Source organism: Ambystoma mexicanum, chromosome 8 (assembly GCF_040938575.1).
Source record: "Ambystoma mexicanum isolate Mex_15411 chromosome 8, UKY_AmexF1_1, whole genome shotgun sequence".
NCBI lineage: Eukaryota > Metazoa > Chordata > Amphibia > Caudata > Ambystomatidae > Ambystoma > Ambystoma mexicanum.
Window position 1 is genome coordinate 1,657,100,815 of NC_090929.1, and position 1,153,433 is coordinate 1,658,254,247.

Consider the following 1,153,433-nt stretch of genomic DNA (forward strand, 5'->3'; position numbering starts at 1 on the left):
TCACCCCCTTATTTACAAGTCCCATACGAGCGGTAGCGGTGGCGGGCATCGTAGTCTTCGAACGGACACTCCAAAGTTTGTTGCTGGTGACCTCCCGGTCGAGCGACTTCTTAGTCCTTCCACTACCCTAGCCAACAGAATCCCCTTTCTCAAATTTGGGCAAAAAGCAAGCCCTCAATGACTTTTTTCCTTCGACGAATGCACAGCTGAACCGTGCCGTAAGTCTATCAGATGCACAGCAAAACCGTGCCGTAAGTCTATCAGATGCACAGCAAAACCGTGCCGTAAGTCTATCTCCATGGTCGTAGATTATATCGTACTTTTCCTGGTACTGATTGATCCGGAAACAATATGTCGTCACTTCCTGCTGGAAGCAATGTGTCGGAGGCAAGTGAATGGGCTGAATTCGAAACAGTAGTTTCCGGGTGCAAAATTTGTGGAGAGTGCGGAGACAAAATAGCAGCTTCTCCAAGCCTCCCGGGCTCAGAGAGATTCTCCGACACACTCTCAAGGCTGCTTACTGCTTTGGGATCATTGGTTGCAGTGTCAGCGAAGGGTTCTGTTTCTTCTGTAACGTGTGGCACAAGGTGAGGAAGTTTCTTGATGTGGGACGCGTGGATCCAGTTCTTTCGCCCAGCGACCCGCACCGCTGTCTGGGTGACCAACAGGACTTGGAATGGGCCACGCCAGCGAGGCGCGAGGCAGGAGGTGCGCTGAAATGATTTGACGAGCACCCAACTCCCAGGCCGTATGCCGTGGTCCGGGCCCTCGTATCGCACAGGTAAAGCTTCTCGTACCTGGTGATAAATCAAATACAGGTTTTTAGTCAATTGGCTACAATAATCTGAAAGTAGTAAATTTTCAACATTTCTTAACGAGTTACATTTAGGAAGTTTCCAAATATTGACAGGTCTCCCCATTACCACCTCAAATGGAGAGAGCCCAGTCTTAGTTTGAGGGGTTGTGCGCATAGATAACAACATGATCGGTAAGGCGTCCGGCCATTTAAGTTTGGTGCCGGCACACGTCTTAGCAAGCTTGTTCTTGATGATACCGTTGTGTCTTTCCACTAGTCTGGCGCTCTGAGCATGTCTGGCCGAATGGAACCGTTTGTCAATTCGTAATGTTGTACATATCTGTAGAATTACAGCGGCAATAAAATGTGGACCATTGTCCGACCAGATAACTCTTGGCAAACCGAACCATGGAAAGTATTATTTTAACATGGTTTTTGCAGTAGTCATAGCTGTAGCATCTTTAACAGGGAAAGCCTCAACCCATTTATTAAAAGCACAGATAACCACCAGTACATATTTCTTATTATTGCATCGTTCAATTTCAATGAAATCAAAGTGGATCACTTCAAAAGGGACAGAGGGTGGCCCAAAACTACCCCTTGGAGTTACTGTCCCCTTTCCCACGTTGTGTTGCAGGCAAATCATGCACTCTCAGACGTAGCGCTGGGCAATTTTCAAATTTTTTTAATTTACCCAAACCTTCTCTAACATTTTTGTCATTTTCTGAGCACATACATGCGTAGGACCGTGGGCCATGATGACCATCATCATGACATACACGTCAGGGAGTAGCCATTTCCCTTCTACTATGTCCACCCAACACCCGTCATCATCAAGTTTCCCCAAGCCTTCAGCCCACCTTTTGGATTCTTCTAACTTGGCATCAGCTTGGATAACCTGTACAGACCCAACACCCTCATCTAGTGTATAAGCATCTACAGATTCCCTTGAAACATATATCTCCATAAGGAGATCGGTAGCATTTTGCCTAGCTATCTGATCAGCGAAAGCATTCCCTTTCCCTATATCATCTGTAATCTTTCGATGTGCTGCACATTGCATAACTGCTAACTGAGTAGGGAGCACAAGCGTAGTTGTACTATTAGGGAGCCATGTTGAATTTTGGTGCCATGCGAAGTTAGGAACACTCTCTCTGACCAAAGTCTCCCAAAGCTGTGCACCACCACAAAGGCATACTGACTATCAGTATATATATTTACTGCAAGCTCTTCGGAAAGGTCACAAGTTTGGGTCAATGCTATAATCTCTGCGGCCTGTGCAGAATTTTGCATGATTCTCTTAGTTTCCACAACCGTGCTCAATGTAGTGATAGCATAAGCAGCTGTGGATGTACCATCCGGAAGTTTGAAGCAGGAGCCGTCACAAAACAGCTCTCCTTGCGGATTATCCAAGGGAGTATCTTTCAAATCAATTCTACCCTTTGTCTCTTGTTCGGTCGTATATAAACAGTCATGTGGCACTTCATCGCCGCAAGTAGCATCTTGCGGCAAAGGTAGGAGTTCAGCCGGATTAAGGACACAACCCCTCTTAATTTGAATGTGAGGAGAAAACAAGATCAATTCATATCTTGTCAACCGTGCAGAAGTGAGGTGTTGCGTTTGAGTTCGTTTCAGTAGAACATCTACTGAGTGAGGCACCATCAGGGTTAGATCATGGCCTAGGGCCATTCCCTCACTCTGTTTTACAGATGCGGCAGCAGCAGCGACAGCGCGCAAACATCTTGGCAAAGCGCATGCTACAGGATCAAGGGCGGAAAAAAAGCAACCGCACAGCCTATTCTTCCCTCCATGTTCCTGCGTTAATACAGCCAAAGCACATCCATCACATTCATGCACAAACAACACAAAGGCCTTTTCATAGTTTGGTGTGCCCAAAACTGGTGCAGAGCATAATGCAGGCTTACGCAAGTCCAACGACTGCTGGTTTACCGCGTTCCATGGCAATGGCGAAGAAATGCCCTTCTTCGTCAAAGCCAACATCGGTTTGATCACTAGTGAAAAATTCGGGATCCACAACCTACAGTAAGAAGCCATACCTATGAAGGCTCTAACTTCCTTCTGTGTATTCGGGACAGACATGCCAGAAATGTGTTTTATTCTTTCAGGTGTCAATCTTCTTCCCTCCTTTGACAGGAGATAGCCTAAATAGGTGACCTCCTGACAACAATATTGACATTTTTTAAGCGAAGCTTTGTGACCATGCTTAGCTAGATGAATAAGCAATAACACAGTGCCCTCCTTACAGGCACTCTCAGAGTCAGCAGCTAGGAGCAAATCATCAATGTACTGAAGCAAAGGACAGGTACAGGGCAATTCAAGGGTATCAAGTTGTTCTGTCAAAGCACTACTAAATATGCTAGGACTCTCTATGTACCCTTGAGGTGCACGAGTAAATGTAAACGAGCATCCCCCTAAGGTGAACGTGAACAAATATCTACTATCCTTGCTCCAGTGTCTATCAAAAACTGATGTTTCCTATTTCCCACCACCATTTCAACGTAGGGACCTTTCTGATTGACGGGAATAGGTGCAGGTTCCAAACCCTCCTTCAGGCAATCCTAACGAAACAGAATATCATCAAAAGGAAGCTCTTCAGATAAATATGCAGCGGAAGGATGATCAAATATGTTCCTGGTGTCCACACTCGGAGTCTGATTGTCCTGCGAAAAAAGGTTGCTGAGGGTCCTGGGTAAACTGACCTCTACCAGGGCCCCCTACGCCCAGTCGACCTCTGGATCACCTACCCATATTACCAAATGTATTATTCGACCTTTGTTGAAGGCCGGGGCATTGTGCTCGCCAATGACTCTCTCAACGACAATAAGCGCACTGGTTAATTTTCACAGGGCCCAAGGGCACATTCCCCTGCGGGACATACTGACCTCTAACCTGAGAACTACCCCCTCTGGGGCACCTAACAATTTGCTGCAATAGCACTTTAGTTTTTAAGTCGCCTTTCCGTTTTTCAATCCTATCTTTTTCATTATTGACACGGTTCTCGTAGTACTGAGCCATGTGCAGTACTTCTGATTGTGATTTCGCCTGCCAAGCGCTCTCAGAAGACATCATTTGTGACTGGATGTCAGGCAGCAATCTACGTACAAATCTGTCCACAAATAATCTTTTCCCAGACTCTGTGCCTAAGTCTTGTCCACTGAAATCCGAGAATACCTGTTTGAACCGATTAAAGTACTCGGTAGCACCCTCAGACTTTCCTTGGACACAGGCCGTAAGCTTGTCCCAAATAATTCTCTTTTCAGGAATTATGGTTTTTAATTTAGCAACGATTCTATCAGGCAGAGTTAATATCACCTGAGGTGGTCTTTCACCAGCTGGCCTTTCCCCATCGAGTCTAGTTATATTCACCCATGTATCTACCAACCCGGGTACGTCGTCAATAGTTCTAACTTGTTTCCATAAATCTACGGGCAGGAATACAGGAAACAACAAATCAATGTCACCTAAGGTGAACACTAAGGACTGCAAAACAGATTCTATCTCTTTATAGAACCCTGTCGGATTTTTCCTAATATCAGGAATAGATTGCCTAATATTATTCACTTCCTGTCTTGAGAACGGGACATGAACGAACTGCGATACATAATGTGCGGGAATGTTCACAGCGACTATATTATGTGCAGGATCGGCCGCAATCTCAACCTTCGGGACAAATGTCGGAGGAACCTCTCTCATAGGCAACTGAGAAGTAGGTGACTCCGAACGCTTACTAAGCAACAGAGCCAAGTCGAGCGCTAAAGCAGTCGAAGAAGTGTCAAGTGAAAAAGCTCTCTTATAAATGCTCAATAACTCTGTGGGACAACTAATCTTCCTTTATACACACTCATCCTGCAGGTACTCTACCATTACCTGTATCACTTTCCTCTGCATTTCTCGCATATATTGACTATATATATCATATACCTCAACTGGAGTTATCGATATCTCTGAAATCCATCTAATCGCGTCTTTCTTACAAATTCGCATTTCCTCCGATATCGGTTTACAACACGGAAGGAACCGTTTCTGTACATACATATTTTCCTCTTCGTCATCCTCATTCTTTAACTTTTCTAACTCCTTTCTATACCCAAACAACCTCTCGACATGCTCATTTACCTTCTCCACAATGTCTCTAGAAAGCGCTAGAGTATTCAGATCCCTTAAACCTTGCGGAAAATCCCCATTATTTGATCTTCCCCACATTATACATAACTGAATCCCTAAACCTTCATTAAAAACATTTTTCTCAGGAAAATTATCCGTATTACAAAGTGTGGCAAAAACGCTAGCTTGATCATCCTTCTCCATACAATGCTTAGCCCATGCAATGAACTCACGTTTCTTCTCCGGTGGTACGGTATTGCGAGTGACAACCTTTGTTCCTGTACCTCGATCGATTACAAGCGGCTCAGGACCACTTGGAAGAGAGGGAGCAGGCATATTTGATGGAGGTACTATAACTGGTGCGATAAAAAGAGGTGGGGGAGCTAGAGGAAGGGGAACATTAGGCGGAGCAAGAACAACGGGAACAACAACAGGTGGAGCAGGAATAACAGGAGGAAGAGGCCAAACAGTAGGAAGAGGAACATACGGAGGTGGCGCAGAGGCACCAGGCCTTCGTTCATTCAATATTTTGTCAATGAACTCATCAGAAATATGAAGATCTTTAGAAGGATAGATTTTCTGAATACCGAGTGAAAAAGCCCTATCCATATTTTAAGTCGCCTCAGACTGTTTTTCCTGATCATATAACAACGCTTTTTCAGCGTTCGTTTTATGATGGCGTGCATGTTTCTCTCTACTTTTAAGTTGTTGCAACGCTTCTTTTTTCCAATTCTGCAAAACATCAAATGCTGCAGGTCTAGCCTTTTTCTTTAATAGAATTGACTCTAAATACTCAATACGAGGGATTTCAAAGCTACCATTGATTGGCCACTGAAGTTCAGAGGCATGTCTGGTTCGTCTGTGCCAAATGTCATTAAATACTATACTTCCAATGCCATGCTTACAGTGCATAGTACACGCCAGCGACCCCTCCTTTGGTGCGGGACGGCTACATTCCAAAGATTGTCTATCACTGCGGAATAATGCACTAAAAAACGTAGACAATTTCCCAGGCATATCTCAAATTCTTGGTGTTACCTGGTCAATAATTGTGTCTGCAGATACAATGCGCCAAAATTCAAATTGTCAGGGTTAAATTAAGAATCAGGTCAGGACTCACCTGACCAAACCTAAGGAGGTCCGATCGGATTTCTAAGAATCTTACCTAACTAATCTTACCTCGTGTATGGTGATTTTGGCAAATCTGCCCACCTCGATAAGTGGACCCTCGTCAAGATGCCGTCTCGGACCACACGCTTATCGTCCAAGGATCGGGTCATGCAGTGCTGCTGAGGTGTCGCGTATCGTCCAGGGGGCCCCTTATATCACACCGTCTGATCCCGTTCCGATAGCGTGCGTCAACCTTCAACAATCGGCATCAGTCTTGAGGGTCCCTATTCGGGTGCCAACTGTGAAAACAGAACCAAAATATTGAGGCTGAGTACCCCAAAAGAAAATACACCGAACACGGGTTACAAAGGAACATACAAAGTACTTTATTTTATACTGAATCCAGTTACAAAAACAGAGCAAAATCAGATAGCTGCCGGCCCTCAGTACAACACAACAAACTCCAGCATGGTTCAGTGTGTTCAGTGAGAGACATTGTACATTAGAATGCATTCGCTTTTTATACACTTGGTGGGCGCGATGTCCAGCCCCACTTCGGGTTAATATTCCTTTTAATACATCACCGATCTAGGGTTCGTGCCAAGTCTAAAACAACCGCATATAACTGGTTTGCCTTTAATACATGCATCAACAAACCTATGCAATAACTGTGTATTCTAAGATTTTCCATGCAGGCCTTCTTAAACATTAATACAATGTATTTTAAACAGATGTTCTTCATTTAGTATTTGAATACATTGTCTCAACATTTGCTCGTGGATTAGTTTCTTTGCACGAGTAATCCTTCTACACATAGGTCAACAAAGTACAAGTTCTCAGTTCACGACCTCAACAAGTGGCCTGCAGGCAAGTTACACATTAGCTATGTACAGAGGTCAAGACGGCCATGCTGTATTCTGGAATGACATTGTCCACCATTTTAACTCACGGGGTGACTTTTACACAACGAATCCTAAAATGGCAGTTTGTCCTAAAATGGCAGCTTACATGGATTTAAGGTCAGGACCTTGCAACACGGATTTCTTTCGCAAGCGACTTTCGAGCAGCTTGGCGTAGGCCAATATTAATATATTTATTACAATAGGAGGCACAATATACTTTCTCTTTCGACACTGCAGGCATGGTTATCACTTCCTAATTCTCCCAAAGCCCCTCCATCAGGTAAGGGACATTTTCCTGCAGAATGATTGCCATGACCCCCAGAGCTGACCTACCGTTCTCTGTGGTGCGTGGCAAGTCATGCCGAGGAGGCTTCTTCTCTGGAACAATCCGCTTTTGACACATTTGATAATTCACCTTATACTCCGCTTCTCCAGATAGCAGTAAGAACAGGTTACAAATGCCACCACCTTGCCCCTGAGCTCTCTAGACACATGGCTGGCATGGTTTGCTCCCTTCTCCTGCTGGACAAGACAATGGATGCCTCCTTGTTCCATAGTGTGGAAAAATCCCATACTGCATCTGACCCCATCAGTGGCTGTGACCCTCTGCGCCTGCCTGGCAGTGTCAACTGCGGATGTTGGCACTGCGAGGTGAGGTGTGTCACCATATGCAACACTGGGCATTGAGGCACAGGAACTGGCAGCAACACTGGGAGGTGAAGCACAAGCATCCCCTGAGTCACTGGATGGGGAAGAACGAGCATCTCCTGCGTCACTGGGAGGGGAAGAACGAGCATCTCCTGCGACATTGGGAGGGGAAGAACGAGCATCTCCTGCAACACTGGGAGGGGAAGAACGATTATCCCCTGAGTCACTGGAAGGGGAGGAATGAGTATCTCCTGCGTCACTGGGAAGGGAAGAACAAGCATCTCCTGCGACACTGGGAGGGGAAGAACGAACATCTCCTGTGACACTGGGAGGGGAAGAACGAGTATCCCCCGAGTCACTGGAAGGGGAAGAACGAGCATCTCCTGCGTCACTGGGAGGGGAAGAACGAGCATCTCCTGTGACACTGGGAGGGGAAGAACGAGTATCCCCCGAGTCACTGGAAGGGGAAGAACAAGCATCTCCTGCGTCACTGGGAGGGTAAGAACGAGCATCTCCTGCGACAGTGGGAGAGGAAGAACGAGCATCTCCTGCGACACTGGGAGGGGAAGAACGAGCTTCCCCTGAGTCACTAAAGGGGAAGAACGATCATCTCCTCCATCACTGGGAGGGGAAGAATGAGCATCCCCTGAATCACTGAAAGGGGAAGAAAGAGCATCTCCTGCGTCACTGAGAGGGGAAGAACGAGCATTTCCTGCGACACTGGGAGGGGAAGAATGAGCATCTCCTGCGGCACTGGGAGGGGAAGAACGAGTATCCAGTGAGTCACTGGAAGGGGAAGAACGAGCATCTCCTGCGTCACTGAGAGTGGAAGAACGAGCATCTCCTACGACACTGGGAGGGGAAGAACGAGCATCTCTTGCGACACTTGGAGGGGAAGACCGAGCACCTCCTGCGTCACTGGGAGGGGAAGAACAATCATCTCCTACGTCACTGGGGGAGGAAGAACAAGCACCTCCTGCGTCACTGGGAGGGGAAGAATGAGCATCTCCTGCCACACTGGGAAGGGAAGAACGTGAACCTCCTGTGTCACTGGGAGGGGAGGCACAAGCACCACCTGCGACACTGGTAAGGGAAGTGCAAGCACCGCCTGCGACAACCGGAGGGGAGGCGGGAGCACTGAATGTAACACTGGGAGGGGAGGCGGGAGCCCTGCCTTCAACACTGCTACCAATGGCCCAACACTTTCTACCTCAAATAATTCCTTGCTCACCTTGATCAGTCTCCTCAGCTCCCCCTCATGTCTTACTACAGACTCATTCCCTTTTTCTTCCCCACATATCCTATATCCCCCTTCCCCACTCTTCCATAGATTCAGAAACTGCAGCTTACCCATCCCTGCCCAACCCGCTTGTCCCCACACATAGCCACGTGTGTGACCTCTGCATCTCTCATTGCCATTCCCCTCTCGTCTGCTCCATCCTCCAAATATCCAATGCGGCTTGTCCTCATTTCCTCCCAGTCCCGCCCTCCCCCTATGTCCTGCTCTCCTCACTAGGTTGCCTCCTCTATCCTCCTCAGGTTTCTTGAACTGCAGTGGCGGTGTGGCCTCCTCCTTCCCCTCTCTGCCTCCCTGGCTGTGCCCTGCTCCCTTCCCTATTTACTTGCTTTCTCCTCCCTGATGCAGGGAGGCACAGGCATGTGTTCTCTGCTGCTGCCACCACTGAGGTGCCTGGCTCTTCTGTGCAGTCCCTTGCACCACTCCCCTACCATCCCGCTGAAGTGCCTCGCTTCTCGGTGTCCCACTCACCACACCCTCTCCAGCCTCTAATTCCCCCTCAACCATGTCCTTCCCCATCTCTGCAACTTCCTTTGCCAGCTGTGGCATCGCCTCTCTGACTTGCACAGACTCTACTTTCAATTCATATACACCTTTCAAGTACATCAGCTAAAAACCTTCTAATGCTGTACGCCCCCCCCTGCACCCTTTTTTGGGCATAGGAGGGGAGGTCAATTCTGCGGTTTTTGGTGGGAGCCATTTGCAGTAGGGGGCACAGATAATCAGTTAACACCTATTCACTACACTAACCACACTCAATATTGCAATCAATGTCAAATGACTCCTATACAGAACAATTCCTACACCGGCCATATAATGTCGGCAAAACATTATGAAAATGATAAAATAGTATAATTGCAGACAAAACCGTGAAATTGAGGGAACACAGTAAACATGCGTTCAAGATATGATATGGCATTTATAACGCACCTATACACAAGTGTTTCAAGGCGCAGCGAGGCAAGGGAGTACAGAGACAACAATCTTAGTAGGCCAAGTGACATTGAGATCACAAAAGTGTGGGGGAGAAGGGAGGGGAAAAGTGCTAGGGGAAGGGGAGGGGGGCAGTGCTGTACATGAGATCAAACAATGACCAGAAGTGCGGCCAGCAGGTGACAGGTGCAAGGGTAAGTGCAGACAGCAGGTGTCCAAAAATTGCAGGTAGGGGGGCTATAGGGTTACAGATACAGAGCCAAGTGCAAGGGTTGCTGGGAGGCAGTGTGGGTGTGCACCTGGGCAGACAGGGACCTGGGCCTGGAATCAGAGGGTAGCCATGTGACCAGTGCAATAACAGACAGGAATCAGCAAGGGAGAGGAAGAGAGAAGGCGGAAGCAAAGAGGAAGGTCTTGAGCTGCTTCCGGAAACTGAGATGGTTCTCATGTTTCAGGGAGGCTGTTCCAGAGTGAGGGCCCAGCCTAACTGTGAGCAGAACAGTAATAAATGCAGGCAAAAGAGTATACTGTCAAAGGGTGGTAAAATGCAGGCAAATCCACGTACCTGCAATCAAAATCGCCTAATTGAGGACACCCCATTCTTCAGTCTCTTTAACCCAAACAATTTCCCCCTGAATTCAACTGGTGGTCTAATGGTCAGGTCTGCCCCCCCCCCACTTTTCTAAGCTCTTAGATGGCCTACTGGGCCTCTCTTCATGTCCCTGTTGGCCTAGTGATCTTCTCCTGTCCCTAAATTCCCTGATGGTCTACGAGTGGCACCTGCTGCATCCCCTGAAACGTCTCCCATATTTAGTCTTTTAGGATGCCCTGATGGCTCACCCAAGAAGCAAAGTGGCCTGTGGTATCGAATTGTGCCTAATGTGAGCCTGATTGCGTGCCCGGTCCGGTCTCTTTTCTTCTCACTCTCAGTGCTGCTGTCCTCTTTGCCATTGTCCAGTCTTCCTCTTCTCTGCTTCCATCACACACCTGACAGAAACAAAGGAACAGAAGAAATTCAAAAGTGCCAAGTCATACAAAACAATGCAGTTCGCATAGTTAAGAATATAAAAAACAGAGAACATGTGTCAACAGGGAGAAGAGCAATCCATTGGTTAAGAGTGGAGGATAGAGTTAACTTGAAGGCCATGCCAATAATCCATAGATGCTTATATGGAGAGGCCCCCAGCTATTTCAAAAAACATTTCTCATTCTATACACCCGGAAGATGTCTAAGATCAGCCGACAGGGGTACCTTGAATATTCCCGGTGCCAAGCGTACAATCGGGCAAGGTAAATCCTTCCGGGTGAAAGCAATAGACTACTGGAACAAGTTGCCGATGGCATTACGGCTAGAAGCAAACGACCAGAGTTTCAGGAAACTGCTGAAAACCTCACTGTTTCAATGAATAATATGGTCCCCCCTCCTCAGCATCCAATCTAACTCAAGGAGGAGAACAACGTGTTTTTGATTTTCTTGGTTCCTGATGCCTGCGGGCTACCGGCGTGAAATAAGCAAGCATATAATATAATAATAATAATATCCGAACTGAAGCTGCCGATAGCACATCAAAGCGCTCTTGCTCTTATCCCTCTCAACCCCACTAACAGACCCCTAATACCCTCCCATTGCAGATCTGCCAGAGCGCCAAGAGACCACGCAAGTGGGGACAGTGCGCGGTACAAGACCGATTAACTCAACAAAGCAGGGCTGCATTCCGGGCTGGGGCAGGAGTGGAAGGAACACTCTTTTCCAGGAGAGCGCCACATGGGGGATGACATAGTCCTCTACGGAGGACGCTGGCGCAATGTCATTGTGCTGGCATCGCCCGCACAGAAAGTTGTAGAGGGATTTTCCCACCCCAACCTCCTATGGTTACCTCCCCACTGTGCCTTTCTTTCCACCACACACATCCCCCTGTGGGCTGGGTGCACTGGTCCCAGAAGGCACTTCCTGCAAAAGGCACAAAGCGCTGCAGCAGCATTATTTCTTCTTTAGAACCGTAGCAGCTCTGGTACTTCCGGCCCACACTCAAACGATGCATGCTTAGTACTCGCCTCTTCCTCATAACCACCACCTCTTTTGGCAAAACCACAAGGCCACCACCCATTTCAGAGATTTACAGAGATTAATAGCCAGAGGTTTCTAAGCGCGGACTCGTGGGTCGAACCTGTGTTGCTCCGCGTCATCTTGCTTCCAAGGCGAGCGCGTTGCCCCTGAGCTATTTTCATCCATGTAGGTAATAACAAATCGTACTGCAGCACTTAGAAGAGGGAGGTATCTGCCATGAATTCTAGATAAAAACGTGATATCGGTGCTTAATTTGTGGGGTGGGAGGGGTGCTTGCCAGGTCTCAGACCCGACACTTATTTCTAAGCCCAGCTCGATTATGTTGTGGTGTTTTGGCAACTTTATTATGTCAGTCATACTAAAATAACAAACAGTGTGCACTGGCCCGGGTCTCTGCATCCTGGCCTGGCTCATTGTTATTCACAAATCTGATGACCCAGGTTGGCAGGACCATTTATCCATTTTCATGACATACAATGAGATGCAAGGTGACAATCCTGGGCACCGAAGCTGGCCATGCCCACACACTGCTCCACTCTGCTGCAAATTCTCTAGTGTAATAACCATCAATTGGACAATCACCAGGGGTGGACTGGGAACCAAAAGAGGCCCTGGAAATAATTTTCAAAGTGACCCCATATTACACATTTTTAGCAGGCCAAAGCGTTTTTCTATGGGAACATTTAGAAATACCACGTGAGAGGGCTAGGGTGCAGAGGCCTACCAGGAAATCTCCAGAGATCGCTATAGGCCAGTCCAGCCCTGACAGTCACCAACCAATAGCCCCAACACAGGAGCAAAGTCAGTGAAAAGACCTCTATCGTACAGGAGAGCCAGTTCATGAGTGCCACACTATGCAAGACGATCTTGCTTCAGTGTTTGACAGGCCACTCATCAGTTCAGTAATCATTTTGACTACATTCGGCCATCAATTTACCATGGAAAGCATGTTTGCTATTTTTTCCCCCGTGGTTAGATGTCAAACATGCACCACTGGACCCCTATAGGATTAGAGCAAGATGATGGGCCTCATTACACGTTAGGCGGTAGGGATTTAACGTTACCGGTAATGGAATACCGGTAACGTTAAATCCCCATGCCAATTACGACCCGGCTCACCGCTATTAGCGGCACCACTAAGTACGGTGCCACTAATAGCGGCCAGCCTGCATGCGCGTGACCCTCCATCCCATAAATAACGCCATGCCGCTAATAGCACGCCATCACAAGCCAAGCGGACATGTCAGTAGCGGCATGGTAAAGCCCCCAAAATCCTTTACCGCCATGGCGCTAATACCGGCATCGCAAACCACCCGTTAAGAGAACGGAGCAGTGTTCCCACCTGCCACAGGTGGACACAATCAGCACAGGTGGAGGCAATGGAGACTCTGGCAGCACAAAAGGAGCAAACCACACCCCTTCACACACCCCTTCCCACACCAAGATGGTCCCAATACTAGCAGCATTACATGGGCTGGAGGACATGATTGCAGTGCAGCAGCAACAGGCAGCACAGAGGAGACGCAGGAGGAGCAGGAGGAGTAGGAGGAGGAGGGCAAGACAGGCACAGCAAGCACCACCACTGCACCTAGTCATACCACAGAGGCAGCCACCAATCCCCAGGACCAGAGCCAGTCCAATTAACCTAACCCCTGAGCAGATACACACCCTATACCGTCTGGACCGGGATACCATCACCAGCATCGTGGACATGATACATGATGACATTGTGAGCCTCATAGACATCAGAACTGCCATCCCCCCCTCTACTGAAGGTGGTGACCGTGCTCCACTTCCTGGCCACTGGCACCTACCAGCATACAGTGGGGCACATGCCTGGCATCTCACAACCAGTATTGTCATGCACGCTGAACCAGGTACTCGATGCCCTCCTGAGGCATGCACCTGAACACATATTCATGCCACGGACTGCCCAGGAGATTGCAAACACCAAAGTTGGCTTCTATTCACTGGCAGGCATCCCAGTTGCATTGGGGTCATCGAATGTACCCATGTGGAATTGGTGGTCGCACATCATAATGAAGTAGTCTACCGAAACAGGAAGCAATTCCACTCCATCAATGTCCAAATGTTATGTGACGCCAACAAGATAATCACACATTGTTGTGCCCGATTTCCCGGATCAACCCATGATTTCATGGTCCTGCGGAACTCAACCATCCCACGCTACATGGAGCGACAAGCCGGACAACGTTCGTGGCTACTTGGTGAGTAGCAGGGCAAGCACATGGCAGTGTGATTGGGGGGGGGAGAGATACATACTCCAACTGGGTGTGATTGGGGGGGGATACATACTCCAACTGGGTGTGATTGGGGGAGAGATACATACTCCAACTGGGTGTGATTGGGGGGGGGATACATACTCCAACTGGGTGTGATTGGGGTGGGGGGAGATACATACTCCAACTGGGTGTAGCTTGTCGTCCGCAGGACAAATGCACATACACATGTACGCCAATGTCCATCTGGGAAGGCCGCAGTCTATCTGAGATGAACCAACATGCAAGTATAAGCTACACAACATAGCGAAAAATCTAGGTCTAGAAACATTAAACATCCATCCACATCCACATTGCACAACATTGAACACCACAAAATACACAAATCTCCTACATGCCATCAAGACAGTCATACAGAATCAGCACTGCACAACCACAATAATGCAATGTGCCCTTGAGTGCATGCAAAGGGATCACCCCTACCCATAGCATTGTACCACGCACCTATAGCACCACTGAAGTGATACCTCTCAGCATAGCAACATAAATGTTTGAATGGCAGTACACTAGCAGTGTGGTACCAATTCTGCCTGGGCCCAGGGACACGTAAAACCGGGCCTCACCCAGGACATGTCAATTACTTTAGGAGGCATTAATGGGGCATGTTCACTTGCCGGCTCGAGCTCAACTTTGCACATTGCAGTCACACAGATCGTCTGCATGCATGCTGTTAATTGTGGACTTCAATCACAATGCAAAGTCAATTTGTGTGATATGAAGAGGCCGCTCTTGAGGTGAACAGTAACCAGACCCCATTCGTCCCCCCATACAGGTGATGTCGGCTATCCCCTGAAGAGGTGGTTGCTTACCCCCGTATGGAACCCACAGAACAGGCATGAAGAGGACTACAATCGTGCACATACCCGTACCGTGATCGAGCAGACTTTTGGCCTTTTGAAAACATGGTTTAGGTGCATTAGCAGGTCTGGTGGCGCTCTCCTGTATGGCCATGAGAAAGTGGCCACGATCACCATGGCATGTGTCATGCTGCACAATATGTGCATCAGACGGAATGTGCCACTGTCCCCTGACGTAGATGAGGATGATGATGGTGATGAGGACGGAGGTGAAGGGGATGCAGGTCATGCAAGAGGGGATGGCCAGGAGGGACGTGCTGTGAGACAGCATCTGATAAACCAAATATTCTGAGTTACATTTTCTCTTTTTGTAGGAATGGATATGGGTAGTAATGCACTGGTATCTGTTTGGAAGCACACAATGGACCCTGTCACCAATAAAGTACACATACACAATGAAGATGTCCAAGCCTGTGTATGGATCAAACACCAGTGTATTTAGAAATGTAAAGATGTAAAAGTGCATGTCCCCAAACATCCCACCGCCCTTCCCCCCAACCCCCACAACAGCCCAAATACACCCTTCCCCCCACCCCTACAAAAGCCCAAAAACACCCTTCCCCCCACCCCCCACAACAGCCCAAAAACACCCTTCCCCCCACCCCCCACAACAGCCCAAATACACCCTTCCCCCCAGCCACCCCACAACAGTTCCTTATGTGTCTGGCACAATGTTGTCGTCCAGCTATACACGTGGAAGCTTGACCGTGCAGTCCCTATTTGCCATTGCCAGCACCAGCATTAGGAGGCTGGCTAGACGTGCGGCTGGTTGTGCGTGAGGAGCAGCGGAGGGGGCTTGTCTGCCTCGAACTGGCGGATGAGGAAGTGGCTGACTGTCCTGGTGGTGGTGGTGGGAACTGGCGGTCCATTGCATCCGCTATCCGTGTGAGGACCTCCCTAAGTTGGACAATCTCCCCACACAGCCTGTTGGTGCAGGCCTCCATCGCCTCCCTGGAGTGCCTGGCTGTCTCTGTAATCTCCGCCTTGAGACGGGCAGCCTCCTCCACATGCTGCCCAACCAGCACAGTTATGTCCTCTTGCCGCTGGCTGATGCTGGCCAGGTCGAGGGCACTGTTGCGTTCTGGTGGTGTGGGTGCTGCGCCTTCTGATGCAACCAGGACAACAGGTGAAGCCACCGGTGGGCTACTGAAACCTCCCATGTTGTCCCCGCCAGGGACACTGGACCCAGGTGTCTGCTGTGGTGATGCCTAAGGAGTCCCAGGGGGGTTGGGGTGTGCATCTCCATGTGGAAATCTGTCGTATCCTCCACATCTGAGAGTGGTGCAGTGGCTGCTGCCTCTCCTGTGGAACTAGTTGCAGCTGAGGGTGGGCCCTCCGTGGCTGGCATCTGTGGTGGTGGGTTCACCTCAGGAGGTGGGGCAGTTGTTGGTGGTGTGAACAGTTGCATCTTGGCAGTGGCGCTCCACCGATGTTTGCCACTCTGCATGTGGACTCTTCTAGCTTTGCCCCTTGATGTCGTGGGGGTGTCCTCTGTGTCCTGTGCCCTTGATTTTTTACTCGCAGGGGGTGCCTGAGATGCAGTGCCTGTATCCTCACTGTCTGTATGTGAGCCTGTCGGGGACGGCATTGGTTATGGTTCTATGTACTTAATGGAGTATACGTCAATAATGCAGTTGTGGGCATTTGGACTTCATTGGTAAGGATGCAGGTGATGTGTCAGTTCAGTGGCTCATCCATGCATGGTTGTGTGTGGCACTTGTCTCTGGTGATGTGTGCATGTGTGTGTGTTTGGGTTTGACACTGACATGGCCAGGGTTGTATGCATATGTGAATGTTTGGGCATCCATGAGGTGATTCTGGGCTCACATTTGGGGGGACCTGAAGATTCACAGTGCATACTTTCATGTGTACACTCACCTCCATCTGAAGTGGTTGCCATGCCATGCTCCATTGTCCCGACTCCCTCTATTGATTCCACTCCAATGAGGTTGGCGCAGGTCTCTTCCCACTCCTTTAATTTAATCGGCGAATCAGATCCACCTGCTGTGGCAATGCTGTGGTTCGCAGACAGGATGCTTCTGACCCGGAGGCGGAGATCATCCCACCGCTTTCTGCACTCACGCACATTGCGGGTGGTGGTGCCCACAGCACTCACTTTCAAGGCAACCTCTGCCCAGATTGCCCTCTTTCGGATAAGGGTCTCCCGACGCATGTCGCTCGCAAAGACCACGGCGGCATTAGCAGCAAGGGTCTGTGTGAGCATTATTAGCTCCTCCGTGGTAAACTTTTCCTTGCGCTGCCGGTCAGTGGTTTTTTTAACAGCCTTAGGCATGTCGAGGGTGTCCCTGTGGATTTCCAATTGCAATCTACTCAAAACGGGTCCAGGGGGCAGAGGATGGCAATGGATTGTGTTTTTAAAGATGGCCGGCGTGCTCCTTCCCGTTCCTGTGCGATGACGCTATTTCTGGTTCCGCAATTTAACGGTCACCGCTATTAGCGGTGACCGCTATTTGCATGTAGCATGAGGGCGGAGGTGCTATCTGCACTTTCGTCGAAGCCGGTAAGGGACTTTTTGGGGACTTTCACGGCATGGCGGTAGGGTCATTACCGGCATGGCGCTATGCTCGTGTCCGCGTACTCGTAATGGTACGTTATTAGCGCTCTCTTGCAAGGGCGGACACGTTAATAGCGCCATGCCGGTAATTCACGATTTTTACCGCACAATGTGTAATGAAGCCCGATGTGTTTTAAAGAAACACTTAAACATGTATTTTATTTCAAGACACAACAAATACGTTATGTTGATTTCACCCACAATGAACCAGTGGGAATTGGAGCTTTAACCACAAATATTTTGACACCGTATGGAGCAGCCGTGTGACATCGCATGGAGCAGCCGTGTAACAACGTATAGAGCAGCCGTGTGACACTGCATGGAACAGCCATGTGACACCGCATGGAGCAGCTGTGGGACACCGCATGGAGCAGGCGTGTGCTAGCACATGGAGCAGCCATGTGACACCGCATGGAGCAGGCGTGTGCTAGCACATTGAGCATCCATGTGACACCGCATGGAGCCACCGTGTGACACCGTATGGAGCAGCTGTGTGACACCGCATGGTGCAGCCGTGGGACACCACATGGAGCCACCGTGTGCCAGCACATGGAGCAGCCATGTGACACCGCATGGAGCAACAGTGAGTGGTGTCAACAGTAGGTGAGAGCTGCCCGACCCCGTGCAACAAAATATTGGGCCCTGGCACTTATTTTCTTACAAATGAAGCACATGTGTGGGAGCGATGGGCCATCAGGCCCCTCGCGTCCTCTACTTCTCAGTACAAAACTCAGACCAAGTGCCTCCAGTAGTGGGTTCGCCCCTTGCCCTTATGCAATGTTAACCTTGGTTGACTTTCGCGTAGATGAGACCACTGAGCAGGACACGGGCATCCATTTTTGTACCCCCCTTTCGACTCCATCTTGGTGACTAGGCCTCACTGCGATAGTACAAAAACATTTCTCTTCCCTTTTCTTGCAGCAGCCGGCCAGGCGCACAGGGCACAGGGCCCTCACCCCCGTTCTCACTCTGACTGAAAAACTTTGCGGGTCCATTCTCACGCTGAAGCCGGAGATGCTTGCAACACAATAATATATGTAACACATTGCTCTTCCTCTGAGATCCCTGTCCCGCATGTGAACCAGCATGAGCTAAGCACATAGCTCGTCCACCTCCACAAACGTGTCGTTGCCCCTCCCGCACCCTCGCCAGTGGAAACTTACTGCCATTGTGACCCTGTGTCCCTGCAAGGTGTTCCTTTCATATGCCAGACCACTGACCATGCCATGATTCCCACCCAGCAGATCCCCAACTAACATGAGACCCCTGCTGCAATATATCGTTGCCTACCACTAACAAATGCCACATACCAGAGATTCTTATGTGTACGGCCCCTAACTTCAAACAGTGTATTATAGCGGTCAAGACCCTTAACCTAAGACTTGTATAATCCTATGTTATTGATAGTATAGATATATGTGTGACTTTTACAGAGACATGATAAACTACTGAAGGTCTTTGAGCAATTATTATTTAGTGCATGCATTTTTTGAGAATATATTATGTTAGCTTAGATAGTGACCACCCTGCCTCCCAGCGACCTGACCTCCACCCATGCGGAGCGCAGATGACTGACGTCAATCCTCCCGCCAACCAAACGACCAACCCGGATGAAGAGATGCCACCCCACCTGAGACATCGAGTGAACTGACCAATCCGGGACCAACGTAGTATCCTATGTTAGTTGCGTCATTTACCCTATAAAACGTAATGTAAAGATAACTTGTGCAGAGCGCGCTCAGATATCTCTTCAATACTATTCACTAGAGATAAAAACCTTTTCTTGAACTCTCGCAGCCTGCTCTCTTTCCCTTATTCCCCGTCCGGGGTGTGTTGTTTTATTCTTTTGCACGTCAAAGACGGGGAGGGCACAAACACACTGAGTGATGATACTATTGTTGAACTTGAAATAATGGAACAGGATTGTATAAAAAAAAACAACCAAAACCATGGGCATCAAGTCCTTTTGGTGTTGTTTACCAGTTTCAAGAGTTCTGACATGAAGTGCTTCTTATTACTCACAGAACATGACCCAAATAAAAGGTGCTATTGTTTGTTACATTGTGTAGCTGCTGTATTAGAGTGGGCTGCGCTCTATGAGTAATAGGAAGCACTTCATGCTTATAGCTGGTACCAAAAGGACTCCATCACGGATGTCCATTAGCGTTTCCTTGCGGCAGACTCTGCGGCTTTTACACAGCATTGATGGATAGAACATTGTTCTGGGTTATTTGCTAAGAACACCGAGTGGGCACTTTAAGACAGTGGAACAGACATGTTGGAGTTGTAATCTGCAAGTTTGGCTGGGGTGCCGTTGAGGGTGCTGTAGGTTGGACCTTGAAGGTACATCGTGAGTGGGGTGTATTTGTAGACTTCATTTCTTTTGTTGAACAAATGATGAATTGTATCCAATGAAAAACACACTAAACTACTTGCAACACTACATTCCGGTGCCCATTATTTTGAGGGCCTTATTGCAACTGTTGAGCATGAATCGTTTTAAGGGGTTTATTAACTTGAAGCAAGACGTTTATTTCCCCAAACCGGCTCTGAACCTGCATAGTGTCACTTTTTTTACTCAGCTTGATAAAGTATGTTTAATTAAACCAGCTGGGCTTGTTGACCCTTATTTGATGTGGCACCACCCCGCCCACCCCCTTCTTTTAGCTGTGCTCCCTTGCCCCCCTTCCAGAGATGCCACTGGAGAGCATGGCACAGCAGATCACACTGCCCTCACTTTGAGTGCAGGGGCAAACAGAGTTTCTTCCTGGGGCAAGATCCATCTGTTGCTGGCACTGATACCTCCCTCCCCCAAACACACTCTTCCTGGGCCATCGGCTCAGGGATTAGAGTGTACTGCTGGCCTGCTAGATGGAGCACACAGCCATCTCACTTTGCGTCCACCATGCCCAACTTTCAGGCAGTAGTCCATGTTCTTGTCCTGTCTGGATTGAATGAGGGGATTCCTGGCAGTGCTTTACCACAGTTACACCTAACCCTTTACAGGTTAGATTTCACAACAAGGACTCTTCCCCCTTAGGAATCCAGCAAATCAATAATGATTACATTCACATCATAGCTGTCCTTCGTGGAAACTACAAGAGCCATTGGCTATGTTTTCGAAGTCCTGCGCATGACGTGCTCTTACTAGTGCATCGCTAGACGCGAGAGCGCCTTGCACAATTGAGGTAGACCGTGCACTCGGGCATCTCCAGGCAGAATAGCAGTGAAGCATTTGCTGCAAACTATTCAGTGCCATCATTGCCTTGCTTGCACTTATTCTTTTCTTGGAGGAGCAGTGAAAATGGAGGTTTGGAGCAATGGTAAGACGGTGGTCCGGGTCCAATGTAGGGCGAGGCAGATTCTGGATTAGAATGAGACCAGGTAACACAAGCTAAAGTGGTCTGAACACAAACCAAAAGGCACAGATGGGGTGCTGCCTTATATATGATGGTGAGCCAGATGCCACCGAGATTTCCAGATTCCTGCGAGAACAGGCGAGAACCTGGGAATTGAAGCACCAATGGCAGCCCATCAGTGCAGCAGACATGACAATTAACCCTGGCACGTGCCTTACACAACCCCGTAGGGACCCCAGAAGCCCCAATCAGTGTGTATGGCTTGTCATCCTGGGGCTGTTTGCAAGCAAGTGTTGGCTTCCCTGAAAGGAGTAGTGGCAGCTGTCATGACAGCACTCATCACCCCCCAAAACAATACCCTCTGCTGAGGAAACATGTACATACTCCCAGGTGCATGTATTTATTTGGTTCGCTCCCAAGAACGGTCTTTAAGCACATGGCTTTTCCAGTCCAGGAAATAATACAAGACCCCCTCCCCCTTTACTCTTTTGGAATCAGGAATGGCCTTTACGTCAAATTCTGAGGCCCCTCAATTATGGGGCCAGGTGGAGATGGTTGGAGTCGCTTATGAGTATATGCAGTTTTAGCTAATGACACATGGAAAACTGGGTACACACTGATGGTGTTGGGACTCCTAGTCCTGTTGAGGATTGACGTACCATGCCATGGACCATATAAAGTCATGTGAATTGTAGAAGGCACTTGGCGTGGTCTCATCCTCTGCAGATGTCATGAGGGCAGCCACACTTGACTGGGAGGGTATACCACATCTGTGATCTAGGGTCATCTCCACATTTCTTATTCACTTTCCCTCTTCTTTTTCTGTATTTATAACGAGCAACCCTCACAGCAGCTCGCTCTGCAGCTCGCTTGGCCACCCCTTGATATTTGTCTGCTTTATCATGATACAATTTCATCTGGAGCTGCTGCATCAATGCAAGCTGTTTTTCAGCTGCCTGCTCTTTTTCCAATTTCAGGACATTCGCCTGTAATTCCACATTCTGTTTATGTATTTTTCGTAAGGTATGTAATCAAATCTGGCCCCTCCTACCTAGAGCCGAACACTCCTTCACTTTTTCCACCAGCACCTGTTGCAGACAACCCACAACTTCAGCCGGACTTGCCTCTCCTATACTGGTGTCCAATTCCTCGCTCAAGCCCGCACTGCATGCCCAAGTCTGTGTGACATTATCATACAGACTAATCCACCCCAGAATAATCGCCTCAGGACAGCCTCCACCTGCGGAGCTTCCTAAATAGGGCACTCATTTTACCCAATGGATATTTCACGTCCCTATCGTTAATACATCACCACACACTTTTCGCTTTCCAAATTATTGCCTCTTAAAGTCCAATACCTTTAACATACATCAATTTAGCAGGAGTCTTTGGCATCAATACCAGCACAAAGACCCTGGTCACAGCACCAATTATTTTGCCTTTCCTTGGCCACGTGGGGGGACCTCGTACTTGCGCCTCCTGGACCCTTGGAAAATCAATTATTGGACTCAGACAAAGAATTACACATAAACACTGGTTAGAATGATATATAAATGACACGTTATAGGCCCTTTATTCATTCATAACATCATAAACACTGAAAGAAAACATTACCGTTGGGATAGTTGCAGGGGACACCTTCATCTCAGCCACCACAGCACTGCTTAGTCCCACAGCAGGTAGACAAAGAGATCACTCATGCTAACGGGGTCTGGAACAAGACCTCCCTCTCAGCGAGACTGCATCACCCGGGGTCCCCCGCCCCTCATGGGCTACCAGACTGCCCTCGGCCAAAGAGCAGCCAATAAGCATGGAGAGCAAGGAGGGGAATATTCCAGCTAGAAGTGGAAACAACCCAACTTCTCTCCTCGCTTTTGTTCCCAGTACCCCTTATCACTGCACATGCAGAGTGCTCCGACTCCCTTTCTGGCTTGTCCTTCAGTGGACACCACAACATCTATTCTTCACAGGTACATCACTATATGACCTTGCATCCATTGCAGAAATACATGTTTACTTGCTAAGCCCACGAAAACACAGGCTTTCATTGCAGTAAATGGAAGTGAATGTCCAAGATGGCCGCGCATCGGCACCATGTTTTCTGGCTCATTTTCGTACATGCACTACAAGGCTCTGTAACCCCATTGATCAGAGGAGCCGATTGGCAAGAAATTGGAGCATTTATCAGGTGCCAGATTTGTCTTGGATCCTTGCCTTTAGCATGTTTTATGAATCATTCTGAAACATGTGTGCCCTATAGCAAAGAAGCCAATTCTTATATTTCTGTTTGAGTGCTGGACAATCTTTGGATCTACAATCCTGACGTCGACCTACCTATGGGTCACCCTTCTGCCTGGCAATGGTAGACCTCTCCAAGGTCTCTACCAAGGAGTGTTACATTACATACACCTCCTGGGACTATAAATTGACACGTAACTGTGCTGCATAGTTTAGTTTTTAAACCCTGTTTTTGTCTTCAGGTATTGATTACACTGTTTGCTTTGCAACATTATGTCAATGTGCTTTAAAGCGATGCAGATGATTTTGTTTGTACGTTACAGTTGCTGTATCTGTACTGTCAATTCTGAACCCTAAAAAGCCCCTCTTTTGTTCTTAATTCATGTGTTCTTAAACTTTTTACATTGGGCAACAATGAATTAGTTAACTGCTGCCCGTTCTAAGGAAAGTTACTTTAAATGAAAACTGAAAAATGAATGATGCAGCTTAATAAATATAAGCTGTAGCAACACTAAAAAATAAAATAAAAAAAAGGAATCTTAAGGTTGCTGGGCGTTTTTCTTGGCCTAACCTGTAACGGAGAGTAAATGGACTTGATCTTCACCCACCGTAAATACTTTACTGTGTTTTGGATCTTCTAGACTGGAGGTCGTCAGATAGTAACCAAGAAAAAACCAAAAGGGGAGATCCCTAATGATGTGTGGGGCATTGCATACAAACTCCGCTGGGCAAAGTACTTCCAACTACTGGCTATGAGTTTGGGCTAGCATGCAACGAGGAAATTGTTCCAGCCCATGGTGGACCTGCTCAGTTTGACCTCAGGGTGGAAGGGACCACCCTCTACATCTAGGTAAAAGGCTGGCCCGATAAGGACAACAATTGAGTTCCTCAATCCGAGCGAATCACATCATGGATTGCGTGCACTCATCCTGCGTGTTGGAGAACACGTGTGGCTAGCACTTTGGCAGTCAATAAGTCTTTGAGTGGAATGATGTGTGACAGCTTGTCAAGTGATCTGCAACCACCAGCATAGCTGTCTCTGGCTTCTTGAGAGAGTCTTGATGTCCCTCTGTATCCCACCCCCACTGTATATCTGTTCTGTTACCTCTGAAAAACGCTCTGTTGTGTATCCGTATAGTTATGCATCTGTACTGTTGTATACCTCTGTAAAGCACACCGTTGTGCATCTGTAATGTTGTACACCTCTGTATAGTGCTCCGTTGTGTATCTGTATTGTTGTCTACCTCTGTAAAGCGCTCTGTTGCTTCTCGAAGCTAGGCCCGTGCTCAATACATACCATAATAAAAAAGTAGAGTCTATGGGCACAGTGTGCTGTGGTATAGGCAGGAATTAAAGTGGCGGGAAAATACCCTATTGTGCCTGACGTTCTCCACATCTGTTCACATATTCGTGTATGTCCTTCGTCAAAGAAGGCCTCTATTCCTGCGGTTCAGCTTTCAAGCATAATCTGAGGTGTCTTGTCGGAGGAGAGTGTGGGGCAGGGGAGGGCAGAATGGCAGCTTGCTTTTCAATCTGGACCTCCTCTTTCAGGCACATACTCAAGTCTTGAAAGAGCATCAACCTTGCCATTGAGAGTTTCGAGCAGATCGGTGATTATGAAGTCAGAAAAGTCAAATGTAGTTGCCTGGTCAACAAGGCTTGTGCTTGTTTCAGGAACTGCGGGTGCCGGTGATCTGCGTCCATCACGACCATAGAATTATGCAACCATCAGGCGATATCTTCTTTCTTTAAACACAGCTTTTATGGAGAGCCACTGTTTGTCAATGATGGAGAAGTTGAACCAACAGACTGAACTTCTGGGACAAGCAGACCACAGAATAAGGCCAATGAGACTTCGAATACTGCAGAGATTGATTTCAAAGCTACGACAATGAGCGTCAGACATGGGCGCGGAAGAATAAAGGCAGATTGAGCAAGCTCTTAAGATACCAAAATGCCTCAAACATCAAAAACCCATTCAATTAACTTTCCTTTGCACAGGTGGTCCATGATCAGATTGACTAGGAAAATATTGGATGAGCTATAACAGTTTGGCAAACGCCTTCTCCGGAGTGAGATGGTGTCGCTCTTACAGGGCAAAAAATAGAGTCCAGGTTCTCCTACACCTGAAATGCCGAGCAATGTCAGTGGCTACCGGGCAAGAGAGAATTCTAGGCACTACCTTGTAACAGCTATTCTGAAAGCCCGATATGTTACCCTTCCCTCTTAGGCCAGTTTCCTTATGGACCTACTCACTGGAGGTTTTTTGATGGATTTCTATTGAAATGGTCTGCTGTGTAAATTACAGAAGCTAATCGATAGTCTTTCCGCGTGCGAATGACCTAGCTGGGCTGCTTATTACAGGGGTTTTGATGGATTTGAGCAATCTCTGCTGTGCATTTAGGTTTAGCACAATGCGCCTTGAATCAGGTTAGCAGTGACGCGCTAGCGGTAAAATGTTCAGTGTCACCGTTGTCTTTCCTCCTCTTGAATGTGTGTTGAAAACGGAGGTGCAGAAATAAGGAAGGGGGTCTTGGAACGGAGACGTTTTTCTTCCAGGCGAGGCATGGTTCTTCAGCAGAGAGGGAACAGGCCTGGTACGGTTTTCTGAAACCCAAGAAAAAAGCACATATGGAGCATGGCTTTATAGGCGAAGCTGAGGCAAGAAATCCACTGAGATGTCCAGATTCCCACAAGAACAGGAGGGAGCCTGGGAATTTGAGTCCCCAAAGCAGACACCTCCCTACAGTGCAGTAGGTCTGCCTATTGACCCAGCCAAACAGTTTTCTTTACCCTGTGAGGCCCAAGGTAATGTTCATGTAGGTGTGCCTGTGTTTGTGAATTGTCCCTCTCGAGTTGGTTTGGGGGGAGGGATCAACGGTATTGGTTGCGGAAATGGGACTAGTGTTGAAGAGCATGACCAGAGGGAGTAAAGAGGCCAGTGTTCGGAGGACTAATCCAATAAGTAGGAGGACCGCCTCTCAAGGACAGTGAGAAAATCAGAAGGAAGACCAAAAAGGATGGACATTGACGAAAGCTTGGCGTGAGGCACCGCATTGCAGATGTTTAAGGCAGACATGCCGTTCTCATGTTGCGTCTCTGCTGCAGAACCCATGCTAGAGGGAAGCTTGCAAAGGTGCATTGGTCCACAAGTAAGTGGCTATACAGTTACCAACGCTCTAACAATTTGGAGGAGTATGGAGAAACAGAAGGTGATGGTTAGCAGGGGGGGTTGTTGGGAATTGCAGATGTATTCCTTATCAGGATGGGTAGGACAATAACATGGTGGGTTAATGGACCCAAGGGTGGGCGCCAGCCAAATCAATGATCCACAGCCCTGAGTCACAAAGAAGAAAGCAGACGGGTCCTTGCTGTTTTAGTATTTGAAAATGTCATGTATTTGAGTGGCAGTCAGGAAGATGCACCGTTTCAATGCATAATTCCACAGGTCAATTGCTAGGTGATAGGAGACGTATGTGACCAACCAGGTTTGTTGATGTATTAGAGGTCAGTTGTGTCACCCATAAAGTTAGAACACCAAAAACCCCAAACTGGAATGAGGAAGGCATTGAGATATAAAAAGATGGCTTTCAACTCCACAAAGTTGATATGGTTGCAGATGTTAGAGGCTGCCAGTCATACTATAGACCATAGATCATAGTCTGAGTGTGTCTCGAATATTGAGACAATTTTTGGGATCACTTTAAAACGAAAATGACCAAGGCTCTGTGCACACTTTAGGGCATCAACAATGCAAAATAATTCTTTGTCACGGTTCTGTTTTAACATATATGTATTTAATGTGAACACTTAGCTTATGAGTATTTAACATAAATGGTGTATCAACATAAACATTCAGGATGAGGCGTTTCCTCGCGCATTATAACACTTAGTTCAAATATTGAACACAACCTAAACCTTTCTCCTAAAGGTTGTTGTAGCTCACATTCAATGTCCACATTTTACTTTCTATTGAGTTTGTTTCCTATTTTTCTCAAAATAGCACAAGTCCAACTACTTCAGAGTTCATTCTGTAACTTCTGGCGGTATCCCTTTCTATTGCACGACGCGTTTCGGGCAATTATTGCCCTTCATCAGGTGCGGAAATGGGGTTTTCTTAAAGACTCCGTTCTGAAAATTAAACTAACAGATATTCTAATCAATATGTTTGCTTATCTCTTTTTGAACATTCTTGATGGATTTGTTTAACTCGAAAAGAGGGGATTTGTTCTTTTTGTCTGACCTGGAGTGCTTTTAACTCTGAAGATCTTCTCTTGTTTATAAAACGTTGTTCCTGTCCAATTGACTTGTCAGGCGTGATCCGAATCACAACCATTGAATTACTTTCAACGGTGCCAGAGATTTTTCTTGCTCAATCTGTAAGTTAAAGCCAGTGGTTAGTCTTTTTAGATGTTTTAGTGATTCCTCCACATTGTGGGTTTTGTACCGAGAACAGTCACTGCAATGATAGCGCTGTGTCCCAGTATCAAAACCCTTGTCTACTGACATTCTCTCCATTTTTGAAATTGTGCACACACTTTTAATTAAGGGGCTCACCTCTGTCGGTGAGCTAAGCGTCTCTGTCTTGTTAATTGTTACGTTTCTCCATTTGCGGATGTTGTTAAGGTTGAGGGATACCTCTGGTGTTTGTTTTGGTACTGCGCTCCCTGTAATATAAATAATGCACTATAAATGTCGTGTGCTGTGCTCAGCCGTTGCTCACTACTTTTCAGATGACCTCCATAACTGTATGCACACTCGCAATACCTTATGATTTCTTTCAGTGCTCGCGCATCACTCTTTTACTCCTCCTTCTCCTCTTCTGTTAGTTTCGTGGGTCTCAGATTGAATGGTTCGCTGTGCACAAAACAGTGTTGCTCCTCGCTCTCACTTCGAATTCCACGAACTGGCGCTGCCGTTATGTTGATGCACAATTTATGTTAAATACTCATAAGCTAAGTATTCATTATTTGTTTAGTTAAAAAATTAAATACATATATGTTAAAACAGAACCGTGAAAAAGAATTATTTTGCATTGTTGATGGCCTAAAGTGTGCTATGGTCATTTTTGTTTTAAAGTGATCCCAAAAATTGTCTCGATTACACTTGATCCTGTAGCCCAGGATCTGGCTCAGTTAGCACCTAAGCAACCAGGAGATACCTTCGAATTTGAGAAAACCTGTTGAAAATATTAAGAAAAAGCGAAGTACAGGTCTGCGCCTCTACACTCTTGTTACTATTGTAATCATTGTTAGAGGCTACTCCATTTTTAGACAGAGCACCCACCAGTTATCACAAGCAAGAAATGTCATTTTCGAAAATTGAATCATTAACAACGAATAGAGCGGAAACTTTAGGTTTCACAGCAGAAGAAGCAACGAAAATCTTGGGATCAATCAAGGATATCAACATTGACCTTAGCAGTTCTGATAACCCTGAAGAGTTGATACATCAACTGGAACGGCTCATACAAAGGGAGATAAGCCAGAAATTACATGCAACAACTCTCGCGCAATACTATAAAGCTCAGCGAATTCCGCGTGGTCTAAGAATAGATCTTGAACCGACCGTTTGTAAAGAAAACCCTGACTTTGTAAAAGGTGGAGATATATCCTCAACAAATGTTCTTTGGATTTAATCTTGCTAACGATCGAGGAGTTATCCAAGTCATTACTTACCATAGAATCGGATCTAGACAAGCTGAAAACTTCACTAGTGAAAATAATCACAAAAGAAGAATTAGCAACAATACTAGAGGAAACAAACAACAAACTAGATAGCCATGAAAAGGAAATAGAAGCCAAGAAAATCAGAAAATTTTGCAGGGACACTTTGGACTACAAATTAGACATTGTATACTCGTGGAAGGAATACTATCAACAGAAGGACAATTCCAAGAACGGTAAAGCACCGTACAACAAAAGAACACCAACTACAGGCAGTGCCTCTTCTGAGGCCTCGAGTGGTGAATCCGAAACACCAGAACACCAAGAGCAACAAACATCTACAGAGAGAGACGAAGAAGTACCATCAACATCGAAAGCAACAAAATCACCATCAGAGAATATAGCGTCTTTTTTAGACTGAGCAAAACTAGAAGAGGCAAGAAGAAAAAATCCAACACGGAAAGTGAATTTCACGCAAAAGAGAAACTAGTTATAAACATCTCGGATTACAGATAAGTTTGAGGAAAAAAACTCTACAGAAAGGCATTTCATTTGTGCCAAACTACAGTAGCTCACTCTTAAAAGAAAAGATTGACTTCTTTAAACTTACTCGTAAAATGAAATTGAAATAGTTTTTGACACTTGTGAATGGGGAACCTCCAAGGATGATTGTTAATATCTAGAAATGAAACAAAAAAGCACATGTATGCCACCAATACAGAATCCTTTGTTAGATGTGCTCCAAAAACAAGTTTTGAAGGACCTGGAAAAACTGAATTACCGAGGAAGAACAAAATCAAATTTCACTAAAAGAGAACAGCAGGTGTTAAATAACCTATGGCAAAATCCAAATCTGATATTAAAACCTGCGGACAAGGGAGGAGCACTAGTGGTGATGAATTCTGAACAATACAAAAGTGAAGTAGAAAGACAACTAGCAGATGGTAACACTTATCTTGAAATCTTCGAGAATCCAACTGAAAAAGTGCAGAAATTAATTCAGACAACACTAGAGGAAGCAGAAAATGACGAATTAATAAACCACCGAACAAAAAACTTTTTGACAAATCCCAATCCATCGATCCCTATCATATATATTCTACCGAAAGTCCACCAGAACTTGGAGAACCCGCCTGGAAGACCAATTATTGCAGCAAACAACAGTCTACTTGAGCCTTTAGCACAATATATAGATCGAGCAATCCAACCATTAATTCAGAAAGGCAAGACTTACATCAAAGATACGAATGACTTCTTGAAAAAAACTGAATAATATTGAAATAAATGAAGAACAAAACATCCTCTTCATAATGGATGTCATCAGTTTGTACACAAACATCACCCACGAGGGGGGACTGGAAGCCATGGAATGGCTGCTTTTTGAAGCCAGATACAGATTGTAAAGCAGACAAGGTCTTCATACTAAAACTACTGAAAATTGTTCTACAGAATAATTTTTTCATGTTCGAGGATAAATATTATGTACAAACATCTGGAACATCCATGGGGGCCGTGATGGCCCCCAGTAATGCCATCACCTATATGGCTTATCTGGAAGAGACGAATATCTTTAATGAAGAAGGATGGACGAAACAACTGAAATGCATCTATCGATTTATAGATGACATATTCAGAAATTTGGGAAGGGCCACAGGAAGAGCTGGAAATATTTTTTCAACATCTTAACAATATGGCACCAAGGATAAAACTAACAACGAAGACAAGCAGAGAAACAATTGAATTTCTGGATGTGAAAATATACAAAAAAAAGAGGCAAACTTGACAAAAGAAACAGACAGGAACAGTATACTGCACGCAAGCAGTTTTCACCCAAGAAGAACAATAGAAAGTATACCATTCAGTCAATTCCTAAGATATAGACGGATCATTTCGCAAGAAGAGGAATACAAGAAAAAGACGGACGATCTGAAAAGTAAATTTGAGAAAAGAGGATATCAGTCGAGTAACAACAGTGCAAGCGCGGAGAAAGTGAGCAAGATAAGCAGAGACGAAGCATTAAAATACAAAAACAAGGAAGAATAAGAGAAGTTAATATATGTTACCACCTTTTCTCAACAGAGCCCTAAAATCAAGAAAATTATTAAGAGAAATTGGATTACTCTCACTCTTGATCCGATGATGAAAAGACTCTTCCCTGAACCTCCACTTTTTGCTTATAACAAGAGCAAATCTATCAGAGAACATTTGATAAAAGCAGACTTTTCAGCTGAAAAACAAGTGCAGGAAAACTACAAAGGTACAATACTGTGTCACAATTGCAATAATTGTAACAACTTAATCAAGGGAAACATTATTACCCACCCACATAAAGGGTACAAGATAAACCTTCACCATTCTTTGACATGTGATTCTAAAAACGTAGTATATGGATTAAGATGCCCTTGTGGAATATACTATGTAGGAATGATGACCAGAAAGGCAAAAACAAGATGGTCAGAACACAAGTCTAACATAAGGACAGGTGCCATAAAATCTCCGGTAACACAACATTTAAAAAAAGAGAGACATAACATCGCCCAGATAAAGTTTTAATTCTGGAACAAGTGAAAGTGTCAAGAAGGGGAGGCAACTTGAATAAAATGTTGCTGCAAAAAGAAACCCATTGGATAGAAAAACTGAACTCGATGCAGCCGAATGGCATGAATGCAGACTGGGATCGGAATTGTTGTTTACTATAAATATAATTAACGACATACAAAGGGACGCAGAAATACCTTAAAGTAATGAAATGGTAAAACATTAGGAGATCCTCCATATCCAAAATCATCGGAATGCATAGAATCCCTAGAAGCACTAAACTGTCGTATATAGATTTATTCCAAAAGATAAAAGAACGGGAAAAACATAAAATAAGTTGTTTCTGTAAACAGATGTCAACATTACATGAGAGGTAGAAGCACAAAAGATGAAATAAGATGCAGCAACGACATCACGTGTTTAAAATTAGTCATTTTTACAAACGCATAATTAAAGCAAAGGTGAAAAGCCAAAATAAGACGTTACAAGATGGCGCCCATGGAACTCCATTAGGGAATCACCTCCTCCAAACACAGAAAGAGACGGTGGAAGAAAAAGAGCATGTTACCATAACAACCTGAAAATCACTGAGACACGAGGCAACGGCGGCGCCAGTTCGTGGAATTCGAAGTGAGAGTGAGGAGCAACACTGTTCTGTGCACAGCGAACCATTCAAGCTGAGATCCACGAAACTAACAGAAGAGGAGAAGGAGGAGTAAAAGAGTGATGTGCGAGCACTGAAGGAAATCATAAGGTATTGAGAGTGTGCATACAGTTATGGAGGTAATCTGAAAAGTAGTGAGCAACGGCTGAGCAAAGCACACAACACTTCTAGTGCATTATATATATTGCAGGGAGCGCAGTACCAAAACAAACACCAGAGGTATCCCTCAACCTTAACAACATCTGCAAACGGAGAAACGTAACGATTAACAAGACAGAGACGCTCAGCTCGCAGACAGAGGTGAGCCCCTTAATTAAAAGTGTGTGCACAATTTCAAAAATGGAGAGAATGTCAGTAGACAAGGGTTTTGATACTGGGACACAGCGCTATCATTGCAGTGACTGTTCTCGGTACAAAACCCACAATGTGGAGGAATCACTAAAACATCTAAAAAGACTAACCACTGGCTTTAACTTACAGATTGAGCAAGAAAAATCTCTGGCACCGTTGAAAGTAATTCAATGGTTGTGATTCGGATCACGCCTGACAAGTCAATTGGACAGGAACAACGTTTTATAAACAAGAGAAGATCTTCAGAGTTAAAAGCACTCCAGGTCAGACAAAAAGAACAAATCCCCTCTTTTCGAGTTAAACAAATCAGTCAAGAATGTTCAAAAAGGGATAAGCAAACGTATTGATTAGAATATCTGTTAGTTTAATTTTCAGAACGGAGTCTTTAAGAAAACCCCATTTCCGCACCTGATGAAGGGCAATAATTGCCCGAAACGCGTCGTGCAATAGAAAGGGATACCGCCAGAAGTTACAGAATGAACTCTGAAGTAGTTGGACTTGTGCTATTTTGAGAAAAATAGGAAACAAACTCAATAGAAAGTAAAATTTGGACATTGAATGTGAGCTACAACAACCTTTAGGAGAAAGGTTTAGGTTGTGTTCAATATTTGAACTAAGTGTTATAATGCGCGAGGAAACGCCTCATCCTGAATGTTTATGTTGATTCACCATTTATGTTAAATACTCATAAGCTAAGTGTTCACATTAAATACATATATGTTAAAACAGAACCGTGACAAAGAATTATTTTGCATTGTTGATGCCCTAAAGTGTGCACAGAGCCTTGGTCATTTTTGTTTTAAAGTGATCCCAAAAATTGTCTCGATTACACTTGATCCTGTAGCTCAGGATCTGGCTCAGTTAGCACCTAAGCAACCAGGAGATACCTCCGACTTTGAGAAAACCTGTTGAAAATATTAAGAAAAAGCGAAGTACAGGTCTGCTCCTCTACACTCTTGTTACTACTGCGTCTCGAATATTGCCTTATCACATGTACTCTACAAAGTTGGTAGTGATGCAGATCGATGCAACTCTAGTAAGAAAAGAATCCTTTCCCAGCTATCCTTCCCAAGTGAGATTGCCTGCCTGAAACAACTAAACCAAGCCTTTCTTGATCATGACACTAACCATTGTAGCGTAAATCGATCGCTGGACTCTATTTCAGGTGAGGTTAGTTGGACAAATTTGTAATAGCAGCACTGCAAGAAAACAAATAAGAACAGACTTGCATATACCAATACAAACCCAAATGCATGGATCACATCCCCTTAACATGATTCCTTTGTGCTTTTTTCATTCTATGACTTTCAATGCAGCAAGTCGAATATGACCATTTTATCATCTGGGAGTGTTGACCTTCACCAGCAGTACAATACCTGACTCTAAAGCCAAACCCTTCCAGACACCCAAGGTCAAAAGTCTAGCTGAGCTAAATGTGCAGCTGCAAACAATGAGTACAATTAAACATTGAAATGTTCTTAGCTGTGGAAGTAGCCTCTATCCAAGTACTTACATTTCGGCAGTGAAAGCTTTCTTTGAAATTATGCTTGTGCAGCAGCTGCAAACACACGAATAAAAGCTTAATAATTTGCATCGTGTGTATCGTTTCCATTATACTTGACTACTCATTACCCAAGAAAGCTTCCATTTCGCAACACAGTGTAGGCCTAGTTTTTCAAATAAGCTTTTCACAATTGAATTATGTTGCCTTAGTTATTTCACATGAGCATTCTGAATGCACATTAAAAGCATTTCTCGACAGAAATTCTCCTTCTGAGGCTGGTGGCAACCAACATCACATTATCATCTCAGTTATTTGAAGAGTCAATTTAAAATAAGCATGGTCTTTCACAAATAGCTTTTCTGTGACTTTGCTGAACATCAGTCTCTCCAGGACCTTCAAAGTACTTGGTGTTCTTGCCCAAGCAATTGAAAAGGCATCAGATTAGTAAACCAGAAACAATACATGCCCGGGATGGGATTATAGCAAACACTAGTAGAATCACATGAATTATGGAGACCATCATGATCCAATTGACCTGGTAAGCCATGACCAAACAGCCGACCAGTATATGTGTTTTCTCTAGGCAGAATACCAACAGTTCCTCTAACTTGAGTAATTAAACCAGCTATAGTGTCAGCAAATATACAACATTCTGATTCAACAAAATTACATACCTTTTGAGGCCCAGCTGGTGTCTAGGGCAAGATGGTTCTACAATACTGTGGTGAGTAAAATCACTTGCTCATGAGTGATGAATGAATGATTAATGATCAAGAACCTGATGCATCGTTTGCTACTTTCTACAACAGTAATGACCGATTAAGAGTCTTGTCATAATGTAACTTCATGCCTACTCCTGCGATCAGTTAACACATGGCTTCAGCAAACTTCTCCCAACCTGATCTTCTTCCATACCTATGGGAAGGCCGCAGTTTAGTAAAGTGCCTAGCGGCAGGTAGTACTTAACCCATGTAACAACTCCCATCCAAATTCTTCGGAAGCTAGTTATAGGCAGAAGTTCCACAAATAAGTCATTTAAGTTGCGTAACAAGATTCAGTGAATGAGAACCCTTTAGCACAAGAATATATGGTGACTATTTTAGTGAACAGAGAATGTACAGGTGCTGCTTGACGTCAACAATGTGGTAAAGCAGAGAAGGCCTATTGCAGGAGATGGCAATCTGAAAGTGGCAAGTTTTTCATGGAACTGGTCAGGAGGGGGAATATTTGTTAGATCAATACAACCCAACGTGAAGTAATGACCATCACAGGGTTTCAGAAAGCAGGATGTAAATGTAATACCAAGTCTCTCCCGAGCTGAAAGGGCCAGGTCCATAGGGCAGCTTGATTCAATGTCATGAGGAAGGTCGGCGCACACTCCTTACTCAAGGATGCAGGTCATAACTTTGCAATGGATTACAAGAAGTGTTGAAAATAGAATCAACAAGTATCAAGGACACACAACAATCAGTTCAGTTTCTGGATGAATTCTTACACAAGATTTCAGATGCATTTCACACATTTTCAAAACCTTTCCTGGCTCTCAAGAAGCTGATGTCCAGCATACAGGATGAAAAGCAATGCCAACCTTACTTAGTGGTTGTCATCTGGATGTGCAAGCAGTGGAACAGGAAACTCAGCAATGTCTTGCATTGTTCAGATAGCACCGTACGTACAAACCAACATCAGTATGCCAGCAGTGAGCAATAACCCCCCAATGATAAGGTTATAAAAAGGCAGGCAAAATTGTGCCACTTCCACTTCTGTCTTACACTCTTGGTCACTTTCAACAGCAATCCTTATGCATTAGCAATATTTTCTCAGAGACACATGCAGAGGTTTTACCATTTAATGAGAGGATGGAAATGGTACTTTTAGTGGAAAGTAATTTCAGGACCTTAGAAAACAGAGGCCTGTTGGTGACTGGTATCTTCATCCATGTCAGCACTCAATGGCGATGAGACTGCAGTGTCGACTGAAGCTGGTAATGGAGTCTGCGTTGATGGTGCATCACTATCCAGAACAGCTGATAAAGCTGTGGCATCTGATTGAGCAGGATTGTGTACAAGAGCAGGTTCGGATGAGGATCCTAATCACACAATCGATCCAAGAATGAGCAAAGCAGAGGTCTCCAGAGATGCCGGTGTTGGTTCTTATACTTTAAATAGAGACTTGACTTTCTTGCAGAAGGTGGCATGCATCTATGCTGGGTGCCCCTCGCACTTGCATTTTCGAGCTGTATTCGGTTATTTGTACCATCAAAGCACCCATCATAGATAAAAAAGCATAATCGCAGAATAATAGCAAATAGGCAAGAGTAAAATGCATGTGAAGATATCAGACAAAAACAGATAAAGATGGAGGTTGTTTTGTCAATAGCATTAAAAACACTCTTTCTCCGGATCCATGCCCTGTGTAAATATATTACCACCAAGTGGGACACAGATAAATCGCCATTTGTGGTGAAAAGTCTAGTGATCCTACTGTCTTCGGAATTCCATTTAATCTAAACATGGGAATGGGTATCTAGCTCTTAAAGCGTCGTACCCATGGCACAAGAACATAAAATGAGGGATTGATTCAATAGGTGCACCACAAACCAGGCACACTAAGGGATTTGTCAGGGACGAGTTCTCAGTATATGCAGCAATTCTCAAGGCGCCAGCTGTACAGTCTAGATAAAGTGACCATTCATGTGGGGGTAGGATAACATTGAGATATAGTTTTAACCCAAAGCCTACTTTGATGCTGAGGTACTGGCGACCCCATGCGAGCTTTTAGGGAAGCTGCCTCCATGGATTGCCTACACTCCTGTAGGTTCGCCTACTTAGCCAGGACCAAGGAACCCATCACCATGGAGGATAGTCGTTCCCACAGATTCGGGAGATTGAAGCCGTCGCAGTCATGGGAAGAATCTGGAAAGCTCCTGGCCAATGTGGTTGATGTACTAACTTTCGCTGGTGCATTCACACAGATAGATCCTCAGTCAGCTGGGTTGAAGAGATGGCAGGGTCCAACTACAAGTACCAACAAACATTTCACATGCGGATAAAGCAGTCTAAAAGCCTTACAAGGGATTTTCAATCATTCAAAACAGTCAGATCATCCAAAGGGATATTCAAGTTGCCTGAAAGTCCCATGCTTTTATATTTTCTTCACTCAACCATTGGGTTCTCGACCCACTTTCACTTGCTTTTTTCAACAATTGATTTGGCATCCCAGCTCCCTTGCTCGGGTTCTCCCAGTTCATGTAATTTTCCTTCAATGGTGTGCAGTGTATGCCATGAAATGCCTGAGGGTCCCAACTCCCCTTTCTGGGCTCACTGATCTCTCCTGGCCGCTTCAGCGTTCTCTGCGGTCTGCATTTCTCCCAGCGGCTCGCTTCCTCCTCTTGCAGGCATCTCGTCGGCTCTCCAGTACCTGCGATTTCTCGGCCTTCATTCCACATCCTCCTCTGCTCTTGGCCTCTATGCGGCGAGCCTCCCATGAGGGCGTCCCTAGAAGCTTCCTTGCTCCCCACTGCAACATGCTTCTTCTCAGTTTCCCGATCCGTGTCAGAAATAGTGGTTCTCCATATTTCTTGACGCTTAATGTTTTTAAATGTACCAGCACCTATCGGACCCTTCCGACAGCTAGAACACGCCTCTCGCTGCCCGCCTTCAGAGCTCTGCATTGCTCTAGTGCTCTAGAGTCATTCTACTGCAGGGTATGAAAGAGCCTTGTTGTCATTTCGGACTGGATGTTCTGATTTTATATTACAGCATGCCATACAGGATTGGGACGTTAAGGGATTGGTATCATACCCAGAGTGGCAAGGGGGCTCTCATGTTCCGGCAGGTGAGTCCACCGCCTTCCCATGAGGGTTGTCTCCGCCCACATGGTCCTCCCTCCTACAGCCACCCACAGGGTCAGGTAGAAGCTGCCTTTCCCTGGCCACACAGGGAGAGAGGTTCCCCAGGGAGGCAGTGATGACGTTGCTAGATTCACAGTAGTCTTATCAGCACGTACCATCCACAGTTTCCAAGTTACATTTACAGGAATCCCATTTAGGGTTACAAAGGCCGACATATGGCAAATCAGGAATCAACACAAAAGGAACACTCCACATTTCATTGTGATCGAGGGGTAAACTTAGGGGCAGGAACAAACATGAAATCACTACTATGCAATAACTCAACACTAGTGCACCTCTCCCCACACACTATTATAATTTGTACATGCTCTTTTTTTCCCAGGATTGTGACCACATCCTTTTACCTAGTGACCATCTCTAGCTTCCCTGCTTGTGCTGTCGGGTGCCTCCCTTGGTTCTAGCACTTGGGGCACCAACGCCTTTTACAAATCAATTGTGCAATACACTCATACACTTCCGTTGGCACATTAGCTGGACCCGTATTGTGCAAGAGCACCATAATCTGACTCCAGAAGTCAGAGTTGATCACTTCCCCAAGCACTATCAGTCCTTTGGCCACCAGACTTGTTCGGGCTGCTATTCTACCATACGTTCCTTCAGGTTCCTGCTTGGATGGATGACAGCAGCGTCTCGTTTCTGTAGGCCATGTACACCCGCTGCAAAGAGATCTAGTGTTATAGTTCATTGAGTTGCCTGCAGAGGCAACGTGGCATTGCCCATCAGTATCCAGTCTATTAGGGTTGTAGATTCACTTGCCGCGTCATTCTGAGGAATGGTGCGTGTTGCCCCATAGGTCACTTGTTCACATTGAACAGAGCCTGTCACAGATACTTAACTCCGCCATTAAGTGTGTATGATGGTGTGGGTGTCCATATCTGTTCCTTTATAAGTCCATTAATCTTTTCTACCAGCCCAGAGTCATGGTTGGTGGAATGGTGACTTATGTGCAGCGTCTATTGAATTCCTTGCTCTTAAGCACATTTTTGCACAACATGGCCTGAGAAATTACTATTGCTACTGGGTTTCTTCCACTAGGGGAGGGTACACATTTACAGATATGAGTGCTTGGAATCCTCGGAAGAGGTGGACTGACAGATGTCCATCTATCGAAATTCCAATACTGACCTCCTCCCCAACATTGGTTGGAGAGGAGGGAGTTGCCATTGTGATGAATCTGATAATGTCATCACCTCTTACCCAGAGGTAGCCTCTCATGTGGCTTGATCCTGACCCTGGGGGTGGCTATGAGAGGAGGCATAACATGAGGGGAGGTGACCCTCAGAGGGATGGACAGGCGTCATCAGATGACACATGAAACCATCCTGTACTCCTCCACAAGACACAGGGATGGTAGGGGACACAAGATGACAAGGGAAACACTGGGCTCACCACCACACCCATCTTCTCTGCTCACAGCTTTCTCTCTCTGACCAACCGTCACCCAGCAGAACACTTCCACCAAAACATTCCACAAGCAGATGAGCTCACACACACTGCTACAGACAGCTACTCTGTAAGCCTGATTACTACACTTCTCTGCCCCTAGGAAACACACAAGGCAGATTACTACACCTCTCCCTTCCTAGGAAACACATAGCCAATCACGTGACCACTGGGAAAGCCTCTCCCAGCCTCAACGTCACCACATCACATTGGGATAGCATCCTGGCAACACCGATAGGAATGGAAATGTCTCACAGAGCAGGCTGCTGGGGAACAGCAGACGCATGGCCGGCAATACTTGAGGCGTGCGTGCCTCCATCAAACAGTGCGGAACAGTTTCTCCGATTTTGCTGGCACCGACCCCCTAATTCAGCAATGTGGACTCCTTGCCCATCTCCCGCCGTTCCGGGGACAGTCTCCTCACAACAATGGGCATTTCCACGCCCGACGCAGGTCGCATGGCTGCTCCGATGAATTACAGAAGCGCTGGCACCAACGCAATGGCCCCATAATGCCGCAGCACTAGGCTTCCCGATGACCAGGAACAACAGATGGTGCGGGGTTGCTAAAAAATAGTCGGAGCTCCGCACATCAACAATGACCACATGGCTCAACCCACCAAGCACAGGGGAGCACCGCACGAACTCTGAAGACAACGACCGCCACCAGGATGCTCATCCATTAGACGTGGGGAACAAGAACTTTACACGGCGGGCCAAACTGCAAGTGCCCCCCTGGGTGTGGGGGGATCTCACTGGGGCGGTGTTCCGGGAGTGCTGCACCCCCCCCAGCAGCGCCAATGAAGAGGCAGTCCACCTACCATTCCATCCTCGTCGCCAGTGTAACAATGATGACCGCTGGTACTCCAGGTAAGTTCTCAGTGTCTTTATTGTCCTTGTCCTGTACTCCTCCACAAGACACAGGGATGGTAGGGGACACAAGATGACAAGGGAAACACCGGGCTCACCCCCACACCCATCTTCTCTGCTCACAGCTTTCTCTCTCTCTGACCAACCGTCACCCAGCAGAACACTTCCACCCAAACATTCCACAGGCAGATGACCTCACACACACTGCTACAGACAGCTACTCTGTAAGCCAGATTACTACACCATCCCCCACCTTTCCTTTTAGGGATATGCCCTCCATTCCCCACACCTTGATGACACATTGTGATAACTCCCTAAAATATCCTGCAAAATCTGCTGACAGAACTTGTGAACATTTTACATCTAGTAAAACAACACGTACTGATATGAAGAAGATGACTGCCATGAGAAAGAATGTGATTGTGAAGAATATGATTGGTCCAAGACATTACCCAGTCTGGAGGCGGGAGTTTAACTCTGCTTGCTGCTGCTAAACGATGGAAAGAGATTCCTTTTCCAAGGGTCAACTTGGAACCTGAAGAGAGATGCAAGGTGCAGTGAGGAACAGAATGTGTCCCAATCCAGGAGGGAATCCTCAAGGCAGCCGAGTGGAGGCGACGAGAGAGGGAGTCGACCCAAGCACTCTTGGCCATTCGGGCAGACCAGGAAGCCGAAGGGACAGTGAGCTGTAGTGGTAGAGCACTACCGGCGAGACGAGAGTGCAGAAGCAAGCTCCAGACCGGCCCTGTAGAGAAGCAGTGCTGGTTGGCTGCAGCAGCGCCAGCGGAAGAAGAAAGTTGCAACAGGAACTGGAAGATAGGCTTTATTCCGACACCAGGAGCGAGAATGCTAAGTGCCGCTGATGTGGGAAAGGCCCTAGCGTACAGGAAATACCAAGGAGAATACCCAAATATGTACGAGTGAAATGAAAGATTGTATGTGTTACCAGTGAACCCAGAGGGAAGAATTGGATGCCAAAATCGGAGACAAAGAGACAATGGAATCACCGTCATCTTCATAGTCACAGTACTTTGCAGTGAACTAGCTTAGGGAAGACCCATACCCTTTGCACTGAATGAGAAATATTGCAACCTGAAGTCCTGTCAAGAGGGTATACGAGGGATTCGCACCCATAAGAAACTGTACAAGAGAACCTGGCAGGGGAGTGTACCAGGTGTTTTGCGCGTCTGGGACCTGCACCCAAGTTTTGAGATCTTTGAAAGGGAATCCCAAGAAAGACCCATGCCCTTAGGATCTGAATTGTATTGAATGTGGAAAAAGGCCTGGGGAAGGGAGTCCTTTCCCCTGGATTGGATTGCAACACCAAGAGCAGGGAGTTATCCTCTTGGGCTATAAAGAAATGTATTATTCTTCTTTGATCTTTTGTTTTTGCTGTAAAGGAACCTGTGGAAGGGAGTAATTCCCCCCGTAACTCTGAACATTATCTATTTGGAACTTTTGTTGCAGTTATACCTTTTGTTGAACTTGAACATGTGCACACTTTCAAAGACAATACCCATGACACCCGTTTTTAGAATGAGAGGGCTAGGATAGGATTTCGGATACAGGACAATTTTGCTTTGGACATCTTGACACACGACAGACCCTTTGCTTTGGGTGACATAGGGAAATACCTCCTAGATTAGGGATAGTGAGGCCTTTTACAACCCCTTCATTATTTAATAAATGTTTATGCCAATCTCCATCAGTCCTCTGTGTCCGGCTCTCATTCATGTTTCCTCACACCATCGATGTCAACTTTGTGAGTCGTGAGAGGAATGAGCCAAGCACTTTCAAAATTATGGTTCGGAATATTGCTGGTCTGAAAGGAAGAATTAGTAATCCCGACCGGTGGCAGTTCATTTCCAAGTATCAGATTCTGATGTTCCAAGAAACTTGGGCCATTTACCCGGTACGCATACAAGGATTTATTCTTTACTTAGTCCCTGCAGTCAGGCTCAGTGCCAAAAGGCAGGCCCTTGGGTTTATCCACCAGCCTATGAGGACAGCTCCAAAACATTCTTTTTATTTACTTAAACGTGTGAGGCAGAAAGGAGTTGGGTCTGGTGAATATAACAAAGCGGGAAATGCGCCACTCGCACTTTACTCAGTGAGACAATGGACTTTCAGATTTAGGGTCCAGCTACCCTCTAATTATTGGTGATTACTTTCATTTGAGACTAGGTACAGGGGATGATTTAGTCCAAGACTTCGAGGAGAAATTGGCATTGTGCTTACTGCGGCGAACCAGAAGGATTTGGAGACATGGTAGACATTTGTGAAGCTTTTATTCAAATAATAAGAGAAAATGCCTATCTTGCCCTACTGCTATCGGGAATAGTCCCTACCAGGACTAAGCAAGGGTGCTCGTCTGTCAGTAAGTATCCCACTTGAAATGTCCATAGGCCAAAGCCTTACTTCTAACTTGCACTATCACTAAAAGTAATAACTAAACATTGACTGTTTATATTCCCTCTGGCACATTCCTTTTCACCTGCAGGGCGTGAGGCTTTTCCTCAAGGACTTTCTCCACAAGAACTGTTTGTCATCTTCGTGTTTTCAAAATCAGTCGATAAATCATGTTGGTCCAAACACTCCAAAGGTTTCTCGTGCGCTCCTTTAGCTCGTAGTACACATTTCCTGGTATTTGCTAGACACTCCTAAGGTTATTACTGTCTATCTTATTTTCCACCTGAAAATAACCTTTTATGATTCTTCCTCTTATTTTCTGTTCTAAGTTGTGCTTGTACTGAGGTCTGCCTCTGTTAGGACTTGGTTTCTCTTGTTCCTGCTTTACATATATAGTGGTTCCACCAATCCTGGGGCCTTTTACACTGGTTTACCCACACTTGTACTCTTCCAATGCTGGGCTTTGTACTTAAAGATAATTTTGGTTGACCTTCCACATTTAACACTTGGTAACTTCCTGGGTTCCTCTCAGTACACACTCTTGTGGTTTCAGATTCATTATTTCATATTCTGTAGTGTCTGTTGCCTCCCCATTTCTCATTCTACCCCAGGTACCTTAATTCATGGGCTTTAGGTTCCTGGGGTCAACTTCCTGTGGCTCTGCTGCCGTCTTCCTGACTCTGCCGCGTAGTGTCTCTGAGCGCCTGGGCAACTCGGGCTATTCAGCGTTGCTCTTCTGGTGGGAGATTTCATTTCTCTTGCTCCTGTTGGTTTTGGCATCATTCGTCAGGCTCCGGGTCCACCACAGATTACGCGTGGTCACATCACCACAATGGACAGTCTCCTGGACTCCATGCTGCCAGCAGATTCTCCTCTGCCTGCAACACCAGTTTTACGACATTCTCAGCTGGCATCCTCTCCTTAGCTGACAACCACAGATTCTACAGTTCCTTACTGCTCTGCCCCTCTAAGGCGTAATGACGTCAGAGGGATTCCTTTATTTATGACTCTCTCTTCTCAGTTATCAATCGACCCATCTCAGAAACATATACATCAGGATGAAAATGGGCCATCCATTTGGCTTCAGATTTCATAGTTGATCCAGCATTATCTGAAGTGAATAAAAAAGAGGATGTTTGTCTTGGTATAGAAGATAATCCCATATAAACAGATATTCTGGCTGGTATAGGGATTTCTCATTGGAAGGCGAGTCCTTGGCCCCCCCTAAATGGGAGTCACTCCCAGTGAGGTCCCACTTGCTCAAACTGTTAAGGAGGGTCTTGCGAAGCGGGCTTAAAACCCTAACCTCACAGGGGGTGGCTCCCCCGTGAGGGGAAGGGACGAAAACTCTTGATTCGTCACATTACCTAAAGCCAACATGGTAGACCCGGCCACCTCAGATAATTCCTTATTGTTGTGGGAGTTACTGCTTGATAATGGATTTGAAGCAGTAAATGGGAGGACTGACCCACACCAGCAAGGAACAAGTTACTCACCTGTAATTATTTTTCTCCAGCATGGGGCTGGCATGGATTCACATGCTCATGAATATTCCCCGTCAGGACGGGAATCCTCAGTAAAAGAAAAAAAAAATGTGTTTCACTTTTACTTACAAACTGTATTTCTCCTCTTAACCAATCACTGCACTCTGGGTCATACTGCCCCCAGCCAATGACTGCCCTCTCCCTAAGCCCCTCCTCTGGCAGCCATCTTTCAATTTTCACTGCACGTTCAAGTGTTGGGAGTCCTCGAATTTTGCTCTGTGAGCTATTCTATGGTTTTCATGTTTTTTTCCAAGAAAAAAGTCCTATTTTTGGGCCCCAGAAATGGGGACGGGGACAGACACAGCGATGACGGATGGATCATTTCATGCCATGGTCACCAGGGCTTCCGAGCTCTTCCAGCTGACTGACGAAGAAACCAAAAAGGAGGGCTTCCTATACCAGAGGCGCATGGTCAAGCGGAAAACCATCATGGCAGTGTCCCTCCTGGACGACGTGTGGGAGGAATGCCTGGACCTGTTGAAGAATCCTGCCATGGCCCCGGCCAAGCGAAATAGGCAAGAGAAAAAGTAGTGGGTGCCAAAGTCTGCTACCAAGTGCCTATGGTCGCAGCGGTCACTGGACTCGGTGGTGTCGGCAGCTGCGATGAAGAGATAGTCTAATCCATCGTCCTCGGGACAACGAGGGGAAGAAGTTGGATGGCATGGGGAGAAAGGTCATCTACTATGCGGCTTTGACCATCAAGGCTGCTAACGCGCTGGCGATCCTGGCCAGGTACAATAGGGAACTGTGCTACAAGCTGGCCCTATTTCTGTAGTTCCTGCCTGACGACAAGCAGGTGGAGGCAATCGCACTCTTCCAGGAGGGGGGAGGTGGCTTCGGACCATGTCATCACAATGGCCCTGGACATAGCCGACACCGGTTTCTGACAGATGGGGAACGGTGTCTGCCTCGGTCGTCGTTGCTGGCTGAAGGCCACACATTTCTGCCAGGAGTTCCAGACGAGGGTACTGGACATGCCCTTTGGGATAATCTCTTTGGGAAGGCCGTCGACTAGTTTTTGCAGGCCATCAAGATTGATATGGAGTCGGCTGGGTACTCTCCAACAGCACCGCTCTTCCTTTCGCTCCTCCGGAGGAACGTCGGGCAGATCAACGAAGTTTTTGATGGAGGCGACTCGTCGTAATGTCAGCCCTCCCGCTCCATGACCCAAGAGGTCTACAGAGGCTGTTCCAAGGCTTTCTTTTTTTTTTTTTTTTTTTTTTTATTTTGGTTGGCTGAAAGCATTCAACCTTTCAAAAATTTCTTCATTACAAAATACATTAATTTTTTCCAGTTTTACAAATTTACCTGTATCATTTTTACAAAATTTATATCACTTTACCAATTTTTACGCTTGTTCATACTTTCCATAGCCTATATACATGTTTGATTGATTTGATAAATTTTACAGATTTGTTTCAGAAATAATAAACAGTGTTCAATTCACAAGGATAATTGGCAAATAATGTTAAAAGTTGAGACTCAAATAAATACATAAAAATCACATATATCCTAAAATTTAAAATACATTTGTCAATTGGCTATGGGCGACAAATTGCGTGGTAATATCGTTTTTATAAATTGCGTTAGAGCGATGTTAATAGCAATGCGATTGCTTGTCATTAATATAATCCATATCTCATATGTTGAGCGATCACAGTATAGTTGTAATACATTACAGAAGTAATGTTTTCGTATGTCACTCAAAGCAGGGCAATCCACTACTAGGTGAGCTAAGCACTCTAATTGCATGGCGTTTTTGCAAAAACGGCAAAATGCCTCAGTTTTTGGAATTGCACCTCTTCTCGCTAGAATTTGGTTTGTGGCCTGTAAGTTCAAACGCAATCTTAACATTTCAGAACGAACATGATGTGATGGAGATTTTAAAAGATAATAGGCCATTTGTTTAAACTTCTTGTGAGGAAATAAATTTTGATCGAAATCTACATATTTTTTACATAGCTCTTGGCTTACATTCCAATCATGCCAATACAATCTTTTTTTTGCTAGCACAGGATTTTTAAGTAACAAGTCAATTGATACATTTGCACTGGCTAAAGCATTAATGATTTCACTTGTCCACTTTTTGGGGAATACATCATTGGATTCACAAATATACATTGCAATTGCACCCAACATATTGTTAGTTTGTATACCCAGAAGACATTTTCGATAAAGATTGCAAAATTTCCAAAGAATTAGACCAAACAAGGAAATACTACCAAGTTCATACCTTAACATACACAAGGGAGTACACACTGGCAAGCACAGAACTGTTTTCCAAAATTTCCCTTCAAGTCGGTCCCAGTAAGTTCTAGATTGAGGTAACAGAGTTTCTGCTCCGTAAGATAAAATCGGAACAGCTTTTTGATTGAAAAAGGTTGCCACATGCATTATAGTGAATTTGCCGTACTTGTATAGGATTATTTTGGCTTGTGAAATCAAGGTCATGACTTTGGCTTTTACATAGTCATCATAAATTTGATTTGACATAAGGCCAGAGAAAGGTAATCCTAGGTATTTATAGCTTGGTACCTTCTGTAAGGGAACTTCACGCAAAAACCACTGACTTCTCACCATTTGTGTGTGCCTTTTTCTTTGGCAAATCACTATCTGAGTTTTATCCACGTTGATAGTTAGATTATTGGTATGAGTGTAAGTATCCAATTTATTCAAAAGGTTCTGTAATCCGCTTGGCGTTTGCGAAATTAGGACAAGATCGTCAGCATACAAGAGCCATGTGATTTTTTGTGCACCTAATTTGGGACAATCTGACAGAACTTTCTCAAAGGATGTCCCAATGTCTAGGATGAAAAGGTTGAAAAGGGTGGACGCCAGAATGCACCCCTGTTTCAATCCTCTCATGGTATTGATGTTTGCAGACAACAACCCATCAAGCGATAGTCTAACTTGCATTGTCGTATTCGAGTGCAATTTCTTGATTATGGTTAACAATGACGATGGGCAGCCATAGTTCTGTAATTTCTGGAATAACAATGATCTATCGACTGAATCAAAAGCTACCCGAAAATCGATAAATGCCATATAGAGGGGTTGATTAAGTTCTGCATATTTAGATTTAAGCATATTTAATGTGATTAGATTCACTGAGGTGCCTAGCCCTGCAACAAAACCAGTCTGAAAAGGGTCTCTTTTAAGCTCATTTAGGGTCCAGTTATTCAATTCTTGCAGAATAATGCGGCTGTAAAGTTTGCCTGGTGCATCTAATAAGGCGATGGGTCTATAGTTCTGTGGGAGAGACCGATCACCTTTTTTATGAATTGGTACTATCAAAGAGTGAGTCCATGATGCCGGGAGCTCTTGGGATACATTAATATGCTCATATATATGATATAGAATATTTGACCATATTACTGGGTGTTCTTTGAAGATTTTGTTTGATAGTCCGTCTGGGCCGGGCGCCCTAGACTGACTTATTTTATTGATAAAATGTAAGATGTCAGTTTTATCAATCTTAATATGAAACCGTTTAAGAGGAGTAGAACTTACAGGAGGTTTACCGTCAGACGGATTGGCATAGATTTTAGAGAAATAACTAATCCATCTTGCTTCTGGAACACTCTGTGTTTGGCACTTTGTTTGCGTCGGAGAGACAGCGCTGGTCAGGGCTTTCCAGATTTGGGCTGTATTGCTATCACGAATATTTCGTAACATCATTTCACCATCTTGTTGAAATAATTTACTTCGATGATTCCTCCGCCAATTCCTATATGATGTTTTAATTTGAGTCAGTATTGTAAACCTAATACACAATGGAAGTTTCATGGCTTCTCTTTTTTTAAGGCGAAATTCAGTTTTCTTGCTTTGGATCTCCAGGTCAAATACATGTGATCTTTTAAAGTTGTAGTTTTTCCGTACCCTGTTTTCTGCAAAATGATGTATTATATCATAATAGGGAACTGGGGTAAACGGTATATTATTCCGTGAGTAACGGAAGGCAGCTTGCAGCGTAGTGTTAAGGTCATTTAGTTTGTTTTCAGTCCAAATAATACGATTCAGCTGATTAGAGACTGTTAATTGACCCGAATTCACCATTGTACTACGTTTGGTTCTTGTCACTTTTGAAGCCCATTGTAACATGAGCAATCGATGATCACTATTTGGATTTGTTTCAATATTAAAAGAATGAATTTGTGAGAAAAGTCTGTCATCCACATAAATGTAATCAATTGTGGCTTTTGTGTTGCCCTGTTGCCACGTATGAGTCAACTCACTATTGTCAAATTTACTCTCATTCACCATACAAAATCCTCTCGTCAGCATAAGTTGTTCCCACAGCTTACAATTTGAGTCTCCTGATATGCCCATCGAGGGGAGGCAATGAATATTTAAATCACCAGCAACGACTATATGCTGAATTTCTGGGACAAGCATGGTGAAATCCAACAAGGAAGCAACATCACCCAAGAACTTCCAACTATCAATGCTTTTGTGGTTCCAGTAGAGATTAACTATAGCGTACAAGGTTGAGTCGATTGACATAATAGTCAACTGCGTGAAGGAGTTAGGAATATAGGAGAATATTATACTGATGTTAGCGCTTAATTTAGTTGCTGTGATAAGACCAGCCATCGGACGGCCTCTATTTCCTTGGAGAGCTGGCAAAAAATGAATTTCGTGGTTGTTCCATAAGGGAACCGTGGTTAGCCATGTCTCTTGTAAGAGGATCACATCGTGATTATTTAAGATGTTTTGTGTATTATTAACCAAATGATTAAAACCACGCGTGTTCCATGAGACCAACGAGACAAATCTTTCCTTCTCCACCTTGTGCGCGAGTTAACTCCTGGGATCGCAATTACAGCAGCATTTGGAGGGAGCCTCCGAAGTTACATCGCTATCAATATAAACAGTACCTTTATTAAGTTCCCTTATGGCAGAATCAGTCCACGCTTCAGCACTAAGAGAACCATTAGATGAATTCGTGGGACCCAGAAGTAGTATGAATCCCAGTGACAAAAGTTGGTTTTTAGCTTCCCAGATGAGATTTCTGACGACTCTTGACGTCAACCATAGGCATGCCGTGCTTACTGAGTTGTCATTAAAAAACTCCACCTGTGCTATATCTGCAGAGACAATATCCTGCAGTAGCGGAATATCGGAGAACACCTGTAATATACTTTGTCGATTGAGCACATATTGCGGGTATGGGGCTGGCCGGCATCCCAATACTAATGCAATATTATTATCCTTTGCTATTTTGGATTTCAAAATTGATTTACTTGGTAGTTTATTAGGAGTGTTTTGCGCAACTGTAGGTCTTGGTTTAACTACAGACGAGCGTAAAGTTTTTAGCATAGTAACAATTTCATCATTGTGGGTAGCTAAAGGAGGAGGCGACTCTATTACTTCTGTGTTTTTATCAAGTTTAAATGAGACTGAGGGTTTCAATGATGAGTAATGCGTTTGAAAATTGTCAGCTTTCTGTGGTTCAAGTGAGGGGGCTTTGAGTATCGGTGCTGCAGTAATTCTGCTCATGTAAGCATCAACTTCCTTTCTGATTTCAGCACGACAGCTGATAAGCATGTCTTGTCCATAATCATCTTCATTTACTGAAGATGATTGAGAGGCGCGAGCTACAGTTGTTTTAGATTTATTATTGCATGGAAGTTTAGTTCTATTGGCAGAAGATAGATTCGCATTGGGTTCTGACATTGTCAGTGAGTGATGTATTTTCAGGTCAGCTTGTTCTTGTTCATGGTTGTTAACTGCTTTAATCAAATTGTCTAAGGGCTCATAGGGCGTTGCAGATGTTTGCTCTTTAATTGCAGAGCCCAATTTATTTTTGCGAATTAGGTTCAATTGGGAGTACTTTTTCGTGATAGCACAGGCCGTTTGTTGACTATGTTTGTTTGGAATGGTCAGCCTATTAAAGAATTGTTTTGAACTTGTTGGCGCCTGTACTTCATTTTTTTTAACATTTTTTGTTTTTTTGCCAGTCTCAAGAGTTTTCCTTTTTTGCTGTATTGTTTTCCCAGATGAGTTGGACTTCAAAGTAGGTAGAGTCACTTTTTTGCAAAATATTGTATAGGGCTCTGGCGTTGGTGTGCTGGTAGAGTCACGCTCTATCTCCTTTTCATTAACAACAACAACCTCTCTAATCACCTGTCCTATATACGGCAAAGAACACAATATGCCGGAGTTGTCTATGGTAATTGGGGACAGTTGATTCTCCAATTGAGCAAATGAATTTGATACTGCTGGAGTATTTTCCGATTCATTAGCAGAAATGATAATTGGAGTTATAGCTGATGTCATAGTGGCAACAGTAACCAATTTAGTTGGCATTAAGGGCAATTCAATCGGACTGTTCGACGGGTGATAGGGCACTTTACTTGTCGAGTGTGCAGGTGCTCGCCCTGTTTCTTGCTTAGCCTGCCAAGCTAAAAGAGCTAATAACTGGGCACCTTGTACGTCCAATTTCGTGTTCAATGTGTTGAACAGAGTAGTAATAGTTTGTAACGTTAAATTCATTGCACCTAAGGTTAGTTCAATTATGTTTGGTGCATTTGATGTCGATTGAACCTTTTGCGTAGGTGAGCGCAGCCGCGGTGTGGGAAAAAGAAAGGAGGAGGTAAGATTTGATTTCGTATAGCCCCCGTTTGAGAACAACTTGGGGGAGAAGGAAAGATTCGCAAGTGACTCTTGTATTGTGAAATCCGAACCGGGAGAAGGTAAGTCAATCACTGCTGCATCCCCCAGTGTTTTGGCTGGGGCCGGACTAGACTTTGTATCAGAAAGTTGCGCCAATGATTCTCCTCTTAAAACTGTACTGTCCGATAAGGAAACATGCAGAGTGGTGCCACAGCCCTGATTGTGGTTTACTGTCTTTGGATCATTAGCGTTTTTTAAGGATGCACTCTGCGTAATACAGTCAGGGTAGAATGAGCGTATATCTGTAGTACATGGATTTTGTTTTCGAGCATTAGTGACCGAAGTCACCGCACGCTTTTTTACTTTGGAGTTCTTTGGCATGTCTGTTTTACCTGTACAAGGAGTTGATACGCATGGCACTGCCCCAGTGGATTTATCAATACCGTTTAGGGACAGCCCTTGGATTGGAGGCATGCCTGTGCGTAGTGTGTACAAATTTCGTTTCATAATGGTGATAATAGTAATAATAATAGGTGATTGCCCGTGCCTATCGAGGTCGTTGAAGAGAAGATTCCGACAGTTTGTACTTCCAGCAATTTGGAGATACGCGGACTTTCTCTCTCTAGGTTACCAGCAATCACAGTTACTGGCGATAGACCCCCGGTCCTCGCTTTGCTCGCGACGCCGCGGCGAAGCGGCAAAGCGGGACTTTCTCGGGACTTCGCCGGTGCGCGCGCGCGGTGCGCGCGCGTTTCCCCTTAAATAGGCACGCCCACACAAGAGGTAGCAAAGCCTAAATATAAAAAACACAGTGTGAAATTAAATATATATATCAAGTTATATTAAGTTAACAACTTAACAACTTAGTCACAAAACTCTGCTAATCCTGAAGTCTTCACCTTATGGGAACTGTAGTTGTTTTCTATAACAATTGTTCACGGAGGTAGCAGGAAAGTAGCAGAGAGCAGCGGCAAAGCGGGACTTTCTCGGGACTTCGCCGGTGCGCGCGCGCGGTGCGCGCGCGTTTCCCCTTAAATAGGCACGCCCACACAAGAGGTAGCAAAGCCTTATGGGAACTGTAGTTGTTTTCTATAACAATTGTTCACGGAGGTAGCAGGAAAGTAGCAGAGAGCAGCGGCAAAGCGGGACTTTCTCGGGACTTCGCCGGTTCCAAGGCTTTCAGTGGAGGTGGTCAGCACTGTCGATGCCCCAAGGAGTAACGCAGGTGCTGAAGCAAGACTGAACTGGGCAGGACATCAGGCCCCACCCATTTCCCCCCCCACCTTGGTGGGAGGCCGGCTGACAAGATTCATCAGTGAGTGGGAAATATCATCATGAATATCACCCCAGTGCACTGAGCTGGTGCACTGGGATCATAATCTCAGTATTTTAAAATTGAGATTTAGCGGACCCAGGTGCCTACCACGCTGTTACTCTTCTGTACGGATCCTCTAAACTATTTTCAGCCATTCTGTTAAAGAGACTGGAGGCATGGGAACAGGAGAATAATGTCCTGTCGGATATGCAGTTGACATTTAGGCCAGGAACTGGTACCATCTTTCAGGGTTTGAACCTTTACCCGATTCTAGCCAAGTATGTTAAGGTCCTGGGCGTTCTTGTCTATGTGACCTTTATGGATTTAAGTGCCAATTTAAGTGCCGTTTTTGACCACATGGACAGGAACTGCCTGAGGCAAACGTTAGGTGAAATGGGTGTGTCGGGGCTACTTTTGCAAACAATTATGGCCCTTCATGTAAACTCTAGGGTGCGGGTCAGTTTTGAAACCGGAGATGAACTCAGTGATGAGATAGATTTGGTTACAGGGGTCTGGGAACGGTGTGTGCTGGACCCCTGCTGTTTAATCTGTACATAGATTCACTTGAAGAACATTGACTTGCTCTTAAGGCCGATGTCCCACAGTGTGGTGATAGGAAACTCCCCATACGAAGCTATGCAGATGATGCGGTCTTACTGGCAGCCACACCTAAATCAGCCCAGCTATTGGTTTATGGATATACTGTATATAGGTCAGCTATGGGGCTCAGAGTAAACCAAAAGAAGTACCTCACAATGTATGTTTTGGTTCTATGTAATATTTTAGCTTTTAGCAGGTCCCTTAACAAAAAGACTGTCTTTCTAAATTGATCTTCTTTGAATTTGGCCTCAAGGTGTAGAAACTTATGCCACAGGAATATATGAAGATATCAAATCATTTTACTGGTATGCAGAAGAAACGCAAGAAGCAAAGTAATCGTGAAGCTAGCTCTGAGCTTATAGTAAAGTAGATTGCGGCAAGCGCCAACGTATAAAAACATAGGAATAAGAAGATTATGGATGTTTCCACTAAACGTATTAGAGCAGGTTGGACATTAGTAAACAGGCTTCAGTTCAGTGTGTCACAGTTTTAAAAGTAGACATTGAATTACAGAAGCAGAACTCAGAAAGGCAAAGTTGGATGAGCCCCAGGAAGCCACGGTCTTAACAAACTGGAGTAAACTAACTTTGGATACAAATCGTGTGAAAGAACAAACCCCCTGTTCAGAAAGAGTGAACATAACAAGGAAGACATCAGAGGACTATTGGAATAAAATATTAAATACACGAAAAGGCTTGATTTTATGGTCTCTAGTCACATGAAAGCCTGAAGTAGACGAACAAGATGATCACACCTACGCACCTAGGCAGACTGTGCTGCTCACTCCCTAATTTTCTCAGAGCTAAGAATACTCTCAAGGACGCAGTTCAAAAGCCTAATTGACAGTAGACCACTGAGGAGATGATGGATTGATGTGCTAATTGGTAGGAAGCTTAGGTTAAGGTAACCTCACCTATCTGGACGGCCAGCCTGCAAGCTGCTAACGTAGGTGGAAAAATACTGAAGATGGACAGAGTGCCAATCAATTGTAGAGGACCTGCGTATTTAGGGGTCCTATAGTATGAAAACCAATGGAACATCGTGTATTTAGTGACGTTCATAGTGGTCAGTGTTAGAGGAGGGCTTAGTTGTCCACATGATGTTAAACAACCAATCACATAGTTAGACTTTTTTAGACTAGTATGGATCATATACTTAGATGTTCACGCAGACGCAAGCACTCTCTCCGTTAGGTTTCTGTAGTTTGCCACGCAGGATGACTTTGGTAACACATAGGTTAGATGTCAGCAATGACACATTTTGCTTATAAAAAATACAGTTTTTTCTTAAATATGTTGAGAGTGAATATCAAGCGTTCGCAATGATGTTCATTATGCTCCCTGTTTTAGATACTTGATATTAAAACAGTATACCTTTTGTCAACTTCCTGAGTTGGCTCTAATATTTTGTGTATGAGTAAGATCTGCATCCCCATCAATCTCAAAAGGCAAGAGCGGCAAGTGGGTATGACAAATTATGAAAGGATATTTCTGCATACCTTGGGATTAAATGGTGACACAGCCAGTGAACAAACAATCCGTATCCTGCATTTAAAATAGCTTCTGGATGCCAGACACATGATATATTAAACATGTCAAGACATGAATTGTTGTTAAATGAGACATATGACATGATACAGATTTTCGATTACCTTAGTGACCTTTTTTGAACAAGACCCCGGCGGTAAGTAATGGACATTACTGGCATGGCACAACTAACATGTCCGTACTGGTCTTGAACCATTAAAAGCGGTAAATTACGACCGCTCTGGCACGAGCTTTGCGTCATGCCGGTAATGTAATCTGCGCCATGCCGGTAACGTCTCAAAAACATCAGCTACCGGCATCGTATGCCGTGCAAACTGCACCACCGCCACTCTACCCACCAATAGTAGCGAGCACCGCAAATAGTAGTGACCGCTATTAGCGGTGATCGCTATTAGCGGTGATCGCTATTAGCGGTGACCGTAAAAAGCAGATCCGGAACTTACGCCATCGCACCGGAACGGGAAAGAGCACGGCAGCCATCTTTAAAAACACAATCCATTGCAATCCTCCACAAACAGTGCACATCTGACCCCGAGACCTGGCACAAAACTTCACCCACATCCACGCATCCCCACAATGCCGAAAGTTGTAAAATAAATCTTGCGATCGGCAGCAGCAGGAGCGCTTCAGTAGGGAAGAGCTTACAATGTTGGCGGAAACGCTCCAGGAAAACGCGGACATCGTATTCTCCACCGAAATGACCAGACCGGCAATAGGACAGAAAAAAGCCATATGGGAACTAGTCGCACAATGGGTCAGTGTCGTAGGAACAACACCCCGCACCACCAAACAGTGCCGTAAAAGGTGGGACGACCTCCGGTTCTGTGTAAGGAGCATACTTTCGGCCAACCGAAACATGGGCATGGCAACTATCGGAGGAGCAGACTCTCCAATTAAAATGGAGCCGTGGGAGGAGAAATGTGCCACAACGATTGGCATTGAGAGCATCGAGGGGGTCGGTGGAATGGATAGAGGAGCCCCGACATCAGGTGACACAGGTAGGTGCCTCAAATTAAGCCATGCTAAACTCCCTGAAGTCCACTTACATGTGAATCACAATGTTGCCCAATAGGGTTAACACAACACATCAGCAGAAGACTGCCAACAGGCATCATCGACCTACACCCTGTACACATGCAGTATGCACACTCCACAGTAGGCACCCACATTCCTGCATGCTCAACCCACCCAAAAGGGAGACAACCTGTATGTCACTGCCTCCAAAGTGCACCATCTATTCAACAAATTCATGGCAGTCATCACAATGCCTGCTCAATGTCCGCAGACCCATCAATAACACTTTCCCTCCTTTGCTCCACCACAGGCTCCCATTCGGACCCCGGTGAGGACGAGACTGGCACCACACCTGCAAGAAGGCCAGGCCAGAGGCAACACCACACCAACCCTCCACCTCTGCTTGACCCAAAAAAAACCCACAGCAGCCAAAATTGACTGCCACGACACAGCCCAGGGCAGTGATGATCCCCAAGGCAAGCAGCATGGTACCACCAGCAACAGACATGCAACAACTGGTGGCCACTGAAGGGAATGTGTCTGCAGGAAGCAGTACAATTGGGGAGACTGCTGCCATTGCAGTCTGCTCTGATAGTGATGTGGGTAATGATGAGGATGACAAAGATTGTCCCCCCACTGCCCACCCTCATTCCCCCCACCTGTCCCCATGTAGCCTGCACGCTGATAACACACAGGGGCTATCCCCTGATAACTCCTGGCCAGCCACTCCATGCCCAGTGGGAGGTGTGGAGGAGGGGAGTAGCCCAATGACCCCGCCAATTGCATCATTCAATGCCCCAAAATACCAACAGTCGCTGGACCAAATATTGACAAGGCAACACCAACTGTCCTCACTCCTCACGCAGCATGTGGCCGATTGTGGAGTTGCCAGTGCTGAAATGCAAAGATGTGCCGAGACTGTGAAGGCAGCCATCCAATCCTCCAGCAAGGACATCTGTGCTGAACTTGCCGCAGTGCGGCACATGCTCTCTGAGCTCGTACAGAGAATGAGGGACATGCGTCCTAGCGAGCAGCCGAGTACCTCCTCCGCTGTCAGTTCTGCCCCAAGCAGCCCCGTCCGCAGGTCGGCCAGGAACCTGCGGAGTACAGGCAGGGGTGCCCCGGGGGCCGGCAGAGGGGACTGCCAGTAGAGGCCACCCAGTGGATCAATTCCACATTAGGCACTTCAACACAGAGATCCACACACTTTTGCGGGGAGTTGAGGGGAATGGGGGGAGTGGGTGTGTTGGGGAGTTGAGGGGAGGGGGGAGTGGGTGTGTTGGGGAGTTGAGGGGGGAGGGGGTGCGTTGGGGAGTTGAGGGGGGAGGGGAGAGTGAGTGTGTTGGGGAGTTGAGGGGGGAGTGGGTGTGTTAATTGAATTCACATTTACAATACAATTTTTTCTTGATCACAAGTCACATGTGTGGACATTGCTCATTGCGTATGTGTGATGTATTGGTGAACAGTCCACAGTGTCCATATCCCAGACACACAAAGTGCCCCAATTTCCATCTCCATGTGACACCCCCCATCCGTGTGTGCTAGAAACATTGGTTGATCAGAGTCTGACGCATTTCACGCCCCTCCTGCGCATCGCTGCCTCCCTGAGGTGCTGCCCCATCCCTACCATCTTCATTGTCAGGTGGTTGCAGTTCTGCGGCAGGGGCACATTTCATCTGATGCACATATTGTGTAGCATGACACATGCCATGATGATCTTTGCCACCTTCTCATGGCGGTACAGGAGTGCCCCACCAGACCTGCTGAGGCAGCGAAACCGTGTCTTCAGTAGGCCGAATGCCTGCTCAATCACCACACGGGTATGTGTATGTGCACGGTTGAAGTCCTCCTCGTGCTGGTTCTGTGGGTTCCGGACTGGTGTTAGGAGCCACCTCTTCAGGGGATAGCCTGCATCACCTGTATGTGGGCAACAATGTATATGTCAGTCATGACATCAAATTCCAAACATGACGTGCCACCATGGCATGCATTCAACTGTTACTTTGTACCACTTTTACATGCACAAATGGAGTCACACTATGTGACCGGTATGTGTGTATTCCTCTCATGGACTATTTTGCATGCCATCAACCAATGTATGCAGGGGGTCAAGTGCCTTGTGACTGCCCATCCAATCCACAAGACCAAGAAGAGCACAATACACAAACCAACTAGCAATACCTCGCATCAACAGAACCAAAGCAGGAGGCATAGGTTTCCCCTTCCTTGCACCTAAACTCTGGGATTCCCTACCTACTGACCTCAGAGCTGATACATCTCTTTTCTCCTTCCGAAAAAAGCTCAAAACTGCCCTATTCAACTAAACCCGTTTCATGTGCTCCTGCTGCTCTTGCATATCTGTAAAAAAAAAAAAAAAAAAAAAAAAAAGTATATCTCGTCCAATGTAACCTTACGGACATGAACTGTATGTAACTAAGTATAAGCAACACTGTAACTAGCGCCACGATGCCTTCGGTCGGATGTGCGCTCAACAAATGCGAATAAATAAATAAATAAATCCACTGTGTTCGTTCATGGCATTTGTTTTGGTGACCTGGCAGGTGTCCTGTGATATCAACACTCTCATCATGGCAACATTGCTGTCAGCCTCATGATGACCCCACTGAGCACTACTAATGTTGATAGGGACATTTTTGGGGACTCGGTGTCTGTGTAGTGGTGTATTGATGTTTTTGTCCGTCATGTGCCTCCTTTGTGCGCAGTTATGGGGGACTGGCCTTTCAGTTGATGGTGTTTGGTGCCGTGTATTGCCTAAAGTCATTGCATGTAGGTGCATTTCGTTGAAGTCAATGTGGTCCGAACCGGTACAATGCACTTGCAGATGGTTGCGTCATGGTTGGGACACACCTTCATTCACATGGTAGGGCTGCTTACATCGGGCATGATGTGTACAGGTGTCAGTTGACGTTTGTGCTGCTTTAGGGTATGAGCTGGCTCCATTGCCTCTGCTACTCGCAGCCAGGTAAAGTATGCATCATTCCCGCCCCTTTCAGCAAGGTAAAGTATGTATCATTCCCCCCCCCTTTCAGCCAGGTAAGGTATGCATCATCCCCCCCCCCCACTTTCAGCCAGGTAAAGTATGCATCACCCCCCCCCCCTCCTTTCAGCCAGGTAAAGTATGCATTGGTACGTCAATCACCTACCCACTTCACATTTCCATGGCCATGACATGAGACTCACTGAGTAGCCAGGATCTTGGCCCTGCATGTCGCTCCATGTAGCGTGGTATTGTGGAGTTCCTCAGGACCATTGAATCATGGGTTGATCCGGGGAATCGGTCACAACAATGTGTGATGATCCTGTTGGAGTCACAGACCATTTGCACGTTGATTGAGTGAAATAGTTTACGGTTGCGGTACGGTACCTCCATGGCATGTGGGACCACCAATTCCACATGGATGCAGTCGATGGCACCAATGCAACCAGGTATGCCGGCTAGTGCATGGAAACCCACTTTGGTGTTTGCAATCTCCTGAGCAGACCGTGGTAAGGAAATGTGGTCGTCTGTGTGCTTGAGGAGGGCGTCAAGCACTTGGATCAGTGTACATGAGAATAATGGTTGTGAAATGCCATGCAAGTGCCCCACTGTGTGCTGGTAGGTGCCTGTGGCCAGGAAGTGGAGCACGGACACTACCTTCAGTAGGGGGGGGGGGGGGAGTGGCGATGTAGTTGTGTATCATGTAAAAGATGGTGGTGATGGTGTCCCGGTCGAAACGGTACAAGGTATGGATCTGCTCAGCAGTGAGGTTGAATGGACTGGCTTGGATGCGTGGGATTGGGGGCTGCCTGCGTGGTGGCACTGGCTGTGCTGGGGGGGCTTGCTGGCCCTGCCTTGCCCTCCTTCTCCTCCTGCATCTCCTCTGTGCTGCCTGTTGTTGTTGTTGTAGTTGTAGCACTTGCATTGCAATCAGGTCCTCCAGCCCCAACATTGCTAGTCGTATTGGAATCATTGTGGAGTGTGACTGGGTGTGGGAAGGGGTGGGGTGTGCTATTTTTGTACTTGGTGAGTCTGTATTGCCTCCACCTGTGCTGATTCTGTGCACCTGTGGCAGCTGGGAACACTGCACAAGGCCATTTACGGTTGGTTCGCAATGGCGGAATTAGCACCATGGCGGTAAGGTACTTAACGGCCTTTGCAATGGCGTTAAGAGCATGTCCGCTTGGTTCGTGATTTCCCTACCTTTGCGCGATGCCGGTACTTACGGCGTGGAAGGTCGCGTGCGCGCAAACTTGGTGCTGTTAGCGGCACCGTTAACTACGATGCCGCTAATAGCACTTTCACGGGTCATGATTGGACCTAGCGGAAAACGATGCCGGTATTCATTTACCGGCATCGTTTTTCGCTTACCGCCGGGGTCGTAATGAGGGCCTAAAAGTTGCAAAACCAAAAAGGAAACGCAAATTGATCTAATCAATGTATACTGGCACCATGACCTTGCAGGCACAACTAAATTCATAACGACAGTCTGTGAAATAATTGATGACATAAATAGTGAGCAAGATATACCAAAGATCATACTTTGTGGGGACCTGAACCTGGAATGCGTAAAAATAAACTCTGACTGGAACATCGCAAAGCCAGATTCGTGAAAACTGGTATCTAGATGGGAGACTGCAATGGACGATTGAAACCTGACAATCCTAAATGGTAACATCAAAGGGGACTTTCCAGCTCATCCGACCTGGAGTGACAGGATGGTCAAATCAACTATAGATTTCTTTTATGTTTCGAACCAACTTACACAACAGGTGAAATCGCTTGAAATTACAAAAACACAAACAAGCGATCATAGCCTATTGAAACTTGCCTTAGTATATGATATGTGTGCAAAGGATGACCGCTGGAAACAGATGGTTCTGGTAGAACCAAACAGAATTCGACTGAAGATGCTCCCCAATGAGGTAAAAGCACTGGTGAATGCATATAATACTCACACAAATAGTCACCGATCAGCAGAAGTAAATACTCTCACCTTTTGCAGCAATATACATACCGGAAAAAACGGCTTAAAAAAATGGAGCCTTCAAAGCGAGACATCAATACGACAGTGAACTCGTAAAGAGAAGGTCAGAAATGCGTCAGGAATTGAGATTACTCAAAGCCCCTTTCAGCGAAAAGCAACAAGTTGCTGTGAAAAAATGAAAACAAAAATAAAAGAACTGGTTAATTTCTCACAGGGCACTGCTTCAACAACAAGATGCAGAAGCAATGATGTGGAGCATGACAAATAACAACTCGCAGGACTTTTGGAAATGAATAAACCAAAGCAGTGGTGACCAACATGCCACTCAAACTAACATGGTAACTGAAGCGCAGTGGGTAGTGCACTTTACAAAAGTGTACGAGAAAAAAGAAACCACAAAAGACCCTGTTCTTCCAAAACTCCAACATTGGAATATTCAGTTCGAAGAAGAAGATATTCTCGAAAGTATAATGCGCTTTAGTTCATCTCGAGCGCCAGGTCCGGATGGCTTAACAAATTACATCTTGAAACAGAATCCAAAGGCGTGGGCATCTTTGTGCCTCAACCTCTTCTCAACCATAGCCAGTAATAAAATTATACCGGCCTCCTGGAAGAGTGCGATCGTTGTCCCGATATTCAAAAAAGGAAATCGGGCTGATCCGAAGAACTATAGACCGATCGCTCTCTTGGATGTCCTGGGCAAAATCTTTGCTGTGCAACTACAGAAACTCTTATCAAACTGGATAAAAACCAGTGAACATCTAGATTCTCACCAAACTGGATTTGTGAAAGGAGTTGGATGCGGCTCACCCTTAACATTTTAAAAATGGAAGCCATTAGAACTGATCAGAATATTTATCTTGCATTTATGGATCTATCGCAAGCTTTTGATAGTATCGACAGAGAACTGTTATGGCAAAAGCTAGTTGCATGGAAATGTCCAGATTGCCTTATCATGGGAATAAAAGAGCTGCACACCGACACGCATATAAGGGTGAGACTGAGGCAAGCTGGTCTATTATCTATACCTATTTATACCAGCCGAGGAGTGAAACAAGGCTGCCCGTTGGCGTTTGTAATCTTCAACCTATTGATCTCGGACATCGGTGAAGCATATATAGGAGCCACAGTTTTTCCCCCAAAGATTAATGGTAAGGAAATAAATTGGCTACTCTATGCAGATGATCTTGTACTGTTAGATTTAACACTGATTGGTCTAAAGCGAAAACTAAACATTCTGCACCAGTACATTCAACAAAATGGTCTTTCCATAAACACAGCTAAATCAGAAATATTAATATTACAAAATTTGCAGAAGACAAACCATTTATCAGCCTCAAAAGGAATTTGCTGGAAAATTGGAACAGAACCCATTAAAGTAGTAAAACAAACTACATACGTAGGAATGTGCATTAGTTCCAGCATTAATGATACCCCCTGGGCACAGAAAACAAAAGACAAATGCAAGCAGCTTACAGTCCAAGCTTGTCTCAAACAAAAAGTTTGGGAAATTCTCACTAATTCCTGTGCTGAATTTCTATAAACAGATGGCCGTACCTGCCTTAATTCATGGTGCGGAAGCTGCTTTTGGGTGCAAACCCGAATTTTGGAATTCATTAGAACATGAATTCTGGACAAGAGTCCTGTGGCTGCCTAAAGATGTACTGACGGCATGTTTGCGATATGAGTTAGGTTTAATATCCATCAATGCAAGAATAGCATGGAATACCCTAAACGAATATCGCAAAATGAAGATCCAACAGTCTACGCCTCAATATGCAATACTGCAAGATCCAGATAATGGAAATCGATTGAATGTGCTTACCACATGGACAAAACGCTGTGATAAAATCCTGACCGATATAAGTACAGATTTCTTGACATTAGAAAGTAAGCCAAATAAAGTGAAAACCATGTTATGGGTTCAGGACTGGATCAACACTATCGACATCCACAGCCAACACAGAGCCATGAATGCAGTTCCTATGGAAGCGAAAAAATACAACATGGCCGAAATCTATCTTGAAAAATTTCCTGAGAAAGCGCGCAGATTGTTATTTCTAAAATTTTGGCTAAACCAGCTTCCGACTAGAGAGAAGTTACATTTCTGGTCTAATGATGAAACGCTAGCAGCCTCATGCCGCTTGTGTGAAAGAACTAACGAAACTTTAAAACATCTGACGCTAAAATGTTCGGCAATAACTCAAGATAGAATCCATCATTTTGCCAAATCTGTAGCTATGAGACCATCATTAGGCTTAGAAGATTGGTGGAGAGAACTACACAGTGACTCTGATCGAAAACTAACAATTGAATTGACATTTTTCCTGGAAAAGATAGTAGAAAAACTAAAAAACACACCATGAATGTATAATACGAACACAGTATTTAATGACTTCTGGGATAATTTTGTCAATGATGGTCATTGGCTTAACTGTACATTTTGATGATGTGTTAAATATATGTTGCTCTTTTCTCTTTTAAAGGTTTGTAACAAACCAATAAAAAGAAATTTTTAAAAAAGTTGCAAATGTAAACTTAGAATGTTAATGCTGAAAGGTAATTTCATCATTTAAAAACAAGATGACCCTTCTGGGTCAATTTTAATTTGGAACAAATGACCATTTAATTTTCAACAATTTGTCCCACTACCATTAAATGTTGAAATCCCCCTGAATATCTGCCGCACAAGTTGGTGAAACACATGCAGAGGTTTAAGAGAGGAGTCTCAATGAGGATATTGAGAAGCCAATCTATTGAGGTATAAAAGGGAGACAATGAGGAAATTGAGAAACCAATTTATTTTTGGAGCTATAATGTGAACAAAGGCTGAACACAAGAGCAATTGAGGTGGATTACAGTGTTGTCTACATAAGCAATAAGGAAACCAAGAAAATAATTATTATTTTTGAAGATGCTTACTAAAAAACCTGATATTAAAAGTTAAAGTTAACAAATATATTACTGATTTTGTTTAAAGACTTTCGTCGTCTGGTGCATTCAAACAAACCACCATGGTTGAGGGCAGAACTATTTTTCAAAGGAAAGGAGAGCTGCTGTTGAAGACAACAGCAGTAAACAAGGCTGTGGAGGAAGACAGCAAGGATATGGTGAAGTTCCTCCCATCCACGTCTCAACCTATGATGCGCGTTTGTGTTTTTAGAAAATGGCATTAACAGAACTGCTTATTCAAAAGCCATATATTGGCGGTTAACAGCCAAATGGTGACTGGAGTGTATTTTGTTTTTGACACACAGGTCCACCCGTCTGTTCCAGCCCCAAGAAATATACAGGAGGTGGTAAAGTACAAATCCTGCCTTCCGTTTAGATTCCGACACTTGGTAGGTACTGATTAGACCTACTCTGCTGTAGAATACCAAAAGACTGTCCTGAAGAAAGTGGCCACAACACAAAAGATGCCACTGAAACCGGTAGACAGTAATTGCTACACTACATGGACACCAACCTAACTTTCTGTATATGAGCAATTTTTTACTTCACCCCACTTGATGCTTTAATACCAATACCTTGAAAAACACCAAGTGGAGTGTGTATTTTCTTTATGTTGGTTAGTAACACGAACTTGGAGTATTTGTATGTTGTGTCTTCTTTTTAAAAAAGAACGTCGGTGCACGTGGTTTCCACACAATCCCTTGGTCATTAAAGTCATATATAACACAGTGGATGTTTTTACTTTAAATCATTAATGCACCGATCTATTGTCTGGCTATTTGTCTCTTCCAATAAATACACATAGTGGAAGAGAGTGGTTGATGGGCATTACTGGTACAAGGCTGGATGTTTTACAATGAATAGAAGTAAGTAGTTTATCTTCTTATCCTGTCCCCTTTTTGTAGGCGGCACATCAGTGCATCATAGGTTGAGACGTGGATGGGAGGAAGGAACAGTCAGAATTTCACCATATCCTTGCTGTCTTCCTCCCCAGCCTTGTTTACTGCTGTCTTCAACAGCAGCTCTCCTTTCCTTTGAAAAATAGTTCTGCCCTAAACCACAGTGGTTTTATCAAAAAAAAACAGATTGTTGTTTTCTCCTGTGTTTTTGGCAATCAGACATTTTAGGCTGTAACCAAATCACACCGCAGTTGTGTTTTGCCCTAATCTCTCGTGTTACAAAGTATATAGAGTAAGGGCATCTCCCTGTCAACTTGCATTTTGCCCCCCAATTTTTGTGAACAGCATTCAAACAAACACCTGCAATACTATTTCTATTACTAAACTTTTGGGCAGACACAAAAGTTGTGGTTGTAAGGAAAGCAACAGCATTAGAAATCGAAGATTATCGGCAAGAAAGAATAGCCAATGTCCGCTTATAACCTGATTTGCATATGGTCTTTCTCCTTTTGTAATGGCTTGGCAGGTGAAGAAAGATGGTCTGGAGGGTTTAATTCCAAACCTTCCAGCCATCACCTCTTTTGTTTGCTGTAGTCACCCTTAGTGGGACGGATGTGTGTAGACGTGGGTCCCGGGCCTGCTGGGCCTAGAGACCCAAGCTTCTCCTTAGTAATGAGGCTCAATGAGGCTGAAACATGCTTGGGGATGTGTGTAGTCTCGTGCAGAAGTGATGTGACCAAACAGTTTGGGCTGTACTGCCCCTTTTGAGGTGGCACCAAGCCTGATTTGCATATGGTCTTTCCCCTTTTGTAATGGCTTGGCAGGTGAAGAACGATGGTCTGGAGAATTGCTCAGAGTAATGCCAGAGGTTCAGATGAATTCGAAACCTTCCGGCCATCACATCTTTTGTTTTGCCTGTTCCTCCTCTCTGTACCATCATCCCTTAAAACGGGATTCTGTTCAGTCATGCATCGAGATGTAACGATGTACGGCATGTTCCTCCAGAACTTTACTATTTCCTTTCATCTGTACAGAGGCTTGTCAAAAGTCTTTCCTGAAATTCGATGAATAAAATGCAATATTAAAAACACATATTCCTACATCTTAACCCTGAAATCTCTAGCAGAAAAGCTCTAGTACAGGAAAGCACCTATGAGCATATAATACAGACCATAACCGTTTTCGAAGTCATATGCTCCACAATACCGTTCCCCACTCCACTTTTAAAGACCGAAGGGACGTGTGCGCTTCCACCTAAGACTTGAAGACCTTTTGCTCTTGTGTACAGTTTTCAACAGCCTGCGGGAAATGCAGAGGTTAGGAATTTGCCTAGATATCATTGTGTGATGACCAAGGTCAACCCTGGTTGCCAACTGTGTTTGTCAAACTACTTAACAGATATAACTTAAGACAAAAGTTGTGGCCCACAAAGAAATATGAAATAAGCACAGATTTGTGTAGGACTCATTTGCAAAATGTCACCTGTAAAAACCTGTACAACCAACAGCATCTTCGGATCTGCACCCGCGTGGTCTTTTGTTTTTTCAGCACTGCCGACTAGAGATCAAGTGCGGGGAAACAAATATTCTGAAGAGGCATTGTGAGTTTCCAGTCAAGCAATTAATGTGTTCTTAGAACATTCGCACTCACAATGCTTGAATATCACAACACAATTTAGGAACATGCAAACCGTGGGAATCTATTGCAGACTCGCTTAGCAAAAGAAAAAATTACTTTAGGATCAGTGGACACCACAACTCACATTGAAATCAAAGTGTCAGATAAGTGCAGTTGTGTGAAGCAGTTGGTGTAGACGAAGCACTCCCTTTGCGATCGACACACTTGAACTGCCTATCTTACTATTGCGGCTATTGGATTGGCTGAGGCAAGGAGGAGCTCAAGGAATTAAAAACCTTGGCTGTCTTCGCACCAGCAAAGCGCCAGATAAGCGCAGTTGTGTGAAGCAGTTGTGAAGCGGGAGGTGAAGGACGACCATGCCTTTATTGCAGAAGCCTTGTGTGTGTCATTTCCTATATTGTCGGTGTGTCAGAACTGATGTATTTATATTATTGGGAAACCCAGTGCTTCTGTCATGATCTCTGCTTCCAAAAGATCAGGACTTGCCCGACTCCCTTGGAAGCAGACCCATAACCCCGGTTCCGAGTGCCAGCCAGTCCCAATTGGGACCTTTTGGACCCTGTCCTGGCGCCAGTGGCACCAGGCTCATAAAGATGCCCAGTCCCAGCGCTGGAAGCGCCGGGCTCATAATGCTTGGGTGGACTTACCTGCAGCAGACCATGCTGCTTACTTACCTACCAGTTGAACCCCTGATCCTCTTCTGTTTGGGACTACTTTTCCTGTTGGGTGGGGCAGGAGCCACTCCCTAGGTTCAGAACACTGGAACTCTTCTGGAAAGCAGGAACTCTTTTCTTACCTAGGCGTGGCTGTGGAAGGAGACATCTAAGCACTACAGGAGGCTATTTAAACCACACCCGATGGATGAATCTTGCTTTGCGTTATTCTGCATTCTCTGCAGCAGAACGCTCATCGTGTCTTCTGCTTCTGATCCTGGGCCTAAGGGAACAAAGGCTTACCATCCTGGAATCCAGTCTTCAGCAGCACCTGTAAAGACAAAGAAAGAACAGGTTAGCACTACGGTCTTCAGTGGCAGCGCATCTCTTACCTGGTCCATCGGCTGTCACCAACGCCTAGCGCTGCATTCCGGCATCTGAAAGACAAAGGCTTACCTACTCTTCGCATGCTCCAGAGGTCTTCGCACTGCATTCCGGCATCTGAAAGACAAAAGCTTACCAGCTCTTTGCACGCTCCGGAGGCCTTCGGCGCTGCATCCCGCATCTGAAAGACAAAAGAAGGTGCGTTTAAAGACATTGGGCAACTTTATTACTCACGTGCCATTACTCCTTCCCACGCCGAATCCAGTGGGTATTCCAGCACCCTTCAGCTTCTCTAAAGCTCTGAACTTGTACCTGCAAGATAAAAGGGACAGTTAGTGCGCATCGTGAAGCAGGCTACAAGCGCTTACTTACATGCTTCCAGGCGCTTCTATTCCTCACGCGGGTTCGATCCTCAACTCTCATCAGCCCGCCATCCGCCATCGCCGGAACCCTGCAAAACAAGAGATATCATTACAAAAGACTTTTAAGACATTTGAAGTGCCCAGAACTTACCGGTCGTGCAGTTAACGACAGACAGCAGTCCTCTGAGGTCAAGAGGCCTGCACCCTTATCCAGTGAAGAAACTGGTTACGGCACCCTGCCCCGAGGCAGATGGAGAGCTCGGCGTTCATTTACCTAAGGTGAGGGCGTTAACCTTTGGGGTTCTACAGGAGAAGAGAAAGGGAAGAGGAGAGAGGCACCCAATAACCCCAGTTCATTAATCCCATATTTTCTATCTGCAGACATCTTACTCTTCGAGTCAGACATACAGTGCACAGAGGTCCAGCCCAAAGAGCCAACCGTGTGTTACACATCACCTTTGAAGATACGGCATTCACCCAGTCAAGACTGGCGCCTCTGCGGGAATCAGGTGAGCGTTACAGCTTCAGAGCAAAAATGTACAATCTGCACAGTCCTGGCAAAACTGGTCAGTTTGAGGTTTCATTGCCTCCTTCTGAAATTGAGTGTCTGCAATCCTTTTGATCTTCCAACCAAATCCATCTCTTCCTTAGCTGCTTCTCATGAAAGAAATGAACCGTTCCAGTGAGCCCGCAGTCCACCGCCTATGGATCTGTTAGGACTGGATTCCACTCTAACCACTCCCGACAAAGAGGAACATGTATTTTCTTCCAGGTGAGGAAAGTGCTGTGGAACGACAAAGAACGGACGCACTTATCCCGTGATGTTTAATTGAAGAACATGTCCAGCGTGGAAATGTAGCGCCCCAGCCCCTGAGCTCAATAAAGCACTTATAAGCTATAAGTGGTGGTTTAGTTGAAGTAGGGAGTTAGTTGTAGACGGCTCTCGTAAGTAATTCTCTATCAAATGCTCACAATTTGTTGAACTCTCCTGCCCCAGAAGCTGAGCATCATTCCATGGATTCCTCTATACTTTCTAGTTCCACTGAATATTCAGGACAGCCTTGAGTAGATGTGGGAGTGCATACCTTGGCGGATCTGAATTTTGCACTGAATTCCTTGGCCAAGGTATTTGAAATAATTAACGAGAAAGTGCGAGAAAATACAGCTACATGTTACTCATATTCAGGGGAAACTTTGCTTACTCCCCAGAGCAGGTGAGGCACTTCTTTAATAATCAAGTAGGTCGCATTGCAGAAAAGTTGAACGATATTCATGACTAATTTCGCAAGCTGCCTTTCCATGATAAAGTGCAAGGGGCTACAGTTCCAACGGCTGAGATTCTAGACACCGCCGCCGTTATTATTGGGCAAAATAAGTGTGATGAAACGATTAGGACCACGGACTGACTTAACTCACCTGCTAAGTCTCCTGCGGTAGCGATATTTGTTGATACGCCTCCTCTGGTGGAATTTATGGAGGAATGTATATGACTAGGACCAATTAACCCTACAGAGGAGGCCTCAATAGTAACTGTTACTCTTGCGGTCCAGTGCACGCACCCCTGAAATCAAAGAAAGGCATAATAAGGTGAAAATTATGACTGCGCAAGTCTCAAAAAAGAAAACAAATAAAAAGACTAAAAAAATAAAACTAAACTAGTCACTGAAATGTTTGAGGCCCCTGAATTTGCAAGAAGAATCGGTAAAGGCTTCATTAAAAAGCCCAGTTGCCCCTCACCTTCTCTAGGGCAGGAGCCCCCTCGTCGACCTCCAGCTGCTGGAGCAGCTGAATCCGCAGAGCCATGATAGTTGCTGCAGGAGCAGCTGTACCCGCGAGCACTACTCTGACGTGGGAGCAGAGGTCGCTGCCGCTGCAGGAGCAGCATTCCCAGTAAGCATCTGTGCTTTCTGCCACCACTTTAAGCTTTGCCCCACGCTCATTGCCATTGCTGCCCCAAGTGGAGTGGCCATCTCGCAGCACGAATGACGCACCGAAATAAAGATGGTCGCCACTCTTTGATCCGTTATTCTGGATCTTTGTTCGTTATTGTGGTTGCCTAGCAACCTGACCAGGCGGGCCATTTAGCCAATCCTGGTTAACCGGAGGCGGAAGCTGGCCTCCATGAACAAAGGCCTACCAACTAAGGCCACTCACCTGTCTGTACCTGTCTTGGCGTGTTGCAGTGTCGCGTCGCCCTTCCCTGCTGCCTGACTCTGGAAATTGCCCCTAACCTTACCTGGTAAGCGAGACTTGGATACCTTAACCGTTAAAGACTATCACTCCATGATTCCTACACACTTGGTCCGAACGCCCAATACTGTTCAACACACTGACTAGTTCAAGCGGCGTTCGACGAGGATCAAGCGTCACTTGAACTCAGTCTCCCCTTTTGCCCGACACCACTTGCACAATCTGCATATCATGCCTTCTCCATCAATGGCATGCAGGGCTCTTTTAATGACAACGCAACTTGTTTGAGGCTATTTAAGTTGTTCTTTGCCGCTTGTAATCCCGTACCTTACACCCCATTGCTATCACCTCTGTCACTCTGCTAAATTAATGTGACTAACAAACCTAGCAGTACACTAACTGATGGTGAACATGTGTCAAATAACACTGCTGGTCAATTACCTGCACCGAACACTTAGCCGACGTGGCAATACTGTGCTCCGTCACCCGCCGAGACATTGTATCCTACTTGACCTTATTTGCTTAGTGATTGCATTGTGAACCTATCCTACTGCATTTACCCTCACCCATGAACTACTAGCCTACTCTAACTGCATCTGCCCACACCTATGCTCTACTAGTCTACCTTGCTGCATTTGCTCACGCTTTGGTTGGGCTAGCCTATTCTGATTGTATTGCCCACACCTATGTTGGTCTAGCCTCTTCTGATTGTACTGCCCATGTTGGACTAGCCTATTCTGATTGTATTGCCCACACCTATGTTGGACTAGCCTATTCTGATTGTATTGCCCACACCTATGTTGGACTAGTCTACTCTAATTGCATTGCCATGTTGGACTAGCCTATTCTAATTGCATTGCCATGTTGGACTAGCCTATTCTAATTGCACTGTCCATATTGGACTAGACCATTCTAACTGCACGTGCACAGAACTATGTACCTCAGGAAGACTCTGCTGACCTCTGTACTGTTCATCTTACCTGGAATATACATAACTATGCCCCATTTCAGGTACTCACCTTGTCCCCTCACTGAGAGAAATAACAGACTCTGAGCCAGACTACCCAGTCTTTACAGGCCTTTACGAGCCTAGAACTTAACAGGAATGTAAATTCCTGTCCTAGTTACAACTCCACAGCCCTATGAGTCGGCACCCAGATCAGTCTAGGTCTGTTTCTTGAGCAGAGGTGAAACCCATGACTCTTAAGTTGCTTGGGTCGTGAAGGAGGCATTAATTAGCTTAGAGATGAAAGGCGCTAGGTCTCTTGCAGAATCTTTGATTAGTTGGGTGGGGCAGTTGTCACCCTGGCAGTTAGATGGCTTCAGGGATGCGATAATTTGATCATGATGAGAAGAGAACATCACTGGCTACAGATAAGCGACAGGATCCTACTCAAAAAGTCTGACATTCAAGTGTCTCAACAAAGCAGCTCCCCCCTACTTAACAGAGAGAATGGTTAGGAGAACCTCGATCCGCCCTGCCAGAGCAGCCAATTCCCACTGCCTAGAGATACCCAGATTTAAGCTTAAAATATCTGGTGGAAGCAGCTTCCCGGTGAAAGCCGCTCAGTCCTGGAACGCACTTCCACTAAACCTCAGAACTGACCAGTCCTACCTCAGCTTTAGGCGCAACACCCTTAACTGGCCACGCTCCAATGATGTATAATCCTCCCGGACTAAACCCTGCTACATCATCCCTTGCAATCTACTGTTCTACCTCTCTGTACCTACTATGTATCTGCCTATGTAACCACCCGTTCTAACTCTCTGTACCTACTATGTATCTGCCTATGTAACCTACTGCTCTGCCTCTCTGTACCTACTATGTATCTTCCTATGTAACCTACTGCTCTGCCTCTCTGTACCTACTATGTATCTGCCTATGTAACCTACTGTTCTAACTCTCTGTACCTACTATGTATCTACCTATCTAACCTACTGCTCTACCTCTCTGTACCTGCTTGCATTTTTAGTACTGTGTAACTAAGCTTTTATGTATCCTTGTTGCGCCCAGTTACCCAAGGGTTCGGTGCGCCCTACAAATCAATAAACAAAGAGAAGGTCCCCTTGAATTAGGCACCAATTTTTAAGAAAGCAGGCCCTTCAAAAAAAAAAAAAAAAAAAAAAAAAAAAAAAAAAAAAAAAAGGCTCCTCCAATATGCCAGAACAGTGCTTTTTGCATGTTAGCCCTAACTGCAGAGACGAAAACTGCTCTCCCGCTGCTATAGCCTGTCAAATGTAACAGTGAAGCCTGTGTGTTTGACTACATTTAGTAATAATTCTGCATCAGGATTGGGGCTTGGAGCTTCCTCTGGCATTTTGCCCTGTAAGCCAAAACCACAACGGACATGAGTAAGGGGTCCGAGGGTGCTACAAAGATTCAATGGGGGCCATACCCTCCAGGAAGGTCGGTGAGAAATTGGGTATATTAGGGAAATCCACGTCTAATAATGGTAGTAGTTTTCTCCCAAGTGGACTTCATCATTCTCAATTCTTCATGAAGTCCCTTCTATAAAAGCCATTTTATACAGAGACATTGATTTGGTTGACTTCTGTGATGAAACAAGGCCTGATCTAGTGGCCCTAACAATCAGCTCACAAATATTCAGAGACCTTACTTTAGCTTCAGTGGATGAGCCACGGCAAAGAGGTTCTGACATTTTCCAGGAATGCGGCATGCACTTCTTTGCCAATTGAGAAAGTTATGTCTTCCTTGTCCACAGTGAAGATCTCGTGCTCTATTGGTCAGGCTTCCTCATGTATCGTTACAATGGCTAAATCCATGGAAAAGCCTAAAGGACTTTCAGGTGATTGGTCTTGGCAGAAGACTTGAATACTGACTGTCTTGGTCCCCAAGAGTACATTATTATTAAGGGTAGGGAACTAGTGAAGCAAGGTTCTATTAAACAGGACGTTAAGGGGAAAAGATAGAAGTTCCTCAAAAACCGGAACTGACACTTTATTATGGGTAGTTTGAAAGATGGAGCTTACAATAAGGGCACCTGGCAGAGTGGGAGCACAGTATTGTGCATTGATTTCATCACAGTTTCAGGGAACATGTGGCTGGATTATTGCGACTTTTCCATTGGAGATCGTAACCCCACTGATCATCATAGACCGAGTGTGGGCTTCCCTTCTTTGAGTAAAATCAGGCAAAAAAAATGAGATGGAAGAAGCGGAAAAACAGACTCATGATATAGGCAAGTAGAACACTTGTATTAAGGAGAAGCTGTCTGATGATGTCGGCGGCAGTATTATTGTGGATAGCTGCAAACGATTTTGCCTAACGACTTTGAGTACCTTAACTCCTCGGGAATTAGTTACCTATTCTAGAGCTGGGTATTTTAACAGATAGCCAAACTAACAAAAGAATTTACAGTCTAAGGATGCAAAAGTACGGGTCTGACACAATGGTGTTATGGTGATTGGCAAAGGATTAATAGGTGAAAATAAAGGGGGAAAGCCCCTAACTAGCCCTAATACGAAGAGGGGTTTCCCTACCTCAACTAAAAGTACTATGGAATCCATCAGGATGTCCAAGGTAAAGCGTCCACCGTCCTGTGTCAAAATTCTATTTCCTTCCCTTGGACTTTAAACGTGATAACCAAGGGGTCTTCAACAGTTCCAAATTGAGACTGGGTTCGGATGGAGAGATGTCTCTTCGTCAGGTTATAGTACGGTTTGGCAATAACAAAAAGGTCCAGGTTCACCAGGTTTCTTAAAATATAGTTCACAAAAAAGTTTCCTTCGTTATCATAGTTGTCTTCACTATGATATCCTGCGGATACAGGTTATTCAGCTCTCTTGGCCAGGGGGATGACTCCCTCCCCTCTGGCCCCAATGTGCAATGTTAGGGGGGTGGCTCCCTCCCCTCTGGCCCCAATGTGCAATGTTAGGGGGATGAATCCCTCCCCCTAATCTTTCTCAGAGTTTTGGTTGTTCTCTGTAGGGGGAATGTCTGCCTTTCTCAGGCTCCTCTGATAGTCCAGTGTTAGTGGACGGGGAATGTCTCCCTTCCCCTGTCCTTTCCCAAGCTCCATAGTTCAGTGTTGGTGAGGGGAGGGGTGTGTCTTGCTTCCCCTTCTACGATGTCTTAAATAACAATGCTTGATGGGGGAACATCTCCCACTGGCCTTTCTCAGGCTCCTCTGATAGTTCAGTTTCAGTGGACGGGGAATGTCTCCGTTCCCCTGTCCTTTCTCAGGCTCCATAGTTCAGTGTTGGTGGAGGGTGGGGAGGTGTCTTGCTTCCCCTTCTCAGACTTCTTAAATAACAGTGCTTGATGGGGGAACATCTCACACTGGCCTTTCTCAGGCTCCCCAGACAGTTCAGTGTCGGTGCGGGAAATCTCTCTTCCCCATGCCTTTCTCAGTGCGTATTGAACAGTCCAATATTGCTGGGGTGGGGGAATGGGGAGATTGGGGGTGGGGGGGGGAAATAGCTGTCTCCCTTTCCCTGGTCTTTCTTAGGCTCTCTAGCAGTTTGTGTTGTCGGCGGGGGGAATGGCCTTCCTCCCCTGGTCTTCCTTAGCTTTCGTTAGGTACTCTGTATGTGATGTTCCAAGGGAAACCACTTGGGTCCCTGGCTTTTACCATTGGTCAAGTTGTAAGCCTTACTAGGAAAAGTAGTAATTCAAGGGCCCCTGGAGCAAATGGTCTATGCAATAGAGTTTTAAAAAACGATCCTGAGTTGTGGGCTGAAATGTTATGCAATGTATTTGAATCAATCAGACTGACGAGAACGCCGATAACTTTGCAAATAGCTTATGTAGTTCCTGTCTTCAAGAAGGGAGATGGAGGGTCACCAGCTGATTATAGGCCCTTAGCTCTGCTGGATGCTGAATCGAAGATTATAGCATCCTTAATGTTAGCTGAGCTGCAACTTTGGTCCACTAATAATAAAATGCTCAAAATAAATCGGGTTGGGTTCAGAGCTGGCGTGGGCACAACCCTGGCGGGTTGGGGACTTTGCGCAGCATTTGGCATGGGCGAGGTCAGCGAAGGAGGTTTTTGTTGCTACCATTGACCTCTCCCTTGCCTTCAATCAGGTGATTGATTTGCAGTAAACGCTGGTTTAAGCTGGAGAGCTGGGGCTGCTGCCTGGTCTCTTAGCAATCCTTATTTATTTACATCACAATTCTGCATTAAAATGTCAATTAAACGCAGAGGGGGATCGATCATCTGCTGCAGTTCTCACCTTTCGAGGCCTTCATCAAGGCTGTATTTCAGCCCCCTTGCTGTTGAACACCTGGAAAGACAAAGGTTATGCTGGTAGGCATGGCCTCCAAGCTGTGCAAAATGGATCCTGCATATGCCACCTTTCAAATTGCTGATTGCCATCTAACAAAACTCCCAAAAGTTAAAACACTGGGTATGATACCGGAATCCGAGCTCACAATGAAAGCACATGTCAGCAGCCTCGTGCCTCCGATTAAGTCAAGTTACTGGTACAGGCAAGACCATTCCTTGATATGGCGGACAGTGCCGCACTAGCTCGAGCAATCATCAGATCTCACTTGGACTACTGTGCCAGTCTCCTTCAGGGCATTTGAAAGACAGAGCTCAATCAACTACATGTAGTCCACAATCATGCATTCAGGGCAGTGACTGGTCTTTGCAGAATTGAACACGTGTCAGCAGGAAGAATGTCACTCCACTGGCTGCCAGTACAGACGCGGATTCCATTTAGGACACTGTGTATTACACATTCATGTCTTCACAAGAAAAGCCTGGCATATTTGACCAAAAGGGTAAGGTGGCTGCCAGTGAAGCGAGCACTACGAACCAACAACACAGGCTTGTTGGAAATACCTGCTGCTAAGCTATCCCATGTACAAAATGGCTGCTTCTCAGTGGCAGCACCTCGGTTATGGAACACCCTTCCCCCTGACCTAAGACTATACGGGCAGTTTCAATCTAAGTGTAGACTCAAGACACTTCTGTTTGAATAATCTAAGTATACTTACTCATTTCTATTTCCCTGATTCTCTGGTGTGACTGATACTCTTTTTTTTTTGTTTTGTGGCACTTGTCTTGTCCCAGCGCTTCTAGTCCCATGGGCGCCGTTCCAGCGCGTTACAAATACATTAAATAAATGTTGCTGACTTGGGGCCCTCCCTGGCAAAGGCCTCTTTTCTTGCGCCAATTGTTTTGGGGGTTTAGATTCATGGGAGAACATCTTTCTTTTAGATTGTTGAAAGGTTGGTTTGCAGCGTTTACTGGATGTTTTAGCGAGTATTGTACAAATAATTACCTGTTAATTAATGTGAGCAAAACTAAGTACATTAGCAGCAGGACGGGTGAATACTAAGGGTGGTTGGATAGGAGGAAGGTAGAGCGGGTGGATAATTTTAAACATTTGGGTCTTAGCAAGCTTTTATGACGGAGCCAAACCTCTTATTGCCCAAATGAGAAATGTTTATTTTAGAAATGGAAAGTTTTCAATCCTTCCCATGTTAAAATTGTAAAAAGCAAAAGTTGTTCCTGCAATTACGTATGGGCTAGAGGTACACTGCTGTCATGGATTAAGATTTTACATACATAGAGAGTCGGATTTAGAAAAGCGTCTTAATATTACCCAAATCCATCCCCATTAGTGTGATTAGATATGAATTTGGTTTTTGGTCTCATGATGTTATGGTTTTATGGAAAAGAATTCTGCTCTGCCAAAGGTTTGTCAAGCCACCAAGAAAATGTTAAAGAAAATAACTAAGTTGATGAATATTCATCTGATCAAGAGTGCTGCTAAACTCAAACTTTTGGGCGTCAAGAGTAATTTAGTCTGAAACCCCTGTTTCTTTTACACGTCAGTGGTTGACAGACTGTTGTTTTACCTGTGAGTCTTGACAATTGGTCATAATAGTTTAGGGATTTGTGCCTCTTATTTAATTTGTTTCCCTTCTTGGAAGTTTGGCAATAGTATACTAAGGTTTAGACTTGATATTTTGCCAACCAGGGCAATTGTAATTGCTGGAAGAGAGTCGACTGATAACGAAAATTGTAGACACTGTGCTAAAGAAGTAGAAACCCTGGAATATCTGCTATTAAAATGTGATGCTCTGGAAGGCTGCGCGAGTCCCGTTTTGTGAAATTTACAAGTGATTGTAGGTTGTGTCCCTGTGAAACTATATGGAGTCAAGTAAATTGAGAAATGTGCCAGTATCATTTGCGCTCGTCTAGTCTAATGGATGTAGATTGGTTGTCAGATAAGAGGCAAGTAAACAATCCTGAGTTAATTATGTCAATCAGAGTTATTGGGCATGCTCAAAGTCTGCCCTTGAGTTTTGCCAACACATGTTTCGATCTTTGGCAAGGCAATAAGTCTTATACAGGCCAACAATATTAAACAAAGTGATATATACATTGTTATTAAGAATTGATGTAGTAACACTGTTACCTGCTTGGTATTAGGTTACCCACCTTTTGGTATAAATCTATACTGCACAAGTTGGAAGTGTGAATGAGCAGCCAGGCCTATCTCAAGAGGGGTAAATGTGAGCTGTACAGCTGTAGCAATGACATTCTCAAATACAGGTAACCAAGTAACACTTCTTTAGAAAGGGCAAGACATGTAAAAATCAAATATACTTTAAAATACATTCCAGAATCAGCACACTTCCTACACCCGGAGGGAAAAGTCAATTTCACTTTACTATTCTTGGGAACAGTAGTTCACACAAGAAAAGGTATTTAAACCTTATGAGAAATCTAAAGGATTTCTCAGTGACACCGCACTGAAGGTGAATTGTGACACTATACAAAAAGTAGATGCCCATCGAGTTTGTCAGACTCCAAAAACAGAGGAAGCATTAAATCCATATCAGGTCAAAACACATGAGTGTGGGAAAAGGGGCTCACCTACTCCAGGGTTAAAATTAAAAAGTCCTAAAGTCCAGCAAAAAAGCTGGGGGTCCCTAAGGTTGAAGGGAATTAGCACAGAAATGAGAACTCTTATTTTTAAACTAGTTTATTCAATTTACCATCATACAATTATATATCAGAATACATTTCAGTTAATATATCCTATCTTTAAGAATTAAAATACACAGAACACCAAATATAATTCTTCCCCCGCCCCCTTTAATACAATCATAAACCTAGAAGTTAAATGAAGGAGTGAGGACAAGAAGATAGAAATAAATAAAAGAGAAAAAAATAAAACAAACAATCCCATACACCACCACTGAAGGGGAAACATCCAATTACATTGTCAAATACACATCTCAAGCTATGAATATTAGTGCAAATTAATTTACCACAAATTAAAAAATTACTTATCTTAATATCTGTCATATCTTTATATTTTACCAGATTAATCCAGTTCCATACTCAGAAAACCACCCCATATTTTATCAAACAGTCTCTCCTTCTTCTGCAGGGACATTACAACTCTTTCAATGTTACATATTGAGTACATTTCCTCCATCCAGAATTCCGTTGTTGGGAATACAGCCGATTTCCAATTACGTACAATGATCATTTTCGCAGCCAAAGAACCTTTCAAGATCCATGTCACTTGGTGGTACAATAGGTCATCCAGATCCATGTCCTCTCCCAGAATCAAGGTTTTAAAATTAATTTCCCTCTCTTCTTTCAAAACTGTATTCATCACTTTGGCAATCCCTTCCCAAAAAGCTCTTACTTTGTAGCAGTCCCAAAGCATATGTTCAAGAGAGCTTTGTGAAAGACCACATCCCCAGCATGCATCTTTTAAACTCAAGCCTTGCTTGTGCATACGCTCTGGAGTCCAAAATACTCTATTTAATCATTTCACTTGTCGTGCTCTTTCACCAATATTCAAGGACATTCTCTGAATGTTTCTACACAGTGCCTCCCATCGCTGGTGTGTCATTTCGTCTTGTAGGCAACGTGACCAGGACGTCAAGATCTCGTCCTTCCCTCCTAATTTGCTGCTTAGCAGATTATACATCTTAGGTGCCATATGGCTTTGGCCTCCTATAATCTTAATTGTATCCATTAAATCTTAAGATTCAAGTGCTGCCAAGTTCACCTCACTTCTTCATTACCGGTACTCCCAATAAGTGCATTCATTTAGCTCAAACTTTCTTTTCAGATTAAACGAGCACCACTTTCCTCCTCCAAATAGGCCATCAGTCCTCCTTACTCCTGCCAGAAACCAATCCGGACCAAAAAACTTTTCTTCTTAATTCTGATTGCAGGATTCAACCATTTTGAGGAAGAATTCATTAGGCCCGGGACTATATCTAAGGTTGTGGCCATGCTTCTACAGGTCAATCTCAGAAACATAGTCAATGCAGAACTCTCACCACAATCTTTGTGGTTGACAAGACTGCCAAAGCGTTTAGTGGGCCCACCATGCTTGCTTCAGCAATGGCCCAGTGATCCAAATTTGCACAAATGAATGGTAGATAGTGTCTTCTCGTGAAAGCCTGATATCTTTCAGAATTTGGGATATTTAATCCTTCTCTTTCATGTTTGAGTTGTAATTTCCATAACTTCAATCTAGGCTTTTTCTTCTCCCATAGAAATGATTGGATCAGAGTATCTAGTTGTTTCCGTAGAGCTTTCTTGATAGGAAGCGGAATCATGCTCAAATTATTTTTGGAGTTGCTGTCATCTTGATGGCATTTACTTTGCCTCCCAATGATGGCTTAAGAGATTCCAATCACTCAAATTCTGCTGATATCGTATCTATTGTTAATTTCAAGTTTAATTCCATCATTTCACTGATGTTTCTTCTAAGCCATATTCCTAGATACTTCATCTTTTCAGGGCACCACTTGAAGCCTCGATTTTGTAACATCAAAACAATACTCAAATGTGTGCAAGGCAAAGCCTCAGACTTCGACCAGTTGATTTTATAATTTGAAATTGAGCCGAATGTTTCAATCAGGCTCCTTCCACATTGACCCTTAACTGACCAGGTCTGGATTGTTGCCCTCTGGAATTCTCCACTATCTGTTCTTTGTTTTGTATTGTCTATCAAGTGCTCCGAGGCCTGCAGGACAGTTGGCGCCTTACAAAAATATATCAGAATAGAATAGAATCAGATCCATCAATGCAGGGATAGATGATGTTAAATCCTGTACAACGAGAAGATGATCTGGATAAAGCCATAGTTTTGTGTAATTCCATACAAGTTAATTCCGAAGATTCTGTAATCAGATCTGATTCAATAGAGCCATGGGCAGTGGCAGAGTACAAAAAGCATAGTTGACAGCGGACAACCCTGGCGAGTCCCACGATGCAATTCAAATTTACATGAAATGTTCCCATTAGTACTAACCTCTGCCATAGGGTTTTTATGAAGTAATTTTACCCAGTTCAAGAATTCAGGACCAAAAGTCATGTTCTTCATTGTTCTGAATAAAAACTCCCATCGAACACAGTCAAAGGCCTTCTCTAAATCTAGTGATAACGCAACCAATTCCACTTTCAATTTGCTTGTCTCTGTCAAAGTTAGCAAATGTTTTTGGCATATTTGATGCCGAAACTCTCCCTTTTATAAATCCTGCATGATTTGGGTGAATCAGCTTTGGCCCGACCTTCTCCATTCTGCCCGCCAGTATTTTAGATAATATTTTACAATCAGAATTGATTAGACTGATCAGTCTATAATTGCCAGGATCCAAAGGAGGCCTCCCTGGTTTCAGGAGTAATGATATTGTGGCATGCCTGAGTTTGGGTGGTAGACTTTCTTTGACCTTACAATGGGAGAAAGTAACCATGAGTAATCCAAGAACCTCTTCTGGCATAGCTCTGTAAAATTCTGCAGGCAAGCCATCTGGTCCTGGACACTTTCCTATATTTAAATCCCATATCGCTTTCCTAATCTCAACCATTGAGATTACATTTTCCAAGCAGATTGATTCGATAAGAAATTGTCCATCTGATCTGAGCCAACTGTCTCGGACTCGCTGTATAGACTCTCATAAAAGCTTCTAAATTATTCATTAATTTCTTGAGGGTCATAAGTCACTCCACCTTTTTATTGCACAGGTCGCTCTGCTCTCACTCCTCGCAGACTATGAGGCAACAGATGACTACATTTCTCTCCATCATAATAGGTACAGCCTTATCACTTATTTTATTCAAGTCATATTTCATTTTCAAGGGGTTCCATTATTTGCCCTCATCAGATGAACCCATCACCACTTTCTCCAATTCTTTTACAGATGCACTCAGTCATCAATTCTGCGTCCTTTTTCCCCCCTCTTAATGCCAGAAAGTCTCATGAGCAGCCCTCTAATGAAGCATTTGAAACTCTCCCACACTGTCAATTTACACTTCTCCATTCAAATTATCTTCGGTATGTACACTTCTGCCTCCCTCACCAAAACCTCCCTCATTTCATCATCTTTCAATACTGTTGTATTCATTCTCAAATGTGAGTTTTATTTGATGAATAACCAAGAGCAAGTCACATCTTAATGGGAGCATGATCTTAGATAACAAAACTTTCTATTTCGCAGCTCTTAAAGTTTTGTGTTACTAATCCTGATATCAAGATGCTGTCTATTCTTGAGTATATGCTATGCGCCCCCGAGTGGACAGTGTATTCCCTCCCAGTCGGGTGTTCCAATCTCCATACATCCAATAGACCAAAGTCCTGCATCAGCAGGTCTAAAGCTTCCCTGTTCTTTTTCCTACCATCTCCGAGACTACAGTTAATCCGGTCAAGAGCAGGGTCCACGACCGAATTGAAATCGCCCCCATTAGGAGATCTTTACCACCAGTATCCAATAGATGATGTCCAATTTTTCCTAGAAAAGGTCCACTATTTACATTGGGTGCATTTATGTTACATATTGTCATTACCATTTCTTGGACACGTACAGAGATTAATATCATCCACCCTTCTTTATTTTGGAGTTTAACATTGGACCTGGAAAATGTGTCTTACACATGATTAAGACACCTCTTGAGTTTGTTGAATAAGGAGTTGAACTCCTGACCTACCCAACCTCTAGCCAACTTATCTGCCTCTTTATCCATTAAATGCGTCTCCTGTAACATAGCAATCCCGGCCTTCAAGTTTCTTAAATTTGAAGTATCTTTTTACTCTTTATTGGATTATGTATCCCATTAACATTCCATGATACACCATTTAGAGTCTGTACAATTTGTTGTTGTAACCACCATGTCCTTCAAGTTTTCCTCAATATCCCCTAAACAGTATGGTATTAAGGTAAAAAAAAACATCAAATATAAAAAACCCAAATATTAACTAAATAGTAAAAATAACAACTTTAGAAACATGCTCCACCTCAGAGCTGAGACTGAGTGTGTGTGCAACCTCCCAAATGTATGCTAGTTAGCCCAATGAGCATTACCCTCCCTGTATCATTTGTCATTGTTTAAAATCAGATTGTAGTCTCATTTGCTTTATTTATCATAACTTCTTATATATTTAATTCACTGGGCCCCATTTCCACTAATATTCCCAATCCTTCCCATATTTGGTAGCGTGATACCTATAAGTACCATTTCCCGCACCAGAACCAAAAATCTGCTCAACTTTATTCCACTTTCCCATTTTGGAAGATTGAAATGGTACCAGATCTTTGACCTAGTTGCATATCTTAGGGGCATCTTCCTTTCTCATGTAATGACCTCTTGGTTCCTCTTGCATTACCTCTGCAACCTTAACCCACAAGGCCTGACAAACACCAGAGCGGCAAGTAGCATCTGTGCACGAACCACTTTTTCTTCTATCTGCCTGTACCTTCCGATAGTGTCCTTAACGTTGCCTCCAATTCTTTTATTTTCCAGGTATGGAATCTCTACCTCTTATCTCATGTCTATCTTAAGAACTATTTGCATGAGGAGAAAGGAGAGCTGCTTGCACATTTCTTTTTGGTAGAACTTTTCTTGGGATGAAGGCCCCTTAGCAACTGAGAAATATATGTTCTTGCCAATAAACAGGAATGGCTGGTGCTGTCCCTGTGCTCAAAGCCATGAAACGGTCATAAAAAATGTATAAGGAGGTGCCAATTGCTTTCTCACCTCGAGCAGGGGAAATGCACTCCCCAATTCTACGAGTCAGATCCCGCGTTAGAGTACAGGCCCTTAGAAAACATAATGTGCGCCTTCCTAATCTATTAATCTTCGTCATAGAGGGTGTGTATAACGGAGAACGTCAAGGTTAGTTTAAATATAAAGTGAGGGTTGATTCTGAACTGTACAGTTGTTAAGCATCATTTTGCCCCAATATAATGAATGCCATCTAACTATGAACGTAAATAAAAAACATTATTTGTAATAGTAACCACCAATTAACCTGCGATGTGCATGTTCTATTATTATAATTGCCTCCACACAGTCATATCAAACAGAGTAACAGTCATGCTGTTTTGCATTAGGCTACCTGCCTAAAACCTTTGGGTCTCATTTGCATGAGCCTGTAATTATTGATCAATTTTTTCACCTCCTCTGGATCCTCTGTGTCCTTAACCCCATCTGGGGGAAAAAAAGCTTTAAAATTGCCAGTTTAGCTAGTGAAGTCTTCAAGTCTTTTTTCCTTCGCTAGTTTCTTTGCCTCTGTGAATAGGTTCCTTTTTGCTACTTGTTTCTCAGGGAAATATTGCAATTTGTGCATTATTGTAAAGAATCCAACTATTTTCCCAGGCAGCCTTCAATACCATTTGCTTCGCACTTATTTTTGTGAAAACCATAAAAATTTGTCTTGGTCTAGAGCAGTCAGGATCTCCAATTCTAAAAGCATAATCCAGATCTCCTGTGCGTATAACTGGTCCATAATTGTCAGACAGAACTAGTTTTAAAATATCCACCAGTTGACCATCTCTAGCTGTACTTTCAGGTAGACCATGAGTGAGATTTTTCAACCTTGACTTCAAATCAAGTCAACATAAGAGGATTTCACCTCACCTACATCTTGGGCCACCTTCAGAAGCAAAGAATAAATCTCTTGGGCGCTGGGTGTTTCTGCCATGTCAGCTTTGGTTTTCTTGGGAGCAGGATTCTCCAGGATATACATTTGTTGGGGGTATTCATTGCATCTTTTGAATATCAGATCAGGGAGACAGGAGCTATGAGTCCAAGCTGCTACCTGCTCAGCCAGCATTCCGGAATCCTCAGAAATGAGAATTCTCCCCTACACTTAAACCCCCTCCCTCCAGACTAAGGGACAGGAGGATTAATTTCACTTCAGGAGCTCTCAAGACTGGAGCTTCACAAAGGGCTTTCTTCAGTCCGTCAAAAGCCTTAGTGCACTCGTCATTCCACCTGGCCTTCTTGGGGAATTTGGGGGAGGAGATGGAATTCAAAGGAGAAGCTATGGTCCCATAGTTTTCTAGGAAGTTCCTGTAATACCCAGTTAGTCCTAGGAAGGCTCTCACTTGGGTCTGAGTAGTAGGGGTGGCTCAGTTTTCTACAGCTTGTACTTTGCTAGGCAATGGCCTTATTTCACCTCTGCCTACCTCATGTCCAAGACAGACCACTTTACTCTGGCCAATTTGACATTTACTAGCCTTTATGGCCAGATGGGCCTGTTGGAAATCCTGCAAAACATATCCTAGGTGGTCAAAATGCTCTTCCCAAGTGAGGCTGAACACTACAATGTCATCCAAGTATGTCATGCAGATGTCCTCTAACCCATTCAGAACTAGATTCACGATCCTTTGAAATGTAACAGGTGCAATTTAGGAGTCCAAAAGGCATCACCTTAAACTGGTTGAGGCCTCCTTGGGTGGAAAATGCAGTTCTCTCCTTGGCATGGTCTGTTAGGCTATTTGCCAACAGCCGGAGGTCAGGTCAAATGTACTGAGGAACTAGGCTGAACCAGGTTTGTCCACCAGCTCATCTGTCCTGGGTAAAGGATGGGCATCAGTCGTGGTGGCTGGATTAAGAGCTTTATAGTCCACACAGAATCTAAACTCTGTGGTTCCTGCTTTTTGGCACTAGTACAACTGGACTAGCCCATGGACTCGTAGATGGCTCAATAAACCCAAGATCAAGAATATTCTTGACCTCTTCCTTTATGTGGGTTCTGACATGATCTGAGATTCTGTAACCCCTGCTTTTGACAGGGAGACTTACCAGTGAGAAGATCATGCTGGCCCCAAGGGGTGAAGCCTGGTGTCAGTGAAAACAGGGAGGCAAACTGATTCAACAGAGCCTTGCACTCCTCCTGTTGTTGCAGTGTCAAATATGAAGAGAGGTTCACTCCTTCAATTGTCGCATCTGAGGGTTGTCCCCAGGGGAGATCAAGTAGAGGCTTACTCTCCTCCTCCTCTTGATCAGACGCTAGAAGCAAAGCTCCTAGTTCTGGAAACAAAAGCCTTCAGACGGTTAGTGTGATAGAACCTAGGGGCCTGCTTGGGATTGCCCAAGTCCACTAAATAATTGACATCTACAGATCGACCCACAACCTTGAAGGATCTAATCCATTTGTCCAGAAAGGCCCTCTGCCTTGTAGGTACCATCACCAAGACAAGCTGGGCTGGAATGAACTCCACCATGTTGGCATTCTGGTCAAGCCAATGTATGACCAGAGCCTGACCTGCTATCAGGTTTTCTGACACTTCTGTCATCATCAGTGCCAGCACATAGTCAGTGACTCTCCGGCTGCGGGAAGGAGCACTCTCCAACCCTTACTTGATCAGGGCGAAAGGGCCTCTGACTGGCTGACCATAGAGACGTTCAAAGGGGATGAACCCAACCCCTGATTGAGGGACTTCTCTAGAAGCAAAGAGACGGCATGGCAGTAGAAGGTCCCACTTTCTTCTAAGGGATTCCTCTAAAGCACCCGTCATGCTCTTCATAGTACGGTTAAACCTCTCCACCAACCCATTGGTTTGGGGATGGTAGGCTGTTGAGAACTTGTAAGTCACTCCACAGTTCTTCCATGTGGTGAGCATTTAGTGGGACATAAAGTTTGATCCCCTGTCAGAAATGACTTCCTTAGGAAAACCTCCCCATGTAAAGATACCAAAGAGGACCTTAGCCACTGCCTGAGCAGTAACAGTTCTCATAGGTATGGCCTCAGGATACCTGGTATCATGTCTACCAAAACCAATATAAATCGGTTGCCCGAGGAAGTCGCAGGTTCTAGGGGACCAACAATGTCAATCCCCACCCTCTCAAAAGGGACTCCCACCACAGGGAGGGGCACTAAAGGTGCCACGTTCCTTGACCCACTCTTGCCAGAAGTCTGTGTGGGGTACATTTAAAGGCTCCAAACACAAGTCCCTTTCACATGAATAGCAAGATTTTAAACACTGAAACAAAAACGGCCTGCCATTTGTTTTTCAAGTAAAATTAAAGAGACATGTGGAAAGGGGCCTACTTGTCATTACCAATGGGTAAGCAGCATTTTAATTTACAAAAGGAGGAATCAAAGATCCCCGTCACATGGAAAACAGGATTTATAAACATTGAGCACGTGTGCAAATATTTTTTTTTTGGGAAAAAGTAAAAGTGAACAAAAATATCACTGCTCACAGAAAACGTCACAAAAAGAAAGCATGCATGGGTTGACAAATAGCAATGGATATTATGTTACAACCACAAAACTCCAGTGACATTTGAAGAGCCACTTTATCTTCTCGAAAAAATGTCAGCCCAAGGCAGTCCCTTTTGCTGGCTGTGGGCAAAACTTCACAAGCACATCTCTCACTTTCAGCCTGGATGTCACATCTTCCATCTAATGACCAATCGCAATACAAATGTCTTGCTGAAGGCATCTAAATTCATTGTTCTCCAGACCTGCTGGCTCTGAACGCAGGGACTTCAAGAAAAGTCTTCCTTGGCTGGAGCACGACTAATATGTGTGAAAATGTGGGCACTCACTTCAAAGAGCAAGCTTCCGACACAAAAGAGACTGATAAAGGTACAGGCTGACCCAGTGAAAACAAATGACCGGAAGCAGGACCATCTGTTCCACATAAAGATTCACAATTTATTTTAAAAGGACTATTATCATTTAGGCCTTTTTCTCAGCCATTATAAAGCGGATGGATTTCATCTATGTATCATTTTTTATGTATTTTCCAGGCGATTTTGGGGATATATAATACATCTTCCTGTGACTCTGGGACTGTAATGGACAGTTAAAATAGGTTTCGGACTGATCTGAACATCGTCCAAATGGGAATATGAAATTAGGCACATGCTTAATAACTTACATATTCACAACTGTTGTGCTTTTTATGGAAACGGCAGAAAGGTGCCACATGGCTGTGTTACACGATACAGATTTAGTAGTCAGCTTATCTAACTCTCCATGATTAGCGGAATCAGAAAAATATGTTTAGTATGGCAGTTGCTAGTAAAATTATGAAGTTGTGATACATAACTATTTTTTGGCAAAAAGTTGAAAGGAGAAAAAAAAGGGGCAATTACAAACGGGAATTGCCATGTTGCTCCAGTCCCCTAAACCAATCCTGACGTGGAGGCTGGGTTTGGAGGAGAGAGAGAAGGGTAACTGTCCAATCCTAGTAGCAGGGAATATTGCAGGGTACTTCACCACGATTATAAAATTGGTGGTGTCATCACTGCTATATAATGGGCACTGCAATGGGACAGGGGACAGACAGTGACAAAAGGAGACAGACAAGAGACAGACCATAATGAAAGCTGCTGAAACTTACCATCTGAAAGCTGCAAGGAGATACCAGAGGAGATTGCTGAGAGTGCATCTGGGTGAAGCAGTCTATTTCTGGGAAGGCCGCAAAGCTGACTGGGTCCTATGCTAGAGAGCGGGAGGCCATCGTTGAGAGTGGAGTGACCAGACCCCTGCCCTATCTTTCCACAGTGTCCTGAGATGCATCTGGCTTTCCAGAACCTTAAACAGAGGCATGCTATGTAAGTAGAACTGAGCCCTGGGAAACCAAAAAGTGGGGGATTCTGCTTGCCTTGAATCCTTTCCCTTTATAGTGGGCGGGGGGGAAAAACTGTGCAGATCCTTAGCGTATTTAACCAAACATATTAATTAATTTTCCATTTGGCAGCCCACTATGGGGTGAATTTTGTTAAAATTCAATATTAACAAAGCTCACTTCCCAGTGTGTGTTGCTATAGCCTATAAATTAATTGGGTAATCCTTGCTGTCCAGCTGACCCAGACTTCTTTAAGGGAGAGGGGTGTCTTTGTTCTTAAATCAGTCCAACCATTTATCCAGTTTCCCCAACACAGGCCTTTCAGTAAGGAGGGGGGGGGCTAGATCAGAAATCCAAAATTCCTCCAACGCATTCCAGTTTTTCTGTCCGACATCCCAACATAGACCAAAGCAAAGGGGGCGGGGGGTGAAATCATAATTACCAATCTTTAAATCCTACTGTTAGCCTTTTAAGTCTGCAGAATAATTCTAATTCGTACACCATTAGATAAGTACCTACCTTATTCATCAGTGTAATTACTTTGCGATGTGAAATTTGCAGAAAGTGAAGAATTGTGTCTGTTGCTTTTAACTCACTTTTGTGATTTATTTATGCTGAGAGAAGTTTATTGTGATGTGCCACGGATAAGGTGGTGTTTTTGATATTTTCGTGCTAATTCCAATTACTGTTAATTTAAATAAATATCAATATATTCCCCGTACACCGGACGGGTTCTTGGCTCATTGTTCGCTCAGGGGTGAGGGATCCAAGGGGCATTAAATGTCTGAGATAGGGCTTAAAAAATGATTGTTTGTTGCATAACCACTTAAGTGGGGAGAGAAGGAACTCCCTATGTGTAGGGTGGCTTCTCAATAAACCGTTACATTTGACAAGTGTGGCAGCACCTACAGAATCTATTTACATCAGCCCCCATCTTGCGCCAGTAAATGTACAGAGATAGCCTCACTTTGGTCCTCTTGAAACTCAAGTGACCTGCCAAAGGCATCTCATGTGCTAACTGTAGGAAGTGTTGTCTCACCTCCTGGAGCACTACCAGTCTCCTGGGATAGATTCAGTAGGTTCACTGTAGAGAAGGCCATCCTCCCAGTAGAGAATATGCTTCCCTGGCTCTTGCTGTTCCAGCGGTGAAGCGGTCTACTGGCGCAGACCCTCTACAGAGGGACCATCTTTGTCCTCTGCTGAAGTCTGCTCTAGAGGGTCCACATTCTGAAAGCAAAGACTTCAGCTCAGTGTTGTCTCTAGGCTCCAAATCTCCAACGCAAGGGAGACTTTATTCCAGCTCTGTCTCACCAGTAGCTGACACTACAGTTTGGTTGGTCCCCTCTCTCAACCTCTGCTGGGGAAGGGGTCACTGGGGGTGACCTGGGACAGTCCTCATGGGGATGTCCTTGTCCTATGAACAGGTTTAGGTTTGAGACCCTTCTTTCTGCCAGAGAGCTTGGATTTCTCCTTGGTCTCTTTCTCAGAAATAGAAGGGTGGCCTTCCCGTGAACTGGAGTTATTGGAAATCTCCTCAAACAAAGTCTCTCAAGGTTGCCTCTCTGGCCTATCGTGTTTGCTCCTGCTTCTTTTTGCTGGGAGGCCTGGGGGTACTAAATACAACGCCAAGAGGTTTCAAACAATTTCCCAACATGAGACTCCCTGGCACTTAATTCTGTCCACTAACAGGAATTCTAACAGTCATGTATTTCACTGGATGAGAGCTGCCAGAAAAGGATACATTTGGATAGGGCATCCTGCACATTTAGTGGGACCTGTGGGTGCCTTAGCAATATCCCCAGGCTTGAAAATGTTTTCATCTACCACTGTAATGCTTGCCCCAGTGTCTCTGATGGCAGGGGTTTCCTGACCATTTACAAGAACACTGTCCCTCTAATATTCTTTTGTGTTATCTAGAATGGAGTTATACACATCCACATTCTGTTGTTCGCACAGACCGAGGGACACTAAAGAAACACTGGCTTGAACTCCAATGGGGTCTTCAGCCAGTAGTTTAAAGTGTGCACTTGCCATGTTTGCTTCACCCTCAGGGATGAATGCTAAGGAGGCAGTGTTGACTCCTGAAGGTTTACCCTTACATCTGGGATCCCCTTTCACATGGGATACAGACCCACATAAAAACATTTCCCAAACGTTCTCTGGAATGGGGATTTCTGTTGACCTCCCTCTGGTTTAGCACCAGAGGGGTCACTAGACCTACCAGGTTACCGATGGGAATGTATCCTTGCTGTTTGTGGCCCTCTTTTGGAGGATTGGAATTAGTATGCTCTTTACCCTCATGTGTAGCATACCCTTCATTTTTTTTAGCAGCCCCATAGTCCTTACGAGTGGCCCTGTTGGCTACCCACAAGTCAGCAGCCTGTGCTAGCTTTTTGGGATCAATTTCTTTTGAGCAGCCAAGCACTGTCTCAGCTCAGGAGAGCAGGCATCAAAACTAGAGTCTAGCAAAAAAAGATGTCTCTTTCCTTCAATGGTGTGTACTCTGTACCCCTTAACTCAACCATCTACATTTTTCAAACATTCACATACCCAGGGAGCCCAAGGTGTACCATCAGTCTTTTTGAAGGTCCTAAACCCCTTACGGTACTGGGAAGGAGTTTACCCAAATCTGGCTTTTAATGCCAGCTTCATCGATTCATAATCCTCTCTCTCACGGGCACCCAATTCCATTACAGCCATTTAGGAGGAGTCTAGACATTAGCCATGGAATTAAATAATTCCCACTTATTCCTTGAAGACCATTGGTGTATTAGAAAATACCCAGCCAATCCAACACATCAGGTTTAGGTTCATACATACTCACTGCTTCTTTGGGCAGGCGAGGCCTTTTGGGGCTAGACCTAGAAAACCCTAAAAGGGCAGCAAAATCAAGAGACATCTTTCTCATATCCATTTCATGTTGCATCTCTCTCTCTTAGTTTCACCTCTTGAGGTTTGGTTTCAGCCTGGACATTTAGTTTCTTGCACTCTAACTCTAATCTTAGTCTTTCAAGAGAAATATATTCTGGTCTTAGATGTTAACCTTGTGGGGTCCCAATGGGAATTGACTGAGGGGCAGGTTGTGGCAGAGGGGATATCGCTTCTTGAGACTCCAACCTCTTCTGGCTCCTCTTACAGATTGGAGTGTGACTCTAAACTAGCATCTTCATAATTATCTTCCACATTACTTGGGAGAGTAGGCCTACTACCCAAACTTTAGTGATTTAACAACCCTGAAATCAATTCACATTTTTTTCCTTTCAGAATTAGCCCCCTGGTTTTACACATCTTTCAGTTGTTCTACTGTTAGGACAATCAGGGCTGCCTCATTAAAGTTATCCATATTTGGCAAGTTACAATTGCTTAACCTTTTGGTTGAGCTTAGCCTTGTGGTTGGTTTAGTTGGGCACAAGTACAGCAAATAGTCAATGTAACCACTATGCCAATCTGACCGCCTGCCACCAGTGTCACGTAAGAACTGATGTAACACTGTGTGAGACTACACAACACTTATCTGCTTGGTATTCGGTAAACCACTTTTGGTATAGGTCTGTACTACACAAGTTGGTAGTGTGACTGAGCAGCCAGGCCTATCTCAAGAGGGGTAACTGAACTGTAGCAATGAAATTCACAAACACAAGTAAACTCAAGGTTTCATTTATAGTTATTTGACATAATTTTTAAATGAGCATTCCATAATCAGCACAAGTTAGTAGCTACTCTTTAGAGATACTTTTAACACACTTCCCACACCCTCAGGTGACGTCATTCACAAGGACAGTAATGGCATTTATAGATCACTAGTTCAACTTTGAAGCTTCTGAGTTTGCAGAAAGGTAAGGTTAAAGGAAGGAAAAAGGTTAAACAGGTTCTCAGGACATGCGAGTATACTTAAATCTTCCAATGAAGTCTAGACAAGCCTTTCCCAGCAATAACAGTCTAAAAACAAGTTACCACCTATGAGGTACAGAAATATCCAAGTCAATTAATTAGAAGAGTCTGCAGGGGGCCAGGACAGCCAAAGTCAATTGGAGCACAGTCTATGCAGCTGAGGCACTTCGTAATAATAAATGTCTTGCACAAAGTTAGAGAGTTTTGTTGAAGTCACTTGTAGGGTCACAAGCTTGTGAAAAGCCAATGCAAGTCTCAACGAGAAAAGCACAGCTCAAACAGACACTGAGCTAAGTTCCCCAAGTCTAAACAGTAACGCTGGTTTGAAGAAGAGTGGTCCAGCTGGATTCTGTCCTGTTGCAGCGATGCAGATCCTGGGTTCCTGAGCCTCAGTCGTGGGGACAAGAGGGAGGACGTCTGGAGGACTCCTGCGGCAGCAATTTGGAGGTCATCAGCAGCTACAAGCTCTTTTCAGATCAGCAGCATTTTCAGCGCATGACAGCACCACTGCAGATTTCGGATACTGGCTGGGCTTCCTTCACTCCCCGAGTCCTGCACTCTGGTGAGGGGACTATAGCTCTGGTCGTCCTGCTTCTGGGGGGTCCTTAGGAGACTCCTGAAGCTGACAGCTGTATTTCAGACGTTTCACTCGACTACGGATTTCTCAACCCCTGGCACTCGGTTCCTGCAGCAGCGAAGTACAGCCAGTCGGGGAAGGTGGTCAAGTGGAGTTTGTCTCGGGGTTAGTTGGTCCCACTAACCCAATGGAAGAATTCCCTTTTGGAAATTCACTTGTCGATCAAAAAAAAAAAAGTTTCAGCACAGCAGCAGGGCTTCACCGTGCAAGTCCAGGTGGAAAAAGCAAACTTTGTTCACAGTTTTTTCGTCAGGTGTTTCGCCCAGTGGTCGACTCTGCGTCTAGTACCAAAACCCTCACCTTTTAATCAAGTTTCTCCCATTCATGCATAGCCTAGGCTGTCACTCAAAAAGCTGGGTGGCTGTCCTTTTAGGACAGCCAGCCCATCAGGACTGGTTGCATTCATGCACTCCTAGAGACAAAGGACAGGGGAGTTTTGGTACCTCCCTCACATCCTGCCTTTCCAGGCACACTGGAGACAGAGGCAGGTTTCAGGACTGAAGCCCGCCAAAAGCAAAACGAACAAAGGGGTCAAACCAGGCTCAGCGCGCAGAGTAAAACCCAAGAAAGACCTCACAAACACAAAAGGCAAAAAAAGAAGACCCGGGCCATTTTGACAAAAATTGCCACTTATGGGTGCTATACTGTAGCAGAGTACTCAACCTGTGGTAGAAAAGCACAATCGTAGGAAAATTAAACCACAGCCACCAGCCATTTAAAGTAGTATGGGTACAATAAATGTTACATGAGCATGTAGGATAAGGGGCTACTAGCTAACCCCCCAGCAATCCACATTAGATTTTGTATGCTGGACCCACGAAGAGAAAAAGTAAAGTCAATTTCACTTTACTATTCTTGGGAACAGTAGTTCATACAATAAAATGTATTTAAACCTTATGAGAAATCTAAAGGATTTCTCTCTGACACTGAACTGAAGGTGCTGTGTGTCACTATACAAAACTTAGATGCCTATGGAGTTTGTCAGAATCCATAAAATGGAGGAAACAAAATCCAAATCAGGGCAAAACATATGAGAGAGTTAGTAAAAAGCCTCACTCATTACAGGGTTAAAATTAAAAGGACCAGCAAAAGAGCTGGGGGTCTCTAAAGTTGAAGGGAATTGGTACAGAAATGAGAATTCTCCCTAACATACTGTCAAGCCCTGGGGATCCCTCCCATAAGTCCTCCGCACCTGGGTCCTCGATGGAGCTTTCCTAGGTGTCGGAAACTTTCTTTCGTCAAGGTTTCCTCTGCTCCTTGGGTTTCTTTTTCCTCCTTCTGATGCAGATAGGGGCGAGCTCCCTCGGAGGCCACCCAGATAGGGGCGAGCTCCCTCGGAGGCCACCTGGACCCGAAAAAGTGCCCAAGTCCAGGGGACCTCCAAGGAGCAAGCTCCCAAAGTCAGGGAAAAAGCTTCCTTGCCGAAAACAACCCTGAATGAGAAGATCACTGGGAACAGTCTGTCTCCCTTGGTCACGCACGTGTGGTCCAAGTTGAAGAAACAAGTTTAGCACACAGTCCAACAACCAAGAGTCTAGCATTCACAGGAAGTGTATATATAGTCACTGAGTGTGTACAAGGGAACTGCAAATAGGAACAATGACCTCAAATCCAGATTCTGGTTGCCTCTAAGCTGTGTGGAATGCGCCACAAAGATAAGGTGCACCAGAAAAGAGGATGGATGTTGCCCTTGGCTCCCACATGTGCATACAATGTGCTCTGTCATTCCACACGTCCAACACACAGGAGGGTTGCGTCTAACTAGCCCTTCCTGGTTGAATCCTCCTTGCATATTCCGATTCTCATTCTGCCCATAATGGGAGACCTAGAACAGGTAGAAGGAGGATCGAGTTAAGCAAGAGAAGCACAGTAAAAATAAGCGGAACAGTACGCAGACGGCGTACGGAAGAAAGTGACTTCTAAATTAGAAAGGCTTAAACAAGGGAGTAACAGACACGAGAGCCAGCTACTGGGCAACGAAACGTGACAGACAGAAAGAAAAGAAACAGGGTATACCCGCTGAGATTAACCACAAAGAAATATAGGAAAATTCAATTAGATAGACAAATGGAAATAAGGCAAAACATGCCCTAGTCCAGGCGATAGAGAAAAATGATACTGTAAGCAGCAGCGAGAATGAGATGCAAGATCGCACGAAGAACAGTAATCAAGAAGAGGAAGGCTGACAGATAATGCGTGGTAAGAACCGACACTCGAGAAAGGTACAGGAAGTGCCGAAAGGGAAACAAAAGACCACAGAATATTACCTGAAAGTAGAGGACGAAACCGAGAGTGCAAAACCGCAAGAGGGACAGAGACAGAGCTAAGAACGACAGGAGGCAAAAGGAAAGCTGGAACTCTGTAAACAGGAAACGGCAGCGTCAAACCATAGAGACGGATACAACGCAAGGAGGAAAGGCAATCCTCCTAGCCTTATAGTGCAGGCGGCCATGTTGTTAAAACACTAGATCGTCAAGATGGAATCACGGGGCACCCTCTTATGTGTACTTCCATCGCTGCCAGCCTTCCAAGGGCGATGCATAACACATACATATGCGACCAAACATACAGAATTCAAAGTGTGTACAAGATTGGGTTCGTATCCATTGAACACATTTCAAATCATGAAAGGCAAACATTGTGGATACAGATAGAAAACAAATGATATGCATGTTAAACAAATGGCAAGGGAGAAACAAAATATTTGGGGAGAAAAAATATAGAAAGAAGAATAAAAGGAAAAATAGATAAAAAGCAATAGATTAGTTTGGCATTCTTAGACTGACTGTAGATACACATCAGCATAATGCTCCTTGGCATTGCCATTCAGTAACTTAGTATGTCCAAAAAACATTGAGCTGAAGTCGTTCACATTGTGTACAGATTGCCAAAACATTTTATACAGCCAATTTCGGTAAAATGTATCCACCCACAATAAATTTGAGATTTTAAACTTTAACCATCCCATACATAAATAGTGGTAATACATTGCAGCATTATTTTGAAACATGGTTCATTATCTTTGGATATTGAAAGACCTGTGTGCCAGAGAACAGGGTGTGATACCATGTGCGCAATTTAGTCAAAAGTGGATATAGTACTGTCCACTTTCCCTATACTTGGCTCGTGTGCTTCATTTCTAAATTCTGGATCAGTACTTCACTTTATAATGGACTTGTCCTAATGATTCTGGAGATAAATAAGAGCAATAATTTGTCATCATGATTGCCAATGTATCGCCTGTTAAGGTACTAGCATGTGTCCTAATGGCCAACTATACTTCCCTTATTGGTACTCATCCTCTAATGGATTGTAGAGCCCTTTGGATTAATATCACCGCTATGTGCCTCCTCTAATGTGGACTCGATTGCCTGATTCAGGATGAATAAGGTGGGTATTCCTGCAGGAATTGAATAAAGTGTTGTACTGATCGCTGTATCCTAACTGAATAATTATATGTTCTATTATTCATTTGCACTATCTGATTTGCAGAAACGTCTTACCTTAGAGATTTGGCATGTGACAAGTCTGTGTTAAGAACCTCTTAAATCGAGGTTGCCGCCTCCGTCTGGCATCCGCGTTTGTGTGAACGCGGGGGCCATTTTGATTGTGTCTTATATACAGCAAGTGTCATTGCTGGGGAAGCTGCATCCCCTGTTGAGCAACATTCTCCACAGTGACCGGTTGATACCTGGAGTCTATGCTGTCCCTTACGGTTGTAGAGAAATCAATTAATTAGCTTAATTCCCAAGTCTTACAAATATCTTGACTCAAGTGGTATGTAAGGCAACCTGTTACGATTTCATGATTGTGACTTCTGTGCGGCAAGTGTTACTGCCAAGGCTGCCTTCCGTGCTGAGCAACAGTTTCCGTGGTGACCGTTCAGTGCCTGAAATCTTTATTGTTCCTTGTGATTGCCGTGAAGGCAATAGGTGATCCTAGTGTTCAAATTCAACAAGTGCATTAAGTCGAGAGATATATATGACTTGCGTGTTGTGTTAGCCCAAATTGTGGAATGGAGCCTAGTGCAGAGGTTTGCATAACTCATAAATAGCAGGATAGGATGAAGTTCTGAAACCTGTTTCAGCCCTTAACATAATGCACGTATTTCTAAACTATTTTTTTCATTTTAACTTGCGATCGATTGGCCCTACATACTAAGTGTCTACATTTTGGGTTTGATCTCGATTGGTAAGGAACAAATTCTTGCTTACGTGGGGTCAGGTGCCATTGCGCCTGCACAACTCTTCTTTCAGGCATTGCGGGTACTCCAGTCCTGTTTAAATGGTCATATTAGTTTCACGAGAGATTGCAGTTTAAACATTAGTGATGTCTTAAAGTCCCCGGAGAAAAACTGAACTGTATGTCAATATGTGGTATTTGTTAAGTCTCTCCTAATGCATTGGGGTTGAGAGATGTCTTAACGTCCCCAGAGAAATATTAAGCTACACGTAAATGCATAATATAAGCCCATTCTCTCTTAATATAGTGCTAACCTACTTATTTTTCCCAGATTTGCAAAGGCAGTTGCAGTGATGGGCCAAACACCTGATAATTATCTATGACAGATTCCAAACATTCATTTTCTAGTAATTCTGTATGTGTTAGGTCAGATTAACTAAATCCATTAACATATATGAATCACAACTGAGTACCTGTCAACATTATGTCCACCTGTACTAGAGATGGACAAAGGTAGAAGGAAAGAGACAGCAAAACGTTTTTTTTAAACCACCATCAAAAAGGAAAACATGCATCTCATGATCCTTGTTGAGACTTGTGTGTTACATAGTAGTTTGCATATCATTTCCGTTTCCAGTTGCCCGAGATGTTTCTTCACATCACCACATCATTTACTACTTGAGGGTTTTTGAAGACCAATGAATTGGATATCCGCTTTACTGTCGATTTGGTGGTTCTCCTGCCAGTTGGGTCTTGGCTGTTGAGACTTGACAAATGCGGTCTAATCCGTATTCTAAGTTCTCATATAGTGCTGCCAATAAACATTTTATTACAGATACAAACGATTGCAAACACTATGTGCTTAGATCTACAATTGATGAATTCTCGAATTTGTTTGAATCCCCCCATGATATATGAATATGGCAGTGCTGCTGTGCGCAAATGCTGCACGTCCCACACTTGTGAAAGCCCTTCGTCATGGATTTCACCAGTTACTGCCACTGCCCTTGTGAGTGTCGGTTTCATGTATGAGGGACACATTAGATGACTCTCACATGAGTTTGTTGATAAACTTCACCTCAGTTTGATGCGCTTTCATCTTTCTCTTGTGGGTTTTTAGAATTTCGCCTTGCAAGACCGAATGTGCCTTATCTCAAGCCAGATGCACGTCGCCACCTGAATAACCTCGTTGTTGAAACCTTTGCATTAAGAGATAGCATTCCTCTTCAAAAGTCATATTTGTGCTGTAGTTTGTTCGAGCTCTGTAAAATTCGCCAACTGGGATATTAGAAATGGTAGATAAGTACTATTTATGGAGTTCATAGATTTTTGTATAATCTTTATAATATTTTGTACTACTATCCATTTTAGAGTGATTGTTTTTTTGTGTAAGATTTCTGTATTGTAAACCAAATGCACAAGAAAAAAATAAAAGAAAGAAACCAAAGAGTACTTGATATTTCCAGACTGTGGACATTCAGACAAAGTGTTCAGAAATGTTGCCAAATTAAAATGTTGAGCATGCTAGAATCATACTTGTATTCAGGGAAAAATCTCTGGTCTCAGGGAGAAGGCCAAGCTGTATAGAATGGAGACATATTAGCAGCAAAGTAACACATTTGGGAGGCCACACCCATTTCACACTTTTAATAAGAAAAACAATGCACACATGTTTAGGTTGTTTAAATTATTTTTGTAGCAAAAGCATAAGAGGAAAGGAATGCCTGAATTACCATTTTAAAACTAAAATCCACAGATAGAGGATAGACGCTCAAATGAGAAAGAACAAGAGCAAAAAAACCAAAAAAGTTTGTTCCCTACACAGAGTTTGTTTTGGAGTATGTAGGGCAGATAGCTGATCAATTTTTCAAAGAATGAGAAAGGGGAACAGAGCTGCTGGTTGTAACTTGGCAATGTTAATCTCTCCTTTAAGTCTTTTAGAGGGAGGCCAGTCCTGAGCGTGAAGGAAAGAAAAAGCACAAAAGGCTGAAGAAACTGATCCACGACGCGGCCACTATGTTCTCCATATTCTTCCGCATCTAGCAGCAATAGGATTTTTTTCCTTCTTGAAAAGATCGACAGGATTCACCATTATTTTGGGGCACAGGCTGTAGGTTTCCTGCATGAAAGCTTTCAAGTATTTGCTGGTCCCACAATAGAGTTCCGTTATTCATTTGGACTCTTGAAAGGTTGCTGCTCTTCAGCATTAAAAATATGATGTCCTTGGCTGTCCATTCACTATCTGTAGCCTCTGGAGCTGGCACATGTCGTGGAGCCACCTGAAACACAGAAAAGTGTTAATCATGGACAAGCAACATGATGAAAAGTGTCTGTTTGCTAAAAAAATATAAACAGAAAACTATAAAATTAAAGTTAAAGGGATGGTCTAGTAAAAATTTTTATTTAAAAAATAGATAGGCCACATAAAAAAAAATACTAGCATCCTCCGTTTTAAAACTTCCTATGTAAAATTTTGAGCTATTCAAGCTCAAAATTCGAAAAAGCAAGCACAGGAGCGCAGCCATTTTGTGAAATGGAGGCCCTCCTGTGCTGGCTTTTGCGGCACTAATGAAGGAAAAGCCAGCCAGCTGTAGTAAACAAAGTCTACCGCTGGGTGGCTTTCCCTTCATTAGTGCCGGGACTCGGAGGACGCGGACCGGAGACCAGAGCAGGAAAGCTGCAGCTGAATCTCGGTAAGTGCTATTTATTTTTTTTACAAAAAATAAGCACTAGCTGCTTTTTTTTTTGTAAGTTTTCCGGGCTGGAGGAGCCCGGAAAACTTAGAAATAAAACCGCAGCTTTAAAAACGTTTTATTTATGTTTGCGGTCGCTTTTGAAGCGACCGCAAACATAAATACAACGTTATTGTGTCGGACAACGCTGCGGTTTTTCTTTCCAAGTTTCTCAGGCTCCTCCGGCTCAGAGGAGCCTGAGAAACTTGGAAAGAAAAACCACAGCGTTTTCCAACACAACCGCGTGTGTTTCTGCCTGCTGTGGCTATCACTTTTGCTCCCCTGAGCACCGGAGACCCAAAGTGATAGCCACAGCAGGCAGAAACACACGCGGTTGTGTTGGAAAACGCTGCAGTTTTTCTTTCCAAGTTTCTCAGGCTCCTCCGAGCCGGAGGAGCCTGAGAAACTTGGAAAGAAAAACCGGAGCGTTTTCCGACACAATAACGTTGTATTTATGTTTGCGGTCGCTTCAAAAGCGACTGCAAACATAAATACGTTTTTAAAGCTGCGGTTTTATTTCTACGTTTTCCGGGCTCCACCAGCCCGGAAAACTTAGAAAAAAAAACGCAGCTAGTGCTTATTTTTTGTAAAAAAAATAAATAGCACTTACCGAGATTCAGCTGCAGCTTTCCTGCTCTGGTCTCCGGTCCGCGTCCTCCGAATCCCGGCACTAATAAGGGAAAGCCACCCAGCGGTAGACTTTGTTTACTACAGCTGGCTGGCTTTTCCTTCATTAGTGCCGCAAAAGCAAAAGTCAGCACAGGAGGGCCTCCATTTCACAAAATGGCTGCGCCCCTGTGCTTGCTTTTTCGAATTTTGAGCTTGAATAGCTCAACATTTTACATAGGAAGTTTTAAAACGGAGGATGCTAGTATTTTTTTTTATGTGGCCTATCTATTTTTTAAATAAAATTTTTTACTAGACCATCCCTTTAAGTCTTGTTCTTCCAAACAGTTATAAAGCGCCTCTTACAACTTCAAAAATACTAAAGCAATTCAGCAGATTTACCGGTATTATGGTGAAAGGTTTGTTATAAATCCACTAGCAGGCAAGTACGGGTTGGATGGGTTTGTGCATACATGGAGTGGAGTGTTGTATTTTGATGTCCAGTGGTTACATCAATGACAGAATTTCTTAGTTGCCATAACAACTCCAAAATGTAAACTGAGGGCAATTCTAAAAGTCTGCCACTTTTCTTTATGAAAGGATACTATATCCTTTAGTAAATAAGAGAAGTGCTGCTGCAGACTGAGAAATGCCTTCATTATAAAAGCAAATGTGTGCAGTAGATGTTAACACCTCAGAGGTGCTGTATTTCGACTTTATTTTACATGCAAACACAGGGCTTTGGAAGGCCCCTTGCAGTGCCTGCTCTGCGGTTGTCAAACCTTCCATCTTAAATCAGGCTCCTGCTCAGGCTCCTGCTTAGGTCGAGGCTTTCATGACCGGCCATCTCATTCTCACTGACAGAATATGGTGCTTTTAAGAAAACATGTTTTGAGGAGTGCTTGACGGGTGCTGTTCAGCTGTGGAAGCCCTGTGGCGTTCGTTCCAGGTACAGAGAAAAGACTGGTTTACACACACTCCTTTCTCATCACTATGGACTCCCAACTGGATAACTACGTTTCTTTCCTCTTCCTAGAGTCAATATTTATCTGAAGTGTTACCTGGACCCACTTGTTGGACAACGGTGGCATTCTTTCTTTACCCGCCATCAGCACGCCCACTTCCGCCTTTAAAAACTGGCAGGTGCACGCTTCGAGGAGTGCTTGACAAGTGCTGTTCAGCGGTAAGGCAGGTAGGGCCAATGTGCTTTATCGCAATATCTTTATTTTTTGTTTTTCAGATCTACAACCTGCTACTTTTTTACATTCATTGCTAAAAAATGTCCCTCTGCAGCAAGCGTTTTACCCAATCACTTGCATGTCCTCTTAATCCCCCCTCCATCATGTAAAACATCAAGACAGCCAAACACGCAGGCAAACTTTGTAAAACCTCAATGGCCGGAAATGTCACAGAATCTTTTCCTTCGCCAACAAGGATTTCTCTGACTAAGGGCCTAACCCGCTCCAAATCTCTCTGCTGATATCCAGCACTACTGGTGAAAAGGACTCCAAGACTGTTTTCCTCCCCCGCAACAACCACCTCTACCTCCTCCATCTCTGCCTGAGCTAGAGGTTTTGTCCAACCAGTCTCTCACATCAAAGACCTGTGTTTAATTCATTTTGCTGACACTAAGCCGCATCCATGTGAATCCTCCAATCCCTGGGGACCACAAACAATTCAGCCCATCATCTGGTGGACCATCTAAAGCAGAACCACAAAAGTGATCTATACTGTGCGACTCTTGCCCCACAACAATTCATGTTACCCTACTCACGGAAGCAATCATTCATCCTCCTGGCGATCTAGTCCAATCGCAGCTGTATTCACAAATATTACAGACCTCGCACCTGCTCAAGAACCACAATACCCAATCACTTCACAGGCACTTAAATTACTACAATCACCCTTTTTGCCTACCCAAAGCACCTCCAATATGCACATTTCACTCCAACATAAAGGCATAGTTGTCCTAGAATCAACTAGGAGAAACCCCTCAGGACTCTCCACTTAATCTCTCTGCATCTCTGATTCTATGCCCCAACTCAACAAATGAATCTCTGGACTACTTTGAGTTCTGCACCATCGTATGCCAGACCTACCCAGAGACCTCCAATTTAGCCTGAATTCAGCCTCAACCTCCATCATCGAAATTACTTTGACAGCGCTTAACAATGGACTCGTAGCGCTAGCAAAATTATTTGAGAGACACTGGACAGCAAAGCGACCAATCAAACCAGCACAATTGAAATATTAGGACAATAAATTGCCACTTTAGAACATTCCCTTATAGTGCCCAGGATTGAGCAACCCATTGCACCTTGTGAAGAAAGATCTGCCGTTGCCCGGCACTGGTAGTAAGAGAACGGTCTCTCAACACCACATCACAGCAGACAACTAATAGGAAGTCTCTTTATCCTCCCATAGAACATCACAAAGTTTCTGGCACTCTGGATCTGGAAGTTCTCTCATCCATTGCTCGTCAAAAATCTCATCTGGATTGCCTCAAGACAGTGATGGTCAAGCCGAATCCCTATTTGAATATTCCAAAATCAAAAGCGGCCTAGGAAAACTAAATTATCAAACACTAACCCAATAAAAAAAAAAAATCTAAAAACCAAGCTGCACCTTGCAAATCTTCTATAAACTCTTCCAAGAAATTCATCAATACCTTAACCACTTCTCAAGCAGACCGCACTGAAAAAATAAAGACCATTGAACACGAAAACACTGAATTATTCACCAAGCCAAAAACAAAGAAAAAAACTAAAATGTTACCAGAGGCAGCAGATGGGGATCACTCCCCCACCCATCTCTCAATCTGCTCCTTCCCCACAAGAACAAACACCATGTCTCAAGACATAGACCTGATGGACTTCTCCACATATTCTGTCTCTTCACATTCTTTATGCATATTGCCTACGAAGCCATCAACCTCAGCCATCTCTCTAATTGATTCCAGGACACTAGAGATACACTAGTATCACCTCTTATAGAACCCCACATCTCCCAACAAGAATTCAACACGCTAGAGCAACAGAGATGGTGTACCCTACAAGAAGTAAAAGAGCAAATCCCTATCCCTATTCCTACCCTAATGAATGAGTGGAAGTTGAAATTATCGTCGCAAAGTTCCCTCTTCTCAGACAGGAATGACAGATCTAAAACCCCTCACACCAAAACCTTTCTAAATCCTGACTCACCTAAAAAAAAGTTAATCTCTCAAACTCAGAGCAACAAAATTGTCACTCTGCATCAAGGTTTAGAGAACCTGAGCTAACTGGATTGCATACATTTAAAGATGAAAGACAGACAACATGATCCTTACCCGAATAGAACCACCATTTTTACTATCCTCAAACCCACCCCCATCTTGAAAACTATTCAATCAAGAGGCATAGAATACATCCGATTATATTAATTTTCAAAACTTTGATGAAGTAAATCTCATCATCCCTTCTCAACTTGTAAGACATTTTATGTGATGCCAAAGACCAGCTTAGACATCGTGGTTTCGGAATAGAGAGTCATAAACACTTACATACTCCGGAGTATAGGTCCAGTTCAAGGCACAATACAATACATCATGAAGAAAAAGGAATGCCAGCCTTTGAGTTTTTAAACATCTTGTGCCATGGTAGTCAAGGGAAACTTACAAGAGAAGTGGTATTTAAAGACCATAGCAACACACAAAGAACAGACTGGTCGTGGCTCCAAGATAGCCTACGAAACGCACCTATCTCTACTGCTCAGAGAAGGTAACTGACACTTACCATTCCTGTGATGGAACACAATGGGCTTCAAACACTTATTTTCTCAACATGACGCGAGTATCATCTTTGACATTGTTCTTCTGCAAGAAACATGGTGACTTGATCAACCTCTCTGGTCAGGGTATACCATCTGCTGTATCCCCGCTTTAAAAAGGTCACAAGGGTAGCCCACCTGCTGGCCTTCTCACCGCCTGCAGAATAGGCATAAGGTGTTCCCTTCTCTCATGGGCCTCCACACCCTTTCATTCAGCTGACCAGACTAGGCTGCACAGAAGCCCGCCTTCCTGGCATCATAGACACTGCTATCCTGAATCACTATTGGAACCAGTCAGGCATAACACACGATGACTATAACAGCAGTTGAATCCACGTTAGACTTATTCATGGCCAACAAACTTCTTGACATGATCCGGATAGCGGGTGACCTGAATATTAAATGCTTGAATGTCCCTGATCATCTTCTCTCTTTGCCGGCAATGAGATGGTTAGGCTTAATGGAGAACAGAGGCTTCATCAAGCTCAATGGAGCCCTTAAAAGGAGCTATTCCTCCTCACTCCACTTGGAAGAGAGACGCTCAATCAGCCATAATTGAGTACATATTTATCAACAGGCATTCTCTTCACGAAATGGAATATTTTCAAGTTCTTCCGTCCCAGAACAGTGACCACAATATCCGGACTCTTGTTTGGACTCAACATATCAAGTCACGAAATTAATATTATCTGCCCAAAGTTTATCCAACAGGAGGCAGGAACAGGTTAACCTGTAGAGAATCCAAATTACAATCTTACTGCCTGTTTAACCAATACTTGTTGTCCAACTGCGAACCAAGTCTTTGAGCCATAAACCTCATTCCTGAACATTTTCATAGAACATTCCAATAGAGGGCTGCGGCCCTCCTTCGCTCATGAACAAGAAAACTATTTGTAGAAAGGAGCGGAGAAGAGTATTACAAGGGGCCTCCTTAGACAAAGCCCTAATGCTAAGAAAGATCAATACAAAATATAGAAACTGGTCCAGAATGCATTTAGCAAAAAAAGACAACTGGATGGAGAAGCCATGCTCTCTGCATTAGCATCTAAATCTAGTGCTCAGATCTGGCTATCGCTAAGAACCGGCATAAACACCATGGCACTCCCGACAATTATTAATTCAGTTAGCGAACAAACCTGGATCACACATTGCACTGCCCTATTTGCTGAGGAAACCACTTCAACAGCCATTCCCCTTTCCTCCTTGTAGGGTCTTCAACTATTAACCTTCAATCATGATGACATTATGTTGGAAATAAAAATAACTGAGCACCTGTAGGGCTCCCGGCCTAGATGGTCTATCCAAACCATGTTAAAATCCCATTCAGACCACTGGGCGTCCATATTGCAGCTAATTTTTCAGCTGATTTAGTGCGAAGGTTCTAACCCCTCATCTTGGAAACCGTCAATTATAATACCCATTTTCAAGAAGGGAGATAAGAACATGTCTGCAAATTACAGGCCAATAGCTCTCCTGGACATCCCAGACAAGATTTTTGCCAGGATAATCCCTAAACATATCTGCAAATGGCTTTCGAACCACTTCCCAACTAGAATCCATCAATCCGGATTGGTCCCAGGTTTGGGCCCTTCAGTCAACCTATTCATTTTATCTGCCATAAAGAATCATGCATCTCTGTCTGGCCAATCGGTTTATCTAGCCTTTATAGATTTCAAACCGGCTTTTGATTCAGTAACTAGAGCTCTTCTATGGGAATAAATTAACCAAGGCTGAGTGTCCCTCTTACATTCTGAATTTGATAATTCAACTCTATTCAAATAGCTCAATTTGAGTCAAAGTGAATCAAGAATGCCTCCTTTCTAAACCTATTACCACCTTTTGCGGTCTTAAACAAGGCTGCACTCTAGCTTCTGTTCTCTTCAACTTCATCAATGACTTGGGGCCCCACATGAATACAACTTGTTTCCCCCTAAAATTGGTAAGCTCCCCATATCATGGCTGTTGTATGCCGATGACTTAGTAATTCTAGATAAAACACCAATAGGGCTACAAAGGAAATTGACTGCCCTTGGATAGTCCTATGCGGCAGGTAACTCTCAATCAACATCAGCAAATCCAATATTCTCAAAGTCCAAGACTAAGCTATTCCAAACACAATTCTTTCAACTGGTCCATGAATGCTCGTCCTCTGGTCATTTTGCAGCAATATAAGTATTTGGGGTCGAATGTGAACTCCAATGTCTACGACATCCCGTATAAACTAGAAACCAGACAGAAGATGGAGGTCATGACTTCCCAAGCTATTATTCTTCATTGCAAATATGGCAAATGTTCCTGCAAGCACATCATTAACTTCTACAAGCAGAAAGCAGTCCCTATTGTCCCTTATAGTGCCAACACCAAACTTTTAGAATATCTTGCCAAGTGGTATCTAATAGAAGGTCTCTACTGGAAAAAGGCACTTTCTTAACCTTCATGCTTCCTAATCCAAATGGTATGCTATGAATTGGGCTGGATATTTTTAAAACCACTATATTCTGGCATACCTTAACTCTTTACACAAAATTGCTTCTTTATTCATCTGCCCCGCCCCCCCCAGAGATTAATACCTGACATAGCTCAGACTCTCGCATATCAATCTGATCAGTCATAAGCACATGGTAGAACCATTACATTACGATAATGGCTCAGACAGACACTAATGAGCCTCTCTTAATAGTCATCTAAACCGAGCCAAGTTCAAACTCTGGCTCTATGATTGGCAAATTGACTGGGCAGAGTGCAACTCCTTCAAATTGTTCAAAAAAAGGAGATTTTGAAATTAACCCTTTCATCAGATTCCCACATACCTGCAAAGATTCCCAGATCTAAAGTACCCTAATAAATGTATGAGATTACAAATGTATGGTTCCCCAACAAAGTCATCTGTGACCGCCGGCTACTCCCCAAAGCTCAGAATGTATGTAGATGTTGTCATAATACTAAGGAACCATTAAAACACTTAATCGTCCTGTGTCCAAGCCTTGCAAAAAGAAGACAGACATGTTTCTACAAATACTTTGTAAACTTTAGAATTCTCGTGCCAGATGTTATGTGGAATATCATTTTTAATGGGCGATATATTTAATTAAATTTAGCAACAGTAAATGATCTATTACATCTTGGAATTGTATCCTCTATCCCCATTAAGGCTGTCACATCTTAGATCTAGATATACACACTTCAAGGCAGTCTGGACTTTAACTAACTGATGAACTAATGTGGTGCGTAATGCCATCTTGTTATGCGTTTTACATTTGAATATTGAATCTTTGTTTGAAAATGTGTTGTTCCAATCAGTTTTATTATGTTTTCATATTGAAAGGTTGAATTTTCAAGCACATCAATAAAAAAAATTAAAAAAGTTTCTCTTTCTATGCATGAAACAACTTTGGGAAAATGCATCTGCTTTTTTATGCGCATTAAGAAAGTTGTCCACCACAACCAATGAAATCCAAGCAAGCCTCTCTGTGAAGACCGGGACCTTTTGATTCACGTATCACATTCACTATCCTTGTAACTTCATGTCTCGCTGCATTGCTCATTTTCGCTCCTCACCGTCACTTGAGTCGCTTCAAGCAATAATATATCAAGGTGAGATTTATTACAGCTTCTTACACAAAAGTGACTAAGGTTCATTATGTTGACCCGAAATTCAAAAACATTTGTTATTGTGTAATAGCTCTGCACAGAAACTGGAAAAGGCTGACGAGCAGCTTAGTGTGTTCTTAAAAGAAGACTGCTGCACCGAAACCCTCGAGGTCATAGAAGAACCTCTCGGTCCCTGGCCCAGCCACTTGCCCCCGGCACTGCCTCCCTGGCAACCCCTGCACCGCAGGACTATCTCTGTATCCCTACAGCCCCCCTCCCAGCACTTTGTTCTGCACTTACCTTGCACTTGCCACCAGCTGGCCCTTTATTTATCTTATTTTTCCACTATCCCATGTACTGCACTTTCCCCTCTCCCTCGCACTCCCCCCCCCCCACTTCCCATGCACTTGCGCGATATGAATGACACCTGGCCTATTAAGATCGTTGTCTGTCTTCCCTATGCCCCCCCCTCCCTGCCTCGTCACGCCTTGAAACACTTGTGTATAGGCACGTTATAAATGCCATATCATTTCACGCTTTTCATTTGGCTTTAGAGTGTAGCAGTGTGAGCATGCTGTGCTTTCTCACAGCAGCCACCACTTGCAAGAAGCTGGATCTCGAGCCCACCTCTCCCAAGACCTCTGGACAACCTGTTTGCCTGGCAGTGTGGAGGGTCACATAAGGTGCAGAGCTACCCCGCATCACATGCAGAGATTCTGAAGACCAGAATCCTAAGTGGTTGTGCCGCAGTAGAGGAAGCTCCAATTTGAGCAGTTTTCATTATAACCCATACCAACAAGGAGTGCAGGATCATGTCTGTTGTGTTCCAGGCCACTGACATACATATTTTATAAATCTGACTAAAGTAACAAGAAAAGAAAATGATGCAATCGAACATGGCCTCCGTACCTCACATCCCCTTTCAACAAGGCTTGGTACTTTGACACAACAAAGTTTGCACTCATAAACCAAATTTATTAAGGAAATAATTACTTGCACTATAGATTGGTCAGAGCTCTGCAATGTAAGCCTTTATATCAAGATATTAATTCACATGTACAAGATGAGAAGTGAAATCTTCTGAGATTATTGCATCACTAGCGAACATACATAGTTAAGCAGTTACCAGCTTCAAAAAAGAAAATCATTCATTAACCAAAGTGCAACGGGGCATAAGGAGACACAAAATGGAACAAGACAAAAAACAACTGACACCACCCCGATTCATTAACACTAGTCTTCACTACAATCCCCTGAAGGTGACAAAATAATATGAACTGAAACAGGTCTGGTCTTTTTTGGTTGTCCAGAGATACCCAGTGGGACACCATCTAAATGTTTTAGTAATTTGCAAGATTTCTTTCTATATTCGATTAGGTTTTCTGCATATTTGATTATTAATGCATTTGATTTTGAAGAAAGGTATATTATGTCAGTGCCTGTTGTGATTAATAGGAAAGATTTGATGGATTACAGTATTCATTTTGTTGATCAAATGTACATAAAATGACAGGCAAAAGGGACGTTATTGAATAACTTGGGTGTGTGTACATATTCATTGTAAAGAATGTTTATACATTGACAATTAAACTGACAATTTATTAACAAAAGACTGTTGCGTCACTCAGAGGCAATATACGAAGGTGTTAGGTAGTTTGTCTTGCGATCGAATGTGACCCCGTTTTAAACAAAGTCTGTGTTCGTATTTGCCAGTTACATATTGATATTAATGCAGGAACTCAAGACAGCCAACAAAACCTGCTGCCCAGAGCCAGAAGCTAACAAAGCTAGATTGGACTAAGGTTAGGGCCAGGGAAGTCAGAGGAGATCCTCCCATATATTAATTCATGCATTGTGAATAAACAGTTTTGTAGCAATGGATCTGATGACTTCTCTTTATAACCGAGTGTCAAATCTCTCCCTCTGGATGGCACTGTCTGCAGAACCACTGGGCATTGTCAACCATCCCCATAAAACCCATATTCACGGTTTAATATTTCCTTTCATAAATCTGCATTTCCAAAAACATGGACTGCCATTCCCATAATACATCTGCAAGATCCCTGGAAAACCAGCAGCCCAATCCATAAACGTTTGTAATTGGTGTTGCATGCACACTGGTTTCACCACGATTGGATTTCCATAGACTGCAACATGCAGAATGCAACAATTATTGTACTTTTGTTTTTAATACGAAATATCCTGTAGTTAACACTGGATCCCCTCACAAAATGCATGCCAGGGATTTCCATTAACCACACCCGTTACTGCTTGTGTGCAGCCTAATCATACAGCTCTGCTCTGGCTTTCCTTCTTGCTAGCTCTGCTTATAAGCTGCCATGCCCCCACTATCCTGCCTTGTCCTTTGCCTGATCCCTGCTCCTGTGTTGCTTTGCTCTAATTTTCAAAGCCATGTCCTTCTCCCTCTGTCCTACCCTCTCTGCCTGCTGGCAATGTGTTTTCCCATTGAATTTGTGCTGTCACTGCAGGCATTCATCCTTATATCTTGTGCTGATTTTCCCCAGCTCCAAGCCCCTGCTGATTATGCTGTATCCTTGCAACTTCCAGGATCTGTTACTTGCACCATTTCCATTCAGTCTCCTCTGCCTCTCCCTGGCTCTTTCAGGACCATTTTGTCTCAAGCTTTACCCAGTTTAATCAGTCTGTTTATTTGTACCCTTTTCCCTTAGTTCTATCATGTGTTCGATAGCCTTGCATAGTTTGTGTGTCTAGAACAATTTCCAGCCAGCTTCTGTTACCTTGTAGCAGTACCCGGTCTCAGTTACCCTGTACCTTGCCTCCATTACCTTGTACCTGCACATTGCCTCTACTACCTTTTCCCTGTTCCTTGCCTTGCTTACCTTGTAGCAGTACCGTGCTAGATTTCTGCATTCCTAGTTACTGTTTTCCTGTTCTGAATTCTTTTTTCCCTTTTGGGGCACCAAGTATTTGGTAAGTGTTTTATGGTGTCCGCACCCATGGCTCTGTGTATTCTTTGTACAGAGATTGGCTTCTATATCCTAGGAGGCAATCTCTGGCCTTTCCTTTGTCTCATCCTACCTGTAGTCTATAGCATATTTCATGTAACACTGCGCTGCTTGCTGTCTATAAGATACAGAAGCCAGTATTGCTGCTCACTTCCATGAAATTGCAAGGCATGGCATCTGTAAAAGTAACTTGCACAGAGGCATTGAACTTCCCTTATTTCTGTGGGTAGTCTCAAGTCTGACATGTGTACACCGCTAGTGAGAGTTCTCATTGTTTCTCCAGTATATGGTTCCCATCCTTTCCTGTTCATCATGGTCCGCCTTTTCTTCTCGTTCCAAGGTTCTTATTTAACGTGTCTGTTCTTCATTATTGTTTGACCTCCTGCTGTACTCGCTTGCCTGTCCCTTCATATCAGCCACCCCAAAATCCTCCTATGGTGACCTGTGCACCTCCTGACACATAATCAATTCCAAATGTAGGCACCCTCCACTCAAACAAATGTACAGCAGACTATGTCAAGATCAGAGGTGATCCTTCTGCTTCTCTTCCTTTATTCCAACATCATTGAGATGCTCAAGCAGCAACCATTCGATACTTTAATAAAACTTAAACTGTAACAGATGCCAGAAGCTACATGACCCAGCATGCTCGAGGACTAGTTGCAGCCTCCTGAAACCAATCCACACGAGAGTCCACGCATCAATGCACTGTCGACCTTCCCTATATGCTTGGTCCACGAGGACACCTCCTCCTGTGCTGCTCAGGGAACACTTAAGTATTTCTTTCACTGGTCCGGTGCTTGGGCGTTTCAGAGACAAGAGCATGTAGTAGCCTTCTACAAGCAATCGGATTAGTAAACTGAGGCGAGAGCCACGCCAATCTCGGCCATGCAGGGCGTTCAGAGTTGTGTGCAGACAGAGGTCGGTGGGTCCGGCAGGGCTAGCACCGCAATGAGTAGCAATCTCCCACTGACATCCTGGCGCGTTTCCCCTCTTCCAATACGCATTTTCTTCTTGCAGCTGAGAAAAGCATTACAGTATTGGAACAGCAATCGAGCCGCTGGCAGCGAGGAGCGCACAACTGCACAGGACATAAATCCATCAACCGTGGATAGTAACCAATACGGCCGACTGGACCATTTGAATAAAACTGTTCCTCAGCATACTACTAGTTATATCTGTATAAGAACTGCTCATCATTGGCAAGCATATCATTAGGTCGCAGACATGTTAGACAATTTTAAGAGTTACAAGACCATCAGGAAGGTGGTGGCTTATCTCAATCGGGCACATTCAATTGAGACTAGATGAGTGTCATCCTAGGAAAATTGAATTGCAAAAAGTGACTAGTAAAAGGGTGAACACGTCAGGGATGTTCCACCACTCGCAAGAGGCTTAAAACCTTGCTTTGCCCCTGAGAGTACCTGAAGAAAATGTTTCTTGCACCACAGGAGTGGAGAATGCATTTATAAGACTTAAAAAGGACTTGGTGTTTGCATTACCTTGGAGCTTCGTTTTGCAGTTTGAACTCTACCCTGCTATTCACAGCATTGCGAGCTGCAGATAGCTCTTGCTGTGGCCCCTTCTGCTTCCTGGAGGAGGCGGAGCCACACTGCATCACGTGACGGATCACGTGACTTATCCGGACCTTTTATTCAGGCGTGAGTCAGCTGAGCGGTGTGTTTGCATTACCTTGGAGCTTCGTTTTGCAGTTTGAACTCTACCCTGCTATTCACAGCATTGCGAGCTGCAGATAGCTCTTGCTGTGGCCCCTTCTGCTTCCTGGAGGAGGCGGAGCCACGCTGCATCACGTGACGGATCACGTGCCTTATCCGGACCTTTTATTCAGCCGTGAGTCACCCTGCGGCGTTAAGCCCGGCGGGGAAAAGCCCATCAGCTGTTGTGCGGCTGTGAGGCGCTAGTGGTGCCAGATTCACTCGGGAAGTGCGCCTATGTGCAGACTGTGGCAGGGAGACAAGAAGGCAGCAAGGTAACTGCAAGATCAATTTATTCTGAAAAGACCTGTATATCAACCTGGTACTTCTGAAATCTTAGTAATTCGGCCTGGTCTTACTGACTAACTGTTCACAATGGCGGACTCACCGGTCACAAAGCTCTCGCCATATAGGACAGGGGTGGGCTGCTACCCCGAGGTAGCCATTACATGCAGCACTGCCTCATTCGAAAATATTTTACAAACAAATGTGGAACCGGCTGAGGAGGTGGTGAACGGATCAAGTATAGGAGAAGGGGAAGGCTCCCACACACAGCTTCACCTACAGCCCCATCAGTCTTCCAAGACCCCGGATACATCAGTGCCCCCATAGAAATTGAAAATCGGGGACTTTTTAATAGCACGGTGGTCATTGACGATAGGGGCCAGAACGCGAAACCACAAATAGGACTGTCCCCCAAGGCCACAGTGTGGGAGGTTTCGCCCAATTCGATTCCCTTAAATTCTACTCTCTCCTCCCCAAAGGACTTGGGCGCAACTTATGATGATGAGACGGGTTCTCTAAGGCCAACCGCACCTCCTGTTGTGAACCCCTTTGTCTTTGGTTCCTTAAATGGTAACAAAAGAGATCAGACTCCAGCAAAAAAATCAGACAACGGTTGGAAACCCTTTGGGATTTCCTTACTGAACACCGATTTCCACACAAACTATTCAAGTACGAACCAGCAAAACAGGGTGACTATTCGAGTGTCTTCTGGACCCCTCTACGCCACGGTCTAGATCCCAACAAATGACCACCCCAGGGTCGTACACATTTATCCCTGAGCGTAAGGGGTCATCACCAAATAAATGGGGGGGGGGGTCTCTTGCCTCAGTCAACAAAACCTTACCTCAGGGACCCCCACAAAGATTCCATAAAGGAGTATTCCCCCAGCAAGCGCCGTTTCCAAGTAAACGGCAAAGAAGACAACCCTCTCCCACAGACGAGGATCTCTTGTCCGTCTTGGAATCAACTCAAGGAGATGCTCGTTCTAAAAAGGATCCCCAAATCGATCCTGGAATGATCACAGCTTTTGCTCTTGTAATGGCCCCCTTTATGAAACTTATTGAGTCGCAAAATGATCAGCTTCGGGACCATACGACAACAATCGCAATGATGTTTTCTAAAATGATCTTTATAGAAGGCTTTGTTTCGGCAATTCAGTCGAAACTCGAAAAAAATGACGAACATACGACAAACATTTTGAAAAGTATCATCGAGCCAATCGTAAAAGAAAAAGAAATAAGAAGATCGGAAAGGACAAGTCTCAGGTTAGGGAGTGCAGGTGGCCCGGAGAGTGGTCCGACTTCCCTGGAACAGACTCATAACCAGCAGGTGGTTCTGTCTACAAAGAGTACTTTTGAGGAACTTTCCACTACTAAATACAAGGACAGTTCTATCAACACGGACCCTGCTGTGCGGGCAATTAGCCCAGTAATGAAGGAGGGTAGGCTAGCACCGAAGGAAGGATGTTCAGCATCTTCCATTGCAACTAATACTCTGCCCCTGGTTACACGGGATCAGCTCGAGGCTCCAGTGCCAACTAGCAACATCAAATTATTTGACTTATTTAAGAAACCAAAATCAGGTTTATCCCCAATGAAGGAAGGTCTACTTAAAGTAAACAAGAAAGGCGACAAAAACTATGGGAAAATAGTCATACCAACAGACAAACCTATAGGACAGAGACCTTTGCCTACAAGAAAACCCACATTGAGATCTAAAATTGCAACTGGTCTATCCCTTCCAAGGAACTTGGCACTTCCCTGCAAACTGCCAACTCATGAGAGACCAGTAATAAAAAAAACAGAAATTGCTCCTGTTGCCCGCCTAAAAGTAACTCCTGATGAGTCCCCTCGCCCACTGGACATCACGTCGACAAATGACAACATGGATATCTCTCTCATGGACTTATCTGTTTATTCAGACATAAACACCACATGGGAGGGGGAGTCAGGATCGAATACCTCCGGAACAGAAAGTGGTATCGAGGAAGAAGATCCAGAAATATACAGCAAGATAAAAGAAGTCGACCTTAAAGGGGAGACGAAGGCTCAGGCGATTAAAGACAGGGCGGTGCGGCTAGTGTCCTTCAAAAAGCCCTCAATGCCCACGTTATCGAATCTGAACTCGGTCTTCGATAAAAAACTCAAGTGGAAAACTAGAGTGCACTCCGGTAGAGAAATATCGACCAGCCCCACAGAAAAAGAGAGGGCAGACATACACCCATCTAACGCCTTGGTTTACACAACACTGGAAGACGGACAGACATTTCTTGTCCAGAGATCCCTGGAAACTACCAGTAATAAAGGCGTCAGCCCTGACGCGTCAAAGGAAACAAAAAGAACAGTGTCATGGGCAGAAACGATTGAGAGAAAACCGACATGTGGGCCCAACAATCACAATGCCCACAATGGACTGGGGGCAAAAAATGCCAAGGAACACTACAGAATACTATTGGAAAGAACTCTAGGCTACGAAGACAACTTAATTATGAATCGGGCTAACGTTATGAGGCTCTTACAATCCCTGGAGCTTCTGGAGAAATTAAAATCGAGGGATTTAGACTGGATCGAATTTCATAATGAACAGCGACACGACAGTGTGATTCTTCACACAACTGATCAAAACACTAAAAATGTACTCTTAGAGTTGGGCCCAAAACTTAACTTATGTGGATTCGTGCTTAGGGAGTTGAAGGAGGAAAACAGATCCGACCGTGTAGCTACTCGGAAACATCTACTACACAACCACCGAAGTACCACTACCAAACCTATAAGGATCATCCGATGAAAGCAGGAAATAGTGGTAGAGGGACCTGAGAGGTTGATAGTGGAGGAGACCAAGTGCATATTCAATCAGAAAAAGCAGGACTAAACTTGGTGAATAGTCAAGACGACTGGAGTTGGCTGACTGGGGTCCTATCTGCTAAGTCATAACGCCAACACCCATCTACGAGTGCCCACTCCAACTCCAAACCAAAAGGGATAAGGATCATGAGTTGGAACACAAGGGGTTATGCGCATTTACTTGGCAATTCAGCAACACACCTGTCCTCTTACGACCTATTTTGCTTGCAAGAAACCTGGTTGTGTGATCTACCTCTTCTGGACAGGTTTGAGCTATATCTAAACTCTGCAACAAAGGGCTCAAAAGGCAGACCAGGCTCGGGTTCACTGTTCTGGGTAAAGCGCACCAGTGGCATAAAAGTGCTCTCTTCTCTAAACATAAACCCTTGGATCCAACTTACTAGGATTTCATCCACATCAGAACCAGCTTCACTTACTTCAGACTGGCAGTTGCTTATATGCAACGTATACTGGGGCCCGACAGCCCGAGATGAGGACAAACTTATGGAAGTCCTACTGGAAGCCATAGACGACGCCAGGATTGAATGCCCACTACTTGAAATTCTGCTATGTGGTGACTTGAACATGGAATGTTACGACAAGAAGCAGAGGAAAATAGAGTTCCTGCCTTTGAACGCCTCAAAAAAAATAACGAGAGGCGTGGTCATGGAGAAGGAACTACTAGCCAGAAATATATACATGGTAAACAGTAACTTGGCGGCCGACAAACCAGCCGCCCGCACATGGAAACGGGGTGCCCAAACAAGTACACTGGACTAAATGTTTGCATCAGAAAATCTCTTTGGCAAATTAATACCGTTGGAAGTGATCCCCACGATCCAGAGTGATCACAACATCCTGGAACTCAAATCTGAGGCCTGGAACAAGCTCTCGTCTGTACCAGGCAAACATCTACCAAACCAGTTTCTTGAGTCAACTCCTGGTGGGAATAGACTACGCATGGGAAGAAAAGAGATGGCCCTGGTGCTGGATTCCTTAATCAAGGACCAAGGTCCAAACCTGATAGAATATGCTGAAACACTGAAGATCTTTCGCCCAAAAGTAGTCGCCAAGGAAATTCACCAATGCAAGCGGCACCACTATGATCACCAGGTAGTGACAAAAAAAAACTGGTTAAAAAAGCCAGGAGATTATATGTTAAAACTAGAGCACCAGCTGACTTAGTCCTGTATACCAAAGCTAGAAACACCTACAGGAACTGACTTAAGCAACACAAACATCAAATAATGCAACAAGACAGTGAGAAGATGCTTCACCTACTATCTACTAAAAACATCACTGGTATTTGGAAGTTGATCAATGAAATAAACATCCCTTCCGACTCAAAAATGGTAAATCCAATAGCCTCAGAAGTTTGGGAAACTCACTTTCGGAACCTTTACTCTATGGGGAAAATCTGTGGTCCTGCCCCATTCTTACCATCAAATGAGCCATGGGACTTTAAATTTGGAAAACAAGATATTCTAGACCTTATTAAACAGTCCAATTCTTCAAGGGCTGTAGGACCTGATGGTCTCACCAACGACATCCTCAAAAGGGACCCGGAAAAATGGGCTTCGTTCATGCTCGATTTGTATAACAACATAACAAGACTAAAAAAGTTACCTAAATCTTGGACGACGTCCATAATTGTGCCGATCTTTAAGAAGGGAGATAGGTCCGTGCCCACTAACTACAGACCGATTGCCCTTTTGGATGTCGTCGGCAAAATATTTGCAGCACTAATCTTGAAACATCTAAATGATTGGCGTTGGCTGGCAGACCATCTGGACCCTTGGCAATCAGGCTTTCGAAAGGGCATTGTAACATCCTTAAATGTGCTACTCATCAACATAATCAAATGCATGGTTAAGGCCAAGAAATATAAGAACATCTATATCGCGTCAATAGACTTGGAACAGGCATTCAATTCTGTTGATCGCGGAATGCTATGGCACAAATTAAGGAAATGGGGATGTCCGACCAACCTGAGAGGACCTCTCGAAGCACTACACATGGGGACAACCCTCAGAGTAAGGTTGGACAGACAGGGCAACCTCTCAAACAATGTGGTGGCCATGCACGGTCTGAAACAGGGCTGTCGGTTGGCTCCCGCTGTTTTTTGCCTTTTTATATCCGACATGCAGGAAGCTTTTGAAAGAAAGTGAGGTGTTTCCCCCCAAAAATCGCGGAGACCGTCGTGGGAAGGCTGTTATTTGCGGACGATCTTCTGTTGCTAGACCAAACGGCCATCGGACTTCAGCGGCAACTAAAGGCACTCGAGTCATACACACAAGGAAACGGCCTCCGTATAAATCCAAATAAATCAAAGATCTTGAGGCTAGGACCTATCATCGGCATGAAAAATCTAAGGTGGTACCTCTCCGGGGAAGAAGTACCAGTGGTTTCGTCCATGATATACCTTGGAGTAACTTTAAACAACAGCATCCAAGATGGTCCAGGTTTCTGCAGGCTTAGAAGTAAAGTTACGAACTTAGCTTCGCAAGCCTTGTTAATCAAGCGACGATACTGTTCTTTTTCCCTTCGTCCTCTGATAGATTTCTACAAACTGAAAGTTGTGCCAATCCTCACTTACGCAGCAGAGGCGAATTTCTTCATCAATTCAGATGTTTGGAAACTGTTGGAGGGCCTATTCTGGAAAAGAGTATTGGGCTTACCGACATCAACTCCAATGGAAAGTGTGCGTAAGGAACTAGGCCTATCGTCCCTTTACATATCTACGGTCTGGAAATCCCTGACACTCCTCTGCAAATGTCTGCACCCCCAGGAAAGAAGTGGATTTGTGGCAATTAACAAAGCAATCAAAAGACAATTGATTCCAGTCCTAACCAAGTGGCAATTAATTTGTTTAGAAATCCTGAATACCATAGCAGTAAAACCAGACAATCTCATGTTAAATCCGCTCATGGTAAAGAGAAAACTCTTGGACTGGGACTGGATAGCCACCCTGGACAGGCTCAGTGCTTTGCCATCAATCACCCAAGGCATGGACGAGCACTATTGCAGAGGCACCGTCCACCCTTACTTGGATACATTTCCCTCAAATACGGAAAGACAGCGGTTCTTAAAATTCAGACTAAACCTCTTCCACACAAGAGAAGTCTTAGGGAGAAGAACCAAAAAAGAGGAAAAACCCAGTCTGCTGTGTCGAGGCTGTGGGCAAGAGGCTGAAACCTTACAGCATCTAGTGATGAATTGTGTTACCTTAACTAAGTTCAGAGAGAAATGGTTGGGGACGCACCTTTCAAATTTAAGCACTTTAACCTTGCAGGACAGGTGGCTAATTCTGAGAAGGGGGGAAAAAGTATCTACGACCCTGGCTCTGTTGAACTTTATGAGAGAAACCTTTACAATTTTGGACATTTAGTTATGTTTCTCGAGTTATACTGTTTCCCCCTATATATATATATATGGGATACATTACTCACCGTAATCGTATTTCTGATGCTTGTATCTGCTTAGATTCACATGCTGTGCATAGGCCGACATCTAGTGGAAGCTGCGGAGTATTACAGTTTGTTTTTCGAAACTCGAAAATGGGCGTCGACACAGGCGTGCCAGTAATACTATCCCTAGTGTGACGTCCACTGTACCCAAGATCCCTCACGCGTCTAGGATCCTCAGATTGCATTTTTTCTGACATGAGGAAGCATGAGGAGTAGCGTGAGTACAGATAATCCAAGCAGATAGACAGAAAGGTAAGACTACCAGCAATCATGCGCCTTCTCTCGGAGGGGAGGAAGGGTGGGTCGCATGTGAATCTAAGCAGATACAAGCATCAGAAATACGATTACGGTGAGTAATGTATCCCTTCTGAGGCTTGTGGAATCTGCTTAGATCACATGCTGTGCATAGATTAGCGAGCAGTACCAGAAGAAGGAGGTGGGATGTGAGAAGGGTCATGAGCAAACAGGTGTCTTAGAACCGCTTGTCCCACTTGTGTATCTGTCTTGGAATGAGTGTCAATGCAGTAATGCTGAGTAAAAGTGTGAATAGAGCTCCAAGTAGCTGCTTTGCAAATGGTGTCGAGGGGAACATTTGCAATGAAAGCCAGAGTGGCCCCAATGCCTCTAGTAGAATGGGCCCTTGGCGTAAAAGGCAGAGTCTTTTCAGAAAGAGAGTAACACAGCTGTATACAGTTGATAATCCACTTCGAGATAGCGCCTTTAGAGACGCGATCCCCCTCTCTGCCTGTAGCTACGGAGACAAACAGTTGATCTGTTTTCCTTAGCGGTCTGGTTTTATTTACATAGTAGAGGACCGCCCTACGCACATCAAGGGTGTGTAGTTTCACCTCAGCTGAGCTTTGCGGGTTCTGGAAGAAAGCCGGAAGCTCGATGGACTGGTTTACATGGAACTTAGATATAAATTTAGGTGAGAACCTAGGGTGTGTGCGTAAAACCAGTTTGTCTTTGTGGATAGTAAAGAAAGGATCCTGCACTGACAGAGCCTGAATTTCACTGACCCTTCTTATAGAGGTAATGGCTACTAAGAAGGCCGCTTTATAAGTCAGGTGTTTGAGACTACTTTTATGCATGGGTTCGAAAGGGGGGCCCATGAGTTTAGCTAGCACCACGTTGAGGTCCCAACCTGGCGGTGGGTTCGAAATAGGAGGGTGAAGTCTCTTTACTCCTTCCATGAAGGCTTTAACTACTGGTACTTTCCACCACGATACTTTGTTATGGGATGTGGTGTAAGCCGAGAGGGCTGCCAGGTGTACTTTCAGAGAGTTAAAAACCAAACCTGCGTCCAGCAGGTGGAGCATGTACGTTACAACGTTGGAAGGAGTGCAATGAACTGGGTTGATTTGTTTATTCTGGCACCAAATAACGAATCTCTTCCACTTGTCAAAGTAACACTGCCTTGTGTTTGGTTTCCTGGATTCTTTTAGGATGTCCATACACCTCTGTGGTAAATTGAGATGGCCAAACTCTATGACTTCAGGAGCCATGCTGCCAGGTTCATAGAGTTGGGTTCCTGGTGCACTGTTTGACCTTGTTGCTGGGACAGTAGGTTGTACCAGGCTGGGAGTTTGATGGGCTCGCACACTGCCATCCTGCGTAGGTGTGGAAACTATGGTTGTCTCGCCCACATGGGAGCAACTAGGATGAGCGTCATCGATTCCTTGTTCATCTTGTACACCACCTTCCTGATGAGAGGAGTTGGTGGAAAAGCGTACGCAAACATCCCTGACCAGTTCATCCACAGGGCGTTCCCTTGGGAGTCTGGCTGGGGGAACCTGGATGCAAATCCTGGGCATTGTTTGTTTTCGCTTGTGGCGAATAGGTCTATAGTGGGGAAACCCCACTGAGAGAAGAGATCTTCTACGATATCTCTGTGAAGGACCCATTCGTGTTCTTCTGGGAGGGAGTCTCTGCTTAGGGCATCCGCTAGGGAATTGAGCTCCCCTGGAACATGTTGCGATGACAGGAAGATGTTCCGTCTGAGTGCCCATATCCAGATTTTCTGGGCAAGCTTGGACAGATTTGGCGAACGAGTCCCTCCTTGCTTGTTCAGATAGAACATGGCTGTCGTGCTGTCCGTCCGGATCTGCACCGACAAGTTTATTAGATGGGGCTCGAACGCCCGAAGCGCTCTGAATACTGCCAGAAGCTCTAGCAGGTTGATGTGGTTCTTGGCTACTGAGTGAGACCAGAGACCCTGAGCTGTGTGGTGGAGATGGTGAGCTCCACACCCAGTCAGGCATGCATCTGTAGTCACCACTGCCTGTACTTCGGGATCGTAAAAGGGTTTTCCCCTTGCGAGATTCTCTCTCGTCCACCAGTGTAGGCTCTGTACAAGCGTTGGCGAAACGACCACTAGATCGTCCCACTGACCACTTGCCCGAGACCACTGTTTCGCCAACCATTCCTGCATAGGACGCATGCGCAGTCGCGCGTGGGGGACCAGGTAAATGCATGACGCCATCATGCCCAGTAACCGCATTGCTTTGCGTACCGTTATTTGTTGGCCGGACTGATGATGTGGAATTTGCAGTAGTATATTCCGAATTCTCTCTTCCGAAGGGAAGGTCAACCCTTTCTGAGTATCTAGGATTGCTCCTAGGAACTGTTTTGAGGTGCTTGGCACTAGGCTTGACTTCTTCTCGTTGATTGAGAAGCCTAATTCGTGGAGGAGGTTGATAGTCCTTTGAATGTTTGTCCTGCAAATTCCTGGGGTTTCCCCCGTTATGAGCCAGTCGTCCAGATAAGGGTACACTGGGATTGCCTCCCTGCGTAGGTGTGCAGCTGCCACCGCCAGTACCTTGGTGAATACCCTGGGTGCTGAAGCTATCCCGAAGGGCAGTACCTTGAATTGGTAGTGGCGACTGTCCACCTTGAAGCGCAAGTACTTTCTGTGCGCCGGGAGCATGGAAATATGAAAATAAGCATCTTTCATATCCAAGGTTGCCATGTAATCCCCCTTTTTTAGGAGGGGGATTACCTCTTGTAGCGTGGTCATACGGAATTTTTGGGGCTTGACATACTTGTTGGCAGGCCGTAAGTCCAGTACTGGGCGCATTGTCAAATCTTTCTTTGGCACAAGGAAGTAAGTTGAATAGATACCCTTGTTTACCTGGTGTCCTGGGACGAGTTCTATCGCGTCCTTTTCTAGCAGAATGGCAATCTCCTCGAGAAGGATCTTCTGATGTTCTAAGGAGTGTACTCTTTGTCGTGGAGGATGGTTCCGGGGACGCTGCAGTAATTCTATACAATATCCTGTGGACACTGTTGACAGCACCCATCTGTCTGAGGTGATCCCTTCCCAAGCCTGGGTGAAGTTGGAAATGCGTCCCCCTACTGGGGTTGCGTGAGAAGGGACCCTGAACTGAGCGTCACTGCTTTGGTGGAGGCGTGCCACCTCCCTTGTTGGGGCTGCCTCTGCCTCTTCCACGCCCTCTCTTGTTACCCCTGCCGTAACTTTGGGTAGACTGCTGGCTGTTGTTCCACTGTGTACCCTGTACCTGGGCATAGTTGCCTCTTTGTGAATTTTGGCCATGTGGGCGACGAAAATTACTATTCCCCCTCTGGTTAGGGGGTTTGTTGGTTAGTTGGCCTAGGGATTTCAGTGTCTCGTATTCGTCCTTGGCGTTTTTAAGTGCGTCTTCAACCGCTTTCCCAAACAATAGATCGGGTTCCACCGGCTTGTCTATTAATGAAGCCTGAGTTTCTGTCTTGAACCCCGACTGCCGTAACCACGCATGTCTTTTGATAACAGTACCTTCTGCTATCAATCTTCCTGCGTTGTCCGCGGCGTCGAAAGTTGCTTTTAATATGCAACCAGACACGGCTCTCCCTTCTGCCGAGATCCGAGCCAATTGGCCCTTTAACGGATCAGGAGCAGAGGCTATGAGCGCCGCGACCTCTTCCCATTGATGGCAGTTGTAGCTGGCCAACAGGGTGGTGGAGTTAGCAATCCTTGCTTGGTAGGCAGACGTTGAGGCTACCTTCCTGCCAAACCCGTAAAGTTTCTTGCTCTCCTTGTCGGGAGGAGCTTCTGATGAAGATAAGGGTGTTCCAGCCCTCTTCCGAGTGTTGGTAACAACTAGGGAGTCTGGTTTAAGATGTCCTCTTATATAGAGAGGGTCAGACTGGGCTGCCCGGAAAAGCTTTTCGACCCTGGGGTTGACTGCTCTGGTGAGGTTTGGGTTCACCAGGGACGGATCTATTCTTCGTTGGATGGATTTAAGGATAGGGATGGTCTGAGCGACCGGCCTCCTCTCTCCCACCAACCCTTCTGCGAAGTCCCTTTCCTCCTGTACACCGTGGGTGTCGATGTGAAAATGTTCTGCCGCGCGAGCGAGAACCTCATTAAGGAGGGGCTGGTTATCGACTGGCGAGTCGGTAACTGGGGCTTCGTTATCTACCGGGGAATCTACTCTGTAAATTTCCTGCTCATCTTCTCCCTCCTCCTGATCCTCCTCATCCGCATAGTATTCCGTCCCGGCTTGTTCCTCCATAATTTCAAACTCCTGGTCCCCCTCAGGGAATGGAGTAGAGTAAGGCTGCACCTCGAAGGGTTCAGGTCTTTCGAACCGGGCCTTTTTACTTAGGGGGATAGGATCAGTGGAACCTGAGGGTGTGGCCCTGTGAGGGTCATACGAGAGGAAATGCTCTGGATTCTTGTCGTAGAAATCAGCCAAGGAAGACATCCTTGACATGACCCTGTCTATGTCTTCACTGGACCATTCTTTGGAACAGGGTATGACTTTAGTAGGCAATTTAGGGGACTTATCAAGGGTACCCTTGCTGGATGTTGATCTCTCAGTAGACTTGTATTTATCTGCTTGCTTAGGGGGGGAAGGATGGTCGTACAGGAGTGGAAGAATGTGCTTTCCGCTGTTTCCCCCCTCCCCGTGCGTGGAAAAATGTTTTCCCTGTCCCTTGGAGGCCCCGGAGACTTTCGACGCCTGGCGTCGAGGATCGGGAGAGGTATCTGTGTTTTTTGAGCGTGGGGCCTTGCTGGTGTTAACTACGGGCTCCGTCTCTTGGAGCGCGGCCTGGGGGTGGAAGTCGTCTTCGTCCTCCGACGATCGAACTTCCGTTAGTCTAGGGAGCGAGGCACTCTTAGCAAGAGTGGATGATTGCCTTGCGTCATGAGGCGATCTCGATCGAGAGCGCCCAGAGGACACCGAGTCGGACCGTTCTATCTGTGCCTCTTTCCGAGAAGTCGACGTCGTCGAGGTTCGGTTGGACTTAGTGTGCTTAGTGTGTGTAGGGTGTGTAGCGCTTGCGTCGCCGGGGGTCTTCCCCATAGCCGCCCTGCCGAACGACCTTCCGAGGTCGGGGACCTGAGCTCGGCTGTCTTTCGACGCCGTAATGCCCTCGCCGTCCGAAAGTACGGCGTCGCTGCCATCGCTGAAGGCGCCCTCCGCTGCCATGGCCGCCTGCCTGGCGTGGTGGGCCCAACGCTTAGTCGAACGGTCCTTAAGTGTCTTAGGTTTAAACCTACTACACGCTCTGCAGTTCGCTTCGGGGTGGTCCCTCGGCAAGCAGAGATTGCACGTGGCGTGCCTGTCGACCCAAGGGTATTTGCGGTTGCACTTGGGGCAGAATTGGAAAGGGGTACCCTCCATACGCACCTAAAGGCAGCGGGCTGGTAAGTGTATGAAATATATAAGATAAGGTGTACTTATATACCAAGAGTGAAGAGTATGTACCACCCCCCACTCTCCCTACTTGCAGGGCCGAGGCCAGCGGCCTACCAGGCCCGGGCCGAGGCCAGCGGCCTACCAGGCCCGGGCCGAGGCCAGCGGCCTACCAGGCCCGGGCCGAGGCCAGCGGCCTACCAGGCCCGGGCCGAGGCCAGCGGCCTTCCGAGGCCCAGATCCGTCGTGCGGCAGCCGACGGTCGATGTCTTCTCCAGCCGTCGTCGAGTGTCGACGTTGGGGTGGGGAAGGATGTCAATAAAGAATTATATTTTTCAATTATTAGCAAAAGTATGGCTAAGGCCAGGGGACTCCGCAAGATGCTTCCGACCAGTATGGCGGAAAAAAACAATCTGAGGATCCTAGACGCGTGAGGGATCTTGGGTACAGTGGACGTCACACTAGGGATAGTATTACTGGCACGCCTGTGTCGACGCCCATTTTCGAGTTTCGAAAAACAAACTGTAATACTCCGCAGCTTCCACTAGATGTCGGCCTATGCACAGCATGTGATCTAAGCAGATTCCACAAGCCTCAGAAATATATATATAACTGATGTAACTTTTTTTTATTTTATTTTTTTTCTTCTTCCTTTTCTTCCTTTTTTTCAATTCTTTTCTTTTTATCTCCACAATGCATTTAAAGTTTCCTTTGGTAACTAATTGATGCAATAAAATTTAAAAAAAAAGGACTTCCTCGAGGGCAAGACCAAAATTACCCCCCAAGGAAGAAGGCAGGGTTCAATTTTAGGAAAGGAGGACGCTTGAATCTTATATGGAGCCATCATCATAGAAGTCCCTTGACCCACCGGAGCAGGGATCCGACATGCCATTAGGGGGGCCAGGAGAGGAAGAAGAGAAGTCACTGCTGTGGTGAAGCAAGAGGATGTTTTTGACCCAGGCAGTCTCATCAATCCTAAATCATCTGATTAGATGCCTTTGCTGCGAGTATCCGAATACATGAAAAGGCACCTTCATAAGCCCTTAGATAAGGATGCTGTAGAAATGTCAAGGGCAGAATGGTCAAAGTCCTACACTGCAGGCAGGGTAGCAGCTTTGCCAAGAGACGGACCATAAAATGCTCACAATTCATGGACAAAGCTAATAAAGAGCTGAAGATGGGAACAGATTAGACCCGGCGGTTCAATGAAGATAAGCTGCTCAATTTACCTGTCTCGAGCAAAAACACTTTATTTGGCACAAAAGACAAAGACACTCCTACCAACCCTGGCACCTCACAAGCTAGGCCCAGTGGGTAGTGTTTTATGGGTAATGCAAAATACGTTGTAGTGACGTAACATTGAAAGGGAGTACACTGCTGAAGGTTGACAGTTGCCATGGACATTATGTGGTGAGGCTCTGCTGGGGCAGGGCTTTGCCCCTTTTTCACAGCTTCCCCGTGCACATAAACATCCTGGGAGAGAGGTGCAGATTTGGCTAGGTAGAAGCAGTCAATCCCATAATCAGGGGTACTTGAGGGAGGAACAGGAAGTGTGGGTTTTTCGGGGGGAGGTCAGAGATGGTGGTGGCAGACGACCAAGAGACAGGCAGGAGGAAAGAAGAAGTGACAGCTAGTGGAAGAGTGTTGGAGCAGGTCCGGTATTATTTTAGGAGCGAAAGTGGTTCTGCAGTGCGAGTGTCCATATTTATGGGCTGGAAGGATAGCTCAGAGTCAACGAGTTTGTCTTGGTAAGCAAGAACAGCGCAGAGCAACACAGGTTTGAATCCCAGTCCCGCACTTAGCAACTGATCACTGGTATTAAGCTTGTTATAAAAGATGAATTTAATGTTATGTTTGTGTGGCGGGGGAGTAGAAGAAAGTAGTGCAGGGAGTGAATGTGATGTGAATGATACTGGGTGAGAGATGGGTGTGTTTGAATAGTAGTGAGAGGAGGAGTGTAGTAGTGTGAAAATGGGAGGAGTAGAGTAGTCTTGGAAAGCAGTGTGTAGTAGCAGGACTAGTAGAAGGAGGGTTAGTAGAAGAGCGGGGATTAGTCACATCAACGTGTTGAGGCGAGGATCAGGAGGAGTAAAACATCTGAGGGACAGTGAAGTGGTGGGAGGAGTAAGGTGGAGAGGGTGGTAGTAAGAACAAAACAGGCGAGTGGCGTGAATTAATTAGCCTGACTATCAGAGCAAGTGAACGACAGGTCCAAAACTCCCCTTCGAATACTAATATTTGTTTAGCGCAGGAAGAGTTAGTAAGTCCCCGAAGGAGGTTTAGATACCACCATTAGTCAAAGGCAGAGAGTTAGTCAGTAGGGGTTACCATTCTGTAGCACTAAGCAGGGATTAAGGACGCCCGGTTTAGGAAGTGGTGTTTTGGGCATACTAGAGCGAGAAGGGAAGGCCAACGCCCAACAAAATAATCAAGAACCCTTGCAGTGTCTCCAAGACTGATTTTTGTGCCATCTGTGGCGCCTGGCGCATAGCAACCTGTATCATAAGTGGTTTCTGAGATTTTGAGCTCCATGTCTTAATGGCCTGTAGAGCACAGATTCCTTAGGATCTTGTCATACACGAACCCTTATGTTTGGGGCTTAAAATTGAGAACTCTGAATTGCTTTAGCTTTTCACCATTTAAGAAAAAGGTCTGCCTTTTGTGATCTACATTACCTGTTTGACCCACCCCAAAACAAAGCATCTGAAGGATAACGCCACACACCACCGTATCACATGTCACAGCAACAAGCATCATAGTTAAAGAGCAGAGGTGCCGTCAAGGCGGGAATCCAGGTCAGCAGGAACTGGGGTAGCTCTTATGCAGCTGCTTACCCTCCGACAATAAGGACCTGCTGCAGCATGGACAACTCTTTGTACCTCGTAACTGCAGAAAGCCCTTCATGAATATCCCCTTTAACCTCGACATATTCAAGACCTGGGCGCTTGCTCTGCTAAGCTGTTGAAGTGCGTGACGTGGTTGGTCTATGGGCCGCTTTACGCAAGTGCTGATAAATAAGTGGCAGTAATTAACACATCACCAAATCATAATTTTTGGCAGATTTACTGCAGAATGAATTACTTGGAGGTAAATCTGCCCATTTTTCGGGGGAAACGCGTCAGATTCACCTCCAGCTTGATGCAGTAGGTAAATCTGCCCTTTTACCTCCAAAAAACAGTGGTAAATCTGCACCATGGGACCAATTGACGGCAACGGTAATCCAGTATGGCAGGAAGTCGGTAGATTTACCATTAAATTATCACCACAACCCTAACACAAATGCTTCCTCTTCCCAAAGTACTCCATTTTACTTGCTTAAGTCGTCACACACTTCTCTCCAAGTCTTTTTAGGCTGACAATGCAGATTCGTGCCCTCTTAACAGTATAACTCCCCCCCATTCAATCAGCAGTGGCTGAGCTACAGGGCACCACTGGCAGTGGGCTCTATAGTGCATTCTGGGTTGATTCCAAGTGTATGTATTTGCCCTGCTCTGTGTATAGCAGCCGCCTGCACTCTTTGACTCACTAGATGTTTTGGACTGCAACTTCCATCGGCCCGATCGTGGGCATTGCACTCTAACCCATAAGAGCTGAAGGTTGCAGGCCTCTGAAATGTAGTGAATCACAAAAATGGTGAGAAAAAGCAACTAATGACAATGCTGATCGCTGATGCAACCCAACGGCAGACTGGTGTAGGTAGGTTCGTTGCCAACTTCTACTTACTATATGCCAGCTCCTCTCCGGCTCTTTTCCGAGACTGGTCGCCTCTGGGGGAAAAAAGACAAAAAAAAACAATCAAAACCAGGATGCCAACAGATCAGTTTATTTCATTGCAGAATTCAAGTAGATGAGCAGAGTTGCGTGTGGCCTGGGAGCAATGCAGGTAGGCACAGCTTGAATGGTATGCTGTTGGGCTAGGTATAGAAGAAAAACTGTATGGAGTCCAGCAGAGGGACCTGCAGAGCATTAGGACACAAATAAGGTGCACGAGCAAAGCAGTGTGTCGGTTCACAAAGGTGTGGCAGAGGATGTGCCAGGCAAGGTGCGAGGTGCATTTGCAAACCTGTGCCGTATTGCAGCTGTGCAGGTAGGAGTGAGGTAGAATAAGGGCCTATGTAACTGCAGAGCTGCTGGATGGGCGCAAGCGGGGGCTTTAGGTTAGTACAAAGCTGCATGTATGGGCTATGAATAGACTAGCTAAAGGACTAGTGACAGAGTAAAAATTCCAAGCTGTACGTGAATTAAGCGGCGGACTAGCTGGGGGGCTTCAGCAACTAATGAGGAGGAACGGATTATAGATCCCTTCCGCAAGAACAAAGCAATAACTGTTGCAGCCAAGAAAACAGGCAATCCAGGAAACACCTGCCGACTACCATTTTCAGAAGACAAGGTTAAACGTTTGGCAGGTAATACTCCTCTCAAACAAGACAACCTGCTTCATTCAATGCTTTAGAGTCGTTTGAACTGAAATACCGGGATCCTAACTGAATAGTTCTCCATATAATGCACGTTACAGTACTTGGGGGCACATCAAGTAATATCAGTTAGGATGTCAGATTGCCAATTTTAGTGCAGCACAGTTGGCGCTGGGTCTTCCAAATCTGGATCAAAGTTTCACAGCTGGGCAAGGCCTGGCAGTTGGAACGTCTCTGGAGCATTAGAAGACCCGCTAGTGGAATATTAAATGGTATCCATCTGAAGCCGAGTGGCAACATTGTGCAGTGCCCTGCTGGTGGAATATTGAAGGATGCCTGGGGCAGATTATTTGCTTTGTCTGATGCGTCGCTGCTAGATTGCATAAGGGTGTGTTCGATAAACCGGGCGCTCATAGAACACACCTTAGTTACTTACCTCTAGCTCTCAAGCAATGCTACATATTATAAATGCAATTGCAGTATGGAAGGCATTTTAATGCAAACCCTAACCACGGGAAATGTTCCTTTCTCCGTGGCTTGCTGTAGAAGAACACAGAGGGCTTGCAGGAAAGGGTTTTGAAGGGAGCAAGGCCTCCTCAAAATCTCTTCAAAGAACATCCTCATAGCCAGAAAGGTGATGAAGGGGTGAAACGTGGACATCCGCGAGACCTCCTGCTAACTTCTCTGCGTGCCTTTAGTGCCACTTCAGTGCCCGTGGAGGAATCTGGCCACGCGGGAAAGCCAGGGGAAAGACTGAATTTGACCATCTGGAGCAGGTGCGAGTCCTGCCAGTGAAATGGGAATGACTGGGATGGTGCAGTTATCGGAGTCCTGGAAAGGGGGAATCGGACCAAGCTTCCCAGTGGAGCATGGACGCTCCCTCGTACTGACAACTACGCCCACTCCTCCCTTGCAGGGATCATGGCCCTCCGCCTAAAAAATACTCCACTGATTAGAAATAGTGGGAGCCTAAGAACCTAACCTAGAGGAGAGGTATACCACTGGCGCGGTGTAGGCCAAGGGGACTGGGTGCTCTCTCAAGCCTGCCAAAGGTTCCAAACCACCTCCTCCTCTTCAAGTATGCCTTTTTCAGGTTTCCCCCATTTCACAACACACCCGGATGTGGAGAGGACAGAGCGCGGTGCAAGGTTCGAGGTGACAGAAGCATCTGCAACAGTGACAGGAGTGAAATTGAGATGGGACTTGAACGTTGGTCTCTGGGACCATGTACAGTCCCACTAGAGCCCTCCAGAACCCTGGGTGTGGTCCCCGCCCCCTCCCCACACCGGACGGAGGAGGCGTGGCCTCAGCCTTACAGACAGTAAGCAAATGCTGAAACAGCGCTATGCGGCAGGCACTAGTCTGCTCAAACGTGGCAGTTGTGGGCCCGGGTGGCATATGCAGCACTGCAGGTAATTGCCAGAGCGCGTATGGAAGGGCCTGAAGAACCCCTTCGGCCAAGCCACTGGCGTGCAATGTCTCACCAAGATGGGGGTCCTGGGAGAAAGGAAGCTTCCTGACCTTACTCTGTGCAAACTCACTGTTGGAAGCTGGAAGAACCAGCTGGAAGATGTCCTCCCGCCAGTAGAATTTACACTGAAGGGAACAATTAGAATTTCCAACAGTTATCCAAAATTAGAGACTCCAGACAAGGGCTGTCGGTCAGGAGGAGGGAAAACAAGACCACCATGAACTGAATGCATATGCAAACGGATATCAAAAGGGGGGGGGGGGAAGAATACAGGCACATCCATGCAGTAAAGAAACACTTACCATTAAAGCAGGGACTACATTCAAACAAGGTCTGGCTACTTCAGATCTGTACAAAAGGTATCGAGAGAAATCGGGAACGCGCACCTCTTATGAAGATATTTAACAATTCGAAATATTTTCGACTAATTCAAAGGTGCAGGGGAGAAAATGCAACTTGGCACAATGAAGTCGCTGATATGTACGAAAAAATAAGTGTCCTAAACTGATGAATAATCACATGGATGTTATATAGAATTTATGTTGGAAATGATTCCATATGTAACATATGGAGTGATTTTCACCTTCTTACCTTTATCAAACTGCATACTGCAGCACTGCATCTGTATGTGCTTTCAAGACATTACTATCAGGCATTGATTGAAACTCCTCGGGACCTCTTGGTTCCGTTTACAAATTACGTCAATTATGGACATAAATATGAATAGCCGGTGCAGCCAGCGATAGACACGTGCCCTGGACTTCACATCATTCCCCTGATGACTGACACCTATCGATATTGAAAAGCTTGCGTTGAACTTGGTATATCTTAGTTTCACATCGCGAGATCGTCCTACAGGCACTACCCTGGTCTGCCCTTTGATGAGGACTTCACTTCCTGTACTCTAAACGAGCAGAATAACCTTCAAAAGGCAGCTCACAACACTAGTGCACTCTTCCAGTGCACTACCTTAAGGCTTAGAGCAACACAGACGGACTAGGCATACATCTGTACTCTAAACGAGCAGAATAACCTTCAAAAGGCAGCTCACAACACTAGTGCACTCTTCCAGTGCACTACCTTAAGGCTTAGAGCAACACAGACGGACTAGGCATACATCTGTACTCTAAACGAGCAGAATAACCTTCAAAAGGCAGCTCACAACACTAGTGCACTCTTCCAGTGCACTACCTTAAGGCTTAGAGCAACACAGACGGACTAGGCATACATCTGTACTCTAAACGAGCAGAATAACCTTCAAAAGGCAGCTCACAACACTAGTGCACTCTTCCAGTGCACTACCTTAAGGCTTAGAGCAACACAGACGGACTAGGCATACATCTGTACTCTAAACGAGCAGAATAACCTTCAAAAGGCAGCTCACAACACTAGTGCACTCTTCCAGTGCACTACCTTAAGGCTTAGAGCAACACAGACGGACTAGGCATACATCAGTAAGATAATGTGCCCCTCGAACTAGTGGATACCAGACTCCATTGGCTAACTACAACTCCCCATTGTTAAACCTTGTAACGCAGGGGTGTTGCTAGGTCTGGAAAAGACCCGGGGCTACGCTGATGTTGGAACTGTCGGGATTGGGGGCTAGCTAGCCTTTTGGTTGGAGCTCCTGAGATTCTGTCCGGGGCTACAACCAAAAGACCAGTGGCTATAGCCCCCTTAGCCCCCCCCCTAGCAACGCCTCTGTTGTAACGGTTTACTTTTACAGTTACGTGTACTCATTTTTCTCTTAAGACTACTTACCCCTAGACCATTCGAGCAGTATTCTGAATTTACCAATGACTAGAATTTCACGAATACCCCCCGATACTCCCGTTGGAGGTAGGTTTTTTTTTTTATTTAGCTTTCAGACTGCAGTGTTCCACCGCCCCGCTTGTATTAAGATCATACCGGTCTCTATTGCATTTCACAGTACAAAGAGACTTTAGCCATTACCCACAGCGATAAGTCTTCCAAATCAGTGAACGCTGTGATTATATGACACGAAAGGTATGCGCATTTTTATATCACTTCTCCCTTAGCACAGATTGCAATAGCCCACGGTTACTCAAGTGTTAGATTTCTCATTCAGCTGCCCTTGAAGAAGTGAAGAACCTATAGAGACGTTCACTGGGCGCGGACCCCTTACTAGCAAGTTCTTCTATTGAGGCACCTGCTGTATCCTACTTGGAGGTGACATTTAAGTATAAGCAATTCCTGATCTCCTTTTAGACACATACTCCCATGAGTTTCAATGTTACTTGCTAGAACACTATTGATCAACTTCATGAACGCAATTAAAGTGTTGCTCCTGATGAAGGGAGCGGTCTCCCGAAACGTGTCGCGCTCATTTTTAATTTATTAATTGCTCAAATGTACATTTTGAGAATATGAATTTTTCTGATGTATAAAATAAATGTTTGATAAAAAATTGAACAAATTGATTCATTGACTATACATGCATAAACTTGTTTTGATCTTAAAAACTGAATGATAATTCCAAAATTAATGTAAGTCTTGACTGACAACTCAATCAGTATATAAGGTGTGCAGGCAGTGCTTTAAGTGGGCCGGGGCCATGCCCCGGCAGTCTCCAAAAAGTGGGGCTGAGCCAGGGCCCTGCCGGGGCCCCACCACAACATTGGCGGGACACATCCTGCCGCAGCGGCGACGGAGGATGCGCCCGCCATTTAGGCAAGCTGACAGAAGGGCCAGCCAGCCACAGCGACGCTGTGGCTGACTGGCACTTCTGTCAGTCACTGTAAATTCCTGTGGCGACCCCCCCCCCCAAAGCCCCCAGGTCACTGAGGCGTCTTTAACCCTCAGCGAACCTGTGGATTCCTCGACATATTTCAAGGTTTATAAAATATGACTTGAAAAGTACACAATTATAGGCATCTTTTATAAAGCTTTTGGACAAAGACGCCTCAGTCTTTGTCGTGGTCAAAGCTTTACAAAAGATGGATTGAATTGTGTACTTTTCAAGCCATCTTTTATAAACAGAAAAATGTTTCAAAAAGATGGCTTGAAAAATATGCAAACTATAAGGTATACAAACATACATGTTAGATATGTGTGTGCTTACCTTACTATGGTTTGTGTACTTTTCTAGTCATCTTGAAGTACACAAACCATAGTAAGGCACGCAAACAAATATATACATGTAAAGCATTTATATATTTGTGTGTGTACCTTACTATGGCTTGTGTACTTTTCAAGCCATCTTTAATAAACCTAGAACTATGTTACATATTTCGAGGTTTATAAAAGATGGCTTGCATACGACACAAACCATAGTAAGGTACACATACAAATATATACCTGCATTTATATATTTGTTTGCGTACCTTACTATGGTTTGTGTATTTTTTTAGGCCACGGCCATCCCACAAGCCACGCTCCCAAATGAGCGACCCCCCCTCGAGTTCTTACCCCACTAAAAGCCTTGTGTGCAGGGGACGTGAGTGTCCATCAGTGTACTTAAGATCTGTACACACCAACATCACAGAAAAGCTAACTTGCATTTACCCCTCTTGCCAAGCCAGCATAGCTCCTGGGGACCATGCATTATATGCATTCCAGTAACATACCAGTCTAGTACCTGCTAGGTCGCGCCATCTTGGATACTGAATGCAGTGGAATGCCGCCAGCAGGGTTTGGAATCTGCGTATGCTAAGCTACCCCAATGCCGTTGCTGGAAATCCCAGAATGCAGTATGGTACGAAAATGCCAATCTACCGAATGTCTCAAAACACTGGGTTACCGAGCGCCCCAAGAATTCCATGCAGGGGTGTTTTGAATTCAGACCAAATGCATTGTTATTAGGAACTCAAAGGCCATCAAAATATCCACACTATGTTTTAGTCAAATAAGAGCTCTCTAAACCGAACCTCCAATGGGTGTTCAAATGACAAAGACAGGAGCTGAGGCCCCCACTCCCACCTGGGCCGGAGAGAAGAGACGCAGTATGGATGGCCCTTTGGTTCCATCCATACTGTTTCTCTCTCTGACGGCCCGGGTGCAAGCCAGATAAAAAACAATGTTTAAAAATGGAGAGACTGATGCACAGCAACAGGCTCTTGTTTTGCATCTGTCCCTCAATTTCTAAAAATCGTTTTGGTTTGGGTATACTTCTACATCTGTGCACCCGGGTGCACGGATGTAGAGGTACACCCAACCCAAAACGATTTTTAGAAATGGAGGCACAGATGCAAAGCAAGTCTGTCCCTCAATTTCTAAAAATCTTTTTGGGTTGGATGTATTTGTACACCCCTCTTGGCAACAGGGCTTCTATAATTGTAATACTATGCTTTTGTTGAGGCAATGCTAGATCATCTTAGTGGGGCTGCTATACTTTTGATGGTACTTTTGACAACATCAGCACTTCTCAGTTGAGCTGCTACACTCTTATTGATAAGGCCCCAGCACTTCTCAGCAGATTTATTTATTTTAATTGGTCATTTATAATGCATGTTATACCCAGAGGTTTCTAAGCGCGGACCGAGGGATCGAACCTGTGTTGCTCCATGTCGTCTTGCTTCCAAGGCGAGCATGTTGCCCCTGAGCTATCCTCCCGAGACTCTGAAGATCTGAAGTACATTTAATGATAGAGAACCAGAACTATTGAGCAAGTCTGATATCATCATCAGAATAACTCAACACTGTCTGGGTTATACAACAGCTAATATATTTAAAGGGATGGAATTACTCAGAATGTAGCAGCACTATTCAATAACCCAAAGTGCTAAGCATAGTGAATGTGAAAAAAACTACACTTCTCACCGTTGGGACAGTACTGCCACTTCCCACAGAGGCCTCTACACCTGTTATGGGGCAGCACCGCTCCAGCCTACTGGACAGCTTCACTTTAATGGCACTTCTCAATAGGACTGCTATACTTCAGTAGGAATTGACCAACACTACCCTGCAGGGAATTGCATACTCTGGATGCCACCGAAGCAGCACTTCCACCCACCACAGCTGCTTTATTTTTAATGGCACAGTGCGTGTACTTCTCAGCCACTCTGCTTTATATTTAAACAGACCAAAATGTCATTTCTCAGCAGGACTGAAACACTATACCATTGTGTTCTGTATGTGGAGTGCTTCTTCACCACCAATGTGGGTTCATGGCCAGTGTCTAAATAGTAGATCTGCCTACATTTAATTGGCAACAGGCATGTCCCGAGCTGCCTGCTGTACATAAGCTGCCGCTCAGGATGTTGGAAGCCGTGATGGGGCAAGGGATAGAAGGCTCGAGCCTGTAGGATAGCAGAATCAGCAGGGTCTTAAAACCTGCTCACTCATTCTGGAGTGAGGGGCCATGGGGCAATATGAGCCTGATCCCACATACAGGGGGTTGTTACCCATTTATCTCTCCTGAATGAAAGAATGAGCTCTCAGACACAAGTTCTCACCCCTGCACACACAATGAATGAATATGGTATGGATCTATAGATCGAGAAAACTGGAGTGAGAATTCAGAGTGTTTTAACAGAAATATAATTGTCTTCCCAGATGGGAGACTGTCTCCATTAATATACATGGGGGTCACTGAGATGACCAAGAGTGAAACTGTACGTTCAGTTGTGAGATTACCAGCAAAGGGTATACTATGCTCCAAGGAGTGAGGTGCCCACTCAATATATCACACTGTTTAAAGGTATGAGACCCATCCTGAATGCTTGCCCAAAGACCCTTGGCCAGAGTTTAACATTGAAGACGTGAGCATGTGATCCGGGGTCTGCAGCCCACACACACGCATGGGATTCCCATGCACCCACTTGCGAGATTTGCACCAAATTAGTGAGATTGTGCTCCAAGGTAGGAGGCACACGCACAGTCTTCGCTCTGTAGTTTGACACGCTCACAGGATGGAACGGCATTTTGTTCTCCCAGCCTAGTTGTGTTGCTCTGCTTTTCGAGGGCTACTACAACCTGGATGATTATAGAGGGGTGGAGTAGGGGCAGTGATGGCCTACTGGAATGCAACTGAAAGGTTTAAACCTCCTTCTTACTTGACTTTAGTATATGTAGTACATGTTAGTCAATGTTCCCCCTGTTCAGCGCCCCCCCCCCCCCTCGCACCAAGTTGGCGACTACATGCAAATGCAGTCATATAACTGCTGGTGACGTCACTTCCTATATTTGGGCACCCGCCGGAAATTCATAAGTCGGCTCCCCTGGGTAGAGGCTCAAGACGTCAAGTCCCAAAGACTCCAAAGGCCCTTAATCTTAGCCTGCGAGTAGAAACCAAACCTGCATGCCTCAGGATTCCTTGTGCAGTTACATACATACTTGTATGTTGGGTACAGCCTCACATTCACAAAGACTACCGTAACATGTTCATTTTTGCTATTATATATACTAGGCACCCAAACACGTTAGAATGCATGCTCTTTCACAAAGTAAAAAGGCGTCACATGACTACATTTCCTAAAATGTGTGCATTCAGTGGGAAAGTGCAAACATGTCCGAGCCTGCAGGACAGCACCCCGACTAACCGGATGTAGGTGCACCAAAGGACTACATGTCCCAGAAGGCACTACGACCCATTTATTACAGATGTCAAAATAGGCATTCGCCGTCTCTTACAGGATCATGTTTTATACCACCTGTGTCGTAGCATAGGCACATTGCATCACCAGGCCACATACTCCTAGAATTCATTCCATAGCCCAGTATAGAAGCCCAAACAGTGCCCCAGAATGTGCTCAGCCTTAATGCACCCAAAAGACTATATTTCACTCAAAACAGATGTCGCCACAGAACCCTCTCCAAAAAGAACTACATGTCCCAGAATACACTCTACCTCTGCAAGTATAGCGACTGCTGGCAGACTACACAGTGGCATGCACATTGCCTCACTGGGGTGGATGCCCTAACATAACTACATTTCACAGTATTAAGCTGCTATCCCTACAACAGGACTAGATGTCCAAGAATGCACGCTGCCTCTGCAATTATGCCTGCTAGCAGAATATACAGTGGCATGCTCATTGCCTCACCCCAGGTGGATGCCCTAACATAACTACATATCACAATATTAAGCAGCTATCCCTCGAACAGGACTACATTGGATTATTTATACAGCGCCTAGGTCAAGTGTTTCAAAGCGCTCAAGGACGGTGGGAACAAGGGGGGGAAAAAAAACAGAGCCCTTGAAAATCTGAGACGAAAATAGTCTGCACAGGCAGAAGTGCGTAAAATACATTTAACAGTTGAGACACAGCAAATATGCCCGACGGCGATTCTGGAGTTTCACCAGTGCAATTTAGGGGATAAGACCAGGGAGAAGAGACAATCTTCAGGCACGTTGCTTTTGGGTCGTGCAAGTGCATAGTAGGTCACAGGGAGGGGGACGTCCAAGTGCACCCAGTAGGCGCAGACTGAGGTAAGTGCGGAGAGAGCCACTCTCTTGCGTTATTCTAAGTGCAGTGGAAGTGGGTGGGAGTAGGGCCCCGAGGCAAGTGCGAGGGAAGACTGGCAGGGGTGCACGGGACTGGTGAGATACTGAGGTACACCAGGCAGCCAGTCAACAAGCTGTAAGGAAGATGAGGGAGAGACAGAGAGCAGAAGGATAAGTTAGCAATGTAGAGGGAGAGCCAAGGAAGAGGAAAAGGGGAAGGTCTTGAGGAGTTTCCAGAATTTAATAAGGTCAGGCTCAAGACAGAGGGCGGCAGGGAGGCTATTCCAGAGGGAGGCACCTACTGAGGATAAGGATCTCCCTCTACATTCCTCTCTGCTTGAAGAACCAGCTCACTCGCAGAAGGTTGGAGGTAGATGAGCGGAGGGCTCGTGAGGAACAGTATTTAGGTAGGCAGCGTTGCAGGTAGGTAGGTCAATCCCAGGCCCCAGAAAGCCGTGGACAATGCAGAGGTTCTTAAACTTGATCCTTGCAGCCAAGGGGAGTCAGTGAAGAGATTTCAGTGACAGAGAGAGGTGGTCACTGGGCTTGAGGCCAAGGATAAGTCTCACAGATCTGTTCTGGATGATTTGCAAAGGGCGCAGGGCAGAAGAAGGGAGGTTGAGGAAGAGGTTGTTGCAGGCTCTGGAGACAGTGAGCACCTGGGGGGAAAGTGAGAAAAGCAAGAGTACTCTGAGGAGGTGTAGCTGATAGTTGGACTTTTCAGAAATGTCCAATATGTGTGAGGAGAGGGAGAGAGTGGAGTCAAAGAGGTTTTTAGCCCTGCAGGTGGGTGCGGGAGCAGGACCAAGGGAGGCCAGCAAGAGCAAAAGTGGGCAAGCGGGAGCAGGGGTCCCAATGCGAAAGATCTCAGTCTTACTGCCGTTGAGGCAGAGGTTGTTTGCAGCACACCATTACTGAATAGTGGACAGTCCGATATGAGCGAGGAGGATGAGGCGGCTGAGGGTGGCCTGAATACTAGCTGCATGTCATCCGCGTAACACTGCAAGTTAAGAGGTGAAAGTGGCAATCGCACGTGCCAAGGCAGCCATATAGACGAAGAACCAAGGGGAGAGGTTAGATCCCTGGGGAACGCCACAGGTTGAGAGAACAACAGTTGATAGAAAGGCTACAAGTTCCACCTGGGATGGGTGGTCGGCGAGAAAGGAGATTAACCATGCCAGAGACTGACCTGTGATTCCCAGGGTGTCACAGACGTGTGATCATGACATTGTGGTTAATCGTGGCAGAGGAGAGGTCAAGGAGAATGAGATCAGAGGGAGTGTTAAAGTTGTGAGAGCAGGTCTTCACGGGTGTTCAGAAGAGCAGTTTCCGTGCCTCTGGATGCTCTAAAGCAGCCAATAAAATCAGCGTGGAGGGTCAGTTGAGTGATAGCCAACTTCTCCAGGAGTTTGCACGAGAAAGGAGTAATGGATATAGGGCAGTAGTTTGCCAGAATGAAGGGGTCGGCAGAGGGTTTCTTGAGCAGAGGGTGAACAAGGGAGTGCTTCAGGGCAGTTGGGAGAAAGTTCAGAGATAAGCCTAGGCTGAGGCAAGGGAGTCAATAGTGTCCTTAATGGTTTTAGAGGGGCAGGGGTCTAGCTGTTTGGATGAGGCCTTCATAGACGGGACTTGTCTGGTGACCTCATCAGGTGTGACGGGTGTGGGAGAGTAGAGGGTAAAAGGAGGGGGGCCAAGGGAGGCTCTGGTGTTGGTGTATGCTGTGTAGTGGAAGAGGGAGGAAAGGATGTCTTGGGTTTTTGTGATTAAGTATGCAGCCAAGGCTGAGCAAAGGTCCTGGGTGGGTGTGACAGAAGAAGAGGCTTCTGCAGAATTGGCCAGTTCCTTCCAGACTTTGAAAAGCTCTGCCGTGTTGTTTGATGCCGGAGATGCGGGCTTGAACATAGACACTTTTCCTGGACCGGATGCAGAATCGATATTGCCTTTGAAGGAGGCGGCAGGCCAGTTTGTCAGATGGTCCCCCCTGTTGAGTTCCATTTCCGCTCAGCTGCCCTACATTTGCGTTTAAAGGCAGCCAGATCAGAGTTGTACCAAGAGTTGCACTTTTTGGAAGACTTCAGTCGGATCCTCATGGCAGTGTCAAGTGTGTTGGAGATAGAGATGTTGAGGTTAGCGAGGGCTGTGTCAGGGTTGGAGTCAGTCCTAGGAACGGGAGGAGAGTAGCTGGATGCAAAGGCAGCCACTGTCACTTTTTTCATGGGTCTGGTGACGTTGAGGCAGAGTGGCAGTGCCAGGTGTGTTGCTGCAAGAGGAGTGTGTCAGGTGTGTTGAGAGAACAGTGGTGGGTAGAGAGAGGGATGTCGGTAGAGATGAGAACCACCAAGGTGTGGCCTGCATTGTGCGTGGGGCCAGAGGCTAGGGTAGAAAGGGCACGAGAGTTGCAGAAAGGTCCTGAGGAGTCAGGAGAATCCAGATGGATGTTGAGATCACCCATCAGGAGGAGGAGAGTTACATGTCCCAGAATGCACGCTACCTCTGCAATTATGCCTGCTAGCAGACTACACAGTGGCATGCACATAGCCTCACCTGGGGTGGATGCCCTAACAGAACTACATATCACAATAGTAAGGAGCTATCTCTCCAACAGGACAGCATGTCCCGGGATGTACTGAGCTTAACAGTACAGAGAACACCCACACTGAACTACAAAATCAAGATCACTTGAAACATTAAATGTTCTAAACCTTCTGAAAACTCCTGGCAAATTTTGGAAAGGTTTTCTCACAGATGTTTTCCCTAAATCTTCGTTCACAAGGATCTTTCCAAACTTCCGCTTGCAAATTTGTTGTGTGCCTACTTGCATAAGCATTCTGCTGCGCCACACACATTCCTGTTGGAGGGCTGCATGGCAAGCATGCGAGAGGGGGTGGTTGATGGCACCTTTTGCAGGTGTCTGATCATGGTACCCAAGTTCTGCCTCCTACCTTGTCACAGGACCTCCGATGGAAGGAGAGACAATGAACCACCAACGAAACAGCCATCTTCTGGACACCACGTGAAGGATTTTGGAATGCCAGAGCCCTGCCCTTACTGTGTTTTCTCTACTGATGCAATAGGTCTGGATGATTTCAGCCAGACATACAAAAAAAAAAGAGGCAAAGCCTCACTCGTTTCATATTCAAGCCGTGTTCCACAGAACACAGGGGTGTCACACTAGGGTAACATGCCTTTTATACCATTTTAGTTCAGAAATACAAAATACAGTTAAAGTGCGTTTTTTCTCACATGTAAGAAGTCTTAGTTATGAGGATTAGCTGTTTCCACTAAAATGCTCAATTATGTCCATATCATTGCTCTTTAATGAGAAAAATACTTTAATGTGTCCTTTTTGTGGAAATCCGCTACCAGCAACTTATAAAATGTACCAGTCAAACTATTCCAGTCAACAACAGTGAAGTGTGGGTGGGGAAGAGCCTAATGGCAGCTCGCATGCATAGCTCCGAAGGTACATTGCTGATCCCTGCAGAAAGCCGCCCGTTGCAGTCATTCTGGGCTGCGAGTACAGACATGGCCCTTGTCCGTTGACATTTTCTGAAATCAAGGCACAGTGTGTTCTGTGTGTATACAGAGCTCAAAGAACCCTGCTGCACGCTCCATGCATCTTGAGCTATCGATTCAGAGGCAATCTATACTCAAATGGCCCATTACCCAACTTCCAGCTCCGTACACTGCAGTCCCGACGGAAGACCTTCAAACCCAAGGAGCAGCAGCAGACATTCGGTTCCCAATCCTAGCCTCATAGCAGGCTTACTGGGCAGGCTTCAGCCCGTGCTCGGACTCTTCACAACCTCAGGCCCGCACTCATCGGGGAGGGAAAATGTACAAAGCGTGGCTCTAAACCTGAACTCGCATGACCTGATCTTTTCATTTATATAATGCTTAAAACATTACTTTCAAAACTATGCTACTTTTATTTCTTCGGCCATAAACAAGGGACAACTGAGAACAATAGATGGGATCAGAGAATGTAAAGCAGATCTCAAGGAAAGACCAGAGCGTGGGGGTGAACCAAACCACACCCTGGACCCCGGACCCATTCCAGAACACTGCTGTCAGAAAAAACAAAACAAAACAAAACAAAACAAAACAAAAAATCAGACCAGCAACAGATTCCCAGCGCAAATAGCATACACATTTTTGTTTCATTGTATTAATGTTACAAGGACATACATACCAACATGCTCCATTCCAGTCGGGAGATGATGGTCCAGGCATGGTTTTAACTTTCGCAATTTGGGACTTGTAGTCTGGGGTTTCTAATGGAGGGAAATTCAGGAGTTCAAGTACCAGAATACAAAGTTGAAACGAGGACTGATGAATCAACGTCCGGGGCACCAGTGGTGCAGGGATAAATATCGGTTTCTAAAGCATCAATCTGCCCCACACCTCTAGTACACCAGAAGGAATCCGAACAGATTGGAAACACAAGTCAATTATAAACCTCCTTGCCCAATTTTGGTAACGTGGATGGAATGGCAGGCTTGTCTCAGCAAGGTCGTTACCCAATGATAAAAGGGACTGTCCAATCAAGGATGTATAGCAATATCTACATTATTATAAAGACAGTTCTAGCTCACTACAAAATACAACCCACCCTGTAAAGGAACACAGAGGACCAACAGTTTCATGAAGGAAAGGGGTGCACTCTGGATACTGACAGGAGGGTTGTGGTAAAGCAATTTAGTCTCAACTGTTCAAGGTTATTTGGTTTCAGCACCAAGGGGTCTTAAATATCAATAGGGGCCTTCGGAGAAGGAACAGGGGGACAGAACCACAATGTACCTGGTGCTTGAGGTGATCTTGATGCTCAACAGCATCAAGTCTGTTCCAGGACGCCTTGCAGATCCTGCGACAGAGTTCAAGACGAGAGACAGCTGTGGGTATCAGGAGGCAAGCAGTTTGTCAGGCGAGGCTGGACTGACGCTGCAGGCTGGTCTACACAGCGGCTCAGGGTCAAGCATTATCTCTGTGCTGGTTCGAAGATCTGGAATGCTGGTCGAGGCGTCTCGGACGGCTTTAGTAACTGCAGCGTGACAACAGTCAGAGGTGGGGTCAGTCGCAGTTCGAGGGTTCGACTGCCTTGAAAATGTCCTTAAAAGATGGACGCTGGTTGATGCTTGTTGTGGCACTCCTCCTAGCCTTTTTGCTGGGCACATGTCCTCTTTTAAAGGTGGACGGGCCAAAGATGAGGAGAGTGATTGCAGGCAACGACCTTGTCCTTTATCCAGAGACTCTCCGGCACTTCCCACCTAAGAAGCTTGCGGGCATAACCTAGCAGGGCATGCTGGGTGCTGGCTCGGTACCGGTTCCGGAGCTGCTGGGCGGGTCCTTTGAGTCTGGTATGTCCCTCTGTTCCCTGGGAGGCATTTAGGGGAGGGATCTTGCTTCCCTCTTCGAACTCCTGGCCTTCCTTCACTGGTGGAAGATGCAAGGTAGACTGTACCTTTAGCTCGGGTCAAAATGAGTCCTTACTCCTTTCAAAGTATTCAGATTGTCAAAAGGGAAATTATATCGTGCCTCCTATTGCAATAAATATATTAATATTGGCCTACGCCAAGCTGCTCGAAAGTCGCTTGCAAAAGAATCCGTGTTGCAAGGTCCTGACCTTAAATCAATGTAAGCTGCCATTTTAGGTCAATCCGCCATTTTAAGATTCGCTTTGTAAAAGTCACCCTGTGAGTTAAAATGGTGAACTATGTCATTCCAGAATACAACATGGCCGCCTTGACCTCTGTACATAGCTAATATGTAACTTGCCTGCAGGCCACTTTGAGGTCGTGAACTGAGACCTTGTCCTTTGTTGACCTGTGTGTAAAAGGATTACTCGTGCAATGAAACTAATCCACAAGCATATGTTGAAACAATGTATTCAAATACTGAACGTAGAACATCTGTTTAACTACATTGTATTATTGTTTGAGAAGGTCTGCATGGAAAATCTTAGAATACACAGTTATTGCATAGGCTTGTTGATACATGTATTAAAGGCAAACCAGTTATATGCGGTTGTTTGATACTTGGCACAAACCCTAGATCGGTGATGTATTAAGTGGAATATTAACCCGAAGCGGGGATGGACATCGTACCCACCAAGTGTATAAAAAGCGAATGCATTCTAATGTACAACGTCTCTCACTGAACACACTGAACCACAGAGTTTGTTGTGTTGTACTGAGGGCCGATAGCCATCTGATTTTGCTCTGTTTTTTTAACTGGATTCAGTATAAAATAAAGTACTTTGTATGTTCCTTTGTAACCCGTGTTCGGTGTATTTCCTTTTGGGGTACTCGGCCTCGATATTTTGATTTTGTTTTCACGGTTGGCGCTCAAATAGGGACCCTCAAGATTGATGCCGTATTGTTGAAGGTATCAGACCGGGATCGGACGGTGTGACGTAAGGGGCCACACAGAACGAGACGTGACACCTCAGCAGCGCTGCACGACCCGATCCTTGGACGATAAGCGTGTGGTCCGAGACGGCATCTTGACGAGGGTCCACTTATCAAGGCGGGCAGATTTGACGAAATCACCATACACGAGGTACGATTAGTTAGGTAAGTTCTTTGAAATCCGATTTGACCTCATCAGGTTTGGTCAGGTGAGTCGAGACCCGATTCTTAATTTAATCCTGACAATTTGAATTTTGATGCATTGTATCTGCAGACAATTATTGACCAGGTAACACCAAGAATTTGAGATATGCCTGGGAAATTGTCTACCTGCTTTAGGGCATTATTCCGCAGTGATAGGCAATCTTTGGAAATTAGCCGTCTGGCACCACAGGAGGGGTCGCTGGCGTGTACTATGTAATGTAAGCCTGGCATTGGAAGTATAGTATTTAATGACATTTGGCACAGACAAACCAGACATGCATCCGAACTTCAGTGGCCAATCAATGGTAGTTTTGAAATCCCTCGTATTGAGTATTTAGAGTCAATTCTATTACAGGAAAAGGCTAGACCTGCAGCATTTGATATTTTGCAGAATTGGAAAAAAGATGCGTTGCAACAACTTAAAAGTAGAGAAGCATGCGCGCCGTCACAAGACGAACGCCGAAAAAGCACTACTGTATGACCAAGATAAACATTCTGAATCGACTAGAAATATGGATAGGGCTTTCTCACTCGGTATTCAGAAAATCTATCCTTCTAAAGACCTTCATGTTTCCGACAAATTCATAGACAAATTATAAAATGAACAAAGGCCTGGTGCTTCTGCGCCACCTCCGTATGTTCCTCTTCCTGCTGTTTTGCCTCTTCCTCCTGTTATTCCTGTTGTTCCTGTTATTCTTGCTCCACCTAATGTTCCCCTTACTCCAGCTCCCCCACCCCTCTTTATCGCACAAGTTATAGTACCTCCATCAAATTTGCCTGCTCCCTCTCTTCCAAGTGGTCCTGAGCCGCTTGTAATCGATCGAGGTGCAGGGTCAAAGGTTGTCACTCGCAATACTGTACTACCGGAAAAGAAGCGTGAGTTAATTGCATGGGCTAAGCATTGTATGGAAAAGGATGATCAAGCTAGCATTTTTGCCACACTTTGTAATATGGATAATTTTCCTGAGAAAAATATTTTTATTGGAGGTTTAGGGATTCAGTTATGTATAATGTGGGGAAGATTAAATTATGCGGATCTCAAGGGTTAAGTGATCTAAATACTCGTGGAGAAGGTAAATGAGCATGTTGAGAGGTTATTTGGGTATACGAGGAAAATATGTATGTACAGAAACGGTTCCTTCCTTGTCGTAAATCGATATCTGAGGAAGCACAAATTTGTACGAAAGATGCACTTAGATGGATTTCAGATATGTCGATAACTCCTGTTGAAGTATGACACGTATAGTCAATATACGCTAAAAATGCAGAGGAAAGTGATACAGGTAATGGTAGAGTACCTGCAGGATGAGTGTGTAAAAAGGAAGATTAGTTTTCCCACAGAGTTATTGAGTATTTACAAGAGAGCTTTTTCACTTGACACTTCGACTGCTTTAGCGCTCGACTTAGCTCTGTTGCTAGTTGCCTATATCTCAGTTGCCTATGAGAGAGGTACCTCTGACATTTGTCCCAAAGGTTGAGATTCCTGCTAATGTTGCAGCAGGTACACCTGCTGTGGACATTACCGCACATTATGTATTGCAGTTTGTTCACGTCCCGTTTTCACGACAGGAAGTGAACACTATTAGACAATCCATTCCCGACATTAGGAAAAAACCGACAGGGTTCTATAAAGAGATGGAGTCCGTTTTGCAGTCCTCAGTGTTCACCCTAGCCGACATTGATTTGTTGTTTCCTGTATTCCTGCCCGTAGATTTATGGAAACAAGTTAGAACTATTGACAACGTACCAGGGTTGGGAGATACATGTGTGAATATAACTAGACTCGATGGAGAAAGGCAAGCTTGTGAAAGACCGCTCCAGGTGATACTAACTTTGCCTGATAGAATTATTGCAAAATTAAAAACTATAATTCCAGAAAAAAATAATTATATGGGACAAACTGTGTCCATGGAAAGTCTGAGGGTGCTACCGAGTTCTTTAATCGGTTCGAACAGGTATTCTCGGATTTCAGTGGACAAGACTTAGGCACAGAATCTGGGAAAAGATTATTTGTGGACAAATTTGTGTGTGGATTGCTGCCTGACATCCAGTCGCAAATTATGTCTTCTGAGAGCGCTTGGCAGACGAAATCACAATCAGAAGTACATCACATGGCTCAGTACTACAAGAACCGTGTCAATGAAAAAGATGAGGTGGAAAAACGAAAAGGCGATTTGAAAACGAAAGTGCTATTGCAGCAAATTGTTAGAGGCCCCAGAGGGGGTAGTTCTCAGGTTAGAGGTCAGTATGTCCCACAGGAGAATGTGCCCTTGGGTCCTGTGACCATTAACCAGTGCGCTTATTGTCGTCGAGAGTTTTATTGGCAAGCACAATGCCCAGTCCTTCAACTAAGGTCAAATAATACATTTGGAAATATGGGTAGGCGATCCAGAGGTCGCCCGGGTGTAGGGGGCCCTGGTAGAGGTCAGTTTACACAGGACCCTCAGCAACCTTTCTCGCAGGACAATCAGACCCCGAGTGTGGACACCAGGAACATATTTGATCATCCTTCCGCTGCATATTTATCTGAAGAGCTTCCTTTCGATGATATTCTGTTTCGTTAGGATTGCCTGAAGCAGGGTTTGGAACCTACACCTATTCCCATCAATCAGAAAGGTCTCTACGTTGAAATGGTGGTGGGAAATAGGAAACATCAGTTTTTGATAGACACGGGAGCACAGAAGTGTTCCATTAATCATTCACGGGTTCCAAACATTTCACTGTCAGGGCAAACCAATGTTTCTGTAGGGTTTTCTGGTACACCAGTTGTTTGTCCGGTTTCTTTGCCGGTACCCATTTCTTTGGGTCCCTTTACGGACCATTGTCCATTTCTGTTGACTTCGGATTGAGGAGAGAACTTGCTGGGGTTGAATCTGTTAAAAGAATTAAATTAAGTGATTTATTGTTCTTCTGATGGAGCACGCTTGACGATTTCACCACAGCAATTTTCTGTCTCGCAATTCTTGACTAGACCTTTGCCTCCAGAATTCATTAAGGTACCAGAGAGCTTGTGGGCTGTCGACGACAATGATGTCAGTGTTTTACAGATTGAACCTGTCAAGATAGTTTTGAAACATGGAATTGAGCTGCCACGCATTCCTCAGTATAAAATATCAGTTGAGGGCAAGCGAGCTTTGAAATGCATTGTTTCCGATTTTGTGCATCGCAGGGTGATTGAAGAAATTTCTGGGAGTTTGTGTAACAGTCCGATTTTACCCGTGTACAAGAAAGGCGATAATGCAATTCCATTCCGTTTCATAATTGATTTACGTGCCATTAATAAAGTCGTGGCTCCACAATTTCCAATTGTGCCTGACGTAACGACAATCCTAACCATGATTCCAGATACAGCTACTTACTTTAGTGTTGTGGACCTGAAAAATGCTTTCTTTAGTATTCCTATACACAAGGATAGTAGATATTTGTTCGCGTTCACCTTAGGGGGGACGCTCGTTCACATTCACTCGTTCACCTCAAGGGTGCACAGTCATAGCATTTATAGTAGGGCTTTGAAGGAACAACTTGATACCCTTGAATTGCCCTCTACCAGTACTTTGCTTCAGTATGTTGATGATTTGCTTCTAGCTGCTGACTCAGAGTGCCTGTAAGGAGGGCACTCTGTTATTGCTTATCCATTTAGCTAAGCATGGTCACAAAGCTTCGCTTAAAATATTTCAATATTGTTGTCAGGAGGTCGCCTATTTAGGCTATCTCCTGTCAAAGGAGGGAAGAAGATTGACACCTGAAAGAATAAAGCACATTTCTGGCATGTCTGTCCCAAATACACAGAAGCAAGTTAGAGCCTTGATCGGTATGGCTTCTTACTGTAGGTTGTCGATCCCGAATTTTTCACTAGTGATGAAACCGATGTTGGCTTTGACAAAGAAGGGCATTTCTTTGCCATGGCCATGGAACGCGGTACACCAGCAATCGTTTGACTTGCTTAAGACTGCATTATGCTCTGCACCAGTTTTGGGCACACCAAACTATGAAAAGGCCTTTGTGTTGTTTGTGCATGAATGTGATGGATGATGTGCTTTGGCTGTATTAACGCAGGAACATGTAGGGAAGAATAGGCCGTGCGGTTACTTTTCTTCCACCCTTGATCCTGTAGCATGCGCTTTGCCAAGATGTTTACGAGCTGTCGCTGCTGCGTCTGTAAAACAGAGAGAGGGAATGGTCCTAGGCCCTGATCTAACCCTGATGGTGCCTCACTCTGTAGATGTTCTACTGAACCAAACTCAAATGCAACACCTCACTCCTGCACGGTTGACAAGATATGAATTGATCTTGTTTGCTCCTCACATTAAAATTAAGGGGTGTTGTGATCTTAATCCTGCAGAACTCCTACCTTTCCCTCAAGATACTACTTGCGGCAATGAAGTGCCACATGATTGTTTGTGTACGACCGAACAAGAGACAAAGGTTACAATTGATTTGAAAGATACTCCCTTGGATAATCCGCAAGGAGAGCTGTTTTGTGATGGCTCCTGCTTCAAACTTCCGGATGGTACATCCACAGCTGCTTATGCAATCACTACATTGAGCAGGGTTGTGGAAGCTAAGAGAATCACGCATAATTCTGCTCAGGCCGCAGAGATTATAGCATTGACCCGTGCTTGTGAACTTTCCGAAGGGCTTGCAGTAAATATATATACTGATAGTCAGTATGCCTTTGGGGTGGTTCACAACTTTTGGAGACTTTGGTCAGAGAGAGGGTTCCTAACTTCGCATGGCACCAAAATTCAACATGGCTCCCTAATAGTACAACTACTCTCAGCATTTGCGCTCCCTACTCAGTTAGCAGTTATGAAATGTGCAGCACATCGAAAGGTTACAGATGATATAGGGGAAGGGAATGCTTTCGCTGATCGGATAGCTAGGCAAACTGCTACTGATCTCCTTACGGAGATGTATGTTTCAAGGGAGTCTGTAGATGCTTATGCAATGGATGAGGGTGCTGGGTCTGTACGGGATATCCAAGCTGATGCCACGTTAGAAGAATCCAAAAGGTGGGCTGAAGGCTTGGGGAAACTTGACGATGACGGGTGGACATAGTAGAAGGGAAATGGCTACTCCCTGACAGTTATGTCATGATGATGGTCATCATGGCCCATGGTCCTACGCATGTATGTGCCCAGAAGATGACAAAAATGTTAGAGAAAGTTTGGGTAAATGACAAAATTTCGAAAATTGCCCAGCGCTACGTCTGGGAGTGCATGATTTCCCTGCAACACAACGTGCGAAAGGGGACAGCAACTCTAAGGGGTAGTTCTGGGCCACCCTCTGTCCCCTTTGAAGTGATCCACTTTGATTTTATTGAAATGGAACGATGCGATAATAAGAAATATGTACTAGTGGTTATCTGTGCTTTTAGTAAATGGGGTGAGGCTTTCCCTGTTAAAGATGCTACAGCTATGACTACTGCAAAAATCATGTTAAAGGAATACTTTCCGCGGTTCGGTTTGCCAAGAGTTATCTGGTCGGACAATGGTCCATATTTTGTCGCTGTGTACGGCATTACGAATTGACAAACGGTTCCATTCGGCCAGACATGCTCAGAGCGCCGAACTAGTAGAAAGACAACAGTATCATCAAGAACAAGCTTGCTAAAACGTGTGCGGCACCAAACTAAAATGGCCGGACGCCTTACCGATCGTGTTGTTATCGATGCGCACAACCCCTCAAACTAAGACTGGGCTCTCTCCATTTGAGGTGGTAATGGGGAGACCTGCCAATATTTGGAACCTTCCTAAATGTAACGCATTAAGAAATGTTGAAAATGTATTACTTTCAGATTATTATAGCCAGTTGACTAAAAACCTGTATTTGATTTATCACCAGGTACGAGAAGCTTTACCTGTGCGATACGAGGGCCCGGGCCACAGCATACGGCCTGGAAGTTGGGTGCTCGTCAATTCTTTCGAGCGCTCTTCTTGCCTCGCGCCTCGCTGGCGTGGGCCATTCCAAGTCCTGTTGGTCACCCAGACAGCGGTGCGGGTTGCTGGGAGAAAGAACTGGATCCACGCGTCCCACGTCAAGAAAATTCATCAACCTGTGCCACACGTTACAGAAGAAACAGAACCCCTCGCTGACACTGCAACCAATGATCCCAAAGCAGTAAGTAGCACTGAGAGTGTGTCGGAGAATCTCTCTGAGCCCGTGAGGCTTGGGGAAGTTGCCATTTTGTCTCCAAACTCTCCACAAATTTTGCATCCGGAAACTGCTATTTCGAATTCAGCACCTTCACTTGCTTCCGACACGTTGCTTCCAGCAGGAAGTGACAACATACCGTTTCCGGATCAATCAGTACTGGGAAAAGTAAGGTACAATCTACGCCCGAGGAAATAGACTTACGGCACGGTTTTGCTGTGCATCTGATATACTTGCGGCACGGTTCGGCTGTGCGTCTGAAGAAGAAAAGGATCATCGAGGGCTTGTCTATTCTGCCCAAATTTGAGAAAGGGGATTCTGTTGGCTACAGTTGTGGAAGGACTAAGTCGTCGCTCGAACGGGAGGTCGCCAGCAACGAACTTTGGGGTATCCATTTGAAGACTACAATGCCTGCTACCGCTACCATGGGACTTGTAAATAAGGGGGTGACCAACCGGGACAATGGACAAAATGCCTGGGCCCCGAAAATGTATTGCTGTATTTTTAAAATGATATTTGGGTTTTTAATAGTCGCTGCCTTAGGATTATGGTACCTCGAGGAAACTCATTCTTTAGAGATTTTGTTGCCCACTGAAAGTGCACCTATTGTTCCTACTCCCTTTGTACATTTACATACTCTATCCCCTAGGGATTCCCAGCACAGACAAAGGTACCACAATAATACTCTACTGCTTATCATGAATGCTACGCAATTTTTAATAAATCTAACTGTTGGGTCTGCTCACATTTACCACAACACGGGGATAAGGGGCTAGGTCGGTATATTCATCCTTTACCTTTGAAAACTGCTTGCTATGCCTCTCTTAGAGCACTGTTCTTTGGCCGATGGAATGATAGCATCTCAGGGAACTTTGATGGCACCAATTTGAATAGTTTTGAGAAACATGTTTTGACTCCCCTCGGATGCTTGCTTTTCGCAAACAGGAGTAAACCGAATGTTGCTTCTATTAGGCCTTCTGATAAACTGTCTCGTCCTTTCCAATCTTTGATTTCCTTTAAGATGGCTCCAATAGGCAATAAGGATGCTATGCCTCCTCTTCTTACACTGTTAACCATAGCACCTAACCAGTTTCTTTTTGCATACAGAGGAATGGAACTCAGTCAATGGGAAATTTTCTAGGTTGTGCCAACGTTGCAAATTTGACTGGGGAAAACAGACCTTTGTATGTAGGCGAACCGGTCTACTTTGTCTGCAGTAATGTAGCATTCCCATGGTTGCCCAGGGATTGGCAGGGAACCGTTTTTTTCAGGATTTTGTTACCTGGGGTGTTTATAGCTAGTACAAGAGAAGTTTTGAAGGCTCGCCCACGGCGGGGCAAGAATGGTGACACCCCAGCACAAATATTGGGAGATATAGCCAAATCAGTTGTGCCATTTTGGGGGCAGATAGCAAAGAAATCAGAAAACTAGCGAGAGTACTGGAGAGAACCATCAACCAGACCACAGATCTACTCTATAATATGACGTTAGAACAGAAGACGATAAGATTAGTAGCACTTCAAAACCAAATGGCATTAGATGTCATTCTAGCTGAGCGTGGTGGAGTGTGTAAATTAGTGGGGTCCGCTTGCTGTGTTTTCGTACCAGATTCCTCCCCAACTATCTTCAAGGCAATACAGAATCTGCACGTCCTTAGTTCCAAAGTGCATGTTCCCAAGAGAAACTGGGATCTAAGCGCTTGGTTCTGGGACTTCTTGCGATCTTGGGGTTGGAAGGTATTTTCGGTCTTGCTAATTATTTTGGGAATCCTGTTTCTTTGTTGCTGTATTCAGGGTCTACCTGGTATGTGTTCGATGCTAGGGGGTGTCATGATGCCTACCTCTAAGGAGCCAGGCCGGGCCCAGCAACCCCAGAGGCAGACATCATTTTCCCCAGGTGAGTCTCAGCGGGCCCAAGTCGGGGCCCTTTGGACTCAGTCCTGGCGCCTTAGGCACCAGGCTCATAGCGGACCCCAGTCCTGGCGCCTTAGGCGCCAGGCTCATAGAAGAGGATATGTGTTTAAGTGCTTGGGTGCACACTTACCTGATGCAGACCTTGCTGCTTCATCCAGGCCCTCTTGAGGCCTGAATGGGACTACTTAACCTGTAGGACTACTTCACCACCCGGGTGTGGTCAGGGAAGGATACATACCTGATTGGTGGAAGGATACATACCAGGAACTTCTTCCAAGGCTATTTAAACCCCACCCGAACAGCCACACATGCTTCGCGTTGTTCTGCACCTAGCAGCTGGACGTTCACCGTGTCAGCTCCTGCATCCTGACTTCAGCCACGCCTGCCAGTACCCTGGAACACCTGCAAGGGGAGAAAGGAAGAGAATAGGAGAAGAAAAGCCCTTACCTGCTAAATCTGCATCCCGGAGTCATTTCTCCAACGGCCCTGAAAAGGAAGACATCATTTTAAAGGCATTTCGTTTCGATCGCTGCAGCGCTGCATTTTACTCACCTTTGCAAGGCGCTTCCATCTTCAGCAGCGATCTTCCGGATTCAGCTACGCCCCGGCGCCTAGAGGAAAAAAGACAAGAACAAAGGTGAGAGGGAGAAAAGGAATGAGGAAAGCTCAGTTTCCTTTTAAGTCTTACCTGTTGGATTATTCCCACTGCATTTCGGGTCCTGCCGCTTCCTGGCATCTCCGGACCCCGGCCCCTATGGGGAAAAAAGACAGACATTGAATGAGCGAATGCAAAGACATTACCTGAGCACTCATCCAGAACTGTTTCACTTCGGGTCGGCGTCATATCTCCGGCACTCCGAACCCCGGCCCCTAAGGGGGAAAAGACATAAGCATTAGCGCTTGCTGCAATTAGACAACAAACATTATTATTAAGCTTGAACTTTTGAACAGAACTTTTACAGCGCCTTACCTGAACAGTCAAGCTTACCTGAACTCCCATCAATCCTCAATCCAGTGAAGTAACTGGGTTTCAACGCGCCCCTGCATCAGAAGCAGGATGGAAAGCTCATCCTTCCAAACCCTAAGGAGGGTATCCAACGAGCCAGGGAAGCCAGAATAGAGGGGCCCTTCCTGTCCATCTACAGAGTTCTGCGCCTTCGACGCCGCGCCTCCGTGGGAACCAGGTGAGCGTTACAGAACGCGAAGCCTTACCACAATTTCCCACCTGGGCGCTATGGAGACTTCCGAGACAGATCAGCTGGCCCATCTTTTAGGGTGATTACGGGCAGAAGTGCACTCAGCCCGCCAGGAGACTAATGCTCTCAGAAGGGAACTAATCCTATCCAAGGAAAGAACTGATGATCTGGCCAAAAGGTTATTGCAGGGCCAGGCAGAGCACACTCCTTTACCTGTTTCCGGAGATATTTCTACAACAATGGGTTCGAATAACCCGGTACAAATCAATCTACCTGGACACATGCCTTTGGCCCCGCCGGAACGTTTTGCGGGGGATCCCAAGAAATATGCCGTTTTTATGAACCAATGCCGTTTACACTTTTTATGCAGGCCCGGGGCCTTCCCCAACGACCAGACCAAAGTAGCCTTTGTACTATCTTACCTCAGTGGCTGTGCTGCTGATTGGTCTATTCCATTGGTAAATCAGGATGATCCCATTCTCCGGTATTTCCAGGGCTTCCAGGCCAGCATGGAAAGATTGTCCGCTCGACACTCGCAGGGACAGGCCCTTGACAACGAACTGCTATCCTTACGACAAGGTAATCAGGATCTTTTGTCCTATATCGCCACCTTTAATAGACTAATTGTGGAAACCGGATGGCCTGAAAATAAAAGGATCACATTGTTTCATCGAGGCCTGCGCGGAGAGCTTAAAGATGTTATAACTCAGATAGTAGATCCACCCCAGGCCTGCGCAGACTACATAGACTTAGTGGTTCAACTTGATCACAGACTTCAAAATAGAAAAGCAGATCGGCTCAAGTATGAAACCAGAGTACCTATCAAGACCCACGTTAACTCCAAGAGTACTGACGTTTCCGAACCTATGCAAATTGCCAGTGTTAAAGGACCATTAACGCAGAAGGAACGAGAGAGAAGGCGACAAATGCAACTTTGTCTGTATTGCGGAACTTCCGGTCACTTTCTTCAAAGTTGTCCAGTTAAACCACCCAAGAAGGTGGTTGGAGCCACTGATAATGAGTTATTGACACCTGGTTCGGGAAATGACCTAGCCCGACAAGCGTAGGGGTCCGCTTGCCGAGCTTGAAAAGAAACTCTTTGACCTCGCATTTTGTCATGCCAATGGTGCTTGTGAACCCAAAACAGCCTCAGCAGTTGCATGCTATAAAAGCATACATAGACAGTGGAGCTATTGGAAATTACATAGACCGTGAATTGGCTTCCAGGATTAAGCTTCCTCTCCGCCCGAAAGTACCCAAGATGTAATTACTACAGTTGATGGAACCGAAATAGCCTCAGGGCCTGTAACGCATTCCACAGTTGAAATCACTCTGGTGGGTCAGGACGGACATCGGGAAGCAATCGTGTTTGATGTGATCAAGGCCCCACAATTTCAAGTACTTCTTGGAATCCCTTGGTTAGAAACACATAATCCGAGAATAGACTGGCGAGCAAAGAAGATAACTTTTCCTGATTGTGAACCAACCTGTTAACCAAGGAATCCAGCTATAGGTCTAGCCTCTGTAACTTCCACCCCTGTACAGCTACCATCTGAATACCAAGAATTCCAAGACGTTTTTCAGAAAGAGCAGGCTAACACCTTACCTCCCCATCGATCTTACGATTGCCAAATCGACTTGGTACCCAATGCTCAACTACCTTGTAGTAGGATTTATGCTCTTACTGAACCTGAGAACCTGCATTTGCGCCAGTATTTGGATCAATACCTGGCCAATGGTTTCATTCGCCCATCAAAGTCACCAGTCTCTTCCGCTTTGTTCTTCGTACCTAAAAAGGAAGGAGACCTTAGGGCCTGTATTGACTACCGCGCCCTAAATCAGATAACGATTAAGAATCGTTACCCTTTGCCCCTGATACCTGAGCTTATCGACCAAGTAAAAGATGCTCGTGTGTACACCAAGCTAGATCTCCGAGGAGCTTACCAACTGGGACGTATAAAAGAGGGCGACGAGTGGAAGACTGCATTCCGCACCAAATTTGGGCTCTTTGAATATCAAGTAATGCCCTTCGGTTTGTGCAACGCACCTGCCGCCTTTCAGTACTTCATGAATGATGTTCTTCAGGAACTTATCGATGTTTGTGTCATCGTTTATATTGACGACATCCTGGTGTATTCCTCCTCAGAATCTGATCACAGAAACCATGTTAGGGCAGTTCTTGAGAAATTGCGCCAGCACAAATTATTTGCCAAGCTCGAAAAATGCGTTTTTCATACCACAGAAGTGGAGTTTCTCGGATTCATCCTGACACCTCAAGGAATCCGAATGGACTCGCGGAAAGTGGACGCCATTCTCAAATGGCCATCTCCTAGCTCTGTGAAGGGAGTGCAAAGCATGCTTGGCTTTGCCAATTTCTATCGAAGGTTCATCCCGGAATTTTCTCGAACTGTTCAACCCATCACAGCTCTCCTAAAGAAAAATAAACGCTTTGAATTGAGGCTGAACAAGCCTTTCAGGACCTGAAAACCAAATTCACCTCTGCACCTGTATTGAAGCACCCGCGCCCAGATCTCCCTTACATCGTGGAAACCGATGCATCCAGTTCGGCCATGGGAGCTGTCCTGTCGCAAAGAGACCCAGAAACTAACCAACTACACCCTGTAGCCTTTTGGTCCAGAAAATTCTCTCCACCTGAACTCAATTACGCAATTACCGACAAAGAACTACTGGCTATTAAATCAGCTTTCAAGGCTTGGCGTCACTATCTTCTCGGTGCAAGACACACCATCACCGTAATTACGGACCACAGAAATTTGCAGTATTTAAAGACGGCCAAAGCTCAATCTTCGCGACAACTCCGATGGGCTTTATTCTTTGCGGAATTTGATTTTGTAATTACCTATCGCCCTGGCTGCAAGAATGGTAAGGCAGATGCCTTATCCCGGATAGGCATGGAAGAACCCAATTCGAGTTTAGAACCTGTGCCAATCATACCGGAACAAAGAATTCTGGGCTTGACTTCATTGCAAACCATTGAGGACATCCAAGCTCAAGTAAAACAGCTTTTTGACTCTTCTGCCTTACTGGAATGGAGTCAAAAGGGTCCTCACTACCGTTAAGGATGATTTACCCTACTTCCAAGAGCGGTTATTTCTGCCAAGTAAAGAATTGCAGGACTTGTCATTACCCGTCATCATGAATCATTAATGGAAGGACACCCTGGTATCGCGAAAACAGAAGAAAAGATCAAACGCCACTTCTGGTGGCCTTCTTGGAGAAAAGACAAAGTCATTTGTGTTGTCTTGCGGAATCTGTGCCCAAAATAAGAGTCAAAAGAAAAGGCCAGCCGGCCTACTTCAACCTTTGGACATTCCACCAGCACCTTGGCACACCTTGTCAATGGACTTTATAACTGACCTGCCTCCTTGTGGTGGTTACAACAAGATTCTCGTAATAGTGGATGTATTCTCCAAAATGGCCCATTTTATCCCTTTAAAAGGATTGCTGTCAACTTCCACCTTGGCCAAGGAATTTATGGAAAATATAGTGCGGTTACATGGTTTCCCTTCCATATTAGTCTCAGACCGTGGAAGTCAATTTATCTCCCACTTTTGGAAGAAATGTTGCCAACTAGCACAAATAGACGTGCGGTTATCCACCAGCCACCACCCCCAGACCAACGGACAAACCGAGAGAACCAATCAGACTCTCGAGCAATATCTGCGGTGCATGTTACACCAATCCGAGTTGAATTGGAAGGACATCCTTTGGATTGCAGAATATGCATACAACAATTCAGTGCATTCTGGAACCGGACAGACTCCTTTTTATACCCTGTATGGTCACCATCCTCGGACCTCTGACCTAGATCCACCTCTGACCCTGGGGATGCCTGCAGTAAATCACCTACATTCCACAATAACCCAAGCCTTCAAAGAAGCTACAACCCACTTACAGCAAGCCAAGAAAAAGTATAAAGAAAACGCTGATTTGCACCGAAGTAAAACTCCTCCTTACCAAGTAGGAGATCAGGTATGGCTAGCAACTAAACCTCTACCCCTCAAGGGTCAGCGAACTTTTAATCCCAGATTCATTGGGCCTTACCCCATCAAAGCTATTATCAACCCAGTGGCCTTTAAACTCGATTTACCATCCAACATGCGGATTCATCCTGTTTTTCACGCACCTCTTCTAAAACCAGTACAACCTGGAACCAGACTGTCTGAGCCCCCAGGCCCTGTCCAAATTGATGGAGAATTAGAATTCGAAGTGAAAGACATTTTAGATTCCAAGATAGTTAAGTCAAAACTCTTCCATCTTGTTGATTGGAAAGGATATGGACCTCAGGAAAGATCTTGGGAACCCAGTAACTATGTTCACGCACCACGATTAATTCAAAGATTCCATCGAAGATTCCCGCACAAACCAAAACCCCCGGAGGAAAAGACCTTGGGAGGGGCCTTGAGGGGGGATATTGTCATGATGCTTACCTCTAAGGAGCCAGGCCGGGCCCAGCAACCCCAGAGGCAGACATCATTTTCCCCAGGTGAGTCTCAGCGGGCCCAAGTCGGGGCCCTTTGGACTCAGTCCTGGCGCCTTAGGCACCAGGCTCATAGCGGACCCCAGTCCTGGCGCCTTAGGCGCCAGGCTCATAGAAGAGGATATGTGTTTAAGTGCTTGGGTGCACACTTACCTGATGCAGACCTTGCTGCTTCATCCAGGCCCTCTTGAGGCCTGAATGGGACTACTTAACCTGTAGGACTACTTCACCACCCGGGTGTGGTCGGGGAAGGATACATACCAGGAACTTCTTCCAAGGCTATTTAAACCCCACCCGAACAGCCACACATGCTTCGCGTTGTTCTGCACCTAGCAGCTGGACGCTCACCGTGTCAGCTCCTGCATCCTGACTTCAGCCACGCCTGCCAGTACCCTGGAACACCTGCAAGGGGAGAAAGGAAGAGAATAGGAGAAGAAAAGCCCTTACCTGCTAAATCGCATCCCGGAGTCATTTCTCCAACGGCCCTGAAAAGGAAAACATCATTTTAAAGGCATTTCGTTTCGATCGCTGCAGCGCTGCATTTTACTCACCTTTGCAAGGCGCTTCCATCTTCAGCAGCGATCTTCCGGATTCAGCTACGCCCCGGCGCCTAGAGGAAAAAAGACAAGAACAAAGGTGAGAGGGAGAAAAGGAATGAGGAAAGCTCAGTTTCCTTTTAAGTCTTACCTGTTGGATTATTCCCACTGCATTTCGGGTCCTGCCGCTTCCTGGCATCTCCGGACCCCGGCCCCTATGGGGAAAAAAGACAAAGACATTGAATGAGCGAATGCAAAGACATTACCTGAGCGCTCATCCAGAACGGTTTCACTTCGGGTCGGCGCCATATCGCCGGCACTCCGAACCCCAGCCCCTAAGGGGAAAAAGACATAAGCATTAGCGCTTGCTGCAATTTGACAACGAACATTATTATTAAGCTTGAACTTTTGAACAGAACTTTTACAGCGCCTTACCTGAACAGTCAAGCTTACCTGAACTCCCATCAATCCTCAATCCAGTGAAGTAACTGGGTTTCAACGCGCCCCTGCATCAGAAGCAGGATGGAGAGCTCATCCTTCCAAACCCTAAGGAGGGTATCCAACGAGCCAGGGAAGCCAGAATAGAGGGGCCCTTCCTGTCCATCTACAGAGTTCTGCGCCTTCGACGCCGCGCCTCCGTGGGAACCAGGTGAGCGTTACAGGGGGATGTTGCACACAAGCGATAGGTTCAATAGCACATAAAATGTATGCCCCGGATAAAACTTCCAAAGAATATATGTTGAAAGATATTTTAGCAAATGACCTAATGGCAATAGATATTTCCGATAGTGATTCAGGGTGCATGGACGATGATGCATGGAGTTATTTGCAAGGAGATCCAAAGTAGTTTTAGCACTTTGCATAGGCCAAAAGGAGGGTTTGTCAAAAGTGAAATTATATTGTGCGTCCAATTGCAATAAATATATTAATATTGACCTACGCCAAGCTGGTCGAAAGTTGTGTGCAAAAGAATCTGTGTTGCAAGGTCCTGACCTTAAATCAATGTAAGCCGCCATTTTAGGTCAATCCGCCATTTTAGGATTCGCTCTGTAAATGTCACCCTGTGAGTTAAAATGGTGGACGAGGTCATTCCAGAATACAACATGGCCGTCTTGACCTCTGTACATAGCTAATATGTAACTTGCCTGCAGGCCACTTGTTGAGGTCGTGAACTGAGACCTTGTCCTTCGTTGACCTGTGTAAACGGATTACTCGTGCAATGAAACTAATCCACAAGCATATGTTGAAACAATGTATTCAAATACTGAACGTAGAACATCTGTTTAACTACATTGTATTAATGTTTGAGAAGGCCTGCATGGAAAATCTTAGAATACACAGTTATTGCATAGGCTTGTTGATACATGTATTAAAGGCAAACCAGTTCTATGCGATTGTTCGAGACTTGGCACAAATCCTAGATCGGTGAAGTATTAAGTGGAATATTAACCCAAAGTGGGGCTGGATATCGCGCCCACCAACTGTATAAAAAGCGAATGCATTCTAATGTACAACGTCTCTCACTGAACCACGTTGGAGTTCGTTGTGTTGTACTGAGGGCCGATAGCTATCTGATTTTGCTCTGTTTTTGTAACTGGATTCGGTATAAAATAAAGTACTTTGTATGTTCCTTTGTAACCCGTGTTCGGTGTATTTCCTTTTGGGGTACTCAGCCTGGATATTTTGATTTTGTTTTCACAAGATGATCTGCCAAGTGAGGGGTTCAGCCCTCTTAAAGCCAAATGGGCCTCAGTGATTGGTGCAGGCTAAGCCAACCTAAATGAACCAATCCTGTCTCCCCACCAACAATCTTCTGTTCTGCATGAGGTCAGGGCCAGAGTGCTCTGCAATAGGACAGACACAGGGGTGACAGCATATACCCAAGTCCCACCCATCTTCCGGTTTGTTGTAGATCAACCTGTCAGTCTGGTTAACTGATCCCTCTGACACTTGATTAAAGCACAGTCTTCCCTTTAAGTATGTGCTGTGAGTAGACGTCCCGTCTCTCCCAAATCACATCCTTCGTCCCTCTGAAACGGGTCTGCTCTGCAGGGACACCTGCTATAACGGCTGGACCCATACATGCCATTCACTGCTTTTCAGATGGGAACTAGCTTCAAGTTGACGCACTGCATACCAAAGAGGTGTTAGTCCTGCCTCCCTGTTGTCTCTTCTGGCAACCAAGCCCTTTCAGGCTTGCGTCAATTATCTTTCATTAGTATGCACTGCCACTGGGCCGAGTACAAAAGGAAGGCAGATCCACTGAGCCTTTGATATTTCAATTGGGCTGCCCATGCTGGAGGAAGGTGTGCCTTCCCCCTCCTTGAGGTGCTTTGATGTACCCGCAGCTGTCACATTGCAGCTGAATATGACAGGGGAAGACCATGCCCGTAAGCTGTCTTTTCCCGAAGTATATGTGACTGCGTTTTGAGCAGGAAGCAGATGGACTGCGTGCAGAATGGCCACACACATTCCTTGGAGGTTTATCTCCCATCATTCATTTTCATTTATCAAAAATTCCAAAAGCCCAGACTCTCCCCGTGCGGATGGTCGAATTCCTCACAGAAACCTCCCGTCATTTGCATATGAGGGGCAACAGGTGATGTCAACAAATTTAGTCCCACGACGGGGAGGTATAGTGTGGGCACCCGCATGCTGGGATCAAGAGAAGTGCTCCAATAATCTAGAGGGCCAATTCGACCTCAGAGGTATACACTGAGCTCATGTTAACGACCAGGGGCACACCATGTGACTAGGCCCATGGGGACGGAACGTTTTCAGAGGCCCGCCAATCAGGTAGCAGGAACCTAATGTGACTGAACAGGAGACCAAGTGTTAGAGGGCAGGAGTAGATTAGAGTGTGGCCAATTGGCCGAGGAACTATAGGGGATTGGTAGTATGTATATAGGTGGTAGCCATCGAGGGTGGGGGATGTACACTGTGTGTCATGAGTGACAATATTTTGCTTTATTATGGCAGGTATGCTTTGAACTAACCAAGAGCTCTGTGGCAGTTGGCTTCTAGGGCACCCTCTGTCAGCGTTTTCTTTTTTGTATACAAAATACACCAAGCTTTATGCCTTAGAAGATTGGGTTTTCTCCATCTGGTTATCAAGAGGTCTGCCTTCAGAGGAGGTGGTTAAAGAGGGAGCAATTCTGGATGGAGTGCCGCCCCACATAAAGGTGTACAGATGTATGACCAAACAGATCAACAGTTAAGCATGGTAAGGAAAACCAACAGATTAAGATAGGATAATTAGCCCGCATTAAGACGAGAAGGAAAGAGAGAAAGAGTTCAGGAATTTCAATGTTTAGGAACCAACATTTGGGGAAGTAAAAAAAAAGGAGCAAAAACGTGATTAAGCACGGAGCCAAAGGAAATGGAAGAGGAGACCGGATTCAAAAGGAAGCCAAGAAATATAATCTAGAAAAGAGGAAATCGATGTATGAAGAGAGAGCTGGAAAGGATATGAATCGCCGAATTTAAAACAGACCCTAGTGGCATGAGCTGGTAGGCAGGGCGCCTTGAAACACCATTTGCTGCATAGGCGCATTATAAATAACCAATACAAATAAATAAACAGGAGAGCAGAGCAGTCATCCAGGTGGAAGAGGATAAGGAAAGTAATAAGAAAAAGTATGCTAGCTTTGAATGTGAAAAAAGAGCAAGCGTTAACAGTATTATACAGATGTAATCAGAAGCGGGACGATGTTAGAAATGCAGGAGAAAAATGAGAGGTCAGGGTCAGAGATAACCCCAAGATTGCGGGTAGAAGGAGACAGGCATTAAAGAGGGAGGGAGTGGGGAAAAGTGTGCAACATTGTAGTATTAGCCTTGCATGACACGAAGTCATGAGAGCCATGGAATACCGCAGTCATCTGGAATGGTGTATCCCCTGAGTTCCATGGATGTCCATAGTTACTTCAGGATGGGAGATGCAAAGTGAAGGATGCCCGTTTCGTGGCTACCCCCTTACCTATAGCAGTTAACCTGTTGCCTTAATAAAGAATCCAATTATACTACTCGATGACTCTCGCATCCTTCATGTTTCATAGCATCTATTAAAGACCCAAACACTACAGACATTAAATAAGAGCCTCGGTTTTAGAGTCATTAAGGTGTGGGGAAACGGGAGTGCATCAAAGACTAGGCAGCAAGAAGGCAGGCAGTAAGAATCTCTGTAGGAATGAAAGGAGGGGAAGATTTGGGAGTCAGCATACACATGTCAGGGAAGTCTGTAGGAAGTGAGGATAGAAGCAAGTGGAGGAGTAGAAGAGGCAAACGAAGAAGACCATGTGCAGGGCTCTGAGCAACGACAGCTCTTGCCGGCCCAAGAAATCGAGAAAGTGAGATCAGATACACAATTGAAACCATAGTTAAGACCGAACCACAGCAGTATAAGGTGGAGAGGGTAGTAAGAAGAGTGGGATGATCACAGTGTTAAAAGCAGAAGAAAGCTCAAGAGTATGAGAACCGAAGAAAGCTTTGCACGACGGGAGGAAGAATCAGTGACATTAAGAAGCGCAGTTTCAGTAGAAATAGAGGAGCCACAGCCAGACTAGAAAAGAGTAGTGGTCAAGAGAGACCGCCATCTGCGAGTAGATGGCAGACTCCAGGAAGCAAGGAAATATGGTTCTAGTGTGGGGAAGACATGGCCTTTAACAACCCACCAGCCCGAGCCCATGTAAGCTTGAGCAAAGCAAGGGCCTCAGCGAGGGCTGTTAAAGGTCATGTACACCCCCCACAGCAGGGGTGCAAGACCTTTGCACTCAAGGGTGCAGCCAATCTCCCGAAGGAAAAAATAAATTTAAAAAAGTTGGGAGCAGGGAAAGGGGACTAAGCCCCTTCTACATTTCTTTGGCAACGACCGGCAGACGGGAGGATCGCTGGGACCGGAGCACAAAGGTCCCATCCAGCAGGTTTAGTGGTGAGAGGTAGGGGAAGGATTGTTTTGGCGGGGACAAGGGTTGATGAGGCAAACGGGAGAAGCGCCACGTTGCCTCCCCACATGGAGAAAAGGAAAAAAAAAAAACACTGGGGAAAGGGTCTCGGGTGGCTGGAGGCAGCGGGCAGAGAACAACAAGTTACTCTCTTACCTGGTAACGTTCTTTTGATGGGATGGTCCAACGACGTATTCCATATCTATGACAGTAATCACCACAGCTGTGCTGCTTCGGAAAATCTTTCGGCGTCTGCGTCCTTCGTCGATGACGTCGATACGCTGTCCTCGAGGGCCTCCATCGAGCAGACGTCACGGGGTGTTATAAGTGGGACGCAAGACGCCCGTAGCCTCAGTTGTGGTTTTTTCCCCCAGAGCGTGTGGCACCAATCTTCTGCCAGTATGACCACAGAAATCCTTGCGGAAACATAAGCTGCAATCGCATAAGAACTTCTGTAGCGGGGTAGGTAGGTTGGGAGCGATATGGAATACATCGTCGGACCATCCCATCGAAAGAACGTTACCAGGTAAGAGAGTAACTTGTTCTTTGAGGGGATTGGGTCCTCCAACGTATATCTATGACAGACTACAAAATGTACCAACATAAGGAGGTGGGAAAAGAATTTAGAATATACAAATTTAGAATGCCCAATCAAATTGCAGAGTAAAGGACCGCCTTGCCAAAGGCCAAATCCTGCCCATGGATAGAATCTAGGGAGTAGTGACATACAAAAGTATGGACCAAAGCCAAGGTGGCTGCTTCACAGATGTTACGAATAGGAACACCCCTCTGCAGGGCAGTAGAGGCAGCCATACCCCTAGTAGAATGGGCCCGTAAGCCTTCCGGAGGGTCCTTATCCGCCAAGCGGTAACATTCAGAAATTGCCAGGATAATCCATCTAGACAAAGTCCGTTTAGTAACAGCTTGTCCCAAACGCCTTCCAGCGTAACCAATAAAGAGCTGATCGTCCACTCTGACCCGGGACATGCGTGAAATGTAGAAACTTAAAGCTCTCCTAGGCTCTAACCTATGGAGTCTCTCCTCGTCCTTACCAGGATGCGGAGGAGAATAAAATGCTGGAAGAATGACCTTCTGGCTCAAATGAAATTCTGACAACTTTCGGAAGAAAGGAAGGATGAACTCTAAGGGCAACCCTGTCCTTATGAAACAAAGTGAAGGGTGGCTTAACTGACAGTGCCTGTAACTCACTCACTCTGCGAGCGGAAGTGACCGCAACTAAAAACACAGTTTTCAGGGTTAACACTCTCAAAGGACAAGAATGTAAAGGCTCAAATGGAGCACCCATTAGAAACTTGAGAACAAGATTCAAATTCCTCTGGGCACCTGGAAAGGTGATGAAGGGAACACATTAGTGAGCCCTTTCAGAAAATGAGAAATCAAAGGAATTTTAAAATAAGAACACTCCTCAGACGAGCGCTTAAATATGGACAGCGCCGCCAGGTAACCTTTAATGGTACCCACTTGCAAGCCCCTGTGGGCTAAAGAAAGTAAAAAAGACAGACCCACAGGAATGTCGCATGAAAAAGGATCCAAATTCTTAACCCTGCACCAGTCGAAGAACTTTCTCCAACGGAAACGGTACAGGGACTTTGTTGCCGGCCGTCTGGCCGAAAGCAACCCCTCCATCTCGTCTTCAGGGAGGTCCCAATACTTATACCTCAACCTTTCAAAAGCCAAGCATGAAGGTTGAGGGATATGACCTCTGGATGGATAACCTGACCCCCCCCCCCCCGCGAGAGCAGATCGTCTCGGTAGGGAAGACAACGTGGAGGGCAGATGGACAAGTCGAGAAGGTCCGGGTACCACGTCCTCCGGGCCCATGCCGGAGCAATGAGGATCATCTGGGAACCGAACCTCCGGAACCCCTGCAGCACTTGCCGGATGACGGGAACTGGAGGAAACGCGTACAGCAGCGGGAAGGACCACTCCACCACGAACGCGTCTCCCAAGGCTCCTCTTGGAGGAAATTCTTGCGAGCAGAAGCTTTCGCGCTTCCGGTTGACACCGGAGGCTAAGATATCCACTTGAGGGGTCCCCCAAAGGGCAAAGATCTCCAGGAGAATCTCCCGAGCCAACTCCCACTCGTGAGAGATTGCGCTCGGCCTGCTCAGAGCGTCCGCCGTCTCGTTTGTCTCCAGCCAGATGAACTGCCGAGATCGAAATTTCCTGCTGGATGGCCCAGAACTAAAGCTGCATCGCCTCCCTGCACAGAGGAAGTGACCCTGCCCCCCCCTTTTTGTTGAGGTAGTGCATGTCCACTGTGTTGTCCGTCAGAATCAGAACATTCTTTCCTTGCACAGTCGGCAGAAAAGCCTTCAGGGCAAGCCTGACGGCCCTCAGTTCCAACAGATTGATATGGAGTCTGGACTCCGACAGAGACCAACGACCGCTGACTGTCAGCTCGTTGGCAAGAGCTTCCTATCCCGTGAGGGACGCGTCCGTCACGATTGTCACCTCCGGCCAGGGTAGCCAAAATTGAGCCCCCCCCTCATCAAATTGCCTTCGACGCCCCACCACAGAAGGTCCTGGGCGACCGAGGGTGGCACCTGAACGGGGTCCGACATCCTGCCGGAGGACTGTGACCACTGGAGCTTGAGAGCCCATTGCAGAGATCTCATCCGCAACCTGGCCACGGGTACCAGAAGAATGCAGGAAGCCATGAGGCCGAGCAACCTCAAGAACTCGAACGCTGGGAGACTCTGGGCATGTTGAAAGTTGTGCACCATCTGCTGAATGTGGTGAGCCCTCACCTGTGGAGGAAAACACTGCCCCAGGGACATGTCGAGCACTGCCCCGATGTATTGGAGCCGCTGAGTTGGCATCAAGTGGGACTTAAGTTGAGGGATAAGCCCAGTTTGTGAAGGGAGTGGCAGGTGATGGACAGATTATCCAGGACTTGCTCGGGAGAGTGCGCCCTGATCATCCAATCGTCCAGGTAGGGGTAGACATGAATTCCCCTTTCCTGAGATACGCTGCCACCACCACCATGAGCTTGGTGAAGACCCTCGGGCGGAGGTCAATGCGAACGGCAGTAACCAAAACTGAAAGTGCGAGTCACTAACCGCGAACCTCAGGTACTTCTTGTGCTTGGGATGGATCGGCACATGAAAATAAGCGTCCTTGAGTTCTAGAGACACCAACCAGTCCTGGAGTTGAAGGGCCTGGAGGACTTGAGAAAGAGTAACCATCTTGAACTTGTCCTTCCTGAGGAGCTTGTTCAAACCGCACAAGTCCATGATGGGTCTCAATCCCCCATCTTTCTTCGAAATCAAAAAATACGGGGAATACCATCCCTTGTTCCTCTCCGCTACAGGCACCAGTTCTATGGCACCTTTCTCCAGCAGGGATTGTATTTCCTGCGCAGGGAGCGGATCCGGACACTTCAAAGAGAGCTTCCCTGGTGGATTGTCATGAGGCCTCTGCCGGAAAGGACAGTAGCCTTGGGCTATGATCTCCAGAACCCACACATCTGAAGTAATGCCATGTAATTCTACAAGATGCTGCGCCAGCCTTCCCCCAACCGGTGAAGCATAGGCCTCATGACTGAGCTGAAGCGGCTGAGGCAGTGCCTGAGGGCAAAGAGGCAACTGCTCGAGCGGCCTTGGCACCTTGAGTACCTTGTTTTCCACCTCTGGCACTCCTACGGTGGCCCCTTTGACTTGCAGCTCCTCTCGATTTACTAAAGAATGAGTAATAACGAAAGGAACCTCCCTCCATTGCTGTCCCCTAGGAGGAAAAAGCAGAGGTTGGCGAACTGCAGCGCCCAATGTCTTAGCTGCAGCTTTGGAGGTCTGCATCCTCTCAAGGCTCTCGTCAGCCTTGCTGCCAAAAAGATGTTCACCATCAAAGGGCATGTTGAGGAGCTGGGCTTGCACATCAGGATCAATCCCCCCGACTTCCTCAACCACGTAAACCTGCGTATTACGGTGCTCACCGCCATGGACCGGCTGATGCAATCGACCATGTCCAGACCCGACTGAACAGATTCACATATGGCATCTTTGCCATCCTGCACGATAGCAAGAAAACCATCCCGTTCCTCCGCTTCGGGAACATGATCAGCCGCTAAGGAAATACAGTTCCACAGAGTGTGCGTGAAATGAGACAAGGCACAAACTGAGTTGGCAGCCTGAAGTGCCATACCCCCAGAAGAAAAAACCTTCGCCCAGCCGTCAAAACGTTTGTTGTCCCTATCAGGAGGGATGGTAGGGTACAACGCCTGCTTTGCGGGGGTCGTAGGCGCCTGCACCACCAAACTCTCCGGAGTGGTGTGCGTGGTCAAGTAGCAGTGGTCGCACTGGCTGGACAATATTTCTTCGGCAAGGACTTGCTCACTGCCGGGAGACTCTCTGGAGAAGTCCAAGCCACAGCCACTCTGCAAGGCCATATGGAATGGCAGCACTGGGTCAGTTGGAGGACCTTGGTCGAGGATATCAGTCAGGTCATCCTGCTGAAAATCCCCAGGGGGGCTGACCACCCCGGTAATCCGTGACCCTCGACATCAGGTGCCGGTATGAGGACGTGGCATGCGTGCCAGGCTCAGCCCTACCAAACTCCAGCTCCGGAGAGGTGTCTAGACCACTGACGTCATGCAACGACTGACGCAGGTCCTCAAGTTGGCTATGACCAGAAAGGAGGTCATCAGGAACCTCTGCAGGAACCTCACCTTCCTCAGACCCCTCATCTACCTCAGAAATATAATCCAGAGGCTGGAAGGAGGGTACAGAAAAAGGAACAAATACATGTTTAGCCTTGGCCTGCCTTCCTGGGGGGTTCCACCGTGCCAAGGGGTACCCCTGACAACGCCGCCTCAAAAGGAATCGAGGGCGTCGACGGAATCTGCGTAGAGCGCGGCGCCGACAGCTTCGACGGTGTCAACACAGGCCTCGAGGGCAGAGCCCCGAGTGTGTCTCGACAGCTTGGGCGCCGATGGCGTCAACGACTTCCTCGGAGACAGAGCCTCGAGAGAGTCCGTCGACGACCTCGGCGCCGCAGGCGTCGATGTCTTCTTTGAAGACTTTACAGGTTCACGGTCTCGAGGGTGTCGAGGACCTGGAACGGGCATGTCTCGAGCGACCATCCTTGTCCGACTGGGACCTCGAAGGTGCCCGGTGGTCGCGACGACCGCTCGAGCCCGAAGGCATACGAGCAGCGTCTCTAGAACGGTCACGGCCGGCGTCTTTCGACGGCGCGGACAGACCAGAGCCCTGCGATTGGAAAATCGCCCACATCTCCTTTCGCTCCTTTCGGAAGGAATACCATTCCTCAGGAGTGGAATGCTTGTTGGGACAAGCAACCTGCCGACGGGCGGAGTCCTCGGTCGACGACGGGGAAGGCGACCTGTGACAGTGCTTCCTGGAGGAGTGCCTCGACGAGGCAGATGAATGGCAGGACAGACTCCCAGACCGAGAACCCCCGGACTCACGATGACGATGTAGAGAGTCGCCCCTCGAATCATCCGTCGAAAGACCAGTGGAACGCGACTTCCAGGGCTTGGCAACCTTACCGCCCAACAGCTTCTTCTTACAAGGCGTTTGATGTGAGCGATTAGCAGTCGACAGTCATCTGTATCGTGGTCCACCCCGAGGCACCAGAGGCAAGCGTTGTGCGTGTCCGTCAGTGAAATCTTGGACCCGCCACCCGACACTTCTTAAAGCCGGGCCGCGGAGAGGAAGAAGCCGAAGACATCATACAATATCAAGGAAGAAAACAGGTTCGAAGAACTGAAAGAACAGGATTCAGTAGAATCGCGGCACGCCAAGATCTCCGAAGCGAACACGTTCACGGAAAAAACTGAACTGAGGCCACGGGCGTCCTACTTATAACATCCGGTGACGTCGGCTCGACGGAGGCTCTCGAGGACAGCGTATCGACGTCATCGACGCAGGAAGATTTTCCAAAGCAGCACAGCTGTGGTGATTACGGTCATAGATATGGAATACGTCGGAAAACCCAATCCCCTCGAATGTGTATTCTCGCTGGCTGTTTCAGCAGCCCGATTGGCTAAACACCCTTCCCCGGGTGTGAATAAGGAGGATAGGACTCCTTTCCATGCTATTGCATGCTGTTTCTTCTTAAGGAGAATAGTAGTGTGCTTAAAGTCAGAGGGAGAAGAACAAGTTACTTCTTACCTTGTAACGTTCTTTCGACGGGATGTTCCTCCGACGTATTCCTCATCTTAGATATCTCCTTCCAGCTCTGCTGGCCTTGGAAAATTTTTTCTCTAGAGGGCGCTGCGCGTCGACGTCCTCCGAGTCGATGTCCCTCGACAGCCGCCGTATCGACGTCGACGTCATCCTGCCTATAAAGGCCGCGCGCAGCGTCCGTTGCTCAGTTCCGTTTTGTAGCCCACAATAATACTTTCTGGACTAACTAATCACCCTGAAGGAGCGTAAGCTGCAACAACAAGGGAAGTAGAACTGCGGGGATGGATGGGAGGGTCGATGAGGAATACGTCGGAGGAACATCACGTCGAAAGAACGTTACAAGGTAAGAAGTAACTTGTTCTTCGAAGGGATTGTGTCCTCCGACGTATTCCTCATCTTAGATAGGCTCCTATAGCAGTATTCTATTATTGGAGGAGGGAGTACTGACTTCACGCTGTCTTCTATTGATGAATAGAATGCAGTACAGCCCTTCCAAACCTAGTCTCTTGACTGGAGGAGGAATCCAAATTGCAAAAACGTGTAAAGGTATGGACAGACGACCATGTAGCGGCCGCACATATGTCTTTTACCGGCACGCCCCTTTTGAGGGCCGATGAAGCTGCAATACCTCTGGTCGAATGAGCCCTAAGGATTTGAGGGGGCTCTTTCCCTGCCAGTTTATAACACTCCAGAATGGCTAGAATGATCCATCTGGAAATGGTCTGCTTAGTTATTGGTAGCCCCAGCTTGTGACCTGCGTAACCTACAAATAGCTGGTCTGCCTGTCTTATCCTGGCTAGTCTACTGATGTAAAAACTTAAAGCTCTCCTAGGGTCTAGCCTGTGTAACCTCTCTTCCTCTTTCCCCGGGTGAGGAGGAGGATAGAAAGATGGTAGGTTAATCTTCTGAGTGATATGGAATTCAGAAACCACCTTTGGGAGGAAATTAGGCTTCACTTGCAGGACAACTTTGTCTTTGTGAAATATTGTGTGAGGGGGTTTACAAGAAATAGCTTGTAATTCGCTCACCCTTCTAGCAGATGTAAGTGCTATTAATAAAACAGTTTTAAGGGTAAGGAATCTTAACGAACAAGAATGGAGAGGTTCGAAAGGTGTACCCATCAGAAAAGTTAGTACTAAGTTTAAATCCCATAGGGGAATTTGGAATGGTCTTGGGAAATAAACATTGGTTAACCCCTTTAGAAACTGTATTACCAAGGGTAATTTGAAATAGGATGGTTCTTCCGCAGTACGCTTAAAGATGGATAGCGCTGCGAGATAGCCCTTAATGGTGCCAACTTGAAGGCCTGAATTTGCCAAATGTAGTAGGAAGGACAAAACCATTGGTGTACCACATGAAAAAGGGTCGATATTCTGTTCTCTACACCAGCTGCAAAATCTGTTCCAACGGCATCGGTATAAAGACTTTGTTGCTGGCCTCCTTGCCGAAAGCAACACCTCCATAACATCATCAGGGAGGTCCCAATCCTTGTACCTCAGCCTTTCAGAAGCCAAGCGTAAAGGTTGAGGGTTTTGATGTCTGGATGGAGAACCTGACCTCCCTTCTGTGAGAGTAGGTTCTCTCTGAGTGGAAGTCTAGAAGGTCCGGGTACCACGTTCTCCTGGCCCAATCCGGGGCAATTAGGATCATGGTTCTCCGGAATCTTCTCAACCTCCTGATTATTTGAGGAATGACAGGGACCGGTGGGAACGCGTACAGAAGCGGAAACTCCCAGTCCACTATGAACGCGTCTCCCAGAGCTCCTCTCGGGGGAAATTCCCTTGAGCAGAACAGGTCGCATTTCCTGTTTAGGCTGGTGGCAAACAGATCTACCTGGGGGTTCCCCAAAGGGCGAAGATCTCATGAAGGACTTCCTGAGCTAGCTCCCACTCGTGGGAGACTGTGTTCTGCCTGCTCAGAGCGTCCGCTGTCAAGTTCTTCTCTCCGGCTAGGTGAACTGCTGATAGAGAGATTCCTTCTTTGATTGCCCAAAACCAGAGCTGCATCGCCTCTCTGCACAGGGGTAGTGATCCTACGCCTCCTCTTTTGTTGAGGTGATGCATGGCCACCGTGTTGTCCGTCATTATCAGGACATTCTTCCCTTGTACAGCTAGCAGGAACGCCTTCAGCGCAAGTCTGATGGCTCTCAGCTCTAACAGGTTGATATGTAGTCTGGACTCCGATGGAGACCAACGACCGCTGATGGTCAAGTCGTTGGCGTGGGCTCCCCACCCAGTGAGTGAGGCATCCGTGACTACTGTTATCTCCGGCCAGGGTTGCCAAAAATGTTCTCCTTTCAGAATGTTCTCCAGACAGGCCCACCACTGAAGGTCTCGAGCCACCCTGCCGGAAACCTGAAGAAGATCTGTCATTCTCCCTGAGAATTGTGACCACTGAGTCCTCAGTGCCCACTGGAGGAATCTCATTCTCAGGCGAGCCTCTGGCACTAGGAAAATGCAGGATGCCATGAGGCCTAGCAACCTCAAAAAGTCGAAGGCTGGGAGACGTTGGGCATGTTGGAACTTGGTAACCATCTGTAGAATATCTTGAGCCTTCACCTCTGGTGGCAAGGCTTTTCCCAGGGAAGTGTCCAGGATCGCTCCTATGAACTGGAGTCTCTGCGATGGTATCATTTGTGACTTCTTTAAATTGAGGGAGAAGCCCAGTGTGTGAAGGAAGTGGCACACGTGATTTAGCTGGATCTGAGCTTGTTCCGGAGAAACAGCCCTGATCAACCAATCGTCCAGGTAGGGGTACACGTGAATCCCTTCCCTCCTTAGACTTGCAGCCACTACCAACATTAACTTGGTGAAGACCCTCGGGGCGGAGGTCCGCCCAAATGGCAGCACTCGAAATTGATAGTGAGAGTTGCCAATTGCGAACCTCAGGTATTTCCTGTGTTTGAGATGGATAGGCACATGGAAATAAGCGTCCTGAAGGTCCAGAGATACCAACCAGTCCTGGAACTGAAGGGCCTGGAGGATCTGAGAAAGAGTGACCATCTTGAATTTGTCTTTTCTGAGGAATTTGTTCAATTCTCGCAAGTCCAAGATGGGTCTCAGTCCTCCGTCTTTCTTTGGAATGAGAAAGTAAGGGGAGTACCAGCCCTTGTTCCTCTCCGCTACAGGTACCGGTTCTATGGCACCTTTCTCTAGCAGGTCCCAAATTTCCTGCAAGAGGAGCGGATCTGGAGCTTTCCGAGAGCTGATCCCCGGTGGATGACTCTGAGGTATACGTAGGAAAGGCAGGCAGTAACCTTGGGCAACTGTTTCCAATGCCCAAGCATCTGACGGGATAGCCTGCCATACCGCCAGATGTTGAGTCAACCTGCCTCCTACAGGTGTCCTGTGAGGGGAGTCCTCAGAGTGGTTTTGGGGCGGCTGATGCAGATGGTAAAGAGGTACCTGCTGTTGCTGCGGCTTTTGAATATCTACCCCGTCCACCTCGGGCAGCTCTTCTTTGTCCCCTTTGAGCCGGTCGTCCTCTACCTCTTCCGAATGCGGAGTAGAAGCGAAAGGACTTGCCCCTCGCAGAGGTTCCTGTGGGACGAAAAGGAGTCTGACGGATTGCAGCTCCTAGGGATTTTGCTGCTGCTTTTGAAGTTTGCAGTTTTTTCAAACTGTCATCCGCCTTTTTCCCGAACAAAGAAGAGCCATCGAATGGCATGTTCAAGAGCCTGGCTTGCACATCTGGGGCAAAACCAGACTTTCTCAACCAAGCAAATCTCCTGGTTGATGTACTTGCCGCCATTGCTTTGCTGATACTGTCAGCCGAATCAATGCACGTCTGGAGGGATTCACACATAGCGTCTTTACCGTCCTGTATAATATTCAGGAACGCATCCCTTTCTTCTCCCTCCGGGATGCAGTCAGCCGCTGTAGAAGCACACTCCCAAAGTGTATGGCTGAACCTAGCAAGGGTGCAAGTAGCATTAACAGATTTTAACGCCATGCTACATGCTGAAAAGACTTTCTTTGCCATAGCGTCATATTTTTTATCGTCCCTGTCCTGTGGGACGGTAGGATAAGCCGTCTTGACATCGGTAGAGGATGCTGCCTGTACCACCAGACTTTCTGGGGATGGGTGTTTAGACAAAAACTCTGGGTCTGTAGAAGATACCCTGTACTTTGTAGACAGTTTTTTATTTACTGCTGGTACTACATCTGGGGTTTCCCAGTTTGTCATGATCTTTCTCTGAAGAGCTTTATGAAAAGGCACCACAGGATCCTCCTGTGGGCCTTTGTCAAGAATATCCGTGAGGTCATCTTGTTGGAAAGATTGTGAAGGTGCAGACCACCCCATGAACTCTGTGATCCTGGCCATTAAGGCTCTATAGGGGGTTTCAGCATGCTCCCCCGGGTCTGGCTTAGCAAACTCCACCTCAGGGGAAGTGTCTAACCCACTTGCCTCATGTAAGGAATCATGAAGATCCTTTAACCTGCGCTCTTCAGAGGAAAATTCCTCTCTAATTGGGGTTACAGGTCCCTGCAACTCAAATGTGTCTTCCTGTTCAGACAATTCACCCTCTTCCAAAATTGAGGACATAGTTCTCAATTGTTCTGAACTCATAAAGGGAGTAAATCCCATTTCCAAGGCAGAGAGTGCCGAACTTGTCATTATCGGCCTCGAAAACGTCGATGTCGTCGACGTCTAAGGCTTCGAGCGTGGCGTCGAAAACAAAGGCAGAGGCCTCGAAGACCTCGACAGAATTGGAATTCTACTCGACAATCTCGAAGCCATCGACGTCGAGGACCTGGGGATAGTCACTGGGTGTGTCGTAACCGTGACTTTTCTTGGCGTCGACGCCGGTGTCGAAGCCGGCGTCGAGTCGACAGACCCGTGTGTCGAAGGTCCCTTCGACAAAGGCGTCGAAGACATCGACCTCGACGGAACCCTCGTCGACGGCACCTTCGAGGAAGGTTTGGAGGTCATAGCCCTACTCGAGGGTTCGAGACGCGCTCGAGAGGTTTCCTTCGCCGGGTACTGCGACTCGCAGCGTTTTTGACCTTCGGTTCTATCGACCAGAGCATCGCTCTCGGCAGTCTTCGAGGGGGTCGAGGCCGCTTTCTCGAAGACGCTCATCATATTTTTTCGGAATTCCTCCCATTCAGCCCGGGAACTATGTTTCGTGGGGCAAGGGATTCTTTTTGGCGAAACAGAGGAAGACGGAGAAGGGGATCTTCGACGTCTCCTCTTCGAGTGCTTCGATCTCGAGGAGTGATGAGACCCACTCCGAGACCTGGAGCGCGAATGGTGACGAGGAGACTAATGTCTCGACTTCGTCGACGAAGAAGAAGCTTTAAAAGTCTTACCTTTCTCCAGCTTCCCCCTACGCTCCTTCAGAGCCTTAGCTGTCATGGACATACAGTCCTCGCATTCCGAACAATGGTGTTCAGCTCCCAAACACCACAGACAAACTCTGTGAGGGTCAGTCAACGACATCTTTTTCCCACAATCTCGACATTTCTTGAAGCCGGATCGAGGAGTTGTCGGTTCCGACGAGGAAGCCATCGAGTACGGGTCGAATGACTCGAGGTAAATAGGATTAATCTGACTAAGAACTGAGCAACGGTATTCCGAGGCACTGAGTAAGCGCGGAAAAACGGAACTGAGCAACGGACGCTGCGCGCGGCCTTTATAGGCAGGATGACGTCAACGTCGATACGGCGGCTGTCGAGGGACATCGACTCGGAGGATGTCGACGCGCAGCGCCCTCTAGAGAAAAAATTTTACGAGGCCAGCAGAGCTGGAAGGAGATATCTAAGATGAGGAATACGTCGGAGGACACAATCCCTTCGAAATTAAGGTAGAGAACTGCTAAAGAGCCCAGCTAACAGGGGAAGTAGGCGAGGGGAAACATTTGGGATATGCAAACAAGGCAATGTGTCAGAGGAGAAGCATCCGGGTGAGCCAGAGGAAACAAAAGAGCAGTGTCAGACTTAGTGAGGGGTGTGAATGCAGAAAATGGTGGAGAGGCTGAAAGATTAAAGGGAAAAACAGAATTCTGAAAACCTGGTTGAGAAATAATTCGCGAAATCCACAGAGTGAGTGGATACGGAAGAAGGATCAGATGAAGGATGGAATGCATTTTGAGAAGGAAGAACAGTAGACAACGATGTGAGGAAAAGGAAATGGGGCCAGAAAAAGAAAAGGCGAACTCGTAAGTGCTGCACTTCTAGTCCAGGGTTCCTTTTCCCCCCATACTTCTGGGACATTCCGTGCTATGGGAGGGGGATCAGTCACACAAAACATGAGGTATTCCCACAATCTTATTTTAGGTCAGGTCTCAGTGGGAGTCAAACAGTAGCACACAACAAGGAAGTTGTTTTTTTTCAAAAGTGCTTAATTACCATTTTACAATTGAACACAAACTGTAATAAGAAAACCGCCAAACTTGCTCAAAATGTGATTCTTTTCACATATATAAATATTCATTCATCCAAATCTACTCCACAGAGAACTGTTTCTCTGTAGTTCAACCCTATCTAGCCCAACACAAAACTGAATTACCACAGCCTACATACAGTCTCAACACACAAATCACATCTCCAACCCCACACACATAAAACTGAACATGAAATCCACAACCAGTGGAATGATGAACTAAGAGGTGATACTATGGGTTAGCACCCAGCACCGATACAGCTGAACTTGTGTGCCAATATTTTCTCTCACGTGCACACTACTGTTGGTGATCTCTACGTGATTTTCATTATATTATAATACAGCATATTTCTTTACACAATTTGTTTACTACAACAGATTGTATTGATAAACATGTTCAATTCAACAACTGGCAACTATAGTTTCTGCCAAATGGGTCTATAATGATTCTCATGACCCAGTCTTCCTCAGGGCACGACACCTTGCAGTCTCAGGGTGTACCATATTCATACGACCCACAGTATTCGCTCACCACCTCACCTGGGCTTGTTGGTTAGGCTGCAACGCAAACAAATGCAGTCAGCCAAGTAACTCATGGCAGGTCTCTTACGGTACTAATGGTGTTCATAGTCTATAGTTTTACCATTTTGCTCCATGCTCCTGCACGGGACACAGTCCGCAGAAGATGCGATCACCCCCGCTCCCACCACCACCTATGCACCCACTAGTGGACCATACCAACGCTCTAAGGATATGTCCACCATGTGATTGGTGCTCCTACCAATCTCCATGCAACACATGCATTCCGCCAACCCACCAGGTGATGACTTGTGTTAAAGAACCCCAATGTAGACACACCCTATCACCCACATTGTGCTATTTCCCTACCGATAACCGGGCGACAGTCTCTCCTTACCTGTATGCCCTCACTGGGCCATAGTCACTTAGTAGGCTAAACAAAACCACATCTTGACCACACAACTTAGTCAGGTGTTGTTCTCTTCAAACAGAACCATCTATTGCGGTTAACGCCAGTAGTCTATTTTAAGCAACCACCTTCACAAATGTAATCTCAACGTCCGTACCTCAGGAACTGGCGTTGCATCAAACTCACCCTCTCACTTCAAGGCTCTGAATACAGCCGGGAGAAGTAATTACACTTTGTTGATCTAATCTGCCTCGTGGCAACCGTTGTTATGATTCGGACAGCCGTAAAGGAAAGTACCATCAGCGGTAACCTGTACATGACATAAGCCACAATCCTTTTAAATCCATCTTTCATGCCCATACTCTTCCTACACTGACCCTGTAGCACCTCAGGAGAGAAACTTACTGTGTCAGCACACTGCGTCACACGACTGGCGCTCAGCGTCACGTCGACACTACACTATCTTGTTCCCGGGCGCCACATGAGCATCCCACATATTGCTCTCAGCTGCCCAAACCTGACATCAAAGAGGCACTAACCGCACGTTATCAGAGCGCCCATCTTGATCAGGAGTTGAAAATAACCTCTATGTGCACACTGTATGAAAAAAAAACTACCACTGGACTAGGGGTCAACCTCTACATCCTGTATTCTAAAATCACATTTACTGTATTGCCACAAAAATCCCAACTATACCATAACCAGGCATATGTTATCAAAAAGTGCTTATCTGCTGGACACAGCAACCTGATCAGAGTACTCTAGGGGTCTGTTGCAGTCAGGTTTCAAGGGATGTGCCTTTGGAGGTGGAAGTAACTTCAGCAATGCATAGCATTAGAAGATAAAAGATACTACCCATCTGGCAATTGTCGCTTTGGAGACTGAGAGCTTTTATTAGCTCCTCTGAAGGTTACAAAAAGTTAAGGCATAGTCCTAAATTCTTTAGTTCCATCTAATTAGAGTTTAGGGCTCTTTGGATGTCTAGACAGTGAAGAATCTTTTCCAGCTCAGCTGAGGGATTGGGGAAGAAAACTGGCAGAGCGTGATCGTGGGCAGGGGTATTGGATTGGTCCTCTCTCCTGGCTCAGCAAATTCTGGAGAGCGGGGAGAAAGAGTGGTGGTCTCCTGGGCTGGTGAACCAATCTGGCTGACCTCCAGGGAGCTATTAAAATTACTGAGCACATTGCCCCTTTCTGAAACTTGTGAAGAGCTCAATGGATCAAAGGAAAGAGAGGAAAAGTGTAAGCCATCATTCCTTTGAACGCAATCTCAAGAGCATATCGCAGGGAGTTCAAACCCTGGACCTCCCTGGAAGCAAACTAGAGACATTCCTTAATTCCACTTGAACTCCAAGAAAAGAAGAAAGACTGGGGCACTGGCGGATGCATTTCTAGGTTGGCTTACGACGAATGACCTACCTCTGTATTGTATACACCTGGCACAAACTGCTAGAAGCCAAATGTGCAGAATCGCTGCCCCTCCCAAATTTGAACCACTAGGGCAGTGAGCTCTCTTGATTAGATGCCCCCCGAGTATATGTAAAACTGTGACACAGTTGTCGGATCATATGGACACTCCTGTTCTGAATATTGGGCAAGAAGGCACTCCATTCTAGAAAATTGGTTGGCTGTTTCTGATCTTCAAGGAAAAAATGTCAGAAACCTGTAGGAGACTCAACCACCACAGAAGGGAGAAGTTTGTGGAAGGTAAGGCAGCAATGAGGGGCAGGATCTGTAAATGGCATGCCAGTTAGTAGGTTCTTAGGGTCCGACCACCTATCAAATCCTGAATAATTTCCAAAAGGATCGGAAATTGCTCAGGGGATCGAATGACTAGTCCAAGAATCTCTGTGGGCCATCTGAGACCTGCACATCTTCAGACTGGGCCAGTGGCACTGCCTGGACACAAGAGGACATGAGTCTGAGTAGCCTCTGAAAGCACCACACACTGATGCTGGAAGAGTTCAGAACGGGCCTGTGTTCTGGACATCTATGATCCGTTCTGACGTTGGAACTATCTTCGTTAGGCGAGTATCACAGCAGAAGCCTATGTAAGTCAGGTCCCGTGCAATGGTTAATGAAAACCTTTGCCAGTTCATCGATGAGCCAAGATCGAACAGCAGGTCCAGTATATATTGGCGTTGCAACTCTAACACTAAGTGCACCCTCACTAACCAGTCGTCCAGGTAGGGGAATACATGGATGCCCTAGAGGCAAAAGGAGGTCTTAAGTACCGACATCTTTGTAAACAGTCTAGGTGTCTCGAATTCAGGCCTAAGGGAAGGACTCGATAGTGGAAGAGAAACCCTCTATGTAGAGGCCAGATTGAAATGTGGAGGATGCACATCTTTCAGTGCAGTTTCACTGCTGAAGAGCAGACAGACGCTGGGCTGGAGTGATCTGGAATTTTTCAAGGGGTAATGCCGGTTGAAAGCTGCCAAATCCAAAATTGTGCCCCGGCCCACGTGGTTTGATTTTGGCACCGTAAAACAGCCTGGAGCAAAACTCACACTTCTTTTTGGATAGGACACTTCCTCTATGGCATTCATCACAAGAGGTTTCGAGATTTCTTGCCCTAGGGAAGGAAATCCCATCTGCATTATGGAAGGGTAGAAAGGAAGAACGGGGTGGGGGGGGGGGAGCATATAGGGCCAGGGTCTGACTGGGGCATAACATTGTCTCTGGCATCAATGAAAAAGTGCCCCACAGTTGCAAATGGCAGTTCATTCTGTTTGAGTAGTACCCAAGGGGAAGGTTTTTGATAAAAATGATGCAAATTGTGCATTTTAAAGAATATTCAGAAACACTGGTCAAAACTACTACCTGCATGGTAAAGTAACTTATCAAACTGGCCCACACGGGGCAAAAAGTGGCCCACTTCGGCCCCAAAAAACAGGCCCCAGCTAGGATTGTGTGTTTTTTGGCAAGCCTGAGTCTGGGAAGGGGTAGGCTGAAATCCCTGGTGCACCGTGGGACCAACTCACACCATCACTTACTGGGCTTCTTGGTTGCAGTAGAGGAAGCTCTGAAAAAGATTAACCTAATCAATGACAACTCAAAATCCAGGCCTGGATGGCGGCCCACAGCCTCTGTCTAAATGACAAAAAAACAGAGCTCTTGATTGTCGGCACGAAGCCCGCTTATCCAAACTAGACCTACAATACACATCTAATATAGACGGTAACCTAATCAAGGTCGCAAAAGAAATAAAAACACTGGAGTCAACCTGGACTCTACTTTATCACTAAAAAGACAAGTCAGCTCTATTGCATCATCTACAGCCTACACCAATAAGCTGATTAAGGCGTGTAAATCTTACCTCTCCCCGACCAGTTGTATGACGTTAGCTAGAGCTCTAGTGCTCTCTAAAATAGACTACTGTAACACGCTTTTCCTAGGTTCCTCAGAACTCAATCTCAATAGACTCGAGGTCTTCCAGAATAACTCACTAAGGTCTGCATTAAGTATTCCTAGATCCAGCCACATCTCGAGCCTAAAACAGAACTTGAACTGGTTGTCTGTGCGCGACAGAATACCTCTCTGCGCTCTAGCAATCATCCACAAATGGCTGTCTAACTCTACTCCCATTTAGTTGGCTGACAAGTTCTCCAAATACCAACCGGCCCGTCCTACTAGATCCACCCATTCCCAACTCCTCATAGTCCTGAGGTTTAACTTAAAAAACGCAGGTGGCGCTAGCTTCCCAGTTCAAGCTGCCAAACTCTGGCACTCTCTATCCACCCACCATTAGAATGCAACCTTCCTTTGGAATGTTCAGAACAAAAGTAAAAAGCTGACTCTCAGAGAAATCCAACATCTGAGGCCCATCAGGCACTCATACCTAGACGTATATATTTTGCTCTCATATTCGTGCAGTCTTTAGCAATGATCATATGTTATTTTTTGTCATGCCATCACCTAATTTATTTATTGACCCAGACCTACCTGTAACCTTGGCTGCCCCAACTGTGATTACCTATGTATGTACTTTTTGTAACATGTTAAGCCTTTCCAGCACTCAGTTACCTCAGGGTGAAGTGCGCGTTATAAATATTAACAAATACAAATACTCTGGGTCCCACCCTAAATAACCAGGGTAATCCAGACGTAGACCACTTGGTCACTGTGCTTAGAGAGGTGCACCTTCAACTCACTGATGAGGCCCGACTAGGCGGAAAACATGTGTCTGGGGTTGCTCTTGGTACTCTTGTTCAGAGGAGATTTGCCTGGCATTTTGGTGCTGGACTACCTTTGGGTGGGACAAACGCTGATGCATATGGACATTCCACCTCTGTGAAAAGCGCAGTGAGCTAAAGCGTGGTTCAAACTCTCCCAGGGGCCATCCACCCTAGAACAAGTCGATGGGTTGTGTTTGTGACGGTAGAGGGAGTCCCAGGCCTTGTCTTGAAGATTAAATTGAGGCCCGTTGACAGATCAGCCTAGCCAACCATGAGACCACATAAAATAGTGGAGAAAGTGTGGGGGCCAAAGACAGTTGGCCCAACGGACATCCTAATTGGAGCAGACCACTACACTCTGGGAGCAAGAGGGTCCCTCCATAGGGAGGCACTAGGAGTGGATCTCGGGCTGGAGACTGTAGTCCTAGCCATTCATGTGGAGGACTTCATACTTGTGGTTTCCGTCATTTTAAATGAAATGCTCACTGGCCTCAGTACTTCAAACGGCATCACAACAGGCTCCTATTCCGGGTGTGGCCCTTCGAATTTGGATGCTTTCAGAAAGCTTGGCTTCTCTATAGGACTAACTTCTGGAACATGAGCCTTTACTAAGGGGTCCTTGGCTGAACCAGCAATAGCATCAGCCCTCACTGAGAGACTCTCGGGAGCCCCCCCCGGGAGGCGTCGTGGGGGAGGGACTCTGACCCACCAATAGATTTTTAAGCCCTCTGAGGGAGCCACAGAGCGCACTCCAATATGGATAGCCCACATCATGGGATCCTCAGAATTGCTAATAGAAAAGTTAGCCAATAAACTGGGATCTTTGAGGCATGCTCAGTATCTAGATCAGCCCCCGACCATGGAGCCTCAATGAGTAACAGCAATGCAACAGCTGGACCAGCCCCTCCCGTGACTAGAGATCCCTGGAAAGGGATCCTCAGACTGGACAGATCTTAAAAGAAGTTCAATTACCGGTTGTCCACGCTTTTCAGAGATGAAATCGCAAAGGTGTTTCAGAGCTGGACTAAACTCCTCCCAGCAATGCATTCAACGGCCTAAAGAACATTACAATAAAAACACGCGTCCAACCAGTGTTCTGGCAACAAATACTCCAGACTGAGTATTTGCTGCAGTGTAATGTTGCCTGCACGAGAAACAGGCAACAAAGCCTTTTATCTCCAGGCAAAAGCGAATGGAAAAGAAAACGCGTCACACTGGGGGGGAAAGGGTGGTTAAAAAAAAAAAAAAAACCTGGTGCCACATGTCCCATCCAAACCGTGCTGAGTAAAAGGACTGAAGGCAGGTACCCAGATGTGAGGCTTGTGCAGCACATACAAAGGAACCGCATAAAATTTTAAATAAAGGACACTTGGTGAGGCGAAAAAAATGCTTTGGCCCCGTCCCAGCAGTATGGAGGAAAGGGTACAGGGCGCAGGAGTAATTTTGTTTTTAGCAGCTAAGACAAAGGAGCCCATAGGTGGAATGAAGAGAGAAAAGGGCATTAAAAAAAAAAGTCCAGGAGCAGGATTTGTTCCAGCAACAGTCAGCACGTTTAAGGGAGGATCTCAGAGTAAAGTTCAGAAGTGAGCCAGAGTTGAGGAGGTTCACGTGAGAGGCGGAAAGATTGAGTGATATAAAGTATAAAGATGGCTGGAATTAAGAGAAACAAGCAGAATCAGGTGAAAGAGTAAATTCGGAAGGAGAGGGTAGAAAAGTAGGTGGGGAAGAAACAAACTGACAAGCAAAGAAGGATCTTTGGTGGTGTGCCATGGTGGAAGGGGACAGTGGAAGGCTGGTTAAAACAAATGTTCAGTACTTTGTTGAGAAGCAAATTAGCCGAAGGAGAATTCAACGTGGAGAATGGAGGAGTAATCCAGTATGCTGTGGAAAGTGGAGGTGAGTCTTGGTTGAGCAATAGAAGTAGGAGTGGAATGTGCAAGGGCGGGCCCCTTAATTATGTGTGGGAGCGAGGGGCCAACAGGCCCCTCTCTGCCGTCACTTCTCAGTACAAAACTCAGACCAAGTTCCTCCAGTAGTGGGTATGCCCCTCCCCCTTATGCGATGTTAACTTTGGGTTACATTTGCGTAGATGGGACCACTGAGCAGGACACAAGGCATCCATTTTGTACCCCCTTTCGACTCCATCTTGGTCACCAGGCCTCACTGTGATAGTACAAAATGCTTCTCCCCTTTTCCCCGCTGCAGCAGCTCTGAGCACATGGCCCCCACCCTTGTTCCCACTCTGACTGGAAAACTCTGCAGCTCCATTCTCACGCTGAAGCCCGAGATGCTTGCAACAAATAATAAATGTAACATCTCTTTTCCTCTGAGATCACTGTCTTGCATTTGAACCAACATGAGCTAAGCACATAGCTCGTCCATCTCCACAAAAGTGTCCTTGCCCCCTTACCCTCGCCAGTTGAAACTTATTGCCATTCTAACCCTGTGTCCCTGCAAGATATTCCTTTCATGTGCCAGACCGCTGACCATGCTATGAGGCCCACCCAACAGACCCCCAACTAACATTAGACCCCTGCTGCAGTATATCGTGCCTAATACTAACAAATGCCACATACCTGAGATTCTTGTGAGACTAACCCCACAGTTCAATGAGAGTATTATGGTGGTCAAGACCCTTAAACCTGTGACCTGTATAACCCAAATGTTACAGATGATATAGATACCTGTGTGATTTGTATAGTGACATGATAAACTACTGAGGGTCTTTTTGATCAACCATTATTTAGTGCATGCATTATTTAGAATGTATTCATTAGCTTAGATAGTGACCACCGTGTTTCACAACGACCGGACCTTCACCCCTCCGGAGCACAGATGTCTGACGTCAACCCTCCCGCCAACCAAGCAACCAACCCGGAGGAAGAGATGATGCCCACACCTAAGACACGACCCTGGCTGACCAATCCGGGTCCAACGTAGCATCATATGTTAGATATGTCAATGTGCTTATATAATGTGTTGTAACCTTGATGTGGTCAGAGCGTTCTCAGAGATCTAGATAAACTTCTTGAACTCTCGCAGCCTGCTTTTTTGTGCCTTATTTTCTGTCCAGGGAGTGTCTTTTATTCATTTTACACATGTAAGTCAGGGAGGGCACAAACATTTACCTTGACCCAAATGGGCCCACCACTTGAACAATTATCCGGGAGGCAGTAAGATGGTGCTGTAGGACCAAATTAACCCAAGTCTCAACAAACCACATCAATCTGTCAGTGACAGATTGACTATATAAAGGGGTGGGACCACTCCCTTATTTTAATCATCTTTGGACTTGAGAAGGATTTTGACTGGGTCTTTATCAAAGTACAGTCTGGCCAAAATCCTCTGCCAGTGTTGAAGAAAGAGCCTTCCCTCATCAATACCAAAGGACCATTTGGTATGCACTACCTGTGTGGACTAAGCAGTCCTACCTGCGGCTTGGACACTAACCAGGATCCTGCTTCACTGTAAGTGTCAGCCCAGCCATCACGCACAAATGCCTTTTCAGTACAGCCCCTGCCTACCTGTCACAAATTTTTAAAAAAATGCAGTCCGCAAGACCCTCCCAAGCTGCCAACATTTTGAAGCTGACCACCCCATGATATAACCGGAAATGATCGGGTCGATCTAGCTTCCCTGTCAGAGCCTCCAAATACTGGAGCTCTTTGCCACCCACAAGCAGAGAGGATCAATCCTATTTATCATTAAGGAAACACCTCAAGACTACTCTTTGCAGATGGTCCACTTCTACCTTAAAGTCTGACCTCCTACCAGCCGTAACCATGAATTCTGTAATAGGGCCCGATGCTCAAAGGTTTGGTGCGCTTTATTAGTGCAAAAATAAATAAACATCCTGTGCGTGTTCGCATGGAACTTTGCTGGCTGGGAAAGGCAGGACAAGGTCCTCCCTTAGACATGGAGAACTTGGGCGAGATCCCCCAGCGACCACAAAGTCTATCAACAGATCTGTGCTTTGTTTTCCACCTCAAAGAGCTTTCAAGCAGATGTGGCCACTTCCAAGTTGCCACAACATCCCCCAGAGCTGCCATTGACATGCAATGCTTTTCGAATCCCATTTGAGACACTCCAACATTGTCTACCTGCACTCCAGCCGCTTGAGCCGATCACCAATTAAGAACTGCATTGTTGGACCTCGCAAGCATACTCGACAGCTCCAAGGCTCTGACTCCCATTGCCTGTCTTTTCTTTTCCCAATTTGAGACCATCACCACATCGCATTGCTGGACCACATCGAGCAGACCAATTGTAAAGCGCCTTGAAGCCGGTCAACACGGTTTAAACTCAAAAACAAGTCTAAAAAGGTGAAAAGAGTAGGTCAAGACTTTTGTCAAGTCTAAAAAAGGTATTTGCTGTGGGTCTGCCGCTGTAGGCTGTTTTAAAAGGCTTTAATGACATTTAAGAACCCACACCATAGATTTTTAAAAGGCATCCTTCTTGAACGTGTACATTGCTACCGAAAATAGTCTGGTTTCAGACTCAAAGTGCCTTTTTCCAAACAAATTTATGACATCTTTTGTATTTCTAATACAATCAAAGCCTCCTATTTTTACAGAACCTTGATTGGAAATGTCCTTTATTTTGGTACCACTGTACTATTTGTTGTTTGCACTGCTTCAGCAAGACCTCACACACCACCTGACAAATATAGCTGATCTCCAACCCAGTTACCACAAGGGGACAACAATGTACACCAGCCGGGTTGTGCCCGTTTCACTTTTATGATTGGGATCAGTAATGGTTTAGCAGTAATATGGGGGTAAGCAGGAGTTTTAGACACCAGTCCCTGTATTGCCACAGAACAGTAGTAATATTCTCACAGTTCCAGTCACTGATGGTATTGTGTCGGCAGCAGTGGAGTGATGAGCACACTATTGGCTGAACTCCTGACTACCTGTAATTTGTTAGGCAGTGCAGGACCCACAAGTGCCCAATTAAATAGCATGTGTGAGTATGTTTTCAGACAGTTGTATTAGTGTAGATCAAAATTCAGGTTGACCTAAGTTACCCAACAACGCCGGTGTGCAATAAAACAAAGTAATAAAAAATGTATGTTAGGCGAAGAGTCTAATTTCCAAAGGATATAGCCAGAAAACCTGTTCCATTCCATCCCACTTGCAAGTGTGATGAACCCCATACAAAAAGCACTTCCTATGAGGCTAAAAACCAGTTGACATACTCATAGCTCCAGTGTAAACACACGCGGCTGCCGTAGGACATCCCTATTCCGTGAGATGGTTGTCAACTATTTTGGCATGCAGCACATGAGTAAAAAAAAAAAAACTAAAAAAAACACTTTTTTTAAAGTCAATTAAGTAACCCCCCCCCCCCCCCCCAAAAAAAAACACACTTGTCATGTGTTCTTTTCTAGTGTCCCGCCCGAGGCCTTATACAAACGGTGTCAAGGATCCATTCCATTTGACCCATTGGAGACAGGAGAAACTGAACCAATGGGAATCTAGTTCTGGGAGTTTGAAGGAAAACTAGCAAGGCCAAAACCAGGGCTCAAGAGAAACCAGCAGAAGAGTTTGAGGAGGGGCTGATAAAAGGAACAAAATGTGAGACGACCTGTGGAGTCCTCCAATCCCAGGAGACTAATAGAACAGTCATTGGTACCGCCTCAAAGCGCTGTGGGGTTGAATGCCCTTTGCTAGAACATAGTACGATGTAAGAGGTGAACAAAGGATTTCTAAAATACGTGTGTGGATTTTTAGCCAGCACAAAGGTGGGCCGGGTGATTAGGTCTCTTGCGGCTACACGTAGGTAATTCTATAAGAGACTGGGTGCCGTGGCAGGTTGTCAGAGGAGTGGGATAGTCGGAATGGTCAGATTATGTGAACAGCTGGTCCAAATGTTTGCATGGGTCTCAGCTGTTCTATAGGATGAGAATGTGCGTTATGGATGTGTGTAATCGAGAATAGCTTATTGATAGGCATGCAGGTGAGTGGGCCAAGGCGATGGGGATGGGGATGGGGATGTGGATTTATTTTGTTGTGGATGCTTGCTTGCCATTCCATAGAAGTGAGATGTATACCTGTTTGGAGAGTATTTTGCCAAGCGTGTCGTAAAGGCTTGGCTGGGGTTCCTTCAGAGGGGCGGAGGGGTGATGTGTCCCCCCCACCCCTTGTCGACGCCTCAGGGTGATTGGTTTATTTATTATGCGCCTCTACACAAGTGATCCAAGGGTGCCCCAGCATTCCCTTTAAGGCATGAGAAATATTCTTCGAGGATTTGGGCTGAGTTTGTCAGGCTGTTGAAGGGAAGAGCCAGGTTTTGAGAGCCTTTGTAAAGGATAGGTGGTCTTCTATGCTACGGATGGTTACAGCGATAGAGTTCCAGATGATGGGTGCCTGGACTAAGAAAGGTGAGCAGCCTATTTTAGTTGATTTTGTCACAGGTATGATGAGGGGCCGGGAGGAGTGCTGCGCCTGATCAGAGGTTTCTGTTAGGCCTGCATTTTGTGAGTTTGTGCTGCAGGTATTCCATCCCTGTCTTGTGGAGTGCCCGGTGGGTGATGCACATTGCCTTGAATGTGGAGCGTCGCCCCTTAGGAAGCCAATGAAGGATGCAGAGGGCGTGAGAGATGTGTTCTCCAAGGCCTAGGGCTAGGAGGAGCCCAGCGGCAGTGTTTTGTACCCGTTGGAGTTTTCTTAGTTGCGATGCAGTGTCTCCCAGGTATAGGGCATTGGCATAGTCTAAGGGTGAAAGGATGACTGGCATCATTGAAGAGACACTATGCTGGAAGATCACATAGGGAAATAAGAATCGGACAATGCAAATGTGTAAGAACCAGCATTTTGTCACAGAGTTGATATGATAAGCTCAGGCCTGTGGTTTTTTATTGTGCTGGAGTGGCCACAGAGTGGGTTCGGGAAAGAGGCAAGTCTTCCCGCAGAGCATGATCTGAGTTTTGCCTGGGTCGAGTATGCAGTGATTGACAGTCATCCACCGCTCGATTTCTGAGAGCATGTTGAGAAATCAAGGTATGAGGCAGAGGGGTCCTTTGGGATTTTGAAGACGATTCGGGTGTTGTCTGTAGTTTTAGCAGATAAGGGCATGGGATGAGTGCGGGAGGGGAGTTTAGGTTAAGGTTAAAGAGCAGTAGGGGGAGAAAGGCCCACTGCCACACACCGTGGGTGACTGGGCAGAGGGTTTGGGGGGATAGTGGAGGAGAAAGGAGGCAGATGTACTAATTGGGATCTGTTGCAGAGGAAGGAGGATATCCACTTTAGAGCAGAGACCCCGATGCCTAGAGAACGATGTTTGTCTGCGAGGGTGGGGTGGTCAATGGTGTCAAAGGCTGATGAGAGGTCGAGTAGGATTAGGGCAGCACAAGTGTCTTGAGCTCTTTCCAGATGAAAACTAAGCAAGATTCAGTTCCTCATTGGGGTCTGAAGCCAGATTGGACAGGGACCAGGATCCGGTTTGATTCTGTGAACTGGCATAGTTATGATTATGCCACTCGGTCGACTAGTTTAGCTATGAATCGGTTTGTTTGAGATGGGTCTAAGTGGTCAGGATGAGGGGGGGTCGGGGGGGGTCGAGTGTGGGCTTTTTGAGGAAGGACAATGTAGGAGGTTTTGAATTCTGCAGGGACAATGGCAGAGATGAAAGAAGTGTTCACAATGGCTCTTGAAGTCTCTGGGGCAGGTGGATGTCAGTATTTCCTTAAGTAGAGAAGGGGGGCAGGGCTCTCCAGGAGGTCCTGAGGCACAGCTGTTAGTAGCTTCATAAATTCAGGGCGTGAGGAGTGAAGGATGAGAAGAGTGGTGGGGGGATACAAGGCGGTACTGATGTCCCAAATGAGCAAAGCTATTTTCGAGGTGATGGTGTTTCTTTCTAGGGCTATGTTGTGGAAGTGGTCGAAGAGGGTTTGTGTGTGGATAGGGGTGGAGGAGGTGCATGCTGGTGAATAGAATTCTGAGATTAGCTTGTTTTGTACCCTGTAGGAGTTAGGAGAGTTGTTGGTTCTATTCCAATAAGATTTAATTTGGCCTTGCATATTTCTGCTCGGTAAGCCCCTAAACTGGGTGGTATATGCTAGTCTGTCTGAGAATGAACGGTCTGTGTGTTGCTTCGATTTGAGTGTTTTAAGGGCAGTGGTGAACCATTTGGGGGAGATGCCTCATTTATTAGAGAAGGATCTGAGAGGGGCAAGGGGGCTGAAAGATTCATAGAGCCAGTCGTCGAAGTGGGTGATGGAGATCTGATCTGAGTGGAGGGGTGAGGAGGTCAGGGAGGTTAGAAGGGATTCTGCAAGATCAGGTAATATTTTGACTTTCTTCCACTGCCAAGATTGGGTGTCATCAGAGTTGCTGGAGGGAAGGGGGTGCACCGTGGAAACATTGAAGAAAGTGGCTGCCTGGTCAGTCCAGATGAGTGGGCGGAAGAGCAGTGCAGTGATGGTCTGGTGAGTTAAATATTAAGTCAAGGGTGTGACCTGCAGGTGTTTAGGGACTGACACTAGCTGTACTGGATGTAGGAATCCCAGGTAGTCCTTTAGAGATCGCGGCAATAGCGCTGTGTGGGATGTCCAACCAGATAAAGTCACCTAGTATTTTGAGGAGGTAGTGGGAGACCATTACGGCTGCCAAGGAGTCACTAAGGGTTTTTTCAAAGCGCCTATTGTAACCCAGCGATCTGTATAAGAGCATGAAGCTGTGGGTGAGCTAAGCGATGACTTGAAATTTTAATAAGAGCGTTGCAGGCATGCTCCTCAAAGTGCGAGATGGAGAGGAGGGGTTTGTGAAGGATGGCAATGCTGCCTGCCATTCTTGTCCTGTTATGTACAATGAGATTATAGCCTGGACGGAAAGTTTCAGTGATCAAGAGATCATAAGCTTGTAAATGCTGTGGCTGATTAAAAAATTAAGAAATGGCACCTTGCCAGGAACAAAGCCAAGAAGCTGACTAAACCCTGTGAGAAATGGCACCTGAAACTGGACAAAGTGAACCAAAGATCTTTGGGAAACTGCGCTATTCCCGACCAAAGAGGCCAACTAAACCCTATGAGGAATGATGACTGAAATAACTCTAAAACAGTGGGCCTCATTACGACCATACCAGACCAGCAGAGTACAAGTTTGTGGGCCGGATGCCCTCCCGCCCGCCAGGTCTGACCTAGCAGGTGGAATGGAACCCACTCGCATACTTTGGACGGTAGCACCGGCACCATTATTAATGGTACCGGTGCTACCGTCGTCCTCATTCCCATTGAGTCCTATGGGACTGAAATGGGGAGTTACATTTTCCGACGCCTGGCTTCAAAGACCGCCCGGGCTGTAATGCCCCGGTGATTCCATAAAGCCAGGCGCCGGGAAAAAAAAAAAAAACTCCAGCGGCAGCCTGCCGTTTTTACCGGCATGACTGCCGCCGGAGTTGTAATAAGGCCCAATGACTGAGAAAGGCAAGTTGAAAATATTAGGTTGAATTTGAGAAAACCAAGGGGCTGACAAAGTCCTTTGAAGCCTTTGTTGAATCTGACAAAGGGCACCTAAAAGAATTGTGCCTTATCCCAGAAAACATCAAGAGACCAGAGGGTGTCTCTAAAAGCAAGCTCATGGTACAAGAGGAGCTCACCTCAGACAGGTTAAGCGGAGCTCAAGAAAACCAAAAGGGTCTGAAAATTGTGCAGCAACTTAAGGAGAACCTACACAGGTTGGATGCAGTAGGGGGTGGGGGGAACCAGCCAGTAAAAACTAAAAGAAAAAAAAGGGCGGGGTCAGGGAGGTAAGCCTCTTAAATACTGTAAAGTAGAGGTTGATTCCATGCTTCTGATATAATGTGAATCTTAAGACAATGAGAGGTGATTGTTGAGCCCCTTTAGAGCAATATATGCATGCCTACATTGTTACAAATGGAGAATGAAAAACACTTTCCTTGGTGTAATGGTTTCTTTCAAGCGGATCAGACCACCACTAACCCACCAAGGATATTTAAATCAATAAATAAAGGTCTTGGAGGCCTTATCCGCTATGCCACCAGGGATTACAATAATGCTGTTTTAAAGGGTGTTCGGCCCTTAAGGAATCTTTAAGGAATCCTTAAGGAATCCGGGACCAGGGATCTCAACAGGGTTCATGTTGGAAGGGGGTGGGGCTCATCAGCCCTTTTAAGCTCTATGTTCTTACCATGTCACACCCTGGAGCCAGGTAAACTATAGGTTAATGTAAGTGGCCAATCCTGGGAGGGGGGTGAGGAATTTAAGGAGGTGTCAGTGTGTACATCTGGGTTAGTTGGGTGAGGACAGGAGGGGGTGGAGGACGTCCGAGAAACCAGTGAAGGCAAGTGTGCAGGCTATTGTTAGGAGGGGGTCTGTAGAGTGTTTGTGAGAGAGAAAGGAGTGTGAGCATTAGGGGTGGAGTAGTATAGTAGTAGTGACAGAGGTAATAGTGGTTGGGAGTAGAGGTGGTGCGAGTAGCCAGCGTAGGACATTAGTGGTAGAGTGGGAGTTAGTTGTAGAAGGGCTAGCAGGGCACCATATCCCTGGGAGTCCCTGAAGGTTGAACAGGGGCTAGTACAGAAGGTGAGCAGGACACTGTATGACTGGGGTCTAACAGTGAGAGTGGTGCTCAGTGCACCTTATCTTAGAATAGTAGAGACAGAGAGAGGTAGTGGTAGTAGAAGCGTGAGAATAGTGGTCGTGGTAGTAGCAAGAAGAGCTACATTGAGTGGGATGATAGGAGTAGATATTGGTATAGAGTTGAAGGAGGAGTTAGAATTAGAGGAATAGTAGGAAGAGAAGGAGTGGGGTGAGAGGAAGGAGGGAGAAGGAGGAACAGAGGAAGAGGAGTAGTGGGAGACATCAGTCATAGTAAGAAGGGGAGTGGGAAAGGAAGTAAGATCGAAGGGTGGCGGTGGAAATGCGGAGTGGGAGATTGGAGGGCTAGTGACTTGGTGGGGGGAGAATAGTAAATAAAAAGTTCAGTATAGAAAAGGCTCAGGAGTGAGAGGCTGTGAAAGGTGTGAGCGTGACGCTGGATTAAAAAAGGCACCATTCCCAATTTTCCCACCAACTAACCAATAAAGGGAGAGTTATGAGATCCCTAAGCAGTCAGATGGCCAAAGACTTGCGGATAACGCCATTAGTTGTAGTAAAAAGAGAGACAGGTAGGGGTTACCGATCCATAGCCACCAACAGCCTGGTAGGGACGTCTGCGAGGTGGGTCCCAAGCCCAGGGAAGTCGAGAGAGAAAAGGGACAGCCCGAGAGCCAACTATTCAGCAGTCCCTTGGACCTCAAAAAGGAATCAAGAAACAGCTATTCTGACAATGTATTTTAATATTCTTCCTTCGATTTCCTTCAATAAAAGGAGAGGGAGAGTTATGAGATCCCTAAGCAGTCAGATGGCCAAAGACTTGCGGATAACGCCATTAGTTGTAGTAAAAAGAGAGACAGGTAGGGGTTACCGATCCATAGCCACCAACAGCCTGGTAGGGACGTCTGCGAGGTGGGTCCCAAGCCCAGGGAAGTCGAGAGAGAAAAGGGACAGCCCGAGAGCCAACTATTCAGCAGTCCCTTGGACCTCAAAAAGGAATCAAGAAACAGCTATTCTGACAATGTATTTTAATATTCTTCCTTCGATTTTATTCAAAGAGTCAGCGTGGTTATTTGTGGCGTGACGCCCCGTCACAGTACACTAGCCCATTGGGGCTCACTGGATCTCTTTAGAGAGAAAATGCATTATGCTCAGCCCATTACAAACAAGTGACGATCCATTGAGAATTCAAGGTATCACTAAACCTTTCTCCGACATGATTGCACTAATTGCTACTGTTATTAGTCCAATGACCCCAGAAAGCTGGTTGTAAAGATAAAGTGCATGCTGCGTTAGGTTATCACATCTGCGCTCCCGATTGGGCACAACGGCACTTACACCACCCAGCATCCCACATCTCCTGAGAACCATTTCTCTTCAAACTGAATTAATTTGCTGTCCCCTTCTCTTTCACACTTTCCTTCTCACTTTGTGTCCTGAAGACAGTCTACAGCTAAAACACACTATATAAACAGCATTAGTTCTGACACCTTAGTCACCATTATTGTTCGCTACTCCCACTTTTCTGCCGCTGGTCCCCCCCACTCCCTCTTCAGACAGTCCATCTTAAGGATCAAGCTGCATGTCTCTACAGCTAGTTAACTATGTCATTTCCTATAAGCTCTGACTTAAATGTAAAACAAACCATCAATACAGGATTTTAAGCCCAATGAAGAGCATCAACCTCAAAAGAATAAATGTTTGCACTATACTGAAGCTGTGACTTCACTCCTCTCAACATGTCAAAGTCTAAAAGAGGCCTGCAGGTGATGTGCAAAAGCATTTCTTTCCAGAAGGGTACTGTGATCTCGGTGAGGCCATTAAACAATTACTACACTGAAATGTAAGCAAAGATTCGCCAATAACCACAGGGCTCTGTCCACACAATGGCTCCACACACACACTTACCTGGTGAATCCTGTCTGTATCAACTCCCGCTGAAACATCTGATCTTGAGCAGCGTATTCTAGCAGGTCTGATTCCACTGAAGGAGGGAGAATGTTCGGAATGAATTTAGAGAATAACGTTGGCGCTAGCTGGACCCACTCTACAAGGAAAAGGAAGAGAACACAGAATATAGAGTAGAACTGCGAGCATGTGCCACACACCAAAGGACACTCCCATACCACTTCAACAGAAGTAAGAAATATTTCTCACAGCACTTTTGCAGTTTGACGTGAGTTATAGCTTCACAAGTTGTGCATTAAATTTACTAACCACATTTAGGCAGGATAAAGAATTGCTCAATGTTCTTTACTTCCAATGTTTGGGGCAGTGGCTGGTGTGCGGCCTGTACTCCACCGGATCCAGCTTGCAGAGCTATAAACACCCCAGCATGAGGCTCGGGGTAGTTACTAGTGTGTGGCTGGCTATTAAGATGGATTCCTGAAACCTACCCTGGTGGACAGATCTTAGGAGGCCACCCTAGTTATAGTGAACAGGGGATCTCAGGTTAGACAAAATCCAATCAAGATAGCAATGGATAGCAGTCAAGGCTATTCTCAGGAGAGTGCGAGTTGGGTTAGGGGTCCACACAGTGAAGCACGCACTAATTCAATTTAGACAGGAATGTATAAAATACAGTATTTATTCTAGGCCTTAAACACACAATGAAACCAGCAGATCGTAATATTGCAAAACACTCAAACATATATACAGTCCATCGTAGTTTCTTAAAATGGATTCAGTGAATTAAATCAATCAATAAAGGAGGCAGGTAAAGTGGTGCATAAGATGGAACCAAGTCACAAGTGAATTTCCTTCCCTTCAGCAGTCCAATCCCCAAGAAGAGTGGGGCCTTGTGCCCAAAGGTCACAATGATTCTCCGCAGAATGTATCTGTAGCAGGTTATTTATGTTGGAGATTGTTCGAAACAAGAGATGCAACTAAGTTACTAGGTAGGTAAAATGTGTTATCTTTTAGGTTTTACTACTCGGGTTAGACAACCAAAAACCAGTGGAATGGAAGGATACAAAGAGACTTGTTCTCAATGTTATCCGATGGAGGATAGGGAACAACAAATGCTTTGAGTTTACTTACCACAAATACCCCCTCAAATCCCTGCTGATTCGGATTGTCCCAGATGACTGGCTGGGTTCCAGGAGCTGCAGGTGCAAAGATTCTTACGGTCAGGTCCAGGAGCCAAGTGCAAACCTTGGCGACTGAGAAATGTATAATGCACACCTTTTCAGGCACTTCACGGGATGTAGGAAGGAGAGTTCCAGTGACTGCCACTGCACACAGACGATGGCTAGCACCCTTCAAGCAGTTGTAGAAGTCCTTCCCGGATACCTTGAAGCTGGGAAAATGAAATTTGGCAGGTAAGTGATTTGTACCACAAGCTAGCAACCGCCAAGGTTCCGGCTGCAAATGCATAACAGCAACGGTTCTAGTGAGGTAGCCAACTGGAGAGCAGGACAGTCCATCAGGTGATCCAGGGACACTTCCGAAGGCTCAGGATGGCTGGATCACTGGTTGGTTCCACCAGTCCAGGGGCTGAAACACTGCACAGTGCCTTCACAGATCAGGAAGCCCAACAGGGCTTCACCGGGCGAGGCGCAAGAAGGGAAGCTGGGCCTCTTCATGAGTCTTCTTCCAATCTCCTGTCAGCTGCTGTTCTACGGGGGATTCTTCCTTCCACTGCTGAGCAGAAGAAATGGCTGTAGGAGTCCTCTTCTTATCCAGCCTGGAAGCAAGTCCAAGCCCACCAACGAAGGATCTGCACCATTCAAACTACCAGTAGTTGTCCAATAAGGTACAACTATTGGTTTCACTCATGCTACACACCTAGACTCCCTGGCTCCAGGAATGTGGAATGGGACCAGACAGTCCCATCCCCTTCCTGAGCGCCACACACAAAAGCATCACTAGCCCGTGAAAGCAGCCGCTTTCCCGGGCAAGTGCATGACCTTACATGAGATTTCCTGACCAGGCAAGGCAGAAAAAAAGGACAAACAATAAGGCCAAAGAGAAAGTGACAATCTCGTGGCATGGCCATTATAGGGCACTAGCCATAAGCGGAAAACACAAATGTCCACACACTAGAAATAACAAATTGTAAATATATAATTGCTGCTACCAATTTGTCCTTAGGCACATATAAAAGTAACAAAAATCCCAAGTGTAAAAGGCTAGCACTGTACAAAATGTATCCCCTGAGCACGGATATCTTTTTTTAATAAGGCATACAATACTACTAAGGTTGTGAGCTGGGAAAGTATATGCTATCAGATGTGTAGCAACAAGGAGTGATTGTCAAAAAGGTTGCTGTGTAACCTCAAAGGAAAATGCGGCTGCATTAGTAGGGTGCCTTAGTTATTTAGTAGATTTTGCACCGATGGTCCTCTGTTAAAACATTTACTTGCAGGCTCTGATGGGCCTATGACAGCCTAAGATCTTTCACAGTTAGGGTGCTCTCCATCCCCTGCCCATGTCCATCCTCCTAGAAAAGGCTAGACAACCCCTTAAGGTGGGCCTTAACCAAATGGTTGGCTGAAGAAAACACATGCTCAGGGGAATTATTGTAAGCCCCAATGGCTGCCAAAAAAGGGCAGCAAGTATACACCTGAACTCCGGAACAAGCCAGATTAGCTGGAAAAGCCTTATGTCATCCAGAGGACAATTGATTGGGTCCAGGCTTTTGTCACAAGCCGAAGGGCAGAACCTAGTCCATTTACTCTTATACCGGGCCTGAGTCAAGTGCCTCCTGGCCTGCTCAAAGATGTCCCAGTGGTCATCCAAAAAGTGAGCACGATGACGCCTCAGCTTGTCAGGAACCAGGCCGGATGTTCCACTGCCACGCCCTGCTGCGTCAGGAATCCCTTGCTGGATATCGTAAGGTGGACAGGACCCTGGGAGCACAACTGCAGCAGAGCCAAAAACCAGGGCCTCGAAGGCCAGTGGGGGGTGGGGGGGGGCAATCAGGATGAGGCTGCAAACCACCCAAGCCTGAAACTTGCGAGGGTCTGTTGGAGCAGAGGGGTGGGCGGGAACGGATAACACCTGCGGCCGTGAAAACAGAGCATCTCCGAGACCCCCGTCCTGCCCACGAAGCAAACTGGGGGCACTTGGAATTCGATGGGGATGCAAACAAATCCAGGTTTGCGAATCCCCAAAGCTCGAAGAGGGGCAACAAGGAGCCGTCGTGCAACTCCCACTCATAGTTGTTGAACCCCAAGCAGCTCTGCATTGCTGTCCCCCGGGAAATGGACAGCTGAAATCCAAACCCCCTCCGTCAGGGCCCATTCCCAGATCGATACTGCCTCCATGCTGGGGGAGAGGGGGGCGGGGGGTGTGGCTTGCCACCCTGCTTGTTCAGGTAAAATATCATAGAATTGTCCATCCGGTCCAGAATAGACCTGTTCCTGATGAGGGTCAGGCCCACTGCCCTGAGCTCGAGCAGGTTGATAAATAAGAGGGCTTCCAACCTGGGCCATGCTGCATGAATCGCATAGCTTCCAGAGTAACCCCCCCCCGCCCCCCAGACCGAACGAGGAGTCCATCGTCACCACCACGGTAGGATCCAGACGGGTGAAGGGGCTGCCACTGAAACATTGCCATCCGTCATCCACCAGCGAAGATCCGGTAGTAGGAGCAGTGATATTGGGATCCTGTCTGACTGAGACCCTGTCTCCTGATCCCAATTGGTCGCCAGAGCTGGAGGCGCCTCATTTTGAGACAAGCGTGGTGTACAGTGAGCAGGCAGGAGGCCATCAGGCCCAGAATATGCTTGAACCACCATGCCGAGGAGGTCGAGTTGGCCAGAAAGTGCCCCCTGCCTAGCAGAGGGACAGAAGCCTCTTGAACGGTAGTGTCCCAACGGACCCCTAGGAAGACCAGCTCCTGAGATGGGCACAACTGGTTTAGAGAGAACCCCAGCTGATGAAGGATATCCTCCAATCTCTGGCAGGAGTGCAACACGGCCTCGGTTAACCCCGCCTCACCAGCCAGTCGTCCAGGTAAGGGTACAGATGATGGCCCTTCAGGAGGAGAAGGCACGCCACCTCATTCCTCAACTTTGTGTAGCCAAAGGGGCCAAGTTCAGGCCTAAAGTGGTATGACAATCGTGAACCACAGAAACATCTGATGCGGTTGGTAGATGGCTCCATGCAGGTATGCATCCTTGAGGTCCAGGGAACACATCCAGCCCCCTGCACAGACTCGCCTATGTGTGCCGAAGTAATCATCTTGAAGCATTCCAGCAGTAACGACAGATTTAGAAATGACATGTCCAGGACAACCCTCAAGCCTGCCTGGTTGTTCTTAGGTACCGCAAAAATCCTGGAATAGTACCTGGAGCCCCTGTCTGAAAGAGGAAGCGGTTCTAACGCCTGCATCTCCAAGAGAAAAAGGCCTCCCGTAAAAGATGACCTAATCTGACGACGAGGAGTAGAGGATGGTAGAGGCCAACGAAGAGGAAGTCTGAAGCATGTGGCGACTATGAACAGGATCCACGGGTTGCTGAAAACATGCTTCCAAATGTCCTGGAAAAGAGCCAAACCGCCCCCCACAGGCAAACTGTGTTCCCTGACAGCAGAGGAGGGGGAGCGGAAAGCCCTGTGCAAAGTCCTCTGCTGCTTTCTCCTGTTGTCGCTAGGTGACATGTCAGGCCTCTGTGTACCACGGTCCTGAAACCCCTTGCAGCTTGAGAACGCATGGGGTTTGAACTAGGTCCTTCCCTGGGACTAAGGGAAGGATTTCTTACCAGGTTTCATCAGCAAGGCCAAACACTTGGCGGTTTGAGTTGAGGTTTTTTTCCTTGTCAAGTCGTCCTCGGTCGACGAATGAAAAAGGTCCATGTGCTCGAAGGGCAGACCAAAGATACGTTCTTGCACGTCAGATGAAAATGTAGTGGCACGCATCCATGCTTCCCTTCTCATCTCTACACCAAGGTACAGCCCTCTGCTGGCTGTGTTGTTGTGGGAGACCCAAGACTCCATGAGATCATGCGCAATGGCCCGGGTGTCTGCCAGAACGGCCTTGAAGGAGACCTGCTTGCCCGAAGGGAGGTCGGGCAGAAATTCCCGAGCTCCCACCACAGCTTCTGGATAACTGCAGCCAAGTCTGCGTTGGCTTGTCACAGATGCAGTCCTGAGATGGAATGACAGCACTTTCCTAAAGACTCCTTGGAAAGATAACTGGAGGTGGCTTCTGGGGAGGAAGACAACGAAGACTATGGTTTAGAATATAAGGAGCCACAGCCACCACTGAAGAATGAAGAATGCGGGTGGGAGGCCAGGAGGATTGGCTCCCCGTTGTCAGCCTGAACCTGCTGTCCAACCTGTTCATCTGGGCATTGGCCCTGGGCTTCTCCAAGACCTTTCATACCACCTGAAGGACATCATTCTGGAGAGGGATGCCCAACCGGATAGTGGTACGCTTTTCCAACACCTCTGCTAGCACTTCCAACTGCTGAGGGGCTTCCCCAGGCAGAGGGCACCCCCTACCCCCTCCTCCAAGAACTCCGCCAGGCCCTGAAGGCGGTCATGAAAGGCCTTAACGAATGCTGAGGGTTCATCGTCTGGGTGTCCTCTTACTCCTTGGCCCCCTGTCCCTCTTTTTTTTTTTACAGACCGAGAAGCGAGAAGTGTCTGGGCCCTGGGACAGAGGTCCCGACGGGGTTCTCTCTAAGTCCAGAGCCGAAGACAGGGCCAATAGCTGTTGAAGGGGAGGCGTTGGTGGTAGAGGAGGAGGTGGAGGAGTGGTCTGGACAACTGATAGGGCCTGGACCGAGGTTGGGACCGGCACTGGAAAAGGTAGCGCTGGTGCCACAGGAGGAGTACCCAGAGGAAGGGTTCAGGGAGGCGCCACCTGCGGGATGACCTCCACAATATCCTTCAGGAGCCCTTTCATCTGAGGGGAACGCATGAGGTCTCGGGAGGATAGCTCAGGGGCAACGTGCTTGTCTTGGAAGCAAGACGACACGAAGCAACACAGGTTTGATCCCCGGGTCCGCGCTTAAAAACCTCTGGGTATTAAGCGCGTTATCAATCATATCATGAGGAAGAGGAAGCGGTCCTCGCTGTTAGGGAGAATTCTCATTCTATGGCTAATTTCCCCCAGCAGCTTTGCTGGATTTGAAGGGTTAGTTTCTTTTTACCTGCTAAGAGTGAGACTCTTTTTCCCACGCTTAGGCATTTTTGCTATGTGTGTTCTAGGCTATTTTTGTGTTTAATGCCTATGGGATTTTCTATCACCCATAGGAATCATCTTTATTCACATGTGTTACACAGCACCCTCAGTGCAGTGACACAGGGGTGTCATAGCGACCCCCAAACAGACTCCATACCCTGGGACTGACTACTGTCTCCCAGGGCATGTAAAGTCCCCATTGGCTTTATCCATTGGTCAAATCTTACGAACCTAACCAGTCCAACCCATCTTACTATGGAGGTACTGGAAAGGGTTAATAGTTTTTCCCCTTGGGTTCATTTTCGAGGGACTACCTTAAAGTCTCGCTCTGTAAAGTTTCTGGCTGGTGGCAGTGGTTACTACCAAGAATATTCAACTGCAAATATTTTCCTATGGGATTTTCCCATTGCGCGAGGCTAACACTTTCACTGACAGCCTCTACATACCGCTGGTTTATTTTATTATTAACTTTTATTTGCCAGAACTTTAATATAACTTCTTTCTCGTGTCTTACTCTAAACTCTTAACTAAGGTCGGGGATCCTTTCTTTGCTCTTTTGGCTGGCTTCTGCCAAGAAGCCCTCCTTTTGGTGCCTCCGAGTCTGGGGTGGGTCTGTTTGGGAGGGAGGGGGATTGGGGGGGGGAGTAGAACCCCTGGACAGAGTTGCTGCAGCAACTCCGGTCGCACTCTAACCCGATAGGCTGGAGGGTCTCCCGCCAAGAAGACCACTCCACTGTGTGAGTTACAACTAGGCTGTATGAATGGGTCTCTTTCTGCATAAAAGCAGGGTCCCGAGGACTGGAAGAGCAAGACATCGCCACTGGAACTACGGAACCGAAGGGGAGAGAAGCCACAGACCTCTTCAGCATCTACACCACCGGTAAAGCACTGCCGGATCGTCTCACCACTTTTCTTCCACACGACGAGAGGAGATCTCCATCGAAAGAGCCTTCTCCCCTTGAGCTGGTGGGAACAACCAGTTCACCCATCGCTCCTCCGGACCTGCCTTGGTCGAATCGACAGTGCCCAGCACTTGGAGACCGGATAGCCAGGCAGCTATCGACCCAGACCGCGATTAAAAGGAGCGTACCTTTTAAACTTCGTTTGGCAGCACCGTGGCTGGTTTCATCCCTGGGTAGTGCAGTGACTCGAACCTTCCTCCACGACGAGAGCCTCTCATCCTCTGCTGGACCCCTCGAACTGCAGAAACTACCAGAAACAACCGCCACCGCAGGAGCCACTTCGTCACGTTTAAGGTACATTGTTCCGCCAGGCCTCCCTTTCCGCGTGGTAGCCCTAAAGGTGTTTTAAATCCTTTATCTACTTGGTGGGTTGGCCGCCCTCTCTCTTAATATTGTCTTTCACCTCGCATCTACCTTTTCAATATTCGTTTACCAAAGACTTGACTGCAACTACAAGAACATTTTTGCTCTTAAGCTCTCGGTCCTGTACCACTGACTCTGGCTCAGGCCTATTGACTCTGGCTGATTTGTTAGATCTGCTCTCACTATATTGATTTTCAATAAGAAATGTGTTGATACACCTGAATCTTCTAAACCCCTCTTACTTCCTAATTTTTTAACTTGTGGAGTGCCATTTTGCTCAGTTTTCATTCACTTATCTTTCTGCTAAAGTGTCACTGTGCATTTCTTGTTCACAAAACATCAGGGAAGTGTTGCTAGGGGGTTTTTGAAGATATTTCAGTTTAACTTATGCTTTCCATCCCTTTCTTTAAATTGATAGAGTGCCATTTGTAGTTGGTTTTCACTGTGCCGTTTTGCTCAGTTTTCACCCTACCGCAAACTTGTCTACAATTGATTAGGGAGTTGTATATACTTTTCCTTGACTGAACTTAACTTACTTCATCAACTGCGATTTATGTGTTGAACTAGATGTGCATAGAATATATTCTCCTTTTGATACAAAGCTTTGGTTAGTGTTTCCTTGTTCCATAGTACTGTGATACCTATTGTGTAAACCCTGAATACTGCTCATCTCCCTCTTGAGATGAGTCTGGCTGCTCAGCCACAGATACCAAGTAAATCTTTGTGTTACAGACTGATACAAAAGGGGATTTATTGCTCTCACCTGTGGTCCTAATCTGGTGTAGTGCTCCCTAAGGGAACTGCACTGGATTCTGCCGAACACTCGCAAGCCGCCAGGTCCTTAGGGACTGGACCTCCGCTCCTGGTCACGGCGCCGGAGGCGTGTAGCTGTAAGACTGCGATGGGCAGATGCATCCCTGAGGAGACCAGATGCCTGTACTGTATAATCCGATGCCGCTTCCAGAGGGAAGGAGATGGAACCATCACGCAAAGCCCATTCAATGGGCGAAAGCACGGGTGGGCCCCTGAGTTGGATCCAAGATGGCCATCGGCCTGGCAGGCTCTGCCACAGGCCTCTCCAATGTTTTGAAGCCTTGCGCCACACCCTGGGCGGGAGGGCGCAAAGGCACTGATCCGAGAGAGGCCTCAGTGTCCTCCCCCGCCATGGCTGGCAGCTACTTCCGCATTGGAGTCTGCGGTGCGGCGCATGACCCTGAGTGCTCCATTACGCATCCCGTGGTTCCCAGGAATAGCGGTCTAGTGGTTGCCGCGCGGCATCCGTCGGAAGGAACTCCCCCCACCCCCTCCCTCCCTCCCTCTCCTTCCGGCGGCTCCCACGTTGCAACCCTTTGGATTTCGTATCCGCTCCTTGGGTCCGACGCTTGTGTGCCTTTCTTTACTCGCGTATCTTGTTTTCTGCTGCCTTGCTGCTACCTGTCTTTCCCTTGCCGTGCTCCCTCCTCGCTAGCGGAGTCCAGTTGGTGTTCTCTTTGGGCTATCCACATCCTCGCAGACGTGGTGCCGCCAGCTTTGCAGTTGCGTCCTCTTTCTCCTTTCTTCCCTCCTCTCTTCTTACCTTCCTGCTTCCCGTTGTTTCGCTTCCCTGACTCTCCCTTCTTTTCCTGTTTGGCTACGAGTCCTTTCAGAGTGCCCTCGGTCGCAGGACTGCAGCCACACTGTCCACCCGGAAATACGGAAGTACTCGCTCAACAACTGGCTTGGGAAGTTGTCTACGCTGCTGGCATTCCATCATAATAGGAGGAACCTGTGAGACCTTGGAAAAGGGTTTTTTATGCCTTCTGGCTTTTTCCCTATTTAGCCCGATCACGGGAACAGAGCCACAGGTCTGCTGTCTAACAAGCATTCACTGTGGCTTCCTTCCGTGGCAGGCAGACTCCACCACGAAAGGAAAGACTACTTGACCCAGCGGCATGTTCACTCTAAGGACCTGGAATCCGACGGTTCAGGTGAGGAAGTTGTGGAAGAAAGAAGTGGAGATGGCCACAGGATCTGAGGTAAGACACTCAGACACAGGAGGATACAGCTCTGGTCATGAACCCGAAGCTTAAGCGTCGACCTTCGATCGCTCTGGTAGGCGCTAAGCCCTCGGCCGGCTGTCGAAACGCCCTGACTCACAACCTCAGGAAGAGCTCCGGTATGCGGACTCCCTCAGCACCTGTGCCAGTAACCGTGCTGGATCGTGCCAAGGACGGACTCTTGGAGGTGGCAATCGGCAATCCCATACCCCTAGGGCTTGAAAGACGATCTTGATCGCCCTTCCGAGGACAGCCTGGTAGGGGCACGGAGATCCCTCCGCTTGGGAGGCGGTAGCATGGATGGTCTCAAGTCTGCCCCCGGAGTGCCTGGAAGAGCCCCTGAACCCCTTGACTTGGTAGCCGGTAGCTTTAAAGGCCATGGGCCTGCTAGAACCTGAATCCAAGGACCCCTATCCCCTACCTTGTCTTGGCGAGAGGTCCTGGAGAAGTAGTCCTTAAGATGGGGCAGAGGAGATGTGTAGAAGATCTCCCTCCACTGCAACATCCGATTCTTTAATGCCCTATGACCGAGAGTGCTGGAAGCCGAACATGTATCCCAGCGGTGGCGTGGCCCCAAACACTCAAGACAGAGTGCGTGGGGGTCCGAGGCCAGGAATGAGCGGTCGCATGAGGCACAGCTCGTGAAGTCTCCTGCAGCAGACATGTATTGGGGGGAGGCGAGGCACCGAAGGGAAGTTTAATAAGATTGAAAAAAGAAAAACGGGGGGGGAAGTGGAAAGCTAAAAAAGTCCCTTTGCTGGCTGCCAGATCTGACACCGTTGTGCGAAAAAGGGACTGAGGCGAGGAGCTGGAGGGCAGGACCTTGGTGGCCCGTTGCCACACCAGAGGCAACGCCCCAGAGTGCTATACTCAAAGCAGAAGCTCAATTTTTCGCTGGCAAAGGTTCCCATACTGCCCCCATGGTGTCGGGAGCCCACAAGGGTGGAGGAAAGAGGAAGGGACATACGAGTACATTGTGTCTGCTCATTTCAACATGGCAAACCGTGTAGGCTTCCAGCATAGCGGATGTCCCTTTCACAATAACAGAAGTCGCACTTCTGTGTCTCTGCACGAGATAGCTGCAGACTGTTCTGGCTACAACTCAGTGCTGCTCAAAGCTCATCCAAGATGCTGTGTTTTCTTTGCTCTACGCAAGTATTGTCTTCTGCCTTTTTCTCCCGTTTCCCACCAGGACTACTTACCCCCCCCCACGCACCCCCTCCTCTACATCTCCTCTTGATCCGATCATTTTCCCATCCTTTCTGCCCTTTGGGCTCCTCACTGTGCTCGCCTTCCTTGCTGACGTGGTCTCTGATGCCAGACTATTTCCTTTCAGCGCCTACGACCTATGCCCCAGGCTCACTCCAATCTGCTCCCAAAGACCTTAACCTCATAAGAAGCGACAACCTGTTGACGTCCCACTACTCTATTCTGCAAGTGTTTATTTTTTTTAGCTTCAGCTTTCTTCACTCATTTCCGTTCGTCCTCCAGTTTGTGTAGTCTTGTAACACTTCCAGTGCGGTGTGGCTGCCGAGAAGGATATCGCTCATCTTTAAGAACCACCTAGTCAAGATAAGGAACCACAATCCCTCTGTCAAGCCATTGACTACTCAGATTCCATGTTGCTAAACACAGCGACAGGAGTGGAGACAAAAAAGCAGCCCATCATTGGAAGTTTTCAAAAATACAAGAACTATGTCCTGTTCTGCCATTGGGGAGCAATGACATCATAAGTTTAGGCTTCTGCGCAATTTCTGCTGGAGTGATGGAATGCTTACCGAAAACTGAGCAGTTGCTATTGCAGAAACGTCTCTCAATGTGTCCTGACCCTTCCCTTCAGAGACCACAAATATCTAGGAGAGAACGTCATCTGTCAGGATCCACTCGTGTGGAGCAAACTCTCCTGCTCAACACTTCAAACTCTTCCCACAAAACGAGTCGCCATCTGAAAAATGGTGCGACTAAGAGCAGCTCCAGATCTGAGTCACCAGGCAATAGCACCGAAGAGCTTGTGCCCCCTTGCTTGATTAGGTAAAACACAGCAGTGTTCCCTGTGAAAATGAACAGCCTGCAGCTGCAGTCGTGAATGATGGGAAGGAAGGCTTTGAGCCACTGGAAGGTAGTAGTGTGCAGTATAAGTCAACATAATATGTGCAGCCATAGAGCACCACTGGGATGCATAAGGCAATTAATCCAAGCGCTCCTTGGAAAAATAAATATTGTTTGGGCCTGGCAAGGATGGGCCATTGTTGGGGAGAGTTCTTGAAGCGATTCAATTATTTTGCTAGTTTGAAAAGTGTTCCCCAACTGCATGTCCCAAATAAAACCTATGTACGGAGTCCTCAGTGTCGGCATAAACCGAGACATTCTGACATTCACAGGTGGGCCCAGTGAAGACATTAGTTGAACTGTAAACTGCAGCTAGCAGAATTGACCTTGGATAAGAGGCTCTGGTCATCCAACAGCCCAAGCCGGGGTAAATTTAGACCCCTTTCGGTCTGAGCACTGCCATGATCACATGGAACCCTTTTGAAAACACCAGAGGAGCCAAAATGGGAGTACCCTGAACTGGTTGTCCACAGAACATCGCAGGAATCTGTGATGATCAGCCCAATTGTAATGTGCCTATATTAGCATCCTGAAGGTTTTAAGGCACACACCCACTCCCCCCCTCTTGATGTGCTGATAGAACTTGAGATATGGCATTATCTTTCAATTGGAACGAAAACATTTAAAAGTGAAAGATTCAGTCCTCAGATACCGCCCCCTCCCCTCTGTCCACTTGCAGATTAGCAAAGAATCAATAAGTCCCTGAGGGAACATACACTAAGGCTCCGATCCAAACAAACCTGTGGTGGATTCATTCCTGCAGATTCCATGAAATGTGTTGTGTGGGCAATGGAGGGCATGGGAGCAATTGGATGGAAGTGAAGTTGGAGCCTGAAACCTGAAGGGATCACTGAAAGCACTCTGAACTTTCGTGATGGCCACTTAAGCATGGAAATAAAGTGATAATCTGCCTCTCACACGAGTATCGAAACACTGGGCTGTGAGAAAGTCAATTATAAGATTTATCAGGAGCTAATGCAACCTGCACTCTTTCTGCCTTTTCCTTGGCGGACCTCTTCCTGAATCTCATTTCCTAGAAAACCATAAAGGCTTGAGCCTCTCCGATCCTATTACCCTTTAGAGATGAGGACCTACCAGAAAGATTTAGAGGGATTTAACTGTCCGTGTTGGTTTTTATTTTGTCACTTCCACATCAATCACTGGGTGAAACAGAGTAAGGCTGTGAGAAGGCAGGCTACCACCTCTATCCTACACTTCAAGAATATGAAGAGTTCCTTTCAGTAGTATCACCAATACATGAAGTTACCTGTAAGTTGTCATGGACTAAGACCTTTGATTCAGCAAGCCCTATAGGTAACCAACATCTTATTCAGGATACAAGTTTTCTGTGTTTGCCAGTCTTAAATGAAGAGCACTGCTATGGTATGACATCTTACCCCAATTCTCTAGGGGCTTTTACTTCCTTCCGCAATGGTGGAAGGGAAGCAGGTCTTGACCAAGATGAGGGTGGTCTACCCTTTGCCTGGGCTGCTGGCACTACTGCTAATAGGGCATGATGAGGAGTCTCCTTAACCTTACACTCCTCCAAGTACACGTGGCTGTAGTGGGATGAAGTCTTTTCCTGCAAGCAAGAACTGAAGCCAGAACCCTGACTCAAATGGAGGGTACGGTACGCTGGAAAATCTAACTCCAGGTATTCCACTAAGAGTATCCTTGCTTGTACAGATCCTATATCAATGAAGTTCCTCAAGCGCCTCTTCGTCATGGTCTGCATCAGCATCTCAGAGTTTAGGACCATACGAAGATAAAGAAACCATAGACCCTTCTGAGGATGGCACTAGAGTAATGGAAACAGCAGAGGAGCAAGTCTGGTCACTGTGGCAGGAAAAGGTGTTAGGAAACGTGGGCCTACACAGTCAGCAGGATGACCTCCTTAACTACACCCCTAAAGTACCTCGTCTGAGAGAAGGACACAAAGATATGAAATCTGGCTACCAGTTCCAAAATCAATCTGGGAGAGGCTAGGTGCGCACCTGTTGCCCCTATAGGTTGAAGAATTCTGAATAAAGAAGCTTGAGGGAAAGCTCAGTAGTATGGATCCCTTCTCAGGGGAGAACTCCAATCAACCCTAGGAGAAGGGGAGATTTTGTCTGGTATGGCAGAAGCAAATTCCTGCCTAGTCACCAGACACTGGCTGGAGAAAGATGGACATGCCTGAGTGGCAAGAGCTCTCCTGAGTCTTTTTGCCAATTTATGAGCAGAAAAAAGCCCTCAGCCTTTCGGAGAGTTATAGAAAGCCATAGGCTCCCCTTAGGCCAGGACCCAGTGAAAGTCATATTGGCCTTGGTCTGAAGACCGGTAACAAAGTCCCAAGTGCACCTCAGTGGGAGTGCCAGTGACTTGCACTTTGTGGTGGATTAAGCTACGTGAAGAACCTCTCACACCTGTCAGCATGCATGAAACATGTTACCCGGACCGGTTAACTAAAAATAAATGTTTACGCTCCTTATACTTTAAAATATTTTACAAAAGGGGGAACCCAATGCTATTTGGAGAAATGTAAAAAATGTCCCCCAACCTCTTGAAATGAAGAGCCCACATTGGAAGGGCGCGACAGTAAAAACACAGCCCCCAATTATGATCGGTGCCTAGACACTGCAAATAAGTTCATGCCTGCCGTTGACCCACACTGCCTGAAACCTTTAACCCCATGCATAGATCACAAGGTCCCAAACAAAAAGCAATACAGGCGTGTCGCAAAAAGTTCATAACACACCCACATACAGAAAATGACAGGCGGTTGGGGCAGAGGGCATGTGTTGGGAAGATACTACACATGCTGCATGTACCTATATGTGACTTGCTAGCTTTATTGATTTTCTTGCTGCTCCGCCTCTAGGCTCTGGTCCCATCCCAGGCAGTAAGCCATAAGTAGGGAGGAAACGGGACGTATCAGTATGAACAGGTGTGGTTTTGTGTTGGGACATAAGGAAATAGCTACTGGTACCACTGGATAACCTCATCTGATCTACCACCAGAAAGGATGCACCAGTTCAATCAACTATTGACAACAAAAAAAAAATACTTTCTTTGCCCAATTACATTACGTTCTCAACAAAGGGAATGTTTCTGCTTTTCCGTAAGCACCTAGATAATGTGTATCAATAGAAGACTTGCTTGTGTGCGAGTGAGCAAATTTAGCAAACGGGGCAATGACCCACAGTCCGATAAGGCGGATGAAAACTAAGATCAATCGCTGTACTGACTAAGAATTTTGGAACTCATGGCGTTCTATTTTATTTCTAAGGAATATTTATTTATTAGCATTTATAAAGCACGCAGCAGCCCATATGCATTGTGGCGCTGTTACAACCGTTATTAAATGCAGAAAACATTAATTTACAATACAATACATACTTAGTTACATGAGGAGTGCAAATGAGGGGCTAGGAGAGGGTATGTGGGGAGAGATGGCTGAGTTAGTTGAAGAGTGTGGTTTTTAGCCCTTTGCAGAATGCTGTAAGGGAAGTCTCAGTCTATAACAATTAGAAAATAACAAAAAACCCTGCTAACAAATGAGAATAGAACTCCCCAACCCCAAAAACAATGCACCAATTTTTAGGTTTTTATATGTACAAAAAATAGGCATGGAGAACTCTGTGGCTTTGTATTCTTGGGTCGCTACTTGGCTCCAAACTTCTATGCGGAGTGCTCTACATGAACCCGACACTAAACCCAACCAGCTAGCTTTCTACCAGCTGACTGCTCCGAATATGAATATCATTTAATAAACAAGAGGTTGCTCACTGCTCCGAATATGATCATCATTTAATATACAAGAGGTTTCTATATTCACATAAGTACCAAGCAAGATGTGAAGAGATACATTACCTGGTCTAAGGGTATAGAGGCCTTTCACGATATTCGCCATGGTTGAAGGGGTTATCTGAAAGGGAGTTGACTGAGCATCTAAGAGTAAAGCTGAAACAAGAAGAGAAAGCAAATTATGTGCAGAAGAAAAAGGAGTACCTTCTGAAAATCCACATTCTACATACTATAAGGAATCAAACTTGCTGTAAAAGCCATACACATCATGATCTTGCAGATTAAGATCATGCGCTATTATCCAATAGAGGAGGGAGTGAGGTAGTCAAGAGAAGAGCTGCACCGTACTTTAGAAATATGCTAGGGAAGGAATTGTCAGCCTCCTTCTGGACTCACTAGTGACATTGGGCCTCATGAGTATGCCAGTCCGGTAAAAACGGTGCCGGTAAACTACCGGAACTGTTGTTACTGGAGCTGCATACTCGAGTTCTGGGAGCGGGTGCCTTTCAGCCAGCCAGGTGTGACCTGGCGGGCGGAACGGCACCCGCTCGCAGACCTTGACTGATGCCACGGCACTGCTGCACTCAGCGCCGCTGCATCCGTTCTCCCCATTGAGTCCAATGGGACTCGAATGGGAGTAATTTTTCCCGGCGCCCGGCAATGGGGAATTACTGGGATCGCTAGGGCTGTAATGCCCCAGTAAGTACCCATTGGCTACCGCCGGGGTCATAATGAGGCCCAAGTTTATGCCAGCAGATTCAAATCAACCTTTACAGCTTTGGATGGATTGCTATGCATGAATGTCATCAAATCATATGTGTGTATGTAAAGATTCTGCAGAAGTGAATTTCCTGCACATATTTTTTGACCCTTCATACATGCAGACTCAAAGTGTCTTTAGGCACCATTAAAGAATTACATAAGCGCAGTTACAACTACCAAAGGAAGTCGGCCCTTAAGTATGATTTCAGAATATTGTCCTTCATTTTAACAATATGAAATGAGGAGCAGTTCAGTGTGACCATTCTCAAAGGTGCGTAGACCTTTAGCAGCATGTGTCTGGGCTGAACACACGGTTTGCTGGTAGTGCACAGCTCCCAAATGCTTACTGACAGATTAACATTTTATTAAATGTTAATTATTTGTTCAGCTATAAGATGCTCACTGTGTGCAAAGTTATTATGCAGCATTAAAGTGGAAGGGGTGTAGTGGAGAGGAGTTCTTAGTCTTGAAACATTCAGATCAGTTAAGGGGAAGTACAAACAAGGTAGGGGACAGTAAAAGTAGGGACAATTTTTATTTTGTCATATAAAGAAACTTTTCACACAAAAAACATTAAGACAGCATCACATGTAGAGAAAAAATGCCTATCCTTATGAAACCAATATGACAAAATACAAAACAACAATATAAAAGATTAAGAAACAACCTTAAACCTATTCACGAAAAATCTACAGAGCATAGAGGAAATCACAAGCAAACCTTCCTCATTTACGTTACAGGTAAAATGTTCTAATACATTTAACCTCTGAAATTAAGGACATTTGTGTACCTTCTAAGATATGAATTCAGAAATCAGAACTTGTTAAAAATGATGAGTCATGAACATATTGGGGGGAAAAAATTCTCTGATGTTCTTCATACATTGTATAAATCAATGTTATAGCTGAATCTGCAAGACAATCTAGATAGTGGGAGATTCCTCCAAACGACCATTTCATTGGTGGAGAATACATTAAATACAAGTTGTAAAAAATCATTATGCAGATAAGTGACTTGATTAAATAACCTTGAAAAATTGAACACCTTCTCTGTATAAGGATTTTGCAGAATCTTTTTTCCAATTGATCTGCAAGCAAGGTCAAATCAAGCTTGCAGTGGATTATTGGAGCTGGAACTTCTTTGGGGAGTGCCAGGACATTCTTCAACATAATATTCCAGAGATTCTATCCTGCTTAAAATCAGGAGAATGAAGGAATTCTGCACCTTAACACAGGCAGAGGATATCTTTAGACTTCTAAAAGTTCAAAAGTGGTAAAGATAATTTGCCAAATTTAAAATGTATTAGTTTCATCTGGACTACTTAAGCGGTAGCTTTCAATGGAAGATTGTTTCAACATTTCGTGCTACTGATTTTATTTAGGACATTCCCACTCGAATAGGTGAAGTTTTCAATAACTTCAAGTTTGAAAGATTTTAGTTTCCATGAACAGGAACAACCTTTAATTTTAGAGAAAATAACCAAAGTTATGGTTTTCTGAGTAGTAATATGTAGGCCGGTTATTTCCATATAGTCATTCAGGGCTTCAAAAGACCTTGAAGGCCTATAGCGGTCTGGTCAAGCTATTCTACATCATCTGCATATGCCAACCAGGGGCATGCCACAGATCCCAATTTCAACAGAAAACCATGAACTGTGCATAAAAGATCCTTTAGCTTTGAGATCTACACGCTAAATAATTCAGGAGCCAGGATGGATACTTGACGCAACCCTTCAAGGTCTTGATTGGGCTAGACATCTGGCCTGAAGCATCCAGTCTTATCTGGACAGAGGTAATAGCATGGTTTTAAGGATGTCAACTAGGAAGGCAGAAAAGTCCCATTTGAAAAGTTTGAACCATACACGCTCTCTACTTACAATATCAAAAGCCATAGTTAAGTCAACAAAAGCGATGTATAAGGGACACTTTTCTCCCAAGCTTACAAAAGCAAGAAATTTAAGATTAGCCCATTCTGGCCAGTCCTTGTAACCTTCCTAAACCACAACTGCAAGGTTTCATTGATACTTAATTGAACTCCAATGAGTAATCTGCTTTTCTACAGGCAACCAATAAAGTTATTGGACAATAAATGGATGGCTGGAGGCGGTCACCCTTTTTAAAAATCGACACTATAAATGTCAGTGTTTCATGATAATGGCATTTGCTTCAGCATCAACATTTTAGAGAAGAGGATTTCTGATACTTTGGACCTTTCTTTAATATGAAGTTAGAGAGTCTATCCAGCCCTTAAGTTCTTAATTTTAAGGCAGATATCTTCCACCAAATGACATATCCAAGTTTAAAAAGTAATAGAATATGTATAGAAATCTTTTCAAACTGCTTCAGCAATGGGATTTAGCTCTAAGTGAGGTTGTAGTTTATTATTCCCATTAACTAAGTGCCAAAAACGCTGAGACTGCTTTTTGAGCATGATGGAAAGCATTGCCTCTCTGTCTATGCTAAAACCTTAATTGCTAGACTTTATCCCAATTTCTGTTTATCTGTTGAAGTCTTTTTCCCTCTAAGCAATGGGCATTTAAAGACGGCTTCTCATCTACACATCAAACCCATTAGGGCATGTGTCTTGCTTTTCGTATACAGATCAAATGTATTTTTTGTGTGTACCTCTGTAACTTGTGCCTAGACAGTATAATTAAATGTTGAAAAGCTAGCTTTTTTTAAAGCTGTACGAAAAAAGCAATGTGTGTTGATAAGTTCTAGTACTTGTTACACACTTTCCCAGTAAATCTTTCAATTTAAATTGGAGACCAACGTAATTTATTGCCTGCACAACTCTTAACTGAATGATTCAGATGTATTAAAAGCCTAAACGCAAATGTTAATATACTATAAACACTTACATATGAGGGTAGAATTGTAAACAAACCCAAAAAGCAAAAGTGTGGGAAAAAAAATTAATAAAAAAAAAATAAAAAAATAACAGAATGTGTATTTCCCCTCCTCAATGTCCGATTCCCTTGAGAAGCACCTTCAACTTGCAAGTTATACTTAAACAATCCCTAATCATGCACTACATTTATCCAACCATGCACTACATTCATATTTGTTCCAATAAGTTCAACAAGTTCCTTAGTGAGTCCGGACGACAGAGCCGGCAAAGGAATCTGCTACTCGATAAAGGACACCACCTCCTCTGGCACCATAGTCCCCTTTCCTCCATAGTGCATGGGCGTCCCCCGCTAGGGATGAGGGACGGAACCTTTTTCACCAGAACCAAATCTTCTTCCCCCTTTAAATAAATGTAGAGGCGCGCGATGGCACGGCCCTGGGAGCATGCGCTCTTCTGACTCTGCCCACCAGCACCAATCCTCAGTCCCCATTGACAATATTACCATTGCCTAATGACACCAGTTTTATTAGGGGGGAGGATGGTGGGACATATGGAGGAAAGGGGACTATGAGTACGTTAGTCACTACGGAGAGCAACATTACTTGTACGTCCCGTCCCCTTTCCTTCATACTGCATGGGCGATTACAACTGAATGTAGCCCCAGGGTGGAGAAGTGACCCTCCTTAAGAAAACAAGTTCCTTAATACTGCCTGTCTGAAAGCTGTGTCTGACTTACAGCCGGCATCCAAACAGTGCTTGCAGAAGGTCGAGGGAATGGCCCACGTGGCCGCCATGCTGATGACCTGCCACGGAACTTGCCTCTGGAAAGCGACTGCTGTGGCCCTGGCTCCGATAGCATGGGCATGCATGTTCGCCCGAAGTGGTTTGTGCTGCCCCTATTAGTCCTCCTTGATGGCTGAAACCATTCACCTTGCTATGGAGGCCTTAGAAGCCCGATATCCCGGCATTGACCCACCGATGGTGACAAAGAGAGCCTCCAACTTGCGGAAGCTCTTAATCCGGTCCAGCTAGAATTTCAGGGCACGCCTGCCATCCATCCATCCATCCATCCATCCATCCATCCATCCATCCATCCATCCATCCATCCATCCATCCATCCATCCAGTCCACTAAGAAAAGAGGCAACACCATTTCCTCATTTAGGTGGAACGCACAGACTACTTTAGGTAAGAACGCAGGATGCGTTCTCAGGACCACCTTGTCTCTATGAAAGATAGTGTAAGGTTCTGAAGCCACCAGTGCCTGGATCTCGCTAATCTGTGCAGACGTAAGACCCACCAAGAAAGCCTTCTTATGTCATTGGCTCAAAAGGTTTGTGCGCCAGGGCACCCAACACTACATTGAGGTCCCATACCTGGTGTGGCCTCTTGATTGGCGGGTAGAGCCTAATGAGGCCCAGCAGATGTCCTTTAACCACCGGGTTGGAGGAGGATAAAACATCTTCATCTGAGTTCCTGTAAGCTCCGACGGCTGCCGCATGTGTCTATTTGCATCCCTGAGTGAGCGAGTTGTGCAGAGAGTAGCACATCGTCCAATGTGCAAGTAAGCAGATCCACTTCCTTTGCCTGCGCCCAGTGGAAAAACCTAGTCCATTTGCTTTTGTACTGGCTCCTAGTAGCATCGTTCCTAGCACCCTGTCTGAGGTCTAGGTTAGCCTGTGACAAAGATGCTTTAGTGTGACCTGCTCAGGAACTAAGCTGCGAGGGCTAACATCTGCGGGCGTGGTTGTATGACCCTGCCTCCATGTTGCGATTGAAGTTGAGCTGGGCCCAGTGGAAGGTGAATCAGAAGCTGGTCCGAGAGGCTGAGGAGCTCCGAGAACCATGGTCTCGCAGGCACCCACAGAGCCATCAGGATGATGCTGAAGTGACGCGACTCCCTTATTTTGCAGATCACCCTGTGGACCAGGGCAGTGGGAGTAAATGCGTATGCATTGATGCCGTTCCATAGTAATTGTAAGGCGTCGTCCACGGAGTGAGGCCCTGTCCTTGCCAGGACGCGAACTGAGGGCACTTCTTGTTGTACCAGGTGGCCAAAAGATCCACCTGGTGATGCCACTGTCTGTGAAGATCCCCTGGAGGACCTGCTAGTTCAATTTCCATTCGTAATTGTCTGCACCCAATCTGCTGAATCTGTCTGCAATCCAGGTTGGACTCTCCCGGGAGGTGGATTGAGCTCAAGCGAATGTTGTTCTCCAGTCCCAAATGCTGACTGCCAAGCTGCATAGGGGAGGATACATGGTACCACCCTGCTTGTTGATGTAGTACATGCTGGTGGAATTGTCGGTTTGAAGGAGGATCGCCTTGCCACTGATGTGGCAGGAAGGCTTTGAGAGCGAGCCAGATCGCCTTCAGCTCTAGCCAATTGATATGAGCCTCCTGCTCCTTAAGGGACGAAACTTCATGGATGCTGTGGTTGTCCAGGGTAGCCCCCCGCCCTCCAAGGAGGAATCCGTGGTGATGGGAAGTTGAGGTGCCGACTGTCGGATGGGCCTGCCAATCTGCAAGTTGCTGTCCGTGCTCCACCAGATGGTCTTGGTGGAAAAAAGGAAGAATGCTGACAAGCTCCGCTTGGGAACCCCGCTCCTGACTCCATGAGGCTGTGAAGTGCAGCTGTAATCTTCTCATTTTCAGCCTTGTGTAAGGCACTGCCAGTAAGAATGCCGCCATGATACCCAAGAGGTGCTGGTACCACCAAGCTGAGGTCACCACACACTGCTGAGAAAGTGCCCTGTGGCCGTCTTGATGGCTGTGATCGTGTCCTGTGAAGGGAAAACTCTCTCGGAGCTTGTGTCCCAGATGAGGCCCAGGAAAGTAAGGCTCCGATTAGGCAGCAGCTGAGACTTCCTGAGATAGATGGAAAATCCCAATTCGTGGAGCGTATTTATGAGGCGGAGGTGATGATCTGGACCGCCTCTGGGGATCTCGCCCTGATGAGCCAGTCGTCCAGGTACGGGTAGACCTGGTGATCCTGGGCTCTGAGAAGGCCAGCCACTGCATTCACCAGCCTGGTGAAGACCCTGGGGGCTAAATTGAGTGCAAAAGGTAGAACCTTGCATTGGAAATGGAAGCCCATGATCCTGAACATCAGGAAGGGTCGGGGGAGGGGGGGGCAAGCGTCCTTCAGGTCCAGGGAGCACAGTCTCCACTGCAGTGTCTCCGCAACAAGCGCTGGCGTAACCACCTTGAACTTTTGAAGCGAGAGGGTCAAGGTGGAAATATCTAACAACTCTCTGGGCAGCTTGGTTCTTGTTGTGAATGGCGAAAGTTCTGGAGTAGAAGCCCATACCCCACTGGGAGGCTGGGACTTCCTCCACTGCCTGGCTATCTACGAGCGATCGAATTTCCGCCAACAGAGTTGTTGTCCCAAACTGTGGGAGGGGAGGAGAAAGGATCTGGTAGGCAGAAACCCGTGGACACTATGGATAGAATACAGAGGTCCGCAAACCTTGAGCGCCAATACTGTGCGTGAAGGCCCCCCAACCACCTCACCGGAGACACGTCGACCCAGAGGCGTGTCATGCCTTCTTTCCCTCTGAGGTTGAGGAGGGGGACTGAAAAAAGCCCTTATTCCCCCCCCCACCTTGTGTTTGTGGCAGTGCTGACTGAGAACAGTTGGGCTGCCTGGAACTTCGTTCCTGGAAGCCGGGAAAACCCGCACACAACGCCTGTGCGTCTGGTTGTATGTTTTGGGTGTTGCCTTCGTGAGGATAGATAAGGATTTCGCAGTTTGGGAACTGTTCTCATCAAGTTCCTCATCAGTGGTGGAATGGAAAAGGTTGCCATCCTCGAATAGAAGGTCCAATATGCGTTGCTGGACGTCTGGGTTAAACTTGGTCGCCCGTAGCCAGGCTGTCCTTCTCATGTCCGTGGCAATGCAGATGGCACGGCCTGAGATGTCTATATGCGCAACAGCGGACTCCATGATGTCCTGTGCCACCATTTTAGTTTCTGCCAGCCCCGCCTTTAAAAGTGCCGGACTGTGCACCGGAAGTTCTGGAAGGAAGTCGGACATTTCCCGCCAAAGCATCTGGTGAACAGCTGCAAGCATAGCATCTGCATTAGACTGATGAAGGTGCAGTGAAGCGTTGGAATAAATCTTTTTTCCATACGCCTCCAAGATCTTCTACTTCTTGCCTAGAAGTGCCGAAGACAAGGTAGTCTAGGTTACCTGCGGTTTGGAATAGAGTGAGGCCGTGGCAATCACAGAAGAGTGTGGCTTAGGGTGTGCAAACGGCAAGAGTGGATCACACTCCAGTTGCCTGTATTTGGCATTGAGGCACTGATTGGTAGGCTGTGCCGAATGGGGTTTAAGCCATCCCTTTTTGGCCAAGGCGACTATGTCCTTTTGCATCGGGATCCCCTTTCTGGCCGCAGGGCTTAGGAGGACCTCAGCCAGGACCCCTGCCTCAGGTTGTTCCACCTCGGGTTGTGGAAGGCCGAAGTATTCGGCCAAACCTGCAAGTCGTTCATGGAAGGCCTTGGCTGAAGATGTGGGTCAGGGTCCTCCTCCTTGTCAGTGTCAACCAGGGCGTCAGGCTGGTCTGGCGCCAGAGGAGTGCTGGGCGCTGAAGGCTGAGGTGTGGAGACCAGAGCCAGAGGCTGCTGTGGAACTGCCTGAACTGTAGGAGGCAGGAAAGCTGGAATCAAAAAGGACCCGGTGTGGGCAGCTGGGGCTGCACAGGGGCCAAAGACGCTGGAGGAATGACTATAGGCGCTGGAAGCAGGACTGGAGGTAGCATGTCCCTGATCACATCCCAAAGGATGGCACCCATCTGTGGGAAACTCATAAGCGCAAGTGATTTCTCAAAAAAAAGTCCTCGCAGGCCGGTGGGGTGGCAGGTGGTATTGACGGAGTAGCGGGAGGCTGCTGGAGCCTGTGCATACTCTACCTTGCTGGTTGCGGGGTACATCTGCCCTGCGACGCAGAAGGATAAGCTGTAGGCCACGTACATGGCAAAGACCATTCCCATCTGGACACTCTCCCACCTGCTCCCTGAACGGGGGTGGTATCGGACAAGCAGCCTTTTTGTCTGGCGCGGCAGCCATCTTTCGGGGCTGCATGCTACCTGCCTGGGTGCTTGCCTTGCTGGGCCTGGCCTCCTCCTGGACTCTTGGCAGTGGAGCTTGAGGCCTACCCTGCACCTCAGGATGAGGCCTGGAAGGCATAGTGCCCATAGCTATGTTGCAGGAAGTGCTGCATACAAGCACCCCCTCTGACATTTGTCCGGTAGTAGGGCACAGCACCTTGGGTGGACAACCGGTAACAGAACCATGCAGTCCCCCAGTACTGTCTCTGGAAGGATCTAGTGACCCCTCGGCCTGGCAGCCGGTAGCTGAATGAGCCTCGGTACCTGTGCTTGTGCGAGAATCTGAACGGTCCCTCCCACTCGGACGAGTCCTAGGAAAGGAGTCGCCCTTGCAGGGTGTGATGCAAAAAAGCAGCCCTACCTTGGACCCTGACTTGTGTTTCAGGAAGTTCTTCAAGTGGAGGAGACTTCTCGAAGAGCTCCCTCCACCGAGCTAACCTGTTCGACAGAGCACGCAGTGTAATTGCGTTGCACGCGGTACAACCCTCCCAGCCATGTTCAGAGCCAAGTCAGCTGAGGCAAAGAGCGTGGGGGGGGTCGAACGTAGGGAAGAACCCCACACAGGTCTGACACATGCTGAAGTCCGCTGACGTGGATAGGCGCCGGGGAGGAGCGTAGCGTCAAGTGGACCGAGTACCTGATTAAGACCAGAAAACAGACAAAAGAGTATACGGGGAAGAGCGCGTGGAATTAGAAGGCAGAAGCCAAACCCAGGAGTGCTGGTCGATGTGGAAAAGAGGACTGGGGAGTGGCGCCAGTGGGCGGAGTCAGGGAGGCGAAGCGCATGCTCCCAGGGCCGCGCTCCAGCACACCTCTAAATTTTCAGGGGAAGAAGATTTTTTCTGGTGAAAAAGGTTCCGTCTCCCGTCCCTAGCGAGGGACGCCCATGCAGTATGGAGGAAAGAACCTGATGGTCTTGACTATCACCACGGCGCAGTGGATCCACCTCAAAATCAAAATGGAAAATGAAGAAAAGAAATTTCTGGAAAACACTGCATTATATAATGCGCGTGACAAACTTGGATATAAACAATATAATGGATCATGGCAGACACCCTTGAAAAAAAGCATAAACTATCCAAGGATATGCAATCATTCAAAATAGAGAAAGTCTACCCATATATGGCACTTGACTACAAAGAAAACAGACAAGAAGAGAGCCCAAAATACAGCAGGTACAGCTTGCTAGAGAAAACACTGGGTCACATTTTCAGGTACATCAAGTTCAGGGTCAGGTCCAGAGGATCCCAACTCCCAGTACGGTCTGAATGCACAGCCAAGGCCCTTCTTCCCACAACCTCTGCCTTTTTTAGGGCAAGGGGGCCCCAGAAACACCTTCTGGGGACCCCCACAAATGCAAATGCCAATGTTCGGATACCCGCCGTGGCAGCGACCGAGAGGGCAGTGCCACAACCAATGCCAGTAGCAAAGACTCACTACCAGTTTTTAACCTCTTGGGAGAGCACCTCACCAAAGAAGAACTGACAGTGCTCACTAAAGGCCTCTCATACGCTCCCACCAACCAGATGGACTGGTTTGGGCGGGAGAATGAATTACAGCACTTCTTCAGGTCCATCAGACTCCAAGCCCACTTTAAAGACGCTGACCAGAGGCAGGAACCAGAGGATACGGGACTCAGACCCAAATCCAACTACTGTCCCAGTGACAAGGAGACAGAACCAGCTCCGATTACTTCCAAAAGATGTCTCAGGCAAGAAATTGCCAAACTCCAAAAAACACAGACATCCATCAGACAACCTCACTAATGCTGAACGCAAGGCCCTCAAGCAATTATCCACAAATAATAACATTGTGATTAAAGCCGCAGACAAGGGAGGTAGGATTGTGATACAGAACATTACACAATACAAAGAAATGGTCATGGCTCTACTGGATGACAGAACAAAGTACTAAACAAGGACCCTACAACTTCCATTAAACAGGAAATCATGCTCTGTACCAGATACGCCCTGGAACATGAATGGATCACAGATAAAGAGGAGTCCTTTCTCAACACCTCGGAGGAGAGAATACCAGCCTTTTACGCACTCCCCCAAACTTCACAAAAATGCCACACAGCCTCCAGGAAGACCCATTGTGTCAGGCTGTAGTTCCATTCTTGAACCTCTTTGCAAATTCATTGACTTTTACTTGAAATCTCTATGTCAGCTCCCTCCCACATACCTCAAAGACACCATGTCAACCATCAACATCTTCGAAAACATAGCTTTTGACAACACGACAGAAATCTTGGGGACGTTTGATATAAAAGCACTATATACCAGCATCCCACAACTTGCAGCTCTCAACTGTAGCCAACACCATCTCACTCATCACATGGAACAGGAGAGAGTGCCAGTCAACTTTATTCTGGAACTACTAGAAATAGCGCTGACCAAGAATTTCTTCATGTTCGATGATACATTCTATCTCCAAACATCAGGTACGGCCATGGGGGCCGCCTTTGCCCCCAGCGTGGCAATCATTTTTATGGCTGAATTTGAATCCCCTCCACGTACAAAACCATCACAACCCTTTTTGGAACAACATCACCCAGTGGTTTCGATACATCGACGACAATCTTCATCTGTAAGGGTCCTGCCTCTGCACTCATTGACTTTCATGATTGGCTCAACACTCGCTCCACCGTCCTAGAGTTCACCATCAACAGCAGCAGCAGCAGGACAGCAATCAACTTCCTGTATTTAACAATCAAGGCTGAGGAGAGAGACTTGTCTGCACTCTACAGAAAGGAAACCGATAGAAACTCCTTACTTCATTACCGCAGCAATCACCCGCAAAGCTTGAAAACCAACCTTCCATTTGGCCAGTTTTTGTGACTAAGGCATAACTGCTCCGACACTAAACTACCGGCACCATGCAGAAATCCTGGAATCCAAACTACTAGCTCGGGGGTACCCCAAAAAACTGCTTAAAAAACACCAAAAAGAGTCCTGTGTATCCCCCGTGAGACCTTGCTCCAGCCTAAGAACAGCGACACAGACAAACAGAATCACCTTTGGACCTATCACCAACAGGATAAAGAGCATCATCCAACAATTCTGGCCACTGATTCACCAGACACATCCCGATGAGCCGCCACCAAGAATGGCCCTCAGACGGTCCAAAAACATAAGCGAATGGCTCACACATGCAAGACTACCGAAAAAAAAAACCTCAGAACAGGGCTGTGGAATCTAAGAGATCACAGGACACCATCCATGCAGCTCCTGCAGTGTGTCGGTTCACCAACAAAATCAAAACTTTCCAAATTGAAGGCAAGGACTGGACCCTACGTCAATTCACCAACTGTAAAACACCCAATGTGGTTTGTGCAATAGAATGCCCATGGACCCTGCGATACATGGGTCAAGCCACTAGACCAATACACAAACGCATTGTGAAACACGCTCCAGAATTATATGCCAGACTTTAACAGCCCCATTAGTACCCCACTTCATAGAATTACAACATAACCAAGATCAACTGAAGTGGTGGGTACTCGAGAAAATACAAACACAGTGAATGTAAGAAATGCTTTAAACTACAAAGACGCGTGGTGGGTGTTCAAACTGCGGCCCATTGAGAAAGGGCTGAATGAAGCTACGCCCCACTACTGAAAGTCCCTCTAGCCATTTCCTTTAAGTCTGCGCACTTTGTCTTGCACCTCTTTTTGAGCAGAAGAGGAGTTCCGCTCCATATTGCCCCCTACTCAATTCAGGTCCACCATTTAGGTCAGTCCCGGGCTACACTCTACCTTCCAGCCCTGCCAGTTCATTCGTTTGACACCCTCCTGTCCCTCTGTCAGGGGGACGTTTTCACTTGACATTACAATATCATACACTAATCCTTTACTTTCCCCTGTTTATCCTTGAGAACCCAGTCTTTCATCTGCCTGCATACACTGATGTCTGCCAGCACAACATCGACTGTTTAACAGTATATTTCTTCGATGGTATGCAGGTTCGGGCTCAGCCCGTTCAGATCACCTCTCTACTTGTCTTCACACACTCAGGATTGCAGGGCTGGCCACCACATAACCTCGACAACGGACCGTTGCTTCGTCAACACCCGACATGAATTTGGGGAGCAGCATTCGGCTCTCCGAGCATGCGCAGTACAACTCGACTGAGCATATACAGCTCTGTCGAGTCTTGTGCGTGTTTGCATTGCTGCGCTCTTTGGAGCTAAGCAGCAGAGCAGCACTGGGCTCTCTGCCTCCATTCCGGCCGAGTCACCTAGGCTGCCTCTGGCCCCTTTAGATTTCATTTTTCATGCTACGCCTGCTAGGCTGCATTCTGTGTGGATCCTGCTAACATCCAGGCGGTTTTCATTCTGTCCACTGCACTGTGTCTTTCACTACAAGGCCAGGGTTCCTGTTGCCAGCTGCTTCTCTCCCAAAAGCAGCGTGTTAGCTTCTACACCATTCTTCCTTCTCTCATCACCATTGGAGACGGCGAGTGCCAAGTTTCTGGCCGCCACACGACACAGCTTTACCCCGTGAAGGCTCCCTGTACCTACACAGGACTCCTAGGTAAGCTATTCAGCTTCCCTTATCTTCGCTACCCTGTACATCTTAGTAGTTCTGTTTTTACTCAGTACTGACACGGGGGTCCCCTCCTTCATTTCATTTTCCTATTTTGGTTACAATTGGTCCAAGGAGGATATGCTTGCAACCTGGCACCCATAATCTACGGTGCATCTACCCTCTCCTTGATGTACGAATATGGATTCAGCAATATAAAACACTACTGATCTCCCTGCCCATTCCCCCTGGACTCAAGCTCAAGGTTGGCTTGCTTTTGGGTATTTTTTAAAAATGAGAATGTTTACCCTTTTAACCACACAGGTCTGTGCACGTACAACCATCACTGGCATTACCTGTGACACTCTTCACTTTGTGCTTAGTCTAACACTCCCTTACTTTGTGTTTACCACCCATAGGGAGACACAATCCTTTGGCCCGGAAGAAGGCACCAAATCCTGGGAGCTGAAAAATCCTTGGGTCCAGCCTCACGCTTGCTGGCCCCAGCTACACCTTTGGGTATCTCTTGCTCCCGACGTAGACCAAAGGTTGGTCAACTATAGTTAACAGACTAATGTCGAAATATACAGGACTTGTCTCGACCTCGCAAGGACAAGCACCTCTCCTATACATTTGTGCTTGTACAATAAATTAGTGCCTACTAGACCTACTTATGTCTCACTGCAGTCTACTTTTATGTTGCACTTCACTAAACTGTTGTAAATGAATATCTATGTTATCTTGCTTTTTCTTTGCTTCCATACTCTTCAGTCTACAACTAGTGTGTTTTTTAATGAAGTATAATTACATGTGAACAACCTTCACTTTTGTAAACTCACTGTTGCAGATTACTTTTAGGGTACATACTTTAAAATGCTATCTGTTTTTATTCTTAAAGGTATCAAGATGCCCTACCTTGATTGTTGTTGGCCTGATGCCAGTAGCTTGATGTAATAAATTTGCAGCACGTAAAGCTTTTTTCCTGTCAGTACTGGGCTTACATGTACGAATGAATGTGCCTGTAGCCTCTACCCGATGGGGTCCTTTAGACTTTGTCACAAGTATGGACCAGTGGTGATCTCTGCAAACACAGCAACCACCTCTTTTCTAACTCTCTCTTCCTAAATATCTTCCTTCCCGAGCCCTTCGCTCATCCGTCTCCAACTCCCTCAGGGTCAGCCGCTTCTCGAAGCAACGAGCTGGGGGTAGATCTCTCTCCGCGGCAGGGGCCTCCCTCTGAAACAGCCTTCCTGCATCTTGAGGAGAACCATCACGGTTCTGGAAGCACCTCAAAACCTTCCTCTTTGCTTCTGCTTTCTCTCTCCCTCTCCCCTGCTAATTCTTCGCTGAATCTGCACCGAATCTGTAACTGGGCCACTCTCGCCGACCTCGGTCCTGGGCCCAGCCACTCTCCACTTGCACTGCCTCCCTGGCAACCCCTGCACTGCGGGACTGTCTCTGTATCCCTAGAGCCCCCGTTCCCAGCACTTGTCTGCACTTACCTTGCACTTGCCACCAGCTGGTCCTATTTATTTTATTTATACATACTTACCTTGTACTGAACTTCCTCCTTCCCCTCCCCTTGCACTTTCTCCCTTCCCCCTACCCCTGCACTTGCGCGATCTGAATGACACCTGGCCTAGTAGGATCGTTGTCTGTCTTCCCCCGTTCCCCCCTCCCTGCCTTGTCGCGCCTTGAAACACTTGAAACCCTTGTGTATAGGCGCGTTACAAATGCCATATCATAATTATCATAATGGCATACAGAACGAAGAGTATGTTTCAACTATTGTTAGGCGGCTACCCCCTTTTGTGATATATTGTATGGAGGAAAGAGGATGGGACGTAGGAGTAATAAGATCTGTTATTATGTTGGATCTTGAGACAGGCCGGATAGAGTTAGAGATATATCCCACCAAGTTCTTTTTTTTATCTCTGGTCGCCCGTAATATCAAGTCTCTATCCCGATAATTCATTATGCGTACAATGATCCGGCAGGGATAATCTCCAGGCTTGGGGTCGCTGTCAGTGCTCTGTGTGCATGCTCAAACGTGAAGTGGGGAGAACCCCTCAGGTCAACCTAGCAGTTCTTGAAGCAGGTCCTCCACTGCCGATTCCATACAGCCACAAAGCACGTCCTTCGGCACTCCAATAACACGAAAATTGTTCCGGCGGGACCTGGATACGAGGTATTCACATTTGGCCTTAACCTGCTTCATATCCCAGCTCTGCATATTGACCATTGTCTGCAATTCCATAACATTGTCTTCAGTGGTACTTATGCAGCCCTTGGCATCAGTGATACGCTGCGTCTCTCTCCCTCTCTCCAGCTGGGCTCGCATGGATGACACATTGTTGGTAATGTCATCCAACTTTACATTCACTGATGTGAAGTTCTGCTGTATTGTGTCAAGCATACATTGCAGGTCTGTAGGGTCACAGGCCGTACGAACCGCTGTTAGGCAGAGTTTGTATGCAGTACCCTTTGGGACCACTACACACAACTATGACTACAGGTGTAAGCAAAACCAACTTTTGGTATAAGTGTGTACTATACAGTTTTTGGTAGCGGTGCTGAGCTGCCAGGCTGATCTCAAGAGGGAATGTGAGCTGTAAGGGTGTTAACCAGAAGTCTACAATCACAAGTATTCAAATAAACTCTTACACTGAAGGTTTCTTGGTTAAACACTTATTAATTTATTCTACAGTCAGTTATAAAACATTCACTATAGGAGGCAATCTATATTGCACAAAAATATACTTCAGTACTTTACACTGTACGGTTCTGAGGCATTTAAACTACTTTGAAGGAGGAGCAAAATGGCATTCAGAGTACTTCAAAATAGGAGCAAAAAGGTAAAGGTTAATAAAAAGAATATACAGTTACTCTTTAGACAGTGCAAATAGTTTCAGTTCACCAGAGGCGCTGATTCAATGCAATAGGTTAGGCCAAAGTCAATGGGCTAAAGCAGTTCTGGTAGTTAAATGGAAAAGTCTTTGCCAAAGTTCTCAGAAGTAGTTCGTAAAAGAAAGATTCATATGTTGGGACACAAGTTGACTAGGCCTGCAAGTTGCCAAAGTTCCAAGCACTTTCGCAGTGAGAGGCAAGTTCTCTTGGTCATGTTTTCACAGTACCTTACAATGAAGAAAAAGATGCAGCTCAAGACTTCTATTCCTGGCAGTTCCTGCAGATCTCGCAGTTCCTGAGCCTCAGTCCTGGGGACAAGAGGGAGGACGTCGGGCGACTCCTACACTGCACAAAGCTGGCACTTGGCAAATTTAATTCCAGTAGCTGTAGACAGGCACACAAACTGGTGTCCCTCTCTCTCTGGTTATTCGGTTTCCTGCAGCACTCTGAGGAAAATACAACCAGCTCTGAGAATGGTATCCAGGTGGCTTACGAGTTGATTGCTCCCACCAACTGAAAGGGAGAAATCGTCCTTGCAGGGCTTCTCTGTCGAGGTGAACTTGGCGATTTGGACCTGCAACAGGGCTTCACCGGGCAAACCAATGGTCCAGGAGTTGCAGAAGCCGTCCTCTTCAAGCTCATCTTCGGTTCTTTCATTCCAGTGGTCGACTCTGCCTTCCAAGCCAAGAGACTTGCCTTTTATCCAGTTTCCTCCCATTCATTCCAGCCTAGATGCCACTCACACAGCAAGGTGGCTGTCCTTGCCGGACAGTCAGCCAGCCAATCACGCCAGAGTGCATTTGCGTCTAAGAGACTAAGCACAGGGAGTTTCAGGCACCTCCCTTACTTCCTGCCCACCCCAGACACTCGGACGCCAGAGGCGGTCTTCAGACCTGAAGCCTGCCGAAGGCGATGAAACAAAGGGACCTAACCTGGTTTGGCACGCAGAGAAAACTCTAGAGGGGCCTTTCCACAAAGAAATGGCAAAAAAAGAAGACCGGGACCTGTTTAAACAAAAGGGGGCTCAGACGGCATCTTGAAAAACATGGCTCCCGTGATTTATCGCTACCGGTGTTCGTGGTCGAGAAAAACATGGTAGTTCGTTGTAAAACCACTGCCACCAGCCATTTCGAAAGGAAAGGGTTGCATTTGACTGCTACATGAGTTTCTAGACACAGGGGATACTAGGTAACCCATCCAGCACTCTATTGCAAGAAAGGGTGTGCTGGGTCTAGGAATTTGAAGACTAGTAAAGTCAATTTCACTTTACTTTCTCTGGGAAACAGTTTATCCCAGAGAAGGTATTTAAACCTTGGGAAAGCCCGAAAGGCTCCCCTGTGTCACTGCACTGAAGGTGCTGTGTGACCCACATGAAAAGATGATGCCTATAGAGTTGTCTAAAACTCCATAAAGAACACAAGAGTAAAACACGCATCAAAATACATGTCAGTGAGAAGAAAAAAGGTCAAGGTAAAAAAAATCAAGTCCTCAAAATCCAGTAATGTTGCTGGGGGTCTCTAAGGTGAAGGGAATTAGCAAATGTTTGAGAATTCTCCGTAAAACCCACAGTGGGCACCTGAAGCAGGAGGGTGGTCTCAAGACAGACCTTGTGAAGCAGTCTATGCCAGAACCCTTTTTGGAGCAGGACCCCTTAGTCATCCCGGCCACTGAATATCACCGGAAAAACCAAATACAAGTCGTATAGGGGGCTCTTAGGGGCACCACGCAGATCCAAATAACCCTTGCTCCTCTGACTGAGCCCCTGGGGCAGAGACAGCGGCCCAAGCAGTGGCAGCACAGGGTGGGACCTGGGCAACACCAACTTCAGTTACCAGCCCCCTTCAGCTTCCACTATTTCTATTGATCCACAGTGACCTGGCCAAGGCCACTTAATTATAACAAGTAACTCCTAGATAGAGGTCCAATCCCAAATATCCCACACTTTCAGCAGTCTGCTCCGGGCCACCCCCAAACCCCCCTGCGCTCACCATGCCCCCAGGAGCGATTTTCTCTGACCAAACCAGGAAAAAACTAGGATGCACCTTGCTCCCCAACCGGCAAGAGGCTTTAAGCCAGCAGGAGTCTCTGGGGCTTAGCAGCTGGGCGGGAAGGGGCACGCCATGTTCCACTCCAGCCCTGCTGTGGCCGCCTCTCTGCTTCTGCACTGCAGCCTGGACACTCACCAGCGCAGCCGGTGACGCAAGCTGCTCACCAGGTGCTCTAGCATCAGGAGCTTCTCTTCCGAGCCCAGGACAGCATGCCCCCAGGCGACTCCCAGTCCGTGCTCCACCAAGCCATTGGCAGGGCCCAGACGGATGAGACCCTCTTATCCTGGGGTCACAGACTCGTTGGGAGTCCGGCACTGGAACAAGCTATGCCGGCACCTTCCAATGCCCATTTATTGCGAAGCTGTGCAGCGTACCATCAGCAGGTCTGAGTGACAAATTAAAATGCCCAAAACGCACAGAGTTTACGAGTGGCACACCATCTTGGCTCGCCGCTCTACAGCACCTCCCGCCATGGCCACATGTTTACAATGCAACATCGTTCCACCAAGATGCAACTCAAAAAATTACATTTCCCATTACTTTTTCGTGCAAATAATATCTGCCTATGTACAGAGTCCATCATAAGTACTTGACTCGTAACAAAGTGCTTGCAAGTATGCCCCAAGATAACCAGAAAAGATGCCAGTGACTAGTGCCATTTCGGCGCCTAATCTAGGAGCCAACCACTTTTGCACCATTAGCTAATCTCGATTGAGTGCAAACTTGAACCAGAACAGCCGAGGAACAACAGTTTTACTTGTTGAAGAAGGAGATGGAGATTGAAATTCGTGTCACCAGACACATTTTTCAAGTAGTGACACTGGGTCATCCTGTCGCACCTTTTGCACTTGCCGAGGGACCAGTATTACCACTGAGAATGGGACGGAGCATTTCAAAACAATTCACACCCAGGAAACGGTTATTGGGCAATCAGGTGGCTGGAACAACAGGCGAGAATAACCCTTCCCCGGGTAGCGCCATTTTTTTTTTTTAATGTGCTCCCTGTTGCCTCCCCAACCCACCCACTCCCAAACCAAACAAACCTCTCCCCCACACCAATCCCTCCACACTTAGCAGAAGGACAGGAGATTTGAGCTCCAGTCCGCAGCACCTCCAGCTCCCGCCGCCACTACAGAAATGGAAATGGGACTTTGTCTCTTTTCCCCATGGCAGTGGCCATCTTTTTTTTCCCATTTTGATTTTTCCCACCTCAGGAGATTGGCTACGCAAGCAGCACGAATCTCCTGGGCAGAAAAAAGGAAAGCATTTGCACCCCGGTGCAAATGACTCATGCCCCGGTTTGGGGGTCAGGGGCATGGCCGATAAGAGCCTGGAGCCCTTGCACGGGCAGGCCGTTACCGCCCATGGCCGCCCCCCCCTCCTGAGGAGTGGGAGCCATAATCAATATAGGATCAGAAGCATTTATTAAGCATAATAGAACAAGTTAATCCCCATAGTTACAACTGTACTACTAGAACATAGTTAACTTTCCTCCAGAGTCATGGGATAGACTCCCCTAGGCAAGGGTTTAGAACATCTTGTAGTACACCACACTAGTCAAAAGAAACAAAAGAGGGTCCTGGTGAATACAACCACACCTAGCAGAGATCCATGCTCACTCATCCTCTCGGCACTGCCCACGTCTTTTTATCATAACGTGTACCAAAGTAACTTTTTAAAAGAGGATGGAGGGAGGGCCATATGGAGGAATGGGGACTACACTCGGAGAACAGTGAGTAAAATGAGCAACTTGTCATTACTGGTACTTGTTCCCTTTCCTCCATACTCATGGGAGATTTCCAAGCACCCAAGTAGAGGAAAAGAAAATTGAACGTTAAAACATCCAGGGATTCATCTGATTGTGTCACATAGCATTGCTTTCCAGAACTGGGCATCTGACCCAAGGCATGAAAAGGCATCTCCAGAACATATGAGGTCGCCCACACATCAATCCTACTAAGGTCCTCCAGGGGAAGCAATCTCTGGAAAAACACAGAGGCTGATTTTGCACCTTCCTGCAACAGTGGCAGTGCAGAATGCAATTGACTATACACCGAGTGATGGTGCTTTTAGCCGCTTTGAGCCAAGGGAGGAACCCCATAAGTTAAGAAGATATGGGAAGAACACCGATTGTCCTTGATCCTCTGCGGGTAAAACTTCAAGGTTGTGCCGACATCAACAAAATGTAAAATCCTATCAGTCTTAGAATTCTGGTCCAGGAAAGTTAACTTTGTTATTTGAATTAAAGTCCGACTGCCTGCTAAAAAAATAAAATCCTAACAATACACTTTCTCTTTATGGAACCCCTAAAATGGTAGTCCAGCACAGTTTGTGGAGCCACATACCCTGTAGAAGGAAGTGACAGCTGTGACCAGGCCACATACTTGGATTCGGAGGTGCATATTGTGGTGATCCTCCTCATGCAGGGAGGGGGGGGCGGACATCACAGGTCTCACATCGTAGCAACCGTTAGACGAGAGAAAGAACCCCCTTGCCAATTTCGCAGGTCAGTAGGGGAAAAAGATAAGGCAACGAGGGATACATGAAAGACCACTGGAGGGAGTGCCCAGCCAAGGCACATAAGGCTAGAAGAGCACCAGGGAATACCTTTCCAACCCAGGTCACCCATGGTTTTCCCAGAATGGGAGGACTACATTGCCCATAATGCCCCCGTTTTCCTTGAACAAACCCTTGACTGGACCAGAAGACAACACATATTACAGGGAAACTTCAGGGGGAGGGATTAAGGGAGGGCAGGACTGTGTGGTTGCAGATACAGTATTTAAGTGGTTCGGGGGCCCGGAGGCAGTTCAAGGGCAACTGGTCATGCAGGAGCCTGGTCCCGTAAGTTCAGTGGGTGGCCAGGTAACCAGTTAGCGCAGCAGACAGGAGCATCAGCAAGGGAGAGAGAAAGCGGAAGCGAAAAGGAGGATCTTGAGTTACTTCCGGAACCTAAGTTGGTCCTGCTCAGTTTACGAGAGGCAGGGAGAGTGTTCCAGAGGGAGGACCCAGATAAGGACAGAGATCTACCCCCCCACTCTCTGCCTGGAGAAGCATCCGACCCTCAGAGTTGGTGATGGATGAGCAGAGGGCTCGAGAAGGAAGATGCGTAGGAAGAGAAAGTTGAATGTAGTGTGGTCCCAGGCCCCAGAAAGAATTGTGGACGATGCAGAGGGTCTAGGGGAGAGCTGGCCAACTGACAGAAGGGCATTTAAAACCATGGGGAAAATAGCCCATTGGCTCCCACAGTTTTACCCCTAAAAGAGGAGAAAGTCAACTTCCCTCTGAGGAAAACAGGAAAAAAACAAAAGCTGCTCCAGGGGAATGAGAACTTCCAAAAGCAGACAGACAGGGAGAGCTGGAGGAAGACTGAAAGAGACAGGGCAGAGAAGTGGAAACTGAGATGGTTGTCCTCTCTAGCTCAATCACAAGCCTGCCCCAAGAGACCTGCAGAAAGTAAGGTGTTGCAGCAAATCACAGACTTCCCTACAATCACACCTGAAAAATGTTGCTTTGAAGACCAGCCCAGGTGATGACCAGGCCTCCATAAAAGCAGCTGCAAATTCAGTCAGTTTGAGGGTTGCTGGAGTGGGGTGCAACCAGCTTTTGAGGATAATTATAGAAGGAGCAGTGTGGGGGCTGCTGGAGGAGCAGAGTGCAGCAGAGAACTGTTAAAATTTTAGAGGAGGCAGAAAGAGCTGGTGTACAGTAGCAGGAAGAGGATTAGGCAGAGCGCATTGGAAGGGGAAGGATTAACACCAAGCAGGTTATTGAGTAGAGTAAGGCTTAACATCAAGAGATTGGTTGAGGTGGGCTGAAAAGGAGGATTGTAGGAGGGATTGCCAACTGGAGACAAGAAGGGCAAAAGAGAATTGACGGGCAGGTTGGAAAAGTTGAGTTGGGAAAGTTATTGGAAGTATTGGAAGAGGTTGGAGGATTTAAGAAATCAGTGTTCGTATTGTCGCAGGTAGTTGGCAAAGTCAAAGAGGGTCAGCAGGTGGGAAGATTGACATAGGAGGCTAGAGAACAGTAGAAAGAAGGTGCGTGACATGGAGGTGGAAGGAGTTGGAGGTTGGAGGGGGATGTTTTGTGAAGGAATCACTGGAGGAGGCAGAGCGCATCAGCGGGTGAAAACCCAGGAGAGGGACTTATTAGGGATGAGTTCCCATATCTGATGAGGAGGAGCCAAAGTGGGAGGAGGAGGAAGTAGCTTGTGGTGTGCCAGCGAGAAGCGCAGGGCCAGCTGAAGCTCAAGGGCACTCGGAAGGTTTGGGCCAGCACCCACAATCCGCTACCCCATGGACCTCACTCCATTCAGATAAGGTGTACTGACACCAAGACTCAGACAGTCACCACCCTGATGCATAGAAACTAATCCAGAATCAGGTGACACCCCACTATTTGTGTACACTTTAGGGAAGGATTTTATAAGGTATGTGGAACCACCCCAAGCAAATCCTCAATGAAAACTTACTAGTGTGGACAGTGACTGCAGGAAGGGGTCTGACAAAATGTATCTGCCCCATTTTTTATTTTGGTTCCAACTTCTATACAATCCCCAATAAATCCTTTGCACACTTTATATACGAGTCAGTCTTGTCTGTTGGTCCATGTAGCTGTCCTACAGGGCCAACAGGAAAGCAGTCTTTGCACACTTCATGTCACTGGAAGAGATGGGCTCAAACTGTATGCATTAAGGTAGAGAGAACAAGATTCAGGTCCCAAAAAGGGTGAAGTTACCTAACCTGATGAAAGACTCGCCTGAGACCATTGAAGTGTTTTTATGATGGAGTTGATGGAGAGAAGGAAGTCAACTCTGTAGAATCACAAGCACTAAATGCGAAAAAGTACTGAAGGAGTCCAGTTTGATATCCGATCTTCCTCGGCACGAGATGAACAAGAGTTACTGGTCTAGGGTCACTGTAGGAGATTAATCTTGCTGGCCAAACACCCTTGACAAAACCTAGCCCATTTGTTTTAGTACATAGCCCTGATGGTGATGTGCCCGGTAGCCTTAATTATATCCAGATTCTCATGATAGAGGCAAAGATTAACAATAATCACGCCTATTCAGAGAATGGCTCCATGTCAGTCGATGTTTGGAGAAATGGTGCCTGCCCAGCCCCCTTCTATTAAGACTAGTTGCCTATGCGGTGGGTGCAACCAGTGTGTGACCAAAGACTATTCCAGAAGGTCTGTGAGCCGGTGGTTGGTCAAAATCTCGAAAACAAAATCTCGGCTAACAATAAGGTCGAAAAAAAAAGACCGAAAAAAAAGTTGAATTTCTCTTTTTTTAATTATATATTTGTTTTGGGGTCCGGGATTAAAAAAAAAATGGTAAAAAAAAACAAATTAAAGAAGGGGGTGAGGGGAACCCCCCCCATTTCGAATAAAAAACGTCATAAAAAAAATTCGACTTTTTTTTCGAGATTTCTTTTTTCGAGATTTCTTTTTTCGGTCTTATGACCATAAACCCTGCGAGCCAGTACCTGGCCAGTATGGTGCTAGCAAAAATCTGCCTCATCTGTGGATCAATTGCAGAAATCATGGATGGTAAGGAAACAAATGGTCGGCCAGTCTCCCTCTTCCAGGATGCATAGTGTGTGCTATTTTTTTCTTGTGTGCGGAAAAAAGTCCAGAAGAGGGACACCTCTGGGAGACGGTCTTCAGTCTGTCCAAAACAAAGCAGTCACTTGAGGAGTGCCTCAGAAAATCTGGTTGAGAGTCCCCACTAAATGGGTTGCTATTGAGTTAAGTACCATTCGGAAATAACAAGTGCCAGCTCTGGAGAGCCATGTAGCAAAGCTCTGAGTCCCTGGTGCCCAGTATTTTTTATGTAAAACAAAGCAGTAGTGTGGCCGGAGTAGAACAAGCTTCCCCCCCCCCCCCCCCCCCGAGTGGATGGAAAGAAGGATTTCAATACCAAGATTATGGTTTTCCGCTTTATGAAATTGATGCAACGGTCCGCTTATGTGCAGTCCACAAATCGTGGATGTCACTCCCCATCTGTTACGGATATCGAGGGGTGTACAATAATAATAATAATTTAGCATTTATATAGCGCTACGAACCCTCGGGTATCTGAGCGCTGCTTATTACCCACGATGTGTGGTGCTCATTTATCGACCTCGGAAGGATGAAAGGCTGAGTTTGGCCCTGCCTGGATTCGAACCTGCGTCAGCAGGCTCTGCACAGATGTCAAAGCGAGCGCTCTACTCTCACTGCTATCGGACAGATCGTGAAAGACCATAACCTCCTGAAGATGGTCACTGTAGACCCATCAGTGCATGTCTATCTTGTGGAGGAGTTAAGCTCAAGGTCAATTGGGGTTGGGACTCTTGATCCCAGTTGTACAGATGAAGCTGTGTAGGCCCAAGATGTGACCTTGCATGTCTGCAAGAAGGATGTAAGAAACCATAAGGCCCAGCACCCTCCGTTAGTAATGCAGAAACCACGGAGGCCCGAAACACCCAAAGACCTTCCATAGTGTGAAAAACATACACTGGGGAAAAGCTTACACCTACAGTGTGTCCCAAAGGGCACCAATTTAGTTAACAGCGGGAGCGATGCCAGAGTTTACTTTGATGAATAGGCCAAGGAGTACTCAAAATCTTAAATCTGAAAGTGTGAGGGTACACAGGTTGGGGGGCAGAAGGAGGGGAGGTTGGGGGAGGAGGGGAAGTGGCGTTTGAACCAGCCTCCTAGAGAAGAGTAAATAACAAATTGCTTTGCTCATTTTCATTAGTAGTTCTGACCATAGATTCACAATCTACGAATATTCTGTAGGTGCACTTCTGGCTTTGGAAATATTTTTCAATCATCAGGTGGCTGTAAAGTAGCTCCGCTCAGTCTTGGAACACAGGATTCCAGATGTGACATGTGTGGCATACATGACGCCGGCAGCACCCCATTGCCTCAGTTCTGCTCATTTATCCCCATATTCAGATGCTGAGAAACTGAAGAACTGCTTTCGGGAGGGTTAGTCTGGGTAACAATTGAGTAAAGATAGGCAGTAGTCCTAAGAAACTTAATTGTATGGCCCGGATATTCAGCAGTGCTCTTCCTCCACTCTCAGCGTAACAGGGACAGTTCCCTGCATGGAAATCATGGAGTCGAACTTAAAAGGGTTTCATACCAAGAGGCTCTGGGGGCAGAAGCGGTGTCCCTGGAAGCACCTCCGCCTTTATCTTGATGGGGCTGAAGACTTGCCGTTTGCTTGAAAGCATCTGGCCGCTATAACTGTGGCAAAGGAAATGCAGGAAGGAAAAAGATGAGGGACGAACCCTGCCAACGGATATGAATGGCTGCTGGAATGGCAGCCCAAGGGACTCTGCAGTAGATTTGAATGCCTTCAATTTCTCAAGTGACATTTGCTTTCAAGCGAATAGGTTTGCCTCATTGAAGGTCATGCCCAGAGTGCATTGCAAGTACAGCTGCTGAGCCCATTGTGCAAGCCACACAAGCAGCAGTGTCCAAACCTGCCTGTAGGTTCTGCTTGGCGGAATGACGCTCACCAGTACTGTCAATCAGCCCCTCATTTCAGCAGGATGATCGCTACAGGGTCCTTTGTTCCATTTCCCAGCGTGTAGGAATACCTTGCAAGGGTGCAAGAGGCCATATCTATCTGCAATATAAGGATGCGCAAGGCACACATTTTTCTACACTCCATGTCTGAGGGAAAAGAGAAATGTTGCAGCCTTTGTTCCCACAGATGGGAAGTTAAATAATATTGAAAAAACAAAGGGGGAGCAAGCAGAAAGCTAAAAAAGGGTCTGCGCTGGCTGCGAGGTCAGAAACCGGGTGTGCAGAAAAAGGGGCTGGGGTGAGGCGCCAGAGGGCAGGGCCCCGGGGGAGAGTGGGGCATTCCCACGTCCGAGGCCGCACCACCGCACGCTCTACTAAATATAAAGGGGAAGCTGAAATGTTTTGCTGCCAAAGGTTCCGGTACGGTCCCCATGTTGGGGCCCAGGGGGATGCCCACAAGGATGGAGAAATGGGGGACGGTACTTACAAGTACAACCAGAGTAGCACCTCAACTCATGCAAGTGACATCAATAAAAGTTACCCTCAATATTCCCCCAACCATGCCTCAGATATCCAGTCCTCTGCCTGGAACCCACAGTCGGTACTTACGCATAAGGCTGTAAATGTGCTTCTCTGCCACCTGCTCCGTGAACAGCCGTATGAGGTCATCTTTCAAGTCTCTGTTTAGCTTCGTTTCTATGTAAAATTTATTCTGTAAGATGACATCAAATTCAACGGTTAGTCATTCTAGCAGGCAGACGGACCTTGCATTTCACCAAAACTCATTAACTAGAATCTTTAACACATATCAAGCCAAGACTCGACAACATTCTGCTGGACCGCCATAAGTACACTCCTGACTATGTTTTTTTAATATGATTGCGTTTTTTTATTTGTTCTGATTCTTCATACTTGTGTATTTGTAAAGGTTTAATTAAACCAATTGCAATAAAAAATAGGTACACTCAGTACATTTAAATTGCATAATGCAAAAAGGTTTATTTTGGAAAATGACAATAAATAATATACAAATGTTACTCGGCACTCCTTTACACATGAAGGACATGGTAAACCAAGTGTATACCCCTAGATCTATCTGAGTTCCATCAGCTACCTGATCACCTCCCACCCTGGCCAAAAAAGTGAACAATCTAATCCACGTCCAAGGCACAGACCAAACAGATACTGGAAGTCGTGGAGGGCTGGGTTGGGGTGGTGGGGGAGGCGTTGGGGGCTTAGGGGGTTTTGGGTTTAAGGGAGAGCCAACAAGTCCAAGCAGCCGATAGGTCTCCAGTGCAGGAGTCTAGAACCGCACTTCAGGAGACTGCACTCATCACAACTGCAGGGGAGCAATTGACTTATAAAAGGTATGGAAGGTAATTAGAGGTTTTCCACCCCTCAAGCAGGGCAACCTAAATGGAGGCTGTCCAACTGAGTACGTATGGCTTGTACTTTGTAAACACTGTACAGTACCAGTGAGTCGTGTGGCAAATTTAATGAGTACCAAAACCAGTGCGCATTATGTGCTCAGGAGGTTTAACAATGTAATCACCATCAGACATTTCTCAAATATACAAATCTGTGGTAATTCTCAGGTTCCCAAAATGCTCTGATTTTATGCAAAGCAGGCAGGACTCCCTTTGTTGCAATTTGCCCCTTCTCTTTCTCATATTTATTTACACAATGAGGACGATTTACTCACTGATCAATTTGCTTGATATTCTCAACAATTTAAGGATCTGATTGACTGGACCATACCGTATTTAAAAACGGCTCTGAATTCTGTATACAATCTTTCCTGCGCATGCTCCTACAACCTAATTAAAAGAAAATTCCCTAGAAGTTTTGGCTGAAATACTGATTGACGAAAACTGCATATCGCCAGTAGAAATCAGGTCATCCTTTCTGAAAAATTGAGCTGATCAAAGCAGTACACAAAGAGGTGGTACTCATGTACAAGAGCTGTGCACATATTTTATTTTGAACGAAGGGACTAGAACACTGGGTTCACCCTGCAGAGGTCTGTGGGAATTGAGTTGAGCCAGTGGCTTTCCCTGTATACTGGGCACAATGCAGCACTCATCTCACAGGCCAGGAATTGCATAGCTGACCCAACATTCTGGACTAAAAGTCAGCAATGCACTCTAGTCAGACTGGATGACTTTTAGAACGTGAAATATCAAAACAGTTCTGCCCCTGACAAAAACTCAGTATTCAACACTGTCCAACAAATAGAGACGAAATCAGCTGATGGGCCCAGATACAGGAACTGTATCTTGACTGTCCATACCAGCAAATGTAAATTTCCTATTTTGGACTGTTGACTTTTAGTCCAGAATGTTAGGTCCACCTTCAGGGTGACAGTAATGGTCACTACCCTCCCTACTTACCACCTCTAAGCCTATGATTCTCCAGCCAAGCCATGCTTGAATACGAAATTCATCTGTGAACACCTTGGAACCTTAATAAATTAGGTGACTGGTTGTACGAGAGTGGGTCATGTCATTTATCATGCTAAACCCATGGGTGAACTATTTCCTTAGATCTTCCACTACCACTGCTTTAGCCCTACAACCCATTTGGGACCAATGGGATTAAGGGGCTACCCAATGTCCCAGCATCCTCATTGCCCTCTTCATTGCAAGGCAACTCGACCTCAAGAGCAACATGAAAAGGAGATATACCAGAATCTCATGACAAATGGAAATCTCTGCCTCTTTCAATTGGACACATTTCCTCCAACTGTCTATACACTAATGGCCACACCTTAACAATAATATTAACCAGTGTCGGCGTTCCCCCAGTTGGGCAGCCCATTGTTCCCTTCCTAGACAGGCTCTCAACAGCAATAAAACCCTTAACTGCAGTGGGGCACGTCGCCCACGTTTCCTGGAGTGGACATGCATCAAATTTAGAAACACTCAACCAAGTCACCATCATGCAACTCGGATCCAAATCCTGCCATAGTTCATGCTCAACAGGATCAATCATTTATAACCCTTGGTGTCTATGTCTGCATACTAGGCGAGTTGAGGATTTCATTGCCAGAGATGAGAAGATCCTGACATTAGGAGACTGAGTCAGCCAATTTAAGCCAATGGGCTATCAGAAAAGGCAGGAGACCGCAAAAGATAAGACGGACAACACAGATGTCCAAATATACAAACATAAATGCATAAAAGTGAGCCCAGGGATTCCCATGTAGTGAATGGTGATTTGATCAAACAAAATCGTTGATCAAGAGAAGGGGGTGGGGTGGTGGAGGACACTGCCATGAAGGCAAGCCAACTTTCAAGAAAGCATTTCCTAATACAATGCAGGAGTGGTCCTAGCTTCAATCGGATTATGGGTGCACAATGGCCTTGAAATGTGCTCAAGAGTTATATAATATAGAAGAGTGTAGGCCACCAGATGCCCATTATGTTTTCCCTCTTGATGAAGCACAGTAGGGGATCTGGCAGAGCCAATCCAATTCATAGAGGGTTTAGTGCCAAGAGTTGGCAATGTACAAGTTGTAGAAAAGCTGTCTTCTTGACACTCTGCTTAAGTTGTTCAAGTAAGATTTATTCAGTTTATTACAAGATGGTATAGAGCGAACTACTGGGTCCCATCACCCAACTGACTAGTCCTGTAACCTTCACATGAACACCCAAACATTCCACAGAGCACAGCAACATTCTCTCAGCTCATCATACACATGCATACATTGAAAGCACTTCACAACACATCTCCCTCACTACACACAAAACCACAAAAGGATACACATGGGCAACACACTAATGCAGCATCTTTTTAAGGAGAGGTGCAACTCGTAGAAGTCTGGAGAGCGCTCTCCCCCCTCCAAGATGCTCCACATCCATACACGGAGGGCGTCCCCCCCGCTACATTTGCTGGCTTCCATGCAGCACTCTTCAAACATCTCGGGATATGCCTACATCCCTAGCTTGGTACAGACTACCTTCTGCTTACTCTCACTTCTCTGGTGGAAGGCACGACCCTCCAATCCCTGTGGGACAACACACCCACATACACTGTGAAGACGCAACCCCTGCCCGTACCTTGTAGACCATCACACCCACATTCACACCATGGGAAGGCGCTACCCTCCATCCTTGTGGGGCACCACACCTACTCGTACACTGGGAAGGCGCTACCCTCCAATCCTAGTGAGGCACCTCACCTGCTCATACACTAGGAAGGCGCAACCCCCCCCCAATCCTTGAGTAACATCATAATCACACTCACACAAAGGGAAGGCGCTACCATCCACTCTTAGTGGGACACCAGCGCTACCCTCCAACCGTAAGGACATCATATCCGCTTCTCCCTCACTTACACCATGTATCCATCCACTTCACTGCACTTCCCTTGCTCTATACAATAAGGATACTAACCAATTTAAAGTCCATAAAGGCACAGTCCAGACATGCATTTTATCACAAACCTACAAATCCTCAAAAGGTTAGATTTTAGCCAATTTACTTTGGAACACCACTCATCTCTTGTCATATTTCTACAATAATTCACATCACAAAACAACTTAACTTCAAGTCACTCTCTCATAGCACCCGTTGTGGTGCCCATCAATTTTACACAAAGGATTCTCGTCCTGTGTCCGTAAGTCAGTAACAGAATCTCCCATCCTCACGTTTCTTCAGCTTCCTCTGCACTTCGCCTTATCAGACTCCACAGCAATTCCCTGCTCTCAGCGCATCCCTTTCACCTTATGATGAAGTCGCTGAGGCAGAACAACGGTACCTCAGAGTGTCAGGGGCACACAGCTTCTCGGACACTGCACTACTGCCAGTCCACAAACGACAGCCTCCGTAGACATGTGTAGTCTGCTTCCGCTAAACCAAGCGCACATCACCTAAAATGTCTTATGTCCCATAGGACTCATCTTCCGATGCGTCTTTCCACTCGACAGCAAGTGGACCGCTTTGTTTCTTTGGCATCAGATGGGCGTGTCCCAGCCTTCCTCTCTGGAACCTGGAAGCGTATAGCACGACGCATCCCATGCTGCAGGGTCCCATCCTCGTTGCCAATGTAGAAAAGCTATCTTTTTGACACTCTGCTTAGGTTCTTCAAGTAAGCTTTATTTTTTTATTTACATGTTTTAGTTTATATAAACTTTTATATTCCAAAATAGCATACTTGTTTAAAAAAACAAACGTAAAACAAAATAAACCAAAATTCTGTCTGTTCTTCAATTTTTACAGCAAGTTATTGGTGAGTTAAACTGACATTAAATCAGGCTAATTAATTTCTCATCTATTATTCGGATGGGTCACAGTCTTGTTTTTTTCAATATTGCTATCCAATATTGGACTGCTCTGAATGTGAATCTTTTATGAGACCCCACGAGCAGAGTTGCCCATTTTTGTTCTCGGTTTTGTACGTTCTCTTCCATGGGGAGCATGGCTGCAAATTTTCTTCTTTCATTGTCTAGTGCCATGCATTCCATAAAGATATGGTATATTGTTTCAACTAGATTTTCGCCTCTACAGGACAGACAGAATTTCAGATCTGCGATTTGTCGCCGTTTTGATAACACTTCATGCGTAGGTTGTATATTGATTTTGCGTTTTTTGGCAAGGGAAGAGTCAGACATTCCAGGATTTGGTTCACAGTTCATTACAAGATGTGATAGAGCAAACCACTGGTTCCCATCACCCAGGCTAGCTTCTCCCAACTGACTAGTCCTAGAACCTTTACATAACATTGACACCCAAACATTCCACAGAGTACAGCAACATTCTCTCAGCTGATCATACACATGCATACATGGCAAGCACTTCACAACAACAAGTTGAATGCTGGAAGCACATAATAGGAAGAGAAAAGAGGAAAGGAGAAACCAAACCAACTTGGCCATTAAGACAGAGGAGAGGGAATCCAGCCTTCTCGTAGAGTAGATGAGATATTAAACTATGTGGTAAGACATGCATTATTCAGCCTAATAGCATTTCTGATGTGTATCCACTTAGATTCACTTGCTTTGCATATTCGAAGATCGAAAGGGCACGTCGACATGGGCATGACTAACACTAGCCCTAAAGTGGCATGTAGTGTACCCAGCATCCCTCATGCATCGAGGTCCCTTAGGTTGTTTTTGCTGCCGTGAGGGAGCCTTATAGTCAGCGTGTGCAAGTGAAGAGGAGAGGTATAAGAGGTCCATGTTCCTTCTAATCCACGAGGGGAGGAAGGGTGGGTACATGTGAATCTAAGCAGATACAATCATCAGAAATGCTATTAAGGTGAGTAATGCATGTCTGATGCTTGTGAATCTGCTTAGAATTACAAGCTGTGCATAGACTAGCAAGCAGTACCCAGAGATTGTGGTGGGATGTGAGAAGGAACAGTAGCAAAGAGATGACTTAGCACCGCTTGTCCCACCTGAGAATCAGACCTAGTGTGTGTATCCAGGCAGTAGTGTTGTGTAAAGGTGTACAGAACTCAAGGTTGCTGCTTTGCAAATGGAATCTAGAGGAACATTTGCAAAGAATGCTATGGTAGCCCCTGTGCCCAGAGTAGTGTGCTCTAGGCATCAAGGGTAGATCGGTCTTGGCATGAGAGAAACACAGTGTGATACAGTTTACAATCCGCTCAAATAGCCGATTTATAGACAGGTTCCCCTTCTCTACCAGCTGCCACTGAGAGGAAGAACTGGCTTGTTTGTCTTAGTGGCTTTGTCTTTTCCAGATAGTAGATAACCGCTCTCCTTACATCCAGTGTGTGGAGGCTTCTTTCCGCAGCGTTAGTGGGGATCTGGAAAAAGGTGGGTAGTTCTATGGACTGGTTTACATGGAACTTTGATATAAATGTGGGCGTAAGCGTGTGTGTGTGTGTGTGTGCATGCAAAACCACCTTGTCTATGTGAATCGTGACTAATGGGTCCTGAACTGAAAGGGCCTGCAGTTCACCAACTCTCCTTATAGAGGTGATAGCCACCAGAAAGGCAGTCTTGTAGGAGAGTGCTTTAAAGCTAGCCTTGTGCATGGGTTCAAAGGGAGGTCCCATTAGTCTGATAAGAACAACAGTCAGGTCCCACTCGGGAGCTGGGTTGGAAATAGGGGGATGCAGTCTTTTTACCCCTTCCATAAAGGCTTTGATTACAGGCATCTTCCACCATGAAACCTTGCTCTGGGACGTGGTGGACGCTGAAAGCATGGCTAATTGGTCTTGAAGAGAATTGAAAACCAGTCCTGAATCTAACAGGTGGGCTAGGTAAAGGACGATATCTTTAGGTGATCATTCAATAGGCTTGATGCCCTTGCCATTACACCGGATGACAAATCTCTTGCAATGCCTGGTGGTAGGTTGCTGCGCCTCAGTATGTCCATGCATCTTTAAGGGAGCTGGAGGTGCCCAAACTCTATGACCTCAGGAGTCAGGCTGCTAAGTTGAGGGCTTGGAATCAGTGGTTCCCCCTGGTCTTGACACAGTATGTTGTACGGGCACGTCAGCTTCCTGGGAGGGGAGACTGACATTGCCATCAGATGTGAGAACCAAGGTTGACGGGCCCACATAGTGTCATGATTCGTGCCCCTCATGTCCCCAGCCCTCCAAGATGTCAGGCTGGAGCCAGGCCACGATCACCTACATGGCCTTCGAGGGCCTCTCCATCCCTCCAAAGACCCACTGGAGTCAGACTTGGCGCTTGTGGCACCAGACTCACTCACTCCCATAGGATAACACTGGGGATTGGACTTGTAATGCAGTGATGCGGACAAGATGGATGCCCCCACATATTTCGGTTCCCAGAACTGCATGTGCAGTCTAGTCTTTTTGGTGTGGTTCAGCCCAGCGACACCTGGGATACCCAGAGACTATTTAAGCCACGCCCAGGCTGAGAAACATGCTTTGTGTTTTCTGCACCTGCCGCGTGTCACTCACCGTCTTTGGATCGGTCTCCAGTAGGCCTTCATCTTTCTTCTGCGCTCAGCTCCTGCAAGAACAAGAACACCGTTAGGAAAAGCCTTACCCTGCGGCGCTTCTGCCCATCATTCATCGCTCATTCTGTTCTGCGGGCATCTTCGGCGGTGTCATTACCATCCCGGCACGCCGCTTCCTAAGGAAAAGGGAAAAGAACAGAAAAAAGGCATTAGTAAGCATTCTGCAAATCTTCGCTCATTTTTAAATACTGTACGAGCTACAAACGCTTACCTGAATCCCAGCCGCTCTGGGGGAACTCTGTCTCCGGAACTTCTCATCCATCTGCAAAAGGTATTAGACACTCCAGGTTAGTGTGGAAACATCTAGAGGCGCCGCATACCGCGCTTACTCACCGCATTTGTTCTTCATAACCGGCATCCACGCTGAAAACGTTGCGGCACCTAAAAGACAGGAAAAGAACTCTGTTCAATACAAATGCATCGCACATCGCCTTATCACTCACCGTCAGCGCTACTCATCTCAGCAGCACGCCGCCATCCCCGGATGCCAGCCATCATTTAAGGAAGGAAAGGAACGAAGTTAGAGAACTGTTCAAAAGACTTATTATACTTACCTGTCGGACTCTTGCCAGTGAAGTAACTAGGCATCAACGAGCCCGCATCAATCAACGTGCCCTTTCGCTGAAAGCAGGACAGAGAGCACACTATCCAAGAAAACAAGGTGAGCTGTGGATCAAAGGGAAGAGTTGGACCCCGGGCAAGAAGGGGTTCAAGCACACAGAGACAATAGGGAGTTAAACTACCAATCCTGTGTTTCAGGCCCAGACTCCAGTCGAATAGCCTCCAGGGTAGGGTTCGAGGTCGTAAGAGGTCAGAACAGGCTGAGTGACGTCCCCGTGGATACCAGGTGAGCGTTACACATAGGGGCCATCAGGATAATTGTGACTGGTTCTTGGTGCATCTTGTGCACTATTCTGTTGAGCAGGGGAATCAGGGATCCGGGGGCGAGGAGCAGAAAAATTTCACGGACCATGTTATCCAAATACCGTTCCCCTTGGAGCTGTTCTAGGGTACCTGGAACGTAATCTAAACATTGGGGGGGGGGGTTCTTCAGAGTGGCAATTAAGTCGATCTCTGGGAAGCCCCATATTGCGAAGACGTGGAGTACAATGTCCTCCTGTAGCCACCACTCGTGCTCTACAGAAGTCTCTGCTAAGCACGTCTGCCAGAAGATTGAGTTCTCCTGGAACATGTTGTGAAAGGAGGAACATGCGTGTTGAGAGCCAACTTCCATATGTTCTGGAAACGTTTGGACAGCCCTAGAGAGTGAGTGCCCCCTTGTTTGTTTAAGTAGTACATGGCCGTAGTGCTGTCTGCGAGGACTAGAACTGTTTTCCCCTGGAGGCATATTTGGAAGGCCTTGAACACTGCTAACAGTTCCAACAGGTTGATGTGATTGGATGCTACTGCTGGAGACCACACACTGTGCGCAGTTTGTTGAAGGAGGCGAGCCCCCCACCCCGTCAGAGATGTCTGTTGTGAGAGTGGCTTCTACTGCGGGGGTGGGGAAGGTTTACCCCTGCAAAAGGTTTTATGATATGATAAATTATATGATATGTTATTTATAACACGCTTAATACCCAGAGGTTTGTAAGCGCTGACCCGGGGATCAAACCTGTATTGCTCCTTGTCTTGCTTCCAAGGCGAGCATGTTGCCCTTCAGCTATCCTCCCAAGGGTTTTTCCCTTGACCACCACTGCAGAGACTGAACGAGGACTGCTGAGACAACTACTAGATCATCCTGCTGGCCTGACACCATTGGCTCGAGAGCCACTCTTGCATGGGGGGCGCATGCGCAGACGAGCGTGAGGAACTAGGTAGACGCTGGAAGCCATCATCCCCAAAAGTCACATGGCTTTGCGTACAGTCACCTAGTGACTGGATACATAGTGAGGGATCTGGAACAGCATGTTTTAAACCCTCTCGTTGGAGGGAAAGACAATGACGTCTTTGGTCCGGATTAAAGCCCCCAGAAACGGTTTGACTTGATTGGGGTCTAGACTGGATTTTTTCTCGTTGATCGAGAATCCTAGGTTGAAGAGGCGATCTACCGTCTTCTGGGTATTTGTCTGGCATGTTCTGTATGAATCCCCTGTTATGAGCCAGTCGTCTAGGATAGACTGGACTGCCTGCGCAGGTCAGCAGCTACTACCGCCAGTACCTTTGTGAATACCCGTGGTGCTGAGGCAATGCCAAAGGGGAGAACCTTAAACTGATCGTTGGTGTCCTCTATCATGAACCTGAGGTACTTTCTGTGGACTGGCAACATTGAAATATGAAAGTATGCATCTTTCATGTCCAATGTGGCCATGTAATCCCCCTGCTGCAGCAGGGGGATTACCTCCTGCACTGTTGCCATCCTGAACTTCTGAAAAATGTGTTTTCCAGGCGCAGGTCTAGAACATGGCGCATGGTGAGATTCTTTTTGGATGCAAGGAAGTACACTGAATAAATACCCTTGTTTACCTGGAGCAGGGGGAAGACTTCTATTGCGCCCTTTTCCAGCAGGACCTGTACTTCTTCCAGCAAGATACACGGGTGTTCTGGCGACAGGCATCTGCTTCTCGGTGGGTGGTACATAGGTGGTCGGAGAAACTTTAGTACCCACTTGTCTGAGGTGATTCCCCCCCCACCCCCCCTGCCATGCGTGGATGAATGACGACAGGCGAGCACCGACTGGGGCAGCATGGGAGGGTACATGAACCGGTGAGTCACTGAGATGGAGGCCGGGGAGTTCCTGCCATGCAAGAGATCTTCCTGGTGTCCCTGTGCAGAGATGGTAGTTTGTGCAATTTGTAAGGAATGGGGCAGGAATCCTCCTCCTTGGGTCGTTTGGGTGTTCTATAACTGTCTGAAAAGTCAATGAACTGGGCCATTTTGTCCATGTATTGCTCACACCTCTCCCTAGTACATAGAGAAGAGGCAGAAGGGTCGGGAGGCGGAAAAGGCTGTCCAGAAGGGGGAGATTTTCCGAATAAGGCCTTAGGGAGGCTGAGGGGCCTCAGAATAATCCTCAAAGGGAGGGGGTGCTCTTGTGCTCTGTGGCTTCAAAATGATAGCCGCAAGGCTTTCACAAATTATCAGTGGTTTTATAGAGGGTCTCGACGCACCTGAAGGCGCAATCAGTGACTCCACCAAGACCTTTTAGGTGCCCTTGGACGGTGTGTCGACTGTTTTTTAGGGTGCACACCCGTTTCAGGAGGTATGTCCAGTCGCATTCCCCGAAACTGGTTTCGTGGAGGGTGCCCAACCGCGAGGTTCCGAAGGCGCCGTCGACATTTCCAGCGCCCCTGTGGCCTTAGGGGTTGTGTGCTTGTGTACACGTGGTGCGTGGTTGCCCTTGGGGTGTGATTTCCCCTAACAGTGTCGGTGGCCTGTCTGTTGGGACAGGGCATTTGGGAGCCCGAGGACTCCACTGAGAGGTCGATGGCTTCCAAAAAGGATCCATGGCTTCTGACCGATTCCTCGTCTTCCGAAGCGACAGCGCCACCCACAGAAATGTTTACACCCTACATAGCGTAGGCCGCCCACTGTTTAGTCCACCTGTCTTTGAAGGTCTTCGGTCAAAAGAGCTTACAGGCCTTGCATGAGCGCTCGTCGTGGTCGCGAGGAAAACTGATTGCATCAGCGATGGGTGTCCTTCCAAGGAAACTTGCTGTTACACAACGGGCAGAATTTAAAGGGAGTCCTATCCATAGCAGAGGGTAGCAGCAGCAAGACCGAACAGAGAAAGAGCGGGGTAAAGGAAATACATTCTCAGAGGAATAAACCCAGGGGCCCACTCTCCCTACTGTAGGGGCTGGCCGGAGGGCCGAGGCCACGTGGTCGACAGTCGCCGAGCAGTTGTAGATGTGTCGGCGGCAGGAAACCCACGAAACAGTCGCCGAGAAGGTTTGTTGGGAGACTAGACAACCGTAGGTTGTGGGGGCAATTTAGCAATATACAACGCTTGCGAGCGCCGCATAGGCGACCAACTAGGTTGGCAGAAAAAAACAATCTGAGTGACCTCGACACGTGAGGGATTTTGGGTACACTACACGTCACATTAGGGATAGTGTTAGTCATGCCCATGTCAACCTCTGCCTTTCGATCTTCGAAAGAAAAATGCAATATTCTGCGGCTTCCACTAAATGTCAGATGCACAGCATGTGATTCTAGCAGATTCACAAGCATCAGAAGAACTAGTTACTCTTACCTTGTAACGTTCTTTCGATGGGATGTTCCTCCGACGTATTCCTTATCTTAGATATAAATCCTTCAGCTTTGCTGGCCTCGGAAAAATTTTTTTTTTCGCCAGAGGGCGCTGCGCGTCGATGATCGCCGAGTCGATGACCCTCGACGGCCTCCGTGCCGACGTCGACGTCATCCTGCCTATAAAGGCCGCGCGCAGCGTCCGTTGCTCAGTTCCGTTTTGTAGTCCCCAGTAATGTTTTTGGATTAGACTAATCACCTTGAAGGAGCATAGGCTGCAAACCCACAGGAAGTCATACTGCGGGGATGGATGGGAGGGTCGATAAGGAATACGTCGGAGGAACATCCCATCGAAAGAACGTTACAAGGTAAGAGTAACTAGTTCTTCGAAGGGATTGTGTCCTCCGACGTATTCCTTATCTTAGATAGACTCCCATAGCAGTGGTATTGTGACTGGAGGCGGGAGTAATAAAAGTTATGTTACCCTTCCAGAATGGACAGAGTGTAACACAGCCTTGCCGAATCTAGTTTCTTGACTAGAGGAGGAATCCAGGCTATAGAATTTGGTAAATGTATGTGCGGACGACCATGTGGCAGCCGCACATATATCTCGAATTGGCACCCCTCTTTGAAGGGCTGAGGATGTTGCGATACCCCTGGTAGAATGAGCCCTTAGATTTTGAGGAGGCTCCTTTCCTGCCAATTTGTAGCACTCCAGAATGGCTAAAATAATCCATCTGGAGATGGTTTGTTTTGTTATTGGAAGGCCCAACTTATGTCCTGCATAACCTACAAAGAGTTGGTCTGCTTGTCTGATCTTAGCCAATCTGCTGATATAGAAGCTCAAGGCTCGCTTAGGGTCCAGCCTGTGCAGTCTCTCTTCCTCCTTCCCCGGATGAGGAGGAGGGTAGAAAGAAGGTAATATAATCTTCTGAGTGATGTGAAACTCCGAGACTACCTTCGGGAGGAAGTTAGGCTTCACCTGAAGAACAACTTTGTCCTTGTAAAAGATTGTATGTGGAGGTTTACACGATAAGGCTTGCAACTCGCTAACCCTTCTAGCAGATGTCAATGCTATTAGCAAAACAGTTTTGAGGGTGAGAAGCTTCAATGAACAAGAGTGTAGTGGTTCAAAAGGGGCACCCTTTAGGAAGTTTAAAATTAGGTTTAAATCCCATAAGGGAACTTGAAAAGGTTTCGGGGGATAAACATTAGTTAATCCTTTTAGGTATTGTATTACCAATGGAATTTTGAAGTATGAAGGCTCCTCTGCAGTGCGCTTAAAGATTGATAGCGCTGCGAGATAGCCCTTAATTGTGCCAACCTGTAGGCCTGAATTAGCCAGGTAAAGTAAGAATGACAACACCATAGGTGTACCACAAGAAAAGGGTTCAATATTCTTTTCTCTGCACCAGCTGCAAAATTTGTTCCAACGGCAGCGGTATAGAGTTTTAGTTGCCGGCCTTCTGGCCGAAAGCAACACCTCCATAACATCATCCGGAAGGTCCCAATCCTTGTACCTCAACCTTTCAGACACCAAGCGTGAAGGTTGAGGGTCTTGATGGCTGGATGGAGAACCTGACCTTCCTTCTGCGAGAGAAGATCCTCTCTGTATGGCAGTCGAATTGGAGGGCAGATGGACATGTCTAGAAGGTCCGGGTACCACGTTCTCCTGGCCCAATCCGGGGCAATTAGGATCATGGTCTTCCGAAACCTTCTCAACCTCCTGATCATTTGAGGAATGACAGGGACCGGAGGGAACGCGTACAGAAGTGGGAACTCCCAGTCCACTACGAACGCATCTCCTAGAGCTCCTCTCGGGGGAAATTCCCTTGAGCAAAATCTGTCGCACTTCCTGTTGATACTGGTGGCGAACAGATCCACTTGAGGGGTTCCCCAAAGGGCGAAGATCTCTTGAAGGACTTCCTGAGCTATCTCCCACTCGTGAGAGACTGTGCTCTGCCTGCTCAGAGCGTCCGCTGTCAAGTTCTTCTCTCCGGCTAGGTGAATTGCCGATAGAGAGATTCCTTCCTGAATTGCCCAAAACCAGAGCTGCATCGCCTCTCTGCACAGTGGTAGTGAGCCTACGCCTCCTCTTTTGATGAGGTAGTGCATGGCCACTGTATTGTCCGTCATTATTAGGACGTTTCTTCCCCGTACAGACGGCAGAAAAGCCTTCAGCGCTAGTCTGATGGCTCTCAGCTCCAACAGGTTGATATGTAGTCTGGACTCCGATGGAGACCAACGACCGCTGATGGTCAAGTCGTTGGCGTGAGCTCCCCACCCCGTGAGTGAGGCATCCGTGACTACTGTTATCTCCGGCCATGGTTGCCAAAACATTTCTCCTTTCAGGATGTTCTCCCGACAGGCCCACCACTGAAGGTCTCGGGCTACTTTGACCGGGATCCGAAGGAGATCTGTCATCCTTCCTGAGAACTGTGACCACTGAGTTCTCAGTGCCCACTGGAGGGATCTCATTCTCAGGCGAGCCTCCGGCACGAGGAATATGCAGGATGCCATGAGGCCTAGCAACCTCAGAAAGTCGTAGGCTGGGAGATATTGGGCATTCTGAAATCTGATGACCATCTGCAGAATATCTCGAGCCCTCACCTCTGGTGGCAAGGCTTTTCCCAGGGAAGTGTCCAGGACTGCTCCAATGAATTGGAGTCTCTGTGATGGTATCATCTGTGACTTCTTTAAATTGAGGGAGAAGCCCAGCTTGTGAAGGAAGTGGCAAACATAATCCAGTTGTCTCTGAGCCTGTTCCGAAGATACAGCTCTGATCAACCAATCGTCTAGGTAAGGGTAGACATGAATCCCTTCCCTCCTTAGACTTGCAGCCACAACCGACATTAGCTTGGTAAAGACCCTCGGGGCGGAGGTTAGCCCAAATGGCAGAACTCGAAATTGATAATGAGAGCTGCCAATTGCGAACCTCAGGTATCTCCTGTGCCTGGGATGGATCGGCACATGGAAATAAGCGTCCTGGAGGTCTAGAGATACCAACCAGTCCTGAAGCTGGAGGGCCTGAAGGATCTGAGAGAGAGTCACCATCTTGAACTTGTCCTTTCGGAGGAATTTGTTCAATTCCCGTAAGTCTAAGATGGGTCTCAGTCCTCCGTCCTTCTTCGGTATTATGAAGTAGGGGGAGTACCAACCCTTGTTCCTTTCCGCTACAGGTACCAGTTCTATGGCACCTTTCTCTAGCAGGTCTAAAACCTCCTGCAAGAGGAGCGGATCTGGAAGCTTCAAAGGGTTGTTCCCCGGTGGATGACTCTGAGGGATATGTAGGAAGGGCAGGCAGTAACCTTGGGCCACTGTCTCCAGAGCCCAAGCATCTGACGTAATAGCCTGCCATTCCGTCAGATGGTGAGTTAACCTGCCCCCTACTGGTGTTCTGTGAGGGGAGACCTCAGAGTGGTTTTGAAGCGGCTGATGCAGTTGCCGAAGGTAAAGTGGCTCCTGCTCCTGCGGGTGCGGCTTTCTTTCCCCTACCCCGTCCACCACGGGTAAATCTTCCTTGGCCTCTTTGAGCCGGTCGTCCCCTGCCCCTTCCATATGAGGAATAGTAACGAAAGGACCGTCCTCTCCACGATGATCCCGAAGGACGAAAGGTATTCTGACGGATAGCAGCTCCCAATGACTTGGCTGCTGCCTTGGACGTTTGCAGTTTCTCCAAACTGTCATCCGCCTTCTTTCCAAAGAGGGTAGAACCGTCAAAGGGCATATTCAAAAGCCTGGTCTGCACGTCAGAGGCAAAACCAGACTTCCTCAACCACGCATGCCTGCGGATTGTGGTACTTGCCGCCATGGCCCTGCTGATACTGTCAGCAGAATCTAGGCCAGTTTGTAGGGTCTCGCACATCGCATCTTTACCATCCCTGATGATGTTTAAAAATGCGTCCCTTTCCTCTCCTTCTTGGAGGCAGTCAGCCGCTGATGAAGCGCACTCCCAAAGGGTGTGGCTGAACCTAGCGAGCGTACAGGTCGCGTTAATAGACTTTAACGCCATGCTACAGGCAGAAAAAACCTTCTTAGCCATGGCATCATACTTTTTGTCATCCCTATCCTGCGGAGCAGTGGGGTATGCAGATGTGCTGCCTGATGAGGTTGCAGCCTGTACAACCAAGCTCTCAGGAGTAGGGTGTTTTGACAAATATTCAGGGTCAGAACTAGCCACCCTGTATTTTGTTGACAGTTTTTTATTTACTGCCGGGATAATTTCTGGCGTTTCCCAGTTTGTCAAAATCCTTCTCTGTAGAGCAGAGTGAAATGGAACCACAGGATCCTCCTGTGGGCCCTTGTCCAGTATGTCAGTGAGGTCATCCTGCTGAAAGGCAGGAGAAGGTGCAGACCAACCCATAAATTCTATGATTCTAGACATCAGAGCTCTATATGGAGTCTCCGCATGTTCTCCTGGGTCTGGTTTGATAAATTCTGCTTCAGGAGAAGTGTCCAAGCCACTAGCTTCCTGAAGTGCATCCTGAAGATTTTTTAATCTTCCTTCCTCAGAGGCGAAAGTCTCTGGCTCTGGTGATGTGGTCCTCTGTAAATCAATATCTTGGTCTGAATCCTCCCTTTCCTCAAAAATCGAGGTTAAAGGGGGATACATTGGTTTTTGGAATGGTATAAACCCCATTTCCAATGCAGAAGGAGCCATCATCACAGGCCTTGAAAACGTCGATGTCGTCGACACCGACGTGAAAGTACTCGAAGGCGCCGTGAAAAGCGTCGAGAAATGTGTACTAGGCCTCGAAGAACTCGAAAGGATCGGAGTCCTGCTCGAGAACGACGTCGACGTTCTCGGCGTCGAGTCGGAGGTCTTTTGTCTAACCGTTGGCTGTGGAGTAGCCGTGGTTCTTTCCTTCACCGGCGTCGATATCGGCGTCGACGTCGGCGTCGACTCGATCGACTGATGCGCCGATGGATCCTTCGACAACGGCGTCGATGGCGCCGACCTCTGTTTCGAAGGAGTTTTCGACGATGGCGTCGATGATGCTTTATCTCCCGATGGCTCGAGGCGCTTTCGGGTTGACTTTTCCGCCGGGTACTGCGACTCGCGGCGTTTAGATTTTTTGGGTTTTTTACCCGGGGTATCACCCTCAGCTGTCTTCGAGGGGGACGAGGCCGCTTTCTCGAAGACGCTTAGCATCTTTTTCCTGAATTCCTCCCACTCAGCTTGCGAGCTGCGTTTTGTGGGGCAATGAACTCTCTCAGGAGAACTCGACGAAGATGACGAAGGGGATCTCCTACGTCTCTTCTTCGAGTGTCTCGATGTCGACGAGTGGTGGGAGCCACTTCGTGATCTAGATCGAGAGTGTTTTTTATGGTGAGGAGACGAACGTCTCGACTCTACCGAAGAAGCTTTCGAGGAAGTTAAAGTTGACCTACCTCTCTCGAGCTTCCCCCTACGCTCCTTCAAGGCTTTCGCCGTCATGGAAAGGCATTCCTCACACTCCGAACTCTGGTGCGTGATTCCCAGACACCACAAACAGACTCTGTGAGGGTCCGTCAACGACATTTTCTTCCCGCAGTCTCGGCACTTTTTGAAACCGGACCGAGGGGTCGTCGGGTCGGAGGAGGATGCCATCGATATCGAGGTAAATAGTAGTTATTATATACGTTTATCTTGACGAGAACTGAGCAACGGTGTTCCGAGGCACAACGAAGCGCGGAAAAACGGAACTGAGCAACGGACGCTGCGCGCGGCCTTTATAGGCAGGATGACGTCGACGTCGGCACGGAGGCCGTCGAGGGTCATCGACTCGGCGATCATCGACGCGCAGCGCCCTCTGGCGAAAAAAAAAATTTTTCCGAGGCCAGCAAAGCTGAAGGATTTATATCTAAGATAAGGAATACGTCGGAGGACACAATCCCTTCGAAGTGTAAATTATGAAATTCTCATGTGTTGTAGCAGTAGTGCAGAGGTCAGTGTAGTTAATCAAAACTGAAGCATTTGTAATAGTCTGGGCCCAGCGCTCAATCTAAGCGATGAGCTTATTGTGGCCTCAGTGTTTAATTACATAGAACCCCTTCCTGCACCTGTGACTAAAAATGTGAGAGCATTTTCAATCCAGTAAAGATGCAAAATTGGAGGGACAAAAATGTTCCAGATCCGAGCAAGTACATGTGTAGCATGGGAAGAGTAATAACAAACATAACAAAACTAGCTGCTTAGTAATAGTTAATTTGATTTTGAACATTTATACCGCACTTCGGCCAGACTTCACTGTATAAAGGCGCAGATGACAACAGACCACAACAACATAGGGGTGGCCGACGGATGTGAATGAACCCCCCAGTAAGCCGACGTAGTCCTTTTTAAACAGGAAGGTTTTAAGCACCTTCTGGAACTGAAACACTGTCTAGCAGCCCCTAATCTGCAAAGGTAGCTCATTCCAGAGTCTAGGGCTGAAAACCCCAAATCTACTACCACCTATAATAATAATAATAATAATAATAATAATAATAATAATAATTTCGCATTTATATAGCGCTACCAACCCTCAGGTATCTGAGCGCTGCTTTTTATTACCTACGGTGTGTGGTGCTCATTTATCGACCTCGGAAGGATGAAAGGCTGAGTTTGGCTCTGCCGGGATTCAAACCTGTGTTAGCAAGCTCTGCACGGATGTCAAAGCGAGCGCTCTACTCGCTGTGCCACTTGACCCGCTGAGACGGTCAAGTGGCCTTTGGAGACAAGTACTGTGCGAGGACCATTCAGCAACAGCACCTCCCCTGAGCGAAGCAACCTTAAAGGGTTACAACAACAAATTTTAGAGTGGAGGTACTCCGGGGCCAATCCGTTAAGACACTTGAAGATCAGGCACGCCACTTTAAATTTGATCCGTGTTCCACCGCCAGCCAGTGCAGAGTTCTGCGCATGGGGAGACATGGTCGCTTCTCTCATGCCGGCTTACCAGTCTGACCACAAAATGTTGGGCTGTCTGCGGCCTGTGCAGTTTGGCCACAATGCCCATCAACAGACTTTTGCAGTAATCCAAATAGGCGTTTCCTCATAGCCCACACTACAGCTGCATGATCCTCCGCAGGGATGAATGGTAACACTCAGGAGCATACGCAGGGAGTAGTAAACTGCCTGGACCTTAGCCCCCACATGTCCTTCGCTCCCCAAATCCTCCAGCCACACATAGCCCAAGTTCTTAATTTTTGTGGCATATTTTAACTCCTTGCTGAGGATACAAGGCATGAGGGATTCCTTGGTGGTCCGGACCTGCTGCCTAGATCCAGACAAAATTAGTTCAGTTTTAGCTACGTTGAACTGTAGCTGATTGTTGGCCATCCATTTGTAATATCTTATAGACATTGGTTAACTTTAGTAAAAGCATCCTCCATGTTATCGATCGTGATATAAATGTTTGTGTCATCAACGTACGAGTGGTAACTTAGCCCATGACTCTTCACAATATTTAAGACCGGTCGTATATACAAGTTAAATAACAATGGGTTAATGTAAGTGCATGACAAATCATAATTTCAGTGAGTATTAGTTGTTAGGAAGAACATACATAGAACAGAACAAAACAGTGCACAGTTAGCCAGGACAGAAAGTTGAGAAAGGTAACGTAAGTACAAACTCAAGCAAACAGCAAGTGATGTTGGCCTAAAAACATCCCACTAAACAAAAAGATGTGTCATAAAAATTTAGCAGTAGTACAAGAGATACCAAGGTGGTCATCCCAGAAAATGAACACCACGTCCAGGCGGTGAATAATACTTAACTGCGAGGTGAGAAGTATGAACAGTTCTAGAAAGGGTAATACCCCAGGCCTGTTCTCCGTGAAAGGTGGCGATGCTACAACAGCAAACCAGGAACTAAACCCAAAAAACTACCTATGATAGTTCAAATCCAGGGTTAGGTCTGATGAGCAATTAGATCAGGTCTGGGCGCATCCCATTTCTGCAGGGAAACGGCCATGTATTGATCACATTTTTAAACGTTTGATAAACTAGTATCACTATGGCGTGCTTGGAGATGGAATCTCCTAGCTGCAGAGCTAGAAAGGGCGATATTGAGCCTCCCGGTTTCTTTTTCTTTTTAAGAAAGCTGGCAACACCAGTCAGGTGAGTGGATGATTTAAGATTGACATTAGGAAGTGCCTTAAATTACAGTTGCAAGAGGCTAGGACCCTTTCCATGTATTACTTTGAAGGTGATGCAAAGTGTTTTAAAAGCAACCCTGCCTACAAGAAGCAAGAAGAGAGACTTGGGGGCAGAAAGCGGTATTCCCTGCGTCTAAGGCAAAGTAAGGTCCGGGCCATAGCAATTAGAAAATCTGGAGCACATTTTAAAGGCTAGCAGGCCTCAAAATTGGCACTAGCCACTGACTAGTGATATTTAACTCTTGAGGAGTAAGAAATGGTGTGCTCTGTGAATTTGTTTAATTGAGGGAGTTAGTACCATTTGTTTGCTGGCTAGTTACTTGAAATGTTTACCCTGTGTTAGACAGCGCAGTGTAAAGCACAAAGGGTTGATGGTATTGTTCTGGGACGGCCGAGAAAGAAAAGATTCTTCTATGGACTTCCCAAATGCATGCTGCGGCAAAGCTGGAATCTGATGACCCAGTGAAAGGTCAGCATGCATTGTGGCGCCACCAATTTCTTTTTGTCCAAACGGTGATGTCTGAAGGACAAGAGAGGATATATCAGTCTGTGTTAAGAGGAGGTGTTTAAATGCCAGTTATTCTCAGATAAAACCCTTTTTTTCTTGGTTATGGAGTTGGAGGCGTGGGCAATCTAGATGCCCATTTTCTGAATACATTTCTTAATGTTGAAAAGCAGGCTGAGTTGCTTCAAGATTGGTTGGGTGTCAGCCTCATAATTATAGCAGAAAATAGGAGTGATCATAAAGGCAGGGATGGGCGAGAGGTACACATTATAAAGAATGGGGAAGAGAAGAGCATTAGGGTACCCCAAAAAACACTTTGTGAAGTCGGATTGAAAATGTTCCATGAAGATACATTGGAAACATTCAGTCAAGACATTATCCATTCCAAAGCCTGGTCTCCAATTCTTAAATCAAATAGACTTACTCTTGCAGTATGTGGAGATCCACCAACCGGAATGCGGTCGTCCGATTAAGGGGGACCAGAGCTGATGTGCTTGCTTGGTGGCAGTTTACTTTAAGATTGTCCCAAATAGACAAAAGGAAAGATCATGTTATAACCAGGTCTGAAACCGACTTGGATCAGGTTCAGGAAATTGTGATCTTCCAAGAACCTCAAGAGCTGGGAGTAAGCTGCCTTATCTGCTAATTTGGCCAAGAATATGTAGTTCAGAATGGCTAGGAAGTGATCAAGCTGCCAATATGCTTTCATACATTCTGGGACCAATTTTGGGGCTATATGTAAAGGGGGCAGAAGGCAAAGATTCAAAAGGCTACAAATGGCTTCAATAGGCACTCAACCCCAAAAAGATTGTGAAATGGGCAGTTTGCCAAAATAGTAGGTCATGGCAAAAATCTAGTTTGCAGTCAGTTGTGAAGAATCCTGTGGATCCCTCATTGAAGCTCTGCCTAAAGTCTCCACTCAGGTGGCCATGGGAAGGCAGATGCTTCCTGATCCCAAACCTGGGGGTGGTGTACTGCGGGAGGATCACCTGGGTAGAGACATGTGTTGGGAAGAAACCAGGGTCCCCCCGCACACCCAAGCGCTTTAGAGTCAGACAAGACCTCTTTTAGGCACTATAATGGACTAGGGGGAGGAGGGGCACTGGGAAGACTCTCATGCAAATTTAATCACATAGACATGGGCAAGCACTGTAGAAAGTAGTTAGTGTTGAAGTATAAGGCGCAATTGACTATTAGCTGGATAGATTTGTAATGTCAGATCCTAGGCATTGTACAATCTTAGTGCAGTAAAGGAGGCAATCCCTCCCCTCCTTCCCAGAACAAATGTGGTCTGTGAGCTAAAAATGGACCACAGGCTCTTCCACTGTGTTTCGTCACTATGGCCAAGCACTGGCAGCAAACAGACTCACCAGCAGTCTGTCTGTCAAGGGTCCAGGCAGGCTAAGAATAGGAATTACATGTTCTGTGCGACAAAATGCAGAATGGGACATATTATAAAAATTAAGGGTGGAGGAGATTACAGGACCAAACAAAAACATGAGTAGAATGAGGGGAATATGGAGAGAATGACTGGATAATGTTTATATACATAAAAATGTTCATAGGTAGCAAAATTAAGGAAATTATGAGCTACAGTATTCGTGCATAAGCTAGGAAAATGTAAAACAGCATGCCCTGACAGAAACCATTGACAATGAAGAAAAGAAGGCTTTGGAGCATCCGTATTATGGAAGGACGGTTTGGATTAAGCTATGGTCCATATCTAGTGACACCACCACAGCAAGGCAGGACTCTATAATCCCCTACCTGGTAACACTTTGGCAGGAAGGAACAGAAGAGGGACAGGAGAAGACTATTCAGGCAGCAGAGTCCTTGGCTACAATCCTCATTTTGTAAGATTAAACTTGTTATCCTTACATCGCTTTTTGGCCTTCGTCCCCTAGAGGGGTGTATTTATTCTGGTGCGAGTGTAATTAGGGACACCTTTACACAGAGTGGTGGAGTTTCTGTGGGATGAGACAGTATGTTTTCTCAGACAGGAATATTATTACCATCGAACCTAAAGAGGTTATGGCATATTGTCATTTTAATGTCTCTCGACCTCATGAGATCTAAGGTTCTGAACCCTAAGGTTAGAAAATCAGAACAAACTAAACCGAAAGAAAGATCCTTTTTGGTATCCCAAACTAAACACCTTCCTCAAAACCAGGGGTACAATTAACAGGATTATGGAAATGTCTTCCCTAAACCATCTTCCTCTATGACAGCTAATCTAGCACCTCTTAAAAATCCTGATGGGGAATAAAATCTACCCTAACAAATAATGTAGAAGTTGAAAAACCCAGCTTCTGTGGAAGAAACTACAAGTCCCAGAATCCTGGCGGTACTGAGAAGAGGGCTGAAGAGGCATGTAGATTTAGTAGTCCTGTAATTAACCCCAGTAGCTATTGCAATAGTGAGGCAATTAAGGCTAATAGCCTACACCTGAATCCCATCATTGAGCCTGTGAGGCACAAAAGGTTGCAGCAAGAAAGGAGGAGTAGGAGGAGCTGGAACGAGGCCTGGAAGGCTTGCTGTCGCAGCCGTAGAGGAGACGCACAAGGCTGGCAATTCAAAAGAAAGTTGAAGAATAGAAGGGACACCGGAGCGTGAAGACAGCAGATTTCACCTGCAAGCACTGAGAGAGTCCTGTTCTCCCAAACCATACATGCCTAGGAAGACGTGCTGGAGGCCGCATTGCAGTGATTGCAGAGCCATTACTGTGCAGGAGACCAAGGCCAGAAGCAGAAGGTAAGCCAAGGTTCTCGGGAGAAGATATCCAAACTTAAGTGGTTGGATCGGAGACACCCTTGCTGGAGAAGGGTATGGGGTCCCCAGCGAACCAGATGTAGTAGCAGAGGAAGTCGGGAAAGCAGTGCAACCTGCAAAACCAGTGTCACTGAAACCAGTGAGTGAAGTACAGTGTTCAGATCCACTGCGCAAGCCTTGCCGCTAACTGTAGCCAGCTCATAAGTAACTCACATATGGCTGAAAGCGAGTAAAAGCTGTTCGGTATAACTGAGCTCTTGTTAAACAATGGGCTTTAAATCCATTGAGGAACACTCTAGAATTTGTTTCTGACTAACAGAGTGGTTGCATGTCCTTAATTGAGGAAAAAGAATACTCCCGATTCCCAACATGGACGTTATACAAGTTACAAGTACAAAGAGTGAAAACTCCATCTAAAGAAGGTCGCGTGTACCCAATTATGTTCCCCAATGGAAGTCAGAGTTGCAGCCATTACCATCACACGGGAATACAATTCATTTAACTTTAAATTCTATCTAAAGGAGAAGTCATGTGTGCCTAATTGTGTTTTCACTTGAAAGACTGAACTCTACACAGTATCCATAAGTGACATTCTATTTTAAATAAGTAAAGAGTCTAAAACATTGAGGAGAAGAAGCATTACCCAAGCCAAGAGGCAAGCCCTTTTCATAGTGAAACATGTCTTGCCAAGAGTTAAATAGCCATCTAAATACACTGCAATGTTAACAAATCAAGTGCTATAAGAAACAAGAACACAATTTATACCGGAAGCTGAAAGAGTGGCACATAAGCCTCTGGGTAACTACTTGGGCTGCTTGTGAAGAATATTATTACGTAGAATACAACCTGTGGACCAGAATACTGTTGAAGCTAGAAAAGAGACTTGTAAGCAGAAGCAGGTTGTTCTTGTGGCAGTCAGACAGACGGAAGCGGCAAACAAGCTGCCCCCTTTTAGAAGGTCATAAAAAGGAAGTGTGCCTTGCCTACCTGAAGATGTTGAAGTGTCTTGTCTATGCCTAACTATTCCAAAGTACTGAGCAGTAGTAGTAATACTTCAACTGTTGTGGTATATTAAACGGTCAGCGGATGTCGCAATTAAGTGGTTGAAGCAGTAATGTACTGTGGGACAAAGGTACTCTGTTCTAAGGCGGCGCTGTGCGTCGATGCCCGTCAAGTCGATGTCCCTCGTAGGCCTCCATCTTGATGTCGACGTCATTGCAGGTATATGTAGCCACGCAGTGCCCGCTGGCCTCAGTTCTGTTTTTACAAGTAGAGCATTACCTTTTGTTCGATGGTTACTCCCCTTGAGAGAGCGCAGACTGCAACTGCAAGGGAAATTCTACTGCGTGGTAAATTGGGAGGGGCGATAAGGAATACATGGGAGGAACATCCATTCTAAAGAACGTTACCAGCGGTAAGTAAATAGTTCTTCGAATGGATTGTGTCCTCCCACATATTCCTTATCGTTGATACACTCCCAAAGCAGTTTACGTAATTGGGAGGTGGGAGTAGAAATTAGTGTGGCATCAATATTTTATGGTTGTGTATGCACTGAATGCAATACTGCTTTTCCAAAAGCAGAATATTGGCCGGAGGAGGAGTCTAAACTGTAATGTTTAGTAAAGGTATGCACAGACTACCATGTGGCAGCTGCAGATATATCTTATTGCAACTCCCCTCTGTAAGGCAGACAAAGTTGCAATGCCCCTGGTCGAATGAGCCCTTAGATGTTCTGGAGTGTCTTTACCTGCCAGTTTGTGACATTCTAATATTGTTCATATAATCCATCTGGACATAGTTTGCTTGGATAGTCCCAATTTTTGACCCTAATAGCCTACAAATAACTGGTCATCCTGCTGCAATTTTGCCAATCTGGAGATGGAAAAACTCACTGCAAGTCAAGGATCAAGCCTGTGAAGTCTCTCTTCCTCTCTCTCCAGATGTGGAGGAGGATAAAAAGATGGTAGCGTTGTCTTCCAAGTAATATGAAACTCAAACAATTTTGGGGAGAAAAGTAGGCTTCAATTTTAATACCACTCTGTCTTTATGATAAACAGTATGAGGAGGCTTACAGGATAAAGCCTGTAGCTCACTCACCCTTCGGGCTGATGTAATAACCACTAAGACGACAGTTTGCAGAGTTAGAAGTCTTAATACACAAGAGTGTAGAGGCTCGAAAGGAGCTCCCATCAAGTAGTTTAACACCAAGTTGAGATCCCGCAGTGGGACTTGAAACAGGATTGGAGGGAAAACATTAGTCAGTCCCTTTAAAAATTGTACTATTAAAAAGGAATCTTAAAGTAGGAGACTTCCTCTGAAGTGCACTTAAAAATATAAAAGCGGGATAAAAGGGGGGTATGGGGGGTTCCAAGATGGCGGAGTGACGGGGAGGACGCGCTGCCCGGAGCTCCCGTCCCGAATGTGCAGCCCAGCACCATAAAGCTCTTGATTCTTGGTAATTGCCCTCCCCGGTGCGGAGCGCAGGAGTTGCGGGGCCCCTAAAGTTCGCTCTGGAGGAGCTGCCGTTTGGCTGTGCGCGGGAGCCCGGAGAATCTCAGCGATGGACTCGGGACTCCTGCGGTGGTGCGGCGGCCGAGACTGAGCGCGGAAGCCCGCTGCTCGAGGAGGACTCGGGTGGCCCCAGGACTCGCCCCGTCGCCGGGGGCTGGAGCTGGGTCGGCTGCTCTTGGGTGGTGGGTGGAGGAGAGGTGCGGTACCTCCCTGAGCCGCTGACCCGCTCGGTTGACTCGAGGTTTTCAGCGCCGCAGCTGAAAGGAGGCTGCGTAGACACTGGGCCCTGGACGTGGTGCAGAGCGCCGAGGCAAGTTCTCCTGTGAGGCGAAGGGAAGCCTGCTGGGACGCAGTGCGGGCCCGCCCCCGTGAAGGTACAACTGTACAGACAAGTCCCCAGGCGCTGGAAGTCCCACAGTAGGGTGGAGGTGCTTTGGGTTTGGTGTGCTGGTGCGGGTGCTCCTGCCGGGAGAGGTGCTGCGCCTGCCCAGTGCGGGTAGTACAAGTAAGTGGGGGAGTGCGCGGGACTGACTCACTGCCAGGTGTGTGTCCCCGGTGCCCGCTGAGGGGCCATCTTGGATGTTTACTGGTAGGCGGGAGGAAGATCCCCCAGGAGGACCCGTTTTGTATCCCAGCACCCTATACTAAAGTTAATCCCCACGGACTGGGCACGGGGATTCTGGAAGGGGAGCTGGAGGGGCCTTTTGGGGGGGGGGGGCAGCAACGACTAGTGCTGGTGTTCTGGAGGGCCCACTGCTAACTCATCGATGCCCCGATAATACATTTTTTGGAGGGGCTGACCCCCCTAGGCCACCCAATACAGTGAAGTAGTCTCTGTCCCACACGCCAGCTGTCTGCTACTGAGGCGTCTTTGCTGCCCTGGTGGCGGCCCCGTGAAACAGCGGACTACACGGAACATTGCGCTGTAATAAGCACTTTGGCAACCGGCAGAGGCAGACTCCACTTCAGTGGCATGTCTAGAAACAAGAATAAGGACCCTCTGAGCCCCTCCAGGATGGCTAAAAAAGCTCAAGAAGGGCCTCTTGCCCAGCTCTGGGCCAGGGATTCAGACGAGCGGACATCCGGGGCCTCTAGGAAGGGTCCTCTGAAGGGGAGATGGCTGTTAGTCAGGAACCACAGGACCCATCACCAGCTCGACACTTAAGACCCTCCTTGGAAAGATAGAGAAAATCACAGAAGCTGGCCAGAAACAAATGGATGCGTTGAGGGAAGATCTGGCTGAAGGGTGGCAGGAGATCAAAAGAGACCTCAATAAAATAGAAGAGGGTGGATATGAATGAGGGGGCCATTCAAGAGCTGTCAGAGGATGCGAGGAAGGCGGACGAGCTTCTGGAAACCCTGGCCACGGCCACGCATAATCTAGAACTGAGGCCCGAGGATCTGGAGAACAGATCCAGACAATCTAATATACGTGTTAAATCCTTACCAGAGTCGGTCCAGGATCAAGAGTTAGCTGATACGATAAGGGCAATTTTTGAAGAGCTGCTACAGAGAAAACAGAATACCGAGCTCCGCTTCGACAGGATTCACAGAGTCGGGCCGAAACGCCAGGAACCGGGAGCGAGAGCGCGTGACGTCCTAGTGGCTTTCCATGATTACGCGCAGAACGAGAGGTTCCTGCAAGCGGCCAGAAAGGCGGGCTGCATCTCCCACAATGGAGTAGAAATTCAATTGTTCCAAGATCTCTCCCGAGCCACTCTGATCAGGAGAAGGCGAATGGCCCCAGTTCTGGTCCACCTGAGGGAAAATCAAGTCAGATATAGATGGCTCCATCCATTTGCTCTCTACTTCATACGGCAAGGGAATCTCACAAAATCACGACACCCGAGCAGGGTCTAGCCTTATTAGGCCTGGAGGACAATACAGCCCCGCCTCAAGCGTCCCCGAGTGGACTAGGGGCACCCCGCAAGCCTTGGGAATGGTCAGAAGTGGGGTCGAGAAATCTAGGAAGGAACGAAAGCAGAAGGCCGACAGCTTGCAAACTCGCACCCCGGCATCAAGACGAGGCGATCATCCTGAAAGGAAAGAATTAGCTTGGTTATTGTGCACGAACAAATTCTTAGTTCATGACCCTGGGGAGGGCTTAAATTTACAGGATATGCTGTGCATGTTGAAATGTTGAAATGGAAGTGGCGGGAGACGCTAAAAAGGGGCCGGAGGCTAAGGGGAGGAGATGACGTATTGGCTTCTTGGAATGGGAGTTCCTGCGTGGAGACGAACCGGGTTATATTTGGGATCTGGCTCTCGGGTTTTGTTACCGAGGGGGGCTGGGTGCCAGCTAGATCCACCCGGTGAGGGGGGAGCGGGAATGGGGGAGGGAATGAGGTGGGGAGGGTCGGGTGGACTGATCCATAGGTTGGGATATAAGGTAGGTGCGCTGACCCTAGGTCATCTCCAATAATTAGAAGTTCGGGGTCCTCTCCCTGTCAGATCTCTCGGTTCACCTATAGAGATTCTATCAATGGGTGAGCATGTATCAACTTAAAATACTGTCCTTAAATGTCAATCGCTTGAATTCTCCTCTTAAAAGGGTAAAAGTGGAGAGATACCTCTGCGGGGAGCACCCACATATAGCCACACTCCAGGAGACCCATATTCACTCTAGGGATGCATTCAGAATAAAAATCTGGGGCTATAAAAGGTTATTTCAGGCTACCCAACTGAGTAAGAAAGGGGGAGTCATAATAGCGCCGAGGGACGGGCTAGATCTGGAATTTAAAGCCACACAAAGATGAACAAGGCAGGTATCTGGCGATCCAGTTGGAGGGCAGAGGCGAACTTCTCACAATTGCAAAAATATATGCACGCAATAATGGCCAGGACTCCTTTATCCAAAAGTCCCTAACTCGTCTTGGCAATTTTGCCAGAGGTAACATCATATTAACGGGAAACTTTAACATAGCATGGAATCCCGAGACAGACAGGAGCAGGGTCACATGGGGACAGCAGGCGGGGCCATCGGGAGATCGCAGGAGGAAAATGGGAGAGTTAGCCCTAATTGATGCATGGAGGGAAAACAAGGGGATACGCCAGGGTTTACTTTTTACTCATATGCACACAAAACCCATTCCCAAATAGATTATATATGGCTGTCCTCCCCCTTACTGGGCTCCTTAACGGATATCAATCTAGGGGCTATGTCATTCTCAGATCATGCTCCAATTACCCTGTCTGTTGCTAGGTCGCGGGGATCAAAGGCTCTGTGGAGATGGCGTTATCCCACCCCACTGTTCCGAGATGTGGTATTGGTTAAGGAAATAGAGCAAGCCCTGGAGGAGTTTGCCGCCTATAACAGGTGGGAAGACACGTTGCACCAGGTTTGGTGGGATGCCCTCAAGGCCACGGTTTGGGGGAGGATCATAGCGATCAAGGCTAGGAGGGAACGAGAGCTGCGGCTTGAGGAGGATAATCTGGGGGGTAAGCTTACAGAGACTATGTCCCAGATGGCGGTGAAACATACGAGGTCGGCTGAACGAGAGGTCCGGGCTCTCAGGGGACAAATCAATCTCATTCAAACGCGAGCAGCGGAACGTAGTCTCCTACGCTTGCGTCAAAAATATTATGTTAAGGCCAATAGGTCTGACCGCCTCTTGGCGAAGATGCTAAGGAAGGAACAGAAAGACAAAACCATCTTAAGAATTAGGGGAGAGGGAGACCTGGTACATACACAAACCCACGAAATACAAAGGGAATTCTGTAGATATTACACTAATATGTACGCATCGGGTAACCCGGACCCAGCGACGCAAAAGGCCCATTTAGATCGGGTTACACTAGTGGGGATAACCGCCGAGGACAGGGAAAGGCTAGAAGATGATATAACATCAGACGAGGTCAGGAAAGCTATTGCCTCGTTAGCAGTGAACAAGGCTCCGGGGCCGAATTCTTTAAATTGCATAAGGAGGCTCCAATTCCGCACCTGAAAAGGTTGTTTAATCACATGGGCCCAGCTAAAACTTTACCTAGATATATAGAGGAAGCGAAGGTTATCCTTATTCACAAGAAGGGGAAAGACCCTGAGACATGTGGTTCTTATCGGCCGATCGCATTGATCAAAGTCGACGCTAAAATACATGCTAAGGTCCTCGCTGCCAGGTTGGACTCGATCTTGCCCAGAATTGTTGGGTCCGATCAGGCGGGTTTCATTAAGGGCAGACAAATGGCTGATAATGTAAGGAGGATACCCCATCTGATTGAAAAAGCACATCGGAAGCGGGTTCCTGCCCTCCACCTGGCAATTGACGCCGAAAAGGCCTTTGATCGGGTGGAGTGGAGTTTCCTCTTCGCCACGATGGAAAAGATGGGATTTGGACCCAGATTCTTGGACAGGATTAGGGCCCATTATCAAGCTCCGACTCTCCGTTTGTCGGTTAACGGTCTGGTTTCCGAGCCGGTGACAGTGGAACGGGGCACTAAACAGGGGTGCCCTCTCTCCCCGTTATACGCCTTGCATCTAGAACCGTTCCTGTCCGCCGTGAGGGGAACTGCCTCGATATCGGGCATTCCATTTGGGGGGCAGGAGCATAAAGTGGCTGCTTTCGCAGACAGACAATCTCGTTTTCTCGCTGACTTCTCCTGAACGGTCCCTGCGGGGGCTTAGTGAGGAACTCGCCCAGTTTGGACAGGCTGCCGGGTTGAGGGTAAATGCCAATAAGTCTGAAATTCTCAGCCTTAAGCTCCCTAGGTCTACTGAACAGCTGATTAGAGATAGATACGAATTTAGATGGGCTGGCCATAACATTAAGTATTTGGGAGTGCGATTGACTAAAACCCTGGAAGGGTTGTACCAGGCCAATCCCCCACCTTTGCTGGAAAAGGTTAAATCGAAGCTAATAGATTGGGGCCCACTCTCACTCTCGTGGCTGGGGCGGTTGAATGTTTTAAAAATGGCGGTTTTACCGCAGTTACTCTACCTGTTTGCAGCTCTGCCGATGGACAGCCTGCGATACTTTTTCAAGTCCCTACAAAGGGCGACCAGTCACTTCATTTGGAATCATAAACGGCCGCGACTCTCTGTAGCTCTCATGAAAACACTTACCCCTCCGGGAGGTATGGGTGTACCAGACTTTAGGAACTACTATATAGCTGCGAAAATTATTGGCAGAGGGACGACAGGGACAAACCTTGGAGGCCGATGGATAGGGCAGTGGTGGCGGGCCACTTGGAAGGGATCTTATGGAAAGAGGGAGGATAGAACCCCCTCAGATGTACGCCAGTAAAATCACTACGACATTAGGGCATGCCTGGGGCACCGCAGTGAAAGAGGCTCAGATTACCACTTTCCCGTCCCCTTAGACCCCGCTCTGGGGAAACCCTCAATTTACCCTGGGCACAGATATGATCACGTTTGGGAAGTGGTATCAAGGCGGGTGCAGGATGGTGCGGGATATGTTTGTAGATGGGAAGGTTAAAGATTTTGAGCGCTGCAAGGTAGACTGACTTGGACGAGAGACAAAGATATGGGTATATGCAACTGCGTCACCGGTTGTCACACCCGTCCATGAAAACTGCTAGATCTCGTCCCCTGACCCCTTTTGAAAAATACTTGGATACACATTCTGGTGACTCAGGCCTGATGGCTAATATATACAAGTATATTAAGGAAGGGGAAGTTGTCCCCACCCGACCCTACATGAAGCAGTGGGAACTGGCAGTGGGTAAAAGCATAGGGGACAAAGAGTGGCAGAGATTGTGGACCCAGATTCCAAAGCTTACTAGGTCTATACAGGTCCGGGAGACCTGGCTAAATTTCATGTTTCAATGGCACTTGACCCTGGTTAAATTACATAGGCTGTTTCCGAATCACTCTCAAATGTGCTGGAGAGAATGTGGGGGGGGGGGGTGGGATCCTGGGCGCACATTTGGTGGGAGTGCCCGAAACAGGGAATATATTGGGGCTATATACACCAAGCCATATTGGGGGGTTGGGGGAAGTGGGACTGAGTAGTAGGGGACTGGACATCCTTTGTATGTATGAAACCCTGGAGGCTATTCCTACTGCTTCTCTTCGCAAAATATATGTCTTAATGATGATGTCGGCAATAATGGTTATCGCCCGCAGGTGGAAAGTGAAAGTACCCCCTCAGGAACATGAGTGGATTGCTAAAATTTGGTCAGTACTGTCTATGGAATGGCTCACCCACTCCCGGCAGGGAGCCCAGATGAAGTTCGCCACAGATTGGTCTACTTGCTTGCATTTCTGGGTGGTGGCGAAACCAGGAGATGGTGTCCCAGAGCAATGACTGCTGGGCATTATATGTCCGCAAGAGGTCTCGGACCCATGAAAGAGACCGTTTGGTTAGAGCCGGATCCCCGCAGAGATATGCCATGACTGTTTATAGGACATATGTGCTCACCTGTACGGCCTTGTTTTGGGGGGATATACGTATTACCAACCGATGGATGGGGGGGGGGGGGGGAGGGTGATATATATATATATATATGTATAGCGCTGCCAGATATCCTTTCATGGTACCATTCTGGAGCCCCAGATTTGCCAGATGTAATAGAAAGGATAACACTACACTATCAGTACATTACATGAGAAAGGGTCACCATTCTTATCTCTACAGCAGTTGCAGAACTTATTCCAGCAGCAGCGGTATAAAGATTTGGTTGCTGGCCTTCTGGCCAAAAGCAAAATCTCCATTACGTCGTCCGGGAGGTCCCAATCCTTGTACCTCAGCCTCTCAGAAATCATGCGTGAAGGATGAGTGTCCTGATATCCAGATGGAGAACCCGACTCTCCTCTCGTGAGAGGGGTTCCTCTCTTTGTGGAAGACTTACCGGAGGGCAGATGGACATGTGCAGAGGGTCCAGGTACCACGTTGTCCTGGCCCAATCTGGGGCAACTAGGGTCATGGATTTCCTGAACTTTTTCAACCTCCCGATTACGTGAGAAATGATGGGGAATCAGAGGAAACGCGTATAAGAGTGGAAACTACCAGTCCACCATGAACGCATCTCCTAGGACTCCTCTCGGGGGAAATTCCCTTGAGCAGTACAGTTCGCACTTCTGGTTGACACTGGGCACAAACATCCACTTGAGGGGTTACCCAAAGAGTGAAGATCTCTTGAAGGACTTCCTGAGCTAGTTCACACTTGTGGGAAACTGTGTCCTGCCTGCTCAGAGAGTCGTAGTGTTCTTCTCTTCGGCTAGGTGAACTTCCGATACAGATGTTCCTTCTTGTATTGCCCAAAACCAGAGCTGCATTGCCTCTCTGCACAGTGGTAGTGACCCTACACCACCTCTTTTGTGGAGATAGTACATGGCCACTGTGTTGTCCATCATTATCAGGATATTCTTTCCCCTTACAGATGGCAGGAAGACCTTCAGAGCTAGTCTGATTGCCCTCAGCCCTAAAAGGTTGATATGTAGTTTGGATTCCGATAGAGACCAACGACTGCTGATTGTCAAATCGTTGGTATGGGCTCCCCACTACTGTTCTCTCCGGCCACGGTTGCCAGAACGGTTCTCCTTTCAAGATGTTCTCCTGACAGGCCCACCACTGAAGATCTAGTGAGACCCTGTTTGGGATTTGTAGGAGATCTGACATTCTTTCTGAAAATTGTGACCACTGGGTCCTGAGAGCCCACTGGAGAGATCTTATTCTCAGGCGAGCCTCTGGCACCAGAAAAATGCAGGATGCCATGAGGCAGAGCAACATTAGAAAATCTAAGGCCTGCAGATGTTGGGCATTCTGGAATTTTGTCACCATCTGCGGCATGTCTTGAGCCCTCACCTCCCGGGGATGCATCCAGGACTGCTGTGATGAATTGGGAGTCTTGGTGATGCTATCATGTAAGACTTCATGAAGTAAGCCCAGCCTGTGAAGGGAGTGACAGGTGGAGCTGAGATGTTCAAGAGCCTGTTCTGGGGAACAGGCCCAGATCAGCCAATCGTCTAGGTAGGGGTAGATAATCTCCCCCTCTCCTGAGAGTCGCTGCCACAACCGCCATTAGCTTGGTGAAAACCCTTGGGTGGAGGTCAGCCCAAATGGCAGAACCCGAAAAGGATAATGAGAACCGCCAACAGTGAACCTCAGGTATTGTCTGTGCTTGTGATGGATCGGCACATGAAAGGAAGCATCCTCAAGGTCCAATGATACATCCAATCCTGAAGCTGGAGGGCCAGAAGGATCTGAGAAAGGGTTACCATCTTAAACTTGTCCTTCCTGAGGAACTTGTTCAAGTCTCTTAAATCCAAGATGAGTCTCAATCCGCCGTCCTTCTTGGAAATGAGAAAATATGGGTCGTACCAAGCCTTGTTCCGCTCCGCTACAGGTACTGGTGTTAGGCAGAATCCTGTGCAGTTCCCTTGGGGAACACTGCAAAAAGATTAAGACTACAGGAGCAGCAGTAAACCCAACTGGTAGCAGTCTGCACCACCCAGATTTACCTGGTAGCTCTGGCTGAGCAGTCGGACTTCTCTCAAGAAGAGTAGGGCAGTATGCAGAGTATATACCATAGGGCCAAAACACAGTAGAGCAAACAATCACTGACCAGAGCCTTGTATAAAAAGTATATAGTTGTTTATTTAAAACACACTTTAGGTAATACACTAGCTCGCTCAATGAAAAGTAATCTAAAACACAGTCAGGTAAGTATACACACCTCCCTTGATAACTATCAGACAAGTCAAGGTTAAAGCACAACTATTTGTTAAGACCAAAGTGAGCGCTTAACCTAGATGGCACTTCAATAGTGTAGTTAAAGGGAGAGAAAAAGGCAGAGCATAAGAATAAAACAGTTCCCAACACTTCAGTTCAGAGCAAGGGGAGAAAGGCAGGTTTATACTGTAGAGCCAAAGTTCATAGGTCAGGCCCACTTTAAATGGAGCAAAGAGAAATGTGCCCAGGATCACACGGTTAAAAGTGCACTGAAAGTCTTTGCAGAGGGTTCAAAAGAGGTTGGGGTGAGTCAAACGATAGTTAGAAGGCCTGGAGCCAACCCAGTTTAGAAGCCAAGGATTTAAGGGTCACCTTTAGCAATCTGTAGAAAGGGAGGTCAGGCAGGACACAGTACCGTAAAGAGAAAGGAAGCTCCAGCGGGGGCAGTTGTTCCTGGAAGTGGTTGAGGTTCGTGGTTCCGACCAGGGGAAGAGAAGATCTCGTTGAGGAGGAAGCGTGGAGTCGTTGCACTGCACAGGGATGAAACCAGCCGCGGAGTTCCCGATTAAAAGGTGCAGTCCTTTTATTTGCAGTCAAAGTGACGTCTTTGGAAGCGAAAAAGGGCGAACTGGTTGGTCCTACCAGCTCAAAGGGAGAAGACTCTCCAGCAGATGATCTTCTCATGTCGTTGGAAAAGGGGCGAGTTTGTTGCAGCAGGGCTTCACCGGTGGTGTCGTCGGTTGCAGGTGGCTCAGCTTCTTCCCTCTTCGGATTCTTACGTCCTGTGGCGACTTCTGAAGTTCCAATCCCAAAGGCCCTGCTTTTATGCAGAAAAACTCCCATTCATTAGCCTAGCTGTCAATCACACATGCTAAGTGGTGAGCCGGGCAGCTCACCACTGGGCCAATCAGAGTAGAGTGCGACTTGGGTTGCAAAGGCAACGCAGTCCAGGGTGCCAATTCCCCCCTCGACCCTTCCTGTGGAACCCAGACAGAGTGGCACCATTTGGAGGGCTTCTGTGGAGAAGCCCGCCAAAATAGTGGAACAAAGGGCTCGACCTTGGTCAGAGTTACAGAGACTGACACAAACGCCATTTTAGAATCGAGTTCTGGCAAAAAGACCCAACCGGGGATTTAATATTAAATAAATAAACCGGCGGTATCTTTAACATTGCACCAAAAAGTGGTGTGTTTAAAATCAATGGGAAAATCCCATAGAGAATATTCTGGAGGAATATTTTGCGTGGTAACCACCGCCACCAGCCAGAAACTCGACGAGGGAGGACGGGACAGTGCCCCCTCGAAAACAGACCCAGGGGCAATCGAATTACCCCTTACCAGTACTTCCACAGTACGATGGTTTGTACTGGTTCTGTTCACAATTTTGGACTAGTAAAGCCAATGGTGACTTTACATGCCCTGGGAGACAGTCGTCAGTCCCAAGGTATGGAGTCTATGTTTGGGGGTCTCTGTGACACCCCTGTGGTACTGCACTGAGGGTGCGGTGTACCACACATACAGAAAAACAGATGATACCCTATGGAGTAAAAAAGAAACTTCATAGCCCATAAGCACATAAGTCAAGGACATACCTCAAATCATGTCTAAGAGTGGGAGTAAAAGAGTCTCACTCTTAGCAGGAGAAAAAACAAACCCCAAAAATCCAGCAAAGCTGCTGGGGGACTCACTAGGTTTGGGAAATTAGCCTTATAAGAGAATTCTCCCTAACAACTGGTTCTATAGCACCTTTCTCTTGCAGGGTTAAAATCTCCTGCATAAGGAGCACATCTGGAGCCTTCCAAGAGTTGTTCCCCGGTGGTTGACTGAGGTTTTCGCACGAAAGGTAGGCAGTAACCTTGGGCAACTGTTTCCAATGCCCAAGCATCTGAATTAATAGCCAGCCATTCTGTCAGATGCCTTGACAACCTGCCTCCTACTGCAGTCTTGTGAACGAAGATCTCAGAAGTTTTGGAGCAGACGCCGCGGTGGCTGAAGTTAAGGCAGCCGCTGCGGTTGCATACTTAGTACTTCTTCCCCGACCACCACGGGGGAATCGTCTTTGTCCTCTTTGAGCTGGCTGTCCTCTCTGCCTCTTCCAAATGTGGAGTTATGGCAAAAAAATCTACCCCTCCAGGGCATACCTGTGGGGCAGTTTGGAGTTTGTCTTATTGCAGCTCTAAGGGATTTTGCCGCCGCCTTGGAAGTTTGCAGCTTCACCAAACTCTAATCAGCTTTGTTGCCAAATAAATGCATACCGTCAAAGGACATGTTGAGAAGCCTGGATTGTACATCTAGGGCAAATCCTGACTTTTGCAACCAAGCAAATCTACATACCACTGTACTACCCGCCATAGCTCTGCTGGTACTGTCAATAGAGTCAAGACTAGTCTGGAGGGATTCGCACATTGCGTCTTTCCCATCCTTGACGATGTTAAGGACAATGTCTTGCTCCTCCCACTCGGGGATATGGTCAGCTGCCATAGGAATGCACTCCCAAAGGGTGTGCGCGAACCTTGCTAGCGTGTATGTAGCGTTTGTCTCTATCCTGGGGTATAGTAGGATAGGCATTTTGTCTACCTGTGTTAGTGGCTGCCGGCACTACAAGGCTTTCTGGTGTTGGGTGCTTGGAGAGGTAAAAGGGGTCAGAGCTAACAACTCGGTACTTAGCCGTCAGCTTTTTATTCACAGCTGGAATAACCTCTGGTGCCTCCCAATTAGAAGCCACCCTTTTTTGCAAGGCTTGATCAAAAGGGACAATTGGGTCCTCCTGTGGCCCTCTTTCCAATATGTCGGTGAGATCCTCATGCTCAAAAACAGGTGTGGGTCTCGACCATCCGATATATTCCATGACCCTTGACATTAGCTGCCTGTGAGTTATCCCAGGGTGGTCACCATGGTCTGCCCTTCCAAATTCAACCTCAGAAGGTGCCAATCCCACTAGCCTCAAAGGCATTCTTGCAAGTTCTTCATGCATGAGTCTTCTGATATGAGTAACTCAGACACTGATGTCCATATTGTAACCCAAAGGGTCTTTCTTCATCAGAGGACTCCTCTGCATCTTCATAAATTGAAGAGAGGGATTTTAAAAAGTCTGAACATGGTAGAGGAGTATACGTTTTTTCAACTAAGTGAACATTATGTTAGTTAGGAGCCAAAAATGTCTAAATTGTTGACGTCGATGGCCTTGATAACTGTCGTTGGCTTCGACGGTTGCATCGATGGCCTTGAAACGTGTGGCGTTCAGGAGGTCGACACTCCAGGTGTTGATGGCTTCCCCACATGTATCGGCGCCGATTCAGTCGATGATGCACTTTTTGGTTCTGTCATAGCCAAATCCTTCGGCGTCAATGATGTTGGTATTTTAGTCTTTGAGGAGACTTTCTCGACTCAAGGGATGGGATCGCTCTCAAGGAGACTTGGCCATGGGGTCCGAGGACGCACAGCTTTTGTGCTTTCGAGGTCTTTCGACCCGAGCATCGCCTTTAGGTATTTTCAAGGGGGGCAAGACGCGTTCAACATTGGATTAACATTCAGAGTCTAAACTCCTCCCACTGGGCCGTTGAACTAGATTTGGTGGGGCAAACTGAAGACGTGGAAGATGGCGACCTATGGTGCCATTTCTATCCATGTCTTGAAGTCGATGAACGGTGTGAACCACTTCATGAACGGGAACGTTTGGACCTTTTTCGACTAGGAAAAACTGTCCTCGACTCGTCTGAGGTTTTTTGTTTTGATGGAGTAGAAGGGGATTTTTACTTACCTGCTGCAAGCTTCCCTATAACATTCTCTCAGGGCTTTGGCCATCACACAGGCAGTCCTTGCACTCCAAAGTCGGATGATTCGACTCCAGGCAGATCCTGTGAGGGTCCGTCACATATCTTTGCACTGCAGTCACTGCACTTCTTGAAGCCGGATCGAGGAGTGGACGATGCTGAAGACTAAGCCATTTTGCATCGAAACTCAAGATGGGGATGAGATTTCGAAGAAGATTCGAAGAAGATTTCGAAAACAAACTCGTCAGGAACGAGGCATACCGCATCCGAAGCTGTAAGCACGGAAAAACAGAACTGAGGCCTACGGGCGCTGTCGTCGAGATGGAGGCCTCCCAAGGACATCGACTCGACAGGCATCGACACACAGCAACCCCTGCTGAAAATATTTTTCTGAGGCAGCAAAGCTGGGATATTGGAAATATCAAAGATAAGGAATACATGAGAGGACACAATCCATTAGGAGGGTTTTTATTGCTTCAAGTTCACAGAATTTCATCTTCTGTCCAATGAAATCCCATTAGAATTAGCTGGACGCGTACAGAATACGCTGGGAATGAAAATACTATCAGAGGTCCTTGAGCAATTTATTTATGCTCTTCCATCCGTCTCTGCAACGAGGCATTTTAAGGCAACATAAACCCTTGCTTGAGATGGCCATTCAGGTAGCCCAAGCCCAATCAGAAGCAGCTAAATACCTGAAACACATAAGGAAACCGCTAGAATTTAAGAGAGATGAACTTTGGGCCAAGTTCGTGTCACCCAAAAAATGGATACGAGTCGAGAACATACTGCCTCGAGAAAATCCAAGTAAGGAAGAGGCCCATAAAAGAAGTGCGCCAGTCACACGAATGAAACCTCACCTACCAGCGAGTGAAGAAATATGTAGATTGAAAACTCTCTTCCCAGCGACCCCTCTGTTTCCTCTAGGTTGCTCATGTGGAGAAAAGGGACACATCGCTAGGTTTTGCCCCAAAACTAACATAGCAGAGCCTATGGAAATAGGAAGGCTAACAGCACAGCCATGGTAAGAATGGGGAAAGAAGAATTAGTATGGAGCCTGATTTTCCGACACATACTACTGTGGCCCCAACCTTTTCAGACCCATGAGAAAGTGCAAATAAATGGAGTTTGGGATTATGACATGTGAAGTACGCCCCTGCATGTGCACACCTGAACAAAATACAGCCTTCTAGGGAAAGGCCCAAGACACTCTTGCAAGTATAACCAGTATTTATTTCTTACAAAACAGGAATGCATCAGCAAATAACTCTGCTGCCGCCGAAAGTTCAGAGGACGGTAGGGACGTGTAGCACATTATAAGCACAAATAACATCACTGATGACGTAATCATATAGCGTACAATCCTAACTGAACAAGCTCTATACATGTAGGGCCTGCTCCATTTGGGATGATGGGCCATGGGTCTATCTTTTCTTCTCGGTCCACGTGGGTGCTGCTAGGCTCGTCATCCGAGGTGAAGTTGGCCTAACAAATAATTGGCTACTAAAAATAACATTGTTTTATTTTATCGTTGTAACAGGCACCTGGCAGATAGAGATGTGCTCTGGGCGGAGAGCTGAGGTGACACCAACTCACACGCTTCACTCGCTCCTAAACAGATCAGAAACTCCCAAGGACTCCACCTTCGTTTTAGGCTAGAATTGTTATGCTACCCTGAACCTCGTTGCACAAATCATGTGACCTTTTTCTGAAGGAGAGATAGCCTTGACTACTAATCTCGGTGATCGATCGAGGGGTGTAAACGTTTTATGGTTGGTGGTTTGGGCTTGGATGGTACTGTGGCATGCGGGGTCGGGATAAAAGCATGGTAAAACTGTATTTCTTGCGTGGGGATCGTTGGGGGCAAGAGGGCTTTGCTATATGTTCCGTGGTATGGTACTGTCAAGAGGCACTCTGCTCCCTTCTCGTGACCTTGCAGGGCGCATTCTTTCCTGGGTTTCAGGGCCTGTATCTTTCTTAGAACAATGGAGGGTTTGATGGACTCTGAGACCTGGACGGGGTGGGGGTGATGTTTGCGCTCATGCAAGGGAACTAGTACTAACACACAAAACTTTGTTTGCTGAGATTGGGCCTAACGTCTAAGAGGGCTGCTGTTCGCCAAGATGGCGTTCACTCCTACATCTACCATGTAACTTGCATTGCTGGCACTGAGGTGATTGCGCACCCTCCTGTATGTGTACCGCCTGCTCTCAGAATGTGCTCTCTTGGTGGTTATTTCTCCTTCAGTATCACCTAGAGGGGTGGGAAGATGCTCTCTCCTTCCCAGCACATGCAAGGTAGTAAACCAGTCACTTCAGGGCTCTGGAATGTCCAATCCTTGTATAAAATGACTTTCTACCTAACCAACCTCTTCGACTCACCTTCTACCTTGTAGTCAAAGTCAGCACAGAAATCTAGCTCCTCTCCAGAGCAACATCAATGCTAATAGTCCTCTACTGTGACCCCACTAACTTGTTCTGCTCCCCCATCTAATGAAGGGTAGAGGGTTGAGTCTCCTGATCAGAAAATACCTCTTCCCACAGAGTTCATAACATCTTGTTTGTAACACCTTGGTGCTCCTCTCCTTGCCCAAATTACTCATCACTAATCTCCTGGCATAAGCAAACTTCTTACACGAGTCAGATCCATTAGTTGAATATATACCCATCAAAATTCCATCCATACTCATGGGCTACTTTAGCCTGCCAACATGGATCAGACCCACCATTTTCAGCTTGACATCTACCTCTCCGGCCATCCTCTGGTCCCTCCCAACAACCCACATTTATGGCAACTCACTGGATTTCATCTTTCCCAAATCTGTTCTCCAGACACTACCCCCCCCCACCCCCTCCATTGGCCCTTTGTCCTCAGACCACTCCATCCTGCACTTCACTATCGGTCCGCCCTCCACTCTGCTCCTTCCCCAATGAACAAGCGCAAATTCATACTTGGTCCTGTGGTTCCTTTAGTTAATCAAGTCTTGTGCTCTTGCAGGTGCTTGCTCCCAACCTTGCTGAATCCATTGAGAAGGCCCTCGAAGAACACAACCTAGCACTTGCCGCTTCCTGCGAGTACAATAATCCTGCTTGCTCTTTCACCACAACCTGTCCACATCCTCAACCATAGCTCTTTCCAGCCATCCCACAACTAACAAACAATATTCAACCCAGTTCCCAGCTCTCCTCATTTAACAAGGCATCTCTCCACTCACTCTCCTCTGCCTCAATTCTACCCGTCAAGTCTTCCTACTGCACCAAACGCCCCTCTGTTCTCACCATAGTTGGCTACCACAGTCCCATTTCTTGACAACTCACCATTCCTTCCGCTGATAGATGCCTATTTCTCTACAAAAAATGTCTACAATCATTGGCAGCCTCACAACCAGCATTCCAGCACCCTAGAATCCACCCTAACCACAAGTCTCTGAGTCCCCCCCGTAAGGCAACCCAACAACACGGCTAACTACCAACCTGTCCTCATACTTCACTGTTCTAAAAATCACCACTTACCTAGACATACAAACACTGTAGACCTATCAGGTCTGGGTTCTGCAGTGGTCGCACCAACACCACACTCCTTTTTCTAACATCCTCCCTACTGCCACCTATCCTGTCTCCTTGTAGCTGCCACCTGTACGTTGACTGACAGCAGAGCGGCGAAAAGGAACTTTGAGGCTGCAAGCACAGCCAGGAAGCATTTAAAAGGCACGAGTAGCCCACAAGCCAAGACAGGCACATGCGGTCAAATGGGCAGGCACCCACATATTTCTATAATAAAACGATTGTCCACATAACTATTTTCATATACTCAAGCACCAATTTATGCCGTCTGTATGCAGCACAGCCAACTCCAATGGATGAACAGGAATCTTTGCCAACTCTACTGGGAGGAAGTCCAAGCACCCGGCTTTCACCAGGGGTGGACCAGGTCGGGGCAGAAGTTACATGAACCCGCCATAGGATAGTTATAATTACACATCGTAGGTGAGAAGTGGGTCCAGCGATTAGGATTGGGTGAGCCCAGGGTCAATTTGTCAAGAGCTTTAGCAAGAAAATGGAACAAGTTACTTACCTGTAACTGTTGTTCTCCAGCATGGGTCTGGCATGGATTCACATGCTCATGAATATTCCCCGTCGTCAGGCTGGGAATCCTCAGTAAAGAAAAAATCAGTATCAGTTTCGTTTCTGATCTGTGTTTCGTAGTACTAACCAATCACTGATCTCTGCGTCATACAGACCACAGCCAATGACTGCCCTCTACCTAGGCCCCGCCTCTGGCAGCCATCTTCAGATTTGGTAGCACGTGAAGTGGCAGTATGACCAAGTGAAGAGCCGCAGAGGGGAAGGCGGGAGGGTTCGCATGTGAATCCATGCCAGACCCATGCTGGAGAACAACAATTACAGGTAAGTAACTTGTTCCTTCTCCAGCATGGGGTCTGGCATGGATTCACATGCTCATGAATAAATAATACATAGCAGTACATATGCACAACCACGGGAGGTGGCAAAGGCTCAACATTAAGCATTACATCAAACTCAACATTAAGCAATTCTTACCTCCTCACCAGGCTCACCTTAGGCGAACAGGTTGCGCAGCACTGCTTGGCCGACCCTGGACTCCTCCCTGGAATCCCGATCAACGCAGTAGAATTTCATGAAGGTGTGCGTCGACCTCCACGTAGCAGCCCTGCAGATGTCCAGCAAGGGCACACCAGATAGGTACGCCGTGGTAGCTGCGATCGCTCTGGTGGAATGGGCTCTCGGACGGCCAGGCAGCGGTCGGTTTGCCAACCGATGACAGTACATGATACAGCCGGAGAGCCATCTGGAAATGGAAGCCTTCGAGAGAGCCTTCCCCCGATTGACAGGTCCAAAGTTCACAAAGTGTTGTGACGTCTTCCGAAAACACTTTGTGCGGTCCACGTAGAACTTAAGCGCTCTAGCCACATCCAGCGAGTGCAAAGTCCTTTCAGCCGGCGACGAAGGCGACGGGAAGAAAACAGGCAACACCAAGGGTTCGTTGAGGTGGAAGTCCGACGGCACCTTGGGCATGAAGGAGGGGTGCGTCCTGAGCACTACCCTCGTGTCGTGAAAAGTCAAGTACGGGGCCTTGCAGGAAAGGGCCTGGATCTCTCCCACCCGTCGTGCGGAGGTGATGGCCACAAGAAACGCCGTTTTCCACGACAAGAACTTCAACGGAGCCGAGTGCAGAGGCTCGAACGGAGGTCCCATGAGCTTGGTCAGTACCACATTGAGCTCCCACGCCGGGGCCGGAGCCTTCACCGGCGGGAACGATCTGAACAGTCCCTTCATGAACTCTTTCACCAGACGATGAGACCACAAAGGCGTCCGCCCCGTGGTTCTGGTGTATCGGGAGATCGCAGCAAGATGAATCTTGATGGACGCGTGCGCCAGTCCAGCCTTGGCCAGCGTCAGTAGGTACGGCAGTACTTGGGGAGCCGTAATCCGTAGAGGGTTAATCTTCTGTGCGTGGCACCAGACAGAGAACCTCTTCCATTTGTGTCTGTAGCATTTAAGAGTTGAGGACGCCCTGGCCTTTGCAAGAACCTCTCTGCAGTCGGCCGGTATGTCGTATCCTCCAATCTCTAACGCTGCAGGAGCCAGGACTGCAAGCTCAGCGACTTGGGGTCGTGATGGAGGATGGCGCCTCCTTCCCTGGAGAAAAGATCCGCGTCCACTGGCAGCTTGATTGACGGGGACGCTGACAAGTCCAGAAGGTCCGGGAACCATATCTGCCTCGGCCACGCAGGTGCGACGAGGATCATCCTGCACCGTGACCTCTTGAGCTGGTTGATGAGCCGGATCAGCAATGGCAATGGAGGGAACGAGTATAGAAACAGGCCCTCACAGGGGAACGAGAAAGCATCGGCCATGCTCCTCGGCTGGGGAAACCTGCTGGCGAACCTCCGGCACTTAGAGTTCGTCGCCGTCACGAACAGATCGATCTGGGGTGTGCCCCACCGTCGGAAGAGGCGGTCCACTAGATCCTGTCATAGTTCCCACTCGTGGCAAGAGCGTAGCTCTCTGCTGAGCGAGTCAGCGATGGTGTTTTTTATCCCTGCCAGATGAAACGGCACCAGAAACATCCCTTGGGCGACGGCCCAATGCCACAGATCTTGCACCTCCTTGGACAGGGCTGGGGACCTGGTTCCACCCTGTTTCCTGATGTAGAACATGGTGGTGGTGTTGTCGGTGAAGAGCCTCAATCCTCACCACCTTGCCCTTGAGGGACAGAAGAAAGGACCCGAGGGCCCAAAACACTCCACGGAGCTCCAGGACGTTCATATGGAGGGACTTCTCCGTCAGAAGCCAAAGGCCTCTCGCGTGCAGATTTTCGGTGTGCGCTCCCCACCCTTCCAGGGAGGCATCCGTGGTCACTGTCTCCTGGTGGCCGGGGGTCTGGAAGTCCATGCCCGCCGTCAGATGCGCGCGGGTGCCCCACCACCAGATCGCTCGTCGGAAACTCTCGTCGAGTGTGATCCTCTCCTCGAAGCTGCCCGTCGACTGGATCCAGCGCGCGTCCAGGAACTCCTGCAACGGGCGCATCCGGTGCCCGCACAGGCGGATGAGGTAAATGCAAGAAGACATCATTCCGAGGAGGGACTTGATGGACCTCACTCTGGCCGCGTCGGCAACCAGCATCCGCTGCACCTTGCCCAAGATGGCCCTCGTCCTTTCCTCTGACGGAGAGGCCAGAAGCGACACTGTGTCGAGCTTCGCTCCCAGAAACAGTGCGTCTTGCGCGGGCACCAGGTGGGACTTGGCGTAGTTTATGGAGAATCCCAGGTCTGTGAGTAGTTGGACGGTCCTTGCCGTGTGCTCCACGGAGAGCTCCTTCGTCTTCGCTCGGATGAGCCAGTTGTCCAGGTAGGGGTAGATGTGTATCCCCTCTCGGCGCAGCTGCGCCGCCACCGGTGCGAGGCACTTGAACACCCTGGGTGCCGACCTCAATCCGAAGGGAAGGGGCTCTGAACTGGTAGTGACGCCCTTGGACCATGAACCTGAGAAACCTTTGGTGTCCCTTTAGGATGGGAATATGGAAGTAGGCATCCTCCAAATCCAACGACGACAGGAAATCTCCCTCCTCCAGCTGACCCAGGACGTGTTGGAGGGTGACCATCCGGAACTTCTGTGCCTTGATGAATTTGTTCAGTCATCGTAGGTCCAGGATGGGACGCCATCCTCCCGTCTTCTTCTTCACGAGGAAGTATCTTGAGTAAACTCCAGAGCCCCAAAGCCTCTTTGGGACGAGCTCGATGGCGCCCTTCTTGAGCATCGCCTTTACCTCCAAGAGAAGTTGAGGGACGTGATGTTCTTTCCTGGCCACAGGGGGGACGCACGGGCACCTCTTTAGAAACTCGAGCGCGTGACCCTGAGCTAGGGCGTCCTGCACCAAACGGTCGGTGGAGATGGACTCCCACACGCTGACGAAGCTCGCCAGCCGGCCTCCCACTGGGGTGCTTCGGTGGGGGCCCGACCCCACGGCCGGTTCAGTCCCGTTTAGACGAGGCTTTGCCGCCTTGTCCTCCTTGGCGACGACGGCGGGGTCCGCCTGACTTGCCTCGTCCCCTGTAAGCTTCCTGTGACGACGAACGGGTCGCTTGACGGTAGGTGGAAAATCCGCCGCCGGAACCTTTGGAGGCACCCCGTTTGCCTCCGCTGCTCCGAAAGGGCAGCCGCCGTTGCTGGAGAACCCCAAGAGCCCGGGCCGTCTCCGTGTCCGCCTTGATAGCTTGAAGGGAATCGTCCACTGTTTTCCCAAACAGGTTGTTTCCGTCGAACGGCATGTCCAAGACTCTGGTCTGCACGTCCTGACGGAAGTCAGTAGCCTTGAGCCATCCACGCCGCCCAAGGCACACGCCGTTGCCCAACTGGAGAAATCCAGTGTCAGCGATGTCCGTCGCAATCGTAATGGCGTGGTCCGACGCCACCTCTCCTTCATGCAATATCTCTAGGGCTTCCGCCCTCTTGTTGTCTGGTAGGAAGTCCAGCAGGGGGGCTAGTTTGTACCACAACTCCCTGTCAGAGTGCTACGATAGCCAAGGCGTTGGCCGCCTTAATCGTCGTCACTGCAGACGAGATGACTCTGCGTCCCATCGTATCTAATTTCTTTCCCTCGCCGTCCGGCGGGGAGGTCGATGTAGAGGCCGCGCCCCCCCGCTTTCTTCCTGGTCGCCGCGGAGACGACCGAGTCCGGGGTCGGCTGTGCCCGAAGGCACAAGGGGGCCGCGTCCGGGACCCGGTACTACTTCTCGTACCAATCCCTTCTAGCCAGCGTCGTGGATGGGTTCTTGAGGAGGGCGAGGCCCTCATGCCAAATATCGTCCAGTAGCGGTACAGAGAGGACCGCCTTCCTCTTGGCCTCGCGCCGTTGATAAAGGAAACCTTCCTTCTCTTCCGGGCAGAGCTGGAAAAGCTTGGATGCCCTGGCGATCATGGAGTGAAACGATCCAATCTCGTCGGGCGGAGAAGCCCAGGTGGGAGGTGATGACGGCAGATCCTCGTCGTAAACCTTGTCGTCTGTACCCGTTGCGGCCGTGTCAGAACCCGTATCATCCCCACGTGTCGTGGACGGGGAGGAGGGCTGAACAGGGCGCGATGGCTGAAAAGGAGGTGGAGGATGAATCCTTCTTCTCTTAGGGGGAGGGCTCCCAGAAGGGCCTGGCTCCGGGTCCCCCGTCGGGAGCGGTTCCTCCGCTGGTGGTAACGGTAGTCTCGTCCTTATCTCGGAGCATGTATAGCCAACAAAATGGCCACCGAGTTGTCTTGCGGTACTGGTTGAGGGGAGTCCGATGGGCGGTCAGGAGCCATGTCGGCACCCTCGACGTTATCGTCGTCTCCTACGTCGGGGTCCCTCCCGACGGGCTGGTCTTCTTCCACGCCACCGCCGTGGCTTAAGACTTCGATCAGCTCTTCCTCAGAGGTGGCGGCCGAATCCACGATGACGTCCTGCCCCCCCTTTTTCCTCTCCACCGGAGGTTTCACGGGGGTCCTGTCGATGGGCATAAAAGAGGACTCCCTCTGCGGTGGCAGGGAGACTGAGCCCCGAGGTCACCACCACTGGTGTAGCCTCCACAGGCTGAGCCAGCGCCGCCACGACTGTCTCGATAGAGGCCTTGGCCGGATGGATTAAGGATTTCACCACCTTCGGTGCGCTCACCGCCTTCTCCTTGGGGGGAGGGTCACTGCCTCGCTCCCCCTCCGATGGGGCCTTCGAGCTCGACCGGGGTCTCTCCAGGAGCTTCGCCGGGTGCTCGGCCTTCCTCTTACCCGAGCCAGAGCGTTGGCTCGTGGTTGATGGCGCCAGGGAGGATGCGCCCTGTCTGGCGCCCGTAGAGCCCGACCGTTCGGCACTCCCGGTGCCAGCAGACCCGCGGTGCTTGGCCTTCAGTTGGACCCCCGTCGCCGGGGCGCCCTCAAAGGTCTTAGAAGACCGGTCGGACTACTTCTTCTTCTTCTCGCCTGACGGGCTCTTCCCTTCCAGCCAGTTGGCGAGACGTTGATGGCGGTCCTTCATGGTCCGCTCCGACATATTGCCGCAAAACGCACAGTCCTTCTCCACGTGCGTCTTGTCCTCATGTAGGCAGTAAAGACAAAGGGAGTGTTCGTCCTCCTTAAAGACATTCTGAAGCTGGCATCCAGGGCAGACCCTGAACAGCTTTCCGGGCGTCGAGCTTCCCTTCTCCTGGGCCATGTCCGAGATGGGCCTGAGAAACTTCTGGAGTCCTCCAAAAGCGTGGCTCGACGAAATCTTCACCCTTGAGGGGCGTAGACGAATCAGACACGGGTCCCCGTTGATCGGATGAAGAAACGGAGCTTGAGGCTCTTTTGACCGAAAAAAAGAGAACTTTTTTGAGAAAAAATGTGAAAAAAAGCACTAACGCTCGAGAGCAAAAGCACGAGGATCCCAACACTTGAACGTGCGGTAAAAATCTGAAGATGGCTGCCAGAGGCGGGGCTTAGGTAGAGGCCAGTCATTGGCTGTGGTCAGTATGACGCAGAGATCAGTGATTGGTTACTACTCCGAAAGACAGATCAGAAACGAAACTGATACTGATTTTTTTCTTTACCGAGGATTCCCAGCCTGACGACGGGGAATATTCATGAGCATGTGAATCCATGCCAGACCCCATGCTGGAGAAAAGACACTTATCTTTCACGGCACTGAACATCTTGTTTAAGAGTAAAAAAAGATACTAGTAAAGGACATTCATTTCTTCACTGTCCCTGACCTTTTCGATAAGCAATTAAACTGTTATGGTGATTTTAAAAGGCTTATTCTTAAAGAGCAAAAATGCATGAAAAACAGACATCTATTCACGGTACAGATTAGGACTCAATTGATTTCAATTTTACAGAATTTGAATTGGATTATTCAAATGTGGTTTTTCAGAGTGACTCAAACACAGTAGATCCACTATTGAGGGCCACATGTTACACATGACCAGTACAAAACAGAGGGCTGCAAAAACACAGACCACACAAGCAAAGATAGTAGGTGAGCTTTCCAACAGCTGAAGTGTACATACCAACTCAGAAGTGACCAAATCCTTATCCCTTAAACGGAATGGAGGGGAAGAACAAGTTACTCTCTTACCTGGTAACGTTCTTTCGATGGGATGGTCCGACGACGTATTCCATATCTAGGACAGTAATCACTTCAGCGGTGCTGCAGTGATTACTGTCCTAGATATGGAATATGTCAGAGGACCCAATCCCCTCAAAAGGAAGGTGTGTAGATTCCCCCCCCAAAACTCCTTGTCATGAACGATCAAATAAATCAGTCAAAAAAGTAACAATGGGGCATTTTTCTGCAGCAAATGTGCGCATCAGAAAACTACATTGTGTGCTTGACAAGACCGCTGGACGCAGAAATTGGAACAGTATTTATGCCTCTGAAGCACTGCCCGATACAGTGTGCCACTCTCACACTGGGGACCAGGTTTATCCTAAAACGTATGCCAATAGAAACTACACACGTTTATAGTATTAAGTATTATCAAGATTCAATGTTAATTCTATGTGGAGATTTAAACTGACTGCTTGGCATATGAGAGAGAACCAAAAAAATCTGTTACACCATGAAATTCTAAAAATAAGGTTTGGCTCAAACAATGAATAAGGGCAACGGATAATAGACATTTGCACATGCTAAATGGAAATATAAAAAGGAGATGTTAGCGCTGAAACATGGAAAAACGGCACCCTTAAGGCACATTAGATTATTCCTTTGTTTCAGCCAACCTGCTAGAACAAGTAACATCTTTAAGAGTTGTGCCAACTTTGGCAAGCGATCATGAGCCAATCTTATTTACTGGTGCAATACAAATAGAGTGGCAAAAATCTGTCCATATCAAATTGAAGCGGATTGTACTCTTACCCGAGTGTGAATAAACATAAAACACCCCAGAAAACTCCGAGAAATTGCACATCTCGTTAGAAAACCAGCACTAATTACACACAAGTGCTGGCGGCCATTAATACTTCAAGCAAAAAACGTGCCAACCATCTGAACATTTCGATGCAGTCCCAACGACTTGCTGATGGAACAAAAAGAGGTGAGAGAACTGACACGCCCCATTAATAGTGAGAAGTGATCCGATTAGGAAAAGGAGACAAAAATATCGGAATTGAGCACGAGCCCACAGCTCTACAATGCTCCAGAATGATGCACAAAAGATTATGGCAATGGGAGAAAAAAAAACTAATGTTTGGCGATTACGGAATGGGAGAAATGCATCCACCTGCAAGTCTTTGTCGAGCTCCGTTCCAGAACAGATTTGGATACTCCATTTTACCACTTTATACAACAATAACCCTGAGAAAATGCCAATGCAAATCCCATAGATCATCCCTCTTAATTTCAATGCAGATGAAATGCTTGCAATTATAAAAAAGGTGAGCAAATCCAGAGCTCCTGGCCCCGATGGGCTGACAAACGCAATCCTAAAATCAGCCACGGAAGATTTGGCCCAATTCAGCCATGCATTATTCCAAAGGATCGCCTTACAAGGTCGTGTGCTGGGTTCCTGGAAAAAAACATTATTATCCCTATATTAAAAAAGGGGGATTGCATAAACCCTGCTAATTACAGGCAAAGAACAAGTTACTCTCTTACCTGCTAACGTTCTTTCGATGGGATGGTCCGACAACGTATTGAAACGACGTTACTGTCATATCTATGACAGTAATCACCACAGCTGTGCTGCTTCGGAAAATCTTTCGGCATCTGCGTCCTGCGTCGATGACGTCGATACACCGCCCTCGAGGACCTCCTCCGACGGCCGATGTTATAAGTAGGACGCACGACGCCCGTAGCCTCAGTTGTAGTTTTTTCCCCAGAATGTGTGGCACCAGTCTTCTGCCAGTCTGACCACAAAGAGCCTACCGGAAACATAAGCTGTAATCGCATAAGAAATTCTGTAGCGGGGAAGGCAGCGAGGGAGCGATATGGAATACGTCATCAGACCATCCCATCGAAAGAACGTTACCATGCAAGAGAGTAACTTGTTCTTCGAGGGGATTGGGTGCTCCGACGTATTCCATATCTATGACAGACTCCCAAAGCAGTACCAATGCAAGGAGGTGGGAAAAGAATTTAGTAAACAGAAATTTAGAATGCCCAATCAAATTGCGGAGTAAAGGACTGCCTTGCCAAATCCTGCCCCGGAAGGAATCGAGGGAGTAGTGACGTACAAAAGTATGTACCGAAGCCCAGGTGGCTGCATCACAGATGTTACGAATAGGAACACCCCTCTGTAGGGCAGTAGAGGCAGCCATACCCCTGGTAGAATGGGCCCGTAAGCCGACCGGTGGGTCCTTGCCCACCAAGCAGTAACACTTATAGATAGCCAAAATAATCCAGCGGGACAAAGTCGGTTTCGTCACAGCTTGTCCCAAACGCTTTCCAGCGTAACCAATGAAGAGTTGATCGTCCACTCTGACCCAGGACATGCGTGAAATATAAAAGCTTAACGCTCTCCTATGATCAATCCTATGGAGCCTCTCCTCTTCCTTACCAGAATGTGGAGAAGGATAAAACGCCAGAACAACCACCTTCTGGCCTAAATGAAATTCCGACACCACCTTCGGAAGAAAGGAAGGACGAACTCTAAGGACAACCCTGTCCTTATGAAACACAGTGAAAGGTGGCTTAACTGAAAGTGCCTGTAACTCACTTACTCTGCGAGTGGAAGGGACCGCAACCAAAAATAGTTTTAAGAGTTAACAGGTTCAAAGGGCATGAATGCAAAGGCTCAAACGAAAGCACCCATCAGAAACTTGAGAACAAGGTTCAAATCTCAACCGGGCACCTGGAAAGGTGACGGAGGGAATACATTAGTGAGCCCTTTCAGCAACTGAGAAATTATAGGAATTTTAAAATAGGAAGACTCTTCAGACGAGTGCTTAAATATGGACAGCGCCGCAAGGTAACCTTTAACGGTACCCACTTGCAGGCCCCTGTGGGCCAAAGAAAGCAAAAAAGACAGAACTACAAGAATGTCACATGAAAAAGGATCCACATTCTTAACCCTGCACCAGTCGCAGAACTTACGCCAACGGTACAGGGACTTTGTTGCTGGCCGTGAGCAACACCTCCATCAGGTCTTCAGGGAGGTCCCAATCCTTATACCTCAAACATTCATAAACCAAGCCTGAAGGTTGAGGGATCTGACCTCTGGATGGAGAACCTGACCCCCCTCCCGTCAGAGCAGATCGTCTCGGTAGGGAAGATGACGTGGAGGGCAGATGGACAAGTCGAGAAGGTCCGGGTACCACGTCCTCCGGGCCCACGCCGGAGCAATGAGGATCATCCGGGAACCAAACCTCCGGAACCTCCGCAGTACTTGCGGGATGACGGGGACTGGAGGAAACGCATACAGCAGTGGGAATGACCACTCCACCACGAACGCGTCTCCTAATGCTCCTTTCGGAGGAAATTCCCTCGAGCAGAACCTCTCGCACTTCCGGTTGACACTGGAGGCGAAGAGATCCACTTGAGGGGTCCCCCAAAGGGTGAAGATCTCCAGGAGAATCTCCTGAGCCAACTCCCACTCGAGAGATTGCGCTCTGCCTGCTCAGAGTGTCCGCCGTCTCATTTTCGTCTCTGGCCAGATGAACTGCCGAGATCGAAACTTCCAGAGCTGCATCGCCTCCCTGCACACAGGAAGTGACCCTGCCCCCCTTTTTTGTTGAGGTAGTGCATGGCCACCGTGTTGTCCGTCAGGATCACGTCATTCTTCCCTCGCACAGTCAGTAGAAAAGCCTTCAGAGCTAGCCTGACGGCCCTCAGCTCCACAGATTGATATGGAGTCTGGACTCCGACGGAGACCAACGACCGGTGAGTGTCAACTCTTTGGCATGAGCTTGTTAGGCAGAAACCTGTGCAGTTCCCTTTGGGAACACTGCAAAAGATTTAGGACTACAGGTGTTGGCAGTAAACCCACTTGGTAGCAGTCTGCACCACAAAGATTCACTGTTGGTAGCTGTGGCTGAGCAGTCAGACTTCCCTCAAGAAGAGTTAGGCAGTATGTAAAGTATGCACAATAGGCACTCAGACAAAATAGCACAAGCAAACACGGACCAGAGCTTTTGCTATCAAAAAGGTATACAATTATTTATTTAAAAAGACCCACTTAGAGAAACACTCCAGCACTAAGATTAGAAAACACTTCAAAAACACTGTTACTATTACTAGGTACTCCACAAATTCCCTATCAGACAAGTCTGAGTTAACACCACTTATTTCCAGACAGAGGTGAGCGCTTAACTAAAGATGGCACTCTGATAGGTTAACGAAATTGGGAGGGAAAAAGGCAGAGATTTGGGAAAGCACACAACACACAGGCTTTAGAACGAAAAGGCAAGGCAAGAAAAGGTCAAGTCTATCGGTGGGCCATAGTCCATAGGCCGGACCCGCTCTTAGAGAGAGTTAGGCACAAATGTGTCTAGGATCACACGGTTAGACAAAGTCAAAAGTCTTGCATAGAGTTCTTAAAGACAGAAGTGAACTTTGGAAAAGATTAGTTAGGGTGTCCCCGGGTAACCAGGGTTGAAAGCCGAGGGCTAAAACTACCTCGTACAATCGGTTGCAAGGGAAGCCGGGCGGACCACGGTACCTTAAGTGGAAAGGATCCTCCAGCGGGGGCAGATGTTCCTGGCAGTGAGTGCAAGTTGCAGCGTCGACTCGAGGAAGAGAAGGTCTCAACGAAGAGGGAAGATGAAGGTCGTTGCACTGCCAGGGATGAGGCCAGCCTTGGAGTTACCCAGCCACAGGGTACAACCCTTTCTTCGCGGTCGTGGTAAAATGTGGTATTCCGACTACCAAAAGTGCTTGGCACAGGTAGGTCGGACACGAAAGGTTCCAGGAGCGAAAAAGGAAGACAGAAACTGGTAATCCCCACCAGTCAAAGGAAGACGACTCTCCGGACTGGAGATCTTCTCTGTCGTTGGGAGTGAAGAGTCGGTTCAGCAGGGCTCCACCGGTGGTGTCGTCTTGGCAGGTCGGCTCAGCAGCTCCCTCGTCGGATTCTTAGGTCCTGTGGCGACCTCAAGAACCAGTCCCAAAGACCCTGCTTTTATGGAGCAAACCCCCATTCATTTAGCCTAGCTGTCACTCAAACATGCTAAGTGGTGAGCGGGGCCGCTCACCACTTGGGCCAATCACACCAGAGTGCGACTTGAGTTGGCAAGGCAACTCAGTCCAGGGTGCCTAAACCCCCTCCCACCCCCCCTGTGGTACCCAGACAGAATGGCACCACTTTGGAGGGCTTCTGTGGAGAAGCCCGCCAAAAGTGGAACAAAGGGCTCAACGTTGGTTTAGAGTCACAGAAGAAAACACCTACGCCATTTTAGAATCAAGCTTTGGCAAAAAATACCAACCGGAGAATTAATAATAATTAAATAAACCGGCGGTATGTTCGAGGCTACCGTATTAGCCTAAAACAAATGGGAAATCCCATAGGGAAATATTTGCGGTTGAATATTTCAAGTAGTATCCACTGCCACCAGCCAAAACTCGATCAGGGGGGCCCCGACCAGTACGTCCACAATAAGATGGTTTGTACTAGTTCTGTTGAGAATTCAAGACTAGTAAAGTCAATGGTGACTTTACATGCCCTGGGAGACAGTAGTCAGTCCCAGGGTATGGAGTCTATGTTGGGGGGTCTCAAAGACACCCCCTGTGTTACTGCACTGAGGGTGCTGTGTAACACACATCACAAAAACACGAGCCCTATGGAGTAAAAAACCCCATAGCCCATAAAACACATGTAGAGTCAAAGGAACACTCAAATCATGTCCAAGAGTGAGGGAAAAAGAGGCTCACTCTTGGCAGGAGAAAAAAATGAACCCAAGAAATCCAGCAAAGCTGCTGGGGGACTCACTAGGTTAGGAAATTCAGCCTAAACAGAGAATTCTCCCTAACAGAGCATCCCATCCCGTGAGAGATGCGTCCGTCCCGATAGTCACCGCCGGCCAGGGTAGCCAAAATGGAGCCCCCTTCATCAGATTGTCTTTGACGGCCCACCACAGAAGGTCCTGGGCGACCGAGGACGGCACCTGAACAGGGTCCGACATCCTGCCGGAGGACTGAGACCACTGGAGCTTGAGTTCCCATTGCAAAGATCTCATCCGCAACCTGGCCTCTGGCACCAGAAGAATGCAGGATGCCATGAGGCCGAGCAATCCCAAGAACTCGAACGCTGGGAGACTCTGGGCAAGCTGAAACTTGTGCACCATCTGCTGAGTGTGATGAGCCCTCAACTGGGGAGGAAAACACTGCCCCAGGGACGTGTTGAGCACTGCTCCGATGTACTGGAGCCTCTGAGTTGGTGTCAAATGGGACTTCTTTAAGTTGAGGGAGAAGCCCAGCTTGTGGAGGGAGTGGCAGGTGACGGACAGATGATCCAGGACTTGCTCGGGCGAGCGCGCCCTGATCAACCAATCGACCAGGTAGGGGTAGACGTGAATCCCCCCTTTCCTGAGGTGCGCTGCCACCACTACCATGAGCTTGGTGAAGACCCTTGGGGCAGAGGTCAATCCGAACGGCAGGACCCGAAACTGAAAGTCCGAGTCGCCAACCACGAACCTCAGGTACTACTTGTGCTTTGGATGTATCAGCACATGAAAATAAGCGTCCTTGAAGTCGAGAGACACCAACCAGTCCTGAAGTTGAAGGGCCTGGAGGACTTGAGAGAGAGCAACCATCTTGAACTTGTCCTTCCTGAGGAGTTTGTTCAAACCGCGTAAGTTCATGATGGGTCTCAATCCCCTGTCTTTCTTGGAAATAAAAAAAATAAGGGGAATACCATCCCTTGTTCCCCTCCGCTACAGGCACCAGTTCTATGGCGCCTTTCTCCAGCAGGGATAGAATTTCCTGTGAAAGGAGCGGATCCGGACTCTTCAAAGAGATTCCCCGGTGGATTGTCTTGAGGCCTCTGCCGGAAAGGAAAACAGTAGCCATGGGTTATGATCTCCTGAAGTAATGGCGCGCCACTCTGCAAGATGCTGCGCCAGCCTTCCCCCAACCGGCGAACCATGGGACATGGCCTCATGACTGAGCTGAAGCGGCTGCGGCGTTGCCTGAGGCCAAAGAGGCAACTGCCCAAGCGGCCTTGGCACCTCGAGTACCTTGTTTTCCACCTCTGGCACTCCTACGGTGGCCCCTTTGACTGGCAGCTCCTCTCGCTTTACCAAAGGATGAGTAATAACAAAAGGAACCTCCCCTCCATTGCTGTCCCCTAGGACGAAAAGGCAGAGGTTGTCGAACTGCAGCGCCCAACGACTTCGCTGCAGCTTTTGAGGTCTGCAACCTCTCAAGGCTCTCGTCAGCCTTGCTGCCAAAAAGATGCTCCCTGTCAAAGGGCATGTTGGGGAGCCGGGCCTGCACATCAGGCGCAAACCCTGACTTCCGTGACCATGCAAACCTGCTATCACGGTGCTCGCCGCCATGGACCAGCTGACGCAATCTGCCATGTCGAAACCCGACTGAACGGCCTCACACATGACATCCTTGACATCCTGAACCATGGCAAGGAAACCATCCCGTTCGTCCCCTTCGGGAATATGTTCAGCCGCTAAGGAAACAGTTCCACAGAGTGTGCGTGAAACGTGACAAGGCACATATGGAGTTGGCCGCCTGAAGCGCCATACCCCCCTGCAGAAAACACTTTCTTCGCCCAGCCGTCAAAACGCTTGTCGTCCCCATCAGGAGGGATGGTAGGATACGATGCCTGCTTTGCCGGGGGCATAGCCGCCTGCACCACCAAACTCTCCGGAGTGGGGTGCTTGGACAAGTAGCCGGGGTCGCTACTGGCTTGACAGTATTTTCGCGGCAAAGACTTGCCCACTGCCAGGAGACTCTCCGGAGCAGTCCAAGCCGCCGCCACCCTCCTCTGTAGAGCCATATGGAACGGCAGTACCGGGTCAGTTGGTGGACCTAGGTCGAGGATATCCGTAAGGTCATCCTGATGAAACTCCCCTGGGGAAGCAGACCATCCCAAGTACTCGGTGACCCTAGACATAAGGCGCCGGTACGAGGAGTCGGCATGAGTGCCAGGCTCAGGCCTACAAAACTCCACCTCCGGAGAGGTGTCCAGCCCACTGGCATCGTGCAGGGACTGCCGCAGGTGTTCAAATTGGCTATGGCCCGAGAGAATCTCGTCTGGTACCGTATCAGGCACCATGCCATCATCAGAGCCCTCATCCACTTCTGAAATAAACTCAAGATGGCGGTAAGAAGGCACAGAATGTGAACAAAAGCCATGCTTGACCTTGGCCAGAGCCTTTCTAGGGGGTTCCACCGAGCCCCGGGGTACCCCCGTCGACATAGCCTGGCATCGACACAGGCTTCGAGGCCAGAGCCCGAGCGTGTCCCTCGACAGCCTGGGCGCGGATGGCGCCGACGACTTCTTCTGAGGCGGGGCCTCGAAAGAGTCTGTCGACGACCTCGGAGCCACCAGCATCACAGTCTTCCTCGAAGACACCACAGGTTCACATGGTCTCGAGCGCGTTGAGGACCGGGACCTGGCATGACTAATGATTCCCCTTGTCTGAGCGGGGCCTCTCCCGCGAATCGTGCCGACCACCCAAGCCCAAAGGCGTGCGAGCGGTGTCTCTCGAGCGACCCCACTCGGAGGCGCGGACAGACCGGTGCCCTGCGATTCGAGAATCGCTAACATTTTCTTCCCGAAGGAAGCCCATTCCTCCGCCGTCGCCTGCTTGGTAGGGTAAGCGACCCACCGACGGAGTCATCGGAAGGGGAGGGGGAAGACGACCGATGACGGCACTTCCGGGAGTGCATAGAAGAGGCAGAGGAGTGGCAGACCGACTCCGGGACCGAGACCCCACTGGACTTCCGACGACGACGCAGAGTCTCGCCTCTCGAATCGTCCGTTGAAAGCCCCGCAAACCTCGACTTCTGTGGCTTAGACACCTTACCTACCGATAACATCTTCTTGCGCTCCCACAAGGCTTTAGACATGAGCGACTGGCAGTCGATAGTCATCCGTGTCATGGGCCTCACCGGGGCACCAGAGGCAGGCGTCGTGCGAGTCCGTAACCAACATCTTGGACCCTCAGTCCCTGCACTTCTTAAATCCCGGACGCGGAGTGGAAGACGAGGTAGACATCCTTCACGAAGAAGACACTTCACAAAGCGAACAGGTTCGAAGAACCGAGAAACAACAAACTCCAAAGGGTTGAGGCGCGCCGAGATTCCCGAAGCGAACACGTTTGCAGAAAAAACAGAACTGAGGCTACGGGCGTCGTGCGTCCCATTTATAACATCCAGTGACGTTGGCCGTCGGAGGAGGTCCTCGAGGGCAGCGTATTGACATTGACACAGGATGCAGACGCCAAAAGATTTTCCGAAGCAGCACAGCTGAGGCGATTACTGTCATAGATATGGATTATGTCGGAGGACCCAATCCCCTCGAATCGCCCTATTGGACGTCTTAGGAAAGATCTTCACGTCAGTTCTCCTAAGACTTGACTGAATGGACTCTTAAAATTGGAGAAATAGACAAACTGGTTTTGTCAAAGGTGTAGGGTGTAATTTGAATTGGTTTCTGTTGAGCCAGTTGAAAATTAAGGACCTTCAAAAAAAGACTAACATCTATATGGCATGCATCAACCTCAACTGCGCATTTGACAGGTTCGAGAGGGAGCGCCTCTGGTGAAAGATGACAATGGCTGCATGGCCACATGACTTTCTAAATGCAAAAAAGCCCTATACACCGGCACATCATTGCATATTATACATAACCATGAAGGCCTATTGACTAAATCTATCACAACCATAGAAGGCCTAAAGCAAGGATGCCCCCTCTCAGCTTTAGTCAACTTTTATATTGCAGACATACGGTATATCATGGACACTATACCTTCATGCTCACCAAAATTAAACAACCAAACGATAGGGTGGATGTTTTATGCAGACGATTTCATGATTTTGGATCAAACTCCTCGTGGGCTATAACAAAAGCTAGAAATCGTTCAGAAATACGATCTAAATGGCCTACATATTAATTAAAAAAAACACAAATATTAATTATGAAATAAAGCTCACAGAAATCCAAAAACCTTGTTTGATTCTTAAATAATCACCTGCACCCAGTCTCTACCATTAAGTATCTTGGTACTATGATTAGCGCAAGTGAATTTCCGTGGAAAGAAAACACAGGAAAGTAACCCAGCTATCTGCATAGGCAAACCTTATAGGGCATAAATATTGAAAGTTCTCATTGCTTCCTATTCGTTTCTACAACCAAGATTTTGTTCCCACTCGAACATACGCAGCAGAAGCTTGTCTTAACCGCCCTTGGGCCACATGGGATCGACTATCGGGCAAATTCTGGCGGGGGGTTCTGCACTTGCTGAATGCAGTTCCCGTTGCTGTTATTCATCACAAAGTTGCATTACTCTCTTTATATGCAAGAGAGAGATGGAAGACCGTACAACTCTGACAAAATCAAACTTCCATGTCCTCCACAATTTGATTCGCACTTGGTGTCTGAACCTGGAAGCTATCCTGATTGGACCCTAGATCTATGGTCGAAAAAATGCCTTGACATCTTAAAAGACCTGGGAACTTCAAAAGAGACCCTGACCAAGAACCCTTCGCATATAAAGAAAATTGTTTGGACGCATGATTGGCAGGAGACCGAAACAACAAGATCACAGTCAAGTACCCATACCTTTACAAAGAACCTGACGGCCCCCTACAATTAAACCCTGGGCTATCTGACAAGGTTTCCAAGTGTTAAACACAAACTTGTTTGGGATTTCAGTTAAATATCCTTCATAACACTACACTCCATAGATATGGTGTGACCGTGCATCCCAAAGAACAAGTTTACCAACTGGTAACGTTCTTTCGACTGGATGTTCCTCCAACGTATTCCACATCTTTGACAAGTAATGTCCACAGCTGTGCTGCTTTGGAAGTTTTTTCGGCAGAGGGCGTCCTGCATCGTCGTCTGGTCGATGTCCCTCGAAGGCCTCCAGAGAGGGTGACGTCTGTGGACGTTATAAATAGGGTGCACAACACCCGTAGCCCCAGTTTATGTTTTTTCCTCCATAATGTGTAAAATGCTCGTACACAACTGCTGCTTGACTGCACATCGCCTTGAGGGAACGTAAGCTACAATAGCATAGGAAATGCTTCAGAGGAGCAGGCTGGGTGGGCAATGTGGAATACGTTGGAGGAACATCCAGTCGAAAGAAAGTTACCAGATTGTAAGTAACTTGTTCTTCGAATGGATTGTGTCCTCCAACGTATTCCACATCTTTGACAGACTCCCAAAGCAGTATCAGTGCATGGAGGAGGGCGAATAATTTAGAACACCCAATCAGATGGCAGAATAAAGCACTGCTTTACCAAAGGCCATATCCGGACCATGGAGCATATCCAGGGAGTAATGCTTGACAAAGTTGTGGATGGAGACCACATTGCTGCGTCAGAAATATTTTTAATAGGAACTCCCCGCTGCAGGGCTGTGGATGCAGCCACGCCCCTAGTGGAGTGAGCGTAAAATCCCTCGGGAGGGTCCTTGCCCGCCAATCTGTAGCATTCAGTAATGGTGAGGATAATCCACCTGGACATGGTCTGTTTGCTAACAGCCTGGCCCAATCGGTGTCCAGTGTACACCACAAAAAGCTGGTCATCCACTCTGACCCTGGACATCCTAGAGATATAAAAGCTCAAAGCTCTCCTAGGGTCCAACCGATGGAGCATCTCCTCTTCCTTACCAGAATGAGGGGGAAGGATAGAAAGCACCACTTTCTGACTTAGATGAAACTCAAGACACTAACTTAGGTAGGAAGGACGGCTGTAACCGCAGTACAACCCTATCCTTGTGGAACACAGTAAAGGGTGGCTTAGACTAAAATGCCTGCAATTCACTCACTCTATGAGCAGATTTAACTGCAACCAAGAAAACCATCTGGAAAGACAACAGCCTCAAAGGACAAGAGTGCAGTGGTTCAAAGGGAGCACCCATCAGGAATTTCAAGACCAAATTCAGATCCCAAACCGGCACCTGCAACAGGGGCGGCAGGAACACATTTGTGAGCCCTTTTAGAAATTGGGAAATCAAAGGAATCTTAAAATAAGAACATTCTTAAGATGAGCGCTTGAAAATAGACTGCACCGCCAGGTAACCTTTAATGGTGGCCACCTGGAGGCCCCTGTGGGCCAAAGAAAGCAAGGAAGAAAGAACCATCGGAAATAAACACTGAAAAGGATCGACATTGTGTCCTCTGCACCAGTCGCAAAACTTACGCCAACGGTATAGGGATTTGGTTGCCGGCGCCTGGCCGAAAGCAACACCTCCATCACGTCATCTGGGAGGTCCCAATCCTTATACCTCAAACTTTCAGAAACCAAGCGTGAAGGTTGAGCGTCTTGACCTCTGGATGGAGAAAACAACCACCCCCCGTCACGCACGAGAGAAGGTCCTCTGTGGGGAAGACGGCGTGGAGGGCAGATTTCTAGAAGGTCCGGGTACCACGCTCTCCTGGCCCAATCCGGCACAATGAGGATCATGTGGGATCGAACTGCCGCAACCTCTTTAGCAGCCGACGAATGACGGGGACCGGAGGGAACGCATACGGAAGTGGGAATGACCAATCCACAACGAATGCGTCCCCTAAGGCTCCTCTCAGAGGAAATTCCCTGGAGCAAAATATCTCGCACTTCGGGTTGGCACCGGTCGCAAACAGATCCACTTGAGGGGTTCCCCAAAGGGCGAGGATCTCCAGAAGGATTTCCTGAGCCAACTCCCACTCGTGGGAGACCGTGCTCAGAGCATCCGCCGCCGCATTCTCCTCTCCGGCTAGATGGAATGCCGAGAGTGATATTCCTTGCCGTATTACCCAGAACCAGAGCTGCATCCCCTCGCTGCATAGCGGGAGTGACCCTACCCCCCCTTTTTTTGTTGAGGTAATGCATGGCCACCGTGTTGTCCGTCATGATCAGGACACTCTTCCCCCGCACTGACGGCAGAAAAGCCTTCAGGGCCAGCCTGATGGCCCTCAGCTCTAACAGGTTGATGTGGAGTTTGGACTCCAACAGAGACCAACGACCGCTAGCAGTCAGATCGTCGGCAAGAGCTCCCCATCCTGTGAGGAAAGTGTCCGTCACCACCGTCACCTGCGGCCACAGTTGCCAAAACGGCTCCCCCTTCATCAGATTCCCTTCGCTGGCCCACCACAGAAGATCTTGCGAGGCCGAGAGTGGAATCTGAACAGGATCCACCATCTTGCCTGAGAATTCCGACCACTGCATCTTGAGAACACATTGAAGGCATCTCATCCTCCATCTGGCCTCTGGCACCAGAAAAATGCAGGATGCCATGAGGCCGAGCAACATTAAGAATTCGAAAGCTGAAAGACTCTGGGCACGTTGAAATTTGTTGACCATCTGTACAATGTAATGAACCCTCACATTGGGAGGTGAGCACTTCCCCAAGGACGTGTCCAACACAGCCCTGATGTACTGGGGCTGTTGGGAAGGTGTCATATGTGACTTCTTGAAATTGAGGGAGAAGCCCAGCTAGTGAAGTGAGTGGCAGGTGAGGCTGAGATGATCCAAAGCTTGTTCGGGAGAACGCGTTCGGATCAACCAGTCGTCCAGTTAGGGGTAGACATGAACCCCCCTTTGCCTGAGATACGCTGCCACCACCACCACCATTAGCTTGAAGACTCTCGGGCGGAGGTCAATCCGAATAGCAGAACCCAAAGCTGAAAGTGCGAGTTGCCAGCTGCAAACCTCAGGTATTTCCGGTGCTTTGGATGAATCGGCACATGAAAATAAGCATCCTCTAGATCCAGAGACACCAACCAATCCTGAAGTCGAAGGGCCTGAAGGACCTGAGAAAGAGTGACCACCTTGAACTTGTCCTTCCTGAAGAACTTGTTCAACCAAAGTCCAGTCCAAGATGGGTCTCGGTCACCCAGTCTTTCTTTGGAATAAAAACAATAAGGGGAATACCATCCCTTGTTCCTCTCTGTCACAGGCACTAGTTATATAGTGCCTTTCTCCACCAGGGTCAAGATTTCCTGCACAAGGAGTGGATCTGGAAGCTTAAAAGAGAGATTCCCCAGTGGATTGTCGTGAGGCCGCTTTAGGAAGGGAAGGCCGCTAATGTATCCAGAACCCACACATCCAAAGTAATAGCTTGCCATTCTTCAGGATGCTGAGACAGTCTGCCCCCAACCGGCGAACAATGGAACATGGCCTCATAGCTGTTATGGAGTGGCAGCTGCCTGAGCGACTTTGGCACCTCTATTTCCCCAACCACCACAGGTACCTTTACGGTTGCCCCTTTGATTAGCAGCTCCTCTCGTTCTACCAAAAGAGGAGTAGTAATGAAAGGCACCCCCCCCTCCACTGTTGTCCCCTAGGACGAAAAGGCAGAGGTTGACACACAGCTGCACCCAAAGATTTAGCAGTAGCAGCTTTTGAGGTCTGCAACCTCTCAAGGCTCTCGTCAGCCTTGCTGGCAAACAAATGAGAGCCATCAAAGGGCATGTTCAGAAGACGGGCCTGCACATTTGGAGCAAAACCCGACTTCCGCAACCACGCAAACCTGCGTATCACAGTGCTCGCAGCCATGGACCGGCTAACACCACCAGCCGTGTCCAACCCAGACTGAAGGAATTCACAAATGGCATCTGTGCCATCCTGCACAAGAGCAAGGAACCCATCACTTTCTTCCCCCTCTAGGATATGCTCAGCCGCTAGAGAGAGAATTCCACAGTGTGTGAAAACCTTGCCAAGGAACAAGTGAAGTTGGCCGACTTCAGCGCCATACTCCCAGCAGAAAATACGTTGCGTACCCAACCATCGAAGCGCTTGTCATCCCCATCAGGAGGGATGGTAGTGTACGCCGCCTGCCTCGAGGTGGCCGTAGCCACCTGAACCACCAAACTCTCGGGAGTGGGGTGAGCGGATAGGTAGATGGGGTCGCTACTGGATGGGTGCCATTTCTTAACGACTTGTTGACCGCCGGAAGAGCCTCCGGGGTCTGCCAAGTAGCTGCCACACTTTTTTGCAATGCCAAATGAAAAGGGAACACTGGGTCAGTGGATGGACCCTGATCCAAAATATCAGTTGGGTCATCCTGATCGAATACAAACGGAGGACCGGACTACCCGAAATATTCTGTAACTCTAGACATCAACCTCCTATAGGAGGATTCAGCATGAGCCCCAGGCTCTGGCCTACTAAACTCCACCTCTGGAGACTTGTCAAGGCCACTGGCATCATGCAACGACTGACGCAACTCCTCCAACTGACTGTCTTCAGAAAAGACAATGTCAAGAGCCTCAGGAGTTTCAACAGGTTCAAACTCCATATCTGACCTCTCCTCGTAAATATCATGCAGAGAATGAAAGTACTCCTTCCTAGGGACAGGAGCGGCCCTGGAATACAATACAGGCCTCACCCTCTTGGATAAAGCCTTTCTCGGAGGATCCACAGTACCAGGGGCACCACCGGCAAATTCGGTCCAAATAGCCCTGAAGGCATCGAGGGCGCCAAAGGCTCCTAGGGCTGGATCGGAGGCAAAGCCCTGACAATCGTACTCGACGGACACACAGCCGACGCCGACCTCAAGCCCTTACCAGATTTCTGCAGTTTCACTGGGGACGAAGTCCGAGACCTGGATTTGGCACGTCTCTGGCGATCCACCGTAGCCTTGTCTGAACGGGACCTCGACGGTTCCCAATGTTTATCGCGCTGACTGCCCGGTCCGAAGGCGCACGATCATCGGACCAAAACCGTTTGCTGCCGGCTTCTTCCGAAGGCGCGGACTGAACTGTGCCCTGGGATTGAAAAATCACTAGCATTTGCTCGCTGAATTCCTCACATTCCTCAGGGGTCGAAGATTTAGTGGGACAAGCCACTTTCCTCGCTGAGCCAGCATCCGACGAGGAAGACGACCGGTGACGATGCTTCCGGGAGTGCCGAGACGAGGACAAGTGGCGGGACCCACTCCAGGATAGAGATCCCTGGAGTCACCCCTCGAATCATTGGTGGAAATACCTGCAGTTTTCTGGGATTTTCGAGGTTTAGAAAACCAATCTACATGTAATTTCCCCTTACGCTCCCGCCAGGCCTTGGCAGTCAACGACTGGCACTTCGAGTAGTCGTCGATATCATGACTTTCGCCCAGACACCACAAGCAGATGTGGTGCAGGTCTGTAATCGACCTTTTGGACACAGTCCCGTCATGTCTTAAAAGCAGACCGCACAGATGGGTAGACGAAGAAATTTTCCTCGAAGACTATCACAGGAGCCGCGCCAAGTTCCCGAAGCAAACACGTTTGCGGAAAAAATTGAACTGAAGCTACAGGCGCTGTGCGTCCTATTTATAACATCCGGTGACCTCACCCTCTACGGAGGCCTTCGAAGGGCATCGAAACAACGCCATCACTGCAGGACACCCTCTGCCGAAAAAAATTCCCAAGCAGCACAGCTGTGGACATTACATGTCAAAGATGTGGAATACGTTGGAGGACACAATCCATTTGAATGTAGACTTTGAAATGCAGAGGAGGAGTCTCTAAAACCTTTGATTTTGTTCTGCCAAAAACTACAAAGCCTAATAACTGTTTACCTAAATAGTCACCTATCGGCACAATTTGGCCTAAATGCTGATGCCTATTGGGAGGCCCTTTATGCAGGCGTGATGCCCAGATGGTTTTATGCTTGAATATTCTTAGAAATTGTTTTGGAGAGATTGCTGATTGTTTAAATGAGGATGAAATGCATTCTATACATTTTGATATAGGGTAAATGTTTGTAATAAACTGTAAACCTAAATAAATAAAAAAATAATATTGGGGAAGGAGATCTCATTAAACCAGGTCTGCTTTTTCCTGTGCTAGCTAATAAACAGAGTTATTGTTCGGTGCATAGGTACCGTCACTAAATGTCAGGTTACTGAAAGAACCAGGGTGTTCTGAGAAACCTAGGAGTATTCTCCAATTTGAAGCCCGAGAATCCTCTATCTGGTTGGCCATCGCCTTTGGATCCAGACCCTGGGGTGGACCAGTGCGGGAGGATAACCCGGGTAGGGGAGTCCAGAGTAATTCTCATGGGAATACTCTATGCGAGACATGGTATTCCCCCCTCTCACCCGTTATCCACAAAACCCCTCTGTCTTTTGGGGGTATTTTCAAACAACATGTCCCCCCCCCCCCCTAAGAGGCAACCTGGAGGGGTGAAGATTACCAGTGAAAAACCCACCAAGACAGAAGACTACAACACTCTGGACAACAGGCTGTCTTCTTAATGAAGTCAGGCAGACCCAACCCTAATCACACACCTGCTGCCCATTAACAACACACAGGTGTATAAAGGGAGGCTGCTGAGAGTAAAAGGTCAGATGCAGTTGGGAGAGCAAGAGGGAGGCTGCAAGGCTGAGACCGGCAGAGCATCCCTCTTAAAATCCCAAACACCAAAAGCAAGCTGGGAATATTGTCTGGAGCTGAGAAACCAAGAGGCTCGGAGCAGTCAGGTGAATCCAGAGGACTGCGTGGAGCCACTCTGGCCCAGTGAGAAGGAAGGGCTGGAGCGTGTTGGATTCAGGCAGCAAGGACCTTGCTGTCGAGGTCCGGACAATATCTCGTCCCTTGGGACCATTGATGACCAAGGATGTAGAGGGGCAGGTGGTGAGACCCTGACCTCATCCCTACGTCAAAGGACGGAGCCGCTGACCTCGCAACGCTGTCCGGTGTGTCTGATCAAACGAGAGTAAGAGACTCGGGCGAGCAGGTGGGAAGCGGAGCGCATGAGGGAAGGGACCAAGTAAAGCAGGCAAGTGGCCTGAACCAAAAAAGGAAGGTGAAATTTAATTGAAATTGGTCCCAGCCCGGCAGAGGGAGACTAATTGAACATTGTGTTAAGAGGATCTGAGCCCAGCTGAGGGGGATCCGGGGTGAACCGTGAATCACCATAGAAAGTGATACCTGAAGGACAAGAGCCAAAGTAACAGAGTGACCCCGCGTGAGTGAACACAATATCGGAAGTCTATGTAAAATGAAAACAAAGTCCCTGAAGTGAAAGGAAGTGATGTGAACACTGAAAAGCAAACAAAACTAAAAGCTAAAACAGGGAAATCACCAAGTAGAGGAAACGTGAATAGAATCCCCAAGAAAGCTTGTTTGTAACAGTTCATTATAAAGTAAAAGGAATTGTTCTTAAGTAATACAAGTACCAGAATGCAGCAATATCGGAGTGGTCATGTATGGGATTAAAGCAAAGCCATATAGTTTCGAAAGTCTGACAGTAAAGCAAAGTGAATCTGGAAGTAAGAAGGTTGGGGAAGGATATCCCATTACAATTGTGCAAGCCTGAAAGAGAAGCAAACTTTAAATCTTACTTTGCACTCCATGGTATTCTATCAATAAGAAACTTTCAAGGGGAAAGGGACTTTGTCGCAGAAGGCCCTGGTGTTTGTTCTGAACTGCATCCTTGTGCTGGATAAGCCAACGTGTGTGCTAAGCTTGAGTGTGCCGCCTTGCCCCGTGCTGAAAACGTGGGGAAGAGAGGCCAACGGCCTGAACATCTGGATATCATTTTGTGAACACTTTTTTCCTAACACTGTCTCCCACACTATTTGTATTTAGAGGCAAGGATTGGTAATGTGTTTATTAGTATAGGCCCATTTATGTTGCCAAGACACCACTAGGACTACGTTATTTGATGGTCGTAGCTTTCTCCCATCTGTAGGTTTAGGATTAGACAGGCGTTCATCAAACCCTTTTTGAAGTTCAATAAACACCCTTGAACTGCGGTCCCTTGTCTCCGCCTTACTGTTGGTACCATGGTGTTCTTCCAGTGTTCACAGCAATAGCATGGCGTTCATTATAAGATGATGAATGTGAAAACCGTACAGTATGCTGTACACCATAGTACCATTCGATATGCAATAGGTCCGTGCCAGCCTATCAGGTTAAACACAGATGCCAATTTCAATAGCGCCATGCCAATTTCAAATTCCACATCAGTTCTAGGACAGTATTCTACATTGCCACCAAAGATTAACCGATGTTTTTCACACTGCCCCCTGAAACATGCCCAGGCCCTTTTCATACTGGCACAAGAGATTGATCCTACACTACTGCTCCAAAACCCCACGCCACATTGCCTCCAAGAAGTTAATACTTTCACATGTCCCTCAGAAAATTCCCAATTCCCCAGTCAAGATAGCTGCTTGTCGAGCTCGCTCATCAAGCTCTGAAATCCATGAGAAACATCATACAACAAAGGGAAAAAAGGCAACGGAATAAACCCACGGAGAACCCCCAAACGCACTGGAGAAGCAGAGGTGATCGAGGTACGGGCTTCAGAGGCACGTGGCCTTCTCTGGGGCGGGGGGTGGGGGGAAGGGGGGGGGGGGGTTTGGAAAGAAAAAAAAAAAATCAAGCGCAGACTTCAAATGCAGGGACTAACTTGAATAGCACGAGAAATCAAGAGGTGCCCCATAGAGAGGAGGGGGCACACAGAAGCCCGTGTCGAGGTGTGAAGACGAGGTAAACCACAAGCTGGCCCACATTGGAGCCTTGAAACAGTGAGGCAGCAGTCATGCTTAGGCGGATTGCACAGGGCGAAGAGATTCCCGTCGGAAGGGCCCGTGAGAGTTTACAGCAAGTGTTTTGATACAGAACAGCAAGTCGAGCGGGTGCCTGTCTAAGGAGGCAACACGACTGAGCGCTGCAGGTTTTCAACAGCCTGAAAGGATGACGGGCTGCTGGTGCACAGTGACTGGATTGGCTCGGGATGCTTATTGTGCACAGCGAGGTGAGACCATCTTCCTGAGGTGCGCATGTCAACAGACTGCTGCAAGAAGCTGCTATCTCCAAAGAGTCGGTGGATAGAGTGCCAGGCATACAGAATAGGCAGAACAGTCTGACCTTGGGTGCTGCCGCTTCCTGAGACAGTCAGGAGTGTAAATCCCTGGTCTCCCCTGTGATAGGGGAATGGAGCAAGGCATCTGAGCGGTACTAGGGGAGGTAGCCAGGGCAAGGGACCAGCGTGTAATACAGACTGCGGAAGGATTAATGGTGGAAAGAGACTCACCTGATTATGTCTCAGCCCACTCTATCGATGTCCTTACAAAGATTGAGGCACAATTCACTGTCGGATAGCAGCATAGAGTTACTACCTATGGCGCAGACAAAAACAACCAGCAGAGGCAGCGACAGTCACTGAGGCAGACATCAATGCATTAGCAAAGGAAATAAAATCTATGAGGAACGACATCAACCAGTCCATCAAAGATAAAAGGGCAGGATGATTCAAAAGAAGGCAAAGTCGAGACCCTAGAAAACAACCAACTGTTGGCGGATGTTATGGAGATGTGACTGGATGCAAGGATTGAAGAACTGGAAGCAAGAGACTATGATATGACCATTAAGATCGATGACTTGGAGAACCGGGCAAAGGAGGGTGAATATTAGGCACATACGAGTTTGTGAGAGGAAGGAGAGAGCCCTACAAGCCTGGAACAGAAAGTCAAGGCGGGGCCGCCAGGAGGTCCTCGTCGATCCTAGCAAAATGTCACCACTGTAAAGACAAAATAGAAATCCTGAGCAGAGCGAGATTGTGCACAAATTAGGTCTTTGAAGGATCCAGGGTCAATCTCTACCAGGACTTGTCCTTCTTTACCCTAGGAAAATGGAGAGAATGCAGGGCCGTCATGAACAGGCTATGGGAACATGAGTGAAATACAGGTGGGGATTTCCGTTCTCACTTACGATCAAGGTGGGCAACAAAGATGTCAGGTGTCACGTCGAGGCATAAGGCCGAGGGCACCTTGGCTCACCTTACAGATGGCGAGCAACAGACAGACTCTGGCCATTGACCGACGCCAGGCGTACACAGACCGTGGAACTCAAAAGGTATGGTTGGATGAGGCAAAGGTGCTGGATTGGATCCCCCAGCTTCCTGCATGTGTCCAATAAAAGGACCGAAGCCCAGCCGGCAGGCGAAGCCATGCTGCGAAGGCCTGATGCTAAGCCCTACAAGGCTCTGTACAGCTCTCCGCTGCTGCCCATAACCATGTCTACCGCCATTATGCAAAAGCCGATCGCAGGTAAGCCACTTGGCTCACAAGAAGAGCCTGTCCCACACAGTTCGCCCAGTATCCCGCAGCCCCCTCTGTGTCCCGTGACCTGCCCGAGGCTGCCCCTCCTCAGCACTACTCTCCTCCGGGGGTCTGCGCACCTCTGTGCATGCACTTGCCCACTAATTTATATTGCACTGCCCAGAAGTGTGACTAGCAGTAAACCACAGGCTGGGCATTAGAGTCCAGCACCTCAAAGAGGAACCCAGACCCACATACTGTTGAGTTCCCACACAGCCATTGTGGGCACAGCTATCACAATGCCTCCAAAGCATTCCACGTCTGCCACACCGCTATTACCCATAGGCTCCTTAGCCCTTCCAGGCAGCTGTGCTACTCCTTATCTAAGCTGACCGAGGTCACCAGCAGTAATACATCTACCAGATCTGCAACTTCAACTTCTACACAAGTTCACCATGGGGGCCTACTCCCTTTGCCTCATAGTATGCCACATTAATTTGTGCTTCTGAAGTCTCAAATTTGCTGACAACCAAATACACAACCATGGCTTCAGAACTTTGTAACTTTAAACAGGCATTGGTTATGACAAGATTCCCATTCAGGTACTTCAACACCAAGTAGACAAGGAACTCTTCCTCTGAACGTTCCTTTCAGAGGAGCAGCCTCTTTGCCTTTGTCCGTCTGCAGCCAGCAACAACCTAGAATTGCCTTCAGGCCACACTTCTCTCTTTCTCCTACAGTCTTTGGTAATGCAGGTTGTATGAACTGCAATTAATGTTTATAAGTAGCCAGTTTCCCTTCCCCAACCTTGTCTTTATCCCTCTGCCCACTATTAGCCAGAATAATTACCCAGAAGCGTTGTTGCCACTCTTGGCCTCGGGTAATGCTTGCACACTTGCATTTTAGGCAATGCTGAGATTATATTTGACTCACAGTACTGTTTAGACTATTGTTTGGCTTTGGGAAAGGCTAGTTTCAGTCTCAATTGGCAAATACCTTGTTCACTTTTGGCTTGGGCAATGGTTGCTCTCTCCAACTCCAAATTTTAAACACTTAACATTCTTTGTTCGCAATTGTTGACTGCGTTAATAAAGATTCAGAGGTCACTCTTCCTCCTAGAATCGCAATTAGGCACACTTAATGTGCATTACAGAGTTTTAAGTTTAACAATTGCTTTTCATAGCGTATGCTTCTCATGCGAGTGAAAAGAGAATCCCCAATCACACGCGAGTGCTACAAATCAAGTTTTCCTTTGTTAAAGGCTCCACAATCAACTTCACATCACTTCTACTCAAACGAGAGTGATGATTTAGCTTGATACTGTTGCCGGCAGTGTTCATGCAAGGAAACAAATGCCTGGTTTAACTCACTGGCTTCTGTGTTCCTTTCTTCATGTGCTGCACAAATTCTACAAAAGCGGGCTTCACTCAGGACCCATAACTTTCCTCATAGGGAGCCCTTCTTGCTCCTGTGACCCACAGCAGCTTCTCGCCACGGTTTCAGACACTTCCTGCTGCACAATGTCTACACTTAGGCTCACATGGGGAAGGGCACTTTTCCTGTACGCCTTCTGCTGAGCAGTCTCTGCTCGCCAGAGTGTGAGGAAACAGGACCCTCACAGGGAAAGCAGGTGAACTCTGCAGCATCAGAGTCCCGGCGTCCCTTCGGTTGTCCCACTTCTGCCTGGATTGCCAACACTGTACCTTCTTCCTTCTGCTACTACTGCATACAATGCAGCCACATTTCCAGCTCCTTCACATTGCCTGCACCTGAGAGGGCTGTTTAAGCCTCTCCGCTTCCCTCAGCTGTGGGCTATCCTGACTACTACTACAGCATGACTTCAGCTATCTTCTATGTCCCAGTACTTATGGGACTTTATCCCCAACAACAAAACAGTTCTTTCTAGTAACCCCTTGGTGTTAAGGGTAGATTTATTTCCCTTAGAGTTAATTAAGGATGAACTATTAAAATGTGTTCTTCCAGAGGAAGACAGTTTATTTAAGGCAATATTTTTAAATTCCTATCCATTATACCTTTGCGAGTAATGAGGATTTTTATTCTGAAGTACCTCAAATGGTCTGTTAAGGCTTGTTCAGGTTTTATGGCAATTGTGTCCAGAGCTACAGATCTTATAAGTGGTTCTGATACATCATAATGACAATAAGCCTTTACCTGTTTATGCAACTCTAAAAGGTCCTCCCTTTTAAAGGACAAATAATGTGTCTCATCCCACAGGATCTCCTCACCACCCTGGGGCCCATCTCCTCCCAGGTGATCCTCCCTCGGTACACCACCACCAAGGTCAGGAAGCATCTGCCTTCCCTGGCCACCTGGGAGGAGACTTTAGGCAGGGATTTAGTGAGGGATCTGTAGGATAAGCCAGGAACAAGGAAACCATAAGGACAGTGTGCAGAGACTGACTTGAGAAAGCAGTGGCAGACCATAGACTGGGATCAATCACATTGGTTAGCGGAGCAAAAGGAGACGCTGTTTATTGGTAAGCTTGTTAACCTGGTTTTGTTCCTGTGACAAGTCACATGGTTGGAGTCAGGTTCCAGGATACTAGAAAACCCTGACCTGTCCCACAGTGAAATGTCTCCATTGGGTATCAAAAAGGGGGCCTAAGGCTATATTTTTGAATGTGTACTAAGCACAAGGAGAATCCCATCTACGCATCCTATGGTAGCGCATGGGGAGAGAATCTGGATCATGCTGACACCAATTCCTTTGGAATTTTCCTTGCAACCATGTACTCAAACCTATGATTGGGAACCGTTTCAAAACTTTTGTGCTCAAACCATCACCCACCAAGACAATATCACATTCAATTACTTGTATAATATTTTGAATTATGTGATTGACATTCTAAACTCAAAAACATGCTTTTATTTTATACTATGGTTAAATAATATCCACATTAACCTTGATAAGTTAACGGCATGAAATGAGTCCATTTTGCCTCTGAAGTAGCATGTCGCACATTATGTTGGCATGTGGCAATTAAAGGTTTAAGGACCATGCTTTGAATTTATAGGGCAATTTATAATGAGGAAAAGTAAGCAAAGAAAGAAAAGCTTGATTTTAAAAACAAACGTGAGCTGCAGCCCGTGTGCAGCATCTCCATAATTACTTGTGCAAGGGAAAATGTGTGTTTTTTTACAGCCCATCTACAATCCAAATTAACTGATAAAGCCAAGAAAATTCATCCTACCACTTATCAGAAAGTATCCAGCAAACGTTTATTAAAATGGTGAACTGCCCAATCTCAGATGAAAAGTACAGATTGTCAAAGGAAAAAGAAAAGCAAATTGGGCCTAGTATATCATTTAACGGACTTAAAATCAGCTCTGAATTAAAAAAAAGAAACATCGAGAGGTCAAAAAAATAAGATGTGAAAAGGGTGTAGTTGCAAAAAGAAAGTTATAATATTGCAGCAGTGTTTTGTGGAAATGTAAAAAGCATAGGGGTAAAAGAAAATGTAAATTTAAACGCTGCAATTGTGATTGAAACCAACATGAATGAAGCGAGGACTGAACTGCCAATTGGTATTCCAACCCACAACCCCCCACACCCCAGCAACAAAATGCAGGATATCGGGGTTGCCTTCAAAGAAGAAAAAGTGTAAGCACTGGTCTTAAAGCTTGCCATAATAAAAAGCTTACGGCTGCTTGGATCCTGGTTCAGAGTCATACCTGCAATAAAAATAAATGGCACCCATTTATAACTTGCATCTGTCACAGGGTCTATGCTAAAGACCTTAATATGTACCCCCTGTAGCGGTTCCCCTGAAGAAATCAAATACCCCATCTTTCAGGGGGAAAAAGTTTTAAATCGACACCATTTAGCTGTACCAGCCAAGAACTGGAATGCCATTTCAGATTGTGATTTATCTCATTGCATAAAATAATGCCTTTTGAATTTTACATCGGGAATTAAGGCCGTAAAGACTTAATTTATTAAAGTTATGTTCAGCTCCCCAACTACAATGTTATCCAAACCAGACTTCAGATTACAATCTTGCAGAACATCATTCCCAACGTAAAATAGGCCCTCTGCAGTCATAACTTCAGGCTTCCAATAAATATTGAAGACATAATACAGTCATCTCCTTCCCTTTCCCTAGTTGGAGAAACTGTCAAAACACCAAAGAAGGAATGAATCGGCTCCATTTTTGCAGACAATGAATTGAACTAACAAATACATTTTTATAGCAATGAGTAAGTCTCCTGAGGGGCGATCTAATAGACCTTTAAGAAAACAGAAAAAACATCTAAAGTGTGCAGGTCCACCAACCAAACCTATTGCAATATTATATTGAACTGGTTAAAACACAGAATATCTGTTGAAGAAGTAAATAAATGGGTATGGCCTTTTGTGTTCCAAGAGAACATTGAAAAACTATTGTTAAATACACATTTTAAGGGGCCATCCTCCTTTCTACTGTTAATTAAAAGACCAGGAAGCCAAGACCAATCAGTTTAATTCTCCCCCAGCTCCTGCTAGGAATTTAAAAAGTATACTCATCTTTAGATATTACCCCCATCCAAGCTATTTATGTTCAGATTCAATTGTGCCTGCTTATCATAAAATGTCAAAAACTAAGAACAGAGTTCAACAGTTTTAAGCTGCATTTGTTACCAAAATTGAATAACCGAATCAAAAGCTAGTACATGTTTAATTACTGATTTATTTTAATGAGCAAACCAAGTTACACTTAATTTTATGTTAATAAAAAAGTTAAGTATATTTTACTTAAGATATGTAAAAGGTGCGAAGAAAATAAGTAGTACACATACTAACCTTTTTCCCCAAAAAAATCTTTCCCAGAATCTTTTTTTAAAAAACTTTTCTGCAGCTTCAAAATGTTCATGAAACTTCATCATCACTAAATGCCGACAGGAGCCACTACTGACTAGAGGTATCGCACTCTACATTACATTTTGCTGAATACAGCAAAGGTCTCTGGCAGGCGAGGATAAATGTGTCCATGAATGGGGCAAGCTGGCCTGCTAGAAGTGTTGTGTACTCTGCCCACTCTACACCAAGCGGCTCCCAGCTGTGTGTGGTCTATGGAAAGCTCGAAAAATAAACCGGCTTTCAAGGAGTGATGCACCTTAGCCAGCAGTTGCATATATTAGCACTCCGTCAGAGGGACACATGGTATGGATAGACTTGGCCTTTTTCATAAATTCTTCACTTTTTTGTGCCAAACACCTGCACCCAAAACAAATTACATTTAGGTATAGACCGTACATGATTCATGCAATTCCCCAGAAAAGGAACACATCCACATCAGATGCTTAACAAAATGTCGTAGATCGAGCATGGGATTTTCCATTCAGAAAACTAATTTTAACACTCACCCGCATGGTGCAAAATTTCCCAAGTCACTAGCCCGCCATAAAAAAGTCAATCGCCACCTCAGTTCTATACATACAGAGAGCATAACATTTTTCGTACTCCTCAACAGTCAAATATCTCTAGCTAGTTGCGCGTGCACATTTTGAACCCTGCTCTCCTCAATTATCGTGTACTCAGGATATGAACACGTTTCATGGGATAGTAAGTGGCAAAGGCCAAAAATCGTTCTCATGAAGTCTAGACAATGTAAAATGTGGTGATGTACAGCAAATATTGAAGACCATATCGAAGCCTACAACAATTATCCCAGTACTAATGCAAAATATTGATCGCACTGTAGGACAAATTGAGAAGAAGATTATACACCTGAATTGCTAGCAGCAACTTCCCTTTTTATCCATGGCAGTGAATAAAATCACCTTTACCTGTGGAAAAGTAACTAACGTGGAGGGAACTTTCAAAAGCAGTTTGTGTGATTAACCTACCTAATCCTGGACTCATTCTGCTTTGCTGTCAGCATCTGGCTATGGGTAGCAGGAGAAGAAATGTTAAGTTGCAAGCTACTTCCCAGGCATAAAAGGTCCCTCGCCTCTTCAGTTCCATACAGGTACAAAACACACCATTTCTTACGCGGCAAGTGCACATTCTAGTTCATAGAGTGCACCAAAACGAGAAAAGGGCCTAGAAAATCTGTGCGCCAACCCGTGTGTTATAGAGACACCTACATTAAATCAGAGCCCTGATGAAGAACCCTTATGCTCGAAACACTTGTTGGCTCTATGTCCGACAGGTTCACTATATTGTAACACCTGCACATCCTTCAGTTCTATAGTTTCATGACAGGCCCATTTGTTCTGAGAAATGTGTCTATTCGCTGCCAATTACTTTTGCTTGAACTAATTATGAATGCATTACAATCCAAGTAAACGTGAAGTGCATGTGCTATTTGTATGCGTTTAACCAAGGGTTAGCACATGGATATCCTAGGCCCTTTTCTCCTTTTTTTGCACTTTCGTTTGGATTAAGGGAAGGTCCCTTCTCACTAGGATTCACAGCGACACCCACATCACAATCAGTTAGTCTAAGTGCATCTATTGGGGTTCCCACTTCTTGCCCTTCTAGTCTATGTAGGACCACTTTTGGCATATATTGGCATATGTGTAGCTTTCTGAATATGGTGCTTTGGGACCTTTGGGCATTAACAAAAATAGCCTAAATATTTGACTTTGATGCAAAGCAAAGTAAATTAAGCAAGTTTCTTATGAGGTTTTTGACAAATTATTTTAACTGTTGACTTTGCCATCCAATATTACAAGGGTTGCACAGCTGCTCTACAATCCTGTCCGAGAACTAAATATCAAGCCCCAGAAAAATATGTCCTCCCTAACCGTGAGAAAGTAGCATTGGAATGAGTGAACATCACTCGTACAACCCTATATTATGCTTAAAACAACAAAAATGAAAGGATGTGTTAAAGAAGTTTCAACGGCCAGAATCTTTATGCTCCATTAGCACCCAGCGCACTGAACTTTCATTGTATTCTAAGCACAGATTGGTGCTTTCCCGAGCCTTACCTTATGGTAAGCCGTGTCACGTTGCACCACATCTTCGTCTTGCTGATGCGGCCGCCATTGGAAAGGGAGAAGGTCTGCAGGTAGTCCCTTCTCCCTGTTCCATGGCACCACATAAGGTAATACCTCCGGGGCATTCGTAAAGGCCCTCGTGCAACTATGGGCCCCAGGGCCATTACCTTATGCAATAATGGGCCGCAGGCTCGGGGGCTTACTGCCCGAGTCAGCTGATCATTAAAGACTCTTCCACAGCCTAAAACAAGCCTTGGAAACTCTACAAATAGTAACTTCATTAGACAAAAGAACTCCAACTGACTCTGCATTTTTGGCAGTTAATGGATTTGTTTTATTTCAAAACAACGATTCACTTATTTATCAATGATCTTGCATACCTGCATGTCAGCTTCTAATGCAGCAGGCATGGGGGGCTGAGGCAAATCAGTCACATGTTAGGGGTCCTAATTTGTTACTGCTTGTAAACCAACACTACCAGCCTTTCGGACAAACCTTTCATGCAACTAACCTTCTGCTGGCCTTTCAGACATATTATTTTTGCAAATCCCCTATGGTGAAATGGGGAGGACAGGGATGCAAGGGCTAAAGAGTCACGAAAAGGAGGGAAAGGTGTTTTGTGCCTGGGGAAGTGGTCTAAACATTCCTAATATATGTCTAAGGCCAGAAGTGGATGAGGCTGTAACCTTAGGGAATATATGCTGCGCTACCTCCACTCTGGGCAACACAGGTGATCTAGATTTTCACTTTGTGGTCCACAAGCTGTTGCGCCTCCAAACAATGGGGTGATTCTGTAGCAAATCAACTAAGACCTCTGGTGCAGGACTCCAGCTAAAACAGCAATCAAATGTATGTCAGGCCTGCCCTTAGCACTGCCAGACTCGACTGAATATCAAAGTTAGTTGGGTAAGAAATCCTGCTCCCTGCCCACCTCTTTCAACCAGCAAGCCAAGCAAAAGAGGGGACTGCCCTCAGTTTTAGCGCCCACTATCTCAAGCTCCTTCAAAATGACAAGCTTCAACTTCCATAAAAGTGCAGCGCACCAGTAGCATCCCTTTGTTCTGCCCGTCTTTTGCAGTGACATTGCCTGCCCCGCCAAATTCCAGCGAACGGAGAGCAGGGGAGAAGCCTGCAGAGAATCTGGAAGGGTCAAGGTTGGGCCGCATCAGCCTTCAGCAAAAATGGTGTTCCAACTGCATTCTTCCTAAATTATCCCCCACCCCTGGATTATTCTTCAATTAGTGAACTCCATCTGAAAGCCGTACCCGTCCATTCAGGTAAAGCTCAACCAAAACAAGTAACCAGAAGAACAATCCTTTAGCTGGATTATGCGCCCATAAGTATTCACTTTAGCATTCTACCCAAGTTAAGGATTGCATGCAAAGACCAAGACAAGATCCAAAACCAGTCTTTCTACTCAATTTGTAGGGACATGTTCCTATGAACTACTGGAGCATGCTGCATTATCATTGTTATGCTAGCCCAGATATTTTCCATACAAAACGCCTCCTTTTCTAGTGTAAAAAAAAAGTCTCCCCTGCTATGCCCCCATCATGTGGCGAGTCTCGGGATAACATGTACTGGCCACAGAGTTACTGATGAATTTCAATACATTCAGAAAGAATTGTACACTTTGTTCGCTAAATCATTTTTGCACTTGCATTCTTCCCTCGGCCTCATTCTGAAGCAGAGTCATAGTAATCAAACGTATTCTATTCATTGTGCCCCTGAATGCACTGAATCCCATTGTATATCAATCCTACTTTCCATTTCCCAGGCGCTCTTCACATATGTAATAAAGCAGATGACATTTTGACTGAAGGCAGAAACGTGGACCAGGCTTACCTCCACTACTTACCATATATATGAAAAGAGGCACGATGCTCTGCAACGCTCCCATGTATTGTGCCAGAGCAACATTAAATCTTTCAATATAAAGATCTGGAGGGCTGACCTGTAATAGAAGAGAGGTACAAGATCAAGGTTTTAATCGCTAGGTAACTTCAGTGCTGTGTTAATCCACACTAGACAAAGTAGGGCTCGGAACGCAGGCATGGGGCGACTAGGTGCCCCTGGGGTCTGTAGCACTAACACCGGGAGTGCATCTGCTAAAGGGGGCTTCCTCACAAATCAGGAGCAAGCGATGGACAGAGAATACCATGAGGCAACACAAGCTATGCAAGCACTTTCAACACATTGATACAGCATGACACAAGCAAAGAGAGCTCACCCAAAGAAAGACTCGACCCCTGGTTCCAAGGGGCTATGCTATAAACGCTTGAGTGAGCACTCGCAACTCACACTAGGGCACTCTAAAATATAAGCAAGGTAACATCGATCTCTCCAAGCGGATATTAGATATTAGATAACACATTTCAAACAGAGGATGTACTGAGAGTAACTGATCAGCCCCAAAATATTTACATGATTCACCAAAGAAACGATGAGCAAGCAGAGCTAGTGTAAATATCTGTTATGCTAAATCATGTTGCTGGTTCTTCTAATAACAATTTGTCATTCACATGGTATTTTACAGCATTCTGCCCTGCACGAAAAAGCAATGGGGTTGTGGGTAGTGGGGCGGGACGTCCGCCACAAATAACCACTCCAACAACCGTACTAGGTGCAGGGGCGTTTGTTATAGAGATTACAAATAATCTGATCAAGGGGTTCTCGGGAAGATTAAGGCCAATCAGTATCTTGGGGAAGTTTGGTGTTGGGGACTTCCCTTTCCATCTCGACGCGCATGAGCTTATCCCGCCTCCCTAATCCAGGCGTCCCTAATGGGTTAGTTCTACTGATTAGAGCCACCTAACTGTCTTTCTCTTACTGTCCTCTTACTAGTCTGCAGCTGCTTTCCCTAAATCGATGGCTGGCTAACTCCCCAGCAGACTTCAAACTGTCCCTCTCGTGGCCCCTAGGGGAGTTGTAGGGATCTTACCTTCTACCAATGACTCGCCACACGCACGCAATCTCACCTGACCCTCCTCTATGTTGGGTCCCAAGATGTTCTCCTCCGGCACGACTTTAATATCCCTCCGATGTTCCACTGCCTTCCAGCCTCCACCCTTTCATGTTACTTCTCTTATTCCTCATCTCACTACTACCACCACTCTACTACCTCCTCACTGTTACCTTCTCCTTCCTCCTCCCTACTACTCCTGTCCCCTAGTCACTACTACCTCCCAATTGGTACACCAGCCCTCTGCTCTTACCACTTCCCATTGCTACCACCTCTTACTACTTATCACCCCACTAATGCTACTATTGCAGCTCTAACACTACTGCTTCCATTTTCACTCTAGTCTCACTATCCCCCTCTGCTACTACTATTACCGCCGCCAACTACCTTCATCGCACTACCTCCACTACCATTACTGCTTCTTCACACTACAACTACATTACCTCCTCTTACTCTTACTACACTCACTCCTTACTGTTAGGAAAGATTTCCATTTCATATGTAATTTTCCCTCCAGTTGTGCACCCCCAACTTTTTGCTGGTGTTAAACAACATCGTCTGACTTTACCAGAGGAGCGCAGCCTTCTGCTGCACTCCTCTGGCTTTTTGCTCACTTTTTTATGGGGAAACTGACATGCCCTTAAAACAGTCAGTGCTGGAGACTTTGTTTCCCATAGTCCTTTCCAATGTTGCAACTTTTCTGCAACAAGTGTACAATGTACCTTCCAGTATAGTATACTTGAGTCTCTTAGTCATTTCCAAAGGTCATAGATACTCTCGAAGGATTTTTATTTTATTTATTTTTTTTTTTTTTTAGGAGAAGTGCAGATGTGCCTTTGACAGGGCTGGTGGCAGCTTATCATTCACATATTTTTAACCCTTTCTTGCCAGGTAAACCGCAATTACCGCGTCTGGCACAGTTAGGTGGCCTGGCTCCAAAATGTCCACGCCACAAGGTTCTTTGTCCTGTCCTTTGGCCATCTGTTAGGCAGAAACCTGTGCAGTTCCCTCTGGGACCACTGCAATAGATTTAGGACTACAGGTGTTTGGCAGTAAACCCACTTGGTAGCAGTCTGTACCACACAGATTCACTTGGTAGCTGTGGTTGAGCAGTCAGACTTCCCTCAAGAAGAGTTAGGCAGTATACGTAGTATTCACAATAGGTCAAGAGCACACAATAGAACAAGTAAGCACTGACCAGGGAGGGCTTGGTGTAAAAGAGATCTAATTATTTATTTAAAACCACATCTAGAAAAACACACAGGCACTAATAGTAAGCAATTCAAAAACACGGTCACTAAAAGATATACACTCCCTTAAAAGAATATTAGACAAGTCTTAAGTAAAGCCCCACTTATTTTCAGACAGCGGTGAGCGCTTAACATAGATGGCACTCTAATAGTTCGTTTTAAAAAGGTAGAGAAAAGCAGAGAACAAATTGAAACATATCCCAACACTTTTACAATAAGATAGCAAGAGAGGAAGGCAAAGTAAAACCGTGAATTCAGAGTCAGTAGGCCGGATCCGCTTTAAGAGGATCAAAACCAAATGTGTCCAAGGTCACACGGTTGCAGTGCACAAAAGTCATGTAAAGGTTCAAAAAAAGATTGGACCACAGAAAGGGACCAGTTAGAGGGTCAAGGCGGCTAGCCCATGCCTGAAGTTTAAGGAGTTATTACCTTGTAGCAATCTTTAGAAAGGGAGGCCTGGCGGACACAGTACCTTAAAGTGGTGAGAACGCTCCAGAGGGGGCAGTTGTTCCTGGCAGCGGGTGCAAGTCGGTGCTTCGTCCAGGGGAAGAGGATCTCGTCGTGGAGGAAGACAGGAGTCCGTTGCACTGCCAGGGAAGAAACCAGCCGCAGAGTTTCTCAGGTACAAGGAGCGGTCCGGTGATTCGCGGTTCAGTGGTGAGTGGCTATCCGGCCGCCGGGGTGCTTGGCACGGGCAGTTCGAGCACAACCCGGGCTGGGGTGCGAAGAAAGAAAGGAAAACTGGTTGTGCCCACCAGTCAGGGGAAGAAGTCTCTCCAGCCAGGAGATCTTCTCTATCGTCGGGAAGTGGTGAGTCGGTTCAGCAGGGCTCCACCGGTGGTGTAGTAGTGGTAGGTCGGCTCAGCTTCTCCATCGTCGGATTCTAAGGTCCTGTGGCGACTTCTGAAGTTCCAGTCCCCAGAGCCCTGCTTTTATGCAGAAAACCCCCATTCACTCAGCCTAGCTGTCACTCAAACATGCTAAGTGGTGAGCCCGCCGGCTCACCACTTGGGCCAATCACACAAGTGTGCGACCTGAGTTACCAAGGTAACTCGGTCCAGGGTGCCTAAACCCCCTCCCACACCCGCTGACCCAGACAGAGAGGCACCACTTTTGGAGGCTTCTGTGGAGAAGCCCACCAAAAAGTGGAATAAAGGGCTCGACTTGGGTTGGGTTGGAGTCACAGAAGAGAGCACAAACGCCATTTTAGAATAGAGTCTTGGCAAAAAATACCAACCGGAGAATTAATATTAATTAAATAAACCGGCGATATGTTCGAGGCTATGAGAATTAAATAATTAAAGTTGGTAGCCTCGAACAATGGGAAAATCCTATAGGAAAATATTCGCGGTCGAATATAAAAAGTAGTTTCCACTGACACCAGCCAAAACTCGATCAGGGGGGACGGAGACGTGCCCCCTCGACTAACAGACCCCAGGGCAATCGAATTGCCCCGACCAGTATGTCCACAATATGATGGTTTGTACTGGTTTCTGTTAATAATTTGGGACTAGTAAAGCCAATGGTGACTTTACATGCCCTGGGAGACAGTAGTCAGTCCCAGGGTATGGAGTCTATGGTGGGGGTCACTATGACACCCCTGTGTTACTGTACGGAGGGTGCTGTGTAACACACATAGGAAAAACACATGAGACCCTATGGAGTAAAGGACCCCATAGCCCAAAAAACACATTACCAGTCAAAGGAATACCATAAATCATGTCCAAGAGTGGGAGGAAAAGAGTCTCACTCTTGGCAGGAGGAAAAAAACAAACTCCAGAAATCCAGCAAAACTGCTGGGGGACTCACTAGGTTAGGAGATTCAGCCTAAAGAGAGAATTCTCCCTAACACCATCTTACCCCTTCACCTGCCCCAGGTCGAGCAGACCCGGGTTAGGCCTTATTTGGGCATGCATTTTCCCACAAAGCGCCAAGCTTTTGCAGGCTTCTGCATGCCTTGTGTGTGCGCCGCCAGGATGTGGGTTGGGATGTCTGTTCCCAATACATATCCTGGGTGCCAGAGAGTCTGGAGTGCTGTGAATGCCTGGGACCACTGTGGTCCGTGATTTGGTCCACGTATGGTAGGCCTGTATGCAGATCTCCCATTGGGTCCTCTTTGTTTTGGCACAAAGGAGATTTTGGATAAGAGAAGGCCCCAAACTCCCATACCATGTTCTCAGTGAACGAAGGATAGGATCCAAGTATCCTAGTATCCTGAAACTAAGAAGCAGAGTCGAGGAACCGCTGGTGACCAGCTGGAAGGTTTGGCACCACCAGCACGCTGCCGTCCCGTGGGACCCCTCTGCATCTGGTCATCCTAGAAGGTCTGCAAAGACTCTTCAACCCATTGGAATAGTGGGACCAACTATTCTCGGGACCTTCATCAAACCCTGCAAGTAAGCTCTCTCGGCAGTGTCCCTGGGCCACCCAGTGGGCTGACCAGCTTACGCAGACTCTTTGCCCTGACACCGCTGCCGTTTCGAGGCGGCCCTCAAAACTTGGTACGTTGCTAGCTCTGTGTTCACGGCACTCTCACACCGAATTTCCAACACTTGGCGTTCCCAGGTTTGGAGTAAAGGGAGTGCACCCGAACCGGAGTATACGCAGTTACCGTGTCGGCCAGCTGTGTTGACGAACTTTGCAGGTGCGCTGCATTTGTGCCCCTCTTGCCCCTGAAGACTGCTGCAGTGAAACTGGCCTGAACCAGTCGCTTGTTTTGTTCCTCCCCTCCCCTCCCTTTCTGCATCCCTCTCCCTCACCTTTTGTTTTTCTCTGGCTCTACCAGAAATGTTGTCAGGCCTAGTACGGTAGTCGACTGTTTCCATTTCCCTCCCACTCTCCCCCTCCCTTCCTTATCTATGTCTTAGCTCTTGCACTATCTGAAATGTCGTCTGGCCGAGTACTATAGTTAATTTCACATCCTTACTGTTCATGGCCTGTAAGAATGTCATTGTATTTTCCCCTTGTTCCCTCCCTTGCCTTGAAGCGCTTTGAAACACATTGTGTATAGGCACGATATAAATAAACTATATCAAGCAGAAGGTACTAAAGACTACTTGCACTGCTCATTTCCTTTCCCTTTCATGCATTAACCCTTTAGACCCCAATGGTCTTGTATATATGTATTTATATATGATTGTGTTGGCTTAAAAGTATTACTGTGATTTCAGTGTTGAAACTGAAAGGCCTTGAAATAAATGTATTTTTAATGTATAAATACATCTGACTGGGAGGGATTTGAAATTGTCCTTTACTCTGTGTGCTCATTGAGATCTTTCATTCACCCTAGCCCCTCCTGAGACCTAGTCTTGACCGCGCCAAGCTACATTGGTCTGGCTCGTCCAGAAGGTTACCCTGTTCCAAGAAACTAGACTGGCCTTCTGAACCTCTGCCCAACAGGTCAGAGTTCAGAAATAAATATGTACGCACACGTGTGTACACACACACACACACACACACACACATCTCTCCAGTAACCTCCACGCTCTCCTCCTCTGCTCTCAGACGACCTCCTCCACCTCCTGTCTTCACCCAACTTCAACCCGAACTAGACTGTTCCCAGGAGAACTTCTACATTTCTCACCCCTCCCAGGATTGTCCATCTCTCCTTGCCAAGGACTTACATGATCTCAGGGGGTGTGGCAGGAGCAGGCTGAGGGGAAGCTTCAACAAGTGGTTGTAAGCAACATGCTTTTTCCATTCTGTCTACTACTGGCACAACATGGGTTGCACAGGTCTGTTACCCCTACCCCCATTATTGTAGCCTTCTTGTAGGCCTTTCTTTAATAATACCATCTCTGGTGGGCTAGTGGACTTCCTTCTTGTAAACTCGCGTTCCGGCTGGTCTGCTAGTTGTAGCCGGGCTCTAGTCAGTTTGTCGCTTGTGCAACGGGTTTTTCCAGCAGAGCCTGCAGCTTTGGCAGCCCTGCTGCTGCCATGCTTTCCTGACAGTTAAGGAGGGCTGGGAGTAGGCCTGAGCACACGCACGCTGGCAACCGTTTGGGCTTCTCGTGTCGGGCTCTCTGCTTCCCCTGACAGGGCCAGTTCCTCGGCTCCACCACACTAACTAAATTAACAAAACTGAACACAAATTTTAAAAGCAAACTCTTGACAGCTCCATACTGCAGGTCAATTAGCGCTCTTCTGTTGGCCGCTTCAACAGTGCGTGTCCCTAGCTAAAAACACTCCAAATTGCTGGAAGACCAATTTAATTACTATTAATGTTCCCAGGGATTTAAGACCAGGAAACCATGCCTGAAATCCTTGCCTTGTATGAATGCTGCATCAAGGTATTCCCCTTGTACTACTCAAAGGTCATGCTGTAGTGTTGGTCAATGAAGACCTGCATCTAAATGAAACGAACATCCTTTCGGAAGCAGTGGAGGTATGTTTGGCATTCAGCATAGAGAGCCTGCAGACAGATGCTCACTTACATCTCTGGGATGAAGATACTACAGATACCCTACGATGATCCTAGTATTTGCAAAGTGTGCTTCCAATTAAACAAATAAAACGCTAGTTTAACTTTGGCCGTTCTTGTTGTGATGGGTTTCGTTCAAGAGTCCAAATAAGAGTAAAAAATTAAAAAAAAACATCTGTCGACAGCTAATTTAAGGCAAGTAAACCTAAATTGTATTGACATAGGTATTTTTATTATGGGTTTTACACTGTGCTCCTGTGCAGTTTGAATTGTCTCTTGGCACTTGTGTGGCCTGAAAAAGGTGGGCCGGGTTTAGATAGTAGGGACAGCAGAAAGAGTTACTGGGCCGAACGTATCTGGTTCTGCATGTGGGTGGGTCTCCAGGTGGTTTGTATCAAGAGGACCCAAAGCATCTACACTCAAAGAGGAGCCTTGTGTGCCACTAGTGCAAAGATGTAGGCTGCGTAGGCTGGGAGCAATGTACGTAACAAAATTTGAATTATTTTAGCCGGTGAGAGGAGAAGGCAGTGGAGACTCCATATGTTATTCAATGCAGATGCCAATGTAGTGTTGCACATTGAAGCAGAGTCACGGGGGTGCGGGGTGTAGAAGAGTTTCAGAGCTCCTCACAGTGGGGCAAAAACCCCTGCAGCAGGGTAGCCCACCAGGGGACAAAATCACAGTGGAGCAAAACTAGGACAGAAAACTTGGAAAAGCAAGCAAAAAAGGAGACCTCCAGGAGCAAATCAGAGTTGGGCGACATAGCAGTGGGTGCACCAGGACCACACAGTGAGGGCATCCAGGAGTGTCCTCCTGGGTCTTCATTGGACATCTAGGCGTGTGTGCGGCAAGACTACCATGAGCAAATTAGTGCAAATTTCATTGGGACATATGGAAGCAAATTACAGCAACCCATCAGCTGGGAGCAAACTGAGATGCAAAATAACCAACATACTGTGTGTCCAGTCGTTACCATAAACAAAAACAATGCTCTGATGTTAAAGGTCCTCCTTAAATCAGATAGAGTACAGCTTCTCTGGATCACATGCGCTACTGATCCCTCTGGGCTACACAATGCAGTGATGGCAACAAAAAGAAAAAGGAGACAACTGCTCACTTCCCAATCTGATTAGAGTAGGAGCATTTGCTTAATTGTGCACCATAAGGCTGTTTTGATGCTTCCAGCATCAGGCATTACATATTACAGGTCTAATAACTGGAGTAGCTAGCGGATACCTGCACACTGGTGTTTGAAAGCATTCATTGACAGTGGATGAAGCACAGCTATGGAACTCTGAGAATTCTCTATACATTCAGACTGCTGCTCGAATCCTCTCAAGGAAGGCACAGGAGAGAAAATGCTCACCAAGCATTAATCTTGAAAGCAAATGGCATTTGTCTGACGGACTAACTGTTTTTCGACACATGCCCTGCTATGGAGAAAGTACAAAACAGAAGAGGCCTCAGAGGTCAACGCAGAGCCTTGAGACGCAAAAAGCGCCAAAGAAGAGCACACCCTAACTAAAGTAGGCAACCCTCATGTCTGCCTTACAATCTTTCATTCCAATGCCCCCAGCAGCCGTTCCTTCCATGAACACATGGTTCAGAATGGGAACTCTGCCTGCTGCTCTACATACAAACTTAAATAAACTAGTGTCAAAATTGAAACTATCAAGAAAGACAGTGGCCAAAAAGGAGATAAATCCGACAATATCAATTATAGACTTGTGTGGATATCAGGCTACTTTATATGGATTTTAAACACAGGGGCAATATCTGAAATGTGAAGGCGTTTTCAGTGGGAGAAATGCCAAGCAACAGATTTGAACCATGTTCATTCTCAGTAGAGGTGCTCCCACTTGAATTCACCCTAAGTAATCCGAGGTAATCCAGACATGGACCCCTTGCTCATTGTGCGTTTAGTGAGGCTCAGCTTCGCCACACTAAGGAAGCCCTACAAAGCTGAGACGTGTCTGGAGTTGCTGATGGTACTCTTGTTCAGAGGAGAATTGCCTAGCATTTCGGTGCTGGACTGCCCTTGTGGGTGGGACCAGACTGATATGCAGATGGATATTTCTCCTCTGTGATGGTGCAGTGAGCTAACACGTGCTTTAAGACCCTCCTGAGTAGAAGAACTCAAACTCTTTTTGAATAGCTAGATCACCTCGTCTGGACTTGTGTGGATAGCAGACTACTTGATATGGATTTTAAACAGCAGCAATATCTGAAATGGGAAGACGTTCACCATAGCAACAGGTTTACTTTGCTAAATACGTCTCGGGTTCTGTAACATTCCGTCTTGTAAACATTTCTTTCTATGTGTCGTCCTCCGCCTAAGGTCGTCACACAATGACAAGGCAGCCTTCAGAACAAGCTGCTTCTCCGGGGAGGCTGGAGAGCTAGCTGCAGACAAGGGGTGACCTTGTTGCTGCCGCTGCTGCAGCGGTCACTGATGCATCCCATATGCAACCTTGGATGAAGGGCCAGGCACCTTGACCCACAAGGATAGTTGTGAACAAATCCTCTGAAATAAAGTACTCTTGACAATCTAAAAGCAAGTGCTTCGATGTCTCAGTTTGTACATATAAAACACAACCTATATGTTCATTGCATGAGGTCATATTTACCACGTATCCCAAGTACCCTTGAGTAGGGAGTAGAGTCAATCAAATTCTCAAAAATAGAGTTTGCCAAGAAGCATTAGGGAATTTACACGAGTACGGAGAACTCGTGCAGTCTTTTCTCCTCTTGGGCAAAGTTATTGTAGAGTTTGTATCTCAGGAAAGAATCCCTTGTAGAACACCACTCCACTTACCTGAGTTTTCGCCGAAAAGCTAGAGGGTTTGTCACAAAGAGTTCAGGAGTCATCCACAAGTACGCCTACTATGTTGTTACATTTAACTGTAAAATCGTTAATCGCCTCAACCGTTCCAGCGTATGAGAAATTGAAAAACGACGTATAAATAGTTTGGTGGGTTGAGCAGCTTACAGTAGGAGAAAAGTACATTTGACCAAGGCTTGCAAGATTGTAACCCCAATACATAATCGCACAACTCACTGGTACACAATTGGGGGGAAAAAGAAAACTTCATGGTAATCCTTTGAGCCTAGCCAGTTTATCCCGTTTCTTTAACTGCAGAATCTCAACCCCATATACTATGCTGGTAACAACTTTCTTTTTATAAAATGTGACAACCGGTATCAAATCGACCATATTTACTATGGATTCTTGTCATCTGTACAGGGAAAAGATATTTCTGCTTTCAGCTTAACAAACACATCCTCGATATTCAGTTTCCTAAACACAGAAATCTAAGCCAGGCAACTGAGTAACCACCTCTACGTTTTTATTTTCGGTTTTCCAAGAATGCTGCAATGGTTTTTTTTTGTAGAGGAAAAGCAAATTATTTCTAATTTAGTAGTGTTTATGACCATATCAGTCAAAAAAACAATCTGAAGGAGAAAACATTCCACATGTTTCTTCAGAAGACAGTGACTGGTAAATAGTAGACATCTTCATATATTAAGCCACATTTTTAGGATGGCAAAATATCAGAATTGCCATTGCATTAACAGATCGCAAGGTTACCCTCACCTCCACACCCCCAAAATTGTTAACCCACACACAAAGGTGACTAGAACAGCGGCATGATCACTTCATTTGCCTCTGCTACCTTGAATAAAGAGCAACAATAAACAAGAGGGAGCAGGCCAAGAATTCACAATGCAAGAATGACTAGCGCCTTCATACCAAGTAGGTCTACGAAGAGCGGGGGTTCGGGGTGGGGGGTGGAGGACATCTCCCTACAAATTACTATTGAGCTTAAACAAACCCCCAAGTTGCAATCACATTTGCCCATCTATAACCCTGTGTAGCAAGCACTCTAGTTACTCTAGAAGTTGCAGTCGAAAGAGGGCAGTCCCTACCTTCTAAATTAGAACAAAACCTTCAAGTCTCCTGCTACGAGTGTTTCCTCATGCCAGGCAGAAAGAATTTCCACTAAGGCATCCGTTAGTAATCTACCAGTCTGCTCTCCATCAGCACTTTATGCAACCATTCATAGACTTTGTTCATAGCATAACGGCCATGTTTAAAACCCACAAACGGCCATGCCATTCCTTTACCTGTGTCCCGATACAGTTTTGGACCAAACTACTTTAATGTTCCATTTCGGGTTTAACCAGTTGACACATTCTGATAGATTTATGCTGTCCAAGAGGCGAAGGGCTGGGGGAGGCATACTAAAACATCCACTTGCAACAAGCTGCCATACTGCAATTGCATTCACCTGTAACAAGCTTCTGTAGGCTAGGATACAAAGAGGGAAATCCTTAATTGCAATCCACTGCTGCAAGCTAATGAAGCCTGTATTTGTATTTTATTCATTTGTATAGCGCTCCAAGGGCATCTGGGTGCCTTTCGTACATAGACATGTTACAGAAGGTACAGTGACAAAAATAATGATACGCAATATACAATAATATACATCCAGTAATAAGCATTTGGGTATGCTATAGTTTACAAAAATAGGAATATTTATTACAGTGACATTTCTTAAATATCTACATGTCTAAGACTACCTGGGGTAGAGGTCTTGTGGCTATGGTATCTAGGATTCTTATGCGAGGAGCAACATTTTGGCAAGTCTCCTGAAAGGGTGGTAGGTGTTAGGCAGAATCCTGTGCAGTTCCCTAGGGGAACACTGCAAAAAGATTAAGACTACAGGAGTAAGCAGTAAACCAATTGGTAGCAGTCTGTACCACCCAGATTTACCTGGTAGCTGTGGCTGAGCAGTCAGACTACTCTCAAGAAGAGTAGGGCAGTATATAGAGTATACACAATAGGGACAAAAACACAGTTGGACAAACAAACACTGACCAGAGCTTTATATCAAAAGCATATAATTATTTATTTAAAAAAAACTTTAGGCAATACACTCGCACTCTAAATCAAAAGCAAGTTAAAACATTAAACACCTCACTTGATAACTATTAGACAAGTCAGATTTAAAACACCACTATTTGTTAAAACAGATGTGAGCGCTTAACCTAGATAGCACTCCAATAGTTAAGTTAAAGCGAGAAAAAGGCAGGGCATAAAAATAAAAAACCGTTCCCAACACTTTTAGAGGTTCAAAGCAAGGGAGTAAAGGCAGTATACACTGTAGAGCCAAAGTTCATAGGCCAGGCCCACTTTAAATGGAGCAAAGCCAAATATGCCCAAGATCACACAGTTAAAAATGCACTAAAAGTCTTTGCAGAATGTTCAAAAGAGGTTGGGGTGATTCGAGAAGTAAAGTTAGAAGGTCTGGGGCCAAACCAGTTGGAAAGCCAAGGATTTAAGGGTCACCTTTAGCAATCCGTGGAAAGGGAGGCCAGGCAGAACACAGTACCTTAAAGAGAGGAAGCTCCAGCGGTGGCAGTTGTTCCTGGCAGTGATTTGCAGTTTGTTGTTTCGACCAGGAGAAGAGAGCATCTTGTCAAGGAGGAAACTTGGAGACAAGGCACTGCACAGGGATGAAACCAGCCGCGGAGTTAGTCGGTTAAAAGGTGCATTCCTTTTGTTCACGGTCAAAGTGGTGAAGCTTGGCTATCCGGCCGCCGGGGTGCTTGGCACGGGCGATTCGACCAAGAGACGTCTTTGGAAGGCGAAAGGGGCGAACTGCTTGGTCCCACCAGCTCAAAGGAAGAAGACTCGTCCAGCAGAAGATCTTCTCTTGTCGTTGGGAAAGTAGTGAGTTTGTTGCAGCAGGGCTCCACCGGTGGTGTCGTCGTTGCAGATGGCTCAGCTTCTTCCCTCTTTGGATTCTTAGGTCCTGTGGCGACTTCTGAAGTTCCAGTCCCAAAAGCCCTGCTTTTATGCAGAAAAGCCCTGCTTTCATGCAGAAAAACCACCATTCAACAGCCTAGCTGTCACTCAAACATGCTAAGTGGTGAGCCGGGCGGCTCACCACTGGGCCAATCAGAACAGAGTGCGACTTGGGTTGCTAAGGCAACGCAGTCCAGGGTGCCAATTCCCCCACCCACACATCCTGTGGAACCCAGAGTGGCACCAGTTGGAGGGGTTCTGTAGAGAAGTCTGCCAAAGAGTGGAACAAAGGGCCCGACTTTGGTTGGAGTTACAGAGACGGACACGAACGCCATTTTAGAAAAGAGTTCTGGCAAAAAGACCCAACCGGTGATTTAATATTAAATAAATAAACTGGTGGTATCTTTAACATTGCACCAAAAAATAGTGCGTTTAAATTCAATGGGAAAATCCCATTGGAAATATTCTGGTGGAATAGTTTGGGTGGTAATCACTGCCACCAGCCAGAAACTCGACAAGGGGGGACTGGACAGTGCCCCCTTGGAAACAGACCCAGGGGCAATCGAATTAACCCCTTCCAGTATGATGATTTGTACTGGTTCTGTTCACAATTTTGGACTAGTAAAGTCAATAGCGACTTTACATGCACTGGGAGACAGTAGTCAGTCCCAGGGTATGGAGTCTATGTTTGGGGGTCACTATGACACCACTGAGGGTGCTGTGTAACACATACACAAAGAAACAGATGATGTCCTATGGAGTAAAGGACCCCATAGTCCATAAGCACACAAAAAGTCAGAGACATACCTCAAATCATGCCTAAGAGTGGGAAGAAAAGAGTCTTACTCTTTCACTCTTAGCAGGAGAAAAAAAACAAACCCTAAAAATCCAGCAAAGCTGCTGGGGAACCCACTAGGTTTGGGAAATTAGCCTTATAAGAGAATTCTCCCTAACAGTATGCGAGTTCAGATCTTCGAGGTAGAGGTAAAGTGTTCCATAAATTTGGCTGCGAGGACGGGGAAGCTACTACCTCCCACCTTTTGAAGCTTGAAGCTCGGGATTTTGAGGCAATTTGCCTGCACTGATCTCGACGGGCGATCAGAGGTATTTCGTGAGAATTTCTTAGTGATGTGCTAAGTTAGCAAGGCATTTGTGGGTAAGTGAAAGTGTGACAATCCTTTGCTCAAATTGAGAGCCAGTTCAGATTACGTCTTACATCAGATATATGCTGTGATCGAGGGATATTCAGAGCTGCCCTGATGGCATTGTTTTGAAGAACTTGCATCTTTTTCACGTTCTGTTGTCTGGTTCCGAGATAGAGTGCGTTACAGAAGTCTAACTTGGGAGAGCACTAGCGCTCTTGCAATAGAGATGCAGTTGGATGTGGAGAGGAATGGGCTGCAGGCTGTAATTAGCTTGTATGCTGTTGCGGAGGCGGACGCATTAACCTGCCTTGATAGGTTTAGAGATGAGTCGATGTAGATGCCAAAGGTTTTAACATCCTTGGAAACCTTGATAGAGTTGCCATCTATATTAAAGGAATCAAATTGTTTGTCTAGCTTATTTAGTTTGAACCTGGAGCCAAGGAGGAGAAGCTCGGTTTTCTCGTCATTGAGGCAAAGTCAGTGTTTAGCCATCCAAGCCTGGATGAAGCTGTAAATGTCATGCAATGCTTTGGTATCAGTGTTAGTCTTCGGTGACAGGTATGAGTATCTGGGTGTCATCCGCATAATTAGTGTAGGTGACACCCAGATAGTCAAGGTTGTCGAACAAAGGATTAGTGAAAACATTGTATAAAGTCAGGGCACACAGAAGCCTTGTGGTACACCGCAGGTGACTGGTGCAGATTCGGCTGAAGCTATGGATGAGAACACTCATTGATCTATTATCCAAGAAGGAATGGATCCAGGTATTGGCTTTGTCAGAGAAGAGTGCTGCTGATGTTATGTGTGAGCAAATGACTTTGTGGTCTACTAAGTCAAATGCAGCCGACAGATCAAGTAGTAGGAGGGCAAGTTTGCCTTGGTCTTTTAACTCCTCAATTGGAGTTTTTAGGTCTATTAACGCCTGTACGGCGCTTAATTGGAGACAGCTGCCTCAGGGTGCAATCAGCTCCACCGTGTTGGGCTGCGGGGGCTTCGTAAACTCACTCTGGGGACTTGAAAGTCTTCTATCAACTGCCTTTACCTGGAGTTCCTGCTTTATGCGTTTTTTGTTTTACTTCCTTATGCTATTGTGCTTTTGGCTACTGAATCCTACCTGCGGTTGCTGCTTTCCAGCGTATGTCCCGTTTGCTGTTAAAGCTAATCCTTTTTTCTGTAGTCATTGGTGCTGCCTTTCTGACTTTCTTCAAGACCTTGTTTTGCTTTGAGCAACCCCCCTTCCCCACCCTCACGGCTCACAGACCTGTCTTGTTTCTGACAAAGCTGCCCTTCCAGCGCATGTCCCTCTGCAATCCATGTTTCATCAATTTAAAGCACATGCTCTTTAGTATAATTAATATTCTGAACCACGTAGTGGCTGAGTTTGTAGCGACTTCTTGTCTGTGACTAGTGCACTGAGTTTCCTGAACCACATATTCACTGAGTTGAAAGTGCCTTTCCGAAGAAAGTGAAATACAAGAATAGGACGGGAGTTCTGACTAGAAATCTTAAACACATCGAGAGATAGAGTTGAACCTATGCTAGCTTCACAAAACTTATCCCTGGATATGGCCTCCCCTGAGGGCATGGCAGACTCCATGCTCTTTAGCATTAAGGTGGTTGCGGGCACTCTAGCACCTTTAAAGAGAAAGATGCACAAGCAGGATATAAAATGTAACCCATGGTTTACTATGTAACTTAAGTCACTCAAGAGTAATCTGGTTGGCATCAGTTCCTCTTTAACCGTGGTATCATCACCGGAACAGCTTAAAGGTGTACAAATAGTCCATAAATGTTTTTTTTATACAAAATACCAAATAAGTACAACAGCAGACAAGAATATTTTAGAAAGCAACCACATTTTAATATGGGTGCTGTCTTCATATGTCATGGATGGGAGTCATGCCATGATAGGGTTAGACCCAATAGACTCAAAGGCACTGCCATAGGTATGCCACTTCAGCATTGTATGGCCAGTTCCTTCCATATTATACCAGTTATAGCTGCCCATCAGGTATTGTCATTACATAAGTGGAGACCCTATAATTGCCAGCTGCTGGGATATTACAGTATCCAAAAATCCAATAGATGGAAGTCACCAACAATGCACAGAAGCATTAATACTTTGATTCATGATAACCATTTGTTATTCATATAGCGCTTTCGCCAGAGCGCAATTAATTCCAATCGAAGTTGATACTCATTTTTCAAGCTCGGAAGAATGAAAGGCTGAATTGGCCTTGCCAGGATTCGAACCTGTAGATCACACAGATTGCAGCAGCGAGTGCTTAACCCCTCTGAGCCATCATACTGTTTTGCTATTAAAAATACAATGCCACAATACGAAAACATGTTAAAACTGGCAGAGCAATGTAGGCTAGACACGCAATAACAGTCATCATGCTTGCTGTAAGCTTGATGGTGCACAGTACAAAATGTCATGTCACAGTAAGAAATACCTTGATGAGTTGCACAAAAATGACAATCTAACCACGTATTAACACTTGCTTACTTTATCATAGATGCTCAGAAAAATATACCAGTCTACAGTAAGGAAAGGCTAGACTGGAGGCACCCAAATGCCTGTCTAGCCAGGTAATTATACTTACGATTCCTTTATCAGATGTTCAGTACAAAATGTCAAGCCACAGCAAGAAATTGCAGGATTAGCTTCACCGAAATGTTAGTCTAGCTACGTTAACACTTATGATGCTTACTTCATTATATATTCCCAGAAAATATGCCATGACGCAGTAAGAAAAGCCAATAATGGTTGCAACCAAGTGCCAGGCTAGGCAAGTAATAACACTTATGATTACTTTATTATAGATGCAGATTACAAATGTCATGCCACAGAAATAAATTACTAGACTGGCTGTACCAAAATGCCAGTCTAGCCACTATATCATGCCTGGTTTATCATTGCTGACCGTTATGTATTGTGTTAGTGCACGTCTCTCTTGACCCACCCTCTCCCACACTTCTCTCCCTCCCACTCTCCTGCAACCCGCAAAATCAACTCCTCTGTCCAGCATTACCTCAATGTCCCTCTTCTTCATCCCAGTACCTATTTACGAAATGGAACTGGGGGTAGTGAGCTTACAGGAAATGTGGGCCCCTGTGCTGGTCTGTTTTCAAAAAGTCTGTTTTCTTCCTGCTGCAGATTCCCATATGTGGAGGTAAGGGAGGTGGTTGAAATCCTGTTAGTATTGGCGCTGGATGTGTGAGAAATTCGCTGACATCTAGATGATCATTGTAAATCAGAGGTGATGGTGTGTGTTTTCTTGATTTAATCAGCACTTACTAAGTGCCTCTTAAAACAAGAACGCACACAATCAAGTGTCTGGCAGTACTAAAGAAAGAAAGCATAATGCTCGCCTCCTGTCCCGCCATAGAATCAAGTGTCATGACCTCGGATTTACACAGATGAACTAGATGTGAGCGGACTTCTCACAGATCCAACGCCAATACTAACAGGGTTTCAACCACCTCTCTTACCAATGTATGTAGCAAGGTGCTTCATAGGCAAGTACTGGGACGAGGAAGAGTGGCACTAGGAGTTATAGATTAGCAGTAAGTAATCCAGGTATTTAACAACAGCACACACATTCACACACCACTTGTTCCTTTATACATGCACCCATTCACCACTCACACAAGCACACCCAGCCACCCAGACATCATGCGCGCACACTCACTACATGCTATATACACACACATACATGATGCGCGCACACACACTTTTACATTTAAACAATGTATGTCCTTACCTTTTAGAATCAGTTGCTGCAGATTCTTCTCTGCGGGCATGACTGGCTCCCATGCTCCTGCATGAACGCAAGGAACCAGCTCTGGCCATGCCCAGGAGCCAGAGCATCCATGTCCTGGCGACTGGCTCAGATTTCAAAACGTGATCATTTCTTTTTCAACTCACTCGCACTGACTTGAAAAATAAATGCTTTCTCTTTTTAATCCGAGCCCACCCTCCCAGGGGGTGGCAATGGCAGTGCCAGTGGTCTCATGGGGATTGCCAGGGGTTGCAGTTGCGACCACGTCCCTGTAATGCTTTATATTTAATAATATTCCTAGAGCGCTATGTTTCCAAGTTTGTGTGTGGAAACTTTCCAAGTCCCGGATACTTGTTCTGATTCTTGGTTCACAATTGCCTATATGCCAACATTCACGTCTGCCTTTTAAGTAGTGCTTGTATAACTTCGGTCTAAAGAGTCTGTGTACAGTTTCTGGGCTTTGCTTCTTTTTCCTCCCCATCCTGTACTTTATTTCTAACCACTCTGCTTTTAAATCTTGATAACAAATTGGTCCGCTGTTGTGTCTCAGCTCTGTATCAGTATATAGTGTGACCCCCTGGGTTAGTCTTCATTAGGATCAGATAAGGGAAAGACTTTGGTGGCCTTAGTCTAGTTTATTGCAGTCTTACCTGTCTCAGTATATGGTCCCCAGCTTTACCCTTACACCGAGTACAACCATCTCATCAGTATGTCCTAATCATGACGCTGCTGTATGACAAAGCATAAAATAAGCAGTGTTGCATAGCAGTTTGCTATGCAATTCTGCAGATTTGCTAATTAAAGTGACACTTGTGTAGCACAGATCGCTATTTAAAATGCCCTATTCCATGAAAACACAGCTTATCCTGCATTACTCATTTGCCCTGTAGCCTCTCCCCACTGCCCTTTCTCCGTTCACTGCAGTTTCGAAGGTGCTAATGGAGAGAGAGAGAAAGAGTGCAGCTGTAATCATCTCCTCCACTCTTAAGAGCGGGTCAAAGCACTGCGTGGGAGTGCTGGGAAAAAATTGTTCTTTCTTTTTCAAATATATGAAAGCCAGAATTAATTGGGAAGATGCATGTACTAAGCCAACTATATCCTGTTTGGGACATTCCTGTAATTCCATTCCTAAAAATTGTTACATGCATCATTACAGTATTGCTACTAATGTCTCCATGCTCTTCCGTAAAGTTTAGTTCAGTGAGCCTAAAACTCGGTGTCAACTATATTTCCTTTTGTAGGGAAAGACGCATCATATTGACGAGTGAATACTTTTGAAAATGTACATGATCACACGGCCAAATGCTCTTGATACCAAACCTAGTCCCAGTACCGGCTGGTTGAATACACCTGTGCAACTGATGATTAACCCATGAGCTGATTGCAAACTCCTTGACATTTTATCTCATCACCCTGTTGCTTCATACCAGCTACGCTGAAAGGAAGACGTTCGAAATCCACTGAGTTTGGCCAGTTTTCGGCCCGCTATGCCATCCATTCTGTTTAATCTTACTTTTTTTCCTTTTACATAATGAATACAGAAAGCTAACTAGATGTTTACTAAAAGTAGTGATCAATACTTCCATCCAGTCTGTAGATCTACAGGTCTACCTGCAATACCATACACTGGAGTTAGCCACCATATTACTTTTCTCTATGATTATCATTGCATTATATATTCACGCCTGCAAGAGAAAGCTGGCCAATCCGGAAGCCAGGAATTCAAGTGCAATTTGCAAGTAGCTGCCCACATTTCAAGGCAGCCCGCTGCGCCTCTGATCAGTCTGCACCCTATCGTTGGCGGCGGTACACCAGGCCAAATCTCCATTGGACTGCCACACCTTGAACCTTCCCACCCCCCTGTGCACTTCCTTGCTGACCTTCATGTCCTGGAAATAGTTATTTCCAATTGCATACATAAGTGTAATTTCCTTTTAAGGTAAGCACAAATTTAACACAGCCTGGTTCCCTAAAAAAACAAACAACAAAAAAAAAGTACTAGCAAACCTGATGGGAGCTCGGAGTACTAATCATGATAAATACCACTTTCATGGGTACACAGGGATAGAATGCTGTGCTTGGGCCTAGCTGGCTCTGGCTTGAGAGCAGTTGCCAGCAGTTGCCAGCCCTGCCCTCCTCCGAAAGTGGTATTTAAATCTATATTGAAAATAGATGTTATTAGGCTATGACTTACCTTTAAAAATGTTGTTTTTGATACATGAAACTTCTGAACTTCTCTTTACACAGCAAATGAAGGGTCATACATACAATATACAGGATACTGCCCCGTGCAACACCGACCACACTCGGCTGCACAGAGCCTTGCACTGCAAACCTTTTTTAGATCCTCATTATAATGACACGCATTACTTACCGTAAAAGCATTTCTGATGGTTGTATCTGCTTAGATTCACATGCTGTGCATAGTCCGACATCCAGTGGTCAAAGCGGAGTATTGCATCTTGTTTTTCGAAAGTCGAAAAGGAGACGTCAACATAGGAGTCTCTGTAACAGAAATGCTTTTACGGTAAGTAATGCATGTCTTCTGATGTTTGTTAATCTGCTTAGAATCACATGCTGTGCATAGACTAGTGAGCAGTACCCGGAGTTGGAGGTGGGTTGTGTGAAGGTGTCTTAGTACTGCTTGTCCCACCTGGGAATCGGATCTAGAGTGAGCATCTAGACAATAGTGTTTTGTAAAGGTATGTACAGAACTCCAGGTTGCCACTTTGCAAATGGCCTCTAGGGGAACATTTGCAATGAACGCTATGGATGCCCCAGTGCCTCGAGTAGACTTTGCTCTAGGCTTGAAGGCAGTTCTCTCTTAGCTAGAGAGAAACAGAGTGATGCACTGGACAATCCATCTAGAGATAGTGGATTTGGAGACTGCATCCCCTTCTCCTCCTGCCGCCACTGAGACAAAGAACTGATTAGTCTTTCTTAGTGGACGAGTTCTTTCCATATAAAACATGACTGCCCTGCGCACTTCGAATGTGTGTAGGCTCTTCTCCCCCAAGTTTGAAGGATTTTGAAAGAACGTTGGTAGTTCTATAGACTGGTTGACATGAAACTTTTAAATGAATTTCGTTGCAAACCTAGGGTGTGTGCGTAGAACCACCTTATCCTTGTGAACTGTTACAAAGGGATCCAAGATAGAGAGCACTTGTAGTTCACTCACTCTCCTAATAGAGGCGATAGCTATCAAGAAAGCAGTCTTAAGAGTTAGATCCTTAAGGGTTGCTTTATGCATGGGCTTGAAGGGGGAGCCAACAGAGTGGTAGTGTTGGCAATACGCGTGGCGAAAGCTGCAGAGGATGTAATCCTTTACTCTAGAGCATAGAGCTTTTACCCCTCTTTATCGTGAGGGGCCTCACTGGTGGACAGCAGAACCCCTACCCTTTTTCTCGTGGTGGTCACCACCAGAGAATCTGGTATGGAATGACTCCTGAATAGAGAGAGATCGATAGATAGATAGAGATAGAGATTAAGAGAGATCGAGAGAGAGAGAGAGAGAGAGATATTAAGAGAGAGATAGAGAGAGGGAGAGAGAGATAGAGATATATATAGATATATAGGATCTGAGGGTGAGGGGCTAAAAATCTTCTCGATCCGTGCGTTTACACCTCTAACTAAGGCAGGTGTAAAGAGGGAACAAGGCGTCTCTTGATGGAGGCGAGGAGAGGTATGGCTTGGCTAGCAGGTGGCTTTTCTTTGATTATTCTTTCAACAAAATCGACTTCTGGGGTAGCCTCCCCCGCATCAATTTGAAAGTATGCTGCCGCCTTGCGTAGCATGGCATTAAATGTGGGTTGATCGTCCACAGGTGAAGGGTCTCCGACAGGCGTAGTCTGTGGACATGCCAGATCCAGAGCATCAGGGTCCATTGAGGTGCCTGGGGACTGCCAAGGCTGTGGCTCACACATGTCGGGGTCTTCTTCAAAGTCCCCTACAGGGTCTTGTATATCCTCAGTATTTATGAATTCATCCTCTTCCTGAAAGTGGGGATCCTCTTCAGTGAGGTCATAAGTGTCTAACTCTTCCTCATGTGGGTCGAAAAGTCTTGGGAATTTGGCTCTAGGGTCTTCAGGTAATACCTCCCTTGGCCTTTTAGGTGTAGTGTGTTCAGAAGTGGACACAAACCTATCCAGCCTGTTCATGCAGGATTCAAATCTCTCCCTAGTCCATTGGGATGACACAGAACGGTCTAGTGGCGGAAAGGCTTGCTCCTCCGCCTCTAGGCGTCGAGATCTCTCCCATAAAGTGGAGGAGATACCCCCGTCGCCCTCTGAGAACCCTTCCTGTGGGTCCGACAGTGGGGAAGTACGTCTGGGTGTCTCTTTCGACCTAGGGGGACATTCCAGCGTACCTTGACTAGGTTTCGGCATGTCCCCGACCTTTAGAGCGGGCTTTGGTGTCTCCTTCAGCAGCCGTTTCGGAGAGTCCTGGGAGACTATCCTTGCAATGCTTTCCCCGACCATCCTCTTTGTTGGGGGCTGGTCGTGAGTAGTTTTCGGCGGAGCCGGAACCTTGCCGTCGACGGATGCCTTCTTCCGAGGCGTCTCGACTGATGATGTTTTAGTGGTAGCGCCCTTAGTACTAGGCGGCCCATTCGCTAGGCGCGCATGCGGCTGCGGGGAGGGCTGCCGACCCTTATGGTCGGTGGAGGCAGCCGGCTGTGTCAGCGTCTCCGTTGGCGCTGAGGACTTCTTCAATTTACTCGACGAATTGCCATGGGTTGTGTGCTTAGTGACTTTTTTGTGTCCGTCAGCGTCGCTGGGGTGTACATCGCCATAAGCAGGGCCGGAGCCGTGCCTTTCGGGGCCGGACACAGACGCGACGGAGCGAGAGCGCTCCAATGAGGTCAATAACCTCCGTTACGTAGGTGGAGTTATCACTATCCCCCTCGTTACACTCGGCGGCGGCAGCGGGCGAGGAATCAGCCTTCGACATCCCGTAGGCTGTCCACCTTTTGACCCTGCGTTCCTTCAGAGTTTTTGTCCACGGGAATTTGCCCTTACAACGTGGGAAAAATCTAAAAGGAGTCCTTTCCATAGTTGAGGACGTAACCAGTGATTACGAACCAGAAATAAAGGGGGGAGAAAAGGAAAGGCATTCTAGAAGAAACAGAAATGTCCACCCCGACCCCCACTCTCCCTACTGTGTAGGCCGGCCCACGTGTTCGGCAGCGCCAATAGGATCACCGTCCATCGAAAACCACCGCCGAAGATCTTGTCTCGGCGGGGAAGTGGAATGGCCGTCGAAAGAGGGCTTGAGGGGATATGAGTTGTTAATAATTAACAAAATTGACCAAGGATCGAGTCAATTGCAATGTCTCTTGCGAGCTCTGCTTAAAGCGACCAGTATTCTGGGCAGAAAAAAAACAATCTGAGGGACCTCGACACGTGAGGGATTTTGGGTACACTACATGTCACTATAGGGATAGTGATACAGACACACCTATGTCAACGTCCCCTTTTCGACTTTCGAAAAACAAGATGCAATACTCCGCAGTGACCACTCGATGTCGGACTATGCACAGCATGTGATTCTAAGCAGATTAACAAACATCAGAAATTTCTGTTTCCATTCATACATTTTACACACACTATGCACACTGATGTCTTACTTCACTGGTACACAAAAATGCTGTACTGTTCGTTGTATGTCTTGTGTACAAATAACTTCTGGTGGCATTACATGTATTAGTACAACATTGCTAATCAAACATGTTTGATTGCTAATCATGTAAATATTAATCAGCAAACTCTGCTAATCCATTTTTGAAAAATAATGTATGCCTTGATGACAGATGGTAAGGAACAAGTTACTTACCTGTAACTGTTGTTCTCCAGCATGGGTCTGGCATGGATTCACATGCTCATGAATATTCCCCGTCGTCAGGCCGGGAATCCTCGGTATAGAAAAAATCAGTATCAGTTTCATTTCTGATCTGTCTTTCTCAGTAGTAACCAATCACTGGTCTCTGGGTCATACTGCCCCCAGCCAATGACTGCCCTCTCCCTAAGCCCCGCCCCTGGCAGCCATCCTCAGATTTGGTAGCACGTGAAGTGGCAGTATGACCAAGTGAAGAGCCGCAGAGAGGTAGGCGGGAGGGTTCGCATGTGAATCCATGCCAGACCCATGCTGGAGAACAACGGTTACAGGGAAGTAACTTGTTCCTTCTCCAGCATGGGGTCTGGCATGGATTCACATGCTCATGTATATAACAATACATAGCAGTATACACATGCACAACCACGGGAGGTGGCACAAGGCTCAATATCAAGCAATACAACAACTCAACATTAAGCAACTCTTACCTCCTCACCAGGCTCACCTTAGGCGAACAGGTAGCGCAGCACTGCCTGGCCGACTCTGGACTCCTCCCTGGAATCCCGGTCGACGCAGTAGAATCTCGTGAAGGTGTGCGTCGACCTCCATGTAGCAGCCCTGCAGATGTCGAGGAGGGGCACACCAGACAGGAACGCCGTAGTAGCAGCGATCGCTCTGGTCGAATGGGCCCTCGGACGTCCTGGCAACGGTCAGTTTGCCAACCGGTGACCGTGCATGATGCAGCTGGAGAGCCATCTGGAAATGGAAGTCTTCGAGAGAGCCTTCCCTTGATTCACAGGTCCAAAGTTCACAAACAGCTGTGATGTCTTCCGAAAACTCTTCGTGCGGTCCACGTAGAACTTCAGCGCTCTAGCCACATCCAGCGAGTGCAGAGTCCTCTCAGCCGGCGACGAAGGCGACAGGAAGAAAACTGGCAACACCAAGGGCTCGTTGAGGTGGAAGTCCAACCGCACCTTGGGCATGAAAGACGGGTGCGTCCTCAGCACCACCCTCATGTCGTGAAAGTCAAATATGGAGGCTTGCAAGACAGGGCCTGGATCTCTCCCACTCGTCGTGCAGCGGTGATGGCCACGAGGAATGCTGTCTTCCACGACAGAAACTTCAACGGCACTGAATGCATAGGCTCGAATGGGGCCCCCCCCATCAGCCTAGTTAGCACCACGTTGAGCTCCCACGCCGGGGCAGGGGCCTTCACCGGTGGGAATGATCTGATCAGTCCTTTCATAAATTCCTTCACCAGACGATGAGACCACAAAGACGCCCGTCCTGTAGTTCTGGTGTAACGTGAGACGGCAGCCAGATGTACCTTGATGGAAGCGTGAGATAGGCCAGCCTTGGCCAAAGACAGTAGGTACGGCAATACTTGAGGGGCCGTAATCCGCGGAGGGTTAATCTTCTGTGCACGGCACCAGACAGAGAACCTCTTCCATTTGTGTCCGTAGCACTTGAGAGTTGAGGATGCCCTGGCCTTTGCAAGAACCTTTCTGCAGTCAGCCGGGATGTCGTATCCTGCAAACTCTAGAGCTGCAGGAGCCAGGCCTGCAAGTTCAGCAACTGGTTCGTGATGAAGAATGGCGCCTCCTTCGCTGGAGAGAAGATCCGCGTCCGTCGGCAGCTTGACTGCTGTGGACGCTGACAAGTCCAGAAGGTCCGGGAACCAGATCTGCCTCGGCCACGCTGGTGCGACGAGGATCATCCTGCACCAGGACCTCTTGAGCTGGTTGACGAGCCGGAGTAGCAACGGCAACGGCGGGAATGCATAAAGGAACAGGCCGTCCCAGGGGAACGAGAAAGCATCGCCCATGCTCCTCGGTTGGGGAAACCTGCTGGCGAACCTCCGGCACTTGGAGTTCGCCGCCGTCGCGAAGAGATCGATCTGGGGTTCGCCCCATCGTCGGAAGAGTGTCGGTCCACTTGATCCTGGCGCAGTTCCCACTCGTGGCACGAGCGCAGCTCCCTGCTGAGTGAGTCGGCGATGGTGTTTTTTATCCCTGCCAGATGTAAGGGTACCAGAAACATCCCTTGGGCGACGGCACAATGTCACAGATCCTGGGCTTCCTTGGACAGGGCAGGGCAGGGGATCTGGTTCCGCCCTGCTTCCGAATGTAAAACATAGTGGTGGTGTTGTCGGTGAAGATCCTCACCACCTTGCCCTTGAGGGACGGAAGGAAGGACCTGAGGGCCCAGAACACTGCGCAGAGCTCCAAGATGTTGATGTGGAGAGTCTTCTCCTCCGAGCACCAAAGGCCTCTCGCGTGGAGACCCCAGTTGTGCGCTCCCCAACCTTCCAGGGAGGCATCCGTCGTCACCGTCACCTGGTGGGTCGGGGCTAGGAAGCCTGTTCCCACTGTCAGATGAGCGTGGACACCCCACCATCATATCGCCTGACGGAACGCTTCGTCGAGCGGGATCCTGTCCTCGAAGCTGCCCGTTGGATCCAGTGGGCGTTGAGGAATTCTTGCAAGGGCCGCATCCGAAGTCTGCAGTGGGGCACCAGATAAATGCAGGAGGACATCATTCCGAGGAGGGACTTGATAGACCTCACTCTAGCCACGTCCGTGGCCAGTAGACGTTGCACCTTTCCTAGGATGGTCCTTATCCTTTCCTCCGATGGTGAGGCCTGCCGCGCCACTGTGTCGAGCTGTGCTCCAAGAAACAGGGCGACTTGCGACGGGACCAGGTGGGATTTCGGAAAGTTGATGGAGAACCCCAGGTCCATGAGCAGCTGGACGGACTTCGCAGAGGGTTCCACGGCGAGCTCCCTTGTCCTTGCCCGTATGGGCCAGTCGTCCAGGTAGGGGTAGACGTGGATCCCCTGCAGGCGCAGCCGCGCCGCCACCTGTGCTAGGCACTTGGTGAACACCCTGGGCGCCGATTTTAATCCAAACGGGAAGGCCTTGAACTGGTAGTGCCGCCCTTTGACCACGAACCTGAGGAACATTCGGTGCCTCTTTAGAATAGTGATGTGGAAGTAAGCATCTTCCAAGTCCAACAACGACAGGAAATCGCCCTCCTCCAGATGTCCCAGAACGTGCTGGAGGGTGACCATCCAGAACTTCTGTGCCTTGATGCATTTGTTTAGTCGTCGCAGGTCCAGGATGGGACGCCATCCTCCTGTCTTCTTCCTCACGAGGAAGTATCTTGAGTAAACTGCGGAGCCCCGAAGCCTCTTCGGGAAGAGCTCGATGGCACCTTTCCTGAGCATCGCCCGTACTTCCAACAGCAGTTGAGGGACGTGATTTTCCTTCCTGGCCACGGGAGGAATGCGGGGGCACCTCTTCTGGAACTCGAGGGCGTGCCCCACACTCCGACGAACTTCGTCAGCCGGCCTCCCACCGGGGTGCTTCGGCGGGGGCCCGACCCGACGGATGGTTCAATCTTGCTTGGAGGCCGCTTTGCCTCCTTGACCACCTTGGCGACGACAGCGGGATCCACCTGACTTGCTGCGTCCCCTGTAGGCCTCCTGCAACGAAGACCTTGTCGCTTGACGGTAAGTAGAGGAGCTGCTGCCGGCTCCCTTCGAGGTACCCTGTCTGCCTCCGGAGCTCCGAAAGGACGGACGTCGCTGTTGGAGCACACCCAGTGCACGGGCCATCTCCGTGTCCGTCTTGATCGCCTGAAGGGATTCATCAACCGCCTTGCCAAAAAGGTTGTTCCCATCGAAGGGCATGTCCAAAACCTTGGTCTGAACGTCCTGGCGGAAATCTGTCGCCTTGAGCCATCCTCGTCGTTTCAGGCAAATGCCGTTGCTCAACTGAGGGAAACCGGTGTCTGCGATGCCCGTAGCCACCATAATGGCGTGGTCTGAGGCAATCTCACCTTCCTGCAAGATTTCCAGGGCCTCAGCCCTCTTGGCATCCGGAAGGAAGTCCAACAGAGGGGCGATCTTGAACCACAACTCCCTGTCGTAGCGGGCTACGATGGCCAGGACGTTGGCCAACCTTGATGGTAGTCGCTGCAGATGAGATGACCCGTCGTCCCATCGCATCCAGCTTCCTACCCTCGCCGTCCATAGGGGAGGTTGAAGTCGAGGCCGATGCCCCCCCCGCTTTCTTCTTGGCCGCCGCCGAAACGACCAAGTCCAGGGTAGGTTGCGCCCTAAGGCACAAGGGGGCAGCGTCAGGGACCCGGTACTTCTTCTCGTACCGGTCCCTCTTCGCAGGAGCCGTGGCAGGGTAGGAGGGCGAGCCCCTCATCCCAGATGTCATCAAGAAGCGGTACGGCGAGGACTGTCTTCCTTTTAGCCTCGCGCCGCTGGTAAAGGAACCCCTCCTTTTCCTCAGGGCAGAGCTGGAAGAGCTCGGATGCCCTGGAGATCATTGCATGGAAGGATCCAATCTCGTCGGGCGGGGATGCCCGGGCAGGGGGCGATGGGGGACACGTCCCGTCGTCGCCTCTGTCGTCATCCGTACCCGTCGTAGTCGTGTCCATGCCTGTATCATCCCTGTGGGTAGTGGACCGGGGGGAAGGCAGAGAAGGCCGGGGGGAAGGCAGAGAAGGCCGCAGAGACGGGAGAGGAGGCCTAGGATGCGTCCTCCTCTTAAGCGGTGGGCTCCCCGAAGGTCCTGGCTCCGGTTCCTCCGTTGGGTCTGGCTTAGGCTCCTCCGTCGGGGGAAGGGGCAACCTAGTCCTTATCTCCGAGCATAAGGACTGGATGGCTGACAAAATGGCCGCCGAGGTGTCCTGCGGCGCCGGAAACGGGAGCGAGGGCTCTTGAGGAGCCTCGTCTGCGTCCCCGTCGCCCTCGTCGTCGCCCTCGTCGGGATCCCTCCCGATGGGCTGGGTCTCCTCCACGACTTGGATGAGCTCCTCTTCAGAGGTCGTGTCCGTAACCACGACGGCCACCACCCCCTCTGACCCCCTTTTCCTACGAGGACTTCGTGGGGGTCTTCTCGATGGGCCTGAAAGACGACTCCCTCCGCGGTGGCAGGGAGACTCTGGTACCTGAGGGCGCCTCCACTGGCGTAGCCTCCACAGGCTGAACCAGGGCTGCGGCGACATCCTCAATGGAGGTCTTAGCAGGGTGAATTAAGGCCAATGTCACCTTCTGTATGCCTGGGGCCTTCACCTTGGGGGGAGGGTCCAAGCCTCGCTCCCCCTCTGCTGGAATCTTCGAGATCGACCGGGGCCTCTCCAGAAGCTTCGCCGGGTTCTCGGACTTCCTCTTAACCGAGCCAGAGTGTTGGCTCGTGGTCGATGGCGCCGGGGAGGGTGCGCCCTGCCTGGCAGCCAAGGAGCCCGACCGTTCGGCGCTCCCGGTGCCCGCGGACTCGCGGTGCTTAGCCTTTTGTTGGGCCCCCGTCGCCGGAGCACCCTCACAGGACTTAGAAGACCGCTCAGACTTCTTCTTCTTCTCGCCTGGCGGGCTCTTACCTTCCAGCCAGTTGGCGAGACGGAGGTGGCGATCCTTCATGGTCCGCTCCGACATGTTTCCACAAAACGTGCAGTCCTTTTCCTTGTGCGTCTTGTCCTCATGGAGACAATAGAGGCATAACGAATGCTCGTCCTCCTTGAAAACGTTCTGAAGCTGGCATCCAGGGCAGGTCCTGAATAGCTTCCCGGGCGTCGAGCTCCCTTTCTCCTGGGCCATGTCTGGGGTAGGCCTCGGAACTTATGGAATCCTCCAAAAGCGTAACTCGAGGAAATCTTCCCCCTTGAGGGGCGTAGAAACTCCGAAACGGATCCCCGTTGATCGGAAGTAGAAACGGTGGAGCTTGAGGCTCTATTTAATCGAAAAAATGAGAAAATCTCCTGAAAAAGCGCGAAAACGCTGCAAAAGCACAAGAGCTAAGCACGAGGACTCCCAACACTTGAACGTGCGGTAAAAATCTGAGGATGGCTGCCAGGGGCGGGGCTTAGGGAGAGGGAAGTCATTGGCTGGGGGCAGTATGACCCAGAGACCAGTGATTGGTTACTACTGAGAAAGACAGATCAGAAACTAAACTGATACTGATTTTTTCTATACCGAGGATTCCCGGCCTGACGACGGGGATATTCATGAGCATGTGAATCCATGCCAGACCCCATGCCGGAGAAGGATAATTTGCTTGTACCAATCCCAAGGGTTTTCCCTAATCTCATGGAGACACCTTCTCATACTCCAGTACACCGTTTATTCTGATCGATCCGTGTTACCCAGTATACTTGCCTGCCTTCTCTTTCTCACTTTGCCTTCAGCCATCTGCCGCCTATACATTCGCCACAAAGATCAGCCAGGTATGTACCATGTTTCAGTTATATGCCAAGTGTTACCTCCAGAATCACCATAACACTACAGTGTACTTTGACATATCTATTGCTGGTGCACTCCTGACAGCATCTAAAAAAGGCTCCTGCTCAATATGAGCAGGATTCTGAATAAATATTACTTAAAAATGAGTCTTATATGAAAAACAAATCATTGTTTCAGGCTAGTTTCACTGCAAGTACACAAGGACATGGATCATACCATCACAATGCATTAGCACACAACTCTATTAACAGCAATGAGCAGGCCCCCACAGGACCTACCACTCAAACCTTGAGAATTGGCTGCAAAAAGACAATGAAGCCAAACATCAGTTAAAAAAACTCACTCTAAACCTAGGGGGAAAGGGAGAGTTTCTGAACAAATTGTGATAGCTATGGGAGTTCCAAGAATAGTCAATTTCTTGCTAGGTAAAGACATTGCTCAGAAGACGTACCACTTACACCAACTGATTGTAAAACTGATGGCAACCAGAGCCAGTCAGTGGATGTAGGTTTATTTACTGGTCTACAAACTCCACTGTTCTTTGTCTCCAATTCCTCCTGGACTACAGATTTGTATCCTATCTAGCTGGTATAACATCTCTCTGAGCCTCAAAGGCAACGTTCTGATCAATAGGCTGAGATGTTAAGAGCCATTCATCTAGATAAGTGAACAAATTACAATCATATCCCATTAAAAGAAAGGTTTTGGTTTCCAGGATCAGCATGTCTTACACTATTTCTAATGGAACATATAAAGTTACGATATCAATTCTAGAGTCAGACAAATTCAATCAAATCAATGTCGCGAGGTGAAAACATAAGTCATACACGAGGAATACATTCGACAGATTTAGGATTTTTGATATTTCAGGCCCAGATGCTGGTCCCGCACAGTGATATTAGAGCCTTGCTTCACAACCGTGAACTTCATTACAAGTTAATTGGATTTGAGGAAGTACCTCAGTCGTGACAGATGTTCGCTCATTTTCCAACCAGTGTTAATCTGCTGCACTTCTGTGCTTTAGAATGCACTATTAGCAGGCTCACAAACCTTGTCTACATGGGGGCAGAGATCAGCAATAGAAAGCATTGAAGCATTTAATGAAACCTGGGAAATCCTAGTGGGCAGAACAAAACAGGGCATCAGTTCCAAAGATTTGGGTTTGATTAGAAGCAAAGTAATGTCTCCTTCAGATTCGTTTTAAGATTATTTTGATGTTTTAACATTCTTGTTCTTTCCCTTTTTCTTTCTTCCACTTTCGAAATCTGACTAAGCCATGTTGGTGCAAATTTTCTGTGAAATCACTTGTGAAGGTTGCTTGTCTGCAGCTACAATCTTCGCAGCATGTACACATTTCCTAGATCATTATTTTGTGAGGAAGTATGTATTTTGTTTTTTTACCTCAACTCCAGGTGTTTCGCTGGTTTACTCAGTGATGGACAAATGCATGTTCTCAATTTCCTTAACAGGTGAGCGGTCATTTAGGAGGTGATCACTCAATTATCTGAACGCTTGAATCAACAGAAGAGATCAACATTCGAGGTAATTGATAACACAGGGGTCTTCCTCCATAGGAGCCACAGAGTCATCAGGCTGCATAATTTCCTTATTGCATTTATGATCTATAAACAGTGGACTTTCCCACTCTCCTAGTTGGGCTTAAATAACCATTAGAATTGTATGCATTTTTACCTCTGCATTAATGTCCAAACCTAACTAAAAAGTAAAGAACTTAAGTTAAAAGCGACATGGAATTTGGGGCCAACTTAATGGGATCCTGCATTTCTTCCAGGATTCCACGATGCAATGATGTCACAGATACTTGAGGAAAGAGAGGCCTTTGAGTGAAGAGTGGCAAAGAACCCAATGTACAATTTGGATCAACAGACTCCAGGAAAGCCAATGCTTCAGTCAAGTTTAAAGCAGCAATTTGCTTAGGGTAGGTAAGATGGATGATGTTTGCGAAGGTAAGTGGAGGGGGACCCAGAAGCAATTGAGTGAATCAGGTCCAATTAGTGAAAAAACTTACTCTAGAAGAGCTGAAATAGACCCAAGTCAGAAAGTCGTCCAATTCTAGTGCAGCGAATTAAAAAGAAAAAAAGGGGGGTTGGGTCGAGCCACTGTTGTTAAACGACCCTCCATCACACAAGCAGTGTCCTCTTTAACAGCAATGGGAGGAAGTACTACTAGGGCCTGGATGCAAGTAAACAAAGTGTGGATAGAGGAACCAACAAGGTTAGCCCACTAAACCCATCCACAGGTAATACTCAATTTGCAAAGATACCTTCTAACAAAGTAACACGGCTTACCTGTTCCCCCGTTTCCAAATGTACTTTGCAAGTGCACTACGAGCAGCCCCTTAACTAATTTCACAAATCACAAAGTCCGTAGAGCAGCCAATATAAACACCTTTGAAGAGAGGTAAATGTAGTGTCCACAAGAAGTGAGAGTGCGTACCAGCTATGAAAATGGCGCAGTGACAGAGTAGTGTAGGATGATATGACGCACGTACAATATACCTAGTGAGTCACACGTCAGGGAGCTGCGCAGGAGAATACATGCGCAACAAAATGTAGATGTGGCCCCGATGTATAGGGAGGTGAGTGTTATTGTGAAGAATAATCACACGTGTAGAAATAATAGTATAAGTATTTGTGTCTTGTTTATATTTTTTGGAGCATGTGTGCAGGTTTTTTGTAACATATCTATATAGGGTTCTGCCTTTTGTTTATTTTTATAAGTGTAGGTGGAACATAATTGTTGCGTTGAGGTTTTATAATGTTCTTTAAAAACACCTGATGATGAGCACATTTACATTACTGTATAGAGATAGGTGGTGGTAGCAATAAAATATGAGTCGACAGTTCAGCAACATTTTTTTTGTAGAGAAAACAGTCTCCTGGCCAGCCCATATTAAAAGGCTGCAGAATTAATTTCTCCTCCGTTTTATTTTTGCAAACTGACCAGTGAAGGTCAGTATTACACATGATGCCAAATTAATGTTGTAGGGGGGAGATTTCCTTAGGAAAAATAGAATTCATCAAGAGGCGCTTCATGCGATATTTCGAAGGCCACTGTGCTAGGCACCTGGAAGCTAAAGCAAGACTAGGAGGCCAAAAATGAATTAAATATAGTAAACTCCAAACAGTGCCATTGGGTTTTTTCAGAGCACAGTTGGAACACTGCAAGGGAAAAAGATGACTGGTTGGCCGGGTGAAGGACAGGGAGCCAATAAGGAGAACAGGACTGAAACGCGCATGGCCTTGCTCGGCTCGCATGATCTTCAAACACAGGACTAAGCCAACCTATCGGAGCAAAACGTTTTTCTGCTGGTCACTTTAGTAGCGATTTAGGGGCGGTATAGGTTAATGTTATGACGTCATGAAATGGGTGTTAAAGGGTTTGATTCCAGGAAATGTGTTATCTAATCAAAGACAACCAATGTATGTAGTACTATAGGGCCTCAGGATGTTTCACCAATCATTTCTTTTGACCTGCCACAAGATTAACTAATGTGGACATTTTATGTTTTTTCCTTATAAAAGTTGTAACTGAAGTGGGCGTAGTTTGAGAACTTTTTAACCATTTCAGCTTTCAGGATTGCTTGAATTGCTTTTCTCCCAGCTGTAGGAAGTTCATAAATGTGTATTTTTTTCTGCAATGTGTCACTCTTCTGTTGAGTACTTTTTTTCAGAATACCTAAGTGTCCCGCTTAACACCTTTGGGCAACAACTACACTTTGCATGCCTTTTTAGACACTTGCAAAATCAGGCAAGGTCAGAACACAAAGTCTGAAGTGGTGACTAGATGGGGGATCGCTAAGCCCAGCGAGGAAGACTCTTCACCCTTTGTTTGTTTTTTTCCTTGTTTCAAGAGGGTTCAAATTTGTGTTATTGTCCAGACTGGAACTGAAGCAGCAGGATGGGACGTGTTTATTTGTAGGTGGCAATAGGTTTCACAACAAAACCATTGAACCCAATTCAACTTTGAGCCAAATTAACATTGTGAGCAGGAAAGTGAGGCTCATCTGAAAGAAGGGTAGAGATCCAAGGACAGAATCCTTTCACAGTCGGAAAATAAACAGTGAATGGGTACCATTACCTTTTCATCTTTATTTCGGCTCAAAGCCATAAAAGCAGTACGAGATACACATCAATAAAATAATTAAAATGCAGTACAGATCAAAAACATTAAATCATCAGAAATGCATATAATATTTGTTTGGTACCAGAGGGTATCAGGGCGCAAAAGCATAAAGAGGGTTGTTCAGCTTCGGTTACATTGCTGCAAAATATCATACATTATATACACATTGCTGTAGAATAACATACTTAATATACACAGTATGGCAAGTGACATCAGGAAACCGTTATATACAATATATACATGCAGGGCAAGTGATGTAATCGGCGTGTGGTAGTGTGTCAGATGTCATGTTCCTTAATCCAATGGATGAGGTTAGATATAAAGCGTAAATAGGGTAGGTCTTCCCTTAAGGTAGGTGGGAGCGAGTTCCAGTATTGGGCAGCTTTGACCGGGAAGCTGCTTCCACCAGTCTTCATACGTTTAAATCTGGGCACTAGTAGGAGGCTGGTGTTAGTTGTTCTCGCGGGGCGGTCGGAAGATTGTCTCGAGAATCTGGAAGTGAGGTATTGTGGGGCGGCATGGTGTAGGCATTTATGTGTCAGGGAAGCTGTTTTGAGGAGAATTTTGTGGAGAGCCAGTTATTGGATCTTCTGAGGTCAGATATATGGGCTTTCTTGGGAATACTAAGGGCTGCTCTCAGGGCATTATTTTGTAGAATCGGTATCTTATTGGTAATGTATTTGTTACTCCCTACATACAAGGCATTACAGTAATCCAGTTTGGATAAGACAAGGGTGTAGGTGATACCCAAGCCATCTAGATCATCAAAAAGGAGCTTTGTAAAGATGTTGTACAGAGTAGGCGAGACACAGGAGCCCTGGAGTGATAGGTATGGGGTCAGCAGCTGCTAAAGGTGAGAAAACCTGCATTGTTCTATTGTCAAGGAAGGATTGAATCCAGCCTATGGCTTCTTGTGAGAATTGAACAGCCAAGTGGTTACAAAGAATCTTATGGTCAAACAGGTTGAACGCCGCTGAGAGATCAAGTAGCAGTAATAGTACTGTTTTACCATTGTCTCTCAGGGTGTCCATTTGTGCTTTAAGGTCGATAAGTGTGGTTTCCGTTCCATAGTGTGGTCTGAAACCTGACTGACTTACTCCTAGAAGGTGGTTGCATTCCAGATAGTTGGATTCAGAGGTATGCCATCTTATCTAGGATTTTAAGCAGGAAGGGAACTGTGGTGATCGGGCGATAATTGGCGGGTATGGATGGTTCAAGTGTTTGTTTTTTAAGAAAAGGGAGGACCCATGACTGTTTCAGGTTGTTGGGAATGATGCCAGTGGAGAAGGAGGCATTTATGAGCTTGGCAATGAAAGGGTAGAGGTCACGTGCGGCATCTTTTATAATTTGTGCTGAGCAAGGGTTGCGTGGCAGTTGGACGGTTTGAGGGTTAGGATGACTTTCAACTTCTGGGATGTATACTTTCTTGAAGTTGAAGAGGGGCGTGGGTGGAGTGGGAGGCAAGGTGGTCAGGGGCAAGGGTGCCAAGTTTTTGCTTGGAGTAGGGGCAAGAAGGAGAGTTTATTTTTTATTGTTAATCTTAGTCTGGAGATTTGTTATCTTGTTAGATAGGGCACTCTGAATACTGCTGCACCAGTTTTTGACCTTGATGCAAGTGTTGGGGGACGGGGGAGTCTGGGGGGGTTTGGATGGGCGTTTCTTTTTCTTTGAGGATAGTGAACAATTCTTTGGTATTAGAGTTGGCTTGGGTAATACGCAGGTTATAGGACTCTTGTTTGGCAAGGATGATTTCTTTTTTGTAGAGGGAGGCTAGTTTGCGGAGATTGTTTTTATTAGTGTCAGATGGCTCTGGTCTGATCACTTTTACGTTTCTCTAGTCCGATTGCTTTCAGGTGAAGAGAGAACCAGTCGTCCAGACCTCGCCCGAGGAGCAGGAGCTCCATTGAGGAGGATCAGTCCCTGCCGGAGCAGAGGACTTGCTGCAGGGTGCCCATGCACCACCTAGGATCCCAGAGGCTTACTGGTGAGCACCTTGTCCCTGCAAGCGCACTCACGCACATGGTGCTTTTTTGCGTTTAGCGGCCCGCGCACCCACCAAGTGCCCAAGCCATTTGCTAAATATATCAGCCACGCTCATCCAAGCCCTAACTAGCATTTTAGCTCTGCACCCCCATCACGGCACACGAGACCCCGACACTTAAAGATGGCCGCCCATTGCCTGGCTTGACTCCACACTGCCTAGCCAGCAGTCTCTATCCACACCGGATTGGCTCAGCAACACCTTTGAAGCCCATTGGCTGCCGGCAGGCGGAGCCGGCCCACCTCCAGCAAGGCCAACAACAACAAGGCCGTTGCCTGTTCCCTGCCTTTTCATGCCGAACATGCCACTTGCCAGACCCCCTGGTCCATACACCTGCCCACAAAGGTAACTTTCACAGCCCCCACTGTTATTGTGCACCCCCGAACCCTCAGTGACCGCCATGTGCCGGAAATGCTACTCAGCTCGCCTCTACCTGCTCTCAAGGTAAACTCACCCACGTTTGACTTTTAAAGACTTGCATAACTGCCAAACACATTAGCCCACACGAGATACGTTCTAGCTTGCACACTGGCAAAATTTGAATGTTCTAACCCATGCCAACATTATTTCTGCATATATGATCCGTCTGTTCATCCCTTTGCCTAAATGACATTGCCATACTAAACTGCGCATACAGAGTCATGGCGTAATCCTAATGAACCTTGCATATTCATGATTGTACACAAACCCGCCCATGATCCTGTAATTCTACCGCTTATCTGCGCATTCATCTTGCTCAGTAAATACCTGTACCAACACTATTACCTATGCACACTGCCACGTTACTGTTGATACAATGTCTCACCCAGCTGTACACTAGCCCTCTGCATTCCTAATCACACTGAAACTAGGCTTACCCAGTTTGCACCTGTATTTTAGCCATATTTTTGAATTTCAAAACTAGGTATACCTGCTTGCATTCGCTCTTAGGGTCTTAACAACCACTCTGATTGTGTTGTGCCTTATGGTCGCTAACGGACCACTCTGTGTTGTACCTTATGGTCGCTAACGGACCACTATGATTGTGTTGTGCCTTTTGGTCGCTAACGGACCACTCTGATTGTGTTGTGCCCTATGGTTACTAACAGACTATGCATTTTAGGTCACACTGATTCTTGAATATCTTGCCCTATATTACTTGGTAAACCCCGGGCCGACAACCAGCCACCCGCTATCTACATTGCGTTACTCTAGCCAGACATCCTAGCGAAGTAAGTGAAGTTAATGGTACCAGCTAACAGCACTAACTGCCATGTGTAGAAACCTGACCTCCCTGACCCTCATAACTATAATCATGGCCTTTGCTACCTACAGCACTAGCCCCCCAACAGACAGAAACTTAAGACTTAGGGCAAGACTACCTTGCATATACAAACCCAAAAAGAAACCGTACTAACCATATTGTTAGATCCCCAACTATACAGACGCACTTGGACAAGCAAACTCAAGCTACGACACCCTTAACTCCGACCCCAAACTCCACTTGTTATCACAAAAAGAAATACCCGAGTCAAAACAAGCACACAGATAAATCTGCAAGCTATCCCGTCCCTAAGAACACCCTATCTCTTACTGGATCCCTGATCAATGCCAGATCCATGGTAGCCCATGCAACCGAAATTGCTGACATACTAAACAGTAGCATTGACCTCCTAGCCGTAACAGAAACATGGCTTCATGAAGCAGCAGGACCCTCCCTGATGTTAGCCGTACCTGACAATTACCAGATCCATAGAGTAGACAGACCCAATGCTAAAGGTGGTGGCCTAGCCATCATCGCTAAAACTACCTTGCCTAACAGACTCACCACCTCACCCCCATGTGCTTCCTGCGAACTACTATCAGCAAAAGTGCAACTCTCTAATAACCGCACGTTAACTATTCACCTGATCTATAGGCCCCCAGGCCCCCTGGGAACCTTTGAAGACGACCTTACCACCCTCATAACGAACAATACCCAAAACCATTCGCAAACGTTGTTGCTGGGTGACTTCAACATCGGCTTTAATGAGCTAGACAACAAAAATGCCCTTGCTATAACAGCTATTCTAAATGACCACGGCCTTACTCAAAAAGTCCTCTCCCCTACACATGTTAAAGGCAGAACCCTTGACTGGGTATCTGAACTTAACTGCAACATAATCATTACTGACATCACCCCTCAACCATGGACCAGCCACTATCTAATAAACTTCACTGCCACACTTGACCTCCTCAGCCCTAAAATTATCAAAATGATACCACCACTTCCCACCAGGAGTAAAAAAGACATTACTACAGAAAACTCATCCCCCTTCTCCTGCCCACTATCAATGGCCTGAAGGACAATACTGACCCAGATACCTTAGTAGACACCTTTAATAAAGCTATATCTTATGCTCTAGATACGATTGCACCTCCAAAACTATGCAAAGCTAAACAAGAAGCCCACCTTAATGCTTGGTTCACCCCCCAGATTAAAGACCTGAGAAAGCAGAAACGAAAACTCTAAACCATCTGGCGTAACTCGCCTACTGACGACAACAAAGGTAACTTAACCCAATTCACTAAACATTACAAGTCAGAAATTATCAATACAAAAAAAATGTATTCAATAACAGAATTACCAATGCCAATACCAAGGAACTCTTTGCCATCCTCCGGGAAATGGAATCTCCCATCCAACCAACGGACACGGTCCCCAAGGACAAGATATGGTGCACTAATATCCAGAATGCCCTATCAAATAAAATCTCCACCCTCCAACTTAAAATAACTAACAAAAAGGACGCCCTCTCTCCTACTGATCAACAAGCACCTCCAGTGACTGAACCTAATACTATCCCCCCCTTTTAGTTTCAAACCCATCTCCATCATCGACACTGAAAAGGTTATCCTCTCACTGAAGCCTTCCAACTGCAAGGGCGACAGTTGCCCAGCTCAAATAATAAAGGACTCAGCTAGAGATTTAGCCCCTTTTACCCTCCTTCAAATCCAATACAGTCCCAGCCAACTTAAAAGAATCTTGGGTCCTCCCCCTTCTTAAAAAACAAACCCTCGATCCATCCATCCCGACTAACTATAGGCCTATCACCACTGTACCCTTTCTACTAAATATTATCGATAGAGTAGCCAAATTCAAGATTACATAGAAATTAACCATCTACTTGGCTCGCGCCAATCGGGCTTCCGCCCCCTCCATGTCACTGAAACAGCCTTGTTAGATCTTAAAACTAAAATGGAGGAATTTAAGGATAGTGGTAAAACAGCACTGCTGCTCCTACTGGATTTGTCAGCAGCTTTTGATCTGGTGGATCATGCAGTCTTATGCAACCACCTCAAGCTCGCTGCCAATTTCACTGGAGAAGCTATAGCACGGGTCCAATCCTTTCTAGCCAACCGGACCATGAGAGTGTTTTCCACATCCACTTGTGCCGATCCCATCCAAATAACACGTGGAGTCCCACAGGGCTCGTGTCTCACCCACCATGTACAACATTTTCACCAAGCCATTGTTCGACAAGTTGGACAGACTGGGCGTCACCTACACAAATTACGTAGATGACACCCAGATCCTCATACCCCTTTCGGGCAACTATGGAGCGGACCTGGCTTTGGTGAATAAAATTTACATCCTCATTCAGGCATGGATGGCCACGCATGGCCTCTGCCTGAACGACGATAAAACTGAAATCTTGCCCCTCGGATCAGACCATAACCTATCTAAACTCACCACGGACTATGGCTCATTCAACATCGACAATAATACTATTAAGGTTATGCGCGAGGTTAAAACCCTAGGTTTCTACATCGACTCAGCTCTCACCCTCAAAAAGCAAGTGAACTCCCTCGCCTCCACAACCACTTACACGTGTAAACTTATCCGTGCCGCCAAACCCTTCCTGTCCAGCGCCAGCTGCCTCACCTTGGCCAATGCCCTCGTCATGTCCACACTGGACTATTGCAATGCCTTATATTCAGGTGCAAATAAAGCAGTCACAGACAAACTCCAAAGATTACAAAATAATGCTCTTAGAGCAGCTCTGAACATCCCACGTAGAGAGCATATCTCCAAACACCGGACCGAGGCTCACTGGCTCAAAATAAATGACAGAATCCTCCGTAAAACCATCTCTCTCTCAGCCAAATGCCTCATCAAGCACCCCCCTACCTAGCTGAAAGAATCAACTGGAGACCATCTAACCAATTGACAAGATCAGCCAACACCTTCTTACTTGAAGTCCCTAGATTTAAACTCACCACGGCGGGCGGATCTAGCTTCCCAGTTAGAGCTGCACAATCATGGAACACGCTCCCACTTGACCTCAGACGCCCTCTACCTTACACTAGATTTAGATCTAATGCTATCAAATGGCTGCACAACGATTTATAACACTTGTTAAGACAATATTCTTCTGCGTTTACCCATTTTGATCCTATATACACTGCTTCACCTGTATCATTTGTTGTAAGTTACCACTGTTTTGTAATAGCCTGTGTCAGGCTTTGTAACTAAGTTTCGAGTGTACTTGTTTTGTTGCGCCCAGCTGCCCACGGGCTTGGAGCGCATTACCAAATAAATAAACAAACCAACCAAGTATTTACATGTTTTTTTCCGTTTGCTCCTTCTGATTTTCAGTGGTGCTATGGCGTTTAAAGCAGATATATTTTGTTGTATTCTTCAACCAGGATAAATGGGTCTGTGTGAGCAGGTAGAGAATTCAAAGTGGGAAGAATCAAAAGGAGTGAGTTTATCAGCTGTAATGTTTTTTTTTTTTATTTCTAGTGAGAATGGCAGGAGCTATGCTATCAGCGAGTATGGGAGCTGCAACCTCTAGGGAGAAAGATCAAGTGGTGGTTGGAACAGGGCAGAAGAGTTATGGAGGTGATGGATGTCTGGCAATTGTGTTCTGCTATCCAGTCGAGGGTCCTACCTTTGGTATGGGTCGCACCCGTTACCTTTTGGGTGAACCCTAATTCCTCAAGGGAATAGTTGATCTGTGTAGCGTTAGGATCTGAAGGGTCTTTGAATCCAAGGTTAAGGTCTCCTAAGAGAAGGCATAGTGAGAAGTTTTTAAGGTTATCAGAAAGGATATTAGCAAAATCTTCTTCGAAGGAGCCTAGTGGGCCCAGGGGTCTGTAAATGAGGTGAATGGATAAGGTCTGGGTGTCTGAAATGGTCAACTTGGCAGTAAGGGATTCGCATGAGTGGTTTTTGCAATTATGGCAAGGCCTCTGCCTCTGGAGGTGGTGCAATCTATTCTTAGAAGGGTGTAGTCCTCGGGGATGGCCAACATGATCGCTGGGCCAGCTGCTGAGTGAAGCCTGGATTCAATCATAGCATTAGCTTCTGTTAAGAGTAGATCGGCTATATGAACTCCATGGGTGGTGACTGGGTGTTGTGGTGATGTCTTGGGTGGGTATTGTGGTAAAGGGTGAGTCGGCTATTGCGCTGGAGTGGATGCTGAATGTTAGTGGCTTTGTGAGAGGGGGTTTTAGTGGTAGGTTGAGGACCTCTTAGGTATCTGGTGGTATTGTTCGATAGAGGATATAAGGTTTTGGGTAGTTGTTCATAGGTTTTAGGAAGTCTAGCGCAAAGTTTAAGGTTTCTTTGGAGGAGACTGCAGGGTTTTGTGGTGGGGTCATTTTGACTGAGGAGTTTATTGGGGAGAGTCACTTGCACTGATAAAGGCAGCAGAGTGAGTGGCATGGTAGCGTCTAAGGTACTGAATAGATATAGGATAGTCCTCAGTAGGACAGTGTAGATTGCAGGCATAAACATGGTTTGTGCATGGAGTGGCTAGCTAATGGTTCAAAAACAGGGCAGCATAGGCTGGTTCAAAATTAGGCACAGTGGGCTACAGCAATGCAGCATAGGCTAGTTCAAAATTAGGCATAGTGGGCTACAACAGGCAGCATAGGCAGGTTCAAAATTAGGCACAGTGGGCTACAACAAGGCAACATAGGCAGGTTCAAAATTAGGCACAGTGGGCTACAACAAGGCAACATAGGAAGGTTCACAATTAGGCACAGTGGGCTACAACAAGGCAGCATAGGCGAGTTCAAAGATTAGGCACGGTGGGCTACAACAAGGCAGCATAGGCAGGTTCAAAATTAGGCACAGTGGGCTACAAAAGGGCAGCATAGGCAGGTTCAAAATTAGGCACAGTGGACTACCTCAGAGCAGCATAGGTTATTTCACAATTAAGCACAGTGGGCTACAACAGGGCAGCATAGGCTAGTTCAGAATTAGGCACAGTGGGCTACAACAGGGCAGCATAGGCAGGTTCAAGATTAAGCGCAGTGGGCTACAACAAGGCAGAATAGGCTAGTTCAAATATTAGGCACAGTGGGCTACAACAAGGCAGCATAGGCTAGTTCAAAAATTAGGCACAGTGGGCTACACCAAGGCAGCATAGGCTAGTTCAAAATTAGGCACAGTGGGCAAAGATTAATGGAGGATACAATGGGCTAATACAGTAGGCATATTCAGTGGGCTAGTCCAAAATAGCATAGCTACCAGTGTAGGGGTAGGCTAGTCACAAAAAAACAAGGCCAGAAGGGTGCAGTAGGTTGATTCAGCAGGGCATGAAGACATCAGTGCGTGGTACGCTGGTCACATGGAGGCAATCAGGAGTAGGAATGCAAGTCCATGCATTAGAGTGCAATTTAGGATGGCAAATGCTGTGTGCTAGCGCTGGTTAACGTTTGTAAGTTTGTATGGATCATGCAGACAGAGCAGTGGAATTGAAAGAGGATGTGATTACATGCATAACATGCCAGTTCGAGGCAATCAGGAAGCAAGCAATTATGTTTTTCTTTTATTTATTTTTTATTTTTCTTGTTGAACACGTAGAACAGTGCGTCGGGGGCAAACAGGGCAAACAGGGCTGCCGGCGGATGTTAGGGTAATTTAAACAAAAGTGAGCACGCGTTGCCTAGCAACGCCTATGAAGCCCAGCCTCGTTCTCATGCCGCGTCACGCACAACATTTTGAATAGTGTGTAAAGCTCACCTGATTCCCACGGAGGCGCAGGTATGGCTACGAGTGCTGATGCTTCTTCAATGGTGAAGCGCCGGACTCTGAAGATGGACAGGAAGGGCCCTCTACTCTGGCTTCTCCGGCTCGCAGGAATATTCCCCTGTGCGTGAAAAGGGAGTATTACCTACTGACCGAGTTATGCTCAAGCCTTCCACTCTCTTCCAACCCTCCACGATACCCTTCCACGATTCCCCGTGAAGTCTCACCTTAGGGTCAGGAAGGATGAGCTCTCCATCCTGCTTCTGATGCAGGGGCGTGCTGAAACCCAGTTACTTCACTGGATTGAGGATTGATGGGAGTTCGGGTAAGCTTGTTCTGTTGCAAGTTCAAAAGTCCAAGCTTAATAATAATGTTCATTGACTTTTTGCAGCAAGCGCTAATGCTTATGTCTTTTTTCCCCTTAGGGGCCGGGGTTCGGAATGCCGGAGATATGGCACCGACCCGAAGTGAAACGTGCAGTTCCAGTTCCAGTAAATGGCAGGTTAGTTCTGGATGAGCGCTCGGGAAGGGAGTAGTTTCTTACCTGTAACTCCATTTCTCCAGCATTGGTATCTTTCATGGATTCACATGCTTAGAATATTCCCCGTCGTCAGACTGGGAACCCTCGGTACACATATATATAGTCATTTCCAATAGGAAAAACTTCTGCCCTATCCCCGTCTGCGTCCTCTACGAGGCCGCCCACGTACGCCCCGTTGGACGTGATGGTATATAAGCCCCGCCCCCGCGGGTCCCTTCAGATTTCGACCCCTCCAAGATAACGGGGGGAAAACTTGCTTACATACCAATCTTCCACATTGCAGTCCGGGGAGGCCGGAGGGCGCATGTGAATCCATGAAAGATACCAATGCTGGAGAAATGGAGTTACAAGTAAGAAACTACTCCCTTCTCCAGCATTGGATCTTTCATGGATTCACATGCTTAGAATAGATTGTAAAGCAGTAACATCAAGAAGGAGGTGAGAGTGCAATGTAACTTACATTCGTAGAGACACCCCCAAACACTACCGTTTACACCATGTATGTAAGCAACAACTTATTATACTGATACGAAACGGATTTCCGCCATACAATGCTATGTCATATGACTCAGTATGCACCCCTTGCGCACATATCTACCCAACCACTTATGTTTAGGTCAATAAACTATGCACATTCATGTATACACTCTGAAAAACCAGCTGAGGCCAAATAATAATAGGCAGCATTCTTCTTGAAACTTTGGCTTACCTCATTGAAAAAGGTGGCGAAGCACTGCCCTTCCCATTTGTACCTCATCCGCGTGCTGCTTTTCCAGGCAGTAGTGGCGCGTAAACGTGTGCGGAACAGACCATGCCGCCGCCTGGCAGATGTCCGTCAGCGGAATTCCTGCCCATAGAGCCACGGAGGAAGATGTCGATCTCGTGGAATGGGCTCTGGGACGATGTAGTAGAGGTCTCCCGGCCTTGGAATGACACAGGGTAATCGCCGAGGAGACCCAGCGAGCCAGACCTTGTTTGGAGATAGCCTTACCCCTAGCCGAGGGGCCGTAGGCGACGAATAGCTGTCTGGTGGCTCTGATATCTTGCGTTTTTTGCAGGTAAAATTTTAGCGCCCTTTTGACGTCCAGAGTGTGAAGAGCCTTCTCCGCCGTCGACGAAGGAGATGCAAAGAAAGTAGGGAGTACCAGGGTCGAGTGCTTATGATAGACCGACGGTACTTTTGGGATGAATGAAGGGTTAGTTGATAAAATAACTTTGTCCTTAAAGAACCTCAGATATGGAGGGTCTATGACCAGTGCCTGTAGTTCCGACATTCTTCTAGCCGAAGTGATGGCAACTAGGAACGCGAGTTTCCAAGATAGAAATTGTAGAGATGAAGAGGACATTGGCTCAAAGGGAGGCTTCATTAAGGCAGCTAGAACCGTGTTCAGACTCCACGACGGTGGGAACCGTTTTTCCGGAGGGAAGGTTCTAAACAGACCCTTCATGAAATGCTTCACTAGCCTGTCACTGAATAGTGGAGGGGACTGTCTTCTTCTGGTAAATCTCGAAACAGCCGCCAGGTGTACTTTGATTGACGATGATGACAGTCCGCTCTCCGCAAGATGAAGAAGATACGGGAGGATTTGCTCCGGAGTTACTTCCAAAGGTTGTATATTTTGTTGTGTTTGACACCATATACAGAACCTTTTCCATTTGCTTACATATGATTTGTTAGTGGACGGGGCTCTGGCCGCCTGCAGAATCCTTCGGCAATCAGTCGAGACTTTTAGGTTCCCGAACTCCGAGAAGTCAGGAGCCATGCAGTTAAGTTCAGGCTGTCCGGATTGTGGTGCCACACGGTCCCCTCGTCCCTGGACAGGAGGTTCGGTACTTTCCTGAATGGTATCGGCTGATCCAGCGACAGATGAAGGAGGTCTGAGAACCATGGTTGCCTCGGCCAGCGCGGGGCCACTAGGATGACCCGGCAATTGTACCTGTGGATCCCCTGGATCGTCCTCCGTATGAGGGGAAATGGAGGGAAGGCGTAGAGGAACTTGCCTGTCCACGGAAACGAGAACGCTTCCCCCAGGGAGCCTGTTTGGGGCCATCTGCTCGCGAACTGAGCACATTTTCGGTTTCTTTCCGTGGCGAAGAGATCGATCGACGGGGTCCCCCATCTTTCGAAGATTTCCCCGAGTTGAGTGGAGTCCAGCTCCCACTCGTGTATTTGTGACATAGTCCTGCTCAGGGAATCCGCCTGTAAGTTCTTCGCTCCCGGTAGGTGGTATGCCACTAGGGAGATGTGGTGTTCTAAAGCCCAATGCCAGATCTTTTGAGCTTCCTTCGAGAGGGTCCTGGATCTGGTGCCACCCTGTTTTATCAGGTAGAACATAGCTGTCGTATTGTCCGTGAGCACTCTTACTTTTGACCCCTTGATGTGTGGGAGGAAAGATTTCAGGGCCCATCTCACCGCCCTTAGCTCCAGGACGTTGATATGTAGGCGAGATTCGGTCGACGACCACCTGCCTTGGGTTTGGTGACGTGACATGTGTGCTCCCCAGCCCGACAGAGAGGCGTCTGTAATGATGGTGTTCTGAAATTCCGGCTCCTGCAGGGGGACCCCTCTGTCCAGGTTGCGCGCCACTTTCCACCATCGGATGGCTTTGATAACTCGTTCGTCGTCGACTATTATCTTGTCCGACCAGCGGCCTGTGGCCTGCTTCCATCTGTCTGATAGGAACTCCTGTAGAGGTCTCATGAACAACCGGCAGTTCGCGACTAGGTGGATGCACGATGCCATGGAGCCGAGGAGAGCCGCATATTTTCTTACTGACAACCTTCTCTGTAAACGAAGTTGGCTTGTCAGGTGTTTGATCTTCAACAACCTTTCCAGGGATGGTTTCACTAGTCCCGTGTGGGTGTCGAATTGAGCACCTAGGAACTTCAAGCTCTTCGAGGGCTTTAGTGAAGACTTTTCGTAGTTCACTGCAAATCCCAGACGCTGTAGCAGTCGCAAGGTGGTCAATAGGCTGTCGTTGGTCGACGCTGGGGAGGATCCCCTCACGAGCCAGTCGTCGAGGTACGGGTAAACGTGATGCCCTTCCTTCCGCAGCCAGGCTGCTACGGGTGCTAGGCACTTTGTAAAGGTTCTTGGGGAGGACTTCAGGCCGAAAGGGAGCACAGTAAATTGGTAGTGTGTTTGGCCGACTAGGAACCTCAGGAACCTCCTGTGGTGAGTGCGCACCGGAATGTGAAAATACGCATCTTGGAGGTCCAGAGACGCCAGGAAATCGTTCTTTTGGACCGATCTGATTACCTCCTGTAGAGTAAGCATCTTGAACTTTTGACTCAGCAGGGTTTTGTTGAGGTCCCGTAGGTCGAGGATGGGGCGCCACTTCCCGTTTGGTTTCTTTACTACGAAGCAGCGTGAGTAAACCCCTAAGCCTCTCTGTGAAGCAGGGACTAACTCGATGGCGCCTTTTTTTAGCATGAGCGCAACCTCTCGACGCAAGACGCTTAGGTGTGGTTGAGACAGGCGTATCGGTGGACGTCTTGGAGGTCTGGATTTGAATCTTAGGGAATGTCCCAGTCTCACCGTGTCCAGAACCCACCGATCTGTCGTAATTGACTCCCATTCCTCGACGCAACTTGACACTCTCCCTCCTAGAACGTCATTGTTGATCTTTTTGTTTTCCCGTCGACGACGAGTAAGTGGGACGTCTCTTAGAGGCCTGGAAATTTCTGCGTCGGGTCGAGGACTGTGAGGCGCGTCTATAGCCTTGGGACGGATATGAAGACCTCGCGAATGCTCTATCCCTGGATCCCGCAAATCGTGCGTTTCCCGTAGCTCCTCTAAAGGGGCGAAAGGAACGAAAGGGCTTACCGCTTTGGAGAGAGCCCAGCGAGCGCGCCGTCTCAGAGTCCTCCTTCATTCCTTTCAAGGCCTCATCCACCTTTTCGCCAAACAGGTGGTCACCTTCGAAAGGCATGTCGACGACCTTATATTGCACCTCGGGTCTAAAGTTGGTGCACTTGAGCCAGGCCTGGCGTCGTAGAACAACTCCGTTGTTAATTTGTTTGAACCCCGAGTCTGCCAGGTCCACCGCTATATTGATAGCATGGTTCGAGGCTTCTTCTCCTTCACGAACCAGGGACATAGCTGATTTTCTGTGTTCTTCTGGGAGGTGGTCCAAAATGGGTGCCAGTCTGTGCCACATCTCCCTGTCATACCTGGCCATGATTGCCAGGGAGTTCGCTGCTTTCACTGTTGACGCTCCCACTGACAGGATCTTCTTACCGAAAGCGTCTTGGCGTCTAGCTTCGGAGTCCGGCGGGGTAGAGCACTTATGCTGGGCCTTTGCCTTTCTCGTCGCCGCCGCCGATACCACCGAGTCAGGCGTGGGTTGCGCAGAGAGGCATTTTGGCGTCGAATCTGGAACTTTAAATTTTTTCTCTACGCGGCCTTTGACCGCAGGTTCCGAGAATGGATGCTGCATGGTTTGGACGCCCTCTTTCCATACGTGGTCCAGTATCGGTATCGAAAAAACGGAACGCCTATTCTTGCCCATGTGGTCAAAGAGGAAGCAGTCCTTCTTTTCTTCTTGTTGGGTCAAACCGAACTCCTTGCAGGCCTTTTCCATCATGGAATGGAAGGCCCCTATGTCATCGGGTGGAGATGGGTGAATGGGACTTTTCGGAGGATCCACCTCCACATCCGAAACCCATGACGGGTCTCTCGACGGCGAGAGGGAGATATCAGAAGCTGACCCCTGTTCAGAGAGGGAGTCCGAGAGCTCACCTTCTTCCTGGACTGTTGGAGCAGTTGGGCCCACGACCGATCTAGTCGGGCGGTGTGAAGGTCCGGGCTCGTCGACGAGGGGAGTCGTCGGAACAGGTGGGAGCCTTTCGTCCAGGGACTTCAAGAGCGAGTGTAAGGAGGAAAGTACCTCCATGGAGAGAGTAGCCTGGGCGTTTGGAGGCTGGGTGAAAACTTGAGAGCAGGTTGCACCAGAAGGAAATCTGGGCCGTAGCCCCAGGTCTTCCGGGCTCACTATTCTGAAGCCGTCGTCTTCTTTGGAGGCGATCGAAACTGCCTGTTCTTGTAGCAGTGTGTCGGGTAGCCCCATGTCGAACGCTTCTGGCCTCCAGGCCTGGAACTCCGTCGACGAGGGAATCGTCGTCGACGATGAGCCCGTTTGAAAGGCGGGGGACTGTGACGGAGTGGGCACTTGGATCGTCGCCGTCGTCGACGGAGGGCCTGCAGGTGGCTTAGGCGGTCCCGCCTTCGCGGAGCTCTCCCTGCGTTTATCCGCCTCTCTACTCGTAGCTGATCTTTTCTGATCGCTCGAGGAGGATTTTGGCCTGTCCTTATCTTTCTTCGACGAAGAAGAAGAGGAAGATGATTTCTTCGTCGATTCTTTCGATGAGGCCTTAGAGGAATGACTTCGAGGCACGTCCTTCTCCGTAGGTCGTGATTTTTTGGCCGGAGGTTCCGACGGATGTGAGCGTCGGGAGGCTTCTGATGTTTTCGCTGAGGCGATACTGCGCACCGATCCTACCTCCGACTGAGGGTACGCTCCAGCGCCGTCGTTCAGCCACGAGACCAGTCGCCGATTCCGGTCCTTCAGGGTTTTTTGGGAAAACCCCTTGCAGATATCACATTGGTCCGCCGAGTGGTGGGGGTGAAGGCAGTAGATGCAGTCAAGATGGCCATCCCCTTCATAAACCTTCTTTAGACCGCACGTGGCACACGGGCGGAAAAGAGGCTTACCCGACATTATTGCCAGACCAACTAACAAAACTCGTAGGAGTTAGAAGCGGACCAAACAGACAAACTCGCAGGAGTTAGAAACAATCGATAAGTATTTGAAGAAAATACACGAGGAGATCCCACTATCTTTGGAGACGGTTGAAATCTGAAGGGACCCGCGGGGCGGGGCTTATATACCATCACGTCCAACGGGGCGTACGTGGGCGGCCTCGTAGAGGACGCAGACGGGGATAGGGCAGAAGTTTTTCCTATTGGAAATGACTATATATATGTGTACCGAGGGTTCCCAGTCTGACGACGGGGAATATTCTAAGCATGTGAATCCATGAAAGATCCAATGCTGGAGAACTGTCTTTGCATTCGCTCATTCAATGTCTGTCTTTTTTCCCCATAGGGGCCGGGGTCCGGAAAATGCCTGGAAGCGGCAAGACCTGAAATGAAATGGGAATGACCCAACAGGTAAGTCTTATTCCCTTCCTTCTCTCACCTCTTATTCTTGTCTTTTTCTCTAGGCTCTGGGAAGTGGCTGTGTATCCGGATGATCGCTGCTGAAGATGGAGGAACCCAGGAAAGGTGAGTGAAATGAAGCGCTGCAGCGATCGTAACGAAATGCTTTTAAAAAATAATGTCTTCCCTTTCAGGATCGTCGGTGATGTCTCCGTGGTGCAGATTTAGCTGGTAAGGTCTCTTGTCTCCCATTGCAGGTGACCCAGGATGCTGACAGGCGTGGCTGAAGTCCAGATGCAGGAGCTGACACGGTGAGCGTCCAGCTGCGAGGAGCAGAACAACGCGAAGCGTGAGTTGCTGATCGGGTGTGGTTTAAATAGCTTTGGAAGAAGTCCCAAGTGTGTATCCTTCCTCCGATCAGGTATGTATCCTTCCCCGACCACACCCGGGTGGAAAGTAGTCCCACAGGTAAAGTAGTTCCATTCAGGCCTCAAGAGGGCCTGGATGTGGCAGCATGGTCTGCATCAGGTAAGTGCACATTAAAACACTTGAACACATGTCTAGCTTTATGAGCCTGGCGCCTAAGGTGCCAGGACAGAGGTCCAACATGAGCCTGGCGCCTAAGGCGCCAGGACTGCGTCCAAAGGGCCCCAGCTTTGGCCCCGCTGGCACTCCCCTGGGGAAAATGATGCCTGCCTCTGGGGTCGCTGGGTCGGACCTGGCTCCTTGGAGGTAGGCATCATGACATAGTGATTGTGTTGGCGCGTGCGGTCCGGAGAGGGGCATGTGGGTGAAAGGGTTCAGATCTGCGCTGGAGGTTGCAGCCAGCAGCCCAGGGGCAATACCTCTGTGCAATCCTCACTTCACAGGGGGACTCTGTCGACGATGGGCTGCAGAGGGCCGTGGATCCTCTGGGTCCTGGTCTGCTGTGGGGGCTCCTGCCCTCTCCTCATTGGGGCAGCTATGACTGGGGCAAACAGGGCTGCTGGCCCTATAGAGGCCTTGGAAGTGGCTGCCGGCGGATGTTAGGGTAAATTAAACAAAGGTAAGCATGCGTTGCCTATATTGATATGAATTATAAAATACTGCCAACATAATCAAAACCATATACATAACAGAAAAGTGAACATCTATATTAAGAGGAGAGCAAGCTAGCAGCCTCTACTAATAGTCTATAATTGTTCGACATCCAAATTTAAGGACCCATTTTAAAAAAATTGCTTTTAAAGTGGAATTTCTCAGTTCTCTCCAGTGATTTGGTTCTCAGCAGCCAAGCCCTATGGATGCAGCGAACTATGCTGAAAACATATGGCTCAGAGGAGTTTCGACAAAGTGTTAAAGCGTCTGACATGAACCGTGTATGGCCAGCTTTAAAAAATGGTCTTAAGTAGTAACGCCGTAGGGCCCTAATTTTGGACAAATAAGCATAATATGGGTGGTCGTTTCCATCCCCTTTCCACAGAGGCAAGTCCCTGAGCTTCCTTGATGCCATGATTTGCAAAAAATGCCAGTTTGAGTATTCCCAGCCTAAATCTAATGTACAAATATCTCTTCTATGGTGGATGAATGTAATCCAAATAATGTTCGAAACCAAGAGTTATTTTCCCCCACAGGTAATCCATACCCAAGGAGAGCTTACTTGCAAGCTTGTGCCACTGATTAATTTCTCCATGATAATACAGCTTGCTTGGTCTTAAGTTTTTGTTCCGATCTTTTGTGGGAATTCCCGAAACTCAGCCAGATTCAATTCAATGAACCTTTTATTTACATGTGCAACCCAAGGAATGGACGTCCACCCCATCCAGACCCATGAAGTGTCTCGATGTGTCCCAGTAGTTGCCGAAATCCTCAGTACACCACAATCTCAGCCAATAAAATACAGACTTTAAAGCCAGTAACTCTTCAGCTCTAAACATACAAAGGTGTGGAGTGCTAGTAGACAACAAAAGCAGACTCTTTAAGAAGCTAATCTGAGTTCCTTTAAGTGCTTTCAGAGAGGAATGGCCCCAAAAGGATGGAAGGTGGAACAGCCTGCCTGCTATAAAGTTGTAGTCTGAGTGGAATTGCACCACTAGCATATTTTGTAAAGAAAAACAAGTTAATTACCCCCAATATGGTTCTTTAAATTGGATGTTCCTCCCACATATGCCTCATCTTTTGATATATGCATATTCAGCTTTAGCTAACTCAGGAAAATAAATTCAGCAGGGGACGCTGCGTGTCGATGCCAATCCACTCTATATCCATCGAGGACCTCCTTCCCAATATCGATGTCACCAATGGTACATATAGTGCACGCAGCAACAGTTTGCATCAATTCCATTTTGATGCGTTACCTCAATACTTTATGGTGTTACCTTGCGTAAATCAATATAACAAAGGTGTCCCAACAGGGAAAGCGTGAGATTCTTGGCACTGAGCTGAATCGATGTGTGCGTCGATGAGTATGAATTTGTTCATGTTACTTTACACGTCTTACAAGTCCTTATGCTTGTTCTGTCTCTAATTAGAACAAAACAAACTGCACTGTATCTCCAAAATGTCCATCAAATTCACATTTATTACATAAAATTCTAATTAATCTGGTAAAGAGAAACAAATTGTTGTACACGTGAAATTATGCTGTTATAAATTGCTCCCAGTAATCCCAGCCTCTCACTCTGGGCTTGATCGCATAAGGGGGAGGTGAGGAGGGGTCAATATAAGTTTTAGTTCTTTGGTCCTGAGGAAGGCGGTTACACCCATCTTCGCCGAAACGTAAAGCCCTTGCACTCCAACTCATGCAAGTGGACCGGGCCACATCAGACTTGCATCGGCGCATTGCGTAGACCCCTGAAGTATAGAATTACCAATATATAATACACATACTAGAACTATCTGACCAAGATGTATTGGTAACTGTATGTATGTCATACCCAACAATGGTACCAGTCTTAACGGTTCTTACAGGATGACATTTTGTGTCTATGTGCAGTGCTAAAGCTCTGTTGCTTTTTCTGTCACGTGCATTCAGCATAATTTCATGTGTACAACAATTTGTTTCTCTTGTCAAATTAATTTGTATTTTATGTAATAAATGAATTTGATACACATTTTGGAGATACAGTGCCGATTGTCTTGTTCTAAGCATACGGACTTGTAAGACATGTAAAGTAAAATTAACTAATTCTTACACTCATCCACACAGCGATTCAGCTTAATGCCAAGAATCTCACGCTTTCCCTGTCGGGACACCTTTGTTATATTTTGCTACTCTTGCCCTGGTCCCAGACAGAGTAGGGGCAGACCCTCAATGTGCTCCAGTGAACTTGCGTAAAACAGCATTCTGCCCCGAAAGAACGTAAAGTGTAACATAGAAATTCTACTTCGGGGTAGGTTGTCAGGGACGGGGAGGAATACGTGGGAGGAACATCCAATCGAAAGAACGTTACCAAGGGTAGTAGCTTGTTCTTCGAATGGATTGTGTCCTCCCACGTATTACTCATCTTTTGATGGACTCCCAAAGCAGTATTTATTTTGGAGGAGGGAGTAAGAATTTAGGAGTTCCTTATGGGTTTGAATAAACAGAATATAACTGCCTTCCCAAATCCTCCTTCCTGGGCTGAGGAAGAGTCCAGGCAATAATGCTCTGTAAAAGTATGTACAGAGGACCATGTGGCCACAGCACAAATAACTTGAATTGGGACTCTTCTCTGTAAAGCAGAGGATGTAGCCATGCCCCAGGTGGAATTAGCCCATAGATCCTCAGGAGGATATCTTCCAGCTAGTCCAGAACACTGAGAAATGCCCAAGATAATCCACCTAGAAAGGGTTTGTTGCTGCCATCCAAAATGTATGTCCTGTATAACCAACAAACAGTTAGATAAACTGATGTTAGGTAGATTCCCTCTTGAATTTTGAATTACCCAGAACCAGAGTTACATCGCCTCTCTCCATAGTGGAAGCGATCCAACGTCTCCTCTCTTCTTGAGGTAGTACATGGCCACTGTTTTATCTGTCATTATCAGGACATTCTTTCCCCATACAGAGGGCAGAAAGGCCTTCAGCGCTAGTCCGATCTCTCAGCTCCAAAAGATTGATGTGTAGTTTGGGCTCAATGGAGCCCAACGACCGCCGACTGTCAGATCGTAGGCATGGGCGTCCGTAACTACAGTGACTTCCGGCCATGGTTGCCAAAAAGGTTCTCCCTTCAGAATATTGCCCTTGCAGGCCCAACACAGGAGATCATGTGCAACCCTTTTTGGAGCCTCAAAGAGGTCTGTCATCCTGCCTGAGAATTGAGACCACCATGTCCTGAGAGCCTATTGGCGGGATCTCATTCTCAGGCGAGCTTGTGGCACCAGGTAAATGCAGCATGCCACAAGGCTGAGCAACCTCAAAAAGTCAAAGACCGTAAAATGCTGGGCACTCCAAAATTTGGCAACCATCTGCAGAATGTGTTGAGCCCTTCCCTGGGGTGGTGAGGCTCCCTCCCCCTCCACCAGGCACCCCCATACCCGCCAAGGATGAATCCAGTACTGCGCCAATGAACTGGAGTCTTGAAGATGGTAAGATGTGGGACATCATGTAATTGCGAGAGAAGCCCAGCCTGTGGAGAGAGTGGAAGGTTATGCTGAAATGTTCCACAGCCTGTTCGGGAAAACGGGCCCTGATCACCCAATCACCCAGGTAGGGATAGATGTGAATCCCTCCTCTCCTGAGACTCGCTGCCACCACCCCATTAACTTGGTGAAGACCCTCAGAGCAGAGGTGAGCCCAAAAGGGTGGCGTGATCCGCCAACTGTGAACCTTATGTACCCTCTGCGCTTGTGAAGAATAGGCACATGGAAGTAAACATCCTGAAGGTCCAATGATACCATCCAGTCCTGAAGCTGGAGGGTCTGAAGGATCTGAGAAACCGTAACCATCATGAATGTGTCCTTTCTCAGGAACTTGTTTAAGTTTAAGTCCAACATGGGTCTCAATCCTGCGTCCTTCTTAGGGATTAGGAGGTAAGGGGAGTGCCAACCCTTGTTACTCTCCGCTACAGGTACTGATTCTATAGCAGCTTTCTCTAGCAGGGTCAACATTTCCTGCACAAGGAGTGGATCTGGAATTTTGAAAGTTGCTCCCCGGTGGATGATCAAGGCTTTTTTTTAGAAAGGGAAGACAGTAGTCCTGGGCTACTGTTTCCAATGCCCATGCATCTGAAGTAATAGTCCGCCATTCATGCAGATGCTGTGAGGGCCTGCCTCCCGCCAGGGGTGTTGTGGACTAAGGCGTCAAAGAGGTTTTAAGGCGCCTGATGCAGCAACTGGGGGTAAATCAGCTGTTGCCTGGGTGGTCTTCGCACCACTCCCCATTCACCACAAGGGAATCTTCTTAGACCCCTCTGACACGCCAGTCCTCTCTCTCTTCCAACTGAGGAATAAAAAATGAAAGGACCCGCCCCTCCAAGCCGTTACACTGGGGCTAGATTGTGTGTCCGATTGCAGCAACAAGGGATTTTGAGTGCCGCTTTGGAGCTCTGAAGCTTCTCCAGCCTTGCTGCCAAATAACTGTGTGCCGTCAAAGGGCAAGTAAAGAAGCCTTAATTGCACATCAGAAGCAAACCAAGACTTTAACCACACAAATCTGTGCATCACAGTGATAGCTCCCATTGCCCTGAAGATACTGTCCGCAGTCTCGAGACCAGTTTGAAGGGACTCACACATAGCCTCCTTCCCATCTTTAATAATGTTCAAAAATCTGTCTTTCTTCCCCTTTCGGGAATATTATCAGCCACCATTGCTACACAGTCCCATAGGGTAAATGTGAACTTAGCAAGTGCGCATGTGGGGTTCACAGGGTTTCAGGCCTCTACACGGCACCGAAACCGCACTCAGATCTTAAGGCACAGATAGATGAGCTGAGAGATCAGGGTAAGGTGGCACTACTGCTACTTCTTGATCTCTCGGCTGCCTTCGACCTGGTCGACCACGAGATCCTATGCGACCACCTTCAAAAAGCCGCCCACTTCTCTCAAGAGGCAACTGACTGGATCCAATCCTTTCTAAATAACCAAATGATGACAGTCTTTTCCCTACTAGCAGCAGCCGACCCAACACCCATCACCTGTGGCGTGCCTCAGGGATCTTGCATCTCCCCGACCCTGTACAACATCTTCACGAAGCCCCTTTTTGACGATCTAGATGGTCTGGGTATCACCTACAATAACTATGCCGATAATACCCAGATTCTCATCTCGTTGATGGGGGATTATGACAAGGATTTGGCCTTCGTCAACAAAGTATACCTCATCATCCAGGCATGGATGGCCTCACACGGTCTATGCCTGAATGACGACAAAACAGAACTCCTCATTCTAGGGTCCTCACATAACCTTAACAAACTAGACCAAAACTACCCCTCCTTCGTAATTGACAATAAGATCACGGTAGCCAAGGAGGTCAAAACCCTTGGCTTCTACCTAGACTCCACTCTCACATTTAAAAAACAAGTTAATGCTATGGCATCCGCCACATCTTATACATGCAAACTCATCAGAGCAGCCAAACCTTTTCTCTCCCCATCTAACTGTATGACCCTAGCCAGGGCTATGATCCTGTCCAAGCTGGACTATTGCAGCGCACTTTATGTAGGATACAACTAATATATTACGAACAAAATTCAAAACCTCCAAAATAACGCCCTAAGAGCGGCCTTCAGTATCCCAAAGAAAGTCCACATCGCTGATCCTAGAAGGTCTGTCAACTGGCTTTCTACCAAAGACAAAATATTCCTCAAATCGGTTTCCCTGACCCACAAATTCCTCCACCAAGCAGCCCCTCAATACCTTATCACTAGATTCACCAGACCTACCTCCTCTCGCCCCTCTAGAATGGCCAACTCCAATCTCCTCCTGGTGCCCAGGTTTAAACGTTCTATGTCGGGTGGGAACAGCTTTCCTGTTAAAGCAGCACAATACTGGAACTCCCTTCCACCACCTTGCAGGGAGGACCTCCCCTACCGCCTATTCAGAACTAGGACCATCCATTGGCTTAAGACTCACGACACAACAACCTCTTGCTCTTTTGCTACCCTAATGCTCCACCACTATGATTGTAAATACGTACATTTAGGTTGTCAACTGCTCAGTGTAGATACCCTTTCATTAGACAACACATTTATTGTATATAGTAATACTTATATTGTATATTTCTGTAACCCATGCCTCATCGGCGTGTATTGTCTCTTTTTACGCGTCCAGCACTGTAACCAAGGCTGGACTTCATTCCTTGTATGTAACCAAGCCTTGCAATCCTCTTGTTGCCTCTGCACCTTGCTACCCCTGTAGGGGTAAGGTGCGCAATATAAATAAATAAATACAAATACAATACACTGACTTAAGGACCATACTCCCAGCCGAAAAGACTTTTTGCCAAGGCATCAAAGCGTGTGTCATCCTTGTCTGTGGGAATCATTGGGTCGGCAGTCTGTTTCGAAGTAGATGTAGCATCCTGTACCACAAGGCTGCTTTCTGGAGTGGAATGTTTGGATAGATAATAAGGAACACTACTGGGGGGGGTCCTGTATTTACTTGACAATTTTGTTTCACCACCAGAAATAACTCTGGTGTATCCTAGTTTGCACTGATCCGCCTTTGCAAGGCTATATGAAAAGAAAGAACAGGGACCTCTTGCGGTCCTTGTCTAAAATGTCTGTCAAGTAATCCTGCTCAAAAGGTTTGACAGACCTGCCCCCACCCTAAAAACGCAATGACTGTAGCTGTGAATTGCCTATATGACCCATCTGCGTGATCCGAGGGGTCTGGTCTGTCAAATTCAATCTTGGGAGAAATGTCTAGCCCACTTACTGTCTCTAGTGTCTCATACAGATCCTTCGTCCTTCTGATATTAGAGCCTCTGGAATGCCTAGTGTCCCATTCTCCAGGCCAAAAGGCTTTGCTTCATCCTCTGATGGCTCATGCTCCTCATATTGCAGAAAAAGTCCTTTCTTCGAAGTGGAGTGAAGGATTCGTTAGATTTCTCAACATCCTTTGACAATTTCATAATTTTTTCGATGATGGCGAAGTTTGAGGTTCTGTCGAGGGCTTCAACAACAATGGTGTTGAAGATTTAACTGGTAGGGGCGCCAAACCCTTCGACGTTGAAGGTGTCAAAGATTTTGGCTTCGAATGAGTAGGTTCTTGACTTGAAAGTACCTTTTGCACTAAACACTTTATTTTGCTTGGAGTACCATTTTGTGACAGCATCTCCATTATTGAATGAAATTTAAGAATAGGAGATGGACATGCATGACCTCCATTAATATTTGGTCAAAAAATGTGTGAACTAAATTGTCGTTTGTATAAATGTGTTTGACCCAAGTATTTTTTGTACCAATATCGATCTACAATTTTTAATGTTGATATTTTGCTAATGTATTCTGTAATTTTTCTGTCCATCTCTATTCTACTATTTGAGTATTTAAACTAACCTAGTACTCATCCATGCGACTCCCTTCCTTGGTTGTCTTGACTCGAAAGGACCTTCAAAGGTTCAGGAGTTTTCCCCATGGACAACCGGGCTCGAGGGTGCACAGGGTTTGTCCTTTGCCTTTTGTCTCGGTAGGGGCATTGCTCCTACTCCCTCTTCTGCTTCGAGGGGTCAGACTGCATTCTCAAAGACTTGGAGCATTTTTTGACGGAATCTCTCCCATTCAGCCGGTATAGCTGAATTCATCATCAGGCAGGTTACCCATTCAGGGGGTTGGGGGTGGGGGGTGGAGGGTCGCCCCTCAACTCGTCAGAGGATCACTTTTTTGACTGAGCCGCAGAAGGGTATTTAGGTGACCTACCTGCACCTAACTTTCCTTTACGTTCTTTCAGGGCTTTCACTGTCATCGAAAGGCAGGATCCACACTCTTATGATCGGATCCCAAACACCACAGACACACCCGGTGGGTGTCCGTAAGGGACATCTTTGTCCCGTAGTCGTGGCATTTTTTAAACCCTGATCTTGGAGTCGATGATGCCAACAAAGATGCCATTATTCACTTGATAGGTTTCTCGAAGGAACCGAAGTGCACCGATCTTCCGAAGGTATAGCTCTCACAGAAAAACGAAACTGAAGCCAACAGGTGCTGTGCATGCTATATGTACCAGTGGTGACTTCGACAGACTGAGGCCTTCGAGAGGCATCAAGTCGAACAGCATCGACGTGCAGCGCCCCTGCTGAAAATGTTATCCGAGGCAGCTAGAGCCGAATATGGATATATCAAAAGATGAGGAATACGTGGGAGGACAATTCATTCGAAGGATTTCATGGCCCCTGAAAATGTTACAAGATTAGAGCAGGTTTTGTCCAGCTGCAGACTCCACCCAGCATTTTCATGGAAACTGATGCCCAAATAATCATAAAATAATGTCTGTTCCAACTTGCAGTTTTCAATGGTAGTGCTCAATACACTGTTTTGGAAACTGAGGTTTAAAGAACATTATCTTTGTTTTGTCTGTATTTAACTTTAACTCCTTGCATTTGTTGAGAAATAATTCAAAATGTGTGTTTAAACACAATGCTGGATAAATGTCATGGCCCATCTTGGGGCAATCGCAGGAGCCTTGCACCAATTCGACAATGATTTCTTCAATGTACATGCTGAACAGAGGGTGGGCAAGAACACATCCTTGTCTTAACCCCCTTCAAACTTCAAATTGGGCTGTCTGCTCTGCTGCCAGTCCATGTTGCATTGTTTTCAGAGTACAATAATTGGATAACAGTAATCAATTTAGAGGGGAGGCGGGCTCTCTTTTTCTTCATAATCTGCCAAAGGAAGGTCCTGGAAACACTATTGAATGCAGTCCGCAAATCCACAAACGCTGCATAAAGCTTCATCTTAATGCAGTGTATTTCTGGATTAGCAGATGCAGATGAAAACGTTGATCACTGTGCTCCTATGTATGCAAAATCCCGCCTCAAGGTAACTAATAATTTCCTTTTCATCGGCCCAAAACCGGAGGCAGAACTAAACAGCTTTTGCAAAATGTTACCCGCGCTATCCGGGAGGGAGCTCAGGTGTTAATTGGCCGGTAAATCCCTACTCCCTTTTTTATAAATTGGACCAATAACTGCGTCTCGCTAGGAAGGAAGTAGGTAGGTAGGTACAATGCCCATAGCCATAAAGGCGTTAACATTTTTACACAATACCATACTCCAGATCCCCATTTCGTCTTTGTAAAGATGACCAGAGATTTGATCCAGACCATTTTATTAGCTGGCAATTACCTGTCAGATCTCAACATTAAAGCTAAGTTATCCACTCTAGGTTCTTGAATTATGGGTAGAGCTTGTGTCACAAAGCAATTAGCATCCTCTACATCCCCATCATACAGATTTTGGAAATGCGGTCTCCAACAGTAGTACTCTGTATCCCCATTTACCTTATTACCAGCTTCCAATAAGAGACATGGTCACTGTTTTCATGTGATAGCAAAAGGGCCTCCTGTCTCAGGAGTACAAACTTCTTTTTTACCTGCAGGGGTTTGGGTCTTCTAGGATGAAGACGTTTCTATTGATGCATGCAGCAGTGTCCAGTGGGAATCGCAAGAGAAAAGGTGGGGGAGCTCCATAAACTCACTGACACCAGGAGCAAAATAACCAATAATGTAACAAATGGTGTTACATGAGAGCGAATGAAAACAATGATTTCATACATATTTATATTACATGCCATCGTAGTGAAAAGAAGTGGCTGTGACACGAGAACAGTCATAATAACTCTAGCCGCAATTCAAGAATGGTGTGCCGCCAATGATCTCTGCCTTAATGCCAGTAAAAGACAGATCCTCCTCAATGGGACATCCGCTCCATCCTTTCCTCCCGCTCTCTCTGGCCGCCCACTCTGGACCCTCTTCCGGCTCCTTACTGTGAGGCTAAGAAGCTTGGTGTCATCTTCGACTCCACCCTCTCCTCCTCTCCTCACATCTCCGACGTCTCTAAGAAGTCAAACTATCAGCTGCACCGCCTCAGAGGTATTCCTCCTTTTCTCACTTTCCTCTAGAAGATCACTGTGTCCAGAGCTCTGGTCCTCTCGAGGCTGGACTATTGCAACAGCATCTTCCTTAATCTCCCTGCCTCTACTCTTCGACCTTTGCAACTTATTCAGAACAGGACTGCAAGACTTGTCCTTGGCCTCAAGCCCAGGAATTGCATCTCTCCAGCTCTGAAATCTCTTCACCAGCTCCCCATGGCTGGAAACATCAAGATCAAGACCCTCTGCATCGTCCACAACGCTTTCTGGGGCCACTCTACCTCCACCTTTCTTTTTCAAAACAACTTCCTTCTCGAGCTCTCTGCTCATCCACCTCCATCTGTGAGGGTCAGACGCTTCTCCAAGCAGAGAGTTGGGGGCACATCTATCTCATATGCCGGGGCTGGTTTACAGTGAATGTTTCGAATGACAAAGTTTCGACAACAAATGCATCGAAAAAATGCATTTTCTTTTTTAAAATGGGTGGTCCTCCTAACCCCCGTTTTTTTTTTACCCCTTAACCCCCATTTTAGCCAAAAAGAAAACTTTACCTAACAAAAAAATGCATTTTTTCCGATGCATTTTTGTCAAAACGTTTGGCATTAAAAACAATTTTTTTGAAACAATGCCTGGATACCGCAGGGCCTCCCTTTGGAACAGCCTCCCTGCCTCTCTCAAACTTGAGCAGAACCACCTCCGGTTCTGGAAGCAACTCCTTTTGCTTCTGCTTTCTCTCTTCCTCTCCCCTGCTGATGCACCCGACTGCTCTGCGCACTGGTCACCCTCTGGACTCGGGCCAGGCTGCTGCATGTCTAGTTGCCCTCACACTGCCTCCAGCACTTAAGGGTTGCAGTGATTTACAGACGACATCGATTCTTCGGGCTAAGCTGAGCTGCTTCCTTATTTTTCAACACACGCAGCCTTGGCCTCCCCTAAAGTCCATAGGGTGCCCTACAGGTGAGCCACCACCTCTTCTTTAGTCACAGGCACTTTAGTTACAGCCTAAGCCTTGTCTCATCTCATTTAGTGTATGCCGGTTCTGTTTCAGGTCAGGATTTGATCTTGATTTCTCCAGCGTGATTGGCCGCACTACATCGCCATGGCCATAACAGCAATTTGGCAGTCAACAGGTCAGTCTAGTACTAGTCCTTTTTAGGCATGGTTCCAGGTTTTGGCATGGCTAACACCCACATGCACATATATTCTGTTGTATATGCTTACACACTTGTTGCAGATTAACTATAGTCCTGATGGTTCTATTCCACTCTGCACAGTCTTCTTTTGGGAGTCACTAATCCTTTCGCTCTGGTAAATATAGCTGTTACAGTGGGATTCCTATATGCTTACTTGTCATATATGATCCCAAAGAGTTTTCCCCAAAAATGTTGGGCTGCGTTCAGCAGTCATTTTCTTTTAAATTGTATTTAGCAGGCAGTCAGCATAGACTTGGTTTTTCTATGTAGTAGTTTATAGCCATGTATTTGTGTTTTTTTTTATAGAATGGTAACATCTACCTCCTGAGGAAGACGTGTTTACTACCACTACACGTCAAAACCGGTCGAGAGATCAACCCTACAGGGATGTGATCTTTTGCACTTTTTTCTTCCAATCCACCCTGACAATAGATTATCTGTGAAAAAGTTTCTATTGATTGTGAACATAACAATAATGTCTGTTATTATGGGGAATAGTCATGAATTCCTTTTCCTCATAGGTTTTTAGCATGATTCTTTTGTCTTTTAGCTTCTTGGATGTATGTCACGGTATGATGAGTTGTGTTTGAATGAGTGCACTATGAATGGCAAGTATGTGTGATGTTTTAGCCAATTTTAGGCATATGATTGCTGCTGTTGTGTTGTATTAAAGTGATCAGTGTTTAATTATTCGTGATTGATTCACCATTGTTCAAATTGTTGGTATAACTTTAAATACATTTTGATACATTTTTTCAAATATATATTCTCTGGACATATCCTTTCTGCTTTTCTATGTCATTATAATACTCTGGTCCAGAGGCTAGAGTCTCCCTGCTTTCTTCAGTTTTTTGCTGCATCTTCAACCCTACAGTCCCTTCTCTCTGCACTTATGAGCCACCTGCTGGCTGCACTTGTGAGTTAACTACACTCCCCCCCCCCCCTTGCCTTCGCCCCTGGCACTTCTCCCATTCCCTCCTCCCCGCACATGCACTATCTGAATGACAAGGCCTAGAAAGATCGTTATTTGTCCTCCCTTTGTTACCCCTCCTGGTCTTGTCACGCCTAGAACCACTTGTGTACAGGAACATTATAAATGCCACATCATATAATGTAAAACAATTTTATTTTAAACAAATTTCGATTTTTATAAAATGTATTTATTCCAAATTGTACAAAAGAATTCATAGAACATTAGGCGTGATTAAAACCCTCATGGAGACGATCCAACATTCGGCACTCATTCTCTTTCATGCATACAATATTTCACACAAAAACTACAACTTACGTCATATTGCCATTAATCATATGACCAACATAATATTCAATCAATTCTGCTCAGCCTCAGCAAGAAGACCACAAATGAAGGTCAACGTTCGGAAAAAACACCAACATTATGTGAATTAAAAAATGAAGGGTGAAAAAGCCTAGGATGCCAAATTCAGCACATTACAAAAGACGGTCTATTAGCTATGGTCAAATGGATTGTCCGAGGCACCCAACGACTCATCTCATCATGGCCTTCCCAACCCATCATGCTAGCTTCAACTGAATGACTTATTTTCAATGACCAGTCTTCAACAGGACCAAACTGAAAGACAAAAAAACAACTCACAGCCAGTAGCATGATACACAAGCTACCTGAACTTTTCATTCCATTTGCCATGGCTCAACAAACAGCTTAACAGCCAGATATTGTCATGTAAGAGCCACGTCCTGTTCAACGTAAAAATATCAATGAATGCGTTATGCTTACTCCCCCGATTAAGGCCCCGGCGCACATTGAGACATTTCCCAAAGGGCATCCGACATTGCACCCTTTTCCTCAAACTTGCATAAGCTTCAACCTGCCAAAAAACGATGGCAATTCATGCTCTAAGAAAGACCGTCCCTTACTCCTCGGCCACGCCAAGTATGTATCTGCAAAAGCCAGGGCAAATACAATGCATGTATCCTTCATATCAAAGCTACCTTAAGAATTAGCACAAGGACGCTCTTAAAGGACATTGACCTGCAGCCTTGAAACTTGCCTCTACTTCAAAACCGTAAGAAAGCTGTTAAATCCCATTCACCGTTTTCAATGGTGAAAAGACTTCTTTTTCACTGTGTCAAGCAAAAATCTGCAACAGCAAAAATACAATGTATGTAACCTGGCATTAATTAGGCCAGAGAAACTACATAATTCACACAGTGCATTGGCAAAACTAGCCGATGCGTTAATGAGCACAGCAGTTTCACTTTTTCCTTTTGAACCACTCCAAACAGAAGTGTGTGATGGCAAATATAAAAAGCAATGTATATTCCTTCTTTTTCTGAAACTAAGTTTCATTAACGTTCATCCAGTACATATTGCTGAATAGCCCCACTGCTTGTAAAACGTGTTCATCTACCGCCAGGAGGCGCGGTGCCTTGCCATGTGCGCCCACTACGCGACTAATACACATCGCGGGATGCATTGGGTGAACGTAAAATACGTCTTCATGAGGTCACAACTTGGTAAATGCCCAGGCCCTATTGTGCCATTTCAGTGTCAGGACAACTCAACCAGTAAAACAGAAAACGGTGTAGTCTTGGTTCAAACAAAAAGGTAAAACGTCGATTAATACGACCTGCACTTCGAAACAAATGTCATCATGGAGGAAAACAGATGCCCATAATTCGAAAAAAGAAACAAAGTTAAGCAAACTAAAGGCAAGGATGCCCTATCAATTTTAGGGACAGTCGGATGAGTTCCATACCCAACTCATGCCATTCCTCCCGCAAATTCAGCCTATCTATATAGCTGCTAGATTGGTAGAGCCAAAATTGCTTGTGTATGGTTAGCTTGGCTTCCAACAGCTCAGGATCAACTGAGTGAACGTTCTCTATGGCCCACCACCTTAAATCATCCGGGCCATGTCCGGATGCTAAATAATGTTCAACTAGAGGCGCCTTAAGCTGCCTAGTTCTTATTCATGAACGATGTTCAGTTACTAGTGTCTTGACAGGCCCAGAAGTCTTACCTATTTAGATATTTTAGAAGGCACATTCAATGCAATAAATTACATTGCAACTTCTGCAAGTGGTATATGTTTTAAGTGTCCACTTTCAGGTATGAACAGAAAAATCCTTCAGCCAAGTTGTAGAAGTCCTGCAGGGGTAATGACCCACCCACTGGGCCAAGGCCCCATAATTGCGTAATGGTATCAGGTTGATTCCTTTTTCTCCTGTCGTCCTTGGTTAGCCACTGTTGAAGGTTACATCCTCTTAAAAGCAAATAATGGAGGTGATAGAGCAGGGTATTCAAGTTGCAGCAAATGCCAAAGCTTCTCCATAGGCTACCTGATCGCATTACTATGCGCGTTAAAAGTGGTCGCTGTTAAAATGGACTTCTAAACTCTGACCTAGTGGGCAGAAGTTTAGAAGCCCCCCCCCTAGTTTAGTGAAACAGGGGGACCTTCTGGACAACCCAGACCAATCTACGGTAGCTTGGCAGGCGGTTAAGACCAAGTCTCAGGAGGGGTGAGAGTGATCGGAAGTCCACAATGAGCACACAGTAAAACTCCACAGATTACTCAAACAGATACATATTAAAAATACAATGATAGGCCTTCATAATCACAACACAATTAAACCACAGTTATGAAGAAACAATACCACACATGATCATTCACTAACAGATACAATTCTGCGAATAGCCTAGTACTGATGATGGGGGGAGAAAACCACGACCTGTAACAGAAATTGATTCAATCAACACATCAGTTCAATAATCCCTAATTTAGGCAGTCCAGCACTATGCAGAGAGGAGCCTAGCGCTCAAAGTAAAGCTGTGCGCTAACGCGCTGTTGTGTGTAAACTAAAAAGTGGGTTATCTTCAAGGGGCTGTAGCTGCTCGGGAAGGGGTTTGAGGCGATGAAGAATCAGTTCCTATTCCTAGAAGAGGGTATACCCTTGCAGATAGAACGACTTTCAGAGTTGGGGAATAGCTAGGGAGCGCAGGCTATCCCAGCCAAAGTGAGTATCTTATGAGGGACACTTGTGCGTAAAAATGAATGGATGTGCCAGGGGCCCACCGGTAAGTTAGGAAAGTACTCACCGACCCTCGACAAAGTCCGGACCAAACTTTGGCAGTCTAGCCCACTTCGCCTCTAGAGGTTAACCCTGCAGTTTCAGAACGCTCTGGCTCTCAGCAGCTGCAGTACGGGACGGTCGTCCAAGACGGGACATTTAGTTTTCTCAGTCCTTGAAGGAAGGATCGTTCCGGTGCAGCACAACAGGGCAAAGTAGGTAACATCTGCAGGCACATTCAGCGATGGTCACCACAGCGTAGCAACACAGGGACCACAAATCCTTGCAGCGTGGCGTTCTCATATAAATCGCGAACCAGGGGAGCTAGGACGAGTTTTGGTGGGAGAGGGCCAAGGACCACAAGCTAGCGACTCTTCAAGCCTCGAGTCTCAACTCGGGATGGCAGCGTTCCTGTGAGATACCCTGGGTTCGAGCTGGATAGTTCCCTGGATGACCCAGGAACACTTCCAAAGTGGATCTTTGCAAGGGTAATTATGAGAAGCCGATAGTAGTTGTTCCCACTACTCCAAAGGGATGAAGCACCCTTGCAGGCCTTCTTGATTCGATGCAGAAACAGGGGTCCGATGAGACAACTGCGGCATCAGGGTGCCAAACCTTCCTAGCACATCCCTAGCGGTTCCTGGAGTCTGCTTTCTGGTTAAGGACACTTGGCTCCTTATGAGGTTCAGTGTGAAACTCAGTAGATCGACCTGTAATGGATGAAGAGCCCCATCTGTTATCGAAGGTTTGGTTTGCGCTCAAATCTTAGATAGCCAATTGAAGATCTGCTCTCTTGCATGCACGTCAGGCTTGGACCAATCATGGCCCACAGTGGTTCCAGTTATTCATGGCTACCAGACATACTGGCACAAGTAGTGTTGATTGGGACCAGACAGTCACAACCCTCTTCCAGGGCACTAGCACAAGTGGCATGCAGGAGCCCGCCAAAGACACTGTTTTGCAGGTCGCTGCATGCCCAAATAAGGAATACCCGGGTCTCTCTACCTGGGTGGAAGGCAAAGGGACAACATGGCCAAAAAGAACAAAAGACTTTGTGGCACAGCCATTTCTCGCCACTGGCCACAATCTTCAGCCAAATGCGGTCTGGTCCATAAAAACAAAGTAAACATACTTTAAATGTAAACTGCCACCACCAGTTCGTCCTAGGCACACTTGTACAAACACCAAAAAATCCTTACAGGGTGGCTAAGGCCATAAAAGAAAAGGACCCCTATATATGCGGTACAATAAAGTACTTGGCACATAGATAAAAAGTTACCAAGAAATGGCAACATAGTCAAAGGTTAAAGGAAACAGTTTCCCAGTACTGACAGCTTGAAGGACGTGTCAGTTTCCCCACAACAAATGAGTGAAAGCCCAGAGTAGTGTAGCTGAAGGCTGTGCTCTTCTGGTAAATGTCAGGTTAGGTAACTCAAACAAAAGCAATATGTCTGGGGGGTGGAGGGGTGTTCACACATGGAGGGAAAATTGCACATGAAGGGAAATCTTTCCTAACACTTGCCCTCCCAGGCCCAAGGACAGGGGGACTTAATAAACCCCTGGATGAGTCTCATCTTCAGATCAACTAAACATTCTGGCCAACACATCAGCATTGCTATGTTTGACACCTAGCCTGTGCTCAATGGTGAAGTCAAAACCTTGTAGGCGTATAGACCACCTAAGCAATTTTGGATTCTCTTCCTTCATTTTCATTGGCCACTTTAAGGCCTTATGGTCAGTTTGCACAATGAAGTAGGTCCCACAGAGGTAGGGCCTCAGCTTTCTTAGGGCCCACACAGAGAAACATTCTCTCTCTACAGTGGACCACCTGAGCTCTCTGTCCCTAAACTGGCAACTAAGAAATACAATCAGGTGTTCTTTGCCTTTCTCGTCTACCTGAGATAGTAAAACACCTATCCCAGTGTCGGAGGCATTTGTCTGCAAAATAAAAGCCCGTTTGTAGTCGGGGGCCCCGAGGACAGGGGCTTGGCACAGGGAGCCTTTTAAGCCATTGAAGGCCTTCTCACACGCCTCAGACCAAGAGACCTTGGGTTTCTTTGGAGTGGTGGGAGCATTCAGAGGGGCAGCTATGGTGCCATAGTTTGCCATAACATTTTGATAGTACCCAGTGAGACACAAGAAGGTCCTAGCCTGAGTTTGTGCAGTGGGGGTAAGCCAGTCTTGTACTGCTTGTACTTTACTGGGTAGAGGCTGAACCCTCCCTCCAACTACTTCATGTTCAAGGTAGTCCACATATCCTTGTCCAATCTGGCACTTGCTGGCCTTTATGGTCAAGTGGGCCTTCTGAAAAGCCTGCAATACTATTCCCAGGTGTTTTGCATGTTCTTCCCAGGCGGCACTGAAGACTGCTGTGCCACACAGATATGCTAGGAAAAATTCATCCAACTCACTTAGGACACGATTCACAAGCTTTTGAAAAGTAGCAGGCGCATTCTTTAATCCAAAGGGCATTACCCTGAACTGGTAAAGACCCTCTGGGTTTGAGAATGCGGTCTTGTCCATGGCACGTTCTGCTAGGGCTATTTACCAATACCCTGCAGCGAGGTCAAATGTGCTGAGATACATGGAGGCACCAGCTCAACAGTTCTAGGGAAGGGGTGAGCATCTGTCCTGGTGAGAATTCAGAGCCCTGTCATCCACACACATCCTCAGCTCAGAGGTACCTGCCCTTGGCACTAGAACCACAGGACTGGACCATGGACTACTAAAGGGTTCAATCACCCTACGATCTAACATCTTATTGACCTCCATCTTGATGTAAATTCTCACCTTATCAGACATCCTGTACCCCCTACTTGTGGTAGGTACACTGCCTCCTGTGTCGATTTCGTGTTTGCACCAAGGTGTCAAACCAGGAGTTAGAGGGAACAAGGAGAAGAACTGCCTAAGAAAAGTACTTACTTCCTTTAGCTGGGTAGGAGTCAGGTGAGGGGCCACATGGACACCCTCAGTGGAGCCATATGAAGGGCTACCTTGGAACAAGTCAGGCAGAGGTTCAGATTCGTCTTCCTTTCTGTCTGATACCAACAGTAGTGTTTCCATTTCAACCCTAGAGATGAAAGCCTTCAGCCTATTTATGTGGAAAACTTTGGGGATCTGGCCAGGTCTCTTAAGGTCCACTAGTTTACCTCACCGAGTTGCTCCACAACTGTGTATGGACCTGACCACTTGTCCTGTAGGGCTCTGGGCCTTATAGGATTCATAATCGGGACTTCTTGGCCTGGGGTAAAGTGAATAAGTCAAGCCTTCCGGTCATACCAAGGTTACACCAGAGCCTGACCGCCTTCAACTTATCACTGGTCTGAGCCATCAGGACCAATATTATTTAATCCCACCATATCCAACTACAGGCCGACCTCAAACATCCCCTACCCGGCAAAACTCCTGGAAACCTACATATACAAACTAACCCAAGAACATGTAGAAAAACACCACCTGCTAGACCAAGCTCAAGTCGGTTTCACACCCGCAAGAGGAACAGAAACAGCACTACTATCCATCTGGGACGACCTAAAAACGAATGCAGACTCAAAAACAACCTGAGACATTTTTCTGCTCGACCTCTCCGCAGCCGTAGGCACAGTTGGCCACGACACCCTAACCAAAAGACTAGAAGACATAGGCATAACAGACAGCACTATGCTGGACTAAATCATTCCTTGCAGACAGAACAGAAACCGTATGGATTAAACCCTTCAAATCCACCCCACGAGTTAACGACTAGAGTGCCACAAGGAACCTCACTATCACCACTGTACTTCAACATCTACCAGACCCCAGTTATCAGAATCTTCAAAAAATACAACATTATATGCTACAACTACGCAGATGATACTCAAATCATCTACAAAATCAAAGACACCCAAGCCGATCATTCAACCGTAATCGACTGTCTAAAAGAAGTCTTCAACTGGATAAATGCCAACAAACTGAAAATCAACCCAGGAAAAACAGAAATCATGATCATATCCAAAGACCAAGAGAACGAAACCGCCATCCCGTGGCCAACGGAAATGGGAACCGCACCATCACCATCTAAGGTAGTAAAAAATCTGGGAGTCCTGATGGACAACACCCTATCCTTAGAACCACAAATAAATGCTACAGTCAAGAAAGGTTTCTTCCTCCTCCACACGGCAAGAAGAATCCTACCTTTCCTCTCCTTCATGCACAAAACACTCACTATTGTCGCCCTCATCATGTCAAGAATCGACTATGCAAACAGCCTCTACCTCGGAATACCAGAATACCTCCTGAAGAAACTACAACGGATCCAAAATACAGCAGCCAGACTACTCCTCAAACTATCCCGTAGAGACCAAATTTTTTCCTGCCCTAAAAACACTACACTAGCTCCCAGTAAAACATTGCATCACCTTCAAAACAATGTGCATAACGCATAGGGCAATCTGAACAAGGAGCAGAATTCCTACAAAAGAAAATCTACAAGCCAACGAGACACCTCAGGTCAAGCAACAAAATCTGCCTGGAACTAAAACCATACCTTAAGAAAAAACTTAGAGGCACCCCCCTTCTACCACTTAGCCGCAAAAATCTGGAACAACATCCCAAAAGAAACACCAAAGATCACTTAACATTCAGAAAATTACTAAAAACCTGGCTCAACACCACAGACTCAAACTGAAAACCGAAACAGAAAGGAAAAGAATGACTGAACCGGAAAGGACACCGACAAGCTCCCAGAACCGACTGAGAAGCACCCACAGCACCTGGACGGGTGACGCCGGGAAGAGTGGAACGCAGGCGACACCCATGGAGACGGAGTCAAAAACCCCAGCCAATCCCATCCAACATCTTCACTCGCCTCTTAGTTGCTACCAGGTACCACAGTCTTGTGGAATTGTCGGGATATTGACAATCACCACACTAACAGAGTTGTGGACACCAGCAGGTGCACTAGCCATATAACTGGGAAGGGAGGACAGGTGTGGTTGTGAGGGAGGGTGGTGGAGGTGGGAGAGAGATGTGAAAGGGACCTTGAATGCCGGGCGGGCCCCAGTCAGGACAGAGGCGCAGGGTGCCCAGCACCCCGTCTGGAGAGATTACGCAAGCCCAACACGTCAATTGCTATTTCAACAGTGTACAACACTGGGTAGCTGCGATCTTATCCCACCGCTGTACACCAATTTGTTAAGATTGATTGCTAAACTCGGACGTAGTGGGCAGAAGTTTAGGAGGCCACCCTAGTTTAGTGAAACAGGGAACCTTCTGGACAAACGAGACCAATCTACGGTAGCTTGGCAGGTGGTCAAGACTAAGTCTCAGGAGGGGTGAGTGATCGGATGTCTACAATGAGCGCACACACACACACACACACACTAAAACTCCACAGATTACTCTTAGACAGTCATATATTAAAATACATTTATTCTAAGCCTTCATAATCAAAAGAATTACAGTTATGAAGAAACAATAACACACAATCATTCACTATCCAACATATATACAATTCTGCAAATAGCCTAGTACTGATGATGGGGAAAAAATAGCCATGACCTCTAACAGAAAGTGGTTAAATCAACACATCGGTTTAGGAAGTCCATCAATAATCCCTAACTTATGTAGTCCAGCCCTACGAAGAGAGGAGCCTAGCGCTCAAAGTACAGTTGCACGGTCGTGCATAAACGAAAAAGTGGGTTCTCTTCAAAGGGCTGTAGCTGCTCAGGAAGGGGCTCGAGGCGATGATGAACAAGTTCCTATTGCTAGAAGAGTCTTACCCTTGCAGATAGAGCGTGTTTCGGAGCTTGGGAACAGCTGGGGCGCGCAGGCAATCCCAGCCAAAGTGAGTATCTTTTGAGGGACACTTGTGTGTAAAAATGAATGGATGTGCCAAGGGGGCCACGTTAAGTTAGGAAAGTACTCACCGACCCTCGACACTGTCCGGACCAAACTTTGGCAGTCTAGCCCACTTCGCCTGTAGCAGTTAACCCTGCAGTTTCAGGACGCTTCGGCTCTCAGCGGCTGTGGTATGGGACGATCGTCAGTGACATTTGCTTTTTCTCAGGCCTCGAAGGAAGGATAGTTCTGGTGCGGGACAGAGGACCAGGTAGTTAAGAACTGCAGGCATTTTCAGTGATGGTCACCACAGCGGGGCAACACAGGAACCGCAAATGCTTGCGGTGTGGCACACTCTCGTAAATCGCAACCAAGACAAGCTAGGACGAATTTTAGTGGGAAAGGGCCCAGGACCACAAGCTAGCAATTCCCCAAGTCTCTAGTCTCAACTCGGGACAGCAGCGTTCCTGTGCGATACCCTGGGTTCGAGCTAGACAGTTCACTGGATCACTTCCGAAGAAGCTCTTTGCGAGGGTAAGTAGGTGAAGCCGAGAGTAGTTCCCACTACAAAAGGGCAACGCGCCCTTGTAGGCCTTCTTGGTTCGATGAAGAAACGGGTGTGACGAACCAACAGCAGTGGCAGGGTGCCAAACCTTCCTAGCACGTCACTGGTGGTTCCTTGAGTCTGCTTTCTGGTTAAGAATACTTGGCTCCTTATGAGGTTCGGTGTGAACCTCAGTAGATCGACTGGAATGGATGGAGAGCCCCTTCTCTTATACAAGTGAAAGCAGATCTGCTCTCTTGCATGCATGATATGATAGTTTATTTATATAGCGCCTATGCACTATGTGTTTCAAAGCACTTCAAGGCAAGGGAGGGAACAATGGATAATACAACATTCTTACAGGCCATGAACAGTAAGGATGTGAAATTAACTATCATACTCGGCCTGACGACATTTCAGATAGTGCAAGAGCTAAGACATATATAAGGAAGGAAGGGGGAGAGTGAGAAGGAAATGGAAACAGACAGGCTACTACCGTACTAGGCCTGACGACATTTCTGGTAGAGCTGGAGAAAAACAAAAGGTGAGGGAGAGGGGTGCAGAAAAGGAGGGGAGGAACAAAAAAAGCGGATATCGTACTAGGCCTGACAACGTTTTAGATAGCGCTGGAGGGGGGCGGGGGGAGAGACAATAAGGGGTTGGGGGAGCGACAGACAAGGTTGCTATCATACTAGGTCCAGGGACAATTCTGATAGAGTAAGTGCATAGAAGAAAGTAAGGGGAGGAGGGGAGGAGATAGGGAGAGGGGAGGGGAGGAGAGGAGAGAACAGGGAGAAAGCAGTCAAAAAGAGTGGAGAAGCAAGTGGGGAGAGCAAATACAATTGCAGAAGTCAGTAGTAACACAATGTTGCAAGCCAGGATACAAGATGAAGATGGGAACAGCATGATTCAGGGCCACCGGGAGTACAGGATGCAAAGGAAGTCCAGCATGAGAGTTGAGAAAGGGTGACGCACCGTGAATCAATGAAATCCATTAAAGTCAAATCCAGCATTGGCCACAAGACGGTGATGGTGAAACCAGAATGTACCCAGGCATGGGTCAATCACGGCCCACGGTGGTTCCAGTCATTCATGGCACCAGACATACTGGCACCAGCAGTGTGGATTGGGACCAGACAGTCCCAAACCTCTTCCTGGGCACTAGCACACGTGACATGCAGGAGCCTGCGAAAGATACGGTTTTCGCAGGAGGCTGCATGCCCAAATAAGCAATACTCGCGACCTGGGGTAAGGCAAAGGGACAAAATGACCAAAAAGACAGAACAAAAGACTGTGTGGCACAGCATTTTTGGCACTTGCCAGTCTTATGCCAAACGTGGTAAGTTCCATAAAAACGAAGTAAAACACTTTAAAAGTTAACTGCTGCCACCAGTTCATCCTAGGCACACTTGTACAAACACCAAAAAATCATTAGAGCGTGGCTAGGGCCATCCGCGGTACAGCAAAGTGCTTAGCACATAAAATGTTAGCACAAAATGGCAACATAGTTGAAGACTAAGGGAAACATGGTTTCCCAGTACTGACAGCCTGAAATCAGTTTCCCCATAACAAATGAGCAAAAGGCCAGAGGAGTGCAGCTGAAAGCTGTGCTCCACTGGTAAAGGTTAGGTTAGGTAAGCCAAACAAAAGCAAAAGGTTTGGGGGGGTTCACACTTGGAGGCAAATTGCACAAAGGCAAATCTCTCCTAAAAGTTACAGACCAATAAGTCTGAATTAAGCGCCATTTAGTACATAGCAATGTTACCCTATCGTGGTCACGAGCTCGTTTGGAAGACTGCCGCAGCAGTCTCTTGGGGTACCCCCTCCGACTCAATCTGTGCAAGATCATTTTAGCCTGTTCATGATATCCTCCCACACTAGAGCAATTTCTCCTAGCCCTCAAAAATTGTCTATATGGGATATTATTCCTAAGAGCCTGGGCATGAAAGGTCCCATAGTGCAATATGGTGTTTCTGCCTTTGTGGACCTTGGGCCCCTCTGATATCCAGATCTAAAAATTAGATCTCTTGGGAGTGGTTATGCGGAGTAAGGTGCAAATGCTAATTAAGCCCATTGTTCCAAGATAAAATCTCTTATGGATCCCCGTTTAGAATCACACACAATGAGAATGCCTTCAATATAGCGTTAAAACACTGACAGCAGATTGAAATGGATTGTTAGGAGTAAAGATGTACAACTCTTCACATGTTGCCATATAAAGGTTAGCAAAGTTTGGCGCAGTGTCCAGTGGGAACAAAACTTAATCCGGAAAAACAGAACTACCTTGTACAAAGAAAGAAAAATGAAATGAAAGCGCTAGACAGACATTTCCCTTTCTCCTTTGTTTTAGTAGTAAATTACAACTTTTCAAATGCATCATAGATTATCATGTTAAACTCATAAGAATCACATCTCTAGGTACAGTTTGTCATTTCTGTGTGGCAGAAGATGGTCGCTCTTAAAAAGAGCAGTGCTTTCTCTTTTAAAAATTGTCTAGCTGGGCAAGTTATGAAATCTGCATAGCAAATATATAGAATGCAAAAACGAGAGAGATTTTTTCCATGTATACAAAATTATCTAAGCATGTGCCGTAGAGTATTTTTCTCTTTTTGGTTGGGGCCTCAGTGGCAATTTTGGGTGTATTTACTTATAGTCTCAATGTGTGAGATTCACAGGTTTAGTCTTTGTAGAAAGTTAATAGTAGCTAAGTTTAAATAGATATGTTGTACATTAACAATCATGATCCACATTTGGTGGGGTACTAAAGTGGGGAAACTTTTAGGTAGGGATAATATGGGTTTCCAGAATAAACCTTCCAAATACTCCCAGTCTTGATGGTTTTCAGGGAATTTTGATTGGGCACCATATGTTAATGCAGGTGTAACTCTTTGTAGTATGTTATTGGAGGGAGATCAGAGACTGTTTTCGATAGATTAACTTGGCTTGTGAGCATAATGATTGCATTGTAGGTTTCATCGAGTTTGTAGGGTATATCGGATCTGTTGTCATTGATATTCAGCCACAGGTATTTAGACTCATGAATGATGGCAAGGGAGTTTGTTCCTATGCACCACACAAGCTTGGAGGTTTTGTTTTTCCCTATGATGCTCTGCATTTTCAGAATGTTAGATTTGTCGGTGTTGATTGATAGCTTATTCTCCAATGCCTAGTTCTGTACTACGTAAAGTTGTCTCTGGAGGCCATTGGGTGTTTGGCCAGCCTGGATAAGATTGTTCGCATAGAGAAGCCATGCTATTGGGTGAGGTCCTAGTTTCGGGGGGGGAAAGCTCTGACACTTCCTAGTTGTTTATGGATGTTACTAATGTAAATATTGAAAAGACTGGATGCAAGAATGCATCCTTGTTTGAGCCCTCGATATGTGATGGAGCAGGATAGTGGCCCTTCTTGGCTCAATTTAACTCAGATGGACGCATCAGTGTAGAATTGTTGTAGTAAATTCAAGATATATTGTGGGCAACTTGCGGTTAATTTTTGCCATAACGGTGTGGGAGATCAAATCGCAAACTTGCTTAAAGTCTATAAAGGCAAATTATATTGGTTGTTTAGAAGTGATAGCTTGCTTTTTTAATGTGGATATTATCGATAGGTTGGCAGTTGTGCCTAGTCTACTGACAAATCTTGATTGATGAGGGCCCAACATATTTGCTGACTTCACCCATTTACATAGATCTCCGAGTACTAGTCAAGCATAGATTCTCCCTGGGGAATCAAAGAGGGCAAGGGGTCTGTAATTTGTGGGTATGTTTCCATCACCTTTTTGGAATATAGGAAGGAGTATTAATTGTTGCCATGAGGATGGAATAGTGCCCGTTTATGTGATTGATATATGGCATATAAGATGGCACACCATTACTTTGGATGAGATTTCATAGTTGCATTTGAGAGCACGTCAGGCCCAGGCGCTCTTGAGAAGCTCTGTTTTTTAATTTGCATAAGGATGTCTGTGATCTCCATTTTCAAAGAATCTATGTTATTAGTATGCGGTCTCGCAAGCTTGGTGGTGAAAGAAGGATCCGCAAATAGGGTGATGAAATGATCTACCCACACTCGTTTGCCTATCACGTTTAATAAGAGCGATGGGGTTCCAGTATTGGCTCCAGCTTTTAGAAGGTTCCAGATTTGTGCACCGGATTTCGATGTTAAAGCCAGGAGCATTTTTTATATCTAGTGCAAATCTTGGCAGCCTTTCTTTTGTGATCTAAAAGGAAGCAGGCTTGAATATTTTTAGTACTCTACTCATTTTCACTTTTCTGTTCCCGATCTCAGGATCATATATGTGCTTTTGCAAATAATCAGGACGAGGTCAGAGTCGAGGTTTCTCATGGAATAGAGAAAGGAAGCGATTATACAGAGGATGTGATGTTGATAAATAATTTCTCTCAGAAGCTGGACAGTCATCAAGCAATTTGTCAAGTAAATAATTTAATTTTGTCATGGTCCATTTGATTCCATTTCTCCCTTCAGATAATTGCAACATAATTTTGTAATATTGTCACGAGGGGCAGGTTATTTGCGTCCAAACTGTTTGTAGTATGTTGTGGTCGCTATCTACGGTGGAGATGATTGTGAAGCGCTCCACACAATTTATTGCTGGAGTAGACATGAAGACATAGTCCTCATTATGGGTCCAGCGGTAACCATGCCGGTGATAACGGCAGGTTGCTTCCGGATCGGTAATGATTTACTGGCACCTGACTTCTCAGTAACATCGGGGGATTACAACCCCGGCAGGCCGAAAAGTCAGGCGCAGGTAAAATGTACGTCCCCATTCTCAGAGTCCTATTGGACTCTATGGGAGTGGGGACCACGGAAGCATCAGTGCTTCTGTGAAACTCTGTGGGCGGGGGCCGTTTCCGTCCGGAAGGTCCGAATTGCTGGACAGGATGGCACTTGCCCACAGAGTTGTGTGCCGGTCTGGAAACAGTGCCGGTAAGCTTACCGGCACTGTTGTTTCCGGACCAGCACACTTATGAGACCCTTAGTCTATTATTGCAGTAGATTGGTTTCTCTTCCAAGTGGGGCCAAGAGGTGTATTGCCTTCAATAGTTCCATTGAGGAGTGTAACATTTCTTTCAACCATCAGGTTCCACCAGGAGGCTTTCGGGGTTAACCGCAAGTCATTCGGGGCGGTGCATCTTATATTGAAGTCTCCTACAATTAGAGTGGTGTGAAAGTTTGGTTCACTTGCGATTATATCCAGCATCTGTATTACATGTCCGGAAAACACCTCAGACAAAATACCAAAATTCCAATATAGATTAAGAACAGCGGTGTAGAGGATTTGCAAATTCTAGTTTCAAAAATTGGACACAGGAATGGGTGGAAGCCACAATGTTAATTTTCCGCAAGAGTCTAGTCTAAGTGCCGCCAGGAAGCCAGCTATAGGTCTGCCTTTGGTTTGTTTGATGGCAGGTACCCAGTCATTAGAAGTTTAAATCCTCTGGTGTTCCACACCACCATCTTCAGTGAATGGACAGAGGCAGTAGCCTGGCATCATTCAATTCTTCTATGGTTAGTATCCTTGATAGCTTTTTAGAGCCAGGACCATTTTGTTTCTTGTGGGGAGTGACGATTCCTTTCGAAGACTTCTTAACATTTGAGATGCCCTCTGGAGCCTTCTCAATTTAGAACTTATTGTTTGGACTTTGCATGTTTAAACAAGGGCTCTCTGTCAGTGGGTGATATAGGTGGATATCTTTCTCTTGTAATGGTATGCGATTTTTTGACAGCTAGTGTAAAGCCCTGTTTGTATAGGGTATCTTTTGCATTCCATATTGTTTCTTTTACGTAGATGGGACCGTATGAGTTACAGTATCCATCTTTGGAATATTGCTAATGTGGAGGGATTCAATATCTTGGGTCTCAATAATATTTAGTGTAGGGATTTTTTTTAAAGAGAGTGAATAGCGTAGTTCGATTGGGTTAAGGACCTCTGCTATGCCCATCTCTCATGGTCAGGGTTAGCTTGTCTGCTTGTTTCAGACTGGTTTCCCTGGTTCTGGTCTTCTCTAGCTCCGGTGTTAAGGCTGTGGTTTGTTGTTCAGCCTAGATGGAGTGCAGACACCCTTTAGTTTGTAACAGTGGCAATTTCCTTGTATGCGATGGAATGGTACTGGATGTTACTTTAGTGGTTTCAAAGGTGCGCAGTTTTTTTGTTCTAATGTTGGAAATAAGTCATTTTTTTCCGAGCTTGGTTCACACGTAAGGGCTTTTGTTATGTCATGGTAAATCTGAGAATGCAAAGGATCTTCGCTTTCTCCATCTTGGGGTAGTGAGGTGATTGAATAGGTTGAGAAATTGATCATTTCAGTATCAATTTTTTCATCTAGTGCTATGGTTTTCTCAGCAGGAGGACTGTTATTTGGATTTCGTACATCTGATTTTAGATTTCTTGGGTCAGGTTTTGTTTTTGCAAGGGTGAGATACATTTGGTCTTCTGAATTAGGGGGAGATCGTCACGACGGGGTAGTCAAGGCACAGACACATTTTTTGTATCTCATGTTGGTGTTTTTATTTTTCCCCAATCGACTGATTTTTTTTTCCCCCTATTGCAATGTTTGCTCGCTTAGATTTTTTCTTACACTTTTGGTGTTCAATACTTCAAATACAGGCTCTTGTGTATGTTCAACTTCTACAATGCTAGTTTCGCCTGCAGGATTACATAATAGTTTGTCAGTCTCTTCAACAGATATCGCAGTTGGTGCCAAACCTACCCTGTGGGTCGTTGAGGGCTGCAAGAACACTAAGGGCGGAGCCTCAGGAGTTATTGAGACATATGCAATGTTGCGATAGGCCCATTTTGCTGATTTAATTCTACGGTTATGCAATCGATTTTAGAAGATAAGGTGTTCAATAGGGGAATATGTAGGTCTGATCATTTTTCCAACGTTTCATAGATTTTGGTTAGGCTATAGTGAGTCATTCATAGCTGCTAATGTTCATTCATATGCGGGAATGTGTCGTTTTTTCAGGCCAAACAGTCTCAAGGTAGGTTTGACGAAAGACACAGCTGAAGACGCCGACGAGTTGAGAATTCGGATACAGAATAGGTGACTGAGAAAGGTTTGACATATGCATGTAGGGCGATCCAAGTTGTGTTTCTAATATTGTGTGCATCATAGCTTGTTCTTGCAGTGCATGTTTATTTAGTGCAACATGTGATATTTGTTGGATTAGCACCTGTGCTTCATAGTTTTAGTATAGTCGCATTTTGCCGATTTAGATCCACGGCTATGCAATCAATGTCTGTTCCGCTCTTTCTTCGGTTGGCAATGGTTTCTTGAGGAGTTTCCGCTCCAGATTTGTTAATGGCACTTTGAGTATTTGTGAATACAAGGCAGGTATTCCTGAGTTGTCAGTTATATGGACTGTAACTTCGGTCATTGTCGGAGGTAACAAAAGTTCTGTTTCGGGTTTCCTGCATGTGGCCTCAAGAGTTCAACTATTTGAGGAGCAAACTTGCGTTGGACAAGCTAATAGATCTGCATGAGATATGTAGTCAAGTGTTCATAATGTGGCGACAATCATCGGTAGCATATGCTTGGTGTTCAAAGGTCGCAGGTTGGCTATTGCTCCCTTCAGGTTGTTTGGTTGTGGATAGGATGGAAGTGTCTGGATTGTAAGGGTGGGTCTTCCATGATTGGTTCTTTGGGCGGTCAAAAATGCCTCATGCCAGCTCTTACTGATTCGGATCACTGTCCTTTTGACGTTTTATTTTTACGTCTTATTTAATTCTTCGGATTCCACAACTGATGGTGTTACAGAGTGTGAGATTCCAGCCAGTTTGTCGGCATGAAGCAGCATAGCCGGTTTCAAGGTATAACGCGCAGGATGGTTTGGATAAGGGAGGGCAAAAAGAGCAGAGATTTGTAGTTGGATGAGGAAATGCAAGCGCGAGCGCTGTCAGCTGATCAACAGAACAGCTCTCACAAAGAACTCCCACGGAGTTTGGGCAGGCTCTAAATAAAGTGACTTTAGTTAGAGTTTAATAGCTATTTTGAAAATATGTTTTCAATGTCTGTGGAAGCAAGGCTGAGCGTACCTAAGTCAGATGATTGTTGTCACAGAAAGTGCAGCTCAGCCGATGGCGGCAATCCAGTAAATCGGCAGAGGGAAGCAAGTCATTCAAGCAGAACCGCACTTGCAAAGCACTCCCACAATGCATGTGCGTGCTCAGAGGTATTTAGTGCTTCTGGGAGATGAGGACGGAGCTTCGACAGGCTCGAAGTCAGATTATTTTTGTCACGGAAAGTGCAGCTCCGCTGATGGCAGCAATCCAGTAAATCGGCAGAGGGAAGCGAGGCAGTCAGTCCAGCAGAACAGCACTCCCACAATGCGAAACAGACGTCTCCCAATGCAAAGGATTGCCAAGAGCTTTAAAAAGCGTTTGCAGAAATCTATGGATGGCTCCTCAGGTTATTCATAGAAGAATCCCAATGGGGCATCCATATTAGCTCAACTTGTTGGTCTTACCAGAGTGTGCCCAAAAGAGCATGAGATCTCATTTCAGTTGCCATGGATCATCGATTAGGGGTGTAGGTGAACAACCCTGGGAAAGACTGTCCGTCAGACTCAAAGGAGTGGGTGGAGCACAGGAGCAAGACAGGGAGAGATTAAGGATGTAAGAAAAATGAGATGAAAATAAGAAGTGGTTAGCAAGTGAAAATGGGAGAAAGAAAATACTATGAGTGGGATGACTTGCAAGAAAGTAAAACAAGAGGATGAAGTAAACAGATAAAGAGCTAAGTAACAGAAAAGGGGAAGAGATTAAAAACAGGAAGAGAAGGGAAAGAGGGATAGACCAGGGCGTAGAAAGAAGGAACGAATGTAAGAAATCTAAGTCATGAAAGAGAATAGAAAACAGATGAAAGGTGAAAAAGAAGACCGGAAAGAAAGACCAGTACAGGTAAACAAAAGAGCATGTATAAAAAAAAAGAACCAAAAGAAAGGGAGAGGGAACGAAAGTGAATAGAATTCAAGAAAGCAGGGGGGAAAAAGGGCCAAGAAAGCAAGTAAAGAAGGCTGTAGATCTGCAGAGAAGACCTCCACCGATATGAGGCCAAATAAGGTGAAAGTGGGGCTAGGAGAAGCAGAAAAAGACGACTGAGGAGTCCAAGGTGGTGGACCTCTAGATGTAAGAAGCATCCGTGTGTGGTGTCCAATGGTCCTCTATCAGCTTTTCCTTTGAGCCCCTTTTCTTCACAGTACCGCCGGTAGCAACAACAAAAAAAATCTGGGGCTGAAACACAGATCACCATATCCCAGACCCGACACTTATCCTACTTGGCCACAAAAGCACTTGAAATGTTTCGCTTTGCCACGCAACTCTGTTTGGTCTCAGGGCTACAGGAGGGGGTTGGCGGCTCTTATTGAGAAACAAAAAGGAGCGGGGGAGCAGTTCGATCATAGCTTTTGATGCACCTGCCGGTCCTTTTAAAATAAAGGAAAGGAGAGGGGGCGCAGCAAAAGGCATGATAGAAATGCACCAGCCACTAGTGCTAATCCCCCAGTACCTGTCCAAGCTGAGAGAACAGCAATGTCCAGGTCCACCTGGCCATACTTCGCTAAAGTTCTCTTGCTTAAAGCCCCGGGCTTTGCCAGTTTGCCCAGGCTTGGAGAGTGGCGGGAGGCGTCCCTTCTTCCACAGGGACTAAGAGCTCTGTTCAGGAACATTTCCAAGAAACAAACGCCCACGCTTATAGGGGGTGGGGGGCGAGCGGGAGCTGAGCAATCGCCAGCTAAGGCAGGCATGAGAAACAGCCAATTAGGCAAGAAAAGAGACAAGCAAGTGCCATATCACACCATGCACAAATGGGAGGAGATTGCGACACAGAAAAACAAGGCGTCCAAGGGTGGAGGGGCTACATGTAACTCGGTACATTCTTGCTGAGGAGGGCACCCTGCATCTAGAAAAGGTGGGTAGGGGTTCAGGCAGACTAGCTTTGCAACTGATGCCTGAAATAACAGCCCCCAAACCAAACAACCCCATAACCCAGCCAGCCCATGGTCAACGCAGAGCCATCAGTCAATGTGCTAACACTTCAGGCGGGCACTGGAGTGCATCGGAGCTTTACCACAGAACAGAGGTGGAGAGACACTCCCTTCTTGAACTGTGGGGCCAAGTGCAGGTTTAAGGCTACCAGGCAAATTGCCTCAGTCAGACCTGAAACTTCCTGCAGGGTGTCATTTGGCACCGAGGTTTTGAACTACAACTCCCATCCACCCCAGCCCCCATTCAATGGTGAAGACTCATGGGTGTCTCTGACCCACACACAGCTTTGCAATGCATGTCAAACCTGGTCCACAGCACCCCACCATTGGTGCATTTCTTGAAGTGATACAACCATTGTTCCTCCATGTCTGCACTAAGGCAATATGTTGCACACTCCCAGAACCATGCCAAGTTTGAGATGGTTTGGCTCGCAAGTGCATTGTCAATTACAGATATTAGCATTACCCAACTAAATTGTGCACATTTAATCAACCGCACTGTAGCAGTAGTAGATTTACTATGCGCACAATTATTACCAGTAAACAACCACTTCCAAGGCGCCACACAAACATAATATAATAATGAAACATTACGGGACATTCAACAGAGTTCCTGGAGCACCAAATATCCCCATTATTTATGGTGCACGTAAAGACCAAATATGTTGCTTAAACCCACGCTGTGTAGTATTGTTTCTGATTGCAATTGGTAAATTATCACAGTCGGCAAACCTTTGCCTGCAAACGATACTCACCTCTAACAGATACAGGGATGTCATTGAGGGGTCGCCAAAAGTCGCAACTGCGACCTCTGATGACTCGCTTGCGACCTCTTAAAAGAAATGTAACGTTTTTTTTTTGTAATGCAAGCTTCTGGCCCATGGTCAGCACCATGTGGCTCTTTACTTTTGGAGTGGCTGGCTTTCTTGTTCAGGCCCCTTAAAAAAAGAAAAATAAGAACAGGAGTGCCACAAGTCTAACACTTTCAGCACTGACCCTAAATAACAAAGAATAGGAATACCAAATAATGCGTCTTTCTGGAATTCTATACAATAATTGCTAGACTCATTAAAGGTTTATTTCAGGCACACTTCAGGGGGTGAGTCACTGATTTAATCTGTTCTTAAAGACCTCAAATCATCCTTTCATCCTTCTGAGGTCGATAAATGAGTACCAACAGGTTGGGTGATATTGGGTGTATATTTTTTCTATGTAAAGCGCTTAAGCTTAAGTGCCATCTAATAACACATCATTATCGTTTGGTCATGGACGTCTGCTTGCATTCACAGTAATTTGGTAATATGGGCCTATACACACTGATCTTTACAATACTTATGACGATCCATTCTTGTATGAAATGTACATCACAGTGATATCGTAACCATATTTTTTGTAGTGTACAATGCTATGTGATGCCACTTCCTGTTTTGTTAACGGGTGAAAAGTCGTGTTCCATCACTTCCTGCGATATCACTTTGGGGTGGGGTCAAATGACATCACTTCCTGTGATGTCATCAGGGGGTCAAGGGTCGTGTGATGTCACTTCTGCTACTCCTGGCATTTTGGTGAAATGACGTCCCTGAACAGATACTTAATGCTTGATCTAAGCAAACGTGTTTAGCAGATAGGGCTGTGCGCCAAGTACGATCAATACACAAGCACAAAAACACCCTAACTCATGCAGTGCACGATTTGGAACTGTTTGAAATTTGGCAATCAGCTTCTTTGAAATGCCAAGGTAGAAAGACCAGTACTACTGCACTCTGGAAAGAGCCACTGCGGGGCTAGGATTTTACAGTGGCCTACGTCTAGTAGCTGACTGCACCGAATGATATGGCACAGGTGTAAGTGGGAACATTTGACTACTGCATCCATGTGCGAGCAAGGGATTATAATCCAAGCAGGACACTACGGTTCCTTGAGGCATGGCATTCCAAAGTTGGAAGGCCAAAGGGAAGGATGGAGGACACAGCTGAGATACCCAGAGGAAGGACTTCTGTCTTCTCCATCTAACCGCATCCACTGCTGAACTGCACCCATACAGTCCACTACCGCCCCTCTCCTATTTCCACCTCCATGTGGTTCGGTCATGATCTGGGTGTCATCTGCATACAGTTGACAATATGCTTCTCTAGGACCTGGGCTAGAGGAAACACACTGACTTTAAAGAGGAGCAGGGACAAAGCACAGCCCTGTGGCACACTGCAGGGCAGGAAACTACTAGAAGAGAGGGCGTTTCCCCAACTGCACCCTCTACCCCCTGTCAATCAAATAGTCCAGCCAGATCGAAGCAGCTCCCACAACGTGCATAACGCTCTTAAAACGATGAATTAAGATCTTCTGATATACAGTGTCGAACACTCCCATATGCATAGAACCTTTGTCTCCATGCAATACCATGGGCGGAAGCCAGATTGAGCCAGGAAAAATCCCCTTTCATGAAAGCTGCACTTTGGCACCTCCCCCCAACCATGATTTTACTCAGGAAGAGAAGATTAGATATATGCCTAAAACCTGCCGTATCAGCAGAGTCCAAGTGGCCTTTTTCATCAAAGGTGAGACGTGTCTCTTTTTCAGTTCAGATGAAACAATACCTCTCAGGAATGAGGCATTGATTAGATTTGCCACATCTGCCCGCAAACCAAAATGCTTTTTTATACATTTGAGTGGCACAGGGTGCAAGGAAGAGCAAGTGGCTTTCAGTCTTTCCATCATTCCTGCATCTGAACTAGAACCGAGTAGTTCGAGAAGTTGCGTCCTTGACGCTAGCATAAACCCTTTGTTCATCTGCTTTTGCTTTAGGTCAGTTCGCACAGCGAGCTGACCGTATGTTCTGACATATGTGCACAGCCTGCTGACACAGGTTCAGATCCCAGCAGGGTCAACTCAGCCTTTCATCCTTCCGAGGTCGATAAATGGAGTACCACACACGGAGATAATCAACTGTTATTTTCAGCATTAGATACCGCTGGTTTCTAGAAACTACAAGGTTATCTAGAAAAAAGAAAGCAAGTTCTTTACACAGCGTGTGTGTGAATAATATTAAACACTTCTTCTACTAAAGTGGTCATTTCTTGGCAAATCTGAAAACACCTCTGAGCTGCTGTTGTAGGCCCCCTCAATTCTCAGAGTAATACGTTTAGTTGGTTTACTGTATAGCCTTCCTACCTTAAAAGATGTATTTTTTTGCATTTGTTGCAGCACGCTCAACCCTTGTAGGCGCTAGCTACATTGTAGCTTGCATTAGCTTATATTTTGTCTCACAAACTAGAAAACACGACGGGGAGGGAGGGGTTCATGATGTCTTAAGAGTCTTAGCTCGAGGAGCAGCGAGGTGGGGGAGACAGGTATCTGAATGCCTTAGTTAGCTCAGGGGATCTTTAGGCGAAAAGCAACGTTTTTAGTTTTTTTTCTGAAGGTCCAGTAGGTGAGTTTCTTTCTCAGGGTGATGGGGAGACTGTTCCAGAGCTTGGCGGCCATGACAGGAAAGCTCTGTCCTCCTGCGGGCTTTTTGAAGAAGGTGGGCACTCTGAGGAGATGCTTGTTTGCGGATATTAGAAAGGGGGGGGGCTGGGGCGGTGTTTCTCCAACCGTTGATAGGTAGGCCGGGGAAATGTTTGTGGTGCACCTGTGTATGGTGGAGGGTTTTTAATGTAATCCTTTCAGGGATCGGGAGCCAGTGGGCGTCTTTCCTGACCTTTGGACAAACCTAGTGCTGCTCAGGGGGCATTATTTTGGATGGTTTGCAGCTTGCACAAGTTGCATTCGGAAGTTCCTACAAAGATAGCGTTACAGTAATCCAATTTGGCTCTGGTGATGGCTCTGGTGAGTCGGTTAGTTGTGGTTAGGAATTGCTTGCTGGCGTTCAATAGTTCTGCAGTGTAGACTGCAAAGGGAGCAATGGCGTTGACCTGGCGAGAGAGGTCAAGGGTGGTGTCTATGTAGATGCCTAGGGTTTTGGCTGCAGAAGACGTTTGGATCCGGTTGCAGTCAATGCCAAAAGCTTTGTAAGCTGGGTCAGTGCTGCAGAGGATGGAGTTCAAGCCTACAATGCGGATCTCCATTTTGTCGTCGTTGAGGCATAACTGATTGGTTGCCATCTAGTTTTGGAAAATGTCAAACTGAGTTGATGGTTGTGGCGTCAAAGTGATATGAACCAGAGAGGGGGAGGAGGATTTGGGTGTCGTCTGAATAACTTGTGTATGATATGCCGAGGGCATCTAGATTATCAAAGAGGGGTTTGGTATAAATGTTGTATAGGGTTGGGGAGATGCAGGACTCTTGTGGGACTCCACACGTTACTGAGTCGGTGGGGCAGCATGGTCGTCCAGGAGCGGTCTACTAGAAAAGATCTGATCCAGTCTGCTGGGGAGAAGTTAGCTGTTGTGGTGAGGTGGTTGCAAAGTGTCTGGTGGTCAACAAGGTCGAATGCTGCTGATATGTCCAGCATGAGGAGCAGGGTGAGTTTGCCTGAGTCTTTTATATCGTCTAGCTGTTCTTTTAGGTCCCATAAGGCGGTTTAGGTTCTGTGCCTTAGACGGAAGCCTGATTGGCGGATGCTCAGGATGTGTTTGTCCTGAAGGTGTTGTTGGACCTGGATATAAGCTGCAGGGTCGAGGATTTGAAGGATGAATGGTACGGTGGTGATGGGGGGAGGAGGAGGTGTCAGGGGGTAGTAGTAGGGATGGAGGGGTCAAAGGAGTGTTTTTTTTTTTTTTTAAGAAGCAGGAGGATTCAGGCTTCTTTCAGGACAGTTGGCATAGTATTTGTTGCGAAGGAGGAATTGATAGATGTGATGATGGGTGTAAGTGTCTCGGAACCGTCTTTAATGATAGGGGCCTGACAGGCATCTCCTTTTTATCAGGAGGGTTTGAGGCCTTTGATTAGGTTAGTGACTTTGGGTTCCAATACTGGGCGAAAGTCAAAATGGGGGATGGGTCGTATGGTAGGAGTGGGGGCAAGGAGGTAAGCTGGCGATTTGGCGAGGATGGCCAGTTGCTTGGCGCAGATTTGCGCGTGGAGAGGCGCAATTTTCCCCGTGAGGGCTTCTTGTAACTTGGTGCACCATGTGTAGTCTATGATGAGGTCTGAGGGAGGGGAGAATGGCAACTCGAGTTCGCGTAGGATCGTGAAGAGTACGCAGGTGTTTGATTGTGCGTTGTTTATTCTGACATTGTAGGTGTGGGCTTTGGCGGTGTGAATTGCTTTTTTGTACTCTTTGGCTAGAGAGGAATACAGGGCTTTAGAAATGGAGGCATGGTCGTTTTTCCACGCCGATTCTTTGGCACGTTTCTGGGCGCGGAAGGCATGGAGCTCGGGGGTGAACCAGGCACTCTTTTTTAAAGCTTGTTTGGCTTTACGCTTTGGGGCTAGAGTGTCGACAGCGAGAGCAATGGTGTTGTACAATTTCACCAGGGACTCTGGGTTCTTGTCCGTGTTGGAGGGGATTATGACGGCCGATGGGAATGAGGTGGTCCTTCTTAAGGTTTGTGGTGCAACGGGCTAAGGCTTCAGGTTTCATAAGGTGATGGGGGACTGGGCCTCTTGTTGACGGGGAGGTTGAATCTGATGGTGTGGTGGTCAGACCCTGGGAAGGTAGTGGTGGTGAGGCTGGACACGTTGCAGTTAATGTCGGCAATCTAGTTGAGCCATGGATGTGGGTAGGTTCAATGGTTCGCTGGGCACAACCGATGTGATTGAGGGTAATGGCTAAGCTTTTAGCATGTGGATCTGTGGGGTCATTGAGACCACGGTTGCAGTCTCCAAGGATTAGGATTTGTGAGCTGGGCTTGATGGTGGGGTTGATTATAAACATGAGGACTTCCTCAAAGGAGACGATGGGGCCTGGTGGGCAGTAGATAAAATGGAGGTTGATCGTGTTGGTGGGTGAGAAACTGAGTTTGGTGGACAGCATTTCGCAATTTGGGATTGGGCTCGAGTTGGTGGCCCTAATGGAGATGGTGTTTCTGTAGATGAGAGCGATTCCTCCGCCTCGGATGTAGGTTCTGTCATTTGCACATGATGGCGTATCCTGGGGAGATAGCGATGGAAAGAGCAGGGCCTGCTGCAGGGTGGAGCCAAGTCTTGCATATGGCAAGCAGGACGAGATCATTGGAGGTGAGGCGGTTGTGGATCTCGGGGGCGTACACAGGTACTGATCAGGGCGCATTTCAGTGGCTTGTTAGGAGAGGCCGCTGGGGGTGAGCAAATGCAATGTTTTGGGGATGCGGGGGTAGAGGGTGAGGTGCTTAAACGGAGGAGCTTGTTTCTGGATTGGATGGAGAGCGGGGCTGAAGGAGGGGGCATGGGCTGATTGTGGGTACAGGGTCATCTGGTGCAGAGCTGGCCAGGTGGAGGGCCAGATAGAGGGCCAAGTGCGTAAACGAAGGAGCTTGTTTCTCGATCGGATGGAGAGTGGCGCTGAGGGGGGTGATGTGGGCGGATTGTGGGTAGGTGGTCTTCTGGTGCAGAGCTGGAGGCGCCGATTTCTGGTTGATATCAGGGGAGGTTTTTTTTTCTTAAAATTCATAGGCGCTTCTCGATCCCCCCCCCTCCCCCACCCCTCCGGAAATACTTAGAACGATTGCCGAGGGCTTGGACTCCATTGTGGAATCACCCTGATGGAAATGCTGCGTATTGTGCTGGGGTCCAGCGAGGTGTTTTAATGCAGCGAGACGCTTATAGAGTAAGGGGCCCTAACTATTGAACTATCACTCTTCATACCCCTCCAGCAGCACCAAGGAGTGATACCTGCCACGGGACAGGGGTCCGCACAGACACCAAGGAGAGGCAGGGAGAGGCAGGACAACAATGGTGGTGCAACAAAGTACAGCGGTACAAGATGGCAGTTCAGGGCGAACCGGGGCACCTGTGGGCAAGTTCTGCCAAACACTGCAGCAGTCACAGGGCAGCAGTTAGGCAATCAGTGGTATACAGCACCCAGCGCAGGCAAGTTGAGTGAGGGCGGGGGGGGGGCCCACTTTCCAATGCAGATACACTCCTGCAGCAGAGAGAGAGTAACGATGCGTGCTGAGGAGTCGGTAGGCAAGAGGGCTCCAACTATCCTTTCTGCAGCAAAATGTCCAGAAATGTATCACAACACTTAGATGCTGCAGACCATTACACTAATACAGAAAGACTTGACATGGTTACTCTTCTAGTGAGAAAATGAGCTAGTAAATCCTGGGCGAAACATGCTGTGCACACTTGAGATGGAATGGGACTCTGCACCAAAGAACCGTTAAAATCCCAAGAAACGCTTTTAGGTGTCAGGAGCGAGGGGGGGCTGCATCAAAGGATGAGCGACCGCAGCCCCCCCACCTTATAAGCACTCCCCAGGCCCGAGACCTGATGTGTCGGACCCAGGCGACGCCTACTTCCTCCTCCCGTGGAAGGAGGCGGCGGGGTGTGTTGTGGCCCCTGGCCCCGTGCTTTAAGTGGGCCGGGCAAGCATTGTTGTCCTGCCTCTCCCTGCCTCTCCTTGGTGTCTGTGCGGACCCCTGTCCCGTGGCAGGTATCACTCCTTGGTGCTGCTGGAGGGGTATGAAGAGTGATAGTCTCCAAAAAGTGAGGTCCCACTATTCACAGCAGGTCATGGTCCCGCCGCAACGGGAGATGAGCCTGCCATCATCAAGTCAGGCAGCTGTGACTGACAGAAGTGCAGGGAAGTCATAGCTTCACTCAAACTAGTTTGCGAGAAGCTGCGGGTGGCTGGCCCTTGTGTTAGTCACAGCTCAGGAAACGCACAGCGTCCCCATCATTAATACCCTTTTGTCTCCACTCCCTGTTGTGCCATTTACAGCTTAAGGCTGAGAGTAAGAATTCCATTTCAGCCATGCACTGTAACAGACACAACAGGAGTGGAGACAAAAAAGGGTGTTAATGTTTGACCCATTAAACCCATTGCAGAGACATTAGCTTCTGAAAGCCTTCACACTTCAGGGGGAAAGACCATAACCTCCCAGCCATCACCTCTTTCCTTTTACAAATGACCTGGTGTAGCCAGGTTGGTGATGACATACTCGATGCCTTTGTAAGTTCCAAGTCGTCTGGAAACAGCTGTGGGGCTACACTCCTGTATACTGTAGCATTACATAGCACTGTCACCATTTACTACACCAGGACTTTTCTGCAAATAAGAGTGCAATTAAATGATTTGCCCAGGACCACACGTTTTGGTTGTACCAGCAGTGTTGCAGTATCCGCTTAGTTATGTAGACAAGGCCACCTCTGTTCATTTTTACATGCTCTTCTTTAGGCCATGCCTTCAAGTGTTAGGCCACGCCACCAAATGAGGGCCGCCCCCCCCTCAATTTCTTACCCCACTTATAGCACTGGTTGGCCCCCTAGCACCCTCTGCAGGAGCCGGGCCAGCCTCTCATCCATTTAAAAAAGGCTCCAATAATGTCATGCCCCCCCCTTACCCCAGAAGCTGCAGGTAGAGACCACTTCACTTCCAGAATGCTAAGGCTAACGTTTAAGTCCACTGAGCTTCATATACAGGTGGTCGGCCTCCGTGAAATTTCGGTCACATGTCTGTTAATGCTGCAAAGGGGTCCTCAACCAGGTTTGCCGCTCCGACGCAGGCTCTCCCTCCAGCAACAGAGTGATCGAGAGATATCCCACTCCGCAGCTGCTCTAACCCAGACCGCTCCAACAGCGAACCTCCGCTTTTCTGCCTTGCACGAAGACCCCAGGCCTTAAACAGCAAGGCAGATCCATGGTCTCAGGCCACCTAGAGAGCTTTGGGGGGAGGGGGGGAGGAGCTTAAAATATTCCCCGGCACATCACACTCCTTTACCCACGGTGTAAAGGCCACACAAAAAGATAATGTATGCATGCTTGTTTATGCGAGCTGGAACAAGGATGTTGCCAGCGTCCAAACTGGCAGCCATGTCTTAAACTACAAAATGCAAAGTCAACCAGCACTTATTGGCATGCACTTTATGAGGTCAGACTTTAGCCGGGCATAGGAGACTGATTTCCAATGTCTCCTCCATCTGAACTTTTATCCTGTGTTTTCTACACTCATTGGCATGAAACATTTTTGCTCACAAACAAACTGCCAGTTAAAATGTACAAATGAATGCTTTACTTGTCATGCCTTTTACTTTCACATTGATGTCATAGTGAATGTTTAACTATGCGTCTGTGTTCCACAACACACATTATAGATTGTCATATATAAAAAATGTACTAAAATGCTTTGCACAAAGAAAATAAGCATCAGCTAATCAATAAAAAGCTGCAATTGTGTATAAAAAAAATTGGAATTTTGTACATGAATACATTAGAGATACCTGTTTGACAGCAGCAAGTATGCTGTTTCCTTCAACAGTTGCCCAAACTGCACGGGCACCCATAAGGGTCTAAAACCAGTGTGCACTGAACTCACCCTGAGCATCCCTAAGATCCATAGAGGGTAGGACAACCCCCCCTTTTTATAGATGCACTTTATGCTCAACACCATCCTAAAACCTATGCAGTCCTGGATGAGAGCAATAGAGCTGATCAGCTCTTTGGACTGTATGAGATGCCATTTACAAACAGCACACTTAGGCCGATTAGTTTTGTTTGGTGACAACTTTCCGCCCTATAGTACAGGGGAAAAAGAGATAAGGGAATGATCTGACCACCCGTCAACTGCAAGCATAACATTAAAATCGAAACTAGATCTAATGAGCGACTACATATGCAGAGCCTGCAGTATGCGGTCACAAAACCTAGTAACTAATACATTTACAAACACCCCAGGCCCATATCCGTATGGTGTGCCCGCCTGAAATAAATTGTGAAATTCAGCTGTCGGAAAAGACTTGGGGTTAGGGATGTTTTAGGCTTTCCCCTTGGCGCCCAGGTAGGTGTACCCACACATGTGAGGTACCGTTATCATTGGGACACGTGTGGGAACGCGGGAAGGTATGACATTTGTTGTGTTTGTGTGGTTTTCATAACCTTTCGACCCATTTGCTGATGCCCTTTGTCACACAACCCTTTCATTTCCCAAATGTGCTCGATCTTTAGTCGCTGCTTTAGGCACCATACACCATTGTAACCTGCACAAGTCACCTACCCTTGAAAAGGTCTGCCTGTGCTTTCAAAAAATGGATGCTTGCCGTTCCTCACCACATTGGTTTTTCTGATTTACACATGCTAAATATGTCTGATGAGGCCGTAAGCATAAATCTCCTGTGTACCATGGATCAGTGTTTGGCTTGTGGTATTGCTTGTTTTGTGAAACACTCCAAAAAATGTATTATCCAAAAAATGTGCTATTTCCTAACTGCAATAGTCGGGGGAATGTAGCGGCGCATTGTTTTTCTCAAACTTTATAGAAGCCATTGCCGTACCAAGCCAACCATGTCCACCACACACCTTTTTTCGGTCATTTTCCTGCTTCTTCCCCAAACTATGGCATTTTGCCCTACCTAGTTGTTGGCCGAACTACGCAAATCACCCCTTCCTCAACTTGGAATTTGGTCTACTTTTCAGAAATATATGCCTTTCTGTCCTCCAATTCGGCTTTCCTACCCTTTTCTTCCGTTCCGTCCACGCATGTCCAATTGTCAAAAATGGCCAAAATCGCCTACCCCTCACAAAACGGTGGGTAACCACATCTAAATAATTTTTTTTCCTTTCCACTCAACCTGTTCTTGAAAGCCATTCAATTGGGAAATTCAGCACAGCAAACCATTTGGTTCCTAGCTCTTACAAGAAAAAAAACCTTTGTATATCATTTTATTGGCATTTTTTGAAAAAACACAAAACGTTGGCCCTTTTTGGTTCTTTTCTCTCACCCCCCTACAACAACCTAGGATTCCTGGGTGGTGTTACGAGACCGCCTACATGTGGGAAAAAAGGGGCCAAATTCGGCCGAAATATCTCATGTAACAAAAAAAGTTACAAGGCATTGAATGGTGACATACCGAAATCACCAAAAAAGGCCTTGGCAATGGGGGGGAAAACCCATGGCACTTAAAGGGTTAAAAAACACCAAACACTAGGTTGTGATATCAAATATGGGCTGGCTTTGCGGTCAATATCACATCTGCGCAAGTGGCCAATCAGGTGGGAGGAGTTGCTGGGAGTGCCAGAAAACACAGTCTTCGGGATAAACCTTGAGACTAAGGTCTGCCCCCATCATTAATTTTATAGACTGATGGTCAAAAGAATTAAAACAACTGTTCGAACTACTGTATCTTTAAAATGTTTAGAGAAAGGAATTAGCCACTCCGCCCTCCCAGTTTCTCTGAAGGATTTTTGCAATGAACAGAAACACCTCAGGTAGCATTCATTCAGAATAATAGGGCAGCTTGGATCAGCCATGTTTCTGTAAATGCCAACACTGACAAGGCTTGACCAATAATCCGAGTCTGGACGTCTGCTGTGATGAAAGACGGAAAGAGCACGCATGCAAGGCCCACGCAAGGAGCTTATTGGAGATCTGCATATATCTGAACCCGGCACCACTGAAGGCGCTCTTAATTGGTCTGCACTTCCCAGAGTCTCCCTGCCTCCTCTCTGCAGTCTTACTTTCTTTAGTACAGTGCTCAGTTGCTAGTTGGGCTCCCACAGTATAAATCCCATAGCGAAAGGTTTTCTTTTCAGGTGCACAACAGTAATCTGCACTGCCAACAGTCTATTAGTGACGTAGAAACACCACTACACACAAATCAATTTACAATATTGTTTCATTAAAAAATGGTTCCATTAAAAAGGACTCTCAAATCTTGTTTTGTAAATGTTGGCACTGTTAGCACGACTTTTTACTTGCATTCCTTTAAAATGTACAGGTATAGACGTACAGGTACCAGGCTGCAATATGATACTAGAAGTGCAGAAAGTTATTTCAGACCATGCAAAGGACAGTACTTGTCCAAAGAGATGTACTAATTTCAAGACTTAACCACCCTCCCTCCCCGAAGTGGCTGTGGGATGAAGTCACCTACGTGTAGTCAATTTGACACAGGCATGCATGCACCCTGGTCTTTGTAACGTGCAAATGATTAAAATTATTTTCATTACTGCCCCTCTCATCTGCCACCATATGGTGAATACGATGGTGTCATCACTTCTTTCCTGACGTGGACCTTTCGCCATGTGGTCAGGGAACGGCCGCCACCAGATCCTGGCTCTAAGGGGTGGCTATATGAGGGAGGATCACATGAGGGAGACAACCTCTGGAAGAATATCATGGTGCCATTGGATGGGACAAGGTATCTTCCATTTTCTTTTGAAGATACCCCATCCCTGCCTAATACCTTGAAGGCTTACTGTGACACCGCCCCTCATCCACCAGGAAGGATGCTTAAGATCTTCTAATGGGATCTGTACGTAAGTCACCACGATCCGACATACCCTCTAGGATTAAGGAAAAGAAAGATACTCACCATAGTGATTACTTTACTAGTCCATAGTTCCCTTTCCGCCATACTTTTGGGACATTAAGTCCATCTGGACGGGGCCGAAGCACATTGAAGCATCAAAAACTACTTTTCGTCGTCCTTTTATTTTTACGTGGGGCCAACGCATGTGGCTGTAACCCCGCCTTCCTGAGCTCCACACCGTGCCTCGCCCTCCAGTCCTTTTCTATCCTCAAAGACGAAGGACCAAGAGAGGAAACTTTTTAAAGGGGAAGGCGGGCAGGAACATGGAGGAAAAGGGACTATGGACTAGGAGTAAGGTAGTCACTATGGGGAATAACTTTGTTATACTCCTACATCCGGTCCCCTTTCCGCCATACTTTTGGGAAATTCCCAAGCACTAACCAAAGGAAAGGGAGGATCCAAACCCATCCCAACCCGACCCAAATCCAAACCAGTAAAAAGAAGGATATTACAAAGGAGAAACTACTACTGCTAATTCTCCCCCTTCTCAACAATGCCGCTGCATCCTACTCTGATCCGACAGCATTAATTGATGTCTACAACCAAACAATCCAAAAAGCATTAAATTCTATAGCCCCTCTAAAACTGAAAACCGAAACCACGTGCCCACCTTAACTCTTGGTTCACGCCAGAGCTGTGAGACTTGCGTAAAGCAAAAATAAATGCAGAATCTCACTGGAAAAGTCACCAAACAGACGCCAACAAAAGTACACTGATCGCCGCCTCTAGCAATTACAAGGAAGCGATACTCGCAGCAAAAAAGGACGACTACAATAAACGCATCCTGCAGGCACAATCTAATACTAAAGAGCTCTTCAAGATTCTCAAAGAACTTGAATCTCCCATAACCCCCATCGACAAGTGCACCACAGACACTTTATGGTGCACTAATATCCAAAAGGCACTTCTTGACAAAATAACCACACTGAAGACTAAAATCAACAACAAAAAAATGTAGTCTGCTCACAGACCCACCACACCCAATCTCAACCACCCCGCTCCCACCCATCCTGGCAAACCATTCAGCTTCTCCCCTTTGTCTCCCTGGGAAGTGGAGAAAATCATTAGAAAACTCAAACCTACCATTTGTCAAGGCGACTCCTGTCCTGCAACGGTCATCAAGGAAGCTGCCCATGAGCTAACCCCATTCAGCGCCACTGTCATTAACGCCTCATTCAAATCAGGTATTGTCCCAGATAATCTCAAAGATGCCTGGGTCAACCCTCTCATCAAAAAACCTACCCTTGATCCAAGCAACCCCTCAAACTACAGGCCCATTTCCACAGAGCCATTTCTCCTAAAATTTGTAGACCAAGCAGCTTACTTACAAATCCAGGACTATCTCGAATCTAACAAACTCCTCGGCCTCCGACAATCAGGCTTCCGTCCCAGACGCAGAACAGAGACCGCCCTCATCAGCCTCAAAACACAAATTGAGGACTTAAGAGACAAGGGTAAGCTAGCCTTCCTACTCTTACTGGACCTCTCTGCAACATTCGACCTGGTGAACCATCGAATTCTCTGCCATCACCTAAAAACTGCTTCCCACTTCTCAGACGAAGCCACCTCATGGATCAGCTCCTTTTTGGCAAACAGAACTATGCGGGTATTCTCCCCGTCTGCATCCGCCGATCCATCACCAGTCACATGTGGTGTCCCACAAGGATCTTGCGTTTCACCCACATTGTATAATGTATTCACAAAACCACTATTCGATATTCGACTATCTGGGTGTCACCTATACTGACTACACGGATGACACCCAGATACTCATCCCCATCCCCATCAATGGAGATCATGAAACTGATTCTAAAGCTCTTAAGATCTACTCAGTCATCCAGGCCTGGATAGCACATCGCGGACTATCTTTAAATGATGATAAAACTGAGCTACTTATCCTAGGCTCCCACCTTAAACTCAACAAACTGGACCCTGCATTTAAAGCGTTTTGCATTGCCGGGAAAATCATTAAGGTCTCTAATACTAAAACCCTTGGCTTTTATCTGGACTCGACCCTCTCTCTGATGAGACAAGTAAATGCTGTGGTCTCAGCATCTGCATAAACATGTAAACTCCAAACAGCCTGCAGACCATTCCTCATCGCATCGAACTGCATCATCCTTGTAAGAACACTCATCATGGCTAAAGTTCACTACTGTAATGCCCTCTACATGGGAAATAGCCTTAAAAACATCAACAAGTTACAAGTAACCCAGAATAACGCCATCAGAGCAGCCCTCAATATTCCCAAAAAATCCCACATTTCTGATACAAGACGGAGTCTTCACTGGCTCCCAGTTTTATCCAGAATCTCACTCAAAACTCTTGCACTCACCCACAAGTGTTTAGCCAACCAAACACCCGACCACCTGGCCAACCGCCTTACAGCACACACTGCCACTCGACCACTCAGATCTGCTCAAGCCCATTCACTCGCAATTCCTCGATTTAAACTACAGAAAGCTGGCGGGTCCTGCTTCACAGTCCTTGCTTCCAAACTAACGTACTCAGATCTGAACTCCCTTGCCTTGCCTTTAAGAACAAAGCCAAACTATGGCTCACCCAGCAGGATTTAGCTTCCGCCACTTAAAGTTACGTTATATCCCTGTAAATACTTCTGCAAATGGGACCCAATGTTACAAACTCTTCTCTACGTTGGCAATTTATGTATTGGAAATACTGTACCTTCTAACTTTCGCTGTACCAGTACAGACAAATTGCCTGTATAATATATGTATGTATGAAATCTATGTTTCACTATGCACTCCAACTCCGTATTGTTATCTGCAACTGTGTAAGAAATGCGCCGATGCCTCTGGGCGCAATATAAAAAAAATACAAAATGTCCCTTACTTGAACAGGTTCTTAAGAACTGCCTGGCCAAACTGGGCATCAGCCCGGAAGCTCAGGTCAAGATAATAGTGTCTACAAAAAGCTGAGTGAGAAACCCACGTGGCAGCCTTGGCTATGGATTCCCAAGGGACATATTTCTTCACGTAGACAAGCTTCTTCATGCACCTCGCGCAGTCCCTGAAAAGGGAGGCTTTTTGGCAGTTGGTAATTCAGCCATGTTTTGAGGAGAATTTCACTCGACGAATTTTGAGTGAGAAAAAATGTTTTCTGAGCCCAGAAAAACAGAGCTGAGAGAGCTTGATTGGGAGATCACAAAAATACAAATTTTGAGATATAAATATATTTTAACAAGAGTAAGATTTCGAAAATCTCAGAGAGCTGGAGGATTCCCTCTGTCAGACTGAATTGAAAAATCTGAAGATGGCTGACTGGGGCGGAGCTTAAGCCCTGCCACCTCATTGGTTGGGGCCGACTGGGAATATTCAAGGATCTGAATCCATGAAAGATCCAATGCTGGAGAAGTCAAACTTTCAGCTGCACCTCCTCAGAGGTATTCTTCCTTTTCTCACTTTCCCCCAGAAGCTCACTGTCTCCAAAGCTCAGGTCCTCTCTAGGACAGCCTCTTTCTAAATCTTCCTGCCTCTACTCTGTGACCGTTACAACTTTTGCAGAACAGGACTGCAAGACTTGTCCTTGGCCTCCAGCACAGGGATCGTATCTCTCCAGCGCTGCAAGGATCAAGTTAAAGGCCCTCTGCATCGCCCAGAAGGCTTTCTGGGGCCTAGGACCACTACCTCGAATGTTCCCTTCCAAAAAGTCTTCACTCATCTGTCTGAGGGTCACACTGCTTCTCCAAGCAGAGAGTTCGGGTCAGATCTATCCCCACGGAACATCCCTGCCTCTCACAAACTTGAGCAGAACCACCTCTGCTTCCGGAAGCAACTTAAGACCTTCGTTTTCACTTCTGCTTTCTCTCTTCCTTTCCCCTGCCGATGCCCCCAACTGCTCTGCACACTGGTCACGCCCTGAACTCTGGCCCAGGCTCCTGCATGTCCAGTTGCCCTCACTGCTTGGTCCCCAGCACTTAAGGGTCTGTATCTGCAACCTTACAGTCCCTTCTCTCTGCACTTATGAGCCACCCACTGGCTGCACTTGTGAGTTAACTGCACTTCACTCTTCCCCCCCTCCCTCCTGGTACTTCCCCCCCCCCCTTACCTCTTCCCTACACTTGCGCAATCTGAATGACAAGGCCTAGTAAGATTGCTATTTTGTCTTCCCTTTGTTTCCCTCTTGTCTTGTCGCGTCTAGAAACACTAGAACATTATAAATACCACATCAAATCTTATCATAATCACTGGAAGTGAGGGGAGAAGGCAGAGATCAAGTGGGCAAGAGGAACAAGGTAGATGTTGAAAGCCAAGGCGAGAGGATAGAGTCCTGGGGAACACCACAGGTAGATAAAGTGGTGGCGGAGGGGCGGTCAGTTACTAAGGTGGTCAGCCAATCCAGTGCACGGTCTGCGATACCCAGGGTATCTTAGATCCGCTTTATGAGGATAGAGCGGTTAACCGTGTCAAAGGAGGAAGCGAGGTCAAGGATAATGAGAACAGCAGGAGAAAAAGAATCATGATTTGCAAGCAATTCTTCACGGGTGTTCAGGAGAGTAGTTTCCGTGCCTCTCGATGCTCAGAATCCAGATTGATGATCATGTAGACAACCAACGAGCTCAGTGTGTTGGGTCAGTTGGGGGAAGGCCAACTTCTCCAGGAGCTTCCCAAGGAAGGTAGTAGTAGAGGTAGGGTAGCAGTTGGCCATACACAAGGGGAAAGCATAAGGCTTTTTTATAAGGGGGTGCACAAGGGAGAGCTGGGGAGAAGAGCCAAGGGCCAAGGAGTGGTTGCAGAAGTCGTCAAGACCCAGAGCGAGGGCACAGAGGTTGTCCGTAAAAGTTCTGAAAGAGCACAAAGGAAGCGGTTGGATGAGACCTTCAGAGAGCGGACAACTATAGTGACCTAATCTTTTGGGACAGGCGAGACGGAAGAAAGGTGGGTGGGGGTGCAGTCAAGGGAGGGAAGACTAATATTCATTTCGAGGGTGTTTAAAAAAAAAAAAAGGGGTGAGGTTTTCTTGTAATCCAAACTTTCTTTGTAGCAGCATTACTGTTAGGCAGAATTGCATGCAGTACCCTCTGGGACCACCACATACAATTATGACTACAGGTGTAAGCAAAACCAACCTTTGGTATAAGTCTGTTCTACACAGTTTTGTGGTAGCGAGCCGAGCAGCCAGGCTTATCTCAAGAGGGAATGTGAGCAGTTGAAGGAGGTTTACACAGAGGTCTTACAATCACTTTGGTTCAAGTAGACACTCGCACTCAAGGTTTCTTGGTAAAAACAGATTAATTTATTACACAATCATATCGAAAACATTCACTAGAAGGAGGCAACTTAATATTATACACAAATACCAAACCAGCAAATTAGGCTCCCCTGAAATGGAAGCAAATTGGCTTTTCAGTTGCTTTCAATAACAGTTCTTGACGTAAACGGTAAAGTATTTGCCAAAGTTCTCAGAAGTAGTTTGTACGAAAAAGAATCATATGTTGGGTCACAAGCTGATTAGGCCTGCAAGTTGTGAAAGTTCCACAAACTTTCACTGTGAGAGGTAAGTTCTCTCAAGAGGTAAATTCTCTCAATAGGGTTGGCACAGTACCTTAATATGAAGAGCAAGATGCAGCAGAAGACATTGGTTCCTGACAGTTCCTGCAGATCTCACTGTTCCTAAGCCTCAGTCGTGGGGACAAGAGGGAGGACGTCAGGGGACTCGGGCACTGCACGGGATCGTCGGAAAACGCTGACAAAATGGAGTCACTTCAGTTCCAGTAGCTGTAATTCAAGCACACAAGCTGGCGTCACCCTCCCTGGTTAATCCTAACCAGCTTCGAGAATGGAATCCAGGTGGCTTACGAGTTGATTGGTCCCACCAACTCAAAGGAAGAAGTCCTTGAAAGGGCTTCTCCGTCGAGATGAACTTGGCAATTCGGACCTGCAGCAGGGCTTCACCGGGCAAACCAACGGTCCAGGAGTTGCAGCGGCCGTCCTCTTCAAGCTCGTCTTCGGTTCTTTCGTTCCAGTGGTCGACTCCGCTTTCCAGTCCAAGAGACTCACCTTTTAAACAGTTTTCTCCCATTCATTCCAGACTAGCTGCCACTCACCCAGCAGGGTGGCTGTCCTTGCCGGAGCACCAAAGTGCATTTGGGACTCCTAGGAGACTAAGCACAGGGAGTTTCGGGAACCTCCCTCTCTTCCTGCGGACCACAGAGGCGGTCTTCAGACCTGAAGACCGCCAAAGGCATAGTAACAAAGGGACCAAACCTGGTTTGGCGCGCAGAGAAACACTAGAAGGACCTTTCCAAAAAGAAATGGCGAAAAAAGCCTGGGACCTGTTTAAACAAAGGGGCTTAAGGCGCCATCTTGAAAAACATCACTCCCGCGATTTTTAGCTACCGGTGTTCGTGGTCGGGAAAATCATGGTAGTTTGTTGTAAAACCACTGCAACCAGCCATTTCAATAGGAAAGGCTAGCATTTGACTGCTACATGAGTTTCTAGACACAGGGGATACTAAGTAACCCCCCCGGCACTTTATAGGAAGATAGTGTGTGCTGGGTCTAGGAATTTAAAAAGACTAGTAAAGTCAATTTAACCTTACATTCTCTGGGAAACAGTAGTTTATCCCAGAGAGGGTATTTAAACCTTTTGGAAGTCTAAAAAGACATTCCTGTGTCACTGCACTGAGGGTGCTGTGTAACACACATGAAAAGATGCCTATGGAGTCATCTAAAACTCCATAATCAAAGAACACAAGAGTAAAAAACACATCAAAATACACGAGTGGGAAAGAAGGCTCACACCTCTTTCCAGGAGAAAAAAATCAAGTCCTCAAAATCCAGCAAATGTGCTGGGGGTCTCTAAGGTGAAAGGAATTAGCACATTTATGAGAATTCTCCCCAACACTTACCTGCAACTGAAATATGGCCTTTACGTTATGCAAATCTATATAATATGTCCTGTTTGTAGAATGCCACTACTCATCACTTCAGAGTGCAGGTGGCGCAAAGTATAGGGCCAGACAGATGAGTTACTGTTACTCCTTTTATTTTGGGTATTAGGTGGCGCTTTAGCGCTACCCATAAACCAAATTAGAGTGCTGCTAGGGAGATATGGCATATGAAGAGGGTACCTAAGCTACCCATGGCCATGCGAACCCCTATGGCCATTTCCACCCAGTTCCTGCCCCTCCCCCCGTAAAACACTTCCTCGGGTGAACTCTAAGCCCGCTTCAACAAGCCTTACCATCAAATTTTTCACTCGAAGTGCCCGACAGTGTTTTCTCAAAGCAGTCTTCTGAGGGTTAATGACTTAGTTGGAGCTGCAAACCCGCTACTGATAAAATAAAATGTCTTAACAGGTCTTCCTTCACCCACTCGATTTAGAAGCACGATGCGTGTCCTTCAATGAAGTCCTGCTAAAAACAAGCATTGGCAAAGCCAACCCTTTTCTTGTTTTGTATTAAGCATTTGCCAGGAACTGCCATTAGATGCCCAGGTACTCGCACTATATTGTACCTGCTACCACCAATGGGCAGTTACTAGCACTATGACAGTGCCTTTCCCATGCATATGCAAAAGCCCAAACTGTTCGGCATTGCCAATGGTGGTTTCATTTGTTGGGAGCATCAGACAGGGCATGATGCGACTTAGCGTTTGTGCACCACTCTGGATATATTTTTCATTTAAAGCGGAATGTGACTGAATGGAATCCTGCCAGAAATAGCCTAACAGCCAACTTCTAAGATGTCAGCATCCAGGATACCCCCATATTTTGAGAGTAAACATCCTTGCCCTGATGAGTTGGACCAGGGGATCCTTTAAAAGAATGGCAAGCCTTGGCAAAGGCCACAGTTGTGGCTTATGTGCAGGCATGCAATAAGAGTGCCATAATCATATCTGTCCATAGGGCGGCAACAGGAAGAAGGGGGGGGGGGGGGGGCAACCACCTGAGCGTATGAGGTCAGTGTATGGCAAAGGCCTATTTAATACCTATACAGGAGCCAAAACTGTTGGCTTTACCAATGCTTCTTTTTAACAGGTTATCTTTAAAAGCAACACATGCGAGGACATGTGGCTAAAAGCACACAAAGATTTTGAGACTCAGAAGATTCCTAAGAAATGACACCGGCACGACATATACAGCACAAAGTCTGATGTTACTGCATGATGGGGGTAACAGCTGCCTCAAAAAGCGCCCTCAGACGTTATGAGATGTTGCAACACGCCGCCATGGGACACACTCGGTGTAGTTTTGTTGACGAGGAATGCATGGTTACATTTGTGTGTGTACTGGGTGTCGTCACATCGTTTCCAGAGTCCGTTTTGTTCGACGGGATGGGAGATTTGGGAATTCTGTGGAGCCACGCAATGTTATCGTGAGGAACCCGCACTGGAAGGGGGTGTCGGCCATTGATCGCAGACTGCCTGTCGAGGCCCACCTAACTGTGGAATATAGATGCGCGTTTTGGGCGGAAGAGCGGCGTGGAGCGCAGTCGGCGTTGCAGAAGAATATGGCAGGCTTTACCCACTCGTCAGGGGCAGCGCCTGAACGCTTGCAGGCAGGCTGGGGCAGACCTGCTCACCACAGGCGCCAAGCAGCCGCCTCTGTGTGGTGATCGGCCCCCACCTTTGGTGTTGGGGGATAAAGCAGCAGCATGCGGTCACTAGGACTAGGGGCATCAAATGAACAAGTCGTGGGCACGTGCAGCCCCAAAGGTCGATTCCGTGATCACGCCGGCACAGCCGTTGCCGACAAAGCAATGGGACCATAGAGGGGTGAAGGAAACTGGTACTGACTGCAGCAGCCCTGCGTTTGCTACTTCGAATCATCCATGGTGAAAAGAACATTGGATGCGGCCGCTTTGATGATTGAAGGTTCCATTTGTTTAACCCCATGACCTCTGTTCCAGTTATGAGTGTATTACCGATCATCAACCTGATGGATGAATGAATTGTTAAAGTCTTTATTGACCTGCCCCGACTAGATGCTTAAGACAACCCTAATGTAACAAGCGTAATTAGACCGTGCTTATGTGGTTGCAGTATTGTGTAGTCCAATTGGTTTTAGGAGGAGGTGGCAAACCATAGTTGAGATAATAAGTCATGGTACTAGGTTTGTCTGATCTTGGCCTAGAACTCCGGATCGAAGCCCACTGGGTTAGCAATACTTTTTGCAGGGTGCCTTAGTAAATCTATAGACATTACTCTAGGTGGTCTTGGTGGAGGGGCAACTGTAGTGTCCCACCCCCATCCCGGACCGTCCCAGTCCCCCGGCCCCCCCCCCGGACCGTTCCACCCCCTCCATCTGGTCTGGTGGCAATGGCCAGCCATTGGACCAGAAGGAAAAAAAACTGTACTACAAAATTATCTCGAAGAGATCTCACGAGGGTGTGCTTTGGGCAGAGAGCCATCGGCTCCGTGCACCACCTCACACCCCCCCACGGCCCAATTTACGCCCATCTGTACGAAAATGAAATGGTTTCTTTCAGCTCATCGGTGATGGAAAAAACGAAAATGGGTCAATAAGAGTGGATGCAAATACGCATGGCCCTGGACAATGACCCTGTGAAAATGAGGGCCCCAGCCATCGGTCCCCTAGCATAGTGGAGCAAGCACCTCTTGATGGATTGCACCCCTGCATCTAGGATGTCCAGGCCTGTATTCCATGCGTGGGCATACTGAGCGCCATTCTTACAGGAGGCGTGCTCCTGCAGATTGCTAACATCTGGAAAGAAAAAGGCAATAATCTCATTCGGTTTCAGGCAGCCCACCCTTACACAACTAGGATTGTGAGGAGTGTAAAGCACTGAACATATGTTCAGCAAACGTCTCTAGTTGGTTCATATGTGCACTTACACACAGTGTCTTTACTGAACAAAGACCCTGGACTGAACGAGGATTCGCCCAGTCAAAAAGGCATCATGGTGTGATGTGCTCAATACCATGGCGGGATCTTCAGCCTGGCACTAGAAACTTATCCGACTGTTCAAACGCCATCCTCCAAACGCAGCAAAAGGGCTACCACAGAGCCATGGTACCCAGAAGGAACATTCACTTTAACTGTAGTTCTGAGCATCGAGGATACTTGCCATGGACCAGAATGCATTTTAAACTGTGAAGGGCTCTAGCGAACAGCAGAACATCTAGAGTGGCTTCTGTAGGAGGAGATCCTTAGCAACCCTACTGGAACTATCCCACTAAGTGGAAGTTTCACCATAGTATCTCCAGTACTCCAGTACTCCAGTACTCCAGTACTCCAACCCACAGTCCCCCTTGCCCTACCCTCTAGTCACGGGATAGCTGGACTATAGGGCGCAGAACTGGTGCATGCTCAGCATTGCAAGCAGGGAATAGGTCAGGATTGTGTGCTCACCGGCTCCAGTCACTAGTCTGTTCCTCTGCTCCATGGGGACAACACGTAGAGGTATTTTTACCTCTAAAACGCCAGCACCACCTACAGTTCATGACCCTATTCAAATGTCGAAAGACAGCCGCCTGCAACCTGGGGCTCTCCAGATGTTTTCCTTTAGAACTCCCATAAACTGCTCATTAACTAAGCAAGCTAATGGTCATGGGAGTTGTAGTCCAAAACATCGGAAGAGCCAAAGGGGAACACATGAATGTATTGTAGTCCTTAAGAAAAACAAAACTCCTTGTGTTTTCAAGACACGAGAAAGGGAACATGTCTGCCAATCAACTTCGACAGCAGATAAAATCAGCACATTTATAAGAGGCCAATTGTCTCTGCTGTGTCACCAACCACGCTGTTCACTTTGACATTTTGCTCTAAAATAAGGAGATCTCCATTAGAAAGGAACTCAATAGGCACCACCTTTGTTTTTAGCGATAGAAGCAATTGCCCTAGAATTCCTGTGCCAAACAAACGTCATTTGGGTGCAGACCACACTGAAGGATCCTTTCTAAATGCAGCAAACCTTGTGCTGAGGTTGTGCGTTCTCAGGTAGGAGGCAAGGCTCCTGTACTTCACATGGTCAAAAAGCCCCTCTTCATGACAGCATTAAGTTGGCTTGAACAACAATTCAAAGGACAAGGGCTTTCTCTGCCTTGTTTAAATTCTAAAGAATTAAGAAATGCACCCCACCCAAAGACTTACCTGAATTCTAATGGAGTCACAGATCTTAAAGATTAAAAACGTCCACCAAAACGTGAACCATCATTTTAACAAGAACCAGAGCCCTAACCCAGAGAAACTAAGTCAGGCAGCTTTTCATTCCAACCTGCCTGGACATGGGACCTGCACTCAGTTCACCTCCTGGAGTCGGTCCCCAGGTTTTCATAGGATTGGGTTCAAAATTCGAACTCTAGGGGGCTTTGCAATGTCAGAGGACCTCAGCATCTGGTCAGCCCTCTGACTCTTGCTGCCCGGTTTGGAGAACTCCTGCTTGGTCCAAATCCGAGTCTGAGGGGGTACAACCACAGAACCTCAGGGTCAGAAGTCCAGGTACCTTATATTTTCAGTCTACTGCACATTGTGCAAGGGCAGAAGCCCCCTTTCAACGTCGCTGTCCAGTAAAGCATCTAACAGCCATTTCGTATTTCTGGCCTGGAGATTAAGTTGTACACTTAAAGCTTTCTTTCCTAAGAGACTTTAAACTCGTTGGACGTTTTCTGTGTGGGGTTTCAAGACTCTGCCAGGTCAGCAGGAAAGAGACCCGGCTCTGAAACCCCTTTCTCCTCATCAAAGGTAGATGCAGCCCTGTAAATCTCGAAATCGTCTACCTCGCAGCATTCCAGAAAGGCACAATTGCCCCACCAAACCCGATGCCAACCCACCAACACATACCCCCCTCACGTGGTCGAAACTCGGCGCCAGAGGTGGTGTTCAAGGTAGAAAGCTGCTCGTCACATGAGTGAGTCGAGGGGGTGGCACAGACTACTTCAGCTGGTAAGAACCCAAACCAAGCTGAACAGGTACAGCACCTGCCAGAGACCCTCCTGGCGTTACCAGTGCATACGTCTACGTTCTGGGCTGGAAACTGCTAGGGGCTGCCAGCTTATGAACTCCTATTGTAACCTAGAAGAGCCTTGTTAGCTTGGCACCAAGAAATACCAGGAGTTACCCATGGTTCTACGATCAAACTGGTGCCATATAAACAAACCTAATGGACATTGGCACCCAGGGTGGGGGCGAGCAGCCAATTGGGTTCCTTGATCGCAGGCAGAATCTACAGATCCAAGCCCTCGTTCCATGGAACCCGACTGCTGCTTCCCGAGCCCACACCGCCATCTTCCCCCACCCTCCCTTTCAAGTGTCCCATCCCTCCCATCCCTCCCACCCCTCATTTCTTCAGCGCAGCCACCACCCCGCTGCAGCTGCTCTGTGGCCGACATGGAAATGTAAGAGTGGCTCGGTATGGAGCCCTTCCTTCCTGATCCATGGCAGCCATCCAAGAATGTATTTCGATTCAGTGAACAGGGTGCACCCGGGGTTTTTGGATTGGAAACCCAGGTTGATAATGGCAATAACCACCCATTCCACAGGCTGGAACGGGTGGTAACGGCACTGGGGACACTCATTAAAGGCCTGCGCATGATTATTGCTTAATTAACCTTGGGTGGTGGGCAATGTGTCCCGTGGAGAATTAGAAAAGATCTAGGGGCCATCTAAGCCTTAATGGGTCATATATACTTGACAAAAAGTTAGTTTCCTTCTCATGAGAAAGCTGGAGTTGCAACAAGCTAAGTACTCGCTCCTCAGTTTCCAGAGCGTGAGAGCGTGCTTACTGATGTCAGATACACACGAGCTGCTTCTCAACCTATCCGTACTTCAATCCCCGTCAGTTACTTGTAAGGCAGGGTAAGTAAATCCAAGGGGCAGGGACTGCAGGTAGGTGCGAAAATCACCTTCAAAGCAGGATTCAAAACTGTGTGGAGCCATTTAGCTCCTGCTGGTCACCTAGAAGAGCTTGGATGGCTTAGCGCCAAGAGTTACCAGGAGCCATTTGTGACTCCCAAACAAAATGGTTCCATACGAACACACAGTAAAAGCAGCACAAAGGCTTACCTAAAAAACATTTAAAGCAGAATGGTCGGCATAAAACGGACAGAAAGTCCCAGTATGCATCCCATTCAGAAGTTCGCCATGTGGCGGTACAGTCTAGCTCCTCATTGCCTAAAGTGAACCCCTGCATAGTGGGTGAAGTCAGACAGCGTGACCCCGTTTTCCAGCCCCTACATATCATGTATTGCTACTCTTCCTCCTGCGTATCGCCCGCCAATATTAGTAACTCGAGCAAGAAAAAAAACATCCTCAAACTCCCAATAACCCTAATGCCACGACTAAAGGGCAGCGATGCAGTTCACACCATTAAAAGCGATACTCCAACACAAAACAAGTACACACTCTCAACAAAACAATCCGTCGATCCGAGCATCTTCCCATTTCATTGACAGGGCAGAAGAGAACACACCACTGAGGTGGGCGTTTATTTTTACACAGTGATCTACGTTCGTGGCGTCATCTTCGGAGGTTAAAACTTAGAGGGGGAACAAAGAATCAAACCTGCAGGTGCCCAAGCATTTCTGAGTCTAGTTCTGCAGAAAAGGTAGGCCTTTTAGTAAGAAACATGCTGCCACCTGCTGGACACATTGAATACTTCACTTGACCATCAAAGCTGAGCTTCTCCCGATTTGTCTGGATAGTCCACCCTAAGACCCTTGAATTATTTCACAAACAAGTTAAGGTGACCCTTATTTTAACACATACTTGTTTAAAAGTAATCAAACTTAAACCAATCACTGCTAGAGTAACATTGCCAGGACACCAGTGTTTCAAACTCTGCCGCCCCAGGAGAGAGTAGTTTCTTACCTGTAACTCCATTTCTCCAGCGTTGGTATCTTTCATGGATTCCCCGTCTTCAGGCTGGGAACCCTCAGTATATTTATAAAGACGTTTCCTATAGGAACATTTTTGACACTTCTGTGTCCTAGCTACGTCGTTTTCGGGCTGCGCATGCTTGACCCAATAGGACGCAGGGGAATAAATAGCCCCGCCCCAGCGGCTCCCTTCAGATTTTAACCCCCAAAGTAGAGGGAACATATAGAGTTTGCATTCAGGGGAGGCCGGGGGGCGCATGTGAATCCATGAAAGATACCAAGGCTGGAGAAATGGAGTTACAGGTAAGAAACTACTCACTTCTCCAGCATTGGATCTTTCATGGATTCACATGCTATGAATAGATTACAAAGCAGTACCCCTAACATGGAGGTGTGCAATGCAAACTAAGACTATCCAAGCCACATATGCAGTTGGGTATACGAATAAAAAAAATAAAAATCAAGGTACATTGACAATAACTAAACATATGGCATATTGACAAGAGTAAGTATACCCCTATGTGGGGCTTACCTTACTGAAACAGATGCCAAAGGACCGCTTGCCCCATCTGCATATCTGCCGCAGGTTGTTGCTCTAGGCAATAATGCCGAGTAAATGTGTGCGGCAGCGACCATGATGCCGCTTGACAGATGTCCACCAATGGAATTCCAGACTGTAACGCCGCCGATGACGAGGTGGATCTTGTTCAATGAGCTTTTGGGCGTCTTTCCAATGGTTTTCCTGCTTTAGAGTGACAAAAAGCAATATTCGACAACACCCAGCGGGCCGTCCTTGCTTAGAGATCTGTTTCCCCCTTCACCAAAGGTCCATAAACTACAAACAGTTGCCTTGAACGTCTCAAAAACCTTGAGTACGACTGAGATAGAACTTAAAAGCTCTTTTTACATCCAACGTATGGAGAGTTTTCTCTGCCGCAGAAGAAGCCGTTGCAAAGAATGTTGGAAGAACAATAGAAGAATGTCTGTGGAATGTTGTCAGCACTTTAGGAATGAAGTGAGGATTGGTTGCTAATACTACCTTGTCTTTGAAAAAAACGCAGGTATAGAGGATCAATGACCAATGCCTGTAATTCCGAAAGCCTTCTTGCCGATGTAATGGCTACTAAAAAGGCCATTTTCCATGACAAAAACTTCAACAACGACGATGACATTGGCTCGAACTGAGACTTCATTAGTGCTGACAGTACTAGATTGAGAAACCAGTTCGGTGGAAATTTCTTAGCTGGCGGAAAAGGCCTTTCATGAAATGCTTTACCAGTCGATCGCCTGGATGATCCCTAGACCATACACAGAATCTCTTCAATTTACCTGCATATGAAGCGTTCGTAGATGGAGCTTGTGCTGCCTGTAAAATTTGTTGACACTCTGAGGGAATGTTCAAGTCCCCTAACTCGGAGAAGTCAAGAGCCAGGCCGTCAGGTTGAAGGAGTCTGGGTCGTGGTGCCAAACCGCTCCTTTGTCTTGAGATAGAAAGTTCGGAATCTTCTGGAACCTCACTGGCTCCGCTATCGACAGTTGTATTAGATCTGAGAACCAAGACTGTCTCGCCCAGTAAGGAGCCACCACAATTACCCGACATGAGTACTTGTGAATCCACTGGAGTGTCCGCCGGATGAGTGGAAACAGGAAACGCGTAAGCAAACTTGTTCGTCCATGGGAAGGAGAACGCCTCCCCCATCGATCCGGGCTGTGGCCACCTGCTTGCGAACTGTGCGCACTTCTTGTTCTCTCGGGTTGCAAACAGATCCAGGGATGGATGACCCCATTTTCTGAAGACTTGCTAGCTGACAATCGTCCAGTTCCCATTCGTGCAGTTGGTTCATTTCCCTGCTGAGTGAATCTGTTTGTATATTCTTTACCCCTGGAAGATGGGAAGCCATTATTGTGATATTCTGTTCGAGGGCCCAATGCCATATTTTTTTAGCTTCGATCGAGAGCATCCTGGACCGTGTGCCCACTTGCTTCCTGAGATAGAACATCGTTGTTGTATTGTCCGTTAGTAGTCTGACAACCAATGCTCGTATGCGCGGCAGAAAGGACTTCAGAGCCCAAGGTAACGCCCTTAACTCCAGCACGTTGATCTGAAGAGCAGACTCCGCTGGGGACCATTGACCTTAAACCTGCAGGGGCCGTAGATGAGCTCCCCATCCTTTCAGCGATGCATCCGTCACTACCGTTGCTAGAAAATCCGGTTCCCTTGTCAGGTTGTTCGAGAGATGCCACCACTGAAGTACCCGCGTGCCCGCAAAAGTTCAGAGTTGATGGTCAACTTGTCTGACAATAGGCCTCGACTCTGGGACCACCGTTCTGCCAGAAACTCTTGTATCGGCCTCATGAAGAGACAGCAATTGTTCACCAATGGAATACAAGATGCTAAGGACCCTAGCAGTGACATGTATTTTCTGACGGACACCCTGGTGCCCACTTTCCATTCCTTTGCCTTTTGCGTCAGTTTCTGAATTCTTTCCACGGAGGGCCTCACTATCCCTGCTTGAGTTTGAAACTCCACGCCCAGAAATACTCGTTAGCAAGGATTTCTGAACGTTGATCGCAAACCCCAAGTGTTTCAGAAGTTGCATAGTGGCCTTTAGGCTTGCCCGAGTTATGCTCGGCGACGAGCCTCTTATCAGCCAATCGTCCAGATACGGGTAAACATGATGACCTTTTCTTCGCAGCCACGCTGCCACTGGCGCCAAACACTTTGTGAACGTCCTGGGAGACGACTTTAGTCTGAAAGGAAGTACTTTGAACTGGTAATGGGTCAGACCGACTACGAACCTTGGAAACTTTGTGCCGTTGACGCACCGGTATATGAAAATATGCGTCTTGTAGATCTGACGACACCAGAAAATCTCCCTGCTGTACTGATCGGATGACCTCCTCAAGCATAAGCCTCTTGAGCTTTAAACTTTTTAGGGTCTTGTTGAGGGCCCCAAGGTCCAGAATGGGTCGCCACTTGCTGTTGGGTTTTTTGACCACAAAGTAACAAGAGTAAACTTCCTGCCCCTCTCGGCCACTGGAACAAATTCTATAGCCCCTTTTTGCAGCATAAGCTCCACTTCTTGTTGCAATATGCGAAGATGCGGTTGCGTCGAATACACAGGTGGAATTTGTGACGGCGTTTCCTTGAACTGCAGAGAGTGGCCTAGTTTTATCGTGTCCAATACCCAGCGGTCTGTTACACTTTCGCATTTGTTGGCGCGACGGGCCACCCTTCCTCCCAGGACGTCCTGTAACATGTCATTGTTGGGACTTTGACTGCCTGTCTTTTGTGGACGATAAATACGCCCTTCTCGGAGCATGGTAGTTTCGGCCTCTTTGCGTTGCCTGGACCGCACGTCTATAGCCTTGGGAGGCGTATGAAGGCCTGCTGAAGTTTCGGTCTCTAGATGCAGTAAAATGGAAATTTCCTGATGCTCCGCGGAAGGGACAAAAAGATTGAAAAGCTCTTCCACTTTGCAGGGCTCCCAACGACCTGGCCGTATCCGTATCCTCTTTCATACCTTTCAACAGTTGGTCACCCTCACACGGCATATCAAGTACCTTGTACTGGACTTCCGGTCTGAAGTTAGTACATTTCAGCCAGGCTTGCCTTCTCAAAACCACTCCGTTGTTTATTTGCTTAAACCTGGACTCTGCCAAATCCACGGCAATGTTAATCGAGTGGTTCAACGCTTCTCTCTCCCGGACCAATAACATGACTGACTTTCTATGTTCCTAAGGAAGGTGTTCTAGGATAGGGGCCAAACGATGCCACAGCTCCCTGTCATACCTTGCCACAATTGCCAGAGAGTTAGCTGCTTTAACCGTCGTCGCTCCTACGGATAGAACCTTTTTGCCAAACGCATCCTGTCTTCTAGCCTCTGTATCTGGAGGGGTAGAACATTTGTGCTGCGATCTGGCCTTCCTAGCTGCAGCAGCTGACACTACTGACTCTGGAGATGGTCGAGCGGTCAAGCATTTAGACGTAGAGTCTGGAGCCTTGAATTTCTTCTCCAACATGCCCTTTATTGCTGGTTCTGAAAATGGATGGCGCATGGTCCTCAAACCTTCTTGCCAGACGTGGTCTAGAATGGGAACTGACTTCCTTCTTTTCCCCCATATGGTCGAACAAGAAGCACTCCTTTTCTTCTTCAGGGCTCAGACCAAACTCAATACAGGCTTTGCTCATCATCGCGTGAAAAACGCTGATGTCGTCCGGCGGTGATGGTTGAGCTGGGCTTCTAGGTGCCTCCATCTCTGCTTCTGAATCCCATGTAGGATCCCTCGAAGGGGATGAGGATACCTCTGAAAAAGTCTCTAGGTTCCGACTGAATTTTGTAACTCCTCCTTCCGGGTATGAGCGTGGTGGTTCCTCGCTCACTGGTCGGAAGGTTGGATTCTCCGTAACCTGCGTAGAACGACCCGTTTCGTCGTCGGCAGGTCTCGTCGGAATCCCCGAAGGTGCGTCTACGAGGGGTAACGTCTCATCCAACCACTTCAGAAGAGACTGTAGCGTGGACAACACTTGCAAGGATAATATAGATTGAGGGTTCAATAAAGACGACGAAACAGGGACATTCTACCCCCCTGAAATCGTCGACGATGCAATTCCTTGCAATCCAAGATCTGCTGGACCAACGATCTGTTCTCGATCCTCCTCCATGGATGATATTGAGAAGGCCACCTCCGGCTGTAGTAAGATCTCTGGCAGAACTGCATCGTACACCTCCAGCTGCCACACCCTTGGAGGCTCCACAGTCGACGATGTCAACGTGGATACGTCTATCATCGCTATCACATTTGCTGGGGCCACTGCAGGCATTACCTGTGTCGACGGTAACACTCTCGTCAACGACAGTCTCTGTAGACGATGGTGTAGGCTGTGACGCAGACTCCTTTGGCGATCCCGCCTTTTTTTAGCTAGATTTATGCCTCGTCGAGTCTCTACTCGAGGACGACCTGTGATGGTCTCCTGAGGAGGAGGTCTTCAAAGGATCTTTCCCTTTTTTCGACGAAGATGAAGAACTTCCTTGATGGCGATCTTGCCCATGTTTCGACGAGGATTCCTTCGCCTGATGTTTTTCTGAAGGGCGTTTCTCCATAGAACGCAGTTTCTTCGGAGGAGGCTACGCCGACACCGACCGGCGATGGGATTCCGCCTTGGATGACTTGAGCCTGAATGCAACGCTGCACGCCAATCCTACCTCCTATGAAGGATAGGTTCCTTCATTTAGCCACGTCACAAGGCGTCTATTCCGATCCTTTAGCTTCTTCTGTGAGAAACCATTGCAGATCTCACAACTGTCCACCGAGTGATAAGGGTGCACAAACAATCCATGTGCCCATCTCCTTCATAGACTTTTTTCAGTCCTCACGTGGCACACAGGCGGAATAACGCCTTTCCGGACATTTTCACGAAAAACTCTCAAGAGTAGAATTCAACCTTGTACAGAAGTAGAAACAAACACGAGGTGCTCCCGCTACTTTGGAGGCGGTTGAAATCTGAAGGGAGCCGCGGGGGCGGGGCTATTTATACTCCTACATCCTATTGGGTGAAGCTTACGCAGCCCAAAAACAACGCAGATAGGACACAAAAGTGTCAAAAATGTTCCTATAGGAAATGTCTTTATAACTATACCGAGGGTTCCCAGCCTGACAGGGAATTTTCTAAGCATGTGAATCCATGAAAGATCCAACGCTGGAGAATTAATGTTATGTCATTAGAATTTATTTTATATTTATAAAGCACACAGTCAGCACGGGGGCATTGCGGCGCTGTTACAGAAGAGCACAGCTTAGTTACACAGTTACATACACTGTAAAGATTGCATATTTACCCTAGAGTTCTTGGTTTAAACAAAACCATATTTGAGGGCTTCGCGAAATGCAAGGTGTGAAGGTTCAGCTTGAAGGGTCAAAGGTAGGGAGTTCCATTCCATGGCAGAGATTAATGGGAACCTTGCCCCCCCCCCTGCTCTTGGATGTTTGACTCTAGGCACAGCGAGTTGGGAGGGAGTAGGGAGTTACGGTAGGTCTGGAGGTGCATGATCTGTTCACTCTCTGGGAGAGGTAGGGCGAGGCTGCATGGTGGATGCACTGGTGGGTGATGGAGTGTTTTGAATAGGACAAGTTCTTTGAACGGTAGCCAGTGTGCCTGCTTTCTTGCGGTGGAGATGTGTTCTCTGGTGGGGATGACTGTGGCTGCTCGGAGAGTGTTGTTCTGAATGGTTTGTAATTTTAGGTTTTTTACTGATGTGACTGAAAAATGGACATTGCAGTAGTCCAGTCTGGAGTCAGCTGTGGTCCTGGCAACGGCTAGGCAGTTTCTCAGTGGCCAGGAAGGATCTGGCTGCATTCAGCAGCTTTGTGGAGTAAGCCGGCAAGTCCGGGCTATCACATCCTTTGTGGAGTAAGCCGCAAAGGATGTGATAGCCCGGACTTGCCTGGACATGGAGAGGGTGGCATCAAGGTAAACACCTAGGGTTTTCACTGATTGCGAGACTGGGATTTGGACATCGTCTAGCGTGAAGGTTGCATATTGGTGGTTGAGTTTATTTAGGGTTTCCCTGGGTCCTACCAGGGAGAGTTCCGTTTTGTCCCTATTGAGGCAGAGCCAGTTAGCTGCCATCCAGGCCTGAATGATGGAATAGGCATAGTTTATGGACTTGGCGTCCGTTTCGTAGTTACCGGAGAGGGGGAGGAAGACTGGTCGTCGGCATTGTTGGTGTAGGCTATACAGAGGGAGTCCAGAACGGCAAAGAGTGGTCTAGTGAAGAAGCTATAGAGTTTGAGGAGATGCAGGAACCCTGTGGGATTCCGCAGTGTATGGTGGCTGGGGTGGTGCATGCTAGGTCAGAGAACAATCGCATAGCTCTGCCTTAGAGGAAGGACGTGATCCAAGCAGTCGCTTTAGGGGAGAATTGGGCTGAGGAGGGGAGATGCTGATATAGTATTTTATGGTCGACAGCCGCCGACAGGTCAAGGAGTAGAAGAGCCGGTTTACCCACGTCCTTAATGTCATCCAATTGGTGTTTTAGATCAAGCCGGGCTGTTTCAGTGCCATGCCCATGGCGGAAGGCAGACTGTTTTAGACCTCTTGCAGAGAATGTAGATTGTGGAGTGGAGCGAGGGGAGGCTAGATTGGCAATCCTACAACACTGCAGACTGGTTATCTGGAGTATCTGTGGGCCCCTTATTAGGTACGGATATCTGGCAGATCTCATTGGAAAGCTCTGCACAGGAGCTAACAAATGGACCATGGCAAGGGGCACTAGGTCCGAGGGTCCCATCGCTGAGGGTGTTGACCCAAGAGGTTCTTGGAACTGCAGGTGAGGGAATACAGCTACGGCCACATGTGCAACAGAAACTCCCCGATGAACCTGAAAATCTCAAACCAGCCAGCCTGGCACACCAGACGCATCCATAAAGGAGACATGAACTGTCTCCAGCAAAACTGCAGAAAGATGTATTGGTAATATGTACTTCAATTGTCATGATGCAATGTGTCTCCACAAATTATTCCAGTGAGATCAGTCTCTTAAAATTCCATATGTCTTCTGCTTCTCAGGAAGGGGCAGCTCTTCATACATGCCCTTTGCTACAGGTAGCATCTCTGCACTTTCCTTACCACTTCTCTTTCTTGGTCGACCCCTCTCCCAGGCACAGCCAAACAGGTGGAAGACTGGTCTCCGGCTCACGGTTCTGCGTCTCAGCTGGAGGTCTTGGCTTCTCTGCCTCTTCACTACTGTGTACAGCTTCAGCTGCTGAAATGGTCAAGCGTTCACCTTCTCAATCGGTTTTGTGAACATTATGCTCAAACTTACCACTAGGTCTAAAAGCAGCTGTCTCATGGCTCCACCACCTACTGCCAACAAGTACTTCCTCACAGGGCTTCTCTTGAGGTGTTGAGGGTGTAGTCACATAATGACAACGATATAAGGAAACCATCTCACAGATGTTCCACAAGTTCTGAGGGCACTTTGCCACAAGATCTTGCCCTCTCTCCCCAGCATTCTCTAAACAAACTGGGTGACTCCAAGTCATTTATAACAGTATAAGACTACCCCTCAGTTCTTGGATGTAAAGGCCACCACCTTCTCAGTTTTCTTAGTGAGGACCTCACCACAATCAATAATTAATCTGAAGAAGCAAGTCTACATTCAGAAGCATAACAAAAGCGCAAGCTGCAGGTTCCAAGCCTGTGTTTCCTCAAACGAGGATGCGGACAACATCCAAAGTCTGAACACCCACATCTACAGAAGAGTGTTCTCCATGGAAAGACTTCAATGTAACCATGGAGCCTCTACTGAGACCCTACATGCCAGAGACCCTCCACTTTCCCCATAACAGTCTCACTTAGATCTTCTACCCGATTCCTATGGCTGCTAGTACTCTGGTACAAGTAGGAGTTTCCTCAATTATGGAATGAACTGCAAATTGTATGGCACAACTTCTTGGGCAGCCTCTTTGCAACAAGTCAGTTAAGAGAGGGGTGGTTTGGAGTTAGTGGGGAAAGAAAGACACAGGCAAGATGAAAAACTAGGTGCGTTGATGCATGCAGATTGTATACACCCATTCTGCGTTAGCTAGTAAGATTCTAAGTGACCCTGGGCTACGGCACTAGTGCTGTGTTTCAGAGAGGTTCTCAGGCATAGTCTCTCTCAGCTACTTGATAGGAAAGTTAAAAGCTACATTCACGGTTGGGCTGAGGTTGTAAGGTGAAAGATGTACAGGTTGATAGGATTTAGCTAAGGGTTGGGAGGGCTGGGCCACTGCAGTATGCATAACGCAAATTCCTGTGGGGAATGTAATGTGAAAAGATGGAGGGGGCGTGGGTTTGTGAAGGAGGTTGGCTAATTAAGTCCCAGGCAGTGGCTACTTGCCAGCATTTTGTTTCCATAACTGCTGTATGTCCTGTTCTCCAAGAGTCCCTTTTGAGTTCTCCTGGACCTTCTATGACGTCCATACTGTTACTGGTTCAAATGTCTGACAGTTGTTCCCAGCTTCATCTACTAGCAATGCTTCCCTTCTTGCAGTTAGTGAGCATCCAAATATGGGTGTTCCCGGAAGATCAAGTGATTCCCCCAGTGAACATTGTACTGCAAGTCATTGAGGAGTTCCATGACCGAGTAAAGGTCACAAGGACTCCAAGGCAACTTGAAGTAACCTTTTCACATAGGGTAGGGGGCATTTTATTCCTTATAGTACATGGTTTAGACATGATCAGCCATCCCCTTTAGCACTTGGCCTCCCATTTACTCCAATGCAAGAGATCTTCCAGCTGTTGATGCATATAAATCCATACAGAATCTGTTTGCATTGAAAAAGCAATAATATTCAGCTAGTGAGGTGTTGCCAAATAAGCATTCTAAACGTTTTAACACAGTGCATGGGCTCGAAATTAAGGTTGGATAAGCAGGAGCTAGAAGCAGCTCCTGGGGATCCAGCATTAACCAGTGACCAGGAGCTAATACATAGCGTTCCGCAAATGTGACTTCCACATAAGATGCAAACGTATATGACCCCTTATGCTTTAAATGGTGTATAGATGTGTCCTGATGTTTATTTCTGGATTGCCCACATTTAAAATGACATCTGTGTTTGTTAGGCATCTGTTGGCCTGAGAAGCCAACAGTAGCACCTGGTAGCTGTTGCCGTCAAGCTAACCAGTCTCTTTTAGGCTAAAAGAAGAGATAAGTAGCTCCCAGATAGCCACAATGTTGGATCCTGATATTGCAAACTGAGTTTAAAACCAATGTGCTCAGAGTTTTGTAATTTGGCATGAAATTCAATACAGTGATTGGGCATCTTTGCCAACAGTAAACATGCTTAAGTAAATGGCCATGGTCATTAAGATGTGCTGTTGGCATGCCCAACACAGTGGACAATTCAAACACAGATTATCCTGTTTTGTGTATCGGACAACTCAAGAACTCACTAAGGAAAGGAGTTTCACATCAAATTTTAGGATTGAAAAAAGGGCCAATTCAAAAGACAATTCACTGTTTTAGTGGCCATTGGACAAACACTATGCCCCAAAAAAGGGCATACGCCCTCGTATGGGATTTTCTTAAGCCCTGGCTCTCTGGGCTTCAGAGTGAGGAAACTCAGAGCGATGATCTACACGGTCTACGAATTAAGTTACAAATTCAATAAACAGTCTATATATAATCATACTCTTTTCCGATGTAAATAAAAAAACTCAAATATGCAAGCACCCACATCTACAAACAAGGGTTGGGGTGGGGAATCTCAACGCTTAGGACCTCTCTGCTCTGGAACCCTTCACCACAAATCAAAGGCCACAAAAAGTCCAAGAAAGCTGCTCAGCCTTCCTGTGCTAGCCTTCCTTAGGTAAGAGTGAATGTTTTGCAAACTTCAGGTACACAAAGTGGATATTTTTGGACTTACATTTGTACAGACAATTCATGAAAAAAAGCTATCCTCCTGTTCTAGGTCACCACCAGATCAACCCTTAACTGCCCCAGAAAAATAAAGTCTTACCTGCAGCTCCTCAGAAATTCTCTCTAAGTGGTTGGTTATCTTTTTGATAAGGTCGCTGTACATCTGTTCCGAGTGCTGCTGGCAAACACATTTATATACACAACTGTGGAAACAAAGTACATGGTTGAAGAACAGCCCCAATAAAAGGTCTACTTTTCTTCCCAATATAATACACTAAATATAGGATCACTCAATGAAGATAGAGAAAAGGCCTCCAAGCAATTGTCCAAACATAAATATAAACGCAGAAGAAGCAAACCGTCAGACTACTGCAGAATATAGACATTAACCTTGAAAGTGACAGAAGCCGTTAGACAAGTAACCAGTAATACATTATCAATTTTGGACATATGTTCAAAGTACATGAAATGTAGTGATGGAGGGAGGCAGGGGTTTGCGTGCATCAGAAGGCTGGGGATCATGGCTGCAGTATGTCTTCGAAGAGGGTTTAAGGAATATGAGCAAAAGATTACAGATTTCATTTCAGGCATACGAAATCTCATTTGAAGGTGTCCAAAAATAAATATGCCCAAAAATAAAGATGCGGCATTGGCCAAAGGGATAATGAAAGGACGTCGGGCTGGGGAGAAGGGGTGTAATTGGAGGATCTGCGTGATTTTTCCGTCACAGAAAAGTCTGACGGAAAAGTTTGCATGGGAAATGTACGCACCACCAAAGGTTCGTACATTTCCCATGAGAACAAACACTGCAAATCACTACATACCCACACCCCCACCCACGACACACCACCACCACCACCACCCACACCCCCCCCCCCCAACATAAACAAACCCTACTTACCTTTTCTTCAAGCCGTGTCCCTGCGGCGCCAGTTCTCTTTCACTTCCGTGACCGGGAACCGGCGCTGCAGGGTCTTTTTTTTTTTTAACTCGCCTACAATGCATGCCACCAAAAGGTTTGAACTTTTGGTGTTCGGACCTCTGGTGCTATGCATTTTCGGAATTTTTGTACAGTCAGAACTTTTTTTCGGTCTGATCGTACAATTCTGTAATTGGAGTATGAGGGGGGGTCTGATAGGGGGTGGGGGAGAAAGGCAAGATCGTAAAAAAAAAAATACACTTGACAAACCATTCATATAAGATACCAGTAAGTATGTCCAGTGCTCATTTCTGAAACTTTAAGCATTCATAAGCAGATACCAGGAATCTGCTCAGGTTCTGGCACAGACCATTGACTCCACAGGCCTTGGTGCACGTGGGGTGAAAGGGGGAAGGAGAGGGAAAATGTCTTGTCTGAAGTTTCTTCGCTCATGCTTCGCTCATTAGAAGGTGCAGCCCACCTGTGTAAACTGCTATAGACACAAATTGGTTGCACGCCCACACCCTCCACCTCGCAACATCATTCGTCACTAATGTCTTGTCTGCTGCTGAGATCAGGGCGAAGGCCATCAACTGCCCACATTGGTCACCGAGTTATTCCTGCTGATATTTACGATAAAGTCCTCCTAAATCCAGCCTGGCTGTCAGCTAGTGCTGGCCTGGTGCAGGACCGTCCACCTTGGTTGAGTTTCAGGGTGTGCGAAGAAGCCTAAGCAACTGTGCAGTGTGGATGTCACTGGGCAAGTGTGCATACCGGTTAAACGCCCCTTATCTTCCAGCCATTCCACTGTACAGCTATCAGTGAACGTCTGTCCTGCCTCTACACTCCATACTTGAGGAAACCCCCTGAACCTGTCCTACTGAGGGAGGCGGTTCTGGCCCACTGGCTTTCCTGATTCACCATGTCATCTGTGGAGGGGGGGGTGTGTCTGTCTGTCTCAGAAGTGTGGCAGCCTCAGTTTCCGTCAAGAAGACAGTGGACTATGTTCACTAACACTCGAAGAATGCAATGCGGAATGGTGTTGGTCTCCCTCCCGAGAAAGCCTCGTGGGCAGCTGCACTAGGTAAAGCAGGAGTTTCCTTGGCACACCTGGAAGTAGCAAGCGGATGTAGGCGGCAGTCTCGATGGGTGCATTTCCTGACATTGTAGCTGCAGGAATCCGTAAAAAATACATTTGATTGGTTTTCCCATATGGGATCAGACGTAATGTTACCACCGAAGGCGTTAGGGGTACCAAAAAGTGGGCTCATTGTGCAGCGAAGAGGTGATGGAAGGGCCAAAGCTCAAAATGCATAGATCTCACCCTGTGTGCTTGGAAAAAGTATAGTGATTACAGTGCTCCACTGGTGAAACTAAGGAATGCAGTGTGAGAGGCTGCCAAACTGAGCATGTAAAGCGCAGCTAAATAAAAAAAAAAAGAAAAAAACTCCAGCTGTGTGAAAAAAACCTATCGCACATCCAGGTAAGAGTAAGAAACTAAAGTTGCATCATCACTTCTCCGCACCCAAAAAACACATCAAAAAGAAGAAGAAAACCACCAGTAGAAGTGAGGCCAAAAAACCAACTGGTGCCAAATCATCTTCCATCAAGAGAGGTTTCAGGTGTGGCAGCTTCTCACATTTAGCTAATAATGCAGCTTGACCAGCGCTCAATGCAGGAAATGTAGAGGGAAGGACCATTTCACCAAATGTTGGCACAGTCTTGGTAAGAAGGTTGTCAAAGGAATTCATGGAAATACTGCAAATGAAGCTTCAGAAGGACAACCTTCTGAAGAGGAGTCATTTGGTATCCCATGGTCAGTATGTAATGTTGGGTGTAACAGATGAGAAACCACACGCAATAGTGATCATTGATGGAACTATCAAAATGCTCATCGACTCCGGCTCCGACTATACCATAATTAATAAGTAGACATGGCAATCTAATTTTCTCAGGCCCATCATGTGTCAGAGCCAGTGCTTATGGTGGGTCAAATATTAGTGTTAGGATGGTTTCATGCAACTTTAAATTGCAAAAATAAAATCACAAAAAACAAACAAAGTATGTGTCTCCGACAAAGGAGGTTGCCTTGTGGGGTGGTATCCACAAGGAGACATGGGACCGACAATCAACCCAAATGTTCTGAGTTGTGTCTCTACCATATCCACCACTGCAGAAGAACGGATAAAAGATGTATTTAGATAAGAACTTGGTTGCCTTAAAGGCAAATGCCATAAACCTGTGATTGCAAAGGCAAGATGAGTTCCCATTGAACTAAGAGATGAAGCCAATAAAGACCAACAAATTAAATGAGAATGACATAATTAAACCCATAGAAGCATCTGAATGGTGCTCTCCTGTAGTAACGGCGAAAAAACCAAATGGCAGTGCTCGCCTATGTATGGACCTTGGGGCACTCAAGTGTGGAGTAGTAGACCGTTTTCCCTGCCAAATATTGGAGAAATGGTCACCCTCACAGAAGGGGCTAACGTTTTCTCCACCCTTGAACTGGTGTTATCCCCAGATATTGTTGCACACCAAATCCAGAAGTCTCACTACTTTCATTATACAAGATGGTACATTTCGATTCAAGAGAATGCCATTTGGGTTAATATCAGCTGCTGCATTCTTTCAGAGAATGATGAAAGCAATACCGGGGGGACATTCCAGGGGTGGTGTTCTACTAAGATGACATTTTAGTAATGGGATAACCCACCAGAGACAACGATAATAAACACAAGTTAGTAGTAAGAAGATTAAGTGATTATGAACTCAAAAATCCAAATATTCTTTCAGAGTGTCACATATTGATTATTTGACTCACCAGCCATCAGAAAAAGTCCTCCACAGAGGCTTTAGTATCAATGCTACAAGCCTCTCCACCAAAAAACAGACAAGTAGGTCTAATAGAATATTATGCAAAGTTCATAAGGAACCTTTTAGACAAATGTTTCAATATAAGAAAGGTCAGTGTTTTAAGTCGAAAACCATGTGAAGATGAATTTTCTCATATAAAAGTCTATTGTCAATGCTCCCATCCTTTCATTTTTTGACCCCAGCAAGGACACCTACATTATGACAGATGCCATCAGTACAGGTTTAGGAGCAGTACTCATGAGTGTCTAAATAGGGTGACAGAATTATAGTGTTTGCCTCTAGCATTCTTAAAGAGGTTGAACAGAGGTGCTCAGTGATTGATATAGGCTCTAGCCGTAGGAAGGGCCGTTACGAAATTCAAAACATTCTTATGGGCCAGAAAGGTTTCCATAATTACTGACCATAAACCACTTGTCTCATTATTCACGTCAAAAGGGTTGTCCCAAGAACAATAATGAATTGGGTAACATCCATACGAGGACATGATTTTGTCATTAATCATATACCCAATAAAGAAAATGTTACAGCAGACTGTCCTTAAAGATGTTCAGTTAACATATGTGATGAAGACACAGAAGAACTGGTGCAAGTGTTATTTTGGGTACGTGGAGAGTCAATAACACAGGATGAGTGGGAACATAGTTTCAATAATTACCTTGAACTTCAAAAATGTAAAAGAGTTTCTACTTAATGAATGGGCTGGCTGGACACCCCACAAGGGTCTAGGAGCATTCCATAAAATAGATGAGCTAAGCATAGAAAGCATACATGTGATAAGAGCAGGGAGGAACATTCTCCGCCAAGTAGTATAAGAAATTGATTTGGCTCATGAATGTCACATGGGCATATCCAGAACCACAGAGATTCTCTGTGCAGACTATTTGTGGCCAGGCCTTGATCCAGAATTAAACTAATTGATACATTACATGTTCCTGATCAGACAAAGTGCTCAAAACGATGTACAACCTTTAAAACCCATAGAACTACCCAACACTCCATGGGAGTACATTGCCTTAGATATTTTGGGTCCCTTGCCATCTAGGGAATGCAAGAAATAGTATGCGATAGGAATGGTTGATCTATTTTTCTAAATGAGTAGAAGTACCCTTAGTATTTGAGGCAGATTCAAGAGCAGCAATTACATTTATGGATGATGCATTTCAAAGAGTACTTTTAAGGATGTGCTGAACAAGTTGTTGTTTCATTACATTTTTTGGTTTATTTATTTCATAGCCCTTCTAGGTTGACATGCGTTTCCGTTTCTGCGCCTTTTTCAAAACTGGGCTATTATATTCAAGTGATTAGTATACAGCAAATGAAAACATGACAAACAAACATTATTGTACAGTGTATTGTTGGCACAAGATAGAAAAAGGGATTGGTAATTGGGAGGAATGGTCAGGGTGGGGAAAAAGAAAAAGGTAATGTTTTAGTACCTTACTTTAACAATAATTCACCACATCTTCCATATTTTCCTTATGTCATAGTAATTATGTTTATTCCATCGCCACATCATATTTCATTTTGCCTCCCTTGTGTCTTTACGCGCATACTTGTTACCTATTACTTTGATGGCTCCAGTTAATAGTTTAACCTCTGCTCTGCAATTCAATAATATGTTCCTTCACTATCATCTCCCGTCCAAATATGCCAGCTCCTTTTTCTTGGATCAAGAACAAAAGCATTGTACTCACCCTCTATTCGTTAATATGGCGAGTGGCCTTTTTCTTGCGTTTCTGTATCCCATACCAGTCCCGGGATAATCCCTTCCTGCAATAATATGTCCATACATTGTATTCATCCTTGTTATAATTATGCTGTGCTCATGCTTGTTTAATTCTTTCCCGGCACCCATGTTACTATTTCAGTTGCCCTTCTCATATACCCTCATTGACATTGCAATCATGCTTAGTATCAGCTCCACATTTAGTATCGGCTCAAGTTAAGCTCCAAAATATCCTAGAATCATTACGTTATTAGCCCTGCCTCCTTAGTTATGCAATACACTCCCATCATTTTCCTTGCGTTGGCACCTGTGCAAGTATAACAAACAGCTGGCGCCATTTTATGATGTTTATAGCCATTACCATGGCAATCACGTCACTGTGTTTGACAATGGGTGTCATTGGCTGCAAAGCATATCAAAGTCACTCTGTTAATGTCCTTACCTCTTTAGTTATTCAGTGCACTCCAGTCATTCTCCTAGATACCTACTACCTATATACCTACATAAGGAAAATATGGAATATGTGGTGAAATATTATTAAAGTAAGGTACTAAAACATTACCATTCTCCTTCTCCCCAGCCTAACCATTCCTCCCTATTATCAATCCCCTTTTTTTGTCTTGTACCAACAATATTTTGTACAATGCACAACAAAGTTTGTCATAATGTTTCCTTTGCTGTATACTAATCACTTGAATATAATAGCCCAGTTTTGAAAAAGGCGCAGAAGCCAAAACATGTACTTGGAACGGCTAGGGGGTGGGGGGGCACTGTTGGGCACGTCGCTGAAAGCTGCTTTGTGCGTAAGCTCCGGTGGTATCCCGGGGTCCAGTGCGTAATGCTAGCTAATTACGATCCGGTTTCTGACCAGACTTCATGGAGAAGTGTACGAAAGGTCCTGAGCAACCAATTCTGAAAAATCATATAGATTGGACCTGCGAAAGTAGAGCAGTAACCGTGTTTCCACGACCTGCGCACAGATAGAACATTGCGCTCTTGCAGGCCCCGCCTGACCGGAAGCCGCGTTGATTACACGAGGACAGGGCGAGCAAGGCCAGAGCCAGCACTCTTCGTCTGGACGATACTCCTGCTCCATGTGAGCTAGACCACAAAAGGGGCAGCATTTGGCAGACAATGGAGATACTTGAGGTCCGTACGGACCGAAAACAGCAGAGGGTAGTAACTGCAGATCGAAGCGACTACTTATGAGCAGACTACAAACCCGCTGAGCGGTACCGGAGTGCATCAGGGGCGGCCTCCCCCGAACAGGCAAACTACAGCAAAAGTGGCGGACCCGCCAGGATAACTTAATCTGTTCCCCCCCTTTGGAAGGCGAGCAACACAGGACACCAGACGCGGAGACACGGTCAGCCAAGAAGCTAGGGAGCGGAGAGCAGGCCACAGGGATAAACTAACTACGCATCATCACAGATCCCTCCCGCACATATGGCGGACCTGGCACGGACCGGTGCACCAACGAAGTGACACCCAGATCACCATACTTGAGAAGAGTACGTCCGCAACCCCCTCCCCCCCTTTAGGGACACCAACCTGGGCATGCAAACCTGCATCCCCATGGGGAACCATGGGCCCGGCTGCATCTCTGCATAACTTGGGAGTACGCTTTTGAACACTTGAGGACTGGAAGTGCTGGCAGCAAAAGAGAATAACCCTGGACACTTCCATAATGCACTGAGCACCACCCACAAGCGTGTGGCGACGTTGGGTGCTGTAATATATAGCTCCTATCCAAGGTCGAGGCCGCTGGCAAATGGCCCCGATTCCTGTGGCCGGCCTGGGCAGTCAATACCTCACCCGAGTCGGGGATAACTTTGCTGTCTTCTCGGGAGTGGGGGTGCTGGTGGCGTGGCGCATATTCGACGTGCAGCACACAGAGACCTGCAAGCACAAGCCTGCTTGGGCTTATCTGGGGCCACATGTAATAGATAGGACCACGCACGTGGGCTGAAAAATAGTGCACTGTCTCCTGGGCCCCATGCACAGCATCTCGCACTGCACACCTGGATGTAACTTGCTAGGCTGGATAACGAGATGGTGAGCAGGAGAGGAGCTGGGACCTAGGGATTGAGACGCCTGCAGAGGGGATGGGCGATGTGCCCTTAAACAGGGAAAGGAGCGGGCACGTGGCGCAGAGTACTATACCTTAACAAACCCTCAACATAAGCAGCACGCAGAAAATCGCGTCATGAACAGGCCACAGGCCACAGGAGGAGGCACACATGCAAGTAATAGAACCACACATCTGCCGCTGTGCGGGCTGGAGCACACCCCGAGCATTGCTAGGAGACCTGATTGAAAGGGACCCTAAATTGTAGCAAGCTCCCTCGGCAAACAAAGGGCATAGCTGCACATCAACAACTCCACGCTGCTCGTGAAGTCATTTCAGGTATGCCTTGTTGGCGGGCCGCGGGGCAGCTTGCTGCGGCGGACCGGCTCCACATAACAAGACCTGCACAATATGATCAACAGACCAGGCAAGGGGGCGGCGGGAAAAATAAACTGGTCACCCGACTGTTGAGAATCCAAGAAGACATCTGGATCTCATAATCCAGGACTACACCCAGCACACTAAAGGCCATACAGACTACCCTACCCAACCTAGGGATCCCGCAAGCAAACTTCCCAATACAGAAGACGCTGTGCTGGAACTACAAGGAAATCATCTGGAACCACGAATTGGATAAACTCATAACTTGGAAGGGGCCCCATAACTTCGCACGACCACATAAACGCCAAGGCCCGTTAGTTACATCTCTAAGACAGGGCACATGACCCCCCAGTTGCATGAACTGCCTAACACAAAGGCGATGAGGCCGAACCGAGAGTCAAATAGACATTTACTTGGCGTCTCCCACAAGAACAAGGGTGACTGTGACTACCTAGCCCACTGAACACTGGTGCGACTGCGCCACACACACATCATAACCGCACAAGCCCCCCGAATAGAAGACTCCTCCTCGACTAAGGCAACTCACAAGAACTCAACAATGCTGCTACACAGCGCCAAAGAAACAGCGCTCACGGTGCGGAGTACAATGCCCAAAGGGGCTGCGGCTAAGTAGCGTGGAACCATTGACAGGTTCACAAAAACTACCGCCAACATGAGCACCACAAATAGCAGCGGCCCAGGCCATGCCGTTCCACCCCAGCTGCCGACATCAGCACCTATGGATCCACAAGGGGTTTACACGTCCATGCAACAAGGATTTGCAGCACTTAATGACAAGCTTGACGGCATTAACACTACTGTCACGTCAATCCGGAATCAGCCACAAACCGTTTTACCGAGGCAGAAACAAGGATCAGCACCGCTGAAGACACACTCGAAACACTACAAAATACAGTGACCAATATGGCCAAAGACTTGGGCACAGTTAAGCTGAAGTGCGAAGACGTGGGGGCGAGGTCACACCACAACAATATACCTATAGTAGGAATCCCAGAAGATGTACTTAAAGGTCTGATGAAACTAGCAGTCGAAGAACTACTAAAGGAACTGCTGAACGAGCACACAAATCACTCGCCGCACAGCCCAAACCAGGAGCCTACCCGAGGCAGATAATAGCGAAGCTTATGAACTACAGGGGTAGAGACCTGGCGCTGCGGAACGCCAGCGACAAGCAGGAGCTGAAACTGGGATCCAGTGTTATTTGCATCTTCCCAGATTACACCCAAGCAGTTCAGCAAGAAAGGCAAACATTCAGTGGAGCAAAGAAGATGCTTCGAGAAAGCAAGACACCCTATGACATGTTGTATTCGGCCAGACTGTGCATGCAACACAACAATAAGACCTACTTCTTTACATTCCCGGAAGAAGCAGTCATCTTCATTGAAACTAACATTCCTATGCCCGATAAGCAACCCTCTGCAGACGACAAAGGAAATGGAGGAAACTCCCCAACAAGAGACTAACAAACGCTGAAGCTGGTCATCATAATGATTCGAACCTGAGAATGCTAGATGTATGGCGGACACTGCTTTCGAGAGTATACTTTGAGGTCTCGGCCCAGTCAACCAGCATCTTCAACATGTGAACTAGTGACATTATTATTCAGAAGCCGTAAGAAATAAGATGCTTGCGTTGGCTAGTGGACCCCGGCCACCACTGAAGCGGTCCCCCACATGCGAGTGCATACGTTTGTAAGTTTGGTAAAGGGGGGGGGGGCAGAGTGGACGTCATAGTTGAAGTTTGGGTAACTATGAGGGTGGGGGACAAGAGGGAAGATTGGGAGTTAAAAATAAAAAAATGCAGTCGGATAGCAATCTGGGGAAACAGTTGGGGTGTTAAAGACAAAAGAATGCACTATCAGACAGTATAGAGCACATTATATATTGGAGTACACAACTTGAAACAGAAAACCGATTAAATGTCAACAAGGAACCCTGAAGAGATAAAATGATTGAGTTAGAGGCCTGGGTATGCCGGTGAAAGCACACAAAATAATGGCATATGTCCACAGAGCGGAGGCATGGATACTATTTCTACAAGAAACGCACCTGCTTGGGCAACAGTCGGGTAGAATTGCACCAGGGTGGGGAGATCACACATATTTCACGTCATATTTGACTAGAGCCCGGGGAGTCATGATACTGGTACATAAAACACTTCCGTTTACACATTCTGCAATTGAAAGCGACCCCCAAAGGCAGGTATGTGGTGGTACATGGCAGACTCGACCTATGGCTGGTTCTGCACAACACACTGAGCTGGGTGACTGAAACCACAATTCTCCTGAGCACATTATCAGACCACTCCCCGATAACGCCAACAATGGTAATTCTTGAAGCCAACCCGCATAGCGCATCATGGAGGTTCAAAGCAATGACACTAGCGGACCCATTGTATAAAACAAGTCTGATGCTAAATATAATTGACTATTTTGAAAACAATAATGGGTCAGTTACCAGCCATGCCCGATGCCTTTAAGGTGTACATTAGAGGTGCTGCCATATCCACAGAATTCAGGGTTTTTAGAGATATACGTAGGGAACTGGGGAGAAAATAAGCGTTAGCCAGACTCCAGGATCAGTACGCCACTGCCCCCACAGCACAAATGGCGATGGATATCATAACACAGGTAGACTAGTTCCGGGCAGCAGTGGACCGAGAACTACGCTATTTCGATAGGCCTGCAGCGGCACGTAGGAATGGTGAACATGAAAGACCAGGTAAATTATTAGCCCAGTTGGTCCGGGGTGAGAGGGGAAGTGTGAACATTCCATGTAGAACTAGAGAAGATGGAATAGTTGTTACAGGACAGGAAGAAGTTAGCAAAGTCTTCTACGCCAAACTATACTCCCCCCACCTCCAAAAGCACAGCCACTGATGCAGACATAGATAGCTAGCTGGCCGGAATACCCACCACTCTATTATCAGGTGAAGCTAGAGAAGCCCGGAATGATCCCCTTACGGTGGACGAGATAAAGGAGGCCATGAAAGCCTTACCGAATGGGAAGGCTCCGGGATCAGATTTCTACAAACAGTTTGTAGAGATATTGGCGCCTCGACATGCCATTTCGGATGAAGCACTGGAAACAGGCAAGCTACTGGACAAGACCCGAGAAGCGATTATAACCCTACTGCTAAAACCCGGGAAGCAGCCTAAGGAGTGCGGATCCTACCGCCCGCTATCCCTAATAAATACTGGTGCGAAAGTATTCGCGAAAATACTATCTATACGTCTCAACCCCCTTATGCCTCATGTGGTCCATGAAGACCAGGCAGGTTTTGTACTGGGAAGGTCCACGCCTCAAATATCCACTGATGTTACAATATTCTGGCGAAAATCCCTAGAGACACGGAAGGTGTTGCGATAGCAAAAGCAAAAAAGCCTGCAAAAACAGGCTTCAACACCGTATATTGGCCTTTCCTGTTCAGAGTGCTGAAGAACTACGGGTTCGGTACAAACTCTATACAATGTGTTTGTATATTATACGCACAACCATATGCAAGGGTTTGTGTTAATGGGACATTATCCTCAACACTGGAACTAGCAGGGGGAACAAGGCAAGGCTGCCCTCCATCACCTGTTATTCGCACTAATAATCGAACCACTGGCGGATTTGCTCAGGGAGAGGTTCACCAGAATGGGGAATATCATTAGGTGGCAGAACGGAGCTCATAACTCATGCCAATGACATAACGTTATATGCAAAGGACCTGGAAAGACACCTACGACAAGAACTTAAAGCGGTTAAAGTGTTCGGGGAGCCCTCTGGACTAAGGTTGAATGCTGCTAAGTCGGAGAAATTCCTATTAACAGACACAAAGGTGAAATACTTGGGAGCCGTTATTGCATGCACAACACAACTATCAAGCTCTCTTAACTACAGCGAGCTCACAGACGCAATCAGCGCCAAACTAACACTATGGAAACACCTGCTGATTTCACTGATGGGCCGCCTAACGCTGAGGATTATACTTCCCAAATTGTTCTATCTGTTTAGCATGGTACCAGTGTGGCCAGGTAGATCTCTTTCCACCAGAATACAAGGTGCATGCTCAGCCTTCATTTGGAAAGGACAGCCAAGGGCGAGCTGGAAACAGCTTACTAAACCTTACGAGCAAGGAGGTCTAGCTGCTCCCGACTTTGAACTGTATGTTTTATCTGCACAGGCCCTGGACTGAAGATGGTCCGGAGGCACCACACAAAATGGGCCCAATAAGCATACTACATACACTAAGAGGGCAGATGGATGGGCAACGACTATATGGACCCTACGCGCACCACATGCAAAGCATTGTCCTGGCTAACGGGTAATCCAAGAAACACAGCCCGGGTATGCCTCTATGTAATGCCCCATACATCCCTCCAACCCAAGATACGTCACTAGCAGCACACTGGAGAAACAAAGGCATGGTCCACTTAGGTTATCTGTTTGACAATGGGTTATTCATTAGCTTGGATGAAATCAAGAATAATATAGACTACACACCAATGCAGAAATTGCAATACCTCAAGCTGTGATCAGCTATAGCCAACAGATGGGAGAGCTTTCCTGAAGAACCCCAGTCACACCAGAGTCTGGGCTATGTACTTTTCCTGAGTGCGGTCAGGAAGTCAGCCGCCACACTATACAAAATCATGCTAATAAACACGGAAGGCTAAACCCAAAAACGTCAAAGAGGAATGGGAGCAGGACTTAGATACTACCATCACTGAAGCACAATGGACGCAACTTTGTGCTCTGACAAAGAACATATCTTGTAATTCTAGATGCCACCTGATGCACTTTCAAATACTGAACAGAGTACACTTAACCCTGGCCCGACTTAAGCACATGTACACCACGGCCACAGGGAAATGCCCGAAGATGCGGGTGTGAGGAGGCCGACATTCTTCACATATTGTGGTCCTGTGCAAAGCTAACTGAATACTGGGCAGACCTATGTAAAGAACTAGATGAGATGTCTGAAATCCCCATAAATTGGGATCCGGGGAAATGTATATTAGGGGTGGTCTCTAAAATGAACTCAACGTTGCACAAATATGTGAACCTAGGCCTTTTGTTAGCCACGCTAGCAATATTGATGCGATGGAAGAACAGGGGACTACCGGTATTGGGAGATTGGATGAGAGATATGATGTGGGCAAATGATAACGAAGATATATATACCAGTCTATTGCCGATGACATGCCCCACAAAAGATGTATGGGGTAGGTTCAGACAATATCTCATGAACAAAAGTGCAGATGATGAGGATCAGGTGATCTTGAAAAAGTTATGCTCCAACGATGTCTTACAATGCTAAGAATTGATGTTTACGATGCAATTCAAGTACTGTAATGTTATGACTTGTGCAAGTTAAATTAAAGTTTTTAAAAAAACTGAAGCAACGGAGTGGGTTTATCCATTTTACTTAGGGAAAGCGACAAGCAGCTTTGTAAGAACAAGGACCAAGTCGCATAGGCATAGCCTGATATTATAATTTTTAAAACAGGAGTGTTACTATACATTTCAAAGAGGGCATACTGAAGACAGTTCTTACTGATAATGGTGTCCAGTTCACATACACACTTATGAAAGCATTATTGTACAAAGTGGGGATTGAACACCATAAATCACCATTATTTCAGCCCTCTACCAATGGTATAGTGGAGAGGTTCAACAGAACCTTAATGCAAAATCGCTGCATGTCAATCCAAGGAGGACGAAAGGGGAAGAATGACAGAAATTTTCTTTAATTTATAGGTTGACACCCCATGCCAAAACGGGATTGATCCCATTTGAAATATTAAGGAGAAGAAAAGCTGCCACTCATGTTTGTCCCCCTTGGTTGGGGAGAATGAGTTCAAAAGAAAAGTGAGGCAGCTGTTAAGTAAGATTTGCACAGAACTGGTCAATATTCCTGACTTGGGTCAACCTCACAACTTTTTACTTTACTAGTGGGATATTTTTCCTTAATGCCTTCGTGAGTGGGATCCTTTCTCCACACTCGCATAATCTTTAACTCTTTTTATGGGTGTCATTTTTAAGGCTCTCTATAGTGTATTTGTAAAGTTATCCTCTTTAACAACTTATTGGCAATAAGTGCCTGTTGTAGCTGGGTTGCCCTAGGGGCTCCCCTCAACTAACTTTTGCTAATCTTGAGAACTACAGTTCCCAAGGGTAGAAAAGATCTTTGGATCCCTTTTACATTTTATTCTGCGAAACCAGCACAGCCCACCTTATGTGGAGTGCTGGGGAGTTGCAGTGTATCCCCTTTCACATTATAAACTAACGAATCTGTTACAGTGACAAGCTTACCTTCAATGGCTGGTGGCAGTGATACCTTTTATTAATTTGGTGCACCTTTACCGCGGGCTGTATTCGCAACTGCAGTAAAGGGACCCAAGGGTGTCCATTTTTACCAAAATGGCCCCAGTCTTTTTTCGCCATTTTAGAGTTTGGCGTTTCTTGTTCCTTCCCCCCACATCCAGGGTGGGAAATTCCTTTGTGTGATTTTTATCTTCGGCAGGAGTCCCCTGGACTCCCCATCCAAGCTCCAATCTGTCTGTGAGAGCAGGAAGTGAGGGAAGAGAACAAAATTCCCCAGCCCTTTGTCTTACACCTTGCTTGAATGGGGACAAACCCCAGTGGTGGGCTGGCTGTCCTGATTGGACTACTAGACCGCCACCGTCTTGTAATATGCGGGGAGAGAATGCAGAGGTTGTGTTGTAATTCCTGATAAATACTGCGAACCTGGAAGCTGAAGAAAAGGCGACTGGAACCGAAGAGGAAGATGAAGGAAACGCAGGTAAAACAATTTCCAGCGACCGGAGAGCATACTGTGTAACCCCAGCCTGTTGTAGCCCTTCCTTCCAATCGACCTGGGGACTCTGAAAATGACGGCCCGACCCAGAGCCTGGTGAGACCCACTAGGCTCAAGACCACCTGCATTTTGAGCCATCCCACGCGTTACTGCGACCTTGCGTTGCTGCAATACCTCAATACCTTGGGACCTCGAGCCACTGTTTGGTGCACGGTCTTCCGAATTCCAAATCTTGCGGAAACTTCGTAGGCATTCTGGTGGATCTCCAGAGTAACGAATAGAGTCTGAAAACTCCCCTCACCGGAGTGTTGGACCTTTGTAACAACGAGAATTCAACTGCAATTTTCTGTCTTCTTCTATCCCTGCTGCAAAGTCCCTTCCGAGGTCTTTTTTTAGTCTCCACAACAAGGAATCCACTGACCGGGTATTTGGCTGCAGATCCTGAAGTTCTCCTGCTGCAAAATCTTCTTCACTGCTGAGGTACTGTCTAGGCTTTGGTATGTACTTACCTTAAGCCTGTTAGGATTGCTGTGTAGCTGTCGGTTGTTTTCTGTGATGCGGAGGCCCTCTCATCCAGTGCACCCAGTCCCACTGCTAGAACCCTGCTAGGGTGTCTTCTGCGAAGCCCCTGGACCCTCTTCTAACTCTAAAGCAAAGTACTCACCCGTTTGCCCAGTTCTCCTAAGGAACTCTAACTTTTGCTACTAAAGAACCTATCCGGACACGGTCTGTTGGTGACTAGTCCTAGTGACCCCCCGTTCTGCCACTGAGAACACTCATGCTCCAAGAATAAAGGAAAGACTTTCAAGGGATTGTGGTTGGTAACTGTAATTCCAAGAGTGAACAGTTAAAAAAGTTCTTAATGATCTTGAATGTGTGATGCACTATTCTTAAAAATGTGGTTAACATCTTTTCTTCCTTAGCAACTGTTTGGCCAGTCTAATAGAAAGTAGATGTAAAGGTATATTTTACTCTCCTGTGATTTAGTTGTGCCTCTTCCCAAAAGTAAAGTGTTGGTTTCACCAATTAGTCCTTTGAGGGTAATTGTATGAGTGCCCCCCCTCAACTGATTGTTGCTTCCCCTGACTTGCTGCTAGCCTGTCCAGAATATGTCTACACATTAGGTTGTTGCCTACCTAGAATAATTGAGTCATTCAGTAAAGTGTAACATTGGGTTTTACTTTCCCCTTCATTTTGAGGTTAAACAAAGTATGTGGGTTTTTACTTACCTGGTGTTAGCTGTGTGCCATCCAAAAATAAGTTACAATAGTTCCTGCTTAGCTCAATCTGAGGTCCCCCGATTTCAAAAGCACCGGTAAAAATAGATCACATCCTTGGGTTTTACTCACCTAGTTATAGGTTTTTTACTGCACCTAGAATAAGTGTTCCACTATTCACCAAAAGTATATTGTCCCGTTGACTGATTAAGTCATTGTACTGAGAATCAATATACAATTGGTAGGGTCTACTGCACTTGCACCATTGAATGTAGATGTGAAAGTAACCATCGGTTTTTACCCCAAGAATAGGCTTGACCTATACTGAATGTGTAGGAACAGGTTTTTGACTTCCCTGGAACTACTGTTTGGTACTTCAAATAAGGTCTATACTTGGGTCTGTGTACTTTCAAGTATAGTGTTGTGTTTTTATATTGTGATTTCATATGTGTTAGTACTTACCTACCCCCTACTTTATCTGGGCCTACATGTATTTAAATAAATCCTTTATGTTTACAATACAAAGTGTTTCAGTGTTTCTTTGGATCATTTGTCTGATGCGACAGCCCTCTCTCCCTCCTAAGTGAAGCCTGGCTGCTCTGTCTACGCTACCATGAACTCAGGTGGTCCAGCCATATACTAAGAGTGGAGTCTTGTACTCCCCCAGTTGAATGGTTTTACTAAGCCCTTAATTGGAGTACAGAAGAACAAGTTACTTTCTTACCTGGTAACTTTCTTTCGATGGGATGGTCCGACGACGTATTCCATATCTATGACATGTAATCACCACAGCTGTGCTGCTTCGGAAACTTTTTTCGGCGTTTGCGTCCATGACGTCGATGCGCCGTCGTCGAGGACCTCCTCCGACGTCCAACGTCATCCGATGTGATAAGTAGGACGCACGACACCCGTAACCTCAGCTGTAGTTTTTTCCCCCAGAACGTGTGACATTAGTCAACTGCCAGTCAGACACAAAGCCTTGCGGAACGTAAGCTGCAATCGCAAAAGAAATTCTGCAGCGGGGAAGGCAGGGAGGGAGCGATATGGAATACGTCGTCGGACCATCCCATCGAAAGAACGTTACTAGGTAAGAAAGTAACTTGTTCTTCGAGGGGATTGGGTCCTCCAACGTATTCCATATCTATGACAGACTCCCAAAGCAGTACCAGAGCAAGGAGGAGGGAAAGAATTTAGAATCAAAATTTAGAATTGCCAATCAAATTGCAGAGCAAAGGACCGCCTTGCCAAAGGCCAGATCCTGTCCTCGGATTGAATCGAGGGAATAGTGACGAACAAATATATGTACTGAAGCCCAGGTGGCTGCATCACAGATTTTGCGAATAGGAACACCCCTCTGCAGGGCAGTAGATGCAGCCATACCCCTGGTGGAATGGGCCCGCAAGCCAGCCGGTGGGTCCTTACCTGTCAAGCGGTAACACTCCGAGATGGCCAAAATAATCCAGCGAGACAAAGTCTGTTTCGTCACAGCTTGCCCCAAACGCTTTCCAGCGTAACCAATAAAGAGTTGATCGTCCACTCTGACCCGGGACATGCGTGAAACATAAAAGCTTAAAGCTCTCCTAGGATCAAGTCTGTGGAGCCTCTCCTCTTCCTTACCAAGATGCAGAGGAGGATAGAATGCCGGAAGAACAACCTTCTGGGCCAAATGAAATTCCGTCACTACATTCGGGAGAAAAGACGGACGAACTCTAAGGACAACCCTGTCCTTGTGAAATACAGTGAAGGGTGGCTTAACTGAAAGTGCCTGTAACTCACTCACTCTACGAGCGTAAGTAACCTCAACTAAAAACACAGTTTTCAGAGTTAACAGCCTCAAAGGGCAAGAATGCAAAGGCTCAAACGGAGCACCCATAAGAAACTTAAGAACAAGGTTTAAATCCCAACCGGGCACCAGGAAAGGTGACGGAGGGAACACATTAGTGAGCCCTTTCAGAAACTGTGAAATTAAAGGGATTTTAAAGTAAGAACACTCCTCAGACGAGCGCTTAAAGATGGACAGCGCCGCCAGGTAACCTTTAATGGTACCCACTTGCAAGCCCCTGTGGGCCAAAGAAAGTAAAAAGGACAGAACCATGGGGATGTCACATGCAAAAGGATCCACATTCTGAACTCTGCACCAGTCGCAGAACTTACGCCAACGGCAACGGTACAGAGACTTTGTTGCTGGCCTTTGGGCCGAAAGCAACACCTCCATCACATCTTCAGGGAGGTCCCAATCCTTATACCTCAACCTTTCAGAAGCCAAGCGTGAAGGTTGAGGGATCTGACCTCTGGATGGAGAACCTGACCCCCCCCCTCCCATGAGAGCAGATCGTCTCGGTAGGGAAGACGACGAGGAGGGCAGATGGACAAGTCGAGAAGGTCCGGGTACAACGTCCTCCGAGCCCACGCCGGAGCAATGAGGATCATCCGGGAATCGAACCTCCGTAACCTCCGCAGCACTTGCGGGATGACCGGGACTGGAGGAAACACGTACAGCAGCGGGAATGACCACTCCACCACGAACGCGTCTCCTAAGGCTCCTTTTGGAGGAAATTCCCACGAGCAAAACCTTTCGCACTGCCGGTTGACACTGGAGGCGAAGAGATCCACTTGAGGGGTCCCCCAAAGGGCGAAGATCTCCAGGAGAATCTCCTGAGCCAACTCCCACTCGTGAGAGATCGTGCTCTGCCTGCTCAGAGCGTCTGCCGTCACGTTTTCGTCTCCGGCCAGATGAACTGCTGAGATCGAAACTTCCTGCTGGATGGCCCAGAACTCGAGCTGCATCGCCTCCCTGCACAGAGGAAGTGACCCTGCCCCCCCTTTTTGTTGAGGTAGTGCATGGCCACTGTGTTGTCCGTCACGATCAGGACACTCTTTCCTCGCACAGTCGGCAGAAAAGCCTTCTGGGCTAGCCTGACGGCCCTCAGCTCCAACAGATTGACATGGAGTCTGGACTCCGGAGACCAACGACCGCTGACTGTCAGCCCGTTGGCATGAGCTCCCCATCCCGTGAGGGATGCATCCGTCACGATCGTCACCTCCGGCCAGGGAAGCCAAAATGGAGCCCCCTTCATCAAGTTGCCTTCGACGGCCCACCACAGAAGGTCCCGGGCGACCGAGGGCGGCACTTTAACCGGGTCCGACATCCTGCCAGAGGACTGCGACCATTGCATCTTGAGTGCCCACTGCAAAGATCTCATCCGCAGGCGAGCCTCGGGCACCAGAAGAATGCAGGATGCCATGAGGCCGAGCAACCTCAAGAACTCGAACGCTGGGAGCGTCTGGGCATGCTGAAACTTGTGCACCATCTGCTTAATGTGAAGAGCCCTCACCTGGGGAGGAAAACACTGCTCCAGGGAAGTGTCGAGCACTGCTCCGATGTACTGGAGCCGCTGTGTTGGCGTCAAATGGGACTTCTTTAAATTGAGGGAGAAGCCCAGCCTGTGAAGGGAGTGGCAGGTGACGGACAGATGATTTAGGACTTGCTCGGGAGAGCTCCCCCTGATCAACCAATCGTCCAGGTAGGGGTAAACGTGAATCCCCCCTTGCCTGAGATGCGCTGCCACCACCACCATGAGCTTGGTGAAAACCCTCGGGGCGGAGGTCAATCCGAACGGCAGGACCCGAAACTGAAAGTGCGAGTCGCCAACCGCGAACCTCAGGTACTTCTTGTGCTTGGGATGGATCGGCACATGGAAGTAAGCATCCTTGAGGTCGAGAGACACCAACCAGTCCTGAAGCTGAAGGGCCTGGAGGACTTGAGAGAGTAACCATCTTGAACTTGTCCTTCCTTAGGAGTTTGTTCAAACCGCGCAAGTCCATGATGGGTCTCAATCCCCAGTCTTTCTTCGAAATCAAAAAATAAGGGGAATACCATCCCTTGTTCCTCTCTGCTACAGGCACCAGTTCTATGGCGCCTTTCTCCAGCAGGGCTTGAATTTCCTGCGCAAGGAAGGGATCTGGACTCTGCAAAGAGGTTCCCCGGTGAATTGTCGCGAGGCCTGTGCCGAAAGGGAAGACAGTAGCTGTGGGTTATGATCTCCAGAACCCACACATCTGAAGTAATGGCACGCCACTCTACAAGATGCTGCGCCAGCCTTCCCCCAACCGGCGAACCATGGGGCATGGCCTCAGGACTGAGTAGTAGCGGCTGCGGCGTTACCTGAGGGCAAAGAGGCAACTGCCCGAGCGGCCTTGGCACCACGGGTACCCTGTCGTCCACCTCTGGTACCCCTGCGTTGGCCTCTTTGACTGCCTGCTCCTCTCGCTTTACTGAAGGACGAGTAATAGCGAAAGGAACCACCCCTCCATTGCCACCCTTCTCTGTAAAGCCATATGGAACGGCAGTACCGGGTCAGTTGGGGGACCAACATCAAGTATGTCCGTGAGATCATCCTGCACAAACTCCCCTGGGGGAGCAGACCATCCCAAGTACTCAGAAACCCTAGCCATAAGGCGCCGGTACGAGGAATCGGCATGAGAGCCAGGCTCAGGCCTACAAAACTCCACCTCCGGAGAGGTGTCCAGTCCACTGGCATCATGCAGTGACTGCCTCAAATCGTCAAACTGACTATGGCCCGAGACAATTTCATCTGGAAACTGACTAGGAACCAGGCTATCAGAATCCTCATCCGCCTCTGAAATATATTCCAGGTGCGAAAAGAAGGCACCCGAGAGTGCTTGCTTTGAACCAGAGCCCTCCTAGGGGGTTCCCCCATGCCACGGGGTACCTCCGACACCCCAGCCTCGAAAGGCGTCGAGTGAATCGGCACCGGCGTCGGGAGAACAGGCATCGGCATCAGACGTCAGATGCAGCACAGCCAGCATCGGCGGCGTCGACACAGTCCTCGAAACCGGAGCTCCGAGCGGGTCCCTCGACGACCTGAGTGTCGACGGCTTTGACGACTTCCTCGGAGCATCGAGAAAGCCAGTCGAGGCCCTCGACGCCTCAGACGTCGATGTCTTCTTTGAAGACATCACAGGTGCACACGGTCTCGAACGCGTCGAGGACCGGGACCTGGGACGGGTACATCGAGAACGAGTTCCCTTGTCTGAACGGGACCTCTCCCGTGACTCGTGCCTACCACTCTTGCGAGCGGTGTCTCTCGACCTCTCACGACCGACCCCACTCGGGGGCGCGGACGGCTTAGTACCCTGCGACTCAAGAATCGCCAGCATTTTCTTCCCGAAGGAAGCCCATTCCTCCGGCGTCGCACGGCTGGTGGGGTAAGCGACGTGCCGGGCAAAGTCCTCCGAAGAGGACCTGGAAGACGACCGGTGTCGGCGCTTCCGAGAATGCCTCGAAGAGGCGGAGGAGTGGCGAGACCGACTCCTAGAAGGAGACCCACGAGACTTCCGACGATGACGCGGAGAGTCTCCTCTCGAATCATCCGAAAGCCCCGCAGACTTAGACTTCCGGGGCTTGGACACCCGACCTACGTTCACGTAAGGCTTTGGACGTGAGCGACTGGCAGTCGATACAGTCATCCGTGTCGTGGGCCTCCCCGAGGCACCAGAGGCAGGCGTCATGCGAGTCCGTCACCGACATCTTGGACCCACACTCCCCGCACTTCTTGAAGCCCGGACGCGGGGTCGAAGACGAAGTAGAAGACATCTTCACACGAAGGATTTCACAAAAACGAACAGGTTCGAAGAACAGAACTCCAAAGAGTCGAGGCGTTAACCGAGATTCACGAAGCAACACGTTCGCGGAAAAAACGGAACTGAGGCTACGGGCGTCGTGCATCCCACTCATCACATCGGATGACGTCGGACGTCCGAGGAGGTCCTCGACGACGGCGCATCAACGTCATCGACGCAGAAAAAAGTTTCCGAAGCAGCACAGCTGTGGTGATACATCGGAGGACCCAATCCCCTCGAAAAACTGTTTCAACAGAAGCAAAAGAGTTGTACAACAGAAAATTCAACACTAGACTATCAAGAGTAGTACATGGTGATCCAAGTATGGGTTCGTTGACCATAGGGGTACTTAAAGGAGAGAGTACATTCAGTGGTCCATTCAAGGTAGACCAGATTTTGGATTTTGCCATTATATTAAGTGATGGTCGGACCTGGAATAAAATCAGAATAGGCACTCAACCAAAATGACATTTAAATAGAGGAAGGGAGGTGTGTTATATATCCCTCACATTTTAAGTCAGTTGGTAGTAAGGTTGTCATGATATTCAAGTAAAGGTAACCTTACAAGGTCATTAGCATCTGTTATTTAGAATGCATCTTAAGATTTGCAACTGCATTCATTAAACTCGTCATGTGCCATTACCACAGCCCTACCCCCCAATTGGAAAGGTGTTAGGATGGGCATGTCATTCACCCTATTCACTACACTTATTATCTATCTTGCATTCCTAGAGTATCTTAGGTTATCTATGTTACCTAGTTACCGTATAACTTGCACTACCACACTGAGGGTTCTGGAGTGCGAGAGGAGGCGTTGAGAGAAGGGAGGACGACGGTTGCACTTTCCCTGGCCGGGGCCGTTCTCCATGAATACGAACCTACTCAATAAAAGATGTTGAACTGTTACGACGTCTCAAGTTGTGTTTCATACTTAAGAATTGGCAACGAGGATTGCAGCCAAGGAGAAACAGCCCCTGCAGAACGTGAGGCGATTCCTTGTCTGTGCTCCGATTTGGAGGCTTGCCCATGTCCGATTACAGAAGGAGACTGAGGAACCCTGCAGCTGCGAGTTGCAAGAGCCCGCCTGGCAATCTGGAGGACAGACTCACGAGAATCTAGTTGGCGAGCTTCCAGAACAAAGGGAGCCAGCGGGGATCGTGGAAGCTGCGTTCCCTTGCATCTGATCGATTTCAGAAAGGTGGCGATCTGGTAAGCCTAAACTATTCCTGGCCCAAGCATGACGGTACATAAGTTATTTGGGACAGTCGGCCTCCGTGTCATTTGGAAGAGCGCATGCACCCTGCATGACCGGATTACATGTGAGATTGCCCCAGCACAATTTGTTTACATTTGAGAGCAGTGACGCCACGTCACGAAGAACGGTCCATCACCCGGACACAACAATACGTTGTTACGGTCCAGAGGAAAGGACCCAAATGCGTGCAGCCATCAGGGTTTTGCCGGCATATTGCTCGAGTGCGGCTGCACGTCATTACGCCCTCTAGAGGAAGGGACCGGAAGACGTGGCGGACATCTTAAACCTGCATTGAATTTTGTATTCAATTCACCCTAGCCGTGGATGTTTGTATTTACAAGCCTTGTGCAACTGCAATTCATTTGTCGGGACGATTCGTAGCAGTGACTCTTAGTGAGGAGGAGTCCCACGGGTGAGTGGATGCAGACTTGTGAGAGTACCTGGATTATTAATATCCTTAATTTTGAGAGAGTGTGCTGAACTTAAATATTCTGAAGAGTTGGCCTTCAAGTAAGTGGAAGTTAAAGTCATGGCTAATGTACCTGTCCCAATCTTTTTCCTGCCTACACCAGGTGAGCCAAAGGTGCGATGGGCAGATTGGAAAGAGGGTTACCATAAATATGCGCTTGCAGTGTTTGGTGCTAATTTCTCCAATGAGCGCAAAGAAGCGTTGTTGTTTCATTGTCTGGGAACTGCAGGACAAGAGGTTTTTAAAAAATTGCCAGAACCTCCAGATGTTCCTGATGGAGGCCCTTATGAGCGAACTTTGGCGAAATTGGATAAGCATTATTGTATTGAGGAAAACATATTGGAGAGGTACAAATTTGTTACAAGAAGCCAGAAGTGTGGAGAGATTATTGAAGACTTTGTTACAGCCTTGAGGGGTTTGGCAGTCAAGTGTAGGTTTGATCATTGTCAGGATGAACATTTAAGAGATCAGTTGATGATCAAGTGTTCCAATGACAATATCAGGAAGGAATTGTGGAAGGAGAGAAACCCGACATTAGACAGGGCCATTGAAATTGCAAAAACTGTAGAGCACACAGACAAATGCATACAATTACTTCAGACGGACAACTCTGTTGAAAAATCCAAGCCAGAGGACTGTGAGGGAGCAATCCAGAAGGTATCCAAAGTAGCTCAGAGACAAAATACAGGGCCTCCAAGGCATTTTGCACAGATGGGGAAGAGACATGAAGGGCTTCAAGAAAATAAGTTTACCTCTGGCAGGGGTTGGGGTCAGCAATGGCCATCGGCAAGAGACACCAAGGGTTTGCCCAAGGAGAAATGCCTTCAGGAATCCCAGAGTATGGTTATTCCAGGGGTCCTTCAGGGAGGAGGAGTTACAGATGCGGGAGTTCACCACACTTGGCATCCGACAAAGAGTGTTTTGCAATACACATTATATGCAATGAGAGGGCACATTGCCTGGTGTTGTAAAAGTTTTAATACCAATCCAGGTCAAGTTCATGAGGTCAGTGTGGATTATGAGGATGATCCACACAGTGAAAATGGTAGAGAAGTGGCGTTTTCCGTGAATGCCATAGATGGCAAGATAAAAAAGAAAAAAACCCTATGCCACTGTGATGATTGGAGGTGTGTCAGTATCAATGCTTATGGATAGTGGAGCTGATTACACCCTGATAAGTGTACAGGTGTGGAAGGAGAAGTTTGATTGCTGCACGTTATGGGAAAACACTGTCGGAGCGAATGCTTATGGGGAAGTTATTATATAAATTATAGGGAGCATTGAGGCTGAACTCCAATTTAAGGACAGAAAATCTACAGGGACCATTTATGTTGCAAAAAGAGGGGGAGAGCTGCTTGCGTGGAGTGACCAAGCTGAATAAGAATAAGGCTTGAAGCTAGTCATCCAGAGCAGGTGTTGTTGATGAAGAGTGAAGGCACCTCTGATGTACAATTGAATACTGCATCCAACAAGTTAGGATGCTTGAAGGGGTTTGTGCATAAAATTCAGTTGAAAAGGGGTGCTGGTCCCAATATGGCAAAACTCTGCACCATTCCCCTGGCTCTGAGAGAAGGGGTAGAGAAGGAATTGAAAAGGATAGAGAGTGATGGAGTGATTGAAAAAATTCAGAATGGGTTAGTCCCATAGTGGTGGCTAAGAAGACCAATGGGTCTTTGAGATTATGCATTGATCTCAGACACTTGAATAGTATGGTAGTAGCGGACACATTTCCCTTACCTAGAATAGATGATCTGTTGGTGGGAGTATCTGGCTCTAAGGTATTTTCCATTCTTGACTTAAAAATCAGCCTACCATCAAGTAGAGTTACATGTTGACTCTAGGGATCTTATGGCTTTTATTACACCAATTGGGCTATTCAGATGTGTTTGCATGCCGTTTGGGTTAGTTTCAGCAGCGAGTGTCTTTCAGAGTATAATGTATAGATTGCTTGGGGAGAACGTGGCGTTGTGTTACCAAGACGACGTGCTTGTGTGTGGGAGTGATGAAGTTGAACATGATAAGCGGCTGAAGAGTGTCTTGGACATTTTGAAAGAAGCAGGTCTCACAGTAGCGTTGGAAAAATGTATATTCAAAGACAATAAAGTGGTGTATCTAGGCCATGAGATTACAGGGGAGGGTTTAAACCCAAAGAGGAAGCCATAGAAGCTATTAGAAGGATGGAGGCACCTAAATCAAAAGGGAGATGTCTTGTCCTTTCTTGGTTTAGTGGAATTCTATGGTAAATTTATCAGAGGTTTATCAGACAAGGAATTTGAGAATGCTTACATATAAGGGAGTTCTATTTAAATGGAATGACCTCTGCAAGGAAGAATTTGAAAGAATAAAACACTCCATTGATAATGCCCCTAATTTGAGGATTTTTAAAGAAGGGAAACTTACTTTGTTGTTTGTGGATGCCAGTGACTATGGCATTGGTGCGGTACTAATGCAAGAGGATCAAGATGGTTTAGACACTGTGGCATTTGCATCTAGATCACTTAAGGGACCTGAAGGTAGATATTCTGTCGTAAAAAAGGAAGCCCTAGCTTGCGTCTGGGGAGTTGAAAAATTTAAAAGGTTTCTGTGGGGCAGAGAGTTCACGATTTGCACAGACCATAAACCCTTGATTGGGATTTTCACCAAAGGTGGTTTCGAAGGAGTGTCCAGGCATATTATGAAGTGGATGACTTCTCTGAAGGGTCTACAGTTTATCATGCTTCATGTCAGTGGAGAGACCAATGTCGTTGCAGATGCTTTATCTAGATCAGTGCAGAGGGAAGTTCAAAATGGTGACCATTATTCAGGTTCTGAGGAGTGTGTTCGAGATATTTCAGGTACATGAGACATTAAAAAAGATGATTGGGAGACTGCCTGTGGCGAGGATGCCACTTACCAAAAACTGTTGACTTTGGTGATGGAGAGGAAATTAAATTACAGTGGTGACCTGTGTGATTTTGCTAAAGTGAAGGAAGAATTATGGGTGCAGAAGAACAAGTTACTTACCAACTGGTAATGTTCTTTCGATTGGATGTTCCTCCAACGTATTCCTCATCTTAGATATATTCCATCCAGCTTTGCTGCTCTTCAGAAATTTTTTTGGCAGAGGGCGCCGTGCGTCGATGTCGATGGGTCCCTTGAAGGCCTCCGTCGAGGGTGACGTCGTCGGGTGTATAAGTAGCACGTGTGGCGCCCGTTGGCCTCAGTTCTGTTTTTCCCCTTTTTATCTTTGATCTTGTACTGTGTAGATTGTGCCGGCAGACAGGTATGAGCCTTGCGAGATTTGAGATGGCAATAACCCGGAAAAGGAAAAATCTACAGAGGGGTAGGCTGGGAGGGCGATGAAGAATACGTTGGAGGAACATCCAATCGAAAGAACGTTACCAGTTGGTAAGTAACTTGTTCTTCGAGTGGATTGTGTCCTCCAACGTATTCGTCATCTTAGATAGACTCCCAAAGCAGTATGGACAATTCCTCTGGAGGAGGGGGTAGATTTTGATGGCCGAGTATAGTACTGCTTTTCCAAAAGTTAGCTCCCTAGACTGGGAAGCATCCAGGTTTTAGAATTTTGAGAAGTTGTGTAGTGAAGACCAAGTTGCTGCTTCGCAAATGGATCTTATTGGAACACCTCTTTGAAGGGCCGTGGAGGAGGCGATACTTCTGGTGGAAAGAGCCTTTAACCCTTCCGGAGGGTCTTTTTGAGCTAGTCTGTAGCATTCTGAAATGCAAAGCACAATCCAGCGTGAAATTGTCAGTTTTGTCACCGATTGACCCAGTTTCCTTCCTATGTAACCTAAAAACAGCTGGTTGACCACTCTAAGTCTGGAAAGTCTAGAGATGTAAAAAGCTCTTTTCGGATCCAACCTGTGTAATCTTTCCTTCTCCTTCGAAGGATGGGGTGGAGGATAGAATGCGGGTAAGAATTTTCTGACTTAAATGAAAATCAGATATCACTTTCGGTAAAAATTATGGTTTTACCCTCAACACAACTCTGTCCTTATGGAACACAGTATAGGGTGGGCCAGAAGACAGTGCCTGCAATTCGCTCACTCTTCTTGCTGATGTTAGAGCAACCAAGAAGGCCGTTTTCCACGTTAGTAATCTTAATGGATACGTGTGCATAGGCTCAAAAGGAGCACACTAAGAATTTTAGGACTAAATTTAGATCCCAGATGGGTACTTGAAATGGGTGAGGAGGAAACACATTAGTGAGTCCTTTTAAGAATTGTATTAAAGGAATTTTGAAGTAGGAGCATTCTTCCGATGAGCGCTTGAAAATGGAAAGCGCAGCAAGGTAACCTTTTATTGTTCCGATATTCAGGCCTCTATGTGCTAGGGTCAGAAGGAAAGATAATACTTCCTTGAATAGAACATAGGAAAGGATCGACATTCTTTTCTCTGCACCAGTTGCAAAACCTTTTCCAACGGCAACGGTATAGAGACTTTGTTGATGGCCTTCTTGCCGAAAGCAACACCTCCATAACGTCATCTGGAAGGTTCTAATCCCTGTATCTCAGCCTTTCAGATACCAAGCATGAAGGGTGAGCGTTTTGACCTCTGGATGGAAAACCTGACCCTCCATTTGAGAGAGAAGGTTCTCTCTGAGGAAGACGTACTGGAGGACAGATGGACATGTCTAGAAGGTCTGGGTACCACGTTCTCCTGGCCCAATCCGGGGCAATTAGGATCATGCGGCTCCAAAACCTTCTCAGCCTCCTGATGACCTGAGGAATGACGGGAATTGGAGGGAATGCGTACAATAGTGGGAAATTCCACTCCACCACGAACGCGTCCCCCAGGGCTCTGGGGGAAATTCCCTTGAGCAATACCTTTCGCATTTTCGGTTGATTCCGGTTGCAAACAGGTCTACTTGAGGGGTTCCCCAAAGGGCGAATATCTCTCGAATGACTTCCTGAGCCAATTCCCATTCGTGGGATACCGTGCTCTGCCTGCTCAGAGCATCTGCCGTCATATTCTCTTCCCCGGCTAGATGAATTGCTGTTAAAGAGATTCCTTCCTGAATCGCCCAATACCAGAGCTGCATTGCCTCTCTGCACAGAGGTAGTGACCCCACACCACCTCTTTTGTTTAGGTAGTGCATGGCCACTGTGTTGCCCATCATTATCAGGACATTCTTTCCCCTGACAGATGGCAGGAAGGCCTTCAGCGCTAGTCTGATTGCTCTCAGCTCTAAAAGGTTGGACTCCAATGGAGACCAATGACCGTTGATTGTCAAATCGTTCGCATGAGCTCCCCACCCCAGGAGTGAGGCGTCCCTCACTACTGTGATCTCCGGCCATGGTTGCCAAAAAGGTTCTCCTTTTAGGATGTTCTCTCTGTACAGGTCCACCATAGAAGGTCTTGTCTGACCTTGTTCGGAATCTGAAGAAGATCCGTCATTTGACCCGAGAACTGGGACCACTGAGTCTTTAGGGCCCATTGAAGGGATCTCATCCTCAAGAGTGCCTCTGGCACCAGAAAGATGCAGGATGCCATGAGGCCAAGCTACCTTGTTGTAAGCCTGGAGATTTTGGGCATTTTGGAATTTGTAAACCATCTGAAGAATGTCTTGAGGCCTCGACTTGGGAGGCGAGCTCTTTCCCAAGGACGTGTCTAATACAGCTCCTAGGTACTGAAGCTGTTGGGAAGGGGTCATCTGTGACTTCTTGAAATTGAGGGAGAAGCCCAGTTTGTGGAGGAAGTGGCAGGTGACTTTCAGATGATCCAGTGCTTGCTCGGCAGAACACGCTCTGATCAACCAATCGTCCAGGTAGGGGTATACATGAATCCCCCCTCTCCTGAGGTGTGCTGCCACCACTACCATTAACTTGGTGAAGACCCTTGGGGCGGAGGTCAACCCGAAAGGCAGGCCTCAAAACTGATAGAGTCGCCAACTACGGACCTCGGGTATTTTCTGTGTTTGAGATGAATCGGCACATGAAAATAAGCATCCTGGAGGTCCAATGACACCAACCAGTCCTGAAGTTGAAGGGCCTGAAGGATCTTAGAAAGGGTAACCATCTTGAACTTGTCCTTTCTGAGGAACTTGTTCAAGTTTCTTAAGTCCCCTCCGTCCTTTTTGGGGAATCAAAAAATACAGGGAGTACCATCCCTTGTTCCTCTCCACTGCAGGTACTGGTTCTATAGCACCTTTCTCCAGCAGGGTTAAAACTTCCTGCTGTAGGAGCGGGTTTGAAGACTTCAACGGGTGTCTCCCTGGTGGATTGCTTTGAGGTTGCGTTAGAAAAGGAAGGCAGTAACCTTGGGCTATTATTTCTAGAGCCCAAACATCTGAAGTAATGGCTCGCCATTCTTGCAGATGCTGTGACAGCCTGCCCCTACAGGTGTTTTGTGGCGGATGTTGGTTTAGCACGTTTTCCTCGTCCACCACGAGTGGCCTTTTTCTGGCCCCTTTGACTGGCCATTCCTCTCGCCTTTACATATGAGGTGTAGTAACAATAGGATAGTCCCCTCCATGACTGTCCTTGCGCACGAAAAGGCTGAGGTTGCCTAATAGCAGCTTCTAAAGATTTGGCAGCTGCTTTTGAGGTCTGCAACCTCTCAAGACTCTCGTCAACCTTGTTGCCAAAAAGGTAAGACCGTCAAAAGGCATGTTCAGAAGGCCGTTCTGTACGTCTGGTGCGAAACCCGACTTCTGTAACGACGCAAATCTGCGCATTACCGTGCTAGTGCCCATGGACCTGCTTACACCATCTGCAGTGTCCAATCCAGACTGAAGGGATTCCTGCATGACTTCCTTTCCATCTCTAACGAATGCTAGGAACCCTTCCCTTTCTTCCCCTTCTGGTATGTGCTCCGCCGCCATTGCAATGCACTCTCAAAGAGTGTCCGAAAATTTTGCCAAGGCACATGTGGAGTTGGCATATTTTAATGCCATGCTCCCGGCTGAAAATACCTTCCCTGCCCAACCATCCACACGCTTATCGTCCCTGTCTGGAGGGATAGACGAGTATGCAAGTTTGTTAGAAGCTGTGGCTGCCTGTATGACCAGACTCTCGGGAGTTGGGTGTTTGGACAGATAGCCGGGGTCGCTACAGGCCGGGCGGTATTTTGAGGTGAGGGATTTATTTACCGGAGGAATAGAATCCGGAGTTTTGCAAATTCTTGGCCACCCTATTTTGCAGGGCTACATGAAAGGGTAGTACTGGGTCTTCGGTGGGACCATGGTCCAATATATCTGTTAAATCATCCTGGATGAATTGGGCTGATGGTTTAGCCCATCCTAAGTAATCTACTACCTTTGTCATTAATTGAAGGTATGATGGACTGGCATGCTCTCCGGGTTCTGGTCTGCCAAAGTAGTTTTCAGGAGATGTGTCAATGCCACTTGCATTGTGTAATGATTCCACCAAGTCCCTCATTCTGCATTCTTCTGAAATCAAGCATTCTGGAACATTTGGGGTGCCATATTCCAGCCCAAAAGGTACATTCTCATCAGATCTCTCCTGTTCCTCAAAAATTGAGGTCAGGGATTTGAAAAACTCCTTTCTGGGGAGAGGCTTGAAAACCTTCTCTGGGAGAGGAGGTGGAAGAGGTCCAGTACCTGGCTCTGAGGACAATACAGGTTTTACCAAGCGAAAACTGATCAATATGCACTCCTAATTTTTAAACAAGAATCTGTTTACAGATGTTGTCTTTAAGAATTATTGTTTTTAAGGTGCGGAGGAGATAAATAGCAACCCTGGCATATGGGTTGCAACAATGTACAAAATAGAAAAAGTTCCCTAATGTGGGAACTCCCGTCCTCTGCACTCCATGGCTCTGTGAGGAGTCCTTGTATGTTAGATTTTTAATTAAATCCTTTATGTGATAGTTTAATTTGTACTGGACTGTAGGTAATTTACTTATTGACATATATAAGTACATATATCAAACACACAGTAACAAAGTTAGGTTTTTTTAGAAAAAAATCCATTGGTTTATTCCAAGCCCAACGTGTTTCGTGATGAAATCACTTCTTCAGGGGCAATTAGCATAATTTTTCTGAAAGACATAATATTAAAGTACATGCATTTTAGTTCCAATTGTTACAAAGGTTTATGAAATTTCCAATAATAATAATAATAATGCTTTAATGTGATATAGATTGAAAAATTCAAACTTTACACATATTGCTTATGCATAATCAGAAAAAGAAAATTTTTTAAAATATGCAATTTATACAATTATGTAAGTATAAAAGGAAAAGAAAAAAATCAAGTATATCTAAATACATATAACTTTACAATATCCAAAAGCTTCCTAAATAAAAACTTCATAATAAAACATCATTTCACCCATTTATTTAAATCCGGATGCCCATCGCTTTTTCAATCTGGAGCCATACATTATATAATGCAATATAAAGATGCATGTTTATTGTATTAGTGCAGTATAACCAAAATTGATTTTCCGGTATAGATTCCAGATTATGGGCAAATTCTCCTAGATATTTAACAATTGTGGGTCTCATTGTGAAGCATTCAGTTAATAGATGCTTGGCTGTCTCCAAACTGTCAGGTAGGTTACATATACGACATATTCGTTCTACAGTTGCAATCTTTTCCCTAGGTCCCACATTACACAAGGTCGGCAGTTGCTCCAGACGGAAAAGAATAATAAAGCGTCTTAGCCTTGTGGAAGGGCATAGGTAAAGATATGCCTGAGGTTTCATAAAGTTGTAGAGTCGATACTTTACAAAGGCACATGACTTTAAACACCCTAGATGGGAAAAGTTCTCTAACCAATCCCAGCGATCAACCTTTTTCCCCAGTGCTGTCATAACCTCCTGGGAAATGGTTGTCCCTCTGTCAGTCCAGCCAATGTCTCTCAAAAATTGGGTCATACTTTTCTGGAGAGGAGAGGTAGTACCTTTTTTACTTACTTCTATATGCATGGTAACCAGCATAGAGTTAGAAGAACTATTCTTCATCTTAAGATACAAGCCCACCCTCTTTTTCAGTACCATTGCTTTAAGTGAGGGAAGACCGAGCTCCAGCCTTATGAGGGCCATAGGAACACTAGGGGGTAACCCCAGTATGCGTCGCCAGAATTTTCCCTCAACCACTTGCAGCCAGGCTAGATCAGAAGAAGTTAGTGCTTCCAGGCCATACGTAATCATTGGCGCAAACACCTGTATGTAAAGGTGTCTCGTCCGGCCTGCCTCCTGGTAAATGACGCAATTAAAGCTGTAACTTGCTGCGCCCTAATTCTCCTATTTTGTCTACATAGAGAGTAATCACCCCAAGGTTCAATTTCAACTCCTAAGTACCGATAGGAAGGGGAATAAAGTATATTATCATTCTGCACCCATAGCTCAACACGAGAGACTTTTTTCTTCGTGAATCTAATCACTTTGGTCTTATCAAGGTTAATAGCTAACCCATTGATCTTTGCGTATTCCCATAGTGCTACCGCTGAGCGCCTAATACCAGCAATAGTGTTGTCAAAAATGACCAAATCGTCCGCATATGCCAGTACTGCACAAGTTGTATCCCCTACTTTAGGTGGGCAGTTATTTACTTCGGCCAATACTCTTGGGATATCGTATACGTACAGATTGTACACCAGTGGAGCAGTTACACATCCCTGTTTTACCCCCCTGTCTTGTCTCACTTGTCTAGTCAAGGATCCCTCTTGATTTAATCTGAGGCACACCATGGTGTTATAGTGCAGCTGTCTTAAGTAATACATTATACTAGGCGGGCAACCCATAACTTCTAGCTTTGTCCACAGCCTGGCTCTAGGTATAGAATCGAATGCGGCCTTAAAGTCAATATAAAGGGCATATAGTGGGGGCTGTCCCTTGCTAAGTGCTCGAGTTCGTAGTGTGTCCATCACCCACAAATTGTGCGTGGTGGAGAAACCACGCCGGAATCCACATTGGAACTTACTAAGGATGTTAGTCTGTTCCGCCCAATTCTGTAATTCCGTGAGCAATAAAGCCGCAAAGAGTTTTCCCGTGGTATCCAGCATAGAAAGAAGCCTATAATTATTTGGGTCCATACGGGATCCCTTCTTAAACACCGGCACCAATATCGCCGTTTGCCATGAACGGGGAATCGTCCCCTGAGCTAATACCTTTTTAAAGAGTATAGACAGAAGAGAAGCCCAAAAAGTCCGGTTGTTCTTAATAACTATATTCGCTAGCCCATTCGGGCCAGGAGCTCTAGAGGCTTTCAAGGTTGCTATTTTATTCAGTATGGCCTCTTCCGTGGCCTCAAAGGGCGGGGGTAAGGGATTCTTCACTCTAGATATTATGGGAACATCTAGCTCTCCAGAGTTACGGTCCAGCAGGAATCTTACCCAAGTTTCCTCTCCTATAGGATTATCTAGCTGAGCCTTGGCCTTCTCTTTGTTCTCTTTCAGTAGCTGCCATATATTACGCGAATTTCTAGCGCAGATAGCGTTTACTAGTCTCTGATTTCCAATATTCCTCTCTGTATTTCGAATGGTTCTGATATTAGCTCTATATTTATTTTTAGCTTTTTTGACTTTGTCATAGTAGTTAGAACCCGCTATATTCAGTCTCCTAAGCCCCCGCAATTCTGCTCTTAGCCTTCTCTTAGCATCACGAATATCCTTATTATAAGGCTGAGTGGTACCTACGGGATTTATCATAACATTTTTCCTTGAGGTCGCATGTAATCCTGAGAATTCCAGGATCCATTCTTCTATTTCATTTACGGTCAGCTGTTCAAAATGGGGAAGGGGAGCCAGGGCTTGAGATAAGAGTGCTTCCGTAGCCTTTTTAATATTTCTCTCCGACCAGATAATTCTAGTGCCTGTACAGTTGGTTTGTATATTGCCTATACTACACTTAATAGCGGGTGAGAGAGAAAGTTGAAGGGAGCACTCGAAAGCCGCATGGTCATTTACTATTGGCAATATTTCAGGACACATAAATATATAGTCTAGGGTGCTGTAAGAAATCCCATTAGACCATGTCCGTTTCCCCGGCCTATCACCCATTGTTCTACCGTTAATCATGGATAAATCCCATGTCTCAAAGAATTGTAGCCACCCCAACCCTTCACTCTCTCTTTTGTCATGAGTCATTAGACATTTTTCGTTCAAGGCAGGGTATTTGGCGACCAGCTGATCGTCCTTCATATGACAATTAAAATCACCCATCACCACTACCGCTAAATTGCCGGGTCTTTGAGTCCAATAAGTCAGTAACTCATGAATGGCTTCTTGTAGAGATTCCCTTATCAATGCTCCCGGGGGATTATAAAGGTTAATCAGTAAGAATCTACCGTGCCCATAATCCTTGGGATAGTCAACCTCAACCGCCAGATGGTAATCAGTGGTATTGACCAGGATCTTCTGCGAGTTGATCGTATTAACCACCCCTATAATGAGTCTCCCATAAGGGCGACCCTTATCCCCCCTTTTGGCAAATGTCTGATGCACTACAAAACCGTCCAATAATAGAGAGTTCAATGCCCATGTTTCCTGGAGACATATACAGCTATGCTTCAGCAATAAATCCATAGACCCTTCTGATCTCAGAAGATGGGCAAAACCCCGACAGTTCCAAGAAACGAAAGAAAAGCTTCAGAGGTTCTGTGTCATTCGCGGAAGAGCTTCCAACAATGTTTTGAGGGCTTGTTGTATTTCCGTCATCGCCGTGTTTTCTGGTGCCTCTTGATTGACCACATTATCTTGCACCGCTAGCTTGTCCAATGGAGTTTGTAACTCCTTGGTCATGTAATCCTTAGTTTCTTCAGTAAGGTCTCTCTCCTGTGGATCTACATCAATAGCAATATCTACGGTTATCAGTTCTTTTTTAAATTTTCTAATCAGCTGAGCTGTGGCTAAGAAAGTACAGTGGATGGCGGAAACATGTGGATTAGGGACCTGCAAGGGTTCGATGAAAAAGAAATCGTCGGATTTCAAGACTCTCAACTGTGGGATATAATGTAGTCGGGTTAGGAATTCTGATCTTGCCAACCAGGGATTTTTACCACTAGGGTAGAGGTTCTTAATATAGCAAATACGATTCACATTACATTCCTCATCCGTGCTAATTTGCATGGGCCGTACCGGCTCTAGTGTTTCATCTGTACCAGCTGAGCCGATCTGATCCTCCGGCTCGACTGTGACATTATCATCTTGATCAATGTCTTCATCAGAGAGGCCATCTATATCTGCCTCCTTGAATTTTTCTCCTGGTACTAACCAATCGGCCAATGGCCCTTAGCTTCCGCAGCTCGAGCTACTGCTCTCGCCTTTCTTTTTCTGGCTTTTTTGGAGCGTGTTTCCGTGGCTGTTTTAGGTCTTACACTGGAGGGTATTGGATTTGTTGCTACTTTCTTGCTTTTCAAAGCCCTTTTGGCCAATCTTCGTTGTTTCCTCGTAAGAAGGATCCCGGGGCTGTGCACGATTTCTAGATCCTCTACAGTTATTACTGAAAGGTTTTCTATAGGAGGATTGCCCTCCAGGTCCTTGTCCAGGATCGCATCTTCCACCACTTCTCCCATTCTCTCCTCTGTTTCTTTCATCTCCTCAATGGTATGAATAGCATCCGAGAGGTTCGCTTCTATCTCATCCTGCGGGAAATCCTTCCGCTCTAGTGCCCTCGTAATATTATTCGTATTTGTCAGTATGCTCCCAGTCATCTGCAGCAGTATTTTGAGTGCAAATTGTAATGACGCTACAGATGATTGGAGCTCCATAATGGCCGTGTTGCTAATATACGGATTTAAGTCTTCGTTATCCTCCTTCTCCGGATCATCTTCTATAGAGGCCATCGCTAGATTAGGAGATACCGAGAGACGTCCACAGCTAGACATAGGATTGGCTTCGTCAGATGTTATATTATTACTTTCTTTATGGTGAGTAGAATTATTAGATGCCTTTGCTGAGTTCTGCGTTACCATCCCTCTCTGAATACTCAAGCAGAGGTCAAGTAATGAGTTATTATCAATATCCTCATAATTTGATGAATTTAGTAAGATACTCTCCTTATTCCCTGGCTCAGCCATTACCTCATTGATTGTTGAGTTAATCTCCGGTGGTGGATTTACTCCAAAAAAGTCTGTGATGGCTCCTTGTACCACAGGTGTTGTGTTGAGATTCTTTTTGCTTTTATTACCTTTCTTTCTATTTTCCTTGCCATTGTTCACTGGCATAGTCATGCCTTTCCGCAGGTTATAATTTGACTGTGGTACTTTTTTCCCTCGCTACATTTCCTCAGCGTGATAATTCGATCCGTGGGAAAATATTGAATTATGCTCCTACTATTTAGCTTACCCTAGAACAGTCACCACGATTCTGAGCCTGAAAAGACCAGCCACCTCTATGTGTCACGTGCCCCCGGCAACGTTATGATTAATGGATAGCTCACAGAGGGATACGAATGATGTGGGCATGGGGAAGGGGCGGGGGTGTGTGTGTGTGTGCCAAAAGGAACCCCAGAGTACCCTGGTGGGCCCGTTGTCTAGGGCCAGTAGAAAACACACCACACCTTATCAGTCGTCCAGGCCCAACCGTTGCCCCCTGCCCTAGCCCCGGTCACCCCAGCCAAGGCACACCACTACCACTCCCGTGATGGACAGTTGCATATGACAGCACCCTGGGGTACTCGGGTCCGTGATCTGGAAATTCCAGCACCCACTCTGTTCCTGTCGCCCAGTGCTCTGCCACCTACTTGTGATACTCCGAGGAGTCGCCTCGTCTCGGCACACAGTAGTGTTGGGTGTCCTGACCCACGTTTAAGCTATCATGCCACAACATTTGGTGCTGTGGGCTTAGAAAGTTCAAGATGGCGGAAAACCCACATGTGCGCCGAAATCCAGGAAAGCTGCGCAGTTTGTGCGCACACCAAAATGGTTGCCTCACTTGCCACCCACCAGTGCGAGAATGAAAGGCCGGGTTGCCATGAGGGAAATGGGTTGCCAAAGGAAAAACAGTAGCGCCGGTTAGCTTCAAAGCACTTTAAAACCACCATTGGACTACCCGCACAGTAGTCTGAAACCATTGGGAATGGCAATGCTGATTGCCAAATGCAACCTAGAATTGTGGGGAATTCATTTCTTAAATCCCAAAAATGGGTGCAGTACCAGTACTCACCACTATCCAAAAGCCGGCGTTTTAAAACCACCCTGTGTTTCTCTGAAGGCAGGCTCAAAATGCCTATTTTCAAACATTGCAACATGTGCAAAATATTCACTGAACACCAGCAGACATTTGGCAGAATGGAGTTTTGTGTGCTTACAAAATCTGGGAAATGAAGAGCCCAAAACAATGCTTATAACAAAACTGCTATGGAGTCAGCAGTTTAAGTTGCACTGGATTTAAAGACACTAAAATCGAAAATGTTTAGATTAAATGAGTGACCTATGTTTGGTGTCACATGCCTTTGTAACTGTTGAAATGTCATAGTTTGCACTTAGAATCAGCCTTCTAGCTGCATGTGTAAAATTGCAAGTTAATTTAAAAAGCAACAAAAAAAACATGACAGTTAGCTGAAAGTCTGGCTTAAGGAACTTGATTTTGCTTGACGGCTACCCCCATCAGGAGTGAAACTTGAGTCACAACTGTGTTCCCAGGCCTATCTGCCTTTTCCTGGCCACACTAAGGATATGCCATCTATCTGATAATTGAATTACCTGTGCTCTACAGGAGCTCTGAACAAAGCCTGTCTTGACTCAGGCAAAGGTTTTATTACAGCGGTCGTAAAATGTAGCTTCCTCTTGGCAGAAGCTGGGAGGGGCACTGCCTGTGAGAGCAAGCTGGCTTGGCAGAACTGGATAAACCAGTATTTCCACCATGTGACCTGGGAAACCACACCCCTTTGTAGCCAGAATATTGTTTAGAAAAAGATGAATAACTCATGGTGCGGACATGTGAAAATTTTATAAATGATACCATAATTCTTGTGATTTTTCTGCCCACAGTTTAAGAGGTTTTTAGAACCGGTGGTATGTTCAGGGGGGTGTTAGCGGAAAAGTGGATATTACTCTAAATGTATGCATGTTAAAAATCTGAAACTTCATCAGTTAATGTCCATACTCCCTGCGCACATGTATGTAAAGTTGGGTCAATGTCAGAAATTGAAAAATCAGTTAAAAAGTCAATTATGTGCCATTTCTGAATGCAAGCTCTTAGAAACAGCAGATTTGGACAGAGACATGGCTAAATTCAGCCACACCATGTATATGTAATTTCAAGCAACTGTGTAACTGTGAAATATGTCTTTTGTTATCAAATATAGAATATGTGCAATCTGACAGGGGAGTGTCCTATCTGCAAGCCATAAAATGACATCACTCTGACTCACAGTTCCTTCCCCAATCAAGTGAGGAATGGAAATTTGACCAATGACAAGGGAGAGGGGCAAGTTTAGTTATGACCAACACACACACCCACTTGCAGAACATATAAATGGACCACTGAAACTTAGGTGGAGACCTTCAATTCCATCTGCCGCTGGAAGCTCTGCCGGAAAAATCCATACTTACCTCCATCAAACTTCAAAGAGCCAACACTTAGACTCCAAGATAAACAGAGACTTCAGAACCTTAACCAAAAAGGTCACTGCCAGCAAGAGTATTTGTCAGCAGGCCTAAAAATCTTTTTGCAACTGAACTCTTCAGACAGCCGGCTGACGCCGTCTGAATTTTGCCAAGAACTTTTGCAAGAACCCGGAGTCAGAAATATCCAAAGAGAAGGCAGGACCCGACCCAGAGAACCGGTGCCTAGAAGAGACCAGGCCATTGTATCCAGAGTGCTGACCCCGATGCTGTGAGCAGTTCCAGAGACCAGACGCTGTGCCCAGAGACCGTCCGAAGTCCAGACCTGTTGACCAGATCGTGACAAAGCCGCCTTCCTGTTTAAAATCTCTTGTGAGTACCGCCAAACTGTACCAAACCAAAGCTCTTAGTTTAAATTCATCTAATTCAATCTATTTAACCTAAGTAGAACTGCCTGATAGCTCCAAATCTGTCACCTGTCATTTCTAGTAAAATCTGTCACTTGTCATTTTGAGCTTTTAAAATTTCAAATCTGAAAAACGACCTTCACAAAATCGCTCATATCTCCGCGACCGTTTGTCTTAGAGACTTGCAATAACTTTCATCTGAAAGCGTAGAATCGTGGCTTTCCTACGAACCTAGAACCGCATTCCTACCCCCTATAGTTTTACCGCAATCGCGGAACACGCATCCGCAAATGTTACCGCGATTTGCAAATTTCTCCACATGTAAAATCAGCTGCTGCTTGCCTTCCATTTGCCAGAAAATCGTTTGCCTCATAAAAACTATCCCTGAATCATTGCAAGAGTGAGCCTGAGCTAATATTAACTAGATACCACTCACCCTGAACCTCTAGAGGGAATCAAAAGCATTTTAGCATACTTTTCACTGAATTGCCAGCACATATCAAAGCATTTTGCCTGTGTTTTAAACTTCTGTTGTCTAAGCTTGCTGGGGATTGAACTGAATTACGTTGATTGCATTTCTGAGAACTGTGTGCTTTCCTCCCATTTCCTTGCATTGCATAAAGAGGGGGGGAGTGAATAGCCAGAGAAAAGTGATTACATTGTTTGGTTGAAATCATATTGAGTATTTTCTGTACTGCATTCATTGAATATTGCATCCACGTGAGCTTACATAAAGCATTCTGTACCACCTTCTTCTTTTGTTCCTATTCACCTGTGTGCTACCTTATCCATTTTATGTCAACTCCTTATTGATTATAGAGAAGCGTGTTAGTGCCAGATTCTCTGTTGTTAATATTTATCATATCAGATTAAGTGTGATATTCAATTATTAATTTATTATAAGGTGTGACATATATATATCTATTGTTTAAATTATCAAATAAACCTTTTAACTTGCAAAACAGAACTACTTCTTGGCTCAGTGGGGTCAGGGGGATTCCAAGAGAGGGGTGTTATATAGGGGTAGTCATCCAGAACGCATGAACTGGACATAAAGATATATCAATAAGGGTTTTCATTCAGTATTATAGACTAGGCGTTGACTTAGCCGTAGTGTTGAATTGAATCCTCTTACAAATTGGGGGCTCGGGCCGGACGTTTGGGTTAGAATACCACTTGTGCAGCTTAATACAGCGTGCCAGCTGACCAGATACACATATCCAGTCGGATCACCACGCTGTGTTACGCTGTAAAGCACTCCTTAAAAGGGACACTCCAAGAAAAGTTCTGTTCTGCAAAAATAAAATACTAACTTCTATAAGTCAGGACAGAGACCAATCTCTAGAATGACGACCTTAGTAGACATGAAAATAGCCAGAGAGCACTTCTTACATAAGTTATTTGTGAGAGGTGAGTGGACTCACCAGGACCAAACAGTCTGGTTGCAGGCCATCACGCAACAGGTCACTGAAACAGGGTCAGATATATATAGAGATCAGGGTCCATTACATGTGGCCCTGAGTGAACTATACATGGCCCCTAAGGCCAAAGATGAACACGACAAGATTGTTAGGATAGCGGCATACCTGTACCTACATATGGGAGACATGCAGGACAGATGTGCTGAAAGCCAAAATCTGGCAAATAGGCAACAGATGGTGTTAGAGAAGGTCCAATCTGATCTGGCCTCTTCTGAGCAGAGGCTGCAGAGGAGCCAGGAGTCAGAAAATGATAGTAGGCAATATATCATTAAAATAAAAGAGGATATGGGCATCCTACAACAGGAAAAGACAGACCAGGATACCAGATTTCTGGCCTTGCAGAAGGAGCACCAAGACAGTTTGAACTCCCTACTGCAGAGCCAGAAAAAGCTGGAGCACAGATCAATTTCAACAGGGCATGCACAGAGCAGGTAGCCACCCTGCAAATCCAACTAGACAGAGAGAAAGAGGAGAGCAATAAACTGATCCTGAAAGACCTGGATACCCAGGCAGAGTTTGATCAGGAGTGCCAGAAAGCCGGCGCCTTCCAAAGGCAAAGGGACGACCTGGCGGCGCAGATGCAGGCTCTTAGTCAGGAAAGAGACACTTTAGGCCAGGAAGTCTGCCACTTAAAAAGGAAAATGGAAGAAAATCACCTGGCCCACCAGGGATTGGGTGACCTCCAAAAAGAACACCAGAACTTGTTAGTGCACACCAGGAGGGTGGAGGATGCTCTAGCAAGAAAGGAGCAGGCCAATAGGGACACAGCTCAGGAGGTAACCCTCCTGCAGCAAAGACTGGCCCAGTTCTCCAGGACCAACCAGGAAGCACAGAGGGAAAATGAGGCTCTCTGCCAGCACAATGAGAGGCTCCAGCAACAGGTAGCGATGCAGGAGAGACTGATAGAGTCCAGTAAGGCCTTAACTGAGGAACTGAAGGCACAAATGCAGGCTCTTGCATTGCAACAGGGAGCAGGGGCGGATAGAGATGAGGTTCGCTGGGAAATGGAAACTCCGGAGCATAACCTCAGGAGCCCTAGTACCAGAGGCCCTCATACCTCTCAGTCCCTGGACTCTGCCACCCCCATGTCCCCTGGCGCACGTGAGCACAGGACCACAGGGATGGCAGATTACTATCCAGCCAGAAGCATGGGGCTCATAGGCCAGTACCACCCAGGAATGGAGGGGTGGGCATCCGGGTATGGGCACCCAAGTACAGTACAGTTCAGTGGGGAACCCCAGGAAAGTAGGCCCATTAAGGGCATCCTGAAAACCTCTGCCCAGTTAGGTCAGTGGAGGGGGTACCCATCAAATCCTGGCAGCAAGGAGGAATCTGAAGACTCCTCTGAACTGCGCAGGACACAGGAGACCAGGTCCCCACATTCTGCCAGCCATTCCCAGGCTCGCAGAATCCGGGAAAACCTGGAAGAACAGACGGGAACCTCTGGGAGCAGTGCCTCTGAGTCAGAGGACGAATGGACAAGGGTTACCCGAACCAAAAGGCCAATAAGGCAAAAAGGGCCTTGCTTAAGGACCCCTTAAAGCAGATTAAGGCGATCAGGAGCGTCATCACGCCTTACCATAAGAACGCTAAGTATTCTGTTTGGGAGCACTTAGAGTTGTTTGAACAAATGATGGAGACTTTCCATTTGAAGGACAGCCAAAGCTGTATTCAATATGTAAAGTGGACCTTCTCCCCGGAATACTCCAATTTCTTTGCGGGGCTGGAGGACCAAAATCATTTAAGATGGTCCACCTATAAGGCGGCCATCTTGAAACATTTTTCTGTTCACAGAAATCCTCAAGAGGCTCGCAAGGCAGCCTACAATTTGCAATGTGGGGAGGATCAGGCCCCACAAGAATTTGTGCAGGAGTTAAAGCGTGCTTTTGCGCAGACCACCAGAAGGGTGCGCACAGATAGCAGAGAATTTATAAATACGTTTTTCCATGCCTTGCCCAAATATATCATGACCAAGCTCGTGAGGGATTTTCACGAGAAAAGATCTTTAGACTGGGTCATTGAACAGGCTACCCGGATCTATGAGGTGCAGAAACCGATAGATAGCAAAAGTAATGCCCAGAAAAACCCCAAAGCCAACAGCACCCCTGCTGCTGCCAAGGTGGCAGAGGTAAAGGTCACCCCCGTTTTGGATTTGGAGATGGGGGGGCCTAAAAACCTACCTGCACCTAATAATGCTAGGCCCAGAAGGTCCTCGGGCCAGTCACAGACAGGGAGCCAGGGAGGCAGCCCCAATGGGGTCCCTCGCTCTCCTGACTATGTAAGTCCTCGCTACAAAGGTAACAGTCCAATCCTGGGTTATGTGTGGACTCCCCCAGCCCAAGGGGGGGGATCCAACCGAGCACCAAACCCAGGGAACTTCCCTCCAAACTTCCCACAGGAGGGCAGAAATTTACCAAACCCTGGGCAGAACTTTTTCCCCAGGTATCCACCCGACTTTCAGCCCCAAAACCATCCATCCTTCTTTCCCCAATTCCCTGAGCCCAGACCACTGAATCCGGGAGAGGGGAGGCCAAGGGTGGAGGGGTACCCAAATCTTCCCAACCCGGGGTATTACCAAAGGAGGGACAGCTACCCTTCCCGGGATCAGCCCAGGGGAGAAAACAGGGCCCCGTATCAGCCTGAGCGGGTTTCCCAGTTAGAGCGCCAGGTTCAAAACATGGCGCGGATCTGGGTCACATACTGAGGGCTCAGCAGAACCCTCAGATGGGCGTGCCGGCGCAGAACGCACCCAACTCTGGACCTGGTGCTCCAGAACAATGACGGGGGCAGCACCCTGATAACTCACCGGTTCCCAGGGAGGAGGCACAAAGGGAAGGGGGGTGTGAAGCCTTGGAGGAAGCTTCCTTCCTCACTTGTAAACAGCCCCTGGAAACCCAGGAACCGGAAACAAAATCTCTTGCCCCTGAAAGTCTGCCTCCTAAGGAGCAGAGGGGGGGTAGGAGAAACAAAAGACCCAAACAGACTCAGTTTGAGGAGGAGGTACAGATCTTCCAAATTGAGGGAGAGGGATCCTCAGAGGATCCTGGGAAAAGGATCTTCTCCTTCAGAGAGGGGGGAACTCCTCCCAAAGAAAAATGGGTTCCTAGGGATGCAAATCCAGACTGGGGAGATGTGGAGACTGAGCTACCGCCGCCCACCATCTCATCCCAGAACCAACAGCAAGAAAACCCCCTGGTTCAAACCCATCCTGGTGACTGCCTCCAAAAAGGGGGGGGCGGCCCAGAACCGGAACCAGGGGAACCCACAATGGCTCTGATCTCCAGTTGCCAACTTTTTCTTTCAGATTCCCAAGGCTCTCCACAGAATTCTGCCCAAAATTCTTCTCTCGCGATGTCCAAAACCAGAAAATTAGCCCACCAGTTGTCCAAAAATGTACATTATCTGTGCCCCCTTGAGGAGAAGGAGGGAAGATATTATGCACCGGTACAAGTACAGGGGCAGGGTACAATCTCGGCACTGGTGGACACTGGATCTCAAGCTACCCTTCTGTCCAGAAGGGCCTTTGACGAACTGAATGCAGGAAGGGGAGAGAATTACCAAATTCCTCTCACCTCTCTTCCTGGACAACTGCAGAACTTTGACGGGAAGGAAATTCCCGTTGAGGGGACTGCAGACTTGGACATTAAGATCGGGCGACACAAGTTGAAACACCCGGTCATAGTTGTGACCCCAGAGGGCACCCCTTGTTTACTAGGGAATGACCTCCTGAGAAGGTTGTCACCCCTAATAGATTGCGTAAACAAGGTCCTCTGGACCCAGACTAGCCGACCAATAAAATTAAAACAGAGTGTCAACCATGTTAGTTTAAACGGCACCTGCCACATGGTTGAACAAAAATCTGACCAAGTAGAATTTCACTTCCAGAACAACCAGATTCCAGACGTGACGGAAATAGCAGTAGGACAACAGACTGGTGATGGGGGGTCCTCTCTATTTCTGAAAATCAACCTTCCTTCCAGTCTAAAGTGGTATTCCACGCTGGAAGGAAACACTCTGAAATTCTATACTAATCCACAATCAGAACCTCCCACTCCTATAGTCCAGAAAGATGTGAAATCAGCTCAGAGCCTGGCTGATATTCAGCAAATTGGAGAGCAGTTGTTCATCCCTGTGCAGTTAAATGATGGGAAGGACTCTGTTCTCGCTCGAGTGTGTGTGAACAACGTTAAGAGCTTCATCAGCGAAGCCATGTTTCGCCAACTCCCAAAAGATCCAGCCATTCCAACCTTCAAACTGATAGACAAATGGGAAATGGACCTGGAAGCACCTAATTCCAAACATCTCCTGCCAAGCAGGTGTATGCTCAAAATCTCCATTGGCAACAAGAGCATAGTCCATAATTGTTGGGTCGTGCGAGACGTCACTGCTGCCTTTTACTTAGGCAGTGACATTCTCAATCGCTTTGCCATTAGTTTGGACCTAATAAACTTCAAAGCTTGGTCCCGATTAGCGGATAATCCCATGGGCTTTGATGATACAGAAAAAGCATTTAGGTCAGCTCAATTGCTACCTTATGCAGTTGAAATTCAGACTAAAGAGGAAGTCACCATCCCAGAAAGGACCCGACAATTCTCCCTGGAAGTGAAAGTTAAAAGAGGACAATATTTGCAAAACCCTGATGCTTACATACATCTAAATGCTTCTCTCCAACAGCAAGGGTTGGGGGTAAACCCAACACCATTAGTCAACATAGAACATGACACCATTCCAATAGAGGTGGATAACAGCGACTTAAAGAGTATTACTCTAGCCGCAGGCACCATTATTGGAATGGCGGTTGATGACCGACATTTCTCCATTGATCTTGGAAATGAACTGTTAGGACCAATCCCCAAGGACTGTTTTGACAGTGACAGTGATGACAATGCAACACCAGACAGGATTTTTACCCGGCATGGGGGGAACTTCCTGGTGTACACTTCCTGCCCGTATGGTAAGGAAGATGTGACGTGTGACTTCAGGAGGGATGAGGTGATTTTCCAGGTTCATGAAGGCTGCCTTTCCCACCTGAAGCCTCCGGTCCAAATCAGCACTCTGACCAGGGACTTCTCCACCCAGCTGGAGGAGGCCGCGGAGATAGACAAACCAGAAGTCTTGCCTGTGTGACTCTGGAACAAAAGCAAAAGTTGAAACAAGTTTTCTTGGATTTCCAAGATCTCTTTGCGGTAGACTCATATGACTGTGGTCGCACTGACATCCACACAACAACAATCCCCACGGACCCTGGCATGACTCCAGTGTTTGTGAAGCAATATCGCTTGCCTCTCGCATCAATGGAGTCCCTCACTGAAATAATTAAGAACCTTGAGTCCCGGGGAATAATCCGTCCAGTCCACAGCACCTTCAATAATCCGGTGCTGGGGATATTGAAGCCAAACGGCCAGTGGAGACTCTGCGCCGACCTCAGGGAGCTCAACAAACGGGTCCATACTTCCCGATGGCCTCTTCCCTACATTGACCAAGGGCTGGCCCAGATCCAGGGGTCACAGGTATTCACTGCAATAGACCTGACCAATGGATACTGGACCGTGCCTGTCAGTAGGGAGGACCAATACAAACTGGCTTTTACCTTTGGGGGGCCAGCAGTATACATGGACCCGGACTCCCTTCGGATACCTCAACTCTGGCAATGAATTCAACATTTTCCTACATAAGGCCATGCCCGACCTGGGTGCGAGGGGTAACCTGGCTTATGTAGATGATGTCCTCATCAAAAGTTCATCTGTGGAGGAACACATAGCGGAGATCCGTTATGTTCTGACACAGTTGAGGGCCGCCGGAGCAAAACTTTCCTTTCAGAAAGCACAGTGGTGTAGAACCCGTGTTATTTTCTTGGGGCATGAGTATACTCCTCAGGGTCTCTGTCCCCAGGAAAAGAAAGTGGAAGCCCTCCAAAAATTGAAAGACCCCACAACTCTGCGGGAACTAAGGAGCCTCCTTGGACTGACTAATTACAGCAGAAAGTTCATTGAGGGCTACGCAGAGATCACTAGACCCCTGATTCATCTCCTGAAGGGGGGGGGGTCAAGTGGGAATGGGGTCCAGAACAAGCCGAGGCAGTAAGACAACTCAAGAGAAGCCTCTCACAAGCGCCTTGCCTAGCTTACCCTGTCAGAAACAAGGAGTTCTTCCTGGAGACAGGGTTCTCTAATACGTGCTTGACGGCAGTATTATACCAAAAGCATGACAAGGTCAATAAAGTAATCTCCTATGCGAGCAAAACTTTATCCTCTGTGGAGGAAAAATTCAACGATTGTGAGAAGGCACTCCTGGCAACGGTGTGGGCATTGAAGAATTACCGCCCGTTTATCTAGGGGGAACACATCATAGTGGAGACTCCACACCAGCCTCTACAATATCTCCAAAGTGATAGAATCCGGGCCGGAAATGTGAGTAATTCCCGAATTACTTCCTGGATTCTGTCAATGCAAGGCTTTCCTGTGGAGGTCAGATATGGCCAAAACAAGAAGAGTCCCCTCGCGCAAGGTCTGGCTGACTTGCATGATTGTGCCAGAGAAAACTGTCTCGAGGACGAAAGTCTAAAAATAAAGGACAACATGGAGGCATACCTTAATTCCCCCCACCAAGTCTTTGAAGAGGACAAGTGTGAGGGAATGCCCACTGTCTATGTGGATGGATGCTCTTACCATGTTGACAACAACGGGGAGAAAGAACTGGTGGCTGGCGTAGGGAAGGCATGGGTGAATGAGTCCCCAGAACCCTCCGCTGGATACAAAATTGGTCCCCGAAGTAGTCAGGTGGCAGAATTGATGGCTGTGCATCAGGCCATCCTCACTGCTGTCCAGCATCAACTCCACGAACTGGTCATAATCACAGATTCGGATTATGTACGGAACGGGTTCGTGGAGCACCTGGTTAATTGGAAAACCAGAGGCATGTTATGTGCTAACAACAAACCCTTGAAACATGGGAAGTTGATCCAAAACATTGATGATCTGGTCACATCGAATGGGATGACCATCTACTGGAAAAAGATCAAGGCCCATTCCAAAGTAGAGGGACCAGACAAAACTGGAAATGACTTAGCTGATCAGCTGGCCAAAACCGGGGCCATCCAAGGGGATCTAATTGAGATTGAGTCCCTGTTGGGGGAAATCCAGGTCACTGCCATCACTAGGTCCCAGACAAATGCTCACAACGACCTTTCAATTGTACAATGGAGTAAGGAGACCCCTGATGCTGATTTGATTACCGCTCAGAAGGGGGATCCAATTATTGGTAAATTTTACCAGCACCTTGAGGACCCTGAGAACTTTCCCCTGACGGATACCGATTACAATGGGAAAGAGGACCTAAGAGTGTTGATGAAATGTCCAAAAATGTTCCGAATCCAAGACGGTTTGCTGGTAAGGAAATCCAAAGCTGGCCACGATCAGTGGGTGGTTCCTAACTCATTCCGAAGCCTGATGTTAAGTCACGCCCATGATGCGGCCACCGCCGGTCATAGGGGGTTTCACACAACATTGGAAATCTTAAGAGAGGTTGCATACTGGCCACACATGGGGCAGGACCTCGACCAATACTTGAAGGGGTGTCTTGTGTGTGCACAATTTCAGCCATCATCCCTCACGCACCGGGCGCCTTTACAAAAGAGGGGAATGACACTCCCATGGTCAGATTTACAAATCGACTTTGTAGGCCCTGTGATTCGCTCAGCTAGGGGGAATAAGTACATGTTGACTGTGACATGCTTGTTTACCAAGTGGGTGGAATGTCTCCCAGCCCCAAACTGCAAGGCAGAAACAGCAGCTGCCTTGATGATTAACCACATCTTTTCCCATTTTGGTCTACCTCAAAGGATTGAGTCAGACAGAGGTAGCCACTTCACCAGTGAAGTAATGACAAAGATGTGGGAGATATTGGGGGTCAAGAGAAAGCTGCATATTGCTTATAGACCAGCTTCTTCTGGGGCAGTAGAGAGATATAACCGGACAATTGTGAGCATATTAAAGAAGTTTGTGGCAGATTCTGGGCCAAGTTGGGATATCCGATTACCTCTGGTCCTAATGGCCATCAGATCTACCCCTTCATCTGCAACCAAAATGTCACCATTTGAGTTGATGACTGGGCGCAAGATGGTGCTTCCTCAGCATTTGCTCTACAGGACCCAAGAGCAGACACTGATAAATGCCTCCACTACTCATGAGTATGTGGAGAATTTAAGGAAACACCTCCAACATGCTTTTGCTTATGCTCAGCGGAATCTAGAAAGATCGGCTGATAGCATGAAGACCCATTATGACCTGAAAACTTCCAGGAAGGAATATCAGGTGGGAGACCGAGTCTATCTATACAACTTCCAAAGGAACCAGGCCACGCAGCGCAAATTCTTGCCTATATGGAAGGGACCCTTTGAGATCATTGACAAGATCTCCCCTGTGGCCTACAAAATCCACATCCCCAAAGGTCCTTTGGCAGCGGGGGAAGACAAGTGGGTCCACATAAACCAGTTGAAATGTTGCCATCCCAGGCACGCTCTGCAACAACTGGAGGAATCCTCTGGAATCCTAGCGGGTACTGTCTCAGACTAATTCAGTTCCAATCATAAAACATACCACATCTAGTCTCTAAAATATTGTGATTTGCATGAAACTGTCTCTTAGTTATACTGTTTTTTTTTTCAAAATAAGAATGTAATGTTTCGTGATGATGAAATGCATATGCTGCCCCACTATCTCAACAGTGGTGGAAAAACGTCTATGAGTAGGTATTGCCGCTCTTCCTTTGTCGTCCTAGGAGAAAGAAGACCTTGAGACTGGCCAAGGAGGACGATCCGGAGACCGGGAACGAATATCCAATGGGCCCAGTGGACCGCCCAATACTCCCATCAGGACTGGCGAGGAGAGCCGATCGATCAGTACCGGATGGAGAAGAAGATGCTGAACTGTGCCATCCACAGAAGAGGAAGAAGATTATGCGGACAGACCGGTGCATGGGTCAAAACCCTTGGGCACGCGACTCCCCATCGACTCAAATTCAAAGTGCAGTCGCGTGGGGGGGCTTGTTGGGTGTCCTGACCCACGTTTAAGCTATCATGCCACAACATTTGGTGCTGTGGGCTTAGAAAGTTCAAGATGGCGGAAAACCCACATGTGCGCCGAAATCCAGGAAAGCTGCGCAGTTTGTGCGCACACCAAAATGGTTGCCTCACTTGCCACCCACCAGTGCGAGAATGAAAGGCCGGGTTGCCATGAGGGAAATGGGTTGCCAAAGGAAAAACAGTAGCGCCGGTTAGCTTCAAAGCGCTTTAAAACCACCATTGGACTACCCGCACAGTAGTCTGAAACCATTGGGAATGGCAATGCTGATTGCCAAATGCAACCTAGAATTGTGGGGAATTCATTTCTTAAATCCCAAAAATGGGTGCAGTACCAGTACTCACCACTATCCAAAAGCCGGCGTTTTAAAACCACCCTGTGTTTCTCTGAAGGCAGGCTCAAAATGCCTATTTTCAAACATTGCAACATGTGCAAAATATTCACTGAACACCAGCAGACATTTGGCAGAATGGAGTTTTGTGTGCTTACAAAATCTGGGAAATGAAGAGCCCAAAACAATGCTTATAACAAAACTGCTATGGAGTCAGCAGTTTAAGTTGCACTGGATTTAAAGACACTAAAATCGAAAACGTTTAGATTAAATGAGTGACCTATGTTTGGTGTCACATGCCTTTGTAACTGTTGAAATGTCATAGTTTGCACTTAGAATCAGCATTCTAGCTGCATGTGTAAAATTGCAAGTTAATTTAAAAAGCAACAAAAAAAACATGACAGTTAGCTGAAAGTCTGGCTTAAGGAACTTGATTCTGCTTGACAGCTACCCCCATCAGGAGTGAAACTTGAGTCACAACTGTGTTCCCAGGCCTATCTGCCTTTTCCTGGCCACACTAAGGATATGCCATCTATCTGATAATTGAATTACCTGTGCTCTACAGGAGCTCTGTACAAAGCCTGTCTTGACTCAGGCAAAGGTTTTATTACAGCGGTCGTAAAATGTAGCTTCCTCTTGGCAGAAGCTGGGAGGGGCACTGCCTGTGAGAGCAAGCTGGCTTGGCAGAACTGGATAAACCAGTATTTCCACCATGTGACCTGGGAAACCACACCCCTTTGTAGCCAGAATATTGTTTAGAAAAAGATGAATAACTCATGGTGCGGACATGTGAAAATTTTATAAATGATACCATAATTCTTGTGATTTTTCTGCCCACAGTTTAAGAGGTTTTTAGAACCGGTGGTATGTTCAGGGGGGTGTTAGCGGAAAAGTGGATATTACTCTAAATGTATGCATGTTAAAAATCTGAAACTTCATCAGTTAATGTCCATACTCCCTGCGCACATGTATGTAAAGTTGGGTCAATGTCAGAAATTGAAAAATCAGTTAAAAAGTCAATTATGTGCCATTTCTGAATGCAAGCTCTTAGAAACAGCAGATTTGGACAGAGACATGGCTAAATTCAGCCACACCATGTATATGTAATTTCAAGCAACTGTGTAACTGTGAAATATGTCTTTTGTTATCAAATATAGAATATGTGCAATCTGACAGGGGAGTGTCCTATCTGCAAGCCATAAAATGACATCACTCTGACTCACAGTTCCTTCCCCAATCAAGTGAGGAATGGAAATTTGACCAATGACAAGGGAGAGGGGCAAGTTTAGTTATGACCAACACACACACCCACTTGCAGAACATATAAATGGACCACTGAAACTTAGGTGGAGACCTTCAATTCCATCTGCCGCTGGAAGCTCTGCCGGAAAAATCCATACTTACCTCCATCAAACTTCAAAGAGCCAACACTTAGACTACAAGATAAACAGAGACTTCAGAACCTTAACCAAAAAGGTCACTGCCAGCAAGAGTATTTGTCAGCAGGCCTAAAAATCTTTTTGCAACTGAACTCTTCAGACAGCCGGCTGACGCCGTCTGAATTTTTGCCAAGAACTTTTGCAAGAACCCGGTGACAGAAATATCCAAAGAGAAGGCAGGGCCCGACCCAGAGAACCGGTGCCTAGAAGAGACCAGGCCATTGTATCCAGAGTGCTGACCCCGATGCTGTGAGCAGTTCCAGAGACCAGACGCTGTGCCCAGAGACCGTCCGAAGTCCAGACCTGTTGACCAGATCGTGACAAAGCCGCCTTCCTGTTTAAAATCTCTTGTGAGTACCGCCAAACTGTACCAAACCAAAGCTCTTAGTTTAAATTCATCTAATTCAATCTATTTAACCTAAGTAGAACTGCCTGATAGCTCCAAATCTGTCACCTGTCATTTCTAGTAAAATCTGTCACTTGTCATTTTGAGCTTTTAAAATTTCAAATCTGAAAAACGACCTTCACAAAATCGCTCATATCTCCGCGACCGTTTGTCTTAGAGACTTGCAATAACTTTCATCTGAAAGCTTAGAATCGTGGCTTTCCTACGAACCTAGAACTGCATTCCTACCCCCTATAGTTTTACCGCAATCGCGGAACACGCATCCGCGAATTTTACCGCGATTTGCAAATTTCTCCACATGTAAAATCAGCTGCTGCTTGCCTTCCATTTGCCAGAAAATCGTTTGCCTCATAAAAACTATCCCTGAATCATTGCAAGAGTGAGCCTGAGCTAATATTAACTAGATACCACTCACCCTGAACCTCTAGAGGGAATCAAAAGCATTTTAGCATACTTTTCACTGAATTGCCAGCACATATCAAAGCATTTTGCCTGTGTTTTAAACTTCTGTTGTCTAAGCTTGCTGGGGATTGAACTGAATTACGTTGATTGCATTTCTGAGAACTGTGTGCTTTCCTCCCATTTCCTTGCATTGCATAAAGAGGGGGGGAGTGAATAGCCAGAGAAAAGTGATTACATTGTTTGGTTGAAATCATATTGAGTATTTTCTGTACTGCATTCATTGAATATTGCATCCACCTGAGCTTACATAAAGCATTCTGTACCACCTTCTTCTTTTGTTCCTATTCACCTGTGTGCTACCTTATCCATTTTATGTCAACTCCTTATTGATTATAGAGAAGCGTGTTAGTGCCAGATTCTCTGTTGTTAATATTTATCATATCAGATTAAGTGTGATATTCAATTATTAATTTATTATAAGGTGTGACATATATATATCTATTGTTTAAATTATCAAATAAACCTTTTAACTTGCAAAACAGAACTACTTCTTGGCTCAGTGGGGTCAGGGGGATTCCAAGAGAGGGGTGTTATATAGGGGTAGTCATCCAGAACGCATGAACTGGACATAAAGATATATCAATAAGGGTTTTCATTCAGTATTATAGACTAGGCGTTGACTTAGCTGTAGTGTTGAATTGAATCCTCTTACAGTAGGCTCTTGTGGCTGCTGCCTTAGTCCTGTTCTCCGCACCAGGACTCGGTCCTCGCAGCCCCAGCCTTGGCGTTAAAGCGTCTCCGATCTCGGGGCCCGACCGAGCACCACGTACCTCCTGTGCTTTCCCGCACTTCCAGCACGGTCGGCAACCGCAACTAGCAGCAGCCCGCAGCCGCCCACCACCGCGGCCGCCGTACTGGCGGATTCGAGTAAAGGACCTTCCAACCACAAAGTCCACAGAGTCAAGTAGCACTGTCGTCCGGCCACAGACCGAGACACAGCCGCTGCCGACTCCGACTCACTCGGTTTTAGGAAAGGAAAGAACAGATCATTCGTTAATAATCGATAATCACATTTTCATCAATGATAGATATATTGACATGTTGTGTAAGCAAATTACCTAAAGAGAAAGGTTCCCTTGTTTGCGGTCCTTCATACGGGGAAAGCTATCAGTTTCCTTTGCTGGTAGTGTAACCTCAGTCTCTAGGTTATTAACAAGAGAAAGGTGGAGATAGTGTAGGATAAATCAAGAGTAAGAAAATTAAGTCAAATTACAAAACGGTGAAGAAAAGGTTAACTTACCACCTAATTTCAGTAGATGGTAAGGAAGGTTGAGTAATGATTCACTCCAACTTGTCATGTAGAAACAATCAACAAAGCCCATGGAGGGGCCTTTTACCTACAGCTGCCCAGGGGAGGTGATTTGGCTAAACTTCTGGCTCAGAGGGAGCTATACTGGATCCATAAACTTGACTCACTGGCCCCATTCGGGCTTAATGAGGATTTTTATATGGGTCCCTTCTTATAAAATTATGGTCAGGCAAATACACAGTAACAGGATGTGTGATGTCTATTTTATTTTGTATATTCCATAAACTGTGTTCGATTTTTATAAAATATGCCACGAGCTGTGTTCGATTTATACAAAATGTGACCTACCAGAATGTGAGTTCAATATGAGACAGAAATATAAGCTCAACTTATTGATAGTATCTTTAGAAATGACCACTCACTTGTCTTCACATCTCCTGATTTTTATACTCTAAGATTTCATGACCAAATCATGTTCCTTCATCAGTTCATCCTTCACCTACATGTAACTACCTTGTACTTCCTTCTCTGGAATTTTTTCATTTAAGAACCTTTTTATCCCATTTGGCTGGTCTAGAATTATGTATGTCCCATCACATTTTCCCCATTTTCTTGTCATTACACATACCCTTCCTAAATTATATCTATCTTTATTACTTGGGTATCCACTCGCTTACCTTCACTCCAGCGCTTCTACATCTAAGTCTCTTTTTTCTAAATTTACCTCGCTCTCATGAATGCCCTTGATTATTATAAGACCCCCTGCCTTAGGGGCGCATGACATTTGAATTCCTTATTTCAATTGATCGTACAATCAGCACCATGCGCATGCGTGCGATGACGTCACAATGTTTACATTGGGACGTCACACGTCTAATGACGCACGTACGCCTGACGTCGGGCAGCCATTTCTGACAGTATTTAAGGACCGCTAGCACCGGTAAACGGTAGCGAGTCCGGGATGAAGATCACGCTCCTTACTATCCTTCAGACAAACTCGAATGTAAGTACTCGAAGGGATTCTCTCGCTCGTTGTAGTCTTTCAATATCTATCAGCTTACTTAGAACACTCTGCAACTCTTTTCTAGATTTTTCTGTAAAAGGCCCCTCCATGGGCTTTGTTGATTGTTTCTACATGACAAGTTGGAGTGAATCATTACTCAACCTTCCTTACCATCTACTGAAATTAGGTGGTAAGTTAACCTTTTCTTGACCGTTTTGTAATTTGACTTAGATTTTCTTACTCTTGACTTATCCTACACTATCTCCACCTTTCTCTTGTTAATAACCTAGAGACTGAGGTTACACTACCAGCAAAGGAAATTGATAGCTTTCCCCGTATGAAGGACAGCAAACAAGGGAACCTTTCTCCTTAGGTAATTTGGTTACACAACATGTCAATATATCAATCACTGATAAAAATATGATTATTAACGAATGATCTGTTTTATATTCAGACCTTAAAACATTGAAATTAAATGATATATGTAATATCTGAAGAAGTTTCTTTCCTTTCCTATTGGAAATTTTATAAACCTTTGTAACAATTGGAACTAAAATGCATGTACTTTGATATTATGTCTTTCAGAAAAATTATGCTAATTGCCCCTGAAGAAGTGATTTCATCACGAAACGCGTTGGGCTTGGAATAAACCAATGGATTTTTTCTAAAAAAAACCTACCTTCGTTACTGTGTTTTTGATATATGTACTTATATAGGTCATTAAGTAAATTACCTACAGTCCAGCACAAATTAAACTATCACAAAGGATTTAATTAAAAATCTAACATACAAGGACTCCTCACAGAGCCACCCATAGAGTGCAGAGGACGTGAGTTCCCACATTAGAGAACTTATTCTATTGTGGACAATACAGGTTGTGTAACCTTATCCTTCCCTTTCTGGCTTCACTGGCTTGGCTGGAGCCTCTGGCGCCGAGGGTTTCGGCTTCGACGACACCGTGGTCATCGAGGGCGTCTCGGTATGATGGGTCTCAGACGGCGGCGATGACCTCGAGCGGTCGACTTGAGTGTTTTTCACTCTGCGTCCTGGAAGGTTTCCTATCCTTCCTTTTTCGATCACCCGGGCTCGAGGGCGCGCGAGTGTCGGAGCGATGGCGCTCCCGGCCGGCTTCTGAAGAAGGCGTGGGCCGAGGCTTTGCTTTTTCAAACATCTCCATCATTTTGACCCTGAATGCTTCCCACTCTTCGGTAGACAAATGTTTCGTGGGGCATTTCATCTTTTTTGGCGACTCGTCTGACGACAAGGTGGAGGGAGACCTATGGCGTCATTTCTTCGGTCTTTTTGACGAAGACGACAAGCGATGGGAATCGCTACGGGACCTCAATCGATACCTTTCGCGTCGAGGAGAATTCTCCTCACGGGATCTCGACTCGACGCTAGAGGTTTTTCGATTGGTTTTTCGACCTACCTGTAAGCTTTCCTCTCCTCTCTCGCAAGGCCTTCCCCATCATCGCCTGACACTTCGTACAGGCCTCCATGTCGTGGCCTTCTCCGAGGCACCACAAACACTCTCGATGCAGGTCCGTGATCGACATTTTTGACCCGCACGATTTGCACTTTTTGAATCCCGATTTCGGGGTCGTGGTCGGCGTCGATGACGAGGACATATTTCGTTATTATATATCTTCTCACAGAACTCGGGGTGCGCCAAATGTCCGAAGCAACGTATACTGCAGAAAAACGGAACCGAGGCCAGCGGGTGCCGCGCGTGCTAATTATACACCCGATGACATCACCCTCGACGGAGCCCTTCGAGGGACCATCGACTCGACGACATCGACGCACAGCGCCCTCTGCCGAAAAAATTTCCGAAGAGCAGCAAAGCTGGATGGAATACATCTAAGATGAGGAATACGTTGGAGGACACAATCCACTCGAATGGTTATTTACATAGGGGACATCAAATGGTAGCACCATTCAGGATGAGGAAACTAATAATAGATTTGGCCCATGTAGGACACTCAGGACTGGCCAGAACTAAAGGTTTGGTGAGGTCAGAGTTTTGGTGGCCTGGTGTTGACAAAGATACTGGGGAAAAGGTCAATGATTGTATCGAGTGTACCGAAGGCAATAAAGGACTCAGGGTACAGAAAGTGGCCATGATAGTGAAGAAGTGTCCCAGGGTAGCATGGGATGAAATTGCTTTAGATCTGTTGGGTCCATTTAATATTGGGGGTGGAAGAGACAGCTATGTGTTGGTTGTTATGGATCTATTGTCAAAATGGCCTGAAGTTTGTGTATGAAAAGACATTTCAAGCAACAGCATTATAAAATGTATGTAACAATTGTTCTGGAACAAAGGATTTCTCAGTAAATGTTTATCAGACAATAGTTCCCGATTGGTGTACAGGGAATTTAGGGAATTCCTGGGTAATCATGGAATAGAACAGTCAATATCTCCTTATACCACCCCCAGAGTAATGGATGTGTTGAACGCTTCAACGGGATGCTCATGGAAGCTATTAGGATTGCTGTTGCTACAGGTGGTGATTGGATAAGAACTGTGATGGAAAGGACATTTCAGTACAGGCTTGCTCCCCACAGTGTCACAGGTGTGTCCCCGTTTGAGGTGCTGCGAGGGAGGAAATCCAATTCCCACACATGTCCTGGCTGAATGGGTGGGTCCAAGTTAGCGGGGGTGGATTTAGAGAATTTAAGAGGGAAAATACTTGAATCTGGAGCCAAATCCAAGGACAATATGATCAAAATAATTCCTTTAGAGATTTCAAGGTTGGGGAGGGTGACTGGATTAAGGTCAAACTTCCCACCAATGTACGCAAAGGTGCTTCATTGTTCTCCCAGCCCAAACAAGTTATTAAGGACTTAGGTCCTTCGGTCTTAGTCAAAGGAGGTGGCTGGAACAAAGAGGGTGGCCGTCTGCAAGCCAGTCAGGGAGATGAATGGAAGTTGAAGGTGGTGAGGATGAGTGGAAGTAGTCTCATGACTTGAACTGAGTTCAAAAGACTCAAGACAAGAGCCACTTTAATCTTAGTATTGTTCAGTGTTCGTTGTTTTTTATTAATTCAATTTTTTAAGTATGAAAGGAAGTCGATTTATTTTTCAAGTGGATATTTTTATGGATAAGGAGAGGAGGCGTTGGGATGGGCAACGTGTCATTCATGGTACATGTCATTCACCCTATTCACTCTACACTTACTATCTATCTTGCATTCCTAGAGCATCTTAGTTTATCTATGTTACCTAGTTACTGTAGAACTTTCATTACTATACTGTGAGGGTTCTGGAGTGCGAGAGGAGGAGTTGAGAAAAGGGAGGAGGACAGTTGCACTGTCCCTGGCCAGGGGCCGTTCTCCTTGAATACGAACCTACTCAATAAAAGATGTTGAACTGTTACGACGTCTCAAGTTATGTTTCATACTTAACAAGAGGGTACCCTAGAGTCCATTTTTTCCTTTTTCACCAACGATCATAAAAACAGCCGCCGGGAAATTTGTAGCTTTCTTCTCTCCCCACTGTGCAGCACGTCCACACACAAATCACCTTTTCCCATGCACAATTTGACCAGCTCACAAGACTGAGTTAACATTTTTGATTCAATGCCGGATGGCTCCTGTTACTAGTCTGTGGGGCGTAGTAACTCTCCCAGTACAGATCCCCATACCAGACACCTGTCTGGCGTGCTCTCTCCTACCGACCACTCCTCTGCATCCTCTATGGTGCAATTGAACTCTGCAGGCTTCATGGATACTCTTTCTGGACTGGTTCCTCTTATGCTGCGCCTCCAGGAGGCTGGTCCTTTAGCCGCTCTGCCATTTTCCATATGGAAGAATAAATAAGTCAAAAACGGAGCCAGACATCATTAAAAGGGTTTTCATACGCATATCCCATAAAGGTGTTAAGTGTCTGGGGGCAGGATAGTGACTTAAGTCCCGCCATGGAGTTTTCCGGTCCCGGAAGGGGAGAGTCCCCTTCAGAGGTATCCCAATTACCCTGTGCTCGAGGCAGTGTTCAGCGCAGCAAGCTCACCTCCCTAGTCCCAAAGAGGGTGGCTCGCCCTTGGGGACAGGCGACTATCTTCTAGGAGTCGTCACAACAGATACCCATCTGACCCTCACATGAGTGCAAACCACATCTTTACAGCCTGCCTCCAACCTATGTACAAGTGGATGCTCAAGTACTGCCTCTGTCTCAATGCAACAAGACAAATACCGTTTGCGATTAAACTGTCCCCTGTATCCCTACATTTCCAAACCCTGGGCTCTGCAACGAATCACAGGTATCCGTCCCTTCTCCCCAGGAGGGGAGCCACCCCCTATGAGGCTAGGGAGGTGAGCCTGCTCCTCAAGACCCTCCCCTAGTGGCCTGGGCAAGTCGTACCTCAATAGGAGTGACTACGCCTTGGGTGGGTGGGGGTTAGAGGACTCCCGTTCTGATGAGGAATACCCTAGATCAACTACCAGATCTGCATATATGTGACTACCAGCATTGATGACCAATCGGTCATCCTTATATTTGGTTTCAGGCAAGGTGGGATAAAACCAGCCATACAAAGGAAAAGGAAAGGTCTCTTTAAAAAGAGACGTGTATATAACTGGGAAGAGTAACTCTTGAGGAGAGAGAGCATGGTAAGCCCCCCCCCCAACATGATTATGCCTTTGAGAGGCAGAGCAGAACGAAGCGGCAGAGCTCATGGACAGGTAAGGAATGCCAGACAGACGCTGGTGAGCCAACGAGTCCTGCAATGGGAGAAACGGTGCATAAACAGGAACCCAAGACCTGTGCAAGTTGGTACTGTGGCCATAGGTGCATCGTGGTGGGCAAGGGGTCCAGCTAAGGATGCCAAGACTGTCCAGAGAAGGGAGTACTACGCGCTCCCTGCTGCCCATGTCCATAGACAGCATCCCACTGCAGAGGAGCCGAGAACATGACGCCGGGGGAAGCCAGACACAGAAGAGCAACTGAGAAGCCGAATACCTGAGTGTGCGCCGAGCCCCAGCATCAGAAAAGGTTCCCACAGAGAACAAGAAAAGCGGGAGGTCACTGGAGCAATGTACTGAGAGAAAAAGAAACTTCTCAAACTAAGAAGGAACAAGTTACTTACCTGTAACTGTTGTTCTCCAGCATGGGTCTGGCATGGATTCACATGCTCATGAATATTCCCCGTCGTCAGGCTGGGAATCCTCGGTAAAGAAAAAACCAGTATCAGTTTCGTTTCTGATCTGTCTTTCGTAGTAATAACCAATCACTGGTCTCTGCGTCATACTGACCACAGCCAATGACTGCCCTCTACCTAAGCACCGCCTCTGGCAGCCATCTTCAGATTTGGAAGCACGTGAAGTGGCAGTATGACCAAGTGAAGAGCCGCAGAGGGGTAGGCGGGAGGGTTCGCATGTGAATCCATGCCAGACCCATGCTGGAGAACAACAGTTACAGGTAAGTAACTTGTTCCTTCTCCAGCATGGGGTCTGGCATGGATTCACATGCTCATGAATAAAGAATACATAGCAGTACACACATGCACAACCACGGGAGGTGGCAAAGGCTCAACATTAAGCATCACATCAACTCAACATTAAGCATCTTACCTCCTCACCAGGCTCACCTCAGGCGAACAGGTTGCGCAGCACTGCTTGACCGACCCTGGACTCCTCCCTGGAATCCCGGTCGACGCAGTAGAATTTCGTGAAGGTGTGCGTCGACCTCCACATAGCAGCCCTGCATATGTCCAGCAGGGGCACACCAGATAGGAACGCCGTGGTAGCTGCGATCGCTCTGGTGGAATGGGCTCTCGGACGGCCAGGCAGCGGTCGGTTTGCCAACCGGTGACAGCACATGATACAGCCGGAGAGCCATCTGGAGATGGAAGCCTTCGAGAGAGCCTTCCCCTGATTGACAGGTCCAAAGTTCACAAAGAGTTGTGACGTCTTCCGAAAACCCTTCGTGCGGTCCACGTAGAACTTCAGCGCTCTAGCTACATCCAGCGAGTGCAAAGTCCTCTCAGCCAGCGACGAAGGCGACGGGAAGAACACAGGTAACACCAAGGGTTCGTTGAGATGGAAGTCCGACGGTACCTTGGGCATGAAGGAGGGGTGCGTCCTGAGCACTACCCTCGTGTCGTGGAAAGTCAAGTACGGGGCCTTGCAGGAAAGGGCCTGGATCTCTCCCACTCGTCGTGCGGAGGTGATGGCCACCAGAAAGGCTGTTTTCCACGATAGAAACTTCAACGGGGCCGAGTGCAGAGGCTCGAACGGAGGTCCCATGAGCTTGGTCAGCACCACGTTGAGCTCCCACGCCGGAGCCGGAGCCTTCACCGGTGGGAACGATCTGAACAGTCCCTTCATGAACTCTTTCACCAGACGATGAGACCACAAGGACGTCCGGCCCGTGGTTCTGGTGTATCGGGAGATCGCAGCAAGATGAATCTTGATGGACGCATGTGCCAGACCAGCTTTGGCCAGCGTCAGCAGGTACGGCAGTACTTGGGGAGCCGTAATCCGTAGAGGGTTAATCTTCTGTGCGTGGCACCAGACAGAGAACCTCTTCCATTTGTGTCCGTAGCATTTAAGAGTGGAGGACGCCCTGGCCTTTGCAAGAACCTCTCTGCAATCGGCCGGTATGTCGTATCCTCCAAACTCTAGCGCTGCAGGAGCCAGGCCTGCAAGTTCAGCGACTTCGGGTCGTGGTGGAGGATGGCGCCTCCTTCCCTGGAGAGTAGATCCGCGTCCGCCGGCAGCTTGATCGGCGGGGACGCTGACAAGTCCAGAAGGTCCGGGAACCATATCTGCCTCGGCCACGCAGGTGCGACGAGGATCATCCTGCACCGTGACCTCTTGAGCTGGTTGACGAGCCGGATTAGCAGAGGCAAGGGAGGGAACGCGTAGAGGAACAGGCCCTCCCAGGGGAACGAGAAAGCATCGCCCATGCTCCTCGTCTGGGGAAACCTGCTGGCGAACCTCCGGCACTTGGTGTTCGTCGCCGTCGCGAACAGGTCGATCTGGGGTGTGCCCCACCGTCGGAAGAGGCGATCCGCCAGATCCTGCCGTAGTTCCCACTCGTGGCACGAGCGCAGCTCCCTGCTGAGTGAGTCGGCGATGGTGTTTTTTATCCCTGCCAGATGAAACGGCACCAGAAAAATCCCTTGGGCGACGGCCCAATGCCACAGGTCCTGCGCCTCCTTGGACAGCGCTGGGGACCTGGTTCCGCCCTGTTTCCTGATGTAAAACATGGTGGTGGTGTTGTCGGTGAAGATCCTCACCACCTTGCCCTTGAGGGACGGAAGGAAGGACCTGAGGGCCCAAAACACTGCACGGAGCTCCAGGACGTTGATATGTAGGGACTTCTCCGTCGGGAGCCAGAGTCCCCTTGCGTGCAGATTTTCGGTGTGCGCTCCCCACCCTTCCAGGGAGGCATCCGTGGTCACAGTCTCCTGGTGGGCTGGGGTCTGGAAGTCCATGCCCGCCGTCAGATGCGCGCGGGTGCCCCACCACCGTATCGCTCGTCGGAAACTCTCGTCGAGCTTGATCCTTTCCTCGAAGCTGCCCGTCGTCTGGATCCAGCGCGCATCCAGGAATTCTTGCAACGGGCGCATCCGGAGCCTGCACATGGGAATGAGGTAGATGCAGGAAGACATCATCCCGAGGAGGGACTTGATGGACCTCACTTTGGCCGCGTCGGCCACCAGCATCCGTTGCACCTTGCCCAAGATGGTCCTGGTCCTCTCCTCCGACGGGGAGGCCAGAAGGGACACTGTGTCGAGCCTCGCTCCCAGAAACAGTGCGACTTGCGCGGGCACCAGGTGGGATTTGGCATAGTTCACGGAGAATCCCAGGTCCGTGAGGAGTTGGACGGTCCTTGCCGTGTGGACCACGGCAAGCTCCCTCGTCTTGGCGCGGATGAGCCAGTCGTCCAGGTAGGGGTAGACGTGGATCCCCTCGCGGCGCAGCTGCGCCGCCACCGGTGCAAGGCACTTGGTGAATACCCTGGGTGCCGACCGTAGTCCGAAGGGAAGGGCTTTGAACTGGTAATGACGCCCTTGGACCACGAATCTGAGGAATTTGCGGTGCCCCTTTAGGATGGGAATGTGGAAGTAGGCATCCTCCAAATCCAACGACGATAGGAAGTCTCCTTCCTCCAGCTGACCCAGGACGTGCTGGAGGGTGACCATCCGGAACTTCTGCGCCTTGATGAACTTGTTCAGACGTCGCAGGTCCAGGATGGGGCGCCATCCTCCCGTCTTCTTCTTCACGAGGAAGTATCTCGAGTAGACTCCGGAGCCCCGAAGCCTCTTTGGGACGAGTTCGATGGCGCCCTTTCTTAGCATCGCCTTTACCTCCAGGAGAAGTTGAGGGACGTGAAGTTCTTTCCTGGCCACGGGGGGGGACGCGCGGGCACCTTCTTTGAAACTCGAGCGCGTGGCCCCGGGCCAGGGCGTCCAGCACCCAAAGGTCGGTGGAGATGGACTCCCACACGCTGACGAAGCCCGCCAGCCGGCCTCCCACCGGGGTGCTTCGGTGGGGGCCCGACCCCACGGCCGGTTCAATCCTGCTTGGACGCGGCCTTGCCGCCTTGACCTCCTTGGCGACGATGGCGGGGTCCGCTAGACTTGCCTCGTCCTCTGTAGGCCTCTTGCGACGACGAGCGGGCCGCTTGACGGTAGGAAGCGAAACCGCCGCCGGAACCTTTGGAGGCGCCCTTGCCTCCGCCGCTCCGAAAGGGCGTCCGTCGTTGCAGGACCCCAAGGGCCCGGGCCGTCTCAGTATCCGCCTTGATGGCCTGAAGGGAATCGTCCACTGTCTTCCCAAACAGGTTGTTCCCGTCGAAGGGCATGTCCAGGACTCTGGTCTGGACGTCCTGCCGGAAGTCCGTAGCTTTGAGCCATCCACGACGTCGAAGGCAAACACCGTTGCCCAGCTGGCGGAACCCAGTGTCGGCGATGTCCGTCGCCACGGTGATGGCGTGGTCCGAGGCCACCTCACCTTCCTGCAGGATCTCAAGGGCCTCCGCCCTCTTGTCGTCCGGCAGAAAATCCAGCAGGGGAGCCATCTTGTACCAGAGCTCCCTGTCGTAGCGGGCCACGATAGCCAAGGCGTTGGCCGCTTTAATCGTGGTCGCTGCCGACGAGATGACTCTACGCTCCATAGTATCCAATTTCTTTCCCTCGCCGTCCGGCGGGGAAGTCGATGTGGAGGCCGCACCCCCCCCCCCGCTTTCTTCCTGGCTGCCGCGGAGACGACGGAGTCCGGGGTAGGCTGCGCCCGGAGGCATAGGGGGGCCGTGTCCGGGACCCGGTACTTTTTCTCGTACCGGTCTCTTCTAGCTGGCGTCGTGGAAGGGTTCTTGAGGAGGGAAAGGCCCTCATCCCAAATGTCGTCCAACAGAGGCACTGCGAGGACCGTCTTCCTCTTGGCCTCGCGCCGCTGATAAAGGAAGCCTTCCTTTTTCTTCTCCTCAGGGCAGAGTTGGAAAAGCTCGGAAGCCCTGGAGATCATGGAGTGGAAAGATCCGATCTCGTCGGGCGGAGAGGCCCTGGTGGGAGGCGACGACGGAAAATCCTCGTCGTATGCCTCGTCGTCCGTACCCGTCGCTGCCGTGTCAGTCCCCGTATCATCCCCTCGGGTGGACGGGGAGGAGGGCTGGAAGGGGCGCGACGGTTGAAAAGGAGGTGGTGGATGGATCCTTCTTTTCTTGGTAGGGGGAACACCAGAAGGTCCCGGTTCTGGATCCCCCGACAGGAGAGGTTCCTCCGTCGGTAACGGTAGCCTCGTCCTTATCTCGGAGCATAAGGACCGTATGGCCAACAAAATGGCCGCCGAGTTGTCTTGCGGCGCTGGTAGAGGGGAATCCGACGGGCGAGCAGGGGCCCCGTCGGTATCCTCGACGATGTCGTCGTCGTCACCTGCGTCGGGGTCCATTCCGACGGGCTGGCCTTCTTCCACGCCTAGGCCGTGGCTTAAGACCTCGATCAGCTCCTCTTCTGAGGTTGAGGCCGACTCTACGACGACGCCCTGCCCCCCCTTCTTCCCCACGGAGGGTTTCACGGGGGTCCTATCGATGGGCACAAAGGAAGACTCCCTCCGAGGAGGCAGGGAGATTCTGGGCCCTGAGGTCGCCACCACTGGTGCAGCCACCACAGGCTGAGCCAGGGCCGCCGCGACCGTTTCGATAGAGGGCTTGGTCGGATGGATCAAGGCCTTCACCACCTTAGGTGCGCTCACCGCCTTATCCTTGAGGGAGGGGGCACTGCCACGCTCCTCCTCTGCCTTAGAGCTCGACCGGGGCCTCTCCAGGAGCTTCGCCGGGTGCTCGGCCTTCCTCTTACCCGACCCAGAGCGTTGGCTCGTGGTTGATGGTGCCGGGGAGGGTGCGCCCTGCCTGGCGCCCGTAGAGCCCGACCGTTCGGCGCTCCCGGTGCCAGCGGACTCGCGGTGCTTGGCCTTATGTTGGGCCCCCGTCGCCGGGGCGCCCTCAAAGGTCTTAGAAGACCGCTCGGATTTCTTCTTCTTCTCGCCAGACGGGCTCTTACCCTCCAGCCAGTTGGCGAGACGTTGATGGCGGTCCTTCATGGTCCGTTCCGACATGTTGCCGCAAAACGCACAGTCCTTCTCCACGTGCGTCTTGTCCTCATGAAGGCAGTAAAGGCAGAAAGAGTGTTCGTCCTCCTTGAAGACGTTCTGCAGCTGGCATCCAGGGCAGACCCTGAACAGCTTTCCGGGAGTCGAGCTTCCCTTCTCCTGGGCCATCTCCGAGACAGGGCCTGAGAAGCTTCTGGAGTCCTCCGAAGTGTAGCTCGACGAAATCTTCACCCTTGAGGGGCACAGATGAATCCGACACGGGTCCCCGTTGATCGGATGTAGGATCGGTGGAGCTTGAGGCTCTTTTGACCGAAAGAATCGAAGTTTTTTGTAAAAAGCGCGAAAAAATAGCACTAACGCTCGAGAGCAATAGCACGAGGATCCCAACACATGAACGTGCGGTAAAAATCTGAAGATGGCTGCCAGAGGCGGTGCTTAGGTAGAGGGCAGTCATTGGCTGTGGTCAGTATGACGCAGAGACCAGTGATTGGTTATTACTACGAAAGACAGATCAGAAACGAAACTGATACTGGTTTTTTCTTTACCGAGGATTCCCAGCCTGACGACGGGGAATATTCATGAGCATGTGAATCCATGCCAGACCCCATGCTGGAGAAGTATGAAAATCGAAAATTAAATAAGCAGAATTGAAGATCTATGCAATCAATACAGCGTGTGGTGAATAATACAGTTTGGGAGATTAAGTGTGGAGGCTAATACCATGGTAGTAGGGAGAAACCCCCAGGTACAGAGGCTTAAAGAGAGGAGAGGGCCCTCTGCAAATACGTATAACAATTGGTGTAAAAAGACACTTAAGAGAACAATCAGCAAAGAGAAAATTGGCATAAAGTCATACAAAACTTAGGGAAGACTAACCCTCAAGAATATAAGTGATATACAAGACACGAGGGTGAGAAAGGATACAAAGGAAAACAGTTGTAAAGCTGACACTAAAGAGAATACAAAGCCCACAAGTGCATGGGAAGAGCTACAGGAGCTCATGAAGGAAGTCTCAAGGTCTATCAGGGAACAGTATTAAAAGAAGCATATATTCTAAACAGACATTCGAGTATCAAAAACCACAGGATATAATATACAGACTTAAAGAAAAAGCTGCTGGAAGGAAGGCAAGAGCAGACGACCAAGAGAAGAGACATTCTTTTGCCCATTTTTGAGTTATTCAGGTTAGTAGTTGGTTCAGAAAGAGCTCGGTTTAGGACTGAGGACAGCTACTTTTGGACTTCCTAACAACAGATGAGCACATTTAGTTAATTTAGATAGGCAGGGTGCTCCCTTTTACATGTCCTTCGTGTCCGAATCCTCCTTCCGAACAGCCACAGCTCCCAGCCGACAACTTCACCCCAGGAGAAAAGCTTGGACCTCCTCCTACATGCTAGCTGCACTAAGGGGGGGTGGGGAAAGGGATGAGGCAAAGGTTTAAAACAAAAACGTTCTTAAAAAGGTCTTGAAACATTCGAAACGTGTAAGTGCTATAGAATGAGAACAGGGGTGGGGGAGTGCAGTTAGCGGCTAGAGGGGAGGAAGGCAAACAAAATGCTCTGGTTAGGTAGTTAAGACGAATTGCAGCGTGAAGAGCCACACATAAAAAAAAAGGGGAGAGGGGAGACAAGAAAGTGCAAGGGGGAGAAGGAGAAGAAAGCAAACGGTTGAGGTGCAGGAGAGTAGGTAAAAGGAATATATGGGAGACCAGACAAGAATATAAAAAGGAAAGAGTGAATGCAGGAGGAAAACCGTGCATCAAGGAGTTAGGGGGCAAATGCAAGCAGACAAACTGAATTCTGAGCAGGAAGAGTGACAGGGGAGGCCATGAAGCACAATCTAGCAACAGTAAGCAGCAGTGGACAGAAGGTGAAGGATAATTACAGAAAGAATTAACACAATGCCAAGCAAGAGAGTTCAAAGGACACCTCCACCATGGAAGGCATGATCACCGCCCACAATGCCTTCAGGAAAGCATCTTTTGAATCTCCCGCCGAATCTATGCCGCTTCCCACCCGCAGCCCGCAGCCTGATACGGCTTCCCGCCCTGCCGGCTCCACCCCCCCCCACCATAAAAGGAGACGGGGCTCACCGCCAGGCGAAGCCGCGAGGAGAAGGCCAGAGGACAAGGCCTGCACTCCTCTTTGCAGCTCTTCGCTGCTCGGCTGCCATTTGCCACGATACCATGCAACATCACAGAGGTAAGGAGCTCCCCCACTGCCTCTTCCTACACCAAGACTTGTCCACCAGGAGCTCCAGACTACGCGCTCGCACCATAGAACCCACCATCAGCTCCAATTCCCTTCCCACTAACATCCGCAATGCGCGGCTATGTTCCCGTATCCCACAACCCACCCCACCCACCTACATGGCCATACTCAGGCGGTTAACCACAAAGCCTAAAGCCTTCTCAATTACCCCCTATACAGTAGCATATGATACACTCCACCCCACACCTAATTGTACCTCCTCTACCCGCAATTTCTCCCCATCCATGCCTACCACCACTGAAACTGCGCCCCCCAGTGCAAAATGCGTGATATGCAATTCTTCTACCCCATTGTGAATGCTATTGTGCCAAATGTGATCTCACCTGTGCCCACCACCACTGAAACTGTGCCCCCCAGTGCAAAATGCGTGATATGCAATTCTTCTACCCCCATTGTAAATGCTATTGTGCCAAATGTGATCTCACCTGTGCCCACCACCACTGAAACTGCGCCCCCCAGTGCAAAATGCGTGATATGCAATTCTTCTACCCCATTGTGAATGCTATTGTGCCAAATGTGATCTCACCTGTGCCCACCACCACTGAAACTGCGCCCCCCTGTGCAAAATATATGATATGCCATGCCTCTACTGCCCCCCACCACAACACCACTGGAGCCCCCAGCCCCACACCGACCATACCCATCACCTCACCCTCTCCTCCCACAGACCCCTCCCTAGTCGTCACAGAACCCCACCTCAAATGTGCCATGATCAATGCCAGATCCATCAGCGCCCACGCTCTAGACATTCACGACCTCATAACCACCCATGACCTTGACCTGCTCATGATATCTGAAACCTGGCTACACGAGGCCTCTGGCCCTGCGCTCTCCTTGGCACTCCCTTCTGGCTACTCCATCACCAGACAAGATCGCCCCTCTAAAGGTGGAGGTGTCGCAATCATCGCTAAGGACTGCTATAGTATTAGAAAGATAGATAAATCCCTACACAGCAACGACTACCTCCAAGTCAAAATTGACCTCTCCCCCAACTGCACCATTACCGCTCATATTGTCCATCGCCCTCCTGGCCCAATAGAAGACTTCCAAGCCTCCCTCATCCATCTCCTATCTGACAACCTCAAAAAACATTCGAAAGCCATTCTCCTTGGGGTCTCAACCTAGGCCTACCGGATAAAAAGGACCCAGCAGCTAAATCCTTTGACTCAGCCCTAACAACACTAGGCTATAAGAACACCATCTTTAGCCCAACGCACACTCAGGGCAGAACACTCGACTGGATTGCTCAGCACAACTGCCCACTCATCATCACTGGAAACACTCCCACCCCATGGTCTGACCACCATATCATCACATTTAGCATCCTCACCACTAGCTCTTCCACCCCGCCACCCCAACCCCTACCCCTACCATCTTGCCTCACAAGAAGCTCCCGCCAGCTCACTAAGGAAAGACTGCTGCCCTTCCTCCAAGGCCCAGCCTTCAGACCACCTTTTTCCACAGACCCAGAAACTCTTGCATCAACCTACGATGCTGCCATTAAAGCAGCTATCAACTCCATTGCCCCACTTAAACCCCATAAATACAAACCCACCACCCACTCTAACTCTTGGTTCACCTCAGACTTGCTCGCACTCCGAAACGAGAAAAAGGCAGCACTTACTCAGTGGCAAACGTCCCACACTGACAAAGACAAGCTGCTCTTTAAAGCCTGCTCTACGGAGTACAAAAAAGCTATCACCCAGGCAAAATCCAAATCATTTGAATCCAGAATCTCGGAAGCCCAATCCAGCACTAAAGAAATCTTTGCAATATTTAGGGAGCTAGAGACTCCTACTCCCACCCCCCAGAACTTCACCAAAGACAAAGCCTGGTGCGACGAAATTCAAACGGCAATGCTAACTAAACTGAGCCGCCTCCAAAGCAAAATACTAGCTACCAAACAAGCCCTGCCCAATACTCATATCCCTGTCCCACCACCAGCCCAAGACCCTCCCCAACCCTTCTCCTTCAAATCCATACAGGAAAAGGACATCATTAACATAATGAAGAACATCAAAGCATCCAACTGTAAAGGTGATGCCTGCCCAGCCACTCATCAAGGACTGCACTGAAGCACTTGCTCCCTTCCTGACAGCATTTGTTAATGCCTCCTTCGCAACAGGGAAGGTCCCCACGTCCCTCAAGGAAGAATGGGTCCGCCCCCTCTTAAAAAAACCAACTCTCGATCACACCTCCCCCAACAACTATAGACCCATCACCACTGTCCCTTTCCTCCTCAAAATACTCGACAAAGCAGCCTATCTGCAGGTTCAGCACTTCATCGAAGAAAACAAACTCCTGGGACTCCGCCAATCTGGCTTCCGCCCTAGACATGGGACTGAAACCGCCCTACTGGACCTGAAAAACCAAATGGACGATGCCAGAGACATGGGCAAACCAGCTCTTCTCCTACTCCTTGACTTATCTGCAGCGTTCGATCTCGTAGATCATGACGTCCTTTGCCATCATCTCTCCTCCACTGCCAAGTTCTCCCCTGACGCCACAGCATGGATCACATCCTTCCTACAAGACAGAACCATGCAAGTATTCTCCGACCTAGTCTCTGCCTCACCCACTACCATACTCTTTGGCGTGCCCCAAGGCTCATGCCTCTCCCCCACACTCTACAACATTTTCACACGACCCCTCTTCCTCATCCTTGACGCTATGGCTATATCCTACACTAACTATGCGGACGATACCCAGATCCTCCTTGCCCTCACAGGCAGCTACGACACTGACGCCATGACCCTTAACAACCTCTACAACACCATCCAAGCCTGGATGGCAGACAATGGACTATGCCTCAACTCTGACAAGACAGAACTCCTACTGATAGGTTCCCCCGAAACGCTAAAAAAACTTGACTCCCAATTCAGTCACTTCACCATCGACACCATCAAAATACCTGTATCAGACTCAGTCAAAACTCTTGGAGTCTATCTAGACTAACCTTTCCATGGACAGACAAGTCAACGCCATTGCCTCCTCAGCCGCATATCATGCTAAACTGATCAACGCAGTCAGGCCTTTCCTCTCCAAAGAGAACTGCTCAAACATAGCCAGAGCCATCAGCGGCTCCAGGCTAGACTACTGTAACATACTCTTCCTAGGAACCTCTAAAAGAAACTTGGAGAGGCTACAAGTCATCCAGAATAGTGCTCTCCGAGCAGCCCAAGGTATTGCCAAAAGGGACCACATCTCAGAAGCCAGAAAACTAGCCCACTGGCTCCCAATAAAGGAGAGAATAATTTTCAAAGCTCTCACACTGACACACAAATGCATCCATCTCACTGCCCCCGACTACCTCTCACAAAGAATCCACCCCGTCGCCTCTACAAGGCCAACAAGATCACCCTACACCAACATGCTCTCTGTGCCATTAGTAAAAAGATCCAGAGCAGGTGGATCTAGCTTCCCCTATCTCGCACCCACTCATTGGAATGCCCTACCTCCCACCATCCGCAGTGAGCCCTCCCTCCTAGCCTTCCGCAAAGCATTGAAAACCACCCTCTTATCATAAGGTCCCTCGCAGCAGCATGAATACCAACCATAGGACCCACTGCTTAAGTTGTATTGACCAACCGCATAATCTGCAATGATAACCGTGCTTGTTCCTTTCTGTAATATGCCTCTTGTTGATACCATGCCTGTAACTAAGCTCATGCAAGTAACAGCGCCTCAATGCCCCTGGGCTGCTTGCGCGCTATACAAATTTAAATAAATAAATAAAATAAAATAGCAGGGAATAAAGAAGGCAGAATATGGAGGCGAGAGCCGTGATGGAACATGAAAAAGGACATGTCGGAACAGGGTACAGTGGGATATAGGACGGCCACAGCTGCCGGGAGGGCAGCATGAGGTATGCGGAGTAGTATGTCAAACATGTAAAGGTACAGGAGACATTGTGTGGAAAGGCTAGGTTACATAAGAGGAAACTAGAGCTGCCAGTAACTGTCAGGAAGTGAAAGGTGGTCATCTTCAGACCACAGTCGCATCAACAGGAGAGGCAGCGAGTCAAAGAATGAAATGATGGATGTGAAGCAGCGGCTCAAGGGTTGGACGACTCCACCATGTGAGCGACAGAAAGAACGTCAGCAGGGACCAACTGAGTATAGCACAGATACGGAAGATAGACACATCAGAAGCTTCAAATGGGAAGATAAACATCCACGCGAATCAGTTGGGGGCAGGAGAGGACAATGAACGGTGTGTAGGGCGGAGAGCGAAAAAAGGTCAAGATGAGGCAAGCAATCTTACCCACATCGAGGGCTTTAGGTAAGATTTGTGCTTCTCAGGAGGAGCTCAGTGATCAAAATGGAAAAGTGGAGCCGGCATTGCTTTGAGTGAAGATGGGCTGCGTCGGCAAGAGTCCAACCGGCAACCAGCACACCAGCAACAGCCAGACAGGATCAGAAAAGGGTCTTAAGAAGTGGGCCGTGAGGCTGTGGGCCAGCTACACTTGCCAGCTCAGCTGATGGGCCAATTTAGATGCTGGTGAGGAAATGGAGTGGGGCGTGACCCATGTGGAAACACAGAGCCTGCAATGCAGCGGCCATTTCAGATGGATGTGGCCGCATGGTGTAACAATGAAGCCCGGGTGGCCTTAACCTGGGGCTTCCTGGACATCAAAACGTAACCATCCAGTACTGAGCAGTTAGCCATGCTTCCTACAATGTAAGTATATCGATCACAGAGAGGGTTTTTCCATTAATCCTGGTTAGTGAGGTGTGTATTCCACAAGAAAACGTTTAAGAGTAGCATCTCATAGCCAAAGCCTTCAATTGAAGCTTGCTTGGAAGGCAACTGGAAGCTATAAACAGTTTCCCTTTTCCGTTGCTTTTTGTTCCTTTTGTCCTCTCTGCGCCTCAATGTAAACCAGCCCGTGTTGTAATTATCAGGGAAGTATACACAGGCATACTTCTCAACGTTCCTCACTTTGGACAAATCTGTATATTTTAAGTCAATTCCCATTTTTAAATAACAGGGTGCATATAACGTGATTAATTTCACGCTATGACTTGTGAGACAATGTACCAGGGTAGCACAGTTGTATTGTTCATAAACTCCATAGACTCCATATAATCCATATCTGTGGCATCAATAACCCCTTAATGAAGCTATAAGAATTTGTAGTTAAAAAATCATGGAGCGATTTAACAGCTGACTTTCAGTAGATGGGAACATCATAGTTTTGTTACTAAAAATCAAGTTCTTTTCATCCGTTTCAATCTCCGCCTTATGTTGCTCGGGTGCTTCAGTGGTCATTATAGTTCATTATGGCTTATGCCATGTTGGCATCTGTACTTGAGAAGACACTTTCATTTACCGCTTGATTTTCACAAACCCCCAGCTACAAGTGGCTCACTAGAAACAAGTGACTTGTTTACAACAATATCCCCTGGTTGCGTGATGCTCTAGTCTTGTGTTTTTGCATTTCCCCTTATATGATGTCCATCTTTCGGTCATCCATCAGTGGGATGCACGCTTGAAGGGGCTTTGTTTTTTACCTTTTGCTTTCGTCTTTCCTCAACTTCTTTTTGAGTCCCCATTTTTTTGTGTTGTTTTCCCTAGTTTTCATTCGGGTATCGCCATCATATATACATTGTCCACTATGGTTTTTGAATAAAGGACATTATTTGCAGCCTCCACCAGAGTAGGTTTTGATGTTTGGGAAATACTGCCTTTGTGCCGCTGTACTCTAACTGCTTTGCAGTCTTGTGATGGATGGATGGATGTCCATCACAATCCAATTTGTCCAAATCAATTTCCCAGGACTTGTGTTGGTGACAATTGTGGCATCAAGAATTACTATTCCACCCCCTTGTTAACTCCAGTTCCCCTAAACTATCTATTGCCACTGATTCTTTTTTTTTTTTTTTTTTTTTTTTTTTTTAAGAACCTGCATTTTCTACACCGATTGCTTTTTACAGTTACCATGTCATTACTAAATTAGGAAAACCTTAGCCTTTTAGAATTCTGGGGGAGGTGATAAAGTAGAGGAAACGAAATTCTGTACTAACGCTTCATGGATTCGAACTATAATGAGCAAAACAATATTTTAATCCGAAAGAAAAAAAAATGTCCATTCCAAACTAAGTTGAAAAAAGTCCGTTGACCTTGTTGATACATACCTGAACCTTTTTGTCAAAACAGAGGTTTCTTCTTCCAAAGAAAAAAAAAACATATATATATATATATATATATATATATATCTCAATTGTCTGCTTCCTTCGTACTACATAATTGCCATGCTCAAGAGTTCTACAACCTGCCTGAAATACCTCCAATTCCAGCGCCTACTATGCATGTTCCAAAGTTGACCTGGCCAGAAATTCTCTGTCCCCTCTGGCCCCCTTAGAGAAAAATGTGATTCTCCGAGTCCCCATCCTGAAATTGCTCAGAGTACGATGTAGAAAGAACTACTGGACCCCGAGATATCTGAAAAAATAAACAAATCTGAGTTTCCTATTCCATGAAATAAACTGCCAATGAAACGCCACAACTTAAATAAGGCATACATAATTAGTAGCAGAATCGTACAGTAAAGGTTCCACTGTTTTAGTTACATTTAATTCAATTGCCCGCAATGCTCAATTTCAACTGCAATTGAGGAAGAGGCCACAGAACCGAGGCAGCTTAAGCTCGGGTACTATGACGTCTGGAGTATTGTTAAGGACAATGCGAAGCCCCTTCCCCTTCCAAAATGGTATCCTACAACTGTACTAGTTCAGAACAAGACCCCTCACATGATACTGTTCTTCAACCGAATACACCCGTCACAATCACTCATCGGTCTAACTGTCGACCCACCAAGAACCATTCTATGACCCAATGGGCCAACTGGTCCCCAGGCAGACTAAACATCAAAACCACCCTACTGACCTCAAGCCCAAGTCCTCGCACACCTCTCTAAGGAGTAACGCGCTACAACTCCAGCACACAAAGAAAGCAACATGTAACAAGATGATATTCGCTGCCCAAACTACTCTGTGCAGCCTGGCCAACCACCGAGGCTTCACAGCAGCATGTTCTCTAGGTAGGCCCTACTAGAGCTGGATGCGCGACCCTGGCACACATCCACTCTCGCACCAACCCATTAGCTCCCTCGAGGCCCCTGCCACAGGCAAAGGGCCGAATTTACATTGCGCAAGCACTGACGTTCCCATGATATAGTTAACTCCCATTGTTCCTGTTCACATGGACTTCTGCCTCAGAAAAAGAGTCCTAGGTCTGCGATTGGAAATACGCGAACCCCACTTCTTTTCTCTCCCTCTCCGTCCCAATTAGCCCCTCTCGCAGACCATCTATCCTCTTGCACTCTAAAGCCATCAGATCGCATGGGTCGGATTGTAAAATAGCACTGCATAATGCAGACTGCACGAGCAGTGAATAGTAGTGCTAACACATCAACGTAAGCACCACCGCCTGTGAATTCTCCCGCCGCCAGTACCAGAGCGCCACTGCTGTAGCAGTTTGGTCTCTTTCGCCGTTTGAGACTGCCGCAAACTCGCAGCCTTTCTGTGCACATTCACGTGAAGAAGTCACCAAATGGTCTGCAGGAAATGCCAGGACCCATGAAACATACTTCATTATAAAAAGACACATTTATAATACAAGGGAGTTTTCCAAAAATAGGTGCCAATATAATAGACTAGAGCCGCACCAATTGGGGAATTTTTCAGTTCCATTTTATTAAGAGACTGGCACCGATTACTAGCAAGCCAACATTTCCCAATTTCACCATTAGATGGCAGCTCGCTATCACCAATGCTGCTCTTCAATGCACTAAACAATTTATTTTTTCATTTGTTGAGCGCACTAAATAAAAGGGCATCAAGGCGCTGTAAACGGCAAAAGACAGTTACACTTGAACATATTTACACTTATTTCAAAAAAAGGAGCAGGCGCTCCTCTCCAGAAAGAACATGTCATGATAACCTGTTCTGAGATGAGAGTTTGCAGCACACGCGTTTTGCTCACTGTACCTTTCACAGATGGGGAAATATCAATTTGCATATCAGTCTTTGTCCCGCCCACATGGGCAGTCCAGCACCGAAATGTTATGGCAATTCCACTCTGAAAAGAGTAACAGCAACCCCATACACGTGTTTCAGTCGTTCAGATATACCCAAGTATAGGCTATTGGCGTAGTCTACTCTGGACATAAGAGCGATGATGGTGGTTGTTTTGTTGGCAAATGATTGGAACAGTAGGATTCTTTTTGCCACTCGCAGGAGGAAGTGAGTAGTGTTTACTTGTGGCTCTAGGGTAAGGTTGTTGTCCATCAGGACTCCCAGGTTTTTATACGGTTGGCGATGGTGCTGGGGTTGCACAGAGTTCCCTTAGCCAAGGGATGACGCGGTTGTCTCCTCCGTTTTTTGCGACGATCATTATTTCTCTTTGCCTGGGTTGATTTTGAAGTAGTTAAAGTTCGTTAAAGTTCATCCAGTTGAATATATCACAGAGGCAGTTCTCTAGGGTTGAGTTCTTTTCTTGAGTGTCTAGTATTTTGAAGATTATTTGTGTGTCGTCGGTGAAGTTGTAGCAAGTGAGGCCGTGACTTTTGAGGATTTTGATTAATAGGGATAAGTAGATGTTGAATAATAATGGAGAGAAGGGTGATCCTTGTGTACTCCACATGTGGAGTCTCTCGGGTTGGATTTTAAAGGTTTCATCCATATGGTTTCCGATCCGTTTGTTAGGAAGGATTTGATCCACAGTAGAGCGGTGTCTGTTATTCCCAGTCCTTCTATTGTTATGAGGATGTTGTGATTAACTGTTGAATGTTGCGGATAGGTCTAGAAATATCAAGGCAGTACTGTTGTCCGAATCTGTGTTTGTTTTAAGGTCATCCCATATTGAGAGGAGAGCCGATTCCGTTCCTCTCATTGGTCTGAAACCAACTTGTGCCTGGTCTAGTAGGCAGTGCACTTCTACAAATTCTTGGGTTGGTTGGTATATGTACGTTTCGAAAAGCTTGGCTGTGTACGGGATGTTTGAGATGGGTCTGTAGTTGGAGAGGTCCTCTACAGTTCCTGATGTATCCGAGTAGTGGCCTGATGTACGCGGATTTGAAGGATTGTGGCACTTTTAAAGGTTGAGGTTGTTCCTGTGATATTACATTGAAGTTCCTTCTTTAAGAATTGATATGTAAATGTCCGGGGGGGAGGGGGGGTCTTCAGTGGAAGAGTTGTTGCTTTGATTTAACAATTTGATGAAGAAGGTCTCCACTGATAGTTCGGGAAAGCTTCGTAGTTTGTTAAGATGTTCCTCGTGAGGATAGGTGGGGTTCGTAGTATGATCGGGTGGTCTGCTATGTATGGTATGTTGGATATGGATGATTTCGTTTTTGAAGTGGTCGGCTTGGTCATTGCATAGTTTTGTCGATGGGATTGGCATATTGTTGCAGCCCGGTGGATTTTTTTTTCATTTATGGTTTTGAAAAGTTCTTTTTGGGCATTTGGTGCTTTGAAGATTCGATTTTCGTAGTGTTTCCTCTGCGCGTTTTGCATTTCCTTTTTGTATGACCGGTTAAGTTGCAGGAATTCAGCTTCTTTGCAGTGTTTTTTGACTCTCCAATCTAGTTCTAATCTTCGGTTTTTCCTTTTCATGGTGCCGAGAAATGGGGTGAACCATTTTGCCATTGCCCTTTTATGACAAGGAGTGAAAGGTTTTTCTTTGGCGATGTGGTCGATAGTTGTTACAATCAGGTGTAAAGCAGGGCTACTTTTTATCCAGGTCAGCTTCTTCCAGAAATGTTGGGTGCAGTTTGCTGAGCTCCAGGAGTTCAGTTAGGTTGGAGTTTTTGATGGTTCTCCAGTTTCTTTTCATGGTGGTCAGTGGTTTGTCTTGTTTCTTGTTTACTTGGGTGGTCATTGTGATTACAAAGGGAATGATGAGGTGGTCGTTCTACAGGATTTGAATTCGGGGTGCCGTGGTGATGAGTTTTGTTCGCGAAGATTTCTTCCAATCCTTTGGCTAGTTGTTGTAGATTCATTGCTGCTAGTTGGCTGGTTAGAGATTTTTGGGTGGTTGGGGTTTCTTCGTCGAACCAAATGTTGAAATCTCACAGGGCGATCAGGTAATTGTGATTGATTGCTAGGCTGGCGATTGCTTCCGTTAAGGCGTCTACGAAGGTTGCATCGTAGGTTGGTGGTCTGTATATCAGTATGAATTTCAGGTTTGTTTTGGGGTTTACTGATAGGCATATGATTAGGGATTCACATTTATCAACGTTTAGTGGGTCTTCATATTTGATAGCCAGATGTTCCTTATGGATGATTGCCAGTCCACCTCTTCTTTTGATTTTTCCGTTCGCTTTGACGCATTTGAATTTTTCAGGCAGACAGTTGAGGGTGATCTTGTAGTTGCCATCTAGCCAAGTTTCAGTTACAAATAGGATGTCGATACCTCCTTCGCAAAGGAGGTTGTATATTTCGGTAGCATGTTTGGACATTGACCTTGCATTGATTAAACTGCAGTGGATCTTTTTGGTGTGGCTTTGCTTATTAGTTGTTCCCTGTTTTGTTATGCAGTTGTTCAATGGCGATGCATCTTTAGATTACCTAAATATTATCCTGACGTGCTAGTTTAATTCGCTTTCAAAGTCCCTGAGACTTTATCATCAGATGGTGGTCATAGGTTAAATGAGCAACAAAGAAAAAAAAACAAGCATTGGCAATGCCAACAGTTTGGGCTTTTGATTAGGCATGGGGAAGGCACTTGCCAGGCACAGCCGTAGCGGTATGACTGCCCATTAATGGTAGCAGGTGCAAAATGGTGAGAGTACCTCAGCATCTAATAGCAGTAATTAGCAAAAGCCAAAAACGAATGAGCAAGCCAAAAATCTTGGCTTTGGCAAAGTTTGTTTATAACAGGACTTCAGTAAAGGACACGTGCTTATAAATGGAGAGGCTGAAGGCAGACCTGGTTAAGACATTTGTATTACATCAGTAGCGGGTTTACAACTCAAATTAAATCAAACACTCAGAAGACTGCTTTGAAAAAAGGCTGACAGGCACTTTGAATGCAAAGCTTAATGACGAGGCTTGATTAAAAGGGAGCTCAAAGAATTCCCATGAGGAGGTGTTTTGGGAAGGGAGAGGTACGAACTGGGCGACAATGGCCATAGGGATTAGCAAGGCCATGGGCAGTCAATGGGCGGGTAAATAACCAAACACTTACAAGTTGTGCCTCCCTCCTGATATGCCATTTCTTCCTAGCCGTACACAAATGCAATAGTTTAGGCTTATAGATGTTACAAGTGACACCTAATAGACAAAACTAATAACACACACAGGTGGTCATCACTTGTTCATAGAGAGACGAAAGGACAAGGGATTCTACCACTTGAAACTCCATTGGCTGCAGGAAGAAATACGCAATTCAATCCTGCATGGCCATACACCCACTTCACCTGAGAAGCAGTTCTCATTGCTCAGAAATTAATGAACCAGAGTTACTAAGACCTACGTGGATGCCTCAGTGGAACCAATACAGAAATATTCCCCATGTGTCCAAGGGTGATGACCTCTTAATTAAATAAGAACTTTAGCACCAAAACAAAGTTTATAAATACGCAGTGTATTAGAAAAAAAGTACATTTCAAAGACAGCCCACCACTATATTATGTTGTAGGTCCACTACCAGGAAGTAGGCACATTGACTATAAAAACACGGGGTGGGAAGAGAAAGGAACCAGTCACTAAAACAGTTAAAATAGTCCAGGGATCGAAATTAAGATTGAATAAACAGGAGCTAAAAGTAGCTTCTGGGTGTCCAGCATTAACCAGGCACTACCACTGTGGAAGAAGGAGCTAGTACGTTCGTTAAGCAAATCCAACTTCCACATAAGAAGCAAACATTCATTTTGCCCATTATTTATGAGTTAATTTCATATATTTGTTTGTTTGGGATCGATTGACCTGGGGAGCCAACTGTAGCAACTGGTATCGGTTGACAAGCAGGAGCTAAATTGCTCCCCGCTACCCTCACTTTCGAGCCCTGTAGTCATATGGGAACCCTTTGCCAACACTAACAAAGTCACATGATTTCTAACCTCCCAGCATATATTATTTAAGGAAATACAAAAGCAAACATCCCAGTCAATAGTGGCACTAGATGTCTGGAAACAAATAAAACAACCAGACACCAACAAAGGACAGCACACATTTTAGCAAGCAATACCAGGACAATACACTATACGGTATGGCCACCAACAAATAGGTGCAGTGTAAATATGCATTCCCACGACTTAAATTTTTAAAAGAAAAAAATAAAAAAACAGGTAAGAGTTGAAATTATAGCCTTTGCCTGAAACTCAATAGACCCCACCGAAACTGGATAGAGGAAAAAATGTCCAGAGGCAGGTAAGTACCCCCACTCCCCTCTAAAAAAAGTCACGTTTAGAAGAGTTGCAGGCGAGTAGGAAGTTCCCATAGAATTCAAAAGAGCATCATCGATTTGATCATATGGAGAAAAGGCAGGTACATCACAGTTCTCCCCCTCACCCAATTCTTTCAAAGCAGGTTCTGATTCTGCATCTAACAAGCCCACGGAGGACCAGAGAAGACTAAAATGAAGCGCTCCAGAGGTTGGATCGAGAACCAGGAGCCCAGAAGAAGTTGCAGTAAAGCAGGAGAAGAACAGATGGGATGATGTGGTTAAAACCCATCCAAGAACAGTCTCAACTCTAAGCCCAGAAGGTGCGTTTCTCATATAATCCATACCCCCGTACCCCAGGACCGAGAGGAAAGTACTCACAGTGTTTGCTTCACAAAAGTCATTTTCAGGCAGGCTTAATGCGGTAGGTACAAAAGGTATGTTCTAGGTGCTGTTTACATGATGCGACTTGCCTGGCTCTTGAAGTCTGTGCCAACTCCAACAACTGAAAAGAAGATCGAACAGCGTTCCTAAAAGAGAGCCCATCAAGCCAGAAGCAAAGGCAGTGGGGTCAGGATGAATCCAGAACGACGGGAGAACCAGATATAGCACATCCAGATAGAAGGACAAAAGGGAACCCACCAGCATGAGACTGTCTTGCCAAGACTACAACGTTGTGGGTGACCAAGGACAGCTCTGAAGAGCAGATGAGGCGGCTGCTGGCGTCTCACACCCGCAACCAAGCAAAAACCCTCAGCAGATAACAGTAGGAAATGGCACTACAACATCTGGAACAGCCAGACTCAGCACACAAGTGGATCCGGTAGGTGAACAGGGAGAGGCCAGAATGAAAGTTAAAAAGCCAAAAAGCCAAATCCCTGAACCAGAGTTCAGTCAAGGAGAGCATCCAGCCCCAAAGGCTAGGTTTGGACGTTAAAAAAGCAGCAACGGCTGAAAAGACTACAGCAGGTGAGCAACCTGCTCCTTCTAAACAGGTACAGGACTTGGGAATATGGTTTTGTTAGGGAGAATTCTCATTTCTGTGCTAATTCCCTTCAACCTTAGAGACGCCCAGCTCTTTTGCTGGACTTTTCAATTGTAACCCTGGAGTGAGTGAGCCCCTTTTCTCACTTGCTCATGTGTTTTGACCTGATTTGGATTATGGGTTTCCTTTGTTTTTGAGTCTGACAAACTCCATAGGCATCTATTTTTATTTTATTTATTGCATTTATAATACGCCCAAACCAGTGGGTGTTAGACATATTATCATGAATGAACATAATTCCAGACAGTGCTTATACATTAGATACAGTATATGTAAGTACAGTTCAATCAACAGGTAGTGCAATAGTAACATTTGCAAAGAAGGTTTGCGATACATAAGATAAGAGACTGTGGCTGGTCAGGAGGGTAAGCCCTGAGAGTGGCGGTTGGTTGGCTAATATTTATTAAATAACCACGTTTTTAGAGATTTCTTGGAGCAAAGGTGAGAAGGCTCCAGTCTGTTTTGTAGCGGGAATGCATTCCATATTTTGGGTGCCATTACTGGAAAGCTACTCCTCCCAGCTCTAGAGCATTTGAAGCGTGGGGTGGAGAGGTGCGCTTGTTTGCTAGATCTGAGTGCTCTGCATGTTTTATTCAATGTTACAGTGTTGTTGAGGTATCTAGGTGCTTTTTCAGCTAGGCATTTGTGGGTGACAGTGTTTTGTATAAGATTCTAGCTTTTATGGGTAGCCAGTGGGCTTCTCTCCTCATGGTGGAGATGGTCTGATTTTTTTGAGTCCAAAGGCTGCTCGCAGCGTTTATTTTTCAACAATTTCAATTTAGCGAAGTTAGCATTAGAGGTACCTAGCATAAGTATATTACAATAATCTAACTTAGTTAGAATGAGAGCCCTGACTAGGGCGGTGCAGTTATTTGATGTGAGAAATTTCGACTTAAAGCAATTCATTTGGAAGTGCTGGGTGTGGCCGAAGATGGGGCATTCACATGTTTTGGTCATTGTCAAGTTAGCATCTAGATACACTCCTAGAGTTTTGACTTGTTTTAGCACTGGGATGGGGGTACCGCCAATGTTAATTGCTGAATAGTCACGGTGTAAGGCAATAATTTGGGCTGGGGAGCCCACAATAAGTATCTCAGTTTTCTCATAGTTGAGGCAAAGACTGGCGATTGCCATCCAATTTTGAATTATGGCATAGATTCTATTGATCATGATTGTATCATGGTCGCAGTTGCCCGTGAGGGGGTTGAGAATCTAGGGGTCATCCGCGAAGTTCGTATAGATGACACCCATGGCATCCAAGGCAGCGAATACAAACTTCGTATATGCATTGTATAACGTTGGTGAGAGGCAAGATCGTTCTGGTACTCCTAGTGGCACTGGGATAGGGTCTGCTGCTTCCTTGCCAATAGAAACTCGGAGGTTCAATACACAAGGAAAGATTTAACCCAGGAAGTAGCTTCTTGCGAGAATTGAAAGTCCTGTGCTAAAGTGTCATATAGCTTTTCATGGTCGACTAGGTCGAATGCTGCGAACAAGTCTAATAGCAGCATAATGCATAGTTTGCCAGTGTCTCTTATGGAGTTCATCTGGATTTTTAGGTCCAAGGGTGCCATTTCGGTACTGTGGTTGGGCCTGAAGCCAGATTGCCTGGCTCGGAGTAGATGATTTTGTTCAAGGTGGGATTGAATTTGGGAGTAGGCTATTTTGTCGATTATTTTCACTAAAAAGGGGACCGTGGTTATGGGGCGATAATTAGTAGCGATTGTTGCGTCCAGCGATGATTTTTTAAGGAGTGGTGTAACCCAAGCTTCCTTGATGCTGGCAGGGATGGTGTTAGTACTAAAAGAGGCATTAACACATTTGGTGATTAGGGAGTTAGCGTAGGGGCACATAGTTTGACTAGGTGAGCTGGAAAGCTATCACCTTTACAGTTAGCTGGTTTAAGTTTGGATATAGTGTCTAGTACTTGGATTTGGCTTACTGGGGAGAATTTGAATTCTTACATTTATTTGTTTGGAATATCTGATAAGTGCAGAAGAAGTGGGAGGGGGTGTATGGGTACAGATACAGAACCCTAGTGCAGCGGGTGGCCTTGAGGCAGTGCAGGAGGGTGGCAGGGTGAGCAGGTACCTGGGCCCGAAGACAGAGGGTGGCCAGGTGCACGATGTCAAGAGAAGAAACAGATCAACAGGGGAGAAGGGGGGGCAAAGGTAGAGGCAAAGAGGAAGGACTTGAGATGCTTCCGGAACCGTAGATGGTTTTCCTCAAGTTTCAAGTTGGCCGAGAGGCTGTACCAAAGGGAGGCACCACCCGAAAACAGATCTACCCCCAGTTCGTTTCTTTGCAAAACGACTAACCCTGAGGGAATTAGAAGTAGAGGAGCGAAGGGCTCAAGAGGGGAGGTATTTACGGAGTGATAGTTCAAGGTATTTTGGACCCAGGCCCCAGAAGGCCCTGTGGACAATGCAGATGGTTTTAAATTTAATCCTTGCAACCACTGGGAGCCAATGAAGGGATTTCAGGGCTGGAGAGATACGATCCCAGGCCTTGAGGCCAAGGACAAGTCTTGCAGTCCTGTTCTGGATTAGTTGTAAAGGGCAGTGTGTGGAGGCAGGTAGATTTAGAAAGAGGCTGTTACAGTAATCCAGTCTGGAGAGAACCAGAGCTTGGGAGACAGTGAGCTTTTGAGGGAAGGAGAGGAAAGGCAGAGTACCAGGAGCTGGGGGGTACGAGGAGGGCCAAAGGAGGCCGGCCAGAGAGTGAGAGGAAAGGATGGAGATGGTGTACCAATAAGGAGGATCTTGGTCTTGTTGGCATTTAGACAGATCGTTGGTGGTACACCAATTTTGAATGGCAATTAGACAATCAGAAATGAGGGAAGGAGAGGAGGAGGCTGAAGGAAGCCTGAAAATGAGTTGGTGTCGTCAGCAAAGCACTGGAAAGTTGTACAGAAAATGGAGATGAAGTGGGCGAGAGTTGCCAGGTATTGGTTGAAAAGCCTTGGCGAGAGGTTAGACCCCTGGGGGACACCACAGGTGGAGAGGGAAATAGAAGATAGAAAGGACCCAAGTTGTACTTGAGAGGGTCGATCAGAGAAACGAGGTCAGCCGGGCCAGAGCCCGATCACCGATTCCCAGGTTGTCACAGACGTTTGAGCAGGGTGGTTTGGTTGACCGTGTCGAACGCAGAGGAGAGATAAAGTAGGATGAGGACAGAGGGAACGTTGGAATCGAGGTTGGAGAGCAGGTCTTCACAGATGTTCAAGGAGAGCAGTTTCCATGCTTCTGGCAGCTCTGAAGCCAGATTGGTGATCATGAAGGAAGCCAACAAAGTCGGAATGAAGATTAAGCTGAGAGATGGCCAGCTTTTCCAGGAGCTTACCCAAAAAGGGAGTGAGGGAAATTGGGCGGTAGTTTGCCAGACATGATGGATCAGCAGTGGATTTCTTGAGGAGAGGATGTACAAGGGAGTCCTTAAGAGGGGAGGGGAAAGAGCCAGAGGCAAAGGAGAGGTTGCAGAAATCAGCATGAGCCGGAGCAAGGGTTTCAATGTGGTCCTTAATGGTTTTAGAGGAACAGGGATGGACCTGTTTTGAAGAGGTTTTCATAGATCGGACTAGTCTAGCTACCTTGTCAGGGGAGAAAAGAGGAAAGGAGGAGAAAGGGGGATGGGGTTAGCTGAGGGAGAGTCAGCAAACTGCAAAAGAGAGGGAGGAGGGGGGAGAGGAGGAGAGGGTGGACAGGATGTCCTGGGTTTTAGAGATAAAGTGAGAGGCAAGGGCATTGCAAAGGGCCTGCGAGGCGAGAGGAGGGGCGGAGACTGCAGCAGGGTTGTACTAGTCGCCATGGACCTGCTTATGCTGTCAGCAGTGTCGAGGCCTGTCAGAGGGATTTGCACATTGCATCTTTCCCATCCTTGACTAGATTTCAAAATCTGTCCCTTTCCTCCCCTTCGGGGATATGTTCAGTCGCCATTGCTACACATTCCCAAATAGCGTGAATCCCGCCAACGTGCACTTAGCATTTGCAGACTTTAGGGCCATACTTCCCGCAGAGAAAACCTTGCCCCAAGCATCGTAACGCTTATAGAACTGGAACCTATCTGAATTCTTTCATTGTGCCACTAACCCAGAGGCCTCAGGGCGCGCACAAAAGAGGGGAAAAAGAAGCACATATACAAACAGGGAAACGGGGGGGGGAACGATAGGCATAGTGGATCAGGATAAAAATGACCTACAGAGCCTACACAAGATATTGGTGGATGTTACCAGAGGCAGAGCATGGAAGAGAGTGAAGGCAGTCTAAAAAGATTAGCTATGGCCTGCATCAAAGAGGTACGTTTTTAACAGTTTTTTTAAAAAACAGTTAGTGAGTTGCTTTCAGCCAGATATCCAGGAATAGAATTCCACAGGGCAGGTGCCCACAGATTGAAACTGGCACCCCCAATTTTCTTCAATGAAGACAGAGGTTGAATCAAAGAGATGTCACACTTGGATCGTAATTTATGTCCAATGGGCTTCTTTTTTTATCCTGGCTGTAAGATAGGATGGGGCGTCGCCCCGCAGACATTTAAATACAATAGACAGGCCCTTATGCTGCAGCCGCTGTTTAACAGGTAGCCAGTGCAGGCAACGCCTGGCCTCAGAAATATGCAGATTACGCTTGAGGACAAACACTACATGCACAGCACTGTTCTGAACCACCTGCAAAGATTTAAGATTTGCCTGAGATGTGCCGATAAAGAGATTACAATAGTCTAACTTGCAATCAAGGCAAGATTTTCCTTGAACAAATAAGGCCGTATTTGCCAAAGTAACTGAATATAGAAATGACAGGAAGATTTCAAATAACTAATCTGCTGATTGAAAGACAATTGGGGATCAGAAAAGACTCCAAGTGTTTTAACAGTTTCTGAGACTTGGATGGTATTTTGGCCAATCAGAAAATTATCATATTTTACACCCAGTCTCTTTAACCGTTGCAGGGTGCCTAAAATAAGCAGTTCAGTTTTGGCATTATTAAGAGCCAACGAATTTGTGGCCATCCAGTTCTGGATTTCCGTGAAAATATGGTTGATATGCTCCTGATCTTGAAGGTGGTCACCAGAAAGCTTAATAACTATCTGTGTATCGTCAGCATAGTTGGCGAAATATATGCCTATAACTGACAAAAGTACGCAGAGAAGATGGGAGTAGATATTAAAGAGTAGTGGTGACAAGCAGGATCCCCGAGGGACACCACATAAGAGGGTAGAGGCGATGGAAAAGTCATTATCTTTAGTAACTCATGCTACGTGGTCCCAGGAAAGATTTGAACCAAGCAGTCGCTTCTTTAGAACATTTGCCCACTGAAATTAGTCTGTCCGCCAAAAGTTGATGATCAACAAGATCGAACGCAGCGGACAGATCCAGGAGTAACAGTAACGCAGTACATCGCCTCTTACGCAGCATTACCTTCATCCACGATTCCAGCAGTGTATGATTTTAAGTCCAGCAACGCGGTCTCGGTCCCATAATTTGGTCGAAAACCGGATTGCTGGGCAGCCAGTATATCATGTTCTTCAACGAATGACTGATATTGACAGTACACAATCTTATCTAAAAAATGTAGGATGAAGGGGACATTTGTAATAGGCCGATAATTGGTGTCAGACCACTACTGCATTGCTCAAATTACACAAAAAAGCAATTTGGGAGATTATTCATCCTGCGGGAGGCCATTTACTGAAAAGGTTTAAAAATGTGAAGATCTTGGACACTGGGTTCACCCATTCTTCGACAGAACCTTTTGGGGCAACAACCCAAATTATGGACAACATGAAGGCTGCTCTGGAGTCTTAGCAGCTGGAAAAACAGTCAACCAAGTCCTTGCATCGGAATAGATTCATGGGATATTAGATGTAGAAATGTTCCTCCTGCTGAATCATACTTGAAATGTTTGTGCTCCCATAGGGAAAAATGACACTTTATATTAAGCTTCGCCTGATGTCTTAACTTTAGCTGAACTTGCCCCAGGGTTGGTCAATGGACACTTCGAATATTTGCCAATTTTTCCCTGCACAGATTAAATATATATCAAATTGTTTCTGATTTTATGCCCCATGTTCTGATGTAAAGGAAGGGTTGGTTTGTAATTTTTTGTATTCGAACTCTGGAAGATGCTTCTAGTTTGGGTAAGGAAACTTAATGTATGCCTGTTATCTTTGCCGTTTCTGACTTTATGCAGGGCCTGGGCCCGGAGAGCAAAATATTTAGATACAATTGTTTGAGAAGTAGTTTAACTGATGATTTACCACCATTGTGGCATAATGGCTTGTTTATTATAACTTTTTTATACCTTTACCTACGATATTTATCTGTGAAAGCATGCTTTGTGAATTCAGCATTGATCATTTCATTGTGGGATTTGCTATTTGCTTATAAGTGGCTATGCAATAAAGCTTTAACTTAAAAAGAGCTAGTTAAGAGTGGCTCAAGGAGCTCCAGTGATGTAAAGCTTGCCCCACTTTTAGCACAGCTGTGGCATACCCAGAGCGGGTCACGTGTATCTGTAGAACATTTCCAGATCCAGTCATTATCTGAAGGTCTATCTAAAGATGAGGCATCTATCCATTAGAAGCTCTTCAAATATATGGCATGCTGTTTAACACTAGAAAGAACTGTGAGAAACCGGAAGGTGTCTAAACCGCTAATCTCCGGGGATCGGTCATCAACGTGGCCAGGACACGGCCATCGCTTTTGGATCCATTTCCTGGGGGTGGACCAATAGTGGAGGATCACCTGGATGAGAGGGATCTCGGGGAGTGGAAGTGGGACACTGGAGGGCGAGACACAGCATCCCCTTCCCAAGAACACCTTTTCCCCATCCTACCAGGTAGGAAACCTAGGAATTCAGCGCCTCCCTTTCCTGACACAAACTCTTTGTTAAAGTTAGTTCATCAAGAGCGACAACGGACTAACACCAGAGCTATATACTTGACATGTCCCAACACCATGGACAGGCAAGGTCAGGCAATTACGGATTATTACACACACCTGACTTCATCACACTTACCCACATGGATAAAAGGCGGAGTACGAAAGCACACTCTGAGGGAGGCAAACCACACGAGGAAACAGCAGTTCCAAGAAAACAGTTTAATACAAGAGGAAGTACAGCGAGATCAGAGAGTCGCAAGGAAGCACCCCTGACCTCTAAAGACCATTACTTTTGTGAACCTTGCAAAGTAAGAAACTGAAGACCATGAATTAAGGTTGATCAAACCTGCACAGTGTAGCGGAGGTACCAGGGGCTCTCCTGCGTTGATAACCAAGGCGGGGAGGAGCGGTTGCCGTTGTGGTACTGTCCTTGGCTCCTACAACAAAGCAGCATCAGAAAATACAGCAAATCCACTGAGTCAGAGAGACCGATACCAGCCCAGCTTGTGTTTTGAACCAAGGTTGCAAGAGGCAACATTGTATAAAGAGAACAGTGTGAGGCATTTGCAAAGAGCGACACGGATATGAGTGAAAACCAAAAGGAGTAATTAACCGTTAGAATTGAACTTTGTGTAAAGATACCATACACAGAGTGGTCCGGCGCCATATGGGTGCTCATTCGAATGTCGTTAGGTATCCAACTGACGCACAGTCTGGGAAAAGACTATTGAGATCTAAGTGGTCAGGCAACGGGTCAAGCTAAACCCTGTGCATGTTCGAAAGTCTTTGATAGTTTAAAGTACATCCCAATTGGTCTGATGCTGGCTAAGGGAGACTTATCGAGTGAAAGAGGGATCTGAGTCCGGCTCAGGGGGATCCTGGGTGAACCGTGAGTCACCAGAGAAATAATTATCTGTTATCTCTTAAGTTTATCCCCTAAGAAATACTTAGATATATATATATATATATCTAGTAGCAAGGGTAGTGATGCATTGGTTACAGGCTAAAACAGGAATCAACAGTACAATCCCTACCTTGTCTTCGGAAATCCTACGAGGAAAGTGAGGACTCACCTAACCCCTCCCTTCCCCGCCCGGTGGAGAGTGAAGGTGCCAGGGAAACCCTCGTGGGGGAAAAAACCCTGCGTGGCTGGAGAGCGAGGTGTTCCCGGCCTGCTGATGTCCCTCGAATGGATAGAAGCTGCATAGGCTGTTTTCAGGTATTCGAAGGCGGGCTGCTGATGGAAAGGAATTGTGTTGAGAGATTGCAGGAAATGGTAGTGATGAAAGAAGAGAGCAATGGGATTGCCACAAGTAACTGGGATTCCGATTAGTAGAGTTCTAATCGGACAAAGGCTGTATGCAGACGAGGGAGATTCCAACTTGATTGGAGGTGAGCAGAGTTTTATGTGTAGCCAGAGGTTTGTGCTAAAGAAGGAAAATAAGAATTAGGAGAAAAGGAGTCTAATGGCCCGAATCACGTTTGTGGGGAATTAACACCTACCGAGCAACAAACGTGGCCGATGTGTAGCTCCGTTAGTATCTGCTTACTGTGGATCGCAAGGGTTGTTCGGAGTTGTAGGCACGTTTTCTCATAAGATAGTACAGGTAGAAGTGAAAGGAAGCCGGCGGTAGCGAAAGAATGTTACAGAAGGGAGATTCAGGACTTACTGTGCAGAAGAGCTGAGTGGGCTTTGCACAAACTATGCTCCGAAATTCTCTGAGGTTCGGGAGCGGGAGAAATGGAGTTGCTGCTTACAAAGGGATAGAACAGAGATTAGTTACGAGGGAAATTAGAATGAAAAGAAGAATACTCGTAACGAACGATCAAGAAACTCACGAAGCGTAGCTGGAGAAATTCGTACAACGCACTTTGGTGCTGATTCAGGGTCCGGAGGTACCGCTACCCGAGAAAGGGGAGGAGTCGAGTTACTTCTTGACAACCGCAAGACTGAACCGTTCCTCGAAGTCCAAGCCGCCATCTTGGTAGGGTGTATACTGCTCAAGTGCATACTGCGCCAACGGTGCTTAATTGACCAGTGCCATCTAAATCCCATGACATTATCTGAATATACTTGGAAAGGGATCAGAGTCCGGCTGAGGGGGATCCACGGTGAACACCCAAATTGAATAAAAGGAAAAGAACATTTCATTGTTTTAGTGTACTAGACCCTCCGAGTTAAGAGACTTGCAATAAGTAAAGAGACTTGCACACAGAAGGTCTTGAACTGTAAAAGTGGTACTGTATCCTCGTGTCGCACAAGCCAGAGTGTGTGCTTTTGCTCGAGTGAACCGCCTTGTCCCGTGCTGAAAATGTGGGTAAGGGAGGCCAACGGCCCGAACATCCTGACTTATTTTGTGAACACTTTTCTTTTTCATGAACATCCACCCCACATTATTTGTACATTAGTAGTAAGGTTTGGCAATACGTTTTTAGTATAGGCCCTTTTAATTTGACAAGACTCCACTAGGACTGCATTATTATTATTTGATGGTCGTAGCTTGCTCCCATCTGTAGATTTAGTTTTAGATAGGTGTTTATCTCACCCTTGTGAAAGTTCAATTAACACCCTTGAACTGTGGTCACTTTTGTCTATCTTCCTGTTGATACCATACCTTCCTTACAGAACCGTCGCAACCTAGCCTGACTGCACACTTCATAATCCATGAACTTGGATGATCACGTTCCCTATTCAGCTTAACAATGGCTGTGCTGCGTAGCACAAGGTATTTCACAAATCATCCTCCACCCCTGAATCATTTCTGTAGCCATGCAATCCGGATACCCTGATCAGTGTGCTTAAGGCAACGCCTTTGATGAAATTGTATTTAGGTGGACTGATCCTGGGCCCATCACTAATTTGTGGACCATAATTTAAGTTTTCAACAGTACTATTTGGTTCACCAAAAATGTGCGAAGTAATGTACAACTAGGGTTGGTATGGTCCCCGTCCTAACACTTTGATTGCATCCCCATTTTGAGTGACCAGCAGCTTGCTCATTGTATGAAGAAGTTAGACTTAGCTTGAGAAATGAATGTACATTCTTCACTGAAAAAGATTGCTCTGGAGGGGGCCATGACTAAAATGATCTACAATGCCAGAGCCGTACGGCGAGGGCTAGCACCTCTTTCTGACCTTCGGAGTAAAGACCAAAGGAAGAAAGGAATGCACTTCGATGCATGAACCGTTAAGTGCACCTGAATCACTCATCCTGCCAAGAGGCTAGTGGGGCTAATTTTACCAAAAACAGAAAGACACTACCAGTGGTTTTTCCTCAGAGTTGTAATTTTGCAAATCTGTAAACACAGGGCTCGCACTTAGAAGCCATTGCTACTCTAAAAGTAACATTGGGAGACTGAATTATTTAGTCCAGGAGCCATTGGAAAGTGCATTCTGAAACCACTCGCGTGTATGCATCTCTGTGCCCAATTGCCCCATTTGTTAATGTTGAGAAGGCAGTGGTACCTCAATTGGCTCCTTGCACCTGCATTTATTTAAAAGAGCCACATCAACACGAAGCACCTTGAAACAGTACAAGGAAAAAAAAGAAAAATAGAGCCAGTCACAAACTTCAGTTTCATGGCATGAAGAGGTTTATTTGAATAAATGCACCCCCCCCCCCTCTCCTCTACCCCCTTCCTTATTCAAGGAAGATGGAGTTTTTGCATCCTTTCATAAAACTATATCAATTTCAGGGGATTAGGAGTCAAACTCTCTTACCAAAAGACAGTTGCTCAGGACTACACTCTCGAATTCAGAGATTTGGACTGACCCAGGTCATATCATTAGAGTTGCTTTTTGTGTTGTGCTCAACTTACCCTTTAACTATGTTTTGATCATTAATCACAATGAGATGTACAGATTAAGCATTGTTCTCATTTCCCTCAGCCCACGTGAAAAATATTCCGCAAAGAGAATGTGTGCATCAGCTGCAGCCAGAGGTCCTGAGCACATGGCAGGAGAATGCAGGTTAATATCGGCACCTCTACTCTGGGCTTTCTATTATGGGCCAGCAGGAGCCCCTAGCTGAAAACGGATGCAAAAAGATATTAAAAAGCTGAACACTCCGATTACGAAATCACAATCCTAATGCAACATGCACCATCTAAACTTGTTTCAATTACTTTCAGGTAATATTTTTCAAATGACTATGCGAATTAGCTAACACAAATATTTAACTATGTAACATCCTACTAATGTATCTGTTCTTTGCAATTTGTGCTGCCATGGTTATTAAACATTTGGAAACCAGTAGCTTCCTAAACAGTTTATCATCCAATCAAAGAAAAGAAACATTCAATTAAGTGAGCAGACATGCAAATAGTGTTTTCCATTCCTGGCCAATCAGGTTGAACAACCTTTTCGTTTCTTGTTTCAAACCAGAAGTACCACCTCACTTACGTTGGTCAATGTTCACATGGATTCTCAAGCAACCCTGTAGGAGAGTTCGGAGAAGCTAGCCTAGTCTGTACAGTCTAGCCAAACTATCAAGGTAATGTAAGCTGATCAGTAGGGCAGACCTCACACGCTATGTGGATGGGATGTAAGAACACTCAAGGACACAGACGGTCAAGTACTAGAATTCCACACAGAGGTTTGAAAATATGCAGACTTATTACATTCAGGTCATTTGTTCCAAAATAATTGACCTTTTCCGATTTGACCACATTTTTTTGTTAGTCCCCCACCACCTTCACCTATTCCATTACCCCACAACATATCTATATTTAATTAAAATGGACCGGAATTCCTAAAGAATTCAAACAAACGAATTTCGTCAATTCGGAAAAGTATGCCAATATCATTTATTAGGCCTGAACACAATCGGCAGAAAAAAGCAAATATCCCAACACATTCAAGGTATTGACGCGCTGTTTTCTCTTGGATCAAACCTTTATTTTTCCCCTTCTCTAACAGAGTACTAGCAAAGTGAGCTATACTTACACAGTTGGTAACCTCGAAATTAGATTATCCACACTTTACATCAAAGCAAAGTAAAACAGTTAAATCAAGTAAAGCAATGAAACTGTAGCAAGTAAAATGAAAAGAACAATGAATTAAAACAAACCATATACCCTGCCTTAATATAAAAGGTGGTTCCCAAACTTTATCAGACCTTTCCCCATTGGATACGCTCACCTAGTGCCTCAAAGTGCCAAGTTAAGTACCTGAGACGGGGTAGGAAGTCTCAAATATTCCCCTGCCCAAGCCAACGGCTTTGTAAAAGATATAGTTTAAAAGCAACTTTGACAATAACAGGAAACAATTGCAGGGGCACACGCTCAACCCCCCATGCCAGTGGTTACCCTAGGATGAGGGTGAATCCTTAGCTAGAACCCCACTGATCACAGCCAAGCAAGTGTTGGAGTGGATCTTGCACCCATACAACCACTATGGCAGGAATGGGGCACCAAAAGAGACAAGTACACTCAGATGTTCCAAGGACCAACCCTCGGGGTAATCAAAATCACTGAGGACACTTCTGACGTTGATCCAGTTGGTGGAGGTGCAGGGGTCGCAGCTGCAGTGGCTGAACACCGTCACTATTGGGTGCAGCTACACAGTGGTTCCATTGTTCGGTTCTGAAATGTTTCTGACAAACCTGCAGCTGGACAGGTCAAACACCTCAAGAGAGCAACCAAGACTGGTCCCATAAAGTGGGACAAAGCAAAAGAATGAACACCGCGAAAATCACCCCAATCAAGGGGTCAGCCGGTGTGAGCAGCAATAGCTGCAGAGACGATCTTTCGCACCAAAGTCGACAGTCGACATTTTCCCAAGCACTAGCTTAGATGGCGACTGGTGCAGCAGAGGCATTGATCTTAGCAGAAATGTTGGTTGTCCCAGAAATAGTCATCCAGGTCTTCAGGACAGGCTCCTGGTGCTTGGCATCTTGGCTCCAGTGGTCGACCTGTGAAACAACTGCAGGGACCTCTTCTCCAAGATTCGTAGTGGCTGCCCCAGCTCACCAATGGCATGGATTGGAACCCTTCAGACAGTTAATGGCTGCCCAATCATGTTTAGCCACAAACCCAAACATTTGCCCAGCAACATTCTTCCTGGCAGAAATGTGCATTGGGTCTACACTGCTCCAAGCCCAGTCATGACCAGTTCACCCACACCAAGGAACTAGCCCTGGAAACCAGATTCAGGTACGCGCATTACCTTACACAGCGTTTCCTGACCAGAGTGGGCAGGAAGACTGCCAGAAAGCAAAATGCCCAAAAACAGGATTTACACCACATGGCACAGGCATTTTTGGTAGATGAATACTTGAAATGACATGCAGAAGAAACAGGGGGAGAGAAAAAGAAAAAAAAAAACTTAAAGTCAGTGTAGTTAAGACAAGTAGAACTCAGTTCACTGCCACCTGACGGCTCTAATAATATCAAAAAGGTCAAACTGTGGATACAAGGTACCCCTGCAACACACCACCATGAATGCATACATAAAAAGAACACAGGAAATCGTGAAAGGGGACATAATGTCCTGCACTGGTAACCTTAACAGTGCCCCTCAAATAAATTGGATGAACAAGGTAAATTAAGCAAAAAACGCTTTGTTAGATTCAACCTCAGTTTAGGATTCACAGCATAATAAAATAGCTGGGGGGCTCTATTGTGGTCAATTGAAGTAGCAAAAAATTTTTTCCCAAAAATGTACTTAAGTAGGAAGAGTAGAAACATTTCCCCCTCCAGGAAGCACAACACTGCAATTCCCTGCAAACCTCCCTTCAAAGGCCTGCACTTTGGCCTTCCACAGCAACAGAAGATCTTGTTGTTCACCAAGTTTTTTAAACTACAATTGATTCTCACCTCCAGTTGGTGCCAAGAAGACAATTTGCTAATACGTGAGCGCTTAAAAAATGTCTGAAAAAGATGCACGTACCCCAAACGAGAACACTTTTTTACTCTTTGGTGGTGTGATCTCATTCTGACAGCACAGGAAGCAACAGATACAAATGGCTATATGGGCTCCTTGAACAAACAATTAGGAGTTTATGCTGGACCCTTGGAGATCTAAAGGTTTAACCCTGATTTTCATATAGTAGCCCTTCTAGTAGTGACCCTGTGAGGATAGATTCCTGAAAAGACTAACATTTTAACGACACAAAAAGGAACCACTTCTACTATTGCCATGGTGCAACACATTTAAAGGAGACCAGGCTATGAAAAGTATCCTTTCGCACATTTGAAGTTCAAATGTGAATGTATTCCCTTTCAATACTTCACAATGTGAACACGCATTTTCTGTACAAACTAAATAAGTACTAAGGGCCCATCCCTTTAATCTTCTCACCAGAAGTCTTTAATTAAGCAACAGTGTTCCTACCTCCTCCTACAAAAGGAAGTGAAGACCAAACACTTGAGTGACAAGTGATTTTAACATTTAGACAATTAGTGGCATCTTATACTCTGATCACACACTCACTAGGAGAGCAAAGAGAACTTGATTCAATGTTTTAAAGACACTAACTGCAATCTAAATTAAACTGTATTAGAATGCTGAGCCTGGGCAGAAAAGGAGGGCACTTTTTGTAGAGATTGTGATGCAGTGACACTAAAATTAAGAAGTGGGTGAGTGAGCAGCTAGGTTACCATAACATGAGTTATATGGATTTCCAGAACTTTCTCAGTAATTTACATTTTAACACACAAAATGCACTAGGTCGTCATACCAAGTATACGAAATTACAATGTGTAAATTTTTACTTTCATGGTCACTTTAATTTTATTAGAAAAAGTACATGTGACGTTTTATAGTTACATGGCGATCATTGCAATTTTGATCCTAAGACTATTCTCACCCTACGCCATAATTGCTAGATCACAATGGAATACATAAGCAAGGGTTTAGAACAGCTGGGGGCTATTGAGTTCCTGATTCTAGCATAGGAACGCCTGGTTAGCTTGACACCAACAGCTACCAGGAGCCACGTTTTACTACACAGGCCAATAGGTGCTTTACAAACAGATATGTGAAGTTAACTTTGAATATTTCGGTATATTAAGAAGGAAGAATTAGGACACATCTATTACATATTTAAACATAATGGCCAAAAAGTTTAAGTATGTCTTTCCTGCAGACGTTTGATTTCCTGTGCCCTGTGCACTTAACCCAGCAGTAGCTCCTGTCTACTGGGTGATGCAGGACACACAGAAGCTGGTTTTAGCTCCTGCTCTTTGAATCCTAATTTCAAACCCTATAAATAAATATAGCCAGGTGTCACACTTTTTGTGGGTAATAGAGTACACATAGGCCAAATAACTCTTACAACACAACATTATTTAAAACTATATCTCTGTTGTAAAGGATACATAAGCAGTAAGTCTTCCCCCTCCGAAATGCAGGACTACTTCTCAGTTTCAAACACCAGGGGAAACCCCAGACCAGGGGAACAGTTCCATTGTGAATTATCTGTATGCGTAATGCTGAAAGGCACAACTTTTGTGAGTTCTCTTAATCAGTTACGATCTATGTCTCAAACAGACTTATTCCACCTCTTAGGTGTCCTCTGCAGAGCTGCACACCTATTCTTAGAGCATAAATGTTCTGTGTGATGAGTTTTCTCCTCAAATTATTCTGCCTTGCTGACACAATGCGTTGAAAGGAGGGCACAGAGTATAGTCTCAGATTACTGTGCAACATAGGAATTATCTCCCGTAAACTTATGACTAAAAGGATTCTCAACCAGTCTGTGAAACTACAGTGAAGTGAGAGGGCCCATGAAATACGAGTCTATTCAGCAATGTTAATTACCTTTCACTTCTGCTACATATCCGCGTCAATTTCACCTTTGTTGTAGCGAAGGCAGCGACTCTCTTGCAATGTCGTCCTTCTCTGGCTTCTTTCACCTGGTAGCTAGATGTCAATTTCTCTGTTGTGCTGATGAGTCAGCGCGAAGCCCCTTTAGTTTTCACAAGCCCCACCTCTTCAGACCCTCAATACGCAGCTCTGGCCTCACAGCTGATGTGGGCGGTCAGGGTTATACGTCAACTTCCACCGCTGTGCTGATCGAGTCAGTGCGATGCCTCTTCAGCTTTGACAGGGCCCGCCTCTTTAGACCTTCGTTACGCAGCTCTGGCCTCACAGCTGACAACTCGGCTGGGAAACAGCCGCTTCCTTTCTTTTATACTTTCCAACAAACAACAAGCTTTTGGCACAACATTATCTCCGTCTGTTATAGTGGAGCTCTGTCAATACGCCCACTCATAACGGACTTCTTTTCCTCTCCAAAAGGAGCGGTCTCCTAGCAACAACAAAAACAAATCCATTAAAGAAAAGTACCTGGCTACAGCTTGACTGTAGATCTCCATGACTCTGTAAAGTTCCTCCCACTTAACCTTTTATCTTCTCCCTGAGCTGCAACCTGTTTTTGTTGAAGACCTTAGGGGTAAATCCTTCACACCAGGTCATAAAAAATACTAAATTAAAAGGTTTTCCAAAAAGGTTTTTGCTTGGTCAACCCATTTTCCCAACATGTTTCAGTTCCATGTCGCTTTGAAACTTCTTCATGGGGACTTAAAGTGTGCATTATAGCAATGATATATATATATATATATATATACACACTTCAAGTAATGGTTGAACATGAAGTAATCTAGATGCATTAGTGGAAGTTTGGGGTATATTTAGTTGTGTGCTGCAGTGCCCCCGGGTTCCCCTTCCACTATAAAACCAGATCTCTCAAAATGGTTTTGACACAAAGGTGCTATGCCATTTTTCCAGAAAGTTTTTCCTGAAAACCACAGTACCGAGACTGCCACATACCTGCACAACTAAGTGAAACAGTTGATAAAAGTAATTAGTTTAGAAATTCAAACAGCAAAAAAGATAAGACAAACAAAAGGTGATGCTATAGACACACACACACACAGGTTAGTGCGCTGCGCCAAACTGCATGAAATCATGAGTCAATCACAGTGAGGAATGTAGAGAGCAGAATGGATAATTGAGCCAGCAAATCTGTGAGAATAACCCAGGTTTGCATTCATTTATGTTGTTTGCCAAAGGTTTTGCATGTTCCGAAACAATTTTAGGAGACTTAACTTGGTCTTTAAACTGGCTCCCAACATTGTAGAAGTGGTGCTCAAACCTTTTGCTGAGGGTTTGGTCAAAATGTTGAATTGGAGCCCTGTAAACAGTGCAATTGGCTACTCTGCCACATCCACCAAGACCATTGTCTGACAGACACGAAGGCTGATGCCAGTTATGGCAGACATGTTCTTTGATGCATCACCAATCCACATTCAGGAAGTAACCCCCAATCCTTCCCTAGACCCTGGATTGCTGTATGCTGAAGTAACTTAATGACTAGCTTGAGTAGCAATACACAACTTTATAATCTTAAACTGGTAGGCTGTCAGATTGTGCCTGCAGAGATCATAAAAGGAATATGAATTCAATATCACAGCATGTAATAATTGTCTGTTTTGGGAATTTCAGTTCTGCATCCCAGTCTGGAAACTTGGATTCACTATCCCAGTATAGAGTCTTCACTCAGAAAGTAGTCTTGAAAGTCGCATGGGAACTGGAATCACCATCCCAGTATAAGGGTGTGGGGGGAGATTCTCACAGCAAATCTTCACAAACTCTTCTGCAAGATTTGGTCTATTATTCCGACTGCATGTTTGCAGCTGATCTCCTTGGAACTATCAGTTGCTGGTTCTTGACATTGCTTGCTTCCCCTTCCTTAGTTTTCAGGAATTAGTTTGCATGCTCCTCCTTTTGCACCTTTTTGAACTGCAGTGGCCTTCTCCTTTCTGTCCCGGGGTCCTCAGATCCAAGAGCATCAACTGGCAAAGCTGGTTCCTGTGGTAGCAGTTCATCACCTCACCACTGGGCTGTTGTCATTCAGCAGACGTTACAGGTCTTTTTCGATCTCCACAAGGTCAGTGTCGGACATCGGATGGGCCCGACGGTCTCAACCTGGTTCCTATGGTCTTTCACAGGACTGAAGAGTGGGGTGCGTACAGGAGTGTTTACCCAAGGATTACACTCTCCTCTAATACTGCTTGTAGCACATCCGTAGCACCACACACAGCCCCAGTACATCAGGATGATGGTGACAACCTCTTCCTCTCACAAGACTGTAAGCGACCGCAATGCAGAAAGCCACATCACATTAACGGCACCATGGAAAACAGACTGCAGAGAGTACCCCTCAGCTGCATTGCCGATTGATTTCGGTGAAGACATTATGCCTGGCTAGAAGCCAACACAGAGACTTCGATGTAACTTCTAGAGCACAAGGCACCCATTTACACACCAATACATTTCCCAACTTAGCACCCATTGATTCTGTGGTTCCTCAGTGTCAACCATTTTCCATTTCTAGAACATATTTCACTTATCTGATTATTTCCACATCCACATATATGAACAAGGAATTCTCAAATGTGCTTCCCCAAAGCCACCATTGCGAGGTCAGTAATGCGAGGCGGACAACTGCTTGATGATTTATCAAAACTTGTCATTTTATGGGGGGGGGGGGTTGGGGGTACAGTGGGACGCCAACTAAGATGGCGGCCTAGGTGAAGAGCTGCGCTAATACATAAATCCTTAATTGAAAATCCTGCGGATTGGGGTAGAATACCAAAGCAGATTCGGGAAGCCGAAGATCTAGAGCATCAGAGGAACTATTCACAGGCAGTCCTGAGAGATTTACACTTGGTTACGGCTGCTGGAAACAAAACACATCCCTTGCGCCGGTGAAACAGGGAGCGGGAAACATCAGCGTCCACAGCCCCCAATCGCGACCGGTAGGAACCCACAGTCAAGATCCTGTACGCAGAGTACGAGCTCCGTCACTGCAAATCCATAAAGCGTGCTGACCCCCGAGTGACATAGAGTGTGCGGCGGTGGGAGATCCTTGACATCCTGCATCGCAGTGGGAGGTGTAGCGAGAGAGGTGCGAGACCCGTCCACCCTCAGACAGAACTGCAGCCTGGGAACCCCCAATATATCTGGGCAGAGAGTTGTGGGTCCCCCTCCGCAGCCAAGCACTGTGTGTGCGAGCGGTAGACCCCAGCTGGGTAGAGGGACACAATGTGCCGAAACTGAGGCGGACGATTGCTGGGCAAAGGTACGTGTGGACACTGTTATACTGATACGTGGTCCATAGAGGATCTGAGGCCAAGGAAGCATGAAACCACGACCCCAGACCCACACTAAAGTGTCTTTGGGAGTCCAGGTAGGGCTGCAGTAATACATAGCATACGGGGGACGGGGAGAGGAGAAGGCAAACCCCTGAATATCGGAGCAGGCCCCCAACGAGGGGACCCGCACTGCAAAACCGCAGAGGAGTCAGAGGGCCGGGCTGCAGAGTGCCGACATTATTCAAATAATCCTACTCAACCGAACCCAACGCGGATTGCTAAGGGCACATACTTGAACTATAACCTGATAGCACGTTATCACACCATACCAGTAAAAGCCTGCAGACACGTCCAAGCCGATGGATGTTGCCCTAGTCCAAGAGGCCAATTCAAGTCTTCTAGGGCACGACAGTGTACATCCAAGGAAGCACAATAGCTGAACCCTCCCTCCAGAACTGCCGAAATAACAGGAGAGATCCATATTTAGGATACTGGAGGTGGTGGGCAGCTCTGCTCAACTACCATGTGTATCAAAAGAGGCATAATTCTCGCCAAACCGGCAATCCATAACCCACAGTAGCTTACCCCGTACGTAATACCCAGTTTAAACTGTGGAGGCGCGTGTGAGCCCCCAGTAACCCCCCCCTCCCCAGCCGCTCTACTTCCTCCTCCTCCTCCTCCTCCTCCTCCTCCTCCTCCTCCTCCTCCTCCTCCTCCTCCTTCTCCTTCTCCCGTCCCTCCCCAGTGCCCGATTGGGCACTTTCACTAAGCAGCTGGGCTACCGGGCCGGACTGCACACACCGCCTGCATTCACCATCAGCAGAGCCAGGTGAGTGTTGCGCCCCCCCCCCCCAGAGCCTCCATTTTGGTATTACTGACATGCTTTGAGGTCGTCACAGGCATGTGAGAGCCCCCAGTAACACCCCCCATCCCCAGTCTCCCCCATCCGGCTCCACTTTCTCGTTCTCTTCCTCCTCTCGCCTCCCATCTCTCCCCCCCCATCCCCGATTGGCCAGCAAAACGGTCATAACTAACCTTCCCAGGGCAGCCCTCTCCACGGTGGCTCCTGCGGCTAATGGCTCCAAGGCAAAGGACAGCTCCTACAGAGGCGGCTCCAGAGCGTGTCTGCAGGCGTCCGCAGGGGAAGACAGTGGCCAGCCATCAACCAGCAACAACCAAGGACCAGTAAGGAAAGAGTGGCCTAGGAGTGGAATAGAGTAATAGCCCTAACCTGGAAGCCTAGCCCGCTTATCAAATCGATCCTAAAACACCTTAGTAATAACCAACACCTTCCTCAGCCGTCCTTGACTTCACACTATTGAGCATAGTCTAGTATAGCACCCATTTGAACAACCAGGCATAGGCCTCTCAAGTTAGAATTGTACTCTCTCACCTGTGCTTAGAAGTATACTCTCTCTCTCACCTGTGCTTAGAATTGTACTCTTTCACCTGTTAAGCACAGGCCCCTCTCCCACTATACAGGACTCTCAAATCTAGCCGTGTTTAGAATTGTACTCCTTCGCCTTGTAGGTATAGGCCTCTCTCCCACTATACAGGACTCCCAAATCTAGATCTGTTTAGATTTGTACCCTTTCAATTGTGCTCAGACTTATAATTTGTCACCTTGTTCAGGATTGTAATATGTCCCTGATTGGGCATAGCCCTTTCTCCCACCTTGCGGGGCTCTCAAATCTAGCTGTTAAAATTGTAATCATTAGTTCCCTTGTGTAGTTACTAGGAACCCCCAACCCCACATAGTCGGCTCACCGTAGTGAACCTCGTCCAGGGAGACTCCTTAAGGGCAGCCAACGTTAACCCAAAGATACAATACTAACTTCCCCCACCTTAACAAGCCGGCAATACCAGCTGCTGACCACCAACAGACAATACCAAACTTATAGCGGACATTTCCCCTCACCCAGTACTACACCACAAGACAGCCAGACCAAAGCAAAACAAACAAAGACCAAAACAGCTCTCAACCCAAAATGCCACACAAATGACCTGTACCAAGTGGAAGAAAGAACAAAGACACCGGAACAGCAACAAAGACGTGCAAATGCAGAAAACATTCCGACTGACAGAAACGACACTCGAACCAACGCTGAGAGAAGAGAAAAATCCCTTTACTTAACTCCATACCTTGCAAACAACCAGTGACCAGAACGAACCAACCCAACGTGAGAATTGGCAACAGCAGACAGCCAAAGACAACCACGCAGAATATCAGACAATGCTAGAAATAAACACATAATCGACGCAAGAACACCCTACATCACCAAATCAAGGGTAACTTCCACCCGATACCCACCATTTTTGGAAGAAGAACCCGACTGAACCTAGAAGAACTCTTCGACGACACATACACACCTGAACGAACACCTCAACTAGAGATCGACCCTAAAGGAAACCCAAACACTGATCAGAAGACGACCCCAACAACAAAGCCCAAACCAAACCACACCTCCAAATTCCACTGCAATCTATTAAATGCAAGATCCATGTCAAAACATTCAACAGAGCTCGTTAACCTTCTCAATGACAACAGCATTGACCACCTATTCATCACAGAAACATGGCTGGATGACAACTACAAAATCACACTCCAAAAGCTGCCTCCCAGCCAACTTTAAATGCCTTCAAATAAACAGGAAACAAAAAAAAGAGGAGGTCTCGCGATAGCATTCAAAGAACACCTAAAAATAAAAACAAACGACCCTCTCAACGTCATCAACTGCGAAACCATGGTCACACACCTATCAGCGAACCCAAAAACTAATGTCACATTCATCCTTGGGTACAGACCACCGTCATATGATGCAACCTTTGTCGATAACTTCATAGAAGCCATCACCAACATAGCCATCAAGCATGAACCTCTAAATATCCTGGGGAACTTCAACATCTGGTTTGAAGCAAGTCACGCTTACTCCCAAGCTCACTGACCGGACAATTTACAACCATGAAATTACGACAGCTGGTCAAAGGAGCAACACACTCAGCAGGACACACCCTCAACGTAATCTTCGCCCAGGAAAAACTTGGAACCACCGATACAAATACTCTGGAGCGACCATCTCATCAGACTACCAACTCACTCTGCATCCAGACCCCCAAACTCACAACCACCACAAAAAGAAACTGGAAAACCATCAAAACAAGCAACCTGTTCGAACAACTGGAAACAACCTAACCCTCAATTACAGAACTAGAGCTGGCTGACCTAAACAGGAAAGCAGAGCTACTACACAAATGGATCGCTGACGCAATCGAAAAGATCGCCCCGGAAAAACCATTCACACCATCAAAAAAAACAGCAATGGCAAAATGGTTCAACCCACTACTAAACACCATGAAAAAGGAGGAAAGAATACAACCCAGAGAGGAAAAAAAAACTGTTCCAGAAACAAATCAGAGGCTACAAAAATGAAATACAAAAGGCGAGAGAAGGCATTACGACGACAGAATTACCAATGCAACAAACTCACAAAAAGAATTGTTCAACATCATTAAAGAAATGAAAAACCCACCAGGCTGCGACAACACCCCAACCCACTCTGAGAAACTTTGCAACGACCTGGCAGACCACTTCAAGAACAAAATCAACGACATCCGACAAATCAGACAAATCAGACAAATCAGACAAATCAGACAAATCAGACAAATCAGACAAATCAGACAAATCAGACAAATCAGACAAATCAGACAAATCAGACAAATCAGACAAATCAGACAAATCAGACAAATCAGACAAACCAACCATAACATCCAACCAACCGAACCTAACCTAACAGAACCACAACACAAACTCCAACTTTCCCGAATTTTCATCAAAGGCTTTCGTCTTACTGGTGAAACACAGCAAGAAATCGGGTGGGCACGGATCCATGGTGTACCCGACATCTACAAATCAATCCTCGCATAAGGAACAACATCAAAATACTACAGAAACCTCCTAAACCTCTCACTAGCAACAGAAACTGCACCAAAAACATTAAAATCAGTATATATCAAACCACTCTTAAAAACACAAGTTGCGATGTAGAAGACCTCTCCAACTACAGGCCGATCTCAAACAATCCCTACCCAGCAAAACTCCTGGAAACCTCAGTATACAAATGAACCCAAGAACATGTAGAAAAACACCACTGTTGGACCAAGCACAAGTCGACTTCAGACCCGCAAGAGGTACTGAAACAGCACTACTATCCATATGGGACGACCTAAAAACAAACGCAGACTCCAACACAACCTCAGCCCTGATTCTGCTCGACCACTCCGCAGCCTTTGACACAGTCAGCCATGACACCCTAACCAAAAGACTAGAAGACATAGGAATAACAGATACGGCACTACTCTGGACTAAATCTTTCCTAGCAGACAGGAACAGAAACAGTCTGGTTAAAGCCCTTCAAATCCACACCATGAGTCAACGACTGGAGTACCACAAGGGTCCTCACTATCACCACTGTACTTCAACCTCTACCAAAGTGTGCTAATCAGAAACACTCAAACCGATCACTGACCCTAATCGAATGTCTAAAAGAAATCTTTAACTGGATGAATGCCAACAACTTGAAAAATCAACCCAGGAAAGAGAAATCATGATAATATCTAAAAATCAAGAGACCACCACCTATATTCCATGGCCAACGGAAATGGGATCCGCACCAATTCCATCTAAGGTATTAAACAATCTGGGAGTCCTGATGGACAACACCCTAACCTTAGAACCACAAATAAATGCAATAATCAAGAAATGATTCTTCCTCCTCCTTCACACAGCAAGAAGAATCTTACCTTTCCTCTCCTTGACCCACAAAACACTCACAATCATTGCCCTCATGTCAAGAATCGGCTATGCAAACAGCCTCCATCTCGGGATACCAGAATACCTCAAACTACAACAGATCCAAAATGCAGCAGACAGCCTCCTCCTCAAACTAGCCAGAAGAGACCACATCACTCCATCCCTAAAAACACTGCATTGGCTCCCAGTCAAACATTGCATCACCTTTAAAACAATGTGCATAACACACAGGGCAATCAGTGGACAAGGAGCTGAATTCCTGAAGAAGAAATTAACAATTTACAAGCCAACGAGACTCCTCAGAACAATCAATGAAATCCGCCTTGAAGATGAACCATATCTTAAGAAAAAACTTGGCGGACTCCTCCTTCCAGGTTTTTGCGGCTACGTCGGAACAACATCCCGAAAGAAATAAACACCAGAGACCACCTACAATTCAGAAAATCACTAAAAACCTGGCTCTTCAACATCACAGATTCAAACTGAAAAACCAAACCATCAAACGGGAAACACAATGAAAAGGATGACAAATCTAGGACGACAATGACAACATTTAGAACCAAAATAAAGAATCTCTCACTACAACAAGAGAGACGACACTATCTAATGGGACACAAGCGACACCCATTAGGACAGAATTCAGCATCCCTAGCCAACTCCCAGCGAACAACCTTCACCCACTCGATACATGCTACTATAGATCATACCTCTAACGTTGGGTGAAAGTTAGCACTTGCCACACTAATCTGTAGATACTGGCAGGGGCATGGACTGAAGAGAGCTGTGAATGAAGGGCGACACTGCCCCTGGACCTAATTGCAAGCGTTAGCATTGCCACGTTCCAAAGGGGGTGGGAGACATGACGACATGAATAAGCAACCAAATAAGATGATTAATGCCAAGCAGTCCCAACACATACTAATGCCGCCCTCCTACCAGATTGGGAATGCTTTCCCGGCTAGACTGCAAGGGACGCACAAATGCCTGTCCAATGCACATACAAACAGGGGTCACGTAGGCAGCCAGTGCCCAACTTGGGCAAGGTTATGCATGTGAATGGATGCCATATGGGAAAGGTGCAGTGAGCACCGTACAGCCCTGATCTGGACGGAGACACCAACACACCCCACCTGATTAGAAACACGGAAATTCAGCGTCTCACTTCAAGACAGCAATGCCACTTAGCCAACTCACTAACAACTTCACCCTCTGCATACACCTCATATATTCCAACCAAGCAACCACAAACCTACAACACAACAATCCGCACAAACTTCACTACACTGCAACAACAAAAAGCGCACAGACCCGTACAACAGCACACAACATCTTCCGACAACATAATACCCCAAGCCCAGCCCAGCCCAGCCAACGGAATTCAGTGCTGAGGCTGCCAACAGCACATCACTGCTCTCTTGCACTTCTCCAGCTGATCCCCACAAACTCCACCCCCCCCCCCCCCCCCAACCCTTCCTTTTTTTTTTTCAGAGCTGCTAGAACACGAGGGGACCACTCCGGTGGTGATAGTGCGCAGTACAAATATCCTTTAACATTAACTATGCTTCCGGAAGCTCAGTTCTCCCAACAATTCCTCATCAAGAGGTCCCACAGATCCCTCACCCCTTCAACCCCCCGGCCCAAACCGGGGGCGCCGCCGCAAACAATCATAGCACGCTTACTCAATTATCAGGATAGGGACCTGATCCTACGCCTCTCCCGAGAAAAAGGAACACTATCATAAGACTCTACACGGGTGCACTCGCACTAAGCAACAAAAACAAAGAAAATATAACAATACAGCCTAACATACAACATCCACAAGTTGTCAATAACCTTCTGATGTTCTGAGTGCATTCCCTTCCCCAGGATTCAAGGTTCCCTCTAGTAATGTTCAACCAAAGAAAGAAGTGTCATCAGTTCTTGAGGCTTCAAATTGACAGTAAGGTTTGTTAACCAAACTTCAATAATGGCAAGTCTCTTCTCTTTGGGGAAATATCCATTTTCAACTTCCATCAATCAGCACCAATGGTAATCCCAACCACAATGATTGTCACTTCTTCAAGGAGATATGCCAAAGCTCAAAGGAAATGCAATATCCCCAACTATCAGTGATATACAGTTCTTGGTTAACAGTTAGTATTTAATTAGTTAGAGTTTTAGAATTAGTCAATATGACCCAATAAGGGGAGCCCATTACTGGTAGTTTAATGCCCCTGGGATCATAGTTAAAGGGCTTTAATGACCGGTAATGGACCCCCCTCCTCAGATCATATTGCCATTAGTACCCCAGCATATCGTACCAGAGTACTAATTGCAATTTTTCTCAAGTCGAGAAACAGCACTGCAACCGTTTGACTCATCAGGGATCGGGGAGAAGGGACTACATTTAGTCCCTTGTCCCTTTGTATGATGGCCATTAAAACCAAGCTTTTAAAAAAGAACTCCAAAAGAAATTACCGCCATGGAGTGAGCGAAGGGACTACAAGTAGTCCCATCTCACTTATCATGGCAGCCATTCACGGAAAGAACCCCGGGGCGTGGTGGTGCACCAAGCCTTGGCGGGCGGGTAAGGCCTGGCCGAGGGCCAATGAGCTTGCTCTTTACAAGCCGATTGACCCTCGCCGGTTACTAATTCACAGTGGTATATTTGTCAGGATGACTTCTCAGTGCTGCTGCTTCCACTTCAACAACTTCACTTCGACATAATTCACCAAGAGGGCAGTCACCTTTGTCTCATAGTACATCACTTGCCTGCTACAACATTGCATCCAGCGACAACCAGATATACCACCACAGCTTCAGTGATGTGGAGTACAACATCTTCAGTTATTTGTACTTCTAGGTAGGCTTAGACAAGTTCCACTTGAAGTACTTCAACTTTAAGTAGGCAAGACACTCTCGTCAAAAGGGGGAGCCTCTTTGCCTCTCTTGTCGGTCTCGCACAACAACAAACTGGGTGTGCCTTTAAGACTCACTTCTCTATGACTTCCACAGTCTTGGCACTACAGGTTGTATCAACTTCAGTAGTCTTTATAATCAGCTAGTTCCCCTTCACCAACTTGCTCAACCCGTAATCATCCAGATGCCTTGGTGCCACTTTTAGCTTCAGGTAATGCTTGCACATGAGTATCTCAGGCCAGCTGACCCGTCATTAACTTCACACTAGCCGTTATATTGCTTCTTAACTCGGAGAAAGGCCAACTTCTCTTTTAATATAGGGAGGCTCTTAGCTTGGACAATACTTATTCTCTTCAATAGGAGATGCACTTTAATTTCTTATATATGAAAAAGTATGCCGTGTTTGAGTAAAGAACAGAGTTCAGTCTTTCGTTGGATATGACAATTAGGCACACACAGATGTAGTTTTCAAATGTTAAAGACTTGTGTTGAATTGTATTCCCTTGAAAAAGTAAAGGATAGAGTTGCATCTTCCTTTGGGAATCATAATTAGGTACACGTGACCACTCTGATGTATTTTTCACAAGATAAAGACTTTGACAATTGTTTTATCAGGATTAGGTTTTCGGTAATGGTCTTCGCAGCATTTACTCCTCTTAAGTGACACGCGACCACATTCGGTAGATAGTCTTAAAGGATTTAACAGTGGGTTTAAGCAGCATTAGCTTTCCATGCAAGTAAAAGGACTCTCCTTATATACATACATTAGAACTTCAACAAATAAATTCAGCCCGCTTTAAAATCACACACGATTGAATAAGTAACTGGATATTGGCAATGCTCATGCAAGGTAACAACGCCAGGCTTCACTCACCAACTTCTTTAACACTTGCTCTCTCTGCTTCCCAGACTTCTGCCGCAGCTTCTACTGCTTCTGGCTTCTTGGGGACTCAAACCCTTCTTCCCTCAAGGTGTCGGTGGTCTAGCCACACGCTTATGGAGCCACTCTCACTCCTGAGACGTGCGCCTTGGCAACTGCTTATCGCCTCAGTCTCCAACACGTTCGATGCACGGCAACCACAGAAATCAGGCTCACATGGAGAAAGACATCACTTGTGCATGCCTTCCGCTGCATAGCCTCTGCACTACACAGTTTGAGAGAACACGGCCCGCTCAGAACAAGCAGGTGAAATCTGCTGTCTCCACATTCCAGCATCCCTCTTGTTCTCCCGCTTGGTTTGCCAGTTTTGGGTTTTTCTCTGTCTGCTACAGCTTGCATTACAGCGCAGATCCAGCTCCTTCCTCTGCGACCTCTCCTTCCTTCTCTTCCTCTGCTTGTCTGCACCCGAGAGGGCCTTTTATGCCCCCCAGGTTCCTTCAGGTGTGGGCTGTTGGGTTTAATTGCCCGACTATTGCAGTCACATGCCTCTTCAGCCCTCTTCCTCGTCCCAGCACTCATGAAATTATGGGCCATATAGTCCCCTCGATTTTGCAAATAGAGAGGTGGGGTCACAGGGAAGTTTAACAGAGGGGTTTCCCAGTCTTCCTGGTCCATTCCCCCTCCCCCATGTGATCCTCCCGCAGTACACCACCCCGATGGTCTGTATCAGGATGTGTCTGCCATTACCTGGCCACATGAAAGGGTCCCAGACCAGGTTTCTGGGAAGTATCATCACACATCCCATGATCACCACAGCCTGTGATGCACATGAGAAAAATATCAATGCATGTGGGACAGGGGAAGAAAATGCGTGCACTGGCAAAGAGGTTACAATGGGTAATGGGGGAACCCAAGCTTTTGGATGTGGCAACATCTTTTAGCATAAGCTGGATGGCAGAACATTTGTGAACAATAAAGGTGGAAGGACTTGTACACGCGTCTGCTTCAGGGGCATGTGAACGATTATTTCATGGTTATCTTCTATACAGGCATAAGGTTTTCACTTGAGTCAATCGGCAATGCAGCAGAGATGAACTATACATTTCTTCAAGCCAGGAGAGGCCCAAAGAAGGAGAGAAACCAGACAAAACACGGGTCATGCTGGGAACAGTGGGCGAGAGGTGTAACATGTTGGGAAAACAGCGGCAGGAGGTCTCAAACAGAAATTATCTCCATCTACTGTACTGCTACTCCCATCTACTGTACTGCTACTCACCGGTGTCTTGTGGGAGATTTTAGGCTGCTTGACACTGTTTGCATCAACAAATGACTGAGCACTACATTGACTGCTCTGCAATGCTCCAAACTGACCATAAAGTTACTCTACAGGGTCTTCAAATTTTATCAGCAATTCAAAAAAAAAAAAATAATAAATAAATGAAAAAAAGAAGAATAGCCTGCTGGGCTAACCACAGGAGCATGGAAACAGTCCACCCTGTAAATTGCGAGACTCTTGAACAAGGACTATTGCCAATTTCTAACTTTTGCCATACAGCATAAAGGCATCTTTCTTCTCTCTCCCTACAAGTCCATCTCCTCTTCTCTCTCCTCCTTAGGTTGGCTCCCCTTTCAATCCCAGCTCAAATTTAATTTCCTCGGTCTCGTCTTCAAATCCCTCCATGGTCTTGCTCCACCCTACCTTTCCTCCCTCCTTTCTGTCCATACCCCCTCTCGCCCTCTCCGCCGAACATTTCCTACTCACTTCTCCTCCTTCACCCTTTCCAACTACTTGCCCCTTTCCACTGGAATCGTCTCCCTCTCCCTATCCATCTTTCTCCTCCTATCCTTCTTTCCGCACCCCTCTAATATCCTATCTCCTCCATTCCCCACCCTGACATCATCTGCTACCGCTCTCATCTCGGCCCTACCACCTGTCCTTACTCCTTAATCCTTCTCTTACTATAGCCTTACAACACTCATGTTACACCGCAGTGTTCAAGTAATCTGTTGTAAATTGTTGCACGTATTGCTTTCTGTTAATTCACAGGTTTTCAATGCTTTTTGTATTTACTATTGTCCTCTTGTAAAGCACTATATAAAAATGTAATAAATACAAATACACCTCACACGCCTAGTGTTCAGATTGATTTTCAGAGTCTCACTGGTGTGAGAGTCAGAGAGAAAATAAATCTATAAGGAAGTGCTTCACGGGCTTAGGCTAACTACACTCCTTCTGGGTAGTGATGCTGAGTGATACAGATCGGGCTCTGATCAGCGGTTTAGTACACAAGTACAATTAACACAGAGGCTGCCAAATATTAGAAGTCCACACCATTGCATAGAAATATACTATTTCGTAGGCCAAAAAGCATGTGGGTAAAAATAAAAGGATATAAAAAAATATTTTCAGGGGTCGCCAATTTCCTAGATGCCCCACATAGCAGGTCCAGGCAAACTATTGTTCCATCGCTTTATGGTTAAAGCCAGAGCAACAATGGCTTGCAACTTGAATTATGTCCCCTGGGGGAGGGGGGGGCTAAACCTTATATAGATGCCCCAGAACCTAAGGGACCTTTATGTAGAAGCCTCCAAGCCCAAGTATGTGCAGGCCCATGCATATAGGTCAAACGGTTTCCTTTCTTTCTGCCAGCCCTTTAAAAAGATGCTATTTGGTCAGAAGCAGAGGGGACAAGAGAACAGACAGTGTAGTATCGGTCTATACTCTGGACACCCGGCCCGACAGAGACCCCTTTGCTAGTGGTAAAGGCCCATCCATGATGCTCTGCAACAAGGCACACTAATTCCATAAACCCAATAGCTTTGTCAATTGCCAGTTATTGCTACAGAAGACTCAAGGCATTCCCTGTCAACAGCTTGAAATCATATGGTAGAGCCCCCTTATAGGGAGTACTTGCTCCATTGATCACAAATGGAGCAAGTCGGTCATTACTGCTAAAACTGGACATCAGGAGGCACTCATGGGAAAATTGCCCAGTTGTGAGACCCAGGAATTCGGTCTGAAGTTCAAGCTGGCCTCAGTGTTCTTTTTTTGCCGTCATTTTCTCGCTAGCCTTTCAAGAAAGTTCAAGTAGTAATCATTTCCTTCCATGCATGCAATCTACATTGATAAAACACACAGAGAGACAGAATTGGGTGCCTTCTGTTTGAGAGATGCCGACTTTAGCTCGAATGCCTTTGCAGGTGAACTTGTAAACCTGTGCTGCCCGACCCCTGTAATGTATTATTTTAGGCTTTTTGTGCATTTGGCCCCCTGCAAGGCGAGTATCCTCATTCTCGCTCTCTGTGCCCTGTGCCTTCAATGTGATACTTGCTGCCATTTGTCTGCCCTTCACTCTCCTTTCATCCTCCTTTTGTCATCTTTCCATGCCTCTGTCTCGGTATTCGACACTTTCTGCCTCCTTTTTTCACCTTCCAGGCCTTTACCATACCTGGCCCTCTTAGGCGACCTCTGCCCTGCCCTCTTTCCTGCCCCCTGCCCTGCTTCCTGCCCTTTCCCCGATTGGGTCCTCCTCAGAGGGAGGTGCTTCTTAAGTGTCCCCCAGGGCAGCCCCTGGCCGGGAAGCCCTTGGCTAAGGGCCCCAAAGCAAAGGGCAGCTCCCGAAGAAGCAGCTCCAGTACGTGTTTTCCCATGTTCGCCTGGTAAGCCAGTAGTCAGCCGTCAACCAGCAGCAACTGATAAGATAAGTGTGGTCGGGTGGGGAGTACAGCAATCACTGTATCCCAAAAAGCCCTGCCAATCTTCTTACCTACATAACATAGCATACCAAAATTAGCTAGTTAGTAAATATTATTTCTATCACTGCTGTGTACCAACCTTTAGGTGGTTTTATTTACGGTTGTGTCCCAGACGTCGGCGTTCTCCCTCGATCCAGATATCGCAAATCTCGCCGTTTTGGATTTACTGCTGTGACTCCAATTTAGGAGTTAACCCTCTGGCCAGATGAAGTTTAACCATGCGCCACACCCAGATAGAATTCTGAATTTTATAATGTGTCACATGTGAATTGTGAAGTTTAGCCATGCATCACAACTTCCTCAAACACACCATCCAAACACTAAACACGCCCACTGGGCTAGCCAACCTATACCCGAACACATGCCCAACACAAGCAACACACAACAAACCCAGACACTGCACCTTACCCATACAGACACAACAAGCGAGTGCGCCCAACCTTTAAGACCTGCCAATCAAGACACAAAACACAAATACACCCTAACAAACAGTCACATAGAAACATCCCAGGCATTGAACTTTACCCATACGGATAGAACAAGCCAGTGCATGCAACCTACTGTCTAAAAGCCAACACAGACACCAGTTTCTCCTGGATCTATCAGATCATTCTTCACTCACTAACCAACCCCGTCCTCTTTCTTGCAGAGCCACGTGAGCACCTGGACAGTGGCCTTGGGTGGTATGGGTCCGCAGTATAAATCAACACAACATTACAAACAAGACCAATAAGAATTTAAATGAATAAACTGAGATTGCAAACTTTTACTTTGCCATTAAACTAAAATGGCTTCTCGTCTTAGCTTAGATTACCTTCCCATTTCCTCTGTAGCTACTTTTGGTTCACTAGACTCAAAAGATGAACGTGCATCAGCAAAGGTTCATGATGTGCCCTTCCTTCTCGACCCTGTGAATATGAGGTTGGCTTTCAACAGAAGGAACACAATGTGCCAAGCAGAATCACTACTTATCCCACACCATCAGCAATGTTGCAACTGTATGAGCACCTTTGCTATGATATAGCAGTGTGCAGCCAGGCTATCGTCTCACCTGTAGATCTGCTCGTAGGAGATGGGAATGTAGTCGCCGGGACTCTGGGTCAGGAGCTGCTCAATCGCACTGTCCAATTTTGGCCAATAGGTGCTTTTATAATCCTCAAGTGTTATGACGTTCATCACTAAAAGAGAAACAGGGTGAAAATTAATTCTAGGACCGTTACCCATCCCCAGAGAAATTGTTGTCTACAGGTGAAGTCGACATATTTCTAATAAAGGCAGACATTCTTAATGACAATGGTAAGGTAAGTGGTTTTGTCTAGTACCCTTCTACCAATATTATGGCCTCGCTGAGTGAAATGCACCAATCACCACCCAGACCATGTAATCCCCGTTTTCAAAGAACCACAAAACGTGCACGGTGGGTTTGTCCATTTCAGGGTGTAAAAACAAAGATAATGTAACTCATTTCAAAGTCAGATGAACAGACATTTTCGAGCCCTTAGCATTCTCTGTTAGACAATGAGTAGATGAAACAATAGAACAGGCTGGAAGTTTGAAGAACTTATTTCATAAAGCGAAAGCTCAAAAACAAACTCAAGACATTAGACTAAGTGTGAGATAATTTAGTGACTTCTTTCAGATGCATTTTGCTCGTTTTTCTTCTAAAAGAATACTTTTACTGGAACAATTCAAATAAGTGTAGGGGCTCGGCTGAGGTTCCCTAAAGACGACAACCGGTTCATTCTTAAAGCTAGTTTGGCCAAGAAAACAAGGGAACACCTAGTCACTATACTACTCAAAGTGAGCCCTCCAAAAATGTATCAAAACATTAAACCTCCACAATCACCTCTCCTTGTGGGCCTCGAGTGAAGGTCCTTTTAGTGTCAACCAAGCAAAGCATGATCTACTTCCAGATACCAACAAAACTACCCCTAGAATCCCAACACGGTCTCCATCACAAGCTCCTACAATCCTGCCCCAACAAGTGCCATAATACTGCTTCCCAAGCACAAGCCCACGAAATACTGCTTCAAGAAAAAACAGCCTAATACTGAGTGCAAACCTACAAGAGTGCCCACTCACAATAACCGGACAAAATCAAGCTTTTGATCATTGTGGCACCCTACTTTAATTAAGTGTGGAAACGGCCACCCCTAGCCAACGGATCATGACAGCAGCAAACAAAAACATTCAATAAATCCAGATATTCCCCCAAGGGGTACATATGAGCATACCATCCACCAAATCAGCAAGCAACACTCCCTCTCAAAAGGTACGCCGTAGATGGAGCAACAGAAGGCAGTAGCACAACAGAAGCACAGTTCTGGGCCTCACCCATTACATCTTAAATGGCCACAAAACTAAAACACTCTTACAATCACGCACCCAACTTCTGCAAGCAACCAGTCACAAGCATGCACTACACAAATGCGAGTGAACAGAGCACTACCAAACGAAACGTGATGTGCACAGTGTGACAAATGCAGGAAATGTGTTCCTTCTCCCTAAGGAGCCACCCCTTTGAGACCAGGGTGGTGAGGCCGCTACACTGAACATCCCGCTGGGGGACATGGCAAGAGGGATCTCGCTGGGGGTGGCCCCTCATATGAAGGCCAGAAGTCCCTAAAGAGGGTTTCTATTCATCCTCTTATCCGAGAATGTCCATTTATAGGTTGGGTATATGGGAATTAAGACAGTACTATGCAAGTTCCTTTAGACATGCCTGCTTCGATTTCTGAGTGCTTTATAGGAACAACTATGTCTGACTCTCAGAAGCAAGGAGGCTGTCCAATCTCGCTACACACAGGCATTGAAAGGACTAGTGAGAAAACGAGAGGAGGAAGGAAGAAGTCCCGCTGGGGGTGCAGAGCCGAGGAGTTCCGGGACCCACACAACGCTGCTTTCCCCTATGCAGATTGTTTAGTCTGGGAGAAAAAGTGCCCCCAAACCAGCAGGGGAGGGGGGAGAAAAAGTGCCCCCAAACCAGCAGGGGAGGGGGGGGGGGAGAAAAAGTGCCCCCAAACCAGCAGGGGAGGGGGGGGGGGGAGAAAAAGTGCCCCCAAACCAGCAGGGGAGGGGGGAGAAAAAGTGCCCAAAGGCGGGGGGAAAGCGCAGAAGAGGGCGGGGGAAAGCGAGGACAAAAGGCCCAAGCCGGGGGGAAAGCGAGGACAAAAGGCCCAAGCCGGGGGGAAAGCGAGGACAAAAGGCCCAAGCCGGGGGGAAAGCGAGGACAAAAGGCCCAAGTCGGGGGGAAAGCGAGGACAAAAGGCCCAAGTCGGGGGGAAAGCGAGGACAAAAGGCCCAAGTCGGGGGGGAAAGCGAGGACAAAAGGCCCAAGTCGGGGGGGAAAGCGAGGACAAAAGGCCCAAGTCGGGGGGAAAGCGAGGACAAAAGGCCCAAGTCGGGGGGGAAAGCGAGGACAAAAGGCCCAAGTCGGGGGGGAAAGCGAGGACAAAAGGCCCAAGTCGGGGGGAAAGCGAGGACAAAAGGCCCAAGTCGGGGGGAAAGCGAGGACAAAAGGCCCAAGTCGGGGGGAAAGTGAGGACAAAAGGCCCAAGCCGGGGGGAAAGCGAGGATAAAAGGCCCAAGCCGGGGGGAAAGCCAGAAAGAGGCCCAAGTAGGGCAGGGGGTGGGGGGGGGGTCGAAGCCCCTACGCCCCAAGAGCAGGTGAGAACTACAACCCAGGAAGGGAGGGGATAACAATACCCCATGTGGGGGTGAGATGTCCAACAGCCTATGGTGGAGCGCAAGGAAGCAAAGCCCAAGACAAAGAAAAGAGTTGAAACTTGGGAATGTAAACCCAAGCACATGGTTTGGAAGAAAGCAAAGTAGAAAGACATTGTTGTTCGAAGGAACTTTTGGACGGTGTAGATGGAAAAACACTACAGGGACAAGTAGGCGGGAGTCAGACACCATCCAAGATCAAGGGGATCGGAAACCTATTCACAGACCTGTTCTGATAGAATTTGTTTTATTCCTTTCCTTTTAGTAATACGGGCAGACTTAGGTTGCAGTAGGGTTACGCCAGAGGACTGATTTTCACTGTAAGGCACCCTGACAAGCACCTTTTATTATTTTCTGAAAATGGCTAGGGCAAAGATCTCCTTAGTCATAGGGAAAGGTTAGGCCATTTTCTTGTGGGAATAAAGAAACCTTGACAATCACAGACTTATTATACACTTCCTGAGTCCGACTTAACACAATAGATAGTCTGCTTCTGTCCCAGGCCCATAAAGATCATCCCACTATTGCTGGGAAGTGGGCAAGCCCATCCTACGCCCTAGGCCCTTTTTACAGTGAGATGAGCCCCGTTGAATGAACAATAGAAAAGGGGGTCCTAAAATTCCCTTCACAATCATAGTGTTCAAGGTGATTTAGACATTTAGACATAGTGCGTGCAACCAAGCTAACGCCGTTTTTCAAAGATCCAGGGCGGGAGGAACCAGCTTCCAACACCTCGCACCAAAAAACTGGAACTCCCTACCTACCTCACTAAGGAACGAAAAATCATACCATACCTTCCGTAAAAACCTCAAAACCCTCCTATTCCGCTAAAGTCTGCCACATTCACTCTCATGCTTGCATTGTATCCACAGCATAGCATAACCTTTAAGCTCAATGTTTATTACCAATGTGAAATGTACTATGTAACTCGGTTACATCTGTAAACACATTCCTATGCTTGTGTTCATGACTAAGTCTGCTGTAACAGCGCCACGATGCCCCAGGGCAGTTCTGTGCGCTTTATAAATGCAAATAAATAAATAAATAAATAAATAAATTTTTGTACAGATTAGTAATCATAGCTAAAGCACAGGGCCTTCACAGTCATTCATCATTCAGTGTGTTAGACACAGGCTGCGGGCCTGAAGGGTAAATCTGGTTATGCCCAAGAATTGAGGAGAGGCCCATGCCACCGACTTCCACAGAAACCCTTCTTTGTTCGAGGATTGTTGCCAATATGTTTGCGTTGAAAGGAATATGCCCTGCAAGGCCACGAGACAGTGCTAGGCGCCTTGGTGTACGGGTTATCACAAAACAGGCCGAAGCAGGCCTCCGACCCAGCCAACTGCGAGTTATAGCCCTACAACTGCCCAAGTCCCGAGACCCTGAATTCCAAGATACTAGTTACTCCCCAGACCACACACTAATCGACTATAAAAGATCTGAGAGTATGGTTGTCCCACCTTCATTTCATAATGACATGGTTTGTAATGTGAGGTACAGGGAGGGATACATTTTAGTTCAGAAGCGAGGGTGGAAGCCATGGGAGCGGATGACAATCGGGAATGAGTGAAGTGTGCATGGGTTAAAGTGACCTCGAGACTCCCCCTTTGCCAGTCTTCGAGCCTACCAGGTACACCGTATAATGATAGAGTAGCATTATTTATAAATGTAGATTGTTTCTTTGGCCTTGGTTCCCTTGAGACGATGAGCCCAGCCGAACCCACCTGATGGAAGATGGACGGATTGGGCTGGGACTAATGGCCTGGCATCCCCCATGGAGCAGGCCGACCATGTACGCAGACAATGATGTAATCTACAACAATGTGTCTCCTGCTTGTACAATTTCTGACAGAACGTTCTGTTGCATCATTTTTGTTTTTGGCACTTTTCCTTTTTGTGTGGAAATAAACACTTGTTATCCATGCGCGGCTCCGAGGTGATTGCAGGCTGGTGTTATTGGCAACCCCGTGTCAGGAGTTTGGGTGAACATGCACACGTGAGTAGTGGCAAGAAGTAGTGCATGGGTATTATGGGAAAGTGAAGTTGCGAGTGTGTAGAAAGTGAGATTTGCTGGTGGGGAGTGGATATGGTTTGTTGTATTTTTTAGTAGTATTAACTTTTTAAGGAGAATATTAATATTAGGGAGAGTGTTAAGGAGCCTTCCAGAGTGAGGAGAGAAGGTGGTACCACTTATATTGTGTAACGGAGGAAAAAGGAAAGTAGGATCTATGCATAATTAGCGGGCTCAGGAAGATTAGCAGTTTTTATTTTAGATGGTTATTTTAGCTTGTTTTGTTGGGGGGAGGACCGAGGAGGGGCAGTGTGTAAGGTGTAGGGGGTTTTCAGTGTGGAGAAAGGGGGGGGGGGAGGTAGTTTTGATTTTTTTGACTGTAGGGAGGGTATGAAGGACTAACATTTTTGACGTGCAGCGGCAGCATGTACGGGGCACTAGCAAAGGCTCAAGGGCAGTAGAGCCCAAGGACCCTTATAATGGGAGGAGAAACATCCGTAGAGTAAATATAGAAGGCCCTGAGACTATATTGTGACAGAGTCTAGAAGTATCACAAGCAATGGGCAGTGGAGACCAGAGGAGGGGGGGGGGGGGATGCCTTGCTCATGGCCAGGGCAGGGCTCCCATAATAAGGGTATTTTGGAACACGTCCATAATTTTGACAGCCAATACAAGGGGAAACAGTTGCAAAAGAGGAAAGAAATATTATACCTTTGGAAAATGTTCGATGATACCGAAGATACTGGAGGAAGGGTGAAACACAAAATTATAGCAGGGGCGACTGTTCAGGAAAGGAGGGCAGGGCACTAGCGTAATGCAGGGGAATATACCCATTGACAGCCCGCCCCACAGTAGGTTATACTACCAGACATGTGTCCACCACTCCACCACCGCGACAGCCCCACCACCCCCATATGCGTCCCCTCTGGCTGTCCCAGCACAAGCTGATGTCAATAAAAGAGACCTAGAAGTGGCGCTGGCATCAGCACAAACAGAATTAACCAGATTACGGGCAGCATAGGGTGAAGTGAAAATCGACAAACCAGCAGAGCAAGGATTAGAGAGTCGAAGACAGGAGACTGTTTAGAATAGATAGCGCAGCAATAAAGAACATGCATATAGAGAAGGAAGGAGAGGGGAGCGAGCTCACAGCTTAGGCTACGAGAATTTAGGATCTCGCAGAGGAAAGACGGGAGGAGTACATTTGATGAGCTGGAGGATGGGGAGGAAGAGGAGGCAGAGCAAGTGCCAGAATAAACTCCCCATGTGGAAATTTTGTGGGTTGGTAGGTTAAGGAGCAGGTTTGGCCGGATGGCAACAGCAAGGAAAAAGGAAGTGGAAAAAGGGCTGATGGGGGTAGGGCAAAGATGCAGATGCCCCTTATACATAAGGGGCCCGGCAGTCCGCAGTATGTGCCATGGGCACAAATGGATACAAATAATTTGATTAACTCCCGCCCCTCAATGCAGGTGCAGGCAAGTGGATTTACGCATTAGAGAAAGAGGCAGCCGGGGTTCCCCTGAAAGTCGGCGACATGAAAAGCTTATTGGTAGCGACTATTGGAGACCAGACTGGAGATGTGTCGGTAAAGGCAGGTTACCCGGGAGTGAATTTGGGGAACTAAGCACATGCTGGAGCATCGTTTAACAAGATTCGGGCACAGATATGGGACGTGCTGCAGCGAATGTTCCCCGACACACCTGACCTGCAATCAATAATGCAATGCACTATGGGCGATGACGAAGACCACACAGTTTATTCTTAAAGTTGAGAGCAGAGACTGGTAACTCGTGGGACCGATCAATACCCTTTTTCTACTTTATCATTAAAAAGGGCCTTCCAAAAGAGGTGCAAAAAGCAATAGAAAAAAATGTGGGCATCGAGGTGCAGGGGTGGGCCGAAATACAGAGCATTAAACTACACCATTGTAAATGATAAAAGAGCGCAACAAGGAAACAGCCCAGAGGGGGCAAGCAGAGGAAGCTAAACCAGTACAAAACAAATAAGCTAACATTGCTGGGGAAGTGTCAGTGACTATGCCAGTGCAGTCAGAAGTGGCAGGAAGTGACCAAGAGTTCGCAAACACAAGAATAGCTGTGGTTTGGTCAGAAGGAGGGCAAGGACAGTGGGGCAGGGGTCCACAGTACCCTGGCCCACTGTGGCAACAAGACAGCAGCGAGGAAGAGGTGGGTTTTGAGGAGCATGGGGAGGGCGTTTAGGAGGAATGGGGCCTTCACATTTTTCAAGAGACTGCAGGAGCAGGCCAGGGATATGGCCCATCATCCCAGTGACACCCCAACAAGGGCCGACACCCAGAATGACTTCCATACCCTATGTGATACACCAGGCCTACACCCAGTCATCCCTGCAGATACCTGGTCCCCCAGCACAACAGCATCAGACAGTACAACAACACACACCTGAGCACACCTTTCAAAAGGGAGGTGGAACAACCCGTTCAAAGGAGCACCAAATGGTAGTCTCCCCCTTTTGAGGCGCAGAAATAGTGGGGGTGAAGCACTTTGTTTGCTGGGATAAACACATACCCTGATCAGGACAGCCCAAAGAGCCCTTTCCTGTCCGGTCCGGTCAATTATCTTCAACCCTGAAGAGGAAGCTTTGGTGGGGGCAGAGAGGAAACAAGCAATTCACTTTTATGGTTGACTCAGTTGCAGCGAAATCATGCATCAGTGAGAGGGACTTCCCTCTATTGGGCAAAACTCTTGACATGCAGGGCTTCAGAGGGACTATTTCTACAGTTCCATATACTGAAGATCTGGATGTAAAAGGTGGGAAGGAAGTTGGTGGGTGCTCACTTATTGTATTCTGAAAGCTCTCCCGTCAACCTGTTGAACAGGACGATCGCATTCACAAATGACAGTATTGTTTGTGCCACGCCAGGGATGTTCGCAGTAAGAGCTATGGAAGTAAAACATGCAATGGCAGGGAAGGCAGTGGTCAGTGGGATGCCCGTGGACCCAGATATGTTTATATACTGAAATACAGTACTTGTGGAGGCAGTGCCACAAATTGCCAGGAGCTGTTGGAAGGCTTACTGTTAAACTCACCTGGTATCCACAGGGATGCCACCCAGCCGCGTTTCTCGCTGGTATGCTTCTCAGCTTTGCCCTGATGTGGTCTGCCGGGAAGGTTCTGCCTGAAAATACCGGAGGACTGTTCACGACTGACCGACTAGGGTAGGTATCCTCCCTCCAACCCTGTATGATATCAGTCCCTCTGGCGCCCTCTCCTCACCTTGTGGTAGAATTAGGTGTGCTCCCTGTCCTGCCTTCTTTGCAGGGGCGCATTGTCTTTCATGGGCGAGTGCAGTCCAGTTACTTCACCGACGCCGGCCCGTTTGGTATTGTTCAGGTAGGTCTTATTGCTGTTCTTTAGTTTTGCTTCTATCCTGCATGCCTTTCTTTGTTTAAAATGTCTCTTTTCTCCCTTAGGTATGCAGAGCTTCAGCGCAGCGAACTGGCTTGGTTGAGCCCTGCTGGTAAATGATGGCGCATTAAGAGCGCTATGATGCGGTAAGTAAGCGCTATGCGCAGCGCTGCAAAGTCTTGCCTTTGCTAACCTGTGTTTTCCTTCCTTGTAGGTCGCGGTGTTCTTCAGCGTGAGTGGAATGTCCGGAGTGGTGCCAGCCGAGAGGCGATCAGCCAGGTAAGCCTTTTGAGCAGTTCGTAATTTGCAAATGTCTACTGCTTTCTTTAATGTTGCCTCTATCTTCCTTTTGCAGGTCGTTCTGTCAGGAAGGCATGCAGATTTGAGGAAGCTTTTCTCAGCAGCTGCGAGAGTTTAAAGATGAAGACTGCAGGAAAGATGCTGCTGCTAATGATGTTCCTTTCGTCTCCTTGCAGGTTCTACTTCTCTGAGGCTCGAGGGAATAGCTGGACACAGTGAGCGTCACGTTGCAAGCTGCAAAGTAACACGAAGCGTGTTGTCTTGCTCGGGTGTGGTTTAAATAGCCCCAACAAAATAGTCCAGGTAAAGTAGTCCCTAGGCTACCACACCCAAAACACTAGACCGCATAGCTTGGTTTTCAGGAACCAAGCTATGTGGATGCCTCCATGTTGGCGACAATACAATAAAGTAGTTCCCAAGCACATTGTTTTTCATGGTGTATGAGCCTGGCGCCACAGGCGCCAGGCCTGGCCCCATGAGGGCTTTTGAAGAGGATGCCAGGCTCTAGAGGCCAGAGTCCTGACTCCACCTGGCCAATGGGTTTGCCAGAGGGGGTTTTGACCGAGGGTCGGGACACCGCCAGATTGTAACTTTCGCCCTGTGGTATCCCAGAGTTGGCAGCAAGCACAATATTGCCTCTAGACCTGCAAGGGTTGTCTTCAGCAAAGAGTGGTCGAACTAGAGACATACCGCGATGGGTGTGAGTGGCGCACAGTACTTTGTATTTACCCTACTGTACCTCTGAAGGAGGTGACAGATGTAGAATTGTTTGAAAATAATGAAGGTGATGGGGAGGTAATACTAGAGATTTGCATCCCCTGCGAAATCATTGTGAAGTATCGAAAAATGCAATGTTCCCTGATGGCCGCTGTGGCCCCTGCCCCCAAAGTATGTACCTGAGTGGTTATGGACCACCAATCCACACCATGTCAGGCTCTTGTAGGAAGTGACCCCAGTACACAACATTGAAAGTAGGAACAATGCTATCCTGGGTGAAACAGTACCCACTATCAAGAGAAGCAGAGGAAGGAATTAGGCATATGATACAGGCCCTGCTTGATCAAGGCATAATAGTGCCATCCACATCACAGTGTAACACGGCCGGGCCTCCAGATAAGGTGCGTACCAGGCCTTTTTACCCATGAAAATCATGTAAATTCAACAGCTTTATTATTTTCCTGTGTACATTTACACACAGGTTTAGAGCAGCGGGCAGTGCAAAGGTCAGGCTACTTGACAGAAACCAGTAGGCTTTTTTTGATTTTTTATCTACATGGATTTAATTGAAAGCTTTGGATTGCAAGCCTGTGAAACTGCACGCCTGTGAAACACAATTGCATTTCTCTGAAGTGTTTCATAAAAAAAAAAAAAAAAAAAAAAAAAAAAAAACGGCTCACTGTGACAAAAGGAATGGAGCAAACAGAAGCACTGCATCTATTTTCCTATCATTTTAGGATTGTAAAATTAAGATGGAAAACTAAGTTGCAATTGAAAATTCCTATTTTGTAACAAATTATGTTGTTTTCCCCACCGAAATCAAACCAGTATTGCACAATTGTATTTTTCAGAGTCCCTGTTCTGTGTGCATAATCATGCAGAGGCAGATTGTTTTTCTACTTAGTTTAATTTACATCAACACTAAAAACCTGTAGTCACCGTTAGTTCCTTCCGTACCTTAGACTAACTGTATATATCTCTGTATCCTGTATATTAATTGCTATTAACCTTTTGACCATAACGTATCATTGTAATTATGTAAAGTTGATATCTATGTACTATTGTAAATTTGTAACATTGTAATGCGCAGATTTTTGTAACATTTTAAGTTTCGCATATTTTTGTTCTGCTGCGCCCGGTTACCTTAGGGTCTGGCGCGCATTATAAATCAATAAACAAACTCACTCTAATAACAGTGTGTAAAATGATGACTATGCACAGTCTAGTTTACATCCATTCAACCTTGCAGTAATGGGGTACATTACTGCAAATGGTCATTGGCAGCAGAGTCGTTCAAGGGTGAGTGATTGTCATTACACCAATCACAGATGGTGTAGCCTCTCGAATCTTCAGGACTACAATTAAAACATCCAAAACCCGACGCTACAGTAAGTAAGCGCCGTTCAAAAACAAATGAAAGTAACATTTGTAATTGAAATATAAACTCAGCGAAACCTGTCCCTGTGATAATCCAGACAGGTATTTAACTTTATGTAGCGATTCATGCATGGTTCGCCCAACATCTAGTAACTGATTATTATACCTCAGTCGATACTCATTTAACCGACCTCTGAAGGATGTTAGCCAATAAGATAGCTCAGCCGGTTGAGCACTAGTTGCAGCGATCCGTTTGTGATCTGTAGGTTGCAGGTTCGAATCCCAGCAAGGCCAACTCAGCCTTTCATCCCTTCAAGGTCGATAAAGGAGTACGGACTTCTGTTTGGGGACATTTGTGATAAATATGTTACATGTACAGTGCTGTGCCAAAAGCGCTATATAAATAACCATTTTCCCATGAGATTAGATATTGAATTTAGCATGAGTCCTTGCCACTCTGCATGGTTCTGTTCTTGCCTCTGAACTGTTCTATCGTAACATTGGCATTCCATTAGGTAGTAATAGCTCCATGAAACAAGGACTTTCATTAAACATCAAAAGACAATTCTGCTTTCAAACCTCAAAACACAATACAATTCATACTCGCTTTACTATGTAATTAACTAGGTTTTTGTGTTTTCAACATTTAAATATATTCAGGAGTGATCAAATGGCCAGACCTTAGAATACACCTTTCATTATTTTTCTGTCACAATGTAGAAAGCTGCTGCATGGTAATGATTGCCGTACAGTTTTTGCACACGTCGGCTGGATGTCACTTACATTTTACTCTCTTGCGAGAAAAGTAATTTTTACCCTAAAAAATAAACACATTTAATCTCCAAGTTTAAAAACAGGGAGTAAAATACTCCCACCTAAAAATCTCTGGAGCACTGAACATGGCTATCTACCCCATCAAAAAGTTAACAAGGGAAATTGGAGGATTTACACCCCCTAAACGATGTGCTACAGAAGGAATTTCCCGTGGTCCCTAACCCTGGAACCATTTTGTATAGTATCCCCACGGAGGTGACCCACTTCACAGTGGTGGATCTAAAAACACCTTTTCGATACCCTTGCAGCCAGATTCACAGTATCTCACAGCATTAACTCATGGCGGGATGAGGAACATACTGGTTCTCCTCAGCCTCAGGGGTACTATGAGAGCCCAAACATTTTTAAAAGAATATTGCACGCTGACTTACGAACCATTCAAGTATCAAGTACGATCATCCAGTACATTGACGATTTGCTTGTCTGAAGTGACAGTGAGCAGTACTGTCGGAGGGAATCTATCACACTCCTGCAACTACAGGCCATAAGGGGTACAAGGTTGACAAGACGAAACTCCAGTACTGCCAGCAGGAAGTGATGCATCTAGGCCAATTAATATCAGCAAATGGCAAAAGAACCATACCAGACAGGGCAGCGTCTCTGCGTGCCACCCTGACCCACTACAGTGTAAGACATGCAGAAATGTTTAGGGTTGTGCAATTCTAGACTATGCAGCATATACCAGGCCGCTCCTGCTGGCCCCCAAGGAAGCACAAAAAGGCAATAACAAAGTTGAGGGGACATGCTGCAGACATGATTAAAAAGAATTCATGATCTAAAGGAAGTGATATCTACAGCTCGCCACCCCATACTACACATAGAAATCATACATATTCTCAAATTTCAACGGTCAATTTATGACTGCAGTCTTGAACCAAAAAGACTATGATAAGCCAGAAGCCATTAGCCTACTACAGTGGCACGCTAGACTCATTGATGCGAGGATAGTTCGCGAGCAGGCACTCCCTGCAGCTGCGTTCATGAACAAGAAAAGTTCCACTTTCGTGATGGGGTGTTCTGTCAATTTATCCTCGCAAGTCCAAACATCCATATTGTGCGGTGGAAGGACTTTGCAATGCACGACTGTCACATATGAAGGGGAGGAAGAGGACATCCCCAAGGCAAGAGATGGCATATTGGAGGAAGGGGGAGGTTATTTTTGTTGACGCATCAGCAACAATGGACCATGGCATAGGCCAGAGGCATACGGGCACTGCAGTGGTGCGCCTATAGTCAAGAGAGTATGAAACACTGCTTATGAAAAGATTTCCGTTGCATTATAGGCCCAGGCAGCGGAGCTCATGGCGCTCATTGAAGCGCTGCGGACGTCACAGGGGTGCCACGTGACCATTTATTCCAACTCAGCGTACAACAGTGCATGCTGGTCTGTCGCATTGGAAAGAGGGGCATCCCCAGTACAACATGCGGCACTACTAAACAGATTGATCTCCGCATTGTCCCATACCTCTATAGTGGCGGTCATTGAGTGTGCCACCCACACCAATAACGCATACGAAATTTCCTTGGCAAACGCCACCACAGATGCAGCAGCCAAAATAGTGGCTTATCTCCCAGTGACCACACCTATAATCAGCAGAACACCCCATACACAGCAGTGCCTATTGCACAGCTTATTGAATTACAAGGCAGGGCACCAAATGAAAAAAAGGAACTATGGGTAAAAAGAGGGTGCAAGCAATCTGACTTGTTATGGAGGCAAGAGTGCACTGGTAAAACAGTAATGCCTTACGTGCTGTTCACGATAGTCTTTGACCAACTGCACCACCTGTCCCACAGCTCACAGAAACACAATGCAGCTGATATAGAAGGGGACTGGTTTGTGCCCAATATTCAAGAGCACATCACTAACAGATCATGCCAGAGTTTCTGCACAGACATGACCCTACAGGGCTGTTCCACAAACAGCAGAGACATGGGGGGGGGGGGGGGACAAGACAGCAACAGACTCCCCGCCTCCCAACCACTACTGCCTGGAGAACTTATTTACGTGAGGAGCTTTGTTCGAAAATGGAATAACCCCAGATTTCATCATCCCGATGAAGTAATATTTTCAACTCCCCTCGCTGTGAAAGTAATAGTACTCTGTACTGGATTCACCTCAGACATCTGCAGGGCACCCCACACATTACACAACCACCTTAAGGGCCTGAGACACTGGCCATCTACCTCAGCCCCAAATATAAAGCCAGATAGTACAGTTTCTTCTGGACCTTATTTTAAGTGGTGAACAAGCACAGCTATTCGAACATAAATTCCTTATACTACTTAACCTTCTCTGCATCTCTGTTTTCTTCCTCATTCGCCCTCTCCCTTTTTCTTTCCTTTCGATTCCATCCTCTCCCCCTCTCTGTCTTGTGTGCATTCTTTTTCCCCCTTTAGTTGAGAAGACGATGGAACCAGCAGCTTCAGATACTTCAGTATATGTTAGAAAACATGTTATCTATGAGATTGTTCCTAGATGTTCACATTAATTTATGTGTGGCATGCATTTCAGAGGAGGACTATTTACCATTGTAACGTTTATATTGGAAATCAATTGGGGAGCATCTTTTATATGGGGAGATCATGTAAAAGAGGGGGTGGGAGGAGTGCTTACACAAACATCACCAACATTACTGTAATTATGTACTGTAAATGTGAAGAGCCTAATAACAGCTATAGCAGACCAATAAGTACACAAGTAGGATATCAGAAAACATTTTCCCAATTTCCTTAAAAGAATCTTTTTCGCAATATAAGCATAAAGGATGATAGAATTAAAAGTGTTAGCAAAAACAAAACCACATAAAACGTTTAAAGTGCAAACACAGAGGGCAAAGTATGACGCCTACCATGGGCTAGGCCTTGGTGCTATTGAAACTGTGCGACACTTTGAGATGACCAACAGTTGGTATATGGATAGGAGTGCGGTAGGGAGAGAAACCGTGAATGGTAGCTGTTGCGTATGATCACTAGTTGCGCACACGTCAGGAACACCCAAGGTATTAGTACTGCAAGAAGTACCATTCATAGAGGCACAGTGCTTGGTTCATCTTGCACTATGTAGGGTCAAAGGCACCTTCCAGGCACATAGCGTACGACTAGAGCTTATGGATCCATATCCCCTGCAATGGAACGATAAACCAAAAAACATTAAATGCTTGCAACAACCATATCTCGTGATTCAAGGACTTAAATATATAAACAGATGACAAGAAACCACTCAGCTGCATGGCATAAGGCCTCCTAGGAAATGCAGGAGCTCCTGGCTCGAGTGGAAGCAACCTGTGAACAAATTTTGACAGAGCATATTACAAAGTTGACATGGATTGCTGCAATGGAAAACCCAGTGAAGGTGCACCAGGATGAAACATATGAACTTTGCATCCACAGTAAATTAGTGATTTGTAATTGGCTCTAAAGAACGAACGTTGCAACAAGACTCTCCCGATTCCAGATCTTAACTCGTTTATATCTGCTTATGAACCCCGAGTACACTGATGCTATGGGCATGTCAGCGTTTGTGAATGGTTTACATGGAGGTGGCGGTGTAAAAGCTCTCAAGTCCCCCCTCCCCCAGTTGCCAATCCTGTTGACACTCTCTACCACTGGAGGCATATAGACTGGATTTGTATACCCTATTGCAAGTTCAGGCGTTACAGGGTATATATCCCCTTACATTGGATCTCTTTTTTATCTTCCTGATGTTGCATATCCTCGAATAATTGCCAGAGATCTTGAATCTTTTCTTTTTTGTAATTGTTTTCCCTTCTATTTTGCTGCTAAAAAGATGGACATTTTTTCTAGCATGTTTCTGTTTTGGGAGCCTTGCTCTGGCCAGAAGCAGGACATCCCATCCACCCCCTTTCTTGGTCTCCAATACCCATTATTTAGGAAATGCATCTATCCTGTAACCATACAGTGACAGGGTCCTATGCATGTGTTTTATCGGGGTTTTTTCCCCCCATAATGCTGCGCGCATCCCCAATGCTTCACTTAGACCTTACTGCTATGCTGAGCACGCTGCTCATTACACAAAAATACAGATCAACCCACTTTCCCCCACCCACCTTGTTTTCGCGCGCGCGCACACAGACACACACACACACACACACACACACACACACACACACACACTTCCTTCCTTCCTTCCTACAAAAGACTGCAAGTGAAAAAATCCAAATTGACTAAAATCCAGGCACATTCCTTATACTGAGCCACTACTTGTTTTCCCCTCATGTCCTTGTAGTACCACCTTTCCAGCTTTTTTTTTTTATATACTGAGGATACCATTGCTTCTATCGTCATAAGAGAATAACGTGTGGAACAACCTTCTCAACCTATTATGGCTGAGGATCACTTACTTCTCAGTCTTTATTCGCTGAGGATCCCTTTCCTCAGAGTCTTTATACGCTGATGTTTCCTTTTTCCATTATAAAAAGTAGAAAAACAGAAATATGCAACAATTTCAATACATAACCCCCCTCCTATCAATCTATACCTTAACACATCACCTGAAATCCTATCTAATCTAGACCCCAACACATCACCAAAGGTCCTATTCAATCTATTGACCTCGTACTTCACCTACTCATATCAACATACTGTCATACATAGATGTCCCCTTGTTATCTCTTACAAGAGTACACTCACATGTGCATGTTCACTCGAGTTTCCTCAGTTACGAAGTACCACTACTGGCCTGTCTTTCTTTCTGGAGCCACGCCCCACTTCAGGGAGCAAAGAGGATTTTTTAAAAAATGGCTCCTACTAAAACCGCACAGAAAAAACATGAGTTTTTTTTATTTGGGGGACCGGTCGATGTAGATGGGCGTGACTCCATCCTGGTGACTAGGACTGGGTCTTCGCAAAGGTCGGGGGAAAACTGAGATCACATTGGGAACATCCACCACTTGTAAGGGTAACCCTAATTATGTTCACACCAGAATAAAGAACACCCCTCTATGGAAATAAGGCCAAAAGTCTATCTTGTAAGGAGAACAAGTTGAATCTTACAAAAGTGAGGATGGTAGCAAAGGACTCTGCTGCCTGAAGTGTCTTGTCTTGTCCTGTCCCTGTTCCGTTCCTTTCCTTTCCTGCCAGAGTGGTCCCAGGCAGGAGGTTATATAGGCCTATCTTGCTGTAGTGGCGTCACTGGATACGGGCTATGGCTTCATCCCAATCCATCCTGCTTCTATACAAGGGATGCTCCAAAGCTTTCCTTTCTTCATTGTCAGCGGTTTCTGTCAGAGCATGCTGCTCTACATTTTGCTAGCTTATTTTTTTTTATTGAAAGTAGTTTATTACAAACTTTTTTCCATTTCCCTTTTAAAAATTAAATTAATCAAACTTATAAAACAACAAAACACCACAGCATTAATAAATTAATTCTTCTTAATTTCAATCTATTTAGTTATCGGATTTAAGAGGGAGATTTCCAGCCAAAACTGAAAGTACTGCAAAAATCCCAGTTTTCTCCTGATCCAATAGTATGCCGTTCCATCGTTCCTCAGGGTTTACATGGGCGAGGCGTTCTGTGTATTTAAATCGTATTTGAGTTAAAGCCTCACATTGCATTATTATATGTTGGAGCATTTCCACCAGTCTATCATTACATAAACGACAGCAATTTGGTAACATTCCCAGCTGATTCATTTGGCCTAGCCGTTCACGAGTGGGCAGTAAATTCAGCCTAAACTGTTAAAAAAATATATATATATCACGAAATTCGATGGAAAAAGTTGAAGATACAGTGGTTATTAATTTCATTTGCAAGCTTACACTGGGTAGTTTCTAGACATCCAAAAGGCAGCTTTCTCATACTTCGTCTGAATCCAGTCTGCATTCTGAATTTTCTTTTTAAGTGCCATGGGATTTTGAATTAAAGTGTCAGCTGAAGTTACCAATGCGTCAAACCAGCCTACACATCTCATCCTCCATTTGTTTAGCCTTGAGTTGTTTGCAATACTAGAGTTTGATCTTAATATTTTCATTGCCAGGATGTCATCAGCTAAGGTTTTACGATAATGGTCAAAGTTTTCCATAAGATTAAAGAATTAATGGACTGAAGACCTAGTTCAAAATCGTATTCTAGGTATCGGGAATGAGTTTGGTAATGCCAACACTTTTCACCAGAAAAGACCTTCCAGCTTGTCCCAGATGTAATAGGGTAAATTTAAGATGGTCTCAGCTCCATAGCTGAGAATAGGGATGACCGGTCTGTAGAATGTTTGTACAGGACGTATCGAACATTTTCCAAATGGTGTGCAATATTAATGCTTGACAAGCTAATGAAAGAGTCTTAGCTCGTGAAGTGTTAGACCAGTCTAGTACGCAAATGCTGGAATTGATGTGGATTCCCAAGTATTTATAGGACTTGGATAAGTCAGTTAGAGTGTAGAGCTACTGACAACTGCCATCACCTGCAATGTTTTGATGTTAGTCGTCATGTTATTAGTTTTGATATAGGATGCAAAGTTATCTAACCTTCTCTGAGGGCCTATTGGGTTTTTATCCAATAGTACGATGTAATCTGCGTAAATCATCCACGCAAAAGGGGTGGCATTCAATAAAGGTAGGAAACGCACCGACTTCTTTTGCTCTGCCATATCGTAGATATAAAGGGTAAACAATGTGGCGGTGAGAGGACAACCCTGTTTCAATCCTCTTGATGCCTTAATTCTCCCTGTTGCCAATCCACATGCTGAAAGCCAGACTCTCACTGAAGTATTGGAATAAAGAGCTACCACTAGATCTTCTAAACAATTGCATAGGTGCAGTTTATTCCATAGAGTCTCTCAGTCCAGAGTGTCAAAGGCCCGTTTTAGGTCTATGAATGTCACATAGAGTTTGGTCTTCATATTAATGGCTTCTAACTTTAGTAGATTAAGGATTAGCAGATTGACATTCGTCCCCACCCCCTTAACAAATCCCGTTTATCAGGGGTTTCCGCTCTTCGAAAATTTCATCCAGTTGATTCATCTCTTTTGCAACAGTGCGGCAAATAGCTTCCCCAAAGGATCTAATAGAGCAATGGGTGTAATTTTCAGGCAATGCTCTCAGACCTGGTTTGTAAAAAGGAATTAAGATCCCCATCTTAGTTTTCGGTACTTGATTGCATTCAAAGATCACCTGGAAAAATGGCATAGCAAAAATCTGCCCTACCTTATGCAAGAATACACTGTAGCTCATGCTTTCCTTCATTTTGTTACCTATGAATATTATGTATAAAAACATATTCCAGCCATTCTCTCCATATTTCACTCCGTCTACTCATGTTTATCTGGGCCCATATGTCCTGTTTCTGCATTTTGTGCAATGAGTATGTAAATCCCCTATTCCTACCCTGCATCGACCCTTGCCGGACAGTAGACAGCTGGTGAGTCACTGTGTGTGCTGCCAGCTCTTGGCTCCAGTGACGAGCACAAGCTGCATTCTTTCCGGCAAGGGGAGTTTGCATCTATTGTACTAAGACTTTTACAAATGCATAGGATCCAACAATACAAATCTATTCAGCTAATAGTCAATTGCGCCTTACATTTAAGCAATAACTGCCTTCTTCAGTGTCTGCCCATGTCCTTCTTCAGTGCCTGCCCATGTCTGTGAATGTGATTATATCTACACGAGAGCCTTCCCAGTGCCCTCCTACCCCCCCCAGTCCCTTATAGCGCCTATCAGTCTTGCCAAATTCTAAAGTGCTTGGGGGTGCTGGAGAACCCTGGTTCCTTCCCAACAGCTCTTTAACATCTACCTTACCCAGCTGGCACTCCTCAACTTCCAGTGTTATGCTGACAACACAACTCAAACTTCCTACAGACACTCTTGCAACTTCCATCATCCCGGACTGCCTTTCTGCCATCCAGGCCTGGTGCACTTCCAATGATCTCTGCCTCAATGCCAGCAAAAGAGAGATTCTTCCGATTGGGACCCCTGCACCAGACTTCTTCCCTTCACTTTGGCCTTCTTCCATGGCCTTCTCCCCTTGCTCCCTCTTCTGAAGGCAAAAACCTCAGTCATCTTCGACTCCTCTCCTTCCTCCCTCACACTCCGAACATTGCCAAGAAGTCCCACTTTCAGCTCTTCCTTCTCAAAGGAATTCTAACTTTTCTCACCTTCGCCCAGAAGCTCAATATTACCCGAGCCCTCGTTCTCTCTCTAGGCTTCACTATTGCAATAGCCTCCTCCTGAATCTACGTTCTTCCACTCTGCGACCCCTCCAGCTAATCCAGAATAGGGCAGCCAGACTTATGCTTGGCCTCAAGCCCAGGGACTGCATCTCTCCTGCCCTAAAAAGTCTTCCCTGGCTCCCGGTTGCTTCACGGACTAAATTCAAATCTATCATCCACAAGGCCGTCTCGGGCCGGGACCACACTATCTGCAGATTTTTTACTAAATATTACCCCTCTAGACCTCTGCGCACCTCTGACACCAACTCCTTGTGTGTAACGCATTGCTAAACAGAGGGCAGGGGGGGAAATCGCTTTCCTCGGCTGGCTCACTTCTTTGGAACAGCCTACCCCTCCCTTTTCATCTTGAGCAGGACTTTCTTAAATTCCAAAAGATCCTCAAGTCCTTTCTCTATCCCTCCCGCTCTCCTCTGTTAACCTCGCAGTTGCTTGTTTGGTGTTCAGGGCCCTCATGAATCTTGGCCCAGACCTCCCACACCAAATCGCCCCAGCTTCTGTCTATCCTCAGCACAAAATGACACAGCCAGGTCCTCAAAGAATACCTTAAATCAAGCATCATACCTCAGGGGCTACATGTTAAAATCATTCCTTGCCTCTTCCTAGAGGACTCAGAATATAAAACTGCATTTAGTCAAGGGGCCACTAAATGTAATCAGAACTTATTAGCGCTGATGATAACAATGGCCCAGAGATGTAGTACAAAAATTGCAGATACACTGGCCGAACAAGAAAGGGCATTTTTGAGTAACATTAATTACAGAAGCAAAACAAAAACTTGAACAGGTAAACAAGTAGTTTGTGAAATTTAAGACAGCAACCATTACAAAAAAAAAAACAAATAAACTCGAGAAAGATATCCATTTTTAAAAAGGAAACAGTATACCCTTACTTAGTAGATTATTTCAATTACCAGTCTGTTTGGAAGTCAAGAAAAAGATGGGTGACTTTTTCCAGACACTTCAAGCAACTTAAGGAACAAGGGGGCGAGCAACCAATCTGGTCCAAGTTTTGAATCAGGAGGGCAACCTTTGAGGAAGGGGTGGTCGTCGTGGCTGCAGGAATTTTAAACAAGGTTGGGCAATGCACAACATGCAGCCACTGAAAGCCGACCATCGGGACTTCCAAACCCGCAATCAGGCGTACCAGTGGTAGGCGGACCTCTACCAATTTTCAACTTGTGGAATTATCCAAATTGGCTCGTCCTTTGTTCTGACACAAACCCCTAGTGCTTTGCAACTCACCAGAGATTTTAAACTTTTTGCCAAAAGTGAGACTGAAGTTCTTTGTGAATAGAGACTCTGATTTTGAAGAGAATAAATCAGGTTTAGCTGTACAATCTGCCTTCACTGCCAATGCTTCATCTGTACCAGTTGAAATACTAACTTTAGAGAAAAACTTTTTTTAAAAAAATTGTCCTGGCTGAGCTTGACAAGATCATCAATGATCGCCATCATGCCTTCCACCCTAATCTTGCCCTTGTCGAATTCCAAGGCATTGAAACATTGGCGCGGGATCATTCGATTGTGATCAAGGTGGCTGATGAGGTTGGTGGCATCATGGTGTCTGATGTAAATCTCTACGATCAAGAAGATAAATAGATTGTTGACCATCCAGGACACTATCAGAAGATAATTCGGGACCCAGCGGCAGAGATCAAGAAATAAAATGTGGTATTAAGCAAGAGAGTTCTAGGGGAAGGGCATCTCTCCAAAAAAAAATATGAATTTATCAATCAGAGTGCACTGCTCTCTTCTATACCCTCCCAAAAATTCATAAGGATATTCATAAACCCCCAGGACGGCCCATGGTGTCGGGGTGTGGTTCCATTCTTGAACCTCTGTCCAAATATATTGATTTTTTTCATCAAACCCAAAGCAACAGATAACGTCCCTAGAATCCAACAAGAAAGTCATCACTTGAATTGAAGGCCTCAAATTTGATCTGGCCAAGAAACAATTGGTCAGCCTGGACATGGAGGCACCGTATACCAATATTCCACAAGACAAAGCAATTCAGAGCCTGGAGATTATGCTAAAGAGGTTACCAACACCCCATAATGTGCCTACAGATGCGAGTGCCTGTGCATCACTGGTGATTACCAATAGCTTCTTTACGTTTAAAGAGGCATATTTTCTGTAATGCAAAGGCACGGCAATGGACTGTACCTTTGCTCCTAATTTAGTCATTTGTATGGCTTTAATTGAAGAGTACTTGATCTTGAATCATTCCAACCCCTTCCTTCAATCCATTACACTATACCGTTGGTATATTGATGGCATCCGCATAATCTGGAAAGAGAACGTAGAAACCTTCAAGAATTCTGTTGTTTGGCTGAAAAAGGTGATGCCAACTTACACTATACATATGAACACTCAGCACAAAGACCATCGTTCGTGGACTTGTCTATTTTCTATAAGGAAGGCATCCTCCGAGTAGAATTGTTTAGGAAGGTGACCGAGAGGAACACCCCCCTAAATTTTGAAAGTCAGCACCCCAAATGTTTACGACAGAATCTACCATATGGGATGTTTCTGCGCTTGAGCCGGAATTGTACAGACATTAGATTTAACAAGGAAGAGAGTTAGGTTCACCAATCACGACAATTTACTTATTCATAAAACTAAATCTGAACTGGTGGACCGTGTAGTGTGCTCATCCACTTTCTGCCAACACAGTGAAGCAATCCAAGAGACAATTTAGAAAAACTGGAGAATTCTAAATACAGCAGGAGTCAAATTGGAAAAAACGCCATTTGCTTTTTATTTTTTTTTAAAAAGCAAACTTTTGAAACAGAAGCTCACAAGAGCAAGCAATTTTCCGCCCAACCAGAAGATGACCCAGAATATCCATCATGTACCAGTGGTTGGACATTATCCCTGTACTTCCTGTGTGGCATGCACATACTAAAATAATAAACAGGCCTTTGAGCACGAGGGGAGAGTATAGAAACTGCGGGCATTCACCACTTGCAAGAGCAAGAATGTTATATATGAGATATCGTGTCCATGCAAAAAGATCTATATTGGCAAGACATCAAGGGAGGTGCATTTAAGGATCAATGAACATTGACCTAAAATTCATACCCGGACTCTGAATGCCCCATTGGTGCTGCACTTAGTTTTGTGTTGATAAGATCCAGGAAGTCAATAAATCGGCCTACACGGAACAACTGTGGGTCTTTAATCTGAAGACATTTGAAAGAGGCTTGAACTCAATGGAACCGTGGGATTTTAAAATGTGATCGCCTTATGGATATGGAGTATTTTTCAAGCATCCTTTGGGCGATCTTACAGGGTATACCAAGCCAGCCCCTATGGCAATGAGTAAGCACACTCTACTACAAACCAGAGGGGCTGTGGTCTATGGGTATGACAAATGGCGCTGGCGAAACCACAAGTTAGTGCACACTAATATGTTACATGTTCCCATAAATTCACAGCTCCCTAAAGGGTCGGTCCCATTGTGAGAGAGATAAGAGCACCCAGGGGTTGAAGTAAATAAATGACTTAGGCCATTCAATGTATTTTGGATGGGATTCCACCATGCGGTATAAAATGCATGGCATGATATGTTTCAAATCCTCCGTCTCATGACTCACATGACCCAATGGGATAACCAAACAAGGAGTGACCGCCCCACAAGCGCACATTGTCACAAGCGCAGTACCATTCCAGTCATCATCAGAGTCGTGGATCATGTTATGACGTGGAACATCATAAGTCACATGACCACTGCGAACGTGGCAATACGCCTGATCGTGCAAAGTGCTCTAACCCGCGATTCACACTGAAGAGACGCTGGCTATTTTTCAAGCCGATCGAGATCCCTGAAACGCAAGTAGTTTAATTTGACCCTATTTTGGGAATCTTGAAAGGCACTGTAAAACACAGAGGCCGCCAGTCATGATGTGGCCCCCTTTCTGTCTGAGTGGCCTTCCATTACACACAAGCAGAACTTGTTTTGCCAAACCAACATTGCGGTCTTTTAAATAAACTAGAGATATGGCTATATTCTCCCAACTAATCCTAGATGTAAAAGTTTGATCTCCGTTTTCTTGTAAAGAGATATACGGATATTGTGACACATACCATTGTGTTTGTGTTAGCAGGATTCGTACTACACGATTGTTACTCACTGAGAACATGAATCGCCACTGCAAAGGCTGTAGTTGTAATGTACAACACATCATGTTCTAGAGTAAGACTTGTGACGAGTAAAGGGAGTCTTGGGACCGTGTTTGGGCATTGTGTCCGACTCCGAAACACCCCAGGAAGGGGCTGTAAATAATAGGGCCCTATGACACGTGCAACAATTGTTCTTTAGGCCGCTATCACATGCTCCTTGGACCGTGAGATTCCACGATTCACAGTAGGTCCCTCCTGGACCAATGACCCTCACAGGCTTCACAACAGGTCCCTCCGGGGTCGCTGACGTCTACTCCACCCCACGTTCCCTGCTCCCCATCCCAAGATTAAGGGTCCCTTTTAAGGCGGTTATTTAAACATCCTCCTGACCGGAGTTAGGTTTCCATTGTATTGCTGAGGGTCACCACTACTAAGCCTCCAGGCTCAGTTTACCAATTTCTCCAGTTACAAGAGTTGCCCTGGTGCATACGAGACGGGACTGCTGCACGTTTCCCTCCCCCCGTCCACACCTTCTCGCTTACTCCCTGTCCGGATCCATGCTTCAGGTTGGCTACCCCCTTTTTCCTTGTTTTTAATGAGAGCTTCCCTCTCTTTAAGCCATACAGGTTACTCTTCTGTATGTAGCAGACTGTTACCAATTTAAGGTACAGTTTTTCTTTGTGAGTCTCTAATACCTCCCCTGCTTTTGTTCTTGTTTATCACTTATAGGGAGATACAATCCTCTTTTGGCCCAGATGAAGGCACCCACACTAGAAGCCGAAACGTCCAAGGGTCCAGAAACATCACTGTAGACCCCAACCTAACATCTTTGGGAGTTTTTTCATTTCCTGACGTAGACCGACTGAGGATTGGTCACTTATAGATCTGCACAATAGTGTACAAATATAGAGGTTTCACCATTTATACTGTGAGGCAAACAGTTGCCCTCCTATATGTAAATGTACACAACCTTACTAACACTCACCTCTCTGTCCTGCTCAATTTGGTGCTACAGAGTTTCCCAATTGGGAAAATATTTTGCTGAATAATTTGTCAAACTGTATTTGTAACCAAAACAAGTGTAATTTTTCTTTCTTGTTTGAGACTGATGCTCTAATATTTTTTATATCAGAACACTGCATTTCTGTTTTTGTTGTTTTGTTAACATACTGAGTGCATCAAAAATAAATTGCACCGTATATAACTGGTTGTTTGTAACAGAACTTGCCTATACAATACAAAGTACATTGTCTTGTTTTCAACCACCAGGGGATGTTAGATTACATCACTAGGATGAATCATAGGTTTACTTCTGCATAGACCACCATTTTTCTCCATAATGTTCACCACATACATAAATTAGAGTATGGTGCAACTCCCCTTCCCCCCCCCCTTCTTTCCTATTCACCCAAACCCCCCTTTTCCCTTCCCCCTCTTTCCCCCCCCATACCCTCCCCCGCCCCTTTCTCCCACCCGCTCCCTTGGCGGACAATCCTTGCCTTCCATAGGCTCTTTGACCACTGTAAGGAGCTCCATTGAGGGTCCGACAGACTCTGGTTAGCTGGGCCCCTCCCTTTTCCCCTTCGTTGCGCCCGGGGAAGGCAAGGCAGCTTTCCCTTGATTTTTTCACATCCAGCTGCCACCCACGCATGCGCTTGGGAGCGGCGTTCCTTGCGGCTCCTTCTCCCTCACACTGCGCAAGTGCATGGGAGTAGTGGCATCTCCCGTAGCTATGCCAATACGCATGCGCGGGGGAGCAGTGTCCTTCCTCTTGCTCTCCACCGCGCATGCGCACTCGAGAAGTGGCTCAGTACACGGCTGCTACGTGCATCCGCAGCCCTTATAGGCAGTTTTCTGCCGCCCGTTAACCCCACAGCCTTACTTCGGATTGCTGTCCGGAAAGCATAAGGTAAGCAGCAGAGGGCACCTGCTATTCCTACCTGTATGCTGTTTTTTTAGGGTTTGGTTCCCTCATTTTTCACCAGTCTAGTATTCAGGCTTGTCCAATTCTAATGGCATTTTTCTTTGTTTTTGCCTCCCCTGTGTTGCCCTCCATTTTAGAAATTCTGACTGCCCACTGCTACAAGGGCTCCCCTCTGAAACTGCGGCCCCCCAACTTTTCTGTGTTGGGCCCCAGCTTTACAGCCCCCTGCCTGCCCAGGGTTCCATTTGGGCCTCCATTTGTCCTGGCCCAGACTGGAAGGTCTCCAGTCCACACAGTTTCAGGTAGGAAATTCTTTTTTCTTCTACCATTTCCCCTTGCCTTTTCCCGCTCCTTTTTCATAGTTTTGGTGGGATTTGCTCCCTCCCATGGGTCTCACCACTCTTTATTTACACACTGGTACTTTTTTGTTACTAGGTGGGGACCCTCCTTAGGATCTCCGGACCCTACCGCCTTGCAGCCGCTTAATCACCACGGCCTTCGAGACGGGACTGCTGCACGTTTCCCTCCCCCCGTCCACACCTCACTTACTCCCTGTCCGGATCCATGCTTCAGGTTGGCTACCCCCTTTTTCCTTGTTTTTAATGAGAGCTTCCCTCTCTTTTAGCCATACAGGTTACTCTTCTGTATGTAGCAGACTGTTACCAATTTAAGGTACAGTTTTTCTTTGTGAGTCTCTAATACCTCCCCTGCTTTTGTTCTTGTTTATCACCTATAGGGAGATACAATCCTCTTTTGGCCCAGATGAAGGCACCCACACTGGAAGCCGAAACGTCCAAGGGTCCAGAAACATCACTGTAGACCCAACCTACATCTTTGGGAATTTTTTCATTTCCTGACGTAGACCGACTGAGGATTGGTCACTTATAGATCTGCACAATAGTGTACAACTATAGAGGTTTCACCATTTATACTGTGAGGCAAACTGTTGCCCTCCTATATGTAAATGTACACAACCTTACTAACACTCACCTCTCTGTCCTGCTCAATTTGGTGCTACAGAGTTTCCCAATCGGGAAAATATTTTGCTGAATAATTTGTCAAACTGTATTTGTAACCAAAACAAGTGTTACCCTGTTGTTGCTGGTAAAAGAACCTTACCATGCAAACAATGATGCTATAAGTAATTTTTCTTTCTTGTTTGAGACTGATGCTCTAATATTACCTTGAAAAATTCTTTGGTTTTTATATCAGAACACTGCATTTCTTTTTTTGTTGTTTTGTTAACATACTGAGTGCATCAAAAATAAACCGCACCGTATATAACTGGTTGTTTGTAATAGAACTTGCCTATACAATACAAAGTACATTGTCTTGTTTTCAACCCCCAGGGGATGTTAGATTACATCACTAGGATGAATCATAGGTTTACTTCTGCATAGACCACCATTTTTCTCCATAATGTTCACCACATACATAAGTTAGAGTATGGTGCAATTTAGTTAGGCGGCTACCCCCTCATGTGACACACTGGTGCATACCTAAGCACAATCTCCTCCTCTGTGTCTCAGGAACCAGGCACTCCTAGAGAGCATCTCCAAACTGAGGGTCCTTGCCACCCTCCTCTAGGTAGCGGTTGCTTTCAACCTTTTCCAAAGCAGACTTCTCCCAGGCGGGCACTGCCTCTTTGGTCTCCCTTTGTATCAAGGGACTTGTGTGCTGCAAGTCCAATTGCACCAGGATGCCTCCATCTGACATTTCCCCACTCGTTTCATTCAGTACGCCGTTCATACATCGCCAGAGTTTGTGGCCGCCGATTTTGGCTGCAAAAAAAAAAAAGGGAGGGTGGGTGAAATGATATAAGGGATAAAATGTAAAATGTAAGACTAAAAATCAATTCTATTAGTTTTTCGGCCAACAATTGGCAGCAAAAAACTCAGCGGAAAAAAACCTGCCGATGGAGTGACATAGAACCTTTAATTCACCTGGTTTTGGGAAGGTTCTTCCCAGGCGCTTGCTGATTGAACACATTCAGGTCTTTTGGAATTCCGCCTCAGGATTGGTTAGTCCGATTTTAAATAACGAATTGCCTTCATCGTTTGTTTAGCCCCGATTTCTCATGGGCTAATCTTTTGCTGTAGTAACGGTTGTGTAATTGGGATTGCAAGACGTTAAAAGACGTCAATTTTCGGCGCCACCTTGGCTTTGATCTGCTTACTCGGGCCAGGTTCGTAAGCCCCCTTTTGATTCCTAGTCCATGGCATGCCTTCTAGCAGCCTGCATGAGGATGTGCCATTCTTTGGCTTATTCTGGGAATTCATCTCCCAACGTTGAGGGGTTCTGCGCGTCTTCTGCAGTTGTAGCACGTTCCACAAAGAGTTATGCATTTCCCTATGTGGTGCTTGGGCATTCTGGCATTGAGAGTCCATATCACACGTGTACAGAGCAGCCTCTACGATACTGCTTGCATGGTAGTTTCCTTTGCTAGGGGCCATGGTTTCCATTTCAGGAGTTGGGAGCACTCCATGCCACATAACCGGATGATTTGCCCTTTGATAGTCTCTAACCCGAGAGCCTTCTTAGGGATAGGATCGAGTGCATTTCGTGGGGAAAAGCGAACCAGCAGGCTCCCACCATGAACCCACTCTGATAGGCACATCGGGAGGCAGCCGGAGCAAGCTAGTCCCTGGTGGCTCGCTTCCCCCAGATAAAAGGATGGAGAGTTTGCACTCCCCCCATATGAACCAGATGAAACATACTGGCAGTAACCACAGTCTCACAGAAATGCAGGGGGGCCGGGAAGTGAATGCATGTGTGGATGGGAGCGGGGGTGTTGGGAGACTTGGATTCATTTTGTATTGTTTTGCCCACTAAAGATGTCCCAACAGTCGTACAGGGTACACAGGAGATGTACAGGTACTCAGGTAGTGCCAGGCCCCAAGTCACGAATCCACTTCGGGAGCAAGACAGCAACAAGCACATGTCAGGCGCACACGCGCTAAAGTATTGTAGGATGAAGCCAAACAGGAAATACACAGCAGCAAAGACATGGACGCCAGCACAGCATTAGCACTCTGGGTGTGTGCACAGATGACATACAAATAAATGTTCTTGCAGCATGAATAATGGATTGCATGCCAGTGCCCGATACCAAGATGGTGAACAGCCTGCTCGAGCCCTTGGGGCACCTGAGCTGGGACACACCAAGTCTTTATAGTATCGTAAACACTTGAATAGAAGCAGTGAACCGTGATATGCACATAGGGAGCAGGTAGGCTCATTAGGCACGCACCAATCGCCCAACTCTCCGGTAATGGGAAACCTACCAACCAACACACTAATAGAAAAAATGCTTAAGTATAAAAAGATGCAGAACCCTCGAAACTTTGACCGAATTAGGGCAACATTTCAGTAGCAGGAGGAAGAGGCTGAGGAACAGACATTTTGGAAGAGCTGAAAGATGGGAGGTAGCTGAGCCTGGTGGGCACCCACCACAGTCAGAAAGCTCAAGAATGCAAAATAGAATTGAGCCTCTGGGACACCTTAACCCAGTAGCCGTCATGGGTCTCCGGACACAGAAGAGTGGGGGAGTCCTACTGAGAGCACAATCTTAGAACCTGGGGGTTGTAGAAAAGCCACCAGGGAGAAAGAAGCTATGAACCTGTAACATCAGACCAGAGCCAGTGGCAGGTTCAAGGCTACGAGGGCAACCCTTGCCAGGGGACTATAATTACGACAGCCTGACAAAAACCAAATTAGGGAGGAAGACAATCCTAAGAAACCCTAAGGCAAGACAGGGAAAAATTGCAAGTCCTTCCCTCTACAGAAGCTACACAGATCCAATAAGGCCAGAAAGGGGAAACTAGAAGAGCTTGCTCCAGTAAAGATAGTAACAAGCCCTAAGGGCCACATAGGCAATGCTACAAGGTCTTACCTCAACAGGTGTACGTCACAAGGATAAACAAGCCAAGAGGATTGTGCATTTCTGGGAACAAGAACTAAGAACAAATAAAGATGTATGATGGGGCACTTAATACCAAACAGACGAGCGAATTGATGTGGATCCCAAAAACTAAAGTAGAGACTGGACTGTAAGACTAAGGGGACTTGTTCCTTTTTGTGTAGGAAATCTTCAATTTCCACGGTTTGTTTTACTGCTCTACCCTGAGAGTCCCCCAAGATGTTCCCCTTTTGTGCTTTTGTTGGTATACATCCAAGCCATGTATGCCCGTTTGCATAATTGTTGCAAAGACTAGATCATTAATCCTTTAAAACAAAGTAATGAAGTATGCTGTAGGAGACAAGATGACCACTTATTTGAAGGGAAAATGTTTAGGTGGCAAATAAAATGTCAATGAGGCAACCAACTATGTAGAAAACAATATTTTTGGGATAGGAAGCAAATTCTGAAGAAAATTATGCTAGTCCTGCTTGCGGGATATGTTTGTACTGGAAGAATGTGTCATGCATATTCAGGTAAGATATTTAAAGAGATAACACATTGTGACTTTAAAGGGTTGGCACACCAATGCTTTTTCAATGAAATTGCCTAATCTATGGTCTCAAAAGGTAGAAGGGATTTTTGTTGCAGTTTTATTTAGGCGCGTTTTGAAATTGTTGGCGTTTGGTAAATATATTACCCATGACACCTGTGGCAAAGGTTGAGAATGACTGGAGAGGAACAGCTGCCAGATGGCTGTGCATACTTCGAATTTGCCCTCTTCTCTCTCATGTCACCCCTGAGCCCCAACTGCACACATAGGCTAGGTGACTGCCACAAGTGGTCCCGCCCACTACCCAAAGTACACCCCACCACGGTCTATCAATGGGATGACTCCGCTTACTCGACTAGGTTAATTTTTATTTGATTTTTAATGCGCTCCTGGCGAACCCAATCGAATTTAGGCGCAGATGGACCAACTAAATAGTCTTGGGGAGAGGCAGGAGTATACAATACAAGAAAGCAAGCAGGAAAGAGTCCTGGTTCCATATTTTAGGTCCGTAAACTGCTAATCTACATCCCCCCCTTAACACCGAGGAGGAAGGCGAGTTCCTCAGAAGCAGTTTGTCCCCAGACGTGAGCCAGCAGGAAGGGATGCACTTATGAGTTTTATCAGCCAAATAAGCCACGACAGCTTGTTTTGGACATTTAAATAAAGAGGCAAAAAATTTTAAAATCAATTCGGTCAGTCACCAGTAACCAATGAAGGGAGCAACGGAATCCCGAAATATGAGCAGACTGCCTTACCCCCACCACCAGTCTGACTGCCGCATTTTTTGCCCTTTGTAACCGACGACATTGTTTGGCCAGAACACCTGCAAGCCGCCTAGTAGTCCAGTTGCTGCCTGCATATGTGATGGTACATAGGGCAAGGCCTGCTGCAGAAGACGGAGGCTATAGAAAAGGGACTGTACCATTGCGCTCACCTGCGCCTCTCTATTCATATTCTCCTGCCAAATGGAGCCCAGATTTTTAATCTCGGCAGCAAAAGGCAAGTGTGTTCCCAGGAAGTGAGGTACCCGAGGACACTGCTATAAGTGGTTTAGGGCCGAAAAACGACCCCTCGGTTTTATTAGCGTTAAGATACAACCAACTTGCCGACATCCAGCTGCTAACCTCATCCAAACACTCCTTGACCCTATGGAAGACTCTAGGTTGCTAATTTTAACGTACATCTGGGCATCGTCAGCATAAAACTGGAAGTTAACCCTGTGTCGCTTCAGAATATTCGGATACATAACAGTGGAGCTAATGAAGACCCCTGTTGTACCTCACAAGTCCGGGCTTAACTAAATCCCTCGCGATCACTACTGGTTTACTAGTCTCGTAGGTTCGGTTATGTTACTTGAACAATATTAAACTTTGTGTATTTACGACTGATGTGAATTTGGATCAATGTATGCATAATTATTTTGTGCACTAGAGTCTTCCATCCAGTTTGCAAACGAGAAAGTGAGAGAAGTGAAAGATAGCCGGTATACAATTAATCCAGTTTATAGCTCCCAGTCTCTGTAGGACTGGCCGCCGTTAACAAAAAAGTGGCGAGGATCCACTGTATATTGTAGGCCCTTTTCCATACGACTAAACTCTGCCTAGAAGCAATGAAGTTTCCACAGCTGCGCAAAATAAATACCAAAATTAAAAAAAAAAAAGAACAAAAAATAAATTAAAAAATGAAATACCGTAATCCAGTATGGTTACTTTGTAATTTGGCCACATCAAATATTAAAACCTTTCCAAATTTAGAACCTGAGACAACATTAACAGCCCTAGTACAAGGACCTAGAAAAGACCCAAGCCTCCACTCCAAAGTTATTTTTCAACAAGTCTTTTCTACATCTGAGTAATGATATTGATGTGTTATTTATATAGCGCCTTAAGCCAAAGCGCTTTACAGAGCACACATTTACATTCAATATCACCCAACCGAAATTGGTACACATTTATCAACCTCGGAAGGACGAAAGGCTGAGGTGGCCTTGCCAGGATTCTAACCTGCGACCTGCAGATCATGTGCCGATCGCAGCAGCGAGCGCTCAACCCGCTGAGCTATCTTATCAGCCAAATTATGTTATAGGTACTTATATAGCGCACCGTCACCAACGGACTTGGTCCCGAGGCGCTCTGACGGATCCGTAAACAGGAGGAGGGCGGGTACGGTTAGGCGAGGAGGAGGGGAGTAGGAGAGTGGGAAAATTGGTGTGCTGTTGGCAGCTTCCGCTCGGTATAGACAGAGTGCTGGGCTTTGGTGCAAGTATCAGATCGGGTGAGGCCTTGTGTGCCGTCTATGTGTTGTTGATGCGGTGTGGTAAAGTGTGTGCGGATTGCTGGGAGAGAAATGGTTGTGTGAGTTTTGTGTAGGTTGAGTATGCAGAAAATTGAGGGTTGGGTTAGTGGGGTCTATATCCTGGTCCAGTTACTTCTGGTTCGATTTGAGTTGTATCCCTGTGGGTGGGGTTGTTGCTGGTTCCTTATGGGTCGTCTCACTGTGGTGGTGCTGCGCATATCCAGCTGTGTCATAGCGAGTCTTGTATGGGGTGGTAGGTGTGTCTGAACCATTTCTTCGGGTGCGGAACTGGGTTGGTACCATCTATTCTCTTGTTATCCAATGTGGCATAGGTCAGTTGAAGCTTTGAATGGTTCAGGGTCAGAATGCTGTTGATGAGGCCTCCTAGTGTGCCTGCCTTGGTCAGCCTGTGTACTCTGTCGTTAGTTTCCTCCTATTGTGACTATCTTTCAGTTGATGCTTTGGTTTCCGTGGGGTGACTTCCTTAGGGCTATTGTTTAGTTGTAGCTTGTGTCTGATGGCGCATTGTGCTTCCCGCTGTATCTTGATGAGCATTGTGTGGAGTGGGTGCTTATTCTGTTTATCACCCTCTGGAATGGAGCTAACGGTACAGGGTTGATTATTCCCTAGATGTCTGCGGTAATTAGGTCTGTTGGGAATGGCTTTAGTTTAGGGTTGTGATTCTTTTGATGAGTTGTCCTGGTGTTTCTGTCTTCGTCTTGCTATGTATTCTGTCTTTTGGTTCTATTACCGCTGTCTCTCAGTTAGACATTTGGTATGTCTTGGGGGTGTCCTTAGGGTTTTTCTGTAGGTTGCTTGGCGTGGATCAGGGTCTGTCTCTTCATGAATCAATGTTTTTAGTTGTGAGTGTGCCCCTGTGGCCGGTCTTTCTAGTCATGACGTGAAGAGCCATGTTTTGAGTAATTTCCTGAATAGTAAGTGGTTTCTTGTGTTACGTATGTGCTTTGGAAGGTAGTTCCAGGTTTTCGGCGCTTGGTGAGAGAAGTAAGATCCTCCGAGTTTTCTTTTGTTGTAGGGTTTCGGTTCCAGGCGGAAGTCAAGACTTGATCTGAGCGTTCTTGTTGGTTGGTGTAGACGTAGTTGGTCTCTCAGGAACTTGGTGCCTTGGTTGTGTACTGCTCTATGTGTGATGTACATTGTTATGAATTTTATTAGTGATTTTATTGGTAGCCAATGTAGTGTTTTCAATGCTGGCGTGGTGTGTTCTCTGCGGTGTAGTTTCAGAAGCAGTCTGACTGCCGCATTTTGTATGCGTTGTTTTTTTTTTTTTTTAAAGAGTCGTTCAGGCATACCCAAGTATAGGCTGTTGGCATAGTCTACTCTGGACATGACATGGGCGATGATGGTGGTTGTTTCATTGGCCAATTATAGGAACGGTTGGATCCTTTTTGCCGCTCGCAGGAGGAAGAAGCATTTCTTGAGGAAAGCGTCTACTTGTGGCTCTAGCGTCAGATTGTTGTCCATCAGGATTTTCTTTTTTTTTTTTTTTTTAAACACACTTTCGGCGAAGGTGCTGGGGTTTTCCAGAGTTCCCTTGGCCAAGGGATGAAGTGGTTTTCTCCTCAATTTTTGGTGACGATCATCATTTCTGTTTTGCCTGGGTTGATTGGAGTTCATCCAGACGAATACATCGCAGAGGCAGTTTTCAAGCGTTGAGTTTATTTCCAGGTTGTCTTGTATTTTGAAGATTATTTGTGTATCGTCAGCGTAGTTGTAGCAGGTGAGACCGTGACTTTTGATGAGTAGAAGTACGTAGATGTTGAATGGTAGCGGGGAGAAGGATGAGCCTCGTGGTACTCCACAGGTGGAATCTCTCGGGCTGGATTTGAAGTGCTTCATCCATACGGTTTCCGTTCCGTTTGTTAGGAAAGATTTGATCCTAAGTAGGGCAGTGTCTGTCATTCCAAGTCCTTCTAATCTCGTTATGAGGGTGTTGTGATTAACTGTGTTGAATGCTGCCGATAGGTCTAGGAGTATCAAGGCAGTGCAGTTGTCCGAATCTGCGTTCATTTTTAGGTTGCCCCATATTGAGAGGAGGGCTGATTCCGTTCCCCTCAATGGTCTGAAGCCAACTTGTGCCTTGTTTAGTAGGCCATGCTTTTCTATGAATTCTTGGGTCGTTTTGTATATGTAGGTTTCGAGCAGCTTGGCTGTTTATGGGATATTGGAGATGGGTCTGTAGTTGGAGAGGTCCTCTACGGTTCCCACAATATATTGGAGTAGTGGCCTGATGTATGAAGATTTGAAGACTTGTAGCACTTTCCCCGTTGTGATTGAATTATTGAGTACGTTCCTGTGATATTCCATGGGCGTTCCTTGTTTAATAATGGATTTGTATATGTCTGGCGGGCAGTGGTCTTCGGGAGACCCAGAGTTATTGCTTTCATTCACCAGTTTGACGAATGTCTCCACTGATATTTCTGGAAAGCTTTGTAGTTTGTTCGGGTGTTCCTCCTGAGTGTAGGTGGGGGGTCGTAGTCAGATCGGGTGGTCTGCTTTGTATGGTTTGTTGGATGGTGGTGATTTTGTTTTTGAAGTGGTCTGCAAGTTCATTGCATAGTTTCGTAGATGGAGTTGGTGTGTTGTTGCATCCCGTAGGGTTTTTATTTAATTTATGATTTTGAAGTAAACAAATAGTTACACCAACACTTGTAAGGTGGCCTTTGCCACATATTACCAGCTGTTCCTTCAACTTCTGCATGGCACAGACACCAGAAAAAGCCTCCAATTGGGCACTTGACTCAATTCTGAGCTTAGAAACAAGTTACATGAAGAGCTGAATGCAAGTGGTAGAACCATTAATGGCCAAATAAAGTAACCCATGGAATCAGAATAAAAAATAAAATAAGAGCCACTCACAATAATGGCCCACACACACTCAGCAGCCAATAACTGTCAAAGTCTCTTCAGAATGGTGTCTTGTTTGACCAATGTAAAACAATGCCTCCTCTCTTCCAACTCTTTGTGCAAATTATCAACATATGACAGAATCTGTATGTGACTGGTAAATTGCCAACTGTGAGGAGTCGGACATGGAAGATGGACACACAGATGAAGTTTCCTCACAATTTGCCATTCATCGAAATAAGGGGCGAGACAAACGCCTATCTTTCCCTAACCTAAAGAAATTCAAACTAAAGGAAAATGTTTTTATTTGTAATGCGTACTATACAGCAAAAATTGTGCTTCAAGATGCAACAAGAATGGGGGTGGGAGGAAGGGAAAGTATAAAAAAACAAAAGCAAATGTTCTTAAAAAGGTCTTGAAACATTCAGAACAAGCAAGAGCTATAACATGAGAGCAGGGGCAGGAGGGGGGAAGTGCAGGCAGGGGAGGATGGCATGAAAAACAATATAAAGCATTCCTACGAGGCCACGAGGCGATTTGGATTGTGCAAGTGCTTGACAAGAAAAAGGGGACTGGGATGTGCAGGAGGGTGAAGAGGAGAGCGGTAAAATGCAAACAAGTTACTAAGTGAAGGTACAAGGTAGGTACATGTAACATGGAAAGGCCTCACCCTATGGTAAGGGGGGCTACATCACACTGGAGGAACATGGTAGGTAAATGCAACATGGAAAAGCCTCATAAAATGACCTAGCGTCCAAAATATCTGTTCTTCACACTAACATACAGCAAAATCATTTGTCAGTTTCAACTCTAAGGAAATTGGAACTCTTTTGATCGAGGTGGGTCCCCTTCCCCAGGATCAATTCAGAATGATTTAAACCAAAGCTCGTTTCAGGAAATTCCTTTTCCTTCACCCAGTTACACTCCAGGTGGAAAGCACAGTTCTTTGCCTCCAAGGTATCCTTCACTGGGCAAAGTAACTTCTCAGGTCAAAAGGTTTCTTTTTCTTAAGCAATTGTTAAAGCATCTACTTGACAATTCAAAGTCTTTTCTTCATACACTCATTTGAAAAAGTTAATGGAGGAATTCTACTTCAGTCAGAATGGATATACAACAGTTCCATCAGAAAGTGGAATTACCCATTCTTTTCCACCATAATCACGTTCTACCTTCTACCACATTAAAAGTACTTCAACTTAACTTCTTCCTGGTCCACTCGCCTGCCAGGACTAACCACGATTTGTCCCTTTCCTGGTATTCTCACCTGCCAGGACAAAAACTCTACTACTACTACCACTACTACTACTACCACTACCACTACCACCACTATTCGTACTGAGTGGTAAGGTTTGTTCCAAACTTTCCACACTCGACTCCTCAATGGGGAAAGTTATTTCAAATACAACTTCTTGGCGACAACACGCTGTGCAGAAGGACAACAATTCCTATATGCAGTTATTTGCCACTGGCAATGCAAGTTACAATAGTCTCCCTCCTTGGTACCGTTGACAAGGAGGGAATTTCTCCTGCTGTCTCTTATCGCATTCCCCACAAGTTATTGGCAATGTGATTCACAACTCTGACTGCTACCCTCAAATATGCCTTGACATCTCTGGACTTTGGCAAATCAGGTAACAATGTCTCTCGTTGGAATAGCTTTCTCTGGGAAAAGTATCCTCTTTGTTTCAGTTTTGCCCTTTTTGGCAATGATGGTTCCAACATTCTCTTTTTGGAGCTCTCTTTTCAGGCAAGTCTCATTCACCTCGTTTACCAATTGCCCCATTTTGATGTGGGAGATGTGGATTACCATCGCCTTCTGTTTGCCGCCTCTCCCTTTGGGGAAATTGCATTCAATCTGCTTTCTTGCAAATGTTCGCTATTCAAAAACTTTCATTTGAAGCGGTTTGGATGATTGCCTCAGATCCATCACACAACACAGTCGGACCCTCACTCGATACAGTTCACACTTTTTTGTCTCAGTGATTTGTTGACGCTTATTTTGTTCATAAACATATCACCAGACTGAAACCCAATTGTTCTTTAGCCAATCTAGTGTGATGTTTGATTAATCATTAACAATTATTGGTCTTCATTAGGCACTCGATTAACAAAATCTTTTTCAGTGGATTGTAAAGGCACCTTCAGTCAGACACAGACAACAGGCTCAAGTTTTCTCAACAAGGTTTTATTTAAACTTAAAAAGGCAGGGTGGATTAATGCCTAGCTTGCCCTATGCCAAGGTGGGATTGCCCTACCTAAAGAAAAGGATAGTGTATATCAGGAAGTCCAAAGTAAACATCTTGTCTGTGTCCAAAACCTATATTTGCCCTCACAACTAACTGCATACAACGTGTAGGGATGTCAGCATCAAAAGGGAATAGTGTTCAAAGTAAAGTTCAGAGTTTCTTCTAAGTCTTTGGCTTGTAATCAGCTCCCCTTCCCCAAGTTCAAAGTAGTTAATCATATACAGGGGTTCCCCTTCCCCAAGAGTTCAAATCTTCCAGCTTTCAAAACAACACTGGACTTAAATATCACAACTAGGTCTTTGAACAACTCAAGCTTCTTTGTAGGCGTTTTCAGTGGTTTTTCCATTCAGGGGGGGCCTGGCAAGGCGCAGTTTCAGTTAATTAGTTCAAGGCAGTTCAAAACTTGGTTCACAGTCTCTCTTTCACTCCTCTCAATATGCCACAGTGTTCCCAACTTGCTTTCATTTCGTTCAGTATTCAAAATGCCTTGTTTTCCTCTATTTATATTACCGCCTGCCAGCTGGGCCCCCCCCCTTCCTGGTTGCACGCACTGGGCGGTCTTACGGCTCTTTGCAAGGTCTTCCACTGTCATGGGTTCCTGTTTCTCTGTGTGGGCGCTTGAGCCTTCTCCCAGTGGTCTTCGTGTGGCTTGTGCACACCCAGCAGAGTTTCCTTGGCAAGCAGGATACACAGGTCTGCTTCCCTTGGTCCTGCCGGCCTCCAGCTCTGTATGCCTTAGCTTCCTGCTGCATACACTCTGCACTGCTTCACGGGTCCCAAATGCTCCTCCTGCCATGCCGTCACACCTGAGAGGTCTGCTAGCAAACAGCTGCCTGCCTCCACAGTCGACTGTGCTCCCACAGCCGACTCCATTTGTTTTGGGCTTCCACCTCCATGCACTCCAGAGAGCAGCTGTGGGGTACAAGTGTCCTTTCAGCAGAAAGAGGAAAAAACACCCCTTTGCATCCAGGCAGCACAAAATGTCTTTATTAGTAAATGTGCGGCAGGAAAAAAGGAACCATCCTAAACAAAAACTACTTGTTTCGCAGTAATACCAACCGCTTGATCACGTAGGATATATATGCGCCATCTTAAAAGGTTAATCTCAAAATAGGCCAAAGCCAATTTGTCACTTATTTTTTCCCAGCACAATTCCTGATAAAATCCAGGTGAAAGCCAGAAATAGGGAAAAACAATGCTGACAATTTTGAGATATTTGGGGCGAAAAAATTAGTTTTTTCCCATGGGAAGCCCACATGTTAAAAGCAAAACACATTTCAACTATGAAGGCGTTCATGTACAATTCTGAAATGTTGCATGCACAGAGTTATCTCCAAATATTACTGTGGATATTTGCAGATGTTTTCATGTAAGTGTTCATGTAAGATTACTGAGAAGTTTTTATCTAACTATGAAGCAAGTAAATATATACTTGTGAAAAGGCAATGGAACAGCAGTCCCTCAGGAGCACACTCAAAGGAACGCCACCACTTCACTTTCTCCTTTTCAATTCTTTATACATTATATGCAGTGTTGAGAACGAGAAAAAGAAATGGGAAACATTTTAAACGAAACCTGAATAACGACAAAAAGTCGAGTTTTTCAGTAAAAGTATATATGGAAGGGGGCTGTAGAAATGGGATGCCCCCAAATAAAAATAGAATCCACTTTTTTCGTTATTCTGGAGACGTTTAGAATGTATGTCGTTATAAACACATCAAACCCTTTATTCATGGCAACATGATTTCAACAACAACGCATTTTACCCTCTTCAACTTTGTCACAATAAATATATATATATATGCACACACACACACACACAATTAAATGAATACCTCTGTATGTGTGCAACAGTCTGTTTTGTGCAAAGATACAGTGTTGCAAATGGCCAGTGTGTGGTGGGGGCAGCTGATAACAGCAAGGCCTCAGGCAATGGAAGATAAACCAGCAAAAGCATAACCAATGACTTCAGAATTTCATTGTTAGTCCCTGACCAAAGTTCAACCGAAATCACATGCAAGTTATAACAGTCAGTTATGGGAGTTTCTGCCATAGGCTAGAAAAAACAAAATCAATAAAAAAAGCATAGTTTTGGTATCACATGCTGCAAGCTGGTACTTAACATGTTCTTTGAGGAAGACCAGGGAAGTCATCTATCTCAGCAGTCTGGGAGATCCCCCACACAAGATTCTTGTACCCAGATCCCAACAACAAAAGTAAGGCTAGAGTCGCTGAAGAGGCGGTTTTATGCCCTATCGTAGTGTATGTGGCTGAGGTAAGGTCAACTAAATTGCCATAAGCAGGCCCCTATAACCTGTACATGGTGGGAAAAGAACTTCAGGTTAATGAAAGGACTTAGTTATGACTGCTCACACCAACAACAGTGAAGGAGGACAAAAGGCTTCAGTTCCAGCAAAGACCATCTTCCTGGTGGAGAGTCGCAGAGCCACAAGGTCTGTTACTGGGAATATCAAAAAGGGCAGCTAAAAGAGAAAGTTCCGGAATGTCTGGGCAACCCATACCGACATAAAATCATGTCATGACATGACATTATGACATGGAAGGGTAATCTATGCTAGCTCTCAGGACATTCGCATTCCAATAATCACCAATGGAATAGGACAGGAATAAGGTGGGACACCACAACTATTACAAATAAGGGGTTTGGGCGGGGAGGGGTTAAGAATAACTTGCTATACATTTTTCACTGTAGCCGCTCAATCAAACACCAAACCTTACGCCAAAGCCTGCTTTTATCTGATAAAAGCAAGAGATATCTGTACTGCTGAGAAAACCCAAGAAACCGCTTGAAGAAAAACATGAGGTGTGTGGTGAAAAGAAACCTCTGCTGTGTCACCTACATGCTTATTTACAAGGTATAATAGTCAGACTAAACAGATCCAAAAAGAAAAAAGGAATTAAAAGTGCTAACGAGCACGAAAAAAATGTTCAGTCAAACAAATATGCAAGTGGGCGACTATGTGATACACGGCCACAAGCTGGGCAGTGACAGAATTATATATTTTTATTGTTTTTTGTTTTTTATCAAAATGTATTGATTTTACAAAATGTGTGTTCTCTTAAGTTGTTGTTCTTGCTTATTGCTGTAAGTTTCTTTACGATGTGGAGTTTTCTTCCTTCAAGCAGTCTGCTAGGGCCGCTTCCAAGATTTTTGCGACTGCCATCGTCCAGCGGGCTTTTCTTCCACTTAGCAGACGAGACCACCAGACTTCGTCCTCTCTCAGTACGAATGATTCGAGGAGAGGTGTTAGGTATGCTTTTCTTAGGGTGGCTGTTTCTGGGCACGTCATCAAAAGGTGTCTTACTGATTCGATTTCAGAGACATTCTTGCATAGTCGGCAGGTGTTGGATGTAGATAGGCCTCTTAAAGCTCCGATTTCGTTGGTATGCAGAACATCGAGTCTGGCCCTTAGGAAAGTTTGCCTTCTGCGTTTGTCAGCAAAGCATGTAAATACTTGGTCGTTATCGTTGAATTTTTTTAGTTGGATTGGGAGAAGGGAGTTTGAGGCGGCCATATGTTGTATTTCTATCCAGTCGAGTTAGTTTAGTTTTTTCTTGACTCGTGTTGGATTTTGGATAAGGTCCTCTTCGTTGCAGCAAGTTTGCTCCAGTTGGGTTTTCTTCTTGAGCGCCCAGGTTGAGAGCATTTTGCTTTTTCCGACGGCTGTTGCTTGTTTTATCAATTTGTATTGCGGGGCTGTGTCTTGCATGATCACTTTTCTGAATAGAGCCATTTCGTTCCAGTCGACTGATGCTTTTAGCGAGAGTAGGCTCAGTTCCCTCCTAATTGCTGAAAGTGATGTTGACTTTGGCAGTCGGAGCACTTTTCGCCAGAAGTGAGCTTCGAGTTTGGGCCAAAGAGATGAGGGGGATTGGCGGCATACCTTCTGCTCCGTAGTTCAAGGAACGGAATTACTTTCCCTTTGTAATATTTTATCACCGGCATGAGAGAGAAACGGCCAAATTTCCTGTCCAAAGCCTTCGCCTGGGAAGTAAGTTTCAGAGTTTTGTCCCAGAGATTCGTCTGCATACTTGACCCGTTGCCAGAACTGTCGATCATGACCCCTAGGTACTTAAATTCTTTTACTTGTTCGATTTTGATGGATTCTATTGTCCATTGATTCGGTTTTCTGGTTGTTTTTGTTGATTTTTCGAGCACCAAGATTTTGTTTTTTTCCTTTGTTGATCTCTAAATTGTTTTTCGTTATGTAGGTGTCCAGGTTGTCGAGTTGGCGTTGGAGACCTATCGGCATCTGGTCAATCAATATGATGTAATCTGCGTATAGAAGCCTGGGGATTCCAGTCCCCTCTATTTTTGGTGGGAATGTTCTTAAGGCTTTGCAGGAATCTTTGTAGTCACCAAGAAAAGCTGTAAATGAGCGCCGGCGCCAGGGGGCAGCCCTGCTTCACTCCTCTGTCGGGATTTCTTCGGAGAGTGTTCCTTTTTGATTGAGCTTTACTCTTATCGTTTTTGAGTGTAGAGTGGTGATGCGTTCCAGGAACTCGTCAGGGCAGTTCCATGCACTCAGCTTGGACCAAAGAAGGTCTCGATCAATTTTGTCGAATGCGTGGGTCAAGTCGACAAAGGCCAGATATACCTTTTTCCCCTTGTTCTCTTGTGATGCTTTTTATTATGCTCAGAAGCATGATGTTCGCTGTGGTCCCAACGTTCTTAGTGAAGCCCGCTTGCAGGGGGTCGTTGCACGGAGAATGTTTGGCCCAGCGTTGGAAGCGTTCAAGAAGACAGGAGCCGTAGATTTTTCCTATTGTATCTAGCAGGGCTATTTTGACGGGTCGGATCTGTCGCCTTTCTTGAAGATTGCCACAACTGTTGCTGAGGACCAAGAACTAGGAATTGTCTTTGAGAGACTGATCTCTTTGAACACGATGCTGATAAATGAAGCCCATGGACCTTGATGGTTTTTCAGGTCGATGTTCGTTATCCCATCCGGGCCTGGGGCTCTCGAAGGTTTTAGTTTCTGAATTGCTCTTTCTATGTCCTCTTTGTTGGAGTAGTCTTCCCATGGTGTAGATGGTTTGAGTTAGGCTTGTTAGATGGCTTCTGGAACAAACTGTTTTCCTCACTCACGGCGTTAGTTGTTGAAGGATTTGTGGATCTTCCTGTCCCTTTTACGAGATCCCAGAATTCACGGGAGTTTTTGCCGTTCACCTTTCTTAGCATCATTCCCGAGACTTGTTGGTAGAGCCTTGCTCGGTAGAATTTTAGCCAACCGGTATATCTCTCTGCCTCCTCGTGATAGTGTTTCTCGATTATTGGCGAGTTTGATTTGTTTGCTTGCCGTTTGAGTTTCCTGAGACCGCTGCGTTTCTCGAAAAAAAGTTTATGATGCGTGCCTTGTGGAGCTGTTCCAACTTTTTTAGAAGCATCCGCTTGGTATGCAATCAGAAGTGGTTGATAGTCGATTGAGGGGGGCTTTGGGTGTGGTTGGCGGAATTGTTTGTAGTGCCCGGATAATTCCAGATTTTTTTAATTTGTTAGCCGCAGACGGTTGCCTTGGTTGGTGGCTTCCACGGTTTCATTCATTTTTATCTTTGGGGGGCTGTGTGACCACCATGAGAATTCCATGACATTGTGATTGTTTGCTTTGGCAAGTATAACGTCGGAGGATGTTAGAAGGTTTAGCATTGCTTCAGAGGTGAAGATGTAGTCTATGGTGGCGATTTGATTGCCTCTTTCCCATGTTGGTATTTGGGATGCCTTGGAGATTTGGTCTGCGTTACGGATGAGTCTAGAATCCATCAGTTTCACCCATTTTTTTCTTCTTGAGTCAACCCGCCGTTTTCTGGAGTGTGGTAAGCGGTTCTTTTGAGTTTGGGCAGGATGCGTTTAGGTCTCCGCATATGAAGATCATCGTGATTTCTGTGTTGGCTTGGATGTCGTCTAGTTCGGATTCCAGTGTCCATAAGAATCTCTCGTCTGTTGTTGCTTTGGGATTCCAGTAAACGGTAATTATGGCCATTGAAGATTTCTGAGTCTTCTTGCTCGTTGGGTCGGTCCTGGTCCACTCCACTTGTACCGAGACATGACTTTCGGAAAACAAGCGCTTTTTTTTAAATAATTTCCAGACCGCAGCTAGTTCGGACTAAAATTAGGAGACCGGCTGATGGGCGGCCTATCAGGGCTCTTTTAGATGGCGCGATTTCCATTGTGTATCCGTCCATTGCTGGTGCTTCCGTCATCCAGGTCTCTTGGAGTGCTAGGATGTCATACACTCCCAGATTGGTGTCTCCCGCTGTTATTTGTTTGAAACCCTTTGTGTTCCAGGATCCTAGTTTTAGTGAGGCTGGTGTGTGATCCTTTCCTTTTTCGGACCTTGGGGTTTCTAGTCTTATTGGCCTCACAGCTGGTTGCCATTTGCTGGCCCTGGAGTTTGAAGGTTTTGGTAACCATGCCCAGAGCTGTTTTATCAGATCGAAAGAGCTTGTGGATTTTGTTGTTTTCAGGCTGGGATTCAGTTGATAGTTTGTTCCCGATTTCTCTGTCGGAGTGGTTGCCTTATCTTGCGTGTGGTCCTCAGTGTCCATTGGATTGATGTTTCTTCTGCTCTTGATTGGTCACGGGTCTTCATTATGGGGCGTCGGTTTGATGAGTACCATTGTTTGTTTCTTGGCGATGATAGTGTGTTTTCGTCCTGAGGTACGTCCTTCGACTGCCCGGCGTTTTATATTCTGTGTCTTTGGTCAGAGAAGGTTTGTTGTCTTGGTATTCAGTTAAGAGGAGCCCCTTTTTAAATAGAATTTCTGAGTCTTCTCTGGACAAGGTTGGTCTTGATGACTCCTTTATGTGAATATCAGCCTTTGCTTTCCTGGCTTTGTGGTACGGTTCAACGAGAATGAGGTTGTCAGGGCTTAGCCGTTTGAGGTCTTTTGTGCTTCTCAGGGTCTTCATGATGGTTCCTCTGTTCAAGGTTATCGGTTCAGTGTTTTTTTCTGTCCTAGTTTTAAGATGATCCTTTTTAGTGTTGTTTTAGGGGGACCTTTGGAGGCTCAGGCTTTGTTATGAATGCTACCTTCCTTCTGTGCGATCTGAGCTTGTAAGTTCCCTGTGTTTCTACATTGCAGTGGGCCCTAGCGGTCAAGGTCTTTCGTTTGTTCTTCTGTGTTTGAGAGTATTGAAATCTGGTTGTTTTGGTTGATGAGGTTCGTTCTGAAGTCGGGCTTCGGTAGATGGTTTTGCGGGAAGACTTGCCTAGCTGTTTCGTCTGCGCTTTTTTGGCTGGGTTTTCTTTCCAAAAGTGCACAGAGATCTTTGTTCGCATGTTCTTGTTGGCTTCTTGGCCACTGCTCAGGGGAGGCGTGAAGGGTGATGTCCATTGCACTTTTGTCAGCAATGAAATCCTCGATGGTCCTCAGTGCTTTTTGTGTTGGTATCACAGGTGTTTTGCGAGGGTTTGGAGTTGTGGTTTTCTGCTGATTGAATACCAGGTAGTTTTGTTTATGTAGGTTTTCATTTTCGGAAGCGCTGTTAGAAATGTTGGGATGGTCAATAATGATGCTGGTCTCGTTGCTCGGCATTACGTTGCTTGTGGAGCCTTTTTTTCTTATGTGTTCAGTTTTTTTTTTTCTTCGGGTGAGGGGGTTTCTCGTTGGATGCCTGAGAATACAAATGACACTGCCCCTTGCTGCAAGTCGGTTTGGGTTTCAGCACAAGTACCTTTCAACTTGGGTGTTTCCGTTTTGTTGTTTTCAGTAGTTTGTCTGCAGTTTTGAGAAATTGGACAGTCGTGGCAGGCTTTCGAGCTATTTTCTTTTGCAGTGATGAAACCCTCGATGTAGATAATTTTGGTGTGCATCAGGGCAATGAGCGTAGTATGGTATTTTAGCATCTCATTGAGAGACTTGTATAGTTTCCCAAATGGCGCCAGTGCAATCGTGATTGCTGACATTGTCATCATGTCTGTTTTTTTGTTGGAGTTTCTTTGGGTGTCGTGGAGAGCTGAGTTTTATTTCTGGTTGGCGTCCCGAATGGTAAATCGTGTGGTGTCCTATCATCCAGAGGGTGATGGGCGGGCCGGGGGTCCCTTGGGAAGTGCGGTAGAAGGATCTTCTTGCCGGTCTTTGGGTTCCTGAGATCAACCAGTCTGCGTTGGCGGCTATTTGGGGTGTTGATTCAATAGAGCTTTAAGCTTTTGGGGTTCTTCCGGCTTGCCTGGCGTGGATGAGAGTAGGTCTCTGGGAAGGGGATCTTCCGGGGCCTCGTCCTTTAGGTTGCCTGCGGCAGGGAGAGGGGCCACGTTGGAGGACACCGGCCTCTCACCTATAGAGGCTAGGGGTGTAGGGTTTGTGGGTGGTGATTTTTGAGAAATGTCCAGAGTGGCCATCACCTCCGGGGCTTTCCGGATTACTTGGAGTGCTCTCTAGAGGGGAGTTCGCAAGTGGATTTTCCTGTGATGCAGAGTCTGATCCAATTTTGCTGATTGAAGGCGCACAGCTGTCACTGGAGGTACACACTGTTTTTTGTGTTTTTATGGCTGGCTGTAGTTCAGTTAGAGCCTCAAGGATTTCATTGTCCGTGAGTTCTGAGAGCACCTTGTGCTTTCTTTTCCCTTGTCTCGCAAATAGTTCTTTTAGTGAGTTGCAGAGGACAGTTTTTGGGGTTGTTCCGTTTGTTGGCATTTGGGGCCCCTTTTTGGATTGCCCGCGTCTTTTGCCTTTCTTGTTGCAGGTTTTTTTGTTAGTCCTTTGGAGGCGTTTGTTTCTCTATTGGAGGCCTGGCTTTTCACTCTGCGATGATCAGATTTGGGGTTTTCCCCTTTTTTCTTTGCCCGAGGCAAAGGTTGGTCGTTGTATACGTTTTCCCCACTCCTCTGCTGTGGTGTCCGGAATGGGGAAGTCGTTCAGGACTATTCCTTTTTTCAAAGGCGTCTGGTGGTTTATGGAGCTGGCCACAGGGAGAGCTCTCGAGTCCTGTGAGTGGCTATGTTCCGCTGCCTGGCCAGAGCTGCTCGGCTCCGGGTCCCGCGGGCGGGGCTCCTGGAGGACTCCTTCGCCATCACTCCAACCCGCGTGGATCTGTGCCAGAATCGCCAGAGGTACCGGCAGATCCGCTGGAGCCCCCGGGACACCCAGGCACGTAGAAGGCTCCCGCGGCGAGGCTTGGGCTGGCGTCCTGGCAGTCAGGGGCTCACCCTCAACGCAGGGGCCCACCGGATCGCGAAGATTCTGTTGGATGGCCCCGTCGTCCGAGGTAAGTCCGGGTTCCAGATTGGCCTGGGAGTTTGTTTTTTCTCCCGTAGATGCTGGCTGGGCATCATCCGCAACACATTTACGGCCTGGCTCCGGTTGTGGCAAATCCCTCACGGCCGGTCCTCCGACTGGCAGCACTGGGATGCCTTCAACGCGGAGGTCAATTTTCCTTGGCTCCTGAGGGTTTTGGTCTTGAAGGCTCGCGGGCTGGGAGCTGGGCTATGGCGGCCTTCATGCGTTTGTGGTTTCTTTTTGAAAGGCAGGATTTTCTGCCGACAGTTGTGCCCCCCCCTTTTGTGGGTCTGTTGGTGGTTCAGCTCCAGTTTCGAGGGGCGAAAGTGCGCGCTTGGCATGTTGCTTGGACTGATTCCAGGCAAGGTGGAGGTAGTAGCTAGGAGAGCCTGCGGTCTTAGTTTGATGGAGTAGGCTGGATGGCAGTTGTTTGTTTGTTTATTAATTTGTATAGCGCTCCGGACCCAGGGGTATATGGGCGCTCAAGGAAATGGTTACAGGCAATATATTAGGGCAGTTGTGCAGCATATATACAATTACAGGAATAATGTGCAGGAGTTTATACATTTTGGAAAAAATACAGTTGGTGTAGATAGTAAGCAGACAGTATTATAAAAGGTGTTGAGCTGTTAAAGTGACACGTATACAAGATACAGGGTCTGTATTAGCTAGTAGCGGAAGAGGCAGGGTAGTGGTGAGTGAGGTAAGTGACGGATCCCCGAGTTATTTGTTTAGAAGCCAGGTGATGACCTGGGTTCTGAAGGGTTGAAAGGTGGGAATGGATTTAATGTTCAGTGGAATAGTGTTCCAAAGTTGGGCGGCTAGAACCGGGAAGCTAGTTCCGCCGGCTCTTTTGAGGGTGTATTTGGGCACTGTCAGGTGTAGTGTGTGGAAGATCTGGTGATTCTGGTAGCAGGTTTTAAGGTGAATTTGTTAGTAAGGTAAGGCGGGGCAAGGTGATTAAGTGATTTGTAGGTGAGGCAGATAGTTTTTAGATCAATTTTTTGTTGGATGTATAGCCATTTGCATGCTAGTCTGGTGGCCGATATGTGTTCTCTCCTAGGAATATTAAGAGCAGCTCGGAGTGAATTATTTTGGAGGACCTGCAGTTTGTTGATAACAGATTTATTAGCGCCTACATATAAGCCGTTGCAGTAGTCCAATTTAGACTGTATAAGTGCTCTGGCTAAAGTGAGGCAGCTACTGGGGGATAGCAGGGGTCTACAGGCCCTGATCAACTTACCTGAGTAGGCAGTGGCTGAGGCGGTCATGTTGACTTGTTTGGAGAGGTTGGTGTTGGTGTCTAGATAGAAGCCTAGGGTCTTTACACTTTTTGCGATAGGAATAGTGTTCCCGTCAATAGTGAAGCTGGTGTAGCTGGAGCTGAGCTTCAGGATAGTGTTAGGGGAGCCGACAAGGAGCAATTCCGTCTTGTCATCATTCAGGCAGAGGCCATGTGTGGCCATCCATGCCTGAATGATGGAGAAGACTTCATTGATCCGGGTGATGTCCGAGTTGTAATTACCGGATAGAGTTAGGAGTATCTGGGTGTCATCTGCGTAGTTGGTGTAGGTGACACCCAGATGGTCCAGCTTGTCGAATAAAGGCTTTGTAAATATATTATACAAAGTGGGCGAAACACAGGAGCCTTGTGGGACACCGCAGGTGATGGAAATCGGGTCGGCCGCTGCTAACGGTGAGAAGACTTGCATGGTCCTGTTATCAAGGAAGGATTGGATCCATGTGACCGCGGAGTGGGAGAAATGTGCTGCCGATGATAGGTGGTTGCATAGGATTTTATGGTCCACGAAGTCAAAGGCAGCGGAGAGGTCTAGGAGAAGAAGGATGGCAGCCTTTCCTTTATCTTTGAGTTCGTCGATCTGGCTTTTGAGATCAACAAGGGCTGTTTCTGTTCCATGTTGAGGACGAAAGCCAGACTGACAAATTCCCAGGAGTTGGTTTGTCTCGAGGTAATCTTGTATTTGTATGTAGGCCACTCTGTCAAGAATTTTTAGTAAGAATGGTACGGTGGTGATAGGTCAATAGTTGGTAGATATAGACGGGTCAAGTGTTTGTTTTTTTAACAATGGTAGAACCCAGGATTGTTTCAAGTTGCTTGGGAGTGCATTGCTAGTGAAAGATAGGTTTATTAGTTTGGTAATGATAGGGGAGAGATCCCTGGCTGCGTCTTTTATGACCTGCGCAGGGCAGCTGTCCCCCTTACAGTTTGATGGTTTCAAGCAGGCTATCATTTTTTGTACTTCTGGTATAGTTACCCTTTTGAAGGTGAAGCCTGAGTTATTGGCAATGGGCGAGGGTAAAGTTGGACCGGAAGTAGTCGCATGGGTGAGTTGTTGTCGTTTATTTTCAATTTTAGTTTGGAGTCCCGTGATTTTGTTGGCGAGGGCATTCTGGATACCTGTGCACCAGTGTTTATCCTTGGTAAAGTTATCAGTGGGAGGATTAGTGTTTTCTAATTCCTTTAAGATGTTAAATAACTCTTTCGTGCTAGAGCCTGCCTGAGTTATCCTGGAGTTGAAAGATTCTTTTTTAGCACGTATAATCTCATTTTTGTAGAGAGTGGTGATATTAGTAAGGTTAGTTTTATTTTCTAATGAGGGAGTGGTCTTCCACAATGTTTCAAGTTTGCTTTTTTGTTGTCTAAGTAGTTTGAGCTCAGGGGTGTACCATGAGTTCAGGTGAGCTTTCTGTTTCTCTTTGCATATTTTTAATGGGGCAATGCTGTCAATAGCTTTAGTCATGGATTTGTTGTAGGTATTGACCAACAAGTTCAAGTCAGCTGTGGCTGGTAGTGCATTTAGGGTGGGGACTACCAAGGGTATTAATGCTTCAGCTGTGATATTACTATTGTTCCTGGTTGGGCAAGCTGGAGCAATAAAAGGTTTTTTTTTTTTAGGGACTGGGTTACTGATATTAATATCTAAAGGGAGGAAGTGGTGATCCATCCAGACAAGAGGTATAGGGTCCTTGAGAGTAATGTTGTAGTTGAGAGCAGCTACCCAGTCAAGAGTCCTACCTTTCGAATGGGTAGGTTGGGAACAGAGTTGTGGGAGGCCATGCTCAGCTAGTGCAGTAGCCAGGGAGGTGGCTGAGGTGTCATGAGGGTCGTTAAACCCAAGATTGAAATCCCCAAGTATGATAATTTGAGCTGAAGGTTTCGAGTTTTCAGCTACTAAGGATGTAATATCTTCCTCAAATTAACCAGGCGGACCAGTGGGCCTATATATTAGATGCATCGTAATTGTACTCTTAGGGGAAGTTTTCAGTTTGACTGTGAGATGTTCACATGACTTTAGTGTAGGAGAGGTGGCTAGTCCGATTTCAAGTGATGATTTAAAGATGATGGCTACACCACCTCCGCGAGCGTTAGGTCTAACTGCTCTGAGGATGGCATAATTGTTAGGGATGGCTAAGGTAAGAGAAGGTCCCGCAGCGTCATGAAGCCATGTTTCAGTCACAGCAAGGAAGTCCAAGTTGTTGGTTAGAATGATGTCAGAAGTCTCTACGGAGTGGGCGACTAAGGATCTAACGTTTAACAGCGCTCCTTTTAGCTGGATTGGGTTGGAATTGTTAGAAACTTTATTCTGGATACTGGTCTTATTGGGTAGTTTATCTAGATGGATGCTGTTCTTGTGGAGGATTCTGGTACCTAGTCTATTGTTACGCTTGGTTGAGTCGAGAGTGGTAGTTTGTGTGTCAGTTTGGGTAATAGTTCTAATAGGGCTGTGACCAATAGATGGGCATGGTGATCTTGTGCTAAGGTGGTCCTGCTTGGGTGAAATGGTGTTGCTATGGGTTAGGTACTCAGTTAAGTGGGCGCTATCATGGGAAGGACGGGCGAAATGGGAGACTAGTGGGAAGGCTGGTGTAGTGGGCAAGAAGGGTGTGGGGCAGGCGATAGGCTGATGTCTTGGGCGGGCAGGTCTAGCTAGGCCATTTTTATGGGCTATGTAGCTATTACCGCTGCAAAGTACATTGTTATGCATGATACAGAAAGGGAACATGACAAATGTGAGCCAGAATTGCATGGTAGTGGCAGAGACAAGGGCACAATATCTAGACTGGGCACATTTCAGGCAGAGGCACAACAACTAGATCAGGCACATGGTTAGATGTGGAGACCAACTATGGATCAGTGTAGACTTTGCGAGTATCGCACAAGGTGTATCAGCCGTCTAGGGCTAATGGCATTTAAAGGTAGTTCAAATTAGGTATCTAACACAGTTAAGACTAGTTGGCATTGGGTGTACTTCAATAAGTATGTAAGCATGTATTGCAGCAGGTAGGTTATACGTGGAATATTCTAACATACTGGTTCATTGCTAAGGATTGCAGTAGGTATAAAAAGGCTGCCAAGTCTAGGCAGGAGTACTATGTCTGAGCTTAGTTGGGTTTGGCACGAGCTTCGTAGGCACCTTTTTTCGTCCTCGGCTCCCTCGTTTGGTGCTTCTGCCTGGAATTGTTGGAGGTCTTGTTCTGTAGCCATGTCCCTGCCAGTCCTGACAGGGACCGCAGAAACTGCCCTTGATTCTGCTGTGACTCTGCGGTTCTGGTGATATGATATATGATATTTGTAACGCGCCTATACACAAGTGTTTCAAGGCGCGATGAGACAGACAACGATTCTACTAGGCCAGGTGTCATTCAGATTGCGCAAGTGCAAGGGTAGAGGGGAAGGGAAAAGTGCATGGGGGAAAGGAAGAGGGGAAAGTGCAGTACAGGGTTATTAGCGTACAGGATAAATAACAAGGGCCAGCTGGAGGTAAGTGCAGACAAGTGCTGGGAAGGGGGGCTGTAGGGATACAGACACAGTCCCGCAGTGCAGGGGAGAGTGGCTGGGCCAAGAACGGTGAGTGCCCCAGTTGCAGATTCAGTGCAGTTTCAGTAGTATTAGCAGGGGAGAGGGGGAGAGAAGGCGAGGGCAAAGAGGAAGGTTTTGAGGTGCTTCCGGAACCGGAGATGGTTCTCCTCAAGTTTCAGGGAGGCAGGAAGACTGTTCCAGAGGGAGGCCCCTGCAGCGGAGAGAGATCTGCCCCCAACTCGTTGTTTGGAGAAGCGGCTGACCCTGAGGGAGTTGGAGGCGGATGAGCGAAGAGCTCGAGAAGGAAGATATTTAGGAAGAGAGAGTTGAAGGTATTTTGGCCCAAGGCCCCAGACGGCCTTGTGGACAATGCAGAGGGTTTTGGACTTGATCCTTGCAGTCACTGGGAGCCAGTGTAGTGATTTCAGTCCTGGAGAGATACGGTCCCTGGGCTTGAGGCCAAGGACAAGTCTCGCAGTCCTTTTCTGGATGAGTTGCAAAGGGCGGAGAGTAGAGGCGGGCAGATTTAGATAGATAGAGGCTGTTAAAGTAGTCCAACTTCGAGAGAACCAGGGCTCTAGAGACAGTGAGCTTCTGGGGGAAGGAGAGGAAAGGAAGGATACCTCTGAGGAGGTGTAGCTGGTAGTGTGACTTCTTAGAGACGTCGGATATGTGAGGAGAGAAGGAGAGTGTGGAGTCGAAGATGACCCCGAGGTTTTTTGCCTTGCAGGTAGGAGCAGGAAGAGGGCCCAGAGAGGCCGGCCAGAGAGCAGCAGGGAAGGAGGGAGTGGGAGTGCCGATGAGTAGAATCTCAGTCTTACTGGCATTAAGGCAGAGGTCGTTGGGTGGGTATTAGTATCCGCCTACTAATGAGCAGTGAAAGAAGACTCTGGAACGCTGAAAGGAGTCTTTCCTGCAGAGACTACTCTTGACTCTGCGAGTGACAGAAATTGAAACTAAGTACCACACATTGCTGACATGGGTAAGCCCAATGGTGGGCAAGAGTACATTTACCCTGTGAGGGTGCAAAAAGGTTTGAACTTTCCTACAGACAAACTACATGCTGAGAACAGTTCCCACAGAGATGGTGCAAGAAACTGGGGCAAATGATGCCACTGCACCATGGCTAACCCCAGCAATATCTGGTCAATGTGCTAATGCAGGTTCAATGAAGAAATTACTGCCATCTTAGCACTAATGCAAAGTCGGAAACTGCAGTGGTTCTTACAACTGTAAAAATACAGACAATTCCCCAGTATGAAACCCAGCAATGTTGTATTATTTAGTGGCACAACTACTGCACGTGCAGGTGTCACAAAATCCACTCGACCACTAACATAGTCGAGTACTTTTTAGGCAGGTCAAGTCATTTTTTCCTGGTACTCGACCCTGTGGTTGAGTGTCCATTTTGAAATGTTTGTATACAGTAATTGCAATGTACATGACAGCCCTCCAAATGGTAGCATTGCACCAGTTTCATCCCAAATAAGTGGAAGTCAATCTGTGGCAGCCTAGAATTTAAGCCTGTTGGTGAAGGTGGTCTGTAGGGGTGGGTGCTGGAGTAGCTCCAGGTGGATGTATATTGCGGGCCAAGTAGTCTGCCTGCTTGGGGGTTGGTCCATTTCTGTTTTCGCTTAACAAGAAATCACAGGAGGGGTCACAGACCTGTAAGTACTTCTTACATAAAAAGTTATCAAGGTGGCATATAATTGGTGTGGTACAAAACAGATTTGAAATTACACCAATCTGTATGCCAATATATGCCACATGAGCACTTGTATAGGGATTGCGAGTAGACTGAGTAGTGAGGGAAAGAGGCCGAAATACATTATCAGTGGTTGGGCAGTCATGGCTGGGACCGATTTGTTAGAGTTGCATATGTGTTAATGGGAGCTGAATAAGTAACTGTTCTAATTCAGAAAACAGCTGAGCTAGTGTAGTTTTGTTGCGCAAAGTATTGTTACAGCTTAAGAAACAGCTCACTTCTAGAAAGGATTGTTAAATTATGTACATGGACAGACTCTAGACCTTTCTCTTCAAGGAATCTCTCAGTCTCAACACCTAGGCCATCACATCACCCCTCGCGCCACCCGACTTGCTAGACGCTGCCCACCCCTCTGCCCCGCCACCTGCTGTATATCAGTTCCGTTACCTCTGAAAAGCTCTGCGCTGCTTCTTGAAGCTAGGTCCGCGCTCAATGAATACCATTAATAATTCTAGGAGTAGTTGTATCTAGTGATTCGCCTTATAACATCTTGACAAATATATCTACTGCTTAAGCTGAAAGTCTGTTTGTTGACAACCTTTTCTAAAGCAAGAAAGAGCACACAAGCCAAGAGCCAACGACGTGTCCCTCAAATCCTTACCCCAACAAATGCTGCCATCACCAGCTCACCACAAAGAAGGACAACTCGATCACCACAGCGATCTACCGACCAAAAACATCGTCCCACCAAACTGATCATATCCCCCCGGAGAGGACAGCCCCCTTGTCACACTAATACAGCAACTGGGAACTTACCCCAAATAGTGACAGCACACAACCACATCACCTAGAAACCTAGAGAACGCCTCTACCCCAACCCTACAACCAACAACAGCAGTCCTGATTCTACCCCAATCTGGGCAAGACTGTCACAGACCCAAAATACTAGGCAACAGTAACCGTCCTACCACTCTGATTTTACACAAATAAACACCCCTCCTTATACTGGAATCGCAACCAAAGTAAAGACAGGCGCCCACGAGACAATGAAACATGCTCCTGGCACTCTCAACAAGTGTCAACCTACCATCATCACAACACATCAACTACTGTCATCATCACAAACGCACTCCAAAGAGTGATAGCTCTCCAGCTGCTCCGATAATAGTGCCAAGAAGCAAATGCCTCCCTCTAACCACAGCTTTAGAGAGACAGCCCCTTGTATCGCCATCCTACACCGATGGCCCAAACCCCTCCCGCCACTACATTAGGCTCCCAGGACTGAAAGTTCATTGGCTACATGGGTAAAGCACCAGGAAGCGAAGCCTCCCTTCCACCCCCATAGGAATGGCAGTCCCCAGCCACACTCATCCTATCCCAAGGACCCACATAGTCTACCCCCAGAACCCCCCCAAACGTATCCTCTCTCAAAGGCCCCCATACCACAAGCCACAGGTCCCTTCAGTCTCTCCCAGCACTGCACTAGTGGCGGTCCTCTTGTAGGTGGAGGTGACAGCAGCGGGCACCCGGCTGCCAATGCCGCTGGGTGCATCCTCCAAGCCCCCCCCTCACTCACACCCCCCCCCCCCTGAGCTCAACAGGTCAAGCGGCCACTGCCCCTCCCCTAGGCAGCCTTCTGCCCGCGCATCCCTCCCCCACTCACGGAACTTGCTGGCCGAGATGCTGATGCTGAGGGCTGCACTGTTCTTGGCCGCTCCGGCCCCAGGAGGTTCCTCGCCGGGCGCTTCGGCACCGCCAACCTCGGGCTCCGCGCCTTCGGCCCCGCAGGTCTGCCCTCGCTGCGCCCAGCTGTTATGGTTCGGGTCTTCCATAACGTCGTCCTCCATGCTGCTCTCCATGGTCCGGCTCAGCCCCCAGGCCGCCTCCCGAGTGCCCCGGCGTTCATAGTTGCCACTACGCCGCACCAACCCCCGAGATCCGCAGGTAACAGACAGGCCTGACTAGGAAGGCTGTGTGGTAACCGGCAGCCGGAAAGCGAGCCTCGCGCGACACTGCACGACACCCGTCTCCATGGACACGGCCAGCCGGCGCAAGACCTGTCGGTAAATGTAGTGCGGAAGACCTTTGCTACAGACGGGCGGAGAGCAAAGAGTTCCAATAATAGAATAGAAATAGACTTGACAACATACCACGATAGTTCTTCCCTAGACACAGAAGAGAGGCTACAGCTTAAAACTATGCCCCCCTAGAGAACTCTGTGACGTCAGAGAAAGATAGACTTGACAACATACCACGATAGTTCTTCCCTAGACACAGAAGAGAGACTACAGCTTAAAACTATGCCCCCCCAGAGAAGGACAGCTCTCAAAACACGAATGCTGAAAGCTCCCAAAGCGCCAATGAAGACCTGCTAGTCAGTAGTTTATAAATAGTGATAAATGTATTATTTATATAGGCACATATTTACATATAATATCACTCACCCGAAATTGGTACCCATTGACCTCAGAAAGATGACCTTGCCGGGATTCGAACCTGCGACCTGCGGATCACGCTCAGATTGCAGCAGCGAGCGCTCAACCCGCTGATCTAATAATGATCACTACATAGAATTTGAGTGGAATGAAAAGATTATCGACTAAAACAATCAGATTTAGAACGTTGGAGACTCACGATTCTGTAAACAAAAATGTTCATAGTTTCATAGATGTTTGTTTTCCCCCCTCCTAAAATGTCCCTTACCAATTCTAAGTAAAAGGGCAAAATTCTGAAGCAGTTGGGAGGTTTTGCCACAGAAAGTGGGAGAAATTAATGTTCCCATAGACTTACATTGGGGTTAGAATTATTTTAGGCGGGAGAAAGGGAAAAGTAGCAATCTTTTTAATTGAAAAATCAGGAGTCTCCCGCCTAAATCGAGGGGGTTGGGATGTATGCATTCAGTCTCAAAATCTACACATCGATAGTATAAAATGCTGTATGATTGCACAGAACATCTGAAGAAGACACATGTATTGCAGGATCAATAAAGATGATGCAAACCTTCAAACATGGAGGATATAGTCACGTGTTCACAAAAAAGCACAGACTAGAATATAGACCATAGCTCACGCACTGCTAACTCCTAGCTGCTAAATTGCCCACTTCCATATGTGACTCCTGGAACCAGTCCTGGTTTTTCCCCACTGTATGCTGGGACTCGTAGGCCCATCCTTACAATGGGAATAACCAAACTACATGTTCCAGCATGCAATTGGAAACGATCAGGACTGGCTCGAGGTGTCCATGCAACAGGGAAACTTGGCAGGGGAGCAGCTTTAGCAAATACAAAGACAGCATAATTGTCAAGAAGATCATTACATTGATGTCCAAACTCATGATACATTGAGCAGCAAAGGCTAGAACATCATAGCTTCAATGCAGAGGTGCAACTAGACTAACATTTTAGGGGGCTAACCCTTCATATGTTGAGGGAGGGGCTAACTTCCGAGACTGTGGGGGAGAGGCAAACTTACTTGTGTGGGGCACCTAACTTCTTTACACATTCTAATGAGACTATTCTGGTGAAGTGTCAATGTTAAAAGCAGTTAAATCTCCCCTTCAAGTCTGAAACTACATGTTATCCAAAACAATGCTCTACGGGCTGCCCTGAACATCTCTAAGAGAGACCAAATTTCAGACACTAGGAAAAAAGTTCACCGATTACCCATTCGTGAAAGGATCATATTTAAAACAATATCCATCACTCACAAATGCCTCTCTAACACTGCTCCCCAATACCTAAGCCGGAAGATTGTAAGATCCATGTCTACCAGGCCAGTAAGAACAACTCATGCAAACCGCCCAACTGTACTAAAGGTGAAAAAGGCAGGAGGCGGAGGGACCAGCTTCCCGTCAGTCGCAGCCAAACTCTGCAACTGCCTTCCCCCGAACTAAGCGCAGAAACCTCCTATTGGCCCTTCCGAAAGGCCCTAAAAACATGGCTCTTTGCCTAATGTGACCTCACCAGTCTTATGGCTCAAACCACAACCAAGCAAGAACCTTTTCTGTGAATTCCAGTGTAACCGGATATAAACAGTGCCCTGATGCCTACGAGTATGGGCGCTTTACAAATGTAATAAATAAATAAATAAATAAATAAATAAATAAATAAAGGTGAAGGGAACATTCTCTAGCATGGGAAAACTGGCCCTCACACTAAACAAATATACAAAGGAAATTATAAAGCAACACAATATAATAAACAATATCAACACAATGGGCCTCATTACGAGGTGGGCGCAAAGGGATACTGGACACCATTAAGGACATCGGTGCCAGTAATCCCTTTGCGCCCTATTCCGAGGTCCCTTAGCGGGTCCCTTCCTTAATGCCTGGTTTTACCAGGCGTTATGGACGGGGCCCGTTAAGGGACTTCAGAGCTAATAACGGTACAGCAATTTGTGGTACCGTTATTAGCGCCTTCCCCCTTCCCGGTGAGCCCTATGGGGGCTGAAATGGGAATGGGGAATGGCTTTTTCAATGGGGACTTACCGGTCCCACAAAGGTCGGAATAGACCGGTAAGTCCCCATTGAACAAGGGCGGACTCGGTACCGGTATTGGAGGTAGTCATGCCGCTAATAGCGCAGTGACTACCTCCAACCTCGTAATGAGGCCCAATGTCTGAATTGCCTTCTCCTATCCTGGGTAAGATCCCTTTCCCAGGATTCAAAGTTAACTTCAAAATGTTCAATAAAAGAAAAGAAATGTTTTGAACCAGTTCTTGAAAGTTCAAAGTCAAAGAAAAAGTTAATCAAACAAAAATCCACAGGTAACAACTCTTTGTTCCTGGATGAAAATATCCCATTCCAACTTCCAGAAAAAGAAATAGCACCAATGGTAATCCTTGTTATAATAATAGATTGTCTCTTCCTTCAGACAAATGGTCACAGTTCAAAAGAACACATAATATTCCCCAATGTCAATAATGGACAATTCTTTAGGACTGCTTCAGTTACAACTTTACATTTGGTATATTTATCAGTATGCTTTCTCTGGGCTGCTGTTTCTATTTTCAACAACCACACTTCTACTGTTGGTACTATGAGAACAGCTACCCTTGTCCCACACTACGTTACTGCCTCAAAAACCACTTCAATGTCACATTTTCTGACAAGTAATGTACCACCACAGTTCAAGTATTACTACTACTGCTCAGTACTTTGGAATTGTTAGTCGGGCCTCGACAAAACATTTCAAACTCTGGTGATAGGCAAGGCACTCTTCTTTTTAGTTACTTTTTCAAAGGGGCCGGCCTATTTGCCCTTCCGTCTGTCTGACTGCCACAAGAACAACCTGCTTCCGCCCATAAGACTCACTTCTTTCTAGCATCAGCAGTCTTTAGCACCACAGGTTGCATTTTAATTCTGAATATCCTTCACAAGCATTTAGCTCCCTTTCCTCAACTTTACTCACACCTTTCTGCCGGTCAACTGCCCAAGTAATTACCCAGAAGTCTTGGTGCCACTCTCAGCTTCAGGTAACAATGGTATACTTGTTTCTTAGGCCACTTGACTGTTAACAACTTCACAGTGTAGTTGGATGTCTCTTTAAATCTTGGCAATACTGGTTTCACTATGAAAAGGGGGTGCCTCTTGGCTTGGGTAGTGCTTGTTCTTCTCTTCAACACTTTAAACTCTTTACTTCTTTGAAATGAAAAGAATGTCACTTTGGGGTACTGTATCAAGTTCAGTCTTTCAGGTGAAAACACAATTCGGCACATGCTCTCTTTCAAGTGTATTTCAAGGTTTAAAGTTGAACAAAGTATTCTATTCCTGTGTAACTGCAAAGGATGAAGTTCTGTCTTCCTTTGGGAATTACAATTAGGTGCATGCAACCTCTTTTTGATATAGTTTTCACTCTTTGTAACTTGCGATCGACAATGTTTGGTATTCGGTAATGGTTTAGGGAGCGTTTCCCTCTTGTTAATTAGGGACACGTGACCACTCGGTTAGACAAGATCAGTCTCTAAATAGTTTAACAATGGTCTTCAATGATTTTAGCTTCTCACGCAAGTGTTAATCTTTAGCGTTATACACGAGTGCTACAATTCCATTGTTCATAAAATTTCAGATATAACAAACAGCGTTCACTCGCATTAAACAATTCGCTAATCACTTAGGAGCTGGCTACAATTACTGACAAGGCTCACGCTGTGTATTTGAACCCTTTGCTTCTCTCACCGGCTTTGTTAACACTGGCTTTGTGGGGCGCACTGCTTTCCCCGACTTCCTCTACCACCTCTACTGCTTCTGGCTCGCTAGGGGCCCACACCCTTATACAGGCCGGGTACCTTCGGTCCGGACACTTGATTTGGAAGTTCCTTTTCCTCCCGAGACCCTCAGCTTGCCTTCTGCTTCTGGCCTTAGCCTCCTGCACTTTCCATGCTCTGCAATCACGGGAATCAGGCTCACGTGGAAAGCGTAGTCTCCTGCACGTCTTCCGTTGCGCAGCCTATGCACTTAAGAGTTTTGGTGAACAGGACTCTCTCAGAACCTGCATGTGACATCTGCGGACTCCACGTACCGGTATCCCTTCTGTTCTTCCACTTTCTTGTGAATTACCAGCCTTGTGCTTCTCCTCTGCTGTTACTGATGCTACAGTCAGCCTTCCAGCTCTCGTTCCAGCTCCTCCTACTTTCCGGCTGGGGCCTTTTATTTTATGCCTCACAGGTTCAATGATTGTCTTCAGGTGTGAGCTATTAGTCTTAATTGCCCGACTACTACATCTACATGCCTTTTCAGTCCCCTTCCTCGTCTCAGTACCTCTAGAATTCTGGGACCTGTAGTTTCTTCCACTAAAGTTGGGTTTTCAACTTCAACATTATGTGCAAGGGTAGATTTAATCACCTTAAGGCTTTTAACAAAGGGACTATGAGAATAAACTCTCACAGAGGAAGATGGTTTAGTGAAGACAGCATTTCCACAATCCTTCACATCATACCCTTGGGATTGAGGAAGGTATTTAGTTTGGGATACCAAAAAGGATCTTTCTTTCGGTATAGTTTGTTCTGATTTCATACCCTTGGGGTTCACAACCTTATATATAATATAAGGTTGAGAGACATTAAAATGACAATAGGCAATAACCTCTTTAGGCACAGTGGTAAAAATCCTCTTGTCTGAGGAAAAATACTGTGTCTCATCCGACGAAATCTCCTCACCACCCTAGGCCCTGTCTCCACCCAGGTGATACTCACGCAATACACCACCCCTATGGTTGGGACCAGGAAGTGTCTGCCTTCCCCTGGCCACCTGGGAGTAGACCTTAGTCAGGGTTCCAGTGTGGGATCAGCAGGATTCTTCACCCCCCCTCAATCCTTCCTCTCACCTTCCCTAACAGGGTCAGCAACCGTCTCATACTTTGTGGGACTTACCCGCATTGATGGGCTTTGTCCCTTGCTATGCAGACACCCTCTGTGGGACACTGTGAAGGCATCATGCAATAAAACACAGACAACAGATTAAAAGTTCAAACAAAATAACTGGATTAACTTAAATGTCAGGATGGCTGAAGGCCTAACTTGCCCTATGCTAAGGTGTGATTTCCCTACCTTAACGAAACTAAGGAAAGTCTGAGTCAAAAAGTTAAACTTAAATGTCTGCCTGTGTCTATAACCTATCCTGGCCCTTCCAACTAAAGCTAAACAATGTGTAGGGATGTCAATAATGAAGGAAATGGTTATCAAAACAAAGTTCTGAGCTTCTTCCCGCTCCTAGCTGCCCTTTCAGCTCGCCTTCCCCAAGTTCAAGAAAATTCCACACAAGTCTCAAGATTATCTTTCCCCAGTTCAAGGCAATACAGTTCCACACAATTCGCGGATTTCCCTTCCTCATTTCAGTGTAAGACAGTTCACAAAAAAGAAGGGATCTTGCAATTTCTCAAATCTCACGATTTCCTTCCCCAAGATTTCAATTTAGCACTTGCACTGGTTTCAACCTTTCAATGTTCAACACAAAATATGTCCACTTGACCTTCCTTCTAGTTCACTCCACCAGTTCACTCACAGTGCTCCTTGGTTTATTTCACAATGTCTTTTAACTTTAATCACTTAGGGCTCACTGGTCTAGGTACAGTTGTCACACCACACGGTCTACCCATCACAGGTCACGCAACCAGGAACCCCTTTTTCTCTATATGCCGTTTTACAATTTTCCGATTTCTTCTGCTTGCACTCTTGGCTCGGTCACCACATGTTGTACACTTCTTGCCAGCTTTTGGCTGTGCCGTATTGTATCCATTTATAAAAGTCACTTTACGGTGGTCTTTTCCCTGCCCCACCTTGCTGTGATATTCTTTCTCACCTGTGCTCTTTTCAGCAAGTTACTTGCAAATGGGCACTTTCCCTTTTGGTTGTCATCCATTGTTAACTTTGCCCATAAAGTGTTATTCAGCTCCATATGCAAAGAGGTTACTTTATCTCAGTTTCAAGGTTTTCATTCATTTCCGTTTTCGATATGTGTGAATTAGCTGTGTTTCAAAAATTCATTCAATACGGAGTTCAATAAACGTATTTCAGCTTTTTTTTTCAAAGTTTCAATCAGTTCGGTATTCAATACATGTAATTTAACCTTGTTTCAAAGTTGCATACAGTTTGGTTTTCAATAATCATATGCGGCCCTTAATTGCTTAAGCATAGCCCGCTAGGAGCGCCCTGGTGCTGGGAGACTTCCCTGACACTCACCAGTCCTGGTGTTTCTCTACGATGGCTCTTCTTCTCCTCCTCAGTTTTGTAGGCAGCTGGGCCGGCTTCTGCACTCACATTTCAGATGCCCTCCTCCACACGCCGGCAGCCCTGCTGCTTCGACTTGGACGCGGATGGCATCCTTTCTTCAGACTGTCTAGTTCGCAGCTCCAGCTGCTTTCTGACCCATACAGAGGCTCCCAAGTCTGTGGTAGCTTCCCAGCCCAGCTAGTCTTGGACTCCAGAGGTCCTCTAGGATCACGGCCAGCGTCCTGGCTGTCCCTTAGGTCCCACCAATGCTGCATCCTCAGAACACAGGTCCCCTGCTGCCCTTTCTGCTGCAATTTTGGTCTCCCTTTATACACCTGTAATCCTTTGACCGGTTGCAGGTGTGGATTTGCAATTGGGCTTACCTGACCATAATTTACAGTACATACCTGACCTATCAAACAGTCCACAGGCATCTTCGTCATCCCAGTACTAGAGTGGTTAAATGAGGTGTTAGTGCTCATCACTCCAAGTCGCCTCTTCTTCGTCCCAGTACTAGAGTGGTGACATTTATTATTAATAAGGCATCGTCTTCTAGAGTGGCGGGCCCAAACAGGCTCACAAATGCAATGCTGAAATCCAGCAGAGAAATGTGGTCTACATGGTTGACTTTTTTGTTCACGAGCATCCTCAGGTCTCATACTCTTAGGGAAATATGCAGAGAATCAGTAGTCATGGCGATTTTTAAGAAGGGTAACCGTGAGGACCCCTATAATTACAGACCTATTTCTCTGCTGGATGCAGATAGCAAAATGTTTGCGGCCCTGATTTCGGAAAAGTTAGAAGCATGGAAGCATGGCCAGTAGAGAATGGTATCTTGTCGAATCTTCAGACTGGCTTCAGAAAAGGGATGGCTACCAACATTAATGGCCTTTCCCTCTCGATATTAAAAGATAAGATAGTCTCTTCTAAGAAATTCCGCTCGGCAACTCTTCACGTGGCCATGATAGATTTCTCTAAAGTATTCAACATAGTGAATCGACAGGTGTTATGGCGTTAATTGAAGAATTGGAACATACCCCCATCTTGATTAGCCATCTTGAAACACATACACACCAATACAGTGGTTACGGTTAGGTTAGATGCTGCGGGTAATCTAACAGATAATATTAACTAGAGAATAAAGGCAGGGTTGCAGTCTTGCTCCCTGCCTTTCTAATCTATACCTATTTGACATGATTAGCCCTAAAATAGGTGGTCTCAGAACCAAATGACTAGAATATGCTGATGATGTAGCTCTTTTGGATTTAACTCCTGTTGGCCTCCAAAGGCTACTAATAACATTAAGTGCATATGCCATAGAGAATGACTTGGTAATTAACCATAAAAAATGTAATGTTATAACATTTCGAAAAAATAAAAAAGGTGGGTGGAAGCTTTAAATGGTTTTTAAAAACGGTACCAGAATTGCTGAGACAAGAGAAGACCACCTATTTGGGCTTTCATCTGTATGGTAATGTTAATAGATTGGCTGTGCTGGAAAGAATCGAGAACAAGATAGATCTACTAGTCCATCAAATGAATTTTAAATTCTGTAAATTCTCACTTAAGCCTCTGCTGAAATTCTATGTGCAAAAAGTTATCCCCAAGGTGCTATGTGGCCTAGAAATCAAGGCAGCTGCTCCTTATCTGCCTTGGGAGTGGTTAGAAGGTTGGGTATGTAAATGTTTCTTGGGTCTGCCAAACTATTTGCCTATGGCATCACTAAGGTATGAGTTAGGGCTAACCTCGCGAAAGGCCTGGTATACGCTTAGATTGGCCTCACCTATTGGAAACATTTATTCCCCCAAAAAAACACTCTATATGAAGTTCTCAATGTGGAATTATACCAGGAAACAATGAATTACAATGAAAGATACTATATTGTATATGCTGCAACACTGGGCAGGGATAAAAATTTGGTGGACAATCCATTTGTCGTAAAAAAGAAAGTGAAGGAAATGGATTGGATCACCATGATTGCGTTAACCAGGTCCTACAGAGTCCATTCCTAATTTTCAAAAATAGATATACCACTGGAAGCATTACGAAAATATCTTATTTAATTTCTCTAAGCCCCTACAAGAGATCATTTCCTGCGCTTCCGCTTAAACCTATTGTGTCATGAACCGCCGATTACGCCCATTCTGGACTTCGTGGTCCATGATGCATCGAGGTCTGAACTCCGTGATCCTTCCAACATGGCCGTCAATTTCGAAACGCTGCTTACTAGCCCTTGCGCATTACGTTCAACTTCCTACTAAACAGCCATGCCTCCGCGACTCTGCGTCTCTCAATGCTACTGCTTGGAGTAGTCAGACGTGTGTTGCCGGAGTCCGCTCAGGGCTCCCTTCCGAGTCCTTGTTCCCATCTTCCTGATTATATTTCCCGTTCGTTCCCTTTGCTTTCCCTACCTATTTTCTGTGCTTCATTCCTGAATCCTTTCTGTACTCGGTCCTACGACGTTTCCGTACCTTCTTTATTACGTTTTTTATTCGAAATGGGGGGTTCCCCCCCAACCCTTTTTTTTGTGAATTTTTTAACCTTTTTTTTTTTTTTACATGCGAGAGGCAAAAAATAAATATAAATAAAAAAAAGAATAAATCGGCTTTTTTTTTTTCGACATTATGTTTTCGATTTTTTTGACTTTCGACATTTTTTTTCTCGATTTTATGACTGCACACCGTTTGAACGCTACCCAGCGTAGGACATTTGTAAACCTCACACTGAAATCCAAAGACCTGCACACGGGCCTGTATAAATCCCGGACAGAACGAAAGAAGGAAGTCACTTCCAAGAAGGTTGCACGTAAAGAGAAACAGATGAGAAGGGGAGAGACTTGTGACAGATTGAGACGCCTCAAACCTGATACAAAGGCAGATATGGAAGCCGCAGTTCAAGACCTCATGCGAGGTATGCAGGAATTAATCACTGAAGTCCAGAACCTCAAGGCCGAGAACGCGGCATTAAAGCAGTTAGTCTGATCTCGTGACTCTGCAGCCAAAGAAAGTGTCTTGTTGGGAGGAGTAGTGGACAAATACGATGGCTCATCAAAAACCCTCAGTGCCTTCCTTGATTCTTGCTTAGTACATTTTACCTTCAAACCGTACTATTTTTCCACCCCAAGAGCAAAGGTGGGATTTATGATATCACATCTCATGGGAAATGCCTTAACCTGGGCAACTCCCTTAGTCAATGCGGGTGATGCACTCCTGGATGATTACGATGGGTTTGTGGAAGTTCTTAAGGCCAAGTTTGATCGTCCAGAACTCGTTTACAGTGCGCAAGAAAGACTGCTTGAATTTCAACAAGGGTCCCAGGACATGCTCACATGTGTGACTCACTTTAAACAACTAGTAAAAGAAGCCGATTGGTCCCAAGAAGCCAGCTTCACCCTCTTTCAAAGAGGTCTGAATGACGAGATAAAGGATGAATTAGCTAGGGTAGCTCGCCCAAGCTCCTTCCAAGCTCTCATGGACCTCTCCCTACAGATAGATTTCCGGATCCAGGAAAGAAAGGAAGAGAAAAGGAAGTCTAAGTCAACATCCCCAAAGGCAGCCACAGACCACCCCACAAAAGAGAAACCGCTGCATCATAAGCCTCAGATCCAGAACCCATGCAACTAGGCGCCTTCCAAGGACCAATTTCCCCCCGAGAAAGGATCTGTCAGATTAATACAGGACTGTGCATGTATTGTGCCTCTGATAAACACCTTGTAAGAGAGTGTCCTATAGTGCCGCCTCAGCGTTTGGGAAACGCCAGCTCCCGATCCTAAGTGGAGCACAGTTTCGGGAGAAAGATGTCTGCTCCTCATCAATTCCTTCCTTGAACTCCCCAGGACAGAACAATCTCGTGATTCTACAGACATTTCTGTCACCTTTCAAAAAAAGAATCCTGCCCCATCCTGGCCTTAGTGGATTGCGGCGCCATGGGCATTTTCGTAGATCATGATTGGGCCGTCAGCCATCACATTCCCTGGGAAACCAAAGAGATAATGCAACCTGTTGAAGCCATTGATGGCAGACCCTTGTCTTCTGGACCCATAACTCATCAAACCAAGGAGATTCTACTTTCAATAAACAACCATCAAGAGATGATTAGAATTGACATCATAAAATCTGCCCACTATCTCATGGTTTTAGGCATGCCTTGGCTACAGAAACACAATCCATGTATCAATTGGGCAACAGGCTCCTTTCTTGGTTCAGAACATTGTATATCCCATTGTCTATCTCTTACCACCTTGTCAAGCCCTTCAGAAAACCTCCTGGAACCTCAGCAATCCTCAGTAACTGTCTCCAACATTATCCAGATTCCCCAAGCTTACCAAGCATACTCAGATCTGTTTTCAACAGCCATTGTTCAATCTCTCCCACCTCACAGACCTGAGGATTGTGCCATTTATACTGAGCCTTCAGCTGTGATTCCCTTTGGAAGAATGTCAATTTTGTCTGAGCCAGAAAAGAGGGCCCTCCGAGAATATTTGGACACCATCTTCACAAATGGAACTATTCGACCTTCCAAGTCCCCAGCGGGTGCTTCTCTCTTCTTCATTCCATAAGAAAGACTCTAAGGAACTTAGACCATGTTTGGATTACCGTGGCGTCAATCAATGCACCCTCAAGGACCGTTAGCCATTACCTCTTATTTCGGACATCCTGGAGGCAGTGAGGGGTGCAGTCATCTTCACTAAACTCGATCTCAGGGGTGTCTACCATCTCATTCGTATAAAAGAAGGCAATGAGTGGAAAACAGCCTTCAGAACTCCCTTTGGCCACTTTGAGTATCTGGTAATGCCCTTTGGACTTGCTAATGCCCCCGCTGTATTCCAACGTTTCATGGATCAGGTTCTTTCTGACATGTTGTTCCTTTTCGTCATTGTATACCTAGACGACATACTGATTTACTCCAAGGAACCTCGGAAACATCAAGAAAACGTTAAGGCAGTTTTACAGCATTTACGTGAACATAAGCTCCTGGCCAAACCTGAAAAATGTCTTTTCCATGTATCAATCGTTCACTACCTTGGATTTGTTCTTAGCCCCAAAGGTATCGGAATGGATTCTTCCAAGGTTGATTCCATCCTATCTTGGCCTGTTCCTACCACGGTGAAACACATTCAATCCTTCCTGGGGCTTGCTAACTTTTACAGGAAATTCATACCCACATTTTCTGATATTGTACACCCTATTGTCACACTTCTAAAGAAAAACACTCTGTTTCAGTGGTCCTCAGCCCAGGAGTCGGCATTTCAACAATTGAAATCGGAGTTCACTCAAGCCCCCATCCTAGCTCAACCTGATACAGACCGACCCTTCCTAGTTGAGACTGATGCATCTGACTACGCCATCGGAGCAGTCTTGAAACAAGAACTTGATGACAAGATGGAACATCCCATTGCCTATCTCTGCCGTACTTTGACTTCCAGTGAAACTCATTATTCCGTCCTGGAGAAGGAGTTGCTAGCCATCCGACAAGCCTTCACTGACTGGCGTCATCTCCTTCTGGGAGCCAAACACCCAATACAAGTCTGTACGGACCATCGGAACTTACAAGTCTTACAATCCCTGGAGTGCAGAAACAGCCGTCAGGCCCGCTGGGCCTTCTTTTTTGCCCAATATCAATTTCAAATCCACCACTTTCCTGGAGCACAGAACCTCATAGCTGATGCCTTGTCCAGACGTCCTGATTATGAACCCCTTGAGACCCGGACCTTTCCCAAGATGTTTCCTAACACAGTGTTGTTGCTCAAGCCATTACTCTCCTGGAGGATATTTGAGCCAAGACACAGTCTTCCGAACTTTGGAAGGAATATAAAGGAGGCAATCTAAGGAATCTCAAGATGAAGGACGGATATCTATTCAAGGAAACACGGCTGGCTATTCCCACACAAGAGCTGAGACATAAGATCACAAATCTATGCCATGATACCCCCCATTCTGGACACCGTGGCATCACCAACACCCTCCATCTTATACAGAGGCAGTTCTGGTGGCCAAGGATGAAAGACGACGTAAGAACCTATGTCCAATTCTGTGCAGTGTGCAATCAGAATAAATATAACAGAAGACCAGTGGGTCTCTTACACCAACCAGCAATACCAACAAGACCTTGGGAAATCATTGCCACATATATTATCGTGGAATTACCCTCATCCAGAGGATACACGACCATAATGGTTACCATCGATTTGTTTACACATATGGCTCATTTTACACCTTTTTACAGGCTACCATCCTCATCTGAATTGGCTGGAATTTTTCTGAAACATATATTCAGGCTACATGGACTACCTTCCAAGATCATTTCTGACGGAGGGCCCCAGTACATATCCCAGTTTTGGAAACAACTATGTCGGATATTGGGGATCCAGCACGCATTGTCCTCGGGGTATCATCCACAGACCAATGGAGCAACTGAACGAGTCAACCAGACCTTGGAACAGTATCTTTGCTGCTTCGTCACCAACGTCCAGGATGATTGGTCACTCTCGATTCCTGTAGCCGAATTCGCTTACAACAATTCGGATCATTCAGCTATCAAGACCAGTCCATTCTTTTGCAGTCAAGGATTTCACCCTTCAGTTCTACCATCTGTTCTTCCACATCCTACCCCAGTTCCTGCAGTCGATTCCTGGATTGAAACACTGATCAATGTACACAAGGAAGCCAAGGAACACCTGGAAAAGGCCTGAAAAGATGTCAAACAATATGCAGACACTAAAAGAAGGTCTAGTCCTTCTTATGCAGTGTCGACATCTACAACCAAATAAATTGGCTCCCAGGTATTACGGACCTTTCTCCATAAAGGAAATTATTAATCCAGTGGCCTTTCGACTGCAACTTCCAGAGTCGTGGAAAAGGATTCATCCAGTCTTCCACACTTCTCTGTTAAAACCATTTGTACAATCCACTCGAACTGCTCCAAGATCTACTCCAGTAATTGTCAATAACCAACTTGAATTTCGAGGTCTCCAGGATATGTGACTCCAGGTACAGACAAGGCCAACCCCAGTATTTGGTCGAATGGAAAGGATATCCTCCCAGTGAGCGCACCTGGGAAACCATCTTAAACATGAACGCCCCCCCGATTGATACAAAGATATCATCATATCCACCCAGGCAAACCCAGAGGTGCGGGGCTTCGGAGGAGGCATACTGTCATGAACCACGGATTACGTCCATTCTGGACTTCGTGGTCCATGATGCATCGAGGTCTGAACTCCGTGATCCTTCCAACATGGCCGTCAATTTCGAAACGCTGCTTACCAGCCCTTGCGCGTTACGTTCAACTTCCTACTAAACAGCCACGCCCCTGCAGCTCTGCGCGTCTCAACGCTACTGCTTGGAGTAGTCAGACGTGTGTTGCCGGAGTCTGCTCAGTGCTCCCGTCCTTGTTCCCATCTTCCTGATTATATTTCCTGTTCGTTCCCTTTCCCTACGTATTTTCTGTGCTTCATTCCTGGATCCTTTCTGTGCTCAGTCCTATGACGTTTCCGTACCTCCGAGTCAGGACACTGTTCCCTTCCTGGTTCCCAGTCCTGGATGTTTGAACGCTACCCAGCATAGGACATTTGTAAACCTCACGCTAGAATCCGAAGACCTGCACACGGGCCTGTATAAATCCCGGACAGAACGAAAGAAGGAAGTCACTTCCAAGAAGGTCGCAACTAAAGAGAAACAGGTGAGAAGGGGAGAGACTTGTGACATATTGTCAACTGGGGAAATATTATTTATCCGCTCCAAAGATAGAAATGGGTGCAGTAATATTTGTTCTTTCTGTTAGGGTGCTGATGCTGTTCAAACCTTTTTTGGATACAATGTCCAATGCTAATTGAGATCAGAATGAAATAATCGCTTTTTTAGAATGTGCTCAGATGCTAATGAAGAAGAAATTTGGGATCGTATGAATGCAAGACATGAACTTTTCTTAACTACTGAAATAATTAGGATGTCACGTGTATTGGGTATCATGGAATTTCTAAAGAGTAATTGTTGATATTAATATTCATTTTTTATGAATTTGGAAAATGTATACTGTATTTTAGTATTTATCTTTGTTAGTATATTTATATTAGCGTTTGTTTAGGATTTTTATAAGGGTTTTAAGAATTTGTCATGTGTATTCTGTCTATTGGTATACCTTTTGTACATATCCATGTGATTGAAAAATTGTATTGTTAATTAAGTCAGCTTTTCTATTTTTGTGAAAGATCATAGTTTTGATCAATACACAATAAAATAAAAAATATGTTTTGGGGCAGTTAACTGTATGCATAAACATGTTTTGGTCATTACTACATTTAAAGATGTATTTGTTTATCTGGTTGCCATTCTGTTGATCAATGTAAAGACATGTTATTGGGTTGCTTGGGTAACCTAGAACCTCTAAAAGGTTCCAGCATTAAGTGTATATAAGGTTGCATGATTGTCCAAGCCCATACTCATCTTGGACAGGATGGCCACATTTTTATATACATAAATACTTCAGAAAATGTACCTGAATCCTGGGCATCCTTTACTTCAGAATGGCGACAAGTTGAACTGAGCCCTCTGGAGGCACTCCTTATCTTTCCTGCATTGTTCTTCCCGGACTACTCTCTCTGTCTGTTCCGTGGAGTCAGTTTTTACACATCCGCTGCTGTTGGATTTCATCCTAGGTCTTTGGAACGTGTCTAATTCTCTTTAGCCTCTCCTTCCTTCCTGTCAGTCTGGTCAGATGCCCGACTGCATATTGATCCGTCCTGGACCCTTTCTTCCTGCTCTCACCTGCCGGAGCTGTCTTTTGTGAGTAAGCAACCCTTTGACGTCTCACACAGCATTGGAGCATCCCAAAAAATCCCTAGTTTACGTGCACCAGGGAATTGCGCAATGTTCTCTTCCCCACGTTGTGGGTAGCAACATATGACATCTGCGTATCCACCTACTCTCCAGACTCTGCACCCTGGACTTACACTATATGCACAGCATTTGGCTCACAGAAGACTCCATCTATGTTCCGATCCTGCTTGGAAAGCCTTGTTCCACAGATCTGCTACTTTCCACTACTTTCTCTGCCCACTACTTTATCTGCCCCTCGCCGGGAACCAGAGACATTGCTTGCTTCTGCTGTCCCATGGTGTGTGAGTCGGACTTGGATTGTGCCACCGGTGACTCGCCGGTAAGCAAAATAAGCTAAATCTGGCCCTACTGATCACCCTGTGACTCTGCTGTCTATATTCTCTTGCGAGGCAGTTTCTCCTCTAAACCTCTGCATTCTGTTCAGATCAGACTTCTTTTGTGCAACATTGTCCCTGGTGCTCTACAGGTTGGGTAAGGTAGTAGGCAATCATGTTTAACTTACCCCCACATTTTCTTCAGTCACCTGGTGAACCTGTGGTTCCATGGGACACCTGGAAAGATGATTTTATTGGTTGTTACTGCTATCAATGGCCCTAATTTTAACATGGAGGGACGCAGAGTTCTGTCGATGCACTGTCTGGTTATGAAAGCAGGTGCATTCAGAAGAGTCTCCCAGATCTAGCCAAAGCCCCTCAGGCTACTGCTGAAGGTGTGGACATACCCTCAGCCTATGATGTCTTCTTAAAGAAGTTCGACCAGCACTATGAGAGAAAGGGTAGCATTATCTTACAGTGCTATCATTTCAGTACCAGGGAACACGCTATGCATGATTGAATTGAATGCTTCATTACAGTTCTAAGGGAGCTTGCTAACAAGTGTTATTTTTGCTCATCCTACGACGAGTGCCTTTGTGACCATTTTATGTTGAAGGTAAGAGAAACACAAATAAGGGAAGAAATTTGAGCAAGGGGTGACCCAAGTTTGGATGATGTTCTTGAGATTGCCAAAAGACTGGAACATATGTTGGCATGTGTGAAAGAGTTGGACTCAAAGGAGTCTAAAGAAAATATTAATGTAGTAGGGCAGTGATCCCCAACGTGTAGCTCTCCTGACCCTAAAATGTTGCTCGCCAGTTGCTCTGGGCCATTGTGTGGTGGCTAAGAAGAACATCATTCAGGGATGAGACATCAATGGCAGTGTAACCTGAGCCAGAACTGCGCAGGAAGGCTAGCCAATCAGTCTGCTCTATTTGACTTACATGACATACTGTTAATTGTTGAAGCATTAGTTGTGGAGGCATCAGTAGAACTGTCTGAGTGGGGGCAGGCTATATCGGTGCAGGGAGCAAGAGGTTGGCTACATAAATTAATCTCTTGGGGCTTCAGATGAGACAGACCCCAGTGATTGAAGAGAACCGATGCACAGAAATTAGGCTGTATTGATCTGTAATTAGGACTAAAAAAAACCTGCCTTATTGAGACAATCCCTGTTTTAGCATTCTAAAATTACTATGTCACTTGGAGCTCTGGTACACTATGAGGTGCATCACTGTCTGGATCAAGTACACAATCTACGAAGATAATGTTGCCGCCAACTGAGCCTTCCCCCGTTGCACTTAGGTGGACAGTTAAAGGGTTAGTTGCCGAACAGTATGAAAATAAGTAAGAAAAGTAGTGACTTGAATGCCCAATTGTCAAGGAAGTTCCAATAAGCTTATTTTGTACATGTATGATTTGCATTTGTTGCCAAAATGCAATTTCTTGGTCCAAAATGTTTCACATTAATTGCATAAACTTTGTTAAGACATGTTCATCTTCTGATTCTTCTTTCCAGTACGCAAGTGATTTAATGGAAAAGATAATCGTACCAGATGCCCATGTTTCTGTTCTGGCGACAATTTCCAACTTCTGTGTCTTTATACAACAGGAACTGCATATTGGACAAAGTGGCATGCATGATCAAACATTCCTTCTTAAACAATTGGCTCATGCCAATTTCTTTACATGTGAAGTTTGTGTTTGCGTGGCCCATGCATCTTAATTTGCAAACCTGTTAGATATTACTTGCCTTGCAAAGCACGGTGGGAAACTTCATACTGTATGATTCTTTGCTTATCTGGCATGTAACTAATGGGTTGGTAAGGGGAATGAATTTAGTGTAGCTACCAATTACATTTCACTTAATTTACTGAAAATAATTTCTTAGTGATATAGTAATTATTTTTACTTTAGCATAGTGTTTCTTGCTAGATTCTTCCCGCTTCTAAATTCTTTAAGAAAGGATATTACCCAATGTAATGTACTGAATTCATCAACCTCGAGCAATTAATTGCTAAGTCAACCCTTCCACACATTGGAACTTGCGAAGTGCAGGCTGACCCCATGTCAAGTAAGTGCACTTAACAAGTGAGGTATACAACCATAAATGTATAGGAAATGAAAAAAGTAGGTCAGGCGTGCACCCTAGTTCCCAGTCAAAAATTCTTAATGCAAACAGTAACTGGGTTAAATCCAAACAACATGCAGTAGTAACAGGGTTGAATCCCATGATGCAGAATAACAGGTTTGAATTTCATGTGTTGCAGTTCCAATTCTTCTGTTGATTTTCTCCTCCTAGTACTTTCCTGTATCAAACATTCTTCAGGGAGGCTGTAACCTTTTCAGGTGCTGCTAATTAGTTTATGATTTCAGTCTCAAAGGATTTTGGTACATGTAGTGATAACAAAGTTCAGTCATTTCAGGTGGCCAGGAACCAACACCCCTCCAAAACCCAGTTCTTACCCAAAATTGGGGGAGGGGAGAGTACCAGCATTGTCGTCCTCCATAGTGGGGCATGGTAACCCTGGTGTTGCTGCCTCGGAACTCATGTAGAAAAAATGAAAAAAGTAGGTCAGGCGCGCACCCTAGTTCCCAGTCTGGTACACTCCCCTCCCCCAATTTTGGGGGAGGCACCATTTAAGAGGAAGAAAGGTCTGAAGTTGAGGAACCTGGTGACCTTGATGATTCTCCACATTTTTCTGGAGACAGTCAGTTGGAGGAGTTGCGGCAGACCCTCCATGATGCCAGTGGGTTGGACACTTCTCCGGAAGTGGAATTCTGTAGGCCTGAGCCTGGGGCTCATGCATAGTCTTCATACAGGAGGCTCATGGCTAGGGTCTCGGAGTATCTGGGCTGGTCCAGTCCTCCCGAAGACTTTGTGCAGGATGATCTGATGGACATTTTAGATCAAGGTCTGTCCTCTTACCCTGTTTTGCCATTTCATTTTACCTTGCAGAAAAGGGTGGCAACTGCTCGGCAGTCCCCAGAATCTCTTCCGGCTGTTAAGTCTTTGACCAAGAAATACCGCCCTTCCGTTAGTGACCCCAACTATTTATCTACTCACCCCACTCCTGTAAGTTTGGTGGTTCAGGCGGCTACGGCCACCTCGAGGCAGGCGGTGTACCCTACCATCCCTCCGGATAGGGACGACAAGCGATTTGACGGTTGGTCCCGGAAGGTATTTTCTGCTGGGAGCATGGCCCTGAAAACGGCCAACGCCACGTGTGCCTTGGCAAGGTTTTCACACACTCTTTGTAATTGTTTCTTTGGCGGCTGAGCATATTCCCGAGGGGGAAGAAAGGGATGGGTTCCTTGCTCTTGTGCAGGTCAGCAAGGATGCCAGGTGCGAATCCCTTCAGTCGGGTTTGGATACGGCCGACAGTGTTAGCCTGTCCATGGCTGCAAGCACCGTTGTACGCAGATTTGAGTGGTTGCGGAAGTCGGGGGTTTGCTGCAGATGTGCAGGCCTGTCTTCTGAACATGCCCTTTGATAGCGCACATTTGTTTGGCAGCAAGGAGAGCCTTGAGAGGTTGCAGACCTCAAAAGCTGCGGCTAAATCTTAGAGCGGTGCAGTGCATCAACCTCTGCCTTTTTGTCCTAGGGGACAGCAGTGGAGGGGAGGTGTTTTCGTTACTACTCCTCCTTTGGTAGAACGAGAGGTGCCGCCAGTCAAAGGGGCCAGCAAAAAGTACCTGTGGTGGTTGGGGAAATCATGGTGCCAAAGCCGCTCAGGCAGCTGCCTCTTTGCCTTCAGGCACTGCAGCAGCCGCTTCCAAACAGTCATGAGGCCATGTCCCATGGTTCGCCGGTTGGGGCAGACTGTCTCAGCATCTCAAAGAATGGCGGGCCATTACTTCAGATGCGTGGGTTCTGGATACCATAGCCCACGGCTACTGCCTTCCCTTCCTTCAACAGCCTCACGCCAATCCACCGGGGAAACTCTCTTTGAAGCTTCCGGCTCCGCTCCTTGCGCAGGAGATCTTGTCCCTGCTGGCAAAAGGCGATATAGAACTGGTGCCTGTAGCAGAGAGGAACAAGGGATGGTATTCCCCTTATTTTTTTATCCCTAAGAAAGACAGGGGTTTTGGTCCCATAAGGGACTTGTGTTGGTTAAACAAACTTCTCCGAAAGGACAAGTTCAAGATGGTCACTCTTTCTCAAGTCCTCCAGGCCCTTCAACTTCAGGATTGGTTGGTGTCTCTGGACCTCAAAGATGCTTACTTTCATGTGCCGATTAATCCAGCACACAGGAAGTACCTGAGGTTTATGGCTGGCGACTCGTATTTTCAGTTTCGGGTGCTGCTGTTCGGATTGATCTCCGCCCTCGAGGGTCTTCACCAAGCTAATGGTGGTGGTGGTGGTGGCAGCGTACCTCAGGCGAGGGGGGATTTACGTCTACCGCTACCTGGACGACTGGCTGATCTGGGCGAGCTCTCTCGAGCTAGCGTCGGATCATCTTGGTGTCACCTGCCGCACCCTCCACAAGCTGGGCTTCTCCCTGAATATCAAGGAGTCTCTTCTGACACCTCCCCAACTGCTCCAGTACATCGGGGCTGTGTTAGACACATCCTTGGGGAAGTGTTCGCCTCCCAAGGTAAGGGCTCATCACATTGTGCAGATGGTGGACAAGTTTCAACACGCCCAGAGTCTCCCGGCTTTTGAATTCTTAAGGTTGCTCGGCCTCATGGCATCCTGCATTTTTCTGGTGCCAGAGGCCCGGCTGCGGATGAGATCCCTGCAGTGGGCTCTCAAGATGCAGTGGTCACAGTTCTCTGGCAAGATGTCGGATCGCGTTCAGATTCCACACTCGGTCTCCCAGGATCTTCTGTGGTGGGCCAACGAAGGGAACCTGATGAAGGGGTAACAGTTTTGGAAACCGTGGCCGGAGGTGACGGTAGTGACGGATGCTTTCCTCACAGGATGGGGTGCTCATGCCAACGACTTGACCGCCAGTGGTCATTGGTCTCTGTCGGAGTCCAGACTCCACATCAACCTGTTAGAGCTGAGGGTCATCAGGCTAGCCCGGATAGCTTTTCTGCCCTCTGTACAGGGGAAGGGTGTCCTGATCATGACGGACAACACAGTGGCCATGCATTACCTCAACAAAAAGGGGTGGGGTAGGGTCACTTCTGTTGTGCAGAGAGGCAATGCACCTCTGATTCTGGGCCATCCAGCAGGAGATTTCGATCTCGGCAGTTTATCTGGCTGGAGACGAAAATGCGGCGGAGGACGCTCTGAGCAGGCAGAGCTCGGTCTCCCACGAGTGGGAGTTGGCTCAGGTAGTCCTTTAGGAGATCTTTGCGTTTTTGGGAACCCCGCAAGTGGATCTCTTCGCCACCAGTGTCAACAGGAAGTGCGAGAGATTCTGCTCAAGGGAATTTCCTCCAATAGGAGCCTTAGGAGACGTGTTAGTGGTGGTTTGGTCATTCCCGCTGCTGTACGCATTTCCTCCAGGCCTAGTCATTCCTCAAGTGTTGCAGAGGTTCGGTTCCCACATGATTTTCATGCTCCGGATTGGGCCAGGAAAGCGTCGTACCCGGACCTTCTAGAAATGTCCATCTGCCCTCCACGCCGTCTTCCCTACCGAGAGGATCTGCTCTCGCATGGGGGAGGATAAGGGGGGGTTCAGGTTCTCCATCCAGAGGTCAAGACTCTCAACCTTCACGTTTGGTATCTGAAAGGTTGAGGTATAAGGATTGGGACCTCCCAGATGATGTGATGGAGGTGTTGCTTTCGGCCAGCCGGCCTGCAACAAAATCCCTGTACCGTTGCCGTTTGCGTAAGTTCTGCGACTGGTGCAAAGATCACAATGTTGATCCTTTTCAGTGCTCCATTCCTATGGTTTTGTCTTTCTTACTTTCTTTGGCCCACAGGGGCCTTCACGTGGGTACCATTAAAGGATACCTGGCGGCGCTGTCTATCTTTAAGCGCTCGTCAGAAGAATGTTCTTACTTTAACATTCCTTTGATTTCTCAGTTTCTTAAAGGACCGACTAATGTATTGCCGCCGGTTTGGGATTTGAATTTGGTTTTGAAATTTCTCATGGGTGCTCCGTTTGACCTTTGTACTCTTGTCCTTTGAGATTACAGTCCTTCAAGCGGGTGTTCTGGGTTGCGGTTACTTCCGCTCGCAGAGTGAGTGAATTGCAGGCACTTTCATCTAAGCCACCCTTTACTGTGTTTCACAAGGACAGGGTTGTACTGCAAGTACGTCCCGCTTTTGTACCTAAGGTAGTTTCTGAATATCATTTGAGTCAAAAGGTGGTTCTTCCATCTTTCTACCCTCCTCCTCATTCTGGCAAGGAAGAGGAGCGACTCCATCGGTTGGATCCTAGGAGAGCTCTGAGCTTTTACTTTTCTAGGATGTCCAGAGTCAGAGTGGATGATCAACTCTTTGTAGGATATGCTGGACACCGATTGGGCCAGGCTGTTACCAAACAGACCTTTTCCAGGTGGATTATCCTTACCATTACGGGGTGTTACCGATTGGCGGGTAAGGACCCTCATGAAGGGTTGAGAGCTCATCCCACTAGGGGCGTGGCTACTTCCACCACCCTCCAGCGGGATGTTCCTATTAGGAATATTTGTGATGCCGCTACATGGGCTTCCATCCACACCTTTGTTAAACATTATTCCCTGGATACGATCCATGGTCAGGATATGGCCTTTGGGAAGGCGGTTCTTTATTCCACAATCTATTTGGGTACTCAATTCTTTTCCCAGCTCCATTTACTGGTACGGCTTTGGGGGTCTGTCAAAGATGTGGAATAAGTTGGAGGACATAATCCAACAAGTTACTTACCAAACTGGTAACGTTCTTCCGACTGGATGTTCCTCCAACGTATTTCACATCGCCCTGCCAGGCTGCCCCTCTGGAGAATTTCCTATGCGATTGCAGCTTCCGTTTCCACAAGGCTAAGTTCAGTCAAGCAGGCATGAGACTGGTGCCACATGTTCGGAGGAAAAAAATTTAAACTGAGGCTACGGGCGCTGTGCGTCTTATTAATAACATCTAGTGACGTCGCCCTCGACGGAGGCCTTTATCATCGACGCAGGACGCCCTCTGACGAAAAAGTTTCCGAAGTGCACAGCTGTGGACATTACATGTAAAAAATGTGGAATACGTTGGAGGAACATCCAGTCGAAAGAACATTACCAGTTTAGTAAGTAGCTTGTTCTTCCCAGGGTATTGCTTGGGAAAACGAGTACCCAAAATCCATCAGAAAAATGTTTTTTATTCCTAATCACTTGTCTTCAATGTAACAGACCTTGAGTGCTTTAAAAAGCACTATTTTCCACTAGATTTCTTGGGTGGACAACCCCTCACACAAGGCATGGCTGAAATGATCTTTACATTCTACCATATTCTGTCCAATGTTACTCATCCTGTTCTAATAATGTACAATTTGCCCCTAAAGATCCTGACAATCCCTTTTGATTTAGGTGGGGTAGCACCAAAATAAGCCTTTATTTTTTGGAGTAAATGCTACTGTGAAAACATGCTTAAAACACATTTGCCATTAAATCGCTTGAAAATTTCCTGGGAGAGAACTCCAAGCACTCAAATATTTTGTTGCATCCTGTAATGTTTTTGAATAGTTTTGCTGGCATAGCACCTAGAAATGTACTGTTTTTCACTTCATTTACTAAACATTGTATTTCTATACCAATTTAATGTCAAATGATGTGTAAGGCCATTATGAATTGCTTGGAATAGGTTTACACCTGGATGAGATTACTGTTAATTACTGACAATTAACAGTGCTATCAGCAGTATTGAGTTTAGTACAGTTATGATTAGTTCCAATCATTTTACCACCGACTGAATGCGATAAATTACATCAAAGTACTGAAGTTGCTCACCATTTCATCTGATGCTCAAATGTTGCTCATTGCTAACAAAAGGTTGGGGACCCCTGTAGTAGGGTCACACAAAACTAGGAAATTCACAAAAAAGAAATCTCACCCCAAAAGGGATGAGTGCGAGGAGAAAATAATTCACAAGAAGGTCAACAGATCCACACCCTCTTCAGGCTCCAAAAAATGTTTCAGATGTAGAAGTCACTCCCACCTAGCCAATAACCTCCCAGTCACCGGGCACAGTGTAGCAAGTTTGGGAAAAGAGGGCACTTCACCAAATGCTGCCAGAACATGACCCAAAATGTGGTAAAAGAGATTAATGAAAATCCTGAGAATTAAAGTTTGGAGGAAGTCCTTTTTGATGATGAGGCATGCAGTGTGAGTTGGTCGGTGAGCGAAGCGGGCCCCTCCAGAAAAGTAGATTAAAAAAAACACACTCCATAGTACTTATTGATGGCATAGCTGTAAAAACGAATTGATACAGGATCTGACTACACTATAATTAACAGGGCCACATGACAAACTAAATTCCCTAATGTCAGCCTATCACCATGTTAGGGTGTTTTATGTCAACTTTGGAGTGCAAGAATAAAATCAACAAAGACAGAGTGTATGTGTCTGACAAATGTGGATGTCTGTTGGGATTATACCAACAGTGTGACATGGGGTTGACCATCAATTCCAGAGTTCCTGGCTGTGTTGTCACCATCACCTCATCCCCTGAAAACAATATATCTGTTGTCTTCTGAGAAAAGCTTGGGGCTTAAAAGGGAGGCGTCACAAAATTAGATTAAAAAGGAATCCATTCCAGTAGCTGCCAAGTTAAGGTGTCCAACTCCTGCCCTTAGGGAAGAAATATCCAAAGAAATCAAGAGGCTGATTGAGGAAGACATCATTGAAATGGTTGAGGCATCCAAATGGTGTTCCCCGGTGGTAGTAGTTAGAAAACCAAATGGAAGCACTCGTCTCCGTGTGGACTTAAGGACTTTAAATAAATGTTTAGTTGTAGATCGGTTTCCTCTTACAAACATTGATAAACTGGTCAATATCACTTCTGGTGCATAAATGCTCTCTACTCTTGATTTAGCAATTGCATATCACCAGATAAAACTCCATCCAGAATCTTGGGACCTCACTACCTTCACTCAACTGTGTACACTTTTCGTAATCACAAGCGAATACAATAAATCAACAACAACTTCCCCCCTCAACACCCAACTCCCGTTCCCACCCCAGGGCCTACTATACACTTCTAATCACGGTTGTTTTTCTGTCTATGCCACTGCTACTGTGGCATCGAGTTATCCTACTGGGATCTCACTCACTTCCTGAGTATCGTGCACTGAGCCAGCCTACTCCACATATCAACCCCTCTCACTCCCAGTTACTCCTCTCTGCTGGACGTTTCCAACCACGCTACCGTTTCCGCATTGGCCCATTTTAACAGATCTCCCCACCATACTCGAGCTACTGGTCTTACCGATGCCTTCCATCCCATTGCTATTCTCTATTTCGCCAAGATATGCGCTAAATCCTTCAGTCTGCTTACGTGGTTTGCCCGCTTGGGTCTTGGAAAGCACCCCAGCAGGCAGGCTTTCGGAGAGTCTACATCCAACGTGATCCCATCCCTCGCAAATAGCTGTGCCACCTCCATCCAGAATCTATTAATTTCCACGCATGCCCAAAACATAGCACCAGGTTAGCATTACTCTCCCCACATTTTGGGCACGCCTGGTCACTTGCCTGATGAAACCTGGCTATTTTGTGTGGGGTTAGGTATGCACCATGTGCATATACAGCTGGATCTGTTGGAGTTTAGCATTACACGACACTTTATTATGATACATTTCACTCTATCCCATTGTCCATCTGATAGTGGTGCTCCCAGTTCCGTCTCCCACCTCCCCCGGGCTTGATCTATTTCTTCACCTACTGCAGTCATCAATAACTCATATATACGTGATACCTTGTGTCCCCCTTCTGATACAGCGTAAAAGGATTCAATCACCCTATTTAGCAGCATTTGCGTGTTGGGATCTGGCCATTTCGGTTTCAAGCCTATTAACAATCTAGCGTGTGTAATGTGCTGGCCCCTGTGTATCCCAGCATCCGCTACCAACTCTTCAAATCTCTGAGGTTTACCTTCTACAAGCACGTCTCCTACTGTAGCTTCTCTCATGGGTTCCCACCTCTTCTTTACATTCACCCTGGTCTGTTCATCTGCTCCTGCAAGCACTGCCAGCGGCACCTGCGGGGAGTACGGAGCTGCAGAGTCCAGAAATCCCAGCGCCCTCTGCCATATATCACATCCCAGGCGCAGCAGGAGGTGCCGCTGGTTCCATGCGCATCTGGTAACCATATCACTTCCTTCAAAAAGAACGGTCTACTCGCTGTTTTTAGCAGCCTCAATTCAGTAGTCGGTTCGGCTGACAACCATCTGGCCACATATTGCAGCTGCCTAGCAACAAAGTACACCTCAAAGTTAGGCAATTTAATGCCCCCTCATTCATGTGAGTTCTGGAGCTTCCATAGCGCCACCCTATTTCTTGTCTTGTGCCAGATAAAACTTTGGCATACGCTGTGTAATTTAACAAAAAACTTTTTTGGGGATCGCAAAGGGAATATTAGCGAAATAATGCAGCTGTCTCGGTAACACTAGCATTTTCAATAGTGCTGTGTGCCCCATCATGGTTAATGGCAACCTCCCCCAGAATGTTATACTCTTCTCTATCCTCTCCACCGCTTTCTCTGTGTTATGCTTATGTTCCTCCCTGGGGTCATGATATATGTCTACTCCCAGGTACCTGAACGTAGCTAGCTCCCATTTGATAGGCAGCACCGGCAGGCTGCATATGGGCTTCCCTTTGTAACCCCCCAGGAGGTACAAACAAGATTTCTGGGGATTAAGCGATATACCAGACACCAAGGCATACCGTTCCAGCACCTCTACGACATATTGTAAATTCACTTCTGGATAGCTCAGGTACATCAGCATGTCATCTGCATAAAGCGAGACCAGATGTCTCCCGACCTGCGTGCTTACTCCCACCTCCCCGAATTCCACCCTTAAATAAGCCCACAATGGCTCCAGCACGAGTATGAAGAGCATCGGGGACCATGGACGCCCCTGTCTCGTTCCCTTACTTTACTTAATTGCCAACACTCCGAGATTACAGAGCCCGCTTTGACTCTGGCCAACAGGGCATTATACAGCAGTTCCACCCATCTTATATACCCGGGTCCCATGCCAAAGGCCTTCAACACTGCCAGAAACCAGGGCCATTTAACTGAGTTGAATGCTTTCACGGCAGCAAGTGAATCCACCACCACCTCATCTGTACTCCCATTAGTGTAGTCCATTATGTGGTGCAGCCTCCTAAGGTTGTTGGTTATGTTCCTATGCGGGACATACCCAGTCTGATCCAGGTGGATAATCTTACCTATCATCGGTCTCATCCTCATTGCCATGACCGCCATAAGGATCTTCCCATCCTGGTTCAATAGTGACAGAGGCCTGTATGACCCGCAATCAGTGTCTAGTTTAATAGGGTTGAGGAGGGGGACAATTATGGACTCTCTTAGTGATTCGGGCAGCTTTCCTTGTTTTAATGCCTCATTTAGCATGGTCTGCAATGGAGGGAGGATTTCCACTCTGTACTCTTTGTAAAACTCACTGGGGAGCCCATCCACCCCTGGGGCCTGGTTTGTGGGAAGCCCTTTAATCACATTCTCTAGTTCCTCAATCGTAATGGCGGCTTCTAATCTGTCCATATCGTCTTCGTAGAGTCGGGGGAGACTTCTCTCCGCCAGTGCTTCTTGTATGTCCACTACTGCCTTCTCCACAGGCACCCTATACAGGTCCCTGTAAAAGTCATAGAAGCCCTCGTTCACCTCCTCCTGAGTCTCTCGCAAGCTCCCATCTGCCCCTTGCACTGCCCGTATCGGTTGCGGTGCAGCCTCACTCCTATATAGCCACGCCAGTAGGCAGCCAAGCTTATCCCCTCTGCGTGTTGGCGCTCAATATATTTCCTATAGTTCAGGTTACCCAGCCTCTCCCACTGCGTCATGCATTCCTACTGGAGGCGTACGAATTCCCTTGCTTCCTCTTGTGTCCCCTTACCCGTTCTCATCACATCTTCCAGTTTTTGCTCTGTCTTTTGGAATTCCCGCACTATTTCCTCCTGTAACCCTCTGGACTTGGCTATCGCCGCACCCCGCTCCACCACCTTGAATGCTTTCCACAGCACCCCGGCCGAGCTTACGCTCCCGCTGTGTAAAATATTCCTGCACCACCGTTCGCATGTGGTCTCGGAAACCTGTATCTTTAAGAGCTTCCACTAAGTTTCCAGGTAGGGATCCTCGTACAGGGTGGCCAATCTGCCACGTGATGATTAGGGGCGCATGATCAGACAGGCCTTATATTCAGCATGTGTGAACTCATGCATCACCTCCTCCCCTGCAAACACATAGTCCAGCCTCATGTGCAGATTTTGTGGGGCTGAATAATGTGAGCATACACTGTCTAGCGGGTGCAATTCCCTCCATTTTTCTGCCAATTTCAGGTCCCGTAACAACACCTTCAATGCTTTAGCCGCAGGGGATGAGTGAGAAACCTTGTCAGCCGACCTATCTTTCGTCGGGTCTATAGTGCAGTTAAGGCACCCCCCCATATGAACCCACAATAGCTGTGCAGGCTGATCTTGGGGTATAGTGCCTTAAAATAAGCCATAGTGTTCTGGTTCGGGGTATACGTATTTATGACGCATAACTCTTTGTTCTCAACCATGCCCCTGACGATTGCCATCCTGCCATCATTATCTACTACTGTCTGGAGTACCTTAAATGGGACCCTTGGTGCCACGCAAATCAGGACCCCTCTTGCATATGTCGAGTAGGTCGTACCAACCATAATACCCCTCCATTTCTTTGTCAGTGTGTCTAGTTTGTCTCTGGCGAGGTGAGTCTCCTGTAGTAGTGCTATATCAACTTTCTGCCGCTTGAGATTTGTCATGACTCGGTTTCTCTTTATATAGCTGTTTAACCCTCTGACATTCCATGCCACATTTCTCAGATCACCCATTATCATATACCATTTTGAGCTCCTCCTCCCTCTTATCTCTCACAACCCTTGTGTATGTACATAGGCCCCCTCCCTTCCGTTACCTCAACTCCCCCCCCGCCCGGTTACCCCAACCAACCCCAACTGTTGCCCAGCTCCATCCCTGGATCTCAGGCTACCCCATATCTCACCTCTTTCCCGGAAAACCGGTACTCGAGGTGCTGCAGGAGGATACTGCACTACCAGTATCCTAACTACACTAAATGTCGGGGGAGCTGGTGTGTCTCCTAATGCTGCGTAAAGCAGCCCCTCCGACTCCTGCCCTTAGCAATCAATATTCTGCACAATGGTTCTATGTCTACAATCCCTACCTCAACATTGTTCATTCATTGTAAGTCTCTCAGGATTGTGTTCCTATCCAATGTACGCTTAGGTCTTATGGCTGCTAACTATCATCTGCTATTCTAGTCAATCACACAGTACAGGTGGAATTCGGTTCACTTATCCTGTCTGCTCTGCGACTGTCCTGCCGCTTTTGCTGGGCATCCCACCATATCCAGCCAGGCCATCGCATCCTCAGGAGTATCAAATAGGGCCGCCTTGTTCTTGTGTATGACCTTCAATTTCGCTGGATACAGCAGCATGTATCTGAAGCCGTCTTCGCGCAGCCGTCTTTTGACCGCCACATAGTTCAGCGATTATTTCTGTACCAGAAGTGTAATCTGGGTACGCTATGATGGTTGCTGACGCTCTGGTTACCGTCCCGCCTTTGCAAAGTGTTCCAAAATCCTTTCCCTATCTCTATAGTTTAATATCTTGCAGATGATCGGCCGGGGAAGGGCGCCCGGTGTGGGCCTCCTAGCCAAGGCTCTGTGCGCTCTCTCCACTGTGAACCCCTGGGTGAGTGCTCCCGCGCCAATTTCTTGGATCAGCATATCTTCTATGTAGTTTATCGGTTTCTCCTCCCTCCTTCTCCTCCCTCCGGAAGCCCCACCACATGTATGTTATTTCGCCGGGCCCATCCTGCCTCCTCTGCCCTGTTTTCCAGGTTGCGCACTTGTTGTTGCAATGTAGTAATCTCCTTGCTGTTGGCCATGCTGAGGTTTGTGTTGGCTTTCACTTTGCTTTCGAGTCCGCTTGTGCACTCTGCCAACACCCTTACGTCTTGTCTTCGCAGGTTAACGTCCACACTGACTGCGTCAATCTTGGGTTTCAGTGAGGTTTTCAATTCCGCCATGGCGGCATCGATCTTGCTCTCCCATGAGGTTTTCAGTTCTGCAATGGCTTCCCAAATCTGTTGGTCACTGCGTACTGGATCCGCTGCGCCTCACACTTCTCCTCCCTTCTGTATGGAAGCTTCTGGCGTTTCGGCTGGTTTGGCAAACCCGTCTATCGAAGGCTGTTTCGCCTTGGCCTTGCCAATTTTGGACACCATCCCCCTGCCTTATATGTCTTAAGCATGGTACGTCTCACCAATGTCTTGGCTCTTAGGTTTCAGTCACCACCGTGCAACCCCTCGGTCGGCTGTCGTTGTGGCTCGCTGCTGGGCCTTGCGGTATGTTATTTGTTCAGCTATGTGGAGGTGTCCTTTATGTGCATCTGATGGCGAGGGCTGGCGGGCTCAAGCTGGTGGGCTATGCAGTTCTGGCTGTTATGCTGCTTAGTTGGGCGGTGTCACTCAACACTACCCTGGTTGTCTCCTGCTGTTTCCGGTCACATGGGTCAATTCCGTGTGACCTCTTCCCTATGCGGACCTCTGGTGTCCCCAGGAGGCCACGTTGTGCTCGCCGTTGCATGGCACCAGCCCTGTGTCACTGCTCTACCAGTTATAATGTCGCCGCCGGAGTCTTTGCTTCACCTACTCTCACCGTAGTGTCTTGTGCTGCTCAGGTCTGGCTCTCCTCTACCATTGTGTTCTCTGGCTTCTGCCGCGGTGCTTCTCCTTGCCTATCTGCAATAGGTCTTCTCTCCCATCCACTCTGCTTCAGTGACAGCACTGTTTGCTACGTGCCGCAATATTACGGCTCTGTCTTACACTCCCCAGTGTCTGACTTAATTGGTGCAGCCATGTCCACCTCGTGATAGCCTTGTGTATTGATCTGGGCCTGTCCGTGCATCCTCTTGTTAAACGATGAGCTAGTTCCATATATGTGACACTGGTCGTCCTGCTGCAATCAGCCCTTCCTTCGACCACCTAGCTCTCCTTCCATGTGGTCCTCACACTACGTTAGCCTCCTCTTGCAATTTGTAATGCACCAGCCTTTATGTGAGCTGGCGTCAGATCTTTGTCTCCTCTTACCTGCACCACTATATCCTTCCACTGTGTGCTGCACTGGCCTCTGGGTTATTATGAATCTTGTCAGCTACCCTTTACAGACACCAATCCTTGCCTGCTTCTGCATGCTGTACCGCAGCCATCCGCCGCCTGCCGCCGCCTGCATCAGCTCAATTTGGAAGGTGTTCATTCGCTTGTATTCTAGTCCGGTCACCGCACCTTCGTGCGTTCTGTGCTGTAGTCCACCACAGCCTGCGCTACCATGTACCAAGCTCCCCCTGCAAGCTTCCCCGGGGTATCAGCTGTGCCAGTCTGCACTTCGGCGGTGTTCCAAATATTATGGATTGGTTCCGCTCACTCCAGCCATGCGTTTGGAGCCGACTTCATTAGACGCTTATGCGGCTTTCCCGGAGCACCGCCACTGCCGCTGTGATTCTGCTTCGGTGCTGCGCCTTGCCCACGAGTGCACTGTCTCCGTCTCCGCTCCCATGCGTGGCGCTGTCCGGACCATACAGCACATTCACTGTTCCGAGTCCCAGAACTGTTGCCACACTGCCCATCACAATCCGCGATGTGCTCTCATCCTTACGTTGATGTGCGGAATTCAGGGATCCACCCAGCAGCGCAGCACTCTCTCTCCCTCTCTCTCTCCCGGTCCCGTGGCTTAGTTACTTTGCGGCTGGTCCCTTTGTCCTGTTTCTGCCACCGTCTTATCAAGCCGCATAATGTTGGTCTGACAACCTTCACAAGCTCGCAGTTAGTGTGCAACTCCTGATGTGCACCGCGATGTCATTCCTCTATTCATGTGTTTCTGCACCACACGGTGCCTCTGTATATGTCGGATCAGCAGGAGCTTGGTGGAGACACGTCTTACTCCGTGGCCATGTAGCCACGCCCCCCGGGACTTCACTACCTTCATCACTCAGGAAGGCACATTCAGATTTAAAAGGATGCCCTTTGGACTTATATCTGCTGCTGCATTCTTCCAAAGTGTGATGAAGGATCAGGTTGGCGACATTGATGGTGTTCTTACCATCAAGATGGTATTCTTGTGATGGGTTCCTCGATCAGGGACCTCAAGTTAAAACTAAAGTCTTGGATAGGCTCAACATGGCAGGATTGACCCTACAGAAATCGAAATGATGTTTTAAGACTTCTCAAATTGATTATCTGGGGCACCAAATATCTGGTGAAGGGATTTGCCCCAGGGAGGGTTTAGTTAAAGCCATCATGCATATTCCACCAGCAAACGATAAGCAGGGTGTTATGTCCATCTAAGGGGTGGTCGAATACTATTCAAAATGTGTTTAAAACTTTCCAGGTAAATGCATAAATATTAGGACCCTATGCAAGAACGGCTGTGCTTTTGAATGGTCCAGTGAGTGCGATAGGGAGCTTTGTGACATCAAGCAAGCAATTTCAAATGCCCCAATTCTTGTTCCTTTCGATACTTCTATGCAAACGTTTGTAAGTGTAATTATCAATGGATCCATAGTCATCCTGAGTAGGTGTCAGCTTTATTACATATTGCAAAGTCTCTTTAAGATGGTAAAAATGAACCACTGGGTCCCATCACCCAGGCTGGGGCTCTCCAACTGACATACGCCAGAACCTTCATGACGGCATTCCTACACTCACAGCCAAACATTCTCTCAGGCATTCCCACGCACCTGCACACACACACATCCACGAAAGGGAACCTACAGGAGACACTTGCACAGCAGCCACGAAGAACCGAGCAGAGCCGAGAAGGGCACCCAAAGACAACGTTCCTGGTGAGTCGAGTGAGGCTGAGTGACTCCAGGATGCTGTGGTGCGAGCCGCGTGCTGAAGGAAGGTAGGAACACTTGTGAGCGAACGGAAGCGAAGGCAACGTAATTGCCACTTCAGAAAGGTAAAACACAGATGCTGGATGCATACGATGTTGTGAAGGCTGATGAACCTTGTGAAAAGAGCAGTTTAAGAATACCGAACTGTAAACCAATTGAGAAGGCAGCGGAAGGGCCAGACAAGCAGTGAAGCTGAAAGTGAATGAGAAACCTGTGAGCAGGGTGCACATTCCCAGCAGGAGAGTGAACTGGGAATTTGCCATTACATTGGGCCTCATTACGAGGTTGGCGGTAACCCGCCGGTGCGACGGCGGGTTGCTGCCAAAACTGTAATACCGAATCCAGCGCCTGACTTCCCGGTGCCACTGGGAAATTACAAGTCCCGGCGATGCGGGAAGTCAGGCGCCGGATTATGTAACTCCCCACTCCCATCATAGAGTCCTACAGGACACTATGGGGGTGGGGAGACAGAACCGCTGGCACTGTTGCTAACGGTGCCGGTGCTTCCATGAAGAATCTGCCTACCAAGGCCGCTGTACCCGGCAGGGTCAGACGCAGCAGCCCCAGCTGGCAGACTCTTAGTGTGGCGGTCTGGAAACAAGGGTGCCAGTAAGCTTACCGGCACCCTTGTTTCCGGACCGCCACACTTGTAATGAGGCCCATTGTTTTGAATATGAGTGAAAAGCATTTTTAATACTGATCCAAAGGAAAGCGATAATGAGTGAATGCCACATGCATGGAAAGCTTAGGAAAACGTTCCGTGATACAAAGGAACAGTGAATTAGATAAACTGAAGAAAGCAAACATTTGTAATGAATATGATGAAATGTGAAGTGTTGAAGTTGAAAAAAAAGGAAGCATTGGCTAAAGGCATAAGGAAAAAGAGGAATTGTACAGGTTGTGGCAAAAATATAACAGGGTTGTGATACTTCAACAAGTCGATAGTGGCAAGACAAGTATTGTAAAATACTGCCAAGATTTAAGCCTGATATCACTGTTGAGCTGAAGCAGTGGTGGTGCAACTGTGGAAAAGAAGCCAATGAGTTGTGTCAGTTGCGTGACCTTTAATGGCTGGACTGTGTGGTCTGACAACTGCGCCTAGACCGAATACACCCCACTCGTGAGAAGCCACTTGAAGTATTTATACGTTTAAGGTTGAATATATAGAAAAGCTTGTGCATTGTGAACTTAAAGAGTTGAATTTTATGATTTTGATGAAAGAGCCTAAAGCATGAAATCTGAGAAGAATCCCAAGGAATTGTGGATTATCCGTGGTGTTCTGTTAATAAAGTTGGTGATGGGAGGCAGCATCGCTCAGTGTCGCCGAGTGTCTCATTAGGTCCCTGGGATGAGGAAGAAGGGCCTGCAGTTAATGCCCCAGTTAATGCCCCAGTTAATGCCCCAGTAACCGTCATTACTCCTAGTCTTACTCTTCCTCATCGCAGTATTGACGATCCTCCTCACCCTCCTCTGGGTGTAGAAGATCCCATGATCCGACTTGGGAAATCATAACTAAGGGATTGTAGGTAAGTAGGAGGTATTATACCTCACACAAAAAAGCTTGCAATGAAGGAGGCAGAGCCTCAAAAGGTAAGTACTGTGATGAGGAAGAGTAGGACTAGAACTAATGAAAATTACCTGTAAGTGATAGAGGTATTTTAAAATAGGGGCATATCCTTCAAATGGATGATGTAATTGGTTATATTACAGCCCAAAAAACTACATTTGCATTGTGGCGAGTCAGAATGAGGACGCAGACACTCTGGAGGGCATTTCCAACATGGGTTTCTTAAAGAATAAGAATAATGCCTAACTTTCCCTATCAATATGGGGTATTCCCCACCTATTTTGCTAACTAAGGCGCTCGTCAGTCATCAGTAAATGTCCAAACAATAAGTCTGCTGTCCAAAACTAGTGCTATCTGACCCTACCACTATTCTAACAAATTAAGGTCAGGAGAATGAGTCCCTTATCCTGATGGGTGCTTCACCGCTCTCTTCTTTAATATTTCTGGTTTCTTGTTAATGTGCAATTTTCAAATATTCTCTTGTTACTTTGTATACCAGTTCCTGTAGTTCTCTGTAGAATATTCTCTTGTTACTTTGTATACCAGTTCCTGTAGTTCTCTGTAGAATATTCTCTTGTTACTTGCTGTACCAGTTCCCTTTAGTTCTCTGTAGAATATTCTCTTGTTACTTTCTGTACCAGTTCCTGTAGTTCTCTGTAGAATATTCTCTTGTTACTTTCTGTACCAGTTGCCATAGGTCTCTGTAGAATATTCTCTTGTTACTTTGTATACCAGTTCCTGTAGTTCTCTGTAGAATATTCTCTTGTTACTTTCTGTACCAGTTCCTGTAGTTCTCTGTAGAATATTCTCTTGTTACTTTGTATACCAGTTCCTGCAGTTCTCTGTAGAATATTCTCTTGTTACTTTCTGTACCAGTTCCTGTAGTTCTCTGTAGAATATTCTCTTGTTACTTTCTGTACCAGTTGCCATAGGTCTCTGTAGAATATTCTCTTGTTACTTTGTATACCAGTTCCTGTAGTTCTCTGTAGAATATTCTCTTGTTACTTTCTGTACCAGTTCCTGTTGTTCTCTGTAGAATATTCTCTTGTTACTTTCTGTACCAGTTGCTGTAGTTCTCTGTAGAATATTCTCTTGTTACTTTCTGTACCAGTTCCTGTAGTTCTCTGTAGAATATTCTCTTGTTACTTTCTGTACCAGTTCCTGTAGTTCTCCGTAGAATATTCTCTTGTTACTTTCTGTACCAGTTGCTATAGTTCTCTGTAGAATATTCTCTTGTTACTTTGTATACCAGTTCCTGTAGTTCTCTGTAGAATATTCTCTTGTTACTTTCTGTACCAGTTCCTGTAGTTCTCTGTAGAATATTCTCTTGTTACTTTCTGTACCAGTTCCTGTAGTTCTCTGTAGAATATTCTCGTTACTTTCTGTACCAGTTCCTGTAGTTCTCTGTAGAATATTCTCTTGTTACTTTCTGTACCAGTTGCTATAGTTCTCTGTAGAATATTCTCTTGTTACTTTGTATACCAGTTCCTGTAGTTCTCTGTAGAATATTCTCTTGTTACTTTCTGTACTAGTTCCTGTAGTTCTCTGTAGAATATTCTCTTGTTACTTTCTGTACCAGTTGCTGTAGTTCTCTGTAGAATATTCTCTTGTTACTTTGTATACCAGTTCATGTAGTTCTCTGTAGAATATTCTCTTGTTACTTTCTGTACCAGTTGCTGTAGTTCTCTGTAGAATATTCTCTTGTTACTTTGTATACCAGTTCCTGTAGTTCTCTGTAGAATATTCTCTTGTTACTTTCTGTACCAGTTGCTGTAGTTCTCTGTAGAATATTCTCTTGTTACTTTGTATACCAGTTCCTGTAGTTCTCTGTAGAATATTCTCTTGTTACTTTCTGTACCAGTTCCTGTAGTTCTCTGTAGAATATTCTCTTGTTACTTTCTGTACCAGTTGCTGTAGTTCTCTGTAGAATATTCTCTTGTTACTTTGTATACCAGTTCCTGTAGTTCTCTGTAGAATATTCTCTTGTTACTTTGTATACCAGTTCCTGTTGCTCTCTGTAGAATATTCTCTTGTTACTTTCTGTACCAGTTCCTGTAGTTCTCTGTAGAATATTCTCTTGTTACTTTCTGTACCAGTTCCTGTAGTTCTCTGTAGAATATTCTCTTGTTACTTTGTATACCAGTTCCTGTAGTTCTCTGTAGAATATTCTCTTGTTACTTTGTATACCAGTTCCTGTTGCTCTCTGTAGAATATTCTCTTGTTACTTTCTGTACCAGTTCCTGTAGTTCTCTGTAGAATATTCTCTTGTTACTTTCTGTACCAGTTCCTGTAGTTCTCTGTAGAATATTCTCTTGTTACTTTGTATACCAGTTCCTGTAGTTCTCTGTAGAATATTCTCTTGTTACTTCCTGTAGTTCTCTGTAGAATATTCTCTTGTTACTTCCTGTAGTTCTCTGTAGAATATTCTCTTGTTACTTTCTGTACCAGTTGCTGTAGTTCTCTGTAGAATATTCTCTTGTTACTTTGTATACCAGTTCCTGTAGTTCTCTGTAGAATATTCTCTTGTTACTTTCTGTACCAGTTCCTGTAGTTCTCTGTAGAATATTCTCTTGTTACTTTCTGTACCAGTTGCTGTAGTTCTCTGTAGAATATTCTCTTGTTACTTTGTATACCAGTTCCTGTAGTTCTCTGTAGAATATTCTCTTGTTACTTTGTATACCAGTTCCTGTTGCTCTCTGTAGAATATTCTCTTGTTACTTTCTGTACCAGTTCCTGTAGTTCTCTGTAGAATATTCTCTTGTTACTTTCTGTACCAGTTCCTGTAGTTCTCTGTAGAATATTCTCTTGTTACTTTGTATACCAGTTCCTGTAGTTCTCTGTAGAATATTCTCTTGTTACTTTGTATACCAGTTCCTGTTGCTCTCTGTAGAATATTCTCTTGTTACTTTCTGTACCAGTTCCTGTAGTTCTCTGTAGAATATTCTCTTGTTACTTTCTGTACCAGTTCCTGTAGTTCTCTGTAGAATATTCTCTTGTTACTTTGTATACCAGTTCCTGTAGTTCTCTGTAGAATATTCTCTTGTTACTTCCTGTAGTTCTCTGTAGAATATTCTCTTGTTACTTTCTGTACCAGTTGCTGTAGTTCTCTGTAGAATATTCTCTTGTTACTTTCTGTACCAGTTGCTGTAGTTCTCTTTGCAGACTTTTGGCGTTAGAATGCAATAGTGATACATCCTTTACCTGTGTGCATGTTTATTAAACAGTAGAATTAATAGAGAACATAAATGTACAATAATGTAACTCGATTGTGAATGAGTAGATTAGTTATCCTAACAGATCAATAGAAAATAGCAATAGTTATTAAAAAAACTGTTTTAATTATACAAAAGGTAAGTATTCAAATGTCCAAGGTTAGAAAAATTCAATAGCCAAAAGTGAGAAATTCCTTGCACTAAAGCCAACACGTGTTTCCACCATATTACATTCCTTATCAAGGCTGAGCTTCTTGTCTGGATGTTTAAGTTCAGAATTGTGAGATTATTATCTCAGAAGGTCCATGCGCTCCCACTACTGGGAGATTGGTATCCCAAAAGATCCTCGTGCTCACTGTCTGCAAAAGAGCATCCTTTGTTAAAGGAGACCAAGCCTATCGGTTAGGCTTAAAACATTCTGTCTTATATATCATTTATTCCTGAGGCTTCTGTGACATGGCCATTGATCCAGCCCTGTCAGGAGTGGGAGAGAGACCAACCCAAACATTCCTGGGTGGCAGAGAATATGTAGACAGGACTCCTCCCACCATCTCTTTAGCTGCCAGGATGGTATCATGGCAGGACCTGGCGTCGCGCTGCATAACATCCTTGCAAGAAAAACCATAGACCAGAAAAGAGCCAGCTCACCAAGAGAAACTCGTGAATAAAGTAAAGCCGCATAGAAAAGGGGGCGGGCGTAAAGCCCTTATGTAATCTCCCTAACCCTCCCCTGTCACACCTCTTGGAAGCAAGGTAAGCCATTGGTAGATAAATGGCAAATCCGAGAGCTTGGGAGTTTTTGGTGTGTGCTGCAGTTTGGGGAGGATAGGCAGCGGAGGAGGACGTCCAAGAGACCAGAGGAGATGACAGCAACTGGAGCGTGGAGGCTATTGTTAAGGAGGAGGTCTGTAGAGTGTCTGTGTGAGAGAGAGAGGAGTGTAAGCAGTAGAGGTAGAGTAGGAGTGGTGAGTGGGGTAGTGGCAGAGGTAGTAGTGGTTGGGAGTAGAGGCAGTAGGTGATGGGAGTAGCCAGTGGAGCACATTAGTTGTAGAGGGAGAAGATGGTAGTAGAGGGTGAGCAGGGCATCATATCCCTGAGTAACTGGGAAGGTAGTAGAGAGAGAGAGGTAGTGGTAGTAGCAGAGTGGGAACAGTAGTCATGTTAGTAGTGAGAGGAACAACAGTGAATGGGAGAATGAGTAAATATTGGTATAGAGTAAAATAGGAGTTAGAATAGGAAGAACAGTAGGAGGAGAGGTAGAGTGAGATGAAGGAGGGAGAAGAAGGAACAGAGGTATAATAGTAGTTGGAGATAACTGGTAGTAAGAACCGGAGTGGGAAAAGGAATTCAGATTGCAGGGTGGAGGTGGAAAGGCATAGTGTGAGATTGGAAGGACAGTGATGTGGTGGGAGGAGACCAGTTAGAAGGGATCAGTATAGTGAAGGGTAGGAGTGAGAGACTGTGAAAGGAGTGAGCGTGACACTGGGTGAAAGAAGGCACCATTCCCTATTCCCAGAGAGACTAACCAATGTTAGGAGAGGGAAGGTTAGAAGGTCCCTACGGATACAGAAAGCCAGTGTCTTAGGGAAATCACCTATACTCATAGAAGAACAGATAGGTGTTACAGATTGGTAGTTACCAACAACTGGGTAGATATCTCTGGGGCTGGTTGGTGGTTGCCAGGCCTGGGGAAGTTGAGAGAAGAAAGGGACGGCCCTAGCGCCAATCATTCCCAGTCCCTTAGAATCAAAACCAGAAGGAGCCATTATAACCATTACGTTTTTAAATAAACACCCTTGGACTTTCCATAAGAGTCAGAGTGGTTATTTGTGACAGGCTGCCCCATCACACTTCCCTGTCCTTCACTGGTAATATTATTTCTCTGTTGCGTTCCCCTCAATGTTCAGGATTCCTGAGGCTTCTCTGTCCTTCAATCTATAATATTCTCTGTTGCGTTCCCATCAATGTTCAGGATTCCTGAGACTTCTCTGTCCTTCACTTTATAACATTCTTTCTATGTTGCATTCCCCTCAATGTTCAGGATTCCGGAGGCTTCTCTGTCCTTCACTTTATAATATTCTTTCTATGTTGCATTCCCCTCAATGTTCAGGATTCCGGAGACTTCTCTGTCCTTCACTTTATAATATTCTTTCTATGTTGCATTCCCCTCAATGTTCAGGATTCCGGAGGCTTCTCTGTCCTTCACTTTATAATATTCTTTCTATGTTGCATTCCCCTCAATGTTCAGGATTCCGGAGGCTTCTCTGTCCTTCACTTTATAATATTCTTTCTATGTTGCATTCCCCTCAATGTTCAGGATTCCGGAGGCTTCTCTGTCCTTTACTTTATAATATTTTTTCTCTTTTGCGTTCCCTTCAATGCTCAGTATTACTTTCTTTGGCCCTTGTCAAATCCTTTGGGTTGGACTGATATGTTCTGGGTAATCATGGAAAATGCCCTTTCTTATGTGTTGTTTGTTTTGATTGCAATTATGCTTCAACCTTTCTTGACATAGTCTGTCTTGTATATCATTATTTCCTTGGGCTTCTCTGCCCTTCTCTTTAGAATATTCTTTCTCCGTTATGTTCCGCTTACCATTCCTTTAGTAACTAGGTGTTTTCCCCTCTTTGTAGGATAGATTCCCTTGATCGATCTCTCAGGATTATTTATGATCTTTCTTCTTATATCACTGGTCAAGTTCCTCAGATTTCGTTTCATGATCAATTGTACTGAGATGAGACTCTGTGCTTGCATGAGTCCCACTCAATACCTTAGGGCCTGTTCTGGCGTGCAACCTTCTCCTTTGCTCGGTTTCTCGGTCAGCTCTCTTCTGCCAGCATCTTCTCCTTGCGGTTCTCTCGCTCTCTCTTGGCGTCTCGTTATCCCAATGGGAGACTGGAGCGTTTGCCAACTCCTGCTTGGTACGGTGTCAGTGTTGTTAGATGGGCAGCCGGCACACCATAAAGTCCCTGTCGTCACGGCACCATCCCGCTTTGGGCTCCACTCACCTCCGTTTCATGCGTTCTGCACACACTGGGCTTCTGGCGTTTGTTTCTCGTGTTCAGAGCACTTCTGAACACAGGGGTGCTCCGCAGCTTTCTCCAGCTCCCCCTACTCCAACTCTTACGCTTCCAGGGGGTCTCCTCTGACTATGTATGTGTTCCTCTCTCTCTCAGCTTCTTACGACCTGCACTCCTCCGATCTCCTTATCAGGTTGATTTGAGATTTTTATTTAAAGAGACATTTTCGGTTTCTTCCTGGCATAAAATAGCTTTCTCTTTAGACAAATATCGGGACTTGACACTACTTTGGATATTAGATAATCCCATGTATGCCATCATGCGACATAGTTTAGGGAGTTCCTCACAGGAACAGAAGTCTTTGTCCCCTAAGGGGGAGTCTCTCCCGGTGAGGTCCAGCTTGCCTCTACCCCTACGGAGGGTATTGCGGAGTGGGCTCACCTCCCTTGCCACACAGAGGGGACGGGGGGGAGCTCCTCCTTGGGGAGAAGGGACATACATCACAGCATATAGGTGCCAATGAAATTTGTCAAACATCTTGGTAATAGCGGATATAATGACAAAAAGTAATTGAACAATTTTTGACTGCACTCATCAACTGCACCTTTCTCTACCTAGCCTGCTCAGTGTGCAACCATGTAATAAAAGGCATAGGTTTGCTCAATCACAATCTGGGAAACATATCACGTTAAAATAGGTTATCGCCTGTGTGAAACAGTTTACCATCAATGCCATGATTTGCCCATGTGGACCATGGTATAGAGGAGAAACAATTTTTTGTTACCAATGGGTATTATGCTTTTGCGCCAACTGGCAATAAATCAAGGTCCTGCTAAAATAACAGTTACTTCAAAGAGCAGTCAAGTATTTCTCAGTTTCTTTATTTCATCAAATTTCCCAATTGATGATGGATTCCAAATTCCACATTCATTTATTTCTCATTTTGATCCCATCTCCCACATTAGTTTGTCTCATTTTATCTCTCTACACGTGTTTCACCATCTTCATACAGTGGCTCATCAGGAGAGATTCTAGAACAATAAAGGCAAAACAATTCAACATCATATTCATGTCAATAAATCCTATCTATACTCACAGGGTTTAATCTTTTCAATTTATATGTGACTTATGTTTATGATTTTTGTTGTTTAAATTAAGGTTAACCACACCCCCTAAATCAGTTCCAAATTGTATATAGAAAAAAACCCTTTCTTCCTTTTTTTCTTACAGTATATTCAAATGGTAACTTCTTTGACACATTTCTCTCTTTTTGGCTTGCGACTAATTGTTTAAAGGACCCAAAAAGGAAGAAAAAAAGGTCAACTGTTTAAGCCTTACATTTTTTCTATTTCTCAGATTTCCTCAATTTAAAGCAAGAAAGTAAACCAGGATTCAGCAAAGACCATCTGCATTTTATCCTGCAAATTATCCTGACCAGTTTTGAAGGTTAGGGTACGCCTTCCCTCAGCCCGATGCCACCGATCCGAGACACGGATCTATACTGGTTATGGTGCCCTTTTTAATACTAGTTTTGCCTTGTTGTGCGGTGACATCACACGTTTTTGTGTGTCAGCATCATCACGTTGCAACGTGAGACAGCCATTTTTTTCTTCTTCCTTTTCCAATTATAATATTCGAATCGCAGTTTTTATCTTAATGTGTTTCTTCTATGCCCAAATTTGTATTTAAGAGGTTATTTAGTAGGTAATAAAGCCAATTTACCATATATAAATTCAGTGACCTAATCACACAACCTTATGGTAACGTGGTTATGGACCAACAGTTTGGCATCATGATGTCATTATGCTTCTACAGACGGCAGCCATCTGTATTTATCTTATTTGGCTGATTCACCATTCATTTTCAATAGCAATTGAGTAACTAGTCTACATCACAATGTGATGTTGTCACGAACCATTATGTTGGCTCGACGCCGTTATCATTTATCAACAGAAGACAACCATCATGGTTTATCTTACTTAGTTTAATATGATAGTGATTATTGTTTAAGATTGTTGTCTCATTTGTAATCTATTTTCTATTTACCAAACTCTATTTTTGATTTTTCGTGTCACTCTATCTCACTTTACATTCAAGATTTGCTAAAGTGCTAGTTTATCTTTTGGAAATTTGCTGATTAAAGACACCATGCATGATTCCTTCATCCCAGCTCTATATTTACTTCTCTATGAACATTCCTTTTTATCAACAACCTTATTGGTTAGTTAATCTTGAAAGGTACAATTTTCCAAATTTATTGTATAGTGATTAGTTTCATAACATTTTACTACTAACCTCCAATATGTGTTAATTTAGGCTTTTATCCCTCTATTTGAAGTCTTCAAAATGTAATAAATGCATAACAAAGAATTTCCGTTACGTTCCTAAATCATAGTGACCAACCCCAGGATTTACAACCAGTTGTACATTTCATTGCCACAATTTAAGTCAGTCTCAAAAGTATCCATGAGACAAATCCATTTGGCTTCTTTTCATAAGTAAGAGGAATTCTCCGTTTCCGCCCCCGGGTGGTTCCTTGATGCTTTCAAGACCCAGAACTTTCAATAACTCCACTTTGTCCATATTGCTTCCCACACTGTCCATCAACTCCTCCTGGCGAAAGTATGATATGATATGATAGTTTATTCATATAGCGCCTATACACAATGTGTTTCAAAGCGCTTCAAGGCAAGGGAGGGAACAAGGGAAAATACAACCACATTCTTACAGGCCATGAACAGTAAGGATGTGAAATTAACTATCGTACTCGGCCTGATGACATTTCAGGTAGTGCAAGAGCTAAGACATAGATAAGGAAAGTAGGTGGAGAGTGGGAAGGAAATGGAAACAGACAGGCGACTACCATACTAGGCCTGACGACATTTCTGGTAGAGCCGGAGAAAAACAAAAGGTGAGGGAGAGGGGTGCAGAAAGGGAGGGGAGGAACAAAACAAGCGACTATGATACTAGGCCTGACCACATTTCAGATAGTGCTGGAGGGGGTAGGGGTGCAGGGGGTGGGGGGAACATGTAAGGGGAGGGGGGAGGAGGGGCGGAGACAGACGAGGTTGCTATCATACTAGGCCCAGGGATAATTCTGATACAGTAAGTGCATAGAAGAAAGTAAGGAGAGGAGGGGAGGAGATAGGAAAAGGGAGAAAGGGAGGAGAGGAGAGAACAGAGAGTAAGCAGTCAAAAAGAGTGGAGAGGCAAGAGTGGAGAGCGAATACAATTGCAGAAGTCAGAAGTAACACATAATGTTGCAAGCCAAGATACAAGATGAAGATGGGAACAGCATGATTCAGGGCCACCATGAGTACAAGATGCAAAGGAAGTCCAGCATGAGAGTTGAGAAAGAGTGACGCACCGTGAATGAATGAAGTCCATGAAAGTCAAATCCAGCATTGGCCACAAGACAGTGATGGTGAAGGAAGGCACCAGGTGGGCGGGGCTTGCTAAGTGGTGAAAAAGAGCAGCAGGCAGGAAGGTACCAGGTGGGCGGGGCTTAGGCCAGGTGACCTAGATCCACTTGCACCTGCTCCCCATCTGCAAAGGAAAAGAAGCTGGAGGGCTCCTTAAGTAGGGAAACAGAGCAGCAAGCAGGAAGGCACCCGGTGGGCGTGGCGTGCTAAGTGGTGAAAAGGAGCGGGAAGCAGGAAGGCACCAGGTGGGCTTGGCTTGCTAAGTGGTGAAAAAGAGCGGCAGGCAGGAAGGCACCAGTTGGGCGGGGCTTGCTAAGTGGTGAAAAAGAGCTTTCCACCCTGCGTGCTATGGGCTTTGACCTAAGCGAAAAAATGCAATAATTAATCATGGAATCTGAGAAAACTCAATTCCAAGAGGTCTATGACACTCACAAGAAATATGTGTTCCAGAACCACCAAAAGGTGGTAGATGGAGATCAAGCAAAATGGAAATGGCTGGCCAATTTAGCAGCTGAAAGAATGCAAGAGCAATAACACCTAAAAGATGTCCACAAAAAATACTGGTCCCTGATAACATGGAACACAAGAGGGTTCAGTCACCTGCTAACAGAAAATGAATTTGGAAATGAGAGGCCCAAAGTCATATGCCTGCAAGAAACATGGTTATGACAAACTCTGTTGATAGAAGGTTATCATGTTTTTATCAACCCTGCAGTGAAAGGCCCCAAAGGAAGACCTATGGCAGGGCTAATTATAGCAATCAAAAACGACCTTGACTAGACATTGTTGAAGTGTGAGAAACCTTCCCCTTATATCTTGATGGTGGTGGTCCAAATGGCAAAAGCGCTAGAAGCAAGACGATTTTAGACATACATTTTAATTAACATCTATTGGACTCCGGGGAAAGAAAAGAACAACACCCTCCCAGCGGAAATTCTCCAGCTAATTAATGAGCAGAGAGAAACATGGTCATGCATAGACAAAAAAAACAACATACTAAGGGGCGAAACATCTAACATGACACCCAAACAGAAACGGGGAGTTGCATGGAGAACGGCAATGGCATTACAAGATTGTATAATTCTAAATGGAATTATAGCTGGAGACATACCAGCAAAGCCTACTTGGCAAGGAACAAAATCGACAGAAATCTTAGACTATGTCGCGGTCTCATCTAACATGTCAGACTTCATTAAAAAACTAGAAGTAAAACCAACGAAGGCCAGTGGCCATAACCTGGTCACGTTGACTTGCTGAAATTTTGCACCCAACAGTGTACTCTATCATGAATATTATCCCCATGAACTAGCAATCAATCCGGGCAGAAACAGGCTAAAAAATTCAAATCTCTAAAATTCCAGACTTAAATGACAACCTATTGAACACAATCTCAGAATTACATCACCAAATGTCTTTGCAAACAACTGACTATGTGTCACTACTTAACATTTTTGAAATTTCCCTGAAAGCAGGACGTAACAAGCCGATAATGTCACATCGGCATGTATATGACCGAGCAATTGTGATTAAAAAAAAAAAAGAGAGCTAAGGAAAAACCTTAGATAACTCTTTAAAAAAAATCCATCATCCACGGCACTGGAGTGCGGCAAAATTAAACAAATACCACAATTGGTTGTCAATGCATAAAAAACAATCCTAAATCAAGACTCCCGACGAATGCCAACGACTATGGGAAACAGAAACACTGCTGGCACATGGAGGTTGATCAATGAAATGGACGCACCACAAGATGCTCTAAAAACAAATCCTAGATCAGGATCCCAGTGGCAAAGCTATTATAGTCAGCTGCAAGACAAAGCACCCAACATCACAAACTGTTCTTCCAAGAGACTTGGAAGTCAAGGCCCTTTGGACATTGAGATTTCTGATGAGGTGCTCGATTGTGTCAAAAACTTGAGTCCTGAGTCCGAACAAAGCCCTAAAAAGTGACCCAGAACAATGGGCGAAATTATTACACAAATTGTACAAATACATTCTACTCTCTGGATGTTACGCTCACCTGATATCCACGGGGACGCCACTCAGCCCTGGCTGGAAGATTAGCACTCTCGAACCCTCTCCCTTGATAGTGTGTTGGACATGGATAGCGCCTGCAATACAGGAGAAGTGGATATAAGGCTTAAATGTGTCTCTTGGATTGATTCCCACCTCCCTCAGCCTCGAATTCCTCCCTTAAGTCTAATCTCTCTCCTCACCTTAATATTAGGTATAGTGTACTCTCCGTCCTGTGTCTCTGTGCAGGGGCACGCTGGAGGTGTGGGCGTTCTGCGACCTAGTTGCTTCACTGGTACGTTGCCCTGTGTTCCGGTCCAGGCCTGCTGTGACTCCAATTTGCTTGATGAGGTAGGTGCTACTGTTTTACAGTCTTTTATCTTGCCCTTTTCCTCTTTTACCTTTTTGTTGTTATTAATGTCTCTAGTTTCTTTCCCTCAGATGAGTTGAAGAGTTTTGGTGTTGCCGTGCTGTATAGGATGAGAATCCCAGCAAAGTAAGTGAATGCGCGGTGCTTTCATGCCTTTTCTTTTTGCTGAGCTGTGCCTGCGCCGCTTCCTTTGCAGGTCATTATGATGTTCCGGCCCGCTGTGATGTTCCGAGATCAAGGAGAGACTACACCTGGTAAGAGGTTTTCGTTGTCCTTGCGTGGCCATGAGTGAGCGCTCACTAATAATGTCTCTTTTTGTCTTTTTCAGGTTGCTACAACGTTCCGAAGATGGATGCGGCGTTGTGATGGAGAATCCCCGGATCGCGTCTATTCAGGTGAGCAGCTGGTGGTAGTTTGAAGATGGAAGATTCAAGACCAAAGCCAAGCTGCTACTTACAGGTAAGCCCTGAATAATGGTGTTCTTCCAGATACAGGCTTCAGCATGTGGGAGGATGCAAGAAACACTGGAGATCAGAACTGGACACGGTGAGCGTTACGCTGCTAACTGCAGAATAACGCAAAGCATGTGCTGCTGTTTGGGTTTGGCTTATATAGCCCAAGTAAAGTAGTTCCAGGTAGAGTAGTCCCAGGCCCAGCCTCACCCGAAACACTAGACCGCATAGCTCAGTTCTTTGGAACTGAGCTATATGAATGCCTCCATGTTAACTGAAGTCCCAATCCAAATGTTGTCCTTCACATAACAGTATGAGCCTGGTGCCAGGACTGGCTCCAAGAGAGTCCCTGATAGTGTTTTGTGGCCCTTGAGGCCACAATGGAAGCCTGTAACCTGGCCCCAACCGAAAGGCTGGTTTGGCCATGATGACCAGGGGCATGAATCGTGACACTGGAAGTTTCCCAAAGTCTTGAAAGAGAGTGTAGTGGTCCCTATCTTCAAGAAAGGTCCGAGAACGAACCCAGGAAATTATAGGCCAAAGCCTTATTAAACGTGGCAGGCAAGATCTTCGCCTCCATACTACTAAAAGCCTTAACAACATGGAGTGAATCGACTGGCCATAGAGACCAATGGCAATCAGGCTTTGTAAAAGGTAGAGAAACACTGTTGAACATCTTTATATTAAATCTACTCAAAGAACAAACAAGGCCTACTCTCAGAGAATATAGCTACAAATTTTGGATTAAAACAAGGATGCCCATTAGCGCCTAAACTATATAATCTTTTTATATCTGACATTGACGATACTTTCTCAGAAGTAAGAACCTTTCCACCCAAGATAGCGGGAACAACAGTCGGAAGGCTAATTTACACCAGCCGACAGCCCTTCAGACCTATGTGGATGTCAATAACATGACAATTAATCCGGACAAATCAAGAATCCTGAGATTTGGCAAACTCAGCAGAGCAAAGGAAACGAGGAAATTTGGGTGGACGTTAAGAAATAAGAAATAAGAAAATCCTAGAAGTAACATCTGTTACCTACCTGGGAGTCTGTATTAATAACGACAGAAATGAGGCTCCGAGAATCATAGATCTGAGAAACAAGATGAAAAACCTGGCAAATGAAGCTTAAATCCTCCTAAAACGCTTCTGCAGATTCCCCATGGCCCTGTTTGTGGCATTTTACAGAACAAAGGTTGTATCAATCTTGATGTATGGAGCAGAAACGTCCTTCCTGCTACCGGTTAAAATGGCCACTTTTGGAAGGAATATTCTGGAGAATGGTACTTCAACTGCCTAAAACTTATCCCATCCAAATAATTCAAAAAGAACTGGCACTAACATCTTTGAAAGCAATTGCAGATTGGAAAGCCATTTCCTTTTACCGCAAATGTCTGGAAAAATCGTCATCGGGAGGATTAAAGGCTCTGAAAAAAGCCATTGAAGATCATACAGAGCCGACACTCTCGAAATGGGAAACAATCTGCAAGGCTATCTTAGCAAACTTGAATGAAACAGAAGATTCGCTATCGGAAGACCCGGACCGGGTAAACAAAAAGATGTTTACACATGAAGCAATTGAGACACATGAGGAAATATCCAAATATCATGGATATAAAGATTTCTGGGCTAACCCTCATAAACTAAATAGATTGCCAAAATACCCGACTCTCTTGCCAAACTGGTTTTTGAGGACTACCCATTTATGATTTCGTCTGAATCTCCTGCCGTGTAGAGACAACCGCTATAGGAGAAGAGACAAAAATGAACCCAAGCATTCCAGACAGTGCAAAGATCTAAACGTAATAGAATCTCTGAAACATCTAACATTGGAATGTTCGGCTCTCACAAATGAAAGACATATCTGGGCAAAATCTGGAAAGACTACCGATTGAGAGCGATAGAAACTTGGTGTAAAATTCTTCTTGAAGGGGTGAAAATGCGCATCAATTTAGCAGTGACAAAATTCATATTGTTGCTATTTCAGAAAATTGAAAATCTGCCTACGGAAGACATATGGGTACAACGAACTGCAGAGCCCTAAAAAGGAAGGACGGGCGCAAAAAGATCGATGCCAAAGAATAACACGGAATTGACCCAGACTATTTAAGTGCTCTCTTAGAAGATTTATCACAAAGGAGATCGGTTGACAATGTATCAAACCTGACATTGTGAATGGTTTTATTAATTTATTAATGTTTCTTTTTTAAAGTTTTTTCTCCTCTTTTTTTCTCTCTTCTTCCTTTTTCTTTTTTTCCCCTTCTTCCTTCCTCTGCTTTTCCTTACCAAAACTTTATGAAATGAGGGATGTATAACAACACAATAGCCAAAGGTTTTCATTTTTGTAAACCAAAGTGCTAAATAAAAATAAAAAATAACTCCACTTTAGTTTCTGGATGTTCTGTACAAAAGTGGGTATCTCGGGTATTTATTCTTAATAGCTCTCATATGTTCAAAGACTCATTTTTAATGCCCTGATTGTGCTTCCAATGTTCACAGGTACATTTTATTCCATAAACTACGAATTTAGTATTACAGTTAATGAATTGCTGAATTTGCTTTTCTTTACCATTTGGTAGTTTTAGACTTTTGGTGCCGTTCATCATCTGTGGACAGAGTTTACAATTCCCACATCTATGATTACCCACAATAGGTCTTTGGTTTAGCGTACTACTTAGATTCTTTGATGTTGTTGGTTTAAGAAAGCTAGAAATGGTCATGTTTTTGATGGTTGGTGTCAGGAACGGTGGCTGGAAGTTTTGGAACCATTGGAGATATTGATTTCCTCGGTGAGACGTTCTAGTCCTCACCCAATATGGCGGTAGTTCCTTTAAATTCCGACTCCGCCCACAAGCCGGCGCGTTGTATCTGTTACTCTACAGCGCTCCGCTGCCCTTTGTAACGTTGTTTTCCACTCTTCCAGCAATTACCCTTCAGTGCCCTTTCGTGCCAGTTTTTTCCTTCGTTCCTTCCTCCGCCTCTGTCTATGTGTCTTCCCTTTTTCTATTTTCCTCTGCGCTCCTCTGGCGGTTCTCTCGATCATACAGCTATACTCACTCTATCCTTTCGGCGTCTGCCATTCTGCTCTTTTGCTATCGGCGTCACTTCCGCCCGCTGTTTACTACCTGCTCATCTTTTGTTTACTTACCTGCGGTTCCCTGCCTTACTGGGAACTCAGCGCCTCCTGCGCTATTCTTTCTTGCTTACTGAACCCGCCTTGGGTTGCGAACGGGCTACCGCGTTGTTTCCCCGGTCGTTCGCAGCTCCCTCCTCGGCGGCTGCCTTTCGCCTTTTCCTTCATTCAGCAGAACTTTCCCTTCTCTTGGCTTTCCTTCCTTTCTACATGGTCTGTTTCAGCCCATGCACGTTATTCTCCCCTTTCTTTCTTTGCTTACTTTTAACACTAGGCATCCCCTTTTACTTTCTTCCTAATTCTAGTACTCTTTTTATTTCCTTCTAGGATTCCTTTCCTTTCAGTTTATCTTCTTTTCCTAATCTTGGTCCAGTCCTACCTTCTTGAATTTGAGCTCAGGCGGAATTGTTATTTCATTCATCTGGAACCTTTTGGACTCTTGCATCTTCTACTTCAATTTGGATTTTGTGCAGTGAATTCGGAACCATCCCATCAAACCCATCTAAAGACTAGGGTTTTTTCTGCCTTCAGGCTTTTTCCCTGGTATTGAGGCTGGCCCCCTGGATCCCCCGAGGGCAGGTCTCCATTTCCGCCAAGGTGGCCTCCGGAGGGGCCAGACCTTATCTCCACGAATGGAAGGTCCGAGCATCTCAAGGTAATACTGCGAAGAAGAAGGACCACAGGAAGTCTGAGGCGGCTCTTCAGGTATTGACTTCCGAGGAATCAGGTGAGGAGAAGGGGGAGGTAGACCTGGAACCTGACAGTTGGTGTCTTTCAATAACAGATCACAGGATAATTGTCCAAGTGTTTTCTTACATTTTCATCAATCTTTAAGATATTCCAATGTTTCTTGAGAATTTGAACTGTTTGAGCCTCTTAGCTATATGTTGTCACAAATTAAATTTTTGTCATCCGGGTGGCCGTCTTTGGTTTATCCTTTAAAAGAAAATCCCTTGAGATCTTGTCTGCTTTTTCCACAGATTCTCTTAGTTTTTTGGGGTTATATCCTCATTGGCAACATTTAGTTATGGTTTTCTCTATGCTCTCTTGATAGGCTGCTTCAGTGCTACAGTTTCTCCTTAGTCTTAATATTTCCCAATAGGGGATTTTGTTGATCACATGTCTGGGGTGGATGCTCAATGCATGCACATTGCTGTTTCCTGCAGCAGGTTTTGTAAACAAGTTTATTATCTGTGTACAGCTCTAAATCCAGAAAATTGTATTCTAGTTGAGCTTTCATTCAACGTGAAAGTAAGGTTGTTGTCATTTTTATTCAGGTACTAAATGTAACTCATAAGCTTTGATGTATCCCCTTCACAGATTTTGAGGATATTATCAATACATCATCCCCAAAATATGAGGTTATCTGGTTGGTTGAAAGCTTTATGTCTCCATGCGTAGTTGATCTCAAAATAACCCATGAACAAGTTAGCATATGGTGTTGCAAATTTAGACCCCATTGCAGTTCTGTTACACTTCGGGCTTCCCCGCGGGCCTCCTTGCAGAATACGATTTCTTTACAAGCTCCTCTGTGGACCAGATACAGGCTGCCATGGCGCCTGTACAAACTACGACGGACTCCGGGTCAGCTGGCACGTCCTGCACGTGGAAGACGTACGGCAAGACATGCCCCCTTATGACTATAAAACCTCCGTCTTTCAAGGGGCTCGTTGCTGCTAATTAGCGTTACAAGCTACACGCGGTTACGTCCGTTACTTCTTTGTGTCTTCTCCACACGATTCCCCATCTGAATTCCTGGTTTTGACCCTTGCCCGACTACTGGATTGGCTTGTCTCCTCCTTTACTCCTGTCGTGCTCGTCTGGTTTTTTGACTCGGAACGTTACTGGATCCGGCTCCTTTCTGTCTCTTGCGGTACTTCATTCCAGGTTGCCGCTTCTGCACACGGAACCAAAGCAGAGGACTTGCTGTCAACTATCCAAAACTTTTCTACATCTACTCTGGATGCATGTGTGCTCAGGTACATACTTAATTGACAAATCCTGTCTCTGCTACTATTTTCTCTCCACGACTTGTTTGGATATTTGTCTCCTGTTGGATTCTGGGACATTGAGTGACTATCTTGTGCACCAACCCGGCACTAGTGCGACCCTCGTGCCGTCCGGGGCTACTTCCCTATACTAACATTCCTGTTTGTTATTTTCTCCTTTCGTTGTCTTCTGTTTCCTGAATTCCTTTCCTCAAAATATCCTTATTCAGGTTAGTTGTTACCAATTCGATATTTAAGTTGGGACTGATACTTTAAAAGGCTCTTTAGAATATTCCCACTCATTTTGTGTTATATTTCTTGTAGATCCACCCCGCGGAAGCTCCACTCCAATACTTATCTAGGTAGTTTCCCATTAAATTCAACTGTTCTGATTACTTGCCTTGACTTCAACACTGTCTAATATCTTTGTATTCCTTTGCAGCATTGGTATTGGCAGTGTGTGTTCTCCCCGCTCTTTTATTCAATTGACACCTCTGTCTGTCCCAACTGAAACAGCAGAGAGGTACATTGTAGAAAAGAGCCCCTCTTTGAGGAAGCCCGAGTCTTGTACTCGGGGGAGCTGGGATGGAAGGCTGAATATCGATTCCTGTATCACCATCATCTCCAAGGTCACTCCTCTGCATCTTCGGCCTATTTCGGAGTGGTGAGTAACAAGTTCCTTGTAATTTATGATAAATCTGTTTATCAAAGCAAAAGATATTGTTGTTGAGTGCAAATTTGAGCATTGAGATTATCATATCATTTTGTTGCTTAAATGAAATTGATCCAGTCTTCAAGAAGAATTCTATGTTCTTAATGCCTTTGTCATGCTGAATGCTCTTATACAGTCAAGCAACATCCAGGGTGACAAACCAATAATTGGTTTCCCAAGGTATTGAGTCCAATTGTTGGATGACATGTTTTGTGTCCCAGATAAAGGATGCCAGTCCTGATGCTAGTGGTTGTAGATAATATGTACTGTGATATCCTTTCGGTAAGGGAACCAATTCCATTTAGGATGGGATGACAAGATGGGCATTTTTTTATATTCTTTATGAATTTTAGGTAAAAGACAAATTGTCACCATTGTTGGATCGTTATTGGTCAGGTATTGAAACTTTCTTGCGATAATAGTCCTTCTTCATACCATCTTTTGCTGTTATCATACCATTCCTTTTCTAGATTAAGCAGTGGATTCTCTTTTAGTTTTTGATAACACTCCTCATTATTTAAATGGGCTTTTCCTTCTCGAGCATAGTCTGTTCCATTCATCAAAACAATCTTGCCTCCTTGGTCTGCCATTTTTGTTATAGTTGCTTCATTCTTAGCTAATTCTTGAAGTGCTATTTTTTCTTTAATGGATAAGTTGTAATGAATTTTTGCTTTTTTGTCCATTAAGTAATTTGACCGCAATTCATTACTCACTGCTTTTTTAAATAAGTCAATTACATTATCGGATGCTTGTACTGGTATGAACTTGGATTTTGGTTAGAGCGTTGTGCCTTCAAATAGATATGTATCAATATCTTGTTCATCAAAATACCTTGTTGCCGTACATTATTCTTCTTCTCTTAAGTTTAACAAGTCAATGGTATTCTCAACTATTTCCACTGAAACGTTAGATGGAGTCGCTTTTACAGTTGCATCCATCTTTCTCTTTGGCGCCTCTTCAAAGTTTTTCTTTCAATTTTAAGCATCTACAGAACCTGTAGACATCCAGGTGGGTCTGGAGATCCATGCCGCCTGGCATGAAGTGCTAAATCCGAAAGGTTCAATATTAGGTCTACCTCCTGTCCCCCCCAGCTGCACCATTGGAACAAGGTAATGTGTTCTGTTGAGGAAACTTGCCCTGGTCTTCCCTCCTTCTTATAACTTTTGCTTCCGAACATTGACAATACCGAAATACTTTTGGCTGCGTTGAATCGTGAACTGTCTGACCGTGTGATCTTCGGCAACTGGCCCCTGTGTCTTTCGACCCTGGCTCCGGCCCTTTGACTTTTGAACTCCTGTCTCTGAGTATTTCTTGATTCTGCCTACCTAACCAGAATATTGCGTGTGATTTTTGCCTCCAACTCCCTCTGGGTATCTCAGGTGCTAAGTGTGTTTTTGCCCCGGTAGCATTTCATGTCACGGATACGCGTTTGTTTAGTAGACCGAACTGTCAAAAAGTGATCGCAATCGTATTTGCGGTAACGTCTTTTGTGCCTAACACCAGTTCATTCCAACACAGGGTACTTACCTTGAGACTTACTGTACAAAGTGAATTGGTTAGTTGTAGTATATTTAACGTTTGGTTTTTATTGAAGTTTCATAGAAGTGTTGTGTTTATAAAGAATGGTTTAAAAATAAATGTACTTATATTTTTCTACCTGAAACCTTGAGTCAGTGTTTGCTTGAGTCACAGTAATTGTAGTCCTTTGTGTAATCTCTGCTACTGCTCATATACTCTTGAGATGAACCTGGCTGCTCCGCCACTGCTACCACTATGACATAGTAGTACAGGCTTGTACCAAAGTTAAAACTTGTATCACCACCTGTAGTCTTAATTGTGTGTAGTGGTCCCTAAGGGCACTGCACAGGATTCTGCCTAACACTCGCCGATTTGAGAAACCTGAGGGTGTCCTCACACTGATTCCCCTTGGATCCTCTGCTCAGGTAGCCAGGAAAGGCCATTGCTTTTGGATACTGACCCTGGGGGTGGAGATACGAGGGAGGATCACCTGGGTTGAGAGTCCTTGGGGATTGGGGAAAAGATGCCCGCAGACGAGACATGGTACCCCCCCTCGTTTCCCTAAGAGAATTAATCATATGCTCCCCCTTCCTTCATAGGGTATTGCCAGCCCATATCTCTTTCAAGCACACAGTATGACCTTAAAGGGTATCCCTTTAAAGCTGGGATATGGAAGAGGCGACTAGGAGTAATGCACACTCCTAGTCAGTTTCACCACTATGGTACTGGAACAAGGAAGGTGCCTACAAAAGGACTAGGCATGTCATGTCAAATACTACAATGCAGTTCAGGTAAGCTACTCATACCTGCAGCCTGTTGAGAGGCTACAGGTGCTTAAAGGCAGACCCACACTGCAAAGCAGGAAGAACCTGCCTCGAGAGAAGGTGGCAGACGTGCAGCGAGGAGTAGGCCAGCGCAGCACTGGCAGAGAGGATGCCTTGTGGTCTCAGGAGAGGAAGGAGGTGCCACGACTGGAGGGCACCTCTAGAGGACCAAAACCACAACACTTGCCAGTGTTACGTGCTCCCAGCTGGGGCTGGGGCTGGGGAATACGGAAAACTCCTGACTGCCGCGGGACGCTACCTGAGGGTTTTTCGAAAGCGAGCGCTGCTCGCTGTACTTCCGACGTCTATTCGGGAGGGGAGAGCCGAATGAAGAGAAGTATGTGCCGCCTAATGAAGCAGAGCAGCTCTGGTGAGTATGAGAGAGGATACTCGTACTGGGGTGGGTGCTCTGGGCGAATGTGAGACCGTTAATGTTTTCATACAAGCTAATGAGAGTTTGGAACCCGCCGCCAATATTGAATACCGAACTACAGAAATTACATGAAAATCATGTGAAATTGTGGCACAAATGGAAAACAAATACGTACCATGTTAAAAGGAGTGAAACCTGTTACGGACAATAAGAAACAAAAAGTGAAAGATGTTATGAACATTTATAAACTGAAAGAAAGGCATGTGGAAAAGGCTAGTTGTTCAACTCAGAGGGGCAAAATGAATGCAAGGTGGTGGAAGAGATACACCATCAAACAAGTTGAATGTAAATTGTGGTAAAGCTAAAAGACTGACAATACACAAATGCTGATGAAATCTAAGGTGCCAAAGAGAGAAAGGGAACCAGTTGAGTGCTAACACTGGTGCTGGGTGTAAAACCAGTGTTAATCAAAGAGGCCTAAAGAACAGCAAGGGTTAACTATTGTGTGACCTGTAATGGGTGGACCATGTGGTCCGACAACTGCGCCTACGAGTAGCCCCACCCTCAGAAAGATCCAAGAAGAGCATAAAGACAAAGGCTGTGTGATGAAAATGCTGAAGTGAAAGAGCATGTGGTTTTGACACAAGGCAAAAGGTGCATCAGTGGAAGTTGATGACATTGGTGAAAACTAAGAGATTTGAACCATTTGGAACTGTGTTACTCTTGCGGAAGGCAACCACAAGATACCTTGGAACTGTGGCAAACTTGGGGAAGAGACCCCTGAGAGTTTTTGGAGTTGTGTTACACTTGGGGAAGGGAACCCCGAGTCTTGTTTCTTTGTGGAGCTATTTGAATTTGGGGATGTGGAAGCTGACCCAAGCGTGAGCTAGAAGAAGCTCAGAACTTTATTTTCAACACTGTCTCTTTTGGTACTCCAATCCCTACACATTGTATGTCTTTAGCGTGAGGGCAAGCATAGGTTTTGTACACAGACAGACTTTTAAGTTGAACTTCCTGACACAGACAATCCTTAGTTTCTTTAGCTAGGGAAATCCCACCTTAGCATAGGACAAGTTAGGCCTTACACCATCCTGACATTTAAAATAAAATCCTTTTGTTTAAAAGGTGAATCTGTTTTCTGTGTTTTGCTTCATGATGCCTTCACACCAGCCACCGGGACACTGCACGCAATAAGGAGAGCCTCTCTCTCCAAGGCGAAAGTCTGCTACAACGCCGCTTCCCACTGGTCAACCTCTGCATGCAAGGCCATCAATCTTGGAGACCCTCTCAGGACCGACATCCGCTTCAAAGATAGCAGCCGCTCTGTGTCCTTTCTTCCTCCACTGCAATTGGCAACCACTGCAACTACTCCATCTCCTTGCTTGTTCTAATGGCCTGCACCTGAGGGGGCCTTAAATATTGAAAAGTCCCGCTGAGGTGTGGGTCATATGAAACACTAGACTGCATAATGCAGCTTATTGCCTCCGGGTTCCTCTTCCTCGTCCCAGTACTTAGGGCATTTTGGGACTTGAAGTCCCCAATATCCAGATTACCTTTTTCTTCAAAGGTCTCAGTTCTACAATAGGCCATTAAGACTGTAGGGTCTCTAGGGAAGTTAGTAAGGTGGTTCTCCCAGTTCTCCTGACCCGATTCACCTCTCATGTGATCCTCCCGCAGAACACCACCCCCAGGGTCAGAATCAGGAAGGTTTTTAGGATATTCACCTCAAATTCATCACACTTCCAAAAAGGTGAACACCATTTCACAATTCGATAACTATCCCATGCCGTGGATTGATTATTTTATCATCGATTGGGTTCTGCCGTTTACCTTTCCAAAATCGACTTAATGAAGGCTATTGGCAGGTGCCAGTAAACCCAGAGGACAAAGAAAAAACTGCTTTCTCTAGTCCTGAAGGATTGTACCAATTCAAAGTACTCCATTTTGGTCTCCATGGGACACCTGCTACATTCCAAAGACTTATGGACCGGATACTCTGTCCATTTCCAGATTTTTGTGGGGCCTATTTCGACGGCCTAGTCATCCATAGTAAAACTTGGAATGAGCTTATGTATCATCTCTACCAAGTAACAAAAGCCCTGAGAAAAGCAGGCCTCACTGCTAAACCTAAAAAGCGTCACCTCACCTGGTCGGCAGAGAAATATCTGGGATTTTCTGTGGGGAAGGGGTTTGTGCATCGACAAACAGAAAAAGTCAAATTGGTACAATATACATCAACCCCAAAATCAAAAAGGGATCTTCGTGCATTCCTTGGATTATTAGAATATTATAGAAGATTTATACCCAACTATTCTATAACAGCTTGCCTTACCAAAAACCTTTTAAACGGAGAGCCCCAAAAGTTAAAATGGACTCAAGAAGATTATGCTTATTTTTCCACTCTCAAGCAAATTCTGTGTAATTAACCAATTTTGAAAGCAGCGAATTTTAGCAAAGACTTCATCCTACAAACAGAGGCATCCCAATTCAGGTTGGGGGCAGTCCGTTCCCAGGAAAATAATGGTATTGAACACCCAATTCTGTACATCAGTTGCAAACTCTTTCCTAGGGAAAAGAACTACACCACATCGAACTTGAAGCATTAGCTATTTAACGGGTCATAACTTACTTATGGTATTACCTGACAGGGATGATATTCCGGTTGGTCACTAATCATTCCCCTTAACCTGGATCAGTCTCCAGAAGGATACTAACGCCCTAGTAATGCACTTGTTTCTAGACTTGCAGCCTTATTGTTTTACTATTGAACACAGGAAAGGAATAGATCAAGGAAAGGTAGATTACCTTTCCTGTTTTCAAATAGATAAAGAAACCAGCGGCATTAGGGCAAGGGTATGTGATGAATCTAGCAAAGTCATCACTAATTCTCCAGGGGGAAATCTTCCCTCATGTGGCCAGGGAAAGGCAGAAGCGACCTGACTGACCCTGGGGTTGGCTATCTGGGGGAGAACAACCCTCAGGGAAGCAAAGTGAACACACTAGGTCAAGCCAGACCCCTACCTGTATTCCTTGACACCTACTTGCCTTTCCCCCTCCAAGCATGTATTGCTTATTGCAGTGTGAATACATTTCCATCTTTCTTACATCCCCCCTTTCATAATACTGAGACGAGGAAGAGGGATGGAGCAAAGAGGATCACTAGAAGCAGTAAACCAATGATGTATTCTAGTCGTTGGAGGTTGTTAACAAGTTCCGGGACATTTTAAAATGGCACACCTGAGCAGGGGGAGAGAAACGTGCATCTCCTAATGCTAGTTGGGATACCGGAGGAGAGCAGGCTGAAGACCGGAGCAAGGAGGCTGGCAGAAGCGGCATGCAGGAAAGTCACGCAGAGAGGAATTCGCTGCACCGTTGCCACAGACCGCAGGAGCTGCCGAATGAAGGAGAAGGTAAAGCGGGAACCACGGAGCCGACGAGTCATGATCCCAGTCCACAGGCAAGCAGCAAAGGAAGCAGTGAGATGTGAGGGACACCGAAGCTGCCAACAAACACTGGTAAGCCCAGAGAAGGAGACTTGGACACCGGGGCGCTTTAGAGCAAATGCTGAGTACCGTTAACAAGGCGAGTGAGCCCAAATAAGGGAGCTGGGACATGTGCTGAGATTAAGACTGTTGCAAGAGGGTCGAAGACCCAATTCATTAAGAATATAATTTCCTGGATACCGAAATGAGTGAATTTTGAATGGCTAAAGTCCTAGCAAGGGAGTACAACCAGGAAAGCCGTGTGAGGAAACCAAAAGCCCTGGCAGGAGAGTAAACAAGGCATACTGTCAGTCCGAGACCCGCACGAAAGTGTGACAGAAATAAAAACCCTGGCAGGAGAGTATACCAGGGGAAACAAGGGGGTGAATTTCCCAATTGTAAAATTTGGAACAGTAAAAGTCTGATAGGAAAGAACCATACCCCTTTTGAGAAATGAATATTTGAGGTCCAAAAAACAAGAAACTGTAGGTCTAAAATACTAAAATACTATATGATTGTAGGAAACCCAAGGGAAGAGCTGTTCACCTTGAGAGCTTGGAAAAAGTTATAAGTGAGATTTTAAAAGGCCAGAAGAAATGTAGGGGAAGGGAGAACCCCGTTCCTGGTGGAACATTATTGGTTTTCTTTTCTTCAGCTTTTAGAACTATGTTTTGGAACTTTGGAAGAAAGTGCAGGCTGCAGATGTACAGCTAACAGAGATCCCTACTTTCACGTTAAATTGAGTTTAGTGTGCAAGGGTCATTTTAGGGTTTTATTTATTTATTGTGCATTTGTTAGGCGCTTATACAACAGGTAAATTGTATTTCAAAGGGCCCACAGGGCAACAGGGAGGGAACATGGGAATTGAAATGTAATACACTGGAGGATAAAGGGAGACCTACTGGGCCTTGCGAGCATTCAGAGCATGCAAGTGCAGAGAAAGTAGAGGGGAAGAGCGAGTAGGGGGTAAGTGCTGGAGTGCCCATGCTCGTGGGTGTACAGTGGCATATGCCAATGGGTGCCAAGGCAAGTGCTGTGGGCGGGCGGAGGCTGAAGGCTATTGGGTGTGGGAGGCCAGTGCCCCGAAGGACACATAAGGGCCCTACCACCAATCTCAGGAACTGTGGGATTAGCAGAGGAGGAAAGAAGGGAAGGAGGAGGTGAAAAGGAAAGTCTTGAGGAGCTTACGGAATTTGAGGAGATCTGGCTCAGACAAAGAGGAAGGGGGAGGCTGATCCATAAGAGAGAGCCAGATGAGGAAAGATCGGCCATTAGCCCTATGTTTAGCGAAATGCATGACACACAGAGTTGGGGCCAGAGGAACGTAGAGGTCTAGAGGGAGAGTATTTAATAAGTGCAAGTTGCAGCTAGCGAGGTCCCTGGTCCCAGACAGCCTGATGGATGATGCAGAGGGATTTGAATTTGATCCTTGCAGCGACCGGGAGCCAGTGAAGACATTTTAGGGCAGGAGAGATGTGGTCCCTGGGTTTGGGGCCAAGGATAAGTCTTGTTGCCCTATTCTGGATTAGCTGGAGGGGTCATCAGGTAGATTCAAGAGCAGGCTATTGCAGTAGTCTACCCTAGAGAGAACCAGGGCTCTGGTAACATTGATCTTCTGGGGGAAAGTGAGAAAAGGGAGAATTCCTTTGAGAAGGAAGAGTTGAACGTGGTACTTCTTGGTAATGTCCTGAATGTGAGGGAGGAAAGAGAGAGGAGTCAAAGATGACTCCAAGGTTTCTGGCTTCAGAGTAAGGAGAAGGGGGAGAGCCCATAGGGCATGGCCAGAGTGAGAGGAAAAAAGAGGGAGCAGGAGTCCCAATAGGAAGGATCTCTGTCTTGCTGGCTGAAGGAGCCAAACATCCTGTCCAGCTGCAAGACGTGTAAGGAGACTGTGGAGCCATTGGCCTGGCAACCAACTTCTACTGCTGTCATGGAAGAGCCCTGCTTTGTGGGTGATCTTCAGAAGTCCTGCGAAGGAGCTTCAACCCTTGGAGTGGAGGGAACATCCATTCTCGATGTCAGCTCGGAGTCCTGAAAAAAAGAGCCCTTGACAGTGTTCCATGATCACCTAGTGGCTGCCGAGCTCGGAGTTTGGGTTACCATGCTGCAGACATCACCGTTCCGCATTGAGGCCCAGAACGTTGGGGAGAGACAGCTTGTACTACAGGACTCATCTGTGCCAAATTTGGATCCAGCATGAAGGGGGCCCGAATTATGAGGCGAAGTCTGACCGTGACAAGTGTGTCCCTGTGCACAACTGTGCATTGGTGGCCATTGCCCAAAACAGCTTTCCTGCATCCAGTCCTGTGCTGACAGGGGCCATGCATTGAGAAGTGCTCAAACCTGCAACCCCTGGGCATCAAAGACCAGAGCTGACAGTGGTATAAGCAGCCTTTGATCCTCTTCAGAAAACCGGTAAGTCCTAAGTACAACGGAGTATGGGGGTGAGTTGTAACAGTACTTACCTGAACCCCTAACTCCCTTTAAGAAATCTTTATAATAGTTTGGCTTTGCCATTGCTTGTTCGTGCAAGCATTCCAAAAGTGGGGGACCCTTTATTAGCTAGGATAACTGGTCCTCTACTCTTTGGAACTTTTCATTGGACCCCAGAAGCCTCCACTAACCTTTTCCTGTCTCACAAAACTGTATGGAACTCTGGTGAACATTTGGGCACAATGCCATATACACATTGGGGGTGGACTTTTAAAGTTAGTGTTGTATCTCTGTGGATCTGTAGTGCTGTATACTAATACTTGCCTTACTTTGCAGGGGTTTGTTATGCATTTTGCCCTACTCCGGTGATTGCATATATGTATCTTTTATTTAGTCTTGTGTGATAATATTACATGCTAGTAGTCTTTTTTTCATAGCGTTATGTGGCCATAAATAAATAAGTATTTTTAAAACTGTTGTCCAAGTGTGTTCCTTGACTTTTCACTGTGTGTACTCATTGAGGACCCCTTACAGGTTCACCACCTCCTCCTGAGACTTAGCCTTGACCACTCGCCTTGCTACCTTGAACTGGTTTGGCTACAGCTCCCAGAGTTGTCCCTGTCACAATACTAGGATGGCCTTCTCTAGATCTGTCCAGCAGGCCACCGTATAGAAAATCAGTCCTAACAGTTAGCGAAGAATACCGGCAAGACTAGAGGTTTGTTCAAGTGAAAGTCTGATGGAACCTTCAGCATAAAGGATGGATGAGTCCGCAAAACCACCTTTGAAGGATGGAATGACAGATAAGGAGGTTTACATAAGGGAGCTTGAATTTCCTCAACACACCTGGCTGAGGGGATAGCCACTAGGAAGACTGTCTTCTAAGCCATAAACTTCAAAGATCTTTGATGCATTGGCTCAAAAGGTAGAGCCATTAGCAGGAGCAGATAAGGCAGAAGCTGCTGGGGGTATAGAGAATTTATATTGAATGCTTTTGTATCGAAGCCTGTTTCATTGAATTTTTTTAATGAATAACACATATATCGAATTATTTTTATGTTGAATTTTTTTATATTGAAAACATGCAACACGTATACATTTAATAAACATTGTAACTAATTGATTTTTTTTTATTTAAATGCATACATTTAATATGTTCATTTAGTGCAATATCTTGTTTGTCCATTAGGTGTCGCTCTTTCGTCCAATTTTTACAATAGGATGCATAGGATCCATTGCAGCCATTTTGGATTTCTCCTGTCGGAGTGGATGGAGTGTTTCTTTGGAGTTCCCTCTTTTTCGCTTTTTGCCTGTTTTTTTTGGTATTATTTCAACATTTTCCGAAGAGTACTTGTACATTTTTGGGATTTTTTTTATTTATTTATTAATTTTTTCGGGTTTTGGTGTGGATTCCATGGAACTTGCCTCAGATCTGTTTTGGTGTTTTTTTCCCCTTTTCTGGTTTATTGGGTTGTTTTCTGACTCTGGATTCATAGTATTTTCATTCTTTTTGGATGGATTACACTTTTTTGGTGTGGAATTTTCTTCATGTGAATTTTGAGTTTTTGGCAAGTTGCCTTTTGCAGTGGTAAGAGAAAATTGTGATTTCTAACAGTTTATGTTAAAAGCAAGAATGTTCAGTTAGGCAATTTTTTCCTGTTTTTCGAATGCCAGCAGACAGTCCTTCAGTTGTTGTCTATTGTCACGATATTTTTTTCTCTGTACTTGGTTTTTTGCCCCCTCGATATAATTTGTGCAACTTGCAATTCTTGATGTGATGGTTCCTTCTTTAGATGTTTTAAAAAAACACCATTAATTAAGATTCCAAGTTTTGAACGATTGTTCTATTGCATTGTGCCATCCTTCGAGTTTATTATTAGTTTTGGCATTTTCTTGTACTACAGCGGAGAAACAATTCCATATTTCTTGGCAAATTGTGTCCTTCGACGTGTTCCACTTTGAGTTAGTGGTCCAATCCAGGTTGAGTCAAAATAATCTAAAAGTGGTTCTAAATACTGTTCATTTTCTTTAAAAAAGTCTGTATCAAAAGTTCATAGTTTTCCTCTACATTATTCACTGGTACAAATGCTAATTCGAAAAGTAATTTAATGATGTGTTGAAGGGTCCCTTTCTCCGTGATATTTGCTTACTATCGATATTGGTGTATGAACGTCTTTCATGTTGTTAGCAGCATTTTGAGAAATATGTTTTCATTATTTTTTTTGTTATACAATACTTTTGATATATGGGTTTCAATATAAAGACATGTAACCGCTGCTGGGCAGTGCAGAAATCCTTTGTGAATGGCACCACACTGTAATGCATTTCCACTTGTGCTTATAGCAGGAAAGCGTTGATGAAGCTCTGGCTAGAATGTTCTTGCATTCCAGAGGTTTCGAGTAGTGTCCGAATTCTAGGGCTGCAAGAGCCAGGCTGCTAGGTTAAGCGACTCGGGTCGTGGTGTAGTATTGACCCTCCTTCCCTGAAGAGGAGGTCTGGAAGAGGAGGTAATTTGACAGAAATAGCCACTGACAGACAGAGAAGGTCTTGATACCAAATCTGCCTGGGCAATGCTGGTGCAATGAGGATCAACCTGCAGCGGAATGTTCAGAGAGTATTGATCATAAGTAGCAGCAGGGGGTTGGTGGAAATGTGTATAGGAACAGGCCCTCCCAAGGGAATGAGAAGGTGTCTCATATACTCTTGCTCTGAGGATACCTTCTGGCAAACTTCTGACATTTGGAGTTGGCTGCCGTGGCAAAATGCTCGACCTGAGAGTGACCCCATTGCTGAAGAGAAGAGGTACCGGTGTCTGCTGGATTTCCCACTCGTGGCAGCACCGTAGTTCCCTGCTGAGCGAGTCTACGATGGTGTTGTGAACACCTCCCAGGTGAAACGGAACAAGGAACATCTGCTGCGCGTTGGCCCAGTGCCAGAGGTTCTGCACCTCCCTAGAGACAATGAGAGAAAGAGTCCCGCCCTGTTTCCTGATGTAAAATATAGTGGTTATGTTGTCCGTGAAGACAGAGACCACCCTCCTCTGGGGCTGAGGCTTGAAGGACTTCAGGGCCCAAAAAACTGCCTGCAGTTCTAAAATACTTATATGCAACTCCTCTTCAGGAAGCCAGATACCCCTGGTCTATAGATGGCCCAGTTAGGCGCCCCAATATTCTATCAAAGCGTCTGTAGGTACTGTTGCCTGATTAGCAGGGGTCTGAAAGGGAGCGCCTTGCGAGAGAGGAGGTTGAATGGACCACCAATGTAGAGCTTGACGAAAGTATGGATTTAATTAATCTTGTCGCTCCATTAGCCCGTGACTTGTTTCCATCTGGCATCCAGAACATCTTGAAGGGGTCTCATCTGTAATCTGCAAAAGAGCAACAGATGGATGCATTAGGACATCATCCCCAGCAGGGACTTGATGGATCGGACTTTTGCCACGTGAGCTGCCGATAGCCGTTGGACCTTTCCCAGGACAGCCTTTACCCTGTCTTCCAAAGGAGTCGCTATACACAATAGTGTGTTGAGGCGGGACCCCAGGAATAGTGCTTTCTGAGATGGTACTACACAGGATTTCTGATAGTTTATCACGAATCCCAGAGAAGTTAGGGCCTGTATGGTCTCTGGGGTGTGCTGGATTGCCAGCATGTGAGAGCGGGATCGGATCAGCCAATCGTCTAGGTAGGGATAGATATAGATTCCCTTGCGACACAGGTGGCTGCACGGCAGCCAAGCACTTGGTGAACACCCTTGGGCTGATTTTAGGCCGAAAGGTAGGGCTTTGAACTGGTAATGTCTTCCCTGAACGACAAAATGCAGGAACATCCCGTTTTTGGGAAGAATGGGGATCTGGAAGTAAACATCCTCCAATTCGAGGCTCGCCAGGAAATTTTCTTGTTCCAGTTGGGCGAGCACATGCTGCAACATGACCATACTGATTTTTTGGGACTTGGGAAATTTGTTTAGGCGCCGTAAGTCTACAATGGGTCTCCACCCTACTAACTTCTTTTACACCAGAAAGTATCTGGAGTACACTCCAAAGCTCCGGATGCACAGAGGAACTGGTTCTATTGCCACTTTGTTTAACATGGCTTGAACTGCCTTTAGTAGCTGTGCTACATTCTGCTCTTGTCTGGGGGTGCGTAGAACGAGACGGCATTTGTCCTAGAATTGCAGGGTGGGACCCTGTTGGATGATATTGAGCACCCATTTGTCTGTGGAGATGTTGCGCCACTGGTTGACGAACTGTGATAACCAGCCTCCAACTGGGGTGCTAAACTGAGGATGGGGGCCCTGGGCCGGGTCAGGCTTGCTTTGGCGATTGCATCCTGAATGCTCGAGCGAGACAATGCTTGGTTCCGCCTCTGTAGGCTTTGGAATGTCCCCTGTATGCCTCATGGGTGGTTGAACGGGAGGGCAGATGATAGGGTGAGGTGAGGACCTTGAGACCTTCCCTTTAGAGGAGTGAAAGAACAGCCTCCTCTGCTGGAGAGTGCCCAATGAACAGTGTCCGTCTTAATGGACTGTAGGGTATAGTCAACTGCCTTCCCGAGAAGGTGGTCACCATCGAATGGCATATCCACCACTTTCGTCTTTACATCCAGGCGGATATCGGTGGCCTTAAGCCACCCTTGGCGGCAGAGGGCCACTCCATTGCCCATTTGCCAAAAGCCTGAATTTGCGATGTCCAGGGTGATGGTAATCTCATGGTCGGAGGCTACCTCTCCCTCGTGTAACAAAGTTAGGGCTTCAGCATTGTCGTCCGAGAGGAAGTCAACGATGGGGCCTAACTTTTACCAAAGCGCTCTGTCATATCTCGAGAGAATGGGTAATGCGTTGGCGGCATTGATAGTAGACACCGCCGTCATGATGATGCACTTCCCAGTCGCGTCCAGGTTCTTGCTCTCCTGATCGAGAGGAACCAGAGAAGAGGAGGATGGGTAAGAGGACCTTTTTCTAGCTGCAACAGAGACCACACAGTCTGGCGATGGTTGGGATCATGAGTCCCTTCGGGGTGTGTCAGGGACCCAGTACTTTTTCTCCAAGCAGTCCCTTTTTGCAGGGGCTGTGCTAGGGGGCCTTCAGGACCAACAGGCCACCTTCCTAAAAGTCATCCAGAAGTGGAATCAAAACAATAGTATTCCTAGAGAACTCCTGCCTTTCAACAAGGAAGCCTTCCTTCAGGAATGAGGTTGAACAGCTACGCCGCCCGCAAATCATTGAATGAAATGTACAGATTTCATCTGGCGGAGAATCCCTGGAGAGCACCTCGACATCAGGAGGTTCTCCATCCGTGGGAACGTACTCTAACTCATCAGTCCCCTGTGCATCCTGGGTGGTGACAGTATCGGTATGAGCGGCCTCTTCCACCACAGGAGGAGGCACAACCGGCAATTATAGAGGGACAGTCGGGGCTGGATGAGACGTGCCAGCCGGGCCCGTGAAGGCATTGGAGAACTTCTCCCTGTTGAATGTTGTATGGGTGCTGCCAGGAGACGCTGCTGGATTTCGGACACCAACATGTAGAGAGTGGTCAAAATGTCCATTGACATATCTCTAGGTGTTGTAGGAGCCTGTGCCAGGTCATGAGGCCAAGGGCTAGTAGGCTGAGGTGGCTGAGCCCCTTGCCAAGGCACTGCTAGAATGGGATCAGGTTCTTCCTTATTGCCTTCTTGGTCAGAGTAGAATCCCTCTGGTAGGTCCTCTTCTGAAGGACTGAAAGACTGAATCATTGGGTGTTGGGTGACACTCTGGGAGACCCCAACAGAGACAGCATGACGTGTGGTGAGGCCTTAGTGAGTCTTGGGAGGAATGTGAGAGCCAAGCCATCTCCCTCTCCAAACTAGGAAAGGAGGCAATCAACAGGGCCTGTGGTGCATGTAATGGTGCCGTGTCTGACGGGGCCGGTGCCAGTACAGCCGACGGAAGCCTAGGTGGCAAGGCCACTCTGGGAGTGGCAGTAGTAGTGTGTAAATGGTGACTGTGGTGGACGAGCCATTCGATGAGGTAGCAATCTTCGTGCACAAAGTCGTCAATGGGATCAAAGTCGTTGACGGAAGAACAGTCTTCCTGGATTAAGTCGTTGATGGGGTAACATGGTGGTCAAGGTCATCGATGATGCAGCTGTTGACGGGTCCCTCAACAAGGTCTGTGATGATGAAGAGGTTGTTGCTGTGAAGCCGGGGCCCAGGGTCCGTGATGATGAAACTTTATCCTTCGCAGCTGGTGTCAACGATTTTCTCACAGACGGGACCTGGAGGCCGACGGCAGACGGGGGCTCCACATCCACTGTACCCATCAGTGAAAAAGTCAGCGTGTGAGACGAATTAGCCTTTTTTGGTATCTTCCCCCGGGAAGTGTCCTCAAAAGATCTCGGCCTCTTTCCAGAGGTAGCACACTCTTTAGGCCGACTCACCCTGGAAGGGGCATGACTGGACACAGAGGCAGAGTCAGAGGCCCTCCCTTCTGCAATCCATGCCACTAACCTTCTATGACAGTCTTTCAGTGTCTTAGAGTAGAAGACCTGACAGATGGAACATCAGTCTGCATCATGGTCTGGATGCAAACAGTAGATGCATTTGAGATGCCAATTTTAAAAGAGGTTTGGTCACATTTCGAGCAGGCCTTGAAGCTTTTTCTCGTGGTATCCACCATGGCGGTCTGGCGATCCGAGGTGCAGAGCAAGGAAATACATTGGTGAGAACTTGAATGAACGTCTAGTCTTCTGTGCCCACTTACGATAAAAACGAAAGGAGGACTTACCATGTTGTCAAGCCGTTCCTGGAGGAACCACATGCAGAGGAGTCGTCCAGTGTGGAAAATAGAAGAGGCTGCTAACCGGGACGCTAGCGAGCAGGCAAAAGCATACAAACCAGTCAGCCCTGAATGGGCCAACCGGAAAGCTGGAGAAGCAGAGGTCCAGGCATGCTATGCAGCTGGACTGCACGGTCGAATGAAGATGCACATTCTGTGAGGAACTAAATGCTGCAGAGCCGCTCCAGCACAAGGAAAAGCGAGAGAAGCCATGAGAAACTTGAAACAGAAATCAGAAGAGGCCAAGACCGACCGGAGCACACCGGCAGCGACCCTTAAAAAGGTACAGGGGTTGCCGGGACGGTTGGTGGGTGCACAGCTGAGTCTGGAAGACTCTTAACCCACAGAGCAGGGGTGAGGAGGAAGCCCCCCTGGGGGAGAAGAAAATATCAAGAGTGCCAAAAGCAGAATGGGAAAAGGTTGGGTCTGGGACCCGCACCCACAAAAGAAGATCCCTATAAATCATCTTCTTCGTGGCAGTACCTGGCAGGAAAGTGAACCAGGTGTGATGATTCCAGTGGAGTCGTCGCGGATTCCCCGGCAATGACCTCCTCCCATGTGGCCAGGGGACGGCAGCCACTACCTGACCCTGACCCTCGGGTGGCTTTATGAGGGAAGATCACATGGGGAGATGTTGCGACTTCACTGGACGAGACGCAGTATTTTCCCCATTCCCATGAGGAAGATCCCCTTATACCCAAAATCGTTTTCATGAGGAAGACCCTTTGATGCCCCAGATCTTCATTGCATACTGTCAGATATGTGTTCCCACTTGTAGAAGAAGTGAACCCTCTTCTTCATATTGATATGTCCATACACACAACCGAACACCCTTTTCTTCTAAAGTTCCTTTTTGTTAAACTAGTGAAGAGAACTATTCAAATGCCATGTGTTTAACATTCTCTATGTACTTCAACTATCAGAATTCACTAAGTATGGAAACAAGGAGGATATAGGAGTTTGAACCATGTATTAAGAACTTGAACCACGATGTGCAGTCTAGTTGTTTTCTCCAAAGCACCTGTGCATGGGACATTTAAACCTGGCAAGCGCACTATTTGGGGAGGCAGTGCAGGAGAAGACATCGGCTCCTATTCAAGAGTTCACGAACGTGAAGACTATGTACCGGTGTAGCAGAGCAGAAGCGGCTGTCACAGGAGAAACACAGAGTAGAGACTGAAATGCTGTGGAGAAGCTGCAGCCACAAGGAAGTTCATTGGCGCTGTCTGATTTGAGAAATTGGCGATCTCCAATCCGGATCCTGAAGGGAAGCAGACGTACAAATGCAGAGCCACGAGGGAGACCGAAAGAACATCCACATCCTCCTGTTTTGAAAGCTGGTGGAATCAGCAGAGTGAGTCTACCCGAAGCGTTCCAGCCAAAGTTCCACTTGTGAAGCACATAAGAAGTCCTGTGAAACCAAAGACGCCAGGCGAGCAAACTATATGAGAAATCCCAACAAAATAGCACACAATTGAAACGAAACTCATAAGTGAAGACCTGGCAGGCGAGTACACCAGGCAACGGGCGCTGCATAAAGGAACCTGGCAGGAGAGTAAACCAGGCAATTTGCACGCACCAAGAAATGTTACAGGAAAGATTGGCGTTTATTTGTTGAACATTTAAAAGTTTAATGTAAAAGAAAGACAAGTCTGGCGGTAACCTTGCTGGTGCAACCGGTGGGTTGCTGCTGGACTCATAACATTTTACCAGCGTCTGTCTTCCCGGTGCCACGAGGAGATTACAAGTCCAACGGCCTGGGAAGTCAGGCGCCAGTAAAATGTAAGTCCCCATTCCCATAGAGTCCGATATGACTCTATTGGAGTGGGGACTTGGAAGCACCGGCACCATTGTTAACGGTGCTGGTGCTTCTGTGAACAGTCTGCCTACCGTGGCCGTCTTGAAGAAAATTTGTATTGAAACTATACTTGTTTCAATTGTTGGGCCACATGAGAAACCTGAGGCGTTTCTCCCATGCTATTCTCGGGATCCCCGACTCAGGTGGCCAAGGGAGGGCCATCGCTCTTGGATCCTAACCCTGGGGGCGGAGGAAAGGTTCGACTAAACCCCCCCATTCGGTGGCAAGAGCTGCTGGGGAGTCCCCCGCACCCTGTTCACTATACTGTCAGTGGAAGTTGCAGGGTCGTTCCTGTAAAGTTTTAAAAAGAAATTAAAAGGTTAAGGACCCTGTGGCACCAGTTCCCCGATTACGTAAGTGAAAGGGAGCAGGCGTTGCAGGGACACAGCGAGTCGGCGGCACACAGCGAAGTGTGCCGCTGCAAGGTAAGTAAGTGGGGGTGGAGGGGTCATGTTTTTATTTTGGGTTGTTTTACCTTGATGGAAAAAACACATTTTCGGACAGAACCGCTACAGTCTTTTTGGCTGTGAGTTGTTCCATCACGGTAAAACAGCCCAAATCAGGGCAGTAAGTGAGGGAGGATCACCTGGCTGAGGGACCCATGGAAACTGTCGGAGGAAAACCCTCGGGCGAGACATGGTATCACCCCCGTTCCAATAGATCCCTACCCAACATCCCTTCAGTCATTATGGGATATTATCGCCCAAAACAATACATCTGCCCCCTTAAACCTGACAAAAACTACAACTCGCCCCCACACCATTTTCGGACAAGAAAACGAAGAAGAAGAGGCAAAAGGGAGCTATAAAGATTACCTATCGGAACCAATGAACCATGGCTTCCTATGTGTTGTGGCCATTGTGTCCCAATAATGAGGCCAGGCAAGGTCAGGCCTCCCTCTGCAATCATTCCCACCTGAAACCTATTTTATACTCAGAGTCAGTATAAAAGGCAGAGCGCACAGGCACACTCTGAGTGAGCTGGGGATGTTGGATGGTGCACAGAGGCCAGGAGTTGAGAACTTGAGCTGGAGAGACCCTGGAAGGCCTGCAGGAGGGGGGACTGCCTGATTGCTGTCCCTGTGGGTACAGGGGAGGCTGCTGTGTGGCAAAGGAGCTCCGACTCCAGGGAGCCAAACCACAGGCAGCTGGGATTACCTGGCAGTGCCCACACCAGAGCTCCTCCCCTGGGTGAAACAGGAAAGTCTTTGAGGGGCAGATGGTAGGACCCTTACCTCAAGAAACATCCCATTTTATGCAGGCAGCTCCCAAAACTGCCAGAATGCTGTTTATGCTGTTTATGGGAGCTGACAAAGTGGAAGCAAAATAAGAACACAGCATTATGGGACTGGAAGTCCAGAGACATTTTGTTTGATAAACCTTGAGCAAGGTGGAACACGAGAAGGAGCAGATCGTCCAGGTAAAAGGCAAACCCATTGGAGCAGGACGACCGATCGAAGAACTAGGGCAATGGGTAGAGAAACCCTGAAGTTCCCTGCAGGAGGTTGTTGCCTTTGGGAAGCCGTGAAAGAGACGTGGAGAAAGCCAAATCGCAAACAAGAAGAAACGTGCATTGTGTTTCGAGGATGCCAGCGACAGAGATGAGGAGGCGAGGCCGAGCCTGTGGTATTAACCTTGATTTGTGAATCAAAGTTGCAAAGACAAGAAAGGAATGCGCACAACCGATGAGTTAGTGAAAGACATGAAAGGCCGGTTTGTGTCAAAGAAAGATTGAAGCCGCAACAGTCTATCTCACAATTGAAGGTTGTGCAACTGCTGATGAGATGCAAAAAAAAGCTAACCAGTGATTTACTTTTTTAAATTGCCCATAACTGTGAAGCCAGTAATACAGAGTAGCGGAGTGGCCCGGTGAAAGGAAGTAGCCCAATCAAATGTCTGCGCGAAATGTTTGATGTCTTGCTATAAAGCGGCAAAGCGAACAAACTCTGAAATGCGCAATAGTGAAGATTAACCCCAGCAAAAGGGGAAGTAAAAGTTTAACTGAATGTTTGTGCTATGTTATGGAACTACCAAGACCAAGAGACATTGGGGTAGATAACAAAGGGAAAGCTTGAAGTGGTCCTGCAGCGGTCTATAGTAAAAAGTCTTCGACATCAGTGAAAGGTTCGAGCCTGACTGAGGGAGACCTGGAATACAAAATAGGTTAGGGGATGGGAACCCCTAAAGAATGTGAATAAAGCTTGGGGAAGGGAACCCCTGCAAGTGTAGTGATTGCGAGATCCAAGCACGGCTGAGGGAGACCTACGTAAACTATTGATGCACTGAGCAGTCTGAGCCCGACTGAGGGAAACCTACATGAACTTTTGTTGATCTGTGAAAGAACTTTTGAAAAGCTGAAATAAGTGACTTTAATGTGGAAGGCTAAGCAAACCTCGACTCATGTTTTGAACTGCCTTTTTTTGATAACCTGAGCCAGAGTGTGTCATCCTGTCTACATGGACTGCTTTACTCTGTGCTGTCCAATTTGGAGAGGAGAACTGACTCAGCCATCTTGATCCTTTATGTTGTAACACTGACTTTCCTTTGCATACACATTCCTCTTTTCACACTTTTTGTATAGGAGATAGGACAGGCATCTTTCTCAGACTTCAGAGGTGGCTGTAACATCCATGTTACAGTGCGGCTTGACGGTTCCTGCTCGTTAGTGGGCACTTCCCTCTAATCCGTTAGGCTGTTTTGACCCGTCATCTCTGGATGGAAAACCAGCTCCTCTGACGGCTGAAGTTGCATCGTCTGTCACCGAGTGGGCAAGCGACTATCCAGGCAATGGCCTGCCTTTATTTCTCACCACTGTGCAATAAGGCTCTCCAGCGCTTGCCTGTTCCTATATGGCTTATGGTAGAAGGGTGGAAAAGCTGGTTGAAAGGTATCTTTTGCTGTGCATAACTGAGCGATACATCCCGTTATCTGTTCTTCCTGTGGAGAAATCTGTTAAGAGGCACCATTCATTTAAAACGAAAATGCTGCCAAACAGATCCCCAAGCACTACCAGTGGCACATGTGTACACTGATAAAGTGGACAGTTTTTGTCAAACTGACTTATCATATGAGAATCTTGATAATTATGCACAAGCCACATTGGGTAGGTCCGCTTGTTTGAATTGCATAGTAACACCACCAGTGAAGGTTGCTTTTACCCCTACAGTCATAAGAAATGAGTCTCCACAATCTGCCAATATTGTATCTCCTGCTATCACTATAAAAGTAGAGACGTGTCTGGCTCGTATGACGGGGTCAGTGGATATCGGCCCCAAACCAGCTCATTTACGCAGTCTGCGTCTAAGAAAGTCTTTTATGACAATGCCTAAGGATGGTCCAATCAGATGGTCCAATCAGAGACCTGGTCACGGACCATAGGAACTTCATAATCACTAATGTTGAAGAGCCATGCGAGATATAACCTAGGGAAGCATTACGAAATAAAGTACTGGCATAGCTTCGTCTAAGAACAGGTCTGGAGCTAGTTTGAAGTTCCGATTTCAAGTTTCTATGTAGAGTAGAAATTGATGACAGGTTGTACCCCGAAGAACAGGGAATGTGTTTTGTGGAACCAGTAATCTCTCTGGGTTTTTTAATATTTTTAAATATCTGCCCATGGGCGCTTCGGATCTAAGACTTGTAGTTTGATACTTAACCACTATCAAATGCCTTTCTGTTTATGGGAACCTTCCTGGTGTTACTTGGTTGCCTCTGTATTCTTTGTTTATGTATTTGATTTGTCTGTAAGTTTCGTTTTGTGTAGGCCTCCGAGGTCTATGTGCGTGCAGCGTTTTACAAGAATTAAATAAATAAAACATTACAAAGAAATTTTAATTTGTTAGACTAGGCCATTTTGATTTGACAAAGACTGACTTGGACTGTATTATTTGATGGGAGAGACTACTCCCTTCATAGTTATAGTGAAGGGTAGGAGTTTTTCCAAACCCGAAAAATATAGTAAACGTTTAGAAACGTATAACTCTTGCGTCAATTATCATACCAAAAAAACCACACAGGTTAATAATTTCTATAATTTAAGGTGCACCAACATGCGTTGCCCTAGTCTGTTCTTGCCCTTCAAACAAGCTCCGCTAGGCCCTCGTCAGGGGTGAGGGGATAAGCGGAGAGAGAACTTGCCCTATCCCTAGCCTACATGCAGACTACCTTGTCTGATGATAGAAATATTATGCTTAAAGGCACATGCCAAACCAGGGATCAGGCATGTGTCGTCTGCTATTCAAATGAATTATTGAGAAATCTTTATTTGGATTCTTTGTCTAGCAAAAGCAGTTTAAAACAAAAAACAAAAGAATTGGGGAAAAAACATTTTTTAAATTAAAAGTCGTCCTCTTGTCAGGTGCTCTATGTGTGTTCTGAGCACACCGTTGGAGAGGACTCACTGCTGCGTAACTTGCTTGCAGGTTTTTAATTTTACTTTAGAGAGTAGAGTGAAACCCCACATATCTAACAGATTCCTTCAGGTGGTTGGGTCTCTCTGTGTTGTGTTTTATACAAGTTTGTGGTATCTCTTGCCTTGTTTGTAAGAGAGAAATTGTTGCAACCTATTCTGTGAAATTATTTGCATCTCACTAGACTGGGTCGTAAAAAAGCCGACCCGTTTCAGTGGACTGGTGTAGATGTATCACTTTCTTCAGGGCTAGGAAAAGGCGCCAGTCTGTGTGCCTTGTCTAATTCGATCACAGCTCTGTCTGCAGTTAATTGTTGTGGTCCCACCTATAAGGATGAAAGGAGGGGTGGGGGCCGGGGGGAGAGAGATACATGTCCCAATTAAAGTATCTCTGTATCTCTGCCTAACAATACAACCTGGATGATGCTTCATCTTTGGCCTGTAGGGATCAAGGAATGCCAAGAACTAAGGCATCCTGCGAATATGCCCACTATTAGCTCCACACAAACACAAGGAGTCTAGCAAATCCAAGGATAGGGTACGCTTTTATCCATTGTATTCTGTAAACCACAGCAGGTTGACAGTCTACAGAGATACTTTAATTGGGACATGTATCTCTCTTCCCCCACCACTCCTTTCATTCTTATAAGTGGGACCACAACAATTAACTGCAGACAGAGCTGTGATCGAATTAGACAAGGCACACAGACGGCACCTTTTCCTAGCCCTGAAGAAAGTGGTACATCTACACCAGTCCACTGAAACCAGTCGGCTTTTATACGACCCGGTCTAGTGAGATGTAAATAATTACACGGAAAAGGTTGCAACAATTTCTCTATTACAAACAAGGAAAGAGAGATACCATGAAATTGTGTAAAACACAACACAGAGAGACCCAACAACCTAAAGGAATCTCTGTTAGATATGTGGGGTTTCACTCTACTCTCTAAAGTAAAATTACAAACCTGCAAGCAAGTTACGCAGCAGTGAGTCCTCTCCAACTTTGTGTCAAGAACACACAAGAGGACGACTTTACATTTTTTAAAACATTTTTCACAATTCTTTTGTTTTTTGTTTTAAACTGCTTTTGCTAGACAAAGAATCCAAATAAAAATGCCTAAATAATTGATTTGAATAGCAGACGACACATGCCTGATCCCTGGTTTGGCATGTGCCTTTTAGCATAATTTGTCCATCATCAGACATGGTAGTCTGTATGTAGACTAGTGATAGGGCAAGTTCCCTCTCTGCTCATCCCCTCACCCCTAACGAGGGCCTAGCGGAGCTTGTCTGAAGAGTAAGAACAAACTAGGGCAACGCATTCTGGTGCACCTTAAATTATAGAAATTATTAACCTGTGTGGTTTTTTTGGTGTGAGAATAGATTAGGGTAACCCACAGGAGATAACCCCGAACAGTCCTGTAGCGTTTTATAGTCACTCGTGTCATTGTCATATCATGATACCATGCCTCCCTTACAGCCAGTTGATAATTTTCTTGCACATTTTTCATTTGTTTATAGTGCGAGGACCAGGAAATGATGTTTTTGACATAAAGGACTGTGTTAAGCTGGATTTCTAAACTCTGACCTGGTGGCCAGAAGTTTAGGAGGCTACCCTAGTTTAGTAGAACAGGGAAACCTTCTGGACAAACCAGAGCAATCTACGGTAGCTTGACAGGCAGTCAAGATTAAGTCTCAGGAGCCGTGAGAGTGATCGAAAGCCCACAATGAGCACACACAGTACAATTCCACAGATTACGCTTAGACAGATGTATATCAAAAATACATTTATTATAGGCCTTTATAACAAAACATGATTAAACCACAGTATCAAGAAAACAGTTACCACACTCAATTATTCACTATGTAACATATATGCAAAATGCGTTTAGCTAACGCTAACGAAAGAGGAGAAAATAACCACAAACTGCGATAGAAAAGGTTAAGTTCAACACAGATATCGCATTAGGCAGTTCTTTGTAGTCGATTCCTAGCTTATGTAGTCCAGCCCTAAGCAGTGAGGAGCCTTGTGCTCAAAGTACAGCAGTGCGTTAACAACATGCGGTCGTGCGTAAAGTGAAAAGCGGGTTCTCTTCAGGGAGCTGCTCATGAAGGGGGTTGCAGCGATGAAGAATGAAGTCCTACTCCTTGAGGAGGGTCTACCCTTGCAGATAGAGTGACTTTCAGAATTTGGAAATAGCTGGGGAGCGCAGGCTAGCACAGCCAAGGAGAGTATCTTTTAAGGGATTCTCGTGCGTAAACAGATGGATGTGCCAGGGGGCCACCAGCAAGTGATGAAAGTACTCACCGACCCTCGACACAGTCTGGAGCAAACTTTGCAAGTCTAGTCCACTTCGCTCGAAGGTTTCACCCCTGCAGTTAGAGGATGCTCCAGCTCTCAGCGGCTGTGAGATGAACGTCTGTGGCAGGACAGTAGCCTTTTCTCATCTCTCGAAGAACGAGGAAGGCTACTTAAGGTGCAGCATGTCTCAGGACATGGTGGGGCAGGTCTGGAGGCACTTACAGTGACGGTCACCACAGCGTGGCGACGAAAGGACCACAAATGCTTGCGGCACGGCGCGCTCTCAAATCACAACCCAGAGGAGCTAGGACACAGCGGGAGAGGGCCCAGGACCACAAGTAAGCAATTCCCAAAGTCCCAAGTCTCAATTCAGGACAGCAGAGTTCCTGTGCGGTACCCGGGGTTCGAGCGGGTCAGTTCACTGGATGGCCCAGGAACACTTCCAAAGAGGCTCTTTGCAAGAGTAAGCAGGAGGTGCTGAGAGTAGTTGTACCCACTACTCCAAAGGGTTGAAGCACCCTGCAGGCCTTCTTGGGGCAATGCAAAAGCAGGGGTTCGATCGGACAACAGTGGGGTCAGGGTGCCAAACCTTCCTAGCACGTTTCCGGTGGTTCCTCAAGTCTGCTCTTTCATTAAGGATACCTTCTGTAGTTGGATGTGAACTTCGGGTGATGAACCTGGAAAGGAAGCAGAGCCCCTTCTCTTATCCAAGATTCATTTTGCGCCGAAATCTCAGATAGCCAATAGAAGAACTGCTCTCTTGCATGCACGCCAGGCGTGGGCCAATCGTGGCCCACAGTGGTTGCAGTCAGTCAGGCAGTCTACCAGACATACTGGCATCAGTAGTGTGGAATCGGAGCAGACAGTCCCAACCCTCTTCCTGGGCACTAGCACACGTGACATGCAGGAGATCGCACAAGAGGCGGTTTTCGTGGATGGCTGCCTGCCCAAATAAGTAATACCCGGGTCTCTCGACCTGGGGGAAGGCAAAGGGAAAAAATGGCCAAAAGACAGAACAAAAGACTTCGCGGCACGGCCATTTTCGGTACTGGCCACACTCTTGGCGCCAAATGCGGTAAAAGTAAACTGCTGCCGCCAGTTTGTCGTAGGCACACTAGTACAAACATCAAAAAATCCTGGCTAGGGCCACAAAACAAAAGTATCCCTATGCGCGGTAGTGTAAGGTACTTGCCACATAGATAAAAAGTTACCAAGAAATGGCAACATAATCGAAGACTAAGGGAAACAGTTTCCCAGTACAGACAGTCTGAAGGACGTGTCAGTTTCCCCATAACAAATGAGCGAAAACCCAGAGGAGCGCAGCTGAAGGCTGTGCTCAACTGTAAAAAAAATCAGATTAGGTAAACCAAACAAAAGCAAAGAGTTTGGGAGCTCACAAATGGAGGGAAAATTGCACCTAAGGGAAATCTTTCCTAACAGACAGTTATTTCAGTTATTGACATCCTGACACAGACAGATCCTTAGTTTTTGGTTTATGGGCAGGTGAACTCCTCTTTAGCATCAGGGCAGAGAAGCATTTTTCCAGCCCTTTTTCTTTCAATAAACATCTTTTGTAGAAACATGACAACCTTGTGTCTGGCTCTCATTTCCTACCCCTCACGCAAGTCTGCAGTAGAAAGCAGTAGAGAAACTCAGAAGCCGCACCCATAAGAGAGAAGAAATACGAGTTATCTTCTTTGTGGCAGTATCTGGCAGGAGAGTGAACCAGGTCTGCCCAATCAAAGCAATAGAGAAATATGAGTCTCGGACCCGCACCCACAAGAGAGAAGAAGTACAAACCATCTTATTCGCACTGGTGTAAGAGGGGCCCCCGCAACCCACAGTGCGGGGGGCCTGTGACCACATGTTCTGGAAGGGGGGCCACTTGGAGTAAAACAAATAAAAAATAAAATAAAAAGAGGTTTTCAACATTTTTTTTTTTACATTTTCTATTTGAATTCACTCTGCATGTCTAAAGAAATGATTTCTGTAACAGAAATAATTTCTTTATGAAGGCAGAGTGAATACAAAAAGTCCGGGGGCTACCCCCACCCCATGACATGAAGACCCTAGGCTGGAGGCCTCCATGTCATGGGTTGGGGGAAGCACTATGACTTCAAAAATAAATAGTTTCTTTTTGAAATCACTCTGCCTTCATAAAGAAATTATTTCTGTTATGGTTCAGTCCTTAGTGGAAATAGTTCTTTATGAAGTCAGAGTGACTTTAAAAAGAAACAGAAAACAGAAAATTACTATCAATGTAACCCTGTGCCCTCCTAAGGTATTCTCTTGATGTACCAGAAGTGTGACCATGCTGTGTAGCCCACCCCAGAGTGCCCCCACTAAATCCAGACCTCTGTCGCAGTATATTGTGTCCTAAAACTAACATATGTCATTATACTCCCCACTTGCCTTGATGTGCTAAGACCCACCCAGTCACCCAAGTTGTGACGGAGGACAAGACCCCTAAACCCTGTATCTCATAAAGGTCCCAATGAAAAACAATGTAATCATGTGAATGCAATTTATAGGTTTGCAAAGATTTAAAGGTGTATGAATGACTGTCATTTATTATTGTAACGCTCACTTGGTATCCACAGGGACGTCACTCAGCCTGTTCTGACCTCTTACGACCTCGAACAATTCCCTGGAGTCTATTCGACTGGAGACTGGGCCTGAAACACAGGATTGGTAGAGTTTAACTCTCTATTGTCTCTGTGTGCTTGAACCCCTTCTTCCCCGGGGTCCAACCCTTCCCTTTGATCCACAGCTCACCTTGTTTTCTTGGAAAGTGTGCTCTCCATCCTGCTTTCATTGCAGGGGTGCGTTGATTGATGCAGGCTCGTTGCTGCCTAGTTACTTCACTGGCAAGAGTCCAACAGGTAAGTATAATGAGTCTTTTGAACAGTTCTCTAACTTCGTTCCTTTCCTTCCTTAGTTGATGGCCGGCATCCCGGGATGGCGACGTGCTGCTGAGATGAGTAGCGCTGAAGGTGAGTGAGAGCGCGATGCGACACTTTCGTATTTGTATTGAACGGAGTTCTTTTTCTGTGTCTTTTAGGTGCCGCAACGTTTTCAGCGTGGATGCCGGTTATGACGAAGAAATGCGGCGAGTAAGCGCGGTATGCGGCGCCTCTAGATGTTTCCACGCTAACCTGGAGTGTCTTTTCCCTCTTGCAGATGGATGAGAAGTTCCAGAGACAGTTTCCCCAGAGCAGCTGGGATTCAGGTAAGCGTTTGAAGCTCGTACAGTCTTTAAAAATAAGCAAAGATTTGCTGAATGCTTACTAATGCCTTTTTTCTGTTCTTTTCCCCTTTTCCCCTTTTCCTTAGGAAGCGGCGTGCCGTGATGGGAATGACAACCTTCGAAGATGCCCGCAGAACAGAAGAAGTGATGAATGATGGGCAGAAGCGCCACAAGGTAAGGCTGTTCCTAACGGTATTCTTGTTCTTGCAGGAGCTGAGCGCAGAAGAAAGATGCAGGCCTATGGGAGACCGATCCGAACACGGTGAGTGTCACGCTGCAGGTGCAGAAAACACAAAGCATGTTTCTCAGCCTGGGCGTGGCTTAAATAGTCTCTGGGTATATCCCAGGTGTCTCTGGGGTGAACCACACCCAAAAGACTTGACTGCACATGCAGTTCTGGGAACCGAAATATGTGGGGGCATCCATCTTGTCCCCATCAATGCACTACAAGTCCAGTCACCAATGTTATACTATTGGAGTGAGCGAGTATGGTGCCACAAGCGCCAAGTGTGTATTTAGAGGGATGGAGAGGCCCTTGAGGGCCATGTAGGTGATCGTGGCCTGGCTCCAGCCTGACATCTTGGAGGGCTGGGGACATGAGGGGCAGGAATCATGACAATTATATGTCTATTGGTAGTTTCTCATGCCAGCTTAGTTAGCGTCAACTCTATCTTGCCGTGACCTAACCCTCACACCTCCTGGACACAGGCAGCTGGACCTCGTGACACTCACCCTCCCGCCAACTGGGCAGCCTATCCGGAAGAAGCAGCGCCTACAGGACTATATGTAACATCGCTCTCCAACCGATCCTGTACTAATGTTATACCCTATGTTAATGACCTCATCGATGACGCTGTTTTACTTCATAATCCTGTGTATGTGTATTGTTTGCCAGAGCGCTCTCGAGGCAGCAGAATTCTCTGGATGCCAATTTATATAAAGACTTGCTAACCTTGCAACCTGTTCTCTTAGTCTCATTCCCTAAGGGGATTTGTCATTTTTTATAAGTTTGTATTGGTGCAACGGGGAGTGAGCCTTTACACAGGTACAAGAATCGAGCGTGCTACTACAATCCGATATCTTGGCTACCCATTAGCAGAAGTAAATACAAAGAAATTCTGGGAGTTTTACTTAAAAACTAAAGTGCGTCCCTTGGCATCTATGATGGAGGTGATATTTAGCAAATACTGTAAATTGTCAAAGCTGTCGCTTATTGATTTTTATTTACTTAAGGTTGAACCCATTTTATTATGTGGCTTGGGTTTATAGTCAAAAAGTCGAATCCAATAATGTCGAAAGTCAAAAAGTCGAAAACAAAAAGTCGAAAACAAAAATGTCGAATTTTTTTTTTTGGTTGCTTTTTTTTCGAAATGGGGGGGTCCCCCCCCACACCCCCCTTTTTTTAATTTTTTTTTTGTTTTACCCCTTTTTTTTTACCCCCGGAGCCCAAAAAAAATATATAAATAAAAAAAATTAAAATTCGACATTTTTGTTTTCGACTTTTTGGATTCGACATTTTTGTAATTCGACATTATTGATTCGACATTATGACTGGACACCGGCTTGGACATATGTTTATTGGATGTGGATGATTTGTTCAATAGTATACAGGGTAGCTTGTGGAGGAGCACTTTGGGTTTGGCTACTTCAGTGCCGAATTCGATTATGCGACATGAAATGGGGATTTCATCTTTGGCAGCCAAATGGTCATGGCGAAAACTTATCAAGTTACGCAAGAATTCTCTTGCCACCTCGAAATTCACTCTTCTTAGATCTAAATGTGTTACTGAGTAATGGTTCTCTCTTGGAAAGGTTTAAAAATAACATCAACAAAACTTTAGATAACATCGATTCCTCTATTGAAGACCTTATTCAAGGTTTACCAAAAGTTAAGCGTAATCTATATGATCGGGATTGGTCCTTAACTCTAGAACTCAATACATTGTCGAGTACACATTACGATCAAGGAAGAGAGAGTTGCGATTGAATTACTTAAATGCCCCTGTAGCAAAGTTAGAAACTTATATTTGCAATTCAAATTGAATCAGTTCCACACATTAGAACGCATTTAAAGCTGGCAACAGGTCTTAATTGACAGAGATAATCTAAGCTTTTGATTTTGTTTTTGTGGAACACAGCCTGAAACATCTGTTAGTTTACTGTGTGTACTTTGAAGAGGAAAGAAGGAAACTATTGGGAATATATGTACCGCAGGAAACTGAAATATCAAGATTTATATTTTGGGAAAGATGTATGTATGGCAATAGTATGCGATTGATCTTGGCACTGGCACGAGCATGTATCCTCTTGAAAATTGAGGAAGAAATTCTAAAGAAAAATGAACAAATGGGTTTTGTAAATAGGACTGAATACGTTAAAAACACAATGCTGTCGTGAATTTAGGGATGATGTAATATTGGAAATTGTATATTGTATTTGCAGTGTTTTTTTTATAGGTAGAGCGGTAAAACATTGTTGGACAAATTGAAGAAAGGAAATGTCTAGACCATGTTAAGAGGAAGACACTAGAACAAAGGACGTAAATGAAATCAATATTAATTAAATGTTTCTTTTCTCTTTTAGAAGCTATTATGAAATATATGTTTTAAAAGTAACTGTATGTATAAACTATGAACAACTTTTTAAATAAACAAAAAAAATAAAAATAAATGTAACAATTTCAAAATGAATGTACCTTTCAAGAACTGCAGACCATTTCACTTTGTACCTGCTTTCCCGGGTGAAGAATGATGGGACAGCCCTACGATGTTGTGAATAAGTGTGTGTGGATAAGTGTGAATGTTACAAGGAAGTAGCCCAGGGCCTCCCCGTGACCGTAAAGCACAGGTTGGGGTAGCGAGGTCTACCTTCCTGTACCACAGGCAGGTACCCTAGATAAACGTGGCACAGGAACAGTGAGGGGCACTGGACTGGGGTACCATGGTTGCAAACCAAACACGAGTAGCATGAGGACCACAATAAGCATAGGGAAGAACAAGAGAAATGTAAAGGAGGCATGGTATCACAAGTATGACACTGACACAAGAGTTACAAGTTTCAAAACATTTATTCAATTCTTGGGGTTTGGAAAAACTCCTACTTTGCCCTATAGCTATGATTGGAATAGTCTCTACCATCAAATATAATGAAAACACAGTCCTAGTTAGTCTTTGTCACATCAAAATGGCCTATACTAAACAAAACCTAATATCTGCCCTATCTCTTATTCAAAAAGTGTGTAAAGGGGAATGTGGATGCGAAGGAAAGTGAGTGTTATAACATAAAAGACCAAAGTGGCTGAGTCAGCTCTCCTCTCTGCGTTGGGCAGCACAGAGGAAGGCGGCCCCCATAAACAGGATGACACACTCTGGCTCAGTTTATCAAAAAAGGCAGTTGAAAACGTGGGTACAGGCCCATTTGGCCTTCCACGTTAAAGTCACTTATCCCAGTTTTCCAAAAGTTCTTCCACAGTTCAACAAAGGTTCACGTAGGTCTCCCTCTGTCAGCTTGGACCTTTCAACACAAAAGGTGCCCGATTCAAAGTCACGTAGGTCTCCCTCTGTCGGGCTCAGACCTCGCAATCACAGAACTTGCAGGGCTTCCCTTCCCTAATCTTTATTCACATTTGTTAGGGGTTCCCTTCCCCTATCATATTTCATATTCCAGGTCTCCCTCGGTCGGGCTCAGACCTTCCACTGATGTCGAAGACTTTCGAATGCGCAAGGCTTTTTCCAAAGACATCCGCAGGACCACGTTGACTTTCACTTTAGCTCTCCCTTATATATTTGCCCCAGTGTCTCTTGGTAGTTCCATAACACAATCAACAAAGTTAAAAGAGATCTTTCTCTTAAAGCAATTATCTTTTAACTTCCCCTTTCGACAGGATTAATCTTGACCCTTGCGCATTTCAGCGTTCACTCACTTGCCACTTTATAACAAGACATCAAACATTTCGCAGAGACTTTCGAGTGGGCTACTTCTTTTGCTGGACAACTCTGCTACTCTTTATCACTGGCTTCACAGTTATCAGTAACTTTAGAGTTTTTTTGGCATCTCATCAGCATGTGCACAACCTTCAATTGTGAGATGAACTGTTGCGGCTTCAATCTTTCCTTGACACAAACCAGCCTTTCGTGTCTTTAGCTAACTCACCGGATGTGTACATTCCTTTCTTGTCTCTGTGCTTTGATTCACGAGTCAAGGTTGAAACCACAGGCTTGGCCTCGACTCCCCAACTCTGTTGTTCACCCGGGAGGGTCGCTGGCGTCCTTCACACACAATGCAGGCTTCTTCTTGTCTGGGATTCGTCTTTCTCCACATATCCTTCACGGTTTCCCTGAGGCAACAACCTCCTGCAGGGACCTTCAGGGTTTCGCCACCCTTCGCTCTGGTCCCTCGTTCGTTCGATCGTCCTGCTCCAGTGGTTTCGCCTTCACCCCGGAAGAACTTCTCCTTGTTTCTCACCTTGCTGAGTGTGTCTCTATGTTCCGCCTTTGATCCGCGTGGAGGGAGCTAATGGGAATCAGATGTATGTGATTAAGGTCAAGTGCCTGACTTTACCTGACCTGATTAACGGGACATGTCCAATGAGATATGTAAGGGTTAGCCTCTTTACTCTCAGTTGCCGTCTTCCTCGGTCCAGTGTAGAAGGGGGGGGCGGGGAGTTGAGACGTTGGAGAATCCTAGAAAATAGGAGGAGGTATGGGTATTGGAAAGGGGGGATACCCCATCTCACCATCGGTTGTCTCACACCCACTCCCTAAAGATCCTTCACCCAGGCCATCCTCCCACACTGGTCCACCCCCAGGGTCTGGATCCAAAGGCTATAGCCGTGTCCTGGCCACCTGAGAGAGAGATCCCGGGGACTAGCAAGTGAGACAACCTTTGGTTTCTCACAGAAAGTAGAATCAACTTATGCCAATAGAAACAATAGCAGGAACCAGGAGGAGAGAGACTAGGCAAAGAACAAGAAAGAACTAACAGATAAAGTAAGGGAGTCAGGTAGGTAGGTAATGTCTTTATTTCGGATTAGCAAAAAATCCATAAAAGATAAAACATACACAACCATTAGACACAATCCATTAAAATTCAGACATAAGATCACAATTCATTCATTACAATATTAATTACATAACTCAATCTCATACTATTAAAAGGAATAAAAAGAATGATAAAACTTGCTGCAATTATTACATAGGCATTTTCCCAACTCTGAACGATTAAAACTTCAATTCATTTGTAAGATTAAATAGATGATTCAATTTTAACATAATTTACGATCATGAAATTGTTACAATGTTTGCCTTTACAGTCATAGAAGTGTTTAGAGTCGGCTCAACTGGTTCCATTGTTACTTTCTGCACTTGTACCTGATCTTAGGCCCCTTTCTCATATTCGCCAGATTATTCTTAAACATAAAGATAAATTCCAGGCTATGCAGGGAGGCATCCAGTAGGTAATATAGTGCAGGCCTATACTGAGAAAATCCTTTTCCTATGAACAACAGTAACAAATACTTTCTCCTTGGAACGCTATAGGCTGGACAAAAAAAATAGGAAGTGTGCTATGTCTTCAATCCCAGCAGCACACATAGGACATTTAGCTTCAAAGGCCCAGCCCGATCTCCAGCTTCGAACCTCACCCAACTCGAGAGATCCAAAGCGCACCCTTGTAATGGGTGCTCTTTGGTACTTCCAGTTTGTCCAAACAAGATATTCCTTTATGTCTTTTGACGATATTCTCATCAATTCTCTGTTTTGTTAGTTTCATTAGCTCTTCTGTCTCTCTGGTGTCGTTTACCCACTCTGTTAGTCTCTTTGCGAGGAGGCGACACCTGCTTTTTTTCTAATATTACTAACGGTTCCTTAAGTATACTAATGGCATTCACTTTCCCCAGCATTTTCTTTATATTTTCTAGCCAACCTATTTTGTTAGCACCCCTTTTCCCCCCCAATAGATCCTTTAGTAATGTCTGTGTGAGCCCTGACTTTTTTATTAGACCATGCACGCAACCATAACCTACAGGGAGGCAAAATGTGCTGCTGATTTAGGTAAGCCCAGCAGTGATTTCACAAACTGGTTTTCCTCTTTGCAACATACCCAGGTCTCCATACCCCAAAATTGTGGAACCATAGTTAATTTCCCATGTAATGCAGGAAATATAGACTGTTTCCGCTATACGCAGAGCTTGCTGCTTCATAAATATATAGATACCACCAAATGATTGTTTCATCACAGGGACCTGTTTCTGTACATGAGCTTGCCCATTAAACTTCTCATTAAAGCGTACCCCAAGATAGTCAAATTGGGTCACTCTTGGACAAACCAATCCATCACACCATATTTTTGGGAACTTGCAGGCTTTTTTCTTCCCTAGGCACACTATCATTGCTGATTTGGTGGCGTTTTGACATGCAGGTCCTGATTTTTCATATAGATGGAGAATTTATTAACCAAGATCTACAGTGCTCTAGGAGTGCGTGCAATGAGGACCGTATCATCAGCATAAATTAGCGCTGGGATTAACATGTTGCCTATTCTTGGTACATCAGTTTTACACTCCAATAGAATCTCTAGCAGTTTATTAATATACAGGGAGAATAGCAGGGGTGCCAAAACGCACCCCTGTCTTACCCAGATTCTATGGAGAACCAAGCTGTATCATGGCCCTCACTACCAGAATGGATACATGCCTCATTATCCTGGTGTAGGGTTTCCAGGGTGTCTAATAAGACAGCTGGGCAATCATGGGACCCGAGCACCTCCCACAGTTTTTTCCGGTTTACTTTGTCAAAGGCAGTGCTCAGGTGCATAAACGCCAGCTATTTTGGTTCTTGTTTACTATGCAGAGAATGGCCAATTATCATATACAATTTTAAGCACTGTTCTATTGTTCCTAGTTTGGGCAAAACGTCCAGTTGGATTGGGGATATAATTTGGTTAGTTGTGACCCACTCTTCTAATTTATAGAGTAGGCACTTCCCAAACATTTTAAAACTAGTATTCAGGAGAGATATAGGCTATGATTGTGGCATTTTTCTACAACCTTTTTTGTAGATTGGAACAATCATAGCTCTTTGCCATTCCCTTGGTATCAATTTCATACTCATTGTTGCATTGAACAGTATTGTTAAAACAGGTCCTCATAATTAGTCATTATCTTGGTAAAACTCAGCCGGTATGCCATCACTACCAGGGGCGCGCCTTCTTTCGGCAAATTGAATTGTTTTTATCACCTCTGTAAGTGATATAAAAACTTCACAAGAGAGTCAGGGTATGGCAAAACTCCACAGCCTGGGAGACAAAGAGGAGGGAAACAAAGGAGTGGGTCCAACAGAGATGTTGAGACACACCGAGACACACTGAGGGAAATCCAGATGCCCTCTAAATACATGTGGCACCAGAACCAGGTTCGATTGATCGTTGCCCCAGCAACACCAGGACGCTAGGACCAGGCAAGATAGCAGCCCCCATGCACCAAAGTGACCGGGCCTTGTTAAGGCGTCCACAGAGTGGTTGCCACGTCGCCCAACTCCTGGTCCCGTGAGAAGTCATTGGAAGTAATGGCACCAGGATCCAAGTAAGGCACGCACCTGAGTCTTACTATGGGGTGTGTGGGTACGGTGTACAATACCACACTTCTATTTCATGAAAAAGTTAATCTGTACAGTCTGCAAATTGGGCTATGCACACTTATAATGCAACATAAGAATAAACATATTCCTTTCGCGGACAGTGCTCTGTATTATGTCTTTCTAGATTGTTATTATAGCTAACAAAGTAAACAGCACAGTTCTTTGTCATGATTGATTTCCTTGCTGGAAGCACTGTGTATTTCATGCTCTTTTCAAATGTTTATAACTATGTTGATTTTATAGTAATTGGGTGTGTGAGAAACCAGAAGGTGTCTCACCCACTAGTCCCGGGGATCTGTCATCCAGGTGGACAGGACACAGCCATCGCTTTTGGATCAAGTATATGGGGGTGGACCAGTGCGGGAGGATCGTCTGGATGAGTGGTCATCGGGGAGTGGGACACCGGATGGTGAGACACAGTATCCCCTTCTTCATAACACCTTTACCCCATCCTACCAAGTAGGATATTTCGGAACTCCAACCGCTCCCCCTCTGCACCCCACTTTTCAACAAGAACACATTCTCACGGACAGCCCGCTATGAGAGAAAACAGATTAACACCTGAGCCGTTTACCTGACCTGTCCCAATACAATAGTCAGGCATGGTCAGGCAATTACTGACCATCACACACACACCCGACTTCCATTAAGCTTCCCCACACACATAAAAGGCAGAGCACGAGAGCACACTGAGAGCGAGGCAAAATGCACGAGGTAACAGCAGTTCCAAGATGGCAGTTTAACAAGAGGAGAAAGATGGTGAAACAGAAGGGGATAGCAAGGAGGGAAGTTCCCTAGACCTTTTCGACAAGGAACAGTTGCTTTCATGAGCCCTCGAGATTGGAAAGTGCAAGAACAGGAAAACAGGCTGAAGAATCCTGCATTGTGTGTCGGAGATACCCGGGGCCTTCCCGCGTCAAGAATCAAGTCGGGGAGAATTACCCGCCATGGTACTGTCCTTGGTTCCAAGAACAGTATTGTCAGTGAAATCAACACAGCCGGTGAGTTGGGGACGATACAAGACCAGTCTGTGTTGAAGCCAAGGTTGCAAGCAGCAACACTGTATGGCGAGCGATGGAACGAACATTGTTTGAAATACGTGTGATAAAGAAACAAGTAAAGTTGAACTACTGAAGAGTGGTGTCCAGTCAACTCGTCGAAAAAAAACTGGTCGACTGCAATTTGGTCGAAAACCAAATGGTCGAATTTTTTTTTTTATTTTTTTTTCGGGTTTTCGTTTAGTTAAAAAAGGGGTTTTTAGAGAAAAAAAGGGGGTTGGGGGGGGGGACCCCCCAAAAAAAAAAAAAAGGAATAAAATAAAAAATAAAAAATTTCGACCATTTGGTTTTCGACCATTTGTCTGGTCGACCAATTTTTTTCGACGAAATGTCTGGCAACCCTGAAGAGTGATTGAACTTTAAAAGATACGATACCTTTGAGAGAGTGGTCCGGCACCACGTGGGTGCTCAATCGAAGGTCTCTTTAAGGTATCCAGTTGAAAAGTGAAAGTTGTTGAGAGTTGTGAATGAAAGTGGTCCTGCGATGGGTCAAGCAAAACCCTGCGCACAATCAAAGGTCTTCGATGTTGATACAGTAAAGAACTTTTGTGGCAAAGCTTATAAAGTTGGTCCAAGTCCAGCAGAGCTGAGATCAATTGAAAGCTTTGTGTTAAAGTGGGTCTGAACCCGACGGAGGTGGAACCGGGGTGAAGCGAAAAAAATCCCCTGAGAAGGTTTTGTGTTGAAGTGTGTCTGAGCCCGGCAAAGGGTGACCCAGGGTGAACAGAAAATCACCCAAGAATTTGTACGTGTAAAACCCTAAGGAGAAAGGAACTTTGTTGTTGGTCGTATTGCATCAGACCCTCTGGTAAAGAGACTTTGAATGGCAAAGAGACTTTGACACAGAAGGCCAAGTTTTGAACTGCACCCTGGTGCTAGAGAAGCCAGAGACTGTGCTAAACTCGAGTGTGCCGCCTTGTCCCGTGCTGAAAACATGGTGAAGGGAAGCCAACGGTTTGTATATCCCGACATATAATTTCTTGAACACTTTTCTTTTGCATAACATTGTTTCCCACGCTATTTGTATTTAGAAGTAAGGATTGGCAATAGGTTTATTAGTATAGGCCCTTTTATTTTGACAAGGCACCAGTAGGACTGCGTTATTACTATTTGATGGTCGTAGCTTGCTCCCATCTGTAGATGTAGGATTAGACAGGTGTTTATCACACCCTTGTTGAAGTTTAATAAAAACCCTTGAACTATGATCACTTGTGTCTGTCTTACTGTTTGATACCATGCCTTCCTTACAGGTGCCACCATGAGAGAGATTGCAGGTCATTATTAATGAGTATCTCGTTCATGTTGCCCATTACCAAATATTCTGAAATCTCACGAAGTACATACATTTCATATAACGTATAAACCATCACGAGTAATATATATCTCATATTAGATATTACTATATCATATCTTGATCTGCAATGTTATATAAAACATTTTAAATTTCGCTCTTCATTCATCCCTATTGGTACAATCAACTGCAACAAATGTATCCAAAAGGCTCTTTGAGTAACATGTTTTGGGATCTACTAAGTTTTTTAGACTTTAACTGCTCAAATCACATTTTCCTGCTTTTTTACATTATTTTTTAATCCCAAAATGCCTGCAGAGACCGCCGCACTCTTTTTCACCTACTCCCCTATCCACCAGTCTATATACTGTCATGTGCCAGAAATAAAGAAATAGGTCGGACCGCTGGACATGATTCAACAAAAAGATGTTTATTACCTTAAATGAAAGCCTGCCTAACCTGGTCCTACTGCAAATGTGACAATCCAGATCTATGACTGAAAAACCTAAAGGTGCTCGTCAGGACATCTTGTCAACATAAATAGGTCTGCCCTTGGTACGAAACATAATTTAACTAACTGGTCCTACCTCCAAACACAAACTATTACAAGTGAGAGAGCTGGTCCCCAGCACCAATGCCCACGCCTACGCCACTGTCTAGCCTCTCAGCCATTCCTCCTGCTTTCCTGAAATGTGGTGGTTGCTTGCCTCCCCTCTCCTCCCACCTCGCCCAGGAGCGTGCCCTGAGCACTGGATGTCTACAGAGCGCCATTCCCTGAAGGTAAGCCCATTTGGGTGACAGCACGGATTACGACATGCTGCTTCCCAGTAAATTTCATAAAACAGCAGCAGACTTCCAAAATTCACAGTGCTGCAAATGTACTATATTGCCTACTTTATCTCTTTGCCAACACGTGTGGGCAGTGCCAATGCTGTTTTTACTCCTTTCATTATGGCCGCCCTCTTCCTCGGCACTGGAGTGCCTCAGAGGGTTGCCGTGGAGCTCAAGTCGCATTGTTCCTGATTGGCTCGCCCTTTGTGTTATTTGGCCTACCGGGAGCCGGCAGGCGAGAGAGTCGGCCCCTGGCACCAAGGCCCACATGAAGACCCCTATCGGGACCGGTCCGGAGCTGGAGGGAACCCCCTCCACGCAGCCACTCCTGCAACTATCTGCAGGCCTACACTGCACAATGAACATGACTGTACCCCTGCATTTCGGGTCCATGAAAAACGTGCTACTACCTTTTACCGGTAAGCACCCCAGATCACCTGCACCACAACCCACTACATGGTTTCCTGCTGTTTCCTGCCCCCCATGCCCTACAGCCTGACTGCAACCTGTATCTTCTTCCCACTTGATATGTGTATCTGCTGTACATTTCACATATAGCTTGCTTTCTGCTGCCTGCTAGTGCCAAACCCATAATTCCTCTCCCAGAGCGCCTTTATTATCTTTATCCTCCATTTTGTGCTGTAACTAGTGCTTTTTGGTAATTTTAAATCTAGGTGTGCTTTTATTCTGTGCTCTGCTTGCCTTCCTTTGCACACCTCCTCCTCTGTGCCTGCCTGACTGCTGGCCACTTAGTGAATTCCTGTGCACTGTGCAGCTTCGCTGCTTATCTCTCTCTCCCGATCAACCCCCAATCTCTCCTATCTATTCTAACTGCCGTTCTATCACTTACCCTACCTCTCTCACAAAGTCTGGAAGAAAAGAGCTGAAAAAAGCTCTACTGGACTTTAATCCAGGCCTACCTATCGTTGACACTTACATCAATGCCACTTCCAGAGAGACCATTACGGACATCCTCTTCACTGTCCCCTCTCCTGACTTATGGGCCCCCCATATGGTGTCCACTCTTTCTCCTCCTTGACCTATAATGGTGGCACCATATTGGAAGTACTCCCTGCATACTTCTCATCCTCTAGGTGTATCATTAATGTCTATCACAATGGCACTATCATGGCCCCAGATTCTCAACCTACTATTCTCCTTCCCGACCAGTGCCTGCCGTCTCTCATAAACGTCCTCCCTTCTCTTGCCGCCCTTGCTTCCTCTCCCCTCACTTCTCCACCACCGCCGATGGGAGTACCATGCCCCTGTACACCTCATCGGAAAAACTTCAAAAGGTGGTAACCAGCGACTCTGAATGCTCGCTCTGCTGTCAAACACTCCTCTGACATGTGTCTCCTTCTCAAAGACTTGGACCTGGACGACCTTGCTCTTACCGAGCCGCTGTTCAATATCAGCTCTGTCACTGCTCTTGACACTCTCCTTCCTGAGGGCTACAAAATCCTCTCCAAACCCAGAGCCAACAGGCCTGGAGGTGGAGTGGCCCTGATCTTCCCCGAGTGGGTCGGTGCTTCCATCATTACTACTCAATCCTACTCCTTTTTTGAATGCCTGGCTTGGGGTCTCGCCTACTCTCTCACCCTCGCCACTATCTACAAACCCCCTGGCCCCATCTCCCTCTTCCTCTCTGAATGGGCCAACCTTGCTTCATCTCTTCTTCTAAGCTCCTCCTCCATGGTGACTTTGACATCCACCTCGACTCTCTTGAATCATCCACCTCTCAGTTCCGTGTCCTCTGTGACTCCCTCTCTCTCACTATTCTTCCTTCCATCCTGACTCACTCCTTCACCACACTCTTGATGCCCTCTTCTCTGCTGACATCCCCATCTCTAATCCAGTCACCCCACCCTCTCCTGGTCTGACCACTCTCTCCTTTCCTCTCAGGTGCGTCCCCTTGGCCCCCTATCGGAGCCACCCTTGGCCCTGCTAGCCTCCTTCACCGTCATTCGAAAGGATGAAGCGAGTGTCCGTTGCTGCTTTTGCCTCTACCGTCCTCCCTCCTCCCACCCCCTCTCCTGACTGTCCCTCTGACTCTGTCCTTGTTAACCTGCACCTTACCATCTCGAAGACCCTTGACATCTTCGCCCCTGCCATGAGGATCCGCCTAACACCTGCCACGAAGAACAACAGCTGGTATGACTCCAATCTAGCATCACTGAAACACAAGTGCAGAGTTGCTGAACTGCAGTGGCAGACCTTGGGCTTATCCTCTGACAAACTGGCCTGCCGCCTGCTCCAAAGGCAATATATTGCTGCTCTATCTTCTCTAAGAAGTGGGCCCACATCCAAGCCTTCATCTTTGGAACCACTAACAACACGGCCAAACTTTTTCAAATCTGCAAGGAACGCGCCGATTCACTTGCAGTCTCCGCCTCTCTCTTCCCTTCACAAGCTCTCTGCGCTGCCTTGGCCTCCCACTTCACATCCAAAATTCAGTACATCCTGTCCTCACTCTCGTCCAGCCCCATCTCCTCTCCCACACCTGCTCCCCTGCCTCCCTTGGGCCCCCTCCTCCAACTCCCTCTCTCTCCTCCCTCCTGCCCACAGCATCGGATGAGGTCGCTAAAGTGGTCTGCTCTATGGAGGAATCATCCAAACACCCACTTCCTGCTCCTCCAGAGCCATCAAGGACAACATTGCCTCCCTCGCACCAGCTCTTTCTGACTTCTGTAACCACTCCTTTACCACTGGCTCTTTCCCTCTATCCCTCAACCACTCCCTTGTGCACCCTCTCCTAAAAAAGTTGTCTGGTGACCCCTCCTGCCCGGCTAACTATTACCCTATCTCTACTACCCCCTTCCTGGGTAAACTCTTAGAAAAGCTGGTCCTCCCCCAACTGACCCTCCACACTGATCTCGTTGGTTGCCTTCACAACAATCAATCAAGATTCCAGGCATCCAGAGGCACGGAAACTGCTCTCCTGAACACCCGTGAAACTATGCTCGCAAATCTCGACTCCAACTCTCGACTTCTCCCTTCTCCTGATGCCGGATGGGCTCTTTCCTCCATCCCGTGGCGTGGAGGCCTAGGACACACCCCCTGACACCAACCTGAAGGTAAGCCCTCAGGGATAATTATGTGCTTGCCCACGATGCGCTCTTAGCACTGCACGTAATTTGCTTTTTGGGGTCTACATAAATTGAATTGGCAATAATTAGCTACACCTGAACAGACTGCCTCCCTAAAGATTGCAAGAGGCATGAAAGTGCTTGGAGGAGAAGAGCAACTGAACTGCAGAAGGTATACAGAGCTGGGAACTAGAGTGTACGCCTCACCCCCCTCTTTTCTAATTATGGTTTCGGGAGTCCCGGGCTCCAGAGGCAGCAGCACCGAGGTCAACATGCCCTACTTAGGAGAGCCACATTGCTGGTTTTTACCCCCTCCCCCCACCGTGGGATTCATATTGTGCTATTGGAAGGGAGTTGGTTCCTGGCTAACAGCATTGACTACAGCTACCAAAATTCCTTGAGGCCAAAATTGGCAATAATCAGCTAAACCTGAACAGACTGCCTCCCTGAAGATTACAAGAGGCATGAAAGCACTTGGAGGAGAAGAGCAACTGAACTGCAGAAGGTATACAGAGCTGGGAACTAGAGTGCGCGCCTCACCCCCGCTTTTTTATAAATTGAATTGAGGAACTGTTTCTTTTGACTACATCTAAGTGCTACTGCGAGGCTCATTTCCTGTGTATGGCACCATAATCCTCTAGCTTAAGCAGGCCTTCCAACATGGCTGATGCCTTTGTCCCTGCAGTGCCGGTTTGCTTACCCTTCTCCTGCTGGCCAGGGATTGGTTATTTCATTCCTCATCTAGACCAATCGGGCGAGCCGGCAGGCGAATGCCGGCCTGCCTCCAAGGCCTGCGATGTAGGCCCTCAGTGCCTGCCTTCCCCCCCCCTCACTTCTCCTGGTGCCGGGTGCGCTCTGTCCTCTAGCCCGTGGCCTGCAGGCCTAAGAGACCCCCCTCTGCCACCAACCTGAAGGTAAGCCCTCAGGGCTAATTTTGTGCTTGCCCACGATGCACTCTTTGCGCTGCAGGTAATTTGCTTTTTGGGGTCTACATCAATTGAATTGAGGAATTGATTCTTTTGACTACTATTAATCTAATCAGTATGGGTTTCCTCTCTTCCCGATATTTTAATACTCCATTCACAACTTTTGCTGGGGCCCTTTCTTTGTGATGCCAATAAGTGCCTTCCTTTCCTACTTTCATGCCATCTATTTTGCCACTCCTCCCCGACTTCTCCTCTCCTGATCACCTGAACTTCGACCACACTTAAGGGGATCTCAATAGCTATGGATTCTCTTTGTGTTGCCTCATACGCTGGTCTAGTCCACAAGCTTGTTTCCTAAGAGGCAAGGGAAAAATAAATTTTTGTTAGGGGATTATGGGTAAGGGAGGTATTACACCTCCAGGCAAGGAGAAGCGGGTTCATAAGGGAGAGTTTGAAAGAATGCTACCTGCGACAGTGGCTGGGTTTAAAACCTACATACATGTCAATATCCATGCTGGATTTACCTTTGCATTCGGGGACTTGTAGTCTAGCACTTCACCCACCATGGTGACATCTCAAGCACAGCTGGCCGTACCCCCTCCCTGCACTTAAAAATGTCCAATGTTGGTTGTCCTTAATTTATGTATGTCCACTTATGTATTGTCCCTGGTGACTGTTCCATTTACTCCCCTCTACAAACTGATCAGAATGTCACTCAAACTCACCCCATTGTAAGAAGTTCGCTGCTTCCCGTCCAATCCAATTTCTCATCTATTGTACGTTATGTTGTGATCTAAAGAGCATTGCTCCTCCTGTATATAAATAAATCATTTTTAAAAATGTGTAAATCCAGACCTACAGGTTCCAGAATACCAATGTAAAAGCAGGGCTGAACTAGTATCTCCCAAATGTGCACTTTATAAATATAAAAAATTAAATACAAATAAAATTGAGTGGATAATGTTGGCGTGCATGGGAGGAGGAAAAGGCACGTGAAGGTAATGTGTGGTTGCTGCCCCCTTCAAAACGAGGATGCGTTGAAGTGTCTTGCTCAGTGAACCTTTCATTTGAAATGATCCAGATATGTTTATCTGATAAAAATGTGCAAGTTAGTAACCTCGGCAGAGCCCTCAGGTTTTTCGTTGTCATGCGTGAGAACTCCGCCATGACGTTTTAATTCCTTTGTATTCTGGAGACCTGCATTTGTTTCCCCGTTTGAAGAAAAAAAAAAGGACGACAACTACAGATCCCAGAATTCCAAGCAAAGCCAGGACTGCGTGGTCTAAAACATAGCAAAGGGAGACTTCAGTGCATAAGCCTAAAGCCTGTGTAATAGGTGAAAAAAGGGCCGGGCCGGCCCAGCCATCGTTACCGCGATGATGCCATGGCGTCTGCGCTTTCCTCCATTACTCCTTTCTCTACTGTCAGCCCTGGGTCACTTATCAGCAGAGTGGGCTCACCTGGGCGGGTGGAGCGCGCAGCCCAGCCCTCCTGGGAAGCAGCAGGGGCGGGCCTAGAGCAAAGGCAGCCAATGAGGCGCGCGACGAGCACCAGGTGGCTGCCTTGCGATTGGCTGACGGTGCTGGCCGGCGCAGCTGCCGGGGCGGGGCTGCGCTGCGCTGATTCCGGGCAGGTGCGCGCGCTGCTCTAGGCGCAGAAGAGGGCTGCAAAGCTGCGCGCGCTTTTATTGAGAAGAAGCAGGTCGCGCCTGGAAGCTTTCCCGAGGAGTTCGCGCCGCGGCAGTGGGCGCAGGCTGACGAGTACAGAGCTAACCCCCCCCCCCCGCCTGGAAAGCGTTACAGCAGAAAACCCCCGCGATACCGCACGAGAAAACTCTGCGCTAGGGGCGCAGCGCTCGGCCACAGAAAAGCACCGTCCCCGCGGGCACGGCCTCCAGCACCGGAGACCGGCGCACTGCCCAGAAGAGGCGCAGGCAGCCCCAGGAGGGCACAGCCCGGGGCCAATTACTGCACACGGCACCAGACCCCCGGGTGATAAGGCACAGCAGGTTAATAGTGCTGCACGCCACCCTCCAAAGAGCAGGACCTGAGCTATCCCGCGCATAATACGGCGCAGGGGAACCAAACCAGTACTGCACGCTTCTCCCCACCGAGCACCACTAACCTGGTCCTGGGCTCCTTAAGCACAGGAGCAACAAGCACGCCAAGGCACGGCATTGCCACACACCAAGGAATACAACCTGGTCTCATTCTGCACAGAAAAGCACACCCCACCCGGGTCATACTGCACAGTGGAAAAGGTACGGCACCAGAAGTCACTGCATAGCCCCCCACCAAGAAGCACAACCAACCTAGACTAATTCTGCACGGGATCAAAAAGTACTACACCAAGAAGGCACTGCACGCCACCCACTAAAGAACAGGACCTGAGCTATCCTGCGCAGCAGAACACCCCGAATAATACGGCACAGGGCAACAAAGAGTACTGCACGCTTCCCCCCACGCAGCACCAAAAACCTGGTCCTGGGCTCCTTAAGCACAGGAGTAACAAGCACGCCAAGGCACGGCATTGCCACACACCAATGAATACAACCTGGCCTAATTCTGCACAGAAAAGCACACCCCAGCCCACCCCGCGTAATACTGCACAGTTGAAAAAGGTACAGCACCAGAAGACACCACGCACCTACTCACCAAGAAGCACAACCAACCTAGACTAATTCTGCACGGGAGAGAAAAGTACTACATCAAGAAGGCACTGCATAGCCGCCCACCAAGGAGCACAACCCAATTCTGCACAGGAGATCCCCGGCTGAATAGCCGCCCGGACCAGAGCACTATACAGCCACTAAGTGGAGGACGAGATAGTCCTGGTGAAGGGCTGGATGCCCACGCACTGCCCAGGAGGGCATTCTTGGCAGCAAATACAAGCATTGCAGAGCTAGTAAACGCATCCCAACAGGACACTTTAAAGGACACGCTGCGCAATTCATCATCTCCACTGAGGCAGGAGAACTGGCCAGGAGTGAAATTGTGGCAGTTGGGTAGCACTACATACCTCAAGAGGGTGGGCACCCAATCCAAGTGTTCACTGCGACGACACAAAATTAACTGATTTGGGGGTAACTGGTGGATAACCAGCACTGTGGAGTTCTGCATTTGGAGTAGCTGCTTGTCCAGAAGAGGATGTACCGAGCCGTACCAAGCAATCACCATAGACAGTAGCTCTTCGGCGTAGCAGAGGACAGTACTGATGGACACTCTGCCTCCTCAGGCTTCCATTGACTGAACGATCCAAGCTGAGCAGACTGAGAATTCAGAAAAATCTCACCAAGAGATACCGGGCTGGTCCTTGAGAGGCGTGTTGGGAAAGTAGTCAACCGAGCGGAAGGCACCCTTGGACGAGCCTGCTCTACTTAAAAGATTGTGAAGGACAAACCGACCAAATATTCTTCCAGGAGAACCAAGGACAAGCCAGCCACATCCCGGAGAAAGAGTGAACCAACAAGCTTCAAGGAGAACTAAAGGCCATCTTGTCTGGGACTAGTCCAGGAGTCCAGAGGCTGGGCTACTGGGGACACATATGGTTGATCCTTGCCCCCATCACCAGAAGACATCTGCTTAGACTAGAACCTCTGCTCTGCCATTGTTGCCGAAGATGGACACCTTAACTAGTAGCGCCACTTTCAGCTCCTGGAATGACTACCTGGGTCTCGCCACTCTCATTACCAAGGCTGAAAAGGGCTTTGATGTTTCAGATCATTGCAGTGGGCCCAGGGGTTATGGCCTGATGCTCCAGGGGTGTTCTTCCACAGACTGGCAGCCGATGATGGAGCCTCTCGTGTACCCCAAGAGCATCTCGGAGCAGCGAGTGTGCGTCTTCTGTCGCAATAACAAGGAGACAGCGATGCTGTACAGCACCCACACCCTAAAGGGTGCAGATGGCCGGGTGCAGTGCCCAGTGTTGCGGCGATACACATGCCCACTGTGTGGGGCCAGCGGTGACCAGGCCCACACCATAAAGTACTGCCCTCTGTCCAGAGCTCGGGACAAGGCCCAAAGCTTCCAGGATAACCTGGGCCCCCAGGCCAGAGCCGATGACAGCTTGAAGAGCAACCTAGCGTGTTGCTCTCTACCCCAGCCCCAGATGGATCCCCAGATCACCAAACCAATCATTTTATTTGGTCACCTAATGGGTCCAGAGGCCTCTGGTAACCAGCACCCTAAATACTGCCCGCCTTCTCATTCTGGGGCTCGGGGCAGGATGGCCAGGTTTGCGATGGGCAGGATAATACGCTGAAAAGGGGCAATTGTGGTCTCAGAAATGGAATATCAAAAAAACAGGGAACCGGAGTAAAAACAATTGAGTACCAAACTAGAACACAGACTGCGGCTGATGCTGAAGTTATTTGATTTTTTTTTAATTCATTTTTTTTCCAGCCAAACTTTAAAATGACTTACTGGTTTGTTGGCAATTTTGATTTCCCACGTTGACGTTTTCTTTACCTGCGATGCTGCGACCACTCGCCTGTGGCCAGAGTCCTCTTAGTTGCAACAAATGTTTGCCCCACCTTTTTATTTTTGTGCTTTTTGGTTTTGTTCTAGGACTTCCCCAAACCTCTTTGTTTTAACCCAGCCCAAATTATTAACCAAGAGACTTTTCTTTTGGGGCAATGTAGAACGAGTGCCATTTTCCCCTCGGGCTCCATTAATTTAAAGGCCCGAAAAAATGAATTTAGTTTAGAATTTATTTTAAATAATATAACATATTTTTAAAGTTGCCTCTCTGGGCTCCGATCTTAGTTTGGAAGTGGTTTCTCTAATCTTAAAACAACATGAAGTTGTACCTACTTAATCTGAAGAAATGAAATGACTAATTCATTGTAATGAATTCCTTTTTTATAGAGCCGACCTCTGATAGGCTTACTTAAGATGAAGTTTTTTTTCTAGCGAAGTTCCTGTATAACATGATAGAACTTTTCATACATAGTGACAGTCGTGTACAGTATTTACTTTTAAAGGAGGGGTATAATATGAAATTAAAGATTTTATTTTTTTATTAACAGCACTGCACAAAATTGTAATTCCCTTCCTAGGGGATGCAGTGTGTTTTTCATAGCTTTAGTGTTTTTTTTCTATTTTTGTTTATTTTAGTGAAACATGTAGAATGAATCATGTTGTGTTTTCACATATGCATACTTCAAATAAACCACTTCTATGCTCACCTGCCCATTACAAACATGCACACATACTGTGTGTTTAAAACCATGGTACTCTCAACCGCAAGAGCATGCCAGACTTTCAATAAAGGCAAATTAATCTGATTTCAGTTTCTCAATAAAGCCCAGTTAACAGTTATGTCACAGGGCCACCCCAAGCAGTTCTCCAGAACAACCAACTTTGTTTGTATTTTTTTCTCAGCCAAAAGCCTGGAAGGACTAAGGGTGAATTAAGATGTGTACATGTCTAACCTCAGTTTGAAGCCAGTCCTTATGTAAGAAACATGTGATTCGCAGAGATATTTTCTACTGTTGGTGGTTATGCATTATTTGGTTTTGTTTGTGCCTTTCAGTTGGCCACATTTGCTTAAAAATCCACATTGAAGTGTTCCCTGGCGGTAATGTTACTATGCTCTGATTTTTCCGAAGGCGCTGACTGCTGGTTAAGTAAAATGTTTGGTTTGTGGGTTCATATTTTCGTACCTCTGATCAAAGACAGACTCCCATACTTTTTATCATGATATGTCATGTGGGTAGCGGTATGTTTCACTTTTCTTTCATAGTTTTTCTACAATAAATTGAAGCTCGCATGGTCGCTTGTGCTCATTGTTACTTTGCTTGGCGTTAGAAGAAGGAAAACGAACGTAATTCCTTGTTCCAAATGTTGAACGACCTCCCTTTCCAGGTAAACTTGAACTAAACTGTGCTTATTTTTCCCTTCAATGCTTCTCCCTATGTTTAGGTTGGGTCCTGGGTGGTGCTGAAGCGCCACCTATAAACCAAAACTATTGCATTGCAGTACAGATAGGAGGGACATGTTGTGGGTGTTTGGGTATTTAACCACCTATTGACGGTCAATGGCCTTGCTAATCCCTATGGCCATTGTCCCCCACTACTTGCCCCTCCCTGCACAAAACCCATCCTCGTGGGATCTCTTTGAGCTCGTTCTGTGAAGATATCGCACCAAATTGCCCTGTCACTGGTATTTCTACAAAGTCTGCCGGGAATTAAAGGTTTAGTTACAGCTGCAAATGGCTACTGCAGTAATATAAAAAAAAGTCAACCAAGCGTGCCTTCAGCTAATTGTTTTGCATCTCTTCCATGCACTGAAGTTCTGTTAAAAACTAGCAACGACAAAGTTAACAGTATTGGCTTTAGGTATTAGATGGGCATTCGTCAGCCCTTATGTGCCCAGGTAATCACACTATTCGTCGGCTGTTGTGATCATATGGCCTGCGCCTATAACATTACTAGCCGATACTTTCTCAAAAGCCCAAACTGTTGCTTTGCCAATGCTGGTCTTTAACTAGTTCTGTTCTCCCAAACCGTTGCAGTTCCCTTTTTGTCATTGCTCGCCTTTGTAAGGTTTTCCCCTGGTTCTGTGGTTAAGTTCGTGCACAGGTTTACTTTCATATTACAAGAGTTACTTGTCTTTTCCTGCGTGGATTACTGCGCCTCTCGTCATTCAGTCACTGAAGGCTCCACGTGACCCTTTCTTCCCCACTGGAGTTCCCCTGCACCCTACTTGTAACTTCTGGATGCTTCCCCTTTGTGCAGCGCTTCATACATTCTGTGCAGAAATGCCTGGTTGTGCAACCTTTCATCGGCCAGTCATTCGTTCCGTTTTACATCCCACTCCTCGACTTAACTTCTCTGTAAAGTCTATCCACATTTATTCATCTGAGTGGGTTCTCCATGGTCGATCATAACAAGTTCTTATACAGATTACAGTACAATCATCTTTACATGATCATGCCATTGTTGGCAAAAGTAGACCTTCTCCACAAGCCATCGTGTAAGTTGATGGAGTGGATGGGGTAGTTGGAAAGATATTGCTAATGGTACTTCAGGGTGGGATTGAATGACTGGAGGGTTTACTGAGCATATTTGTGGACATACCCAACAGTGGTCTGTTCATTGACCTGTCGGATCTCCTCTTTGAGGTTATAGAAAGGGTTGGGGGGCGTTAATGCATTGCATTGAGCAAACTTCACTTTCACGCAGGTGAAGTGTGGTGAGTTGAGTGGCCACAAAATGAGCCAACACTTGGGCTGCAGGCAAGCTGATACGGTAAAGTGTTAGGATTGTAAGTTGGTTAGGATGGGACTAAAGAGGGGTTTGGGAAGTGTATCTAGAATGTTGGTGCTCCCATTAGGGTCAATGGAAGTAGTGCAGGTTCAATGTAGTGGGCATTTAGAAAGGGAAGAGTTTAAAAATAATAAAAGATCTGGGCAAAAAGGACGGGGACTATCTGGGGTGAGGCGAGAAGAGCATAGAGAACACGAAGAAATGGGTTGGCATGATGGATGCGAGAGAGAATGTTTTTTTTAAAATTATTTTTTAAATGTCCTGTGAAGTTCTAGGCTTCAAAACAGTTCTGAATTCGTTATTCTTCTTTGTGTAGGGACTGAACTGATTGTCTCTGGAATCCAAACAATTGGGGTGTGGAGCGCCTGCCTCTCCAGCACAACCCATGGATGCCCTTGCAGCCAAGTACTTGCAATCCTGGCGTCTGTTCTTGGAGGTTAAGCCGGTCCAATGGTCCTAGCCAGCTCAAAAGGGGGTGGGGGAGACTATTGGCCAGGCAAGAACTAGCGGAGCCCCAATCTGCAATACCCTTGTCTCTCTGTTTGCCCCAAGTTCTCCCATGCCCTTCCCAGCTGTGTATTGCTTTGCCTCCTTTTTTCTAAAGCTTGCCCTCTCTTGGCTAATTGATGGCCTGGCCATGTTTCTTGTGCTTTCTTCCCGTGTAGCCATGCAGCACTTTGGTGGACGTGCTGTAAAAATAGAGACGTTTAGCAGGTCTACACATCTGAGCGTCTGGTAGAGCTGCTGGGGGGGGAAATGGGCTCGCCTGCTGTTGAATCTTCCCCGGGAGAGCAATTGAGATGGTCGGTAATGTATTGAGGAATTTCGCGAAATGCTGAGAACTTTCCAAGCTAGTCACTTGTACAACGGCAAGCCCTTCATCGTTCTGAGGAAGATGGCAAGGAGTTCTGCTGTGGTGAGTGGTGTCTAACAAGTAGTCTCATGACGGGACATTACTTCCAAAAGGCCATTTGTGGCTGGAGCAGTCACTTGCGTTCAGGTTGTCTGCATATCAATTTTGGAAGGGTGAGGAGGGTTACGGGCTCGCGATCCTTCAATGGTTGCCTGGTGCTGCTAGCAATCTGTTATGTTCTGGTCTCTGCAATATATCTGGTCGTTTTCCATCCTCCTGAATGAATTAGTCTGGTTTCGCTCATTTGCCTTCTTGAAGAATCCAAGAGTCAAATTCCAGTGCACAATCTGTTGTGATGTTTGCAGTCTTCTCTCCGCCCCCCCCCCCCCCAACTCTTTTGCAAGTCCCCTTTGACCTGACAATTTCAAATTTGGACCGTTTTGCAGTGCTTCGTAGAGCTCCTGATTTAATCAAAGTGGTGTTACTTTCAAGCATTAGCAGCATAGGAATTGGGCCGGAACCAGATGGGTCAGAGCTCTGGCAAAGTTGGTCTTGCCAGAACGCTGGCTGTGGCCCAGACGCTAGCCAAGGAACTCCTAGGTCTGCTCGAGCCGAGTCTTCCCTGCGCAGCAGCGTGCAACCGAATGCGGGACAGCGGCATGCAACCGAATGCAGAAGCCGGACATCCTGATCGGTAGCTGAACACCTTGGTATATTTATTTCTCACAATTTATAGACTTTTTGTTAGCAACATACTTTACTCACTGAAGTTTCTTGCTTAAACACTATTACATACATGTTTCCTCTTTAAATGTGTGGGGTCTCCTTATGTTCCCCAAAAAGCTCTTTGCTTTTGTGCAAATCGCCAGGTTAGGAGATCAGGTTGTTCCATGAAGAGCTACTGTGTTGTGTGACCTGGCCTGGGGATTCCCAGAGAATGTCTTTCCCATTTCCAGCACTGTTCAGTTTGATCCCTGTATCTTTTGTGCTTTTTTTTGTTGATCCCTTGTCATTTCTCCTGTAGTTCCATTCTCAGTTTCCCTTTTCCCCGCTATTCTTGCTCACAGTCCAGCTGTCCCCGGGCCGCCTCCCAAAGACTGCCTGGAAGAACCTCTGCTTTGCAATGCCACACTTCGTGCCACTGGAATGTGCTCTCCTGCAATGCTTATTTTTTATTAAAGGGAGCCCTCAAGTATGTGCTTTAGTTTCTTGGACACTGAGAAGCCATCACCCCCATCCGAATGAAGAGGCAGAGCCGCTCTGCAAGAGCAAACTGCAGCAGTGTGGTTGCGCGCTCTCTGCAAACATCAGGATGAGGCGATGCTCGCGCAGCGACAGTGCCATTACGTCCATGGCTTTTGGGAGGTTCATTGTCCTCTTTGCAACTGCCTACTCGCTGCTACTCCTGCTTGGAGTTTAGGATTCTGAGCGTTCATTTTGCACCACATTGTGTTAGCAAAACAAGAAGTGATGGCTGGAAAGTTTATAATTAATCTTAAACCTCTGGCAAGTGTACTGGGCAACCATCCAGACCATTGTTCTTTGCCTGCTACCACGCCCCCAAAGGAGCAGTCCAGCCCAAACTGCTAGGTTACATCCCTTCGGCACAAGACCACAATCAATCCCAGACATGTTTCGGCCTTGTTGGGCATCCTTAGTGAGCAGTAGCTTGGGTCTCTAGCCCAGCGGGCATGGGACCCATGTCTGGGCATACCCGTCCCACTCGGGGTGACTAAAACAAAACCAGAATTAATTCAGATAATTGTGTAAAAACTGTTAGTGTGATTCATGCACATGGAAAGTCCACTACTTCCTCTCGTTTAACGGAAATCCTGCAGGATGTTGAACCTCTGAAATGAGGCTGGTATGTGCGTTGGGTTGGCATCATGTATTGCCAGAACACCTCTGAGGACACTTGCATGTAATGTAGACTCGCTGGTTAACTTTCTGATTAAGTGCCAGAAATCTATGGGTGCATTAACCTGCCTCATACTGCCCTCTATAGAAGGGGTCTGCAACCTTTGTATCCCCATATGGTTTGGACTGCAACTCCCGTCAGCCCTGGCCAGCATAGTCAATGGCAAGGGATTGTGGGAAACCTCTGGAGAGCCAAAGGTGGCAGACCCATGCTCCATCGATAGCATAGAGACGATGGGGGTAGCTGAGGGGGTGTAGCTCCATAATAGTTAGTATTTGCGTTCATGATTTAGTTTGGTGCACCGCACATGGTCTGTACCTGCCAGGGATGCCAGTGTGCCCTATGCAAGTGCTCTATGGACAGAGGGGTCCGAGGGCCACATGGGTGCAGACAGTGTCGCCGCAAACACAGAACCCAGCTAGGTCATAAAATGCCATCAGTGTTCCTGCCTTGCTTGGTACATTTAAAACAAGGCATGTCTACATATGGCAGATTCAAGGATGCCATTGAAGGCCCTGCACGGGGCTGTGACACTGATGATTGACATCAGCAAATGTGGCAAAGAAACGCAAGGCCGGTGGTACCTTGACTTCCCAGGGGCTCTCCAGGCCACACCTGCAACATGTGCTGCACCTTTTATATGGGTGGGCGTAGCTTTTGTTTGGCCTGACATTTTCTGGGCTACTTTGTTTTTTTTTTTTTTTTCTTTTTTCTGAGCCTGGCTGGTCCAGCTTGTTTCCTGTCCTGCTACCCAGGGCTTGTAGTCCGGATCTGATCAGCCTTAAAAAGACTTATCAGAAAGGGTTTTGCCCTTTTCCACAAGTCTTTAGTTTTTAATGCTATGATCCTGAGCATAGGAGGCAGAGCAGCTTGAGACAACCGTCCCGTGCCAGTCGAGATGAGCCCCTGTTATCTTCGGCTGCTTGGGGTGGGCTCAGCCCCCTTGAGAAGAGCCTCAACTTCCTCCAGGTCTCCTCACAACTGGGCAGCTTGTCCCTTCCCCTCTGACCGCCTAGAACTGTAAAAATGTAATCTAAAGCTACAAATAGGATGTATAGATCTCATTGAAATGCCCTCGATTCCTCATCTTCCGTGAGTCAATGGCATTTTGGGAGGAGATGTACTCCAGGTTATTTCCATATGCGGTGTACAGACTGCACGACACTTATCAATGTATAGTAAACCATTGTTAGGGAGACAGCACATTGCCTATAAAATAATCATTGCTGGTGGCATCCAAGCTTGAATTTGTGTCATGAGTACTGGAGTAAGAAGCTAAAAGGATAGCTCAGCTGGCTGCGTGGCTGCTGCAGGAAACTGTGTGCAACATGCAGATTTACAGATGTCATGCACATCCATCGATCATGTACTGGCTTTAAAAGCAATAGAGTACACATATGCTAACTTTTCTGCATCAAACAGGCAACACATAGAAATGCGCAATAAATTTCTAAGATTCACCCTCAACAACACCTACTTTTTATTTAAACAAAAATATTATTTGCAACAAAAGGGGTAGCAATGGGAGCAAAAAATGCCCCATCCCTAGCAAACCCTTTTATGGGGGAGTTTGCAGAAACACATGTTTTGTCGAATATTCAATATAAACAAAACATTGAAATCTGGAAAAGATTTATTGATGACATTTTGGTGATTTGGAGAGGTACTGTAGATTCCTTCACAGGGTTCATTGATTATTTGAGTTAAGTGTTGGATTGGAATTCACGGGACATAGCAATGCAGAGAGTATCGAGTTTCTAGATCTACATCTATATATTAAGAATAATTTAATTGCCAGCACCACATATAGGAAACCAACAGAGGTGAACTCTACTTTATTCGTCTCCAGCTGTCACAAAAGATCTATCATATGCAATATCCCCATTGGAGAATTTCATTGAGCCTGTGAAAACTGTAGCGATGATGCAGATTTTGAGCGCAGTGTGATTTTGTTGAGCAGCAGGTTTAGGGAAAGAGGTTACAGCAATAAATGTATATTACAGGCACAGGATAAAATACAGAAAGTGGCACGTAATGAAACGCTGAAACCAAAAACGCATGACAAAGACAAGACGCAATTACCAGTTGAGATAATAATAGATCATTCCGTTGCATAAGTGAAACTTTCAATGCTATATTACCAGTTGAGCTAATATATCTCATAAATTGGCATTAATACATCCACTATATATAATAGAATAATGTTGTCGGATATTAACCAAGCTCGAACTTTCCTTGATATGGACCTAAAATTGAAGTGGACAGGCAGTTTATTACCAGTTGGGGATAATAATGGATCCGATCAAGTAACTTGTTTTCTGTGTGTAGTGTGACAAATGTAATAAGAAGCAGGACTTAAGCGGGCAAGTCTCGCCAAATGGGTGAACAACCTTCTTGGCCCAAACTAGACGTCAATCTATTTATTTAAAGTAGTAAGGGAAGTAACTCATTAAGCTAGATTGTTAATCGATAGTGAAGAAAGACTATAGTGGTGATGCACAAGTGTCTGAACATATAGACAATTTAGTATACGACATGGAGGTGTATCTTATTACCTATATTCAGTTAGACAACCCTATTGTTTTAGGGAACCTAATTAAACTAATATTAACTTTACTTCCTGGGCTAAATATGAATAAACAAAAGTGAGGAAAGACTGGAGCACGCTAACAAGGACACGTAATGCCCAAACCAGCCTGTAAATACAGCCCCAAGATGGCGATCGCGGGGCCTAATGAAACGGAGTACACTCGGCCGAGTGCCTTAAAAACCGAGCAGGGAATTGAACATGACTAAGGTGAGGCAATGATTGATAATATATTGCTAATGCTCACAGAGCAGGATTATGTATAGCATAACAGTACCAAGCCACACAACTCTACACCTAAAGCAACTAAACAAAAATAACTCTGCACTGCACCTCAGATGCGCCCTGCTCAATGCCCGCTCTCTTACCGCCCATGCTCTTGAAATGAATTACCTCATCTCAAGCCAGGACTTAGATATATTAGCCATCACTGAAACATGGTTACACAAGGCTTCTGGCCCAACCATAACCTTAGCCCTAACCACAAGATTACTCTATCCTCAGACAGGATAGACCCTCAAAAGTAGGAGGGGGTTAGCTCTAATCTTCAAAAATGCTCTACATCTTAGGTCTATACCCAACCCCTGGGAGGATAATGCAGACATCCTTTCAGCCAAACTGTCACTCTCACCTAAACACCATTCATATTCATGTTATTTACCGGCCCCGGGACTCCCGGCAGACTTCCAAGGACACATCCCCCACTTCTTACTCAATGAAAATATAAAAACCCACAAAAACCCTACTCCTAGGAGACCTCGACCTAGGATTCAATGACCCCAATGATAAAGCTGCTATCTCATTCATCAAGGACCTCACAGACGTGGGTTTCTCCCAGAAAATTTTGACTGCGACCCACTCCAAAGGCTGAACCCTTGACTGGGTGGTCGACCACAATTGTGACTCCACCATCACTTTCTACCCTTGGACAGACCATAGCTGTATACAATATACCATTTAGTACTTTCCCCAAGTACTAAAACCACTACACATGCACCTGCCACTCTAGCAAGGAGCTCAAAAAAGTTAACGGCGGATAACTTCGACCCTATCTGGACATCCCATGCCTAGCACCTCCTTTCTCGCTAGACCCAAACATCTTAGCGGACATATTTAAGGACACCCTTACTCACGCAGTCAACACCATTGCCCCACTAAAAAATAAGAAAAAAGTCATTCCACTCAAACTCTTGGTTCACAGAAGACCCCCAAACCTTACGTAATCACAAACGCCTTGTGCTAAAAAATTGACAGGCAAACCCCTGTGACTGCACTAAAGAAAACCTCAAAACAACCGCTAAAAAATACAAAGATGCCCTCTTCAAGGCTAAATCTGAAGCGTATAATTGCTGAATATCTGACACTAACTCTCAGTCCAAAGAACTCTACCATCTTTAATGAACTCACAGATCCTCCTACCTCCACTGACGAGATTGTTTAAGATGAAGCATGGTGCACTAGCATTCAAGTTGCCATGCTCCAAAAAAATAGACCTTCTACAAAACAAAATCTTAGACCATTACAATGCCCTACTGAAACAGAACCAGCCAACACAGAACCGGCCCATCAACAAAACTATCAACTTCCCTAAATTCACTTTCAAAGACGTCTCTGAAACAGAAGTCAAAGACATCCTCAACCACTTAAAGCCATAGCAGTGTAAAGGCGATGTGTGCCCCCCCCCAAGATAATCAAGGAGTGTGCCGACCCACTTGCTCCACTCCTGACCGCCTTCATCAACGCTTCCTTTAAAACAGGCATTGTACCAGTTAACCTCAAAGAGGCCTGGGTGTGTCCCCTTTTAAAAAAGCCAACACTAGACCCTTCACAGCCCAATAATTACCGCCTATAACAACCGTTGCGTTTCTTCTCAAAATAATAAAGACAAGGCTGTTCACAGCCAGATCCAACTCTACCTAGAAACCAACACCATTTTAGGAAAAAGACAGTTGGGATTCCTCAAAGGGCACAGAACCGAAACTGCACTGCTGGATCTAAAAAATCAAATCACTCAAATCCTGGACAATGGTAAGCCTACCCTCCTACTCCTAGACCTCTCAGCGACGTTCGATCTTGTGGATCATAAAACCCTCCCCCCACACCTCACGCATGCCGCACACTTCTCCAACCAAGCAGCTTCATGGATCACCTCCTTCTTAGAAGGAAGAGCTATGAAAGTCTTCTCAAGCACAGCAAATGCAGCTCCCACCATCCTCCACTGCGGCATTCCACAGGGATACTGTACTGCTCCTATGCTTTACAATATCTTCACAAAGCCCCTTTTTGATAAATTGATGCACTTGGGATCGCATGCACTAACTATGCTGACAATACCCAGGTGCTCCTTCCCTTAACCGGCTCATATAACCAAGACGCTGCAGCCCTAAGGCATATCTACTTCACTAGCCAAGCTTGGATGGCCACCACCGGCCTGTGTCTCAACGGCGATGAGACAGAGATTCTTATTCTGGGCCAAAAGGCCACTCTAGCCAAGCTAGACTCTTTATTCCAACTTCAACATCGACAACTGCATCATCCCAGTCCTTTCCTCTGTCAAGACCTTAGGGGTCCAGATAGATGCTACATTGTCTATGAACAAGCAAGTCAACGCTATTGTCTCTTCCTCTGCCCTAAGTACCAAACTCATTAACGCCATAAAATCATTCCTAACTAAGGAAAACTGTCTCTCAATAGGCAGAGCCACCATAGTGGGCAAGCTTAATTACTGTAATGCGCTCCTAGCCGGCACTTCCACAAAAAACGTAAACCGACTCCAAATCACCCAAAATAACTCACTAAGAGCAGCCATAAGCATTCCAAAAAGAGACCACATCTCACAAGTAAGAAAGTCTGTTCACTGGCTCCCAGTCAAAGACCGCCTCACATTAAAAATTCTCACAACCACACACAAATGTATTGACCTCACAGCACCGCCCTATCTTTCAGACACACTATCCAGATCCATCTCAACCAGGCCTACCAGAACATGTTACTCCAACCAACTCACCGTACCGCGCATCAACAGGGCCATAACAGGAGGGATAGGCTTCCCATATCTAGCCCCGAAGCTCTGGAATGCGCTCCCCACAGCACTCGGAGCAGAAACTTCTCTCCCTGCCTTCCGAAAAAACCTTAAAACTGCTCATTTTAGCTAACCACTCGCTGCCTTCACTCCTCCCCCTAGACACAATCTACTTGCTTTACAAACTGTCCTATGCATATTATACAAGAATTATGCCTGTATATTTTGTATATGTAACGAAGTTCTGATCACTCTCTGTAACAAGTGCCACAATGCCCCTGGGCTGCTGCGCACTCTACAAATATGAATGAATAAATAAATAAGTGACTTAAACTAGTTTAATCACAATTCCCAATACAGAAGCTGAATTGATTTTTGACGTAGAAGAATCTCATACAAGAGTGCTTACACTGCAACTGTACTAATTTTGTATGCAACCTTGCAAGTTCTAAGTTGAGTTCAAATGTGTTGACGCAGACTTCCAAGCTAGTAACAATGGAGGTTATGGCTAAAAGAGCCTCTCTTAACTGGCTAATTCAACAATATATATTGTTCCTAGGTTTCTTTAATGCCACGGGGATATACACTAAGGACAATTATGAAGGTGAGACCTATTGGATGGGATAAAGTTTTAGTCATCACACATAGACACACGGTGCATGGGGAAATCCTACTACTCCCTGTTTCTCTCCCTCTTCCAGACACCCCTTCCTCTCCTTTCCCCTTTTCTCATGCAAATTGTTCTACATGCCAATTTTCTGGTTTGATTCATTTTTACTGTTATTGCTTCTACTGTTCCATGTTTATGTATTCTTGTTAACTGTAGAGCGCCTTGGATTAAATGCAAATTGACAAATGGCCAACTGAATTAGTTACATTACATGGTGATTTTTATACAATTTAACGGGCACCGGTGTAGGGTTTACATTTTATCTCAAAAGACTCCCTCAACCAAATACTACTGTTGCACTGTTAAAGCATTGGACACGGGCACTTCATTCAAATAGCTTGTTATTTGATAAAAGACAACAGTAGATATAACTAAAACAGTATTATGGACCTAAAATATGTACTGTGTTTTATTCTCCTTCTGTTTTTTCAACCATAGTATTTTTATGTCCTTCTCTCACCTCATCAACCTCAATGGTAATATAATTTGATTTCTTTAGTTGATATTTTTTTTATTTCTTAAAGCTATGAATTGATTATGTGATGTCAAAACATAATTAATAACGATGCACAAAATAGTCTATGTAATTGGAACCCTTGATAATGACGTAGGGTCGAAACCCGTGTCTGCAGAATTGAAGGACTTTTTGGAAGAATAGAAGGTTGTCATGCAATCAGAATGTTAAATGACGGCAGAATTGAAGGACTTTGCGTTGTTGTAGGGTAAGTGCAACTCCAGCAAAGTGATTATACGTGTTTAACACTTAGGGATCCAGGGACTGGTTCCCTACTTTGCTTAGGTGTGCAGCTATCATTCAACACAATCATTTGGATCCACTGAAGCAGATCTTTTGTCCAATTTAGCTCACGTAATACTTCATGTGCAATCTCTGATATGTTGGTGATGAACATATACTTTTTTCACGAAGTCTTAAATTCCCAATGTGTGTTCATTCCAAGTACTGTATGTGTTCAATGTGCAGTTCATGTTGCGTTATCACCCGTATTTTCCGGCGTGTATTGTAGGCTTTTTTTAAGAATGGGTACGTAGATCTTTTTTGGGGGAGTATTGGGGGGGAGGGGGAGGGATTGCGATTTTTAGATGATGGCGATCATTTCAGGGAGACAAGCCAGCAGCAACCTGGTATATTCTGGGAATATTTGTATACTGAATGCCTTTGTCTAGCGCTCATTGTATTTTTAATGGCCTCAAGGTGCATAAGAACAATAAGTCTTTGTGGGCTATTAAACGGTGTGAGAGTCCTGGTCACAAGGATCAATGAGGCGCAGCAATGCAGCATGATGGGGGAGTTTGGGCACCATGCCTATTCAGTTATATTAATCGAGACTCCACTGGCATGAAGACTTTCCGTACTCCTTCAAAGTACTTGAAACTGCATTTGTGGGTTATCACTTGGTCTTTGGAGCAGTATGTGTTTGCTCCATTCAGATCTGTGGTCTGCCTTGATTGCTCTTTACTGATGCCCTAACCACAAGATTACTCTATCCTCAGACAGGATAGACCCTCAAAAGTAGGAGGGGGTTAGCTCTAATCTTCAAAAATGCTCTACATCGTAGGTCTATACCCAACCCCTGGGATGCAGCAAGGAGACATTCCATTCTCTCTTCCTCCATTCCATCCCCTCTCGAACCTATCATTCGTGTTCCCTTTACTCCGCCCCCACTTCATCAAACCTCTTCTCTGGTGCCCTTTTGCATTGCACTTCAGGCTGGCAATTGTCAGGGGCACAGCATACCCTTTCCAGATAGGCCTTGGTGCTGTTACGGTGGCAACTTGAGCAGTATTAACTAGCAACATAATCTAGACTGTGTGCTTCGATCAGGAGCACCTGACCGGGAGGATGAAAGTGTAGTAATCCCTCCAGGGGCCTTTACAAAATGAAAGTGATAAATGAGGAGGAGATGATCCAGGTGGTGGAGGGGGAGACTGTAGCGGGAACATAGTTAGGGGACCGCCTAGATTGACAACACTGGTTATATAGTTGCGGTCTGTTGCCATCTTTGCTGAGCCTGCATACAGAAGTGTCACTTTAGTGTTAAATAATTTGCAGTCAAATTGAGAGGACACATGTCTATGCAAATCCGACCATGACCATGACGGCTTGAGCCTTTAATGGACTACAGATAGGGTGAGGGAGGGTGGGAGCAAGAGAGCGGGAGAGAGAGAAGGCGAGAGAGAGAGACAATGTGAGCTACTGAAATGGAACCTGTCTGCAAGAGGCCAGAGGTAGGAGTCAGGATTACAGCTTGTTTTGCCTTGTAGGGCCTACTCGTACTCCTCATCCCCTCTTTCGACTAACCTACTCCACTAAGATCTCCTGCCACCTTAAACTACGCATGCAAACCTCTTCACAGACTGCAGCCGCTTGCCCAGACATTAGCACATCAATACTAACCGAACCATGGCTAAGCTCTCGCCAATCACACTCTCCCACATCAGCGGCAAAATAGACCCCAAAGCGCTGTCGTTTTTAATTCTAAGGCTCTTCCCAATGGATTACATATTCCCAAGTTTCTCCGCCAGACCCATAGAAAGCAGACTGGCACACAGGGACCCGACATTTCTGTAATTAAACATGTGCCCAGAGCCACACACTTTGGTTAAGCGGTGAAATCGGGATTTGGGTCTAGTCTACAGTGGAAGCACTTGATGAGGTATCTTTCTTGCCTTGGTGGCATGGCATGTATTGATGAGACCTGCCTCATGATGGTCTCACTTGATGAGGTATCTTTCCTGCCGTGGTGGCATGGCATGTATTGATGAGACCTGCCTCATGATGGTCTCACTTGATGAGGTATCTTTCCTGCCGTGGTGGCATGGCATGTATTGATGAGACCTGCCTCATGATGGTCTCACTTGATGAGGTATCTTTCCTGCCGTGGTGGCATGGCATGTATTGATGAGACCTGCCTCATGATGGTCTCACTTGATGAGGTATCTTTCCTGCCGTGGTGGCATGGCATGTATTGATGAGACCCGCCTCATGATGGTCTTACTTGATGAGGTATCTTTCAACCTTGGTGGCATGGCATGTATGGATGAGACCCACCTCATGATGGTCTTACTTGATGAGGTATCTTTCAACCTTGGTGGCATGGCATGTATGGATGAGACCCGCCTCATGATGGTCTTACTTGATGAGGTATCTTTCAACCTTGGTGGCATGGCATGTATGGATGAGACCCACCTCATGATGGACTCACTTGATGAGGTATCTTTCCAGCCTTGGTGGCATTGGCATGCATTGATGAGACCCGCCTCATGATGGTCTCACTTGATGAGGTATCTTTCCTGCCGTGGTGGCATGGCATGTATTGATGAGACCTGCCTCATGATGGTCTCACTTGATGAGGTATCTTTCCTGCCGTGGTGGCATGGCATGTATTGATGAGACCTGCCTCATGATGGTCTCACTTGATGAGGTATCTTTCCTGCCATGGTGGCATGACATGTATGGATGAGACCCGCCTCATGATGGTCTCACTTGATGAGGTATCTTTCAACCTTGGTGGCATGGCATGTATGGATGAGACCCGCCTCATGATGGACTCACTTGATGAGGTATCTTTCCAGCCTTGGTGGCATTGGCATGCGTTGATGAGACCCGCCTCATGATGGTCTCACTTGATGAGGTATCTTTCCTGCCGTGGTGGCATGGCATGCATTGATGAGACCCGCCTCATGATGGTCTCACTTGATGAGGTATCTTTCCAGCCGTGGTAGCATGGCATGCATTGATGAGACCCGCCTCATGATGGTCTCACTTGATGAGGTATCTTTCCTGCCGTGGTGGCATGGCATGCATTGATGAGACCCGCCTCATGATGGTCTCACTTGATGAGGTATCTTTCCAGCCGTGGTAGCATGGCATGCATTGATGAGACCCGCCTCATGATGGTCTCACTTGATGAGGTATCTTTCCTGCCGTGGTAGCATGGCATGCATTGATGAGACCCGCCTCATGATGGTCTCACTTGATGAGGTATCTTTCCTGCCGTGGTGGCATGGCATGCATTGATGAGACCCGCCTCATGATGGTCTCATTTGATGAGGTATCTTTCCTGCCGTGGTGGCATGGCATGCATTGATGAGACACGCCTCATGATGGTCTCATTTGATGAGGTATCTTTCCTGCCGTGGTGGCATGGCATATATTGATGAGACCCGCCTCATGATGGTCTTTGGGCACATATAGCGTGATCATCTTTTCCAGTGGCAATGGTAGTGTATTATGTGGCCTGGGACGTAAGTTGAAATGGGTGCAACATTAGGGTGTATTGAAGAGGCAAGCCTCATGACGTGGAACGCCACCAAAATGGAATGAAGGACACCACGATGGAAGCACTACATTTGAGGAAACCATTCCTAATATGAGTAATCTAACCAAAAAGTATTGAATATTGGGACCGAACGTAACCTGTCCTCGAAAATAACTAAACCTTCAGACAAAATGATTATCTAGTGAACTTAATTGGGAACTTGAGTAACGAGCAAGAATTTAAAGGAACTGATAATTGGGCAGTGAAAATTGCATTGATCAATTTAGGCTCCAGTGCTTAAAAATAATGTTTTGATATCATTTCTTTTAACACCTTTATCATTTTTTCAGAATATTTAGGACTCATTTTGTATGCTATGTGATTGAGTCAAATAAAGTAATATCTTTTCCTCGAAGAAACCTCTCTATGGGCGAAACATAAGCACATGCTCCAATTGGTTTATGTTGGCAATTGGAGGAATACGAAATGTTGAATGTATGTTTGTTGATAGTGCATAGACGGTATATATGATTCTAATAAAGGTCATATGCTTAATATTAACTTCTCAATCATTAATAATCCAGCGCAAAATGCTTAGTTGATGGTGTAATATGAATTTTTTATCTGACTGCTTACTGAATAGTCTCACAAAGGCAACTGTAGCAGGACTCGCATTTTTTAATAATTTACGGTTGATTTCGATCATGAAATCTGAGGGTAGGCGCACTGCATAACTTTCACTGTCCACATTGTTCTAAACAAGTCTCAGGATGGTCTTTGGGGACAAGTAGCGTGCACATCTTTTCCAGTGCCAATGCTAGCCTACTATGTGGTCAGTAGCATGAGTTGGCGATGGGCGCAACACTGTTGTATATTGCTCAGTCTTTGGGGACCCCTGATGGTCTTTGGGGACACAAAGCATAGATATGCTCAGTGGTGGTTAATATTAAACAAGAACAGCAGAGAAATGTTTGGTACTGCTCTGGCAGTCTGATTTGTGCTCATGAGAGAAGCTTGCACTTAATTCTGTGTCTCTTGTGCTTTGCCAGAAGGAAGCTTGCAGTGAGGCTGGCACCCCAATCCCACGTTTTCACTCACTTGTGTAAGAGACGCACCACCTTTTTAATCTTCAGTGCATATTAAGCTCCAGGAGAATCCCCTCCGCGCCTCCATTAGAGGGCCATGCATGTTACTATGCACCTGGCTTTACTGCAACCCGGCGAAGCCTGAATCCTCACAGTTCAGAAGTGGTTTTTTAAAGCTACATTGCAGGGAAGGCATTTGAGGGGTGCAATGAGGAATCGCTGCACTTTAGTTGGGAAGTCTCCGCTAGCAGTCGGTTTTGCTTTGAGTATTGGGCCATTTGAATTGGTGACTTGTGTAATGCCAGGGGTGTCCAGGCTCTTGTAAAGGACTGGTGTCCGGGTGAGGTACTGTGCATGCATTGTTATGCCCGCTCTTTGAACCTTGTGCTTGTGGGTGACTTGAAGAGCACGAGGGCTGCGTTCTCTTTCTTTGGGCACTTGGAAGCATTGCAAGCTTTCATGGAAGGTAAGCAAACCTGCCATAGTTATCAGATAAGTGCTGCTGAGGCTGTCAATGCTGTTTACATGCAGCAAAACACCTGTTCTAGCCCCGAGCTTATCACAAACCCAGTAGTCTTTACACTTTGTTTTTCTGGTTGACCATGCGAATATAGAGTGAGAAAGGAACTACAGATGAATGGATGGAAAGACAGAACTTCACTTCTTCCAGTCATTACTTTAGCAGTCTAAAAGCTGTCGCCCAAGGTATGCGGCATGGCTATGATGACTCGTTTACACACCTGGAGGCGGAGTGTCCTGCAGCTGACACCCGAGTGCCAGAGATCAGAAACCAAAAAGTCGGTGTCCGAATTGATGGCGACCCAGGGAGCGAACACTCCTTTTCTAATGGAAAGGAGTACTTGAAGAAGGCCTGCAATGCGGTCCTGGACAACTCGAATTTGAAAATGTTATGCTAAAGCGGCGTCCTTGAAAAGAGGACCTCAGGAGAATTGCAAACTTTGTTTTCCCAATTTGAACTAGCTAGTGAGATGACCATGAAATGGGACACATTTCAGGAGACTTATCTGTTCTATTGAAGAAATTATGACATGCCTGAGGGTAAGATCTGTCGCCCAGGTAATAATAACTGTGGATCTGAATGTATGTGGCAGGTCCTTCCTCCATCATGGCGCGACAGCATCATCGTCCCCATATGGAAAAAGGGCAGCCGAGAGGATGCGAGTAACTATCGTCTGCTTGCAACGTTGGACGCCCCATCTAAAATGTTCTCGCGTCTACTGCTGAGCGAGGTACGGGAATGGGCAGAACAGGCTAACCTCATCCCCGCAAACCAAACTGGTTTCCTAAAGGGGATTGGGTACTACCACCAACTGCCTTGCTTTAATAACTGCAATACAGCAAGCATGGGGTACACGTGGAAGAACGGTGTATGTGGCCTACATCTACTATAGTGCGGTCTTCGACTCCATGAACAGGAGCCGACTTTGGAAGAAATTGTCAGACTGGAACATCCCGCCTGGGTTGCTTTCTACGATTATCGCCCTGCACGAGAACACGTGTAAAGGTCGGGTTGGATCAAACGCGGAGAACGTCCACCTGGGTTTCAGCCTACTAGGGCTTAAAGCAGGATTACAGTCTTGCCCCTCTCCTCTTTCACTTGTACCTCACAGACATGAGTGCAGCATTGGCCAATCCGATTTCTATTCCTCCAAAACTAGGCATTATTCCCTTGAAGTGGCTCGGCTACGCCGATGACCCAGTACTGATGGATCTTATCGCGGTAGGCCTTCAGGTGTCCTCGGATTGCCTGAGGGTGTACTCTGATTGGAATTCTCTAACCATCAATATTAGCAAGACAAAGTTGATGGCCTTTAGCCCCCTCCCCCCCAAAATCAGGCAGATGAGCTGGCATCTTGGAGGCAGAGAATTAGAGGTGGTTGAAAAATACAAATACCTTGGTATCTTGCTTGACCACCAATTATCTGACAAACGCCATATGGAGTCTTTGAAATTAAAGAGTGCCCAGGTTATAGGATGCCCAAAAAAACTGGCACATAAGGGTGGAGGATATTCACTGGGCATTCTGGCACAATTATACTCTGCTAAGGTCCGTCCTAGGCTTGTGTATGGGGCTGAGTGCTGGACAAAGAAAAATATGAATGATTTGGCTAAGTTAGAGGGTACTCTCCTTAAGAAATTGTTTCGCCCTCTGGTCTGTACACCTATTGAAGTAGTTCACTTGGAGCTACGGCTGGTTACGTGTAGGGCGTGAGTACAACTATCCAAGACTTCCATGCATTGGAAGCTGGCCACTGCTCCAATCAGAAGCCTCCCCATTCGATCTTTGAGGCGGTTCGAACTAAAGGCGCTTTTATTAAGAGTAGCAGTGCAGCTAACATCTTCCTTGAATCACTTAGTTGGCACGCTGGATCCCCGGTGAATCCCCTTAACATCTAGCTGCACATGCTATAAACAGGAAATGAAAACTACGGTTGTTGCATGCTATCAGGAGTTTCATAAAAGTTACTTCCAAATGAAGAGTAATCATCGTCTTTTCGTAGAATATATCGCGAATAGACCAGGTGCCCAGTTTACATTCAACAATTTGTAGGAAACCAGCTTGTATGGGATTACCTCAAATTAAAAATAAATGCAGTCAATAATCTTGAAATTACTGGTGCGTGGAGTAACCTCCTGCGTAGCGAAAGAACTTGTCGAATTTGTGGAAATCGGGAATTGGAAACGGTGAAGCACCTATTGATGCAGTGTAAAGCATTGTTAGCCATGTGAACGTGTGCTGTGAGATCGGTTGGTAACTGTGATGGTCTGGGAGAGGGGGAGTTATGGGAACTGGGAGCCCTGCATCATATTCTTCAGTTATGTAGAGGAAGACAGCACTGCTCCCTAAAACGTGAGGTGATTAGGAATTCAAGTGATTGAGTGCGATGATGCAAGTTGGTGGGAGGTTATGATGATGCACATGGCTTGATGCAACAGTTAGGTTGAAGGTTTTTTTTCTTCAAATTTTGATGTGATGTGTTAGAAAGCAGGCATTGTTCAGCTGCATGACACGTTAAACAAATGAAAAAAAAATAACTGCTTCTGAATTAATGTATTGATGTGTTGAAGGGCACATGTGACTGCTTCATGGACCTTTAGCCATCGTGAAAGCGTTTTTTTCTTGTGAAGCATACATTCTCCAGTTAACATGGCGAAGAGGGAATTCAGCAAACGCACTTGAGCACTTTCTATTTTTTTTATTGCATCGTGGCACTGTTAGGAATACTTGCTTGGTTAGAAAAGTGCATGTGTTCATATCGGTAGCAAAACATGAAATCCAACCCCAACTGGAAGGGTGGCAACAACAGGTGATGCATAGGTCAAAATTGGTGGGGTAGTACATGAACATCAACCCCCATCTTAAAGGGTGGCAACAACAAGGTAATGCATGTGGTCAGAAATTGGTGGCATAAAACATGAGCGCCAACCCCATCCTAAAGGGTGGCAACAACAAGGTAATGCATGTCAAAATGGTGGCATAAAACATGAGCGCCAACCCATATAAATGGGTGGTGACAACAGGTAATGCATGGGACAGGGTAGGTGCGACCAGCGGGGTGGGGGTTCGTGCACACACAGGTGACCAGCAGGGGGGGGGGTCATGCACACACCCTTTTGACCAGTGGGGTAGGCGTTCATGGACACACAGGCGACCAGAATGGTGGGGGTTCATGCACACACTTGCAACAAGCAGGGTTGAGGGGGTTTTGTGCACACACAGGCAACCAGTGGGTGGAGGGGGGTTCGTGCACACACAGGCGACCAGTGGGTGGAGGGGGGTTCGTGCACACAAAGGCGACCAGCGGAGGCGGTTGGCGTACTGTGATGGACAGGGGTACACAGGGCCTTAGGATCGGGCCTTGTGGGGAGGGCTGGCTGGGCCGGCCAAGCCTGCCGGCCTTCCCATTGGCCCAGATGAGCAGGGCTACAGTCAATTCCAGACTCCCAGCTGCACCATGCCCAGCACTCCAGTGCAGGAAATAAACAAGGCCATCTTGGAATGGCAGAATTCAACACAAACGTAGTAGGCACACAGCATTGCAATTAGAACAGGGCAATAAAAATGCTCACAAATGTGAGGGACTTCAGCATGGTAAGTGTGCCTATGCAGGCAAAGTCATAGCAAAATTAGTTCCATTCAAAAGCGTGTTGGCTCGCCGCTTCGTGGCAGCCCAGAAATGTGGGGCTTACTTTCTGGTGTCCGTGTTATGTATGCACTAGAAATCCGAGGCAGAGGGGAGAAAAGAGCAGCAACCGCTCGGGCAGCTGCATCCAAGAAAAGAAAATCATGAAGGAAAGTTCTAGTTGCTGATTGGTTGTGGCCGGCTGATCGGCCAATGGATTCCTTTGGTGGAATTTTCTTTTGGAATGTTGTTACACCATACTCTGAATTACACGGCCTGCGGTAGCGGCCTTGTAGTTATGCTTAAGTTGCTCAACTCATAGGAAGAGCATTTTTTGGGTGGTTTATAACTTCGCTCCCCCTGCACAAATCCTCACCACACGCCTACAGCCCAAACTCCTGGACCGATTTTCACCAAATTTCCGGCAGCAGCGGCGGCTTGGTCCCAAAAGAGTGCTTTTGAGAATTTAGTGGAAATCCGTCGAGTACTTTTTTAAAAACAGGTAAAATGTAGGTCCCCAAAAATCTGTGATTATCTGGCTCTGCTCCATGGACCCATTTCTCTGTTCAACTGGCCTAGAGGATGATGTGATGTCATCGGACATGCCCACTGATTGGATGGTGAAAAGCGTGAAGTGTTTCAGATTTTTGGAAACGCCCACCATGTTGGATTCACAGACATACGCTAGTGTCTGCGGGCAGCGTGGTAAAAACATATAAAAAAACACAGCATCGACCTTAGCAAACAAATGAAACAATCTCTGGGAAGGTAAGGGGTGATGAGGATGGGATGTTATATGGCCATAAGAAGCCAAAAGAATTGTGTTTTTGCCCCCAAAAAGTCTGCGAACACCATGAACATCACAGGACTGCCCCTGAAAATCTGCAAACACTTCAGATGTTCGGGGACATCTGTGCCTATTTTCTGCATTACAGGGTTGGTGAAAAACAGTTCTTGGATGGCTTATAACTTTGCCACCACTCAATCAAACAGCATGACATTTTGGAATTCTATTCTAGACCTGATTCTGAAAGGTATTGCAAAGTTTGGTGGGATTCTGTCAAGGTGGGGCAAAACTAGAGGGGGGTCCCAAAATATTGTAAAGGCTCATAAATATAGTGCCGTTTGACGCATCTCCACAAAAGTTTGCAAAATGATTTTAAATCTAGATATGAATGTTTTTGTAAAGTTTGGTGGGATTTTCTCAAGAGGGGGCTAAATTAGAAGGGGGTCGCAACATTTTTAGATGGCTTATAACTTTGTTGCCATTTGACGAATGTGGACAAAAGGTTTCAGAAAGATAATAGACCCAACTTTGAATGTTTGCGTAAAGTCTGAATAGATTGTCAAGTTGTGGGCTAAGTTGTATGACTATTGTGTATACATACATTTTGACACTTACAAAAAAGAAAACATGGGCGGATTTCAAGCAAACTCGTGTAAGGAGCATTGGCAAGGACCTGAAAGCATGGTTTTGCAAATGTGCCTGTGTGTTATTTTTTGACAAGAGTCATAATGTAGGTACAAAAAATAGTGATATACATTTGGTGACTGAGGCATATCTTGTGGTTATGGGCAGTGGCCAGATTGTCCCGGTCATGACCCGGACAATCTGGCTACTGGCCATGACTGCGAGGGATGAAAAATAGGGTTAAGTTGCCATGTCCACCTGGAACCGGCTATGTGGTAGTTATTTGAAAGTTTGAAAGGGAAAAAAATGTGCCCGTGGTAATATGGTCATAGGGTTCTGTCTTTGCCTTCTGCAGGCTGCACGGAAAGGGAAGAGGGGCTCTGTACAGAACCTGTCATGACCTACAGAACGCGCCCCTTTTGGACTTCCTGGTCCTTGTCTCAATGGGGCTACACTCCCTGGTACTCCCAACATGGCCGTCCAGTGTGAAACACCTTCCTCGCTCTACACGTTTGACGTAGCATGTTCTATTAATAGACCACACCTCCCACGGCTCTGCGCGTCTCAATGCTATTGTGAAGTAGCGACCAGACATGTCCTCCGTAGCTTGCGGTATTGTTATCCTTGGTTCTATCCCAACCAACCCCATTCCTAGTCCCTTTCCCTCCTTTCTTGATTCCTGGACTCGTGTGCTGAGTAGTGCACTCTGTTAATTTCCCGGATTCCTGGATCATTGCATCCCGGAACTTTGAACGCACGCTGGAGTCGGAAGAGACTCGTACAGCCTTATTCAAGACCCGATCCATCCGCAAGAAGGCATCGACCAAGAAATCCAGCAAAGATCGGACAGGTGAGAAGGGGGGAACTCCTTGACAGAACCCTGCCTTCCCTTTCCATGGTGGCCATCTTGGAAAAGGATTTTCCTTCCTACAGTGGGACGTAGGTCCTCATGCCACTCTCAGGCGACTATGATTCTGATACCAAAACCCTCAACTCAATCTACACCACCATCCAAACAGAAAACTGGCTTTATCTAAATGGGGACAAAATTGAACTTCTTCTAATTGGTTCCCCTGAAACCCTAAGGAAACTCAACAACCATTACAACGTTTTCACCATTGACAATGTTCAAATCTCTGTCTCCCAAGTCGTTGAAACGCTTGGAGTCTACCTGGACTCCAACCATCCATGTCTAGACAGGTCAACGCCATATGATCCGCAGCAGCCTACCAAAACTGCTGCCAGACCCTTCCTCTCTGAGCAAAATTGCCTATCCACAGCCAGAGCCATAAACAGATCACCTCTTGATTATTGTAATGCCCTCTTTGCCGGCACATCTGCCAAAGAAAATTTTAAACTCCAGTTTGCCCATAATAATGCACTCGGGCGGCCATTGGCATCCCCAAAAGAGAGCATATAACAGCCGCTAGGAAACAAGCCTACTGGCTCGCTATCAAAGAAAGGGTCATCTTCAAAACCTTGGCCCTCACACACAAATGCCTTCACAACACAGCCCCCCTGTATCTATCTCAAAGGATCGCAAGACCCCACACTGCCAAACCCACTAGAACCCTGTACACTAACCGAATCACAGTACCTAACGTCCTGAGAACATGCGCAGGAGGCTCCAGCTTCCTCTTTGTTGCTGCCTCCCACTGGAATTCGGTACCACCTCACCTCAGAGGAATAACCTCCCACCTAGCCTTCTGCAAAGCGATCAATACCTTGCTTTATGTATGAACCTGTCACCACCCCCCATGAATGGATTCTCAGTGTCCTTTCTACTGTATCCACAATTAGCTCATGTAACTAAAGAAAGTACTGTACCGTCTGCTCTTAACCTCTACGCCTATTGCAACCAGTAGCAATCTTGTACTATGTAACTACGACATTTCTTTGGACCAGCACCCCGATGCCGCTGAGCTGCTAGTGCGCTTTACAAATGTAAAAAATAAATAAATAGTGCATTTCCATTTATCACAGTGTCTGGTAATTGGCTTTCGGTCCTCCTTAATGATAGCCATGCCTCTTTGAGGCAATTGTAACCTCTCAAACTCTATAACCTCAGAAGCCATGCTGCCAAGGTCAACTTGAGTGGATCCGGGTAAGACACTGGACACTTCTGCTAAGCTAGCAGGTTGAAAATCGATTTGCATTGTATTGATGGTGGAACCGTCACCGTGAGAAGATGGGGGTATCATGTTTGCCTTGCCCACAGTGGTACAATAAGTATCATTAACTTTCTGTGCACCGGTTTGTGTGCAATCTTGTGGAGTAGGGGAGCGTAAGCAATTATCCTGGACCAACTCATACAAAGTGCATTCCCTAGTGACCCCTTCTGTGTTTACCTGGATGTGAAGGTTTGGCATTTGCCTTTCTGGCCTGGTGCAAACAGATCCACTGATGGAATCCCCATACTGCTAAGATCTGTTTGAGTGTGGCTGTGTTTAACTCTCACTCGTGGTCGTAAACAAGTCCCCTGCTTAGGGTATCTGCTAGACTGTTTTGATCCCAGGTACATGCTGTGCCTGAAGGAAGATGTCCTTGGCGGTGCACCAGTGCCAAACTAGTGGCAACAGGAGGCTTACGTGTGTGTCCCACTGCTTGTTTATGTAAAACTGGTTGTATTGTCTCGTTTGACGAGAGTGCTCTGGTTTTGAATGAGGCTCTTGAAGAAACACAAGTTATTTTTCTATGGCCAAAAGCTCTAACACATTTATGCGTTTTCGCTTGTAGTTGTGGCCATACACCCTTGGCGGTGTGTATAAGACAATGGGCTCCCCAACCGACCTGGGAGAAGTCTGTAGTGATGGTTATTTGAACTGGCAGAATGTCGGGAGGTCTGCCCTTTAACATGTGTGCCTCTGTCCACTCTTGCAGACCGTTTACCAACTTTTTCGACCCTACCACTAGATCGTCCTATTTGCCAGACACTTAAGACCATTGGTCTGTCTGCTAGCCATTGTTTGTTTGTTTGTTTATGTGTATTGCGCACCAGACCCAAGGGTATCAGGGCACGGCAGTTACAAGTAGGTGCAAGGCTTAGGTTACAGATATTCATAATACAGAAAACAACATAAGTTACAAGTTTACAGCAGGTAGCGTGCAGGTAGATACATGAAGACCGCATAAAGGAACAGTACATAATTACAACAAGTTATAATAGATTACAATTCTTTGTTAGGGGTATGGTCAGGACTAAATTACTATAATACTAACACATTGAATAAGGGTAATGATTAGTAAAGGTGGAGGTGATGACAGTCAATGCTGGTCGGAGGATTTAAGCCAGACGATAGTGTTGGACCTAAAGTTCCGGTATGGTTGGTCTTCTCATAGTGTGTGGGGCAAAGTGTTGCAAAGCTGGACCTCTTTGACAGTAAGGCTGCATCCACCAATTTTGGAGAGCTTGAATCTGGGTATAGTGAGCCAATTAGATTTGGCTAGTCTGAGGGTCTGGATGAGGTCCGTCTATGGAATCTCTCAGCTAGGTAGCTAGGAGCTGCGTTGTTCAAGGATTTGTGGATGAGCAACACTAATTTTAACTGGATTTTGTCGTGGGTGGACAGCCAGTTATTTTGTTGTCTAATCTCAGAGATGTGTTCTCTTCTAGCTACTCTGAGCGCCGCTCTAAGAGCATTTTTTGGGAGAATTTGAATTCTCCTAATGATGGATTTATTGGAGCCTATGTAAAGTGTGTTGCAGTAATCTAACCTGGACAGAATGAGGGCTCTAGCCAGGATGATGCAACTATTGTTGGATAGGAAGGGTTTGCCAGTTCTGATAAGTTTGCACGTATACGCCGTTGTGGAGGCCAGAGTGCTGACTTGTTTAGTGAAGGACAGTGTAGGGTCAATATAAAATCCCAGAGTTTTTACATCCTTGGCCACTTTCATGAGGTTGCCATCGATTATGAATGTGGAGTATTCAGGGCCTAGTTTTCTAAGGTTGGAAGGTGTGCCCAAAATGATGAGTTCTGTTTTATCATCATTCATCATAGACCCTGCCTGGATGATGATTTACACTCTATTTACCAAGGCCAAATCCTTGTTGTAATCCCCTGAAAGTGGGAGGAGAATCTGGGTATCATCTGCATAGTTCATATCGGTGATACCAAGATGGTCCAGATCATCAAAAAGGGGCTTGTTAAAAATGTTGTACAGAGTAGACGAGACACAAGACCCCTGCGGCACTCCGCAAGTGATAGGCATAGGGTCAGCAGCTGCTGACAGAGAGAAGACCTTCATTGTTCTGTTGCTGAGGAAAGACTCAGTCCAAGTTATGGCTTCTTTGGAGAAGCGGGCTGCTGTATTGCTCGCCCAGAGTGCACGGACAGTCATTAATCACCAGCGCAATTGCAGAGCCAATACTTTAAACGCAGGTAGACGACGCAATGACTTACAACCACACGCACGCTTAGGAAGTAATGAGCACTTATACGGCTATTTATTCAAAGCTTGGAAGCAACAAGTGATAACACAGAGATAAATCACAGAAAAGACAGAGAATAGACAGAGAATTCAAAAGAAAATACATCACCGTGGGTGTAACTGAATCCCTCATCTCGCCAGAAGCGGCTGGAAGACCCCCATAACAGCCAGGCCGAGAGAACAACAGCCCACAGGTATGCCAGACAAAGGCGTCCCCCTTCCGACTGAGGTCTTTGTACTTGTCTTGTCTGACCGTTGAGGGGTTCTGCATATATGCACTCCTCAAAAAGGGGTGGTAATTTCTCGAACCTTCTGGCAATGCACTTGCGCATTGATTGGTAACCGTTGGTTGCCAGCTGGGTCAACCGACAGTGACCTCAAGGAGCAAAGCGCTTCCCGCTCCTAAGAACAAACGCCATGGAAAACAGTCCCATAACTCATAACAAGACATAACAAAACCAGCTTTCCCAGCAGAATGTCCTTGACTGCATACCAGGTTTGGAAAGCATGTTTTCTTCAGCAAAGTAAATTCAGCTCTCAGCAAAGTAAGTACAGCTTTTCACTGAGACATGGAGTAAATATCCATTGCCCCCAGAATACACTGCGCACCAGCGCCATGTTTTAGCTCAAGCATAACAGCTGCCGAGTCGAGGTGACTGCATAAAACCTTGTGGTCCACAAGATCGAAGGCAGTCAAAAGGTCAAGGAGCAAGAGTAGGACTGATTTCCCTTTGTCCCTTAGTTCGTCAACTTGGGCCTTCAAGTCAATAAGGGCGGTTTCAGTTCGTTCCATGAGGACGGAAACCTAATTGTCGTGCTCTAGGAGGTTGTGTGAGTCCAAGTATTTCTGAATTTGGGTGTAGGCCAATTTGTCTAATATTTTTAAGAGGAATGGGACGGTCGTGATAGGTCTGTAGTTGGTTGGTGTTTGGGGGTCTAAGGTAGGTTTTTATTTGCAATGGGAGCACCCATGATTCTTTTATGTTAGTGGGGATAGTCCCGGTTGCAAATAACACATTAATAAGCTTAGATATGAAGGCAGCTAGATCTCTAGCTGCGTCCTTGATAAGCTGGGCTGGGCAGAGGTCACCTTGGCAGTTGGAAGGTTGGAGGAATAATATGTTTATTTCGACTTCGATAATGGTGGTTTTTGTGAAGTTGAAGGAGGCGAGTTGGTTGTTAGGGCTGTGAGCGGGATTATTGAGGGAGGGTAAGGCTTTTAGAGAGGCTTTCTTTTGGGCTATTTTATTTTGGAGGGTGGTTACTTTATTAGTGAGTGTGAGTTGGATGTCTGAACACCAATTTTTGTGTTTGATACAGGTGTCCGGCACCTGGATGGGGGGGGTCTCTAATTCTTTCAGTATTGTAAATAATTCCTTCATATTGGAATTAGACTGGGAAATGCGATTGTCATAGGATTCGTTTTAGCTAGGCAAATTTATTTTTTGTAAATGGATGAGATCTTAGTGAGTTTCGACCTATTGGCTTCAGAGGGGTTTAATTTCCAAGTAGCCTCACAATTTCGCTTCTTTAGCCGTAAGATTTTTAGGTGCGGTGTGTACCACTTATTTAGATGGGTTTTTGGTTTGCTTGGTCTCAGTTTGAGTGGGGCAATCAAGTCTAAGGCGGATGAAATTATTTTGTTATACTCTTCGACTAGAATTTCAGGGGCAGTACTGTCCGGGAGGGAGTTGAGGGCGGGGAGGATGGCCGGGATAATTATTTCCACTGTAATGTGCTTTTTATTCCTAGTTAGCGTGGGTGGGGCAATGGGTGCAGGAATGGGCATAGGTCGGCTGGTAGAGAGCATGAATGATATGAGGGAGTGGTCTGTCCAGATTAGAGGGGAGATAGAGGAGATGGTCACGTGACAGTTGTGTTCCGCTACCCAATCTAATATTCTCCCTTCATTGTGCGTAGGCTTATTGGTTCTTTGGGTCAGGCCAAGTTCTTGTAAGATGTTGGTAGTCGTGGCGGCATGTTTATCTGAAGGGTCGTTAAAGCCCAAATTAAGATTGCCTTAAAAAAGAACTTGTGATGTGTTTTTGAGGTTATTAGATAATATGGTGTAGATATCATCTTCAAAAGTTCCAATGGGACCAGGGGGTCTCTAGATCAGGTGGATGGCGAAGGACTGGGAGTTGCTCAGAGATAGTTTAACTGTGATAGCCTCGCAAGTTTGGATATCTTGGGGTGGGGCCGGTCTCGTAGAGAGGATGGATTTAGAGATGATAGCGATGCCACCGCCTCTTGTCTCCTTTCTGTGCTGTCTTGAGATGGTGTAGCCATCTGGTACCACTAACATGAGTATCGGACCTGCTGCAGCATGCAGCCAGGTCTCTGTGATGGCGAGAAAGTCTAAATCTTCACTCACTATTATGTCAGCAACTCTGTGGCATGCACCACTAGGGACCTGGCAATGATTTGGGCCCCTTTAAGAAGAGGGCTGGAGGGACCAGAGGATGATGTATTAGTGGTAGCAGGTTCTGTCCTATTGTATTTATGAGCAGTGAGGTAATTGGTAGTGTTTTGTATGGCTGGGCGTTTATTAGTCAAGGTGGTGCCAGTGTAGGTTTGGCATGACAGTGTATGCGGGGTGGACTTTCGGTGGTGGGTCGGGCAAGGATCTGGTGGGGGGTTCAAATATTTTGGCAGGTCTAGCACGAAGTCTAGTATTCCTTATAGCTGTAATGCAGGGATTGCTTTTGCTTACTTAGGGGTTTTGGGAAGTCATTGTAGGGTTGGTAATGCTCATGGAGTCACAAGGGTCCAAGTTAAGGGACCAGGCAGTCAGTGCGATGTTCTGAGTCACTAGAAGGGCACTGTAGTTGGTGAATGAAGTCAACATACTGGATTATACCTATGCTTGATTTGGTTGTATTGGCAGAAAACCCTAGTTGGTGAAATCATATTTCTTAAGCACTGCACAGACAAAGTGCCTCTGTCTCCCCCGTTATGATCCAGTTTTTCAGACAAGGATATACCGGCATATTGTGGTGATGGCGATGCGCCACCATGACCTCAAGCGCCTCGGTGAATTCATAAGGTGCCGATGCTATTCCAAAAGGAAGCGCCTTGAACTGGACATGGCGTGAACCCACTCTGAACCATAGACATTTCCTGTGACTTGGGAACACTGAAATCTGAAAGAATGCATTTTTCATGGTCAAGGGTGCCATGAAATCTCCCCTTTTTAAAAGTTTTTTTTAAAGATTTACTGCCTGAAGGATAGTTAACCTGAATTATTGTGATTTTACATACTTGCCAGATGTAAAACTAGTACCAGCTTTTTCTTTTTTGGGTACCAGAAATTAAAGCAAGTAAATGCCCATGTTTCCTTGTTGCAGAGGCAATGGTCCTATGATATTCATTTCCAGGAGCACCTCAATATCTTCTTGTAGAAGCTTTAGATAATGACACAGTATTTTCCTTTCACGCGTTGGCAGATGTTGGGGGTTGTCCAGTAGCTCGATGCAATAACTTTGTGCCACAGTGAAACACCCACTTGTCTGACGTTATTCCCTCCCATGCATGGGTGAAGATGTTGATCTCCCACCTACTGGCAAGGACTGGGAGGGGACTAGTATCTTGTAGTAACTGAGAGCATAGGCGTTGCTAGAGGATGGGCTGAGGTGTCTATAAATAGAAGCTCAGGGGCTACATCCAAAAGGCTAGCTAGCTCAGAGTCCTGACAGCAGTAGTCAAAGTGTACAGAAAGAAGTAGTGGAACTATGTTCCTTACTGGCCTGCACTACTCCCCACAAACCCCATTGCTGCGCACCCTCCCTCACACAGTACAAACCCCTAAACACATGTGCCTGCTGTTTAGGGGAACTTTCAGTGCTTCTTATACAATTTTACTTTAAAACAAAACAGTTCCGGAATGGTTTCTTTTTAAAATAAAAGTATAGGAACAGTAAAACTTAATTAAAAGAAGTAGAGGAGCAGCGCTCCTGACCGCTCCCGCCCACTTCGATCATTGCCCGACAGTCCCGACATTAGCGCAGCCCCGGATCTTTTCTAGACCTAGCAACACCCCTAACTTAGAGGCTGAGGTCTTCTCGTGGAGTTTGGCACAGAAAAGACCAAAGGTGTAGGTTTGTGGTTGGGTTGAAGCTGAGCATACACTACCAGTGGACTGGCATGTTCCAGATGTAAAGTGAGCGAAAAGGGTGCTACAAAAGGAGCTCTCTTTGATGATGCACTGTACTTGCAATCTAGCCAAGAGACGTGTGTTGTGCTTATTTGATTTATTTTGCTCTCTCAAGTGTCTCATCAACCTCCTTCCCAAACAGGCAACCCCCCCAGACAAACCCCTGGAGGATTCAGTCCTGGGTTTAGAGCTGAAACCCAGTACCCCTTAACCAGGCGTGCCATTGGATTACTGCTACTCCTGCAATCTGGCACCCTGATGTTTTGCCTTTGTAAAGTGCCTTTTTGAGTACTGCATTAGCCGTTTCTTTACCTTCCTGTAGAATTTTATGGCATGCTGGTTGAAGCAGAGGTGGAATATTTTTAACTAGGGTTTGCATGTCGCCCCAATATCCTATTGCAACAGTCCATGAGAGCTATTGCATTAGCTAGCCACACCCTTAAAGCTTGCAAAGTTGCAACCTTTGGCCCAAAGGCGTAGATGTCCTGCTCTCATTATCAGGAGGGCATTCAGTCACTAATAGAGGAGCATTGTCCCCTTTTCTAGTGGTAGTAACCACTAGTGAGTCTGTCCTCTTATGTATCAAGTGTATCAAGGATCTGCGGGTGAAGGGCAACACGCGGAGCAATGAAGATAGCCGAGCGGCAACGCGCTGGAAGCAAGACCACGCCGAACAACAGAGGTTCGGAACCCAGATCCGCGCTTAGAAACCATCTCTGGTACGGTATTAGGCACGTCATAAAAAAAAAAAAATTAAATTTAAATTAATAACTGACGTCACAAGCGAGGGCGCAATATATTTTTTAACAGATTGAAATAAAGGGATAAAGTGAGCAATCTGTTTTTTTCTCTTCAAGGATGTCCTCTATAAAGGTTATGCCCTCATTGGACTCCTTTGTTTTAATTCCCAGTTTCTCTGCTGCCCTTTTCCTGAGGAAGGTTTATTGGAAGTTATCCTCAGTAGGGGGATTGTATGGTTCTAGGCCCCCCGCCCCTCTTCTAAATCTCTTGTTTCTTGATATTGGTTGTGTGAGTCAGAGTAGGTGTCAGTAAAGTGCTCTTTACTTTGAACCTCTACATGCAATCTTTTGGGTTGCTAAGAGTCTCCAGTTTCTAAATGGTGCTTGTGGGCCTTGCGTTCCTGTTCCTCCATAAAGGAAACCATTTTACTCATGGTAAATTCTGGCAAAGACTAATGCTTTGGTATAGTGTCTGACGCTTTGGAAGCCGAACACGGAGTTTTGACTTTGTAGCGTCACCCTTCCCCCAACTCAACATGAGTCTACTTCTGTTCGACGTGGGGCGTTCACCTAAATCGGGAGGGGGGGGTCTCCTTATCCTCCACCTCACCCTAGTCTTCCTCCAACTCTGAATCTGAAGAATCTACTAACCCTTTTCTCTGCATTGTTGAGGATAGGGACAGTGTAGGACCATTGTATGTGCTCTGTTGGCTGGATGTGGAATTTTCAGCAGACCCTTTGCATACTTGCCAACATTCTGTGACCAAAAAGATATAGGATTTTCAAGTTTCAAAAATAATAATTCGCATAACAATGACAACACAGGAAAATAGAAAACATACATTGTTGGCACCATTGAAGCATTCTAAAATACACAACCCATCAAACAGTACAACATGGAAAGATTTTCAAATGCTAAAAATGTATAATTCTGAAAGGTACGTTTAATTTAATTACACCAAAGGTAATCACAGAGAGCTGGTAGGCAACGTTTGCCACGGCTCTGTAGCAGAAACCTGGCCATTCCTGCAGTGCACGTTCAACACTGAATTACATGGAGACTGATACCCCCTCAGTCTGATAGGCAGATGCTGTGTCATGATGTTACGCTCTGCCACTTGCCTTCACTGGTGGTTCACCTAAGGGTAGTGGATTGGTCTGAGCCCAATTCAAATAATCACCTAATAGCCCACTACACAGACAAATTAATGTGTTGCATGCTTTGTCCTGCAGCCTGCCTTAGAGTCACATAAATCAACTGCCATTGTAAAAATCAGTAGGATCTGTCACCCAAATCTGTAGGCGGTAGGACTGCTTAAAAAGCAGTAGCCTATTGCCTAAATCTGTAGGGTTGGCAAGTATGCCTTTGTGTGCCTGAGAGGGCTTGTGTGTAGACTGCACTGTTTTTCAGAAGAGACCATTGAAGGCTTAGATGTCTCATTGCACTCTGAGGTGTGTTTGCCGCCCTTTCTGCGTGCACTGTGGGATGGTGTTTGTGTTTTGGGCGATGGGAATGGGCAGCCTCATGGTAGTCAGGCGTCTTCTCCCTGACTTGTTGGTATGATTGATATGATGGGTTATTTATAACCCACTTAATACCCATTGGTTTCTAAGTGCGGACCCGGGGATCAAACCTGTGTTGCTCTGTGTTGTCTTGCTTCCAAGGCGAGCACGTTGCCCCTGAGCTATCCTCCTGAGACTCCTGGCAAGACAAGTCCTTGAAGCTGGGGGCCGGCTAAAATACCTTCCCTAGGTACCTCAACACGTGGATGCCCAGGGTCGATTTCTTCCCCAGTGTTTGATTCTTCAACTTAGAGAGTCTGCACTGTGGTGCCGGCCCCGCCATGGGTAAATTCCACGTGCATGGCGTAATAAGCTGAGTGTTTCTTCTACTGATGCCTTAGGGTCTTCTGGCTTAAATTATTGACACACTTGGCAGCCGTCCTCGGCGTGGTCCCACTGAGACATAGGTTGCACAACTTGTGCATATCTTTTCCGGGAAATTTGGAGTTGCACCCATTGCAGGTGCTGGAATCGTTAGGAATCAGAAAAAGGGGAAAAGAAAAGGAAGAAGAAAAGTGTAGACCCCCCACTCTCCCTAGTTTACACCAAAGAGAAAAGACCAGCTTCACAGCACCAAAAAGTACAATGTCTTTCGCTGCTTCTCGAAGTCATAGCCAACTGATAGCAAAAGAAAGTAATCCAAGGGTGTCGATGCATTAAGGATCATGGGCCCTGTGATGAATTTAGGGTGCTTGTCCCTTCTGCCCAGGGGGAGCTACCCCCTTTGAGGCTGGGGAGGTGAGCCCGCTTAGCAAGACCCTCCCTAGGGGCTGGGCAAGTGGGACCTCACTGGGAGTGTCTCCCCTCTAGGGGACAAGGACTCCCATTCCCAAGTGGATCTCCCTATACCAGCCCGATTATCTGCTTGCATGGGACTGCCCCCAAACATCAATAAATGGGATTCATATCGATTGGCTTCAGGTAATACTGAAGACAAACCATGAATGGAAACGACACGCCCCTATTCCCACGAGACAATCTGTAAAAGGAAGCAACCGGATGTGGAAGAGTAAAAAAGAGTAATATACTGGTGAAACCCTTTGACGTATCTACGGGGTGGAGGGGCGGAGCAGAGTGCAGAGTGCAGCCGTGGAGCCGGTGGGAACCCGCAGAATAAAAAAAGCTGAGCAAAAACACCGGGAGCCTGGCAGTGAGAGCAGTGGGGAAGCTGCTGTACACCTGAAGGCAAGCTGACGCTACAAAGTGGTGGCGTCGCTACTGGACAGCAGTGGGAGACCCAATGAAGAACGCTGAAACCTTAGTGGAAGCAAGTAACAAAGCCTACATTCGATATAATTCTGTGCCAAGCATCCAGAAAGTACAGGAGGCATAGAGCGAGCCCACAATGAAAGTGAGGAAACTGACGTGACGAGAAGCATAGCGGATACATCCCAAAGCCGAGCCCAGTGAATCAGCTCATGCTGAATGAAGGTACCAGGGTGATTCTGATAAGGGGGAGGCTACAGGGATCAGATGAACGCTATCAAATTGACTGTCACTTTCAATACGAAAAGTTGAGAAAGCAAGAACCCATATGTTGGGAGAACCCAGGGGAGTTGGAAAAGATAGTTATTGCTAAATATTGGCAGCTTAGCAGAAAAGACTATGAGAAATCAAGTGAGATAATTCAGAGAGGAACTTGCCAAGTCTTCCAGGAAAGATGCTTGATGGATGCCCCGTGCAGGGGTTCAAAGGGAGGTTTCATGAGCCCTGAAAGCAGCACTTACAATTTCCATGCGTCAGACAGGTGGGAAAGACCTGAGCAGTCCCCGCAATAACTCACCAGCCGGTGGGACCAGAGGGATGGCACGCCTGCCGAACAGTTGTAACTGGAACTGGAAACTAGGTGTACCTTAATTGAAGAGTGCCCCAACCCCGCCCGAGCCAAGGATAACAGATAATGCAAAATATCCTTGGATGGCATGAGGCTGCAACTGGTGACTTCTGGACCACACCCGGAAGCGTCTCCATTTGCTCTTGTAACACGCCAAATTGGATGGTGCTCTAGCCCAGGCCAGAACCTCTTGGTAGTCTTATAGAAGAGACAATGACCTGAACTTAATCGTGCACCAACTGTTGCCGTAGGTGGAGAAAAGGTCGATCTCTGGCATGCCCCAAGTCTAGAACAAAAGGTGAAGTTGGTCCTCATGCAGTTCCCACTCATGGCAAGAGTGCAAGTCCCTGCTGAGGGAGTCCGCTAGGGTATTCTGAATCCCTGGTAGATGGAGGGGAATCGGGAACATGGTGTTGCAATGCCCAGTGCCAGAGAGCCTGGGCCTCCTTGGACAGCTGTGGGGACCCGGTCCCCCCTTGTTTGTGGACATAGAACATCGATGTTGTATTGTCGGTGTAGACTCGCACCACCTTTCCTGCTGCTGGCAGGGGGAGGAAAGACTTTAGGGCCCAGAAAAACGCCTGCATCTCCAGCAGATTGATGTGCAGGCCCTTCTCTTCTGTGGACCAGAGGCCTCTCAAGTGTTGGTCCCGACAGTGGGCTCCCCATCCCTCCATTGATGCATCAGTCATAATGGTGGCCTGAAGTCCTGTGTCAGAATAATGCAATCGTCCCAGGACCCTGACTTCTGAATCCATTGACCGTCCAGGAATGCCTGCCCCGGCCGCATGCGCAGCCAGCAGTGAGTGATCAGAGGAATACATGATGACATCCCCAGCAGCGACTTGTAATCGCGAACCAGAGTCGCCTGGGCACTGCTGAGGTGGTGCACTTTTGCAAGGAGCACGGCCACCCTCTCATCAGAGGGAGTTGCAGTGCAGGGCTGAGTGTTGAGCTTCGCTCCCAGGTAGAGCAACTGTCTTGATGGCACTAGACGCGACTTTGGGAAATTGATAGAGAATCTGAGTTTTTGCAGACACTGAATGGTGGAAGCTGAGCTGTCTTCTGCCAGTGGGTAGGAGGGGGCTCTTACCAACCAGTCATCCAAGTACAGGTGTACATGGATACCACTCCACCTTGGGTGAGCCACCACCGGTGTGAGGCACTTGTTAAACTCCTGTGGAGCTGAATGAAGGCTGAAAGGCAGCGACTTGAATTGTTAGTGTACTCCTGCCACCACGAAACACCGGTAACACCGGTGTGAGCTGTAAATAGGGATGTGAAAATAAGCGTCCTCGAGATCAAGGGATGCCAGGAAGTCTCCTTGTTGCAGCTGGGACAGGACCATCTGCAGTTACCATGCAGAACGTTTCTACTTTTAGGACTATCTTAAGCACACTTAGATCTAATATGCGTCTCCAACCCCCGACTTGTGCAGTGCCTTTTTTCTTACCAGAAGTAACGGGAGTAGACTCCTGTGGCCAGTTCTTGCTTCGGCACCTTCTCCAGCACCCGTTTTACTAGCAATGCATGCACTTCTTGTAGCAGGAGGTGGCATAATTTCTCTGGTTTGTGTGTGGGTGGAATGTCCAGCAGTATGTTTAAGAACTCCAGCGGGTGGCCTGCTGGAGAAGGGAGAGCACCCATTTGTCGGATGTGATGGTTATCCATTCCCTGAAAAATCACAACAGCCTTACTCCCACTGGGGTGATGAAGCAGGAGGCAGCGGCCCTGGATTGGTCATGGTTGCTTGCTGGACTGGCTCCTGGATTGGGAGGAGCCATAGCAGCGATGTGTGCCTCTGTAGGACTGACTTCTTCCTGTATTGCTCCCCTGCGGAGTATGATGTCTTGTACGAGGAATAGTACGAGGAACAGTTGTGCCATTAAGTTCTACTGAAGACTCCTTATCCAGAGTGAAAGGACTGGCACCTTTGCTGCAGTTTGTTTACTTGTTTGTTTGTTTATTTTATTTATTTATTTATAATGCGTGCCAGACCTAAGGGTATCAGGGCGCAGAAATAAAAGAAGACTTTCAGCTTATTTACAGAGCGGCACGAGGTGCAAAACAGGGTTTACAGACATGAAATACAATAAAAGCAGGATAAAGTATATACAGATAAAAGCATATAGTAGAATATAACATATTGTAGGTGGGGAAGTAATTTACAAGGCAGTTAGAGGCTGTTAACAGGACGAAGTAGCTGGGCTAATATGTTACTTGTCATTATGTTTGAACCAGTTGATGAGATTCTGTCTGAATTTGGTAAATGTTTGATCAGCTCTCAGTGGTGGTGGCAGGGAGTTCCAAAATTGTGCTGCTTTGACAGGGAAACTAGTGCCACCAATTGTAGATGATTTGAACCATGGCACAAGGAGACAATTAGTATTGACTATTCTTGTGGGTCTGCTTGAAGACTTCCTGTTAAATCTTTCTGTTAAGTAACGTGGTGCGCTATTATGTAGGCATTTGTAGGTGAGTAAAGCCATTTTCAGTCACTTGTGTTGCCTCCTGGTCTCAGAAATATGTTCTTTCCTTGCTATGCTTAGTGCAGCTCTAAGGGCGTTGTTTTGAAGTGTCTGTATTCTCTTGATGATGTATTTGTTGGCACCAATGTAGAGGGCGTTACAGTAGTCCAATCTGGACAGGATAAGGGCTCTGGCCAGAATAATACAGCTGTTAGAAGATCTGAAATGTTTGCCAGCTCTGATTAATTTATAAGCATATGCCATGGAGGAGGCCAGAGTATTTACTTGTTTGGTAAATGTAAGAGTAGAGTCGAGGTAAAAACCTAAGGTTTTTACTTCTTTGGCAACTTTAATGGGGTTCCCGTCGATGGTGAAGGATGAATATTCAGGGGCTAAGCTTTGGCAACTTTAATGGGGTTCCCGTCGATGGTGAAGGATGAATATTCAGGGCCTAAGCTTTGGCAACTTTAATGGGGTTCCGGTCGATGGTGAAGGATGAATATTCATGGCCTAAGCTTTGGCAACTTTAATGGGGTTCTCGTCGATGGTGAAGGATGAATATTCAGGGCCTAAGCTTTGGCAACTTTAATGGGGTTCCCGTCGATGGTGAAGGATGAATATTCAGGGCCTAAGCTTGTGAGGTGGGAAGTAGTGCCGAGGATGATGAGCTCCGGTTTATCATCATTCAGACAGAGACCATGAGAGGCCATCCATGCCTGAATGATGCTGTCAATTCTATTCACCAAGGCCAAATCCTTATCATAATCCCCACTAATGGTAGCAGGATCTGAGTATCATCTGCATAGTTAGTGTAGGTGATACCAAGATGGTCCAGATCATCAAAAATGGGCTTGGTATATACATTGTACAAGGTCGGAGAGACACATGATCCCTGGGGTACCCCACAGGTGATGGGGATAGGGTCTGCGGCTGCTAAGGGAGAGAAGACTCTCATAGTCCTGTTACTGAGGAACAATTGTATCCACACTATGGCCTCCTTGGAGAAATGGGCTGCTGAGTCCAAGTGGCTGCATAAAACCTTGTGGTCAACCAAGTCAAATGCAACCGAAAGGTCAAGGAGGAGGGGCAGAAACTACCATTATCTCTAAGTTCGTCAAGTTGGGCCTTTAGATCTATTAATGCTGTTTCCGTGCTGTGTTGTGGCCGGAAACCAGATTGGTGGGCTCCTAGAAGTTGGTTTGGTTCAAGGAACATCTGAATTTGAAGGTAGCCTACCTTATCTAAAATTTTTAGGAGGAATGGCACTGTTGTGATGGGCCTGTAATGAGTAGGTACAGTGGGGTCTAATGTTTGTGTCTTGAGGAGAGGGAGTACCCAAGAGTCTTTAAGTTTGCATGGGATGGTTCCTAATGAGAAGGAGGCGTTGATAAGTTTCAAAATGAAAGGTGCTAGATCTCTAGCCACGTCCTTGATTAGTTGTGTTGGGCATTGGTGGCCCTGGCAATTTGAGGGTTTGAATGAGAGTATGACCATCTCAACTTCAATAATAGAGACTTTAGAAAAGCTGAATCGGGTTAGTTGTTTGTGCGGTGGCAGGGGAGTTTTGTTGAGTAAGGTCGAGGATGTAAGGGATGCTTTTTTTGTGCTATCTTATTCTTAAGATTAGAGACTTTATTGACTAGGTCATGCTGAATATTGGAGCACCATGCTTTGTCTTTGACACAGTTGTCTTGAACAGGAATTGGAGTTTCTAGTTCTTTTAATATTGAGAATAGTTATTTCATACTAGAATTAGCTTGCAGGATTCTGTTGTCATGGGTTTCCTGTTTCTCCAATAGAATGTCTTTCTTGTATTGTGCTGATATGTTAATAAGGTTTGTTTGTTTTCAGCAGAGGGGAGTAATCTCCATGCTGTTTCACATTTTCTCTTATCTATCCTTAAGCTTTTCAAGTGTGGGGTGAACCACGTGTTGACGTGGCTTTTAGGCTTGCTATTTCTCAATTTTAATGGGGCAATATCGTCAAGTGCGGTGGATAAGGCTAAGTGATGTGTGGGGTGGTGAGATATTAGGAGTGGTCTTTTTGTATTCGTTGTTAGTCTATTAGCTAAGATCCTTCTCTGGTAGTCTAGTGTGGACACAACGCTGGCTGGAGTTTCAAATAGTTTCGGCAATCGTGCACAAAGACTGGAGTTTCTGTGAGCAATATTACAGGAGTTGTCTTGGTAGGGTGGTCTCTGGGAGGGTTAAACTTACTTGATGGTCGTTCATGAATAAGCGTAATGGGAGTGAGTGCAATGGGCACAGTGGTCAAGGATGTTGCCATAGTAGTAGAAACTATCGCCCAATTTCCATTACTCCCTTTTTGGGTAAACTCCTGGAAAAGCTGGCCATCTTTCAGCTTGACCTTCATTCCAACTCCGTTGGTTCTCTTCACGATCACCAATCTGGCTTCAGAGTGGCAAGAAGCAAGGAAACTCCTCTCCTGAACATCTGTGAAGATCTGCTCTCCAACCTTCACTCTAACACTCCCTCTGTCCTTATCCTACTTGATCTCTCCTCTGCTTTCGACATGGTCAACCACACCACCCTGCTGTCTCTGTGACAACCTGGGCATCACCGATCAGGCTCCAGCCTGGCTGACCTCTTTCCTCTCTGATCGACCCTCCCAGGTTCAACTTGGGTCTTTCCTATCTTCTATCTCCCTTTCTACCTGTGGTGTTCCCCAGGGGTCTAACCTCGCGCCCTGGCTTTTCAACCAATACCTGGCAACTCTCGCCTACTGCATTTCCTTGTTCGGCTTTAACTTCCAGTGCTATGCTGATGACACCCAACTCATTTTCAGGCTTCCTTCAGCCACCTCCTCTCCTACCCTCATCTCTGACTACCTAATCGCCATTCAAAATTGGTGTGCCACCAACAAGACCGAGATCTTCCTCATTGGTACACCTGCACCATCCTTTCCCCTCACTCTCTGGCCAGCCGTCCTTCGCCCTCCTCCTACCCCTACTTGCGAGGCCAAGAACCTTGGTGTCATCTTTGATTCCACACTCTCCTTCTCTGCACACATCTCTGACATCTCTAAAACATCTAACTTCTTACTACACCTCCTCAGAGGTACTCTGCCTTTCCTCTCCTTCCCTCAGAAGCTTATTGTCTCCCAAGCTCTGGTTCTCTCTAGGTTGGACTACTGTAACATGCTCTTTCTAAATCTTCCTGCCTCCACTCTCCGCCCTCATCAACTAATCCAGAACAGGACTGCAAGACTTGTCCTTGGCCTCAAGCCCTGGGATCGTATCTCTCCAGCTCTGAATTCCCTTCATTGGCTCCCAGTGGACGCAAAGATTAAATTAAAAACCCTCTGCATTGTCCACAAGGTTTTCTAGGGCCTGGGTCAAAAATACCTTCAATTATCCCTCCGTAAATACCACCCCTCTCGAGCCCTTCGCTCCGCTACCTCTAACTCTCTCAGGGTCAGTTGTTTCTCTAAGAAACGCGCTGGGGGTAGAACTCTCTCTTCGGCTGGGGCCTCCCTTTGGAACAGCCTCCCCGCCACCTTGAAACTTGAGGAGAACCACCTCCAGTTCCAGAAGCACCTCAAGACCTTCCTCTTCGCTTCTGCCTTTTCCCCTCCTCTCCCCCGCTGATCTGTTTTCTCTCTCGGCACCATTCACCTGGCCACCCTTTGCACCGTTCATGTACCTGTCCTCCGGGCACAGGTACCTGCTCACCCTGCCACCCCCCTGCACTGCCTCCTGGCCACCCCCTGCACTGCGGTCTGTATCTGTACCCATACAGTCCCCCACCCCTTTCTCTTCTGCGCTATCAGATATACCCTATCTGCCTACTTGCCACTTGCTGGATGCACTACCACCTTTAATTATTTATCTATTTTTATTTATTTTCTTCTGTTTTCTCCTCTGTTCCGCACTTTCCACTTTCCCTTCCATGCACTTACCCCTTTTCCCTTTCCCATGCACTTGCGCGTTCTCAATGTGACTGCACCTAGTAAGAACGTTGTTTTTGTTCTCCCGTGTTGCCCTCCCTTTTGCCTGGTCGCGCTCTGAAACACTTGTGTACGAGCGCGATATAAATAAAATATCAATATAAAATATGACAAGTAGGTGGTATACTGGTGGGTGGACTTGAACGACTAGTTAATATCCCTGGAGTGAGGAGTATGCCTAAGGAGACTATGTTTAACAGGGTAGTGTACATAATGCTTCAGGTCAAGTGGGGCACAGTGTTCTTCAACTTTAGCCAGTAGGCGGGTTGGGTATGGGCTAGTCAATTTGAACACAGTATACTAGTCAAGTATGTGCTAATACCTTTGAGCATAGTAGGCTAGTCATGTATGAGCTAATACATTTGCGCAGTGTGCCCAGGGAGCGAGCGGTCTCAGCGTCAGTTTCAATGGAGAGTAAGGCTTAATCCACCTTCTTCCGGAACAGGTCTATGCCATTGAAAGGCACGCCGACGACTCTAAATTGCACATCTGGCCGAAATTCTGTAGCCTTGAGACAACCTTGTCGGCAAAGGACTGCTTCATTACAAAACTGGCAAAAACCTGTGTCTGCAATATCCATCGATACTGTAATGGCATGGTCTGATGCCCATTGCCTCCTGTTTTTTGTCGTCAGGCAGAAACTCTAGGTTGGGGCTTGATTTGTACCATAAATCACGATCATATCAGGTGAGAATGGTCATTGCGTTAGCAGCCTTGATGGTAGGGGCGGCGGTGGTTACCATTTTCTTGCCATAGGCATGCAGGTGTTTTCCCTCCTTGTCCGGGGGATTGAGCAGGAAGATGGATTGGCTGATCTTTTTCTGGCCGTAGCGGAGACAGCAGAGTCTGGCGTAGGTTGTGTGCTCAAAACAGTCCTTTTTTGCAAGAGCCATTGAAGGTTGTGCCATGGTGACAAGGCCATCCTTCCAGACATCTTCTAAAAGTGGAATGGACATAATGGATTTCTTCTGCTGCTCCCTCTGTTGGTACAAGAGACTTTCCTTGCGTTGCTCTTCTGGGGTGAGGCCGAATAACATTTCTGCTCTGCCCATGAGCACATGGAAGGCCCCCATTTAATTTGGGAGAGAGTCTCTAAGTGGGGCTTCATCTGGTTCCCCATCGGCTGGGACAAAATCCTCAAACTCATCAGTGTGCGACGTGTGCGTTGATGCCACATCATCCAGGTGGTCTGTGTGTGTCCATCCCTGTCTCAGACAGTTGTTGGGGTTTTGCCTGGTGTTCAACCCCCTTTGGGGAGGGGTCATGGAACATCTTCCTCCCTGGATGGACCAGGGGCATCTGCAGGCAGCTGTTGTGGTGGTACCGGGGTTGGCGCCGGTCCCGGAAGCCTTTGCTGCAATGTAGCCACCAGCGTACTAAGAGTGGATAATATTTCCAGCAATATGTCTTTTGGTTGAGCCGGCTGCGGAGCTTGCCGCACTGGAGGTAATTCGCCCCTTGCAGGGGCTGGATGGTAGCCTTGCTTTCCCACGAAGTGAGATAGGCTGCCCCTTAGAAGGTGGTGTCCTGCATTGCAGGGCAGAGGGAGGTGACATGACAGCCTCCACATCCCTCTCTTCCGAGTCATCAGAGGAAGAGAGACTTGGCTCCATGACAATGGTTTTCTCCGTGAGTAACCCCACTCCGTGATCGGGGTATGATGATCGCAGGAGCACTGCCAGCGCCAACACTGTGTTGGTGGGGGTGGCTGAAGTCGTCATGACAGTTGATGGCGCAATGGTCCTGACCATGCAAGAAGACGTTTTTGTCATTGACAGAGGTACCAATGTCGTCGATGTAGTTGTCGTTTAGGTTTTCGTTGATGGGGTAGCTTGCTTGCTCATGGTCGGTGATGCACTCGTGGATAGGGTAGATCGTCTCGGTGTGGACGAGCAAGAAGAAGACTTAGTCGGCATTGACTTAAACAGGGTAGATTTGATCTTCAACAATGAAGAGTGGCCACCAGACTTAGAAGTGGACTTGCTGGACGGGGTTGCCTCTGCCGGGCAGGGAAAAAGGCCTTGGCTGCTCTTGCCCTTCGAAACCCCTTGGGCACTGACTTTCAGTGGTGAGGATCAGCACTTGTGAGATGACCTTGGTTCATCATCGGACGCCTCTCAGTGTCTCTTCCTGCTGCTGTGTGGTCTTTATGCTACCCTGACCTCTTACTGGAGGTGGTTTGCTGGGCCGTCCAGCCCTGCTGCAGAGAGTCATGGATCCATGCAGAAGTGGAGTCAGAGGCCCCACCGGCATCCTCAAGCCACGCAATGAGGCGCCAGTTTCGATCACGGAGTGTTTTGTTGGAAAAGGACTGGCAGATCTCGCAGTCCCATATAACATGATTTGGACGCAGACAGACAGTCATTGTGGTGGTCTTTGATATATACACATTCTTCAACCCACAGCGGGCACATACCTTAAAATACCTTAAACAGGTTCTTTTTTGTGGATTCAGCCATGAAGTAGGCCCAAATGCACAGATGATGAAAATTCAAAGTTACCAGCATCAGGAAACGGCATACGGGCTCCGCACCCTCGCCGTCTTCAATGGTTGTCGATTGGTCGTCGAATTTTTTTTTTATTTTCATCTAAATATAAAGTATATTTTTTTAGTAGATAATATGTAGAGAGAAAATGTTGGGGACACCCAACACGAACGTGCTGTAAAAAATTTGAAGATGGCAGACCGGGGAGGAGCTAAAGGGGATGTTCCTATTGGGTCTGGGCAGTATGATCCAAAAATGACTGTACTAGAGCACAAAATTGACTGAAACTTTCAGTTTATTTTAATAATTTTTTAAAATTTATTTATAGCTATTTAGTTTAAAAGGTAAACTTTTATAGCCGAACCATGCATTCTCCGCCAGTCTAGCGTAGCCAGCTTTTATATGGTGTACATTTTGTTATCCTTTAACGGGTAGTTTCATCAATAATTCTTTTTCCAAAAATGGACCTATAGAAAGCCACTGTGGCTATGTTCAAAGAGATGTTGCCCCCTTTTAAGATGCATTTCCACCATAGGTCTGGAGGGATTGTCCTGAATTCTGTCAGGAAATGACTGAAAAACCTTGTCCTTTGTGATGTGAAGTATGGACACAGTGTAAAGAGGTGCTTAAGAGATTATCTAACACCTTCCTCCAAGCAAAATCGGCAGTTAGGGTTGGCTAGGCCGGATGCAGCTCGAGCTGCCATGATTTCTTCCATTTGGCACAGGTTAAAGCGGGTGCTCATGAAGATTCTCCTGATTTCTGGATCGAGGCACTTGGCTATGTATGGATGAGGAGATCCTCTTTTCCGCGGTTCTGCTGCTAAATCCTCGTGGAGATGTAGTTGGGCAATCTCGTCCATAGTTGTTATCCAGTCTTTGGCTCTTAGTTTCTTTTTCACCGATATCTCTGCGACCAACAGGTCGTCGAGTTGTGATTCCAGGGATTCTAATAGGCTAGTGCAGTCGTTTTCCCAACTGATGGTTAGGGGGGTGCGATGTGCTTGTTAATCCCTGTCTCAGTGCTTCCAGCATTGGTGATGAGGCTGCCTGAAATTTAGCGTAAAGACTAGGTTTCTTCCATTGTACGACCATCCCCAGCAAATGTAAGCCTTGTTCCTTTCTTATCAGCTGGATCGGAGTTGTCTGTGGGAGCCCTAAGGCTATTTTCCAAAGCGACCCTCCAACCTGGGCCACCACTTAGATTATAAGTTAATGAGCACCTCAGAGCCATAGGTTAAGGCTAGCACAACCTTTCCTCGATAAAATTAAAGTAGGGGGATCAGAGAGAATTTTACAATATTTTATTTTTAGGACCAGTGCCTGGCTCATCAGAGATCTAACCTTTATGGCCAACGACTCCAGAGCTTGCATGAGATTGTTATTCATAGGTAGGTGAACGACTCAGTCCTCCTAATCTTTTCTTTATTTAGGTACCATTTAAAGGTCTTCCTGGCTCTTCTTCCCGGTTTCTTCAGTGTCATTTCTTTTTTTTGTTGTGTTGATCTGTAGATGGTTCTGTGTGGCGAACTTTTTAAGTCCATCAAGTTGCCTTTAAAGACCTATTTCCATAAGATCTAAAAGGACAAGGTCATCAGCGTAAAGAATGTGTGTTATGAATGTCTTGCCCAGTTTAAGTGGGAAGCATCGGATGTCTGCCATCTTGTGGTCAAAGTCTGAGATGTAGAAATTATATAGTGCCGATGTTTGCACTCAGATGACCTGCTGTAGTAAGCCGAACTCTAATGGTGATGTTCGAGTGTAGACCTATTAATTGATCCATAAGGTATTTAGGGCAGTTCTTTGGCCTCAATTTATACCATAGCAGTGGTCTATCAAGACTGTCAAAGGCCTGGGAAAGATCTACGAAAGCTAGATGAATTTTAGTGTTAGATGTCAAAAGTTTTCCTTTCAGTAGAGAGATGATAAATGCCAGGGGTATTATTCCCCGGCCTTTTATGAATCGGCTTGGAATTTGTCCTGTAAGGCATTGACTTCTAACCATTGGGTCAGTCGTTTTAACAGGAGGAAAGCGTATAATTTCCCCATGACATCTAGGAGGGCGATGGGCCTATAATTAATTGGGTCAGATCTTACCCCCTTTTTAAAAATTGGAATGATATTGGCGGTCTTCCATGACTTCGGGGTCTTTTGTTTTGTCAGGACTTCTTGCAGTATTCTGTCCAAGAATCGGGCCCATTGGGCCGGGTGTAACTTTAGCATTTGGTTCGAGATACTGTCCGGTGCAGGAGCTCTTGAGGAATTCAGCTTTTTTATCATCAGCGTTAAGGACTCTTGGTCATATGATAATGTCCATTTGTCAGGAGCTTTAAGTTCCTCTGTGATTGGAGCCTCTGATAGAATTTGGACCAAGCAACTTCCGTAACTCCCGTAGCCTGAAGGCAGTGCTGGTTTTTAAAAGGAGCTTTTAGAAGTGACCAGATCTCGGCAGATGATTTCTCCTTAATTGCTGTCAATATTCTTTCTGCGTCCTTTTGTATGAGGGTAGCTTTGTGATTTTTACACCAAGATCTGTATGTAGATTTGATCTGTTTCTGTTAAAATTTCTGCACCATGGGCAGGAGGGTTTTGTTAGTCGAACGGCTCTCCTCATTTCTTTGCGTTTCTGAGTGTTAAGTCATAGGTATGCTGATGTTGTCTTGTCTGAATCCGATTTTTGTTTGTTTTTGGCTCTGTGCATGTCAACTGTCGTGTATTGACCTCCATTTCTTCCGGCTGATCAATCTGAGATAGGCTGATTGCCTTGCCCAAGTTCTCTGCCATTTGCTCAGTTTGCGTTGCTGTCATTCTCAGGCGATTTCCTTGGGAATTCACTATCACTCCAAGTGGCAATTCCGCCTTGCAGATGGGGGAGAAGGTGGACCAGGTTGACATCACCTCCAGGGTCAGTATTAATTGAGTCATCTCTCGAGAGACAAAAAGATAGTCAATTACTGATGACATGCCACCCCTCTTCCAAGTTGCGTGACACAGGTTGTCTTGCTCGAAGTGGCCATTGGCCATGCGCAGATCCTGGCTGCCATTTTTTCCAAGAAAAAAGTTTAAGTTTAAACTGCTCTGTTACCGAGGATTCCCAGCCTGATGACAGGGAATATTTACAACACGTGAATCTATAAAAGTTCCAATGCTGGAGAAGGAGCACGCCCCAGCAATTCTTCCAATTATGAGTACATATGAACTCCTGAATGATGGAAGTGGGCCACCACAGGTGCTAGGCATTTTGTGAACAATCTTGGCGCAGACCTTATTCAGTAGGGCAGGTCCTTGAATTGGTAGTGTTTTCCTTGGACTCCAAATCGGAGGAAGCGCCTGTGCCACCGACGAATGGGGATATAGCAATAGGCATCGTCTAGATCCAGCTGGTCCAGGGTGTGTTGCAATGTCACCATAAAGATCTTTTGAGACTTGAGGAATTTGTTGAATCTCCCGAGGTCTAGCGTGGGTCTTCATCATATTGACTTTTTCCTGACCAGAAAGTATCTGGAGTACACTCCGTAGCCCCAGAGTTGTGGTGTTATGACTTAGATAGACCCTTTCTTAAGGAGGGACCGTACCTCAGAGGAGCAAGGATTGGTGTTTGTCAGTCTTTGGGATGGGAGGAATGGATGGACATTTCCCCATTAACTCTAGTGAATGGCCTTGCGAGATGTTGGACAGCACCCATTTTTCCAGTACTTTGTGAAAGTGTGAACTGAACTCCATGTTGCCGCTTTGCAGAGTTCCATCAGTGGTACATTGGCTAGAAACACTTGTGTACAGGCGCGTTATAAATTACATATCATATCATACAAAAGCCATAGTAGCCACTGTGCTGTGTACGGAGTGTGCCCTTGGTTTAAAGGGTAGTGTTGTATCTGCCAGTGAATAGCAGAGTTGTATACACTTGACAAACTATTTGCAGATGGTGGCCTTGGTAACCAGGTCACCCTCCCTACCAGTAGCAAAAGACACAAAGAATGTTTTTGTTTTGTGTAACGCTTGTCTTCTGCAGATAGAATATGACAGTCCTTCTCATGTTTAGTCTGTGAAGTGCTGTTTCCCCTATATTAGGAGGATTCCGGGGCGGAGGGACAATGGCAGACATGTTACCATGACATTTGGAAATTCACTTTGGTGAAAAACATATGTGTGCAAAGCACAATTTTCTTTTTCTGTATGTCACAAAAGGCTTGGTAGTGTTGCAGTTCACTCACTCTTCTATTGGATGTCACCGCTATGACGAAAGCCACCATGTAAGAAAGATCCCTTATTGTGACTTTATGCATAGGCTCAAAAGGTGCTCCACTGACTCTCTGGAGCCAGAAGTTTAAATCCCCACCTGGGAGTGGATGAACCACAGAAGGATGTAGGAGAAATTTTCTTTGGTTATGTGAAGATTACTACTTTGAATCTTACTATTACAAGAGGAAGAGAAAGAACCTTTTTGTTCTTACCAGTAATGTTCTTTCTATGGATTCTTGTCCCACAGATTCCTAATCTTGATAGATACCTATCCAGCGTCAGCTGTCGGAATTTGTTTTGACGGGGGTGTAGTATCGCTCGACATGGTCGACTACTCCCCCCATTGGATACGGCTGCACCATTCCTCGATCAGATGAAACATTGGGCGTCGTATAAAAGGATGCACTACACCCCGTGCCTTAGTTCCCTGCTTTTTTCACTCAAGAGGGAAGCTACAGCACGGGAAAAGGCATTGAAACAACAACAATTGCAAACCACAAATGTTTGCTTACTGTGAGGGGTCAGAAATGTGAGGTGGACAACTTTGTGAAGGTTTTTGAAAAAAATGACATTTTATTAACTTAAACGGTTGGATAAACACCTCACTATCCCTACCCTGACGACGATGTCCATGCCTAAAATCAACTAAAGGAAATACTCTAACAAAGGATATCTGTCCCTCACACTTATACATACAATAACTTAACAAGGTAATGCATGGCAGTTCAAAGGCAACAAAATAATGTAATAATATGGTTCGCAATACAACATCATCTCCTTACAATCTGGGTAAATTCCCCTTCCCCAGATTCAAGCAGTATTCTGCTCCACAGTTCCAAAAAGAAGCAAGAGAATCCTGGTTTGCAACAAAGTTCCAACACAGTTCTTTGTAACTCCAACTTGACAACAGAAAATTCCAACAGTCCAGTGATCCAACAAAAAGGTTCTTTCTCTTCCTCTTGTAATAGTAAGATTCAAAGTAGTAATCTTCACATAACCAAAGAAAATGTCCTCAGTTCATCAGTAGCATCATAAATTGCCTTTGTCGAGATGCTTTGCGACAAGTTATTTCGGAAGGTAGATAACAGTTCTGCACCAGTTTTATACAGTTCTTGCTTCAGCAATTAACGTTTGTCAGAATAATTTGGTAACAGCACTTTACAGCACTTCATCAACTTCTACCTGGTTTACTTCCATGCCAGGCCTACTGATCCAATCACACCTGGTTTACTCCCATGCCAGGCCTACTACTTCAAGTTCACTATCCGGGTATACTCGTCTGCCCGAGATAGTAATTTGCAAACAAGAAGTGCCTCTGTGGTTAAGATCAGCTTACAACAGCTGTGCAGGGTTCATCACTTTGCAACATTACATTTTAAGCAATTCTTCAGGGAAGGCAAGATTCACATTGGTGCTTTTTAGCACAATTTTGTACTTTGCAAAACCTATGCAAGTTATGCTCCTCTCCTTCTGAACAACCTTTTACAGAAGGGCAGCCTTCTTGCCACTCTTGTTTCCCCACTGCGTTATCAACCAATCCCTGACAAGGATATGGTTTTATTCTGCTTCTTCCTTTGCTTTGGCAATGTGGGTTTATAACAGATTTTGTTCTATATAGTTCTTAAAATATGGGCAATACGCTTTACAACCTTTGGAACTTTTTGTGAGTCCCCCTCCTGTCTTTGGCAATATCTGTTGGCTTTAAATGGCCTTGCTTTTACTTTCTTTAGGCTTGGGTAATGGTTGTCTGCATAAGGTTTTAAAAGCATTGCCCCATCTTTTTGCTGGGTTCTCAATAAACTCACATGCTTAAAGACATAGGGCCCCATTCCGAGATCGGCGGTAACCTGCCAGTGCCACCGGCGGGTTGCAGCAGACCCAGTAACCCTGAATCCGCCACCTGACTTTGGAAGTCCCGGCCGAGTGGGAAGTCAGGCGGCAGATTCGGTAAGTCCCCATTCCCGTGGAGTCCCATAGGGAGACGGAAGCACCAGCAGCGTTGCTAATGGTGCCAGTGCTTCTGTGATGACTGCCTACCGGGGGCTGATGCGCCCAGTAGGGTCAGACCTGCCAGGCTCTACAGCCCCTGCAGGCAGACGCGTAGTGTGGTGGTCTGGAAACAAGGGTGCTGGTAAGCTTACCGGACCGCCACACACTGAATGAGGCCCATAGTCACTTGGTCTTGAAAAATGATGTTGTCTCTGGTTTCTGATAGTTTGGTATTCAAAATTCCCTTCAGTATTACTTTCATTCACATGCAAGTGTTTTCTAATTTGAAAACCCCTGAATCGAGCACGCGAGCGGTCTCGGAGCACTCAGGTGTCACTAACAGCTGGTGAACTCACCAGGTAAGGCGTGTGCATCTCATTCCCTCGCTGCTCACAGGTAATCTACTTCAGTGGCTCCTCGCGACACAGCAGTCTTCTGCTTTTGGTCCGCTGCCGCCAGAGGAGCTCTGGTGCTCGTCGGCTACCGGACACAGCCTTGTGGGGGAAGAAAGCTCTCCACACTATCACTTTCCGCTGCGCAGCCTCTAGAAAACAGGTCTTCAAAGGGCAAGCTTTCCTCTCATGCTTCCCGCTCCACAAACTCTGCAATTAAGGCTTCTGGAGGCAAAGACCCTCTCAGGACCGGCTACTGTTCTCTGCACAACAGTGGTCCCAGCGTCTTTTATCTCCTTCAGTTTCTGCTTCTGTGCTCTCCCTGCTCACTGATGGCCTGCACCTTGGGGGGGGGGGTGCTTTTAAGCATCCCAGTCGCCCTCTGGTGTGGGTCATTCCCATTATTAAGCTGACCACTACTGCAGTTTTGTACCTCTTTAGCCCACTTCTTCATCCCAGTACTTAGGGAATTATGGGACTTGAAATACTGAATGATAAAATTAGTTTCTCACTTTTGTTTTGCAATACCGATTTGAAGGTTGGGATCTCTGGGGAAGTTGAGCAAGGGGGTTTCCCAATTCTACTGACCTGCTTCCCCCATCATGTGACCCTCCCACAGACCCCCTCCCCCCCGGGTCAGGATCAGAAAGTGTGTGCCCTTCCCTGACCACATGAGAAGGGTCCCAGGCCAGGTTTTCTGTGTAATCGACACAGATTGGAAGTTAACCAAGACGCTTTGGGGACCTGCCCTACCAAAGTGTGCATCTATCCCACGGCCCAAGTCCAAGCTGTAATGCTTGACAAGCATGTGTAGAGAGGACTATGTTGCTGTGCGACAGATGGCGCTGATTGGCACTCCCCTCTGAAGAGAAGAGGAACCCGACACTGCTCTGGTAGAGTAGGCTTTAAGCCCCATTGGGACCTCCTTGCCTGTAGACTGATTGCATTTAGAATTACATAGCACTATCCAGCACAGTCTGCTTCGTGCCGGCTTGAAAAGTCTAAAAACTGGTTGACCTTCCTGAAGGAGCCCATCCTGGCCAGGTAAGAACTCAGCACCCTTTTGGGGTCCAACCAGTGGAGCCGCTCCTCATCCTTAGATGGATGTGGTAGAGGGTAGAACGCTGGAAGGTTTATGCTTTTCACCGGGACAGTAAAAAGGGAGCCCAGTTCTGTCATCCTCTTAAGAATTGACAGACCTGCCAGATACCCTTTCAGTGTGCCCACTTGTAGCCCCGATTTGGCTAGGGTCGGGGGCAAACGCTGTCGATGCCAACCTGACCACTTGCAGCTCGAGCAGATTGATGTGGCAGAATCTTTCCTCCTGACACCAATAGCTCTGACCTGGAGAGTGGCGCAATGTGCACCACAGCCCTTCAGCAAGGCATCCGTGACCACCTGCTCCTCCGGCCGCAATGCCCATAAAGGTTCTCCTGCCAACATATTCTTCCTGTCACCCCACCAAGCCAGGTCATTCACCACTGGCATCGAAACTAGGAGGATATCTGCCATCTGGCCATAGTACTGCGACCACTGGCTCCTGAGAAGCCACTGAAGGGACCTCATCCGGAGTCTCACCTGCAGCACCAGTAAAATACAGGATGCCCTAAGGCCCAGTAGGCACAGGAACTCCCAGGCTGGTAGACTGCGGGAGGTCTGGAAATTACTGACCATCTGTGCCACGTTAGTGACTTTCTCCTAGGGAGGAAAGCCTTCTCCTCCCGGGTATCCAAGAATGCTCCGCTGAACTGGAGGTTTTGTGCTGGTGAGGTCTGGGATTTCTTTAAGCTCAAGGATAAACCAAAGGCATGCAGGAGTGACCAGGTATCCTTGAGGTGCCTCAGAACCTGCTCTGGCGACTGTGCTCGGATCAGCCAGTCGTCCAAATATGGGATTACGAAATCACCCGCTCTCCTGAGGAGAGCTACTACTACTGCCATTAGCTTGGTAAAAAACCTACAGGCAGAGGTTGAGCCAAAGGGGAGCATCTTGAATTGATAATGTGCATCCCCTGGGCTTCCTGTGGATGGGCACGTGAAAATAGGAATCGTGAAGGTTCAGAGACACCAGCCAGTCTTGAAGCGGTAGAGCCTGGAGAATCTCCCACAATGTCACCATCCTGAACTTGTCATTCCTCAAGAATTTGTTCAATTCCCTGAGATCCAGGATGGCGACGGAGGCCACCTCCTTACGTGGGAACCATGAAGTACGGTAGTACCAGCCTGAGTCCACCCCCTCGGCTTGAACTTGCTCCACAGCGCCTTTCAACAGAAGGGCCTGCAGCTCTTCCAGTAATTCTCATTCCTGCTGATGAGTCAGGGTGGGGCTTTGTCTGGAGGTCTTCTCACAAACTGGGGAGCAATATCCCCACTCAATCAGTTGGAGGGCCTAGGCATCAGAGGTAATTTCCTTCCACTTGGCCAAGAATTCAGAGATTCTCCCTACAACTGGCGAAGTATGCTGAGAGACCACAAAGGGGTTTTTGAGGCACTGTCGAAGCTGGTGCAGCCGCCGGCTGTCTCAACCCTCTCCTACCTCTTCCAATCCACGGGAACCTGTGGCCTGAGGCACTGGCAGGTAGAATACTTCCTATATCCTCTTCCTCTGGAACCAAAGGCTAACACTTTTCGTGGGGTCTGCTACTGTAACGCCAGTCCTAATGACCTAGCCGTAAATCTTCGAGTCCAAAAACCTTTCCAGGAACTCATTCGCCTTGGAGTTGAAAAGATGCTCAACATCGAAAGCCAGGTTGAGCAATTTTGCCTGAACATTAGGGGAGACACCTGAGCTCCTCAAAATATGCGAATCTGCACAAGACAGTTGATGTGCCAATAGCACGACCCATGCAGCCAGCAGCATTCAAGCCTGCCTTAAGAGCCTGGCAAGCCATCGCTTTACCATCCACCACAATATCTAGGAATCTAGCTTTTACCTCTTCCTCAGGAAGGTGGTCAGCTGCCTCTGATTTTGTACTCTACAGGATGTGCGAGAACTTTGAGAATGCACAAGAGGCCTTGATTTGTGGCCTTGATGAATGACTTTCTTTGCTAAAGTGTCAACCTTTTTCGACTGTCGGTAGGAAGGTTCAACTAAGGCCTAGAAGTAACAGTTGTGGCCTGTACCACAAATCCCTCCAGATTCAGGTGGGACGTCAGGAATGGGAGATTGCCTCTTGCCAGCACTTATTTTTTAAGTAGCTCCATGTTGACTGCCATCTTTGAACACAGCCGCTGCCACAAGGTGATGACCAGGTCTGCAATAACCACGTTGAATGGCAAAGCATGTTCCATTTGCAGGCCACGGTTGAGAATGTCGATGCATTCATATTGCAATACCGGCTTTGCTGAGCCCCAAGGTACTGCAAGTTTGGGTGTGTGCAAATGGGTTCAACTGCTGGAATTCCTCACCCAGGGAGGTGTCCAGCCCACTGGCGGCATGGAGCCAGTCGGCCAGTTGCAGCGACCCAGCTTGGTCCTCCATTAAATCTGGTATCGGATCCGAGCATGCTCCCGCCATCGGCTTGAGACCAAAGGGTATCATGTATCCCTACTCATCGAAGATCAGCCACATTTAGTCGAAATATATGGAATGGGTGTCCGGTACACAACTTTGCTCTTGCGGGATCGGTCGAGGTGCTTCCTGGCACAAGGGAGCTGCTGATGGTTTCAGCGGCGCAGGGGGAGGAATTTCTTTAGGGGCTTTGCTCAAGGGCGTTCAACCACTTTTGGTGTCCTTTGTACCGGATGAACCAGCCGTGGTTGGAGCTGTATCGACATTCGGCATTGAGGCATAAGCCTTACCAGCCGCAACCTTTTTGAAGACCTTAAGCATGTCATGTTATGATGATTTATACCATACACTGCTGCCATTTGCATGATTTCCATTAGCTCACTAGACTATGCATGTTTTCATGTTTATGTCAGGGAGTTTAATTACCAGGTTTTCAGTAGTTTTCTGAAAGTTACGGTATCTTCGGTCGTGAGTTCCACAGTTTGGCTATCAAATAGGAGAATGCAGTTCCTCCATATTTCCTTTTCTCGTAGGTTCATTTCAATTTGGATGTCGCTGCTCGATCTTATGTTTTCCTGGTTGGTAGTGGTTGATTTTAGTTTAGAGGAATTCTGCTCCTTGTCCGAGTAATGGTTTGTGGGCAGCGCAGATGGTTTAAAGTTCATGCATATTTTTACTGGAAGCCAGTGTAGACTTCTCAGGGCTGGTGTGATGTGGTCTCTTTGTCGGAGTGGTCAAAGAGGGTCCCCTTTATTACAAGGGATTCATGTTGCGCACACCATACTGATGATGGGGGGATGGCACCAAACTGGGGCCGTATTGCAAATCTATATGAATCAAATACAGTTAATTATGGATGGGATATGTTACTTTTAGTGTTACAATCATAGAATTTATATATATTAGATACTCACGCACATAGAAAGATACAATATTAAAACTGAAAATGCAGCACAAACACAATCCACACAATGGGGTGTTATGTCCACGGTTAGATGTTGCGCATTCATTCTAAGTAGCATTCTTGACGGAAAGAAGAATGAGTTAGGCCAGTGTACGAACAGGACACGGTCTGCAGTCCCGCAAGGGAACAGATGTTATCTCACCCTTTTTATTAAAATCTTTAGAGGGGGTTAGTCATTTGTTTGGTGGTAATAAACATGAGGCCCAAGGCCAGGGTATCCTGCGGTTAAATGTTTTTCCAGGTCATCAGAGACTCTATGTCGCTGTATAAATTGGAATGTCTTTTAGAGGTGCCAGGAGTCTGGGGAATTGAGATCACAATCAGTAGTTTAAAGAACTGATCCTGTTTATGCAAACCTTCCTCTTTTTGCTAAAATACATAAGCGGACTAGTGCAATCACACTTAAAGTTAAAGGCCTGAGGCCAGTTACTGCTAACAATGAATTATGTTTTCAATACCAATGTTTAACCATGTACTGACATCATGACCTACTAAGGACGAAACCCAAGAAGGTGTGTTTTTTCCCAAGTGCCTTTATTGGCATTTTTAACAATATATCACAAAACTGTAAATTCCCCCCTCCCCCAAATCCCCTCTTCCCCCAACTCCCTCTTCTTCCCGGGTCCAGTGTGGTCCACTCTGCCATTCCCTGTGAGTCCAACATGCTCTTCCTTTTGCTTTCGATCCTCATAGTTCACCTTGGAGGCCCCTCCCAGTCTCTTGTGTGGGGTGTTCCTGAGACCAGCCCCACGTGCTGCATCTTCCTTGGGCACCACACTCTCCTGTAGTCTTTCATTAGGAATTGTAACACTAAGTCCCAGTCCATAAGGAATTGTTGGTGCTCCCCCCTGATTTCATGTTACTTTTTCCATTTCTACCGGGTTCCAGATGTTGCCCACCCATTCATGTTCTGAGGGTGCTTCTTTTGCTTTCTATTTACAAGCTACCAGCAGGGCCCCGGCCATCACCAGGATCACATAGATTTTCCGCTGGGACTTTGTGGCCAGCTTTTCTAGTTCTCCATCCACGCTCAGTATCAACAACCCCTTGTTTGGTGTCTTCTCCGTTCCCAGTATGCCCCTTATTGCTTCTTGAACCATGTCCCAAGACTGCTCTACTGCTGGGCAATGCCACCAAATGTGTCCCCAGGTTCCCTCTACCCCGCACCCCCTCCAACACTGCCTGGAGGCCTTTTGGTATATTTTCAACAGTCTACTGGGGGTGAGATGCCACTAGTACATCATTTTTATCCAGATATCTTGGATTTATAGCAAATGTGCCTGTCTGGGAATATTTGTCCAAAGGTTATTCCACTGCTCTATGTCAATCCCTTGCTCTGCTTCCCTCTTTCAGTTGTGTATGAACCGTCTCACCCCAGCTTCCTCCTCTTCTTTGATCAGCCTGTACAGGTCCCCTATCAAATGTTTATCCCCAGAGTTAGTGGTCACACATTTTTCAAATGGGGTTAGCTCTCGCGTAGCCGCCTCCCTTATCCTAGGATTTAGGGACCAGTGTCTCAACTGGGCGTAATGGAATCTTTCCCCTTCATCCAACCCAAAGTCACTTTTGCATTGGATGAATGTTTTTATCTTGTCACCTTCATATAGGTCGTGTATCTTCCTACAGCCCCCGTCCTGCCATTTGTCATATCTCTTCCTATCCCACCCTGGCGTGAATTGAGGGTTCCTAAAAATCGGAGTGAGCGGTGAGGGAAACGTGGTTATTTTGGAGCGCTTTACTACTTCGTCCCATGTGTGCCCCACCAGAGCTTCGATGGAACTACAGGACATATTTCGTAGTCTATCTTCCTGGGGTAGCCATAGAACCTTCTCTAGGTCTGGTCCCACCACCGCTCTATCCATTTCTCTCCACTTTTACCCCCCTGTCTCCTACTCTGGAGAGTCTCTATGTGTATTGCATACAATAACTGGGATAGTGGGCATCCCTGTTTTGTGCCCCCAGAGACCTCCACTGGGTCGGAGAGTTCCCCGTTTATAAGTAAACACAGAGAGGGGTTTTTGTAATTGGCTGCAATCTTTGATATAAAAGCCTCTCTGAACCCGATTTTGCGCAGTGTAAGAAAGAGGAACTGCCATTCCACTCTATTGAAGGCTTTTTCTGCATCCAGCGGGACCACAAGGGCCGCAGTGCCCTTCTTATTGACCTTCTCTATAATATGGGCAATTCTCCTGGTGTTGTCGTGAGTTTGCCTTCTGCGTATAAAGCCTGATTGATCAGGATCCATGAGCCCGGGGAGGAGAGAATCCAGTCGTGCTGCCAGTACTTTAGTATATATTTTGCCATCTAGGTAAATGAGTGCAATTGGCCCGTATGAGCAGCATACTGTATGATCCTAGCCGGGTTTAAGCAAAAGTATCACTTTCGCTTCTTCCATTGACAGTGTTATTCCCCTCCTCCTCCCCAAATCTGTAGTACAGTGAAACCAATCGTGGGGCTAGGGCCTCCTTGTATGTTTTTTAAAATTCCGACGTGAAGCCGACGGGTCCCGGGGCTTTATTGGGGGTGAAGCTATTATTGCTTTGAGCACCTCTTCTCTGGTTATCTCCTTCTCTAATTCCTCCCCATCTTGGGCCGTGATCCTCAGTAATCTACAGTTTTCCAGATAGTCCTCCTGGCTTCCTTCATTAGGGCCTTCTGATGTGTAAACTTTCCCATAAAGTCTTAATTTTTAGGATGGTTCTCTCCTTTTCTTCCTTTCTTAGCATTCTCACAAGTAGTCTATCTGCTTTATTTACTTCAATATAATATTTCTGTTTAAGATGCACAAGATGCATAAGGGCAATCTCCGCCCTGCTTGTTATTAATGTTTTGAGCTGGCCTCTCACTGCCCTATACTCCTTTCGTACTTCCCCAGAGGGCCTAACCGCCATTTGGAGCGTGAGTGCCTTCAATTTATCCTCCAGGTCCATTTCTAGTCGCCTAATTTCCCTTTCCTCTATTATCTTCCCCCGTATAGTAGCCTTAAATGCATCCCATAATATTCACGGGTCTACTTCCTGGCTCTAGTTCATTTGGAAGTATTGTTCTATCCTCTCCCTCAGTTCTTTCCTCAGTATTTCATCCTTGAAGATGTGTGCCAGATACCGCCACTTCAAAGGCCTGCTAGTTGTTTTGATAGTGTGAATGACATTGTGATGGGGGCATGATCTGATAGGGTGATGGCTCCCACATCCACCTCCTTCACTCTCCCCAACAGGGGGCGTGACACCCATATATAATCTATCCTCAATGCTGATCTGTGCGCGTGGGAGTAAAAGGTGTATCCCCTCGTTTCCCCTCTCATTTCCCTCCATGTGTCCACTAGCGCTAGGTTTTCCATCTTCCCCTTCAATTCCTTCGAGGGCTTATTTTGCGTGTGAGATATTCTAGCACTTCTGTCCCTCCCCGGGTCCCATGCGAGATTAAAGTCTGCAACTAATATCATATTTTTATTTTTTATTTTTATTTTTTATTTTTATTTTTAAAAAAGTTTATTGTTGTTTTTCGATACAAAATTATCTTTACAACAATTATAATCTTACTTTATAACGTTACTATCTTTTTAAAACAACATGATAACATAAAAACCAATTACTCGATACAAAATGAGCTCACACAATGGTTCTTTACGCAAAACCATATTCGCAGTTTAGATACTATGATAGAAATAACTTATACATACCCACACGTTATCTCCTCCTCCAATAGAGTACGAGATCTGTAGATAAATTAAAATCAATGATTTCTCATCAGTATATATATATACTTGTTACATTTTCAAACTTATGATGAATGCACTGCCACCTCGTCAGCTGACATGTCTGAAAGCTCATCGGCCGATCTATCTAAGCGGAATTCCCTACACTTTAGGTTCTTTTCAATGACATATAACAATTGCGCTAAATCTATAATCAAAGGCATTCTGTAGCCCCACATACATTGTATCCAAAGCATTTCGCATTGATAAGCTGATATTTCATTGTAATATTTCAACAGGTTAGTTTGCCGTACTTTTGTAAAAAAACACAATATATAACAAGATGTTTCAAAGTTTCTTTTTGGCGATTTTTGCAAAATCTGCAGCCTTCATCTTCTAAAGATACACAGTTAGACCATTTCTCAGTACGCTCTAATGTTGGAAAGCGATTGAATTTGAACCTCATATAGAGAGAGCGAATCTTGTGACCAGGGCACTGTCTCAAATATGGCAATATGGGTGACTGTTTGTGTTGAAATTTTGTGTACTCTTTAAATAAGGCATATGACCCAATTTTGTCCGAGTTCGCTGCCCAATCATATTGTATTAACTTAACCTTTACAACTTGAGGACGTTTTATTAGATCTTCCCTTTCCATGGCTAATAATACAAGCTTTTTGTCACACCCTTTTCCTGCCTCAGCTACAGACGTTGGAACACCCTTATTTAACATGTTTCCAAGGTCTTCATAGAGGGAATTCGTCAATGGGTCTAACATTTTTGCATGGGAGGCAAGCTTACGCCATAGATATTTGGTAGCCAGGGATGTCAGTCCTAGTTCATGTATAATAAGCGAATTTGGGAGTGACATAGGCAAGTGTAAAACTTTCTTCCATATTTTCCCTTGGGTTTTATTTAGCATGGAACCAATTTCCAAGTAACACAAGTTTAACCCATATATAATAATTGCCTCTACTTTGAGCTTGTAAAAGTCGATCAAGGGAATCATAGAAAAGTTGCAGATTCTTGAGTAAATCAGTTTCATTTGTGCAATCAGAGGCATAACTTTGATTGAAATTTCTACTTGCCATTTATTAATCGAATCAGAGTTATTCAGATTATACCCCAAATAAATCATACCCAACGCCCGAGGGATCGGCAGTCCCTTTATTTTCCATTGATATCTTACGATCTTTCGCATGTTTGTAAACACCAAGATGAAGTGGGAGAATGGGACAAAAGACTCCTCCCAAACCCCTCGCGCCCCTGGCCTAGAGGATCGCGGCCCAGACACCCGCCACGAGAGGAATTTGCCTATCTACCAGACAACCAAATACCCTGGTACAAGAACATACGGATGTGCCCAGCAGCCTGCCCAGCAGCCTGCCCTGCTCAAGCCGACACCTGCGGCATGGATGAACTCGACTGAACCATTCAACAGTAAATAAACACATCGTTAGAGATGCCATGATGACCTAGCCAACGGTCAGAACACCCGTGCAACTATGCACACTGGACACTCCCACACCAATCCACACGAAGAACATATTCAGTGCTATGACGTAGGTGACGGACACACCCACTGACGCGCCTCTTTATTATTTTTCACATAGGTTTTTCAAAATGCAGAAACGCAAGACGCACAAATAACTCATCTAAAATGCTTGCTGACGCTTCTCCTAACCCATGCATTGTGATGAGAAATGCAACGAAGACATGATACTGGAGATGAAGCAATATGATACCGTAACTTAAAGTGCTGTACATTGAACATCCCCACCTATGTACCAGGCCCAAGTAGGCCGCAAGCAAGAGCCTCCACGAACATTGAACGAGCAAGAGTACAATTGCTGACCCTGCAGAATGAGCCCAGCGAGAACTGACAGCCAAGGGGGCAATGTTGCAACTCGCATGCCACAAGCCGAAGCCAAGGCCACACCTGCAAACTAAGCCAGACACACAGTAGAAAATACAACATTAAATGTGCAGAATTCTGCCTCAACCACGGTCTCTCCTCACGTGACCAAGCCGAACCTGACAGGGTGCCAGCCCCAGGAGGGAGAAGTCGCCTAGGTCCCACGTTTGAGACACAGGCTGTAACAATGAAATGACCCAATGGACACCTACAGCGGTGGGAATAGTCTGCTCTCAAGCATATGAGCAAATCCACGCATTGTCTGCATAAACACATAGTTACATATTGTTGCAAATGACAGGTACACCGCGAGCTGGGAACAACGATGGTCCCAGGCTGGGGGGCTCATGAGTGGACCAATCAGAACATGGGGCACTCATCACTGACGCCACTAACATTAGCCAATCATCAGGGGTCTTCGTGTAACAATTTTCATGTATCTAATAGAAGGGACGACCCAAGTATACCACCTGACTGACCCTTAGCCACTAACACTCTCTTCTATACGTATGCTATACTAACCCTACCACTCGAGGAACCAATCCAGAGTGGCAATAGGTTTTTTGCTAACTTTCCCAGGTGACGCAAGTAGCGCGTCATACTGAAGCAAAAAGGGGCCTGCGAGCCCCACGAATTTCGAGAGTCAGGACGGACGCGTACGATCCTAGACCCATCCCTGCCGTTGTTCAATAAACAGCAGAACCACCTTGCTTCTTGTGTGTGCCTCATACTCATTTTTGGGATACGCGGGAGGAGTTGGGGCCTCCCTGCCCGGAGGTCCGCGGGCGGCCCAGCCGACCCCCGGGAGAATTTTTCCCCCCGACAAAGTTATGTGATTTTTATGGGTTCAGCTGGAGATTGCGATTTTCACAGAATTCTACAAGACATTCTAATTTGTTTTGTAGCCCAAAAGGCGTTAGGTCAAACATAATCAAGTCATCCGCAAATGCCAACCAATCCAAATTGAGGTCCCCCAGTTTGATCGAAAAGGCGTTACACGTGGACCAAATTGTAGCTATCTCGGATAAATACAGATTAAACAGTGTGGCTGCAAGGTTACAGCCTTGCTTTACACCTACATAGGTTGGAATAGGAGGTGTTAAAGAGCCTTCCTTGTCGATCTTGATCCTGTAGTTTGTGTCAGAATGTAACATTATGATCATTGCTATCAGGTGAGGTGGAATTCGAAGATCTTGCATCCTTTGCCATAATAATTGTCTGATTACAGAATCAAATGCCCTGGATATATCAACTAGGGCCATATAGATAGGACCATGTCCTTTCTTCCTAGTGGATTTCAGTAAATGGGCCAACAGTGTTGCATTCAACTGTGTGCCCATGCCTTTACGAAACCCGGTTTGAAACCGTGAAAGAATTTTATGTTTTATAATGAAAGCGTTTAGATCTTTTAATATTAATGCAGCAAAGATCTTTGCAGAAATATCAATTAACACTATGGGTCTAAAATTAATGGGATCATTCAGTGGACCCTTTTTATGTAGTGGGATTATAATCGCGGTTAGCCACTTCTCGGGCACCTTCTCTGATTTGAATACACATTCCAGCCTCCTTAATATGATTTTTGCCCATAAGTTCGGATCATCCTTTATAACACATGGTGGAATGCCATCCGGCCCAGCAACTTTAGAGGGTTTTAGCTTCACTATTATTGAGATAATATCATTCAATTCCCAAGGACATTTAGAGGGAAGAAACGTAGCCAAGTCTAGAGTCAGTAACTCACTAAATTTCTGTGATAAGGCATACTTGGTCTTATAGATTATGCTCCAGACTTCCCCACTTACTGCCGAGCATAAGTCTGGCTTACCTTTTAAAAGAGGATCTTTCAATGTTGCCCAAATTTCCCTGGAGTTTTTCCCGATTAAGTTCAAAATCATTTTTGATTGGTTTCTATAAATATGCCAATCTTCAACTGTTTGACATCATTTCTATAGCTTGTGATGATTTTTTTTTCTGATTTGCATAACCCACTGTATCATTAGATAATTCAATCAATTTACGGTTTTCATTGTTTTTTTGTTTCTTCCTCAATGCAATTTCTGCATTATAACTGCTCTTACAAGCAAACTGTTTGACCATTAAGCGTTCCTTTACCAAAGTATCAAGATGACCACGTATCATGGCCTCGTTCTTTCTTTCCCATGCGATGACATCGCAACTGGTCATCGTTTCGATATTTATTTTTACAGTGTCTCTGTTAACCAGGTAATTTAGCTGCCTGTATAGGCGAGCATCCCACCTGATGGAGATGGCTTTCCGATCTGTCTCCAACAAGGACAATGCAGACTTAGCTTCATACATCGGTAAGTTGTAATCTAAAAGACACTCCAATATGCAGTGATCACCTAGATGTGATTGTATGATGTTACAATTTGTTGTAAATTCTATTAAAGCATCCAAAATTACCAAATAGTCTATTGTTGATCTTTTCGTTCCACAAGACCACGTATATACATGCTCACTTTGTACAAAGGGTACAACATACAATTCCCATTCATTCAAGAAATTCCTCCATATTTGGCCCCTTTCAAAAGCCAATATTTCATAGATATTTGTCACTGTATCAGCTTTTACCGTTTTTGAATTAAGATTTGAATTAAAGTCACCACCTATGATGATTTGTGCATTTGGAGCGTCGATTGCAACTTGTAAAAATACAGAGTTCACTTTTTCAATAAACGCGTCTATAGTTGTGCTCGCTGGGTTCCAATACAGTGCAATAATGATCGACTGAAAGAGCACTTGAGCATTCGATGACACTTCCACAACCAATATGTCTGAAGAAGAATAAAATTGCAACAACTTAATATAATATAAATGTCTCACAAGGATAGCAAGACCACCAGATGGACGGCCTTGTATACCTCTTACCGCACACGAACAAAAGGCTACATATCCTTCTAAATAAATGTCTTGAGTTGCCATAGTTTCCTGCAATATAATTATAGCTGGTAGCTGTGCATGTGAAATATTCTGAAACCATTGCTCCAGATTGTTGAAACCACAGCAATTCCAAGAATTTATAACCACTATGTTGTTTTATTGTTTTTCTTTGGCTGGCATATCACCTATTAGTGTTTTCATAAGAGGTTCAAGCCATGCCAGGCTTGTAGCAATTTGTGCGACAGATTCAGATTGTATTCTGATTTTCTCATGCAAGGTTGCAAACTGGTTATCATGATCTTCAATGAGATTATTGTTGTGTGATGCTGAGGGCTGATACTCTACAAAGAGTGTAGCATTTTCCAATGAATTGTACATGGATAACTCATACCCGAGCAATTGAAAATCTTTTGAATGTTTCCATATTAGGGTAGCAATGATAGTGTTTTGATATTTGCATAACATTCGACCATTCGATACATACGGTAAGCGAATCCAATCAATGTCATTAGATACTAAATTGCGCAAAGCTGGTATTTGATGGAATACTTTCATCAAAGAAGCTCGATTTAAGTTAGGTTTATCTACTTTCGTTGGATCCAACGTCCAACCCATTACCAGTTTCATTTCGGGCCCCAATGTATTATAGTAAGACCATTTATCCGCACACTCCACCAACGAATGCAGAGGGAGGTGTAGACTGCAATTTCTGATGTGCATCTGGGCCTCCCTGCATAACTTGTAAGTGAATAGAATCTTGTTCCTGAGAACCTGCAACTTCGTTCACATCTTGACTTATTTGGTTATGGACGCCACTATTTACTAAAGTGTTCGCAGCAGCGCAATTGGCACTGATGTCTGCTACATTTTGTGGTTTTTGGACTAAGGAAGTTATTTTTTGTCAATTTTTTCAAAAAAACGCTGTAGCTGCGTTTGTATGAGAATAGGTGATGAAAGCACATTTTCATCGATTATATTTACAGCATAGCTGTTTGATGGCTCATCTGAGCCCTTTTGTTTTGTATTCACGCCTGCGCTTAAGGGAACAATGTTTGGAGGCACAGTGTCATTTATACCCAATACAGCTTGACTTTCGATATTAAGTTGCGTTATATCGATGTTGTTGTCATCCTTAGAAGCGCACTTATTATTATTTTTTTTTGTTGTTGCTTTTTTACTTGCTGTTTTTCCATTGTCATGGACTTTTTGTTTTTTACTTTATTATTGCCAGCCCTGTCGGACCCTGCTAACCTCAAAGGATTTTGCAAGGAAGCGTTTTTTTGTCTTTTCAATGCTTTCGCATGCAATTTTTTAGCTTTGCGAGACATCAAAAATGTGCTCTGATTTCCGTTTTCTACCTCAGCCAAGTCGTCAATGCATTCCTGTTCTCTCTCGTTAGGATCCGAATTCAGATCGATCAGATCTATAAGCACAGAGGGACTATCAGGAGCGTACCTTGAAGGAGTTAACTTTGGGGCTTCGTTTGTGTTGAGTACTTCGGCCATCCTTTCCTCTGAGATTAGATTTGCAGCGAGGACTATCTTTTCTAGGATCAATATTCTTTCATGTTGTAATTTGGCTATCTCCACATACGGTGGAGTCTGATTCAATATCTCGGTTTTAGCCCCACTTGTTAAATTTGTTTCAATAGGGTCGATTTTTTCTACATTCTCAGTTTGAGAAGCTACAGATTTTACATTATGCAACTTTTCCACTTTTATTCCAGTTACTATTGCTTCTAGCTTTTCAGTATGGTGAGATTTCTCACACAAATGTTGTTCAGCCCAGAGCATGACATTTTTCCTGAGCCATCAAAAAGCCTTCGATCTGACATATTCTCGAATTGATCTCTGACGTTGCTAGACTCAGAGCACCGATCGCCCCATGAGTAAATTCGTGCCCCTTATCCAGCAAGTTCAGGATTGTAGTCAAGACTGGAAGATTCTGTAATTCCTGGGGGTTTAAATCCACTAGAGTATCTTCACGTGGATATAACGGTAATGCTGAGGTAGGATGACGAAGTTTTTCAGAACTTTGCTTCGATGGTATAGGGTCAACGCCCAGTACTGGTGAGTGAGGATCGATTGTATCAGATGGGTTAAATTGGATTTCATGTGTAGGTGAGCTAGCGGAGTGTTTTAAATCCCTAGCCCCCGACCCTTTTGCATTTTTTCTCGTTTCTTTTAGTTGGTTCAGATTTTCCACTATAGCTGAGTGAAAATGAACTTGCTCCCTGAAGCCCCTTGACTCTGCAGCAGGCGTTGAGGGCACATTTGATAAACGTGTTCTACTGTGGAGTTCTGCTAGGACTACTGGGGCAACTAGAGAGATATCTATAGTTGGCATATTACAATTGTCACATACCACTCCCAATATTGAGCTATCAGTAATGGGTACATTGTGTATCGGGTTTGAAGGATAGATTATGCTTTCTTTCCCTTTCCTATGAATTTGGGCGACAATGTCAACCTAGTTTACAGTTTCTAGTGTTTTGACTTTGGCTAACCCAGGTGGTATTAGAGTAATCCCATTTGTGTCCGCTAAAGGCTTCAATTGCGAGCTAACACTCAGGTTCTCAGTTATACCTTTGTCTTTTTTCCTAATTTGGTTAACCGTTTCATGAGTGGACTCTTCATCTGACATATTCCCCTCAGACAGCATTGAGGGCGATCCATTTAGGCATCTCTTCCCATTTCGCAGTTTTTTTACCATGATGCACGTAAGGGCACAACCAAACCCACCCAGTCAACACAATACTTACAACCTAGAATACTTCTCAGTATACGATGGTAGACCCCCTAAAGACACTCTAGCGCACCCCACGCCACGCACCGCAAACAGCAAACAGTACTTGTCCAGTACTTGGTGTGCGGCGCGGGTGCGCCAGAACTGATACAATTTGAATGCAGAGGCAGCGTGACTCGTCACAGGGGGCGTGGCCACCACAGTAGGAAGTGCCTTCAACACAAAAAAAAAGGCGGAGTTAGATGCCTGTGATTGTAAATTGACGATGTCGTGTGCGCAACTATAAGCACACAAGTTGTAAAGCGTGTGATTTAAACGCATGCCAGTTGTAAGGCACACAAGTTGTAAGGCACACAAGTTCTATTGGGGAAACACAATACTAGCACAAGGCGGCCCTAGGTAAGAACAGTCACCTTTCAGGTCAGGCACGCTGGTGTAACCAGCCAAGACTTCCTCCTTGCAAAGCCTGCTCACTGCAGCAAGGTCCGCTGCGACACGGCAGCAAGGAAGTGAGACGGCCACAATAATCCAAAAGATGTAAGACGGAGGGGGCAGCGGCAGCAAACAGTACTTGTCCGGTACTTGGTGCGCTGCGCGGGTGCGCCAGACTGATACAATTTGAATGCAGAGGCAGCGTGACTCGTCACAGGGGGCGTGGCCACCACAGTAGGAAGTGCCTTCAACACAAAAAAAAAAGGCGGAGTTAGATGCCTGTGATTGTAAATTGACGATGTCGTGTGCGCAACTATAAGCACACAAGTTGTAAAGCGTGTGGTTTAAACGCACGCCAGTTGTAAGGCACACAAGTTGTAAGGCACACAAGTTCTATTGGGGCAACACAATACTAGCACAAGGCGGCGCTAGGTAAGAACAGTCACCTTTCAGGTCAGACACGCTGGTGTAACCAGCCAAGACTTCCTCCTTGCAAAGCCTGCTCACTGCAGCAAGGTCCGCTGCGACACGGCAGCAAGGAAGTGAGACGGCCACAATAATCCAAAAGATGTAAGACGGAGGGGGCAGCGGCAGCAAACAGTACTTGTCCGGTACTTGGTGCGCGGTGCGGGTGCGCCAGACTGATACAATTTGAATGCAGAGGCAGCGCGACTCATCACAGGGAGCGTGGCCACCACAGTAGGAAGTGCCTTTCAGGTCAGGCCCGCTGGTGTAACCAGCCAAGACTTCCTCCTTGCAAAGCCTGCTCACTGCAGCAAGGTCCGCTGCGACACGGCAGCAAGGAAGTAAGACGGCCACAATAATCCAAAAGATGTAAGACGGAGGGGGCAGCGGCAGCAAACAGTACTTGTCCGGTTCCTTTGGCAAACCCTTCTAGTTTATGTAACATTGATTGACTATAGCAGTCTTGACCCGTGTTCGGGGCATACAGTGAGGCTACAGTTATTGTCTCCCCTCCTACCTGGAGAGTCATTGCAATGTACCTACCATTAATGTCTCTACTTACACCCATTACTTTAAGCTCCAGATTATTTTTGTTGCTGTAAGAGGGCCCTGTCTCTTCCCCGAGCTGTTTGACTGCTGTATTCGGCCGTATCCTCTTATTCTAACTCTATGCTTGTCCTTCTCTTGTATATGAGTCTCCGGCATGGCGATTAAGTCTGGGTTCTCCCTTGCTAGGCAGTGGTCCAGTTTTATCCTCTTAACTTGTGAGTTAAGCCCCTTTATATCCAGCGAAATCATTTTTATCACTCTTTCCTTAGCCATTGTTTGATGGGTCTCTGAATGCTTTCCCTCCTTGGCTGGGTTCTTTCCCCCCTTCCGGACCTGGATCCAGACCTGGTTACCCCCCTGACCCTCTCCCCCTTCCTTCCCTGGGGTGGCTCAACTAGCCTCTAGCCCCTTCCGACTCTCCTACTTGGGTGTTGATCCCATTTTCTCCCCCAATGGTCCGTTTGGTGGGTCTGCCCTGACCCATGCATCACCACCAAGATTTCCCCCTGCTCCCCTCCTCCCACCACTTATATTATGTATACCCCTCAGAGGAGCTCTTACTTTCTGTCCCTTGGCACTGTGGTTATCTTTGCTTATGGGGGCTTCTTTCCGGAGGCTCCGTTTCCTGTAGTGCATCTCTCTCCGGGAGTCTGTGCCTTGCACTTTGCGCTTTTTCCTTGCTTTCTTCTTCAATTCCTGGGTTGACCACTCCCATGCCTTCCTTTTCAGGTGCTCCTTCTCCGAGCCCTGAATCTCACTATATGACGGATCCACCTCAATGTCCAATATGTCTGCGCCTTCTTTGACCGTGGTGATTCTTCTTTGTCTTTTATCCACTTCACACAGGAGCCCGAATGTGAAGGTCCATTTGTATCTTATGTTTCGTTTCACCAGCTCTTGGAATATCGGGCGCATATGCCTTCTGTGTAATTTGGGAAAGATCCTGGTACAGTTGCACCGACGTACCGTTTTGTTTAAGCTCGTCGGACCACCTGGCTGACAAAAGGATTTTCTCTTTCTGCTTGTACTCGTGCATTGCTACTAGGACGTCCCTAGACCTGGCTCCCGGCTTGTTTTTCTTTGGCCCCACTGTATGCACTCTGTCCACCAAAATTTCTTCGGGGTCCGGTAAGTCTATTAGGGATGCAAATATTTGTTTTATTGTTTGTTGCAAATCTGCATCCCCAACTGTCTCCGGGATTGCTTTTACCCTGATGTTTGCCCTCCTGTTTGGATTTCCAGATTATGCGTAACCCTAGCAAGGTGCTCTATCATGTCTTCCACTTTATGATTGTCCTCCGTCAGATCCTGCAGGGCTTTTTCATTGGTGTCTTCTCTTGCTTCCAAAACATGTAACTTGCTCTTGACCTCTTTTATTGCTCCTGTCAAGTCCTCCATTTTTTCCAGTTGCAATTGCATCATGTTTGCCATCCTGTCTCCAAAGTTCTGGAAGCATTGTTCCATGAATTTTTGTGTGACCCCTTTTTCGTCCTGGGCCTCTTCTTGGGAAGTTTCCTCCTCGCTCCTGTCTGTGTCAATGTCGCTATCCTGCAGGGTTCCTCCCTCTTTCCTCCACATTTTCTGTATCACTCCCTCGTAGTTCTTTTTGTTTCCTTTCACTGGGATCTGGGGGTCTTTTCCCCTGCTTTTCGACATCCTGTTTTGTCTCTGGTGCAAACAGGCCGTAGATTTGCCTTTCCTCATCCTCTGCTGCAGTCCTGTTCCAGTCCTCTTCCCTTTTGCCTCTGGTCTGCCCTCACCCTGTGTGTTGGGTGAGGTGGATGGCTCTGTATCCCTCTTCCTGTTTTGTGGTTCAGGCTGTATTCCTCTGTCTGCTTCTCCTTCTGGCTGCCCTTAGTGTTTTGGGCTGCTTATGGGATGTCCCCTTGCGACACCTTGCCTATGCGGGGTCTGCTGCTACCTTCAGGGTTGTTGCTTTGAGTTCCTGGGTTCTCCGCCGGGCCAGGGGAAGGCCTGCTCCTCTCTGCTGCCTTCTTTCTGGCGCTGTGTTATTACCCCCCTCTGCTGCTGTTCTTCTATACTTTTATGCTTCGGCTGTATGGTCTGGGACCAGGCATGCTGTTTCCTGCCCCCTTAGGTTTCTGCTTATGGTCTGTCTTGCGTGGAGCTGTCTCCACCGTATGGGGCTGGCAAATTGTTCATGAGGGAGTGGCCCATTCACTCTGTGGGGCTGGCTGTTGCCCATGCGTTGACACCCAAAACACCCTCCGGGTCTGGGGAGGCTTGAGCCTCCCTGCTGTTTTCTTCTTAGGATGTTCCTTGATAATGCCCCCCACCCCCAGTTGCTGTCCGTCTGTTACTTTTTTCCTAGAGTGGGGGGACCGGGGTTTAGAGTGTTGCTTGCCATTGCCCCTCTTTATTCCTGCTTGGTGTTTTGCTTTTGGCTAATGCTTTATGGCTGCCTCCCTTTCCCTGCTGGCCCGTCATTTCGGGCGCCGCGTCCTGGAATTCCCTTCGTGCTCGGCTCCCCCTTGGATACACAGGTTCTTCCCTGGTTCTTTTACACGCTATACTATGCCTGGGAGGGGGGTTTAGCTCGAATTTTCTTCAGGTGGAGTGGTGGGGGTACGGAGGACCACGGCGGCCATCTTGGAAGTCTCTAGAAGAGGTGTTTTGAATATGATCTGGCCAATGAAGAGGTTTTATCCGATCATATTTGGGAGGTGGATTGTAATAAAGTATCTGGGAGTGTTGTAAATTGTTGCAAAAAGTGTATAAAATGCCAACTGATGTTAGATTGTTGAGACTTCGGTTAGTTTGTTCCTGCAACACCATCTAAACGCTCCCCGGAGCTTTGTACAATAAACTTTCTTTATGTACAACCGTGTACTAGCTTCTTAACTGGTGGGCCTGTTTTGGGTTAAGGTGATTAAAGACCCATACCCACATTTGGCAAGCCAGGGTAGGAGCCTAGGCGTTCCGAGATGTTGGGGTCTTCTGTCCACACTTCTCAGCTACGGCACCTCATGACAGTGACCAGTCTCCCGTGCACAGTAAAAAAGGTTTCTGCAGACACCATAATTGTTAAAGGTCCATCTGCTCCCCGGATACGAGGTGCCGCAGCTTAGCTCTGCGGAATGATTTGATGAAGCACCACATCAGAGCACCTTGGGTTCATGTGAGTACACGATCGGGGGTATAAAGCAAGGCGGAAATAGAGGGGAAAAAAGGGATTGTTTCTTTGATTTACGTTTTTTTTTGTTTTTTTTGGGTAAGGGTAAACTTGGAGTGTGGGTGTGAAATTAATTGAAGTTGCAGGGTTTGGAAAAGTGGATGTTTTTGATAGAGTGGTTGAGCTGTTCTGTAAAGCTTGTCCTGATACCCTTTAGTTGGCTGTTTGGTTGGCTGAAGCCCTCACCTGAAGGTGGAGTGGTATCTTAGGGTAAGTCCTACTGTAGGTACCTTTCTCAAGTTCTTGACATTCTTTTGTATTTGCCATGTGGGCAGAGCCCCTCACCTTGATTTTCTTTATTAACCAAAGTAGTGAAGGGAAACTCCCTGTAGTCAGGAAAAGACTTTTATAGTAGAGAAAGTCCTACTAGTGATGAAGAGCGGAGCTGTGCTGTAGTGGAAAGCATTGTGGCCCTCTTATGCTCGAGTGGTGGGAATATTTCAGAAATATAGGCCAGCAAGTGTTTTTCATAGGATGCTGTCTTCGGTGTATGAGTGAGAAGTACAATTGCAGTAAATAGTGAAGTGAGGTAATTGTGGTATAGACGAGTACGGTGAATGAGTGTGAAGTGCAACTAAGGAATTAGGTAAGGGTAAAAAGGGAGCTCTAGGGTGAAAATGTTTTCATGCCGCAGGTTCGGCATCGGATTTTTGTGAAACTAATTTTTGATAACTTGGGTTGGAGTATGGAGACTCTGTTGAATCATTTGTGTTGCCCGGCTATAAGGCAATATTTTTTTTTAAACATCATAGGGAATGGTTGTGGTAGAACAAGGGGAAAAGGATAAATTCTTGGTCTATTGAGGGATCCTTTAATACCGGGATATTGGAGAACCTGCATACCTTTTTAAGTTACAAAGCACAAGACCTAAAAGGTAGGAAAGCAGTTAAACATCTTGGAATCATGGAGGATGTATGAAAAAAGCAGGAATGGCCATAATGTTGTAATTGAGGTGAGAGGGCCGAAAAAGGAGGGTGCAGGAATTTCTTCTGCAGCCCCCCCCTAATATGGGTGCTATCCTTTATCACCCGCAGAGGGGTACACATACTCTGCGTTCTTAACACCATTTTCGCCAGCAGCTACTCTAGTGGTTGCAAAACGGACACAGGTAACACCTCCATCAGTTATGATTTCTAAGAACTGGGATTGGGATATTGAGGAAAGTGGAAGGGTAACTCCTTCAATGGTTAGTTCTGCAAAGAGGTTGAAAACAGAGCGCAAAGGGGATAACTCCCCCAACTGCTAGGTTAGCAGATAGAATAAGGGTGGAAGAGCGAGAAAGAGTGAGACCAATAGTTAGAAGAGCGGAGGAAGGATTGAAAATGAGAGAGAAAGAAGAGGTTAGGCCTCTTCCTGCGAGGATAGAGGATAGGCTACAAAGAGGGGTAGATGCTGAAAAACGAAAAAGATGAAGGCAGCGCTACAGCTAGCGGAAGAAGCGGTAGTGCTGCTTTGGTGGCAGAGAGATGAAGAGCAGGAGGAAGTGAGAAGAGAGGGAAAGGATGTAGAAGGAGGAAGGTGGAGACATGGGCAGGTTCTTGCTAAATTGGCGTGGACATAGAGAACAGGGATGCTGCCTTGGGTACAGGGGCTGAAATATTCAAAAACAGAGTATACCCTATGGTAGTTTTACATTGACATGAATCATTTCGACACTAATTGAAGGTAAAAAATGTTTATTAAATCATTTCATACAAAGTTCATCATCAAACTGTGTCTGTCTCAAGGACAAACATTACCAAAGTAAAAATTGAATTGAAAACAATCTGTCATTCCTCTCCCGCATATACTCCACATCCATCGCGTTCACACACGTCCACAACAGCAATAAGAAAAAAGTGGACATTAATGTGGTTGATTGCCAATTCTATTGTACAGTCAGTCTCAAAACCAAGACCCTGTGTCTATTATAGATCATTAAACATAACGTATATATATCTACTCGGTGTACGCTGTCTTGTGCACCAAATCAATGTTGTTTAAAGTGCAACTAATGTCAACAATCGTCTCCTTCACAGAACAAATACAGGTGGAAAATTGTCTGTGTTTGGTGTTGTCGACTCGATGGTGGGTCAGGGAGAACATCCTGGCACTACAATAAATCAACAATGGAAAACTGACAGGCCGATTCATGGAATTCCTCACAAAAGTGTCGCACGCAGCTGGCGCACAGCGTGCCCGTGCGAATGTCTGGCCAGCCGCGTGCGATAAAATCAATTTCCGCGCACAGCGTTTTCATGGATTCTCTCCTCCAAAAGCAGACGTGGCGCAGAGTGGCGCAGCGACCCTGCAGCAACGCCAGTTACGCCCCCAAGAACGCCCTCGCGCAAGGAAAAGCCATCAAGATCGCAAAACCATCGCAAAGGGCTGCGCCAACTCTGGACCAGTTTACCGGACTGGCAAACAGCAAACGCAAAGCGGGGAACGTGTATTACGGGTTTTGGGAACACGCGTGCGCGAGAAGTCTCACACGAGATCTGGCCTGGGGGAGCGTGTGCGTGTATTTCAGAGGTGCGCGAGAAGTTTCACACGCGAACGGGATGGGTGCGTGTATTTCAGGGGTGCGCGAGAAGTTCCACACGCGATTGGCCTCGGCGCATGTATTCCAGAGGTGCGCGAGAAGTTCCACACGCGATCGGGCCTGGGGGAGCGTGTGCGTGTATTTCAGGGGTGCGCGAGAAGTTCCACACGCGATTGGCCTGGGCGCGTGTATTCCAGAGGTGCGCGAGAAGTTCCACACGCGATCGGGCCTGGGGGAGCGTGTGCGTGTATTTCAGGGGTGCGCGAGAAGTTCCACACGCGATTGGCCTGGGCGCGTGTATTTCAGAGGTGCGCGAGAAGTTCCACACGCGATTGGCCTGGGCGCGTGTATTCCAGAGGTGCGCGAGAAGTTTCACACGCGATTGGCCTGTGCGCGTGTATTTCAGGGGTGCGCGAGAAGTTCCACACACGATTGGCCTGGGCGCGTGTATTCCAGAGGTGCGCGAGAAGTTCCACACGCGATCGGGCCTGGGGGAGCGTGTGCGTGTATTTCAGAGGTGCGCGAGAAGTTCCACACACGATTGGCCTGGGCGCGTGTATTTCAGAGGTGCGCGAGAAGTTCCACACGCGATTGGCCTGGGCGCGTGTATTCCAGAGGTGCGCGAGAAGTTTCACACGCGATTGGCCTGTGCGCGTGTATTTCAGGGGTGCGTGAGAAGTTCCACACGCGAGCGGGTCTGGGGGAGCGTGTGCGTGTATTTCAGAGGTGCGCGAGAAGTTCCACACGCGATTGGCCTGGGTGCGTGTATTTCAGAGGTGTGCGAGAAGTTCCACACACGATTGGCCTGGGCGCTTGTATTCCAGAGGTGCGCGAGAAGTTTCACACGCGATTGGCCTGGGCGCGTGTATTTCAGGGGTGCGCGAGAAGTTCCACACGCGATCGAGCCTGGGGGAGCGTGTGCGTGTATTTCAGAGGTGCGCGAGAAGTTCCACACGCGATTGGCCTGGGCGCGTGTATTTCAGAGGTGCGCGAGAAGTTCCACACGCGATTGGCCTGGGTGCGTGTATTTCAGAGGTACGCGAGAAGTTCCACACGCGATTGGCCTGAGCGCATGTATTCCAGAGGTGCGCGAGAAGTTTCACACGTGATTGGCAGGTGCGCGTGTATTTCAGGGGTGCGCGAGAAGTTCCAACGCGATTTCAGCAGGGTACGTGTATTTCAGGAGTGCGCGAGAATTTTCACACGCGATTCCAGCAGGGTACGTGTATTTCAGGGGTGCCGGGGAGTCCTACATGTGATTTGGCAGTGTGGGTCCTCCCAGGTGTCCCCTGTACACCCTCCACGGCCCCTGCAGGCAGCCCACACCACAGGGGACTACCCTGCATCCCTGGTCATGTCCCGCAGGTAGCCCACCCAACATGGGCATGCCCCCCCAGCAAAGGCACATGTCTCCTTGCACTACTGATCACCAACTCATGTCCCCTTGCACCCCCACCCCCAGCATTGCGGGGGCACCTGCCAGCAGGCCCCCACTCATGTCCCACTCATGTCCCCCTGCACCCCCACCCCCCAGCATTGCGGGGCACCTGCCAGCAGGCCCCCACTCATGTCCCACTCATGTCCCCCTGCACCCCACCCCCCAGCATTGCGGGACACCTGCCAGCAGGCCTCCACTCATGTCCCACTCATGTCCCCCTGTACCCCCTCCCCCCAGCATTGCGGGACACCTGCCAGCAGGCCCTCACACATATCCCCCAGCCGATATGTCATCAAAATCTAGATCCCTGGCCCTTATGGTCAGCCTCCAAATGCAAAACACCCACTCGAGTATTGCATCCACCCACTTAGAAATGACAATGACATGATAGAACCCCAATAGCAAGTTTGGAAATGAACACATGGCCCTCACATACACCCAATGGGTGTCAGTGAATCTCAAAACCCATATCATGATATGCATGATACCAATGAGATGATACTACACATTGAAGTTTGATGAAAAAAATGTATTAAAAACAGCAGAAATGGAATAAAAAATAAACAAATGACAATGGGAATCAAAAACCAAAAGCAGCATGTCCGTAAAATAATGAAAAACGACAAATCATAATCCAAAGGAAAGGTGTCCAAAGTCACAGTTCAAGAAAGTAAATCCAAGGTAAAAACAAAACCGAAAACCATTGCTCCATGGGCAAATCCCAAAAAAAATAAAAAAATCCAACAGTCAACTATATACAGATAAACAAACCAGGGTCCATGATCCCAACTGAAGAAATGAAACCTACATAAAAATACTACCTAATAAAATAAAACTATATACAAAAATGTGGCCCATTGTCCAAAAGGTCCAAAATAAATAAAAAAGCAAAGGAAACCTAACACTAACTACATAACTACTACATAACTATTTACAAGGGCAGTGGGCTAGTCCGACGGCTCACTGGTTGTTGTCATGGGCCAGGGCATCATCGAACTCCTGTTCAATGGCTTGGAGGCGGGCATGTTCCCTGGCCCCGAGGTCCCACAGGGATAATGCAGTGTCCAGCTCCAACTCCCTGCGAACACCCTCGAGGCACTCAGCCCGCCTCAGCGCCCTCCGCATGGAGTTCTCCGCCCTGACCATTGTGAGCCGTTTCTCCTCTGCCCGCTGCCGCTCCGCACCTATCTGCTGGCCCAACCGCTCCCACACGGAAGCCACTCCCATTCCAGGGTTCTCCTGCCCTCCGGCCGATGCCTGAACCCCTGATGTTGATGGCCCCGAGCCGTGATGCCTCCCACGTCGAGCCTGCCGCTGCCTCCGACGCAACTGCCTGTGCCAGCAAGACGGCATCCAGGCTGATGGAAACCACCGACGCCGTCGTGCACGTGCCCTGCCCGATGATGCCGTCACATCCACCATCTGCTGGGGTCCAGTTGCTGGTGTGCCCACCCCTGCTGGACCTCCGACTCCCGACTGTGGCAGGGATGGGATCCCCACTGAGGTGGCTGCATTGGTCGGGGCAAGTCCACAGGGGGCCCTGGTGGCATCTGGGCCAGAAGACGACATGGAGTATGACTGGCGCATAGCCTCCACAGAGGAGGAGAGGGTCGCCAGAGTGCCCAACACATGCACATGTATGAGACCCCCGACCATGACCGCTCCCAACTGGGCCACGTTGGCACGGTGCTCTTCGTGATGACGTGCGTGCTCCCCCTGGGAAGCACGCACCTCATCATGAATAACAGCCGTGCGCAACGCGACACCAATCAGGACCTTCTCCATACGGCCAGGGGTCCCCTCGTCCGCAGGTGGAGGGGAGTCAGATGACATGGACATCCCCCCTACCTGCGGACTGGCCTGGGATGGGGCATCCCTGCTGGTGCGTGGTGGTGCAGTCACAGTGTCAGGGACAGTGACATGCACAGGCACCTCCACGGCGACCTGTGCTGCCTCCTGCCCCTGCCCCTGGACTGCACCACTTGCACCAGCAGGGATGCCCCCACCAGGCCCCATGTGCGGCTCAGTAGCGGCCTCCTCCTCCTCAGTGGAAACCACCAACCTGGATGGCTCCACACCGTCTTCCGCCGTTGCAAGGCCCTGTGGGGGGCTCACCCACCCCTTCCGCTGCAGCCGTGGGGGCATCCCCGCCGCTTAGCTCCACAGCGCCGTCTCCGCCCTCTTCTTCACTTTGCGCTGTATAGAGGGAGACATAGAACACAAGCATCAGGGTACTGTACAATGGTCCCCTAGACAGGAAGCAATAGCAGATGAGTGGCGCCGTCAAAGATCACTTCCATCATGTCCCTCCACAACACATGGGTCAGTGCAGGCAAAACACATGCAGTAGCAGGCATGGCGCATGCTATGGACATAAGCAAACATCTCCAAGGGACTCTTGAAGCATACAATGTTGTTTTTGGACTCACATGCATCATGGGTCATGCCTATCACATGCACACACTTCAACGTACTTTCATCCATCTGGACTCGTACACCCCAGACACAGTGGATGCAAGGATAACTAGGCTGCATCAGTGAATCTGAACATTGTCACAGACATGTGTCATGCATCCATGGCATCCACAAGTCACAGACACGCAGGTCAGAAACACAGACATGGACACCATACATGTACATGGCATCAGCACCCATCCCTCACCCACACCCATGTCCAGGAACAGAGACTGGCATGCTCTCATGTGTCCATTCCGCATAGGGCTCCCCATGTTACATTTAAACACATACACCAACCGTGTGCTTCACACATTACTGGTCTCGCATGCATGACCATGATGTCCCTGCACACACACACGCGTACATGGCCTATGTCACACATACAGGCAAGTATCAGACAACCAGCACACTGCAACATGCCCTGTCTCACACAGCAATGCTTGGCCACTTACCGCTCGACTCCAGACGGGTCTGCCTCTCAAGGATCTGGGCATGGAGCGCTGGACGTACGCATTCCAGGACCCTCAGCTGGATGGTACTCATGCTGCCCCGGCCCCCCTCCACGAGGCGCCAGGCCTTTATGAGGGTCCTGGACCTGAAGTCCTCCCAGCGCTTCTTGACTTGCTTGATGTTGCGGGTTGCCACCCCCTCCGCGTTGATGGCAACCACAAAGTCGTCCCAGATCCTGTCCCGTCCTTCCTTGTCGGCGCGTGGTGATCCGAAGAGGGCATCATAATGCCCCAGGACAAGCTCCACCAGGACACCAACTTCCTTCTGACTGAAGCTGGTGGCCCCCTGCCCCTCTGGCTGGGGGTCGCCAGTGGTCTCGGATGGTGTTTGCCCCGACATGGCGACCCCCGAGGCAGGCGTGGGTGGGCAACTGGGTCCTGGGGCTGGGCTGTGGAGCGATTGTATCCCAGTCGGGAGTGTTCTGTTCCAGCAGGGGTGGACACAGCAACTGGACCCCTGCAGATGGCTGATGTGCAGGCACCAAATGGCAGGGCACGGTAGCAGCAGGCAGGCAGGCAGCAGCAGATGGCTCGTGGGAGGCTGCTCGGGGCTCTGGGGGGCAGTAATTCGGCCTTTTGGGCAGGAGCGTGGTCTTCCATGTGCTTACGCGTGGCCAGCTTGATACGGAGTGATTTGGCACGTGAAAATTCTGCACGTCAGCGTGTGAATCGAGGAAAGGCCCTTAGCGCGTATGCATGTCTGTGACGTATCGCGCACGGGCGTTGCTTTTCGTGGGGTGCGGTGCGTATGTTTTGCAGGCGCTGGGGTTCACACGCTATTACTTCACAGCGGGTAGGTGTTGGCTACGCGTTCTTCTACACGCAAGGCAGACGGTGAGTGGTACCCTGCTCCCCCAGGCCCGATCGCGTGTAAAACCACCCGCAAGCCCCTGGAATACACGTACCCCGCTCCCCCAGGCCCGATCGTGTGTAAAAACACCCGCGAGCACCTGAAATACACGTACCCCACTCCCCCAGGCCCGATCGCGTGTGAAACTTCTCACGCACCTCTGAAATACACGCGCTCAGGTCAATCGCGTGTGAAACTTCTCGCGCACCCCTGAAATACACGCGCCCAGGCCAATCGCGTGTGAAACTTCTCGCGCACCTCTGAAATACACGCACCCAGGCCAATCGCGTGTGAAACTTCTCGTGCACCCCTGAAATACACGCGCCCAGGCCAATCGCATGTGGAACTTCTCGCGCACCTCTGAAATACACGCGCCCAGGCCAATCGCGTGTGGAACTTCTTGCGCACCCCTGAAATACACGCGCCCAGGCCAATCGCATGTGAGAAACTTCTCGCGCACCTCTGGAATACACGCACACGCTCCCCCAGGCCCGATCGCGTGTGAAACTTCTCGCGCACCTCTGAAATACACGCATACGCTCCCCCAGGCCCGATCGCGTGTGAAACTTCTCGCGCACCTCTGAAATACACGCACACGCTCCCCCAGGCCTGATCGCGTGTGAAACTTCTCGCGCACCTCTGAAATACACGCACGAGCTCCCCCAGGCCTGATCGCGTGTGAAACTTCTCGCGCACCTCTGGAATACACGCACACGCTCCCCCAGGCCCGATCGCGTGTGAAACTTCTCGCGCACCTCTGAAATACACGCACACGCTCCCCCAGGCCCGATCGCGTGTGAAACTTCTCGCGCACCTCTGAAATACACGCACGAGCTCCCCCAGGCCCGATCGTGTGTGAAACTTCTCGGGCACCTCTGGAATACACGCACACGCTCCCCCAGGCCCGATCGCGTGTGAAACTTCTCGCGCACCTCTGAGATACACGCACACGCTCCCCCAGGCCCGATCGCGTGTGGGCCTTCTCGCGCGTGTAGTACTTTGGCCCACATTTTTTTCCTGCGCAGGGACGCTACCGCCTGCTTTCGTGTGGCGGACATGTATGGGCCTGTGCGCGTCTTTGGCCGTGCGCTTTTTTTCCCTATTCAATTCCATGAATACGTGTTGTAGGCGAGCGTGTGGGCGTTCTGCGCACTTGCCTCCTGTACTTCCCTCGTGACGCCCACATTTTCACAAGTTGTTCCCCATTCTGCGTGTGACGCCCCGTGTTATGCCTACTTTTGTTATGTGCGCTGCGCTATATGCGAATTCGCTGTGGCCTTATCGCACGGCGTTCGATGACCTGTGCGCCAGCGTGTGCCAGCGTGCGCCGCGCACTTTTTCAGCGCACATCCCACATTTTGCACGTGCACGGACTTCCATGAATTGATGTGCGATGTTTTCTGTGCGATAATCGCACTTGCACTGCGATTTTCGCTATTTCACTGCGAATCGCACGTTTTCGCACGCGTGCGCCGTTTTTTCGGCGCACATCAATTCCATGAATCGGCCTGTAAGTTTCCAGACACAGCTATCAATATGTACAGAGTCCATCAATAAACGCAATGGGGTTGGTGCACTTAATGAAAAAATTACACTGTGGCCAGTGCGGCCCACCCACCATCAGTGGTCGTGGTGTCGAAAACTGGAACAGGAAAACCAAGCAAAAGTGGGGGCTCTCTGCAAGGTCAAGGCATGCTGCCCTCGTGTAATGCATAGTGCTGTGTTTAAGGTAGTCAGGGGTGAAGTTGATGTCACTGTCTCGTGTACGCTTTGGGCAGCAGCTGTGGAAGGCTGCACAGAAGCGGCTCCATGGACACAGTGACAGTGAGGCTGGTCGGGAAATGCAACACGATGCACAGAGATGTGTAACCAACTCTAAACGTGTCTGCATACCTGTATACTGGATCCTCTGTGTGCAGGTGCAGGTCCACGGTAAGGACTGAATCGTGTGCTCGGCATAGAATGGGCACAAGATCACGTTGCTTTCAGTAGTGGTTGCGGTGCGTCTCGCTGAATAGAATAGAAAAAGAAACGGCAAGGGGGAGGTTGCTAAGATTTTGCATATAACAGCATCTCACTAATCATAGTTGACAGTGGAAAAACAACCAACTGCTCATCGTGCACATATTCACCTGAAGTGGGGGCAGATGGCATTGGAAACCCTGTATGGAGCATCCCAGCTAAGCAGAAGAATGGGAGCGGATCAGTGCTCTGTCAGACCCGTCCGATGTGAAACAGGAGCACCCAATCATGAACACTTAATAAAGATGTGAAACAGAAAGGGGAATAGATCCACTACTCTGGGGCTAGACTGAAAATGAACTGCTAGTTGGAAGCTGGTGGCTTGAACCGTCATCCATATTGGGAAGGCTAAACCTCTGTGTTGACTGCTATTGTCATTCCAGCAATGTTGACCACTCCAATTAATCATTCAGACCATTGCTCTGACTCCGTAAATGATGACTCCAGATTTGTTCTAATTTGCGCAGTCTACAGGCACTTGAAAAATTAAAACGATCCCCCTTCACTTGGTTAATGATGGTCCATTTTAAGTCCTGAGCACTATATCCGGCCTCCATAAAATACTGGACAAGGGGTGTTGTCTGATAGTGGGTGCGAATGCGTGATCTGTGTTCATTAATGCATGTTACGGCTTTCCTTGTAGTCATTCCAATATATAGTAAATCGCAGGGCCATCTAATGCCAAAAATGACGGTGCTACTTTGACAATTGGTAAACTTATGTAATTCCCACGATAAATCGTGGTGTACAAACCTAGTTGACTTGGAGGTGAATTGGCAGACACTGCAGTTACCACAAGGGTAATGTCCCACTTCTGGGCTCTTATTGTGTCCCCAGGCTGCTTAAAGCATATTCTGTCTCACGTCAGGGGTCTGTGGCTAGAATCTAGAATGTACCAAACTGTCCCGTATATTGCGCCCACGTTTAAGGATGAACAAAGGGGATTCTGTAGTACAACCAGTGCTCGTCACCAAATTCGTGTTTTTTGATCAGCGGTTTTATCTTTGCTGTGTGTTTTGAGAAGGTGGTGACGCATACAATCCGCTGCGGCTCTGTGTCTCTGGCTCGGGGGGTCAATAATGTGTTTCTGTCTGTAAACTGTGCTCTTTTGGCTGCTTGTTTAACGCACTTGCGTGAGTACCCTCATGATGTAAGTCTCTCTATGAGGGTTTGAGAGTGATAGGTATAGTCATTAACAGAGGTACAATTCCACCGGATCCGTAGGGATTGCCCATATGAGAGATTGTGTTTAAGAGATTGGGGGTGTTGGCTGGTACGTAATAACAGTGTGTTTCTATCAATCTTCTTTCAAAAGAGGGTTGTGCAGATTTGGGAACAGGGGCTGAGCAGGGAGGATGGGAGATGGCACCCTACGATAGTGCAGATTATGCTTCTGTGCCTGTAGAAGTGTTAGGGGATGTAATAGTGAGAGTAGACGATGAAGGAGAGGAATGGGATGTCAAGTAAAGAGAGCAGGGTGTAGGCACACCATGGAGCCATAGGACATGCCAGGGTATTTGAATGGCTCTATTAAGTGGTAGGGGAGAGATGGGGAAGTCCCAGCAAAGACAGATATAACTCATTTTCAGTTGCTCCAGAAAGTCTGGGAAGGGCGTATTTGTCCCATGGTCACACATGGACCGGAATAACTTGATGAAGACACTGCCTGCCTTCACTCTCTGCAGGGGCGGGGAAGAGGATTTATGCATTAGAGAAGCATACTGCTGGTGTCATGCTGGCCATTGGGGACATGAAGCGCTTATTCACTGCCTTAATGGAGGATGAGACAGATGAGCTTTGGAAGAGATTGCGGTATCCAGGAGGTCAGTTGGATACAAATACCCATGATGGAGCAGCTTTTAATAATCTTTGGGGACAGGTAGTGGGGGCCTTGCAGATTATGTATCCAGATATTCCTGATATCAATTAGACTTTAGCCAAGACAATGAAATTGGATGATGATTCTGCCACACACATCTAGTTAATTCAGGAGCAACAGGGACACAGTGAACTGGGTATAATGCAGAGTTGGGTAGACGGGTATGTTCCCGGTCCAAGGCCAATGAGAAGGTTTCTGAGGGGCAGAGGAGGATTTCCACAGGGAAGTGAGTCATTTGATGGGGTCAGTGGAATGGGTCCCCGGTTTTATGGGCCAACAGGAAATAATTATGGGGGATTTTACGGGATTCAGTATTGGTCATGTGGACGGTTGGGGCACGTGTCACAGGATTGTTGTGAACAACCACAGTCATTTAACTTAGGAGCACAACAGATGCAGGCCCTGACACTGCCATAGGCCCCAGGCTCTGTGCAATTGCAGCAGGCAGGGGTTGAACAGAACTCAGCAACTGGGGCATCAGTGCAGACATGAGACAAGAATCCTTTACCCCAAGGAACAGTTGCGTAAAACACTGGAGCAAGTGCTTTCAGGGAAAATCCTTTTTCTCTCTCTGGTGCTAATATGTACCAGGAGTAGGGCAACTCTCAGGGCTCTCTGATGTGTCCAGTGCTGTCCATTAGCACTGACCTGGAAGAGGAACCCCAGATAGGTGTGCATGTAGGTGGCCAAACGTTTTCATTAATTGACACAGGAGTTATCAAGTCTTTTAATAAGGAAGGTGACTTCCTCTTGTCAGGCAACACTATGGACACACAGGGATTCTCTGGGGCTGTCCCATCAGTTTCTTATACTGAAGATCTTCGTATCAAGGTGGGTAATCAAAATGTATCAGCCCTTTGTTGTATTATACAGATACCCCAGCAAATCTTTTAGGAAGGGACATCCTGAGCAAGTTGAGGAAGTCGATTGTCTTCACGGAGGAAGATATTATATGCTCGATCCCAGGGTTTCATACCTATTGTACCAACAGTGCGATTAGGCTAGTTCTTGTGCATACCGCATTATCTCTCTATGGGGTGATGGATTTGTTGAGTTGGGTCCCAGGGATCAGAAATCAGGCCTGGCAGGGCGCCAGGTACTATTTGATTTTTTATTATGGCCCAATGTGCCACAAGAAGTAACGCCAGGCACTACTGTTATAATTCTCTTAGAGGCTGGAGTGGTTAAGAAGAACAGGATGGTTCTCTGAGGGATAGATGATGAAGACGGAGAGTGGCACACAGTTCTGTATATCATTCCAATCTGATCGCTAAGGGACGTGACTGACAAGCAGTTTTTCGAAGATGCTGAAGACACAGGAGAGATGGTCTTTGAAATTGGGGTGCCTTGCCATTTAGCGACAGAAAAAAGGGATGTATCACAGACCATGCTCATCGTTCAGAATACATCATCATTTTGGAAGGAGGATTTGGGAAAAGTGCCAGATCGTTTGTGGACCAACAATCCTCATGATGTGGGTCTGCTAAAAAGTGTTAGAGCAGTTCGGATAAAATTTAAACCTGGTGCAATATTACCACGGGTTAAGCAGTACCCCGGGTCCAAAGGAAGCATATGAAGGGATTTGTGCGACTATTATGGCGTTGTTAAAGCCAGGCATAATACAACCCTCTGTGTCCCCATGCAATACGGCTATCTATTCTGTGAAGAAGGCAAAGGGGTCCAGTTGGAGGATTGTCCAGGACTTGCACCCCCTCAATAATATAATACTATTGAGGGGAAATTTCTGGTGGGACCTAATCTTGCCACTATTCTCTGTAACATCCCTACTGGGTTGACCCACTTCACAGTAAATGATTTTTAAAAAATGCATTTTTCTCTGTTCCCTTACACCCCGATTCTCAGTACCTCACAGCGTGGATATATCATGGTCAAAGATTAGAACACACCTATGGGTTCTGCGAATTTCTGAGTATTTTAACAGGGTGGTTCAGATGGATTTGGTGTATTTGCATGTGTCCAGTACCGTAATTCCATACATGGATGATTTATTAGTTTGTAGCACTTCAGAGGAGCAGTGTCAAGGAGACTCAATAGCACTCCTCACCCTGCTTGCAGAGAAGGGGTACAAAGTGGACAAAGAGAAATTGCAATGATGTCAGAAAGAGGTAATTTACTTGGGGCAAGTAATAACGCCTGCAGGAAGGAAGCTAATTCCAGAGAGCCACCACAGTTCAAAATACACCTCAGCCAGCCACAGTGAAACAGTGCAGCAGTTTTTGGGGCTCTGTAACACTTGTAGATCATGGATTTTGGATTACTCTAGTTATGTGAGCCTCTTATTGCAGGCTCTAAGGGAAGCACAGACGGCAAAATATCTGATCGAGTGGTCTGAGAAAATGGGGACTTGCTTTCGGTAACTCAAGGCTGTGATCAGCAATGCTCCAGTACTGGTGACCCCAAATTACAAGAAGCTATTCTTTCTGTTTTCCCATTAAAACAGACAGGTGATGACAGGGGTCCTTACCCAGCAAACATTGCTAAACCACAAACCTTTAGCATATTACTGTGGACTCCTAGACCGAGTGATGCAGGGACAGTTCCATTGCGAACAAGCTCTAGCGGCTGCAGCTTTTGCAATTCAAAAGTCTTCAAACCTCACTATGGGTTGCCCGGTGACATTGTACGTAGAGCATGCAGTCTTTGCGATTCTAGAAAAATATAAATCCACATTGACTCAGAGAGTGTTAGGGTATGAGGTCATCATATCAAATTCATCAATTCATCCCGTGCAACTTTACCTAGTAAATCCTGTGAAATTTCTAGCAGAGGCGGTACAACCTAAGGATATTGTTCACAATTGTACCATGTATGAGGGAGAAGAGGAAGAGAGGGTAAATGTGAAAGAGGATGCCCTGGAGGTGGGTGAGGAGATTTTTGTTGATGGGTCTTCAACCATCAACCAAGAGACAAGTGAGAGGCATGTGGGTGCAGCTGTAGTGGGTCTTGTGGATAGGGAGTACCAGGTCAGACTGAAGATACGCTTGTCTTCTCATTACTCTACACAAGTGGTGAAACTGGTGGCACTTATAGAGGCACCAGAAATATGTAAGGGGAAGGCAGTCACTGTTTATTCAGACTACACATACGTAACCTCCACCATCCATTCTGGGTTATCAAGATGGCAGAGAAGAGGATTTAGGAGGTGTGACGGGTCCCCTGTCCCGCATGCTGTGCTGCTATCCCAGCTGATTGAAGCATTAACCTTGTCAGCAGAGAGGTCTAGTGAAGTGTGCTGCCCATTCTAAAAGCACTAATTCAATAGCTCTCAGAAATGATGCCGCAGACAAGGTGGCGAAGGAAACAGGATATTTTCCTTTCACATATTCCCAGAAAAAGGATACCTTGTCCCAACAGGTACAGTTACCAGCTCTGTATACCTATTGCCAATCCTTACCTCTAGATACAAATAGTGTGGGAAACAAATTTTTCTAAAAGAAAGAGTGTTCAAGAAATGATATGTCAGAATATTCAGACCGTTGGCCTCTCCTTCCACACGTTTTCAGCACGGGACAAGGTGACACACTCGAGCTCAGCACAGTCTCTGGCTTCTCTAGCACAAGGGTGCAGTTCAAACATTAGCATCGGGGCCTTCCCTTTCCAAGTCTCACTGGCTTTCAAAGTCTCTTCTCTCAGAGGGCCTGATGCAACAAACAATCCATGAGTTCCTTTCCTCTTTAGAATTCCACACGTACTCAATTTCCCAGGGGATTCACTATTCACCTCAGATTTCCCTCAGCCGGGCTCAGATCCCCTTTAATACAATGTTCGTAGGATTTCCACATATCCAATTTCTCGGATGATTTACCACGGATGCCCCTCAGCCGTGCTCAGATGAGTTTCAACACAATGTTCAATCAGTCTCCCTCTACCTGGCTCGGACCAATGTTAATTAACTTTAACACAAACTTGCTTTAACTTAAAGCTTTCAATTGATCTCCCTTCTTTGGGCTCGGCCCAACTTTTATCTATTTTGTCATCAACTTTCTTGGCAGTACCAACATCGAAGACTTTCGATTGCGCACAGGATTTGGCTTGACCCGTTGCAGGACCACTTCAATTCACAATCCTTTGCCACTCTTTCACTTTTGCCACCTCTCAGTGGGATACCCTACAGAGTCCTTCAAAGGAGCACACATGCGTTGCCGGACCACTCTGTCAAAGGTATTGTAGCTTGGTTTTAAAGTTCAATCCCTCATCTGTTTAAATAATTTTTGTATAAGAAAAGGAATGTTTAAGATTGTAAATTGTGTAACAACGAATATTTTGTGGTCCTTAAATCATCAGGTCTGAAGATGACAAATAGTACAAATGGAGAGAGCTCAAAATGTTCTAATCTTATGAAGTCTGAGGAGCATAATTTTAAGAGGAAGAAGAATGTTGATAACAATTTTTTCAATAATGATTACGATAAGTTAAATCCCATAATCAAAGCACATGGTTTTGCAGCTGACAACGTATGGTATGGCCATATGAGGAAGGTGGGGGGAAAGAGATCCGTAGGATATTGCTACATCTGCTCTCTCATCCCCCATGCTTCTGGCGTTCCCCTGTGGTGTTTATCCTGAGTGAAGTAGAGGTAGCAGATGTGCTATGTCTAGTCCACCTAGCCCTGCACAGGGTTCCAGGGCAGTCAATTACAGCATCAATCATACCAAGTGACGATAATTGTTCAATGGCTCAGCAAAAAAATATAAGGTTTACTAGAGTCCAATTGATCTTGGAAGGAGCTATTGTTTGTAATAATTGATGGGAGCAAGCAGGGTGAAGAGTTGCAGATCTGGAGGAATCAGGGGAATCTCAGAGGAATAGGTGGCACAAATAAATAAAGAGTGTAGGACAGTATGAAGAAACAATTTGGAGTATCTGACATGGCACAAAGAGCCAGAAAAACATTTTAAGATACAGACACTTACACATTTTTCTCTATATTTTAAGGGTAATGGCACGGTGCCCGTTGGCACAAATGGGAAATGCAGTAGCTCTATGCACTGCAGTTTTGTCTGGAGGTACGGCTGCCCTTCGAAAACCTTTGGATCTGTGGACAGAGTGCATACAGGTTTTTGCCTCCAGCCTGGCGAGGTGTGTGCAGTCTCTCTACCCGTCATGTGCCCGCCCTTGTGATCCCTGAAGAGCACCTGATTTTGGCCCATCCAATGCCTGAAATCACATCTGTGCCCCTTCATCTCCTGTGCCCCTTGCGTCCCCCTTCACCACTTTATATACACAAATCGGAGACTACGTTTGATGGCAAAATTCCCGGACAATTACAACAAAGGACAAGGTCCAACTACCTCTCAGCAGCATCATCACAGGCCTTAGCAGACATTCCTGATTGATATCGGCTGTTTAGTCACACCAAGACTTTTTTCACCTCCCTCCTGCTACTTGGCGGCCAAGCAGTTGCAAATGGCTCCAGATGACCAGGTATGAACTTTTGCTCTTAGTGTATACTTCCGAGTTATCATTTAGTGCCATTAGGGAAGAATTACAGGCACTGAGGCTCATAACTTTGCAAAATCGGTACATAATGGACCTCTTAACAGCAGTCGAGGGCAGAGTATGCCAGAAAATTGGCAGTACCTGCTGCATATTTGTGTCTCCCAATGGCACCAAAAACAGCACACTCACCAGAGCTATTGCTGCCCTGAATAAACTGAAAGTGATCATGGAAACGTAGGCTGGGATCACCAATGACTCATGGAATGCTTCTTTATTCTCGTGGGTACCTCCCGAGTTGAGCTTTGGTGTGAAGGTTCTGATGCCTATTTATGTCGTACATAACAGCTTAATTTCATCCCATATAAGAAGCCAAGATTGACCGGATCATATAGGTTGCTTAATGGGTTACCACATCACATTTCTTCATGCCGTCAAGTGAACAGCTACCGTTCTCCAGATTCGAAACAGCACTATGTGCTCTCGCTCCAATTTGGAATTTAAACAAAAACTCCAAAAAATCTGTTTTTATGGCCTCATGGCTTCCTGCAAATTGTCCCAATATTGTCATATATGTGGGTCCCACCTCTGGGCACAATGTCAGAATGTGCGTAGGGGATTCAATGTACACCTGGGACCTACATATTCGGCATATTCTCTGTTCCTGGGGTATCTTGGAAAAAGCACCTTGCAATGCTGACACAGGCAATTGGTTAGTCCGGAGTCGGAACACAAAATTCCTCACTGGGGAGCTTGGGCACTTCAAAAGGTAATACTGTGTTTTGAAATACCGGTGATTAATGTTAGTTACATATTTCTAATCATGTAATGATTGGAGATGGGTGTAGTTTTTCATCCAATCCCATTGCTTGATCTTGTTTACAAATGTAACCTTCTGTATTTGAAATTTTGCACATCGTTTGAAAATCAGGAAACCAATCAATGGTGGGAAAGACACTCCTCAAACTTTAAAAATGTGCACCAGCTTGCCCGGCCATTCGCTTCTGTGTTGTAAATCGAGCCCATGAAGTTCAGCAACTGGCAATTGGGCAAAGATGTAGATTTAATATAGAGCGTACCTCAACTTATCAGAGCTTGACTTTTTAGGGACACTAGCCCTAATTCAAGGCGAAGATAAGACATGGGTGTAGATGGGGGAAGATTAAGGAATTTTCTCCAAAACAACCCTTCTATTACATTTAACCATATCAAATCTCTCATAGCCAGGGATTCAGGCCCATACAATATAGCTGGTATAAAGCTCTGTTTGTAAATCTTAATAATCCCTTCCACTGAGTAACCAGCAGTATGCTTGGAGAATCTGTTTATTGCAATAGTTAGCTGTCGAGCCATTCTTTTGTTATCATCTATAATTGCTCTATAGTCTCCATCAGCCTTCAATTCCAGTCCCAAATATGGATAACTGTTCACATAGTCTATCCTATGGAAATCTACTTGTAGGTTAAACCATCTTTCCTCCTGACACAACCATCATCTTTGTCTTGTTTGTGTTAATTACTGGATTGTTTAAATAGACCCGCGCCCCCTGTTTATCTCCACTGAGCCCATCAGGGATCCAGGATCCAGAGTTATGTACTATTATTACAATAGACAATAGCCACCCTGGACAACCCAACGCACATAACTTCTGCCATAGAGTAGCGCGATTGACGTAGCGAATGCTGTGCTAAAACCCACACAAATCAGGCATTATACCGGATTCCCTTTCTTGGCAGCCTCTGTCATGCCTGCGCCATGGGCGCATCCATTTGCGCTCAATATGGACTTTTTGTTTATCATTTATTTACAACAGACTCTTGGATCAATCTATATTTACTTTGGGGACTTTATTTCCCATTTGCGAGACTTTGGTGCTTTATTATTTTTTCCAACAAACTACGCATACCACAATGCACTTCGCTATAAGCATCGATTCCTGGCTGTTCCTATTGGTCATCAAAGGAACTACACCCCCCAGAAGCCCTAGGGATTGGCTCTGCTTCCACCAGCTCAGGAACAGAGAGGGAGGTGGCCGATTGTCTGCAGGTGTGCTTAGCCAGGTGCAACCAATTAGCCTGCCTCTGTGCTGGGCTAGGCAGTATAAAAGGCTGCTGCCTGCAGTGGCTCAGCCTCTTGCATTGAGAGACCTTCCTCCACCTTTCGTGTCTTTCTACGGATCTTTGTATGCTGTTTACCATCACTCCTGCTTGGACCCTGCCTTGCAGCTTGCTACACCCTGCTGCCTACAGCCCTAGCCTTCTGGGCTCCCTGCCTCAGTCCAGCTCCTCTGGGCTTCCTGCCTTGCAGCCTGTTACTCTTCGCTGCCTACAGCCATAGCCTTCCAGGCTCTCTTCCTCACAGCCCTGCTCCTCCGGGCTCTCCACATTGCAGCCGATCACGCTCTGCTGCCTTCCAGCCTCCGCCCTTGCCCTACCGGGCTTTCTACATTGCAGCTGATCACGCTCTGCTGCCTTCCAGCCTCCGCCCTTGCCCTGCCGGGTTCTCCACATTGCAGCCGATCACGCTCTGCTGCCTTCCAGCCTCCGCCCTTGCCCTACCGGGCTTTCTACATTGCAGCTGATCACGCTCTGCTGCCTTCCAGCCTCCGCCCTTGCCCTGCCGGGCTCTCCACATTGCAGCCGATCACGCTCTGCTGCCTTCCAGCCTCCGCCCTTGCCCTACCGGGCTTTCTACATTGCAGCTGATCACGCTCTGCTGCTTTCCAGTCTCAGCCCTTGTCCTCTGGGCTCCCTGCTCTGCAGCCTGCCTCACTCAGGCTGCCTACAGCCCTTGTCCTCTGGGCTTCCTACTTTGCAGCTGATCACGCTCCGATGCTTACTACCTACCTTTTTCCGCTGGGTTCTCGGCCTAGCAGCCCTCTACAGTCCTCTGCAACCTTCTACGGTCAGCGGCCCTGCCCCTCAGGGCTCACTCCTTGCTGCCCGGTCCTTCTGGGTTCCTTGCCGTGGAGCCTGCTTTACTCTGCTTCCCTAAGCCCTTTCCCTCTGGGCTCTCTACCTTACAGCCCTGCTCCTGTGGGCTTGCTCATTGCTTTCCTGCTCCTCTGAGCTCTCACCCTTGTTCCTTACTGTCCTCTGCTATCCCATCCTGTTACACGACTTTCCCTTCATTTCCTTCTGCTAGTTTGCTATCAACCTCCTTTTCCTGGATTTGTCTGTAAGTATCTTCTCTTGTCCTGTTTGTAGACCCTTTTGTACAGAGCTTGTCTGTTGGTTCCCATCAGTCAACCTCTGCCCCTTCCCTTGTCTCGTTTCTACATTACAGACACCCATAGCTGCTGTTCCAAGTCATGTGCAAACAGCGTGGGCCTCTGTTATAGCAAACTGTGCAGAAGGCTTGAGTATTTCCTAAGGTTCGTGGAATACTCTTTTCCTATATCTGCATACACCCCAAGAGGGAATTCATTCTGTACCTTTCCTTGCTACTCTTGCCTACTCTTCGTTCTCTTTCCTTTCTGCTGTGTGTGTGCTTCTCTGTCCACTTTATTTAGGCACAACCACCCAAACCCTTTTTTGGGTGTCCTGTGCCACTCTTAATAGAGTGCCATCCCTGACAGAATGCAAGAGCCAAAAATTTCTTGTTCCATAGGCCGGAAAGGCACACACAGACCAAAGATGCTTTCCTTTCGGGTTAAGAAACCTTTGCATAAACCTATGGTTTCCCTAAAGACAGCAAACAAGAACCTTAGTCTAAAGGACAGTCTCGCCTTAGTAAACAAAGATTTACAAGCACGGTACTATACTCACTGGCTAGCTGACCCTTCTTCCATGTACAATTATTATGACATTTGCGGCTATGATCCGCAGTCCTTATCTGTTGCAGAGCTACAGCAAGATAATGAATTCTTACAGATCTTGTTAAACCAAACAGTGAAAAACACTCCTGCGTCTTCTGACAAGCCTTCTAACACCGCAACAGCCAAGGATATAGCACTCATTGTGGGAGACTCTAAACCAGAATACGCTGTTGCCAGAGTGATATGCGCAAGATCAGCTTGGCAAGCTCCCCAGAATGCTGGAAACCCTTATTTGACAGGACAAGGCAGTCATTATCCTGAGGTTTGTGCATCTGGTCCTGGGTACAAAAGACCTATACTAACCATCGGTTGTCTTGATGCTTCCACAGTATCTACTAACCACAATAACCCTAAGGTCAGTCTTCCCATTGCTACAACCGAATTTTCTGCCACACCAGCTTCTGAAGCTTTAGATCAAACTAATGATACTTACCTGCTACACGAACAACTCCTACGCCTTAAAAGAAAGACCGAAGACCTCTATGATGACTTTGTTTATTTACATTATAAGAATCTTATGAAGGGACACAAGTCACCAGACCGTCTGACACTATGTCCAACACCTGACATCTTATCTTTAGAGATCGACATGATAAGGCCTGGAATTGCCACGCAGAAAAGTATACAGACTTATACCAAGCAGATGGAAGACCTAAATATAGCATATGTATCCCTTCTAAAGACTGACACAGCTCTTTCACCTTCCAGCCACAGAAACTCAGGTTGTTGTACTGACAGAAAAGAATTAACTCCTCCGGTGGGTCAAATCAGTCACACAGCCATTACACCACAAAACAAGGGTGGTCTTCTGATTGGAAATCCCTCTGAGTCAAAGGATGGTTCCGCACTCACCCTTGCCTATTGTCCAGTACTCACACTTACAACCTCTTCTGGAATGACAACATCAGCTGAGGAGACTGGCGCAGTTCACACCGAGCATGCTGAGTTGGCAAGCGGGGCTTGCCAAAGTGTGGCTGTGCTATCAGACAACACTCCTGAGCAATCAACATCTCCAGTTTCTTCGATACCCCCTGAATCGCCAGTGGTTGTGGTACCCGATCTACCAGTGGTTGCAACACCTGAACTGTCTGTAGCTGCTACAGCACCCGTACTTCCAACTGCAATTCATGATCTTCCTGATGCTGTGGCTCCTAGACTCCCTGCCACATTTGAGTCTCCTGAAGTCCCTGCTGCAAATCTTGAGGTTGCTATAGCTACTGTGATTCCTGAAGCTACTGCTAATTCTGATGCTCCCGATGCCCAGATTTCTACTTCCTTCGCAGCTGTGCTAGCTGCAGCAGAATCCTCTGCTACACAACCTGATCCCGCAGCACCTTCTCTTCCTGATCCTACATCCACCATGCTAACTGTTGCAAAGTCAGCGAAGGGTTTCCCTGTTAGGACTACTGCTCCAGTTGTTCCTGCTGGTGTATCTATAGCACTAAGACTGCCAGACTCTACTCTACCAGTCTCAGGTGCATTCCAGCCCGCTGGTTCTCTCATGGCACCCACACACCCAGTTGCTACAGCCTCGATACTCTCTACAGCCATTCAAGATCTCACTGCTGCTGTAACCTCTGAACTGTCTACTAATCATGGGGAAACCGCCGCTGTGACTCCTGAACTCTCTGCGGCTAACCCTAACGTTGTCATGGCTGCTCCGGATGTCTTGGAAAACCTTCCTAAAGCTACCAACTCTGCTGTACCTATGTCTCCACCTTCCAGCATCATACTGTTGCCCGTCAAAGCAAAATCTATCATGGAGCCTGCAGCAGTTTTTCGCAGTTCCTCTCTTCATGCACACACAGTTGGGGTTTGTGTTCCAAAGACTTCAACTTTTCTGATTTCTACATCTAAAGTTCAGAACATTTGTACTGTCTCCGTCATTCAAGACTCTCACCTTGCAACCTTAAACCGTTTCTGGTGCTTCATGATGTGCCTTTTTGGATTAAGACTCTTGTACGGTATGACAGACATTCTTCTTGTAGGTCGGTCTTCAGGGAGCCTGGAGAGGGGCCTGGAGAGGGGCATACTGTCATGCCTGCGCCATGGGCGCATCCATTTGCGCTCAATATGGACTATTTGTTTATCATTTATTTACAACAGACTCTTGGATCAATCTATATTTACTTTGGGGACTTTATTTCCCATTTGCGAGACTTTGCTGCTTAATTATTTTTTCCAACAAACTACGCATACCACAATCCACTTGGCTATAAGCATCGATTCCTGGCTGTTCCTATTGGTCATCGAAGGAACTACACCCCCCAGAAGCCCTAGGGATTGGCTCTGCTTCCACCAGCTCAGGAACAGAGAGGGAGGTGGCCGATTGTCTGCAGGTGTGCTTAGCCAGGTGCAACCAATTAGCCTGCCTCTGTGCTGTGCTAGGCAGTATAAAAGGCTGCTGCCTGCAGTGGCTCAGCCTCTTGCATTGAGAGACCTTCCTCCACCTTTCGTGTCTTTCTACGGATCTTTGTATGCTGTTTACCATCACTCCTGCTTGGACCCTGCCTTGCAGCTTGCTACACCCTGCTGCCTACAGCCCTAGCCTTCTGGGCTCCCTGCCTCAGTCCAGCTCCTCTGGGCTTCCTGCCTTGCAGCCTGTTACTCTTTGCTGCCTACAGCCATAGCCTTCCAGGCTCTCTTCCTCACAGCCCTGCTCCTCCGGGCTCTCCACATTGCAGCCGATCACGCTCTGCTGCCTTCCAGCCTCCGCCCTTGCCCTACCGGGCTTTCTACATTGCAGCTGATCACGCTCTGCTGCCTTCCAGCCTCCGCCCTTGCCCTGCCGGGCTCTCCACATTGCAGCCGATCACGCTCTGCTGCCTTCCAGCCTCTGCCCTTGCCCTACCGGGCTTTCTACATTGCAGCTGATCACGCTCTGCTGCCTTCCAGCCTCCGCCCTTGCCCTGCCGGGCTCTCCACATTGCAGCCGATCACGCTCTGCTGCCTTCCAGCCTCCGCCCTTGCCCTACCGGGCTTTCTACATTGCAGCTGATCACGCTCTGCTGCTTTCCAGTCTCAGCCCTTGTCCTCTGGGCTCCCTGCTCTGCAGCCTGCCTCACTCCGGCTGCCTACAGCCCTTGTCATCTGGGCTTCCTACTTTGCAGCTGATCACGCTCCGCTGCTTACTACCTACCTTTTTCCGCTGGGTTCTCGGCCTAGCAGCCCTCTACAGTCCTCTGCAACCTTCTACGGTCAGCGGCCCTGCCCCTTCAGGGCTCACTCCTTGCTGCCCGGTCCTTCTGGGTTCCTTGCCGTGCAGCCTGCTTTACTCTGCTGCCCTAAGCCCTTTCCCTCTGGGCTCTCTACCTTACAGCCCTGCTCCTGTGGGCTTGCTCATTGCTTTCCTGCTCCTCTGAGCTCTCAACCTTGTTCCTTACTGTCCTCTGCTATCCCATCCTGTTACACGACTTTCCCTTCATTTCCTTCTGCTAGTTTGCTATCAACCTCCTTTTCCTGGATTTGTCTGTAAGTATCTTCTCTTGTCCTGTTTGTAGACCCTTTTGTACAGAGCTTGTCTGTTGGTTCCCATCAGTCAACCTCTGCCCCTTCCCTTGTCTCGTTTCTACATTACAGACACTCATAGCTGCTGTTCCAAGTCATGAGCAAACAGCGTGGGCCTCTGTTATAGCAAACTGTGCAGAAGGCTTGAGTATTTCCTAAGGTTCGTGGAATACTCTTTTCCTATATCTGCATACACCCCAAGAGGGAATTCATTCTGTACCTTTCCTTGCTACTGTTGCCTACTCTTCGTTCTCTTTCCTTTCTGCTGTGTGTGTGCTTCTCTGTCCACTTTATTTAGGCACAACCACCCAAACCCTTTTTTGGGTGTCCTGTGCCACTCTTAATAGAGTGCCATCCCTGACAGCCTCACCTATCAATGTACCAATAAGCCTGATATTGTGTGTAGTTGCCGAACCGGGGCGGAAACCAGTCTGCGTGCAATGTAGTATGTTATTTTTCGTCTCCCAAACTCTGGAGGACATGCAAGCCAAAGGTAGAGAACTATTTGCCAGGAACGTCAAGTAAAGATAAAAGTCTATAGTTTTCTGGACTTTCTGCATCACCCTTTTTTATACCGGCAGCAGGATAGCCTGCTGCCATGTTATTGGGAACGTTCTTTCTTTGCAAACTTTGCCAAATAAAATGTTAAGCACACAGGCCCATGACAGCAGAATAGATATCTTCCATGCTTGGAGAAAAAAGCCATTGCAAATCTTGCTTTACACCCATAGGGTCCGTTACAGTGGTCACATATTTAAACTTTATGAATTCAATCCACTTACACTTGGGTATCAGATTTAACATACAGCGTCTCGGGTCTCCTTTTGCCTTAGTCAAAATTTGACAGATTGACTGTAACTGGCCACTACAAAGTGCAGTGAACATCTGCTGCCAATGCACACTAAGGGCAGAAAACCTCCTTCCCCTCAGCAACTCTTATACTCTTGCATGATTCTTCTGATTTTATCCTCGGTTATTCAAAACGGGCAATCCTCGCCTCTGGCTTTTCTCGTCTGACTACGCATATACGCATATGCTGCTTGGCATCGCGTATTTCAATGTCAGTCATTTGGATGTTTTACTTCATGGATGGTCCGATGACGCTAATAAACCAAGCCTGTTTTATGTGCAAACCTTTTGAGTCCATCACCAAAATCGCTCACACTGTACTCATCAACCAATTCAACCTTATACATAATCAGTTGATTAATAGCTCATGGAAACTTGGTTACATTTTTGGGGGGGGGTCCAACAGGTCCTATTGCCACCATGATTAATATCGAGGTCCCACCCACCAAGAGGGTCTCCAGAGGCGACCTGTACATTTAGTGTGAGTATCAACATATGATTATCGCTAAAAGCAGTGCTTCGGGACTTCAGGGACATGACTCTCTTGGAACAGGAGTTACTTCTGAAAAAATAATCACGTGTAGAAGATTTCTTCTCCATGGATCAGGTACTTTGTCCTGGACTGTCCCCAGGGGTTGGGCCTTTATACATCAATAGACCCCACTCCCTTTTTTAAATTTATTTATATATTTACAATTATATACATAAGCAAGAGTAAAACAAACTGAGCATATTAATTACAAATAACAAATCGAAAAACCATACAAATACAGTGAAACACCAAAGTAGATGATAAAAAAATAAACATCTCAAAAGAAGTCATTAAACTTATTCCAGATCCTATCATACGAGGTCAATTTGCATTTCAATTTATAAATAATGTTTTCAATCCTTGAAAGACTGAAAAAATAAGAATTTTTCTTTGCCGAGACCTTTCACCAAAGTTCAGTGAACACAAGGAAACATTTCTACATATATTTTGCCAACAATCAGGACCAATCTCAAAGACAATCCTCTCGCTCCAAACCTCCCGAAGTTTGTCATTACCCTGATAATTTGACACAATCAATTTGTAAATTCTACTTGCCAGACCACCCTCCTTTCCATTAGAATTAGCAAGAAAGATGTTCAGGTCCAGAGTATTTGACGAATCAACATCACCTACAGACTTCTTCAGACGCCTATAAGCAGAATCTGATAAGTTACCAAAGACCCATCTCTCTCTCATCTCATTCGCAGTCATCCATCGGCCATCCTTACCGAGATCGGAAATCTATTTAATGCCAGCAAGATACCAATCGGGCCAAAAAATGGTTTTAGTATTGTCTCTAATCTTAGGATTCAGCCAAATTGAGGCCCGCTGGCATTTAAAAGTATCTACACCCAAAAACACCAACAACTCACTCCAAGCTGTGCGCAAAAATGTCGTCACTAATGATCTACTACCAGAATCTTTTGTATTAGTACATAACAAAGCTTCTGGGCCAAGCGGACCAAAGGCATTCGATTCCGCCACCGCCCAGTGGTCCAACCCCCCACTCAAAAAAGGAATGAATGAATGAGATGAAAAGGCCAAGTGATAAGCTTTAAGATTCGGAACCCCCAATCCACCCTGATGAACTGGAAGTTGCAATTTCCAAATACTAAGTCTCGGCGGTTTCGTATCCCATAAAAAATCTTGAATGAGACAGTCTAAGTCTTTCCAGTAACTATTATTAATTCTCAAAGGAAGCATACTAGCTATGAAATTAATTTTGGGAGCTATATTCAATTTAAGGGTGTTTACCTTACCCCACAGTGAGAGATTAAGAAGAGACCATCCTTCTAAATCCATTTTAGAATCCTTAATGATCTTACACATGTCCTCATCGACCATATTTGAAACAGGAGACATCAGCCAAATGCCCAGATAGCTCAAGCGCGTATCTCACCATTTGAATCCCAATCCTGTGACTAGAGTTTTATCACATCGAGGCGAAAGAGGCAATACCTCAGACTTTAACCAATTCATCTTGTAGCCCGAAGAATCATGGTAACCAGATAATATCCGCATCAGGCAGATTCATCCAAATTCTGAAGCACCAACAAACGATTGTCTGCATATAAGCAGGCCTTCTGCATAACTCCCCAGCAGTTTACACCAGGCAATCCTGGTTCATTTTTTAGACAAATAGCTAACGGTTCAATCGCTAAAATAAATACAAGCGGAAAAAACAGACACCCCTGATGAGTGCCCCGTTCCAAACCGAAGGGTTCCCATTTGACCCCATTTGTCTTAACATCCGCCGTCGGATTGGTATACAAAAGCGCAATCCAAGAAATGAACTCATCACCAAGATTCATCTCCCTTAGAGTTCAATATAAATAGTCCCAGCTAACCCTGTCAAACGCTTTTTCAGCGTCAAGGGAAAGGACAGCGGCATCACAATTAACATCATCAGACTTTTCCATGGTAACAATTTCCGAATATTAATAGACGTGCGCCTATTTTACATAAAGCCAGATTGTTACTCATCAATTAATTTATAAAGAAACCTCTCTAGTCTTAAGGCCAAAACCTTAGCCAAGATTATATTATGAGTGTTGATAAGACTGATGGGACGGTAATTTGCCGGTTGATTGCTGTCCTTTCCTTTTTTCAGAAAAACTGAGATAGAAGCATGACATGTCCTTTTAGGCAATTCCCCACCCAATTTACTAGCAATAAACATATCTTTCAAAAGTTCCAGGGCCGAATTCGGAAGAATTCTATAAAATTCACAAGGAAGCCCACCCGGACCAGGGGATTTACCAACATTCAGTTTTGAAATTGCATTTTTAACCTCATCAATTGTCAGATCAGCATTCAGAAGCTCACATTCAACATCCTGGATCTTAGGAAGTGTAACTTTTCAAAAGAAATCCTTCCCCCTTCCTGTGATGCCAGCCTCAGTGCTGTATAGTTTCATGTAAACGTTCCGAAAAACTGAGTTATTTTTTTAGGGTCAAATGTAATCCTACCTTCCAAGTCAATAATAGAAGCAATAGCAGATTCAGACACTCTCTTTTTCAGCCTGTATGCCAGCCATCTATCGCATTTTTCTCCTTTTTCAAAATATGCACAACGAGAGTAGAACAAACTACGTTCTGCCCTTAGTGACAAAATATCATCCATTTCTTTTTTAAGTCTGCTCAAGAATGTCAATTTAGCAGAATTAGATGGATCGAGCATTAAATCCTTAGATACCTCACTAATTTTTAGGTCAAGTTCCAGCCTGCTTTTTTCCTCTCTTTTCTTTTTACTACTTGACAGTCCCAGGCAAGTCCCACGCATACAACATTTAAAGGCCTCCCCGTGCTCAGTAAGTTGACCTCACATGAGCAATTCTCATCAACAAAAAAGTTAGCCTTCGGCACAATTCGGTCTCATATATCATCATCCATTCAAATAGAAGTATTCAGTTTCCATGAAAAGGACCTGCAACATTGAAATTTAAACCTCAAATGCATTGTCACCGGGGCGTGATTGCTCACAAGTATATCACCGATATCACAAGAAACAAAGCTTTCCGTCACCGCCCGCCAGTCTAGAATACACACCATGAGCTCCTGAGAAAAAACTATATTGGCATTTATCTGGGTTCATAAGACGCCATGTAACGCTCACCTGGTAACCACAGGGACGTCACTCAGCCTGTTCTGACCTCTTAAGACTTTGAACCCTTCCCTGGAGTCTGCTCGACTGGAGACTGGGCCTGAAACTCAGGATTGGTAGAGTTTAACTCACTATTGTCTCTGTGTGCTTGAACCCCTTCTTCCCCGGGGTCCAACCCTTCCCTTTGATCCACAGCTCACCTTGTTTTCTTGGAAAGTGTGCTCTCCGTCCTGCTTTCAGTGCAGGGGCGCGTTGATTGATGCGGGCTCGTTGCTGCCTAGTTACTTCACTGGCAAGAGTCAGACAGGTAAGTATAATGAGTCTTTTGAACAGTTTTCTAACTTCGTTCCTTTCCTTCCTTAGATGGTGTACGGCGTCCAGGGATGGCGACGTGCTGCTGAGATGAGTAGCGCTGAAGGTGAGTGAGAGCGCGATGCGACCCTTTCGTATTTGTATTGAACTGAGTTCTTTTTCTGTGTCTTTTAGGTGCCGCAACGTTTTCAGCGTGGATGCGGGTTATGAAGAAGAAATGCGTTGAGTAAGCGCGGTATGCGGCGCCTCTAGATGTTTCCACGCTAACCTGGAGTGTCTTTTCCCTCTTGCAGATGGATGAGAAGTTCCGGAGACAGAGTTCCCGCAGAGCGGCTGGGATTCAGGAAAGCGTTTGAAGCTCGTACAGTCTTTAAAAATAAGCAAAGATTTGCTGAATGCTTACTAATGCCTTTTTTCTGTTCTTTTCCCTTTTCCTTAGGAAGCAGCATGCCGGAATGGAATGTCACTGCCGAAAGATGCCCGCAGAACAGAAGGAGCGATGCATGATGGGCAGAAGCGCCGCAAGTTAAGGCTGTTCCTACCGGTGCTCTTGTTCTTGCAAGAGCTGAGCGCAGAAGAAAGATGCAGGCCTACTGGAGACCGATCCGAACACAGTGAGCGTCACGCTGCAGGTGCAGAAAACACAAAGCATGTTTCTCAGCCTGGGCTGGCTTAAATAGTCTCTGGGTATCCGAGGTGTCTCTGGGCTGAACCACACTCAAAAGACTAGACTGCACATGCAGTTCTGGGAACCAAAATATGTGGGGGCATCCATCTTGTCCCCATCAATGCACTACAAGTCCAATCCCCAATGTTATCCTATGGGAGGAGTGAGTGAGTCTGGTGCCACAAGCGCCAAGTCTGACTCCAAGTCGGTCTTTGAAGGGATGGAGAGGCCTTTGAGGGCCATGTAGGTGATCGTGGCCTGGCTCCAGCCTGACATCTTGGAGCGCTGGAGACATGAGGGGCAGGAATCATGACACGCCAATTGTCTTTCATGCAGTGGTCCATTAAAAGCGACATACGTGTTCTATGAGGAAGATCACTCCGAGACACCCGTCTGTCCTGGCTTCTATCAAGTAGAGGATTAAACGATGGTATTAAAATCTCCTCCAAGAAGGATATTAGACGAATTCAAATCCAAAAGACCCTGTGCAACCATTCTAAAAAATGAACCATCCTCTACTGTGGGTGCATACACATTGCAAAGAGTCAATAGTTTCCCCTGAATTTCAACCAACAAAGCAATTAGTCTCCCTTCTTTATCAGCACATTCTCTCAAAATTTTAATAGGTATTTTTTTGCGAATCAATATGGCTACACCTCTGGATCTCGTCGTAAAAGAAGACCCAAAATCAGCGCCAACCCATTCTTTCTCTAACTTTGAGATCTCATCAGCTAAAATATGTGTTTCTTGTAAAAAGCATATATCTGCCTTCATATCATCCAACATTGTAAACACTTTCTTTTTCTTCAGAATGTTGTTAACTCCATTTACATTCCAAGACAGTACACAGAGATCGTTAACTTCACCTTTTGGCTTCGAAGCCATCATTTCACTATTATCAGAAAAATAAAAAAATAAAAATAAAAACAGAAAGTAAAAAACAAACAAATAACTAACCAAGAAAAAGAACAGTCTATACTGTGAAGTCTATTCAGCCTAGAAAATATTAGAAAAAACATTAAAAAACAATCTCTAGGACCTCTCCCAAGTCCCATATATTACCCCCATAACCATACATTTTCCATTATAAATCACTAACGATAAAACCTGCTTCAAATAACAGAAAAACAAACTAAAAATCAAACCTAATCACAAAGAGAGTTATTAATGGACCCTAATCCAGGAAGTGCACCGGAAGTGCACTGTTTGACTGTCTGTGCCAGACGCTGGTAGTTGGATTGTCAGAATATTGGAGTTTTGGAGTTTATGAGCGGCCGGGAGAACGAGTCGGCAAGGATTGTTGCTATTGGTTGCCTGCCTGCCTGCCCCCATCCAAGGTCCGCCCCTCGAGCAGCGTCACAAAGCTTTATAGTCTGGGTGCACGCGCATCCAGCACGCGCATCCAGGAAGTGCACCGGAAGTTCACTGTTTGACTGTTGGATGGGTCACGGAGTTACGGATTGGGGAGGCTATACTGCCTGGCTGCACTTAGCATTGAAAACAAGGCTCCATACAAAATTGGTAAATAGTAAAGTGTAAGCGGATATACAGGTGTGCGTGGTACCTTTTAAAGCAAGCTGCTGTTTGCTTATTAGAACTACCAGGAATTTAGGAAAATCTGTGTTCTGCTTGCGCATGTTCTGTGCTGTAGCTGTGCTGTAGCTATTGTTATTGGGCTTTACCCTTTGTGGGAAAAGTATGCTACTACTGACCACGATATTTCATGTTCCTTTTGTTTCCTTTGGTCATCTGTATAGTAGATTGTGTGCTTGGATCTCAGTAGAGATAAGCACATAAGGTGTACAGCAGTATGGTAAATGGTTTAAGAAGTGGTAGGAAACTAACTAAAGTGCATAGTCCTACCCCGTTAAGTGAAGAAAGTTTAAATACAATGTCCTCCACAGAGGAGATGGGATCGCAAACAATTTCACAGGGTGAGGCTGTGAACTTTGAGAGTAATGAAGTAAGCCCGCTATCAGTATCTCACACTAGTGATGTTATTATTGATCAAGTAAACATAGTAGACATGGAGGCGGGTGATATGCACATAAAGCTAAAACAATCACCCCCATTAAGTTTAATGTAAAAGGAGTTAATGAAATCACACTTATGGATTTGTCCAATAAAACCATGATTGAAGAGGTGGGGCGGGGGATTGCCAAAGAATCTAAAAGTGTAAACATACAATCTGCTAATGTTGGGCTAAATGATTGTTCTATGCTCGGTCGCGCTATTGAAGCAGAAGTAAGTAAGAGAATGAGATTCTCCCTAGGTCCCTCCACACCTGTGTCAAAACACTAATATGGAAAAGAGGATGTACACATGTTCAGTCTTCCACCACTACACAAACAGGGCCCATACACTTTTGTATGTGATTTGAATGATGCTGAGCTCTGCAAAAAAGAATGGCAGAGGGAGCAAGCTCCAGCGGCCCATCAGCTCTCAAATGGAAATATGCCTTTGGGTCAATGCAAATCGCTAACTAATTCTAGGGAACAAATAGATATGTTTGATCTGACCACGGGGTTGCTACCCGGGGGGAGGCTCCTTGAGCATGGAGACAATACCGTAGAGGCTGACTTTCGCCCTAGCGATATGGACAAGTTTGGTATGAACTTCCCGGTGTTATCGAGTGTTATCATATGATGACAGAGATACTATGCAGAGTTAACAGTTGAGAGGATGCTATTTACATGTCAAGCAGTATCTACTTTGGTGAGTGAGCTTAAAGAACATGCCAAGTTGGTTAACAAGAGCACGCAAACTCCAGCAGACTTTAGAATGATTGATGCTGAAATGAAATCATTCGCAGAAACGGCAGCACTACCAGTACCTGGCAAAAAGATATCCTCTTTTCCACCACGTTACTGGGGTGGAGAAGAGGGTATCGTATCCACAATTGAGGAAATCAAAGCTGATATTGTGGATATAAAAATCGCCATTACTAATGGGCAGTGTGAAACCTTGAGAACAATAGCATCGAAGCAAACTCATACCCCCATCAAGGGAATTTCCGGAATGGTTTCGTTTTAAAATAAAAGTGTAGGAAGAAGTTTAAGTTTGCACTTTCAGTGCACTGCACAGGACATTTCCTTAAAGAGCAGGCACATGTGTTTTGGGGTTTGTATTTTACATGGTAGGGGGCTTGGCGATAGGGTTTGTGGGGAGCTGTGCAGACAAGAAGGGAACATAGTTCCACTACTTCTTTTCGTACACTTCGACCACTGAAAAGGAGGGTGTGAATAATGTGCTATCACAGGCTGGCCCTCTATCTAATCTCAATGAAGAAACTATAAAACAAATCTAGGCTTTAGCAGCCTCTCTTAACAGTATTACATCAGCTGCACAAAGTAATGATTTTCAGTCTCTCAAGGGTAAAGCAGAATTTTAGCATACGGATAAACCTCTAAGCATAATGTCATGGAATAGCTGTGGCTTGGCCAATTTCTTCAGGTGGTTTAATAAGAAGGAGGTAACTGACCCGCCTGAAATTATTTTACTCCAGGAAACTATGTGTACTGAATCATTTGATGTAGCAGGTTACGTATGTAATTCATATCCAGCATCCAAAGGTTTAAAGGGACGGCCTTCTGTGGGTCTAGCGGTACTGGTGAAGAATACGTGTAGTTTGAAGTTGAACCTATTCATCAGGATACTACTGTGTTGGCACTGCAATTATATCCCTACCGCTCTACTGATATCAAAATTGCAATTGTATGTATTTACTGGAATAGAGCAATAACTGATTAGGAAGTTATTGAAAACACTCTTGATATAATTCTTGAAGAAATCTTTGTCAGAAACAACAATGTGGGGGTGATATTAGGTGGTGACCTTAATTCTTCCTGTTTTTACACTAATTTGGAAACTGCTGCTTTGAGTAAAGAAAAGTCATCGCCTTCTATGAAATATGGACAGAAATGGGTAAAGTTTCTATTAGGTTGGGACATGCAATTGGTGCCCCGATTGGTGGAGAGTAATCCGATTACTTGGGGGCGCGGAGAGTTAAAGTCTGATATTGATCACTTTTTTTATTTCTTCGTCCTTGTTGCAGTGGTGTCAAAAAGTACAAATCTCTGACATAGGGTTCAGCGATCATGCTGTAATCTCTATGGGAATAGGCATTTCAAACTGGCTTTACCCCTTTGATATCACTTTGCAGCTTATTGAGATGGATTGACCTGATAGATCTTTAAGATGGAATCCTCTGACCTGAAAAAAACTACTTAAATTGATCAGAGACAATCAAGTCTTCATTAAATATACCTTCTGCCACATTGGGGTGGATACAGAGATGGAAAGAGAATTGCACAATTGTATCTCTACCATATTAAAACCATTGCTTTATGTGCCAACTCGGTTCGCACTCCGATACAGCATAGACATGCATTTAACCTACATATTCATCAACTTAAAATAAGGAAAAATGCAAATCTATGACAGTTGGCAAAACTTGAATTAGTTCCAGATATCTATAAAATTGAAAAAAATCGCATTATTCTAAAACACAAAAACCAAATCAAAGACCTAAAATATGCTATTACACTAAAAGATAACCATCATATGATGCATAATATTCTTAGAAATGATACACACAAAATCTGGACTCTCCTAAGAACTATTACTAGTCCTAACCAATATATGCAAGAACCACCTATATTAGCCACTAGATTTTCTTACAATTAAATTTAAACTACCTCCTTCTTTTACTACAGTAGGTTTGAAGGATTACTCTGAATATATCCTTGAGTACTGTCCTTGGTCGATCGAGAACATAGTTGTGGATATATCGAGACTAAAAGATTCTAAAGCTTCTCGGCCGGATGGGATCCCACCATGCTTGATCAAGTTGGATCCTCATCTTTGGTCGATAATTCAGAAAAATTAATTTGATAACATTTTTGCAACCAAACAAATCCCCATTTCTTGGGGATCAGCAATTATTGTTCCCATCTAAAAGAAAAGGAAGTACTAAGGAACCTGAAAATTATAGGCCAATTGCGCTTACAGATGCTACCTATAAAGGTATTTACACAACTGGTCCTCAACAACCTACAGGACTTTTTATCAAAAAACAACATACTTTCAAAATTCCAAATTGGTTTTAGAAAGTCTATGGGGTGTTCCCTCAATGCTACGCTTGTGTCTCTTTTACAATGTCAAACCAAGGATAAACACACAGGGGCAATTTATATGCCGGCATTGGACCTGTGTGCAGCGTTTTAATACTGTTATTAGAGAAATACTGTGGGGAAAAATGACCCTTTTGGGAATTCCAATACATATAACTGCCCTTATTGCACTCCTCCATACTCGTATGACCTATAGGGTACAGGTTAATAATACTGGTACTCTTTTGGACCCTATTGATACTGCTGTTGGGCTTAAACAAGACTGCTCTTTAGCAGCAATCTTGTTTAACTTATATCTTGTAGATCTCAAGTGGAATTGGAGTGACATAATTAGGTATCCAGCTAAAATGAATCATCTTAAAATAAATGCCATTAGTTTTGCGGATGATATATTATTGATAGACAGAACTCCTTTTGGACTTCAGAATAAGCTTACCAGTACTTTTGAGTATGCCCAATTGAACAATTTGAAGATATCAGATTATTATTTTTGCTGATGGGAAGCTGAAGACATATAGATTTAATTGGTCGATTGGCTCGGTTAGTTTACAGGAGGTGAAGAAAGTAAGGTATTTGGGCTACTCCTTAACTGACCAGAACTTGATTAAATGGTGGAAAGAACTGCTAATGAAAAGTTGAAACCCTTAACGTCACAGATGTGTATTATTCGGAAAAAATGTTGACATTTTTCCTTACTCCCGCTGGTTCAATTCTATTTATTAAAAATTGAACCCATTATTCTTTATTGCCTTGATATTTGTACAGTTGAGATCGATGACTTACTCACCACAATTCAAGGCAAAGTATGGAAAAGACGTTGGGGTTAGCTACCTCTATTCCTAACGATAATATTCGGCATGAATTTGGTCTATTACCTCTTTCAGTAAAAAGGAATTGGAGAATGCTCAATAATTATAAAAAAATGCTATCCCCTCCCAAAAACTCATTGTACGAGGATTTATTAATTATGATCGTTGCAGGGTCCTCCATTGCACTCCACAAATTTGTGAAGAAAATGGAGATGATCCTAGAATTAACCAACGTCACCAAAGAAGAGCTCATAGCATGTCTTCCAGCTAACAAGAGGACATTTCAACGATTCTATTGGTGTATGCAGTCTGATAGGATTGGGAACTATAAAGCCTACTACGAATATGCTTTGTTTAGAAGAAAATTGGGTGACCTACCGAGTTACATTTTAAATTTCCCAGGTCTAACAGAAAGAAACTTGTATTTACGTTTCAGGCTAAATCAATTCCCTACATTGGAACTTGTCCAACATTGGCCAGTATACAAATCAAAATTCTTAGACAAAGAGTTACATTGTCGTTTCTGTGGTATGGAAAACACTGTAGAGTCCCTAAAACATCTAGTAATTTTTTGTCCAAAATTTGAAGCACTTAGAATTTATGAATTTGGGAAACCTTGGTATTGAGAAGCATATAATTCTAGAATTTCACTGTGGAACAGATGCATGTGGGGAAAGAGCATTAATCTGATTATTAGGCTGACCAACGTTCTAGAGGTACTTAATGGGCAATTATTGCAAGCTGGTATATAAAGGTAAAATGGCATGTAAGTAATTCTTGATTTGAATAACAAAAGGTATTTGTAGCCTTTATATGTTCCCTAGCATCACCTATAAAAAGAAACTGCAATATTCTGAGTTCAAGATATGTATCAGCTAAAAGATGATTATATGATTGTTGTTTTATGTATGTACATGTGTTTGGAATTTCAAGTGGAATTAGGAGTTGGAATTTGAATTTTAGATGTAATTTTTCAGAGATCTTAAATGTGTATGTATTAGTTTGTATTGTGATGTAACATGTGTATTAATTAAGTTGTAAATGTTATTTGATTAACCAAAAACAATTTAAAAAAAATAATGGACCCTAAATTCCACATACCCCAGTCAGTAACACTATATCCTCAAACTTCCCAAATACCCAAAATATAAACCTAAGGAACCAATTTAAAAACATTAAATTTAAGATCAAATTCAAGTATGGGAACGCTACCTATTCAAAGGGAGATTACTATAACATCCACTGGAATTAGTGAGCCCGGGTACCAAGCTGAACAATATCCCATCGACATACCACAACATTCCGCAACTTAAAATTAAAACACATTTCAAAAAAAAGAAAAAAAAAACATACCAGTAAATCTGTAGATGATTAAAGATAAACATGAGATAAACTGTAATACGACTGAATTTGTAACATGCTTGATTTAGCAGTAAAACAGATGAACAGTAGCATAAAACACCAAGCAAAAGTAGAAAGGAGAATAGATTGTCCACCGTAACGTAAAAAATTCAGGACAGATATTTCTCGTAGTGGCATGTAACCATTTACAAATGTCATGTTCATCGCGCCTGTATGCTAAGAATCCTGGAAGCAGCCGTGAGCTCCACAGTTACAATATGTTGCTTTCGATCCAAGTCAAAGATGCATTGTTGATGTAAAACATTTTTGCTTTTCATTAAAAGCACGTTCAGGCAAAATGAAGTAGCAGTTTGAATTACCTCCACAAGCACAGGTTGAGAGGAGATGGAGGCAGGATAGATTCAGTAACCACAATGCACTGAAGTACGGAGCCACGTAACTGAAGATGAAAAAACTCACAGGCAGATCTCATCCAATCTTGACATTTTATGGAGCTGTGAGACCCAGAAGAATGGTGACCACGACACCTGCAGCCGAAATCTGAAGAAGCCCTGCCGAATCGTATAGATGGAACGGCATCCGGGAAATCAGCCAAGCCGGTTCCGGGTCAGCTGATCAACGTGTCATGCGTCTAAGGTCCTTTACTCAAAAGTGGCATCCGATGCAGCTGGAGAACGCACAGAAATTAACACGTAGCCACTCCGTGTTCTTTTAATTAACGTGTTTTAAACAAAAGTCCACTGCCCCAGGATTAAACAAATAGAATACGGAATGAATGAATCCATCGTCAGAAGACTGAGTCGGATGGAATGCTCAGAGGTTCGCTGGAGCCCAGCACAGCCTAAAGAGGTTCCATTGTAATGTGTTTGAATATTGCAAGCGTTAACTGACCATTTCACCGGCGCCATTTATAATACCTATAAGTTTATGAGTGAATGGCAAAATATAATATATATAAATGGCAAATAAGAATATATAAACCAAACTGAGCAGGGGGGCAAATGAAAAACACAGAGACATCCTAACTGAGGGGAGCAATTTATAGGAAGGTCTCTCTTATGTATTTCCAACCAGTTCATGGCTTGTGCAGGGTCTGAAGTGCTCTTTTCACCATCCGGCAATACAATTGTAAAAACATTACTTTTGTTAAGGAAGGCCTTCAAGTTAAGTTGTTTGGCCAAGTCTTTTGCATTCTTAAACGATTTCCTCAGAAGTAGAATTTTTTTGGGAAAGTCAGGATAAATAAAAATAGGTTTACCTTTGAAAGAAGATTTCCCCTTCAGTCTGGCTGCATTTATCAAGCACTCTGTTGATCTTTGATTAAAAAGGATGAAAGAATGTGTCTCGCCTTTACCTCATGTGCTTTCCAATTCTGAAGGCATTATCAATGTCACCCGTTGTAATTGAGCCACAGTGAAAACTCTCCTTAAACACTTGAATAATCAAGGAAGACAAATCTTCATTTCCAACAGAGTCTTCTACTCCAACTAATCTGATGTTTTTAGCCCTCATCCTCATTTCCATCTCCAAACGCATTTCCTTTTCTTTCTGCAAATCAGATTTAAAATTGTTGTAAGCCTGAAAGCTGCCAGCTATTTCAGTGCTAATAGTTAAAGATGATTTTTCCAAATCAGTCACTCTGCCATGAAGTTGACCTGTTTTTAAATTGAGCTCAGCCAAAGTAAGCTTGACATCACAAACATATTGGGCCACCTGGAGAAGGATTTTGTAGACATCTTGAATGCTTGGCGTATCATCCATCTCTACAATCTGTTTGGGTTTCTTTGAAGCAGAGTTTTCAGCCTCTTCTATCTTTTTCTTTGAATTCATAATAATTTCTTATAAATGTCTGCAGGGAGAGGTCCAGGAGCTGTTGAGCTACGCTGCTACTCCATTGCTTGCCATTCTAGAATCCAATAGATCCCACTCCTTAAGGAAGTCTACCCATTGCTTTCCTTGCTGTTCCATTGTCCTAACCGGCTTCACACATTTATAATGGGCACACATATAGTCTAGGGAGCCTGCATTTAGATCCCCACCTAACAAGATAAATTCATGTTCAGCTACTGTAGCCCAAGTGGAACAAATAAGGTCAATGGTCTCATGTATCTCATCCAAAGACTCAACATCAGGTGGCACATAGATATTAATAGCACAGCCGTTTCAGCCACTGCCCCATTCACTGCTGCTTTAATAGACAAAACATTTGTAGTACACAATCAATTTCAAACTTGTCACAGGGACATTCTGCTTAATCCCCACTATATTAAGCCATCCTAGGGTCGCCCACGAGGGTCCTTGGTAGCCAATTGCTTGAACAGGATTAAAGCCCTCCATGTGGATCTTTGCAGTGAGCCAGGTATCTTGCAGAAAAACCACATCAAACTGATCAAAAAGGGAAAGCGAGCCATTTGGATCCAATAATTGTGTGAACCCTCTGGTATTCCAGCATGCTATTTTTAAGGTTCATTTAGCTTCCACCAACTGTTTCACTAAAAATGTCTTAAACCCTTCCCAGCCCATAGCATCTTCTATCACTGCCTCTTTCGACATCACGTTTGCCATTGGGCTGGGATTCAAAGCCGGACTCGGCATTGCCACAGGTATTGGACAAACATGTGATGGACAGTCCGCTACATTGCCTGCATTTAGGATGGACCTCTTGTGACTACGAATAAGTGATGGAACCTCCACAGTAGAACAATGCACTCGTACAAAGTTAGCTCCATTAAGATTAACCAGCTCAACAAAGCTAAAATCAGAGGATGATGGCACCCTCAGAGCTGTGATATTCTTACAGACATTGAGCAAATCTGACCTATTAGTGTGTTTCTCAGTGAATGTTAAAGGCCCCCGGGCCAATCGTAAAGGTTTTTGGTTCATTCTCTGTGCGGGATGGAATATCAGGTTGATCCTGAGGGGGCTGTGATACCGTCTGCTGTATCGGTATAGGGATACTCCCCCCCCTAACTCATGTTCAACTAGCAAAGAGGTTATATCCCACATTGCAGGTGCTATGATAGGCAATTGTTTCCCCCTGTATGTTGTGTTGTTTGTGGGCCGTACCGTAGGAGCCAGCTAGCCAGAGTGTCAATAATCTTCTGATGAGCTATGCGCCTTGTAGCAAAACTATTAGTGTTTTTTGACAGATGTACTTGCTCAGGGGCGATTGATGTAGAGTTTAGAGTGTCAGCAGGTTGCATTTTAAATCTCAAGGACTGTTTCATGTTTACAGCTTGCTTACGTAATCTTACGTCTTTCCCTTCTTGACTTGCACATTGTTAGGTCCGTGGTTTCTTCATCCTGAGAATTCAGGACTGTTGGCGCAGCCATTTCCTCTTGTGGAGAACTTGCATGAACCAAGTCAGTTGTTGCCACTGGGTCGTGGCTATTCAGGCCTTTATTAATTATCCCCACATCTTGTAATCGGTTGCCCAATGCCTGTCACAACTGTGCCCATTCATAATGGTGTTCGTGCAGCACCAGCATTTACCCGTCAACAAACCATACGCATGCACATAGAATGGCTAAACCGTTCTTCACCCGCTGGCTTCTCTTCGACACACTTCCTGGTAGGCGGCAGCATCAGCGGTAGATATTTTCTTGGACATTTTCCACAAACAGTATTGAGGTTGTTCCTCATAAACTTTGATAGTGGGACTACGGATTACATTCCTCAAGGGCTTTGGAACTATAAACTATTATCCAAGGGAGAATTGAACTCTTTACACTCTGGACTTTGGCGTATACCTATAGTGCACATGACATTTGGGGACGCTATCCTGGAGTGCACCAACCCGACACTAGTGCAACCCTCGTGCCGTTTAGGGTAGATCCCTCACTAACCTTCCCTTCCTTGTAGTTGATTTCCCATACGAATTACTTGGAGTGCTACGTGGAGGTTATCTGGACTATACCAACAGGTTAGTGTGGGCTCAGAGGGGGGGTTAAGGGAATTATTACCCACACATCATTCTTACAGTGTTTTTGTTTTCTCGCAGCCTGGTGATTACTCCTGTTCCTTGCCCTTTCCATTGGTCACTCGGTCTGCCTGTAACTGTGGTCAGACAGACGGTTTTATCAGTTGGAAGGTCTGATATTGATCAAGTCACTCTGTAGTAGAACCTCAGCATCTGGGCTCAGACTTCTACGACTTGAATTCTTCATCTCGTATGCTTTTGCGGTCTGTCCTTCGACTTGTATCCTTTTAAGTACAGGTGGGGGGTATCTATCCTGGGATTGGTAAATGACAATGCCACAATAACTGCACCCTGCCTTTTGACCTCATATAATATTACTCCACAAAGTTTGAGCAAAATCATGACCGCAAAATGTACTATTCCCTCTAAGGTTTTGTTATTGTTACTGGAATCCATCAAGCTGCTATTAAAGGTTCTATTAGAACGATCTTCTACTTCACCAACTAACCCCAGTGTAGTACTTGGTGAAGTTGACAACCGCTGCAGGGTTTCCTGCTGTGCAGCCTTTGGGCTTGTGTGCATACCAGCAGCAATTGCCATGGAAATTCCAGTCGGAGACTCAGAGCATTGCAGGTTGACTATGGAGACCTTTGGATTCAGGTGCACCACAGCATTTGTAACTCCCTTAATTAGGGCCAGTACTTTGATATCTTCAGCAGGTGGTGTGATCGACATACAGGCCGCAGTAGCCCCTTGCAATGAATAGCTTAATGATAGGAGAGAATTGTTATCAATGCCTCCATAATCTGTATTGGAGCCATTCTGTTTCGCAAGTTTGTCCATTGAACACACATGCTGATAGTAATCAGTAATTTTATACGCTGCCGACAAGTTGGTTTGTTCATTTGTATTCCCGGCAGACGCAGATCAAGTCAGAACTCTGTCCGTATCCATGGGGATCAGGTCTGTTTCAGCATGCCTTGGAGGCGGCTTCCCGTACGGCTTGCTTTTCCTAAAGTTCAGCGTAGGGGACTTTGTAGTAGCTTTACCTGGCGTTCTACAAGTATCACAATGGCGTCAATAGCCAACTAGATGCAAATGGTAATGGGGGCACGTGGGTATCAGCAATTGTATAACAGACAGAAAACAGTCCCACGTTTTTAAACACAAAGCCCTGGCAAATTTACAATCCAGTTGCTTCCTCAATTGACTCCTCCACCGTACACCCAAACACTCCGCGCACCATGCTTCGCGCTGGATGCAGGTTATTTGTCCTCTAGGAAATTAAAGGGCCAGAGTGCCTGCAAAGATCTTGTCAAGATCCAAATGGAGCAGGCTAGAACGTGTCTCTCCGCACCAACACCGGAACACACTCTGCCCCCACACTCTGAGCACCAGTGTATAAGATGCCAACTGATTTTGTATTGTTGAGACTTGGGTTACTTTGGTCCTGCAACATCATATAATCACTCAGCTGAGTTTTGTACAATATATTTGCTTTATGTACAACTGTGTGCTCACTTCTTAAGTGGTGGTTCTGTTTTGGGTTAAGGTGATTAAAGGCCCATCCCCACATCTTCTATTTAGTCTCAGTAGTCTTTGCTGCAGTATTTTTGATATTCTCATGGGTGAAACGCTGTGGCATTCCGAGGTAGAGGCTGTTTGCGTAGTACAGTCTTCTTAGTACCAGGGAGATGATTGAGCGGGTTCTGTGTGGGAAGTTGAGGTACGGTAGTATCCTTCTTATTCTCTTATTAGGTCGCATTAGATAGAAGCTTTATTTTTTAGCGATTGCCTTGGCTTGTGGTTCTAGTGAATGTCTGTTGGCCATGAGGATTCCTAGGTTTTTTATCACCAATGTCTCTGGTTGGGTTCCCATGCACGGTGGCCAGCTCAGGCGTGTCTGCACTGCATGGTCTACTGGGGGTTTGGGGAGTCATTATTTCTATTTTGGTTTGATCTAGCTTGAGATTGTTGGTCATCCAGGTGTATATGACTGTGAGACATTTGCTGTGTGTTGTTTGGGTCTTGTGCAGAGATTATCTTGAAAATGAGTGGAGGGTCGTCTGCATAGTTGTAGGTGGTCAGTCCATGAGTTTGAGTGAGTTTCATTAGGGGGGACATGCAGATGTTGAGGAGCGGGGAGAGGCTTGATCCTTGTGGTATGCCGCAGGTGATGTTTTTGGTGTTAGATGTAAATGGCAGTAGGTGCGTTCTGTCTGTCTGTGTGGAATGATTTAGGCCATTGTTGTGCAGTTTTCTATGCTGCATTTCTCCAGTCTCTGTATTCATTTTGCATGTCTGATTGTGTCGAAGGCAGCTGATGTAGTATGACGGCCGATTGGGTGCTGTTGTCTGCACTTATTTTTAGGTCATCCCATGTCGAGAGACGTGCTGATACAGTTTCTATCATGGGTCTGAAGCCGACTTGGGAGCGGTCGAGTATTCTGTTGCTTTCCACATGGTTGAGAAGCACACTTTAGATGTAGTTCTCAAGGATTTTCACTTGGTAAGGTACATTTGATATAGGTCTGTAGTTGTTACGGTCTTCCACATTTCCCTCTTTGTTTTTTAGGAGGGGCTTGATGTATGCAGATTGCAAAATTGTGGGTACTATTCCCAAGTTTTAAGGATAGATTCATTAGTAATCGGCAGTATGAGGTTGGCATTCTGTAGTTGAATTTTCTTAAACTGCCCAGTGGGCATGGGTCGTTGAGGAATCCAGCGAGGTTTGTGCTTTAATTAGTTTGTTGAAAAAGTTTCTTTGCTTATAGGTTTGAAGCAGTTGAGTGCAGTGGCAGTCGGTGGTGCGCTGGTTTCTGGCGGTTAAGGGTGCGCATTTGTGGAAGGGCGGCTTGCATTAATGGTCTGTTGTATTGCTTCTATTTTTTTTCTTGGGTGTTTTATAATGTTGTCACATAGGGATTGCGATGGTATGACGCATTTGTTGCACAAGGTTGGGGTTTTTAATTTCCTTGATGATTTTGAATAATTCTTTTTGTTTTTGCCGATTTGATTCTTGTAGTGTTGCATACTTTCTCTGCTTTCAGGACCGATTTGTAAATTCGGATTTGCCACCATTATTTGTTTTTGTCCGATTGGTTGTAGTGATTTCTCCATTGGGGGGAGGTTTGGTTTGGTTGATTCCAGTAGTTCAGTTAGCGTTTTCAGGTCAAAACTCTTCCGGTTTCTTTTGTTTGTCGCAGGCAGTTTTACATTTGTGGGCATCATGCGGTTTGGGGTTGTGACGGTGAATGGGGTGATATGGTGATCGCTCCAATTAATTGGTACCTGGTACCAGTGGGGCGGTGGCCAAAAGCCTGTCTCTGCAGAATATTGCATCTATGGTGTGTCAAGCACTGTGGGCTGGGCTGTTTACTATTTGTTTACAGTGTAGGGTATCCAGTAGGGCACTGAGGGAGTTTGCTGTGGTTTCGTTTTCTCTTTCAAACCAGATGTTGAAGTCTCACAGAACAATTATGTTGTGATAAGTGGGCAAATTGGCAATGGCACCAGTGAGATTTGTGGCAAAGTTGAGGTTGTAGGATGGAGGTCTGTAGATCAGAAGGAACAATAGGTTTGATTGGTTGTTGAGCCTAATGTTTACTAGGAGTGATTCACAATCTATGTCTGTTGAGGGGAGAGGTGTGGAGCAGATGTGGTCTTTGTGCACTATTGCGATTCCCCCTCCTCCTCGGTTTTCTCTGTTGGAATGTATTAGTTTGGAGTGGTTGGGTATGGCTTCATGGGCGATTGTTTTATAGTTGTCTGATAGCCATGTTTGTGGTGAAGAACGCGTTTGTGCCGCCTTTGCTTAAGAGGTCGTAGATTTCTGTTTTGTGCTTAGCCATGGATCTTACGTTGAGTAAACTGCAGTGTAGAGTGTGTGTTTTTCCTTGTTGCGTATCCCTTCTCGCGTCTTGGTTGGGGTGGTGTCTGTGGGGTTATCAGCTCCCTCTTGGGTGAGGCATTTTGCTGGTTGTGTAGTTGGGGCCTCTATCGCTTTGTTGAGGAGTTTAACTTGAGTGATGGGTTTCTTTGTTCTGGTTTGTAGTAGTCTGGTGCTTGGTTGTTTGTGTAGTCATTTTTAGAGTCTCTGGTTATGTAACGGGTGCTGAAGGTTAGAGATTCTAGCTTAGTTCTGATTCTTGTTGGGGGTTTTCAGAAAATGTCTTTGAAGTTGCTGGGTTCTGTGTTGTGACATGTAGTTTGGTGGTACGGTGGGGTCTGCTGTGGGGTTCCTTAGGTCCTTGGTTGTTTGTTATCTGTTGTGGTGGGGTGTAGGTGGAGAGTTAGAGCAAGATGTATGCTGTTTTTGTTCTCGTCTTGCTCTGCTTGTTGGTGGTTGGTGGGGGTTTTAAGGTGTAGTGAATTCTGGTTGGTGGTTCCAGTTCAGTCCTCTTTCTTATTTTGTTTTCCATTCTTGTTGGTTTGTCCTTCTTGTATCGAGGAACGTTTGTGATCTTGATGTGTCTGGGTTTTGGTTTGGTGTTGTACAGCAGGTTTGGTTTGGTATATTTCCGGGGTGGGAGCCCTACTGGGTTGCTTTCTTTCCTGGGATCAGTGGTAGATTGATATGCTGCACTACGCAGTGGTGTCTGCCTCGTTGTGGTTGTGGTGTCCTATCTATTTCCTAGTTCTTGGATTTAGGTTTGTGATGTATATATTCCAGTGGTGGGTGCCCTACTGGGGTTGGTGGTGGGTCGACAGGCTGCAATCTGCATTGGCGTCTGTCCTGCTGTTGTTGCAGGGTTGTGGCATCTTGTTTTCCACCTCGATCTTGGATTTGGGTTTGTGATAAATATTCCAGGGGTGAGAGCCCTCCTGGGTGGGTTTCTTTCCTGGTGTCGGCGGTAATTCGATGTGCTGCAATACACAATGGTGTATGTCTTGCTGTGGTTGTAGCTTCTCGCTTTTCATCTGGGATTTAAAATCCTCCCACTATTCTCCAGAGGCCCCATTCACAGGGCTTTACTTGGCACTTTCGTCCGACAAGTAGAACCGTGTCTGCGTTTATTTTTGTGTAACAACGACAAAGAGGATTGATGGGATTCACTGACCGAGTGCAAGCGTTTCTTTGATGTTTTATGGCAATAGCCCTCACGATTTTGTTCAGGAGTCGGTCCCTCAGTTTTGTGCTCCGAAGATCTTGGGAGCAATTTTGCAGGGGACTTAGATGGCGTTCTGTCAAGCACCAATCAAGCTGAATGTTCCTTCACAGCCTTTGGGTTCATCTAGAAGAAAGCACATTGCTCCGTATTGTGTCTGACGCCCAGATACACCATACAGACAGTGTGAGGGTCCAAGAGGGGTCCCTGCATCTTTCAAACCTGTACGGCTTATGCACCGACATTAACTGACGCAGTTTGAATGAAATTCAAGTGTGTGCCGAAACAGCATGATGAGTGCGTGAGAAAAAGAAACTGAGGCACAAGAGCATGGTGCATCCTTTTACATGACACCCAACGTCCCATCTGATCATGGAATAGCACAACTATATACGAGGGAGTCGATGATGATGTCAAGCAGCACTACACCCCCTGTCAAAAGAATTCCCGAGCTGCTGATGCTGGATAGGTATCTATCAAGATGAGGAATCTGTGGGAGAATTCAATCTATTCTACCAGGATACCTACTGTTGTGAAGTTATTTAACCTGCTTGTGCTGCTAACTGTACTTTTAGTGACTTATGAAGACCAGAGTCTAGGATGTTATAATGTGTGTAGGTATGCATTCAATGGGGTCAACATTGGCCCCCTTGCACTACATTACAACACTATTCTAATTTTTATAACAGTTTCTTGTGTTTGGCTTTCATGCCTCCTTAAGTATTTCCATACACCTTGGTGGTAATTGTAAATGACCGAATATCGGAGCTATGCTGCCAAGTTCAAAGCTTGAGGGCAAGGGTTAGTTAACTTGCCTTGTTGTGCCAGTAGGTTGTGTACTGGGTTTAGCTTGAATGGTGGCTGCCTTGCCTTCATTTGAAGGTGAGCATACCAGGCGTCAGGTGTGTCTGGCCCAAATTGGCACAATTAGTATTAGTGTTGCGCTTTCGTATAATAATTTGTGAATCACCCTGCGTAGTGGTGGGGTCGGGGAAAAGCTTAAGCAAATATCCCCAACCAATTCATCCATTGGGCATTCCCCAGTGATCGCTCCTGCGGGTACCTTGATGCAAAGCATTGGCAATTTTGGTTTTGTGCTTTTGCCAACAGATCCACTGTTGGTAAGCCCCACATTTTGAATATCTGTTTGAGTCTGTCTACTTCCCACTCCTAGTTTTGTTGAACATCCCTGCTTAGACTGTCTACCAGGTGACTGTCCTCCCCTGGGACATGTTGTGCTTGTATGTGAACTCCATTCTTGATGCACCACTGCCATATCTCCTGTGCTAGAGTTGACAGTTTTTGAGAATGTGTTCGTCCTTGTTTATGTATGCCATAGCTGTGGCGTTGTTGGTGTTGCTATCTTGTGCAGGCTTGTGAAACTTTATTTGATATCCAATGGTTTCTCTTGTTGTCAGGGATTCACCCTGTAGATAAGGGGATACCTCTCTATTAATACTCGATTTTGAGTGGTCAGGATGGGCATAATATTTAAGAAAGCTGATTGGCATATCTTTCCAATATTACTCACTGGTGTGTCTTGATTGAGACGGGATACGATTGCCCAGAAAAACAGCTTTATTTTAGGTCCGCCATTGTTAGACGCATATCCAAAATACCTGCCCTTATATGCGTGCACTGGACAACATCATCACGTGAATTTACGTGTCTGCGTCATCACATTTGGACGCTATAGCGGCCATCTTAAGTTGGGCTCTTGGGTTACATTGCTGTATGATACCGACTATTGTATGTGCTTAGTTTTAATTGTAAATCAGAACCATAAAGTTTTCAAGTGCTGTCTACTAAATTTGCCATAAATTTTAAGCTAAATAATTAAACACCATCTTTTTTTGTGTATGCTTACATGTGATTGTTTGATAAACAAAATTGTTCATCTAAATATCGTTTGGTCTAGATGGTAATTATAATCAATACTTTTTTCTCTATTGTCTAAAGTTTTTTGAAGAGAGTTACCCAATGTGACAGATATTGTATTTCAATTTGCATTTCATAATTAGAAAGTCTCAGTAGACAGGAGCTCAAAATTGTATCGTGTGTACATTGCGGATAGTTCTGGTGCTTATGAGTCGGTCAGTGTTATAGATAATGACTTATTTCTGTATCACGGTTCAGGCCAGAGGTGCAGGTATCCATAATATTTATCCATACTGCTGCCTTTTGTCTCAGGATAATTTTCTTGTTGCCTCCTCTGGGTGGCAAGTTGATATTTTTTATGCCAAAGAATTTGATTCGATCAATGTTTTCTTCATAGTGATCCATTTGAAAATGGTATGCTAGGGGATATTTGATATCTTTGTTCTTAATAGCCCTCAAATGTTCCATAATTCTGGTTTTGAGGGGGATGGACTCTCCTCCACTTGGATGGTGGTTCCTCCGATGATGCGGGCGCTGCGGGTGGTGTCACCGGCGTAAGAGGCACCCTTGTCCAGATCTCCAAGCACAGGGTATGTGGAGCCGTAAGAATGTCCACTGAGATATCCCCAGGTGGTTGTTGAGGTGGTGGTGGTGGTGGAGGCGACAGAGACAAGGGCATTTGCAGCTTAGGTTGTTCCTCCGCGTCGTCACCGCCCTGCTGCTCCTCGTCATCCCCTTCATCAGGATCCCTCCTGTAGGGCCTGCTCTCAATGCATCGTTCCTCCTGGAGGATCAGAAGGTTGGTGAACTCCTCCTCTGAGGAGATGTCAGTGCCCTGGAGGGCAACTGTGCCCCCCACTTTTCTGTGACTAAGTGAGACTGTTTTGGGGAAATGATGGGCATCACCTTTCCGGTGTCTTTTCGATGGACTGGAAAGAGGATTCCCTCCTGGCAGGCAGGGATACTCTCACCTTTAGGGCCGTGCCCTGCGGATCCGCCTCTGCGTCCTTCACGAGGGACGCCACCACTCCTTTGATGGACGGGTGGGCCTTCGTCTGATGCACCTGGACCTTCACTATCTTGGCCGAGTCCACGGCCTTCACCTTAGGGGGAGGGTTGGAGCCCTGCTTCCCCTTGGCCTTCTCTGCAGGGCCGGGCTGGGTCTTCTCCAAGAGCTTGCCCGGATGGTCCGACTTCCTCTTCTTTGAAGATCCTGAGCATTGGCTTGTGGTTGAAGGCGCTGGTGACGCTGTAGCCGCCGAGAAGCCTGTTGCAATGGGGCTCCCGTGAGGCAGTGGACTCGTGGTGAATAGCCTTATGTTGGGCCCCCATGGGAGGGGCGCCCTCAAAGGTCTTAGAAGACCACTCACCTTTCTTCTTCTGGGCAGGGGAGGCATGCTGCCGGGACTCATCCAGAGAAGGGGCCTTGGCCTGCAGCCACTCGTTGAGGCGCTTGGCCGATCGGTCCGTGTGCGGGGCACCATCTCCCGACAAGCCGCAGAGTCATCCTCCACGTGCTTCGGGTCCGAGTGCAGGCAGTAAAGGCACAGGGAATGTTCATCGTCCGAAAAGACATTCGTAGGCTGCAGCTGGGGCAAACCTTCAAGAGAGGTGCTGAGTCCGTCTTCTCATCCGCCATGTCCACACGGGGTAGGCTCGAAGAAGCTTCTGGAATCCTCCAAGAAGAAACTCGATGAAAAATCACCCTTGAGGGGTGCTGAAGAATCCAAAAACGGGTCCCCGTTAATCGGAAGATGGATCTGTGGAGCTTGAGGCTCGATTGACCGAAAATAATTGAGCAAAACTCTTAAAAATATCGCTAAACGCAGTGAAAGCCTGAGAGCTAAAGCACGAGGACTCCCAACACTTGAACGTGCGGTAAAAATCTGAAGATGGCTGCCAGAGGAGGGGCTTAGGTAGAGGGCTGTCATTTGCTGGGGGCAGTATAACCCAGAGATTGGTTGTTTGGAGAAAGACAGTTCAGAAGTGAAACTGAAACAAATTTTTTCTTTACCAAGGATTTCGAGCCTAACGACGGGGAATATTCGTGAGCATGTGAATCCATGCCAGACCCCATGCTGGAGAAGGCAAAATATCTTGTGGCCGGATGGCTTGAGGCCGCAACTGCTGGCTCCTGTACCACAAATGGAAGCGCTCCCACTTGCTCTTGTAGCACCTCAAAGTGGACAGAGCGCTGGCCCTGGCCAGGACTTCTTGGCACTGTTGTGGGAGGGACAAGGATACAAACTCTAGGAACACAGGAGCTAGTGAGGCCGGGTTGTGGTGTAGTACAGCCCCTTAGCTCCTGGACAGGAGAGCATGGTGTGGTGAAAACTTGAGGAAAGCAGCTGATGAGAGGGTGAGGAAATCGGAGTTACAAAACCAGCGGGATCGGAGGAAATGCATACAGGAACTTGCCCTCCTATGGAAATGCAAAGGCGTCTCTGGGTGGGAGAATCAGCTGGCGAAACTCTTTCACCGACTGCTGTCGTAGGTGGCAAAAAGGTTGATCTACGGTGTGCCCCAAGTCTGGAACAACAGGTGAAGTTGATCCTCATGCAGATCCCACTTGTGACAAGAGCGCAACTCCCTACTGAGGGAGTCTGCGAGGGTATTATAAATCCCCGGCCAATAGAAGGGAATGAGGCATTTGGTACTGCAGTTCTCATGTTAGAGGGCCTGAGCTTCCTTGGATAGCTGTGGGGACCTGGTTCCCCCTTGTTTGCGGACATAAAACATTGATGTTGTATTGTCGGTGTAGACTCGTACCACCTTCCCCGCTAGCAGGGGGAGGAAGGACATCACGGCCCAGAAAAATCACCTGCAACTCCAGCAGGTTGATGTGCAGCCTCTTTTCCTCTTCGAACCAGAGGCCTCTCGTATGTTGGTCCTGGCAGTGTGCACCCCAGCCCTCCAACGGGGCATCCATCAGGACGGTGGCCCGATGATCTGGCAGCCTTTACCAGATGTTCCTCAATGACCACCAGTGAAAGCTCAGTTTGAAGGTTTGTGTCAGAATGATGCAATCGTCCCAGGACCCTGTAAAGACTGGAGGTCAGTATCTGTACTCCTGCCCTCTATATACCAGAGTAGAAGCACAGAGCACCCCAGCCAAGATTCTCTATTTGGTCAATCAAGGCTTAAGCTCTCAGGAGGTGATGCATGCTGGTACTTAAGTACAGTGTAGTCCCCAAGCACCCACAAAGGAATGTCCACACACCATGTTAGTGAAAACACAGTTCTTTATATAAATAAGGCTTTGATTATGGACACATACAATAACACATTTTGTGCTCAGGCAATTCTATAATGATAAATATATGCAATCTCAATGTGGTACCACAATTACTCCTTTGATTCCATTAAAATGCATCAACTGTAGACCGTTTCAAATGGCATACAAATCAAATAGTAAAGTGAACCACCAGTAGACATAGGAGAACAACAAGGGGTTAAAACAATTGGCAGAATACTTTGTCTCGTTACCTAGACAGTTCTGTGTGAGGATCCCCCCACCTGGGCAACCTGTAAATAATATAATAAACAAGCCCAGTCCATATATTGTTCAGCAGAGTTTTATTTCCCTCTACAAATGTTCTACTACCCTAATGTACCTGGTTTAGCAGAATTCAATGTCGGATCCTTCTTGAGTAAACTCATTTAAGGCAGGAGCCACAGATCACTGAGGTCCCTCAAAGAAAAGGGTGAACAATGGCGTTGAGGCAGCAGCTTTGCTCGTCGATGATCAGTCGTGGACGTCCTGCGAAGGTGAGGCATTCGGTGCACCTCGATGACGATAGTTTGTTTCCGCAAAGAGTCAATGAAGAGCATAGGCCCAGCAAGGGCGTCGGGTCATCAGCGTTTGGCGTTGGTCATCGGGACTCGACCACAGCTGGCTCTTGGATCTTTGCCGGCGTCTTTGAGGACTTTGGTTGGCAGGAAACCCACCGGCGGATTCTGTTGGTTCATCAGAGACCTTGACTTTCTCCGGCGGTATAAAGCAGTCAATGGTGATGAGCAAGGGAGTCTTTGATTCAAAGTGTTCTTAGCCAATGGAGCGATATGGCTCCGGTTGACGAGATTACGGCGGTCCTCCGAAGCTCGGTCGACGGTGGTGGTCATAGATGGCCTCGACGTCCTGGCACTTCGCTTCAGATTCCTCGGTGGTCCCCGTCTCTAGTCAGCAGCCTTTCGATGACTGACTTCCAGGGAGCCTTGGTAAAGGTTAGCTGGTGCACAATGGTCCCCCGTAGCTCAGGAAGAGGTCTCCTAACCAGGTCCTCTCTTGGATCAGTCCACGACGGCACAGCAGCTTTCAGATTGCGTCAAAGGAAAACAGCAGTTCACCTTCTTCCAGCTCGGCTTTGAGATCAAGCATCAAGTTTCGACTTCAGCTTCTGAACAATTTCCATCAGTGAGATGTCTCCAGGTATACTGTTCGGTCTCTATTTCACTCTGCTGGGTCACACTCAGGAAACCAATCATTCAGAAAGGCATTCATGCAGGCAGGCAGCCAATCAGGGACACAGTGGCCCTCATTACGACCCTGGCGGAGAACCATGGTGCAATTTGCACCATGGTCCATGGCGCTAAGCTGCCAACTCCGCCATGGTGGTTGGCGGACTTACCGCCCCATTCCGACCTTGGCGGGGCGGTAAGTCCCCAATCCCCATTTACCCTTCCCCATTCCCATTTTTGCCCCATAGGGTATAATGGGAGTGGGGAAGGCGTTAATTACGCCACCGTAAATTACGGTGGCGTAACTAACAACAAGTCCCGTAGCGCCATGGATTGTTCCGCCTGCAAAAAGCAGGCGTAAAAATCACCATGGCGCTACGGGAACTCGTACTCAGGCGGAAAGGTGCGCCATGGTTTACGCCGGCGTAAACCCCTTTCCGCCAGGGTCGTAATGAGGGCCAGTGCATTCAGGCCATTCTTCTCCATCCAGACACTCACAACAAGGAATGTGAATTGGGACAAGCACCCAGCCATTCAGCACTCCACATTGCATTAATGCCAGTTTCGGGTAGGGCTGTCTTAGTCTTTGTGTCACATACCAGAAACCAGACACCCATAACAGAAAATGTATACTTGTCACACACTCCATTCACCCAGGTCCCACCCCAAGGGTGTACCCACAACATACAGTCATTGGGAAGGCTCCAGCAAGTCTGGCCTGGACTTCCCCAAAATAGCATATATGGAGAAGGGACAGAGTCAGGGCTAACAAGGTAACAGGCAATAGAAAGCAAGAGGCCACAGGTGCCATCTTGTCTCCTATCAGGAATCAACTGATTCCAATGGTAGGGCCTGGGTATCCCAAAATGGAGGATACTCCAAGCACCTGTCAAATTCAGCATAGAGCTGCCACCAGCCCATACCCTGTTCTGTGCGCCACACACAGGAGTACAGGGATGTACCCCCTCCCTTGGGTACCATAAGGGTATCCAAGCACTGTACACCAAACCAAAAAGAGGAGGAGCTGCACTGCCAGGAGTCCAACATGGACGTCTGTGCAGAAAATAACGCAGAACACACATGATAAGAGGACTACAGGGCAGGAACATGAAGGCCCTGTCCCTTCAATGCATTTTCAGAATCACAGACCCTGACACCTGTATCTATCAGGCGTCCATGAATTTCTGCACCAGCCGCATGCGCAGCCTGGAGTGAGTGATCAAAGGGATGCACAATGACATTGTCCCTTGTCATGACTTGTAATTGCGGACTGGAGTCATGTGGGCACTGCTTAGGCAATGAAGCTTTACCAAAACCGCTTCTACCTCCTCGTCCGAGGTCCTGCATTGATAGCACTAGGAGCGACTTTGGGAAGCTTATGTAGAATCCAAGCTGTTGTAGACACTGGATGGAGGACTTCATGCTGACTTCGACCAGTGGGCAGGAGGGGGCTCTCATGAACCAGTCTAAGTACGGCTTTACGTGGATGCCCTTCTACCTTAGGTATGCCACTACTGGTGTGAGGCACTTGGTAAACACGCATGGAGTTGAATGCAGTCCGAAGAGTAGGGCCTTGAATTTATAGTGCACTCCTGACGCTACAAAGTGAGCGAGGAATAGCGATGTGAAAATAAGCACACCTGATGTCGAGGGACGCCAAGAAATCTCCTTGTTGCAGTGTCACCATACAGAACATTTGCACCTTTAGGAATTTGTTGTACACCTTTGGATCCAATATGGGCCTCCAACCCCCCGATTTGTTGTGCAGTGCCTTTTTCTTACCAGGAAGTAGAGGGAGTAGACTCCTGTAGCCAATTCATCCTTTGGCACCTTCTCTACCACCGATAATAGTGCGCACACTTCTTATAGATGGCAGTGCCAAAACCTTTCCGGCTTGTGAACGGGTGGAATTTCTGGTGGAAAGTGGATGAACACCAGTGAGTGGCCCTGTTGGAGAAGGGATAGCACTAATTCGTTGGATGTGATGTTCCTCCATTCCTTGACGAATCCTGACAGATGTCCTCCCGCTGGGGTGCTGAAGCGGGAGGACCGGGCCCTGGGCTGGTCAAGGTTGCTTGCCGTACTGGCCCCTTGATTGGGAGGAGCCACAGCAGCTCTGAGAACATCTGTAGTACTGGAACTTCTTCCTGTACTGGTCCCCCCGAGTATGGTGACTTGTACGCGGAAGATGACTGGTACGTGGAGAGGTTGACCCACAAAGTTCAACTATAACATCCTTTTCTGGTGCAAAAAGACTGGCGCCTTTGCTTCAGTGTGCCCAGGAAGCAAGCAGTCTCCGTGTCTGTCTTAATAGATTACAAAGCCTCGTCCTCCTCCTTTCTGACTAGGTCTCTGCTGTCGAAAGGCATCTCTACGACTCAGCATTGGGTACCGGGCTGAAAATCTTTGGCCTTGAGGTAACTTGTCTGTGAAGGACCGGCCCATTACTAAGATGGTGGAATCCAGTATCCGCAATATCCACAGATACCATGATCGCATGGTTCGATGCCAATTCACCCTTGTGGAAAATGTCCATTGCCTCCTGTTTCTTGTCCTCCCGCAGAAACTCTAGGATGGGGCCCAGTTTATCCCATAACTTGATCATATTTTGCAAGGATGGCCAATGCGTTTGCAGGCCTCATTTTCGTGCCTGCGGTGGTAATTGTCTCGAGGAACAGAGCAGGAAGACGACGGGTTGCCGGACCACTTCCTGGTGGCAGCAGAGACAACTGAGTCCGGTGGAGGTTGAGAGTGGAGGCAAGCGGGAGCGCTGTACGGGGCCCTGCATTTTTTGTTAAAACAGTCTTTTTGCTGGGGCCATTGTGGGATGGGCCAAGGTGACTAGACCATCCTCCCAGACATCCTCCAAGAGCGGAATGGACAGGACTGATTTCCTTTGCTGCTCTGTATACTGGTACAAGACATTGTCCTTGTGCTGCTCCTCCGGGGTCGGGGTAAGGCCCAACATTTTGACGTCTCTGGCCAGGAGTGTGTGGAATGCCCCCACTTCATCAGAGGGGTGGGAGGGCAAGAGTCTCTAATCGGGATCTCATCAAGTTCCCCATCAGCCATTATGAAATCTTCAAACTCTTCAGTGTGAGACGTATGTGTTGACGCCACATCGTCCAGATGGTCTGGATCTGTGTCGGCCCCCGTTTCTGACAGTTGCTGGAGCCATGACTGACATTCAACCCTCCTCAGAGGTCAGTGCGTCATCCTCCCTGGATGGACGGGGGACATCTGCGGGAGGCCATTGAGGCGGAACCGGGGTTGGTGCCGGTAGGCTTTGTTGCAATGCAGCCACCAGCGTAGTCAGGGTGGTTAAAATGTCCAGGGACACATCCCTCTGGGGAGGCAGTGGTGGAGCTGGCTGCACCAGAGACAATTCGTCCCCCACAGGGGATGGATGCAAGGGTGGCAAAACTGGTAGCCTTATGAGGCTTGCCTTACCACACAGAGAACTAGGCTGCTTCCTAGGAGGTGGTGTCCTGCATTGCGGGGAAGCGGCAGGTGAAATGACGGCCTCCACATCCCGTTCTTCCACATCTTCAGAGGAAGAGAGGCTTGGCTCAACTATGATGGTCCCCTCTGGGAGTAGCCCCACCTTGTGGTTTGTGTATGATGGTTGCAGTAGCGCAGCTAGCGCTGATACAGTGTTTGTGGGGGTGGCAGAAATGGTTGTCACAATCGATGGTGCGTGGTCTTAATCATGCAAAAAGATAGTTTTTTGCTGTTGACTGATTCGTCGACGGGGGTACCACAGTCGTCGGTGTAGCAGTCATCGACAAAGTCTTTGGCAACCGGGTAGCCTGTGCTTGCTAGTCGATGGTTTTGTTGGTGGAGCACTGGTGGACAGTGTCGATGGCTTTGGTATGGATGGTCTGGAGGAAGACTTGGGCATCAAGGAGTTACTGGTGCAGATTTTGAAGACTACATCGACAGGGTAGATTTGGCAGTCGACGAGGAAGAGTGGCCACTAGACTTCGAAGTGGACTTGCTTGATAGGGTCATCTGTCGGGCAGGTGAAAAGGCCATGGCTGCTCTTTTCCTTAGACCCCCCCCCCACCCTGGGCACAGACCGTGGGCAATGACCGGTACTTGTGCGATCTTGGTTGGTTGTCGGAAGCTGTGTTTCTTCCTGCAGATGGCGGGTACTTCATGCGACCGAGACCGCATATGGAGGTGGCTCGCTGGACTGTCCAGCCCTGCGCTAGAGAGGCATGGCTCCATTCAGATGCAGAGTCAGAGGCCCCACTGGCACCCTCGAGCCACGCGACGACACGCTGGTGACGATCACACAAGGGGCCTCATTACGAATCAGGCGTTAAGGGGTTAACGGCGCCGTAAACGGCGCCAACCCTTAACGCCTGATTACAAGGTCCCTTAGCGCCATGGTGATTTTAACGCCTGCTTTTTGCAGGCGTTAAAATCCATGGCGCTAAGGGACCATGGTGCTAATTACGCCACCGTAATTTACGGTGGCGTAATTAGCGCCTTCCCCACTCCCATTATGCCCTATGGGGCAAAAATGGGAATGGGGAAGGGTAAAATGGGAAATGGGGATTTACCGCCCCACTCACCTTGGAATGGGGCGGTAAATCCGCCATCCACCATGGTGTAAACGTAGTTTACACCATGGTGGTAAGGGTACAACCCAGGCGGTAACTTACCGCCTGGGTCGTAATGAGGCCCAATGTCTTGTTGGAGAACTGGCAGATCTCGCAGTCCTGTAATACGTTTTGGGTGAAGACACTAGAGACAGTCATCGTGATGTCTTTGATGCAAAAAATGTTCAGCCCACAGCGGGTACAAACCTTGAACAGGCTCTTCCTCTCGGACTCGGCCATGAGGTAGGCCGAAACTGTGCAGACGATGTACGTTGAAGATTACCAGCGGTGGGAACGGTCTACGGACCCTGCAGCGTCGCCATCAACGCCGGTTGTTGATGAGTCGTCAAAAAAGTTGAAATTGTCTAAATTGTAATACAAGTTAATGTTAAAGGGCACTTGTACTGTGCACTATCATCACTGGAGTGGTCCCCTGGTGCACTGGCGGCTCTGAAAGAGGAAGGGAGGGTGAGTTAGTGGGAGGAAGCGGGAAAAGTGCAAGAGAGCAGTGATGTGCTGTTGACGGCCACAGCCCGGTGGGTCTGTTGACTGGGCCTGGGGTGTTTGCGGCCGGTAGTCGTCGTGTACTGTTGTGGAAGTCTATGTGTGTTTTTGTTTTGTTGTTGCAATGTAGTGAAGTTTGTGCGGTTTGTTGTGCAGTAGGTTTGTGGTTGTGTTTGGTTTGGAGTTTGAGAGGTGTGTGCAGAGGTGAAAATTGTTAGTGAAATTGGTTAGTTGGCATCTATGTCCCGGGAGGATAGCACAGCGGCAGCGTGCGCGTCTTGGAAGCAAGACGACACAAAGCAACAACAGGTTCGATCCCCGGGTCCGCGCTTAGAAACCTCTGAGTGTTTAAGCGCGTTATAAATACGTAACTAAGACAAAGAAAAAACACAATTACACAACTAAGAAAAACTAACAATTCCTGTAACAGCGCCTCGATGCCTGCGGGCTGTGTGAGCGCTTTATAAATGTAAAATAAATAAAATAAAAATAAATATGTCCTGAATGGAGTTGTTGGGCTTTCAAAGTCTCTCCTGATGCTCCTCTGTCCTGATCTGGGCCCATCTTGCATTGAGGTCCCTTTCACATCTGCCCCCCACCTCAACCAGCCGCCCTCACACATTTTTAATGAACATTACTTGGGAGAGAAAATATGAGGACTTGCAACACAAATGTGTGGTAAACAATCTGAAGATGGCTGATGGGGGAGGCGTTAAGGCAGATGTACCAATTGGCTTTGGGCAGTATGACCCAAAATGACTATACTAAGGCACAAAAGTGACTGAAAGTTTCAGTTCAAACTGCTCTATGTTACTGAGGATTCCCAGCTTGATGATGGGGTATATTCATAGCATGTGAATCTAAAGGATCCAATGCTGGAGAAAGTAAGGGATCGCTAGGAGGATCTGTAGTCCTGCGAGGTCCAGTGAAAGCAAGATTTGTTGGGGTAAAAGGACTGGCGCTGCTGTGTTATAGTCCCTAGAGAATGAGCAGTGTCCATGTCAGCCTGGAGAGTATCACCCACCTTCTTGTCAAACGTGTCAACACCGAACAGCACGTCAACAACGTTGGACTGCACCTCTGGGCAGAAGCTGGTGGCTTTTAGCCAACCCTGACAGCGCAATACAGCTCCACTGCCCATCTACCTGAATCCTGTGTCAGCAATATCCACGGTGATGGAAATGACATGGACCAACCAATGTCGCCACGCCTTCATGCAAAAGTGTTAGCGCCTCCTCTTGCTTATCAAGCAGACAGTCCAGGATAGGGCCCAACCTATACTAGAGCTCCCGGCCATAACGGGAGAGAATAGCTAATGGGTTGGTCGCCTTGATAGTGTTAGCAGCAGTGGAAGTGACACTTCTCAAATGCATCCAGCTGCTTCCCTTCCTTCCTACCATGCAAGGGGAATAAGGGTAGGTGGAGCATTTCTGTGCAGCTGCCAAGACAACAGAATCCGGGCTAGGTTGTGTACAGAGACATTTTGGAGTAGATTCGGGAGCTTTGTATGTCTCAAAACTGTCTTTTTTGGATGGTGCAGTGAAAGGATCTCATCACCAGGAGACCATCCTCCTCAAAGTCTTCCAGGACTGGGCTTGCCACCACATACTTTCTCATGGATTCTCCATCTTCCTTTTTGTGCTACTCAGGAAGCAGACCAAATAACTTCACTGCACGAGACAGACAATTTTATCAGGTGGAACCTTTGGGAGGCAAATCCAGTGGCATGCCATCCCCTGGCTCCAGGTCATTAGCCGTATTGGTGTGAGCAGAGTCTGGTGAAGGAGGAACTGTAAAACGGGAGCAATGTCCGAACGCTGGCAGTAGAACAAGCCCTTGTTCCACAGGAAAAGTATGAGGACCTTGAGGAAGAGGCAAACATGAAGTAGGAAGCTGTTGCTGCAGCTCTAAAAGTCTCTAAGTGTCTGTAACATGGACAAGATATCCATGGAGACATCACGAGACCCCAAATGAGTAGGGGGCTTGTAAAGGCCTTGGAAGGGGGCTCAGATTGAAGAGGACTTGGTTGCAAAGGTGCACAACTTTCACTGGTTCTGGGTGACTAGGAACATGTTTAGATGTTAGCCCTGTGGGTGCCAAGGGAGCATGTGGCGGCGGTATGACAGTAGGCAGGAGTACCCAGTCATCCGATAAAACTCCTTCCTGAACTTCTGAGTCCAACCCATGTTGCAAAAGGGCCTCACGGGGGCCATAGCTGGGAATAAAACAGCAGGTAAAACATAAGGTATTAGTGAGAGGAGTAGCTGCATACAAGTCATCCTAGGAAGATACAACAGTATATACAATGGATTTTGGGCCCAGTGCAACCCCTCTCTGTGCCATCGACGGAGAGCTGTAAGTCTTGGTGGTAGACAAGGTGGTCGTAGCAGTAGTAGATGCAGATTTCTGCAACATTGCAGTGTCATCAACAAGGCAGTCTGCTTGGTTGTCAACAAAGTAGTGCCAGGCAACAGAAGGGACTTGGTTGTGGACAAGGTGGTGGTCGACTATGCAGACTTGGGTCGCCAAAGAGGAGGGTGTGAGCAGAGCAGCCGTTGACATCGTAGACCAGCATCGTTTTGAACAGAAATAGTTACGTCAACAAGGACGGCTTTGATGAAGAAGCAGTCACAGATGTGCCAGTAGCTGATGGAGTCGCAGACAAGGACAGCAACAGAGTACTCTACAATGGAGCAGCCTGAGCATGTGAACTATGTCCCTTTTTGCCTCTCTTCCCCAGGGAAGAATTCTCATGGGACCTTGACGAGAGAGTACGATCAAGGGTCTGTTGTGCCTTACAGAAGCATAACCACGGACAGAGGGCGAGTCAGAGGCACAGTCATCCAAACATGTGAATAACCTCCTGCGGCGATCTTTACGAGACTTGGAGGAAAATTACTGACCAATGGAACTACCATTCTCGGGTCATGGTCTGGATACAGGCAATATAGGCACTAATCGTGAAGATCGTCGACATACATTCTTTTAGGTGACAAGTCAAGCAGGTATTGAACTATTTTTTTTTTTTTTTTAGCATCTGCCATGGTGCCTTAGACAACAGACTGATAAAGGCCTTGATGGTAGGGAGCAGGATAGGAACCACGGAGGCGACGGAATAGAATAGAATGGAATTCCACACCAGCAGGTGAAGGAACAATCTAGTACCAAACGATAAAGACCATGATGATAAAGAATATAGACAACATCTTTGAAAGATTGTAAGACATTGAGGACTCCAGACACCAAAAATGCAGTAAAAATCTGAAGATGGCCTCCAGGTGTGGGGCAAGAGAGGCATGTCTATTAGCTGTGGGGCAACATGACCCAAAAGGACTAAGAGCACTAAAGTGACAATGTAAAGGTAAACTGCTTTAATGATACTGAGGATTTCCAGCCTGTTGACAGGGAATATTCAAACAGCATGAGAATCTATGAAAGACCCAATGCTGGAGAAAAGCTTTAAGAGAAAGGTTCTACCATGAGTCTGTTAGGAAGTAGTATATGCTGGCAGAACTGCAAGGTGGATTTTTAAGGGAATCCAATCCAGAGTCAAGTAGGCACTGCAGATATTTAACTATATTTGCGGGAGTACAGTCAATCGAGTTGATGTTTGAACACCAGGTGACAATACACTTCTGTTAAATGAAGTAGCAGTGACTGGTTTTAGGATTTCTGTCCTCCTTTAAGGTATCCATAGGAGTTAGAATATATGTAAAGGAGGATAGAAGGGGTAACCCTCCACAAAAAGAAATGTGGATGAGATTTAGGCGTTATAAATTACTTCAACCAAAATAAAACCATATGTAAAGGGACATTGAGCCGTCCATACGCCCTGCACGGTGCGATTGCAGCAATGAGCTTCAATGAGCATCTGACCTGAGCAGCGTCTGTAGTGATGGTTACCTGTACCGGCAGGATGTTGAATGGTTTGCACTTTGGCATGTGTCTCTGCTCACCATTGTACACAATTTACCACCTTTTGCAACACCACCAGTACATCTCCCCATCCGCCAGACACTTAAGACCATTGGTCTGTGAGCCACTGCTGTAAGCGTGAATGTTAAACATGATAGAGGCATGATGTAAATACATGAAACCATCACCCCCAGCAGCTTTATGACCTTCCAATCCAATTATCTGAGCTCCAACTTGATAACCATATCTGGGCTATCAAGGCCTGCACTCAAGAGGGAAAGGATATTGGATGTTCAGTGCCCAGAATTGCCTTTAGGAATGTTAAGGTTCGAGAAGGTGCAAGACTTGATTTGGTGTTAATTGAAAAACCTGGTTGGAGGAGTGAATCCATCTTTTGAGCAAAGTGCTTCCATTCTTCCTGTTATAAGCCAATCTTGTAGATCAGGGTATACTATAATGTTTTGAGGGTGAAGATGTGCCACCACAATTTGGTGACTACACAAGGCATTGATACAATTCCAAAAGGAGTAATTTAATTTTAAAATGGTGTGCACCCATTTTGAATCATTTCTGTGACCCGGGAACATTGACATATTAAAGTGTGTACCTTTTATGTCCAGTGTCACCATAAAATTACCCTTTTTTCAGAACTGGAATTACCCTTTCAAGGGTGGTCATTCAGAAATGCTGTGGTTTTGCATACTAGTTTGAAGGCTGTAAATCTAGTAATAGTCTCGTCTTTGCTGGAAAGAGAGAAAAAGCCCAAGTTGATCTAATATTGGGAACTAGTACTATGCATTCTTCGTTAGGTGTCTCAATGTCTTGCAGGAGCTGTGGATATTTGCACTGTGTTCTCATTTCATGTGGTGAGTCTGTAGGGCTTGCTTAAAAGTTTGCTGCTATATCCTTATTTTATTGTTTAAAGTGTGGACTTCGCTTGAGAGCAGCGGAGCACTGTACAGCATGTGGGTAGCTGGCATCTTTTAACAGTAGCACAGTACTGTGAGGTCTGTGCGTCAGTATTTCCTTGAGCCAGAGAGCACCTGCTTGTCAGACAACCCCTCCCATGCCTGGGTCTATTAAGTTAATCACCCACTTACTGGGGGCACCATGGGAGCGGACTTGACCATGTTGTCACAGAAGAAGGAATCCCTCTTGCTCTGCTTTCCTTTGCAGTGTTGACTGTACATATCCAAAAGTATAGGTTTGTGGTTTGGGTGAAGGAAACAATCCACTATCTGATTTCCTGTCTGCACACACCTTCCTTATATTGATGCAGACACTATCTTGTAGCCCCATTTAACATTATCGTTGCAGCTGTTCCTCTAAGCCGTGCCTCCAGCCCACCACATCCCGAAGCTGCTCAACGCTCTTCCTATACTGAGCACTTCTGGTAAGTGCAGCTGTCACAATTGTGCATAATAAACTCCATTCGTATAATCGTGCACCACTGAAAGGGGCCCCTAGGGGTCCCTAACGTCTATGGAAACAAGGCGAGTCACCACACACGATAGATACGCCAGACACGAGGTTGTATTCCCAAAGCTAGGGTTTATTGCAAAGCAAAAGTCTCAGTTGGCCAACTCGGTCTCACGCCCCGCAACGTGTATCTCTAGACCTCAAGGGACGCAAGAGAGTGAATTACGTACATCAGTTACATATATACAAAATGCATATCAAACAATCAGCTATGACATGTTTGACACCACCCTTTATTGGGTTTCTTTGAACTTGGTGTGATGATGGACATCTTCGACAACTATGACACCTTCAAACATCTATTCTAGTAACAATTTGCAATTTGTGAGTGCGGAGGCATCTTTCAGTTGTTGAACAGAACACAGCGCTTCTGTTCTTGGAAGTGAGCTACATACGGGGGGAGTGTTGCATTCCAGACCTTGCTCTCTATGAGGTGCTATTCGTGTCCTGGGAGCCGACACGTTCTAACGGGGCTCAGCAAAGGGGGGCCGTAAGAATAGCATAATTCAAGCCTTTAGCTGCTTTATTCTAACATATTCTACCATATAACGAGACTGGCTGGCAGCTGCGAAATGATTAAATGCCCTGCAGCTCTGCTTCAAGGCTACATTCGGGAGGGAGCCGGGCATTCTGACCACAACCACCAGATAATCAATCTCACTATCTTTATCGAACAAATCTTCACAACCGTTTTTCCCATACTCCTCTACTAGACAACCCAATTTGACTCACCATTAGTTCCGCAATCTACCCATTGTTCTACACATTCACTTCAACCTGGGGAAGGATGGATACCGCCCTTCCCCCTTCAATCATTCCAGAATCAGTTTGAGTGCCCATGTGAAGAGAATTGGTCATATACCTAGCCTTAAATGGGGTTACAAGAAACATGGCAGTACTCCTAGGCATCTGAGTCGGACAGCATCGAAGACATAACTGACAAGAACAAAAAAGTATTAGAGAAAAAAATCAAAACAGGTGAAAGTACTTTTAAGATTATGTTCATTCACAACGGCATCCAAGAGAAAAGAGTCCAAAAAAGTATCATCAGCAATTCCTGCCTCCCTCTCCATGGCTCCCTTCATATTCTGCAATTCAGTAATTGTTTGAGCCAAAGTTCTGTTATCCAAGTCATTAGGAGGCTCATATGTGCAGCAGGTTTTTCCCAAGTTATGGCACACCCCACCCTCTATAACTGTTAGGAGGTCCAAAATGTAGCAATTCTGCAGGGTTACAAAACACAAAGCCTTAAGTTCTTCTTTGATGGCACTGAATGCGAACACCAAGGAATTGACAAATAATAGCAACTCGTAACTGGTTATTTGAAGCCATTTTGCATTGACAGAGGATTTCACAGCTGGGGCCAATAGAGGAGAAAAATGTTTCAGTACGGCTACACAGTCGAAAACGATCAGGAATGTTCCTTAGAGCCTCAGAAGATGCTGCTGACAAATAGTTGGATTTCTACGATCTCTTCAGAAAGTCAGTTTCTCCAGAGTCCTGCAAAGTTTGTTGATTGTCCATGGGGCACATGAGGGGACAAAGGGGGAACAAAGGTGGACTCAGACAGTGTGAGATGGCTCTGCGGGAACCACGAGGACAAGCACATGCAAAGTGGTGATGCTGCATACAGCTCTCCAGGCCAGAGGTAATTGTATGAAAAGGGCCCACATGACCAGAATAAATCGAGAATCACTGACGTACGTCCAGCTAAATCAGGAATACACAGAGTGGTGCTACCGTTTTGATTTGTACCCACAGGAACCATGCCATCGCACCTAAAACACAGAAAAAAATGTGTAAGTAACTGCAGCATAACAGGTTTCTCAGGCTCCTTGAGCTATGTCAAGAAATTCACATATTTGTTTCGCAACTTTTCCACATGCCAAATTAGTTTGTGTCAACCCTTCTTCAAAGAGTCCCACCATCCCCCCGCCTTGCAACTCATTACCCCTTGCTCCCATTTGTTGTTCACGATAATCAGACACGCAAGGTTAAGCTGCACTCTTTGTGTACAACGTACATCTTTGCGATCTTCCCCATTTGAAATTGAACATTCTTCATCGATCGGAAGGACAGAAGCTGCTACAGATTACAGCTGAAACTGCCCTCGAACCCTGCATAGGGCTAGCTGCACCAGACAACGTGCATCTGCCACTTCTACCTCATTAGGAATAAATAATAATAATCTAGGGACATCAGTGGCATGGGAAAAGAGGGAGCAAATGTAACATGACTCAGTTACTCTCTCCCTTCACACTCTTCATGTGCTGGTACCACACATTATCAGCTGGAAAACTGTGTGCATCATTTACAATTTCTAAAGTCCCATCAGAAACAAAATACATCTTTAAACTTTGTTGCATTTCTGATAGTGCGTCTATTGTACCCAAATAACACAATGTTTCCTCCCCCTATACACATCTTTTGTCCAACACAAGACCCAAAAAGATAAATAAATTGTTGAACACATTGTGAACTTCATTCCTTATGTTTGTCATGAAAAATGAACAATTCCTAAATAATCCTTCGACAACCAATTCCTACTAAAACAATTCTAAGACACTTTTAAAACAATTCTCAGGTTTCGTACTCTCTCCTACCCAGTCAGCTGCAACAAGCTGTGATTGCTTAGATTTCACATAACTTAATTTTAATAGACTGCTGTTCATCAGGAGTCAGTGGGGGCATACTGGTGTCCCTTTGAACTTCGTGGATGATGCAACCATACTTTAATGCCTTCCACTTTCACAGCTGTAGGAGTAGAGAGAATGACCCTATGGGGTCAGTGGAATCGACGGTCGTTCCAACGACAGACAAAAGAGTGGCCGAAGACCCTCTCTCCGGGAGTAACAATGGATGCTGATACTCGTTTGGTCACACGCCGCCTTTAATCTCGTCTTGCTGCTGAGATGCAGTAAACTGTGAGGACAATTCTGACACTCTTGGTTAAATCCTTAAGATAGTCCCCAAATTAATTTCCCAGAATTTCTACTGACTTATGTGCATCAGTAATTATGCGTGCAGGTGAGAGTTGTAATCATTCAACAATCCATCACCACCTCATGGAGACCAATGTGGTGATCATTTCCAGGCTTATTCTGCAAAAAAAACACCACCAATGGAAGGCAATATAGCCATGACTTATGCAAATCAGAACACATTTTTGACAATTGAGTTTTCAACAAGCCATTGAGATGCTCCACAATACCGTTAAAATACCCGAAAAATAATTATCGTGTGTTTGCTCCCCTAGAATTTATTTCAACTTAGATTGTGTAAAGTAAGGGTGGGATATATCTTTTGTTTATGTATTCCACTATACCGTTGATCTGAGGGTGATACACAGACTACAACCTGTGCCGTATCCCCAAAAGTGAAGTTATTTAAGTGAACAAAGCATTAAAGAAGTGTTCTACAGGTCGGAACAAACGGATTCGGGCGTACCCTCCCGAGACCCCTCCTCACCTTTTTCTTCTGAAGAGCTGTTCAGGTCGGACCTTCCGTCGGATCTTCTTACTGTCCTTGGGCTTCCTTGTCTTTGTCTTTTTCTCCTTTCGATCATGCAGGTAGGGTCTGACTACCCCAGAGGCCACTTTGACCAGAAGGGGTACCTAGCCAAAGGGAACTCCAGGGAGCCAGCCCTCGTTGCAGGGAAAAAGCCTTTGGGCACCAGAAAACCCTGCGTGGAACTCTTTGTAAGGAGATGACGCTCTTTACAGAACATGTCTTGGATGGTTGGCGGTAAAAGTAGGTAATCTCTTCTAGACTGCTCCATGCCTTGTGGATAAGAAGGAATTCCCCTTGGAAATGGATCCAGCACAAGGTGTCATGATGCCTACCCCCGGGGACCCAGACCAAGTCCAGCAACCCCGGAAGCAGGCATCAAGTTATACTAAGCAAACCCAACAACCCCTGCTAGGGGCTATTTGGGTGCAGTCCTGGCGCCTATGGCGCCAGGCTCATATGGAGAGATAGTCCTGGCGCCATAGGCGCCAGGCTCATAGATTAAAACTTACCTGATGCAGACCATGCTGAAAACTCACCTGATGCAGACCATGCTGCAAGAGCTCCAAGCCAAAGGAGGCTTGGAAGGGACTACTTTACCTAAGGGACTATTTTTTTACTCTGGTGGGGCTGGGTTGGAATACTTACCTGGAACTACTTTGGAGGCTATTTGAACCACGCCCAAAGAGCAGTACACGCTTCGCGTTATTCTGCATCCAGCAGCGTAACGCTCACCGTGCCTGCAAGTCTGCATCCAGTCTTCTGCCACACCCGCCTCGAGTCCGGAGCTCCTAGAAAAAGGGGAGAGAAGGAGATAAGGTTAGAAAAAGAGCAATACCTTTGATCCTTACCTGAATTCCCGATCCACCGCGCCTTCGAGCTGGACTCACCGGCCTTCGCAGCATCTTCACATTCCACTGCATCCTTCTGCATGCTCCCGCCGCACTCCGGCACCTAAGGGGAAGACAAGAACAGCAAGGTGAGCCAAGGGAATACACAGAGGCAATATTAGTTACCCCCATAGACTGACCTGATTTTAGCACCGGGGGTACTATTCCTCTTCACGGTTCGGCGCAGCTTGCACTGCATCCTCGCCGAACCCCGGCCCCTAAGGGGAAACAAAGGAACAGCAAGGTGAAACAAAGGGACAAACAAGGGGAAACCTCCTCACCACAATAGACTTAACTGATTTTACCGCCAGAGGCATTATTCCCCGAGACTTCATATTTTCTCTCAGCGCCTGAATAAGGGAGAAAGCAACCGGTTACATATTGACATTATTTTATCGAACTGTGTTGGATAATACAAATCCTTACCTGAATATTACCGGTTTCCACGAGGAACTCTTCTCTAGTGTCAAGCTGCAACCTGCAAGGAATCGGACAAGAGTGAAAGTCAGACATTTGAACTCTTACGAACTACATCCTTGCTACGTCTTGCCGGGAATCTCAGAGTCAATATTGTTCTGGAACTCACCAATTCCTTCGAGCCAGTGAAGCAACTGGTTATCAACGCGCCCCTGCGCTCAATGCAGGATGGAAAGCTCATCTTTCCAAACCATCAGAAGAATATTCCTACGGCCCAAGCAAACGAAGCTAGGTGGGCCAGTCCAGTCCATCATCTCGGCACTACGCGTCACATTGGTGGAGACCGCAGCTGTCCAGTTCAGATCGACGCCGCTGTGGGAGCCATGTGAGCATAACAGAACGCAAAGCCTACCCACAAATTCCCACCCGGGCGTTATGGGTATCCTCAGAAATTGACCAATTGGCCCAATTACTAGGGGAACTGAGGGCTGAAGTGCATTCCGCCCATCAAGAAACCAATGCTCTTAGGAGAGAACTGATTTTGTCAAAGGAGCAAACTGATGACCTTACTAGGCAACTACTGCAAAGCCAGGCTGGACAAGCACCCCTACCAGGTCCCGGGGGGAATCCAGCTCCTGTGTCTTCGAGTAACCCTGTGCAAATAAACCTACCAGGAAGTATTCCATTAGCTCCGCCCGAACGCTTTGCCGGAGATCCCAAAAGGTTTGCTGTGTTTATGAACCAATGCCGCTTGCACTTTTTATGCAGACCCGGAGCCTTCCCAAATGATCAAGCCAAGGTAGCCTTCGTATTGTCATATCTCAGTGGCAGTGCAGCTGATTGGTCAATTCCACTAGTTACTCAGGATGACCCAATTCTTCGGGATTTTCAGGGCTTTCAAATGAGCATGGAAAGACTATTTGCCCGGCACTCCCAAGGACAGGCCCTGGATAATGAACTTTTGTCCCTACGACAAGGTAACCAGGACCTTCTATCCTACATTGCGACCTTTAATAGGTTGATAGTGGAAACTGGATGGCCTGAGGTAAAACGAATCACGTTATTTCATCGAGGGCTTCGAGGAGAACTCAAGGATGTCTTGGCTCAAGTCGTGAACCCACCTTAAGACTGCGCTGAATATATAGACTTAGTGGTCCAGTTAGATCACAGACTTCAGAACAGAAAGGCTGATCGAGCCAAGTTTGAGAATCGGGTGTTGGTCAAGACCCCGCTAATTCCAAAGGAGCAGATGCTTCAGAACCCATGCAAATCAGAGGGGTTAAAGGACCCTTAACCCAGAAGGAAAGAGAAAGGAGACGGAAAATGCAATTGTGTCTATATTGTGGAACTTCTGGGCATTTTCTACGGGATTGTCCTGTAAAACCACCCAAGAAGGTGGTAGGAGCTGCTGATAAAAGCGATATGGAGTCAGACTCGGGAAACGACCACGCCCAACAAGCGTAGAGGTCCTCTTGCCGAGCTTCAAGAAGGATACTCAGACCTCGCATTTCATCATACCAATGGTCCTCGTAGATCCAAGGCAGCCATCGCATATGCACGCAGTAAGGGCATACATTGATAGCGGGGCCATAGGAAACTATGTGGACTACGAATTGGTTTCCAGGATGAATCTACCTCTCTGCCGGAAAACCACCTCAGATGTCATCACCACAGTCGATGGAACTGAAATTGCCTCTGGGCCTGTAACTCATTCCACCGCAGAGATGACACTATTGGGTCAGGATGGGCATCGAGAGACTATTGTGTTTGATCTAATCGAAGCCCCACAGTTCCAAATAATACTGGGGATACCTTGGTTGGAAACACATAATCCTTGTATTGATTGGCGAGAGAAGAGAATAACTTTCCCGGATTGTGCACAAACCTGTTACCCAAAGAAAAATCTGAACGCAGGCTTGGCCCCAGTAACCACAGCAGTCGTGCAACTACCTCCAGAATACCAAGAATTCCAGGATGTCTTCCAAAGGAACAGGCAAACACCTTACCACCTCACAGATCGTACGATTGTCAAATCGATCTCATACCCGGTGCACAACCCCCTTGTAGCAGGATCTACGCCCTTACGGAACCTGAGAACCTTCACCTACGACAATACTTAGACCAGTACCTTGCTAATGGCTTGATTTGCCCATCCAAGTCCCCTGCATCTCCAGCTTTGTTCTTCGTGCCCAAAAAGGAAGGTGACCTCAGAACGTGCATAGATTACCACGCATTGAACCAGATAACTGTTAAGAACCGATATCCATTGCCTCTGATCCCTGAACTACTAGACCAAGTGAAGGGCGCTTGCATATACACTAAGCTAGATCTCTGGGGGGCATACCATCTGGTACGTGTAAAAGAGGGCGATTAATGGAAGACTGCTTTTCGCACTAAGTATGGGTTATTCGAATACCAGGTGATGCCTTTCGGGTTGTGCAATGCACCAGCAGCCTTCCAATACTTCATGAACGATGTCCTTCGTTTACTCATTGACGTTTGTGTTGTTGTGTATATCGATGATATTCTAGTATACTCCTCTTCAGAATCTGACCATGTGAAAGCATGTCCGAGCAGTCCTTGAGAAATTGCGCCAGCACAAACTATATGCAAAACTGGAAAAATGCGTTTTTCATGCCACGGAAGTTGAATTCCTTGGGTTTATCCTGACCCCAAGAGGAGTCCGAATGGACTCACGAAAGGTGGACGCAATTCTTAAGTGGCCATCACCAAGTTCAGTTAAAGGAGTACAAAGCATGCGTGGCTTTGCCAATTTCTACCGCAGATTTATCCCGGATTTTTCACATGTTGTACATCCCATCACAGCACTCTTGCGAAAAAATAAACGCTTTATGTGGACTGAAGAAGCTGAAAATGCCTTCCAAGAGCTGAAAGCAAAATTCCCGTCTGCACCTGTATTAAAGCACCCGCGCCCTGAACTTCCATACATAGTGGAAACTGATGCATCCAGCCTAGCCATGGGAGCTGTCCTGTCTCAAAAGGACCCTGAAACTGGCCAGCTTCACTCAGTAGCATTTTGGTCCAGAAAGTTCTCAGCACCCGAGTTAAACTATGCAGTTACCAACAAGGAGTTATTAGCCATTAAATCCGCCTTCAAGGCTTGGCGGCACTATCTTCTCGGTGCCAGGCATACCATTACTGTGATCACCGATCACGGGAACTTAGAGTATTTAAAGACAGCCAAGGCCCAATCGTCACGCCAACTCCGATGGGCATTGTTCTTTGCCGAGTTCGATTTCGTGATAACCTATCGACCAGGTTGTAAGAATGGTAAAGCAGACGCCTTATCCCGAATAGGGATGGGAGAGGCAGAAGTGAACCCAGAACCAGTACCTATAATTTCCGAACAAAGGATTCTTGGCATGACAACTCTACAGACACTAGAGGACATTCAGGTAAAGATCCAACAACTCTTTGATCCTACAGCCCTGCAGGACTGGGTAAAGAAAGGCCCGGAATACTCTGTCACCAATTACCTGCCTTATTATCAAGGGCGGCTATTTCTGCCACATAAGGAACTACAAGAGCTAGTCATTTCCCGTTATCATGATACCCTAATGGAGGGGCACCCAGGTATTGCAAAAACTGAAGCTAAGATTAAGAGACAATTCTGGTGGCCCGCCTGGCGAAAGGATATTAAATCATTTGTGATGTATTGTGGCATTTGCGCCCAAAACAAAAGTCAAAAGAAAAAACCAGCTGGACTCTTACAACCTTTAGACATTCTGCCTACACCATGGCACACCTTATCGTTAGACTTTATTACTGATCTACCCCCATGCAATGGATTTAACACCATTCTAGTTATTGTTGATCTTTTTTCCAAGATGGCCCACTTTATTCCTTTAAAGGGATCACCTTCAGCTTCATTCCTGGCCAAAGAGTTCCTCGAAAACATTGTTCGCATACACGGATTTCCGTCCGTATTGGTCTCTGACCGGGGCAGTCAATTAATTTCACATTTTTGGAAAAAATGTTGTCAATTGGCGCAAATCAATGTGAGGTTATCGACCAGTCACCACCCCCAAACCGATGGTCAAACGGAGAGGACCAACTAGACTCTCAAACAATATCTGCGTTGTATGTTATATACGACTGAGAGTAAATGGAAAGACATTCTTTGGATCGCAGAATATGCATACAATAATTCAGTACATTCTGGAATTGGACAAAGCCCCTTTTATACCTTATATGGGCACCATCCTCGAACCTCAGACCTTGACTCACCCCAACACTTAGAAATGCCCGCAGTGGACCATCTGCACGCTACGATTACACAAGCCTTTAAGGAAGCAACTGAACATTTAAAAAAGGCGAAAGAAAAATACAAGAAAGATGCTGATCGGCATAGAAGTGAGACTCCACAATACCAGATAGGGGACCAAGTATGGGTAGCCACAAAACATATACCTCTAAAGGGAACACAGACCTTTAACCCCAGATATTTGGGGCCTTACTCTATTAAGGCCATTATCAACCCAGTGGCTGTCAAGTTGGACTTACCTGCTAATATGCAAATTCACCCCGTCTTTCATGTGTCACTTTTGAAGCCAGTGCAACCAGGGACAAGACTAACCAAGCCACCAGACCCCATCCTTGTAGACGGGGAACCTGAATTTGAAGTTAAGAACATCCTGGACTCCAAGCTGATAAAGTCAAAACTTTTTTATTTAATCGACTGGAAAGGTTACGGACCACAGGAAAGATCATGGGAACCTAGTGACCACGTTCATGCACCCCGATTGATGAAAAAGTTCCACTGAAATTTCCCAGACAAACCGAAACCACAGGGAAGAACGACTTTAGGAGCGGCCTTGGGGGGCGGGGGGTGCTGTCATGATGCCTACCCCCGGGGACCCAGACCAAGTCCAGTAACCCCGGAAGCAGGCATCAAGTTATACTAAGCAAACCCAACAACCCCTGGTAGGGGCTATTTGGGTGCAGTCCTGGCACCTATGGCGCCAGGCTCATATGGAGAGTCAGTCCTAGCGCCATAGGCGCCAGGCTCATAGATTAAAACTTACCTGATGCAGACCATGCTGCAAACTCACCTGATGCAGACCATGCTGCAAGAGCTCCAAGCCAAAGGAGGCTTGGAAGGGACTACTTTACCTAAGGGGCTATTTTTTTACTCGGGTGGGGCTGGGGAGGAATACTTACCTGGGACTACTTTGGAGGCTATTTAAACCACGCCCGAAGAGCAGCACACTCTTCGCATTATTCTGCTTCCAGCAGCGTAACGCTCACCGTGCCTGCAAGTCTGCATCCAGTCTTCTGCCACGCCCGCCTCGAGTCCGGAGCTCCTAGAAAAAGGGGAGAGAAGGAGAAAAGGTTAGAACAAGAGCAATACCTTTGATCCTTACCTGAATTCCCGATCCATCGCACCTTCGAGCTGGAAGAAAGAAGATATTTTATGTATGTCGCCTCGCCTACAGCAGCAGCGCTGCGCTGAACTCACCGGCCTTTGCAGCATCTTCACATTCCACCGCATCCTTCTGCATGCTCCCGCCGCACTCCGGCACCTAAGGGGAAGACAAGAACAGCAAGGTGAGCCAAGAGAATACACAGAGGCAATATTAGTTACCCCCCATAGACTTACCTGATTTTACCACCGGGGGTACTATTCCTCTTCACGGGTCGGCGCAGCTTCCACTGCATCCTCGCCGAACCCCGGCCCCTAACGGGAAATAAAGGAACGGCAAGGTGAAACAAAGAGAAAAACAAGGGGAAACCTCCTCACCACAATAGACTTACCTGATTTTACCACCGGAGGCATTATTCCCCGAGACTTCATATTTTCTCTCAGCGCCTGAATAAGGGAGAAAGCAACAGGTTACATATTGACATTATTTTATCAAACTGTGTTGGATAATACAAATCCTTATCTGAATATTACCGGTTGCCACGAGGAACTCTTCGCTAGGGTCAAGCTGCAACCTGCAAGGAATCGGACAAGAGTGAAAGTCAGACATTTGAACTCTTACGAACTACATCCTTGCTACGTCTTGCCGGGAATCTCAGAGTCAATATTGTTCTGGAACTCACCAATTCCTTCGAGCCAGTGAAGCAACTGGTTATCAACGCGCCCCTGTGCTCAATGCAGGATGGAGAGCTCATCTTTCAAAACCATCAGAAGAATATTCCTTCGGGCCAAGCAAACAAAGCTAGGTGGGCCAATCCAGTCTGTCATCTCGGCACTACGCATCATATTGGTGGAGGCCGCAGCTGTCCAGTTCAGATCGACGCCCCTGTCGGAGCCAGGTGAGCGTAACACAAGGGAAGTGGAGGTAAATGCTGTATTACACAGAAGGAGTAGTTTCCACAGCGGTAGGAATTGGATGTGCAAGGAAATGCTGCCAATGAAGAAAAACAGAACGGCAGAGGGGACACAATCAGCAACAGCCAGTGGCAGAATAGGAGCAGAAAAATGTAAGAATACGAGAAGGAAATAGAGTGAAAACCAGAGGATCGGGATTACGTGAAGGAGCACACAGGAAAGAATAGTCAGAAATGCTGTACGCAAAGGATACGCTGCAGCTAGAAGGAAGGACAACAAAGCATGGCCGGAGCCGGAGCAAGCGTAAAGAGCTTACCGAAAAGAGAGCTAGTGGTAGGCGACAGCGGAGAACCGTGTGGAAAAAAAAGGAAGGGATAGAAGAGTGTAGAGTGCGCGTACAAGGTACATGCAGAGAGGCTGGGGGAAGAAGCTACGAGGCTGTGAAAAGCTCTGTGGAAGCAGCCAACAGGCTAGGAGTGCTGAGAGACAACACAGCGGGCACCGAAAAGACGGATACAATGCACAGAGCGTCTATCCTGTGCCGGTGTTATAGTTACATTACTTGACGGCAGCCATCTTGGGTGAGGACTAGACCGGTGTCACTGGAACTGGTGCACTTCCTGGGAATCGTGGAACTTGCTGTTCGGTGTAGAATCTTCCATCTTTTCCAGAGACTCCATGGCCTGGACATGACAAGAATTGAGTCCCATTATCGGACCATAATACTTCACAAATACCCCACTGTGGAAATGCCTCCCTCACCAAGAATCTAGCCGCTGATTTGGCATCAGGGTACACGCAGGGTCCAGCCTCAAGCCATCAGGAAAATTGACACACCACCACAATTAAATAAGGATAGGTGCTACACCTTTGTAGCATATCAACGAAATCAACATGCAATTCCTTAAAAGGACCTGAAGGTCAGGGTATAACACCTCTTACCGCCCTCATAGTATTTCCTGGATTGAACTCCTTACAGAGTATGCAATTACCAAGAAACCTACTCACCTGCTCAGAGAGGTTGGGCACATACCAATCATCCTGTAGTTCCGATGCAATTTGTCGCTGAGGAGTATGTGCCAGGAAATGCAATTGCTCCAAAGTCACAAGAAGCAACTCTACGGGCATCACTATTTCCCCATCAGGTACTGCCTCCACAACAGATCTGTGGGTGAGAGCCTACACCCCCTCTTCGCCCAGAGCTCCTTTTCCTCCTATGGTGCTTTTCCCTGCAGTTCAACAATTAGTAACAAGGGGACTGCAGTATACGGGACCGGCAACTGTGCCTGTTGGAACATCATTTCAACTTTTGAGATATCTGGGAGTGGCAAATAAGCTACAGCCTTTGCCCATCGGTCCGCAGCATCATTACTAAGTGCTAAAAAGTCAATTTTATTTGCATGCGCAGCGCATTTAATAACCCCTACCTCCAAAGGCAATGTTAATACATCGATTAATCATGAAAGCAGCGCAGCATGCTGGATAGGGGTCCCATCAGATATTCTAAACCCTCTTCTCTGCCACATAGATAGCCCAGAATGTATTGTTGTGGTAACATATGCAGAGTTGGAGTAGATAGTGACTGCCTTCCCCTTATTCATTTCCAGCACCTCAATAAGGGTAATGTGGCAGCAATTGCTTCTCCACCTCTACCCATTACTTACCACCTACAAGACTTACAACTGCTGATCCTGTATGTCTCTCAACAGTGTCCTGATCAATTATTGATGATCCATCAACAAAAAGTGTTCCTCCTGTCTCCAAATCATCTTCTTTGACACTTGTATTTTTTCCCTCATCACACAATCATGAACATCACCACCAGGCTGCACTGGGTCAGCCAAAAAGTCACTGGGTTTACTACTTTACACCTCACTGGTCGTACGGAAGCATTTGACAAAATAACCTCATACCCTGAAACTCTGAGAAGTCAAAGTTGATATTTCCAAAATTGCAAAAACTGCATGCTCCACGTACAGTGGGCCTAATTACACGGTAGGCGGTAAGGGTTTACCGGTAAGGGCACCGGTACTGGTAAACCCTTACCGCCTTACTACGAGATCCCTTTGCGGCACCCGATCTTAACGGCTGGTTTTACCAGCCGTTAAGGAACGGGCCCGCTAAGGGACCTTGGTGCTAATTAGCTCCTTCCCCATTCCCATTGAGCCCTATGGGGGCAAAAATGGGAATGGGGAAGTGCCTTGGTGAATGGGGAATTACCGCCCCCGCTCACCTTGGAGTAGGGCGGTAATTCCGCCATCCACCAAGGCGGACACAGTAAAATACCGGCAGCAACCATGGCGCTAATAGAGCCATGGTTACCGCCTACCGTGTAATGAGGCCCAGTGTCACCGGGCAGCCCATAGTAATGGCTGAGGCCACTGCCGCAAGAGATTGCTCACATGAAAACTGACCCTGTATAACAGTCTAACAGCCCACCATAATAGGCCATGGGTTTGTGAACTAACAATGTTTTCTGTGTTAGGACCGCTGTCATTACTTTCGCATCTGTATGCAAAAAAAGAAAAACTGGGTTTTGGTAATCCGGAGTCGACAAAACTGGAGCATTACTGATCGCAGTCTTGAGCCTCCGGAAAGCAAGTTCTCATTTCATCTGACTACTCGATCGGACTCTTCTCTTTCTGTGCTTCCTTGAGAGCTTGCAGCAGGGGCCTCGTGTAACTAGAGTATTCGAAAATCCAGGACTTGCAATAGTTCCGGAGCCCCAAAAACGGTTGCATCTGTTTTACTGTAGTTGGTTGAAGAGTGTTCTAACTGTGGTGAGGAGCCTGACTGAGACTCCTCAACATTGTTCCTCTGAAGCACTACAAACAAGTAAATCATTCACGTTCTGAATTACAGTGCTGGACATTTGTAAGTTACCCAAATCCATCTGAATGACTCTGTTAAAAACACTTGGAGATTCACAGTACCCCTGGGGTAACCTCATGTGTTCAAATCTCTGTCCACAATACGTAAATGTTGTGAGGTACTGGAAATCAGGGTGCAAAGGAACCACAAAAAAGGAATTTTTCAAATCAATAACTGAAGTGAGACGACCCAGTAGGGAGGTTACAGAGAATGGTAGCAGGATTTGGTACCACTGGAAATTCTGCTTCAACAATGTTCAGAGGCTGCAAATCCTGAACCATCCTCCAACTAGACCCCTTTGCCTTCTTCACATGGTAAATGGCGTTGTTGCATGGGGACACAGAAGGTTGTAAAATGCCTTGTTTCAACAAGGCCATAATGGTCTCAAAAATCCCTTCATCTGCCTCCTTAGACATGGGATATTGCCTAACCCTTGGAAAAATTGCTCCTGGTTTTAATTTTATTTGCACTGCCCCCACACTTTTCAATAACCCCACATCATGGGGATTGCTGGGCCATAAGCGGTCTGGTACTTTCTCCAAATCCTCCTAGTATGGCAATGTTTTTCTCACGATGAGCATGGTCTGTGGTACCTCCCTTTGCTCCACCATTACCTGACAAGGCACCCCAATCTCAAAAACCATTTCTCATGTGCCTTCAGCATCCTCAAACAATTGCTCAATGGACACGTCTCTTAACGATGAGGTAGGATCAATACACACCATACACCATTCACCTCCTTCCCCATCGGTGCCTGAAACAACTACCCTGTCCTTCACAACCACGGCTTCTAGAAGAATGGTAACAATGGTCCCTGGCGTTATCTACTGTGACTCGGCAGACCAGAATAAAAATTCGAGGGGTATCCGACATGTTCGATCTCTTATTCCAGGTACCCAACTTAACACTATCATTACCCCATGCAAGAAAAATGCCGAATGTACTGGCAACCCCCTAATCGTGCTGTTGCTGCAATACGTGAAGAAAAGCTGTGCTTATATTAATGCGTACAATCCTGAGCATGCTATGCCGTCCTTTGAAAAAGTGATCAACATATTAAGCTTGCTCAGGAGGTCCCTACCCAAAAGGTTTGCTGGAGTAGCTTTGCAGTATAAGAAGGGAGCAGATCAAATTTGATTACCTATCTTGATACGCAAATCTTCAGTGTATGGAACCGATAGGACAGTCCCAGTGCCTGAAAGGGGAAATCCACCTTCTTTAATACAGATTTTCATGGCCCCTGTGTCAACCATGAAAGAGAATGTTTGTTTATCTAGCTTTACACCAATCCGGGGTTCCTCTTCTGGATCTGTCGCAACCGATAGAATTGGACACGTCAGAGATACCTGTGGGCTGGCCTATTCCTGATACATTTAAGCAGCAGAATGCAAAAAAGGGTTTCCTCCGAGTACACTTGCTCCAGTATAATGGGTAACTGTCCCATTCGGTAGAGGATTCTTCTCCCAAGCCTGTGCCTGGGCTGACGTGATCGTGGCATGATTCTGTGTCATTCCAGTTCCCAGGTTCTGATCAACCTGGACTTGCTGCAATGGCACAGAGTTTTGGCCATAGGGTGCTATTTGGGTATTCATCTGCAGGGGACCTGCATTCAAATACTGTGGTGAACTTCGACAATCCCCCATTCTTCCACACACCCAACACTGCACTCCATACATTCCTCCTTACATCCCCCCCATAGGCTCATTGAACCGGGGCCTCATTGTCCTGACGCCTCGTGAAAATCCCCCCACCCCCTACCCCGTGGAAATCATCTCATCAGTCTTTGTCCAGGTACATACCTGTCCGTCCATGCTTGTCCCATTCCAGAGTCTATTTGTCCTTGTTGTCCCAACTGTCCCTGCTGTCCCTCTATGGGGCTGGTTATCATTGCCCCCTTTGCTAGTTTTTTCTGGAACAGCTTGGCCTCAGCCTTTTGTGCCTGGTCCGTACTCTCCTTTTCCTGTCGCCTCTTTCAAAAATGCACAATGTGCACCTGTATCCTGTGCTAACTCTTCGCCTCTATCCCTACGACCTGGTCTAGGTCATGCTCTACTTCTTTAGTAAGTCCCTTTTTCAACATATGACATAACATAGCCACATTTCTTTCCCATGCTTCTCCCATCCCTGCCGTCCACATCTCCTGAATCAACTGAATGTGGGCAGTGGAATCCTCGTCTAACTTTATTGTTTTTGCGAAAATGGAATTATGTCTGGCGTATAAAGATACATTATCTTCAGTGCTCCCCAAACTTGTGCCCTATAATTATTGAAAGCCCTCCATCGTGGGTGTTCGTGTCTAACTGAATTCCTGGATACCCCCCATCAAGGCTGTGAAAAGGTTTTTCATGTGTCCAATTGTCAACATGACACTAACAGTTTGTTTTTCGAGAGCATAAATCCACTTCCCTGACCCTGCAGTGAGAGAAGGAAGCATCTTCATTAAGTTAGTCCAGTCCATGTGTGACCACGGGACATAATACGCCTTCCCCTGACCCTTCTGGAGTAGTGGGTATGGAGTCACTTTTGCCTTTACTAGGGCGTCCCCTGTCTGTCCTCGCCCTCTCCTACAGGCATGCAGGCTTCACGGCGCATTCTGAAGACCCTATGGCATACTTTGCAGAGTCCTTGCTAGAGTGGGAGGCGTAGCCTCTGATTCCTGTCCTACTTGCTGGCTGTCTGTGTTAAGTACGAATTGGTGCAGTCACACTTTGTGAGAGTACACAAAACTTATCTGCTTGGTATTAGGTAACCCACCTTTTGGTATAGGTCGGTATTACCCAAATTAGGCTCACCTCTAGAATTAGTAAGTGCGCCTTTTGTCCATAAAGCAGGTTTATTGTACAAACGGACGGGAGGGAGGGAGCTTACATGACATCTAACAGTCACACTAACCCTGGTCTCCCTGAACCACAGAAAAACATATATTATAAAAAGTTTGCAACAGTTAATACACTCCCCCTGATACCGTAACAAAGGCATCCCCCAAACAGGATTGGTTGCCCTGTACAGAGAAATTAAAACCCACACAGTTCATTGGACACAGGCATAACTCAATCCACTAAATACAACACACCCCTTCCCAAAAACCTCTCCATGTTTGGTGGCAGCCTTACCTCTTAGTTACACAATAACAGAATTCCTATTAATGATGTACATGGACCTGCCCTAAAAATACCTAAGCACATGAAGATGAAAGACACACGTAGATTCCCTTTTGACCTATTCGTATTTGCTAACCACATTGTCCAAACCTGTATGGTATCCCATTTTTATGACTTCTGACCTTTCCTATTCACAGGAGTTCTGCCCACTCTCTGACAACGCAATTGATCTCCTGAAATGTATTACTATTGATCTCTGTAAGTGCCCTAGGAGAAGCCACCTGTTCCAAATACCCCAGCAAGTTCACAAGATGCCTATCCCTTACAACAATGAGCTCTCCGGTTTACCAGAGATCCTATCTTTCCTTCGCCCTGCAGCACTTGAGCATCTGCAAACTGACCACAACCACCCCATTGACCAACTTACGAAACCTGTTCCCCCGACTGCTGACGGGCCTTTGCCATGATTGCGAAAACACCCTTCTAATTAATCAACAATATGAGGACCCATGATGCAACAAGCACACACACCTCATCTTTCATATCTCACTAAATTAAAAAAAAAAGACTTCCCTACATGTATACCATTATGTGTGCATTTTAAACCTATTATGATCCCCTCTCATGACCGCCATTCATACAGCTAAACTCCATGTGCACATATTGATCGCCTACTTCACTTGAATGGGGAGGGGCCTTCCGTGTGACAATGTTTCATTGTTATGTTCCTGTGTGCATGCAAATCTACAAATATATCGCCTCCACACAAAATAACAAAGTAACCTAAATGTAACACTTATCCTATTTACCATAAACATTGCACTATTTGTAGCAATTTGCAAAAGTGACAAATGACGATGACGCGTCCACCCTGCAGTCAGTGGTATGGCATGCAGAGTTCAAACTTTTCCAATTTCCCAACGCGTAGCCCCCTCATCTCCCGTACCATGAGGTGTGGCTTTACCAGACTGTGCACCCTCACCAATGTTTCATGCTTACCTGTACACATGCCATACCCCTCCCCCACCATGAGGTGAGGCTTTACCGGAGTGTGCTTTTCAGGACTCTACACCTATGTTGTAACCTTTTTGCTTGGTCCTGCATTTTGTGGACTGTGCCATCACACTTTTACTGTAACTAGCACCTAGATGCCTGAGGGTTTTGTGCACTGCTATAAATAAATTAAAAATAGTCTGGACAGAGGATTGAGAGTAGGGTGTGCTACGGAAGGACCAATTAGCCAAAGACTCTTTGTTGGTAGCCTCTGCCTGCAATTTGGCTTGGGGTATTAAGGGTGCTGTGATCTTTTGTCGTTCTCATCAACCACCTTCTTCCAAAAGAGGATGGATTCCTCCATGGTTTGTCCGGGAAAGTGGCACGAGTCCCAATTTTGATCTAGTTCCACGTAGCCCAGTGTGGCGTTTTACAACTGCCGCCCTTGCTATCTTGCGACCCGAGGTTTCAACAATATCTAGATCAATAAACTTGTGAATACCTTTGAGATTGGCCAAGCCACTGGTAGAAAGCACCTGTCCACAATCTTAAAGATAGGGTGGTCCATGCAAGGCAGGTAACCTCAAAGCATATTTCATAACAAATGGGTTTTCCCCCGTTGGTGGGGCACCACCCATGTGGTCACTGATTGGTGTGCAAATTTACAAACAAAACGTGAGGTGGGAATGAGACAGTTTTCTACTTGCCAATCATACATAATTTATACAATCAGTTCCATGTGGAGTATGGTACATCAGAATGACTACACCTACAGCAGCCATCAGAATAATGGAACATTGTTCAATTAGGACACAGACTATGCAAGAACCATTGGTCAAACACTATGCGGGCGGATCACCATCATAATGCCGACAAACGCCAATAGTTAGTGATTGACCAGCTCTCTCACATGACCAACAATTTCTCCATGATGAACAGACTCTTAAAATTGGAGCAACAATAGATCCTACACTAGCGCATACAAGTACACGAAGTGACTGACCAAATACAATGGTCAATATTAATGCGATTTGGGCTTTTCCCCTACATGGGGACACACGATAGGACGAAGCCTAGCACATGGAGGGCAGGTGTTACTCTTTCAAAATTCTCAATGACAATACTCTGACTTTAATTACAAACAATTCCACATCTGAATAGGATTCCCCAAACCACAATGGTGCTCAAGAGATTTAAATTTGTGGCTGCGGACTCTCGAATGGGTACCTTCCCAAAGAACAGGTCAATGGGCCGTGTTCGTTCTTGCAGAGGGGCGTCTATGGACTACTTTTTCATTGTTTAAGGGACTTAGGTTTAGTCACCCTAAGTTTCCTAGGGTCATCCAGACGTGGACGCCTTGCTCACTGTGATATGATATGATATGGCATTTGTAACGCGCCTATACACAAGTGTTTCAAGGCGCGACGAGGCAGGGAGGGGGGAAACAAGGGGAAGACAGATAACGATCCTACTAGGCCAGGTGTCATTCAGATCGCGCAAGTGCAGGGGTAGGGGGAAGGGAAAAGTGCAAGGGGAAGGGGAGGGGGGAAGTGCAGTACAAGTAAGTAGAATTAAATAAATAAATAAATAGGGCCAGCTGGTGGCAAGTGCAAAGTAAGTGCAGACGAGTGCTGGGAAGGGGGGGCTGTAGGGATACAGAGACAGTCCCGCAGTGCAGAGGTTGCCAGGGAGGCAGTGCAAGTGGAGAGTGGCTGGGCCCAGGACTGAGGTCGGTGAGAGTGGCCCAGTTGCAGATTCTGTGCAGTTTCAGTGAAGGATTTAGCAGGGGAGAGGGAGAGAGAAAGCAGAGGCAAAGAGGAAGGTTTTGAGGTGCTTCCGGAACCGGAGATGGTTCTCCTCAAGTTTCAGGGAGGCAGGAAGGCTGTTCCAGAGGGAGGCCCCTGCCGCGGAGAGAGATCTACCCCCAGCTCGTTGCTTCGAGAAGCGGCTAACCCTGAGGGAGTTGGAGACGGATGAGCGAAGGGCTCGGGAAGGAAGATATTTAGGAAGAGAGAGTTGAAGGTATTTAGGCCCCAGGCCCCAGAAGGCCTTGGGGACAATGCAGAGGGTTTTGAACTTAATCCTCGCAGCCACTGGGAGCCAGTGTAGAGATTTCAGTACTGGAGAGATACGGTCCCTGGGCTTGAGGCCAAGGACAAGTCTCGCAGTTCTGTTCTGGATGAGTTGCAGAGGGCGGAGAGTGGAAGCAGGCAGATTAAGATAGAGGCTGTTACAGTAGTCCAGCTTCGAGAGAGTGAGTTTCTGGGGGAAGGAGAGGAAGGGAAGAATACCTCTGAGGAGGTGCAGCTGGTAGTGCGACTTCTTAGAGACGTCAGATATATGAGGAGGGAAGGAGAGTGTGGAGTCTAAGATGACCCTGAGGTTTTTTGCCTTGCAGGTAGGAGCAGGAAGAGGGCCAAGAGAGGCCGGCCAGAGAGCTGCAGGGAAGGAGGGAGTGAGTGTGCCGATGAGTAGAATCTCAGTCTTACTGGCATTAAGGCAGAGGTCATTGGCGGCACACCATTCCTGGATAGCAGACAGACAGTCAGAGATGAGGGAAGGAGAGGAGGAGGCCGAGGGTAGCCTGAAAATGAGCTGGGTATTGTCCGCATAGCCCTGAAAGTTGGGGCAGAGAGCAGCGATGCGGTGGGCAAGGAGTGCAAGATACTGGTTGAACAGCCAGGGAGAGAGATTAGATCCCTGGGGGACACCACAGATGGAGAAAAAGATGTCAGAGAGGAAGGAACCCAGTTGGACCTGGGAGGGTCGATTGGAAAGGAAAGAGGTCAGCCACACCAGAGCCTGACCAGTGATACCCAGGTTATCACGGAGACGGTTGAGCAGGATGGCATGGTTGACAGTGTCAAAGGCAGAAGAGAGATCGAGCAGAATGAGAACACACGGAGTGTTGGAGTCGAGGTTCAAGAGCAGGTCCTCACGGATGTTCAGGAGAGCAGTTTCCGTGCTTCTGGCAGCTCTGAAGCCAGATTGATGGTCATGAAGACTACCAACAGATTCAGCATAGAGGTTAAGCTGGGAGATGGCCAGTTTCTCCAGGAGCTTGCCCAGGAAGGGAGTGATAGAGATTGGGCGATAGTTAGCCGGGCAGGAGGGGTCGGAAGAGGGTTTCTTAAGAAGAGGGTGCACAAGGGAGTGCTTGAGGGGGGATGGGAAGACTCCAGAGGCGAAGGAGTGTTGCAAAAGTCAGCCAGGGCAGGAGCCAGGGAGTCGATGTGGTCCTTGATAGTTTTAGAGGAACAGGGGTGAACATGTTTAGACGAGACTTTCATAGATCGGACTTGTCTGGAAACCTCGTCAGCAGAAAAAAGGGGAAAGGCAGAGAAGGAGGGAGGAGGGGTGGCTGCAGAAGGGCCAGAGGAAGAGCCGGGAAGAGAGGGAGGGAGGTGATAGGAGGAGAGTGAGGACAGGATGTCCTGAGTTTTAGAGATGAAGTGAGAGGCCAGTGCAGTGCAGAGGGCCTGGGAGGGGACAGGAGAGGTAGAGACTGCAGCAGGGTTGGCAAGCTCCTTGCAGATTTTAAAGAGTTCGGCCGAGTTGTTAGATGCCGCAGAGATGCGGGCTTGGATAAGGGCTCTCTTCTTGGTGAGAACGGAGAGACGGTATTGCCTTTGGAGCAGGCGGCAGGCCAGTTTGTCAGAGGATGAACACGAAGCACTTGCATTTTAGGGTGACGAGATCCGAGTCATACCAGGAGTTACATTTGGCTTTGGGCTTCAGGCGGATTCTCATGACGGGGGTAAGGACATGAAGAGTGTCAGATATAGCAGAGTGGAGCATGGAGAGGGCTGTGTCAGGGTGGGAGTCAGCCGAAGGGGGAGGGGGGGGGCGAGAAGGTGGCAGCGAAAGCCTCAACTGACACGCGCTTCATGGGTCGGATGACCGAGAAGGTGGGTGGCAGTGATGAGGGTGGCTTTGCATGTGGGGTTGGGAGGGTGAGGTGGGAAGATAGAAGAAAGTGATCACTCCAGGAGAGAGGAGTGGAGAGGGGGACGGAGAGGGGAAGGTCAGAAGAGATCAGAGCATCAAGAGTGTGCCCTGCGGAATGAGTAGGCCCAGAAGGGAGAATAGAGAGTGAGAGAGAGTCGCATAGGTCACGAAAGAGTCCAGTGGGGGGACAGGAGGCATCCAGGTGGATGTTGAAGTCACCAAGAAAGAGGAGTTGAGTGGTTGAGGACAGGAGTGAGGAGGAGAGGTCAGCCCACTCAGAGTGGAAGGAGGAAATTTGACCAGGTGGCCGATAGATAGTAGCCACGGTAAGGGAATGGCTAGGAGAGAGAGAGAGTCGGCAGACAAGACATTCAAAAGACGAGTAGGTCTGCGTAAGAGTGACAGTGGCAGGAATCCACTCAGGGAAGATAAGGGCAACGCCCCCCCCTGCACGGTTGGTCCTGGGCTCAGAGAGGCACAGCTCCACCTCACTGAGGCCCAAAAAGGCTGTAACACGTGTCTGGGGTTGCTGTTGGTACTCTTGTTCAGAACAGAATTGCCATAGCATTTTGTTGATGGACTGCCCATGTGGGCGGGACAAAGACTGATATGCAAATTGATATTTCCCTTCTGTGAAAGGTACAGTGATCTAAGGTGTGGCTGCGGATTCTCGAGTGGGTACCTTCCCAAAGAACAGGTAATTTAGCCATGTTCGTTCTCGCAGAGGGGTGCCTATGGAGTATTTTGTGATAGCTTTGAATTACTAAAGCATAACCGTCTCGAATTCATATAGACAACGTAAACTCCTGTACACAGCTGCGGCTACAGAAACGACTGAGAGCCTGCAGAACAGACGCTTGCTTTGTGTAATCTCACAAGTAAAGAATTTAGGAGAACAAACTTTTAGGAGTAAATATAGCTATTAACAGCTAAGCCATACTTCTTAAGAGGAGGCTGCTAACTAGCACACATCTTGCATTACCTACAGGTGCTCAACACTGCTTCATACACAGTAGATGCACAAAGCTGAAGAAATGAAATGCTCTTTAATACACCGCCAAATTGCATTATCTGACTGAAAGACGAGGATAAGACTGCAAACCTTGGCTTCCCTTTCTATCTGCTCCTGCGTGACGCAATCAGAATTCAATTGACATAGGACTGAGTACTGTGACGTCCCAGTTAGTTTGTTTGCGCATGCGCGAGCCTCATTTCGGGCCCGCGCATGTGCAGGGAGAATAAACTGCGTACGACGGCAGTTGCCGCCAGGACGCGCAAGCAGCAACAGCGCGTCCCGTGTCTCTGTTCCTGCGTGTGTGCGTGTGTGCATGTTGGGCGCGTGTGTGGGCCACAGGAGGCCAGTGTGCCCCCCCACAACACAACAACTGGCGACGAGGCGGGAGACCGCCGTAGTACTTGCCTCACATTCACAGCTGTGAAAATTGGCGACGCTACGTCGGATGGAAGCACGGACCCGGCGTGGACATTCCGGCAATTTCAAAGGGTAAGCACACAGCAGTAGCGGCCTGAAAGGGTGCTTGTGCGCTGCTGTTTAAGTGCTACCAAACAATTTTTGGAACTTTTGGTCGCCCCAGAGCCCTGAGGACGATCTTCTCAACACAGACACCCCGTCAAGGAGTGCTGCAAGACACGACAAGGTGGTGGATTTGGCCAGCAGCAATCTGAGGTACGTGCGAAATCAACCCCAGTCAGGTTTGCGGCCTCTGTGCAATTAAGAGATGCCTGTGCGACCTGTGACCATGGCAGAAAGCGAGGACGAAGGAGGAACTGCGGCAGTAGCGACGAGAGCACAACAAGGGTCGTTGCTACCAATGCAAGAATTTGATGGATCAGGTCCCCCGTCACAATTAGGTCCAAAGTGGTTGCTATGGATCAAGAAACTTGACATGTATTTCACGGCAACGGGGATAACTGATGATGACGCAAGAAGGGCGACTCTGTTGTATTCCGCAGGTCTGGACGTAATTCGCATATATGAATCTCTCAACCTGCAAGTTACCACATATGATGCCGTCAAAGCTGCATTGGAGAATCACTTCATACCACTTTCCAATGTTGATTTTGAAAGATTCCTGTTCTGCGGGGAAAAACAGAAGGAAGATGAATCCCTGGATCGATTTTGTGCTAGATTGCGGCTGATGGCCACCATGTGCCGATGGGACAATGAGGATTTGATGATACGCAATCAGGTCATCCAAGGGTGTCGATCCGGGAAATTATGGAGACAAATTCTGAGAGAGCCAGGGTGGACCCTACATCAAATACTTGACAGCGGCAGAACGTATGAGCTGGCGGAAGCGAGAGGTGCCAGGATTGACGCTGCAGTGCGACCGGGCGCATCAGAGGATGCGTTTGCCATCAGCAAGTGGGCTGGATCGAAAGACAAATGGGGTCCGAGAAGGGAAGGGACCCAAACATCATATGGGTCTAACGTGATTTGCCAAGACTGTGGGTATGATTTGCCTCATTCGGAGGAGTGTCCAGCAAAATCAAGATCGTGTGGCAGGTGCAATGGACCAGGACACTATGCGATAATGTGTCGGGCCCCTGCTCCCGTCCCTGTGCAGAGAGGCCCGGCTAGAGCTCGGGGGAGTGGGTCAAGACGACAGCTGAGCATCGCGGCCCTGGAGCAGGAGATGCAGAGTCTACAGTTGGCCGAGGAGGAAGAGGAAGAGGAGGACGAAGTGTTCTTCATTTCAAACATTGCCTCTGGAACCAAGAGAAAGAGACAGTCCAAGTGTGTAGTGGACATTCAAGGAGTGCCGACACAAGTGCTAATTGATACCGGAGCATCGGTCTGCGTACTGGCGGAAGAGCACTATCAGAAAATTCCAGGCCCTCCCGCACTTGACAGGTCGACGGCGAAAATATTCACGTTCGGCGGGGAAACTCTGCTGCCAATCAAGGGCGTGTTCGTAACTCCGGTATCCAAGGGGGAAAAAACAATCAGGGCAAGATTTTTTGTCACGGACGTGAGTCCCCATTCTTTACTCAGCTGTGCAGCATCCGAAGCACTGAACCTGGTGCATTTCGCATACGAGGTGTATTTGACGGACATTGACTCACTGCTTGTCAAGTTTGGGGGCATTTTCGAAGGGGTCGGAAAGTTGAAGGCACCCCCTGTGCGTCTGCACATTGACGAGTCAATTCGGCCAACAGCCCTGAAGCATAGGCGGATCCCTTTCCATCTAAGGGAGAAGGTGGAGGAAGAGCTGCGGTCGCTCGTCAATATGGACATCATCGAGAGGGTGGAGGGGCCTACGCCCTGGGTGTCACCAATAATGGTTGCACCCAAGCCGAAACAGCCTGGCGCGGTGAGGATATGTGTAGATATGCGCCTCCCTAACGCTGCAATCAAAAGGGAGAGACACTTGACGCCCACCCTGGATGACATCGTAGGAGAGTTACAGGGGGCGAAAGAGTTCTCTAAATTGGATCTGCGGGCTGGCTACCACCAGCTTGAGCTCCATCCAGACTCGAGGTTCATCACCACATTTACGACGCACGAGGGTCTCTACCAATTCAAACGCCTGAGTTTTGGCATTTCGTCGGCCGCCGAGGTGTTCCAAAACACCATCCGGGGAGCTTTGGCAGGCCTAAAAGGTGTGTTGAACATGAGTGACGATATTTCGGTGTTCGCCAGCTCTGAAGCTGAACACATGAAAAGGCTAGAGGACACACTAAAAAGACTGCATGATCTGGGTCTCACTCTACACCGTCAAAAGTGCGAATTCTTTAAAGACCGAATTGGATTTTTCGGATTCATCTTTCACGCCGCCGGCGTGTCGCCTGACCCGGCAAAGATCAGAGACATTCGAGAAGCGGCCGCGCCACAGTCTCCTACGGAGGTAAGGAGTTGCCTGGGTATGGTGACGTACTGTGGGCGTTTTATCAAGAGCTTGGCCTCGCTGGCGGAACCGCTCAGGGCTCTGACGCGGAATGATGCAGCATGGAAGTGGGAAGCTCGTGAACAGGAGGCATTTCAAGCACTCAAAAATGCCCTGTCCGATGAAGACTCGATGGCGTACTTCAATCCATCGGTGGAATCCGAGATCGTGGTGGATGCCAGCCCTGTAGGTGTGGGGGCGGTGTTGCTACAGCCAGATGAGAGAGGGGACATACGACTGATTGCATACGCAAGTACAGCCCTTTCCAGTGCCGAGATGAGGTACTCGCAGATTGAGAGGGAGGCCCTGGCCATCCTGTGGGGCTGTCGGCATTTCCGCCTCTACATCTTGGGCAAACCCGTCGTGGTAGTGACAGACCACAAACCGCTATTGCCTATATTGGCGGGAGTTTCGTCAAAACCACCGCCGAGAATAGAGAGGTGGATGTTGGCCCTCATGGAGTACGGGGTGCGGCTAATATACAGACCGGGAACCAACAACCCGGCGGACTATCTGTCGCGACATCCCAACAAGGAGAATACGGAAGCAGAGAGCGGTGAAGAGGACTGCCAAGGTTTGCTCTGTCAGGTGGTGGAAGGGGCACTGCCAATGGCTCTCTCGAGACTGGCCATAGCGACGGAATCCTCCAAGGATGAGGTCTTCGCCATCATCAAAGCCGCGGTGAGGAGCGGAGATTGGAGGGAAGTGCTGCGCAATAACTCACGGCGCCATGAGGAGGCACGGAGGGACCTGCAAGCGCTCTAGCGAGTGAGAGACGAGCTATCTATCTCTGATGATGGACTCCTCCTCAGAGGGCAACAAATTGTCATACCACAGGCGCTAAGGAAAAGGGTGTTGGAACTGGCGCACATTGGTCAAGGGGTCGTCATAACCAAGGAGAGGTTGAGGCCCAAGGTCTGGTTTCCAGAGTTGGACGGTGAGGTTGAAAATTTTGTGAGAAGGTGCCTGTCCTGCGAAGCGGCAGCCCCGGGAGACAAGGCCCCGCCAATATGCTCCATGGAGCGCAGCACGAAGCCTTGGGGGATGGTGCATGTGGACTTTGGCTCGACGGGTCGAGGCATGTACTTTCTGGTGGCCGTAGACCAGTGGTCGAGGTACCCGGAGGTCGAGGTGGTGGAGTCGACGGCCACGGAGTTCACCACCAGAGCGTTGGACAAAATGTTTGCGACGCATGGCTTCCCAGACATACTGTGTTCTGACAATGGACCCCCATTTACTGGCAGCCAGTTTGCTCATTTTCTCAGAGAAAGGGGGATACATCACCGCCGCGTGTCTCCACTATGGCCACGAGCCAATGGAGAGGCCGAAAGAATGATGCGGACACTCAACAAGGTACTGAGGATTTCAGCCAGTGGGGGTGAAAATCTGCAGACAAAGCTCGTGGAATTTCTGAGGGAGTATCGAGCAACGCCCCACCAGTCCACGGGGGTTGCTCCCGCAGAGGCACTGTTTGGGCGGTGCCCGAGGGGAATGTTACCAGAAATGGAGGGCAGAGGACCCGGGGTCATCAACGACGTGAAAGTGCAGTAGGAACGAGAGTCGCGCAACCAGAAGGAAAGCGAGAGGAGGGGTTTGCGAGAAATGGAAATGCAAGTTGGAGATTCGGTGCTGGTTCGCAATCGGCACCCGGAAGGCAAATTGTCTCTACCTTTTGAACCTCGCCCCTGGAAAGTAACGCATGTAAAAGGGACCATGGTGACGGCAGCGTGTGAGCGGGGCACCGTCACCCGCAACCAGTCTTTCTTCAAGAAAGTGGACATGCCGGAGGGAGCCCAGACCCTGGGTGAGACTAGAGGTCCCGAAAGGAACCCCCGAGCGCACGAGGACGTGCCATCGAGCAAGAGCACTCCCGCTGGACAGGGGGACCGACCCCTGCCGACGGTCCCGCCCCGGTATCCTGTCCGACGGGATCGCAAGCCACCCGTTCGTCTCAAGGACTACGTCCTGGACTCAGGGGACTAAGCCTGCAGCAAGAGAGGCCGCTCCCGATTGGTGAGAAAAGTGTTCATGTTGACCTGTTCAGGGGAGCCCGTGCACCCCTAGTGTTATACTGTTTCTAGTTAAAGAAAAAAAGGGATGTGACGTCCCAGTTAGTTTGTTCGCGCATGCGCGAGCCTCGTTTCGGGCCCGCGCATGCGCAGGGAAAATAAACTGCGTACGACGGCAGTTGCCGCCGGGACGCGCAAGCAGCAACAGCGCGTCCCGTGTCTCTGTTCCTGCGTGTGTGCGTGTGTGCATGTTGGGCGCGTGTGTGGGCCAATGGAGGCCCGTGTGCCCCCCCCCGCAACACAACAAGTACTGGATATCTAAGGTCATTATTACGAGGGCATACTGACATTTCTTAAGACAGACGCAGTACATCCGATGGCGGCACAGTTTGGGCAAAACATTTTTCCCAAGACATAAATCGATTGGAAAATAAAAATGACAACTATTGAAACTTCTCTGTACTTTCACTTTTTCAGAAGAACCTATTCATTTTTATTTATTTTTCTTTATTGCATTTGTAGTACGCCCAAACCCTGAGGTATCACGGCACCACATCTCTTGACTTTAGCTCATGAACAGCCATTAGCATCCTGAGGAAGGCGTGGCTTTAAATAAATGGCATCCAAGCCGCAACGTAAGCAGACACCATAAACAGTGTTTTACAATCTCTTTTATATAATGTGTTCTGGTTTGGTAACGAGTCAAGGTTCATGGCCATTATAGATGTTCTGGAAATGGTCGATGTCTCCAGCACTTGACAATTTGGACAGTCGCACACTTGTCATTAACTGGTTTTAAAAATGATTGTATTTACCTGACAGACTTTTTAAACACTGATTGCACTATATTTGTGCGCATTCTTTCTTGTGCTCTTGTCTCAAAGTCTAGTTAAAAGCCATGCACTTTACTGAGAATGTTAAGATTTGAAATAATGCTGGGCACAGAAAAATCTCCTTTTGGTTTTGTAATGAGTATCATGATATCAATCTATCAAATGAAATATTTGAATTGTGAAATACTTTTTTGATCAACACACCAATAGTTATTTAGAAATTAGACGTTCAACGCGAATGGACGGCTTTTCCTTTACTCCTATACAGTTTCCAGCTCTCAAGCCCATCTTGCATTACCCAAGGAACACCCTTTGTGGGAGCACAGGCCATAAGGTGGGGCTTCAGCTATACACAGAGCATTATTGATGGCTGTAGCCCAGGTGGTATGTCCTTGCCAGGGCTTCCATGTTGTCCCATTGGAACTGGCATCAGGCTATACAAGCAGTAGCATTGGCTATATACGCTATAGACTTCTAAAATTCTACATTCTCCTACTTTCCAGGTCAGGAGGATACTCTAACCAACAGAGGAGAATTAGCCCTCTTCCTAGCATTAGTAAAACCAGTGAGTCTGGTGCCCGATATCCCCCAATATACATTGGATCTGTTGGGAAAGAATAATCTTTCATCAATATGCGGTTTGACTGATTTAGTTGTGACCGGTGTCAATAGAGGGTGCAGGCAGTTGTTTCTCTTGTAGCAGAGGAATGCAGTGAGAAATGTGTTTTTTCTCTAAAGGGTCTTCTATGAAGTTGGTATCCTCATAAGACCCCTACGCCATTATGCAAAGCCGCTCTTAAGGAAGAGGTTACCTGTAACTCCTGTTCTCCTGCACTGGTATCTTTAATGGTTTTACATGGCCATTGATTATTCCCAGTCGTCAGGCTGGGATTCCTCTGTAATATTAAAGCAGTTTACCTTTACATTTAAAAATAGCGATTGTCACTTTAGTACTCTGTGTCCATTTGGATCATACTGTCCACAGCCAATTAGACCAGTGCCCCTTACCTTCACCCCTGGAGTCCCACTTCAGATTTGGCAGCGCACAAAATGTGGCAGATCGAGCCAAAGAGGCAGAGGGGTCAGAGGGAGGGTTGCCTGTGAATGCATGAAAGATAGCAATGCTGGAGAAATTAATAGTTACTCACCCTAGTGACTAACATACTCTTAGTCCATAGTCCCCTTTCCTCCATATTGTATGGGTGCCCCTCGCGAGGGATGGGAGACGGAATCTTTTTCACCAGAAAAAATCTTCTTCCCCTTTAAATTTATAAGCGCGCGGGGTGCGGCCCCGGGAGCATGCGCTCGCCTGACTCCGCCCACTGGCGCCACTCCTCAGCCCCCATTGACGCCTCAACAATGTTCAGCATTGCCTAATGACACCAGTATTATAAGGGGCGGGGGATGGTGCGACGTATGGAGGAAAGAGGACTATGGACTAACAGTATGTTAGTCACTACGGTGAGTAACTTAATCCCGTCCCCTTTCCTCCATACTGGAAGGGCGATTACAACTAAATGTAGCCCCAGGGTGGAGAGGAGCCCCTCCTTAAGAAAACAGGTTTCTTAGAACCGCCTGCCTGAACGCCGCATCTGACCTAGAGGCGGCATCCAAACAGTAGTGTTTCCAGAAAGCCAAAGGGGTGGCCCAGGTAGCCGCCCTGCTGGTGACCTGCCATAGCACCTGCCATTGGAACGCGGCATGTTCTTTTCAACACAACATTTATATCTTTTTGTTGGTGCGCCTCATCCGCTCCTTCTCATCAGGTGCTATTCGCACGCCGACGATACCCATCGTCTGATCCGTCTAGTACTTCATCAGTCTGAGGTGTCGGCGTGCCTGCATAAGTGCCTGACGGCCGTGGAGGAGTGGATGGGCTACAACTGGTGGAAATTGAATGGGGATAAAACAGAGGTGTTGTTGGTGGGTTCTCCTCCTGACCCTTCACTTTGGATTTCCTCGTTCTGGCCCCCCTCCTTGGGCCCGCCTCCTGTGCCTTCAACTAAGGTAAAAAATATTGGGGTTACCATGTCTGACAATCTATCCATGGCCACTCAGGTATCAGTGGTATGTCAGACTGGGCACTTTCAGTTAAACATTTTCAGAAAGATACTACATCCCATTCCTGTAACATTACGTCCCCCTGTGGTAGCGGCCATGATTTTGAGCAAGCTGGATTATCATAACTCCCTTTACCTCGCCCAGCCAAAGGGGCTGGTTGGCCGTTTACAATGCCTTCAAGATCTGGCAGCCCGGGTGGCAACCGGCACCCCCCCCCATGGGGCCCATATCTCCCCTGTACTACGCTCTCTTCATTGGCTTCCAGTAGCCGGGCGCATTCTATTTAAGGCACTATGTATTGTTCACTGTGTTTTTCACAATGTATTTGTGTGACAAGTTTGTGCGTTATATCCCTAACCACCCCCTGAGGTCTGCGGCCACTGGCATGCTTTGTGTGCCTTCTTTTCATCCCTCCCGGGTCGGGGGCCGGGCTTTTTCAATTGCTGCAGCGCAGCTGTGGAATACACTCCCCCTAGCGGGGAAATCATTGACTAGTCATCTCCTCTTTCGGAAAGCTTTAAAGACCCATTTGTTCTGATCTTACGCTTTCTCTGGCCTGCTCCGTGCTTTGGTTTTGGTTCTTGCCCCTTTAGCGCCATGCTGCCTTCAGGCGACCATGCACTCTATAAATTACCTTAACAACATAACATGTAAATTGGCTGGCACTGGTTTGTGCTGCCCCTCATAGCCCTCCTTGATGGCTGCGACCATCCACCTTGCTATAGAGGCCTTGGAGGCCTGATAACCGGTCCTTAACCCACCGAAAGTGACAAACAAGGCATCCGACTTGCAGAAGTCCTTGGTCCTGTCCAGGTAGTATTTCAGCACGTGTCTGACCTCCAGCAGTGCAAGACCCTCTGAGGCTCATCCTTGGGGTCGGCGAAGAAAGAGGTTAAAACTATTTGGTGTTACGCTCACCTGATATCCACGGGGACGCCACACGATACTGGATTGGAGGCTGTGCGCTGTCCTGGACCCCTTTCTGCTTGTTTGTTTGTATGTTGGCTGGCGGACACGTCATATGACAGGAGAATGGGGGTTTAGATACAGAGCTTGTGATGGGGGTTCCCACCTCCAACTGACCAAGTCCCTTCCCTTAGGGTTATACCTCACCTTATTTTCTTGTGCGTTAAGCTCTCCGTCCTGCGTCTCAGTGCAGGGGCGCGTGTTAGTTGTGGGCGTTCTGAGGGCCTAGTTGCTTCACTGGTCCTATGCCCTTGTGTCGGGACCAGTCCGGCTGTGACACCAACTTGTTTAATGTGCTCCGGTGAGTCTTTCAGTCTTTGTTCCCTCTCCTGTCTTCTTTTCGTTCCCTGTGCTTTTCGGTGTTCTTTTTCTCTTTTGTGCTCTTAATGTCTTTTTCTGTCTTCCACAGGGATTGTTGCTGTTGCGGAGCTGCCGTGCCGGATGGTTAAGGCTGAGGTAAGGAGTTTAGCGCGAATCGCGGCGCTGCTCAATGTGAGCCAGTTGCTAACCTGTATTCCTTTCTCTCCTTCACGCAGGAGGCAGCGCGCTGATGATCCGAAATGCAGTTCGTTCAGTGACCGGGTATGCAGGTAAGTGGTTAATGGTGTTTTGCTTGTTTCTCCGTCACCATTGCAGATTAGCGTAGCACAATGTTAGAACCCGCTGTTAATGCTGTTCTTTACTTTGCAGGTTCCGGAGCACCCCGGAGATGGCGAGGCCACCGAGCGCGGACGGATGCAGGAGCTGTTACTCACAGGTAATTGTCCCTCGTTAATGCTGTTCTTGTTCTTGCAGGTTGCGTAGCGCTCCGGAGATGGGCGAGCCACCGAGCGCGGACAGATGTGCGGATGGATGTTGGAGCTGCTACTCACATGTAAGTGTTTCTTGGTAATGCTGTTCTTGTTCTTGCAGGTTGCCGGTGGAATCCAGGTTGATGCTGCAGATTCAAGCAGCCAGGAGAAGCAGATGAGCTGGAGCTGGACACACAGTGAGCGTTACGCTGCAGGAGTGCAGAATAATGCGAAGCGTGAATCCCACTTCAGGCGTGGCTTATATAGTCGACCACACCCAAAACACTAGTCTGCATGCCTCAGTTCATGGAACTGAGCTGTAGAAAGGACCTCCATGTTGGATTAAGGGCCAAAGTGAGCTTGCCTTATTCTTGATGATGAGCCTGGCGCCAAAGGCGCCAGGACTGTCTCCATGTCTGCTGTTGATGGGTTTTTAAGACCCTTGGTGTCACTGTGGGAGGCTGTAACCTCACTGCTGTCAGGTGGCTGTTGCAACTGAGGGGATCAGGGATAGGGGTCATGACAGATGGAAGGAGGTCACCATGGGTAGGAAAGCAGGGTGCGTCCACAGGACGACCTTATTCTTGTGAAAAGTGATGTAGGGTTCTGATGCCACCAGAGCCTGGATCTCACTGATCCTGCGATTTGATATGAGGCCCATGAGCAGAGCTGTCTTTATGGTGATGTCCGCGGACACCATAGGCTCAAAAGGTTTGTGTGCCAAGGCGCCCAACACAACATTAAGGTTCCACACAGGGTGTGGCTTCTTTATAGGCGGGTAAAGCCTGAGGAGGCCCATCCGATGTCGCTTGACCACCGGGTTGGAGGAGGAGGAGAGGCCCTCCTCCGAATTCCTCCTAATGTCCCTATGGCTGCCAGATAGGTGTGGCATGTATCCACCTGCACACCGGGGTAGGCGAGGCAGGGGAGTTGCTAGGTCTGGAAAAGACCCGGGGCTAAGCTGATGTCGGAACTGTTGGGGCTCGGGGCTTGCTAGTCTTTTGGCTGTAGCTCCTGAGATTCTATCTGGGGCTACAACAAAAAGATCAGGGGCTATAGCCCCCTTAGCCCCCCCTAGCAACGCCCCTGAGGCGAGGTGTGCTGAAAAGGCGAGCAGGTCGTCCAGGATGCACTTAAGAGGTCGATCTCCCTAGAGTCGGCCCAATGACAGAAGCTAGACCATTTACTCTTATATAGGCTCCTAGTAGCCTTGCTTCTAGCGTCCTGGAAGATCTCTAGGTTAGCCTGAGATAGGCTGAAGTGTTTCAGCGAGACCTGCTCAGGAACCATGCTGCAAGGGCTAGTTTGTGAGGAGCAGGGTGCAGTACCCTGGCCCCCTGCTGGGCCAGGAGAGGAGCTGGGCCCAGCGGGAGGTGAATGGGTGGTCTGTCCAATAGGCTGAGAAGCTTGGAGAACCACAGGCTCGCTGGCCACCAGGGAGCTATCAGAATGATGCTGAGATGCCGGGATTTCTTTTTTTTTGGTGCAGATCACCCTATGGACCTTGGGTTTGGGCAGGAAGGCATATGCCGTCATGTCGTTCCATTGTATCTGGAATGCGTCGTCCAGGGAGCCAGAGCCCTGGCCCTGCCAGGAGGCAAACTGTTGGCATTTCCTGTTGTCCCAGGAGGCAAAAAGATCCACCCGGGGATGCCCCCACCGAGGAAGATCTCCTTCAGTACCAGGCCGTCCAATTGCCACTCGTAATAGTAAGCTCCCAGTTTGCTGAACCTGTCCACTTCCAGGTTGGTTTCCCCCAGGAGGTGGACATCGATGAGGTAAATGCCGTTCACCAGAGCCCATTCCCACATGCTGACAGCTAGGTTGCACAGCTGAGGGGATCTGGTGCGCCCCTGCTTATTGGCATAGTACATACTGGAGGAGTTGTCTGTCTGGATAAGAACTGTCTTGCCCATAATAAGAGGGAGAAAGGCCCTGTGAGCCAACCATACAGCCTTCAATTCTAGCCAATTGATGTGGGACTCCTGCCCCTGCTTGCTCCAGACTCCATGGACGCTGTGGTTGTCCAGGGTGGCTCCCCAGCCCTCTAGGGAAGAGTCTGTAGTAACTGTGACCTGAGGGGTCGGCTGTTGGAAGGGCTTGCCCTGCCGCAGGTTGAAGTTCGCGGACCTTCGCGGACCACCATTGGAGGTTCGAGAGGAGAAAGGGAGGAATGCTGACTGGCTCCTCTTGGGAGCCCTTCTCCTGATTCCAATAGGCTGTAAAGTGCAGCTGTAATATCTGCATCCTGAGTCTTGTGTGGGGCACAGCCAAAAGGACAACTGCCATAAGACCCAGTAGGTGTTGGTACCACCAGGCCGAGGTCACAGGCCTGGAGAGGAAGTGAGCTGGAGCTCCCTTGATGGCCGCAATCTTGTCCCCCGAGGGAAAGACTCTCACAGAGCTCGTATCCCAGATGAGGCCCAAGGAGGTCAGGCTCTGGGTGGGCTGCAGCTGAGACTTCTTGAGATTGATAGTGAACCTCATGTTGTGGAGTGTGTTCATCAGTACGGAGGCATTATGATGAACCACTTCCGGAGAGGTGGCCCGGACGAGCCAGTCGTTCAGGTATGGGTAGATGTGGTGGCACTGAGGAGGGGTGCCACTGCATTCGCTAACCTGGTAAATAAACTGGGCGCCAAGTTGAGGATGAAGGGTAGGACCTTGTATTGGAAATGGAAGCCCATGATCCTGAATCGCAGTAAGGAAGAATGAGGCTGCCAAATTGGGACATGTAGATAAGGGTCCTTCAGATCCAGGGAGCACATTCAGTGTCCCCTGTCCAGTGTTTCTGCAATAAGAGCTGGCGTAACCATCTTGAGTTTTTGCAGCGGGAGGGAGAGATTGAGAGTGGAAAGGTCCAACACAACTCTCAGGCCAGCCTTGTTCTTCTTCTGTATGGCGAAAATCCTGGAATAGAATCCCAATCCTCACTCGAAGGCTGGGACTTCTTCCACTGCCTGGCTCTCGACGAGCGACCGGATCTACGGCAGTAGAGTTGTTGTCCCAATCTGTGGGAGGGGAGAGGAAGGAACTGGTACGCAGTACCCTGTGGAGACTACAGAGAGTCCAGGGGTCTGAAAAATTCTGGCCCCAAAATTGCATGTGAAAGGCAAGCCTGCTTCCCACCGGAGACACGTTGGACTGAAGGGGCGTGTCATGCCTTCTTTCCCTCTGAGGCTGTTGCGGAGGAGGGGGATTGGAAAAACACTTGCTCCCCCACCTCCCTTTTGTTGTTTCCTCCGATGCTGACTCAGAGAACGGTCAGGTTGTCTGGACCTCCGTTCTCGGAAGTCGCCAAATGGCCACCCCTTGTCGGAGCGTTGCTGCGACTGGGTGTAAGCTTTGGGTGTGGCCTTCGTAAGAATAGATAAAGACTTTGCAAGCTGTTGTTCTTTTCATCTAGTTCCTCATGCGTGGAAGAGGTCACTACCCTCGAAGGGAAGGTCCAATATGCTTTCCTGGACATCGGGATTAAACTTAGTTACCTGGAGCCAGGCTGTTCTTCTCATGTCCGTGGAAATGCAGATGGCCCGGGCAGAGGTATCGATGTGGGCCACGGTGGACTCCATTATGTCCTGCGCTACCAGCATGGCATCTGCGTTGGCCTGACGCAGGTGCAAGGAGGCATTTGAGTACAGCTTTTTCCCGTACGCCTCCAAGATCTTCTACTCCTTGCCTAGCAGCAGCGAGGACGAGGACGACTGAGGCTTGGAATAGAGTGACGCTGCAGCGATCATGGAAGAGTTCGGTTGAGGATGTGCCGAAAGCATGAGTATGTCTCCCTCGTTCTGCCTGTAGTTGGCGTCTTTGCGCCGATTGACTGGCTGGGCCGAGTGGGGCTTGAACCACCCCTTCTTGGCCAGGGCAACTATGTCTTTCTGCATCAGGATCCCCGTTTTGGTAGTCAGTCTTAGGGTGATGACTTCTGCCAAGACCCCCTCATCTGGCTGCTCTACCTCGGGCTGAGGAAGGCCCAAAAACTCTGCCAAACCTGCAAGGCGTTCGTGGAAGGCCCTGGCTGAAGATGGCGTGCCAGGATCCTCCTCCTTGTCAGTGTCCACCAGGGTACTTGGGGGCAGGGGGCGGAGCTTGTGGAGGAGTGCTGGGCGCCATGGGCTGCGGTGTGGAGACTGGAGCGGTGGCTGCTGCGGAGCCTGGTGTCAAACCGCCTGTACTGTGGGAGGCATGGAAGCTGGAATTGGTGGAGCCGGCTGGGGCAGCGGAGGCTGCGCTGGGGCCTGTGGCATCGGAGACATAGGAGGAATGACCATGGGTGCCGGTGCGGTGGCCTGGGGGAGCATGTACATAATGGCGTCCTGCAGGATGGCCCCCATCTGGGGAGTTTGCATCAGCCCTAGGAACCTTTCGAAGAACCTGTCTTTGGAGGCTGTAGAGGTGGCAGGCGATATTGACGAAGTGGACAAGGGCAACTGGGGCCAGGGCACACTCATACTCAGGTGCAGGGAAACCTGCCCTGTGCTGCTGATGGATAAACAGTAGGCCACACACCTGGTTGACACCAGTCCCACCATGTGACTCTTTCCTCCACCCGCTCTGCAAGAGGGGGTATCGGATGATCAGTCATTTTGTCTGGTGTGGCGCCCATTTTGTCAAACTGAGTGCCACGTGCCGAAGGCGTGGTGCCTGGCTTGCTGGAACCAGCCACGTCCAAGATGCATCGTGTTGGAACAAAAGGCCTATCCCGCTATCTCAGGCTGTGACCTGGAAGGCGTATTGCTCTCGGCAGACCTGCCGGTAGTGCTGCATGAAGTCGCCCCCTCGGACATGATGCCGGTATTAGGGCTTTGCCCCTCGGGAGTAACCCTGGTAAAAGAACATTGCAGTCCCCCAGCACTGAACCCGGAAGGATCCAGAGACCCCTTGGCCGTGAGGCCGGTAGCTGGATTAGCTGGATTAGCCCTGGTACGTGTGCTGGTGCTAGAAGCCAAAAGGTTCCTCCCGGTCGGGCGCTTCTTTGGGAAGGAGTCACCTTTACATGGTGCGATGGTGAATAGAGGCCTTCCCTTTGGCCTCAAGCGATGTTTGACGTCCTTTAGGTCCTCCAGCAGTGACTTCTGTAAGAGCTCCCTCCACCTAACTAGCCCCTGTTCTTCAGCACCCATGTAGTCAGTACGTTGCACACGGAACGACCTTCCCAGCCGTGATCAGGGCCAAGGCAGTGGAGGCAAAGGGTTCTGATGCAGGCTGGGCACCTGCTGAAGCCCGCCGAACTCTACTTGTGCCGGGGAGGAGCATGGCGTCTGTGGACCAAGTACCTAATTGAAAAGAAAAAGAGAGATAGAAGAATATCCGGGGAAGAGCATGTGGTATTACATGGCCAAAGCCAAACCCAGGAGCGCTGGTGAATTCAGCCCGTTCCCATCGAGGCGGAATAGCGGACTGAGGAGTGCTGCCGGTGGGCAGAGTCAGGCGAGCACATGCTCCCAAGGCCGCGCCTCTAAATTTAAAGGGGAAGAAGATTTTTTCTGGTGAAAAAGGTTCTGTCTCCCGTCCCTCGCAAGGGACACCCATACAGTATGGAGGAAAGGGGACGAGACGTAAGAGTACAGGAGTTACAGTTAAGTAACTTATTCCTTCTCCAGCATTGGATCTTTCATGGTTTCACATGCTCATTGAATACGATTATACAGCAGTACGTATACACAACCAATGGGCAGAGGCATAGCTCTACAGAAGCAATTCACTCACCACTGGAACACTCTCCTCATGCGAACAGGTTGCAAAGCACTACTTGGCAAACTCTGGACTCCTCCCTGAAATTCCTATTGACGCAATAGAAGCCTGTGAAGGTATGAACAGAGCTCCACATGGCTGCCCTGCAGATGTCAAGCAGGGGAACACAGGACAGGAAGGCCACAGTAGAAGCCACGGCTCTCATTGAATGTACTCTTGGTCTTCCTGGCAGAGGCCTGTTGGCCAGGCAATGGCAGTTGGAAATGCATGCTGACATACACCTTGAAATGGAAGACTTTACAAGGGCTTTCCCCTTACCAACTGGACCGAAATCAACCAACAACTGTAATGACTTGCGGAATTCTTTACTCTGAGTTACATAAAACTTGAGGGTTTGTGCGTCATTGAGATAATGCAAGGCTTGCTCCACTGGAGACAAAAGCGAGCCAAAGAACACGGGCAGTATTAGCGGTTCATTCAGATGCAAGGCTGAGGGCAACTTTCACATGCAGTAAGGATGGGTTTGTACAGAGAAACCACCTTGAACTAGTAAAAACTCAAGTAGGGAGGTTTGCAGGATAAAGCAGGCTCCCCTACCCATCTGGCTGAATTGATGGCCACAAGAGACGCAGCCTTCTAGGAAAGGAACTTCAACAGAGCTCTATGGAGAGGTTCAAACCAAGGGCCCATTAGTTTAGAGAGGACTACACTGAGTTCCCAAGCTGGAGCAGGGGCTCGAACAGGGGGGCATGGGGTATGTAATGAACAGTCTGTTGAGGAACTTCTTTACTGACGTTTGCAACCACAGGGCAGGTTAGCTTGAGGTATGTGTTGTAAGGACGGCATGGTATCAAACAGTGAAGACAGACACAAGTGATCACAGTTCAAGTGTGTGGATTGGACTTCAAATGGGTTGGTTGAATGCCTATATAAACCTAAATCTAAGGATGGGAGCAAGCTACGACCATCAAATAATAACGCAGTCCTAGTGTAGTCTGTCAACATAAAAGGGCCTATACTAATAAACCTATTGCCAATCCTTACTTCCAAATACAAAATGGTGTGGGACAACAATGTAGGCAAAAGAAAGGTGTTAAAGAAATGATATGTCAGGATAGTTGAGCAGTTGGGTTCCCTTCCCCACGTTTTCAGCACGGGGCAACGCGGCACGTGCAAGCTTCGCACACACTCTGGACTTTTGGCCATGAGATAACAGTTCAAACCATAGGCATCAGGGCCTTCTGCCAAAGCCTCTCTTCCCAGTCACAGTCTCTTATTGCAGAGGGCCTGATGTAACAAACAAAACACAAAAGATACTTTCCTTTGTTAGGGTTTTCACATTCACAAGATCACAACTGGTCTCCCTCGTTTGGGCTCTGACCACAGGTCCCCCTCATTCGGGCTCAGACCCCTTTTCCATAATGTTCACAATTGGTCTCCTTCATTCAGGCTCAGACCAATGATCTCCCTAATTCGGGCTAGGATCCTCTTGATACGGATCTCCCTCGTTCGGGCTCGGATTCTACACTCTTGATATCAAAATCAAAGACTTTGGAATGTGCAATGGATTTGCTTAAACCATCGCAGAACCACTTTGATTCACTTCACGCAATTGTATCTCACTTCAATCTTCTACTTTCGTTTCTCTTGGCAGGATAGCCTACATACACCTTCGATTGAGCACATCCACAGTGCCGGACCACTTTGTCAACAGTATCCTATCTTTCCTTCTCAAGTTCAAACATTCGTCAGCAGTTTAGCTTTACTCACGTCTTTCATCACGTGTTTAACAGTGTTCGTTCCAGCGCTCATTATACAATGTTTCCGCTTGCAATCTTGACATCAACACAGACTGTCTTACATCACACTACCCAACTCACCGGCTGTGTTGATCGCCGTCACTTCTTTGTTCTTGGAGCCAAGGATGATATCACAGCATCTGCTGCTCCTCCCCGTCTTGTTCAGTTAAGCGGGAGGGCCCTCAGTATCTTCGACACACAATGCAGGATTCTTCAGTCTGGTTTCCCGGCCTTACGCTTTCTGCCTTGAAGGATTCTTGAAAGTAACAGCGTCTTCCCAAAAAGGTCAAGGCTGCTTCCCTTCTTACGAACGCTTTGGGGTTTTCCACATTTCTTCCCTCGTTCAGCTGCCGACTCGAAACTGCTGAACCTTCATGTGCTTTGCCTCGGTCAGAGTGTGCTCTTGTGCTCCGCCTTTTATCTGTGTAGGGGAAGTTTAATGGAAGGCGGGTGTGATTGTCAGTAATTGCCTGACCATAGTAGTGGGACATGTCAAATACATGGCTCCGTGAGAGTCAGTTTTTTCCCAGTGCAAGTGTTTGTGCAGGAAAAGCGGGGGCATGGTTGAGTTTCTAAATATCTCATCGTGTAGGATGGGGTAAAGGTGTTACAGGGAGGGGATACTGCGTCTCCCTGTCCGGTGTCCCACTCCCCGAAGACTCCTCACCCAGGTGATCCACCCACAGTGGTCCACCCCCAGGGTCTTGATCCCAAGACGATGGGCATGCCCTGGCCACCTGAGAGAGATTCGCGGGGACTAGCGTGTGAGACGCCACCTGTTTTCTCACAGCATGTAGCAGGAGTGTGCCAAGCCTGCTTTTTGCAAAGGACAGGAAGTATGGCAAGATTTGAGCAGCTTGAATGTTAACGGGTTAAGCTTCTAAGTTTCATAACATATGTTAAAACATTTCCACTTATTTCTATAACAGGGCAGCGTGGATGTTCATGATTAGTTTGAATACAAAATGTCTGAGGGAGAAAAAACAAAGTTATTTTATCGAAAAGAACTTTCGGTTTTGTCTTCCATGGACATTTCTTGCAACCCGCTTCCCCAACCCTCTTGCTTACCTTCCAGCAGCACACATCGCAGGTTGCCACCGACTCTGCCATCCATCTACAATGCCAGTTCCCTTCACTTACGTGCATGGGAACCGACGCCGCAGGGTCCCTTTAATTTTTCTTCAACTATCATTTCGGTCACGGTGGACACCCACACCACCCCTGATGCGATTGCAGTGAACAAGAGTGCGAGGGACCCTCCCACCCCCACAACCCCTGCTCACCTTGTTCACTATAATCGTATCGAATGGTAGATTTGAAAGGAATTTTCAGCTGTTCGAAATTTTCGTTCAGCAGCAATTAGGTCAAATCTACCATTTGTTTTTTTTATGCTAGATTTTTTATATGGATTACGAGCAGCGTAGATGACGCTCTCACCCTGGCAAGGATCTGTTTGCAGTCTGAAGGTAGCAGGTTGCTACAAAATTCTAGGGCTACAGGAACCAAGCTGAGGGAGGCCGGAGTGTTGTGCAGGACTGACCCGCCGTCTTTGAAGGTCAGGGAGAGGAGGCAATTTGACGCATGGAGCCACTGACAGGCAGAGAAGGTTATCTTGCAGCACTTTTGTTTGAGTGTTCTGTGAACTCGAGGTATCAGAGTAACTAGGGAGAAAATCATAGAGGAAAAGACCATTACATGGGAATAAGAACGTGTCCCCTCGGCTCCCCCTTGCTTGGGGAAATCGACTCGCAAACTGGTACAGTTTTGTTGGTCACTGTGGTGAATAGGTCGATCTCTGGATGCCGCCACAAGGAGAAAAGGCAGAGAACATGTCTCTGGTGAAGTTCCCATTCGTGGAAGTACCAGAATTCCCTGTGGAACAAGTCCACAATGGCATTGTGGACCCCAGTAAATGGAAGGGAATGGTATGGTAATAATATTTATTTGTAAAGCGCCTATACAGAAGGCGAATGTTTCAAAGCGCTCAAGGAGGGAGGAAACAAGGGGAAAAAACAACAGTCATTCAGAGTCCTTGAATTTTTGCACGATACAAGTCTACACAGGCAGAGTAAGTGCATATAATACAATTAACAGTGTAGATATCAGCAAATAGGTCTGACAACGATTCTGCAGTTTTTCCAAGTGCATTGAGGCGCAACCATGCAAGGAGGGGAGAGACAGAATGCTAGAGTATATTCAGGCATGGTATGTTCAGATCGTGCAAGTGCACAGGCGATACAGGAGAGTGGGAGGAAGGACAAGTGCAGGGGTGTGGGGGAAATCCAAGTGTGTACAGTCAGTCTGAAACTGGGTAAGTGTTCAGATACCGTTCTCATGGGTCATTGACGAAGTGCAGTAGCGATGAGGAAGTGCAGGCCCACAGGCAATGAGGTGCATGTTGTGGGCCAACACCCATTTCCATACTGCTTGCACTTCTGCTGACAAAACTCCAGGAGAGCTGCTACCCCTGCTTGCGGATATAAAAACGGGGTGTTGTCCGTAAAGATGCAAACTACCTTGTTCTGCTGTTGCGGACTTCAAGGCCCAGAACATCCCCCCTCAACTCGTTAATATGTAGGGCTTTTTCTTCAGGCAACCATAGTCCCCTGGTGTGGAATTCCCCTGTGTGGGATTCCCCCACCCTTCCAGGAAGGCATATGTGGTAACCGTTTTGTGGTGTATATGAAGGCAAAGGGGGCGCCCTGAATACGATTTCAGCAACAATTCGACCACCGGTGAGCTTAGTTAAAAGATGGTGTGATACAAAGCTAATCCTCCCATGATCCTGATATTTGCTGCCAACAGGCATATACACACTCTTGTAAAGGCCTCATCTGGAGCCTGCATTGCAGAATCAAGGTGATGCATGAAGACGCCATTCCCAGTAGGGACTTGAGGAAGCAAACTGATGAGAATGGCAAACTTGACAGCTGCTGGACCTTGTGCAGTATTGTCTCGACCCTTTCCTCCGAGGGAGTGGCAAGACATGAGATGGGTGTTGAGGCGTGAGGCCAAGAATAGCGAAGTTGGAGCTGGCCTAAGCCGGATTTCACAAAGTTCAGTGGAACCCCAGAGGTGTTAGGCACTGGATGGTATCTGTGGTGTACTGTGTTGCTAGTGGCAGAGATGGTGTTCACACCAGCCAATCGTCCAGGTAAGGTTAAACGTGAATGCCTGCGTGACGGAGGTACACTGGCAGTGAAGGTAGGCATTTTGTGAACACTCTTGCTGCCGACTTCAGTCCAAAGGTCAGGCCTTGAACTGATAGTGCTTTCCCTGGACTACAAATCGGAGGAAGCGCCTGTGCTGCCAATGGTTGGGGATATGGAAATACGCATTCTCTAGGTATAGAGAGGGGGTGGAGAGTCCCCTGAGGTCTAGTATGGGGGCCTCCATCCTACTGACTTTCCTCACAGAAACTATCTGGAGGTGTGATGGGACAATTTCAATCGTCCCTTTCCTCAGGAGTTTACCATCCTTGGGATTGGGGCAGGGGGGGGGGCAATAGAGGGACATGTACCTACAAATGATGTTTAGCACCCATTCGTCAGTGAGGCTGTTTTCCCACTGTGCTACAAAGCTGGTTAATCACCCCCCCCCCCCCTTACTGGGATGTAGAAGTGGGGTTGGGTGGGGGTTTGGGGGAAAAGGATGTGTGGCCTGGTCGGCCTGCTTCGGCTCTGTATGAAACTCTGCATCGATGCTGGTTTCATCTGTAGGATTGGGACCTTCCTGGGTGCCAGTGCGGTATGTCTGTAGTCTCTAGAAGTCCTTGAAAATCTTGCTTTCCCTGAGCAAAAGGACTGGCAACGTTGTTGCAAAGTGTCTATCGAGCGGGCCGTGTTAGCTTGGATCCACTGTAGGGTTACATCAAACCCCCATCCACCCAAAAGAGGCAAACACTGTCAAAGGGCACATAGACTACCTTCGATTGGCCTCCAGCCAGAAGTTTGTGGATTTCGACCACCTTTGGCACCATAACACTACCCTGTTCCCCATATGGCAGAAACCTGTATGCATGATGTCTACTGCCACGGAGATGACATGATCGGATGCCTCACCTTCATGCAGCAGCACCAGTGATTCGTCCCGCTTCACATCCAGGAGAAATTCTAGGAATGGTCCTTTTTTTCAAATGAAACATTTTTTTTTAAAACAATTTTTATTAGTTTTTACAACAAACAATCAACAACAAACAAAAACCCCAGCAGTACTTTGTCATAGCATTTTAGTATTATGGGAAAAGAATCTTCAGTGTCTACTGCTTACCCTTATCGCGCCCTCCAACTTCAGCCTACTCCACTTCGCCCTCCTGCCCTTTATCCTCTGGAGGTTTAGTTTAGTTTAGTTCATTCATTTGTATTGCGCACCAGACCCGAGGGTATGAGGGCGCATGAGCAGCATGGTTATTCAAAGCTTGGTTACAGGTTGCTTATACATTGCATTACATAATTACAGTGTGACAATGGAGGACATGTGTACAGTTTGGCAGGAAGGAGATAATGCAGTACATATATTTAAAGATTTACATATATTTTACACATTTACATATAGGCGTACAATGCGGAAAGCAGCTGTGTGGTGTTAGAGGTGTTAATGGTTTATGTTCTTTATCCAGTGGATGTAGTTGCGTCTGAAGCGTGAGTAGGATTGGGGTGTTCTTAGAGATGGTGGTAAGGAGTTCCAGTGTTCAGGTGCTTTCACCTGGAAGCTGTTGCCGCCCATTTTGGTGCGTTTAAACATGGGGACAGAGAGCAGGTTAGCGTTGGAGGTTCTGGTGGGTCTGTTGGTGGAGTGTTTGAATATTCTGTCTGCCAGGTAGCGTGGGGCAGCGTTGTTCAGGCATTTGTGGGTGAGCAATGCTACTTTGAGCAGGATTTTGTCTGTTGTGCTGAGCCAGTTGTGGGATTTCCTGATATTGGAAATGTGTTCCCTCCTGGGAATGTTGAGCGCTGCCCTAAGAGCGTTGTTTTGTAGCGTCTGAATTTTGTTGGTGATTTGCTTGCTGGCTCCTATGTAGAGGGCATTACAATAGTCCAATTTGGATAATATCAGGGCTCTGGCTAGTGTAATGCAACTCTGGGTGGAAAGGAAAGGTTTGGCTGCTCTTATAAGCTTACATGTGTAGGCCGTGGCGGAAGCCATCGAGCTAACTTGTTTGTGGAACGATAGGGAGGAGTCGAGGTATATTCCTAGAGTTTTCACTTCTTTGGAAACCTTGATTAGGTTCCCGTCTATGATGAAGTTGGCGTAGTTGTGGTCGAGTTTGGTTAGGTTAGGGGTGGAACCGAGGATGATGAGTTCAGTTTTGTCATCATTCAGGCATAGACTGTGTGAAGCCATCCATGCCTGGATGATGAGATACACCTTGTTCACCAAGGCCAAATCCTGGTTGTAATCTCCCGTCAACGGGATGAGGATCTGTGTATCATCGGCATAATTGGTGTAGGTGATACCCAGGCCATCTAGATCGTCAAACAGGGGCTTCGTGAACACGTTGTACAGAGTGGGGGAGACGCAAGAGCCCTGTGGGACTCCACCCGTGATGGGGATGGGCTCGGCGGCGGCAGAGGAGGAGGAGAAGACGCGCATTGATCTGTTGTTGAGGAATGACTCAATCCAGCTGATGGCTTCTTGAGAGAAGTGGGCAGCTGAGTCTAAGTGATTGCAAAGGATTTTATGGTCAACTAGGTCAAACGCCGCAGAGAGATCTAGCAAGAGTAGTAATGCAGTTTTCCCATTGTCTCTAAGGGCGTCTATTTGGGCTTTCAGATCTATCAGGGCGGTTTCAGTCCCATGTTGGGGTCTGAAGCCTGATTGTCTTATGCCTAGGAGGTGGTTTGTTTCAAGATATTTTTGGATTTGTTGGTATGCTGTCTTGTCCAGTATTTTGAGCAGGAATGGGACGGTGGTAATCGGTCTGTAGTTGGTTGGGATGGACGGGTCGAGGGAGGGTTTTTTGAGAAGAGGGAGGACCCAAGACTCTGAGGTTACTGGGGACTGTTCCTGAGGAAAATGAGGCATTGATGAGTTTGGTGATGAATGGCGAGAGGTCTCTTGCCGCATCTTTAATGATTTGTGGGGGGCAGAGGTCGCCTTTGCAGTTGGAGGGTTTAAGGCCAAAAATGATTTTTTCTACTTCGAGAGTAGAGACTTTTGAAAAGCTGAAGCGGGCAGTGTTGGGTGTGTGGAGTGAGGGTGGAGGGCTCGAGTGGGCGTTGATGGGGTTGGTGAGTTTGGTGAGGGAGTCTTTCTTGTTTTTAATTTTAGTTTGAAGGCCGGTGACTTTATTGTTTAGTGCATTTTGGACGCTGGTGCACCATTGTTTGTCCTTAACGCAGGTATCAGGAATTAACACTGGTGTTTCCAATTCTTTCAGGATAGTAAATAGTTCTTTGGTGCTGGAGTTGGATTGTGAGATTCTCTGGTTATAGGATTCTTGTTTGGCCTCTATGATTTCTTTTTTATAGTTGGCCGTTAATTTGTTGAGCAGTAGCTTGTTATGGTCTGTTGGAGACTGTCTCCAGACTTGTTCCAGTTTACACTTTTCCAATCTAAGGGTTTTTAGATGGCTGGAGAACCATTGGTTAAGGTGCTTTTTTGGTTTGCATTTTCTGAGTTTTAGTGGTGCGATGCCGTCTAAGGCTGTGCGTATGGTGTTGTTATAGCCTTCTACGAGGTCATAGGGATTAGAGTCTTGGAGTTGGCTAAGCGTAGGAAGAATGAGCGGGATCAATTTTTCCACTGTAATGTTTTTTTTGCTTCTCGTGGGGATGGCTGCAGCTAGCGCCATGTTGGTTATGGGGCTTGAGGCCTCCAGTGAGAAGGAAAGGAGATGGTGGTCATTCCAGGATTGGGGAGTGTTATTAGGGATCGATACGGCACAGTTGTAGTCTGCTATCCAGTCAAGGGTTCTCCCTTTGTTGTAGGTGGGGCTGGATACTTTTTGTGTGAAGCCTAGTTCAGACAAGGTGTTACTGATGAGGGTGGCTTGACTGTCTTTGGGGTCTTTGTAACCTAAGTTGACGTCTCCTAAGAGGAGGCATTGTGACGAGTTTTTTAGGTTGTCGGTGAGGATGGCATTGAGGTCTTCCTCGAAGGATCCCAGGGGTCCAGGCGGTCTGTATAGTAGGTGAATGGATATTGTTTGGGAGTTGGCAGTTGGTAGCTTGGCTGTAAGTGATTCGCATGATGGGAGGTGTGTAGCAGAGTTAAGTCTGATGTTAAGGTGAGTCTTGGCAATAATGGCCAAACCTCCGCCTCTAGCCTCAGTTCTGTCTGCTCGGATGATGGTGTAATCAATGGGGATGGCTAGCGAAAAGGCTGGGCCTGCGGCTGCATGGAGCCAGGACTCTGTTATGGCTAAGAAGTCTAGGTCTTCAGCTAAGATGAGATCGGCGATGTCTGTGGCATGTGCAGTTATGGAGCGAGCGTTGATGAGGGCACCTTTTATAGGTGGGGTAATGGATTTGGCAGGGGTGGGGCTGGTTGCTGTGATGAGCGCTTTGTTGTTGGTTGTAGTGGTGTTGAGGGGTTTCGATTTGGGTTTTGTTAGCGTAAGGTTAGCGCAGGTGCTAATGGAAGTTCGGTTTGTGAGTTTGGATTGAGTGGAGTCCCTGGCTCTGGGCTTGTGTATTTTGGGAAGTCTGGATCGTAGTCTGGCCAGTCTGTCCGAGAGGCATGGGGAAGAGAGTAGGGTGAGCATGAGTATGGTGCTAGGCTCTGTGAGGGTGGGTGATGTGGTGCCTAAGCTGATCAAGTTGAGGGGTGAACTGGGCAGGCATGCGGAGTTGATGAGGTGGAGAATGATTCTCAGTAGTATAGAGTAAAGGCCCAGGAGGAACATTGTGTATGGTGGGCAAGATGCAATGTGTGCATCTGGTGTGTGAGTAAATAGTATTAGCCACTTAGAGATGAGTTCTGGAGATAGGGCAGATGTCGTGTGTCGGTATGGAGCAAGTAGTGACAGAAGGTGTACCCTGTCTAGGGTCAAAATCTAGCAGTGGGCACGTAGATGTGGTTAGTGCGGCCTTCCTGTAATAGCACTTAGTTCAAGTAGCGCATGGTTGAGGATTGGCATCTGATTCCGGGTACAGGCATGCAAAGTGGCCCTTAGATGCAGGATGGCGCAGATGTGCAAATTAGCATTTATACTCAAAATAGCAGGCGTTTGCAAATTAGCACAGCATTAGGTTTAGAGTGACATCGGTGTATGAATTAGCATCTGGGATCAGGGTAGCACATAGATTCGGAGTAGCACCGGTTTGTATTAGTGTCTAGGTTCAGAATAGCACCTAGATTCAGAGTAGCGCAGGTTTGCAGAGGAGGAGCTTAACAAGGCACTGGGCTGGTGTGCAGGCAAGAGCATAGGTAGGACACTGAAAGGGCCGGATAGAGTATGGCTGGCTGCTATAGAGTGGGAGCATACATTAGGTTACAATACAGAGTTATTACAGATAATGTGGTACTTACATCAGATGTACAGGTACCTATAAGTAGAAGTTAGTCCGTGCAGTGTAGTCCGCAATGGGGTGTCACCTTGCGCCGAACCGTGGCGAGCAGGGGCAATATTGCTGTAGGGCCATATCTACATTCAAGAAGGAGGGGCTGTGCCTACAGGTAGTAAAGTGGAGGCAGTTAGACTAAAGATGTGATGGGACATCAGCATGCGATGACGCTGACACTTCAGGTTTGAGGCATAATACAATTCGGGTTTGTAGGCAGCAAGTGGTTCACTGGGCATATGGAGACCCCCTCATGGGTATCCGTGGTTAACTGGGCGGGTGACACTCGAGCCTTCCTCTTGAAATCCCGTTATAACAGTGCTCGGGCCGGATGGCCATATTTGGGATGGCGCGGTCAACGTTGGGCAGAGTGGCTGGCAGGAGGCAGGGACAGGCATGGACAGGGTAGGACAGGAGGCAGTCCTTTGTGTGTGGTCCTTCGTGGGTGGAACGGCGATCGCCTGACGGCGATGGATTGGCCAGAAAAGACGCTCCGTGGGCCAATCAGAGGCAGAGGGCGGCTGGGCCAGGCAGAGCAGGTCAGGCAGGGACACCGGGGAAGCCGTCGGCCATCTTGGATTTGGCTTCCTCGTGTGTAGCATCTACTGGCAGTAAGTTATCGCCTCATCTGTATTCCCAGAGGAAACATCGATTGGGCCGCCCTGGGTGGGCCCCAACAATGTGGCCATTAGATGTTTGCAGGCCGTCAGGGTTTCCGCTGCTCCCCCCCACCCCGCATTGGCCGCCTCACTCCATACTATTGTTTCAGCTTCAGTCCATTTATGGAGATCGTTCCACCAGACCTCTATCTTAGGTCTATTACATGCTCTCCACCCCATGGCAATGCTGCGCTTAGCGAGTATATAAGCCAGGTCTTTGAGTTTACTGACATGTTTCAATTGGCGCGGTCCAGAAAACCCCCCCACCATGCATGCCCACATTGATTCTACATTTAAATTGATCCCTTTCTCATTCAATCGGTGGGCTATTTCACCCCAGAGCCTTCCAATTTCCGGGCAGGCCCAGAACATGTGTATCAGCCCTGCGTTTTCTTCTCTGCACTGGGGGCGTGTTTGTCGTTCTGCACTTTTGAATCGGGAAATTCTCTGGGGGCTCATGTATGCTCTGTGGGTTATATATAGCTGTATTTGTTGTAGCCTCACGTTTCTAGACACTTTTTTATGATACCCTTGTACCCGCCCCTACAATCCATCCATCATCAGTTCCCCTGCATCATCCTCCCAGTCCTACCTCAGCTGGGTCACTTCCCTTCCCACCTTGGACATCAGTAATTCGTAAATTCAGGAAACTTTGTGCCCTCCCTCTGCAATGTCATACAGTATTTCGATGGCTGTGTCTGATTGTACGTCTAGCATTATTTCCGACCATGTCTCCTTTACTCTCCGTACCAGTCTAGTGTAAGTAATATACTGCCCCAAGTGTAAACCGGTTTCTTCCACCAGCACATTGAATTCCTTTATTCCTCCCTCTTGCCATGTGTCTCCCAATGTTGCAATCCCCACCGGTTCCCAATGCCTGCGAATCGTCTTCCTCAGTTGCACGTCTACTCCGGTTAATGCCACTAGCGGCACTTGCGGGGAACACAGGGTCGGATTCTCTATAGTCCGGCAAGCCTTATGCCATATTTCCCATCCCAGTTCCAGCATCCCCAGACACCCTTTTATCTCTCGTTTAGGCAGCCATACCCATTCTTTTAAGAAGAACGGGGCACATTCAGATCTCAACAGTCTGGATTCTGATGTTGTGTCTTCCGCTAGCCACTCGGTCACGTATCGTAGTTGACTGGCCAAATAATAAATCTCAAAGTTAGACAGCCTAATACCCCCTTTGTTATATGTGTTCTGTAGTTTCCATAGGGCTACCCTATTCCTAGTTTTAGCCCATGGGAAGCCTATGCACATGCCATGAAGTTTAACGAAGAATCACCTAGGTATCATGTATGGTATGTTCCCAAAGACGTCTAGTAGCCTGGGTAATACCACCATCTTCAGCAGCACCCCTCCCTCCCCATCATGGCCAGGGGGAGCCTAGCCCAAAACTTCATACTATACTCAACGTTTGTCAATGCTTTCTCGGTGTTATATGTGTATTCCGCTTCCACCGTGTGGTAGATGCCACTCCCCAGGTATCTAAAGGTACTGGTCTCCCAGGGTATTGGTAGTACTGGTAATTGTTCTCGCCGGACCCCTATGTACCTTCCCAGGGGGAATATGCACAATTTTTTAAGATTGACTGCAATGTTTGAGAGCAATGCAAATCGCTCCATCACTGCTAGGATATTTTTCAGGTTTTCTTCCGGGTACCTCAAGTATAACAACATGTCATCTGTATATAATGACATTAGGTGCGGCCCCCCTTTTGTGTAGATCCCCACGTCCTCATATTGTTGTCTTAGGTATATCGCTAGAGGTTCCAATACGAGACTATACAGCATCGGGGACCAAGGGCATCCTTGTCTAGGCCCCCTGTTGAGTTGCCATCTCTCCGATATGGTCGCTGCTGTTCTGACTCTGGCTAATGGTGAGCTGTACAGTAATTTCACCCACTTCAGATACCCGGGTCCAATCCCATGTTCCCCCAGGGCCGCCAGCAGCCAAGGCCATTTGACGGAGTCAAAGGCCTTCACTGCATCCAATGATCCAATAGCCAACTCACCCGAGGCCCCCTCTTTTTGCTCTATGACATGGTGAAGCCGTCTGAGGTTGTCGGATATGCTTCTATGTGGAACATATCCGGTCTGATCAGGACGTATTAGTCTGCCAATGACATGCTTCATTCTATTTGCCAACACAGCCGTGAGGATTTTGCTGTCCTGATTCAGCATTGATAGCGGTCTGTACGACCCGCAGTCCATGCTTGGCTTATTGGATTTGAGGAGTGGAATGATAATCGCTTCTCTAAGAGATTCTGGCAACATCCCTATTTCAAATGCTTCGTTTAACATTGCCAGCAGTGGGGAGAGCAATTCCTTCTTATACATTTTGTAGAATTCACTAGGGAGACATCTGCTCCCGGGCTCTTACTGGTAGGTAGTTGCTAAACCACTGCTTCTAGCTCTTTCAGTGTGATTGGGGCTTCTAGGTTTTCTCGCTCTTCAGCGCTTATTTTTGGTAAGCAGGTATCCTCCAGTGTTTCCACTATCTCCCACCCATCCTCCCCTCCTGCATCGCCATACAATCGTTTAAAGAACGCAAGGAACCCTTAATTCACACCCTCTTGGGTATCTAATATGTGTCCACTCTCTCCCAGTACCGCTCTGATCGTTTGTCTGGGGTTCTCACTTTTATATAGCCATGCTAGCAATCTGCCCGGCTTATCTCCCCTAGCGTGCTGCCTTTCTGTGTATTTCTTATAGTTTAAGTTACATAATATCTCCCAGTATCCCATACATTCCTGCTGCAGCTGGTTGATGTTTTCAGCATCCTCCCAGGAGTTACCCGCTCTGCTTAGGATTGTCTCTTGTTTCGCCTCTGTGTTCTGTAGTTGCATTAGTATGCCTCCCTGCAGCCCTTTAGATTTGGCTATAGCTGCTCCTCTCACCACCACCTTAAATGCTTCCCATAGGGTTCCAGCCGACTCTACACTCCCTGTGTTATTATCAAAGTATTCAATGATCTCTCCTCTGAGGTCTTCTCTGAACACCATATCTTTCAATGCTGCTGCTCTAAGTCGCCAAGTGGGGATTTTAGCTCTCGGAGCCACATATTGCCATGTTGAGACCAACAGTGAATGGTTAGAAAGGACTCTCGCTTTATATTCGGATCTCACCATTTCCCTCATTATCTCTTGTGAGGCGAACATGTAGTCTAGCTGTGTGTACAAGTTTTGTGGGGCCGAGTAATGTGAGGAATGCCTATCATGTGGGTGGTGTAATCTCCATGTATCCTCTAATTGAAGGTCTCCCAGTAGGGTCCTCACAGCTCTGGCAGCGGGGGGAGGTTTGTTGAATTTCCTTTCTGACCTGTCCATCCTTGGATCTAGCGTGCAGTTGAAATTGCTGCCCCAGATAACCGCGCACAGTAGGTACGGGCTCATTTTACTAGATAAGGTCTTAAAATAGGCCACTGTGTCTTGGTTCGGAGCATATGTATTAATGATGCACATTTCCCTATTTTCTATCAATCCCTGTAATACTACCATCCTCCCGTCTGTCTCGCCCAATGGACTGTAGCAACTGAAAGGGGACATGTGGTGCCACCCAAGTGACCACCCCCCTGGCATAAGCCGTGTACGTGGCACCTATGAGGGTTCCTTTCCATTTCCTCTTTATTACCTCTAGTTTTCCTTTCATGAGGTGTGTTTCTTGTATTAAGACGATGTCTATTTTCTGTCTCTTTAAGTACATCATGATCTTGTTCCTCTTTAAGTACCTGTGGAGTCCCCCGACATTCCAGGTCACTATCCTAAAATCTCCCATCTTTCAGCCATACCCCATCCCCCCTCTGACCTTCCTCGTTTTCCGCTTCAGGCATAGCAGCGTGCGTGTGTAGGCTCGTACTCTAACTAATAACTCCCCAACTCCCACAACTCCCCTCCATCTCTCCTCCCTTCTCAACCCCAACTGTTGCCCAGCTCCATCCCTGGATCTCAGGCGATCCCGCATTTAGTCCTTTCTCGGCTAGCCGTTATTAGGAATTCAGCAGGAGGTTACCACACTATCAGTAACCTGTCTAAACTATCTATAGGGGTATGAGATTAGGTCAGCTATATCTCCGTTATGTCATAATTCACTATGCGCGCTCTTGTATTCTATCCGGCACCTAGCCTATCTTCAGCTTATGTTGTCCTATCTTATATTCAAGTCCCAGTGTCTTAGTTTATACAGCACCTCAGTTCTCGGGTCCGCTGCTCGGCTTCTATGATCCATCCTCAACTTGTTTATCGGTCTCTTCTTCACGGTTCCATAGTTTAGTCGCCGCCATTGTACCAGGAGTGTATAGTCTGGGTACGCCGTAATGGATGCCCTTTGTATTGTGCCCCCTTTCCGGGAGAATTCCAGGATCTTCTCCCTATCTCGGTAGTTCAAGATTTTGGCAATTATCAGCCTCAGGGAGGCTCCTGGCAGGGGTTTTCTCGTCAGGGCTCTATGCGCTCTCTCCACCGCGAACCCTTGGGTGAGCGCCTCTCCCCCGATTTCTTGTAGTAGCATGGTCTCAACATAACCCGTGAGGTTTGGTCCTTCTCCTTCCGGGAGCCCCACAATGCATATGTTGTTTCTACGGGCCCGTCCTGCCGCTTCCTCAGCTCTGTTCTCTAGGTTGCTCACTTGTTGCTTTAATATGTGGATCTCCGTGGCATGTGATGTGCAGGCCACTGCATTAGAGTATACTTCTTTCTCCAGTTTGCCAGTGCGCTCCGATATTTTCTTAACATCATGTCTCAGTAGGTTAACATCTTCCTGCACTTCCCAATTTTAAGATCCAGTGATGTTTTTAGTTCTGCCATGGCTGCCTCCAGTTTGGTTTCCCATGCAATTTTCAGGTCCGCGATCACGTCTAAGATCTGCTGGTCATTGTGCGCTGGTGTAGAGTCTATTGGCGGGTTCTTTTCTTTGTTCCTGGGATTGTCCGCTGACGGTGTTTTTTTTTCGTGAACTCTTCCATTGTCGGCTGCTTTAGTTTTGTTTTGGTTAGCTTTGATGCCATTTAGGTATCAACCGGAGTTTCAGCTCACCTTGGTTGGGGCCCGTCTTGCAGGTCCTTCAGCTTGCCCGGTTCATCTGGTGTTTAGTTCATTAGGGGGCTGTCTGTCGCACCTGCGGAATCCGAGGGGGTCCACAGGTACCAGTGCACGGTCGTTGGTTAAATGTGAGAGCTCGGTATTAGGCTTGCTTTCGCCCGGTACTATCCTTGTCTGTTGTTATGTCTATTTTGTGTCGCACAGGTGTCCATCTTGTGGCCTGGGACCTTGTGTTAACGCCGGGCCATGCCGCTGATCGCTGTGCCCTCTACTCCTGATGCCTCTGTCCGTGGCTTCTTGCCAGTAGCATCTCCTTCTTGTGTTGTTCTAGCCCTTTGCCTTGGTGCACTGCTGCGCAGCCTGTCTCAGAGTAGCCTTATGTTGTCCGCATCTCCTTCAGCCATCCAGCCGTGTCTATATGGACCTTTGCTCTGTGCGTACACACGTCTCCCAGTTCTTGTGCCTGCCTTCCGTATATTGTGTTCCTTGGGCAGTCCAGTTATCACGGAGGCTCTCCTTGTGAGTTATTCCTAGGCGCAGCACGTTCTATGCATCTGTGGGTAGTGGCGCCCTTGAGTCCCGCCCTCGGTCTCGTTATACATGCGCCTTTTTCTGGTCTGTCAGGGTATTGTAACCAATAGCTTCATATGCATGGGAGTGTTTCCAGGGCTTTCTATTCCGGTTTTGCGCCGAGGTGGGCGTGTTTTCAATTGTTTCATAGCTCAATCCTAACTGTGCTTCTAACTACACCGTCGTGTTTACTTTATATGGCGCTGCCTTACATGTCCGTGATGCAGTGCGGGTCTCAGCCGCAACTGATACTGCAGTTTTTGGGGCAAGATTCTTCGAGGTGGAGCAATTGTCCTCTTCAAATTCAAAGCCTTCTTGGTGACCACCCTACGGGCTAAGTTACTTGGATGTACGCAAGGTTCAATTTGCATGCCAGGTTGTCCTTCGACAAAGGCATTTATCAAATCCAAGGCTGTTTGTTTTTCTACATATGTTTTCAACAATGAGTTGATTCCCAATATGTAGCGCTCATCCTGGGAGCTGCCCATGGAGCATCTGGGCCCAGGTTCTTCATTGTGTTTGGTGTGTTGTTGGGAGAAATGCGTACCCGGACGGCTGCACTCTGTGTGCAACTCCGATGCCGCTTTGTTTATTTTGCAGCTCCTTTCCCGGACCGGGAGCACCGATGCGCCACAGGCGCCTCCGTGCTCCTGTCCGCGTTGGTGTTCAGTGTATCTCCCCACGGGCCCACTGTGGATTCCCTCAGCAGGCGACCGCCGGTCTGCAGCTGTTGCACCACTGGGAGGGCTGCGTGCAGCGGAGCAGGCTGGGGCTAGTGTTCGGGCGCTGCTTGCTCTGCTCGCCAAGTTCCGCCCGCTCGCCTCTAGTGTAGCAGGACCGTGAGCGTTTCAGGCTCCAAGCCGCTCCTGCTCATATATTCTAACAGTGGGGCTGCACAGCCATCATTCTTGCTGCGCTACAGTGTTGGGTTGTGATACACTGTAGCTGCAGCTGATCCTTTGTTCCATGCGCGCTGCCATTTTCTTTTTTGTAGCCTTCGGGTTACTCGATTGTTTCGTCAATTTCGTTGCTTCCCAGCTTCGTTGGGCCTCCGAAAGCACGGTCCTGATGTGCTCCGTGTGTTCCCATAGGGGAATGTTTGTTTCTGGTGCATTTCCATCAGCATCTGAAATACGTGTGCCGTAGGATATTGTCGGATCGACAGGAGCCTCACGGAGAAGCGACCTATCCCATGGTTGTGTAGCCACGCCCCCAAATTAAACTTTATTAGCATTTCAAATATGACAGTACACGCCTTTGAATGTGCCTCATTTCATTTTACAACTTGGTCGCCTTTAAACCTCTCCTCATAAGCATGGATAGTCGTTTTAAACTCGAGCAATTCTCAGAAATGGAAAATTAAGGCGCATTCCCTGGTATCTCTCCAAACGGTTACCGCTACCCCCTTCTCTCCTTCCCCCTCCATTACCCCAGCTCCCCGACCCCCCCCCCCCCCCAACCCATATGCAGCAAGTTCACACAACTTCCAATAGGCTCCCACAGAAGGTAATAACCTTCTTCTGGGTGGACCACCTCAGGGCCCCTAGGTCGGCTGTACAATTGTCCCAGATTAAGCGATATCCAGATGTGAAAATGTACATTGATGCAAAAACTTATGGGTTAGGAGCTAGGGTGCCCCTTGCGACCAAACCGTATGGCATGCCCCTGATGTGCCCATTCACCCTCCCCGCCCCTCAGTTTTTCAGCGACCAAATTTCTCAAAGAAGGGTACCCATAGGCCCTCCATGTTCGTTCTGGACTCATCTAGACCGGCATCCTTGGATTCTTCCACAACTGGGCAAGTTAGTAAAGAGACACAAGTGATCACGATTCAAGGGTGTTTATTTAAACAGTAAATGCAGGCTGGAAAACACCTAATCTAAACCTAAATCTAAGATGGGAGCAAGCTTCGACCATTAAATTAAAAATAAGACAGTCTTTGTGGCGCGTTGTCAAAATAAAGGGGCTATACTAAGAAAAACCTATTGCCAATCCTTACAACTAAATATAGAAAGTGTGTGGGATTAGAGTTTCAATAAAGAAAGAAGTGTTTACAAATAATAAGTCAGGATGTGATTGCCAGGGGTCTACCTTCCCCACATTTGGAGCGCAAGAAAAGACGGGTCTCCTGAGCACAGCAGAGACTCGAGCTTCCTCAGCGCGAGCCGACAGTTTCATACCAGCTATCAGATTCTTCGATGGCTGTCTCTTTTCAATAATTGTCTCTTGCCTTTGAAGACCCGATGATTTCCCATTAACAAAATAAACGTTTGCTTTCTTACAGCACTTAGGGTGATGATTTCTTACCCCTAGGTCGCCCTCTTCCGAGCACCAATCCCTCTCGAATCTCAGTCTCCCTCCGCCAGGTTCACTATGGCTTTACTCTTCTTCACAAATCTTAATGTCTTTTTAAACAGTTCCCGTGCACATGACTCTGCCGGGTTCACTTGTCAACACACTGTTTCTTCCGGACTTCAGGCAACACCTTTTTTTGTCAGCATCCCTAAGCCGGGTTCACTGCTGCCAACTTTATCAATCTTGCCTTTCTCAATCACCTTTCGGTCAAAGTCTTTCGATTGTACAGAGGATTTTGTAAGGTTTCCTGTATGACCACTTTAATCGTTCCTTTGCAGCCTTCCCGAGGCCTTCTGGTATTAGCAGGGGATTGACCAGAGTCTCTCAAGTAAGCACCCACGTGGTGCCGGATCCCCCTGCAGCTGGTCTCTGCTTTATTCTTACAGTTCTTTGAACTTCCCTTATATTGCTATTTTGCAGCTTTCGTTCAACACAATTGGTTTTTTTTCGGTTCACCCCTCGACTCACAAGCTGTGATGAACCAGTTGGCTTTTCACAATATCTGGAGTCAAGGCCGGTACCATGGTAGCAGACGCCAACCGTGGTCCTGCTTATCAGCATAGGCACCCTCCGTGCACCATTCACATGTGCTGCAACACACGCTGGCTATTGTTCGCTGTATTAAGATTCCTTCTGCAGAGGGTTCACGGGCCTTGACGGAAAGGGCAAGGTTGCTTCTCTTCTTGTTAACCCCTCAGTATCCACAGTCTTTCTCCTTCTCTTGAACTGCCGTGCTGAGTTAGCTCTCACAACGTACGGTCTGCCTTGCTCATCCTGTGCTCTCGTGCTCCACCTTTTATCCCTGTGGGGAAGGGGAAGGGCCGTCAGAGGTGTGTGGTTCTGGTCAATTGCCTGGCCCTTGTATTGGGATATGTCAGGTAAATGGCCCTGGTCTTAGTCCATGGTCTTTTGTGTTGTATACAAAAGTGTTTGTGTAGGAAAAGGGGGGGGGCGTGATTTTGAATGTCCTACGTGGTAGGATGGGGAAAAGGTTCTGAAAGAGGGGGGATACTGCGCCTCACCTGTTGGTGTCCCACTCCCCGAGGACCCCCATCCAGGTGATCCTCCCTCACTGGTCCACCCCCAGGTACTGGATCCAATAGTGATGGCCGTGTCCTGGCTATCTGTATGACAGATCCCCGGGGACTAGCTAGCGAGCCACCTTCAGGTTTCTCACAATTTGTACTCTTGCACAGCCCCACATGTGGCCTGAGGGCATGCCCCCCCTCGCCCCACATGTGGCCCGAGGGTGCGCCCCCCCCCACATTTCCAGCAGAGTGGGTTGTACCCCTTGGACATCCTCGCTAACACAGCTGGAGGGTATTGCCAACTATGTAGAACCTTCAGGGCCTGAAGTCTATATTGCAGTGAGGCTGTCAAGCTTGCAACCTTTCTACAAATCTATGTTCATAGAGCATCATCAATCTCCTTCCCCAAGTCACAGCCCCATCTAGACCTGGCTGGAGGTTATCCCTGGGTTCCACCAGTAATATTCCCTTGTAAAGTCGAGCTTATAAGGGCCCTGGAGACAACCTTGTGAGCAGGAGTTTCTCCAAGTCCACCAACCCTCTCCACAGGTTTCCCCACCATCGACCCACCCCCAGAAGAACTCCCTTTAGCTGCAGGTAGCGGAATATCGACAACTTGCCTACCATCAAGCACTAGTCTAACCTCTCTATAGTACTGAACTGAAGACCCAATCTTCCCACATCTGGCATTCCTTACTCAAACCCCCGCCTAATACCACAGCTGGAACGCCAATGTTTCTTCAATCACGTCTCGCCGTGGCAGTGCCCAAATACAGCTCAGGGGGATGGCCATGTGGACAGCCGTCTGTTCTGCACCCCTCCCCCTCCACTCCAAAAAGCCCACAGGACTTCCAGGATTGGATGGCACAACATCCTCCTTGTGATACAGGACCTGGGGACCCACAGCCATTCTCCCAGGGAGACGGGGGCCAGGACCGTGTCTTCTAATAGCACCCATTGCTTCTCTGAGGCTGGGTCCAGATGGTCCACTAGCACCCAAAGCTGAGCCGCTTTATAGTAGGTTGGGCGATCTGAGAATCCCACCCGTCTCTCATCCTTCGGTAGGAGCAGTGTTTTATATGCAATCCTATGCTTGGCTACCGCCCAAAGGAATTTTAGTAGGGTCACTTTTACCTCCTTCAAAAAGGACCTCCAGACCACCAGAAATAGGAACAGGAATTTAGGTACCACCACCATTATGACACAGTTTAAAGGCACCATCCATGAGAGCCCGAGCCTGGCCCACCTTTCCACTTCTTTACACATTGTCGACCATAGTAGCAGGTAGTTTCCTGTGAAAATATCTCCATATTGTTTATACACCCTTACTCCCAAATAACGAAAGTGTTCCTACTGGAACGGGAGCCCCCCTATGTATCCTTTAACTAGCCCCGACAATTCCCCCACAACAAAGGCCACCAACTTCTCAAGGTTAACTTTGAAGCTGGACAGTTTCCTGTGTTGCTCTAAACTCTCCATAAGGTGCGGCACTGACTGCATCGGATCCGCAATGTATATCAGGGCATCGTCCGCGAAGAGGCTGATCTTGTACATTAGTCCTCCAACCGCAACTCCCTTAATCCCTTTATATGTCTGCACCCCTATAGCCCACGGCTCCATCACCAATGCACAAAGCAGCAGGGAGAGCGGACATCCCTGCCTTGTGCCTCGCTGTAGCTAAAATGTCTGCAACATGCTCCCATTCACCACCACCCTAGCTGTTGGTTTAGAGTACAGAGCCGCAGTTCACCGCCTCCATCTCACGCCCAACCCTATTGTTGAGAGAACTTCCCCCATGAACACCCATTTTACCCTGTCAAATGGCTTCTCAGTGTCTAAGGCCAGCAGCAGGGCACCCTTTCTTGCCACCATCGGGGAGTTGAGAATGTAGAGAGTTTTCTGCATATTGTCAGCACCCTGCCTATGCAATATGAAGCCTGTTTGGCCTGTGTGGATCAGCCTAGGGAGGTACGACTCCAGGCGAGACATCAGCATCCTAGTGAAGATCTTTGCATCTACATTTGGTAAGGAGTTGTTCAATACGAGGCACAGCTGGTTGGGTCTTTCCCTGGCTTTGGGATCACAGTTGTCAGGGCTTAGAGAAATGTTGACTGGATGGATCCCTCCCCCACTATGGAATTGACCAACTTGGCTAGAGGTGTCGCTAGCATTTATTGATACTGTTCATAGAAATCTATGGTAAATCCCCCATTGGCTCTTTGAACCTCATCGACCCTCCTCTCCACCCAGTCACCCTATTTGGCAGGAAGGCCCCAACCACGTCACCCCATTCATAGTATTTTTGCTGCATGAACCTCATCCGCTTCACCACCTCCCCTATAGAGATCGAGTGAAGTTCCTGCCTCTTGTCCCTCATTTCTCCCATGAGTTTTCCATTGTCCGCATCCTTCAGAATCATCTGAGCTCTTAGTGCTCTCAATTCCTCACAGAGCCTGGTTTCAGCCAACCCCCCCATCTCTTTTCTTTCGTGCCTCCCCTGTAATAAGCAGTCCCCTAAACATGCTCTTGTCTACTTTTCAGTTATCGTTAGTTTCAAAGTACGTGCCTATCTTCTTCCCTAAGAAATCACGGAATACTTGGTCCCTTACCAGCGTATTGTTGCACCTTCAACATGTTTGCCGCCTCAGTGATTTCACTACCCTCGATTCCGTAGTCAGCAACTTGTGGTCCAACCAGGTAATTGCCTCCACTTTAGGCCCTTGTGCTCCCTCCATTTGCTCCTGTGGGACCAACATGTCTATCCTGGTGTAGGATTGTTGCGGGGGGGAAAATAATTTGCAGCCCCTGGCCCTCAGCGGTGTCGCTGCCATACAGTTGCCCAGTGGTAATCCTGCAGGAGATTCCTGAAGTCGATATTTTACTTAGTCTCCACCCTCTGCCTTTCCCCCTTCAGTGACCAACAGTCTACCACTAGATCGCCTACTAGGTTAAAGTCGTCCCCCAAAATAGTGACCCCTTCCGACCAACTCTGCAGCATCCCGAATATCTTACACAAGAACTTCACCTGGCCTCCATTAGGTACATACAACGTGGCTAGTGTGACCTGTACTTCCTCAGAGACCCTTTATCCCCAAGAACCGACCCCCATACCCATTTTCTATCTGAGTCTCCGTCATCCGAAGTGTCTTCGCCACTATAATAACCACCCCCTCCTTGCAGTCTCTATAGGAAGCCCAGTAAGCTTTGACGATGTCTCTACCTTGTATTTGGGACTCCACCCCTTGCTTGTAGTGGGTTTCCTGCAAAAAGAGAACCGCCAAATGCTGATTGTGGAACATGTTGCTAGTAAGCAACCTTTTGTTTTGAGAATTCAGCCCCATTACATTTAATGTGGCTACCCGTAACTCAGCCATACCCCTTTTTCACCTTAACCTCTTTGTCCACTCAGCTGTCCCAGGAGCCACCCCCCACCCTCTTCTGTACCCTTAGCTGCATATGGGCCCCCCCCATCCCCTCCCTCCTGAACCCTTCCCCCACACCCACCAAGGCATTCAGCCCCATATTTCCCATATAGTGGTCCCGCCGACCGAACCACTAGGGTTGAGACCCCTGCCCTGGGCCTCTTGGCTTTTCCTGCCATCCCCCACAAGTAATATTGCCCCTTCACCCCCGACTTGCTGCTCACCCTTAACCTCTCCCCTGTCTGATTTACACCAGGATTCTCCTTCAGTCTCCCTCTTGCCTCCCAACCATAACACCCCATCAGACCCTACCCCTCTCCCATCTCTGTAATTAATATTGAGCTGAGAAAAGGAACTTCTATATAGCGGTCTCCTCTTGAGACCACTATCCCCCACGAACGTTCAACAACTTTCGAAATCAGAGGGTCCCCCACACGTAGTGTTGTGACCACCAGATCATGCAAATAACCTCATTAAACTGATTATGTTCTCCTCAGATGGTGCCTTCACGTATGGGTGGAGTGTTGAGCTTCTGGAATTTTTATAGGTGCCCTGGATCCTATGTCGCCCTAGGGGCACCTTCGATCACGCTGCTCCACTGACCTGGCGAGGCCCTTCCCAGTCATCTCCCTTAAGGCTGTCGGGGCCGGGCCCTAAAATGTCTTCCATGGCCCCTTTTGATGTCTTTGTCCATTACCACTTGGAACCTCTCCCCCCTCCCATTCAAAAATAAGTGCACAAGGGTATCCCCCATCTGTACTTCACCCCTTTCTCACAGAGCTATCTGGTCAGGGGACCACACTTCTTGTGTCTCAAAAGGGTATGGGCGGAAAGGTCGTGTAATATGGACACTTTGGAGCCCTCATATTCAATGTCCCCCATGCACCAGGCCTTCTCCACGATTTCCACCTTGTTGCAGTAGTAGTGCATCCAGGCGAGGACAGAACAAAGCCCCATGCTTCCACTGCCTGCCAGATGCACTCTGTCTAGGGGCACTGTCTCCCCTTCCTTGAAACCCAGGACCATCCACATAATCTCCTGGATCTTGCGCTTGACCCCTGCCGTGGATTCCCCCTCTTTATCCCACAGGCCGAAGAAGCAGAGGTTATTGCGCCATTCCCTATCCTCAATGTCCTCCACCTTGACACGTAGTTCCTCCTCCCACCTTTCCACAGGCAGGTCCCAACCTGTGTCTCAAGGACCACGGACGAGGTATGATTTGCCTCCAACCCCTCCACCCGGTCCTCTAGGGTGATGACTCTCGACGAGAGGTCCGCCACTTTCACACATATTTCTGTTTACATACCGCGTATCTCTTGGATATCATTTTTAAATGGTACCAATCTCCACTGAACAGGGATGGGGCCCTCCATCTCCCTTTACTTTTGCCATCTCTCCTTTCTCGGGATATTGGTATTGTACGAGCGCCGCTTTCCAGCTGATCTAAGTGGGCTATCATACACCAGCCGCTTACTATCTACCTTCCTCCGAGTCGTACCTCCTTAGCTTGTCTTTGCAGCACAAACAGAACCTTTGGATCCAAGGAATTCCTCGTGCCTCCACCTTCCGTTCCAGGTCTGGTCTCCAGGTACCAGGTCATCAGATTCAGCCTCCAACTCCCAGGATGTCAAGCTATATCACCCCCACACAGCCCTGGTCCTTCCAAAAAAAGTCACCTCACCTATGCCGGCAGCATGAGCCCATGGAACCACAAACCTCCAAAGTCTGTCTGTTACTCTGATGTCTTCTGTTTCCACTCCCACCAGAGTAGAACGATGGTGCTCTGGTCTCCAGGGACAGTCTCCTGGCGCCCCGCTTTAGCACTGTGTCCATATCCTATGTGCACCCACTCTTAGGGAATCTGTATCTCCAGGGGTCGAGTCATGCAGATCCAACCCTGTTTGCAGGGGTCTCAGGCTCTGTCCCAGAATGCCTGTTTGGGCCTCCCACACATTTACCTCTGTTCAGGGAGGCTGCTGCAATTTCCCGGTGGGGGATGGGTTCCCCTCCTAGTGTCACCTCCGTTCAGGTCTGTCCTTCCCGGGTCAGCTGCGTGTGGGTGCTGCTCCTTCGCCTTACTGTACTCCCTCTAGGAACCTCATCCACCTCAGCCCTCTGCAGTGGCATAGCGGCTCCCTGTTACCTCGTCTTGTCACTGCACCCTCCTCACTCGGTGCGCCAGCCGGATGGGAGAGTGGAGGCACCGTCCCCAAACCTGCTTCTCACTGTTGGGCTCTGGGGCATTTGCTCTCATCTACTGTGGGGTTTTCCTTCGGACCTCTGGCTCCACTACTTGTCAGCCAATTATGTCCCTCCCCTGTCACCCGGTGTCACAGGCCCCACGGCACACTGTCTGCAGCATTTTCACCCAGCCTCTCAGCCCGGGGCTGATTTCCCAGCGATACAGGGGTCAGGGTCAGCTGGTTTCACCACCCCCGGTGCTGCTCGTCCTCTGCTGTCCCGGGAGCCGTTGTGGCGGTTCCCAGGTACTTCGCTCCGCAGCTACTCCACAATGAACCAGGGCAGGGATCGGAGGTTACCGATCAGGCATCCATCCTACCTGCACCCTCTGGTGGTCTCTCGGATTGGTTCCTTTTTTTAATCGTATCGGCAGAGAATCACCAGTGAATTAGCCACCTTGATGAAAATGTTCCTTTTTCTGCTCCTCAGGTATAACATCAAACAGCTTAGCCACCCGTGTCAAGAGTGCATGAAAGGAGCCAATCTCATCTGTAGGAGTGTGTCTTAGCAGTAGGTCAGGTAGCACACCGTCTCCTGGCACTAGGTCTTCAAACTAATCTGTAGTGTGTGTGCCGGGAAAACCATCTGACGGATAATAGTCAGTGTCAGTGAGGCTGACAGGTGTGAAAGCGAACCCCAAATTACAGGGGTGCCCCTTAAATACAGGGAACCCATAATCACCATAAACCAGAGTAAATGCACCCCTCTAGGGAATTAAAAGCCATGAGTCTATCTTGCAGGTGATAACAGGACTTTAATCTTACAGATCATGAAGAGTAGGGAAATGCAGAGAACTCTGCCATTTCCAAGCCAGCATTCTGTCGTCATTGCTGACTCCAAGATCCTTTGAAGACTGCTGCTGTGTCTGGGGTTTAAATACTCTTGACTTGGTCACTGGCTACCAGCAGAGCACCTCCAAACTTGTCTTGCTTGCCATACAAGGGATGCTTGCAGTGTCTCCAGTGTTGCATGGCCAGGTTCCCTACTTAACATAATACTGTATTAGCAGGAATACTTTGTCGCTCTTGTTTAGCGTAATTTACTATGTTATAAACATTCATACATAAACACATCTTCCTGCCATTCTCTCAACATTAACTCGCTTAAAATTATATTTGATGTGGTCCAATAATTCCTACAAAAAACCACTTGTTTTTTTTATAAAACTGTCGTGCTGAATCCTTTTTTTAGTCTGCATTGACTTGTGATTGACAGGACCAGTTGCTCAACCACTTCGTGCTCTCCAGCCTGCTTAGTCTATATTTAGCACAGCTTGACTTTACCGTATGCTTTGACATTTGATTTTTAAAACTACACAGAATAACATTTACATGTGTTTTTCAACTATTTTTTGTACATTATATTTTAAACACTACCTATCTATAGTTAGTGACTGGTCATGCTTGTGTGTGATTATTTTTGCATGAAAAAAGCTTTCTCGGTGCTATAGTGCTTAGAGAAGTCTTGCCTCATTTGTAAAGCGCTTGAAAAGTTTGGAAATGTAGGAAAGAACTAGGCTCCTTCCCAACAGGTGGCAGAGACAGAGCCTCTGGAAGAGGTATGTATGACGGGAGGGATGGGGCTAAAACCCTCCATGGCCGGGACCTCACAGGGCTGACTTGGAAGAGGCAACAATGGAATAGGCAAGTGTTGCTGAAGTTCAGAAACCAGTGTTCGAAAAGTGGAAAGTATATCGATAGACACATCCCTGGGGCCAGAAGGAGTGGCCATTGGGACAGGAGTGCTTGGAGAAGGCTGTGCCACTGGAGCAGGTCTAGTAGGGCCTTGAGTCACAGGAACGCCTTTTTTTTGGAGTGGCTGGTGAATGCAAGCTGGGAAGAGAAGGGACAGCCTCTTCCTCTTGGTCGGAGCTCATAGCCTCCGGGGTATCAATATCAGATTCCTCACCCTGCTGTAGCAGTTGCTCAGGGAGGGGCCATGGACAGACAGGGGACTGCAGGCAGTGCATAGGGAGCCAGGGAAAACAGCAGGTGAGCATGCAATGGCCTGAGAAGGAATGTTAAAGTGGATAGGACATCCCTGTTCACGTTAATTCCTTTCGGGTATGTGGAAACCAAAGGCCTCTGAAATGATGTCCTTGGCGATAGTTTATATGGCAAATATGTAGACATTTATTTCGTTGTCAAGGTGGTCGAAGTAGAAATGGTTTTGTTTGTAGTTTCCTTTGTCGTCCACAATGTGGTGGTGGTTGACAAGAAGGTGCAATACGTGGACATTGATTTGGGCTGACTGAGTCAATGAATGGAGGAGAGGTTCGTCGTGGACAAGCACTGCTTCTCCAAAGAGTGCTTGGACGATGGAACCGTCAACAAAGGTGTCCTAGGAGCAGAAGTAGTCAACGAGGTGACCATAGGCGTAGACTGAATAGACAACATGGTTGAAGGGGGTGCAACCAGAGTGTGCAACTCATGTCCCTTCTTAGCTCTCTTCCCCCAGAAAGATTCCTTGTGGGATCTCGACCTCTCAAGAGGTCGTGCACTCTATGAGTCTGCTGTGCCTGGCAGAGGCATAACTACGGACAGAGGCTGAGTCGGAGGCCCGGCCTCCTTCACCCAACCAGGTCACTAACCTACAGTGGCGGTCTTTACAGGTCGGCGGTGGTGTTATGCTAGACTTTCATTTTTAATGCAAAATCCCCTTCACATGTGAGACCCCAGCATTTGTTACTGGACTTGTGGATTATTTGTCTATGTTCCTGCATGAGAGGGAATATTTTTCCCTGTTCACCCTTTCTTTTATTCTTTTTATAGTTGTCCTTTTTATGACTCCACACTCTTTGCTGTTATAATTTCCTATAACCTTTTGGGCATCTGCATTTTCCTATTGAAGCACACGGCACTTTCTGTGCCGTGTTGCGGGGGTACCCCTTTGGCTTCCCTTGTATTTTCTCTTGGATTCCTAGTGTTCCCAAGGGTAGAAGGATACTTTTTATCCTTTCTACTATCTCCATAGTGCGATCAGCACACCCCACTTTATGTGGAGTGCCAAGGAGATACATAATATCCCTTTTCTCACTGTCACTTTTCTGTTACAGTCATTTACCTTCTCAAGGGTAGCGAGATAGATTTATTCTCTCTACATATTATATTGCGAGTCTAGCACATCCCATCATACGTGGAGTCCTTACTCTGTATTCCCTTTCTCACTGCTCCTGTGACATTCCAGTTACAGCGACAAGCTTACTATTATGGCTGGTGGAAGTGGACATGTTCTACTCACATCCACCTCTAATCTCCCTCTCCTGGGTGACTTGAACATCCACCTGACTCCTCGATCACAGCATCCATGACCTCTTCACATCGCTCTCACCCACCATTCTCCCCTCTGATCCTACCTAGTTGGTTGGACACACACATCCACATTGATGTTCTGCTCTCCTCCCTACTCACCACCCCACTCTCCTGGTCAGACCATTCTCTCCTCTCCTCCCAGCTGGGTGCTCTCTGCCGTCTGACTGCACCTCCCCAGCCCTGCCAACCTCATTAACAAACATCTGTCCGATGAAACGAGTAAGTTGCTGCCGTTGCATCTACCTTCATCCCCCACTGCAGACTCACCTCAGACTCTGCTCTCAGCAACCTCCATCTTACCATCACTAATACTCTTGACATTCTTGCCCCAGTCATGAGAATCCTCCTGAAACATGCCTCCAAGCATAACAACTGGTACGACTGAACTTGCAGCCCTGACACGCAAGTGCAGAGCTGCGCAACGGAAGTGGCAGACCTCATTCTCACCCTCTGACAAACTGGCCTGTCGCTTTCTCCAAAGGCAATACTGAATCTCCATTCGCTCCAATAAAAAGGGCCCACATCCAGGCTCGTGACTCTGGTGCATCCAACACCAAGGCAGAACATTTTAAAATCTGCAAGGAACGTGACAACCCTTCCGCAGTCTTCACCTCCTCTCTTCCCTCCCAGGCCCTCTGCAATGCACTGGCTACACACTTCACTCCAGAACCTCAGGCCATCCTGAGTACCATCACTTCTCTTTTCCCCACTGCCCTGCCACCTGTGGCGTCCCATCCAGCCTCTGCCTTTTTCTCCCATCACATCTGACAAGGTCACTAGGGTTGTCCGCTCTATGAAGGTCTCCTCCAAACAGGACTCCCCCTGTTCTTCCAGAGCTATTAAGGACAGTATTGTCTCTTGCCCCTGCACTTGCTAATGTTTGCAATCACTCTTTTGATGCTGTGTCTTTCCCCTCAAGCACTTCTGCAGACTCATCTTGTTCAGCTAACTACTGCCCCATCTCCATCAGCCCCTTCCTTGGGAAACTCTTGGAGAAGCTGGTCTTCCCCCAACTGACCCAGCATACGGAGCGTGTTTGTTGCCTACACAACCATCACTCTGTATTCCGAGCATCCAGAGGCACGGAAACTGCTCTTCTGAAAACCTGTGAAGAACTGCTTGCATCTCTTGATTTTAATTCTCCTGCTGTTCTCACTCTACTTGATCTCTCCTCCGCATTTGACACAGTCAACCACTCCATCATAAAACAGCTCCACAACACCCTAGGTATCTCAGAGCGGGCACTGGACTGGCTGACCTCCTTCCTCAATGACTGTCCCTCCCAGGTTATCCCAGGTTCTTTCTCCTCTCCCACCTCTATTTCCACCTGTGGCGTTCCCCTAGGGCTCCAACCTTTCTCGCTGGCTCTTTAACATCTATCCTGCTCCGCTTGCGCACCCAATTTCCACCTACTGCCCTTACTTCCAGTGTAATGCAGATGACACACAACTCTTCTTAAAACTTCCCTCCAATCCTCTCCTTACTGACTCCATAATTTCCGACAGCCTATCTGCCATCCAGTCCTGCTGCACCTCCAATGATCTCTGCCTCAATGCCAGCAAGAATGAGCTGCTTCCCATTGGGACTCCCCTCATTCTGATCTCCTCTATGGGTTCTCACCCTTCTCCATCTGCAACCAAAAACCTCAGTCATCTTCGACTCCTGTTTCCTCCCTCACATCCAGGACCTTGACAAGAAGGCCCTCTTTCAACTCCACCGCCTCAAAGGAATCCTCCCTTTTCCCCAGAAGCTCAGTCTATAGTGCTCCAATACTGTCTAGGCTAGACTACTGCAATAGCCTCTTCCTTAATCCACCCTCTTCCTCTCTACGCCCCCTCCAGTTAATCCAGCATAGGGCTGCAAGACTTATCCTTGGACTCAAGTCCAGGGAACGCATCTCCTCAGCCCTAAAATCTCTCCACTGGTTCCCAATTACTGCAAGGCTCAAATTCAAATCCCTCCGCATCATCCATAAGGTTGTCTGGGGCCAGGGACCACGCTATCTACAACTGGCTCTCACTAAATACTCTCTCTAGATTTTTATGTTCCTCCGGAACCTACTTGCTGCATGTCAAGTGCTTCGCTAAACAGCGAGCTGGTGGCCAATCTCTTTCCTCAGCTGGCTCTCTCCTATGGAACAGCCTCCCCCCTTACTCTTTGTCTTGAGACGGATCTCCTCAAATTCCTGAAGCTCCTCAAGACACTTCTTTTCGCCCCCTCCTTCGCCTTGCCCCTCTCCCTCCCTTGCTAAAGCCCACAGTCACTGAGATTGGTGATCAGGGCCCATGAGTCCACCTGGGTCCTGGCCTCTAACCTCCAATCGCCCTCAGCCCCCGCCCACTGCCAGCACTTGCCTTGGTACCCAATGACCTGTGCTATCACAGGCCTGCACTTATTTATTTGCAGCTGACCACTCTCACCAAGTGATCTCTGCCAGTCACTTAGCTGCCTGGCAACTTACACACTAGCACTTCCCTCTATGGTACTCCTAGCACTTAACCCCACCCCTATCCCTCATCCCTTCTCTTTCTTTGCACTTGTACGTTCTGAATGCTCAAGGCCTAGTAGGACCTGCTCTCTCTTTCATTGGTATATTTGCCTTTCATTTCCCTGTGGGCACTTTGAAAGACAATTTACTTGATGTATAAGCTCCTTACAAATGCACGTATAGTATGATTTTCTTTTTTTTACTCGCAGGCTGTCAAACCAGCCGCAGTAACGCACAGAAGGGTTACAATTTGTCTTTAATGGTGGCTTCTTTCTTTTTCAACATTTCTGGTGTGCTTCTTTCTTAGTTTGATTTTTCTCTTTGGCAGGAACCCTTTGTGTAGCCCACTGAGGCTCTAGAGTGTCTGTGAAGATAGTAAATGAGGGAGGAGTCAAACTCAGCAGCCCTTTTCCCGACATACCTGCCTGGAACCAGTCCTAACTGCAGGGCTGGTTGTCCTCATAGGACAGCGACCCCCTTCCCCCAAAGTTTGAATGTAGCATGTTTGCTCATTGGCTGTGTTCCTGGATAAATGTCCTGGATCTGGAAGTTGAAAATAAGTCGCCCACTGGACCTGAACACGATGCAAAGACTACGAGAAGAAGGCCATATCGGATTCCAGCGACCAGAGATTCCTGCTGTGTAACCACTTCCATGTTCTGACCCCTTCTTACATGCAACCTGGGAGTCTCAAAGACTATTCCGACCCTTGGATTGGTGGGACCAATCCGTTTTTAAGACTTGCATTCGAGCCATGCCACGTCGAGCTGCGACCTGCCTGGGCTGCAAACCGCCAAGACCCTGGGACCTCGAGGCCGGGTACTGTGCAAAGTCATCCCATGAACGAATCTCACTGAAACTTCAGTGGACTCCTGTTGGACCTCCAGAAGCAAGATTACACTCCTTGAAGTCCCCTCACCAGAGAGCTGGACCTAGATAGCGAGGCAAAACCATCGGACGACCATTCCACATCTGGTACCTTGAAAAGGGTGCCAAATGCACATAGCTGAAAGAGGCACCAAAGAATGCTTTGTTGGGAGCCTTTTCTGTTGACTGCTGCTACACGTTCCCATCCAGTGTCCTTTCTTCTGTCACCACAACCAAGAATCCAGAGACCAGTTTGTACTGCTGCATTGTGAAGGAGTCTGTCTGCAAGCCATTCTTCACTGCTGAGGAACTGTGTGGCTGAGGGTAATACTTACCTACATTCTTGTGTCGCTCCTGTGTGCCGATTCATGCAGTTGAGAGTTCGTCCATACTGATCGCCGAGAACCAACGTTGGAATGCATCTACGGAGCCTTCTACAAAATCCCTGAACACTTTCTGCAAAGTGTGTACTTACATTTTGGACAAGAAATCCTCTGGAACTCTGAATTTCCGGCATCTGTGCCTTACCCTGACCTGCCTACTGTTGGTCCAGTGTTACCCTTCTGACTCCGAGATCACTCATGCCTTAGAATATGGAAGGACTTCTAAAGTATAAGGCCTCTGACTAGAAAACAGAACACTTCTTTTTAAACTTTTGTTTTATTGGCAGACACATAAATTAAGCATATTGAGAACTGTTACATGAATACATTACATAGCACGTTAATGAGCAGTCTTTACAAGTACATTTGTCAAGTATCGGACAGGTACATAACATAGTAGTACAATTTAGGTTTAAAAGGCCGGTGACATGAGTGGGTCGAGATCCTCTTTGGTCTCTTTGTTGAGATAGCTGCAGAAGGCAGACCAAATATTCCTGGGGCGAGATTGCGCGGGGAGAGAAACAATGTATTCCTCTTCACATGTTTCTGTCCAGGTGAGCGCCGACAGCCACATCTTAAAGGTAGGGGGAGAAGGGCGCTTCCAGCACTGTAGTATACACTTCTTGGCCACCATACAACGCACATTTAAGAATTTAGCCATTCTCTTGATCGCGTCCCTGCTCCATACACCGAACAACAGGGAAATCGGGTCTGGGTTGATTGCAGTTCCCACAATCTCAGAATGAGCACAAAGGATATCCCCGCAAAATGTGTTAAGTGCCGTACATGAGCAAAACATATGCATGTGGCCCGTGCTTTCATCGTGGCATCTGGGGCAAGTGTGTATGTAGTTCCAACTGAACCTAGTCAGTTTATGTGGGGGATAATACTCTATTCAATAACTTGTACTGCATGCAACGAAATCTGAAGTTTAGGGAGACTTCACGCGTGTGGGAGCACATTTTCCTCCACAAGCCATATGTGATCTCGAGGCCAAGTTCATCGGCCCACACATTGCAAGCTTTAGGCGGTTGGTCCAGAGACTTCCCCAGTAGTATTTTATATAGAGAGGAGACTATTCTCCGACTGTACTTACATTTTGGACAAGAAATCCTCTGGAACTCTGACTTTCCGGCATCTGTGCCTTACCCTGACCTGCCTACTGTTGGTCCAGTGTTACCCTTCTGACTCCGAGATCACTCATGCCTTAGAATATGGAAGGACTTCTAAAGTATAAGGCCTCTGACTAGAAAACAGAACACTTCTTTTTAAACTTTTGTTTTATTGGCAGACACATAAATTAAGCATATTGAGAACTGTTACATGAATACATTACATAGCACGTTAATGAGCAGTCTTTACAAGTACATTTGTCAAGTATCGGACAGGTACATAACATAGTAGTACAATTTAGGTTTAAAAGGCCGGTGACATGAGTGGGTCGAGATCCTCTTTGGTCTCTTTGTTGAGATAGCTGCAGAAGGCAGACCAAATATTCCTGGGGCGAGATTGCGCGGGGAGAGAAACAATGTATTCCTCTTCACATGTTTCTGTCCAGGTGAGCGCCGACAGCCACATCTTAAAGGTAGGGGGAGAAGGGTGCTTCCAGCACTGTAGTATACACTTCTTGGCCACCATACAACGCACATTTAAGAATTTAGCCATTCTCTTGATCGCGTCCCTGCTCCATACACCGAACAACAGGGAAATCGGGTCTGGGTTGATTGCAGTTCCCACAATCTCAGAATGAGCACAAAGGATATCCCCGCAAAATGTGTTAAGTGCCGTACATGAGCAAAACATATGCATGTGGCCCGTGCTTTCATCGTGGCATCTGGGGCAAGTGTGTATGTAGTTCCAACTGAACCTAGTCAGTTTATGTGGGGGATAATACTCTATTCAATAACTTGTACTGCATGCAACGAAATCTGAAGTTTAGGGAGACTTCACGCGTGTGGGAGCACATTTTCCTCCACAAGCCATATGTGATCTCGAGGCCAAGTTCATCGGCCCACACATTGCAAGCTTTAGGCGGTTGGTCCAGAGACTTCCCCAGTAGTATTTTATATAGAGAGGAGACTATTCTCCGACTGTTACTAGAGTTGGCTATATAATGTCACTCAGGTGTGTCATGGGGTTCATCCGGATAGGTTGACCACCTAGCTCAGACTGCAGCTCGGAGTCTATAATACTGTAGCATTTCCAGTGCCGAACCAGAGTGACCAGGGCGCCATGTCTGTGGGGTGATAAACTTCCCTTCAGGAAATAGGTTAGTCAGTGCGTGATACCCCAGTTCTAGCAGGTGTTTCAGAGAGGAGTTTGTCATGTGTGGGTTCAAGCCCAGGGAATTCCCAAATGGGGAGCCATTTATAATAGGGGCGGGGAGCAGTTGTCAGTTCAAGGAGACGGCGCCACGCCATGAAAGTGGACACAATGGGGTCAGCCGGAGCGCCGGTTTCATACTTGTGTTGGAGGACCAGAGTCATGGTGTTGACCTCAGCCATTGCAAGTTTTTCCAGTTTGACATGGGGTGGGGCGGTGGGATGCTTGTACCAGTATGTGGCAAACTGGACTTGTGCCACTACCCAATACAGGGTCAAATCGGGAGCAGTGCATCCTCCCTACTCATAGGGTAAAGTCATGTGCTCCCATTTTTTACGAACCGCGCCAGCATGCCATAGGAATTGAGCACCCATTACATGTAGATCATCAAAATATGTTTCCCCCGCCAGATTGGTACATTTACAAAGAAATACAGGAGTTTAGCTACCAAGATCATCTTGATCAGTGATAGCTTCCCAGCTGACGAGAGCAGTAGGGAATGCCATCTCGTCACTTTTGATTCAAAGTACTTCGTCGCCGCAGTATAATTATCAGTTATCAGGACTTATTTGGACAGTGCTATTTGAACCCCAGGACATCTGATACCATCGGGGGACCAGCGGAGAGGGTCCTATTAGTTAGGGGGAATAGCTCATATGTTGCGTAGTTAATGGTGAAGCCAGAGAAGGTGCCTATCTTAGTTATGTCTCGTAGGATGGGGTCCAGGTGGGTAGATGGATTCCTGACATAGCAGAACATCATCTGCGTATAGTGATATTATTTCAGGGGTTTTCGCGAGGCATATACCCCTGTGAGGTTTCTCACGCCCTGACAGTTTGCCATCGGCTCAATGACAAGTGCAAAAAGGATGGGGGAGAATGGGCAGCTTTGTCGGGTGCACCTACACAGCGTGAAGGACGGTGAGGTTAAGGAGATGACCAGGACTCTAGCGGTGGGACACGTGTAGAATAGCTTGATGTATTGGATAATGCACAGACCCAGCTCCTTTGTCTCCAGAACTGCCCACATATATTGCCATGAGACCATAACGAAGGCTTTTTGGGTGTCCAGCGTGACCGCAACCGCCTCCTCCCCCTGGTCTATTCTGGACATGACATTGAAGAGCCTTCTGATATTAAGTGCTGTCGACAGTCCCGGCACAAAGCCAATCTGGTCTTCACAGACGAGGTGTGGCATGATCGGGAGAAATCTGTTCGCTAGCGCCTTGGCTAATATCTTAGTGTCAATGTTCATGAGCAAGAGGGGGTCTATAGGATACGCACTCATCGCTGGGCTTGCCGGGCTTAAGAAGGACAGTTATGATTGCCTCACGCATTGAGGGTGTGGGGGGAAGGGTTGATTCACGGAGTGATTCAGACCAAACCTCCAGTAGTCTAGGCACTAGAAGCGCTACATGCTCCTGATAAAATTCTGTTGCAAGTCCGTCAGGCCCTGGGGCCTTACCTCTTGGGAGATCACATTATGAACAAACACTCCTGGAAAAACCCTGCCGACTGACTCTGTGCCCTCGTTTTTAGGAAACGCTTTACTCTGGATCCAGTCCAGCAACACATTAGATGTGACTGAAACTCCACTGCTACCTACGTTTAGGTAAGCCTGTGTAATTTTGGTTGTTCCTTAAATTATGTCTTGCACAACTAAGAAGTGCTTTCTTTCGGAATGGAAGAGGAGAAAATACTGAGCTCTCATATCCAATTTTCCCTTTTTCAATAGGTGTCCACTGTGACCTCGATCAATGGGACATTGCCGGTCATTGAATCCATTCCCCATTGTTACGCCTATGGTCTAAATCGTGCCCAACAGGTAAGCCGCGTCCACCAGCTACACGCGAGACACTAAGTGATTTAAATCACATTTGAAACCATGTTCCTAGCACTCCCCTTACTGTAGCTCATTCATTTTTTCAGCAGTATCTGAACATCCTGACAACACAGTCTCCCCCGTGCGGACGAGGGCCGTAAGAAGCATTTGGCTCATATAGCCCCTTTATACGGCCGAAACAACCTGGTGTAGACTAACTCTTTTCCAACCACAGTGTCACAAATGTTTTTCACTGTATTGTACGGATATGCATCCTGTAGACTTGTTCCATTTGTTCATGTGATATGACCCCTGTCGTTATGCATCGACAGTAGTAATCTGTATTTTGTTAACTGTATAGACGTATGTACAAGAAGTTCCTCTTGTTTGTTTTATTGTACAAATCTATATTTCTTTACCTTGTAACCAATGATTTTCAGCACTATACCTAAACCAATAAGCAAGTAGATGCTTTAAAATACAAAAATTTGTATTCTGAACTTTTAGGTGTGGTACTCTATTTTTTGTGTCTTAATTGTGAATGAAGAGTGAGGGGCGGCATGCCTGTCACATTGACCCGTTCACTTGTATTCTTGTTTACTCTTGGGAGATCAGTAATGGCTTTAACTATTTCATCCAGTGTGATTGGGGCGTCAAGTTTCTCCCTGGTAGATTGGGATATGTAGTTCATGGGAATTAGGTCGAGTAAATCCCAAATGTCTTGTATACTGTGTTCATGCAGTGGTGTGTATAGTTCGGTATAAAATTGTGAGAAAATCAAAAGCATTTGTTGATCCGACCATTGTTGGACTCCCTGTGTATCCCTAATACACTCAATCTGGGCTCTTCCCACCCTTCAGCCCGAACTAGCCTGGCAAGTGTCCTCCCCGGCATATCACCCTCCCCATATTTTCTCACTGCAAGTGGGCGGGCAAATTATTTTATCTCCCGCAGAGCATGGGATTCAAACGCCTCCAGTTCCTCCCTAATTTGGGCCAACTTGAAGGGTGCTGCTGCTGTCGCACATTCACATTCCAAGTCCTTATGTTTAGTCTTGGAGCGGCGTAAATCCTTCCTGATGGTTTTTAGTAACCACGCTTCCTGTGAAATAGACATGCCTGTGATGTACACCTTGAAGGCCTCCCACCGAACCCCGAAGGTCGTGTCCCGTTGCATATTACATTCAAAGAAGGTTTTTATGTCTCAGAGGATCTCTGCTTTGAACACTATGTCAAGTAGCGCCTCAGACTTGAAGCGCCAGGCAGTGTGGGGGGGTTGGAGCGGTCCCTAGTTCCACCAGCATCGTCACAAGGGCATGGTCTGATAGAGTGCGGGTAAGTATCTGGGTATCTACAACCTTACCAATCAGCCCGCATTTGCAAGAAACAGGTGTATCCTAGATGAGCTATCGTGCACTGAAGAGTAAAAGGTGTATTCACGCACTTGGGGATGGAGCATCCTCCAGACATCTCATAGTCCAAGCGATGTAACGTGTGCATGTAATCTCCTAGTTGCACGGGATTTGACCCTAGGCGATTTACCTGTTCTGTCTAGATCGTTAAGTATCAAGTTCATGTCCCCACCCCAAATTATTGGGACCCCAATGAATCCCATTGGTAGGGAGACTACAGTGTCGAAAAATTCAGGAGTGTCAACATTTGGACCATATGCGTTTACCACCAGGTACTCCCCATTTGCTATCATACAATGTAGGACAACTTCTTATTTATGATGTGGCGATCTGTCATCCCCCATCTGGAGAGCAGAGAGATAGCCCTAAAGAATGCAAATGTTAAATGAAGATCTCGTTCCATTAAAGCATGACGAATTACTCGAAGAAGAGGAAATGACATCAATGAGCGCCTGGCTGGCACGGGCTGGTGAGTAACTAGGTTATGAGAATCTGCATTGAGGTGCTGTTGTGAGGGCAGCAGGCCAGTACAGGTCTGCTCTGCGCCATGGACCAGGTAGGGTACAATTGCCTATGGTGCCAACAACTCATGGAACAAAGGATTAGTGACTCCACATAGAAGGGCCAGCAGTATAGAGGAGGCAGTCTCTACATTCATTCATTCTCCATTAGTTCATCCGGAAGGTTCGAGCAAGGGGATGTGTGCTTCTATACATTTCACCGCTTCATCTGGGACTGTGAGAAACTAAAGCTTATTTCTGAAGGTGAACTTAAGACGTGCTGGGAATAGTATTGCATAAGCGATAGTTCTTTCTCTGAGCAGTTTTTTGAATCCAGTGAATTGAAGCCGTTCCTACTGCACTCCCATAGAGAAGTCCGGAAAGAGCCTGATGACCTGCAAGTCCCGTCTGAGTTCCCCTTTCTCTCGAGCCAAACGGAGGATTTGGTCTCGGTCCCTATAGCTTAAGATCTTTGCGATGATTGGTCTCGGAAAATCACCAGGTTTAGGGCGTGGGGCCAGCGCGCGCTCGACGGCAAAGAAGGGAGACAGTACAGGGGTCACCTAGTAAGTCCTTAAGCAGATTTTGATTTGCCAGTTCCAATCGACTCTTGAGCGCAGTCCCCGGGACCCCAATAATACGTATATTGTTCCTGCGCGATCGAGACTCCAAATCATCGCATTTGGCTTTGACTGTTTTCATATCTCGGACTAGACTGGACACTGTGTCCTGCAACACATGGATTCCATCCTCGTTAACACCAATCCTGGATTCTGCCTCAGTGATTCTGGTGCCCTGCTGATCCAATTTGTACTTGAGTGATGCCATGTTTGCATTAATGTCATCAAGTTTTTCATGGAAGGATGCAAAGTTTTTGGCCATGGATTCCATCCTACTGGTGAGGTCAGGGACCAGTGCGTCCACTGGCATGTCTGCTTCTTCCTGGCTAGATGTGAATTGTCCCTGTTTGGGCCAGGGTGTCAACTTGGTGAATTTGTCCATGGCTCCGACCTGATTTGCACCCCGGGATTATTAGACATTTTTGCGAGCAGGTAAGAGTTCTCCGTAGGACAGCCGGGAGTGTCTGGTCAATGTTGTTCACCCTGCGTGTACTGTTTGTGTGTTCTCCTGGGCCCAGAGGTGGTAGCTGGTTTAGCAGTAGTTACAGGGTGCCCAGACGTAGTGCCAGGGGCGTAGCCCTGCCCCGGGGGTCCTCAGCCGGCCACAATTTTCTTAGAGTAGGAGAAAGATATGTAAAAGCGTCTCAAGGCAAAATCGTGTGGGCCAGAGGTTGGTTAGGTAGCAAATCAGGAGGCGGGACGTAGTATATAGCATCAGGCTAGTATATAGCATCAGGCTGTGTGTCATTTTCTATACAGCCGCACTTCCAATGTGTTCGCACTTGCAGGGCTGGGGCAGCAGCTCACAAGCCGGTGGGGCAACCCGATAGTGCCCCAGTTGCCGGACAGACCAGTCATCTTAAACGGACCCACGTGTCAGCCGTACGTGGGTCTCTGGTGTGTATCGTATTGCAGCAGGCATTACAAGTGAATGAGCAGGAACTGGGTTTAGTGGATGCCTCCCAACCGCGAATGTCACAAGAGTTTGTTTAGATGGCGCCTGAGGCATAGGCAGCCGGGGCAGAGTAAGGCGAGCGGTGTCTAGCAGGTAGGGTGGAATCGATATCGTGATGGAGCAGCTCTGTGCGGTCTCCCCTTCGCACATGAAGCGGACACAGCCCCACAGCGCCTGGTGTGGTCTAGCAAATTGGAGTATAGAGGCATGGCAAGGGAGAGACAGCGCTGGTAAGTGTGTCTTGGGTGGGGCCTTGCCCACCTTGCGTGTTATATCAGCTCTGCTGTGGAAGCAGGGGCAATGGGGCAGAGCTTGTTGGGTCAGTGGTGCCGCTAGGGAGCGGGGCATAGTGGCAGCAACTTCAGGGGATTATAGTGTCCCCAAGCTGGATTTCATGGTCTAGTCCTGGCCAGAAGCCAGTAAAGGGTTGCGCAGGTGCCTTCCCCACTCGATGCACTTACTTGCTGTGTTGTAGGAGCCTGCAGCATCTTCCTGCATCACGCTTTCTGCAGGCTAATATGGGCAGCAGTAAAGAGCCAGCCACCTTCAGGATCTCTCCCACGCTCCTCTCACCCGTAGCTGCGGAGTGTATTGGGGCGAAGGAGATGGCGCTGTAATATATTGCAGGCGCGTAGATGGCCGAGGGTGCCCCACACCAGGGCCAGTGGAGAGCCTCCCCAGTTTGGCGCAAGGCCCACTCACCTTCAGAGCGCCCCAGGGCACGGCCAGGGGTCCCGCCAGTGATTACAGGATGCCGGGGAGTTGCCATCCGCCCCTGGTCTCCTTTGTAGACAGTTGGGGTCAGATAAGCCGCAGCGTGTGCCCGTGAGGTCTGCCCCCAGGGCCGGGGCCAGGTGGCATGTCACGGTCGCCATGCGGGTGCGGTCCACACAGGTCTCGTAGGTGCTCACAGGTCTCGTAGGTGCTCACAGGTCTCCGGTTACGTTGTCGCAGCCACTGCCACACGGCAGAGGGCTGGTCTGCTCCGTTCAGGCTGGCACAATCTCAGGCTCAGAGCCCAATGTAGCAGGCTTCAAGGTCGATGACGGCGGGGCGTCTGTACGGGTGGGCAAGCTCAGCAGTCAGCGGCACAGTGAACGATTCGCACAGAATTCGGGTCGCAGCTGCTCCACGCTGTTATCACCATGCAGGTTAATTTTCAGGGCAGGGGGGGGGGTCAGGAAAACCGCCACACAAAGGATATTGCCAAGCTGCAAAGCTAGGCAGCCATCTTTGGGCTGGTCAACACCCACCCACCCACAAATAGAACAAGTTTTGCAAAGTACTTACCTGCTATGTGTTAGTGCTGTAACTGGTTATCTCTGAAATAGAATACGTTAAAGTGCTACAAAGTTTTTACTTGCCTATGAATTGTGTTCCATTATTGTAGAAAGTAACAGAGTTGACATTGCTATATTATTCCTGAAACTGTGACAGTATTACCAATAGCGTTTTACGCCACTTAAATAGAATACTGCCATTCTAAATGTTTTTAGATTTTGCTAGCCTTTTTGAAAAGTCTGTTGCTTCCCTTAGAATTGTGTTCCACTATTCTGAAAAGTAACATTGGTATACCTACATAATCCTGAAAGAGAATAAGTGTAGGAGTTTATTACCAATAGGGTTTTACTCACCTTGCATAGCCTACTGCCATACTAAATGTATAACAACAAGTACTTACTTGCCTTTGAAGTGCATACTGCCATTCTGAAAAGTAACAAATAAGTTATTGCTTACCTTTGAATTGTGTTTGTGAGGAATTGGCGTGGTTGGTTGACAGACCTTTTGGCCACACGGTTTCTGTGTACACAATTAGTTTCCTAGTAATTACGTTTGTGGAGGCTCTTGAGGCGGCAGATTGCTGGGATGGGTAACACTTAACCATGTGTTACTGTAATAATAGTTGAGTTTTGGGTGGGTACATCAATATGCAAGTGTTCCAAGAAAAAGGTATATAAAGTAAGTGTACAAATAAGGGTCCAGTTTATTGAGACAGCATAAGGAATACGTTAAATACCTACAGATTCACATGCTGTGAATGTTCCCAGTCGAGGGGAAGCCTCAGTACCAGAGCAGTTTACACTTAAACTGAAAACTTAGTGACTGTTATGCCCTATTACAGTCATTTGTGGATCATACTGTCCACAGCCAATTGCAACACCTCCCTTTGCTCCTCCCCTGTCAGCCATCTTCAGATTTGGCAGCACACATGAGTGGCAGTAGGAGCTGTTAAGCAGAATCATCTGCAGTACAGACAATTAAGACTACAAGTGATAGTACAATTTCACCTTTGGTACAAGCCTGTACTACACAGTAAAGTGGTAGCGATGGCTGAGCAGCCAGATTTATCTCAAGAGCAAATGAGCAGTTACAGGGATTAGACAAAGGACTACAATTACTGTGGCTCAAGCAAACACTGAATCAAGGTTTCTGGTTAAAAAAATATAAATACATTTATTTTTAAACCATCTGTTCACAAAACACTTCACTTCTATTAGATAAAACCACACTCTAAATATACTACACACAACCAATTCCTCTTGTTTAGGTCAATTCAAGGTAAGTACATTAAGATTTGACAGACCAGTGTTTCGAAACAAAGCTGTTACCGTGGGTTAATACGCGATCACTTTTTGACTGTAACGACAGTTCGGTCTTACGAAAGAAAGGCATACCCGCGGGATGAAATGTAACCGTAGTCAAACACACTTAACACATAGAATAAAACAAGGGAATAGTGGATAAAAATCATAGGCAATACTTTTGTCAAGGCAATAGAATCAGGGGACGTGTTCTAAGAAGCAGATAAAAGCCAATAGGCCTGCGCCAGTGTCAAATGGAGCAGGGGCTCTGTTGTCGAGGATCACACAGTGAGGACAGTTCAAGATTAACGTTGCCAGGAGTACTGGACATTGTCAAAGGGAAGCAAAAGTTATAAGAGGAAAGGAAGAAAGGACAAGCCTTCGGCAAGGAAAAGGGTTCACCCCGATTCCTCAAGTTCGGACGAAGAGAACAACCAAATGGACACAGTACCTTATTCGGATGAAGAAAGCTGGTGCTACGGCAGTTGTTCCTGGTAGTTCCTGCAGACTCACGGTTCCTGAAGCTTCAGTCGTGGGGACAAGGACGACGTCTGGAACGATCTGCACTACCCAGGGATGAGGCCAGCAGCAGCAAAGCAACGATGAATAAAAGGTGCGCTCCTCAAAAAAACAGGAGGGGGCTCTTCTGATGGCTATCCGGACCACTACAGCTCAGTGGAGTGATTTCGACCCAGAAGAGGATTCTCTGGCTGTAGAAAGTGAGATGGTTTATCCCACCAGGCTCAAGGGAAGACGACTCTGGACTGGATCTTCTCTGTCGTTGAAGGGTAGATAGCTCAGGACTGCAGCAAGGCTTCACCGGGATCCAGGAGTTGCAGCAGCCGTCGTCGTCTTCTCCACTTCTCTTCGGTTCTTGTAGTTCCAGTGGTGACTGACTTCCAGCCCAAGAGTCCTGCCTTTTATGCCAAAATCCCCCATTCACACAGCCTGGCTGTCAATCACACAGCAGGGGGGTTTGTCCAGCCCGGACAACCACCTCAGCCAATTGACACAACGTGCGACTGGGGTCTCCAAGGAGACCCTGTGCAGGGGGTGACTAAACCCCTCCATCACATTCAGCCCACCTAGACACCCAGACGCCAAAGGAGGGCTTCTTCGCAAAAGCCCGCCAAAGGACGGAGAACAAGGAAACCAAACCTGGTTTGGCGCGAAAAGCAAACAACAACAAAGACCTTTCCAACACGAAATGGCGACAAACCACGCTAGGACCCAAAATAAAAATGATATGGGGTAGCAGGTTTTATGTTCACGTCTGTCACCACAGCCAGAACACTAACACGGGAATCCGTGTAAAAATGATAGTTACCACTGCCACCAGCCATGTCGCGTCAGGAAGGGGGACACAAAGGGCCCCTTGAGGTACAGAAGGACAGGGGAAAGATATTCCCCTCCAGTACTCCATTGTAAAATGGTTGGTACTGGATCTGTATTTAAAAGGGCTAGTAAAGCCAATGGTGACTTTACATGTTTGTGGGGGACAGTAGTCAACCCCAGAAACCCCAGAAATGGAGTTCACAAGGGAAGTCTAAAAGACATCTCTGTGTCACTGCACTAAAGGTGCTGGGTGACACACAAGTAAAAAGATGATGCCTAGGGAGTTGGTGACGCTCCATAGCCCATGAGCACAAAAAGTACAACACACACAAAAATACACTGTAAGAGTGAGAAAAAGGCACTATTACCAGGTGGAAAAAGTAAACCTCAGAAATCTAGCAAAGCTGCTGAGGGACTCAATAGGTAAGGAAAATTAGCCATAAATGAGAATTCTCCCTAACAAGAGCCAAAGATAAGCCATGTGGGGTGGGTGGGAGGGTCACATGTGAATCTATGAAAGATGCTGGAGAACAGGATTACATTCACGTAACTTATTCCTTCTCCAGCATTGGATCTTTCATAGATTCACATGCTGTGAATAGATTACAAAACAGTATTACAACAATATCCATGGCCGGAGGCAAGCTCCCAGCATAACTTACAACTGTTAGAATGAGCCCGGGACCAGCCGGGAAGAGGTCTGCTGGCAGAACGAGATATAGGTAGCAATCCATCTCGGAACAGAGTACTTTGAGAGAGCCTTCCCAGGACCAGACGGTCCAAATGAAACAAACAACTGATCCGTTGTACGGAAAGATTTAGTATGTGCCACGTAGTACATGAGGGGGGCGCACCACATCCAGAATGTGCAGAGTACATTACACTGGAGACATGGATGTGCCAAAGAATACAGGCAAAACCACCTGCTGGTGGTTTAGGTGGAAAGCAGATGGCAACTTCGGCACAAATGTTGGGTTGGTATGTAGAACCGCCTTGTCCTTCTAAAACGTTCTAGGGCGGTTTCACAGAAAACACCTGGATTTTCCACTCGTTTGGCCGAATTTATTGCCACCAAGAATGCAGTTTTCCATGAAATGTGTTTAATAGATGCTTGGTGCATGGGCTTGAAGGGTGGCTTCATGAGTCTTGAGAGCAGCACATTGAGCTCCCACACTGGTGCAGGGTGGCGGACCGGTGGAAAAGAGCAGAAGAGCCCCCATAAAAACTCCTTCACCAGCCGGTGAGGCCACAGGGAAGGCATCGCTGGTAGGTGCAGCTTTATGGAGGAATGCTTTAACCCAGATTGAGCCAGGGACAGTAGATATGGCAACAGCTTGTCCTCTCAGATGGTTTGAGGTTGCAGTCGCTGGCTTCTGCACCACACTTGAAAGTTTGCACTTGCTCTTGTAACATTTCAAGGTGGACGCCTTGGGCCAGGACAGCTTGGCAGTCTTGCGGAAAGTACAGTGCCCCGGGAAGGCAGGAGCCAGGCCGTCCGATTGAGAGAGGCTGGGTTGTGGTGCAGCACTGCTCCTTGATTCATGGACAGGAGCGCTTGGTGAGGAAGCATCTTGATCGGTAGGACTGACGAGAGGCTACTAATATCAGTTTGCGCCAATACAGTCTGAAGGTGTGTAGGACTCGAGGCACCAGAGGAATGAGTGAGGGCAATGCATAAAGAAACGTCCCCTCCCGTGGAATTGTAAAGGCCCCCCCATCCCACTTCCCGCAAGTTCTGTGGATTGGGAAAGTGGCTGGCAAAGAGGTTGATCTCCGGAGTGCCCCACATCTGAAAGAACTGGTGTAGCTTGACTTTCTGCAGTTCCCACTTGTGGCAGGAGTGTAACTCCCTGATGAGGGAGTCCACCAGAGTGTTCTGAATAGCCAGTAGATAGAGGGGGAAATGAGAAACATTCCCTGCTGTAGGGCCCAGTGCCATAGGGCTTGGGCCTCCTTAGAAAGCCGTGGGGACCTTGTTCCTCATTGCTTGTGGACATAAAACATTGAAGTTGTGTTGTCTGTGTAAATGCGCACCACCTTCCCCTTCAGGAGGGGGAGAAAAGACTTCAGGGCTCAGAAAATTGCTTGTAGTTCCAGCAGATTGATATGCTGGCTCTTTTCCTCTTCGGACCAAAGGCCTCTAGTGTGTTGGTCTTGACAGTGGGCGCCTCAGCCCTCCAGTGAAGCATTGGTCGTGACGGTCGCCTTGTGGTCTGGCAGTCTGAAGGGGAGCCCTGCACCAGGTGTTCCCTTACTGACCACCAGCGAAGGCATTGTCCGATAGCTGGTGTTAGGGTAATGTGGTCGTCCCAGGACCCAGAAGAATGAACCCAGCATGCATCAAGAAATTCCTGAACCAGTCTCATGCGTAATCAGCAGTTGGAGACTAAAAGAATGCATGACGACAACATCTCCAACAGGGATTTGTAGCTGCGGACTGGCACCACTCGGGCGCTGTTGAGGTAGCGCACCTTGTGCAAAAGAGCCACCACCAATTCATCTGAGGGACTGGTGATGCAGGCCTGGGTGTCGAGTGTTTTCTCCAAGAGCGCCTGCTGCGATGGAATCCGGCATGACTTTGGGAAGTTGATTGAAAACCCTAGTTGTTTTAGGCACTGGATGGTGATGGTGGTGTTGGTTTCTGCCAGCGGAAAGGAGGGGACCCTTACTAACCAGTCGTCCAGGTATGGGTAGATGGGAAACGTGGATGCCCCTCCGCTGCAGGTGTGCCATCATTTGAGCAAGGCACTTGGTAAACACTCCCGGGTTAGACCGCAGGACGAATGGAAGAGCTTTGAACTGATCATGTACTCCTGACCCCACGAAGCGTAGGCATAGCCGGTGTGAGAGGCGAAATGGGATGTGGAAGTAGGGCCTCCTCAAGGTTGAGGGATGCCAAAAAATATCCTTGTTGTAGCTGCAACACCAATTGCTGTAGTAGGACCATGCGGAATGTTGGCGATTTTAGGAACTTGTTGAGCACCCTTAGGTCTAAGATGGGTCTCCGTTTCTCCCCCACCCCCCAACCCCTCAACTTGTTGTGCAGTGCTTTTTTCCTTACCAGGAAGAAGCGGGATAAACAAGCAAAAGGTGTCGTAGTCATTCTGGTTTGTGCTTGAGAGGAATGTCTGCGGGATAGTATACGAATTCCAAAGAGTGGCCCTGCTGAAGGAGGGATAGCACCCATTCGTCATTTGTGATTAGTGTCCATTTTTCGACGGGTTTGAGAGGCGTCTTCAAACTGGGGTGGCTGAAGTGGGAGGGACTGACACAGGGGTGGTCATGCTTGCTTGCCAGACTGGCCCCTCGATTAGCCTGAGCCACGGCGTCGCTGTGAACCCTATAAGACTGGGATCTTTTCCTGTACTGGTCCCTGAGGAATACGGGGTCTTGTAAGAGGAGGAAGACTGGTACGTGGTGCAGTTAGTCCTGTCATAGCGAACCTTTCCTGAATGAAACGACTGGCGCCTTTGATGAAGCGCGCATCCAAGGAGCGAGCAGTTTCCGTGTCTGCTTTTATGGACTGGAGGGCCTCATTCACCCTTTTTCCCCAAAGAGGCCAGATCCATTGAAGGGCATATGGATATTTCCCATCTGTGAAGGTACAGTGAGCAAAAAGCAATGGCTGCGAACTCTCAATGTGGTTAATAACCACTGAACAGGTTATCATGCCTTGTTCTTTCGAGAGAGGGGCGCCTGCTACCCTTTTTTGTATTTTTGAAAGGAACTTGGGGTTGGTCACCCTAGGTTACCTGGGGGCAACCAGACGTGGACTCCCTGCTCACTGTGCTTAGAGAGGCTCAGCTTCACCTCACTGATGATGCCCAACAGGGCTGAAACACATGTATGGGGTTGCTGATGGTACTCTTGTGCAGAGAGGAATTGCCATAGTGTCATGATCTCTGCTTCCAAAAGATCAGGACTTGCCCGACTCCCTTGGAAGCAGACCCATAACCCCGGTTCCGAGTGCCAGCCAGTCCCAATTGGGACCTTTTGGACCCTGTCCTGGCGCCAGTGGCACCAGGCTCATAAAGATGCCCAGTCCCAGCGCTGGAAGCGCCGGGCTCATAATGCTTGGGTGGACTTAACTGCAGCAGACCATGCTGCTTACTTACCTGCCAGTTGAACCCCGGATCCTCTTCTGTTTGGGACTACTTTTCCTGTTGGGTGGGGCAGGAGCCACTCCCTAGGTTCAGAACACTGGAACTCTTCTGGAAAGCAGGAACTCTTTTCTTACCTAGGCGTGGCTGTGGAAGGAGACACCTAAGCACTACAGGAGGCTATTTAAACCACACCCGATGGATGAATCTCTGCAGCAGAACGCTCATCGTGTCTTCTGCTTCTGATCCTGGGCCTAAGGAAACAAAGGCTTACCATCCTGGAATCCAGTCTTCAGCAGCACCTGTAAAGACAAAGAAAGAACAGGTTAGCACTACGGTCTTCAGTGGCAGCGCATCTCTTACCTGGTCCATCGGCTGTCACCAACGCCTCGCGCTGCATTCCGGCATCTGAAAGACAAAGGCTTACCTACTCTTCGCATGTTCCGGAGGTCTTCGCACTGCATTCCGGCATCTGAAAGACAAAAGCTTACAAGCTCTTTGCACGCTCCGGAGGCCTTCGGCGCTGCATCCCGCATCTGAAAGACAAAAGAAGGTGCGTTTAAAGACATTGGGCAACTTTATTAGTCACGTGCCATTACTCCTTCCCACGCCGAATCCAGTGGGTATTCCAGCACCCTTCAGCTTCTCTAAAGCTCCGAACTTGTACCTGCAAGATAAAAGATACAGTTAGTGCGCATCGTGAAGCAGGATACAAGCGCTTACCTACGTGCTTCCAGGCGCTTCTATTCCTCACGCGGGTTCGATCCTCAACTCTCATCAGCCCGCCATCGCCGGAACTCTGCAAAACAAGAGATATCATTACAAAAGACTTTTAAGACATTTGAAGCGCCCAGAACTTGCCGTTCGTGCAGTTAACGACGGACAGCAGCCCTCTGAGGTCAAGAGGCCTGCACCCTTATCCAGTGAAGGAACTGGTTACGGCACCCTGCCCCGAGGCAGATGGAGAGCTCGGCGTTCACTTACCTAAGGTGAGGGCGTTAACCTTTGGGGTTCTACAGGAGAAGAGAAAGGGAAGAGGAGAGCGGCACCCAATAACCCCAGTTCATTAATCCCATATTTTCTATCTGCAGACATCTTACTCATCGAGTCAGACATACAGTGCACAGAGGTCCAGCCCAAAGAGCCAACCGTGTGTTACACACATCACCTTTGAAGATACGGCATTCACCCAGTCAAGACCGGCGCCTCTGCGGGAATCAGGTGAGCGTTACACATAGCATTTCGGTGCTGGACTGCACTTGTGGGCGGGACAAAGACTGATCTGCAAATGGATATTTCCCATCTGTGAGGGTACAGTGAGCAAAAAGCAATGGCTGCGAACTCTCAATGTGGTTAATAACCACTGAACAGGTTATCATGCCTTGTTCTTTCGAGAGAGGGGCGCCTGCTACCCTTTTTTGTACCATTGAAGGGCATATCTACGACCCTGGACTGGACATTAAAAATCTGTTGACTTGACCCAACTCTGCCGACGCAGGACCACTCAGTTCCACAGCTGGCAAAAAACAGTCTCTGCAATGTCTTCAGAGACTGTAATGGCATGGTCGGAAGCCAACTTGCCTTCATTGAAGATGTCTAAGGCTTCCTGTCGTCTGGTAGGAATTCCAGCAAAGGAATCAATTTGTACCACAGCTCGTGATCATAGCGTGCGAGTATGGCCATTGCATTTGCCGGCCTGATAGTGGTGGCTGCGGTGGTGATAATTTTCTTACCAAAGGTGTCAAGGCGTTTTCCTTCCATGTCTGGGGGGACACAGCAGGAAGGGGATGGATTAGCCTTTTTCTGGCTGCAGCTGAGACAACGCATTATTGTGTGGGTTGAGTACGGAGGCTGATACTATTTCCAGCGACCAGAGAGCCTGCTGTGTAACCAGAGCCCGTTAACCTTCCTTCCAAGCGACCGGGGGACTTCAAAAACGAAAATCCAGAGCCTTGTGAGATCCACTAGACTCAAGAACACCTGCATTTTGAGACATCCCACGTCGTGCTGAGACCTTGCAGGGCTGCAATACCCTGGGACCTCAAGCTATTGTGCGGTGCATGGTCTTCCGAATCGAGATGCAACTTTGTTGGCATCCTGCTCGAACTCCAGAGATACAATGAGTCCTAAAGGTCCCCTCTTCAGAGTGCTGGACCTTGCAAACCATGAGAATCCGACCTCTAGAAACACTATCTGGGATCCCATAACACTAAAGGCATTAGCTCACTATAAAATACTCTGTGAAACCTAGGCTTTCCGGTAAAAGTCGCCCGACTGCCTGACCAAGTGCCACAGACCGGGTAAGTACACACATCTAGCGCTGTATCCCAGTTGGAGGTGCACCCCTACTCAGACACAATCTGGGGTTCCTGTCCCAATAGAGAGACACCATCTCACACACGAGTCAGAGCAGCACACTGGCACACTGGTAGGCCTGATGTGAGCCACGACAGCCAAATTCAACCACCAACACACAGCCCATCAGTCTCCAAAAATAAATTCCACATCTCTGACCTCATCACAGAAGAAGAAAACTCAGACATCCTTTTCATTACTGAGACCTGGTTTGCGGACGACTACGAGTCCATCGTGCATGAGGCATTCCCACCAGGCTACAACCTTTCTGTCCAGAACAGATAGCGAAGGGGCAGAGGACTTGCGATACTACACAAACACCAATTCCCAATAATAATCAAGGATGCCGCAACCAACACCGCGGACTACGAATCCCTCTTGGTAAAACTGCAACTCTCATCCCACCTCGCACAGCTTCCTACTCATCTTCATACCCCCGGGTACAACAAAAACTTTGCACACACTTCGTGAAGCGCTGGCCACCAACTTTTTCCTACATCCAACACTTACCATTTTAGGGGATTTCAAGATATGGTTTCACTTACCCTCAAGCCAGGTCACTCACAGATAATCTAGAATCACTCAACCTGACACAATCCATCTTCACACCTACCCACATAGGTGGTCACACCCTTGATGCAATCTTCAGCACTACAAACATATCTACCCAGTCCCCCCCCCCCGGCCCCTATCATGGACTGATCACTCAGCAATTTATTTCTCCATACCACTGAGCACAGCAACTGGTGGTCAAGGACATGCACGACCACCACCAACTACCTCTCCTCTCCTCTCATTCCACTATGGAATAATGTCATAATCACCCCAGATCTAGCACACCCCAACTCAACTCTCTCCCTACACTTTCCCTCCAGGAAGGACCTCCAGCGATCGAAACCTTCGCCCACTGGCTTACAAACACCCTTACACCCCTCACTCCAACAAAACTCACCTCCCATAGATCAGGACCAACACCCAGGTGGTTCACCGCCAAACTCAAATCGCTAAAAACCCTCGAGCACCGTCTGGAACGGACCTGGAGCAGCCTTACAACCCAGAACAAAACCACCCTAGCAAGAACAACCAGAGCATACAGACTGGAAATCTGAAAAACGAAGAAAACATTCTATGGGAACAGAATCCTAAATGCTCGAAACCCGAGCAAGGAACTGCATAGAATCATATCCGAATTCAATTTCCCTGGCCTGCTCGAGCCCTAAACATCCCCTACATCAAACCCATCCTCAAAAAACCAACACTCAACCCCATCCTCCTCCAGAACTACCAGCCAATCTCCAACAAACGCTTCATGGCCAAACTCATGGACTGCTAGCATACAAGCAGCTTGGCCTATTCACCGAAGCCAACAACCTCCTAGACCCTGCGCAATCGGGCTTCAGGCTGCTCAGGGGAACAGAATCCTCCCTAGTCTTCATCTGGGATGACCTAAAAAGAACAGCCGACACAGAAGGCTGCGCTGTACTCATCCTACTTGACCTCTCTGCAGCCTTCGATACCAATGAACACACTATCCTACTAGACAGGCTACAAACACTAGAAATCAGAAATACAGCCTCCTAATGGATCTCATTTCATCTCAAATTGCTCACAAATCATGCACCTCCACCCATTCACATCCACCTCACTACCAGTAAGAAAATGTGTCCCACAAGGAGCATCCCTAGCTCTCTGAATCTTCAACTTCTACCTAAAACCCCTGCCCGCAATCATCTGCTCACACAATCTTACTTGTTACAACTACGAAGACGACACCCAGATCATCCTTACAATCCCCAAATCTCCAGGCTCCGGCAGTCTGAACCCGTCATCATGCCTCTCGGATATTGACTACTGGATGAGGACCAACCCCCTCATCCTCAACCCTGGGAAAACTGAAATCCCAGTTTGCGGGAAAACAGCCCTCCTTCCCCAACCGATTCCGTGGCCTCAATCCCTAGGACCAGCAACTTCAAACTTGGTAAAAAAAAACATTGGATGCACATTGGACACAGACTTATACCTCACCCAACACACCACCTCCGTATCTAAAACCGGTTTCTTCCATCTACAGATCCTCAGGCGTATTTTCCCTTAACTCGCCTATCCTCACTGCTACTCGGCAATCAACTACATCATCCTGTCCCGCGTAGACTACACAAACTGCCTCTACCTAGGCGCTCCAGCGTTTCAACTAAGGGAACTCCAAGGAATCCAAAACGCTGCTGCACGCCTGCTCATTAACCTACCTCCCAGAGAACACATCAGCCCTACACAAAATGCAAATTTTTGTGCATTTATCATCAGAAGGTTCTGGTCAGCATACACTTGGATAGCAGTTTGTTTTCTTTGCAAACCTATCGGGGTCAGATCTACCAGCACAAGATTGTCGGCGTAAAGGGGCCATGAGATCGGTGCACTACCACTTTGGGCGAGAATGATTTAGTAGGTTCAAACGCCTTGTTGGTATTCTTTATATAGAAATTGGAAAGTGTGGCAGCCAGGATACAGCTTTGAGTCCCCTGTAGATTGGAATATTTTTGGAGAGCAGACCTGCACGATTCAGTTTTATTTGTATTTGTATAAAATTGTTGAGTTAGATTAAGCAAGTAACTGTGGCATCCACCTTCTGATTATTTGTACCATAGTGGTTCTCTTGAGATGGTATCGAAGCCTGCTTTAAATCAAACGCAAAATAAGCCTGTGGATTTTTTGCAATGGCCTGGGTTTTTATAGCCATCAAGGTTCGCAGATTGATTGTTGTGCCAAGACATGCGACAAAACCCAATTGATATTCATCAGTTTGAGATTATGCTTTCATATCTGCAGATCCTGAATAAGGAGTCGTGCAAATCATTTGCCAGAAACATCAAGTAGGGCTATAGATCTATAGTTCACTGGATCTTCTCAGTCTCCCTTCTAAAAAATGGGGAGGAGTATTGACTTCTTCCAAGTAGGAGGGATTTGTTTTTCTATCATTGTTTGAAATATTGTTAGGCGAACACTGCCCCAAATATACGGGTTGGCCTTCAAGTCGGTATTAGCGAGGCCATCAGGGCCCATGAAGCATTTTGTTTTTTTGATTGATATAAGTATATCTAAGTGGTCGACTTAAGTTAATATCACCCGCATCAGGGATGCAAATTGATGGGACACTTGCAACTTTGGCGAATAAAGTAGTGAAGGGAGTGCACCATGTTGGTTCGCTAATCAAGCTTGTTGCTGATGTATTGGTTTTACCATTTTGTAAGCATTTCCATATTTCTGCACTGTATTTATTTCGAATTGCATTTAGCATATGTTCTGCGTCCCTTTTTTTTATGCTTTGTTTTATCCGGTTCTTATATCGGGTTTGCACAGTGTTAATTTAATGTGGTCTTGATTATTGGGCATGCAGACTTTTTACATTTCTTTATGCATTCATGTTTTCATAGTTTGAATAAGTGCATCATCTGGACATTTTTCAGATCTAGCTGGTCGACCAACACCCGGTTTATGCTCATTAAAAAAGTTCAAAATCTCAAATCTAAATTGCTATGCATGGTACTGGTTTCATCATGATAATACTTAAATACCTTTTGTACATATGTTCTTGATGCTGTTCTGCGACTACAACCCGCAGGAAGCTGAATATGATGTTTATAATACTCAGCCTCAGAGTGAGTCCACTAGCCAAATCACTTCTAGGGTGTTATGGTCACTCGAAGAGGTAGGTATTACTTTGAAATCTATTAGATAAAAGGGGTAATTCATAGAATTTAGCGCACAAGTGGCGCACGCGGCTGGCGCACATTGTGCGCGTGCGAATATTTGCGCCAGCCGCGTGCGCTAAAATCCATTTCCGCGCACAGCGTATTCATGGATTGTCGCCTCCAAAACCAGCCGTGGCGCAGATTGGCGCGGCGACCCTGCAGCAGCGCCAGTTACGCCCCCAAGAACGCCCCTAGCGCAAGGAAAAGCCATCAAAATCCCCAATCCAGCGCAAAGGGCTGCGCTAACCCTGGACCAGTTTACAGGGCTGCCAAACAGCAAACGCCAAGCGGGGAAACGTGTATTACTGGGGTTCGCGTGAAGTTTCACACTCGAAAGGGCCTGTGCGAGTGGGGTACGTGTATAACTGGGGTTCGCGGGAAGTTTCACACGTGAAAGGGCCTGTGTGAGTGGGGTGCGTGTATAACTGGGATTTGCGGGAAGTTTCACCCGCGATTTCAGCAGGGTACGTGTATTACGGGGGTTCGCGGGAAGTTTCACACGCGAAAGGGCCTGTGCGAGTGGGGTACGTGTATAACTGGGGTTTGCGGGAAGTTTCACACACAATTTCAGCAGGGTACGTGTATTACGGGGGTTCGCGTGAAGTTTCACATGCGAAAGGGCCTGTGCGAGTGGGGTACGTGTATAACTGGGGTTTGTGGGAAGTTTCACACACAATTTCAGCAGGGTACGTGTATTACGGGGGTTCACGGGAAGTTTCACATGCGATTTTGCTGTCAGAGCAGGGTACGTGAATTTCAGGGGTGCGCGGTGAGTCCTAGACGTGAATTGGCAGTGTGGGTCCTCCCAGGTGTTCCCTCTACACCCCCCACGGCACCTGCAGGCAGCCCACACCACAGGGGACTACCCCCCACCCCTGGTCATGTCCCGCAGGCAGCCCATCCACCATGGGCATGCCTCCCAGCCAAGCCACATGTCACCTTGCACCCCCCACCCCCCAGCAGTCAGGGGCACCTGCCAGCAGGCCCCCACACATGTCCCCCTGCACCCCGACCCCCCAGCAGTCAGGGGCACCTGCCAGCAGGCCCCCACATGTCCCCCTGCACTCCCACCCCCCCCCAGCAGTCAGGGGCACCTGCCAGCAGGCCCCCACACATGTCCCCCTGCACCCCCACCCCACAGCAGTCAGGGGCACCTCCCAGCAGGCCCCACTCATGTCCCACACATGTCCCCCTGCACCCCACCCCACAGCAGTCAGGGGCACCTGCCAGCAGGCCCCCACACATGTCCCCCTGCACCCCCACCCCACAGCAGTCAGGGGCACCTGCCAGCAGGCCCCCACACATGTCCCCCTGCACCCCCACCCCACAGCAGTCAGGGGCACCTGCCAGCAGGCCCCCACACATGTTCCCTTGCACCCCCACCCCCCAGCAGTCCGGGGCACCTGCCAGCAGGTCCCCACATGTCCCCATGCACCCCCACCGCACAGCAGTCAGGGGCACCTGCCAGCAGGCCCCCACACATGTCCCACACATGTCCCCCTGCACCCCCACCCCCCAGCAGTCAGGGGCACCTGCCAGCAGGCCCCCACTCATGTCCCCCTGCACCCCCAGCAGTCAGGGGCACCTGCCAGCAGGCCCCCACACATGTCCCCCTGCACCCCCACCCCACAGCAGTCAGGGGCACCTGCCAGCAGGCCCCCACACATGTTCCCTTGCACCCCCATCCCCCAGCAGTCCGGGGCACCTGCCAGCAGGTCCCCACATGTCCCCATGCACCCCCACCGCACAGCAGTCAGGGGCACCTGCCAGCAGGCCCCCACACATGTCCCCCTGCACCCCCACCCCCCAGCAGTCAGGGGCACCTGCCAGCAGGCCCCCACTCATGTCCCCCTGCACCCCCAGCAGTCAGGGGCACCTGCCAGCAGGCCCCCACTCATGTCCCACACATGTCCCCCTGCACCCCCACCCCCCAGCAGTGAGGGGCACCTGCCAGCAGGCCCCCACACATGTCCCCCTGCACACCCACCCCACAGCAGTCAGGGGCACCTGCCAGCAGGCCCCCACACATGTCCCCCCCGACAGGTCATCACACTCCAGACCCATGCCCCTCATGGCCATCCAAATCCCACCCCAGTCCAAACACCCCACATTGAATTCCCAAAGTCATGATAGAAAATACATAACCAGCATGGCCATGAATCAATGTCCCTCAGACCCACGCAATGGTGACACATGACTGTGAAAAGATCAACATTGTGACATGCACAAAACAAATGATATAAGACCACATCAGTAAAGTATATAATAAATGTGTATTCAATAATTAACCAAATGAATAAAACAAAATCACACAATAATGGAAATAATGAAGAAAAAGCTGCATGTCCAAAATATTCAAAAAAAATGTGTGAAAGCAGAATCCAAATCAATCCAAAAGCAAATGGGTCCAAAGAGTCTGTCCGTCCAACCAAATCCAAAGTGTAAAAATAAGACACATCCATTGATCCATGGTAAAAAAGAAACTTAAATGAAGTGAAATCCAGTTTTGAACTATATACAAAGTACAAATCCAGGGTCCATGAGCCCAACCATTGAAAGGAAACCTACAAAAACCCTACCTAATGAACAACTATATACAAAAAGGTGGGGCTTTGTCCAAGCGCCCCAAATGAAATGAAAACCAAAAGGAAACCTAACACTAATTAACTATATACAATGGCAGCGGGCTAGTCCGACGGCTCACTTCCTGATTTCCCGGGCCAGGGCATCATCGAACTCCTGCTCGATGTCCGGGAGGCGGTCCTCTTCCATGGCCCCGAGGGTTCGCAGGGACGATGACATCCGGACCTCCAGTTCCCTGCAAATTGCCTCGAGGCACTCGGCCCGCCTCAGAGACCTTTGCAGGGAGTTCTCTGCCCTGACCATCATGAGCTGTGCCTCTTCCGCCCGCTGCCGCTCCGCATCTATAGCATGGCCTAACCGCTGCCACACGGAAGACACTTCCCGTCCTGGGTCCTCCTGCCCTCCGGCCGATGCCTGCCCCTCCGATGTCGAAGGCCCCGAGCCATCATGGCTCCCACCCTGTTGCTGCTGCTGCTGTGCCTGTGCCCATGCCCTAGCTCCTGCTGCCTGCACATCCTCCTCCGGCTGGGGTGCAGTTGTTGAGGTGGCCACCCCTGCTGGACGTCCGACTCCCGACTGTGGCAGGGATGTGTCCTCCACCAGCCTGGCCGCACGGTCAGAGGCAGCTCCACAGGGTAGCCAGGTGATACATGGGTGGGAAGATGGCACGGAGGACGACTGGCGCATAGGGGGTTCAGGTGAGGAGGGGGTCGAAGCAAGGTTCAGCAAACTGAGGAATCCGGCCTGGGTGACCTGTCCCAGTAGGCTGACGTGGTCAACGAGCCATTCGAGAAGACGTGCAGTCTCCCCACGAAAAGACTGCAGGTCACCTCGCATGTCCCGTTGACGCAACGCCACCCCACCCAGGACAGGCTCAACCCGGTCCAGGATAGCCACGTCTGCAGGGAGAGGAAGGCCAGTTGTTGTAAGCGGATCCTCTCCCTGAAAACGGGTCTGGACGTAGGCATCCCTGCTGGTGCGGGATGATGCAGTCACAGGATCGGGGACAGGATTACAGACAGGCACCTCCGCTGCGGCCTGTGCTGCCTCCTGTCCCTGCCCCTGCACTGCACCACTGGCACCAGTGGAATCCCCACCTCCAGCCCCCCTCTCTGTCCCTTGCGCGGCCTCCTCCTCCACCAAACCCCCCCACCAACCTGGATGACTCCGTGCCATCTTCCTTCGTCGGACCCTGTGGGGTCTCAGCTGGCCCTTCTGCTGCCGAGGAGTCCAACTCAGACCTCCGCCTCTTGGACCTACCCTCAGCAGCTGCAGCCTGGGACGCGGCACCGGACTCCTCACTCCCTGATGAGATCACAACCTGGGAGGGGAGCCGGGCCTTTCGTCTCTGGCTGGTGGTGTGATCCCCGCCGCAGTGCTACACAGCACCCTCTCCACCCTCATCATCAGTTGACGCTGCAGACAGGGAGAGATAGGAGACAGGCATCAGGACACTGTACAATGGACTGATACACATGCCAGTTGCACATGAGTGGCAGTGTCAAACTTCAGACATGGCATGACAATCCCCAACACACATGGCATGCCAACTCACACACATGAGCAATTCCACAGCCATATGGCAACAGCCAGCACCATCCATACACATACAACAGCATGAGCAGCCAAAGGTGAGCCACACATCACATGAAACACAGGGAGTGCACTAGACATGCACACACGCCACCACACTTACATGCATGTGTACACCTCCACCAACTGTCGCAGTGATGAGATCGGCATCCATGTCACATCTGGCAATCACTCTTCTACATATCAGTGTCCCAAGCATCCATGTTGCATCACTGTTGCACCCTTGTGAAATACACACATGCACATGTACACGGTGCAGATACATGCAGCTGGAACCGACATCCATGTGTGACACCACAACCATGCCAACTTACATACACAGTCATTTAAACATGTGTGCTCACATCTGCATTTGGCATGCAAGCTTACACACACATGCACCATCCATGTGTCTCACACATGAGGACTCGCATGTGTTAGCCTCACGGCCCTGTACATACACATCCATACATGGCCCTACAAAACCACATGTGCAACCTGCACACTACTGGCACACCACCACACGCACAGCTTACAATCAGTATGCATGTACACTTACCGCTCGACTCCAGACGGGTCTGCCTCTCAAGGACCTGGACGTGGAGCGCTGGGGATATGCGTTCCAGGACCCTCATTTGATGTTCCGACAGGTGGCCCCGGCGCCCTTTAGCATCCACTGCCTTCAAGAGGCGCCGGGCCTTGTTGAGGGTCCTGGACCTGAAGTCCTCCCAGCGCTTCTTGACAGGTTTGAATTTGCGGACTGCCACCCCCTCCGCGTTGATGGCAGTCACGATGTCCGTCCAGATCCTGGTCCGTCCTTCCTTGTCGGCGCGCAAACTTCCGAAGAGGGCATCATACTGCCCCAGGACTTGCTCCACCAGGACACCAACTTCGGTGGCAGTGAAGCTGGTGGCCCTCTGCCTCTCTGGCTGGGGGTTGCCAGTGGTCTCAGATGGTGGTGTGCCCGACATGGCAACCCCAGAGGCAGGTGTGGGTGGGCAACTGGGTCCTGGGGCTGGGCTGTGGAGCGATGGTATCCCAGTCGGGAGTCTTCAGTCTCAGCAGGGGTGGTCACAGCAACTGCACCCCTGGCTGATGTGCAGGCAGCAAATAGCAGGGCATGTGGGCAGCAGGCAGGCAGCAGCAGATGGTAGGTGGGAGCGTGCTCGGGGCTCTTGGGGCAGGAAAATGGCCTTCAGGGCAGGAGCGTGGTCTTCCGTGTGTTTTCGCGTGGCCAGCTTGATACAGTGATTTGGCACGTGAAAAAAATTGCACGTCAGCATGTAATTCGAGGAAAGGCCCTTAGCACGTGAGCGCGTCAGCGATTTCATTGGACCAAAGGCCCTTCGCGCAAGCGCTTCTGTGACGTGACGCGCGGGCGTGACGTGGGCATAGTGGATTAGCGCGCACGCGAATAAAATGCACGTCCCCGTGTGAATGTGTGTAATCCGAGGAAAGGGCCTACGCGTGTAAGTGACGTGACACGCGCGGGCGTTTCCCTCAGCATGGGTTAAAGGTGAGCGGAGCCAGCAGTTCGCTGTACATGCCTTTCGTGGAGACCGACGTGAGTTGCTGCTTCTTGTTGTTTCGCGCGCCACCACAACTTCACAGCTATCAAGGACGTATCTATTCTTTTGGCGGGGGTATTGGCTATGCGTGTTTTTCTGCATCGCGCTAGTCAGGCGGTGAGTCGCGCACGCTATTTTTCCCCACTGCGGGTGCCCCTGTGTATCGCACCGTTTTTTATGTCATAGTAGCCTGCGTGTCCCACGCGTACGCGTTTTTCGTGTTACTGGGTGCCACTGCATACTGCAGGAGGTTGATTCCACGCACATAGGCTGCAGGGTTGCGTGCACGGTTTTCCAGCAGTTTTCGGGTGCCTGAGCGTTGCGTGATCCGTCACTACATCACCGGGGTCACATACAGCCTTGCAGGTGCAGGGGGGGCTGTTAACATCTTGCTTCCCACCCCCTTCACCCCAATTGCCCAGGTCAATTGTGGTGTACACCTCCCATTGGCACTACTCCATCTGTGCCGGCACTACTACATCTGTGCCATGGTTGGGAGGACACCAAAGGTGAGGGGTGCCTCAGCTGGGCGTCCTCATGGCGGGCGTGGTCAGGGACGTGGCGACCAGGGGGACTCCAGGGTGTCCGGGGCAGCCGCAGAGGGGGAAGAGGCAGGGGTGCGCCACTTGAGCACGATGTCATGCCATGTGTCGGTGCAGTCATGCCACCACCCCCTGTGGTTCCGGGAGATGCAGCTTCTGCATCTGGCACTGGCGCCCGTGTGACCCAGCAGTCCGTTCCATCGACTGCCACGGGCCCAAGGGTAGTGCTAACTGCAGGTGCAGCTGTGGGCACCGCCACCCAGGCTCAGGGTCTGCCAGCGCAGCCTGCGTTGGCACTTGAGGAGCCCTTGGAAGATTTCCAACAGGCCAGGAGGGAAACCGTAGGGACACGCAGGGCTGCCCTGACCAAGACATGTGTCCCTGGGGCAGTTATGTCATCTGCTGCCCCCAAACAGCCGGGTGTTGGCAAGTGCAGGGGCAGATGCACCCAACAACACCCCGGTTGTGAGTCTGCCAACCAGGACAGTTGCGGTCAATGACCCTGCCACAGCGGATGTTGCTGCGCAGGCTCCATTAGAGGGCACCCAGCTGCCACTGACAGAAGTTAGGCCTTTGGTCGTCCCTCCACCTGCCACTCCCTTGGCTCAATCCACCGAACCCACTGGCCATACTGGTCAGGGCGGCATTAGCCTGCCAGGGTCTGAGCCACAATCCAAGAGGAGGACGGTTGCACCTGCAGCACAGGCTGGGACCTCACACACAGCCACGACCTCCTGCACATCGAGGAAGAAGCCTTTCTGCAACCAGGAACTGGACTTCCTCGTTGGCTATGTGCGGGGCCACAGCCGTGACATGCTAGTGGGTGCCAATAGTCAGACTACGCTGCCCAACGTGATACCCACTGGAAGCATGTTGTGGAACACGTCAGTGCATTCGGCCATGAGGTGCGCATGGCGCAAGAGTGCAAAAAGCGTTGGAATGACATCAAACGCAGCGCTAAGGCTAAGCGTGCCTCAAATTACAACTTGACTCTGGTGACTGGCGGTGGGCCTGCACCAGAGGAGGAAGTGCTCACTCCGCATGAGTCACTCGTTGCAGAGTTCATACCATCTGAATCGGTCGAATGAGTGGGAGAGATGCCGGACTTAGATGCCCAGTCCAGTGAGTGTTGATGCGTGTTTGTTGAGGACGTGTGTGTTTTACTTGTGGGATGTGTTGTGCATGATTGCCACTACATGTGACGTGTACATGTGGAGCAGATGGGGACTGTCCGCATCAACACTATTGCACCCTACTCACATGCTGGTTACCAGTATGCCCCTCCGGTCCATGTTCCAGCTCACTGGCCCTTCTGCATGTAGCGTGGGGTGACCTTCCCCTCAGCCCAGGCACAATGTCATAGCATGACTGACGTGCATGTGTCCTCTGCCTGCATGCGGGTACTCCATGTAGGCATGCTCCCTTGCCCCTCAACCCCCCGCTCTGTACCCCAATTCCACCTTTGCACTTGTCTGCTTCAATATTGCGTCCTGTGTACATGCTAACTTCCCGCAACCAATCTGCCAGACATATGCTGTGTGGTACAGCCTTAGTACTTGATGCAGGGTATCTCACTTGTACTGTGCAGAGGTCAGATGCCCCGCAGGGACATGAGTGCCCATTCATGCTCCATGTGCATTGCACGCATGCCCCCAAGTGTCCTTGACTGGATGATCACTGTAATACAAGTCCTGGGTGACATACATTGCATGACATTTCATCAGCCTTCCCATGTCTACTGTGGCTCAGTACTGCGTTGCACACATGTTTAGGGTCTGACAATCTGGGTGGGTCACAGGCCTCAGCCTGTTTAATGGCCAATGACTCTGTCCAACTGGTTTAGTGTCTTCTTCACACGTGGGTGGCCTCCAGACGTTTCATCATGTGTCCTGCTTACTGTCCCATCATCATTTGCAGTGTTGTCACTTGACTCACATGAAGCTGTTGATGCTAGTCAAGACTGCTTGTCAATGCACAGGTCTATGGTCAGCCTTTTGATAACATGCTAGGCATCCATGCTTTTGCACTTGGGTGGAGGGGTGCTTTGCTTGTAGATATGCTACCCATTGAATGCACATTGCACGTGATGCCTGAAGTTGACCTTGCACTGCCTTCACATTTTCTGACACACACCATGAAGTACTTGTACATGTAGGTAGTGAGTAACATACACATTGGCTGCACTGCATAGACCCACTTCAATGCAAACTGCCACCTTTCAACAGGTCTGATCACAGAAGCAATTCCAAGTTGACCCAGCATGCATGCCAGGTTCTATTTTGTGCGTCACATGTCTGCCTGATGTTGTTGGTGTGTGTGTGTGTGTGTGTGTGTGTGTGTTGTGTGCTTCTGACATGTGTAGTGACCTTTTTTCTCTCCATTTTTCAGATGACGACGCAATGGAGCCAGAGGATGGTGTTGTCATGCCAGGCACATGGTTGGTATCACTACATCAACCCGGCACAAGTGGGGGGTCATGGGGTGGCAGGCCGCGAAAACCCCCAAGTGCTACAGGCCATCTTGTCTCTGGCTGCCTATGAGTCCAGCCCTGATGACGACTCTGACGTCCATGTCGAGTTGGATGAGCATCAGGTCAATGTGTCAGGGGTGAGTGATTCTGATGTGGACACTCCTCTGTCCGCGACACCTGCACTGAGGGGTCAGACAGTCTTGGAACCTCCGCCCGTGGTGGATCGGGATGCAGGGTCACCCTCCACACCAGTCACTGATGTGCCTGGGACATCACGTCGACGGGGGCATGTAGTCGTGCAGCCGCGGGCGGTGCCAACACGAGGACACCCGGTCCTTGGGTCCCGCAGGGGTCAAGCCCAGCAACGCGGTCGCCGCGCGCAACCGCTGTATACTGAGTGGGAGTAAGACATGACTGCCAATTCAGAACGGCAGGGGGCAGCAATGGAGAACATCGCTGAGAGCATGGAGCGTGTGGCCCGATCCGTGCTCCCCCCTGCTAGGCAGGTGCTTCTCCAGCAGCAGGCGGCGCAGTCCACGGCCCACTCGCTCAGGCTGGGCATGGTGGCCTCAGACAGGGCACGCCAGGCTGAAATGTCTCTGCGTCAAGCAATTGCTGCTCACGCAGAGGCACACATGGAGGCCCTGAGGGAGGAGTATGCTTTCCTCAAATCCACTCTGGGTTCCTTCTGATGTCCCAGAGGGAGCGGTCAGAGGAGAGGTTTGCACAGCTTGAGCGTACCATCTCGGCTGAGCTACAGGCTTGCCGGGAGGTGCAGCAGTTGTCCAGCCAGGCCTTGCAGGAGGAACTCCATGTTACACGTGCTACCTTGCAAGAGGAAGCACGTGTATCACGGGCAGTTCTGCATGCAGACCTACAAGTCATCGCCACACAGAACCAGGCTCACCCGTCTGGCAGACTTGCTGCGGCTAGGCGTGGCCAGGCTACTGTGCCACGTCCTCCTTTCCAGGATGAGCCAGACTCGGACGACCATCTATCTCCCACATAGGTCGGGCTGTGCAGGCGTTGAGCCCATGGAGGTTTTTTTTTTGGCTCAGCATCATCGCATGTGGGTGTTGAGCAGCACCCTGTACCTCCCCCCTCCTGGGTGCCCCCCCCCCTGGGTTGTATGTGGCCATTTTTGATTTTCCTTTTAGTTTAGTTAGTTAAGTTTCTGTTTGATAGTTAGTTTAATTAGGTAATGTAGGTTTTTCATAGTTAGTGTAATTAGTTAATATAGTTTAAAATTGCTTGTCTATTGTGCTTTCATGTGACAGTGGCTTTGTGGCTTTTGAAAGCATCCACTGTCTGTCCCAGCTGGGCTCTTCAGGTTTGTCTTGTGTATGTGTTTGCTGCTTGGGGTCCTTGGCTCACATATGCCACTCCTGCTTCCCTTATCCATGGGCTCGCAAGGATGGTTTGGTGTAACAGCCTATTACACAAGGGCTTTGGACTGTCATATCTGTGGCATGTCTGCTGCTGCGGAACTTGTGTTAACACCCCTAGTGGGGATGATTGGGGTGTTATTGACCACTGTTCTGCTTTTGCTAGATGGGGTGTTTCATGATTCATGTGTACATTCATTGCTATGTATTGTGTAGTATGTTTCTTATCTTTACTGTACATGTGCTTGTTGCAATTCATGCCGTAGATAGTGTGTTACACACTTTGGCTGTGAAAGACGGACTGATGGTGTGATTTCTGATGTACGTCTCTGACATGGTCCAGTGATGTGATGCCTGAAGAGACACACACAGATTAATCTAATGCATTAATCATGTGTTTCATGCCCTTTCTGCAGGGGGATGAGCCTCCAGACCACCTTTGCCAGCAGACATGGGCCATTGGACGTCTGGAATCTGGACACGTTTGGTGGTGCCCACATGCACATGTGTGCGCAAGCAGATGCACAGGGATTGCAATCATACATCCTAAAACTGCTGACGTGTTTCAAGGGACTCCAGGCAAGGTGAGCAGCACAGGGGGGCCACAACACAGCAAACCTTCCACCAGGCCAGTTGCACATGCATGCTTAGTAGCAGTACTGAGGGTGAGCTTGGACGAATATTGGTGTTGAAGCGCACAATACAGCTCAAATGTGTTGGTGGACTCATGGCTAGTTGATTGTAAGGTTGGCTGGAGCAGGGGCAGTGGCGCATACCCTCCGGTCCACCATGGTCCATTGAAGCACTTGTATCACCCATGTAGCGTACCGAGACATGGAAAGAAGCAGCTCACAGGGACAGACAGCAAGGGACAGACTCGGGTGCAGTGCATTTCCATGTAGAATTTGAAACATGCACTGCCTACTTTATTTCGGTCATGGTGGAAAACGACTTGTTCGGAAGTCATACCTTGCTATATGCGTCTGTCTGCTTACCCAGGGAACATTGCATGTTGTGTGAATCGTGACACACTGGTGTTCCATTTGCAACGCACCCACCGGCGCCTGACTTACTGCATTGACTGTGTATGAACCATCACAGGGGTAATGTTACGTATGGGTACGAAGCATCCACACCAGATTGTCTGTAGAGTAGTTTGTTACTTTGGGGCATATTTGGTGGTGTGTTTGTGTGTTATGGGCACGCACAGATTTTTAACTGTGGCTCTCTTTGCAGCATTGAAGTGCTCCTGTTACCGGACCTGAGAGTGCGCAGGCAGGAGGCCAGCACTCACCCCAGAGATAAGTTTCTATTTGACTTCCATTTCAGTGAATTGCTGCTACGTGCATGATGAACAAGTTTGGTATGATGGTGTATGTGTTAATGTGATTACTACATTTTTGGGCATTCCCTACTTTCCCCTGTCAATCCTACTCCCCTCTCCTGCCCCTCATTCCGGTTATCCAGTATGCCAACACCTGTCCCGACTGCATATACCTGACCCTCCTTCCCCACCAGGGTCTCAGAGGCCTGTGTGTGTTTGACCTTGCAGCCACCCAGACCACGGTGGGGGGTGGTTGGTTCGTGCCACTCCTGCGCCTGTACACGGGAGCAGTGACAGTACACATCCGTTTGTCGTGCATCATTCTATGTTATGTACCACACATGGTACACATCCTGTTGTGACATTGTTTTACTGTGCTACCTTGGTTGTTACGTCATTGTGGTAGTACTTGGCCTTTGTGAGGTACTGCTACTTCAAGTCATCTACTGGAGGCTGTTCTGGTTAGTTTTTCTGCCTGCAGGCTTTTTGCTTGGCTTCTGTGTTGGTCTGCTTTGAGTTCTCTTGGATGTAGGGTTTTTGCAAATCAAGGTGGACTCTGAGGATGCAGGCAACCTTTTACACACAAGGTGGGAGATGGTGACAAAGGGGAAGGGTGATCCTGTGGCCAGGTGAAATTCAAGGATGAAGGCTCCATAACACAGGTGCAGTTGTTCAGTGGGTCATGGTGATTTGTGAGGGAGGGGGGTGCTTTGTTGGTGATAGTCGCCTTGCCCTGCAGTGTGATGGGCACCCTGACATTGTAATTGTGGTATCCTATGTACATGATGTGTTCTGCTGATCAATGCCTGTTCATGTGTTGTGTTTACCTTTCAGGTGTGAGGGGATAGTTGTGGTTTGACATGCTGGGGTGAACACATGGTGAATGTTCACATGTGATGTGTAGAGGACACTGATGGTCACTTGATTGCACATGCATATGCATATGTTGAGTGCATGTCTCTACTGACCCACACACTCGCACTATAATGCACTACATGTACAACCCCCCTTCAATGTCCACGTGTACACTGTTTTCCTTCTGGTGCCCACTGTGCCCCTGCAGCACATGTCTTATGACCAATTGTGGATCCTGTACATGCCTAATTTGCTTTTTGATGTGGTTTGTCGCTTAGATGTGATGCTCAGGGTGTGCATCACATGCAATGGCTGTTAACTGTGCTGTGCACTGAGCAGTGTGTTGCAGGAGGTGGACACGGCACACAGAAGCTGCAGTGTTGATTTTGCAATGCACAATGTGCATGTAGACAGGCATTCATTGTTATGTTACAACTACGACTTTTGGAATGTATTTGGGTATGACTTATTTTGGGTGGGAGGTTGTTGGTCAGTCATTTCATCCGATTCCATGTCAGGCATCATTGTCTGATGCCAATTTACATTTTTCACATAGCAATGTGTACCTTATTGTTACTGTGTTGGTGTATGGCTATTGCTTGCCATGTCATGTTGTGGTTTGGGAGGGTTTGAGTGACATACCAGTGATAGTCATGGCCTGTTTTGCAGGTGTGTGTGATTCACACCCTGCATGTGTGCCTTTTGGTCACACAGGATTGCTTGTGTTTAAGTAGCTAGGGATGCACACAATGTGGCACTTCCATGGCAACAATCTCAGGGTGGTAAGGTTGTGACAGTTGACTGTCTCTTTGTCATCGATTGTCACCTGGTATGTGCCAGGCCTTTGTGCACTCCGCAGGGGTGGGAGTTTAGGTGAAAAATGTGTCCACAAGCTGTGCCCGGGCTTCCTCGCCACGTGCCCTATCCCCACCCATGGGCAGCGCCTGTGGTTGGGGATGTGGGGGCACCACCATGTCCACCGGTACGCTCTGCCGTGTTGCAACATTGTGCAGGACACATGCTGCCACAATGATCCTGCACACTACTGGGGGTGCATAGAGTAGCTGCCCGCCAGAGCGGTCAAGGGAGCGGAAGCATGACTTGAGCACTCCGAATGTGCGCTCCACTATTGCCCTGGTTGCAATATGGGCCGCGTTGTATCTTACCTGGGGTGGTGTGGTGGGGTTCCGGATTGGCGTCATCATGTGGTTGCTCAGAGGGTAGGCACTGTCCCCTGGAGAGGTGATAATGGTTGTGATTATTGGGGTTTGTGCATTTGTGTGTGTGTGTCATGCATGCATGTGCAAGGGCATTTGTACTCACCTAGGAGCCATGTGTCGCCATGCTGCCCAGCTTCCAGGGCCCGGCTCAGGGCAGACATTATGTATATGAAACTGTCATGGGTGGAGCCAGGGTAGTTTGCATAGACGGAGCTGATTCCCTTTGCATCGCATACTACCTGTACATTGATGGAATGCCAGTGCTTGCGGTTTCGAAAGATGTGCTCAGTGGCCCTAGGTGGACGTAGGGCCACATGGGTGCAATCTGTGGCACCGAGCACTTTGGGTAAGTGTGCCACCCTGTAAAAGTCCAGGACAACGGCCTGCCTTTCTGCGGGTGTTCTGGGCATGTATATGTGCCTGCGGACTGGGGGGCGCGCTTTCATGATTGCCAAGACCTGGTGTAGGCAGCGTGACTGCGTGGCCTGTGAGACCCCCCCCCCCCACTATGGCAGTAGTCCGCTGAAATGACCCAGTGGCCAAAAAATGCAGGACATTGAGCACCTTCTCCAAGGGGCTCAATGCTTGGGAGCAAAGGGTGGGGGATGTAAGGTCATATTCCCACTCCCTGACCAGGTCTAGGATGATACGGGGTGGAAACCTATACCTGCCGTAGACCTGGTCGTCAGGCATCCCAAAAAGGCTTGTCCGTGGTGAAAAAATGCATGCCCTGGCTATTCTTCTCCACCTGTGGTGTCCCACGATCAGTGCTGCGACAAATGGAGCATTCATCGTAGCTGTATATACGTGTTTGCGTGCACTTTTATACTGTGCACGGGACGCTTCCGCCTGTCTTCGTGTGGCGGACGCGTTCACGCCTGTGTGCGTCTTTTGCCGTGCGCAGGTTTCCCGTATTCGAATCCATGAATACGGGTTGTTCGCGTGCGTGTGGGTGTTCCGTGTAGTTCCCTGCAGTACTTCCCCAGTTACGCCTTCTTTTTCACGCGTTATTCCCCATTCCGCGTGTTACGCCCACTGTTCCGCCTACTTTTGTTGTGTGCGCTGCGCTATGTGCGCTTTTGCTGTGTGCGTAGCGCACGCCGTTTGATGACATGTGTGCCCGCGTGCGACATGCACCGATTTGGCGCACAACCAGTGGGAAACAAGCGCAGCGCCTTCCTTGAATCGCACGCGTGCGCTTGCTTTCACACGCTTGCGCCTGCTTGCTCTGGGATTTTCGGCACACGTTTGTTCCATGAATCGGCCCCATAGATTATCATGTGGTAAGAATGCATAGTCTAGGGTTGATGCCAGAACTTGACAATGTATCAAACCAAACTCGTGGAATATTCCAAGGGTAGCCATGTTGCCTCCACTTAAACCCAATGACTGGGCCGATAAATATTACATTTTCTCAGCTGCGGCCCTCAATGAAACATGATATACCTGCGTTTGTCTCATGAGTTTTTAATCCCCCTTCAGTCCGCCGGTCTGGGCCTGTTTTGTGCTGGTCTGCCCCCCTTAGGAGGAAGAGGTATAGAGGTTTCAATGTAGTGCGTAGCCTCAGCCGGAGATTCAAAAAAAATGTGCTCTGCCTGCGTGCTGGATCCACATTTTGGCTGGGAAAATGAGGGCGTACGGGATTTGATGCTCCCGTAGGAGCTTCTTAACCGGCTCGTAGGATCTTCTGCTCGCCTGCACCCCCGCAGAGAAGTCAGGATATATGTGGATGCGATTTTCTTCAAATTGGAGTGTTCCCGCCTCCCTTGCCTTGCGCAGGATTGTGCCTCTGTCCCTGTAATTCAGGAGTCTTGCAATTATAATGCGTGGCGGGGCGCCCAGCTAAGGAATCGGGGCCAAAGTACGATGTGCTCTTTCGATCAGAAAATGCTCAGAGAATGCCTCCTGTCCAAACAAGGTTTTGAGTAGTTCCTCCAGTTGTCGTTCCATCTGGCCTTTCCCAAAGGATTCTGACACCCCCACCACGTGGATGTTGTTCCTCCTTGATCTCGATTCGAGATCCTCGCACTTGTTTTGTAATTTAGCCACGTTTTCTTTGATCTCGGCAATATCTCGGGTATGGTGTGTAATATGTCTTCATTGGTGCTTATTCTATTTTCAGTCTCTGTGACACGTGCACTCTCCTTTTCCACTCTAGCCTTAAGGGAGCCTATGGTGGAAACAATGTCATCCAGCTTTGTATTAATGGAAAGGAAGCCACTCTGCACTATTGCTGTTAGCTTATCTGCTTGATTGCCTGGTTCTGGGTTCGAGGCCTCATCAGTGGCAGTATGAAGATCTGCAACCGTGGTTGGGTTTTGGCTTCCGTGTAGGCATCCATCGGGCCTTTCTTCTTGCTTGCCGGGGTCTTGGAGCACCTGCCCGTTTTAGATGGCTCCCCCATTATAGTATCCGCTATGGTAGCCGTGTTAATGGAGTATTCCATTGTCCCACCTTTGTGCAGCGTGTATCAGGAGCGGGACGCAGGAATGTACCCCTGTCGTCTGGGGGAACCACCCACTATGTCCGAGTGGACTGCGCCCTCCCACGTATTCTGATACCGGAATGGCAACTCGTGGTAGATTATATAGAAGTCACCAGGTTGTACTCAGCTTATGCGTGTATCACCACCGCTGGCCCCCGGATGGGATATGATGCAGGGTGCCACAGCCCTGCCAGTTTATTTCACAGGAAATTGCCCGGAGCACACTTAAGGATTTACAGGAGTGACAGTTGGGCTCGCCTCACCTTTATCGGATGTTGTTGTACAGGGCCCAGGGAACCTCCACCAGGCGGGACCCCCCCCCCCCCGCCGCCGCCAACATGCGTTGTGTGTCTCTTCCTCTGCTGGCCACAGTATCGGCCCCTCCTCTCATGGTGATACGGCGCTTCCAATGCCCAATTGTAGCCGCGTAGCACTGCGATGCGGGCCGGACACCCGCCGAGTGTCCCAACAGGGCGATGGTTCGGGAGGCCTCTCCGGAGCCCAGAGTGCAGGATCGCCTCGGGCTATGCACCTCCTCGGTCATAGGTCCGATCTCTCGGTTCGCCCCACCAGGGCCGCCAGGGAGCCCAGTGGCGCAGTCCCAGCACTGAGAGCGGGTGCAGGTCGAGGCTTTAGGCTCCTCCCACCCGTGGCCTCTCGGCATGCCAAAGCCGCAGCACTCGAGTGGGCCGCCCCGGTGCCCAATTCCGGGTCCTGTCCGCTGCGCGGGTCGCCAGCACACAGGAGTTCCAGGGGATGCACACGGGTAGTCGGGCTATCTATGCCTGTGTCCAGGGTTTGTCAGGCAGGTCTGAGACAGATTTTATTTCCACAGGATCTTTCAGTGGAGCAGGAGCTCAACAATCAGGCGGCCATTTGTATCGTGCCCAATAGCGCCCCCCCCAAGACAGCATTCTTGAGCAAACCCACACAGTCCGGCATTGCTGTTTTAAGTGTCTACCCGGCCATGACACAGAACACCAGGTTACCACAGAGAATGGGAGGGTGAAAAGCAAACGGCTCTCTGCGTTAAACACGCGTGATGTGTGCATCCTTCACTGCAACCTTCACTTTAAGAAGGTTCCAGTTAAGAGGGGCGTGGCCTCCCAGGGTCTAGACAAAAAGAAATGCCTTAGCACAAATATTGAGGCTTATAGCTTGCGTATAAAGTTGAAATCGTCCATCCAAGCAGACATTGTACCGCTGATGGAGGAGAGAAGCACTTTCTCCACAAGCAGAATTAAAGCAATCGTAGTAGAAATTGTAGAAAAATGAGCAGCGTCGCAGATTATCAGTCAGAGGGTGCTTTCAGCAAGCCGCTCTATACGTGCACTGCGTGTTGCGTGCCATACAGATGCTAAAACAGTCTACTGTTTATACCTACCTTTAAGTTGCAGATTGCTCCTTTTAAAAGCATATATGTTTTACTGACCTTGAGTTAGCTGTGTTCCATCCTAAATTAAGTTGAGTTACTGCTTATCTCAATCTGTGTTCCACTGATCCTAAAAATAACTAATAGTATATTACATCCTACACCATCTAAGGTAGTAAAAAATCTGGGAGTCCTGATGGACAACACCCTAACCTTAGAACCGCAAATAAACGCAACAGTCAAGAAATGCTTCTTCCTCCTCCACACGGCAAGAAAAATACTACCTTTCCTCTCCTTCACACACAAAACACTCACCATCGTCGGCCTCATCATGTCAAGTATCGACTATGCAAACAGCCTCTACCTCGGTATACCGGAATACCTACTGAAGAAGCTACAACGGATCCAAAACACTGCAGCCAGACTACTCCTCAAACTATCCAGAAGAGACCACATCACCCCGGCCCTAAAAACACTACACTGGCTCCCAGTAAAACAGCGTATAATCTTCAAAACAATGTACATAACGCACAGGGTAATCAGCGGACAAGGAGCAGAATTCCTACAAAAAAAAATAACAATCTACAAGCCAACGAGACCGCTCAGGTCAACCAACGAAATCCGACTGGAACAAAAACCTTACATCAAGAAGAAACTCGGAGGCACCGCTTTCTACCACTTAGCCGCGAAAACCTGGAACAGCATCCCAAAAGTAATAAGGAACACCAAAGACCACCTTAAATTCAGAAAATTACTAAAAACCTGCCTCTTCAACACCGGAGACTAAAACCGAAACAACAATAAGACAAACGACTCATCAAAAAAGGACATTGACAAACCCCTAGAACTGACAGAAGTACCCTGGGCACCAGTAGGGCTGACGCTGGACACAGGGGTCCACCCGCGAGACCCAGAGAAACAGATACAACTACTCCAGCCAACCCTTACCATCCCCCACCGCCCGTACAGCCACAACTAGGTTCCACGAGGCTGTGGAACGGACAAGATAACACCAATCACCACACAACCGGGTGTATGGACACTAGCAGCGGTGCTAGTCATGTGGAGGGGGTGAGGAGCATGCAAGGTTATTAAGGGAGCGGGCGGAGGGGACAGCTAGATCCTCAAACAGCCTCGAATGGAAAAACGGGCACGTACCTCCTGAGGCTCAGGGTGTACAAGCATCCCGTCGGGTAAGATTACACGAGCCCAACCGGTTCAGTCCAGGATAGAGATGACTAACGAATACCATTAACAATTTCCTTCTCTGCATACACCTCTTAAACTCCAAACCAAACACAACCACAAACCTCTAGCGCAGCAAACCGCACGAACTTCACTACACTGCAACAACAAAACAAAAAAACACATAGACTCGCACATCAGCACACAACGACTACCGGCCGCATACACCTCAGGCCCAGCCGACGGAACCACCGGGCTGAGGCTGCCAACAGCACATCACTGCAATGTTACACTTTTCCAGCCTCCACCCACTAACCCACTAACCCACCCTCCCCCCCTCTTTCAGAGCCGCCAGAGCGCCAGGGGACCACTCCGGTGGTGATAGTGCACGGTACAAATGACCTTTAACATTAACATTCTTAGGTTTTACCTGCCAAGAATAGCAGTGTGCCATTCTTGAAGTGTTATTTAGGTGTAGCTGACCTTGGGTGGCCTGTTGCATCCTAAATTAGTGTAAAGAGTTCTTGCTCGTCTTAGACTGTGTTCCTCTGAGCTGAAAAGCAACTGTAATTCTATAATACACAAACAATTCTTATCACCTAGTAGAACTGTGTTATCATAAATGTAGTTAAGTATATACGGTTCCTTGAATCTGTGTTCCACTATTCAGAAAAGTATACTGGTAACAGTTGATCATGTGATTTCTTTGTGGATTGTCACTGCATCACTAACAGGTCTACTACCCTTGTATTACAAAAAGTAATCTGAAAGTAATGGTTTTACTCCCCATGAATCGGTGTGCCCTAGACTAAATGCGTTTGATAAGGTCTGAATTACCTAGAAATATGAAGATTAGCTTGCGTCACATCTAGATAGAACTGTAAAGATTAGCATTGCGCCACATCTCACGCCTCTGCTTACACATTTCAAACTCACTAAACACAACCATACCGCTAATGCACAAGAAACCGCACACTTCAACAAAATATCATGCACATGACCTCACGCAACAGCACACAACGGCTCCCAACTGAAAAGCACACCTAAACTTGGCGAACAGTGCAAACCGAACTGAGGCTGCAAACAGCACATCACAGCTCTCTTGCCATTCTCCCGCTCAATCCTACTAACCTTCCTACCCTCTTGCCTTTTCAGATCCGACAGAGTGCCTGGGGATCACTCTGACAGTGACGGTGTGCGGTACAAATACCTTTGACATTAAATAAGGTCTATGCATTGGTCTTTGTACTTTAAAGCAGAGTGTTGTGTTTTTATATCGTGTTTCTATGATCTGTGATGGTACTTATTTCCCCCAAGATTTATTTGGGCCTCCATTTTATTTTTAAATAAACCCTTTATTTTTAGATAATATAGTGCTTCTTTGTACCGATTCTACAGCCCTCTCTCCTTCCTAAAATAAGCCTGGCTGCTCTGTCTTACGCTAGCATATACTCTGGTGGTACAGCCTTATACTAAGAGTGGAGTCTTGTCCTGTCTCAGTTGAATGGTTTAACTAAGCCCTTAGTTGGACTTCAGGAAAACTGTCCTAACAAGGAATTAATCGGCCAGGTTTTTGGCTGCAGATCCTGAAGACGTCCTGCTGCAAACTCTTCTTCTGTGATGAGGTACTGTGTTGGTTGGGGTATTACCCTAATCCTTGTGTGATTCCATGTAGCTTTTGCGGGGTTTCATGTGATTGGGAGTTCTCTCATACAGTTCACCCAGGCCCACTGATGGAATCCTAGGGTGTCATCTCTGAAGTCCCTGGACCCTAACTAACTCTTAAGTGAACTAGTTGTTTTGAAGAGACTTCCTTAGGAACTCTGACTTTCCCTTCAACTGAATCCTATCGCACCCTGCCTACAACTGGCACCTAGACCACTAGGATCCCTCTTCTACCTCAGAGAACTCATGCAATAGGACTAGGGAAGGACTGGATAAGAAAGGGATTCCGTCTTGAAAAGTAGAAGTGTCTAAAAGTTACTTACTTGTGAAAGTTGGTTGGTAACTGTCCCTCCGAAAAAGGAGCGGCTACAAGAGTTCTTACTTTCCTTTTAATGTGTTCTGCCATTTTTTAAAGTATAAGTAGGTTTGGTTTACCTGCCTGTGAATAGGATCCTCCTCTTCCCAAAAGGAATACTGCTGGCTTCGCCTATTTCTCTAGAATAAGTCTGCTTTGGGTCTTACCTACCTTGAAATAGCTGTGTGACATTCTTAAGTGTAATGTGGGTTTAGCGGACATGGTCTGCTGTGTGCAATCCTAAAATAGTGTACGGTTTAAGTTACTTACCTGTAACTGTTGTTCTCCAGCATGGGTCTGGCATGCATTCACACACTCATGTATATTGCCCGTCAGGGCGGGAATCCTCTGTAAAAGAAATAACAGTTTCACTTTAAAACTGTATTTCTCCTCTAAACCAATCGCTGTCCCCTGGGTCATAATGCCCCCAACCAATGACAGTCCTCTCGCTAAACCCCGCCTCTGGCAGCTATCTTCAGATTTGTTAAGCACATAAAGTGGCAGTATGACCAAGAAGAGCCGCAGAGGGTTCGCATGTGAATCCATGGCAGACCCATGCTGGAGAACAATACTAAAACGTAAGTAACTTAAACTTTCTACAGCATGGGGTCTGGCATGGATTCACATGCTCATGAATAACTAATACACAGCAGTACAACATTACACAACCACAGGAGGTGGCGGAAAGGCTTAACAGAAGCAACACTTACCATTGGAACAGACTCACCTCAAGCGAACAGGTTGCGTAGCACTGCCTGACCGACTCTGGATTCCTTGCTGGAATCCCTGTCGATGCAGTAGAACTTTGTGAAGGTATGCGTGGACCTCGACGTTGCAGCCCTGCAGATGTCAAGCAGGGGCACACCATAAAGGAATACGGTCGTTGCAGTGATCGCTCTGGTGGAATGGCTTCTCGGACGGCCCGGCAGAGGCCGGTTCGTCAGCCGATGACTGTGCATGAAGCAGCCGGATAACCACCTTGAAATGTAAGCCTTGGACAAGACCTTACGGTTCACAGGACCAAAGTTCAAACAATTGAGAAGTCTCCCGAAAACTCTTTGTGCATGTTACTTAGAACTTCAAGGCACGAGCAACGTCCAGCGAATGAAAGGCCCTCTCCGCCGGGAAGAAAACAAGCAAGATCTTCCGAATTCCGAATCTTGCTGAAACTGTGGCCATCCTGCTGAAATGCAAGAGCCATGTATAGAGTCCAAAAAGTCCCCTCAGCAGAGCACTGGATCTTGCAAACGATGAGAATCCAACAGCGATATTCTGTCTTCTTCTGGCTCCTGAAAAAGCAGACAAATCCAGAGCAGCATCCAGCCGCGAGGAAAACCTGGCCTTGAGCCTTCTCTGTGATCCTTGCTGCAAATGTTCTTCCAGAGCCCCGTCTTCTTGATGAGGTAAGCCAACTGGGTGTTTTGTTGCTGATCATGAAGTCCTGCTGCAAAATCTTCTGCTGTACTGAGGTACAGTGCTGGCTTGAGTATTTACATACCTTAAATCTCTTGCGATGCCTGTGTTGTTTTGGGTTGTTGTCTGTGATTGGGATGTCTGTCGTCCACTTCACCCAGGCTCACTGCTGGAATCCTCCTAGGCTGTCTTCTCTGTAGTCCCTGGAACCTCAACTAACTCTAAAGTAAAATACTTACTGGTTTTCACAGTCTTCGTCTGGAACTCTGAACTTTGCCTACAGCGGAGACCTAGTTCCCCCCAATCTACAGCTGGCTCCTAGAAAGCTAGGGTCCCTCTTCTGCCTCAGAGAACTCATGTACTAGAATTGGGAAGGGCTGGATACTTTAAGGAGTCTGCTCTGAAAAGTAATACAAGTGTTGAAACGTTTACTTACTTGTAAACAAGTCAGTTAAATTTAAACTTTGAGTGAATAGTTACAAAAAGTTATTACTTACCTAAGATGTGTTTTGCCATTCTGAAAATTACATATAGGATTTACTTACCTTGAATAAGCCGAGTACCTTCTCAAATAAGTATTCTCAGAGTCTTACGTTCCTTAGAAACTGTTAACATTCTAACAGAAAGTAGCTAAAGGGTTAACTTACTCACCTGTGAATTGGGTTCCCTGCTTCCCAAAAGTAATGGCGTTGGTTTCACTTTGTTATTCCAATTGGGACTTGCTTCCCCCGACTTGCTGTCAGCCTGTCCAGAATAAGTCTGCCTAGGATACCTATCTTTTAGGTTGCTGTTTGCTCCTTACAAAAGTATATAGGTTTTACTTACCTTGAGTAAAACGTTTTTTTCCTAAAATAAGTTAAGACATCTTGCTTCCCTTAGTCTGAACTGAAAAGCAACTGTAATTGAATATTACACCCTAAGGTCCAATTCCCCTAAAATAACTTATCCTGAATCAGAGATAGGCGTTTTGCTGTTCCTAGAATAAGTGTTCCACTATTCTGAAAGGTATATTGTCCAATTGACTTAGTATGTGATTTCTTGCTGAGCGTCACGGTACAACTGATAGGTTTTACTGAAAGAAATTTGAAAGTAACTATTAGTTTTGACTCCCCTAGAATTATTGTTAGATTTCTAAATAAGGTCTGTGCACTTTAAAGCATATTGTTGTGTTTTTGTAGAATTGTGGTTATATATAATGTGATAGTACTTATTTCCCCCAAGATTTATCTGGGCCTACTTTTATTTAAATAAACCATTTATTTTTACAATGCATAGTGTTTGTTTCTTTGGACCATTTGTATTACAATTTCTTTGTACTGATTCTACAGCCCTCTCTCCCTCCTAAAATGAGCCTGGCTGATATGTCAACGCTACCATGAACTCAGGTGGTACAGCCTTATACTAAGAGTGGAGTCTTGTACTGTCTCCGTTGAACGGTTTTACTAAGCACTGCTTAGCTGGACTTCAGAAAAACTGGTTTAAAGTTTGAAAGGTGCCCCCATGAGCTTGGTCAGGACCACACTGAGTCCCATGCCGTGGCCGGGGCCGGAGCCTTAACCTGCAGGAAAGATCGAAAGAAGCCCGTTGAGGAACTCCTTGACAAGTCTGTGGGACCATAGCAAGGATCTTCCTGGGGATCTGGTGTAGTGCGAGATGGTCGCCAGGTGTACCTTGATGGATGAGTAAACAAGTCCAGCTCTTGCCAAAGACAGCAAGTATGGGAGAAACTGTGGAGCTGTGACCCTCAGAGGAGTACTCTTCTGCGACTGGCACCACGTAGCAAAATGCTATCACTTCTGGCCATAGCACGAGTCAACGCCACCCTGGCTTTGACAAGGACCTTCCTACAGTCTGCTAGCAACTCCTAACATTCAAAATCTAAGGCTGCAGAAGCCATGCCCTCAGGTTCAGCGATCCTGGGTTGTGATGAAGGATTGCGCCTCCCCCTCTGGTGAGCAGATCCAAAGTACCAGCAACATGACTGGAGGCGACGCAGACAGGCTGAGTAGGTCGGATACCAAATCTGCCCCAGCCATGCCGGGGCGATGAGTATCATCTTGCACTGACACTGCCAGAGTGTTGATGGCACGTAGCAGGAGAGGAAACAGGGGGGGTTGAAGGGAAGCTTACAGAAACAGACCTTCCCACAGGAAGGATAAAGAATCCCCCAAGATCCTTGGTTGGTGGAATCTGCTTGCAAACTTCTGGCATTTTGAGTTTGCTGCTCTGGCAAAAAGATCGATCAGGGGTCTGCCCCATTTGATGAACAGGCAGTCTACCTCATCCAGACGAAGTTCACTCATGGTAGGAGCGCAGCTCCATGCTGAGAGAGTCTAATGGTGTTCTTGATGCATGCAAGGTGGAGAGGGATGATGAACATCCACTGTCCGATGGCCCAGTGCCACAAGTCCTGAGCTTGCTTGGAGAGCGCTAGGGATCGAGTACCCCCTTGCTTCCTGTTGTAGATCATAGTGGTGGTGTTTTCCGTGAGGATCCTCAATACCCTGCCCTTCAGAGATGGTAGGAAAGACTTGAGGGCCCAGAACACTGCCCATAACTCCAGGATGTTGATGTGCAGATATTTCTCCTCTGGAAGTCACAGACATCTCCTGTGTAGATGTCCAGTGTGAACCCCCAACCTTCCAGAGATGTGTCTGTGGTGACTGTCTCCTGGTATGACGGGGTTTGAAATCCCATCCCTTGGGCGATGTGGGAGCGCACCCCCCACCACTCTATGGCTTGCCGGAACTCCTCGTTGAGGGATCTTGTCTGCAAAACTCCCAGAAACCTTTATCCAATGGGAATCCAAGAATCCCTGTAGGGGTCGCACCTGCAAGCTGCAGAGACGGACAAGTAAGATGCAGGAAGACATGCCCAGCAACGATTTGATGGCCTGCACCGTGACGGTCTTCGCCGAAAGTCGCTGCACCTTCCCTTGAATGGCTGCTAGCCTCTGCTCCGAGGGTGATGCCAGGCAAGCCATCGTGTTGAGACTGGTGCGGAGGAACAGCACATTCTGCGATTGCCTTAGGATAGTTTACGGAGAATGCCAGCTCCGTCAGTCAGGCAGTTCCTGAAAACAGGCGCATATCAGCCAATCATCCAGGTACGGGTATACGTGTATGCTCTGCACCACTGGGGCCAGGCCTTTTGTAAACACTCTTGGGGCATATTTCAAGCCGAATGTTAGGTCCTTGAACTGGTAGTGTTGGCCTTGTACCGCGAACCGTAGGAACTGTCGATGTTTCCTGTGGATGGGGATATGGAAGTACGTGTCCTCAAGGTCAGGCGACGTCAAGAAATACCCCTTCTCCAGTTGGCTGAGCATGTGCTGCAACGTGACCATCCTGAATTTGAGACTTCGGTTACTTGTTCAGACGGTGCAGGTCCAGGTTGGGTCTCCAACCCAGTCTTCTTTCTTACCAGCTACTTCGCAGGACTGCTTAAGATCTTGAGCAAGACAGGGATCCTCCAGGACAGCAGCAGAAGTTGGTAGCCAGGCCTCCTTTCAATGGGTCTCTGTTTCTTTGCAGGTCTCACAGCTGGAAATGAGTCTTGGCTCGTTCAGGTTCTCCGGGATTTCTGTAGAGTAGGTGCAGGGGTTCCCTTCTTATTCTAACAGCCAGGTAAGAGCAGCTGCCCTCACTAGCCAATGACAGAAGTAGCGTGCACACACACACACACACACACACACACACACACACACTTGCAGGGGTCCAATCAGGACCACTGGCGGGAACACTCATGCATATGACAGACATACCAACACCAGTTTGTGTATTGAACCAGACAGTCCCAACGCAAATCCTGCCATCAAAAACACACAGCCCTCCAATAGCCCGCCAAAGGCTACTTTCCCAGGCACTGGAAGTCCTTATACGAGAAGGTTAAAGAAGATGGGCAAAGGACAAGCGAAAACCCATGCGGCACGGCCATGTTTGGATACTAGCCACAGTTAGTAGCCAAATGCAGTAAACGTAGTGAGGCTAAAATTAAAAGTCCCAAAAAAATGGGAAAAAGTCAATGCTGCCACCAGCTTATCCTTTTAGCACACAGAGAAACCAAGAATCCTCTGAGTGTTAGTCTAGGGCAAAACAAAAAGTGTAACCCATTGTACTGCAGCGTAAGCTGCTTTGTACAATGAGAAAAGGTACAAGTGATAACAAGTTACTAAAAGTAGTACCAAAGTCTCAAAGGCGAAAAGAAACAATGTTTGCCACTACTGACAGCCTGAAGGACATGTCAGGTTCCTCATAACATACGAGCAAAAACCAGTGCAGTGAAGCTTAATGCTTCACTGTACTGCAAAAAGAGCCTGTCAGCATCAAAAATAAAGGCAACAAATGTGGGGGTCCATAAAGCTGGAAGGAAAGGTGCAGTAAAGAAATCTTTCCACTGAGTAGCATAAGGCCCCTCAAGAAAGTATAGGAGTTGATTTATTGACTCTGAACGTGGTTGTAAACAGTAATGTTACAAGGAATACTTGTAACAGAGTTGGTTTGTTATGTGATTTCATAATTGTCGCTTCATGACTGACAGGGTGTATTACCCTTGAAATACTGACTATTAAAAAAACATATATATAACCTGGTTTTACTCCCCAAGAATAGCAGATTGCATTCGTGATACTACCATTTCCCGCAAGATTTATCTGGGCCTGCTTGTATTAAAATAAACCACTTATTTTTACAATACATCGTGTTTCTTTGGACCACATGCATGCTACAATTTCTTTCTACCAAGCTACAGCCCTCTCTCCCTCCTAAAATAAGCCTGCCTGCTCGGTCTACGCTACCAAATACTCAGGTGGTACAGCCTTATACTAAGAGTGGACTTTTGTACTGTCTCAGGTGTGACATGCATTACTCACCCTAATAGCGTTTCTGATGATTGTTATCTGCTTAGATTCACATGCTGTGCATATAGTCCGACATCCAGTGGTAACCGTGGAGTATTGCACCTCGTCTTTCGAGAATCGAAAGGGGACGTCGACATGGGCGTGCCTCCAACACTATCCCCAACGTGACGTGTAGTGTACCCAAAATCCCTTGTGCGTCTAGGTCCCTCCAATCGTATTTTATTATGCCATGAGGGAGCCCAATGACTATCATGAGTACATAAAAGAGAGAAAGTAGGAAGACGTCTATGTTCCTTCCACCTGAGCGGGGTGGGCGCATGTGAATCTAAGCAGATACAATCATCAGAAATGCTATTACAGTGAGTAATGCATGTCTTCCTATGCTTGTTAATCTGCTTAGAATCGCATGCTGTGCATAGACTAGCAAGCAGTACCAGGAGTTGGCGGGGGGTTGTGAGAAGGAACAGTAGTGAAAAGATGTCTTACTACTGCTTGTCCCACCTAAGAAGCAGACCTAGAAGGAGTGTCTAGGTAATAGTGTTTTGTAAAGGTGTGTACAGAACTCCAGGTTGCCGCTTTGCAAATTGACTCTAGGGGAACATTTGCAATGAAAGCTATGGAAGCCGCAGTGCCTCGAGTAGAATGTGCTTTAGGCTTGAAGGGCAGTTCTTGCTTAGCAAGAGTAACAGATTGTGATGCAGTTGACAATCCACCTTAAGATGGCTGATTGAGACCGATTCCCCTTCTCTACCAGCTGCCACTGAAACAAAAAATTGGTTTGTTTTCCTCAGTGGTCTAGTTCTTTCCAGGTAAAACATGACTGCATTGCGCACATCTAATGTGTGTAGCCTTCTTTCGGCCATGTTAGTGGGGTTATGGAAGAAAGTAGGCAGTTCTATTGATTGGTTCACATGGAACATGGAAATAAATGTAGGCGCAAATTGAGGGTGAGTGCGCAGAACCACCTTATCTCTGAACTGTAACAAAAGGGTCTAGAACTGAAAGGGCCTATAGTTCACTAACTCTCCTTATAGAAGTGATAGCCACTAGGAAGGCTGTCTTATAGGTAAGATCTTTGAGATTTGCCTTATGCATAGGCTCAAAAGGAGACCCCACATTTAGGTCACATCCGGGAGCCAGGTTAGAAATGGGGGGTAGGGGTGGCTGAATCCTTTTAACCCCTTCCATGAAAGCCTTAATAACTGGTATTTTCCACCACAACACCTTCTGTTGTGATGTAGTGTGGGCTGAGAGAGCAGCTAAGTGAAACATCAGGGAATTAAAAACCAGGCCCGAGTCTAGTACGTGAGTCAGTTACAATACAATCTGAGTAGGAGAGCAGTCAATAGGATTGACGCCCTTGGAACTGCACCAGATAAAGCGCTTCCATTTACTGGAGTAGCAATATCGGGTGTTAGGTTTTCTCGCCTCCCTAAGTATGTCCATGCATCTCTGGACCTCAGGAGCCAAGCTGCTAAGTTCAGGGTTTGCGGGCATGGGTGAAGAGTCTCCCCCTTGTCCTGAGATAACATGCTGTATGGGCAAGGCAGTTTCATTGGAGAAGATAGGGATATCTCCATCAGATGGGAGAACCAGGGTTGGCGGGCCCCCCTGGGGGCCACCAATATCATGGTGACTGGTTCCTGGTGCATCTTGTGCACAATCTTGTTGAGTAGGCGAGTCGGGGGGGGGGGGGCGTAAACAAATTTCCCTAACCATCATGTTATCCAGAGACCGTTCCCCTTAAATCAGTACTGGGGTTACCTGGAGGCGTAATCTAGGCATTGAAAGTTCTCCAGAGTTGCAAACAAGTTGATCTTTGGGAAACCTCATTGTGCAAAAACGTTGGAGACGATATCTTCGTGTAGTCGCCATTAATACTCTACGGGCAGTGGGAAGTCTCTGTGGAGCACGTCCGCTAGAAGATGGAGTTCCCCTGGAACGTCTTGAGACACCAGGAACATCCTGTGGTTGAGAGCCCATTTCCAAATGTTCTGGGACAGCTTGGAGAGTGGAGTGTTTGCCCCCTTGCTTGTTCAAGTAGTACATGGCCGTGGTGCTGTCTGTGAGAATCAGGACTGTCTACCCCTGTAACTGTCTAAAAGGCTTTCAGTGTTTTGAATATGGCTAACAGCTCGAACAGATTTATGTGGTTGAATGCTACTTCTGGGGACCACATGCCGTATGCTGCCTGCTGAAGCAGGTGAGCCCTAGCACCCTGTGAGAAATGCGTCTGTTGTGAGAGTGCCTTCTACTGCGGGTGTGGTGAGGGTCTTTCCCCTCAAGGGGTTTTCCCTCAACCACCATTGCAGAGAGAGAACGAGGGCTGGCGAGACAACTACCAGATCTTCCCATTGTCTGCTGGCCTGACACCACCGGCTGTTTAGCCACTCTTGCATAGGACGCATGCGCAGACACACGTGAGGCACTAAGGAAATGCAGGACGCCATCATTCCTAACAGTTGCATGGCTTTGCGTACCGTCACCTCTGGATCAGCTACTTATTGAGGGATCTGAAACAGCATGTTTTGAACCCTCTCATTGGAGGGGAAGACAAGGTAGTTTTCTGTTCCAATTAGAGCCACTAGGAACTGTTTGGCTGGATTTCTCCGCGTTGAAGGAGAATGCCAGGCTGAATAAGAGGTATATCGTTTGAGTGTTCAACAGGCATGTTCCGTAGGAATCCCCTGTTATGAGCCAGTCGAGGTAAGGGTAAACCAGAATGGATTCTCTGCACAGGTGAGCTGCTGCCACTGCCTGTACCTTCGTAAACACCCTTAGCGCCGAAGGCAATGCCCAAGGGGAGTACTTTGAACTGAGGGTGCTTGTCCTCTATCATGAACCTTAGGTATTTTCGGTGTGCCGGCAACATTGAAATATGAAAGTATGCATATTTTATATCCAGTGTTGCCATGTAATCCCCCTGTTTCAGCAGAGGGTCTACCTCCTGCAACCTGACCATACGAAACTTGTGAGGTTTGACAAATTTGTTCCCTGGGCGCAAGTCTAGCACAGGGCGCATGGTGAGATCCTTTTTGGGTACAAGGAAGTACACTGAATAAATACCCTTGTTTACCTGTAGAAGAGGGACAATTTCTATGGTGCCCTTTTCCTGCAGCAGGATGTGTAGGTGTTCCGGCATCAGGCGTCTTGATTTTGGCAGACTGAATTGAGGTGGTCGGCAACATTCTATGCAGTGGCCATGGGCGACGGTCTTGAGCACCCGCTGGTCTGTTACCCCCTCCCATGCATTACGGAATGTTCGACGTCCCTGACCGGGGAGGCACGGGAGGGGAACCGGTTCTGACGGCCATTTCGTACCTGAGGCCGGGGAGCCTCTGAGGGTGGAATTCATCCTCTACCCTTTCCACAGCGCTGTCCTCTGGGTGGATACATGGTGGTGTTAGATTCTTGTCCCAACGACCAGTTGTTTCCTGAACCATATTAGTTTTGAGGGGAGCGTGATTGCCCATGAAAGGAACAATGAGAGCCGCTCCCTCTCTGTTGTGAAGGTCTTTGGGTAATCTGGTTAAAGTTCTTGAGATTCTCATGTTCCTTTTTGGCTGTCAAGTCCTTTGTCCACAGCCTTGCCGAACAAGTTGGTCTCCTCAACTGGCTTGTTTATTAAGGCTGCTTGGGTTTCTGGCTTAAACCTGGAGTTCCTCAACCAGGCCGTGTGTTTTAGTAGGGTACCCTGGGCCAAGGACCTTCCCGCTGTTTCAGCATCGTCGAAAGTGTAAGAATATTGTAGTTCACTTGCTTGCCTTCGGATACAATCGCGAGCAGCCTAGCTCGCATTGCAGCAGGTTCCACTGTACATCTTAGTAGCTAGCCAACAGAGTGGTGTTGTTGGCTATTCGGATGGAGAATGCAGCAGCAGTCGTAACCCTTTTCCCCAGTGCTTACAACTTTCTGCCTTCTTTATCAGGCGGTGCTTCACCTGTAGACAGGTAGACACCGTCCCCCTTTCTCGTGGTAGTAACTACCAGGGAATCCGGAGTGGCATGCCCTTTAATTTAAAGGGGGTCGGTAGAAGAAGGGCGATACAACTTCTCTACCCTGCGATTAACCGCCCTGGTCTGAGCTGGTGTTAACAATGAAGGCACCAGACGTCTCTTGATAGAGTTCAGTAATGGAATGGCCTGACTGGCAAGAGGCTTTTCCTTCAGTATCTCCTCTACAGAATCTGAATCCGGCACAGCTTCCTGTGTGACGATTTGTAAATGTTCAGCCGTCTTGTTTAAGATGGCGTTAAATTCCAGCTGATCATCCACGGGTGAGGCCTGACAGACTGGAGTGGTAGGAGTGGAATCCATACACAGCGTCAGGGAGCGGGGTAGGAGTAGGGGACGCCCAAGGTTGATTATCAACCGGATGGCTGTCTTCCCAATTATCCATGGGATCAGTAGGATTATCATCCTGTATGTAGGGATTTATAGGAACCTCATCATCAGTGAGGTCAAACATTTTCTTCATGAGGCTCTTCAAAGGTCCTTTGAAACTTGGCCATAGGCGAATAAGGAAGCTCCTCACGAGGCCTCTTGGGAGCAAACCTCTGAGAATTCAACAAACGTTTCTAGTCTGTTCATGCACCCCTCAAACTTCTCCCTGGCCCATGATGATGAACCAGAGGGGTCCAGGGGAGGAAAGGGGTCTTGACTATTTTCCCCTGCAGAATGTCAAGATTCTTCTCCTAAAGCCTTGGATAAAGACAAAGGGCTCTCAGAGTACTCTTTTCGGGGCTCTGGGCGTTTGGCGGTCCCAAATTCCAAATTCAAGTGCTGACTAAGTATCACCCCATCCCATAGTAAAACGTAGAATACCCCATTTTGATACCTTGCTTTTGTTCCACCCTATAAGTAATCCCATCCCAACGGCCTTTATGCCGGGAGTCGGAACCTCCTTGAACCCGTTCTTGATAAATTTACTAAAATCAAGAGTAATGGACACAAAAGGGACCCTTTATCTAGGGTTTATAGACCTGGAACAGGCATTTGACACTGTCTGCAGAGACCTCTTATGGACATTGCAAGCAACAGTTCGGGCTTTCCCGCTAAAACTAGAAAACGAAGATTTGGCATGGGTCCTATACGCGGATGACGTGATTTTTATTGACCAAACGGCAATAGGATTGCAAAGGCGGCTGGTGGTGTTTAAGAACTACCTGGACAAAAACGAAATGAAAATAAATATAGAGAAATCCTGAATTCTAATTATGAACACAGCCCGAGGTGCCAAAAAGAAAATCCCCTATACGTGGTCACCTGAAAATCAAGCCCTAAAAGTACTGAACACAATAATCTACTTAGGGGTAATGATAAATAAAAACAATGAACAAGCCCAACTGGAACTCGTAAAAGAAAGACTAATAAAACTAACCGTCCAAAGAAAAGTCCTGCACCGAAGATACAGAAGATATTCCAAGAGTCCAATTATTAACTTTTTCAAGCAAAAGGTGATGCCGGTATTGACTTACGGGGCAGAGTCACTGCTAAATTTAACATGGGAAACTTTGGGAAAATTGGAAGCATACTTTTGGCGGAAGATACTCCGACTTCCAAATTTCCTGCAGAATGCCACAATTAGACATGAACTGAGGCTCCAATCCATGGCATCTATAGTCCTCTGGAAATCATTGTCATTATATCGCAAATGTATCATGGATAAACCGGCGGCTCCCTTTGAAATTTTAAAAAATACACCAAATACCAAAGAGGAAAAAATCTTGGGAGCATGGAAACAAAAATGTATAGATATACTACTATACAATGACATTGATAAAGAAACCCTAAAAGGCAACTCAGATAAAGCTAAAAGACGCCTAAAGGAAAGAGACTGGCTCGGAACTGATACATTAAAAGCAGAGAACAGATATTGCTTGAACATTATCTGGGGGAAAAAAGCAATAAACCATCTTTCAGTATATATAAAGAGATTTCCATCGCCCATCTATCGTGATCTCCTGATGCGATGTAGACTGAACATATTACCATTGCGGGAAGTGCAATATCTGAGAAAGCAGATAACTGAGCAGGCTGCCCAATGTCGATTCTGTAAGAACCTGGAACAAATCGAAACTATGAGGCATTTAGCCCTCTCCTGCCCAGAACTCCAAACAGTAAGAAATAGATTTATGAGAAAATCACATATTGTCGATGAGGAATGGTAGGAAAGACTAATGACAGTTCATAAAATTAGTGAAACACTGGACGTCCTCAAATTAGTCGAATGGATTTTCAAGGAAATAAGGACAGATGATCAACACCTAGAAAAGTGAATGCTAACAATCTGGGAGACTAATCTACACATAAGGAGTCAAAACTCTACTTGACTATTTGTTAAAGGTTAACAAGGGATAAATGTTTAACCAATAAAAAAACAAAATAAGTAACCCCATCAATACCCTGAGAATCTGTTAAAATAGTCAGAATCCTCTGTGCATCCTGTTTTTGATCTCCATGTGTTAGCAACATTCTTTCCCATCCTTTTAGTCCATTGCAATCTAGTCACTAAAATATAGTTAAGTGAAACTTGTCATTTCCTTGCCAACCCGATTTTCCTTGTCCATCGCTTTCATTTTTAAACCGAATTTCCTTTCCTATTAAAAATCTCATCCAGTCATTCATTTAGAGTCACCCTTTCACTTTCATATTATCCCTGTGATGTGCATTTGTCCCACAGCATAAAAACTGCATTTCCGATTTTGTCTGTTTCACCCGTTTTTTAAGCTGTTTTGACATTTAAACCCGTGAAAATTAGCAAAAGTAATTTCTCGATGTCTGATTTGATGCACTCTGTTTCTTTCAAAGTTGATTTTCGTAACCGTATGCCCATTGCTAGTATATTGCCTTTTAGTTTGAGTTCTGACTTCTGTGAGACAGCCATACTCATTTCAACCTTATTCATTCAACCGCACATGTAAAACAAATATTCACTAATTCCGAGTGCTATTTTGTGCAATTGCAATGGTTTTAAAACCCAATTTTGGGGGAAGATCGGAATTTAATTCGGTTTGCTGCCTAGTATACCTGACTCCTTGCTACTCCTTTCTATCCACCCAAAATTCAGTTAATCAGGGTTTGAGGAAGCGTTGCAGGGGGAAATCTTAACTGGGGTGCCATCTACCCAAAAAGTAATATTGCACCCATTCATTGGTGCTTTGGGTATGTTATATTAGAAGGTCAAACTAAGTGTATTATATCGATTTACAGTGTAATTATCACCCCACTGGTGATTGCTGCCCAATATTAAATGTGTGATTTTGATGGAAATTTCAAAATAAATATTGTATTATTACCCACCGGCCTGGTTCATGGTCCATTGTGGCCAGGGGTATTTGTAAAAGGGGGTGTGAGACGGGTTGGGTGCCATCTCAATCTGAATTCTTAGAAAATAAAGTAAAAGTGTTTAAATTGTGCACTCCAGCCTAGGCCTAGTCTGGTGTGTGATGCCCCATTGGAATCCTTAACAGATTGGGGGCTTGTGCCGGGAATTGAGAAAGTGTTGCCACCCGTGACAGCTTAACACAGCAGGCTAACCATAAGCGTAGTAATACTTTGTGTGGTGAGAAAAGCTGTGTTACACTGTAGAAAGCGCCTCCCCAAAACATAGACCCCAAGTATCAGGCCTGTGTGTAAAGAAAGTAAAATCAACCCCAAACTAGACAAAAAGCAACAGAATACAGGTTACCCTTATAAATAAATTAATAAAGAAAGAACACTTTCCATAATGACCACAGTAGAGATAAACATGGCTAGGCAACACCTTCTGCACAAGTTATTTGTCAGAGGGGAATGGGCACAGCAAGATTAGGTCTGGCTAGGAGAAATGATGCAACCGGTCTGTAAAGAAACCGCTGGAGGGGGGTGCTTTGTACTTCCGCTCTCTATATGGTAGAGGAGAGGCACAGACGACGCCTGCCAAGATTCTCTATTGGTGCGTGGTCGAGCAATCAAGGCCTAGCTTCTCAGGAGGTGATGCGGGCTGGTTCGTAAGTACAGTGTATGTCCGCACACTGTATTGGTTAAAACATAGACTTTATATAATTAATATTCGAGGTGATGTACACTATCACAATACCTCACTTTGTACTCACAAAACAACAATGGTAAATATATACAGTTCTAAAGTGGTACCACAAACGTCATCAGATCTCATTAAAGTGCATACGGACAGAATGACACGGATCAAAATAAAGCGAAAACCAGCAGTGGAGGAAGGAAAGCAAGATGGTCGAACAATTGGCAGAACACTGGCCCTGATACCTAGACACAGTTCTGTGTGGAGATCCCCCCCCATCTGGGCAACCTGTAAAGCAAAGATGTATCACAAGCCCAGTCCATATATTGTTCTCACTAGCCTTCCCAATTGTTCTGCAACCCGAAAGTACCATGGCGTTGCAGTGTTCCTCGTCGGGGAATCGACGGCACTTCTTGAGTGCCCTCCCTTTAAGGCAGGAGTCACAGGTCGAATGTCCGATGGAGAACAGGTCGAATGTATGAAGGAGAACAGGTCGAGCTACGACTGAAGTGGCCGCGTTGTTCCTAGCAGTGCTCGTTGACGGGGAAGCGTAAACGTCCTGCAAGGAAGAGGCATGCGTGGCACCTCGGTGCCGATAGTTCTGGACCGTAAAGAGTTTGAAGAACTATGGCCCAGCAAGGGTGTTGAGTCGTCGGCGTCTGTGGTCTTTGGGTGGCGGGAAACCCACCAGTGGATGCTCCTCAGCGCATTGACGGTCAGGCCTTCTCCAGCAGGATACAGCGGCAATGATGTGGACAAGAGCGTCCTTGGATTTGAAAGTTCTTAGGCAAAATGGGAGCACAGCAGCTCCGGTCAGTGACTGCGGTCGTTGACAATGGCGGACAACAGTCCGGGCGTTTCGCCTTGGAGTTCCGCAGCAGTCCCCGTATCAGGTTGGCAGCCTTTCGAAGGTCTACCAGGGAGCTTTGGCAAAGATCAGCTGGTGCAAGATGGTCCCTCGTAGCTCGGGAAGAGGATGCCTTACGTCCTTGGAGGCGCAGCAGCTTTCAGATTGCCAAGGAGAGCCAAAGCAATTCTTCTCGTCCAGCAGGGCTTCAAGGTCAAGCTTCAGTTACTCCAGTTATTCGTCGTAGTGGACTTCAGCTTCTGAACACCATTCCTAGCAGTGAGAGGTCCCCAGATATACGATTCATTACGCTGGGTCACACTCAAGCATCCAATCACGACTAAGGGCATTCATGCAGGCAGCCAGCCAATCAGGCACACAGTGCATTCAGGCCATTAACTTCTCTCCAGATACTCACAACAAGTTATGTGTATTGGGACAAGTACCGAGCCATTCAACACTCCATGCTCCATTCATACCGGTTTCGGGCAGGGCCTTCTCAGTCATTGTGTCAAACACCAGATACTAGACACCCATAACATAGAATGTGTATTCGTCACACACTCCATTCACCCAAGTCCCACCCACAGGTGTACCCACAACATACGGTCGTTGAGAAGGCTCCAGCCAGTCTGGTCGGCACTTCCCCACCCACACTACCATATATGGAACTTCCACCCAACAGCCAATCAGGGGGAAGGGACATAGTCAGGGCTTCCCGGGACTTCGGGAAGATCAAGGTAACAGGTGATTGAAGGCAAGAGACCATCGGGGCCATTTTGTCTCCATCAGGAATCTAGCGATTCCAATGACAGGGCCTGGGCATCCCAAAATGGAGGACACTCAGGACACCAGTCATTTCAGCACAGAGCTGCCACCAGCCCGTACCCTGCTCTGTGGGTGTCACACACAGGGGCCCAAAAACATACACTAGGGGCACAGGGGGCACCCCTACCCATGGGTGCCATAAGGGTATCCCATGGGTCTGTTCACCAAACCAAGAGAACTGCACCGCCAGGAGTCCCACATGAACTGCGCGGAAAACACGACAGAACACACGTTAAAAAGCAGTAAAGGACAAGGATACGGAGGCCCTGTCCCTCCGATGCATTTCCAGCATCACAGTCACCCCCCCCCCCCCAGACTGAGGTTAGGGTGCCTAATCTCCCACAAGATAGACCCCCTCATCCAGACGGTCAACATACCTTCTGGAAAGGCCATCTGCATTATCGCGACTCTTCCCTGGTCTGTGCTCTATGGTGAAGTCTATCCCTTGCAGGTTAATGAACCATCTGAGCAGTTTCTGGTTCTCACCCTTCTTCTGCATAAGCCACTTAAAGGGCTTCTGATTGGTTTGGACCTTGAAGGTAGACCCGGTAAGGTAGGGCCTAAAACGCCTAAGGCTCCAAACTATGCTAAAACATTGCTTTTCAACAGTAGCCCACCTAAGTTCCCTACCCTTAAGTTGTCTACTGATGAATATGATCGGATGTTCTCTTCCTTTGTCATTAACTGGGACAAAACCGCTCCAATTCCGGTGTCGCAGGCATCAGTTTGAACGATAAAGGGCTTGCTGTAATCGTGCACACACAACACAGGTGCCCTACACAGACTTCCTTTCAAGCCATCAAAGGCCCTCTGACAGTCATCAGTCCAATGAACCTTCCTAGGCTGTTTGGGCAAAGTCAGAGCTGTCAGGGGTGCAGCTATGGTTCCGTAGTCTGCCATGAAATTGCAATAATACCCAGTGAGGCCTGTTAGGCAGAATCCTGTGCAGTGTCCTTGGGGACCACTACACAATTAAGATTACAGGTGGCAATACAAGTTTTACCTTTGGTACAAGCCTGTACTACTATGTTAAAGTGGTAGGAGTAGCGGAGCAGCCAGGCTTATCTCAAGAGTATATGAGCAGTAGCAGAGATTACACAAAGGGACCACAATTACTGTGACTCAAGCAAACACTGCCTCAAGGTTTCAGGTAGAAAAATATAAGTACATTTATTTTTAAACCATTTGTTAAACACAACACTTCTATTAGATTCAAAACCACACGTAAAATACACTATAACTAACCAATTCACTTTGTACGGTATAGATCAAGGTAAGTACCCTGTGTTTAAACGGACCGGTGTTATGAAACAAGACGCGTTACCGTGAATACAATTGCGATCAATTTTTGACAGTTCAGTCTACTAAATAAGCGCGTATCCGCAACAAGAAATGCTAGTTGGGCAGACAGAATCGAAGAACACTCAGACTGGAATTCAAGAGTCAAAGGGCCGGAGCCAGGGTCAAGTGACACCGGGTGCCTGTTGTCGAGGATCACAGTCTGACAGGTCACGATTCAACGTAGCCAAGAGTACTTTGATATAGTCAATGTTCGGAAGCAAAAGTTATAAGGAGGCAAAAGTAAGGACAAGCCTTAAGGAAGAGAAATAGGGATTCACCCAAATTCCTCAAGCAGGACACAGAACCTTTCTTAAAGGATGAAGCTGGGGCCACAGCAGTTGTGCCTGGTAGTTTCCTGCAGACCCACGATTCCTGGAGCTTCGGCAAGAAGGACGATGAGGGGGTCTGCACCACACATGGATGAGGCCGGCAGCAGCGACGATGAATAAAAGGTGCGCTCCTTGAAAACAGGAGAGGCTCTTCGGGTGGCTTTCCGGACCACTACAGCAGTGTGCAGCGATTTAGACCACAAAGGGATTCCTCTGGCTGAAGACGGTGAGCTGGTTAACCCCACCAGGCTCAAGGGAAGAAGACTCCGGACTGGATCTTCTCTTAGTCGTTGAAGGGTAGATAGCTCAGGACTGCAGCAGGGCTTCACCGGTACGGGATAGTTGCAGCAGTCGGCCTCTCCTCCGCTTCTCTTCGGTTCCTTGTAGTTCCAGTGGCGACTCTCTGACTTCCAGCCCAAGAGACCTGCCTTTTATGCGAAAATCCCCCATTCACACAGCCTGGCTATCAATCACACAGCAGGGGGGTTGTCCAGCCCAGACAACCGCCTCAGCCAATCATGAAAAAGTGTGACTTGGGTTTCCTAGTATACCCTGTGCAAGGGGTGACTACACCCCTTGGCAGAAGCCAGCCAAAAGACAGCGAACACAGAAGGCAAACCTGGTTTGCAGCGCAAATTAAAACACAAGAAGGAGTTGAACAATTGAACAAAAAAATGGCGAATAAACCGCACCGGAGCCAAAAGAAAAAGTATTTGGTCAAGCGGGTTTAAGTTCGAGGCTAATACAATAGCCTACAATGTTACCACGTTTATATAAGATAACCGCGGTAGGAAAGTTTAGGGTAGATACCACTGCCACCAGCCAATTCTAAATGTTAAAAGAGCGAAACAATGCTCTAGGAGGTACAGATAAAAAGTGCTAAGAATTAACCCTTCCAGTACTCCATGTAAGATGGGGTGTACTGGATCTGTGGTTAAATTGACCAAGTAAAGTTAATGACAACTTTACCCTTTTCTGGGGGACAGCAGTCAGCTTCAGAAATGGAGTCGGGGGTGGGGGGAGAGTCTGCATGACAACCTTGTGTCACTGCACTGAAGGTGCTGTGTAACACACAAAAGAAGGGGGGCACTGAAGTGTTGTACTCCAGAGCCCACATTCAGAAAAACAGGTAAAAGACACATAGCAAAACATTGGTAAGAGTGGGGGAAAAGCTCACAATCTTACCAAGTGGAAATAAATAACTCCAGAGATCCAGCAAAGCTGCTGAGGGACTCACCAGGTAAGGGAAATTAGCCATGAAATGAGAATTCTCCCCAACAAGGCCAAAAAAGGCTCTCACCTGGGTTTGAGTAGTGGGAGTCTCCCAGTCATGTACTTTACTGGGGAGAGGTTAGATTTGACCCTCTCCTACCTCATGACCAAGGTACGTGACTTTCCCCTGAGCTATCTGGCACTTGGTGGCCTTGATGGTGAGGTTAGCCCTTTTCAAGGCCTGCAACACTTTATCCAGATGAGTCAAATGCTCGTCCCAGGTGGAACTGTAGATGGCAATGTCGTCTAAGTAAGCCACACAAAAGGCTTCCAGGCCACTGAGCGCATGGTTCACGAATCTCTGGTAAGTGGCAGGGGCATTCTTCAACCCAAAAGGCATGACCCTAAACTGGTAGAGTCCCTCTGGTGTTGAGAATGCGGTCTTTTCCTTGGCATGGTCCGTCGGAGCTATTTGCCAATAGCCTGAGGTAAGGTTAAAGGTGCTCACAAATTTGGTAGCACCTATGGTGTCCACAAGCTCATCAGCCCTGGGCAATGGGTGCGCATCAGTTTTGGTGACGGCATTGACTCCTCAGTAGTCCACACAGAACCTCCAATCCTTGGTACCTGCCTGGGAACTTACCTTGGGGACAAGGACCACAGGACTGGTTGAGGGTTCAATAACACCCTGATCCAACATCTTGGCGACCTCAGCCCGGATGTGGTTCTTAACAGTATCTGACAGACGGTAGCACCTGCTTTTGACAGGCACACCATCACCAGTGTCAATCTCGTGCCTACACCACGGTGTCAGGCCTGGCGTCAGTGAAAACAGAGAGGCATACTGCCAGAGCAAAGCCCTGCAGGCCCTCTGCTGCTCTGCTGTCAGATCTGGAGAGAGATGCACTCCCTCCACTGAGCCATCCTGAGGGTTGCTATGCAGAAAATCAAGAAGGGGCTCACGCTCATCCTCTTCTTGCTCTGAAGCTAGCAAGAGACATGAGACTTCGGCTCGCCTGTGGAAAGGCTTGAGCCTGTTAACGTGGAATACCCGAGGGGCTACCCCGGGGATCCTCATGTTAACCAGATAATTGACTTCGCCCAACTTGGAGATTATCCTGAAGGGTCCTGTCCATTTATCTGCCAAAGCCTGAGGCTTGGTAGGCTCCATCACGAGGACCTCCTGTCCCGGAGTCAAATCCACTTGCAATGCTTTAGGTCATGCCAGTACTTATTCAATTCCTGGCTGGCCTTGGGATTCGCTGTTGCTTGACCCATCTGTGTCATCCTCCGTCTGAGGCCTAACACATAGTCCCCCACTTGCTTGGCGGGAACCTGGGGGGGGGGTGGCCTCCCAAACTTCTCTGATTAAGGCAAGGGGCCCCCTCTTGGGATGTCCAAAGAGTAACCCAAAGGGGCTGAAACCAACACCCTCTTGAGGTACCTCCCTGTAAGCAAACAGCAGGCATGGCAGGAGAAGATCCCACTTCTTCCTTAGGGGCTCTTCCAATGCGCCTTGCATGCCCTTGAGAGTTTTGTTAAATCTCTCAATCAGACCATTTGTCTGGGGATGGTAAGAGGTGGAGAACTTAATAGGTTACCCCGCACTCTTTCCACATGGTTTTTATGTAACTCGACATGAAGTTGGATCCTCTGTCAGAGACAACCTCCCTAGGGAATCCAACACGGGTGAAAATGCCCAGGAGAGCCCTGGCGGCCACCTTGGCAGTTACAGTCCGAAAGGGTATAGCCTCAGGGTACCTGGTGGCATGATCTACCAAGACCAGGATGAACCGATGTCCACCTGTCGTGGGAGGGTTAAAGGGGACCGACGATGTCAATGCCCACCCTCTCAAATGGTGTGCCAACCACTGGCAATGGTTGCAGTGGGGTAATGACACTGCCCCCAGTCTTGCTAAACAACTGACAAGTTGGGCAGGTCCTGCAGTGGGACTCCACTCCTACTTCCATCCGGGGCCAGTAGAAATGGGCAGAGAGCCTCTGCTTAGTCTTCTTGTTACCAATATGACCAGCTAAGGGCACCTCATGTGCCAACTGCAGCAGGAAGGGCCTGTAAACCTGGGGTACCACCAACCTCTTGGGGGCACCATGTTCAGGCTTAGTGGGCTCACTAACAAGGAGCTCACCCCTCCCAATAAACCCGAAATGTCCTAGGCACTTCTCCTTGTGCCTGAGACAGGGCCTGTTTCCTCAGACCCTCGAGAGAGTGGCACACTCTGTCCCTTACAGAAGTCCGCCCGGGAGGGTCCCCCTTCAGCTAACAAGCATTGAAGGTCGGGGTGATCCTCCGGGTCGAGAAACTCTCCCACATGAAAGTTTTCTGGCTCTTATCCCACATGAGTTGAGACGAGATTCTCCACTGGACCCAGCCCGCCCTGAGCATGGATGCCAATGGGTGCTGTCGGAACAGCAGGAAGTGCAGGGGCTCCCTCCACAGAGGTGGCCTTCTTACTCTTCCGTTTCCTTCGTGCCTTGGGTTTCCCCATCGGCGAGGGTGCCGGGCTCGCAGCCGGACCCTGTGTGACCTGCAATCGGGTGACTGCCACAGCAGTCATGGGTAGACCATCCGTGAGCATCCCCAACTCGACCAAATCGTTACCCAACAAAATGTTCGCAAGCAAGTTGTCCTGAACCAGGACCGGAAGCTTTGCTGTCTTGTCTCCAATAGTAATGTTGAATAAGGCTACAGGCGATAATTTGGGAGGCCCACCAGCTAACCTGGTGGTTCTCAGAGAAGCACCTACATAGTCCTCTGGCTTGAGCAGGGTCCTGTCCACCACTGTCATGCTTGCCCCAGTGTCTCTCAAACAAGTAGAAGGCTGGCCATTCAAGAGGACACTTCTCAAAAACCTATGATTGTTCTGTGGGATAGTCGCCAGTACTTCTGCGTACTGGTCCCAGGCCCCAAGGGACACTAAGGAAATCTCTACGGGAGCACCGAAGGCGATTCCAGTAGAGGAGGGGAGGACAGTGGCCTCCACCTCAGGTACGGAGTAGGGATAGGTCAGGCTGACAACCTCGACTCCAAGTGCCTTACCCTTACACTTGGGGTCACCGCTTCGGTGATCCAGAGCCTCACAATCCCAACATGTGCCAGGAGTGCGGGGTACGGTACTGGAACCACTGGGACCATGCTTTGCAGCAGGCGGACCACTACTCTTACTCCCACCCACAACAGACTTATCCCCACTAGGTTTTTGGGTCTTCGGACAGCAAGGTTTTGGTTTACCCTACTGACTGCTTTTGGGACTTCTCAGCTTTCTGAGAGGCACCCTTTTCTTTGTCCTTGACCTTCCCACTGGAGTCCTTAGGGGAAACCCGGTGGGAGACCCACTTGTCAGCCAACCTAGCCAGCTTAAAGGGATCCAAAAAGTTCTGGTCAGCAACATACTGACGCAGCTCTGGTTAACATGCTTCAGAAAAATGCTCAAAAAACAAAAAGGTGAGACAATTCAACAAACGTTTTCACTTTGTATCCATCAATCCACCCCATCATGTTCATGTGCGCAGCACTCACCCAGTCAATCCAAGACACATTCTCTTGTTTCTTAAAATCCCTGAACCGTTTAAGGTATTGGGTAGGCATCTTGCCAAACTTGGCAATTAAAGCAGACTTCATGCACTTATACTGCCCCCTTTCTTCCACACTCAGTTTCAGAATACAGTCATATCCAGTTTGAGGCACTCAGCTTAACAAACACTTAGCCCTATCTCTTGTCAACATCGTGAATTGCACAAGCCATTTCAAACGCTTCAATCCATTGGAAGATATCAGAACCCTCCGCATACACACCACCCAAATCTTTCATAAACTTGGTTGCTGGGGGCCTGCCACTCTCAACTGGTTTAGCTGAAGTCTCCACTCGAGCTTTCTCTAGCTGGATTCTTTGGTGCTCAGTCTCCCTATCTTTGATTATCACTTGCTGTGCCAACTCCTCCTTCTTAAGCTCAGCATCAGTTGTCAACTTTTTGTATTGAAAGGCTAACTGTTTCCGTTGTAGCTCCAATTTTAAAAGTTCAATCTTCAGGGCTTCCCCCTGAAGAGCAGTGCTGGGGTTTGGAACAGAGGCAGCAGGAATGGTGGCATTCCCAGAATCGGATTTGGCGACAACCCCCCGGGGTAGAGTCCTCATTGGTTGCATCCCCCCCTTCAAGAGCTTCACAATCGATCTGGTATTCCACCAGGGCAGCTATCAGCTCCGCCCTAGACTTATCCACAAAGTCTAATTCCCTGGCTTCACAAGCACTCTGGAAAACCTATAAACTCATACAAATCAGTTTAGCATTCACAATAGATTCCATTGCTTGTAATGCAGTTATCTTGTACACAACTAAACCTTAATTTAATAAAGTGCAGATATCCTTTGTAAGTGGCACGGTTATACACTGATTCTTAAAACCATAAGCATCCCACCGCTGCCACCAGTGTAGAGAAACCACAGGAGGGGGGTGCTTTGTACTTCCGCTCTATATGGTAGAGGAAAGGCACAGAGGACCCCTGCCAAGATTCTCTATTATTGGTGCGTGGTCGAACAATCAAGGCCTAGCTTCTCAGAAGGTGATGCGGGCTGGTTCTTAAGTACAGTGTAGTCCCCAAGCACCCACAAAGGAATGTCCGCACACTGGATTGGTTAAAACACAGACTTTATATAATTAATATTCGAGGTGATGTACACTATCACGATACCTCACTTTGTACTCACAAATCAACAACAGTAAATATATACAGTGGTACCACAAACGTTATCAGATCTCATTAAAGTGCATACGGTCAGAATGACACACGGATCGAAATAAAACAGAAACCAGCAGTAGCGGGAGGAAGGAAAGCAAGATGGTTAAACAATTGGCAGAACATTGGCCCCGATACCTAGACAGTTCTGTGTGGAGATCCCTCCCCACCTGGGCAACCTGTAAAGTAAAGATGTATCACAAGCCTAGTCCATATATTGTTCTCACTAGCCTTCCCAATAGTTCTGCAACCCCAAAGTACCTGGCGTTGCAGCGTTCCTAGTCGAGGAATCGACGGCCCTTCTTGAGTGCCCTCCCTTTAAGGGAGGAGTCACAGGTCGAACGTCCGATGGAGAACAGGTCGAGCTACGACAGTCAAGTGGCCGCGTCGTTCCTGGCGGTGCTCGTTGACGGGGAAGCGTAAACGTCCTGCAAGGAAGAGGCGTGCGGGGCACCTCGGTGTCGATATTTCTGGACCGCAAAGTGTTTGAAGAACTATGGCCCAGCAAGGGCGTCGAGTCGTCGGCGTCTGGTCTTTGGGTGGCGGGAAACCCACCGGTGGATGCTTGTCAAAGGTCAGGCCTTCCCCAGCAGGATACAGCGGCGACGATGCGGATGAGAGAGTCCTTGGATTCGAAAGTTCTTAGGCAAAACGGGAGCACGTCAGCTCCGGTCGGCGACGGCGGTAGTTGACAGTGGCGGACAACAGTCCGGGCGCTTCTCCTTGGAGTTCCGCAGCAGTCCCCGTATCGGGTCGGCAGCCTGTCGAAGGTCTGTCTACCAGGGAGCTTTGGCAAAGATCAGCTGGTGCACGATGGTCCCTCGTAGCTCGGGAAGAGGGCACCTTACCAGGTCCTCTCTGGGTCAGTCCCTGGAGGCACAGCAGTTTTCAGATTGCGAAGGAGCACAACAGCAATTCTCGTCCAGCAGGGCTTCAAGGTCAAGCTTCAGTTACTCCAGTCACTCGTCGTAGTGGACTTCAGCTTCTGAACACCATGCCTAGCAGTGAGAGGTCCCCAGATATACTGTTGATCTCCCATTCATTCCGCGGGGTCACACTCAAGCATCAAATCACGACTAAGGGCATTCATACAGGCAGGCAGCCAATCAGGCACACAGTGCATTCAGGCCATTCACTTCTCTCCAGACACTCACAACAAGTTATGTATTGGGACAAGTACCGAGCCATTCAACACTACATACTGCATTCATACCGGTTTCGGGCAGGGCTGTCTCAGTCATTGTGTCAAACACCAGATACTAGACACCCACAACATAGAATGCGTATTTGCCACACTCCATTCACCCAGGTCCCACCGACAGGCGTACCCACAACATATGGTCATTGAGAAGGCTCCAGCTAGTCTGGTCGGCACTTCCCCACACTACCATACATGGAACTTCCACTCAACAGCCAATCAGGGGGAAGGGACAGAGTCAGGGCTTCCCGGGACTTCGGGAAGATCAAGGTAACAGGTGATGGAAGGCAAGAGGCCATGGGGGCCATTTTGTCTCCATCAGGAATCTACCGATTCCAATGACAGGGCCTGGGCATCCCAAAATGGAGGACGTTCAGGGCACCAGTCATTTCAGCATGGAGCTGCCACCAGCCCGTACCCGGCTCTGTGGGTCAAACACAGGTGCCCAAAAACATACACTAGGTGCACAGGGTTGCACGCCTACCCATAGGTGCCATAAGGGTATCCCATGGGTCTGTTCACCAAACCAAGAGAGCTGCACCGGCAGGAGTCCCACATGAACTCCTATGCGGAAAACATGACAGAAAACAGGATAAAAAGCAGTAAAGGACAAGGATACGGAGGCCCTGTCCCTCTGATGCATTTCCAGCATCACAAGGTCACCACCATGAACATGGATGTGTGGCAAGACAGTGGCCTATTACATCAAGCCTTGATCGAGTTGTATATGACTCCAAAAATTAAAGAGGAACAGATTAAAATGGTCAGAATCACAGCCAGAAGGCAAACAAAAGTCCCCAATGGGCTACCTATTGATTTCGCATTAAGGTGGGAAATTCAGACTAGCATTAGGTGACTACAAGGATTGACCAAAGGTTTGGTTTACAAAAATATATTCCAATTTATTTTTTCATACACAATAAAAAGGACACAGTGGGTCCGTCTTCTAAAAAGACATGTGATAACATAAAACAAGATGGTAATGAACAAAGATTTAGTTCTACAACATAGAATAGCTGATTGGCATGTTTATATCTCAATCAAGCACATCAATAACCCAAGTGATGTTAGTAATACAAATGGGTGACTTCAACGAATATTGAATACAATTGAATCTCAAAGAAACCCCCACATTTGTGCTGACATAAATCAGTATGTTTCCAGCCTTAGGTTTATAGACCCGATGTTGAAGATGTCATCTGATGTTTCTGGGCGCCTATCCGCCCGACTAAGGCTTTCGTCAGGACACATGTACCCCTGATATATGTGTCAAGGAGTTCCCCCCTTGTCACCTGAGTTCGATCTTTGCTGGATTTCTTGATCGATGCCTTGTTTCGGATGGATCGAGTCTTGAATAAGGCTGCACAAGTCTCTTCCGACTCCAACGTACGTTCAAAGTTCCGGGATGCAAAGATCCCGGAATCCGGGAAATTTACAGAGTGCGCTACAAGCGCACAAGTCCAGGAATCAAGAAAGGAAGGAAAGGGACTAGGAATGGGGTTGGATGGAAAGAAGCAAGGAAAAGAATATCGCGAGCTACGGAGCACACGTCTGGTCGCTACTTCGCAATAACATTGAGACACGCGGAGCCGCGGGAGGCGTGGTCTATAAATGGAACATGCTACGTCCAAGGTGTAGAGCGAGGAAGGTGTTTCACAGTGGACGGCCATGTTGGGAGTACAAGGGAGTGTAAGCCCCGTTGAGCCAAGGACCAGGAAGTCCAAAAGGGGTGTGTTCTGTAGTTCATGTCAATTTGGGTTTATTGGATGTCGTATTTTTAGAACAAACTTGTCTTTCTTTACCAGCGTATCTACAAAAAGTGAGACATTTTACCAACCTATATAAAACATCTTATATACATGTTCTATATCACCCAATACTTAATGATATTGCTAACCTATGGACAGTTATCAAATGCGTATCATATCATTTGCTGAATAATGAATCAATCATCATGTTTTCATTTCGGTGTTATTTTTGCTATGTCTGGTCCAGATCATGCATTTTAGTTTTTATCAAACTGTTTCTATCCTTTACAATTGCGGACCTAATGTATGCACATGTCAACAAGTTAGTACAAAAAAGGGAAGGGAAGGAAGGGAAGAGAAATGGAAGGGAATAAGTGACATATAATTTAATCACATTATGTAACCACCAAATACCTCAAGTTCTTGAAAAGAATCTGAGGCTATGGATGACTTCAATTAATTGTGGCGATCATTCCACTTGACTTCTTTTCATAATGGTATGCTTGCATATTCAGCCAAAAACACACGTCTACTGTGTGCGAGTATTGCTGTGAAACATGAGAAAAAAACGGATGTTCAGTCTCTAAGATTCAAAATAGGAGTGTCTTATATATGCAAGACTGTTTAGGTCGGAATGGTGACAAGTAATGCATTGTTTTTTCTCTTCATTGCATACTTTACTTGTCAGATTATTTCAAACATAATTTGGAATTATTTTGAACTTGCTGTCATTTCCATTGACACTGTAGAGTGCTTTGGTGCACTATATTTCTAAATTGCATCTGCACTATGCACTTTACGTCGCCCTGTATTACAGGAGACTCATTAGATAACTATGCACCTTAATTGTAGATATTTGACATTCATTGTTTTTATGCTGTTTTTCCATGGATTCAACACTATGTTTAATGCAATTTGATATGTGAACAATAAAGATTGATTGATTTTATTTTATCCTTATCTGGCTTATCCCCTCATTGAGCTCCTTTACTGAGAGCAATTTGCCCAGCTTGATTTGTTTAGCGGCGCGGTTTGCGTGACCCCCTCTTTTTCCTTGTATTGCTTATCTAGTTACTCCCTGGTTCTACGTAGGTGGAGACGCTTATGCTTGATCATATAATTATATATGCAAGAGTCACGTGGGGTTACCTGGAAATTTAGGTGGGCTCGTACTCGGAGCCTTTGGATGACTGGTGTTGCCGAAAGAAGCTGGTTCCCCTTCGTTATAAGGTTCAAAATGCTGAGTGCAACCCTCGTCACTGGTTCCCAGTTTTCACAAATGCTGTAACAAATGGCACAGCGGGAGATATTACTCGCCTAATTCTAAGCGAGAAAATCGCTTGGCTACTGGCACTATATTCTCCTCGAATATCGCTGTGGACTTACTTTTGCTGTTAGCTGTATTCGGCGTACCGGTCTCCACATACGGATGCAAGGCGGCCGCTGTTGGGTCACGTGATCCTATATATGTGACCGTTCTTACGTGTTGGCGTCTAAACGAGTCTATCGATTGCCGGATAATTAGAGCTCTGCACGTCGTGATTCTATGGCGGCCATATTGCAATCGTTCTTACCGCAACAGAGATATATGTCAGAAATACATCTATCAGGCCACTCCATGCAAATGTCACTTGTCCATGGTTATACAGATATATAAACCATGTATTGCTGCCACCTGTTTGTGGCCCAAAGTTAAGGAATTGCTGAATTCCCACCACATGGAATATGCCATAGGCAAGAGGTGGACCCACACTAGGGAAATTGGGTGGATTATTTGCGAATGAATAGATTCCACTCAATATAAAGATTGAGTCCCTGTTTTACCGAATCTAATTTATAAATTTATTTTTGTTCCAGCCTAGGCAATTTCAGATCCCCCGTCACCCCTCCACCCCCGAGGGTGCGGGTCTAGGGTTTGTAGGACACACCAAAATAAATTATCATGGGAGTGTTTCATTTTGCGATAGTGTTCCACCAAAGGTTGATCTATTGTCCCATTTTAAATGCAGGAGCAGTGTTCTATCCTAGTCCGGACAGTTCTTAGTTTTACCAATATATAAGAGCCCACATGGGCACCTAATGCAATAGATGGCCCACTTTGTGGCACAGTTAGTGAACGATCTTTATTGCCAGGGATTTCCCTTTAGGTCAATAGATTTTAGATTTTTTGTGAAATTACACATTAGACATTGTCCGCATTTGAAGAGTACTGTGACCAGAGGCAGATTCCACAGGGTGGATTGTTTGGACTCCTTTGGATCTTGTTTAGGGTATGTGTGGACCAGTCTATCTCCAAGATTTTGTAGCGTTTGAAAGCAAAATGGGGAGGGAGAATATTAAATGACTCCATATTAATCATCTTCCAATTCTTAAGTATAGTCTTCCTGAGATCATTGCTTATAGGAGTGAAAGATGACACGCATGTTATTTTATCCAATTCTGTTCTTGTATGTTTTACAAGGCAGTCTTTCCTTTGAACATTTGCTGCCCTTTTAATGGACCTTCTAATGATCTGTGGGGGTTATCCCCTCGCCTTTAGGTTATTTTTAAGTGCCTCACTCTGGGATATAAAGTCTTGTTTATCAGTGCAATTGCGTCTGATGCGCAAGAACTGCCCAAAAGGTAAATTCTGTTAGTGCTTGTGGGTGGAAACTTTTAAATTGTAAGAGAGTGTTCTTTTGGGTTGTTTTTTTTTATACAAGCTTGTCCCAATGGAGTTATTAGGCATTCGATAAATGAGTAAATCAAGCAAGGCAATCTTAGTATTATTAGCCTCACAGGTAAAATTTTAAGATAACTCGCTATTATTAAGCCGGATATTGAACGAGTTTAATTCCTCCCTATTTCCCCACCAGATCATAAAGATATCGTCAATGTAGAGATACCAGGCTTGGATGTTGTTCAAATAGGGATTTGTGTCAGCATATACATTGTTCTTTTCGAAATGGTCCATGTATAGGTTGGCCATATAAGGTTCAAATGCAGCCCCCATACTTGTTCCATTGAGTGGTTGGAAAAAAGAATTCTAATATAGAAAGAAGTTTTTTGTGAGGGCAATATGTATACATTTGGCGATGAACGCTGAGGGGTAGACGTTTGTCCTTGTGTTTCTAGAAGATCTAGCATGACATTGATGCATTTTATTTGTGGTATATTAGTGTAAAGAGATACCACATCCAGCGTGACAAAGATATCATTGATATCCATGGTGAGACCATCTAGGATATTAATCATTGCTGTGGAGTCCTGCACAAAGGACTTCATCCAACTCACAAAAGGTCTTAGAAACAAATCAGCATCACTGATAGGGGCTCTAGTAATGAACCTATGGCTGACACAATAGGTCGTCCTGGAGGTGTAATTTGGTTCTTATGCATCTTAGGGAGGCAGTAAAATGCCGGGGTGACAGGCTGTCTATTGATCAGAAACATTTTTTCATCATCGTTTATCCATCCGTTGTCCACTGCATGTGTGACCAGGTTAATCACTTTTTCCATGATCCTACCGGTGGGATCTGATGGAATGGGTTTGTAAACTGCGATATCCAACAGTTGTTTTTCCACCTCCGTTTTATAAAGGTTGGAATCCCAGAGGACGATACCTCCCCCTTTATCAGCCTACAGATACCTCCATATGGGAGTTCTTGAGGCAAAACGTGAAGAAAACGGAACCCTTGCGCAAAACCAGTCTGGGCTTTTAAACCAAATCCAGACTGAATTAAAACAAGTACAAGAGAGATTGAAAAAGCCAAGATTCTAGAATTGGGAAATGACATCATTCATCAAACAGCTAAAAAAGGACTTGGTTCTACAACAAAATAATGCAGAACAAGAGTCCCAATTAGATGCATTAAAAATTGAATGTCAGGAAAAGGTTGACTCTCTGCAAGAGAGTCAACAGTAACTGAAACAACTAAAATATAATAGAACCTGCTCAGAACAAATAACCATCTTACAAAATCAGATAAAAAAATTGGAAGAGTAAAGTAATACATTAATTATGAAAATACTCCAATTTCAATAAGAATTTGATGAAGAGTGCCAGAAATTAGGTGCCATAACGCAACAAAGGGGTAACTTGCCATATGTGGATGATATCCTGATAAAAAGCTCAACCATGGAGGAACACATAGTAGAAATCCGCTATGTTCTGACCCAGTTGAGGGTTGCCGTAGCAAAACTGTCCTTCCAGAAGGCACAGGACCCGTGTTAACTTCTTGGGACAAGAAATAACTCCTGAGGGTCTCTGTCCCCAAAAGAAGAAAGTGGAAACACTATTCAAACTGAAAGACAACACAACTCTGCGTTAGCGAAGAAGCCTTGTTGTACTGACTAATTACAGTAGGAAGTTCATTGAGGATTACGCAGAGGTCACAAGAGCCCTAATCCATCTGTTGAGGGGGCTGGGGGGTCCTGAACAAGCCAAGGCAGTAAAACAACTCAAAAGAAGTCTCTCACAAGCGCCCTGTCAAAAACAAGTTCTTCTTGGAGACTGGGTTCTCGAATACATGCTCGACAGCAGTATTATACCAAAAGCATGACAAGCTCAATAAAGTCCTCTCCTATGCAAGCAAGACTTTGTCCACTGTGGAGGAACAATTCAACAATTGTGAGAAGGCACTCCTGGCAACAGTGTGGGCATTGAAAAATGACTGCCCGTTCATTCAGGGGAAGCACATCATAGTGGAGACTCCCCACCAGCCTCTGCAATACCTCCAAAGTGACAGAATCTGGGCTGGAAATGTGAGTAATTTCAGAATTGCATCCTGGATTCTGTCAATGCAAGGCTTTCCTGTGGAGGTCAGATATGGCCAAAACAAGAAGAGTCCCCTTGCGCAAGGTCTGGACAACATGGCGGCGTACATGAATTCCCCGCACAAAGTCTATGAAGAAGACAAGTGCGAGGGGATGCCCACAGCTTGTGGACGGGTGCTCCTACCATGTTGATAACGGGGAAAAGGAACCGGTGGCCGGAGTTGGGAATGCCTAAGTGAATGCTGCCCCCGGAGCCCTCTGCTAGGTACAAAATCTGTCCCCGCAGTAGTCATGTGGCAGAGCTGATGGCAGTTCATCAGGCCATCCTCACTGCCATCCAACACCAACTCCACAGACGGGCCATAATCACTGATTCAGATTATGTCCAGAATGGGTTCGTGGAGCACCTGGTTAATTGGAAAACCAGAGGCATGCTGTGTGCCAATAACAAACCACTTAAACATGGCAAGCTAATACAAAATATTGATGATCTGGTCACCTCTAATGGGATGACCATCTATTGTAAAAAGATTAAGGGCCACTACAGAATAGAGGGGCCAGACAAAACTGGAAATTACCTAGCTGATCAGCTGGCCAAAACCAGAGCCATCCAAGGGAATCTCCGAGATAGAATCCCTGTTGGGAGAAATCCAGGTCACTGCGGTCACCAGGTCCCAGACAAATGCTCACAATGAACTCTCAACTGCCCAGTGTAGTAAGGAGACCCCCAGATGCTGATTCAATCACGGCACAAAAAGGGGATCCGATTACTGGCAAATGTTATCAACACATTGAGGACCCCGAGAACTTTCCTCTGATGGATACCGATTACATTGGAAAAGAGGACCTCTGGGTGTTGATTAAGTGTCCCAAAATGTTACAAATCCAAGACGGTTTGTTGGTAAGGTGCTCCATTTCTGGATAAGACCAGTGGGTGGTACCTACCTCATTCCAAAGCCTGATGCTAAGTCACGCCCATAACGCGGCCACAGCCGGTCATCAGGGGTTTTATACTACTCTAGAAATCTTGCAGGAGGTTGCATACTGGCCACACATGGGGCAGGACCTCGACCAATATTTGAAGGGGTATCTTGTGTGCGTACAATTTCAGCCAAGTTCACTGACGCACCGAGTTCCCCTCCAGAAGAGGGGGATGACACTGCCTTGGTCAGATTTACAAGTAGATTTCATTGGGCCTGTGATTCGCTCCTTTAGGGGGAACAAGTACATGTTAATCGTAACATGCTTGTTTACCAAATGGGTGGCATGTCTCCTGGCCCCAAATTGCAAGGCAGAAACAGCAGCTGCCCTGATGATCAACCACATCTTCTCGCATTTTGGCCTACTCCAAAGGATTGAGTCAGACAGAGGAAGTCACTTCCCCAGCAAAGTGATGACAAAGATGTGGAAGATACTTGGGGTAAAAAGGAAACTTCATATTGCATACTACTGTCATTTAGTGGATGAGTTGAGAGGTACAATAAAACAATTGTGAGCATTCTAAAAAAGTTTGTGGCAGATTCTGGGCCAAATTGGGACATCCGATTACCGCTTCTCCTGATGGCCATCAGATCTACACCATCTTCTGCGACCAAAATGTCTCCATTTGAGTTAATGACTGGACGAAGGATTGGTGCTAACTCAGCATCTGCTCTATAGAACACAAGGGCATACACTGAGCAACTCCTCCACAACACATGAATATGTTGAAAATCTAAGAAAACACCTTTAGTATGCTTTTGCGTACGCTTAGCGGAATCTAGAAAAATCAGCAGAGGGGATGAAAACTCAATATGACTTAAAAACAACCAAAAAAGAATACCAAGTAGGTGACAGGGTCTACTTGTAAAATTTTCAAAGGAATCAGACAGAGAAAATGTCTCCACTCCTGGCGCGGTCCTTTTGAAATTGTAGATCAAGGGGGTAATTCACAGAATTCAGCGCACAAGTGGCGTACACGGCTGGTGCACAGAGTGCGCGTGCGGCAGTCTGTGCCAGCCACATGCGCCAAAACCCATTTTGGCGCACAGCGTATTCATGGATTTATAAATCCATAAGCAGCCGGGGGCGCAGAGTGGCGCAGTTATGCCCCCAACCCTGCACTGTGCACCAAAAACATTGCACAAATCCAGTACATGGCGCAAAGGCCAGTGGACCAGCATACAGCCCCCCAACCACGAAAACGTGTGTAAAACTCCCCGCGCAACCCTCAGAATAGACGTACCCCACTCGCGCCAGCGAAATCGCGTGTAAAAATCGCCGTGCACCCCACGGAATACATGTACCCCGCTCGCACCAGCGAAATCGCGTGTGAAACTCCATGCGCACCCCCTTAGTCCACTTACCCTGCTTGTGCCAGGCCAATCCCGTGTGAAACTCCCCGCGCACCCCTGGAATACATGTACCCTGCTCTCGCCAGGCCAATCGTGTGTGAAACTCCACACACACCCCCGGAATATGCGCAGGCAGCCCATCCACGCTCCCCATACCCCGCAGGCAGCCCATCCTCCATGACCTGCAGGCAGCCCATCACCCCAGTCCATGCCCCGCAAGCAGCCCATCCACCATGACCTGCAGGCAGCCCATCACCCCAGTCCATGCCCCGCAGGCAGCCCATCACCCCAGTCCATGACCCGCAGGCAGCCCATCACCCGAGTCCATGACCTGCAGTCAGGCCACATGGCACCATGCACTTGGGAGCCGTGACACGTCACCCACCCCACCCACCATTGACGGGTACCTGCCAGCAGGCCCCGACTCATGTCCCCCACCCACCCAACCACCCCCAGAGACAGGCACCTGCCAGCAGGCCCAGACTCATCCACTCCACATTGAAATCCCCATGTCATGATAGATCCTAAATAACCAGTATGCGCATGAATACAAGTCCATCAGACCCACACAATGGAGACACATGACTTTGAAAACCCACATTGTGACATGCACGAAACCAATGAGAGAAGACCACACAAATGAAGTAAAAAACAAAAATGTATTACATACAAAACAGAATGAATGAAACGAAATTACACAAGAAAAAAAATTAATAAAAGGATGTCCGAAATAAAGGAAAAAATAATAATGGTGAAATCAATTAAATCCAAAGAAACACCTCCAAAGTGTCCGTCCATAAAACAAAAATCAAAGTAAAAAAAAAAGACAAAACCATTACTCCATGGTAAAAAAAAAAGTAAAATCTGGTCCATAACTATATACAAAGTAAAAATCAAGGGTCCATGAGCCCAACAATCCAAAGGAAACCTACGAAAAAACCTACCTAATAAATAACTATCTACAAAAAGACTGGGCATAGTCCATGCGCCCCAAAGGAAAAAAATAAGTAAATGAAACCTACAACTAAATAACTATTTACAAAGGCGGCGGGCTAGTCCCATGGCTCACTGTTTGATGTTCTGGGCCAGGGCATCATCGAACTCCACCTCGATGTTCCAGAGGCGGGCCTGTTCACTGGCCTCGAGGTCTCGCAGGGATGCAGGCATGGAATCCCTCAACTCCCTGCGAGTTACCTCTCCGCCCTCCACCCGCCTCAAAGCCCGGTGCATGGAGTTCTCCACCCTGACCATCCTGAGCTGTGCCCTGTCCGCCCGCTGCCTCTCCGCATCCATCTGCTGCCCCAACCGCTGCCACACGTAAGACACTCCCAGTCCGGGGTCCTCCTGCCCCTCGGCCGATGACTGCCCCCGGGGTGTTGATGGCCCCCGAGCCATGATGCCTCCCACGCTGAGCCTGCTGCTGCCTCCCACGCAACTGCCTCTGCCACCACGACGGCCTCTGGACTGATGGAATACCCCGGCGCCATCGTGCACGTGCCTTTGCCTGATGATGCTGCCACATCTACCATCTGCTGGGGTCCAGTTGGTGTGGTGTCCACCCCTGCTGGACCTCCGACTCCCGACTGTGGCAGGGATGTGTTCACCAGCCGGGCTGCGTTGTTTGGGGCATGTCCATAGGGGGCCCTGGTGTCATCTGGGCCGGAAGACAGCACAGAGAACTAGCGTATAGTGTGCACAGAGGAGGAGAGGGCCGCAAGACTGACAAACACATGGAGGAAACCCCCTACCATCATCCCTCCCAACTGGGATACGTTGCCACACAGCTCTTCGTGATTACGTGCATGATCCCCCCCCCAGGAACCACGCACGTCATCACGAATGTCACGTGTGCGCAACGCAACCCCATTCAGGACGGACTCAATCCTGTCACAGCTCCCCTCGTCTGCAGGTAGAGCATTGCCAGATGACATGGACCTCCCCCCTACCTGCGGACAGGCCTGGGACGGGGCATCCCTGCTGGTGCATGGTGATGCAGTCACAGTGTCAGGGACAGTGACATGCACAAGCCCCCCCGCGGCGACCTGTGCTGCCTCCTGCCCCTGGACTGCACCACTTGCACCAGTGGTACCACCCCCACCAGGCCCCATGTGCGGCTCAGTAGCGGCCTCCTCCTCCTCCGCACACACCACTGACCTGGATGGCTCCGCACCGTCTTCAGCCATCGCAGGCCCCTGTGGGGTCTCACCCGCCCCTTCCACTGCAGCCGTAGTGGCGGACACACACCAGTCCCTTCGCTCCCAGATGATGGAATTTCCTGGGAGGGTGACTGGGCCTTGCGTCGCCGGCCAGTGGAGGCATCCATGCCGTTTTCCTCCATAGCGCCGTCTCCGCCCTCTTCTTCACTCGCCGCTGTGTAAAGGGAGACATTGAACACAAGCATCAGTGTACTGTACAATAGTCCCCTAAACAGGAAGCAATAGCAGATGAGTGGCACTGTCAAACGTCACTTCCATCATGTCCCTCCACAACACATGGGTCAGTGCAGGCAACACACATGCAGAAACAGGCATGGCACATGCAACAAACATTTGCATCCATGTCCAAGGCACCGTAGAAACATCCGATGGTGTGCTGAAACTCACATGCATCATGGGACATGCTGATCACAAGCACACACATCACCTGAGGGTCATGCATCTGGCCCTGCATACCCCAAACCCAGTGGATACAAGGATGACTCGGCTATATCAGTGATTCAACACATCGTCACGGACATGTGTCATGCATCCATGGCGCACACACTACTCAGACACACAGACATGTACACCATGCATGTCCATGACATACAGCACACATCTCTAACACCCCAAACATGTCAGAGTACAGACACAGGCATGCATACATGTGTGCATTCCGCATGCTGCTCCGCATGATGCATTGTAACAGACACCATCCATGTGGGTCACGCCTGACTGGACTCACATGCAGCACAATCATGTCCCTGCACACACACATCCATACATGACCCATGTCACACATGCAGCCAAGTAGCTAACTACCTGTCATGATTCCTGCCCCTCATGTCCCCAGCCCTCCAAGATGTCAGGCTGGAGCCAGGTCATGATCACCTACATGGGGCTCAAGGGCCTCTCCATCCCTCCAAAGACCCACTTGGAGTCAGACTTGCCGCTTGTGGCACCAGACTCACTTACTCCCTTAGGATAACATTGGGGATTGGACTTGTAGTGCATTGATGGGGACAAGATGAATGCCCCCCACATATTTCGGTTCCCAGAACTGCATGTGCAGTCTAGTCTTTTGGGTGTGGTTCAGCCCAGAGACACCTGGGATACCCAGAGACTATTTAAGCCACGCCCAGGCTGATAAACATGCTTTGTGTTTTCTGCACCTGCAGCGTGACACTCACCGTGTTCGGATCGGTCTCCAGTAGGCCTGCATCTTTCTTCTGCGCCTAGCTCCTGCAAGAACAAGAACACCGTTAGGAACAGCCTTACCTTGCGGCGCTTCTGCCCATCATTCATCGCTCCTTCTGTTCTGCGGGCATTTTCGGCGGTGTCATTCCCATCCTGGCACGCCGCTTCCTAAGGAAAAGGGAAAAGAACAGAAAAAAGGCATTAGTAAGCATTCAGCAAATCTTTGCTGATTTTTTAAAGACTGTACGAGCTTCAAACGCTCACCTGAATCCCAGCCGCTCTGGGGGTACTCTGTGTCCGGAACTTCTCATCCATCTGCAAGAGGGAAAAGACATTCCAGGTTAGGGTGGAAACATCTAGAGGCGCCGCATCCCGCACTTACTCACGGCATCTCTTCTTCATAACCGGCATCCACGCTGAAAACGTTGTGGCACCCAAGACACAGAAAAAGAACTCAGTTCAATACAAATACGAAAGGGTCGCATCACGCTCTCACTCACCTTCAGCGCTACTCATCTCAGCAGCACGTCGCCATCCCCGGACGCCGGCCATCATCTAAGGAAGGAAAGGAACGAAGTTAGAGAACTGCTCAAAAGACTCATTATACTTACCTGTCGGACTCTTGCCAGTGAAGTAACTAGGCAGCAACGAGCCTGCATCAATCAACGCGCCCCTCTGCTGAAAGCAGGATGGAGAGCACACTTTCCTAGAAAACAAGGTGAGCTGTGGATCAAAGGGAAGGGTTGGACTCCAGGGAAGAAGGGGTTCAAGCACACTGAGACAATAGGGAGTAAAACTCTACCAATCCTGTGTTTCAGGCCCAGTCTCCAGTCGAATAGACTCCAAGGAAGGGTTCAAGGTCGTAAGAGGTCAGAACAGGCTGAGTGACGTCCCCGTGGAGATCAGGTGAGCGTTACACTACCACCACACTTCAACATGCACTGTTTCAAAACGTGAATGCATGGGCACTTACCGCTCAACTCCAGACGGGCCTGCATCCTGAGGATCTGGTGGTGAAGCATTGGGCAAATGCGCTCCAGGACCCTCATCTGCTGGGTGGTAAACTGGGCCCGGCGCCCCACTGCATCCACTACCTCCAAGAGGCACCGTGCCTTCTTGAGTGTCCTGGATTTGTAGTCCTCCCAGCGCTTCCGGACGTGTTTGATGTCGCGGGGTGCCACCCCCTCCACGGACACCCTGGAGTCTCCCTACTCCCTGGTCATCCCAGCCACGTCCCTGACCACGGGCCCAAGGGTAGTGGTAGCTGCAGGTGTGGACACCACCCAGGCTCAGGGTCCGCCAGCGCATGCTGCATTGGCACCTGAAGAGTCCAAGGATGATTTCCAGGAGGTCAGGAGGCACATGGGAAGTGCACACAGGGCTACCCTGACCGAGGCACATGTCCCTGGAGCAGTATTGTCATCTGCTGCCCCGAGCAGACCTGTGTTGGCAAGTGCATGGGGATGCAGCCGACAGCACCCCGGCTGTGAGTCTACCATCCAGGACAGTCCCGGTCAGTGACCTTAGCACAGCAGATGTTGCTGTGCAGGGTCAAGTCAGGGGCACCCAGCAGCCACCGACGCAAGTCAGGGCTTTCATCCTTGTTCCACCTGCCACTCCCTTGGTTCAATCCACCAGCGCCACTGCCCAAACTGATCAGGGCGGCATTTGCCAGTCAGGGTACGGACCACTGTCCAAGAGGAGGAAGGTTGCACTTGCAGTAGAGGCTGGGACCCCCGACACTGCTCCGGCCTCAGGCACGTCGAGGAAGAAGCCTTTCTACGTGCAGGAACTGGACTTCCTTGTGGACTACGTGCGGGTACACAACCGTGATATGCTAGTGGGCCCGAATTGTCACACTACAGCTGCCCAGCATATGTCCCACTGGAATCATGATGCGGATTGTGTGAGTGCATTCGGACATGAGGTGCGCACAGCTCAGGAGTGCAAAAAGCATTGGGATGACCTCCGATGCTGTGCTAAGGCGAAGCATGCCTCCAATTATGCCATGACTCAGGTGACTGGTGGTGGGTCACCACCTGAGGAGGTAGATCTCACTTTGCACGATCCTTGTGGAGTTCATACCGGTAGAATTGTACGAAGGAGTGGGAGAGATGCTGGACTTTGATGCCCTGTCCAGTGAGTGTTGGTGCGTGTTTGTCCAGCCCATGTGTGGTTTGCTTGTGTGATTTGTTGTGCTTGACTGCCACTACATGCTATGTGTACATGGTTCTCATGTGCGAGTCATGCAATGCTTCACTGATGCGTGCCTGATGTGCAGCATGCTGGACATGTAGACAGGGACTGTCCTCATCACCACACCTGCACGCTGCTCACATGCTAGTCACCCGGCTGGCCCTCCAGTCCATGTTCCAGCTCACTGGCCCTTCTGCATGTAGCCTGGGGTGCCTTACCATTCAGCACCGGGGCTATGTCATCGCATGACTGACGTGCATGTGTGTTCTGCCTGCATGCGGGTACTCCACATAGGCATGCTCCTTTGCCCCTCCACCCCAATTTCACCAATGCACATGTGGGTATCATGTTGGAGTACTGCAATGGCATGTTCAACACTCCTGTGTACATGCACACTTCCCCCTGGCAACCTGCCAGACACAAACAGTGGGGTACATCCTTTGTCCTTGATGCACGGTGTCTCACTCGGACTGTGCAGATGCTCTGCAGAGACAGGAGTGCCCATTCATGCTCCATGTGCATTCCATGCATGCCCCTATGTGCCCTTGCCCGGATGATCATAGTTCGTGTCTAGGATGACCTACATTTAATGGCATTTGATCATCCATTCCATGCCCACTCTGGCTCAGTCCTGCATCACGCACATGTTTAGGGCGTCAGTCTGTGTGAGGCACAGGCCTCCCCCTGTTTCAGGCCCCCAGAGTATGTTCAACTGGTGTAGTGGCTTCTGCACATATGGGTGTACTACTGAGGGTTCATCATGTGTCCTGCTTACTGTCCCATTCTCATCTGCTGCGTTGTCAGTTGACTCAGATGATGCAATTGACGCTAGTCAACACTGTCTGCCAACACACAGGTCTCTGGTCATCCTTTCGCTGCCATGCAATGCCTCCGTGCATTTTCACTTGGGGGAGGGGGCGGGGGGGGGTTTGCTTGTAGCCATGCAACCCATTGCACATGCATATTGCACGTGATGCCTGAACTTGCCCTTACACTGCCTTCATGTTTGATTGACATAATGTACTTGTTCATGTAGATAATGGGTAACGTACACATGTTCTGCACTGCATCAACCCACTTCTGAGCCGTGTTACACCGTTCTACATGCCTTATCACTGCTGCAATGTCAAAGTGACCTGGCATGTATGGTCAGATTTTCATCCCTTCTCTGTCATGAATGCCACGGGCATAGGTGCATCCTGCGACACATGTACTCAGTTTCAGAACTCCCTAGTGGGTGCTTAGCAAAGTTGATTGGTCAATCTGCGGCCTATACCAACTGGCATAGGGCGCAGATTGAATGTAGACTGCCAATCGGGTTGGAATGACTGTGGCGCTGCCTTCACGTGTGTATGTGTACACTTTCACATACATCAAAGCAAGCAGCGTTGTAGCTGCTTGCTTTGCTGTATTGGATGCTGTTCATGTTCACAATACAGGTGTATAGGAAAAGGGGTGTTTTTGAACATTTTCACATGTACATATGCAAGCAGCTTCAACGTTGTGTATTGCAACATTGCGGCTACTCACCTATGTGTGTGAAAGTGTTAATTTACACGTGTCTTCTGCAGCTTTTTTTGTTGACTAATATGTAGTCGATTGACTTTAATGCTGGTGAGATTTCAGCTTTGCGCATGTTATGTCCAACTGGCATAATCCTGAAGGTGCACTGTTGTGCAGTATGTGTACGTCCAGGCCCACTTGGCTAACATGGAAGGGCCTGGCCGTGAAGAATTTACACACAGAATGATGGAATAGGGCACATTCATAGCACAATGTGCTCAATCAGGCCCCGAGGGGTGTTGTGGAGGCTTCATGTCCTGCAGCTCGGACCGTACTGGGCGTTATGGTCCCTCATGCCTGGTTGCAGGCCTTTGCTTTGCTTGGGACATTCACTATATCTACATGGCCCATGACACCAGGTACGGGCTGAGGTGCAGATGGATGAAGCTATATTGGTGATGATGGTTTAGTGATGCATGTGTACATGCATATTACGTGTGTCATTGTGTGTTTGGATTCACTTGCAGCTGTGGTCCATTTGCAGTTCAGACATGCTTACGGTACATGCCATCTCTTTGTTGCCATCTGTCTTTTCTGCCTGTGACATGTGCCTGACCGAGGTGACATCGGATGGAGGTGATACTACATTTTGTACTTGTGTAGGCTTTGCTATTTAGACACATCCATGTCTGCTTTTGGGATGTGTTTGCATATCAATGCCACTGGATGCATGTCAGGTTCTCATTTGTGTGTGACATGTCTGCTTCATTTGTTGGCTGTCGATTCTGTGCGTGTTGGTTAGGTGCTTCTGACATGTGTACTCATGTTTGTTTTTTCCCCTTTTCAGATGACGCAATGGAGCCAGCGGATGGTGATGTCATGCCAGGCACAGGGTTACCATCACACCAGCAACCCAGCACAAGTGGGGGGCGTGGGGTGGTAGACCACGAGAACCCACTTGTGCTCCATACCATCGTGTCTAGGGCTGGCAATGAGTCTAGCCCGGATGATCACTCTGACAACAATGTCGAGTTGGATGCACGTAATGTCCATTCGTCAACGGTGAGCGATTCTGATGTGGACGATCCCCTGTCCGTGAAACCTGCACTGAGGGGCCAGACATGGTGGGACCTCCACATGTGGTGGATCGGGACGCACGGTCACACTCCGCACCAGTTGCTGATGTGCCAGGGGCATCACGTCAACGGAGGAATGTAGTCCTGCAGCCACGGGCCGTGCCAACCCAACAAGGACTGCAGCTCCTTGGGCCCTGCGGGTGTCAAGCCCAGCAACGCGGTGGCCGTGCGCTACCGGGGTATACTGAGTGGGAGCAAGCCATGGTTGCCAATTCCGAACAACAGGGGGCAGCAATTTATATCGCTCAGAGCATGGAACGTGTGGCCCAATCAATGCTCCACCCTGCTAGACAGGTGGATCTCCAGCAGCGGGCGGCACAGTCCACGGCCCGTTCGCTCAGGCTGGGCATGGCGGCCTCAGACAGGGCACGCCGGGATGAAATGGTGTCTCTGCGTCAAGCACTTGCTGCTCACGCAGAGGCACACAGGGAGGCCTGAGGGCTGACTATAAATCCCTCCGATCTACTCCGGGTGTGCTCTTGATGTCTCAGAGTCAGCAGACAGAGGAGAGGTTGGAGCAGCTTGAGAATACCATCTCGGCTGAGCTACGTGCTTGCCGGGAGGTGTTCCAGATGTCATGCCAGGCAGGAAGGAAGAACTCTGTTACACGTGTTACCTTGCAAGAGGAAGCACACGTATGACCCGAGGTTCTGCATGCTGACCTACATGTCATTGCCGTACAGAACCAGGCTCACCGGTCCCGCAGACTTGCTGCCGACGAGGGGCAAGCTGCGCATAGGCGTGTTCAGGGTTCTGTGCCAGTCAACCTTTTGAGTCAGAGGGAGAGGACGACGAATTATCTCCCACATAGGTCGGGCCGTGGAGGCGTTGAGCCCAGGGAGTTTTTTTTTTTAAATCTCAACATCATCGCATGTGGGTGTTGAGGTGCCCCCCCCCCCGGGTTGTATGTGGCCATTTTTGATTTTTATAGTTAGTTTAATTAGTTAATATAGTTTAAAATTGCTGGTCTATTGTGCATTCATGTGACGGTGTGATGCTTTGTGGCTTTTGAAAGCATCCACTGTTCCAGCTGGGCCCTTCAAGCTTGTCTCATGTATGTGTTTGCAGCTTGGGGTCCTGACTCACGTATGCCACTCCTGCTTTCCCTATCCATGGGCTCGCAAGGATGGTTCGGTGTTCCAACCATTTACACAAGGGCATTTGACTTTCGTCATATCTGTGGCCTGTCTGCTGCTGTATTACTTGTGTTAACACCCCTAGTGGGGATTATGTACGTTTTCTCCCCGGCATGTGTGCAATCGATTTTGTTGAGTACATAATTGATATGTCCATTTATTGATGTTGATGTATGTTCTTTTCTTGCATGTATATGTGCTTGATGCACTTCATGCTGTAGACAGTAGCCTGCACCCTTTGTCAAAGTCACACTGATGGTGGGAGGTCGTCAGATGTAGGTCTCAACATGGTTCGGTGACAACCAGCATGAAGACACACACAGGAAACTTTCCAGCCTTTTTAAAAGCTTTTATGCCCTTTCTGAAGGAAAATGAGCCTCCAGACTACCTTTCTCAGCAGACACGGGGCCAAGAACTACAGAAACCTGGCCATGTTGGGTGGTGCACACGTGCGCATGTGTGCACAAGCAGAAACACAGGGCTTGTGCTCAGACGTCCGACAGAAGCAGATGTGTTTCCAGGAGCTCCAAGCAAGGTGAGCAGCACGAGGGGCCATACCCCAGCCGACCTTCCTCCAGGCCCCTCACACATGCATGCTAAGTAGCACCAGTGCTGGGGAGCTTGGCCAGGCATTGGGGAAAAAGCGCACAGTACAGCTAAACCACGTTGAGGAACAAATGCCAAGTAGCTTTACAAGTTGTCAGGGGCACACGCAGGGGGGGGGGGGTCGCCCATATCCTCGAGTCCCCCCTACTCCATAGAAGCCGACTTATTAGCGCAGTAGCGTTCCTAGCCAGAAACTAATACAGCACACAGGGGCACCCAGTGAGACACAGACTCAAGTGCAATGCATATCATTTGCATATGCAAATTGCCACGTGCGCTACCTATTGAAATCCGCGGCTGGCAGAACACGACTTGTACTGAAGTCGCACCTCGCCACACGCGTCTAGCAGCTCACCCAAGGACCATTCTATCATGTGTGATTCTTAACACATTGGTCTTCCATTTACCACGGGGCCACGTGCAGCTGCCTTACTGCATTGACAGTGTATGAACCATCACGGGGGCAAGCAAAAGTATACGAACAAAGCAGCAGACAAGAGTGTTTGTTTGGGGAGAAGTCACTTAGTTTGAGGCATGAATGGTTGTGTGTGTGTGTGGTGAAAACACACAGAATAATAACTCACACTCTCTTTGCAGCATTGAACTGCTCCTGTTACCGGACCTGAGAATGCACAGGCAGGAGGCCAGCACTCACCCCAGAGATAAGTCTCTTTGGCTTGCATTTGAGCCATTTTGTATAATGTGCATGAAGAACATGGTTTCTCTGATTGAGTGTGTGTTATTGTCAATAGTTTTATTTTGCCTACTTTCCCTTGCCCATTCACCTCCCCTCTCCTGACCCTCTTTCCAGTTATACTGAATACCGATGCCTATTCAAACAACGGATCCCTGACCCTCTTTCCCCACCGGGGTCTCGGAGGCCTGTGCAAATTTTACCTTGCAGGCGCCCAGACCGCGTAGGGGGTGGTTGGTTCGTGCCACTCCTGCACCTGGAGACTGGAGCTGTGATGCTACCCATCAGTTGTTGCATCCTCATTGATTGTGTACCTTGGTTGTTCCATCATTCTGCTTGGACATGTGCTAGGCCATTTTCAGCGAATTCAAGTCATCTACTGGAGACTCTTCCAGGGTTTTTTGGTGGCTATTGGCTTTTTCCCTGGTTTGGGGGTTTGGCTCCTTAGAGTTCTCTGCGATTTGGTCTTACCACCAGTCAAGGTGGCCTCTGAGGGGGCTGGACCCTATTTACACACAAGGTAGAACATGGAAACCAAGGGGTAGAGGGATCCTGAAGCCAGGTAGACTAGAAGGAAGAAGGCTACAGACCCCAACCAGTTCTTCAGAAGGTCATGGTGATGTGTAAATGAGGGAGGGCCTTTTGTTGTTGGACAGTACGCTTGGGCTACAGTGTTTGGGCACTCTGACATTGTTCTGCTGGTCGATGGCTGTTCATGTGTTGTGTTTACTTTTCAGGTGTCAGGGGGATTGTTGTGGTTTGACATGCTGGGGTGTACACATGGGCAATGTTCACACGTGATGTGTATAGGACACTGAGGGTCACTTGATTTCACATGCATGTATTGAGTGCATGTCCCTACTGACAAACACACTTACACAATGCTCCACCACATGTACAACCACCCTTCCATGCCCACACGTGCACACAGATTGCTTTCTCTGGCATGCTGTGTCCCTGCAGCGCATGATCACTTACCATTTGGGGATCGTGTACATGCGTCAATAGCTTATTTTTGTTGCGTGTCCTTTTTATGTGATGCTCAAGGTGTATCCCCAACACAACGGCTGCTCACTGTGCTGTGTGCTGAGCAGTGTGTTGCAGGAGACACACACAGCACGCAGGTTAGGGATTAGCGGTTTGGCTTGGCCAATGTGCATGAGAACAGGCATTCAGTTTTTTGTTGATGGTACCACTGGTGCCATGCATTTGTGTATGACTTTGTATGTGTGGGAGGTTGTTGGTCAGTAATTTCATCCGATTCCATGTCAGGTGTGATTGTCTCGGGCCTCTTTCCATTTATCACATGTCACTTATCTAATTGGTCATATGTTGGGCTTCTGCTGTTGCATGCCATGTCATGGTGTGACAGACAATGGTGATGTGGGTTGGGAGGGTTTGGGTGACATACCAGTGATCGTCATGGCCTGTTTTGCAGGGGGGTGGTGTGATACACCTTGCATGTGTTCCTTTTGGTCACACATGATTGGTTATGTTTAAGTAGCCAAGGATGCACACAATGTAGCACTTCTGTGGCAACATTCTCAGGGTGGTAAGGTTGCGACGGTTGACTCTTCGTCATCATCGATTGTCACCTGGTATGTGCCAGGCCTGTGTGCACTCCGCAGGGGTGGGAGTTTAGGTGAAAAATGTGGCCACAAGCTGGGTCCGGGCTGCCTCGCCACGTGCCCTTTCCCCTCCCATGGGCAGCACCGGTGGTTGGGGATGTGGGGGCACCACCATGTCCACCGGTACGTCCCGCCATGTTGCAACATTGTGCAGGACACATGCTGCCACAATGATCCTGCACACTACTGGGGGTGCATATAGTAGCTGGCCGCCAGAGCGGTCAAGGGAGTGGAAGCGTGACGTGAGAACTCCGAATGTGCACTCCACTAGGCCCCTGGTTGCAATATGGGCAGCGCTGTATCTTACCTGGGGTGGTGTGGTGGGGTTCTGTATTGGCATCATCATGTGGGTGCTCAGAGGGTAGGCACTGTCCCCTGGGGAGGTTAAGATGGTTGTCATTAGTTGGGTTTGTACATTTGTCTGTGTGACACATGCATGCATGCAGACATTTGTACTCACCAATGAGCCATGTGTCGACATGCTTCCCAGCTTCCAGGTCCCGGCTCAGGGCAGACATTTTGTAAATGAAACCGTCATGGGTAGACCCAGGATAGTTTGCATAGACAGAGGTGATGATTCCCTGGGCATCGCATACAACCTGTACGTTGATGGAATGCCAGTGCTTGCGGTTTTGATAGATGTGCTCAGTAGCCCTAGGTGGACGTAGGGCCACATGGGTGCAATCTATGGCACCAAGCACTTTGGGGAAGTGTGCCACCCTGTAAAAGTCCTGGACCACCACGGCCTGCCTTTCTGCAGGTGTTCTGGGCATGTATATGTGCCTGCGGACTGAGGGGCGGGCAGTCATGATTGCCAACACCTGGTGTAGGCAGCGAGACTGCGCGGCCTGTGAGACACCCCCAACTATGGCAGTTGTCCGCTGAAATGACCCAGTGGCCAAAAAATGCAGAACATTGAGCACCTCTGCAGGGGGCTCAATGCTTGGGAGCACAGGGTGGGTGATGTAAGGTCATCTTCCAACTCCCTGACCAGGTCTAGGATGATACGAGGTGGAAACCTATACCTGCCATAGACCTGGTCATCGGGCATCCCAAAAAGGCTGGTCCGGGGCAAAGAAATGCGGGGCCTGGCTATTCTCCTCCTCCTGCGGTGTCCCACAGTCACTGCTGCGACAAATGGGGCATTCATCGTAGCTGTATATACGTGTGTCGTTTGCCCGCACTTCTACACTGCACGCGGGGAAGCTTCCACCTGCCTTTGTGTGGCGGATGTGTTGACGCCTGTGCACGTCTTTTGGATTTAGATTCCATGAATACGTGTTTGTGTGTGCGTTCCGTGTATTTCCCTGCAGTACTTCCCCAGTTACGCCTTCTTTTTTACACGTTCTCCATTTCGCGTGTTCCGCCCCCTTTTTGGTGTGGCGCCAATGTTGCACACAGCATTCGGGATGTTGCAGTGACATGTGCGCCATGCGCGGATTTGGCACACATCCCAGAGAAAACACGCGCAGGCCCTTCAATGAATCACACGCATGCGCTTGCTTTTTCACGCTTGCACCACGATTCTCAGCGCACATTTGTTCCATGAATCGGCCACAAAATCTCACCTGTCGCCTACAGAATCCGCATCCCCAAAAGAGAGCTGTCAGACGAGAAATGGGTTCACATTAATCAGTTAGAGTTGTCACCCTAGACACTTTTCAGCTGACAGAGGTGCCCAAGGAAAGTCAAATAGGGGAGACACCTGGAGGAGTACAAGAAAAAGAACCAAAAGAGAACATGTAGGTCCATGTGTATATCTATCTAAAAGTAATTTTCTTCATTATCAGTGCAAAAAAAGAATCAAAAACCCATGGGGTAAAAAGTTCAATAGCTATCTTTGCCTGGTTAAGGAATTATTTGCCGATACTGTTAAAGTACTGTTATGAATGTAATGTATGTTTGTCCCACTGATGTCAACCGTCCGGGAAGACAGACAGTGGGAACATTTTGTAATCGGTCTTTATCCACTAGTTCCATTCCTTCGTAGACCAAGGAGGACTTTCCCTTGGTACCCGGAAAAGGGAAGGAAGGAAAGGGGGTGTCGCTCCACACTCCAACGAAAGAAAGGGAGGATCATGGTTTACCGCTCCCGATGAACCCCACGTTGCCCTACTTTGCCTCAACAAGAAGTCCAGGGAAGGTCGGGCAGGGAGGGATCTGTGGGGTACATTTATTCACCCAGCAGAACTCCCCTACATCACCAAACCACATCTCAGCAGTCCCCAGCAGAATGGCTGTGCTGGCTCTGTTGAGCACTATCGCCTTGCATTAATACTGCACTTTGCAGTCACCAAAATAATGGCTGCGCTGTCTTACTAGCCACACACTGTCTTTTCAGCTGCCAGTATTTTCTTAGTTTGCACCAAAGAAAAGAATCCAAAAAGGCAGTGCAGCTATGCTGCCAGCTGAAAATGTTTCACTGAAAAAGGAAATATTCTGCCTTTTAAAATGACTGCGCTGTGATGCTCCTTTTCATCTGTTCCACAGTACACAGTTCTGATCCAGTGAGACCCAGCTATGTCCATCCAGATTCAGGTTGGGCTCCAGCAAAAAAAGGGGGATTTCTCATTGAATGCTGTGCAAAGAAAGATCTGTGAAATAAAGAACTTCACTTCAGCCGTACGCAAAAACACATTTTACTTTTGCAACAAAATATCACGGCTAAACTCTTCAAAAAAGCACTCTCGCCTAGCTCATGTCAGTTTCAAAGGACCTTTTATTTGAACAGATGCCTGTGCATTAGAAACATGACAGGGGCTTTGGAGAGGTTCAGAAATTGGATGAGAGGAAGATGTATTGTAAAGTGACAGCCAAGGAAAATGAACGTGTAAAATAGGGCGTTTTACAAACAAGAAAATATCTGTTTAAAAGTGAAATGTTGAATTAAGGCCCTGTCCTTGCACAGAAATGTGATGGGGTTGTGTTTTAAAACATATATAGGATATTTAATTCCATCAGTCTTGCTTGCTGGTTAAAATTCTTTTTTTTTTAAAAAAAGGTTCGACAGATCCTGGCTTCAGAGGGCCCTGCCTTTCCTGACTACAGGATCTACCTCCGCCAAAGTGGACCAGCATCTGGATCATATGAATAGGCAAGGGTGAAGCATCTCGCACTATCGTCAGACATTGCGGCAGTGCTCCAGCCTTGGACAAAGGATTTCTGCGACACAAGTAACTTTCTGGTTTCACCTCCCCTCCACTCAAACTGGAGAACTTCAAAGGAAAATGCATGGCAACACAGGACTCAGGCTGGCTAGAGCCTGACATTTGGCTGTGGGTTGGGAAAATGCCCTTATTTGGAACACAAAGCCCGCCCATTTGGGGCAAAAGACTGTTCTTATTGAATAAACTTTAAGACTTATTTCTGCAACTGGACAAGGCAGTAATGCGAAGGTTTAACAGTTTAAATGTAATTTCTGTCCCATCAAAACAAGAGATTGTGGCATGCCCAGCATGTAGGGGAAGCAAAAGGCAGGTAAATGTAATTCTTGGGAAAAGTATACTTGGTGCAACTTTGAAATTTAATGCAAACATTCTCTATGTTAATATGTACACATATAAAAAATTGCAGAACTTTAGGTGAAATATTTCCTACCAAAAATTGTGAAAGATTATTAGAACGACTAAAGGCCATAGTATAAACTTGGGAATTGGAATGCCATGCTCTGTGAAATATGGAATCTGTATGTGATTTTCCAAATTGCCAAAACTGTCAAAATTTGCAAGTTATGTCAAACTGATTTTGGCAAAAATAACTGTGGGAGGGTCATGGGCATTTTAAGCATAGACCATAAAACTGATGTCATGTCCCTGAAGTCCAACCGGCTGACAGGAAGGCAGTGACCGTCACCCCTGACCAATCCAGTTGTTAGAGGCATGCCAAGCCAAAGGTCTGCCCCAAAAGTAAATCCTGTGATGTCATCCGTCTTATATAGGGGCTGAACTGACAGACTATCCTGATAGATTATGCTGATTTCCCACTTCAACATCTCCAGAGATTCAGACATTACTCACCCTGCAGACTCCAGATTCCAGTGGCAAGAAAGGGATAGCTGCTCCAGACCCTCCTAGCCAGGCAGAACCACCCTTTAGAATTAAAACCCACAAACATCCCACTAATTCAGGGAGAAAGGGAAAGGAGGCTGAATCCTTATTGGGATTATCCACTGCTTCTGCTTGCCCTGCTACCTGCTGTATCCAGCTGATGCACCTCGCTATCTATTAAGACCAGACCCCGGTTACCAGCTGTCCCCTTCCAGGAGAGCCCGCCGCTGTGCCGTGACAAGATCCTTGTTCCGCTGTCCAGAAACTCGGTTGGCGGTCCCAAATTCAAGTGCTGACTAAGTATCACCCCATCCCATAGCAAAACGTAGCATATCCCATTTTGGTACTTTGCCTCTGTTTCACCCTATAAGTAATCCCATCAATAACCTGAACCTGTTAAAATAGTCCGAATCCTCTGTGCATCCTGTTTTTGATCTCAATGTGTTAGCGCCATTCTTTCCCATCCTTTGAGTCCATTGCATAAATCGTTAGTCATATTTTGAATAATTTAATTCCCATATGGAGCTGAACGTGGCCTGAACAGGTTAACTTTGCAAATTAACCTTCGAGCGGATTGTCTTTCTTTAACAATCTAGTCATTGCATTCATTGTCCATTGCATTCATTTTTAAACCAAATTTCCTTTCCTATTAAAAGTCTCATCCATTTTATTCATTTAGAGTCACCCTTTCACTTTAATGTTATCCCTGTGATGTGCATTTGTCCCTCAGCATTAAAACCGCATTTCTGAATTTGTCAGTTTCACCCGTTTTTAAAGCTGTTTTGACATTTAAACCCGTGAAAATTAGCAAATATAACTTCTCCATGTGTGATTTGCTGCAGTGTGTTCCTTCCAAAGTTGATTTTCTGAACTGTATGCCCTTTGCTAGTACATTGACTTGTAGTTTATGTGTTCTGTCCTCTGTGAGACAGCCATACTAATTTCTACCTTGTTCATTCAACCGCACATGTAAAACAAATATTTACTAATTCGGAGTGCTATTTTGTGCAATTACAAAGGTTTTTGCCTCGCATTTTGTGGCGGAAGGTCAGACTTTAATTCTGTTTGCTGCGTAGTATACCTGACCCCTTGCTACTCCTTTCTATCCACCCAAAATTCAGTTATTCAGAGTTTGAGGGAGCGTTGCAGGGGGAAATCTTAACTGGGGTGCCATCTACCCAAAAAGTAATATTGCTCCCATTCATTGGTGCTTTGGGTATGTTATATTAGAAAGTCAAATTAAGTGTATTCTATCGATTTACAGTGTAATTACCACCCCACTGGTGATTGCTGCCCAATATTAAATGTGTGATTCTGATGGAAATAAAAAAATAAATATTGTATTACCACCCATCGGCCTGGTTCATGGTCCATTGTGGCCCGGGTTGGGTGCAATCTCAATCTGAATTCTTAGAAAATAAAGTACAGTGTTTTAATTGTGCGCTGCTGCCTAGGCCAGTATCAAGAGTCCTGGTGTGGTGTGTGATGCTGCATTGGAATCCTTAACATCTCTAGATGAGTCTTTAGGCCGTTCTTTCTGTTTCGACTGTTCCTTTTGTTAAACTGCCTAAGCAATCCTCGTGATACTATCGCTGATGCTCAGGGATACAGGGAGGTGACATGGTTGAGCCGGTGGCTGCGCGGTGGATTTCGGCACCACCGGGGCCTTAAGCGGTGTATGCGCTTTCTTCTGAAGTGTCTCAACGGCCGTGTGTTCTGGGGCTAGCACCCTTACTCTTGGACTGCCGGACACATGCTGCTGGCACGGTTGCGGGGAGGGGTGCCGATCATAAAGATCAGCGGGGATCGTAAAAGTATCTGATGTGCCCATTGGCGCTTTGAACCGCTTCGACTGGACCGCCAAAGCAGAAACGTGGGATGTGTGGGAATCGTGTGCGTCCCTGTTGCCGGGATGTATTGTCCCCATAGCAGGACTCACGTCGTGCCTATCAGGGAGGGGGACGGACACTGCAGATCAAGAACTCTGCACTGTAAGGTCAATGGCTTACGAAGTGGAGCCATGATCATCGGTAATCCCTTCGTCACACTCGGCGGCTGCAACGGCAGGGAATTACTTTCGGCCAGCAACATACCGTAGGCTACCCACTGCTTCAAACGGCGCTCCTTAATAGTCTTGGGACGTAGGAGTTTACAGGCCGTACAGGACACCTCATTATGGTCGAGGGGAAGACTATTGCACCGATGGTGCTCGTCTTTCCACAGATATTTTGCCTTACAGGAAGGACAAAATCTAAATGGAGTCCTGTCCATAGTGCAGAATTGTGATAGCGACGACAAACCCAAGGGAACTAAGAGGAGAAAAGGAAAGGCATTCTTGAAAAGAATATGACCACTCCCACCCCACTCTTCGTATCGTACAGGCCGGCCAAAATGCCCGGCCACATGGTCGGCAGTGCCAACCAGATCAACAGCTGTCGAAATTCCGTCGTCAGCAGTGGCACAGGAATCAAACGTCGAAAGAAGCGACAATGAGAATAAACTACCGAAGGTCGAGAAATATAACAATAATGCAATGATTTTTGAAGAGCTCAGCATTAGGGCGACCAGATAGCTGGGCGGAAAAAAACAATGAGGGACCTTGACTCGTGAGGGTTTAACAGTTATTCACTGTAGTGACTACCTTACTCCTAGTCCATAGTCCCCTTTCCTCCATACTTTTGGGACAGTCTATCCTGTAAAAAAGCATCAAATTGAAAACAAGTGTACTCTTGTTACACAGGGTACCACACGCGGCCGTAACCCCGCCCTCCTTGGCTCCACCCTGCACATCGCCCTTCAGTCCTTTTCTATTGCCAGGTCTGAGACCATTTAAGCAATAATAGAGGATATTGGAGGGGACGGCGGGCGGGCGTATGGAGGAAATTAAAGGTTACTCACCATAGTGACTAACATACTCATAGTCCCCTTTCCTCCATACTGTTTGGGCGTGCGCTGCCCTGACTCTGCCCTCTGGTGCCACACCACAGTCCCCATTGACGCGTCGACAATAGATTTAACATTGCCTAATGACAACAGTATTATTAGAGGGGGGATTGGTGCGTCACTACAGTGAGTAACTTATAATTACGTCCTTTCCCCTTTCCTCCATACTGTATGGGCAATTACAACTGATTGTAGCCCCAGGGTGGAGAGAGACCCTCCTTAAGCAAATAGGTTCCTGAGAACGGCCTGTCCAAAAGCGGCATCAGATCTAGAGCCGGCATCCAAACAGTGCTTGCAGAAAGCCGAGGGGGAGGCCCATGTGGCCGCCCTGCTTATGACTTGCCACGGGACATGACGTTGGAATACAACGGCCGTTGCCTTGGCCCTGACTGCGTGGGCATGCATGTTGGCTGGGAGTGGCCTGTGCTGACCTTCATACGCTTCCTTGATGGCAGCGACCATCCAGTGGGATATGGAAGCCTTGGAGGCCTGGTAGCCTGGCCTCAAGCCTCCGAACATGACAGAGCGTCCGACTTGCGGAAGCCCTTGGTCCTGTCCAAGTAGAATTTTAGGGCACACCTGACATCCAGGCAGTACAGCACTCTGTGCATCATCCTTGGGATCGGGAAAGAACGTAGTGAGGACCATGTGAAATGTAGATGGAACCTTGGGCAGAAAGGTTTGGGTTTGGAGTTTCGTTTCTGGTGGGTATGGTTCAGAAGGGTTTACTTGATGTATATATTTATGCTTATGTTAGGTCTGCTGTTTGTCAGACTGGCAATTTGGTACAATGCTTGTGCTTTCTGTTAGTTCGTTTATGTATTTTGTGTTGTGTCTACATTTTCTTTTGGTTTTTTTCACTTTTTGGAACCCTGCCTTTGACCTTGATGGTTACTGCTTAGATTGTACTGGTCTGATTTGGGAGTTATGGTTGCGTTAATTTTGTTTCATGGAATGTTAAAGGTATCAGGAATGTTGTGAAACGACGCAAGGTTCTAGCGAGATTGTGGAGAAGTGGTGCTGATGTGGTGTTCCTTCAAGAGACTCATCTTGATGAACATACTGAAAAATACTTGGCCAACTCCAAATATTCTAGAGTAGTCTCAAATTGTTACGATTCTAAATCTAGGGGGGGGGTGAGTATCTTGTTTAGGAAAGGCCTGTTGTTTAAGATTGAAAAGACAGTTATGGATGGGGAAGGTAGAATCCTGTTACTTGATGTACTCCTTGATGGGAAAAAGATGACGTTTGGCTCAGTATATGCGCCATGCTCGACTGCCGTTTCGTTTCTCAATCAATTGGGCCTTTTGTTGGATGACATGGAGGGCGATTCATTGGTGTTGGGCGGTGACTTTAATCTAGTGATGAATAGTAAGATGGATCGTAAATCGGAGTGTAAATAATATAATGAGAAGATTATCATCTAAAATGGGTTTTGGCCCGATTTTCATGAAAATGGTAGAATGTATTCATAATGATGTTAAGGCCCGGGTATTTGTTAATGGTGTGGTTTCGGATTCGTTTCAGTTGTTGAGGGGCACGAGGCAGGGTTGTCCGTTGTCACCTTTTTTGTTTGATTTGGCGCTGGAACCTCTTGCTACTTATTTTAGACAATGAGATTATTAGAGGTATTAATGTTGGGAGAGTTGAAGTGAAAGTCCTATCGTACGCTGATGATATGCTTCTTCTGTTATCAAATCCAGAAGAGTGTGGGGATGTAATAAAATCAATGTTTCAAGAGGTGGGTGAATTGTCAGGGCATAAGGTGAACAGGGATAAAACTGAGGTTTTCCCCTTGTCTGGGCGGCGTGAGAGTTCAGTTTTGAGTTCATGGAATTGTAAATGGTCTCCAGAGGGGGAGCTAAGTATCAGGAAATTCATATTATTGGGGATTTAAAGAAATTACTGCAATATAATCTGGATTTGGTAACTGCACAAATGACACTATTGATTAGAAGATGGGAGAGGTTGACTTTGAATCTGTGGGCCAAGATCAACGCAATTAAAATGGTTCTTTTGCCGAAAATCTTGTAAGTTCTTCAGTCCATCCCGTTGTTGTATAAGAAACAGTTACTTTTCCTCTTTCTTGTGGGGTTCTGGAAAAAGGCCTCGGGTTCCGAAATACATGCTAGTACAAAAAGTTGAGGATGGGGGATTTCGATTCCCTGACTTGGTAAAATATTACAAGGCATTTTTTACTTAAAAAAAGCAACTTTTATTTTAGAGATTGTGGGGTGAATGAACCAATTTGGTTGCATATGGAAAGGGGCATTTGTGCGCCTTTTGACATGAGATCCATATACAGTATGGATAAATTGCCAATTAAAGGAATGGTTCGGTCAAAATTTTTTATTGCCCCTACGGGTCAGCCATGTGTTTTTAAGCCTAAGTCGCTCGATTTTAGAAAAATTTCCTATGGACCTTACCCAAGTTTTCGTCCATTAAACGCACGTGAAAACAGGCACCAGGGAGCTGCCATTTTGTGATAATCCTATCATTTCCCCCCCATCGCCCTGGCTGACCTGCTTTTGCGGCACTAAATCATATCCCCGCCCCTGAGCCGGTCATCAGCAGACAAGTACCGCCCATTTCACAACGCCAAAGCACGTCTCGTGTCAACATTCGCTGCGCTTCAGCTAATGACGTGTCGCCATGGAAATGGCAGGTCGCCTCTTTCCTCAATAAGTATAAACAGACCGTTTCACAACACAGCAGCAGATTTTTGATTCCATTCCTCTCTCTCTGTTACTTTGAGTATTCTGTGACTCGTTTCTGTGCTCTGGTCAGCTACCTTCGTTGCTTGAAGCCCGTGTGGACAGATACCGGTACCACCGCTATCAATTATTTTAGTTTGTGCAACACACAATGGATACAATAATGCCCTACATGTACGAGGCCGAGTATACCGAGGAGGAACTACTGGAAAGGGAAACGCGCGAAAACGATTGGGCTTCGGACAGCAGTTGGCAGGACAAATCAACGGATGAAGACACTGGACCTAGTCGCATGGATGGTGTTTCCACCTGGTGCACATGCAATCGGTGCGAGCTAATGCCGACCGAGGAGGAGAATTGCTGCTGCTGTGAAAACTCTGGATGCGTGGCCTACATTTCGGAAGGCGAGCCACGACCGCAATGCATCACCGAGCTGCCAGACTTCAGGGCAGCCTGCCTCACACAGTGCGTGTTGAGGATAATGATGGTGCTTATGCACGAACTTCGCGCAACTGTTCGTCCTTGTAATCCGAGTAACGAGTAAGTATACTCTGCTTGTCATGCCACTCCCATTTCATGGTCTTCTACTATATCCAAAATTACATCTACATATCATTGTAACGCATGAAAGTCTTTCAATAGTGTGCAGTGTCTAGATAGCATTTGTCCGAGCAGAATGCCATTAGTTACAAGAATTGTCATTGACAACAAACGTTTATTAAACTTATCTTGGTCATTTAAAAACAGTTTGTTTCATTCCTTTTCACAGGTGGTACAGGCTGGTGGCCTATCGTTCCTTTACATGGTGACTTCACGGGAGGCTTGGACACCGCGTTCGAAGAGTGATACCCGCCTGTGCCGTTCGTGCCATAAGAGAAACGTTCCCGAGTGACAGCGGTCAGTACAGGGGATTTTCTCTCGCTGTGCTGCAACCTGAACTGTACAATGTGTAAACTTTTGTATTTGTGTGTCATCAAAATAAGCTACAAAATAAAACACCACATATATTTTAACGGTTGTTTCGATTTTTTAAATCAATCAAGTGTCTCCATTCAAGGATGGACGTCAGACATCTGTGCTCCGAATGGGTGAAGTTCAGGTTGCTGTGAAGCGGGTTGGTCACTATCTAAGCTAACATAATATATTATCAATAATGCATGCACTAAATAACACTTGTTCAAAGTCTTTCAGTCAGTTATGTCTCTATAAAAGTCACACATATATCAATACTATCAATGAACATTGGATTATACAGGCCTTAGGTCAAGGGTCTTGACCACTATAATACAGTGTTTGAAGTGTGGGTCTGTGCTCACAAGAATCTCCGATATGTGGCATTTGTTATTGATAGGCAACGATATACTGCAGTAGGGGTCTGTTAGTTGGGGATCTGCTAGGTGGCCATCATGGGGTGGTCAGTGGTCTGGCACATGAAGAGAATCCCTTGCAGGGACACAGGGTCAGAATGGCAGTAACTTTCCACTGGCGAGGGTGCGTGGGCAAGGACACGTTTGTGGAGATGAACGAGCCATGTGCTTGGTTCAGGCCGGTTCACATGCAGGACCGTGATCTCAGAGAGTGATGTGTTACATTTATTAGCTGTTGCAAATACCTCTGGAGTTTTCCAGTCAGAGTGGGAACGAGGCTGTGGGCCATGTGCTCTGCGCGCTGTACTATCGCAGTGAGGCCTGGTCACCAAAATGGAGTGGAAAGGGGGTACAAAAGGAACAAGTTACTTACCTGTAACTGTTGTTCTCCAGCATGGGTCTGGCATGGATTCACATGCTCATGAATATTCCCTGTCGTCAGGCTGGGAATCCTCGGTAAAGAAAAAACCAGTATCAGTTTAGTTTCTGATCTGTCTTTCGTAGTAATAACCAATTACTGACCACAGCCAATGACTGCCCTCTACCTAAGCACCGCCTCTGGCAGCCATCTTCAGATTTGGAAGCACGTGAAGTGGCAGTATGACCAAGTGAAGAGCCGCAGAGGGGTAGGCGGGAGGGTTCGCATGTGAATCCATGCCAGACCCATGCTGGAGAACAACAGTTACAGGTAAGTAACTTGTTCCTTCTCCAGCATGGGGTCTGGCATGGATTCACATGCTCATGAATAAAGAATACATAGCAGTACACACATGCACAACCACGGGAGGTGGCAAAGGCTCAACATTAAGCATCACATAAACTCAACATTAAGCATCTTACCTCCTCACCAGGCTCACCTCAGGCGAACAGGTTGCGCAGCACTGCTTGGCCGACCCTGGACTCCTCCCTGGAATCCCGGTCGACGCAGTAGAATTTCGTGAAGGTGTGCGTCGACCTCCACGTAGCAGCCCTGCATATGTCCAGCAGGGGCACACCAGAAAGGAACGCCGTGGTAGCTGCGATCGCTCTGGTGGAATGGGCTCTCGGACGGCCAGGCAGCGGTCGGTTTGCCAACCGATGACAGTACATGATACAGCCGGAGAGCCATCTGGAAATGGAAGCCTTCGAGAGAGCCTTCCCCTGATTGACAGGTCCAAAGTTCACAAAGAGTTGTGACGTCTTCCGAAAACACTTTGTGCGGTCCACGTAGAATTTCAGCGCTCTAGCCACATCCAGCGAGTGCAAAGTCCTCTCAGCCGGAGACGAAGGCGACGGGAAGAAAACAGGCAACACCAAGGGTTCGTTGAGATGGAAGTCCGACAGTACCTTGGGCATGAAGGAGGGGTGCGTCCTGAGCACTACCCTCGTGTCGTGAAAAGTCAAGTACGGGGCCTTGCAGGAAAGGGCCTGGATCTCTCCCACCCGTCGTGCGGAGGTGATGGCCACAAGAAACGCTGTTTTCCACGACAGAAACTTCAACGGGGCCGAGTGCAGAGGCTCGAACGGAGGTCCCATGAGCTTGGTCAGCACCACGTTGAGCTCCCACGCCGGAGCCTTCACCGATGGGATCGATCTGAACAGTCCCTTCATGAACTCTTTCACCAGACGATGAGACCACAAGGACGTCCGGCCCGTGGTTCTGGTGTATCGGGAGATCGCAGCAAGATGAATCTTGATGGACGCGTGTGCCAGTCCAGCTTTGGCCAGCGTCAGCAGGTACGGCAGTACCTGGGGAGCCGTAATCCGTAGAGGGTTAATCTTCTGTGCGTGGCACCAGACAGAGAACCTCTTCCATTTGTGTCCGTAGCATTTAAGAGTCGAGGACGCCCTGGCCTTTGCAAGAACCTCTCTGCAGTCGGCCGGTATGTCGTATCCTCCAAACTCTAGCGCTGCAGGAGCCAGGCCTGCAAGTTCAGCGATTTCGGGTCGTGGTGGAGGATGGTGCCTCCTTCCCTGGAGAGTAGATCCGCGTCCACCGGCAGCTTGATTGGCGGGGACGCTGACAAGTCCAGAAGGTCCGGGAACCATATCTGCCTCGGCCACGCAGGTGCGACGAGGATCATCCTGCATAGTGACCTCTTGAGCTGGTTGACGAGCCGGATTAGCAGTGGCAAAGGAGGGAACGCGTAGAGGAACAGGCCCTCCCAGGGGAACGAGAAAGCATCGCCCATGCTCCTCGCCTGGGGAAACCTGCTGGCGAACCTCCGGCACTTGGAGTTCGTCGCCGTCGCGAACAGGTCGATCTGGGGTGTGCCCCACCGTCGGAAGAGGCGATCCACTAGATCCTGCCGTAGTTCCCACTCGTGGCACGAGCGCAGCTCCCTGCTGAGTGAGTCGGCGATGGTGTTTTTTATCCCTGCCAGATGAAACGGCACCAGAAACATCCTTTGGGCGACGGCCCAATGCCACAGGTCCTGCGCCTCCTTGGACAGCGCTGGGGACCTGGTTCCGCCCTGTTTCCTGATGTAAAACATGGTGGTGGTGTTGTCGGTGAAGATCCTCACCACCTTGCCCTTGAGGGACGGAAGGAAGGACCTGAGGGCCCAGAACACTGCACGGAGCTCCAGGACGTTGATATGGAGGGACTTCTCCGTCGGGAGCCAAAGGCCTCTCGCGTGCAGGTTTTCGGTGTGCGCTCCCCACCCTTCCAGGGAGGCATCCGTGGTCACTGTCTCCTGGTGGTCTGGGGTCTGGAAGTCCATGCCCGCCGTCAGATGCGCGCGGTTGCCCCACCACCGGACCGCTCGGCGGAAACTCTCGTCGAGTGTGATCCTCTCCTCGAAGCCGCCCGTCGTTTGGATCCAGCGCGCGTCCAGGAACTCCTGCAACGGGCGCATCCGGAGCCTGCACATGGGAATGAGGTAGATGCAAGAAGACATCATTCCGAGGAGGGACTTGATGGACCTCACCTTGGCCGCGTCGGAAACCAACATCCGCTGTACCTTGCCCAGGATGGACCTGGTCCTTTCCTCCGACGGGGAGGACAGAAGGGACACTGTGTCGAGCTTTGCTCCCAGAAACAGTGCGTTTTGCGCGGGTACCAGGTGGGACTTGGCGTAGTTCACGGAGAATCCCAGGTCCGTGAGAAGTTGGACGGTCCTTGCCGTGTGCTCCACGGCGAGCCCCCTTGTCTTGGCTCGGATGAGCCAGTCGTCCAGGTAGGGGTAGACGTGGATCCCCTCGCGGCACAGCTGCGCCGCCACCGGTGCAAGGCACTTGGTGAATACCCTGGGTGCCGACCGTAGTCCGAAGGGGAGGGCTTTGAACTGGTAGTGACGCCCTTGGACCACAAACCTGAGGAATTTTCGGTGCCCCTTTAGGATGGGAATATGGAAGTGGGCATCCTCCAAATCCAACAACGACAGGAAGTCTCCTTCCTCCAGCTGCCCCAGGACGTGCTGGAGGGTGACCATCCGGAACTTCTGCGCCTTGATGAACTTGTTCAGACGTCGCAGGTCTAGGATGGGGTGCCATCCTCCCGTCTTCTTCACGAGGAAGTATCTCGAGTAAACTCCGGAGCCCCGAAGCCTCTTTGGGCCGAGTTCGATGGCGCCCTTCCTGAGCATCGCCTTTACCTCCAGGAGAAGCTGAGGGACGTGAAGCTCTTTCCTGGCCACGGGGGGGACGCGCGGGCACCTTCTTTGAAACTCGAGCGCGTGGCCCCGAGCTAAGGCGTCCAGCACCCAACGGTCGGTGGAGATTGACTCCCACACGCTGACGAAGCTCGCCAGCCGGCCTCCCACCGGGGTGCTTCGGTGGGGGCCCGACCCCACGGCCGGTTCAATCCTGTTTCGACGAGGCTTTGCCGCCTTGACCTCCTTGGCGACGACGGCGGGGTCCACCAGACTTGCCTCGTCCTCTGTAGGCCTCCTGAGACGAGCGGGCCGCTTGACGGTAGGTGGAGAAACCGCCGCCGGAACCTTTGGAGGCGCCCTTGCCTCCGCTGCTCCGAAAGGGCGTCCGTCGTTGCTGCAGAACCCCAAGGGCCCGGGCCGTCTCAGTGTCCGATTTAATGGCCTGAAGGGAATCGTCCACTGTTTTCCCAAACAGGTTGTTCCCATCGAACGGCATGTCCAGGACTCTGGTCTGTACGTCTTGACGGAAGTCCGTAGCCTTGAGCCATCCACGCCGCCTAAGGCACACGCCGTTGCCCAACTGGCGGAACCCAGTGTCGGCGATGTCCGTCGCAATAGTGATGGCGTGGTCCGACGCCACCTCACCTTCCTGTAGGATCTCCAGGGCATCCGCCCTCTTGTCGTCCGGTAGGAAGTCCAGCAGGGGAGCCAGTTTGTACCATAGCTCCCTGTCGTAGCGGGCCACGATAGCCAAGGCGTTGGCCGCTTTAATCGTCGTCGCTGCAGACGAGATGACCCTGCGTCCCATAGCGTCCAATTTCTTTCCCTCGCCGTCCGGTGGGGAAGTCGATGTGGAGGCCGCACCCCCCCCTGCTTTCTTCCTGGCCGCCGCGGAGACGACGGAGTCCGGGGTAGGCTGCGCCCGGAGGCACAGGGGGGGGCCGCGTCCGGGACCCGGTACTTCTTCTCGTACCGGTCTCTTCTAGCTGGCGTCGTGGAAGGGTTCTTGAGGAGGGCGAGGCCCTCATCCCAAATGTCGTCCAGTAGAGGCACCGCGAGGACCGTCTTCCTCTTGGCCTCGCGCCATTGATAAAGGAATCCTTCCTTTTTCTTCTCCTCAGGGCAGAGTTGGAAAGCTCGGATGCCCTGGCGATCATGGAGTGGAACGATCCAATCTCGTCGGGCGGAGAAGCCCTGGTGGGAGGTGACGACGGTAGATCCTCGTCGTATACCTCGTCGTCCGTACCCGTCGCTGCCGTGTCAGTCCCTGTATCATCCCCTCGGGTGGACGGGGAGGAGGGCTGGACGGGGCGCGACGGCTGAAAAGGAGGTGGAGGGTGAATCCTTTTCTTGGGCGGGGGAACACCAGAAGGTCCCGGTTCAGGATCCCCCGACGGGAGAGGTTCCTCCGTCGGCAACGGTAGTCTCGTCCTTAATCTCTGAGCATAAGGACTGTATAGCCAACAAAATGGCCGCCGAGTTGTCTTGCGGCGCTGGCAGAGGGGAATCCGACGGGCGATCAGGGGCCCCGTCGGCACCCTCGACGATGTCGTCGTCACCTGCGTCGGGACCCATCCCGACGGGCCGGTCTTCTTCCACGCCAAGGCCATGGCTTAAGACCTCGATCAGCTCTTCCTCCGAGGTTGAGGCCGAATCTACGACAACGCCCTGCCCCCCCTTTTTCTTCCCCGCCGGGGATTTCACGGGGGTCCTATCGATGGGCACAAAAGAGGACTCCCTCCGAGGTGGAAGGGAGACTGAGCCCCGAGGTCGCCACCACTGGTGTAGCCTCCACAGGCTGAGCCAGGGCCGCCGCGACAGTATCGATAGAGGGCTTGGCCGGATGGATTAAGGCCTTCACCACCTTAGGTGCGCTCACCGCCTTATCCTTGAGGGGGGGGGGAAGGGGACACTGCCTCGCTCCCCCTCCGATGGGGCCTTCGAGCTCGACCGGGGCCTCTCCAGGAGCTTCGCCGGGTGCTCGCCTTTCCTCTTACCCGACCCAGAGCGTTGGCTCGTGGTTGATGGTGCCGGGGAGGGTGCGCCCTGCCTGGCGCCCGTAGAGCCCGACCGTTCGGCGCTCCCGGTGCCAGCGGACTCGCGGTGCTTGGCCTTGTGTTGGACCCCCGTCGCCGGGGCGTCCTCAAAGGTCTTAGAAGACCGCTCGGATTTCTTCCTCTTCTTCTCGCCTGACGGGCTCTTCCCTTCCAGCCAGTTGGCGAGACGTTGATGGCGGTCCTTCATGGTCCGCTCCGACATATTGCCGCAAAACGCACAGTCCTTCTCCACGTGCGTCTTGTCCTCATGTAAGCAGTAGAGACAAAAGGAGTGTTCGTCCTCCTTAAAGACGTTCTGCAGCTGGCATCCAGGGCAGATCCTGAACAGCTTTCCGGGCGTCGAGCTTCCCTTCTCCTGGGCCATGTCCGGGCCTGAGAAGCTTCTGGAGTCCTCCAAAAGCGTAGCTCGACGAAATCTTCACCCTTGAGGGGCGCAGACGAATCCGACACGGGTCCCCGTTGATCGGATGGAGAGTCGGTGGAGCTTGAGGCTCTTTTGACCGAAAAAATGAAGTTTTTGAGAAAAAACGTGAAAAAATAGCACTAACGCTCGAGAGCAATAGCACGAGGATCCCAACACATGAACGTGCGGTAAAAATCTGAAGATGGCTGCCAGAGGCGGTGCTTAGGTAGAGGGCAGTCATTGGCTGTGGTCAGTATGACGCAGAGACCAGTGATTGGTTATTACTACGAAAGACAGATCAGAAACGAAACTGATATTTTCTTTACCGAGGATTCCCAGCCTGACGACGGGGAATATTCATGAGCATGTGAATCCATGCCAGACCCCATGCTGGAGAAATGGATGTCCCGTGTCCTGCTCAGTGTTCCCATCTACGCGAATGTCATGCAAAGTTGACATCACATAAGGGCAAGGGACGGGCGCAAAAGGCCAAGGTGCCAAACAGCATGTACACTTCAAAAGGTATCCCACGCCCAGGGGCCATCGCTCACATGGCCTCCTCAGACCCCGTGTCTCCAGGCAGGCCTCGCCTGAGACAGGCCGCCCCCTCTGCAATAAACATAATACCATGACATACACACGTCATTCATTCACAAACACACCCCTGTTTCTAATACTTTATAAACCACTTGATGTGTCTCATGAGAACATCTTTGTGCTTTGCAAGTCAACTCCTGAACCTTCTACCTGAGAAGCACTGAGATCTATGCTAATCTGCTCGTCGCCGTGCTATCTGTGACCGCTTCGAGCAAACTCGTCAGTGGCCATCTACCTGTTCTCCTGCAACATATTGCTCGGCCTGCTGAATCCAACTGTTTGTTGGTCAAGGTAAGGCATGTGTATCCTAGTCATATTTCAGTCATTTTTACATTTCAATCTATTTGCTATTACAGTACCCAATAGAGCTATGGTCATTGGTCTCATTGCTTTTGACGAGTTTCAATTGTTATGCTATCAATAGATCTATTTATTTTCATCTGTGTCAATTGTCATTGAATTGCATCCTTCGGGGGTCCAGTCTATAATGTAAGCATGGTTCCTTTTCGTGCAAGACAGAACATCCAAGGGACGAGTCACATGTTCAGAGTTTAGTCACATAATTTAAAACATTTCTGTAACTTATGCAAATACTAAGCCGCACATGATGAACTGGTATAGTTCCGGCGATCAAAACAAACCTTGCATTGAGCATGGTATGGTTCATTTACTTTGACATTTTTATTCATCAAGGTTTTATAATCTTGATATTTACTTTTCAGAATTTTCAACAATGCCTGCCTGTTCGATTAGCGGTTGCCCTTCGAAGACCCATGTTAAATCTGAAGGCACAATGCATGTGTTCCCGAAAACTGTTGATCGAATAAGAGAATGGGTCAGACATTGCGGATATCCACTGGATGAGCTGGAAAGTAGAGTCCAACAAGTCTTTGAAGACAAGAGGGGTGATCGATACCGCATCTGCAGCCGGCACTTTCCCTCGAACATGTACACCACATCTTGGGTAACAAAGAAGAATAAACGGCGATCGACACGAAAATTGCTCGCAAACGCTATTCCCACTCTATTCGTCCACAATCCGCCACTGGTGAGTCAAGTGTCCGTTTTTAGCTTTAGGCCTTGCGGTAGTGTGTAGGTAGCCGAATGGATTCATTGATATTTTAGGTGTTGTTTCCAATTTGTAATACTTTCGACATTGATAGGAGTGTATAGCTTTTTGAATAATGACATTTATCAATATATTATCTTTAGATTTCATAACCCACAAACAAAATCTATATATGAGCACAGGGAACTGTGCTATATTGCGCATTACTCAAGTATTCTGTCTCCTTACAGGGCAATTTTAAATATTGGCATTTCATTATCAAACAATAATTTACCTTTACAACTTCTTGACTATCCCTTGAATCTGAAGCAAGAACATTCTACTTCCGTCACGTGCTCGCAGTTATCAACCACTTCTAGCGCGTATCAGGTAATCATACTTGGCTATTCCACTACAGACTTGTTTTATGCACGTCAAGTAATAGTTTGTATGTATCGTGTGATTATTTTACCAATTGTTTGGTTAGTGCTTTCCAATTGATATACACCTTAGTTGTCGTCCCCTGGTGTTTGTTTTCAGTTATAATTAGTGTTATCCATACTAATGCAAGTACTGTCTTTCAGTGAGATGCTGAAGCGTCCACCACATTGACAACAGCCCTGGATGTTCTTCAGCAGCCCGAGGTATGGATACTGACAGCTCAACTGACCGTGATCATCAGGACTGGAACACTTGTCGTTTGATTGTTCTACACCATGTTTCATTTGTGGTTAGCCGTTGATATGTACCTGTGCGGTCGACCCCAAGCGTGTGTTGTGTTTTCAATATTGTAATCCTTACTGCAAATACTATTCAACAAAGGGTAGCAGGCGCCCGCCCCTCTCTCGGAAGAACAAATACTATGTTTCAGGCAGTTATTGAATCGTCAACCCACGCACTTGATGCGGAGCCTGACATTCAAGTAATTCCGGTGGAAGCGGGACCATGCGGATACGAATCGGCGCAACAGCTTTCTGAAGTGCGCACCACATTGACAACAGCCCTAGATATTCTTCAGCAGCACGAGGTATGGATACTGACAGCGCCATCGAGCGTGATCATATAACGTGATTCCATTTGCTATAATTTCTTCCCTATTAACGCAAGTACTGTGTTTCAGGGAGATGGAGTTTCCACTACAATCACAAGATCCCATTTAGATGATGCAGATGTAAAGAAATCGGAGAAACAAGTCGATTAAATCTGATCATTTTTAAATATTCCTTGATTCTTTTAGACAATGCAACATTTGTGGTTCTCTTTATATGTACCTGTGCCGTCGACCCCAAGTGTGTGTTATGTTTACGATATTGAAAACCATACTAACGCAAGTACTGTGTTTCAGGGAGTTGCTGATGCCTCCTCTTCAATAGAATCATTCGTGGCAGTCCATGCAGAGCCAGAGGTATGGATACTGACAGCTCCATCGAACTAGGTCATCAGAGCTAGAATACTTGTCGTTTGATTGTTCCACACAATGTTTAAATCGTGTTTGGCTATTGAGATGTACATGTGTGTTCGTCCTCACGTGCGTTTTATGCTAACAATATTTTGATACACAGTAATGAAAATACTATATTTCAGGGAGTCGATGGAGCCTCATTCCGTGCTGTCTATGCGGATACAGAAAATATAGTCGTTGCAGAGCAAGAGGAAGGGGAGACATGCGGATATGTATCGGAGCAACAGCGTGCAATGTTGAAGGTCGAGTCAAAAAAGTTGCAAAGAAAAGAAACAAAAATAAGGTTAGTTACAAACAGTTTATAACTTTCAAAATGTTTGTGCTGGGGACTATTTTATGTTTTTTTAAAGTCAATTGTACTATACTTTATCTTGTGTTTAAACTGAACATCCCTTTTCCAATCTGTCCTCTAGTTACCCGTGGGTCTACGAACTATACATACACAGACAGTGAAGCGAGTGAGAGATGTTGCTTGCCAGACCATTCACACTATGGAGGCACTATTAATTCAGACCCGGCGTGTTGAGACTCAGGATGCTCATGTCCAATGTACAGAAAATGAAATGAATGTGTCCGGAGAATCCAGCAAAGTTGTATTGGACCATTGCTACAGTACGACCGCACCACCGCAACAACATGATACTGGATGTATTAAAGCTAGCTCTGAAGTAGTCGCAGATCAATTTACACAATCTACACCTGCCAAAAAATTGCCACCAAAAAAGCTGTCGACATTGTTGTGTTCTCCCATCAATGTTGAAGTAGCAAATGTTGAAATGACAGAATGAACCAGCAGCAGCATTCACTGACACATCAGAACTTGATAGCAGCGATATTTCTTTCAAATGTGGTGATATGTCCTCAACGTCACAGGCCGAAACAACTTTGACGCAGGATGACAGTCTAATCAAAGAGGACAAATACATAGTATTCGACAGTTGTTTGATGGATATTATAAGTATGCTGAAATGTGGGCATTCCGTCAGAGGGAAAGTATGTGGGAAGCCATTGATTCATGCGACTCGTCAAAAACAAGGCAGTAACGTCACAATACATGCCGCCTGTAGATTACATCATACGTTCTCATGGTCTGCACAACCGATGCTGGGGAAACTGCCAGCAGGCAATCTACTGTGTGCAGCTGCATCACTTTTTAGTGGCTCCAGTTTTAGAAAGTTAAAGTCTTTCTTTCAGTTTGTGGGACTCCATTTCATTTCAAAAACACAGTACTACAAATACCAACATGATTATCTGTTTCTGGCCATTAGTGATGCTTGGAAAATTGAAAAATTGTCTCTAGCAAGTACATTCGAAGGCAAACGATTCAGGCTAGCCGGCGATTGACAGTGCGACAACCCTGGATTTTCTGCCAAGTACTGCACCTACCATTTTCAGGACAAGGATAGTAAGAATATTGTGAGTTCGGTGGTCGTGCAGGTAACACAATGTACATCCTCAGTGGCCATGGAGAAACTAGGATTTATAAAATCAGTGGAATATCTGCAATCGAGTGCAATGCACATTGACCTCATAGCCACGGACAGATACGTTTCAATTGCCAAGATAATGAGAGAGCAGTTCCCACATATTAAACATCAATTTGACGTATGGCATCTTGCTAAATCAATCAATAAGAAAATCTCGGCTGCAGGGAAAAAAAAGGGTTTGGAAAGTATTTCAGAGTGGTCCCAGTCTATCAGCAACCATCTTTGGTGGAGCTCCAAAACTTGTGAAGGGTCAGTGGAAATACTACTTGAAAAATGGCGGTCACTGATGCACCACTGTACCAACGTGCACCGCTGGTCAGAAAACCTACATTTTCACCAATGTGAACATGGCCCTTTATCCCCAGTGGAGGCACGGAAGAAGTGGTTGAATCCATCTTCACCGACACACAAAGCCATTGAAAAGATTGTTTTCGATAAAACTATCAAGAGATTTGAGGGGACTGACAGAATTCTGTCACACTGGAGGTTTGGAGGTGTTCCACAATATGTGCCTAAAGTACAGGCCAAAGCGCTTGCATTTCAGCATGCAGGGCATGAGACATAGGACTCTACTTGCCGTCTTGGCCCATAACGAGAATCTCGACCGTGAACAATCTAGGACTAAGGGTAATGTAAGGATGCCTCGCTACACTAAAGCCTTTTCAAAAAGTAGTAAGCAATGGGTGATCAAACCAGTCTATGAGGAAATGGGGTTCGACTTTGTCAAAAGCCTTATTGTTGCTGTATTAGAGAAGCACAGATATGGAATTTTGAACGTTTCTGTGCAGAGCACTGATCCATTGCCACCCAACATTGCCACTGTGCCATGTCCACCCAAAGGAGAGCTAGTTGTGAAGTACAAATCCCGGTTTCAATAATTGTAATACAATTGTCTTTTTGTAAATAAATTTTATTGTACAGTGTGCATACAAGGTACGCTAACCCTAACCCCTACCTTCACCATCCTGGGTGCCGAACTACCTGGGTGTCATCTTTGAATTCTCTCTCTATTCACCTCATATTGCTGACCATGTCTATATGTTTATGTATATTTTTTGTTGATGTAACTAATTTTCGCAATCTCTTATAAATGCTGGGCACTGTTAACCGAGGGGAGGCTTGCGTATTGCAAATAATAAAACAAACAATAAATCTCACTTTCAACTCAACTCCTCGGGTACTTTATACTTTCCCTGACCTTCCCCAAAAAATTAAAAGTCTCAATAGTTATGGTTCTTTGGGGCTTCAAAGCTCACAGACAACGAGGACAAAATTGGGGCCTTAGAACGCGCCAAGCGAGCCGTTGCAGATGGGAGAAGCCAGTTTGCATTTGCACATTGAGGCGCACTACATAGATGGATTTGAAACTTCAAGTTCTCACAGATGGCTTTACTACGGGATGTTGCAAAGAAAGAATGTATGCTAATTTCTAGTGAAGGTCAGCGGCTTGATTTTCAGCTCGTGCCCTGAAGAGGCCCACAACTCGCACTGGCAGTATAAGGTTCTATTGTTTTTTGACCTTGAGAGACAGGGACCATGCAGAAAGAACTTCATTTGAAGGGTGCTTCAGGGGGTGCAATAACGTTTGAGACGATAAGGCAGAAAATTCTTAAGCTAGACCGAGTTTCATGTTAGTTCAGTATACGGAAAGTCGTTGTCAAGAGCACAGTGGGATTTACGGACTGCATTACGCAGAGACACAATGGAAATTGCAAATATAATGTAAGTAACTCTTTAGACGCTTTTATACCGGAATGAAGAAATTAATGAATGGATGCATGAATAAATGAATGAATGAAGAGCTTTGAAAAGGTTTGTGGGATCGTCCTTGTAGCGGGCACATGGGCATGCAGGTCCACATTCCAGACGCATGTAGACAAAAAGTCGTTTCTCATTGTGTACCAACCTCGATTTATTTCGTTAGTTTTCGCATTGATTTTAGAGCCGAACATACTCCATTGCACTATTCTTGAAAGCAAATAGTTTCAGCTCGGCCGTAATAAATAAAATGAATAATATTAATAAAGATCGGCTGGCGAGACTAATTATAAATTTTATGTTTTCAAAATAGGTACATCCTTCCATTTTGCCCCTGCCACCAGTTTCAGACACCGGCAGACGGTTTCTTCAGCCGCCAGCTGCAGCTTAATGTAAACAACTGCACCATTCTGATGATCTTATGGGACGATCGCCAAGGGCCCATATGCCCTTACGCGGTACTAGCAGCTAGAAGCAACATATCAACCTTTACGCTGGCCTAGTGCCTACTTGATGGAACAGCCTTGCGGTTCAACGTGCGACAAAAGTGCCTCTTTGAGCGAAAACCAACACCCTGTGTACCATAAAGGAACAGCGCGTGACTCACGATAAAGTTTTAAGGATTTGCGGATAGCGATAAAAGAAAATAAATGACTTTCGGAGTTCATATGGCAATTGCAGAATATTCTATAAACATTTAATGTCAAATAAATGTACTTTACCAAATTTACTGTGTTGCTGTTTGATTTTAAAGTACAGTTTCATATTCCGAATTGTGGCGCGCTGTGTTGTGAGCTGATCTGTGTTGGTTTCCGGGTTGTGTGAAGTCGCGTAGAAGACGACTGGGCGCGTTTGCCTACGCGGCACAGTAACGTCACAGAGAGAGGTGGGGAATATGATGTTTTGATAATGTCAGGCTCAGGGGCGGGGGATATGATTTAGTGCCGCAAAAGCAGGTCAGCCAGGGCGATGGGGGAAATTATAGGATTATCACAAAATGGCAGCTCCCTGGTGCCTGGTTTCGCATGCGTTTAATGGACGAAAACTCAGGTAAGGTCCATAGGAAATTTTTCTAAAATCGAGCGATTTAGGCTTAAAAACACATGGCCAACCCGTAGGGGCAATAAAAAAATTTGACCGAACCATTCCTTTAATAGATTGAAGTAGCACCCGATTGTGGCTACTAGACAAGTGATTGGAGTGGTATCGAGACAATGGAATGAGTTATGGTTTCAGTAGGGATCCTTCTATATGGTATAATACTGATTTGCAGATTGATAATAAATGTTTGAATTGGCCCAGTTGGATTAATAAGGGTATTTTGAAGTTGGCAGATGTGTTGGATGGGGATAGGTTGAGTTTTGTGGAATTGATGAATAGGTACGGTTTGAGGCAAAGTGAACTGAATAGGTATTTGGCTTTTGAGAATATGATAAATAGATTGGAATTGGCCGAAGGTTCTATTGGGAATACACCGGAGATTAGTACTTTATTGGAAGGTTCGGAATATGGGGTATGTACTTGTATGCAATTTATGCCTATTGATGAGAAGCTCCGGGGCATGGACCAGATTCAGAAATATTTGGTCGGATGATGTTCTGGATGAAATTTGAGTTAGATTGGAAATACATTCTGAAGGTTAACTTGACTTTGGGTCCTGATATGGGTTTACGTTTAATTCGACAAAAGATTATTGGAAAGTTATATTGGACGCCGGTTAGGATGTTTAAATTGGGGCTCCGGCCAGATTTGTGTTGGGGTTGTAATAATGACAAGGGTACATTATTGCATTTACTGTGGGACCGCCCGAGAGTGCTGGAGTTTTGGACAGCAGTGATTGATAGAATTGATTTGATTTTTGATGTGGTTTTGCGGAGGTCGGCAGTGAATATCATACTACTTTCCCGTAAGGATAGGGGTGGTCAGATTGCGAGGCATTCTTATTGGATTGATAGGGCCATAATGGTGGCTATCAAGTTAATACTCAGGGTTTGGAAATCGAGGAAGAAACCTAATGTTGATGAATGGCTGACGGAATTACATGTTTTGGCACAGTATGATAAGGTTTCATTTCATAATAAAGATGAGGATTATTTGAAATTATGGGGTCCATTTATGGCTCTATATAATTGATGGGAAGGTGGACTTGTTTTGACGGTTATGGTAGTAGTAGTGAAAAGGGTGGTGTTCCTCTTAGTTTGTGCTGTCTTGTGTGGTTGTGGTTATTTTGTTGGTTATGTTTCACTACGGTTGGTTTTCCGTTTGATCTGAATTATGATGCTCGTCTTGTTGTAAATTTCGTTCTTTATGCGGATTGTGAAACATTGTTACTTTTACTATTGTTTATATGGAAAATAATAAAGTGTTGTTGAGAAAAAAAAAGTGGTATATGGTTCAGAGGCGACTAGCGCCTGAATCTCCCCGACTCTGCAAGCCGAGGTAAGACCGACTAGTAAGGCCGTCTTGATGGTGACCAGCCTAATGTCCACGGATGCCATTGGCTCGAATGGTGTGTGCGCCAGGGCACCCAAGACTATATTAAGGTCCCACACAAGGTGCAGTCTCCTGAGGGGCGGGTAGAGCCTAGCGAGACCCATCAGATGTTTGACGATAGGGTTGGAGGAGGAAAAATATGCCTTCCTCCGAGTTCCTGTACGCCTCAATGGCTGCAAGTTATGTACGGCAGGTGTCTACTTGTACTCCTGAATGAGCGAGGTGCGCTGAAAAGGAGAGCATGTCGTCTAAATTGCAGGCCAAGAGGTCAATTACCTTGGATTCTGCCCAATGGCAGAACCTAGTCCATTTGCTCTTGTACTGGGCCCTGGTGGCTTTGCTCCTGGCACACTGTATGATCTCCAGATTGGCCTGCGAGAGGCTAAGGCGCCTAAGCGTTAACTGCTCAGGTACCACGCTGTGAGGGCTAGTTTCCCCGGCACGGGGTGGATGACTGCCTCCCTGCTGTGCCAGAAGATATGCAGGGCCCGTCGGAAGGTGAATCGGTGGCACCTTCGAGAGGCTGAGAAGCTCCGAAAACCATGGCCTGGCCGGCCACTATGGAGCCATTAGAATGATGCAGAGTCGGAGACACCTTGATCTTGCCAATTACTCTGTGTAATGTGTGGGCAGATAGGCGTAGGCTTTCATGCTGGTCCACTGTAGGTGAAATGCATCACCCAGCGAGCCAGGGCCCTGCCCTTGCCAGGATGCGAACTGGGAGCATTTCTTGTGCCAGGTGGCAAAGAGATCCACTTGGGGATGACCCCACCTGCTGAAGATCTGAGTAATGAGGTCATTTAGCTGCCACTCGTAATTGTCTGCTTCCAGCCTGCCGAGTGTCTGCCTCCAGGTTTGATTCCCCCGGGAGGTGACTGCCGAGTGGGAATGGGCCTTGGAAAACAAAATTTACCTCATGCTGATTGCCAGTCTGCACAGAGGAGGGGGATCTGGTGCCTCCCTGCTTGTTGACTTAGTACATGCTGGTCAAGTTGTCCGTCTGCATGAGGACAACCTTGCCCTAGAGGAGTGGGAGGAATGCTCTGAGCGCTAGCCAGATGGCGTTCAGCTCCAACCAATTGATGTGGCATTCCTGCTCCTGCTGAGTCCAGGTTGCCGTGGACAGAGATCGTCCAGGGTGGCTCCCCAGCCCTCGAGCGAGGAGTCTCTGGTGATGGTGGCATGCGGATGGGTTGGCCAAAAGGGCTTGCCCGTCCGTAGATTGCAGTCCATGGACCACCAAGTTAGATCCGGGTGGAGGAACGTTGATCATCCCCGCTCCTGATTCCATGAGGCAGCTGAATCCTTCTCATGCTTAGTCTTGTGCAAGGCACGTCTAAGGAACAAGTTACTTACCTGTAACTGTTGTTCTCCAGCATGGGTCTGGCATGGATTCACATGCTCATGAATATTCCCCGTCGTCAGGCTGGGAATCCTCGGTAAAGAAAAAACCAGTATCAGTTTCGTTTCTGATCTGTCTTTCGTAGTAATAACCAATCACTGGTCTCTGCGTCATACTGACCACAGCCAATGACTGCCCTCTACCTAAGCACCGCCTCTGGCAGCCATCTTCAGATTTGGAAGCACGTGAAGTGGCAGTATGACCAAGTGAAGAGCCGCAGAGGGGTAGGCGGGAGGGTTCGCATGTGAATCCATGCCAGACCCATGCTGGAGAACAACAGTTACAGGTAAGTAACTTGTTCCTTCTCCAGCATGGGGTCTGGCATGGATTCACATGCTCATGAATAAAGAATACATAGCAGTACACACATGCACAACCACGGGAGGTGGCAAAGGCTCAACATTAAGCATTACATCAAACTCAACATTAAGCATCTTACCTCCTCACCAGGCTCACCTCAGTCGAACAGGTTGCGCAGCACTGCTTGGCCGACCCTGGACTCCTCCCTGGAATCCCGATCGACGCAGTAGAACTTTGTGAAGGTGTGCGTCGACCTCCACGTAGCAGCCCTGCATATGTCCAGCAGGGGCACACCAGAAAGGAACGCTGTGGTAGCTGCGATCGCTCTGGTGGAATGGGCTCTCGGACGGCCAGGCAGCGGTCGGTTTGCCAACCGATGACAGTACATGATACAGCCGGAGAGCCATCTGGAAATGGAAGCCTTCGAGAGAGCCTTCCCCTGATTGACAGGTCCAAAGTTCACAAAGAGTTGTGACGTCTTCCGAAAACCCTTCGTGCGGTCCACGTAGAACTTCAGCGCTCTAGCTACATCCAGCGAGTGCAAAGTCCTCTCAGCCGGCGACGAAGGCGACGGGAAGAACACAGGTAACACCAAGGGTTCGTTGAGATGGAAGTCCGACGGTACCTTGGGCATGAAGGAGGGGTGCGTCCTGAGCACTACCCTCGTGTCGTGGAAAGTCAAGTACGGGGCCTTGCAGGAAAGGGCCTGGATCTCTCCCACTCGTCGTGCGGAGGTGATGGCCACAAGAAAAGCTGTTTTCCACGATAGAAACTTCAACGGGGCCGAGTGCAGAGGCTCGAACGGAGGTCCCATGAGCTTGGTCAGCACCACGTTGAGCTCCCACGCCAGGGCCGGAGCCTTCACCGGCGGGAACGATCTGAACAGTCCCTTCATGAACTCTTTCACCAGACGATGAGACCACAAGGACGTCCGCCCCGTGGTTCTGGTGTATCGGGAGATCGCAGCAAGATGAATCTTGATGGACGCGTGTGCCAGACCAGCTTTGGCCAGCGTCAGCAGGTACGGCAGTACTTGGGGGGCCGTAATCCGTAGAGGGTTAATCTTCTGTGCGTGGCACCAGACAGAGAACCTCTTCCATTTGTGTCCGTAGCATTTAAGAGTCGAGGACGCCCTGGCCTTTGCAAGAACCTCTCTGCAATCGGCCGGTATGTCGTATCCTCCAAACTCTAGCGCTGCAGGAGCCAGGCCTGCAAGTTCAGCGACTTCGGGTCGTGGTGGAGGATGGCGCCTCCTTCCCTGGAGAGTAGATTCGCGTCCGCCGGCAGCTTGATCGGCGGGGACGCTGACAAGTCCAGAAGGTCCAGGAACCATATCTGCCTCGGCCACGCAGGTGCGACGAGGATCATCCTGCACCGTGACCTCTTGAGCTGGTTGACGAGCCGGATTAGCAGAGGCAAGGGAGGGAACGCGTAGAGGAACAGGCCCTCCCAGGGGAACGAGAAAGCATCGCCCATGCTCCTCGTCTGGGGAAACCTGCTGGCGAACCTCCGGCACTTGGTGTCCGTCGCCGTCGCGAACAGGTCGATCTGGGGTGTGCCCCACCGTCGGAAGAGGCGATCCACCAGATCCTGCCGTAGTTCCCACTCGTGGCACGAGCGCAGCTCCCTGCTGAGTGAGTCGGCGATGGTGTTTTTTATCCCTGCCAGATGAAACGGCACCAGAAAAATCCCTTGGGCAACGGCCCAATGCCACAGGTCCTGCGCCTCCTTGGACAGCGCTGGGGACCTGGTTCCGCCCCGTTTCCTGATGTAAAACATGGTGGTGGTGTTGTCGGTGAAAATCCTCACCACCTTGCCCTTGAGGGACGGAAGGAAGGACCTGAGGGCCCAAAACACTGCACGGAGCTCCAGGATGTTGATATGCAGGGACTTCTCCGTCGGGAGCCAGAGTCCCCTTGCGTGCAGATTTTCGGTGTGCGCTCCCCACCCTTCCAGGGAGGCATCCGTTGTCACGGTCTCCTGGTGGGCTGGGGTCTGGAAGTCCATGCCCGCCGTCAAATGCGCGCGGGTGCCCCACCACCGTATCGCTCGTCGGAAACTCTCGTCGAGCTTGATCCTTTCCTCGAAGCTGCCCGTCGTCTGGATCCAGCGCGCATCCAGGAATTCTTGCAACGGGCGCATCCGGAGCCTGCACATGGGAATGAGGTAGATGCAGGAAGACATCATCCCGAGGAGGGACTTGATGGACCTCACTTTGGCCGCGTCGGCCACCAACATCCGTTGCACCTTGCCCAAGATGGTCCTGGTCCTCTCCTCCGACGGGGAGGCCAGAAGGGACACTGTGTCGAGCCTGGCTCCCAGAAACAGTGCGACTTGCGCGGGCACCAGGTGGGATTTGGCGTAGTTCACGGAGAATCCCAGGTCCGTGAGGAGTTGGACGGTCCTTGCCGTGTGGACCACGGCGAGCTCCCTCGTCTTGGCGCGGATGAGCCAGTCGTCCAGGTAGGGGTAGACGTGAATCCCCTCGCGGCGCAGCTGCGCCGCCACCGGTGCGAGGCACTTGGTGAATACCCTGGGTGCCGACCGTAGTCCGAAGGGAAGGGCTTTGAACTGGTAATGACGCCCTTGGACCACGAATCTGAGGAATTTGCGGTGCCCCTTTAGGATGGGAATGTGGAAGTAGGCATCCTCCAAATCCAACGACGATAGGAAGTCTCCTTCCTCCAGCTGACCCAGGACGTGCTGGAGGGTGACCATCCGGAACTTCTGCGCCTTGATGAACTTGTTCAGACGTCGCAGGTCCAGGATGGGGCGCCATCCTCCCGTCTTCTTCTTCACGAGGAAGTATCTCGAGTAGACTCCGGAGCCCCGAAGCCTCTTTGGGACGAGTTCGATGGCGCCCTTTCTGAGCATCGCCTTTACCTCCAGGAGAAGTTGAGGGACGTGAAGTTCTTTCCTGGCCACGGGGGGGACGCGCGGGCACCTTCTTTGAAACTCGAGCGCGTGGCCCCGGGCCAGGGCGTCCAGCACCCAACGGTCGGTGGAGATGGACTCCCAGACGCTGACGAAGCCCGCCAGCCGGCCTCCCACCGGGGTGCTTCGGTGGGGGCCCGACCCCACGGCCGGTTCAATCCTGCTTGGGCGCGGCCTTGCCGCCTTGACCTCCTTGGCGACGACGGCGGGGTCCGCTAGACTTGCCTCGTCCTCTGTAGGCCTCTTGCGACGACGAGCGGGCCGCTTGACGGTAGGAAGCGAAACCGCCGCCGGAACCTTTGGAGGCGCCCTTGCCTCCGCCGCTCCGAAAGGGCGTCCGTCGTTGCAGGACTCCAAGGGCCCGGGCCGTCTCAGTATCCGCCTTGATGGCCTGAAGGGAATCGTCCACTGTCTTCCCAAACAGGTTGTTCCCGTCGAAGGGCATGTCCAGGACTCTGGTCTGGACGTCCTGCCGGAAATCCGTAGCTTTGAGCCATCCACGACGTCTAAGGCAAACGCCGTTGCCCAGCTGGCGGAACCCGGTGTCGGCGATGTCCGTCGCCACGGTGATGGCGTGGTCCGAGGCCACCTCACCTTCCTGCAGGATCTCAAGGGCCTCCGCCCTCTTGTCGTCCGGCAGAAAATCCAGCAGGGGAGCTATCTTGTACCAGAGCTCCCTGTCATAGCGGGCCACGATAGCCAAGGCGTTGGCCGCTTTAATCGTCGTCGCTGCCGACGAGATGACTCTACGTCCCAAAGCATCCAATTTCTTTCCCTCGCCGTCCGGCGGGGAAGTCGATGTGGAGGCCGCACCCCCCCCCGCTTTCTTCCTGGCTGCCGCGGAGACGACGGAGTCCGGGGTAGGCTGCGCCCGGAGGCACAGGGGGGCCGTGTCCGGGACCCGGTACTTTTTCTCGTACCGGTCTCTTCTAGCTGGCGTCGTGGAAGGGTTCTTGAGGAGGGAAAGGCCCTCATCCCAAATGTCGTCCAACAGAGGCACTGAGAGGACCGTCTTCCTCTTGGCCTCGCGCCGCTGATAAAGGAAGCCTTCCTTTTTCTTCTCCTCAGGGCAGAGTTGGAAAAGCTCGGAAGCCCTGGAGATCATGGAGTGGAAAGATCCGATCTCGTCGGGCGGAGAAGCCCTGGTGGGAGGCGACGACGGAAAATCCTTGTCGTATGCCTCGTCGTCCGTACCCGTCGCTGCCGTGTCAGTCCCTGTATCATCCCCTCGGGTGGACGGGGAGGAGGGCTGGAAGGGGCGCGACGGTTGAAAAGGAGGTGGTGGATGGATCCTTCTTTTCTTGGTGGGGGAACACCAGAAGGTCCCGGTTCTGGATCCCCCGACGGGAGAGGTTCCTCCGTCAGTAACGGTAGCCTCGTCCTTATCTCGGAGCATAAGGACTGTATGGCCAACAAAATGGCCGCCGAGTTGTCTTGCGGCGCTGGCAGAGGGGAATCCGACGGGCGAGCAGGGGCCCCGTCGGTATCCTCGACGATGTCGTCGTCACCTGCGTCGGGGTCCATTCCGACGGGCTGGCCTTCTTCCACGCCTAGGCCGTGGCTTAAGACCTCGATCAGCTCCTCTTCTGAGGTTGAGGCCGAATCTCCGACGACGCCCTGCCCCCCCTTCTTCCCCACGGAGGGTTTCACGGGGGTCCCATCGATGGGCACAAAGGAAGACTCCCTCCGAGGAGGCAGGGAGATTCTGGGCCCTGAGGTCGCCACCACTGGTGCAGCCACCACAGGCTGAGCCAGGGCCGCCGCGACCGTTTCGATAGAGGGCTTGGTCGGATGGATCAAGGCCTTCACCACCTTAGGTGCGCTCACCGCCTTATCCTTGAGGGAGGGGGCACTGCCACGCTCCTCCTCTGCCTTAGAGCTCGACCGGGGCCTCTCCAGGAGCTTCGCCGGGTGCTCGGCCTTCCTCTTACCCGACCCAGAGCGTTGGCTCGTGGTTGATGGTGCCGGGGAGGGTGCGCCCTGCCTGGCGCCCGTAGAGCCCGACCGTTCGGCGCTCCCGGTGCCAGCGGACTCGCGGTGCTTGGCCTTATGTTGGGCCCCCGTCGCCGGGGCGCCCTCAAAGGTCTTCGAAGACCGCTCGGATTTCTTCTTCTTCTCGCCAGACGGGCTCTTACCCTCCAGCCAGTTGGCGAGACGTTGATGGCGGTCCTTCATGGTCCGTTCCGACATGTTGCCGCAAAACGCACAGTCCTTCTCCACGTGCGTCTTGTCCTCATGAAGGCAGTAAAGGCAGAAAGAGTGTTCGTCCTCCTTGAAGACGTTCTGCAGCTGGCATCCAGGGCAGACCCTGAACAGCTTTCCGGGCGTCGAGCTTCCCTTCTCCTGGGCCATCTCCGAGACCGGGCCTGAGAAGCTTCTGGATTCCTCCGAAGTGTAGCTCGACGAAATCTTCACCCTGGAGGGGCACAGATGAATCCGACACGGGTCCCCGTTGATCGGATGTAGGATCGGTGGAGCTTGAGGCTCTTTGACCGAAAGAATCGAAGTTTTTTGTGAAAAAAGCGCGAAAAATAGCACTAACGCTCGAGAGCAATAGCACGAGGATCCCAACACATGAACGTGCGGTAAAAATCTGAAGATGGCTGCCAGAGGCGGTGCTTAGGTAGAGGGCAGTCATTGGCTGTGGTCAGTATGACGCAGAGACCAGTGATTGGTTATTACTACGAAAGACAGATCAGAAACGAAACTGATACTGGTTTTTTCTTTACCGAGGATTCCCAGCCTGACGACGGGGAATATTCATGAGCATGTGAATCCATGCCAGACCCCATGCTGGAGAACAGGACCGCCGCTAATAGACCCAGGAGATGTTGGTACCACCATGCTGAGGAAGTGGGCGGTGGCCCTCTTGATGGCCGAGATCTTAATCTTCTGACAGGAAAACCTCGGAGCACGCGTCTCAAATGAGTTCCAGGAATGTCAGTCTGCGTGGGGCGCAGCTGTGACTTCTGGAGGTTGAGTGAGAAGCCATGGTCATGTAGAGTGTTCATAAGGGCATGGGACGAATGGTGAACCGCCTCCGGAGACGTGGACCCGACAAGCCAGTCTTCGAGGTATGGGTAGATGTGGAGGCCCTGCGCTCTGACGGCCACTACAGCGTTCATGACCCTGGTAAAAACCCTGGGGGCAGAGTTGAGGCCAAACGGAAGGACTTTGTATTGGAAATGGCAGCCTATGATTCTGAACCGGAGGAAAGAAAAATGGGGCTTCCAAATTGGGACGTAAGTAAGCGTCCTTCAGGTCCAGGGAGCACATCCAGTCTCCATTGTCCAATGTCTCCGCTATAAAAGCTAGCGTAACCATCTTGAATTTTTGCAGGGGTAAGGAGAGGTTGAGGGTGGAAAGGTCCAGCACAACTCTCGGGCATGCCTGGTTGTTCTGAATGGTGAAAATCCTGGAGTAGAAGCCAAAGCCACGCTGGAACTTCCTCCACTGCCTGGCTCTCTACGAGCAACCGGATCTCTGCCAAAAGAGTTGATGTCCCAACCTGTGGGAGTGGAGGGGAGAAGGGAGGAGAGGCTGGGATGGGTAGGCGGTATCCCCATGGATACTATGGAAAGGATCAAGGGGTCGTAAAATTCTGGCAGAAATTTGTATTGAGCACAAGCATGCCGGCCACCGGAAACACGCGGAACCGAAGGGGCGTGTCATGCCTTCTTTCCCCTCAGAGGCTGAGGAGGGGGACTGGGAAAAGCCCTTATCCCCCACATCCCCCACTTTTTGTTAGCAACGGCTATGGGACGGCGAGCGGTCCGGCTGCCTGGATCTGCGTTCCTGGAAGCTGCGGAACCCACCATATGTACAACCCTTCTCCGAGCGCTGCTGAGATTGGGTGCAAGATTTGGGCGTGGTCTTTGTAGGAATGGACAATGACTTTGCCGTTTGAGAGTTGTTCTTGTCCAGCTCTTCGTCTGTAGAGGAGTGGAAGATGGCCCACCCCCCCTTTCGAACGGCAGATCTAGGATGCGCTCCCGGGTTGAATTTCGTCGCCCGGAGCCAGGCTGTGCGCGTCCTGTCCATGGCAATGCAGATGGCACAGCCCGAGGTATCGATCTGCGCTACTGTGGATTCCATGAGGTCGTGCACCACGAGCTTGGCCTCTGCTAGCCCCGCCTTAAAGCGAGATTGGCATTGGGAGGGGAGTTCCGGGAGGAAATCCGGGATTTCCCGCCATAACCGTTGGTTGGTGGCAGCCAGCATGGCATCTGTGTTTGCCCGACGCAGGTGCAAGGAGGCGTTGGATTAGGTCCTCTTGCTGTAAGCCTCCAAGATCTTCTCCTTGCCTAGCAGCGCAGCAGAGGACAAGGCTGAGGACGACTGAGGCTTGGAGCATAGTGAGGCCGCAGCTATCACAGAGGAGTGTGGCTGAGGATGGGTCGAGAGCAAGAGTGTATCCCCCCCCCCCTTCATCTGCCGGTACTTGCCATCCAGGCGTCAGTTGACCGGCTGGACTGAGTGGGGCTTGAGCCAACCCTTATAGGCCAGGGAGACTTAATCGGTTTGCCGTGGAATCCCTGTGTTGGCAGAGGGGCGTCTTGTGAGGACTTCAACCAGAACCCCCTCTGTCGGTTTTTCGACCTCAGGCTGAGGGAGGCCCAGGTACTCCGCCAGGCCAGCAAGACGTTCATGGAGGGCCCTAGCTGAGAATGGTGTGTCCGGATCTTCCTCCTCGTCCGTGTCCTGCGGATCTTTCAGAGGAGGAGTAGTAGTAGATGTAGCCGGAGGCTGGGGTACAGAGACTGTAGCCGGAAGCTGAGGCGGCGGCGGAGGTTGTGGAGTTGGCTGAGGAGCCGGAGGCAGCTGCACCGGGACCTGGGGGCCCGATGAAGGAGTCTGTGGTGCCTCTAGCATGGCAGGAAGGACTTCCCTGACTGAGTCCTTGATGATGCCCCCATCTGAGGATACCGCATGAGGCTGAGGAATTTGTCGAAGAGCACCTCACTGGCCGAAGAGGTGGTAGGGGCTACCAACAGGGTAGCAGGGGGACTGCTGGAGCTGCTGCATACCCAGTCCGTATGGAAGCATGGGAAAGCTACCCTGCGCATATGAAGGGTAGACTGTAGGCCACGTACCTGGTTGTGACCAGAACCACCTCGACACTCGTTCTTCGCCGAACTCGTGGAATGGCGTCAGACGGGTGTTCCCGATTGGCGCGGTGGCCATTTTGTCACGCTGCCTGCCACGTGCCTGCAACGTGATACCCAGCCCGCTGGGTCCGGCCTCGTCGAAGACTCTAGCGTGTGGATCACTGGGCCTACCCTGCTCCTCGGGTCTCGGCCCAGTAGGTGCAACACCCTCGACCCGGGGGTCGGTAGAGCTACGTATAGGCGCCCCCTCGGATGTATTCCCGGTATTAGGGCGTAGCCCGTCAGACATATTGCCAGTGTTATGGCATAGCTGCTCGCTAATCGCGCCGATAAAAGGGCAGAGCCCCGCCGGTGTAAGTCTAGTACAAGAACCTTCTGGTCCCTCGACATTGCATCTGGGAGGATACAAGGACCCCTCGACCCGAGGGCCGGTAGCTGTAGCAGCCTCTGTGCACATGCCGGAAGAAGGACCTGGTACCTTGGACCTGGGACAAAGCTTCACGAAGTTCTTGAGATCCTCTGGAGGCGACTTCTGGAAGAGCTCCCTCTACCTGGCTAGTCGGTTCTTCAGAGCCTTCGAGGACAGCGAGTCACACGCCGAACAGGATTGCCAACTGTGGTCTGGGCCAAGGCAGAGGGCGTGGGGGTCTGAAGTTGGGAAGAGCCCGTTGCAGGATGGACACCTGCTGAACAATGTAGAAGCCGACATGCGCCGCGGGAGGAGCGTGATGCCTGAGGACTGAGTACCTGAATGATAGATGAGACAAAAAAGACAAAAAGAAGAAGTATCCGCACGTGGAATTACATGGCCAAAACCAAACCCAGGAGCGCTGGTGAATTTGGCCCGTTCCCATCGACGTGGAAAAAAGGGGACTGAGGTCGAAAGGGCGGAGTCGGGGCAGGGCATGCTCCTTGGGCCGCGCCTCTAAATTTGAAGGGAAAGGTTTTTTCTGGTGAAAAAGGTTCTGTCTCCCGTCCCTTGGAAGGGACGCCCATACAGTATGGAAGAAAGGGGACGAGACGTAAGAGCAAGCGGACTATGGACTAGTAGTAAGGTAGTCACTATGGTGAGTAACTTTGTTATACTCCTACGTCCTGTCCCCTTTCCTCCATACTTTTGGGAGATTACCAAGCACTCCATACAGGACAATGGGTGGAGGGAACTCCTTAACTGAAAGAGGTTTTTGAGAACAGCTTGCCCGAACTGAGCATCAGCCCTTGAGCTCAGGTCTAAGCAGTAATGTTTCACAAAAACTGATGGGGAAGCCCACGTAGCTGCTTTGGCAATGGTTTCCCAGGGAACATTTTTGTAAGGCAATGGCAGCTGGCTTGCCCCACACCAGATGGGCATGAATTCTCATCGGAAGTTGAAGGCCCTGAACGGTAGAAGGCTCCAAAATACAGGAAGCAATCTATCGGGAGATGGCTGCTTTCGAGGCCGGCTTTCCTTTTGGGTCACCAAGAGATGGGAAGAGCTCCGAAGATTAGATGTTCTGTCCAAATAAAACTTAAGAGCTCGCCTTACATCCAAATTATGCAGAACCCTCTCGGCATCTGAGAAGAAAACTGGTAAGGAAATAGACTGGTTCAGATGAAAATAGGATACCACCTTTGGAAGGAAGGATTGTTCCGAAGGACACCCTTATCCTTGTGAAAGGTGAGGAATGGATGTTCTACCGACAAGACCTGAAGCTCACTCGCACGCCTTGCCGAAGTCACCGCAATTAGAAAAGCCATTTTCTAAGAAAGGAATTTCAAATCCACCATAGCCATGAGCTCAAAGGGTTTATGGCATAAAGCAATAAGAACCACATTCAGATCCCACTTAGGATGCGGTTTACGCACAGGTCGATACAGATGCAACAGACCTGTAAAGTGCCTTTTAATGACAGGGTTTGTCAAAGAAAAAGAGCCATAGTCCGTGGACAGGTAAGCAGCAATAGCCGATAAATAAATCCTACAAGACATAACATGCATGCCTGAAGCTGCCAGATGAGAAATGAAAGACAGCACCATGTCGATTTCAGCTTCTCTGGGGTCCAGCTTTTTTGCTAAACACCAGTGACAGAAACGGAGCCATTTGCTCCTATACTGAGACCTGGTCTAAGGTATTCTAGCCGCTTGGATAATACGCATATTATCCGGGGACAATATGAAGCTTTCTTAAGACTTGAACTCAGGCACCAGACTGCCAAGCTGAATGATTGTGGGGAGGGGTGCCACATCTGCTGATCGCTCTGGTGAAGCAGGTCGGGAACCAGCAGGAGCCTGATCAGTGAGCAGACTGACAGATGCTGCAGCTCCGAAATCCAGAATCTGGCTGGCCAGCACAGGGCTATGAACAGGAGAGCGCAATTCAACAAGTTCCTGAGCTTGCATAGCGCTCAGTGAATCAAGGAAGGGGGGGCGTAGGCCCTCGTATTGTGCCACAGAATCTAGAGAGCGTCCCCCGGGGAAGAAGCTCTGACCCCGTTCCTGGAAGCATAAAGAGGAAGTTTCCTGTTCGATGACGTCGCAAAGAGATCCACTGCTGGAGTGCCCCAATGGCGAAAAAGGTCAGAGAGGATCTCAGTGTTCAGCTCCCACTTGTAGCTGACCACCGCTCGCTGGCTGAGTGAGTCTGCCGTAACATTCAGCTTGCCCGGAATGTGTACCGCCAACAGCCAAACACTGTGCTGAATGGCCCATTCCCAAATCAGAATGGCTACATCTACAAGGGGACGAGACAGGGTACCTCCCCTGCTTGTTGACGTAAAACATGGAAACCGCATTGTCCGTGCGGATGCGGACCACCTTGTTCACAATCCCTGGCTTGAAGGCTTTGAGCGCCAGGAAAATCACCAGGAGCTCCAGATAATTTATGTGAAATTGTCTGTCCTGTGGCAACCACAGGTCGAAAACCTGAAGATGATCCATCATTACGCCCCAACCGATAAGGGAGGAGTCAATCGTAATGGTCACCTGAGGGGAGGGCTCCTGAAAGGGCACACCCACCGACAGATTGCTCGAAGACCACCATAGGAGATCTGTCATGCAGGATGGAACCAGAACCATCTTGGTGTCCGGGTCCACTGCCTGAAGCTCCAAAGAGCCAACTGCTTAAGTCTCATATTGAGACGCACGAGGGGAAGAGCAAGCACGCACGAGGCCTAGAAGCCTCTGGAACCACCAGGCGGACATGCTTTCCGAGTGAATGATGACTTGACATGTGGTTAACAGATCTGCCATCCTGTCCACCGTCAAGAACACTCTGCAGTCAATCGTGTTCCAATGGAAACCCAAGAATATCAGATCCTGAGAGATCATCAAGGAGGATTTCTGCCAGTTCATCGACAGCGCAAAACTGAACAGGAGATGAAGGAGACTGAAGATTGCTTGAGGCTTTCACCGGACAAGGACTGCGCAGAAGCCAGTCCAAATATGGATACACATGAATATCCTGTAGCCTTAAAAAAGCCGCAATGACTGACATCTTCGTGAAGACGCGCAGCGCTGACCTGAGACCAAAAAGGGAGCACCCGAAACTGGTAGTGCTCCTCTCCCAGGGAGAATCGGAGATATTTCCGATGCAGGCTCCAAATCAGGATATGCATATAAGCATCCTGAAGGTCCACCACACTGAGCCAGTCGCCCTTCTGAAGAGAGGACTTTATTTGGCAAGGCCTAATCATCATGAATTTCTCTTGGGTAAGAGAAAGGTCGAACTGGGAAAAGTATAGAATGGTGCGCAGGCCAGCCTGGTTGGGTTTTGGCACCGTAAACAGACCAGTAGAAGCCCTCCCCTCGTTCCACTAGGGGAACGGGTTCTACAGCCCTGAGATCTAGAAGCTTCTGGACCACTGCTCTGAGGGAGGGCATCCCCCGACTGCTAAAAGGGAGGATTGAAGGGTGTGGTAGGGGGAAAGGGCAAGCGGAAGCCCGCCCGAGCGATGGACAAAACCCACTGGTCGTTGGTGATCATTTGCCACGCCTCCAGATGAGACGAGATTCGTCCTCCCACCGGAGTCTCGTGCAAGCGCCAAAAAAATCATTTTGCAGACTTTTTGGCAGAGAGACTACCTGTCCCTGAAGAGGAGGCTGACCACCAATAGAAAAACCGTCCACGTTGCTGCCTCCGGCAGGAGTTACCCGGCGGAGGATCAGTCCTGCGATCTAGGAACCCGCTAAAGCCTGAAGAGGATCGAGATAGGGACCCAGATCTCTGACTTTTGACTGGGGCCTTCACGAGCAGCGACAGACTTGGCAGTTTGTATGCTCGCCTTAGTTTTGGCGAGCTCGTCATCCGCTGAAGAAGGAAGTCGCCGAGGCTGGCTTGCAGAGTGGCGGCCGCAACCACCGTCGAGGAAGGGTGTGGGCATGACGCCAAGGCTACTTCCTCGGAGGTGTGAAGCCTGTAACGGTGTCAATCCTTTTATTTACGTGCAGCCCGGTGTGAAGTTTATCCCAGACCTTGCGGGCCTCGGCCAGGACGTCCCTCTGAAGGAACAGGCCAGTGCGCTCATGTGGAGACAAGGTTAGTGCCCCCGAAAGCACCCATTCCTGCGGAGCGGGGGCCTCGGGCACTGGTGTGTCAAGGAGTGACATGTCCAGTACCCGGTTGTGAAATGCTGTGACAGAGCGGGACTGGTCCTCACTGTCCTGATCTGCCAAAGGGTCGTCTAGAGCATCCGGATTCCGTGGCTGCGACGCGACCGGCATCATATTGACATCACGCTCTGCTGGAATCTTGTCCACTAATGACTAGGGAGGCAAAGGCGGAAGAGCCGGAGGAAGGCTGCGAGGCAGAGCTGTGGCAAAAGGCAATGTGACAGGAACTGTCGGGGCAGGCAGCGGAGTCTGAGGGCAGATTTCCCTAAAAAGGCCCTTAAAGTACTTCCTCATGGGATAAGAATTCATTAGACTATGAAATTTCCCAAAAAAGGCATCCTCTGCCGAGACCTTAGGCGCTGGAGTGGGCAGAGGCCTCATGAGGAGCATGCATAAGCCCATTAACGCAGTGAGGCGGGCTGCCAAGAGGGCCCGCCACCAACTGGGTCTACGTAGGCCAATGGGGCAGATGTAGGAGGAAGCAAGAACGAATGTGGTAGTGGCATCAGAGCACGCCAGTCATTGGAAGGGCAGAACGTATTCACACGGTCGCGTGGAAAATGTTGTCCACCGCACCCGCCGTCATTAGCGTGGGTGTGAGGGAAGAATCCAAAATGGCAGCCGTAGTCCACGCAGGAAGGCCCGCCATTTTGTGATCATCTGAGGAGAACTGCGTCACATGTGTAGATGAGGCAGTTGACGCCACAGACTGGTCAGGAGACTTGACTAAAACCTTAGCCTTGACACAAGGATCTTCGGCAGAGCCGGTACTACGGGGCCTTGGATGTTTACTGGACATCCTGACCCTTGAATTAGCCTCCAAAAGGAGGAACCTCGGCAATGCCGGTAACCGATGAGTTAGGGTCGACGACCTCTCCCTGTGCCCCCTCAACAGAAACGTTAACTGAGCACGGGAAAGTTGAGGAATCCACCTCAGACAAGACCTTAACAGGCCTCTCAGTTTAGTTGGTACACACCTTAGCCTCGTTGAGAGGAACCTCGGAACAGAGTCCTGTCTTAATAGCTCCCTCGAAAGGGGCCTCGAACCGTGGTTCTGTACAGAAAACTTCAACAGTGGCCTCAGGGCGCACCCCGATGCCTGTACGAAACTCCTGACAAGGAGACCTCGGAGCGAACTCCGGTACCCAACGCCTCAGCACTACTATGCCGTCTATTAGCACCAGATCGGCGGACCTATCGTGATCTGGTATAGGCAGGCCCCTCAGAGAAAACCCTGGTACGCCCAATAGGCCTGTGAGGCGCCTCAGGGATAACCCTGGTAACAGAGCTTTTGAAGCCCCTCCCTGACCTAGATGACACCAGGAAGGAGTCCCCCAGTCAGGGTGCCCTGAAAAGTAATGAACTTACCGGGCGCCTCTTTCCGTCGAAGAGTTGGAAATGCGACGGAGGAACCTTCTGGAAGATCTTCTCCCACCGACGAAGATGACGTTGAAGTGCCCGGACCGAAAGGGAGTCTCAGAAGAAACACGAGTCGCAACGGTGATCTGGACCCAGACACCCCAAGCAGAGAGAATGGGGATCCGCCCTAGCGAAGCGATGCTCGCAAGAGGAACAAGTGGAACATCCCAGACACTCCGGCATAGACGGAGGGCTACGCAATGAAAAAGGTCCAGGAGAGAAGGACAACAGGAAGAAAAAGGTCTTCCCAGTGATGCTAGTGCACCCAGCCCCGTACGCGCAGAAAAAAGGACTGAAGGGCGATGCGCGGGGTGGAGCTAAGGAGGGCGGGGTTACAGCAGCATGTGGTACCCCGCGTAAAAAGAGAATGACACATTTTTTCAATTTGATGCTTTACAGAAAGTGCTCCGGTCCCGTCCCACAGGACGGAATGTCCCAAAAGTATGGAGGAAAGGGGACAGGACGTAAAATTTGGGTACACTACACATCACGTTAGGGATAGTGTTACAGGCATGCCCGTGTCGATGTTACCTTTCGATTCTTGAAAGGCAAGATTCAATACTCTGCGGTTACTTAACACTGGATGCCGGACTATATGCACAGCATGTGATTCTAAAGCAGAACAACAAGCATCAGAAGAACAAGTTACTTTCTTACCTGGTAACCTTCTTTGGATGGGATGTTCCGACGACGTATTCCACATCTATGACAGGTAATCACCACAGCTGTGCTGCTTCGGAAAATTTTCGTTGTCTGCGTCGATGACGTCAATACACTGTCCTCAAGGGCCTCCGTCAAGCCGACGTCACCGGATGTTATAAGTAGGACGCACAACGCCCATAGCCTCAGTTGTAGTTTTTTCCCGGAACATGTGGCACCAATCTTCTGCCAGTATGAACACAGAAAGCCTTGCGGAAAAACTGAAGCTGCAATCGCAAAAGAAATTCTGTAGCGGAGGCTACAATGTGAAATAAGGCTTCGGAACATCCCATCGAAAGAACGTTACCAGGTAAGAAAGTAACTTGTTCTTCGAAGGGATTGGTTCCTCCAACGTATTCCACATCTATGACAGACTCCCAAAGCAGTACCAACGTAAGGAGGTGGGAAAAGAATTTAGAATTTTAAAATGACCAATTAAATTGCAGAATAGAGGACCGCCTTGCCTAAGGCCAAATCTTGCCCATGGATAGAACCCAAGGATTAGTGTCTGACAAAAGTATGGACAGATGCCCAAGTGGCTGCTTCACAAATGTTACGAATGGGAACACCCCTCTGCAGGGCAGTAGTGGCAGCCACACCCCTAGTAGAATGGGTCCATAAGCCTACCGGAGGGTCCTTACCCGCCAAGCGGTAACATTCAGAAATTGTCAAGATAATCAATCTAGACAAAGTCTGTTTAGTAACAGCTGGTCCCAAACTCCTTCCAGCGTATCCTACAAAGAGCCGATTGTCCTCTCTGACCCGGGACATGCTTGAGATGTAGAAACTTAAAGCTCTCCTAGGATCCAACCTATGGAGCCTCTCCTCTTCCTTACCAGGATGAGGAGGATAGAACGCCAGAAGTATGACCTTCTGGCTTAAATGAAATTCCGACACCACTTTCGGAGGAAAAGAGGGATGAACCCCAAGGACAACCCTGTCCTTATGAAACACTGAAGGGTGGCTTAGCAGATAGTACCTGCAACTCACTCACTCTGCGAGCGGAAGTAACCGCAACTAAAAATACAGTTTTAAAGGTCAACAGTCTCAAAGGACAAGAATGTAAAAGCTCAAATGGAGCACCCATTAGGAATTTAAGAACCAGGTTCAAATCCCAACCGGGCACCTGGAAAGGTGACGGTGGGAACACATTAGTGAGCCCTTTCAGAAACTGAGAAATTAAAGGAATCTTAAAATAAGACCACTCCTCAGACAAGTGCTTAAATATGGACAGCGCCGCCAGGTAACCTTTAATGGTACCCACTTGCAGGCCCTTGTGGGCCAATGAAAGCAAAAAAGACACTCACAGTAATGGCGCATGAAAAAGGATCCACATTCTGAACCCTGCACCAGTCGCAGAACTTTCTCCAACGGCAACGGGACTTTGTTGCAGGCCTTCTGGCCGAAAGCAACACCTCCATCACATCTTCAGGGAGGTCCCAATCCTTATACCTCAACCTTTCAGAAGCCAAGCATGAAGGTTGTGAGACTTGACATCTGGATGGAGAACAATTAGGATCATTCGGGAACCGAACCTCCGTAACCTCTGCAGCACTTGCGGAATGACGGGGACTGGAGGAAAAACGTACAGCAGTGGGAAGGACCACTCTATGAACGCCTCCCCTAAGGCTCCTCCTGGAGGAAATTCCCACGAGCAGAATCTTTTGCACTTCTGGTTGACACTGGTGGCAAAGAGATCCACTTGTGGGGTCCCCCAAAGGAGCGAAGACCTCCAGGAGAATCTCCTGAGCCAGCTCTCACTCGTGAGAGACCATGCTCTGCCTGCTCAGAGCATCTGCCGCCTCGATTTCGTCTCCGGCCATATGAACTGGCAAGATCGAAATTTCCTGCTGGATGGCCCAGAACCAGCACTGCATCGCCTCTCTGCACAGAGGGAGAGACCCTACCCACCCTTTGTTGAGGTAGTGCATGGACACTATTGTCCATCAGAATCAGGACATTCTTCCCCCGCACAGACGGCAGAAAAGCCTTCAGAGCTAGCCTGATGGCCCTCAGCTCCAACTGATTGATATGGAGTCTGGACTCCGACGGAGACCAACGACCGCTGAATGTCAGCTCGTTGGCATGAGCTCCCCATCCCGTGAGGGATGCGTCCGTCACGATCGTCACCTCCGTCCAGGGTAGCCAAAATGGAGCCCCTTTTGCCTTCGACGGCCCACCAGAGAAGATCCTGGGCGACCGAGGGCGGCACCTGAACGGGATCAGACATCCTGCCGGAGGACTGACCACTTCATCTTGAGAGCCCACTACAGAGATCTCATGCGCAGCCTGGTCTCTGGCGCCAGAAGAATGCAGGATTCCATGAGGCCGAGCAACCTCAAGAACTCGAATGCCGGCAGACTCTGGGCATGTCGAAACTTGTTCACCATCTGCAGAATGTGATGAGCCCTCACCTGGGGAGGGAAACAGCCCCAGGGACGTGTCGAGCACTGCTCCGATGTACTGGAGCCGCTAGGGTAGGTGTCAAGTGGGACTTTTTCAAGTTGAGTGAGAAGCCCAGCCTGTGAAGGGAGTGGCAGGTGACAGATGATCCAGGACTTGCTCGGGAGAGCAAGCCCTGATCAACCAATCGTCCAGGTAGGGGTAGACTTGAATCTCCCCTTTCCTGAGATACGTTGCCACCACCACCATGAGCTTGGTCAAGACCCTCGGGCGGAGGTCAATCCGAATAGCAGGACCCGAAACTGAAAATGCTAGTCGCCAACCGCGAACCTCAGGTACTTCTTGTGCTTTGGATGAATCGGCACATGAAAGTAAGCGTCCTTGAGGTCGAGAGACACCAACCAGTCCTGAAGTTGAAGTGCCTGGAGGACTTGAGAGAGAGTAACCATCTTGACGGTTCGGCGTCGAGCGTGGCACTGATGGCTTTGACAGTCCTCTAGGGCAGAGCCTCGAGCGTGTCGTTAGACGGCCTTGGCACCGATGGCGACGATGACTTCCTCGGAGGCGGTGCCTCGAGAGAGTCCCTCGACGGACATGGTTCCCATGGCGTCGACGTCTTCTTAGAAGACCTCAGAGGATCCACCAGTCTCTAGGGAGTAGAGGACCGGGACCTGGAGCGGGCATCACCTTGTCCGATCAGGACCTCAACGGCTCCCGATCGCGGAGACCGCCCGAGCCCGAAGGCGTGCGAGCGGTGGCCCTAGCACGTTCCTTGCCGGCTTCCTTCAAAGGTGCTGACGGAACGGAGCCCTGCGATTGGAAATTTGCCATCTTCGTACGAAATGCATCCCATTCTGAAGGAGAGGAATGTTTGTTGGGACAAGAAACCCGCCAACGGGCGGAGTCCTCGGACGAGGAAGGCGAGACCCCCTGGACGTACGCCGAAGTCCAGGAGTCACCCCTCGAATCGTCGGTCAAAAGCCCAGCGGATTTCGACTTTCGGGGTTTGGAAACACTACCTACAGAAAGCTTCTTCTGCAAGGCCTTTGACGTTAACGACTGGCAATCGTCAGTCATCGGTGGCGTGGTCCTCGCCGAAGCACCAGAGGCAGACGACGTGCGGGTCCGTAAGTGACATCTTGGAACCGCAGCCCCGACACTTCTTGAATCCCGACCGCGGGGTAGAAGACTAAGACAGGATATCGTCACAAAACACCAAGTTCGAAGAATCGAGAGAATCATAAGAACCGAGGCGCGCCGAGATCTCCGAAGCGAACACGTTCAAGGAAAAAACGGAACTGAGGCTACGGGTGTCGTGGATCCTACTTATAACATCCGGTGACGTTGGCTCGACGGAGGCCCTCAAAGACAGCGTATCAACGTCATCAACGCAGGAAATTTTCCCAAGCAGCACAGCTGTGGCGATTAACTGTCATAGATGTGGAATACGTTGGAGGAACCAACTCCTTCAAAATGGTTACTCTTAGTTGGACTTCAGAGCACTCATGGGACATGGAAAACTGAGGGCCCCATTCTAAAAGTCTAAATAGAATCCCTTTATATGCTTTCCAGGCCAGAAAATTCCAAACCATTTTGTAAGGAAGGCGAGAAGTACAGACCAAACGGTTGACGGTACAGAAAGTATCCAGATTGGAAACTAAACCATGGTTTTAGTAAATGTTTGCAACTGCTACAGAAACTGATGAACAAATTCAAGCAATTAAACAAAGATTTTTAATTATTTAAGTCTTTTATTCATCGTTAAGGAAAATAAAGTAGCAAGTGATGTGTTGGCTTCAATAAGATAGAATAGTAAAGGTCAATATTACCAGACACCAGAATTAATGTCAACACAGCCATCACTACAAAATACTTATCTGAAAAGGAAGGCAGGTTACTCCTAGCACAAAGGGAAAGAGGTGTGGGACATAGTTAAAGAAAAGTTAACTATTAATTCAAAACTGCACATTTTAAATATGACAATATTTTATAATATCTTGAAAGCAGTGACTGATTCGGGAATGCAAACAGAACATAGGCTATTGATTGGCAAAAGTATCTGAACAGTGTTCAGCTCAGATAAATGTTGCTTTTCAAAGATTTGCTTTCCTGTATAGGTGGTTGAACTCCGCTTTCCAACCCAGGAGAGATTTGACATGGACATAGCAGGCAAGTGTAAGGCAAGTAATAAAAAGAATAGGTTTATATAATCAAAATTCTATACTTTCTTTTAAAAAGGGAGAACACGCCAAATACCTAAATTGCTGATCTCTTAATAATGAAACCTGATCAAACAAAATTGACCATTCTCTGATCCAGCGTATCCTGTTCATACATCTTAAGCAGCCTTGCCTTCTGTTTGGGCACAATACTGCATATTGTGACGGTCTAAAGGCATACAGGTCTAGTAAAATATGGCAGCATGTTTTTGCATGTTGAACTGCCAACAAAGAAATTACTCTATTGCACCCCTTCAGCTTTAAGCTATCTTTCTGTTACTTACAACTCTTCTCCAAAATGCTACCAGAATACCAAATATCAGAATATTTCAAATGAAAAAACACATTTAGTATCTGGTTTGCTCTTTGCCATGCAGCACTTCTGTGTCAAAACCCATATGAACAAGTGACAACTAACCGATTCACGCGCTTAGCACATGCAACAACCATGGCAGAAGATGCATTGGATGTGCAAATATTTACTTTGCCCAATTTGTGTGAAAGCTGAACCACTTTGGAAACAAATCAATTGATGTAAATAGCAGAAACCTCTGATCTAACAGATGAAATTTAAGTGCCCCCTCGCAATTGTGACTTGGAGAGATGAAATGGCATCAGTAGAATCAATGGTCTCTTGATTCCACGACAAAACGATCAATTGTGATTCGTTAAGAAATGCAACATGCGGCTCAGAACAACTGTCGGGGTTCACATTGCAATTTTATTATATTAAGATTGTGTACCCAGCAGAATATTAAAGTTATGTCAACATTCAATTCAACTTTCCAACAATATGGTGGGAACGGATGTATTTCTTTGCAGCTTCCACAGGATTGATCCATGTACCAACTGCAGGTTGTATGCCTTCATGTTGCTGTGAATCTGAAAGAATGCAGGCTTGAACATTTGCTAAACCCCCTTGAATAGAGAATCCATTGAAGAGTATGGCTGATGCAGATGGACAAAGATGCCCTCTGAAATTAACGACGAACAGTGGTCCAACCGTCATCATCTGCATCAGTCTTTATGCGTCGAGGAGCTTCTCGCTCCTTCTCTGTTCTCCAAGAGCTTTTCTCCTGCTCGCTGTCCTTTTCAGGTTCTCGTGGTGGAGGCAGAACTCGGCGGGGGGTGTCACCTACTCTCTCATCTTTATCACTGCGGCGCCATGCGCTCACTAGAAAACAGAGGAGAAACTTGATAAATATTGCTACTCTTCAGCAGTAGAACTTCCATTTCACCTAAAAAAGTACCAGTCAACACTGCCAGTTCTAATGTTAAATTCACATGCATTTTTTAGATGGATTTAGTCTTGGATGTCTCCTAAAAGCCACATAATCCTGTGTACTACAAAGAAAGGTTTCTACACGGATAAGCCTGAAATTCACTCATTTCTTATGGATGGGAAAGCCACCATGGAACTATGATCCATTAAAGAGCATTGTTAGGATTGTATGCAGTACCCATTGAGAGACTAAAACAAATGGGTCCTCCTGGCAATAGGTAACCCAACCTTTGGTACAAGTCTGTACTTCACAGGTTGGTAGTGTGGCTTAGCAGCCAGGCTTATCTCAAGAGGGGTCAATGTAAGCAGTAGGGTTTTTTTTACACAGATTTACAGTGACAAGTACTTAAACTCTTACACTCGATGTTTCTTAATTTATTTATCAGTTGAATAAGCCTTCTTCAGAAGGGAGCAATATATATAACATAACAATACACTACAAAATACCCCCTTAGTTTCTTTAAATCAGCAAGTACCCATTTGCGATGAGACAGGTTCTTCCTACACCCTGAGGTGACAAATAACAAGGACACTGTGGACATTAATGTATCACTGGTACATGTAGAGCAATACTGAGCTTGGTGTCAACGAAAAGCATTTGAGAATAAAACTAAGGTTAACAAATATTCTGAAGCAGGTAAGTACTTTTGAACCCCCCCCCCCCCCAACGCAAAGTAAATTAACCCTTTCATGGAGCAAAGGTAAATCACAAAGTCAGAGGCATGAAGTATTTTAGGGAGCCTGGCCAGCCAATGTTAAATGAGCAAAAGTCCAGGTGAGCTGAACCACTTCTTGCAGGTAAGTAAACATCTAGAATCACTGTTGGGGCCACAAGCTGGAAGGCTTGTGAGGGGCAAAGTTGCAAGCAACTCTGCAAAAGCAACCAGGACAAGTCGCAACTGAGAACTAGCAAGGCTATATGACAAGAGGTAAGGCCCCTTAGTTTTACAGTACCTTTGGTTAGAAGAAATTGGTTCCAGCTGGCTTCTGTACATGTGTATGTCTGCAGATCGTGTTCCTGGGCCTCAGTCGTGGGGATAAGAGGGAGGACATCTGGGGACTTGTGCACTACGAATTGAAGGTCAGCAGCAGCAATGGGCAAACTTCAGATCAGTGACACTTTGCGGTTTCTGCTCCTCGCGGCTCTCGCAAATACCACCACCACGGTTCTGGGATACCACTATGGACTTTGCTTGCACCTGGGGTCCAGCACTCTGTTGAGGTGGCTCAGGCTTTATCAGTCCTTCTTCCTGGGAGTCTAGAGGCTCTTCCTGGAGCTTGGGTCCGACTTAAAGACACTCGATTCTGGTGATCCTCTCCCCAGCACTTCGGTTCCTACAGCAGCAATGCAAGTACAGCAAGCTCCGAGAGGATTTCCAGATGAGCTCGTCTTTGGGGCTACTGGTCCCACCAACCAAAGGGGAGAAGTCGTCCATTGCAGGGCTGCTCTACTTGAGGTGAATTCGGAGCTTCAGCACTGCAGCAGGGCTTCACTGGGCAAACCAACAGTCCAAGAGTTGCAGCAGGTGTCTCTTCCAAGTTCTTCTTCGGATTCGTTTGTCCAGTGGTCGACTCTGCATTTCAAGCAAAAAGCCTCACCTTTTATGCAGGTTTCTCCCATTCATTCGCAGCCTAGCTGTCAATTACACAGCAGGGTAGCTGTCCTCCTAAGAATAGCCCTCCAGCCAATCACCCTTGGGTGCATTCCTGCAAGCAAGGAGACTAAGCACAGGGAGTTTCAGGCACCTCCCTCGCTTCCTGCCCTGCCAGACATGCTGGAGCCAGAGGTGGGCTTCATAAGTGAATCCTGCAAAAGACCAAACGAACAAAGGGACCACGGTTTGGCGCGCAGAGTAAATCTCAAGAAGGACCTTTCCAACAAGCAATGGCAAAAATAATAAGACCGGGCCATTGTGACAAAATGGGCACGCATGGGTGCTTTATTGCAGCTGCAATTGCAGCCTGCAGTAGAAACACAATGGTAGAAAAAAGTAAACCACTGCCACCAGCCATTAATTCTAGAAATGGTAAACATTTTACATTACAAACTAGACAAAGGGGATACTAAGTAACCCCTCCAGCACCCTATTGTAAGATAGGGTGTGCTTGGTCTAGTCAATTTCACTTCAATGCTCTTGAAAACAGTTTAACCAAGAGAAGGTATTTAAACCTTGGGGAAATCTAAGAGACTTTCCTGTGCCACTGCACCGAAGATGCTGTGCGTCACAATGGAAAGATGATGCCTATGGAGTTTGTCAGACTCAAAAGTAAAAAAGGAACTGGCCAAATCACAGAAAAATATGAGAGTCGGAAAAAAGGTCCCACTCTCTCCAGGTTAGAAATTAAAAAGTCCTATAGTCCAGCAAAAAGTGCTGGGGGTCTCTAAGGTAGAAGGGACTTAGCACATTGCTGAGAATTCTCCCTAACAGGGCATTGATTCAAAAGGCAGAAGCATCAACCAAAGTAGAACAGTATTTAAATGGCAAGTATGTTGGATGTAATCTCTTGATCGCCTCTATAAAAGCCCTCATCAGTGGGAATTTCCATCAAGTGATTTTATGTTGTGATGTGGTGTGTTGTAAGCTGGTAAGGCAAACAGATTAACCTTAAACAGCTTTTATGCCTGTTCACAATCTGACAATGCCATCTATAGTGCACTAAAGTAGGTACAACTTTTAAGTAGCATAAAACATGCATGGTTAGGAAAGATTTTCTTTTCGAATACTATCCCCTACATAGTTTCCTATGGAACCCCATTATTTTGGCCCTATTTATCCCGTCTCCTGCCTTTTTGCTCACAAGTTATGGGGAAACTGAGCCATCCTTTAAACTATTAGTATTAAGAAACTAGGTTTCCTTCCAAATCCTTTTATTTTTATACTGCATCCAGCATATACTATTTGTAACGCATCTGTACACAAGTGTTTCTAGGTGCAACATGCAGTGCAATGGGGATGCTTTTGTATCACTTTCTTTTGACACAGGATTTTTGCTTACTCTTGTATGCGTCAGAAGACAAGCTGGTTGCAGCACTTACATCAGTACTGTTTTTGTACTATTTTTGGTATGCACGTTTATGGTGTGTGGCTACTAAACATGGGTAGTGCACTAAAATGGCCGTGCCACAGATTTTCACTTGTTTTTTTCCCACATTGTAGTTTGACCTTCTTTCTGCCCTTTTCCGGTCATGATAGTCCTAATCAGTGTGACCCCCCAAACAGACTCCATACCCTGGGACTGACTATTGTCTCCCAGGGCATGTAAAGTTACCATTGGCTTTACTAGTCTCAAATTGTGAACAGAACCAGTACAAACCATCATATTGTGGAAGTACTGGTAGGGATAATTCGATTGCCCCTGGGTCTGTTTTCCAAGGGGGCACTGTCCAGTCCCCCCTTGTTGAGTTTCTGGCTGGTGGCAGTGGATACCACGCGAAATATTCCACCGGAACATTTCTTATGGGATTTTCCCATTGATTTTAAACGCACCACTTTTTAGTGCAATGTTAAAGATACCGCTGGGTTATTTAATATTTATTCCCCGGTTGGGTCTTTTTGCCAGGACTCGGTTTTAAAATGGCGTTTGTGTTCGCCTCTGCACTTCTAACCCAAGTCGAGCCCTTTGTTCCACTTTTTGGCGGGCTTCTGCACAGAAGCCCTCCAAATGGTGCCACTGTCTGGGGTCTACAGGATGTGTGGGAGGGGGATTAGGCACCCTGGACTGAGTTGCTTTGGCAACTCAAGTCGCACTCGTGTGATTGACTCAGTGGTGAGCCGCCCGGCTCACCACTTAGCATGTTTGAGTGACAGCTAGGCTGGCGAATGGGGGGTTTTCTGCATAAAAGCAGGGCTTTGGGGACTGGAACTTCAGAAGTCGCCACAGGACCTAAAGAATCCGAAGAGGGGAGAAGCGGAGCCATCTGCGAAGCCGCCACCGGTGGAGCCCTGCTGTACGAACTCACCACTTCCCCGACGACAGAGGCGATGATCTTCCAGGAGTCATCTTCCCTTTGAGCTGGTGGGACCAACCAGTTCGCCTTTTTCGCCTTCCTGGACGTCTCGTGGTCGAATCGCCCGTGTCAAGCATCCCGGCGGCCGGATAGCCCCGCTTCACCACTAACCGCAAATAAAAGGGTCGTACCTTTTAATCGGTAACTCCGCGGCTGGTTTCTTCTCTGGCAGTGCAACGACCTCCAGCTTTCTTCCTCGTCGAGATCATCTCTTCCTCTGGTCGAAGCCACGACTTGCACCCGCTGCCAGGAACAACTGCCACCGCTGGAGCTTTCTCACCATTTAAGGTAGTGTCCCGCCTGGTCTCCCTTGCAACGGATTGTCCAAGGTGTCCCGTAAATCCTTGACTCTCCAACTGGGTTGACCTCAGACCTGCTAACTTTGCCTTTCTGAACTGCTCCAACCTCCTTTTGACCTTTTCTGCAAAGACTTTGAGTGCATTTCCACTGTGTGATCTTGGGCACATTCCGCCTTGCTCTCTCCAAGAGTGGGCCTGGCCTATGAACTTTTGGCTCTACAGTGGACCCTGCCTTTCTTGACTTGCCGTGGTTTCTTAAGTGTTGGTACTGTGTTATTTCCATACTCTGCCTTTTCTCTCCCTTTTTAAACAAATTATTGGAGTGCCATCTTTGGTTACGCGCTCACCTCTGTTTTGCTAATAAGTGGTGTCTTAACCTAGACTTGTCGAATAATTAACTAGGGAGGTGTATATACATAGTGACTGTTTGAACTTGCTTGATATATTAGTGCCAGCGTATTTTCATAAGTGTGTGTAAATAAATAATGATATACTTTTATACCAAAAAGTAAAAGCCAAAGCCTTGCTGGGAGGATGGGACTTCCTTCACTGCCTGGCTCTCTACGAGCGAGCAGATCTCCGCCAAAAGAGTTGCTTTCCCAACCTGTGGGAGTGGAGGAGAGGCTGGAAAGGAAGGCGATACTACGGAGAGGATCGAGGGGTCCACGAAATTCTGGCGCCAGAAATGTGCAAGCCTGCCCCCACCGGAGACACGTGGACCCGAAGGGGCGTGTCATGCTTGCTTTCCCTAGGAGGCTGTCGCCGAGGGGGACTGGAAAAAGCCCTTAAACCCTGCACCCCCCCTTTGTTGCTTGCACCGGCTCTGGTACGGCGAGCAGTCCGGCTGCCTGGATCTGCGTTCCTGGAAGCAGTGGAACCCTCCATATGTACGACCCCTTTCCGAGCGCTGCTGAGATTGGGTGTACGATTTGGCTGTGGTCTTTGTAAGGATGGATAAAGACTTTGCCGTTTGTGAGCTGTTTTTCTTTTTGTCCAGCTCCTCGTCCGTGGAAGAGCCTCCCCCACCCCCTCCCCGACCCCAAATGGTAGCTCTAGAATGCACTTCTGGACATCCGGGTTGAATTTTGTTGCCCGGAGCCAGGCTGTCCTTCTCATGTCCATGGCAATACAGATGGCACGACCTGAGGCATCGATATGAGACACTGTGGATTCCATGAGGTCATGCTGCACCAGCTTGGCTTCAGCTAGTCGCGCCTTAAAGCGTGATCGGCTCTGGGTGGGGAGTTCTGGGAGGAAGTCCGCAATTTCCCACCATAATCTCTGGTTGGCGGCAGCCAGCATGGCATCAGCGTTGGATTGACGTATATGTAAAGAGGTGTTGCAATACAGTTTTTTGCTATATGCCTCCAAGATCTTCTCCTCAGTGCCGCCGAGGAAGAGGCCGACTGGGGCTCGGAGTATAGTGATGCTGCAGTGATCACCGAAAGAGTGTGGCTGAGGATGGGCCGACAGCAAGAGTATCCCCCTCCACCTGCCATCCTTACTTGGCAGCCAGGCGTCGATTGACCGGCTGGGCAAAGTGGGGTTTGAGTCAGCCTTTCTTGGCCAGGAAGACTACATCGGTCTGCATAGGAATACCTGATTTGGCAGAGGGGCGTCGCGTGATAATTTCAGCCAGAACCCCCTCTGCCGGCTGCTCGACCTCGGGTTGGGGGAGGCCCAGGTACTCCGCCAGACCAGCAAGAGGTTCGTGGAAGGCCCTGGCTGAGGATGGCGGGTCTGGATCCTCCTCCTCATCTGTATCCTGTGAAGGAGGAGATGGCACCGGAGGCTGGCGTACAGAGCCCACGGCTGGAGGCGGCAGAGCCCACTGTGGAGTTGGCTGCGCCGGGGCGTGGGGTGTCGGCGGAGGCATCTGTGGTGCCACTAGCATTGCGGGAAGGACTTCCCTGATGGCGTCTTTGAGGATAACTCATCTTAGGTGACTTCATGAGGCTGAGTAACTTCTCGAAAAGCACCTCCTCACTGGCCAAAGAGGTGGCAGGGGGAGCTGGCTGGGTAGCTGGGAGCTGCTGCGTACGCTGTCCATATGGACGCAAACGAAAGCTGCCCTGTAGGCCACGACCTGGTTGAAGCCAGTCCCACCTTGACACTCTATCTCCGTCAAATTCCTGGAATGGCGTCGGTCAGGTGCCTCTTTCTGGCGCGGCAGTCATTTTGTCAAGCTGCCTGCCACGTGCCTGCGACGTGTTGCTCAGCCCGCTGGGCCCGGCCTCCTCCAAGACTCTTGCGTGTGGATCACGAGGCCTACCCTGCTCCTCAGGCCTGGGCCCGGTAGGTGTGACACCCTCGATGGAACATATCGATCCTACCTTGGGCCTTGTTTGATGCTTCACGAAGTTCTACAGATACTCTGGAGGAGACCTCTGGAAGAGCTCCATCCACCAGGCTAGTCTGTTCTTCAGCGCCTTCGAGGACAGCGAGTCACACGCCGAACATTATTGCCAACCGTGATCTGGGCCAAGGCAACGTAGGCAGAGGGCGTGAGGGTCTGAAGTTGGGAAGAGCCCGTTGCAGGATGGACACCTGCTGAACCCTGTAGAAGTCGACATGCGCTGGTGAGGAGCGTCACGCCCGAGGACTGAGTACCTGAATGATAAACAAGACAAAAAAGACAAAGAAGCCAAGCGTGGAATTACATGGCCGAAGCCAAACCCAGGAGCGCTGGTGAATTTGGCCAATTCCAGTCGATGCAGAAAAGGGGACTGAGGTGTGGACCCGGAGGGCGGAGTCAGGACAGCACATACTCCCGGGGCCGCACCCCGGCGCGCGTCTAAATTTAAAGGGGAAAAAGGTTCCATCTCCTGTCCATTCGAAGGGACGCCCATACAGTATGGAGGAAAAGGGACGGGATGCAAGAGTAACATGGTAGTGCCCTAAAATGGCCGTGCCACAGATTTTCACTTGTTCTTTGCCCATATTGTAGTTTGCCCTTCTTTCTGCCCTCTTCCGGTCATGAAAGTCCTCATCAGGTCATGCACTTGCGTGCGAAAGCCCCAGCTTTTAGGGGCTAGTGAGCCGGTGTGTGTGGCCCAGGAAGGCGGCTGGAACGGTCCAGTTCACATTTTTGGTGCCATAAAGGTGGCTATTGGGGCAACTGTAAAATCAGTAGTTGTCCTTGATTGGACAACTACTGGCTGTTTGAATGGTGAAGATACTTACTGTTAGGACAGTTTTTCTGAAGTCCAACTAAGGGCTTAGCAAAACCATTCAACTGAGATAGTTAAAGACTCCACTCTTCGTATAAGGCTGTGCCACCTGAGTATATGGTAGCGTAAACAGAGCCGCCAGGCTTATCTTAGGAGGGAGAGAGGGCTGTAGAATCAGTACAATGAAATTGTAAGATGACACAAAAGCATAGACTTTATTTAGGAAACTAACATTATTATAGGCAAGTCAACCCTTTTATTGGCATTTATAAAGCACACCGAAGGCTTTCATGCACATTCAGTATAGGTCACACCTACTCTTCGGGAGTAACACCAATGAGTTTGTTTTTAGATTATTTTCTGTAATACATGGTAGTAGACCCTAACAGTTGTGCCGTGACGCTCAGCAAGGAAATTGCATAGTAAACTAACTAGACAATATACTTTTCTGAATACTGGAACACTTATTCTAGGAACAGTAAAAACAGAAAGTTATTGTAGGGGAGATGGACTTCGGGGTGCAAGACATGCATTACGTACAGTAATAGCATTTCTGATGATGGCATCTGCTTAGTTTCACATGCTTGGCATATAGCCTGACATCTAGTGGTAATCGTGGAGTATTGCACCTTTCTTTCGAGGATTGAAAGGTGACGTCGACATGGGCGTGCCTGTAACAATATCCATGATGTGTAGTGTACCCCAAATCACTCGCACGTCGAGGTCCCTCGGATTGTATTTCTTCTGCCGTGAGGGAGCCTTATGACCATTGGGAGTACAGAGAGAGGTGTAAGATGTCTATGTCCCTTCTACTCCAAGAGGGAAGGAAGGGTGGGTGCATGCAAATCTAAGCAGATATAATCATCAAAAATGCTTGGACGGAAAGTAATGCATGTCTTCTGAAGCTTGTTAATCTGCTTAGAATCACATGTTGTGCATAGACTAGTGAGCAGTACACAGATGGTGGTGGGATGTGTGAAGGAACAGTAGAAAAGAGATGTCTTAGCACTGCTTGTCCTACCTGAGAATCAGACCTAGAGTAACTAGGGAGTAGTGTTGTGTAAGGGTGCTGCTTTACAAATGGACTCAAGAGGAACATTTGCAATGAATGCTATGGAAGCTCCCATGCCCAGAGTAGTGTGTGCTCTGGGCTTGAAGACCAGATCTCTCTTGGCAAGTGTCTAACAGTGTGATGCAGTTTACGATCCACTTTGAAATGGCAGATTTAGAGACAGGGTCCCCTTCTATGCCAGCTGCCACTGAAACTAAAAACTGGTTCGTTTTCCTTAGTGGTCTTGTCTTTTCCAGATGAACAAGTTAGTCTCTTACCTGTAACATTCTTTCGATGGTATGGTCCGACGACGTATTCCATATCTATGACAGTAATCACCATAGCTGTGCTGCTCCGGAAAATATTTCAGCGTCTGCGTCGATACGCTGTCCTCGAGGGCCTCCGTCAAGCCGACATCACCGGATGTTAGAAGTAGGACGTACGACGCCCGTAGCCTCAGTTGTAGTTTTTCCCCCATAACGTGTGACACCAATCCAACAGCTTCTGTAATGTGTTCAACACCTCCAGGGACAGAACAGCCTGGGGATTCAGTAAGGAATAGGTAACTGGAATGGCACTTCCACTCAAGAGCGACCCCGAACCAGTTGGCTGTAATCCCAGATCGGTTGGATGTGCGACCGGATCACGGTCATCCTCCGCCGACGAGATGGAGAAAGCCGCTTCTGATTGCAGCAAGGCCTCAGGCGGGATCGGATCAAAAACCTCCGGTTGCCATCCCACCGACGGGGCCACCGCCGACGATGACATCTTTTCCATATGTGCTGTTTGACCTGACGAAATAGCCGTAGGAAGAGCCGTCGCCGAAGACAAAGCAGGCGTCGACGACCGGATCGTCGTCGAAGTCTGTGGCGCAGGGCCTTGAGACGTTCCTGCCATTTTTGACCTCGACTTGTGGGACGAGGACTCTCGACTCGAGATAGACTTATGACGGTCTCCTGAGGAGGATTTCGAAGAGTTTTATCTCTCCTTTTTAGATGAGGAGGAAGACGACGAAGCCTTATGTGAAGAGGAGGATCTTGCAGGATGTTTCTCTGAGGGGCGTTTTTCAGATGAGCGTGATTTCTTCGCCGGAGGCTCTGCCGACACTGAGCGACGAGGGGGGACAGGAGACTTAGATCTCGAGGCTGTAGAGCCTACCTCCGATGCCGGGTACGCACCCGCTCCGTCATTGAGCTAAGTAACCAGGCATCTGTTGCGGTCTTTTAGGGTCTTTTGTGAGAAGCCCTGACAGATCTCACACGTGTCCGCCATATGAGGAGGGTGTAGACAGTAAATACAGTCCATATGCCCATCTTTCTTAAGACCGCATGTAGCACACGGACGAAATAACGCCTTTCCAGACATTCTTCGAAAAGAAACAGTCGAAGAAGAAGAACGCACAACCTAATAAAATAGTAGATACTCGAGGTAATCCCACTACTTTCCTATGGAAAAGGTCTATATAACTTGTTCTTCGAGGGGATTGGGTCCTCCGACGTATTCCATATCTATGACAGACTCCCAAAGCAGTACCAACGTATGGAGGAGGGAAAAGAATTTAGAATGCCCAATCAAATTGCAGAGTAAAGGACCGCCTTGCCAAAGGCCAGATCCTGCCCATGGATAGAATCTAGGGAGTAGTGTTGTACAAAAGTACGGACCAAAGCACAAGTGGCTGCTTCACAGATGTTACGAATAGTAACACCCCTCTGCAGAGCAGTAGAGGCAGCCATACCCCTAGTAGACGGGGACTGGAGGAAACGCCTACAGCAGTGGGAAAGACCACTCCACCACGAACGTGTCTCCTAAGGCTCCTCTTGGAGGACATTCCCGCAAGCAGAACCTTTCACACATCCGGTTGACACTGAGGCGAAGAGATCCACTTGAGGGGTCCCCCAAAGGGTGAAGATCTCCTCGAGAATCTCCTGAGCCAGCTCCCACTCGTGAGAGACAGTGCTCTGCCTGCTCAGAGCGTCCGCCGTCTCGTTTTCGTCTACGGCCAGATGAACTGCCGAGATCGAAATTCCCTGCTGGATGGCCCAGAAGCAGAGCTGCATTGTCTCCCTGCACAGAGGAAGTGACCCTGCCCCCGCCCTTTTTGTCGAGGTAGTGCATAGCCATCGTGTTGTCCGTCAGAATCAGGACATTCTTTCCTCGCAGTCTGCAGAAAAAGCCTTCAGGGCGAACCTGACGGCCCTCATCTCCAACAGATTGATATGGAGTCTGGACTCCAACAGAGACCAACGACCGCTGACTCAACTCGTTGGCATGAGCTCCCCAACCCGTGAGGGATGTGTCCGTCACGATCATCACCTCCGGCCAGGGTAGCCAAAATGGAGCCCCCCTCATCAGAGGGCCTTAGTCGGCCCACTACAGAAGGTCCTGAGCGACAGAGGGCGGCACCTGAACGGGGTCCGACATCCTGCCGGAGGACTGGCCACTGCATCTTGAGAGCCCATTGCAGCGATCTCATCCGCAACCGGGCCTCTGGCACCAGAAGAAGGCAGGATGCCATGAGGCCGAGTAACCTCAAGAACTCGAACGCCGGGAGACTCTGGGCACGTCGAAACTTGTGTACCATCTGCTGAATGTGAAGAGCCTTCACCTGGGGAGGAAAAACACTGCCCTAGGGATGTGTCGAGCACTGCTCCGATGTACTGGAGCCGCTGAGTTGGCGTCAAGTGGGACTTCAAGTTGGGGGAGAAGCCCAGCTTGTGAAGGGAGTGGCAGGTTACGGACAGATTATCCTGGACTTGATCGGGAGATGCCGCCCTGATCAACCAATCGTCCAGGTAGGGGTAGACGTGAATCCTCCCTTTCCTGAGCTACGCTGCCACCACCACCATGAGCTTGGTGAAAACCCTCAGGGCGGAGGTCAATCCTAACGGCAGGACCCGAAACTGAAAGTGCGAGTCTCCAACCACAAACCTCAGGTACTTCTTGAGCTTGGGATGGATCGGCACATTAAAGTAAGCGTCCGTGAGGTCGAGAGACACCAACCAGACCTGAAGTTGAAGGGCCTGGAGGACTTGAGAGCGAGTAACCATCTTGAACTTGTCCTTCCTGAGGAGGTCGTTCAAACTGCGCAAGTCCATGATGGGTCTCAATACACCATCTTTCTTCGAAATCAAAAAATAAGGGGAATACCATCCCTTGTTCCTCTCCGCTACAGGCACCAGTTCTATGGCACCTTTCTCTAGCAGGGACAATTTCCTGCGCAAGGAGCGGATCCGGACTCTTCAAAGAGATTCCCTGGTGGATTGAGGTGAGGCCTCTGCTGGAAAGGAAGACAGTAGCCGTGAGCTATGATCTCCAGAACACACACCTCTGAAGTAATGGCACGCCATTGTATAAGATGCTGTGGCAGCCTTCCCCCAACCGGCGAACCATGGGACATGGCCTCACGACTGAGATTAAGCGGCTGCGGCATTGCCTGAGGGTAAAGAGGCAACTGCCCGAGCGGCCTTGGCACATGGTTTTCCACCTCTGGCACTCCTACGGTGGCCCCTTTGACTAGCAGCTCCTCTCGATATACTAAAGGATGAGTAATGTCGAAAGGAACCTCCCCTCCATTGCTGTCCATCCGGGATCAGCTGCTGCTACCCGGTAAGCGCTGCCTCATTGCGCTCATCTTTTCTGGCCATCATAGTTCGAATTTGCAAAATTGCTGATTAAATGCACACAAGTGCTCCGAGTTGCCCCATTAAGGTCCCAGGCAACCTGCACCTGCCCCGCACCCGCAAGAGCACGCTTTGCCCCGTATCCTGCACTGAGGTACACGAGGTACCCCCTTCCAAGATGGCCGCCGCATTTAGGCTTGGTTCTCTCTGTGCCCTACCAGGCACACAGCAGTAGCCTTGCCTTGCCTGATTGGCTACAGCGACCATAACCCCTGCCATTGGGCGCCGGCAGGCGAAGCCGGCCCTCTCCTCCAAGGCCCACGGGAACAAGGCTGGAGCCTGTTCTCTGCCTGTTTACTGCCGACTCTGCCGTCTGCCAGACCCCCTGGTCCACCACACTCACCTGTTAAGGTAACACTGCGCCTGCAATATCAACGCTCCGCTGAGCCCATAACCCATCTGCCCCTCACAGATCACATTGGAACATTAGCTCCTTCTGACATTTGTTGTGCACCATCATCTTGCCCCTAACCTAAGACATACTACTATCCCAACCCATTGGCAGCGTCTACACATGATCTCCGTCCCGGCGCCCTACTCAATGTATGAACTCAATACATGTCAGACCTGTACTGTAACTTCAGGAGTAATCTCAAACCTAGGCGCCCTAATGCACCCTTTCTCAGTACGTGTGCCCCCATTGTGATCTTGTACCTAGGTGCTTTGATGTTCTACAGTCAATGTGTGATCTTATTGCATGTGAGGTGTGTTGCGCCCTATGGTCGCCTCCAGACCACATCTGCATTGTGTTGTGCCCTATGGTCGCCTCCAGACCACATTTGCATTGTGTTGTGCCCTATGGTCACCTCCAGACCACATTTGCATTGTGTTGTGCCCTTTGGTAAACTCCCGACCACATTTGCACTGTGCTGTGCCCTATGGTCGCTTCCAGACCACATTTGATTTTGTGTTGTGCCCTATGGTCGCCTCCAGACCACATCTGCATTGTGTTGCGCCCTATGGTCACCTCCAGACCACATCTGCATTGTGTTGTGCCTTATGGTCGCCTCCAGACCACATTTGCATTGTGTTGTGCCCTACGGTCGCCTCCAGACCACATTTGCATTGTGTTGTGCCCTACGGTCGCCTCCAGACCACATTTGCATTGTGTTGTGCCCTTTGGTAAACTCCCAACCACATTTGCACTTTGCTGTGCCCTATGGTCGCTTCCAGACCACATCTGATTTTGTGTTGTGCCCCTTGATCGCTTCCTGTCCACACTTGAACTGTATTGTGCCTACCTTATGTCACCAATGCCCCCTACGCGACATTCCTCTGCACGTCACCCTAGCCTTAGCATGCTACTCTGCCTTACCGCGATTATGTTCCCCTTCTGTGTCATGCAAAGTTACATACCCTGCACTGGCAATAGTTACATAGCCTACAACAATGGCCTCGTCAGACCTGCCTGCCCAAGACATTACCCTATCACCTGCCCCACACCATTCCTGCCTACCACACCAGCCTTCCTCCCGGTATCACAATCCGCCTATCCCACCCGTAGCCATGCACATTCTTCTGATGCCCCAGCTATTATGCACTCAGCTGTCTCAAAGTGGAACCCCACTGACACGAGTGTATCATGCCCCACCCTCGACCACAGCACCTCCATAAATGCCAACCCAACTGTCTCTCGAACCATTACCCTCATCCCTACCGATCGGAACATTAGACTTGGTGCCAGAACCCACCACAGATCCAGCAATTGTCCAGCCAAAACACCTAATAAGACTAACACTCATACTGTAACACCCATCAACTCCACCCCCCCTATTCCTAAAGGAGCTCTTCTAAATGTTAGATCATTAGTCGCCCACTCCATAGAAGTCGCAGACATTATTCTAACCAACAACCTGGACTTCCTTGCTGTAACCGAAACTTGGTTGCATGATGCTGCAGGACCATCTCTCACCCTAGCCATACCTGATAACTACACCATCCTCAGAGCAGATAGACCTAACGCTCGAGGAGGTGGTGTAGCTATTATTTTTAAGTCCTCGCTTGATATCAGACTAGCCCCCTCTCCTCCACTTAAATCATGTGAGCATCTTACAGACAAACTACAAACATCCCCTAAAAGCACTATCACGCTGCATTTAATTTACAGACCCCCGGGCCCACCTGGCTCGTTTGAGGAAGACATCACCTCACTAATTGCCGAAAGCTCCAAACCATCAGCACAAATGATTATACTTGGAGACTTCAACCTTGGGTTTAATGACCCTCTCGACACCCCAGCCATTGCCCTGGCCATGGCATTAGAGGAGTATGGCCTCCAACAACTCTGCTCCAAACCCACCCACTCGAAGGGCAGAATCCTTGACTGGATCACCGCCCTTAACTGCAACATTACCTTGAAAGATCCCACACAGCTCATTTGGACCGACCACTGCTTCCTCCCATTTGACATTAATACCAGCAATTTAGCGCATAAAAGACCTATTATTGCACCTGCCTGCGCAACTAGGAAAAAGAGCATCACCACAGCGGAAGCCTTAATACCCTTGGTGAGCCCTACTCTGAACGCATTACCAGCCACAACTGACTTGAACCAACTGGTCAACGTCTACAATGATTCCATGGCCAAAGCCATCAACATCATTGCCCCACTGAAATTGCGTAAAGGGAAACCTAAAGCGCACCTGAATACATGGTACACCCCGGAGCTTAAAACTCTCCGTCAACAAAAAAGTAAACTTGAAGCACTATGGAAATCAGTGCCTTCAGTAAATAACAGAACTAATCTTACAAACATCTCCACTCTCTACAATAATGAGATCACACACGCTAAAAAAGAATCTCTCAACTCCAGGATTTCCCAGGCAAGCTCCAGCACAAAGGAGCTCTTTAACATACTAAAGGAATTAGAAAGCCCCACTCCTCCCACTGACTCTTGCACTAAGGATAAACCTTGGTGCACAGGGATCCAGAATGCCCTTGCTAACAAAATTTCAGGGCTCCAAACTAAAATTGACAACAAACAACTACTTACTTACTCCCGGTCCTACCGCCAGTCCCACCCCTCTTCCACCTACCGCCACTAGCTCAGGCTTTACCTTCAAAAAGGTATCCATACCGGGGGTACAGAAAATTATAGCATCCCTGAAACCCTCCAACTGCAAGGGGGATAGTTGCCCCGCTCAGATCATAAAAGATGCAGCTAGGGATCTCTCCCCCTTCATTACTAAATTAATAAACCTGTCTTTCTCCAATATCTTGGTCCCTAGTAATCTGAAACAATCCTGGGTCCTACCACTACTAAAAAAAGCACTCTCAACCCTGACATACCCACGAATTATAGACCCATTACCACCGTCCCATTCTTACTAAAAATTCTTGATAGAGTGGCCTATTTACAAATCCAGGATTACCTCGAGACAAATCATTTACTAGGAACTCGCCAATCTGGCTTTCGACCACAACACGGGACAGAAACGGCCCTTGTTGACCTCAAATGCCAGATAGACGAACTCAAAGATAAAGGCAAGGCTGCCATCCTTCTTCTCCTCGACCTCTCCGCTGCCTTTGACCTGGTTGACCACAAAATCCTGTGCAACCATCTGTCATCGGCAGCACACTTCACACTCTGCGGTCACATGTATCCAATCCTTCCTGGACAATAGGACCATGCGGGTCTTCTCACCCCTAGCAGTGGCTCACCCTATCCCGATTACCTGCGGTGTCCCACAAGGATCTTGTGTCTCACCTACTTTGTACAATATATTTACAAAGCCCCTATTTGACAAGCTGGACAATCTGGGTGTCACCTACACGAACTATGCAGATGACACCCAGATACCCCTCACTCTATCCGGTAACTACAACGTGGACGCCAAATGGATCATTCAGGCATGGATGGCCACACACGGGCTCTGCCTGAATAAGACCGAACTGCTTCTTGTCGGCTCACCTAACACCATCCGTAAACTCTGTCCCGGTTACACCAACTTTACCATTGACGGCAACACCATACCCATCGCCAAAAGTGTAAAAACCCTCGGTTTCCATTTAGACATGAATACCAACCTAGCCAAACAAGTTAATATGACTGCCTCAGCCACTGCCTACACTGGTAAATTAATTAGGGCCTGCAGACCATTGATCTCCCCCAACAACTGCCTCACTTTAGCCAGAGCACTCATTCAATCCAAACTGGACTACTGTAATAGCCTCTATGTAGGTGCCAATAAAACAGTAATCAATAAATTGCAAGTCTTACAAAATAACGCACTCCGTGCAGCCCTAAATCTTCCCAGAAGAGAACATATCTCTGCCACAAGAATTGCTTGCAAATGACTCTCCATCCAACAAAAAATAGACTTAAAAACCATATGCCTTACATACAAAGCTCTTAACCACTTAGCCCCGCCCTATCTCACTAACAAATTCACATTAAGACAGAACACTAGAACCACTAGATCGTCTAACACTACAACTGACGGTGCCCAAATACTCCCTCAAAAGAGCTGGTGGATCCAGCTTCCCAGCTCTGGCCTCACAACTTTGGAACACCATTCCACTGGATATCAAATCCACATCTACCTTCCAACCCTTCAGAACTAAGGTCATTACCTGGTTACTCAACAAATAACCAACCATGTATGTATGCATACCCAATGCTCAAATGTTTCTTATTGTGTTTGCCTATTATTATCTATGCACTAACTGCCTTCTTGTCAACCTTCATATGCCACATTACTCTTGTACTATTGCTCCCTACTGTTGCCTGTAACCAGATGCTCAAAGCGCACATATACCCCTGGGTCAAGAGCGCTATACAAATAAACAAACAAGGCAGAGGTTGGCGAACTGCAGCGCTCAACAACTTCACCTCAGTTTGGAGGTCTGCAACCATTCAAGGCTCTCGTCAGCCTTGCTGCCAAAAAGATGTTCACCATCAAAGGGCATGTTGAGGAGCCGGGCTTGCACATCAGGAGCAAACCACGACTTCTGCAACCACGCAAACCTGCGTATTACGGTGCTCGCCGCCATGGACCGGCTGACACAATCTGCCATGTCCAGACCCAACTGAACAGTCTCACCAATGGCATCCTTGCCATCCTGCATCATGGCAAGAAAACCATCCTGTTCCTCCCCTTCGGGAATATCATCAGCTGCTAACGGAATACAGTTCCACAGAGTGTGCGTGAAACGTGACAAGGCACACACGGAGTTGGCTGCCTGCAAAGCCATACCCCCTGAAGAAAACACTTTCTTCGCCCAGGCATCGTCCCCATCAGGAGGGATGGTAGGGTACGATGCCTGCTTTGCTGGGGCCGTAGCCGCCTGCACCACCAAACTCTCCGGAGTGGGGTGCGTGGTCAAGTAGCAGGGGTCGGAGACGACCAAGTCCGGCTGTGCCCGAAGGCACAAGGGGGCCGCTTCCGGGACCCGGTACTTCTTCTCGTACCGATCCCTTCTAGCCGGCATTGTGGATGGGTTCTTGAGGAGGGCGAGGCCCTCATCCCAAATATCGTCCAGTAGAGGTACAGCGAGGATCGTCTTCCTCTTGGCCTCACGCCGTTGATAAAGGAAACCTTCCTTCTTCTCTTCCGGGCAGAGCTGGAAAAGCTCGGATGCCCTGGCGATCATGGAGTGAAACGATCCAATTTCGTCGGGTGGGGAAGCCCGGGTGGGAGGTGACGACGGGAGATCCCCGTCGTAAACCTCGTCGTCTGTACTCGTCGCAGCTGTGTCAGTCCCCGTATCATCCCCACGTGTCGTGGACGGGGAGGAGGGCTGAACAGGGCGCGATGGCTGAAAAGGAGGTGGAGGATGAATCCTTCTCTTAGGGGGAGGACTCCCAGAAGGGCCTGGCTCCGGGTCCCCCGTCGGGAGCGGTTCCTCCGTTGGTGGCAACGGTAGTCTCATCCTTATCTCCGAGCATAAGGACTGTATAGCCAACAAAATGGCCGCCGAGTTGTCTTGCGGCACTGGTTGAGGGGAGTCCGACGGGCGGTCAGGAGCCCCGTCGGCACCCTCGACGTTCTCGTCGTCTCCTACGTCGGGATCCCTCCCGACGGGCAGGTCTTCTTCCACGCCAACGCCGTGGCTTAAGAGTTCGATCAGCTCTTCCTCAGAGGTTGAGGCCGAATCCACGACGACCTCCTGCCCCCCCTTTTTCTTCTCCGTCGGAGGTTTCACGGGGGTCCTGTCGATGGGCATGAAAGAACTCCCTCCGCGGTGGCAGGGAGACTCTGGGCCCCGAGGTCGCCACCACTGGTGTAGCCTCCACAGGCTGAGCCAGGGCCGCCGCGACTGTCTCGATAGAGGCCTTGGCCGGATGGATTAAGGCTTTCACCACCTTCGGTGCACTCACCGCCTTATCCTTGGGGGGAGGGTCACCGCCTCGCTCCCCCTCCGATGGGGCCTTCGAGCTCGACCGGGGTCTCTCCAGGAGCTTTGCCGGGTGCTCGGCCTTCCTCTTACCCGAGCCAGAGCGTTGGCTCGTGGTTGATGGCGCCGGGGAAGATGACTGTTCGGCGCTCCCGGTGCCAGCGGACTCGCGGTGCTTGGCCTTCTGTTGGACCCCCGTCGCCGGGGCGCCCTCAAAGGTCTAAGAAGACCGCTCGGACTTCTTCTCGCCTGACGGGCTCTTCCCTTCCAGCCAGTTGGCGAGACGTTGATGGCGGTCCTTCATGGTCCGCTCCGACATATTGCCGCAAAACGCACAGTCCTTCTCCACGTGCGTCTTGTCCTCATGTAGGCAGTAAAGACAAAGGGAGTGTTCGTCCTCCTTAAAGACATTCTGAAGCTGGCATCCAGGGCAGACCCTGAACAGCTTTCCTGGTGTCGAGCTTCCCTTCTCCTGGGCCATGTCCGAGATGGGCCCGAGAAACTTCTGGAGTCCTCCAAAAGCGTGGCTCGACGAAATCTTCACCCTTGAGGGGCGTAGACTAATCCGACACGGGTCCCCGTTGATCGGATGAAGAAACGGTGGAGCTTGAGGCTCTTTTGACCGAAAAAAGAGAAATTTGAGAAAAAACGTGAAAAACAGCACTAACGCTCGAGAGCAATAGCACGAGGATCCCAGCACTTGAACGTGCGGTAAAAATCTGAAGATGGCTGCCAGAGGCGGGGCTTAGGTAGAGGGCAGTCATTGGCTGTGGTCAGTATGACAGAGATCAGTGATTGGTTACTACTACGAAAGACAGATCAGAAAAGAAAACTGATACTGATTTTTTCTTTACCGAGGATTCCCAGCCTGACGGGGAATATTCATGAGCATGTGAATCCATGCCAGACCCCATGCTGGAGAACAAAGCACACCCATAAAGCTAACACGCACAGACGCCAGTTTCTCCTGGTTCTGCACGCATTAACAGATGAGCACAAACTCTATCCTATTCCTTACTAAACAACCTTGCCCACTTTTCTTAGAGACACGAGAGCGCCTGGAGACCATGCAAACGGCAGAAGTGCGCTGTATAAATCAACAGAACATAACATTGAACTATGTGTTTCTTTTGTGAGAACCAAGGCAATGATTAATGAGACACGACCGAGAGTGAGTGGGGTAGCTGGAGGATTTCGAGGAGGTGAGGGGGGAGGTTGCAGAGGGGGGCAAGAGGGAGAGAAGGGAACTGAATGGAAAGCAATGCAGTGGACAGGAGCCAAGATGAGTGGGGGCAGCAAAGGAGCCGGGGAAGATGCTGAGAGGGGAGGAGTAGCCAAAGCAGACTACACTGACAACGCTTGTAAACCAATTCATTGAAGTGAGAGAAGTTCGGGAGGGACAGAGTAGAAGCGAGTAGAGGGCGGGAGGGACCTTGTGGGAGACACCTGTTCCACACACTGGGCCTCTCCACAGGAACCCGTTAGTGGCTGGGCAAAACCAGTTTCGTCCATTTGTTCCAGGCACAGATCACACAAATCAAAACATACCCATAATAAACCAATTCTAAACAGGCTGTCTTTTGGTGCCATAGCCAAAAACAAGCCTTCACTGTGCTAGGCAGAGGTTTGTGGTTTTCACCGCAGTTCCACTCCATGACCAAATTATAAGCATGAAAACAAAAGCAGAGTTAATCGCCAAGCTTCTAATCCTTGCCAACCACAAGATGGGGCCTATGCGAAGCATGTGAATCAAAAAGATTCATAAGCTATAAAAACATTTTCCAAACATATAGGGCGTTCATTTCATCACGATGATGTAAGACTGCAACATCACTGATGGTACTAAAATCACACATACATGAGGTTATACAGATTGTACAAGGGATTCCTTTAACTGAATACCAGACTGCTCATCAATGTGACCAATTTCTAGACTCTTAACCTACCTTCTTCCCTATCCTTTTTCACAGGTGGAAGGCGCAGCTCTGGCTCATCTTTGCGATCTTTCATGTCGTCACGACGGGGTGCCTCTCGCCATACAGTAGTCTCCTCCACTCCTGCACGCCTCCACCGAGAATCATCCCTATCAAAATAACGTATGGAAAATTGTTTACATAAATTCCATTTGTTAATGTTTTCCTCAAATTACACACGCCTGACATAACAATAAGGGTTAAACTTGAATTCGCACGTTGCATGGTAATGTTTGTTATTGTTCGGATGGATTTTCAGAACAGTCAACTTTTGGGGTTCTCAGAGGCCAACCTAGATGAGCAAGGGCTTTTCACACTTGGTCTTTGTTAGATAAGAATTGGTGTAGTAACACTGAGACTACACAACATTTACCTGCTTATTAGGTAACCCACCTTTTGGTATAGGCCTGTACTACGCAAGTTGATAGTGCGATGAGCAGCCAGGCTCTTCTCAAGAGGTGGAAATGTGAGCTGTAGCAACAAAACTCGCAATTTTTGTTTTTTTTGTTTTATTGGCTCGTCTGGTTTCCTCTTGAAAACCTTTAGCCCTTACACCATATAACAATTCCATACAACTGTACCTACAATTAAGTAGGATTCGTATTTACAACAAAAAAAAGCAAAAAGAAGAAATAAGAAAAAAGGATAAAGGAAAAACAAGAGAAAATCAAAAAAAAGATACATTATTGTGAAGTGATGTAACATGTAGTGTCAAATAAGATGCACGTCTCCTTTTCTTTTCCTTTCTTACTCCTCCCCAAAGTTCATTCTGGGTCGTCACTATCAGCAGAGCTTGTTCAAAATGACATGCATTACTTACCGTAAAAGCATTTCTGATGGCTGTATCTGCTTAGATTCACATGCTGTGCATAGTCAGACATCCAGTGGTCACGGCAGAGGATTGCATCTCGTTTTCGGAAAGTCGAAAAGGGGACGTCGACTTATGCGTGTCTGTAATACTATCCCTATAGTGACGTGTAGTGTACCCAAAATCCCTCATGCGTCGAGGTCCCTCAGATTCTTTTTTTTCCCACCCAGAATACTGGTCCCCTTATATGATATGATATATGATATGGCATTTGTAACGCGCCTATACACAGGTGTTTCAAGGCCCGACGAGGCAGGGAGGGGAGGAACAAGGGGAGACAGACAACGATCCTACTAGGCCAGGTGTCATTCAGATCGCGCAAGTGCAGGGGTGGGGGAGGGGGAAAAGTGCAAGAGGAAGGGGAGGGGGGAAGTGCAGTACAAGGTAGGTGGCGTAAATTAATAAATAAATAGGGCCAGCTGGTGGCAAGTGCAAGGTAAGTGCAGAACAAGTGCTGGAAAAGGGGGGTGGGCTGTAGGGATACAGAGATAGTCCCGCAGTGCAGAGGGGTTCCAGGGCATCAGTGCAAGTGGAGAGTGACTGGGCCCAGGACCGAGGCTGTTAAGAGTGGTCCAGTTGCAGAATCAGTGCAGTTTCAGTGAGGAATATTAGATGTTCAGCAGGGGTGAGGGAGAGAGAAAGCAGAAGCAAAGAGGAAGGTTTTGAGGTGCTTCCGGAACCGGAGATGGTTCTCCTCAAGTTTCAGGGAGGCAGGAAGGCTGTTCCAGAGGGAGGCCCCTGCCGCGGAGAGAGATCTACCCCCAGCTCGTTGCTTCGAGAAGCGGCTGACCCGGAGGGAGTTGGAGGCGGATGAGCGAAGGGCTCGGGAAGGAAGATCTTTGGGAAGAGAGAGTTGAAGGTATTTAGGACCCAGGCCCCAGAAGGCCTTGTGGACAATGCAGAGGGTTTTGAACTTTATCCTCGCAGCCACTGGGAGCCAGTGTAGAGATTTCAGTCCTGGAGAGATACGGTCCCTGGGCTTGAGGCCAAGGACAAGTCTCGCAGTTCTGTTCTGGATGAGTTGCAGAGGGCGGAGAGTGGAGGCAGGCAGATTAAGATAGAGGCTGTTACAGTAATCCAGCTTCGAAAGAACCAGGGCTCAGGAGACAGTGAGCTTCTGGGGGAAGGAGAGGAAGGGAAGAATACCTCTGAGGAGGTGCAGCTGGTAGTGTGACTTCTTAGCGACGTCAGAAATATGAGGAGAGAAGGAGAGTGTGGAGTCGAAGATGACCAAGGTTTTTTGCATTGCAGGTAGGAGCAGGGAGGGGGGCAAGGGAGGCAGGCCAGAGAGCTGCAGGGAAGGAGGGACTGGGTGTACCGATGAGTAGAATCTCAGTCTTACTGGCATTAAGGCAGAGGTCATTGGCGGCACACCATTAGGATAGCAGACAGACAGTCAGAGATGAGGGATGGAGAGGGGGAGGCTGAGGGTAGCCTGAAAATGAGCTGGGTATCGTCCGCATAGCACTGGAAATTAGGGCAGAGAGCGGCGATGCGGTGGGCAAGGAGTGCCAGATACTGGTTGAACAGCCAGGGAGAAAGATTAGATCCCTGGGGGACACCACAGGTGGAGAAAAAGATGTCGGAGAGGAAGGACCCCAGTTGGACCTGGGAGGGTCGATTTGAAAGGAAAGAGGTCAGCCACGCCAGAGCTTGACCAGTGATACCAAGGTTTTCACGGAGACGGTTGAGCAGGATGGCATGGTTGACAGTGTCAAAGGCAGAGGAGAGATCGAGCAGAATGAGAACACACGGAGTTTGGAATCGAGGTTCAAGAGCAGGTCTTCACGGATGTTCAGGAGAGCAGTTTCCGTGCTTCTGGCAGCTCTGAAACCAGATTGATGGTCATGAAGACTACCAACAGATTCAGCATGGAGGTTAAGCTGGGAGATGGCCAGTTTCTCCAGGAGCTTGCCCAGGAAGGGAGTGATGGAGATAGGGCGATAGTTAGCCGGGCAGGAGGGGTCGGAAGAGGGTTTCTTGAGAAGAGGGTGCACAAGGGAGTGCTTGAGGGGGGAAGGGAAGACTCCAGAGGCGAAGGAGTGGTTGCAAAAGTCAGCCAGGGCAGGAGCCAGGGAGTCGATGTGGTCCTTGATAGTCTTGGAGGAACAGGGGTGAACCTGTTTAGACGAGACTTTCATAGATCGGACTTGTCTGGAAACCTCGTCAGCAGAGAAAAGTGGAAAGGCAGAGAAAGGGGGAGGAGGGGTGACTGCAGAAGGGCCAGAGGAAGAGCCGGGAAGGGAGGGAGGGAGGTGAGAGGAGGAGAGCGAGGACAGGATGTCCTGAGTTTTAGAGATGAAGTGAGAGGCCAATGCGGTGCAGAGGGCCTGGGAGGGGACAGGAGAGGTAGAGACTGCAGCAGGGTTGGCCAGCTCCTTGCAGATTTTAAAGAGTTCGGCGGAGTTGTTAGATGCCGCAGAGATGTGGGCTTGGATAAGGGCTCTCTTCTTGGTGAGAACGGAGAGCCGGTACTGCCTTTGGAGCAGGCGGCAGGCCAGTTTGTCAGAGGATGAACATGAAGCACGCCATTTCCTCTCTGCAACCCTGCACTTGCGTTTTAGGGTGGCGAGATCCGAGTCATACCAGGAGTTACATTTGGCTTTGGGCTTCAGGCGGATTCTCATGACGGGGGCAAGGGTATCAAGAGTAACAGATATAGCAGAGTGGAGCATGGAGAGGGCTGTGTCAGGGTGGGAGTCAGCCGAAGGGGCAGGGGGGGGGGGGCGAGAAGGTAGCAGCGAAAGCCTCAACTGACACACGCTTCATGGGTCGGATGACCGAGAAGGTGTGTGGCAGTGAAGAGGGTGGCTTTGCCTGTGGGGTAGGGAGGGTGAGGTGGGAGGATAGGAGAAAGTGATCACTCCAGGAGAGAGGAGTGGAGAGAGGGACGGAGAGGGGAAGGTCAGAAGAGATCAGAGCATCAAGAGTGTGCCCAGCAGAGTGAGTAGGCCCAGACGGGAGAATAGAGAGTGAGAGAGAGTCGCAGAGGTCACGAAAGAGAGCAGTGGGGGGACTGGAGGCATCAAGGTGGATGTTGAAGTCGCCCAGAAAGAGGAGTTGAGTGGTTGAGGACAGGAGTGAGGAGGAGAGGTCAGCCCACTCAGAGAGGAAGGAGGAAATTTGACCAGGTGGCCGATAGATAGTAGCCACGGTAAGGGAATGGCTAGGAGAGAGAGAGAGTTGGCAGACAAGACATTCAAAAGAGGAGTAGGTCTGCGTAGGAGGGTTTATAGTCATAATGTCGAAAAAAAAATGTCGACAGACAAAAATGTCGAAAAAAAATGTCGAAAATAATAATGTCGACATCCTATACTTATAATGTAAAAAGTCATTTTTTCGAAAAAAAAATGTCGACATTTTTTTTTTGACATTATGACTATAAACCCTTAAAACTATCAACACCTCACCCAACACCCCCCTGCCACCCCCCCCCCCCCACACCCCCCAACCACCCTTTCACCCCTCATACTCAACACATACCAATTATTTATTTATTCAATAATTAAATAAATAAAAATTGTATTTACTATGGGGGGGTCCCCCCCAACCCCCCCTCACCCAACACCCCCCTGCCGCCCCCCACACCCCCCCCAACCACCCTTTCACCCCTCATACTCAACACATACCAATTATTTATTTATTTATTCAATAATTAAATAAATAAAAATTGTATTTACTATGGGGGGGTCCCCCCCAACCCCCCCTCACCCAACACCCCCCTGCCACCCCCCCAACCACCCTCATACTCAACACATCATATATATATTTATTTATTTAATTATGCATACACTAAATTAATGTCGAAAAAATATCGAATGTCGACATTTTTGTTTGTCGACATTGTTTTTCGACATTAATTTGTCGACATTTTGACTGTCGACATTATTGATGTCGACATTATGACTGCACACCGCGTAGGAGTGACAGTGGCAGGAATCCACTCAGGGAAGATAAGGGCAACACCACCCCCTGCACGGTTAGGCCTGGGCATGGAGAGGATCTTGTAACCGTCAGGTAGGAGTGTGTCAAAGCTGGTGGCAGAGCTGGCTGTGAACCATGTCTCAGTGAGACAGAGGACGTCGAGGTCCAGTTCCTCAAGAAGGTGACAGATATCAGAGGAGTGCTTGATGGCAGAGCGAGAATTTAGAGTGGCAATGTGGAGAAGGTTGCCCTCCTTGAAGAACTTCCGGGGAGGGGTACAGATCAGAGGTACGCCCTGCAGAGGTGTTGAAGGAGGTGAAGAAGGAGCACGAGAGGGGGCAGGGAGGGAGGGTAGAGGCAAGGTAGCCAAGGATAGAGGAGGGGGGACAGCAGGAGAGGAGAGGAAGTTGATGAGGTGTGGGAAGCGTCTATCAAAGAGGAGAAGGTTGGCCTGAGGGCCTTGGACCAAGATGGTTCCATTAGCGTAGACATTAATGATGGCCTTAGAGGAGCGGAAGGGGGCCAAGAGGACATCCAACGGGTGCCACCATTAATGGGAGAGGAGGAGAAAGGAGAGAGCACAGAGACCATATGAAGGGTCCATAGGTCAGGTGAAGGCACGAAAAAGAGGATGTCAGTGAGAGTTTCCTTAGAGCAGGCACTAGTGTAGGTGTCAGCGATAGGGAGGCCTGGGTTGGAGACCAGGATGTCCTTTTTAAACTTTTTCCTACCAGATTTAGTGAGGAGAGCAGGATAGTCAATGGAGAAGCAGTTAGAGAAGATAGGCGAGACAGAGAGCACCATGGAGTAGGAGGGAGGGGGGGAGGGGGAGACAGACTAGACGAGAGCACGCAGACAGGAAGTGAGCGGCAAGCACAAGTTACCACAATTAGAGCAAACAAACAGTAAAGCGTATTAGGTACCGGGCCACCTAAGTTTGAGAATCCTGCGAGGGGAGAAAAACACCCTAGTTTACCACAGTTCAGTGCAAACAGTAAAGCGTATTGGGTACCGGGCCACCTAAGTTTGAGAATCCTGCGAGGGGAGAAAAACACCTTAGTTTACCTCAACTGTGAATACAGTGAGGCAAGGCCCCATGCGGATGTAACCAGGAGTAGGAGGGGTGGGCCGGGGAACGGAGAACAGGTGGAACTGGCGCCTGGCGTCCCCTGCGGACACCTGCAGACACACAGGGAGCCGCACTGTAGGAGTCGCCCTTGGCCTGGGGCCCTTAGCCGCGGGGGCTGCCGGGCAGAGGGCTGCCCAGGAGGGGTGAGGTTATAGGCAGAGGGAGAGGAAGGGGAGGTGTGGGCGGGTAGGGAGGCGGGGAGGGAGAGGAGGACCAGGAAGTGGGAGGGGGGAGCAGGAGCAGGCCAAACACCGCGCTCAGAGCGCGAAAAGCAAAAATTTAAATATACTATATATGCAGAGCTCGTAAGAGACATTGCCATTACCCTTTATTCGAGCTTTGGTCGTTGTCAGTTATTGTTAATCCAAACGCCTCCAGCCCTCTTTCGACGGCTAAGCAATTTCCCCGCCGAGTCAAGATCTTCGACGGCGGTGGTTTCGACAGAGGCGATCCTATCGGCGCTCCCGAACACGTGGCCCGGCCTCGCCGGCCTACACAGTAGGGAGAGTGGGGGTTGTTGTGGACATTTGTTTTCTTCTAGAATGCCGCCCCCCTCCCCTCCTTTCCTTCGGGGTCGTTATCACTCATTACATCCTCAGCTATGTAGAGGACTCCCTTTAGATTTTGCCCTTGTTGTAAGGGCAAATTCACGTGGAAGGATAAGCATAAGCGGTGGAACCGCTGCTTACGCCTCGACCACAACGACGCCGGCTGTGCGGTCTGTAAACTTCTTTGTACAAAAACTTTGAAGGACCGCAGGGTCAAGAGGTGGGCAGCCTACGCTATGTCGAAGGCGGATTCCTCACCCGCCGCCGAATGTGACAAGGGGGATAGTGATAACACTACCTCCGTATTGGAGGTTGTCGACCTCTCTTAGGAGCGCTCCCGCTCCTCCGCATCTGTACACGGCCACCAAAAGTTCGGCTCACGCCTACTTATGGGGATGTACACCCCAGCGACACCGACGCACATGAAAGTGAAAACTAAACACAACCCACGGCCCTTCCTCGACTAAGTCGAAGAAGACCCCAGCGCCAATGGAGATGCCGAATATACCAGCAGCCTCTGCCGACCGTAAGGGTCGCCAGCCCTCCCCGCAGCCGCATGCGCCACTAGCGACTGGGCCGTCCGCAACTAAGGGCGCTACCACCAAAACGTCAGACGAAATGCCTCGTAAGAGAGCGACCGTCGGTGAAAAGGTTCCGGCACCGCCGAATACCGTTCACGACCAACCCTCGATGGACAAAGCAGTCGTCGAAAGCTTGGCTAAAATAGTCTCCTCTGATGCTCAAAGACGGACGGCGAAAGAGTCACCAACACCCGGTCACAAGGCCAGAGAGACGCTGAAACCTACGGAAGGTACGCCGCCCCCGCCAGCCCCACCGAAGGGAAGACCTAAAGATACATCCCCAGTGTCGGGCCTACAAGGTGGTTTCTCAGAGGGTAACGGGGGTATATCCTCTACGCCATGGAAGAGATCACGACGCATAGAGGCGGAGGAGCATACCTTTCCGCCACTAGACCATTCAGGGCTATCCCAGTGGACTATGGAAAAATTTCAATCGTGTATGGACAAACGTATGTCCACCCCTGAACACGTTACACCCAAAAGGCCAAGAGAGATACTCCATGAAGATCCTAGGGCCAAATAGCCAAGACTCTTTGACCCACTTGAAGAGGAAATTGATACATATGAACTCACTGAAGAGGACCCACATTTTCACGAAGATGAAGAGTTCCTAAATACTGAGGATCTACAAGACCCTGTAGGGGGCTTTGAAGAAGACCCAGATGTAGGTGGATTACAGCCCTGGCAGTCTCAATATTTGATTTCTTTCCTTCAATCAAAGTGATCTACCAAAGATTTTCTGAAGCGGCCCCATATTTGATGATCATGTCTCCCATGGTGGCAAGTCTGTCTGTTTCCAGTAACAAACAGTTCATAACTAGATGTTTGATTGGAGGGATGGAGAATTGATCTTTGCAAAAGAGTGCAGATAAAATGTGATTCTGCGTCATGTATGGAAGATCAAACAAATCTTGGACCACATATGTTTAAGCGAAATCGCAAGTATTGCTGACGCAGGAACCAATTAGGAAAGATTTGGAGATACTATGGTGGGTCATTAAGTTGTCTTGGTGTAGCCCAGAATTCATCTAGATTTTTGTATCGGAGTATGTCTTCTAAGGTATCAATCCAATCTTTTCGGTAAAGCTGCCTCTTGAAATTGTCTGGGTTTTGAAGCAATGAACACTCTGATTCGTTTAAGTCTTCAATTCTCTGACAAATATGCCTCCATTCATTGAGGATCGATTCTTTAGGGTCTTCCACAGCCTTTTTTAGGATTATGAAGCCTCCCTTGGGCTCATCTTCCAGGCATTTCCTGTAGAAACAGATCGAGTTCCACCTGGCAATTGATTTTAAAGGTGTCAGTGCCAGTTCCCATCTGACGATCTGAATTGGAATGCTTTTTGGTAAGCCCAGTACCCCTTTCCAAAAGGTGGCCAGATGTCTTCGGTCAGCATGAGCGAGGTTTCAGCTCTAAGTCAGGATAGGAACCACCTTGGCTCTGTAGAAAGATTAGTGGGAGTAGTGAAAAGTTGCAGAATTTTTATAGTAGGATTTTCCTTTGCGCTGCAAGGTTTAAAGCTTCTTTACGCAGTGCAGCTATACGGGGTAGTTCACTTCTGCTAGTGTTGATGTTTACTCCCAAGTATACGAGTTCTTTTACCACTTTGATGGGTTCTTTCTTAAAGAACCATACAAGGTTTTTGGCTCTTCTTCGTCTATCAACTTCGCCAAACGCCATTACCCTTGATTTTGATGGGTTTATTATTAGGTCATTTATGTCAAGATATTTTTCCAATGCAGAAATTTGACACTGTAACCCAATAGGTGTTTGGTCGATTATCACGATGATGTCCACGTATAGGAGTCTATCCACGTCAGTGTTAGCTCTTTTAGGTGGGATAAAGCGAACCTCGTCGAATGCATCTTCAATGTCGGATAGAAATAAGATGAAGAGCTGCGGGGCAAGTGGACATCCTCGTTTTAATCCTACATTCGTATTTATGGCCTCTGAAAGGTGCCCCTCTTGGTCTAATTTCACTCGGATAGATGTTCCCTGGTTTAGATCTTTGAGGTATTCCAGTAGGAAGCTCGACCAGCACCAAGTCTGCAACTTAGCCCAATGTTTCTCCCTACGTATAGAGTCGAAAGCTTTTGAGAGGTCAATAAAAGCCATGTACACCTTGACTCCCTTGGTAGTTACAGCTTTGGCTTTCAGTAAGTCGATTATAAAGATGTTACAGCCAGTTCTGATGCCTTTTACGAACCCCGATTGCCAGAGGTCGCGTCGTTCGAGACCACCACTCCACCTGGTTAACTCCTTTAGAATTAAGGATCCGAAGATTTTGCCTGGTATGTCCAAAAGTGCAATTGGGCGGTAGTTGTCTGGGTCTGATCTAAGCTCTTTTTTGAAAATTGGGACACCCACTGCCGATTTCCATGAATCCGGGACCTTTGCTACCTGTATTATGCCCTTGAACAGGTGATGGAGAAATTTTGCCCACAGCTCCGGATTTCTTTTCATCAGGACATTGGTTAGTCCGTCCCAGCCCCTTGAATTTTTAAAATTCTTAATAGCTTCAATTGTTTGAATCGCCATGTCCAGTGAGTACCATCATTCTCCGTCATATCCGGTTTTATTCTGGAATCTGGAGATGAGCTACGTCCTGATCGTTTGCAATTTGAATTTTCTGATAGTGTAGTTGCCAGGTCTTTGTCAGAATAGGGTTAGACAGGAGGGCATCTTGTGGAACGTCCAGAGCATTTATAATAGACCATATTTCGGCTGTGTTCTTGGTCTTGATGTGATTTAACATTCTTTGGGCGTCCTGATTCAAGATCGATTTTTTGTGAAGCTTTAACCAATTGTGGTATTTCTATTTTAATTTCTGAATTTGTAGAGACCCTTCCGCAAACTTGTTTCTTCATACTGGCAATTGCTTTTGTAAGAGTTGTGTTTTTGAAGACTGATTGTCAAAAGCGTGTCATTGGCTCATTTTCGATCTTTCCTTTGGCCCACTTTGATGTGATACAAATTGTTGTAGAAGAGGGCCATAATTTATACGCTCGGTTCCCCTTTCGCAGGTTATTTGCCGGATTTCTTTTATCAGGCTCGATGTCAAAGTATTGATGTTTTTTGCTTGAATTGAGAGTCTGTTCGCTGAGGAATTTGTAGCTATTTTGCAGTCATACCGTGGCGTAAGGTGAGCAGTGTTATGATAAGTCAGTTTTAATTGGTTATGATCGCGGTTATTGGCAGGCACGACTTTCACAGTTTTTAGGATCCCACTCATATTTGAGGAGACGCAAATATAGTCCAGAATTTGTGAGTTTCCTACTCCTATCCAATTTGCCTGACCCAGAGAGTCATCCTATATCATGCCATTCAGTATAACAATCTCTGGACTGCAAGAATGTTCACTACCTGATGCCACTTTTTTCTTTGTTACTAGTAGGAGACTCAGCAAGTGTAGGGTTATTGGTCTGGTGCAAACATGTGCAATTTAGGTCACCCACTATCAGAATAAGTGGGTCATTCCATTTTAGTCTGGCCTTGTCAAAGGGGGGGGGGGGGTGAAGGGGAGCTGGAAGTTGAATTTCAACCACTTGTATGAATGGTGTAAGGTTAGCGGTGTCCACTAACGTCCAACCTAAATTGGGATTTACAGCCACCAGCAGGCCACTACTTGGTCTGCCGGTTGTTTTTTTGTGGGCCGGATTTAACAAAACCCAGTATCCCTCCATCAGGGGTGGGTCAACTAGCCAGACTTCTTGGAGGCATATTACGTTTTCTGGAGGCATATTACGAATTTCTGGAAAGCAAGTGTGAGAAGCCTTCTGTATTCCAACTTACAAGAGACCATTCCAATTTATCAGAAAAATTATGGCATTATTGTTTTGGTAGTTTATCTGTCAGCAGTTGGACTAGCCATCTCCAATTCGATTTGTTCCCCTCGGTTGTAGTATTGGAATTAAGACTTGTTGTTAGTTACTTGCCGGTCTCTTTGCAATTCCTCGCTATGTTGGTGAAACTGTCCCTTGTTTGTTCCTTACACGCTTTCTTTCTGGGGTTTGAGTTTTGGTAAATTTATCGTTTGGTAATCCTTCACATCAAAACCCAGAGGTCTTAATAAATGGGCTTCTTTATGGAGAAGATGCTTGGTCAATTTTGAAGTTAGGTGGACCACCACTTGATTGGTGCATCTCTCTTCAGGGAACTCGATTAAGAGCAAGTCTTTTGATGTTACAACTAGAAGGCTTGGAACGTGGTGTCAGAGGCGCACGACATTAGCTCTATTAAGTACTAATCCATCATTATAGGAACATTCTCTCAATTGAGATTTTTAAGCTGTCATCAAGGCCTTCCCTTCCCACTGTTAGGCCAGCTTCTTCTCCCCACACAGGGGTTGCGGTCAGTAGTTTCATTTTGTGTTTAGTTGGCGGGTTCAGTTTTACTCTTGACTGTGAACCTGCATCTTGCCAAGTTACAGATTTGTCTACTTTGTTTGAACCATGGGTCATTTCCTTGTCAATAGGAACCACCCAGTTGGACCAGCTGGTTTCCTTACTAGGTCTTCCTGCCCACCGGTTGTGCCAGGCAGTTTGAAGGGAGGCTGTTGCACGAGTTGTTGCCGCAGAGTCCATCAGCTCTTGAATTTGTAGGTTAATAGCCTCCTCTACAAATGGCGTTTGGAATGCATTTATTGGGGCTGGTCTAGTTCCTTATTTGACTTTGGATTTGCTTTATTCGATACTGTCTCTTCATCATGATCGGAGGATTCAGAATGAGTCTTCAGATGCTGATAGTTCGTCTATTGGTTCCTGATCCTCCTGGCATGTTTTCTTCATCCGAGATACCGTAAGTAGAACGATCAAGTAAATCTGCTTCGTCAAGATCTCCAGCTTCTTGACCTTCCATGTTTTCATTATCTGGACAAAAAGAATTGTTTCAGTGATGTTGGCTACCGCTGGATTTTTTGCTTTCTGAGTCGTAGCTCCGTCAATTAAGGGCACAGATAGATTTTTGACAAATAATCGACTTTTGTTTGATTAAATTTTTGTTGAGTTAGCTTGGTTTTTAGATTTCTTTGCCGGTCTTAATTTGGTTGAGTTTCAGCTAGAGGAGAGGAGGAAGTTAGCTTCTCGTGGTCAGTTGAAGAAATCAAGTAGTCTTTGGCTGAGGAATATGCTTGGTTCGGCTCATTAGTGGCTGTTATCGCAGCCACTGCATTCTTTTCTGACGTTAAAGTCGAAGTAGATTTATTTACTGCCAGTTCGCATGTAGCTGATCCCTCATGACAGGAAACTCAAAAGGATTAACAGCTTGATCTCCTTCTAGCAACGGGTTAATAGTGCTCACTGATAGGAGTGATAATCTTTTGTTTTCTCCTTTATTATTGGGTCTAAAATATCATGGAGAAGTTGCGCTACACCTGCGCTACTGTTCATATTTTTTTCGATTACCATGACGAAACCTTCAATGAAGATTAATTTTGAGTGCACCATGGCCAGCATGGTTGACTGGTCTTTGTCTCTTGTATTGATTCATGTAGTTTCATGTAAGGAGCTAAGACACTTGTTAGCGTCGAGACTACCACAAAGCCGTTATTTTCTCCAGAGGTTTTCCTATTTTTTTCAACCTCAGTGTGGGATTCTGAGGTCTTATAAGCTGTTTTCTTCATTGGACTTGTGGTTGTGCTAGCTTTTACAATTTCCAAGTCAGACTGTGTAGTTTGTAGACTTTGGTCACAAAGACACTGCAACCACGTGCTTTAATGGCAGGATGGGCCGTCCCCTTGCCTTTTGGGGTTCTTGAGCTTTGTCATTTTCCAACTCCATGTTCAGGGCTTTTTCGAGTAGCACCTGGTCAGGTATGTCAAAATCATTTGTGGCGTATTCTGACGTTGGTGTCTCCGGGCTGTCCTTGCTGCTATTTGCTACCAATGAGAAGCAAAAGCGATGTCCTCTGGATCGCTCATCTAGAGTCAGACTAAGGGGTTTCCAGGAGCTCTGGCCACGCAAAGAAGAATTGCTTTTCAAATGTATTTGTCTCGTTTGAGTGCCCATTAATTGTCCTGGGGTGTTTTTGTCGTATCACTGGTCGGATTAGGTATCCAAGGGTCCCACTTTGATTTCTTTCCTTTATCATTTGGTTTTAGGAATGCAGGGTCTCCTATCAAATTTCCCAGGGCTCCATGTTTTTGAGTTCCTCCTTTTTTTTTAACATAAATTCAATGTCCGATTGGGCTTTTCTTTTACATGTGACCTTCGTTTTTGTGCTTGTGGCAAAAAGTTTTAGTGATGGTGAATCCCTATGGGAGGTAGGTGTTTTAGGGTCTTAAGAGTTCCTGTCATGCCCAGTTACTCTGGTGTCGTTTTTCCAGCCCAGTATCGATTGGTGTTACGGTCCGTTTTGTTCAGTTTCACCTTGGGGAACATTGGGCAGTTTGGCGGCAGGGGGCAGCTTGCTGGTATGTGCATCAAGAGGCAGAGTTTCATTGAAAATGCTCCCTAATGGGGCCAAGATGTTCAAATGGCTCCCTGTAGCCGCACTAACTTAGACGTCAATATTAAAAGGGCAGGACGTTCCTTCAAGTAATAGGGGAGCCTCGTGATTACTAGAGTTTGGGCTTGGTTTCTGGCCTGGGCAAGTCAGAACCACCCCCCTCATTTATTGCCACTGGGTTGCTTTAGGTAGGGTATGAGGTACCGCCATTATGTAGGACAAAGGGGGATGGGGGGGCGGGGAGACTAGGCCCCCAACTGTTTCTAGACTCAAGGACTCCATATTTAATCAAGCTGAAAATCGGAGCACTTGTCCCCCAGCAGTGCAGGCTCTTAACTTGTATTATGGAGTATCAGGGCAGTAGTCCACTCCGTTCCTTCCACCGTACACCAGACACTCTGAAACACTCCGCTACGCTCAGGGGGCAGGTTTTATAGCAAGAGCGAGCGTAGCTGGAGGTGTGTCTTGGTGTACCAGTGGCAGCAGCAGTAGGTGGACAATCTAGTCCACTGTTGTAGTCCTTTATCCCAGGAAACGTGTTAACAGGCGTCCACAGCAAAAGAAGAAAAAATGCTGTTTTGCTTTTCCGACAGCGTTTGAAGCAGGCGCAGGGTCCAGTCAAGCTCAGTCCTTGCAGCACACCAGACACACTGAAACACTACCGAAATGCGAGTAGCTAAGTAACTTGCACTCAAGGTTATAGTTATTTATTAAACACCAGTTTTTAAATAAGAGTTCTTTAAAAAGGGCAAGATATGTAAAAACCAAATATACTTTAGAATACTTCTAAATCAGCACAGGTTTAGTGTATACTCTTTAGAGATGCTTTTTACACACTTCCTACACCCGGAGGTGACTTCATTCACAAGGACAGTTATGGCATTTATATATCAACAGTTATACTTTGCAGATTCTGAGGTTGCATAAAGGAAAGGTTAAAGGAAAGAAAAAGGAACAAGTTACTTACCTGTAACTGTTGTTCACCAGCATGGGACTGGCATGGACTCGCATGCTCATGAATATTCCCCATCGTCAGGCTGGGAATCCTCGATAAAGAAATAAATCAGTTTAGTTTCTGAACTGTCTTCTCCCAACAACCAATCACTGGTCTCTGGGTCATACTGCCCCCAGCCAATGACTGCCCTCTACCCAAGCCCCTCCCCTGGCAGCCATCTTCAGATTTAGTAGCACCTAAAGTGGCAGTAGGACCAAGAGAAGAACCGCAGAGGGGTAGGCAGGCGGGTTCGCATGTGAATCCATGCCAGACCCATGCTGGAGAAGAACAGTTCCAGCTAAGTAACTTGTTCCTTCTCCAGCATGGGGTCTGGCATGGATTCACATGCTCATGAATAAAAGAATACATAGCAGTACACACATGCACAACCACGGGAGGATGCAAGGCACAACATTAAGTATCTCTTACCTCCTCACCAGGCTCACCTTCAAGCTAACAGGTTGCGCAGCACTGCTTGCAGACTCTGGACTCCTCCCTGGAATCCCCGTCGACGCAGTAGAATCTCGTGAAGGCCCCTCAGGTTCTGCCTGAGGTGTGCTGGAGGTGTACGTCGACCTCCAGCAGCCCTGCAGATGTACAGTAGGGGCACACCAAACAGGAACGGCGTAGTAGCAGAGATCGCTTTGGTCGAATGGTCTCTCGGACAGCCAGGCAACGGTCGGTTTGCCAACCGGTGACGATGGGTGATGCAGCCAGAGAGCCACCTAGAAATGGAAGCCTTGGAGAGGGACTTCCCTTGGTTCACAGGGCCAAAGTTCACAAACAGCTGTGATGTCTTCCGAAAACTTTGAGCAGTCCACGTAGAACTTCAGCGCTCTAGCCTCATCAACCGAGTGCAGAGTCCTCTCAGCCGGCGACAAAGGCGTAGGGAAGAAAACAGGCAAAACCAAGAGCTCGTTTAGATTAAAGTCCAATGGCACCTTGGGCAGGAATGGGGGGGGTGTGTCAGCACCACCCACGTTTCGTGAAATGTTAAGTACGGAGGATTACAGGAGATGGCCACAAGAAACGCTGTCTTCCACGATAATTTCAGTCGCGCCGAATGCACAGGCTCGAACGGAGGACACATGAGCCTAGTCAACATCACATTGAGCACCCACGACGGGGCCTTAATCGGCGGGAACGAGCAAAAAAGTCCTTTTATGAACTCCTTAACCAGGCGGTGCGACCACAGCAACGACCGTCCCGGAGTTCTAGTGTAGCGGGAGATAGATGCCAGATAAATCTTGATGGAAGCGTGCGCTAGTCCTGCTTTGGCCAGCGACAGCAAGTACGGCAGAACCTGAGGGGCCGTAACTCGTAGAGGGTTTATCTTCTGTGCACGGCACCAGACGGTGAACCTTTTCCACTTACGTACGTAGCACTTCAGTGTAGACAAAGCCCTGGCCTTGGCAAGTACCTCCTTGCAGTCTGCCGGGATCTCATATCCTCCAAACTCTAGTGCTGCAGGAGCCAGGCCTGCAAGTTCAGCGACCCTGGGTCATGATGCAGAATCGCACCTCTTCTCTGGTGAGAAGATCTACGGCCGCTGGAAGCAAGCTTGACTGGATGGGACACCGACATGTCCAGAAGATCTGGGTACCATATCAGTCTCGGCCACACTGGTGCGACGAGGATCATCCTGCACCGGGACCGCCTGAGTTGATTGATGAGTCGCAGAAGCAACGGTGGGAACGCATATAAAAACATGCCTTCCCAGGGGAAAGAGAACACATCCCCATGCTCCCCGGCTGGGCAAAGCTGCTGGCGAACCTTCGGCACTTGGTGTTCGTCACCGTCGCAAACATATCGATGTGGGGATTGCCCCATCGTCGGAACAGAAGATCCTGTTGATGCTCCCACTCGTGGCATGAGCGCAGCTCCCTGCTGAGGGAGTCGGCAATGACGTTCTTCACTCCCGCCAGATGAAACGGGAGGAATATCCCCTGGGCCACAGGCCAGTGTCATATGTCTTGTGCCACTCTGGAGAGTGCTTAGGATCTGGTGCCCCCTGTTTCCAGATGTAGAACATTGTGGTGGTGTTGTCCGTGAAGACCTGTACCACCTTGCCTTTGAGGGATGGGAGGAACGACTTGAGGGCCCAAAACACTGCCCGTAGCTCGAGAATGTTGATATGCAATAACTTCTCCAGCAGCCACAGGCCTCTTGTGTGGAGATCTCCGATGTGAGCGCCCCAACTCTCCAGGCAGGCATCCGTCGTGACTGTCTCCTGATGGCGAGGGGTCTGAAAGTCTCTGCCCGCTGCACGCGGTCACCCCACCCCCTGTATCTCATCGAGAGGGATCTTGTCCTCGAAGCTTCCCAATACCTGGATCCACCGGGCGTCTAGCTACTCTTGCAGTGGCAGCATCTGCAGCCTGCACAGTCGAAGGGGGATGTCGACGCAGATGAACCCGCAGACTTCTTCCTAGCCGCCGAGACCACTGAATCCAGAGAAGGCTGTGATCTCAAACACTTGGGTGCAGAGTCCGGCACACTGTACTCTTTCTCGTACCGGTCCCTCTTCGCTGAGGAGGGGTTCTTCATGAGGGACAGTCCCTCGTCCCAAGTATAGTCCAACAGCGGGATAGACAGCACGTCTTCCTCTTAGCCTCCCGGTGCTGGTACAGGAAGCCCTCCTCCTCTGGAGTCAGTTGGAACAACTCCAAGGGTCGCGATATCAGGGCGTGAAACGAGCCAATCTCGTTGGGCATCAAGGACGGGAGATCCACTCCATCGTCGCACGTACCAGTCGTCTCCATCTCGTCCCTCTGTGTAGGGGAAGGAGGCGATGGATGTAAGGAGGTGGAGGATGAACTCTTGTGCTGCGGGGGTTCCCCCCCCCCCCCCCCCGACGGCCCAGGCACTGTGGAGTCTCCCGCCGGTGACAGGGGTATCCTTGCCCGAATCTCTAAGCACAGAGTTTGTAGCACCTGAAGGATGTCCACAGAGAAGTCCGCCAGAGGCAGCAGTGGCTGCTGCAGTGGAAGGGACAGCGGCAGAGGCGTAGCGTCCTACGCCCCCTTGAACGCCCTGCTCCGCTTCGTTGGTGTGTTACTCGTCACATCTGCCTCATCGGGGTCCCTCCCGTAGGACCGGACCTCGACAAACCATTCACTGTGGGGGGAGGGTCAGGGCCACGCTCCCCTTTGGCCTTCTCTGTCAGAGCTGACTGGGACTTCACCAGAAGTTTACACGGGTGCTCAGATTTCCTATTTTTTGCCGACCCGGACCGTTGGCTCGTAATCGAAGGTGGCGGAGATGCTGTGCCCGTCTCCTAGCAGCAGAGGAGCCCGCAGTGCTTTGCTGTCTGTTGGGCCCCCGTCGCCGAGGCACCCTCAAAAGGTCTTGAAAACCGCTCCGATTTCGTCTTGCGGCTGGGTGACTAGGACTCACCCGATTGGAGCCACTTGGTAAGCTGCTCGCGATGGTCTTCATGGTGCAGAGAACTATGTCCTTGCAGAACGCACAGGCCTCCTCCACGGAAAATGTTCCGTAGGCCGCATCTAAAGCGTCTTGGAGGCCTAGGGCATGGCTGAAGATAGGAGACTCGACGCCTCTGTTCAGGATTTGCCCTGTAATAAATAAATCCAGGGGAAAAAAAAAAAAAAAAAAAAAAAAAAAAATCACCCTTGAGGGGCATAGAAAGTTCTGAAAAATGGGTCCCCATTAGTCGGATGATGGATCTTGAGGCTCAATTGACAGACAAAATGAGAGCAAACGCTTAGAAAAAATTACAAACACAGTATAAGCTCGAGAGCTATAGCACAAGGACTCCAACACTTGAACGTGTGGTAAAAATCTGAAGATGGCTGCCAGGGGAGGGGCTTATGTAGAGGGCAGTCATTGGCTGGGGGCAGTATGAACCAGAGAGCAGTGATTGGTTGTTAGGAGAAAGACAGTTCAGAAACTAAACAAACTGATTTTTTCTTTACCGAGAATTCCCAGCCTGACAACAGGGAATATTCATGAGCATGTGAATCCATGCCAGACCCCATGCTGGAGAAGGTTAAACAGGTTCTCAGGGAATGAGAGTATACTTCAATTTTCCAATGAAGTCTAGACACACCTTTCCCAGCATTAACCGTCTAAAATAAGTTACCACCTATGAGGTGTTAGGCAAGTGACCTTTGGGTGCACTAAAACAACCTTGACCTCCTGGTAATAGGAACCCAATCTTTGGTATAAGTTTGTACTATACAGGTTGTTAGCGTGTTGAGCAGCCAGGCTTCTCTCAAGAGGGGTCAATGTGAGCTGTAGGGGAGTTACACACAGATTCACAGTGACTAGTATTCAAATGAACACTTACACGCAAGGTTTCTTGAATAAACAATTATGAATTTATCAGTCCTGAAGGCCGCCCAGGCTCCAGTGTGTCTGGAAAGGCAGAAGTGAGGGAGGGTCCCGAAACATCCCCGTCCTTTGTCTCTAGGTGTGCCTGAGTGAAACCAGTTCCAATTGGCCGACTGGCTGTCCTGGAGGACAGCCACCCTGCTGTGTGATTGACAGCCTGGGTTTTTTGGGACTAAGAGCAGAGTATACCATTGGAGGACAACATACGAACGCACAGATAAGACGAAGGCAGCAGCAGCACCCTCCTGGATGGCAAAGTGCCCGGTGAAGCCTTGCAGCTGTGCGGACGCCATTGTCAAATTGACAGGGAAGACCCCTAAAAAGACCTCCTCCTTTAGGCTGGTGGGACCAACTAGCCTCGAGAAAAACTATTTTGGTGCAACCGGCAACTTTCCATGGCTGCAGAAGCCCAATACCCGGGATACCTTGCCCACCTTGGAGCGCATGGTCTTCCGAAGTCTGGCTCGATCAAGGCAATCCTAACCAGATCTTTTGTTATTCGTCGGTGCAGAGAAAAAGGGGTCAAAACCACAAAGCCGCTGACTGGAAATCCATTGTTGCAGAGTCCCTCTCGAGTGCTGCCGCAAGGAACCCACCAGACGTCCTCTCTTCCATCACCACGACCAAGGACCAGGAACAAGGGTCTACTACATTGCATTTTGAAGGCAACCAGCTGGAACAACTTTCTTTCAAAGTTACGGTGGAGGGTTGGGATGCTTCCCATCATTGGGAGTGCGCATATACCCTACACAGTTGACCTCAACTTACCTGCCTTACAGCTTGTGCTTTCCAAAGGTGATTGAGTTGATGCGATTTCTCTTTTGAATACAAATAATTCCAAAAAGCTGCTGTTAAGTAATTTTTAGAATCCAATCCTTTTTATTCTAGTGTAGGAATCCACAAAACTGATATACCTTCAAAATTATCACATTGTGAACCTGAATGTCATCAATAGGATTCATACATTTGAAGTTTATTTTTTTTAATTTAATTACCAAACAAAATGTGAAAAAAATTGAAGCGGTGTGTTCCAAACAAAACAAAAAACAGTTGTCAGAATAGAAATAAGGAAAAACAAAACAAAATACAATAGAAAAGCACAGTCACTGTGCACGAGGAATTCCAAATCTATCCAACTTATTTCTTTACTCTTAGCAGGTCTCTACGTATGCAAGGACAGATTTCAGTCTTATCCAAAGGCTTATCGTTTGTTCCGACAACACGGACAAACTGGTATAACACAAAAATGGAACTTTGTAGATTTCTGAGGACCATCAGACTCGAAGCATTTTTTTTAAAACTCCACATGTAGAACACCAGACCCAGGCTCTTGTTTACGTGTTCTATCGACATTCGCGCCACAGGACAATCAGATCCAAAGAGAAATCTTGACCTTTGAAAAATGTGTTTTAACGGATCTACACTGAAAGGAAAGGGAGAGAAAAACTCTCAAACAGAACCTGGCCAAAGATGAACACAAAGCCCTTAATGAGCTATTATAGAATTTGGCCGTCGTCAAGCAGGCAGATAAGGGCGGAGGAATAGAAGTGATGACCAGGGGACAAAGTTACAACAAAAATTGAAAAAAGATCCAACCAAGGAGATGAAAACAGATTGAGCAAGTTGTAAAATACGGCTATGACCGTAACTGGTTCACTGATCATGAATTTGAATTCCTGACAACCAGCCAAGGTCGTACTCCAACTATGTATGCAATACCAAAGATCCACAAAAACTCAGTGAATCCTCCAGGTAGGCCCATTGTATCTGGATCAATATTAGAGCCTTTATGCAAGTTCGTTGACACCTTTCTAAAACCTACGAGTGTCGAACTGCTACATGTTTGAGAGACACTACAGACACGATTCAGATCTATGAAAATCTAGCTTTTGACATAACTAAACAAAGACTGGTTACAATGGATATAAAATCATTATATACCAGTATTCCTCAAGAACAGGCCCAGCAGGGTGGCTGTCCTTGCCGGACAGTCAGCCAGCCAATCACCACAGAGTGCATTTGGGTCTCCTAGGAGACTAAGCACAGGGAGTTTCGGGCACCTCCCTCACTTGCCTACCCCAGACACTCTGGAGACAGAGGCGGGTTTCACCCATGAAGCCTCCCAAAGGCGAAATGAACAAAGAGACCAAAACTGGCTTGGCGCGCAGAGAATCTCTATTGTGAATTCCCACAGCGCTTTACAACATGAGTAGCGCCGTCGGAAGTTTGGTACTCAATTTGTCCAAACAGTGCTACCATATACTGCTAAGGATGATGTCAATTGATGTCGAAGTGCTTTTATATTGTTTAGTTCCTCTAAAGTTGTGTGTTTTAGAGCCAACTCTTAAAATTTAGTTACGCAACCCCCAGCTTTTTAATCAAAAGGATCCCTTAACTTTAGAAAGAATGTTGAGAAATCCTTTTATGAAATTGTAACAGAATATAATGAAATCATTATACCTTCTTATGCTTATAGAAGCAATATATTTATTTTAAGATAAGCCGATAGACATAGTTGTAATTTTGTAATTTGGTTGTGTTTTGTATAATTTATTGTTTAAAGTGTGGCAAACTTGTGATACTCTGAATTTGAAAGGTTGAAATTTTTAACCATATCAAATAAAAAAAAATTAAAAAAAAAAAAAAAATGCTCTGTTGCGTGTAAAACCCTACTGCTAAAAACGAATGCTCACCAGCGCTTGAAATACAATTAGCGATTTCAGAACACATAGTTCGGCATACTGATCTATTCAGTAACCGCTTTGAAATGCCCAAAGCGCCTCGAAATAAGAGCAGCGCTTTCTAGACATTATTTCCCGGTTTGACACACTAACCTAATCTGTAAGCTTAATCTTGATGCAAGCTCAGCACCTCTTAAATCTTTACTGAAAATATGGTGAACATTCTGAGCGTTGCACAAAGATGACTATCTCTCTTTCAATCTCATTTCATGGTTCTTCTAGTGCTCAACAAATACTAAAAGGTTGGCTCGAAAAATTAGCCATATCGATAGTCAACTGTTGCTAAATGAATACGTTTCCTTTTTTAAAATATTTGTTAATACACAACGTGGATACGAAGCAACGTGTTCACACGTTGTCATGGACATGGGTCTGAATTAAAACTTTAAAACGTCACGCACGTTTCAAAACCGATACTTTAACACATTGAACTTGTGTTACCTGTAATACACCTCACTGGGACTCGTCCTGTAACTGAAAAGCAGACGGACTAGTTTGCACTTTGAGAATATAACTAACCAACGGGTTGACGCCAAGACCCATTACCTCAGCAACCATTATTCACGCTTGGCCCACTGTTCCAATAAGATTCTGGCACGTAATTTGAGCGCAGGGGACACGCATTATCTGAACCAATAAGAAGAAATCTTACATTTTAGAGTGAAACTCAGTCGAGCTAGGCACTCGCTGCTTTTTTCAGCCTCCATTGCAACGCCAAGCTCTAAGAGGAGACTGACGCACGAGAAAGGCATAACCAAGGTAATTCGTAGGCAAAATAGGAAAACATTAGTTAATCCTTTGTAATGATAGGCACACTAAAAATATGCATACATTTGTGTTTTTAGGAGACTAAAATCATCCTTACCATGAATTTGAAACACTGAATCTTCGGGTTTACCATTGTAAATTCAGGTAGGCTTTAATCCTTTAAACTGACCATAAATAAATTGATGCACTACCAATACTGAAAACGCTGCGCACGTCCATTAGGGTTAATTCCTACCAAAATCTCTTTCATCATTAGGTCACCGATTCAAAATGGATCTGCGCTCCATACATACTACTCTGATTTGATGCACTTTGGAGTCATTGGGCGTACTGAACTATCCTAGTCCATCAGGTATGAGGACATCACATGCACAACCAATACTTGATTCTAATACTAATGTTTCAACACTATGTACGAGTGTATGTGGCTAGGTACAAGATTCAAAATTAGCATTTGTTTTTTTTCCTCATAGATTAAGGAGCCGATTACTGGTTGGACTGCCCCACCCTCTGCGTACTACTCTTCGTACCAATAAGGGACACTACCGGCTTGTCCCTCCTTTCGATTAGCCATTAAATGATTGTACTCAGGTTGTCCTGAAAGAAACTTACCCAGTCAACTTGAACCCAATATGCAATTTAGCAGGCACTCCCGTGCCTGAATGTCCACATTTTTTTTTCTATTTTTTGTCTGCTTCCCTGTTAGGGAGAATTCGCAAAAAATGTGCTAATTCCCCTTCACCTTAGAGATCCCCAGAAACTTTGCTGGATTTTGAGGACTTGATTTTTTTACCTGGAGAGACTGTGACCCTTTTTCCCCACTAATGTATTTTTATTTGTGTTTTCTTTGGTTATGGAGTCTAACCAACTCCATAGGCATATTTTACAGTCGAGTCCCAAAGCACCTTCAGTGCAGTGGCACAAGGAAGTCTTTCAGATGTCCCAAGGTTTAAATACCTTCTCTGGGATCAACTACTGTTTCCCAGAAAAGTGGAGTGAAATGGACTTCACTTAGTCCTGTACATTTCTAGACCCAGCACACCCTCTTTTACAATAGAGTGCTGGAGGGGTTACTTAGTATCCCCTATGTCTAGTTACTCATGTAACAGTCAAATGTTACCCGTTCCTCTCAGAATGGCTGGTGGCAGTGGTTTTACAACAAACTACCATGATTTTTCCCGACCGCAAACTATTCGTAGATCCAGTAACGTTAAATCACGGGAGCCATGTTTTTCAAGATGGCACCCAGCCATAGTTGCTAAAATGGTTCCCGATCTTCTTTTGCCATGTCTTTGTGGAAAGGTCCTTCTAGAGTTTTTCTCTGCACACCAAACCAGGTTTGGTCTTTGTTCATTCGCTTTAGGCGGGCTTCAGGAGTGAAACCCGCCTCTGGCCAAGAGTGTCTGGGTTAGGCAGGAAGTGTGGGAGGTGCCTGAAACTACCTGTGCTTAGTCTCCTATGAGACCCAAATGCACTCTGTGCTGATTGGTCGGCTGACTGACTGGCAAGGACAGCCACCCTGCAGGGTGAGTGACAGCTAGGCTGGAATGAATGGGAGAGAACTGAATAAAAGGAGTGTCTCTTGGCTTGAAGGCAGAGTTGACCACTGGACAAAGGAACCGAAGTAGAGCTTGAAGAGGATGCCTGCTGCAACTCCTGGACCGTTGGTTTGCCCGGTGAAGCCCTGCTGCAGTGCCGAAACACCAAGTTTGCAGACAGAAGCCCCTGCAAGGACGACTTCTCCCTTTGAGTTGGTGGGACCAATCAACTCCAAAGTAAGCCACCTGGACATCCATCTCGGAGCTGGTTGTATTTCCACAGAGTTGCTGCTGGAAACCGTATAGCCAGGGAGAGGAACACCAGATTGTGTGTGCTGCTCTTAAGATGGCCTAGAGCTTTCGGAAGATCCTCCGGATTCCCAGGAAGCAGGACTGACCAAGCCTGAGCCCCCTCAACAGAGTGAGGGGCCCGAGAAGCAAGCAAAGTATATCTTGACAGCCAGGAACCGCAGTGTTGCTATTTGCGGTAGACGCAAGAGCTGAAACACTGAACCTGAAATTTTCCAGTTGCAAGTTTTGACCATCCCAGTGCATTGCAGGCATCCGCCGATGTCCTTCCTCTTGTCCCCACAACTGAGTCCCAGGAACAGTGCGACCGTCAGAGCTGCACAGGAACAGAAGTGATCAGCTGCATCTTTTCTTCATTTCTAAGGTACTGTAAAACAAGTATAAGAGAACTTACCTCTTAGTAAGTTGCTTGAAAATTCTACAAATCACAAGTCTAATCAACTTGTGGCCCTACATTGGATTCTTCTTTTCAAAGACTGCTAAGAACTTGTGCAAAGACTTTTCCATATACTTACCAGAAGTGCTTCATCCTATACAAGACTTTTGTCCATTGACTTTGGCTTAGCCTATTGAATTGCATGACTCTTTTGGATCCTCCAAAAAGTATTTGCCTGCTTAAGAATATTTGTGGTCTCTTGTTTTATAATAACCTTTGCCTTTTACCAATTCCTAAAAGTATCCTAAATGCCAACAGTAAGATATTAATGCCCCCAGCACCCTAGTTCTTTAAGTCACATGTGGGTGTAGGTTGTGTCTGTGGGCCATCCCAAAAGGGTCTTTACTGATTTAGAAACTAAGAGTGTACAGTATTGATGCGTATTTGTGTGTTACTATTATATTGTTCCTTTCTGAAGAAGGCTTTCTGACTGATCAATAAATTAATAATTGTTTATGCAAGAAAACTTGAGTGTAAGTTTATTTGAATAACTATAACTGTAAATCTGTGTACCTCCACTACAGCTCTCATTTAACCCTCTTGAGATAAGCATGGCTGCTCAACACTACCAAAATGTGGTACAAGCTTATATCAAAAGGTTGGGTTGCCCATACCTGTGGTCAGAGTTGTGTGTAGTGGTCCCAGAGGGTACTGCATACAAACTTTGCCTAACAATGGTTGTGTGGGTTTTTGGGTGAATTAAGTAAGCAGAGATTTTAGGTTGGGTTAGCGGGTTGTATGTCCTGGTTCTCACCAATCTCGTTTTATTTTAGGTGGCATACCTGTGGGTACTCTTAGTAGCTGGTTACGATTCTTGGCCATTTAACCGTTAGGTTACATGTCACGGTGTGTTCCTGATTGTGTTGTATGGATCTTAGGTTGGTGGGGCTGGTTATGTATAGTCTTCCCTTCTGATATTGGTGCTGTGGATTGGCCAGCCCCTAACACTCCCCTGCTGCCTATTTTGACGGTGGTATGCTGGGCTTGGGACCGATTGGCAAGGGTGCTGTCGATAATCGTTTGGTCTTCCGTCTTAGTTTAGCTGTGTATTTGATCATTAGTGTCGTCCTGTAATGGCTAACTCAGTTTGTAGTTTGATACGTCGTAGATGGTCTTCCATGGGTTCTGTATTCAGTATCCTTACCTAGAGATTGAAAGTAACCACAGGAACATTTGCTGTTCTGCTGCTTTGTGAGACTTTGAACCCTCTATAGTTAGGGATCAGACTTAAATGGTTAACTTGCGCAAGAACTGCCTCTAGAACCTTAAGCTCTGGTACTGCTGCACTAACCAACTGTGTTCCTTCCAAAAAGACTCATGTGGTTTTGCTAACACAATTACTGTATATCTTTGTCTGTGCGTAAGTGCGCATTGTTACCGATAATACGGTAGAACTATCATCAGTGTCAAACTAACAACTGTAACCTCAAACTATTACCAACTAAGCAGTGGCCTTTGAAAAGTATTTCTATGTACGTTGGTTTAATTATGTAAACATTTTAAGAACATTCCTTCAGTATATATAATAAATATTTTAATACATTTATAAGTGTTTCTTTGATTTGCTTTACTGTGTTCAGTGTACATACCTACAGCTCACCTCCTCCTCTTATGAGAAGCCTGACTGCTCTGCCACTCTACCAAGGTTCCACGAGTAGTACAGACATACTAAGAATTGTGGACCCGTATACCATTGGATAGTTTCAGGAAGTCTTACCCCAAGTGGTCTTTAGGCAAACTCCCCTAGCAGTCATAATTCTGTGTTTCAGCTTGGCTTGTTCTACTAGAGTCCTTCCTGCGAAACTTCAGTGTTCCAGCATCAACAGGACCAGAGATAGAAGGCCGACTGGCCGTGACAGCTGTGTCTCTTCCCGTTGCCGCGCATTGGTGACACTTGTTGAAACCGGCTTTTCTACGTCTGGTTAAGTGCCTAGAGGAGTGCTGCATCAGTGTGGTCTGCTTTCATCCACTAACAGGTTGCACCAGCTACTGAACCTGACCAACTTCATCTTGCACCTCCATCTCCTGGGCTACTTGGAATCGAACCAATGGCGGGCAAACAAACTTCTGACAACCCTCCAATGAACTGCCAAGTCCGAGGAGAAACCAGAGTATGGGTGTAAGTTACAGCAATACTTAGCTGCACCCCCCATCTCTACCTGTAAACGTTTTGAATACTTCTGAAGTTTTATATTTGTCGGTCTTTGGCAAAACAAGCTGCCGAAAGCTAGGAGCAGTTCTATCGACTAGAATATGCCCTTGTCTGACTTTTGGAACCTTTATCCCATCCACAGGACCCTCCTAACTTTTTCCCAGCTCCCAAAACATCTGAAAACGAACTTTATGGGCACAAGGCCACAGTCAACCTAGGGTTGGACTTTCTAAGTTAGGGTTTTATTCTTGTCAACTGCCATTGCAAATAACCACTGCCTTCCCTTTCACTATTGTGGGGTGGGGGATTGATTTTAATGCACTGGCCCCAGGGGCTGTATATATGTATTTTACTAGGAGTGTTGTGCGATAGTATTTGCCTATAGTCATTTTTATAGTGTTTGCTTATCTAAGTGTAATCCTTGTTTTTGCTTTGTGGACTCATTGTGAACCCTTTACCAGGCAGCTCCCTCACTCCTGAGACTTACACTTGACCACTCTCCATGCTACCTAGATAGGTTGGATTACAGCTCCCATAGTTGTACCTGTTCACTAACTAGGTTGGGCTCCTACGCATCGGATATCCGTAGATTTCACTGAATCCAAGCCTACTCAGAAATCTTCTATTTTTTCCCCTCGAATTAGTTAGGTAAGTAGGTACATTTTAAAACATAGATGGGGTGGGGTAAGGGGAGGGAGCCAAGTGGTTGCCCCTTATAATAAAAATAAATTCAAAGACATTTACTTTGTGATTTCACCGAATCCACTTAAAGGAGATATCTTCAGATATCCTATGTATTTGTCGACCAGGCCAGAGTGTAGAAATCCTGTCTAACAACGTGCACAATCCATTTTTAGTTGATTGCATTTTCAGCGAAAACCCACCTTTATGTGCTATGCTTTATTTCTTCCAGTTGCGGCTTGCTTCATCATCCCCAATTAAACAAAGTCCCCTCCTACACCTTGTAGTGCCACTTTGTGCTTGTCTCTACAAATTTCTGCACCGTTTTACAATCACTACATCTATCCAGTTACCTTTGCTCATCAAAACTGAATTTCAACGACTAAAGCTGGTGCATTTACAGCAATATGCAATGTTCTAAGGCACCACAATCAATCCACTGAAGCAGTTAACAGCATGCTTACTTTGGCGGAAGAAGCTTTTCTTCAGCAGTATCACCATCTCTGTCCTCTCGGTCTGCAGTCCTCACTTTCCGTGGTTCTGGCTCTATGTCATCCGAAGGCTTGGATCCACGAGGAGGGCCCCAACTATCTTCACGGGCCTTTTCACGCTCTCGCCAACCACCTTCAAGAATAAAACAATGAATCAAAAAAGGTGCCTTAGTGCCATGTCAGTATATGAAAAACATTACTTACCTGGTAATTGTCTGTGGTTTGTATTAGAATCACATGCTTTGCATAAGCCTCCATTTAGTGGTTGACGCAGACTATTACCTCTTTGTTTTTGGGGCATCGACGGGTGTGTTTCTGTAACACTATCTGTACCCTAAATGTACAGATACCCATGATCCCTCATGCATCAATATTTTCAGACATGACTACCCGTATGACTGTGTGCTGTGCTCACTCCCAAATGAAGAGTGGGCACATGCTATTCTAAGCAGATACAAGCGTTTAAGATTAATTTCTAAAGTGAGCACTGAGGGAAGACTTTAGGAAGCCACCCTAGTTATGGAGAACAGGGAAGACGGAGGTTAGCCAAAACTTAATCAAGGTAGGTGGATGAGCAGTCAAGGGAAAAGTATGAGTGGTCTAGTGTTAGAGACCACACATGGCAACACTCAATTCACGTTGGTCAATGTACAAAAACAGTAATTTATTAGGGCTTTTAAAAACAAGCAGAAAATCACAGGTAAGTATTGCAATCACATATGACAAAGATTGCATACCTGTAATAGTCTTTCTGCTGCTTGTATCTACTTAGATTTAAATGCTTTCCATACGACATTTAATGGTTGTTCGAGTAATACATTTACAATTTCGATGGGGCATTTCTGCAACACTATCCATATTGTAACGTGTACTCTATCCATAATCCTTACTGCATTGAGCTCCTCACATCTGTTATTTTACTGTCCTGATGTAACATGAAGTTTATAGTGAAATACGTAATCTCCAGTAGAGAGGAATCGAGTTGAAAACCCTCACATAATGCCGTTTGTCTATGCTACATTCTACTCCAAACGTGAGGCGAAAGGGTGGACGCATGTGAATCTAAGCAGATACAAGCATCAAAAAGACTATTACAGGTATATGTTATGGAGATTTCTCAAAAATGTGCTAATTCCCTTCCCCTTAGAGACCACCAGCAACTTTGCTCAATTTTGGAGGACTTTATTTTTTTACCTGGAGAGTGTGTGAACTTTTTTTCCCCCACTCTCTCTCTCTCTCGTGTATTTTGATGTGTCTTTTACTCTTGCGTTTTCTTTTGTTATGGAGTTTTAGACAACTCCATAGGCATCTTTTAATTTGTGTCACACAGCACCCTCAGTGTAGTGGCACAGGGAAGCCTTTCAGGCTTTCCCAAGGTTTAAATACCTTCTCTGGGATCAACTACTGTTTCCCAGAGAAAGTAAAGTGAAATTGCCTTTACTAGTCTTTTCAAATTCCTAGACACAGCACACCCTATCTTACAATAGAGTGCTAGAGGGGTTACTTAGTATCCCCTATGTCTAGATACTCATGTAGCAGTCAAATGCTACCCTTTCCTCTTAGAGTGGCTGGTGGCAGTGGTTTTACAATGAACTACCTTGATGTTTCCTGACCGCAAACTATTCGTAGCTCCGGTAGCGTTAAATCGCGGGAGCCATGTTTTTCAAGATGGCACCTGAGCCCCCTTTGTTTAAACAGGTCCCAATTTTTTTTTGTCAATTCTTTTTGGAAAGGACCTTCTAGAGTTTCTCTGCGCGCCAAACCAGGTTTGATCCCTTTGTTCCTTCGCCTTTGGTGGGCTTCAGGAATGAAGACAGCCACTGGCGCCCAAGTGTCTGGGGTGGGCAGGAAGTGAGGGAGGGGTCTGAAACTCCCTGTGCTTAATCACCTAGGAGACCCAAATGCACTCTGTGGTGATTGGCTGGCTGGCTGTCCGGCAAGGACATCCACCCTGCTCAGTGACCGACAGCTAGGCTGGAATGAAGGGGAGGAAACTGGATAAAAATCAAGTCTCTTGGCTTGGAAGGCAGAGTCGACCACTGGAACGAAAGAACCGAAGAAGCACTTGAAGACGACAGCTGCTGCAACTCCTGGACCGTTGGTTTGCCCGGTGAAGCCCTGTTGCAGGTCCGAATCTCCAAGTTCCCCTCAACAGAGAAGCCCCTGCAAAGACGACTTCTCCCTTTGAGTTGGTGGGACCAATCAACTCAACATTAAGCCACCTGGATACCAATCTCGGAGCTGGTTGTATTTTCCTCAGAGCGCAGCAGAAAACCGAATAACCAGGGTAAGGGACACCAGTTTGTGTGCTTTTCTTATGGCTACCGGAATCAAAGTTTGCCAGTTGCGAGCTGTTGGCTGTTCAAGTGCAGGAGTCCCCCGACGTCCTCTCTCTTGTCCCCACGACTGAGGCCCAGTAACAGTGAGATCTGCAGGAACTACCAGGAACAGAAGTCATCAGCTGCCTCTTTTTCTTCATTTGTAAGGTACTGTAAAACGAGAGAGTACTTAACTCCCGCGGTGAAAGTGCTTGGAACTTTCCCAACTCACAGGCCTATTCAGCTTGTGACCCAACATATGATTCTTCTTGCTACAAACTATTCCCAAGACCTTTTGCAGAGATTTTTCCATTTAACTGCCAGAACTGCTTCATCCTATCTAAGACTTTAGCCTAGCCTATTGCATTGACTCTTCTGGTGAACTCAAAGTATCTGCACTGTCTATGAATAATTGTAACCTTTCATGTTCTAATAATCTTTGCCTTTTACTCCTCTTGAAAAGTATTTCTGAAATAATATTGAAGTGTATTTGTGCATTATATAATTGCCTCCTATTGAATGTTTTATAACCGACAGATAAATCAATTAAATATTTATCAAAGAAACGTCGAGTGTAAGAGTTTATTTGAACACCTGTGATTGTAGCCCTCTGTGTAACATCATTACAGCTGACATTCCCTCTTCTTGAGATAATCCTGGATGCTCAACATAAAAATGTGTGGTACAGACCTATACCAAAGGTTGGTTTTGCTTACACCTATAGTCATAGTTGTCTGTAGTGGGTACTGCATTCAAGCTTTGCCTAATAGGAGGTTCCCGAAGCTCCCTGTGCTTAGTCTCCTTGGTTACAGGAATTCACCCAAAAGGTGGTTGACTGGAGGGCTGTCTGTCCTCAGAGGACAGCTACCATGCTGTGTGATTGACAGCTAGGCTAGAATGAATGGGAGAAATCTGCATAAAAGGCAAGGCTTTTTGGTTTGGAAGACAGTCAACCACTGGACGAAGGAATCCGAAGAAGAATTTGGAAGACACGCCTGCTGCAACTCCAGGACCGTTGGTTTGCCCGGTGAAGCCCTGCTGCAGTGCTGAAGTTCCGAATTCGCCTCGACTAGAGAAGCCCTGCAAAGGACTCCTTCTCCCCTTGGGTTGGTGGGACCAATCGTCCCCAAGACTAGCTCATCTGGACATCCTCTCGGAGCCGGCTGTACTTTCATTGCTGCTGCACTCACCGAAGTGCCAGGGAGAGGAACACCAGAATCGAGTGAGTGTCTTGCGGTATCCCAGAACCGCAGTGTTGCCATTTGTGAGAGATGTGAGGAGCTGAAACCGCAAAGTGCCGCTGATTTGAAGTTTGCCTATTGTTGCTGTCGACCTTCAATTCATAGTGCAGGAGTCCCCACACATCCTCCCTCTTGTCCCCACGACTGAGGCCCAGGAATAGCAGGATCTACAGACCTACACAGGAACAGAAGCCAGCTGGAACCAATTTCTTCTAACCAGAGGTACTGTAAAATTAAGGGGACTTACCTCTTGACCTGTAGCCTTGCTAGTTCTCAGTTGAGACAGGTCTTGGTTGCTGTTGCAGAGTAGCTTGCAGCTTTGCCCCCCCAGAAGCCTTCCAGCTTGTGGCCCTACAGTGATTCTAATTGTTCTACAAAGACTTCTAAAGCACTGTGCAAGATCTTTACTTACCTGCAAGAAGTGCTTCAGCTCACCTAAACTTTTGCTTAAATAACATTGGCTGGTCTGGCTCCCTGAAAGACTTACCTCTTGTTAGGGAGAATTCACAGAAATGTGCTAATTCCCTCCACCTTAGAGACCCAGAGCAACTTTTCTGGATTTTGAGGACTTGATTCTTTTAACCCGGAGTGAGCGAGACCCTTTTGCCCACTCTCCTGTATTTTAACGTGATTTTGAACAGTTTCTTTTGGTTGTGGAGTCTGACAAACTCCATGGGCATCATCATTTACATTGTGTCACACAGCACCTTCAGTGCAGTGGCACAGGGAAGTCTTTCAGATTTCCCAAAGGTTTGAATACCTTCTCTTGGTTAAACTACTGTTTCCAAGAGCAGTAAAGTCAAATCGACTTTACTTACATTTGTAACTTTCTAGACCCAGCTCACACCATGTTACAATAGGGTGCTGGAGGGGTTACCTAGTATCCCCTTTGTCTAGCTTCTCATGTGACATTTTTGCGTTACCCTTTTCTCACTGAATGGCAGGTGGCATTGGTTTTGTTTGAACGGCCATGGTGTGCTTTTAACGCAGGCTGCGTTTGTAGCTGCAGTAAAGCACCCAAGGGTGCCATTTTAGTCAAAATTACCCCGGTCTTCTTTTTTCACAATTTCTTTGTGGAAAGGTCCTTCTTGAGATTTACCCTGCACCCCAAACCAGGTTTGGTCGCATTGTTTGCTTTGCCTTTGGCGGGATTCACAAGTGAAGCCCGCCTCTGGGTCCAGGGTGTCTGGGGTAGGCAAGAAGTGAGGGAGGTGCCTGAAACTCCCTGCGCTCAGTCTCCTAGGAGACCCAAATGAACTCTCTGGTGATTGGCCGGCTGACTGTCCGGCAAGGACAGCCACCCTGCTGGGTGACTGACAGCTAGGCTGGAATGAATGGAAGAGAACTGAATAAAAAGGCAAGGCTTTTAGCTTGGAAGGCAGAGTCGATCACTGGACGAAGGAACCGAAGAAGAACTTGAAGAGGACGCCTGCTGCAACTCCTGGACCGTTGGTTTGCCTGGTGAAGCCCTGCTGCGGTGCTGAAACTCCAAATTCGTATCGACGGAATCCCCTGCAAGGATGATTTCTCCCTTTGAGTTGGTGGGACCAATCAACTCCCAAGTAAGCCACCTGGACATCCATCTTGGATCTGGTTGCATTTCCACAGAGTTGCTGCTGGAAACCGTACAGCCAGGGAGAGGAACACCAGATTGTGCGCATTGCTTTTAAGCTGGCCTAGCGGTTCAGGAAGATCATCCGGACTCCCAGGAAGCAGGACTGACTGAGCCTGAGCCCCCCTCAACAGATTGCAGGACCACAGAAGCAAGGAAAGTCCATCTCGACAGCCAGTAACCACAGTGTTGCTATTTGCGGTAGACGCGAGGAGCTGGAACACTGAACAGCCACTGAAAGTGAAGTTTGCCGGTTGCGAGTTTTTGACCGTCCCAGTGCAGGAGTTCCCGGACGTCCTCCCTCTTGTCCCCACGACTGAGGCCCAGGACCAGTGAGACATGCAGAGCTGCACAGGAACAGGAGTCATCTGCTGCATTTTTTCTTAGTTTTAAAAAGGTACTGTACAAAGTCTAAGAGAACTTACCTCTTGCTGTAGAGTTGCTTGCATCTTTCTACTACTCACAAGTCTAATCAGCTTGTGGCCCTATATTGGATTCTCCTTTTCTTCAAAAACTCCCAAGACATTGTGCAAAGACTTTTCTACTTACCTACCAGAAGTGCTGCATTCTGTATAAGACGTTTGCCCATTGACTTTGGCTTAGCCTATTGTATTGAATGACTCTTCCTGGGGTGATCCAAAAGTATTTGCCTGCTTAAGAATATTTGTGGTCTCTTGTATGTTCTAAATAACCTTTTCCTTCCTTTGGCTGAATACTATCTGATTCAAAATGCAACAGTTAAATACTAATGTCCCCAGCACCTTAGTAATTGAAATCACCTGAGGGTGTAGGTAGTGTCTGTAGGCCATCCCAAAAGGGTATCGACTGATTTAGAGATCTTAAGAGTGTGTATTTCATGAAGTGTATTTGAGTGTTACTGTTATATTGCTCCCTTCTGAAGAAGGCCTATTCTAAATGACTGATACATTTTATTCAAGAAACCTTGAGCGTACGTTTATTTGAATACTTGTAACTATAAATCTGTTATTCCACTACAGCTCACATTGACCCCTCTGGAGATAAGCCTGGCTTCTCAACACGCTACCAAAACTGTGTAGTACAAGCTCATACCAAAGGTTGGGTTTCCTGTAGTCAGAGCTGTTTGTAATGTTCCCAGAGGGTACTGCATACAAAGTTTGCCTTACACCTCTGACGTTGTGCTTTACCATTCCACCATAAAGGGTTAATTTACTTTGCATTGGGGGTGGAGGGGTTCAAAAGTATTTATATGTTTCAGAAATTACAAGCTACTCACCGTAGTGACTAACGTACTCTTAGACCTTCGTCCCACATAATGGATGGGCGTACCTTCCTATGGACGGGAGACGAGCTTTTTCACCAGAAAAACCTTCCCCATTCAATTTAGAGGTGCGGGAGTGTGGCCCTCGGAGCATGTGCTCCTGACTCCACCCACCGGCACCACTCCTCAGTCCCCCATTGACGCGTTGACAATACTTACCATTGCCTAATGACACCTGTATTATTGGGGGGGAGGCTGGTGGGATGTATGGAGGAAAGGGGACTAAGAACTAAGTACGTTTGTCACTACGGTGAGTAACTTGTAATTACTCTTACGTCCCGTCCGCTTTCCTCCATACTGTATGTGCAATTACAACTGAATGTAGCCCCAGGGTGGAGAGGAGACCATCCTTAAGCAAACAGGCTCCGATTTGGAGCCAGCACCCAAACAGTAGTGTTTACAGAAAGCTGAAGGGGTTGCCCTAGTGGCTGCCCAGTTTATGACCTGCCAGGAACCTGCCACTAGAAGACTATGGCAGTGGCCTTGGCTCTGACCGTGTGAGCGTGCATGTTGGCTGGCAGCGCATTGCGCTGCCCCTCATAGGCCTCCTCGATGGCTGCAACCATCCACCTTGCGATGCACGCCTTGGATGCCTGATAACCGTGTCTAGAGCCCCCAGGGGGGACTGAGTGCATCCGATTTGCGGAAGCCCTTGGTCCTATCCAGATATAATTTCAGAGCATGTCTCACATCCAGACAGTGTAAGGCTCTTTGGGCCTCGTCCTTGGGTCCGTGAAGAAAGTGGGCAATACTATTTCTTTGTTCAGCTGGAAAGCGGATGGTACCTTAGGTAGGAACGCCGGGTGTGTCCGTAAGACCACCTTGTCCCTGTGGAACGTGGTATAGGGCTCTGAAGCCAACAGAGCCTGGATCTCGTTGACTCTTCGAACGGAGGTGAGATCTACTAACAGTTGTCTTGATGGTGACCAGCCTGATGTCCGCGGATACCATTTGCTCGAAGCGTTTGTGCTCCAAGGCGCCCAACACCACACCGAGATCCCACACAGGATGTGGCCTCTTGATAGCCGGTTACACCCTGGATAAGCCCATCAGATGTTTGACTATTGGGCTGTAAGAGGAGAAGACCTCCTCCTCCAAATTCCTTTAGGCCCCTACGGCTGCCAGATAGGTGCGACGTGTCCACCTGCGAGCCTGAGTGGGCAAGGTGTGCAGACAACGAAAGCACATCGTCCAGTGCGCACGTCAGGGTGTGGATCTCCTTAGACTCTGCCCAGTGACAGAACCCGCTTCATTTACTCTTGTATTAGCTCCTAGGGCCCCGCTCCTAGTGCCCTGGATGATCTCCAGGTTACCCCGAGATAGGCTCAGGTGCTTGAGGGTGACCTGCTCAGGAACCACGCTGTGAGGGCTAGCTTCTGAGGAGCGGCGTGGAGAACCCTGCCCCCTGCTGGGACAGGAGAGTTGCTGGGCCCACCGGAAAGTGAATGAGTGGCCTGTCCGAGAGGCTGAGCAGTTCGGAGAACCACTGCCTCGCTGGCCACCAAGGCACTATCAGTATGATGCAGAGGTGACAACCTTCCTTTATCCTGCGGAGCAACCTGGGGTTCAGGTGTGTGGGAGAAAAGGCATAGGCTGTCATGGCCTCCCATTGAATCTGCATGGCGTCACCCAGGGAGCCAGGGCCCTGTTCCAGCCAATATGCGAACTGCTGACACTTCCTGTGCTTCCAGTAGGCGAATAAATCCACCCAAGGATGACCCCATGCATTGAAGACTACCTGCAGGGTTTGGTTGTTCAATTGCCACTCTTAATTGTCTGCTCCCAGCCTGTTGAGCCTGTCCGCTTCCAAGTGGTCCTTCCCTGGGCGGTGGACGGGCCCCGAGGTAGATGTTTTCCAGGGCACATTCCCACATGCTGACCACTAGGGCGCACAGCAGAGGGGACCTGGTACCCCCCTGCTTGTTGACATAATACATGCTGGTGGAGTCGTCAGTCTGGATGAGGACAGTCTTGACCCTGAGTGGAAGAAGGCCCGGAGGCTTAGCCAGATATGCAACTCCTGCTTCTGCCAGGTCCAGAATCTGTGAAAGCTCTGGCTGTCCAGAGTGGCTCCCCAGCCTTCTAGGGAGGAGTCCGTAGTAATGGTGACCTGCGGAGCCGGCTGCCAGAATGGCCTGCCTGTCTGCAGATTGTAGTCCTTGGACCACCACGTGAGGTCTGAGTGGAGAGAAGGCGGTATGCTGACCAGCTCCGCTTGGGAGCCCTTCTCCTGATTCCATGAAGCTGCGAAGCGCAGCTGCACTTCTCCTCATCCTGATCCTTGAGTGCGGCACGGCCCAGAGGAGAGCTGCCATGATGCCCACTAGGTGCTGGTACCACCTACCCGAGTTGCTGGATTGGTAAGTAAGCACATAGAGGCCCTCTTGATGGCTGTGATCTTGTCCTCTGAGGGGGAAAACTGTTAACTAGTATCCCAGATGAGGCTCAGGAAGGTGAAGAACTGTGTGGGCAGCAGCTGAGACTTGTTGATGTTAAACCCCAGGTTGTGGAGTGTACTCAAGTGTGGAGGAAGAGAGGACCACCCCCTCTGGGGATCTCACCCTGACGAGCCAGTCGTCCAGGTATGGGTAGATATGGTGGCCCTGGGCCCAAAGCAGGGCTGCCACTGCATTCATGAGTCTGGTAAATACCCTGGGGGCTGAGTTGAGGCCAAAGGGTAGCACCTTTCACTGGAAATGACAGCCCATGATCCTGAAGCGTAGGAAGGAGAGGTGGGGCTGCCAAATTAGGGACGTGTAGGTAGGCGTCCTTCAGTTCCAGGGAGCACATCCAATCTCCCTTCTCTAGTGTCTCTGCAGTGAGTGTTGGCGTAATCATCTTGAATTCATGAAGAGGGAGGAAGAGGTTGAGGGTGGATAGGTCCAACTCTTCTCAGGCCAGCCTGGTTCTTTTGTATGGTAAAAATCCTGGAATAGAAGCCTTAGCCCCTCTGGGAGGCTGGTACTTCCACTGCCTGGCTCTCGACAAGCGACCGGATCTCTGCCAACAAAGTTGCCGCCCCAAACTGGGAGTGGAGAGGGTGGGCGGGGGAGGATAGGGAGGTATAGGATGGCGGTATCCTGTGGATACTACTGAGACGATCCAAGGGTCCACAAAGTTCTGGCACTAGAAATGCAAGTGAGAAGGTAGCCTGCCCCTCCGCTGGTGACACGTGGACCAGTCATGCCTTTTTATTCTGAGGCTGCTGCTGAGGAGGGGGACTGGAAGACGCCCTTACCCCCCCGCCCCCCCACTCTTGTTGCTTGCACCAGTGCCGACTCGGCGAGTGGTCAGGTGGTCTCATCTTTCGTTACTGTAATCCCCGGAACCTGCCAACCGGCTGCCCCCTGTCGGAGCGTTGATGCGACTGGGCGTACGCCTTGGGTGTGGCCTTCATCAGGATAGATAAGAAGAACCGCTCACAAACTGCAAAGTCCTTATCTAATTCCTCGTATGTGGTAGAGTGGAAGGTCCAATATGCAATCCTGGACGTCTGGGTTAAACTTGGTAGCCCTAATCCAGGCCGTCCTCATGTCCGTGGGGATGCAGATGGCCTGGCAAGAGGTAGCAATGTGGGCCACTGTGGGTTCCATGATGTCCTGCGCTACCAACCTGGATTCTCCTAGATCCGCCTTGAAGCATGCCTGGCTCTGCACCGGAAGTTCCGGAAGGAAGTTTGCCATTTTACGTCACCACCTCTGGTTAGCGCCTGCCAGCATGGCATCCGCATTGGCCCGACTCAGGTGCAGGGAGGCATTAAGAGTACAGCTTCTTCCCGTACGCCTCGAAGATTTTCTCCTCCTTGCCTAGCAGCGCTGAAGACTAGTTAGCCAAGGACAACTGAGGCTTAGAGTAGAGTGACACCACAGCGATCACAGAAGAATGAGGCTGGGGTGTGTTGATAACGAGAGAATCCCCCCTCCATCTGTCTATACTTGGCATTGAGGCGCGGATTGACAGGTTGGGTCGAGTGAGGCTTGAGCCACCCCTTCTTGGCCAGAGCCACGACACCAGTCTGCTTTGGGATACCAGTCTTGGTAGGGGGTCGTAGGGTGAGGACTTCTGCCAGGAACCCCTGCTCGACATCAGGTTGAGGAAGGGCCAAATATTCTGCCAAGCCTGTCGTGGAAGGCCTTTCTGACAACGGCATGTCAGGGCCTTCCTCCTCATCTGTGTCCACCAGGGTGTCCAGATGGTCCAGAGCGGGGGCTGCGCTGGGGCTTGTGGTGCCTGAGCCATTTGGGTGGGGGAGAGGGGAATGTGTATGGGTGCCGGTGGAGTGACCAGGGAGGGGAGATTGGGGGGGGGGGGGGGGGAGGAGGAGGAACAAGTCCCTGACTGCATCTCTTAGGATGGCCCCCATCTGGGGGGTTTGCATCAGTACCAAGAACCTCTCGAAGAACCTGTCTTCAGAGGCCGAAGAGGAGGCAGGAGATATTGACGGAGTGGCTGGGGCTGATGGGGCCGCAGCACACTCATTCTGAGTTGCAAGGGGAACCTGCCCTGCGCTACTGATGGAAACAACGTAGGCCACATACCTGGTTGACACCAGTCCCACCTTGAAACTCGTTCACCCGTCTGCTCTGTTTCTAGGAGTGGCATCGGACGAGCGGTCATGTCTGGTGCAGCGGCATGACAAAGTCATGGTGCATGGCCCTCTGGGTACAGCCTCACCCAAGACTCTTGGTGTTGTAACATGAGGCCTATCCCGCACCTCAGGCCTAGACCTGGACCTGGAATGCGAATCACCTTCACCATTGTCACCGTTAGTGCTGTGTGAAGGCGCCCCCTTGGCCATGGAGCCAGTCATAGGGCGTAGCCCCACGGGAGGAGAACCTTGCGGCCCCTCAGCACTGATACCGGCAGGGTCTGGAGACCCCTCGGCCGGAAGGCCGGTAACTGTTAGCCTCAGTACGTGTGTGGGTAACAGAACCCGAAAGGTTCCTCGCGCTTGGGCATTTCCTCAGGAAGAAGTCGCCCTTACGGGGTGCGATGGAAAATAATGGCCCTCCTTTGGGCCTCGATCGCTGCTTGACAAACTTCAAGTCTTCTGGAGGCGATCCTTCGAAGAGTCCCCTCCACCTAGCTAGCCTGTTCTTCAGGGTACGCGGAGTCAGAGTCCCACGCGGTGCAACCTTCCCAGCCGTGGTCAGGGCCAAGGCAGGGGCGGCAAAGAGCGTGGAGGTCAGACGTGGGAAGAGCCCCTCACAGGCTGAACACCTGCTGAAGCCTGCTGAAGTTGACATGTGCCGGGGAGGAGCGTGAGGTCTGAGGACCAAGTACCTAGATGATAAAGAAAGACAAAAAGATAGAAGAATCTGGGTAAGAGCGCATGGAATTACATGGCAGGGCCAGACCCAGGAGCGCAGATGAAATCGGCACGTTCCTGTCAACACGGAAAATGGTACTAAAGCGTGGCGCGGGTCGGCAGAGTCAGGGAGGCACATGCTCCCAGGGCCGCACCCCCGTGCGCCTCTAATTTAAAGGGGTAAACGTTTTTTTCTGGTGAAAAAGGTTCTGTATCCTGTCCCTAGGAAGGGACGGCCATACAGTATGGAAGAAAGGGGATGGGACGTAAAAGTATATTTGTTAACCTTTATTTTATTCTTAAACCCTTTTCTTTGACACCAAGCTCAGTATAGCTCTAAATGTACCAGTGATATATTAATGTCCACAGTGTCCTAGTTATTTAAGTCACCTCAAGGTGTAGGCAGCATCTTCGCTTCATCCCAAATCGGTACTCGCTGATTTAGAGAAACTAACAGCGTGTATTTTGGAGTGTATTATGCTACACATATTGCTACCTTCCGAAGAAAGCTTATTCAACTGAATTAAATAGATTAATAATTGTTTAATCAAGAAATTATAAATTACTCACCGTAGTGACTAACATACTCTTAGTCCATAGTCCCCATTCCGCCATACTGTATGTTAATGTTAAAGGACATTGTACAGTGCAATATCACCACCGGGGCCGTCCCCTGGCGCTCTAGTGGCACTGAGAGGGGGGGAAAGGGAGGGTGAGTTAGTGGGAGGAGGCTGGAAAATTGCAAGAGAGCAGTGATGTGCTGTTGGCAGCCTCAGCCCGGTGGGTCTGTTGGCTGGGCCGGGGTGTTTGGGGCCGGTAGTCGTCGTGTACTGTTGCGCGAGTGTGTTTTTTGTTTTGTTGCAGTGTAGTGAAATTTGTGCTGTAGGTTTGGAGTTTGAGAGGTGTATGCAGAGGGGGAAATTGTTAGTGGATTGGTTAGTTGCCATTTCTGTCTCGAAGTGAGGCGCTGGGTTTTGCGTAATCTCCCCAGATGGGGTGTAGGAGCATTTCTGCAACTCTCTCCTGATCATGGCTTGTCCGGTATTCTCAGTCCCTTTCACATCTGGCCTCCACTTTCATCACCTTCCTTCATAACCTTACCTGCCTTCGTTTTCCACTCATACGGCCAGTGTAACTGCTAATGTCCACAACTCAGAGTGTGGTGATTGCTAACATTCAGATAACTATAACAGTGTGGTACCTGGTAGCAATTATGGGGCGAGTGAGGATGTTTTGATTGATATTTTATTTCTATCGCGCTCAGACACAAGTGATTCAGAGCGCGACAAGGCAAGGGAGGGGAACAGGGGAGAACAAAACAGCGATCTTATTAGGCCTAGTGACATTGAGAACGCGCAAGTGCATGGGAGAGGGCCAGGGGAAAAGTGCATGGAAGGGGGGAGAGGTGGAAAGTGCGAAGCAGAGGAGAAACAGATAAATAACAATTCATAAATAATAAAGGCAACACACAGTGGAAATGCAGCCAGCAATTTGCAAGTGCTAGATTTAAGGCAGCAGACAGGGAAGGTCCGATAAGTGCAAGAAGAAAAAGTGGGGGGCTGTATGGGTACAGATACAGACCCCAGTGCAAGGGGTGGCCAGGAGGCAGTGCGGGAGGGTGACAGGATGAGCAGGTACCTGGGCCAAAAGACAGAGGGTGGCCAGGTGCACGGTGCCAAGAGAGAACAGGTCAGCAGGGGAGAGGGGGAGCGAAGGCAGAAGAAAATAGGAAGGTCTTGCCCCGGAAAGCCTTGTGGACAATGCAGAGGGTTTTGAATTTGATCCTTGCATCCACTGGGAGCCAGTGAAGAGATTTCAGAGCTGGAGAGATACGATCCCAGGGCTTGAGGCCAAGGACAAGTCTTGTAGTCCTGTTCTGGATTAGTTGCAGAGGGCGGAGAGTAGAGGCAGGTGGATTTAGAAAGAGGCTGTTACAATAGTCCAAGCTAGAGAACCAGAGCTTGAGATACCATGAGCTTCTGGGGGAAGGAGAGGAAAGGCAGAGTACCTCTGAGGAGGTGCAGTCGGAAATTTGACTTTTTAGACCTCAGATGTGGGAGGAGAAGGAAAGGGTGGAATCAAAGATGACCCTGAGGTTCTTAGCCTCGCAGGTGGGGGTAGGAGGGCGGCCAAGGGGGGCCGGCCAGAGAGTGAGGGGAAAGGATGGTGAAGGTGTGCCGATGAGGAGGATCTCAGTCTTGCTGGCATTCAGACCAAGATCATTGGCGGCACACCAATCTTGAATGGCAGTTAGGAAATCAGAGATGGGAGAGGAGGTGGCAGAGGGCAGCCTGAAAATGAGTTGAATGTCGTCAGCGTAGCACTGGAAATTTGAGCAGAAAATGACAATGCAGTGGGCGAGAGTTGCCAGGTATTGGTTGAAAAGCCAGGGCAAGAGGTTAGACCCCTGGGGAACACCACAGGTAGAGAGGAAGATAGATGAAAGGAAGGACCCAAGTTGTACCTGGGAGGGTCGATCTGAGAGGAAAGAGGTCAGCCAGGCCAGAGCCTGGATCAGTGATACCCAAGTTTTCACGGCGACGGTTGAGCAGGATGGTATGGTTGACCGTGACGAAGGCAGAAGAGAGATCGAGGAGGATGAGGACAGAGGGAATGTTAGAGTCAAGGTTGGTGAGCAGATCTTCACGGATGTTTAGAAGAGCAGTTTCCGTGCTTCTGGCAGCTCTGAAGCCAGACTGGTGGTCATGGAGACAGCCAACAGAATTGGAATGAAGGTTAAGCTGAGAGATGGCCAACTTTTCAAGGAGTTTGCCAAGAAAGGGAGTAATGGAAATTGGGCGATCGTTAGCTGGACAAGAAGGATCAGCTGTGGGTTTCTTGAGAAGAGGATGCACAAAGGAGGGCTTCAGAGGGGAGGGGAACGATCCAGAGGCAAAGGAGTGGTTGCAAAAATCAGCAAGGGCCGGAGCGAGGGTGTCAATGTGGTCCTTGATGGTTTTAGAGGAACAGGGATGAACCTGTTTTGAAGAGGCTTTCATAGATTGGACTTGTCTAGCAACCTCGTCAGGGGTAAAAAGAGGAAAGGACGAGAAGGATGGTGGGAGGGTGGCTAAAGGAGGGTCAGCAAGCACAGATGGAGATGTTGGCTGGGATTGGTTTGGGGTTGTTCATTCTGTCCTTATGGGTGTCGCTTGCGTTATATTTGACTTGGTGTTACCGGTCTAGTTGTGGTGGGAGTTTCTTGGTTGGGTCTGGGTGTTGTCAGTAACCTGTTAAATTTAGTCATCCTTTTTCCTTTTTTGTTGTATTGGTTTTCAGTTGGAGTCTGTGGTGTTGAAGAGCCAGGTTTTTAGTAATTTTCTGAATTTTAGTTGATCTTTGGTGTTTCTTATTTCTTTTGGGATGATGTTCCAGGTTTTTGCAGCTAAGTGGCAGAAGGAGGTGCCTCCAAGTTTTTCTTAAGGTATCGTTTTTCTTCCAGGCGGATTTCGTTGCTTGACCTGAGGAGTCTCGTTGGCTTGTAGATTGTTTTTTTCTTTTGTAGGAATTCTGATCCTTGTCCATTGATTGCCCTGTGCGTTATGCACATTGTTTTGAAGGTGATGAAATGTTTTACTGGGAGCCAGTGTAGTGTTTTTAGGCAGGAGTGATGTGGTCTCGTCTGGATAGTTTGAGGAGTAATCTGGCTGCTGTATTTTGCATCCGTTGTAGTTTCTTCAGGACGTATTCTGGTATTCCGAGGTAGAGGCTGTTTGCATAGTCCATTCTTGACATGAGGGCGACGATTGTGCGTGAAGGAGAGGAAAGGCAGGATTCTTCTTGCCGTGTGGAGGAGGAAAAAGCATTTGACTATTGCATTTATTTGTGGTTCTAAGGTTAGGGTGTTGTCCATCAGGACTCTCAGATTTTTTACTACCGTAGATGGTGCGGTTCCCATTTCTGTTGGCCACGGGATAGCGGTTTCGTTCTCTTGGTCTTTGGATACGATTATGATTTCTGTCTTTCCTGGGTTGATTTTCAGATTGTCGTCATTCATACAGTTGAAGACTTCTTTTAGACACTCGATTAGGGTTGAGTGATCGGCTTGGGTGTCTTCGATTTTCTAGATTTTAGTATCTGTGTAGTTGTAGCATGTAGTGTTGTATTTTTTGAAGATTCTGAAAACTGGAGCCTAGTAGATGTTGAAGTACAGTGGTGATAGTGAGGATCCTTGTGGCACTCCACAGTCGTTAACCCGTGGAGTGGATTTGAAGGGTTTAATCCATACAGTTTCTGTTCTGTCTGCTAGGAATGATTTAGTCCAGAGTAGTGCTGTGTCTGTTATGCCTATGTCTTCTAGTCTTTTGGTTAGGGTGTCATGGCTAACTGTGTCGAAGGCTGCGGAGAGGTCGAGCAGGATGAGGTTGTATTTGAGTGTGCTTTTGTTTTTAGGTCGTCCCAGATGGATAGTAGTGCTGTTTCTGTTCCTCTTGCGGGTCTGAAACCGACTTGAGCTTGGTCTAGCACGGTGTTTTTCTATGTGTTCTTGGGTTAGTTTGTATAAATAGGTTTCAAGGAGTTTTGCTGGGTAGGGAGTTTTTGAAATCTGCCTATAGTTGGAGGTCTTCTACGTCACCACTTGTGTTTTTTAAAAGTGGTTCGATATATGTTGATTTGAAGGTCCTCGGCACAGTTCCTGTTGCTAGTGATAGATTTAAAAGGTTTCTGTAATACTCTTCTGGCGTTCCTTGCGCGAGGAATGATGTGTAGATGTCCGGGGGACAGGGATCCATGGGTGATCCTGCTTTCTTGCTGTGTTTTACCAACATGGCGAATGCCTCTGCTGATATGTCAGGAACGTTTAAGTTTGTGGTGTGGTTCTGTGTTGGGTTCGTTTGGTTGTGTGTTGTGGTTGGTCTGTTTTGTATGGTTTGTTGGATGTCATTGATTTTTTTCTTGAAGTGGTCTGCCAGGTCGTTGCATAGTTTCTCTGAGGGGTATGGGGTGTTATCACAGCCTGGTGGGTTTCTCATCCCTTTAATGATGTTGTACATTTCTTTTTGTGTGTTGGTGACATTGGTGATTGTCATCATAATGTCTTCTCTTTGCCTTATGAATTTCCTTGTAAATGTCTACTGCCTTCTTTAATGTTACCTTTATCTTCCTCTTTCAGGTCGTTCTGTCCGGGAGGCATGCAGATTCGAGGAAGCGGTTCTCAGTAGCTGCGAGTGTTTAAAGCTGAAGACTGCAGGTAAGATGCTGCTGCTAATGATGTTCCTTTTGTCTCCTTGCAGGTTCTGCTTCTCCGAGGTTCGAGGGAATATCTGGACACGGTGAGCGTCACGTTGCAAGCTGCAAAGTAACGCGCAGCATGTTGTCTTGCTCGGGTGTGGGTTAAATAGCCCCAACAAAATAGTCCAGGTAAAGTAGTCCCTAGGCTACCACACCCAAAACACTAGACCGCATAGCTTGGTTCTTAGGAACCAAGCTATGTGGATATCTCCATGTTGGCTGACAATACTATCAAGTAGTTCCCAAGCACATTGTTTTTCATGGTGTATGATCCTGGCGCCATAGGCGCCAGGACTGGCCCCATGAGGGCTTTTGAAGAGGATGCCAGGCTCTAGAGGCCAGATTCCTGACTCCACCTGGCCAATGGGTTTGCCAGAGGGGGTTTTGGGCGAGGGTCGTGACAGTCCTCTGGTTCCCCACTGCCCTGCCGCCCCTCGTAGGTTCCCTTGTCGCTGTCCACGTCCGCCTCGCCGGGGTCCTTCCCGTAGGACCTCGCCTCAAGAAACTTGTCAAGTATTGTCTTCAGGCCCGAGAGCTCCTCCTCAGAGGAGATATCCGAGTCCGGTAGGACTAACGTGCCCCCTCCCCTTCTCGGAGAGGGGCGACCGCCTCGGGGAGTCTTCTCAATGGGCAGGAAAGAGGATTCCCTCTGAGTGGGCAGGGAAACTCTTGTCTTGGGAGTCGTCTCCACTGGGACCCCATCTGCAGGCTTCGGCAGGGATGCCATCACTCAATAGAATAGATGACTTGGCCTGGTGAACCTGGGCGCTCACGACCTTTGCCGCGTCTGAAGCCTTCACCGTGGGGGGGGGGGCGTTCAACGCCTCGCTCCCCCTTAGCTTTCTCGGTCGGAGTCGACCGGGCCTTCTCCAGAAGTTTACCCGGGTGGTCTGACTTCCTTTTCTTCGCTGAGCCGGAGCGTTGGCTTGTGGTTGACAGCATTAGTGATGCTGCGCCCAGCCTGGCTACCGCGGAGCCCGTACCAACGGTGCTTTGCCTTATGTTGCGCCCCCGTCGCCAGAGCGCCCTCAAAAGGTGTTAGAAGACCGCTCAGATTTTCTCTTGGGAGAAGTATGCTGCCGGGGCTCACCAACCGCAGGGGTCTTCGTCTGGGGGGGAGGGTGATGCCCACGAGTAGAGCTGTCTTTATGGTGACCAGCCTGATGTTCGCGGACGATATTGGCTCGAAAGGTTTGTGCACCAAGGCGCCCAACACAACATTGATTTCTCACGCAGGGTGTGGTTTCTTTATAGGCGGGTAGAGTGTGGAGGCCCGCCAGATGTTGCTTGACCACCATGTTGGAAAAGAAGAGGCCCTCCTCCAAATTCCTGTAAACTCCTATGGCTGCTAGATAGGTGCAGTATGTGTCCACCAGTACGCCGGAGTGGGCGAGGTGTGCTGAGAAGAAGAACACATCGTCCAAGGTGCACCTAAAATGGTCGATCCCCTTGGAGTAGGCCCAATGACAGAATCTAGACCATTTACTCCTATATTGGCTCCTAGTAGCCTGGTTTATAGCGCCCTGGATGATCTCTAGGTTAGCTTCAGAGAGGTTCAAGGGTTTCAACATGACCTGCTCAGGAACCACGCTGCAAGGACTAGTTTGTGAGGAGCGGGGTGGAGTACCCTGCCCCCCTGCTGGGCCAGGAGAGGAGCCGGGCCCAGCGGGAGGTGAATGGGTGGCTTGTCCGTTAGGCTGAGTAGCTCTGAGAACCACGGTCTCGCCGGCCACTATGGAGCTATCAAAATGATGCTGAGGTGACGAGATTCCTTTATCATGCAGATCACCCTGTAGACCAGGGGTTTGGGCGGGAAGGCTTATGCCGTTTCACTGTATTTGGAATGCGTTGCCCAGGGAGCCAGAGCCCTGACCCTGCCAGGAGGCGACCTGCTGGCATTTCCTGTTGTCCCGGGAGGCAAACCGATCCACTTGGGGATGCACCCACCCGAGGAAGATCTTCAGTACCAGGTTGTTCAATTGCCACTCGTAATTGTCCGCCCCCTGTCTGCTGAGCCTGTCCGCCTACAGGTTTGACACCCCTGGGAGGTGAACTGCAGTGAGATATTGTTCTCCAGTGCCCACTCCCACATGCTGGCTGCTAGATTGCACAGTGAAGGGGATCTGGTACCCTCCCCTGCTTGTTGACATAGTACATGCTGCTGGAGTTGTCCGTCTGGATACGAAATTCCTTGCCCACGACGGGCGAAAAAGGCCCTGAGAGCCAGCCATATAGCCTTCAATCCCAGCCAATTGATTTGGGGCTCCTGCTGAGTCCAGACACCTGAGTCCAGACACCATGGACGCGGTGGTTGTCCAGCGTGGCTTCCCAGTCCTCTAGGGAGGAGTCCGTAGTAAGTGACCTGAGGGGCCGGCTGCCGGAAGGGCTGTTAGGGAGAATTCTCATTTATGGCTAATTTCCCTTACCTAGTGAGTCCCTCAGCAGCTTTGCTGAATTTCTGGGGTTTATTTTTTCGACCTGGTAAGAGTGTGAACCTTTTTCCCACTCTAACATGTGTTTTGTCATGTGTATTTCTACTGTTTGTGTGATCTTGGGCTCTGGAGCCACACCACTCCACGAGCCCAACTTTTTGTGTGCGTTCCACAGCACTTTCCTTGCAGTGACACAGGGTTGTCTGTAAGACTTCCCAGTGACTCCATTTTTCTGGGGCTGACTACTGTCCCCCAGAAACAGATAAAAGTTGCCATTTACTTTTTGTAGTCATTTAAACTGCAGACCCAGTACACTCCAACCTACATGGGAGTACTGGAAGTCCTACTCCTTTTTGTCTGCACCGCAACAGCTTTGTTTCGCTCCCTTGACACTAAGACTTGGCTGGTGACAGTGGTACCCACCCCATCTTTTCTACCGCGATTATATTACATAAACATGGTACTACTTTAGGCTATTGTATTAGACTCGAACTTAAACCCGCTTGACCAAATACTTTTTATTTCGGCGGTTGGGTTTGATCGCCATTTCTTTTTGTTAAAATCCTTCTTGCGTTTTAATTTGCACGGCAAACCAGGTTTGCCTTCTTTGTTCACCGTCATTTGGCGGGCTATTTGGCGGGCTTCTACGTAGAAGCCCTCCTCCTGGCGCCTGGGTGTCTAGGTGGGCTGAATGTGAGGGAGGGGTGTAGTCACCCCCTGCACAGGGTCTCCTTGGAAAACCAAGTCGCACTTTGTCTTGATTGGCTGAGGTGGTTGTCCGGGCCAGACAACCGCATTGCTGAATGATTGAAAGCCAGGCTGTGTGAATGGGGGATTTTGGCATAAAAGGCAGGACTCTTGGGCTAGAAGTCAGAGTCGCCACTGGAACTGCAAGGAACCGAAGAGAAGCAGAGAAGACCGCTGCTGCAACCCCAAGTCCAGGTGAAGCCCTGCTGCAATCCTGAGCTATCTACCCTTCAACGACAAGAGAAGATCCAGTCCGGAGTCATCTTCCCTTGAGCCTGGTGGGATCAACCAGCTCACCCTTCTTCAGCCAGAGACTCCTCTTCTGGGTCAAAATCGCTGCACAGTGCTGTAGTGGTCCGGATAGCCATCAGAAGAGCCCTCTCCTGATTTAAAGGAGTGCACCTTTTATTCACCGTTGCTTTTGCTGCTGCTGGCTTCATCCCTGGGTAGTGCAGATCGCTCCAGACGTCGTCCTTGTCACCACGACTGAAGCTTCAGGAACCGTTAGTCTGCAGGAACTACCAGGAACAACTGCTGTGGTACCAGCTTTTCTTCATACAAATAAGGTACTGTGTCCGACTTCGAGGAACTAGGGTGAACCCTTTTCTCCTCACCAAAGGCTTGTCCTCATCTTCCTTCCCTCTTATAACTTTTGCCTCCCTTTTGACAATATGCAAGTACTCCTGGCAATCTCGAATCGTGACCTGTTCTAACTTGGTGATCCTCTACAACAGGACCCCTGTCCATTTGACAATGGCGCAGGCCTATTGACTTTTATCTACCTTTTAGGAAGTGGTCTCTGATTCTATCTGCCTTGACAAAAGTATTGCCTATGATTTCTATCCCCAACTCTGTTATCTTATGTGCCAAGTGTGTTTTTACTCCGGTAGCAATTATTTCCGTGGATACATCTTTCTTTAGTAAGACCGAACTGTCATCACTTTTTGAAATATTCTCCACAAGAGGAATTGGTTGTGTGTAGTGTATTGAAGTGTGATTTGAATTTACCAGAAGTGAAGTGTTTTACGAACAGATGGTTTAAAAATAAATGTATTTCTACTTTTTAACCAGAAACCTTGAGTCAGTGTTTGCTTGAGTCACAGTAATTGTGGTCCTTTGTGTAATCTCTACTACTGCTCATTTGCTCTTAAGTCTGGCTGCTCCACTACTGCTGTGTAGTACAGGCTTGTATCAAAGGTGAAATTGTACTACCACCTGTAGTCTTAATCTTGTGTAGTGGTCCCCAAGGGCACTGCCCAGGATTCTGCCGAACAAGGGCTTACCCTGCCATAGGTTTAAGTTTGCAGATCACCACATGAGGTCCAGGTGGAGAAAGGGAGGAATGTCAACTGGCTCCGCTTGGGAGCCCTTCTCCTGATTCCATGAGGCTGCAAAGTGCAGCTGTAATCTCCTCGAGCCTTGTGTGGGGTACGGCCAACACGACAGCCACTATTATACACAAAAGATGTTGATACCACCAGGCCGAGGTAACTGTCCTGGAGAGGCTGTGAGGTGGTTATCTTGATGGCCCCTATCTCTTCCTCTGAGGGGAAAGACTCCCTGATCCAGTGTCCCAGATGAGGCCCAGTAAGGTCAGGGTGTGCATGGGCTGCAGCAGAGACTTCCTGAGACTGATAGTGAATCCCAGGTCGTGGAGTGTATTCATCAGTGCGGATGCAGTATGGTGAACAGCAACATGAGATGAAGCCTGGACGAGCCAGTCAACCAGGTATGGGTAGACATGGTGGCCCTGGGAGGGCTGCCACTGTATTCAACCTGGCAAACACCCCGGGGGCTGAGTTCAGGCCAAAGGTGTATTGGAACTGGCAGCCCATGATCCTGAACCGCAGTAAGGAAAGATGCGGCTGCCAAATCCGAATGTGTAGGTACGCGTCCTTCAGATCCAGGGAGCACATACTCTGTTTACGCAATAAGTGCTGGCGTAACCATCTTGAATTTTGCAGGAGGAAGGGAGAGATTGAGGGTGGAAAGGTCCAACAGAACTCAGGCCAGCCTGGCTCTTCTGTATGGTCAAAATCCTGGAATAAAAGCCCAAGCCTTGCTGGGAGGTTGGGACGTCTTCCACAGCCTGGCTCTCAACGAGCGACCGGCTCTCTGCCAACAGAGTTATTGTCCCAATCTGTGGGAGGGGAGGAGAGGAAGGTACCGGTAGGTGGTACCCGTGGAGACTACTGAGAGGACACAGGGGCCCAAAATTTCTGGCACCAAAATTGCAAGTGAAAGACAAGCCTGTACCCCACCGGAGACACGTGGACCCAAAGGGGCGCGTCATGCTTTCTTTCCCTCTGAGGCTGTTGCGGAGGAGGGGGATTGGAAAAAGCCCTTGCGTGCACCCCCCCACCCCCCGGCCCACCCAACCCCCTGTTAAGCATGATTGTATGCAGTACCCTTAGGGTGCACTACAATTACCTTGACCTCCTGGCAATAGGAACCCAACCTTTGGTATAAGTCTGTACTACACAGGTTGGTAGTGTGGCTGAGCAGCCAGGTGTTGTGGGTGAGTTGGATAAACTGGAGTCCACAACTGGGTAGAATTTGATAAAGATTTATTGAGCACACAGACAGAGCAATCCCCAGCCAGGGAGCCACCAGTCAACTGACAACAAATGGAACTCCCTGTTAGGGAGAATTCTCACCCAAGTGCTAAATTCCCTCTACATTAGAGCACACCAACTCTTTTGCTATATTGTGGGACTTTGAACTTTTCATTTTCAATGTGTTTTACTTGTGTTCTTTGGTTATGGAGTTTTTAGACAAACACTATAGGCATCCTTTTTCTTGTGTGCCACGGTGTTTAGGGATATCTTTTGGGCTTCCCAAGGTTTAAATACCTTCTCTGGGCAGAACTACTGTACCCCAGAGATTGTAAAGTTAAATTGACTGTATTGATCTTTTAAAATTCATAGACCCAGCACACACCATCTTCCTATAGAGTGCTGGAGGGGTTACTTATTATCCCCTATGTCTAAACACTTTTGTAGCTGTCAAAAGCTACCCTTTCCTATTGAAATGGCTGGTGGAAGTGGTTTTATAACTACCATGATTTTTCCCCGACAGCGAACACCGGTATCTAAAAATCGGAGCCGCCATGTTTTTAAATATGGCGCCAAAGAGCCCTCTGTAAAGAGGGATTCCGGTCATCTTTTTTCACCTTTTCTTTGTGGAAAGGTCCTTCTGGTGTTGAACTCTGCGTGCCAAACCAGGTTTGGTCCCTTTGTTCGTTAGCCTTTGGCAGGCTTCAGGACTGAAGTCCGCCCATGGCGTCTGTGGTGGGCGGGAGGTGCCCAAAACGTCCTGTGCTTAGTCTCCTAGGAGACCCAAATGCACTCTGGCGTGATTGGCTGGCTGACTGTCCAGCAAGGACAGCCACCCTGCTGGGTGAGTGACAGCTAGGCTGGAATTAATGGGAGAGAACTGAATAAAAGGTGAGGCTTTTTGCTTGGAAGGCAGTCGACCACTGGACGAAGGAACCAAATAAGAACTTGAAGAGGACGCCTGCTGCAACTACTGGTCCGTTGGTTTGCCGGGTGAAGCCATGCTGCTGTGATGAAACTCCAAATTCCTATCGACGGAGAAGCCCCTGCAAGGACGACTTCTCCCTCCGAGTTGGTGGGACCAATCAACTCCAAAGTAAGCCACGTGGATATTCTTTCGGAGCTGGTTGCACACAGGCACCGGAGCCATAGGAGGAATGACTATGGGTGCCAGTGGGGTGACCTGGGGGAGCATGTCCCTGATGGCATCCCGGAGGATGGCCCCCATCTGGGGAGTTTGCATCAGCCCTAGGAACCTTTCGAAGAACCCGTCTGTTAGGCCGTAGAGGTGGCAGGTGATATTGACCGAGTGGCTAAGGGCCACTGGGGCCCAGGCACACTGCCTGGGGTGTAGGGGAAACCTGCCCTGCGCTGCTGATGGATAAACTGTAGGCCACGCACCTGCTTGACACCAGTCCCACATTGTGACTCTTTCCTCCACCCGCTCCGCAAGAGGGGGTATCGGACGATCAGCCATCTTGTCTGGTGCGGCTGCCATTTTGTCGAGTTGCATGCCAAAGTCGTGGTGCCTGGCTCGCTGGAACTAGCCCCGTCCAAGATGCTTGGTGATGGATCAAAAGGCCTATCCCGCACCTCAGGCCGTGACCTGGAATGAGTATTGGCTTTGGTAGAGTCGCCGGTAATGCTGTGTGAAGTCGCCCCCCTCGGACATGATGCCAGTACTAAGGCGTTGCCCCTCGGGAGCAACCCCGGTAAAAGAACCTTGAGGTCCCTCAGCAATGACCCTGGAAGGGTTCGGAAACCCCTCGGCTGAGAGGCCGGTAGCTGGACTAGCCTCGGTATGTGTGCTGGTGCTAGAACCCCAAAAGGTTCCTTACGGTCGGGCATGGGGGTCGGTTGTAGGGAAGAGCCCCTCGTAGGCTGGACACCTGCAGAAGTCGACATGCGCCGGGGAGGAGCATGGCGTCGGAGGAACAAGTACCTAATTGAAGAGACAAAGAAAGAAGAATATCTGGGGAAGAGCGTGTGGTATTACATGGCCGAAACAAAACCCAGGAGCGCTGGTGAATTTGGCCTGTTCCAGTCAACAAGAGGACTGGGGAGTGGTGCCGGTGGGCGGAGACACACGAGCCCATGCTCCCAGGGCTGCGTGCCTCTAAATTTAAAGGGGAAGATGATTTTTCTGGTGAAAAAGGTTCTGTCCCTCGCAAGGTACGCCCATACAGTATGGAGGAAGAGGACATAAGAGTAAAATGATCCCTTACCTTTCTCTTTGTGGGACCAGCACACACCACCCTACGTGGAGTGCTGGGGGGTTACTTAGTAATTTTTATCCCACGTCTCATGTAACTTTCTTTGGTACACCAACATCCTTTAAATGGCTGGAGGGTAGCACAGGGGAAGCGCACTGGTCTTGGAAGCAAGAACACGCAGAGCAAAAGAGGTTTGAATCCTGGATCAGCGCTTAGAAACCAAACTGAGGTATGTTATTAGGCGCATTATAAAAAAACAAATAAATGGCTAGCGTCAGTGGTTTAATTTTACTACCAGTGTGCATTTTAACCGGAGGCTGAGCCCTCGGCTGCAGTACAGCACCCATGGGTGTCCATTTTCCCAAAATGCCCCCCCCCCCCATCTTTTTTCCCCATTTTCTGTTAAGTTTTTTCTGGGCTTTTACTCTGTTAGTTGAAGCAGATCTGTGTCCTTTTTGTGTTTTGCTTTTTTTTTTAAAATGTATTATGTGGTTTAGTACAAAATTGAACTTTTCACACATCTTGTTACATCAAAAACTTCATAAAATCAATAATTCCCACATCTTAAAAACATCCTAAGAAACAAGATACTTACCTGTAAACTATTGTTCTCCAGCATGGGTCTGGCATGGATTCACATGCTCATGAATATTCCCAGTCAGGCCAGGAATCCTCGGTAAAAGAAAAGAGTTTCACCATTAGGGAGAATTTTCAGAAATGTGCCAATTCCCTTCTACCTTAGAGACCCCAGCTCTTTTGCTGGACTACAGGACTTTTTAATTTCTAACCTGGAGAGTGAGCGACTTTTTCCCCAATCATGTATTTTTCTGTGATTTGGACTCTGTTTCTTTTGACTTTGGAGTCCGACAAACTCCATTGGCATCATCTTTACATTGTGGCACATTTCATCTTCAGTGCAGTGGCACAGTTAAATCTTATATTTCCCCAAGGTTTAAATACCTTCTCCTGGTGAAACTACTGTTTCTAAGAGCAGTGAAGTGAAATGGACTTTACTTACATTTTGTAACTTTCTAGACCCAGCACACACCATCTTACCATAGGGTGCTGGAGGGGTTACTTAGTATCCCCTTTGTCTAGTTTCTCATGTAAAAAATGTTATGTTATCCTTTCTACAATTAATGGCGGTGGCAGTGGTTTACATTTTACTACCATTGTTTGTTTACACCGCGGGCTGCGTTCGCAGCTGCAGTAAGGCACCCATTTTGTTAAAATGGCCCTGGTCTTTTTTCGCCATTTCTTGTTGGAAAGGTCCTACTTGAGATTTACTCTGTGTGCCAAACCTGATTTGGTCCCTTTGTTCTTTTTTGTCTTGGGCGGGATTCACGAGTGAAGCCCACCTCTGGCTCCAGTATGTCTGGCAGGGGCAGGAAGTGAGGGAGGTGCCCGAAATTCCCTGTGCCTAATCCCTTTGGTTACAGGGATACACCCAAAAGGTGATTGGCAGGCTAGCTGTCCTCGGGGGGACAGCCACCCTGCTGGGTGATTGACAGCTAGGCTGGAATGAAAGGGAGAAACCTGCATAAAAAAGGTGGGGCTTTTTTGCTTGGAAGGCAGAGTCGACTACTGGACGAAGTAATCCGAAGAACAACTTGGAAGAGACTCCTGCTGCAAATCCTGGACCATTGGTTTGCCTGGTGAAGCCCTGCTGCTGTGCTGCAGCTCCAAATTTGATTCAACTAGAGAAGCCCTGCAAGGACTTCTCCCCTTGGGTTGGTGGTACTAATCAACCCCAAAGTGAACTTGTTTGGACATTCTCTCAGAGCTGGCTGTACTTCCACTGCTGCTGCTGGAACCGAAGAGCCAGGAAGAGAAACCGCAAATCAAGTGGATTGCTTTTAAGTCGGACCCGAGAGCCAGGAAGATCCTAAAGACTTCCCTGAAGCAGGACTGACCAAGCCTGAGCCACCTCAACAGAGTGCTGGACCCCAGATGCGAGGAAAGTGTGAAGTGGTATCTGAGAACTGCAGTGTTGCCATTTGCTGTAGACGCGAGGAGCTGAAACCGCAAAGTGCAGCTGAATTGAAGTTTGCTCATTGCTGCCGCCGACCTTCCCAATGTGTTGCAGGAGTCCCCAGACGTCCTCCCTCTTGTCCCCAGGAACAGCAGGATCTGCAGAGCCACACAGGAACAGAAGCCAGCTGGAACCATTTCTTTTAACCAAAGGTACTGTAAACCTAAGAGTACTTACCTCTTTGTGCAGCCTTACTTGCTCTCAGTTGAGACTTGTCTTGGTTGCCTTTGCAGTGTTGCTTGCAGCTTTGCCCTTCTCAAGCCTCCTAGCTTGTGGCCCTTTAAGTGGATCTTATTTCTATAGACTTTTCTAAAAACATTGTGCAAGACTGTTACTTACCTGCCAAGAAGATCTTCAGCTCCCCTAGACTTTGCTCAACTAACATTGGCTGTCCTGGCTCCCTGGGAGACTCTTCTTACCTCCGACTCTGTGCCTTTACCTTTCCCGCAGTAAAGCGTTAAATTTACCCGACATTGGAAGGTTTAAAAAGTACATACCAGTTTATGAATCATTTGTTTACCTTCATTGCATTCCCCAATCCAATCTTTGCACCAAACTCAGTCTTGCTTTAAATGTACCAGTGATCAATCCACAGTGCCATAGCTATTTAAGTCACCCGAGGGTGTAGGAAGTGTGTGTGCCATCCCCAATTGGTATCATCTGATTTAGAGAGACCTAAGCGTGTTTTGAAGTATATTTTGAAGTGTTAAATGCGTTGCTCATTTCTGAAGAATGCTTGTATAACTGCCTTTTATTCATAATTGTTTAATCAAGAAACCTTGAGTTTAAGTTTTTATGTGAATAGCTGTCACTGTGAAACTGTTACAACCCTACTGCTCACATTGACCCCTCTTGAGATAAGCCTAGCTGCTCAGCTACACTCCCAACCTGTGTAGTACAGACTTATACCAAAGGTTGGGTTCCTATTGCCAGGAGGTCATGGTTGCTGTAGTCTTCCAAAGCATACTGCACACAATCTTCCCTAACATTCACTTTCACTTAAAAACTGTACATCTCCTCTAAACCAATCACTGTACTCTGGGTCATACTGCCCCAGCCAATAAGCCCCACCTCTGGCAGCCATCCTCAGATTTGGTAGCACGTAAAGTGGCAGTATGACCAAGTGAAGAGCTGCAGAGGGGTAGGCGGGAGGGTTCGCATGTGAATCCATGCCAGACCCATGCTGGAGAACAGTTACAGGTAAGTAACTTCTCCAGCATGGGGTCTGGCATGGATTCACATGCTCATGAATAAGAGAATACATAGCAGTACACATATGCACAACCACGGAAGGTGGCAAAGGCTCAACATTAAGCATTGCATAAACTCAACATTAAGCATCTCTTACCTCCTCACCAGGCTCACCTTAAGCGAACAGGTTGCGCAGCACTGCTTGGCCGACCCTGGACTCCTCCCTGGAGTCCCGATCGACGCAGTAGAATCTTGTGAAGGTGTGCGTCGACCTCCACGTCGCAGCCCTGCAGATGTCCAGCAGGGGCACACCAGACAGGACCGCCGTGGTAGCAGCAATCGCTCTGGTCGAATGGGCTCTCGGACGGCCGGGCAGCGGTCGGTTTGTCAACCGGTGACAGTGCATGATGCAGCCGGAGAGCCATCTGGAAATGGAAGTCTTCGAGAGAGCCTTCCCTTGATTCACAGTCCCAAAGTTCACAAACAGCTGTGATGTCTTCCGAAAACTCTTCGTGCGGTCCACGTAGAACTTCAGCGCTCTAGCTACGTCCAGCGAGTGCAGAGTCCTTTCAGCCGGGGACGAAGGAGACGGGAAGAAAACTGGCAACACCAAGGGTTCCTTGAGGTGGAAATCCGACGGCACCTTGGGCATGAAGGAGGGGTGCGTCCTCAGCACCACCCTCGTGTCGTGAGACGTCAAGTATGGCGGCTTGCAAGATAGGGCCTGGATCTCTCCCACTCGTCATGCGGAAGTGATGGCCACGAGAAACGCCGTCTTCCACGACAGAAACTTCAACGGTGCCGAATGCATAGGCTCAAATGGGGCCCCCATGAGCCTGGTCAGCACCACGTTGAGCTCCCACGCCGGGGCAGGGGCCTTCACTGGGTGGAAAGATCAGGACAAACCACTCAAATTCCTTCACCAGTCGATGAGACCACAAGGACGCCCGTCCCATAGTTCTGATGTATCGTGAGATGGCGGCCAGATGTATCTTGATGGAAGCGTGAGCTAGTCCAGCCTTGGCCAATGACAGTAGGTACGGCAATTCTTGAGAGGCCGTAATCCGCAGAGGGTTAATCTTCTTTGCACGGCACCAGACAGAGAACCTCTTCCATTTATGTCCGTAGCACTTGAGAGTTGAGGACGCCCTGGCCTTTGCAAGAACCTCTGCAGTCAGCCGGGATGTCGTACCCTCCAAGCTCCAGTGCTGCAGGAGCCAGGCCTGCAAGTTCAGCGACTCCGGGTTGTGGTGAAGAATGGCGCCTCCTTGTCTGGAGAGATCATCTGCATCCGTCGGCAGCTTGACTGGTGTGGACGTTGACAAGTCCAGAAGGTCCGGGAACCAGATCTGTCTCGGCCACACCGGTGCGACGAGGATCATCTTGCACCGGGACCTCTTGAGCTGGTTGATGAGCCGGAGCAGCAACGGCAGCGGAGGGAACGCATAACGTCCCAGGGGAATGAGAAAGCATCGCCCATGCTCCTCGGCTGGGGGAACCTGCTGGTGAACCTCCGGCACTTGTAATTCGCACTTGTAATTCGTCACCGTTGCAAAGAGATCGATCTGGGGTTCGCCCCATCGACGGAAGAGTCGATCCACCTGATCCTGGCGTAGTTTCCACTCGTGGCACAAACGCAGCTCTCTGCTGAGTGAGTCGGCGATGGTGTTTTTTATTCCTGCCAGATGAAAAGGCACCAGAAACATCCCTTGGGCGACGGCCCAATGCCACAGATCCTGGGCTTGCTTGGATAGGGCAGGGGATCTGGTTCCGCCTTGCTTCCGGATGTAGAACATCATGGTGGTGTCGTCGGTGAAAATCCTCACCACCTTGCCCTTGAGGGACGGAAGAAAAGACCTGAGGGCCCAGAACACTGCGCGGAGCTCCAAGATGTTGATGTGGAAATACCTCTCCTCCGGGAGCCAAAGGCCTCTCGCGTGAAGATCTCCAGAGTGCGCTCCCCAACCTTCCAGGAAGGCATCCGTCGTCACCGTCACCTGGTGAGCTGGGGTCTGAAAGTCTGTGCCCGCTGACAGATGAGCGGGTACCCCACCACCGGATCGCCTGACGGAACGTCTCGTTTAGAGGTATCCTCTCCTCGAAGCTGCCTGTTTACTGAACCCAACGGGCGTCGAGGAACTCTTGTAAGGGGTGCATCCGAAGCCTGCAAAGGCACACCAGATAAATGCAGGAGGACATCATCCGGAGGAGGGACTTGATAGATCTTACCCTGGTCATGTCCGTGGCCAGCAGACGCTGCACCTTGCCCAGAATGGTCCTGGTCCTGGTCCTTTCCTCCGAAGGCGAGGCCAGCCGCGCCACTGTGTCGAGCTTGGCTCCCAGAAACAGGGCGACTTGCGACAGAACCAGGCGGGTTTTTGGAAAGTTGATGGAGAATCCCAGGTCCGTGAGCAGCTGGATGGTCTTCGCAGTGTGCTCCACGGCGAGCTCCCTTGTCCTTGCCCAGATGAGCCAGTCGTCCAGGTAGGGGTAGACGTGGATCCCCTGTAGGCGCAGCCACGCCGCCACCGGTGCGAGGCACTTGGTGAACACCCTGGGTGCCGACTTCAATCCGAACGGGAGGGCCTTGAACTGGTAGTGCCGCCCTTGGACCACGAACCTGAGGAACTTTCGGTGTTTTTTTAGAATGGGGATGTGGAAGTACGCATCCTCCAAGTTCAACAACGACATGAAATCGCCCTCCTCCAGCTGTCCCAGCACGTGCTGGAGGGTGACCATCCGGAACTTCTGTGCCTTGATGTACTTGTTAAGTCGTCGCAGGTCCAGGATGGGGCGCCATTTTTACGAGGAAGTACCTTGAGTAAACTCCGGAGCCCCGAAGCCTCTTTGGGACGAGCTCGATGGCACCTTTGAGCATCGCCCTTACTTCCAACAGTAGTTGAGGGACGTGATTTTCCTTCCTGGCCATGGGTGGAACGTGAGGGCACTTCTTCTGAAACTCGAGGGCGTGCCCTTGGGCCAGGGCATCCAGCACCGAACCGTCGGAGATGGACTCCCACACGCTGATGAACCTCGCCAGCCGACCTCCCACCGGGGTGCTTCGGCGGGGGCCTGACCCCACGGTCGGTTCAATCTTGTTTGGAGGCTGCCTTGCCTCCTAGACCTCCCTGTTGACGACGACGGGCACCACCTGACTTGCCGCGTCCCCTGTAGGCTTCCTGGGACGAAGATCTTGCCGCTTGGCAGTACGTGGAGGAGCCACTTCCGGAACCCTTGGAGGCACCTTGTCTGCCTCCAGAGCTCCGAAAGGACGGCCGTCGTTGTTGGAGCACTCCCAGTGCCCGGGCAGTCTCTGTGTCTGTCTTGATGGCCTGAAGGGACTCATCAACCGCCTTCCCAAACAGGTTGTTCCCGTCGCCTTGAGCCATCCTCGTCTCAGGCAAACGCTGTTGCCCAGCTGACGGAAACCGGTGTCGGCGATGTCCGTTGCCACCATGATGGCGTGGTCCAAAGCAATCTCACCTTCCTGTAGGATTTCAAGGGCCTCAGCCCTTTCGGCGTCCGAAAGGAAGTCCAACAGAGGGGCTATTTTGAACCACAACTCCCTGTCGTAGCGGGCTACGATAGCCAGGGCGTTGGCCGCCTTGATAGTCGTCGCTGTGGATGAGATGACCCGTCGTCCCATCGTGTCCAGCTTCCTGCCCTCGCCGTCCAGCGGGGAAGTTGATGTCGAGGCCGATGGCCCCCCCCCCCAGCTTTCTTCTTTGCTGCGCCAAGACGACCGAATCCGGGGTAGATTGCGCCAGAAGGCACAAGGGGGCAGTGTCGGGTCACCGGTACTACTTCTTGTACCGGTCCCTTTTTGCCAGTGCCGTGGTAGGGTTCTTGAGGGCGAGCCCCTCATCCCAGATGTCATCAAGAAGTGGTACGGCGAGGACCGTCTTCCTTTTAGCCTTGCGCCGTTGGTAAAGGAACCCTTCCTTCTTCTCTTCTGGGCAGAGCAGGAAGAGCTCGGATGCCCTGGAAATCATGGCATGAAAGGATCCAATCTCGTCGGGTGGGGACGCCCGAGCAGGGGGGCGACAGGGGACACGTCCCGTCGTCGCCTCGGTCGTCATCTGTACCTGTCATAGCCATGTCCGTGCCTGTATCATCCGTTTGGGTAGTAGACCGGGGAGAAGGCAGAGCAGGCCGCAGGGGTGGGAGAGGTGGCGAAGGATGCGTCGTCCTTATGCGGTGGACTTTCCGAAGGTCCCAGCTCCGGTTCCCCCGTCGGGTCTGGCTCAGGTACCTCCTTCGGGGGGAGGGGCAACCTTGTCCTCATCTGAGCACAAGGACTGAATCGCTGACAAGATGGCCGCCGAAGTGTCCCGCGGCACCGGAAACAACGGGTGCAAGGGCTCTTGAGGAACCTCGTCGGCGACACAGTCGCTCTCGTCGTCGCCCTCGTCGGGATCCCTCCGGATGGGCTGGGTCTCTTCCACGACTTCGATGAGCTCTTCAGAGGTCCTGTCCGTATCCACGATGGTCACCTGCCTCTACCCCACCTTTTCCAACGAGGACTTTGTGGGGGTCTTCAATGGGCCTGAAAGACGACTCCCTCCGCAGTGGCAGGGAGACTCTGGGTCCTGAGGTCGCCTCCACTGGCGTAGCCTCCACAGGCTGAGCCAGGACTGCTGCGACATCCTCAATCGAGGTCTTAGCAGGGTGAATTAAGGCCATCGTCACCTTCTGTACGCCTGGGGCCTTCACCTTGGGGGGAGGGTCCGAGCCTCGCTCCCCCTCTGCCGGAATCTTCGAGATCGACCGGGGCCTCTCCAGAAGCTTCGCCGGGTTCTCAGACTTCCTCTTACCCAAGCCAGAGCATTGGATCGTGGTTGATGGCGCCGGGGAGGATGCGCCCTGCCTGGCAGCCAAAGAGCCCGACCTTTCGGCGCTCCTGGTGCCCACGGACTCGCGCTGCTTGGCCTTTTGTTGGGCCTCCGTCGCCGGGGCGCCCTCACAGGACTTAGAAGACCGCTCGGACTTCTTTGCCTTCTTCTCACCCGACGGGCTCTTCCCTTCCAGCCAGTTGGTGAGACGGAGGTGGCGATCCTTCATGGTCCGCTCCGACATGTTCCCACAAAACGCAGTCCTTCTCCGTGTGCGTCTTGTCCTCATGGAGACAGAGGCATAACGAATGCTCGTCTTCCTTGAAAACATTCTGAAGCTGGCATCCATGGCAGGTCCTGAACAGCTTCCAGGGCGTCGAGCCATGTCCGGGGTAGGCCTTGGAACTTCTGGAATCCTCCAAAAGCGTAACTCGACGAAATCTTCACCCTTGAGGGGCGTAGAAAATTCTGAAACGGATCCCCGTTGATCGGATGAAGAAACGGTGGAGCTTGAGGCTCTATTTAACCGAAAAATGAGAAAAAATCTCCTGAAAAAGCGCGAAAACGCAGCAAAAGCTCGAGAGCTACAGCACGAGGACTCCCAACACTTGAACGTGCGGTAAAAATCTGAGGATGGCTGCCAGAGGTGGGGCTTAGGGAGAGGGCAGTCATTGGCTGGGGGAAGTATGACCCAGAGACCAGTGATTGGTTACTACTAAGAAAGACAGATCAGAAACTAAACTGATACTGATTTTTTTCTATACCGAGGATTCCCGGCCTGACGGGGAATATTCATGAGCATGTGAATCCATGCCAGACCCCATGCTGGAGAAAACAGCAACTTCAAGCAACAGTGTGCCCACCCCCCTACACAGGCTACTTGCTACCTAAGGCACGGGCCCAAGCCCCTGGAAGTGCCTCTCCAAGTGCCTGTAGAGCCTGTCTGGCTCGGCGGCTTGTTCCATTCTTACTGTGCAGCCTTTTCACTCCATTTTCTTCTCTTTTTTGGTGTGCCCCACAAAAGACAAAATCAGTTCCAGCCCTGCACCCTATTACGTCCCCTCGCTCATATAGTAGCAAGTGTATGGATAAGGCCTTCGGCTCATAACGACTGGTAAGATCTTGTTATATGATCACCTTCTTAGTCTGGTCCACTCCGAGCCGTTGTCCATTCCACGGTATAGCAACTACCAGAATCTGTGTGGCACTGGCTTTAAGCCTCGTCCTTTTATGTTCACTTCATAATGCTTGCAGCTTTTAGAGCCTTGACAACCTTGTCCCCATTACTAGACCTTTAGTGTCGTCATATCTATATTCTTTGTATCTGAATTTTTTGTTGTTCCTAATGCAGTTGGCTGTTGAATTGTACCACTGTCCTTATACAATTAGAAGGTACGCAACAGTGTCTGAGTTTACAGCATTTTTGTAGCACGCCGTGTGCGCTCCCCTGTTGGATGAGGGCCTTGAGTGTTATTGAACGATACAGTATGGCGATTTGAGAAACCTAGACCTCGGATAAGGCACCATAATCCAATGTGCACACGCTCCTTTGCGTAGCTATAAGTCCCAGTCGCATCGTAGAACAATTCAGGAATCTCTGCATGGAAAGAGTTGTAACATGGATAGAAGTTTGAGGAGCGGTAAACACTTAAAGGAGAGCACTCCTAAAATTTTGATTTGTCCCCAGCTTCCTCAACTTGATAATCCAATGTTGGACTCCTGTGCAACAGATTCCTAGCTCAGCTCTGCCTCAGAATGTTTTTTCAGCCATCAGTGATGCCTCAGGCGGTTTGCCTTACACTCCACACCGTTCCTCTGCTATACAGACAGAAGTACAAGTTCACATGCTAGTCTTACCAGCGAAGGACAAGGATACATTTTCTTTGAAAGAAGTCAATGAAGTCCAATTAAACACGTTCGACACATTACACAACTAACAATAATAGTTACCTTATATGTAATTCAGAGGAACGATTTCAAGGCTCAATAGGCGACATCTCAATGCTTGCACCAGTAGTTATGGCAGTGCTCGAGCATATTCGCCTCTCGCTGGGTCCTTCGACTCCTGTTGCTAGATCCTCAGCACAATTGGAACAAGTGCACCTGCATAAATCTGATTTCTCATCATGGGATTCCAATATCCACGTGTGATTCTCCTACAAGTGACTTTAATAACGTAGGTGTGATGGCAAGTTCTCCATCCGCCCCTGGATTCGGGGAACACTAACTTGGAGCAGCTCCATGATTTTGATCATTTGAACGGTAAAAAAGGATAGGCTTAAGACAAGATGTGCCCTTTAATATCTTGCAGGAACAAGCCTTCCCTTTTCCTCTTGACGTGCCAATGTTTGAGCTCAACGATCCCAACCATCACACCCTGCCTGTCCCGACACGTATTCTTAACCTATTGGACAAGGGTCATGACTTTACTCATTACTCTATAAGAGAAATGAAAGCGTCCATCTCTGATATGCTAGCAAAACTCAAGATAGAAGGGTTTATTCTAGCTCACGAGTCTCTTTATATCAGCCGCTCACACTAAAAATCCTCATTTGGTTCAGCATATTGCACCCTCAGTCATTTGTTGGTATCCCAACCACCAAGTCCACTCAAACTTATGACTCGCATGTTCTCAGATGAGCATACAATATCTTATGCCAATGTGGTCAAAAGGTAATGCATTATATCAACCATCCCCCGAGGAGATTCAGCACACAGATCTTATCCCTATTGCTCCTCATGGTGGTCCTGTGTCGGCATACAAGCAAACCACCACAGGTGCCCATGCTCTAGCATGTCAAGAGACCCCGGATAGACCTTCTGCATTAACAGCCCTTCTTGAGCAACAATTTAGTATCTAAAATGGTACCTCAGAACAAATGGAATCTCATTCAGACAATGACGATTCTCACCACCCAAAGCATTTCATGTCACGAAAAGCCAGAAGACTCCAACTTCGAGCCCAAGAAAGAAGGCCGATTGCTATGAACACAAAAGCCAATACCATGAACGAATCCTTAAACAAAAAAAATCGAAAAAATTTACCCGCCTCCAAGCTCAAAGGACACAATTCAAACATCAAAAAGTTATGTAACATATCACTCGAAGATGCTGCGCTTGATTGAAATCAGCACAATGAGAGCAAAGCTCTCCTGCAGCTCAAAGGTGTTGATCTACAGGGGTAGAATTCCCACTCTACCATCACTTCTCAAATATCAAAACCACAAGTCACAGAAACAAAACCCATTCAGAATCATGAATTTCCTTCCCCTGCTCGATTGGACCGTCAAACGCCATATCCACACAGTAGTTCTTAAACAGACCAATTTATCTAATTTTTACCAATCGACCCAAAATAAAAAAAATATTATGGTGAGCGCCATTAATCTGGATCGTTAAGGTTTCCCTTCCTGGAACCACAAAGACAGTGGCCGCATACACACCATCCGATCTGAATATTCACACAGAAGGCTCTAGCAGTAACTCGGGGTCTTAGCCCACACCCCTCTAGGTATAAACGGCACGCAATCCCGTTTGTGTGCCTGAACAGAGGGGCAACATCTCCAACAAACGCTGTTATAAACTCTGATATGAAGGGTGATGTGGGCCGTCTTTTGCAATCGGTTCCAATATCGGGCGTTGAACTGCTACTTCTAGGCACTCTGCCACCCAAAGCTTTAGTCCATGCTCCTACATTTGTAGATGTGCCCGATGATATGAAACTTATCATTGGCTGGGCTAGTGATACGGCTCACAATGGACAAGATAGAATCAATGGCTCGTATCTGTTCAAAGATTTCCAACAAATTCCACTTTTGCGCAGTTTAAATTTAGCTCACTTAACAATTGCATGCTATGTAAAGTCCAATCCCAAATCATCTCTAAAATGCTCTGGGATCAGCGGGCTGACTTAGCCTTGCTTGGTTTTGAACTACAAGAATTTGTGTGCAAGGAAGACTCTTGCAATTTTATAGCGTGTAATCCAATTACAACACAAGATAAGGGCATTTTGGGTCTAGACAGCCTCCCCCCACCTCCTCAGCTGTCAACCACGAAATGCTACGCCAACTTGCCTTATTTGCAAATGCAATAAAAGGCATGGTGTAGTTGGAGCCCTATATGAAGTTGGCGTCTGACACCGTTACAAGCCTCGGGCATTCGTAACATACATCCCTAGTCATACTATCTTGGAATTGCTGCGGATTCAAAAACCTCTTCTCTTTGCATAACTCACTATTCGAATCACATCAGTTACATTGTTTTCTTGCAGGAAACAATGTGTCTCAAACACACTGATATCGATGGGGTTACTTTTTTCCCATCCTGCAAAACGTGATCTGCATTTGGCGGTCTCGCCATCTTGATCCATAACAGTCTAAGACTGTCTACAAACCTTATTTATTCATCAGATGAATTGCTGGTTATTGAGGCGCATACTAATGACTCACAACTATACTTCTTATTCATCTCACTATGTTGGAACCCCATTTCCATTTCCCAGGCATCCATACTTGCAAATTTAAATTCATTATTATAAGAAGCCATTCTTCGTAAACCTGACTATGAGATCATCATTGGTGGCGATCAATTCCACACTTGGATCTAGAGACACCACTTCAGTCCCTGAATAAACACTATCATAGCTCATTTACCCGTTGGGCACAATTCTTCGAAGACTGGAATATTCATATCATTCCAATAGCCATGAATCAAATAGAATTCACCTCGAAGCGTGGGCCATTTAGCTAATTTATTGACTACATTGGGTTCTCACGCAACCCGATCGGTCTCAGTCTTCCCATCAGCATTTTCAACCCGGGATTTGGTGATCATATGATTATACAATCAACTATGGAACAAGTTACCTACCTGTAACTGTGGTTCTCCAGCAAGGGTCTGGCATGGATTCACATGCTCATGAATATTCCCCGTCATCAGGCCGGGAATCCTCGGTAAAGAAATCAGTTTCGTTTCTGATCTGTCTTTCAGAGTAGTAACCAATCACTGATCTCTGGGTCATACTGCCCCCAGCCAATGACTGCCCTCTCCCTAAGCCCCTCCCCTGGCAGCCATCCACAGATTTGGTAGCACATACAGTGGCAGTATGACCAAGTGAAGAGCCGCAGAGGGGAAGGAGGGAGGGTTTCGCATGTGAATCCATGCCAGACCCATGCTGGAGAACAACAGTTACAGGTAAGTAACTTGTTCCTTCTCCAGCATGGGGTCTGGCATGGATTCCCATGCTCATGAACAGGTTGCGCAGCACTGCTTGGCCGACTCTGGATTCCTCCCTGGAATCCCGGTCAACGCAGTAGAATCTCGTGAAGGTGTGCATCGACTACCACGTAGCAACCCTGCAGAGGTCCAGCAGAAGCACACCAGACGAGAACGTAGTTGCAGCGATCGCTCTGGTCGAATGGGCTCTCGGACGGCCGGGCAATGGTCGGTTTGCCAACCGGTGACAGTGCATGATGCAGCCGGAGAGCCATCTGGAAATGGAAGCCTTCGAGAGAGCCTTCCCTTGGTTCACAGGTCCAAAGTTCACAAACAGCTGTGACGTCTTCCGAAAACTCTTTGTGCGGTCCACATAGAACTTCAGCACTCTAGCCACATCCAGCGAGTGCAAAGCCCTCTCGGCCAGCGACGAAGGCGACGGGAAGAAAACTGGTAACACCAAGGACACCTTGGGCATAAAGGAGGGGTGCCTCCTCAGCACCACCCTCATGTCGTAAAAAGTCAAGTATGGAGGCTTGCAGGATAGGGCCTGGATCTCTCCCACTCGTGCGGAGGTGATGGCCACAAGAAATACTGTCTTCCACGACAGGAACTTCAACGGCGCCGAATGCAGAGGCTCGAATGGCGCCCCCATGAGCCTAGACAGCACCACGTTGAGTTCCCATGCCGGAGCCCTCACCGGCGGGAATAAATTCCTTCACCAGGCGATGAGACCACAAGGACGCCGTTCCTGTAGTTCTGGTGTATCGGGAGATCGCAGCCAGATGTATCGTGATGGAAGCGTGAGCTAGTCCAGCCTTGGCCAGCGACAGTAGGCACGTCAATTTCTTGAGAGGCAGTAATCCGCAGAGGGTTAATCTTCTGTGCACGGCACCAGACAGAGAACCTCTTCCACTTATGTCCATAGCACTTGAGAGTTGAGGGCACCCTGGCCTTTGCAAGAATCTCTCTGCAGTCAGTTGGGATATCGTACCCTCCAAACTCTAGTGCTGCAGGAGCAAGGCCTGCAAGTTCAGCGACTCCGGGGGGTGATGAAGGATGGCGCCTCCTTCTCTGGAAAGAAGATCTGCGTCCGTCGGCAGCTTGACCGGTAGGGGCGCCGACAAGTCCAGAAGATCCGGGAACCAGAACTGCAAATTTCTGTTAAAGCCCATACTCTAATTCTATGTGTTGAAGGTGGAAGCTATTGTATTATATGGATTGGATCTCTACCTGCTAGACATTAGTAAAATCTTAAACAAGTTGCAAGGAAACATGTGTAAAACGGTTTTAGGGCTTCACAATCTTTGCCCAATTCCATTCTCTTGGACTGAATTCATTGGCATTGAAATTTTATTGGAGGATGCTAATTAACTACACAAAAATATTGCAGTCCCCGGTCAACTCACTCAAAGATCTTGCAAAAACATTGTCTAACGCATATCCAGCTTCAATTGAGCGTTTTAATAAGAACGAACAAGTTACTTCTTACCTGGTAACGTTCTTTCGATTGGATGTTCCTCCAACGTATTCCTCATCTTAGATGTATTACATCCAGCTTTGCTGCTCAAGGCCTCCATCGAGGGTGACATCGGGTGTATAAGAAGCACGCCCGTTGGCCTCAGTTCTGTTTTTCCCCTCTTTTGCATCTGTGATCTTGTACTGTTTCTGTAGATTGTGTCGCAGACAGGTATCAGCCTTGCGAGAATGGAGATGGCAATAACCTGCAAAAAATCTACAGAGGGGTAGGTTGGGAGGGCGATGAGGAATACGTTGGAGGAACATCCAATCAAAAGAACTTTACCAGGTAAGAAGTAACTTGTTCTTCGAGTGGATTGTGTCCAACGTATTCCTCATCTTAGATAGGCTCCCAAAGCAGTATTTTGCATAGTTCCTCTGGAGGGGTCAGATTTCTTTTTTTTATTATTAAATGCCCTTAGATGGCAGAGTAAAGCACTGCTTTTCCAAAAGTTAGTTCCCTAGACTGGGAAGCATCCAGGTTATAGAATTTTGAGAAGGTGTGAAGCGAAGACCAAGTTGCTGCTTCGCAAATGGACCTTATAGTGACACCTCTTTGAAGGGCTGTGGAAGAGGCGATGCCTCTGGTGGAATGAGCTCTTAACCCTTCAGGTGGGTCTTTTTGTGCTAGTCTGTAGCATTCTGAAATGCAAAGCACAATCCAGCACGAAATTGTTCGTTTTGTTACTGATTGACCCAGCTTTCTTCCAGTGTAGCCTATAAACAACTGGTTGTCCACTCCAAGTCTAGAAAACCTAGAGATGTAAAAGCTTTAAGCTCTTTTTGGGTCCAGTCTGTGTAGTCTTTCTTCCTCCTTAGAAGGATGAGGTGGAGGATAGAATGAGGGTAAAACAATTTTCCAATTTAAATGAAAATCAGATATTACCTTCGGTAAAAAATTATGGTTTACCCCTCAACACAACCCTGTCCTTATGGAACACAGTATAGGGTGGACCAGAAGATAGTGCCTGCAATTCACTCACTCTTCTTGCTGATGTTAGAGCAACTAAAAATGCTGTTTTCCATGTTAATCATAATGGACAAGTGTGCATAGGCTCAAAAGGGGCACACATTAAGAATGTTAATACCAAATTTAGATCCCAAATCGGTACTTGAAATGGGTGAGGAGGAAACACATTAGTGAGACCTTTTATGAATTGTGTTATCAAAGGAATTTTGAAGTATGAGCATTCTTCCGATGAGCGCTTGAAGACGGAAAGCGCCGCAAGGTAACCTTTTATTGTTCCAATATTCAGACCTCTATGTGCTAGGGTCAGAAGGAAAGATATTACTTCCTTTTCTATGTTCTATTCCGGATCGACATTCTTTTCCCTGCACCAGTTGCAAAACTATTTCCAACGGCACAGAGACTTTGTTGCTGGCCTTCTTGCCGAAAGCAACACCTCCATAACATCCTCTGGAAGGTTCCAATCCCTGTATCTCAGCCTTTCAGATACCAAGCATGAAGGTTGAGTGTTCTGACCTCTGGGTGGAGAACCTGACCTTCCATTTGAGAGAGAAGGTTCTCTCTCTGAGGAAGACGTACTGGAGGACAGATGGACATGTCTAGAAGGTCCGGATACCACGTTCTCCTGGCCAATCCGGGGCAATTAGGATCATGGGGTTCCCGAAGCGTCTCAGCCTCCTGATGACTTGAGGAATGACGGGAATCGGAGGGAACGCGTACAATAGTGGGAAATTCCACTCCACCATGAACGCATCCCCCAGGGCTCCTCTCGTGGGAAAATTCCCTTGAGCAATACCTTTCGCATTTTCGGTTGATTCCGGTTGCAAACAGGTCTACTTGAGGGGTTCCCCAAAGGGCGAAGATCTCTTGAATGACTTCCTGAGCCAGTTCCCATTCGTGGGACACCGTGCTCTGCCTGCTCAGAGCATCTGCCGTCATTCTCTTCCCCGGCTAGATGAATTGCTGTTAAAGAGATTCCCCCCTGAATCACCCAATACCAGAGCTGCATTGCCTCACTGCACAGGGGTAGTGACCCCACGCCTCCTCTTTTGTTCAGATAGTGCATGGCCACTGTGTTGTCCGTCATCATCAGGACATTCTTTCCCCCGGCGGATGGCAGGAAGGCCTTCAGCGCTAGTCAGATTGCCCTCAGCGCTAAAAGGTTGATATGTAGTTTGGACTCCGATGGAGACCAACGACCGCTGATTGTCAAATCGTTGGCATGAGCTCCCCACCCCAGGAGTGAGGCGTCCGTCACTACTGTGATCTCCGGCCATGGTTGCCAAAAGGGTTCTCCTTTTAGAATGTACTCTGTACAGGTCCACCATAAAAAGGTCTTGTCTGACCTTGTTCGGAATCTGAAGAAGATCTGTCATTTGACCCGAGAACTGGGACCACTGAGTCTTTAGGGCCCATTGAAGGGATCTCATCCTCAAGCGTGCCTCTGGCACCAGAAAAATGCAGGATGCCATGAGGCCGAGCAACCTTAAAAAGTCGTAAGCCTGGAGATTTTGGGCATTTTGGAATTTGGAAACCATCTGAAGAATGTCTTCAGCCCTCGACTTGGGAGGCAAGCTCTTTCCCCAAGGACGTGTCTAATACAGCTCCTATGTACTGAAAGACAGGGAAGGGGTCATCTGTGACTTCTTGAAATTGAGGGAGACGCCCAGTTTGTGGAGGAAGTGGCAGGTGACTTTCAGATGACCCAGTGCTTGCTCAGCAGAGCGCGCTCTGATCAACCAATCGTCCAGGTAGGGGTAGACATGAATCCCCCCCCTCTCCTGAGGTGCGCTGCCACCACTACCATTAACTTGGTGAAGACCCTCGGGGCGGAGGTCAACCTGAATGGCAGGACTCGAAACTGATAATGTGAGTCGCCAACTACGAACCTCAGGTATTTTCTGTGTTTGAGATGAATCGGCACATGAAAATAAGCATCCTGGAGGTCCAATGTCACCAATCAGTCCTGGAGTTGAAGGGCCTGAAGGATCTGGGAAAGGGTAACCATCTTGAACTTGTCCTTCCTGAGGAACTTGTTCAAGTTTCTTACAGTCCTCTGTCCTTTTTGGGGATCAAAAAATACAGGGAGTACCATCCCTTGTTCCTCTCCGCTGCAGGTACTGGTTCTATAGCACCTTTCTCCAGCAGGGTTAGAACTTCCTGCTGTAGGAGCGGGTTTGAAGACTTCAACGTACGTCTCCCTGGTGGGTTGCTTTGAGGTTGCTTTAGAAAAGGAAGGCAATAGCCTTGGGCAATTATTTCTAGAGCACAAACATCTGAAGTAATGGCTCGCCATTCTTGCAGATGCTGCGACAGCCTGCCGCCCACAGGTGTTTTGTGGTGCAAGTCCTCAAAGTGGTTTTGTGGCGGATGTTGCAGCTGCTGATGGCAAGGAGGCTGCAGCTGGAGCTGGCTTAGCACGTTTTCCTCGTCCACCACGAGTGGCCTTTCTTTGGCCCCTTTGACTGGCCATTCCTCCGTATGAGGTGTAATAAGGATAGGATCGTCCCCTCCATGATTGCCCTTGCGCACAAAAAGGCTGAGGTTGCCTAATAGCAGCTCCTAAAGATTTGGCCACTGCTTTTGAGGTCTGCAACCTCTCAAGGCTCTCGTCAGCCTTGTTGCCAAAAAGGTGAGACCCGTCAAAAGGCATGTTCAGGAGACTGTTCTGTACGTCCGGTGCAAAATCTGACTTCCGTAACTAAGCAAACCTGCACATTACCGTGCTAGTGCCCATGGACCTGCTTACACTATCCGCAGTGTCCAATCCAGATTGAAGGGATTCCTGCATGGCCTCCTTTCCATCTCTAATGATGGCTAGGAAACCTTCCCTTTCTTCCCCTTCTGGTATGTGTTCCGCTGCCATTGCAATGCACTCCCAAAGAGTGTACGAAAATTTTGCCAAGGCACATGTGGAGTTGGTAGATTTTAATGCCATGCTCCCGGCTGAAAATACCTTCCGTGCCCAACCATCCACACGCTTATCGTCCTTGTCTGGAGGGATAGACGGGTACGCAGGTTTGTTGGAAGCTGTGGCTGCCTCTATGACCAAACTCTCGGGAGTTAGATGTTTTGACATATAGCCGGGGTCGCTACTGGCTGGGCGGTATTTTGATGTTAGGGATTTATTCACCAGAGGAATAGAATCCAGAGTTTCCCAATTCTTGGCCACCCTGTTTTGTAAGGCTACATGAAAAGGTAAAACTGCGTCTTCAGTGGGACCATGATCCAATATGTCTGTCAATTCGTCCTGGACGAATTGGGCTGTTGGTTTAGCCCATCCCAAGAAGTCTACCACCTTGGTCATTAATTGACGATAAGATGGACTGGCATGTTCTCCTGGATCTGGTCTACCAAAATCATTCTCAGGAGAGGTATCAATGCCACTTGCATTGTGCAAAGACTCCACCAAATCCCTCATTCTGCTTTCCTCTGAGATAAAGCATTCTGGGACATTTGGGGTGCCATACTCCAATCCAAAAGGTACATTTTCCTCCTCGGATCTCTCCTGTTCCGCAAAAATTGAGGTCAAGGATTTGAAAAACTCCTTTCTAGGGAGAGGCTTGAAAACCTTCTGTGGGAGAGGAGGAGGAAGAGGTGTAGTACCAGGCTCTGAAGGAATTACATGTTTAACTTTTTCCTTCTCTTTTTCTGGCTGCCCTGGTTTAGTTGGAGCCTTTGGCGCCGAGGGTTTCGGTGTCGACGTCGATAAAGGCGTCGTCGATGACATCGTGGTCGTCGACAGAGTCTGCGTCGAGGCGGCCTTCGACAGTTTCTCCTTCGAGGTGTGAAAGGTCTCGGACAGCGTCGGTGACCTCGAGAGTTTTTCGCTTGGCTTCCTGGAAGGCTCCCCATCCTTTTTACGATCAACCGGGCTCGAGGGTGTGCGAGTGTCAGAGCCATGACGCTCCCGGCCGGCTTCCGAAGGAGGCGCGGACCGAGGCTTCGCTTTCTCAAACACCGCCATCATTTTGCCCCTAAATGCTTCCCACTCTTCGGAAGACTAATGTTTTGTGGGGCATTTCATTTTTGGAGACTCGTCTGACGACGAGATGGAGGGAGATCTATGGCGTTGTTTCTTCGACGAAGAGCGATGAAAATCGCTTCAAGAACTGGATCTATGCCTTTCGCGTCAAGGAGATTTTTCCCCATGGGGTCTCGACTCGACGCTAGAGGCTTTCCGATCCTTCCGACCTACCTGAAGCTTTCCTCTCCTTTCTCGCAAGGCCTTTCCAGTCATCGCCTGACACTTCGAACAGGCCTCCATATCGTGGCCTTCCCCGAGACCCCACAAACACTCGCGGTGCGGGTCCGTGATCGACATTTTTGAGCCGCACGACTTGCATTTCTTAAAATGCAATCTCGGGGTCGTGGTCGGCGTCGAATACTAGGACATAATTACTTCTCGTAATATTATATTCCCTGACAGAACTCGAGGCGCGCTGAATGTCCGAAGCAACGTACTGCGGAAAAATGGAACTGAGGCCAACGTGCGCCGCGCGTGCTACTTATACACCCGATGACGTCACCCTTGACGGAGGCCTTCGAGGGACCATCGACTCGACGATATCAACGCACTGCGCCCTCTGCTGAAAACATTTCCGAAGAGCAGCAAAGCTGGATGGAATACATCTAAGATGAGGAATACGTTGGAGGACACAATCCACTCAAAATTAAATCTATACTCCCAACAAATAGCGATGCAGCCTATAGATCTTTGTGTGCGTCCTGCCTTAGTTAAAAAAGGTACTACCAACTTGACTAGTCGAATACTATTGAGTCTATTGCGGGATATAAATCCTAAAAAGAATATGCACGCTTTGTCATTAACTTAATAATAATTTTGCATTTATATAGTGCTACAAACCCTCAGATATCTAAGCGCTGCTTATTATTACCCACGGTGTGTGGTGCTCATTTATCGACCTCGGAAGGATGAAAGGCTGAGTTTGGCCCTGCCGGGATTTAAACCTGCGTTAGCAAGCTCTGCACGGATGTCAAAGCTAGCGCTCTACTCGCTGTGCCACTTGACAGGCTACGTCTGTCATACTTCCACGTCTGTCATACTTGTTATATTTCTCTTGTAACAAGGCCAGAATTCTCGATTCCGGATTTAAACAAGACTTGTTACACACTAATGTCCACTGTAAGAATTGGCGCACAAACAAGGCTGTATCCTCTGATGGTTTTTGTAGATTTTGTACTATGTGTGATGAGCCAAAAACACTAAAACATCTGGTTATATTTTGTAAATATTGGGAAAATCAAAGAAAAGTGCGCCTTGGCAAATATCTTTGTGATGATTCACCCTTTTCACGTAATCTATTGTGGATATGATGAATGTGGGGTACAAACAAGTCACTAATATCTCTTACTCAAATTTTATTTCTCATCCAGGAAAGCTAAATGAATTTGAATAGTAACTAATAATTGATTCTACTAGGGGTACATTTTGTGCCCTCTACCAATTAGGACCAGGATGTAACGGGCCATCCTAGTTATATCGTTCCCTAAAGTCTTTGAGAGGTTTGCATTTGACACTATTGGCCAACATACACTGTCATATGAGCCTCTTCTGTTCATGTTTGAAGATCCTGTATGTATAGAAAAAAAAAATCCAGCTTTTATATTGTATGTTTTGGACTATTTTCAACATTACAATCTAACATACTGTCATATAACCTTATGTTTATGTTTGAGACTCATGCATGTGTAGAACTATTTTAGTCCAGCCTTTACATTGTACGTTTTGGACTCTCATTTCCATCCTTTTACTATGCATGTGCAGTATATTGATGTCACTATGATAACTTTATAGGGCCTTTTTATGCTTTTTGTATAAAGACCATGTATGTGTAGAACAAATCACGCCTAGCCCCTATTCTGTATGATTTAGACTTTAATGTCAATATCATGCTTCTACCATGCATGTGCTGAATTCCGAGGTAATGACAATTTTCTTATGCTAAAAACTATGTTGGTTTTTGATCACTAACTTATAAGATGAGAACTATAAAAAGTTTGGCTATATATTAGTAACTTTTATATGTGTGTGCTGTATAGGGTCCAGTCAGTCCCTAGCTTCATCCAATTATTATTGTGTCTATCCAAGAAACTGCGCACACTATGTATTTTAATTGTTTGAATTTCGGTGCTGAGTTCCAGTCAGTACCACGTTGCAGACCAGTTTGCTTTCCTTCCCTCAGAGGAGCTGCAGCGTTGCAAATTGGACCCTGTGTCTTTAATTTTGGAGCCAGACTCCGGCGCAGAGTTCGGTGCCGAGTTCCAGTCAGCCCAGTCCACATCCGGGCGCCGCAGAACACGCAATGGATCCTCCTCCCAACGACTTTGAAAAGACATTAACGGGGGTCGACCCACACACTCGCAACCGGTTGTTGCAGCTGCGGCGGCAGCAATCCAAAACATCTAAACCGAAGGCAAGCGTGTTGTGTGCATCATCCGATGTACCCCCGTCTAGTATTAAGCTCCGGGAGGCTGCGGCAAGCAATGTCAGTTTTTCTGGCGCTGCTTTCATTGCTTCTGCAGAGCAGCAAATCCCCGTTGAGCAAGCGAGCAATCTTGGTTCAACAGTAAACACACCAGTAAACACTAGGTGAATCGCCGTCGAAAAGCGGAAAACACGCAGGGAATAGCCGCTGACCTAGACCCAGTTCGGCCATGTATAGAAATCGACCCCGATTTCCCTGTCTATCAATTGAACATCCGTTGAGTCTACGTGAAAGTCAAGGCGAAAGTTTTTCCTTGCTTGAAAAGCAAGCACAACAAGCTGAAAAAAGTACACCGCCACCATCCACGGTGTACTTAAGATACCTCAGAGACAACCTTTTCCTTCAATATAACTGATGCTGACATACTGGCGATAAGGTCGCCGGCTGACAATGTGCCGACCTCGCTGGTCCCAAATGTGAGTCTCGCTCAGAAACTGAACCAGTCGTGTTTAGTAGAAGATCCTTTGAGTAACTGCAAAACACCAGAGAGACTGAAAGCAGTTGAGTTTCTGAACTATCAGAAAGAGAAGGAATGTTTTAACACCAAAGAACTTGCTGTCAATTCAAGAGCAATAATCACTGACAGAGAAACAATGCCGCCAGCTGAAAAGAACTGGCGCCGCAGAGCTGGCGAATGCACCCTTACAAAGGAATAAGATAAGCTCTGCGGCAAACTTTGATGTGGTGGCCCGTGTTGCACGGCTCATGGAACGGTTATAGGCCGACTTCATTCTAATGGGAGAGCGACTAAATGAAAGTTTTATCAACAAAAAGGACCTAATAGGCGAAATGTGAGTACCTTAAAAGAGTCACAATGTGCCAACAATAAAGCTGTCTCACAACAGAATTTGTTGGTTACAGTGCGACCTATTAACAGACACTTCAGATGGTTGTCAGAAAACTTGCGGCAGTAAACTCTTAACGAACACTGAACAATGCTCTGAAGAACCAATGCATCGGTGGAATCGCAAATGCCAAGTTCCAATGAATCCCAGCTGACAGCTAACTATCAACCAGAAGACGCATCAAACCTCAAAGGGAACATTTCCATAGCCGCAAGCGTCCAGATTCATAACAATGTTTTAGCGGCCACTCCCATTGCACTAATGCAGTTTATGAAATTGTATGAATCGGTGATTAACGCGTTAAGGGACTAGAACTCTGTTCTAGCAACACTAAACAGCAAAGTGTCAGCTATGGAAAAACTAAATGAACATCTAGTCAACCGACTTGATTTAGAAGCAGCAACCTCACGGCAATGGCACTCGCGCCTTAATGAAATAACTAAGCTTGAGGCCCATGAAAAACTTGACCTCGCCGAAGCCATTGTAGAATGCACAAAGAGGATCAGGCACAATGTTTTAGTAAAACCTTTAGGTTGCAACGAGAGAACCAGCTGCACCTGCCAGCAATGCAGCACAACGCAGGATTGGTCAATCAATCAAGAATTCCATTGGAACAATTCACAATTGATGCTCCACAAACGAATTAACGACCCCAAAAGTGATTCACAGAGGCACTGAGATCAGCAAATCGACAGCCTTCACCAATGAGGAAGGAGCCACTGTTAAAGCTCCAATAACGATGGGGAGCGAGGGCTAACACTCTACCTGAAATGCAAAAGGAAGTCGCAGTAACGAAGGCACCAACCGCGCAGAAAATTAGGTCGAATGAAGAGGAGTCTGTCCCTCAGTCGAAGCAAAAGAGCCCCGTCACATCAGATTAACAAATTGCTTCATTTGGGATTTTTTCTGGCCCGGCTAAATCAATTAAACCAACAACTGCAAAGATAGTGCTGCAAAAGGCAAAACCAACAAAAGCAGCTCAAACCAAGGGCAAGGGACCGGCCTCCAAACGTCCTCGCACAAATGGAGCAAAAAGTTTATTCGAAACTTGACACCCCCTCGACCAGAAAGCGTGAAAAGCAGCAAGGTGGCAATTCAAACAGAGAAACTAAGCAAGGATACAAAGCCTTTATTAACTCTTCCAAAGGCAATAGTGGAAACCTGACACCCTGCCTCAAAACGTGCACGAGAAGATACTATGTCCTCTGACGATCCTGCTACAAATGACTCAACAGATTTATGCGACCCATCAACCTATACAATCAACAAGGATGTTGACCCGGAAAGTATGACAGCTGAGGGCGACGACCTGCAAATACCCAGCGGAGAAAAGCCAGCTAATGACTCTAAAAGAAAAATCATGTGGCATAGTCGTTACCCACAGAGGCAACCAGAATCGCGACCAGCAGCTAGTGAGAAGAGACACCCCTCCACTGCCCGACCATGTGCAAGTAGTAAAATAAATGCAGCATTAGTAAATGCTCCCGTAAAGTTTAATCCAAAATGCACAACTGCGCAATCACAAAAACAAAAGCAACAAAGACCTAGTGAAAGGATTGTGTCGCAATCACAAGCAAAAGCCGGATGGTGGACCCTGGAACATGAAAATATTTTAGAAGACAACAGTGAAGTAAACTTAAACAGAGCCAATGTAATGAGGCTGCTACATTATGTCCCAGCACTACACAACATAAGATCCGACGACATAGCAATTGTCGAATATAAAATCAGAAGTAACATCAGACTGGGTTGTTCTTCATATGAAGTCAAAGAATTTAGCCAGACCGCTCTTAGAGGCTAAAGACCACCTTCTGTTTTTCGGTTTTGATCTCACAGTATGTGACGATCAACAATCTGCTACTGACCGTTCAAACGAGCAAAAGCAGAAGGGATCCTCAAATAATATCAAAAGAGACGTGCTGTGGAAACATTTGAAACAATCTGCCCACCACACTGAAACATAAAATTTAGAGACGCATGTTTAGGATCACGCAGGGTCAAGAGGCATGAACCATCAACTAACATCCTGAAACACCCGTGGATTTGCCCACCTATTTCAAGACGGTGATACACAAGGCATAAAAAGCAACTTCATTTGCTTACAAGAAACATGGCTACGTGAGCTACCATCATGTGACGGCTGCACGCTATTCTTAAATGCAGCGAGCAAAAACATGTTTGGACGTCCATTTTCGGGCCTTTCAACTATGGTAAAGAATTCTTCCGGATGGGAAGTGTTAAACATCTGCAATTCGAACTTGTTTGTCCAGGCTTTAACTCTGCAAGCCACAGTAGACGTCCAGGACGAGAAATCCCTTAACAACAATTACTGCTCGGTCTTTTTAAACTCAGTAATAAGGGAAATAGACAACTGCCACGCATCCTTTATCGATCCATTTATATTAGTGTGTGGAGATCTAAATTATACATGGTTTGATAAATCAAAAAGGCGAAAACCATGTGAGATGCTCAAAATTCCGTCAGATTTTGCAGATCGAGGTACCAAATGGGAATACCAATTAATGTTGCAACATTATGTAATGTTGAACGGCTCTACCAGCGGTGATGTCCCCGCAGCAGACACGTGGCATCGCAGTGAATCCTCAAAAACCCTTGATTATATTTGGGCTTCAGAAAATCTACATCCCCATATTACAAATCTCTCGATAATGAAGTCAATTAAAAGCGATCACGACCCGTTAGTGCTATCGTGGGAGAACCCACATAAAAATCGGCTGCAAAGCTATACATTCTCCCTAAGCATTAATAATCCTCAAAATCGACTGCAAATAAATAGCGAGCAGATTGATAATTTGACAACTGACTATACTCTAACACAGAAGTTGAACACGCAAGTGGAATACGTATCTTTACTAAAGAAATTCACTAGCACAAACAAGACAAAGGGAAGAATCATCTCTAATAAGCACCCATTCAGCCCAATATTATATGATGCAGAGAAACTGCTACAAAAGGATCTGAATCAGTTAAAGAAAGCCGGCGGAAAAAATCTAAAGATGTTGATGGTGAAAAGACGACATTGTTACCGCAATTAGCTGAAATCATTTAACATATGAGCACAGGAACAAGCCGAAATGATGCTTCGCTTATTAATTCAAAAAGATAGTTGTAACATCTGGCAAATAATTCTGGCAAGCTAAATCAGATGAGTTCACTATTAAACGGAGTGAATGCCGCTAGCTGGATAAAGCATTACACGGCAGTCTTTAACAACCACAATGTCAATAAGCTATCTAATCCCATATTAGAGGCGAGCAGTTGGAATTTTATCGAAACAGTTGAAGAGATTGAATTTGCTATTCAGAAACTGACGACTTCACGAGCCACAGGGCCAGATGTTATTTCAAATCACATGCTAAAAGCAAACAAAGAAAACTGGGCACAATTCATTAAAGTATTATTCAAGCACATAGCCTCGACAAAAAAGATCCCCATTTCATGGACTAACGCTGTGGTTGTCCCAGTTTTCAAAAAGGGAAGCTGTGACGACCTGGAGAATTACCGACCCATTGCCTTGTTAGACACCATGGGGAAAATATTTGCCACTTTTCTCCAAAAAAAGAAAATTGCTATATGGGCCGAAGGCGCACAGTTATCTGATGACAAACAGGATTCACCAAAGGAGTTGGAGTGGATTTAAATTTAATGCCATTAAACTTGGCCAAATTGAATGCTATAAAACAGAAGATTGTTTTTGGCTTTTGTCGACTTAAAACACGCATTCGACAGCATTAACCGCCATCTCCTTTGGAAAAAATTAAAGAACTGGGGTTGCCTAAATCAGCTTTTGGCTCCACTAATGACACTATATGCAAATACTAGCATTAGAGTGTGTTTAAATGCGGAAGGTGATCTAGCGGAAGAAATACAAACCACAAAGGGAGTGAAACAAGGCTGTCCCCTGGCTGTCTTACTATTTAAACTCTTTATAGCAGATCTTCAAGCAGCACTAGCACAAACAAGGTCCTCCCCCCCCCGAAAGTCAACGGAAATCACCTAAGCCATGTAATTTATGCAGATGATGTGGTACTATTAGATCGCACCGAAAGTGGCTTTCAAAGATTGCGGCGTCTTTACAAATATATCTGTCAGATAATCAGTTGGCAATAAACGTGAAGAAGTCGCAAGTCATTGCATTAGGACCAAAAACGAACACGAAGAACAAAGTATTCACGTGGAAAGTGAATAATATGAATCTGTCCAAATCAGACAATTCGCTACTTGGGGATCGCATTTAACATCTCCATAAGAGTGGAGTTTCTTCTCGTATGAGAATCCTTTCACTACAAGGAGCAGAACTGCATGCAAAATACAGGAAGTTCTCTACATCCGGTTATTACTTTCTACACACAAAAAGTGACTCCAATAGTATGTTTTGGCAGTGAAACAAGCTGGAATATTGACGCCAAATTTTGGACACAACTGGAAGGCAAATTTTGGCGCAAAGTACTTAAATTACCACAATGTGTCTCAATGGTGGCAATTCGTCCTGAGCTGGGACTCAACTCTTTATATTCCCTAGTGCTGTGGAAATCAATAACATTGCTCCGAAAAATGAGATGAACACCAGGAGCAAAACCCTATCTGATTTTAAATAACAGAAGCAACAATCCATCAGCCTCCCTGCTAAATAATTGGGAAGCAAAATTGTTGTCAATTCTAGCAGCAGCGGATGTAAACATGTCATTGGTGCTACATATTCCACAACTGGCGAAGGTCAAGTTCAGTCAATGGAATTGGACAATCAATACTAATAAAAGAGCTTTATTGTCGTCAGCCATAGACTTGGGAATGGCCTCGCAGAAAGCAGGTGAATTACCAAAGTATCTCACCAAATTCCCATCGCAATATCACCTAAATCAGTTTATAAGACTACGACTCAACCTTTACCACACGCATGAGATTCTGATGAAAAGAAATGACCCAGCGACAAACAGTGAAATCTGTCGATTTTGACAGTCAGACAGAATCAATAAAACACTTGATAATCAAATGCTCTAATATTGCCAACCAGCACTCACTGCATTTGGCGCGCTTTGCTCCAAAGAATGGAAACATAGTTGAAAGGTGGAGTTCGCCGACATGATTCTAAGAAGGCCAGCGGAATTGACCGATACTTGTCCTTGGGGACACAAATATAAATGTGATGTACAGGTTAAAGGACAAAAAAACGAGATACAAGAAACAGACGATTGTGACTCTTGATAACAGAAGAGGATAAGGACCGTTTGTGATATCAAAGAGGAGATGACAAAAAGTGGTTTCAGTTTACGTCTGTTTCTCTTATCTTTTCTCGGGAGGTGGAATGTAACAATGAAAGTGCATGACAAAAAAGTTTGTTTTCTTTATCAAACTAAAGTCAAAAAATAAAAAAATTGTTTGAATTGTAAATCATGTCAAACATGGTTATGAAATTTTATGAGGATTACAGTGTTTAGCTAGGGCTAATATGTTTTTACATTCTTTTATACTGCGGTTTTCTCTTTTCTATGAGCTTATTTGTAATTAATTTATATGTTTTTAAAGGTTCACCTGAACCCTAATACAAATTTTTTTAAAAATTCTTTGCTTACATTGTAACTTTCTAGACCCAGCACACACTACCTTACAATAGGGTGCTCTAGGGATTACTTAGTATCCCCTTTGTCTAGTTTCTCATGTAAAATATTTGTTATCCTTTCCTCGATAAATGGCTGGTGGCAGTGGTTTACTTTTAACTACCACGGGCTGCGTTCGCAGCTGCAGTAAAGCACCCAAGGGTGCCACTTTTGTCAAAATGGCCCGGTGGTCTTTCTTCGCCATTTCATGTTGGTAAGGTCCTTCTTGAGATTTACTCTGCGTGCCAAACCAGGTTTGTTCCCCTTGTTCATTTCGTCTTTGTCGGGATTCACGCATGAAGCCCGCCTCTGGCTCCAGCATGTCTGGCGGGGGCCGGAAGTGAGGGAGGTGCCCGAAAATCCCTGTGCTTAATCCCCTTGGTTACAGGAATGCTTGGCTGGCTGGCTGTCCAGCAAGGACGGCCATCCTGCTGTTTGACTGGCAGCTAGGCTTGAATGAATGGGAGAAACCTGCATAAAAAGGCAAGGCTTTTTGGCTTGGCAGGCAGAGTCGCCCACTGGACGAAGGAATCCGAAGAACTTGAAAGAAGCCTGCTGCAACTCCTGGACCGTTGGTTTGCCTGGTGAAGCCCTGCTGCTGTGCTGAAGCCCTGAATTCACCTCGACTAGAGAAGCCCTGCAAGGATGACTTCTACTTCTCCCCTTGAGTTGGTGGGACCAATCAACGCCAAAGTAAGACATCCTTACCTAGACATCCTCTCGAAGCTGGTTGAATTTCCACTGCAGTTGCTGCTGGAACCGAAGAGCCAGAGAAAGGAACACCAAACTGAGTGCATCGCTTTCAAGTCGGACCCAAGCGCCAGGATCCTCCAGACTTCACTGAAGCAGGACTGATCAAGCCTGAGCCACCTCAACAGAGTGCTGGATCCCAGATGCGAGGAAAGTCTGAAGTGGTATCCAAGAACCGCAGTGCTGCTATTTGCTGTCGGACACGAGGAGCTGAAACACTTAAGGGCCGCTGTTTTGAAGTTTGCCCATTGCTGCCGCTGACCTTCCCATTGCAATGCACGAGTCCCCATACGTCCTCCCTCTTGTCACCACGACTGAGCCCCAGGAACACCAGGATCTGCAGAGCTGTACAGGAACAGAAGCCAGCTGGAACGATTTCTTCTAACCAAAAGGTACTGTAAACTTACCTCTTGTTGTGTAGACTTACTTGCTCTCAGTTGAGACCCGTCTTGGTTGCCCTTGCAGAGTTGCTTACAGTTTTGCCCCTCACATGTCTCCCAGCTTGAGGCCTTTCAAGTGAATCTTATTTCTACAAACCTTTCTAAAAACACACTGCAAACTTTTACCTACCTGCAAAGAAGATGTTCAGCTCCCATAGACTTTGTTCAAATTAACATTGGGTGTAAAGGATCACTAAGAGACTTCTTACCTTTGACTCTGTCTTTACTTTTCCCCCAGGAAAGGGTTACATTTACTTGCCATTGGATGGTTCTAAAGATTACCCGTTTATTAATAATTTTGTAACCTTTGTTTTATTCCCATATCTAAAATTTGCACCAACTCAGTAGTGCTCTAAATGTACCTGTGATAAATCAATGTGCACAGTGTCCTAGCTATTGAAGTCACCAGAGGGAGTGGAAAGTGGGTGTGCCATCCCCAATGGGTATCATCTGATTTAGAGAAACATTTTGTTTTGAAGTGCATTATAAATGGCTACATGTTTTGCTCCCTTCTGAAGAAGGCTTATATAACTGACAAATTAATAATTGTTCAATCAAGAAACCTTGAGTGTGTTTATTTGAATAACTGACACTGTGAAACTCTGTTACAACCCTACTGCTCACATTGACCCCTCTTGAGATAAGCCTGGCTGCTCAGCTACAATACCAACCTGTGTAGTACAGACCTATACCAAAAGTTGGGTTCCTATTGCCAGGTGGTCAAGGTTGCTGTAGTGAACCCAAAGGGTACTTCACACAATCTCACCCAATATCGGGACATGCAGAGAAAGTAGAAATGAGTAATCTGGGAATAGAAGGTTCTTTCAGACATTCAACCCAGATGGTCCCAATGTGTCAAGAAAAGTATGAGCCACTCAGTTCCCTCTCGTCAGTTGACCAGTCTGGTATCTGCAGATATGAGCAGCACTTCACATTCAGAGTGCTCCTGAGCTGGAAAACACAGCAGAGATTCAACAGAGTTGATATCTGGTTAAGGTTTGCCCCTCTGCTTCGAGACCGACCCCAGCCATCGACGGTTTAGAATTAGTGCAGATTCCCATATCTAATAGGGATATTGGGTTTATATTGACATTGTCGAATTACATAATCTCGAATGCAAAAATGTTGAAAAATTTTGGCTGGAAAAAAAAGTCCAATGTCTATTTTCTCTTCGAAATGGGGGGTTCCCCCCAAATCTCCCCCCCCCCCTTTTTACACACAAAAGCAAAAAAAACACACATGTAAATTAAAAAAACCTATTCGACTTTTTTTTTCGGCCAAATTATTTCGTCATTTTTGTCATTCGACATTATGGATTCGACATTAACTGGACACAGGGATATTGCTATAATGATAGTGTGAAGTGCTTCAACAAACATATGGCAGTAGGTGCAATACAGATGCAAGTAAAATGACAGTTTGCACTACGATTCAAGCCACAATTGCTCATTATTTCAAGCATTTGGCTGCTGTGGGATGCCACAAACAAACTTGCCCTCTGGCAAACTCAGCATTTGGATTCATCTTTAAAACAGGACAACCTATTCAAATTCTCATCAGACATTGCCTTTGCCCCATGCTTCCTGTGCTCAAGGTAGCATGTGGCCATATCAGTGGCATACAAAAGAAGCCAGGGTTACCCGACACATTTTCTTAATGCAGAAGCACCACTTATGTATTCTCTGCCATGGAGCAGGTCACAAATTGTCACTAACTTGTAAGTGCCGGAAGGGGATGGAAAGAGCACAACAGAGACCTGGGGAAGGGAAGTGAATCAGTGCATAAGCAGAAAATCTAAAGGAGGAGGGGTTGGGATCACGCCATAGCTCTGGGATTCTGTTCCAAAATCTTGTACAACCTGGGAATCATACTAGTTAATACTCGGATGATTTAACATATACATAATCAACAGGATTACCTCTAACCCCTAGAGTCTCCTAAAACAAGTGAAATCTCAAAGCAATTCATACGAGCTTGGAAGGAGAACATTGTTTTGGGGGGGGGGGGGGGGGGGTGAAGAGAAATTAAATATTTTTTCTATTTATATCAGATGAATACATGAGGAATGAAAAGCATACATGCAAGTATTTCTTATATGCATGCAGCTAGATGCTCACTTCAGCATTAAACATAAATGGATGTTTAACTCAATGGGGCTCATTTTGCTCTTTAACTTCTTAATAGGTTTACCTTTTTTTTCTGTTGTCACTGCAGGCAGTGCTTCAACAACCTCAGGGTGGGTTGTGCCTCCCCTCCATGCAGCTGGCATCGTTTTAAGTGCTGCCTCCAGCTTTCCCGGCCGTGTAGAATCAAGCTGGAGACGTTCACCGCCACCAGAGGTTGGAGTATCATTACCTCTGTCAAAGGCATCCTGCTGTGTTCTAGGGAGTGTTACCGGGTTGGGTGGATCTGGGCAGTAGGGTTGGAGGGAAGAAGGAGGCGTTTATTGCAGTCTAGCACAAAAACTCCTTGATTCATAGCATAAATCAAGTTAAGGGAGGACTACATGTGGATATGGACAATGTGGCTAGAATTAAACAAATTCTCAAACGACTGCCATTATTTGCCAGTGTACAATCTTACATTACAAATAAAAACTACAAGTTGCAACAATTCATGTTCTAAACACTGAATAGTAAACAAACCAATAATTTGGCTTGTGAGAAATGGAAAGACCCCCCCCCCCCATTAGCATAAAGGATGTTACAAAATTGCTCTTGCCACAAAATGACAATTTCAGGAAAGAAGAAATCTATAATTCATCATACCTGCTCTCCCCAATGGCTTCCAGGTTTCGTCGTCATTTGCTCTTCTGGGTGCACGGTCATCCTCCCATGCACGCCTAGGACCGCGATCCTCATCCAGGCCGCGCCTAGGTCCGCGGTCCTCATCCAGGCCCCGCCTAGGCCCATCGTCCCAGCCACGGCGAGGAGTCCTGTCCTCATCCCAGCCACGGCGAGGTGGTCCATCATCCATTCCACGTCGTGGAGCGCGATCATCATCCCATCCCCTCCTTGGGGCTCGATCATCATCCCATCCCCTCCTTGGGGCTCGATCATCATCCCAAGCCCTCCTTGGGGCTCGATCATCATCCAATCCACGCCGGGGTCCCCGGTCATCATCTGCTCCCCTCCAAGAACCTCTGTCTTCATCGGGCACACGCCTAGGTGGGCGCTCTTCGTCCAGACCCCGCCTCAAGGGCCGCTCATCGTCCAGACCCCGCCTCAAGGGCCGCTCATCGTCCAGACCCCGCCTCAAGGGCCGCTCATCGTCCAGACCCCGCCTCAAGGGCCGCTCATCGTCCAGACCCCGCCTCAAGGGCCGCTCATCGTCCAAGACCCGTTTAACTGGGGAATCTCCAGCCTTGACATCAGCCCCAACAGAACGTGATGGTGGTTCATCATCACGTGCCTCTCCTCTACGCCACTCCCTGTTGTAAAAGGAAAGACAAAAAGGTAGCATAAATACACAAATCAAATATCTATGAGATGCTGAATTAGGTATTTGTTAATTTATAGATCCACCTTACTAATGGGATATTCATGAACGGTTAGAGACTGTAGGACCTTTGCATGGCATGGATAATGTTACAAACAGTTAATGCAGCTTGATCAGTTTTAAATATACATGCCATGCATTGCATTATCCACCATTTAGTTGTTGATTGAGATTGGGGATTAGTCATTGACCAAGGCACTCGACAGAAGCAAACATGTTTGATTTGGGTTTGATACCCACAATACTTCTTGCACCTCTGATCTTATCTGCCTCGATTTACATGCAGTATTGTAAATTAAATTGATGCACTTTTGATTGTAATGTTTCACATTTAATTGCACTGCTAAAATTTACAAAATGCACACATTTCACATGTATTTTACACATCAAATGTAAGATTACTTAACAGTAATAGTCAGGCTGAAATTCACTGACAAATGGATTGCCGTTGTCAGAAGATGAAGAGAAGAGCACACTGGCTCTGAGAAAAATTGAACCTTTCCCGCAGAAAAAACGCGAAAAACAGAATAGATCACAGAGCAAAACTCAATGACTCCCAACACTTGAACGTGCAGTAAAAATCTGAAGCTGGATGCCAGAGGAGGGGCTTAGGGAAAGGCAAGTCATTGGCTGGGGGCAGTATGACCTGGAGTACAGTGATTGGTTTAGAGGCGAAATACAGTTTGTAAGTGAAAGTGAAACTTTCTTGCACCAAGGATTCCCGGCCTGACAGGGAATATTCATGAGCATGTGCATCCATGCCAGACCCCATGCTGGAGAAGTTACTTACCTGTAACTCCTGTTCTGCAGCATTGGAATTGTTATGCTTGTATATTCCCCGTCGATCGGCTGGGAATCCCCAATAACATGAAGGCAGGTGTTCGGAAGAATTCACAAAAATGTGCTAATTCCCTCCACCTTAGAGCCCGCCAGCAACTTTGCTGGATTTTGAAGACTTGATTTTTTTACCTGGAGAGACTGAGCTTTTTTTCCCCACTCATGTATTTTGAATGCATTTTACTCGTGTTTTCTTTGGTTATGGAGTTTTAGACAACTCCATAGGCATCATCTTTTCATTTGTGTCACACAGCACCGTCAGTGCAGTGACACAGGGAAGCTTTTAGGCCTAGTATCCCCCGTGTTGAGATACTCCTGCATTAGTCAAATGCTACCCTTTCCTCTTGAAAGGGCTGCAAACACCGGTAGCGTTAAATTGTGGGAGCCATGATTTTCAAGATGGCATCTGAGCCCCCTTTGTTTAAACAGATCTCTGGCCTTTTATTGCTATTTCTTTTTAGAAAGGTCCTTAGAGTTTGTCTCTGCACGCCAAACCAGGTGTGGTCCCTTTGTTCCTTCGCCTTTGGCGGGCTTCAGGACTGAAGACCACCTGTGGTGCCCGAGTGTATGGGGTGGGCTGGAAGTGAGGGAGGTGCCCAAAACTCCCTGTGCTTAGTCTCCTAGGAGACCCAAATGCACTCTGGTGTGATTGGCTGGCTGTCCGGCAAGGACAGCCACCCTGCTGCTGGGTGGGTGAGTGACAGCTAGGCTGGAATCAATGGGTGAGAACTGAATAAAAGGTGAGTCTCTTGGCTTGGAAGGCAGAGTCGACCACTGGAACAAAAGAACCAAAGACTAGCTTGAAGAGGACAGCTGCGGCAACTCCTGGACCGTTGGTTTGCCCGGTGAAGCCCTGCTGCAGGTCCAAATCGCTAGGTTCATCTCGACAGAGAAGCCCTGCAAGGACAACTTCTCCCTTTGAGTTGGCGGGACCAATCAACTCGACACTAAGCCACCTGGATACCATTCTCGGAGCTGGTATTTTCCTCAGAGTGCTGCAGGAAACCGAATAACCAGGGAGAGGGACACCAGTTTGTGTGCTTTACCACAGCTACAGGAATTGAAGATTTGCCAAGTGCCACCTTTGATAAGTCCCAGTGCAGGAGTCACTCGACGCCAACCCTCTTGTCCCCACAACTGAGGCCAAGGAACAGCGAGATCTGCAGGAACCGAAGTCTTCAGCTGCATATTTTTCTTCATTTGTAAGGTACTGTGAAACAAGAGTACTTGTCTCTCGCAGTGAAGGTGCTTGAAACTTTCCCAACTTGCAGGCCTAATCAGCTTGTGACCCAACATATGATTCTTTCTTTTACAAACTACTTCTGAGAACTTTGGCAAAAGACTTTTCCGTTTAACTACCAGAACTGCTTTATCCTATACAAGACTTTACCCCACTGACTTTGTCCTAACCTAGACCTAATATAAGGTCAGATTTCAGCCGGGCAGAAGAGACCAAGACGTATTGTTTCTTTTACTCACACTTTCTTAGTGTGCCCTTCTTTTCCAATGACATGGGACATTGTATTTTCTAGATAGTGTTCACGTGCACAAATTACTAACCCACATCCCATGTCACAAATATTACTCTCCAGTGAATATCTAACTATGTACATGATTTTATGACACTATGGTTTGTAATGCAAAGTAATTATGCAAAGTAACCTTTGAACTACTGCATAAAAAAAGAAAATAAACAGCTTACAATAACAAGCTAAATGAAAAATTAAAAATCCGTTCCATATACTGTTTGAGTTATGTGTTTAGTACCAGCTATCATGTTAGTTTGCTTAATGGTTGCCCAGAATGACATGTGCTCCCATTAGGGTCAATATAAATCAGTGTACTCCTAACTAGTTGCGTACACCCCTTAGACTCACAGAGGGGAGGACAACCCCCTTGTTACAGTTTGTCCTAACCTATTGCATTGAATTGACTCCTCTGGTGAACTCCAAGTATTTGGCCTGTCTGAGAATAACTAAGCTTTTTATTAACCTATGCCATTTTGCGCCTCCTTCAAAGTAGTTTAAATGCCTCAGAAACGTACAGTGTAAAGTACTGAAGTATATTTGTTTGACGCATTTAACTGCCTCCTAGTGAATGTTGTATAACTAACTGTGAAATAAATTAATAAGTGTTTTACCAAGAAACCTTGGGTGTAAGAGTTTATTTGAATACTTGTGATTGAGGACCTCTATAACCTCATTACAGCTCACATTCCCTTCTTGAGATAAGCCTGGCTGCTCAGCAACGCTACCAAAACTGTGGTACAGAATTATACCAAAGGTTAGTTTGCTTACACCTACAGTCTTAGTTGTGTGTAGTGGTCCCAAAGGGTACTGCATACAAACTCTGTTTAACACAGCATCTTCAGTGCAGTGACACAGGAAGTCTCAAATTTCCCAAGGTTTAAATACCTTCTCTGGGATAAACTACTATTTCCCAGAGCAGTAAAGTGAAACTACAATGGTTCGCATTTACTGTGGCTGTTCGCTGCTCCGGTAAAGCAACCGTGGGAGCCATCTTTGACAAAATGGCATAGAGCCATCTTTGACAAAATGGTCCCAGGTCTTTATTTGCCATGTATTTGTGGAAAGGTCCTTCTAGAGATTCTCTGCGCGCCAAACCAGGTTTGGTCTCTTTGTTCATTTCGCCTTTGGTGGGCTTCAGGAGTGAAACCCGCCTCTGGCTCCAGAGTGTCTGGGGTAGGCAGAAAGTGAGGCCGGTGCCCGAAACTCCCTGTGCTTAGTCTCCTAGGAGACCCAAATGCACTCTGTGGTGACTGGCTGGCCGACTGACTGTCCGGCAAGGACAGCCACCCTGCTGGGTGACTGACAGCTAGGCTGGAATGAATGGGAGAGAACTGAATAAAAAAGGCAAGGCTTTTGGCTTGGAAGGCAGAGTGGACCACTGGACGAAGGAACCGAAGAAGAGCTTGAAGAGGACGCCTGCTGCAACTCCTGGACAGTCGTTTGGCCCGGTGAAGCCCTGCTGCAGTGCCGAAACGCCAAGCTCGCATCGACAGAGAAGCCCCTGCAAGGACGACTTCTCCCTTTGAGTTGGTGGGACCAATCAACTCCAAAGTAAGCCACCTGAACATCTATCTCAGAGCTGGTTGAAATTCCAGAGTTGCTGCTGGAAACTGTAGAGCCAGGGAGAGGAACACCAGATTGTGCGAGTTTCTTTTAAGCTGGCCTAAAGCTTTTGGAAGATCCTCTGGACTCCCAAGAAGCAGGACTGACCAAGCCTGAGGCCCCTCAGCAGAGTGCGGGACCACAGAAGCAAGGACAGTCCATCTTGACAGCCAGGAATCACGTTGTTGCCATTTGCAGTAGCCGCGAGAAGCTGAAACACGAAAAAGCCACTGAAAGTGAAGTTTGCTGGTTGCAAAATTTGACTGTCGCAGTGCAGGAGTCCCAACATCCTCCCTCTTGTTTCCACGACTGAGGCCCAGGAACAGTGAGATCTACAGAGCTACACAGGAACAGAAGTCTTCAGATGCATCTTTTCTTCTTTACTAAGGTACTGTAAAACAAGTCTAAGAGCACTTACCTCTTACAGTGGACGTGCTTGTAACTTCTGCAACTCACAAGACTAATCAGCTTGTGGCCCTACATTTGATTCTTCCTTTTCTCAAAGACTCCTAAGAACTTGTGCAAAGACTTTTCCGTTTAACTACCAGATCTGCTTCATCCTATCCAAGACTTTTGCCCATTGACTTAGGCTTAGCCTGTTGAATTGTAGGACTCTTCTTAGAGAATCTAAAAGTAGTTAACTGCTTAGGAATATTTGTGGTCTCTTGTGTTCCAATAACATTTGCCTTTTACCAACTTTTAAGAGTGTTCTGAATGCCAACAGTAAGATATTAATGTCCATAGCACCCTTGTTATTGAAGTCACCTGTGGGTGTAAGTTGCGTCTGTGGGCCATCCCAAAAGGGTCTTGTCTGAATCAGAAACTCAAAGTGTACAGTATTGAAGTGTATTTGTGTTACTATCATATTGCTCCCTTCTAAAGAAGGCTTTATAACTGACTGATAAATGAATAATTGTTTGTGCAAGAAACCTTGAGTTTAAGAGTTTATTTGAATACCTAACTGTGAATCTCTGTGTAACTCCACTACTGCTCACATTTCCCCTCTTGAGATAAGCCTGGCTGCTCAACACACTACCAAAACTGTTTAGAACAAGCTTATACCAAAGATTGGGTTCCCTATATTTGTAGTCATAGTTTTTTGTAGTGTTCCCAGAGGGTACTGCATTCAAACTTTGCCTAACAGCAGGTTACCTTTAAAGTTTAAAATTGCTTGTCACTTTAGTACTCCAGTCGTGTCACTTTGGGTCATACGGCCCACAGCCAATTAGACAGGTCTCCTTAGCTCCAGTCCCGAGGCCATCTTCATACTTGGCAGCGCAGG

At 47.1% G+C, this 1,153,433-nt stretch overlaps 2 protein-coding genes across 4 annotated transcripts in view; both read right to left on the reverse strand.

The window, feature by feature from the left end:
• Window positions 1–97,423: 97,423 nt before the first annotated feature.
• CACUL1 (CDK2 associated cullin domain 1) lies at window positions 97,424–696,262 on the reverse strand. 3 transcript variants are annotated; one of them, XM_069611925.1, is made up of 9 exons: window positions 696,224–696,262; window positions 544,825–544,951; window positions 431,585–431,687; window positions 312,804–312,899; window positions 234,537–234,639; window positions 208,268–208,357; window positions 192,724–192,862; window positions 127,187–127,230; window positions 97,424–98,070 (listed from the first exon to the last, which is right to left on the reverse strand). In XM_069611925.1, the coding sequence occupies exons 2-9, from the start codon at window positions 544,947–544,949 to the stop codon at window positions 98,030–98,032; spliced, it is 741 nt and encodes a 246-aa protein (XP_069468026.1). In that variant the 5' UTR covers window positions 544,950–544,951; window positions 696,224–696,262; the 3' UTR covers window positions 97,424–98,029. The 3 variants fall into 3 exon arrangements, with proteins under 3 accessions (XP_069468026.1, XP_069468024.1, XP_069468025.1); XM_069611923.1 differs by lacking the exon at window positions 696,224–696,262 and adding an exon at window positions 599,650–599,990; XM_069611924.1 differs by lacking the exon at window positions 696,224–696,262 and adding an exon at window positions 558,978–559,112.
• A 344,492-nt stretch (window positions 696,263–1,040,754) lies between these two features.
• Window positions 1,040,755–1,153,433, reverse strand: part of EIF3A (eukaryotic translation initiation factor 3 subunit A) — an 812,143-nt gene continuing 699,464 nt past the window's right edge. The window contains exons 19-23 of the mRNA XM_069611926.1: window positions 1,147,454–1,148,115; window positions 1,146,876–1,147,094; window positions 1,089,785–1,089,944; window positions 1,061,827–1,061,963; window positions 1,040,755–1,041,227 (exon numbers count right to left, since the gene is read on the reverse strand). Of these exons, the coding sequence (XP_069468027.1) occupies window positions 1,041,034–1,041,227; window positions 1,061,827–1,061,963; window positions 1,089,785–1,089,944; window positions 1,146,876–1,147,094; window positions 1,147,454–1,148,115 (1,372 nt within the window). The 3' untranslated portion in view covers window positions 1,040,755–1,041,033. The remainder of the gene's footprint in view (window positions 1,041,228–1,061,826; window positions 1,061,964–1,089,784; window positions 1,089,945–1,146,875; window positions 1,147,095–1,147,453; window positions 1,148,116–1,153,433) is intronic.

Excerpts from the sequence above, each read along its gene's own strand:
- CACUL1 (XM_069611923.1), bottom strand. The coding sequence starts at position 599,845 with ATGGAGAGCAGCATGGAGGACGACGTTATGGAAGACCCGAACCATAAC. Across the intron at positions 431,688-544,824 it reads TCCTACGAGCAGATCTACAG|TTGTGTATATAAATGTGTTT; the intron begins GTGAGACGATAG and ends TTGTTTCCACAG. Across the intron at positions 127,231-192,723 it reads ATACAGACAGGATTCACCAG|AGGCGACCAGTCTCGGAAAA; the intron begins GTAAGTGTGTGT and ends TTTTTCCCCCAG.